The sequence below is a fragment of the Equus przewalskii genome, chromosome 1 (genome assembly GCF_037783145.1).
Source record: "Equus przewalskii isolate Varuska chromosome 1, EquPr2, whole genome shotgun sequence".
NCBI classification, from domain to species: Eukaryota; Metazoa; Chordata; class Mammalia; order Perissodactyla; family Equidae; genus Equus; species Equus przewalskii.
In genome coordinates this window covers 96,222,743-97,313,316 of record NC_091831.1, presented here as the reverse complement: position 1 = coordinate 97,313,316, position 1,090,574 = coordinate 96,222,743, and the positions used below count along the sequence as shown (strand labels likewise).

The 1,090,574-nt window shown below is 42.2% G+C and overlaps 2 protein-coding genes, 5 long non-coding RNA genes and 1 pseudogene across 16 annotated transcripts; 4 read left to right on the top strand and 4 right to left on the bottom strand.

Moving 5' to 3' along the window:
- Positions 1–20,151: 20,151 nt before the first annotated feature.
- Positions 20,152–54,374, bottom strand: KLHL25 (kelch like family member 25). 5 transcript variants are annotated; one of them, XM_008522875.2, is made up of 3 exons: positions 53,955–54,374; positions 28,446–30,250; positions 20,152–23,817 (listed from the first exon to the last, which is right to left on the bottom strand). In XM_008522875.2, the coding sequence occupies exon 2, from the start codon at positions 30,237–30,239 to the stop codon at positions 28,470–28,472; it is 1,770 nt and encodes a 589-aa protein (XP_008521097.1). In that variant the 5' UTR covers positions 30,240–30,250; positions 53,955–54,374; the 3' UTR covers positions 20,152–23,817; positions 28,446–28,469. The 5 variants fall into 5 exon arrangements, with proteins under 5 accessions (XP_008521097.1, XP_008521096.1, XP_070474344.1 ...); XM_008522874.2 differs by having other exon boundaries at positions 20,152–21,974; positions 53,955–54,109; XM_070618243.1 differs by having other exon boundaries at positions 20,152–22,792; positions 53,955–54,067.
- A 60,819-nt stretch (positions 54,375–115,193) lies between these two features.
- On the top strand, positions 115,194–195,402 carry LOC139083206 (uncharacterized). The gene is made up of 5 exons (XR_011539739.1): positions 115,194–115,524; positions 128,531–128,681; positions 129,702–129,794; positions 170,362–170,526; positions 195,318–195,402. It is a non-coding gene; the product is annotated as an uncharacterized lncRNA (long non-coding RNA).
- A 107,317-nt stretch (positions 195,403–302,719) lies between these two features.
- LOC103558372 (uncharacterized) lies at positions 302,720–316,702 on the top strand. Its single transcript, XR_011539738.1, has 5 exons — positions 302,720–303,092; positions 303,715–303,748; positions 303,833–303,904; positions 312,711–312,887; positions 315,066–316,702. It is a non-coding gene; the product is annotated as an uncharacterized lncRNA (long non-coding RNA).
- On the bottom strand, positions 312,883–322,411 carry LOC139083207 (uncharacterized). Its single transcript, XR_011539740.1, has 3 exons — positions 322,284–322,411; positions 319,471–321,168; positions 312,883–313,441 (listed from the first exon to the last, which is right to left on the bottom strand). It is a non-coding gene; the product is annotated as an uncharacterized lncRNA (long non-coding RNA).
- Positions 319,405–1,073,457, top strand: AGBL1 (AGBL carboxypeptidase 1). 6 transcript variants are annotated; one of them, XM_070618156.1, is made up of 24 exons: positions 319,405–319,731; positions 381,816–381,879; positions 383,604–383,750; positions 385,032–385,130; positions 386,916–387,047; positions 390,648–390,741; positions 447,136–447,173; positions 466,349–466,557; positions 473,982–474,147; positions 475,088–475,152; positions 479,960–480,076; positions 481,399–481,979; positions 483,488–483,571; positions 483,797–483,883; positions 486,476–486,624; positions 487,852–487,939; positions 495,881–496,025; positions 508,123–508,276; positions 609,512–609,692; positions 724,651–724,780; positions 745,258–745,389; positions 755,848–756,024; positions 855,366–855,529; positions 1,067,759–1,073,457. In XM_070618156.1, the coding sequence occupies exons 1-24, from the start codon at positions 319,681–319,683 to the stop codon at positions 1,067,964–1,067,966; spliced, it is 3,462 nt and encodes a 1,153-aa protein (XP_070474257.1). In that variant the 5' UTR covers positions 319,405–319,680; the 3' UTR covers positions 1,067,967–1,073,457. The 6 variants fall into 6 exon arrangements, with proteins under 6 accessions (XP_070474257.1, XP_070474267.1, XP_070474278.1 ...); XM_070618162.1 differs by lacking the exon at positions 385,032–385,130 and adding an exon at positions 475,279–475,344 and having other exon boundaries at positions 319,473–319,731; XM_070618159.1 differs by lacking the exon at positions 385,032–385,130 and adding an exon at positions 475,279–475,344 and having other exon boundaries at positions 319,473–319,731; positions 475,085–475,152.
- Positions 554,902–556,387, top strand: LOC139083208 (uncharacterized). The gene is made up of 2 exons (XR_011539741.1): positions 554,902–555,032; positions 555,398–556,387. It is a non-coding gene; the product is annotated as an uncharacterized lncRNA (long non-coding RNA).
- Positions 681,613–685,650, bottom strand: LOC139075967 (uncharacterized). Its single transcript, XR_011527183.1, has 2 exons — positions 685,479–685,650; positions 681,613–682,058 (listed from the first exon to the last, which is right to left on the bottom strand). It is a non-coding gene; the product is annotated as an uncharacterized lncRNA (long non-coding RNA).
- On the bottom strand, positions 835,230–837,077 carry LOC103557817 (short/branched chain specific acyl-CoA dehydrogenase, mitochondrial pseudogene; annotated as a pseudogene).
- Positions 1,073,458–1,090,574: the final 17,117 nt, after the last annotated feature.

Here is a 1,090,574-nt window from a genome sequence, read left to right as displayed (position 1 = left end):
CGAGAGGGCCCTGTGCCCAGCCAGACAGGGAAGGGCCGCGTGGATGCAGAGAACGTGGGCTCCGCTGCCCAGAGCTCCCTGTTCCTCCCCACCCGACCGCTGAGGAGGAGAAAGTCTTGCCAGGATGCCGGCTGTCTTCCCTCTCTCCATGAACCTGGCAGAGCACAGATTGCTTAAGTCTTTTGTAGCCCTGGCAATAGCTCCCTCTGACAGGCCAGTGAAACACTGGTCCCTTCTCACTCCTTGCTGCCCTTGGCTGTCACCACTCTTCCTGCAGGCCCCCACCCCCAAGTCGCCCGTCCCACGGAGCCACCCTCAGCAGGGCAGGGAGAGTAGTTCCCATGGCCTCGCTCCTCCACTCGCCACTGTCGTTGGGTCTGAGCCAGGGATGGGCTGGCTAGGAGGCGAGCAGAGGGAGGCGGTTCTGCTCTTCCTTCCGGAACAGCAGAGGCGCACAGCACACAGAGCTCCAATCCTGGCCGGCCATTCAGCAGGGCTGGGGGCTCGTCGCAACCTGCTCTGAGGGAAACTGCTCTGCCCAGAGCCTCTGCCCAGCGCGGCCTGGCCACTGAGTGGCCACAGTGGCCACTTCCTGTTTGAGAGTCCCCCACCCGTGAGGGATGAGTGGCAGGTGTAGGAGAGGAAGACAATTCCTCTACCCTCTGGGTCCTCCTTGCTGGGCTACGAATTAAATTGACATGAGACACAATAACAGGAGAAAAATCCAAGTTTAATAACGTATACATGGGAGAAACCCAGGAAAACTAAGCAACTCACCAAAATGGCCAAAGCTGCCACCTTAAATCCCGTCTTCAGCTAAAGACAAAGGAGGATGTTGGGGGGGGGGGGTCGTTTGGGTCTTCAAAGTGGAGGAAGGCAACTCACATGGAGACGGAAAAGCAAATGTTTGGTAGACAGAACTTTGATAAGAGAGGGCTTAGCAAGGACCCTCGCAGTCTACCAGATACCCAGGGTTATCTGTGGTGGTTGGCCTGTCCTGGGACAGGTCTTCTATCTTAAGTTCTTTTAGGGAGTTGGGGGGAAGGTCAAAGTTCTTTCAGAGTCTTTTGTTCTTAAAAGTAATCAAGGCTGAGGTCTGCAGCGAAGCCCCTGCCCAGAAAGGGAGTGTGGCAACTAGTGCAACAGGACAGAAGTCTGAGTCCAACACAGGGAGAAAACTGGGAAGCCGGAGAGTCCAGACCAGAGCATGCAGGGGACGGAAGAAATGCAGCGAACGGGTTCTATTTCCTTGGAAGCAGTAACAGAGGCAGAACTGAGGTGAGCTGAGCTGCAGAGCGTCAGAAATAACCTTGAGGGGCCAGTCACCTCATCGCTGGTGCAGCCTCAGGCCCGGATGGCGCCTTCAAAGCAAGAAGAACCGCCCCCCCCCCACCGCCGCCCTGCCCCCCACAGCTCCTTTTCTTGGATTCTTAGGAGATTCTTTTTTCCTTAAAATTGCTGCCATTTCTTCAGGGGCCTCAGGGCACCACCAGAAGGTCACCCAGAGGGTAGTGGAGCAGTCCATTTGGGTACTGCTCTGCCACCCCCGTGGGGTTACTGAGACGCGTCCCTAGTGGGAAAGAGGGTCAGAGCTTGGGCGGAGTCGCTGTGCGCCCCAGATTTGGAGAATGTGGGTCACAGGCCCCACCGGCCTCCCCGCCCCCTCAGAAGTCTCCAGCTGCATCTGGTATCCAAGTTACAACTCCACCGTCCCCAGGCCCCCTCTGGCCTCCTTCTTTCATATGGTAATTGCTCGCTCCACACAGCCATAAATAGTCCCACTGAAGTTTGGGCCGCTCCTCCCTCCAGTCGCCTTTGTGAAGCTTTCCTCCATCCTGGGAAACGGTATCTGGACCCCGGGATAGGGGGAGGGGAGAGGGACCCAGGAGGACCTCTGTGGGAGAACTGACTTGGGGCTGCGGGAATGGCATGACTGGCTCCTTAGAACAGACCAGCCGAGAGCCAGGCCTGCTTTTTTCTCCCTCCCTGTTACCCCTTCCCTTTGAGGGTCCCTGAACTTCCCTCCCACCCCCAGCTGCGGAGTTGGAGCTGGGCAGTTGCCTAGACAACCCCCGTTTTTCCCAGCCTTGCCTTGTCTCTGTTCCAAAGGAGCAGGACGCTGGTCACCTCAAACAATGCTCCCCACGCTGCATGCACCAGCCGGCTGGCGGTGAGGAGCTAGCGAGGGGGCCAAGCCAGGGGCCCACTCTGTCAAAGGGGCTGTGGACAAAGGCTGGGGAGGCCACAGGGCAAGTGAAAGAGCAGGTGCAAAATTCAGACCGGAGAGTCTGGGCTCCACGTCCAGCCATGTAATGGCCCAGTGACCTTGAACAAGTCATTGAATCTCCATCTCAGTTTCCTCTTCCTGCGGGAACGAGGGTACCCAGCTGGCAGAGTCGCTGCGATGATTCCCTGAGATGCGGATGTTGAATGCCTGGTCCCCAGCATGCCATTATAGTCTCATTCTTGAGCCTGTTATCCACAGCAGCAGGAACAGCCTGTCACAGCAGTGGCCCCCGGACTTGCATCCTTCACGTCTGTCTCCCGCATCCTTGACGTCTGTCTCTGTACCAGGAGGAGAGCTCCCGAGGGCAGAGTCAGTCTTCTCCATCGGCCTGGCAGCAGCACAGCACAGGGCGCGGCCTGGAGCACCTCATCTCTGGGCCTTTTGTTCAGAGGACCCGTCCCCTCTTCCCCTCACCTGACTCAGACAAGTTGTCACTTCTTCAAGGAAGCCTTCCCTGATAGCCAAGGCACACCCAGCCCTTCCTTCCTGTCTGCCCTTAGCACCCGGAACACACCATCTGCAGCTTACACAGAACCACGTGGCGACTGGACCTGCCCCGGCTCTGCCGCCAGCCTCGCCTGTCCCCGGCTTGCATGCCAGGCCCCTGCTCCTGGAAATGGGCTGAAGGCCACCTCATCCAACCCTCATTCCAAAGCTATTCCCGGGAATAAAGGACAGGCGGGACTGTCCCGGGGCTGGAAGAGGCAGGGGCCACCACTCTGCAGCAGCCACAGCCTGGAGGGCTGCCCCGGCTCCAGTTGGACTGTCCAGAGTCCTGCCAGGCCCTGGAGTGGCCGCTCCGCCCCCTCCCCTACAAAACAGCTGAGCCCCACCCCAACCAAGTCTTGGGTCAAAAGTGGACCAGGCCACTCTGGTCCCACACTGGGACCGGGGAGCCCTGGGGCCTCTCACCCTCTCCCACTGGGGCTGGGAGAGCCAAAGCAGCTGGGTCTGGAAACAGAGAGACTCAAGTTTACACCCTGGTGCCCCACTCCTGTGTGTCTTGGGCCGACATGCTTAACCTCTCTGAGCTACAATTTCCTCATCTATAAAATGGGGGTGATGACGCCGACTCCATACAGATACTGTAAGAAAAAAGAATTACTTGTCGTTTCTTCCTCCTTGACAGGAGGAGACTGAAAGATGGAGGCCTCGGTCTTGAGGAATGTGCGTCCATGGTTCCCTGAAGGGAAGGCCTGCCAGCTGTGAAAACTGACTGTGATTTTGGGCCTGCCAAATCCTTTCAGATTCATTTGGGTCAAAGAATATCTGCCAGTGTCCTGTCTTCTTGGGATGAGCATCCCATGGAGGGCCCAAGAGCGAGAGGCACTCACTGGCCAGAAACCACAGGTCTCACATTCGTGATCCCGTGGATCCTGACATCCTGAAGGCGATCCGAGTCTCCCCACCTGTGGAGGCTCACCAGAGCTCGTGGAGGGAGGCAGCTGGCCCCGCCGGAGCCGGCGTCAGCCCAGGCCTGCAGACCTGCCGCCCGGTGCCTACAGACCAGCGTTCTCCGGAGTCCAGTCTTTGGATCCCTGCGTCGGAACTATCTGGGCTGCTAGTGAAACTGCTTCTCCGGGGGCCCAACCCCAGGTTTAATGAGTCAGAGTCTCCTGGGATGAAGCTGGGGAATTTGCACGTTCAACTAACTCCCTGGGGAGTTCCACGCACAGTAAAGTGTCGGGGGCCCTGTGTGCGCCCTGACGCCCCCCGACCCAGGAGAGCGGGGGAAGGGGGGTGGAGAAATGAAGGTGAAGGGAGAGTGTCAGAGCCCCTTGGAGCAGTGCTTTCCACTCTGCAAAAAGAGCTTCCCTCTGGGGGATCCTGCTCCTGTGCTGCAGGTTATCCTCCAGAACATTCTGGCTCTTTACAAATCACGGTGAGCCCGGCTCTGGGCTAGGTGGGAGCTGTAGTTTCTCATCTGTGAGACAGAACAGTACGACCTCATGGGGCTGCTGTGATGATGAAATGACAGGACAGCACAGAATAAACGCTCCGTAAATATTTCCTACCATGGCTGTTTGTGCTGACCTTGTCACGGTTGGGCTGAGTCGCCTTGAATGTGCCACAGCCACAAAACAGGTGGTTGGACTCAAGCAGTGGCTCTCAGCCTTGCTGCACGTTAGAATCACCTGGGGGAGCTTTGAGCTCGGCTGCCCAGGCCACACCTGTGGCGGATCCCGCCAGAACCTTTGGGGTGGGGCCCAGGCATCAGGACTTTTCGTCCTTCCAGGTGGTGCCCGTGCAGCTGAGGTTGACAGGCTGACCGTTCCGGAACGACCTGCAGCCCTGTTCTGCAGGTGAGGCTCCCTCCCTCCCCAGGGTCTCCATACAGCTCCCCATCCAGAGCTGCCCTGAGGTGGAGCCGGCTCTGTGTCTGATGGATGTCTGAGATTTACAAGCCAGGACTCCAGGCCTGAAGGATAACAGCTCTCTCCTGGGAGCCCTGGGTCCCGCTGGAGGCTGCCAAGCAGCAGGGTAAACATGAGGGAGAATGAGGCAGAAGTGTTGCCCATGAGAGGGGCACAGCCCAAGGGGGACTGGGTCCGTGCTTGAGGGAGCAACCCAGGGGCCTCCCGAAGCAATGAAAGGTGACGGGCAGAGAAGACAGGGCCCCCAGCCCACTCTGGATGGGCTGAGCCAAACTTACTGGGCCCAAGCCCTGCCTGAACGGCCCAGATGCTGGTGCCAACCTCTAGCTGATTTTCCTCCAACGGTTCTAACCCCTCCTTGTCCCAGCCCTGCCCCTCCTGCCCTGTCACACACACACCCTCTCCATCCGCCCTCTCTCCCAGCCTGACACTAGCCACTCCTCTGCAAGGCTGCTAGCTTAACATTTAGGGGGTGTTTGTCGTTTAGGACGATTGTAATTCATATTCTCTGAAGACTGTATGGGAAATGCTGAGATTTATTTTAAAAACATTTTTAAACACCTGTAATCTCATCATTCCAGATAAACTAGTCATTAACATTTCATTTTGTTTTCTGTGTACACATATTTTTTTAGCAAAATTAAGGTCCTGTTCTATATAGAATTTATGGCCTACTTACTTCATTTCACATTTGGTATGAACTTTGAGTGCTTAGTGTGCCACCTTATAGATATATCATTGTTGGGGATTTAGGTATTTGCAACTTTTCACTTTTATGCATAACATACAGGGCTATTTTATAACAACCATTTTCTTCCTATTTCAAAGTAAAAACATGTTCGTTAAAGAAAATATAGAAACTATTGATAAGTAGAATAAATAAAAATCAACCATAGTAGGAACTTCTGCTTCCAACCAAGATGGAGCGGTAATAGGGACCAGATTTACCCACCCACCTGAAACAACCCAAAACCAGACAAAATCTAGGGACTACTGGCCTTTAAGACATTGGAAATCAGACAACCAGGTAGAGCAACCCCTGAGAGACCCAGGGGAGCCTGATGACTGACTCAGCCTGGCCATGGCCCTGAGTGAGCTTCCAGGCTAGGGCAAAGCATGAGCATGCCAATGGAGCCTGGCAGACTCCCCAGGCTGAGAGTCAGGGGAGATCAAGGCTGATAGAACTGACAGGATGGAGTAGAGGAGAAAAGAGAGCGGCACACAGAATTCTAGAGATCTTCAGATGTCCCCCTCAAGTACGTGTCAGAGAACTGATCAGTGCACGCGTGTGAGCCAAGTGTCCAAGTCCAGGAAAAGAACCATCCTGAAGGAGTAGGGGCGACAGTACCCAGTGCTCCCGCAGGACCAGGAAGAGCACCTATTCCCACCAGCCAGACTGCAAAACTCATAATTCACAGGGTGTAGTGTAGAGGACACAGAAGGGTCTCTCCTTACTAACGGGTAACAGGTGGCCCCGATGGAGCACTGCCCCAGTCCTGCCTAACAATCTTAGAAAGCAAGACCTGAAAGGATCAAACTGTTCCCAAATAACTTAACCACAACCCAGAACAAAGTTCCGGAAAATTTAAGTGAATAAAAAAATATTCAGCACACAACAAAGTAAAATTCACTATGTCTGGCATCCAATAAAAATTACTAGGCATGCAAGAAAACGCAACTCACAGTGGGGATAAAAATCAATTACTTGGGGCCAGCCCCATGGCCCAGTGGTTAAGTTTGTGTGCTCTGCTTTGGCGGCCCAGGGTTTTGCCAGTTCAGATCCTGGGTGCGGACATGGAACCGCTCACCAGGCCACACAGAGGTGGCATCCCACGTGCCACAACTAGAAGGACCCACAACTAAAATATACAACTATGTACCGGGGGAATTTGGGGAGAAAAAGCAGGGGGAAAAAAAAAAAAAGAAGATTGGCAATAGTTGTTAGCTCACGTGCCAATCTTTAAAAAAAAAAAAATCAATTACTTAACTGACCCAGAACTGACACAGATGTTAGAATTAGCAGACAAGGATATTAGAAGTTATTATAACTATGTTCCATATGTTCAAAAAGTTTTAGAAACATGAAAGAGAGAATAAAAGACCCAAATTAAACTTCTACAGATAAAAACAATAATGCCTAAGAGAAAAAAAGACTGAAAGAAATTAACATGGCATCAGTGAACTGTGGGACAACTTCAAGCAGCCTAATAACTTTGTCATTGGGTTCCAGAAAGGGGGTGGGAGACAGAAAGAAATTATCTGAAGAAATAATGGCAAGTTTTTCCAAATTGGATGAAAAATATAAACCCACAGTTGCAGCTCAGTGAACCCTAAGTACAAGAAATATGAGCAAACAACACCAAGCTGTATTGTAATCAAGTAGCTCAAAACCAGTGATTAAAAAAGAACAACTTAGAAACATCCAGGAAAAAAAGGCACATTATGTACAGAGAACCTAAGATAGGGATGACAGCAGACTTCTTGTCAGAAACAATGTAATAGAGAACATAATAGAGCAACATCTCTGAAAGACCAAGGAAAAAAATCTCTCAAGCTAGGGGCCGGCCTGGTGGCATAGCAGTTGGGTTTGTGTGCTCCACTTTGGCGGCCCAGGGTTTGCCAGTTCGAATCCCAGATGTGGACCTACACACCGCTTATCAAGCCCTGCTGTGGCAGGCGTCCCACATATAAAGTAGAGGAAGATGGGCACAGATGTTAGCTCAGGGCCAGTCTTCCTCAGAAAAAGGAGGAGGATTGGTGGCAGCTGTTAGCTCAGGGCTAATCTTCCTCCAAAAAAAAAAAATCTGTCAACCTAGAATTCTATGCTCAGTGAAAATATTTTTCAAACTGAAAGCAAAACAAATCCTTTTGCAGGTGTACGAAAGCTGAAGGAATTCCTCTGCAGCCGATCCTCACTATAAGATATTTTAAACCGAAGGAAAACGATACCAGATGGAAATAGGGATCTACGTAAAGGAATGAGGAGCACCAGAAATAGTCATTACCTGGGAAAATATATAAGAATTTTTTCGTACTATTTAAAACTCTTTAAAAGATAGGTGACTGTTTAAACAAAAATAACAATGTAGTATGGGCTTTTGAACATACGCAAGGATAAAATGAATGACAACAATAGCACAAAGCCCAACTGGAGAGAAATGGAAGTACGCTACCAGAAGATCCTCGTACTGTCCATGAAGCTGTGCAGCAGCTCTTGAAGGTAGACTGTGATAAGTTGGAGTATGTGCCATGAACCCGAAAGCTACTGAGAGGAGGAATCATTTTAATCCCTACCTCACACCACATACAAAAGTTAACTTGAAATGGATCATTGACCTAGACGTGAAAGCTAAAACTATAAAGGCACCAGAAGAACACATGGGAGAAAACTTTTTGACCTTGGGTTATGCAAAGAGTTCTTAAATATGACACTAAAAGCACAATCCATAAAAGAAAAATGATAAATTGGACTTTATCAAAATGTAAAACTATGCTCTTCAAAGACACTGTTAAGAGAATTAAAAAACAAAGTGCAGAGTAGGAGAAAAAACTTGCCAATTATATATCTGATAAAGGACTTCTATCCAGAATATATAAAGAACTCTCAACACTTAATAATAAGAAAGCAAACAATGCAACTAAAAAGAAACGGGCAAAAGATCTGAACAGACATCGCATCCAAGAGGATCTAAGATGGCAGATAGATACGCATGAAAAGATGCTCAGCAGCACTAGGTAATGGAGAAATGCAAATTAAAACCACAGTGAGATACCATTATGTGCCTATTAAAGTGGCTACAATTAAAAATATTAATCATACCAACATTGCAAGGATGGGGAGGAACTGGGGCCCTCATACTCTGCCGGTGGGAATGTCAAATGGTGCAACCACTCTGGAAAACAGTTTAGCAGCTTCTTAAAAAGTTAAATATACAACCACCATATGATCCAGCCATTCAACGCCTAGTTGTCCTCCCCAGAGAAATTAAAGCAGATGTCAATAGAGAGCTTTTACATGACTGTTCTCAGAGCGTGTATTTGTAGTAGCTCCAACTGGAAACAGCCCCAAATCTATCAACAGGCAAACGGATAAAAAGGAAAAAACTATAGATAAACACGATGACATCAATGAGTCTCAAAATTATTACACTGCGTAAAAGAATTCACACACACACACAAAGAGAACGTACTGTATAGCACCGTTTATATAAAATTCTGCAATACACCAGCTGATCTATGATGACAACAGATAGAGCAGCAGTTCCCTGGAGATGCCGTGGGGACCTGGGGAAGGGCAGGAGCGGTGGGTTTAAAAAGGGACACGAACAGTTCTAGTCGACACTGTACTGAAGGTTCTAGCCAGGAAACTTCAGGAAAAAAAAAGGAAAAGAAAAGAAAAAAGGAAAAAGGAAAAAAGAAAGAAAAGGCATTCAGATTAGAAAGAAAGAAAGGAAACTATCTCTATTTGCAGATGATGTGATCTTCCATATGGAAAATCCTAAGGAATCCACTAAAAACTATTCTCGCTAATAAATGAGTTCAGCAAAGTTGCAAGGTACAAGATCAATATAAAAAACCAATATAGAAAATTCTGTACACTAGCAATGAACAATCTGAAAATAAAATTGAGAAAAAAATTCCATTTACAATATCTTCAAAAATTCTTAAAATCAGGAATAAATTTAACAGAAGAAGTGAAAAACTTACACTCTGAAGACTACAAGGTATTGTTGAAAGAAATTAAAGACCAAACAGAAACACACCATTTGTTTGTTTCCATGGTTACGGAGCAGAAGACAACATTGTTAAGATGCCAGTATTCCCCAAATTAATCTGCAGATTCATATGACCCTTATCAAAAGTCCAGCTGGCTTCCTTGCAGAAACTGACAAGCTCATCCTAAAATTTTCCCGGAAATTCAAGAGACCCAGAATAGCCAAAACAATCTCGACAAAGAAGAGCCAAGTTGGAAGACTCCTACTTGCCAATTTGAAAACTTACTACAAAGCTACAGTTATCAAGACAGGGTGTGACAGGCTGAAGGATGGACACAGAGCTCAATGGCTAGAACTGTGTCCAGAAATAAACTCTCACCTTTATGCTCAATCGATTTTTGACAAGGGTGCCAAGACTATTCAATGTGGAAAGAATATCTTTCAATAAATCTTGCTGGGACAACCTACCTGAAGAGAATGAATTTAGACCTCTCCTCACACCACACACAAGAACTAGCTCCAGATAAATCACCGACCGAAATGTAAAGAGCTAAAATTAAAAAACTCTTAGGAAAAAAATAGGAATAAATCTTTGTGACTTTGGGTTAGGCAAAGCCTTCTTAGATATGAGACCAAAAGCACAAATGACGCAAGAAAAAAATACATAAATTGGGCTTCATCAAATTTAAAAACTATGGTGCTTCAAAAGAGACCATCAAGAAAGTGAAAGACAACACACGGAATAGAACATATTTGCAAATCATTGATCTGATAAGGGAGTTGTATCTAGAATATATAAAGAACACTTCTAACTCAATAAAAAGACAAAGTTTTTAAATGAGCAAAGCATCTGAATAGGCATTTCTCCAAAGATGACATATAAATGGCCAATAAGCACAGGAAAAGATGTCTACCTTCCTTAGGGACTAGGGCAATGCAAATCAAAACCACACAAAAAAATGAGAGATTAATTCACACTCACTAGGAGGCTATAATCTTTTTAAAAAGCCAAACAGATAATAACAAGGGTTGCATGAGGATGCAGAGAAATTAGAAGCCTCGTCCGCTGTTCATGGGGGTGTAAAATGATGCAGCTGCTTTGGAAACCATTCTGACAGTCCCTCAAATGTTAAACACAGTGGACTGACAGATGCTACAAGGATGAACCTTGAAAACATTATGCAAAGTCAAAGAAGCCAGTCACAAAGAAGCCAGTCACAAAGGACCGCGTACTGTTTTATTCCATTTCTGCTGAATGTGCAGACGAAGCAAACGCAGCGACAGAAAGGCGATTAGCGACTGCCTAGGTCCGGGGCAGCTGGCTGGATGGGGCGTGACTACTCATGGGTCTGGGGTTCCTTTGCGGGGAATGAAAACATTCCAAAGTCGATTGTGTGATGGTTATACAACTCTGAGAATATAATAAAAGCCACTGTACCCTTTACACAGTGTGTGAATTCTATCTCAACAACGCTGTTAGCCACATTAACAAGGAGACAAGAGGAATCTTCTTGTGGGTGATGGATATATCGCCACAATGACCGTGATGAATTCATGGGTGTATACATTTATCAAGATTTATAAAATTGTACAGTCTGCATATGTGCAATTTATTGTAGACCTATTATACCCCAGAACGCTGTTTCTAACAATCACCTACAGCCAGCATCTAAAAATAAGCCCAGTTCACATCATGATCTATCCTTCCGGTCTCTCTTCTATGACCACACACAGGTTACAAAATGGGATAACCCTGCTTTTTTTCCACTTGCTAATATATCATGAGCCCCTTTCCAAGTCATTAATATTTATGTCTCACGGCCACATAGCATTTTATGTTCAATAACGTAGTTCATTTATTCCAAACAGGGGCATCTAAAATGAGGCTATGGAGCTGTTCAGGCTTCTGCCCCAACTTCTGCCCCAGCTGGGTCACACTTCCAAACCCCCAAGCCTCCACCGGCCTGCCCCCGGCTGGAAGGAACCCTCAGACCAGCCTGCAGCTCGGGCAGGGAGCCTGTGGGAACCAGCCGCTGGCCAGCCCACTCATTGCTGGCATTCCTGCCTCCTCTCACGGCCCTGGGTTGGCACCAGGTGCTGAGTGGGCCCCGGGCAGCTGTGGCCACGGGCTCGATGCCTGCTGCCTCTTCCTCCACATCGAGGCATCAGCCACACATAGGCACAAAAGGCAGAGAGAAAATTCGCCCAAGTCCCAGCCCAGCGCAGGGCAGGCCCCAGCAGTGACCGTCAAACTTTTTGATTCACGTGTCCTCCTAAAATAATTGCAAACAATCACAGGCCTCGTGCGTTTTTAAGTTGATCTCTGAAATGGTATCACAAGTTTAACAGCTACAAAGTATATAACTGGGGACTTATAATTTACATGCTTCCAATACACGTAGGGCTGAAGATTTAAGTTGTTCAATTCATAGGAAATGTCCACATGTAACCCAATTAGCAAAGCCAGTCCTTATCGGCAAAGTGGCCAATTCAGAATTCGTGTCCACCAGAAAAAGTTTGATTTTGTTTTTTAAATTTAAATAAAATTGTTAATCTAGGAGCTGGCCCCATGGCCAAGTGGTTAATTTTGTGCACTCTGCTTTGGTGGCCCAAGGTTTCACAGGTTCGGATCCTGGGTGCAGATATGGCACCGCTCATCAGGCCATGTTGAGGCAGCGTCCCACATGCCACAATTAGAAGGACTCACAACTAAAAATACACAACTATGTACCAGGGGGCTTTGGGGAGAAAAAGGAAAAATAAAATCTTTAAAAAAAAAAATTGTTAATCTACATCCCAGTGACAACTCTCATTTTTTAATTATGATTCAAGCTAAGAATTGGATAGAGAGGTAGGCAGGGAGGTAACTAGGATGGATGGACGGATGGACAGATGGCCGTAGGATGGACAGATGGGCACACGAAGATAGGCAACCCCGCCACGTGTTTGTCAACTGAATTCCAAAAGGCCCCGCCTCTTTGATAGCCGTACGCTCTGCTGTCAGCCTGTCCCGCAGTCAGTGCTGCCCATTCCTGACGTGTCCCCTTGGTGGCTCGGCAGCCCTCTGCTCTGGGGGATGCAGCGGCATGGGTTTCGGGAGGGGTGTGAAATGAACCAAGGATGACGGAGCGGGGTGTGAAAGTGGCGCGGTCACAGGCAGCGTCTGGGGGAAAAGCAGCTGGAGAAGAGTCCGGGGACCCTCCCGGCCTGTGGCCATGGCCAAACCTCCCTCGGGATCTGGAGCCCGTGCTGCATGCCACTTCCTCCTGAGGCGCTGCCGGCTGTTCCTCCATCTGCGCCAGGGCCCGGAGCCCTGGCTTCTACTGGGAAGATAGAAAACCGCCTCCTGAGTCGCTCACCCTGACTGCTGCTCAGAGAGGCCGGGACAAACCCAGTGACCCCCTCGGTCTCCTGGGTGAAGACCCCTGGGTGATGACCGGGCCCCTCGGTGCTCAGCATGCGCTGTGCAAAGTAGCCGACCAAAACACTCTCCTGTCAGCACCAGACGGAGGCCTGGACCTGGAGATGACAGTCCCCACCAACAACACACGGAATCACTCTTCTCAGGGCCGTCAGCCTCCAGAGGAGAAAAGTCTCAAAACCAGGACGCTAACACAAGTTTCTGAAGACTCTCACACTTTCCGAGCAGGAGCTGAGGTCCCATGACTGCAGAAAGCATTTCCGCAGGCTGGCTCAAGAAATGAAAATCCAGGCCATGGGAGAAGGCAGCATGCATGCCAAGAGGAGGGAAATCACAGCCTCTGAGCCCAACCTCACCGCTGGCTCTGGGTTTCCCGGGAGCCAGGGCGAAAAGGGAAACATGTCTTTCTAATGGAGTTTGCTTGACGCCCCCAGAAAATCTGGAATGCTTTCTCTTTCAAGTTAATTTATTTCCTAACATATACTCAAAAATTACTCAGTTGGAACCCTATATGGGGCAAAGGAAATGGACGCTGTTGAAGGAAGTCTAGTAACCTCTTTATTTACCTGAGGGGTAAAGGGACCTCTCCGAGGAAGTCACCGCATACAAGGGGAGCAGGAATCTGGGCCTCAGCTGGCCGGACTCCCTGTGTGTGCCCACCGCCCTGCACTGTGCACCCTGAGGGGTCAGCTGGTGGGGCAATGCACGTTGTCTGCTGAGACCCGACCTGGACCCCAGAGGCATCATGGGGCATTGGCATGAATCAGAAGAGGCAGCCCCAGTGAACCGACCCCCAGCTTGGTGGGCAGAATGGGAACTGGGACCCCCCACTGATCCCCTTTGTGGGGCACGACCTCAGAGCTGCACTCAGCGGCCTGGACTTTGCGGTATCTCACCTCTCATTTTAAAATTTCATTTCTCTCCCTGAGAAGCAGGGAGCTGGAGAGTGGAAGAGACAAGACCTAGTGTCCCCGAGTCTGTGAGAAGGCCCGAGTAGGCACGCAGAGAAGTGACACAGAGTGCCAGGGTCACCTCGGTAAGGTGGACAAAAGGTAGAGCTGTCAACGTGACCATGAAGCTACAATGAGCTAAAATGTGGAAAGAAACCATCCGTGGCACTAGCTCTTGGAGCACGCTGCTCCCCTCAGTGCTGGTGTCTGGACAAGACTCTGCAGTCCTGGCAGAGCTCACACCTCAGGACAGGGTTGTCAGGGGAGGGGGAAGCCACCCCTCCTGCCCCCGTCTCCCCTGGTTTGGGAGCAAGCGCCCCGAGAGCTCACAGGCAAAGCTGGGTGTCGCCCTGCAAACTGCGTTAGAGCCCCGGGGCCTGGCTGGGCTGGCAGAAATGTGATGGGAGCCTGCAGGCGGACCTGTCACCACAGGCACAGCTAGGCCACCGGACCCCGGCAGCGATGGGCACCAGCATGGAGCCCAGTGCCTGGCATGGAGGTGGTGCCCCAAAAGTCAGATAAATTAACTGATCATACGATGCAAGGGTGTCCGGAAGCTTCTTCTGCGGTACCAGAGCAAAGCTCAACCTCTCCCTTAGCTGCAGGAAAACGGTCCAGTCCTACCCAAGTCAACCCCATGGACCAGTTATTGAGCACCCCGCAGTGTGCTTAAGTCCCCGCGGGGGACTGCCACCCTGGGGGGTGCCACAGACATAGGCTGTGTAATTCACCCCATGAAGGGAGTACCCAGCCCTCGCTACAGACGCGGGAGCTGGGCTTTGCCCAATGACACGCTGCTTGCGTGCAGAGGGACCAGCGTGTGAGGCTGAAAACGCCGCTGCTCCCCTTGCTGCTGCAAACCCTGAGGCTGGGCCCCTGCCACAGTGCCCGGGCAGCCCCAGGCCCAGAGCAAGGCTCCCTCAGCCCAGGGGGCTGACCGAGGGGACACAGGGAGAAGGACCACTGCCCTGGGCTGTAAAGGACTTTCCCACATCCCAGGACCCCTCAGTCTCTGGCAAACCAGGACAGCTGGGCACCTGGGACGCAGGACAAAGCTGCCCCCGCTCTCTTAGCCAAACCCAAGTTGTCCCTGAGGAAGTTCCATCCAGCCCCACAGCTCCATGCGGGGGCTCTGCACACCCACTCAGTTCCCCAACACCCCAGTTTTGCTCTTCTCAGCTTCCTTCCGAAGGCAGCTCCTGGCCTCTGCCCGTCAGTCTTTCAGGCCCACCGTGGGGAAAAAAGGCCCTCAACTGAGAGGGCAGAGACGCCGGGGGTGGTTCCTGGTGACAAGCGAGCTCCCTGATGGCTGGAGGGCCGAGGTCTGCCTTCCAACGGCCCTGGGAGCCTGAGGCCAAGCCGACCCTGGACGGAGTGCTGCCAGCCCCCGCCGTCCTCCTCACTCCCAGAGCCCTCCCCACCCGGTTTGGTGTTTTAAGAAAGAAACACACATGTTCCCATTGAAGGCCCTCAGCAGTCCTCCAGTCAGCGGGCTGGCCTTCTCTCCTTACAGATGAGGAAACCGAGTCAGACAGACCATCTTGCCCAGGGCCCGGCAACTGGGAACGACGGACGCCAGAGCTTCATCTGGATCTGCTGGGCTCTGGAGAGTCTCACCTGGTGCAGATGCTGCCCTTTTACCCCAAAGCCTGTGTCTTTTCTATGAAAACTACACTGCACTCAGACCTCAACAACCACCTTAGGGGGTGATACCGCCCAGAGCGTTGACACGAGAAGCAAAAAGTGACGTGTACCAAGATGGTCATGGTGACGGACTGCTGACCGCTCACCTGCAAACCGATGGACAGGAATCAGCCTGGGGACATGTAGGGGAGGGGCGGGCGGGTGGGGTCTGTGCAGGGCAAGGTCACTGAGCTCAGCCGGTGAGGACCACGTGGTGCAACTAACAGCTGAGGGTTCCCTGAGGCCGGGCTCTCTCAGGACTTTGTGGGGCCAGGACTTACTATGTGTCGTTCAGTTCTAAGGACCTAGTGCGACGGCTGCTCCTGACGTCCCCTTTTACACACATGGCAATTGAAGCACAGGGACCTTAACTGTCTGGTCCAAGGCCAGTGCGTCACAGCTCCAAGGTCATGTCTACATGGAGCAGCAGGACGTGGGGGGACACAGAAGCCAAACATAGGAACGTCTGTGCTGATGAAGGTTACCCCAAAGCCTGAGTCAGAGGACTGTATCTGCAGGGGGTGAGGGGAACAAGGTGTGAATTAGGCTCCCCTCCGCCTCCTCCATTTACAACTCTTACAGTCATTTCTTACAAAGGCGGCCAGGTCCCAGCTTGGGCACCTGGTGGCCAGGTGACAGCAGATCAAGAAGGATGACAGGCCGCAGGGGATGCAGCACGAGTCCGCCTGCGCTCTGCATGGCTATCTGGAGGAGGGCTGCTGGCTCTGGCTGGCCCCAGTGTCCCCATTGTCCGGGTCGGGGAAATGGGACCGGGCCTCCCTGGATCCCCATCGCAAACGTGTCCACCGTACCATGGCTCCTCACAGCTCAGCAGCATTTCTCCAACCTGGGCGCCGGGTCTGGCCTTCTGTCGTCAGGAAGGATGCTGCTGGAGGTGAGACCGAGGAGGGGCCCTGTGCAGCGATTGCCTTGGGGCATGGAGGGGCCGCGGGTGTGGGAGACCCAGCAGGGGCGCAGCTCCCCAGGCTAGGCCCACGTGGGCGACACTTGGGTGCAGAAACTCAAGTCTGGCTGGTGCCTTCGGGGCTGTGCGACACAGGCCAGAGGGCAGGGAGCAACCCCACTGCCAGCGAGGCCAGCGTTGGGCTTCCCAGGGGAGGGCCCCCACCCCCTTGCCTGCCGAGTCCCCCCCATCTGGGGCCTCGAGCCTGGCAGGCTCCAGCTCTCCTGGGTTGGACCACCAGGAAGGCATGCGGTTGGCTGTGTTCGGCTTGGCTGCTGAGGCTGAGGGCATGGTGCAGGCCCGCGGCTGCCAGGGAGCCTCCTGTGAACCCAGTGCCCCCTGCGCCCCTCGGCTTCCCCTTGGTCAGGGCTCCCTAAGCTCTTCTGTGCTCTGGACCCTTCTGTGGACTCCTCAGGAGGATGCTTTTAAATATACAAAATACAACACCTGGGCCAGCAAAGGAAACCTATTATTTCAGTTTGCAAGGGCTGCCGTACAAAGCAGGACCACGCACTAAGTGGCTTAACAACAGAAACCGGCTGTGGCAGTCCTGGAGGCCAGAGTCGGAGGGCAGGTGTCTGTCAGCAGGGCGGCGCCCTTCACTCAGAGATGGATCTGCTGCGGCCCCTGGCTTCACTGGTTCCCTGGCTCGTGGCAAATAACTCCAGTCTTCACAGGTGTCCCTGTGGGCGTGTCTGGGTCCGAATTTCCCCTCCATCTAAGGACCTCAGTCCTCCTGGCTTAGGGCCCACCTGCTCCAGGATGACCTCATCTTAACTAATTACATGTGCAAAGGCCCTGTTCCACTGAGGTTCTGTGGGTTAGGGCTCCAACATAGGAACTGAGGGGACACACTTCAACCCATAACACCAACCAAATATTTAACAAAACAAACTTACGATATTAACAGTAATTTATTAACACGTGAAGTAACGTGATCTAGTGGCCGGCCTAAGAATGACTGTAACCTGGCAATAGCAATGAGTGTGACATTTCAAGACACTGACAATCGTGATGTCCTAAGAAAATATCCAGAGACAACGCCCCAGGGGCTCTGATACCAGTGGGGCCGTTGCCTGCATTCCTAGCTGGAGAAGATGCTAATTTATCAGTTAGAAGTCCCTGAAAATAAGGGTGTCATTCCTTCCCATCCGAGAGCATGGCCCCCTGAATCCGACCCTGCACCCTGGGTTAAGAACACTCGGGCGGGGCCTCCCCAGGCTGCTCCTGGATGGTTAAGGAGGCTCAGCCCAAGTCTGGAGCCCAGGGCGCAGCAGGGCAAGCGAGGAGCCAAGACACATCTGCGGACGTGCTGGAAACTCACCGCAGCCACACCTGGCTCGGGGCAGGCCCAACCGCGCAGGTGCCTCAGGCCGGAGGGCGGGAGGTCAGGTGCGGCCAGTTCTAGCCCAGCTGCCCGAGGGGCAGGAAAGCAGTGGGAGGCTGGCCTCCCCGAAGAAGTCCACCTGCATGTTGCAAGAGGACATTCCCTGTCCTGAAGGGGAGAGGCTGGTAGAGCCATTGGGGCTGAGGCTGGGACAAGATGGAGTCTGGAAATTTCTTACTGTGCAAAATACCCACCTAGTGAAGACCCAGGAGAACGTTCAAGACATTGCTGCTTCGAAGGCCCCTCCCTTCCCCACGATGAGTTACAGCTTCGGCGTCAAGCAGGGGGGTTCCACACACTGGCTTGATGGTCTGAGGGCCCCTCACCAGCTCCCGAGCCAGGAAGGGCCCTGTGGACGCAGGGAGACCTGGCAGGGGAGCAGTGAGGAGGCGGCAGGCAGGCACCCTCCTCGCCCCGGGAAATGTGCGTCCCTGGGCAGGCTCACAGGCTGCTGAAGCCTCCAGGTGGCCTGTCCTATTTCCCACATCGGGAGCCACCGCCATGCAAGCTCTGCGGGTCGTCTCCGGACCGAGGTCTCCAGGAATCCCTTGCCCCGTCACTGATGGGAGGGCTCCCTCTCCCTCCCCAAAGCCCCATCCCAGATTCCGCCTGGCCCCCGGGAAGCCAGGGAGCACGGAGGTAGGCCCGCTGGGCAGTGGGTGCGAATCCCATCCCCCCAGTGCAGTGACGGCTGTCCAGGTGCCCGGCTCGGCATCTAGTGCTGCACAGAACTCGACCTCCGTTCCTTCTGCGACCCCGCCATCACCAAGCCTGCATCACAGAATCAGACAGCTCGTCCGAGCCTGCACACACTTGCGCACCAGGACCCAACCCCAGCTGGGCCGAGCCCCGGAGGCCACGCTCTGTCCACTGCAGCCTGGCGCCTCCCAGCCCTAGTGAGTCCGCAGGGGAGCACCTTTAACCCCTCGGCCTGTGTCCTCACCAGCAGAAAGATCACAAGAATGTGAGGATCACAGTGGACGATTATGCAATGCACTGGTCAGGATGTGTGCAGGGTGGGGGGGCGTGCAGGGGGAACACACAGGGCCAGGCTGTTGAAGGGGCTGCCGGCTCTGCATGTCCCGCCTCGCCAGCTCCAGAAGGGGGAAGCAGGTGGGTGTAGGCAGTAGATGCTGGGTACATGGACAGACTGCAACTCGTCCCTTAATAGCCACCTTCCCTTTATTCAGCACTAGAGTCCAGTGTTTTAGCTGGCACTGCCCAGCCTCCTGCTGGAGTGTGCAAGTTATATGTGCAAGCTTGGGGTCACTTCTTCTCCCCTTCCTGCCAGCTGTAATGCAGATGGGATGGCAGGAGCTGGGTGGCCATGTTGGGCCAGGAGACAAAAGTCTTGCATGGAAGCTGGCAGAGCGACAAGACAGGAGCCTCTCCAGCCTTGGCTCGTGCTCACTCGCATCGTGGCTGCATAAATGAGAAACACACCTCTGCTTCCTGTTGGGGCTGTGGCTACAGCAGCCTAACAGGAGGCCGCCCCCCTGGCTTCTGATGTCCACTGTCTAGAACTCAGGCATGTGCAAAGGCGGTGCTTGCTTTGCTGTTCCCACCACTGCGGTAGGAGCGAACAGTGACAGGCCAGGATGTCCCTCCCAGGCTGTGCCTCGGCGGCTGTGCTGGCAGGTAGGAGAGCGGCTCTGCTCTAGGCTGTTCCACCTGCACACTTCTGAGCCTGCGCGTCCATGCAGGTGATGGACGCCCGTAGGAGTAAGGCGCTGTAACTCAGCATCTGAAGAATTGCCAGTCTGGGTCCTGGGAGCTGCACATGGCTGCAGCTCAGAGCAGAAGGGCCCGGAGCACGAGGAGACCATCCTGCCCAGCTACTGGGCAACCCGCTCCGAGGGGCACCTCGAGGTCAGATCGCAGAACGTTCCTCATGTCCTCTCTGAGTCTACAGTTCATAACAGCTATGGCACCGCGTGAAAGGAGGCCAGGGACACACCATTACGGGCTGTGTTGTGACAACTGAGGAAACTAATGGAGTCATCACGCCTGCCTCACGGGGCCTGGGTTATTGTCACACAAATGAGCGTCAGTGGGAGCTCACAGCACACAAAGGGAATGACACCAGAGTCCCTCACACTGGGGTTTTCCCGGTGGGGAAGGGGAGCCTGCATCAGGATTCCACACAAGGGTCAATTTAGAGGCCGCTGAGTCCACCTGAGGCAGAGAGGGAAGCCCTCTCATCTGGGGGCCCATGGGCCCCTGGGGAGGGGGTCTCGCCCACCCCCACTCACTGGAGGGTCAGACACCAATGGGCAGACTTCAGGCCCCAGTTGGCAGGGCGGAAACTGAAGTCTGCCTGTGCCTTGTGTCCCCCAAGACTGGTCCCCATGCCCAAGGAAAGCCAAGACTTTTCTCAACTCTTTTATTAAGTCAGAAACGGGTAACAGCAATGCACCTGTCAGGGGCAGCCCCTCTGTGAGGTCCTTTGTGCCGTGTGAGAAGTGTGCTTGTCTCAAGTCAGAAGCCCAACAGGCCTGGGGGGCCCTCCAGGCCAGGAGGAGCCCCGGGGCTGCGAGTTCTCCAGCAGAGTCATCAGCTCCTGGGACCAGAGCCACGTGGCTTCAGGGTGGCTGAGATGGAGCACTGAGAGCAAAGGGGGCCAACCTCTGACGTGGGTGGAGCCTGCAGAAGCTGGACACCCACCTTCTGCTTCCGGCTTTTTCCAAGTGGCAGCCAACGGCCCCGGCTGGGGCTCCCGGGTGGGCAAACCCAGGCCAAGGGCCCCAAGGGATGCCTGCAGGACCAGTGCCGGCGCGGAGGGCCTGTAAGGGGCAGGGCTGACTTGTGGAAAGCGGCTGGTGTGTAACACGGCCTCAGATCTTTATAAAGGGCGCACGCAGCCCCCTTCGGAGGCCAGTCATGAAGCACCAAGCAGCACTCTGCATATGGCAGGCGGCCTGGGAGCCACAGGTCTTGACCAAGGGACCAAGAACCCTCAGTCCCTCCAAAGGTGCCCCGGGGCGAGGGGGTGATGAGCCCCAAACTCTAATTCTAGGTGTCAGGATGGCTGTTGGCAGGAGCTGACCTCTCCAGAACCCCTGATGCCGGGGACACAGGAGGTGAAATAATGTTTGGCAGTTCTCTTGGGACCATTTGTCCTTTTTGAGCTCAGAGGGCAAATAGGCCAGATCCAGTTACTAGTCAGAAGGCCAAGATGCCAGAGGGCAGTGGGTGCTGGTTAGGGGCCCGGGGGCTGTGGCCTTGCTGCCGTCCTCTGTGCTGAGCACAGCCCTGGAGCCCCTCTCTGGTCCCCAGCTGACATCTGCTCCTGGCCTCGGAGGGTAGGGCCACATTCTCAGGACCACTGCGGTCCTGTCAGGAGACAGGGTCACTGCTGCCTCTTGGGGTGGGTTCTGAGGAGGGGAGGTGACAGGGCAGCCCCAAAGGGCATCCCTTGGCTAGCAGCATGCGTCACCATGGGCCCTGAGTCCTGCTGTGTGACTGGGCAGGAGAGTGTCTGCACCTGGGCGCAGCATCCCGGGACAGGGCTGGCTTGACCAGGACGTGGCAAGGTCCCCAAGGGGAGGGCCAGACTCCGGGGAGGGGCCCACAGGAGATGTCCTCTTTAGCCTTGGGGGTCTGGGTGTCATTTCCTAATGAAGACTTGTGGATGTCACCGAAGGCACCTGACAGGTTTCCGCCCCTTACAAGATGTGTCCTCGACTTTATTCTCAGCAACTTCTGCTCTCAGTCCTGGGGGACCCTGCTTCCCCGCGACCTGGGACATCCTCTCTGGGGTGACATCGCAACCCTCCACAGGGAAGGTTAGGCCATGAATGCTGCCCACCTCCGACCCCCCCCATGCTGGGCGCTTCCCTGCCTGGCCCCGGCCCCAGCACCTGCAGCAACAGGTGACCTCAAAGCTCTGCAAAGGTGTCCTCCTCCCGGAGGCTCAGAGGGTCCTGGTGTCACTCCACGCTGCTCTGGAAGGTTCTCTCCCTCCGCCAAACACTGCAGAGCAGCAAAGGCCCTGGACAGGCACACGGGGTGCTGGGGACGGCTTCTTCTCCATCTAAAACTCAGAAGAGCCCCCAAGGCCGCTGCTCCTGGAGCTGGTGGGGCTGGCTGCCGGCCCCGGGCCGGGCTGAGCTCCCCGCAGTGACAGACAGGGTCAGGGCCTCTCTGTGACAGTGAGGGCTGCAGCCGTGGGGTGGGGAGAAACACGCAGAGTCTGCGGAGGAACACGAGGGAGAGAGAGGATGTGAGTCAGTGCCCACCTGTTCTGTCCTAACCTGGAACAACAGGACCATCGAGAGGCCGCGTGTCAGGGCTGGAGCTCGGGCCCCCACCACAGAAGGCTGGGCGGGGGAGGGCGGCCCTCCTGTGTCCAGCAGTGCAGCCCTGAACGAGTCCGCTGAGCCACGGTTTCCCCAACGAGAACACGGGAACTACGCATTCACCCTTTCGTTCCCTCCAGCCACATTCCCTGAGCGCCCTCAGCCTGGCAGGCCCCATGCTGGGCGCTGGGGAAGCAGGAGGGCACCCAGACATGGCTACTGTCCCCACAGATCATCCCCCAGCAGAGACACTGCAGGCTGGTACAAATCACTGCACAGAGTAGTCAAGTATCAAGAGAAGTGCTATAAATTAAAAATTAAAGAGCAGAACCAGGACTTCGTTTTTTTCTGGTGGAGGGTGTGGGAAGGAGGTACCATTCAACCTGAGACCCGAAGGATGGACAGGAGTTAGCTGGATGGGAGACAGCAGTCCAGGCAGAAGGAATGGCATGTGCAAAGGCCATGAGGTGGGAATTTGGCATGCTTGAAAATCTACAGGAAAGGCCAGCGAGGTGGAAACAGCAAAGGGCAGACATGGTCAGAGAGCAGGCAGGCAGGCAGGGCAGGGTCAGCCATGCTGTCAGGCAGAACAAGCACAGCCGTGGGGACTGAGGCAGTGGTGAACGCGGTAGGACAGGTCCTGTGGTCATGAAGCTCCCACTCCAGTGCTAGGTCCTCAAGGAGTGTCCACTCTCTCTGAGCACTGTGTTTCCTGAGGAGAACGAGGATGATACATGACTGCCTCCCCCCAAGCTGCCTGAGGGAGGTCTCGTGGTGGCTTCGAGGGGGAAAAGAGCAGCAGGCCCTGGCACAGGCCAGCCGAGCTCTCCACATCCATTCCCCCAGGGGGCCAGGAGGCAAGACCCCTCAGCAAAGCATCCGTCCGCGGGACGGCACTCTCCGTTTTACAGATTTGGTTACAGTTACCCTGCACCTCTGTGTCAGCTTCACAGCGGTGTAAGAGCTGCAAACTAAAGCGCTTACTTACATCTGGTTGTAAAGCACGCACGTACTTAAGTAACATTAAATAAAAGACATTCAAGCCAGCACTGGGTCCTGAGGGACATCTTTCCTTCGAACGGAGTGCCCCTTCACGGCTCCTGGAAGGCCGATGTCCCCGGGGGGTCAGCAAGCTTCCAGGTGTGTGGCTTGGGCAGGCCAGGGCAGCCACTGTTTTCTTGGGGGCCGTGACAGCTCCCCCAAATTCCTCCAAGCTTCTCACAAGTGAGAAGCTGGGTCATGAGGCCCCCCAACACCCCAACATGCTCCAAGGGGGGAAACGCAAACCTCTGGGGCCTGGCCCTGCTCCACCTACTCCCAGCACACCAGGCACAGACAGGGGCGTCCCCACAGGACGAGGCCCCACTGCTGCTCCAAACCAAACCTTAAAGCCACCCGTGCCAGGGTGAGGGGCTGTGGGACCCTGGCCTGGGGGGTGGCACCCTCTGGCATCCCAAGTTGCTGCTGGGAGGAGCTGGTGCGCTGTCCTCGGGCTTCCCCAAGGCGGTCCTAGTCTGGGCCACCTGGATTTCTGGCAGCTGCTTCTCCGAGGCCTGGTTCCCGTCTGTGCAATGGGATGCTCCTCCACTTGGCAGAATGGACGTGGGGCCAGCAGTCACCTGCACTGTCCGTGTGCTGTGGGCTCTGCCCGTCCTGCAGGTTGGTGTGGGGTCTGCCCTGCCGGACTCGGACTGCTGGCTGTCAAGGGCGAACCGTGTCCTGACCCCAGGGCTGGCCCTGGTAAAAGCCAGCCAAACAGAAGACCTCAGGGGCAGGATGGAGGCACAGAGCGGGGGTGTCCAGAGGCCTGAACCCCCCCAACCCCGGCACCTCTCTCACCGCCCCAAGCCCAGCCCTCCATCCTGTGCTCTGGGATTGCCTCCTGGCAGCAATTTCTTTTGAGGCAGGATAGAATGTGCTGAATCGTCCCCTCCTATGGCAGTGACCGAGCCCCCTGCAGGGCCCCCCAGAGCTGGAGTTGGAGCCCTCACTGCCCTGGCGGCTGGGTCTCAACAATGCCCGTGCAGAGAGGCCCAGCTCACGCAGCTGGGACACCTGCTTGGCATGTGAAAGCCCATGAGGTGGGGGGAGCAGTGGTGGGGGGGTGGTGCAGAACTCCGTGGGAGAGGAAAAGAAAAGAACGTTCATGGCTGGTCCACAGTGAGCGGGTAACCAGGGAGATGAACGCCCACACCCAGCTCCAGGGGCCTCCTTGACTGTCACCCAGGGACACAGCTCTCACTGCGACACTGGAGCTAAGGGGCTGGCCCTGGAGGTCCTGCCAGCATTCAGCTTCTAACATAGCAATTCGCCCCCATGGCTGGGCAGCCACACACGCGGGTCCCACACCCGGTGCCAGGGTGCAGACGTGGGGGGCCAGGCTCTCCAGAGATGCCTACAGGCATGGGGCACGTCCGGGGGCTCAGATGCCGCTCCAACACTGAGTAGCTGTGAATCTGGTGCCAACTACCCACTCTCTCTGAGTGTCAGCTGCCACCTCTGTCACAGCAGCACCTGCCACAGAGTGTTCTGCAGGTTAAATGAGACCGTGGCTACAGCACTCAGCAAAGTCTTGCCAAGAGCTCAAAACTGGTGGCGGAGACAGAGAATAAAGAGCTTGGGGACGAATAGGGGTGTCATGCAGGGTGCTGAGGGGCTGCAGAGTGAGGGGACTGCTGGCTGGTGGCTCCTGAAGTCGGAGTCCTGTAAGATGGACAGAGGGGTGAGGGACTGGATGCTCTCCAGGCTGGGAGACAGGGAGGGTGGCAGTGCCCGCAGGGAGCCCCGCCGGTCCTACTCGGCTGCCTGCAAGAGGGACTGTGACAGAGGGTCAGGGAGGCCAGCTGGGGTGGCGGGATGGGTACAGAAGCCATCCTCTGGCCCTGGCACTGAGCCAGGGAATTCTTGGCACAGCCAGCAGTGGACAGTGCCAGGGTCACCTGGGGTGCCCACCGTAGGAGTGGAGCGAGAGGCAGCCTGCACGCTGATCTCTGCCCTTCCTGACCTCCATCCTGGTCCAGAGTGCTCAGCCTGCACTCCCCCTGCACCTCGCTTGGATTCCACGGCGCAGCTCCTCACCCCGCTCCATCTGCTGCCCCCAGGCAGGGTGAGCCCTCAGCTTGGTCCTGGCAACACCATGGTGGCTGCCTGAGCAGCAGCAGCGAGGGGTTGCCTTCCTGCCACAGCAGCCCCATTTCCCAGGGAGCCGAGGGAGGCCAGGCTCATCCTGGGCTCCCACTTCCTGCCCCAGTGCTGTGACCGGCCGCTCCCCAGAGAGCCCAGGGTACGTCCCACCTTTGAAGGAGATCCAGGGAACTCCACGCTGGTCCAGGCAGGAAAAGCTGGACAGAAGGGGGCTTTACAGAACATGGGGACAACCTGTGGGGCAGAGCCATGGAAAGGGGCAGCATTGGGCCAAGAAGGGACTACAAGGAGGGTTCTGGTTGGCTGCTGGGGCCCAGGAGAAGGGAACGGCCAGGATGCAGGCTAATAGCTGCAGCCTAAAAGAAACCTCGGCTCTGATGCAGACTGGATGCTGGCACAGGAGCTCGGGAAACTGCAGCTCTGCAGATGCTTACAAACCAGGCTGAGGACACGGCTCTGGGATGGCAGGGCCCGGGCAGCTTCCAGGCGGATCCAGGCCTGGCCCGGGCTTGTGCAATAGCCTCTCTGCACCTGCTTCCTCAGCCCTGCGACAGGGCTGACGACAGCACTTGCGCCTGGGAATGGGGGACGCAAGGAACAGGCCCGTGCAGCACTCAGCTAGGCTCACGGGAAGTGCCTCCCCAATCACAGCGATCCCGACTGTGGGGATGGACCTTTCCAGAAGGACGGGCTGGCCCAGGGACATCGAGAGGCCTCCACCAAACCCTCACCACCACCACCCCCTACATCGCAACCTCGTATTAAAGCTGCCTGAACCTGGCCCCTCACTTGGTCTCGTATTTAAGTACTATGAGTAATACAGGTTTTATTCCAGTTTTCCAGATGGGAAAGCTGAGGCTCAGGGAAGTTAAGTGACCAGAGGCAAGCAGCCAGTAGGAGCCAGCGCCAAGAAGCAATGTGGGCTTCCCTTCCCTCCTCCTTGGGGATGAACCACCCTCCAGGGTCCCGGGGAGGGAAGGTGGGAGCTGCCTGAGGTGGGAGGAGCGTTCAGGCCCCACAGGTGACCACCCCCAGGTTCTAAGTTCCCAGGGGGAATAGGAACCAGACCATGAGGAAACGCCAGTGTTCTCTTTGAGGCTTACTGCCAGGGAACCAAGAAATCCGGCTGGTCAGATTTTTTTCCTAAAGAGGAAGACAGCAGCTTAAAATAAAACAGAAAAACCTGAAAAGAGAACAACGCCCCTTCCTATTCAGGCTGGCCTTTATGAGCCCCAACACCCTACACTGATGGATTTGATGCCTCGCTGGCCAGTGCATCTCTCTAAGGGCCTCGAAGGCCCCGCTGGATGTGATTTATAGCTGAAATGTCCAATTTCACGGAGAAGCAATCCCAGCTAAGACGATTGCTTTCAGCACGCACATTGGCAGCTGCCGGGCACTCAGGAGATGAAGTTTTTGGCCCAGACTGGCTCCAGGACACCCCAGGGCTGCGGCCAATCCCCAGCCTTCCTGCCTGGCCTGTTCTCGCGCTGGGGGTAGAGCAGACCCTGGGATCTCCCACCTGCCCCAGCTTCTTAGAGTCCTGGGGCCCACACCTCGCTGTGCCCATCCACCCTTGGGTCCCCAGACCTCACAGCCCCAGGGCTGAGGACCCGCAGCCCCACCGCAGGTGTGAGGGGCCCAGGAGGAGGCTAGAAGCTGGGACCTGGCCAAGGAGGGTGTGACCAGAACACAAACCTTTCTCTGGCGCCGACAGAGCCACCGCCACGCCAGCCCCTCCCCTGAGCTCCTGCAGGATGGCTTGGGACACCCTAACCCCACTCTAGGACCTGATGCCAATCCCCCCACCCCCAGAATAAGCAGGTCCTTCCTCTGCCCTCCCCTTTCCCTTCACCTGACTCTGCATCTGTCCTCAGGACCTGGGCACGTCCTTCCTTGTGTCTCCCCGTCCCTCCAGCACCCTCAAAGTGCTCCTGAAGGTGTCCCTTAGCTCCTGGCATCCAGTCACCTTCCCTTTTCCCTGCAATGGTCTCGTGGACCAGCAGTACTAAGAACAGAGAGCAGGGGAGGGACTCAGGGGCGGGTCTCTGCAGCGAGCCCCAGCAGGGCTGGCTCCCTCACTTCATGGGATGCCTGCTTCCAGGGCGGCCTCCTCTCCGTCACGCAGAGGGACGGGAGTACCGCCACTGCCCCAGAGCGCCAGCGCCCACCTCAGCCCTTGAGCACTCCATCCATCTCCCCTCTCGTTTCTCACAGGCCCCTGGTGGCAGGTTCTCACCTGGTGGCCCACTGGACTCACCTGGAGCTGCAAGCGTCCCAAGGCCAGGGCCCCGCCCCAAAGACCTGGCTCACGGGGCTGGGTATGCACACCCTCCAGTGTTGGTGCAGTAAGGAATCCAGCCTTGCCCAAACAGAGGTCTAGCCTTTGCCCCCAGCTTCTGGGAGTGATCTAAGTCACACCTGACAGCAGTGTCCTTGTTTAGGGTGAGGGTGGCTATATTACCGTGATTTAGGGTGGGAGCTTTGGGTCATGCTGTACCAGTTGACTGGAGACTGAGAGTAACCACATGGGCAATTAATCAGTCAATCAAGCATATGTGAGGAGGCCCCAGTAAAAACTCTGGACACCAAAGCTTGTGTGAGCTTCCCTGGTGGGTGACACTCCCTGTGGCCTGTCACTCACTGATGCTAGAGAGTAACACTGTCCTGACTCTATGGGGAGAGGACCACAGATGCTTGATGTCTGGACCCCCTGGGACTCCGTCCCAAGTGTCTCTGCCCTTGGCTGATCTTAAATCTGTATCCTTTCCATGTAACAAACCATAACTGTGAACATAAGAGCCTTCAGCACATTCTCTAAGTCCTTCCGGTGAGCGCTTGAACCTGAGGGTGGCTTTGGGAAGCCCCTACCTTGCAGCTGGCATCAGAAGTGATGACACTCTTGCCTGGAGACTGTGCCCTCAGACTTTGTGGGATGGCCTAAACGCCACATACTGTTGTCAAAAGACCCCCGATGATTCTGACCTGCAGCTGGGTCTGGGAACCACCCCACCAGTCTAAGATTGTCATCTCCATGTGGCACAGGGGTCACATGCTTTGCTCAAGGTCAACCGCAATTAAGGTGCAGAGCCAGGCTTTGGTTCCAGAGTTGAAAAAGGGTCCCAGAGCCCCCAGCCAGCTGCTGCCCTACCCAGCCTTCCCTGGAAGACGCGGCAACCTTTACCCAGAGTGGGAACAGGCCCAAGGGGTGGACAGCTCACCTGGCTGGGCTCTGCAGGTGCTCCTCACGCAGGCAGGTGCTTCCAGGTGCTGACAAAGGCCGTGGGGATGAGCGAGTAGGGCACGGTGGTGATGCAGTTCCACGTGTCCGAAGTGGGGTCATAGCAGTCCAGGGTCTTACACCTCTGGGTCCCGAAGTAGCCCCCCACCACATAGAGCTTGTTACCCGAGGCCAGGGCATGGCAGGACATGCGCTTGGCAGTCATGTCCCCGATCCGAGTCCACTGGTTGGTCTCGCAGTCGAAGCGGTAGGCCGAGGCAGCCGTGAATTCCGTGTCACCTCCCATGATGAAGATCTGGCTGCCCAGCACGGCGGCGGCTGTGTACCGCCAAGGCTGGGGACACTCAGCCTTGATCGTCCACCGGTTCTCCGAGGGGTCGTAGCACTGGACTTTGGACACCATGTCCCGGTGGATGCTGGTCCCCCCAAAAACAAAGAGCTTCAGCTTGGCACTCACCACCGCGGCATTGCTGACGCCATCTCTCAACGGGGCCACCATCGTCCACTTGTTAGCCCCGGGGTCGTACTTCTCCACCTGCTTCAGGGAGACAGAAGGGGAAGCTGGGAAGACACCCGCCAGGGACGTGTGTCCCCCGACCACGTAGAGGCAGTTCTCCAGCTCAGCCGAGCCGTGGCCGAAGCGGGCGATCAGCATCGGCGCTGCCTTGGACCACTCTTCATGGACAGTGTCGTACACCCACACGTCCTTGGAGACCCCATTCTCAGAGCCCCTGCCCCCAGTCACATAGACCTTGCAGCCAATCGCCGAGGCGCTGAACTCCTTCCGGGGGCTGGGCAGGTCCGCCTTGGGGATGATCTCCTTGGCCTTGTGGTCCACCTGGTAGATCTTGTCACACATGAAGGTCTGGCCCCCCAGGATGAGCAGCGTGTGGCCCGCCTTGCGCGGCCGGGCACAGGGGCTGGTGACCACCCCGTCGTTCTGCAGGATCTTGCTCTTGCAGTGGAGCGCCTCGTCTATGAGAAGCTTGGTGCGCTCGTCCGCCATGAGCAGGGCCTCATCGGAGATGGCCTCCTTCAGGCAGTCAGATGGCAGCAGGGCCAGCCGCACACTCCGGAGCAGTTCGGGCAGGTGGGCCTTGCGCAGCTCAAGGTCATGCTTCACCCACTGGAGGATAGCCTCGAAGACCACCCGCTCGTCCTCTGTCTCCAGCTCATCACTCGAGATGAGGTCCAGCAGGGTGTCCTTGGACAGGCTGTTGAAGTCCTCGCTCTGTCGCACCGTCTCAAAGTGCACCAGGCACATGCGCCAGGAGAACTCATAGAGCCGGCGGCACTGGTGGGCGTCGGACAGGAGCATCATGCCCAGGCAGTTGGAGGGGAAGAGGTTCTTCTCCAGGAACTCCGCAGCAGCGTCCCGCACGTCGTGGAATTGCAGCATGTCGCCCGCCTCCAGCAGGGACTCGGCGTTCTCCTCGTTGATGACGATGCGGGACGAGTAGGCAAAGTCCAGCAGCAGCTCCAGCACCTCGGGGTGCAGGTTGTCCTGGAAGTTGACCGTGTCATCCCGGCTCTCCCGCAGGCCGTGGCTGAACATGGCCTCGAAGTAGCGGCTGGAGGCAGCCAGTACGGCACGGTGGCAGGGGAAGGCGCGGTCGCCCGCCCAGAGAGTGACATCGGTGAACATGCGGTGCTTGCGCAGTGTGTTGAGGTGGGCCAGCACGCAGTCGGGGTGCGAGGCCTTGTGGAAGAGGGTGATGTTCATGGACCCCGTGCTGCCCCGCGACTTGCGGGTCTCGTGGACGCTGACTGACATGCTGAGCCAACCTGCTGGGCACAAGGCCATAGGTGAGAGGGCCCCCTCCTGATGCACAGATTTCGGAGAGTGCAGACTCTGACTCCCTGCCCACTGTCCTCATGGCAGCTAACCTTTAAGCTCCTGCCCCCAGCCGCCCTGCCCTCTCCCACCCCTCCTCGCTGCTCAGCTCTGCCAAACCCAGACCAAGCCCCTCCCTTCAACGCATCGCCAAGGACAACTTGGGCAGCAGAGACTGGGCTTCACCCCTGCCCTTCAAAATTGCTTTTGCCCCAGCTCTGGAACCAAACTTCTCTAGCCTGGAGATGAGCTACCCCTGGGCGAGCTGGAACTGCAGCTGCCTCCCATGGTGACAAGAACATGCAAATGGTGTCCCCAGCTAAGGGGATGTCCAGGCAGTAGTAAGTAGCGTGTGCCCTGGACCCCATTCCACCCTCAGAGTGGTCCTCTGGGGACGCTGCTCCTGCGGCCCACTCGATGGCGAGGGCAGCCAAGACTCAGAGAGGCAGAGCGGTTGCAAAGTGCCGGAGCCAGGATTCCCACATGGGCCGTCCAGCACCAAGCCGAACCGCCCCCTCCACTGGCCAAGGGAGACTGCTCCCTGCAGGGAGACTTCTGAAACCACGTTCCCAGGGAGCCACAAACGCCAAGCAGAGCCGTACACCCCCTCTGCTTCCGGCCGGCCCTGTCCTGAGCTGGGCTCCGAACAGCCCTGCCAGACCCTCAGCACCCCACCCTTGGAAAGATCCCCAAGAGCTGCCATCACTGCCCAAGCGCTCAGTGGAGACACGTCCTCCAAATCCAGAGGCCTCCTGGCCCAGCTGGGACGAGGTGAGGCCAGCGGACCAGTGAGTGGCTCACCCACAAGACACCTGCTCAGTTCTGAGGTCCCAACCGGAAGCCAAGACAAAGGCCCAGGTGACAGAGGGACATGCTGAACACAAAAGCAACCCAGATGTGCCTCCCCCAAAGCAGCTGGACACCTCACACGGGGTCTCCCTGGTCTTGCAGGCAACTCCAGGACCCTGGGCCACAGCTCGTGCCCCTCCTCTGCCAGGCTCCAACCCAGTGCTGAGGATGCCGGTCTGTGCAAGCAGACAGACACAGACTCTTCACCCGCTTGAAATATGGTATTCCGAAGCATTTTAATTACAGTCTGGCCGATGGCACGACCTGAGACCCCACTGCAGCGCTGTGGGAATGAGGCTCAGCCAACAGGCAGGCAGAGTGGTCCGTCTCGAGAGAAAGTGGCCAGAAAGCAAACTGCACTCAGCGGCCCGACCCCCAAAAGCCTGTGCTGCCTTCTTCTTGCTGGTAATGAGGCCAAGGAAATCCCTTCCTTGTCATTTTTAATTTTCAGAAGTCTCTAACGCCCCCACTCCGGGTCCGTTTTCTCCTTAAGTAACAATCTGGTAAAGGAAGGAAGCGATTTCACGCTTCAGTGAACTGCACATTAATGTTCAAGTGCATCTCTCGGGCTCACTCCCCTTCTGGCAAAGAACCAGAGCAGCCACACACCGGCATGATCAGAGCTGCCCGGGCAAGGGCCCCACTCCGGGCCTGCCAGGGAGGGCACAGGGCTGGGCCTGGCCTGGCTGCTCTGGCCTCCAAGCTCCAGGCCCACTGTGGGCTGGTGACCTGCACCTGGGACATGGCTGTGCAAGCCTGCCACCACTGGCTACTGGGCTCTGGGCTTAAGAGGTTAGCCTGCAGGGAGGGAGGGGCCATGTGTGTGTGTCCAGCCAGCATGAAGACGAGACTCCTGGACCCCAGGTCCAGGCTGTACACGTGGTCCCCACTCTATCACCTACCGTGGGGCACATCTCCCCTCCTCTGGCCCTCAGTTTTCTCTTCTGTAAGCTAAGTCCCTGTCCTGCTCAGGCCTCTGAGAGTCACTCAGCAACTACTTACAAAGAACAACCTCTAAGCCTGGCCCCAAGCGGGTGTCACAGAGACAAGAGGCTGCGCCGGCCTGGCCCGCAGAGGCTTGACGGGCAGCCTGGCCCTCACAGATCTGAATTGCCCAATCTGAATTCCAGACTCTGCGACATGCTTCCCCAAATTCTGCTGTGATTGCTAAATCCTCATTCTGGCTTCTGCCCGCTCGATCATAGGACACTTTCTCAAACACGGCTGTTCACCGGGTGACTCCATCCATCCTGCCCGGGTTCTTCACAGGGTGTGGCCTTTGATCTGAGCCCCACGGCCCAGCTCCAAGGACCCCATGGCAGAGCCCTGAAGCTGGGACTCAGCCTCAGTTCCATACTCAAGCACCTGCATTTCTAGGGCCTGCCCTGCTCTGGGTCCCCGAGCACCCCACTGCACCTGCCCCGTGCCCCACCCCAAGCCCAGGCAGGCAGCCAAGGCCACCTCTGAGCTCCAGCTAAATGTGGCCTTGAACGCTCAGGCTTGGACACCCGTGTGTCGTGCCAACAGCCCCCAGTAGGAACGCCAGCTCTTCACCTTAATGGCCACACCGTGTGACCAGGACGTCACCAGTACCTGCTCCTGGGGCGTGGGCTCCATGGCTGCGCACGGGGCCAGGCCCTGGGCCAGCCAGGGTGTGGATAGCCCTCCCAGCCCCCTCGTGGGTCCCAGGTCCACACTCGAGGCGGCGGGCCCTGGGCTGTGGGGTGCGGGCCCCTCCTCCCTCCGGGATGCCGTGCTAACAGGGCCGCCTGTGAGAGATGCAGGTGGAGACTCCCTTTGGAGTGGGTCCAAGGCAGGACGACACAGGACTAAGGCTGAGAAAGTGCCAGAAAGCAGGGCACCCCGGCCAGAGCAGCCCCAAGGCCCCGAGAACAAGGTCGAGCAGTGACCTCTCCCAGGTGGTGCTTGCGGCAGCCGGGGCCCCGGGGCAGACTGGCTCCTGCTCCGCACGGAGATGCCTGTGCGCTGATGTGGATGCCCACATGGGCCACGGGCCAGCGACGTGGGACACGCCCGGGCAGGCTCCCCTCGGCCTGGCAGCCTGGGCACCTCGGAGCCAGAGCAGAGGCACCTGCCCGGCTGCCTCCCTTCTGTCCCCCTGCCTTCACTGCCTCGCCTGCCTGAGCAGAGAGCTCTCCCTGCAGCACCAGGACTGTGGGAGGCGGAGGCTGGTCGGCCCCCGTTCACCAACGAGGATGCTGTGGTCCCCACACAGGAAGGGACTGCACAGCTGCACAGCTCCCCCGGGCCCACGGTCCCAGGGCTGCGCTGTGGCTCCAGGCCATTGCATGGGAGGGCAGGCCTGAGAGTGGGGGGCCCCTGGGTGCCATGCCCCATCCCGGTGCCACCCCCCAAAAGGAGTCCCGATTCTGCCCTTCTCCCCAGCTGCGCCTTCCCCAGACTCCCAGAGAGCCCTCAGCAGCCTCTGCTTCTGCCTCTGCCCACCGTGGTGTGTTTTCCATGCAAACCAGTGAGTTTTTTAAAAGCGTCATCTGGATAACATCACACCCAGCTCGAAATTCTCCAGGGGCCTCCCTGCACCCTCAGTAAAATCCCGTGTCCTCACTGTGACCTCCAGGTGCCCCCGTGAGCTGACCCCTCCCTACCAGCGACCTCTCTGTCCTCCCATCCTGCCACTCCCCAACTCACTCACCCCCTCAGGCCACACAGGACTTCTCGCTGGGCCTCAGGACCCTTCCATGTGCTGTTCCTCAGCCTGGAATGCTCCCCTGCCCATCACTTTCTTTCTGCATGGCTCACTCTGTCACCTCCTCAGAGTGACCACCTTGTTGAGGCCACCCCCCCATATACCCCACCCACTTCTGCCTGCCTCACACCACCCACCGACACTTAACATGATGCATTTATTTTTTACTGACTCCCTGAAGGCGGGGACCCTGTGCTGCTAACGATGTGACCCCCACACTCAGATGAGACCCAGCCCAGAGCAGCCGCTCAATGTGACTGTAGGGACCCACTAGTCCCTGCCTTTGCCCATGACGAGGCCCTGAGATGCACACGGCACACAAAACACACTTCACTTCACATCTGACTCGAGTGCTCACATGGCTGCCTTCCAGACCCAGAGAAGATGCAGGCCAAGGCCAGCACTGCCCAGGTAGCCACAGCCATGGCCAAGCGTGGGGGACACTTTCACTCGAGCCAGCACAATGCCCCCTCCAGTTCGCACTGACCCCCTGACTGTTCTTGACAACGACCCTCCTCCTTCGAGGCGGGTCAGACAAGGAACCCAGGGCTGTGCATTTGGCCCCGGCTGGCCAAAGCGGCGCGTCACTGGGCCCAGGAATCATCAGGGGAGGGAAGGCGACCCAGGCCTGCCACTCAGCCTGTGCCATCCTCCTAGGCACCATGATGGGCCAAGGAGACTCCAGTCTGCGACGTTCACTGGAACTGCGGGAAGGAAGCAGGCTCGTCCCCAGGGCTGCCAGCAGGAAAGACCAAGGCCAGGAGTGGGAGTGGGTGGCAGCTGTGTTGCCCAAGATGGGCACTGCACAGAGGCGGCTGAGCAGGGCCCCTGTGCATGCTGAGTCTGTCTGGCCCTAGACTTCCTTTCTGCCTGTTTGAGAGGAGTTTCTGTCACTTGCCACCAAGAGTCTCAACTAGTACAAGGACTCACTGGGACATCAGTTCCCTGAATGGGTGCTCAGGGGCTGCTCGCTTTAGTAAGGGGTCTTAGCTGAGTGGGTCCCTCCCCTCCCACCTCCAGGGAGACCACCCTGGACACTGAGAACGGGTTTCAGGAGGTGATGCTCAGTGTTCAGGGCCAGTTACACACCCAGCCCTGTGCAGGGGCTGCGGGACGCAAAAGGAGTGGGAGACAGAGGTTCCAGCGGCAAGAGGGGTGAGCATTCCAGAGCGTGTGCAAAATCAGGTGTGCCAAGCCCCTGGGAAGCCTATCTCTGCGGCCCCCTACCCTTGGGGGCCACCAGAAATCAGACCCTCCCATGCTGCGCATATCCCGAAACTTCTGTGATTACCTGAGCGCCATCCTGGGCTTTGATGGATTTAAGGCACATAAAATAACCACACGACACTGCCATGTGACAGACTAGCAATTTATCACCCTGCTAAGAGGTATTGATCCACCTCAGACGACACTCCCACTCCCCAGGCTGCAATGCTCACCTGCAGAGAAGCGCTTAAAATGCACCAAATAAGAGCGTGCCCAGCTCGTTCTCCCATCCTCCTCGGAACATTAACTAAACGCACAAGGAAACACAGGAGCCAAGGATAAGACTTTCAGGAAAAAACCTGCCACGCTCACAGAAGAGTCCAGGGACAAAAAGCTCAAGGCTCCTGTCATCAGAGAAACACACCGGAGCTCTCAATGCGGCTCTTCTGGTACCGGGCTCTGGAAAGCCCTCTGCCCTCCTCCACCAGCCAGGAGGGAGCGATCCTGGAAGTGAGGATCGGCTCCATCGCTCTTCACTAGAGCCCAGAGGGAGTGGAAAGGCCCAGGGCCAGCCGGGGGGTTGCAGGTACCGTGGTTCCGATCCGCTCATTCACCGTCAGCTTCCTGAACAATCCCCACGTGCCACGTACGCGAGATGGTGACACAGAGAGAGACTAGGTTCCTGCCTCCATGGGGCCACACTCTGGGTCAGTGGCATGCGGGAGACAGACCAGCAATGAGGAAACAAGGCAGGGGACAGGACGCTTTCACTTTCTGGAAGAGCTATGGAGAAAATTAAACAGCAACAGGCCACAGGGTGATAAGCAGACAGGGGGCTCATCTGGGCCCCTGTGAGGAGGGGATATGTGAGCTGATACCTAAGTGATGAGCTGGAGCCAGGACGTGACGACTGAGGAAGGAAGGTCCCAGGTTCAGGAAGAGCAAGTGCACAGGCTGGGTGGAGTGGAGGTGGGCCCTTTCAGGGAAGACAAAGGCCAGGGGGACAGGCAGGGACGCAAGGACATGGGACCAGTGACTGGGCCACGAATTCTGTGACACGCCTCCTATGGAGAGGTGGGGTCTCTGCCCCTCCCCTTGAATCTGTGACAGCACTGTGACTGACCAAACAGAGCCCCAGAGACTCTGTGCCCATTCCTGGGCCCCAGCCTCTCCCAGGCCTTCAGAGACTGGCAGCTTCCACTTCCCATCTCCTCTAACACTCCCTCAAGGGGAAGCCAGCCACACGCATGAAGCCAGACAGGCCGAGGCCACCATGCTGTGAGGGGGCTCAAGTCTGCCGTGTGACGAGAGCTCTGCCGGGCCATCCCCACCACGCCAGCCACCCGAGCCTAGGCGCCAGGCACATGAGGAAAGAATGTGCCCTGGGACCCGCCAGCCACGGCAGACGGACCCCTGCCAGCAGTCAGAAAGGGGGCCTGAGCACAGGACCCCAGTGACTCCAAAGTCACAGATCACTCAGTCTAAAAGTCCAAGACAAACCCTGATTGAGCACCTGCTGTATACTAGGCTGGGCTGGGGGCTAAAAAAACAAAAGTCAAGACGGCAAGGCCTGGGTCAGCCCGGTGGCGCAGTGGTTAAGTTCGCACATTCCACTTCTCGGTGGCCCGGGGTTCACCGGTTCGAATCCCAGGTGTGGACATGGCACCACTTGGCGAAAGCCATGCTGTGGTAGGCGTCCCACATATAGGGTGAAGGAAGATGGGCACGGATGTTAGCTCAGGGCCAGTCTTCCTCAGCAAAAAGAGGAGGATTGGCAGTAGTTAGCTCAGGGCCAACCTTCCTCAAAAAAAAAAAAAAAAAAGACGGCAAGGCCTTATCTCTTGGGCTGGACAACACACACGTATAAAACAAAAGCTAACGTGCGTGCAGGATGGGTGAGAGGGCCAGGAGAGGGGGAGGCAGCAGGTGCATTGGAGCTGTTTCTCTCAGGGGATTCTGCCACGACTGTGACAAAGCAGCCCTGAGGAAAGGTCAAGTTCCTCAATGGCAGTGGTTAGGAAGAGGGCCCCTGAAGACAGCTCGGCCATGACTGTGTGACCTTGGGAAAGTTAATTTGCCTCTCTGGGTCTATTTTTCTCAACCATAAAGTGATGATAAAAACAATTGCTACTTTATAGGGCTGTTGCCAGAATTAAATGAGACGGTAACCGATAAGCATTCAGAACAGCCTGGGCCCAGCCTGCTTCCTGGGTCAGCTGTTTTATTATTGTTGCCGTTGTTACCGCTGTCACTGAATAAAGAACGCGGCAGACATTCCTGATCCTCGTCCATCCCTACCCTCCACTTTGAATGAGGGGATTTTCACTGTCTACTCTATTCATTTTTTAGTTGTTTGGTTTTTTTTAACGAGTATGTAGTCTTTTTATAATCAGGAAAAACACTAAAGGTTTTCGGCAAGCCTGCTCGAGCTGGCTTACCCCTAGGACTGTGCTAATAAAGAACCTCAGTGCTATTAAACACCACATCCACATGGGGCTGCAGGCTGCAACCACCGCTCCCAGGTGGGGTTTCCGAGCTGTGATGCTGGGGCTTGAAGCCCTGCCCTGCCCGTGTCTGGGGACACAGCACCCCAGGGAGCCCATGGGGTGCAGGGGTGACCATCCAAGTTTCAAGTGGAAAACAAACTCAGCACCCTTATGGAGCAGACAAATCTAAGTGAAAACTCAAAGTAAAACTGGTGTGACCACTCTAACTGACTCGGAGAAACAGATCATTCCAGATACGAGGGAACTATCAGACAAGGGGCCCTCTCCCCAGATGTTTCTGCCTTTCAATAGCCCTTTCTTTAAAAAAAATCTCCCAAAACTATACATATATTTGCTCAAGAAGCTGCATGTACCTTGTTTTTAATTTAAAATGCAATGGATTTGGACTGTTTCTATTTCTCACTCTGTGTATTTATTTTGATTTCATCTGCCAGCTGTTTCTTGTGCAAGCTTTCACAGCTGCGGTCAAGTCAGGAGACTCGCTAACGCGGGCCTTCTGCTCTCGTGTGGTTAGTCTGCCGGACACCCCGTCGCCCCAGCCTGGCCCTTAGCCTCACCTCAACGCCCATCCCTCCTGCAGGGGAAGGGGCTGGTCAGGGGGCCGGTTCTAGGACACAGCGAGACTCAGGGAAGGCGGAGGTGTCTGCTTCACACGCTGCTTGGAACTAAACGGGCCTCCTCTTCAGGCCGTACCGAAATGTCCCTGCACCAGCCAGCTCCCCAGGAAGGGCAGCCGGTAGGCCAGCCGCCCTTGAGCTCAGCCCCACGGGGCAGAACCCCAACCCCTCCACGCCCCGACAGAGCACGCCGTGGGACAACCTGCTTCCCACCTGCTGTTCTGAGGTCAGGATCAACAGTGCCACCCTCCTGAAGATCAGTGTCCCACACGGGCAGTGAGTCCTAAGCCTGCCCTCCAAGTGGCCCCCTGTCCACCTGCAACCAAAGCCTAGGAGGAGAGGAAGGTCCCAGCAGACCTAGAGGGGGCAGGCGAATGTTTCGGTGCCTTCTCCATACATTCCTGCCTCTTTACTCAATGCACCCAAATGGTAATTAAGCACACTGGAGGAAGGGCAGCCTTAGCTTCCACGATTGACAGGCAAGTCCCAGGCTGCCTGCAGCCCCTGGCGGTCAGGGAGGCAGAGCAACCACTACAAGTTCATAGATGCTATTGAGATCGATGCCAACTCCGCCAGCATGGACGAGCCGCCCCTGGAGGAAAGGTTCGGGCGGTCACTGCGCTGGGCTTACTGGGGCTACTGGCTCTGCCTCCCCAGAGAAGGCACAGAACAGGAGGTAAGGGGTCAGGTCTGTGAAACCCTGCTGGAAGATGAAGCAACATCTGTTGCAAAGAATCCACAAGGAATTCTGGGTGAGAAGGGAGCCACAGCAAACACACGTCTGCCGTGGACCTATAGTGTGCGGGGCACTGAATATCTAAGGTTCAGTCCTTGCGCCCAAGCCGACAGGTGATGACCATGGGTTTTTCCCAGGATGGGCTAGGTCATGCTGCAGAAACAAACACGCCCAACCTCAGTGGCTTCAGAGGACGGAGATTTACTGCTCATACATTGCTTGCCCATACTACATACATCGTGATTCGGTTGGTGGTCGTGTATGTCGGGAGGGGGGGGAGCAGGAGGGCAAAGTGCTCTTCTCATAACTGTCACTCCCCAGGACCCAGGTGACAGAGCAGCTACCGTGTCAGCAGTCACCATGCCAAAGGGGAGAGAGCACCCTCTGGAAAGACACACACCACTTCTGCTCCTGTCTCAATGGCAAAACCAGTCACCTGACTTCACTGCCTCCCCGAGAGCCACAAGTGCCATCCAACCACATGCCCTACCATCGCTGTAATTTGCAGATAAGAAAACAGCAGCTCAGAGAAAAATGGTAACGATGACAACAGTACTCAGAAATTACAGTTAGGGAGTACTTACCACGTACTGGGCAGTGTTCTGAGTGCTTTCTGTGCTAACTCGTCTAACCCCCACCACAGCCTCAGGTACGATTACCATCTCCATGTTATAGGTCGTGGGCGGAGAAGGAGACATGGGCAGCTAGCTCCCACCTCCACATCGTGCAAGCCAACTTCCAAGGGTGGGGAAGGGACAGCATCTGGAGCCAGGTGCGCCTCGCTCTTTCCTGTACACCAAAGGAAGAGAAGAGGACAGCCTGGGGGGCCTCGGCTTCCAGCCACCAGACACTCCTCTCCTCTTCCCCCGGAGCCCCCTTCCTCAACCAGCTTCTCTGCACCTGGGGCAGTGCCCTCTTGAGGAGAATTAAGGCCCCATGCCCCAAGACAGCCAATGTAGGAAATGAGTTAACGTCCCTCCTGTGCATCAGGAATGGCCCTAGTGTTCTGAGAGCCCCGGCTGAGCAAGGCCACCTTGGGGAGGATTTAAGAGTTTCCCAGCCTTGGCCAGATGCTCAAAGACAATGCAGGGACTCTGTCAGCTCCTCACTGACATGGTTTTTTAAGAGAAGCCACCGTGCCAAGGAGAGGCACACTCTGCCACTGGAGGGGCTGTCTGGGCCACAGGTCCAGCCCGTAACAGCCACAGCTGTGGATGGTCAGCACCCCTTTTTCTGCCCGGGGATCCTGTCTTCCGAGAGCATGAGCTCTACCACCCAAGCGAGACATGCCAAAGATAGCCCCAGGAGCCAAGATACAAAAGACATAAATCCCCTGGAGTCACAGCCCTAATACAAGCATTTTCACAGGGTCAGGGAGTGGGGACACTGCTCCAAGGGGCCAAAAACTGGATCTTGGGGGTGGAAAAAACTTATTCTTTTTTATGTATAAAGCAGATATACATAGAGGACACAGACAGACATACAGCATATCTGGTATTAAAATTTATCTGGGGGCGGTGAGCACAATTAAGAGAAAAGGTCTAAAATGGTTTTCTGCGGGAGGTGACAAGTTTGAGAAACACTGCAAATGGAGTAACTCTTTACACTTTGGCTTAATATTTTCAGCTTTTATCCAAAAACAAACATCTTACATTGTTGCAATTGTAGAATACTATTTTACACTGTTTTTTACCTATTCACGTAGTTTCCAGACTCCTACCCTTCACTCGCCATGGAAGGAAGGCTGATGAAGGGCCTCCTGCGTGCAGACACTGGGACAGGCTGTCTGTCTTCTGGCTCCCTCGTCAAACGGCCCCATCCCTCTGGCTGCCAAATGCAATCTTTGGTGTCTGTGAAATCTCTATCAACCATGGCTTACTAATTCACTCATCCATAGGTTTCTGAATTTCTATCCAACGAACAAGTAACTTCTTTGCTTATGGTGAATTACTTTTGAATTCTCTTGAGATAAGTTCTTTGGAGCAGAATTACAGATGTTTAATGCCATATTGTCCTAAAAATTATGTTTGCCATGCTTACAACACGCCCGTGACAAAAACGTTTTTTTCAGCTAAGGCAGGAGGGGCCCAGACACCTCCAAACTCATCAGGGCAGGGCACAGAGGAAGTGCTGCTCACCTCTTCCTCCCGATCCCCCTGGGGCACAGTCCCCTCCCCTGGGCTCGGTGGCCGCCTGCACTGTCTCTGCCCCCGAGCAGGGAGTCGTCTGTACGCCCAGCTGTTGCTCCAGACGGGAGCAGGGCCAGTGAAACGGACACCACTGCTGTAATCACAGAGGGGACAAAGAACTCGGAGCTCAGGTTCCCCCATCTGTTGAAATAACTTGTTTCCTTTCACTTATCCAGAGCGAGACAGAGAGACAAAGAAGGCAGAGCACAGCCCCTCCACAGCAAACACTGCATCCTGTCCTGGGTCCTCCCTGTTCAGCGGGATGGGCCTGGCCCTTGGCAAACAGAGGGGGCTGGGGACCTGGAGGGAGGCTGACTCTCTTCCTGTCTGGTCCTGAAAGATTCACAGAGGCCCAGAGATGGAGCCATTAAAAGCACTCTGGCCTAGAGATCACTTCCAGGGAGCCACCTGGAGAGAGTCTTGAAGGAAAGGAACATGCAGAATGGATCAGAAAAAAGCCCGGAGTAACGCACCCGCCATCTACTGGGAGGGGATTCTTTCCCCCTGTTGTCTAGGAGCTTCGTTCTTCTCCAGGCTGTCAGTGTTGGCGGCGAATCAGAATCAGAATCTTCTTCAATTCCAAGAGCCCAAAACACAGCTCTGTCTTTCTCTTCCCACGGAGGGGGCCAAGAGCAGGGGAGGGTGGCTGCAGAGCAAGTTGCCAGTATCTTTCAAGATGCCACATGCATGTGCCTATGGCCCTGGTAGTTCCACTCCTAGGATTTGCCCTCAGCCACACTTGCACAAGCGCGAGATTATCCACTGCCACATCGGCTGCAAGACCAAAAGGCTGGAAACCACCTCGACATTCTCGAATGAGAGGCCCACGTAAACAAACCTCGGTCTGCTCACAGAGCAGAGTACTACGCAGCGGTATAAAAAAAATCTAAGCAACTGGCTTTCTGTGCTAAAAGGAGAAGTGCTGTGTACAGGCTGTTATCTTTTACATACGTTAGAAACCAGACTACCTATTGAGACACACACACAGATACAAAACACACACACCCCCGCCAGCGCTGGCAGGCTGTGTGAGAAACTGGCTGAGCGCAGCTACTGCTGGGGACGAGAGCAGAGGACACCTGCTTTGAGCCCGCTGAACTCTGTGCCAGATGCAGTGTCATGGTTTAAAAACCTCGCTGCACTTGACCCTTCATGCCAGGCAACTGACACACATTCTTCCACTTAACCCTTACGAGGCCTCTTCAAGGGGTCCCTGTCCTGACTGTACAGACGGGCAAACTGAGGCTCAGAGAAAAAGTGTGCACACGGCCTCAGTGTTCAAAGCTGCTTCCCTCCACAGTCGGCGCTCACTCCCCACCCTGCTGCCACTCAGCAGACCCGCATCATCCTTCCCGGGCTTGGGAAAGAGGGAAGCGTGTGAGGACCTGTCTCCCTGCCAGACGGAGGGATGCCCTGAAGAGGGCCGGCTGCCCAACAGGGCCCACGGCTCGAGGGCGCAGACCAGACCCGGGCAACAGGCTCTCTCAGGCGCCTGCCTTCCCCCCAACCCCCACCGCTGGAGAACATTGACATCAGGCTGCCACCCACCCTCCGCCCGCCTCCACGGCACCTCCACACTGTGGAACCTGAGCCTGGCACTCAAATGCTCAGCGCCTCAGTTTCCACATTTGCAAAATGGGCATGAAAATAATTACACCAACCTCATAGGATTGTGCAGGGACCAAAAGGGGGAAAACGGGTGTAGAGAGCCGGACTCAGTACCCCACACCCTGTTCCCGACTTACAGGCACTTCAGGTAGCACAGCTGTTCTCAAATGGTTTGGTCTCAGGATCTTTTTACAACTTAAAAATGACTGAGGACCCTGTGGGGTTTTCATCTATGTAGTTCTGCCTACTGATACTTACCATATTTAAAATTACAACTCAGAAAAAATTAAAAACAGTAATAACTACCCATTATATGTTAACATAAGCAACAGATGTTTTTCATAAATCTATTTTTTAAAAACTTTACTGAGAAGAGTACTAGATTCTCCTATCAGCTTGTGCATTTATTTTTTTGTGGTGAAATGCTGTTTTGATTGAAGAATATGAAGAAAATCCAGCCTCACATGGATAGGTGGTAGAAGGGAGGAGATTTTAAGGGCCTTTTGAGATAACTGTGGCCATTGTTCCTTGAATCGTGGAGACCTGACAGCAGTTCTTAAAGGTCAGCTGCATGGGGAAGCTCAGTCCCCATCAGTGGACTTCTGGACCCCAGGGCATCACATCCTGGTCTGCCTGCACTTTGAATGGGTCGCTGACCCAAGCATGACTTGCTTACCATCGCGCAATGGTCACTGGGAAACACTGGTTCACTGGGTTATGCACCCCGAGAGAATGACTGGAAAAGGCAAATTAAAACTTTGGTAATACCACGAAAACAGTTCTGACCTTGTGGACTCCGAACCTCAGGGACCCTCTCAGGCCACACTTCAAGAACACTGGGTTAACAGAACACTTCCTTACCCTCCACATTAACATGTTTTTTTAAGAACTCAGAGCAAAAGGCACTTCTATGGGAAGCGTGGGGCGGGTGAAAGAGGAAACATGCATACCCCAGGGGTCTCGTCTCCTCCCCAGCTTATGGGGACGTGGGGCCCAGGAGGCAGCACCCACCTCCGTGTTGGCTGGCCTCCCCCCACCCCGGGAGCCTCCCTCTAATCACCAGGCCTGCTCTGCTCCTCCCTGCACTAGCAGACGCTCTCTTCTCACCACAGGACCCCCTGGCGCTCTCCTAAATGACAGTCCTTGCTGGTTTGTAGGGCAGGGCCTCAGACAGCGAACCACAGGGCCGTGCGTGGCGTGGCCTGCTGCACTCTGCAGCTGATAATTCCTGGTCTCTTGAAATTACATCTGGATGTGTATTTATAGCCAAATACACGGGTGCCCAAGAATTGCAACTCACTCAGATATACATTCTTAGCATATCATTTGGCCACCGAGTTCCATTAAATCTTCCTTCTGGCTCCCTTGTGTGGCTAGTCCGAGGCTGGAGATGAGGTGAAGCCTTCCCCACTGTAGGCTGGGCTGTAGCGGGCGCGTCCCCAGGGTCTCCCACTCCCAGCAATCAGTGCCAAAGGCTTCACTTTTGACCACCAACATCTTGGGCTCAAAACCTTCCATGAGGCTTTGACATCCAAGCCTTGTTCGGTGTTGCCCTCCTCCGGCTTCATCACTCACCGCAGCCCCTCTCCCTCCCACCACTCACTCAGGCACCCGCTGGCCTTTCCAGCCCTCCCCTCCTCCCCTCCTCCCTGCTCAAGGCCACTCCCTCCTTTCACAATCCCTCTCATTTCATGGTCACACTCTCCTCTGGACTTGACATCTGTCTGGTGCGTAGAGGGCCTTGTACACAGTAGATGCTCAAAAAATTAACGTGACAAGTAATTTCCGAGCAGCTGCCATGTGCTGGGCCCAGGGATGCAGCAGTGAGTAAATAAAACATTTTTGTCTTGTCTCCTGCAATGAACACTCCAATACCCAGTGTTGAGTCTTTGCTGCAGTGTTGTGACATCCCTTTGTTATCCAGCATTATTTATTACTTCGGGTCATTGGATATTGTGTCTTTATTTTTATTTCCAATTCCTCAAGGACAGTATTCTGTGTCATCTTTGCTGCCTAGAATATATTAGGTGCTCAACAAATGTTGCTGAAAGGGAAATGGATTAACCACAATATCCACTGGAATAAGAATCTAAAAGATCCAGACATCTGTTAAACCCACATTCATGGTCCCAAGTGTCTGCTGTATTAACTTGCAGTATGACTGATATGTTTCATATTTAAGTATTTTAAATGCTAGATGGCAAAGAGCAGCCCTCAAGCCTGTGCTCGATGGGGTTCCATAAACCACAGGAATCAGGCTGCAGATGCCGACCTTGAGCAGTTCAATGGGGTGGTCAGGCACTAAGACCTTGGTTTCAAATCCCAGCACTGCTGTTTCCACCTGTGTAACCGGCCCAGGACGCTTCCATTCTCTGAGCGTCACTTTCCTCATCTAGAAAATGGGGGTGACAATAACCATCTCCACATTCAAGTGCTATCCTGAGAATTAAATGACAGAACCCATGTAAAGAGCCTAGCACAGTAGGACACACACAATTCACTCAATTCACGAGAGCTGCTCTTACTAATATTGCTGTTGCTGCAGCATGAACCCTGTGGGAGGAAAATTCAAACACGGTCCCCTGATCTCCACCCCTGGTCTTAGTCCTGTGACCATGTCACCTACAAGGCAAAGGAATCTGCATATGTCGTTAATGATGTCACTAACTAAGCAAGTGACCTTAAAATAGGGAGATTACCTGGGTGGGCCTGACCTAATCACAGGAGCCCTTTAAAGCAGTTTTCTCCCACTAACCAGAGAAGTGGATGCAGAGATCTGGAGCAGGACGGCCCACTGCTGGCGAGGAGATGGAGGGGGCCACATGGCGCGGAAGTCGGCTGCCTCTAGGAGCTGAGATGAGCATCCAGCTGACAGCGAGTGAGGAAACAGGAATCTCAGTCCCACAACCACAGGAACTCAATTCTGCCAGCAACCTGAATGAGCCTGGAAGCTGATTCTCCCCCAGAGCCTGGGAGAAAGGTCCGGTCCAGCTGATCCCTTGACCTTGGACTTGAGACCCCAAGCAGAGAACCCAGTCGAGCCAGCCCAGGCTTCTGACCTACAGGAAGGTAAGCTAAGAAACAGGCCTTGTTGGAGCCACTAAGCTGTTGATGATTTCTTATGCAGCAACAGAACCGAGGACGAGCCCTGCATGGCCTTCAGCCATTAGGCATATATACAGCCAAAGCATATCGGGTGCCTGGCCAGGGACTCAGGGAAAACTTGCACTCCCTGCATTCTGAAATTGCTGCATGTGCGACGTTTGAGCACAGGGCTGGCTTCCTTATCTCCATCCTTAGCACTTAGCGGTGCATGTAGCATACAGAGGTTCTCAACAATTTCATTCAACAAAATTCCAGCTCCTGGGCAGTCAGGAACAGAATGGGTTACTGCTCTGTAGGTCAGCTTCACAGTCGCATGACCAGCCAGTGTAAGGTGTGGGGTGGGGGGGGGCAATTATCTGGGCAAAACCCAGCAAAGGCTTCCTTTTTGCCTAGAGGAAAACTCCAGGCACTGGGAGTGGTTCAGAGGAAGCCACCCAACAGCCAGGGTAGGTGTGTGTCCACGTGCAAATGTGTCTTTACACACCCACTGACCTTGGGCTGGACGGCCTCGCAGGGCTTTGCTGGCCAGCCAAACCCTAACATTTTGCTTGTAATTGGACCTTCCAGTAAAAACTCCTAGTTGGAGCGGTAAAAATAGCAGTTGCGACTTCCTGAAGCAGATACGCCGGTCGTCCCGGTGCTGGGAAGAAACCTGGCAACAAACCCACGCCAGCTCCGCTGGATGCCTGCGAGCGGGCGCAGGTGGCAGTGGGGCGGGACCCCCAAGGGCAGCCCACTCACGCCCCTGCCCCCAGCAGACCATCCTGGGACCAGCTCCAGAGTGAGATGCTCCCCTTCTCAGGTCATGAAAAGCCTCACCCCTAGAACCAGGGGAGAGCTGAGAAGTGCCTGAAGCCAGGCTCCGCCCCTCCCTCCTCCTGCTCCCTCTCTCCTCCTGCTCTGCCAACCTCCGCCCCTTTCTCCTCCTCCAAAGTGGGAACCTCCCTACCACAGCCCCGTGGGGGTCCCACTGTCCCTTGCTCATGTGCTCTCCATCACCCTCCCCATGTCTATCCACCTTCCTGTCCATGGTCGAGAGCTCCCCTGCAGCTGTCCCAACAGGTCGGGGATAACTGTGGCCTCCACCACGGCTTCGTCTGAGGCATCCCCAGGGCAGCAGGGGAATGGCAGCCAGGCCTGGATGCTGCCCCCAAGGCTGGGGCGAGCTGTGTTAGACAGAACCCACTTGGGCACTGAGAGAAGAGCCTGGCTAAAACGTCCCCAGGCCCCTCACTCCAGCAGTAACAAATTCCTCCAGGGGCCCAGGCCATGGGGCCACCAGTCCGCTGGCTCCCCATCAAGGGGCCTGATGCCGCCCAGAGAGCACATGGGCCTGATTTCCCTGGCTGCAGATCCCACCTTCCCTTCTCTATCGGTCTCCACAGCTTCCCCTCCTTTTGTCTCCAAATCAAGTACAAGGGCCCTTTCATAAATCTTTTGCTTAAAAGCCTCCTGTTAGAGGAAAACAGACAAGGACCCCCAAAGTAATACACATGGAAATTCATCAAGTTCTAGGAGCCCCAGCCTGCAGCCTCCACCAACAGGTAAACAGGTGGCTTATGAGGTCTGTGGTGCCAATGCTGCTTTCTGAGCCTTTTAGTGGACCAGCTAGATGACTTTCTCTACCCTCCCGCCTCACTGCTTTACACCTGCAGGACAGACGAGAAGGAGCTCATGGCCGTGGCTGGCCCTCTGGCTTCTCACTCAAGCTACACGAGGCCCTTTCCAACTCAGTGACGCCAGGCAGACGTCCCACCTAGATCCACCGCAGCCCTCCCCTGGACACACTCGCTGTTTAAAGACCCCCGGATTCACTCAAAGGTTCCAAGCTTCAGATATCCGGCCTTCACTAGTCAACCCCGTGATGTGTGCAGGGCTTTTCAGCATAAAATGAACTTTCAGGAATGTCTGCCCATTTGCAGTGCACAGCAGCCTGGCAGGGGGCAGGGCAGGGATTAAAAGGGCCTCATTTCACAGATGAGTTCGCAGGGCGCAGGCTCGTTGAGTCCCCAGGCAAGGTCAGGAGACCAGGAGAGGCAGAGCCAGCTCTCGCTAAACCTTGATCTTCTGGAAAAACAAAGATGGGTTAAAATAAAAAGAGGAACCCTGAAGAAACTGGATCACTTTTTTTAAAAGAAGAAAGGAATAATTTAATGAGATCATTTTCCCCCATCACATTAGCTGAAAACATGCATCCTATCCAGTGTGGGTGACGATGGGGAAATGGGCTCCCGGACACCGTCCGTGGGAGAGTGAACTGGCTGTCTTGGCGAAAGGCATTTGGCTTTGACAATGAAATTTTAAAGATGAGAAAGATGCATGATCAAGGATGTACAAGACTTCCTGGGTTGTATGGGGGAAAAAAGAAAAATCAGACACAACCCAAACATCTCTCGTTAGGAGACAGGGAGATGAAAGGTGGGGGGCTGGCCACGCTGTGGACTATTGTGCGGTTGTGAACAGGGAGAGGACTCCACCACACCCTTAGTGATAGAAGTTGTGGAGTGTCCAGTATGATCCAAGCCACATAAAAACAAAATCTGTATATACAAAGAGGGACTAGAAGGGCGTGCATCAAACCATTGACAGATACCAAGGAGGGCGACTTTCACACCATGTTCCTTTTTTCTCACAGTCTTTGTTTACAAAGGGAATCTACTAATGTATTATTGAAATAAAGAAACAATAAAACAACTTAAAAGGAACGTGTTTTCCTTAGTCTCCCTCTGAATCAGAAGATTACGGAATGCAAGGCGGCACCTATCTCTGGGTCTCATCTCGTTGTCGCCTCCCCAGCCCAGGATCTTCCCAGCCTGTGCACGCGCTTGATCTCCACCTGGCACGCCCCTCCTTGGATCTTCCCACGGCTGCCTCTTGCAAGTCTGGGCTCAAATGTCAGCAGCCCAGAGAGGCCTCTTTCAGGCCCCTGGTCTAAGTGGATCCCCAACAGTGACCCTCTTCCTCACACCTCCCATCCGTCTCCCGCAGCCCTAATGGCAGCTGTATTTATTCTGTCTATCTGTTGTCTGCCTCCTTCAGTTAAATGGGGGCTGCAGGATGCTGGGGACCTTGCCTTGTTCTCTGCGGCACCCCAGAGCCTGGCAGAGAACAGACGGCAAACGTATTCCTCAGACACATTTGGAATGGGGACACTAATAATAGTCCGCTTCCTCACCTCTCCAACGGGGAACTGAGGCAGACTCCTGACATGCCACTCACACCCTAGGCTGTGTCCTAACCACCTGACCACCTGTCTGCCTCACACACCAGAGGCAGACCTTCCAAGGAAGGACCCTCTTTGAACATGACTTTCTTTTCCTAGTTTCTAGTCCAGGGTGAGCCACTCAGAAGGTGCGAAATAAACGTTCGCTGCATGAATGCAGCTGTCCATCTTTCTCCCTCAGATTTCCAAAGCTGTGAACAAAGGCATTCACAGGCTAAGGGACTAGCAGCCCAGGGTCTTAAAGCCCAGCCAGGACGTAGCACAACCTGAACTCTGGATGCTGGATGCGACTGCCACGGCTTGGAGCTCCTCGGCCTCCGGGTGCTCACTCCTGCTCAGGCAAATCAGGCCTGGCCACCTGCAAACCTGGCAGGCAGCTCGTCCTGGGGTTTGAATGAGCAAAGCCTCTCTTATCTTAATCAGGAAATTAATTCCATTCAGCCTCGACTGACCTGTGGTCAGCCTCTCCTCAGGGGCTGGATGGGAGCAGGTAGAAAATAAGAAGGCGTTCTGTTTCCATCCCATCCCTGCATCCTACTCTGAGGACTGGCTGAGAGTCGAAGGTGTCTTCTGGGCAGCCAGAGCGGGTGGGGAGGGACGCCCATGGTGAGCGCGGTGCTCCCTCCAGGCAGGAGACGCAGCTCTCCCAGGGCCCTGCTCAGCGCCCGCCTCCATGTGGAGGAGCCATCCAGCTGGTCTTGCAGGAGCCTCACCTCGTGGTAAAGCCTGGTGTGCAAGAGGCAGGGAGCCCTGCACCCTCCCCGGGCCCCTGGGCTCTCTCACCATCCCTCTTGCTCCTGGGAGCTCTTTATCCATCTCTCTTCTCAAAGGTGGCCAGGCAGCTGAGCCCAGGGGACACCCTACAGGCTAGGTCCCACCCATCTGTTCCAAGTGGGGCAGGGTCACCCTAAGGGCTCCCACACCTGCTGCCCAGCTCCCAGCCCAGGGCCAGCCAGAGCAACCTTGGGAATGGAGTCCCCCACGTGCCGCCTTCCTTTGGCTGCAGTCTCGTTCTTCCTTGACCGAGTCCTCCAGCTTCACGAGCCCCTCCTCCGCAGGCACAGAAGGGTCCGCGAGCCCTTCACACCTGGATCACAAGCTCCAAGGCAGTGGGCAGAAGCCAGAAACCGAGCGAGGCGAACTCTGTCCCTCTGCAGTTTCTTGGAAAAGTCTGACTCAGCTGCCATTCACCCAGGAAAGAAGGGAAACCAGGAACTTACTTACCCCATGCCTCTCATTCTACAGGTGGAAAAATTAGCACCCAAAGAGGGAAAGTGACTTGTCCAAAATCCCACGGCACACATTAGAAGCAAAGTTGGAACTAGCACTCTAGACTCCTGACTTCTAATTCGGCCCCTCTGCACTCTACTGGCTGTCTCTCAAACTCTTTCTGCCCACAAGGGCGAAGCAAATAACTCAAGCCTTATACAACTACTTAACAGAGGCTGCGAGAACCTTTGAGATTTTACAGCAAACATTGAACAGAAGCATTGTACAGAAGAGCGTGCACCCATTGTACAGAAGAGGAAATCGACGTTCACAAAGGTAAGGGGACCTACACGAAGTCACACAGCTAGGCAGGGGCAGAGCAGCACTCCCAGAACCCTATTTAAGTGCTCTTTCTGCCAACAGTTTCCCCACCTGTGGGATGGGGAAGAGAGTTGACTTCAGGCCTCAGTCCCACTGAAACAAGGTGTAGGCCAGAGAGCCTTGACCAGACTCTGTACTCAAGCCAGGGGCCAGGAGACCACTGAGAAGAGAACGGTTGTGAAGATTTTCATGTATTTGCAGGAAATACAGTAAAATTTCCCAATTGAACTGGATTTCTGAGACCACAGAGCTGGAACTTTTAACAACAGGCCAATGAGCGTGTCACGCGTGCCTGCCCTTTTTCATCCAGGAGGGCACTGACAGAGCTCGGAAGGCAAGCCTCAGCACTAGGAAAGAATAGGGTCTACTGGCGCCAGAGGGAGGGGGCCGGGTGGGTGGAGGTGGTGGGAACCCCAGGACAGGAGTGATCACAGACACAGGCAGCATCTGAACCGAAGTCTGTGTCCCGAATCCATGCTCTTCCCCCTGACCTTGTGCTGAAAAGAGTTACAGGGACCCCCTCCTGTCCCTGAGCCCTCTTTATGGGCCAGGTGGTCAGGAACCTGCTGTGGAGGCTGGGCTGACTTCCGTCACCTGGGGACAGACCCGGATTCCTAAGGGAAGGTCCTGCTGGGATGCTGTGAGTAAAAGCTGTGGATGCCGCCGTTCTCCCGACGCCCACTGCCGCCCCCGCCCCCAGCTGTCCCAACTAAGTGTTTTCTGGCTCGGAAAAACGCTTCAACAGCCCCGGCTGCCTAAGGCAATTCAATTATGAAATTTACCACATTAGATGAAAACCAGCATCTCAATCAGCCAATTCATTTGCATCTGGCCACTCTGTTTTCTCCTGCCAGCTCTGCCCGCCCCCTCCCTGGCCAGGCCACACCCACACCCTCAGGCTGGTCCAGAGGGACCAACGGCTGAGGCGAGGGGCCGGTCTTTGGCGCTGGTGGGGTGGGTTCCCCCAGGACCCAGGAGCAGAGAGGCTGCATCCAGGAGCCATCTATCTTCCTGGGGACTCCTGGGGTTGCTGACTCCACAGGCCAGACCACCAGAGTCCCAGGTGAACCTTTGCCATCGCCCCTTCTGCATTCTCCCTACCTCAACCTGCACCTGCCTGGAGGCTGGCAATGAAAATGGGCTCTGGGAGAAGTGGGAGTGGGTGGTGGGAGAAGGCAGCCGCCCAGGGCCTAGAACCCTCTCCCGCCGTGTGCCCTCCTGTGTCCCTTCAGCTCCCCTGGCTGCCTTTATCACCGGGGTACTGTGCACATCTCGGTGTGTCAGGGCTCCTAATCCTTGTGCCAGCACACCACCCACGCCTAGGAGCTCCCTGAAGGCAGGGTCCCAATCAAGATCCTTCAAACAATGAATCAATTAGCAAATGAATGAACCACCCACTAAACACCACTCCATCTCGACCTCCCAGGCAATAGATGGGGAGAACCAAGCCTACTTTCGCCGCAGACCTCGCAGTCCCAGGCGTGGGCAATCTTCCTCTTTCCTTCCAGCTCTCCTCTTCCCACACTGGGTGCCGGCAGGTTTAAGAGGCTGTTAAGGGGCATCAGGCTGCAGAAGCCATCTCCGATGTGGAGTGCACAGCTCGCCCACAGCTCCTCTCTCTTCACCACAAACATAAATCCCGCTGCAGCCTGAGCCCCAGGACAGAGGTTTCTACCATTTCCCTCTACCTTGCTTTTAACTCCTCCCTGGAGTCACTTCCTGACAAACGGAATGACTCAAGATGGAGATAACTGCCAGGCCTGGAAGAAGACTGACTCCATCAACCTCCACAGGCACAGCTTGGTGACCTAAGGACCCCCTGTCTTCGAAGGACACCAAATCTGTCCCCGGTGGGCTGGACCTTGTGTCCCACTTCTCCCCAGCCCCTAAGATCAAGCCTTACCAACAGCACACCTGGGCCCACTGAGCATCAGTCCTACCTATGAATGGGGAGACTGAGGCCAGGGTTCCAAAGGGCCTGGACCCCAAGTCATACGCACCAAAGTCTGGTCCACGATAAGAACATGGGGCTCCTGCCTCGTCTCCCAGTGCCACTGGCAGCTTCCCTCCCTCGGTCACACCAGCAGAGTGAAAGCAAAAGGACAGGACACACCTGGTGTTCTCCGCCCTGACTCACCAGGGAGGGCCAAAGCTCAGGGAACCTTCCCGGGCTCAAAGCAACCCAGCAGGACCCAAGAACGTCCAGATGGAACTCGCCGGGGCCTGGCTCTGCCCCCGCCCCAATTCCTTTGATCAGATCTCTAAACAGATTTGTCTTTGCTCAAAGATAGTGGAAACGAACTTTGGGGGCTTTGAGGCAGCAGCACAAAAAAGCGTCCGGTGGCCCTGGAGACACAGTGTCCTAAAAGAAAAGCTTCTCAAGCAACTCTGCGGCGGGGAAAAGAGGAGTGGGGGCGTGCCCAAGTGCGGGGGGGGGGGGTCCTAGAGCCAGGGCAAGACGGGGGAGGGGGACAGCAGGGCTGGAGGAGGCTTGCTCTGGACTTGCCAGGGTGGCTGCGACCACGGTGGACAGGTGAGTGGGCTTACAGCGTGTGATCATTGCTCTCCTGCTCCACAGCTCTCTAAACAGAGACAAGGGGCCCCGTCAGGAGGGACACGAACGCCCCGGGGGCTCCCGGCACGGCTCGCGTGGGCGACATTTCGCTGGTTTCACCCCTCGTCCCTCGCTCGACACGAGGCAGGCAGCCACCCAGCCCTCGGCGTCCAGCGCGCGGGGACGTGGCCCGGCCGGGGCGCAGAGCCCGGCGCTAGCATCCTCAAAGGCAAGCAGCCTCCTCTTTCCAGGATCGATAGTAATTTTTCAAAAACAGAGTCTGCGGACTCAATGAATCAACCACTCCCAGGGGAAAGAGTTGCAGCTCCCGCGCGCAACATCCATTTGCAAAACAATTCATTCCCTGGCCCAGAGCTCGGCGCAAATACCCTCGCCGGCTCTCCCGGCACGCGCGAGGCGGGAGGGGCCGGGCTTGGGGAGCGGGCGGCTGACTACGGTCCCCTCCCCACCATTGTCCCCGACTCCAGGCCCCCTGGACCCCGCGGGGACTGAGGCGGCTCCGGGCACCGAGCGCCCTGCGCTCCTCCCGCACGCGGCCCGCGGAGGCTCCCTCTGCCGGGGGCTCCCACGGCGGGGCGAGCGCACCCAGCGCCCCGGTCCCTGCCCGGGATCGTCGTGGGGGGGGGGGGAGGTGGTGACAAGTGCCAGTGGCCCCACGCGGCCAGAGCGGCCGGAGGTCGCGCCCCCAGCCCAGCCCAGCCCAGCCCAGCCCGGGTACTCACCGCTCCGGGCGCCGCCGCCGCGCTGCCCTCCCCCGGCTCCCCGCAGCCCGAGCGCGCCGCCGCCGCGGTACAGCCAGGCGCCGCCACCAAACTAGTTTCTCCGGCCTTCCCGCCCCGCCTCCCGACCAGAAACCAATCAGAGACGGCGCTTCTGTGACGGACAGGCGGCGGAACCTGTAGCTCCGTCCGCGGCAGGAGAAAGGGGTGGGTGCCTGGGCCGCGCCCAGCCCGCGAGGGGGCGGGGCCGGGAGAGGAAAAGGACTTCGACCAGATTCTTAAAGAGATAGCCGCCTGCCGGCCCCCGCGGACCGAAGTTTGGGAACAAAACCGGACAGTGTTCTAGAGCTTTCCGAAGGAGGGACGTTTGTAGATTGCAAATGCTTCTCTGTACTCGGTCTGCGCAGCCACACTTTTGGTTGTGAAAATGTTAAGGAAACTCCTTCTTTTTACTCTGGGCTTGTTTCAATGTTTGGGATTTTCTGCAGCCACAAAACCCCCTCTGCACTTGCAATGTGTATTTTTCAGGATACTTCAGCTCTCCTAACCATGTCATTTCTCACTGAGTTCCTACTGTAAGTCAACCTTCAGATGTTCATGCATTCATACATCCATTCATGAATTCATTGCACAAACGGTACTGGACGCCTGCGGATGGGGTAGTCTCAGAAGGGGGATGCTCTGTAATTTCTTGTTCTTGCCTTCCGGGTTTGCATCTCACGCCACCTCTTCAGGTTGCTGCGTGTCCAGTTTCTTCATCTGTAACGTGGCAGGTAAAAAGTCATCATAGGATTACTCGCATTAAGGACAACAAAGTCAGTGCGCAATAAATATCCTTTCTTTTCTCCCTCCCACTGAGAATTGATAGTTTAGGTAAGTCACCTAAGGATTGAAAAAGCCCTGATAAAGTACAGAAAGTACTAAGTATTGTAAGAGCCAAGCGTGGGGCGGGGAGAATTCCCAGGAAGCAGAGGTCACACTGATGGAAGGTGCCAGGTGGGTTTACAAAGGGAGAGGGCATTGAGCCCAAGTTTTGTAAGAGGGATAGGATTTTGACTGGTGGAAACTGGGAAAGAGAGCAAGTGGTAGAAAGCTGTTTAGACTGCACAAAAGAGATTCTAGGCTTACAAGGCTGTGAGATGATAGAGAAGACACCACTAGGGAAGGTATTTTGGGGGAAACAGTGTGGTGTAGAGAAAAGCAGCCGGAGATCTGGGTTTGAATCCAGGTTCTACCCCTCCAGAGGTGTGTAGGACTGGAGGCTCAGGCTGCTCAGGCTCTCTGAGTGTCGGATTCTTACTGGTGAAACCAGGATTCTTGAACCTACCTTGCAGGCTTATTGTGAAGATTAATAAGAGAACGTGTGTAACGGGCCTGGCACCGAAGCGTGTGCTCAAAATAGGTTTGTGTCTCTGTTTGGCCTAGATCCGGAGACCTTTAAGACACGAGGGTTCTGATATTTAAGAGCAGTCTCCGTCAGAGGGAAGAAGCTGGCCAAATGTGCCCTTAAGGTGCCTTCCAAGGGGAAAAGGCAGCTTGAAAATAATCGGTCCATTGAAGAATGATGATACAGACCACATTTGTAGTTTTAGCATCCTGCCAATTTTCTAGAGCTTGAGCGTTTATATAATTGTTGCTTGGATGAAGCTCCACATGCAAAATTGATTCTTAGCAAGTTCATAACCATCGCTTATTATTCCGTTCAGGTTCTCTGTGACATTATAAGTGCCAACCATCTAAAATCTGGTCCACATTACCATTTTCCCCCTCCCCAACGCTAAGGCTTAAATTAGGTACTGGAATATATTAAAATCAAACATAGGCAATGGAATGGAATCAGACCAAGAACATGTGTTGAGTTATTGAATTTAGATATGACTTGAAAGGAAAAGAGGAGGTGAACCTTGCTTTGCCATCTGTCTCAGTCCTCACTGTAGACTCTGGAGCGTAACCACCATCGTGGCCCCTCCTAGCTAGTGTTGTAATGACCACTTAGCTGTTAGTCCACCCCACTGCACAGGGAGTTCTGGAAGGACAGGAACCATGACATCTCTGAATCTTTGTTTCCTCACACAAGTTATCTACACAGTTTTGAAAAACTATGAATAAATCTCTTATCAGTTAGAATTAGCTTTTGCTACAGATGACAGAAAACCCAAAATAACTGTGAATTTTTAAATGACAGAAGTTTGTTTCTTGCTCATGCAAAATAAATCTGAAGTTAGGTAATCCATGACCGGTCGGCGCCTCCACAGTTATCAAGAGCATGGGCTCCTATATTTCCACTCTGCCATCCTTGATGCTCGTTTTCCATTTGCAGTTGCCTCATGGTCCAAGATGGCTGCTGGAGCTCCAGCTATAACCTCCATATTCAGACAGCAGGAAGGAATAAGAATAGAAGAGCAAATATGTGCCTCTCAACTGTGTTAGCTCCATTTAAGCAGGCTGCACAAGTCCCATACAATGCTTCCATTTACAACTTATGTAGACATTTATATGAGTGCATTGCCTCTCCAAAGAGAGTCAGGGTTCTTTTCCCAAGAAAGAGGGAACAGATATTTGGTGTCATCCAACAGTCTCGGCCAACACCCTTTTCTTTCCTCCTGGCATTGCCATCTGTCCAGTAGTCTGGTGGTTTGGAATCTAAAGTCTTAGAAATTTTGAGATGATGGACTGAATTCAATACATATGTGTTAATAGGTGATTTGGCTCTTGGTCCTTCTACCTCTCTGGATGTTCCTTTTCATTCTCCCCTGCTGATTTCTCCTTACTTCCCAGATATCCAAATATTAGAGTGCCTGGGAAGTGAGTAAGATGGAGAAGACCTCCTCCCTCCCGATGTCCACACTCTAGGTGATTTCCTCCAGGTCCATGCCTTCTGTTTATATAAACACTGGCAAATCCCAGATCTGTACTCCCGCCCCACTTCTCCATGAACTCCAGGCCCACAGCTGCTTCCTCAGCACCTTGGCTTGGATGTCTAGGGGCACCTCACCTTAACGCACACCTGTTGGGCTCCTGCGTGCTACCCTGCAAAAGATGTCCTGCCCCTCCTTTGGGCTTCCCCATCTCGGAAAAGGACAACTCAATCTTGTGCTCAAATAAACAAATCTGGGCACCATTCTCTCATACCCCACCTCCAATCCTCGTCCAGCCTGAGCACTTCTTACCATTTTCACTGCCACCACCAGGCTGGTCCAAACCACCATCATCTCTTGTCCAGGTCGCTGCAGCAGCCTCCCACCTCGTCACTTGGCTTCCACTTCTGCCCCTTAAAGTCGTTTCTCGAGACAGCGGCACAGAGATCTTTTTGCAACATATGTAATTGCATCTATCCTCCCCTAAAAGTCCTCCAGTGGCTCCCATCTCACTCAGAGCAAAGCCAGAGTCCTTGCTGTTGGTCTACAGGCCTGACCTGACCTGGCCTGGACCCCCTGACACCTCATCTTTTACCTCCCTGCCCCTCCCTTGCTCAACTCTGGCCCCGCTGACCCCTTTCTAGGCCTCACACAAGTCAAGTCCCACTGCAGGGCCTTCGCCTTTGTGGGCTCCGCCCAACAGCTTTTCCTCAGATGTCCACGGGGCTCACTCCCTTGCTTCTTCAGGTCTCTGCTTCAATGTCCCCTGACCACCTTCTGGGAAGTAACCACGTTCCCCACCCTGGCAATCCCTGGCCTTACTCCATAGCTCCACAGCACTTATGTCCACCTGAAATTTTATGTTATATTAGTCACATCATGTTATACGGAGAGAAAGGGAGAGAGAATCAACCCTGACATCTCGAGCTGGCCCCAAGGTGCAGCTGGGCCTTGGCGTTCTCCTGTTGAACATAAGTAATTTCACAAAATATCAACATCAGACAAGGCCCCTCTGTGACCACGATGGGTCAAGACAAAGACAAAACCACTCCATAATCATGTCTGAAAGCAGCGAAACACAAGCATGGCATTGTCCAAGCCACAGAATACGCAACATCTGCCTCTCCCGGTTAATGAGCGATGGCTGCTGTTTCATTGGTGATAGCTCCGGCCTCCATCTGATCTTGCTCCTTTTAGATAAGGTTTGTGGAGACACCCATCGTAGGCTCATCCCTGCTTCTGACACACCCAATCCAGAGCAAACCCCACTTCCTTCAGCCCTCTCCCAAAACACCCAACCAGAGCCAGAATCCTATTATAGGTTCTTTCTAACACCCTGGTACCGAGACAAACCCTTGGTGTGCGGTCTCCCTTGTTGCAACAAGTAACAAACCCAACTTGTTCGTCAGCGGGTGTTCCTGGCTGACACTACAGATACATACATACATGTGTTAAATTGGGTATGGGGGCATTTAATTGGCTGTCAGCTCTCCCAGAATGTACATTTCACTCACTGCTCCATTTCCAGACCTAGAACAGTGCTGGCACATAGATGGCTCTCCATAAATATTTATTCAGTGAATTCAGAATGAATTGAAGGTAGCTTCAGGGGCACTGTTAGCCACCGTCAAGTCAGTAGTTTCTGATCTCAGGGTTGGAGAAATTCAATCAAGTCTTCAATTTCTGGTTAAGCTACCAAAAGATGAACCCCTGGTCAGGCGGGGCCTGCCCAGGGCAGGGCTGTGGCAGGAGATGGCTTTGTCAGCTTCGGTTCCCAAGGGAGGGGCAGGGTGTCAGTGTCTGCCCTTCTTAGGGAGCAGCTGGAATCAAGGTCATCGCTGAGTCACAGCTTCAGCCCTGGGCGCACAAAGAGCAGGGCAGGACCTGGCGGGAACAGAGGCTGCGGGAGGCGGGAGGGTGTCCTGCCTCCTCCTGGTGGCAGTGTGGGGACAGCATGAGGAAGAAGCCTTTTGAGCTCACTGCTCCGGGTGGTCTCCGTTCAGCCGTGCCCATGAAGCCCCCTCCCCCATGTCCTCTCCCCACACCATCAGAAATGCCCCAGCTGAGACCTTTACTTGACATAGCAAGCATCCTCGTGCTTCTGTACCGTAAGTGCGTACTGGTGGTACGGGAAGTGCTCCAGCGGTAACAACTTTGGTCTCTGGGGCAGCGGGCATGCGCAGACACATGAGGGAGGAGATGTAGATGTCCAGGGCCCAGACTGCGATGCCAGCAGTGGAGGAGCCGGACTGAGGGGCTGGGAATGAGGTGCAGGAAAGACAAGAGCGCATCAGGGAACAAACGCCTCCTTTTAGTAACGTTGGCCGGGACCTGCCCCACTCCCTTCGTTCCTGGAAACCGGAAGGCAAAGCACAGAATGGAACAATGGTTAATAAACAACTGTCAAAGATGCAAAACAGTGTGGATGGTGTGCTACCTTTGGGGCCCAAAGTGGGAAAAATCAGAAAGTACGCTTGTAAATGCATGTATGTAAATGAAGATACTCTTGGAGGACATTTGGAAAATGAACCCAATGGTCCCCTGTGAGTGATCCCAGAGGGGCAGTGGGGTGATGGGGGCCAGAGGCAGCCATGTGATTTCTGAGCCATGGGAATCTATTGTGTATTCAAATGATAATTTAAAAACCAAATCAGAAGCTTAAAACATGAAATAAAACTATGTATTTCTTGCGCAATTTAGGATGAAGGAAGAGGGAGGAAAAAGGAGATTTGTACTCTCTATATGGTCTGGATTTTTAGAAAAATGTATTCAAGTTTTCTTTGTATAATTAAAAATAATGTTTAGGGGCTCGGCTCCATGGCTGAGTGGTTAAGTTCACTCGCTCTGCTTTGGTGGCCCAGGGTTTTGCCGATTCGGATCCTGGGCGTGGACCTAGCACCACTCATCAAGCCATGCTGAGGCGGCATCCCACATGCCACAACTAGAAGGATCCATAACTAAAATATACAACTATGTATGGTGGGGGCTTTGGGGGGAAGAAGGAAAAATAAAATCTCTAAAAGAAAAAGGAGGAAGGAAGAAAGGGAGGGAGGGAGCAGAGAAAGAAGAAAGAAGGAAAAGAAATGGCATTTGGAGACAGCAAGAACAACCTGGGTTTGTATCCTGGCTCTGCCACTCACTGTGTGACCATGAACAGGTTATTTTACCTCTCTGATCCTCAGTGTCTCCATCACTAAAATGGGGATGATGATGATGATAGTAATAATAAGAAGAAGAATTCCTAATTCACAGGGTTCTTGAAGAGGTTAAATTAAGAAAAAGAAATCTGCATGGAGCACTTATCCCAGAGCCTTGGATTTAATAAACCCTAAAAATTTTAGCAACTGCCATTACAACTAGATGCTTGAAAAGTGCCACAGAGTATCTCCGGGTTACTGATTATAAGTATCAGTTAATTGTAATCATTATTTGTAAATATCACAACTTTGGAGGTGGTCTCTGGTAACTCCTTAGCTGGGGAGGCAGAAGCTCTGTACCTCTCACTTACCACCCGTGAAAATCTGTCCCATTAAGGGTCTGATCTCTCCCAGGTGGTGGGGCATGGGGGGACAGTGGGGGGCAGGCAGTGCAGGGTGAGGGGCCTCCCTCAGCCTCCCTCAGGACCTCTCCCTGGCATCCATGAAAGCTCTGGGGGGCACAGCCAGTACAGGACTGCAGGATTTCCGGGTCCTGTTGATGCAATTTCCCAATAAGCATTCTATAGATAGCAGAGAGAAGGTGAGTTTTCATTGAGCCAAGCTGAGGACAACAACCTGGGAAGACAGACTCCACAAAGGAAAAGAGCATCCAGGGAAGCATGGTTTTCAGTACAGTTTCATACCTTTTTAGAACAAAGAGTATACATCAAACATGCCCAGGACACATGTTCATCAAAGTTTCAAAGAGGTATTCAGTTGCAAATTAGCAGGTCAACATGACCCTCATGTCTGTGAGAGGAACCTTACCTTCAAGGGTACTGATACCAGTGTCTTAGGAGGGGAAGGATACATTCTTAGCTTAAAAGAGTGCATTCTTTTACTCTGAAATAATGCGTAATGCATTCTTTACTTTAATGGTTAGAGCAGATGTACAATGTATGTTTGGTAGGCTGTAAATCAGACTTCTCTAGTTCAAGCCAAATTAGCTTTCAACCAGAATAGCTACCCCATCTATCTCAATATGTGAAAATGTCTTTGTCAGTCTGGCTCCAGAAGAGCTTCTCCAGGAAAATAGACAGTGTGCCCTGTGGAATTTTGTTCCATGCTCAAGTGAGTCCATGCATAGCCAAATGGGAATGTTACCCAGCAGTCATTGAAAGGCTATGGGCTTTGTTCATTGATGTGTTGATTTCAAAATGTTTATCAAATGCTCAGCATGTTGTAGACACAATGCAGGGAGTTGAGTAGATCCAGAGGGAGATGGGGCACAGAGGTGAATAAATCATAGTCCTTATCCTTAAAAATAGCACCAATCTTGTCCGGTGTTGCAGAAAATACACAAACTGCAAAATAAAATTAAGAATGTCATAGAGATTCAAATAAAATATTATGATAGAGCTGGGGAGGGAAGGGTGAGTTTTGGAGGCAGCATTTGCCCTGAGCCTTGCTGGGTGCATAAAATTCAACAAGGGAATACCTGGCATGCAAAGACTGCAGGGATAAGATTCCAGAAAAGAAGAGGAGACTCTGGGAGGAGTATGGAGTCTAAGTGGGGGGACAGGGGGAGGGGAAGTGGTTATGTGGGGAGGGATGGAAAGACTAGAAGGAAAGGGAAGAGAGTAACTGACACCTGGTTAGCTGTCCTGCCAACTGTCCTGTTCAGATCCCACCAGGACCCACAATATAATGAACACAAGACATGAAGAATCTGTGAGCAGATAACCTCAATATTTATTCCACAAAGGGTTACTGCACAGCAGTTAAAAGCAATGAAGTATCTTTGTGTGTCAACATGGATACATCTTGAAACATGATGTTGAGTGAGCAAAGCAATTTGCAAATGGATACATAGAGTGAGATCACACTAATGTACATTATAAAACCTTACAAAGCAATATTATAAAGTATATACTGTTTGCAGGTAGTTTGTATTGCATAAATATAAAAATACCATGTAAGGATACACACAATATGCTACAGTATAACAAAATATTTTGAGAACTTCGATGATCTTGAAGATTTTCTGGGAAAATATGGGTTATCAAAATTACCTCAAAGATATGTAGAAAACACAAAGGGCTCAATGACAATAAAAAAACTTAAAGAGTAATTGATAAAAGGATCAATCCACCAGGAAGACACTTTGATTCTAAATATGTGTGCACCAAACAACACAGCCTCAAAATATGTGACGTAAAAAAATCTGATAGAGCTGGAAGATGAAACAGACAAATCCACAATTATAGTTGAGGACTTCAACACTCCCCTCTCAGCAACAGGGGGGACTGCTAGACAGAAAATCAGCAAAAATATAGGAGATCTGAACCGCACAATCAACCAATAGGTTCTAATTCACATTTATAAAACCCTTCATTCAACAACAGAACAGACACTCTTTTTCAAGTGCCCAGGAAACATTCACCAAGATGGATTATATCTTGGGCCGTAAAACAAACTTCAACTGAAAAAAAAAAATTGAAATCATGCAGAGTGTGTTCTCTGATCATAATGGAATCAAACTGGAAATCAACAACAGAAAATCTCTAAACATGTAGGAATTAACAACATTAAACAACATACTTTTAAATAATCTATGAGTCAAAAAGGAAATTGAAAAAAACCACAATTGACCTCAACAAGACGTCTTTCAAGACAATATAATATTCAAAGCCACAGAGGTCCAATTCTCTGTAAAACCTGATGTAAACAGAGAAACTAGGGTCTTCATAAGATGCTGTCTGGCACACTTAAAGAAGGATTGATTTGACATGCACCAGCTAGCAAATGTCCCAGATTTTCTCCCTCACCCGAGAAGAGCTGATCTTCAGGAAGCTTACACATAGCTAGGTTTCCGCTAAACCCCCTTCTTCCAATATAATTTCTTACTGACCTCCCCCAAGGTTGGCATGATATCGTTGAGTTGTTTTCAGCTGCACACTTGAGTCTGAGAGCATTTCTCTGTTTTTTTGTTTCCTCTTTTTTACACAAGACATGGTTGAGAACTGTGTGTAAACCGAAGTTCTTCATGGCATCATTTGAATGAGAGTGGATCACGGACAACGAATAATGTACACTTCTGACCATGAAAAATTACACAGAACTGAATGAAAACAAAAATACATCATATCAAAATATGTGGGGTGCAGTGAAAGCAGTGCTGAGAAGGAAACTGATAGCACTAAATGCTTACGTTAGAAATGAGGAAAAGTCTTAAGTTAATGGCCTAAGTTCCTACCTCAAGAGACTAGAAAAAGAAGAGCCAAATAAACCCAAAGCAAGAAGGAAGGAAGGAACAAAGAGCAGAAAACAACAAAATGGAAAATAGGAAAACGAGAAAACAATGAATGAAAGAAAAATCTAGTTCTTGAAAAAAATCAATAAAATTGATAAACCTGCAGTAAGACTGACAAAACCAAAAAGAAGACACAGATTACCAATGACAAGAAGGAAATATGGGCTATCATTACAGATCCTGTACAGATACAGATCTAACATACAATAGAGTTACAAACTCTATTTTTTCTCTTTTTCAAAATAAGAGGTGAATTTCCTAAGATCGGTGTGGAGTATTACAGAAATAATTAAAGGAAGGAAATAACACTCACAGAAGTTATAATGCTTGTTTTAGGCTCCAGAATAATAATAATTCAAGAAAAATCACTGAAATCATGCTTATGGGGTGCACACCTTGGTGTGTCCTGTGAACACAAATTTTAATTTTTAAGGCAAGCAATTCCAAAATAAAAACAATATCAAACTACAGCAGTGCCATATAATGCAAGGCATTTGTTGGCATATGAAATCTTTAAACTGCATTCCACAGTCTATGGTTATTTTGTAACATACAATAAATAGAGTAAGAAACTCTTTTTAAGAATAAGGGGCATTGTAGATCCTTTACTAGGAAGATAATAAGGGTATACTATGAACAACTTTATAGTGACAAATTTGACAACTTAGAAAAAATGGACCATTTCCTCAAACCACAAACTACCAAAATTCAACCAACATGAAATTACCTGACTAGTCCTGTAAACAGTAAAGAAACTGAATTAGCAATTTAAAAACACCTAAAAAAGAAATCTCCAGGCTCAGATAGTTTCACTGGAGAATTCTATCAAACATTTAAAGAAGAATTAACACAAATTTTACATAATTTATTTAGAAAATAGAAGAGGAAAAAACACTTCCCAATTTATTTTATGAAGTTAGTTTTACCCTGATACCAAAAACAGTCAAAAAAAGAAAACTATGGACCAATCTCTCTCGTGAACTTAGACACAAAACGCTTCAACAAAATGTCAGCAAGCAGAATTTAGCAATATATAAAAAGAATTATATACCATGACCAAGTGGGATTCATTCCAACTGTGTAAGGCTGGTTCAATATTCAAAAACCAGTGAAATCCATCCTATCAACAAGCTGAAAACCAAAAATCACATAATCATGTCAACCGACACATAAAAAGCATTTGACAAAATCCAACCACCATTCTTGATGGAAACTTTCAGCAAGTTTGGAATAGAGGGGAATTGATCACAACTTGATAAAGAGTGTCTACAAACCTCCTACAGCTGACACTAAACTGAATGGGGAAGGCCTGAGTGCTTTTCCTCCAAGATCAGGAACAAGGCAAGGATGTCCACCCTCACCACTCTTAGCCTACTGCTGGAAGTTCTAGCCACTCACAAAACTAACAAAAATAAATCAAAGGCATACAGACTAGGAAGGAAGAAATAAAACTATCTTTGTCTGCAGATGACATGATTGTCTACATAGACCATCCCAAAGAATCCACAAAAAAAACTTCTCTAAGAACTAAGGTGTATGTTCTGCAAGGTTACAGGATACAAGATCAACACATGACAATGAATTGTATTTCTATATAAGAACAATTGTGCCTAGGAACCAGGCAAGGAAAGGGTTACTGAGAACCTGATCCTTCACGAAGATGGTCTGTCAAACGTTTTCCAGACAAGGAGAAAACTAAATGTGCTGTTTTTCAGAGGTTGATGTCCACATTTTTGCAGATGTTGCCATCCTACAGTGAAACTTACATGGTTGCAGCAAGATCTCTGTAAATTACTCCAGCTCTAAGTGTCCAAAAGTCACAGCGGACCTGTTATGTAATGACATGTCCCTTGAGCTCATTATGTAATGGCATGCTGCATTGAACCTGTTATGTAAAGGTCCCTTGACCTCGTTATGTAATGGCCTGCACATGTGCCCTGTCTGGGCCCAGTTGTTACACAGTTGTGACATCCTCTGTACTCTTGTGTATCAAGTCTCCACTGGCACCAAGCTCAGGGGGACATTGTGTTGGGAGCTATCCCCAGTGTTCTCCATCTCTTGTGCAAGCGACAGAACTTTTCTTCACCCACTTCAGGCTTTGCTGTGCTTTTTGGCTCACCAAGAGATGAACCCATTGAGTTCAGCTACTCAATGAGCATGCAAACATGGAAATTAGAAACACAATACCATTTACAGTTGCTCTAATGAAAATAAAATACTTAGATGATACACTTAACAAAACGTGCACAGGATCTGTATGCTGAAAATTGCAAAATTCTGATGAAAGATATCAAAGAACTACATAAATGGGGAGGCATACCGTGTTTATGGATTGGAAGACCCAACAGAGTAAAGGTGCCAATTCTCCCCAAATTGATTGATAGGTTTAACACAATTCTTATCAATACCTCAGCAAGGCTTTTTGTAGACATAGACAGGCTTATTCTAAAATTTCCACCAAAAGTTAGAGGAACTAGATAACCAAAATAATTTTGAAAAAGTAGAATAAAGTGGGAAAAATTAGTCTACCTGATTTCAAGACTTACTATGTAGCTACGGTGTTCAAGACCAGGTGTTAATGGCAGAGGGATAGACATACAGATCATAGGAAATCCAGAAATAGACCCACGTGAATATGCTCAACTGTTTTTTTTTTCCTTGAGAAAGATTAGCCTTGGGCTAACATCTGTGCCAGTCTTCCTCAACTTTGTATGTGGGTCTCTGCCACAGTATGGCTGACAAGTGTTGTAAATCTGTGCCCGGGATCTGAACCTGTGAACCCGGGTCCCCGAAGTGGAGTGCACTGAACTTAACCACTACGCCATGGGGCCAGCCCCTGCTGGACTACTTTTTGACAAAGGTACAAAAGAAATTCAATAGAGGAAGGATAGGCTTTTCAATCAATGGTGCTGAAACAATTGGATATCCAGAAGCCCAAAAAAAGGGCCTCAACTTAAATCTCACGTCTTATACAAAAATTAATTCAAAATGGATCATAGATTTAAATGAAAACACAAAGCTAGCAATGTTTGCAAAAAAATAGGCAAAAATTTTCAGGACTTAGGGCGAGGCAAAGAATTTTTAGACTTGACACCAAAGGCATGATCTATAAAAGGAAAAATGGATAAACTGGACGACATCAAAACTAGAAACTTTTGTTCTGTGAAAGTCTGTGTGAAGGGGATGAAAAGACAAGTTACATGCTGGGAGAAAATACTTCAAATCCATATCCAACAAAGGACTAGTTTCCAGAATATATAAGGAACTCTCAAAACTCAACAGTAAAAACAACAACAAATAATCCAGTTAGAAAATGGGCAAAAGACATGAATACACATTTTGTTGAAAAGAGTATAAAATGACAAGCATATGAAAAGATGTTCAATGTCATCAGCCATCAGGGAAATGCAAAGAAAAACCACAATGAACACCTGAAACTTATATGATGTTACATGTCAATTATGACTCAGTTAAAAAAAATAGGAGCTATCACTATCTACCTGTCAGAATGGCTAAAATAAAAAATCATGACAACACGAACTGCTGACAAGGAAACAAAGAAGTAGATCCTTCATACATCTGCCTGTGGGAATGTAAACTGGTACCACCACTCTGGAAAACAGTTTGGCAGTTTCTCATAAAGTTGAATATGCACTTACCATTCAGCCCGGCAATTGGGCATTTATCCCAGAGAAATGAGAACTTAAGTTCTTACAAAAACCTGTACACAAATGTTCATAGGAGCTTTTTTTTTGGTAATAGCCAAAAACTGGAAACAACCTAGATGGATGGTTAAACAAATTATGGAACATTCATACCATGGAATACTACTCAGCAATAAAAAAGGAACAGACTTGAAATATGCAACAGCTTGGATGAATGGCCAGGGAATTATGCTGAGTGAGAAAAGCCAATCCCCAAATGTTACACACTATGCTTCCACTCATATAACTTTTTTCCCCCCAAATACTTGTTTTAGGATCTTGGTTGCCATAATGCAAATGAAATAATTTTTTAAGCCTCAAAGCCCTATGGAAAAATAAGCCCAATGATAACATAGCACTTATCTAAACTGGCGAGGGGCCAGCCCAGTGGCGGAGCGGTTAAGTGCACACGTTCCGCTTTGGCGGCCCGGGGTTTGTAGGTTCGGATCCCAGGTGCAGACATGGCACTGCTTGGCATACCATGCTCTGGTAGGCATCCCACGTATAGAGTAGAAGAAGATGGGCATGGGTGTTAGCTCAGGGCCAGTCTTCCTCAGCGAAAAGAGAAAGATTGGCAGCAGTTAGCTCAGGGCTAATCTTCCTCAAAAAAATAAAAAATAAATAAATAAATAAAATGGTGAATGAGGAGACTTTTGAATATTATTTTTCCTTTCTGGGCCAAAGGATTTAAATATTGTCACAAATCAAAATGTCTATGTGGATCATAGTACATTAGGGCCTGACAGTGACTCCAGGTAACTTGGAAAAGCCTTAGTTTTGATGAGCTCTTTGAAAGGCCAAATCTTGTGACGTGAACACAGTTTTCAGGGTATCCACCTACAAAGCTGAATTTCTAGTTTTACTAGTCACTTTTGTTTTAACTGAGATATAATTGACATATAACTTGATATTAGTTTCAGGTGTACAACATAATAATTCGATCTTTGTATATGTTGTGAAATGATCACCAGAATAAGTCTAGTTAACATCCATCACCGCACACAGCTACGAATTCTTTCCATTCGATGAGAACTTTAAAGATCTACTCTCTTAGCAACTTTCAAATGTGCAATACAGTATTATTAACCACAGTTGCCATGCTGTACATTACATCCCCCAGGACTTATTTATTTTAACTAGAAGTTTGTAAAACATTTTTAAACGTTATAACCTTTTAACAGTATTTAAGCACTATGACATTTAAAAAGATAACATTTTTAAAGTGAAAACTTTTAGGAATTGAGGACATATTGATGGTTTTCAGAGATTAAAATGGGGAGGAGGGAGGGGTGCCAGGAGGGAGGTGGGTGTGATTATAAAAAGGCAACATGAGGGATCTTTGCAGTGTTGGAACGCTTGAGCTTGACTGTGGGTGGACACACAAACCTACACAGATGATAAAATTGTATAGAACTTCAACACATGCACGCACACACACAAATGAGTACAAATAAAACTGGGAAAATCTGAATAAGACCGATGGGTTATATCAATGTCATTATCATGGTTCTGATTATTATACTACAGTTTTGCAAAATTTATCACTGGGGGAAATTGGGCAAAGTGCACAAGGAATCACTCTGTATTATTTCTTACACGTGCATGTGAATCTGTAGTTATCTCAATAAAAATTTCTATTAGAAAAGTTTTCAGAAAGTTACTACCCTCTCACTCCCCCAATAAAAGGATCTGAGTTCAAATGATTTTAAACAGCAGATCATTTCCCATGCTATTTAAGGTGTTGCAGCATCTAGGAAGAAAAGGAAAACCACCCAATTCATTTTACTCAAATAACATCAATACTAAAACCACACACGGAACCCTAATGCATGAAAGAGATTTTAAACAGTGAAGCATCTCGGGCTGAGGTCCCCAAGAAGAGCTTGTAGTCAATAAGTTACTTTCACTGCCTTCTCCCCACCCCCCACTCCCTATTCCCCACCCCACCAACACTTCCAGCCTCCATGGAAACTAAGGGCCACGCAGCTTGTGTGAAAATCACAGCTATTGCAAACCCCTAATTATTGAGAATCAAAGCTGTGAAAATCCCAAACAAAACACGAGCAAACTGAATTCAATTTAAGACAATTATCTGCTATCAAAATGAAGCAGGGTTTATCTCAGGAGGGTTAAAATGGCATAAAAATAGGAAGTACATTAATATGATACAGCATATCAGTAGATCCAGTAAGAATTCCACAAGCTAAGCTTAAGGGATACTCAACAAGAAATTTAGTAAAATTAATACTTATTCCTGGTTTTAAAAAACCCCAAACTGTTGACAATTGAAGGACATTTCCTCAACCTGATAGACTGTCAGGTAGGGAAATAGCCCTGGCTCTTAATGACACAGTCTAGGGTTTAGGAAGCATTATCTTTTGGAGCGTATGGGAGGGACAGGGGTGGGTAGAGGCTCCAGGTAGGGAGACCAGTCCTATGCCAGCGGGGTATCGGGGAAAGGATGGTGAGAGTCGGAACAGCTGTGCTTGCTGGGTAGACGCGGCTCACTAAAGAGGCACCTGACGTTGGTTTGAGCGATGATGGTAAAAGAGAACTTGAAAGTGACGCCAAGGTTCGGAGGGTGAATCAATGAGCAATGTCAGACAGAAATAGAGCAGAGAAGGGGAGGTTTGGTGGGCAGGGAAGAAAATTCCTATTTCTGTCCACACTTGTATACTCTACCGAAGGGGATGTGGAACATGGAGGGACACGGCCTCCCGAAAGAATGTCCATTGCTTTCGTGCTGGCTCAAGGTCTTCTAATTCCCCAGGGAATTTCTTTTATCATAAGCAAAACTTTGGTTAATCCCAGTGTTCTCTAATAAATGCTAGAGATTGTGAAAAGGGATTCTAAAGTCCACGTGGCTGCTGGAAAAATCCCAGATATAAAGTGTGATCTTGAGTCACTTTAAAACAACTTTACCATTCACGGCTGCACGATCAGAAGACTGGAGAAAGTTGGGTCAATAATTCTTAGTATCATAATTATCATTATCATCCTCTGCCCGTGAATTAACAATAATGAGAGCACACCCTGCTTTTGTTGAAAGGAGCTTTCAAACCCAAAAGATAGGGAGGAAGAGAGAAAGAAACACCCTTTTTCCTCAATCGTGGAGCAAACTGAGAGCTAAATATGCCGGGAATACTTTAAACGGTAAAGGGAAGGGTTCCAGCAGGACAGATGACGATGGAGGGCGAGGCTTTGAGGAGACCCACTCGCCCCCAGATTTGCCCTATTAATCCTGATTCCAGGAGCCCGCCTGGTGGTGCAGCAGTTAAGTTTGCATGTTCCACTTCGGCAGCCCGGGGTTTGAGGGTTTGGATCCCAGGTGCGGACATGGCACTGCTTGGCAAGTCATGCTGTGGCAGGCGTCCCACATATAAAAGGTAGAGGAAGATGGGCATGGATGTTAGCGCAGGGCCAGTCTTCCTCAGCAAAAAAGAGGAGGATTGGCAGCAGATGTTAGCTCAGGGCTAATCTTCCTCAAAAAAAAAAAAAAAAAAATCCTGATTCCAAAGTCTTCGTTAGTTAATTGCTGATTCCCCTGGCAAGGGCAGCATAATAACATTTGTGAGCTTTAGCAAAAATCAAGTTTCTAAGGACACAAGAAACGACAGAGAAAACTTTGCCTTATTTGAATTCTGTCTCTGCCCCCGTGGCAGATTTAGAGTGGGACTGGGTTAGCGGAGGAAACAGGAGTAGGAGTTGGGGATGGAAGGGGCTCGGGGAATCGTGACTATTCTCTGATTTTGAAAAAGGAGAGGAGAAAAGAATGACAGAAGAAGTCCTCCAAAAACCTAAAAAAAATCTATTGGCATTTGTGCAGATATTTCTTGTTCTTTCAAAGCAGTTTTAATTTCTATGATCTCATCTAATCCTCTCCTTGGAAGCGCCCCTAATCTGCAGGCCCACGCTGGGAACTCTGAAGGATTGTATAAAACTTCAGAAGGCAAGGAGCACTCCTAATTTAAGAGACTGCGTCTCTCCCCAAGGCACATGAAAATGTATCCAGGAGCCATACTAGATGTCGTTCATATGAAACCAAGGAAGCGCTGAGTGGAGTTGCAACTGACTAGCTGCCTGGTGTTACATTTTATAGACTTTTAAACAGGTACTCATATTGATTTTTGAGTTGCCTTTTTATATGTTAGAGTCCAGGTGTTTTTCCTGGTTTCTAACATAGCAGAAGGTCCTTTAAAAGCTCGTCAGCCTTAGACATCTAAACCAAAGTGCCTTGTGGATAAAATGCCCGCTAGCTTCAAGCTGCCAGTGCAGGCTCCTGAAGTCCCAAGGAGGTCCTCGCAGAATGTAGCAAGGAACGTGGGACCAATGGTTGCAACAGCAAACGTAGAAGACTTCCATTAGATAAGCAAACAAAGCGGGGCTGTTGGAGGGCTGGAAGCAAAGTGCCAGGGCTGTGGGTGGCATAGTGGGGGATGGTACTCAGGCAGCAGCTTCCAGCCAATCCTAGGGGAACTTCTTCCAAATTCCTCAAAACATATACAATTTTCTTCTGCAGGTAAGAAAGCTGTTCTTTCTTGCTTTGGATTGATGAAGCTATAGAGCAGATTCTGTTGCCATGAGTCTGAGTTGAAGGAAAGGAGGACTGGAGGCTCTTTGGCTGAATGTCTCTGGCTCCACCATTAAGTTTGGAAAGCTCTTAACTCTTCTTTCAGATGCTAGTCTTCACGTGCAGTTCGTGTGTCAGACCCCATTCATGAAGTCGTCAGAATCGGCCTCGTGGCATTATCTCTACCATTCATTATTTTTCTTTCAATCAACACAGCAGGTCTTACCACTCTTTTTGTCACACCTCTCAGGGAGGGACACTATTTGGACGGGATCTGGACCTGGCCGGAGGGAAATTTACAGCAAATGGAAATAGAAATTTACAGCTCCAGAGCCCACTGGGCATTGAGCATTTTGTTTTGTTTTTGCTTTTAAATAATCATGCTTGAGCTGCTTCTTGTACATCCGTGGGCTCCAGAGCCGGGCAATTCTTGCTGTTTTTTGATGCTGTTATAAATGGCATTTATTTTTAAATTTCATTTTCTATTAGTTTGTTGCTTCTATATGGAAACACAGTTGTTTTTTAAACTGACTTTTTTCTTCATGATCTCTGACAAATTCATTTATTAATTCTAGTAGTTAATCTATAGATTCTTTTGAATTTTCTAAATACACAGCCATATTCTCTGTGGATAATAACAGCTTTATTTCTTCCTTTCCAAGCCTTATAGCTCGTATTCCTTATCTTCCTTATTGAACTGCTCCTGACCCCAGGAACACTGTTGATAGAAATGGTGCTCACAGGCAACCTTGTTTTCTTTCTGACCCTGGGGAAAAACATTCAATAGTTCACATTTAAGTGTACTGTAGTATAGAAGGAAAGATCCTCAACATGGTAAAGGCCATATATGACAAACCCACAGCGAACAGCATGCTCAGCGGGGAAAAACTGAATGCCATCCCTCTGAGAACAGGAACAAGACAAAGGTGCCCAATCTCATCACTCCTATTCAACATAGTACTGGAGGTTTTGGCCAGAGCAATTAGGCAAGAAAAAGAAATAAAAGGATGCAAATAGGTACTGAAGAAGTGAAACTCTTGCTGTTTACAGACGACATGATTTTACATCTAGAAAACCCTAAAGAATCCATCAGAAACTATTAGAAATAATCAACAACTACAGCAAAGCTGCAGGATACAAAGTCAACTTACAAAAATCAGTGGCATTTCTATACTCTAATAGTAAATTAATGGAACAAGAACTCAAGGATATAATCCTATTTACAATTGCAACAAAAAGAATAAAATATCTAGGAATAAATTTAACCAAGGAGGTGAAAGACCTATACAAGGAAAACTATAAGACATTACTGATGGAAATTGATAATGACATAAAGAAATGGAAAGATATTCCATGCACATGGATTGGAAGAATAAACATACTTAAAATTTCCGTACTACCTAAAGCAATCTACATATTCAATGCAATCCCAATCAGAATCCCAATGACATTCTTCACAGAAATAGAATAAAGAATCTTAAAATTCCTATGGGGCAACAAAAGACCCCAAATAGCCAAAGCGATCCTGAGAAACAAAAACAAAGCTGGTGGCATCGAAATCCCTGACTTCAAAATATGTTACAAAGTGCCCATCAACTGATGATTGGATAAAGAAGATATGGTGTATATATATATACAATGGAATACTACTCAACCATAAAAAAGAATAAAATCGTCCCATTCACAACAACATGGATGGACCTTGAGGGTATTATGTTAAGTGAAATAAGCCAGATAGAGAAAGACAATCTCTGTATGACTCCACTCATATGAGGAAGTTAAACATGTGGACAAAGATAACAGATTAGTGGCTACCAGGGGAGAGAGGGGGTATGGGGGTGGGCACAAAAGGTGAAGTGGTGCACCTACAACACGACTGACAAACGAAAACGTACAACTGAAATTTCACAAGGTTGTAAACTATCATAAATTCAATAAAAAATTTAAAAAAATATGTTACAAAGCTACAGTAATCAAAACAGCATGGTACTGGTACAAAAACAGGCATACAGATCAATGGAACAGAATTGAAAGCCCAGAAATGAAACCATACATCTATGGACAGCTAATCTTTGACAAAGGAGCCAAGAACATACAATGGAGAAAGGGGGAGCCTCTTCAATAAATGGTGTTGGGAAAACTGGAGAGCCACATGCAAAAGGATGAAAGTAGACCATTATCTTTCTCCATACACAAAAATAGACTCAAAATGGATCAAAGAGTTGAAGGTAAGACCTGAAACCATAAAACTTCTGGAAGAAAATATAGGCAGTACACTCTTTGACATCAGACTTACAAGGATCTTTTCCAATACCATGTTCTATTCAGACAAGGGAAACAAAAGAAAAAATAAACAAGTGGGACTTCATGAGACTGAAGAGCTTCTGGAAGGCAAAGGAAACCAAGATCAAAATGAAAAAACAACCCACCAACTGGGAGAAAATATTTGAAAATCATATATCGGACAAGAGGTTAATCTCCATGATATATAAAGAACTCACACAACTGAACTACAGAAAAACAAACAACTCGATCAAAAAGTGGGCAGAAGATATGAACAGACATTTTTCCAAAGAAGATAAACAGATGGCCAATGGGCACATGAAAAGATGCTCAACATCACTAACCATCAGGGAAATGTAAATTAAAACTACACGTAGATATCATCTTATGCCTGTTAGAATGGCTATAATCACCAAGACAAAAAACAACAAATGTTGGAGAGGTTGTGGAGAAAAGGGAACCCTTATCCACTGCTGGTAGGAATACAAACTGGTGCAGCCACTATGGAAAACAGTATGGAGATTTCTCAGAAAATTAAAAATAGAAATACCATATGACCCAGCTATCCCACTCCTGGGTATTTATGCAAAGAACTTGAAATTAATAATACATTTAAGTGTACTGTTCAGTGCAGGTTTTGTAGATACACTGTATCAAACCCTTCCTACACACCATTCTGGGTTCTCTGCCTCATATCTCATGTTCTAGCTGTTGTTGCTGGAAGCATCTATTCATGGATTTTGGCCACCATCACACATGCCTGGAGAGCACCTTGCTTCATCCCATGCTCTATGATTCTTCCCTCATGCCCAGAGGGCTTCCTTGCTTATGCTGAGGTGGGAAGCATTGCAGGGTCCCACTGGGTGTCCCCACAAGGGCAACCCCAGGGCCAAGCTTTGACCTGTAGAGATGGAGGCCAGTTGATCAATTCTTCCCCTTTTCTTCTCTCCTAGACAGACTGTGCTGAGAAGCAGATGGCCCCCGATGACTGTGTATGTTAAGGCAGTGGCCGGCTGGTGATGCATCCTTGTACTGGCTCTCCCTCCTTCCCTGTTTCACTCCCTTTCCCTCTCCCGCCTCCTCCACCTTCCCCAAACTCCAGCTCCATGGGATTGACTCAGGCTTGGCTGTCTGGGAGGCTCAGACTGGGATAGCTGGTAACAGGTGTGACCCCAGAAAGCAGACAGAACTTTGGAGCTGGATTACTCACCAACTGGAGCCTTAGGGACGGGATGGTGTGATAACACCTGGCCTTCAGTGGCATCACAATTATTAAGCTTTTGACCTATGGTTAATTAGGATAAGGTACAGGTGGAAGGCAGGTACCTGTACCTCATCCAAATTTGTTCATGCAGCAGCTGTGGGACTTGGAGGCTAGGGGGCAATGATGAGAGCGAGGATTGTGGGGTATGCTGGCTGTTGTTGACGGCACACGAAGCCTTAAAAAAAAAAGATAGCTCAGGGCAGCCAGCTGTCAACTCCAGGCACACTCTGAAAGTGACAGACGAGAGCCTGACCTCTTAAAGTTGCAGGGAACTGTTCTGGAAACGAGCTCTGTCAAGTTCTGTTTCACGTTTCTGGGAGCTATGATATAAGGCACATTTCCAGTTAAGATTATGTTTTCTTGATGAATTGACCCTTTTATTGTGATGAAATGTCCTTCTTGATCTCTAGTAACACTCTTTCTCTTGAAGTTTGCCTTGCCTGTAATTTTCAGAGCCACACCAGCTTTCTTACACTTAGTGTTTGTATGGTAGCTCTTTTTCCATTCTTTTACTTAAAGCTAGTCTTCATCTTTATGTTTAAAGTGTGTTTCTTGTAAAGAACACGTAGTTAGGTCTTGCTTTTTGATTGAGTCTGCCAATCTCTGCCTTTTAAGTGAGGTGTTCAGGTAAGCATTTTTAAAAATTGTTTTTGTTTTATCCTTCCATTATTTAAAAAATATAAATATACGTTTTTATATTCATATTTTCTCCCTTCTTACACAAAAAGTAACATACTCTAAACGTTGTTCTGTACTTTGCTTTTTCCCCCTTGTTAACAATGTGTCATGGAGATGAACTCACAGCAGTTTATAGGCGGCTTCCTCATTTCTTTCATAGTGGCTAAGCTCTCCATTGTTTTGATGTACCAATGTTTATTCAACCCACTCCTGTCGCTGACATTTGAGTGCAGTCTTTTGCTTTTAAAAACACAGTTGCATTGAATAGCCTTATGCATATGTCTTGCTTGTATTTTCGCCAATATATCGTTTGGACAGATTCATGGAAGTGGACTTGCTGGTCAGAGAACAAATGCATATGTAATTTTCTCCTTGTTGCTGGATTGCACCCTTTTGCATTTCATAGGTGGGGCTTCCCACAGGGGGGACTCTGCCTCATGGTGATGAGGAGCGCTGCCGTCTGTTATCCTGGGCCCCTAAATGCCAGAACGCCCTGGAAAATTCAATTGCTTTAGGGAGAGCTTGTCTAATTGTTAGCCTGGGGGGAGCATGTATTGCTTCCGGGTGTCTGTGTTTCTACATGTGTGAGTGAGGCGGGGCCATCAGGGGATAGTGGCCGTGGGTCCACTTGCTCCATATGGACATCTTTTATCATTTTCCATTTCTGTCTCACATTTCACTTCCACCAAGCATCTCTGAACCCCAAGCCTTGCTACGCATCTGCAAGACAGACTGAGATCCGCAGTGTGAAATGCCATCTGCGTTATTCTCGGTTGGGACTTCTGCTCACCCAGGAGTTATTCTTGTGTCTCCATGCGCTCACCATCTTGCAGAACTTTGCTGAAATCTCTTGTCTGTTTGTGTCCCACCTCTTATTCTCTTTTCTATCGAAGGTTCATACCTTTTAAATTAACTTAGTACCATTTTATGGGTTTGAGTTTGGAGGGAAGATCAATTTGTGGTGTTGTTTCACCATTTTGATCCAGAAGTGTGCCCAGAATTGTAGAATGAGTTGTGGAAGCAGCTGCAGAGTGTGAGGGACAAGTCAGGAAAAGTAAAAACTTTCTAATAAGGACTTCTGGACTACGTATCAAGCTCCACTTTACGGTTTTCGAGAAACACAAGTGAAGGATTTGACTTATTTTGAAATTGCTTTTGGTCACCAGAGGGATGTATCTTTCGCTGGGCCACCAGGGTTCTCAGCACATAAAGGATTAATGAACAACTGAGTTAATTCTGAAAATAGAGCAAATCTTATACTTAAAATTTGGGACATGGTAAAATATTTGATTCAGTCATCCTGCTTCCTCACATACACATGAGGCTTTAATTTAATTTTATTATTTTTTTCTTTTCTTTTTTTTTTTTGAGGAAGATTAGCCCTGAGCTAACATCTGCTGCCAATCCTCCTCTTTTTGCTGAGGAAGACTGGCCCTGAGCTAACGTCCGTGCCCATCTTCCTCCACTTTATATGTGGGACGCCTACCACAGCATGGCTTACCAAGCAGTGCCACGGCCGCACCCAGGATCCAAACCAGCGAACCTCGGGCCGCCGAAGTGCACACTTCATCGCTGCACCACCAGGTTGGCCCCAAGGCTTTAATTTTATTATAAAGCAATAAAACAAAAACCACAAAGCATCCGCAGAATTCTGTTATGCTTCTGACAATTGACTGGGCCCCTTGCATATGCCAGAAGTTTTCTCAAATGCCTTGCTTCTTCTAACATATGAAACGGTATTTGCCATTATAGATGGTACACCATTCACTTGCACGGTCGATGGTCTAACTACCATCTCTCTGGGGTCTACTTCTATCAGCTGCCCCGCTGGTACTGAGAACATGACAATCCCTGTTGTGAGGGAATTTGCTGTCAGGTGGGGGAGGAAGAGAAGATGGGCCAGCAAAGAGACAAGTTATAAAATGATGGGATGCACGCTATTATAGTGGAATGTACAGATGAGCCGAGGATTTAATTATCATAGCTAACAACATGTATTTTTATACATGCTCACTTTGACAGTGCATATATTAAAACTAAAGCAATACAGAAAAAGTTGGCTAGGTGCCCGAGCAGAGATGACTTAGAAACTCATGAGGCACTCATACTTTTGTGAGGCAGCCTGTTGTAGTGGAAATGTCTAGATTCGGTCCCCAAGGCCTGGGTTTGATCCCCATTTCTACCTCTTATTTCTATTAGGCTAGTCCCTTAACCCACTGTGGGCCTCAGATTCCTCATTTTTAAAATGAATAGGGAAGACTAAATAATTGCCAAGGTCTGTCCACGGGGAGCATCCCGTGGAGTGAATTCCAACTATTCCCTGATGTGAAATCAATAGGCTGGTGAGAACACCTCTGATTCTGTTACAGAGTTGGGCTGGGTGTAGCCAAATAACCAACCAGGGTCTTTGTTAGGTGTCAGTGTCAGACACACGAAGTCCTTTTGAGAGAACAAACTTGACAAGTTTAACGGCAATGGGGTTACGTTGCTCTTCATTTCTGAAACCAGAGGCCCGGCCTCCCCGTGCAGTGCTGTGTGGGACGTTCGTGCAGAGCAGAGAAAGTGCACACTCCCAGAGACTCATGAGCCAGTTCACGTTACCAGCTCCAATGTTGGCTGGGGAGTCCATTCAGGGGCCATTAACACAGCCTGACTACTGGAAAGTGGCTGACAGAGGCTCAAAGAAGTCTTTAGGGAAACTTGCTCTCAATAGGACTTAGCCATTTGGAGAAAAAAATGTATATTTTGGTTTAAGAAACATTTTTGAGCGTCTACCTTGTCCAAGTTTATGGTCTATGAGAAACTCAGAGATGAGTTCAGGTCTATCTCACTTCAAAGTATATGCTCTTAACCACCCCTCATTACTCAAGTTGGGGCAGGAATTGAATAATGCTCTCAGTGGGGCTTTATTTATGATTTTTAAAAAAATTTTTTTTATTGAGTTATTGATAGGTTACAATCTTGTGACATTTCAGTTGTACATTAATGTTTGTCAGTCATGTTGTAGGTGCACCACTTCACCCTTTGTGCCCACCTCCCACCCCACCTTTCCCCTGGTATCCACTAAACTGTTCTTGGTCCATAGTTTTAAATTCCTCATGTGAGTGGAGTCATACACAGATTATCTTTCTCTCGCTGGCTTATTTCACTTAACATAATTCTCTCAAGGTCCATCCATGTTATCGCAAATGGAATGATTTTGTTCTGTTTTGCAGCTGAGTAGTATTCCATTGTATATATGTACCACATCTTCTTTATCCATTTGTCTGTTGATGGGCACTTAAGTTGCTTCCACGTCTTGGCTATTGTAAATAATGCTGCAATAAACATTGGGGTGCACAGGACTTTTGGGATTGCTGACTTCAAGCTCTTTGGATATTTATTTATGATTTTTAATAATAAATAATATATAAATAAATATGTATTTGTTTTATTTATATAATATATAATTTATATAATTTTATACAGTTTATATAATTTGTAATATATAAATATATAAAAATATGTATAAATTATGTATTATTATATATAAATAAATATAAATATATTTGTATAATATATAAGTATATTATATAAATATATTTATAAATGTAAATATATTTATATTTATAAATCTATAAATAAATATATTTATAATATAAATAAATAAGAAATTTTTAATAATTGTGGTAAAATACACATTAAGTAAAATTTATCATCGTAACCAATTTTAAGTGCACAGTTCAGTAGTCTTAAGTTCATTCACATTGTTGTGCAGCCATCTCCAAAACTCTTTTCATTTTGCAAAACTGAAACTCTGTACCCATTTGCGATATTGTGATTTATAAGAAATATATATTTGGTATCCAGATGACCAAAATACATTTTTCATATATATTTGGTCTTTGTCCACAGTTCCTGGCTGCAGCTCCCAAAACTCTAGGAATTTCCTAAGTGTTGACAGCGATGAAGATGTCTTTTGTTATGTCAGCGAGGTGACTTTTGGGAAACCCCTCAGGCTGGGGGCTGGTTGCCAATGGAGCCAGCCATGAAGTTAAAGGGTTGGACCTTTCAGTCCCATGCCACTCTCACCCCCCACCTCCAGGGAGGGGAAAGAGGCTGGAGGTTGAATCGATCACCATGGCCAATGGTTTAATCAATCATGAGTGTGTAACGAAGTCTCCATAAAACCCCAAAAGGGTGGGGTTTGGAGAGCTTTTGGGTTGGTGAACACGTGGTGATTTGGGGGGAACGATGTGCTCTGGGAGGGCATGGAAGCTCCGCAGCCCCTTCCCGCATACCGTGCCCTGCGCTCCTCTTCCATCTGGCTGTTTTCTGAGTCATATCCTTTTATAATAAACGGGTGATCTCATAAATAAAATGTTTCTCTGAGTTCTGTGAGTCGCCCTAGCAAATTAATTGAACCCAATGCCCATGCAAATAATCCATAATCAATCTGTAAATCAAAATTGAGGTGAGTTTATTATGAGCCAGGTCTGAGGCCTATAACTTGGGGCCTTCCTTCCCCAAGGAAGGAAGGGCATCAAAGAAGTGGGGTGTACAGAGTGGTTATACACTGTCTTGGAACAGAGGGCATGAAACTGAAAACTAAGAGAGTAAAAAAATCTTCCCCAGAACAAAAACACTGAGCTAAGCTTTGCTAAGTTCAGCTGTGCATATTCAGCATAAGCAACTGGTGTTTAAAAGTAGCCATGTCTGTCTGTCCCCGCTTAGTACATGAGTGGGCTGTCTTTTCCCAAAATTCAAGGTCCAGATGTCAAGATTCAGTCTTCAACGCCAAACACAGGCTGGTGGGAAGGCGCCAACCAGCAAGGCCACATGCTCCCGCCCCCATCAACTAAAACCCCAGCACATGCTCTCCTTCCCCTGCCTAAAGTCCAAGATAAAGACCCCTACCTTTTTCCCTTCTGGGAGGCGGATGTGAGTTCTAACTCCCATCTCCTCACCTGGTTGCCTTTCAATGATAATAAATCCTCTTTCCTTGCCACAAGCCTGGAGTTTCCAGTTATTGGCCCCACTGTGCATTGGGTAAAAGAACATGTGACAGGAATATCTCTTTTCCCACTGTCACAAGATGCTTAGCTGGCACAGCAGGTCAGTGGTCAGCAGGTCCGTGGTCACAAGGTGAGCACAGCAGGTTGGTAATTAATCCTTAGTTCCCAGGAAGAGATGCTTATCCTTCAAGAAACGCCAATATGGGAAGAAGTTACATCCCTATCTTTAAGGGTATCATTCTTGTCTTTGGGACATGGTAAAGCTTTAAAGCAGATGTACAGTACATGCTCAGCAGGCCACGTCAGGCCCTTTTGGAAAAACAAAATCAGGCTGAATTAGTTTTATACCAATGGCTTCCTTATATGCCCCAATATATGCTATTGCTTTTCATTTACTTATCACCAAGGAGAGGTCATGGGAACCTGTGCTTTATAGCCAGTTGGTCAGAAGCACAGGGAACAGCCTGGGCTTGCCACTGGCGTCTGAAGGAGGGAGGGAGGCAGCAGTCTTGTAGGACTGAACCCTTAACCTGTGGGATCTGATGCTATTTTGGGTAGATAGTCTTAGAACGGAGTTGAATTATAGGACACTCGCCTGGTGTCTGGAGAATTGCTTGCTGGTGTGAAAATCCCTTCCCCTCACAATTTAGAATTGGGATCTGGACTCTTTTACTGTTAAACAGTAACGCCCCATTCCTCCCCTACCCCTGCCCCTGGCAACCGCCCTTCTACTTTCTGTTTCTATGAATTTGACTGCTCTAGTGACCTCCTATGAGAGGAATCACACAGTATTTGACTTTTTGTGAACGATTTATTTCATTCAACGTAATGTCCTCAAGATTCGTCCATGTTGTAGCACGTGTCACAGTTTCCTTCCTTTTTAAGGCTGATCATTGTTATGGACTGCATGTTGTGTTCCCCCCAAATTCCCATGTTGAGTGCTAACCCCCAGTTTAGCTGTATTGGGAGTAAGGAAGGAATTAAGGCTGAATGAGGGTGAGGCCCTGATCTGCTGGATTAGTGTCCTTTATAAGAACAGACACCAGAGCACCCTCTCTCTCTCTTTCTCACTCTCACCTAGGAAAGGCCATGTGAGGACATACTGAGAAGGTGGCTGTCTACACACGAGGAAGAGTACTCACCAGAAACCGAATTGACCAGAAACTTGGTCTGGGACCTCTACGCTCCAGAACGATGAGAAAATAAGTGAGTGCTGCTTAGGGCACCCATTCTATGGAATTTTGTTATGGCAGTCCGCACAGACTAATAAAGTAACATCCCATTGTTTCCATATACTATGTTTTGTTTATCCACTCATCCATTGATGGATGCTTGGGTCATTTCCACATTTTGGCTTTTGTGAGTAGCAGTGCCAGGAATATGGGTGTACAAATATCTCTTTGAAATCCTGCTTTCGATTCTTTTGGGTATATGCCCAGAAGTGGCATTGCTGAATCATATGGTAATTCTATTTTTAATTTTTGAGGAACTGTCATATTGTTTTTCGCAATGGCTGCACCACTTTACGTTACCACCACAACAATTCCAACCTTTCCACATCCTCAAAAACACTTGTTATTGTCTGGGTTTTTTTTTTTTGGTAGTAGCCATCCTAATGTGTGTGAGGTGAGGGGCTTTATTTGTAAGACATAGAAACTATAGCAGTTCTTGACTTTTTCCAGAGCAGAGAATCTGGGATCTGGTGGGAGCTCTGTGCCTTCTCCCCAGGAAAATGCCCATAAACATACAGGTTTGCCTGAAATTTAAGGAAGTCCCTCTAAGAGGCCATGAATCTTGGATTACAAATCCTTGATCTATCCAACAGGGTCCTAACTAAAACATACCCAGTGGTCTGTCTTACTTGCACTGGTAATTGTCTTTTCTGTTTCTTCCATATATGGGCCCTTACTATCTACCTAGTGCTGTGCTAAATGTTTAATACATATTATATTTCTACACCTAACAACAGCCCTATGAAGTAGACATAATTACTATTCCCATTTTACAGCTGAAGAAGCAGAGGCTGCTCAAGGTTCCCACAGATAGTCAGTGGAGGAGCTGAGACTCTTTGAACTTAAAGGGTTAGCGTGATTGGGGAAAATCTACGGATGCTGGATGCGAAGGCAGCACCCATTCAGATGCCTGAGGCTAGTGAGTTGGGAGGAGGCAGATATTGGCAACACGTGACCCTGTCCAAGCTTATCAACAGATGCCCGATCACCAACCTTGGGATACTTTTAGGAATCCCTGTGGTTCCTAAAGTTCCTTGATGCTTTAATCATATCTTTTCTTCTTCTAGGGTTCCAAGGGGGTATCACTGTGTTTCAATGATGAGGTCAACAGAGGCAGACCACCCAGGACCAGATTGGGATGCTCCGTATCATTGAGATACATCAGATGCGGAAGTGATCCCTTTTTGCTCCTGCTACTGTGACATAGTAACTGTTCAAGCATTCACAGCTCTAAAGGTGAAGCGCACACAGTCTATGCTGAACCTACTGAAAAATAAAGGAATTTTCTCAAGTCTTCTCCGCCTACTCATTTTGTTTTGTATTTTTGTTTACAAAGGGTAGCCATTCCCGAGCCATGTTTCATCTACTGAAACTAGGCGTTCCTTGGCTTTGGCTCAGAGCAGGGGTGCATCAAGCAGGTTATTGGCTTCCCATAGAAGGCAAATAGATTTCCGTGAAGGCAGCCTCTCTGCATTGCTGTGGTCGCCCCACCTTATGGAGCTGGAGCTCTGCTTGACCACAGAATGCCTGATGGTTGTTAGCTACCAGCTGCTTCCACCCGAGAACGCTGTCATCTAGAGAATAGGCTGCACAGAAACTGACATGGAAGCCCTGGCAATTACCATGGATGTTAAGAAAGAAATTCCACCACCACTTCAAATAATAGAGCAGTTAACACTTATTGAATGCCTATCCTGTGTCAGGCACTGTGCTAAGCTCTTCATGTGGATTACTGGCATCTTAACTCCTTCCCATGAGCTATGTTCTTACTTTCTGGGGACTTTTCTAAGAGCAAACCTATACCTTGAACTACAGCACTTTTTTAATGAATAATTGGGCTCTTTCTGTCCTAACTGCCACACTCCATTTTAGAATCCTTGAAGAGCAATACAGAATGTTGATCTCCAGCCTCTGCCCCTCCACATTCCCTCTCCCAACTCTTCAGGACTCAGGGATCCGGGGAGCCTTCCCTCGTTCTCTCTCGAAGAACAAATGAAATTTCACAGTTTACCGTCTGGGCGATGTTAGATCAGCTTGTGTCTTAAACTTGGTCTTGAGAGGGTGACCTAGAAAGAAATTGCCCAAAGAATGCGAACTATTCACTTATGAATGTGAATTATCTGCCTACAAAGGATGCATTTTCTGGGGAAAACTCTTGTCATTTCAACAGGTTTTTACCACATTATCTTGGCCATATTATAGCGGGGGGTGGGGGGGCGGAATTATTGACAGGAAGGCACCTGTGTTTGATGTTTTAGAATTGATCTGCCATTGAAAGAGCTGAAATTGATGACTACTGTAGGCTATTTGAGAAAACCCACCAAAGGAACTTACTTTGCCACAGAAAATGACCCAGAATACCTTTTAAAAACCATACCGATTATGCAGGAGCATTTGTGGGGAATAACTTGACTTGGAGACACTTTTTCGAAACAGCTTAAGGTAGTTCTCATCCTGTCTCAAACCTCCTCTTCAGTAATCGAGGCTCTGCGCCAGTTATTTACAAGCAATGTGGTTGCCAGGCACAAAAATTTGTGATAATGATTCTATAGTTGAAATTATGAAATTTGTGTATAGGAATTTTACAAGCCATCACTGGCATAACTTTTTACCCAGTTGTCTAGGTGAATGGCCAGGAAGTTGCCGTGAATTTCTCACATCTCTCAGCACTTCCGCGGGAGTTCTCCTTGAACTTGCTTCAGCCATTTCTATTCAGATGTAGCTGAGTGTTTCTAAGACAAACGTGTGTATATTTTGAGTGCTTCTCTCTCTGCAGCTACTCAGTTTTTGTCATGTGATTTTGTCTTTGCCAGGAACAACGAAATTGGGCAAAAGGGATTCACTGCTGAATTCCCTGATAAGCTGCCTCAGTTTCCTCACTGCAACTGAGAAAAGAAATGTCTGCAAAGACAAAGATTAAAACAAGCATGGTTTCGTTTGGCCACTTTTTGATATCCCTTTTCCACATGGCTGAATACCATCAGTTCACCATTCCAGGCAGACAGCAAGGGGTAAGGTCAATCCAATTATTTACTTTATAAATTATGCCATTCGTACTTCCAGGAACACTGGTGTACGTCCTCTCTTTGACTTTGCATATGGCCAAAGTCTTTCATTAGTCAGCCTAGATTTCTGGCTTTTTAAGATTCAGTGTTCTTTCTCCTTTTTCATCCCATTCCTTATTGATAGATATGCATGAAAATACAAAGGGATGGATTAACATGGTCCAGAGAGGCCAGTCCTTGTGGAATAAGGATTGAAGGACACCTGCAGTGGACACTTGGTACTCTAGAAATTCCCCTTTATCCCCCTTTCCCACCCACATTGCCACTTTGGGAGCTGCCATCCTGGTGCAATGTCACTTTCCTTGTGGCCACAGTTGACTGGTCCAGATTTATCCCCTGAATTAAAATGGGCTAATTAGAGCTCTTTCCCAGAGAATTCATTTGGGAGGCAGAGAGTGCTGCGTCTCTTTTTCAAAGCTTGATTGACAAGTGTCAAATCTGCAAGCTGTTGGCAGCTATGCAGATTAAGGAGCAGAGGGGTTGGTCCAGAGCCCGAGGCGAAAGAGAAGCTGATGTAACCAAGAGGAGTAGAGGGTGTGTTAGTGTCCACACACTGGGGGGCTTATAACAACAGAAATTTATTCCCTCTCAGTTGTGCGGGTTGGAAGTCAAGATGCTGGCAGGACCACACTTCCACCAAAGGCTCTAGGAGAGGATCCTTCCCTGTCTTTCTTCCGGCTGCTTGTGGCTGCCGACAGTCCTTGGCGGTTTTCAGCCTATAGACACATCACTCCCATATTTCTACCTCTGTCCTCACGTGGCATTCTTTCCTGTGTGTCTTCACATCGTCTTCTTATAAGGACACTAGTCATTGCATTAAATCTCACCCTAATTCAGTATGACCTCGTCTTAATTTAACTGATCACACCTATTTCCAAAGAAGGTCACAATCTGAGGTTCTGGGTAGACAGGAACTTTTAGGGCCACTATTCCACCCAGTGCAGAGAGGGTGGCCTGATGGCATCTGTAACCTGGATTCCAATGTGTTCTCAAGACCAGACCACACTCCCAGCTTTGGGTGTTGTGAGACCGGCCTGTATCTTTACAATAAATTCTCACTTGTGTTTAAGCCTAGTTCAAGTTGGGTGACTGTTACATGCAAGCAAAAGAATTTTTAATATGTATAAAATAATACAGAATCCCATTGTTACAGTTCTATTAGTTGCTACTAAAAGTAGAGTCATAAGATCTTTCTCTACGTGCTGTGGTGTGGGTGGGCACCATTTTAATCCACCATGAAATGTTTCCTTCCGGGGTGGCTTCAGGAAAGCAAACTGTTCTTGAACATCATAGAAAATGAGGCCCAGAGAGGCTTGACCAAGCACACAGAGCGTATCGCATGAGTGCCTGCCCAGCCAACCTCAACTTGGCCAGCTTATTAGGAAGGCCATAGGCAGGGCGGGGCCAGGGGGACACTGGGCTCCAGTTCTGCTTTTCTCTGAGTCTCTTGGCTCTGCTCTTGCCCATGTGACTGAGCCATTCCTAGGCTGGAATCCCTTTGTGGTCACAAGGTGGCTGGAGCAGGTCCAGACATCATATTCAGCCACAGCAAGGTCCTGAGGCAGGAAGGGGCCGTCTCTTCTTTAGGTCTCTTTTTAAGGGCAAGGAAAACTTTCCCAGAGGAGTCCTCCAGCAGATCTCCCTTCATGTCTTATTGGTCAGAAATATGCCACACACCCTTATCTAACCCCCTGACCAACAAAGGGTTTGGGGACCCATGATTGACTTGGACCTTCAGGATTCACCCTGTGGGCTGGCACTGAGATGAAACCCCTTAGAGCACAAGATTGAGTGAAGGAGGGCAAACGCCTGTTCTGAATCAAAAGAGGAAGGGAGGGTGGGCGAGGAAATGCATGTTGAGTGGGCCACCAGCAGTGTCAACTACACCTGGCAAGCTTATGGTTCCCAAATCCCCAATGACTGCAGGGCTCTTTCCATCAGACTTTTTTGATCACTCCTAAACACCCATCCATTTGTTGTAGGCAAAGTTTGGCAGGAAATGCCAGAAAGCAGCATCCCACCAATGTTCTGATCTGTCCGCTGTGCCTCTGACGTCAGTCGCACAAAGGGTAAAAACCAGCTCATCAGCTTTCCCGATGGCTGCATAGCCTTGGAAGTGGCTGTTTGAAAGACGGTTTTAAGAGACCTGTAAAAGTGAGTCCACGGACTGGGCTCCAAGATGATACCACTGGAGGACTCAGCACCTGGTTTTCTTGGCCAGGGCCCCTCAGATGCCTTCCACGTAGGCTCCACAGCAAAGAACCCCACTCCTTACCTTTTCAGCTGGGAAAAGGGTGTGAGAGGGTGGTTCTGATGACAGCAGTAGGTTTAACCCTACAAAATCATGGGTTAAGCAACTGCTAAATGTAAAGATCCACCAAATCTATCTGTTCTTTGTGGTCAATGTCTGTCCAGCAGCTGCTGGCTCTAAAGGAACCACCAAGATGGTACCCCAGCCTTGTTAGGGCAACTTGTGGAAAGCCATTGAGCCTGGACAACAGGAAATGATTCTCCTTTGAACTCAGTCCTTATGGGGGGAGACTTGGCTGAGTTTTTCTGTGATCTGCCAGGCTGGGGTAGGGGCTTCTGTACTGGGTGGGTAGGGGGGAATGGGGGGGAGTCACTTGGGGGAGGGGTCAGCAGTGGGAGTTGCCCCAGGCCTCTCATCTCATCCTGGAGATTTCCTGCCACCCAGGAAAGGAGAAAGAGACTTTTTTATTTGTTATCTCATGGAATCATCATAGCAACCAACAGTATGGGTGCTTGCATCCCCAGTTTACATTCAAGGAGCCTGGGGTTTAGACGGGTATATACTCAGGTCACAGCCAGTGAGTGAATTCAGAGCCCCTGTGAGGTCCTGGGGGAAATGGACACAGGGGATTGCACGTGATGGAGGACAAAGGCCCAGGAGACCTGGAATGCTATTTGGGAGGGCAGGCTGAGTGGTCCCTGAGTAGGCGAGAGCCTGGGAGCATAGGAGTTAGTGGAAAGCGTTACCCATGGAGGACAGAGGGGCACGGACAGGAGGTGAAAGGGCCCTCCTATGGCCACTGCTGGAAAAACACATATGTTACATGTAAGGCTGTGCAGCTCTCACCAGTGAGACCCAGCTGGCTGGGGTGGCAGTCGGTGGAACAGTTCTTGGGAAGTAGGAAAGCCCCAGGGACTGCTGGGAGCCTTCAGGTGTGGGCTTCCCCAGGTGGAAATTCCATGCACAGAAGTGAGCCTGCGCTGTGGCGTTGGAGCACGGACCCCATCCCTCCCCCGCAGCGGGAACCTTAGGAAGAGCTGGCACAGACTTTGGGCCAGAGAGGGCTGGCTTCCTGCATGTCTGAGACAAAATGAAGAACCTCCAGGGCTGAGTGGAAACTCAGTTCCTTTTCTGGTGGTGGCCAGGGGACACCTTTAATTGTAAAATTCAAGACCAGCCCTTGCTGGAAATTGCAACAAGTCCAGGCCATATGGGAACATTTCCCGATGGAAATGAGCATCTGCTCTCTATAAGAAATGCAAATGACGCTTAATTGTGCTTCAGAGGAATCTGTTCCCATCCCCAGCACGGCGCCCACAGGCGGGTAATCTGACAGTGGTTCCGAGTCCTTAGCCCTCTACTCACAAGACTGAGGCCGCTGAGAAACAGTAAGAAACTGGAAGCTTCCTGGATAGAGTGACCCCAGACCAGCCAGCTCCCTCTGTTGACGTGCCACCCAGGCATGTCAGGGTGCTGAGGGGACTAATGTATACTGAATTCCTGCTATGTTCCAGGTTTCATTTAATAAAACCCCAAGGGCCACCCTGCTTGATAGACGAGAAAACCGAAGCTCAGAAAATTCATGTAGTTTGTCTGATGTGTCAGGTGGCACATAGACTCACACCAGGACCGACAGTTTGAAAAGCCCCGCAGTGTCTTCCAACATTTACTGAGTGCCTAGGTGGTATCTTTAGCAAACATTTTCTGGTTCTGTCTGTCTGTCTCTCTCACTTTCCTGTGAGCGGCTGAATAAAGAGGGTCTTCGTCGTTAACACATCACTTCCTTCCGAAAACATTAAGATGTCTTACCACCAAGAGCATTTGTAATAGGACTGGGAAGATGGAAATGAAATAGAAAGCTTCTAGAGGAACCAGGCGTTCCATGCAGGAACCTGAAGGAAGAAGTTTCTGAGCCGTCATCACCAGCATTGTCATCAGCAGATTCAATGGCCCTGTGACCAGGTGGACTTACACTGTACTTCATGGCTTCTGAGGCACTCTGGGAGGCAGCTGAGCCTGAGTCCTGGGCTCCAGAGCCAGCCCATGTGGGAGGGAAGCGACTTCCTTCTCTGGGCTCCCGTTTTCATCTCTAAAAGGGGATGATAGTTCCTACCTCATGGGTTTGTTACGAGCGGTGATGTGCTCTCGTTTTTACAACAGTGCTTGGCCCATACTAAGTGCTTAAGGAACACTAGCTGTTGCTTTTCAGGATCTCACAGTTGACCCTGCGCCGGGTCTGAGAACTCCCTGGAGGTCCTGGGGTGAGGAGTGGTTACTGCCCTTGTGCCTGCAACCACACACACCAGACCTTTTACCTTTCTGCACACCAGGTGGCCTACAAGACATTTGAAAAACTGCCTTAGGTTGTGGAGTCATTTAACCTCTTTGAGCTCCCCGGGGGGCAGGGAACAATTCTTGCCTATGCAATGTCATGGGTTGAATTGCATCCCCTCCAATTCAGATGTGAAAGCTCTAAGCCCCCAGCACCTCAGAATGTAAACTTATTTTAAGAGTGAGGTCTTTAAAGAGATGATGAAGTTAAAATGAAGCTGTTCAGGTGGACCCTAACCCACTATGACTGGTGTCCTTATAAGAAGAAGGAGAGACACAAAGGGCAATGGTGCACAGACGTGGCCATGTGAAGAGGAAGCAAGAAGGTGGCCATCTGTAAGCCACAGAGAGAGGCCTCAGGGAAACCAACCTTAATGGCATATTGAGCTGGGACTTCCAGCCTCCAGAACTGTGAGAAACAAAAGTCTGTTGTTTAAGCCCCCAGTCTGTGGTATTTTGTCATGGCAGTCCTAGCAGACTAAGACAAGCTATATCTTCAGTGCCCAGACAGTGCCCAGCACACAGTAGAAGCTCAATAAATCCATGCTGAATTGGATGCAGCTTCTTTGCTCTTATCTATGAAACAGAAAAGAATGCCTGGGTTCCAGGATTCGTGGCCCCTTGAAGAGAGAAACCCTTTCCAGCACAGTCTCTTGTGCACACTCAGAGGCGCTGTGCAAATGCTCTGGAAACCGTGCTTGAGATCCTTGACTCCTTCATGGTCCAGTGCTCTTCCATCCCAAGTCATGTTGCCCAGCTGAGGAGAGAAGTCCAAGTCTGTCTGGGAAAGTGAGTCCTGGCTGTGACAGTGAAGCCAGAAGGAGTGGGAGGTGGAATAGGAAGAAGAGACAGGAAGGGGGCAGTGTCCTTGGAGGAGGTAGGCGGGTGCAGAGGCTGGGAGAACCGTGTCTGCTCCGAGCCTCCAGCTGGCTCCCAGGAGGATGTGCAGAGCTGCCTGGCCCTGGTGCTCAGCGAAGGCGAGTCCGTGGGCACCACTAGGGGTGGGGCGGGGAGTTGCAATGGCAAAGCCGGGCCTTTGCATAGCTGCTTTCAAGCTCAAGGGGCTTTTCTTCTCCTGCTGGAAAGGACAGGGGCTGCTGGTGCGTGGGCATGCATGGGGCAGCTGTTGGCCAGCTGCAAAATGAGAACGTGCTGGAAGAAGGGCCTCTGGAGCGGCTGCTCCCCACCTCCCCAGCTCCAATCCACTTGCCACATTTTGCAGGAGGAGAAATCATGGGGCTGAGATTGCTACTGTAATTCTGCTCTGGCGTCTTCCTGGAGCTGTGAAGACTGTGTACCCAGAATGTCATTCCCCAGAGAAACCTGATGGGGGTGTTGGAGGTCAAGGGGTGTCGGATAAATAGACCTCTCCCCTTGTTTGCTCTGAGCAAGAGAATATTCCTGTCTTACAAATGGAACAACTGAGACTCAGAGACACTAAGTGACATGTCCAAGGTCACACAGCCAGGAATTTCAACCAGGCCTGTCTGAAACCAAAGTCTGGGCAATTTTTTCTGAACACAAGGCAGCATTGCAAGACGTCAGATCCACAGGATTGTATTCTGTTTCTCAGGCTCTGCCTTCATGGACAGAAACCTCCCAGAGTGATGCAGGCCAGCCCTTCCCGACATACTCATGGTCCACTCTGGGGATTCCTGGGACTGTCTCTTAGTGTGGGTTTGAAGCACCGAACCTCCCCAGCCCCAGAAAGCAGAACTTCGATGAAATATGGGACTCATATGCCACTGGGCCTCATCTGTCCATTTGTCTGTGGCTGCAAAATGAGGCCATGTTTACACTTATGCCCAAATGACAGAGGCTCTGAGCCACTTATCTCCCTAAACGAGAACGTTAGCCTCCCCCGACTTCCCCATCCAAGTGTCTCCAGTCATTTCGGGGAGCTTTCAAGGGGAGCCTCCCATATGCCCACTCTGTCAGGAGCACCCACCCGACAGCGTCCAACCTTTTCTCCTTTACTGTTTTGGCTCCTATTTGTCCACTATTCACAGCTTTCCTGTCTTTATAACCGTGAAAGGGGACCATCTGAAGAATGACGTTCATGCCAATGTCTGTGCCAAATCTATGCCAGTGGGGCTCGTCCAGTGCCCGAAGGCCCTTAGTCATTGACAGAAGCTCAGAAAGATTCTTGTGATGGCAGCTCAAGCCCCCACCTCAAAGGTCTCAGCCTTTGTCCACAGGGCTGGAGCAGGCACAGGGGCTCCGCCACCCTCCCACTGCTGTCCAATCTCCTGACGGCATCTAACTATAATCACGACCACCCCCCTTCCCTTGGTTCCAGAACGCTCCCTCCTTCCCCTGACACATCAGAGGATGCAAAGAAATATTAGTGGACACGTTTTCATGATCTCCATGGATTTCTTTTTTTGAGGAAGATTAGCCCTGAGCTAACATCTGCCGCCAATCCTCCTCTTTTTTGCTGAGGAAGACTGGCCTTGAGCTAACATCCGTGCCCATCTTCCTCTACTTCATATGTGGGACACCTGCCATAGCATGGCTTGACAAGCAGTGTGTAGGTCCGCACCCGGGATCTGAACTGGGGAACCCCAGGCTGCTGAAGCAGAATGTGCACACTTAACCACTGCACTACCAGGCTGGACCCTACCAGTACATTTTAAAAAATCAAGAACCCCCATTATATGCAAACCTTTTTACTCATATATCATATACACATCTCACTGCACTTATAAATGATTTGCACTAAAGCCATGCAAAGCAGAAGCATACAAGGATGATGTTTTTCATAATATAGAAACATTTCTGTGTTATGTCCATGAAAACCATATATGAAAATAGAAATGTAAAAGAAAGATGTAGGATAATTGTAAAAAGAAGTCCCTGTTTTTTCTTCCTCCACCCCACTTCTTATCTTTTATAAAAACATTTATTTTTAATTGAGATATAATTGACATATAACGTTGTATTAGTGTCAGGTGTACAACGTAATGATTTGATATATGTATATATTGCAAAATGGTAACCACAATAAGTTTAGTTAACATCCCTTGCTGCACATAGTTATCATTTCTTTTTCTTATGATGAGAACTTTTAAGATCTACTCTCTTAGCAACCTTCACATAAGCAACACAGTATTGTTGACGGTAGCCCCACTTCTTATGACGCCCCCCTCCTCACCCCTGGGTGCAGGCACCTCATTTTACAACTTACACTCTTCCGTTAACCTCTGCATGCTCACTGGATTCCCATTTCATGCACACGATTTCACTCGAGCTTCATCGCTGCCCTGGCTGGAACGTGCTTCTCTGGTTTACGCATCAGATGAGGAGACAGGCTCAGAGAGGCTGAGGGACTCGTCTGGGACACAGGGAGGAAGTGAGGAGCCTGATGTTGACTCCCGTCTTCGTTGGCTCCAGCTGCCGTAACAAAATATCTTAGACTGAGGGGCTTAAACAGAAATCTTTCCCCACAGCTCTGGAGGCTGGAAGTCAAGATGGAGGTGTCGGGAGGGCTGGTTTCCTCTGAGGCCTCTCTCCTTGGCTGGCAGGTGGCGGCCTTCTGCCTGTCCTCACATGGTCTTTTCTCTGTGCACGGGTACCCCTGATGTCTCTTCCTCTTCTTTTTTTAAAATTTTTTAAAGATTGGCACCTGAGCTAACAGCTGTTGCCAATCTTCTTTTTCTTTTTTTTAATTGCTTTTTCTCCCCAAATCCCCCCCAGTACATAGCTGTATATTTTAGTTGTGGGTCCTTATAGTTGTGGCATGTGGGATGATGCCTCAACACGGCTTGATGAGCGGTGCCATGTCTGCACCCAGGATCCAAACAGGCAGAAACTTGGGCCGCTGAAGCAGAGCACGCGAACTTAACCAGTTGGCCATGGGGCTGGCCTCTCTTCCTCTTCTTATAAGGACACTGCTCAGATTAGATTAGGGTCCCCCCCTTATGACCTCATTTAACCTTATTACCTCTTTAAAGGTCATCTCTCCAAATACAGTCACATTCTAATGTACTGGGGTTTAGGGTGTCAACATATGGATTTTGGGGGGGACACAATTCAGTCCATGATAACTCTCACACCTGTGCTCTCTGAGCCACCAGGCTACCCTGCTTCATTGGCCTGGATGTCTGGTCTGGGAGCACTCACTCAGAAGGCACCCCTGCTGTGGCCCCCTCAGGGGACAGCTCCAGCAGAATCCCCACGGCCCCAGTGGGAGCTCCTTCATCCCCACATCCAGGGTGCTGTTGCGCCAACCCGTCTGCCTGGAGTACCCTACCCTCTGCTCTCGACAGTCCCCTTACCACCCTGCCTCCCCCCATCTCTACCTATCAAAATCCTGCCTCTCCTTTCTGCCGACTCAAATGCCGTGTTCTCCACGAAACCCTGGGCTGCCACCCACAGAGAAGCAGGCTGGTGCCCAGCTGAGGGGGTGAGGGCCCCTCAAGGAGTGGGGACCCTGTTAAAAGCCAGCTTGCTCTTTGTTCGCCCGGCCTGGCCCAGGCTGCTGCATCTGCCAAGGTGGGCGCCTTCCAATTTGCACCGAGGCTCCTAGGAGCAAGGGGGCTCCTACAGCCTTGCCAGAACTGGTTTTTCCCTCTTTGTCATGTAAAATTCTATGACACCTCTCCTACACAATCCTGTATTACAGGCAGTTTTGCATGTGAACCATCTTCCTGTCTAGAAGGTGAGTTCCAAGTGTGCAAGGATCGTCTTATCTTCTCTCAATCTTTTTGCAATGTCCAGTGTTTTCTCATTCCTTCCTTCCCCTTGTAAATGTCCTTAAAACTCAGTTGTGCTAATTCAATTCAAGTTTGTTGACTGAATGTGTGAGTGAAATGTCCTCTCTGACCAGGTATTCTGTGTTCTTCCCATGTCCTGCCTCCTCGGTCTCCCTGCTCTTCCAGTCAGTTTCTAGAATTAGACCCCCTTAGAGCGAGTCTCAGGTGTGGGTGTCCGGGCAGCACCCAGCATGAGCACACGTGGCCATGCCACTGCAGTGCATTTATGACCCTCCAGCGCATTCTTTGCCAAACTGACCCCCCTCATTCTCCAAGGGCATTCTCTCCCCCTGCTCCACCATCCCTCCCACCTCCTGGGACAGTCAGTTTGACCAGGTAACGTAGATAGATACATGTTCCAATGCTCCCTCAAAGGGTAGGGGGAAACGTGGGAGCAGGAGCCATTCCTCGAAGAAAGGAAGTGGGCAGAGATGGGGACATTGGTCCTGGAGCAGGATGCTAGCTGGGAGCAGGTGCACCCCAGCTTTCACCCGGGGGTTGCTAGGAGCTACCCCCAGCCAGTAGCTTTTGGGAGAGGAAGAGAATTGCTCTCTGATTTAAGACAAGTGTGTCAAAGCCAAAAACACCCACAAAAGACAACAACAAAAACCCTGAGCCAGCAAGGAAATTGATTCTGTTCAGGCTGATTCAACAGGGAGAACACCCAGATCTGAAGACTGGAGCATCTCACGAGGCAGGGTTGGTGTGCCTTAGACCTTCCTGGGGAGGAGTGGACAAGTATGGATGGGGTGATGTTACCATCAGGGTTGTTTTTGTAGTCGGGGGGCATCTCAGTCAGTCAGCCGGACAGGAAATGTTTGTCTGTGTCTAACTGGCTTCAGGGGGACAAACGGGTCAGCCAGTCATTTGGACGGGCGTTGGAGGGACTGTGTCTGGCCTCATCACAGGTGATTTGGGGGTCTTCTGTGAGTCTCATGGGAGTCATGAGAAAAAGTAGACGGCAAGTCTTGTTTGAGTCATACAGGAAACGTGTCTCCTTGAGGTGAGCACCTTCCCAGAATGCAAAAGGATGGGAGGACTTCGGAATACACCAGTTTGGGGGGAATTTCTTCACCATCTCTCTTTCTGGAAGAACAAGACTCAAGTAAAGTTCGTCATTGTCAAATTCTCCCAATGACCTTGGCTGTTGGGTGCTATCAGACTAATCGTATAACAGGCCTGGTGGGATTGAATTAGACGCCCTAGACCACTCTGCCCAGAAGTCCTGGGAAATGACTCCTAACTGGCAACGAATAGGGGTGGGAAAGGTTAGGTCTCCAAACCCCGATGCTCTGAGGGCCTCTTTTCTCTCTGCTTCTGAGGAGACGTGCCGGTGGGGGAAAGATCTGTGTCATGTTGGAGATGGGCTGGGGAGGGTGTTGATAGGAGCAGGCTACGACAGAGGGAATTGCAGAAACGGTTGCTTAAGTTGAATTATCTGTGCATTTGTTTGAATTCTCCATTGACTTCACACTCTGTAGTCTACCTTCACTGGTAAATAATTTTACAGGAAAGGGGAATGAAATTTTAATGAAAGTGTCGACGCAAATAATCTGTAATCAATCCATAAACCGAAATTTGGGGTGAGTTTATTCTATGAGTCAATATAGCCTGGGAGAAACTACCTTCACCAAGGAAGGAAGCTCTCTGAAGAGGTGCGGTGTCCAGACGGGTTATATATGGTCTTGGAACAAAGAGCGTACATCACATATGCCAGGAATCTGTCTTACCACAGTCACAAGATGTTTGCCAGCACAGCAGGTCAGTGGTCACAAGGTGAGCATAGCAAGTCCATGGTCAGCAAATCAGCGGTCACGGGATGCGTTAAAGCAGGTCAGTAATTAATCCTTAGTTTCTGGGAAGAAATGCTTCTCCTTAAAGAAATGCTGATATGCGGAAGGCCACACCCCTATCTTTAAGGGCATCATTCTTGGCTTTGGGACATAGTAAATATTTAAGGCAGATGTACAATGTGTGCTCGACAGGTCATGTCAGGTATTTCTGGAAAAACAAGGTCAGGCTGAATTAGTTTTAATCCAAATGGCTTCCTCATATTCTCCAATACAGCCTATCGCTTTTCATTATTTCATCACAAGGAGTCATTTCTTATCAAAGGAGCATAAATCTCTATCTTAAATTAGACTCGAGACAATCTGGATTTGAGAGAAGATTCCAAATGGGTTAGAAAGAAGCTTGTAGAGGCCATTTGTCAAGGTGTATCGGACCTTGAAAATGAGCACATTCTTCCACCCAGGACTTCCATTTCTAGAAACTGATCTGAAGGAATTAATCAGATAGTGTTCAAAGGTGTTCAGACCTCAGGAACTACCCCTGTATTGTTTACACTAAAGAAGAATTAGAAACAACAGCAAGTCGAATAGTAGTTTGCTACATAAATTATGGAAACGTGGACATAATAAAAATACGGAAGCATTAAAAAGAGAGGGTGCAAGTGTGTGTGTCTATATGGTGTGGGGAAAAATTTGTGCTTCAGTTGACCACTAGGCATCGTGTGGATCACGCCCACCTGGGTTTGCCGATTCTGACTCTGGGGTTCTTCACCTTTCGCGGCCTTTGAGCTATTTCACGTCTCCCTTAAGTTGTAGACAACGGATGGCAATGCAGATAACTCTTTCTAGACGTGCAAATAAATTCCACCCAGTGGAGGGTCATTTGACTTCCCTCTCCCCAGTGGAAGAAGCCACTTTTGTGTCTATCTGCAAATGCATTTTAGGATTCCTGGTCTATAAATGTCTCTGCTTTCTCCACTTCTCCGTGGAACCAGTTGTAACCTCTTAACGGTTTCCTCATTAGTAACAAGTTAAAATCTTTAACATGTGTTCATTGTTTATCTATAGGAGAGTAGTGATTTCACCTTTTTTAAAAAAAATCCTTTAATCATCAAAAGGTACCTGTGATTATTATGAAATAATAAAAGTAAGTTACAAATGGTGTGTCCAATAAAACCTTCAAGGAAAATGGCATGTGTGTTGACAGATGCACAGAAATAGAGTTCAGTGAGTATACACCAAATGTCAGGAGTGTCTACCTCAGGTTGGGTCCATGGATGAATTTAATTGTCTTCATGCTTATCTTATTTCTTAGACCCGACCTTTATTACTTATGAATAAAAATATTTAAACACCAAAGAAACACTAATCAAAATCTGGGACATGTCATCCTTTCTAACCAAATTCCCATTGGATTCACATCCCCCCTTCTCCCAATCTGGCAGGTCTGAAGCCAGGAGATGACTTTTCCAGCATAATCCTGCTCCCTTTCTAGAGGATCAAGTGCCTAACATTTAGGGAGCCCTGAGAACCTTTGGGGCTGGGGCTCCCAGCTGGGCTGCAGGCTGGGGCTGGCCTGGTGGGTGGAGAGATGCGGGCATGTGGTAGAGGTGTCTAAGGACAATATTTGAGACTTAAAGGCTGTGGCTACACAAACAAGAAATTTTGAGGAAATCACTGGTTTGCATAGAGTGGCTTTGAATGATTGTGACTATAAAATACTGAGTGACTGATTATTTACGGCTGAATCTCTGGTGGCTGGGGCACCAGACGGACAATCCCAGAAAATACTTGGGTCAGTGGGAGCCATGGGAAGTTCAAGGTTAACATACTCTTCTAGCCCCACATGAAGAAGCTGATGGGCTGACTGGGTAGGGTGAGCAGGCTCCTTGAAGATGCTGAGTGATGTCGCAGGAAGCCACCACAAGGTGCCATCTCAGCCCAGGGCACACAGCTACTCTGAGCCCCTTTGCTCAGGAGATGGGGAGGTACGTTACCGCCGGGAAAAGCTGCTCTGCCCTCAGAGAACCAGGGACCCCCTAGTTGGGCAGCCTCTTCCAGGAGTGAAATGTATATCCCTTGCACTTCAATTCCTGTTCTATTTTCAGACTGATTCATAACTAAAACATGAAATAAGTGATGTGAAAGCATTTAGCACTGACACTTGCTCAGGGCACGTTACTGCCCTCCCTCCTCCTCGTCTTCATCTGGGGGACCAGACGGTGGGCACTGACTCTCTGACTGCACTGTGGAAGAAGTGTCTCTTGCACCTAATTGCAGAGGCCGCGGGTCCCAGGGCCTGTCCTGTCCCGTCCCGGGGATGGAACCTGGTCCCCTGCAGCGCCGTCCGCCCCTCCCTTGCGCTCAGGACGCCGCGGGCGCGCCCTCTAGCGGCGGCAGCCCCGCACGGTCTCAAGGGCGAAGGCTCGGTCCCCGCAGAGGCTTAACTGAGGAGCTCCTTGCCCGGCGTCACTGTCCTCGCACAGCTGACCTGCGCCAGCCTAGGCGGCTTAGGAATCCCGCTTGGGACCGAATCACTCGGCAGGACTGCAAGGTGGACTTGCTAACGCAATCAGACAAGAAAGGAAGGCATGTGGACCTGGAGAGGGAGGGAGGGGTGGAGCATCTTCAAATTTCTTAGAATACAAGTGGCACCTCTCACCCTTTTCCTCAAAATTTTATTATGAAAAAGTTCAACGATACTTAGAATTCAAAAATTTTTACAGTGGACACACACGTATCCCTCACCTAGATTCGTCCATGAACGTTTTGCTCTGCTTGTTTCCTTGCACGTCTATCCATCTATCCTTCTCTCTCTCTCCACCTATCAAACCATCTTATTCTTCTGATGTGTTTCAAAGTGGGCTGCAGACCTCAGGACACCTCCTCCTAAACATCTCAGCCATCAGGTATAAAAAGAAATGAGTGGAAAAGGTTGCTAATATTTGTTAAACTGTTTACAATGCTATTTTCATGTTTTGTTCTTACAACCCTGTGAGGTAGGTATTATTATTATTTTTTTAATTATTTTAAAAAATTTTTTTAAAGATTTAAAAATTTTTTTTTTCTTTTTTCTCCCCAAAGCCCCCCAGTACATAGTTGTATATTCTTTGTTGTGGGCACTTCTAGTTGTGGCATGTGGGACACTGCCTCAGCGTGGTTTGATGAGCAGTGCCATGTCCGCGCCCAGGACTCGAACCAGCGAAACACTGGGTCGCCTGCAGTGGAGCGCGTGAACTTAACCACTCAGCCACAGGGCCAGCCCCTGAGGTAGGTATTATTAATCCCCTTTTACAGGTGTGGAAACTGAGGCTCAGAAAGGGTAAACGTGGAGCTGTGATTCAGTCTGTGTCTGACCTCATAGCAGTGCCCTCTCCTCCCCTCTGTTGATGATGGCTTCACATTGTTCTTGGAATAAAAGTGGAACTCCTCTGCCTGCGCGCATCCAGGACCACCCTGCATCATCCCATCTCCCCTCCATCAGAGCCGTCCACAATCCCTGGAGATACACTCCCAGACCGCCCTGTCTGAAGTGGCGTCCCCAATGATGCTGTATTATCATCGCATCTTATTTCTTTCCTAACACTTTCACAACCTGGAATTATCTTGTTTTTACATTCATTTGCTCATTGTCTGATTCCCTGAGGGATGTCAGGATCTCCGGTACCAAGAGCTGGAGTACGGTACCCAGAGCGAGTCAGCACTGAAGGATGTCAGTGGACGAATAGAGCACACTGCTCGGTTCACACCTCTTAGCTGCTAGTCTCCAAGATACCAGATCTTGCTAGTCTCCAGGAAGTCTTTAATGGATGAATTTCAGAGCAGTGTCACAGGCTAGATAATAACTTTTGGTCAAAATAATTATTATGGTCACCTGCACGGCAGCTATCGAAGGAAAACAACGGAAAAAACAACCCAGGAAGGGAAGGTGACTTGTTCCTCTGTTTTGTCTCCGTGGAAACAGCCTTAAGAGGCTCCTGAATGCATTAATCAGCGGTGTTGAGCTCCCCCAGCTGCCCTTTGTGGTGGGTGCTGTGGTCCTCCTAACACACGGTCTACCCTCTGCTATTGTTTCCCAGACACCATGGCCTGGATCCCCCCAGGCTCTGGGGTAGGCTGGTTTAAGCCACAGAACGATCCATCCCCTTGCATGGTGATGGGCTCTGGGATGAGCAGGGCTGGGGCGGTCTGTGCCTGGTCTTGTCCTGGCCTCGGCTTCTTTCTGGAGAGGGGTGCTCCGGCCGAAGGTAGCCAACGAAGAGCTCTTGTTGGGTGTTTCTGTGAAAGAAGCTTCTGGCTCTTCAGAGACCTTCTGGAAGTTGTCCTTTCTCTTCCTGGGGACACTGGGCTGCACAGACGTCAGGCCTGTAAGTGCTGCTGCTATCTTGCTTCCCATCTGAGAAAAGAGCCAGCCCTGACGAGGGCAGAGGTGGGCAGGTTCCCTGACTGAGTGTCTGTGCCCCGCCCTCCTTCAGGACCTGCAGCTTTGTGAGCCCAGCAATGCTTCTATGTACCAACCAGGTTGAGTATCTGCTGTTATTTGCAACCAAAGGCATCCTTCACCATCAGCTGATCACTTACCATGTACCCCCTACTTGGCTCAGCACTTTAGAAATAGCACTTCTAGGCTTTCTAACATGGGGGCTGGCACAAGCCCTTCGTATGGCTTCTTGAGAATTAGTAATAGATGCTCCCCCCCCCCCCCCCCCCCCCCCGGGCAGTGCAGCCTCACGGGCCCCACTCACCTCTGGCCTGGATGTCCTTGGTGAGGGCCCACCTGAACCACACCATGAGGTGGAGCTGGGAACCTGTCATGTAGGCACCATTGTTCCCATTTTGCAGGTGAGGAGACCAGACCCAGCGAGGAAGTGACTTGGCCATTGTCGTATGGTTTGGCCACAGGCAGAATGGGAATCAAACCCTTGTCTTACGAAAGATCATACCAGCTTTTAATAATAGTGTGTAGTTTTGACTATAATTGACAGATTGGAATTAAAATGAAATAAAACAAGAAAGAAACATTTAGAAATAGAGCTATGGTAGTTCATTCTTTCCTCAGGCAAAGCTTACCAAAATGTCAGGATAGTTTACTTTGAACAGGTTTATTGAGATATAAGACACATACCATACAGCTCATCCATTTCAAGTGTACAATTCAGTGTATGCACAGAGTCGTGCAACCATCACCACAGTCAATTTTAGAACGTTTTCATCGCCCCCAAAAGAAACCCTGCACCCTTAGCCCCCATCTCCTCTCCCCGCTGGCCCCTGGAAACCACTAATCAGCCTTCTGTCTGTAAAGTTGCCTGCTCTGGACTTTCCTATAGATGGAGTCATCAGTATGTGGTCCGTGTGATTGAGTTCTTGCACTCAGCACAATGTTTTCAAGGTTCATCCAGGCTGTGGCATGGATCAGTACTTCGTTCCTTTTTATTGCCGAATAATATTCTATCATGTGGACAGATCACATTTTATCTATTCATTCATTGTTTGATGGGCATTTGGTTTGTTTCCAGTTTTTGGCCATTACGGACAATGCTGCTATGAACACTCCTGTGCAGGTTTTTCTGTGGACTTGGGTTTTCTTTTCTCTTGGGTGCGTATCTAGGAGTGGAATTGCCAGATCATACGGTAACTATGTTTAACCATTTGAGGAACTTCCAAACTGTTTTCCAAAGCAGTGGCACCCTCGTATATTCCCGCCAGCAGTGTCCCAAGGTCCCAGTTTCTCCACATCCTCACCGCTAACTTGCCGCTAGAGTATGTGAAGTGGCATCTCATTGTGGTTTTGATTTGCGTTTCCCTGGTGGCTATTGCCATTGAGCATCTTTTCTTGTGCTTATTGGCCCCTTGCATATCTTCCTTGGAGGAATGTCTACTCAGATACTTTGCTCATTTTTAAATTGAGCTATTTGTCTTTTTATTATTGAGTTGTTTCCGTGTGGGTTCAGGAGATATGGGGCTGGCAGAATTAGTTCACTGTCTGAGCCATGTGGAGATAGGTGGACCAGAGAGCATGATCTCCCCTCTTAGAAAATCAGATTTTTCACCTACAACTTCAAGTACATCGCAGTCCAGATAAGCCACATTGGAGAAGGATGCTCCAAGACTTACTAACACTGTGGAGGAGTACTTTCTGGCTGTGTGATCTCAGGGAAATTACTTAGCTTTTCTGAACCTCAGTTTTGGGTCCATTTTACAGGCTAATCCCCTCCTTCTCAGTCTGTGTTGGATAATAATAAGAGCAGCGGCTCTTGCTGTGTGCTCATCTGCCACCGACACGGCAGTAAGTGTTATACCCGGACCGACAGGTGCTGTTTCCCCACTTTTCCTGCTTCTGGAAGCTCAGCTCCAGTTCTCAGGACTCATGGGGCTCAGATCCCTTGAAGGAAATCCACACTTGCTTCATCAGATTAAGCAAAACAACTTCAGCTCATGATGGATGGAGGGGAAGTTGGCACATCAGATCTGATTTGGCGGTGAGATCACGATGTGTCAGCAGCATCTTCTGGGAGAGGAAACCTGGGAGGCAGAGCTTCTTGTTTCAGTGTTTTGTCTTTCCACCAGGGGTGGCATGGAGGGGATGACAGCGGCTCTTGGGAGATGCCGGCCACTTCACCGTCTAGCCTCTTGGAGGAAAGGGGCAGAAGAGGAGGGACATGGATGGGCACGGTGTGCGCACACACTGACCGTGTGCCCGGCTCACATGACTCCATCAGTGCCCTGCAGTCAGACTCAGTAATAAGATTGCTGTTCCCTCCCTTTAGTGAGCAGCGCTTAGGGAAGCGGGGGACGTACAGGCGTTTGCTCTGCTCTCTAAAGACTCTTTCTGTCTCTTGTTGCTCCAGCCTGGGTTTAACTCAGCAGTTGGTTCATTCATTCGTTCTTTCACAAACATTTGTGGAGCGTTTCCTCTGTACCAGACGTTGTTCTAGCCACTGGGGGTTCAAATCCCAATCCGGTCCCAACATGTTCACCGTCAAGGAGGTGAGAAGACACGTAAGTAGACATTGTGCATTGGGTTACTGGGTGAAGCTGGATTTTAGAAGCTGTGTCAGCATCTTCAATGTCTGGCAGATATGGAAAATCACCTTGAGTTGGATTTTTTGATCTGAGAAGAGCACGTACATAGGTCCTATCAGTATGCTCCTGTCAGGAACAGTAGATACTCTCGTCCTGGGGAAAGAGGTGATAAGATGATTGTCTGACGCCTCGAGGCTGCCTCTCCCCTCCAGTGTGGGTCTGCTGGGGGATGTGGCTGGGGGCAGTGGCAGGAGTTGGGAAATGCATCAACCTGTCCTAGAAGCCTAGAGGCCTTGTAGAAGGAAAAGGACTGGCATTCCAGCACTGCTCTGGAATTCAAAGGTAGTGAAACTGGGGGAGGGGACTTGAAGGGGCGGGGGGTGGTTCTGACCAGGCCCTGTGAAAGGAAGGACACCAAGGGCCTCAGAGTGAGAATTCACTAAGAGGGAAATGAGATGGTGATTGGTTCCTCTCCAGCCCCTCAGGATTTGCGAGCAGGCCCAGCCGGCCCAGAATATGATGGTGGCTGTGGATCCAGTCACCCTGGCATGTCCTTGTGCTTTGAGGGAACAACGGCAGAGCTTCTGGATGTGAAATAGGACAGCACAGCCTTGAAGGTCGAGTGTGGAACACCACTCCTGCTTGGACAGATCTGGGCCAGCAAGAGTCTTAGTTGGAAAAAGGCAAGTGTGCCTTGCAAGTGTGCACCGGGCCAGGGTTCAGTAGGGACACCAGTGATGGTACAGAAGCCACTGTGCCAATGGACCACTTGGACTCTCCATTCTCTCCTCTTCTCTTCTTTTTTTTTTTTCCTAGTAAATTATTCAGTCGTATTTATTCCCTCTCTCTTCCATCTTCTTCTTTTTTTTTATTGAGGTAACATTGGCTTATAACATTATATAAATTTCAGGTGTACATCGTTATGTTTTGATTTCTGTGTAGATTACATCATGTTCACCACCCAAAGACTAGTTACAATCCATCACCATACACATGTGCCTCATCACCCCTTTTGCCCTTCTCCCTCCCATTTTCCCCTCTGGTAAGCACCAATCCAATCTCTGTCTCCATGTCTTTGTTGTTGTTTTTATCTTCTATTTATGAGTGAGATCATATGGTATTTGACTTTCTCCCCCTGCCTTATTTAGCTTGCATAATACTTTCAAGGTCCATCCACATTGTCACAAATGGCAAGATTTCGTCTTTTTTTTTTTTTTTTGCTGAGGATGATTCACCCTGAGCCAGCATCTATTGCCAATCTTCCTCTTTTTGTTTGAAGAAGATTCACCCTGAGCTAATATCTGTGCCAATCCTCCTCTATTTTGTATATGGGTTGCTGCCACAGCATGGTGTCAATGAGTAGTGTAGGTCCACACCTGGGAACCGAACCTGGGCTGCTAAAGCAGAGTGCTCCAAACTTAACCACCAGGCCATGGGGCTGGCCCCAAGATTTCATCTTTTTTTATGGCTGAGTAGTATTCCACTGTGTATATACACCACATCTTCTTTATCCATTTGTCCCTTGATGGGCACCTAGATTGCTTCTAAGTCTTAGCTATTGAGAATAATGCTGCAGTTTGAGAAGGATAGATATTAAGTCTTCTTTGAATGTTTGGTAGAATTCACCAGGGAAGCCATCTGGTCCTGGACTTTTATCCTCTTCTCTTCTTATCTCCTCTTCTTTTCTTCCTCCATAACCAGCTCTTTCTCCTTTTCTTGTCTCTCTCTCACTCTCTCTCTCTCCATGTTGTATTGGGAAGTAGAATGGATCTTTTTGGATCAAGTAAGCCCTAAGGTCTTGGGAAATTTAAGTTGGGGAAAGGGGAGGAGGGGGGAAGACTCAAGAGGCAATGTTGGACTTTCCGCTAAAAGGATAAGGAGGATTCTCAAACAGTTGATTAGAAAAATGAAAAAGAAATATAACTATTGAGCTCACCATCTATGAATTGATCTTGCCAAATAATACAAGTCTATGATTGAGTAACTTGGTTATTCTATTAGTCAGGAAAGGTTAACTGCTTTAACAAAGTTCCCCAAATCAGTGGGGTTTATAATATATGTAGAGAGAGGTTATATATGACAACAGTGATATGAAGAACTGAGGGTGGTTAATGGAACCATAATATTGTAAGTTTTTTACAGTTTATGTGAAACCACTAAAAAAATATAAAGAGTGTGGCTCAAAAGCCAATAGAGGAATTAAAATATAATACTAAAAAATAATTGATTAACCCAGAAGCCAATAGGAAAAGAGGAACAGAGGATCAGTAAAGAGATAGGACAAATAGAAAACAAATAATAAAATGGTAGACCTAAACCCAACATATCGACATTTGTATTAAGTGTAAATGGACAAAACAGACCAATTGAAAAAGCAGAGATTGTCAGACTGGATGAAAAAGCAATACTCATCTTTATGCTCTCTACAAGAGACACACTTTTAATATAAAGACACAGATAGGTTGAAGGCAATACTAGGAAAAGAGTAAGTATAAGAAAGCTGGAGTGGCTATAATAATATTAGACAAAATGACTTCAAGGCAAGGAGTACCACAAAAGATAACAAGGATCATTTTATAATAATAAAAGGACCACTTCATCATGAAAATATATCCATTCTATATGTGTGTGTGCCTAAGGACAGAGCTTCCAAATGCATGAAGCACAAACTCAGAAAATAAGTACCTGGCAAGTCCACAATCATAGTTGAAGGTTTTTTCATGTTTGGTGAGGAAGATTGGCCCTGAGCTAACATCCATTGCCAATCTTCCTCTTTTTGCTTGAGGAAGATTGTCACTGAGCTAACATCTGTACCAGTCTTCCTCTATTTTGTATGTGGGATGCCACCACAGCATGGCTTGATGAGCGGTGTGTAGGTCTGCACTTGAGATCTGAACCTGTGAATCCAGGGCTGCTGAAGCAGAATGTGAGAACTTAACCACTACGCCACTGGGCCGGCCCCCTTTAGTTGATTTTTTAACACTTTTTTTCTCAGTAATTGATAGAACAACTAGACAAAAATATCAGCAATGATACTGAAAAGGTTTGAACACTTTTCATTGTCCCATCTAAGTGACCTTTATTGGACACTGCACTCAACAGCAGCAGAATACACGTTCTTTTCAATGCACCTGGAATAGTTAGTAACTTAGACCATATTGTGGGTCGCAGAGTAAGTCTCAACATCATTCAAAAGACTAGAAAAAAAAAATAAAAGCTCAGTAGTGTGGGTTACTGGGCTGATATTCAAACACCTCACTGGGTCGTGACCCCAAAGCAAATGTGGGAGGGATGTGTGACTGGAAACGGACATTTCCAAGTCAGGAGTTGATTCTGGCAGCATTATGCATAAGAGATGGGTGGACATCTGGATTCATAGAAGCTGGGTTTTACATAAGTCCCTCCTGTGGTCCAGTCTGCCTGTCTCAGTCCCTGAGAATATTTCTGATGATTTACATATGACTGATTTGGGAGCAAAGGAAGATGAAACTGGCCTGACTTTCTAATTTCCAGCTGCAGACTTTTCTGGCTTTTCAGCACCTGTGAAGAACGTTAACTATTCATAATGGAATCAATCATGTTGAGACACAATATTAAATAATATATGTTTTATTAAAAGAGCACATTGGGTTATAAAATGTGACATTCCATATTTCTCTATACATAGACTTGAAATCCTGCCACTCCTTCCACCTACAAAAGGCCTATGCAGGATAGTACAGTTGATAACTGCCTCTATTTCTCCTAGAATGGTACTTTTCTGCCCCAATCCCTATCCATTCCTTATCTTTCTTTACTTTAATAACATCATCAACGTAACCGTGGAAAATGCTTTGGCCGTTTTAATAATAAAACTGCTCCGTGTGGTTGATGCCATGGGAACTAATTATTCCATTCCCTGCAAATGCGTAGGGCCAGCTCCTTGCAATAGCTAAAACGAACAATTTTATTCCAACATTTGAACATCATATTCTGTCTTCTTTTTGCTCCAAGTTTCTCCTTCCCCACCGATGTCCCTCCCACACTCACCAAATGCAGGCTCCTCCGTTATTGTGAGAATGTGGGAAAGTGACAGCATGAAAAAGTGAAAGTTCAAGAATCATCTCCCACATGGGGTCAGGCTGTCTGGTACTGGAGAGTTTAAAAAGGTGAAAAACGAAAGGAGAGTCTGGGTGTCTAATAATTTTTTTTTGCAAAAAGCTTTGGAATTTCCCTGCGGTGGGTGCAGCTTAACCTCAGAATGTTAGCTCAGCTGTTCAGTCTTAGATCTCTTCTCTCAAAGATGCTTTCCATGTAAAGTGACGCCCCTATGCCTTGTATTTGATTCCTTGTCATTCCAAGGCATTGGTGTCTTCCTGGGCACTCGTCTCTTCCATGACTTTTCTGAGTCTTATTCAAAGTCATTTGCAGTAGCTGTAATATAATCTTTAGAATATTTCCAAATATGCACAAATTGATAGTGGGGGGGGGGCAAAGAATGATAAGGCTTACCTTCATTCTTCCTTTTTCACCCACACCCTTCAGAATTGGGTAGACCCTACCATGATTGCCGTGTTAACTCAGGCTTCAAGAATAGCTCCCCTTTGTTGAGCTCAGGGCCAGGTGCTGTAACTCAGATGGGTAAGGTGGCATCATCCTTGTTTTATGGATGGGAATATGGAGACTCAGTAAATTTAAGCAATTTGCCGAAACTCACCTAGTAAGTCGTCAAGTTATCCAGGCCCCCTGCTCTTTCTACAATATCATGCTGTCTCGAAGTGGTAAAGTGGGAGTTTGTACGTTTGCCGATTACACAAGTGAGTTGATCTGGCCTTTGATGAATTATGAGTCATTAACTCCCATCTGGCAATTCAAGCCATGAAATGTTCCAAGATAAGATATGAGTCTGTAGGTCCCTTACTTTGCAGTGTTTGTGCGTTTGATCTTCATCGATGTGCCCGGTACTGTTAATCCCTTTGTAAGAGATACAATGTGCCCTGCTCAGTCCATGAACTCAGGCTGCTCTGAACATCTATTTTGATTGTTATCTGTAGTGACAGTTTCTTAAGGGGAACAGTGCAAAGCACTGAAGACGGACGTGATCTGACTCAGCTGCTCAAAGCTGACGAAGAGAATTATCCAAAGTTACAGAGCGGTACTTCTAAAAATTCATGGTTTCTGGTCTTAATGGCGGTTCTTCCATTCCTTTTACTACGTGCTACAAAACGTCTCTGTCTGCATTCCATTTTAACACTTGATCTTTCATCTTTCTTCATAAAGAAAGTGCGAGCCAACAATGTGAGCGCCCCTTACTTCCTGCCCACTCCATCCCCACCTAAGACACATCCGTGTCTCCACTCATTCACACCTCTTTCTCTCTAGTCAAAGTGGAGGAGGGTATCCCTCCTCCTGGTTGTCCCAGTCAGGATCCGGATGGGAAATGGAATTCATTCAGAAGGTTTAACGAGCAAACTTTTAACAAAGGGTCTAATTGTAGACGGTTTTGTAGACTGGTTGTAAAGGAACGAGCAAAAGATGTTGAAGCACCCAGAGCTGGCAATAGCAAAAACCATCACCATGATAGGGTTGAAGACACCAGGGGAGGAAATCTTGTCACTAGAGCCTCCGAGATCTGGAGTTATGGGAGGGGTCATGGTTGTGGAAGGACAGGGATGCTGGCAGAGGAGTCGGGCAGGGGCAGGTCTTGGCTGCCATTGGCAGAGCCCAGCTGGAGGGCAGCTGTATTAGTCAGGGCTCTCCAGAGAAAGAGAATACTTGTTTGTTTATTATAAGGAATTGGTTCAAACAACTGTGGAGGCTGCAAAGTCCCACGATCTGTAGTTGGCAAGCTGGAGACCCAAGAAAGCTGATGCTGTAAGTTCTAGTCTGAGCGCAGGAGAAGACTGATGTCCCAGCTCAAGCTGTCAGGCTGCAAAAGTTTCCTCCTGTGCAGCCTTTTTGTTCTATTCAGGTCTTTAGCTGATTGGCTGAGACCCACCATATTGGGGAGAGCAGTCTGCTTTACTCAGTCTATCAATTTAAATGTTAACTTAGTCAAAAACACCCTCACAGACACAGATCCAGAATAATGTTTGACCAAATATCAGGCACCTCCTGGCCCCGTTAAGTTGACACGTGAGATCAACCATCCCAGTGGCCATCTTGGAAGCCCACATGCTGCAGTCTTCAGGGATCCATCTCCAGGAGCCCTGAGCAGGGAAGGGGAGGACAGAAAGCAGATCGGAGTGCAGACTACATGGAGAATAACCAGCATGACTGTTTTACTAAATGGATTGAACTCTGTAGGAAAGGATTAGGAGATTGGTTTATTCTTTCCTCATCACTACCTTCAATTATACTCCGACTGATCTTGGGCAAAACCTGTTTCTTTCTAGCCACTTTGGGGCCTAATTAGCCTCATTTTCAGTTATTGCAAGATCCAATCCAATTTGCAACAAAATGTCAATTTCTCAGGTTGTTCAGATGTGTTTCTTCCCCTCCTAGCTCAGCCTCCATCCGGGGCAGTGGGCACACGCCTGCTCTTTCCCTCCCCTTGTTCTGTGTCATCCCCTCTGCCTCACTGCTGCCTTTTCCAGGGTGGACCCTGGAGCAGGGTTGAGCAGGACTCTGGTCAATGTCTCTGACTTGGCTGGAGCCTTGTTCCTACTTCTCCCTTGGCCATTGAGCGCCCTCTGTGGGTCACACGGCTTCTCTGAGGCGTGTTATTAGGTTCCTCTGAGACCCCCGTGGCGACCCCTACATTTCCTGATGTAGACATTCACTCTCTCAGCCTCTTCTGACTCTCCCCCAGCTCCCGCTCTTAGTGGTACATCTCCACCAGGAGCTGGGTCGGATTAACCCAGATTAAGAGCTCTGATCCAGCTCTTCTCTCCAGCCTACACTCGGCCTGGGGGAACCCACGGACCCCGACTCCCAAATGGTGGATGGGGAATGGCCCTTCTGCTGCCCTCCCTCTCAACCTTTCCTTGGTGGGCTGCTATAGCCGGGCCAGCAGGAGGCTTCAGCCTCTGTACCCCAAACACCAGGGAGCACATGTCGAACTCTCCCCTCTCCTTGTTTGAATTTCTTTAAAAAAATTCCCTCCCACCCTTTGAGTCCCCGGCCTCTCTCACACAGGCTGTTGAGAGTGATAGCAGCCAACTGGTGTGTGCTCTCTCCAGAAAGTATGGGCAGGGCGGGGACTGGGTGAGGTGGGGAGGCATTGGCATGGGTGCAAAGCTTAAGATTGCACCAAAAAACTCAGTAATCAAGGTGAGTAATATTTTGCTGCAATGAATATGGGATGTAAATATCTTTTGAAATTAGTGTTTTCATGTTCTTTGGCTAACATGATGTCGTCTACACAGAAATGGAAATATAGTGATGAACACCTGAAACTTACATCATGTTCTAAACCAACGTTACCTCAGTAGAGAAAAGATAAGTAATATTTTAATGCAGTATTAAAAATCAAAATTACTGCAAAAAATCCATGATGAACGAAGTATCAAGCATTTAAAGACAGGATCAGAATGGCTGATTTTCCCTCTTGCCTCAGGCTCTGATGTGGCTCGGCAAGGCCCTGTAGCTGATCCTGTCTTTATTTAAAACCTTGATATTTTGTTCGTCACTTTTTGGCCTTAATTTGGAATTTTTAAATATTGCACTGTCTTGATAACTTATTTATCTTGATCACTGAGTTTTTCGCCTCCCCCCTTCAATTTTGCCCCTGAGCCCGTGCCTGGCTCCCTTCATCCTGGTCTCCACCCTGTGTCGGTGGCACCTATCACAGTGCCCTGGGCTTTGAGGTTGAGTTGAATTCCAGAAAATGGTTGATTTCCATTCGCTTCCATTGCCTGGGCCCTGTAGCCGTCCTTGCTCTAGAATCGGGCTGCAGTCCACCTTTCCAGCCTCCTCTGTCAGCCCCCTAGGGTGGCCATGCAATATCCTTTCTGTTGCGTGAATGTGCTCTGAGTTTCCCTCCTCTGAGCCTTTGCACGGACCCTGCCTACTGTCTGGACTGTTTCCTAAACTCCCCCAGCTTCGAAAATTCTCAGCTTTGGGGTCCAGTCGCCTCCTCTGTGAGGCCTTCCCTGTCCTCTCCAGAAGACTGACCTTTGCCTGACCTGCTGAGTGACCCAAAAATACCTCTATTACAGCAATGCTGACGTTGCGGGGCTGTGTTGCTAGGTGGTTAGGACGATGGATTAGTTTCCACGGCTGCTGTAACAAATTACCACCAACTTAGTGCCTTCAAACAACCCAGTTTATTCTCTCTCACAGTCTGGAGGTTGAAGTCTAAAATCAAGGTGTCAGCAGGCCTATGTTGCTTCCGGGGGCAATCTGTCTCCTTGCCTTTTCCAGCTTCTAGAAGCCACTTGCCTTCCTTGGCTCATGGCCCCTTCCTTGCCTCCCTCTGACCTCTTGCTTCAGTTGTCACATCTCCTACCACTGACCCTGACCCTCCTAACCCCTTTCATAAGGACCTTTGTGATGACTTTGGGCTCACTCCGATAATCCATGATGATCTCCCCATCTCAGAACGCTGAGCTTAAACACATCTTCAAAGTACCCCTTCCATGTAAGATAATAGAGTCACAGGTTCTGGGGATCAGCACGTGAACATCTTTGGGGGCCATTATTCTGCCAACCAAAACTGTCCATCCTGTCGTGATGGCAAAGCCAGAACTGTGTTCATTGTTTCAATGGTTAGCACAAGACTGAGTGTGAAGTCGATTCTTTGAGTGGTCTTGCTGAATTCACACAGCTTGAGGCTTCTTTCTTGAAAGCTTTGCTGCTAGCTCCAGTGGCAGCCTTGAGCTCCCTGTGAGTCACAGCTTAGTCCCTCTGAACTTGAGTAGAGGCCACCACAGAACCCTTCCCCTGTGGGGTGTGAGGGAGGGAAGTGTCCCAGATCAAACTACTTCCTCCATGTTATCTTCGTTTCTTTCCATAGGTCTAATCACTTTCATTAGAATCCACCGCACGTTGCTGGTGTATTAAAAATATATTTGGTTTATGCTGTGCATGTCTTCAAAAACTGAGAAAGAACCCACGCTGAACAACTCTGAACCAGTAATATGGTTTTACATTCCCACAGTTTGCAGGAAATAGAGTTCTGAGGAGTTCAGGCTGATTTATCCAGCCCCGGGGAAAAGACATATTCCAGAAATACCTCCACTCTGCTAGCCCTCCTCCTGGCTCTCTGAATTGCCTCAGCATCTATTTACAGCACAGGGGGGTGACTTTGCCTGCTAATTCCTTGGGGGGCTGGGAAGGCAGGAGTGGCATTGGCCTGCCAGCTTGGGCACCGGTGGGCTGTCCCTCAGTCCGGGCAAGGCCCTTCTGGGTCTTATATTCTGGGTTTTGGGTCCAGTCTTCCTTGACAAGTGCTGAAGAAATGCTGAAATGGAAGCCACGGTTAGCGGTCGAGGGGTGATTAATATTCACGGAGACGTTTGCATGCAATGCCCAATGAATGTGTTTTAAAAGATTTACATATCAGCTAAATATTTTGACAGAGAAACGAAAATAACTGTGAAGACCACTCTGTCTGGCTCGCCTTGTTTACTGCCTGAATATTTACATCGCTGATTTGGAACTTTCACTGATTTGAGAAATAATGGACAGAAAAAATTCTGTCTCCTGGACAGAGTTGGAAACAACCTTCAGTTCCGTGAGTTGAGGAGAAGGAGAGAAAACACGAGCACAGACAACCCCTGAGAGATTCCGTCCCTTCTCTCTTCCTTGTCCTGTCCAGGACTAACGCTATCTCCTAACCACCCAAAATAAGAAAAAAACCTTCTTTAAAAGTTGCTGTTATTATTGCTAGTTGCAGATGTGGTTGTAGCTATAGGGGAGTGAATGGCCGTGATGGAAAACCTTGAATAGTTGTTAGCAGATGGTACCAAAGAGAGAAGCCGCTGTTTGTACTTAAGGAATTTCGGCTCTGTAGCGATCCCAGAGAAAACACACAGAACTTTTCCAGAATGTCAATGCAACGTGTACAGGCGAGGGTGGGCCATCAGGGAAGGCTTCCTGTGAAGGCGGTGTTTCGAGGCAGAGCTGGGATTGTTGAAAAGAGTGAAGACTCCAATATTTCCAGCACACTGAACTGTTGAGGCTGCCATAACACGCTCTGCTGGCCCTCACCTGGGTCCCTGTGCGTGGTCATGCTCCATCTGCCATGCCGCCGCCTGGCCACCCAGACAGCTCTTACTTCCAGGTCTCACCTCAGTGAAAAATTATGAAAGACAAAAAATTTTCCTAAGCCCCATTTGATGGCAAATCCAGTTCAGGCATGAGGTTGTTGACAGTCTTTATCTATTCCACTTTAGTGCTACTGAGTTTTGCTGCAGCAATACGGATGCAGTTGGTTACAGATGGCATCCTAGAGCCTGATGGAGATATTAGGGAATATATAATGTATGACCGGTAACCTTCTCAAAGCCAACAAATTTGGGATTCCAAAACCCACCCGGCCCAAGCATTTTGATGAAGGGATGGTGGGCTTATGTCTCCCTGCAGCGATTGCCTGGAGCATTCCTGTACTTTGTTGACAAGTCTGTCTCCCCAGCAGTCCGTGAGCTTAAGAAAAGGAGTCACATATATCACAACCCACAAATAGGCCATGTCTGTAAGTGTGATGAATATTGGTTGACAGATTATTATTCAGAGACGTTCGCCAAGGGGTTCCCCCTTCTACTGCACCATCTGGCAGTCACAGAATGGAGGAGGACCACAGGGCAGAGCAGTAGGCTGGCTTTCGCCATGAGATGCTTCATGGCTGGACCAGGAGGATGAGACAAACTCTGCCCGGGGTCGTGGCCCATGTTGAGCAGGCAGATGGGAGTGTGGATGGGTAAGTCCCCTGAGGACCCGCCCTGCCCCCCACACTCAACGCCACATGAGTCCTTTGGAACTCGGATAAAGTGAGGGCAGGAGATCTAGAATTTTGTGATATCAACTTTCTGTTTCCCAATTGAAGGGGTAATTTTGTTTATGGAAAACAAAGAGGACTTACTTCTTGCACATCTACATTTGTGGAGCAGAAGCCACACTGGCTGGACAAGTGGATAAAATGATAAAGGAGGAATTCACTTATTTCTAATCCCCGATGAGTCTTATTCTCCTTCATGTCAGGCATTGATTTATTTTTGTCATTATATGTGACATCAAGGGACCTTGCAGCAGTTCCTGACTTAGAGGTAGGTACGGGATAGCAGGGCAGAGCATCCAGAAAATGAGATGGAACCCCAGTGCCAAATGTGACATTGGACTCTATCTCTGCATGTGGGAAGCAAAGAACATCAAAAAGCTTGGTTGAACTAGATGTTGGTGGACAGATCCCCAGAAATACTGAAGGAGAACGCCAGATGGCTAAAAAAGGGGGTGGGGGGTGGGGGGGGGGAAAGAAAGCATCCCCTCTCATGCAACATTGAGTGGTTTGGCGAATGCAGGATAACCAATAGCCCACTAGGTGGCACTGCTGATCCACACTTGGGGTACCCGGAGCCTGTCTCTATGGTAACAAGCTTAGAAATTTATGGGGAGAATTGGCCTTGTCCTCTGGGGGTGCGTGTGAATGTGTGTGTGTGTGTGTGTATGAAGCAGTTTTTGAGTGTTCCGAAAAGTCAGCTCTGTGCTGCGGGTACTGTTGATATGCAGCTGTCAAAGAGATAAGGAATCAAGAAGGAACATTCTAATAGCGTGCAAAGCAGTAAGGAACGGGAGAGCGGAGAAATCGCTCTTTCTAATACAGTTGCAAGCTACCTTCGCCCGGCGGCCGGGACTCTGATGTTCTCTAATGCATGCGGCTAGGGAGCAGGGCTCTGAGGCATAGTGGGAGCCTGGGGGTGCGCTGCAGGCTGCGTTTGCTTTTGTGCAAGATATCGCTGCAGGAGCTCAGCTTGGGGGAGCCGGGGTTGCTCGAATTGTGGGTGTTCCGGGGTTGTGATGATGGAAAACGTTACGTAAGCCCAGACATCCAGTTCTACGTGTCTAGACATTTATGATCGCGCTGTCATGAACGCGGGTATCCCATGCTCTCTGTATGAAATGTGTTTCCAGAACATGGCTTTGCCAGCGCTTGATATCTCTCTTGCTTGATCAAAAGGCCAGCTCCCCGATCTTTCTCTCCCTGGTACTGTACTTCCTCCCTGCAGGGTGCTGTGTGCTCCGCATTCACTACGCGCTGCGGGACTTCTTCGATTCTGGACCAGGTGCGAGGCGGCTCTTCCACCTGCACAGATGCGGAGGTGCCTGACAGCTGACGCCTCACTGGAGGGAAACCACCCACTCCGAATCCTGTCTCTCAGCTGCGTGGGTCCTAACTGGTGCTTCATCGGGTAACAGGTTACACCTGTGGAGGGCTTGTCTCCGTGCAGAATGTGTATTGTTTGCTTTTCAGGAATCCCGGCCTAGCCAGTGGGGCCAAATCCTTCTTCATTTTTAGTTTTCATGGAGAGAAAGGAAAAGAGAGAAAAGAATGAAAAAAGGACCTGGGCAATATTTTTGCAGACCTTGCAAGAATATGTTCATTGTTGGGGCTTTACCTGGATAGTTGTTCTGGATATTTCCTAGAATATTTTTAAAATCGAAGATATTTGGAAATAATTTCTAAGGTAGAGAAAAGTTGTAAGAATAATACGAAGAATTGCCACATAGCCTTCACTCATAGTCTCCAAATTTTACCCCTCATCATGATATAGACATGTAATGTTTTTTCTAATACTTTTAAGAATAAGTTACAGATATGATGTATCTTTACTACTAAATACTTCATTCAGTATTTCCTAAAAACAAGGACACTCTTGAGGCCTGCCTGGTGGCGCAGTGGTTAAGTTTGTATGTTCTGCTTTGGTGGCCCGGGATTCACCAGTTCAGGTCCCAGTGTGGACCTATGCACCGCTTGTCAAGCCATGCTGTGGCAGGAGTCCCACATATAAAGTAGAGGAAGATGGGCATGGATGTTAGCTCAGGGCCAGTCTTCTTCAGCAAAAAAAATTCTCTCACATAACCACAGTACGATTATCAAAAACAAGAAATTAACATCAATACTATATTACTATTTAATCAATGGACTTTATTCAAATTTCATCAATTGTTCCACTAATGTCTTTCATATCAGAAGGAAAAGTTTTTCACAGTTCAGGAGCCAATCCAGGATTACATATTGCATTTAGTCGTCATGTATATTTGTATGTTTAAAAAATTATTTAAGGGGGCCGGCCCGTGGCTGAGTGGTTAAGTTTGTGCACTCTGCTTCGGCGGCCCAGGGTTTCACCAGTTTGGATCCTGGGCGTGGACATGGCACCGCTCATCAGGCCAAGCTGAGGTGGCGTCCCACATAGCACAACTAGAAGGACCTACGACTAGAATATACAACTATGTACTGGGAGTTTTTGGGGAGAAGAAGAAGAAGAAAAAAAGAAGATTGGCAACAGATGTTAGCTCAGGTGCCAATCTTTAAAAAAAAAAGATTAAAAAAATTATTTAAGTTGCTTTTTACTTGTTAGTGGCCTTTGATTTTTATCTATTTTTCCTTTCATTTCTATTGTAGATCTGTGTCTTGCAGTTGAAAGGTTTTCTACTCCTTGGACTCATGACTGTTTCTTAGTAGATCTGGTGATAGAAAATACATCAACGCACACAAACCTGGAGTCAAATCCCAAACTTGCCAGTTCCTAGCTGTGTGACCCAGGGAACACTGCTTCTCTTCTCTGAGCAGCAATTTACTCTATAAAGTAGATCATAATCTGAGCCTCTGAAAGTCAGTGTGAGGAGAATTGAGATAAAGTCTAATAGACTTATCTACCACAGGGCCTGACTGGTGAAGCTGTGTGTGCAATTTCCCCCATCCATAGAGGGAAGTTTTTTGTACTAAGAATATTCAAAATATTAGATGTGTTCTCATTTCTTAAATTTGAACCAAAAAGTGGTTTAAGTAAACTCTTAAAGACTGTTTGTTGCCTCTACTTTTCCAACCACTCTAAACATCCAAAAGGTTCCTATAGCCTTTTTTTAAAGTTTTAATTTTGAGATAGTTGTAGATTCACATAGCACAGAGAGATCTCGTGTACTCTTTACCCACATCACCCCATTGGTAACAATGTGCAAAACTCGAGTACAATATCACAGGTGGGATATTGACATTGATGGAGTTCAGATACAGAATATTTCCATCACCACCAGGGTGCCCCCCGTGGTGCTTTTATAGTCACCCCTGCTTCCTTCCCTCCCCTTTCTGATCCTTAACCCCTGAGAACCACACATCTGCTCTCCATTTTTATAATTATGTCATTCAAAAAATGTTATGTAAATGGAATCATACAGTGTGTAACCTTTCAGGATTGACTTTTTTTTTTTATTAATGTTATGATAGATTACAACCTTGTGAGATTTCAGTTGTACATTTTTGTTAGTCATGTTGTGGGTACACCACTTCCCCCTCTGTGCCCTCCCCCCACCCCCCTTTTCCCTGGTAACCACCAATCAGATCTCCTTATCAATATACTAACTTCCACCTATGAGTGGAGTCATATAGAGTTCGTCTTTCTCTGACTGGCTTATTTCGCTTAACATAATACCCTCGAGGTCCATCCACGTTGCTGTGAATGGGCCAATTTTGTCTTTTTTTATGGCTGAGTAGTATTCCATTGTGTATATATACCACATCTTCTTTATCCAATCATCAGTTTCTGGGCATGTAGGCTGGTTCCATGTCTTGGCTATTGTAAATAATGCTGCGATGAACATAGGGGTGCAATGGACTCTTGAGATTTCTGATATCAGGTTCTTAGGATAGATACCCAGTAATGGGATGGCTGGGTCATAGGGTATTTCTATTTTTAACTTTTTGAGAAATCTCCATACTGTTTTCCATAGTGGCTGTACCAGTTTGCATTCCCACCAACAGTGTATGAGGGTTCCTTTTTCTCCACATCCTCTCCAACATTTGTCACTCTTGGTTTTGGATGTTTTTGCCAATCTAACGGGTGTAACGTGATATCTTAGTGTAGTTTTGATTTGCATTTCCCTGATGATTAGCGATGATGAACATCTTTTCATGTGTCTATTGGCCATATTCATATCTTCTTTTGAGAAATGTCTGTTCATGTCCTCTGCCCGTTTTTTGATCGGGTTGTTTGTTTTTTTGTTGCTAATCAGTGTGAGTTATTTGTATATTATGGAGATTAACCCTTTGTCAGATAAGTGGCTTGTAAATATTTTTTCCCAATTAGTGAGCTGTTTTTTTGTTTCAATCCTGTTTTCCCTTGCCTTGAAGAAGCTCTTTAGTCTGATGAAGTCCCATTTGTTTATTGTTTCTATTGTTTCCCTCAACTGAGGAGTTACAGTGTCCGAAAAGATTCTTTTGAAACTGATGTCAAAGAGTGTACTGCCTATATTCTCTTCCAAAAGACTTATTGTCTCAGGCCTAATCTTTAGGTCTTTGATCCATTTTGAGTTTATTTTGGTGTGTGGTGAAAAAGACTGGTCAATTTTCAATCTTTTGCATGTGGCTGTCCAGTTTTCCCAGCACCATTTGTTGAAGAGATTTTCTTTTCTCCATTGTAGGCCCTCTGCTCCTTTGTCGAAGATTAGCTGTCCATAGATGTGTGGTTTTATCTCTGGGCTTTCAATTCTGTTCCATTGATCTGTGGACCTGTTTTTGTACCAGTACCATGCTGTTTTGATCACTGTAGCTTTGTAGTATGTTTTGAAATCGGGGATTGTGATTCCGCCGGCTTTGTTTTTCTTGCTCAGGATTGCTTTAGCAATTCGCGGTCTTTTGTTGCCCCATATGAATTTTAGGATTGTTTGTTCAATTTCTGTGAAGAATGTTCTTGGGATTCTGATTGGGATAGCATTGAATCTGTATATTGCTTTAGGTAGTATGGACATTTTAACTATGTTTATTCTTCCAATCCATGTGCAAGGAATGTCTTTCCATCTCTTTATGTCATCGTCAATTTCTTTCAAGAAAGTCTTGTAGTTTTCATTGTATAGATCCTTCACTTCCTTGGTTAAGTTTATCCCAAGGTATTTTATTCTTTTCGTTGCGATTGTGAATGGGATTGAGTTCTTGAGTTCTTTTTCTGTTAGTTCATTGTTAGTGTATAGAAATGCTACTGATTTATGCACGTTAATTTTATACCCTGCTACTTTGCTGTAGTTGTTGATTATTTCTAATAGTTTTTCTGTGGATTCTTTCGGGTTTTCTATATATAAGATCATGTCGTCTGCAAACAGCGAGAGTTTTACTTCTTCGTTACCTATTTGGATTCCTTTTATTTCTTTTTCCTGCCGAATTGCTCTGGCCAGCACCTCCAGTACTATGTTGAATAGGAGTGGTGAAAGTGGGCACCCTTGTCTTGTTCCTGTCCTCAGAGGGATGGCTTTCAGTTTTTGTCCATTGAGTATGATGTTGGCTGTGGGTCTATCATATATGGCCTTTATTATGTTGAGGTACTTTCCTTCTATACCCATTTTACTGAGGGTTTTTATCACAAATGGGTGTTGGATCTTGTCGAATGCTTTCTCTGCATCTATTGAGATGATCATGTGGTTTTTGTTTTTCATTTTGTTGATGTAGTGTATCACGTTGATTGACTTGCGGATGTTGAACCATCCCTGTGTCCCTGGTATAAATCCCACTTGATCATGGTGTATAATCTTTTTGATGTATTGCTGTATTCGGTTTGCCAAAATTTTGTTGAGGATTTTTGCATCTATGTTCATCAGTGATATCGGCCTGTAGTTCTCCTTCTTTGTGTTGTCCTTGTCAGGTTTGGGGATCAGAGTGATGTTGGCTTCATAGAATGTGTTAGGGAGTTCTCCATCTTTCTCAATTTTCTGGAACAGTTTGAGGAGAATAGGTATTAAGTCTTCTTTGAATGTTTGGTAGAATTCTCCAGAGAAGCCGTCTGGTCCTGGACTCTTATTTTTGGGGAGGTTTTTGATTACCGTTTCTATTTCCTTACTTGTGATTGGCCTATTCAGATTCTCCATTTCTTCCTGATTCAGGAGTCTAGGAATTTGTCCATTTCTTCCAGGTTGTTCAATTTGTTGGCATATAGTTTTTCATAGTATTCTCTTATGATCTCTTGTATTTCATTGGTATCTGTTGTGATTTCTCCTCTGTCATTCCTAATTTTATTAATTTGCGATTTCTCTCTTCTTTTCTTGGTGAGTCTGGCTAGGGGTTTGTCAATTTTGTTAATTCTTTCGAAGAACCAACTCTTTGTTTCATTGATCCTTTCTATTGTCTTTTTTGTTTCAATATCGTTTATTTCTGCTCTTATTTTTATTATTTCCCTCCTTCTACTGACTCTGGGCTTTGTTTGTTCTTCTTTTTCTAGTTCTGTTAGGTGTCATTTGAGGTTGCTTATGTGAGCTTTTTCTTGTTTAGTGAGGTGAGCCAGTATTGCGATGAATTTCCCTCTTAGGACTGCTTTTGCTGCATCCCAAATGATTTGGTATGTCGTGTTCTCATTTTCATTAGTCTCCAGATAAAATTTGATTTCTTCTTTAATTTCTTCAATGATCCATTGTTTGTTGAGAAGTGCGTTGTTTAGTCTCCACATTTTTGCACCTTTCTCTGCTTTTTTCTTGTAGTTGATTTCTAGTTTAATAGCATTATGATCAGAAAAGATGCTTAATATTATTTCAACTCTCTTGTATTTATTGATGTTTGCTTTGGTTCCCAAAATATGGTCAATCCTTGAGAATGTTCCATGTGCACTTGAGAAGAATGTGTAACCTGCTGTTTTTGGGTGAAGTGTTCTATATATATCTATTAAGTCCATCTGGTCTAATTTTTCATTTAATTCTATTATTTCCTTGTTGATTTTCTGTCTGGATGTTCTGTCCATTGGTGTTAATGGCGTGTTGAGGTCCCCTACTATTATTGTATTGTTGTTGATGTCTTCTTTTAGTTCTATTAAGAGTTGCTTTACAAATTTTGGTGCTCCTGTGTTGGGTGCGTATATATTTATAAGTGTTATGTCTTCTTGGTGGAGAGTCCCTTTTATCATTATATACTGTCCCTCTTTATCTTTCTTTATCTGTTTTGCTTTGAAATCTACCTTGTCTGATATTAGTATAGCGACACCTGCTTTCTTTTGTTCATTATTAGCTTGGAGTATTGTTCTTCAGGATTGACTTTTTTTTTTCACTCAGCATAATTCTCCAGAGATTCATGTTGCGTGTCTCAATAGTTTGTTCCTTGTTTATGGCTGAGTAGTATTCCATGGCAGGATGTACCACTCTCTATGGCTTTCTTACTAGAACTTAGTTTACTTGAGTTTTTAGTTTAGTTAGCACTACCTTTGGGCACACAAACTTGCCAGCCCAGAAAGTAGCTAGACGGGTCTGTGTTTCCACAAAAAGTGTAATACTTGAGGGAAAAAACTCTTCTTCACAGCAATTAGAGAGCAGAAATTCTAAGATTTTATTATTGATTGTTTTCAAATAATGAGAGAATGAAAAATAAAAACAAGTCTCAAAACAAGATTGTGGAAATATTAAATTTTCCCAACAATTGTGGAGACATCGTTCTGCAACAGCCTCTCTAACAAGACGTAAGGTTGATGCAGAATTTTCTCCAAAATTCCTAATTTTATAAAATTAAGAGAGACAAAACCAGGAAGAATTGTTTGGCAAATTCCATGAATCTATCTAAGGTTTTGCATTTTTGGCACTTATATCTTGTACTTCTTTCAGGCAGAAAGTCAGGACGTAAGAAAAACACCGTCAACCCCAAGAATAAGTGGCTGTAAAGGAAGCTGTGATTGGCAGATGGACGTGGGGCCATGAAGGAGCTACGCCTCCAGCTTCAGACTTATTTTATAATAATAAATGATGTGAAAAGTCCAAGTTATGCCATTTCAGGACGTTTAGCGCTCAAGTGCATCAATGAAATATTTATAAGTGAACATCTGACTCTTCCTTCCACATCCTTAGAAAGTTTGCATATTCGAGTTGACCCCCAAACTTGTTTTAAAGACATCTTCTCATTAGGAAAGTGAGAGATCACTTAGTACTTGGCTGTGAGGGACCTTCTCTTCTTTTTCACTCTGGGATAAGAATTCAACTGTTTCTCCCACAGCCCTTTAACTTCCAACACAGCAGAGATGGCATGTAACAGAAATAAACATGGAAACAGGGCGGCAGTCTGGGAGCTGTTTCGCGTTACAACTTCCCCAATCACCTGGAGTTTGCATTTTTCAGATGCCCTGAGTTGCTCTGCAAGAAGGTAATTTCACTCTGGCTTGCTACACATTCAAACCTCAGGCATGTTTAAGCTATACGTTTTTTTTCTCATTAGGATTCTAATAGTGTAATTTATTTTCTCGTTTAGTGTTTACTCCTGAATGCTAGTTCTGACACTGCTTGCTCCATCCTGCAAGGGAAGAGATGGAGCCACTGAAAGCACGGGCTTTGGCTTTGCCACGAATTAAATTAGTGGCCCTGGGAAACTGACAGTCTTTTTGTAAGAATGAAGGTAGCAGTACCCTCCTCACTTCAGGATAAGTGGGTTGACACACGTGTGGCAGGTGTGTCCTGGGCTTCAGCACAGAATGCCCAGGGGCTGTTTACTTGTCCTTGGCCCGTCGAAGACCGCTAGGCCCCACCCTGGGCTGCTGTCCAGCCCTCCTTCCAGCTGAAGTGTGCTCGCTGGCGGGCGGAGGAAGAACTTGTGTTTCTTATGGCCAGCTCTTTCCTAGAGTCCCCAGCAGTGTGCGTGCGTGCGTGCGTGCGTGTGTGAGCGCGCGCCCGCGAGCGCGCGCCCGCGAGCGCGCATGCGCTTCTGATAGCAGAGTCCTTTCCTTGGAACCCAGTCCTTTTCTCCAGACTGTCGGTCACCGAGGGTGCAGGTGGGGACAGTGATGGTCTGGCCAGCCTCTCACTGTTCCTGGCCTGCCCACTGTAGCTTCCTGGCTCTGCTCTCAGCTAGACATCTGGTGCCCCTGGGCTAACTTTTCCCTTGGCCCCGAGGTCAGGCCTGGCTTAGGTGGATGCCCAGCCCAGCAGAAGATCTGAACATGTCTGAACCCTGAATGTGAGATGGGCTCAAATCTTTTTCTGCAGGGTTCCAGAACTCCAGGCCCATCAAGGCAGGCTCTGCCCTCAGCTTTGTCTCCCACCTGCAGCGATAGTTCTCAGTCGACCTCTAGGGGGCAGTATCGCCTGATTCCTCCCACCCTCCTCGTCCCGCGGGGCCAAGCCGGGAGCGCTGACCACATTGGGCACTGTGTGTTGAAGGCTCAGAGCGCTCAACAAACGGTAGCTGTCACAGGACAACAGCTGTGCTCACAGTCGCTACAACTGCTGCGGTCTCTGTTTCCTTCTTCACCTTGATTGCAACCACAGGTCAGAAACACCTTCCCACATGTGGGCCTGGCAATCTGTACCCCATGGGACTTCGTAGCCCTGCGCATGGAAATCTGGCTTGGCATTTGGCATAGTCTGCCCCTTATTGTGGTTTGGTTTTTAGCATAACTTACCTCCACATTTAGTTTTAAGTTTCTGGAGAGAAGGGATGCGTTTTTTATTTTTCCTTTGATTCATCACCATCTCTGCTAGCCAATAGCCCTCCACCCCACAAACAGTAGTTAGTAGTTAGTTTGGCCCTAGGTCCAGAACAGGGTCTCAATGTGTGTTTGCTGATGATAGGGTGATGGTGGCAGGGGGCAGGATGTAGAAACCATGAGACCCCTGGGTCGCTCTGTGCCCAGGTATTTCTGGGTGCACCCAGGTATACCTCAATCTACAGCAGGATGATATTCCCAAGGGCCCTTTCGTCCAGACTCACTCCTCAACTTTATTCCCCATTGTTCTCTTTCCTAATCTACTAAATGGAGATCGCATGAATTAATATTTGCCTCACTGCCCACAATTTGAAAAGGACATACTTTCCCCATAACCTCCTTGGGGGCTGAAGGATTAAAAGAGCAGTCAAACATAGCAGCTAGGATGTGAGGGCCCAGGAGGCCACTGGCATCCTTTTGAAAGCCTCTTGCCTCAGGGATAACCAGGTTGGTGGGGTCACAGGCTATGTACACGGTGTGGCTCTAAGGAAAGCACGCGGGACATCTCTGGATGGCTGATGGTGCCTGGCGTCCTGAGGGCCCCATGCAGCGGCTAACGAGAACAGGGCCCAGGGAGGATGCTGGGGGCAGCACATTGCCCTAAACCTCTGGGCTTTTGGTCCTGGTTCTGTGACCTTGCATTTGTGTTCTGCTTTGTGATTTCCAGAACATTCTCACATCTCTGTTTCCATTAGACGTTACACAGCTTGTTGTGGCAGCCAGGACGTTTGACAGGGACACTTCTCCGGAGTCACAGAGCTGACTCATGGAGGAATCAGGAGGAGAATGGGAGCTCCTTGACATCTTCTCTGCACTTCTTCTTCTCAGTTTCCCTGCCTGCTCAGAAGTGGACGCTCTCCTCAGGGCAGGAGGGCACAGGTGTGGGGTGTCTTGGGTACCCTAGCAGTGCCTTGCCTTGTGCCTGGGTTCCTGTCACCTACAGTGGTGGCCAGTCACTTCATCATTCATGGCTTCTGAGCCAGCTTCGGTTACTCAGAGTGTGGTCCACAGACCAGCAACAGTGGCTCCCTTGGAATGTGTTGGAGATGCTGCATCCTGGCGACATCCCAGGTCAGCATCAGGCTCCAGCCCTGTGTTCACCATGCTCACTCTTCCCAGGGTGTCGTCATCCCGTCCTAAGACCTGTGGGATCAGAGCTGCCCCTGTCGAGTGAACGATCATCAAGGCATGCGTGTCAGTGGCCGACGGGCTTCCCTTCCCAGACGCTCCACGATAGGTTCAGGGACCCCCAGGTGGGCAGCCCATGCTCTGAGCTCAGGGGTCAGATTCCCTGCACAATAAACCTTGCAAGGGCCTCTGTAAGACCCATGGGGCCAACTTTAGGCTCATGTGGAGACCAATGCAACCCCGTGGGGTCCATGGCCCTGACAGCACTGTGTCTGTGGCCTCTCCCCCATTCACAAGGCCACCTTTGACCCTTCATTCCCCTGCTGGCCCTGTCTTCTCAGTGGACAGTCCTCCACAGTGCTGAGCCAACCAGACACTCTGCTGACAGTCTAGTCATTTTCCTTAATGTAAAGAGAAAGAAGCCCACTTTATTAAGAGCATAAATCCAACAGTGGTTTCATCTGCAGACTTAATTCCCAGGCACCAAAGGCCTGAGTGTTCATAAACATGCTCTCAAGATGGGCCAGGAGCTCCTCGAGCATTGGGGACATCCTCCTGTAAACATGCGCATGCCCACGAGAAGAAAGCATTGTCCTAGAGGGAATGATGTCAGCTTGAACCTAACCGAATCCAGCCTAATGCAAAATTCATGCCAAAGGATGGCAAGTGAAGGATAGTTTATTAATCCAACTTATTCAAGACGGCTAAGAAACGCTCGGGCCCCAGGAGCAGCCCATGAATATTCTTCCTGCTAATTGGAACTGTATTTCAGGCCACAGCTGGGGAGGGGCAGGAGGAGGTGGAGCGTTCAGAAGCCTCTTTGGAGGCAGAAGAGTTGTGCCTGGCCAGGAGCTGCAGGCTCCCACGTTGGCCACCTCCTGACCATGACCAGCTAAGGGAGGTGCGTCCTTGCCCCACCTGGACAATAGGACGTGCACCAGTCCGTCTGTCATTGGTGTTCCTTCCTCCAGCTGGTCGTAGGAAACATTCAGCTCGTGCACAGGCAGCTGCAGGTTCTGTATGGGGAAGTTCTCTTGCCAGGGAATCAACAGCAATGGGTGAGGGGCTGGACCCCAGCTCTGTACCTACCAGCCGCACGGCTTCAAGGATGTTATTTTCTCCCATTAGAATGAGTTTCCTCACTCTTCACAATGCTCTAAGGACTCCGTGAGTTAGTGTGCAGAGTTGCTAGAAAGGTGTCTTGTGCTCAGGATGTGGTACCTGTGGCAGGCCGACTTCTGAGATGGTCCCCAGTGATCCCCTCCTCCTGGTATTCGTACCCATGTATAAACCCTTCCCCTTGAGTATGGCCTAGACTAGTGACTTGCTTTAAAAAATTTTTTTTAAGACTTTACATTTTTTAGAGCAGTTTTAAGTTCACAGCAAAACTGAGAGGAAGGTACAGAGATTTCCATAGATCCCTCTACCATATGCACAGCCTCCCCCATATCAACATCCCCCACATAGTGGTACATTTGTTACAGTTGATGAGCCTGCACTGACACATCATAATCCCCCATAGTCCATAGTTTACCTTAGGGTTCAGTCTTGGTGTTGGACATTCTATGTGTTTGGACAAATGGATAATGACATATATCTACCATTATAGCATCATACTGAGTAGTTTCACTGCCCTAAAAATCCTCTGTGCTCTGCCTTTCATCCCTTCCTCTCCCCTAACCTCTGGCAAACACTGAACGTTTTACTGTCTCCATAGTTTTGCCTTTTTCCAGAATGTCGTATAGTTGGAATCATACATTTGGTAGACTTTTCAGATTGCCTTCTTTAGCTTAGTAATACACATTTTCATGCTTTTCATAGCTTGATAACTCATTTCTTTTTAGCGTTGAATAATATTCCATTGTCTAGATGTACCGCAGTTTATTCACTCACCTACTGAAGGGCATCTTGGTTGCTTTCAGGTTTTGGCAATTATGAATAAACCTGCTATAAACATCTGCATGCAGGTTTTTGTGTGAATATACATTTTCACCTTCTTTGGGTAAATACCAAGGAATGTGATGGCTGGATTGTGTGGTAAGAGTATGTTTAGTATTTTTTAATTGAATATATTTGACACATAACGTTGTGTAAATTTAAGGTGTACAACATGTTACTTTGACACATCTATATGTTGTAATATGATTGCCTTTGTAGCTGTATTTATCATATTACATCTTTATGGTATAATACTATTGTTCATATTCATTATACTTTGTGCTATTCCTCTATGGCTTATTTACTACTCATTGTAAGTTTGTCCCCTTAAACACCATTCATGGTCTCCCCACCCCCATTCTCTGCTAACCACCATTTTGCTTCACTCTCTGTTTTTTACAATCTTTAGATTCCATGTATAAGTGAAATCATGCAGTACTTGTCTTTCTCAGGGTGACTTTATCTTGCATCGCATCATGTGCTTAAGGCCCTTCATGTTGTCGCAAATGGCAGTGTGTCCTTCCTTCTCACGGCTGAATAATATTCCTTTGTGTATATATACCACATCATTTTTTCTCCATTCACCTGCTGATGGGCATTTGGGTTGTTTCTGTATCTTGGCTATTTTGGATAATGCTGCAATGAAAATGGGAGTGCAGACATATCTTTGGAATCCTGTTTTCATTTCCTATGGGTATACACCCAGAAGTAGAATTGCTGGATCGTATGGTGGTTCTATTTTTAACTTTTTGAGGAAACTCCATACTGTTTTCTATAGTGGTTGGACTAATTTACATTCCTACCAACAGTGTATAAGGGTTCCCTTTTCACCACATCCTCACCAGCATTTGCTGTCTCCTGTCTTCTTGATGATGGCCGTTCTAACAGGTGTGAAGTGATGTCTCATTTGTGGTTTTTTTTTTTGAGGAAGATTAGCCTTGAGCTAACATCTGGCGCCAATCCTCCTTGTTTTTCGCTGAGGAAGACTGGCCCTGAGCTAACATCCATGCCCATCTTCCTCTACTTTATATGTGGGATGCCTGCCACAGCATGGCTTGGCAAACAGTGCCACGTCCTCACCGGGGATCTAAACCGACGAACCCCGGGCCGCCGAAACCAAACATGCGAACTTCACCTCTGAGCCACTGGACCGGCCCCTCATTTGTGATTTTGATTTGCACTTTCCTGATGATTGTTGATGTTGAACATCTTTTCAGGTACCTGTTGGCCATTTGATGTGCTCTTTGGAAAAGTGTCTACTTAGTTCTTCTGCCCATTTTTAAGCAGATTGTTTCATTTTTTTGCTATTAAATTAGTTCTTTATACATTTTGGATCTTAACTCCTTATCTGATATATGGTTCGCAAAAATTTTCTGCCATTCTGTGGGTTGCCTCTTCATTTCTTTCATTGTTTCTTTTGCTGTGTGATTACGTTTAGTTTTTCAAGAAACCACCAACCGGAAGGTTGCTCCGCCCCCTGGTCAGCGTTTGGCGTTGTTCTTGTTCTGGATTTTGGCTATATTCATAGGTGTGTCGTAGCATCTCATGTTGTTTCAGTGACTAGCTTTTAATAAATAGAACACCATAAAAGGGATGGGACGTCCCTTCTGGGATTAGGTTATGAACGACTGTGACTTCCATCTTAGTAGCACCCTCTCTCTCTCCCCGTCCTGTTTGTACACTCCGATGAAGCCAGTCGCCATGTTATGAGCTGCCCTACAGAGAGGTCCCGGTGGCAAGGAGCAGAGGAAGGTCTCCAGGCAACAGCAAGTGAGGAACTGAGGCCCGAAGTCCAACAGCCTGAGAGGAACTGAATCCCGCCCACAATCACTTGCGTGAGCTTGGAGGTGAGTCCCCACCTCAGCTGAGCCTACAGATGTCTACAGTCCCAGCTGAGCCCTCCACTGCAGCCTGGGAGAGCCTCAGACCCAGAGATCATGAGACAGCGAATGTTTTTTAAGACAGTAAATTTTGAGACAATTTGTTATGCAGCTGTAGATAACTAACGCTGTCTTGTTATGGTATGTTTATGATTTTAACTGTCCTGCCCCAGGTTAGTGATATCAGCGGGTTCTACAGCAAAATCAGAGGGAAGGGGAACTTTAAAATACTGATTCTCAGTCCCCGTCCAGACTGGGTTTACCTGGATCACGCCCAGGATCTGGCTGATGTGCATCCCCAGCAGAAAAATGGTATTGTCAGTCACTGGCTGATAATTGAAATTAAGCAGGCAACTTTGAAAAAAATGCCAAGTTCTGGGCCTCTTGGGAGAAGATTCTGATTCAGTCACTTAAGAGTCAGGCCAGGCATCTGAATGTGAAAAAACTGCCTCAGGTGTTTCTGAGGATCCTTCCAGGCTGGGAATCGCTGGTCGAGGTGCTGTTGGCGCTATTTAGGTAACACGCACATTCCCTGAAGTGTCTGGCTACCGTGAAGCCGGTGCTTTTCATTTCTGGCTGCACATTATGATCATCAGGGGAGCTTTTAAAAAAGTACTGTTACCTGGGCCCTGCCCCAGACCAGTTAAATTCAGAGTCTCGTGGGGGTGGGGGTGGGGCTCCAGCACTAATAGTTTTAAAAGCTCCCCAGCTGAATCTAATGTGCAACTCAGACTGAGAACCTTTTTGTTAAGCCTTTAAAGGACAAACAGAATTCCCTCACGAACTGCATTTGGAGGCTGCATTTGATTATCGTCTGCTTTCAGTCTTTCATAGAGCCAGTTTGTTATCAAAAATATAAGTTTTCCAATGTGGCCTGATCAATGTAACCTACACTGGATCCGATTCTTCCTCTGATCTGAATGCTGGGCTTCCATAAATGTGGCTGAAGACAGCTTTAGCTTTAAATTTTTTTTTTTTTTCCGGCAGCTTTCCCAATCTGTCGGTTCATTGGGCTTATGAAAGAACGGAACCTTCTGGTTTTTTCACATACGCTGCTGTTGAAACGGTCTCCTCTATCAGGTATTTTTGCTGGTGATTATTTTGATTACTGTGGCCAGGGATAGAATGGGCCTGGGTCCTGAGAGCTGAGTGGGGGCGTGTGATCCTTTAGGGCAGGTAAATAACATAAAGGTCCCTGATCCCCTGAGCTTAAGCTGTGCTTGCTCGGCCAGCAGGGCCCAGCTGGATTTCAGCCTGGGTCACTCCCTTGACCACACCCCTCTGTGGGGGCATGAACTCCACAGCCCCAAGTGGCAAGAGTGAGGTCCAGATGAGCCACATGGACCAGAGGAACCACATGGACTGGGATGGTAGAGAGTGGTTCCCCAAAGAGAAGTTGAGGTACTGTCCCCCAAAGATGGGGAAATGGATGTTGGGTGGGCAAAGCCAGTGCTGCCCTCAGATCTGGGTAAGAGGGTCTCTTACTCTGGGCCCCAGGCTTCAGAGGGACCTTCTTAGGTCTTGCTGCAGGCTGGGGCCCAACACGGTTGGGGCCAAGGGACTGCGCCCATCCTTGCCTGTGCCACACCACTCATTGCTTGACATTACCTGCCTGGTAGCCTGAGCCCACTTTCAGGGCCCTTGTGTGTCTGTTCCCAGGGCCCGACTCCTGAGGGCACATTGTACCTCTGGTGTGCACACCCTAGACCTGAGGGCTGACTAGGGGGTGACAGTTGGTAGAGGGTGCCGGTGGAGCCTGACCTGTGGATTGGGGTGTCCACATGTGTGCACGCGTGTGAGGCCCTTTGAGGTGTGGGGCGGAGCTGGGCTGTTAGGAGCATGGGCAGGCTGTGTGCTGTTGGCCCCGGGACTGACGTGCAGGGGCTGGGAGCTGGCTCTCCGCAGGTTGCCTATTCCAGAAAAGAATACCAATGAGTCTGGGAATTTGAAAGTCAAATCTGGCCTGCCAGGTCGATGTGAAGATGTATTTGTCAAGGGAGGAGCCTAGAATGTGTTATTTGGTGGTTTGTGGGCTTGATTTGTAACTTTTAGATATTTAGATATCTGGTAGCTGGGACTCCATTTGGACTCTTGACCCAGGCACCACACACACGAGGGATGAGCTTAGGCGAAAGCAACACATGGATCCAAAAGATATCCATCCAGAAAGTACCCACGGAAAGGACATCTTGAGCTGGAGGTCAAGGTGGAGATGAGGAATCATGTAGATGGTGGGTAAGTTCTCGGATAATTCGAGGCAAGCTTCCATCTCCCTATTTATAAAATCTCCTAGAAGGAGCCTTGGCAACCGATGCTGCCAGGAACCTACAGTCTCCTCGGATTCTTGCTGATTGACTGAGCTCCAAAGGCCCAAAAGGTGGCCAAATGTTTCCTTCTTCTTTCCGCCCTCCGGCCTCCCTCCCTAGTGGAAACAGCCATAACAAGAATTTAAGCCCTGACATTCCCCTTGGCTGGCAGCTCTGGAATTCCTGCTGGGGAAGATATGGTTGGATGCTATGTAGTCAAGATGGCGAGAAAGGTCTCTTAACAGGAACCGCATTTCTCAGTGACATTGTTTCCCTAAGTTTGTTCTCAGCCAAGACTGAAACCAGAACCACTTCTGTCCTTCAGTTAAATCTAACAGGGCCTCAAGGTGTAGGAAACTGGCAGAAGCACAAGGAACAGGGAGGCCAGAAGAGCTGTCTTGCTTTGTCTTAGAGACACGTTTCCACCAAGGAGACAGATCTTGCCCAAGAGTCTTAAGTAGGACAGGCATCAGAAGAAAACTGTGGGGGAGTGTCAACGTGGACTTGGCTTTGACAGGAAGCCTCCCATATCCTCAACCAACTAAAATGGATCTGACTGCAGGCCCACAGATGAAAGCTGGTGACCGAAGGTCAGTGAGAACCTCAGAGACAAATGACAAGAAGGGAAATGCACAGAATACTGAGGCAATGGGGTGACTGTCATTTACGTTGGAACTCTCCTAGCACATTGAGAGTGAGGCTGGATCTACCAAAGTTTTAGGAGTAGATCAGTTACCTGATGCATGATGCCTGATGTAATGACCATGGTTATTACTTAGATGGGCCAAGTCATGTCCCCTCTGATATAGTTCTGCATATTAAACCTAAAATCCTTGGTCGGCCCCCCACCGCCATCATTATGGAGCTGTTCCTGTGCAACCACGTTCTCTTGGTGGCTGTCCTTTCTCAGTCCTTGACAGGCCGCCTCTGGTTTCTCCTGATTTGCCACTGTTAGCGATGAGCTCCTGGAAGGTGGGAACATGCCACCCATCTCTTTCTGAAGGAGCACAGCGTCACCTGCTTAGAGGGGTGGCACACTTTGGATGGAAGTGAAAATACTAGTGAAAGGTTAAAAGGTGTGGAGATGAGCCATCTGGATGAGTAGATCTGGGTTACGCTGCCCATTCAGGCTCCTTGGGGAAGGTGCCCGAGCTGAACTGGTCAATGCTGTGTTCTAAGAGGCTGTGTGTGAGTTCCCTAGGGCTGCCGTAACAAATTGCCACAAACTTAGTGCTTAAAAAACTACAGAAATTCATCGTCTCACAGTTCTAGAGGCCGGAAGTCAGAAATTAAGGCATTGGCTGGACCATGCTCCTTCTGCAGGCTCTAGAGGAGAGTTCATCCTTGCCTCTTTTGGCTTCTGGTGCTTTCTGGGGTTCCTTGCTTTGTGGTAGCATAACTCCAAATTTTGACTTTGTCTTCACATGGCTGTCTTCCCTCTGGGTGTCTCTCTGTGTATCATTTTCTCTCCTAAAAACACTCACTGGATTTGGGACCCACTCTATCCCAGTGTTATCTCACCTTTCTTTTTTTTGGGGTGAGGAAGATTGGTCCTGAGCCAACATCTGTTGCCAATCTTCCTCTTTTTGCTTGAGGAACATTGTTGCAGAGCTGACATCTGTGCCAATCTTCCTCTATTTTATATGTGGGATGCTGCCACAGCACGGCTTGATGAGTGATGTGTAGGTCCATGCCCAGGATCCAAACCTGTGAACCCCAGGCGGCCGAAGCAGAGCACGCAAACTGAACCACTACGCCACCTGGCTGGCCCCCAATACGATCTCATCTTGATCCTTGCCTGAATTATATTGGCCAGGACCTTATTTCCAATAAGGTCTTGTTCTAAGATTCCATGTGGACATACACTTTTGGGGCACTAGTCCACCCACCATGGGCTGTGAAGTGCCTTTAGGAAGAACTTTGCTGCATCTCTTAGAGACAGCCTCAGTCTCAGAAATGCTTGTGTCAGCTCCAAGGTTGGCGCAGGGGGTGTGTAGAATGGAGTAGGGGGAGATGTCAGGCAGACATTTTATTGACTGTCAACTACTTGCTAGGAGCTTACCAGATATTGATGGCATTTTAATCCTTAAAGCAACTGTTCTCAAAATACGGTACCCAGAGCAGCAGCAGCAGCATCGCCTGGGAACATGTTAGAAATGCACATTCTCAGGCCACCTGTGACGGGGTGAATCAGAACTCCAGGGGCGGGGCCCAGCGATCTGTGGTTTTGACCCTCCAGGTCATTCTGCTGCTTGCTCAAGTTTGAGAAGCACTGCCTGAAAACATCCTTCGAAACACTCTGACGTGCTACCCCCACCATGTTAATGAAGAACCCTCAGGCAGGTCCAAGCCGCCCCAAGCAGGAAGTGGCCCTGCAAAGCCAAAGTGCAAACCAGGTCAGCTCACCCTCGAAGTCCTCAGAGCTTCTTCCAGACCCATCCTGCGTGCAGAGAAAATACAGAATCTGTTTTTATTTCCAGCCACTCCTAACAGTCTTTTGCTGGCACCTCCCCTTCTCCTCCTCATTGTCCCCAGGGGAACCCTCCCAGACCTGCTTTCCAAGTTTTGTCTGTGAACTAGTTACAGGTTTGGAAAGGTGGCATCCAAAGTGCCCAGTATCATTTTCAGTAGCCTTCGTGAAGAAGGAGACGCCAGCAAGTCAATATTGTGTGCAAATGGCAGTAAAATTCCACTTCGTGGCTCCCTGGTTCCAATTTTGTAGAATGAAATCAGTGAAGGTTCTGTTAGGCCTGGTAACTGTAAAGGCAAAAAAGGCTGCGCTTCCGGGAGGCCCTTTAAAGGACGGAGGCTGCGTTTCCCTGTTGCTCACTCTGGAAGGAGGTTGACAAAAGTGCTTAAACTTTTCACCTCCAGCGTGCTAGCCATCAGGCGGTGGAGGGCAGCTCATTAGCATACGGTGACCCTGGCTGTCCTGCTTCCACCCTCACTGAAGCACGGAGATCCACCAGATGGCAGTAGCCACTAAAGCATCACACGCATTGTCTGCTCTGCTTTTGGAATTTCCAAATTAAAAAAATATCTGCAATCTGGAGGAGACCAGGAAAAACCATCCGTTCTAATCCTGCCCTCATCCTTCCAGAACTGTCCACGTCGGAATCAATGTGAGCAAACTGCTCATAAAGCTCTCAGCCTAAGGAGCTCCCCAAATCTTGTTCATTTAGTCAATTGACTAATTAATTTGTTTACGTATTTCCCATCCTCCCAACTTCTCATTCTGAAAAGTTGAAAGCTATAGACAAGCTGGGAGATGAACACCTGCTTGCTCCTCCCTTGGATCCAACGATTGTTAACATTTAGCCATGTTTATCTCATCTCTCGCTTTCTCCCTTTTTTGGATGAAATGTTTGAAAGTCATAGACATCCTGACATGTCACCCCTCAGTAATCCAACATGTATCGCCTAAGAATAAAGCCATTTTTCTACATGAGCACATCATTATCACACTCAAAAAGGTTAACATTGACACATTAATATTATGCAACATACAATCCATATGTAAACTGCCCCAATTGTCCCAGAAACGTTCTTTATATGGATTTTCAGTTTCCCTTCCAGAATCCATTCAAGAATCATACGCTACCTTTTGTGGTCTTGTCTCTTTAGTCACTTCTTTTCCCCCTGTCGAGCTGTCCTCCCTCTTTTTTGGGAGGACCTTCTTTCAGGTCTTTGACGTTTCTTAACAGTCCAGTTCATTTGCTTTGTAGAAGGCCCAGCACTCTGGGTTTGTCTTACTGTTTCTGTATGATTAGATTGAAGTTGAACATTTTGGCAGGAATTCTATCTGGGAGTTCTGGTGTCCTTCCTGTTGCCTCGCTTCAGGTGGCACGTGATGTCATGTCCTTCCACTACTGGTGATACTGAGTTGGAGCACTTGGTTACGGTCCCAAATCCTATGTGGAGAACTCTTTCTGTGACTACTGCAATCCTGAACAGTAGACTGACTTTCTAGTCTGTTCTCTCCCCACAGTGGCCAGGGGGAGGTTCTGACAGTGTCAATCACATCGGGACCTTGCTTTGCTTAACCCCTGCCCCATGGCTTCCCATCATGCCCAGAATAAATTCCGACCCCTTGCCGTGGCCTTCCCAGCCCTGCGGGATCTGGCCCCTGCGCACCTTCTGACCTTGGTGGCACTGCTCTCCTCACTCACTGTGCTCCAGCCACCTGGCTGTTGTTCTGTGTTTTTGGAGACACCAAACTCTGGTGTCTTTCAGACTTTCAGTTCCCTCTGGCCTAATTGCTCTGCCCTGGCTGGCTCCGTCTTACATTCGGGTTTCTGTTCAATGTCACATTTCTAGCCCTATCTTCTTTTTCTTCTTGTTTTTGTCTCTGGAGCACTGATCACCAACTGAGATGATCTATTTACTTATTCATTCCCTTATAGTCTATCGTTTGCCCCGTCCCACAGGCTCACAAGCTCCATGAAGGCCAATGCCTACCTGGGTTGTTTTGTTCCCCACTGCATTGTCACCCCAGAACAAAGCCTGGCATGCAGTGCCCAGTAAATATTTGTGAATGAAGGAATGAATGAAGTCAACTCGATGCCACACTGGGGCGTTGTTTTAGATTTTGAGATGGAAAAATAGAGAAGACCTGGTTCCTGTCCACAGGTGGCTCCTGGTTTGGTGTGGATGCCTTACACATAAAAGGATGATGGAGTCCGATATGGTAAGTGCTGGGTGCTTGGGGCGTACAGAGGACAGGTGGCTGACTACCCCCTGAGGAAGGGAAGCGTTCCCAGTGTGGGTGACTGTAGAGCTCACCTCATTTGTGTGCTTGTGGCACAGACGTTCCTCTAGAATGCTGTGGTGGCAGCCTTGGAGCAGTGTTCTGGGAGGCAGAAAACCAAAATTCCAGGTCCACCTATGTGACCTCAGACACTTAGCTCCTCTGAGCATCATTTCTCTCTTTCATTGTAAAATAAGAGGTTTGGGCTTGAGAACGTTTAGATCCCTTTGACTCCAATATTACCCGAGACCAAGTTCTACTCTTTGTGAGCAGGTGACCCTGGACAAACCTCTTCCCTTTGTGCCTCACTCGTCCCCTCTGTAAAATGGGATGACTCTCCTACAGTTGCTGTGAGGAATAATGTGATGGCGAAAGTCAGCCAACCCTGCAACACGCTCTCCAAAACTAAGGGGTTGTTCTACTTCAGGGGCCATTCTCCTGAAACAAAGGAGTCTCAGATTGTCTGTGTCTCTAGAACTTTCTCTCTGCTGCTGCCCCAGCAAGAAAAACCAGCATTTTAGCTCAGACTCCTTCCCTGGAAGCCTTGGCTTTTTGAGCTGAAGGGTCATTGAAAGACCAGACGGCAGAGAAGCCTTTTAGGTTACTGTTTCCAGAAGCTCTGTGGTTCCGTTAGAAACCCCAGTGCCCTGCAGAAGTGAAGGTCAGTAATGCCATTTGCATTCAATGCATCTGGTGCTCTTCACCTCCGCAGCCCCTGCCTGTGCCTTGCACAGCTGCCCACCTGCAGAAACAAGGCTTGGGCCTGTCACATGTCACCACAACAACTGCTGTGTGTGGGTTCCCTTGCTACACATCAACCAACTGCAGTGCAAGGAGGATGCCAGGGGCCTATGGAGCGGGCCAACCGGGAGGGCAGGGCAGTCTGGGCAGGTGTGGGAGGGCCTGGGTGCGGAATGGAGTGGCAACTTTGCCTCCCCTCTCTTTCCTTCCTCCCCTCCTCCTTCCTTCCTTCTCTCTCTTTCTTTTTTTATTGAGACATGATTCACTTAGCATAAAAGTCACCCTTTTAAAGTGTACAATACAGTGATTTTTAGTATATATTCAAAGGTGGTGCAACCATCACCACTATCCAATTCCAGAACATTTTTATCACCCCAAATAGAAACCCTGTACCCATTAGCATTCGTTCTCCCTTCCGTCTCACCCCTCCATGGATTTGTACATTCTGGACATTTCAAAAAGTAGAATCATATAATATCTGTCCTTTTGTGTCTGGGTTCTTTCACTTAACATAATGTTTTTGAGATTCATCCATACTATAGCACGTGTGAGTAACCTCATTCCTTTTTAATGGTTGAATAATATTTCATTGTACGAATATACCACATTTTGTTTATCCAGTCGTTGATGGACATTTGGGTTGTTTCCATTTTTTGGCTGTTGTGAATAACGCTGCTAGGAAGTTTTTGTGTGAGCACGTTTTCATTTCTCTTGGGTATATCCCCAGGAGTGGATTTTCTGAGTTCTCTGCCTTTTTTTTCTTCCACCCACCCCACAGTCTTCTCATGTTTAGCCCAGGTACGTTAAGGGGATGTGGGATAAGGGGGGACATTTGGACCCTCTGACCACTGAACGTCCTGCTTTTATGACTAATGAGTTCTGTAGGCAGAGGTGAGCTAGATATTCAACAAACAGCCTGTTTCATGCTCTACTTTGCTGCACAGCTGTACTTTCCTGCACCCCTGAGGGTAGATTCAGCCACGTGACTTCGTTCCGTCCAGTGAGGAACACCATTTCCAGCCTGGCCACGCAGCCCCGGGCACGGCTCTCTTTGCCTCTCCCCTCCTGTGTCTGTGAATGAGCACAGAGGACCTGGGTGGTGGTGGTGGGGATTCTGCCCTAAGGCGTTAAGGCCACTCCATTGAGGAGGCCCACATCCCTGAACAGCCATGTGGAGCAGGGCCCTCTGCCAGCCCACGTTAATTTGTCACGTGAGCAAGAAATAAACCTTTATTACCTGAAGCCACTGAGATTTGGGGGTTGTTTGTTACCCCAGGTAGACTTTCTGGCCTAGGATGGTTTCTTTATGTAAGAAATGACTGTTCAGTCTCTAGAACCGTCTGCAGAGCTTCTGGCCCTGCTCACTCCACAGTGCTCTTTTTTTGCACGGGCCTCCCTTGTATTTGGTGTTGTCTGCTAAGGAACTAGCTGTTCCAGGATACCTGGGACTGAAGGGTTTCCTGAGATTTGGGACTTTCAGGAAAACATGTCCTCACCCAGTCTCTGATCTGGGACTTAGGCTGAACACCACTGCCTTTGGCCCAGCAGGAAAGAACACCTGGTCTACCGTAGGTAAAGTCTGGGAGAGACGAGGTGTATGTATGACAGAGGGATTTGCCATCCCTGGACCAGCGTTTAGAATTAGCCCTTCTCTGGGGCCAGCCCCGTGGCTGAGTGGTTAAGTTTGCGTGCTCTGCTTCGGCAGCCCAGGGTTTCACAGGTTCGAATCCTGGGCACAGACATGACACCGCTCATCAGGCCATGCTGAGGTGGCGCCCCACATGCCACAACTAGAAGGACCCACAACTAAAAATATACAACTGTGTAACGGGGGGCTTTGGGGAGAAAAAGGAAAAAAAAATTGGTAAAAAAAGTAAAAAGAATTAGTCCTTCTCAGACCGTCCTGGGAATTAAGGAGCAGGGCTTGTGGGGGCTCAGTCAGGCCTGCTCATGGGATGTTACTAACATGTGGTGACCCCTTCGACGTGCCAAGCAAGGTTCATTATAAGGTGGGAGGAGGCCGATCAACTTTTGGAAAATAAATCGGGAAATGGAAGACAGGGCCGAATAGAGTAGACAGCATGTCAGCTAGAGGGATGGAATAGGAGAGAAGGCTGCAATGGATGGAGGACTGGAAACAGGGTGGACAGAAGGGAGTGAGTCCAGATCTATGCCTGCAAACATCTCTCATCTGCCCAGGCACTCCTCTTGTGTGCTGCTTGGCACACCTGTGGGCCCGGGGGGTGCTTTCCTTCATACTCTGTGTGCAGTTGGAGACTATGCTTTGTTCCTGGCATGACTTCTGGGTTCAGTTGTCTTTCTAGTTCTTGAGGTCTTCCAATGACCACTCCCTTGCAAGGTCCAGAGAGGCCCTGGGCTGGTTCCTTGAGCAAGTGGGACTCATGCCTGTCATCGCGTGGTTAGAACTCCATGCGAACACATCAAGATGGCAGGCGTGATTCTTGCACGTGTGGTGTGCAATGTTGCACCCCTGGTCTCAGCTTCCATCTAAAACCCAAGCCACCTTCTCATCAGGGCCTACCTCTGGTCATGGGGGAGAAACCAGAGAACGGTGGACCTGCCCTGTCTATCACCACCATCAGAAAACAGCTCAAGCTTCTCTGTTCACAAGCCAATGGCACCGTCTTTGGGAATGAAGGATAGCTTCTCATTTGGCTCTGCGATAAGCCAAAAAATGAGAGAACGAAAGCACTCATTAAGGCCCTCTGGTGACCGAGACAGTCTCTCTCACTGGTTATTCACCATTAAAAGTGAATAAGACACTCAATAGAGGCGGTTACTAGGCTTGAGTTCCTTTCTCTAAGTGCGAAAGGGTTTTTCTGGATCATGAAAAATAAATGTCCGTTTCTCTTCAATCAAGTCAGCACAAGGGACCTATGGGGAAGAGACTTGCTGCTTTTGTGATGGAGGATTTGCCGAATTTGCTGCAGCTGGATCTTTCCAAGGTTGTTTTCCTCGCAGCTGGCTGGAAAAGGCATTGCGGCTGGTGACAGAGCCCTGGGATTCTGCTGGGAGGCTGTTTGCCTTCTCAGTGGTGTGGGCTGGTGGGGAGATGGACGCAGACCTGGATGGGGGCTGGGGTGGGGCAGCCACAAGAGTGCTGATGACTCCCAGGTACATGTCAGCGACTGTGTCAAATGCTTGAAATGCCTTAGAATATTTGTGTTCTCCTGGAAGCCTTGTGGGGTATTTCATAAACAAGGAAACCGAGACTCTGAAAATTAAGTATCTTGCCCAAAAATACAGACCCGGGATTCAAGCAGAGTTCTGTCTGGTTCCAAAACCCAGATTTGGAAGTCTCAACTTCTACCCTAGTCTGCCTCCCGGCTGTGGGGTGTTGGGTGGCTGGAAGGGGTACTTTCTAGAAGCTGTCCAATTGGGAAGAATAAAACTGGGATTGGTTTGGGAAGGGGCTAGAGATAAGAGAAACAGCCCAGTGGGTGGGGTCAGCCATGGGGTCAGCCATAGGGTCAGACCCAGGCACAGGGAGCAGGTCTCTGTCCTGGGAACTCATTGCTTTGGTGCCCCAGCCAATCACGGGGGGAGGAGACAGTGGAAATAACTGGAACGGGTAAGGCAAGGTGTCCAAGCACCAGCTAAGAGGGTTCAGAGCTGGGCTTCCTTCCCAGTGGGGACTGGGAATGCTAAGCAGGAAGCCAAGACTGAAGCTTTCTTGAATAGACTTGTCAACAGGTCAGGGCGTGTTAAAGCTGGGAATCATTGCTCCGTGAGACACCAGGGCTCCACCTTGGCTCCCCAGACACTGGGTCTATGACTGTATGATTTATTCCAGACAATATCTGGTTCTCCTTCTCTGCCCTGATAAGGCAAGGCAGCGGCAAAGTGTCTGAAGACAGTTGGTTTTCTTCCCAATGTACTGAGAGCCAAAATTCCAGACCTTTGGCGAGCTCTGCAGGACCTGCCTCAGCAATTCTGCCATAATGAGGCTCTCCCTCAGTGTTCGTGTGGAGCCCAGGCTCAGATCGTGAACTTGGATCCATAAAAGTGATTGGAGACTGAGCTGACGCTAATGCCTGTTAACCCATGTGACTTGGGTAAGTCACTCTCTCATCAGGCTTATTTATAGAAATCGACAAGCTAATTCTAAAATGTGTATGGAAAAGCAAAGGGACTGCAATAGCCAAAACAGTTTTGGAAAAAAAAGCCCCAAAAGACAAAGTTGGAGGACTCCCACTACCTGATTTTGAGACTTACTATTAATCCACAGTAATCAAGACCATATGGTATTGGAATAAGCGTAGACACATAGATCAATGGAATGGAATAGAGTCCAGAGATAGACCACACACATATGGTCAATTGCTTTCGACAAAGATGTCAAGGCAGTTCGATAGAAGAAGGATAGTCTTTTCAACAAATGATGCTCGAATAATTGGATATCTATACACACACACAAATAAACCTTGAACCATATTTTGCACCTTATGCAAAAATAACTCAAAATGGATAATGCACGTAAATGTAAAACCTGACACAATAAAACTTCTAGAAGAAAACATAGGAGAAAATCTCTGTGGCCTTGGGTTAGGCAGAGATTTCTTCTATAGGACACAAAATGCATGAACTATAAAAGAAAACAATGATAAATTGGACTGCATCAAAATTAAAAACTTATGCTCTTCAAAAGACACGGTTTAAGGAAATGAAAAGACAAGACAGTTTTGCAAAACACAGATCTGATAAAGAACTAATATCCTGATATTAACTTTGTGAATAAAGAACTGGAATAAAGAGCTCTCATGATTCAATAATAAGAAAACAGATAACCTAGTTTAAGAAAATGGGCAAGACTTGAGCCGACACCTCACCAAAGAAGATACTGGATAGAAAATAAGTGCATGAAAAGATGCTCAGCATTAGTAGTTGTTAGGGAAATGGAAATTAAAATCACAATCAGATACCACTCCTTACCTATCAGGATGGCTGACCACCCTCAACCCCGCCAATCCGACAAAGCCAATGTTGGCAACGAAGTGGAACTGGAGCTCTCGTATGCTGCTACTGGAGATGCAAAGGGGCATGATCACTTTGAAAAATGGTTTCAAGTTTCTTATAAAGTTAAATCCACTTATTTTATAACCCAGAGATCCCCACTCCTAGATATTTTCTCTCCTACCCAAGAGAAATGAGAATACACACCCATGCAGAAACCTGTATGCAAATGTTGATAGGGGCGTTGTCACTAACCATCCCAAACTGGAAACAACCCACTTATCTATCCACTGGTGAACAGATAATCAAGAAGGTGGTAAATCCATGCATTGGAATTCTACTCATCAATAAATAGGAACAAACTACTGATCCAAGCAACAACGTGAATGAATCTCAAGTGTGTGATACCACGTGAAAGAAGCCAGACTCCTAAGTCTCCACGCTGTCCTGTTCCATCCCTGTGGCATTCTCGAGAGGCGAATCTACAGGGAGGGCACACGAGTCAGGGTTGCAAGGGGCTGGGTGTGGGGGGAGGGGATTGGTTACAAAGGGGCACCAGGGATCTTTGTGGGGTTATGGCGCTGTTCTCTATCTTGATTATAAGTGCGGTTACGTGACTGTGTGCGTTTGCCAAAATTCCAAGAGCTATATAAAAAAAAAGTTTGAGTTTTACTGTGTATAACGAACCTGACTCAAAAAAATGAACACTTTTCTTAAAATTGCAGTTTTTGTAGGTCAAAACAGTCAAATAGCTGCAATTTCATGTGGTCTAATGTGTAACATGACAAATCTCGCCGGAGTGATCTGAGTGGTAAGGCTTCCGTGGACTCACGAAGGTGAGAGTATTTCGCAGTCCGCAGTATGACGAGGATGACACTGGTGGAGCCATCTGGCTGGAAGGGAGTTCTCCTTTCATTAGAGTGCTAGGAAAACACTGCCCAGGGCTCCAATTTCCCTTGAGCTGAGGCTGCTCATGCAAACTCATCTTCCAGTCCTTTCTCCTAAACAAGGGCCTTCTCCTGGAGGTGACCAGCGCTCCGTGGAGCTGAGACATGAGTGTATTCAGGACCATACTGCTCCCCCTGGACTCCAAGCTTCACATCTCGGTGCCATTTTGTCTGCCAGCTGCCTCGGCTGCCAGTGGCATCACATAGATATTTCCTCTAAGCTGACAAGTAAAAAGCCAATAATTCTCTGTCAGGCCGAGGCTACTCACACAGCAAACCATTGACTGGTCATTTCAAAGGAATAAAGAATAGAAGCTATCCTTCAGCTCCCACGACAGGAGAGATTTAAGAACACGGAAGGGTATTATTGGGCTGGACCATTACTGGAACATTCAGTGACAGGCATTACATGGTTGGTAATAAAATCCCTAATATCTTCACTCTCTACCTCCTGGTGGGTTTGATTCTTCCGTTGCAGACAAAGTCCCAACTGAGAACTGTGTCCTTTCTGGAAGGTGGGCAGCTGCAATGGGTACACTCTTGTCTTTAGAAAAAAGGTCCATTTTGAACTACTTTCTTCGACACTGATAAAGAAAAAAGTTTTCTTTTTTGTAAATCTCGCTTGAAGGCCTTTTCTGCTTTGAGCTCAAGTTAGCTACATTTGCAGGCTTCTCTGACCCCCTCAAAGCCAGGCTGGTTCCTGAAGAATCTCGAAGAGAAACTTAATCTTAGGCAAAGGACAGACACAACCCAAAGCTCTCCCTGTCTTTAAGGAGTTTTTCTTTCTACACTCGTGAAAGTGTCTGATGGATACGGTCTCAGGAAATAGAAAAGAAATCCCTGTCTTGGGAGAACTTCTATTTTACCATATTTTAGAGAAAAGTTGAGGAGGAGAAGCAATTGGCTCATTGCTTTCCTTCCCACAGCTTCCATTAATTTTCTGTGAGGGACCGAGGACTTGAACGGATAGCTTGCGGTTCTTATTCCACCAACCCGAAAGTTTCTTGAGGGTCTGAGGTTCATTTATCTTTGTATCGCCAGCATGTAGCACAGTATTTGGAATGTAGGAGCGAGAGAGAAGGAAATGACTATTTATTGAGCATCTACTGTATACTTGGTTCTATGGGAGATGCTTTATGTGTGTGTGTATAAATAAAAATGTATTGGTTAGCTATTGCAACAGTAATGCTGCATAACAGACCATCCCAAGACTCCATAGCTTAAAAAAGCCTCAGTCGTTTCTTATTTTTCATGTTGTCTGGGGTTTGGCGGATCTGGGTTGAGTGGGGCTGGGCTTGTTTAGATGGTTCTTCTTAGTATAGGTCTGGGAGTTAGGCAGGACAGGTCAGGTCACTGGCTCTAGTTATTGGGGTGGCTCTACTCCATGTGTCTCTCATCCTCCTGGGACCAGCAGTCTAGCCAAGGCATGCCCTTTTCTTGGCTCTGCAGAAGGACAAGAGAATAAGTGGACACATGTAAGGCCTCTTATGGCCTATGCTAGGAACTGTCATGTCCACCTTATTCAATATGTCAAAGCAAGTGGCATGGCCAAACCCAAAGTCAAGGCCTGGGGAAAGGGTGGTGGTGGTGGGGGGAGCTTCAAAGTCACATGACAAAACATGAGGGAGAAATGGAGGTTGAGGCCAATAACGCAATCCACAATAATGTGTTTCATCCTGACAACAACCCTATGTGCTAGATGTGGTATTAGTCCCATTGTACTAATGAGAAAACTGAGGTAGAGGGAGGCCCAGGTTTCAAAGCTTGTTCTCTTTCTGGTGTACCATGTTCTCTCTGAGTGGTACTTTCTGGCACTCAATAAATACATGTTGTATATGGGTTAATGAATAAAAAGCCACAAGTCCAGCTGAAAGTTAACACAATTCAACCAAGGATCTCTTTTACTGAACTAAATTCCAGCTTGTCTGTGGTTTTCCTCATGAAGTTATTCTGGTTCTGTGTAATTCTCACATCCTGGTATTATTCAGAGTTTAACCATCTGCGTTGTATTAGATTCTTGGTCACTCCCTGCTGTGTCTGGAGCAGTCAGACAAGCAGCCACACAGACCAGGGGCCCCCAGTGCAGGAGGGGCCCTCCACCCACACTTTTTGTCCCAACAACCCTGTTTGCTGGAGAACCCCAGTATGGCAATTTCAAGCATGTTCTAGATATGTTTCTCAATCAAAATTGATTACGCCAACATAAAGGAATGTGTCCTTCTAGATAGCCGGCAAATTCCCCATTTCACTGACCTAGGATGGTCCTATAAATGGTCAGAAGTACTACTCTGTGTCTGTCAATACCGACTCATTTTGTGTGTAGACGGTGAAGTGTGAATGGGGAGGTGGACACATCTCCTGGCCCCTGGGTGTGGTCTCGCTGAAGAGCTGGTCAGGATCTGAGGAGCAGATTTTGGAGAGAAGCAGGACCAGCTGGCCGGAGCGGCACTGGTGATTCAGGAGGTGACATTCTCCTCTCTGAGTCATTGAGGAGCTCCTCGAGGCTCCTGTGGGAGTCGGCGTTTTGCCAGATGCAGACATTGTGTTTTTCCTGTCAGCGAGGTTGTTTCTCTGCCTACCCAGCATCCCCGGAAGGCTGCTCTCAGTGTAGGTGCCTAAAGAAAAGTGAACTGAGGCAAATGGCCCACATGACAGCTCTTAAGGCTCAAATGTCAGCTCAGACCTATGTGACAGAAGCATCTTGAAGTCGGGGGACAATGGTACCTCACAGGGGGCCCTGTTTGGGGACTTCTAGCATCATATATCACTAGAGCCATTGTCAACATTTTGAACAGCCACCTCTGACATCCTGACTAGATGTCAGGCAAATCATCGTGTCCTACCTCCTCTGTCCCTCTCCGAAATCCTGTGAATTTAGCTTTCTGCAGTATTTCTGAGGCAGCCAAGTGGAAGCCATATTTCTCACGGTGGGCGGGGCGGGGGGGGGTGCTGGTGGTGGACACATCATTTCACAGATGAGCAAAATGCTTGTTTTTTGTTGGGGGGGGAAGGGTTGAAATGTGGTTTTGGAAAACTTTCTGAGCACCCTTGAAAATGTTGGTGGATGAATGGGGCTATTGTAACGTCAGTCATCTTTATATACTTACTCCCCTTCGCTCCTTGTAATAATCCCTCAGAAGCTGAGGATGAAATTGGTTTCTTAGTGATTTCTCTTTCCACCCTGGATAGTTCCTATAAGGTTATTCACAAGGACTCACATCTTTGTCAGAGTTCATTAGTGATGTTCTGGAGGAGGACAAATGTGGTTTAATTTCATTTCCAGTGTGGCACCTTTTAGGAGCTGGTTTCTGGAATAAGGGAAGCAGATGAGGAAGGAAGGAGGAAGGGATGAAAGGAAACAGCAGTTTTTGAGCCTGGACCAGATATTTGACACTTTCAGGTCTCTTATCCCATTTCCTTCTTCCAACAAATCTTTGGGTCAGGTACATTGATCCCCATTTCACAGATGAGAAAACTGAGATTTTGACAGGTCACATAAATTGAGCTAGCCAATAATCTGGTAAACAACAAGAGGAGGGACTCACATCCAAGTCTTTCTGAATCCAAACCTGGTCCAGGCTTGCTCTCACCTACAAAACTCTCTTGTCCTCACCAGCCTCCCTGGACGAAGCTTCTCTCCCTTCCATCATTGAAACAACCACGGCGTTGCTGCACAACCTTCAGGATAAATCGCTGTGACTTTCTCTCCATCTCATCTATGCTTTTCAATATTCCACTCCCCAGATTTTCCCTGGAGTTACATTTGGCCTTAAATACAGGAAAAATCGTGATTTCTCACTGCGGGTGGCCAAAGGATATTCTCAAGAAGCATCTTCCCAGCCCCTAAGATTGTTCCTTAGGTGGCTCCCAGCCTTTTATTAGCAGAATCAAAATGATACTGTACAGCTGCTGGGCTGTAAGGGGGCCACACACAGCGACTTAATCCATACAGTGGTTCACCCCACCTTTGAGAGCTCCGTCCCAAGGGCAGCGTGGATCCTGAAGTGCAGGCCACAGGTGGACAACCAAATGAAATGCTGTGCAAACACACTCAAGAAATAAAATGTTTACCCTGTGTTCAGGTGAAGAAGTGAACTGAATGGAGTTTCCTCTGGAAATAAGGTCCCAAAGCCAGCCATTCATAGAGTGCTTTGTCTCAGGGAAGTACAACAAGACAAAACAAAACCAGTTCATTAGAAAGCACATCTTTGATTCCCTTTGCAAACTGGCCTTTGACCTGGCTTATTTTTCTACATGCCCCATGTCCAACATCTATTCTTCTCTGTTCTTTTATTCCAGGTTTTTCCATAATAAGTGGTCTGATTTCCGAGCCAACTCTCGGGGAGTGACAAGGTGGCCCCAGGTATTTCTAACCATCATCCTGTGGGTTACCGTCATGGCCAGCACCCCACACTCTACTGTCTTGTGTGGATATCAGCTCTGCCTCTTCCTCCCTCCAGGCTGAGACATCAGTGCCTGTTTCTCGCTCTGCCCAGCTCTCTAGGTTTTCCATCTTCCTTTCACTACCCCTTTCGTACTTTAGTAGGAGACTTGAGCTGAGGGAAGGTTGGTGTTTTTCTATAAGCGACTGGGAGCCTTCGAAGATTTGTGAGCATGAAGCTGATTCTTTCAATGGGGGGACAGAGGACCTGGTGGTGGTGGGGTGGGGTGGAGCGGATAGTGAGGGACATCATTCACGATGCTATTGTGATCGCCGAGGAAAGGATGGTGAGAGTCCTAAGCTAGGTTGCTGGTGTTGGGAATGGAAAGGAGAGGACACTTGCTGTTACAGAGTTCCGCTCCCTCTGGGATTCCTGAGCCCCCAGATATTAGAAGGCAACCCCAGCCTTTACATTAAGAATAGCTGCATTTTGGCTTTTGTATAAAGCTGCCAGCTGCTTTGGAAAAGATCCACCGATAAGAGGTATATAATTCAGGCTGCGAGGTGGGTAATGGTTAGCCTTGTACGAAATAGAAGTTCCAGGAAAGAGGTTTTGGTTTCAGACAAAGGAAGGAGATAAAATAACCTGAATTACTGTAAATGAAAGAAGAGATCTCAGAGTTAGATTAAGAAAATGGGACAAAGAAGGATGATCAGGACTTTTCAAAGGAGAGAATGGAAGGAGGAGGGGCTGTGTGCTCCAGTGGAGCAAAAATCCATCCTATTTATCTGTCTGTCTGTCTATTTTCGTTGACACTGGAGTTACTTTTAGGAAAGAAAATGTTTTATTTAAGAAACTATCCTGCTTGGTATAGAAGATGAAATGGTGGGGCATGCTTTAGTGAGAGTCAAGAAACAAATTTCTCTGCATTGTAAATAAGCAGCGATTTGGTGATGGGGTGGGGGAAGAGAGGAGTGGAAAGAAGATAGGACGGTGTTGAGAAGGGAGGGGAAGAGAGTGTCAGAGCATCACGATAGGTTCTGGGGCTTTTAAGAATGGAGGTGATGGTACTCAATTAGAAATGGTTTGCATCTCTGTGACATAGTCCCTTTCCCTAATACCTTTGGAAAGTCTGTTACTTCCAAAATTCCAGTGGCAGGTTTTTTTTTTTAGTTAAAAACAACAACAACACTGAAACCACTAATGTACTAGGACCTTCACCCAGATGGATGCTGTGAGGCAGGGGGACTCTTTGCAAGCATGAGTGAGGTTAACCATCTGTTGACCTGCTTCAGCTATAGGATCTTGAACCTGGAAGGACCCTGAGAACACCCAGAAATCTTGGGGGAGGACCCTGGATTTCCACAGGCCAGGGAGTGAAGTTCTGGCTGGTCATATCTGGTCCTCAAGGGCAAGGAGGCTCCAGCTGGTGGCTGGATTACATATCTCAGCTTTTCAGTTTTCATCTGGGGTCCAGCTTCCCAGAATATGGTGCACCCATTTGCAATGACCATTAATAAATGTAGTAGTCATTAATAAATGACTGGCTCAGATCTGAAACTTGGGAATCCTGGGGCCAGTGGGATTCTGGATCTGATCTCTGTGGGTGAGTGTGTTGGGAGGCTGGAGCAGCAGGAGACACTGCTGGCTACAGCCAATGTCCTGGGTCCTCCTTCCAGCTGCAATCCAGATGCCTTTCTTGAGATTCCTCCAAACGACCTCCCTCCAAAACGTATATGCTGTGCTCTACATAAGTGCTGCTCAAACTTTAATGTGCCTCCAACCACCTGGATGGCTCGTTAAAACTGTTTGCTGACCCCCATCCATGGAAGTCTGCGAACGGGACCTGACAATCTGCATTTCTAACAAATTCTCCGGGGATGCTGTTGCTGCTGGTCTGAGAACCACACTTTGAGAATTGCTGTCTGAGACCAGCATTTCACAAACTTTAATGTGCACGGGAGTCATCTGGGGATCTTGTTAAAATGCAGGTTCTGATTCAGAAGATATGGGGCGGGGCTTGAGAGTTTGCATGCTGACAAGCTCCCAGGTGTTGCTGATGCTGTTCCTGTGAGGCCCGCCCTTTTGGTAGCGTTGTCCCAGGTCCTGCAGCCTTTAGCCTCTGACTGGCTGAAGGTCAAGTGTTTCTATCCTTGAAGGAATACATACCTTCATCCCAGGCTGCTACTCTCAACTGCTTTGCGAGGGCCTGGCTGTATCTTAGACCTTGTATTTCTGCAGTGCCCTGCTCAGTCTGCCCCACCACATGTCTCTGCTAGGAGCTGAGCTGCCCAATCAACTGTGGGAACACCTGTTTGTCCCCACTACGGTGCTGTAGGGACAGTTAAGCCTTGTCAGGCTCCAGCTCTTGTGGCTGCTGGAGAGCTGCGGCCAAACGTCCCTGTCCTTTCGCTCCCCAGGGCCTGCTTTGCCCTCACCACGCTGGCAGTGGTAGCCTGAAGTACCAGCTGTTCCTTTGCCCTTGAAACCAGCCCCTCTCCGCTTCCCTCCTGGCTTCTCCACTGTCCTGGTCACTCCTGAGTGACTCCATACGCCCCAGATGGACCTGCTATGACATGCCCCAGCAGCTGCTCTGCTGAAAGGGCAGGAGGACCTGGGAGGAGGATCAAAACAAGGAGGAGCTGAAAAGACAAAAACACTGGGGCAAAGGGAAGAAGAACAGAGTTAATGTGCGCCTCCTCTGAGGCTCCTTATTTGCAGGATTGGAGTAAAAAGAAGGACGTCAACCTACCATGCAGCATCATGGGCTTAGAGAGGGTTTCTTGTAGGGTGACATAGTGGGAAGGGAAATGGTTTGAGAAGCAGGAGACCCGAGTTCTAGTCTTTATTCTGACACTAGTTGAGAACCCCCTGGGCCTCAGGGTTCTCATTTAGAGAAAGAGACGGTTGGACTCAACCACCTTTGAGTGGCCCCAAGCTCTCCCCAGGAGACGGACAGTTATGTTATGATAGCATATGTAGCCCAGTGTGACATACATTGAATGCCACATGTAGACATTTGACTATAAAAACTGGCCCCCTCCTTTCCAAGTAAGTGCATTGTTTCCTGTGTCTGTACCTGACAGGTGAGCGCAATGAAGAATGAGCAGCTAGAAACATATTATGCTTGCGATGTCTTAACCTTTCCCGAAGGCCTCCTGTTTTCCAAAGGAAAGTCAGTGGTCAAGCTTTCTATCCTGAAGGAGCTGGAGTTGGGGTGGAATGGCCACTGAATCATGCCAGGGCTCATTTTTCCACTGGAGTCCACTTTCAATTGCTTCTGTGTAATAAAACCGAGTGCTTATAAAATGAAAAAAAAAGTCACTTGTTATTAGAGCAATTATCAAGGATGGTGGGGAAAACCTTTAGGTTTTGGAATTCGAAAGATCTGAACTTATGTCCCTTGGTGGCAGGAGAAGGCACTGGACCAATGTGTATTGGTCCAAATGCTCCAAAGTGTATTCCTTTTTTTCTCCTCTAGAAATCCCTTCAGTTCTGTGCTTTCCACATCAGTCCCTTAGGTGTCTGTGTTTGCTCAACTCAGCCTCCAAGAAAATATGTTCCAAAATCTTGAAACAAGAGAGTAACAACAATCAAAACAGCATGTTGCCATACTTAGCACATTTTAGGGAATATTTAATACTAAATTGCAGAAAAACAGACTGAAACATAACCTGTGCCAACAACTCTTGTGGGTCCTGTAAAACAGAGGAAGTGTTTAAGAGCAAGGTAGATAGTACAGGACAAAATGATTTTTTATTCTCTCTTTCTCTGAAAATGGTTGTCATGGGATACTGAGCATAGAGGGTGCTTGTCAAATGGTTCTTGATGGAAGAAGAGTGTTCTAGAAACTTAAATATTCCACTCCCTGGAGACGCCAGTACATCCTGAATGTGACTGTCATGTCCATTTACAGCCTGGTGGTTTGTTTAGTTCTCATTCGGGGCCTCTAGAAAGCAGGGACTAGCTAATTGACAGAGATATCTGGAGTTTAGGTGCAAAGGGAAGGCTGGAGAGGCAGGGTTAGTTGCAATAGGAATCCAGGATGCCACTGACAGGCAATCCTGCAGGGATGAATGGGTTCTGATGAATACAGAGTTCTGCATATTTCTTATCAGTTAAGGAAACAGGCCTGGTATTTCTGAAGGTGCCATTTTCTCAGGGCCTGCTCCCAAATATGACACCCTCCCCCAACTGAGGACTCTGATATCAGCAGCTGACAAGGGGCATAATGTTACCTCAGAGGGCCAACCCATATAAGACCCCCTTGCCCAGGAGTTACTTTATCCCACTATTTTGCTTACAAGATGTAACAGATATGAGGACATTCAAGAGATTCATATGTTCAATAGTCTGCCCAATGGACGGTGTTGCCTTCAATATTAATCTTTGAGTATTGGGTAGTTAATTTCCTCTTACACCTGGTGTTATTGTTTAGTTGTTTTGTGTCCAGTATTTTCGGGTTTCATGAATAAATGCTTATTTAGCACAGTGGATCTACAAATAACCACCTGTATGCTCTGTGACAGCCCCAGGGGCCAAACGACCCCACCCACTGAGAGGATTATTTCCATGATGTGCTACACCCATGTCAGAATCCGACCAGGGAGAGAGGGCACTGTGGTTCCTGCACCTTATCTCCCCAGTTACATTCTGCAACGGGCATAATAGCCCCTCCATGCCCAGTACATTGTATTAAATTGTATAATATATATAGTGCCTGACATGGAAAGAGGATAAAAGGCAAGGAGTATAACTTCTATTTTCCTTCTATGTCTTTCCTCATCCCCATATAGTGGGTGACTGTCAGTGACTCCTTCTCCTCCTCCTTCAGAAGTGATGTAAAATTGCTTTTTTTTTTTTTGCTGCGGAAGATTCACCCTGAGCTAACATCTGTCCCAGTCAGTCTTCCTCTGTTTCGTATGTGGGTTGCCACCACAGCATGGCTGATGAGTGGAGTAGGGCCGCGCCTGGGATCTGAACCAGTGAACATGGGCTGCTGAAGTAGAGTGTGCCAAACTTAACCACTATGCCACAGGGCCAGTCCCCTGGAATTACTATTTTTTAATGCTTACGCATTATTTTGTGTGAAAATAACAAAGTGGATATTCTTTATGATAGAGCTCTCTTTCCTTGTATCACGCTGCTCAAGACACAAAGTCCCAAAAGAGAGCAAGAGAGAATGAGAGAGTGTGTCAGTCTAATCTGTCTGGCCCTGATGATGCCCCTAACCCTTCAGCTCCGGGAAAGTGTGTGGCTCTGGTTTACAGTTCTACCAAGCAAATTAGGGCAAGATGATGTTCATAAAAGGAAACTGGGTCACAGTTGCCAGAAGCACAAGAGTGGATGCAGCGGGTGGTGCAAAAACTCCAGATTTCCATGGCAGGGTCCTCATCACTGACTCCCATAAATAACGTAAAGCCCCATAAACAAACCACTCCAAAACAGCAGTGGAGGACCACAAAAGCTAGAAATGGCATAATTCAATTATCTTGTCCTCTCTCTGTGCACGCACACACACACGTGTACACACACTCATAGGTCCAGACATGTAGCTCGGCTCAGAGCAGAGTCTTTCATACAGACACGACTCACTCAGTGACCCTGTCCTAATGGGGCGTTCCTCTGTTGGCATAATTTGTGTGAGGCTGTCACCTGCCTGCCCAGCTCCCTCCCGCTGGCCGTCTGAGTCAGTCCGTCTGTCTGTCTTCTAACCTATTTTATAACATGTCCCGTGCTAGTTTCTGACATCAAGATTGAGTCCAGGGATCAGTTTCAGGGAGTCTCAAATCGAGGAAGAGAGACTGACCTGCGAGTGGGTAAATTCTATTTGGCCTGTGACCTCGAGGAGGCCAGGCTTTGGATGTGGGGGTGCAGTCCGTGCCAGAACCCCAGGGGCTGCTGGCTCCAGGCTTTGTGCCCGAGGCACTTGCTGCTTCCGTTCTGAAGGACTCCTGGGGCTTTTCTCAGCCCCGTACTTCATTTCCTTCCTTTGGAATACTGCATCTCACTTGTGCAAGCCCAGTGCCAACTAGCTGGGTCCAATTCAGTGCCATAAGGATGCTGTGGGCAGTGGAGACGGGCTGCTCAGCGCCCTTGGGCACCTGTCTGCTGGCCAGCTCCTTCCTGAGATGGAGCCAAGTGTTCCAGGAGGAGAGTGATGTATTCCTCAGCCCCATTCCTTCTCTCCCTCTGCAAGTCCCCTTTGTAGGAGGACTCCAGAAGGCTGGCTTCGCACCCCAGCTTCTCCGGAAAGCTCTCCCTTTCCTCTGGGGGGGGGGGGAGACATTTTCTCTGGTCATTAAGCACTCTTTGGTATCCCTCAGTTGATCCAAGACCCACCTCGGGAGCTCTGTGGGGCGGCTTGATCACCATTCAGTATCAAAGAGCAAGCATCATCCATGCCCACCTCTTTCCATCTGCCCTTCTTGGACAGAGGCCAACCAGAGGAAGGTGGGAGTTAATTTCATTTCATTTTTATTCATTGTCAAGTCTCCAAACCAGTGCAATTGACTTCTCTGCTTTTGGAGAGGCTTGGGAAGGTGATATAGGCCTCACTAACTCTGAAAATACTGGAGAAGTGTCTCTGAAAGCTCTCCTTTGATCTTGCCACTCTCCTGCTCAAAAGCCTTCACTCTCTCCCTCTGCCCTACGGGACGATCCAAACCCTTCCTCATGACATTTGAAGCCCTCTTCAGGAAGGGGGCCATCTGTCCAGTTACACCTCCCACAGTCCTTCCCCTCCCCGTGCTCTGTTTCTGTAGGTTACTCTCCATTCCCCAAACACCCCTCCTCTTTCTTTGCTCATGCTGGACCCTTTACCCAGAATGCCTTGCCCTCCCATTTTCACCCTTCAAATCCTACTCATTTTCAGGGCTCAGTTCAGATGTCGCTTCTGTCAGGAAGCCTTCCCAGTGTCTCCAGTTGGAGTGAATCTCTCCTTCTAGTGAAAGAATCAATGCTTATGAATTTTTCAGAGCATTTGTGTGTGTCTCTCTCTTACTTTCCCCATTCTAACTCACTTTCTGGATAACTTGCACATTTTTCCTCACTACATCACATATCTTATTTTGGTTTCCAGTCACTCAAGACGAAAAAATCTAGCAGGCGTTCAGAACCCCCCTTTGCATGATCTCACATGCCCCATCCATCAACAATTCTGCTGATTTTACCTGCTAAAAGTTTCTTGAATCCATCCCTTCTTCTCTCTTATAATTATAAGAGTTAAAATTTCATGAGGCCCGTCAGTGCAATGACCATGTTGTCCCAGCTGAGCATGGATATACTTCTGGGAGCAAGAAGAGGGAATATTTGAATTCAGGAAGGGTCTTGGGCGGGGCAGGGGAGAAGTATATGGCTGCTGCATCTGTAGTCTGAGCTATTTCCCCAATCATTACGCAGGCAGAAATCAGCTCATCATCAGCTCAAGAGTTAGGCCCTTGTCACTGCTCTTAGAGGTCACTACGACAGGCTTCCAACTGGATTTCTTGCTGTAGTCTGCTGGGCTCAAAGCCATTGTCCTCATACGGCTGGCAGTTTATGTTTCTCTCCCCCATTGGTCCAGAAAATTCCTCAGTAGCAACCACATCATGGTTGCCAGGACCTTTTGCATTAATAGGTGCTTAATAAACGTTGAGTGAATGAAGGAGGAATAAGTGATATTGTTTGGGGGGAGCACCATACTAGCTTGGTTGGGTGGGTGCTACATAATCATGGGTCCTTGACTCGCACAAACACCCTGCCTTCCCTCTCTGACCCCACTTCACTCATCTGTAAAATGACAGTGATGATCTTATTTCTAAGGTCCAGTCACGAACCCGATTTCCCCCAAATTCATTTACACTTGTCTCATAATTAAGAAAACACCAAGTTGTAGTGATTTGAGGGGTACTTTGCAAGAGACAACTCTTCCCTTATTAAAAAATGTTTTTCTTTTCATCGCAGCTTGTTTCCTAGGCCAGCTAAACAGTCATTTTCTTTTGAAGTGGACGTGGCCCTTGCCAATTGGGCAGAATACAACCGAAAAACTTTCTACTCTCTGTGTCACTCTCTCCCCCTTTCATCACCTGGTTGGGTCTCTCGGACTCCAGGATTCAGAATCAAGTCACAGGGTGTCTGAAAGTCTGCTTAGACATAAAAATCAATAAAAGAAAAGGATGAAAGACTGATTTCGAGCTACAAATTATATAATTCAGGGGGTGAGTACACATGGCTTCCTTCTTTAAAGACTGTGGAACGTGGAGATCTGAAGTGTTCAGTGGCTGAGGGAAATGACAATAATGATTATGCCAAGAAATTTCTGCCTGTGTAATGATTGGGGAAATATGCTCAGACTACAGATGCAGCAGCCATGTACTTCTCCCCTGCCCCGCCCAAGACCCTTCCTCAATTCAGGTATTCCCTCCTCTTGCTCCCAGAAGTGTATTCATGCTCAGCTGGGACAACATGGTCATTGCATTGACGGGCCTCATCAAATTTTAATAAACTTATACCAGTTTCCGCTTGCCTCCAAGAATAAAATAATATTAATAATGGCTGGAACTTCTTAAATTCCTCCTGGTTGTGTATTTCCAATTCCCTTATAGAAAATCTCTCGAAGGCCATCAAATTCAAAGCCCCAAAGTCATAATTCTCCTGGAAGGCAGAATCCTCTTACTTGGGATAGCATGTCTTTCTGTGGTGCGTCTACATGAGACTGGACCTATTGGGTAGTGAGCAGCCTTGTACAGTATAGGTCAGTTGGTTAGGGCAAAGCCTTGTGAAAGCAGTTAAGGTGTGTTTGGACAAAGGGAATTGAGCTAGGCATCATTCACCTAGTTACTTCTGTCGGGGAAGTAAAGTGAGAACACAGCTGCATGGGACAGAGTAACCTGGCAGACCAGGGGCCAAATGACAAGTCATTACAAGAAACAGCATGAGCGAAATAGGTGGGGATGACCCTTGAGAAGGGAAAAGGAGGCGGAGCCTGCAGTCCATGTGCTTATTCTTTTCTAAGCATTGGTGCTTTCCTTCTCTCATCTTTAGTCTCTTTAGTTGTTCTGTAGCACTAGCTTCTCTGTTCCTGCGTCTTTCTTTCACCCCTCCATGCCTCTTCTTACCATTTTATGAATGACTATGTCATGGAGGATATTGAATAATCAATGTGACACATCATAAAGATTTTCCATCGTACAATCTGTGTCCAAGTGGACGATGTGGAGCAGCTGAGACCAGTCAGGTCAAACGAGTGGGCTGGGGAAAGCCAGTGATTTTGATCAGGAAGGTGGATCCATGGAGCAAGAATGTTGGGGCCTGAGAGGAGGACAGGGTCAGGGACCCGTCTTTCAGTAGGTGGCAAGTCAGAAAATGATGAGGTCAGGGTGGTGTCCAGGTTAGGAAAGTGCGGAAGCATCTTCCCCCTAGTGGTCAGGAAGTCAGATCGTGGCTAGGGAGTTAAGGATCCCCAAGGGCACAGGTGGGGTTGGCTATCCAGAGACTCGGTGCCTTGACACTGTAGAGTGGGTCTCACAAGTATTTCCTTATAACAATAGTGAAAGAATCAATGCTTATGAATTTTTCTAGAAATCGAAGAAGATTCAAGATGATTTCTCTGTGAAAACTTGCTGACTCGCATTCTGATGCGCTTTTTTGTGTAGGAGAAAAAGGGTCGGGGTACAGAGAGCACCCCAGGAACCATAGGGACTGCCTCACATAGGTCATTTCCCACAACAAAAAATCTTCTGTTAATAGAGGCAGCAATGAAATATTGTGTTGCATTTTACTTCCACATCTTCCGCCAACCCTCCTCTTTTGGCTGAGGAAGACTGGCCCTGAGCTAACATCCGTGCCTATCTTCCTCTACTTTCTGTGTGGGACGCCTACCATAGCATGGCTTGCCAAGCTGTACCATGTCCGCACCCAGGATCGGAACCGGTGAACCCCAGGCTCCCGAAGTGGAACGTGTGCACTTAACCACTGTGCCACCGGGCTGGTCCCTTACTTCCACATTTTTTATGGGTTTCATCAAAATTTGAGGAGTGCATTGTATATGCAAATAACAAATATCAGGTGTATTGCTGAAGGGGAAAAAGTTGAGAACTGCCAATTTAGCGTCATGAACTGTGGTGGTGGAGGCAGACGGGGCCTGGGGGGTGGGGAGCAGGTGTCTCTGACTTTGCTTTTCAGGATCTTGAAGTTCAACATTGGTTGATATCTGGGTCATAGCCCAGTCAAGGTCAACAGCTGCACCATTGCCTTCTCTTCCAGAACATCAATTTCTCATCCCTTCAACTCTTTCATGCTCTAGACACACCTGGTTTTCAGGTTTTATTGCGCCTTCCTTCGTAGGTCTAACATGTTCTCTTTACTACTTCTGGCTACTAAGGCTCCTGCTGGAGCCTGGCATGCCTTCCTTACACTAGTTTCTTTCCTGGTAGCTGCTCCCAACTCCTTTTTGCCCTCCACTCTACCACTCTGCTAACTTTCTTAACCTCCCACTTGCACCCTTATGCTTGCCGTGGTGGAAAATTTAGCAGCACCCAGTGTGGTGGGGAGAGCACCCAGCTGGCGCAGACCTGGTTTCTTACCCGCTTCGTCTTCATCTCACTGTGTCCCCGAGCAAGTTACCTCCTATTTTAATGCATCAGCTTCCTCCTCGATAAGATGAAGTGATGCAACTTGCAGAATATTATGAGCTATAACTCCTCTGCTTAAAAGCTCTTCAGATCTGCCCCACCTACAATTTAGTACAATATTTATCGCTATTTGTGATACACGTCTAAGTGTTCGTCAGGGAAGTTTTGGAAATGTAGATGAGCACAAGGGGGAAAAATGAAAGTCATTGTAGTGGGAAGGAAACCCTTGCTTTTTAGCAAGGACAGGACAGCATCCCTTTGTGGGTCTCTCTCGCCCTCTTCTGCCTTTGATTCCTGCTGCAGGCCGCCTGCTCTCCCCTTCGCCTCCTCTCTTTCCATCCCTCTTGGAGGATGGTAACAATATTGGAGGCTGAGTAATAATAATAACCCAGTGGTTAGGAAAACAGCATTAGAATCAGATAGGTCTGGGTGACACCTAATTTCATCGTGGCCTAGCTGACCCTTGGTGACTTAAGGTCTCTAAGTGTCTTTTACTCATTTGTAAAATGGAGATAACAGTAGTACCTTTATCAAAGCCTGGTGAAGAATTTACCATATGGCCCGGCGCATAATAGTAACTGAATATGTGTTAGCTCTGAATAAGGTCCAGCTCAAGCCTTCTCTTTTTTATGCAGCTTTTTGGAATCTGGTCCACACTGACCTCCCAATAACCTTACAGGAATTGCTCTATGGTTTGAAATTTGGTTTTTACCTATACCTGGGTCCCTTTTCCTGGCCAGCCAAATGTGAACTCCTTCAGCAGTGGACCGTGCTTCTATTTCTTTGGTCTTTTCCAAGGAAACCGGACAAAACAGTTGCCCAATATTTTTGGAGCAATGAAATGTTAACACTAATTGGATGATATGACATTTCCCCTAGAGTTCACTGAAAGCTTGGTGCAATCGTTCCTCCCAGGCCAGACATCTCTGCCCACCACTATGCAGACACTTCATCCCGCTGGACATTCTCTGATGCCTGAGGAGTCCTGAGATTTGGGGTTTGGTGACCTCTTGGATTGGCTGTCTGCCCTGTCTGCCTCACCCCAGGCTCTCTCTCCCTGTGCGCCAGGTGATGTCTGCATCCCTCCAGCTCACAGTGAGTTTGGGAATGGTCATCAGAGGCTCAGGAATGGAGACGCTGTCCTCAGGGATGCTAGGAGGGGAACTGACTTCGCAGCGTTGTCTGTGAGCTTACTTGCTGCCCGTCATTCGCCATGGCCATGTGGGGCTATGACAATGGGGGCTTCCATCACTGTCCCCAGAGCTCTGCAGCGTGCTATGGGGAGATCTTTCCACAAGGACTTTTTATCCTTGGAGAAAAACCACAAAATCACATGTAAGGGGGAAAAGTTCAATTTATCATTCCTGCCATGATAAAAATTCCGACTAATATTTGTATAGAGAGTATCTATTTTGGGACTGATGCAGGAAGAACGCATCCTCTACTCCCGTTCCTTGTGTGCAGAAAGAACATGGAAGATGCACAGTGGGAGCAGCCGCCAAGCTCTGTCTGTAATAAACTCTGCCAGCCGCCAGTTCTCCTTCTGGAGTGGGCAGCGGGGGGGCGGGTGGGGAGAGCAGGGGAGTGCTCAGGTGTCTGAGCTGGAACCAAGGGAGGCTCTGGGTCCTCATTCTGCAGCAGCTGCCTGTTTACTTTGCATCAGAGAAGGCTCCTATTTGCCATCTGCTGAAGGATCGAAAGCTCGCTGTGGGTCTCCTCCATGTGATGTGCTTTTGGATGTCTGGGCAGAAGTCGACCCCAGCTTGTCAGAGCAGAAGGCGGCCTCCAACCCCGATCTGGTTCTCTGACTGCATAGTTCTGTTGTGCTCCTCCCGGGAGGCCAGAGCGTGCCGTGCGATGCTGGCGTTTCATTCCAGCTCATCAGATGGGCTCTATTTTCAGGGCCCGTCCCTCCTCCCATCTTGCACTGTGGAACCTGGAGTTCTTCAAATGCCCAGATCACAGCTGTCACGAGGTATTTTCAGCCCTGCTCAGTGCGTACCCAAAATCCAGGGAGAGAAGCTAAGCAGAAACGTTTGGAGAGTACCCAGAATACAAATGGAGTCATTAACATTTGAGGTGGGGGCGGCGAGACCTTTACTCAGGATCTGAGCAGAACAGAGCTGAGGGACACAAATGGATTATGTGGTCTCTTTGCGAGCCCTCTAGCTTTGATATATTCTAAGTCAAATTCAGAGCGAGGATGGGAAGGGGCGGGCTGAATGGGTAGAGATTTGCTTCTGTTTATTAGAAATAGTGGAAATTCAGAATTTAAGTGGAAGGAATGTTCTCAGATCACAGTGGCCTCACTCCATCAGGTGTGCTGGGAGAGGGGGAATGGAGAAACCAGGTGGCTATGTAAAGGCTGGGGGTGCCAGAGCAGAGGGGTGGCCTCTGCCTGGGCAAACCAGAGCTGATGCAACACTGGGGTTAATAACAGATGTGGGCTCTGAGGCACTGACACTAATTCTAGACCCATCCACTGGATGGTCTGGGGCCACCTGCCTATCTGTGTACTGTCAGGGCTTGGCTTGGAAGGCTGGGTTCCAGGGAGAGTTACCAGAGATAACTCCTGGCCAGTGCATTAGCTCAACGCTGTGGGGACGGCCACCAATCATCTTTGTACAGTGTTCTACTCGTCCTTAACAACCCTCCAGTCCTCCTTTGTGCCACTTTCAAGATTTTAATGATCCTGTTAAAGAAGACATTCGTTTCCTTTTTTCTCCTTTATCCGGATCATTGGGTTTCCTGGTCCATGGAGAATGGTCATGGGGTGAACACTTCATCCTGTTGCTTGAGCGCACTACTATCATATACTTGGCGAGAGATGTGAAGGACTTAATTTCCTCAATATTTTGCAGCAGTTGTGTTAGTATTACACAATTAAGGAAGTCCTAGAGAAGAGCTTTCAAGGGGAGCTCATAAAAAAGACACCCCTGGAAATGCTGATATGTCCGCTGAGTGAGGCGGTCCCCTCACTGAGTTACAGTGCTGTAGTGAGCCACTGTCACCGGTGGACCAGCTGAAGAATACATTTGGGAAACATTGTTTAGCCGTCTCTGGGGTTAGCTGGGGGTAGGACCATCCATGCATCACTCCAGGGGCCTCTAGGACGTCCTTCCACCATAGCTGTACCTCACCATACTTTTAACAGTACAAGAGTGAATGGACTCCAGTATCCAAAGCAACGTGAAGATGGCCCATTCAAGGAGTTCTCTCTGGACATCTTTTTGCTCTGAGAAGAGAAGGAAGGCTTGAACCGAGGTCACAGATGTCTTGAACTTGTTCAGTTCCTACCTCTCAAGTTATTAAACAGTATTTCCCACACATCTTGTGTTTTTTGCACAATCTCTATAATACTCTGCGGGTTTAATTTTGTATAATCCTTACACAATGGGTGACACGTACAATTAGCCTAATTTTGTACATGGGGAGACTGAGACTCAGAGCAGAAAAGAATCTCTCAAGTCACTCATTTCATTGCTGGCGGAGTCGGGGGCACAGGCTCCTCTCTCCCGATTCTCAGGTGCCTGCTGTTTTCGTTAGACTCAAAGTATTAAAGACCTGAGACTCTTTATTTGGAAGTAATGAGGGATTCCAAAAATAGCCTTAGCAGTGCTTAACAAACTTGAAAGGCCAAAGGAACTGAGGCCAAAGGAGATTGAGATAAGTGAGCTGTTTCATTGTATAAATTTCCATTAACTTGGTTAATAATAATTGATGCCACATTTATACATTTCTATATATTAATTAAAAATACTTGAGATTTGATACAAGCTCAAAAAATGACACATTGAATTGTCTCTCAGATCGTGCAAACCCCAAATGAGAATCTCATTGTGACTATGATTTTGCAAAATGGATTAGATGGAAAGAAATGCATTTGAGTGTCAAAGGCTACGTTAGGAATGGTTGCTAATGAGCTCGACCTCTCAGGGCTGCCTGGCTGGGTGCACAGTAGGTGTTCAATGAGTGCTGATGGATGGCTGGATTGATCGACTTTTCAGTTAGCTTTCCATCCCAGAGAGTGTGGCACTTTGACGCGTCAGCTGAAATGACGTTCTAAAAATGTATCGGTCTATAAATTTAAGGACTCATTTGGAAAAGTTTCAAACTTACAAAAGGTAAAGAGAATAGTATAATAAACCCCTAAGTATCCTTCCACAGCTTCAATACTTGTCAATATTCTGTTATTTTTGTTTATTCCCTTTACACACACACACACACACACACACACACACACACACCGCCACACGCACACACACACTTTCTTTTTTGGCTGGAGTGCTATAAAGGAAATTCCAAATTCATATCATTTGCCTGTAAATACATCCGTTTGTATCTCCAATAGACAAGGATTAAAAAATAACCACAATATCATCATCACAACAAAAATAATAATCATTGCTTAATATCATAGAATACCTCTTTCATGCTTTATGTTCCATGGTTGTCTCAAAATGGTGTTCTTTTGGTTAGGTTCTTCCAACCAGATTTCAAATAATGTCTTCACTTTGCATTCAGTTGATCCAGCTCTTATATCTCTTTCAATCCATGACAGTTTCTCCTCCCTTCTAGGAAAAAAGAATTAGGTCTAAGAGACTTGACTAGATTCAGGCACTTTTTTTTGGGAAAAATACCTCATAGATGAAATCATGCACGTTTTTTTTGTGTGTGTGTGTGAGGAAGATTGGCCCTCAGCTAACATCTATTGCCAATCTTTCTCTTTTTGCTTGAGGAAGATTGTTGCTGAGCTAACATCTGTGCTGATCTTCCTGTATTACATGTGGAACACTGCCACAGCATGGCTTGACAAGCAGTGCTAGGTCTGCGCCCGGGATCTGAACCTGCGAATCTTGGGGCCAATGAAGTGGAGCACAAAAACTTAACCACTACGTCACCGGGCCAGCCCCAACTGTGCACTTTTTTTAAACTTGCAACATTTTGAAAAAATTCTATGTTTCATAAATATGCATTTATTCCAGGTCCTAATTCTTGGACAAAACTGACGTGAGGAATGTTTTGAGGAAATGGCTTGGAGATGTGGTCCTTTACCACATATCAGAGATCAGACTCCCGGAAATCACAGCCATCTGGATACTACTTCTGGGTAGTGCAATTTGGTCACCGTCTACCCGACATGCCTGCCCACGAGCCTCTCAGGAAGAATTTCAGGGTGGAGCAGACGCTCCAATCCAGGACCTATTTCTCTCCCTTTAGATACAATTCTAAGAAGCTTCATTTTATTTTGGCAACCAACAGAAAATACGAAACAAAATCAGAAGGAACAGGTGGACTGGAAACAGGAAAAGGGATGGATGACAGCTATATGATCAAGCAGAAAGCAGAAGAAAAATGGGAAGCAGAGCCAAGAACTAGGCGAGGCACAGAATCCAGTATAAATTGTTGTAGAGGCCAAGAAGCTTCCTCTTCCTCTTAGCGGATGCATCAGGCTCGCCTGTTGACCTGCCTTATCCACCATATCTATGAGGTACACGCTATGTTCTGGATATCACAGATTAAAAAAAATTAAGGAATGTTCCTGAAGTTACCCTACTGGGAAGGAAATCTCAAGCAACATTGTTCTTTTCCTCCATGATCAAGTCCTGGGTGTGCTCAGGTGTGGCTCTGACACTGAGAGAAGAAAAATCGAGGCCCTGTACCTCTTGGTTAAGTAGGCAAGAAACCATATGGTGCATTTTGGAATGTACCGACTTGCACACAAAATGGGAAAGATAAAAAGTTTGTAATCCCTTTAAACAGTTTCAAGTTTCTGGAAAATGTATATGCATCGAGCACAGGTATAAATGTTGAGAACTTGGTACTCTAAACAGTTTTACAAACCAGAAGCACAGAGATGTTACAGCAGTAGTGAAATTAATGGATTGATTTGTCTCGAAGTGCTATTTGCTAACTTTTCAGTGATATTGATATTGCCCATTCTCTCTCTCAGCCTGGACTTTTCCTGTGGTTCTAGAATTTTTGGGGAAGCATTTGACTGCCAGAGCTAGCAAGAATCTAATTTCTGTCCTTCCTTCTCTGTAACTCAAGACTGGATCAGTTAGGACTGAGTTTCCTCATCATATCCTAGAAGTGACTGTGACTATTACAGAAATGACCTCTGCGTGTGTCTGTTTCTGCAATAAAAGAACGTGACTAGAGCCTTTAGCCTGGAGAAATTCTACATGGTGAATGTCCTAAGCACTTCTTCCTGAGGGTTAGGGATTGGGGGAAGGTAAACGCTTCATCATTTGAAATGACACCTTGGAAGTGACCTGACATCATGTTACCTGTCTGAGACTGTCTGGAACCTACTTGAGAGTCAGGAAATAGAGAACTCAAGTTCAAGGTCGCCATCAGGCACATCCAGCACGATTTGGGGCAACTTATTGAAGGGAAAAATAACCTTGCTCAATTCGTCAATTCTTAGGCCTTCGGTAAACAATTTTCGGTGTTCACAGCAATGACTCTGAATGAGCAAGGAGTGTTTAATGGAGAAATGGTTAAGATGAACAAAAACTTTTCCTACTTAAAGAACTTACCTTCAGTTCTCTGGAAAACCTTAGCTATCCAGCCATGATTCATTTCCTGGTCATTCCAGCTAACCAAAGTTTTATTCTACTGTGCTTTTCAAAAAAAGCATTTTTTTTATTTCACTGGCAGAAAAAAATTCAGGACCACATGAACTAGTCTCACCTGGCATGACATTTCTTCTGTGCTTTTGACAATTTTCACAGCCTATTGAATCTTCATTTCACTCTCAGCCACATCAGTTAATTAGCTAATCTGGGTTTTGATTCGCACGTATTAAACACCATCTTTTTTTGAGAGCACGAAAAACCCCTTACGTGAAATAAACGGCATTATGTCCAGAAGAATGGCGTTAGATCGTCTTTTGCTTCAGAAGAAAAGGAAGTAATTAATTTGATATATATTTTTTCAGCTGCGAACATTAATGCTAGTTTCACTGCTGAAGGAGAGGTGAATGGCTGTGCCCAGCCACTGCTCCTGGTTTTTGTGGCTCTGACATTATATGAAAGGAGTTTGGGGAAATGGAATGGAATAAAAGGTCTTCAGTTGAATATGTGGATAAGCAGTGTTCTCACTACTTCCACAAAATCTAAGAGTTTGCAATTCATATAGCTTTTCTGAAAGACTGCCAAGAGGGATATTTTCAATAGATTGGTGGAATGAGGAATTAAACGTAGATTATTCTGGAAAAGATTGGAATTTAATATAACATTTGAACAGGTTAAATTTATATCAATAAAATCCCAGGCGGGGGACGGGACCATTTAATTTCCAGCGCACAGAAGACACGTAACGTTTCTAGAGAGGATGAATTTACTGTAGGCTGCTGTGTCAGGCTCCTGTGTTCATTTTCAAAAGCAGCCTGGGAAATTTCTGCCTGTCTTTGGAATTTGAGGCGGTGGCAAAGCTGAGGTCAGATGAGACGGATTATGCAGCCAATTTGCTTGAAATTTGTGGTTCATTAATCCAGCTCTTTGAATTTCAAAGGAGCGAGGTGATGTCATTTGGAATGCACATCACAGAAAATTAATAGGGTTCCTTGGTCAGAAGTGAGAACGAAGACAATGCGACAGGGAAAAAAGGGATTGGTGTTACTAACGGCTGAGGAGTGGGAAGCCTGGTTTCCAATGGGAAAACCTGCCTAGCCATTCAGAGCTCTCCCCCGCCCCCATGCAGGCTCTGAGGGAGCCCTCTGTGGGTCAGCCTTGCCAGGAATGAGAAAGCACAATGCGTTGCTTATTCAAGTGGTTCCCAAGAACTCAGCAGCATCAGAAGCAGTTAAAAGTTTGAGTCTGTCTAATTCAATACAGCAGACCTAAGTGGCTCCTCCCGTCTCCAATCCCCCAGCCCACCACCCCGTTAGGGTCGTTCTGGCAGGGCTGGGCCCACATTGGTGGGAGCCCTGGCCATCAGGGTGCTGTGCTGACATTGGATGCTTCCCACGATGGACTGGGCTTTGGGGCCTAAGGCAGATGGTAGAAGGGAGACTGAATCACCGCCAAAGAGGCAGGCTGGGAAAGTGGGCTAAGAGGCGGCCTTGGGAAAGAGCCAATGAAATAAGTGATTGGGAAGGGAATGCACATTTAAGGAGCTTGCCCTCTGCCAAGCTGGGTGCTGGGTGCTGTCACAGTTCACTGGATTATTATAACAACTGTCTGTGATATCAATAGAAATACAGCCACTCGTGCAAAGTGGTTGCTCAACAAATGTTTTTGAATAAAAGCAAAAAAACCCCCAAAAACCCAGAAAAAAAACCCAACCCCAAAACCGTTCAGCTGGATGATAATGTTGCCCTTCCTTTTCAAATGAAACTGAGATTCAGAGACTTGCTCGAACAGTAAGAGAATTCTGGTCTTTGTACTTTGTAAACTGCAAAAACGCTCTTCGAATGTGGGCTTTCATTGCTTTGTCACTGAATAAGCCCATTTCCTTAAAGCCTTTGCATCTGGAAGTGCCTGAAACATTGTAGCAATTCAATACCTATTTGTTGATTGAATGACTCATTGACCATTGGGCAAGAGGGGCTGATGGCATCTTAATGGCACTGTCATCTCATAGGAAGAGAGAAGAGGATTTATACATATAGACACATATTCACAATCCGTGGTTGAGGTTCCAACACAGGGTAAGAAAGTTTGAAGTTAGTTATCTATTAAAAAAGGTGATTGAAATTTTTCAGGACTATTTTCCCCTTGGAAATTTTAGCTTTGGCTTAGACCCCTTGAAAACTCCATTAGGACACAAAAATGTAGTAGTATTTTTATTGGGTAACAATATAATCTGAAAGAGTGAAAAATTTTCTGTTTGACAGTGCAGATGGAGGTTCTATTTCATATTAATGGTTGAATCTAATGTGGATAGTTGTTTTTGTTGCCTGTGTGTTTATTAACATTTGAGTGAGATTTGAACTTGATAGAGTGTTTCATTGCTTCCTCGAACAGTAACTGCTCTTTCACTTTAAATACATTTACGGTATTGCACATATATTTCAAGACACAATAAAAGTAAATTTTGTAAAAAAAAAAATTACAAACAGCTTTATGCATTCTTATTTCTAGCCCTAACTTCCGCTTAGAATCTGATAGCCTTGGATGTAGCCAGTAAAAGTTGGTCAATAAATTGCAGCTTTTAGAATCCAGGGAGAGTAAGTTTTAAAAGAGATCACCAGAGCTCTGTGTTCATTCTTTCCTGGCGCCATCTTTCTCCGGGTGGAGAAAACCCAGATTTTCTCCGTCCGTGTTGGACTCCCATTTCCTGACTGGAGTTGGAATCTTCACTTAGCACCATAGGGAAGAAATTTACCTGCAGGTAGGAAGTCTCTGTATGTTTTTCACAAGTTAAAAGAACCCAAACAACCTTTATCATGGAAAATTTCAATCAACACAAAATGTAGAGAAACTAGTTTTTTTTTTTTAAGATTTCATTTCTCCTTTTTCTCCCCAAAGCTCCCCGGTGCATAGTTGTATATTTTTAGTTGTGGGTCCTTCCAGTTGTGGCATGTGGGATGCCACCTCAGCATGGCTCGATGAGTGGTGCCATGTCCGCGCCAAGGATCTGAACTGGCGAAACCCTGGGCTGCTGAAGCGGAGCCACTCGGCCTCAGGCCCGGCCCGAGAAAATAGTTTTATGAACCCACACGCACCCTTACCCGGATCCAACAATTATCATCATTTTGCCCATCTTGTTTTTTCTCTTTCCCCCATTTATTTTTTCTGTATTATTTTAAAACGACACCTATATCATTTCACCTGTCTATAGTTCAGTATAAATCTCTAACTGTTAAGGACTTTATAAAAACCACCTTGCAATTATCACACAATTCATAGTAGTTCCCTTAAAATCATCTAATACACTGCCCATATTAAAATTTCCATTATTGTTTTAAAGGTGTCTGTTGTGGTTGGTTTGTTTGAATCAGGATCCAATTACTGAATGTTTTTCCTGTAGTCCTGGGGCTACCTCATGTGTCTTTCTATGTTGTGAGCCTAAAGCTGTGGTAATTAAGGTCAACTTTGCTCTAAGTTATTATGGCTCCGCCTGCTGGTTGGGGCCGAGGGGAGGGAGAGGTAGCTAGGGAGGGCTAACCTGGTCTCTTAGGCTGGACTGGGAAAGGTACCTGAATGGATTAGCCACAATTCTGAAGGGGCAGAGCAGTCTCATTTCTAATTCGAGAAGTGGTCTTTCCATCCTGTGGCTGCAAAGACTGCAGTGGAATCCTCCGGAGCCTGGTGGGAAATAGCAGTCATCCCAAGAGATTCACCGTAAGAAGGGAGAAAAACGTCAGTTCTATGGAATGGGGAGGGTGGTCTCAGTACCCCAGCTAACTAGGAGTGTTTGGAGGAAGTAGAATAGCAAAGAATGAAACAGAAGGAATGGAAATAGAGACAGTGGGTTTATCCTGTGTTGGAGAGAAGAAGAGTGTGTGTGTGCTGGTTCCATAGCTCTTCCAGGACACTGGGTATTAAGTATGTTTGGGAACAAGATGATTTGGCTCATAAGGTAGCAGCCCAACAGTGGGATATGGCCTTTGGACCTCAGTTCTGAAATTTGACTCCATTACGAGTTCCACTGGTTAGGAGAAGTAGGAGGGAAGTGGTCCATGCATACCCTGCCCACGCTGAGATCGGCCTGGGCACACGTGTGAGCCTTCAGGGCAAGGGTTCTGACTGACTGGCATAGGCAGAGGAGAGCACTCGAGTGGGGTGGACCTAAGGTGGTATTTGGTATGGAACTATATATTCCAAATGATTTGATACTAATCTGAAAGAATTAGAACTTGTCTCCTCAGGTCCATCAATATTCTTTGTCCGTATCACAGATAGTATAAGTAATATCACTAAGTGTAGAAATAATGAAAGCTGGCATTTGAATAGTGTTTCATAGTTCTGAAAACATTTTTACAAATATTGTTTCTTTCATCCTCGTACAAACCCTGTCCCTTTAAAATTGGCTTATGTTTACTGGGCTCTTACTATCAGCCATAATCTGTGCTGAGGGCTTTTATATCTTATGTGAGCCTCTCTCCACCTATCCCTTTATAAAGGGATTTCATCTCTGAAATCCCTTACTTATATTGGACAGGGTTCACCCAAAGAATCAGAATAAGTATATAATTCATTTTCTGTAGGGAATTGGCTTATGCAATTATGGACCTTGGCTAAGCAGTCTCCACAGGGCTGGCTCTTAGTCTGATGCTAGAGCTTGAAGTCCCCAGGCAGGTGATCTGAAAGGGAAAAGCACAAGCAGGCTAGAACCCCATGTGTGTAAGCTGGAATCCTGTGAGGATGAATTGAACCCCATGTCTGTTCTTGTTGCTTCTGACCTTGGTGATGAGGGTTTCCTGCAGGAGCCGGAGTCCTTCCTCATGAGCTGAGCACACACATACCTGGCCCAGGAGCCAGAGAAATGGAGGGAAAATTCCGAGGGAGAAGAGAGCAATTGTTTCATGTCACAGAGGCAAGTCGGCAGATTGGCAACAATGTATGTGTGACAAAATAGTTGCTGGCTCCCTTTTGCCTTCCAACTCTCCTGGGAGAATACCACGGTTAACAGGAAACATGCAAGAGAAGGGGATTCTGGGAAATGTAGTTCAGCCTAACCAACGGGCCACAAAGCTGTCACACCATTTGAAGATGCGTACAAGATGGGTTGGTTTGGTGTGTGAGGGCAGGGAGTGTGGGTTGACCTGCAGTAGTGGGCGTTGATCTGCAGCATTCAGAGAGAAGGGGGGTAAACTAGACCTTAATGACCACGCTAACCCTTCCACTACTGCTGTAGCAGCTTCATGTTGTAGGGCTCATTTTCCTGATATATTCTGCTAAATTTTGCATGAAATGGAGCAGCATGTCCTAAACTTGAATAATTAGCAGGGAAACATGGAGTACTGGCCTACTTAAGCTGAAGGGTCATTCATTCATTCAGTCTACTACTTGGCTCTGTGGTGATGTCTCTCTGTTCCTTCCACTTCTCAGGGGACCGTCCAGCATTACATGGGGGAACAGCTGAATCCTTTGGGATCCCAGTTGTAAGCAGCTAATTGTCACATACGCCTTATCCCAGCAGAGCTGTGCCTGGCAGACTGTTTGCCTCAACCAGGTGGGCATCTTGCCTGTCATGGCATCTTCTCTCAGCCAAGTAGATACTTGGCTGCAGAAAATGTCTTCCTTAGCAAATCTGGGCTCAGGTAAAGAACATAGCTGGGCCAGCCCAACTCTTGTCTATTTAGAATCAACACCCAAGGACTTGGACCTTGGGCAACGTGCTCTTTGGTGGTCTATCACTATGCACCCTGCAGGACGAGAGGAAGGAACTCAGTCTCAGCTGGTCTGAAAGCATGTGGACTTGGAAGTGGCTGATATTCGCTCATCTGTCTTAACTGGGATAGGCAACTTGGAGGCACCTTTGAAATCAAGAACAGAGACTGAATGGCCTGGCAGGTGTGCAGACAATCCTCCAGGATGCATGCAGGGACACCTGACAGCAGAGCCTATTACACGGCCCAGGAAGTGAAGCCGGTGTGCTGTGCTTTCCGGGGCCAGCGGCAGCTCTGAGCACCAGAAGCAAGATTACAGGTCCTGCCAAAGTGGTGGGCGTGTGGAGCTCTGACATCAGCATGTTCCCTGGGAATGTCTTGACATTAATAATCTTTGTTCTTTGATCTTTGCTTAATGGAAAAGAAAGCTTCGCGTGTTCACTGGAAAGGCGGGCATCCCAGGCTGGGAAGTGGCGCTCAGGCAGGCAGACCAGAAAGGCAGCGTTGAACTTGTCTAGGGCTGTGAATTACTGTATTCCACTTTGCTGGTGGACTGTATTCATCGGCCAAGGGCGGGCGATGATTTTCTAGGCTTTTTACATAAATAAATCTAGATAATTTTATCTGATTTCTCCTTCTCTGTCTTTGTCACAGAGGAAGATACGAGTGACTCTCAGAAGTTCAGACACATGGTTCAGCCCCTGACAAATAGGCTGAATCTTGGTGCCCAGGAGGAGGAAGCTCCAGACCCACATGGGGCTCTCGGCAGGCAAAGGTTTCATCTTTAAAAAAAGTCAATTTCCTCTTCTGGATGATTTAGTAAGTTATCCTGTGCATTACCAACGAACTAATCAGTTACAGCCCTGGGCACTGAGAATTTGCATGAGAGCCAGTGGGGACGTTTGAAAGAATGTTTTTTTCCTGGGGGGTTTGGATGGTGGTGCTCTTCAGTTCACTACAGTCAGCTCCCGTGAAGTCAAAGACAGACGACTCGGCTTCAGGATTTTATTTTTTAATTTTTTTGGTGAGGAAGATTGGCCCTGAGCTAAGATCTGTTGCCAATATTCCTCTTTTTGCTTGAGGAAGACTGTCACTGAGCTAACATCTGTGGCAATCTTCCTCTATTTTGTATGCTGGATGCCACCACAACATGGCTTGATGGATGAATGGTTTGTAGGTCCACGCCTGGGATCTTAACCGGTCAACCCCGGGCCACCAAAGCAGAGCATGTGAACTTAACCACTACATAACCGGGCTGGCCCCCAGGCTTCAGAATTTTATGGCACCTGGCCTTTGAGACCCTTTACTGCTTATGAGCAAGCCCACCTCCCCACCAGTCAAAGACATTCCAATCCATCAAGATCCAATAAGTCAGATCTACTCTAAAAAAGGGTGTGTATGTGCATGTAGGTAAACCATGAATTGACTTTTCCTTTCTCTGGCGAGCAGGGAGGTTAGGACCTGCATGTGTGGCACAGTGTTTTTAAGACCCACAGAAGCGTGCTCAAAAAGGAACACATTGGAATGTGCTCAGAGAGGTACACTTGGGTGCATCTGCCTTCTCGTCCTGCCAGCCCTGGAGATTCTGACATGGAATGGACTTTCAAAACGCGTTTTTTGAGCCCACCCCAGCTGAGGGCTTTGGAAGAACAGCCCTTGACTGTGGGTCAGGAATGCATTCCCGTCCTGCTCCTTCCCAGAGACTGCGCGCCCTTCACTCTCTCTTTCTCTGTGGTCTAGGCTGCATCTGCTCTTTCTGATGTCTGTCTTTTGCTTTCCCCCATTTTTGGATTTGCTACTCTTCTCTTGCCCTGCTAGTTCCTACCGTTTTGCTTTGAGGACAAGATGGAACAAAAGCCCTTATCTTTTTGGGAACCAATTACCTGTCTTTCTTCCTCCCTCCCTCCCTTCCTTCCTTCTTTTTTCCTTCCACCCTTCTTCTCTCCCTTATTTCTTTCCTTCCTCCTTCTCTCCCTCTCTTCTATCCTTTCCTCCCTCCCTCCCTCTGTACCCTCTTTTCCTTTCCTCCCTCCCTCTCTCCCTTCCTTCCTTCCCTCCCTCCTTCTTTCCTTCCTTCCTTCCATAAACCTCTTCCAAATGCCAAGAACTGTACCAACCAGAAGGCTACAAAGTCAAACATGACACAGTCTATACTTCGAGGAGCTCATATGTACTAGAGTTGACACTCATTCATATTCAGTTTAACAGCTTGTTCTATGCATCCGATCATGTGATCTCTACTTGCTTTGTGTATTTAAAGTGCATCAGTAACAAGATGGCTAAATCCCCATGAGCAGAGACTACAGTCCCCTGTTTCGCACAGCTCACAGTGCCCATCTCAGGGGTACAGATGAGCTTCCTCATCTATAAAATGGAGATAAAACTACCTACTTCCTAGTCCTGGGGTAAGCTGTAAGTTACGTGATGTCTCTAAGTACACAGCCCAGTGCCTGGCCCACAGTAGGTCTCAGTAAGTGGTAGCTATTATGGTCACTGTAGTTAGAGCAGCTCAGGAAATCCTCCTGCAATTCATCTGAAATGTGTTGACTTAGATGGGCAGAGACAGGAGGTGAAACTCAAACCCATTGACTTGTTACAGAGTAGATTCAAAATTGGATAACAGAGAGAACAGACATGTTCTGATGCTGCTTCTGGTCTGCTACAAGTTGGGGCGCTTTGGCAAAGTTGATTTCCCAGGAGAACGTGGAGAATGAAGAAATTTACTGTTGGTCAACAGCAGGCTCAACCTGAAGCTGGATTTACTGAGATGATCACATATGTTGTGACACACACGTGACTTGCAATACCACAGGAGTAACGGTAATAGAGGAGTATCACGTCCCCAAGCAGACTTTGCTTCTGTGCAGCCTGCAGAGTTAGCTAGGGCTGCTGCAGCAAGTTACCACGGATGGGGGGTCTTAAAGAATAGATATTTAGTGTCTCACAGCTTTGGAGGCTAGAAGTCTAGAACCAAGATGTTGTCAGGATTGGTTCCTTCGGTAGCCGTGAGGGAAGGATCTGTTCCAGGCCTCTCTCTGTGGCCTGTAGATGGCCATCTTCTCTTTGTGTCTTCCTTCTGTGCATGTCTCTATGTCCAAATTTCACCTCGTTATAAGGACACTAGTCATATTGGACTAGGCTCCAGCCTCGTGACCTCATTTTAACAAGATTACCTCTGTAAAGATCCCAAGTCAAAATAAGATCATATTCTGAGATAACGAAGGTTAGCACTTCAACATACGAATTTTGGGGGGCACAATTCAGCCCATAACACAGACCACAATTAGCTATTTTTCCCCATCCTTTAGAGAAAGGGAATGGGGGCCCAGAGAGCTTGGAGTGGCCTGTTTAATCAGTGGAGGACTGGAACGGGCCTCACAGTCCTGCTACACTTGTGGGTCACTGGGCTCCATCTGCAGGGTGTGTTAAGTAGCTCTGAGGTCTTGGAGTGAATGTGCCCCAAATGGGCACAGAGTGGGTGTCCGTATTTGTCTTGTCCAGGTGGAGCGCTCGGCTATCAGGTGACATTTGAAGTGGACGTGTTACTCAGATTGAAAGGAAGTTTTCCCCTTCTTCTTACTTGTCCACTCTTAGGGTGGTGATGGTTACGACCACCCCCACCCCCACCTGCACCGGCCAGCATCTTACAATGCTCCAGGCCCGTTCACATACATTCCTACTTTTCATTCTTACAACAACCTGATGAGGTAGGTTCTGGCTTATTCTCCCTTACCAAGGCCCTTGGGGCCAGAAGTGTTCCAGAATTCAGAGCTCTGCAGACTTGAGAAAAACAACTACAGCGCACATCCTGTTTATGACATAACAGCCCTGGTGGGGGCTGGGGCAGCATTTGAAGTCAAACAGCAAAACATATAAATATTCACACAAAATTAGGTCAATGGAGATAAGCTGTAACCTCTTATCCATTTGGCTCAGATTCTGCCGCTGGTAAATTTTGGAGAATTTTCAGTTTTTGGAGCTTCTTGAATTTCAGGCTAAGGGATCACAGACCTGTTCCTATTTCCGTCCCTGTTTCCAGATGGGAAGGTGAAGTCGCACACCTGCCCGCAGAGATGTGCTGGGCTTGGCCTTCAGGAGGAGGTCCAAAGGCCTGCTCTGGCAGGTCCCTGGCAGTGGAGGGGACTGATGGCAGAGCACTGTCTAGAAGGATCCGGGCGCTAGTTCTGGGACACCAGTGTTCATTCTGTGTCTTCAGTCACGTCCTTTGCCTCCCTGTGCCTCAGTTTGCAGTGTGGCTATGACATGCCCACCTCGTGGCACTGGAGTGAGAATGAAATCCACTAAGGAGGTGACAGGAAGGGGAAGATTGGGCTGGGTTTTGTGGGATTTGAAGCTTCTAAAATTTTGGGGGTGCTCTTAGGAAAAAGAGTACAAAATTACAAATAAAATTAGACACAAAGTGGATTTTTCTTCAGCATGAGGGATCACAACAGATTACAAACTGTAAAAAGCTGCCAAATAAACTGGAGGTGGGAGTGTGTGTGAGGGGGTTTATGGGAACTCTGTGCTTTCTGTTCAATTTTTCTGTAGACTGAAAAAAAAGTCAAATAATTAAAAAAAAAAAAAGGTGCCAAACAGCTCAGATGTCACACAGCCCAGAAAGGGAACATGATCTTTTTATTAATTAACTCCCTGCACATCTCTATAATCACTTTTTTCCCTACAAGTTTTTGTCCATGTATACTTTGATTTCCTTTGCACGTGACAATGATTTTGTAATATTTTATAGAGAGACTATAAAAATCATGTATAAAGATGATTCTATCTTCCCTCCAGCACGGTGGATCAGATTGGCTCTTTATTATTGGGAGCTTAGAAACTTTCCCTTCAGCTTTGCAACTCTTTATGGGTGTCATCATGTATATGTCTAGGATTGTTGACAAATGTGAGCCACCTCTGCTAAGTTTCTTCCAAATACACACCTTTCCTTAGCCTCAAGGACAGTCTCGTGGAGGAGAGAAGATCCGCCTGTGTCCACTACAAGTGAGGGATCCAAGCAGTCTGGGATGGGAAGGCAAGAGGCATAGATAACCCTTGTCTGGCACTCCCAATAATGGTGATGCTCTTTGCCTGCCCACTTTAGGGTCGGCCCTGCCCCAGCCTCTAGAGCAATCCTTTGTAGGAGGCTTTTTAGCAGTCCTGTCTTCCTGAAGCACTGGCTCTTGTATGGGTTCTAGACCCACTCTTGTTCTGCCAGCTGGGCCTCTGTTTGACTTGGGTGCTGTGCCTGACGTCCCAGCCCTTCGAAGGCAGGCCCTGTCTGGCTCCTAAGCTCTCCCTCTCCATGACCTCCACCTGGACATCCTCTTTGCGGAGGATGCTGTGAGTGGCCTGTCTGAATTTCTGAGTGTGTTTTTCCTTCTCAAATGGGAGCTCCCCGATGGCAGAGGCATGTTCTTTGTGACCCCAGCAACCAGAAGAGTACCTGGCATGAAACTGGTACTGGGAAAATTTAGGGGAATGAATGAATAAATGAGACATGGAGGCCTGGGGTGGCTTCATTGCCAAAGGGCACCTGGGAGCTCTCAGAGCACTAGGCATGGATGCTTCTGAGCTTGGCAGCGGGGGTGGGGATTTGAGGGCTGAGGGTGGGGTGTGCGGAGCATTGCCGTATTATGTTTCTAGGGCTGCTGTAACAAGGCACCACATACTGGGTGGCTGACATAATAGAAGTTTATTTTCTCACGGTTCTGGAGGCTAGAGGTCTGAAATCAGGGTGTCAGCAGGGCTGTGCTACCTCTGAAACCCATAGGGAATCCTTTCTTGCTTCTTCCTTGCTTCTGGTGCTTTTCCGGCAATCCTTGGCTTGTAATGCATCACTCCAATCAGTTACCTTCACGTGGCATCCTCCCTGGGTGTCTTCATATTGTCTTCCCTCTGTGTGTGTCTATGTCCAAATCCCCTCACTCTTTTTTTTTTGTGAGGAAGATTGGCTCTGAGCTAACATCTATGCCAGTCTTCCTCTATTTTGTATGTGGGTTGCCGCCACAGCACAGCTTGATGAGTCGTGTGTAGTCCACGTCCAGAATCCAAACCTGAGAATCTCGGGCTGTTGAAGCAGAGTGTGCAAACTTAACCACTATGCCATGGGGCTGACTCCCCAAATTTCCTCTTATAATAAGGACTTCAGTCATATTGGATTAGGACCCACCCTAATGACTTCATCTTAACTTGGTTAAATCTGCAAAGACCTTATTTCCAAATAAGGTCATATTCTGAGTTACTCGGGGTTAGGAGTTTAAGATATCTTTTTCCTAGGGTACACAAGTCAACCCATAGAAAAGCTCAAAAGCTTTTACCTGGGCCTTTTGGACATTTCCATGATTTTCATACAATGGATGGGGATGGGATGTTCTCATGGGTAGGCGAGCAAGGATCCTGGGTGGAATTTCTCAGTATCAGCTGAGACAGGGGTTAGTGCTTGCTTGATGAATGGAAGGAAGAAAGAAAGAAAGAAAAAAAGAGAGAATGAGAGAGTGAGAGAACACGTTCCTCAGTGTGCCATCCTACAGAGATGTCCTTGTGACTTCATCTTAGACATTCAGTATCATGAACTCGCCTGGACAGATCATTTCTAGAAGCTTTGGATAACGATACTACCAGACTGAACTCTCTCGATGCCTATAAATGGGAACCAGACAGACCAGCATTCAATTCCTGGCTCCATTATTTTTTCACTATGGGTAGTAGGTCAAGTTGCTTCATCTCCAAGAATCTCAGATTTCCCATGTTGAAATGAGAATGGTAATAATAATCTTATAGAATTCTTAAGCATTAAATCTGAAAATACACATAATGCACGTAAATGCCCAACAGTGATAAGCGGTCTGCTGTTGTTATCATATCTGGCTTTGTCTCTTCCGTGGCTGCCCTAGCCTCGCTTATAATCTGATTCTGGTTCCTTCCACACTGCTCCCTTCTTCCAGCTGCAGTTTATCAGGCTGTACCTGGCCAGAGCCAGAATATAGGGTAATCAGCTACCCAGTCCCAAGGTAGGCAGAAAGCCTGACTTCCGGACCAGCTCTTCAATTAAGCGGCTCTGTGGACTAAACCGTGTATCTTCTCTGTGCCCTGAGTGTCTTCATTGGAGAGATGGAAAGGTTGTTGGTCCAGTCCTCTTTATGGCCCCATCAGTGCCTACATCTTCTGTCCTTATGAATGCAGATGATAACAATTATTGGTGAGTATTGTTTTGCCATGCAACAATATTTTTATTTTTTGTCATTACTGACACTGACATGGCGAAGACCCATGGAATGAGAAGCAATAGAAGAAATCATGAGTTACAGTGTACCCCAGAGGAAAGGCAATGAACAGTGTCTGAGACTCTGTTAAGTTTCATGCATTTTGCTGTAGGCTTTGTGTATAAGTCGTATCACATATACGCCAGAGCCTCTAAGGGAGGAGCTATAACTCCCATTTTACAGGGCAGGAAACTGAGGTCTCAGTGCTGGGAAGTGGGAAAGCCAGAATTTGAACCTAGGATATCTGACATTCAGGTCCCTCTGCACAGGCAGCTGGATCCCAGAAGAACTGAGAACAGCCACGTGTTCGCCACACACAGGGGTCAGAGCTGACTTGGGCTTGAGCAATGGGCTGTTGAAGAAAGTTCTTGTGAAGGCAACAGCCCATGACTAAAGAACCACAGCCCCTCTGGCCTGCCAAGCTCCTCTGCATGAGAAAACAAGCTTTAAGAGGATAATGAACTTGGCCTCTAAGGGAAGTTAGCGGCAGCTGGCGGAAAATGTTCCTGTGCAGATTTAGCATCAGCTTCGATCCCCGTGCAGCCTGTTTCTGCGGGCGAGGAAATGGCCTCACTCTAAGGAAGAGATATCCGTCTTCCTTCAGCCCTGAACTCTGGGAGTGATTATGGCCATCCAGTGAGGCTCCCAGGCCATTCTCCTTTAAGTATTTATACTAAGCAGGTGCTTTTTGTTCATGAACTCTCTTTCTCTCAAAAGGATGTTAAAATGGGACTCCACTCTGGTTCATTTGAAGTTCTAAGACAATAAAGGCCAACTACTCCCATATTGCAAAGTGAGATGCTGGAGGACTTACAAAGGAGATGGGCGAAAACTGGATCTGGAACCTTAAACTCTTACCCACTGGAGGCTATAAAAGGGGTATAGCGACAGGACATAAAAAGTGGGAAGGGTCGAGAGGGACCATTGGGAATTGGAGAGTTTCTTTGGAATGAGCTGCACAGTGACTTCCACCCTTGATGGTGGAGGAGCAGGAGATGCTTTCCTTCTGATCCCCAATCTATTGAGAGGGACGTTAATGGGGATTCTCAAAGATCTCGGCGTGCATCCCCTGGGGCTTGAAAGCCACAGTGGACTGACACCTATCTCAAATTGGGGAATCTACAGGGCAAAAGGCTGTGGCTGGAGCTGTCTGCAGGGGACTCAGTGCACAGAAGGCTGCCTTGGGGAAATCATTCCACCCTTACCGACTGAGGTCAAATGGGAATTTTTCCTGTGGACCAGAGAGGGACAGAAAACTGATAAGGGGTTCTTACCTAGAGGGATGAGAAGACTTTGGTAGAAAAAGGTGGAAGAAATGTCATGGGATGCCCAGGGGCCAAGGGAGAAATTATAAATGATCAGCTAGAAAAGCTACATTTGCCCACATCTAGGGCACTGTAGTAACTTTAAGCGGGACACTTATAATAATAATTCGTACTCATGTAGAGCTTACTAAGGGCCAAGTGTTGTTTTAAGCACTCATTTAATTCTCAACAACTCTGTGAAGCAGATATTATTATCTCCATTTTACAGATGAGTAAACTGAGGCACCGAGAGGTCAAGTGACTTGCCCAAGGTCACACAAGTAGAAAGTGGCAGAGCTGGGATTCAAATCCAGGTAGTCTGGCTCAAGAGTTCACACTTTTAATCAATACGCTGATGCTGAATTTTCTAGTAGCAACGAAGCCGTTACACAGTTCTGTGGTTCCTCTCCCAGAACTCCATGAAGGAAGCTGGGATCCTGGTACACTCATCCTGGCCCCACTCTTCTCCCAGGGGCAGCGCACCGAGTCCCTGACTCGCCCTTCACTTGGCAACACCTCCCACATTCTCCCAGCATGTTTTCCTGAAGGCCTATGCCTGGGACACAGTCATCTCTTCTCCCCGCCAACTCTAAACTCTGTCTGGAGATCTTGGCACAAGCCCCACATGCTTCTTCATAGGCCCCTCTGCCCATTGGTACAGGAGCAGCTGTACAAGTCCAGCCTCTGGGAATCCCATAGTTTACTAAGGGAGAGGCGACAGGTTCAAGTGGGATGCTTTTTGTTGCTCAGGTCAGCTGGGGAGACTCCGAGGGTTTTTTTTATTAGCCCTTCCTCCTCCTCCATGGGCTCCAAGCCCTCTGTAGCCTGAGGTAGGAGACAGCTCCGGGGTAGGAGGACGATGCTGTACCTGGAGTGGATGATCTGGGAGGGTCCTGAGCTCTGTACTTGGGAGAACAAGCTGCTCAAGCGCAGGCAGAAATATATCTGCCTGCACCTCCTATGCTGTGATGCCCACCAGAGATCCTTCAGCAAAAGGAACTCTTAATGAACATGTTTCTGAGAAAACACAAAACTTAAGAAAAAGTATATATACACACACACACACATATATACATATGTATAAGATATATACAAGTATTTGCAATTATAAAAAAATTTGTATTCATTTGTATGTATGTGTATACATACACGTATATCCATCTCCCTCTCTCTCTCTCTCTCTGTCAAACTTTGCAGGATGCCTGGCAGGGAAACAGAGAATCTACAGTCACAGGTGACCCTAGAGGTTGTTACCCAACCTTCTGATTAGTAAGTTAGAAAACTGAGACCCAGAGGTGCCAAGTGATCTGCCCACCATCCTACAGCTGGGCATAGTGGAGCTGGGTTGGTCCTGCTCTCCTGTCTTCTCCGTGCGCGTGCGCGGCTCCTCCCCACTCACCACTGCTTTCGTTTCCTAAGTGCCGAGTATGTGCTTCGTGAGGTCCCAGGCACTCCTCCCATGTGGCCTCAGTCAGACTCTGTTTTAAGAGTAGGATACTGAGGGGCAGAATGGGTAAGGGGCCTAGTCATATGATGGTCCACGATAGAACTTCCAGATCTAATTCCAAAGTCTGAGCTCTTCACGGGATGCGCAAGGCTCGACATCGTGTGCCAGCTCCAGTTGGCTGGTAGTGGCTGCATGGAGTGCTCGGGGTCTGGGCTGATTCGAAGAGGGGCTTCAGTCTCTGTGACCCTGGTCTCTATCCTGCACACCTGACTCTTAGCTCGGAGCCCTTTGGAGTTCTCGGGTGAAAGCCTGGGCTGCGTCCCGGAGCCCTTGCTGCTTGGTGGGCTCTGAATTCCAACTTCACTCCTTTGAAACCCATAGGCTGCCTAAATTTTGTTCAGCTTTTTGGCTACCAGTCATTGTCCTGGAATCAGTGAATGCCACAAGCGGAGAAGGGTCTCCATTGATGGCTCACTCCTGCACTTCTCTTCACTCTCTGCTCTTGGCCCCTCAAGTCCTTGCTTCCTCAGTAACTCTCTGACTTCAAACAGCTATTTAAATATTTTTTGTTCCCCTAGTTCTTGCAGCAGGAGGGTCCGTTGACCACATACTAATCTACTTGTATCAGAAGACTAACTTCCCTACATTAGGATCTAGAGAAACAAATCTGGAATTTCAGTGCTAGTTGAGTTATTTGAGAAATCGGCCTCCTCCCAGAAGCTCTTTCCTGAACTAGGCTGTACCTCTGAGTCTCGTCCACCTTTTAGGTTAAACTGCTGGTTAATGATGGAGCTTGGGACAGTCAGCATTCTCTCTCCGTGAAGGGCAATGGACACAATTTCTCTGATGTTGGGCCCTCTTGCCCAGCAAAGTTGGGTGAGTTCTACAAGGCAGTCTCCAGGCAGAGCTGGCTATCTAAGAGAGTAATCGCATCTCCTTCTATCATGAAGCTTTAGATCCCTGGTTCACAGCGAGGTGCCCAATGGCCAGAGTGAAGCTCAAATAAAGCCCGTTAAGTTCCACTGGGGCACAGGTTGCTCAGGGAGGCTGGACTGACGTGACTGTGAGCATATCTGAGGATAATAAATATCTGCCCCCATCTTTCCACTGTTACCCTGCCAAATCCTCCAAGAAATGCACAACACAAGAGGGGTTATTGCCCGGCCTGAGCTGTGCTCCTATTTCTCAAGTAGTTTGCTCTAAATGGTCAGAATAAGTAATGATGTATAAAAGGAATGAAATGGTGACAAAAATGGACCCGATTGCAAAGTGCTTATACAGTATTTATGGCCCAGATATACCATTGAGTGCTGTATGTGGGGAATGAGTGATGCTTTAGCAATGCCCAGTGCTTTGCTTTGCAGAAGCTGGTGACAGGTAGAGAGGGCACACCCCTGCATTCGCGAGGGGCGGGAGAGCTCTCCTCTCGGAGTGGCCAATGGCAAAAGCCTGCTAGGCTGTAGTCCTCATTTGTCCTTCTTGTGACCTCGCGTGTTTGTAATTCTGCACCTCCCCCTCCTTTCCTTCCAGCTCATGAGACATCCTTAGTGCAGCCGCTGCAGCAAAAAATCAGAGAAAGTCAAGCTGTAAGATGTTATCTGGGCAGAGTGAAGTTTAATGGGGTGCAGCTAAGTCAATGGGCAGCAGGCAAGGAGGAGAAAGGCCACGGTCATTGTAAAGTCAGACCTCCCTGGGTGAAGCCTGGCTCTGCGACTTTCGTGTCCTTGGCTAGTCTCTTAACCTCTGAATGTCTCCTTCATCATCTGTTAAAGGAGGACAATCACGCCGACACAGCAGCTTTGTAAGGAAAGGGAAATAAGACACTGCCCACGAAGGGTAATGCATCCTCATCCTGGCGTCTCAGTTTCTCCACTTTCCAGTCACCACAGCCTTTTATTACACTGACTCTTAGCCACCTCCGCCTTGCTTGTGCCCTGCATCTTGTCACCACCAGAAAAAGCACCTCATCAGAAATCTTCACTCTAAAACGTCCCATCTCCTGACCCTTCCAGCTCGCTCAGGGCCCCTGCTGCCATGATTCTTCCACTGGATCAGGACCTCCATCCTCATGGTCTCTGTCCCAGAAGGAGAAACAGAGTGGACTTCCTGCTCCCACATGTGTCCCCCTACCTCTGTCTGCACAAACAGAGAGGGCAATGTTCTTAGAATTTAAATCTGATCACACTCTCCCTCTGCTTAAAGGCTTTCAATGGTTTCCTAAGTGTTACTCAACAACCAAACAACTAACGTCTGAGCCCATAAATATGTTTGAGCACCTACTGTGTGCCAGCTGCTGGGTTATGTCAGTGAATAAGACACAAGCAGAGCTTGCTGTCAGCTCCTCCTTGTACTGTGATGGAAAATTGCCACCCCCTCTTAACATCATCCCTTTCCCACTTGGCTGGGTCTCTGATGACATCTCTGCCCACCAACCCCTGTGTCTTTACACTCCTTCAAAAACCTTTTGTTGAGAACCCACTATGTGTCTGGAGCAATCTTGTTTGATCTTTACCATGAAGTGGATAATTTTCTTCACTTCTCAGATGATGAAACTGAGCTTCAGAGAAGTCGAAGAATTTGCCCCAGATCACACAGCACCAGGAGTCGAACCAGGCAGCCAGGCTCCTCCAGCTGCATGTTTCTGCCGTGTCGCCCTGCCTGGGTAGCTCCAGGGCTGTGGGTTAGCCCCACCATTTACTATGAAGCCACCACCATTACCCAGAATAAACCCTGTGGTGCAACGCAGGCCAGCAAGACCTTGGAGGCACCCCACCCGCAACACAACTCCTTTGTAGAAAATCTTAGGCCATTGCCCAGGCAAAACCCTATCTTCTGAGTTCTCTCATTGTCCTGTCTCTTGCCAGTACCCTTACTCAATGCTTCTGGTTTTCTAGCCTTTTCCTTCCCACGCTCCCCAACAATTCTGGGTCGAACGGTCCTGTGACGTAGACGAGATCTTATCCTCATCCCCATTTTGGATGACAAAGACAATTAGGTGAAGAGAGTTTAATTGACTTGCTCCTGCCCCGTTAGTGAGAAGTAGACAAAGATTTGATCCCAGGACTTCTGTTCAAAATATTCCATCCCATTGTTCCTTATTGCCATGTCACTGTCATTTCTGCCTATGGAATCCTGCAGTGGGGAGTTCCCATAGGCTTCATCTGTGTGCTAACGCTGCTTAATTTTAGCAGTTTCTCGGAGCTCTGTGTTGAGAAGGGCTCTGAGGCTGCATTTAGACTCAGCTGAAGTGAGTGTTCTGATTGTTTGGGGTCTCTGCTAAGTGTGGGGCCATGCATTGGCTGTTCCTGAATTTCCATATCATCTTGCAGGTAACATAATGTGGAAGCATCTAGCACAGTGCTGGGGATGTCGTAGAAGCTTAGAAAATGTTTGTGAAAAACTAGTTGATACACATGGTGTTGCTAGGAAGAAGAGTAGTGAAAAATACTAATTCCTTTAAAATATCCACATCTGGTCTTGCATTAGATGGGGTTTAGGGCTGATTCCGGAAATAGAAACAGTGGACTGTTCAAACATTACAAACTTCAGTTCTGACGTCTATAATAAAGTGGAGGTAGTAATGGTACTTATCCAGTAGGGTTGTTGAGTGGATTAAATGAGATAATGTATGTAAAAATAACATATAGAAAATATTCCGCAGACATACTGACATGTTGAAAGGGTTTCATAGATGTCAACTATTAATGGTATGACACATAAAATTCATAGCACAGTGCCTGGCACGTCAAAGGCACTCAAAAAAATTTTCCTTTCCTTCTGCTGCAAGGAACCAGGCAGGATGCTCTCCGTCTTCTGCCCTGGATCCTCCATCTGCAAATCGGAATCTGCCAGCTTCGTGGTCAGGTCTCAGGGGTGCCATGGAGACATCTGTAAAGCTTGCAGTTGCCCGGATGACAAGGACAAAGAAGAGAACTGGTCTATTTGCAAATCATGACCTACTTCTTCCAGTGAAAAGGTGCTTACAGATGGCCCCCGGCAGCAGGAGCAGTGAGAGGCTGCGTCCAGGCCCCTGAGCTTATTTGGAACAGTTGCAGAAGGACCACCAGCGTCCAATGTCAGGATACTATGCCATTGCTAAGTACCTCTTGGTCCTGCCCAACGTTCTTGCCTTTCACTGTTCAGCTTGCAGTCAGCTCAGGATAGTGCTTTGGGCAGAATGGAAAGTCTAGGTGGTGTGGACGGGGCATCAAGAAAAGTGTCTAATTTGTTGGATGCAGAGTCTCAGGAAATGTCTGGAGAGTCTGAAAAATTTTCAAGACCTACGGACTAAAAAGTGCCTAAAAGATTGGTTAGCACTGTCTTGATAGCCTTCTCCACTTGAAGATGCTCATAATTATTTCCCTGTGATTGGTCCAGACTTTTGTCTTTTGGGTTATTTGGAACTAAATTTGTTTCCAGAAGCATGGGGCTTGTGTTGAAAAGCACAGGTTCATTCACCCATTCAGACAGCTTCAAATCATGATGCTGTTACTCTCTTGTCATTTGACCTTGGACCAGTTAATTAACCCTTCTCTCTTCTAATCTATACTATGGGATAATGCTACTTCCCTTAGAGTTTATTTGTGAGAAGAAAATAAAAGAATGAATGGACAGCATGTATCACAGAGCACAGCCCAGAGTAGGAGATGGGGCTGTCATTGACATTACTGCCCAAGCAGATTTTCTGGGCAGAGAGGGAAGAGCTCTTGTTCTCAGAAGATACTGTTCTCCTTAAGGCTGAATGAGCTCAGAAGTCACCAAAATCCCAATGCTCTGTTTCCTATGGTGATAGTAATACCACTTTGCCTGCTTTACCAAATTGTTGTAAAAAATCAACAAAGTAATCAATGAGAAAGAGCCTGGTTAACTACAAAGCATTACCCAAGTGGAAGGCGATTTTTTCGGATCAGGTTTATTGAGGGATAATTTACATGCAATAAAATTCACCCTTTTAAGGGGTACAGTTAGACAAGTTTTAATAAATGCCTACAGTCGTGTAACCATGACCATGGTCAAGATATAGAATGGTTCCATCACTCCAAAAAAATTCCCTCGTGCCTCCTTGCAGTAAATCCCCTCCCCCAGCACCCAACCCTGAACAACTACTGATTGGCTTGCTGTCCCTACATTTTTCCCTTTGTAGAATGTTATATCAATGGAATCGTAAAGTACACAGTCTTCTGTCTGGCTTTTTCTGTTTAGCGTAATGCTTTTGAGATTCACCCACATGGTTGTGTGGATGAATAGTTTATTCCTTTTTGTTATTGAGTGGTATCCCATTGTATGGTGCTAGAAACTAAGCTGTCTTCCCCCCAAATCTGTATATTGAAGCTTTAACCCGTCAGTGTAATAGTATGTGGAGATGGGGTTGTCGGGAGATAATCAGGTTTACATGAGGTCATAAGGGTGGGCTCTTCATGTTGGGATTAGTGCCTTTATGAGAAGAGACATCACAGAGTACTCTCTCTCTCTTTCTCTCCCTCTCTCTCTCTCTCCCTCTCTCTCTCTCCCTCTCCCTCTCCCTCTCTCTCTCTCTCTCTCTCTCTCTCTCTCTGCCATGTGTGGACATGGCCAGAAGGTGGCCCTCTGCAAAGCAGAAAGAGAGCTCCCACCAGAACCTGACCATGCCTGCATCCTGATCTTGGATTTCCAGCCTCCGGAACTGTGAGAAAATAGATGTCTGTTGTTTAGACCCCCTAGTCTGTGCTATTTTGTCATGGCAGCCTGAGCTGACTAAGACATATAGTTAGAAATTTTTAAAAAAGACAAATGTTAATATAAATAAATGTAAATATATGAAAATATAAAATATAATAAAGTATATTTACATTTCTCACATTAATTCCTTTAACATATCTAAAAATATTGTATCATAAATGTGCTGTTCACAGGATAATCACAGCATTTGAAAAATATGAATTCAGAGCTCTGTGTTAAAAGACGTAAAATTTCAAATGCTGCTGTTGCCTTGAAATCTCTGAGCCCCACAAGGCCCCAAAAGCCTCACCAGATATGCCCCTCACCCAGTGGGGTAAGGCCCCTTTCCCAGACGGTTCCCTTACCAGCTGAATCAGCTGTACCCCACGGGGTTCTCAACATAATGGCTTCGTGTGTCTGACAACCCAAAGACATATTCAAACAAACGGGTCACATCCTCCCATGGGAACCACTAGTTACCTCACCCTCTTGTCACTATAAAGCCTGCCTCTCACAGCTCCTGGCTGTTCACTCTGTCCCTGAGTGCAACCCCATGTGGCCCTCCCTGCAAGATGCTGTGTCCTCCTCCCCCGGGCTGGGAGCATATGTGACTAATAAACTGTTGCCAATCTCATCTGGCCAGTGTCAGGGGTTGCGTTTTTGGCTATCTTGTATTATTTTCCTTCACCAAAGAGGTGGATAGGAGGTGACCTGAACAAGCACACAGCAGATTTTGTGGTTTGGTAACAGAATTTTGAGGTTGTTTAACATCCTCACTGGTCATCTTCTTCAGTATTTTAGTGTAGCTCTGTTATGCTGTGCACGGCCCACTTGCAGACAACGTTAAAGGGCTTGGTCTGCGGCCTTCTTGAATAGGGACCCCATTCAAATGATCCTGAGAAAGGGATTGTTTTCAACCATTTTGTATCCCTGACCTTTCCAGAGAGCCACAAGACCTCTGGACCAGGACTAGCCAGAGGCTGGGAAGGAGGGAGAAGAAAGCCCTTCATGGAGAAGACAACATCATTCGGGGAGAGAAATTGGTCCATTCTCCACTCAGGATCAGGATATGATTCCAAACTGGCTTTGTTTTTTCCAGTCCAGTGGTCTCCCTCCAGCAAGTCATGGTCCTTGTGAATCCAGAGAGTGTATCGCGTGGACAAGGGAGGGTCTTCTCTAACCATTTGCTTGAAATTCTCGTCTCCCTGCCCTCTCACTCCCAATTCTGGATTGGCCTCCACAAGCCTCTTGGTGCCTGCATTTGTCAGGGTTCTCCAGAGAAATAGAATCAATAAGGTAGATATACACATATATATCTTATCTATCTATCTGTCTGTCTATCTATCTATCTATGTATCTATCATCTATCTATCTACCTATCATCTATCTATCTATCAATCTATCTACCTACCTACCTACCTATTATCTATGTATGTATGTATCTATCTATCATCTACCTACCTACCTATCATCTATCTATCTATCTTCCTATCATCTATCTATCACCTATCTATCTATCTACCTACCTACCTATCAAGAGAGATTTATTTTAAGGAGTTGGCTGACATGATTATGGAGGCTGGCAAGTCCAATATCTGCAAGGTAGACCACTAGGCTGGAGGCCCTCGGAAGAGCCGATGTTGCAGTTCAAGTCCAAAGACTGTGCTGCAGAATTCCATCTTGCTCGGGGAAAGTCAGTCTTTGTTCTAGTAAGGCCTTCAGCTGATTGGATGAGGCCCATCCTCATTATGGAGGCCAATCTGCTTTACTCATGATTTAGATGTTAAGCTCATCCAAAACCACCCACAGAAACATTCAGAATAATGTCTGACCAAATATTTAGGCACTGTGGCCCAGCCAGTTTGATACATAAAATTAGCCATCATAATCCCCATGCTGAGCTGCTGGGCATGGCCAGAGGAAGTCACACCACGGCACTGCCTGCATTCACTTTGGATACAAAATTGTAAAATGACCTCTCTACAGACTGTCCTTTGTCCTGAGAGGAATGCAGACTCTCTTCTTGGACTGTCCATGCTCCCTCCTTTGCTGTCGTTATCCCCAATGTGCCCACTTTGTATGTCCCTGAGGACACACAGGCTCAGATGCGAACTGTCCTTTCTCTGCAGGCCCACCTACGTTCCCAGCTGTATTTGGAGTGACCTTCTTACTCTTCCAGGTGGTTACAATGAAGGAAGAGTCCCTCCTTTTACCAAAGGACAGTCCCCCTGCTAGGGCTCTGGGTCTCTTTCCCTTGCTCCTTCTCAAGGACCTCACTCCTGTTGGCCTCTTCCTCTCCTGCATCATTGACCTCTCTCTGCACGGTCACTCTCACCAACACACACACATACTTGAGGATTCCCCATCTTACAATAGCCTCACTGGACCCCATGCCCTCCAGGTGTGCTCCATTTCTCTGCTCCCAACATAATCAAATTTCTTGAAAAGCTTCTCTACTCATGTTGGCTTCACGCATCGACAGTTCCGCCCTGGTTTGTCTTTACCTCTCCCCTAAGATTTCTCCCATCAGACTCTCCACTCATCCCCATTTCCTCACAGATGACCTCCCGTAGCATCCCTCATGGCTCATCATTCACTCTCTCCTTGAAACATTCTGTTCTCCTAGATTTTGGTCTATTTGGGGTTTCTTCCTACGTCGCTGGCTTCTTCTCCTCTGTCACCCTTACTGTATCTTCTGCCTGACCTCCAAAGTTTAGAAATTTCTTGAGGCTACATCCTAAGTCTCCTGTTTTCTCTCTTCACTCTTCTCTTAGGTGGTATCATCCTTTTCTCTAGACCTAAATATCACCTTTCAGGTGCCAATTCCCAAAAGTGTATCTCCAGCCAGCTCTCTCCTTTGAGCTGCAGACTCACATCCCAAACTGACCCCTTGATATTTTCACTCGAATTCTTCCCATCTTGTATCTCAAAACTGGTATGTCTATATCTTGGTTTCTTTAAAGCCTGTCCCCATGCCTCCTGGCCTTAACTCTGTCAATGGCAATACCAACCATTCAGTAATTTGAGTCACAAATACATGGGACACTGTGATCTCTCTTTTTCCCTCATTACGCTCCACCCCCCAAGTTTGTCACATGGCTCAATTCCATCCATTTTGTCTATATTTCCACCCCAACTAACTTAATCCACGAAAACCTTCTCAGGGGAGTCCTGCAGACACTGTTCTCCTCATTCCCACTCCTACCCTCCTACAGTCTATATTTAACACAGAAACCATGTAGTTTTAATTGTCTATATATGATCATGTCACTTTTCTGCTAAAACTTTCCAATGACTTCCCATTAATAATAAAATTCAAATCACTTATGGCAGCCTGTGTGGGCTGGTCCTAATCTGCCTCTCCCTGCCATCCTTGCCTCTGCTCCCTATGATCCAGCCATGCTGGCTTTGTTTCTAGTCTGGAAACGCAAGGCCTGCACCCTTTCCCAACTCAGATTTTCTCATGCTCTCCACTCTTTCTGGAAGCTCTGTCATCAATCCTTCAAATGGGCTGCTCCTCATGCTGCAAGTCTCAACTTAATTTTCACCTCTGCTCCTGACTTTGCAAAGAAGGTCCTACCTCTTATGGTCCTTCCAACTCCCTAGATTATTTCTATTATAGCACCATGTTTTGTAATTACTTACACACTTTTTTGGGTCCAAGTCCTCCACTATAACGTTAGCTCCATGAGAGCAGGGCTCTGTCTGTGCGGCTCCCTTCCCTGTTCCTGGCATCAAGCAGTGTCCAGCACAAAGCAGGCTCTCACGCATCTTTAAGGAGCTTGCAATCCAGGGCACTGACAGCGACGTGAGAGGATTTAGTGGGAGATGTATTTCCCTCCAGGCTCTGTCCAGGTGGGCTCTGTGACCTTGGACAAATCACCTTCTCTTTCTGGGCCTGAACCTCCAAGTGTGTGGTAGACACATAATAATAAATATTTTATAGAATTGAGCAAATCACAAGGAAGGTATGAGTTATTCAGTTGGGGAGGGACCTGCGCTTTTCACTGTCACTGACCTCCCTGGAATAATAGCATCAGAGGAAGATGACACATTTACTGCACTGATGTTACAGATATTGTCAGACACCATATTTAAGAGATCTGCGTAAACCCCTAAATACAGTCATCGGGTCTCCCCACTGTTTGCACAGAGACCCCTTTTTCTTTTTAAAATTATTTTCTTGAGGTCATAATGGTTTCTAACATGGTGTAATTTCAGGTGTACATTATTATATATCAGTTTCTGTGTAGACTGCATTGTGCTCACCACCAATAGTCTAGTTTTTATCTGTCACCATATACATGTGCCTTTTTACCCCTTTTACCCACTCCCCCACCCCCACCCCCTCTGGTGACCACTAATCTGTTCTTTTTGTCCGTGTGTTTATCTTCCACATATGAGTGAAATCATACAGGGTTTGTCTTTCTCTGTCTGACTTATTTCATGTAGCATAATATGCTCAAGTTCTACTCATGTTGTCGCAAATGGGTCGATTTTGTCTTTTTTATGGCTGAGTAGTATTCCATTGTGTGTGTGTGTGTGTTTGTGTGTGTGTGTGTGTGTGTGTGTGTGTGAGCATCTTCTTTATCCATTCATTTGTTGTTGAGACTTGGGTTGCTTCCATGTCTTGGCTATTGTGAGTAATGCTGTGATGAACATAGGGGTGCATGAGTCTGTTTGAATTGTTGATTTCAAGCTCTTTGGATAAATACCCAGTAGTGAAATAGTTGGATCATATGGTATTTCTACTTTTAACTTTTTGAGAAGTCTCTATACTATTTTCTATAGTAGCTGCACCAGTTTACATTCCTACGAGCAGTGACTGAGGGTTTGCTTTTCACCACATCTTTTCCAACACTTGTTATTTCCTGTCTTGTTAATTGTAGCCATTCTGACAGGTGTGAGGTGATATCTTCTTGTAGTTTCAATTTGCATTTCCCTAATAATTAGTCATGTTGACCATCTTTTCACGTGCCTGTTGGCCATCTGTATGTCCTCTTTGGAAAAATGTCTGTTCATATCCTCTGTCGAATTTTTGATCAAATTTTTTATTTTTTTGTTGTTGAGTTGTATGAGTTCTTTATATATTTTGGAAATTAACCCCTTGTTGGATATATGATTTCCAAATATTTTCTCCCAGTTGGTGGGTTGTCTTTTTGTTTTGTTCATGGTTTCCTTTGCCTTGCAGAAGCTTTTTAGTCTGATGTAGTCCCATTTGTTTATTTTGTCTTTTGTTTCTCTTGCCTGAGTAGATATGGTATTTGAGAAGATACTGCTAAGATGGAGGTACCGATGTAACAGTGTACTGCCTATATTTTCTTCTAGGAGTTTTATAGTTTCACGTCTCGCATTAACATCATTAATCCATTTTGAGTTAATTTTTGTCTTTACTGTGAGACAATGCTCTGCTTTCATTCTTTTGCACACAACTGGCCAGTTTTCCCAACACCATTCATTGAAGAGACTTAACCCTCTCTTACTATTGTAGTAAATTACCAAGATGATCTTTGTGATCTCCTGGGATGTGCAGAAATCACAAAGATTAGAGATTGTCTGCATTATCCCTGGTGGTAATCAGTAAGAAAACCCTTCTTAAGATTCTGGGCCTTAAATCCAAATGGGCCAGGCTGCTCATATTTGAGCTAAAACTCTCCTCTTTAAGCATCATTAATCACAAGGCACATAAAACTGATGGAAAGTTTTAGGGACAAGAGACAAGAACAGCCAGAAGGACATTAAATAATACCATTGCTTAGAGAAATGGAAGGATAATCTTCAGAAGTCTCTAACAGAGAGAATTAGGAATCAGGGAGAAAAAGACTTTGAGTGCTAAAGCAAATGATTTTAATTGAACCCTTTACTTCAGATATTCTTATTTCTGCTAGAGCTTATTATGCTAAAGCAAAATGTTAAGCACATTCTTGAAAGTTTATGTAAGCGCTGAGCTTCCTTTTGGATTTTTTGGGGGGTTACCATTCAGAATGAATGGGGTCAAGGAGAGGAGGGGTTGAAAATGGTGGGAGAGACAGACGTGCTTGCTGAAAAAAATGGGATCAAATATCAGCCACAAAACTTTTCCCAGAGAACCCTAGCCTAGAGCTAAAAGTGGGGTCACCATTATGTTATAAAACAGAATCCCCCTGGATCTGTTTTCCTCTGCCAAATGGGAAAGTCAGCTCCTCTTGAATTCCTTCCAAGTGGTCAAAAGGAGTACTTGGGGTGTCCACAGGTGCCACGGAAAGTTGTGCGCTTGATTCCCTGAGGCATCTAGCACCTTCCTCCTCTCTTGGTGATACACTTGGAAGGGATAAGTCTTGTGAGCTCTCACACCAAAAGAGCCCTTTCTGCTGCTGACTCTCACAGAGATAGAAAAGGAGCCATTCCCCCTGCTTTACAGACGTGTTTATCACAGCCCTTGTGTTCTATGACTCAGGCCTTGAGGAGGGGCCTGGGCCACGGCACCTTTGGGTGGCCAAGTCTGAGGAATATTTCAAATCATCTCCCTTTCTTTGTTCTTTCTCAGCCTGAGTGCCAGCTCCCTCTCTTCTCTGAGGCTGAGGTCTTCCTAGGAGGCTCCTCTGTGGCTTATTTGAAGTTGGAGATGCTTCCTCCACCACTCCTCAGAACTTCCAAGTCCTATCTGAAGCCCAAGTAAACACAGCTTCAGTTCACACTGAGCCCCCTCTCGCAGTAACACTTGTCTCTCTATTTCATCCTTTCTAAGCTGGCTCGAAAACTTTGTTGAGCCAAGGGCAACAATGCAGGTATGGAGTGGGCAGACAGCAGCTGTTGTTACCTTAGCTAGAGCTTATGTCCTCACAGGCTGACTTTGGAGTGGATCGGAAGGGCAAGCTACCGCCAGGATCCATTATGGTGCTTCCTGCTTCCTCTTCAGGGACGCTCAAGTGCCTATTTGGAAAGACCCCAAAGAGGAGGCGGAAGGAAATTGGAGAAAAGAAAGAAAAGATTTTACATAAAATTTAAAGGACTTACAGGCACTTCAAGGCCACTCCTTGCTTTTTGGATGCCCACGGCTGAGTAGCACCAAGTCTCAGATTCCATCTGTCCTCCAGGCCAGGCACACTTGAACCTGGGAAAGTGGCAAGAGGGCCTTTCTTGTCTTGCTGGGTAGCTGAGCTGAGTGACTGCACCACAGGAAAACAGCAAGATATTTTCCCCTTTGTACAAACCACCCTACAAGCTCTCTCCACATTCAGTGTCCCTCTACTGCCTCTGCATTACGGGAAGTAACTACTTCCCAGCCTGGCCTCCAATTCTACAGTATTTGGCTCACCTCACCCCTTCAGGATGCTCCTCTGCACACTTCCACTGCACACACCATATCTGCAAGCGTCCTGTACCCCTTCTCTTGTTCTTGAACTCTCTTGTTCTTCCCTCATGGAGTGAATGCCTTCCTCCTGCCCCTGTCTGTCAAAGTGCTAACTCATTCAGCCAACGGTTCAGCTTAAGAGCTTCTGCCATCAAAGTGTGCCTCTGCTCTGCCAGAGGTCACCTCTCATGTGTCTGTGTCTTCCCACAGCACCCTGTTCTCTCATCAGGGAACCTGTACTCCATATGTCATAGTTGTTAGTACACATGTCTTATCTTCTAGTAAAGTCTTTGAAAGTGCTATTGACCTTATTCATATTTTTGCAGAATACCTTGTATATTGTTCTGCTCACAGTAGGTGCTTAAAACATGTCTATTTAGTTGAATAGTTTGCCCCAGGCCATGCAAACACAGTCAACAATGAGTCAGGAAGGCTGGACCTTGCAGTGCGTCTGAATTTGCATTGTCCTAAGGCGGGGGGGTCGGGGCGGGGGTGAGTAAATTAGAGTGGGGACTCAAATTGTAGGGGCAATTCAGACACCATCACAAAATGAGTCTAGTTTGTCTCAGTCACTTAGAGTTAAGCTTTGATCCAATCCTTTTTCTTTGAATAAAAAGTAGAACAGGGAGAGAGAAGAAATAAAGGAACATTTGAGATGTGTTTCAATTATTAATGAGTATTTGAGTTATGAATAAGGAAGTCCCAAATCGAATTGAATGCTTATCACTCATTCAATCAGTAAGCATGCCCTGGACAAATATTTGGTGAGCACCAACCATGCGCTGTGCCCTCTACCTGTGATATATGGTGAGTGATGGGGCCATAGCCCCTGACCTCACAGGGCACACATGCGAGCATCTATCATGTACTGGCACTTGAGGATGAAGCAGATGGGGATGATGAAAGTGAGTTCCGGCCCCCTTGGGCCCTCAACATGGGGGTGCAAGGCAGAGCTCACCTATGACTTCACTGGAGTGTGACAAAGGCTGGGAGAGGAGTAAGCATAGTTCAAGAAGGGGAGCCAAGGGGGCAAATGGAGCCCAGGCTGTGGAGGGTCAGGGAGCTGCTGCCAGACCTCAAGGGATCTGAGGGTATTCCTGGGGGTTGATGGTAGAGGAATCTCGAAGCCCAGGGAACGGAGAAAGAAAACACAGATGCAGCTTGCCAATCAGATTGGCCTGGGTCCAAATCCCAGGTCTGCTAATTCTGGTGGCTGTGACTATTATTATTATTATTTTAACTTTTTATTAAGATTATGATAGTTTACAACCTTGTGAAATTTCAGTTGTACATTATTGTTAGTCATGTTGTAGGTGCACCACTTCACCCTTTGTGCCCACCCTCCACCCCCTCTTTCCCCTGGTAACCACCAATCAGTTCTCTTTGTCTACATGTTTAACTTCCACCTGTGAGTGGAGTCATACAGAGTTTGTCTTTCTCTATCTAGCTTATTTCACTTAACATAATACCCTTAAGGTCCATCCATGTTGTTGTGAATGGGATGATTTTGTCCTTTTTTATGGCTGAGTAGTATTCCATTGTGTGTATATATATATATATATATATATATATATATATATATATACACCATATCTTCTTTATCCAATCATCAGTTGCTGGGCACTTAGGCTGCTTCCTTGTCTTGGCTTATGACTATTATTTTTATCAACCACAGCGTGCTCATCAGTATGAGTGAGCAGGGCACGTTTGGGGAGTTCAGTTCAGCGTGGTCAGAGTGGGAGTCCGAGGCCCTGGGGTTGGAAATGTTGCTGGAGAAATTTAGAGCAGCTAGTGTAATATTCTGCTTTTCTAACGTTTTACGGCATTGGCATCAGTGTTTTTGGCCACCTTGTTTTCTGTGGAATTAGCAGCAAAGCTGGGGAAGGCAGATGCACCCCTTAAGGGCCCAGAACTGAGACCCTCTTGAGCTCCCAGTAGTGTGACCTTGAGAAACAATTGCCTCCCAGACCCTGGAGAAGGCATCTGTGAAAACACACCGCAAATCCTTCCTCTTTGTTCTGGGTCACGCGGGGCAGAAGTGATCTGCACTTGGTATTCCACTATCGCTTTTCTGAGCCTGGCTGTGACGGCCACACAGAGGGGTGACCTTGAGGACACTGAGTTGCTTTTCAGCTGTTTTGTCTGGGCAGTCTCCTGGTTTTTGTTCCAAACTAATTTTGAGAGGGCCTGGCCAGCATCACTGCAGCTTCCCCCTCTCTCATCGGCCGCTCCCACAGCTCACAGGGCTCTTCCTTTTCCTGCACATCTGAAATCTCTTGGGGCCATTTGTCCCCTGGGGAGAGGCAAGGTGGCAGTGGGGTGTCAATTTCAGCTCAAAAGTAGTGAAGTCCCAAATGAATCTCATGGGCTGAGATGAGACCCCTGAGAGTTCAAGAAGGGGATGGGGGATGGAGAAGGCATGGGGCTATTTGTCCCTGGTCATTGTCACAAAGAATGTCACATTTAGACTTTTGATCTTCTCTATGAAGGAGGTTGTACTCATAATGATTTCTTTGTGATTAAAGTATAATAAATATGTTGCCCTGGTTTTTATTTTTTCATAGGCTTGCTCTGCCCACTCTTTCCTCCAAATGGAAGTGGCCCAAGTCTCTCTCAACCTATGCGTGGTTCCTTCAGGCTCACAGGTGGGTCTCATGGGTCTACGGCCTCACCAGGTGAGTGATCACATCAGTACACAGGTGAAAGACCTGGAGGGACCTGAAGTCAGGGTTGAAAAGTTGGGCGAAGAAGAAAGGAAGAGCAACTGGGAGGAGTGACAAGTGAGGACAGAATCACCTATGCAATTTTTTTCTGTCTGTTTTTGCCTGAGGGTGCCCAGGCCATCTTTCATGGAAGTCTGCCTCTTCATGCATCTCCTACCTCTGCACGTTGCCAAGGTCCAGCCTTGACTATATACAGGTTAAGGCTAAATATTTGAAATGGGTACAAGGGCACCCATTCGACCAGCACCAGAAAGAAAATGCAGTATTTTCTTACTTTGATGAACCCAGAATGCAAGTCTGTCATTTTAAAATGGTCATTTTGGTACAAAGAAAGCTCAGGGGCATTTTGGCCTGTTATTTCCCCTATTTGTGGGGGCTGAAGCTGGAAATGAGGATTGAAGAGCCTGGTCCAGGGCGAGAGGCCTCTCACAGTTGGCCAGGACCCGTGTCCAGATGAGGAAGGGACCAGGTGACCAACTGTCCTGGTTTCCCTGGGCCTGAGGGAATTCTCGGTGTGCAGGACTTTCGAGGTTAAACCAGGGAAGTCCCGGGTAAACTGGGACAAGTGGGTCACCCTCGGGGACTCATATAGCCAAGTCAACTCCAGTGTGATGGGACATGTCACATGGCCAAATTGGGAGGCCTCCATTTGTGGATGTGGGGAGCGCTTTGCTACAGAGTATGGTGGACCCAACCCAGTTTTCCAGAGAAAGTTATTTATGTCTCATCCTTAAAATAGTTTTGATTTGTTTATGGAATCTGTGTTCTGGAAGGCACCTATGTGCCTCCTTTGTGATTTCTACCTCTGGTAGTACTGTTTCTGTGGGTGAGATATACCACAGCTGGGCATTTCTGAACAAGAGTCCTCGTCGTTTTTCCCTATTTGAACAGACTTTTACCAGTCCTGCCCTGCACTGTCTATGCCAGTATATTTCTGACTTTATTTCCACTGACCTCCAGGCCTTTACTAAGAGGAACATCTGTTTAAGCCTTGGAGATAAAAAGATTTCCTTAATTTATTTTCCTTGCTTTCCAGAGGAAAAGAGGGGTGTTGAGAGAAAGGCAGCTGGGGGAGGGAAAGTGAGAGAGAAAAGCGAGATCAGGTTCCTCTGATGAGTGTGCACAGGGGCCCTGGCAACCGTGGAAGCAGACACACGTGGAAGGGGCAGGCACTGGGGGACACAGCCTGGATTGGTAGCCTACCGCTATTTTGGCATCCTTTCTTTGCCCTAATTCTTTCTTTTTTTTTTTCAAGCCTTTAACTTTGACACACTTCCTCTCTCCTCCTTTTCTTTCATTTGTCACTTGTGAGTATTTTGGTCTGACTCAAGAGAAACAGACAGCTGGTGCAGCCTTCATTGCTTCAATAACACCAGGGTGTTTATGTTTGCACTTCCCATCCGATGAGTGGGGTGGGTGTTCAGGAAAGCAGCTTGGTGTTCTGAGCCTTTGTTGGGGGTGGGGGAGAGGTGGACCATGATGGGAATGGCCTTCTCCAAGTTCAAAGTCAAATCGGGAGCCCTAGGGAAGCGCACGTGGTGAATAGTGTGTCCGTGACAGGGAGAGGAGGGCGTGGGGGTGGCCAACAACTGAATCATTTGATATCTGGGATTATGCTAGACAGCTACCTTTGAAAAGAGGCCGGGCCACCATGATTTTGTAGGTAGTAATGGGTTATTAGGGAAGGTAATGATTTTTTTTGAAACTTCCAACAAGGATGGCATCATTACAAAATTCATCCACCTCAGCAGCAAGCTGAGTCCTGGCTTCCCCTCTAGGCATTCTCAGGACCTCTCATGACCCCCAGAGTAGTGTTTTCAGCCTTGGCAGAGCATTGGAATCACCTGGGAGCTTAAACTACTTATGGCTGGGGCCCACTCCTGAGATTTTTATTTCTTTGCCATTGGATGAGACCTGGGCCTCAGGATATTTAAAAGCTTCCTAGGTGACTGTGATGTGCAGCAAATTTTGAGAACTGTCGCCTTAGAGACTCAAAGTGTGGCCGCTGAGCCAGCACCTAGCAACACCTGGGAACCTGTAAGAAGTGCAGAATCAGACTCCACCCCAGCCTGAATCGGAATCTGCATTTTACTAAGATCCCCAAGTGAGGTGCATGCCTAGTAAAGGTTGAGAAGCTAGTGTCAGATCCTCTGACCCTAGGCAGGCGGGACCGGCCGACAGTTTTGCTGAGCTGTTACGGTAGTTAAAAGCCATTGAGTGGTTAAGAACTCTACCTGGATTTGAACCCTTGCTCTTCTGTTTATTGGTTGTGAGGTATTGGGCAAGTCAGTAACCTCTTGGTACTTCAGTTTCCTCATCTGCAAAATGGGGACAATATGTACACATGTCTTACCAGATGGCTATGAAGAGAAACTACACAGGAAGCACTTTCCACAGTGTCTGGCACACAGCGGGGGCTGTGTGTTAGCTGTCATTGCTACTACGAAGATGTACTGATTTTGTCGTTAGGACTGAAGGATTTTTATCAAACTAAAGTTCCTTGGGGAATTATACAGAGAGTGGATGGGAGAGAGGGTCAACTTTAGTTAAGCTATAACAATATTTTGTTTTGATTTTCTGATAAAATCAACCCCCAAAGATTTTCCAGCAAGCATTATGCGAGACTGCATAAATAATAAAACTGCAACCTTTTTTTTTTTCCCCCGTGATAGTTTCAGAGATGTATTCTGGGAATGGGGTGTTGAGCATCAGAGACAAATCACCTCCTTTGAGCTCTCCAGGTTACAGGCCCTTGGTGAACCATTCCTCCATCCCCAGGGCCAGCCAGCCTGCTTCTGGGAAGCTGCAGACACATTTCCACTATATGGGAGCAGGCCCAGAGCCAGCCTTGAGGTTCTTGGCCCAATAAAAAAAATGCAATCCTAGGCAGAGCCTGACCTCAATGACTCACTGCTCGAAAGAATATAATTCACATATCTAGATGAGAGCCTCATACAGTTGCTGGACACTGTTTCAATGAGTGGAGTGTTACTGACAGCCAATCAGGATCATTAGTCAAAAGTATGACCTCAGTTCCAGCCAATCAGGCTGTTCCCAGAACTACTGGCTCTTCCGCAGGTTTCCTGTTATTTGTAACTCATTTGGAGGACATGGGTCAGGGACACATGTGGAACAACGTGCTGAGGACTCTAGTTTCTTTTGCTTTGCAAACCTAGGGACATAACTGGAGAAGGTTTTGCAAAGAGGAGCCAGGAGATGCTGCTTGAAAAAAGGGTTTTGTGGTTGCATATGTTGAGAACTGCTGCCTGTTACATCCTTCTCAAGAAGACCTGGCACACAATTAGTGTATTATAGATGGGGAGTGGTCATGCTATAAAGAAAGCTCTGCAACTTTGTCTTACTCAAGTGTTTATAAGGATATGTGCTGTCGATCCATATTTTTAAAGAATGTCTATTGAACGTCTGGCTAAAGTAATGTTTCACATTAAAAATTTTGCGAGCTGCTTAGAGAATTCTGAATTCTGCAGCCCAATGTCTCTGCTATTTATATTGCCTTCAATCAACCAATCAATCAATCACTTAATTTAACTCTGGGTTCTGGACGACTTTACAGGGCATCATTAAGGAGGGCCTCTCTGAGGAGGTTACATTTACCCTGAACCTTGAAGGATGAGAAGGAGCCAGCCTTGTGAAGAGCTGGGCAAGAGCACAGCGTCGGGGAGGGAGTGAACAAAACAATGGCAGATATGTAGACAGGAACCAGAATACGCAGAGCCTTCTGGCCCGTAGTAAAATGCCTGGACTTTTCCTTCAGTGTAATGAGAAGCCATTGAAGGATTTCCAGCAAGGATGTGACATGACTTGGTTAATTTTAGAACTATAACTTTGCCTGCTGAGTGGAAAATGATCTATAGAATTTAGAAGGGAATAGGACAGATTATGTTTTGTAAATATGGCTGCGAACAATAGTGTTCATCCCACATCTTCTTGAATCTTCAGAGGTTCCATCAAGAGATGAGTCTAATTGCCCTCCCCTGGAACGTAGGCGGGCTTGTGACTTGCTTGTAATCAATAGAATTTAGCAGAAGTCCAGCTCCCCATTCCCCTGGAGGCTGCCATGCTGTGAGGAAGCCAAAACGCATGGAGAGGCTCCATGTTGGTGCTCTAATCAGCAGCCCTGGCCTTGAGTTCTCCCAGCCCAGAGGTCAGGGATGTGAGTGAACAAGCTTTTAGATGATTCTAGCTTCCAGCTGTCAAGACACCCTCAGCCTTTCTATCTTCCCAGGTGAGCCCCAGACGTCAGGGAGCGGAGACAGGCGTCCTTGCTGTGCCCTTTCCAAATTCTTGGTCAACAGAATTGTGAGCAAGTTAAAGTGGTGGTTTGAAGCTGCTGAGTGTTGGGGTAATTTATTATGCAGCAACAGTGAGGAGAACAGAGAGCATAGTTTGGAGGCTGTTGCAGTGGTTTGGGCAGGAGAAGATGATGTCTTGAATTTAGGATTGTCAATTCCCATCAACTATAGATCACACTAGGAACATAGCTGTATTTTTAAAAAGTTAGATTTATTACTTGCTTCAACAAGGCAGCCTGCACACCATGGGGAACCATGGAGTGACTCAAAAAGAGCAGGTGGGGAAGGAGTGCTTAGAAGACCTTGGGGGCTGGAGTTAGCCAGAGATGCTCTTGGCAGGAATTGACCAGAATTTTGCAATCTTGGAAGCTGCTGCAACAGTGAGGGGTCTTATGTTGAGAACCCATGAATCTGTGTACAAGTACTGAGGTTTGTGTCTCAGATCAGTCTGTCTTGTCTCACCTCGAACATATGGGTCCACATGAACTGGCGTGCAAAGGGTTTGTGCTTTAGATAGTCTGGGATGCACATCGTGGCTTGGTCTCGCACAGATTATCCGTTTGTAAATCAGGGTACATTTTTGCACGTTGTGGTTTCTGTTTCAGTTCTAAATTCTCCTCAACAGCTTCGCTGCCAGCTGTTCATTTTAAGAGTGAGATTATGATTACGTTAAAAACAAAGACTCCTGATCTTTAAGAGACACGAATGGAAATATTGACAGTCCAAATCGGCAGTTCTCAAATGTTTGGGTCTCAGGACATCGATCTACTTAAAAATATTGAAGACCCCAAAGGGCATTTTTTAATGTGAATTACAGCTATTGATACTTACTATATTGGAAATGAAAACTTAAAACATTTAAAAGTATTTAATTAATAACACATTCATATTTATTAATTTATTTATAGCTCGTGATGTTTTTGTGAAAAATAGCTATATTTTAAAAAAATTAGTGAGAACAGTGCCATTGTTTTCCATTTTTGCAAATCTTGCAAAATTTTGATATTCTGGCTTAATAGAAGATGACTGGATTCTCTATCTGCTTCTGAATTTACTGTTTCAATATGTTGTTTTAGTTGGTGCATATGAAAAAAATTCGACCTCATGTAAGTATGTAGTTGGTAAAGGCAGGAGCATTTTAATAAACTTTTTCAGATCATTGTGGATATTATTCTTTGATACTACATCAAATGTGGTCATTTCTATTTGTAATCATCTCAATGAACTTTTTGTACTCTCTTACGCTGCAATCCATTGTTCTATATTGTACTTTAAATGGATCTTTTACCCATGTAAGATTTTGTATTATCATTCATGGGTCATTTGCAAATATTGGTTTACTGAATATACAGATCTTTCAAATGCTGGCACACTGCATGACACAATATTAAAAAAACCCCACATTTATTAATATCATCACTGATCTGGAAGCTGTCAAACTCATTGGTGGCAGATACGATTATTCCAGAATTCTAACTTTTGCCTTAAAGTTTGAAATTTGTCATTGGCCGCAAATGCTATCAGTTGTTTTCCTTGAAATGACAGGCTCACTTCACTCATTTTTGAGAAAATATGGGTCAAGACCCAAGTCCAAATAAGCAGAGTTTGTCCTTTAGCCAGACTTTCAAGTAAAAATGGTATTCCATGAAAAAAGTGGCTAGTTTAGCTGGTCACTCAAACATTTGCACAAGTGCTTTTCCTTGAGGCAACAATTGTGTTTGGTGTGCAGCGTAAGCACTTCATGCATACTTCCATTTTGTCACACAATATTCCAAAGATGTCAACTTAAAAGTTGAGATTTAATAAAGTCCATAATGTTTGCTATGTCATCAAGGACATCTAAGTGCAGCTGGTGTTTATTTTAATGGGACAGAGTGGGAGTACAGAATACAATGTTGCAATGCTGACTTGATTCATGCTAAGGCACCAACAGTTTACCCACCATTGCTTTTGCACCATTCATGCAAGTGTCAAGACAGTAAAGAAGCCAAATAATGCCTCAATACTATAATAAAAATGATCTATTATGATAGATTTGTCCTCACAGATTCCCTGAAAGGGTCTTAGAGACCCCCAGGAGTCTAGGGATCACACTTTGAGACCTAGGATGTGTTTCAAAATAATCCAAGGAGGAGGGAGGGGAAGGGGGTATAGATGAAATAAGACTGGCCTTGAGTTGATAACTGTTGAAGTTGGGTCACGGGTGCGTAGGAGTTCATTATACTATTCTGCCCACTTTCCTATGTGTTTGAACTTTTCCAAAATAAGAAGTTGGGATGAAAAGGATTGAATCCTAGGACTCTAGTTTTAAGTCTCCAAGGGGACAACAGTGCTGTTTACTGATGGGGAAGACTCGGGGACCAGGGACAGGTTTGGGTGTGGGAATTTAAGAGTTCTCTTCAGGACACATTACAACTGAGATGCTGGTGGGGCATCCACTTTGGGTGTGGGTCTGGAGCATGGGATCTCCAGCATGTAGCTGTTATTTTAAGCCATGGAACTGGCTCAGGGTGAGAATGTGGAGAGAGGGGAAGGTCCAGTTAAGCAGCCTCCTCAATGCTCTGAGCTTGCTGTTTGGGCCCTGGCTAATTGCCTCCAACTCTTGAGAGCCTTCACAGGCCTTCCTCTGCTCCCAGAGCTTGGCACTGCCCCCTTGGAATTCAACATGTCATCCTCTCATGCTCCGATTATCTTCTGGGATTAGGGGGTATTAAGAGGGCCAAGGAGAAGACAGCAGCTTTTGGATTTCCTTGGAAAGCTCTCAGCAGATCTTATCCCTTCTCCATCTGTTATGATGGGAGTTAGTGGGAGGGGCAGGGATCACAGGAAAGTGTAAATTAACAGAGACTCTTTAAGTCTAATTTTGACTGGTGTTTGTAAACTCGACCCACCAAAATATCTGCTGGAGCTGTTCAGAGTTTAGCTGTTGTCATGTTTGAGGCTAGTCTGGCAGTGAAGAATTAACTTCTGGAATTCAACCAACATGGGTTCAAATCTCTGCTCCTTCCCCTTACTGGCTGTGTGACCTGGGGTGAATTGCTAAACTCCTCCAAGTCCTAATTTCCTCAAGTCTAAAATGGAAAGAAAAAAAAGCACCTTCTTCACTGGTTTGGAGGGAGGAAGAATAAGGCAATGCATTCAAAGGGTTTGGCACACACAAGTATTCAGCTAATGTTGGTTTGTCTTCTCCTCTTTATCCTTGCCCCTCCCTCTGGTGGACTTGATGTTGAGCAGTTGGATGGAATGAAGAGGGGAAGCAGTGACTCATGCAGGTGGCCAGATGGCTCTAGGAGTGGCTGTTTTTATTGGTCTTGGATCTTCCTTACCATTCTTTCAGCCAAGAGTTCCCAGACCCAGCTCTCAATGACTTATCAAAGAAGAAAACCAGATCCATCTTGAGCCAAGTGAAGTCTTTCTGCCTAGAACATTTGGGAGCCCCTAGTGCCCTGAAGAGCATCATTGCCTTCCAGGCACAGAATGAATGAGGCCAGGCAGCGCCTGCTGCTCCCCACCTTGCTCAGTTTTACAGAGCTGACATGCCGACTACAGCCCCTGCAAGTCCCAGCTCCTGCACATTATTGCAACTGAGTTTATAGGGGCCTGTCTCACATTCAGCATGTGCTCCTCTGCTCTGAGTCATTGCCTTTTGGTCGTTACCATCAAAAATTTTCCAGAAAGGATAACTAGACTTCTGTCCAGTAGATGCTGGGGAGACCTGTACCAGTTAAACTCTTGGTGCCACAGTGGTCTCTTGTCCTGGCATCTCTGATCACCTGGTGTGCATCGTGGGCTTGGTCTAATTGAAAGTCTGTTACTCCACATCTCCTGCTGACCATTGCTCAGCCACAGGTGTATCCTCATATCCTATTTTCTAGACCTATGTCCTGGGGTAGCCCTGATTCCATGTGGAATATTAAGGGGTGGACTGATAATTGAGAAAGGCATTAAAGAAGGAACTGCTTTGGTAGCTGTATTTGGTCAGACTGGGAAGGTGTCAAGGTAAGTGCAGTTCAAGCCCACCTAGAGTCCCTTTCCCCAGGGAACCGACGATCTCCTAAATGGTCCCCAAGTTATTCATTTAATTCTTTTGATTTCACCAACTCTGAGTGTACATCTTCCTATATCTATATTTCTATTAGTTAAGAATATACTTTATGACAGATGATGACATAAGCACTGAGGATACAGAAATGCGTGTTGCATTCCCATCCTTCCAGCATTCTCACTCTAGTGGGATGGTCAGAGAGAGTAGGTGTCCACAGGGGCCCATTAGTGACATGCAGGAGAGATGTGGGGCTGGTGTGAGCCATTCTGTCCTCTTACTGACTAAAAGTACAAGTATGATGATGAACGTCAACTGCCACCCTTCCTCAGTGTTAGGAGACAATGGGATGTTAGCATCCACCTCTGAAACAGCAGGGAACTCGCTCTCTCATTCTCCACTGTGTTGGCAGGACCTGAGACAGGCTGGCCTGCTGTAGGCACTCAGTCACTGTGATCGATAAGTGAATGAGTGTCAGATGGTGGTGAGCCAGGGAGCACATGCCCTGTGTAAAGGGATCAACTGTGACTTAGTTCTAGTTGATTTTGCCATGTAGAAATGTGACCTCAGTCTTATTAGATCTTCTGCTTTTTGCTTTCTAAGGAAAGCCATAAACCTTGATTTTTAGGTGGAATCTCCAGGTTTAAAAAATATTGACAAAATTAAAATGTGCAAGCCATTGTCAGGTGGGCCAAATAAATTTGTCTGCAGGTTAAATGTGGCTTGCAGGCTGTTGTTTTTCAAGCTCTGTAGGGACATCCCTGTAACTAAAGTGCCAACGAAAGAGGTGAGCTTAAGTGCTGGGCCGACATAGGCAGTGTTTGCCCCCGGGCCTGACCTGGGTGGGGAGCCCTGATGGGCTTTGAGAGAAGCCAAGATCAGATCTGGGGCCTGTGTCAAGTACAGAGATCATCCACAAGAAAATGGATCATTTTATATTACTTGCCATTTTTGTTTTTACTTTAAGTCCCATTGTCCATGGCCGAAGGCACCAGAGAAGCATTCAAAAAGCTTCTTTTCCTTTGACTTCAGGCTCAGGTTTGTCTGTCTCAGGCACGGCAGGAGCTGAGGTACCCCCAAATGGAACACACCCAAAGCCTGCACTGCAAGATCCAAAGGAATTTTCGCAGCACTCAGACAGGAGGAGTTCCTTAGAGACGGTGTCTGCGGTGCCAAGATGGCAGGAAGAAAACCATCCAAAAGCAAGTTGGCTCTGCTTCCCGGAGCCCTTGAATACTGAGCCCCGAGTGGCGGAGCAGCTCCAAGTAGTGAAACCAAGTAGCGTGTGAAGAGCAGGCTGGTAAGGGAATGTCGGCTGGCACAGCTCCGGCTGGCTGCCCCGAGGGAACTATATTTACACCAGCACTCACAAGGCAAGCTCCGCAGCAACATGGGACAAGCTGACTTTGGGCTCGCTGGGGTGTCTGAGGTCGCTGGTCCTTAACTGGGTTCACATGAAGGAGCATTTGTGTGCTGCCCAGCCCAGCCATCAACCATCTGCAGGAAAGATGGACACAGAGCGCGTGCCCAGCTTCCGGGTATGATAACAGAAGTCAAGGGGTACCAGTATCCTGTGTCTAGGAAGACTGATGAAACTGCTGAGATTTGCCTGAACACCGTGCTGTATTAACTTCAGACAGCCTGTGGCTTAGAATTGCGCAGCCCAGGGATGATGGAGATGATCAAACTTGTCTCTTCTCACTGCCTAGAGAAAAGCAAAGGACTGGGTAGAAGCTATCTGTGCTCTCCATAGGTCTGCAGGTGCCACAGGGATCTCTCCATCCTGGGAGGCTGGAGGAAGGGACCCCAGGAATGGCTCCTCTGACTGGCCAGTAGGTTTGGTAAGGATGTGAGTCCTGCGGCTGAAGGGTTGGTCCAATAGCCAGCAGGGAGGCGAGACCCTGACATTGATTCCCATCTCTATTATAACCTACTGGGACCTAATCCTAGACGCTCAATTACTTCCAGCCTTTTCTACCTCAGTGCTTCAGAATCTGAAAGCTATTATTTTTCATTCCTTGCAGTGCTGACTACAGTGTTGGGTACACAGTGGGAATGGAACATTAAAATAACAACACTTAGTGCTCACGTGCGCCAGGACCTGCGGTTGGCACCTGGTGTCCCTTGTCCCGTTTAATCTGCACGATAGTCCTGGGAAGTTACCATTACTATCCCCATTTTGCAGAGGAAAAAGCAGAGGCTCACAGAGATTAAACATGTTTTCGTTGCAGTGACAATGTTGAATTTCACCCCAGCCCTGTGATCCTGGAAAATGGCGATGATTCGAAAAATCCCTGATGCCTTGGGGTCTCTGATTTACTGTCAGATCAGGACATCTCCACCCATTCGTCCTGTTCATCCTACATCCCCATGCCTGGTTCTTCCTAGCCTGATTTGCTCCATTCAATAAAAGAAAAGGTCCTTGCTCCCTAACCCTTGAGACCTTTGCAGAAGTCATGGCTAGAATGCTCTCTATTGCAGTAATTCTTCTCCTATTGCAATAGTCTCTTTCTCTCCTCTGACAATTAATCCTTTAAAATAAAGTCTCTCCTTACCTAAGTCTAAAGTCATTTTTAATTTGACAGTAGCTAACATTTACATTTAGGGCCAGGCCCTGTACTAAACCCTTAATAGGCCATATCTCATTTAACTCTTAAAATAAGACTATGTGCTAATTTCCCATTGCATTTTAGAGACGAAGACTAGGGCCTAAGGAGCCTTATCAGGGACTTTAGAACCTGAGTCTGTCTGCCATTTCTATTTCATTCCGTCATGCCTGATGATGCCCATAGTGCATTCTTGGGCCCCCAGGGGGAAACAGATCTGATAAAGAAGAGCGTGTAGCAAACAGGGGCAGGAGGAGGTGGGAATTGTCCAAAGACCAATTATCATGAAATAACTCAGATCTCTAGGTGGGGCTTTGCCATTTAATCAGAACTCAGGTGGCTCTTTGATTTAAAGTGAACTTGGCTTTGGGCTCAGCAGGCCTCATGAAGAAGGACACCCATATGGCTGATACGATTTGTCCCTGGATTCAGCTACAGCTGGGTCCACGTCTGCATTCCTCCCCACACCTGTGTGATGTGGGGAACCATCTCACCTATTCAAATTGTGTATGGGGAGAACCAGCAAGCAGGAACTTTCTGCCACTTGCCTCAGGCTGGTCCACCAGCTCTTGGAGGGCAAGAAGAGAGCTGGCCTGAGGCCAGCAGGCTCCTGCAGCTCACCTTGCTGATCGGTCAATTCCTCAACTCATGCAGCCAGGCACATTTCCAAGGAAAACCATGAGCCTTGGGTGAACCTTTCTGGCCTCTTGCAGTTAAGCTCAGTTAAAGCTCAATCTACCCAGTGGTGCTGAGTCTCCAGGGGTCGTGGAGGCAGGGCAGCATGGCAGATAGCCGGGCCTTTGGGACTGAAGAGCCTTGACTGTGAATCCCAACTCCAGCACAACTGTGACCTGAAGATGAACTTGGACAAGGTGTTTAACTCCTTGAGCCTTATTTTCTTCATCTTTAAAAGGCTGAGGAGATTTCCATGTGATGTGAGGTTTCAATGAGCTTATCTCCTTCCCTTCTTTCACTCAGTTCACTACCAAGCATTATAGGCTTTAGAATTCTGGAATTGGAAGTGGTTTAGAGATTTGCTACTCAAATGCCTTCATTTTACAGATGAGGAAACTGAGACCAAGAGAGGGGCAAGGATGAGGTCAAAGTCTTACATTTAATCAACAGCAGAACTGAGACTAGGAGCAAGGTGTCCTGACTTGTAGTTTTCAATTTACTGACAGTATATTTTTCACTTTCTCTTTCGAATACCTGCATGTGAGGGAGAGAATGTCTGCTTACTTTGTTAGTTGGTTTTCCGGCCTCATTCATTGGCTTCTCCTCAGCCCTGAAAATTTCCAAGCCTGACCTTATTTTGTAGAGTCCCACAGTCTAGATTAGAGATGGTAAATACGTGGCCCATGTGCAACTATGCCCTCAATTAGTTTCCATGGCAGACATCACTAATGGATCCTGATACTTTCTCCTGCTGAGCCCTCACGCAATCTTAGAAGGCTTCACAATATGGTGCTCCAGGCAGCTACTATCAATTGATCCGTTGACTTTAAGATGAGACCTATTTGTTACTCATTGCCTGAATCTTTTTCTCTCTACAGCCTCAAACTATCCATTCCTCTCTGGTCCCATTTTCCCCTGGAATCCGTCTTTGGAGGCTGGATAATTTAATCTAGGATGTTAGAGAGCGCTAGTGAGATACTACATTTTAGCAGTAACATCTGGAAACAATGCTGACCCAAAGACATAACATTTTAATGGTGAAAATATGAGGGCCTGAGGCAGGCAGCATGTCTTTCTCTGGTTATACCAGGCAGACAAACGGCTTTTGAGTCCAAGTTCAACCCTAAGCAACTTACCGGCAGGGTGACTTTGGACGAGTGACTTAATCTCTCTGAGCCTCGCTTCCTTCATCTCCTGAATGTAACAGTTTACGTGAACTAGTACGGTTGTTCTAAAAAAGAAGGCTTCGTCCCCAAAGCAATTCATCCTGCAGAAGCCATTAGCTTTCCCCAGTCCTCCTTCGCGTCCCAGGGTGGTTTGAGGCTGTACGTGGCCAAGAGGTTGTGATGTCATAGAAGAGCATAGCTTTGGAGTCAGACAGTCCTTTGTTCAGTCTTGCATCTGCCACTGGCTAGTTGTATAATGACCTTGGGCAAGTGACCCAGCCTCTCTGAGAGTCCATCAGATCTCACAGTGTCCTTAAAAGGTTTCAGGGCCTGCCACGTAGTAGATGCAAACTAATAAATAAATAATGAGTGAATGAATGGAGGGATACATCCAACTAATATTTATTGAGCATCTACAATGTGCCAAGGATGGTGTTGGCGTAAGGTCATAAATAAGGCAGACAGAGAGAGATCCTGTCCTCATGGAATTTAGGAGGCAGCTTATGCTTATAATGATGATTTAGTTTCTTGCAGGTTGAAACAGAACTCTTGCTTTACTGAAGGCTTCCAGCTCTCCCAGCATACTGTGCCCCTGAGTAGGTACCACATCCAGAAGAGAAAGAGCATGATGTCTACCGCCCCTCTATGGTGTGTTCTGGGATTAAGATGGAAGAATTGACCCAGCTGTCCTAGTTCTGGACTGGAGCTGGGATGCAGAGGTGCTGCCCTGGTCCGGCGAGAGGCCTATGCCCAGGAGACCACGTTATATCTGTGCCCAGTTTTGGCCATTTCCTGGCTCCCTCCAAGTCACATGGCCCTGGGAGTTTCTGCCAACTCGAAAGCCATCCAAGCAAAGAGCAGAACTTCCCAGGAACAGCTGTAATTTCTCAGTGGGGTGTTTAATTCTGTGGTGACAGTGCAAGGTTCTGTGGAACGAATATCATGTCAATGCTATTTAATAATATGGTGCCCACTGACCATTTAATTACATGGTAATTGTCACTTAGTGGCTGGGTAATTGCATAGTAAGTACCATCTAATTTCAGGGTAAAGGGTAAATACATGATTATATCAGGCTCCTTAGGCACAGTATAGGTCACTCAGGAATTAGGTTTGAATTGACTAAGTATAAATTACCTAGAAATCTGTTCTCGGGTGATTACCCCTGTCATCTTTCCCCAACAAAGCCCCTACTGGTTACCATTCAATTAAAGGGAGATTTCAAGATTTGGGGCCTCAGGAACTTAAAGAGACATTGCTTCATTTATAATCAATCATTATCTATTGTGCAAGAGACGTTGCTCAGTTAGGGAGGAGACAGAGAGAGAGGAGTTTAAAATCCCACCCTTTTCTAACTGGCAGCAGAGTTTTCTTCCTTTGATGTGGGCGATTGAATACTTAGTGCTGAAACAATGACATTGCTGAAGGTCTGAATCCAACGTCTGCCTCCATTGCCTCTCGTCATGAGTCCGGGGCTAGAAAGAGGGATGGTCTCAGTTGTGGGCTAAATGATAACTCTCCCCAAAGGATACGTTCATATGTTAATCCCTGAGCCTGTGAATGTGACCTTATTTGGAAGAAGGGTCTTTGTAGATGTACTTAAGGATCTTAAGATGAGATCATCCCAGATTATCCAGGTGGGCCCTAAATCCGATGACAAGCGTCTTTATAAGAGATAGACGAGGAGGCACAGACCAGAGAGGCGGAGGCCATGTGAAGATGGAGGCAGAGCTTGAAGTGATGCAGCCACAGGCCAAGCAGCACCTGGAGCCACCAGAGGCTGGAGGACGCAAAGAATGGAATCTCCCTTAGAGCCTCTGGAGGGAGCATGGCCCTGCAACATCTGGATTTTGGACTTCAGGCTTCCAGAACTGTGGGAGAATAAATTTCTATTCTTTGAAGCCACCCAGTTTGTGGTAATTTGTTACAGCAGCCCCAGGAAACCAATACAATCTCTACGGGGCTGTGGGGCAGCAGATGCTCCTGGCCTCACCAGCATTGCGTCCTTCCTCCTGGTGCTGGTTTGGCTGGAGCTGGAGAACAGCTGGAGAAGAAAGGAAACAAGTCTGAACAACTCAAGTCCTGTCTCATGTGGTGAACGAGCAGCCCTCTGCAGACCACAGAGTGGGGACTCAGGCTTTCACTGGGAGTCAGGACTTGCCACTAGTTCCGTTTGGCGCCTCCTATGTTCGTTGGGATGCCATGAGGGAAGGGAATTTACAAAAACAAGTTTAATGTTCTCCATTATGAAAGAAATTTATGATCCTTCTGGACAAATGCAAAACAGTTTTAAAAAATGCCCAAACCCCCAGATTTCAGATATAACGGTACTGCTCTATTGTCTTCTAATCATTTGGGTTGGCCACAGTGGGTTGTTCCTCACTGTGGAAAGAAGGAAAGTACAGGATTTGGGGTCAGACAAGGCAGGAGTTTCAAATCTGCTTCTACCACTCTGTCACTGGACAAGTGACAACTTTGCTAAGACTCAGTTTCCCCATCTTTCAGGCAGGGATAATCAAATTTACACTGTAGGGTGTTGATTTAATGAGATAATATATATAAAGTAAAGTAAGTGGGGAGTTTGTGCTCAGTTAAGTGTAGCTATTATTTCTACACTGAATGTACAGGGCAGTGTGAAATAAGCATTTTCCGTGTTATTATGAACTCCCCACAGATGTTTGTAAATGGCTGCATCATAGGCTGTCAAATAGCTGTGGCAGAGACAAAACTCATGTTGGCAGCTGCACTGCCTCCCCAGAGTTGCTTCATGAGATTGCTGCTAATTGCATAGTCCTCTCCCTCTCTGTCTTTGAGCTTCATTGGCTGTCCCTCCTCTCTCCCGCCTGTTCCCTTCTTTCCCTACCCCCTGCCATGAGCTCACGGCTTTGGAAGGCATAGAAATCAGCTACCCTGCACACACACGTTGGGTATCCTGGGTACTCAGGTTTAGACAAACAAGTGCTTGGAGGCAGAGAATAAGGCCTCCAAACAGCCCGTCCAAGATTGCACCTAGCTTTATGACCCTAAAAGAAAGAGCTATCCAGCCTGTAGGAGGATTAAACAATAAAGAATTTAAAAGACCCTCACTAAATAAAAATAACATGCACCATTCTCCAAGAGGCCTCCTGAGTCCTCATTGCATGTAAGTGCTGCAAGTGAAGTCAGGTTTATTTTTATAGGTTTTGAGTCATTTGTTTCCGTAGCCCTCTTCATTCTTGTAACAACGTTCTCTGCTCTGTTACACGTCGTATTCTGTACCCTTGCCCCTCCACCTCCCAACAGGGTTATGTGGAAGACGCCATTACCAAGGGCTATTGGTAGCCAGGGGGTCCCACTTGGGGCAACTTGGTGGTCAATTCTGATCTGTGGTCTAGCATTTCGATGGTTTATCCTGCTATCAGAGAGGGTGATGCCTTGGGATATGGTCTCAGAAAAAGGGTATTTCCTAAAAGAAAAATAAGCAACAAAAAGCTTCCTTTATTGGGTTTTTCTACCACACGGGCATTTTGCTAAGAGTTTCACGTGTACTTTCTTGTAAAATCATTACATCAAATTTATGAGACTGGCCTTGCCACCCCCATTTCTCTGAGCCACGTGAAGCCTAGAAAGGTCCCCTGACCCAGCTAAGGGCCAAGTGGCTATTAAATGGAGGCGTTGAGACTCAGACGAAGCCCGGAGCCCCATATTATTTCAGCCCACTGGGAACATGCAGGACTGGGTGCAGAGTCACTTTAGCTCCAGAACATAATCTTTTTGGGGTAACAGGCTATGTAGTCCTCTACATTTGCACACTGAGGAAACCAATAATTGGCTGGGTGTCTTACCTTGACTTCTCTTCCATCCAAGGGTTATCAAAATCTGGACTGAGAAATGATACTTACACATCAGGAGGCATGCCTTCATCATCCTCTAGATGAGCGGTTTTTAAACTTGACTGGGCACCAGAATTGTCAGATGCTCAGGCATCTGTATCAGTATCTTTTTAAAGATGATCCTGGTGCATCTAGTCTGTGGACTAGCATTTGGGAACCGCTGCCTAAAAATATTGTAGATTTTTATCTCTGGATTAAGTCTCATCGTTAGAGAGCTGGAAACCAAATGACATCCTTTTGGCTTTGAAAATCACAGCTTTTACCACCCTGCATGATCACTGGCTAAAAATGAAGGATGTTACAAGATACGGCCCTGTATAATTCAGAACTAAACAGTGTGTTATGGGATGAAGGATATTGCTCAAGACATAACTCAGTGATCAGCCAAATGTCTTTATTAACTTTCTCTGAGGCTTCAGCTCCAGAAATAGCTTTACTTCTCATGAGAACTGTTGTTTCTTCCCTGCCTGTGAAAATTGTGTTATGAAAGTGATTGGGTTTCTTTCTTTAAACTGGGTACTAGGACGCCCAGAATGAAATTTACAACCTTCAGCAAACTGTAAAGAATCTTATGTGTTTTGTTTCTAACTTTACTTCTGGATTCTTTTGCCTCTGTCCTTTTCTTCTGTTCTTAACATTCCCACAATTGCCCCACTAAGAATACCATTTTTTGATTTGTATGCTATGTTGACTCATAAAACGGAGATTTCTTTCACACATCAATTTTTCAGAAATTGGGATAGGACCTGCAATTAATGCAAATATTTAATGTGGTGGTGTATTAGTTTCCTAGGACTGCCATAAAGAAGTACCCCAAACTGGGTGGCTTGGAACAACAGAAATGTGTTGTCTCAGTGTTCTGGAGGCTAGAAGTCTGGAGTCAAGGTGTTGGCAGGGCCACGCTCTCTCTGATGGCTCTGGAGGGGATCCTTCCTCGTCTCTTCTAGCTTCTGGCATTTGCTGCAAATCTTTGGCATTTCTTGGCTTGTAGATGCATCACTCCAGTCATGTGGCCATCTTCTCGCTGTGTCTTCACATTGTCTTCCCTGTGTGTGTCTGTCTCTGTCTCCAAATTTCCCCCTTTTTATAAGCATATCACTTATGTTGGATTAGGGCCCACCCCCTTATTTTGATTACTGCTGTAAAGATCCTATTTCAAACCAGGGCCCATTCTGAGATACTGAGGATTAGAGCTTCAACATATCTTTTCTGAGGGGACACAGTTTAACCCATAACATAGTATTTCCTTTCCATTTTTCCTTGATCGTTTCTTGAACATTTTCCTAATGGTCACTTAATAGGGAAAGACGGTTGACTGTCTACATCATTTTTAAAAATTAAAATGAGTTTAATTGCCCTGGCTTTTCCTGGTCCCAAATAATTAATTGTACACCATATCTACTCTTTTGAACTCTGCCATTAACATTGGATCTATTCATGAACCTTTGTGCGCCCTGATGGCAAGAACAATCCTTTCCTATCTTCTTAGTCTACAGGGGTCATTTTTATTCCTAGAGGAGAGAATTGAGTCACAACAGTGGAACTCTGTTTCCGTACAACCCCTATTCCATATTTCCCCCACAAACCTGTGCCTCTTCTGAAGTGCCCCAGAGCAGTGGAGACCACAGCAGGAAACTCATTTGAAAGAGCAAGTTCCTGCCACCCAATGTCTCAAGGGTCTTGGAGTAATGGTGGGAGTTGCTTCCAGGTGGCAATAGCACTCAAGACTTCTTTTCCCCATGGAAGCCAGGGAAGTCTTGACAACTCACCCACCACAGCTAGACATGGTCCCTGTAGGACTCTTTCATAGGCTTTTTCTGGAAGGTGTTGGCAAAGCCTCCACCCCTGGCTGCCTAAGCATTTGCATAGGACAAGACAGAGCAAAACTCTATTGTACTTAAATGTTTGGAGCAAGGTAGAAACAAGACTCTCATTAAATGCTGCTCTGGTTCTGGTATAAGCAAGTGGCTGGTCCATTGCAGATTGTCATGGGTCAGCAATGATCTTGGACTGGCGTTGGATGTAGAAATGGAGCAGAGATGATGAAGCCAATAGGCTACAAAGGAAGTAGCAATGGCAGACCAGGGCCAGCACAGAGATGTTCCTGAGCTACTCCTGGCTGGATTTCATCAATACCTGAGAGGGAGGGAGGGGCAGTTAATACCAAACCCACACCCATGAAGTAATGTCCATTTTTGTGTAAATCAATGTCTAAGAATCTAGTTTAGCCAATGGTACACTATTAATCTTAAAGAGATGATCATTATATGTTAGAAGCATCCTTTGACTACTGCTAAGAGGAGGAACTTAAATTGAGGGAACTTCTCTGTGAGTCACAACCTTGGTCTCTGGAATGTGCAGAGCAAGGAAGCATCCACCTTGGAGAGTGATAATTCTTCATTCCTCTGAACACTCCATGCTGGCTTCCGCTTCCATTTACCACCAAAACAGTTATCGCGGAGGTCACCTGAGTGCCCCCTGACGTTTGAAATCATCCTTTCCGCCTTCCCTGTTGTCCCCCTCTCTCTTGACTGCTTAGCTGCAATGGACATCCTTAAAACATTCTCTTCCTTTATCTTCTGTGATTCTCTTGTCTTCTCTCTCTCTCTCTCCTCCATCTCTGTTGCAGGTTCATCCTCCTTTACTGAGTTGTTAAATACTGGGATGGTTCAAAAAGCAGGCATTATTTTCTGCAGCTGGTATTTATGTGTTAATTGTCATGTGGTGAGTTGGTGGGTACACTATGTTTAAAGAGCTGGGGATGGGACAGCCTTTGAAGATCTTTCTGAGTCCCCAGATGAGGTGCTGATATTGCTCTGATCCTGGGATTATAGGATGCCCTCTCAAGACTCAAACTCTTGTCAACTACCATCTTGCCTCTTCCTGGAGGAAGAAGGATGCTGAGATTGATGTTGAAACAGAATGCAAATGCAAAAGGGATGTAGTGCAACCATATCAGAGGTTGGAAAGAAATCGAGTGGGTCATGTGCTTGGAGATCATCCAGAAAGGAAGATGTGACAAAATCACCAATTATTCTTGCTGCTCTTCAAGTTATCATCTGTCTTAGTCTTCTTGGGCTGATATAACAAAATACCATAGACTAGGTGGCTTAAATATTTATTTTCTCACAGTCCTGGAGGCTGACAAGTCCAAGATCAAGGTGCTGGCAGATTTGGTTCTTGGTGAGGTCTCTCTTCCTGGCTTGTAGACAGCCACCTTCTCACTGTGTGCTCGTATGGCCTTTCCTTGGTGTGTGTCTATGTGTGGAGAGAGAGATCTTTCTCTCTTACTCTTCTTATAAGGACACTAATCCCATCATGAGGGTCCCACCTTCATAACTCATCTAATCCTAATCACCTCCCAAAGGCTCCACCTCCAAAGACCCTACATTAGGGGTTGGAGCTTTAACATGAATTTTGGGGAGACACAAGCATTCATCCCATAACATCCTTCCAATGTTGTTTGCTCAGTAACTTCATTAGATTGTCACTGTAAAACACCAATTATTACTTGGACTATTTTTTACAATGGATGGGTATGTACTTTGATTATTTCACTAGGCTGAAGAGCCAGGCAAGAAATTGAGTTGCTTGAAATTTCAAGCTCCCCACCCTACATGTTTTATGGTGCTAAATAAAAATTGCCTTCATTGCTTGCTGCAGAATATAAACAAGTGTCAGCCATTTTAGCAAAGAGGCATCATTTGATTTAATTGCAAATTAAAAAACATAAACCACCTTAAACGTGGAGCTAATGCTGCATCAAATCAATACAATAATTGCACCAGGGCCATTGAGAGGCTCATGGAGTTTGCGCACCTTGCATACTAAAAGAAGCCAGTCTCTAGGAGAGTTGGTAAGTCCTACTGAATGGTGGGCAATCATGGTAAATTGCACTGACTGGCTTTTTCTTAGAGGGTGGACTACGCAGCCCGACTTCTTCATTGTCTGTGGCAATACAACGGAAATGTCTTTGTCCTTGAAAAGTAGTTAATAGCTCTTTTTGTGTTGTGGGCTGGAGAAGTTCTTGCGGTTTCATAGTCAGAGGAAGAAAGGGACACTCCTGGGCCCTTGCAATACCTTGTGTTGGGCGTTGATTCTCTCGGGACCTGGCAATTATTTCTTTACAGACCTGACATATTGTGGCAGCTGAATTATGCCGGCAGAATATGTCTGATTGACAGACCCCAAGTCAATTGTGCTCTGTTGAGCCATTCAGGTGATACTAGCCCTCTCTTTAGCCCTTCAGCACACAGCAGGCACTGGCAGGCTCCACTCCAAGTGGCTTTTGTTCCCTTAAAGTGGTCCTCAGTCTTATTCCAGAGACAACTTGGGATGAAAGGTGGGTAAATCGGTTAATCCCCTTTGTCATGGGATTTGAAGGGTACAGAGAAGGCCTCCAGTCCCAAATAGCTCTCCTCTGTCATCCTGTCACAGTCTTGAAAGAACTTCCCATAGACACGCATTCCTTTGAGTGTCTGAAGTGCCAGTTAAAACGCAATCGCCCCTGGGAAGGATGAACAAATTAAACAATTAACAGCTATTAATACTGCAATGTCAAGTTGATTCAGGAGGAAACATCCTATGTGCCCCCATGAGGTGTTCATGAAATAATGTCTTACAGTGTGTCTTGATTAGTTTATCAAATTAGCCGGTCACCTAGCAGCAACCTGAGGGAACTAGACATTCCACGAGCGTAGACTGGACTGTGCCTCTGATATTAACTCCTTAATTCCTTCCTTTCTTCCTGGCCACTTTGGGAGGATACACTCTCTCCGAGCCCTGTCCTCTCCAGCAGGGACTAAGGTGCATGTGTTTGTGGAGCCCGGCTGGGCCTCCATGCCCAGGAGCCTTAGCCATCCTCCCTGGGCCACCCCTACCCTCATCTGCCCCCATTGTGAGCTGGGCCTGTGGTCCATTCTGCTTTTTCTACCTTATTCCCTCCGGGATCCTCACTTCTCCTCTCAGCTCACATGGCTGCACCAACCACCACCTAAGTAGTTTTTACCATTCTTTCTTTTTGAAGACCAGCTCCTGCTCCTGGTACTCCCAGCTATCTGAGCCCCAGATGAAGAGATCTCTGCCTGGCTGCCCACCATCAGCTCCTCAACACGCTTCCCTCCCCCACCAGATCAGAGCTCTCCCTTAAGTTCCTCATTAGTCCAGGTGGAGCCAAATTGGTCACAAGCCTTTGAGACCTGTTGTTATTATTTAGAAATTGGATTCATTTATTGAACAGATAATTTCCTTATATAGCATATAATTCAAAAGGCACAGAGAGAAATGTGGTGAAAAGTAGATCTCCCTTTGTCTTCTGTCCCAGTTGCCCAATTTCTGTTTTTGAGGCAACCGCTATTATTATATTTTAATATACCCTTCTGGAAATATTACATGCATATATGTGCATGTGTGTATGTGTGTGCATACAAATATACGTATGTGTGTGTATATATTTTCTCTCCTCCCCAGCATGAGGGTTATCGAAACACATTACTCTGATGTTGCTTTTATTACACTTTATTTATGTTAAAATAGACTTTATATCTTAGAGCACTTTTAGGTTCACAGCAAAATTGAGAGGAAGGCATAGAGATTCCCACATACTCCCTGCACCCACACATCCATAGCCTCCCCCATTAGCAACATGTCCCACCAGAGTGGAACATTTGTTACAATGGATGAAACTACATTAACAGAACACGTCGTTATCACCCAAAGTCCATAGTTGACATTAGGTTCACTCTTGGTGTTTGACATTCTATGGGTTTGGACAAATGTACAATGACTTGTAGCCATCATTATAGTATCATACAGGGTATTTTCACCACCCTAAAAGTCCTCTTTGTCCCACTTATTCATCCCTCCTTCCCTGACCCTTGCTCTTTCACTTAGAATTTTATTTTGGAGATGGTTCCATATCAGCATACAGAGAGCTCCTCATTATTTTTAATGACTACATAGTATTTCGTTACATGGGTGTACCATAAAGTAAAGGCTGTTTTCAATCTGTTGCTTTGAGAAACAATGCTGCCGTGAATATCCTTTTCACGCATCATTTGGCACATAGACCAAATGTTCAGGGTAAAAATCTAGAAGTAGAAACTGTCCGAGGAGCAGAGACATTTTAACTTTTAATTGAAATATCGCCAAATTGTCCTCTGAACATTACGATTTTTTTGAGATTTAAAATTTTTTTTCCTTCTTCTCTCCAAAGCCCCCCAGTACATAGTTATATATTTTAGTCGTGGGTCCTTCTAGTTGTGGCATATGGGATGCTGCCTCAGCATGGCTTGATGAGCAGTGCCAGGTCCGCTCCTAGCATCTGAATCAGCAAAACGCTGGGCCACCGAAGCAGAGCACGCGAACTTAACCACTTGGCCACAGGGCCAGCCCCATGTTACGGTTTTTAATGCTGTGCACCCCAGGCCCATCCATTCCCAGACCAGGTGCACATCCAGGTCATCTCCCCACCTATCCCCTCCTCTTTCCTTTTTGGCTCTGAGTGTGCTATGCCCACGGCTGGATCTCAGGCTGAGCAGGCTGACAACTGGTATCTGAACAGGGGGCAAAAGTTTCCCCAAAGTGGGAAAGAGGTCGGGAGGGGAGGTGGGAAGGCATGCAGGGAGAAGAAAGAGAGAACTAACGTGCACTGAAGAGCCCCCAGAAGCTTTCCCACGATCTCATTGGAGCTTCACAGCAGCCACGTGAAGCAGGTCACAGTACTGCTTCCTTCAGCTGGGGAAACTGAGCCTCCAAGAGCTTAATCATGTTTATCAAAGTCATTCAGCTCGTGTTACGGGTTAAATTGTGTTCCCTTAAAAACATACACTGAAGCCCTAGCCCCACCTGCAGTACCTCAGAATGTGACTCTGTTTGGAAATATGGTTGTTGCAGACATAATTAGTTAAGATGAGGTCCTACTGGAGTAGAGTGTGCCCTAATCCAATATGACTGTTCTTATAGCAAGAGGGAGATTTGAACACAGACAGAGGAGGAAGATGACCACGCGAAGATGGAGGCAGAGACTGGAATTACGCTACCACAGGCCAAAGAGACCCTTGGCTCCCAGAAGCTTGACCAGGCACAGAAGGACCCTCCCCTTGAGTCTTTGGAGGGAGCATGGCCCTGCCAAGACCCTGATTTCAGACCTCCAGCCTCCAGAACTGAGAGAGTAAATTTCTATCGTTTGTGGGACTTTGTCATGACAACTCTAGGAAGTTCATAAAATTAGTAAGTGGCAGGGCCAGAATTCCAACCTAAGACAGTCTGAATTTAAAGCCCCAGCTCACATAAACTTGAATGACCCCTGCCCATGAAACTTCAATGGACGGGAGGTCAAGGCCTTCCTTACCGGGCAGCCCTTCCGACCCCCATGACTCAGAAGTGGTGAAGTCTTCTGGCCTTTGGTGGCCTCTCAGCCTTGGGGCAGGGGCATTTCACACAGGCTCCAGCAGAGTGGGAAGCTGCTCTATTTCAGATTCCCTTGTGGTCAGGACAGGACTGAATAAACGAATCCTCCTGCTATGTGATGGCGTCAGGATTATGGAACCTAACCCAGGCATTGCTAACGTGATATGAGAGGAGCAGACGGGCCTGGATTCCCTCTGCCTGTCCATCAAGGATAGGCTGTGCCCTTTACAGACGGGCCTCGGGACTGGCAAGGCTGTTTGGTTACTGTTTACAGCGTTGCCGGTGGAAGAAAACAACCGCTGACTTTCTGGTTTCCGCAGCAACCAGACGCGTGGACTGACTGCGGAGGAAGTCCCTGCCAGCGAGGTTCGTCCTTGGGCTTTGGGAACAGGGCGGGACTTTGGTGGGCAGAGGCGGGGCAGCCCAGGAGGGGTCCTCGGAGAAGGGAAGGAGGGTACTAGACAGAAGGCCAAAGAAACGGACTTCCGCAGTCCCAGCTCCTGATTTCAGTTGGCAGGGAGCTTCCTGGCATATCAGAGATCGCCACCAGCTTTTGAAGGAAGAGAAAATGACGAGTCTCGGAGGTCGGAGGTCGGGATCTGGGTTGCATTCACGTAGGGCGGTGTTTGTAAGACAATCCGTTGGCGGGCGAGAGGAAAATAATAGAACTTTGACGTAGATGTCTGTCTTCTCTCTTACTTTAAAATTCTTGCTTTTTGTATGTGCTTTATAAAATTCGTAATATATTAATAAACTCATACACGTAGAAAGTAAACAAATGATGTACTGGAGAGCATAGTCATTTTTTGAAAACTGATAAAGATGTGTGATCAAAGAAATTTGCAGACGTTATTTTAGGTGGTCGATCCGCAGCCTGACTTCAGGGCCCTTCCCCTCTCTCTCACACCCTTTTCTCTCTGATCCAAGTTCTCTGTCCACTGGACCTCAGACTCAGCCTTTGGGTTTTGATCCCTGCCCTTGTCTATTTGCCCTGAATGTTGTTATATGTGTGCACAGGACAAAGGCTGGTTTCGGAGCAGAGATTTAAAGGTACAAATCTTGCTTCTGTCACTTAGTAGCTGTGGGACCTATGGAAAGTTTCCTAGTCAGCGCCCTGAGCCTCAGTTTCCTCCTCTGAAAGATGGGACTGACAACCTCTACCTTGTAATGTGGTTGGAAGGCTTAAATGGGAAAATGTGTGTAAAGTGCTTGTCCTTGCCAAGTCGGGGCTTACAAAGGGTTATTATTATCATCATCATGATTATTTAATGGTGCAAATTCTACTTAACCGTCAAGGACTGGCTCTGTGACATTCTCTTGACTTGTACCCTCTCTGTTCTAAATCCCCTTCTCCCAACTTGGAAAGCTTTTGTCTGTAGAAGTAACTCAGCACTTCCGTGCATATTGCTTTGTGTTATTAATGAGATTTTCAAGTGTTTGCATCATTGCCTGCTGCCCCAGGGACCAGGCCTGATCTCATGCCTGGTTTATGGGATTGTTGATGATTCTTGGGTGCAGAGGCTTGAGTTAATCCTACTCACCAGTTAGCGGCCCATTATCGCCTTTGGTCCTTATGAGGCTCTTGTCTGGTCTTATTTTATTTTATTTTATTTTATTGTCCCCCTTTATCCCTATTCCCTACTCCTATCATCTCCCATAGGTGCTCACTTTTATGTGGTTGGAATATCCTTAAACATGCTTCTACCCTTGTAAAATATGTGGTGGTGCTTTGTTAATTTACACGATTTTGTTAAGATTGTTAATTTACACAAAATGGTACTATGCAAAAATGTCTCATTTTCTTTCTTACGTTTTCCCCTCACTAAACACTGTGTTTTTAAGCTCTATCCATATTGCTATGCATACATCTAGTTGGGTGTTTATAAAGGCTGTGGGCATTCCTTAATATGTATTTGCCACATTTTATATATTGAATCCCCCAGTGATGACTTTGTTTCTAACTCCTTGCTTCTACAATGCCCTGATGAACATCCTTGCCCCTTATGGACAAGGGTTTGTGAGAATCTTAAGGATAGGATGTGTCCCTTGTGTGTCTGTGTGATTCTTTCTCTAGATATAAATCCAGGAATGGGATTGCCAGGTGACATCCTTAGCAGGGCAAGGACTAGGGGGAGACATGGAAAGTGCCCAGGGTGCACAATTTAAAGTGGCCCTCACTCTCAGGGTTGTGCAAGTTCAGAGTTTTATGAAACTCTCCCAGTCTACTTTCTAGAATGGCTTGACCTTATCAGCAGTGCATGAGAACCACTCAGTCACCACGTCTTTACCAGCACTTGATATTATTCACCTTTCTAATTTTTTGCCAGTATGATGGGAATACAGTGGCATTTTGTTGTTTCTTCATCTCTTGCTTTTATATCTTTCACAGGGTCTTTGCTGGTCTGGGCAGACAGTAGGCACCCAGTAAGTGAGTGAATTATGGCTTTGATTAAATATTTGGGGTCATCTGACTCTGATATATGATGATCCATTATTCTGCAGACACTCGAAAGTGAGTAGGATGGCATATCTGATGTTCACCAATCCTTTACCCCTGAGAAGGAGGCATGATTGCAGCCAACACAAGGCAGAGCGGAGTGTAAAAAGGAGGTCTTTGATATTCAGTGTTCTCACTATTTCATAAGAGCTATGTTTCCGCCTGCGTTGATCATTTTATTATGGTACACGTTCTGAACTACACAGAAATGCGTGTTTCAGAATGTCAGATTCTCATCAAGGTCACTAAAGCCATGCGTATTTGGTTTCAAATAGTAGTGATGACAACAACAAAACCCAAACCACCACCGAGTAACCCTTCTATAGCACTTTTTTATGCGTATGGCTCTGTTCTAAGCATTTTAAGTATTTTAGCTCTTTTATTGCTTGTAACAACTTTATGGGGTGTGTCCTATTATTATAACACCCATTTGTAGATGGGGAAACTGAAGAACAGAGAATTTAAGACTTCTCCAAGGTCACGTGGTTTATAAATGATGCAGTCGGGGAAAAATCCCGTCACTTGTCTGGGTGCTGAGGTGACAAATACCTGGACGTTTGGAACTATTTGGAATGTCAGTTTCGTGTACAAATGTCTCGGGATTGAGAGTCATCCAGGTTTGTGAAGGCTGTGACTGCTGCCCTTGTAGCAAGGTCAGATCCAACCAGGACGCAGCAGGTACAGCTTAATAATAATGCTTATATGAGGCTGCAAATTCTAAAGTGCTGTGTCTCTTGGCAGTTCTAACTCCTTCTGTGTATTTTTGACTGAGAAAGCAATGCATGTTTTAGATCAAAAGTTATCTTGTTATTCATCTGAAGTGGAGATATGTGAGGTGTCAGAAGCAGCCATCACACTGATATTGCTCTGACTTTTCTCCCTCCCTTTAGTTAAAATGGCTTTTCCCTTTGGGTGTGTTCCCATCTTGGCAGCAATGGCTGTCTTCTCTTAAATTTAAGAGCTTGACTCTCTCTAAACCCACTTTCTCAGGTTGAATTTTTTTTTTTTTTTAAGGAGGAAGATTGGCCCTGAGCCAACATCTGTGCCAATCTTCCTCTATTTTATGTGGGATGCTGCCAAAGCATGGCTTGATGAGCGGAGCTGGGTCCACACCCGGGATCTGAACCTGTGAACCCCTGGCCACCAAAGCGGAACACGTGAACTTAACCACTATGTTTTTGGGTTGGCCCCAGGTTGAACTTTTTGATGATCGTGAGATAAAAAGGAAAGTTTTGATGCCAAACAGGTGGGTTGGGGTGGAATCTGACCTTCAGGCTTATTTTATTTGGCCTGAATATTGTTGTGTACTTTAGGAATTTCACGTTAAAATCTGGATTTCTGGTTTCTTTTGAAAAATCCCAAGAGCCAGACACTTGGGTCTTCATCCCTGAATGAACCCATCCCACCGTCAGAAGATGAATGGGAGTAACTTTCTTAGGTGGGACCTGTGCCCTTTTGTTTCTCAAAGTTCCCACCAAACCCCCCGTTTTCTTACAGCTGACGTATTTCACTCGTTTATGGCAGCTGCCTGACCCCTCTGGGTATTTGTATTTCCAACCTGTTTTAAGGGATATTTGTGGATAGGAATTATAAACTTGTTAGGAAGCTAATGAGTCCCTCATCTCCCAAATAAGGTTGGACATGGACAATGGGGCTATGTTACTCAGCTCGGGCTGCTATCACAAAAATGCCATAGACTGAGTAGCTTGTAAACCACAGGAATTTATTCCTCATGGTTTTGGAGGCCGAAGTCTGGGATCAGGTTGCCAGCATGGTCGGTTTCTGGTGAGAGCCCTCTTCGGAGATGCAGACAGCCAATTTCTCGTTCTCTCCTTACATGGTGGAGAGCAGAGAAGAGAAGTAAGCGCTCTCGTGACTCTTAAAAGGGCACTAATCCCATTCACCTAACCCTAATTACCTAGCAAAGGCCCCACCTCCTAAAGCCATCACATTGTGGGGTAGGGTTTCAATATATGAATTTTGGGGGGACGCAAACATTCAGTCCATAATGGGGAGCAAAGGAGCATCAGTGAGGATGTGGGGTGTGAGGCGGGAGAGGGGGCGAAGTGAGGAAGAAATGGAGGGTTCTTCAAGTGAAGCTCCCTGACGCTTCCTCTGCTTTAGATCAGAGAGGGGAATTTTGCCCTGAGCTGTCTCCTGGTGAGAATGGTGGATGAGACGACCAATTCCAACAACAGAGTTGAACTAGAGACATTCAGGGCTACAGATGGGGAGGCTGGTTGGGAGAAGATGACACGAACTTCCTTGTTTCAAGGGAAATGCATGTGTTCTTGAATGTTGTGAAGGAAAGGCAACCGAGCGCCCACAAAAGTGGTCACTCTACCATGTCTCTCCTGGGAACGCTTCGCCTACTCTCTTCAGCAAGCTGAAAACAGAAGAGATGCCTCCTCTGATGGGTGTGGAGGCTCAGCGCTGTCCTTGGAGTGGTGAGCTGTGGGTTGGAGGTTTTTTTTTTTTGAGGAAGATTAGCCCTGAGCTAACTGCTGCCAATCCTCCTCTTTTTGCTGAAGAAGATTGGCCCTGAGCTAACATTGTACCCATCTTCCTCTACTTTATATGTGGGACACCTATCATAGCATGGCTTGTCAAGCAGTGCCATGTCCACACCCAGGGTCCGAACCGGCAAACCCTGGGCCGCCGAAGTGGAACGTGCACACTTAACCGCTGCCCCGCCGAGCTGGCCCCAGAAATCTATATCTTCACTCAGGCCAGTGGTTCTTTTGGAACTTGCCTAAATTGCTAAAATCGTGCGTCTCATCCCATCCATTTATTAGCACCTTTTTCACGACTCCATGCCATGGAACCTTTGCATTTTGATGGCACGTTGTAATTTGTGGGGGAAGTGGTGGTTTCTGGCATCGCATTATAGCTGCAAGGTCTTTTGCTTAAATCTGTAGGAGTGGGACATTCATTTCCCTGAAATGTGTAAGGGAAGACTTTTTCTATCCAGCTCCCGCGTCTCTGAGCACGTCATTCATTCTGTCCACAATTCCCTCCTCCATTCTGCATCAGGCTGACTTCTGTTTGTCCTTCAGAGGTTAGCCCAGGTGCCCCTTGCTCTACGAATCTTCCTGACTCTCCGGAGCTCCCCTCTTTCCATCCTCGTGCTCCTCTAGAACCCAGTGCTGATTTCCATTTTAGCCTTCATCAGTCTGTAGTTGAGTGTCTCCCGTGCCCTCCTGCGAGTCCCTGAGGGCTGGACTGTGTCTTGTTCTTTCAGGAAGGATCTTTCTGACCAGATCCAGCTCTTCCCCACCCACTCCGTGCCTGGATCTGATGCCTCTCCTCTGGGTTCCCTCAACTCTACTGCCCCTGGATCAGAATCATCTGTTTAGGTGTCTCTATCCAGACTGTACTTTCCTTGCTCTTCTTTGGATCTGAGCACCTCGTGTCCTAATGCTTGACACCTCGTAAGTAGGTGACTGACTCACCCTGGTTTGCCTGAGACTTTTCTGGTTTCAAAATGGAAAGTCTCACAGTTCCACTTTGGGGCATATACCTGAGCAAATGGAAAACTGGGACTCAAACAAATACGTGTACACTCATGTTCATGGCAGCACTAGTCACAACAACCCAAAGGTGGAAGCAGCCCAAATGCCCGTTAACAAATGGATGGCTAAATGCAATGTGGTATATCCACACAATGGAATACTATTCAGCCATAAAAAGGAGTGAAGCACTGATGCCTGCTACAATGTGGATGAACCTCAGAAACATTACACCAGGTCAAAGCTGCCCGATGTAAAAGGTCACATTTTGTGTAATTGCATTTATATGAAATGTCCAGAATAGGCAAATCCACAGACGTGGAGCACATTGGTGGTTGCTGGGGGCTGGGAGGAGGGGGGAGAACGGAGAGTGACTGCTTCATGAGCACAGAGCTTCCCTTTGGGGTGGTGAGAACATTTTAGAAGTAGATGGAGGAGGTGGTTGCACAACGTTGTGAATATGCTAAAGGCCACTTTAAAGTGGTAATTTTACGTCATGTGAATTTCATCCCAGAAAAAAACCCAAAACAAACCAACTGGAAGTCTTGCCAACTGGGATGGTTGGTCACCCTAATTGTAGGGGTTCTATGTCTCTCTCTTGAAAAAGAGACTAAGAGAAGGAAGGGAATCTGCTTCCTTAAGAAAATCAAACCCAAGGCTTTTCAAAGCTTTCCAAGTAGCATCTGCTGGTGGGCATGGAAGGCCAGGCCACCCTGACTGTCTTTGAGGTGCCCTCCCTCCTGGGTCCTGAGAGGTCTGGAGCCTCCTTTTGTATTTGGGCCCCAGTGTGGACAAGGTGTCCTCTGGTTCCCCACAGTCCAGTCAGGTAGCTTGGGTCTTTAAAGACAGGCTTTAAGGCCAATAAAAGGGAAACAAGCACCATGGGCACAGGAGAGTTTAGACAGCATAGGCTTTTGCTCTATCATAGTTACCTCTCCGGGCTGGTTTGTGGGCTCAGGCCGGCCCCATGTTATCCTGGGAAAATAAGGACATGCCCCAGAAATTTCCAACACTTAATCCTGTAATATTAGAGCAAGCACATTAGAAAAGCTTCCTCCGTCATCTTTCAGGCTGGATTTCTCCTCCAGAAAGCAGACCTAGAACACCTCCGAGGCAGCTAGCGTGTGTGTGGGGAGGTGGGTGGGGGCATTGATGGCTCTTCTGACATCTTTGGGACCCCCAGGAAGTTCTGGGGAAGAAGCCTCAGGATCTCTTGGAAAAAATTTTACTTTACAGGGTTTTACTTTCCAGGTTGGTGGATTGACTGGGAATGAGAGGGGAGGGCCCTGGAGTGAGAACCAGCATGAGCGTGGCGGACTCTGGAGGGAGCCTGGTCTACAGACACCTGGGACCTTGGGGATGGGGATGACTCCTGCCTGTGAGGAGGACTGGCTGGTCTTTTTGATCCTGGTGAGGTCCTGGGCATCGTGTCCTCTCTGCCCTTGAAGCTGAACGGGTGCTGGCCTCTGCCTGCCTTGTCAAACATTCGCGGGCATGTGCCCTAGCCGTCCACACTGGAGGACGGGGCTCTCTTCCATCACTCTCAGGGTTGCCCCTGTTCAGGGTACCACAGAAGCTCTGACTCAGCCCCAGAGAGCAGAGGAGGGGAAGACAGAAGCACGTGGAAAGGAACCCAGGAGTTGGAAAGGAAGACTCTGCAAAACAGACAGAAGAGGTGCATGAAATAGAGAGGCTGGAAAAGACAATTTCAGCAAAAATTACGACCCTGTCTATTAGTTTTCGATGGCTGAAGTAACAAATCACCACAAACTTGCTGGCTTAAAACAACAGAAATTTCTGGAAGCCGGAAGTTCAAAATCCAGGTGTCAGCAGGACCATGCTCTCTCCGAAGGATTTAGGCGAGAATCCATCTCTGCCTCTTCAGCTTCTGGTGGCTCCGGGCAATCTTTGGTGTTCCTTGGCTTGTGGATGCATGACTCCATCTCTTCCTCCATTGTCACAGGCTTTTGCTGTGTGTGTCCTCTCCTTTTTTTTTAATGAGGTCACCAGTCCTTGGATTAGGGCCCAACCCAATCCAATATGACCTCATCTAAACTAATGACATCTGCAAAGATGCTGCTTCCAAATCAGGTCACTTTCCAAGGTTCTGGGTGGACATAAATTTTGGGGGGACACTCTTCAACCCATTGGACTATGAAGGGAGATTTAGGTACAGCAGAAAAAGACTTTTTGGCACTTAAAAAGTATAGTTTGCCAACTCAGAAATTCAGTGGATTGAATGAGCAGACGAGACTTGAATTAGTGGCTGGGAAGACCAAGAGGAAGAAATAACTCGAAGAGAGCAGAAACACAGAGAGGAGGAATTCTCCTGGGACAAGAGACGAGACTTGAGGGGTGGATCCAGGAGCCCTGACATGAGTTCCACAAGGCAAAAAAAGGAAGAGAAGGAGGAGAATTAGAAATAAAACAAATAATAGGAAAATAAAGCATTTCTTAAGTGGAAGCAAATTCTTTGAATTTTCAAATCGAGAGATTTTGCAGAGCTGCAGACAAGATTGTGGAACTGGGATAGACTTAGGCCTAATCTGGGAAAATTCCTGGTAAACTTTGAGGATAAAGAAAATCTCACAAGCTAACACACACAAGCATTCAACCCAAGGAGTGCTGCCTCACACGTTTTCTATTTCTCTGTTGATTGGTTTGTTAAGTCAGTCATTGTTATTTAACTTTCCATGTGTTCCTGACAAGGTTGCAAGTTCTTGATAACAGGAACAATGTTTTATTCATATTTCTATCTGTCTTAACATCTGGCCATCCAAAACATTGATGCACAAGATGGGAGAAGTAAGATACCCTAAAATTCAATTTACGATGGTTTAAGGGGCACGAGGGCAGCATTCAGAACTCCCTGGGTTACAAATGGAACTGGTGGCCTCGTGCTTTTGCAGTGGCCTAATGGGAGTCTCAGCTTTGGTCTGGAAAGTCCTGAGGCTTGGTTCGACTCTTAGGGTTGGGATGGTGGTGAAAAGGAAGAAAGTCCTGTAGAGCAGAGCAGGGCCAGGGAAACTGACCTATCATCCCTCACTCTACTTAATACTGACTCAGGGTGAACATTACCGTTAGATACAGTGTCACCCTCAGGCTTCACTCTCAAAGGCAAGGCCCAAGAGACGGGGTCCAGGCTCCTAGGAAAAGAGATTTTCAAGAGCAAGACAGGGATGGTCAGCTTTGTAGCCGCCAAGGTATGGCCCCAGACCATGGTGTGTGTAGGAGCTAATCAGGAAATGGGCACAAGCCTAGGCACATGGACAGGGTCAAAGGGTAGAAAGGCAGGGGTTGGAAAAACTGCGGTTCAGTTGGCAAAGTGGGTACCCAAGCTCACCCCAGCTTTGGGTCAGTGCCTTGGGAGTTGGATGGGCCTGAATTTGACCCCCAGCCGCTCTACCACCAGCTGTGCGATATTGGACAGGTGCTTACACTCGATAAGAATTGTCTGAAGGATTAAAGGACTCTTAAATCAGTAAAATATAAAAATAAATCAAAGAACTGGTGCAGCTATAGGTACATAGCAAGGGTCCAATGAATGGTATTGGTTCATTATTAATATTCATTTCTATTTTTTTTATAGTGACAAGGCTATTTCTAGATCTCATGTCTGCCGGGCTGTGATGGCTTCTGTATCCTCTGTCCAGGTTGGGCTGACTCAGGACTGGGTGGGTGGGCTGAGGTTTAGATGCTGGACCTCAGTGGTTCCTGTTTTCTTGGGGGTTGGGGGTTGGCAGGGTCTAACAATGGCATATTGCTCTGAAGATACCCTCATTTAACTGCACACAGACCAGATAGAAATGTTGGAATGGCCATTCTTCATTTTTGACTCTTTATTTTGAAATCATGACACTGGATATCATTTTCTCCAAAGTTTATTTCCTGAAGGCCTTTGCAAACAATTCTCTCATCTCTCCTTTCAAGAAAATAAAGTCTAAGCTCACAATGGACCTATGAATATGCCTGCATTTTCCCCAGGCAAGACGTTAAGGACACTAGGTTTCTTTCTTTTTTTTAAATCCATGTATTCATTTAATAAATGCTGAATTGTTGCCCAGTGGAGTACACTCAAGTTAGTTTTGTGGGAGACCTTGAAATGAGTAAGATATGATCTTTGCTGTCAATGTATTCACTGATTACTAGGGGAAAATAAGAAATATACAGAAAGATAGAAAGTTATATTGATAGATAGATAGACAGACAGACAGATAGATAGAAAGATGTACATATATGCTGCTAAGGGATGCCGGAGGCAAGAGCAATCCCTTCCAGCTGACTAGAATCAGGGAGTTGTGTCTGATGACAATACCTGCCATATGCTTGTTGGGCTAGAGATTGGGCTATGGCTCTTGTATGTATTATCCTTTTATTTATCAAAGTAGCCCAAGGAGGTAGATCCTAAAACTAAGGCTTAGTGATTAAGTAACTTGCCCAAGGACACAACACCTGTAAGGGGCTGACGTGGGGTTCTCACCCAGGGTCACGTCACTTCTCTCCTAAAAACCCTTTAATAGGGTCCCTCCCCACTCAAAATAGAATAGAAATTCCTTTCCCTGGCCTACAAGGTCCTACATGGCCTGGCCCCTTTCAAACCTCATCTGCACCGTCTCCCTCTATCCTGATCTGCTCAGCCATCCTCACGTTCTTACAGTTTCTCAGACCCTCCCCCAAGCTTGTCTGTACTCTACACCTTTGCTTCCCAAGTTTCCTTTCTTTGAAATGCTTGTCCTTCAGAAGAGCATGAGGTGGTCTCCTCGTAGGACTCAGCTTAAAGCCCCCTCTCAGAGAGGCCTTTCTGGACCACCCAAAGTCGCCAGTTAGCACGTATCATCTCTGGATGTTTTCTTTCACTATCTCCTGGCAGAATGACTGCCCCATGAGAGCAGCATCTGGTCTCTCATATACCATACTTAGGACAGTCCCAGCTCACGGTTGATTCTCAATAGACAGATGCCATTTGAGTGAAAGAATAAGTGTCAGGTCCTGGAATTGGATGCGGAGGGCATTTTAGAGCAGAAAACATGGAAAGCAGGGAGAGAGTGGGAGAGAGGGAGGGAGGGAGAGAAGAAGGGAGAGAAACAGAGAGAGAGGATTTGTAGGAAAGATCAAATGTGACTGGCGTACAGGATGGAAATGTTAGACAGCAGCAGAGCTCGAAGATGCCTTTGGAACAGGAAGTCATCTCTAATTCTTTGAGCCTTCTCCTCGAACGTCAGGCTGAAGAGTTTGAACTTCATTCTTAAAGTGCAGTTTTGGCAAAGAAATTAAGCCTGCGAGAATAAAGTGTATATCATTTTGGCATGAGGGTAATTGCTTCCGGTGTCTTAAAAATATCGTATGACTCTTGATGGGAAGGACCATTTTGCTTTTTAGACGTTTCCAAGAGTTATGCTCAATTCCCTTCTCTTGATGGAAGAGAGAGGGCAAAGGGCAGGCCAGGCCTGTCTGGTCTCAGGGGACAGACCATGTGTGATGGGCCAATACGCTGCTCACCCGTGGTACCCAGGCCAGAATTCAAATATGGAAAGCCACGCTTCAGAGAGGGCACTCGAGTTTGACTTGCTCACCCAATCCAGGCGGAGGAGATCCAGAGTTTAATTAATGGGAATTAAAGTCAAGCCCTGCCATGAGGAAGAGACCAGGATTATGCCTGGGGGTCATGGGACAGTAGGGAAATTGTACTGACCCTGTAGCACCTGCCGGTTATGATAAAGGAAGGCACCTCAATTTCCTGGGAGGGAAGAGGCCTTTCTTCTGAGTGCAGCTGGCATTAGAAAGAGTCTTTCCTCCCACCCTCATTTGCGTAAAATTCTTCCAAGCTGCAGCAGAAACATGGTGGCCGTGGCCTTGGAATTATCTCCCCTAAATCAGTGTTTCTCAGACATTTCCATCAAAGGTACCACCCTCTGGGAAGAACCCAATGTAGTTTGCCCCGAGCATGAAATTTCTTAGACTATTTTTTATGTTTTATTTGAAAACAATTTATGTGAATTTTGCATTTTATATTCATGTCTGTTTTAATATCAAATAATGCTTTAAATTATCACCAGGTAAAAAATATTCTAATTATCATCAAATCATTGAATACAATGGATTTTTCCAGAAAACCTGCTCTGTGTGCACTGAGGCTTTGTATGACTCTGTGTTCTGTGGGAAGAATTGGGTTGGGGCAGCAAGAAGAACAACTCTAAGCAGCCATTGGCTCTGGAAGTTCACAGAGCTGGGGGCTTTTACATTGCCAGGACTGGGCCATTGTGTCCACTACCTGACCAGAACTCTTCCCAGATGGAGAGGGTTCATTTCCTGGGAGTTGAAAGCTGTGAAATGGCAATGGGAGAAACACTGGACTAAGTTGACTCTCATCCGTGTCTTTGTTTATGAGTCTAGATGGGGCTGGCAGATGCCTTACATTAGCATTATTTAGACATTAAGAGATTCTAATTGGAGACTAACATGTGTCCTCATCACAGTTGACCTTATTTATGGAGTGGCTGACATCTGAATGTCAAATTTGCATCAGTGAATTCTCTCCTCTAATAACCACTTTAATATGTAAATAACCAATTTGCAGCAGGGAAAAATATATGTGAGATTCTGATGATTGCTTGAAAGATGTGGCTTCCTTCCGTACACGGAGGCTGGAGGGCTGCTAGGTTCCTCTCCTTGATTATGAGACATTGGCTAAAAGATTGAGCCAGAAAGGAAGACACACATTCCCTCAAATCAGCAGATATGTAGAGTTCCTACTTTGTTGACCTACTTGGCTAAGTGCTGAGGGAGACCAAGGTGAAGGAGACGGGTTCTGCTCCCAGAAAACTGAAGCTGTTATAAGGCAGAATAAGAAAGGTGCACAAATTAGTGTGTTTCATATCATCATATGACAAAGTCATGAGGGAGAAGCACAAGCAACACTACCTTGCCATTCTCTCATTTGAGGTAGGGGGGCACTTGAAAAGGTGTATTAAATAGGGATGTGATTAGCTCCAAAACCCAGTAAACCCTATGACTGTGACTTAAGTGGACAGGATGGAATCATCTCATGCCTTGAGAAGTCTTGGGTAGATAGTACTGGTTACCAGGGTACCTGGTAGTTCATCAGGGCCCCAGGAATGCATGCTCTTTCTAGCTTTTCCATTTCACAACCTCAATGTAAAGGCTATAGTGCTATGCTTGTTGCCTCATGGTTGCAAAATGGCTGCTTCACCTCTAGGCCTCAGATCCGCATTCTAGGCAGGAAGAAGGAAGTGGAGGGGGAGGAGGCTAAAGGCCTTCTCTTCAAGAGGCTAATTTGGTAAATTCTGGAAAAGAAGCCTTTCTCAGTAGACTCACGACTATATCTTATTGGCCAGAACTGACACAGACCAGCCCTAGTTGGACGGCACTCAAGGAGGAGAGGATTGCGGATGAGGGTTGGGATGAACAGTGGTGTCTGCCGCAGGTACCCTGGAGGAGGCAAGGATGCTATGGTACAGGTAGAGATTCTGACAGATGTGTGTGTGTAGAGGGGAAGGGGGTGTAATAGCACTAAGGAAGATAGAGCAATGTGATGCATAATTAATAAGGAAGTTGGAGAGTTGGGGATGAAGCAGATGGCAGAGCAGGAGCCAGATGACTTGGCAGTGCACTTTGGGAGAAGAAAAGGAAGCAGGATTGCTCTCTGCTGTGTGTTGATGGGGGAGAGGAGACATGCAGATGGGCTGTGCAGCTGGGTCAGGCAGCCCTGATGTAGTCTGAGGGACCCCACCATAGGCAGATTTGGAGTTATAGAACCAACCTGTTCGGAGATTGAGATCCCCTAACCTGTGTGCATGGTAGCAAGGTTCCCATGGAATTGCCATACTGAGTAGAGGGATAGAGGTCCCATCAATTTCCATCTCAAACATTTAAATTACTAGAGAAATGGGGCAGAGTTAAACAAACAGCATTAAGAGAATAACTCATATAAATCACGTTGTTAATTAGGGCAAGTTGACTGCCAGTGTATTCATTTATTTGTTCAGCAATATTTCTGGAATGCCTATTGTATGCATGACACTGGGCTTGGTGCTAAATAAGTGCCATGTGAGGCGGGTCTCTGCCTGTCAAGGGCTGTCACGCTGACAGGGAAGACAAGATGAATTAGTAAGCATGCTGGGCAGCATAGGATAACATCCCCAGATGGTGGTTCAAACAGAATGGGCATACATGGGAGTTCAGAAAATTGGGTCGCCATGTCAGTTGGCACAGTGAGAAAGTCCTCAAGAAAAAGTGACATTTAGTTTGTGTATCTTGAAAAGATGGTAGAATTTGGATGAAAAGTGGGGAGAAGGGAAGCATTGTGAGGCAGGGAAGAGGGTGAGGAAAGAGGTGACACAGGGCAAGGTCATCACCCACATAGGGGAGGATGAGGTCCTGGTCCAGCTGAGTGTTGGAGAGGGATGGGATTGAGATAATGTGGGTGTGGAGCTCTGAGTTAGGTTTTGAAGGAAAGAGGAACGTGACGAAAAGATGACCCTGGGATGGAATCCCGGCTCCACTAACCAGCAACCACTGGGGTGCCCTTGAGAAAATAAGTCACCTTCTCAGAAGCTCAGAAGTATGTGTACAATGGAAGCAGTAATACTGACCTAAGGGCAGTGGATTAGTAAATTGCAGCAGCATTTTAAAACAAGAGTGGGTGTTCTGGGGTCAAAGAGACCTGAGTTTAACCCCAATAATTATGTGACTTTGGGCAAATAACCTAATTTCTCTGAGCATTTGTGTCCTCATTTATAAAATGAGGATATTAATATTATATTATACATTGCAGTAATGTCACCTACAAATCTGTCAGGGTTCTTAACTTCTTGAGAATCAGAGAAACATATTCTGGAAGTTAAGCCTAACAGGAATCTGTTAAAGGATGTTCGGTACCACCTGACTTTCTCAGGAGGGCCAGAGAGCCGGTTTGACAGGCATGCAGGCTGCAAGGCTTGCTTCCCCGGGGATACCTCTGCCACCACCACTGGGCTGGACACTGCAGCTTGCCCTGCCAGGCTGGTCCTGGGCACTGTCACCCGCATCCCTGGCACTGGATGTTGATGTCCCTGATGCTGCCTTTGCCATAGTGGCTTTCACTGTTGTACCTGCTGCTTTGGGCCACTAGCTTCCCAAAGGAAATCTTTTGGGTGCATCTGATTGGCAGAGATGGAATCACATGCCTGGGCCCTGGTTGCACGGAGGCTGGGAAAGCAAGTTCCAGGGCTCTAGCCTGGAGAAGAGAGTTCTTAAAAGATGGGGAAGCCCCTGGTGTTCAAAGGTGTTGGGTGCCAGAAGCATGGCTAGTATCCCTCCGAAGTAGCTCACCCGGTTCTTGTGAGGACTAAACGGCACAATGTACATCAGGCACTTAGCAGGGGCCTGGCACAGGAAGCAAGCAGTAAATGCTAGCTATCAGTATGGTTGATTATAACAGCAAGTGTGGGAATGCCTAGGAGAAGAGATTGCAGTAAGAGGCTGTAACAGCAGAGGCTGACAGCCAGCGAGCAGCTGCCTAGGCCCGTGGATCCAGCACAGCACTTGACCTGACCGTTGTCGTGGGCTTTGACGGGCTACTCAACAGCACCTGGAGTTTTAATTCGTCTCGGGAGCAGAGTCCCCTCCTCCCACTTAGTAATTTTAATTTATTAAATTATAGTGAGAAATGTAACTATCCTGTGTCTCCCCTGATAGACCTGTCCCTCACACGGACCTGTCCTTACGGGAGTGATGCATGTGAAGCCGTTCGAATCAGAAGTTTGCTTGGTGAGCATGAACTCCGAACGTGGAATTCAGGCACAGGCGTTAGATGGCTAAGAGTTGTTTGGACCATTCAGTCCCACACCAGGGATTCAGGGACATCCTGAGATTGGACCGATCCTGTAACTGGACCAACAAAACCCCTAGACCAGTGGTGTACCAATAAACCATCGGGAAAAAAAGGCTCTGATTTGTAGCATTTGCCAATTTCCGTAGTGTAAATTCCGCCACCCTGGCTAATTTCAAGGTACCAATGTGATGGCACTGAATGAAGAGTTTGATAAAGCACCCAATATGTGCTTGTGAGACAGCACAAGCTGGTTCTAGCACAACCCTCCCCTGGACTGAGTTGAGGTGGACTCTGCTGAAGGCACTCTCTTGAAATTTCACTTTTTCTTCTTTAAATTACACTTTTTTCCTCTAATTGCAAAAGGCCTGTTGTAGAACACTGGCTTAAAGAGAGAGAGACAAAAAAAAAAAAGGAAGAAAAAGGAAAGTCAACAGAGTAAACCACAATTTACAGTTTTGATTTTTTTTGTTTGTAGTATTTTTTCTCTTTTGACTTGCATCATATGAAATTGATGACATTCAACCGTTTCGACCTATAAAAAAATGAAATTTTATATATGATTCAACAAAATACATTTCACATTTAAAGTTTTATGGCCTACTCTGCATATACTGTTATACCATAAACATTTCTCCATGTCATTAAATTTTCTTTGAAGCCGTGGTTTTTAATGGCTGTCTTCTAGTAAATTGGATGCGTGGCCATAATTCATCTGACCATTTATTTCATTGTAGGATATTTGAAATTTTCTCTCTCTCCTTCCTTCCTTTCTTCTTTCCTTCTATCCCTCTCTCCCTTTTTTTGCTATGATAAATAACAGTGACATAAACATTCTGGTAACATTAATTTTTGTGCATATCTCTGATTATTTCCTTAGCATACAAACTTAGAAGAGAAATTATTTAGAAGAAGGTCAAAGGGTTGGAACAATTTTAAAAAAAGTTGATACATTAATGTCAAAATGCTTTCCCCAAATTATGCTAACTATAATAAATTTTACTAATTTATCCTCTAACTCTGGTGCTCTAGTGGTTAAGATTCGGCTGTCTCACCACTGTGGCCTGGGTTCGTTTCCCAGTCAGAGACCCACACCACCTGTCTGTCGGTTGTCATACTGCAGTGGCTGCATGTTGCTGTGATGCTGAAAGCTATGCCACAGGTATTTCAAACACCAGAAGGGTCACCCATGGCAGACAGGTTTCAGCAGAACTTCCAGACTAGACAGACTAGGAAGAAGGACCTGACCACCCACTTCTGAAAGAACTGGCCATGAAAGCCCTATGAACAGCAGTGGAGCGTTGTCTGATATAGCGCCGGAAGGCGAGAGAATGGTTCAAAAAGACCAAGCAGGGTTCTGCTCTGCTGGACACAGGGTCACTAGGAGTCAGAATCAACTCGATGGCACTGACAAAAATAATCCTCTGAGTAGCAATATATGAAAGTGCAGGTTTCACTGCAAAGGTGTCACCAGTGACTATTGCCTTTTATTTTTTCTTTTCCAAGTGCGTTGGAGAAAAATGGTAGAATTAGAGGAAGTTTGTTTCACAATTTAAAGATTTGCAGCAATGAATAGAGAGAAGAAACCGAAGGGAGATTTTTGTCTGAGCCTCTGTTCTGACCATCTGCCTTCAGCTTTCATGCTTATTTCAAAAAGATGGGACAGAGGCGAAGTCACAGACCCATGGCCTGAAGCCATTTAGTGCCACCCTCCGCCCATGACCTCCTCTTTACCCACCCATCTTCCTTGACCTTTTCTGCCAACAGTATGTCAATGGGTGGTCCTAACAGGTGAGTAAGCCTATTGAGTGGCCAGATGGCTGCTCATTTTTGATTTTTTGTCATGATTGAGCTGAATTACTATCATTTGGTGTAGGTGACTCACTATGTAATCATGACACATGGTCAGGAGCAGAAAGAACTGATGTGGGTGGCTTGTCAGGCCTTGGGCACAGGGCCCTGTCATGTTGCTGCAGCCTGCTTGTTTCAATTTATCTCCAACTTCAATATATGACTTCCAGCATCGCCAAACCTGGCTTTTAATTTCCACCTGTGTTTTGGGGAAAGGGGATGGGGAGGGGCAGGAGGAAAGGCAGGCAGAACAGGAAGAATGGGACAGGAATGTTATTATGGGTTGTCAGGAACAGAGTGAGAATATGGTTGGGGGTGGATGGAGGAATGAGCAATGAGATAAATAATTCCTCCAGTTGGGTTCCAATCACCAAAGCTGAAAATGCAAACTGAAGACCTGGGAGCATGGCTTGTCTTTGTTCCACCAGCAATGAAGAATATCAACAGCTGATTGTGCACTGAAGCCAAAAAAGGGGAGGACTGTGGGTTTTGGTGAGGAAAGGGGTCATCCAACCCAGATTTCCCAGCCACGAGTGGTCCATGGACCCACGAGAAGAATTTTTCTTTCTTGGCAGTGGCCATTGTACCCATGTCTTCTGTTCCCTGATCTCCAGTAGAGATGGCGAGTGCTTGCTGTTCCATGTCACGATCTGGGTGGGGATAGTCTGGCTGGACCTTGCTGTGGTGAAATGCGCGTAGACTGGCCGAGTCAGTCACACTGGGTGACACTAGGCACTGGCTGGGTTGGTTAGCTAATGTCTCCATAAACTGAGTGTAGAGTTACCTTAAATGGCTCTGTGAGGATTAAAACATCATGCTTCTTTAAAGCCTTTTGGAAATAAGGTCTAAATACATGTTTTTATGTTTGTTTATTTTTTATTGTGGTAAAATGTACATAACATAAAATTCACCATTTTAACCTTTTTTAAGTGTACAGTTCAGTGACATTGAGTACGTTCACATTGTTGTGCAACCATCACCACCAACATTCGCCGGAACTTTTTCATCATTCCAAACTGAAAGTCTGCACCCATTAAACATTAACTCCCCATTCCCCGCTGCCCTCAGCCCCTGGTAAACTCTATGTTCTGTTTCTACGAATTTGACTGTTCGAGGTACCTCATATAAATGGAATCGTGTAATGTTTGTCCCTTTGTGCCTAGCTTATTTCATTTACTGTAATGTTTTCAAGGTTCATCTATGTCGCAGCACGAATCAGAATTCCTCTCTTTTTAAAGGCTGAATAATATTCCACTATATGTATATACCACACTCTTTTGATCCATCCATTCATTGATGGTTGTTTGGGTTGTTTCTACCTTTTAACTATTGTGAATAATGCTTCTATGAACATGGGTGTACAAATATCTATTCGAATCCCTGCTTTCGGTTCTTTTGGGTATATATCTAGAAGTGGATTTGCTGCATCATATGGTAATTATCTTTATTAATACATATGTTTTAAAAACGAGATGGTAGGGCAGTGTCTTAGTCCATTTGGGATGCTATAACAAAAATGCCGTAGACTGGGTGGCTTATAAACAACAGAAATTTATTTCTCACAGTTCTGGAGGCTGGGAACCCAAGATCAAAGTGTTGGCAGATTCGGAGTCTGGAGAAAGCCTGCTTCCTGGTTCATGGATAGCTGTCTTCTCGCTGTGTCCTCACCTGGTGGAAGGGGCTAGGGAGCTCTCTGGGGCCTCTTTTATAAGGGCACTAATCCTATTCATGAGGGCTCCCCCCTCATGACTTAATCACCTCCCAAAGGCATCATCTCCAAGTACTATCACACTGGGGATTAGGTTTCAACATTTGAATTTGGGCTGGGGTGGGAGGTTGGGGGAGGATACAGATATTCAGTCTACGGTAGGCAGTGAAACTATTCTGTATGATACTGTAATGGTGGCTATATGACATCATGCATTTGTCCAAACCTATAGTACTGTGTAACACAGAGAGTGAACCCTAATGTAAACTATGGACTTTAGTTAATAATAACATCTCGATGTCGGCTCATTAATTGTAACAAATGTAGCACATCGAAGCAAGATGCTAATAATAGGGGAAACTGTTGAGAGGGTGGATGGGGGAGGGGGTGTATGGGAATTCTCTGATCTTTAGGCTCAACTTTTCTGTTGTGGGGGACTGGCATTGGCCACCCTAAGATATCTCTCTTTGGCATGAGGATTATTTGGGGCTGATTACTTTTAATAAACTGCAGACAGGAAAGGAACTCTGAGAATCAACGTTTACTTACCCTTTGTTAAGAGACATTTACATTGTAAAGGAAATCTCCATCTGTAAAGGTGTCTCCCTCTCTGTACCAGGAAGAAGGGGGGGATGACCTTATGTCTAGAAACTCTTAATCAATGCCAAAGGCAAGGACTTAAATCTGCATTTATTTACTCTACTTGTGTGGTAATCTCCCATAATTGATTCCCCTCCACCCCCAACATCCTCCTCTGTTGTTAGCTGAAGATGATATTTAAGGTGGGGGCTTCAGCCATTTTGGCGAGTTGCTCAGCTTGTCTGAGCCTCTCCCATGTAAACATGTTATAAAGTTTTGTTTAATTTTCTCCTGTTATTCTGTCTCATGTGAATTTAATTCATTCTCCAGCCAGAAGAACCCACAGTGGGTAGAGGAAATGTCTTCCTCCCCTACACTGTAAACTTAAAACTGCTCTAAAAAGGAAGTCTATTAATTAGAAAAAGTGAGTGAGCACTTCATGGAGTAGTTTCCATGTAAATATTTGCTTGTTTTTTCACTCTTTCCTTTGTAATCCCCCTGCCTTGTCTGGCCCTAGATGTCCTGGGCATGGCCCTATTCTGAACACCTGTGAAAGCCACACTAGCGACAGGATGGTGCTTCTGCTCACCACTTCATTCTCTTGGACTCCCCTCTCTGGCGCCCAATGTCTGTCTGTGTACATCACTCCTAGTATCTGACACTTCTCCCTATTTCCGGAGACTTCTCTGGGGTCTCTCACCCTTGCTCATGTCACACAGAGGAGGACCTTTGTTCGTTAGGGAGAAAGATGTGGAGCTCTAGAGAAATCTGATGAGCTCTTCATGATACCAGCTCAACACAAGGTTGACATAGGAGAAGCCATATTGTAGAAAAGAAACCATATTGTAACTCTGAATGATCTCTGATTAACTAGCCCAGACATGCTCTGTAGATTTTGTGGTTCCTTCCAGCTGTTTTAAGACGTTAACTTTGCTTTTTTGAGTTCCTTGGAAATGTGAAGGCCCTCCAGGCAGAGAGTCTATGCTGATAGCCATCATCAATGACAACTGAAAAATCAGGGTCTAGGGCATTGTTCCGTCTCTGATCCATATCCAATAAAACAAAGGACTATCAGGAACTGGGACCAGATGTCTGCCCCACCCAGAGACCAGCTGCCTCCCCCACCTGGAGACTAGCCCCCTATATAACTGGCCTGTAGTCTTTGTTCTGTGAGATGGCTCTTTCAGACATGAGTTGGCCATCTTCCCTCTTGCTAGCAAGCTGTAATAAAGAAACCCTTTCTCTCCTACCCCCTTGCCTCCTGACTGTTGGCATGTCTTGTGGCGAGCAGAGGACCCCCTTTGGGTGGTGACATTCAGGGTCCAAGAGTACATTCAGAGCAGACTCAGGACTAGCTGCTCTCTCCAGGGCACCAGGTGGGTGCTGGTTTCCCAGCAGACACTTTCCAGTGAGCAGAATTGTCAGTGAAGGAGGTCACTGTGCAACCTTCCAGGCCCCTCTGCTTTCCTCAAGAAGAAATCAAAATGGTTTATTATGGCTTCTAAGACTCTCTTTGGGGCTTTCAGCAACATGGTGACAGTTTACTTGCTACGAGACACAGATATTCTGTACAAAATAAAACAATAAAAAGTGACTGAGCTTGAAAGAAAGAAAGAGGAAAGCCCCAGGAGTCATAATGCAAAAGGTGACTCCAGTCAGAATGGTAAAGAGATTTTCCTGCTGGAGACTGGCCAAGGTTTAGATTGGAGAGAGGCTGTGTGTCCTAGAGACAGAGTTTATTTCCTATAATGTGATGAGAGACCTGACCGAGGGCCTGGAAGGCAGGAAGAGAATGGCCAGAGGGACCGACCCTTCAGAGAGCCCCTTGGTCGTGGGGACAAGGAAAGCTCTGCCCATCAGCATTCAGGTTGTTGAAGGAAAATTAGAACTTCAGATCTGCATCCAAACTGGACATGGGGTCCAAATTCCCTAAAGGGCAAGGGATTCATATAAAAGTGGTCCAGACCCCTGAGGCTCCAGGAGCCCAACAAGAGCAAACTCAAGCTACTCTGTAACGATGTTTTACAACCTGAGTACCTGAAAATCCTAGAGGGTACACAACACTTGTTGAAAATGAACTAACCTGACAATAATAACAAAGACAAACCACACAAGAAAACTGACCGCCAAGAGGAAGAGTCTGCTGAAATGACAAACAAAAATTAGTACCTCAATAGATAGAAATGATAGAATAAGTTGGAAAAAACCCAACCCTGTAAAATAAGTATGTTTGAAGTAATAAGCAAGGAAAAAGAAGGAGTAGCAGAAAGAAGAGAATCATAATAAAAGAGAAGACTTTCTATCTATCTTCCTCACAGAATCTGAACACTTTGAGACAGGGTCTCACCTGGTTTCATCCACTCTGTGCCCCTAGAGCCCAGGACCCTATAAGACTCAAGGGACATCTGCTGAACAAGTAGATGTCTCCTCCTCACTCCCTTTGGAGGAGATTGGCTGAGCACATCTGACACGTGTCTAGATCCTGCCCCTTTCTACACTATGCATGTCAAGGTAGGACTTGCGAGTGGTCTGCAGGGAGCTGTTGCAGGCTCTCCCATCTGGAGACCCTTTGCCTTTCTTTGCCTTTGGTGGTGTAAGGGTGTTAACCACAGAATCCAACATATGCCCATTTGTAAGTTGGCACAAGGGTGAAAGAAACAGAGTAAAAGTAACTTTTCTATTCAGAATGATCATTGGTACCAAGAGGCTCAATTTTTCCACCAAAAGACTATGACAAAGAACCCTGCAGAACTCTACACCCATGTGCACACAGAGCTCCCAGCTGTCCATATGGAACTCTCCTTCCAGCTAATCTAGTTAGGTGGGAAGACCATGGACTTGTACCAGAAGATACGGGTTAGAGTGATGTCCTGAGCGTCATCAGCCTGGTCGTTGCATGAATCTCTCGGTTACCCTGAGCTTTTTAAAATATTATTTGTAGAATGGGGTGGATGAGAATGGGGTGACCTGCTGGCCTCCCCGGTCTGCTGAGAAGCTTGAATAACCGAGTGAAAACACTTTATAAAAGTTAAAGGGTGATGATGAGGATTATTTTAGGCTGGTTACTTTTAAAACTGCAGATGAGAAGGGGGCTGGTTACCTTTAATAAAAGCAACTCTGAGGAGCTTGCCCTCAGAGTTTGCTTGCCCTTTGTTGGGAAACATTTACATTTGTAAGGGAAACCTCCATCTGTAAAGATGCCTCCTCTCTGTGCCAGGAAGAAGGGGGTTGACCTTATCTCTAGAAACTCTTAATCAATGCCAAAGGCAAGAACTTAAGTTGTTTACTGTCTGGCAACCTCATGTAACTGACCACCCCCCCCCCCCCCAACATCCTCCTTTGTCTTTAGCTGAAGATAATATTTAAACTGTGGCTTCTGCCATTTACTTAATCCAGTTTGATTCTTATCTAAAAGTTATAGGACCACCCAATAACCAGACCCTACCAGCACTGATACCATTTTAACAACTTTTTTACGTATTCTTTCCTTTGTCTTGTAAAGAGATAACTCACATACCTATGCCTTAAATTTAGCCTTACTCTCCACCCAAGTTTGCAGCGGCAGCAGCAGCTCCCCATGCCAGCAGCAGCTCTGACTGCCCGTGGTTCCTGTCACCATGCTATTCCATATATTCTCTAAATAAACGAGCACTACTGCTAGATCTTGAGAGTCCAAGAAATCTTTCTTTCGACTCCTCAGCTCACGGACCCTGCATCATTTCATATAATACACGGGGAGGTGATCCCTGACATAGAGCAAAGTGCTTTACTCTGTGGCATCTAGTATGTGATGGGATAAGACTGGAGGTGTGGGGTGCTATGATTTGTAGGATGGATCCCAGGAGGAGGTAACATATAAAGTAAGATTAGAAGGAAGACTAGAACTGGCCAAGAAAGTGTGGGAGGGGGAGGGAGAGAAAAATATTGTTGGCAGAGAGAAGAGTGTGTGCAAAGGTCTAGACAAGAATGCTCATGGCACTTTGGAAAGAAGCTCAGTGTGGCTGGATCATACTGTCTTCTCCCTGGCTGCCTCTCTGAAGTCTACGCCATTGAACTTTTTAGGTCTTGTCCAGGTAAGCTGTGCCCCGCCCTCCATTGTCTGCTGCAGGTACCCTTCACCCATCCCCACTCAGCCTTTCTGGTGCTAAACTCTCTTTAAACTCACTTCAATCCTTGCTCTATCACCTTCTTTCATTAAATTCAGATATACCCAGCCCCGCAGCTCTGTTTCTCTCCTCCCAACACTGTCTCCTATCTCCTAGATGCCCCCAAACCCTGTCTTTTCCTAGTTCTTTTTATGATCAGCTTCTCTATTTGTTGATCTTTTTCCCAGCTGCTATTTTTTTTAAGGAAGATTAGCCCTGAGGTAACATCTGCTGCCAATCCTCCTCTTTTTGCTGAAGAAGACTGGCCCTGAGCTAACATCTGTGCCCATCTTCCTCTACTTTATATGTGGGACACCTACCACAGCATGGCTTGACAAGTGGTGCCATGTCTGCACCCGAGATCTGAACCCCAGAACCCCGGGTCACCGAAGCAGAATGTGTGGACTTAGCTGCTGCGCCACCGGGCCGGCCCCTGCTATTTTATCTTAAATGAGGGGTGAGCCGATGTTAAACAAGGTTAATTTCACAGCCAATGAGCGCAACACGTGTGACAAACATCTGTGAAAACAGCATCTTAGGAAAGTTAAATAAAACCCAGAAAAGGACTTCCTAATATCAGGCTTAGAAACCCTGAATCCTGAAGGAGACAGAGACAACGGAATTAAACCAGGACAAGAAAAATGTCTCGGATGAGTCAGTCATTCAACATGTTTCCTCCCGCACAAGGGATGGTGTTGGAGGCAGAGGGAGACACTAAAATGTCTAAGATACGGTCCTTGCCAGAAGGATGTTATACTTTATTTTGGAGAGATAAGAGGAAATTAGAAAGAAAATAGAAAGAGCCAACAGCCAACATTTTAGACAGTTTATTAAGTCCCTTTCACATGCTTGACTTCCAGCTAAAAAGAGATTGTTTTCCTTAACTCTGCTTTTGAGCTTTGTTCGGGAACTAGAGTTGACCAGTATGTCATGAGCGGTGCTGAGAGTACACAGTCACAGGTGACATTGTGTATGGTGCTCAGCATGGCAGGACAAGAGGGGCACTGGGTTTGCCGTGACTAGAGGATCTTTGGAGTTTAGCAGGTAGACTCTCTTACAATCAACTGTGGAGACATACGCACAGTGATAGAAACTGGGAGCTTCAAGAGCCTATGAAACCATCTGGTGTAGGCTCCCACCTGAGGGTGGAGTCCTTTCCACAGTGATCCTCTCAGGGAAACAGCAGCTCAGTAGAGAAGACAGTAGGTTTATGGAGTCCCATGGAGCTGGTCCAGTTTCCAGTTCTGTCACCTATTAGCTGTGTGACCATAGGTGAGTCGCTGAAATTTTCTAAAAGTCTGGGATTCTAAAATTGATCAGAACTCTTGGTCACAAGTGACAGAAACCTCCATTGGAATGGGTTTGCAGGATGTTTTCTTCTAATACTAAACGTCTGGCATTTTTCCATACCAACAACCAATTCTTCAACACCAACTGGGTGTCTAAAAATTCAATTCAATTGTGACACTAACTCTCAGGAGTTAGGGCACACTCCACAGGTTAAGAGCTCCATCCCACAAGACAATCAAGTCCAGGAGGCCAGCTGTGCTCCTGACTGCCAGTTGTAAATTCAAGAGTTCCCACAACTCCCTTCTCAGGTTCAATAATTTGCTAGAATGATTCACAGAACTCAGGAAATCACTTTAGTTACTACTACCATTTATTAAAAAGGAGACAACTCAGGGGGCTGGCCCCGTGGCCGAGTGGTTAAGTTCGCGCGCTCCGCTGCAGGCGGCCTAGTGTTTCGTTGGTTTGAATCCTGGGCGCGGACATGGCACTGCTCATCAGACCATGCTGAGGCAGCGTCCCACATGCCACAACTAGAAGAACCCACAACGAAGAATATACAACTATGTACCGGGGGGCTTTGGGGAGAAAAAGGAAAATAATAAAATCTTTAAAAAAAAAAAAAAAAAAGGAGACAACTCAGGAACAGCCAAAGATGCAGAGGGAAAGGTATTGGCTGTGTGTGTGTGAGTGTGTGTGTGCATATGTGTGTGTGTAGTTCCCATGCCCTCTCCATTTGTGTCACCCTCTCAACACCTTGATGTGTTCACTAAACCAGAAGCTCCCTGTGGGGGACTGGAATTGGCCACCCCAAGATATGTCTCTTCAGCATGAGGATTATTTTGGGCTGGTTACTTTGAAAAACTGTAGACAGAGAGAAACTCTGAAAAGTAGAATTTAACCCTTTGTAAAGAGACTTTTATATTTGTAAAGGAAATTGCCATCTATAATGGTGTCTCCCTCTCTTTACCAGGAAGAAGCGGGGATGAGCTTATCTCTAGAAACTCTTATCAATGCAGAAGGCAAGGACTTAAACCTGCATAATAACCTTACTCTTGTTTACTGTGCTTTTCTGGTAACCTCCCATAACTGACTCCCCTCACCCCCAACATCCTGCTTTGTCTTTAGCTGAGGGTGGTATTTAAGGTGAGAGCTTCCACCATTTTAGTGAGTTGCTCAGTTTGCCTGAGCCTCTCCCTGTATACATGTTATAAAGCTTTGTTTAATTTTCTCCTGTTATTCTGTTTCATGTGAATTTAATTCTTTGGCCAGAAGGACCCAGAGTGGGTAGAGGAAATGTCTTCCTCCCCTACATCCCCAAATCTCATTGTTCAAGGATTTTTGTGGAGCTCAATCTCCAGCTCTGTCTTCTCTCCTCCTCAGAGGTTGAGGTTGGTTGTGGGGTTCAAAGTTCCAACTCTCCAATCACTTGGTCTTTCGGAAGACCAGCCCATCCTGATTCAATTTGGTGCTCCACCCTAAGTCACTGCATTAGCATAAACTCAGGAGTGACCTACAAGAGAAAGAAAATTGATTGCTGGTAGACTGAGACTTGTCGTCTTAGAGTTCAGCAATCTCGACAGACAGAAAACTTTTCTTTCCTAATAATTTCAGAAAAAGTATCTTGGAACTATTTTCTTTTGTCCAGCATAGGCCAAACGTTTATCCCTGAGCTAATAATGTGGCTAGATTGGAGCGTTCTGATTAACACCCTAATCCCTGGAATTAAGCCTGGGATCCACTGAAACTATAAGAACCAAGAATGGGCAATGAAGAAAGAAGTTCCTCAGAAGAAAGTAGAGTTTCTCTTGCCAGAGGAAGGGAAATGGTGTCTGGGCAGGAATAGCTAGTCGGTCCCTTTTTCTCATATGTAAAATGAGGGTAGTCATCTCTTCCCTCCGCTCAATAGTTTTCTCCAACTCCTCTTCTACCATAATCTACACCCCTAGGACCCTTTCCAACATGTGAAGGGTGTGTTCTCTGAGCCTTTGTCCAGCTATCCAGCTATTATGTGATGGAAGCTTCAGCAATTCCTTCAGGGAGATGAAACCAGAGCTTAATAAAGTTTTCCATTGATCAAAGTTTTTCCACATTTTCGTAGACTTAAATTTGTCCATTTCCCATCCTGGTTATACCCTGAGAATTTACAGAGTACAATATTCTGCCCTGGCCTGTGTCATCTCACTATTTTATGTGCTTTTCATTAGAGTCCACATTTCATTTGAAAATGTCAAAATACTGCCCACATGACCAGAAACCAGCCGAGAAGACAGAGTCACTTTATAAGACCTGCCACATGGGGTTCGGTGCTTGTCTGATCATGAATCATGAAATCATTTTGGGACAGATGGTGTAGTCATGTCCAAGAATAATGCCCTTTCAAGAGCAATGCTAATTGGGTCACATCTGTCACATGAGTGATCACACATGGCAGAGGCTAGATTTCCTTAAACTTTGGTTTGTTTCTATTTCCAGGAGTGGTTAGAGCTTACTTCAGTGTGTTCAGTAAACACTTGCAGGGTAGTAACTACATCAGTTCACTCATTCATTCATCCAGCACATATGTTCTTAGTTCCTTCTACATGCCAGATTCTGTTCTACATGTTTTCACTCCGTGAATCTTTCCTTCTGTTTGGGGGAAGGTGAATAATAAATAAGCAAACCGATAAATAATATGAATGCAGATAATGATAAACACAATGATGACAACAATAGGGTAATCATGAGTGTGTTTAGGACGGTGTGTGTATAAGAGATGGATGCAGGGAAGCTAATGGGACGAGGTGATGACATTTCTGCTTATGTCTGAATGACCAGAGGGAGCCAGCCATGTGAGATCTGGGGAGAAGGGTGACTGGAACAGAGAACAGCAAAGGCAAAAGGCCTGAGCTAGAAGTGGACTTGGTTTGTTTAAAAGTCCAGAAGGTGAGTGTGGCCATTACCTAGTGAGTGAGCGGTTAAGTGGGTCAGAATGAGGTCAGATAGATAGTCAGGGGCAATGGTAAAGAGATCAGATTTTATTTTAATAAAACCTAATATCAGTGAATGCTTACTCTACACCACTTACCATATAAGTAACTCATTCAATCCTCATGAAAATTGTATGAGATAGGTATAATTACTAACCTCTTTTTATAGGGTAGGAAACTGAGGCAGAAGGGCATTAAGTTTTGAACCCAGATCTGAACCCAGAACATGGCTCCAGAGCTGTGCTCTCAGCCACTATCAGTAAAATGGAAGCCACTGGGCAGTTTGAGGAAGGGATGACATAGCTGCCTTGCATTTTTCAAAGGTCTCTCTGGCTGGGAGAGATTGTAGAGGAGCGAGAGTGGAAGCAAAGAAAACAGTTAGGAGGCAGCCGTGATAAAGCAGCTGGGAGCTGGCGGGGTTGAGGGCAGGGGCCCTGGAGAAGAGACAAGTGGAGAGATTGGGGTGGGTTTTTGGTGTCATGACTGAATGGCCTGGATATATGTGGTGGGAGACAGAGAGGAATCAGATGTGACAGATTTAAGAGAAGGGAGGTTAGTCTCTGCTCTCACAAGGCTTACAGTCAAACGGTCCAGACACATGCCTATTTACTTATTTTTTTTTTTGAGGGGCTAATATGGTGGTGTTCTTGGCCTTTTCATTCACACAACCAAGGGAATGATTTTATGCCACAGAGGGAGGGGGGTACATCTTCACTAAGGAGGGTGAAGAAACACATGTTTATCTTACCTGATCCTTCCCCTCGGGGATTCTGGATCTCCAAATGTAAAGGGAAGTTTTATTTCCTCTTCCTCCAGCCTCAGTGACCCAGGGGAAGTGCCTGGGCTGCATTCCAGTCTTTAGCCAAGACTGAGAAGCCAGATGGCTTTGTTCTCTGGAATTGTGAACTTCCCAGTCTCCTGAACATGCCAGCCTTCTCGCCCCTCCAGCCCTTTTATCTGTGCTCTTCTCTCTCACCAAAGCCCTCTCTCCTCGACAGTCTGCCCTCCTCCTTACCCTTCAGGTTTCTGCCCAGCACCCAACCCGTGTGTGGAGCCCTCTTGACTTTTCCCAGCACACCAGCCCCGCTTCTCTCCCGCATTCTCACTCTGCCTTGGATATAACTCCATGTGAGCAGTTATTTTGGTGAATTCTAACAGTCCTGCAAACTCCCCAAGAGTTGGGTATGTGTGTGATTGTATGTGTGCATGTGTTTGTGTATGCATGCATGCCTGTGTGTTTGCATGTGATTGTGTGGTTGTGTGTTTTTATGTGTGAGTTTGTGTGCATAGGTGTGTTCCATCTTGAGAGCCCTGTGTCTAGCAGAATACCTGTCAGACAGGAGCGAGGACTGCGAAAGGAGCTTTTAGCTTTTGAACAAAGAAGTCAAGGAAGATCAGTAAAGGAACAGAGGGAGAAGAAGCTATAGAGATAAAAGTCAAAATATAAGGCTGTCCAGTGCGTGGGAAAGCAGAGTTAAGACGTTAACCCCGATGAATGTGGCTCTCGCTCAGGGCAAAATCCCCTGGCACACTGGCGGGTCACGTTGTGCAGGTCTTTGCTTCCATAGTAGCTCACGGTGAACAGACTTTTCCAGTTGAAGTGTTCAATCATTTTGCCTCTGTTATTTTTCTTCCTCTGGGCAAATTTACCTTCCCACAGTAATTACCTTGTTCAGATTCCTCCAAAATGTCATTGGGTTTGATAGCTGCTAGAATTGAATTTGCTCTTCTTCATCTCAGCATCGTTGAGTTCCGTCACTTGGGCAGACGGGAGGACTCTGAGAGTATTTACCTTCCATTATATAGCGTGGGCAGAACAGAGAAAAATGGGGAAAAAATAGGTAGGCTTGGAGAGAAGAAAATTATGGTTACTTGGAAAAAGGCAATGATTTTGAAGAAAAAGAAAAACAGGAGACCCATCAATTATGTTATTAAATATCTTACAAAGTTTTGTGTTTTCAAATGCATTCTTCTTTTTGGCTGTCCTTAGTTTGTTGGTTCATTCATTCATCATTTTCCTCACTCGACTTTCATGGTGCCTAGCCTACATGTTGTAGGAAACAGGACTACAGACTTAGAATTCAGAAATAAGACTTTGCTGTTCATAAGAACTGCATTGTTGGAAAGGAGAGGGAGTGTGTCCACGAGCCAGCTCTGCCCCCACATTAAACGGTCAGGCTTTCTCTTATACCTGAGTAAAACCCAAGACCCCTTCCAAGATTTGCCTTGTAATCCCTGGGGAAGAGGAGTCCCATGACCTTCAGGTAGGGAAGAAGGGACTTGCAGATGCCCCCCAGAGGAGAAGGAGGACGACCTCGTGGTCAGGAGTCAAACTTCAGAAAGGATTTTTGGAAGGGATGCTGACAACATGCATTTGAAAGAGCTACCGTATTTATCCTACAAAATATTTAGGATCACAGCAGCTTATGGTACAATGAAGAACAGCTTTAGAAGGAGTCATGGTGTTCGTCCAGGGCAATAAAATATGATGATGTTCAGGGTCTGTTTGCTGGATGGATATTTTAACTTTTGGGACAGGTGACACAAAGGTCTGAAGTTACAGAGGGCGGATTTCCTGGCCATGTACTCCCCACTGTGAGAGCCTTGAAGATGACTCAGGTGTGGTCTCTGTCCTCCAGGTGTTCCTTGTCTGGTGGGGGAGACGGAAGAACAATTGGATCAATTATATGGAGGGTGGGAAGCTGTGATAGGAGTGGCAGAAATCATCCATGATGGGCGTGTTCTGCCAGGAATGGTTTGCTTTGGCTAAAGGTATTGGGGTGTTTTCAGAGATGCGGTGACACCTGAGCTGTGTTTTATGGATGATCACGTGTCTTTCTTGCACAATGGGAAGGATTACAGAGCAGGAAAGGGCCCTCCAGTGGAAGAGACAGTATATGGAAGGGCAGAGCATCACCTCTGGGGCTGGCATGTTGGGGACCCATGAGAAGTTCAGGGTGCTGAGTGGGGCACCTGGTGAAGAGTTCTGAGAGATGACGCTGGAAGAGGTGGGGAGGACTTTGGAGGCCCAACTGGGGCATCTGGATTTACTCCTACAGTCACATGAGTTAAACTGAAGATCTTTTGGGCTGCCTGCCCTCCTCCCCCTTTCCTGCCCAAGTAACTGTGGGGTTGCCTGTCCTAAGCTGTAGCCTTCTGTAGTAATTCGCTAGGGCTGCCATAACAATAGACCAGAAACTCCGCGGCTTTCTTATTGTCTCACGGTTCTGGAAGCCAGAATCTGAGATCAAGGTGTCGGCAGGGGCGCTTTCTTCTGAGGGCTGTGAGAGAGAATCTCTTCTGGCCTCTCTCCCAGCTTCTGGTGGTTTTCTGGCAATTCCTTGGCTTGTAGAAGCAACACCTCGATCTCTGCTCCCATATTCAAGTGCTGTTCTTTCTATGTGTGCCTGTTTTCAAATGTCCCCTGTTTATGAGGACACCAGTCACATTGGACCAGGACCCACCCTAATGATGTCATCCTAACTAATTACATCTGTAATGATACTGTTTCCAAATAAGGTCGCTTCTGAGGTACTGGGGGTTCTGACTTCAACATAGGAACTTTTGAGGTACTCAATTCCACCCATAACACTTTCTCCGTGTAAGGGGCCACGGGAGGAGAGAGAACAGGAAGATGAAGACAACAAGGTTGAATGTGGTGTTTGAGTGTCCAGCTGGCCGTACTGAGAGTTCCCAAAGACATTCTGTAGACAGCTTTCACCTTCATTCAAACCTCTTCTCAAACCTGCTCCAGAGCTCCACGCTGCTCTGTAAGTTCACTCGGTTGTTTTCACATGTAGGATTAAAGTGTTGTCTGGGCTTAATGAATTATACCTTAAAGTTTTTTCCAGCTCTCTTGAGGAAAATGACAAAGTGGATGTTTCCTCAGTGATTCCAGGGCTCCTAAAAGGTAGAATATTTAGCTAGAAAATACTGTACTGTTTGCCCTCTGCTGTGTTGTCCACTCTGTCTCATGGATGTGGACCTTCTGACATGCTGGGGAAGACAGAGGCGAGGGTCTGAGTTAGACAAGCTGGCCAGGCAGAGCACTGGTGACAGCCCAGGCTGGAGAGCAACAGTGTTTGCATCTCTTGAAGCTTAGTGGACTTCCAGGAAGAAATAGGGAGAAATCCAAAAGTGGGCCCCAAAGCATTTCAGTTCTCCAAGCACCCTAACTGTGCAAATCTCATTCTGACACCCATAATAAGCTCACAACCAGAAGGACAGAGAATCACATGGGAGAGAGGGGCACGGAGGACCAGCGCAGCCTCTCGCCTGGGGCTGAACCCAGACCCTGACACAGTGACTGGACCTGCAGTGTCCCGGATCTGAGTGTAGAATTCAGAGCTCACATTCCTAGGCTCTCTTGCAGCTAGGCTGCAAGCTTGTGGGACTTCAGAGCTAAAGTGAGCTCTGTGAGGAAAATAGGACTGGCTGCCACGGTGTTTGGGTTTTGGAGGCTGCAGGGTTGAGTTCCTGACTCAGAGGTGGCTTGGATGCTCAGGACATGGAGGGTGGACAATAAGGTCAAGTCCTTGGTATTTCACTGGACCCAGCGCTCGGTAGCAGCAGTGAAGGCTGTTTTCCCGTCAGGCCATCCCTGCAACTTGTATTTTGAGTCTTGCTTCTGGACGCTTAGGTTCTAGTCTGTTTATCTCTCTGTGAGCTAACCAATATCCTGACATAATTCCTTCTCCTGCTTAAACTAGCCAAAGAGGACTCTGTTGTTTGCAAGTGAAAACCATGACGGGCCCACTGTGTGTTTAAAATAGTTTGTGCTGAAAATATAGACCAAAAACGGAAGGAAAGAAGGAAAAAAGGAAGCAAAGAAGGAAGAAGGGAGAAAAAGAAAGGCTGACCAGTGCATTGAAAATCTGGAAGCTCTGCTTTTAGACCTGGGCAGTGTCTTCAGGCAAGTTATTTCTCATTCCTGATCTCTAGAGCATTCATAGCATTATGAGTAGGTTTCAAAGGTCCCTTCTGGTTGAACCATTCTTTGAAACAATGCCATAGTTCAACATTTAGATGATATTTACTTTTTTGAGTTTTTATTTTTTGTTATCAAACGGGTAGAATAAAATAAGATTTAGATGGGACCACAGTCACTGATTTGGATCAATCTAATAAAAAGAACCAATATGCTTTCTTCTTGCTCCAGGAAACTGGAGGCAGCAGCCTCCCACTTGCCCACGGCAGAGCCAGGCCAGGACACGGGGCTGCAGCAGGCAGCTTGGCCCGAGCTCCCCCACACCTGGGGGAAGGCTTCTCCTTGGTTAGTGAGTTTTGCACCATGAAGCTGCACATCTCTTTCTTTCATTGTGTGATATAAAAGTCCATGAAATGAAAATATAAAGGAGCCATTGATCAAAATCCTCAGCGTGGTTAAATCAGTGAACTGTGTACCAGCACATTTGTTCTTATTAAGGCTTGAAATGGCAGAAACCAGAGATTGTCGTTGTATCAGTCCAGCAGGTTCAGCTCCGTTAAGGTGGAAAAACAACTTAAAAGTTTCCTTAAAGAAGACAGCACAGTGTGGCCCACTTGCTGGTGCAGGGTGTGTATCAAGATTGTGAGCTCCCGGCTTAGTTCCTCTGTCTCCAGGTTAAGGTATTGTCTTTCAGGCTGTGGATTCAACACCCTTGTTTCAGGGAGAGAGGTGGCCCAGGAGCTACCAGCCTTGGTTGTCATGAGGAACTTTTCCTCGTTTCCAAATTCTTCTCCCCACCAGAAAGGAGAATGGTGGCATGGCTAGAGGTGGGATTCCAGCCGTGATGGCTAATCTTATGTATCAACCTGGCTAATGCTTCCCAGTTGTTTGGTCAAACGCCAGTTTGGATGTCACCGTGAGGATATTTTTAAGATGTGATTGACATTTAAGTCAGTAGACTTTGAATAAAGGAGATCCCCCTCCATAATGTGGATGCCCCTCACTCAATTACTTGAAGGTCTTAGGAGCAAAGACTGAAGTTTCCCCAAAAGGAAAGAATTCTAAAAACTGCAACGGAGAAGCCTGACCTGAGTTTCCAGCCTGCTGTCCTGCGGAATTCACACTCAAGACTGCAAGGTCAACTCTCACCTCAATTGCCAGCCTGCCCTGCAGGTTTCAGACTCGCCAGCCCCAATAGTCACATGAATCAGTTCCTTAAAATCTCTCTTTGTCTCTTTCTATTTCTAATCTATATCTATGTCTACATCTGCATCTAGTCTATATCTCTGTATCTCTTATTGGTTCTGTTTCTCTAGAGGACACTCTGACTAATGCACCAGCCCTGGTTTTGGTTTCTTCCCCCACTGATAGTGTTTTCTCTGTATTGTCAGTTTCATCATCAGTAAAATGGGGATAAGAAAACATCCCTATTAAGTCCACCAAGAGTTTTTGAAAATACGCTCACATCATCTCCTGTGTTAGAATCTCTTTGCGGGCTGCATCCCAGAATCAGCCTTGTGGCCTTTTACTACTACGAATGCCTGGACCCCTCTCCTGACTTTCTGGGTCAGTAGAACTAAGGGAGGCACTAGACATTCACCAACTTTAAAAACGTGCCCCAGAGAAGTCTGATGTAATGGAAATTGAGCACCATCGGCTTAGTAATAACATCCAACTTCCTTAGCACCCAAATACCATCACAGTCTGATATCTTTCACCATTTCACACCCCAGTCTAGACACATGGAACTTTCACACTCTTTCTCTCCTCGTGTTTTTGCACACACTCTTTCATCAGCCTGAAATCCACCCCACCATACACCCCCCTACTTGGCAAACTCCTATTAAATCTTTAAGGCCCAGCAGACAGGGGATGCTTTTCCAGGTCTCCAGGACCCCTGCCCATACGTCTAATATCTCTGTTATGGTGTTGATCACATTAAATTCCCATCGAACCACACTTCTCTGTTTGGCTGCAAACTCTTCAAAGTTGATTCCAAAGCAAGCTTCTCTTGTACAGATTCCACGCTCACGAAGCAACCTTTTGATAATTTGACTTTCCTGGTAGCTGCCACTGATGGAGCAAATGCATGTTCCCTCAGACGGATGTGAATGTCTGGGCCACATGACAGTGCATTTATTTCTAGCGGTAAATTAATAAATGAGAGTCCTGGTTTACAGATACAAAATTTGCTGAATGAATGGCTTGCTTATGGTCATGGCTCAATTATACAAATACAGATGATCCTCCTAACCTATTATTTGCAAACCGATTTTTGTTTATTATCTTGAATTTGCTCCTTTCTTCAGTCCTGCCCAGTCTGTCTTCTCCCTTGTATGGATAAAAGCTGGCACTGAATGTGACCCCATCAGAAAGGTGATTTTATAAAGCATTGGTGTTGTGTCATTATTGTCCCTGATAGTTTGGGCTATATATCTAGGGTAGAATCCACCAGATTTTGGTATTGTGAGTTCCCATCCCATTCCTGGTCTACCTAGGCTGCTGCGGCAAAATCTAGCTTAGGACAGTGGCTGTGTGAGTGCTGTCAGGAAGACAGGGGCCCTTGCTTCTCCGTTGGAAGGTGGGTGATGGAGAGTGAGTCATGCTGAGTTGATCTTTCTCACATTTAGCTTTGAGACAGACAGCCCATCTTATGTATTTTGCTCTCTGGGGTAGTTCTGGCTGCTGACATTTTCCTCCTAGCCCAGTTGTACAAAGCAGGCTCTTTTTGGTAGCTGGCAAAGGCTACCAAACCTGGAACCCTGGAATCAATGTGGTACGAGAGGAGCCTCCTATCTAGGGATCAGTGGGTGCAGGTCTCAGGCCTGCCCCTGCCACCGTACGCCCAGAACAGCAGGCAATCTTTGCCTCTGGTTGTTTTCACGCTGGAACTGGGATTGGCCTCAGGGCCTCTATATGCTGGATTTTAGGGATGAGGATTAAGGATGGGGCATCTGTTGAAGGAAAGTGAGATGGGATCGGCTCAAATAAGCCTGCACCTGTTCTCTAAACCTACCTTCCTCAAAGCCACCACTTCATTCAGGAACCTCTTTCCTCGTCCCTGGTTCCACCCTCCCCACCTCCCTGCAGCAATCACAGGATTGGATAGAAACTCAGCATTCCCTGCCCGTCTCGTTCCAAGTCATTGTGGAATGCTCAAGCGCTTTTTCCTCTGCACTGGCTATATGCTGTCCCACCTGGCCGAGGGTTCTGCACCATCAGGTGGGTCAGTCCTCACCTGCTCTTGTGTCTGTGCTTTCTCTCTTGCCAAGATCCTACTGCCCGCTCCCTTGCTCACACCCCCTAACTGCCGCCTCCCAGCCTCCCGCTCTGTACCTCTGTGTTCACGTGGCTGCCACCCTGAGCAGTTACTAATCTTACGTTGGGGAGGCGGGTAACCAGGGCCAGAGCAGTCAGCTTCAGTGGCTTGTTCAAGGCCACGTGATGAATTGGTTGCACACCTGCCCTGGAAACCGAGAAACTGTCTTCTAATCCTCTGCCTTTTCTTTCTGAAAATTTGATTTGGGGAGGTGGGACTGGGGTTCTGAAGACTGGAACTGCCTGGGGCAGGGACTACGGGTGCCTGAGAAGGAGAACCCGAGAAGGCAGAGGGGCTGCGAGGAATCAGGGCCAGCGGGTGCAAAGATAAGCCCAAAGCAGGAGCAGGGCATAGACGCAGGCAAAGGTCAGACTGGAGAGTGAACGTGCCCTGCGCTGGGTGGCAGTGGGAACAGTTCCAGGACATGTGAAAGTGGCCACAGTGGGGAGCACAGCTGGGAAGGCAACTGGTGGAGAGCACAGCTGGGAAGCCATCTGTACACTGTGTTGGGCAGTGAACGTGCTACTCTCCCATGAAGACTAGAGATGGCTCTTGTAATCCCGCATCCCTCAGGCTCCATCCAGGGGCCACCTCCTCCAAGAAGCTTTCTTTAATTCTCCCCATCACTCATAATCACAATGGAAGAGAGAGAATCACAACAAATATTGGATCAGTGATTCTCAACTGAATGGCTTTGTAAAATATAGATACCTGGCTCCCCGTGCACATCTATTGAATTATAACCTCCAGGGAAGGGGCCCAGGCATATGTATGTTTAACAAAGTTTTCTAAGTAATTCTCATATATCTCTCCAAAGGGTCTTAAGAACTACTATACTGTACACAGCTTACCAAGAAGTCCACAGACATGGCTGCCCGTTTTCTGGCATTACTTTGGTTTGTAGCACAACCCGTGGTACTCTCTCAGGAACAGTGCTGGGGAAACACCAAGAACTCTGTAAATACTTAATGACTGGTGCAAAGCTGGGGCATCAAAGGCCACAGTAAGCATGCACAAGACACACAGATGCTCACACACGATTCCTTACACAGGGGAGAAGTATAGACTGCAGGAAAATGGGAACGTGCAAATAAGAATAAAAAAGAAAATAAAAATCACCTGTATTTACTCCCTGCCCTCCAAAACGACCAGTTCCAGGAGTGTGTGTGTGTGTGTGTGTGTGTGTGTGTGTGTGTGTATGGTTTTATACCAAAATGGGATCATGCTGTGTATGCTCTTTTATAACTATGTTTTGAAATTTAACAGTAGATCATAAGCAAACTACAGTCTCTTAAAAATATTAACATAGCTTTAGGTCCTTAGCAGGGATTTCACCAGGAAATCATTATCAAAAATATCTCAAAGATGGGATCTTAGAATCCAAAGTTAGAAATTTTGGCTTTTCTCCCCAACATATATTTGACATTTATGAACGTCAATGCACGTCCTCAAAATACATCATTAAAAATTAAATATTTAATTTGAACAGATATTGTATGTACTTTACTGTTTTCATTGTGTTGTTTCTCTGTTCAATTCTCTTTGATAACTCCCTTTATAGAATGAAGTCCAAAAATATTTGGTTGGCATTCAAAATCCTCTGCCACGTGGACCCAATCCACTTTCTAATGTTTGTCCCATTTTTCCCCATTTGGTACCTTCTACTCTTGGTGTCGTGTTGTTCTCATTGTTCTCCAAGCGCGGTCAGGACAGCTTCTACTCTTTATTGACAGTGCGCTCCCTGTCTGAATGCCCTCCCTCCTCTCTGCCTATGCACCTCCCACCTGTCCCATAGTAAACTTTTCCATGTCCGTAAATAGGACAGTGTTTCAGTGGCGTGTTACTGTGTAACAAATCTCTCCAAAACTTGATGGCTTAAAACAACAATGTCTTATTTCTCCTAGTTCTTTGGATCAGCAATTCGAGCTGAGATCAACTAGATGGTTCTTCTGCTCTCCACCTCTGGGATTGTCAGATATAGCAAATAAAAACAAAGGACACCCAGTTTAATTTGAATTTCCGATAGACAATGAATAATCTTTTAGTAGAAGGATGTGATATTTGGGAAATACTTGTGCTAAAAAATTCCTCATTGTCTGGAAAGAAAATGTAACTGGGTGTCCTGTGTTTTAGCTTGCAATCCTGCTCACCTGGTATTACTCATTCCGCAGTGGGAGGGCCTTGGTTCTCGTCCACGTGGCCTCTCATCCTTCAATAAACTGGATGGGGCTTCCTTATATGGCAGGCTCAGGACAGCATTTCAAAAGGGCAAAGGTGGAAGCAGTGAAGCCTTTCAAAACCTAGCCCTGGACATCACGTAACATCACTTCCTCCTCATTCTATTGGTCACATGAGTCATGGGCCAGCCCACGTTCAACAGACGGGAAATAGGCTCTGACTTTGGATGGGAAGAGCAGCCATGTGACATTGCAAAGGGGCACGCATCTGGGGAGGAGAGGAATGGCTGTGGTCCTTCGTGCAAGCAGAGAGTCAACATTCTTCCCTATCATTTTAAAACATTGCCTTGTATTCTACCGTACCATAATTTTTTACCCATTCTCCATTTTTGATACTTAGATTATCTCCTTTTATGTATGAACTTCGTTGCAAAAAACAGGAATGTTTGTGCGTTTGTCCAATTTTGCATAATTTTTTCATTTAAGAGTTAGAAACCACTGTCTCTGTTCAGAGCCCAGCTTTATCACTTTCCAGCTGTGTGTCCAGGGGGACAATCACTTAGCATCTTTGTGCCTCAGTTTCCTCATCTGCAAGATGGAGACAAAAGCATGAGTTGCCTTGTGGAGTTACCATGAAGATTAAATAGATACTAAATATAAAATGATCAGTAACTACTCATTATTATTAAGATAAATTCCTAGCAGTGAAATTATTAGATCAAGAGGTATAGAGGTATTTAAGATGTTTCCTATATATTAATAAATTGAAGGAACCAAGTTTTGGATTAAGAAAAACAAGTCCAAGTTCAATAGCCTAGTGGTTAGGAACTAAGACTTCAGACCAGGAGTCAGCACACTACTGCCCATGCATTGGTTTTGTAAATAAGGTTTTACTGGAACACGGCTGTGCCATTTTGTTTATGTGTATTGCTGCTTTTGCACTACAGAGGCAGAGGACTTGTGGGAGAGACGAAGTGGCCCACAAAAATGAAAATATTTGCTCTCTGACCCTTTACAGAAAGTTTGTCAATCTCTGGTTTGGAATGAGAAAGGCCTGGGGATATCTGCGCCTCTGCATGGTGGCACAGTGCTAAGTGAAGGGTGACAGTCTAATTTTAATCTCCTGCTACCTAGGTGGATATTGGGCAAGGCGGCAATCAATGACTTTATCTACACCAAAATGACTTCATCCATAGAGTAGAAGCTGCTTAAATACAAGGTTACGTGTGTTTATGTGCGTGAATATGTGTGCCTATGTGTATGTCTATCTGTATGTATGTTTATCTAGGCATATGTGTATGCATGCACATATGCGTGTGTGTGTGTGTGTGTGTTTGCATGTGCATGCGTGTGTGTGTATACCAGAGGACCAGTGGAGTGGCCATTCTCCCTGAACAGTTTAGGAAATTTTCTGTACTTTTAATAGGACTACTGACATCACCGTTGCTGAGCAATGTTGAAAGATGCTAAAGGAAGCAGTGTAAAGCCAGATTGCGTGAAATATGTAAAGAAGGTTGTCATAGGCAGGAGCCTGTTCAATGCTCCCACTCACCCAACAACCAGTGGTTCTGGCCCTCCCTGCATGCCCTGACCTCTCCCAGCAGAGAGCCCCCTACTGGCTCCCCAATCCTGATGCTGGAACGTGGCTTCCTTCTGCACCCCTCACACTGCCTAAGTGGAATCTTGTTCCTCTCCCTCATTCTGTTGACCAGAGTGCCATTGTGTGCTCTCCAGTCTGTGGCCCATAGCGGGGGCACTTGTTAGGTTCTGAGCACCACACTGTAAACTGGACATCGGTAAACACAGAGACTCGATGTGTGTTATTTCCTTTCATTCTTACACCAACACTTTGACGTAGGTCTTGTTATGTTCGCTTTATAAGCTCAGAAACTAAGGCTCAGAAAGGTCAAATAATTTTCTCAAAGCCACACAGCCATGTGGAGACTGGAGCTGGGATCTAACTTACGTGAATTCTCAAACTTGTTCCTTCTAGTGTCCTAGAGAACCAATAGTCTAGCATAAAGGATGCCATGGCACAAACGTTGTAATTAAAGTCAGCATGAGAGCTATTCCATAGAGGAGGTAGATAAATGCTAGAAGAGTTCAGAAGAAAAAAGGGAAACCTTATATAGCTGGAAGCATTTGAACTTGATCATAATTCCGTATGACTAAGAGAAGAAAATATGTTTTTCCTCCAAATCTGAGGTCTTAGGTAAAATTAGGGAAGAAAAAAAGACATCGAATCAGAATATGCTGGGTCAAAATTTGGAAGATGAATGACAATCTTTACTTAACTGAAGAAAAGAAGTTGACTTTGGGCTACGTAAACGATAGGCCAAGTACAGATCTGTGCAGTCCACCACTCTGGAGGGACCCAGATGTTACTGTCTTAAGTGGCGACCTCAGGGGCCTGTCCACCATGGGCTCCAGAAAATGTTTGAGACAGATACATCATTACTTCCACCGGGTTCTTTCTCTTGGCTCCCACAATGCCCTGGTTTCTGCTGCATTTGCTGATGGTGGAGCCAGTTGAGGTGCCAGGGCTAGGTTCCCGGGAGCCCCTCTCTGCCCAGCCCAATCCTGTGAGGGAAGAATTGCTATTCTGCACTACTCCTCAGACAGGTCTTGAGAATCAGGGAACAAAAAGTCAACAGCGCCGACAGGTGTTGACCATTTGTCTGTGGCCAGCAGTTCTCAACCTCCACACCTGCTAACTGAGGGCTCCAGGAGCCACTTCTCTGGTCTAAAGGAGAGCTGATGAGACATTTCTCACTGAAGCATCAAGAAGAGCAGTGAGGCCCGTGTGTGTCCACAGGGCCAGCCCAGATGTGGTACATAAAAGAGCTTAGGAAGGGCCTGTGGAATGAAGGCAAGAATGAATATGTGAACACAAGCTGAATGCCTCCATCATTAATTGCTGAGCTCACGGAGGCTCAGACTTCAAGCATTTCATTTTCAAAACAGGGTTCTGTGCTTGGACCTTCAAGCTGGAGCTAGAGGGGATTAAAGACCCTTCAGGTCAGCCTCAGAGTCTGATTTAACTGGTCTGGGAAGGACCCTGGCAATGGCGTTTTTAAAATTCTCCCCTGGTGATTCTGAAATGCTGTCAGGATCGAGGATCACTTGGATGTAATCCAGTCTGAGTTCTCTCAATTTGCAGATAAGGAAACTGAGGCCCAGAGAAAGGCTACAGCTAGGAAGCCATGAGCCATGGAACGAAATGTGGCAAAGCTGCTTGGCTACCCCGGGCGCTTCCTTCCTTTTGTGTTCCTTGCTCCTCCTTCGTCCACGTGTGTGGGGAGAGAGATGAGACGCACACGGTCCTGTGGTCAGGACCAAATACCTACCCCTGACGGATTCCTTCCTTCCCTGGACTCTCGGTGACCCTGCAGCTCCCCCCTGCCCATTTTCTGTTTCCCAAGTGACTTGGGTTACATTTTTGTCTTAACTGATCCAATGTCCCTTCTGGAATGTCATGTCTGTTTCTCCTGTTCTTTCTCCTGGAAGCAAGTGGAAAAGATTTATGGCTCCTTGTAAAACTCCAGCCTTGTTTAGAAATTGCTTGTGATTGATTAAGTAATAAAAATGCTTTTAAGACAGGGAGGTAAATCTCTCTGCTAATTGCTCTGTGCTTTACATTAGAACCTTGTTACACTGCCTGATGTTCTCCAGGGCTGGACAACTTTGTAATTTCCGTCGCCCTGAAAAGTCACATTGGAATCATTGTCTGCAGCTTTCTTCCAGGACTGAGACTGTTAAAAGACACAGACAGATAATTAATGGGCCAATAAACACAATCAGCAAAGCGTTTGAAACAAGAGAGCAAATCCCTTCTTCCCTCCGAGTGTGAGTTCCGGCATTCATCTGGGTGTGCGGATGGGAGCCAAGCCTCGCTAGAAGGGTGGTCCAGATGGGAGATAGAAAGAGTTTCTCAGCCTCCAGCCACCCCTCCCCTCTTTCTAGCACAATATTCTTGGTACCCTAAAAGATGGATAGATTAGGAGTCAGACTCACTGGCCTGGAGCCAGAAGGGGATGGAACCAGTTAGGGGACTTATTTCTGGACAACGGGATAGGGCGCAGGGAGTGCCTAGTGTTTGGGCACTGAGCTTGGATTAGGTGTTTGATCACTGAGCTCTGAAGGAATACACTGGTACAGCCATTGCCAAATTCATTCTCAGCCTCCATCAACAGAGTCATCGTACCTTTACACAGCCCTCTGCAGTTTTCAAAACTTTTCAAACCCACAAATAAGTGGGCTTGAGATACTTAAACAGCTCTCCTTGCCCCTATTCAACAGCTGTCTCTGCCCCTTGCAGACCCGGCAGTTCTCGATCAGTCTAGGAGGCCAGGGAAATGCTCCACAGCCCCTGAGGGAAGGTGTGGTATGATAAGAAAAATATTTGGTCTTTGTCCCCCGTTCTTGGCACTGAGCTCCTAAAATCCTTGGAATTTCTTGAGTGATAAAGGTAATAGGAATGCTTTTTCTTCTAAGGAAGTGGCAGGCTCCCAGAAGGTTTCAGAATGGGGGCTGGTAGTCAGAAATACCGAGCCTTGATTAGAAGCTTGGAACTTTCAGCCCCGTCTTCTGGAAGGGGAAAGGGGCTGGAGATTGAACTAATCACCAATGGCCAATAATTTAATCAAGCGTGCCTACGTAATGACACTTCCAGAAAAACTCCTAAATGATGAGTTTGGAGAGCTTCTGAGTTGGAGGAACATCCATGTCCTGGGAGGGTAGCACACCCTAACTGCAGGAAGATGCAAGGTCCTGTGCTCGGGACACTTCCAGACCTCACCCTATGTACCCCTTCATCTGGCTGCTCATTTGTATCCTTTTCATAAACAGGTAATAGTAAATAAACTGTTTTCCAGAGTTTTATGAACCATTCTAGCAAGTTACCAAACCTGAAAAGGGGGGAAGTGGGAACCCTCCAACTTTGTAGCCAAGTCAGAAAGAAGCATAGGTAACACAGGGACCTGATACTTGCGACTGACATCTGAAGCAAGAGCAGTTTTGTGGCACCGAGTCCTTAAACCTGTGGGGTCTATGCTAACTGCAGGTAGTTAGTGTTAGAATTGAGTTGAATTGTAGGACATCCAATTAGCGTCTGGAGAGCTAGAGAATTGGTTGATGTGAGAAAAAACTCCATACACCTGGTGTCAGAAGTGTGAGTAAAAGTAGCTCAGAAGGGTTTCCGAGTGTTGGGGAAGAACAATCCAAGGGACACGGCCCAGGAGACCCTTCTTGTCTCACCCAGAGCCAAAGTCTGCTGACTATTCCCGCCAACGACCTTTTGTAGTGGCTGGGTTTGGGAGGTGTATTTGCCTTGGGGGAGATCCGATTATCCAGCACATTCTACCTGGCATAAATGTTAGTGATGGAAAAGGTAACCAGAGGAGGAATCTGTAATTGGTCCACAAAAGAACTCAGGATCCCCGTGTGCTCTAAAACTGCTTGGAAAATTATGTGTGGTTATGAGCATTTTTCTGGAGAGGGTCCACTTCCTTCAGCAAAGTTTTAAGTGATTCATAATCTAAGGATGTTTTTTAAAAAAACCCACTTAAGTTGCATTAAAACTATTAGAAAGGTGGCAGGAGAATTAATTCTGACTCAGAGGGTCAGGGTGGGCTTCACCGAGGAGATGACATTTGGACTTAGCCTTGAAGGGAGAATGAGTTCTCCAGGAAGTGAAGGAGGGGGTTGCAGTAGAGGGGTCCCATGTGCACACATTGAGTTCTGGGAAAGCATGACTTACCTGTGGACCAGAAAGAAAGGAGGCCGGAGCAGAGGACACTGAGGAACAAGTACCTGGAAATGTAGGGTGAGGCCCCATCACTGGGAGATGTCCTTGGATGCAGACTGAGGAGTTTGCACTTCAACTTTAGTCAAGTCCCTGACAATGACTCTCTCTTGTGTCTCTTGTATTAGGGTTTTGTTTGGAACAAGGTCATGACTGTTCAGAGTGGGGAAGTGGGGCATCAGCTGAGTCCAGTTGTCTGGGGGGCAAAGCAGCTTGGTGGACAGTGAAATTCAGAGGACTGAGTGTGATAGGGAGGAGACCCCCACCTCAAATATATGGCTTGCCTAGCTATTCTCAAACTTTTAGGACTTCTCTCGGACTCTCTGTCACTCTGAGTCCACAGCTTTTCTGGAGCAGCTTTCATGGAAAGTCATTCTACTCTAACAAGTAACCATAGAATGACTTGTTTCCCAGGGAAGGGTTTCAGGTTTTGACTGTGGCCAACTGGGAACTTTTAACTTGTCTTAAGGGCAGCACGTAAGGAAAATGACAGAGAGAGAGCACGGGTATGAATATCCCTGATTTACCATGGTTCGAGTTAACGATTTTTTGACTTTATGATGGTGTGAAAACGATACGCATTCAGGAGAAACCATACTTCATATTTTGAATGTTGATCTTTTTCTGAGCGATCTGCAGTCCGATACTCTCTTGTGATGCCGGGCAGTGGCAGCAAGCTGCAGCTCCCAGTGAGCCCCGTGATCATGCGGGTGAACAACTGGTGCACTTACAGGCATTCTGCACCCAGACGGCCATTCTGTTTTCCACTGTCGGTACAGTATTCAGTAAGTTACATAAGATATTCAACACTTTATTATAAAATAGGCTTTGTGTTAGACAATTTTGCCCAGCTGTAGGCTATGTAAGCGTTCTGAGCACTCTCAATGGGGTAGGCTAAGCTACAACGTTCAGTAGGTTAGGTGCATCAAACGCATATTCAACTTAGGACATTTTCACCTTACCGTGGGCTGATCGGGGTGTAACTCCACGGTAAGTTGAGGAAGGTCTGTACACTTTTGTCACAGCATTATCTAGCTACACCATTTTGTAATGCCTAAGAGATAACCAAGCTTTAAATTACAGAGGAGAGTCGTTAGCTTCAGAGACGTGGCTTCACCCAACCCCAGGCTTTCTCAGCATCCCTGAGAAGCGGAGATCGAAAATCCATAGCTCCTGGACCCCTCAATGTGATAACAGGATGAGCATTCTCATTCAAGGAAAGGTCCCGGTTTTAGGACAGCTGCCCTTGGGTTATGCCTCAGGCCTTGCCATGAAGAAACTGCTCAGATTCAGGTCTTAGGATGAGAGTGAAAGCCTGTGAGTTTATGTGATAATTGCAAACGGTCGGAGAGCTCCCTGCCATCTCTGTCTACTCCTTCTGACCCATTGTGCTGGTCCAGCCCTCTGTGGTCTTAGGCGGGGCTTTTAGTTCTGTCCTGGCAGAGGGCCAAGTTGTCTCCACTATGTCCTCCTGTGGAAGGTAGAAATTGGGGGGACTTAAAGAGACAGAAGGTCCCTGCCCTCCAGGGTCTGGCTGTCTATATTACCAAGCCCAACAGAGTGAGGAATTCTAGTCTAATAAAAGAAGTGGTTAACAATTCCTGAGTACCTGCCAAGAGCCAGACACTGTGCTGAGCGTCTGGATTGTTCGTTAGCTGGATTGTCTCTTTGACTTCCGGACCACCTTATAGACAAGGCGCTATAAGTATCCCCACTTTACTGATGAGAAACTTGAAGATTGGAGAGCAGGGGGACTAACTTGCCCTTGGTTCCACAGCCAGTAAACAGTGAATTCATGATCCAAACCCACACCACCTGGCTTCAGAGGACACACTCTTAGCCACTGTGCAGTATTGCTGCTATGGTTCATTGCTGGCTGGCTCCAGTTATCCTGTACATGGGACAGCGTGGAGGAAAAAGGCTTCCAGGTGGCCATAATTCTAGATGTAAAGTGGAATTAAGAATAGGTATAGCTGAGAGGTTCGAGTTAATGCAAGCGATACTGGAAGCGTAACACAACTCATGGAAGGATGGTTTGGACAGCAACCAGGGGAAGTGCCAGGCCCATGCCCAGCTGGCTTGAGATGTAGGGGTTGCCCAGCAGGTTATTTCTAGATCTTGCTCCCTGGTGGAGAGGAAGCATTCAACTGGAGATCTAGATCCTATGGACTGGGAAGAGAGACGAAGTGGTTGACCCTCCTGGGATGGACAATACTATAGACTGCTGAATGAGACTGGAGCCAAGACAGCCTGGCTTTGTTAAGGCTGTCTTCATCTGGAGGGCAGGTACTTTATCTCTTTGTCCATCTTTCTAGAATGCCAAGTGGAGGCAAGTACCCACATAGACACACAACAGTGATAACAATCATCACCGTATGAAGGTACTTCCAGAAATGTCCTGTATTGACCTGCGTGGACTTGGTGAATTCCTCCTTCCTCTCTGCCCAGATGTGGTCTAGCAGCAGAGTCATGGCACTGAGTGAACGCGGTCCAATGGAGTGTAGACTAATAGCAGAGCCTTCACAGCCCAACACACCCTCTGGGGCTCAACTTACTCAAATCACGTTTGGGAGTGGCCCAAGCATTGGCCTTTCTTGAGGCCTCCCCAGGAAGAATCTCATGGATCTTCCATCCAAGTTCTCTCTTTTGGCATCCAGTTGTTTTTCAGGAGGTAGACACATTTCTCAAAAGTGTTGACATATAAATGTTTAAAAGAAATGATATCTTTCGTAATAGAGAGGGAAATAAGTCGGAGATATTTTTCTACTCCTCGTACATGAAGGATGCAAAAAATTAGTTCCCGAAAGTGTGTACACAGACTGAATAATTTACTGCAAATATTTTTAACATTTCCTTGGGTAAATGGGGATCCGTTGAAGGTGTTTACACAGGGAAATGACATGGTTTGATTTGTGAATTCTTGTTCAACAACTGAGGGTTATAATTAGTGCTCTCTGCTTGATTGTGATGTCCTTGAGGATAAGGAATGTAGCCTTCTTTGCTTTTGCATCCCTAACACTTAGCAAACAAGTCCCCCACACTTACTTGCTACTCAGTGGATCTTGAATGAATGAATGAATGTGAAGGAAAGTGTCTACAAGCAGAGGCGGGAATGGAGTGGAGTCGGAGGTTGTAAATTGGAAGCTGGAAGGGGCTAGAGTCAGGGGAAGAGGCCGGATGAACTCAAACACAAGGCCAGTGAAGTGTGAGTTATAGAAGTGGGCCGAGAGAAGGGAGAAAAACGGGTGGACGCAGGACATGTCATGCAAGCAAGATCGGCACTGATTTCTGTGATCTTAAAGGAGCCTGTGATCCAGGGCAGCACTGTCCAATAGAACTTTCTATAATGGTGGAAACGTTCTATATTTGCGCAGTCTAATAGGTTAGCCATTAGCTGTGTGTGGCCATTCAGCGCTTGAAATGTGGCTAATGCAACTCAGGAACTGAATTTTTAATTAAAAAAATTTGTAATAAAGTTTAAATAGCCACATGTGGCCAGTAGCAACCATGTTGGACAGGACACTCTATTATCTCCGAAACACAAGGAACGGTTTTGTGGGTCCAGGATAAAGATGGGAGAGAAAATTGAGGGAAGAATGTCTGCTATGCCAAGTCGTAGTGTTGCTATGCCAAGACAACTGGACTAGCAGGAAATTCTACAGTGAAACCTCAGGTTTGGGCTGTTCATTGTAAGTGCAAGCTTGGTGAAGAAATAAAATTACAGTATCTCAAAGATTCTCTCTCATATCCTTGACTCATTAGCTGCCTTGCAGCTGGAGTCATTTATTCATTAGTTTTATGGTCAAAAATGAAACGAAGTATCCGAGATACTCTGTGTCTCTTTGGCATCCGTTCTGGTCCAGGTGAGGATGCTCTCTGTTTCCCCTTCCAATCCTTCACGCAGAGGCGTACGGACGAGGTATCGCTGGGGAGGGATAACCCAAGCCAGCCAAATCTAGCTGGGCTTTTCACCAGCACTTACAGCAAATTAACCCGAATTTGCTTTGGCAGGGGGAGGGTTTTATTTTGCTGGCATCATGTACTTGTAATAAAAGTGCCCTTTTTAATAAAAATCAATGACAACTCTAAATACACAGTAAATGTTGCAACATTAATAAAGCATACTATGTGTTAAATCCAACTTTACTGTGCGACATGCACTATTTACAGCTCGCGTTTCAGGCCTGATCGTGCTTCCAATGGCGAATGAAATGGCCTCAAACAGCTGTCAGATGGTGTGAAATGAACATAGACGCAGGGTAAATACAACTCAAATGAACCCTGAATGTTCTCTCTCAGCAGTGAGACCAGCCCCGGGTAACTGAGGATGGGTGTGTGGTCTGCACTACGCCACTCACCCTTCCTCCCTCCATCTCTCGCTTCCTCTTTTCCTCCCTGACTCTCGTCTTCCTTTTTGCCACATGCACAGAACTTGAGGAATACAGAAGAAATTAGAGACAGCTCTTGCTTTCTAGGAGCTTCATGTATGATTATGGAGATTAAACACTAACCGTATTCATGATGCAGTTCTTCATTGGCTCCCTAATGTTTAAAGGATATAGATTTCTGATTCATCATATTTGGTATTTCCCACAACTGAATTGCCCCGCCTCCCTTTCTTCATCTAGAAAACTCCTACTCATCCGTCAAACCCCAAACCAAATATCACCTCCTCTTTGAAGACTTTCTTGAGCCCGCAGGCAGTGTCCACAACTATACCTTTTGCGCTTCTATACTATTTTTGCACTTCCCAATTACAGTGGTTATCATTTACACTCTGTAGTGAAATTCTCGTCTTCATTTCTGTGACTCCTACCGTGAGAACTTCAAAGGCAGGAAGTTTGATGTGCAGATTTTTGCATCTTCAGTGTCTCACTTTGCCTAGCACATGAAAAGTGTACACTAGTTTTTTTCCAAATGAATTTGGTTACAAATGTAAGGCAATATCAGTGTGACTGCATTAGGCGCCACAGAATTTAGAGGAAACATGTGGGTCATTCTGTCTGAAGTGCCATTCAGCTAACTGAGGACCTTTAAATGTATTCATTCCTCAAAGTGGTAGGCCTCTGTCAGCTTAGCTCCTTCCGTCTTTTGGCTCCATCATCTTTAACATCTGGTCTCCAAGGTCACTGGGCTTGACTTCATCTGGCTGGCAGATAGGAAAGAAGCTGGAGGGCTGCAGGGTGGTGGTGGTGGTGGTGGGGAGGGTCGGCTGGGGTGGGGTGGGAAGTGCACACCACTTTGGCTCACACGCCTTTGTCTACCACTCAGTCACGTGGCTATACCTGATTGCAGAGAGGCTGGGAAACACAGATTAGCTGTGTGCCCAGAGGAAGTGAGGTTGGTGCTCACTGAGCCAGTGTGGAGAGATGGGCCTCAGATTCATGTTCAAACACCCTCCCCCTCATTTCTGAAGCCCAGACACACCAGCTTTCTTGATTTTCTTTGTGTCAAGAAAATTCTCTCTTTACATTTGCTGTTTTCCCTGCCCAGAATCTTTTTTTCCCAGGTATCCTTGATCCTTGTTTACACTACTCTCCTGCCAGTTACTCCCTAGTCTGTTACTCTCTTTGTGTTCTTTGCAGCACACAGCACTCCCTATAGTTACATTGTCACTTGCCTCCCCTAGGTTGGTAATTTCGTGAGGGTACTGCCTCTTCTTGCAATGGACCAATGGCTGCATCCTGAGGTTCCACCTCTGGGTCCAGAAGCTTAGGTTCCTCTGGAACTTAATAATCCCATTCTTCTTCACACTGATGAGTCCCAAAGAAGATTCTTCCATCTCATAGTGGTTTTAAAGAATAGTTGGCATGGGGTCTGGATGAGGCAATTGAGATGTCTAAGAATCAGCCCCATCCTACATGCAAACTAAAGACACTACACATTGTATCAAAACGACCTTCAATGACCTTTGTCCCTGAACAGTCAAATTGAAAACTGAGGAGACCACTTGAGAGCCCAGTTACTTTCTAGATTATGTGACCTTGGGAAATCACTTAACTTCTGTGGATCCAGTTTTCTGTAAAATGGGCCCAATGATACAGACGAGATCACATATATAAAGCAGTGGGACAATGTCTAACGTAGAGTAGGGCTCAGTATATACCCCTCTTCCACTGCCCCTTCTCCCTTCTCCTTTTTCCTTCCACTTTCTCTTTCTTTTCTGTTTTGTCTCTTTTTTCTCCCTCTTCCATGTGTTTTATAGTGAGAGTCTTGCATGAATATCTCACAAGTAGCTTTCATTTGCCTCTCTCTCCCCGTGTATCAGAACTCGCAGACCCCTCTCCACCTGTAGGACTCTTACTATGGCCTGTGGAGCTCCCTTGTCCACTAACCTCCCAGGACAGATGAACTTTCCTGAGAGACCACGTGACAGCGAATTTCTAGTTCATGGAGTTAATAGGTTAATAGCTTTCAAGGGAGCCAACGTGGCCCATATTTAGAATATACTAATGACTTGTGTTTTAATTGCTTTCCCTCCTTTGGGGGCCGTGGGAACATAATTTCCTCAGATCCTCAGTGCGATCTATGGTTAGAGTAACCATTGAATTCTGCTTCAGCCAGACTGAACGTGAAAGGTCCTTCTAGAACAAAACACAGATCTGTCTGCTCTTTCCCACAAACGAGGGTGCCAGTGAAGCTCCCCACCTGCCTGAAAGGACCGAATCCAGTCCCGAGAGAGACTCGCTGGACTGAGTCATTTACAGCTGCGTTTGCTGCCTTAGTTCAGCATCCAGGACGAGGCAGCCCTTTTGGAAATACAAATGCTATGTGGACAGGAGGACCCCAATTTTTTAATCTAATTCGCTTGGTTTCAATGAATAGTAGAAAGATAATCGTATCCAGCGCTCTGGGGAAGGACGTGAAAGCTTTGACACTTTCTGAGTTGCATCAGATGACTGAAGGGACGCGGCGTAAGGACTGGTCCTTCTGTGAGCACCTCGAGGGGACGTCTCTGCCTCTGCATCACCGGGCCTGCCACAAAATAGACGCCTAATAGAGAGCTGCCGAACTAAAGTGAAAAATTCTCAGGGATTTAACTAAGACTGGAAAGGACTGCGTAATACAATTGAATAACATATTAAATATGTTACATTTTCTCCACTCTATGTCTTGCTTTGTGCTGAAATTTCCCCTCCCCTTTTCTGTGCCGGTTGTACCTAGATTTTATTATTTGAGTGAAATGGCGAGGGAGTGGGAGGAACGGAAAAGAGGACTCACGTTTTTGTTCTGTTTCTGAGTGCCTACTATAAGCCAGCACTGTTACAAACATGGCGCTCATTATTCTCATTTATAGATGTGAAAAACTAGGCCCAGAGAGGTTAAGAAACACGGCGAGTTCACACAGCTGAGCCAGCGTTGAAACCATGGTTACCTCCCTCGGAAAATTGACGCTTTCTTTTTCACAAATCCACAACAGGTGGAGGTGGGGACGGCAGGAAATGAGGGATAAATGGGGCGCCAATACTCAGATCTTGCCTGTCAGCTGGCAGGAGGAGTTTTGGAAACCCTTTCGGGGCTGCCCTAAACGAGTTGTTATCTCTCCACTCTCTGCCTTCTTCGGGCACAATTCAGGTTACGTGATGGAAGATACAGATGGAGTTTTGCTTTTTAAAGTCCCAGGGAGAGCTGCGATCACAGAGGTAATGAATGGACCCGCTGACTGTTTCCCTCACGCTTAGAGACCAGGTTTCAGGAGGTCAGAGCTTTTCTTAATCCAGGGGAGAATGTAATTCTACTGTGATGAAGGAGGTGAGAGGTTTAGAGCCCTCTACCCCGTGGGCAGTTGCTCAGAAGTGGTGACCGTGACGAAGGGAAGACAAATGCTAGCTCCCCAGGCAGCTTGAGAAGGAGCGCCCCCTCCTGTTCTCGCAAGCTCCTTCAATCCTCTCGACCACAGGTTCTGCCAGTCCTCGGCCACAGGAGCTCATGGAATCCGTGGTGATTTTTCTTGTGTTTCCCTCAACCCTCTCTAGGCCGTTAGGGTAACATGAGGCCGATGCCGTATGCAGCTTTCTAGATCTGAAATTTGCTCCTTTCAGAGCTATGAGCGTCTTTCAGAAGAGGCAGTGTGGCTCATGGGAAGCACATGGACTCTGAGTCAGACAAAGGTGGCTTTAAATCCAGGCTAGATGGTGTTTTATAATGACTCAAGATTTCTGAGCGTGGGTTTCCTCATCTCGGAAACAGGGAGCATGAGTTCAACCTGGCAGAGTAGCGACATCGAATAGCACATGTGTAAAACTTGTAGCAACATGGTAGGCCCTGGGTCAATGTGCTAATTCCTGAAAGGCTAAACACCCAGGCTCTGAGGTCTGACAAATCTGTTTCAAATTCTGAATCTCTTGTTGGCTAGCTGTGCAAGCTTGAGGAAGTGTCTTAACCTCTCTGACTCTCAAATTTCTTACCTGTAATTTAGTAATAACTAGTAATCTATCCAGTAATAACTACTTTCTAGGATCGATGTGAAGATTAAGTGAAATAATGTGTGAGAGGGGTTAGTATGTAGAAGGAAGAGAACTTGGTGCATAGAAGAAATTCAGTAAATGTTAACTCATTGCGTTATTAAGTATCGTTATTATCGTGCTTGCAATTACCACCATAGTGATGTTGTGCTGTGCTGCCTAGACTCCTCGTTGGGGAATGAGGATCTCGTTCCCAGCTCTCAGGGCTGTTGGCTGCTGACAGCTTGTAGCTGAGGCCTGCCGCCCTCCACCAAGCCCCCACCCCCTCCCAGATGCAGTTTGTAACCAGTGACGGGTCCATGTGGGGATGCAAAAGTCCAACCCCCTTGTCTCAATTCAGACAACTCCGCAGGGCCCTTCCTGGGGCTGAGGCCTCTGTTGCAATTGCAGCGTAACTCATCTCCGTGCTCTGCCCAGTCCCGCTTCCCTCACCCTCCGCAGCTACTGACAAAGTTCTCTCCTCCGTGAAAGTCTAATCAGGCCCTTCTGAATCCTCTTCCCAACCAGGCCTCGACTTTTGGGCTCCTGTGTTCTGCCTTGTCCAAGTTTGGCTAGAATCTTGCTAAGTCGCTTTCCTGACTTAGCCAGAATCCCCCACTCCTGATACCTGATCACCTTGATATCTGACCAGCTTCCTCACCCTCCACCATCCCCCAGGTGACTCTGATCGCCCTGGCCGGCCTTCAGCCAGAATCTTGTTAGGTCTTGCAGCCAGAATGCCCCCGCACCCCTGACGTTTCCTCTGGGTAACGTTTCATCCACTGACTCGCATCCTGCTCGTTTGCTGTAGATTCCCAGTTTCCCTTGTTGCATTAGTTGCAGAGCCCGGTCTCTCTCTTACTACAAAACCCTCTTGTAGCAACCCCTCCCTTACATAAAGCCTGTCTTAGCAGTCTTTAACAAATGCCGTGAGTAATTTTGTCTTCTCCACAGCACTCCCAATAAGCATCTTGCATGAAAATCTCAGAATCTCAGAGTCTTTCATTTTTTCCAGAAACCCAACCTAATAGACTTATCCCGTTTAATATTTGAATCGTCTTTACGACAGAGTAAAACAACCTCCAAAACCCTCATGACATGGGGAGCTCTCGCTACCTCTTATAAGACCAAGCGTCTTTTCAGATACTTCTAATAATTAGAAAGTTCTTAAAAATCGTAGCCAACATTTATGTAGCTCTTTATTTTGTTTTTATTTTTTGGGGAGGAGGATTGGCCCTGAGCTAACATCTGTTGCCAATCTTCCTCTATTTTACGTGGGATGCCACCACAGCATGGCTTGATGAATGGTGCTGGGTCCATCCCTGGGATTCAAACCTATGAACTCTGGGCTGCTGAAGCAGAGCATGCAAACTTAACCACTGCACCCCCAGGTCGGCCCCTGTAGCTCTTTATTTTTTACAAAGCATTACTATATGTCTTATTTCACCTTGAGCCCCACAAAATCTTGCTAAGGCAAATCTTATAATGTCTTCATTTTACAGAAGAACAACTCCAAGAAAACCAAAGAAATAAGCAACTTGCCCAAGATTATTTAGGGGATTGCAATTAGAGACGTATGTAACCAAATTGGCCTACTGATAATTTTTCTTGGGCTAATGCGTGTTTTAAAAACCTGAGTTTGGGTGACTGTAGTCTTCATCATGCTGCTGCTGCCACCACTCCTTATCCTTTTAATGGGTCATTTCACACATTTCAGTCACCTCTGGCACAGGAGACAATGTGGATCAGGACATCAAACTTACAAATGGTAGAAACAGGATTTAACCTCTGGCATCCTAACTTTGGAGCCCATAGATGTTTTAGTACACAATGGCATCTGTTTCTTAGTTACTGCATTTGTCCTGTTTCTGGATCATACCACAAAAGTAGAAGATTGACCGTGCATGTGACAACCTTTTAGTTACTCCAAGACACCTACTGCGGTGCCTTCTTTTCCCCAGGGTAAGCTCCCACCTCCTCCATCATTCCTCAGGGGCTATATGTGATATTGTGATTTACAATAAGAATATATATTTGGTCTTCATCCTTGTTTCCGGCACAGGGCTCCTAAAGCCCTTGGAATTTTCTAAGCCATAAGAGTCAGAAAGGTGACTTTTTTTATGTTAATGAGGTGACTTTTGGAAGGCCTCTAAGGTTGGAAACTGGTTGCCAGGAGAACCAACCATGTGATTAGAGGGTTGGAAGCTTCAGTCCCATCCTCTGATTTACAAGGAGGGGAGGCGGGACTGGAGGTTTAATCAATCGCCAGTGGCCAGGGATGTAATCAATCATGCCTATGTAAGGAAGCCTCCATTAAAACCCAAAAGGACAGTTTGGAGAGCGTTCGGGCTGGTGAATGCGTGGAGGTGCTGGGAGAGTGGCCTGTTCGGGGAGAGCATGGAAGCCCCACGCCCCTTCCATCCCTTGTCCTGTGCATCTCTATCATTCGGTCTTTCCTGAGTTATATCCTCTTATAACAAACCAGTAATCTAGTAAGTAAAATGTTTCTCTGAGTTCTGTGAGCTGCTCCAGCAAATAAATACAACCAAAGATGGGGGTGTTTGGAACCTCTGATTTATAGCCAGTTGACTAGAGTGCAGGTAGCAATGTGGACATGCGATTGGCATGTAAAATGGGGCAGTCGTGTGGGAGTGAGCCCTAAACCTGTGGGATCTGATATCAGGTGGACAGTGTATGAATTAAGTTGAATTGTTGGACACCCAGCTGGCGTCAGAGAATTGCTTGGTGGTGTGGGAAAACCGCCACGTGCTGGAACTGGAGTAATAATCAAACTATAGTTGTGTGTTTGCATATTACATGGGGCCCACCTACCTGGATGGGTGCCAGTTTGGTAATAATGCTCTTAAAAATGGCCCTAGAGGGGCTGGCCCCGTGGCCAAGTGGTTAAGTTCGCGTGCTCCGCTGCAGGCGGCCCAGTGTTTCGTTGGTTCGAATCCTGGGCGCGGACATGGCACTGCTCATCAAACCATGCTGAGGCAGCATCCCACATGCCACAACTAGAAGGACCCACGACGAAGAATATACAGCTATGTACTGGGGGGCTTTGGGCAGAAAAAGGAAAAAAAAAATAAAATCTTTAAAAAAAAAATGGCCCTAGAATTTAAGATAGTCTGGATGTGGTCTGACCAGTGCAGAGTAGTTTAACTGAAGCTCACTGACTTCCAAATTGCCACACTCCAGGTTTAACGTCTGGTCCCATAACTTCACAGATCTCTTAAGTGTTTAAGTATTCCACTCAACCGGGAGAAACGAGGCTCATTCGAGAGTGCATCTCTTCTTTATGATCTCTCTTAAAGTTTATGTGTTCAAATATGGTCTGGTTATGAGTTAACAAGACAAGAACGATCAGTACGAGACTCTGAAAAGGAGAACTCACAACATGTCTATAAAAGTGAAATTAGCATCATAAAACAATTATGGATTCAAGTTTTATTTTTTTTTTTGCCTTGGCAAGGGGTGTGGTTATCTTTGTGCTCCTAAATTAAAATTTCGATGCTTTTGAAATCCAGGTTCCTTTTCAGAAGGGTCTGTGCAGAATTCTCCCACTGTTTGGGTCCAGCTGCACTGTGTTTTAGTTGGCTTCATTTGCAGGAAGATAATGACAAGACCCAACAAGTGTTCGGGACTGACTGTGTGCGGGCGATTGTACAAAGCATGACACAGATATTTTCTCGTTTTATCCTCACGACTCCCAGGAAGCAGGTACAGTTACTGAGTAACTTGCCCAAGGTCGCACAGCTCTTCAGAGGGACTGCCAGGATGTGAGCCCCGGTAGAGGCCATTCTCAATGACAAGGTGGCTGTTTGCTCTTCTTCTGCCTATCGGCTGAGCCCATCAATCACCCAGTTGGTTCTGAACTTGAGCAGAGAAGAAGGATGTCCTTTTTAGTTCCCTGCAGACCCTTACTCTCAGCAGGAGAGCCTGGAGGGGGCTCTGGCTCAGGGATTCATTCTGACCCCCTGCCCCCTACCTTTCTGCTTCCCGTCTCAGATACATTCTAAATTCCAAACAATTATGAAACCCCCTCCACTAAAGTCCCAGAATAAACACTATTAGATCTTTAAAAATTATGGGAAAAGAAGAGGAAGGGGGAACAAATTGAGGAAAATATTTGTAATCTAACTTTACAAGAATTATTTTGTCACTTCATTAAAAAATTTCCTTTCAAGGCACAAATGCAAGAAACCCAGGCGGAGGTTCAATCTTTTATAAAGCAGAATGGCAGGGCCATTGATTGTTAATATCCTATATATTACCTAAATAAGGTAATGACCGATTTTGTAAGCTGCCTTAGAGGATGCGGCTGGCAGACTGTTAGTGAAACATGAAGAGATTCTTTGCGAAGCACATTTCCAAACACCATCTATGAATACCTGTCATGGCTTCAGTGGGCTTGTCAACTGTAAATGCTTCCAATGCCATCCCTGTGGGAGATGCCTTTTTACTGCCTTGAGCCCTAATGGAGAACCATTTTGAGGGTGTCTTTCCCACACACTGACATCTTTGCTTAAGGAGGAAAGGCCAGAAGCCATTTAGAGTTGTTGATGTAGTTCTTTTTACAGAAGCAGTAACACTTGCTCTTGAAAACAGTTCACACCTGTATGGTTGCTCTGGTCTCCACAGCGCCTCCTTCTGGCCGTGGCATACTTCTTTTGGCCCCCACTATGTTTTCAGAATGTTGGAATAACTGTCTTCCTGTGAAGTGTGAGTAGGTGCGTGAGAGGTTGCTTTTGTAGAGCAGAAAAGCATGGTCTACCTTTGGGTTATTAATGTCCTTGTTCCCTGTGATAATGGGTGACTCCTTATAAGAAAGCAGAAGATGTCCTTGTTTCCCAAGGAGATTTGGGATGAGAGGTGAAGGCGGAGGGCCCAGAATAAAGTTCAACTGATGGAGAGAAATGGACACTTGTTCTTAAAATACTGATTGGGTCTCATTATGACTCTGCAGGAAAAACATGACACTCTATTTCTCTACCAAGAGCCTGATTTATTCCTCACCATCCGTTGCTTATTTCTATGGTGAAAATGACAGGGTACATGTGGCCTTCAGGTCTTCTCTCCACCCATGTGGATGGGATGTCAGTCCTTGAATTCCTGCCCTCAATTTAGTGCAGTGGGTATATGCATGCGCTGACGGTTTGCATTCAAATTCCATCTTCTACTTCCTTGCAGTGGCACTTTGGGCAAGTTAACCTGTCTGTGCTTTAATTTCCTTGTTTGCAAAATAATAATAATAATAAGTTTAGGGTTAGAAAGTCCTAAGTAAGCAGTGTGGTGAAATCAAACAGATCGGAATTTGCATTTTTATCATTGCCGGTTACTAATTTTCTGAAATTGAACATATTATTTGATCTGTAAAATGGGTGTATTCATAATAAGAATAATACCATCTATTCCATAGGACTTGGAGTGGGAATTGATAAAGATAATATGTGCTCTGTACTTAGGAGAGGTGGTGGTTTAGCGGTTAAGTGCCACAGCCCGGGTTCGTTTCCCAGCCAGGGGAGCACACCACGTGTCTGTCGGTTGTCACACTGTGGTGGCGGCATGTTGCTGTGATGCTGAAAGCTATGCCACTGATATTTCAAATACCAGCAGGGTCACCCATGGTGGGCAGGTTTCAGTGGAGCTTCCAGACTAGACAGACTAGGAAAGAAAGAACCTGGCTACTCCTGAAAAAATTGACCATGAAAACCCTATGAATAGCAGCAGAACGTTGTCTGATACAGCACCGGAAGGAGAGAGGATGGCGCAAAAAAAAAAAAAAAAAGACCAAGGTTCTGCTCTGCTGGACACCGGGGTGCTAGGAGTCAGAATCGACTGGAAGGCACTAACAACTTAGGATAGTGCCTGGCATATAAGTATTCAACAAATGGTTGTTTTATTATGATTAACATGATTGTTGTTTTAGCTTAATTTTTTTTAAATCTAAGATCATGTTGGTGGCATCCAATGTTGATACTAGGAGGTCATTACCAGACCCTGGCAGCCCAGTGGAGGAGGCACCACTAACCTGAGTCAAACATGGAGCTGCTGCAGGCCACTGGGGAAAACGGACCTGGCAGAGAGCAGGGCAGGGAGGGGCAGTTGCTATGGAGATGAGCAATTTCTGCAGGATGGTGCCCCCAACTGTCTGCATGGGCCACCGCTTGCCCAGTGACTTGGTAAAACTGTAGTAGATCATTGACCTCCACCACATGGTTCCATGTTGACAAGTATGCAGGCTGTAAGGAAAGGCAGCTTTAGCTTCCATCCCAGGGCTGCAGCTGGCGCTAAAGAGCCTTACTGGGGTCTGGGGAAAGCGAGTAGGGGGTGTGTGTGTGTGCGTGCATGTGTGTGTGTGCTTGAGCGTGTGCACTCAGATATACCCTGGCTGTCTCGTGTTTATAATATGCCGCTGTCTATCTTTCCAGGAGGAATGGATTAATAATTTATATAAGGCATTTAATTAAAAATGTGTCATCACCTCATTAATGTCTTCTCCGAGGAGGCATCATTATTCTCTTTCGTTAATAGAAGTGATGTGCTTGCGTGCCCGTGTGGCCGGCATGCCTGCCTGTGGTGGCAGGTGAGGAAAGAGGGGCTGCAGGGGAGGGGGCCTGCCTTTGTGTGTCCTCACGGGTCCTGCTTCAACGTGCCAAGCAGTGCAAGCTTTCCCTCTGCCCTCCCAGCTCTGTTTCTTTCCGGTGCTCAGCCCTCTGGGGGTCAGACCCTGCCCGATGGTGGGGACTGGCATCTAGCCGCCTCTGAAGGCTGCTGGTCCCCTTGGGCAGCTCCTCTCCTAGCAAATCAAGAGAGGATGGGGAGCCCCACAACGCGACAGTCCCCAGCCCTCTGTTTCATTCCAGATAGAAGTACAAGGAAGCAGACAGGAACACAGAGGGGCCCCAGAAGTAGATCCATGAATTATTCATCGCAGAGTCTGGGCTGAGGGCTCCCAGTGCCTGCTCTCTCGGTCCTGAAAGGCAGCCAATGAGAAAGGCCCCTTATTCACTGGTTGAATTACTGCATATGAATGGCCAGAGGATCCGTTTCAAAGCCGTGCCTGGAATTGGCCTATTAAAAAAAAGCAGCCCAATTTTGTTTCAGAAGCTACACTAGAAATGAATGAGGGCTCTTCCATCTCTGCTGGCTATTAAAAAAGCTTCACTTCTCACAGAGCAACTATTTTAATTAAATCAATAATTATGTTTTATTGAATTCAATGCTCTCCAGCAAAATTCAGCACAGAGCCTCTCTGCCTCTTGAAAACTTAATTTAGGCCAACGGTGGGCGAGGGAAGGGAGGTGGGTGAGGGATGGGGCGGTGGGGGGTGGGGGAGAGGGTAGGAGAGGGAAGTGGCTATTTAGTCGCACCTGTTAGAATGTCTCTCTCCCTGCTGGTGTGGAGAGAGGCACCCTTGGGAGTCCAGCCTCAGTTCCCTGAGAAGCAGGTAGATTTTTCTTCTGGGGGTAGACTAGGGAGACAGTCCTTAAACCCAAACTTCCCAAATGGTAATTTTTGTTCTGGCTCCAGGATGCCTTCATCGCCTCAAGGCAACTGGTAGAGCATCCTTCTGTTGGCTGCCTCTAGCTGAGTGCTGCCTCTAGCTGGCCGTTCCACAGCTCTATAATAGTGAGCAGAGCCTTCAGTCTCTATGTTTTAACTACACACTTAGGCTAGGTTAGGGGTTATTGCAGTAACCTTCTAACCCATGTTCCTGGCTCTGTTCTGGAGTCTCCCTCGGTTACTGGCCACTAACACAAGGTTCTTTTTACCTGTCTCACAAGAGTGGCCAAAACAAAAACTGGAATGCCAGGCTTATGGCAAGGAAAGTGATTTATTTCGGGTGATGTCAGCCAGAAGTCAGCTGGGAGATGAGAGTAAGCCCTCAAATTCTTTTCCTCCAAGAATGAGAGGCAAGGGTTTTTAAAGGTTACCAGGAATGGGGCTGCTTGTAAGGAGGGGGAGAATGTGGCCTTGCTATTTGGGACCTTCCCACTAGACTGCCTTTGGCCGTTTGAGGTTGCTTGCAGAGAGAGGGATGGTGAGACAAAGCAATCTGCAGGTGGCTGTCCTTGGTTGTCTGCCTCCATGATGAGTGGTGGATTCCGGTGCCAGGAAGCCCAGGAGTTGGGGTCTGGGAAGCTCCAGTTTTTGATATGCTCTAGACATCAGTTTTGTTGTAATAAACGTCAAGAACTTGTAATTAGAATGAGAGAAGCAGGGAAAAGGGATGGAACCTTTTGGTTTTAACCCCATATCTGCTGGGTTTAATGTAGGGAAACAGATGTCAGGGCAGGCATCACCTCAACTGCAAACTCCCAAATTCAGCTGTCTGGAAAAGACGTCTGATCCAGTCATCTGCCTCCTTCCTCTCTTCAGTGGCTGCCCGTTGCTGCAGGTCACAAACTCGTTTGCTTAATCCGAGCAAGGCAGGTAACATAAGTGAGCGAGCAGGCAGTGTGGGGACTGGAACAAACCAGCAAGAAGCATTCATTCCTTGGTCCAAAAGGCATGGCTGAAACTCAGCTCCAGCCAATTGCTGTGCATAGAAACAGAGCCCCACCTGGCCGGGTACTTTGATTTTCTTTTTCAAGAAAACCTGGAAATTCTGACTTTTCTGTGCAATGCGTCAAGTTTTAAATATTGGCACTGTGGTAGATAAAATAATTTGTTCAAAATATTCACTATTCCTTCTTACCAGGCCCAACTTACAGGAGGAATTCTATTCACCAGCACATTGACACGGGGCTTTCCTACACGGCATGTTTTGGCCAACATGACGTGAGTGGGCTTGATGTTTATCATTGCTGAGCAGGAGATTTATGACCCGTCGCTTGGTTCTACCATCATTCTTTACCCTGTTCTCCGAGAATGCTCATCCCAGACAGGGCCTGCTCCCTCAGCGTTGGTGTCGGAATGAGCAGATTGTGCAGTCAAGCTGGGATCAACTCCCAACAGACATGAACATGTAAGGGAGGATGACAATTCCTCTACCCTCTTGATCCTTCGGGCTGATCTAAGAATTAAATTGACATGAGACAGAATCACAGGAGAAAATCAAACAAATTTAATAACATGTGTACATGGGAGAAACCCAGGAAAACTGAGTAACTCGCCAGAATGGCTGAAGCTGCCACCTTAAATGCCATCTTCAGCTAAAGACAAAGGAGGATGCTGGGGGTAGTGGTTTGGGACTTCAAAGGCGAGGAAGGCAATTTACATGGAGATGGAAAAGCAAATGTTTGTTAAACAAGTGTTTGCTGGGCCGACTAGAGAGACTCATTTTACATTACAATACACTTATCCTATGGTATTACCTCTTTCCTGGAATAGGCGTTTTATCTTAAATTCTTTTAGGCAGTTAAGGGGAAGGTGAAACTTTCTTTCAGAGTCTTTTGTTCTTAAAAATAATCAAGGCAGAGCATTTTCTTTTGTCTTCAGCTGAGGATGGCATTTAAGCTGGAGAGAAGATCCAAGATGGCGCCGTGAGTAGTCCTCTTTGTCTCTCCCCCTTCGAGTCTATAATTATTTGGACACTTATCGCTTGACAAAGGATATCCAGACAGCATCTCAGGACGTCTGAGAGACCCACGCAACTATACATCGGAAGGCGGATGGACTTTCCTCCGGGAGGATGTGGAAATAGGTGAAAACTCTCCGACCCCGACGAGCAGCCTAGTACCCGCAAGCGGCTTTCTTCCAACGGACGCCCCCAGAGGATCTACACACATCTAGGGCAGGAGCGAGCACACAACAGAGGAGCGACGGTGGAAACAGGTGACCAGAACCCTACCTAAACCCCCCTGCAATTACTCCTAAACACAGAGGGAAACTTTGGAGTTGCACACCTGAGCCCGCGGGGAGAGTCTCTCCCCGCCATTGGCGGGGAGTCCCCGCCGGGGGTTCGCGGCGCCCGGAGGGTCCCAGAGAGAGTCGCTGAGGGTACGGAGGTCTCCCAGCTGCCGGTGCCCGCCCCGTGGGACTAGGGATTGCCGGAGATCTCGGAGAGGACCGGGGCTGGGGGAAGTTTCAAAGGCCGGCTCTGCGACCCGGACGGGAAGCGCCGGAGTTCCGCCCGGGCAGCAGACAAACCTCTCTGTCTGCCATTAGCAGAGGGGCTACGCCGAGCATTCACAGCTCCGGGAGAGGCCCGGAGAGAATCCCAGAGGGCGGGGCGACCCCCAGCTGCCGTTGCCCGCCCCGTGGGACTAGGGATTGCCGGAGATCTCGGAGAGGACTGGGGCTGGGGGGAGTTCCAGAGACCCAGCTTCGTAGCCTAGGGGGAAACCCTACAGGCTCACAGCAGCCTTAGGGAAAGCCTCTGCACAGCACCAGTAGAAGGCACCCAGCCACCAGCCACAAGGCTGGAAGACCCCAGGGCAAAAGCAGCATAGCTAGGTGAACTAACCACAGACTGTAGAAGATGCCAATAGCTCTCCTATGACCCATAGAGGACAAGTGAGATTTTGTGGGTGCCGACAGCAACGGAGCGACAAATATAAGTGATCCCACCCCTGGCCGCTGGAAAAGCCCATAACACCATTGCAGACCCCAAGGAGAGAGCACATCTAGGTGGGCTGCAACAGTAGGCACCAGCAGCCTGAAGCCCCCCTGTGACGGCCCCCACAGCAGAGGAGGGAATCCAAAGGGCCACTGTGGCTACGAGGAGGGGCCGAGGCCCAGTTAGCAACTGCGGACAGGGTTCCTGGTTGGTGCAGTATAAACAGCTGCTCCCCCACCGCAGCAGCTGAAACAAGTGAAAGGAGCAACTAAACTCTATCTCCATGCGGAGGCACAAATCAACAACATCAAGCAATATGAAAAAATACATTAAATCTCCAGAACAGAAAGAAAGTAACAAATACACAGAAAACAATCCCAAAGAAAATGAGATATATAACCTAAATGATGATGACTTCAAAACAGCCATCATTAAAATTCTCAATGAGTTAAGAGAGAGTTCTGACCGTCAACTCAACGAGTTCAGGAGCTATGTCACAAAAGAGTTTGATACGATAAAGAAGAACCAAACAGAAATATTGGAAATGAAGAACACAATAGAGGAGATTAAGAAAAATCTAGATGCTCTGAACAGTAGGGCCGATAATATGGAGGAAAGAATTAGCAATTTGGAAGATGGCAATATAGAATTGCTGCAGGCAGAGGAGGAGAGAGAAGCAAGACTAAAAAGAAATGAGGAAACTCTCCGAGAATTATCAGACACAATTAGGAGATGCAACATAAGGATTATAGGTATTCCAGAGGGAGAAGAGAAGGAGAAAGGGGCAGAAAGCCTATTCAAAGAAATAATGGCTGAGAACTTCCCAAATCTGGTGAGGGAGATGGATCTTCAGGTGACAGAAGCCAATAGATCTCCAAACTTTATCAATGCAAGAAGACCAACTCCACGCCATATAGTAGTGAAGCTAGCAAAAGTCAACGACAAGGAGAAAAAACTAAGAACAGCCAGGCAAAAGAAACTAACCTACAAAGGAACCCCCATCAGGCTATCAGCAGATTTCTCAGCAGAAACTTTACAGGCTAGAAGAGAGTGGAATGATATATTCAGAAATCTGAAGGACAAAAATCTACAGCCGAGAATTCTCTACCCAGCGAAAATATCCTTCAAATACGATGGAGAAATAAAGACTTTCGCAGATAGACAAAAATTAAGGGAGTTCATTGCCACAAAACCTCCTCTTCAGGAAATCCTCAGGAAAACCCTCATTCCTGAAAAATCCAAAAAAGGAAAGGGGCTACAAAACCAAGAGCAGAGGAGATAAGTAGAAGGACAACAACAGAGAGTAGCAGCTCTACATCAGAACAGATTAAACCATGGGACGAGAAACAAAGGAAACTGAAGAAAACTGGAAAACAAGACACAAAATGGTAGTGGTAGACCCCCACATCTCAATAATCACTCTAAATGTAAATGGATTGAACTCCCCAATCAAAAGACACAGAGTGGCAGGATGGATCAAAGAACAAGATCCAACAATATGCTGCCTCCAGGAAACACACCTCAGCCCCAAAGACAAACACAGACTCAGAGTGAAGGGATGGAGAACAATACTCCAAGCTAATAATGAACAAAAGAAAGCAGGTGTCGCTATACTAATATCAGACAAGGTAGATTTCAAAGCAAAACAGATAAAGAAAGATAAAGAGGGACAGTATATAATGATAAAAGGGACTCTCCACCAAGAAGACATAACACTTATAAATATATACGCACCCAACACAGGAGCACCAAAATTTGTAAAGCAACTCTTAATAGAACTAAAAGAAGACATCAACAACAATACAATAATAGTAGGGGACCTCAACACACCATTAACACCAATGGACAGAACATCCAGACAGAAAATCAACAAGGAAATAATAGAATTAAATGAAAAATTAGACCAGATGGACTTAATAGATATATATAGAACACTTCATCCAAAAACAGCAGGTTACACATTCTTCTCAAGTGCACATGGAACATTCTCAAGGATTGACCATATTTTGGGAACCAAAGCAAACATCAATAAATACAAGAGAGTTGAAATAATATCAAGAATCTTTTCTGATCATAATGCTATTAAACTAGAAATCAACTACAAGAAAAAAGCAGAGAAAGGTGCAAAAATGTGGAGACTAAACAACACGCTTCTCAACAAACAATGGATCATTGAAGAAATTAAAGAAGAAATCACATTTTATCTGGAGACTAATGAAAATGAGAACACGACATACCAAAACATTTGGGATGCAGCAAAAGCAGTCCTAAGAGGGAAATTCATCGCAATATAGGCCCACCTCACTAAACAAGAAAAAGCTCACATAAGCAACCTCAAACGACACCTAACAGAACTAGAAAAAGAAGAACAAACAAAGCCCAGAGTCAGTAGAAGGAGGGAAATAATAAAAATAAGAGCAGAAATAAACGATATTGAAACAAAAAAGACAATAGAAAGGATCAATGAAACAAAGAGTTGGTTCTTCGAAAGAATTAACAAAATTGACAAACCCCTAGCCAGACTCACCAAGAAAAGAAGAGAGAAATCGCAAATTAATAAAATTAGGAATGACAGAGGAGAAATCACAACAGATACCAATGAAATACAAGAGATCATAAGAGAATACTATGAAAAACTATATGCCAACAAATTGAACAACCTGGAAGAAATGGACAAATTCCTAGACTCCTGAATCAGGAAGAAAGGGAGAATCTGAATAGGCCAATCACAAGTAAGGAAATAGAAACGGTAATCAAAAACCTCCCCAAAAATAAGAGTCCAGGACCAGACGGCTTCTCTGGAGAATTCTACCAAACATTCAAAGAAGACTTAATACCTATTCTCCTCAAACTGTTCCAGAAAATTGAGAAAGATGGAGAACTCCCTAACACATTCTATGAAGCCAACATCACTCTGATCCCCAAACCTGACAAGGACAACACAAAGAAGGAGAACTACAGGCCGATATCACTGATGAACATAGATGCAAAAATCCTCAACAAAATTTTGGCAAACCGATTACAGCAATACATCAAAAAGATTATACACCATGATCAAGTGGGATTTATACCAGGGACACAGGGATGGTTCAACATCCGCAAGTCAATCAACGTGATACACTACATCAACAAAATGAAAAACAAAAACCACATGATCATCTCAATAGATGCAGAGAAAGCATTCGACAAGATCCAACACCCATTTGTGATAAAAACCCTCAGTAAAATGGGTATAGAAGGAAAGTACCTCAACATAATAAAGGCCATATATGATAGACCCACAGCCAACATCATACTCAATGGACAAAAACTGAAAGCCATCCCTCTGAGGACAGGAACAAGACAAGGGTGCCCACTTTCACCACTCCTATTCAACATAGTACTGGAGGTGCTGGCCAGAGCAATTCGGCAGGAAAAAGAAATAAAAGGAATCCAAATAGGTAACGAAGAAGTAAAACTCTCGCTGTTTGCAGACGACATGATCTTATATATAGAAAACCCGAAAGAATCCACAGAAAAACTATTAGAAATAATCAACAACTACAGCAAAGTAGCAGGGTATAAAATTAACGTGCATAAATCAGTAGCATTTCTATACACTAACAATGAACTAACAGAAAAAGAACTCAAGGACTCAATCCCATTCACAATCGCAACGAAAAGAATAAAATACCTTGGGATAAACTTAACCAAGGAAGTGAAGGATCTATACAATGAAAACTACAAGACTTTCTTGAAAGAAATTGACGATGACATAAAGAGATGGAAAGACATTCCTTGCACATGGATTGGAAGAATAAACGTAGTTAAAATGTCCATACTACCTAAAGCAATATACAGATTCAATGCTATCCCAATCAGAATCCCAAGAACATTCTTCACAGAAATTGAACAAACAATCCTAAAATTCATATAGGGCAACAAAAGACCGCGAATAGCTAAAGCAATCCTGAGCAAGAAAAACAAAGCCGGCGGAATCACAATCCCTGATTTCAAAACATACTACAAAGCTACAGTGATCAAAACAGCATGGTACTGGTACAAAAACAGGTCCACAGATCAATGGAACAGAATTGAAAGCCCAGAGATAAAACCATACATCTATGGACAGCTAATCTTCGACAAAGGAGTAGAGGGCCTACAATGGAGAAAAGAAAGTCTCTTCAACAAATGGTGCTGGGAAAACTGGACAGCCACATGCAAAAGATTGAAAATTGACCAGTCTTTTTCACCACACACCAAAATAAACTCAAAATGGATCAAAGACCTAAAGATTAGCCCTGAGACAATAAGTCTTTTGGAAGAGAATATAGGCAGTACACTCTTTGACATCAGTTTCAAAAGAATCTTTTCGGACACTGTAACTCCTCAGTTGAGGGAAACAATAGAAAGAATAAACAAATGGGACTTCATCAGACTAAAGAGCTTCTTCAAGGCAAGGGAAAACAGGATTGAAACAAAAAAACAGCTCACTAATTGGGAAAAAATATTCACAAGCCACTTATCCGACAAAGGGTTAATCTCCATAATATACAAAGAACTCACATGGCTTAACAACAAAAAAACAAACAACCCGATCAAAAAATGGGCAGAGGACATGAACAGACATTTCTCAAAAGAAGATATGAATATGGCCAATAGACACATGAAAAGATGTTCATCATCGCTAATCATCAGGGAAATGCAAATCAAAACTACACTAAGATATCACGTTACACCCGTTAGATTGGCAAAAACATCCAAAACCAAGAGTGACAAATGTTGGAGAGGTTGTGGAGAAAAAGGAACCCTCATACACTGTTGGTGGGAATGCAAACTGGTACAACCACTATGGAAAACAGTATGGAGATTTCTCAAAAAGTTAGAAATACCCTATGACCCAGCCATCCCATTACTGGGTATCTATCCTAAGAACCTGATATCAGAAATCTCAAGAGTCCGTTGCACCCCTATGTTCATCGCAGCATTATTTACAATAGCCAAGACGTGGAACCAGCCTACATGCCCAGAAACTGATGATTGGATAAAGAAGATGTGGTATATATACACAATGGAATACTACTCAGCCATAAAAAAAGACAAAATTGGCCCATTCACAACAACGTGGATGGACCTCGAGGGTATTATGTTAAGCGAAATAAGCCAGTCAGAGAAAGACGAACTCTATATGACTCCACTCATAGGTGGAATTTAGTATATTGATATGGAGATCTGATCGGTGGTTACCAGGGAAAAGGGGGGGTGGGGGGAGGGCACAGAGGGGGAAGTGGTGTACCCACAACATGACTAACAAAAATGTACAACTGAAATCTCACAAGGTTGTAATCTATCATAACATTAATAAAAAAAAAATAATCAAGGCAAAGAGACGCATTGTGGGGTGGCCCATTCAGATCCCCCACAAACATGAGCAATTTAAATTTAAGAAGAAGATACCCCCTAGGAATAGTTTAAGCCACTTCTCAAATTAAGTGGCTCTCCTTGGCTTCCAACCTGAACCCTTGAGCTTCTGTTAGGCTGGCAGATGGGGTCATTTGTGGCCTGATGAAGGCTACTCCTTCCAATACCTTCAGTAGGTGGAGCTGGTCCTGGAGAGGGATAGGCAGATGTGTGCAGGACCCACGGGCCCCTAGGGAGGGAGGGGAACGAGAGTGATGACTCTGCCCTTTGGAGGTTCTACGATCCTACAACATCTCTATTGGCTGGAGAAAGTTTCTACAGAGATTACTGGAAGGAAAAGACTCAGGATCCCATAGTGCAACCTATCGTGAGGGGAGGGGGTCCTGGGCTGGTGGTTCTCAATACCAGGGCCTAGACATTTATTCCAAAAGGGCAGGTCACTGAAGCCTGAAGTTCTTCTGGGCTTAGCCACCCTGATGGAGTGGGATTGTTTTGAGCTCAATGGCTGAGCATGTGATTTAAAAAGCGGTGAATTGAAAAACTATAATCTTGGATGTATAAGTTTGAGACTATTACAGAGTCTCTGGAAGGACCCAAGGACATTATTGCAACAGTGGATAAGAAGAGCCCATCTTCCTGGACAGGACCTGTTTCCAACAGTGACCATAGAAAAAATGGCCACCCCAAACTGACACCTCCTAGTGGATTGACCACTGACTACCTTCTTCCCTCCACCTGGCAATTGGAACGAGGACTGACTGAATTCTCTGGACCGAATAAGCTCCTGGTTTCTTAGATATTTCATGGGCAGTGGCATGGATGTGTGTTACGAGATTGATATTCTTGTTAATAATATTTGCTAGACATGATTCCAGATACTTTAAATGTAGTCCTTATTACAACTCTTTGAGAGAGATACCGTCATCATTCCTTTTAACAGATGAGGAATTGGAGGTACAGAGAGGTTAAGTAACTTGCCTAAGGTCACACAGCTGGTAAGTTTTTGCACCGGCCGTCAAATCTAGGTAGACTGGAGTCAGATATTAAAGCATTAACTGGGAAGATAGAAGTAGCCACATCTGCCCTTGGAGCTGATGAACCGGGTCATGTGGGTCACGTTAAATGTGAAATGCTGTTCAGTAATTCATCTCAATTCCATGCAATTCAACAAACGAACTTGTACCAAGCAGCACTTCTTTTTCAGTTATCACACTGACGCAGGGGATTCAAAGCACAACCTATACCCTTTCCTCGAGGAGCTTTTGGCCAAAAGTGATTCAGTGGTTTCTCTCTGTTCAGACAGCAACCTAAAACTGGTGGGAAAACTGTACTTTTTAAAGGAAAACTGTACAGCTTTTTAAGGAGAATGAACTCTGAGGATGCCTCCTGTGTAGGAAAACAAGCCTCCCGCTGTTGCCAGGCACCTGCACAAAAGGGAGCACCTGCCAGCCGGGCCAGGTGCCCCTGCAGGAAGCACTCCGTGGGGCCCGCTTACAAGCTCTTTCATTAAGGTGTTTTCAAACTGTGACCTCTGGCGAGTGCTCTCCTGCAGCTCAGACGCCTCCCTTGATGCTAAGTGGGGGTTCAGGAAACTCAGACCGATTTGCTGTCTTTACTGAGGACTGTGTAAACCTGTGTGTTAGTCCGTTCAGGCCGCTATAACAGAATACCTGAGACCGGGGGGCTTATAAACAATAGAGATTTATTTCTCCCAGTTCTGGAGGCTGAGAAGCCCAAGATCAAGACGCCAGCTGATTTGGTGTCTGGTGAAGACCTTCTTCCTAGTTCATACGGCCGTCTTCTCGCTGTGTCCTCATGTGGCTGAAGGGGTGAGGGAGCTCTCTGGGGTCTTTTTTATAAGAGTGCTAATCTCATACATGAGGGCTCCATCCTCATGTCTCAGTCACCTCCCGAAGGCCCCATCTCCAAAACTATCATGTTGCGGGGGAGGTTTCAACATGTGAATTTTGGTGGGGGTGACACCAACATTCAGTCTCTAGCAATGTGTGTGTATATATGAGAGAGGGACAGAGAGAGAGAGAGAGAGAGAGAGACAGAGAGAGACAGAGAGAGAGATCTTCCTCGGGCCGACTCTCTCTCCTGCAGCCAGAGGAAACCACAGAGCCTAGCTTCCTAGAGTAGTGCCTGGTTGGGGAGGGAGGGTCCAACTTACTAGAGCAAAGATTTGAAAACTTTTCCTGTAAAGGGCCAGACAGTAAATATTTTAGGCTTTACAGGCCTTACAATCTCTGTTGCAACTACTCAACTCTGCCATAGTAGTGCGAAAGCAGCCATAGCTGATATGTAAATGAATGAGCATGGCTGTGTGCCAATAAAACTTTATTTACAAACACAAGTTGAGGGCCAGATTTTGCCTGTAGGCCATAGTTTGCTGGTCACTACTTTAGATCGTTAAGCTCCAGACCTGTCGGGACAAGGGAAGGGGAAGAAGGATCCAAAACTTGATGCAGTAGTGACTCAAGAAGAATGACAGTGGGAAGGTGGGTGTGTTGTAGAGGGTCAAGATATAGGTCTTGAATGCCGGAAATTTGCCATGCTCAGGAAAGCGAAGGTATTACTTGCTTTGATACATGGACTTTGGACAGAATTGGGGCAGATTGGCTATATAAATAACTTTTTATTTTGGAATAATTTTAGATTTATGGAAATGTTGCAAAGATAATACAGAGTTCCCATAAACCCCTCACCCATTTTCTCTTGATGCTATTATTTTTTTTTACATTTTATCTTTTTATTTGATAAATTTGACATGTTACATTTTAGAAATTTAAGGTGTACAGTGTGTTACTTTGATATATTTATATATTGTAATATGATTGCCATCGAAGCAATATTTATTACATTACATCATTATAGTACAATATTATTGTTTACGTTCATTTTACTGTGATTTAGATTGCTATGGCTTATTTACTACTCATTACAAGTTTGTACCCTTAAACACCAGTCTTATCTTTCCACCCCTCAAGCTCTGGTAACCCCTATTTTACTCTCTGTTTTTTTTTTTTTGAGAGGCTTGACTGTTTTAGATTCCACATATAAGTGAGATCATATAGTCCTTGCTTTTCTCTGTCTCACTTATCTCACTTAGCCTGATGTGTTCAAGGTCCATTCATGTTGTTGCAAATGGGAGGATATCATCCTTTCTCTCAGCTGAGTAATATTCCATTTTGTATATATAGCACATCTTTTTTATCCATTTATCTGTTGGGGGGCATTTGGGTTGTTTCTTGGCTATTGTGAATATTGCTGCGATAAACATGGATATGAATATATCTCATCAAAATCCTGTTTTCATTTCCTTTGGGTAGATACCCAGAAGTGGAGTTGCTGGATCATATGGAAATTCCATTTTTAACTTTTTAAAGAAACTCCATATTGTTTTCCACAGTGTTTTGACTAATTTACATTCCCACCAATAGTGTATAAGTGTTCCCTTTTCACCACATCCTCGCCAGCACCCATTGTCTCCTGTCTTCTTGATGATGGCCATTCTGTGAGGTGGCCATATAATATCTATCAATGAGGTGATATCTCATTGTGGTTTTGATTTCCGTTTCCCTGGTGATTAGAGACGTTGAGCATCTTTTCATATGCCTGTTGGACATTATGATGTCCTCTTTGGAAAAATGTCTATTTAGTTCTTCTGCCCATTTTGAAATCAGATTCTTTGTTTTTTCGTTATTAAGTTGTGTTAGTCCTCTATATATTTTGGATATTAACCCCTTATCCAATATATGGTTTGCAAAAAATTTTCTCTCATTCTGTAGGCTGCCGTTTCATTTCGTTAATTATTTCTTTCGCTGTGCAGAAGTTTTTGAGTTTGATGTAGTCCCACTTGTTGATTTTTGCTTTTGTTGTTTGTGCTTTTGGTGGCATGTCCGAAAAATCATTGCCAAGACCAATATTGATGGGCTTCTTCCCTTTATTTTCTTCTAGGAGTTTTATGGTATCAGGTCTTATGTTTAAGTCTTTGATCCATTTCAAGTTAATTTTTGTGAATGGTGTGAGATAAGGGTCCAATTTCATTGTTCTGCATGTGTTTGTCCAGTTTTCCCTTAACGTTAATATCTTACAGTGCCATGGTACGTTGATCAAATCTAAGAAACCTATATTGGTATGTTATTGTGATATAATAAAAAAAAAATGTCTGTTTTTGTCTCTAATTCCTGGCACAGAGCCCCTAAAGCCCTTAGAATCTCTTGAGTGTTGGGAGTGTCTTTTGTAATTTATAACAAGCCCCTTAGAACCAAGCCTGAGTTTATGTTAATGAGGTGGCTCTCGGTGCTGGTGGTGCTGGTGGTGCTGGTGGTGCTGGTGGTGCTGGTGGTGCTGGTGCTGGTGGTGGTGGTGGTGGTGGTGGCTTGAAAGCTTCAGGATGTGGGCTGGTTGGTATAGGAACTGAACAAGTGATTTAGACGGTTGGAACTTTCAGCAATAACCTCCCCACCCCAACCCCAACCTCTAGGGAGAGAAGGGGCTAAAGATTGAGTTCAATCTCCAATAGCCAGCGTCATGCCTACCTTACAGAACTTTGTTAAAAACTCTAGAACAAAAAGATTCAGAGATTATGGAGATTAACCCTTTGTCGGATAAGTGGCTTGTGAATATTTTTTCCCAATTAGTGAGCTGTTTTTTTGTTTCAATCCTGTTTTCCCTTGCCTTGAAGAAGCTCTTTAGTCTGATGAAGTCCCATTTGTTTATTCTTTCTATTGTTTCCCTCAACTGAGGAGTTATAGTGTCTGAAAAGATTCTTTTGAAACTGATGTCAAAGAGTGTACTGCCTATATTCTCTTCCAAAAGACTTATTGTCTCAGGGCTAATCTTTAGGTCTTTGATCCATTTTGAGTTTATTTTGGTGTGTGGTGAAAAAGACTGGTCAATTTTCAATCTTTTGCATGTGGCTGTCCAGTTTTCCCAGCACCATTTGTTGAAGAGACTTTCTTTTCTCCATTGTAGGCCCTCTGCTCCTTTGTCGAAGATTAGCTGTCCATAGATGTATGGTTTTATCTCTGGGCTTTCAATTCTGTTCCATTGATCTGTGGACCTGTTTTTGTACCAGTACCATGCTGTTTTGATCACTGTAGCTTTGTAGTATGTTTTGAAATCGGGGATTTTGATTCCACCTGCTGTGTTTTTCTTGCTCAGTATTGCTTTAGCAATTCGCGGTCTTTTGTGTCCTCAACATTCTTAACCACCCCTTGCTTCTACCAGTCCCTCGAGAAAATTCCTCGAGTCACTTCACATCTCTGATGGAAACAACTTCTTTGAAATCTTTTGATATAGATTTCCTTACCCTGCAAAGCTTGCCGCCCTAAGGCTTTCCAATTTGGAAGCAACAAGTTTCCATGCCTCAGAGGAGGGCAGATAACCCCTGGAGCCAGGAAGTATTTGCTCAGCTACCACTGCCAAATTAGATATCTGTTTTAATTAGAATCAAGAAATGAGCACCATCAGGCTCCTGGCAGTCTGAACAAGCAAGGGCCGGTCATGTTTGCAATGAGTCACACATAAGAAGGCTCTTGACAGGTAGGGGGAAGAAGGGAGATGCATCTTCCTAGTCTAAGGGATGGTGGAAAGAAAAAGAGAGAGCAGTAGGAGAAGCAGGGGCTGTGACCCTGTGTTGGATCCCCACAGTGGGATGTGTTCAGATCATGAGGGAAGCTCTGAGGCCAGGAGATTTGCTGCCCTTCAGGTTTGGGAGTCTGGAGGGACATTGCCTCCCAGGTCCCCCTGCCCGACCCTGCTAAGCAAACTCGCCAGCCCAGTGTGCCTAGACTTTTCTCGAACTGTTCTAGGTTCCATGTGCCATAGATGGAACCCAGAAACTGCCATATGCGCTTAAAGGGTGGGGTGTTGCAGAAAGTAATTGTGCTGGCAGCAGCTGGACCTCCATCCCATCATGGCAAGGAGTGAGCAGAGGCTTCTGGGAGAGACATGAGGCCAGGGACAGGTGGAGGATGTGGCAAAGACTCAGAGGGATGGAGGGAGGCATCAAGAGCTGAGGGGAGGCCAAGATAGGCAGGGAGCACTGTGCATGCTAGAATATACTTTTCCAGACTTTGTTACCCAGTGTGTGGTAGCTGATGAAAAAAAATCAGATCAATTATGAATGAAATAAACTATATTTCTTTGCTCATCTGATTTTTGTGTGTGCCATGCCAACATGTAGAAGCAGAGTCAATGCATGCCAAACTGTTTGTCACCATTCAAGGGAACAATGTCTCTTGTTTGGGTTGAGGAGCCAGTGCTTTTTGCTTCCCTGATGTAGGGTGTGCTTTTCCACTGACATCCTCATACCGATTCCTCATGGGTTGTCCCATGGGACACTAGTCTGTGTGTTGAAACTTTGCCAAGTCCCATTTGGACTGCCCTGAGGGAGACACTCTTCTTTTAATGAGTGCCTCCTTGAAAGCAGCCCTCAGAGGCAGAGATGGTTAGCAGGTAGCAGCCTAGCCAGGGACTACATTTCCCAGAAGCACTTGCATCCAGGTCTAGCCCCATCAGAACCAATGGTGAGGGGCAGGTGTCATGTGTGCATGCCTCCCTTTTGGGAGTTCTCTCCTCTCTTTTCTTGGACTCTGCTGCCCTAGGGGTTGGTAGAACTTGAGTTTCTGAATCACCACATCAAGGAGACACCTGTCAATCGGGAACTACTGCATGGAATTATTACATGGAGCGAGAAATAAACTTCCACTGTGTTAAGTTCCTCTTATGTGTAAGTATCCATTATTCCTTAAGGAATTTGCTAGCAGTTCCTTAATGAATAATTCCTTCCACAGAGGACCAGGAGAACCTTGACACCCAGAATGGTGGTGCTGGTGTGGAAGGGTGCTTGGGAGAAACTGCTGGTGCTGGAATGCATCCTTATTACAATTCATTGATCATCTGCTATGTCTAGAGCATCATACTAAATAGTAAAAACCAAACAAAACAAGATAACAAGCAACCGCTTATTGCCTTCTCGTATGGCTTTCTGCTCGTATAGTCTTCTCTTATTTAGAGAATGCGTCCTTATTCGTCATTCTCATCTGCCCTTGAATAACATCTTATGCAGGCCACCAGGGTCAGGAAGACTCATCTTTAAGATCCATCACTGAATGAGTTGATAATAAAATAACACATAACTTGGCCCTTTGATTTTAACTTAAAGCACAAAGGTATACATTCTTTTACCAACATTTTGATGTTGTCTTTTATGTGAGTGTGGATCTACTGGAGATGTACATCGTAAACCACATACCATCCTCACGCATAACACAGCATCTACAACTTCTTGGTTTAGGTTCTTTAAAGTGAAATCAAACACAAAACACTTCTGAGGCGTGAGGAGCTCGGACTCCTTCTAGACATCACTATTCCTCCTATCGTTTATGGTTGTTTCACTCATACCTAATTGGACAGCCATTAAAAAAAACCAAGACAGTTTAATAAGGTGTGATTGACATGTAAAAAGCTGTCCATATTTATTGTGTACAACTCAACGAGTTTGGGCATAAGTATATACCCGTGAAACTGCTCATCAAGGCCATAAACATACCCATCGCCTCCCAAAGTTTTCTCCCACCCCCTTTATTATTATTATTATTTTTCGTGGTAAGAGCACTTAATATAAGATCTACCTTCTGCCCAGGGTTTCTCCGGTTCAGATCCTGGGCGTGGACATGGCACCACCCATCAGGCCATGCTGAGATGGCATCCTGCATGCAACGACTGGAAGGACCCACAACTAAGATATACAACTATGTACTGGGGGGGGCTTTGGGGAGAAAAAGGCAATAAAAAAAAGAAGATTGGCAACAGTTGTTAGCTCAGGTGCCAACCTTTAAAAAAATGATCTACCTTCTTAGCAAAGTTGAAGTATACAGTACAGTGCTGTTAGCTATAGACACTCTGCTGTATAGATCTCCAGAATTTAATTATCTCACATAACGAAAATTTTGAACCCTTTAACCCTCACTTCCCCATTTTCCCCCCAGGCCCTGGCAACCACCACTCTACTCTCTGCTCCTATGAGTTTGACTATTTTAGATTCCACATATAAGGGACGTCATACAGTAAATTTCTTTCTGTGTCTTGCTTATTTCACTTAGCATAATGTCCTCAAGTTTCATCCATGCTGTCACAAACAGCAGGATTTCCTTCTTTTTTAAGGCTGACTAAAATTCTATTTTATATACATATATATACCACATTTTCTTCATCCATTCATCCATGGATGGACATTTAGGTTGTTTCATATCTCGCTATTGTAAATAATGCTGCAATGAACATGGGAGTACAGGTATCTCTTCAAGATCCTGATTTCAATTATTTTGGATAAATACTCAGAAGTAGCATTGCTGGATCATACCATATTTTTTGTTTTTAATTTATTGAGGAACCTCCATACTATTTGCCCTAATGGCTATACCAATTTACATTCTGGATAGTGTATATATATATATATTTTTTTTCCTGAGGAAGATTCACTCTGAGTTAACATTGGTTGCCAATCTTCCTCTGTCTTTCTTTTTGCCTTAGGAAGACTAGCACTGAGCTAACATCTGTACCCATCTTCCTCCATCCTGGATGTAGGTGGCTGCCATGGCACAGCTGACAAGTGGTGTAGGTCTGTGCCCAAGATGCAAACCCATTGTGCCAATCCCAACGACTATGCCATGGGGCCAGACCCCTGGATAGTAATTTTTAAGGTTTACTGCTTTTGTTGTGATTTTCCTGAGTATTAAACTCATTTCCATAGAAATAAAATCTTTTGCACTCATATTTCATTGGTTTAGATAATATTTAATAAAATTACACAGCTGCAATAATTGGCAAACCAGGTTGTGAACAGATGTGGCTGAAGTCTGGTGAAAACAATAGTGTGTGGGCAAGCCATCTGTGGATTCGGTGGCAGTGTGGGCTCAGCATGGGGGGTTAGCAGATGAAGTGGAGAACATCACTTAGTCCAAGAAGTGGTTTTCATACCTTCTACCCTGAGTGGTGGCTAGCCCGTGAGACACCTTTCTCTGGGTGGTGTAGCACCCTGCCGTGCGCAAGGCAAGATGAATGGGTCCCAGGCAGAATTTCAGCTTCTATTCCCTCCCTCAGCCAGAAATCCTTATGTGGAATACAACCTGAACATCCTATATGGTGGCCCAGTCTGTTGTATCTGTAACATTCAGATATTGTACCCAGATGGAAACGAGTTGACTGAGTATCCCAAATCACCAAGTTGCCAACTGCAGCCTGGACCTAAGCCTTCAACACCTAATTCAGAGTGGACTGGACCACCTGGTCCAGGGGTCTGGACAAGACATCTTGTCTTGTCTTGGTCACCAGATAAGATCCTCTCCAGGCTCGTCCCAGTGTTTAATATACCTCCTGTCCATAAAGCCCGTTTCCTTCTCAGATCTCCTCTTGGTGCAGTAGTTCTCAATCCTGGCTGCACATTTGGGTTGAAATTTTAAAAATTCCCATGCCAGGGTTCCATGCCCAAACAACTCAACGAGAATTTCCATGGATGGGACCCAGGCTTCATCCAGGTTATTGTGATTGGCAGCCAAGTTTGAGGCCCACTGAACTAGAAGGGTCTGAATGCACAATGAACCTCCTGGTTATGTCTTCTTGTGAATAGCATTTAATTCTTCCATTTATGTATATCTGTTCATGCCAACAAAACAACTCAGAAATTGGAGCCAAGAGTTTACTTTCCCTGCACATGAGGGATTCTTAATTTCTGTTTGTAGCATGGCATTTAATGAGATTTGAGGAAAGCTGCTTTCCCAAGAGGAGCTCCGGCATATGATCCCTTTGGACAGAGACGTTGGCATAGCCAAGAGATGGCATGGGTGAATCTGGGAAGTGGAGCACAGCTCTCTGGCTCCAACGTATATGAATGTACAGCTTTGTAATATGGCTGTAGAAGTCTGTGAATAGATAGCTCACTTAGAGGAGAATGACCAAATACTGCCACTATCCACCCCTTTGACCACAGTGGCAACTTGAGATCTACAGAATGAAGATTAGACTTCTTTACCCAGCCTTTGTGATCTGGCCCCAACTTGCCTACTTGTTCCAGCCTTCCTTCTCCAAAGTATCACCCTACACTGGAGGTTATTGTTACAATTACATAATGCTTCTCTTTCTCCAAACCCCTCCCTCTGTACTTCCTGGAAGTCTCTCACGTGTTTTAGTATTCTCTGTTATTTTCCTCTAGTGAATTCTTTGCCAAGTCCTATGTGTATTGCCTCTATGCCAGGGGGCCCTCCCGTTTCCTCCCTGCCCTACCATCTATCCAAAGAATTTGCACACAGTGTGATTGTTCTCATCAAGACATAGCTCCGAGAACAGAAATGAACAAGGTCAATACGATTTGCTCTTTTGAGAGAGACAGAGTTGGGGGGGCGAGGATAAGTGTGCAGAGAAAGAGAGACACTGTCTTGGCTCCTGAGGGTTTCAAATTTATAGTTCTAGTCATTCATCCATCCATCCTCCCATCCATCAAACAAATGTACTGAATGCTTACTCTGGGCCAGGCCCTATTGTAGGCATTGATAATATAGCAAATGGAAGTGATAACATTTTGCCTTCATGGCTCTTACATTCTAATGGGGTAGTCAATAAATAAACTTGTCAGGTGTTGGTAAGTGTTACGGAGAAGACTTATGCTAAGCAAGGGTGATAACGAGTCTTGGAACAGGTGCTGTTTTATAGAGGGTGGCCAGAGAAAGACTCTCTAGTAGGATATTTGGGCAGAGATCTGAATAAAATAAGGAATCAGGGGATGTGGACCTGTGGGGGGATGGTGTTCCAGGCAGAAGGAGCAGCAAGGGTAAGATCCCCAAGGGGGGTCTGTAGTGGTATTTTGACAGAATGCCAAGGAAGTAGTTGGGGCTGGAGCAGAGTGAGCAGATGGGAGGGTGATGCAAAATGAGGACAGAGGAGACGCAGGGACCAACACCCTGGTTGGCTGTTGCCGGGGCTTAAGCTTTTGCTCTAGGTAGGATGGAGAGATGCCAAAAGAGAGCATAACCTGATTTGATTTAAAGGAATCGCTTGAGCTGTCGTGTGCAGGATGAACTATAGGGGGCAGGAGCAGAGGCAGGGAGCCAGTTAGCGGCCACGGCCATCCTCCAGGCTTTTGGCTAAGGTGGCAGCAGTAGAGGGGGTTAGAGAGAGAGCTGGATTCTGTGTGTTTTGAGGTGGAGAAGACAGATTTGTTAGTGGATTTGAATTAAATGTGGGTAGGAGACAAAGAGTGGAGTCCAGATGAGCAATGGGAAGAATCGAGTTTCATTTTCTGAGATGGAGAAGACTCTGGAGAAATCAGGTTTTCGGGTGTGAATCAGGAGTCTTGTGACGTCCGTGGTGAATGGAGCAGCCTGTCTGAAAGCTAAGTGGAGGTGATGCCAAGGCAGTTGCATGTGTCGGATATGAGTCCTGAGAATCCTTGGTTCTTCTCTTTCACTCACATCCCACATCCGATTCACAGGAAACCTACTTAAACCCTCCAAAGGGGTTTTATTTCCTTCAGACTAAAGGCCAAAGTCCTTACACTGATGTTGGAGGCCCTACGGGATCTGGCCTTCCTTTACCCCCGACCTTATCTCCTATGACTCTCCCTTGCTCACTGCTCTGGACCACACTAGCCTCCTGGGCTGTCCCTGTTGTTGGCTTTTGCATCAGCTGGTCCTCTGCCTGGAATACCCTTTCCCCAGGCATCAGTAGGGTTCACTTCCTCATCTCCTTCAAGATTTTGCTGAAACAGTACCGTCTGGGTGAGGCTTTCCGTCGTCATCGTGTGTAACGTCGTCATCGTGTGTAACATCGTCATCCTGCTAGTCCTCACTCCTATCCATCCTCCTCCTCTGCTGTTCGGTCTCTTTTTCTCCTAACAGGCTACACATTCTACTCTTTTTGTTGTCTGTCTTCTTCCACCAGGACATCAGCTGTAAGAGGGAAGGGATTTTGTTCCTATAGCTCATTGCTGTGTCCCCAGAGCCTGGCACATGGGAGGCCCTCAATAAACGTTTGTTGAGTGAATGAATAAACTTAACCCTCTTCTTGCCTTTGGTGCCTGCAAGATACTGCAATATCTTCACAACAAACTATTTCCCTTTCATTCAAGCTAGGGTTTTTGTTTTTTTTGCAACAGAATGATGTCCATCTTATAAAAACTCCTCCTTCCTCCTCGGGTGTACGTAACACTTTGTAGCTCTGCCAGAGGACCTGGTACATTCTGTATCAAAGGGATTTTGCCGTTTGCCTGTCTTGCCCACAAGAATGTAAATGCACCAAGCTCGGGGTCTCTACTTTATATAAGCCCAGTGCAGTGTCTACGTCATGTGATGAGCACCAATCCTTTATAGAATGAAATAATTTCAAGCTGACTCTATTTCCCTGTCACTCTAAGGGTGAGACAAATTGTGAGAGAAAAACATCTTCCAAACACATTTGCCAAAGGTGACTCACTCAGGTGTGTCCTAGAACCTTTTCACTTTGCCAACAGGAAGCTCACTTTGTTCTTAATGGGGAGAACCTGACAGGATGGGCACTCAGCTACTTGGGGGAGTATTTTGCTAAAACTGGACAAAAACCGGCAATCATACTTATGTGTCAGGAACTGTTTGTTGTAAGGACCTTAAATATATTAACTCGTTTCATCGTCTCAACAACCCTCACAATGGGGGTGGGGATGACTATCATGCTCGTTCTACAGGTGAGGAAACCAAGTCTCAGAGAAGAAAAGCAACTTGTTCAAGGTCAAGGTCACACAGCTCGTTAGGCTCGGAAGTGGGGAGCCAGGATTAAACTCAAGTAGTCTGGTCCCAGAGCCCATCACCCTCTAAGGAAACAAACCCACATAGAGGGGAAAGTATATCATCAAACTGACCTTCCATGAAGGCTGGAATCAGTGCAGTTGGTGACACAGAGAAGTGCGGGGCTAGGAGAAAGGAAGGAAACAGGGGCTGGCCCAATGGTGCAGCGGTTAAGTTCGCACGTTCCACTTTGGCAGCCTGGGGTTCGCCGGTTCAGATCCTGGGTGCAGATGTGGCACTGCTTGGCAAGCCATGCTGTGGCAGGCATCCCACATATAAAGTAGAGGAAGATGGGCACAGATGTTAGCTCAGGGCCAGTCTTCCTCAGCAAAAAAAGAAAGGAAGGAAACAGCCTTGACCTCTGAAGGCCTGGTTCCCCCTCACGTAGAACCAGCCTCTGACCCCTCCAAGCAGAACTTGCCACCTGAAGTGGGGATGACCTGGCCAGTGGGCTGTGTTTTCAGAGTTAGTCGTTGAACCAGTTTTCAACCGTGCCACTCAGACCTGGAGGTTCCTTTAGTGATCCTGCCTCTGACTCCCCTTTCCTGCTGTTTCTTAACCTTCTCAGCCTTTCTACATTGTTTCCTGGATGTCAGCTGGCTTGCCGCTTCCCAGGTGTCCACACCCCAGGCCCAGACCTCACATCCTGGACACCTGGGTATGTACCTTCCTTGTGGGGTCCAGCCTGCCTTCTTCTCCGGTCAGATTCTGGAAGGGCTAGCTTGATTCCTTCTCTTCGACACTCCTTGTTCTTCTTCTGGTCCTCCAAGGTGGTGGTGGGATACCGGCGAGGCAAGACCTTTTTGCACGCAACTGACTAATTAATCTAATTGGTTTTCTGAGCACCCGATATTTCTTCATCACTATGTGAAATGTCGCAGAGAAGAAACCAGAAACGTTAGCCCTGTGTCTTGCCTTTGAGCTGTCACACACTTACTAGGAAGATGAGACTGTGCGGGAAGCAGTTGTTGGATAAGGTGACTGTGTGTAATGAATTACTAAATTGCACCGCAATGCTATCAAGTGCTGGAGGTCAGAAAGTGGACATCAGAGTGGCCTAGAGTAAATCACAGCCTGTCACAGTTGAGGGAGCCCTGGAAAAGCATCCTTGTTTTCCAAAGGGGAAAAGAGAAGTGCAGAGAACTCAAGCCACTCGCTGGAGATAAAACAGCAAAGGGCTGGCAAAGAGGGTGCAGGGCTCTGGTTCTCCCACCCCTGGGCCCAGTGCTCTTCTCAGCTGACAGAGATGCCTTGTTTCCAGAACTTGAGTGCGTCTCCTGGTAACAAGGAGTTGGACAAGCCAGGGGAAGGTTGCAGGAGAAGAGTACACAGTAGAGGGAGCAGTAACAAGGACAAAAATGAGGAGGAGACAAGAGGAAAATCCATCCGGGAGAAAGACAGGAGCCAAGCAAGCCCCTTTTGGTGGAGCCCAGTGGCCTGGAGGCTGCGATGGTGGATCCTGCCCGGCTGGTGAAGTACCGTTGTTAACTAAGCAGGTATCTTCTCTTCTGAGCACGTCCATTTGCCCATCCTGAAAATGCTGACAGCACAGCAGCCCACCTCACAGGATGATGGAGAGATGCTGATGGGCTGTAAAGCTACTGAGGTGCGAAGACACACACAGCAGAGCCATCGCATGGATAATTTCGCGAGGAAGGCAATGGAAGTCCCGTTCCTGGCATCGTTTCATCCTCTCACCTGGAGGACAGGTTTGGAAGCCTTAATAGAAGCTCTCCCGAGGGTTCCTTCTCCTCCAGGTACAGACCTCCTCCCGGGAGCATCTGGGAGCCTGTGGAGCTGGCCACCTCCTCCATGTGCTTCCTGAGGGTATTTACGCACCCCCAGCTGCTCTGGGAAGACCAAATGGGCTAAGCTTGTTTCCCAAATATTTTGGGGAAACATCTGTTTCTTAACAACTTGATTTGATAGGATAATATCGCATTTCATTATGGCTTTTCTGAGAGGCTGGCGTTGATGTCAAAAGCAACAGAATGGGAATTAAGAGAAAAGCGTTCTTGACTCTACCATGGACCAGCTGGGCAACCTGTGGCAAATGACTTAACCTCTCTGGGCCTCAAACAGTTCAGACTAGATTATCTCTAAGGTGCATTTCAATCCTAATATTTTATGAGCCTAAGAAGACAATATTGTCAGAGAAAAAGGGTGCACATTCCAATCAGGTGGGCCCGATTCAAAATTATAGTTCTGAGCTTCATTAGCTGGGTGCCCTTGGGAAAGTTGCTTAATTGCTCTGAGCCTCAGTTTTTTTCATGTATAAAATATAATGAGGGAAATAAAGTGCTTAGAATAATGCCAGATACATATATGTATTAATCACTGTTGGTTCCTGTCTTTGCTTTCTCCTGTGTCTATCTCCAGGAACCTAAGGAAGCCAGCTAACTCTCACGTAAAAGTAAGTCTTCCTGCCTGCCTCTGCCCCTCCCTCCTTTTCTTCCTTTCTTCTGCGTACACTTCCTGAGCATCTCTGTCATTCCAGGTCCTGAGTTGGGCATTGGAGATGCACAGATGGACGTGATCTGGCTCAGGATGCTAAGCATGATACGGTCCGGTATGAGAGCTTGCGGGAAATGACACGACAGAGACAGGGCACAATTTGGAAGATGCATAGGGACACAAAGCTATTCCTCCCCGGGCAAGGCCTCTGGGAATGCCTTGTGCAGGAGATGGAATTTTGGCCGGTTACTGAGGGAATTCGCAAAAGCAGAGGGGACGGAGTATGTGCGCCTGGGCGTGTGTGTGTGCAAGTGGGGGTGGGGACATTTGTGATGCGGCTTTGGGCACAGGACTGGGAGAAATGAACAGGCATGCTTTACTGAGGCCAGAGGCTTTGCAGGAAGAGCCGGGCTGGGGCAGGCTGGGTTCCGACACTACCTTCTCAAGGCCCAGTTATGTTGTGCCTGTTTCCCAGGGAAGGCAACGGGGCTGCATGGGCTCCTGAACCAAACCATGGTGACAGATGAGCCACATCTGGTTTGGAAAATGCCTGTCATTCCCAGCAGGACAATTTAGGGGCCTTCCGAGCTAGTCTCCCGGCTTCCCAGCCTTGCCTCTGTCTGGCCCTGGCCACCCCGCACAGCCTTGAGCTCTTGGAGAGGTGACTGACGGGTGTGTGTCCTGACCAAGGGTCAACGGGCATCGGAACAAACACGTAATCCTACCCAGGCTGAGTGACAGAACCTGAGCCGGCCCTTTCCCTGTGTATGACATCTGAGCCCCTGGCTCCCGCTAAGTAGTAGTAACCTAAGGACCCAGGGGATCCGTCTCTCCAGGCCCAGAGGGTTCACTTTCCTCTGGGGGCAGCCCAGGCCTTCCTGACAGTCTGTCCTGCCTCAGGGTTGGGTACTCCGAGCTGTTCTTTTCTCCAGTGGCCCTTAACTCTTTCCTCGACCATTTACACTGGGGCAGCCCCTGTTCTCTGGGGGAAGCATGAAGTGGGAGGGTTCATGGATTTGGCCTTTCCCCTACAAATATGCCTTGTGACCTCCTTGGACACAGAAGAGTCAGTAAAGTCATTGCCTCGAAGCAAACCCCTCTTCTGCTACTTTTCCTCCCAGGGCTTGCCATTTTAAAGCAGGAAAATAATTTCATTTGCTACATAGAAGCATTTCTCCTTCTCTTCTGCCTCCTTCATTGTGATAAAAGGAGATTTTCCTGCAGGATGGAGTGTATTTGCTCCTGTGCTAATCTGCATTTAGAGGTGGTGGCTTTTGTGTTCCCATGTTCCCGAGCAGAAGGTCACCGGGAGGGGCAGGGAGGACCCACAAACACATCACCTGCAGCTGGCAGCCACGCAGAGTCAGAGGTCTCCAGCCCAGCGGTTGGGATTCATACTCTGAAATGAACGGCGGTCCCTCCCAGGGCAGTGGCTCTTATTTTCCTCTGCAATTTCATGCTGCAGAAATTGATAGTTGCTCACAGCTTCCCTGACAGGTACAATTGTCGCCAGAAACAGAATAAAGAGATAATGCAAAATAGCTCCTCTAAGCTGCCTTTAATTGGCTCTTAAAGTCACTTTCCTGAGATGGATTAATCACATCAAGATGCGGTGTGCTGGTGCAGCTCATAAAACCTCTTCTTCTCGATCATTTACCAGGGCAAGGAGCTATTCGGTGCCACCGTCGGTCCTTATGTAAAGTCCTGTTATTAGATTTTACAGGGGCCAGCCGGCGGGACACACGGCACTCAAAGTCCAGTGGACAGGTGTAGCCTAATCCCACAGGCAGGTTTTCTTTCCATCTTAAAGTGCATATTAAGTCCTTTCTGCTTGTGGAAAATGACAAAACCCCAAACCGCCATTGGGCCAGTCCTGGCAGGGGGTCACAGGTGTTATGCAAACTCTTGCCCTGGCTTTGCAGAGCTTACCATGAAAATGCGATTTCTTATTCAAAGCAGCGTCTGTGTGAGTATCCATCTTTGTACCAGCTGCCATTTTAATGTTGAGGGAGCACCCCTTCTGCAAAGTTAGTGAGTTTGAAGAAATCCGTTGACCATGGCAGGTCTTTTAAGTTTTGTTTTAAAGCTCTGTTATGCGGGGGAGAAAACCACGGAGACTCAGCTTCCATGAAGAATTTAAGGCTGAAATCAAATAAAAATGTGCACAAGTTAATCTTAAACACTTAATGGTATGCAAATTTGAGCTCCTATTCATGTAAATCACTGTAATGAAAACCCCTTTCAGCCAGCCTGATCAGATTTTCCAGTTTTTCTCTTCTTGCGTCCTCATTTTCCTGCGTGAGTGATGCGCAGGCATGCCAACGATTTCCCTGGGATTCCTGTGCAGAGCGAGTAGATGCTGGAGGAGCAGGGCTGGGAGAGGGAAGGGACACAGGGACAGACGGGAGACCAGCTGGGACTGACAGTCTGTTCGTGGCCATGGCCGTCTTCTAGGGCTGCAGTTTAATTCTCCGGGCTGTCAACATAATGGTGAAGAGTCTGGGGGGCTGGAGTCAGGCTTGTGGCTGTGTGACAGAGGCCTCTGGCTTCTTGCTGGCTGTCGGCTGGAGGTGCCCACAGTTCCTTGCCACACGGGCTTTTCCAACTTGGCCACTTACTTCATCAAGCCAGCAAGGAGAGTCTCTAGGGCTAGTGCGCTAGCAAAGTGGCGTCATAGAATGTATCGTAGTTGTGGGAGTGACAGCTCATCACTTTTGCCATTTTCTATTGGTTAGAGGCAAGTCCTAGGTCCTGCCCATGCTCAAGGGGAGGGGCTCACACAAAGGCATGGGCACCAGGAGGTGGGGGATGGGGAGCACCTTAGAGTCTGCCTGTCGTGCTCTTCCTTGTGAACTCTGCACTCAAGTGTCGTAAACAGGTTGAAAATGTCAACTTTCAAGTCACTTTGGAAGGACATCTGAAGTAATACCAAGATTACTGAGGATTGGCCCTCTCTACGTTTTGAACATTCCCACCTGTTCAGGTATTTAATAATTCTCTAAAGCGAGCTGACATCTTTTGTTGTTATAAGCTGACACAAGATGTCTTAAATTTCAAATGCTTCTCTGAGCTTCCTCATGACCGAGTCCCAATTGGTCACCGTGGCTACCTTCAGATCATTATCTATGTATGTGAGAAAAGGAGATGGGTTAGTGAAAAGAAAACGTCCCACCGGATGAGGGATGAGGTAAAAACTGAGAAGGAGGACAAAGGACTTTGTCATTTCCATGGATCTTGCTCTCTCCTTACAGACAGCCAGACTGTAATGGTGTTTCAGCTCTGAACTAGTACAAGGACAGGTGGCTCAAGGAAAGCGTTGGTTATAGTGTCCCAGGAGGGAAATCCAGAGTCTCTGATATGTTCACAGGGTACTGGGTATCCTAAGATAGCTGTGTCTGAAGTTGCTAATCAATTGTTTAACTGATAAAGAGAACCTCCCATTGTAATGAACTTCTTAGACACCAACATAGAGAGACGAGCGAGAGGATTTGGGGAGGTCCCCTGAAGCTCAAAAGACTTCTTTCATTTCCTAGATGATGCTCCAGATTTTAATTGTCCCTTGGTGAACTGTAAATTCTCGTGGTGCATTGCATCATGCTTTATTAGTCATTCACAGCCTAGTGTGAGTGGGGAAAGAGGGCTATGAATTTGCCATACACTTGATTTCACGTGGAGCTGGAGAAAGCTCACATTTCCAAAGAGGGAGAAGAAATTTAAACATGACAGTGAACTTTACGTATGTCTCTTCCCTGCTTACAAACTTTCATTGGGATCCCATTCCACATGTGGAAAATCAAACTATTTTATTTGGCCTGAGTTTCCTCTACAGCTTCATTGCAAGGGCTCCATCACTTGGACATCAACCCTTCATCATATCAAATATCCCAGACTCTCTTACACAGGTATGCCTTTCGCACACTCCTACATTACCTAGAATGCCCCACTGCTCACTTCAGCTTGGAATTCCTCAGAGGTCAAGTGCTAGGACCGTATTCTTTGGGAAACTTTCCCCAAATTCTCCAGGCAGAAGTTCCTTTCTTCTTGGGGCTCCCATACTGCAGCAGCCATGGTTAAATCACGCTGGAAAAGGTCATGTTCAGGTCTATCTCTTCCACCACCCTAAGAGCTCTTGGAGGGTAGGGGTTGTGTATTTTTCACCTTAACTTCTTTGATGCCATCCAGGGCCCGCCAATAATAACTACTAACATCTGTTGATCATTTATTATACGCTAGACACTGGGCTACACATTTCAAATGCATTACTCATTTAAGTGAAAACAACCCTTTGTGTCACTATCCCTGCTTTAGTGATGGGAAACTGAGGTACAGAGAATTTACGTAACTTGTTAAAAGCCACACAGCTGGAATTGGCAGAACCTGGCTGTGAATCTCAGTTGTCTGAGTCCAGAGATTTCGCTCTTAGCTACCATGCTATGATACTATGCATACTTTCCACTATAGAACTATGATTAATACATGTGTGTAGAGTGAATGACTGAATGAACATGTCGCACGCTGGAGCGTGGCCTCATCCTCATAGCCCCTCCCTCCCCTATCTGGTTTGGCATTTGGTTCCTGTACTCCTGGCTTGCAGTCTTCACAGCCTTCACTGAAGCAAAAGGAAGCATCTGGACTGGTAGCCTTGATGGCTGATATCTCTATTTCGCCCTTGCCCCACTCTGGGCAGCCTGACCTTAGGAGCCCCTGATTCCAGCTTGTTTGTGACCTGATACTTCAGCTTTGGGGCCCAGAAGCCACAAGCCTCTAGGCTGGCCCAACTGATGGACATTCCACACCTGTCAGCACTCCAGGTCTGGCCACTGATGGGACCAGGCTAGGCAAGAGGATGGAGATTATCTTGGCCCTCTCTGAAGAACTTTATCGGGTGTCCATGGCAACAAAGCCCCAAGTAGATGCTGAGCAGGGAGTCGGCCTTCTGCCTCCTAGGGCCAAGGATATGGTGACCTTTGAGCTGCCAATTGCTGACAAGGCTGGGAACACTGGCATATAGCTAGCCCAAAGGTGGGCTCTCTCCTTTTGCCAGAGGCCACTGGAACCCAATATTTTCTGCCAACTAATACACGCCTAGCACTGTGCTGGGGGTTATGGACATAGTGGGCTCCTCTGACCCTTGGAAGACTTAAAGCCTAATGAAAATGTGTCCACATAAACTAATTACTGTAATGTGTATCATCAGTACTATGTTATACTTGCGCGTGCTTTGGAGACATAGAAAAGGGGGTATCTAATTCTGCCAGCAGACAGAGCAGTGTTAGGGTAAGCTGCCAAAAGAAGATATGGTTTAGTGTGAGATAAAGTAAGTACAACTCCTGCACAGCAGCTGGCACGCAGTAATGTAAGCACGGTCCTTGACAAAGAGTAGGTATCATTAATAGCAGCAATACCAGTAGCATCCCTAGGTCTAGAAGAGTGGGTGAGTGATCTGAAGGCACAGAAATCAGGCAAGGGCTTAGTATTTCTTCTTTAAGAAGAGAAAATGTTATTCCTAAGGAATACATTTAGAAAAAAAAGCAGTAAGTTTTCAAGTTGGAAAATTGGGAAGACACTGAGGCTCAGCCTGGGATATTTGGGTAGAGATTCAGTTTGCCACAATTATCTGTGTGCATTGGTAAATGCTTTTCCCCCGAGTTCACTTTCATAATTTGTAAATGAAGAAAAATGAATTACAGGTTATCCAAGTGCCCTTCTAATGGCAGAATCTACAATCTCCACTATATTTCAATCACAGTGTCTTGCAATCAATAAAACGTTACTAGATGTGTCTAGAAACAGAAAAAAAAAAATTCCATACTTAAGAGAAAAAGCAGTCAATAGAAAATAACTGAGATTTTGAAATGAGCAGATTAGGACTTTAAAACATCTATTTTAAATATGCTCAAGAACTTAAAGAAAAATATGGTCAAAGTGAATAAACAGATGGGTAAAATCAATAGAAAAATGGAAAGTATAAAAAATAACCCAATGGGTATTATATGGGTAAAAATTAAAAAATGAAATTGCTTGAAATTAAAAAATGATGACAGGCAAGTCAACTTGGAAAATTAATAGGAACTATACAATCCAAAGAAGAGAGAAACAACGTCTTAAAAAAATGAACACAGCTTCAGGAACCAGTGGTACCATACTGAGTGATCTAACATATATTTAGTTGTAGTCCAAGACGGAGAGTGGAAAGAATGGAGAAGAAACAACATTTGAAAAAATAATGCTGAAAATGTCCAAAATTTGGTGGAAAACACAAAGTTACAAATCCAAGGAGCTCACTGAACTCAAGCAGAATGTATACAAAGGAAGCCACACTTAGGTATTATGTGGTAGGCCTGACAAACATCAGAGAAAGAAAAATTCTTGAAAGCAGGCAAAGAAAAATGACACATCACATATGGGGAACATTGATATATATGATGACAGATTTTTTTTAAAAAAAGAAGAGAGGCAAGAAGACAGGCAGAATGACATCTTTACTATGCTGAAAGAAAAAAGAAAAACTGTCCATCCAGTATCCCAGAATTCTATATTCTTTAAAAATGATGACAAAATGAATACATTTTCCAACCAGTAAAAATTGAGAGCATTTGTTGCCAGTAGATTATAATTTCAAAAATAATGAAGAAATATTTTCAAGCTGAAGGAAAATGATTCCTGAGAGAAAATCATATCTACAGGAAGCAATGACAAGCACTGGGGCTGGTAAGAATGTGGGTAAAAAGAAAAGACTATATTTTTCTTCTCATAATTTCTCTAATAGACATGTGATTGTCTTAACCAAAATTAATATTGTGTGGGGTTTATAACAAACACAGAGTACTAAATATGACAACAATATCAAAAGGCTAGGCAGGTGAGGCAGATGGAGATATTCTGTTGTCTGGTTATTATATTTTACATGAAGTAGTACTATATAAACTCCAGCTAGACTGTGATTAGTCAAGGATGCACAATGTAATCCTTTGAGTAAGTACTAAAATATCATGCATAGAGTTAGAGCTGAAAAGTCAATAGCAGAATTAAAATGGAATATCAAAAAATATGTAATTAACACCAAAAAAGGCAGGAAAAGAAGAGGAGAGGAACTAAAAACAGATGGGACAAATAGAAAAACAATGGCATAATGTAAAGCCAACTATATCAATAATTACATTAAATCTAAATAAATTGAACACTTCAATTAAAAGGCAGAGATTGTCAGACTGGATAACTAAGCAAGACCCAATTATATTCTTTGTACAAGAAATGGCTTTAAATATAACATACGGATAGATTGACAGTAAAGGATGAAAAAAGATATACCATCTAAACTATAGCATAATAAACCTGGAATGACTATATTAATATCAGGAAAAACAGATTTTAAGACAAAGAATATTTCCAAAGATAAAGAGTGACATTTCAGTATGATAAAAGGGTTGTTCATCAGGAGAACATAGCAATCATAAATGTGTATTTGTCTAATAACAGAGCTTAAAAATACACGAAGCTCCAACTAACAGAACTAAAGGGAAAGATAGACAAATCCATAATCATGGGATATAGAAGATCTGAACAAGACTGTCAACCACCTTCACCTAACTGACATTTATGTTATGCTACACCCAGTATCTTCAGAATATACCTTCTTTATATATATATATAGAATTTTCTTCAAGATAGACTTTATGCTGGGTCAAAACTTGTCAATAAATTTGAAAGACTGAAATCTTACAATCTTTTAGAATACATTCTCTGTCCATAGTGGAATTCACAAGGAATTAAATTTATAATAATAGGAACTCTGGTGAAGTCTCAATATTTGTATGTTAAAAAATATATGTCTAGGGGCTGGCCCAGTGGCATAGAGGTTAAGTTCATGCACTCCACTTTGGTGGCCTGGGGTTTGCTGGTTCGGATCCCAGGTGCAGACCTATACCCCACTCATCAAGCCATTCTGTGGGAGGTGTTCCACATATAAAGTAGAGGAAGATGGGCATGGATGTTAACTCAGGACGAATCTTCCTCAGCACAAAAAAGGAGGATTTGATGGCAGATGTTAGCTCAGGGCTAATCCTCTTCTTCTTCAAAAAAGGAAAGAAAAGAAAAACACATGTCTAAATAACCCATATGTCAAATATTAGAAAATATTTTGAACTGAATGATAATGAACACACACATGGAAATTTGTAAGATGCTGCTAAAGCAGTACATAGAGGGAGATTTATAGCTTTATATGCTTATACTAGAAAAGAAGAAAGACTTAAAGTCAATGATCTGAGTTTTTATCTTAAGAAGCTGGAAAAACATAAGCAATCTAAATCCAAAGCAAGTAGAATGAAGGACATCATAAAGAGCAGAAATTAATGAAGTAAAAAAGTAGATAAACAATAAAGATTATTACAGAGTCAATTGCTCTTCTAACATTCTCTGATAAAAACAATTCAGTTGAGCTAATATGTATTTGCTACTGGGATCAGTGATTCCTTTTTGGTAATAACAACCCTTTGGGGTTTCTGGAATAACTTAAGAAAAGTCTGTCTGACAAAACTTAAGAGAGATTTTAAAAAAACTCATTCTTTTCTAACAGAAAACACAATCTATACAGAAACAAGTAAAGGGGTCCTTGAGCCTGACTAAAAAGATTATGTTGTAAAGCAAGGCTTATGTGGATCTGAGGAAACCCCTTGGGAAAACACAGCATTATGCAATCTCCTTCCTGTGTTAGCTCATCTTAATTATAATCCTTATCGCTCCATGCTAGATGGCAAAGGTGTGGGGACTTGGATGGTGATGTTATGTGGTTGGGGTGGGGGAAGGGTGAGAAAGATTAAGACAAAGAGGATAAATCAGCTGCCACTGAAACCCCTCCTCACTATTCTAGGAAGCCCTAGCCTCCTTGTTTGACTTTTGCATCCTGTCACTCTCCATAGGTCCTGAAGGATCTGGGTTTTGCTCCACATCAACCAGGAGGGATGGAAGAACATTCTAAGACAGCACAAGAGAACCAGTTACCACCTGGATGCCATGTTTAATAGATCAGGATTCATAGCTAAGAAAAGGCAGATCATGAGCTGTCTCAACCTTGGACACATATGATAAAGACTCTGGTAATTAAGTTGGGGGAGTGGTGGTCAAGAATGCTCTCCAATGTCAAAGGAAACCATCTTATTTTTATTGAGCCCTGAATTTATGCCAGAAACAATGCCACTGTAGCATCCAGCAAGGATGGTTGTTCACCTGTTCTGTCTACTCTGGGCTGCAGAATCTAATGGCCACATATGAAGTGGTCCAGACATGACAATTTTTGGATAGTTCTTTGAGTGTTTATGTGTCAGTGAAAAATGGCCACATTCACTTTCATTTGAGAATAACGTACAGTTTTTAAGACATAGCTATAGAAAACACTGTATAGAGAATAGAGTCCTGAGTTAGTGCTTGCTGAAAGGGCAAAGCACCCAGTGTTGATCAAGCCATGTCTCCTGTAGGTTTGGTTTGCCTTGGGCTCCTGTCCATGGTAGGTGGTGTTGAGGCTCTCTGTCCTGCCAACCAGAACGATGCTGAGCTCATCTGCATCTGCTTTGCTTTGTCTGGTCTCTCAGCTCAGGCAGCTGCAGGCTTTCTCTCAGGGGCCTTGTGGTTACAGGAGTTCATTTCAGAGATGCTTTGGAAAGATGAGGACACAAAACAGTTTTCCTCATTGGGCCGAAATATGGATGTCAAGTCAATTCCTCTACCAACTACCCTCTAATTCAGCGGAAGTCCAGGGCTTAATAATTTCTCATCCATTCAGCACCTTACATTAGTCACTTGCTCATTTAATCCTCCCACCAATTATTTGAGGTAGGTATTATTGAATCAGTAACAATCGCAATAATCATCGTAATAATATCAATAACAACTGCATACATTGAGTGCTTCCTAGATGGCAAGCACTGGGCTGAGAACATTGTGTTACTCCAATTAATCCTCCCAGCAACCCTATGAGGTAGGCATTATCATCCCCTACTTAACAGATGAGAAACCTGAGGCACAGAAAGTTTAGGTAACTTTCCCCAAGTCGCATAGTTAATAGGCAAAGGAGCAAAAGTTTGATCCCTGGTGTTCCGTGTTTAGAGTGAAGAGAGGCTTGTCGGAAGGGCTGGTCCCAGGTACAATGGTGGAGGAGGTCTCTGTTCGCTGGCCTCCTCTTCTGCCTGAGCATTGGTGAGCATCTAAGTAGCTCCTTGTCTTTCTAGGCCAGCGTCTTTCTAAGACTCCTGGGGGCTGTGCTTCCAACCTGGCGGCAGGGCGTGCCCTCCGGCCACCTACACTCTCCTCTACTCTCAAGAAGCAATCTGCATTTGTCATCCATGAATGTAAATCTCTTGGGAATTTCCCTTCCAGGGGATTTGGCCCCTGTAGCCTCTCTTCTCATTGGAGAGCACGGGCCATGCGGCTGACGGATCCAGGATTAAACACCCGTGCAACTTCTGCGCATAATTCGACCTCAGTTTCCTCATCCCGAAATGGGAATAATGTCTGCCTCAGCGGGCTAGTACAAGAGTTAAATTAGACAACGTGCACGAACCAGCAGCTCTTGTACCCAGATTTCCTTTCCTTCTACTCCTCTGCTCCCCAACTTAGGAATTTCATGAACTAGGAGAAGGCAAAGGAAATCTTTTGAGGGACAAGGGGGCAGTCTATCAACTCTGATATCGTATTGTCAAGGATCCTTGTTCTGATGGGCAGAAGGTCATGGAGCATGTGTGTGTCTGTGTGTGCATGTGCCAGTGTGTATGCACATGTGTGTGCTGGAGATGAGGCAGGGAAAAAAAGAGGAAAGTCAAAATGAAGAAAACCAGAGCAGGAAATGGAAAGATTCAAGATAGGAACATTATATGTAAATTGCCATTATAGGTAGACTGGTCACGTGTGTGTACTCCGGTAAATCTTTATACTAATCATTTATACTTAAAATGTATCTGAGAAAAAGGGGTGTTAGCTATTATGAGTGAGATTTGATCTCACTGTCAGATTAGGGAAAAGATTATCTGAGCTAAGTTTTAGATAGGAAGCGTGGAGCAATGTGATCCTTTCATAATTTTTGCTATTAACCTCCGTCACTCTGGATTTTACTGTGCCTGGGCACCATGTGTACTATTTAACTTTGACTCATTTTTAAACTTTAAACTTTGTCATAAGAATTAATACCAGAGAAAACACGGTTTTATTATGCTAATTGGGTATTTTTTTCAAATATAGGTTGAAATATAACCTGTCTTTTGAAATTTAAACTGTTTATCCAGGTTCCACCAAAATCCATCTCCTGTGCTACCGGGGAGACACACTCTAGAGAGCCAGTTAAGAAGGAGGCTTAGTTCCACCTTTGCCATCTCCTGGCTGTGTGACCTGGGGCCAGTGAGCACCTTGTCTTTCTCTTCACCTCATCAAGTTGCCGACATACAGCCTGTCAAAGGCACCCAGTCCTGGAATTGCCCTCTGGAACTTTCTGGCCAAATAGTCTTCCAGTCCTTGCTGGGCAGGGAAATAGTCCTGTGCGGTGGCTGAACGAGCTCAGGACACTCCTGCACTTGTCCCAAATCGGGCTCCTTACAGCAAGTCCTCTGCTCCTGGTTCTTGCCTTCAGAACTCATCCATCCTTTACATCCTTTCATGCCGTGGTGATAGCTGCCATGTACCTCTAGAGGCTGAGCAGCATTGAGCAGGCCTGGGGTCTCCTTTGTGGCAGTTATGGCACTTTTATTAGTGCTGTCCATGATAATAATACCATAGCTCTCACCGATGGGCACTTCCTCTGTGCCAGGCACTCCGCTGAGCCCCTGCACAGCTGGGACCTTAGTTCAGCCTCACTGCTATCCTGGTTACTGATACAATGTTTGTCTCCCTTCTAAAGGCGATAACATTAGACTGAAAAGACACTTTGAGATGTGAATCCTGCTGACAACTCATATTGGTGTCAGCTCTGGCTAAACCTCAAGTCTTTTCCATATTCGACACTGTTTAGCCAATTTTTGCACAGTTGGTGTTGAGGACCCAGGGAAAGGGGCTTCCACTTGCCTCTGTTATATTTCATCCTGTAGGCTCTGGTCCAGCACTCAAGGCTGCTGAAATCTTTTTGGATTCCAACTGTGTCTTCTGACATATTTCTGTCTTTCTCAACTGGGTGTCATCAGAAAATCTGATAAGCATGCAGCCTTTGCTGTCATCCAAGTCATTGAAAAAAATGCTAAATAGGAAAGAGCCAGGGGACTGAATTCTCTGGATGCTGTTAGAAAACTCCCCCTACATCAGTGTCAATTTATTCATTAGCACACTTCGAGTACTGGCGTTCTACTAGTGATTGAGTCTTCCTAATTGTACAGGCCGGCACTTATTTCTGCATCTTACCCATAAGATGTTATGAGAGTCTTGAGCCTGAGATGATGGAGATGAGAGGGCAGGTGTGCAGTAAAAGATTAGCCTTTCCTGAAGGAAGATCTGGCACCTGCCCAGCTCCTAGGAGCTAATTTCTAAGTCCTTGAAATGTCCTTCCTGATAAGAGTGTCTTTGTTTACCTGGGTGTTTGGGCCATGCTAGATAGTCTATGCAAACAATGTGATTTAGGAGGGACTCTGGGCCACGTGGTCTCAGCTTGGCCTCTGGATGGGTTGGAGACTAAGATCAGCCATGTCTACGTGAGCAACCCCCAATAAACTCCCTGGACAGCAAGGCTCGAGCGGGCTTCCCTGGTTGGTAATACTCTGTGATGTTGTAATACATTGTTGCTTGGAGAAATAAACACTGTCTGCATGACTCCCCTGGGAGAGGACAACCCAAAGCTATGCCCGGTCTCTCTCGGCCCCTGCCCTCCGTGTCTCTTCCCTTTGCTGATTTTTATCTGTATCCTTCCACGGTAATAAACCATAACTGTGAGTATCATGGCTTTTCTGAGTTCTGTAAGTCTTTCTAGGGAATTATTGGAATCTCCCGACCATATGACATGTGTGTTTTTTTGAAGCCAGAGGACTAAGCTCTATCTGGGCTTCTGCTTGGATCTGTGGGGTGGTTTCTTTAAATGTCTCCTTCGAAAGGTAGAAAGTGAAGCAAGTAGGAGGTCTTTCTGTTCCACACAGAGCAGCTCCCTCCCTGGTCTGCCCTGGGCCTGACCTGCCCCTGTTGGCTGCCCCATGTGGTTTAACGAGCACTCCTTTCCATCTACTGGGTAAGATATGGTATCGCCCAAGCTTGGGTCTCAGCTCCTGTGTTTTAGGAAAATCCCTGCTAAAATTCAAATACTAATGGGGAAGCACACTCACTCTAACCTACTATCACCCATTCCTCCTTCAGCCTAAATTAATCAGCCCACGAACGGAACTGGACTCTCATAAGAGTCTCATCTCCAGGAGAGGGAGGTTTGGATGAAGATGCCCCTAAGCCTGAGAGTGAAGAAGGTTCTGCAGGGGTAGGGGCAGGGAGCAGGATTGGTGGGGTCCTTGCTGGGCAAGGTTGAGGTGTAAGTGTTGGGGGAGCAAAGGATGAGTGTGCTGAAGGAGTGATGGAGAGCTGGAAACAAACTAGAGGCGAGACCTAATTTTGCTTGAATGAGGATGCAAACCAGCACGTTATTCCTTGGCTGGCAACCGTGTGTATCCATGTGGTCAAGTGGGTGGTGACTCTTCAGAAGGTGGAGCTTTGTCAGGGGTGATGGGGAAGCGGAGCCAGGCTGAGCGTGCGATGCAGGTGCATCGCCAGAGAAAGAGGGAGCCCACTTCTTGCTTTGTTTTGCATGGGGCTTACTGAGACAAGGCTCATGGCGCTGCAGGAGGAAGGGTGTCATTATGTAGAAGAGAAAGATCCCTTTACGCATAGCGTTTTTAACCTCATTCTGTCCTATGCAGTCCCAGCGAGCTGAACCAAGACCCCCTTTCAAATGGGGGCTATTTTACTTGAATGAGGTCATAAAGGAGTGTGACAGCAATGCCTTTAGGTGTGTCCTCAGAGGTCATTTTTATGAAATCTCACTGCGGGGGTGGTTTTTCTTTAAACCGTTCTTTAAGTGTATGTTGGGAGGGAGGTCTTGTTTTCTCTTTCTTCTCTCTGTTTTCTTTATCCTGCAGTCAAGGAGCACAGAGTAATCGGCCTTAAGACAATCGTGTGGGACTGTTCAGTCCTCCCCCAGCTCCTGTACTGTAGAAGATCATAGAATGTGTCCCGGAAAATTTCCACCCCTCGTAGAAGGTGGAAATCCTTAGGGACCTTTATTTCTTCCATCCTGTCGTCAGAGGTCGTAGAAGTGTGAAGAAACAAGAGGGCTCCCCAGTTCCTGTGAGATGTTCTAGTCAGTTCCCAACGTGGGAAGTCTTCCCATTTAAAGCTGTTAAGAGTGGAAGTTTCTGGAGAGCGAGAACCATGTGAATTTGTCCTTGAATTTGGGGCTTGGCATCTGGCACTGAGGAGGGAATGACTGAGACACTGCCTAACTCCTGACTCGGGACTTTGGAACATTGAGGCCAAGTAGGATCAGGAAATACAACCTCTCTTTCCTCAGTCACTGCAATGTGTTTGGGCAGCTGCCAACTGCCCGCTTTGATGCTCACAAAAGCTCCCCACACGCTGCACGGGGTGTTGGCCGAGAGCCGAGGCCCTCCCGACTAGCTGTGCTCTCTGTCGGTCACGAACCTCAATGAGCTCACTCTCCAATTTCACACGCTAAAGTTGTGTGAAGCTTTGAGACTTGCTAGATCCTGGCTATAGGGTCAAAAATTGTCAGGCATCGAACACACAGGCTGTTTCTGGCAATGGGATCGATATGGTCGAAATTGGGGCTTCCCAAACTTTAATCCTCTAGTGATTTTGTTACCCAGCTATGAATCCCCTGGGATCTTGTGAAAATGCAGATTCTGATTCAAGAGCTCTGGGTGGGCCCTAACAAACTTCCAGGTGATGCCCCCAAGCAAGCTGAGAAGCCAGCATCTGAAGGACTACGAGACGCTTAGGCGCTGACACGGGGAGGAGGATTAGATGGCTAGTTAGCCACCAAGTCTTCTCACACATTCCAAGCAGAAGATGTAGAAAGAGATCCTGGATGCTACATTGGTCTGGAGGAAATGGGGCCAGGGCAGCCTCTCAGGCCTCCATTACTTTGATCAATGTGTTTATAGCAGCAAGAGGCAGGATGTGTAACGGTGACCGCCTGTGCTTCGGTGCCAGCTTGCCCGTTTCGACCTGTCTTTATGGTTTAACATCTCTGTGCCTCAGTTTTCTCATTTGTAAAACTGAGGTGGGGTGGGGTGGGGTGGGAATAATGGTACCACCTCCACAGGGTTATTGTGAAAGCTGGCAGATTATATAAGGGACCTGGTCTGTAGAAAATGTCCAGCACAGTTATTTTCCTTCTCAGCCAGAGCTCCAGTCTCTAAGCCTGGGACCTCAGGGGGCCCTGGGCTTCTGTGCCCTGCATGGCCACGGTTGTGCAAGCGTTCTTGGGTCTCCTGTTACCCGGGAGCCGGCAACAGACCAAAATAAAGAAGGGGGGGACAAGCGGGGAGGGCCGAGCGAGCCTCTGCAGGGAGTCTGACCAGGTCAGCTGGGAATGCCTGTCAGCCATCCAGGGTGGCTCCTGCGTGGGCCTGGAGGTGGGTGAGTGACTCACGCTGGTGCCCTCTCCACCCCCGCGCCCAAATGCTCAGCCCTCCCCAGGCCGGGACTCACCTAATCCCCACAGTGGGAGTCGGGGGGCATCCGCGCCTGTGCAGAGGTCTAGGGTTGCACCGCAGTGGCTTCACACTCAGCAGCATGTGCAGCTGAGGCCTCCGTGCAGCAGGCTCCCGCGAGGCGAGCGGTGAGGTCAACTTGGCAGCCGCTGCCTCTCCAGCCCCGATCTGGCCGCAGGCAGCCGGTTCCCCAGGACGCGAGGAGGGGATGGCCGAACAAGAAGCCAGTGGGCTGCAGGTCCTGCTGCGCACGCTTCAGGTAGGAAGAGGTAGAGAGGTGCTGAAGCTGGCGGGCTGGGTCTTTGTGGGCCAGGCCTGCCTTGGAGCTGTGCTCCCGCAGTCCCCTCTGGCACCAGTGGCCCTGTTTGCTGACCAGCAATAGCATAGGAGTCAGGAGCAGCTCTCACCTTGAGGCTGACCTGAGTGATGCTATGGTGTTTAAATATTAAACACGACGATGTTGATGAGTGCTCTGCTGAAATGATTGAACCTGGTGGGATTAGAGGCTCAGACTATAAGATCCAGGCTTGCTAGAGATGGGAAGGATGGCAAATGAAGAGCTGCTAAAGCTTTCCCTGAACAAGGCAGGTGACCTGCGGGGAGGACCAGAACTGCCCACGAGGAAAGGAATAGCAGGGGAGAGGACTCCTCTGGGCTTCTCCTACTGAATGGGCATGTTACTGGGTTCCCAAAGAGTGGTCTGCATCAGAATTGCCCAGGACACCTGCTAATACTGCATCTTTCCAGATCTGGCCAGAAGGAAGCAGAACCATCAGGGGAAGGGGCCTCCCTCCTGGGTGGTTCTGTTCACTCCTAATTTTGAGAATTCTTGTTCTCGAGCTGTGGCTTGCAAACTTGTCTGCAGACTAGGATCACCTGGAGAGTGTTAAAAAAAAATACTGCCACCTGGGACCCACCTGCCAAAATTCAAATTTGATTGGTCTGGGGAGCAACTTGGGTGAGGGAATTGTGAAAACTTCCCAGGTGGTCTCAACGTGCAGGTAAGGCCAAGACCACTGCTCTATAAATGTGGGTAGGTGCTTGCACTTAACTGGATGCTGAGAATGCCAGAGCCGAAAGGGGCTCGAGAGCTCTTCTACTCTAGGATTTTAAACCTGAAGTTGGTGGATGGGTGTCCCAGGAGGATGGGCTTCAGGGAGTCCATGACCCCACCCCTTGATTTAGAATGGAAACGTTTTGCACTTATCTTCATTTTCCCCTGCTGTGCAAAACTATCTTAGTTTTCCTCTGATTTTTGGAAGCTCTGTACCCCTAAAAAGTTTAAGAACCAGTAAGTCCAACCTTCCAGTGTACAGACAAGGTCACTGAGTCTTAGAAGTGGGAAATGCTTCCCCAAGGTCACGTAACTACTTAATAGGGGTACTGGAACAAGGACAGAGGACTTTCAATATCCCGTTGACTTAGTGTCTTCTCTCTCATTCTATCCGATGCATAAAAGGCAAGATTGAATCCCGGTTAGGAGTGTGGGCGGTGGGAATGGACCTCAAAATACATTTGCAAAATAAGTCTAAGAATGTTTTATCTGGCTAGATTTGTTTGATTTGACAATCAGGTGTAACAAGCCAACATTCTTAGCGTCCTTCTAATCTCTGAACAGTTGTATGGAAACCTCGATGAGCTGTGATTCAAACCGCCGAAAGCTTCTAATAAGCAGAATTCTCCTTGTGCTAGCTGTCTAGGAAAAGAGGAAAATAACATGTTGGTATTGGGGGTTCAGTAAAAATGAATTTCCTGCAGTTGGCCTGGAAGTCACTTCAGGTTGAACTCAATCTCCTATATTCCCACCAATGGGGATTTATAATTGATATTTAGAATGATGGCTGCAGGGCACTTCAAGATTCTTAATCATCAAAGAAAGCCTTAATTATGTTCAATATACCCTACTTAGTTCTCAATTAACCAGAACATTAAAATAACCGGAACATGCTTCCCCTGCGTGTTCTAGATGATCAGAATCTGGCTGTAGAATTAACTTGGCTTCCTGGCCTAGCCCTGAGTCAGCCCCCAAAAAGTGCCTCCATGAGTCCTGTTTCTGTCTTGAAAGTGGAAGTCACAACACAGACATACTTTAAAAAAAGGGAACCAGAGCACATGGTCTGTGGACTGTTTCATGGGGGGACTCCCGGTCCCCATGGATGTAAATCAGGCGAGCCCACAGAGTTTCTGAGGAGGGGTTAGCTGAAACGCTTTCACCTGGATTCCAAAGGTCGAACAAGCCAGTCCCTCTTTCCGTGCGCACAAAAGTGATAGAAGGCTTTGTACCGCCTCTCAAACCTCAGACCACAAATGTCTGAACAGGATGTGAGCTGAGGTATGAATCCCCCTTTTGAGTCTTTTGGGAGCTCCCCAGAACATTGCCAAGGGAAGGGAGAAACAGAACAGAGGACCAGAAAAAGCAAGCTCAAGGATGACAAATGTCCCCAGGATATGATAGAAGAAACCCCCGTCCCGGAGCATCACCACATCTGCCTCTGTGGGGCACAAGGACGAAATAAACCAGGGCATTAAAAAATATCAGTTTTCTGCCTCTTACCTTTTCCTGTGCAAATGGGAAAGGGGTAAGTGATTTTTTCCTACCTCAAATTAAACACAGCCTTATCTCTGGCCTGAAAGTGTGAGAGTCAGATTTCTACCCAGACGTTTTCCAAGTCCCTTACTTTTATCCCTTACCTTGGATTTGATGCAGAAAATCAGATTGACTCTTGAGGGCCTGGGTGAAGGGGGAGGCAGCCCACAGCACAGGTGTGAGACACAGCAAGGACTGGATCCGACCCCATTTCTGGCACTTACCAGCTGTATATCCTTAGGCAGTTCCCTCGACCTCTCTGAGCCTCCTTTTGTAGATCTGTACAAGAGGGACAATAAAAACACGTTCCTCACCCCTTTGTGGGAGGACTAAGAGAATCCATTTGAAAAGCACTTGTAAACTATAAATGGCTGTTCAAACGACTGTGGTTTTTATGATGTCCCCAGTTGAGGACACAGTGGAGAGGCTGGGAACACTTGCTTACACTTTTCATCAACCTGCCCTGCTTTTTCCTGGGTGGACTCCAGTATACTTGGAAGAGAAGGAAGGTGTCCTTCTCCTGTCCTGCTCTTGTCTCTCCTTGTGGTTTGAGCTAATGGGGAAGATGGGGAGCTGCCAGCATAGCAGGATGCAGGCTACCCTCCAGCTCTGATGCCGTGAGCCCTCTACCAGTGGCGCCCCACAAAACGCCAATTAAGTACCTTATGGAAACATGAAAAATGTATAATCACTTGGTCAGCTTGGCACATTCTGAGGCGTGATATGGGCACATTTTTGCTGTTTGCATTTGTACTTTATTATTTTATGTTATAGCCACTCAAACTGAATCCCAGGTCTGCATCTTTGCCAAAATGTGCATAGTAAATTTCTTTTCTCAACTCGGGCTCCAGGAACATCATCTATTATGGATTGTGAATGAGGCTGCAGGATGTGCAGCTTCCTGTCTTCAGTTAACATTGAGCTTAGATAATAGAAAACCTGGATGGGGCGACAACTTCGCTTTTCCTCTCGGACTTGTTTCTCCAAGGATTATTTCTAAGATAACAGGTGATTTCAGCCTTTGGGCTGCAAAGAGGGGATGGGTGGAAGAATGATGACTGATAGTTTTCATTCATAGCACTTGGGAGTTTTGTTTCCAAAATGTGTGTTTGAAAATTTACTTTCTAGAATTCTCCATGGAGGATGTGGGAATATCCATCTATTGTACATCCATAGGGCCAGGTGGAGTGGAAGCTGAGCTTTCCCCTTGGACATAAACAGAGGGGTTTGGACAAATCAAGAGAAGAATTTTCCTTTTAGATAGCAAGCACCGTGTAGACATTCTGAAGATCACAGGATTTCTCTCTTTGGTGAAGTTTGAAGCTTTCTCAGGTTTTGGAGACTCCTACCTCAACTGCAACACAAACATAGAAATGAGCTGAAATCTGTCTTAATTTCAAGCATCAACAGAAGCAAAGAAAAAGAAAAGCCCCATAAGGACAAGTGCCAAATGGAAAAGGGACACAATTGGCAAGAAATGGCATCTGTCTGTGTCTAAGGAATGACTTGGTGCCAGTCAAACTGGAGAATGAAGGGGGTGCAGTGGCATGTGGGTGTCTGCTGAGCTGGAGGTTGGGAGAAGCCTTTATCTGGTGTTTTGTTTTTCAAGACCTTGTTGCTTTCACAGCTTCTTAAATTCCTTGGAATTGGAGATTGAAAAAAAATGAAGATTTATTAAGGGTGCACTCTATGCCAAGTTTTCACATCCATTTCCTCACATCGCTCTCTCTGCCACCTGTGAGGGAGACATGCCTGTTCTGTCTTCTAGATGAGGACACTGACCCTCAAGAGACTGTTAAGCTGCTCAAGGTTCAATGACAGAAACCTAGTAAATCCCTAGAGGAGGGATGTAAAAGAGATCATCTCACTCCAAAGTCTTCCCACTCACTTACGTTGCTTGCCTGACATAGGGAATACTCACTTATTCTTTGTTTTGAGGGCATCACCTTGACCTCACTGAACCTGAAGGTTGAGCAGATATGGATTCTCTATAACAGAGGGAGGCTTATTTAGGGCTGAAATAATCTTTCATATCCTAATTTGGTATGTGGGTAAATAAATCCTGATAAAGGAAGGTAGCACTTTTGATTTGGGTCAACTGGATATTTTCAATATCCATCCATCCATCCATCCCTCCATCCATCCATCCCTCCATCCATCCATAGCTTTCTATGTGCTGGAAGAGATTCACAGAAGACTATAAGGTAGGATGAGATACTAGGAAGAGCAAAGTCTTTGGATCTTGGCTCAGCCACTCAAAACTTACATGATTCAGGACAAACTATTGAACTTCTGTTTATTGAAATTTCCTTGCCTGTAGAATGAGAATGATAATATCTACTCATGGGTCTATTATAAGTTTAGAGAAGACGCATGTAAAAGATAACCATAGTAGATAAATAGCAGCAATTATTATGATTCAACACAGGCCCTGCCCTCACGAAAATGCAATGTTAAAAGTGAAAAGGTAGGAGGAAAAAGTATTTGTAGAGCACATTTTCACGTGATGAATGCCGTAGTAAAGGTAAACATCAAAAGAAAAGTCTATGGACGTTGGGAGAAGAAACTCCTCCTGGCTGGAGATTCAGGGAAGTCATGGGTCATGTTTCAGCAGAGGGGGTGAGGAGGGTGCCCAGTGCTCTTCCCCATGTCCGGAAATGTGGAGAGTATTATTACTTGCCATGGTACTGAGTTTGATTAAAACAAAGTTCATGAAGGACAAGAAAGGAGATCGAAAGAGGAGTTTGCTCAAATGCTGGAGGGTCTTGAATGGCAAGCTTCAGATCCAACCATGTCCTTGCTAATGGCTGCCTACCCCTAAATGTGAGTGATGGGAGCTACAGGGTATTCAGACAAGGTGACATTCATAAAGCTATTTGGATGGGGGCCATTTGACATGACTGTATTACTGCTTTTTCTTGTCAAGTAATGTAATGTGTTCCCCCTAACCTCCCTGTCCCTGACCTGCCTTTTGTTCCTGGTCCTATCACTGCCCCCACCCTCCAGCCTCAACCTTCAGCCTTTCCTGTCACTTAGCTCAACCCTGCATCTTTCCTTATCCCTAATCCTATGCCAGGGGGAAGGGCTGGGATGAATTGATGCTCGGGGATTGGGACAGGAGAACTGTTTTAACCACTTTCTTTTATAACCTGAAAGAAACACAATTATTTAGAGTCAGCAATTAAATATCCTTGTGTCAAAGCAGAGCTGATAACATGGCTGCATTAAAACGACCAGAGTTGGGTAGAAACGTCCCATCCTCACTTGGGAATTGAAAGCAGTTGGCATTTCCATCCCCTGAGCCCCGATTCTGGATCTGACTGCCTGCCTGGACACCGACCCCCACAGGGCAGGGGGTGAGGGACAGAGGGCCAGCATTACTTTGAGGCGTAATTGGAAATTTGGCATTGCTGGTGACATGTTGAGGCAAATGGTCAACAGAGAGACCCATGCCCACCATAGAAATCTGTAACCTGGCAACATTTACCCCACAATTTACTCAGTTACTAAAACTGGAACCACTGTTAACGAAAGCCAAACATAGTTCCAGTTCGAGCCCTGGGAGCTTGGGGAGTATGCAACCAAGGAAGAGAAGTTGGTCTGGGTTACTAATTACTGTATCTTTACGTGTGGGACAGGCAGCTATGAATCAAACAGACTGGATGCCTCTTCATATTTCAGAGACGGGCACATGGAAATGGATCCTCTTGGGCATGACCTCTCTATCCTTTTGCCAGACCTGAAATGAAGGAAGCTGAGAGTTTGTGGGATCTGTGCTTTGTCACTGAGTGAATACCTCGTAGTTCCCTCAAAGCGACAGATTCTTAAACCAGGTTCTCATTAGAGAAAAGGATGCATAGGATGAAAGATCAAAAGCAGAGATACTCAGAATAAAAGAATGAGTAGAACAAAGGACATGGAAGAAAACAGAATGGTGCAGAGTCTGTGCTCAATGCATATTTTTCCTTTCTCTCTTCCCTGCCTCCTAACCCTCTTCCTTCCTCCCTTCTTGCTTCCCTCCCTCCTTTCTTTCTTTTTGGTAAATTTTTGCAAACGGAATACATCCATGTAACCAGCACCCGGATGAAGTAACAGTAAGCTCTCAGCATCCCAGAAGACCCCTCTCACCCCTGCTTCCAGTTACTGCTCCCGAGTGTAACCACTACTCTGATTTCTAACACCACAGATTAGTCTTGCACGCTATGTACTGCATAGAAATAGAATCCCACAGTCAATCCTCTTGCGTGTCTGGCTTCTTTTGCTCAGCATTGTGAGATTCCTCCATGTTGCTGCGTATAGTTGTAGATTGTTCATGTTCTCACTGCTGAAGAGCATTGCATTGTGTGAATATACCATGATTTATTTATCCGTTCTAGAGTTGATGATATTTGGGGTAGTTTCCTTCTTTTGGCTGTAACAGATAGTGCTGCTAAGAATATTCTAGTACATGTTTTTGTGAATGTAAGCATGCACATCTGTTGGGCATGTATCTAGCAGTAGAGTTGAGGGTCACAGGGTACACATATGGTCAGCTTTAGTAGGTAATGATATGTTTCAAAAATGGTTGCTCCAAAATAAACACCTATTAGCCATGTAAATACCAATAGTTTGTGAGAGTTCTGGACGCTCCACACCTTTGCCCCAAAACTTGCTTAACCCATATTCATTAATTGAAAGTGGCTTGAGATGCTGTGCATGGAGGAGCTTTGTCAGATTCACGTTTTGTGTGTACAGTTCTCCCTACTTGGTGCCTTTCATAGTAATAGTTCAAATAATAACAAGATTTGTTAAACAGTTGCCGCAAGTCAGGAGTTGTGCACAGCCCTTCGCATGCATCGTCTTGTTTAATCCTTGGAACAGCTCTATGAGACAGGTAGTATTATCATCATCATTTTAAAGCTCTAAAATGGAAGATTGGAGAGGTTAACAAATTTCCCACGGTCACAAAGTGAATAAGTGGCATAGCTGGGATCTGAGCGGAGGGAATCTGACACCAGTGGACACGCTTTCGCCAGGTGTATTAACTCACCGAGGAAAAGGAGGGGCATTGAGAAGATTCTGAACAGATTATGCCAGATGGTAGGTGTCTGCTGGGGAAAATGGGGACCCCCCCCGCTTGGCACATCTGGGGAGGACAGCAGCTGTCCCCCCAAGGCTGGGAGGACTGGCCAAGAGGGCAGAGAACAGGTGCCTCACGCAGGGGTTGGCAAACTCTAAGGGCTGGATAGCAAACTTTGTAGGCTCTGTGAGCCATGGGATCTCTACCACAACTCTGCCAATATAGCTGTAGGTAATATGCAAATAAGTGGGCTTGGCTACGTTCCAATAACACTGGCAATGGGCTGGATTGGGCTGGCGGGTAGTAGTTTGCTGACTCCTGGCCTGGAGGCCTTTGGGCACAAGTCTGGTGTAAGGGTGGGAGTTGGGATGGAGAGAGAGTGATGGAGCAACGGGGCCTGTTGCTGCTGCAAACTGCTGAGCAGGAACTCCCCTCACCTGCTGTGGTTGTCTTCCTCAACCCCCAGGCTGCCCTCCTTGCAAAGGCAGCAGATCAAATGATGCTCTGGGTGTCAGAGTTCCTCCGGGGGAAGGTCTTGCAGAACCTGAAATGCACAGTTCAGAATGTTACCTCCTGAGTCATTTCTGTTGCTGCCGCCTCCACTCTTCTAGGTATCGGCAGAGACAGCTTGAGTCATCAGCCCTCTGTGGCTGGGCTTTCCGATCATCTCAGCAACATTTACCAGTGTAATAGGTAAATAGGTAACAGGTAGACTGTTCTGCAGTGTAATAGGTAAATAGGTAATAGGTAGACTGTTCTGCAGATATTGTCTGTGTCCAACAACACTACCAACGCAAGACGTGGTCAAACTAGCACTTCTCAAACTGGGTTCCCCAGAACATTAGTGGTCCCTGAGATGGCAGTGGGTTCCACTCAAGAAGAATCTTAATGACAGATGGATCGGACATATCAGGATAAACAAATTGACTACACTTCTTTGCTGAAAGATCATCAATCTTTTCAAATCTTTTCAAACATTTATGTCTTTCGGTTCTCAGTTTAAATGTCTTTTACGAAGAGAGGATTTCTCTGACAGCCCAATTAACTACCCAGTCACTCTAGGGTCCACCTCTCTAGTTTGACTCTCTGCATAGAGCTTACCATTCCCTGATACTGGCTTGTGTCCTCTCTCCCTTCTTCCACTAGGGTAGGAATCCCGTCTGTCTTGTTCATTCCTTATCCCTACTACCTAAAGCACTGCCTAGGACATAGTAAGTACTCAGTATTTGTTACTTGAATAATAAAATGAATGTGCGTGGTAAATTATTAAGCTGGGGATATAATACATAGCATTTCCAACCATCTTGGAGATGAGATAATTTTTATGGCAAAACCGTACTAGTGTCTCACAAGATGTTAGGAATCCATGGAACACATTTGGGAAACAGTGGTTACAGAATGATGCCATGTTAAATCACTGCTGGTCCGTGAGGGTTGAATTTCTCCTGCTCTGGAAACTGACCTCTGGCATGTTGAAGCTATTCTGATCTGAGCGGATGCAAGGTTAGTCCTGTTGAAGACCTAGGGTCATTCCTCTGCTTGGTGAATTCCACTAACTGATGACTCTTCAACCTGTCCAGAGACCTTGAGTTGACACGACTTCTGGTCCTTTCTTGATTGGGAGAAGGAATATAAATGACAGGCATGCTGGTTTCGAAAAAGGTTCTTCCTCCAGGCTCAAGAGAGCCATTCTGCTTCTGATCAGGAGGCCAGATGGTGATGACAGCTTTAGCCCTGGGCTTCAGATGAAAGTCAGGGTCAGATTTCATAGTCGGGGTATCTGATGGGACTTTCCCTAGGGAACTTAGAGAGAAGGCAGCTTCTGTAATAAACGATCAGTAATGAATTCTCCCCCTACACTTCTAAAAAAAAAACCACCTCAATGTGTGTTAACATCTCTAATCTTGGAATCCCACCTCCCACCAACCAGTACCGCTCCAGGCCCTACGTTTCTGATCCCTAGGCATCCTTATCCCAGCCTTCTTAAGATCTGAATTAATCCAAGAGACCCCTATGACAGTACAGATAGCTTTTCCTTTTCACAATAGCTAGATTAGGAAGAGGCTATATGCAAATCCCATTTTCTCCTTGACTTTCATTATTAAATCATAAAATATATTTTATATGTCCTCACATATGTTGGTTTATATCACATATCATAAAATATATATTACATGTCCTAAAGAAAAGAAATTCTCCAAATGACAGTTAAAATTTTAGACTGAGGAAGAGGCTAAGATGATGACACTACCCAAATGGGCATTCTTTGAAAATAGGTATTAAAATTCAAGGAGTGTTTTTGCCACGAGCCACTCACATTTGTTGAGCACTTACTATGCGTCAGGAAAAATTCTAACCATTTTCCACGTATTGCCTCATGTAATCCTCACAATGATCCTGTGAGGTAGGTATAACTATCATCCTCATTTTACAGATAAGGAACATGAGGGTCTTGCTCAAGGTCACACAACCTTTAAGTAGCAGAGTTGGGACTTGAACTCAGACACAGTCTGACTCTAGATTACTATTACTCATCAGGCTACAGCATCTGTTTTCCTTTTACCTGTCCTTTTCACCACTAAACATTTTTTTTTCTGATTAAAAAAGTAATATGAACTGATTATTACAAAAATTTAATTAATATGTAGATATAAAACATAGGGAGTAAAAATCCCACATCATATCCTACTCCCTAAGACAACCAAGTAAGCATCTGCTATATGTTCTTTTTTTTTTCTTTTCAGCTAGGAGGATTCACCCTGAGCTAACACCCGTTGCCAGTCTCCCTCGTTTTTTTTTTTTTTTTTTTGCTTGAGGAAGATTCTCCCTGAGCTAACATCTGTGCCAATTCTCCTCTGTTTTTTGTATGTGGGATGCCTCCACAGCAGGGCTGATGAGTGGGGTAGATCTGTGCCTGGGATCCGAACCTGCGAACCTGGGCTGCTGAAGTGGGGGGCGTGGAACTTTGGCCACTTGGCCATGGGGCCAGCCCCCTGCTGTATATTCTTTAAGATGTTTATATACATATACCAATATCTGTACTTCTGTAACTATATCACTATGCCTATGTCTATATCATTTTAGCACACTATTATTCAGTTTGCTTTTCCTACATGTCAGTGGAATTGAACACCTTTCAGGCCAGCACATATAGATTCAGCTCAATCTTTTGTGGTACTATACAGTAGATTAGTATATGGATGTACTATGATTTAAATAAATTGAAGTACATTTTCTTCTAGTGTTTCGATCGAATTTGACTTTATGTTTTTTATTTTTATTTTTTGATGTTACATATGTTACATTTTCATGGTCAACTTTATCAAACTTTCATTTCATGGATTATTTTTGGCACAAGACATTTTTTCCCATGATCTAAACCTTACACCTAATGATGTTAAATTTAACTCCATATCATTCTCTTTTTTCTTAAGCCTTGCTGCTTTTGTAGAGCTTCTCTGCCATACCACACTTCACCAGTATGTGGCAGTAGTTAACAAATTTATATCCTTAAAATTTCTTTTACTGGAAGATTCCAGCGCTGTAGGCTTCAGCAGAGCTCTGCTTGATAACATGTGGAAGTTTTACATTTGACATAAATGTTTGTTTAAAATGAACATATATTGGTTTCTTGGCTGGGCTTCAGGAGGCCGATTTGATTTTGGACTCTGCCATGGACTTTCTGTTTGACTTAAATCGGGTGGCCCAGCATCCTCTATGTCTTGATGGTTCTCAGACTTTGGTGCTAGCAGATTTGCCTAGCAACATCATCTGTTTCCTTGGTATATTGTGACTCTCTTCTTATGGTTCATTCACTTATCGAATAGCTCCCTTGTACCAGATGCTGTACTAGCTAGTGGGTGGCAAGGTTCTCAGAATCTTATCAGCCAGACCCTTTCCTACTGAAATTCTTCCAAAAGTTATTGATCAATGTCAAGAATAAATAGATCCAGCTTTCTGCAGTTGCACCTGTCCCCGTTGGTTCCAGGAACGATTCTATTCTGTCATGACTGACTGAGAACACATTATGATCATTACTCCAAGTTTCGGGAAAGATCTGAAGACTCAGCAGCTGTGATATGTTCAGCTATGCCTGTACACCTATGTTAATTTACATGTGGTCTTTTTTTTTTTTTTTACCTAAGAGGCAATTATTCTTCATCTTTTAATTATTTTTTTTCTCCCAAGGAGCAGGGTGTCACAGATCCCTTTTTGATGCCATTGGAATATAAAGACATTTCCCCCAGATAAATGCAAGTGCAAACTTTTGACAACAATTTCAGAGTAATAAGCCGTACCAAAAGGTTTCACTTTCTCGAGGTCTTTCCTTAGGTTTTGTTTCATGGCATGGAGCTCTTTAAGGTCAGAATAGTAGAGGCAAGTTCTAATTGTTTCAGGAAAACCCCACAGTTCTGTCCAATTGATGTACATCCCTCATGTCTCTGAACCAGGCACAATATTTTCATCTCCACATCCCAACTCTGTCTTGAACATCTTTCATACTTGATCTATGCTTGTAAAAATCATAAGTACCTTTGACGGCTCAACTGAAATGTTAGTTTCCAAAAAAAGCCTTTTCTGATAATAGATGATATTGCTCCCGCCTTTGAAGTAGCACCCAGGCATTTGTATCTGTCTCTTAAACCGTCTACGCTTTGCTTTGTTATAAACATAGTTGTTCTCTATCTATTCAACAAACTTTTATTGGGCATTGGGAACCTCAAAATAAATAGAACATGGTCCTTTCCCTCCCACATCTCATTGTATGAAGAGGAAAGAGATATACGTTTGAGAATCTCCTGCAAGTTGCAGACCCTCTCTCTAGATAAGCATACATAGGTACTTAAATCTCAGAAGATTTGCTTAGAGTTTGAATAAGAATCTATGCTGTGTGGTTGCTTGGGTTGACATATGAACAAATAACTATAACATATTATTATTAAGGAAGAGATAACAACATGCCTGGTGCATTTTTGGAAGAAGGGGAGTCTCAATCAATCTCCAACTTTCCATGAGTAAGAGATAGGTTAGATCATTCAGACCAACCCTTGCACTGGAGACAATTAAAAATATGGATAAAATATAAATGCTTTTTCTAATAAGCATCAATGTTCTAATGAGATAATGAACATTTAATGGACTGAAGTCAGGAGAGTTGGGAAACCCCGGGAGGTGAGCAGAGCTTGGCACTGCTGCCCTGAAGGCATTTACTGTTTTGGAAGGTGTGGCTGGAAAGATTGAGTTGTGTACTCTGTGGCCTCGCACATCTAGGAAAACAAGAGTTGGAGTACAGGACTTGCCAGGAATGGGGACCCTGGCAAACTACTCTTTGCCTTTGAGCTGAGACCTGAAGAGCTGCTTCCTAGAAGTCACGATGAGCTGTACATAATAGTCTTCACATTGAGCCATTCTTCAACTTATCTTGGTGGCCCAGGAAATCTTAAGACTTGAGCAGATCATCTCGGATTCCTAGAGCTCCTAGGTGCCTGGGAGTAGCAAATTAAAATCCTCATTAGTGAAAGAAAATATCATACTAAGCCTTACATTAATTCTGTAAATAATTTGAAAACCAGGCACATGGGAGTCAATGTAAATACACACCAGCAGAAATAACAGATGGCAGAATTAGATCCACTAGTCCCCCAGAAACTGGAATCACCAGACATGGAATGTAAGAGAGCTTTGGTTACTATGTTCAAAGGGATTCAAGTGAAGTTTTAAAATTTTGGCAGTGAACTATAATCTATAAAAAGTGATATAGCAGATTTGAAAAGGAACCAAATTGAAATTCTTGAACTGAAAAATAAAATAACCAAAATTAAGAACTCAGTGGATAGGTTTAATTGCAGGTTAGATTTGGCTGAAGAAAGAATTGAAAATCAGGTCATAAAAAACAATCCGGGATGAAGCACGGATGGTCAAAAGGATTAGACATGCGGAAGGGCAAGTAAGAGACAAAAGTGATAGGGTGAGAAGGTCTAACACACATTTAATTGGAATCCTGGAAGGATAGGTGAGAATGAGGCAGCAACAGTATTTAAAGAGATAATGATGGAGTTCCAAACCTTCAATATACCATCAATCCTTGATGATACATCAAGTAAGATACATAAGTCAGTATCTTACTCAAGTCTCTGCTCCCTGAAATACCTGGCAGGACTTTATAAAGTGTTTCTTGAGCTTTTTTAGGTGAGGAATCTTTCTTTTTATGTTCTATTTCATTTTATATTTTTGGAATCATGTCTGAAGTTCTTTTAAAATAGTGTACTCTTTAAAACAATGTGAGAAAATTACTGTCTGATGTGGATATACATTTAAATATCTAAATCTCTGTATTTTCAGTTGTCACTTCAAAATTTAGAGCTTCATCTACAGCTGACACTACCATTGAAGTGTAAGCTCTCATTTGTGATCTGATGATAGATTTTTGACCAGAAAAAGCCCTCAAACTCATGTATGTTGCCTATGATTAAACTCCATTTGGTTTCTTGCTGTTTAAGTTTTATAGCAGCCTTTGGTAATGAGTTGTAAAATCCTAATCTGGTCACAAATAATTAAAATGTTATATTTACTTGCTTTTGTCCTGTTCTTTTTAATGATATGGTATTCTGATTAGTAACTTCATATTTTCCTTAAAAATAGAGAGGAAACACGATGTATTATTGGTTCCCTCAGAAACAGATTTTGAGACAAAGATTTGCATGCAGGAAGTTTATTGGGGCGTTCCTGGGTCCACAGACAGGAGAATGAAGGGAGCAGGATTGGGCAGAGGGAGTTGAACTGCAATGTAGTCACAACAAAGGCTCCAGCAGATCCCACAGGCGGCTCTGGAACTTGGAATGTCTTGTAGCAATTGTCTTGTTCTTCAGCAGGGGCCCATGAGGACTTCATACCTCCTCCATTGACCAGTCATTGGATACAGGATGCTTTCAGTGGGACGTGACCTTAGAGATTCTCTTCACCTGACAGCAATTCCCAGAGAGGGACAAAGGGGAGAGCTGTCAGTCACTAATATTCCCTCTGGCTGGGGGGCAGGAGTTCCTCAGTCCTGAAGGGGAGACCTAGGAGGCACAACTGTAGCATCTGCTCTGCATGATAGCTGATAAGACGGGGAATCAAGAGACCTAGGTTCTGATCCTGGCTTTGCGACTAATGGAGTGTGTGATCTTGGGTAAGCCATAGCACCTTCTGGGTCACAGTTTCCTCATCTTAAAAATAGAGAGTATGATTGAGATCAGTGTTTCCTCAACTTCAGTCATTTGCATGCCACTTTCATGATTTTTAAAAATATTTTTGGATCAACAATGCTATTACTTACTTAATATGATTTTTTTCTAGTAAAGTTTTCATTTTAACTTTACTTAAGGTGGCACTTTACATACAACCATAAACATAGCAAATAGCACTTAGCACAAATAGGAAGTAGCCACGGAAATAAATTTAATATAAACAGTGCAATGCTGGTAAAGTTCAGCTAGATACTGTTACCTGTGGAGTCTCTGAACCTGAGGGCTGCTGTCTGTTTTCTAAAAAGATTAGCAACTATTAGAGAGGAATTGGAAGTATACTAATAACTAAGACTTTAACAGGCATTTCCCAAAAGAAGAATAAACAGTTTACTGAGAATAAACATTTTTCTCTGTGTGATTCAGTGATACTTAATGCTGTGTCTCCTGTGGCACCTAAATCCAGGTCACATAGTCTCAGTAGGTTTCTGACCTTTCAAGAAAATACTGGATGGGGTAGTCTTCAGGGTAAAATTATATTATTGCATGATTCTCCCCTTGTGTGAGAGAAGCATTGGGGAAAAGCTATGTATGAATTATAATTTTTTTTAGGTCATATATCTATTAGATCAAGTACCAGCCAGAAGCTTGAGGATTAAATTTCTTGGATAGGGTTCCTAACATTATGGGCACACCATATCTGAAATGTAGCCATGATGACAGGAATGAGACTCCAGTGTTTCAATTCTCCCAGTATCCCTAAGAGAAGTAAGGAGGTAAACTCTCCTGCCATGATCAGCCCAGTATGGCTCTATCCTGTGCCCTAGCTTCGCCTCCTCAGGAGCCTCTGATCTGAAGTAGCATGCTATATGAACCTCTCATCCTGAGACCACCAGTTGCTTGTTTAGCTGCCTTTTCCCTGCTGATCAGGAGCTAGCCAATTTATCCTGGCATATTTCGACATTAAAAGAAGTGGCCTAGAAAATTCTCTTTCCCTTGATCTTTCTGGAAGATATTAGACCCTACTTTAAGTTGCCCAAACCTGCTGGCCTGTTTTCAGAGTTCTATCCCTCTGCACATGTTGTTCACAATCAGGAGTAGAGTTTTGAGTCTTCTCTCAAATTTCAGCTGTATTCTACGCTTTATTAGGGTTACAGCTCCTACATCTTTTTCCAGCTATGGGAACAGATGCTTTATCTCAGTCTTGGCATCCTTTAATTCCCCAACATTAGGATTTGAAATCTCCTATTGAATTCATCTAAACTAGTCAACTGGAGGATGACTGGAATTCTATGTCAGGACCAATTTACTTTCATAAGTAAATTAGGAAAATTAGTTTCCTTGAGGCTAGTAAAGGCACTCACCTTAGTGGGGCCACCACCCCTCATTCAGTTAGATCTACACTGAATATTCCTGAAGAATTGAGACTATGAGGCCTCTTTGCTTCTATCATAAAACCAATTTAAGTCAATATAGAAATAATGATGTCCATGACAATTATCACCTTAACACAGAGGAATAAGAAGGTGAAGAGAATGAGGAGGAGTTGAGGAGAAGGGAAGAGGAGAGGAGGAAAAGGGAGAGACCTTTACCCAGTGCATCCTATGTTCCAGGCCCCATGCTCTGCCTTTCACAGGATCAGGCCCCGCAGTCTTTGAATACAAATGCCTCTGAGTAATGAATTGATCCCTCAAGTTTTAGAGCTCAGGTGCAATTGAACAAACTAGTGTCTCTTATTTTCTTCGAGACTAACCCAATCTCAGTTCTTTTTATGGCTCTTTCTATCTCTTCTTGATATAGTTAGTCCTTGGGGCCAATTCAACAAGTTTATGAACGTGAGTTGGTTTTATATATACAGTTTTATTTGGTGTCACTTACAAGTCACATAGAGTATCTGAGATTGTGCTAGTATTTACAGAGTGACCCACCAACTCAGCTTTCTATCTCTTCAAATCTCATCTGAGAATTACTTTTCTCTTTGCCTCCAAATATCTTGCTCCCCATGCTGTTATTTAATTCTGAAAATGGCACAGGGACAAAATTTACATGAACAATAATGTGCAAATAAATGTGTGTTCAGTCTGATATGTGGGTAACTTCTCTGGTGTATTGGAACCTAATGTTGTGTTGTATTTGTCAAGTGCTTGGGTGTACAGAGCCAACAGGATGGTTTAATATTCAGTGATGTGGTGCTTACATTACATGTACTTGGTGTTTGTAAGATTTGATTCATAGAATTGTTTTTGGGAAAGCTAAATTCCTCATGACTCAGGACTTAAATGCATTTAGATGCACCCAAGGTACCCGTGGTCAAAGCAATTTTCATGCATGATGTGCTAGGGGTGCATGAAGATATGGGGCTGATATGATACAGAAGATCTTTGAACCTACCTTGAGCCCTGATCAGAGCTAGCAAACCTCCAGTTGATTCTGAGATAATACAGACATTTTTTCTTGATTCCAGTGATTGTCAAGCAGGGATAATTTTGCCCCTATTGGGACATTTGGCAATGTGTGGAGACAATTTTGGTTGTCACAATTGCAGGGAATGCTTCTAGTTAAACATCCTATAATACTTAGCATCTTAGTGCTGCTAACTGCTAACTGTCCTGCAACATACAGAATCCCCGCCAGAGACACCCAGTCCAAGATGAGGAGAGCCCTGCTCTATTCAATCAGCCCATTATTTATTTTACTAATTTAGGCTCAAATTTAAGATGGCACATAGCATGGTGTAATTTTGTCCAAATAATACTTTTTATGAGAAAGAATAGTGATGCTGTACTTGCTAATTCTTGGAGTTGCTCACAGAAGAACCAGGCTGGTGGATCCAGGACAAAAACTTTCTCTCAGAGCCATCTTTTCCTGGCTCCCTGCTGGCAGTGTGCTGTTGAGCCCTGAGAACCAATTGGCAGCGATCGATGCGGTTTGCTTTGATGTATTCCTGAGGCTACAGGAATTGTTGAACTATGTGACTGACACATGCCTGGAGGCGAAGAGTGTTCTAATTCCCAAAGGAGAGAAGGACACCAATTAGAGCTGATTAAAAACGAAACACACTGCAGAAAGCATTCGGGGCCCAAAATCATTCAGCAAGTGATGTGTGCACACCAAGACCCAGGCATGCCAAAAAGTGAAGATGGACATGTTCCCTGTGGTTTACAAGTGCATAGGAGACCACAGGACAGGGGGAAATAGGAGAATGTGATGAACAATTGTGGTCCTCCGTGATTTCTATTCTGTTTTTATTTCTTCTGCAGCATGGTTAAAGACTCGAGATCTTAATTTTGATCTGTAGTGACCAGATATTGGGTTTAGCTCCAGAGAGAGCTGAACTTCAATCCTAGTTCTACCACATGCAAACTATGTGCTCCTAGGCAAGTTACCCTGCTTCTTTAAACCTCATTTCTTCATCTATAAAATGGGGAAAATGATAAGTATCTGTTGTGAAATTGAAGGGAGACGGCATTTGTGAATGTTCTGGCGAAGTCTTGGCACACACTGGACGCTTAATGAATATTCACCTGCCTCTTTCCCCCTGCAGCTGAAGTAATGCCATATGTCCCCATCCTACCAAAATGCTGAGCTTCTTAGAAGTGCTTTCTTGGGAGCATTTTGTGTCAGAGTGCAAGCCATGCTCTAGACTTCCTCAATGGGAATAGGAGGATGGCTTACCGCCATTGCTTTACTAGTCACCTCTAACCAGCATTCTCTCCTCTTCCATCACTGGTAGGAGGCAGGGAGGGGAGAGATGGGAAGAAGGAGGATGGCAAACACTTGGTTCAAATCTCCTCCGTGAGTTAGAAAACAACAGTCCCTAGGAATGGACTGGCTGCTGTTTTGCGCTCTCAGAGTTTCTCAGAGCCTGGTGCATCCGTATGAGTTCCAGTTCCAGTGGCTTGTAGAGTAATACCTCATTTTTTATAACTCAGTTCTCTAGGAAGTTCAGCTCTCTTGCAACATCATTGAGAACTAAGACAATAACCAATTTATGCATGGGGAGAGCCCAAACTTATGCCATGCTATAAAATCCATACACAGTGTTAGGAGCGCCCCATGCTACCATATCAGAGCTGCCCTGCTCTTATTTTATGTGCAATTAAATGAGCCTTTTGATCTAAGTTTCAAGCCAATCATCTCACTGGGACCAGTAGATTAAAGATTAAAGGGGAAGACACTAAAGAGAACTTCTTTGACAGAAGCAAGAGAGGCAACTCTCTGCCTGAGCCGAGAGTTAAATTTACGCATTGACCATAGTAATAATCAATTTTCATAATAATAAGCATACATCTTCACCAGGAAAGATGAAACAATTTTGAGTGTTTCCTATTTCAAAGGGGATGGAAAATTTCAAATTTTTTTTGAAATATATATTAACGTATCATATATATGATGAAATAAAATGAGGATGAAATAAAGTGGAAAGGGATAATAAATCCATGATGGCTCCTTGCGTTACTTCATAGGTACTCGTTAAATGTTATTAATATGAAATATTGTAATAATGCTAATCAGGGTGGACCTAGGTTTCATAGGCCTGAAGTTTATATCACTTTGAGAAACCTCTTTAAGAAAAAGAATACACAATTACAAATACAAAATTAAATATGAATGGGGATATTTATTTAGAATAAGAAACCTTTACAAAGTAATGATTTTTAAAAAGCTGACAAATACCACAAGCATCACATAATCCAGAAAAATAATGTATTTTTAAATTGACTTCCTGGCATTTCTTCATAATCCTTTTTTCATAACTTTTTTGGCTAAATATGCTTTGATTGCCCTATTCACATGGCCTTTTATAATCTCATTTTCTATAGAGAATAAGGATAATTCAACCTGTTCTCTGGCAGGGTTGATGAAAATTTATTTTTTATTATTGATAATTAAAGAAAAATTTTCTTTCAGTTTCACGATGTGCTTTTGGGGCATATCAGGTAAACTTTTAGGATTACTGTCAAATTTGAGAAAATCTCTGTCAAGTTTCTTTTAGAAGAGCTGTTAGTTTTGAAAGAACATTCCATAGACCAAATTCTGACTCTGTGCCTTGCATGCCTTGTTTCTCCTCTGTTGCCCACATTCAGTGCCGGAAACTGTAGGAAGTGGTTCCTATCATGATGGGACCTTCACGTTATGATGCTGGTGAGTCTGCATAGGTAGGAACGCTCCTGGAAGCCATCGCTAACTTAATTATGCACAAGAGTTACTGTAAATCATAGAAATAAATCTGGCTAAACTTGGGCTAACCAGGTCCTCAACTCAACTCCAATGTCATTCAATATATGGGCAAAGGAAGGCAGTCAGAGAGCAAAGAAACAAGAGTTTTAATTGTGGTTAAAATATCCTCCTTCTGCAAATTAGACACAAACATGTGACCATGTAAACACATAGCTGGAACTCCTCTCAAATCTTGAAAGAATCCCATAGATGTGAGGGACTCTGAAGCTTACGCTCCATAAGATTCATGGTCAATCTACCTCTGATAATAATAAGTAGCTCTGAGAAGAGTAGTAGACTAGGGTCACGAATTTGCTTGGAAACTAGCTGTGCAAATTTGGGTACATCATTTCATTTTTTATGCACCTTGCTTTCCCATTTTCAAAGTGACAAGTTTGAATAAGGTAATGTGTAAGGTTCCAGGTACCCACAGCAGGGGTGACTCTGAGAACTGTTTCTGAGAAAGGCTAGCAGGGTCAGAGCGGAGGGGGGAGAGCAAGATGAAATAGTTCCTGCGTCCCTCTCTCCCTCTCTCCTCCAGCAGAAGTTTGCTTAGCAAAGGAACTCTGAGTTTTCCCAGAACAACAGAGCTATGAAAACTCTGCACCACAGTGTAGAGCCACAATTACTGGCTGTAACCAGCCTATCTTTCGTTTTCCTGTGAGCGAGATGTAAGCAGTGAACTGACTCAGGCATTCTTCCTTTGAAGGCATCAGAGCAGGAGGAGAATTGCCTTGGAGGCAGCAGGGCTTGGGCCAATTCCCTGGCTGGTCCTGAGGAGCTCTTGTTTTGAGGGTGCCTAGGAGTCGGGCCAGACTAGGTTTGGGAGAGTTCCAGGCCCTTCTCTCTTCACCTTTTGACCTTTAATTCCTCTCCTTTGAATGGATGGACTGGGAGTGGGAGAAAGGTGGCGGGGTGGGAGGGTACAGACTTTGAATGTACTTTTGATATTAAAATTCATTTTTTAAAAATGGAAATAAATCCATTCCAATCTTAGCCAGCTTGATCACACACAAAATTCCTTGCCCCCAAACTTCTGCAACTTTTTGTATCCATTCAGTTTTGGTCCTATGGTTTCTTTCTTTTTCTCATTCTGGAACAACCATTATTTTACTTTCCTTACCCATTTTGTGTACACAGTTTTTCCCTTTCACCCTTATTATTTCTAAGTCATTTTAATTATTTGTATTAAATAGAATTCTTAACCCTTAGAATCCTTTATTCCTAGTGAAAACTAGGAAGTAGTCAATTGTGGACAGTCTGTTATACTAGCATTCTGTGGATTGGCAAATTTATAAATACGTTTCTTAATTTCTAGAAGTATATTCCTCTTCATAGTGAATTTTTTCAATGTGGCACAAAACATGTTTGCTAAGAGACCCAAGTATCTTTAGTTCCTCTGTAAAAGGAATCCCAAAGTGGATAAACCTATGTTCAGTAATTAATATTTCAGTAATTTATCTTATTTGGAAATGATTAGATATTCAATGGATATCCATTATTTAACTTAGTATAACTTTAAGGTTTCAAGTTGCCAAAAAAGTTATGGAAACTTTTTTTTTTTAAACATTGGAACCTGAGCTAACATCTGTTGCCAATCTTTTTTTTCTTTCTCCCCAAAGCTCCTCAGTACGTAGTTGTATACTCTAGATATAGGTCCTTCCAGTTCTTCTATGGAGGACGCCGCCCCAGCATGGCTTGCTGAGCGGTACCAGGTCTGTGTCCAGGATCCGAATGGGCGAAACCCTGGTCTGCCAAGGAGTGTGCAAACTTAACCACTTGGCCACAGGGCTGGCACCTTGGAAACTATTTTTAAATAGACATACCATAAAGTGTAATTAATGTTGAAAAGTTCATTCGTAAACTTTCATCTTACTTATATCTATTTAATTTACTTATTCTTAACAATTATGTTTAGATTATTTATGAAAATTTCATGAGACATTAAACAGCTAACCATCATCTTATCTTTCTTGCCGACAAATTCTGTGACAGAGAAAACATGAGCTTATTTGAATTTAGTAGACCTAGGTGGAATAAAACTGTTATATTTAGTGCTGATAACTCTAAAGATGTGCCTTTTTAAACTAAACCAACAAACTTAAACTAGCTTGTACTTCCTGAAGATTATCCAAGATTGTGTGGACTTGAAAAATATTTGGGTTAGTTTTTTTTTATTTCTGAGAGTATACTTGATTTATATAATGCTTGTTTAACTTTAAGCCAATTAAATAGAGTTTTTTGCAAATTAACTTTGGCAATACCATCTGGAGGTCAAAAAAATCACACATCTATAACATACATGCATAGACATACGTAAACACACAGACAGACACAAACAGAGATCTTCCAGCTTTCATTTAAAAATTTGAGCCATGAGACAGGTACAACAATGCAAAACTCACTAATTTGCTAAAGAACTGTTGGGTCTACATTGTGTTTCTGGCAGATGGCATAAGTAAAGTTTACCTGCTCGGATGGGTAAATCTTTTTACTAATATTTGTGAAAGGGACTTTTAAGACTTTTCATAGGCTTAGTTTTCAAAAGAATCTTTCCTTCTTTTTTTGTCTTTCTGATGAGAATTATCTTGGTTCCTAGAGAAGACCAGGTAAAATACTTGCATCTCAAAAGGCACAGAGAAAGAAGGCAAGTTCCATCAAGAAGGACTTTTATTCCCTAAGTCCAGATCTTTGACAATATCTGAAACCTTTTGAGATGAATAGGGGAGGTTTTGGGATGGTGAAAAGGGTATGTGGGGTTTGAATTGTTTCCAGAACTGCATTTCTGTTCTTGCGAAAACTTGATTTGTAAGACAAGTACAATAGAGCTACTTAAAAATTTTTTTAGCTGGTTCTAACAGTAAATATTTCTGGCAGTATTGAACAATCTCATGAATGCAAGAGGCATCTCCCAAAGGGCGTAAAAGATACTACATTTTAAGATCCAGGGCCGCTCCCAAGATAACCAAAAGAAAGAAAGACAGGCAATTCCCCTGAGAGCTGGCAGCAGTTGGTAAGACTCTAGCTGCAGGGTGCAACACACCCCATCCATTATTCTGTCCAGCCATATTTTGGGGCCCCCAACCTGCTAGTTGCCAAGCCAAGTTCTGAGAACACAAAATGAGATTAACAAGAAGGCAATAGCTGTCCCTGGGAGAGAAAGGATCAACAACCAATAGGTACTCAAAAGCCAATTCATAAGCTGCAATTCAAAGATTTTATTCTTACAAATGTTTTTGTCCACCGATCTGAGTTTGGAAAGGAAGAGTCAAGGTGAAATTTTACCTTCCTCTCTTGACCAGGCACAGCAGAATGAGATCTGGGAGAGCTGACTTTGGTAAGGATTCTCATCCTTTGCTGGCTTCTGCCAGTTTTCCTGGATGCCCTCTGCAGGCTCGGAGTGAGTGGGGTGTCCCAGTGGGTTTCATCCTCATCACCAGAAACTGTAGAGGAGGAAAAATAATTTTCCCTCTACCCTTTACGGCGAGAGCTTGGCGGAGACGCATTTTTCTCTAGGGCGCCTTGTAAATGGATAAGCTTACCTAGGTTAAAAGTTCTCCACCGTGGCCATTGTAATTCAACATTATCTTTGGTAAGGTCAGTCTGCTTGTTCAGCCTTAAGAGACAAATTTAATTCACCAGAGGCTTCATACTGGCCCCAGTCTAACTTTAAGTCAGACCCAGTCCGACCCCGGACCCATCTGATCCCAGACTCAGTTGGTTTCCAGTTTCTGGCCAGTTTCTGGACCCAGTCCAGAAAAGGAAATGCTCAAATAAAGTCTGAAAACTCATAATGCCGCAGAGCTAGGATCTGAGAGGGACTTACCCATGACCTCCAGAGGCAGCGAGAAGATAGCAAGCTCAAGGGGCTCCATAGGTACCTTCACCATTGCTTCTGGGGGCCGTCAAGGGTCTCCTTCGGTTCTCTTTGCTGACAGCAGAACTGTTAAAAGATAAACCGAGGCATAGAAAAAATTTTAAGAGTTTGCTTGAGCAAAAATCGATTCGAATTGGGCAGCATCCAATCTAGCAGACAGAAATGAGCTCTGAGGAGCTGTACAAAATGAAAGACTCTTATAGGCAGAAGGGAACTGGACAAAGGAAGCTATCGTAGGCAAAAGTGGGTTGGTTATTGCAGAGTTCCTTTCCTTTAGGGGCGGGCAGGCGTCTATCAGGCAGAATCCACTAGTGCTGATCAGGCGATTCCTGATTGACTGGTTTAAGACTCCATGTGTGGGAGAGCCGAGACTATAATTAACTCTCAGTTTAGTGACTTAAATTGGGACTTAAAATAAGTGACTCCATTTTGGGCCTTTTGACTTGTTTTTCACAAGTTACATTTTGAAGACAGGTAACAAGTTTCCTAGGAGATCAGGTAGGAGAAGGCACTTGTGGAAGAGCAAAAGGCAGGCATTGAATTATCGTGGGCAAATAGAGACTGCCCATGGACAGAAACGTGAGACCAATATGTGGGTGTTTATATTATTCCAGATCTTGGTCTATGCATTGATCCATATATATGCACGTTAAACAAAAAAGCAGACATGCTATAAATGTATTTTGTATGCAATAATATAACATGAATATCTTTTTGCATTAATAAAAATGTCCTACAACAACATCATTATCGATGATTGAACATTATTCCATTGTATTATGGCCATTTATCTGGTGTTAGATATTTAGAGAGTTTTCATTTTTCACGATCAGTAACAGTGATGAAATGATGAGGATCTTTGCAAATAGCTGTTTGTCTCACCACTTGGGAATAATTGCATTGAAATTGTTGGGTTAAAGGGCCTGTACATTTTCAAGGCTTTTGATTAGGTATTTCTAAATCGCCCATCCAGAAAAGTTGTAGCAATTTAAGCTCTCTTCAGCAGTGTAGAAGAATGCCCACTTCCTCTCACCCTCACTATGGCTAGATTTTATCATGCTTTTAAATCTTTGCTCGTTTAGGAGGAGAAAGATGATAATTTGTTTTGATTTGCATTTCTTTGATTACTAATGTGATTGAGCATTTTTTTAAATAAGCCTATTAGCCATTTGCATTTCTGCTTTTGTCAATTGCCAGTTTGTTTCTTTCGGGCAAGAGAATCTTTTACTTTAGGAAATTCTCCCCTAAGATACTAGGATCAAACTTAGAAAACATGGTCTTTGGTTCTCACACTTCAAAAATGTGCGTCTCATTGGAAAAATGAAGAAACAGTCTCAAAGGAGGAAACAGTGTCCCTTTAGCAAGCGGTGAGTCCATCAGCCATGGGGCCAGGTCAGAACTTTGGCTTCTTGCCCAACTCCTAGATCTTGCCTCAGAGTTGCCGACAGGTTTCTCCATTTCCGTTCGTGGCTGTATAGTACCTTATATCTCTTTTAGAAGGGTAAACAAAGGCTGCCTTATAGTCTAGATATTTGAGTGTCTATATCAAAGATATATGGTATAGTTTATATTATATAGTATAGCTTATATTATATAATTTATATTATGTAGTTTATATTATGTTACATGATCAAACTGATAATAGGTGGGGCATTACCCTGTCCTATTCTAGGTTTTAAGCTCCTAAAAGGCGAGGAAACTTTCTTCTTCACCTTTTAATGTCTTGCCACATCTGAACAGTGGCTTGCCCATAACAGGTGCTCTCTAATGTTGGGTGAATAAATCGATAATGCCACTTCCCAATAGTGCCATTTTAATTCCAGCAGATTTTGAATTTTCTGGTCCTTCAAATTTGCTAGGTAGTCTTAGGAAAATGATCCACTTTATAGTGCTTCTCTTTCTCCATGCCCAGAAGGAAAGACTCATAATATTTGTTTATAAGGTGCTTTGTGTTACACTCGTTCTTTGAAAATGCTGAGAATTACTGCAGCACTAAAAAACAATTAAGAGCATTCTACACCTAAGTCATTAACTAAATTTGAAATAAAATGTGTGAGTTACCACTGACATTTCAAGGACTATATTTGCTAATAACTGAGGCTTGACAAATTGAAATTGTTTACAAACTTGGCTGAAATGGGAATCCAATACTGTTTCTAGTCTTGTTGAGCAATCCAATTAAAGGACAACTCTTTATGTAAAACATGTACGCCATTTTTCCATTTGAAATATTATGACATTGTATTTGAAATCTGAAACTGGTTATTCGGCAGTGGTTCTGTCTCTTTAGCCTTGGACTTGGGGCGGTGGGGAGTTAGTTCACACTCTGCCTTGGCAGGGGTCCAGAAGAAAGAGCTCAAAGGTGCCATTTCCTGTTGAACCTGTGGGAAGTGGCCTCAGTCCTCGGCTGCGGTCGGCTTGTGTGTGCCCAGTCTGCAGAAGACACTTTCTGTTAATGATCCAGTGGGATTCCTGGAGCCCTGCTCTAGTGAAAAGCACCGGGAACTTGGCTCCTGATGGCCTAAATGTTGACTTGACCCCAATATGGTGTAGATATCTTACTTCTGCCATGAGAGTTCCTTTCCATGAGTTTGACTTCGAAAAACAAACAGAAACCTGAGGCGTTCCAGGAAGTGTCTTTCCTTTTCACTGATGTTGTGGTCAGCTTCTTGCATCTGAATCTTGTTGAAGCTGCAGACCTTGCTGGTGTAGGGATTTTGCATACTGGAATATGGCCAGTAAGATAACTGTGTGCTAGTTGAGCTTGGTGCAAATGATAACTCATATCTTGCTTGCCCACTTCAGAACTGCTTAAGTGCATGCCAGTTTGTTCTGTCACCCGTGCATACCGACGCTGAGGCCCTCCAATGAGTCTCTTTCTGAGTGGATTCACTTGGAGCCTAACTCTGATGGGAGCCACAGCAAGAGTGGCCTGAGCTTTCAATGAATTTGGCCCTTTTATTGAGCTCCACGAAAAGGGTAGAAAAATTGCTGCTGCTATTTTGCTCACCGTTCACCATGGGGTTATGGGTAAACACCTTTCTGGCACATGGAATGAGGGGAGTGAGGAAGACCTGAGCAACTGAAAAATAGCTACTGCTATCTCAAAATGACAGAATGAGGCTAGTTTTGTTTCCTGAAGATATCTTACTTGAAGGATGCTTAAACCACTCTCTAGGTGGTGTTGTGACATCCATTTTACTGCCAACCCCATGATCCAGATGAGCCCCGTGAGGTCACAGTGGAGGATTGAGACTGCAAAGATGGAATTTTAACAGTTGACATCCACTCCTTCGTAGTCTAGACCTGCCTGTTAAGCACACTGCCACTAGGTTGTGCTAGAGTATAACATAGCACTGATGTGCATTTCCCTGGAAATCTTCACTCTACTGGCTATTTCTTTTATTCTTTCATTAGAAAAAAAAAATTCTCCTGTTCTCCATGGCTTAGAAGAACATATCAGAAACATCCTTGTGCCCACTGTTCTTTGCAATGAAGGGCCTTCGAGTGACTCCATTGTGATTTTGTAAAGACCTGAGGTAGTGATATGCTCAGAATTAGTACTTCTTAGTCACCTCCCAATATCTGGTGCCCTGGGGTGAGGACCACTGCTTCTCCTCAAGTGTCTTACCAGCTCCTCATGGTCTGCCTGGCTTGTCAACCCTGGAAAGCCCAAGGCTTTATCTTGGGTTCCTCTTTCTTTTTTTCTCTGTATACTCTTCCTACATCATCTTCCTCAGTCACCTACCATCCATACGCCAACGATGCCCTCAGTATATCACTAGTCCTGACCTTTCCACAAAACTCCAGACTCACATATCCAGGCTGATGAAACATTCCAGCTTTCTGGAACAGTCCTGATTTATACTTGTTATCCTGTTATAATTGTTAGCAGCACCCATATCTCTCTCAAAAGATCTCAGTTAAGCCATCCTATACGTGTGTCCCTGCCAATTTGACATCTTCACTTCAATATCTTATAGGCATCCCAATTACTATGTCTAAAACTAAGTTCGTAATTTTCTACCCAATTCCCTTATTTCTTCCCAGTTAATGGCTTCAGCATCCACCAATTGCTTATGCCAGACATCTAGTACTTTTCCTTGATTATTTGATTTCTCTGATTGAATCAGTCAGCAAACTCTATGGGCTCCATATTCAAAATACATCCCAGATCTACCCAATTCTATCCCCTTCACTACCATTCTAGTCCAACCCACAATCATCTCTTACTTGGAAAATTCTAAAATCCATTCACCATATGGTAATCAGGTTGGCATCTGAATTGATAATGTCATTTTCTTGCCTAAAATCCTCTTACAAGAAGGAAAATAAATAATTGTGAACAATGATCAAATTTACCATGCCACTAAAACAAGCTGGGAACCCAGAATTTACTGAGCGTCATTGTGCTGGTTTCTTTACATTTGTTCTCCCATTTAATTTAAGCTTCATCTCGTCTCTGTTTTGTGGGTACTATTCCAGCTAAAACAAAGCAAAACAAAACAAGCAGGCCAACAAACAGGCAAACTGAGGCTCATAAAGATGAAAATAACTTGCTCCATGTCACACAGCTAGTTAGGGTTAAAGCTGGATTTGAGTCTTAGTTCTCTCTAGCGATAAAGCCCGAGGCTTGCTATTTATTTTTTCCAGTCACTTTGTTGGCATCCAGTCGTCTTTCTTCATCTGGCCTCTGAAATACTTTCTTAGAGGTTTTGATGTTACTTGGGCCATTTGCCTAATGATTTATCAATTGTCATCATCACCATCTTGTTGAAGACTTTTCCTGGGTGACATTGATGAATTAAGATTAGATTTGGCTATGGATAATGGAAAACTAAAGATCACTGTTTTATTCTTTTTCACATAAAGGTCTGGAGGTAAGTAGTCCTGAGCTGTTGTGGGGCCTCCTACTCATGGCTCTGGTTTTCTTTCTGCTCTAATATTGCAATGTATGATTGCCTTCCTTAAGATCACTCTGCATTCCAAGACGCTGCTGGGAAGCCTTACCAAGACTGATTCCGTTCCTAAGAAGGAAGGGTAGAGACCAGCAGTCTTTGCTCTGGTGACTGACTTTGTTTTCCTCTATTTCTCATTATTTGAGAATTGTTTTTCCAGTGGGAGTCTGAGTGTATGTAGAATAAAGCATGAAATAAGGTCGATTTGGCATCAGACTGACCTGGATATAATTTCCAGCTCTCCCTGTGAGTTTGTTACGTTGAGCAAGATGGTAACTTCTATAGGCAAAAGACTTTACACAACTCTTACTAAAGCCCCCAAAATAGACCTTACCCCTGTTTTACAGATGAGAAAACCAAAGCTCAGAATGAACTAGTAGATATCACATAATGTACAATATGCAATGATTAACGTCATGTGGCATACAAGGTACTCAAAACTCTTATTTACCTTGTTGCAATTCAAAGTTTTCTCTTGAATATCAAAAATAGGACCCTCATCCTTCGTTTTTTTCTTTATCAAGGTTGTCACAGGAAGAAAAAACAAGCTTAATGTGATCAGAGACGATAGGAGAATGTCATAGGACTTTAAAAAATTCATACGTCTGAAATCCGACCCTAGGGACTTCTGATTTAGTAGGTCTGAATGGGCTGGAGAAATCTGTAGATTAAAAAGTTGATGTATATCTCCGTGGGTGAGATTCTTGCACAAGAAGAATAGCTTTCTAGAAATGTTCTGCTGGTCGTAATTTGGTATCTTCTTCTTGGATAGAAAAGTCTTTGCCTATTTCAAAATTTGTGCTGTCATCTTAAACAGCCATCTCTGAATTTCTTGTCACACTGTCATTGTTACCACCCTTCTGGAGAGTGTCAATATAATCTTTCTTCTCAGATTCACCCTGAGGAATTGTCTCTTTGAGGAGACAGCTATCACCTTGTCCTGGGTGGGTTCAGTCGCATTTTTACAGGTGCTGCTGAGGCCCTGTAAGAGCAGCTCTCATTTCAGGTGCTGGGGACCCCCAGTTCATCTGCCCCTCCCCCATTGCTTCTCTGGGGTTAAGGCTGGCGGGAGAGAATGAGAAGAAAAGTATAAAGACCCCAAATCAGCAGGTTGGATTTCAAAGAACAAAAATAGTATTCAAGGCGTATCTCCCCTCTGTGTATGCTGACAAAAGGCTGTCTTTGAAAGAACTCCTCAGCACCACGTACACTGTTGGCCCTTTGCAAATCAGCACCAATGACAACATTATAATTGCGCTTCAAAAACAAAGACAGCGAGAAGCTGCATCTTAAATATCCTTTATTTGGTCGCTCTTGGGTGCCTGTGTAAGTTCAGTGCTGGAGAGCAGGTGCAGAGGTTAAAAATATACCGGACAAAATCTAGAACCCGGTGCCTGGCTGTCACATCCATCATGATTGTGAATGCTTTCCTGGAGGCTTGGACATAAAACGAGGCCATGGGGCAGGACACGAGTTCCTCTTTTCTTGGATTCTGTTCACAAGGCAGTAAAGCAAGGATAAGGAGGAATGTCTAAATCTCTTTCTTTGGGAGGGTGGGTAGAGCTAGAAAGCAAATTTGTACTAACTACCAACCATGAGCTTCTCATTTTCTCATGTACTCAGAAAATTAAGTGACTGTGTTAACAAGGGTCTCCTAGGGTAGGCATAATAGCCGCTCCCATTTTAGCATGTTCTATTTGCCAGGCAGGCCACCAGGTACTTTATAGTTGTGATTTCTAGTTCCCACAAGATTGTGGGGAGAGTGTTGTGTGAAAATCTCAGAGTCTCTGAGAGGGCACACAAAGGGGCACAGAACCAGTAAGTGGCAGAACCTGGATCCAAACCCACGGGGTCCCAGGTCTTTGCTCTTCTCTCTAAGTGGTGCCTCACCATTGGCTTGATTAGAGCTCATGTGGTTGCAGGTAATTGAAATCCACTTCTGGGTTCCATGAAACCCAACTTAAACCACTCTTTGGGTTTCATGAAATTAATTTAAACTCAACTCCAGTTTACTTATAAAAGGGAATTTATTATAGAGATACAAAGGTTTCTCACCAGACCCTGAGGTGGGTCTGCATCTCCTGAATGAACCAGAACCAGCGCTTAACAAAAGAGAGTGCTCCTGCAGCTTCGTTTTTTTCCTGTTTATTTATTTTCTAGGTAAGTGCCAAGTATTTTATTTTTTTAAGGATAGCGTTGGTTTATAACGTTATATAAATGCCAGATGTATATTATTATATTTCGATTTCTGAGGAGGCTACATGTTCACCACCCAGAGACTAATTACCATCCATCACCACACACATGTAACTAATCATCCCCTTCACCCGCCTCCCTCCCAACTTCCCCTCTGGTACCACCAATCTAATCTCTGTATCTATGTGTTTGTTTGTTTTTGTTGTTGCTTTTATCTTCTATTTATGAGTGAGATCATACAGTATTTGACTTTCTCCATCTGACTTATTTCACTTAGCATAATACCCTCAAGATCCATCCATGTTGTCACGAATGGCAAGAGTTCATCTTTTTTATGGCTGAGTAGTATTCCATTGTGTCTATGTACCAGATCTTCTTCATCCATTTGTCCCTCGATGGGCACTTAGTTTGTTTCAAAGTCTTGGCTATTGTGAATAATGCTGCAATGAATGTGGGGGTGCATGTATCTTCATGCATTTGTGTTTTCAAGTTCTTTGGATAAATACCCAGCAGTGCAATAGCTGAGTCATATGGTAGATCTATTCTTAATTTTTGAGAAATCTCCATACTGTTTTCCATAGTGACTGCACAGTTTGCATTCCCACCAGCAGTGTATGAGGATTCTCTTCTCTCTACATGCTCTCCATTACGTGTTATTTCTTGTCTTGTTAATTATAGCCATTCTGATGGACATGAGGTGATATCTCATAAATCAAAGTTTCAGTTTGAATTTCCCTGATAATTAGTGATGTTGAACATCTGTTCATGTGCCTGTTGGCCATCTGTATGTTGTCTTTGGAAAAATGTCTCTTCAGATCTTACGCCTATTTTTCAAGTGGGTTGTGTTGTTGAGATATATGAATTCTTTGTATATTTTAGATATTAACCCCTTATCGGATACATGGTTTGCAAATATCTTCTCTCAATTGTTAGGTTGTCTTTTCGTTTTGTTGACGGTTTCCTTTGCTGTGCAGAGGCTTTTTAGTTTGATGTAGTCCCACTTGTTTATTTTTTCTATTGTTTCCCTTGCCTGGTCAGACACGTTATTTGAAAATATGCTGCTAAGACTGATGTCGAAGAGCATACTGCCAATGTTTTCTTCTAGAAGTTTTATGGTTTCAGGTCTTACATTCAAGTCTTCAATCCATTTTGTATTCATTTTTGTGTATAGCAAAAGATAATGGTCTACTTTCATTCTTTTGCATGTGGCTGGCTGGTTTTCCAAACACCATTTATTGAAGAGACTTACCTTTTTCCATCGTATGTTCTTCACTCCCCTGTCAAAAATTAACTGTCCATAGATGTGTGGGTTTATTTCCAGGCTCTCAATTCTGTTCCATTGATCTGTGTGTGTCTGTTTTTGTGCCAGTACCATGCTGTTTTGATGACTATAGCGCTGTAGTATATTTTGAAATCAGGGAGTGTGATACCTCCAGCTTTGTTTTTTTTCCTCAAGATTCCTTTGGCTATTTGGGGTCTTTCGTTGTTCCATATACATTTTAGGATTCTTTGTTCTATTTCTGTGAAAAATGTTATTGGAACTTTGATCGAGATTGCATTGGATCTGTAGATTTCCTTATGCAGTATGGACATTTGAACTATGTTAATTCTTCTAGTCCAAGAGCACGGAGTATCTTTCCATTTCTTTGTGTCTTCTTCCATTTCCTTCAACAATGTTTTACAGTTTTCAGTGTACACACATTTCAGCTCTTTGGTTAAGTTTATTCCTAGATATTTTATTTCTTTTGTTGGGGTTGTAAATGGGATTGTATTCTTAATTTCTTTTTGGGCTACTTTGTTGTTAGTGTACAGAAATGCAACTGAGTTCTGTATGTTGATTTTGTATCCTGCAACTTTGCTGTATTCATTTATTATTTATAAAAGTTTTTTGGTGGATTCTTTAGGGTTTTCTACATATAAAATCATGTCATCTGCAAATAGTGACAGTTTCACTTCTTCCTTTCCACTTTGGATGCCTTCTATTTCTTTTTCATGCTTGATTGTTCTGGTTAGGACTATGTTAAATAAGAGTGGTGAAAATGGGTGTCTTTGTCTGGTTCCTGTTCTTAAAGGGATAGGTTTCAGTTTTTCTCCATTGCGTATATTAGCTGTGGGTTTGTCATATGTGGCCTTTACTATGTTGAGGTACTTTCCTACTATACCCATTTTTTTGAGAGCTTTTATCATAAATGAATGGTGTATCTTGTCAAATGCTTTCTCTGCATCTATTGAGATGATCACATGATTTTTCTTCTTCATTTTCTTAATGTGGTGTATCACATTGATTGATTTGCGGATGTTGAACCATCCCTGCATCCCTGGAATGAATCCCACTTGATCATGGTGTATGATCTTTTTAATGTATTGTTGTATTCGATTTGATAGTATTTTGTTGAGGATTTTTGCATTGATGTTCATCAGTGATATTGGCCTTTAATTTTCTTTTTTTGTGTTGTCCTTGTCTGGTTTTGGTATTTGGGTAATGCTGGCCTCGTAAAGTGAGTTAGGAAGCTTCCACTCTTCATTTTTTTGGAAGAGTTTCAGAAGCATAGGTATTAAATCTGCTTTGAATGTTTGGGAGAATTCACCAGGGAAGCTGTCTGGTCCTGGACTTTTTTTTTTTGGGAGGCTTTTGATTACTGTTTAAAGCTCCTTGCTGGTGATTGGTCTATTCAAATTCTCTATTTCTTCTTGATTCAGTTTTCAAAGGTTGTATGATTCTAAGAATTTATCCATTTCTTCTATATTATCCAATTTGTTGGTGTATAGCTTTTCATGGTATTTTCTTACAACCTTTTGTAATTCTGAGGTGTCCATTGTAATTTCTCCTATTTTGTTTCTGATTTTATTTATTTGAAACTTCTCTCTTTTTTTCTTGGTGAATCTAATCAAAGGTTTGTCAATTTTGTTTATCTTTTCAAAGAACCAGCTCTTCATTTCGTTTGTTTTTTCTGTTGATTTTTTAGTCTCTATTTCAGTTATTTGTGCTCTGATTTTTATTATTTCCTTCATTATACTGATTTTGGGCTTTGTTTGTTCTTGTTTTTCTAGTTCCTTTAGGTGTGCTGTTAGATTGTGTATTTGAGATTTTTCTTGTTTGTTGAGGTTCGCCTGTATGCTGTAAACTTCCCTCTTAGAACCACTTTTTCTGTATCCCATAAATTTTGGCATGCCATATTTTCATTTTCATTTTCATTTGTCTCCAGGTACTTTTTGACTTCTCCATTGATTTCTTCATTGACCCAATTGTTGTTCAGTAGCATTTTGTTTAATGTGGCTTTTCCAACTTTTTTTCCTGTGGTTGATTTCTAGTTTCATACCTTTGTGGCCAGAAAAGATGCATGGTGTTGTTTCAATGTTTTTAAATTTATTGAGACTTGTTTTGTGGCCTATTGTGATAAATCCTGGAGAATGTTCCATCTGCATTTGAAAAGAATGTGTATTCTGTGGTTTTTGGATGGAATGTTCTGTACATATCTACTAAGTCCATCTGTTCTAATCTGTCATTTAAGCCCAATGTTTTCTTATTGATCTTCTCTTTGGATGATCTATCCATTGATGTAAGTTAAAGTTCCCTACTGTTATTGTGTTACTGTCTCTTTCTCCTTTTATGTCTGTTCATTATTGCTTTATATATTTAGGTGCTCCTATGTTGGGTGCATAGATATTTACAAGTGTAATATCCTCTTGTTGTATTGTTCCCTTTATCGTTATGTAGTGCCCTTCTTTGTCTCTTGTTGCAGTTTTTGTTTTAAAGTCTATTTTGTCTGATATAAGTATTGCTACCCCCACTTTCTTTTCATTGCCATTTGCATGGAGTATCTTTTTCCATCGCTTCCCTTTCAGTTTGTGAGTGTGTTTAGGTCTGAAGTGTGTCTCCTGTATGCAGCATATATATGGGTCTTGGTTTTTTATCCAATTAGCATTTGGTTGGAACATTTAGTCCATTGATATTTAAAGTAGCTATTGATAAGTATGCACTTATTGCCATTTTGTTACTTTTTTTCTGGGTGTTTTAGTAGTTCTTCTCTGTTCCTTTCTTCTTCTCTTGCTCCCTTCCCTTGTGGTTTGATGGCTTTCTTTAGTATTATGTTTGGGTCCCTTTCTGTTAATTTTTTGTGTATTTGTTATAGATGTCTGGTTTGTGATTACCATGTGGTTCATATATAACAACTTACATATATAGCAACGTATATTGAGTTGATAGTCTCTTAGCTTTGACCTCTTGCTAAAAACTCTACTCTTTTACTCCCCTCCTCCCCCATTTTATGTTTTTGATATCCTATTTAACCTCTTTTGTGTGTATGTATATCAGTTAACCTCTTATCCTGGAAATAGATAATATTAGTACTTTTGTCTTTTGACCTTCGTATTAGCTTCGTAGGTTGTTGATCTGCTAACCTTACTCTATATTTGCCTTGACCAGTGATGTTAATATTATTATTGTTTTGAAAATTTTTTTATTCCTATTTGTGGTCTTTCCTTTTCCACTTAAATAAGTCCATTTAGCATTTCTCGTAAGGCTGGTCTATTGATGATAAACCCCTTTAGTTTTTGCTTGTCTGGAAAACTCTTTATTTCTCCTTCCATTCTGAGTGATAACCTTGCTGGATAGAGTATCCTTGGCTGTAGGCTTTTTTCTTTCAGCACTTTAAATATATCGTGCCACTCCCATCTAGCCTATAAGGCTTCTGCTGAGAAGTCAGCTGATAGCGTTATAGGGTTTCCCTTGTATGTAACTTATTGCCTTTCTCTTGCAGCTTTTAGGATTCTCTCTTTGTATTTAGTTCTTAACATTTTAATTGTAATGTGTCTTGGTGTGGGCCTTTTTGGGTTTATCTTGTTTGGTGCTCTCTGTGCTTCCTGTACTTAGATGTCTGTTTCCTTCCTTAGGTTAGGAAAGTTTTCAGCTATTATTTCTTCAAATAGATTCTCTGTCCCTTTGTCTCTCTCTTCTTCTGGCACACCTACAATAAGCATGTTAATATGCTTGATGGTGTCCCAGAGGTCTCTTAGACTGTCCTCATTCTTTTAATTCTTTTTTCCTTTATATGTTCAGCTTGGTGATTTTCCCCAAGTCTTCCATCCAGCTCACTAATGTGTTCTTCTGTATCATCTACTCTGCTGTTGATTCCCTCTAGTGAATTTTTCATTTCCATTATTGTATTCTACATTTCTGATTGGCTCTTTTTTATGTTTTCTAATTCTTTGTTAAAGTTCTCACTGTATTCATCTATTCTCCTTTCAATATCAGTGAGCATCCTTATGACTATTAGTTTGTATTCTTTATCAGGCAGATTGTTTATCTCTGTTTGGTTTAGTTCTTTTTCTGGGGTTTTGTCCTGTTCCTTTATTTGGAACATATTCCTGTCTCCTCATTTTGCCTATTTCTCTATGCTTATATCTATGTATTAGATAGATCAGCTATGTCTCCCCATCTTGGAGATGTGTCCTTATGTAAGAGATGCCTTATGAGGCCCAGCAATGTGCTTCTCTCTCATCACCAGTTCAAAATGTTCCAGGAGTGACCCCTGTGTGGGCTACATGTGTCTTTCTGTTGTGGTGGGGTTACTCTTGCTGTGGGTGCACAAGAAGGCTAGGCTGTCCCCCTGGCTGGCTGCTTGTAATGCTCAAGCTGCCTGTGGCTGCTATGGTCCCTTCAGTCACTTTTTTGGGTGAGGGTAGCCCCAGCACAGTTGGCTGCAAGGTCTAATAACACATTCCCACTGCAGTTTTTCTGGTAAGTGAGTAGGTCCCCAGTGTGGTTGGTTACTAGGCTCAGGGGCTCACAATTGCTTTAGCCCTCTGGCCTGCAAGGCTGTTGTCTGCTCTCCCAGCCCCAGGCATTTGCAGCACATGATTCTTTCAGGCATTAGACGGTGGGGCAGATCCTCTGCATGGCTCTTTGAGAACAACAATTCTGCTGCCGCTAAAAAGCCCCACCACCAGCAGGCCCAAACACCCCATCCACACAGTCCTGCCCTGTGAGCATGCCCTGCACCACTTAAGTAGACCCACTCACCCTGCTTCAGAGGCCCCACACAGTCCACCAATGCAGGCCTGTCCCTCATGCATGTCCTGCCCTGCAGAGGTGAATCCACTTACCTCACTGCAGAGGTCTTACACACCCTCCCTATGCAGGCCTACAAGTTGCCTGAGGGCTTGCTGGTGGATGTGGCCCATCCTTAGGGCAGGCTGCCTGTCCTGGCTGAGCTGGATCAAATTGGTGCTCTAGTGGGCAGGGCAACTCCTGGGCTAACAGGCCAGGGGAAGAACTCCAATGGCATCTGCCAGCATCTATGTCAGCATGCCTGTACTAGGTCACAATAATGGCTGCCTCCAATATCTCTGTCTCTCGGGAGTTGGTCCCAGCCATGTCCTTCCTTCCTGAGATGTGCCCAGAGCCTATCAAGTGAGTCTCTTTTCACCAAAAGACCATGCACCTTTCCTTCTGGTGATGTTGTTTCGCTTTCTGAAACCTGTGAATTTGTGTGTGGGCCCTTTAAGAAAAGGCTTTTCTTTCTCTTATGTTGGATAACTTTTCTGTGGGTATTTTTCATTGTTAATGGCCAGCAAAGCCAGATATTGTGACATTTGTCTTGGTTGTGCTGAGTTCAAAAGCTGCTTATTTTGGCAAAGCTCTCCCACTCAGATTCCTGGTTCCTCCAAGGAAAACTTCATACCCTGTGGTTGCTCCCAGCCATGAAGCGCTGGAGCTAGAATGTGGGTTTTCCTCTCCAGAAACATATTTCTGCCGTTTCTGCCTCAGTCAGTGCTGTCCCTTGTTTTGGGGGTTCTTTGTATCCAGTTTCTGGTTCTCTCTCAGGGGTAATTGTTCCAAAGGGAGTGGTAAATTTGTTGTGTCCGTGGGAGGAGGTGAGTTTAGAGTCCTCCTACACTGCCATCTTCCCAGCAATCTATGTAGATTCTTGTTTTTTCTTTTCTGTACACCTCAGTTCACTCTCCTTGCTATCGATGGTGTCTCCTGGCCTTTTCTCTCAACTCTCTCCACATACTGCCAACGGTTCCTGAATTTCGTATGATATAGTCATGGTACCAGAGAGGGACCTCAGCTTCAACAGTCCTGAAAAACGGATTGATTGGTCCAGCTTGAGAGCGCTTCCCACCCTCGGACCAATTATTTTGGGTCAATGGGGAGGTTAAAGCTGTATAAATATGGTTGCATCGACAGTGGCCAGAAAGGGAAGAGCAATTCTCAGAAAAGTGTGGCGTGTATGTGTGTGCATGTTTACATGTATGTCTGTATGTGGAAACTGGATAGACAAAATTTGTCTAGTACATTTGTGCAGTTTGCAGGTGTCTCTTTGTTGTGGGGGTCCTGATGTTTGCATAGTTTGCCACACTGTCACTTTTAATTCTATCCCTGAGGGTGACTCCCCACAAGAGGTAAGAGTGGAAGGATTTGGGTGACGATTGAAGGAAAGTCAGGGAAGAGAAGAATTTGTCCATAATCTGTTCTCAGCATCAATTCTAAACATCCATTAACTAGTAATAAACCAACTAGATTTGCATTCATTCACTTACACGTTCATTTATTCATTCACTCCTTCACTCATCCATCCATTCATTCAGTTACTTGTTTTCCATTCTATACACTAAGAACGAGAAACAAGGCCTTAAATACAAAGGCTCCCCATTGCGTATAAGATCAAATCTAGACAACCCATCTGGGCCTACTTTTGAAGATCATCTTTTACTTTCCCCCGACATGTACTTGGAACTCTAGTACAAATCACAATTCTCTCTTGCCTTGTTTATTTGATGAATGAATATCAATTGGCTCCAAGGCAAAGTTCCAGTGTTCTCTCCCTAACTCCTCTGCATGACCTCAAAGTGTTCTCTCCCTAACTTCTTCCCTGACCTCAAAGTAAAGCTAAGTGATATTCCTACAGTACTCAGTGGGCTTCTCTTCAGGACTGCCACTGACTTACGGGGTACCTGTGTGCCGCTGGGGACAGAGTGTCCCTCCTGAAGACACTTGATTGCCAAATGCTGTAAGATTGTTGTAGTAAGTGTGCAAATCTGAGCTGACTGTGATGGTAGACTAGCCCCTTAGACCTGAAGCCATGGGGCAGAGCATGAGGTGTATGACTGGATGCAGTGGCCGTGAACCACCTCCACTATGGAACAGCCTCAATCGATCTGCTTACATGTCTGCCTTTTGTGCTGTGGGCACAAATTACATCTCACCAATTGTGTATACCTAGTACCTAGAGAGCTCTTGGCGTGTAGTAGTTTCTCAATAAATGTCTATTGAATCAATGGAAAAATAAGTGAGATATAAGGCACAAGTGATTAAAGGCAAGAATATGAAGTGATGAAGGGATATCTCTTCATGTGGTCCCTGTCCATGTATATTAGAAGCTTTTGAGCTTGTGTATTTCTCACTACCCACTTCCCTCTCTTATGTCCTCATTCACTTTTGGTATTTTTTGTTATAGAAGAAATCTATGGTCATTTTAGAAAAATTAGTAAAGAAGCAAAAATAATTTGTAATCTCACTACTCAGGAATAACAATTGTTAATGTCTGCTTCCCCAGATGTTTTTCTATGCAAAAAATACACATTGGCATGGGTTATTTTTAAAACAAATTTAACCTTTCCCTTTAGAGATTAGGTAGATATTTAAAAGTGTGAATCACAAAGAAATAGCTGAGCCTAAGGAGGACCTTCTTTAAAATTAGAGTTTCACACAGTCATGTAAGCTGCTTTGGGAGACGCTGAGTTCTCTGTCCCTGGATGAGTTTTTTAAAAAAAGATGAGAAAATTCCTTGTTTGCATGTTGTAGGGGTGATTCGTGTATCTGACAAAGGTTGGATTAGAGAGCTCCCCAGGTCTGAGATTCTGATCCATTAGGAGAATTCTCATGGATTCCAAGGGGAACCCATGTTTCTGAAAGCGTCCGCTGTGTTGAGAGCCAGGATGCATAGTGTTCTGCAGTCTTGACTTAACCAGTGTAAAACTCAAAGGCAGCCTCTGAGAGATTAATCCTTGAACACACTCTTAGGCTTACACTTTTCAGGTTGACAGACGAATTTTCATTCCACAATGTGTCCAGTGATACCTAATGGAGTCATTGTGCAATTAGCATTAAATTAGTTATAGGATGAAATGAAACAAATTTGGCTTTTTGAAAAGGAAGACTTTCACACAAGGCCAAAGTTGAGGAAAAGAAAGCCAGAGAATATTTCAACTCAAAAAGCAATTTACTTTGCAAAAGGAAGTTGGAAAATTACAGCTCATCATACCTGCACACATTTCGTTTGAAGGCCAGCTCTCCCTCCAAGGAGCTGCCTCCAAGTCACTTCCACTTCACCTCTCAGCAGCCAGAATCCACCGCTGATGGCAACACCGTCATCAGAGCAACATGATATTGTCCATTTCCCGACACGGTCAGAGGAGGTACTGACAGATTGAGTGTTGTAGAAAATTCTGCTCCAAGCAAAGTAATGGGCATGTGACTATGAAAAACAGGATGGGAGAGAATGTAGATATTCCCACGAAAGCTGAATGAACTGAATGTGTTTCTCTCTTAAATGTCAAGGATTTAAAGAATATATGTAGATACTCCCGCCTCCAAGAGATGGATCTTAATTCCATACTTTCTCCTCCAGGATAGGCTAGACCTAGTGACTTGCTTCCAAAAATACTGAGTATGGAAAGGAAACAATAGTAACTCCACATTGGAGGAAACTGGCAAATGTCACTTTACCCAAGGGTTGAACCAAGTGATGACATCCTTAGTGATATCATCTGGGTGTCACCCTCCCTTGACACGTGATAGGAAGGGCACTTCTGCTTTGAAACCCATAACCCCAGTCTAATAATGAGAAAAAAATTAGACTAACCCTGACTGAGGGTCATTCTACAGGACACCTTCTCAGTGCTCTTCGAGACTGTCAAGGTCATGGAAAAAAAGGAAAGACTGAGAAAGTGTCAGGCCACAGGAGACGGGGAATACATGACAACTAAATGCAATGTGGTACCCTGGATGGGAACTTGGAACAGAATGAGGACAGAAGTAGAAAAACTGGGGAAATTCAAGAAAGTCTAGAATTTAGTTAACAATGTACCAATGTCAGTGTCTTAGTTTTGACAATTGTGTTATGCTACTGAAAGATGTTAACAAGGGGAAAAAGGGTGATGGATATCTTTGTAACTTTTCTGACAGTCTAAAATTCTTCTAAATTAAAAAGTTTATTAAAAATTTTCAAGGGTTTGTTTTTTTTCTCTGTGCAAATGTCTCTTCTGTTTCATTAATGGACTTGATCCATGCCTCTGATTCCGACATATCAGGTGGTTTTAAGGAAATCAGTATGTTCCTCACAAAGGATGTCTACACTCCCAATTATGTGGTTCAAACGCCAGATTTTGAATTGTATTTCTCAAGAGTAAAAGATCAGAGTGATCACTCATCTTCAGCTGCATGACAATTGGCCATGAAGACCCTGAAAAATGGAAAAGGACCATAATGCTTAACCTAATTATATGTAAAACCACTCAACAGTCTGTATAATGGCATGACACGATTATAATTACCCTTGGTAAATGGGCATAAAACTGGTTGATGTTAAAATGGTAGACTTTATTTTGTGCAGGAATTAATGAAAGGAGCTTTAGAACTAATTTGGTCAAACATCCCTGCAAAGCACAATAATGCCTTCGCAGCACCTCTGTCTGATTGGAAGGCTCTCTGCTTCTGCCTGTCTAGCCAACTCCTGTCTGCCTGGTGAAAGGGAACTATGATTTTCAATCAAGGTGAATCTAGTGTTTTATTTATGTGATTGGTTGACCTCCTTCAAGAAGATGGGAACCAAAACTTAAGACAGAGTCAGAAACAATTCATAAGATTTTTAGAAGAGGTTTCTACCCTGAAATTTGGATAGTCATGGCTAACTAAAATAACTGTTGCCTCTGTTTGGAAAGACCGTCCCACTTCCTCATTGTCCATCTCTATCAACTTTACTTCCATAATGGAGCTTTTTAAGATTAGATTTTCCCTCTTCTGTCATACCTCTCCCTGATCTCTCATTAACCATCCTCATATATTAAATTCAGTTTGAACTTGATTATGACACCTATTCAATATTTTTGTGTCCTTTTTGGCTTGTTTTGCAGCTGGATTGAGAACTTCCATACTGGTGGCACCCTTTGAGTCCCCCTCATCCATGGCTTAATGTATTAATGAGTATCAAATAATTTTAATACACAATTGACTGAATGGGTGGATAGAAGGACAGATACATGGATATTCTGTCAAATTACTGTTTATGAGGGAAATCAGGACTCTCCATGACTGTTCTTCTTAGTGACTTTCAACCAGAAATTTTCATTTCATCCCCCTTCAACCTAGGCACAGAGGTGCCACTGGATCTTTGAGTATTGGTGTCCCAGGCATGTCTCTCAGATTCATCAAAAGGATCACAGTCAAAAGCAACTTCCATCATCAAGGCATTTACTTGATAATTAAACACAAATCTGAATTCTAGGAAGGAGAATTGAAACAAATTCGTACTGCTTAAGTGGGAGCATTGAACTAAGAGCTTATTGAGTATCTCCTCAGTTCTTGGAATTCAGCCCTGGCAATTAGAGGAGAGTTGCCTGATGTCCTCTTTATAGGTTATGTGATCCCACGCAGCTGCAGACACTTTTCTGGACTATTAAAATTGTGACTTAACTGGCTAATTGCCAAACATTCAGGGCTTGGTTGCTGAATCTTTTAATAGACTGTTTTTTCTCCCGCTGTCCCATTATAATCTCTGACCCTTGAAGCCTTGATCAATAGTGGAACTACCACCTCTGGCCTATCAAGCTCTTTTTTGTATTATCTTTCCCATTTATTTAACCTCTCACCTCATCAATTTTATAACTCAGTCTGCTGACATTGATTTTCTGGAATCTTCTTGTTTTTTAGGCATGAACTATGAAAAAGACAAAATATCAGTTTGTATTCAGCGTTATCTTCATCTAAAAACCGTTTTCTCTCTCTTACCTACTCCTTCTACTTCATCAAATACAGGCTGGGTTCTTGAAAAAACTGGTGTGAAATTATCAACAAGCAAGAGGAATTTACTTCAAGTTAGGCAGTGTCCCTGGCACAGTTCTAGGGTGACATCTATGGGGCTTTATGTCTCCAGTATGGGGTGTTCGTATTTCTATAGAGGTGTGCAGGATATTTCTAACTAGATGGTAGCATCGATGTGAATTTCTGAACGCATTCAACAGAAGTTCCTTGTTGGTGAGGGATGAGTCTTCTCTGGGAGAACCGTTTACAAAATACTCTCACCCGCTCATGTTACCTAGTGATAATTAAATTTTGAACACCTTCGTTCACTAAACAAGGAATCAACAGGACCTGTAATAGAGATACAGATGAAACGTATGTTATTAATTAAGTCTTTGGTCTTTGGATGATCCGGTAATGAAGTTATAGGATATTTGGAAAGATGAATAGGATGACTAATTTATTTCCAAACTGCTTTCTGTTTAGCAGTTGCTTTGTGGTTATAATTAATATAACAAACCTTGCAACAAATTCTCATTGCAGTTGCCCACATAGCTCTGAGATTCCTGGATATATTTGGTTGGAAACATTTTGCTTTGAAGATGAGAATTACTAGGATGGAAATCATGGTTGAGGTTTCTCTGAGCTGCTTGGTATGGGCCAGCTGGTCCAACAGGCTCATGGTATGGCTTGAAATACTTCTGAGATGTGCCCCATGAGATGAAAGAGGCATGCTATTCAGATAGGATGAGTAATTTCTTCTTGTAGAAATTTAAAGCTGAGTATTGAAAAGTGTTTTTCTGAGATGCTTACCAGCAATCTGGCCTTCAAATAAGGGAAGAACTACAGGAATTCTTAATGTTAGAAACTTGGTATCTTTGACCTTAGCTATTGATAACTATGTTTGTATGAGGTAACACCCAGAAATATAAGGGCTTTGTGTTTTCAATCTTGGCCATAGGTTGTGTGATATATTGACTCCTTGTTACTGTTTGAGTTTTTTCATATATAATATTGTGCTTATTATTGAGGTTAAAGTTTCAATTCATCCTGAAAGGTGTAATGAATGCCAGAGTAAATCTTTCAAGAATGAGGTGGATCCTCACACAGGAAATAAGAACTTGGAAAATTGCCTTAGATGGCAGGATAGTAAATCCAGTGTCTCCTGAACTTGCTTACTTTGGCCTATAGTTTGACAAATCTAGACATAATGGTGAGTGACCCCAGGTGGCAAGGGAAAAATGTCATCCACCAGAAGGAGGCTGACGAAGGGCATGGTGAGAAATCAGATCTTTTGGAAAATCCTAAGTGGAAGATGAGGAAACTATACTATGTGAGAGCCAGGCTAGCCATCTACCAAACCCATTTCCTCTTCTTTTAACACAACAGCTAGAGTCAAGTGCAAAGTTTATTTCCTGGCTCTGTAATTTACTGAGTAGCTTGGGAGGAAGGTGAATCCCCAGGAGCAGAGAGTCAATCTCTGAGCTGCAGCTGTCTCTCTTTATGAGGTGATCCCCCATGCTCTCTCCCTAACCCAACCTTGCAGTGTTTGGGCCTTATTTTCCTAATGGAAGCAAGAAGTTTCCATATAGGTTATGCTAACTCGTCCATATGCCCTTTCCTTCTGTCTGTCTCTCGTTTTAAGCCAAAAGAGCTCATTTACTAGAACTGGAGAAGCAATTTATACTTATGAAGCAGAATGAAGAGAACTGGGGTATATAACGATCATGTCTAGTAACCCTACCATGACCAAAACATTAGTTGAGCAAACACTTCCTAGACTGAGAGATTTGTGAGAACTGAGACCTCAGTGACTTGTTTACAACTGTATCCCCAGTCCCTGACATGGAGTAGCCACCTAATATCCATCTTCTCATTATATTAACTCAGTGCTGTCAATATTAACTCAGTGCTTTCAATCATGGGCAAATCAGGGAGAATATTGAAAGTAAACTGAAGGAGAATCTTAGTCTTTACCTTCTAGAATGTGCTGGATGTTCTCTTTCTACATAACAGAGGCAATCACTGTAGAGGAAGGATGAAATGATAATCATTCAAAAATAGATGTAATGTCTCATGCTAGATGAAAGCCACACTTTTAATTTAACTCTTGGTTGCTGATTTATGTTCAAGAAGTTGAGCTAATGGTGGACATAACTATAGCATGAAATGTGCTAAATTCACCTAGTTGTTATTTAACGTATGTGTGTGTGTGTGTGTGTGTGTCTGTGTGGGTGAATCTGGTTGATCATATGTCTGACCAAAATCTAGTGCTAGCTTTGAGTGAAAGTGGAGAGTAGGCAGTTGGCTGGGAGAAGTAATTTGTGGGATGACCAAAACGATCCAGGCCCCAAAATATCTCTCAGACTTGGCTTTCACTAATCCCTGATTAGGTTAGATACACTGGGAGTGATTCCATGTTATATAGGTATTAGTCACTAATGCATTGGTATAGCGGTTCTCAACAAGGGCCAATTTTGTGTTTGGCAATGTCTAGAGACATTTTTTGTTGTCACATTGGGGGTGGGGTTGGTTATACAGTGGCGTCCATTGGGTGGAAACCAGGGATACTGCTAAACATCCTACAATGCATGGGAGAGCATCCCCTCCTCACCTTGACAAATAGTTATTGGGCCCAAAATATCAATAGTGGTGAGGTTGAGAAACCCTGTCTTAGTTGTTGGCAGATCTTCTTGAGAAGATAGTTAGCAGACTGGAGATTTTGAGAGCGAGTGAGCAGAGTGGTCAGAAAGGCATTAATAGAAAATCGTGAAGTTGGAAGGTGAATGCTGGAATATCTTCATGCCCCAAAGGCTACTGGCCAACATCTGTGAACTGAAAGGGAAAGAATTAGCCCTTCCTGGGAAATATGCCAAATATAGAGCTGTTCTTTTGTATGTCATTACATAGTGCTGTCTTCAGTTAATAAATGTCAAGAGAGGTCACATGGGGGGAAGAGCAGGGATCATTGACCTGAAATCAACACTGGCCTCTTTTACATGTCTTTCACTCTGTCTACTCTGGATCCCAGGGATACCTTTAGAAGAGCTTCATGCCCCACCTTGAGTCTCTGAGGGCACACCTGTCCTCTCAGACTCTTAAGCACATTTCCAGCAGGTGAACAGATACCACCTCTCTCTCTCTCATCCTTCATTTTCAGAGTCTGACGCACTAAACAGCCACCGCTGGCTCACGATACCAAATTAGAAAGTTGACCTCTTAGCATGAGGATCTTTTATTGACCCCAGACTGACATCAGTGAATGCCACAGGGTCATGGAGCTGGAAGGGGCCTGAGAAATCGTCTCTTCTTATTCCCTTAATTGGAGCCTGAGGAAGGCAGGTGGGATCCAGAGTAGGTAAATGATTTATCTAAAGTCATAATGGAAAGATTGGGTTAGAACTAGGTTTTACTGCCTCCAAGTCTGATATTTTCTCTACTCTCTACCATGTTGTCTTTTGTAAATATCAATAAGAGAGAAGCTCAGTAAGATCTTTGTGGTGTTTTGCAGTTTAAATGGTTGGCCTAGATCCTTGGGTTTCTTAATTTATTTTTAATTTTTTCTGCTGTCATACATTCCAAATTCAGTTTTTAGAAATCAAATTTTCAATGCTTTTTATCGATCTGCTTTTGAGATTGGTTTGCGTTTCACTTACCATTGCTGTGTAACAAATTATCCCAATCTCAGTAGCTTAAAACAACAATTTTATCTTTTTCATAATTTAGAAAGGACTTAGCAGGGCAGCTCTTGCTTGGTGTCTCTTGTGTGATTGTGTCGGCGGGTGACTGGGGCTGTAATTAACTGTGGGTTCAAGCAGTCTGGACGTCGAAGATTGCTCACTCTCATGGTTCCCGGCTGACATCGAGGGATCTCAAGTGAACTAAGTCTTCAGTGGGGCTGTTTACTGCAGCCCTGTATGGATCCTCCCATGTGGCCTGGGCTTCCTTAGCGCATGGCTGCCTTAGGGTAGTCAGCACTCTCACACGATGGCTCAGGGCTCCAGATGTCAGCAACCCAGTGTCCTGTGCATGAACTGCATTGTTTTTTGTGGTCCAGCCTTGGAATAAGCAGTGTTACTTCTGCTACATTCTGTTTGGTAATAAGAGAGTCACCAGGCAAGATTCAAGGACACAGGCCATAGATTCCACCTCTCGGTTGTAGGTGTGGCAAAGCATTTATAGCTATGTTTTAAAATGGTCCCAGTTTGGTTTCTAGAATCAAAGAGTTTTCACTAAAGAAACATTAATTTAATTACTTTATAATGCCCACATATTTTTTTCAAATTTACTAGCTTTCAAAACTAAATCAGAAAATACGAAAAAAGGTTACTCTTGAGCAAATTATTCAACTTCTTTTGGCTTTAGTCTCCTCATCAGTACAGTCGGAATAATGGTACCTAAATTGCAAGGTGGTTTTGAGGATTAAGCAGTAAATGATCTGAAACAAAGTGAACACTCAGTGATAATAACCATAGTATTGATGGCTATATGAGATGCTAATTCATAATCTGACGCCTATTTCTGAATTCTCAAACTGTATACAGTGTCTCTGAAAAGCAGCTTTTCAGAGTGGGTTGGGCAAAGCCATTACTTGCTAGGTTAGAGACTACTCAAGTAGCGGGGCAAGGCTGCAAGATAACAGGGGTCCCTGACAGGCAGACACAAGGACACCAGGATCAAACTTTTCTTGCTTCATAATTGTGCTTTAGACCAGCTCGCTAAGAATTAGCCGTGTAGATAACCTGGAAAGGGCATCTTGTCAGCGTTTCTAGTAATTGGTTGGCCTAGTGGCCTCACAGAGGCAGGGCTGAGCCTCCCTAACTTGGGTGCTTTTCATCTTTCATGTATGTTTTGGAGGTTGATGGATTCAGAGAGGATGAAGGCAATGAATGGCGGCTGCCGGTTGAACCAGAACGCAGCAGCCCGCTTCCTCAGCGTTGGTGCAGAGTCTTCAATGGCAGGCACCTGGAAGTGTTATTTACTTGCTGTGTTTAGAATTCATTCAGAAAAGCTGAAAACTGTTTGGCACTTCTTTTCAGTAATCCTTAATTCTAACCTGCAAGTTTTGTGCTGTAATTTGTCAACCGTGCTTTGGAGAGACTTCACAGCCTTCCTGGAAATAAAGACGGAGGCTGCTTTCCGATGACTGTCGTTTAAAAGAAATCAGAGAACCTTTCAGGGATGTGATGCTGTTGATTGGTGTCATTACTGTTATGACTCAGAAGCTTTATCATTTACCGAGTGGCAACAAGTGTGCTGCGTGTTGATAAGGCACAGGATTCCAAATTGTTTCTGCCCAGGGGACACAACCTTGCCCTTTTCATGTGTTTTGTTTATTGTTCCTCTCTCCTTAAGAGTTTTCTCCTAAATTTGGAACATTGTGATCTGGAGGGAAAATTGATCCAGGAAGATGCATCTCAAAGGATCTTCAGATCTATTTTTAGATTATTCACCTTTGGTTAGGTCTAGCCATGGCATATATTTATCTACCAACAGTTTGTTGAGCATTTATTGTGGCCTAGGGAGAGAGCCAGGCATTTTACATCCGTTATGGTGTTTCTAACCCAATTATACCCAAGAGTTAGGTACAATGATTAGTTCAATAATGTGGTTGAGGAAATTAAGTCTTACAGAGGTCATGGTAACCTACATCTGTCTGAATTGAAAGTGTATCATGTGTTGCTTGATGGCGGGGGTATGTTCTAAGAAATGCGTCGTTAGGTGACTTTGTTGTTGTGTGAACATCATAGTGTGTACTTTCACAAACCTTGATGGTATAGCCTACTATACAGCTAGGCTATCTGGTACTAATCTTATGGGGCCACCATTGTATATGTGGTCCATAATTGACCGAAATGTCATCATGTAGTGCATGGCTATGAATCCTTTTAACTACACCCCTCCCTTTCTCTACCTCACTGGCCTTCCTTATGTCCCTCTCCTTTACCATGCTTCTACCAGCCATCAGACTAGGCACACTACTCTCTTTTTGCCCTATTTTGACCTGAGCATTCTTCTCTCCCATCTTCTCCTAGTTAACTCTTGCTTATTCCTCAGCTCTCAGCTTAAGTGGTCCTTCTTAAGGGAATCCTTTTCTGACTCATGTCCAATCATCCTATTTTATGGTTGCAAGGCACAATAAACCCAGGCACCCATTCCCAGTTGCAATTTAACATTCCTTTGGGTGACGGTTTAGGTAATATTTGCCTCTCCAAATGGCCTGGAAGCTCTATGAGGACAGAGAGTGTGTGTATTTACGCTACCCATGGTTTTCCGGCACCTAACACAGTGCCTGATACATAGTAAGTGCTCAAAAAATCTGCCCAATGAATTAAAAATGGACCACATTCTATCATGACTCCTTGCTGGACCATGAATACCTTTTTGCCAAGAAGGACGATAATCGATATTCTTAACAATTAATTATGTAAGACCCAATTATGACTGGAGCATTTGACAAGTTCTGGGGCCCGAGAACTATGAGGAAAGATCCTAGTAGAATTATTTACTCTCGAGGTTCCGTCTAAGACATTCTAGGCAGAAAACATTACACATCCTTTTATTTTATTTTATTTCATTTTTATTTTGTAACATTTTGTCATAAAACCACATTACCCATCACCCAGCTTCTATAATTATGGCAAAATTCTTTCCTGACTATTCCCCCCCAACCTCCATCATACTGAAACAAATCTCATTTCACTTCATTCATTGATATTTTAGTCCATGTTCTTTTAAAATGCCTCTCTCTTTTCAAATGAACACACTTCAACCTTGACAGGAAGTTTTTCCTTCTACCTAAACTAAATTTCTAATGATGCAGTTTCTGCCTGTTTCCTCTTGTGTGAAGACAGAGAGCTGTTGGTCACCGTTTTTGGCGTTAGAACCATTTTTAGTAATTGAAGTTTGAGATTAGTGCTCCCTTCCGTCATTCATTACCAACTCCAAATTTAATAATGTCTTTTATTTAACCAATGGACCATCTCTAGTGAGTGTTCAAACTGCATGACTGGAAGAACAAATTTATTTTTGGCAATATGGTTTTCTTGGGCTATGAGCTGTGTCCTGGGCTCTTGGATGATGAGTTTGGAAGAGATTCTGTCTTATTCTTTAGAGACAAAGAATTAGAACTTCATGGGCTTGTTCTTTCAATCTGCGGGAACAGAGTAGCAAAGTGTAAGAGGTCTATTTCTGCAATGCCAGGTGTTACACAAAATGGGATGGAGATGGACTGTTTTTTTCACTGTCCAGTAGAATTGGGCCTGGACTTAAGAAAATTAAAGAGGGGCACAGTTTACTTTTTTCCCTCCACTTTAAGTCTATGAAGATATTGATGTTCCCTATTCAATGACTCAGGGCTCAGCACACAATAGGCATCCTGTATTTTCTTGCTCAGTTGCTGGATTGACAGAAAAATTGAGCTGTGTACCTTGTAAACTTTGTAACAATGTTCTCACTGGAATGTGCTTTGAGGTAACTCCTGTCATCAAAGAGAATAAGATAGCCAGGCTCCAGCGATTGCATATTAACTTTCTATTCCATTCCATTCCGTTCAGTTCTGTTTCTGTTTCATTCTGTTCCATTCCATTCCATTCCATTCCATCTCCTCCCATTCCATAGTTTCCCGAGTGCCCACTCTGTGCAAGATCCCATGTTAGAGTCTGGGAATACCAAGGAGAGCAAGACAAAATACTTGCTCTAGAGGAGCACCCAGTCTAAAGGGAATGTGGAGATTAAAAATGGCTTCCAGTCCTTTCTACTCCTCCAACTGAGAGGTGGAGCCTAAGCCCCTTCACTTGGCTCTAGGCTCTCATCAGTGACTGGATGGAATAGAATGCAGCAGAGGCAATGGGTGGGCTTCTGAGGCTACGTCAAAAGAGGCCTTGCAACTTCCACCAGTTCTCTTGGAATGTTTGGTCTGGGGGAAGCCGGCTGCCATGTAAGAAGTGCAGGTACCTTATGACTGTCATGCTGGATAGATCACCTGTAGGCACCCTGGTCAACAGCCCATGGTGAGCCAGTCCTCCAGCCTGCCAAGATGACATCATCTTTGCCAAGGTGTCAGACGTTCAAGTGAAGCCACCTAGACCCTCCTGCCCAGCCACCTCATTTGCAGCTGAGTGCTACCCAGTAACCTTAGCAGATACCATGGAAAGTAGAAGAATCTCCCAGCCAAGCCTTGCCCAAATTCCCTAGCTACAAAATCAGAGATATAATAAAGAGGCTGTTGTGCTATGCCATTAAGTTTTGGGGATTTGCTATGCCATTAGTTTGTTACCCCACAGTAGACAACCACAACAGGGAGGCAAGAAGACAACCAGGATCTAGTAAGTATTCCAATAAAGTGATGTATAAAGTTGGTTATAGGAAAACAAACATACAACAAATAATTCTGTTCTTGGGGAGTCCAGGCCACCACACTGCACCACTTCAGGGGGCAGCGTCATGTCGTACTACAATCATGTCGTAGTCTTTGTGAATGGTGCCCCCTGGAGTTGTGCTGTGCCCAATGTGTGCAGACACGTGGCAGTTTTAGGTAATGAGGGCTGGGAAGGCAGGTTAGCTGGGAAAACTATATAGAAAGGGAACTTGAGCTTGGAATTGAAATGTAAGTAGGTTTCGGGGCCAAGGAAGAAGGAGGAGAGCCAGCGCTCCAGCAGTGAGGACAGCTTTGAAGGCACGGGAATCCGTGATGGGGCTGGGGCACAGTGGCTGGTCCTGTGTGGTTGGCATGCTTAACACTGGGATGTGGGAAAGTGGCTGGAGATGAGCCTCCAAAGGCTGAGTGATGTGAAGCGTCTTACTTACCTACCATCAGGAGGAGTCAGGAGGAGGAAGGCACCCGGGAGACGCAGATGGTTTCAAAGCAAGAGAGCAACAATTCAAAACAGTGTTTGAGAGAACTGTAGTTCAAAACCCCACAGACTGTGAAAGACGCTGTTTGTTCTTCCAGCTGCCTGCCTCTCCCTGAAAGCTTGGCAGATCCATTTTTTATAGGAAAGTCTGAAACAACAGGGGATTACTCAATGATTCATTTAAAAGGTTCATTAAAGGAAAATCGAGGCACATCGCATCCTGCCTTCTTTAATTGCTCATTTATTATTACTGTGGGTGAGATAACGGCTTTGCGTTATTCTTCCAAATAGTGTAAAATATTTATTGGTAAATATAGCAGTGCATAAATTAATGTCAGTTGAGATTTTGTGGAGCATTGTTTTCTCCACTGATAGTCATAATTTTTACTTAAAGAAAAACAATATTGTGCCGATCCATTCTGGCTCAGACCTGAGTGAGAGCTTTATGAACTCAACAATGTCTGTATGATGATACTGTCTCAGTTTCTATGGGATGGCAGGATTCTGTTGGTGGGCTTGTCCTATAGTTAGTTTGTGGAATAAAATTCTTTCCTTTTTATTAAGACCATAGTGCTTGGGAAGAGGGCATATGGAGGTGTAAAATTTTCTTCTTTTCTCTGTCACATTGGAATTCATTAACAAAGTACCCAACTAAAGGTGGCTTTTATAAATGAGGATATTTATTAGTATTTCAGTTATTTGAAAGTTCACAGATAGATGGTTCCATAGAGTTGGTTCAATGTCTTAACAATGTCACTGATGACCCATGATCGTGTCCTTGTATAACAATTTCCAAAAACAGGACAGAGAGTTGTTTTGCTTTTTATTTTCTTTTTCTAAATCCTGGAGAAAAATCTTTTCTGGAATCTCTCAGTAGAATTCTTCTCAGGTTTCCTTATCCAGATCTGACCTTACGCTCACCTCTAAACCAATCACCCGAGAAGGAGAAGGGCTTGGAGGGGATGAACCAAGGCCTGCTCGCTGGGTGGGGAGGGAGGGGCATGAGCGCATACTCCATCAGCACGCGACCACCCCGTACTTGAAACAAATGGGGTTCTCTTGGAAGCAATTAGAGAGGAATGGCTTATGTGTGTGCAGCTGTGTTCGCCATAGGTTAAACCTGCTTAGGGGCGGTGTCTTAGTGCATTCCATGTGCCCGGCTCTGTAGCCCTGCTGGCAGGTGCAACAGAAGCATATAAGACGATGTTTGTTCTCAGGGAGTTTTAGTGGGCATTGTAACAAAGCAGGCAGTTCCTTCGCTTGATAAATTAATTTAATAAAATATATGGATTATCTATTACACCTTAGGAGATGGGAATACAGAGATGAATAAGACCTTGTTCTTGCCCACAGAAATTCACAATCCCCTTTGCCATTTGCTTCAGTCAATCCAGTCATACTGGGAACAGTTTCATCCCCCAGCATCTCTATGCTCTGTCATGCTTCCGTCTGAGAACACAAGGCTACCACATGGCCGGAATATTGAACCCCCCACCCCTCTCCGCCCCAGCCTTTCTGCCTGGTTTCTCAGATTCATCACTCATGGACCTGGCTGGGTTAAATGCTTCTTCCCTGGATTCTCCCAGCATCCGTGCTTACCTCTGTCACAGTCCTTACCACCTGAGTCCTAAATGTCTGCCAGCTGTTCGCTTCAGCCAGGCCTGGAGCCCCAAGAAGACAGACTGTGTTTAGATGAGTTTGTATCCTTACTGCCTAGCCTGGTGACTGGAACATAGATGATTTCCAGCCAACGCTGGTGGGGTGAACGCATGAATAATTGAATGAAAGGAAATTAAATCTGGATCTTTTATTCCTCTTCCATCAGTTTGGACTTTATTAGTTTTTCTCTTTCCTTTTTCTCTTTCCTCTTTTTCTCATCTCTCCATTCCCTCTCTTATTTTCCTTTTGCTTGCACATTTTTCATAATTAGTTAATGAATCCGGCATTTTAAAATTACAGAATATTGCACAGCTTTGCTTTTATCTTTTATCCACCTCCCTCTTCTCAGAAAGAAGAGCAATTATGGGGGTACTAGAGGTGGATTTGGAAATGTCAGTGTTGATCAGGGACACCATTCCAGGGACTTTGTTTTCTACCGTGAGCCATCTTTGGGTCCACTTTCAAAAGGCTGGAGTCCTGCTGTGTTATTGTGATTTATAACAAGATTTATAATATATCATAATAATGGTCTTCATCCTCACTTTTGGCACAGAGAGCTCCTAAAACCTTTGGGATTTTGTAAGTGATAAAGGTGTCTTTTGTTATGTTAATGAGGTGACTTTGGACCCCACCTAAGGATAGGGGCTTGTTGCCTGGAGAACCAACCGTGAGATTAGAGGGTTGACCTCTGGGGAGGAGAAAGGGGCTGGAGGTTGAATCTCTTGACTTTGTAATGAAATCTCCATAAAAACCCAAAAGGGCAGGGTTTGGAGAACTTCCAGGTTGGTGAACATGTGGCGATTTGGGGAGAGTGGCACACTCAGAGAGGGCATGGAAGCTGGGCCCCCTTTCCACTTTCATCTGGCTGTTCCTGAGTTATATCCTTTTTTTTTTTTTTTTTAAAGATTTTTATTTATCTTTTTCCTTTTTCTCCCCAAAGCCCCCCGGTACATAGTTGTATATTCTTCATTGTGGGTCCTTCTAGTTGTGGCATGTGGGATGCCACCTCAGCATGGCTTGATGAGCAGTGCCATGTCCGCTCCCAGGATTCGAATCAACGAAACACTGGGCCACCTGCAGCGGAGCACACGAACTTAACCACTCAGCCATGGGGCCGGCCCTGAGTTATGTCCTTTTATAACAAACTGGTGATCTACTCAGTAAAATGTTTCTCCGAGTTCTGTGAGCTGCTCTAGCAAATTAATTGAACCTGAGGAGCAGGTTGTTGATCTGCTGATTTATAGCCAGTTGGTCAGATGTACAGGGAACAACTTGGACTTGTGACTGGTGTCTGAAGTTGAAGGGGAGAAATCTTGTAGGACTGAACCCTTAACCTGTGGAACTGTAACCCCAGGACCAGGAACGGAATTTGCCACCCCAGAATATGCCTCTTTGGCTAAGGGCTATTTTGAATGGATGATTATTAAGAAACAGGAGACACAGGAAAAGCTCTGAAAACCTAGCAGAAGTTACCCTTTCATATGGGAAATTTACATTTATAAGAGAAATCTCCAGTAGTAAGGGTGCTTCTCTCCCTCTCTGCGCCAAGAAGAGGAGGATGACTCTAAATGTCTAGAAACTCTTATCATTGGAGAAGGCAATGACTTAAATCTATGTAACAACTTTAACCTTGTTTACTGTACTTTTCCCAGGTAACCGCCCATAACTGACCCCATCTTAACAACAGGGTGTTAAAGCTATTTTTCAGGAGTGGTGAGCCAGCCAGGAACATGTCGGGAAGAGAAAATTTTGATCAAAACTCATCCTGCCAGTGCTTCTGCACACCAACTGGCCCTCCCTGTTCCTTTAAACTTTACCCCATATCTTGGAGCAGCAAGACAGATTTGAGAGCTTGGCCTCCTGTCTCCTTGCTGGTTGACCTTGCAATAAAGCCTTTCTTCCCTCGAAAGCCACTGTGCCATGGTGTCGGCTTCTGTGTGCATTGAGTGGCAAGTCCTTGTTCAGTAACAGAATCTGATGCTATCTCTGGGTAGGTAGTGTCAGAATTGAGTTGAATTGTAGGACACTCAGTTGGTGTCCAGAGCATCGTTTTTTGGTGTGGGGGGCCACCCCCCCAGCACACTTCAGAATTGGTACCAGAACCAAAGACCAGCCAACTCCCCAGAGTGATAGAACAGTTGCTGCACTGCTCCTTGGTTCCTATTCCAGATTTTGGGACACTAAGGAGGGGCAGAGAACGCTGACATTGTGCACATGTGTGGATGAGATTTGCTGAAGGGTGGCATGGACATGGGGACTTGGAGAAGGGTGCCTCTGTTAATGTCCAGTGCAGCTGTGATGGAGGCATTGCAAAGTGCATGCTGAGACTACTGCCTCAGCAGGTGAAAGCTTCCAGTGGAGAATATGTCAGAGAAAACCCCACTCTAATTCCTGGGTAAGTGTGTTACCACCCAAGGAAGGTTGTCTGCCTATTGCAAGACGTGCCAATAGTCAAGAGGCAAGGTGGTAGGAGGGAAAGGGTTTTGTTGCAGCTTGCTATCAAGGGGAAAGATGGCTGACTAATGTCTGAAAGAACCACCTTACAGAACAAAGACTATACAGTTATATAGGGAGCTGGTTCTGGGTGGGGCAGACTTCTGGTCTCCAGGTGGGGCAGACATCTGGTCTTCAGTGGTGCAGATATCTGGTCTTGAGGGTGACAGGCATCTGGTCTTCAGTGGGGCAGGCATCTGGTCTTCAGGAGGGGCAGACATCTGGTCTTCAGGTGGGGCAGACATCTGGCCTTAGTTACTGATAGTCTTTTGTTTTATTGGATATGCATTAGAGACCAGAGCAAGGTCCTATAACCTGATTTAGTTGAAAGATAATAAGAACAAAATCTTTAAAATGTATAGTAAAGATTGCTGTTTACGTGAGTGGCACCAACAACTATGGATAACAAGTGCCTAGAGATTCCCAGATGTCTTATCATACCTGAAATAGAAATTGAAGAGTTAAATTTTGGTAGGTATACAGAAAACCTGGTCCCTTCTTTAAAGATTAATATTTAGTGGGGGTGGGGTGGGAAGTAAGATTGCACCCTAAAGCCAATACCATGTGGTGAACGTGCTGTCAGAGCTGAGCCCAAAGTGATGTGGAGACAGGAGAGAGCACAAACCCAGCTTATGGGTGGAATGGGGATCTAATGGGAGCCACAGTACAGTTGAAGGATGTGCTGGCATTGACCAGGCTTCAGGAAGAGGGAACAGTATGATCAAAGGTACAGAAGCAAGGAACTACACGGTTCGAGTAGGAAATTATAAGTAGTTCTATGTTGCTGAAGCATATATTTTGGGCAGGGGTGATGTAATGAATAGTGAAGCTGGAGAGAGAAGCAGGACAAGATGATGAGGAGCTTTGGGACCCAGACTCATGAGCTATGACTTTGTCAGACATGTATTAGGGAGTTATTGAGGTCTTTGAAGCAGATGAGGAACATGGGACTTAACCAACGGGAAGAGTAAAGCTTTGCCTTAAATAACATACCTAAACCAGCACGCTCAAGTTTCCTTTTCTCCACATCATTGCCAATATTTTTCATCTCTTGTCTTTTTCATAAAAGCCGCTGTAACAGGTGTGAGGTGATATCTCATTGTGGTTTTGATTTGCATTTCCCTGAAGATTAGCAATGTTGAGCATCTTTTCATATACGTATTGGCTATTTGTATGTCTTCTCTGGAAAAATGTCTATTCAGGTCCTTGGCCCATTTTTAAATTGGGTGAATTGCTTTTTTGCTATTGAGTTGTATGAGTTCTTTATATATTTTGGATATTGGTCCTTTATCAGATATAAGATTTGTGAATTTTTTCTCCCATCCTAGAGGTTGCCTTTTCAGTTTATCGATTGTTTCCTGTGCTGTGCAGAAGCGCTTTAGTTTAATGTAGTCCCACTTGTTTAGTTTATTTTTTGCTGCCTGTGCTTTTGGTGTCTTATTTAAGAACTCATTGCCAAGATGAATGTCAGGGACTTTTTCCCTACGATTTCCTCTAGGAGTTTTATGATTTCAGATCTTACATTTAAATCTTTGATGTGTTTTGAGCTAATTTTGGTGAGTGCTGTAAGCTAGGACTCCTAGGTCTACAATCAAAAGAATTGAAATCACTATCTCGAAGAGATTATCGGCACATTCGTGTTCACTGCAGCGTTTTTCACAACAGCTAAGATATGGAAGCAACCCAAGTGTCCATCAACAGATGAATAGATAAAGAAGATATATATCTACAATGGAATATTATTCAGCTGTGAGAAAGAAGGAAATCCTGCCACTTACAACAGCATGGATGGAACTTGAGGGCATTAAGCTAAGTGAGATAAGTCCAACAGAGAACGACAAATACTGAACGACTCTAAAAAAGCTGAACTTGTAAAAGCAGAGTAGAATGGTGGTTACTGGGGGCTTGGGGTGGGGTGGGGGAATTGGGGAGATGGTATTTGAGGGTACAAACTTGCAACTAGTAGATAAGTTTTTGAGATCTAAAAAAACCCAAAAAACAAAAAAGCCTATTACAGTGCAAAGATCACTAATTTTTGGGAACCTGGCCTGGGCTGTATTTCAGGCTTTGCTCTACGCGTCACCTCAGGAAACTTGAACAAGACCTCTCTCTCTCTGAACCTCGGTGTTCTCTTCTGTATAACAAAGGGTAGAGGGTCAAGCATTGCAAGGATCCCATACAGCATCTACATAATGAGATTTGGTACTACCCTAGGTTTATCTTGAGGAAATAAAATTCATCCTTACCATTCACGGAAGTCTTCACCAGAACATTTTAGTGGATTTCTGTTTCTGTTCTCTTTGCTGAATTTGAAAGTAATCCAAGTCAAAGGAAATAACTGAGAACTGTGCCACCTTGCCCACAAAGCTCCTTTCACTTGCTGTTTCTGTGTAAATTATCAATGCTTATCCTTTTGCCCATCTTGCTAATGTTACTACAAAAAGGGTCCCCAAAGAGGGATCCTGAAGGCTACATATGGAGGCAGAGCCCCTGGGACCCTTATCTCAATGAGTCTCCTTATTGTCATTATTTAAGGAGCACCCTTCAGCCGCTTTTATTGCAGGAATTCTTCTGACATTTGTATGCAGTATCTTTTTCCATCCTTTCACTTTCCTTTTGTGAGTGTCTTTAGTTCTGTGTCTCTTATATGCTGCATATATATGGGTCTTGTTTTTTTATCCAGTTGGCCACCCTATGTCTTTTGATTTGAGCATTTGGTCCATTGACATTTAAAGTAGCTATTGATAAAAAGGTATTTATTGCCATTTTGTTACTTTGTTTTTCTGGGTGTTTTGGGAGTTCTTCTCTGTTCCTTTCTCTCTTGCTCTCTTCCCTTGTGGTTTGATGGCTTTCTTTAGTAATATGTTTGATTTCTTTCCTCTTACTTATTTGTTTACTTATTATAGGTTTCTGGTTTGTGATTACCATGAGGGTTCTATATAATATTCCATATATATAGCAATCTATATTGAGTTGATAGTCTCTTTAGCTTGACCTCTTTCTAAAAGCTCTACTCTTTTACTCCCTTCCTCCCACATTTTATGCTTTTGAAATCATATCTAATCTCTTGTTTTGTGTCTGTCTACCATTACCCTCTTATCATTGTAATAGGTAATTTTAGTACTTTTGTCTTTTACTATATATCATCTTCATAGGTGGTTGATCTGCTACCTTTACTATATTTTTGCCTTTACCAGTGGTTTTATTGCCTGTTTTTTTTTCTGCTTTATTTCTCAAACACCACCTCCCCCTCACCCCTCCCCCCTGCCCCCTCCTCCCCAGTACATAGTTGTATGTCTTAGTTGCAGGTCCTTCTAGCTGTGGGATGTGGGACGCTGCCTCAGCTGGGCTGCTGCAGCGGAGGGTGCAAACTTAACCACTCGGCTATGCCGGCCCTGCCTGTTTTTTTTAAAATAACTTTCTTATCCCTATTTGTGGTCTTCTCTTTTCCACTTAAATAAGTCCCTTCAGCATTTCTTGTAGAACAGGTTTCTTGGTGATAAACCCCTTTAATTTTTGCTTCTCTGGAAGCTCTTTATCTTCCCTTCCCTTCTGAATGATAACCTTGCTGGATAGAGTATTCTTGGCTGTAGGTTTTTTTCCTTTCAGCCCTTTAAATACATCTTGCCACTGTCTTTTAGCCTGTAGGGTTTTGGCTGAGAAGTCCGGCGATAGCCTTATGGGCTTTCCTTTGTATGTCATTTGTTGCCTTTCTCTTGCTACTTTTAGGATTCTCTCTTTATCTTTAATTTTGGACATTTTAATTATAATGTATCTTGGTGTGGGCCTCTTTGGGCTTATCTTGTTTGGTGTTCTCTGTGCTTCCTGTACTTGGATGTCTGTTTCCTTCCTTAGGTTAGGAAAGTTTTCAGCTATTATTTCTTCAAATAGATTCTCTGCCCCTTTGTCTCTCTCTTCTCCCTTAGATTATTCTCATTCTGTCTCATTCTGTTTTAGTGATTTCCTCTAGTCTTTCATCTAGCTCCCTGACCCGTTCTTCTGCATCCTCTACTCTGCTATTGAGTCCCTCTCGTGAATTTTTCATTTCCAATATTGTATTCTTCACTTCTGATTGGCTCTTTTTTACATTTTCTAATTCTTTGTTGACGTTCTCACTGTATTCATCCAGTCTTCTCCCAATATCAGTGAGCATCCTTATGAATTTTTGTTTGAACTCTTTGTCAGGTAAATTGCTTATTTCTGTTTCATTTAGTTGTTTTTCTGGGGTTTTGTCCTGTTCCCTTTTTGGAATGCATCTGTTTGCCTCCGCATTATGCCCCTTTCTCTGTGCTTATATCTATGTATTAGGTGAGTCAGCTATGTCTCCTGATATTGGAGAAGTGGCTTTATGTATGAGATGCCTTTTGAGGCCCAGCAGTATGATTCCCTCTTGTCACCAGTCCAAATGATCCAGGAGTGACTCCTGTTTGGGCTACTTGTGTCTTTCTGCTGTGGCAGGGTTGCTCTTACTGCAGGTACCAAGGGAGTCTAGTCTTTCCCTCCCTGGCCAGCTATTTGTAAATTGGGTTTGGGGAGCCCCAGCACGATTGGCTACCGGTCTAGTAGCACACTCCTATTGCAGTTTTCCTGTTAATTGAGTATGTACCCAGTGTAGCTGGTTGCTAGTCTCAGGGGCTTACAGTCTCTGTAGGCCTCTGGCCCGTAAGGCTATTGTCAGCTCCCTTAGGATTGCAGCTGAGTGGGGCTGGCCCTAGGCATGGGAGCACCCATTGTTTCAGGCTTTGGAAGGTGGAGCCAATCCCCTTTGTGGATGATTGTGAAGCACAGGTCTTCTGCCACTGATAAGCGCCGCCCCCCCCCCCCCCCCCCCCCCAGGTCCAGACACACCATCGACACAGCCCAGGTCTGTGCACACTTCCTGACCCCATGGAGTATACCCAATTGCCCTGCTGCAGAGGCCCCCACCTCTCCACCAAAGCCCCTCACAGTTCACCTGGTCCTCACACAGGTCCTGCCCCACAGAGGTGGACACACTCACCTGCCTGTAGAGGATCAAGGCACCCAGTCTATGCAGGCTAACAAGCAGCCTGAGGCCTTACTGTTGGGTGGGGCCACTCTCTAGGGTGGGCTGCCTGCCCTGGCTGAACTGGATTAAATCTGCTCTGTAGTGGGTGTGGCAGACCCCTGGGCTATCAGTCCAGGGGGAGAAAGTCAATGGTGTCTGCCAGCATCTGTGTCAGCACACCTGTACTAGGTCACAACAATGGCCGCCACCAGAGTCTCAGTCTCTGGAGAGGTCTCGCTTCTCACTGAGATGCACCCAAAGCCTACCAGGTGAGTCTCTTTTCACCATGTGTAGCTGTCTTTTTGGTGATTTTAGGTTGCTCTCGGAGATGGGTGAAATTGTGCACGGGCCCTTTAAGAGCCAGGTTTTGCGGCTTTCATCTGATAGCTTTTCCGGGGGTATCCAGGCTGCAGTTAATAGGCAGCGAAGCCACATAGTAGGGCTCCGTCTCAGTTGGGCTGAGTCTGAAGGGTGCTTATAGCAGTGGCATGCTCCCCGTTGAGGTCCACACTTCTCCAGGGAGGGCTGTGTACCTTAGGGTGGCTCCTGCCCCGCCAGCTGTGAAGGTGCATGGCACGTGAAGGTGGCTTTTTTCCTCTCCAGAAGGAATTTCTGCCTCTTCTGCCTCAGTCAGGACTGTCCCTTGTTATGGGGATTCTTTTTATCCAGTTTTCAGTTTTCTCTCCAGGGTAATTTTTCCAAGAATAGTCTTAACCTGGTTGTGTCTGTGGGAGGAGGTGAGTTCAGAGTCTGCCTACACTGCCATCTTGACGAGGTCCCCTGCAGGAAGTCTTTCTGGGTGGATGGAAGCACAGCCCTGCCATTGCCGTGTGCACCCCTGAGCAAACCGCCTCCCTCCTCTTGCATTTCTTCTTCTTCTTTTTTTTTTTTGAGGAAGATTAGCCCTGAGCTAACTACTGCCAGTCCTCTTTTTGCTGAGGAAGCCTGGCCCTAAGCTAACATTCTGCCCATCTTCCTCTACTTTGTATGTGAGACACCTACCACAGCATGGCGTGCCAAGCGGTGCCATGTCCACACCCAGGATCCGAACCGGTGAACCCTGGGCGGCCGAGAAGCGGAACGTGCGAACTTAACTGCTGTGCCACCCGGCCGGCCCCCTTGCATTTCTTCTTAAAGATGGCTGCCTGTGTTTTCATTGCAGAGCTCCTCTGACAGGGAGTCCATCCTGACCATCCTTCAGCTCCTCGGAGATCTGCTTTCTGGGGGTGAGTAGGCCATGCCCGCATGCCTCCAATGGTGGATGTGGGTGCATGTGGCTGTGGTGTCTCCCAGGAACCTGCGTGGCCTTGAGGTTTGCTCCAGCTGCAGTTTTCTGTGAGAGACAGAATCACCAGCCCATCTTTTTTCCTTGAAGTCAATAAGACCCAGAGTAAACTGGGCCGATTATACTTCATTGTTGTCACCCACCCTGCAGTGACCCAAATTTAGGAGGAAATTAGCCTCTGGCTGGTTATTCTATGGTATCTCATCTATGAGGCCAAGGACCTCCAGGGGTCTGTGGCTCTCCTCAGAGAGAGCCAGCCCTTAGCGATTCCGCCCCTCTCCTTCTTCTGTGCTCCCCTCCATTGTGGCCCAATTAGAGAGCCAGGTGTTGGCAGCTCCCTTATATATGTCAGGAAGAATCAGATATATGAGGCAAGAGCTGGGCTTAGCAGTGTGATGACACTGCTAAGATGACAGAGTTCACTACATGGGAGTCAACTGGGTTAACTGGAGCATGCCTTTGTTAGCTCGTTTCCGTGTGAGGGTCCTGGAAATACATCTTCTTGGACATTCCAACAGTCACTCAGTTTTCATTTCTATGTATGTCAGCCACATTGCATTAGAAAGAAATATTAACACCAAACAGACAATACCAAAATGAATGTCACTCTAAAGTCACAGAGCCTCAGGTTACAGTTTCAGGAGGAAGGCTCCGTTCAGATTGAGGTTTCCCACAGGCTGTGCTGCCCTCCAATGGCAGGGTGACTTCCCTGCAGTCTTCTGAGTGAGGCAACCTCTGCAGGTGAAGCCACTTGTCTTTTGGGATAGTGTCACCTTCAATTTGTCCAGAGTGTCTGAAACTTTTAGAATGAAACCTTGGAATTCTCCTGATATAGATGCTGGTTACTGCTCCTTTAGTAGAGGTCGCTACTTTTCATAAGGATGAAAAATCAGAGGGTATTCTTCGCTGATAATGTCCCACCCGTTGGCCATCTTGATTAGGTCAACAACACCCAGTGCATAGAGAATCACCTAGGTCCCCTTCTAAGTTGAAAGCTGATCACTGCTCTTGAGCTCGTCCTGGGCCAAGGTTGGGGAGGTCCCTATTTATAGCTATTCTAAGGTAGAGAGACCAATATACTTTATCCTAGCCCCAGACTCTTTTCAAGATTCCCCAGATGGGATGTTGGACATTTGTTTCTCAAGGGATTTCTCTGGTTGTTTCCATATTTTCCTCTCATCAGTTACTGAAGGCCAGCACCAAAAAGTCACCACATCACTAATAAAATTGTTCTAGGTAAGGTATCATCCCAATGCTTGTTACAAACAATTCAAGCCTATCGCAGAGGGGTGCTGATACTCCCTCTTCTGTTAAATGTGTAATTATACATATGCCTCTAGGCATATTTATATACATGCACACACAAGTACACACACATACCCTGAGACGCAACAGGTTCTCAGGAAAGTGGATTCTAGGCTCCATTTATTACAGCTACTGTAGGTCGACACATCTAGGTTCTTAAATATTCCACTATTTTCACACCCACTGGCCCCTTACCTAATGGTACAACTTTACACAAGTTGCTTCAAGAACAACACAGTTTTGGTTTCCAGGGTGAAATGAACCAATCCCTGCTCTGTCTCTAGCTCTGAGATCTACTTTCTGCTCCAAGGAAGTAAGCCTGGTTCTTTGTGGCTCAGCTCTGCTTTGCTTCCCCCTCAGGTACTGACCGGAGGATTCGCTACATGATCAGCAAGGGTGGCAGCGAAGCTCTTTTGCAGACCCTGGTGGACACAGCGAGGACAGCTTCTCCAGACTATGACATCCTCTTGCCCCTCTTCCGGCTACTGGCCAAAGTTGGCCTACGAGGTATCCAAACCTACTGACCCAAAGATGACTGAAAGGCCCTTCTGGTGGTGTTCTCATGAGAGCAATCTGGGAATTCTTGGGGGAAGTGAAGGGAGTCAGCAGAAGAGAGGTCCTAGACACCTTGGTGGTGATGGCAGGACCAACGCCATAGGAAAGGTAATTGTGTTGTCCTAGATCTCGGCAAATGCAAGGTATAGTGCTTAGGCCAGGGCCCAGAGCAGGCATGGGCTACCTGGGGCATGGAGCATATGGGAGACAGGGGAGACACTCCAAGGCAGTTTTCAATCACTTAAAAATACATGAGGCAGTTCTACAAATAACGTCTTACATGGAAGTTCGTTAGATAAGTGCATCGGTCTCTGAGGGCTGCCGTAACAAATGACCACAAACTGGGTGTCTTACAACAACTGAAATTTATTCTCTCACAGTTCTGGAGGCCACAAGTCCAAAGTCAAGGTGTTGGCAGGATTAGTTCCTTCTAGAGGCTTAGAGGGAGAATCTTTTTTGTGCCTCTCTCCTAGATTCTGGTTGTTTTCAGCAATCCTTGGTGTTTCTTGGCTTATAGACACATCACTCTGATTTCTGCCTGTATCTTCACATGGCATTCTACTCTGTATGTCTTTCTTTGTGTCCTCCCTTCTTATAAGGACATTGGTCACTGGATTTAGGACCCACCCAAATCTGTATGACCTCATCCTAATTAAATCTGCAAAGACCCTATTTCCAGATAGGATAACCTTCTGAGGTTCCAAGTGGATGTGAATTTTTGAGGGACAGTTTTCAACTCACTGCTCTAAGTATACAGAAGTGGAGCCTCCCTAGTGGAAGGGAAGACGGGGGCCTAGAATTCTTTCCACTTATGCTCCATAACCATTTCTCATGGCTTGTAGAAGACCTTGAAACACCTCCCTAAAACCCGAGAACTTCTTGGAACACAGTTTAAAAAGCTTGGGCTCTCAGGGTGCATGTAAACATTGCAAACTAGTCATAACAGTCAAGCTCCAATCGTGTGCAGTCTTACATGGGTCACAATGGAGAAGCGCAGGTCCTCTGAAAGGTGGACCCTCGATGTCCAGTGTGGACAGTGGCAGCCACGGGCACAGGGACTCTGGGGTGCTCTTGCCTTTCAACGTTTGGATCTCTGCTTTGAGTCCGTTCAACATTCCACAAATAATGACTGAGACTCAGGCATCAGCCAGCACCTGCATGAGTGTGTTTCAGACAAAACCAATAAACTTAATTCATTGAATATTCAATAGGTATTCACTACATGTCTTGTAGGGCTGGGTGCTGTTCTAGGCATTGGGAACACCATGGTGACCAAGACAGATAATGGGTCTGCTGTCATGGAACTTACATTCAAGCAGAGAAGGGCAGAAGGTAAATAATTAACTAGATGATCGCAGACTGTGATAATTAACTAGATGATAGTGTAAGGGAAGGAAAGGGTGATGCTCCTCTAAGATGCTGTGGTCAGAGAGAGGTGACGTTTGAGCCAAAACTTGAAGGATGAGAAGTCAGCAAAGCAAAGAGTGGGCCAAGTGAACTCCAGGAAAAGACCAAAGAAACATGATATATACCCCAGTTGTAAATGGTGTAAGCTAGGAAGTCAGATCTGGGTTTCAGGCTTGGCTTTGACACTTGTCAGCTGTGTGACCTTGGGCAAGTTACTTAAACATTCTGAACCGTTGGGCCCTCATCTAAAAATGGAGGTATCAGTACTTAGTTCTAGGCTTGCTGTAAGGATTAAGCGAGGTTGCATGTCACCCGCTTAGCATGTGAGGCCAGAGGTGTGACAAACAAGAGTTATGTAGGTTTCATAGGAGAAAGAGAGATGTGAGATGCACCAGGGCAGTGATTTTCAAGTTATGGACCTTGATATTACTATTGTCATAATTACATCCCCATGGCTTCTGCCATCAAAAGATTGTGGCCCTCGACATTGACATTTAAGCTGTCAGGGGCTGACCTGAAGAGAACAGAAATGAGTTTGGCTGCTCATGAATGGAGCTGGGTTGGTTTCTTTTTTCCATGAAGGGAATGGGTTCCATGAATTTAGTCACAATCTCTTTGTAGTGTCCTTTGATCCAGAGGTAAATGTTGGTCAGCGAGGTTTAGGATATTGTCTCTTTTCCTCCTTTCCATCTGTGACGTGTCTCACTGTAATTCTATTCCTGTGAAAGCAAACCTGATGATTTGGGCACTGAACTTTGGAAAGGACACCAACAAATGTGACAGGTGGCACAGTCACCTGCTATCATAGTGGGAGCCAAGAACATGAAATAAAATGTACTTTCCCCTTGTCTTTTATGCTTATTCACTAATTATTAAAATAATAGTGACTTATGTGCGACAATAAATATCAGGTTATTTGGATCAATAATTTAGAGAAATTTGGGGAGAAAATTTTGTTTTCCTCAATTATATTTTCACTTTTTATTATAAAGTTCTCTATCATATAGAAAGATGAATTCTTATATACCTATTTCTTAGGTCTAACCATTGTTAGACCTTTACCTATTTATTTCCTTTACCTATTTATTTTTATTTTAAATATTTTAGGGAAAACCACAGATAGCATTTTGTTCCTAAATACTTTCGAGTGTATTTCTTTGAAAAGAGACATTTTCCTATATAACAGCAATACCATGATCACCAATCTAGCAAAACTAATAATACACGCATAATTTATACTCATTTCAGTTTCTCCAAATGTCCCCAACATATCTGTTATAGACGTGTTCAAAGAAAGATCCAATCAAGGTGCAGGCATTGCATTTGATTGATGCGTAATTTAAGTATCTTTAGTTCTAAAACTGTCTTAACGGAGGAAATTTATACTAAACTGTAGTTCATGTTTTAAGACAACCAGAAATATCCTTACATATAAGGGAATGCGAGTCATCCAGCCCACAAGGCTTCATGTAAATATCACTTGAAGAATAATGGACCATACGTGTACCCTGAATTAACTCTTCTGAGTCATCTGGTCCAAAGGGGGACAGAATGGGGACATACTTAGCATTTCCCACTAGATCTGAAAAGTCTCATTGGCTATGGTTATCCTCCGCCCTCTGCCATTTTTACTTTCCTCTCCCCCATGCATCGTACAACATTCAGAATTAATGTGAAACACAATTAAGATGGATTGATTTGTGTTTACAGATAAAAAGTTTGGACAGAAGGCACTGGAATTGGAAGCACTTGATGTGACATTGATTCTGGCCAGAAAAAACCTGTGTCACAGCCAGAACCTCCTCCACTGTCTCTGGGCTCTGCGAGTGTTTGCCGCTAGTGGTAAGCGAGTCAATTGTGGCTCTCTGGGATGGCTTCCAGACCTGGGCTGGGACACCTGGAAACCATTTGGGGGTGTGGTTGGAAGTAGGGTGTGGGTGGACATATGTGGTTGCAACAAGATAAATAAACCACGAGGAGCCTTATGTTCTAGAGGCGGTGGCAGTGAGAAATTTTTTCTTCATCTCCTGCTCAGCCAGGTAGAACTCCTGAGCCTGTTCCTGAAGTTAGATGTCAATATTGTTTTGTTTTCCCTTGGGAACAACACATTATAGCACTCTAGGCCTCTCTCTTAGTACTACAAGGTGAAGAACACTTATGGCTGGAGAGGGCAGACTTTGTTCCATCCTTATATTCAGGGCACAGTGTGATGTGTTACACCTATCAAGAACGACCCTCACATCACAAATCTCCCCGCTATGTCCCTGACCTTACTCATTGATCACAGCATCCTTTACCAAATTTTATCTCACAATGCTTCTCAACATAGTCCTTCAGGTCACTAGATATATCATAGCACATGTGTTGATATTTATTTGCTGCACATGTGTTGATATTTATTTGCTATCTCCTGATTTGGCTTATTTCTGATCATAGCAATCTTGTATTTAGACTTACCATTTTATAGCCAAGAAAAAGAAAATAAAGGTTGAAAAAGTGAAGTAATTGCTTGAGTTCATGCAGATAAGTTATGGGGGCTGAGTTTTTAACTCCAAGATTCATGTTTATTCTGCTCTCCATATGGAGACAATTCTTATTAATAGATTAGATTCTATACTTCCTCTCTCACATATAATGAGCATAGACTTTTATTTCTCCTTTCTGAGCCCCTTTCCTGCAGGATGAAAGTGACAGTTAATTTGATATAATGCTCTCTAGAGGAAAGAACATGGGCTTAGAGCCAGGAAGCCCTGGCTTTGATGCCGATTTTATTCCTTAAGTCATATGACATGGGCACTTAACCTGTTTAACCTCAGTTTCTTCCTTTGTACCATTATAGCAGTGATAAGAGCTTGTAGACTTGGTAGATGGGATAAGTCAGATAATGTTCACAAGGATGCTGGTCACATAGTAGTTGCTCACTAAGTGTCAGTTTCCCTTCTCGGCTCTACTCTTTTCCCTCAGTCCTTTGAAATAGTAATAAGAACACACATGATGGGAGTAAGCAGGTGACTTTTCCCCTAACTATCCTCAGAACTACTAAAATGGTTAGTAGGAATGTATTTTATTGGCTGATCCCTTTAATAAGCATGGAGAACCCATAATGAGAGGATATTTCTAGGGAATAATGAGATGGATTCTTGACTCTGTGTTTACAGACAGAACCTCTACTCACACTCATACATGTTGACCAGAAAATGTTTGGGAGAGGCTGAAAGGATTCATACAAACCCATCTCTAATAAAACCCATCTTTAAGTGAGAATCTGTGCCTTTGTGTAAAGGACACCTCTCATTAAGGAGTAGCCAGGTGTGCTAACCCCATTTGGAGGTTGCCATCAGCACAAGATTTGAAGTATCTCATTGTGGTTTCCTGAAGAATAATTAGGCTGAACAATTCACCTTCCTTATTATGTATATTTGTTGTGGAGATACTGAAGAATCCTTCAGCAGGGGGCTCTGAGAAATGCTGCGATTTGCCTGTGGACATGAGAAGGTGTCCAGTTGTCTCATTTTGAGACTCCATTTATTGTACCAATTAACGGCTTCATAAGATATTTAAAAAATTACACTGTCACTCTCTATACATTGACTTTACTGATGAGAGGCAAGCAGAGTTGACGAAGCCTATGAATTGTTCTCTCTTTGGTGAATTATTAGCCACTATTGAATGTTCTAGCAAGCTTTCTAAACACCTCCTGTCTGTAGAAGGAGTTCACTGGAAGCATAATGGGTCTGTAACAGCCAACGAACCTTTAGGAAACTCTCAGATGGCCAGTGGGGACGTTTATAGAGCTGCCAGAGGTCTAACCTTGGGCAGGCATCCTGCATGGAAGAACTCAGTGAGGATTTCTTATTGTCATCCTCTCCCAATTCCAAGTCTAAAGTCTTCCATGTTATACTCCATGCTCTTAAAACTATTTCTTCCCTAACTACTTAATCATAAAATTTTGCTGAATTATTTGCCAAGAGATTGCTCCAGCATGTTTTCTCAATTTAGAAGTAAGGACTGAGTTAGTCACCATGAGAGTGGAAGACTGATGGGCAGGACTAGGATGCCAAAGCCCTGAATTTTGGTCCAGGCAATTACTGGCTGTACTAGCCTCAGGAAGGACATGTGCAGAGAGGATGTTTCAGGAACATGCACTCTTTGTAACAGCTAAACATCAGCCTCAGTCTCTCTCTGGTGGACTGTACTGGGATGAACTATATTAAAGCCTTCAGATTTCCATTTATCCTCCTTTCCCAAGGCTTGGAGCAAGCCAGCATAAGCTTCCCTTGTTTCTCTCTCTTTGCTTCTCCATGACCCCTTTATTCCCCTTCATATTTCCTGGGACAAAGCACAAGGCATTCCTAGGTCTCTGTGTTACCCCACCAGTGCAGTGGAGGAAAAGAGAAAAGAGAGTCATACTTTGGAAGATGACCTTTCCTTCTTCCACTGAAAATTTTACCCCCTGCAAAACTGACTCTATCTTGTATCCTGTGGATTCCTCTTATTTTTTGACATGGCAAGAGCTCTTCAAGTGAACTGAATGGAGTCGGGTACCAGGGATATTGCAGAGAGGCTGGAGCATCATTGGAGATGGAAGTGGCATCCAGAGGTTTTGTGTCCAAAATACTTATCTGAAGCCACTGGCTGACCAGAAACCCCTTTGAGTTTCTTTCTATCATTCAAATCTAAGGCTATGTTTTTATAACCATCCAAATGGGCAAAAACCCAAAAATTTCCCAGGCCAGTTACTTCTGAGCAAGAGTACTGATTCTTCCTTTGACATTCTAATGGAGAAAGACATAGTCAAGTTTTGGCCTCAGTCATGGGAGGTCCAAGTACAAAAGTTGTAGGGGGACTTGGAACCAGGGTGGAAAAGAAAGGGAGTTATTTTCTTTATTAAGTTGCCCCTTAAAGTTTTAAAGGGGTCAGTCCGAGTTGTATTGAAATTTAACTCGTCTTGCGACTTTTCTTCATTGTGAAGTCTCCAAGTGGCAGAATATGCCAAAGAAAGTGTTTTCTAAGATACCGGTAGTGTGTGCATGCATGTGCGTGCATGTCTGTATGTATCATTTGGGAATCTGGTGGTGGGTGAAACAGCTTGAACTGAAGTCATTGCTGGAAACTCAAAGATCTACTTAGAGAAAAATCTTCTGCTCAGTAACTGTCTTGACTATTCTGATTAAGAATACAATGGAGAAGTGCAATGGGCCATCAGAAAATGAAAAATATAATTTTGTGGCTTGGGCCCCCTTCGAGAAGAAGACGTGTGAGAAGACAGCGTGTGCTTTTCAGGTGATCATAGCTTCCAAGATAGGGATGAAAAGACCATAGAGTTTTTCTGCTTCTAAGTTGCCTTTGTCAAGGAAGGTGATGGACCTCCTCTACCTTGTAATGCTGAAAATAATGCTTGTTTCAGATGGCTCAATAACACTGTGCTTTTGTCTTTCCCAGTCACCACTGCAGCCATGCTGGGAATTAATGGAGCGATGGAACTGCTTTTCAAGGTCATCACCCCTTATACGCAGAAGCGCACCCGAATAATCAGGTACAGAGCACTTTTTCAAGTACTTTTGCCCTCTTTATAATAGACGCAGAGATGAGATGGCCTCGAATATATTCTCATGGTGCTTCCAGTTCAGCTGAGTGATGACTTCCCTTTGTACGTATGATGCAATGACTTCATTCTATCTCAACTTGCATCTCTCCCCACCCATGAGTCATTTCCCCTAATCCTCACAACAACCCTGAATGGGTATATTATTATCCTCATTTTCAGAAGAGGAAACTAAAATGTGGAGAGAGACTTATCCAAGATCACAATGCGAGGCAATGGCAGAGTTGGGATTTGAATCTGGAACTTCCTGACTCAAACGCTTATGTTTTTTGCCCAAAGACTTCAAGTATCCCTTTTACTCACAGCAACTCTATGATAGTGAGTTTAGTCTTTAAAAGACAGTCCAGAAAAGACAGCGAAAGGTGATGCTCCTCCGGGTCTCTAAAGAGTCAGCCAATTAAATTTCCGATATGAAATCTGGGCCTTACAGTAGTCCATCACAATTGTGTGCCAGTTTTGAAATGTATTTTTATGATTGAAAAATGAAACTCAGCCCATTCTGTCTGGCCCTGCTTGCTGGAGTGGAGTGAATCACAAACTTAAAAAGGGAGATGGTTAGACACAAAGGCTTTAGAGATATTTGGAACCATTAAGATCTATCATTTATGGGAGTGACTCAGCAAGGACCTTGAAAGAATATTGGAAAAAATTCAGCCAATTTCCAAGATATATGGGGTCGTTTGGCAAAGTAGCATTTCCATGCCCAGCCATGATATTTTCCGCATTCTAGCATCAATCTTAGGCTCATGTTCCACCTGATTATTTTTCTCTTGGGTCACCACAGGAATGCCATTATCATCCATTCTCACCTGCAGCTCTTTATGCCAGCATTTCTTAGAATGAAATGCATTATATCTCAGTAAAAAAAAGTTTCCTCATCAAATATATTGAGAAGTACGGGGTTAAACAAAGTTAGGTAGATTTCTTTACTATATGACTTCTCAGAGTCTTTGTAAAGCCAACACACGTTCGGAATATCCAAGATGGGTACATAGCATATCCTTGTTCCAAAATGGATTTGGCCAAGGAACTACTTTTGTTTGGGGACCATCTCTTTTTTGGGGGTCAGTGTTCTATGTACCTCATTTTACTAACCTCCCTTCTAGAGTGCAAATGGATTGCAAAATGAGATTCAACTAAATTCTACCAAAGGATCCTTATCTAGTAGGTAGAAAAATTCAGAGTCATGGACTCACTGACAAAATATTTAACTTTCCTGATTTTTCTGCAATTATACTTTATTTCCATCTTAGACTTCATTTATGTCCATTTGGATATGTATGGTTTGGATATGTCTGGTTTTTATTATTGTGTGGAGGTCTTTGCTGCTCACATCTAGTCTTAACGCCTTCTTCGGTCACCCATCCACAAACTTTATTGTTTTGTCCTATTCTCAAGGCGACTTCTAATCTGCTGCTGTTTCCATTCATCTGTTTGGCAGCTGGGGAATATGTGGCTGCTCCTCATACATTATGTGAAAATCTATGGTGTCTGCTGGGCCCATCCACATATGAATCTTACCCGGTCATCTCTTCTTTGCTGCTTGGGTGCCATGTTGTTTGGAGGGCTTCTCTAGGAAGCCCTTCTCAGCTAAGCTTGGCACAAGGCCCCTTCCCTTCTGGGGTCCTGATAGCTTTTATTGTCTTCCCATTCAGGCTGAGCTGGGGGGAGTAAGCAACAAAGCACCGAAGCCCTCTTCTCAGAGACTCACGCTAGTCGCTATCTCTATTGCTCTTTTTCTCCTGCAAAGGGAGCTGAATTCAGGAACAGATCTGATCAAGGTGCTTTGGGAAAATGGGAAAGTAACACCAGGGCTTAACAGAAGTGGATGTTTCTAATGACAAGAAGAACCTTTCAGTGACCTCAGTTGCATTTCTGCATTTCGGGTCTATTCTGTAAAATTTGGGCAAGATGATTCCCCTTCTTGAGCCAAAGGCCAAGTTAGAACCAAACCTCCATAGAAGAGAAGCTTTCCCACCAGCCATTACAACATAGCTGTCATTGCCATGGTGTTTATTATGTGCCCTGTCCTGTGCTAAGCTCTTAGCATGCATTATATCATTTGATCCTCTCCTCTCCTCTGCGAGGCAGGTGCTATTACTGTCCCCAATTTTACAGGGGGAAAAAAATTGGACCTGAACGTAGTTAAGTAACATGCTGGGGTTGAAGTGAAAGAGCTGGGGCTTAAACCCTGTCTGATACATGAACCTTAGCTCTTCAACCACCACTGGAGTATCTTCCACAGTCTCTTCCCAGCATTTTATTTCTAAACCACCATGAGTAAGACAATCATGAACAGTTAAAGTTTGTTTAAATTTCTGTTACCATCTAAATGGCTCATATTCATGGAACAATTTGGTTAATGATAGGAGAGTCTTTCCCCTCAATGGAATGGCTCTGTCCTATCAAAGGCTAAATAAATGTCTGTTCCCTTTGCTTTTGAATTCTTTCCCAAAGCTGCCTTGTTTTCTGCCTTACCCCCAGCCTCCCAATAGCAAGATAAGAACACAGGGCCTGAAGCCAGAAGACCTGCATTGTAGCCTCTTTCTAACTGGTTCCTTCGCAAGTCATTTAACCTTTCTTAACTGAACTTGCACATTTCTCAAAGCGTGAATATCAAGTTCTACCTCTTAGGTTTGTTATGGGCATTAGGAAGTAATGTGCAAAAATTGTGTAAGCTTTGAGGTGTTAATTGTTAATCATTATTAATGTAAACTATACTGGATACTTGGCTGTCTGCTTCAGATCAGGCAGCAGAACTGGAGGAGAGCATGCAGATGGGGAATTGTTGCCCGTACTCACTTTCTCCCATGAACTCCATCCTCCAAATAGTAGCTAAGATGTCCCCGAATGAGTTCTACTCAACTCCACTTGGATGCCAGAAACCTGTGGGTTTGAAGGGGTCTTCCAGGAAGGGGATGAAGTGATGTGTCAGGGGACATGAATAGCTCTACTGAGTACCGTCCTCCAAACGGTAGCAAGCTATGGGAGAGTTATTCTGGGTTCCCTTTGTAGGAGCAGATGCCCAGTGTTGTGTCACTATGACTCCTCCCTGCCCTGGAAATTAAACCTACCCTACTTCTCCAGCACAAACCCAAAATTAGTTGTGCAGCTGTCCTCCGATGAAGCCCTGTCTCCAGATAGTACTCAGGGTAAGATTTATGACACAAGCCCCGACCGCACACCTTCTAGAGAAAAGGGGCATGCAGAGCAGTGTCACTAACCCTCTGTGGCCTTGTGCCAGCCCTCACTCCCAAGGGAGCTGGCTATTCCAGGCCTTCTTCACTTCCCAAATACCCACCATGCTGGCACAGTTTTACTGTCATCTATCTTTACTGGCTTGCGCCTGTTCCCTCATGACCATCACCTTAGTCTGACAGTTGTTGTTGGCCTTGTGCTGCTCCTACAGTCCTCTAACTGGTCTTCTCTGACTTCAAAGCAATCAAGAATGTGTCCCAAGCTCCATTTCCATCCTTGTCTCTTATTCCTCCTCCCATCTCTCTTTCTAGCCAACTATCCCTTCAGGTGGCCTGCCCTATCCTGTCCCAGGTCTTTCCTCATGTCCTTCCCTTCCTCTGGAATGGCATCGCTGCCTTATTGAATGGTAGAAATTCTCCCCCTTCTTCAGGTCCCACCTGATGGTACCTGCTCCGCCTCACCAGACAGAAGGAATCTTCCCTCCTCAGTGCTTCTCCAGAACTTTGTTCATATTTTCCTTTGAAGTATATCGGGTTTCACTCTGTACTATGTTGAACTGTGTGCCTTCTCTCTCCTCGAAATTCTAAACTTCTTAAAGGTAGAAACCAAATTCTGTTTATCTTGTTATTCTCCATAAGTCCTACCCAAGTGCTTGGACTATGATAGGCTCTTAATTCAATTCAAAAGAAATTATTCAATTAAAAAATATTTTGTAAATAAAAGCCAGTACATACTGTGTGCCCTGGTAGGCACTTCACAGCTGTTACCTTATACTTCCTTGATCCCAAGCCAACTCCGTATATGAGGTTCCATCATGTCTAGACATGTTCGGGAAATGATGTGGTAGGCCTACCCAGAATTCCATTGCATGAGGGACTGAGGTACCTTCTGGAAGAGAACTCGTTGTAAGGGCGTGAGAGGCAGCAACCATCAGCTTGGAAGAGAAGGGTCTCACTCTTTGGAGGGAAGGAAAACTTAGAGTCTTGTCTCTTAGAGCTGTCTGGGGAACTGACCGAGACTGACAGAAAACGATCTGAGTTTGAGGGTGTGTGAGGGGCAGCATTCACATGAAAACTTTGTTTCCTATTTGGGATAAGCTTCCAGTATTTGGTTTGGTAATTGTTTCAGCTGGAGCTTTAGAATTTATGGGGGAGCTTTTTATAGAAATAGGGAGGGAGAAATGACACTGGGTCAGGGTGAGCTAGCTCTGGCTTGCTTGTCCTACTGCGGACAAGTTTGTTTATCTGCACCAAAGCTGTCTTTGTGCTGTCCAAGCTCACTAAGTAGGAAAATTTATTAAGACAAAGATGGATTGCTTGTCTGTGACTGACTAATGCTGTGACCTTAGAAAAGCTTGTGTTTGTTCCACGTCTCAAAACCTTCTGCTAGGAGTTGCACCTTTTTTCTCTCATTTCCAGGATGGGCCTAAGGGTTTCGGTAATAATAATGGCCATTCCCACTGTCTGTCTGCTTGACCATTTCTAAGGCACGGCCAATTCCCTCTGATCCTGTTGTATCGTCACACCGTAACATTTAATCCAACCTTCGAAGCTGAGTTATCAGCTGCTATTATCTGCATATCTCCTAGGATTTAACACTCTGCTGGCTTGCCTTGCCTCGCCTAAAACATCAGAGTCAGTCAGAAATGGGTTGAGTCTTCCTAGCAGAGGCTGGTCCTTAAACTCCTTGTATTCCCTGACCGACACACCACACTTTGAAAAAGAGGACTCAGGACTGTCCACAAGCTGAGATGCTTCCTTCCTCTTTCACCTTCAGTTTCTCTGGACCTTTCTCCAGAACAGAGGAAGTCAGAAAGTGTGTTCAGGACCATGCTGGTCTCATCCTCACAGAGGACAGCATCTCCAATATTCCTACCCCTTCAATGTCCTCTCAAGTTTCAACAGGGTTGCCATGCTATGATTTCTACTCTTCAGCCTCAGGGGTCCTGGGGGTCTGGATTGCTATGGGGCCCTGGGGTTCAGATACCATGTGCTCTACCTGGGCTTAAACACCATGGCGACAGGAGGAGATGGATGGTGGGTCCTTACCAAGCCTCAGAAGCAGGTTCTTCAGCTTAGTCTCCTGTTGTCTTAACTCCCTGTGCTTGGAGTAGTTTTAGGTCATCTTCTCCCTTCAAAGGCCCGATCTCAGGGCATTCTGGCATTTGAGCTTTGTCTGAGGGCAGGATTACTGGGCATTGCTTCATTGGCACCTCTTTATGGTGATTTTATCTTCAATTTATGAGCTATAAAAAATGTCCTGCTCCTCTTTTCCTTTCTTACACATCACTATGCTTTCCCAGAGCCAGGCCTTCTGGGCTTTCTCCAACCATCACACCATTCCGCTTTATCCGATCTTGGTAGCTGACAGATGAGTGGAGACTCAACCAAAGCTAATGGGTTCCCTGAGATCATGAGGGATTGTGTGACTCAGCTACTTTGTCACTGAGACAAAGAAGCAAATTTTCCTGTTTCTCAAAATAGATACTGAATTTCTCCCTGGGTGTTCATTCCCCCTACTCCTCCATTAATGGCTTCATGACTTTTGCTGCTCTTTGTTCAATGTAATTAGACTCTGTGGTCTCCAGGGCAGGGGCTCACATTGGGGGTTCAGAAGCTGTGTGCTCCAGGTCACTTGGACTCAAATGCCTTGGATCAGGAACAAAAAATTCCACCCCAGCCTCACAAGTACTGACATTGGGAGTGGACAACACAGGCTCAATGTAGTGACAGAGTGATTAGTGCCTTCACCACCTGACTCCAAGCCTGTAGCTGATGGTGGAATGAATAGTTTCCTACAAGTATTAAACCTTGGCAGCTAGGTTTGTGGGTTTAAATCCCTTCCATCTTCTTGGGAAGCCAGTGATCTCTCCTTGATTAGGGCCAGTCATAGATATTCAAGTCCTAGGATCTAAAGTTGGAAGGTCCTTAAGGATCTGCTGGTCTAACTCTTCCATTTTAAGATGAGGTCGTTGAAACCCAGAAAGGTTGAACTAAGCCTTCTATCCTAATTTCAAGACACTATTCATTTCTCTAAAATGCTTGATTGCATAATGCAAATCAAACATGCCCTGAGCTAGAACCTTTAACATTTATTTGACGACATTCTATGGGTCTGTCTTTGTGCTAGACATGGGAGTTTGAAAAAAACAGAAGGTGGACCTGGTCCTCAAGTTGCTGACAGTCTATGGCAACAATAACAATGTGGTGTGGTAGGAACTTTCTGATTCAGTGTTGGGCTTGTGGAATGGGCCAGCTTCCTGTTCTAAGGAAATGTTCTCATAATGCCTTTATCCAGAAATCCTTTAGAATTGAGCAAGACGGGCCTCTGCCCTGGGCCCTGTGCCTCAGGAGGCCCTACACTTTGGAGACTTTCCTTGAAATGTCTAAAGTACTCCTCTGGTGCCTGAGATGGGCTTGGGTTGGCAGTACCATTCAGGCAGGGCTCCTGGTCTCTGTTTCTCCCTCTTTGGGATGCTCTTTGACCCCCGCCACCTGAGTGAGGTGGACTAGATACCTTGAAGACGACTCCAGAACACATGCATATGGGGTTGTCCTGAGATTCCATGGCCAGCCCTAGATTCAAGGAGGACAGCCTGGCAAGCAGATCACTTCGTTGTCGGTGCAATATTTCTTCCTCAGCATGACATGAGATGACAAACGGAACGTTGCTGACATGCTGATTTGGGGAGCATCCAATTATTTGTACAGACAGAGGCTCTAAAAAAAGCCAAAACTTCCTGGGCCCGGCATATCCTGGGATGGCCCTACATGCACCACTGCACCCTAGTGAGGGTTCTATAAACAGAAACTCTATTTCCATCTTTACCTGCTGAAGTCAGTACTGCCCATACTTCTCCATGGATTTGGCCTCATTTTCCCTCTGGAGACTGGAGGCAGGCTCTTCAAAACTTTCACTTTCCATAGACGTTAGTCTTCCAACTCAGCCTGACTCAGCAAGGAGCTTTTGCGAAGAAGTTTGTACCTTCCTGTAAATCTTACCCTCCTTACAATACTGTAACTGTTCACGAATATATGTAGGAGAAGGAATTTGAAGAACTGAGGGGAGGTACAAAAAGACCCTTATCAGGAGAGACTCTTGTGACCTTTACCTTTTGCTTTGAGGGAAATGATATTTCTAATAGGCCGTTATCAAATCCTTCAAGGATTGATCCACACGCAGACACCACAAATTATAAAGTACGTGGGAGGAGGAAACATACTCTGCTTTTTCTGTGGGGCTGGGAGTGGGTGCCATGTCTGGAGATGCGCTTATTTAGCAGAGAGAAGCCAATCAATTAGCTGGAAAGAAAAGGGTCCAAAGGAAGCCATTACGCAGATGTCTAGCCATCTAAAGCTAGCTGCTTTTAAGAATTTAGGCGGAGATTGCAGGATGGGAACAGACTGGAGGCTGTCTAAGTTCAATTAAGTCCTATTTTAATATTAGATCTAATGTGGTCATTAACTGTATTCAACAGAGCCAATGAGAAAAATGGCTAGAAAACAATAGACTGCCATTTAAAAGAAGTGAATTATTACAAATGAGGTTTGAATTTCTTTCAGGTGGTACACAGTAGGCATTCAATGAATGCTAGCTAAATGAATGAACACTGTTGTTTTGGTTTGTCTGAGTTGTATTCTTTTAACTGTTTTCTCATTCAATAAGTATTTTTGGGCATTTATTGTGAGTCCAATGTGTGGGCTTTGAGATGAAAATGCATAGTCCTTCTCCTCAAGGAGCTTACATATACATGCACTGATTGGCATGTAAACCAATAAGATAAATACCATAATGGTAGGATGTTCAAAGACGGAAGATCTTAGTCTACCCAGGAACTGGCAAGAAGGAAGTTATTGAGAAGGCCACTTCTTCTTTGAAATAGGGAAGGAGTTTCCAAGATGTTAAGGTTATAAAAGGAGAACCTTCCAGGCTGAGGCAGAAGCATGTGCAAAGACAAAAAAAAACCCGTGAAAAATGGTGGGTTCATATATGGCTGGAGTATATTGTAAGAAAGTAAGGGCAGGGAGCTCACCCAAATTGATTTGGAATGCTCTAATATCTTACTAGACAATAAAAGAATGGAAATATATAATTCAGAAGGAGGAAATAGAAAAACTGATAAACTCATAAAAATATTCAACTTCCAATAATCAGAGAAACACAATTTGGATCAAGACACCAATTTCACACATATGAGTAGCAAAGATCTTGAAAAATGATGTTGGTGAGGATTCAATAAGATAGGCAGTCATATCTGCTGCCAGGAATGTAGATTGATAAAACCTTCATGAAAACAATGGGTGATATATATCAAGTTTTTCCTCACAAAATGTTCTATTCCTTAACCCAATTTTTTCACTTCTTGAAATCTGTCCAAAAGAATCATTGAGAAATGTGGATGAAGATTTGTTCACAAAAATATCATATTATTATTTATAATTGGAAATATTATAACCAGAAAGAAGCCTTGTAAAAAAGGATGCATAGCAAAAGTGATATATTTATACAGCATAATATTATGTAGCAACACACCAAAAATAAATTAGGAATGTTTGTCAGTGGTAATAGGTTATGATAAAATATTAACTAGAAAAAGTTCAAGATTCAATATGGTCTCAACTATGTAAAAAACATGCACACAACTTCTGCTTCAGACCAAGACTTATCTTCTCACCTGAAAGAAACCAAACTACAGATAAAATATACAAAAAAATGTTTTTAAAGATTCTAGAATCAGGCAATGAAGGACAGTGATCCCTGAGAGATGAACCCTTAAATTACTCCAGTTAATGTCTTAAGAGAGTTTCCAGGTTGCAGTGCAGGGCAGGCAATCTCAGATACAGTATAGTAGATGGCCTGAGTTGAGGAGACAGAGTTGAAGATTTCAGGCTGAGAGTTTGGAGACTCAAGATGCCTAGAATTCAAAGGATAGAGTACTGAGAGAAGAGAGCTGCACAAAGAGAGAGAACTCTGGAGATCTTGAGAGGTTCTTCCTTAAGTATTCATCTGGATATCTATCAGTGCATACTTGTGGGGAAACTACTCAAAGCCAGGGAAAGACCTCCTGAAAGGAATGGAAAGAACAACGCTTTGTATTCACATAGGGCTGGAAATAATGCTTAGTTCTACAAGGCAGACTGGAAAACCTCCTGATTCGTAGGGCATTGGGTAGAGTACACAGAAGGGTCTTGCCTCAGTGGTGGGGAGTAGTTAGCTCTACATTGAATACTGCTCTGGTCCTCCCTATCAAATATTAAAAGCAAAACCTGAAAGGATAAGCTGTTTCAAAGTAACTTAACTGCCTCTTAGGACAAAGCTTCGGAATTCTTATAAGAATACAAAAATAACCAGCACTCAACAAGGTAAAAGTCACAATGTCTAGAATACAATAAATATGGTCAGGCATGCAAAGAAACAGGAAAATACTACCTAGGGTGAGAAGATAAATCATTAAACAAATACAACCCAGAACTGAGGTAGAATTCTCAGGCAAGAATGTTGAAAAGTTATTCTAACTATATTCCATATGTTCAAAGGTTAAGTAGAGACATAGAATATATTAAAAAAGGACTCAAACTGAAATTCTAGAGATGAAAGCTAAGTGCACAAGAGGTAAATGCACTGGATTTAATTAAGGCAAATTAGACATGGAAGAAGAAAAGATAAGTGAACTTGAAGACATAGCAGCAGAAAGTTTCTTAAATGAAGCACAAAGAAAAAAGAGAATTACGAAAAAAAAAATAAGAGCAAACCAGTGAATCATGGGACAACTTCAAGCAGCCTAATATATATACATATATATATGTATATAATTGGAGTCCCTGGAGAGAGGAGAGAGAGGTGGGGACAGAAATATATTTGATGAAATAGTGGCTTAAAGCTCCAAAATGTGAAGAAAACTATAAAGTCAGAGATCCAAGAAGCTTAATAAATTACAAGCACAAGAAACATGAAGAAAACTATCCTGAAACAAATTATAATTAAATTTCTTGAAACCAGTGATAAATAAAAAAGCTTCAAAGTAGACAGAAAAAAAGACACATTGTGCCCACAGGAACAAAGATAAGAATACAATAGATTTCCCTTTGGAAACAATGAAAGTGAAAAGACAGTGGAGGAGAATCTTTAAAGTATGGAATTCTATACTCTTAAAATATCTTTCAAAAACACAGATGAGAGAGCTGGCGCTGTGGCCAAGTAGTTGGGTTTGCATGCTCTGCTTTGGTAGCCCAGGGTTCACTGGTTTGGATCCTGGGTGCAGACCAATGCCCCCCCTCATCAAACCATGCTGTGGTGGCATCCCACATAGAAGAGGTAGAATGATCTAGAATTAGGTTATACAACTATGTACTGGGGCTTTGGGGGAAAAAAAAGGAAGATTGGCAACAGACATTAGCTCAGGGCCAGTCTTCCTCACCAAAAAAAAAAAAAAAAAAAAAATTGTAGATGAAATAAAGACTTCAAAGATACAAAATCTAAAAGATTTAGCAGCAACTCTCATGACAAGAAATGTTAAAGAAAACCTCATGCAGAAAGAAAATGGTACCAGTTGGAAAGATGTGTTTATTCAAAAGACTGAATAAAGGGGGCTGTCTCCGTGGCCGAGTGGTTGAGTTTGCGCACTCCGCTGTGGTGGCCCAGGGCTCGGATCCTGGGCACGGACATGGCACCTCTCATCAGGCCATGTTGAGGCGGCGTCCCACATCCCACAACTAGAAGGACCTGCAACTAAGATATACAACTATGTACCGGGGAGGGGGGTGGTTTGGGAAATAAAGCAGAAAAAAAAAAAAAAAAAGACTGAATAATGCTGGAAATAGTAACTACCTTAGTAAATATATTTGATTTTTAGTTTATGATTTTAATCTCTTTAAAAGATAATTAAGTATTTCAGTAAAAATAATTACAATGTACTCTGCCCATCTTTTAATCAGATTTTTTGTTGTTGTTGTTGAGTTGTATGTGTTCTTTGTATATTTTGGATATTAACTCCTTGTTGGATATATGATTTGCAAATATCTTCTCTCATTCAGTAGGTTGCCTTTTCAGTTTGATGATGGTTTCCTTCACTGTGGAGAAGCTTTTCAGTTTGATACAGTCCCATTTGTTTATTTTTGCTTTTGTTTCCCCTGCAATTTGGAGTTAATCCACAAAAATACCACTATGACCAATGTCAGGGAGCTTAATGCCTATGTTTTCTTCTAGGAATTTTATGGTTTCAGGTTTTGCATCTAAGTCTTTAATCCATTTTGAGTTAATTTTTGTGTATGGTGTAAGATAGTGGTCTACCTTTTTTTCTTTTGCATGCAGCTTTCCAGTTTTCCCATTTATTGAAGAGACTGTCCTTTCATTGTATGTTCTTGGCTCCTTTGTCATAAATTAATTCTCAAAACATGTGTGGGTTTATCTCTGGGCTCTCAGTTGTGTTCTATTGATCTGTGTGTCTGTTTTTATGCCAATACCATACTGTTTTGATTACTGTAGCTTTGTAGGATAGTTTGAAATCAGAGAGTGTAATACCTTTCTCAAGATTGCTTTGGCTATTCAGGATCTTTTGTGTTTCCATACATATTTTAGGATGATTTATTCTATTTCTTTGGAAAATGCCATTGGAATTTTGATAGGGATTGCATTGAATCTGTAGATTGATTTGGGTAGCATGGACATTTTAACAATATTAATTCTTCCAGTCTATGAGCATGGAATATCTTTCCATTTGTGTGCATTTCTTCAATTTCTTTCATCAGTGTCTTATAGTTTTCAGTGTACAGGTCTTTACCTTCTTGGTTAAATTTATTCCTAGGCATTTTATTCTTTTAGATGTAAATAGAATTGTTTTCTTAATTTCTCATTCTGATAGTTCATTATTGGTGCATAGAAACACCACAGATTTCTGTATACTGATTTTGTATCCTGCTACTTTACTGAATTCTTTTATTAGTTCTACCAGAAAGCTGGTAGAGTCTTTAGGTTTTTTTTTTTTTTTAACATATAATATCATGTTATCTACAAATAGTGACAGTTTTAATTCTTCTCTTCTAAGTTGGATTCCTTTTATTTCTTTTTCATGCCTAATTGCTGTGGGCAAGACTTCCAAAATTACATTGAATAAAAGTGGTGATAGTGGACATCCTTGTCTTGTTCCTGATCTTAGAGGAAAAGCCTACAGCTTTTCACCGTTGAGTATGATGTTAGCTGTGGGTTTGTCAAATACAGCCTTTATAATGTTTGAGTATGTTCCCTTTATGCTCAATTTGTTGATACTTTTTAAAAAATATTAAGATGTTGAATTTTGTTTGTCAAATGTTTTTTCTGCATTTATTGAGATAATCATATAACTTTTATCCTTCGTTTTGTTAATGTGGTGTATCATATTGATTGATTTGTGGATATCGAACCAAACTTGCATCCATGGAATAAATCCCACTTGGTCATGCTGTATGATCCTTTTTTTTTTTTTTTAAAGATTTTATTTTTTTTCTTTTTCTCCCCAAAGCCCCCTGGTACATAGTTGTATATTCTTCATTGTGGGTCCTTCTAGTTGTGGCATGTGGGACGCTGCCTCAGCGTGGTTTGATGAGCAGTGCCATGTCCGCACCCAGGATTCGAACCAATGAAACACTGGGCCGCCTGCAGTGGAGTGCATGAACTTAACCACTCGGCCACGGGACCAGCCCCATATGATCCTTTTAATGTACTGTAGAGTTTGGTTTGTTAATATTTTGTTGAGACTTTTTACATCTATGTTTATCAATGATATTGGCCTGTGATTTTCTTTTTTGTTGATGTTCTGTCTGATTTGCTATCAGGGTAATACTGGTCTTGTAAAATGAGTTTGGAAGAATTCCATTCTCTTCAACATTTTGGAAGTGTTTAAGAAGGGTAAGTATTAGGTCTTTTTTTTTTTTTTTAAAGATTTTATTTTTTCCTTTTTCTCACCAAAGCCCCCCGGTACATAGTTGTATATTCTTCTAGTTGTGGCATGTGGGACGCTGCCTCAGCGTGGTCTGATGAGCAGTGCCATGTCCGCGCCCAGGATCCGAACCAATGAAACACTGGGCCGCCTGCAGTGGAGCGCACGAACTTAACCACTTGGCCACGGGGCCAGCCCCAGTATTAGATCTTTTTTGAATGTTTGGTAGAATTCACCAGTGAAGACATCTGGTCTTGAACTTTTGTTTGTTGGGCGGTTTTTGGTTACTGATTCAATCTCCTTATTAGTAATTGGTCTATTCAGATTTTCTTTTTCTTCATGATTCAGTTTTGAAAGATTGTATCTTTCTAGGAATTAATCCATTTCTTCTAGGTTGTCTAATTTGTTGGTTTGTAATTGTTCATAGTAGTCTCTTATGACCCTTGGTATTTCTGTGGTATCAGTTGTAATTTTTCCTCTTTCACTTCTAATTTTATTAGAGCCCTTTGGTGTCTTTTCTTGATTAGTCTAGCTAAAGGTTTGTCAACTTTGTTTATCTTTTCAAAGAACTAGTCGTTAGTTTCATAGATCTTTTCAATTGTCTTTTTAATCTCTATTTCATTTATTTCTGCTCTGATCTTTATTATTTCCTTCCTTCTACCGACTTTGGGCTTTGTTTGTTCTTCTTTTCCTAGTTCCTTTAGGTGAAAAGTTAGATTGTTTGTTTGGAATTTTCCTTATTTTTTGAAGTAGGTCTGTATTGTTATGAACTTCCCTCTTAGAACCACTTTTGCTGAATCCCAAAGATTTTGGTGTATTGTTGTATTTCTGTTTTCGTTTGACTCTAGGTGTTTCTTTATTTCTTTATTGACCCATTGGTTGTTCATGTTGTTTAATCGGCACATTTTTTGGTTTCCCCAGTTTTCTTCTTGTAGTTTCACACCATTGTGATCAAAAAAGATACCTGATATGATTTCAATCTTCTTGAATTTATAGAGACTTGTTTTTTGGCCTAACATATGCTCTATCCTGGAGAATGTTCCATGTTCTCTTGAGAAAAATATATATTCTGTTCTTTTTGGATGGAATATTCTGTATATATCTATTAAGTGCATCTGGTCTAATGTGTTGTCTAAGGCCAACATTTCCTTATTAATTTTCTGTCTGAATGGTCTATTCAGTGATGTAAGTGGGGTGTTAAAATCCCCTAGTATTATATTACTGTCAAATTCTCCCTTTAGGTCCATCAATATTTGCTTTATGTATCTTGGTGCTCCTATATTGGGTGCATATATAGTTATAAATGTTGGTGTCTTCTTGCTAGATTAACACTTTTATCATTATGTAATGCCCTTCTTTGTCTTTTATTATGGCCTTTGTTTTACAGTCTATTTTGGCTGCTGTGAGCATAGCTACACCAGCATGCTCTTCGTTTTCATTTGCATGGAATATTTTTCTCCATCCTTTCATGTTAAGTCTTTATGGGTTCCTACGTCTGAAGTGAGTCTCTTGTAGGCAGCATATAGATGGTTACTTGTTATCCATTTGGCCAATCTATGTCTTTAGTTTGAAGAATTTAGTCCATTTAAATTTAAAGTAATTATTGGTAAGTATGTACTTACTGCCATTTTAATTGTTTTCTGGCTATTTTTGTGGTTCCTCTCTGTTCCTTTCCTCTTCTCTTTCTCTTTTCCTTTGTAGTTTGATGGCTTTTTTTAGTGTTATGTTTAAATTCTTTTCTCATTTTCTTTTGTGTATTTACTATAAGTTTTTGTTTTGTGGTTACCATAGGTTCATACGTGACTTCCTATGTATGTAATAATGTCTGTTTTAAGTTTATAGTAACTTAAATTTGAACATGTTCCAAAACCTTACACTCCCTCCTCTCTCTGTTTTATATTTTTGATGTCATATTTTACATCTTTTTATTTTATGCATCTCTTGACTAACTATCGTGGTGTCTTGGTGTGGATCTCTTTGAGTTTATCTTATTTGGAACTCTTAGGCCTTCCGGGGCCTGTATGTCTATTTCCTTTCCCAGAATAGGGAAGTTTTCAGCCGTTATTTCTTCAAATAAGTTTCCTGGCCCTTTCTCTCTCTTCTCCTTCTGGAACCTTTATAATTCAAACATTATTTCCCTTGATGTTGTCCCAGAGTCCCTTAATTTATCTCATTTGAAAAACTCCTTTATTTTTGCTACTCTGTCAGGGTGAGTTCTACTGCTTTGTCTTCCAGCTCACTGATCCAATCTTTAGCTTCATCCATTGCTGTTGAATCCCTCTAGTGTATTTTTCAGTTTGGCTATTGATTCTTCAGCTCTGTAACTTCTGCTGGAACTTTCTTATATTTTCTGTCTGTTTGTTGAAGATCTCACTGTGTTCATCCACTCTTCTTCTAAGTTCAGTGAGCATCTTCATGATAATTACTTTGAACTCTTTTACAGGTAGATTGCTTATCTCCATTTCATCAATGTCTTTTTCTCATATGTCGTCTTCTTTCATTTGGACACATTGCTTTGTCTCCTCATTTTGCTGACTCTCTGTTTTTGTTACTTTGTATTAGGCAAACCAACTACCTCTCCCAGTCTTAGAGGAATGGCCTTGTGTAGGAGATGTCCCATGGGGCCCAAAAGCATGATTCTCCTTGGCCACTAGAGCTGGGCACACAAGGGGCATCCCCTGTGTGGGTTGAGCATGCCCATCTGCTGTGGTGGGGCAATGGCTAACGTGCAGGGACGAGTGAGGGCTATCACCCAGTCTTGCTGCAGTGCACAGCTGATGTATGGGGGTAGGCAAACACACTTTAAAGACACAATTAGGTTAAAAAGTATGAAAAGATATACCAGTCTAATACTAATCAAAATAAAGCTAGAGTGCCTTTACTAATATCAGATAAAGTAGATTTCAGGTTAAAAAATATTACCAGGGATAAAGAAGGTAATTTCATAATGATAAAGGGTCAATTTATCAAGAGGACTTAAAAACTTCAAACGTTTATCCACCTAATAACAGAGGTTCAAAATAAATGAAGTAAAAACTGATATAACTGAAGGGAGAAATAAGCATACCCGTGATTGTAGTTGGAGATTTTAATAACCCTCTCAATAATTGATAGAATAAGTAGAGAGGAAATCAGTAAGGATATAGAAAATTTGAATAATATTGTCAACCAGTGTGATTTAACTCATATTTTTAGAATACCCACCAACAGCAGAATATACATTCTTTTCAAGTGCACATGAAATATTTACAAAGATAGACAATATTATGGACCATAAAACCAGTCATAATAAATTCATGAGAATTCAAGTGATATGAAGTATGTTCTCTGACCACAATGAAATTAAACTAGAAATTGATAAGAGAAAGGTCTCTTGAAGAGCCCCAAATTTTGGAAATTAAATAACATACTTTTAAAGAAACCATGTGTTAAAGGAGAAATCAAAATAGAAGATAGAAAATATTTTGAACTGTGTGAGAATAAAATACAGCATATTAAAATCTCTAGGATGCCACCTACTTGGGGGCAATTTATATAACTTTAGGCATGTATTAGAAAAGAAGAAAGTTAGAAAGATGTCTAGTGAATGGCCTCAGATTCCATCTTTAGAAACTAGAAAAAGAAGATCAAAACCCGAAATAATAAAAGGAAGAAAATAAGAAAGATAAGATGCAAGTCAGTGAAATGGCAAAAGAGCAACAATAGAGAAAAATCAGTTTAATCAAAAGCTGATTCTTTTTTTTTTTTTTGAGGAAGATTAGCCCTGAGCTAACTGCTGCCAATCTTCCTCTGTTTTGCTGAGGAAGTCTGGCTGTGAGCTAACATCTGTGCCCATTTTCCTCTACTTTATATGTGGGACACCTACCACAACATGGCATGCCAAGCGGTGCCATGTCCACACCCGGGATCTGAACCAGTGAACTCCGGGCTGCCGAGAAGCGGAATATGTGAACTTAACCGCTGCACCACTGGGCTGGCCCCAAAAGCTGATTCTTTGAGAAGATCAATGCAATTGATAAAATCCCTATCTAGACTGATCAGGAAAAAAGTGAGAGAAGACACACATTACCATTATCAGGAATAAGAGATGAAATTGTTACAAGTTCTATAGATATGGAAAGGATAATAAGGGAATATTGCAGACAAATTTATCCTAATAAATTTGAAAACTTACATGAAATGGAAAAATTCCATGATGGACATAAACTACCAAAATCATTCAAGAAGAAATAGATAACCTAAATAGCCCTATACTTATTAAAATGAATTGAATGGATAATTAATATCATCCCCACAAAGTCCAAGTTTAGATGGCTTCGCTGGTCAATTCTACCACACATTTAAAGAATAAATACTAGCAATTCTATACAAACTATTGCAGAAATTAAAGAACAGGGAATATTTCCCAACTTATTTCATGAGGCCAGCATTGATAACAAAAGCAAGCAAAGACATTACAAGGAAAGAAAACCACAAGCCAATATCTCTTATGAATAGAAATGCAAATATCCTTAACCCAATTTTAGAAAATTGATATTGTCTATAAAAAGATCAAGACCAATTGGGATTTATCCAAGGAATGCAAGGTTGGTTTAACATGCAGAAATCATTGCATATAATTTATCATATAAAAAAGTAAAAAACCCAACAACATATGATTATCTCAATAGACACAGAAAAAGCATTTGACAAAATTCAACATCATTTCCTGATAAAAATCCAACAAATTAGATATAGGAAAGAGCTTCCTCAATAAATCACATCTGTGAAAACTCTTAGATAATATCATACTTAAAGGTGAAAGACTGAATGCTTTCACTATAAGATCAGAAGCAAGACTAGAAAGTCTGCTCTCACTATTTCTATTCAACATTGTATTGGAGATTCTAGTCAGGGCAATGAGGCAAGAAAAAGATAAAAAGAGACATTCAGCTGGGTAAGGAAAAAGTACAACTCTTTATTTGCAGATGATATGATTGGTCTACAGAGAAATTCTGATGGGATCTACACACACAGAAAAGCAACAAGAACTCTTAGTGGAGTTCACCAAAGTTCCACAATGCAAAATCAATATACAAAGAAAAATTATATTTCTATATAGTGCAACAAACCCTTGAAAACTAAAACTTTTCAAAATACAATTTACAATAGCATCAGAAATATGAAATACTTGATAAATCTGACAAAAGATGCAAAAGATCTGTACACTGAAAACTACAAAACATTGCCAGAAGAAACTGGTGAAGACCTAAGTAAATAGAGAGAGAGAGTTCATGGCTCAGAACACTCAATATTGTTAAGATGTCAATTTTCCTTAAACTGAATGCATGGAATGCATTCCCAGACAAAATTGTGAGGATTTTTTTGTAGAAATTGACAAATTGATTCTAAAATTCATATGAAAATGCAAAGGCCCTAGAATAGCCAATGCAGTTTTGAAAAAAAAGAACAAAGTTGGAGGACGACCAATACTATATTTCAAGACTTACAAAGCTACAATCAAGACAGTGTGGTATTGATGTCAATACTGACAAATAGATTAATGGAACAGAATAGACAGTTCAGAAATAAATTCACACATATAGGGACAATTGATTTTTTGGCATAGGCAAATTCCCTTGGAAAATAATAGTCTGTTCACTATATGGCCCTTGAAAAACTTGACATCCGTATGCAAAAGATGAATTTCAGCTTATACTTCACAACATAAAGATTAATATAAAATGGGTAATAGATCTAAATATGCAACCCACGCCTATAAAATTTCTGGAAGAAAATGTATGGGAAAACCTTGTGACATCTGGCTAGGCAAAAATTCTTTAGATGCAACATTAAAAGCACAATTCATAAAGTAACAAATGGACAAATTGGCCTTCATCAGTATTCAAAACTTCTGCATGCTAAAGGCACTACTAAGAGAATGAAGATACAAGTCACAGACTGGGAGACAACATCTGTCAATCATAGATCTCATAAAGGAGTTTTATTCTGTGTATAAAAAGAACACTCAAAATTCAATAGTAAGAAAACAATCTAATTAAAAAAATGGGCAAAAGATTTAAACAGACATGTCACCAAAGAAGACATACAGGCAAATATGCATATAAAATATGATCAACATTAAAATTCATTAGGGAAATGCATATTAAAACTACATTGTGATGCTACTATACACCTGTTATAATAATTAAAATTTAAGACTCACCGTCACAAAAGTTGGTAAAGATGTGGAAGAACGGGAACTCACACCCTTTATTGATGGAAATGTAAAAATGGTACACTCGCTTTGGAAAACAGTCTGGCAGTTTCCTAAAAATTGAACATACATCTAAAATATGACTATTTCTTTTCGAGGTATTTACCCAATAGAAATGGTAGTATATATCTTTGCAAAAAATGACTTGTACAAATGTTCATAGAAGCTTTATTTGTAATAGCCCAAAACTGGAAACAGTCCTAGTGTCCATTAACTGGTGAATCGATAAACAAACTGTAATATTTTTGTACCATGGAATATTACTCAGCAATTAAAAGAATGAACTATTGATATATGCCACAACATGAATAAATCTCAAAATAATTATACTAAGTTGAAGAAGCTGGACCAAAAGGTGCATGCTATATGATTTCATTTATAGACTAGAATTATATATAGACTATATAGGGAGTTTATATTAAATTCTGGAAAGTGCAAAATAAACTATAGTGACAGAAAGCAGATGAGTGGTTATCCGGAAATGACAAGGGTTGGTGGTAAAGGAAAGATGGGAGAGAGGGGTTTTGAAGGAGCACGAGGAAACTTTGGGGCCGTCATCTTGATTGTGGTGATGTTTCAAAGATGAATACATATGTCAGATTTTACCAAATTATATACTTTAAATGAGTATAATTTATTGTATGCCTATTATATCTCAATACATCAGTTAAAAAACCCCAAATGTGTTCTCTTTGCATAAAACATACACACAGTGAAATCTTTAAAGAAGGCTACCAATAACTCTAGTTCTTTCTAAGTGATGGAACTATAAATTAACTTTAAAATGTTTTCTATAATCATTAGGCATTGCTTTTATGATTATGAAAATTAAAGCTAAATGAAAATAGTAGCAGTAATGTCTAGATACAAAATATTTTATTTGATTGTCTGGCTACCGATACATGCGTTGAAACTATCAACACCATCATTGATCATTAGATTGTTCATTTAAAAGAGAATTGAAGGGGAATTTTGACTGAAGAGAAGGATTTAGAACATCAGTGTTGGGGATGAGGAATTGGAGGGATCAAAGGAGAGGATGGTTTTCTGGGCAGAGAGAAAAGCATTTGAAAATGCATAGAAGCAAGAAACAGACTGGTTTGGGTGGAGTGAACAAGTGGTTGATATTAACATAGGTGAAGTTTGAGATGGGTGGTAATGAGAGAAAGCTATGAACTGATCTGGGATCTTCCCTCTGTATCTTGTCTTCTCTCTCACCTTCTCTTTTACCGTCCCCTTCCCCTTCTCATCTTCGGGTTTTGTTTTTTTGTTTTTTGCGGTCTAGGGAAATTCTTTGTATTTGTTTTCAACTTGAATAATTCAATTTTCTGCTATATCCCATCTGAGGTTCAATGCCTGCAATAAAGTTTCAAATTCATAACCATATGTTTCATATATATATTCAATTCTTTCTGTTCTTAGATTTATGGCCTCATGACAGTTTGCTCTAGGCTTCTAGACACAAATGCCCTCTAGAATATTCTTAGCAGAAATCGAGTATTTTAGAATTCATTTTCCTTTTCTAACTTACTCTTACTCTGCATCACAGGAGGTAACCCTTGAGTATTAAGCAAGCTGATTACCTTCTACTTTTGAACTGAAGAACAGTTTTATTTGCTATTTCAGCCTTGCAGAGACACTTTTGTTCTCTCTCAGTATTTGTCTTTTGTCTGTAATCAATAGCAGTTGAACTGGCTTATGTAGGAGTTTTGTATGGGTCTCTACTCAAATATTTCATAGCAGGATCTTCAGGGTCAGATTAAAGAAAGGAACAAAAAAAAAAAAAAGAAGATGAAAACCCAAGTAGTTACTATTTTGCCAGTTTAAAGACCTGACAACCTAGAGAAAGAATGTAGTGGAACAGGTCCATAGCCATAGCAGCAGGCTTTGCTATTTTATTTCAGGATGATTGAGATGGTGCTCCACATCATGGCTAACTCTCCAGAGTGTGTGTGATCAAGAGTGAATCTCAGGGGCTTCTCCCGTGCACGTGTGCTGGGAGGGAGGTGACCACACTTGTGCTTGGCCAAAACATTGCCATGTTGCTTTCCCCTTGAGTTCTCATTTCTCTGGGCTAGAGGCTTTCTCCAAGAGTTGACTAGGTTCTCTGTCCATTTTCTTCTGGCGCAGCTGTCAGAGATTCTTCTAAATATTTTACTTTGGGATCTTCTCATTCCTGTTTTTCAATAATGCTAAACTTTTTGCAATTTAAATATTTCTACAATCCTTTTTAAAGGGTAAAATAATTTTAGACTTTGTGACATAGCAAGAAGTTTTTAATTTCCATAGAATATTTAAATGTTTATGCAGAACAGAAAGTACCGGGTGCTCATTCCAATACCTTCACTTGATAAATAGAGACTCTGAGTCCAAAATAGGTGATTTCCTGTAATTGGCACAGATAGCGGGTGTCAGAGGTAAGGTAGGCCTCCAGTTCTCCTGATAAGAATATCCATGTCTATTTTCACCACACTAAGCGCAGCACGATGACTTTTTCCCTCAATATTTAAAAGCAGAAATGATTAAATGACTAGAATAAATAAATAAAACATGTGAGTGGACAGTTTTCCTAGTGCCCGAGGGCTCTAAAAAGGAAAGAGGCAGCCCCAGCCCTCTGCTTCCTCAAGGTTGAAATAATTTGTCTTTGCAAAGGGCCCACCCTGACCATGTTAATCATCATCACACACAATAAAATCCCATTTTATGTGGCATCTTTCAGGCCAAATGAATCCCCCCAAAATGCCTTTCAGAGTTAATTTCAAGGTCCCCCAATTATATGATGCTGTTATGGAGTTAAATAATACAGTGGCAGAGTAATAATAATAAAGGGTAAGAGGGAAAGCGGGAAATGATCAGGCAATAGCAACGGAGAAAAGCAATGTTTCTGAAACGCGATCAAGACTCAATGAGGCAGAGAAACAGGCAAGACAATTGCAGATGGCAGCAGCCCAGTAATCCTGAGTGCGTGCATAGCCCACCAGCATCTCTTGGTAGCATTGGGTATTGCAGCTCCAAATTGCCTCATCCACAGGCTAGCATCTATTTCTTAAGATATTAGGAATATAAAGTATTATAGTGAGATGACTTCGTATTTATAGAGATGTTATTTCCAAGACACTCAAAGAAAATAGTTTTTTAAGAAATTCAATTCACTATGTTATTTTTTCTGTTGTTTGGAAAACCCAAATATTGACTTCCTGAATTTTATTTGTGATGGGGGTAAATGTTCACCCCAAGTAGTATCCTTAAATTAGTATTCTTTTCTGATCAACTTTGCTGGTGAATGCTGAAATGAGTTCATTGAACACTTAGTCATTCGGTCAATATGATTCTGTTTTTTGAAGCAGAAGTATAAGAGTATATTTTGGAAGGTAATTGTTGAATGGTTTTTGATTTTTTGGGGGGTGGTTATATTTTTTTATAATGGAATGTTAAATAAAATTAAAAATAAACTATAACTGCATTAAAAATATGTTTGAAATGTATAAACATAATGAAAAATTGAACAGCTTTTCTTTTTTGATGGAATTTATACATATTCCATTTCTTGTTTTTTGAGGAAGATTAGCCCTGAGCTAACATCTGCCACCATCCCCCTCTTTTTGCTGAGCTGACATCCTTGCCCATCTTCCTCTACATATGGGATGCCTGCCGCAGCATGGCTTGACAAGTGGTGCCTATGTCTGCACCCAGGATCTGAACAAACAAACTGAGGGCCACTGAAGCAGAACATGCAAACTTAACTGCTGCGCCACCAGGCCAGCACCCTCTATTTTTTGTGTGAGGAAGATTGGCTCTGAGCTAACATCTGTTGCCAATCTTCCTTTTTTTTTCGCTTGAGGAAGATTGTCGCTGAGCTAACATCTGTGCCAATCTTCCTCTATTTTATGTGGGATGCCACCACAGCCTGGCTTGATGAGCAGTGCTAGGTTCTTGCCTGGTATCCGAACCTGCGAACCTAGGGCAGCCAAAGCAGAGTGCGTGAACTTAACCACTACACTACTGGGCTGGCCCCATCCATATTCTATTTTTGTATTTTTTGTTTCAAAAGGGCAAGCAGCTTAAAAAGGGAGTTCTAAAATCACTTTTGGCTTCTTAAAAGGAAGGCTCTAAAATAAGAAGAGTTCCTCTCTCTCAGGGTCAGCTTCTGTTCGTAAAAAGCACCCTTTAAGGAATTCCTTTAGGGTGGGACTTCTTGACTAGAAATGGTTTATGGGTGTCCAGGCCTTGGACAATTGAATTTAATCCGATCTTTGGAAGAGGATCTTTGGGAGATCTTTGACATATCTCAAGATGGGTTTGAAAATATCATGTATTCCAGCACAAATCTCAACCTCACATCGTGATCAGTCAAAGGGAAAAATGGAGAAATTAATGACAATGCAAAGATTGTTCTCTTTTGCTATAGGCACTCCAGGCCTTCCAATCCAACATGTCAATTGTAGGGCTAACTTCAAGGGCAAACCTCCTGTGGACTCGTCAAAATGTTTGCCGTGGCCGTGGTATTTTAATCTCAAGAGCCAATCTGACATGGAACCCTGTGGCCTCCACCAAGGCCTCTCCTATGTAAATCTCACAGAGGGTATCATTATCACAGGCTTTCAAGAATTTGAAGCATCAGTATTAATAAAAATGGAACATTAATTGGGAACCTAAGATGTACCAGATATTTTCATGTACATTATCTTATTTAATGCAATTCACAAAATCACTGTGAAGTTGGCACTGAAGCCTCCATTTTACAAATGAGCAAACAGAGCATGAGAGATGTTTAACATGTCCAAGGTCAAAGCAGAAGGAAGACTCAACTCAGAGTATCTGACTCTAAATCCCAAACTCTATTCATTATACAGTGCATACTGACTTTTCAATTCATCACGCCCTAGGCTATGCTCATTTCCACTATAATGTGAGGATCGCTAGTCTATTATTGATACTAATGCTGTATGAAATAAAGCTAACACACTTACATCTGCATCTACCTTTTTGCTTCTAAGTGAAAACATCCAGTGTGGCTTCAAACTCACATGTACCTGTGAAAACCAATACACACCCAAGTCCACAAACTAGTTAACAAGGTCTTACATAAGATCAGTAATAAGAAAGGCTATGGAGGAGGGAAAGACATTGTTTTACATTTTAAAGACTGACGTTTTTACAAAATTTTTCTTTTTTTAAGTGGGTGATCCCTGCCCCCTTTTCCAAGTGATGTCTTACATGGAACTTCAAAATATCCTACTGCGAGTGATTGAAAATCTGGAGTTCTGCCTTCTCTTTGCACCCTAACCTTCTCTCCCCCATCACATTCTCTGGGACACCAGGACTTGAAAGAAGATATATTGAAAGCCCTCTGAGCTATTGAAAGTAATGTTAGGTCAGAAATCCTGGTTTTGGATTCAGGAGTTGGCTCCCTCTCTTTTAGCGACCTTAAGCAAGTTTCTTAATTTTATTGACTCTCAATTTGAGATTTCAAAATGGGTATAACAGTTCTTTATCCCATGGGGCTGTTGAGAGATTTCAATGGGATGATATATGTAAGGGCTCAGGAAAATGGCTAGAATATAACAAGCCTCAATAAAGCATAGTGCCTTTCATTGCTCATTCTCAGTCCCTCAAAACTGTTAAGATTATATGCAGGACGGATGTGACTAAACCTTTCACTACTTGACCAGTGCACCTTCAGGTGTACCCAATCTTGTTCTTTGGTTTGCAAATACAGCTATCTATCTTGTCATTTGGATTCAGCATCTCCCCTAACCATTTGCTCAAAAAGTAACTTCATTTTAGATTGCTTCATCTTCCTGTGACTTCAAACATTCCTTTAATGAACAATTGTTAGTGGTGCTAGGTTTTTTTGAAGCATGACAATTTGAGCCAGGCTGTCTAAATCTGCTGCTCCAAGATCATTATTGACATGATAGAGAAATAGACAAGGGAAAATGTTGCAGCAGGGTTGGAAATTAAGTAAGGGTGTCATCCACATGCTAGAAGCTTCTAGATATTCCTAATAGATACAGTATGGAAGGGTCCAGACTGAGGAAAAGATGCAAGGGCCACCTTACCACTCCCATTCTCAGCAAAGCTACTCTCATCCACTAATGTGGGAGAATAGCTGCCAAAATGAAGGAGGATAAAGGAAAAGTGGAGAGTAAATATTCTTTGAAAAAATTGTTAATGGTGAAAATGTAAAATCATACACCAAAGAAATAGAGAAGTAAGATGGATTAGTGGTATGTAAATTCATGTTAATTTTCTCACTTTTATATGTGGGAGAGGTCAATAATTACTTTATAGAAGTCTTTTATGTTTTCTATTTTCTCCCTAAAAAGGTAATACATTTATAGTGAATATCTCCTGTAATTCTATTCTCCAGAGATAAACTTCTTTGAACAGTTCCGTGTAAGTGCTTTTGAATTATTTATGCATACATTAACATGCATATATTTGTAATATATATTATCACTATTTTTATTGTAGAAAGACAGGATTGTCCTAAAACCATTGCTCTTCTATTGCATTTTTTATTTAATGATACATCATGATTGCTGTCTGAATTAGATCATAAACATCTCTTGTCATCATTTTTTTTCTAATTGAGGTAAAATTCACATAACAAAATTCACCATTTTGAAGTTTACAATCCGTTGGACTTTAGTACATTCACAATGTTGTGTAACTACCACTTCTTTATATTCTAAAACAGCTTCATCACCCTAAAGGGAAAGCCTATAACAATTAAGTAGTTATTCTCCATTTTGTCCCACCTCTCAGCCCCTAGTCACCATTAATCCGCTTTCTATTGACTTATTCTGGACATTTCATATAAATGGAATCATATAATATGTGGCTATTTGTGTCTTCCTTTTTTCACTTAACACAATGTTTCCAAGATTCATCCATGTTGTAGCATATATTAGTATTTCATTCCATTTTATGGCCAAATAATATTCCACTGTATGGAAATACCATGTTTTGTGTATCCATTCATCAGTTGATGGACATCTGGATTGTGTTTACCTTTTGGCCGTTGTGAGTAGTGCTGCTGTGAACACATATTGTATATATTTGTTTGAGAATCTGTCTTCTATTCTTTTGGGTACAGTAGTCCCGCCTTATCTGTGGTTTCACTTCTTATAGTTTCAGTTACCCAAGGTCAACCAAGGTGCGAAAATGTGAAATAGAAAATTTCAGAAATAAACAATAAGATTTAAATTGTGCGCTGTTCTGAGTAGTGCTATGGAATCTTGTGCCGTTCTGCTTCATCCCATCTGGGATGTGAATCATCCCTTTGTCCAGCATATCCACACTGTATGTGCTACCTGCCCATTAGTCACTTAGTAGCTATCCCACAGTAAGAGTCTGTAAGAGATTAACACACAGTAAGACACAGTAAGACACAGTAAGACATTAACAATAACTAGTAATAAAATAGAACAATTATTACAACAACCTATAATAAAAGTTATTGTAGGTCTTAGCAACCTCTGCATATGACTTTTTTCTTTCCTTATGAAGTGGAGAACTTGCACGTTTCCACTTAAAAGAGGCACTTTATGGCTTCTCTCTGGCGTATGCGAATTGCCAGCATCACTACTCTTGCACTTTGGGGCCACTATTAAGTAAGATTTTTCTTTTTTTAAGTGGAAGATCCCTGCCCCCTTTCTTTTGGGTTCCATCTTCTATCAGAGGGAGGATTAAAAGCTCAAAGATTCTTCCTAAGTGATTAATATATGTCAGATTTTTAATAAATTCCAAAAGAAAGGGTGACCAGCCATCCTAGTTTGACTGTGACTGTCTCAGTTTTTGCATTGAAAATCTTGTGTCCTGGGAAACCCCTCTGTGAGATGTGAAAAGTCTTGTTTTCGGGTGATGGGTGTGGAAAGTTGGGGGAAAAGTACAAAACTCATATGGTAACCCCAAAATAGGGGCTGAAAGTAAAATTGATTTTAATGTCAAGTGGATATGGCATAGAAGGATAAATGAGTAAATGAATATCTATTTTATTCACCATTGTTTCCTCTGACTGGTGATGTTGGCAACCAAGATTTGTGTGTGGACTATCCATTATTTCACCATTCCGGGTGGTGAGCCTTAAGTGTGAAGTTAAGTACATTGTAATTGTGAACATTAACCATCTGTCTTTGTTAGTTTAATTTTAAACATTGTGAATGTTGTGACCAGGTTTTCTAAGAGTTCAGGTAACAAAATGAGAATGATGCCAATACCAATACCGGCATAACCCAGATATCACTGAAAAAGAAAGCTAAATGACTGTGGAATTTTAATGACAGGCGGAAGGACACATGCAACTGGATTAGGGAGGTAAATAACCAGAACCAAGCATACTGCACAATATGCAGAAAAGAATTGGGGATTGTGCTTGCTGGAGAAGGGGATGTAAAAACATATATTGCGACCGAATCTCACAAGTCTAGAATGAGACGGTCAAGCCCTTCTAAGTCAATTTAAAGGTTTTTCATCTCCCAAAAGATACCAATACTTAGTTGAAAATAGTGGCCTCTGAATTGACTTGAGCATACTGCACGAATGAATACACATTATTGTATTGTTTCCTTGAACTTTCTGTGAAACTAAGTAAATTTACATTTCCTGATTCCGAGATTGCAATGAAAATATTCTGTGGTTGAACAAAAGGGGAAATTTGCTAACTGATCTGTTGCTGGCCCTTCACACTGTAGAGCTGATTCTGCTGGTTCTTATTAATGATCGTGCTTTCTATAATACTGAGTAATAACAGGAATAAAAAAAAGTTTTTCTTAGCTTTTAGGTACTTTGGTTTGAAAAAATAGAGTTTTAAACTATCTTCTTGATTTCTATGAGGCTTCTAATGAAACTGCAGAAAATATAAAATGAAAGATTGCTGATAATCTTGTCCAAATGCAAATTAGACTTTACTCATCTATCTGCATGTTTGGCAGATGGTGCTAATGTATATTTTGACAAATTCAATTTAGTCTATAAAACTTACATGAAAAGATCTTACCTGCCTAAAGTCCTATACATCTTGCACACAACATTACTAAAAAGGGGTGTGCTTTCCTTACTTGTATTATTGAGACTTTCAAAATAAAATGGTTTTTTGGGGGTCATTTTTAAGTTTCTTCAAAACATGCAAAAGCAATTAATAGACTTCTTGACTTTGTAGAAATGGAAGGAGATAGCATCCCACAGGATGGCACATCTTCACACATTGCTGATGGCAACAAAAAAAGGCTGTAAAATGTTGGCCTGCTGTAAAATATTTTTCAAATGCGAGACAAGAAGATCTCCTCCTCTAAGTTGGAAATGCTTTGAGGATGAAAATGGGGCAAAGGATTACTTTAAAACAGAGATTTATATGCTCTTTCTCCAAAGCTGTTTGGTGATCTTTGAAGAGATATTAAGGAGCCTAAAAAAAGATGAAATGACTGCACTTGAATTGTTTCAGGTTGCGACAAACACTTACATGGGAAAAAAAAGACTCATTTTTTTGGAAAGAAGACTGCTTCACTTCATAAAAATGTCAACAGAAAGGGCAGCCAAATTACACAGAACTGTTCCAGTCTTTTTACTGAAATTGTAACTTACTTGAGACCCAACTTTCATTTCACAAGTTCAAATTACTTCTATGCTTTAAAACCATTTTCCCTGAGAGAAGTTTAGCTTTGGGGTGTTTCAAAATCATGGGCGTTTCAGACATGGAAAACCTGTTTTAATGAATTTAAAGGTGCAAAGTTCCTAATGGACAGACAACTGGTCTACCACAGCAAGCGGGTAGTTACCACGTGGATGGACATTTTTAGAGAACTGGAAACTAATTCCTACAAGTCTAACAACCCGCTGTTGCTTGTAAATAAAAGCTTAAGTATTCCATGCTTACACGCTTTCGTGGAGAGGATGTTTCGCTTGACATCATCAACATGAGAAACCAGAGTAATATGGGCTTGATGACAGAAGAGCTGCAAGACAAAATAAATTTTATATTTGACTGTTTTTAGTTTCACTACTACATGAAAGAAAAGAAGGATGTCTTAAATCCTGCAGTCAGTTCAGAGAAGTATTATTAAGAGGATTTAGAAAGATCCCAACTATCCTATTGTATCATGGGACTGAAAGAAACATGTTATTGTTATTTGTTATTAAATGTGGATAATATCTATTTAAGTAGTCTTATTATATTTATGCTTTCTTTTTAAAAGCATTATATTTATGTATCTTAAGAATATACTTTAATATAGCATAATTTATATATAGCATAACTCTGTAATACCTAATAGAGAGTTTTAAAAGATTTAAGTAGGTTGTTATATCAAAGGGCAGAAATAAATGTTATGAAAAAATTATTACACTTTTATCATACATATTTGTTTAGACCTACTATTAATTGCAACTTTGTCTTATTTTTTGTTTAAACATTAACATTTATATGTATATATATATAGCATTATATTACATTATATTTTTATGTATTACATTTGTATGATTTTTTTTGCTTGGTAAGGCTGTGTCCTGGTTTGGCTTTCTAAAAAGTTGGTAATTCTACCTAGATAGCGACACTGTAAGTAGCTTCAGCCCCACCTGGGCTTCCTCTCTTTTTTCCTGTAGGATGCATAAAAGCAGGTAACTCAGGCTATGCAAAAACAGATATAATTACAACACTCAGACCTCCAACTGAACCTCTGAAGGGAAGATAATCAGGTATCAAATAGTGTGGGGATGGGCTAATGGATAACTGAACCACATCTATCTAGAGCCAATAAAGCATACAGAAAGGACGGTCCTCATCGATATGGAAAGTAACAGCGTCGGGGAGAAACTGCTCAAAAACGCAAGAAAGCAGGCGTAAAAAACCCAGAAGAATCTAAGCTTGAGGAAACAGACCCAAAGGTTCATTGCAGCATTATTTACAAAAACCAAGACATGGAAGCAACCTAAGTGTTCATCGATGGGTACATGGATAAAGAAAACATGATAATGGAATATTTTTCAGCCATAAAAAAGAAGAAAATTTTGCCATTTGACACAATCTGGATGGACCTTGAGAGCATTGTGCTAAGTGAAATAAATCAGACAGAGAAAGAGAAATACCTTGAGATCTTACTTTTGTGTGGAATCTAAAAACAAGCAAACAAACAAAAAACAAAACTCATGGATACAGAGAACAGATTGGTGATTGCCAGAGGTGGGGTGGGTGGGGTGGTGGAGAGTGGATAAAATGGTTGAAGGGGGTCAAAAAGTACAAATGTCCAGTTATAAAATGAATAAATTATGAGGATGTAATGTATAGCATGGTGACTACAGTTAATAATGCTGCATTGCATATTTGAAAGTTGCTAAGAGAGGAGATCTTAAAGGTTTTCATCACAAGAAAAACAATTTTTGTAACTATGTATGGTGACAGATGTTAACTAAACTTGTGATCATTTTGCAATATATACAAGTATTGAATCATTATGTTGCACACCTAAAACTAATATAATGTTGTATGTCAATAATATCTCAATCTAAAAAAACACATGGCCCATGAAGCAAATGAAAATTTTCTACAACTGCTTTGCACTATAGAAGAATTTAAAGAGAATGTGAATCATGAAGTCAGTTATTCAAGAGCTAAAGATAAGTTTCTAAAACAACAGAATGAGCTGAAAAGGAAGATTACTGAAGAAGGAAAAAAATGAAGAGCACAAATTCTGCTTTTAAATGAAATAAACAGACTAGGAATAGACTAGACACAGAAGAAAAGTGAATTCATGACTCAAAACAAAGGCTTGTAATAATAATCCTGAATGTGGAAAAAAGAATCAGAGATTAATGCAATTAGAATGGCATTAATAGTTAAGAAGGTAAGAGATGATGTTTTAAATTAAGAATAATTTGTCTTCCTGAAGTAGAAAGTGAAACAATAGAACAGTTGTGAATGACAGAAAACCCTACCATAATGGCCTCAGAAATCCTGGGTCAGGCATCCTGACACTGATGGAATGACATCCCCTATGTCATCGGGAATCAGGCTCTTTCTAGGCTTTCTGCATCACCATCCTTAGTGTGTGGATACTGAGCCTTCTTGTACCGCTTCCACATTCCAGGAAGGAAGACGGATGAAGGACATGGGGCAAATTGCTTTCTACTAGTGAGAGTTTGTCTTTTTCTTTAAGAAGGAATAAGTTCTCTCAGGGACATCTGACTATATCTTATTGGTCAGAAATGTGTCATATGGCTGCACCCAGCTTCAAGAGAGTCGGGGAAGGTATTCTAGTTTTTCATCCTCCATAGTTGAGGAAGGCAAGACAAAGGTTATCTGTGGCTTTTGGGCAGGCAAACTAGAGTCATCTACCAAAACAGGAATTCTATAGACATTGTCTAATTTTGATACTAAAATAAACAGAAAAAATATTTGAAGAATTTGCTTTTAGGGAGCAAGACTTAAATATAGGGAGAAGTGTGGCACTGTATTTCCACATAAGTCTTTTAACGTTATCTGAATTTAAAACCACATACTTGTATTTCTGTCATTTAAATGTGCAAACATCTTTGGGAAACATACAGAAAAAAAGGGAAATAGACAAAATCATTAGGTGACTTCCCTGTTCAACTCCTTGTCTCTCCCAACAAAATCAAAAGTGCACATCCAAAAAGAAATTGAAAAGAAGAAATGTTTCTGTAAGTGAAATTCTAACTGAACACATTGTTAGGATCTAATTATGTGTATTTAAAGTTCAAGATAACTGATAACTACTAGAAAAACAGAAAAGAAAAACGCTAATTTTTAAACCAGTAGAGGGAAAAAATGAGGCATAGAAATTTTAATCAATCAAATAAAAGGCAGGAAAGAAGATTGAAAAGAATCAAGGAGGAAGAATACACTGCAAGTGAAAAATACAAACTTAGATAGTAGAAGTTCTAACATATCACAACAAATGTGAATAAACTCAACACCTGCACCAGAGATAAAAAGCCAGCTATGTGATATTTACAGGAGACATTCTGAAAACAATATGACACCAGAAGCCTGAAGATAAAGACTTGAAAACAGATAGACGAAGGAAATTCTAATGATGATGGTTACAGTAACAGCAACAGCATCAACAACAATCACAAAAAACCAGATGAGGCACCTATTGGCCGTTTGTATATCTTCTTTGAAGAATGTCTATGCAGGTCCTTTGCCCACTTTTTAATTAGATTAATTAATTAATTAATATTTTGCTATTGAGTTATAGGAGTTCCTTATGTATTTTGGATATTAACCCCTTATCCGACATATGGTTTGCAAATATTTTCTCCCATTACATAGGTTGCCTTTTCACTCTGTTGATTGTTTCCTTTGCTGTGTGTAAGCTTTTTAGTTTGATACAGTCCTATTTGTCTATTTTTGCTTTTGTTGCCTGTGCTTTTGGTGTCATGACCAAAAAATTTTCGTCAAGACAAATGTCAAGAAGCTTTTTCTCTACGTTTTCTTCTAGTTTCATAGTTTTAGATCTTGCGTTGAAGTGTTTAATCCATTTTAAGTTGATTTTTGTATAGGGTATGAGGTAAGGGCCCAATTTCATTCTTCTACATGTGGATATCCAGTTTTCCCAAGACCATTTAATGGACAAACATTCCTTTCCCTTTTGTATGTTCTTGGCAACTTGTTGAAGATCAGTTGACTGTACATTGCCAACAGATATGTGAAAAGGTGCTCAACATCACTAATTATCAAGGAAATGCAAAGCAAAACCATAATGAGATATCACCTTATATCTTTTAGATATGGGGTGGGGGAAGAGGAAAATGAGGAGATGTTGGTCAAAAGGTAGAAAGTTTCAGTTATGCATGATGAATGAGTTTTGGAGGCTTAATGTACAGCATGGTGATGATAATTTAAGTGTATAGTATATTTGAAATTTGCTAAGAAGATAGATCTTAAATCTTCTCAACACACACACACAATGGTAACTGTGTGGTGATGGATAAGTTAAGCTTGATTGTGGTGATCTTTTCATGGTGTATACATACGTCAAAACATAAAGTTGTGTATCTTAAATATATACAATTTTTATATGTCAAAGATATCACAATAAAGTTATTAAAAATAAAAATAAAAAACAGATGATGTGGTATTAATAGGTAAAATAGAAGTCAAGGCAAAAAGCATTAAAAGGACAAAGGAATAATTTATATTGAAAATAAGAATATACTAAGATGATATAATAGCTATTAATTTTTTGCGCCCTACAACACAGCTACAAAATACGTGGCTAAAACTAATTGACCTACCAGAAGAATATGGTGACTTCAACAAATCTCTCTTAAATGCAATGTATCAAATAGACAGAAAATTAGAGAAGTTGAGTACTTAAAGAATACAATTCACAAGGTTAATATAAAAAAACATATAGTTTTCTGCAGAAATTACACTTTTTTCTAACATACGTAGAAACTTACCCTGTACATAAGTTCCTACTATTACCACTGGTATTGAACTCTGCATATGAAATTCTAGCCCATATGCTGTCATAAGTGAAGGAGTTAAAATTATTGGAAATGAGGAGACAATAATCATTTGCAGATGACACTATTATCTACCTGGAAAATCCAGAGTTTGTGTGTTCACTGCGTGAGATATTAAGGTGAATAAAGAGTTTAGTGATGTTTTGAGTAATAAGATAAATACACGAATATTGATTGCTTTCTCAATTACCAAAAATAATCAATTATAAAACGGCATTGGAAAAAGGGATTTAATTCTAAATTGTATTAAAATAGTGAAACATCAGACCTGGTGCAGCCGTCTCTGCAGTAGAGATGTGAGTATCTCTGGTGGGATGACCAGCCCTCATCTTTGGTTCAGGATCGCCTTACCATTGCACAGGTTTCTAGCGGAGTTTTTCTAATATTTGTCCCTGGAATTCTTTTTCTTTGATTCCAGTGAGGCCAGTCTTTTTTCTAGATTTGTTAATACATTCAATCCATTTACATTCAAATCTTGTTGGGCTAGAAACCATTCTTTCTTTTAAAGATCACTTTGCCTGTCTCTGCTCTGACCTTTTCCGTGTAACTTTTAAAATTTACATATATTGGGAAGTCTTACGTGTATGACTACCTAATATTGTGGAGGTAATCTTTCAAGTTTATAATAAAATATAAATGTTGTAAATGGATAATTTATAAATATGTAATAAAATATTTTACTATATAATTTATAAACAGGTAACAAAGCATTTTTTTTTTTAGATTGGCACCTGAGCTAACAACTGCTGCCAATATTTTTTTTCTTTTCGCTTTTTCTCCCCAAAGCCCCCCCAGTACATAGCTGGGTATTCTAGTTGTAGGTCCTTCTAGTTGTGGCATTTGGGACACCGCCTCAGCATGGCCTCATGAGTGGTGCTATGTCCGTGCCCAGGATCTGAACCAGCGAAACCCTGGGCCGCTGAAGCAGAGCACGTGAACTTAACCACTTAGGCATGGGGCCGGCCCCTAACAAAGCCTTTTATATATTTACACAAATACATAAAATATATTATATATTAATATATTCTAAAGAGATCATATATAAAATATATAATAAAATATAAATTTTGTACATTTAATTTATATAATTTAATTTTTTTTTTGAGGAAGATTAGCCCTGAGCTAACATCTGCTGCCAATTCTCCTCTTTTTGCTGAGGAAGACCGGCCCTGAGCTAACGTCTGTGCTCATTTTCCTCCATTTTATATGTGGGACACCTGCCACAGCATGGCTTGACACGCAGTGTGTAGGTCCGCACCTCGGATCCAAACTGGCCAATCCCGGGCTACGGAAGTGGGACGTGCGAACTTAACCACTGTGCCACCCAGTCAGCTCCTATATAATTTAATTTTAAAATTAAAGCAATACTGATATATACAGATATACATGTGTGTACACACATATATATTTGGTCTATCACATGGACCCTTCTAAAAAAATGATAAATGAGTTTTGGAGAAGGTCTGGTTAAACAGGTCTGTTCATACACAGCAGCTGTCAGTATGAATTAAAAGCCATAAAAATGTTTAATTCCTTTGATCTAGATATCCCATTTTTAGAATACTTCTTAAAGAAATGATCAGAGATCTATATAGATTGATATTGAGACCACATTGTTTCTAATGGTACAAGATTAGAAATAACTTAGAAATTGGAACCATAGAGTAGTGAAGTAGGTAATGGTATATACATAATATCACATATTATGTAATCATTAAAAATAATATTTTAGGAAAATGCTGAAAATATATTAGGTGAAGAGTGCACATGTAGGTTATAAAATAGTGCATATAGTATGAACAATAATATATATACCTATATATATCTTTCTTCTTGTTTAGCAATCTGTTGGTTCATCCATCCGTTCCATCCATCTCTCTATCCATTGAAAGCTGGCATGATAGACACGAAAAACAGACTCTATTTTACACTTATTTTTTTCACATTTTCTTTAGCTAATCCATATTTTTAAAAAACCTAATATGATATTTCTTGGAAAGATAAATCAATAATTATGAGCATAGAAATAATATCGTTTGGATTTATTTCTAAATTTGATCACATCAGCTACTTTGATAGGTGTCTAAGGATTCTTGGGGAACCCTTTTCACTCCAGATGGGAATACTTTCCCTGGGTCTACTAAGAGATGTTACTGAGAGGAAGGTGAATTTGTCCCTTATTCTTCTCCGAAGAGGAAGTGACCAGATAAATGACTGATGGACTTGGTGGAACACAAGCACAGAAATGGAGGCCAAAGAATATGACCATAGAAATGGGAAATTGTGGTCTCTTAGGTGAAGAGTTTTGCATTTCACTGGAATTCAGAAGGATGCAACAGAATCATTTTTTTCAAATTAGAAGGGGGCAAACTGAAGGTGTCATTCTGATCCCTCATGGCTTTTTCTGATCTTGACCCCGCAGCTCACTTGAGATGGGGCCACCTCTCCATTCTGAGTAGCTTTTGCTTAATGGCAGAGTTGAGGTGCTCAAGACTTGCATGCAGGCACAGAGAGGGTGACTGGCTCTGTGAGTCTCCCATCAGGGTGCTGGAAAGCCTTGACAACATGGAGAGGTAGTTGGACATCAGGATAATGGACTGTGTTTCCTAACACAGTGAGAAGACCAGTGTGTAAAGAATGGTGCCTGAAGCGCTCTCTCAAGTGTAAGTCACCGTTTCAGACAGATTTTGAAGGTTTTTCAAAACCTATTAGTTTTGGAATATTTTCTATGTTTATTCTAACCATACCCCTATCATAAATGCAAAAGCTGTTTGCATTAAACAATCACACTAATCAGAAATGACAGGGCCCTTCTGGCCAGCCTGTCAAGCAAGGGAGGGGCACAGGAGGGAGTAGCTGGGGTCCGCTTCCAAGTCCTCTATGTGGAGATGAGACTGCTGGGCGCGGGGAAGATCTTTGTAGAGTAACACATTCTCCTGTGAGGAATTTTGTCCTGACACTGGGTCTTGACTTTCCCATTTTTCATTTCTTCCTTTCCCTCCTCCTCACATCCTGTTGGAACAACTCATTTTGTTCCTAACCTGCTCTGGGGTTTGCTTCTGAGTGCAAACCAGAAGTACATCTGCACTTTCTCAGCAAACTCATCATTTGGCTGGGTTACTTCATAATTAGATTTTTCAAAAACCTCTCTCCTCATATATCAATTATTCCACTCCCTTAATCATCTTCCTCAGTGTGCTCTGTGATCCTACTCGTTTGTCAAACTGTCTGGGTCTTCGCTTTGGCATTTGCAAAAAAGGGAAGTGTGATATATACCTAATAGGGTGCAATGTCTCCTTGGCTGTAGTGTTGGGATCTTTCTCCCACGTTTTTCCTTCTGGTCCTCGTTTGCCCTGCCAGATGATAGCATTGCTTTCAGTGTCTGAAAAAGAAGATTGTTCAATTTAATGTGCTTTTGGGTTTCTGTGATGATGGTTTTAGCGGTAAAGCATTCTGGAAATTGATACTTTGTGTGTTTATGTCCCTGTGTACTGGAAGAGCTAACGTTCTGAGGCACTAACTGGTTTTACAACTAATTAACCTGTAATAACTTTGGTGATAACCCCAGAGACAAGATGAATTATAGAATGAATTACTGATCCCATGTTGGATAGTTACTACGACGGGAAAATGTGCCAGTGCTTGGACATAGAGCAGATAGCCTTCTGTTCCAAAGAGAGTGCCAGTGCCCGAAAATTCACCCTATAATGACTTAATCATCATCCCAACCCTGTAAAAATAGGCAGAAAAGGAACAAGGTAGCAAGGTCTTAGGAGATAGATAGACATACATAAGGAAAGATATATTCCTATAATTTGTAGGCCTTTCTGCAGAAACCAATACAAATATACTGTCTTTGATGTGTTCTCTTCTACTTGTAGACATTATTTTATGATGGGAATAAATTTATTCTTTATTATTGTCACTAAGCATGAGTGATTCACTTCTTCAATTGATCTATGAGGGTTTTTAAATGTCTCATTCACTGATGGATTCATTCTCTTATCACACATTTATTGAGCGCTTACTATAGGCTGGGAACTGTGCAGGCACTGGGGATGGGATAATGAGTAGAAATAATGGTCTCTTTCCTGATGGGTTTTATAAATTAACAGAGAAAGACAGATGTTAATCATAATATCCCACAAATACTTGTAAAATCCCAGTAGTGAAATCTGATAGTTGAAGGGTATCTCAGTGAAGGGCTTGTGGGTAGGGTGTTCTAGAGTTCTGATTGGTTGAATTTGCTTGTGGTCATCCTGGACCAAATGAGACCCGCATGTACAAATGTGCTCTTTTCTGTGACTGCTCTGAAGGTGAGGCCATGTTGCATTGCTTACTTTTCACAGGATTTGTAGTTTTATTTCCACTTTATACATATTTAGCATTGTTTAGTTCATCAGATGCATCAGATGAGAAGTCCCCAAACGTAATTCCCCCACCAAAATAAGCCTAGACAAATTTCAACAATATTGTATTACATGGGCAGCTTCTTGAAGGTCTGAGAATCATCTGGCTTGCTGGGACCCCATGTCTTTCTGATTAAAGAGTAATTGGACTCCAAATCTGGAGGGGAATCAGCATCCCTCACTCCTGGCATTCACCAATATATGTCCTCATGGCGAGTTTCACTGAAGGCTTGGGGCAAAGGTGGTTGTGATGATACTTAAACCATAGGGCAGCATAGCAAAGAAAAGAATGATATGGGACATCTCAGATTTTAAAAGTCCCTCAAACATCTCCTTCTGTTGGGAGTTTTTGCTGCTTTTTTCTGTAGCTCAGGCTCCATCATTTTCCTATATTACTAAATCTATCCCAGCTATGCCCTGGGGGTGTCTTTCAACAACTATCTCCTTTTGTTGGGGATAATAGGACTTATTGAAGAGAAAATAAAAGGATCTCATTATCAAATAAATTTGGAAAGTTCTGGTTCAAATGCAATGATTTTTTTTTTAAACTGTAGTCTTGTCAGAGTCTTTAGTACACTAATGTATGTTGTAAATTTCTAAGACAGTGATTTGAAGCCTTTAAAAACATCTATTTTAAATATTTGTCAGGAATTGTGTCACTTATGATGACCGGCTATGCATAGCACAGACTCTGACTTATAATGATTTGAGCAACAAGGTTTTATTGTTTCATGTGACCGAAAGTTCAGATGTAGGGTGGTTGATCCAATGGCTCAGTCATGGCGTCAAGGGCTCAGGTTTTTTCTTTCTTTGCCTTTGTCATACTCAGCGTTGGCTTTATACTCAGACTGGTAGCAGTGTGGCTGCAGCAGGTACAGCCTTAACCCTAAAATGACTGCATCCTTGAGAAGAGGAGTGATCATTTCTTCCTAGGGCTTTTTCTAAGAAAAGGGAGATTTGCTCTGGAATCCCCCAACAGACTATCTTTCACATGTGTTTGGCTGGAATTGGGTATTAGCTTTATTCCTAAACTAATCCACAGCATGGTTGAACCCTCCCTTAAGCACCTGGCTGCACATGGGATAAGCAGATACTGGCACAAAATTGAGCTTCTGTTTGGAAGGAGTTCGGTGGAAATAAGTGCAGAGTAGACCGCTAATAATGTCCATTAAAGAAACACATTGCTATGGACTGAACTGTGTTCCTCCCCAAATTCATATGTTGAAGGCTTAACTCTAATGTGACTGACTGTATTTGGGGTTCTAATATGATAAGACTGCTGGTCTTATGAGAAGTGGAAGAGAGAGAGGGAGAGAGTACACATACCCAGGAAAAGCCGTGTAAGGACATAGCAAGAAGGCGGCCATCTGCAAGCCAGGAAGAGAGCTCTCACCAGAAGCCAACCCCTCCATACCTTGATCTGAGACTTCCAGTCTCCAGAACTGTGAGAAAATAAATTTCTGTTGTAGTTTATGGTATTTTGTTATGGCAGCCTGAGCTGACTAATACACACATCAATGTGATATTTTGATTAAAATAATACAGAAGTTTCTAGAAAAATGACAAAATGCTCCTCGTCTGTGCCAAGTCCATCCCTGGAGATTGATGCTAAAAACAATTTGTGGTATACTTTTCTAGCCTTTTTAGTGCTTACCAAATGTACACATACTTACATCATTGTTCACACACACTTTCTATTTTTTAACATTCATATTTTATTCAGCATTATGCAAGTTGCTTATTTTCACTCAACAAAATATATAGCCCTTCCTCATTCTTTATAAGGTTTGCATAGATACATGGTACAGATGTATCGTAGTTTCTTCAACCATCTTACATCTTAGTACAGGAGGAGGTTGTATGAAGTGGCTCCCATACTTATCTGAACATCTCCTGAGATTTGTATTCAGCACAACACACTTTTGGATCTGCTGATCTAGAATTACGGGTTCTCTCTGTCTCTTGTTCTAAAAGAAGATTTAACTTCTTGAGGGTCTCACAACATTTGACCACAGCAGAATATAGTTGGCTGACGGTACCCAAAGGACATGATGACACAGGGCACTAGTGAGTGACCATGGGCTGGACAGTCACCATCTGGTCCCTGCTCGTCAAAAATGCTAATTTCCCATTCTTTAGGGGACCAGGCACTTTGTTCTTTCATGCATGACACTGTATGGTTATGAAAACTCTGACATTACTCAACAGCTGACTTATTCCATCTTGGATGAATAGAGTAAATCTGACTAATGAATCTATAGGCAGGATTTTGGCAACATAAAAGATTCTGGCCTCCCTAGAAAAGTTTTCAAATTTGTGTAATGTTTACAAGGAAAATTACTTCTCATAATTGATGTTATTTGAGTCTAATTTTATTTAGCAGTAAATGCTTTGCAAATGTAGAAAACCCATCCCAGTGAAGACGTTTAATCTTTAAACCCCTTTAATCCTATCAATGGAGTTGTTAAAATAAACATGGGTGATTCCAACATGCCTGGGCGTTCACACGATTGCCCTGTTTGCAAGAGCCAAGATATTGTGTTTATCATAGACAAAAGATGACCTTCTCTTGTGGATTGGATTGATTTCCAACAGAAAGATTATTCTGTGAATCCAATTCCTATACAAATGCTGTTAATTGTTATACACATATCTCAGTTTGTTGACTCAGTTGTTTGGAGGTCCACATGCAGTATTTTGGAAGGTTTGCCTAACAATTTAATTTTTCATTTCTTCATTTTTAAAGCCTCATTTTGGCTTGGATTTATTTTAGGTGACAGCACATATAAGTAGAGGAAAAGAAAAAGAACCAGAGTCATTAAATTGATGGATCAGAGACTTAAATTTTTTTTAATGCACTTTCTCTCTTGATTTCAAAAAATTATGAGAAAAAATATCTTTCTCAAGTCCGCTTAATCTTTAGCACCTCATTTATGTCATCTATGGTGTCTTTCTAGACAAGGGTGACTTAGAAACTATCCAGATTTCAGACACTGGAGGCTGAGATGTTCCCCATGCTTCATTGTTTAAAGGTGTTTGTTTTATAGCACTTTTTAGCTCAATTATACTATTTTTCTAGAGTAATAGCCACTAATTTTTTCATTAGCTCCCATCATGATGTTGCCTCAAAGAATCATGGATTATTTAAATTTGAAAAATAGTCTTCTTATTCCAATTCCCATCTAAACATTTTTGTATATCAAAAGCCCATGGCATATGATAATGGTATAATAAGTATTATTACACTATTACAAATAATCAAAAGTATATATTCAATTATACATAGCATGTATAAATACTTATATATGACAAAAATGCATATCTCTTATTACCATCACACTTCACTTGATTAACACAGTTTTTATAATACATAGGCGTAGTACTGTAGACTCTATGCGTCAACAAGACGAGACGAGATACTGGGGAATTCTATGTAGGATATTATGACATTTTTCAAATCTTTCCTCTGATCTCTGCGCTTATAAGTAAAGGAAGAATTTCTTGTGCTCTTATATTCAGGAAGGCTATCTTGAGTAAGGTGTTGATTAAAGATGTCATGTGACTACTATTCCAGTCTTTTAATCTGGATGAGACTAACAAGTGCATACGGTCTCCTGCAGCCCATGTCTGAGACTTTTGACCACAGAGTAAGAGCCTTCTTAAATGGAAAATGACTTTTAGAAACCTTTCAGTCCACAGAGATGACACAATCGCATAACATTGTGCCTCAGCGGGTTGACAGATCCTTGCCCTCACAACATGCAGTCTGTGTTGTCCATCTTTACTGAGAAAGCTTTGCCCAGGGATCTGGTGACGGCAGGTAGTATTTGTCTCTACCCCCATGGTATACATTTGGTACCACCAAAGAAGCCTCATGGCTGGAGGGAGGAGAGGAAAGACCAATGGAGAGGTGCAGCATTAGAAAATATCGATTCCTATCTGCAAGTACAGAATGTGTCCAACTCTTGGACCACCCTAGGAATCTTGGGCATCTTTTTCATTGCCCAAGATCGTTTATGTGCAGCTTCAGTAACTACAAGTCTGTCCTGTCAATGACTTCAGTAAGCTGCATGGGTCCAAAAGGGTTAGAGGCGCTTTCTCTTCTAAGAGACTTGATAGACAACTCACGCAAAGACAGATAGACCTGGGAATGTGTAGGGAGAGGCGCTGACAGACAAAGAAGCCCAATTTGAGTCCATTGATTTAACTCAATTACAAAAGTTGCACAAAGACAGTGTTAGACACAAAAGGAACGGGCACTTTCACATGACCCTATTTCCTTACCTCTTCCTTTTCTCTATTTTTCTTTGTTAATCGCTTTCTTAGAAGAAAATAATTGTGCTGTAGAACCAGTATTGTAATTGGAATCAGAAGACCTGGGTTTAAATATCTGCTCTAGGAAGTTAATTGCCTCAATCTCAGTTTCTTCACAGTAAAATGTGGACAATCTCAGATCTGTTTTAAAAATTTTGAAATGAGTAAGTAAGGAGCTTGGCACAGAGCCTGTCACATTGTGAATACTCGGTGATTCCACTGACTGCCAATTCGCTTTCAAAACAGGGAAGAACCTTCTATTATGATGGGGTAACATTTTATGGTCCTTAAAATAGCAAAAGTTCAATGCTCTTATTCCCCAACACGTTTCTGAGAACCCAAGTAAAGAGGCTACCCCATCATACTGGAAAAATTGCTCTCCACCCCACATATTTGGAACTTGTGGGAAATTTTGATTTGGATAACATCCATAGAGACCTACCACATGCGAAGGCTTGGAGTTAGGTGTTGCAAGGGTTACCTGGGTGCATCCCTTCGCTGGAGAGGATTGAGATTGCATAAGTGGTCTGAGGCAAGTGCATAAATTACTACTTAGTTATTACTATAGAAGGCACCAAGATGCTGAGGGGAATGCAAAATTGAGGCACTCACACCTGGATATGAGTGTTAGGAAATGCTTTGTGGTATATATCTGTGTTTGTCAATCAAGGGTCAACATATTCTCAAGAGTCTGAGAGCTTGACACAATTAAAAAAAATTGTGCTTACACTTGAATGTCACAATGTACTATCTTACCTAAGATATATATAAAACTTGTCCTTTAAGTGATAACTTATAGTTGAAAATATTTTTATAAGACTAATTTCTTAGGTCATTGTTTCCCAAGCTGGCAGTCTGAATAGTATTTTTCTTTACAAGATATTTGTATGTTACTCAAGAATAAGAAACTGTGGCATTTCAGATAAAGGTGGATGGTTGGATAGAATTTTGACTCACAGCCTTTCTGGGTTTCTGATTACAGTTTGACCTCTGCATGTACTTCAGCATCCTTTGCTACTCCACCACAGCCATTTTGGGGGCTGTGGCTTCTTGCACTTTGTTTCATTTGTCAATGGACTTCTTCTATTTCTTGTCTTCCAAAAATGTATTATAACGTTTGGTTGGCTGATGACTTCCCCCTTCCATTGCCCCCACCATTACGAAGTTATTTGTTTTTGTATTTCCAGGATGAAATTAATGGAATTTTGGGAGGAAGGGAAGCGAATTCATGTTATCAGTTTACTTTGAATGAGAAGCCCATATCTCTCATGCTTCCTTTCCTTTCATCCATCCATCCATCCATCCATCCATCCATGAAATTTGCAAAGACTTGCTTAGGATACAACAGATATGAATGATTCAGTAATTCCAAATGGAAAAGAAACAAAACCATGTAAACAGAAGAAAAATTTCTTCAGCTTGCAATCTAGGCAAGCCATTAAGCTTTTCATGGCACTTCTTGATGAGGATTAAAGGATGAGATTTAGAGTGGATCAGTGGTCTGGGAAAACAGCCAAGGTCTCTATAGGGAACCCGAAAAAAGCAGGTGGACGCTACTGGCAGCTTTACTACAAGCTTGTTGACCCACCTACAGGAATCCCCATGCTATGCCCAGTTTTCAGTGGAGCTAAGTGACCTGCCCAGCACCATACTCCCTTATCCACTCAGTATCTTCCTTGCCCTGTGCCCTTCCTCTCACTATTTCAAATCACTCCTGGAATTCTTTCTTTTTGTGAAGGAAGATTCGCCCTAAGCTAACATGTGTTGCCAATCTTCCTCCTTTTTTTTTCCTTCTTCCCCCAACCCCAAAGCCCCAGTACATAGTTGTGTACAGTTGTAAGATCTTCTGCTTCTTCTATGTGAACCGCTGCCACAGCATGGCTACTGACAGACGAGTAGCATGGTTTTGCCCCCAGGAACTGAACCTGGGCTGCCAAAGAAGAGCGTGCCAAACTTGAACCCCTAGGCTGTCAGGGCTGGCTCACTCCTGGTATTCTCAAAAAATAAAAGCTCACCTATGTGAGACTTACTTTATGTGATATCTAGAGGTAGTGTGGGATTAAGATTCAGCTATATTTAAGTTTAGCAGAAGACTGTTGCAACCTATTACTATTAATTTATTTGCCCACCAAACTTATGTTTTAAAATTACTATGGAGCAGCTGCTCTGATAGGTGCTCAGACTTCAAAGATTGTAACATAATTTCTGTCCTCAAAGAGCTTCTAGCCTAATCTGGAGTTAGATATATAAATAGATGATGTCCGTGTTACTGTGAAAATGCTATAATAAGAGAAAGTAGAAAGTGTGATCAGAACTCAGAGGAAGAACGTTACAGAGGCCGGAACTCAGGTAATGGGGGAGCTGAAATTTGAGCTGGCTGTTGTCAGATGGGTAGGAGTTTGCCAGATGGAAAAAGACAAAAGGAGTGAAGGCTTTCTAGAGAATGGGAGAACTGCTTGTTCAAACCTGTGGAGAAATGCCAGACCACGATGGGATGAGGGGAATTTCAAGAAGCATTATGTGTCTGGGGTTCTCTTGGAGGTTATGGCCAATGTTTGATTTTATTGGTAATAAATGCAATCCTTTGAAGAAGTGAGATTGATGTTTTTCTCAAGTGTCCCCTATCATCTAAGTTTGAATGAAGACCTCGATTTCTAAAAGAGATAAACACTCCACAGATGCTGGGAATCATAGGCGTAAGTCCTGTCAATCAAGGGATGAGCACCAAGTCACTGTGAGGCTTTAAAATGGACACAAATTAATAAGGCTTCTGCTGTCTGGAGCCTTTGATTCTAGTTTGGAGAGTCCCTGAAATCTCATGGATCTTTTCAGTTAAGAGAGAGGGATGTTTATGAAATCTTTGCTTGGAGGTCCAGCAATCATGGCACTGTTGGGTGGCATCACTGAGGGTCTTGAGCATTTGAGCTGAAAGAAAAATGGCTTAGGAGTCCTCCCCTCACTTCTAACTGAGAAAGTCCCTCAGCCAAACCTACGGAACACCTACTGCCTAGGTCTGTGTTTTGTAAGAGTGGTTTGTAGGCCAGCGGCACCAGCAACACCTGAGAAGCTGTTAGAAGTACAATTTCTGAGGCCCCAACCCACACCTCCTGAGTCAGAAGCTTGGGGGATGGAGCCCTATGTGTTAGCCAGCCCTTCGGGGCATTCGGATGCACGCTCCAGTTTGAGGGTCACAGTCTGGGTGGTTGATGGTGAACTTTCCTGGTGCTATTCCCAAGTCCTGCGAGTGAGGGAGCCCTTTGCAGGCCTTTGCCACTCTCCTTGCCTTCTTTCCTAAAAGACCTGAGTGTTTTTTGAAGAGATGACACATCATCAGATCCAAGGACAATTTTTTGGTAGTAAAATACTCATAAAATTTACCATGTTAACCATTTTTAACTGTACAATTCAGTGTCATTAATTACATTCCCAGTGATGTGCAACCATCACCACCATCTATTTCTAAAACTTTTTTATTACCCTAAACAAAACTCTGTAACCATTAATCAGGATCTCTCCATTGGCCTTCTCTTCAGCCCGTGGTTACCTCCAGTCTCCCTATGTCTTTATGAATTGGCCCATTCTGGGTAGCCCACAGAAGTGGGAAGAATCACACAGTGTTTGTCTTCTTGCGAACGACAACATTTTGAAGTGCCGGTTGCATCAGTGCTGGGGGCTCTAAGCCTCACTACCAAGTATGGGGCCCCGGTACACCTTAGCCAAACACGCTGAATAACGATCAGGCTTATCTTTGCCCTGCCCTTTAGCTGGAGCAAAATCAGATACGCTTTTATTCATTCATTGAGTCAGCAAATGTCAGTTGAGTGCCTGCTCTGTGCTATACAATGAGATAGGATATCACGTCTTTCCTTTTGTGCTTCCAGATATTTCAAGGGTGGATTGTATCATACATAGCATTTAACTTACAAGAATTCAACTGAACGTGTGATACAGCAACTATTCTCCGACAGTAATACAGCGAACATTCGGTAACATTTTATTTTGCATATATATGCATAATTATATGGTATACTCATTATACATTTATATATACGTATTACAGTAGAGGATTGCAGTGACACATTCATGTATATTGTACTTCATGAATAATTTAAGGAAACTCAAGGGAAATATTCGCTTTAAGTGCTAACTCAAGAGTCACACCCATATGTGGAAAGACACTCCCCTGTTTGTGAGAGCTAATTGGAATCCCCGCTCGGCTTCCCACTGCCTCCCCAGACATTAGCCTTTCCCATCCTGGTCTTGGGGATGGATCCTCAAAAGCTTTTGTCTGAGTCCTTGCTCCTAATGCTGTTGCCCATGGATTTGGAAGTACTTCAAAACCATTTTCCCTTTGCAGAGTTGCTGCTTATGACAGAGCAGGTGGGGTTGGTCCTCCCAGCCTAGAGTGCAGAGCTGAGCTCCTCGTTCCCTGGGTCAGGAGGGAGCACCCTCTGTCACTCTCCCTGCTGAGGGTTACTAGCCAAACCAATCTGAGGTCGGGGTTTCAATTTCTCTTATAAAAACTTCCCATGATTCCGTGATTGATGATGGCTCCCACAAGCTGTCTTTGACAGCATCTGGATAGAGTGGGGAGGAGGGGAGTTTTTTGTCTGTTTTTTTTTTTTTTTTTTTCCCAGAGAAAAATGGACAAGTTCCATGCTGGGCACAGGGTCTGGTTCGACCTTTGAGCCATATGTTCACATTTTTTTTTCTTTCACTGTGCAAGAGCCATCTCAGTTTCCATTTCCATTTTCTTCTTTCTCCCTTGAAAATGGTGATGAGCAAGATCCATTTGTCATCTATTTTCCTTGGTAAGCTGGCCTTGTGTGTGTGCGTGTTTGTGTGTGTGTACACTTTTATTCATCCCACTATGTATTCCCTCTCAAGCCCGGCAGGAGGCCGGGACGGTACCAGATGGCGTTCTGGGCGCCATGCTCTGCAGGCAATGTGTTCCATCCCTCGTAAAGGTCCTCCTGCTTTATCCACCTGTTATTTAGATAACTTCTTTTTTTTTTCCACTTTCTGTTTCTGCTACTACACCCCTGTATCCCAAAACTCTAGAGAGGGTTAAATTCTAGGGCCACCTTCTTCCTTCTTTCTGAAAACTCCCTGAAGAAGCTCGTTGGCCCCAGTGCTCCACTTGCTGCCGGTGGTTGGGAGTAAGTGCCCAGATGGTGGGGTCAGACAGACTCATGGCCAAGTTCCAGCTCTGCCACTTTCTAATGTTGCTTCAGGCAGGTTCATCTACCTTGATCCATCCCTTCATCTGTGAAATGGGGATTGTTCTGAGAAATAACAGAGCTAATGTTACTTCTCATAGCCAGCTGTCAAGAAATCCTGTTAGCTCTAAATTTAAAAAGTATCCATGTTCTTCTTGAGAAGATCACTCCAGGTGTACCTTCAAGAACTGTATGAAGGGGACCTAGAGTGGATATGGATTCATCGGTTCTGGGGCTAGAGCAGTAGTAGGTGACAGCTGACATTTCGGTGATTTCTATTCCTTTTGATCTTCTTTAATTTTTTTTCAACAGTGTTTTCTAGTTTTCAGTGTAAAAGCCTTGGGTTTCTTTGGTTAAATTTATTACTACGAATTTTCTCCTTTTTGCTGCTGTTGTAAGTGAGATTGCCATTTTAAATTTCATTTCGAAATATTCATTGCTAGTGTACAGAGATATAATTGATTTTTGTGTATTGATCTTTTATTGTGGGGACACTGCAGAACTTGTTTATTAGTTCTGATAGTTTTTAAGTGGATTCTTTAAGACTTTCTATCTTCAAGACCAAGCCATCTATAAATAGAGATAGTTTTACTTCCTCTTTTCCAATCTGCATGCCATTTATTTATTTATTCATTCATTCATTCACTCCTAAATGTCCTGGCTAGAACCTCAGGTACAGTGTTGATCAGAGGTGGTGAGAACAGACAACCTTATCTTGTTCCTGATGGTAGGGGGAAAGCGCTCGGTCTTTCTCCATTAAGTATCATGTTAGCTGTGGGTTTTAAGCAGATCCCTTTATCAGGTGGAGGAAGTTCTTTTTTTTTCCTGGAGTGTTGAGTGTTTTTATTGTGAAAATGTGATGGATTTTACCAAATGCTGTTTCTGGGTCTATTGAGATGATGATGTGGTTTTTGTGCTTTATCGTGTTATTAAGGTGGATTATTACATTGGTTGATTTTCAGATGTTAAACCAACCCTGCATGCCTGGGGCAAATCCCACTTGACCATTGTATATAATCCTTTTTATTTGTTGCTGTATTTGGTTTGTTCCACATTGCTTTCTACTGGTTTCTACTCTGGTCTGTCTCTGGTTTCTACTATTGCTTCCTTAGAGTCCTTTTTTGTTTTCTTTTGAAAAAGTAGAGTAGCCAGAGAAATCTTAAAACGTGTTAGGTCATTGCTGAAAATCCTTCATTTGGAATGAAGTGAAGGCCTTTGCAGTGCTTTCCAGGCCCTGCATGAATGGTACCCTGTTACTCCTCATCTCAGCTCTTACTCCTCTCCTCTCATCCTTTGGACTCCAGCAGCCCTGTCCAGCTTGCCGTTCCTTGAACAGATCATGCCTATTGTCATCTTAGAGTGTCTGCACACACTTCCTTCTCATAGTCATATGGCAACTTCCTTCCCTCCTTCACGTCTTTGTTCAGATGTTGCCTTCTCCATGAGGCCTACTCCAGCCAACCTTTTAAAACTTGCAACCCATCCTTGCACATCTGATCTCTTTACCTTGTTCTTACTTTTTCTTTTTTTCTCATGGCATTTATCACATTTTAGAATACTTATTTAATGTATTATTCAAAAATAATCATTGTCTTTTAACTGTTTCCTTCACCCTAGCCCTAACCTGTTTGAGTGGAAGAATCTTTGGTTTATCAGTTTATGCCAGCATGTAATAGGCACTCAATGGATATTTGTTGAATAAATGAATAACGAAAATAAGAGTCCTGGGCCAGAGCCTGATTTTTGGAAAAGGTTCAACAAATATCTGATGGTGTTCTGTATTCAAATAATATTAAATGGTGGGGGTAGAGTAATACAAAAGGAAACATTTCCTGTTTTCTGGAGTTCGCAGACTGGAAGGGGAGACAGACATTAATAAAATAATCCCACAACTGAGTGAATAATTACGATTTTAATTAAGCAATGAGAAAAGGAGAAAATACGGATGAACATACCCAAAAAGGACCTGGACCTGGACTAGGGGTCAAGAACGTCTTTCCTGAGGATGTGACACCTAAGTTAGGCTACGAAGGGTGAAGTATGAGCTCAGGTGAAGGGGGAGGGGAGGACAGGAAGCATTTTAGGCTGTGGCATTAGCAAGGACAAAGGACAAGTGATGGGAACATGCTTCAGGGCTTGGCCAAAGGCCAGAGGGGTGGCAGTCTCACCCTTGGTGTGAGACAAGGCTGGAGGGGTGGCAGCAGCCAGCCTTGATAGAGGCTTCTGGATCATGTTTCAGATTTGGATTTGTACCCAAGAGCAAGAGTGGGTGTGGAGGTAGCCGTGTGAGGGGGCCCTTCTGAGATGTTCTTCTGGAGAAGATCACTCTAGTTGCAGCCTGAGGAACAGTTTGAGGGGGACCTAGAGTGGATATGGATGGATGAGTTCTGGAGCTAGAGCAGTAGCTAGGTGAGGGATAGTTGGGTGGTTTTAATTTATTCCACTTTTTTAATGCTTAACTGTATTTTCTAATATATCTAAAATAATTATGCAGCTCACATGCATTTATTATACAGGAAATTAAAATGTAAATTTCAACCAAGGACCAATAACTCTCGAAATTACATTTCTCAGTGAAGTACCAAGCCCCCTTGTGCTTGAACTAGGGTGAAAACAGCAGCATGCAAAAGGAATGGACAACTTAAGAGCACTCTAGGAGTTAGAATGGGGGTGTTTGAGTGTGTGGTGAGATCTAGATGGTAAAGGCAAATAGATGAGAAGGATGCATGCTCAGTTTCTGGGAAAGTGGTAGTTCCATTTTCTAGGAAAGGGAAACTGGAGAGGATCATGTCTTGACAAAGAGAATATTAGGATCCTGGTAGCTGAATGCTAAAAATTGCAAGAATCTTTGGGTGGTCTACAGACTTTAAGATGGCCCTCCCGTGATCCTCACCTCCTGGTGTTCATGCCTCGTGTTCATGCCTTGATTGTGGGCAAGGGCTGGGACTTATTCTATAGCAAAAGTGAGTGCTTGTTCCCCCCATGATAATGTTTGTTATATGAGACTTTGTCTTGCATACATACATGCTATAGAAACTCTTCTTGTTGATGAAGTAAGCAGTCAGATTGGAGAAGCCCACACTGCAAGAAATAGTCAGTGGCTTCTAGGAACTCCAAAAAGCCTCTAGGAGCTGTGAGAGGTCTTTAGCTGACAGACAGAAAGAAGTCAGGGCCCTCAGCCTTCCTCCTGCAAAGAAATGGATTCTGCCAATAGCCTGTTTGAATTGGGAAGCACACTCTTCCCCAGCCAAGCCTTCAGATGAAGACTCAGCCCTGGTTGATGCCTTGATTACAGCCTTCTAAGACCATAAGCAGGGAACCTAGCTAAGCCATGGGATTCTGACCTCACAGGCACTGTGAGATAATAAATGAGTGTGGTTTTAAGCTGCTAAGTTTGTGGGAATTTATTACGTAGCAATAGATAACTAAGATAGATGGCAGTTGCTATATCTAGGCCATCTGGGCTGCAGAACATTTGACTTCTATGAGATAGTTTGGTCCTGTATCTGGGAATAGCAATCCGTTTTTCTCCAGGGACCTCTCCTGACTGGCAAATGACAATCCTGTCAGTTTACCATCTGCAAATACGTATACAGAGATTAGATCTCACTTCCTTGCTCTGTACTGGTTCTACCAATGATGCCATTCAAGTGAATGTTTCAGGGACTGTGGTAGACTTTTAGTTTAATTTTTGCTTCCCTCACTCCCTACACTATCCCATCAGTTAGATCTTATTATATCTACTTTACAGCCAAGGAACTATGAGCTTTGGAGGGATCAAGTAAACCTAGAACCCAAGATCACAAAAGTGGCAGCTCCAAGCTGCAAACATAAAGCCCTCTAATTTTTAATTTGGCAACTCAGCCCTGGCATTCAAAGACATCTGTGGCTTGCTACCAATTGAGTTCTCTCTCCATGTCTCCATGACTACCTCTGAACATCTAAATCCTCTCAAGCTTCAGCTAAACTGTTCCATATAGAACCCTGAGCCAAGCACTGGACTCAAGCTGAAATTGTTTGTTTCACTGGCTCTGTGACGTATTAATCCCGTGACCTTGTACCGGTCACGTAACCACTTGAACTGTAGAACTCTTATTTGAATGATGAAGAAATTACACTGAGAGAGATTTTAGATTCTTTCTAGAACTATGTTAAAAGTAGAGAGAAGACTTTAAGAGCACTAGATCTAGAATCAGACAGATGTAGACTTGTGCCTCAGTGCTGCCTGTTGCTAGCTGCTGGAACTTACATGGGTTATTTAACCTTTGTGAACTTCATTGTTACCATTTGTAAAATGGGACTAATAATTTCACCCTTCAGCATTCCTGTGAAGATTAACTGTGATGTATAATCATGTATGTAGGACACAGCACAATGCTTGGCATTTCTGGGGCTCCCCAGATAATGGTGATAATTATTAAAGACTATGGTAAAAGCACTTAAAGTTTATTTTTACTTGAAGGAATAAATTGAATTGTTGCAATTCTGTGGCTTTTTGCTAAATTCTTGACAAGAGAATGTTTATAAATATGCCAATGGCTTAAGCTTAGCTTTTTCTGAGGAGGAGAAGAGAAGTAGCCTGTGACCTCTAGAATCTCAACAGAATTATCCCACCACATTGTGAAAATGCATAGGGTGGAGGCTTTTTTGCTTCGCCTTTGAATGTTATTCTCATTCTCTGGAAGCAGGATGCTCTGCAGAATTTATTAAATGATCCATTCAGTAATGTAAACTCTGGGAAAGTCAATGGAGGAGGCATTTCTACTTTCAATCCTACATGGACATCCCATCGGGAAGCTTGAACAATGTGCGATGATGGTATGGGTTTAAACTTTAAGAAAACAGTCCCCTCTCAAAACCCTTCTTCTATTGAATCAATGGAACTCCCAGAACTATGGATGCTGGAGGTCTGTGTCCAGCAGGGAGCAGTCTAGCAGCCCAAAGGTATTAACTTTGGGGTCCTAGTTTACTCACTCAATGCAGTGGGCTTGCTTTCTTGGAGTGGAAGTAATTGAATATGTTCTTTCTCATTTCAACTTTAGCTGCTTAAATTTTTGCCTTGTGTGGGATTAACCATTGGTTAACAAAGTAGTTTCCCCAGTTCTGATGGATTTTACCTTCTTAGTGTTACACTAGGGGAGCAGGAGAGAAGCAGAGTGCAATGCTCAGATAGTGGACCAGCATTGTAGACATTTATCCATCAAGTGGACCAAAACTAGAGCCTCTTGGTGACATTCACATGAGTGGCTCAGTGCCTGGATCCCAGCACCACGTGGGAGACCAAATGCTTTGTTTGCTCATTGGTTCATTAGTTGACTCCAGATGTTTATTCTTGTTCAGATCTTATGTGGACACTACGCCTTAAGCAACATCTTTAAAAGTTTTTTTTTTAAGGAAAATATTTACATCACATTCCCAGTAGGCACATATGTGTGTATGTGCCTTGAAATGAAAGTTTCTCAGATCACTGCTAACCTTTGCTATATGAGATGACTCCGATATATTCGACTCCATTCCAGTTTATCCAATTTCATTAACAAAGCTAGTCAATACCTATTATATTGATTTTATAATCCACTATTGGGTCACAACCTGCAGTGTGAAAAACACTGTGCCTAGAAAATCTAGTGACTTTCACTTTCAAAACCAACTCCCCCCCAGGTTTCCTCCTACTTCCTCGACTGCACGTTCTCTGAATCCTTTAGGGGTTCCTTCCGTCTGGAGCAGATGCCTTCCTGGGCCAGCCCTCTGTTCTGCTCTTGATTGAATTTCCTCACATATATCACCAGTTCCTGTGGCTACAACGACTGTTGCTCCTGTAGTGATTTGTAAATATATATCCCCAACTTGGGATGCTCTCCAGAATTCTGCATCTATGCTTCCAGCAGCATTCTCAGTAGTTCCATGCAGCTTTGTCCCCATCATGTCCCAAATAAAAATCGTTTTCTTTTCTAAACACCTCAATTTTCCTCCTTAGTCAATTAATGGCTTTCTTGTTCTCCCATTTACCTTGGCTAAAAATTTTAGGGTATCAGTCTACCCTATCATTTGGTCTTATTAATTCTTTGCTCACAACCTTCCTCTTACTTTTCCATCCTTGCCACCATACCCCCTTGATCAAAAAGGTTGAATGGCTTCTTATTGCCTATGGAATCGAATCTGAAGTCTTTAGAGTACTGGGCTATGGTCTCAAAACTTATGTCCATCATTGCCCTAAATGTGCTGTCTGCCACACTACACATTGATCCCCCAATTAGGAACTATAGAGAAATAAATATTTTCTAGTTATTCAGGAATCAGCCTTACCTCTTTGACTAATATGGCACTTATTATGTATTTTCTGCCATATGATGTCACTCTTTGGATTCATGCTTACTTGTTCGGTTATCATACTGTTTGATACTTTCTAGAGGGTTGAGATCCGGGAGTCACCTGGATCTTCCTCTCAACATCAAGGAGTAACCAAACCATATTGATGCTGTCCTCTAAACTGATTATTCTCCAACATTACAGTGCTTATGAATTATCTGTTGGAATAAAGGTTCTGATTCAGCAGGCCAGAAATGGGGCTTGAGAGTCTGCATTTCTGTTTGGCTCCCAGAAAATGTGAAGCTGCTGGTGGGAGATGCAGGCTTTGAGTAACAGGTCTCTAAACCTTCCTTTCACCATCTCTTTCCCTTCTTCCTCCTTGCCACTCTTTCGGTTGGGACCCTTGTCACTTCAAATCCTCCTAACTGGTCTGCCTGCTGCCTCTCCCTCCCCACCACTAGTCTACCCTCATAAAACTATTATCTAATGGATCATCCCCTCATTAATGAACTCCCCAAAGCAAAAGTGCCATGCAAATCAGAAACGTAGGGTTGCCCTTATAGACCTGGCCTGTTATCTAGGATGGGGCTAGGCACTTTGCTTGGAACATCCTCATTCTTTCTGTTCATGCTTCCGTGGTTTCCTTCTTCTCTGCTTCTCTTTGATAAACTTAATGTGGCTACTCTGCTTTTCCCCAAAATATTGATTTTCATCTCACCCCAGCCCAAGCCAGGCCTTGTGCACCGTGACTCCCAGGTTCTCCACACTGGCTGGGACGCCCAGCAATACTTTCAATGTGTTCCTTCTTAAATCCACTGTCGCCCAACAATGTGGGGTTATAAAGGAGTGGGGCTCAAGAAGGTGAAAGCTGATTAAAGGAAACCATGGTTGAGAAGGATAAATGAAAGAGTCCATCAATGAAAACTAGCCTCACTTTCTTTATGACTGCTCTGCAGTTGTGTTGGTCTCGTGGAGCTGGAGGTCCTCCCAGCCATGGGTTTGCACTGGGACCTATGAGATTCAGGCCACTGCTGTTCCAGGACTCCCCTGTAGGTTACGGGAAACAGTGATGTCTCGAGGGCCTAATTTCTATTTTAATTTTCGTTTATTTTTATGTGTTCACTTATTATTATTGTTCTTTTTTACTGCGGGCTTTATTGCTCGTTATTAGATAATATATCACAAAGAGAATTGTCTCTTACAACTTGGCAGAGGCCAGGGCAGGGCAAGTGTGAGAGAGATTCTGGAGATCAACAGATGGGGAAGAAACAGAGGTGGGAAATGAGATTCCTAGGTTTGGGGTCCCAGGTCTGCTCACATGTCTGCGTAATCTTGGAAGGGTGATCCAACCTCTTTGGCCTGTTTGCCCAACCCTCAGAGGGGTGCTGGCAACAGATCATTGTCTAACAGGCTTTAAGGATAAGTTACTAGGGCTGTGCAGAATATTTCTATTCTTTGAAAAAAAAAAAAGCAAATAAAACTGTCCATCCTAGAATCACACCATAGTGTCCCCATTGCCTTGAAGTTTTCTTTTGCCTAGTGAGTGGTTCTTTGTGTGACCTTCTCAGGCTCAGGGGACAGACTGAAGGTCGCTAACACGTGGACCAAAGGCGATTTCATTCTTATATGCCTCCCATTGCTACAAAGCCTGTGAAATTCCTCCATGGAAGAAAACAATGAATTTGGAAGGAAAAATGCGACAAGTGTTTTTCACCCTGAGGAACCAACCTTGCTTTGCACTGTATGAATGTTTTCCAGTGTGTCTCCCGTGGCACGAGTGTCTCAAGTTTGCACGGCATTGCTGCACTCACTCAGCCATCAGGTCCCACGTCCTCCCATCCCATCCTCCAGAGTCCCCAGGGCTTCTAGGTTAAATCAGGAGACTGACAGGAGCTCTGGCCGGTGCGAGCAATAGAAAAACGAGGAGCACAGTGTAGGACGTTGGTGGAAGGTGGGAGCAAGAGCGGGAGGAAGAGAGATTTTCAGCAGCACAGGGGACTCCTGAGACCCGTTTACAAGACGGACGCTTCCCTCAGTGTGATTTCTACATTTATGCCTCTTTAATGGCCAGCGCTAGAATCAATAGAATGCCTGCTACCTGGTTAATAATGGGGCAGTTAGGTGGCAGCAATGAGCAAGCGAGCTACGGGATGCATGGGCTGACAAAAAGACCATTGAATATTGACTTTTTCGCTTTTCTTTCTCTTTCCCCAGGGCAGCCACTGAAGTTCTGGCAGCATTGCTGAAATCCAGTAAGCACCTCTTTTGAAAAGTGGTTCTTTCTTTCCCCTATGAGTTCAGTGAAGGACATTCTTCTGTTTCTGTGGCACATTTTCAACCTGGAAAGCAATAGAGTCATTCTGGGATCTTTGGGATGAGATGGAGAATATTATGGCTGTTCCAAGCACAGGGCTACAAAGAGAGAGTTAATACCTCTCCCCATGTGTGCGTGTTGGTACATAATGCCACCGGGTCATTGACTCTAAAAGAAGTATGTTGTCTACTGCAGACCTGGGGCACTCTAGCTCCTTCTAACAGGACCAGCAGCCATTAAGGACTGTTGGAAAGAACTCCAGGTTCCAGTGGGATTATCGTATGGAAGAAAAGGTTATGACAGTGGGGGGGAAGCAGGATTCTTGCATTTCATTCCCAACTCAACTCTTGACTCTGTATTCTTGAGCAAGTGAAGTGTTGGGAATTGCTTGGGCAGTATAGATGCTGATAAGTTTATATTAAATAGTTAGCTCTTTTCTCAGTTACTTGAGTGATTGCAAAAGAATAGCTCTGGGGGTCTGAATAACTTGAGGATTTTTTTTTTTTTTTTTTTTTTTTTTTTTTTTGCCTAGTAGCCCTGGTCTAATTACATTGGGAGTCAATTTCCTGTGTGTGCAATATAATAGAAGGCACCAGGCACTTGGGACTGAAGAAGTCTCCACTTAATGTTTTTATTTTTTTTTCCCCTCCTTACCTCTTCATCTATTTTAATTTGGCACCTTGGAAACCAGCTGCTTCAATTGTGATATTTGTTTCTCTGTAGGGAGCCTGAGGCCTGTGGGTAATACGTGAACTTTAATAAAACTTATAAATAAATAAATAAAAATAAAAACACCTTCTCCTCCCAACCATACATCTCTGTCAACTATAAGCACAGAGAAAGGGCCGTATCACGTAGCCCTTCTCTTTGTAGATGGAAGAAAAAAACCTGAAGCTTGAGTTTATTTGGTTTATTGGAACTTGATACAATACACAAGTCTATCCACAGCTTTGTGACCTGCGGGTAGAGTGAAGGTGGTTCGAGGGGGTTGGGAGTGCAGAGTGAGAGGTCCTGAAGCCGTTGAGACAGGAGGGCATGGAAAAGTGTTAGCTGCGGGTTATGGGGAAAGAACGGTTCATCCTTAAGACTGAACTTGCCTCAGGTTTGATGTCTTGATTCCTATTTTTCCTTGCTCACTCTGTCGCTCCTGATTATAATGCCAGGTGTTTGATGAAAAAAGGTGAGTGAGTTCTTGGATTGCAAGAAGTGACAGTGCTGAGAATGGCTGGGTAAGCCTGCCTGTGAATGCCGTGCCTTGGGACAAGAGCTCTCCCTTGCATTCCCCCAGCCCTGCCTTGGCAGTAGAGGCCCGATGTTTCACAGGAAGAGAGCCCTGGGAGCTGAGAAAGGCTGGCTCACCTTCCACACCCCTTTCTCACCCTGTAAACTTAGAGTTGAGTGTCCTGATATACAGTGTACCTACCATGTCGAAAAATCTGAGTCACAAGCCCGTTATTAACTATGTCCATATGAAACATGATGCGTGGGCCCAAGAGAAACCAATAGCCAGTGCAAATACCGACTAATTCAGGCTTAGAACATTTAGGCAGATTTTCAACACACTGGCAGTGCTTAACAAACTGAGCATGCTCTGCTGGGGGCTCAGCTCTTCGAGTTTCTGACTTCTGCTCTCCCTTTAGAACTCAACTCAGACATCATTTCCTCTGAAAAAACCTTCCATGACTATAAGACCAGGTTGGATGCCGCTCGTCTATGCCCCCATCGGCTCTCCCGTCTCAGCATTGATTACCTGTATCGAAAGTGCTGTTGTGTGTCTCTCTCAGCTGACTGCAAACTATTACAGGAAAGGGTCGTCTTTGCTGAGAGTTGTATTACTTGCGTCAGCACAATAAAGAGCCTGAAATAAATATTTGTGGACTAAACTTGCAGATGAACAAATGACTTCTAATATTTACACGTGTAAGAATGGCAATACCACCCCCTACTACCTGAATCCAACATCCCATGCATCGAACATTTGTAGTTCTGATCTCTATTTCCTATACTAATAGACTCTTAGGGAACGGATAGCCTGCTGCCCTCCGCATTTAAGACAGGTTTTATTGTCCCATCAGAAGGATGTATTGGGTTATTTGCTGATTATGCTGAGCTGTCTACACAGACTTTTGTCTGGACCTTAGGTTCTTTATAACAGGAGAGAGTTGGATGAGAGGTTCTTTATGTTTTTTCTACCCTGAAATACTCAGCCCTAATGTTTACCAGGGTTTCTCAAACTTGACACTACTGCATTTTGGACCAGATAATTCTTTATTGCTGAGGACTATACTGTGCATTTCAGGATGTTTTAGCAGCATCTCTGGCCTTGACTCACCAGATGCCAGTAGCATCCCCAATTGTAATGAACAAAATTGTCTCTAGACACTGACAAATGTCCCCTAGGAGGTCACAATCGCCTCCTGTTGAGAGTCACTGATGTACATTTGACCACACACATGAGCTGAAGCCCATTCAAGGTCAACTGACTCCTCCCCAAATACCTTTATTGGTATTTCATAGAAATGCCCTTTTTGCACAATTGATCTTAAAACTTCCCCAGTGCTGGCATCATTTCTATGAGTTCAGAAGAAGTAAGAAAGTCATTATGAACATGCAGAAATTACTTGGAAAGGAGCAAGTTCTAGAGATCTAGAGAATCTTAGAACAAGGAGGGCAAATAGGCTCCATTACAAGTGACAACTCATATGTATGGGTAGAAGGATTCTGAGATCATATTTGAGCTCAGCAGGAAAGTGGGCTGTGTCTAAATAGCAGAGTCTGTCATGGATTTGAGGAGGAGCAGTAACAGCTCACCAGGCAATTGCCATCTTTGTTCCATCAGCCTAACCAAAATGAAGGCATGAAGGATCTGGGTGTGGATGGTACCACTCCACTTAGGCTGGGATTGCTGGGGGGGAGGGGGGGAGATGAATGTCGTGGAATTCTCTAGTGCTTTCTATTGTCTTCATGCATAGTTAAGACCTGACGTGGAATGTCTGTCAGTTTGGATCCCAGCTGAGTTCATGTCAGCTGAACTGAAATGCAGGAAGTCAATTTCTGTCTAAAATTCAAAATCTCACCTTCTGGCACTGATATCTGGGAGCATTTATGTGAAGCACATTAAAAGCACATTCTGGCCTTGATGCTTGCTTGTCAGTATAAAAGTTGGCTATTGTAGTAGATCTCTGTAATTGTGCTACAAAAGGAAAACATTCCCCAGTCAAAATAAAGCCAGAAGGACATCTCTGTTACCTTGGGGATGGTCAGTGTTCCTGTGACAGTAAACATGGGTGGGCTTGGGAATCTGAGGTCAACAAGGCCCTATCATGTTGTCGGTGGCTGGAGGCAATCCCCACCAGTAACAGGAAAAACAGGACTGAGGGATCTGGGAGACTTGGAATCCACCAAAATGTCACCACAAAAAGAAAGGGAAAGAGCTCCCAGGTCACGTTAGGAAGATTTTGTTATTTTCCCTTAGTCCTCTCTTCCCTCAAGTAGCTACTGCACAGGAAGCCAATGGAGGGCGGGTGGATGGCAGCAGCCGAGAAATGAACCGGAAGACGTCTCTCACTTCTTTCCCTTCCTGAGCAACAGCAGCAAGAAGCTCGGAAGTTCGAAAGCCTCTTTTCCAATTGTCTCTGCATTTAGGATCCTAAAAATCATCGCTCATTCAAGGGTCCTTTTTGTGTGTCCGTGGGCTAGAATGGACTAATGCAAATCTCATACCTTTCATTGTATCAGTTCCCCTCCTCTCTACTCACATATCCAACTTAAATTCGCCTGTAGTAAAAGTATCCTATGCAAAAACACTTAGCTTTTTATTACTGAAACTTCATAAAGCTTTGATTAAGAAATAGTGCTTCTATTGCAGGCAATTTTTTTTCTCTAATCAAAACGTATTGTCCTTTGTCTCTATCCCGCTTGCTATCTGCCTCTCTTTCTCTCTCTCTTTCTATCTCTATCTCTGTCTCTTTTTCTTTTTTCAGCATCCTCTTCTCCTTTCCTTGTCGTGCCCTCCACCCCTCCCTCTTTCCTTTTGCTTCCTAACACCTCTTCCGTGAGCATTAGGTTGAAAGGCAGTTTGGGAAAATGGCAGCCTGGAAGTGGCCTATGAATGGGTGTGTGGCGGTGGGGTTATGCCAGATTGAAACCAGCTCCAGTGATCAATCTTCAGATAATGCCTTGGTAGTAACCTTCTTGCCCAGACTGAGAAGTTACCCTCTTGCAACAAGAAAACACCTGACACACCTTCTGGTTCAGGCCCTAAATCTTCATAAGGGAATGATGGCTCTACTTCAGACTACTTTCCCACTGAAGAGCTTGCATTTAGAGGAGTCTGGAAGTTTGGATAAATTGGGGATGGGGACGGTGTTGGGAATTAGAAAGTAAGTTAGTAAAGGAAGGGAGACAGAGAGAAAAGGAGGAAGGGAGAGATGCAAGAGAGCTAATGGGCAGTTTGGCAGGAAGATGAGACTTCTCACTTATCTTCCTAGTTAATGCTCTGGCTGGCTGGCTCACGGGACAGCCATCAGCCTGCTGCTAGGGGAGTAGAGGAAGGGAGGGCCTTCTAATGCCCAGAGCCCTGATCGTGCTCTCAGAGGTCGTCTACTGTGGCCTGGCAATCAGCAATGCGGTGACCAGAGAGCAAGATGGCTAGAGAGTTGCTCTATGGCAAAAAGTCAAAGAATAGGCTGTTTTTTATTTTTCATTTTTGGTAAGGAGGATTGTTGCTGAACTAACATCTGAGCCAATCTTCCTCTATTTTGTATGTGGGATGCCACCACAGCATGGCTTGATGAGCACTGTGTAGGTCTGCACTGGGATCTGAATTTGCAAACCCCAGGCTGCCAAAGTGGAGTGCATGAACTTAACCACTGCACCACTGGGTCAAAGAATGGGCCATTTCTGGGGCGCACCAAACTGAGGCTTTTGTAGGAATTCTAGGAGCTCCAAGGAATTCTCAGAATGGCAGTTTATGTTTTAGGGTCATTGGCATTGTGATTTATGACCATACACAAGTAGCAGTGGGTCAGTGAAGCCCTCACAAGACTCATCTGTATAATCTGTGTTTCCACAGGGCCTGGGATCCATCCTCTTGGCTTCAGGGCCTCTGACCTGCCTGACAAGTATGGTACCCTAAGGTTCTGCCCACTTAGTGTATTTCCCCATCAGTTTCCAGAGGAGGGCTATGCAATCAGACTATTAGAGCTGGAAAAGACCATCACATGTGTTTAGTGCAGTGGTATTCAAATTTTTTTGTTTTTGAGTAGCGAGCTCAGAGCCCTGTCTGTCCATTTCCCATTGGTTCTCCCCCAAAGTGGCCTCTGAGACACATTTACAAAAATATAGGGCTCCTGGGAGCCAAGAAAACTATCCATCTTTTTTTAAATGGAAATATATTTGATATATAACATTGTGCAAATTTAACACATGCTGATTTGATACATTTATATATTGTAATATGATTGCCGTTATAGTGATAATTTGCACCTCTGTCACGTCACATAATTGCCATTTCTCTTTAGTGGTTGGAATAATTAAGATCGAGTCTCTAAGCAAGTTTGATGATTATATTACAATATTGTTGTCTATATCCCAGAACACTGTTGGTCTTGTCTACCCCCTCTTCATTTTCACACGGGGAATCTGAAGGTCAGAGAGAGGGAATGACCCCCCAGATCTCTGAGACTTTGAGGGTTTCCTGTCCAGCTGACTCTGGCTCCTTCTTCAGGTCTCAGCACAAATATCTCTGTCAGGGGTCTTCTCTGAACACTACCCAACTCCCACCTCTGCCCAGCGTTAGTTTCCCTGTTAAACCTTTCCACAGAACCCTATATTTATATTTCTAAGAACTAACCATACTGCAGTCAATGATTCCTTATTTTTGCATGCACATATGTGTGCATTGTCGTGTGTGTATGCATGTATTTTTCCTGCTGGGTGCAGCTCCGTGAGGTCCGGGCTCCCTACCATATCCCCCATACCTTGCATTGGGCTGTGCCCAGAGGAGTTGCTAACATGTTAATATTGACTAAGGAAGGATTCCAGTTTCCTGACTCAAGCCTTGTACATTGACTTTCGCTATGCCTCAGTGAGGAGACCAGCCTCATTTCGTCCCTGGAAAGAATCATATTGTGGTATGACTACAGACCTGATGTCTCTTCTTCCACCATAACTTCTGGAGAAGCTTGCAGTATATTTCTGTGATGAGCTAAAAATCTGCTTCAAGTAATAGTGATAGATTTTTGCATTTGTCACACTGGGATGGACTGCTGTGATCGACTTTGTATGAATGCAGGATGGCAAGCTACATCCATCACACTGTTGGATTGAAATGACAACACAATGTCTGCCGTTTATTGAGTTCTTAGTGTGTCAGCCACTGTATATATACATTTAGTCTATCAAGGAAGTGTTAGAACCCCCATTTTACAGGTGTAAGAACTGAGGCTTGGAAAGCTGAAGTAACGCACACAGCTCGCACACGCTGCAGAGCTGACTGCAATCTCAGATGCCTGGGCCCTGAGCCCTTCGGTGCCAAGAAGAGATGAACAAGGGTCGGTTTATTTAGCCCAAAGAAGATAAGGCCAAAAGCTGAAAAGAAGATGAGTAAATACTGTTTAAGTACTAAAAGGATTTTTTGGGGGTGGGAGTATCTGTCATTTTGTTTAGAAAAGAGCGTTGTATGGTCCACCCCATATAAGCATCGGAATGGGACCTGGTGAGAGGTGCTCAACACACCAGCACGACTGCGTGAGGGGCCAGAGTCTCTGCTGTGAGGCTGAGCATGAGGCGAGGCTGATGGATGATGGGGTGAGGGAGAGGAAGGAGAGAGGGACCAGAAGGGTTACAGAATCCTATTATGTCAAGGCACATTCGACTTGGCACATTGCATTTTTTTCTTGGCTCAAAGTTCAGTCCTCTCTGCCAAATACTTTTGTATTTCGCATTAGTGCATAAAACATTTTAAAAAGTTTGAGCTACAAGGATAGTTCCTGTCCCCCTTGTCCCCCTTCCCTGCCTGCTTTGTCAGACCCGGAGGCTGGGTGGGCTGACTGAGACTGGCCAGACAGCGGCACCTGTAGTTCCTCTTCCTGCCATGTGGTGGTGCTGTTCTTTTAGTTATCCGGGCCGCAGTGAGTCCAATATTTATTTTCGGTGAGTAATTTGTTTATCGGGAGGTTATTTTAATCTAATTTTGGCCATATTTGCTATTCCACACTATCTGTGCTTCCCAGCGTTAGCAGCTTGCATGTCTTGAAGGAAATTAGCTGAAGATGGTCTCGGAGGCATTTGCTCAGCCATTATTTAAGGGAGTTGGGAGGAGGCGGGGGGAGCAGAGCTCGGGGTTGGAAAAGCCGCCGGATTGTGTTGCATTCCCAGGGCTGTTAGCTGAGTGAGCTGGACTCACGGAGGGCCGGGAGCATCCCTAGCAGCTTTTTGGAGGGCTGACTCTGGTAAACAGCAGCAAATCCTGCAGGTACCTTTCCCCATCTCCCTCGGACCCTTCTGATAACCTGTATCTTCCCTGGCTTCTTGCCAAAGCCAAATCCTACACCACTTAAGGAAGATGCCCGTCTGCCTTCCCACGGTGGGCACGCATCCCTCATCCCACTGGTAATATGGTTCGTGAACTGTTTACCGCGAGTCCTCAAGGAAATGGGCAGGAGGGCGGGGAGTGGGAACAGAATCACTGTTCATTAGAGTGCCTTCAATGAATAATGATGGTGACTATTAATTACAGAGCACCGCACTTGCCAGGCATTTACATTCCCGTTTTATACACAAGGAAGGTGTAGTGAGGTGAGGTTAATGATCTTTCCCAAGGTCCCACAAATGATAAGTGGGATATAAAGTTTGAACTCAGTTATAACTGTCTCCGAAGCAGAAAATCTTCATATTTCAAAGATAATTCCCGCCCTCCATGTGGAGTCAGGTAAACCTGGACTCTGTTGGTGGGCTGTGTGACCTTAAGTTAGTGCTTTGTCATTGACTTCAGTTTGGTTTTCCAAAAATGGGAGAGCGACCTAAGATGGGTAGTTTGAGAATTCTTTCGTAGAAGAACCTTTTTTAAAACAATGAAATCTTCTGAGGACATGACACATCTAAGGCAGACAAATTGGGAGCAGAAGCAGGAGAGGGCAGTGAATGACTCTTTCTCTTGGCACCTCCTCTTTCCCTTGACTGACACTGAGAAACTTCCATGGAAGTTCCAGGGCTCGAAGGAATCAAGTTTGAAAACCTCTGAAATGTTCTCCTGGGACGCTTTCAGAGTTTAGTCTGTTGTCTGAGATTAAAGATGGGCGGATGCATCTCTTAGGAGGTTTGAAAAGTGTGCTCAGTTTTACTATGTGGTGGCCCTAAGAAGGAGCTAGTGAGGTTTGACTCAGAGAAAGATCCAAATGTTGTATTCCTCCTTGAGCCCTAGTCAAGTAACTTTGGAGTTTCTTGGGACTAAGAAGTGTAATTAAACTGAACCTAATTAAATGTGAAGGGTCAGCTTCCAGTGGGGATTATGATGGTTGGTAGTATGGGCAGGATGGTGAACCACCTTCCGAACATGGCCAGGTATTCGGAGGCACCCACACGGGGTCTGACAGCTGTGGACAGTGGTGTCGAGTTTTCCCTGCCTGACACAAAACTGTTGGCTACCTAAAATATTGTTGTAATAAAATTGCAACCAATCCTGGTTTTTATACCCAAGTAGGATGTTGTCTTTTAACCAGATGATCCTGTTCTCTGGCACTGGTTTAAGACCGAGTTCCATCTCCAGGGCTTTCCCTCTGGCCTGATTATCTGCCTGTAGGTTTGAGCCGTGATGTTGCTTTGACAACAGTGCAAACGTCTTCAAGGAGGCTCAGGGTCGTGGATGAAGGTGGCGTGTGTTTGCTAAAAGCTCAAACCTCTTACTCTCTGAAAGGACAAGACCTGGTGGAGAATGATGTTTGCACAGTGGTCACAAAGCTGGCTCTCAGGAGACTGTGGATTCCAATTGGGGCTATGATGGGCATGTTCCTTAATGAGTGTGCTGCAGATCTCTCATGGGTAAGGCAGGAAAATGATACCCTCCGATGGTAATTAGTAAGATTTAAACAAGGTGATGTGTTTATAGTGGGGGCACAGTGCTAGATCTTAGTAAATCTCTGTAAAGACCAACTCTCCTCTTACTATTGCCACCACTTGGAAAATCCTGGGAATTTCACGATGGGGTCATTCACCGGCATAAATCCTGTTGCAATGTAAATTCCTCTCCCAACATCTCCCTGAGCGTTGGGTGACACAGAGTTGTTTTCAGTGTCTGTCTTGCCTCTAGAAGCTTTTTCCATAAAAAGAGGAAGTAAATCAACAAATGCTGCGGATTCCTTGCGTTGAGTTGGCCCAAACGCACTGACTTTGTTTTCATTCTAGGGAATCAGGGGTTAACATCTAGGAATGCTGAGCTCTAAATGCTTCAGATTTTAGACCTTGTATCATCCTGGCATAATGAATGACTGGCTATGGATTGACAAAGATAAAGTATCACAAAGATTTAAAGCGATAGACAAAAAGATAAACATCTTATGGCTCAGAAAGTGCACGGAAGCTTCTTCATCACATTCAGGATTGGCTGTACAATTATTTGTCTATGTCAAGGTGAAAGTCAGGTGTTTCCTCCAGACTTCTAGTCATAGCAGTTTACAAAGCCCCTTTGCATTTATTATCTCATTTAATCTTCACTGTAGTCCTGCAAGATAGGTAAATATTTAACCATTCTATAGCGGTGGTTCTCAACATAAACGATTTTGCTGCCAAGGGAACATTTAGCAAGGTCTGGAGACATTTCTGGTTGTCACATCCGTGGGGGTGGGGTTGCTCCTGACATTTAGTGGGTGGAGACCAGGATGCTGCTAAACATCCTACAATGCACAAGGCAAACTCCACCACCCCGCCCCCAACCAGAAATACTAGCCAGCCCCAAATGCCAATAGTATGAGGTTGAGAAACTAGAAACTGTTCGATAGAGAAAAATTAAGCCTCAAAGAGGTTGACTGACTTGCCTAAGGTTGTGTAATATGTACTTGGCATATTGGGACTAAAATCTATCCTTTCATTTCACTACCAAAGGGTTTCAAATCTTTAATTTTTTTTAAAGATAGAGAACGGTTTAAAAAAATTCTTAAGTGAAATCCTTTGCAGCACCATTGCATGTAAACAGATGATGGTGAGGCTGCCCTGGTGGCAGCGGGGGTTAGAGAGACCCCACCCAGCCTCTTCCTCAGCCCTTCCCTCTCATCCCAGGGACACACAGTCTGGCAACCACTGCTCCCCTTACAGTGAGGCCCAGGGGACACCAGACCCCTCTTGGCATCCTCAGACCTTCCAGAGTTCCCTGGAGCCGTTACAATTTTTTGAGTATGGGATGCCAGCATCAAGTTGTGCTTTAGTAAGATGTGTTGGGCAGTGGAGGAGAGCAGGAGGCATTGGGGCTGAGTAGGAGGCTGTTGCTGGCACAGTCCAGGTGGGAGGAGAGAGGAGTGAAGGAACTGAGTTAACACGAGGAAGCATAGGCTCGGTTCTGTGATTTGATAGTGATGTGCTATTACAGAAGGCCGAAGGACAGCAGGCCAGGAGCTCGGGGGCATATGCTCTTTGCCTTCCTCCGTGCATGCTCAAGGCCTGGAGGTGTAATGCAGCATGAACCAATTTGCACATGATGTTTGCAACCCCGCCGATCTGTTTTCCTGCGGTCCATACTGATTGTCTGAACTCTGGCCAGAATTAGGCAAGGCCACCGACAGACAGGTGTCTGACACATCAACCGACAGACAAAGGCAGGTGGGGATGGTCTCTGTTTTTCTCCTTCCTGGTGTAAATCCTGGCTTTCTTCTTTAAGTGTCATCTTGATGAGTTCACCTTGGAATCAGCAAAGTGAAACCAGGTGGAAGGTTTTCTGCAGGGACCCAGAAGGGATCATGGCTAGTCTTGGGACTTAGCAAGTGCTTCTTTCCCCACCAAGAATCTAGACTCAAAATAAAACTCTGGATGGGTAGGAAAACTCCTGGGAAAATTTAGGTCCAGGGGAAACATAATCATTCCTAAGAGCTTTCTTGCAGAGATGCCAAAATAACAAAAAGGAGAGTGGGGAAATCTCAGCCTGACATGTCCCCCAGCTTTTGCACAACCCGCTGTCAGAGGGGCAGGGGTCCCGCATTCTCCTACTGCTCTCCCGCCCTTTCTTCACTTGGCTTTAGCTCCCAGACTTTTGTTATTTGCACTCACCAACTTTGGGCTTTTCCACTTGCTGTGCTCTCAAGATTTCTAGAACTTTCTGCCCCCAGATCTCTGCATCTTGATTCCTTCCATTCAAATCTCAGCACTAATGCCCCCTCCTCAAAGTCTTCCCTCACCACTCAAGCTAAAGTAGCTGCCCCACCTAGTCACTCTGTCATCACTGTTTTATTTCCACTGTAGCACTTGTCACGATACAAAATGACCTTATTTGTTTTTCTTTATGCCCTTTTGGATTTGCATCTCCCCAACTCCCCCATGGGAATGCAAGCTCCTTAAAAGCAGAGACTTTTTCTATCTTGTTTCCTGCTGTATCCCCAGTGCCTACAACAGTGCCTGGCACATACTGGCACATAGTAGTTGCTAGACAAATGTTTGTTGACTGAATTAATGGTGATGCATTGGGTTCTGGGTACCTGAGCATGGTTTTAGTTGATAATTTACCATGTGCCTAGCCACAGCAGGTTCTGGCTCTCAGGACAAAGTGTCTCTGCTTATTTGCATATGCACAGAAACCTCTCGAGTGATCACCTTTGGCTGGGAACCAACTCATTTTAGAGAATTTTCAAACTAGCAATATTGAAAAATTAATCATATTTCCTCAAATCTGAGATGTCATTGACTATAAGATGCACCATTTTTTTTTTTTTTTTTTTTTTTTTTTTTTTTTTCCTTTTTTTCTCCCCAAAGCCCCCCGGTACATAGTTGTGTATTCTTCTTTGTGGGTTCTTCTAGTTGTGGCATGTGGGACGCTGCCTCAGCGTGGTCTGATGAGCAGTGCCATGTCCGCGCCCAGGATTCGAACCAACGAAACACTGGGCCGCCTGCAGCGGAGCGCGCGAACTTAACCACTCCGCCACGGGGCCAGCCCCAGATGCACCATTTTTTATGTGCCACTAAGAATAAGAAAACGCTGCCAGTTATAATTGAAACACCATCATTGCTAAGAAGCACCTTAATTTTGGAAATGCTAAAATGTGAAAAAGTATCTGCGTTAGAACTGATAAAGTACAAGATGAGGCTGATCCATCATATGGCTGCGGAGTACTGAATAGGAGGAGTTTGGAGTCTGGAGTATGTCACTTCTAGTGGCCCCTTCTCCTGCAGCATCGCTGCCTAATGCCCTTCGTTAGACATTGCACACTCTAAGGATAAGAGGACACACAGGGCTGTGTGGAGGAAAAGGCCCATGTGAATTCTTCGGCTTTCTGAGAGTGAGGAAATTCCTGTGCTTTGGGACTGTATCTGTGGAAAGGTATTAGAATGAGTTGGTGATTCAAAAACAAATTGTAGATGATTCTAGGTTTAGAACAATGCTAAGAAGGATAGTCTCTTGTCCTTCTTAGCCACTATTTCTGGAGCGTAGGAAAAGCATCTGTAATTTTATAAAGGCAGTCAATGGGAAAACAAGATTTGCTTGAAACCAAAATTTACTTATAGTCAAGTTTCCTGAAATGTATCTCTTCTACAGAGAGAAAAAATACCTGTAAGCTAATTCAATATCATTATTCTTATTTGAGCTAATGGGAATCGAGTATAATTTCCATTAGGATGACATGAAGATTAGTTACGTTTCAGCACATAGAAGGCTGCTCCTCCTTTGTGAGTGAGCCACTCCTGCAGCTGTGGGGAGGAAAGGGTGAGAGCTGAGTCACTCCTGCTCAAAGGCATTGTGCTCACGTTCTGGGCCTCACTTCTGGGCCGGCCTCATGGAGTCACTGGCTGGGTGTCAGGAAGGTTCCCAAACATTTCCTGCAGTGACCTAAAGAAGCAGAGGCCGTTTGTTTGGGCCTTTAAACTTTCTCCAGTTTCATTTTAAAAACCAACTCTCACCACAGTTTAGGGCCTGGGAGGGAGCAGATAAGATGGGGGAGGGGGATGGGTAGAGGGGCCGAGCCAAGTTAAATTTGGCTGAAAGCCACTCCCATCAAGCACCTCAGGCCTCAGGTGTTCCTCCGCTTTCCATCCAATAGCCTTACAGAAACCTTCCTCAATTAGCTGGTTCTTGGGCTAACAGTTCAAGGTCTTTGGGTGCAAAAGCGTGTAAACTGTACTAACCAGCATCAACAGCATTGGGGATAACAACGTGGCATGTCAGCTTTGGAGGCAGATGGAGGAATCCATTTGAATCCTAGATCTGCCATTTATAAGCTCTATAGACTTAAATAAGTTGTTTAACTTCTCTCAGCCTGTGTCTTCATTTGTAAAAGGAGGAAAATAATGCTTATCTCAAGGCATTTCCATGAGATAAATGAGATAATCATGTAAAATGATTAGCCCAGTGCTGAACACACAGGAAACATTCAGCACATAAATACCCCATAATTGTAACGGGTGTTATGATGGCAAAGTAGGCAGCTTGTGGTTCGTGTGATATGATTCAGAAGTCTTGATGAAAGCCTGCGTGGTCCAGAAATATCTTCTAGATGGACACCGTGAAAAGGCCACCAAAATGATCTGTTGCAAAATGTAATGAGCGTATTGCGTGCTGAAGTTAGGGTCACCATTACTTTGAATTTTAATAGTATCTCTGCTGGGGGAGTTCGAGAGTGGACTATTACAGGATTTGAGTGCTCTGGTTCAAAGTGGGTCTTCAATGTGGGGTCCTGATGGAGATTAGGCAACGTTTGTGATCTGACTGCTTAGGGTTGGGGAGACACAGTGAAGGGAGGGTTCAGGAGCAAACCTTGGAGAGTAAATGAGAGTTTGATAAGCCCCATTGAGCGGTCTTCTGTTTTGAGAAGGGGGCTACAGTCCTGAAAAGGACTGGCTGAATTGTCAACAGTTCACATGAGTGGATTTTCATGAAGTTCATGAAACAAATGATAAAGCTATTTAATTTTCCTGGGCAAGAATTTCTTGGGATAGTAATGTCACAGTACCCTGTGTGACTAAAGATGATTTCTCTTCTCAGGAATGCTGGGGGCCTGGAATCCTTTTGTTTACTCTTAATCATGCACACCTTATCAAAAGCAAGGGTGGGCTGTTAAGCACTTGCCCATTATCCACCAAGAGGATCTTAGAGCACTAACCAGTCTTCTAAAAAAGTTTTAGAGTAATGGGAACCAATAGAGGTAAATTTTGCCAGACAGGGAAACTATAAAGGTCTACACTGGAGACCGTCTGTAAGGGCACCTGGGATAAAATGGGATGTGATCGTCACTGTGTGTCTATGAGAGTGTTTCAGGACAGATAAGGGACAACATAAAACTGGTGGCCATTTTGGGATGAGAAGTCAATTACATTACACGGGGATTGAAGAACTCTGATTATGAATTTTACTTATTTTGAAACTTTTCCTTGGGCTATTCCCGCTGGTGAAAGGTATGTGAAGTTTATTAGTCCTCCTTATGGAGAAGAGAATTATCATTTATTGAGCATGTACTTTGTGCCAGGTGCTATGCTCTGTATTTGTTCCTTATAACGGACTTGTAAGGTAGATGCTTTAATTATCTTTACCTTTTAAAATCTTGGTTTAATATTTGCAGATGATGGGAATATAGTTCAGATTGGCTAAGTAACTTAACCAAGGTTATACTGCTAGTAAACGGTAGCGCCAAAATTCAAATCTACGGCTATGTGACTCTGGAGCTCCTGTTCTTGCATGAGGCTGTCAAAAGGAATATGTTCATGTTCTGAGCATTTGGCATTTTGTTGTCCATAATAAGAGGGGGAAGTTGGGATGATAAATAGATGATGCTTCTCATAATGACAATTATAATAGGCAAGGTACTGGGTGCTTGTTATGTACCAGGCATCAAGCTATCCACTTTATATGTATTATTTAATTTTCTCAACAGCCCCGCCAGGAATGGATTGTTATTAGTTTCGTTCTTCAGATAAAGACAGAATGATGGAGCTGTGAAGTAACATGCTCAAGGCCACACAGCTAGAAAGTGGTCGAGCTCCTGGCCAGGTGCAAGGACTCCAGAAAGAAAGCCAGCAGCTGAAGGTTCTGCCCACAGAGCAGGCCCAGCCGGGCAGTGACGGGTACCTGAGTATGGGAAAGACAAGTTGAGAGGTCTACGCTCACTTGTACATCTCATTCCTAGGGCTGTGCGGTCAAAGTGTCCAGCTCACTACTGTGCTGTATGTTCCCACATTTCCTCTGCTTTAGGGCATCGCTTGACCCTAAAAGGGGTGATGAAATTCCCAGATATGGGAAATAAAGAGTAGCGATGAGACTTTCCTTTGGTATTGCCAAATAGGGGCAGAATAGTAGGCTGTTTAAAGTTATAATAATCTGGGTCCCCAAGCATTTCTCCCAACAGCCTGTCATGGGCTGAAAATTCCGCCTGAGAAATTCAGTCTTGGATTCTTGAAGGCATTTAGGCTTTCCTGTTTAGTAGACAAACATCTTTATGGAGATGATCATGATCTCAAATGCCTTCAGGGCTAGGCAGGTAACTCACTTTTGAAGGGGATGGGGTAAGACAAAAAGGTGAGTTGGTTGCTATGGCAACCTGGAGCCTGCTTGCCCTGCCCACGGACATTTACAACATGGCGTGGCCAAAAGTCTCCAGACCTCCTGTCAAAGGGTAACCTAGTTTTTTCCTCCTAATTATCAAGGTTCATTGTAGAATATGTGGGGTGTAAAAACTACGGGAAAGGCTAAATAAGCAAAATCCTCCCCATCCACCGGAAGTATTATTAACATCTTGGTATATTGCCTTCCAGTTTATTTTTCCTTTTTGTCCGAGGGTAAAAATCCTCATCAGTGGCGTCTGCCCTAAAGAAAAACCTTTGAACCTCAGTGAAGAGATATCTAAGGTAAAAATAAGGATATTGCTAGATCACACTTCAGACTGAGAATTAGCTACTGATAAGACCCCGGGAAGATATAATCCAGAGAGAGAGGTACAAATAGTAAAATATAAGAGGGTAAATTGGGGGTGAGGACAAAAACAAATTCATGGATTTGCCAAAGGAAACTGACCAGAAACCATCTTGAGCAGGAGGCCTCCAGGGAGGGGCCGGCAGAGCAGGAGGCACCGAGAGCACCTTAAAGTTGGCCATATGGGTACGGGCTGGGGGCGAGTGTTAAATTAAATCCCCTCAGAATTCCTCTCTGGCCATCCCACCTTCATCCTCCAATCTGTTTAAGATGAATCAATCTACTTAGGAAATTAAAAAAAAAAATCAACGCCAGGAACTTTTTTTCCGGGAAGACCTTAGGAGGAGACTATTGATGTAAACAGAATAAAGTGAGCTGTCTGTTTTGAAGAGGGTTGGGGGACCTGGAGCCCTCCCCACCCTGCAACCCTGAGCTCGCCCCAAACAGTGTTTGAAACCCCACATTTTCTCCTCGCTACTTGGCCTCCCTCAGACGAGCGGTGTTTTCCTCTCACAACTTCTAGAACGCCTGCAAATCGCTGATCCGGGTGACCCTCATTTCATTCTTTGGCTCCTCTCCACGTTCGCTCTTCCTCAGTTTGACAATCTCCTCTTGTCGGGTTTTAGATGCATATTGACTTTTGCAAAACTCCCCGAGCCATTCTCAGAGAGAGATCGACTGATTTATGGTCGAGGGGGAAGGGGTTTAGCTATTTTAGATGTTAGTAAACATGACAGCTTGTTGAGGATTAACAGGAAATCATGAATAAAATCATTGGAATTTGATAAGGGATTTTTCTCTCAGATAATTAAAGATTTTTTCCCATTATCTCCTCCCCCCCCCAAAAAAAAGAGTAGAGGATGAAGGTCATTGGGATAATGTGTTATTAGTCTCATACCCTTAAAATAGATAAAAGACACAAGTCCTTAAGCCCTGACGGCCCGCGGGGCCTCTGTGAACTGTTCTTGCCATTTTGGCATCTTTTCAGCAGGCGATACTTTCCTTTAATACCTCCTTCTTAATCCTCAATTTTCTTTTAAACATCAGATATTGGATAGGCTGGAACCTCATTTAGGCAGTAAAGAACTCTAGTGCTTTGTGGCCGGGACCAGCCAAGGAGAGAAATATTTTTGATACAAAAGAATAATTCATTAAAGGAGATAATGAAGGCGATTTAAACCTTCCACAAACACTCGCCGGATGAATAAAGCTCGTCACTCCTCAGTTCAGGGTCATGGCTGAATGAAATGTTGTAAAAGGCAAAAAAAAAAATAAACCAACTGCACAAATGGGTCAAAAATCTCACTGGGGCTCAGTCAAGCCTGACAATTTACAATTTGACAAACAAGCAGAAAAAAAAAAAAAGAATTCCATTAATATTATGAGAAAACCCCTCTGGAATAAAGCACTAAATTTCCATGTTACTTTTTCATTCATGTGCGCTTACATGGTCTTAGGGAAAAATCTGACTTTGAGCTGAAATTTTGCTTATCCAATTATGGCTCAGGGGATCGCTCTCACACACACTTGGCCAGAAGTGCATATTGTCCCATAAACCAGCATGAACAGTTTGGATAGAGGAGGATGCAGTAGTGAGAGGTCAGAGCTGCAAGAATTGGGCATTTGTGCCTTAGGGTCAGCCGATTAGAGTCCAGCAATGAGCCTCGTCCACAGGAGTGGAGATGACCAGGCGTCTACTGGATAGATCTGGACTGGTAGACATTTGTCCACCGACTCTGTAGCTTGAAGAATTTAACATGAAGAGTGGCACGTGTTAACTGTTGAGAGAGGTATCTTGGACTGTTCTTTCCCCTTTGTTTCTTCAAAGAGAATTTAAGCTATTTCTTGGGGAAATTAAGAAATCATCCACTTATCTCATAAGATGGGTCTCATAGGAGGTCTCCACCAGGGTCATTCAACTAACAAAGAGAAATCCTGGTATTGAAGAGGTGAAGGGGACTGTAGAAACACTATTTCAGCTCTCCATCAAGTATAAGAAAGCCCCATGCTACATCTCTCCTGGGTGGATTTCCAACCTCTACCAGAACGTTTTTAGTGCCCAGTTACTCATTGCCACATAGCGTCCATCCTCTGGTTGGATAGCATTGACCATGAGGAATTCCTTTCTTGGACTGAGGTAAATGCTTGATTATTCATAAACTGGCTTCCATTCTCTTTAGGAAAAACACCCAGTGTATCTCTTAACATGACAGCCTTTCAGATGCTATGTCTCACTCAGTGTCTTCTTCTCAACCTAAACCTTCTAGTTTGCTCAACTCAATGACAAAATCCTAAATCCACTGAGATTTAGGGAAGAAGGATGGAAATCTGGTGGAAATCACTCTCTCTCTGTCTTTCTTTCTCCCCACAATTATAATTTTTTTCTGAACTATTTGAGAATAACTTATAGACATTCACATACTCCAATTGTGAATTTCCTGAAAACAATGATATTCTTTTGTATAACCACAGTATATCAAAATCTAATATACATTAATAGAATACTATTAGTTAATCTACAGACCTTATTCAAGTTTTACCAAGTGCCTTTTGTAGCAAAAGAAAAAAATTGCTCTCTGGCCCAGGATATAAATTATAATTATGTGTTGTACTTACATATCATGACTTTTAGTCTCCTTTAGCTCAATTCCTTGGTCTTTTTTTCCGGTTATTTTTGCCTTTCATGACCTTGACATTTTTGAACAGTACAGATCAGATGTTTCATAGCAAGTCCGTCATTTTGGGTTTGCTGATTTTCCTCGTGGCTAAATTCAGGTTATCGTTTTTGGCAAGAATACCGTAGTTGATGCTGTGTCTTTCTCCGTGCATCGTATCTGGTGATGTTGACTTTGATCACTTTATGAAGGTGACATCTGCCAGTTTTCTCCACTGGAAGGTTATTACTGTTTCCTTTATAATTGATAAGTCTCTTGTGGGAGGTCCACTGAGACATTCTCAGGCAGGTGCGGCCAAGAGAATCTATGACTGATGTTGCCTTTTCCCATTGGTTTCAGAGTCTAACAGCCGCAGGGCGGTGAACAGAGGCTATGTTGTTGGCTTGCTCAGGCTGCATCAGGACTGGCACAGCCATGACACGGCCAATACCTACGTGCTGATCCGCCGGGGGCTTCTGCTCTGCCTCAAGCACATTGCCGCCCTCCGGTCTGGCAGGGAGGCCTTCCTGGCGGCTCAGGGCATGGAGACCCTCTTCAGCACCACACAGGTATTCAGCCTTGGGATTACCTCTGCGGGTGGGGGACACCTGGCTGATTTAGGAATCCTCCTGAACAGAGCTGGGAAAACCTCTGTAGGTTTCTTGCTGCCTGCCATGGGCAGATGTTGTGGATTCAAATCCACATTCATTCATTCTCTCATGCATTGATTGACTCATTTATTCAATACATACTTATTGGGTACACACTGTATGGTGCTGTGGCTGAGTGTTGACTCTAAAGCTAGAGAACCTGGATTCAAATCCTAACTCTGGCACCTACAGCTGTGACACTTTGGAGAAGTCACCCAACTTCTCTGGGCCTCAAGTTCCTTCTTCTTAAAAAAAAAAAAAAAAAAGGAGGGGCCAACCCAGTGGTGCAGCAGTTAAGTGCCCATGTTCCGCTTTGGTGGCCTGGGGTTCGCCGGTTGGGATCCTGGGTGCGGACATGGCACCGCTTGGCAAGCCATGCTGTGGTAGGCGTCCCACGTATAAAGTAGAGGAAGATGGGCACAGATGTTAGCTCAGGGCCAGTCTTCCTCAGCAAAAAGAGGAGGATTGGCAGCAGATGTTAGCTCAGGGCTAATCTTCCTCAAAAAAAAAAAAAAGGAAATAAACTCTAGGTTGTTGTGTGGTCTAAGTTAATGTAGAAATGTTTTGTGCTTAGCAGATTGCTTGCCACGCCTTCACTGCTCTCTGAGTGTGAGCAGTTATTGGAATAATTACCACTGCATAATCTAGTGGTGAATATGACATCAAGACCTCTGATCTTGCGGGGCAAACATTGTAGCAGGGGAGTCAGACACTAAGGAAGCAAAGAATTTAATGAGGAAGATAATTTTATATTGCTCTGTGAAATCAATGGAGCGTGAAGGCCTACTGGGACTCCCGTGAGTGGAGGGAGAAGGTGTTCTGTTAGAGAGGGCAAGTCTCCTCTGAGCAGGTGACCCCTAAGCTGAGACCTGAATTATTGAAGGAGCTGGTCACGCCGAGTTTAAGAGGAAGAATATCCCAGGCAAAGAGAATAGTACCTGTGAGGGCAGTTGCTTATCTGCACCCCAGTGGAATATGTGTCTAGAGTTTCATGGATTTCAACCCAAAGAACAAATTCCTTGATTTCACTTGATCAGGGCTAATTTACACACCATCATGTGAGGCTACACACACCCTCTCTCCTTATGATGTGAACATCTCCCGAATACCCACCATCTGCTCACCCGCCTTCTCCGGGGGCCAAAGCAGCCATGTTTCATATGCATTCTGTTCCTTGCTGTCTTCATATTAGCCCGTCTCTGTACTCCCTTCCTCAGTCTCGTCGCTCTTCTCTGAATACGCTCCAGTTTTTCTCTACCTGAGTCCATCCGAGGTAATGAAGCAGTCAACGAGAGCGCGGTTTTCCAACCGTGGTATCTGTAGACTTTTCCCATTAAAAAAAATAGCCTGTTTTTGCTCCCTCTAAACAATAACATAATACTGTGCTGCAAACCAATATCTAATTTTCTATCTGCTGTCACCTCTGGGTTTCTCTCCATCATTATAGCTTTCAGAGTTTCTCTGTCATGAAATAGCTGCATTTTACATTCTATTCCTCTGGATGAGGAAGTGCTTTGAATTTTTGGAAGCTTCCCCTTATTTTATAAGCTTGTGTCCCCCACGTCTCTAATCTCTCCCAGTCTTAGTGACACAGCCTCCTGCACTGTTGATGCCCCGCAGCCCCCTACCCCGGCTCGTGGCTTCAGCCGGTTCCTCTGCCTTGTGTATTATTGGTTGTTTCTCTGTTCTGTGTTACAAAAAACAATTAGAAGGGCAATGAAGGAAGAAGATGGTGATCCCAGAGGTACTTGTCTATGGTAAGAAGAGGTGGAGAAAATACCAAGTGAAGCCCAGGCAAGAAAGGGGCTGTGAGTCCAGAAGCAGGATCTTAGAAGCTGTTCACAGCAGGTCAATGAAGACCTCAACTGCTCCACTAAGCAAATTTATGACAAGCTTCCAGCCTCCAGTTACTGTGGGGAATGGAAGCAGGGTGTGAGCGGAGGCAGGATGTGCACCTGTGCCAGGTTTCCCCGGCCTGAAGAGCCTCCAGCACCTGGCTATGTGCACAGATGCCACTGCAGCTGTGCTGGAGTGTGAGCTGCCCATCAATCCTCTCCCCTCTTCTGCCAGAGAAGGCTTGTGAATCCAGGATGGCCAACTTGGGAACCTCGGATCTGGTGATGTCATTTCAGTGGCTATTTGTCAATTATAGTGATGATGATGATGGTGATGCTGCTGCAGCTGATGGTGACGACAAAGATGGTGATGACAATGATAACGAAGGAGAAGGAGGAGGAGGAGGAGGCAGAGGAGGAGATGAGATTTGTATTGAGTGCTTACTCTGACCTAGGGCTGGCTTAACAGTTTACACAGACTTTCTGATTTCAACGCTTTAAAAGATTTGAAACCAGTGGTCTTTCTCAAAAGGCCATGCTTCTGTGCACTGCACCCGTGGTTCTCCAAGTTGAGTGTGCGTCAGAGTCCCCTGGAAGGCTGCAAGGGCCCCATCCTCAGAGTTTCTGATTTGGTAGGTCTGAGGTGGAGCCTGAGAATTTGCACTTCTAACAAGTTCCTGAGTGCTGCTGATGCTGCTGGTCTGGGGACCACAATTGAAAACCAGTGTCCTGTACTATTTTTACTTGTGTTTATGATGTAGTTACAAACCTACTGGGCATGAAATTGACTGAGAAAGAGCTATTTTTGAGTCCTTCCCACAGCCTCTGCCCATTATATTCTTTTTTTTTTTGAGGAAGATTAGCCCTGAGCTAACTTCTGCCAATCCTCTGCTTTTTTCTTGCCGAGGAAGACTGGCCCTGAGCTAACATCCATGCCCATCTTCCTCTACATTATATGTGGGATGCCTACCACAGCATGGCTTGCCAAGTGGTGCCATGTCTGCCTCTGGGGTCCGAACTGGTGAACCTGGGGCCACCGAAGCGAAACGTGTGCACTTAACCGCTGCTCCACTGGACGGCCCTGCCCATTATATTCTTCTTTGCCTTTCTACTGAGGCCGCTACCTGCAGTCTTTCTCTCTCAATGACTCCACCTCTTTGTTTCCTGGGTCGCACATTCTTGCACAGACCCTCTAAGCATCGCTTAAACGTTCAAGGATCAGATTGTCCGTAATGCAGTGAGGGTGCTATGTAATTTTGTTGGAGCTTTGTATGAGGAAGGAGGAAGAAGAATGACAAGTTGAATGTAAGGTCAAAAAAGAATCCCTGCAAGGATGCCCTGAAACAGTTTGAGATAGTTATCAATTTGGAGAAATGGGTAATTGCAGATGGAACCAACTTGTATGACATAACGTGGTAAAGAGGCCACACTTTGGAGGTGGAACAGCTTAAGAGACCTGAAAAGTTTCTAAAATTGGTGGCTTTCAAACTTGAGCATGCATCAGATTTACCCAGAGGGCTTGTTAGTGCACAGATTGCTAGACCCCTCTCCCAGAGTTTCTAATTAGTAGGACTGAGTTGAGATACAAGATTCTGCATTTGTAACAAGTCCTTAGGTGATGTTAAGGCTACTGGTCCGGGCACTTCACTTTGAGAACCACTACAATAAGCAGTGATGGCCTTTGAAAAGTTGAACCTACTGCCATAGGCTCAGAAAGAGTGGCAGGCCAAGCCTTTCTTCCTCAAGACCCTTTTTGTCCACAGGACCAGTTACCCCAGCATTGTGAATCTGTGGAAGGAAAGACTGAATCTTAAGGGAAATGTCACCCAGTTAGAATCAGGAGCTAGATATGCTCGAGGTCAGATCGACCTGAGATCATTTATGATTTATTCAGTGTTTCCTGAGCTCCTGCTTTGTGAAAGTTCTTGGGGTTAGGTTATATAGGGAGCTCAGAGATGGTGATAAAGTTCCCATCCTCCTCAGAAAGCGTACCATCTTATAGGGAAAACCAGGATAGGTGTAGTGCAGGCAGCAGGTGGGATATAAGAGTGGCATTGGTAAAGCCACGCAGAGGAAGTAGAGCAACACTTGGTCTTGGCTGACCAGAGAAGGCTTCAAGAAGGAAGTCATTGACATTTGGGCCAAGCCAGGAGAACACCCTGAAAAGCCTGAGAGAAACAGCTTGGTTCATGCACTGCCCAGGGAAATGAAAGGAGATATCCAGGAGGTAAAGATGGGAGAGAAAAGCAGTACAGAACTGGTGGGACAGCTAAGACATTTTGGAGAGTCAGGCAGAAGGAAAGACCTGGGCAAGAATGAACCGGAAGGTCCCAAACTGAGGGTGTTTCGTGTAAGACATTTCTAAATTGAAGCTACACCACATCTGTTCTGGACCTTAGAATTTGCCCATCTATGTCCAAAGAGTTTCTGGAGAGAGAGGAAGGAGCAGGGCTACTGCCAACTGTGGTCAAAGAGAGGCTCCCCAAGCCGAAACGTGAATGACAAGGAAGAACCAGTAACCTGGCCATGAGGGATCCAGGGAGGAAAAAGAAGGCAAATGCTAAGGCCCTCAGGTAGGGGGTGGGGTGGGGAGTGGGCAAGCCTGAGAAATGGGGAAGCTGGTGTGGCAGAACCGTGATGAGGAAGAGTGGGAGGCAACGAGATGAAGCTGGAGACATCGGTGGGACCAGAGCATCTAGGGCCCCCTGGACCATGACAAGGAATTTGGGTTTTATTTCCATCAGTTTTTAATTGTGGCAAAATTCATATAACATAAAGTTGCCCGTCTGAGCCAGTTGTAAGCATACAGTTCGGTAGCGTTAAGCACCTTCACACTGTTGCATAACCAATCTCCAGAACTCTTTCCACTGCAGAACTGAAACTCTATCCCTATTAAACTGATTTATGCTTTTGAAGGACCATTCTGGCTGCCGTGTGGAGAGGAGAGCATCAGAGGGCGCAAGAGGAGGGAGACAGGGTTAGGAGGGCAGGGGGTGGAATTAGACTCTGGGAGTTCAGGCGGGAGATGCTGATGGCTTTAGCTAGTTACAAGCAGAACTGGAACTTAAATCCAGCACTCCTGGCTCTTAGTCAGGCTCCTTTTCCACTAAGATGTCTCATTTTGTTATGATGAGGACTATTCCCAGGAATCTGTCCTGAGTAGCAGTGGCTTCCTAGTACTGCTTTCAGATTCTGAGGGGATTTTATGAGCCTGATGATGCCTGATGCCTACTGACCTCCCACTAGCTAACAATCACTGAGTGCTTACCATCGGACAGGCTCTGTGCCTACTTGTACTCATTTAGTTCACATACGCCTGATGAGAGAGGTTCTGTTATGATCTTTTCTTTACAGATGAGGAGCCTGTAGCACAGAGAGGTATAGTAACTTGCCAGGATTCTGCAGTTAGAAACCTTCAGCCCAGGATTTGAATTCAGGTCATCTTGCTCCAGGAACTGAGCTGGGTGCGATTCCTCTGTCCTGCCTAGGGATCATGCCAGTAGAGTATTTATTATCTCGAAGATAAGTAAAGACATTAACTGCATATTGAATAGTTTCAGCTCTCTCATATTACATCATCTTTTGCAAGTAGCACGTGTATTATCGAGAGTGAAGGGAAAAGTGAGCCTAAAAATCTCACTTTTGCTCCCAATTCCAGGACATTTGTCCAGAAGGATCCTATTTCTCGGAGTCTTGTCATCTTATGAGACACAGCACCAGCCCCAACCCTGCCCTTGCAGGGCCGTGAGAGTGAGAGCCCCTTAAATTTTGCATCCTGGGCACCTCATTTGCCTCATCTTGGTCCCAGCTCTGCACAGCACCTATCCATCAACACTAGGAAAATGTTGGCAAGTGGGTCCAGGCATTTCTAGTACCCTGGAACCCAGGATCATCTTTACATTCATAAATTTTTCCCCAGAGTATGGCAGACACCAAATATAACATTATTCTGAATGCCTTGGTTTCTGTTTTAATATCCTGTTTGTCCTCCAGATTCAGTTCATGGTGTGGCCTAACCTAACAGGACACTTGAACTTGCTTCCATCTTTCCATTCTCTTTTCACCTGCACCATTCCATGAGAAGCAAAACACATTATCATCATTACCATCATCAACAACAATACCAACGACAATGAGAGACAGACCTGGCTTCCAAAATGTTGGCAGTTTTGACCGAGTTCCCTGGCTTGTCCTTGGCTCATTTCTGCTAAGCTTGAAGCTCGGAACATTATCTCTGATCACCCATCTACCTCCCCTTTCTTCCTCCTCCATGCTCGGTTCTCTTTTTCTCCAACACTAATACTTTTTACCAAGCACTTGAAACCACCTGACCAGTCCCAAGGATAAAATGGCCTCAACTAACTCATTTTCCACGGAGAGCATTTCCTGATGTGGGTTCAGGACTCCTGATTGGTACCATTTGAACACTCAGAGGGAGAGGTAGCATTCTTGATCGTATTAAGACATTTCTGGTTTGAAAGGTGGCTTACTTTAATTATATTTTGGAATTATTTGGGTAGTTCAAATTCATGGCTAAAAGTTTATTAATTTCTTTCTTCGTGTTCTTTCGCATGGAGCTACTTATCATGTGGGCCTGAAGATTCCATAGCATGACATCATCACAGACAGTCACCCCGCCCTGTGGCAGGTGCTCAGTGTCCTCCGTAGCATCTGCTGTGACTAATTGGCCTTGGAGCTTGCTGGAAATCCCTTAGGAATATCCACCTGGAGGCTCACACTGGTCAACTTTCTGTACCAAGTCAGTAGACAAAACATTTACCAAGAGTCTGAAGAAAATGGCTGTGTTTTTGCCAAAGAGATACCCCCAACTCTCTCTCTCAATTTAATAAGCTTGTTCTTACATTTTTTACTGCATCTGAAAAGAAGGATCTTGTCATGTTCCATCAGTATCAGAACGCTAACATTTGCAAACCCAATTTCTCTTTGCTTTGGGTGGGTACCAAGAGGGATCAACACTGTGAGCTTTGAGAAAAGGCGTGTTATTTAATTTAGGTACTTGGGATTCACTTAGTCTTTCCTCTTGACTTCGTATTTTATCTTTTTCCTTTCTGTTTTTCTCTCCAGATAGCAGCTGAAAGAGAAAAGTAAGACTTCCATCAATTCACCTACTCATTCTCTAATTTAGGCAATAACTCACACTGACACATGCATGGCTGAGGGAAGATGCTCACCTCCTCTTCCCTTAGCTATCCTGGATGACATCTTCCCTTAGGTGCAGCATCCTTTGAAAGACTTTCAAGTCTGTTTTCAGACTAAATTCATTCCCATAACATAGGAGCTGCAGGAAAGAAAGAAAAATGCAGATTATACGGTGGACCAAAGCAGATTCTATATTAGACAAAATTCTACATGAGAATGTTCAAATTAGACATTCTACATTAAGGATGTTTACTATCTGTCTAGGATGTGTGTAATTCATTACCTGAAATACGGTTATAATGGGACTCTATACAAGATTTCAGTGTCTGATATCTTCTCTTTGTTCAGAACTGCCTGGATGACAAAAGCTTGGAACCTGTCATCTCCATCGTGCTTCAGATCCTGAGGCAGTGCTATCCGAAGAGTCCTCTTCCCTTGGTCACAGCCAGCAGTGCTTATGCCTTCCCGGTCCCTGGGAGTGTCACCTCTGACCCTCCATGTGTTCTAACTGAAGGTAAAGAAAGTGGGTCACTATGAGCTTTATGATGAGTTTTTACATTTTGACGATATTTCAGAAAAATGCGGATGAAAGTAGAATCAGTTCTTTAATAGGTCAACCACGATTGTCCGATAAGCTAATTAGAGATATCTATGAAAAAGCAAGCTTTTCATATACAGGCTGAACAAATGCCAAGCTCACTTATTTTGTCCTTCATTATTAACTGTTGCCACTTTGCCTGGTGGCCATTGAAAGCCTGTAGGGTCATCTCAGCTAATTTTAAAAAAGTCTATTCACAATCCCACGATTGAGTCTCTCTGCTGTGTGTGCTGGTTCTGGAATTAATTTGCCCTGTGGATGAAATTGAAGTAAAACTATTGCTACTTACAACCCTATGCTAGTCATATTAGAATATCTGAAAGTATTGTTATCCAGTCTCCAAGAAGATTTTGTTGCCAAAAGATTCTGGTGCTTTCCAACCTCGTCCTCCTTCCATAGAACAGATTTTCCATAGGCATCATCTTGCCACAACGGTAGTAGGTGATTTCTATGGACTTTTGTTGAAAACAAGTTTCGTCATATCAAAATTAGGGAGTCAGTCAAGGTGCTAAGTTACCTTAAATTTTGCATGTCTGTGATCTTTAAACTTTGCCAATGTTAGTTGCATAAATACTTCTTCTAAAGTGAGTTGGGGAAACCAGAATGGTATTCATGAGTCATTTTATTCTGCACTGATTTTGCATTCAATGTAGGAACACAATTTACGCTTCATGATATAGTGCTCTCATGTGCCTATGTGCACACCATTTACACATACCAATAAATATTAGAGTGCGTTGGGATATTGTGCACTTAATAATGAGCCCCTTATTTGAGAGGAAGAAGTGGTGAGAATCCAAATCCAAGGCATAGAGAAAGCCTCACCCATTTCACCTCTTTTTCCCCCACCCAGAAGATTTTGAAGATGATGGTGATGAAGAAGTGGATAAGGATTCCGATTCTGAAGATGTGAAAGAGGAAGTAGGTAGACCAGCCTCTGCTTCTAGTGATCACCCCATTCACGTCTTACAAAGGCAAATATCACTTTCAGTGTTCAGCTAAGGCCAGTGCAGATTTTAAGGACCTGCGTTTGTACTTCCACTCTAGCGCCTGGCAGAGAGAGATGCTCAATACATGATGGCTGCTGTTACTGATTTCCAAGTTTTCATCTTGGTAGGTCCAGTGTGATATCTCATTGTAAAGTCAGAGGCTATCCTTTATGAAGTCTCTGAGATTCCATCAGGATGAGCCTTAGCTTGGCACGTAATGCTTAGGGTTGGCATGTTTAATCAGTGTGAACGACATTCAGGCAAAGAGACCATGGAAAGATTTTCTAGGAAACTTTTTCAAGTAGATCTCCCCTATCTTCGTAAGTCACTCTTCTTATCTACCCACTCTGCACGGGACCACTGCTCTGTACAATTCCGTTTTCCTCGGTGCCTATGTGAGCTGTGTTCCTTTGAGTTGCGTGGTGTACACTCTGGCCAGCAGGGAAGTGGTACCCTTTGGTCTCTATCCTATAATGACCTATCCTATAGAACAGAGATTAGCACACCTTTTATGAAAGGTTAGATAGTAATTACTTTAGGCTTTGTGGGCCATACAGTCTCTCTCACATCTACTCAATTTTACTGTTGTAGCATAAAAGCAGCCATAGACAGGATGTAAATGATAGGGCATGGCTATGTTCCAATAAAACTCTATTGACAAAAATAGGCAGTGGGACTTCATTTACTGACTGCATTCCTAGAAAAGGGCTTCTAAACATTGGCACTATTGGCATTTTGACTTTATTCTTTATTGCGGGGGACTATCTTGCGAATTTTAGGATGTTTAGCAGCATCTCTGACATCTACCCAGTCGATGTCAGTAGCACCTACCCCTATGCCACCCCACCTCCCCACCCCTAGTCAGTCGTGAACCACAAATGTCTCTAGGAATTGCCAAATGTCCCCCGGGGACAAAATCGTTCATGGTTGAGAACCACTGCTCTAGAATAATAGTTTATCTATGAATTATAATCCTATCTGTTTCTGTTGGTGGACAAGGACTTGGACAAGCCCCTTAAAGTTAAAACTCCTTAATTTTGTCATCTGCAAAATAAGACCGAGAAGTAAATGCTACCTTTTATGCTATTTCTGGAGATGAAACTGTAATTGAAAAAATCTATCTATCTATCTATCTATCTGTCTGTCTATCTATCATCTATCTATACATCCACCTCTCTTTTTCCCTCCCTTCTGTCCTTTCTTCTTCCCTCCCCTCCTACCTACCTATCTGTCTAAGGAGAAAGAGACTTTTTGAGTTCTCTGTCATAGTAATCACTCTCCTTGCTGATGGTGGTGGCAGACATATGGGGACTACCTCCTTGTCAGGTCTCCGGGTTAAGACTGCTATCGACTCTCTGGTGTTCTCAGGGTTTTGTTGTTAAATAGAATCGTTTCTGAAGTCATCAGTAGTAAATTGGCTCTTCGCTGTGGCTCAGCGGTGCAGGCCTATGGAGTACTTGCTGAATTATTTGAATAATACTGTGCTGCAGCAGCCATTCATCAATGCCACTTTCCCCTCCCCTCTTGCTTGCTCTTTGATAACTGACTGTCTGATACAGAGTGCCAGTCGCCTTTTGCATCTGATGTGGAGGGACAAGCTGCATGCCAGCACCTGACTTCACACAGCATTGGGGTAGAGCTTTTAGATTCTTTCCTTTGCCCCACTCTGCAGATCATGGTGGGTTGGGGTGGAGTGGAACCAAAACAAATAAACAAGTCCAACTGGGAAAGAAGCACAAGACAAATTGGCGCGGGCCTGGAAACTATTCATCAAAAGCCTTCAAGCCAAAGAGAAGATAAGGATTCAGTGCGTGAGCATGAGTTGTAGAGAAACGGGAGCATCGGAGTCAGCTTAATTCTGGGATCTTGCAAGAGCAAGGGAACGGGTGCTCCAGCAAACTGGGTTTTCCTTGGTAAACCCAGCAGCATTTTCTGCAAGACATGAGGGCAAGAGGCCAGGAGTGTTTGTTTCTGTTTATGGAACTGACCCAGGCCTTGAACTTGTGGCCTTTTCATTTGAAAATCTTAATTAATAATTGAGACCAGCCTCTTAGAAAGAATGATTAAAAGAAACTTACATCTGTACAGAGTCTTGAGAGTGGAAAGTTGAGTACTGTTCTTTGATTGAAAACTGTCAACATCAATGTAAGAAAAGAGAAACTTACAACAGATACAGACTAGGTATTGGCCATGTGTTTTTCTTCATGGGCACAAATATTAGATTTGGACAAACTTGGAAGAAGAGGAGGATAAACAGAGTGAATTCAAGTTCTCTTCCTTTCCTTCTGTCTTTCCTTCCTTTTTTTCTTTCTTTCAGGAAATTTCTTGGCTATGATCTACGCGTGAGGTAGCATGCTAGGTTCTTAGGGATGGTAATATGATACCAAAGCAAATAAGACAGTTTTTATCTTCAAAGAGTTCCCATCTAGTGAACTTGGGGATTGTCCCTACCAGAGTTCAAACTACCACCTTCAACAGGGAGGTGAACTCAAGTCTAAGATTGGGAAAAGTCAATATCAGAAGGGTCCAACTGAGGAGGAAGGGCCAGATAGCACTCTCTGGATTAGATGGGTACCAGAATCCTAGATGATGAAGCTTGTCTGGGTTGCTGTGAGGACATAGAAGCAAGTCCGTCCCTAAATAAATATAGATGAAATTTATAAGAATACAGAAGGAGGTGAGAACCTGCCTGAGTGCCTGGAGATTCACAGACCAAGATTCAAATCTTTGAGGACCAGAGATGGTCTCTGTTACAACTATTCTACTTTGCTGTTGTACTGAGAAAGCAATTGTAGACAGTACATATATGAATGGGTGTGGCTGTGTTCCAATAAAACTTTATTTATAAAAACAGGCAGTGGGCCATAGTTTGCCAACCCATGCTCTAAGGATAAGTAGGTCACCTAGTCATATATAAAAAGAATTAGGCTGAAGCTTGTGGGTTATATGACACTGCTCGCTCCAGACACACCAACCTTACTAGCTGGTGAGGAGATGCTTCCCAATGCCTGCCAGGTTGCATTTCCATTGGTACCACCCTGGATCATGGCTGAAGCTGTAGGAGAGATGGTGGAGGCAAGGAGGAACAGAGAGATGAAGCTGGAAAGGACAAGAGTGTTGGGCTCTCCAAAACTGTGCTAAGGAGTTTGGGGCTGGTGTGCACTGTACCTGAAAATACCATTAAGTCAACCTCATGAGATCTATTTTTCCTTTAATTTGAAGTTTGGAAAAAAATTGTGGAAGATGATGGCGTATTGCATTTTCTTTTTTCCCTGGATCAGAATATAAACTTTTCTTTTCTTTTGGTGAGGAAAATTGGCCCTGAGCTAACATCTGTTGCCAATCTTCCTCTTTTTTGTTTTTGCTCCCCAATGCCCCTGTACATAGTTGTATATCCTAGTGGTAGGTCATTCTAGTTCTTCTATGTGGGATGCTGCCACAGCATGGCCTGATGAGCAGGATCCAGACTGCCGAACCCTGAGCTGCCGAAGCAGAGCACACTAACTTAACCATTCAGCCACGGGGCCAACCTCTAAACATTTATGTTCTGTATTTATTTGACTTAGGGAAGAATAATACAGGCTGTCAGGGTGGCTAGATTTTTCCTTAACTAACCAAATATACTCTTAAAACTTAAGGTAGATTTTTCTCTCCTATTTTATTAGGGAACTTGATCTAGGAGAGACGAGGAAAGGTGAAGAGACTGGACTGTTTGATTCTTGGTGTCCTTTCTCTCTACGATTCTACAACCTTTGGAAAAAACAGAAGTGTTTGGCGGAGAGTCACCATCACTGTTCAACTGCTATGAAATGATGATCTAGAAGAAAAATAAATGTCTGGGATTATTCAGTGGTGACTTAGTAAGGTTTTAAGTGAACAAAGGGATAAAGGTAGAGTAGGAGGTTACAAACTCCTCCCCAGGACTTGAAAGCCTCGGCAGTACCTGCTTCTCGAATCTTCCTCTATTCTCTATACTTCAGCCACCTTCTTTCTGGCAGCAAATTTAAGCTGTTCCTTCTGCTAGTAACTCCTTCCCAAAGTCTTAGCCCAGTCAGCTCTTGCTGTCGTTTGGGTCTAGTTAGAATGGTCCCTCTCGGGGAGGCTTTCTCAGATCACTCCATCTAGACTGCTTCCATGCCCAGTCTCCGTCACGATCGCTTTGCCCCTTTTCGTCATTTCCATGGCATTTATCACTGTTGGAAATTACTTATTCACTTGTTTACTTTCTTATTTCCTTCTCTCACTAGAAGGCAGTTCCCTGTGCACTTGGACCTCTGTTCCATTGTCACTGAATCTTCAGTAGCTCCAAGAATACCTGCTTATGCTTGGTGCTCATTAAACGTTTGTGAAGAGTGAAGGACCTACACAGCAAAGGTCAATAGGGGACTAGGGATGACAATACGATTACGTTGATGGTAGTGGTGATGAGAGAAAAAAATTTTTTATATCATGCTTTCTTGTTTGCAAAGCTCATCTCATTTTATATAAATTATTACTTATTTATGATGAGGGCTGATAAATACTGACATAAATGATGAGAAAAGTTGTATATCTTCTTCCTTTTTATTTTAAAAATACAACCCAACATATTAAATTATCCTTTGCATAGGCACCATTACAATTTGAAAGCAGGGGAACCACGTCCCAGGATTCTGAGCAATCATATGTGTAGCTTGTCTCGATGCTTCTCAGGGTGGCCTTCTTGACTGTGATATGGTCTGTTGAATATTCCATTGTAGGATGATGACTTGGAAACAGATGTGAACAAGCTGACTTCCAAACCTGGCCCTGACCGACCTGAGGAGGAACTGAGGCAGTATGAGGCGATGTGTTTTGAGCTCTCCTGTAGCTTTGAGGTGGGACATATGCCGTCGTTCTGCTCCTTGGTGATGCTTGGTGGGGTCTTTGTAGAAGCTGGGGGGCCAAATGGAGGTCTCCAGATGGAAGGCATTTCTCATCATTGGCAATCTGCCCCTTAGGTCTTTCTGAGAGAGAAGCAGAAGGCTAAGCAAAAATGTGAAAAATATGTCCAAGCCAGGGTGCAGGCAGGGGGCCCAGAGTCTGACACCTGACAACTAGGGTGGAAGGAGGATGAAAGTACACATTGCTGCCTATTGTCTGGGGGCAAGGTGCCCTGCCCTCCCCACCTTCCACTGGAAAAGCAAGTGAAAATTCCTGATGATTTAATTGTTCCCTTGTCAAAATGCAAAAGTTGGGCTAGCTGGCTTTCTGAAGGTTGCCAGACTGATTTCAGTATTTCTTTGTTAGTGGAAACAGATTGAGAACCTTCATACTTGGTAGTGTTAATCTGGTGGCTAGTTGCTGCTGCTACTACTGCTGTTGCTGCCACCAAAATTTTGGACTTTTTGTTTGGTGGGGGAGGGAAGATTAGCCCTGAGCTAACACCTGCTGCCAATCTCCTTTTTTTTTTTTTTTTTTGGCTGTCGAAGACTGGCCCTGAGCTAACATCCATGCCCATCTTCCTCTACTTTATATATGGGACACCTACCACAGCATGGCTTGCCAAGCGGTGCCATGTCCGCACCCGGGATCTGAACTGGCAAACCAAGGTCGCCAAAGCGGAACATGCGAACTTAACCACTGTGCCACTGGGCCAGCCCTTGGACTTATTTTTTCTTATGACTCTTAGTAAATCACGAATTTGGTCACATCTAAAGGTACAATCTAAGTCGCACAGAAAAGGGAGTTAATATATTCTATTTTACTCCAGGAAGCAGAAGGGGATCAGTGTGTAAATTTTCAGGGAAGGGAATTTCAATTCAGTGTAAGGGATATATTTTTTTAAACAATCAGTGATCCTCAAATAAAGGCACTTTCCTTGCTCAGCAGGAAAGGCACCCCCTTGGGGTGCAGTGAAGTCCCTGTAAATGAGATTGTTCAACCAGACTGTAAATTCCTGGGGGTGTTGCAGAAGGCATTTGTGTGCAGTATAGAATTGTACTAGACTTGCCGAAAGCCCCATTAAACTTGAGTTTCTATGATTCCACCATTTATTTGATTCTTGAAGCTTAGACTTTCCCTGGCTGACCTTGGAGAAAGCTTCCCAATTCGTAGGATTTATGCTTAGCTCTGTGCCCAGACAGGGAGGACAGGAATCGAGTTGTATTCTCTGCCTGGGAGGAAACACTAACTGTTCTTTTCCATTTTAAACCTGAAGGATCTGGAGTCCAAACCTGGAGATGATTTGAGCTTTGAGGAGACTCAGTATGCCAATCACCACCACATTCCAACTGCTGCCTCCCTGAAGAGGCATTGCTTGAGTAAGGACCAACTCTCCTGGGGGCAAGAAAGGGAAGACACAGGCCGGACTTCCCTTCTGAGCACAGTGAAGATGGGGAGGTCCTCTGTGCATCTAGCCTCCGGAAAAGCACCTGGAATGAACCCATACCAGAATGCACAGTCCAGTGGTCTTGGAATAGACTCTTCTGGAAGTGAAATCCCTGACATTCAGGCTTTCCTCAATGAGGATGCTTGGGACATAGATGCGATGTCCTGCCCGAGGATGAGTGCCTCCTTTTCCAATTCCACTAGGCCTAGAGATGCTACGGAAGTAATAAATAAGCTTCTGCAGACACATCCCCAGCATATTCCCTTCCATGATCCCTGTCTTTACATGGCCAAAGCCAGAAGAACCAGATCTGTGGCTGACTTCAAGATGATGGCATTTCCTGATCTCTGGGGACACCGTCCACCTCCCTCTGCCCAGCCCATGTTGGAACGCAAATGTGGAATCCAAAGGTGATGGTGCTACTGATTTTAAAGTTATATATTTTTTATCTTCTTTAATACTTTTATAGGTGGAATGGTTTGTACAGATAGTTCTACTCTCTGTAGGAAAGTGAGCATCATGCAGGAGCATATTAAAGCCCTTTGGGCAACTTTTGCTAAACACATGAGCTTGCTTCCCTATTAGGACATTTGAGAAACAATGTGGGGCAGTGGCAGGCATGTGTTTCCTAAAAAAGAATTCCTTGGATGATTCTAATGCAACCCCTTACCCCATATGCATTGCAGACTGCTATGACAGGGAAATATAACCCAGTTTCTCCAAATATGGGGATCATCCCTCAAAGGAAGGTTCTCAGAAAAGACAACTATGGATTATTTGGAATCTCTGTTGTTGTTCACTGCAAATTGGTATCTATCTCCTGTTAATGACACGAGGTGGTGTACCTCCATCCCACAGTCACAACCTTGTAGAACCTGGCTTGGCTTGGAGAACAGTTTTGCTGCATCACTGAAGATTGAATGGAAAAAAATTCATTCTCCAGGGAAGAAACATTGGGTGATGGATCATTCCCAGAATGCAGGAAAGGGAGCTTTGCCTTTGGCTCAGCATAGTGAAATTAAAATGAAAATTAGTAAAGCCAAGAAAAAATTAATTTCCCTGAAAAAAAATTGAATATGCATTCACTAAATCAGTGGAGCCAGCGTGCATTCCAGAAGTTTCCTAAACTTGTCCATTTCATCAATACCTTGATGGTGGATCCCAAGAGCTGCTCCCAGTTGGGCTTCTGGCTGGCTTCTCAGACCTCAACCCCTGCGCATTATCTACCATATTCAAGTTCCTGAGGGACACACCAGAGGGGCTGGCCCAGCATCAGCTTTCCCTTGGAAAGGGCACCTTGCCCCTCAGTCCAGGCCTTTTGTCTCCCTCTCCCTCCCTCTTCTCCCCTCCTCACCCCAAAGACATGGATTGGAAATTCAAGGAGAGAATCTGAAAGATCTTGCTTCCTCCCTTTTAGTTAAATCTCCCAGATATTGTTGTTTCTCAGACGGAAGATTGACCTTAGTCTTCTGGAACAGACAGAGCCCATGGAATAAGCTGAAAGGCTTGTTGGATCCTCATGGATCTTGAGGATGCTAACGGTCAATAATCCTAATGTCACGCTCAAAACTGTCTCAGTGCAGAGGACCCTCTTATTCACACAAAGAGAGAATTGCAAAGTCTCTTAGATTCAATGCTCTTGACAAAACTCTCCTTCAAACCAAGAACCCCCTAATGAAAATCTGACATCACTGCTTCCTATATGCCTACTGCTCAGTGTAGTTTTATTTATTGATAAAGAAGAGGAGGAAGGAGGGCCATACTTTTTTTGCAACCTTTCAGCTCAAAGCTGGGGCATTATTAAACTTTTCTTTCATATTTCTTCAGTGACTCTCAAGGCCCTTCCCAGATGACCATAAGATGAGTGGGGTAAGGAGTGAGGGCCAACCCTTAAAATGTTTCCAATTTTCCTTTCCAGGATCAAGATATTTGAAGATATCCGGAGACTCCTCCAGCCAAGTGACATTATAAATAAAGTTGTCTTCAGTTTAGATGAGCCTTGGTAGGTGGTCTTGAGCATCAGTGGAAGAGGGGGGTATGGAATATTCTGTTAATGATGTGAGAATAAGAGAGTTTTATGCTAGTAATGAATTCATTCTTACTTCTAAAATCAGCAAGATGAAAATTCAGGTTAAAGATCTCTAAGAGAAAGCTTGTCTCTAAGAAACATCAATGTGTGCCCATGAATAGCAATAACTCATATGTTCACATGTTTATTTCATGACAGGCCTTTGCAAGACACTGCCTCTGATTGTTTACGGTTCTTCTCCAAGTTTGAGTCAGGAAATCTTCGCAAAGCCATCCAAGTGCGTGAGTAAGTAAGAAAAGCCACGGGCGTAGCTCCTGGCAGCTCAGGAGAGCAGGTGGTGACCATCTATTCCCTATTCTCTTTTCAGTGATGTTACATTGATAGCTTGAGATCAGCCATGTTGGGAATGTTTACACCATGAAAACTGGCAAACACTGCAAATGAAGGTTTTCCTCTCCGAGAGTCAATTGTTAGACGTTGACCAGCGTACCACTAGGGGACTCCCTAGCTGATGTCGTAACAAGGTGGAGACTAGAGATGAACTGTTATGAATATGCCTATGTTCCAAATAATGGGTCCATATTTTGGTGTGAGAGCACTTTGACTGGGATGTTTATACTTCTGTTGATACCAGCATTGGTTCTGTTGACATGGCAGCATACACAGGGTCCCCTATTCCTGTACCTTCTCATGTTTGTTGCTCCCGTAGCTGTGTACATAAGTGACAAAAACCTTGGGCTCCCCATAGAAAAGTGAGCCATCCTTCATTCAAGGGGATGCTCAGTGCCATCCCTCTCTGAAGAATCTATCAATGGGCTCTTATTAACAGAAAAGGATTTCACAGGCAAAAAAGTCTAGAGCTGCACAAAGTAAAAGGAGGGAAAGAAAACAAAAATTTCCAGTCCCTTGCAGGCAGAAGAGACTGTTGTTCTTGTTATAATTCTTTCTATTATAACAGTGCTGACTTGCTACATACCAAAAAGCAAGATATATAACCCATCTTCTCTGGGTGAACTTCTAAGAAAACAGTTTAGAATAGTAATGGTGTTTAAGTCTCGGAATCAGACTTTACCTCTTTCCAACCACGGGACTTTGAGCAAGTTACCTAACTTGCTCCATGCCTTTATTTCCCCACCCACGAAATGGGACAGTCATAGAAGCCATGTCACAGGGATTTTATGAGACTGAGGTAACATACATACAGCTCTTAAAATAGCACCTGGTGCATGGTAAGCACTCAGTCAACCTTAGCTCTGACTCAGGGGTGCATGTTCACCACGGCTGGAGCTCCCCATTTAGTAAAGCTCAGACCTGTGTTGTATCCACCTGCTGAGTTATTTTTGAAGTTTTCCATTTTTCAGGGGAGGTGAATGGACATCCTTTTTTTTGTATATGGAGTATTTCAAGGAAGCCCAACATGTAAAACCTGTAGAAATTGAACTATTTGGGCTGGAGAAGGGAAGGGCAGTTATGTGAAGATTCCTTCTCAGCCTTCTTCTCTTTCTTGTTTGTCAGCTCAGTTTCTACTTCTTCCTATGGCTCCTGCTTTTACTATTCCTTCTGTCCATATATCATGTTTAAAGCATCCGGAAGAGGAGACCTAATTAGGAGTCTCCTAGTGGGACACTGATCAATCCAGCATGTGCCTGAGCTGCTGGCCTCGCTCGGGTCTCTTTCTCCATGCATCTGCCTTTGGTCAGAGTGTAGAATCCTAAACCAATCAGTGGTGGTCAGGGTAACATCAAATGACAGAAAACAACCTTCTTACAGGAAAAGAAATTTTATGATTACTTTTTGGAGAGAGCATTGTGGGCACAGCAGATGATTTGAGGGTCATAGATTTTCCAGAATTGTTCTTATGAGTGCCACTCAGTGGGTTATGCTTCGTTTGTTGTATGGTGAGCTCAATGGTTAGAGTGTGACGCTTATGGTGATAGTGTGAGGGGTCAAACTCCATCACTTAGCTCTGCTCTGCTTGTGTCTTACATAAAGCTCTACCTTTCTACAGATATCACTGGAGAATGCCATTTATCAGGGGTCCAGAGAGGGAGAGTAGGAATGGCTTAGGGGAAAACCATTACCTTTTCTAGAAGAGCATACCAAGGAGATGGGACACTCATATTTTTGCAAATGAAATATCCTGATGATAAGGTTTAAGTCAAAACAGCATTGCTGATTCTGTTGCTAAAGCTCAAAAAAGTAATTACTTTTGAAGACATAGTGACTGGGAGAGCACATGAGACCCTCCTGGGGTGCTGGAAGTGTCCCATATATTGATTTAAATAATTGTCAAACAGGTGTATCCAACAAATTTGTTTAAATTCATTGAGTTGTACACTTAAGACTTGTGTACTTTACCGCATGTAACTTAAATCAATTAAAAAGGGAAAAAACAAACACACGACTCCTGAGTTGGTAGCTTAATTCATGTTTGTCACTTTGCTGGGGATTTACATATATTATACTACTTAATCTCTACAAACAGCACTGCAAGTTTAGACACTATTTCCATTTTCCATGTGAGGAAACTGAGGCTCAAAAGTAGTGTCTAGCATCAAATGGTAATGGTATATCCAACCAGATGTGACCGAATTTTCTTGCATTTTTCCAGCTAGATAGAAACTTCATTACAGTTTTTAAAAAAGATATGCTGCAGTTGTGTAACTGACTCTTCTAGTACCAAAAAACCTGCTCCCCACCCCCTGAATTTCCAAAGCCAGTGTCCAATATTGTGAGATAGGATGACAACTATAACAAACCAGCCACCTGAGCTCCTGGGTCTTAGATCTGTCATCCGGAAGCTGAGATGTGTAGGTTCTCAGTGTTGGAAGTGACCTTAAAGACTTTAACCCTGCAATCTTGCTTCTGCCTTTGCAGGTTTGAGTATGACTTGTTGGTCAATGCCGATGTGAACAACACCCAGCACCAGCAGTGGTTCTACTTCCGGGTGAGCGGTATGAGGGCTGCTGTCCCTTACCGCTTCAACGTCATCAACTGTGAGAAGCCCAACAGCCAGTTTAATTATGGTAAGAGCTTCTGGGGTAAGACTTTCTGGACAACACCAGGAATGACATCACTTTGTGTTTGGATTATTACCGGAAGCCCTGCTTGGGTTCCCAAAGGGCTTGAGGTTGGGCTGACACATTTTGGCTGCCAGGAGTGGCAGGAAGATGGCCAATCTATGACAAACTGCTGCTGTGGAAGGGGAAGCTGGAAATCCTCACTCTGCCATGGAATGTTAATGGCACGCAGAACATTCTACTACTTCCTGACTCCTCTGCCCCACTTTGAACTTTGTGAGGTTGGTGAGCCCTCACATTTATTCCTTCTCTCCATTTCCTAAACCCACAGTAGCAAATGTCTTGACCTGTTGGTCACAAGACCGAAGAACAACAAAGTCCAATCGGACAACACTAATTTGCATTCTAAGAAACTCTGGAGAAAGTTTAAATTCTCATGGCTATCTGTGGCCATTTTGGAGGAGACATTCAAGGGACAAAGACTGCTCAGTAGCCTATATTTATTTGGAATGTTTCCAGGAATGGGAAATTCTGTGTGGTATTGCTGGCTCATATACCAATTTGTTGCGTGGTTTTGAGTAAAAAGTAAGTTATTCCTAGATCTCTAGGATACTAGGCACAGGATACTGCCTCTATTTACTAACTAAATAGACCCCTGCAGGTATAGAAAGAGAAAATATGAACCTTGACTCTTGTATTCGCTTTGTGTGGCTGCTGTAACTAATGTCACAAACTTCGTGGCTTAAAACAAGACATTTATTCTCCTACAGTTCTGGGGTCCACAGTCTAAAATCAGCTGCACTGGGCTAAAGTCAAGGGGTTGGCAAGGCCATGCTCCCTCTGGAGATTCTAGGGGGTTTCTGTTTCCTTTGCTTTTCCAGCTTTTAGAGCTACATTCCTTGCGTTCTTTGGCTTATGACCCCTTCCTCCATCTTCTAAGCCAAAACTTCTTCAAATCTCCCTCTGCTTCAGTCACATTTTCTCTCTTCCGTAACCGCCTTCTGGCTCCCTTTATAAGGACGTTTGAGTGCATGTATCCCACCAGGATAATCGCCTCATCTCAAGATCCTTAACTTATCACATCTACAAAATCTCTTTTGCTCTAACAGGTAAACATTCACGGCCCCAGGAATTAAGACCTGACATCTTTGGGGGCCATTATTCAGCCTACCACAGCTCTCTTTCTCTTTTCTCTTTCCCTCATGGATTAAGTCCTGCTTTTATTTTGTGTAGGGATGCAGCCAACTCTGTATTCTGTGAAGGAGGCTCTTCTTGGCAGACCCACCTGGATACGGATGGGCCATGAAATCTGTTATTACAAGTAAGTTAGAGTGTTGTTAGTGTCCTGTTCTCTGCTCTTTCATTCCCTCTCAATTTCCTGCTTTTCCATGTTGATCTTGTAAACCTTAGCAATCTGTGCTTGTCTGCTATACTTGTTGTCATTCTGTTCCAATGGGAAATACCCTGCCCTTCAGAGGCAAAAGCATGTTGAATGAGACCCCCAATAAATTCCAAGAAATATCTTTTGATTTTTCTGAAAAATCGTCGATCCTCATTTAAACACATTAAAACCTTTAGACTTGTTGTTGGATATTAGAAGTTGTACAGGCTCAACCTGTCATTAGGGCATCAAGCCTTGGTTCTACACCTGTTTCCATTGGTTCCAGTGCATGAAAAGGCTGAGATGTTCTGGCCTATTCCTATCCATCCTGTGCTTCCGTTTGCCAAAGTACTTGAGAGTAAATATGTGACAAATATACTTAAGTAACTGTTCCTACACAGCATGATGATTTTCTGGAAAGAATAAAAGAGGGAGGTTTTCAAAATTCATCTTCAACCCTTGATCAGTAGCCAGTTTCATCAATTTATCCTGTAAAGTTGTAATGAAATTTAAATTATCCATAACTTTTGATAAAAGAAATGGATTCCAGATCCATGAATTGCTTATGTGTGCATTTTCTTTTGATGGAAAATAAAATTCAAATTTGTAAGAAAAAAAAGGTAGGAATTGTTAGGAGAGGTAGAAACTATGTAATTAATTATTAGCTCATTGTTAGTTTCTTATAAAAACAGGTAGGCTAGTATTTATTTTCTTGGATAAAGTAAGTCATCTCTTTCTGAGATTACAAGAGGCCTCTAAAAAAGCATTATCAGACATTCTTGAGTATAGGATTGTTATCAATATCAAAAAGAAAGAGAGTATGTACTCTTATGCCTCTTGGCTTTTGAAGCTGTGAGGACAGGATGCATAGAAAAGGTCAAGAATCTTGTTGCTGTGTCAGACACAAAGGCAAAAATCACCATACAGATAACAATAGTCTACAAAACAGAGAGCTAGGCCGACTAATAGTTTGTAATAAAAGAGTTGGCAGTCTTCAGTGCTTGATGTAGTAGGATATGGACCTGGGTAGCAATTTCATTGTATGCTTTAGGACAGTAACAAAATATTACAATTCTGTTGGTTTTCCATTCCCCTGTATGGCTATTACTCCCTGGCCTCCCTATCTTGAGACTCTCAGGATCTTTTTATGGTCCAAAGAGATTTAAACTAAAATCATCTTGAGGTGATAGAGGCCACAACTGCAAGAAAATATAATGAAAGCCTAAATTTGGACCTTGGTGTGTCAAGAATAACTTTTAGTGTCCTCTGAAAATGATAACCCGAAATAAACGTGAAAGACCTGGCTTGCAGCTGGCTTGGATCTGGAGCTTAGTAAGAGATGGGCAGACATAGCATTTAGCATCCTTTCCCAGTGGGGTACTCCTCTCTCTGGAGGCTGCTTGTCTTGGAAGTGGAGAATAAGGAGCAGGCTTAAGGGAACTAAGCATCTGCCAAAAGGAGAAGGAAGAAGAAGCCACATGTCTAAAAGCACAGCCTTGGCCTAAGGAAAGCCAGTGTTAATGTTAATAGCTTTTAGATTCATTAACAAGACAATTGTTATGTGATTAAAGAGCAACAGAGGGGTAATATGAAAACCATGAATGTGTAATGTAATTCATTTTTCATATTCCAGCCATGAATACAACAGAGATGAAAGGATAAGATTGCTACATTGTACTGTAGTTTGTTTTACAATTGTTCACCACATTGTGTTAACAAATTTCCAATAATGTGATCTAACAACAGGATAGATATGTGTATCTCTATTCAACCACAAATCAGAACACCTCTCCCTACTGTAGAGTGCCATAGATTATACAATCGATTTCTCCCCTTTTACCCATCACAATCTTTGAGTTGATCTGCTTTAGAAGATTTCTTTGTTTCGTTCCTGCCTTTATTGTCTCTGATGTATTAATTTGGGAGAACTTTACTTCCTCATTTCTTTGTCTCCAATATGTCAACAGAAACTCAGAAGTTCTATTTCTACTATGCTGTCAAATTCCCAGATTTAGTGCCATGTTCTAAAGGGGTGCCAGGGTGCTCATGGTGGAGAGAGAACCATGAGCCACGTACCTGGATATATATGGAGGGTGAAATCAAAAAGGACGCTTGGAAGGAATAGGGTATTCATTTCCTTCAAAAGGTGACAGCAATGATGATCCGTTAAGGAGGTGGGCTGGCTGCTTTGTGGGTCCGGTCATCATCGTTAGAAAGTGGTCTCTGAACTATTTTGATAAGATATATTTATGCATGTACTTCTAATATAGATTTGTTCATAAATTATCTTTTAATCAATCATATGCACATTACTATATTATGTTTACTCAATCATATGCACATTGCTATGTTATGTTTAGTCAATCATATGTACATTACTATATATTATGTACATTAGAAACCGTAAAAAGTTAAGAATTTTAAATGATGAGAAAAAAATGAAACAAATAATAATTTTAAATGTCTACCTAATTGTTAAATTTTTATATTATTGATAACTCAGGGCATACTATACCCTTAGGGTTTACCGTGAAAAATATAGTTGGAAATAGTCTTTTGGATAATTTTGAAAAATTTGCGTTAACTTCCCAGATCCAATAAGATTATTTTTATACAAATAAGAATTCTTAAGAAAGAGCTAGTATTAAGAGTAGGAGATGGGTCATGTGCGTGTTTCCAGTTTCTTGGTCATTTGTGCTTGAAATTTAATATTATCATCAATCTATGGCTTCTATGCAGAATTAAAAAAAACCTAATAGTCGATATTGTGAAGTTTAGTTTAATTTAAATCATATGATCTGTAAATCCACTAAAGTAGGCTTCTGCAAACTTAAAGACCTTGCTAGAAGCTAAAAGCAAAAGAATGAGGGAGGTGGTGAGCCGTTTCCACTCTTCCCTCGGGAAGCCTCCATATGAAAACCATAGATGTAAAATGTAATGTACTTTTTTATATTCCAGCCCTCTAACAACAGAGAAGAATGGATAAGATTTCTGTGCTGTAATCTAGTTTGTTCTATAATTATTCATCTCATTAAGTTGACTTGGACCGCATAAGGGCAGTGGTGTCGATCCCCATATTAAACCTTAGACAACTTAATTTCTTTCTTATTACCTAGCTCATAATAAATTTAAGGAGAAATTCTAATATTTTCTCCCTGTGTTCAGTCAATCATCTTGCCCTTCCCCTGCAGCACCTCTTCCCACTATGAGACCCCCCTCTCCCACCCACCTTGCAAACCACTAGGCCAGAAAATAAAAAGTGATCTTCTGGAGGGACGAACATAGATAGGCAGACACATTTTTCCATGCCTCTCTTAAAAGTAAGCAGGGATAGTTTTCATTTCTGCTTTATTTACTTCCCTGTGGTTTGCTTGTTTCTCTAAGGTACACACCTCACACCTTTTCGAATTCTTTCCCAGCTCTGGTCTAAAGTAATTTTGGTGCTGAAGGGCAGAGGGAGGGAAGTGACATGCTCAGAGTGGCCATGTAATACACAACGGCTGATCTCTTCTGACATTTATCTCTGCTCGTGAGAGGAGATGGAACAGCTCACTCATGAAGATGAATGTCATACAAGAGCTCTGCCATCACGCATCCTTCCGAGGGATCTCAGGAGAGAGATTTGGTGTTATATAGAATATTAGAAACCCTGCAGACACAGGGAAGCCTGGCCACTTGGCTGCTCTGCCGCATTAGATCCTGTTAAGTGAAATGATGTACCCTTGTTAAACAGAGCCATTGCCATTATAAGATTATCTAATTCACTCTCTATCTTGGCATCTGCTTACTTCATGCACGCACAGAAAAAAAATGACTTCCCAGCATATTTTTAAGTACAAATGAAAATAGATTGAGTTCATAACTATGCATTTGTGTACTTTGCTCCTTGCTTCATTGAAGGCTTTATGATTATAAAAGTGCAGATCTTTCTAAAGATAAATGGTTCAGGGAATGGAAACACAAAGGGGAGCTTTTAAACTGTGGAATGGCTAGATCTAACCAGCCTGGGTCATCTTTGACCCAAGATGACGTATGTAGGATCTGGCAAATCGGAGACCACACTTGATTTTCGTCAGGCTTCTTCTCCACCTAGAAGGGTAGATTGAGGAGAGAAAGTACTTGGAATCATTAATGGCGTGACCTTGGGAAAATTATTCCAACCTCTCTCAACCTCAGATTCCTTATCTGTAAAATGGGATAATAATGGTATCTCCCTGATAGAGCTGTCCTGAAGATTAAGTGAAATGAGATGAAGCATGTGGAAAGCTTAGAACAGTGTCTGATACACAGTAGGTGTTCAATGAATGTTAGAAATTATTATTAACAATTAGTGGAACATCTGGTGGCATCAAATACCAATGACGCAAAGAATCATAATGATATGGATCGTTTTCACCAGCTCTCAGATGGGTTCTTTTACATTCCTTTTGATATTTTGGACTTTACGTTTATAGGCAGCCCTGATTTATGAAGACCAAAACTTCAAATTCTTACTTGCTGAATTGGATCAAAAGCCCTCTTGTCTTTTTATCTGTGCCTAAGAGATGGATGATGTAATGAAAATAATCTTGGTCTTGTGGTAAACTCATACCTGGGGTTGAGTCCTGCTTTACTATGCTTGTTGTGTGGAGTTGCTCAAGACCTTTAATATCTGTGAGCCTCAATTTGCCCAGCTGTAGAGTGTGTGTAATAATACCTTGAAAGGATATCATTAGGATTAGAGGTAAAATACGTTAAGCATCCTAATTATTACGCTTGGAGTCTAAGGCCATTTATTCTACAAACATTAACTGAACAGCTACTAAGTTCAGGTACTGTGCCAAGTATGAAGATACACAAATGCATAAGCATAAGCCCTGCCAGAACGTGTCGGCAGTGAGCGAGAGGCCCAGTGCGATAAGAAGTAGGCAAAAGGGCAGGTATCTGGGAAGGCTTCCTGAAAGAGGAAACACTTGAATCTTGAAGGAAGAAGAGGAGTTGGCTGAATAAAGAAGGAACGAGTCCTCTTTACAAAGGAAGAACATGGAAACCTTTTAAAATATGAGGGATGAATGTTACTGCCTTACAAACATCCCTCAATATGTTCACATCATAGTTGGGAAAACAAAAATAACTTGTTGATGAGATCTTGCTTTATCATGGACGAATTGAGTTGTAGCGAGCCAAGTGTTTCCCTTTAGAGACATAGCAAATGTTTCACTTTGAAGAAGGTGATCTTGGGCAAGTTTAAAAATCTCCCAAGAGGAAGGTTTCGTTAGAGTCAAGTCACCTGGATTCTCCTTCTATGGTACCACCGCCAGGAGACGCCAGTGAGGAAACCTGATTCCTTTAGCTTCAGCTAAAGTTTAGAGCCTGGACTAGGATTGTAACTGAATCTCCTTTAGCGGAACTTCACCCTAAATGAGGTGATATGCATTTTCCTTAAACTCAGCAGTCTGCAGCCATCCTGGAGAGGGCTGGCTTTTCAGTGGGGAGCGTTTAGTCTTGCCCACGAGAATCTTGCTCACTAAGCTACAGCAGTGTATGTGTGTGTGTTGAGGGGAGTGAGAAGGTAGATTTCAGATAGCTAAAACCACCATTCGAATTCCTTACCCTTACCTTAAATCGCTAGGACCTGGGCCCGCAGATGCTCAGAAGCGGAGGATTATCCCATTTAATTTCTCCTTCACTGTAGCTGCTCCTTCCCTGGAGTGCAGGTTTGGTTGGAATGGCAGCAAGAGCATAGGGATGTGGATTTCACATTCTCACTTCCTCTCTCTTCCTTGTTCTTGCCTGTGGCTGGTGGGGTAAGGTTGAGTTGGCTTCAATGTGCCTGTGATTTCAGTGTCTTAGTAGTACAGTGGGAAAACTAAAAAGAAGCAAGACTCATGTCAAAGCAGACTACTCCCATGGGCCCTCCTGGGCATCTACTAATCTTGAGGAAAGAAGCAGGCTCTGTCTCCACTGTTTGCGGGTGAAGAACTTGGGGATGGTGAGGCACCAGATGTGTGTTTCCACCTGCCTTTACATTCATGAATATGTCTATGTGGATGTGTGCGTGTGCACATGTATGCATTTGTCTGCTCACACATGTATGTTTCCAGATGAAACTCTCTTCCACATTTTGATTGGTTGTCAAAATTTTGGCCATTTTGACTGGCTCATTTCATTTCGATTGGCTCTTCCATCGTAGAAGGGCATAATTGACTAGGTTCAGCTAGGTGTAAACTGAATTTGTGTTTGCAGTGGAGCCTTTACTAGTGAAATCAGAAAGAGGGTAAAAGGTAGAGCGTATATGGCTTGCATGCTTTCTGAGCTAACATCTGCTTCTTTACATGCTGTCTAATAACCAGAGCGCTAGCTCTGGAGTAACTATAGAACTTTGGGGAGATCTGGAGAAAGTGGACCCAATTAGATATCAAGATTAGATGGCAGCAGGGGTGAAAATGCCTTTTTGAAGTTTCTAGTCCTATAATCGCCAAGGAAATGACCCCTATTAATGTGATGCTGAAAAGCTGGCTAGGATAGTCACTTTGGGCTTACACTGTGGTATCCTTCTTTCCCTAGAATGACCAAGGCTTGAGGATGCTGTATTGGCAGAAACTGAGGCAAGAGAAATGTATCAGGCCATAATTCATGGGACTACCACTTCTCTTACTCCCATTCTTAGTTTTATAAATATCAAAACCCCACAAAACCACAAGAAACAAGATAGTAGACTTCTATTTCCTCCTCTCTTCCTTGCTTGATCGTTTTGCTTTGGTGGTAGAGGGGGGTGGCACGAAGGCAGCAAAAAGTCAGAAAAGAATAATCCATGTTTTTTATATTCTCAAGAACAAACAGAATAATTACATCATTTTTTTCCTCTCCCCACTCTTTTCCCCAAGAAAATCCAAAAGCACAATGGACTTGTAAGCCAATGTTGTAAATGTTCAAAGGTGAAATTACATCTTTGGTGTCCGGGTGGGTTTTGCATTATAATGCAGCCTTGATGACAACATTTCTCAGGAAAGCCTGCACAGCTCTCTCAGCATCAACAGACAAGGCGAGAGCATAACTGGCGGTGTGTGGGGAAAATATTGCTCAGAATGTACTTCTGGGTGCAATTTACTTTGATACTTTTCCTGAAGTATCAAAATTGGTTCTTCATCTTTGATAAAGGAAAATGTGCATTCCCAAGCTATAAGAAGCCGAACCATATTTGGGGTGACAAACATATTCCTTTGGGAAGAAAGTATTGTGTAGCGGAAAGAACAAAGGCTTTGCAGACAGACAGATCTGGGTTCAAGTCCTGTATTGACCACCTACTAGCCCTGCGACCTTTGACAAGTTAGTTTTTCTAAGCTTTTGTTTCTTCATCCACACAATGGGTTGTTGCAGTGATAATGTAAGATGATTTGTTAAGTGTCGAGTTGGAACTCAGCATATAGTAGTGATGGTTTGAGTTGGAACTCAGCATAGCGGTGATTCCTGAGAAGCCCACTTGGCAGGTGGAAGGGGAAAGAGGAGCTGTACTCTGTGTTATCTGGGGAGAGGCAGGGGTTGGAGGAACACACATTTGGGTAACAAAGTGTATGTCTGCAATAGAATTCCAGGAAAAACAGAATTATTCACATTTTCCTCTATTTTCTAGCTCAGTGACTCTGTAGCCTTCATTTTCAGACACAGCCAGGAAGGCCCCATGGCATATATGCCACAATTACGAGACAGATGGACCAGCTTACACGTTGCTGATCTGGCTCATGACCTGGCAGTAAGCTCATTTGTACATTTCTCTGTTTTCTAAATTCCACCCAGAGTGTTTTGCCAGTATGTAACACAAGAGGTATATAGCATCTGGAACCCCAAATGACTGTTGCCCCACCTCTCCCTCATTCTCCTCTCTTCTCCTTTCTCTTCTAGAAATCATTATCACCAGAGTGCAGCTGTCACAGGGGGAGCATCTGGGAAGTGTTATTATACCCTCACGTTTGCTGTCACCTTCCCGCATGATGAAGATGTCTGCTACCTGGCCTACCACTATCCCTATACCTACTCAGCCCTCATGGTAACTTCCTCTTTACAGCACTACCCCAGCAGGACCAAGGGGCTCCTGGAGGTTTTGCTGGGGACATTCAGGAGACATCCTGGTGGGGAACTTTGCCTTCCTGAGGGAGCCAGGGTTTGTTGTCACTGACTTGGTGGCTTTATATTTGTCCGCTCTCCTTCCTTGGACAGAGCATTAGGCTGAGGTAATGACCGTGACATTCTGAAGGCCCAAGTGGCATGTGATGTGCCTCATTGGCAGGCTGAGCATAGGCGGCATGGGAATTTCTCAGGGGCTCTATAAGATGCCCTCAAGTTAAACATGAAGTAGTGAGATTGGAGTGGGATTATCAAGTTGAAATGGGGTAAAGCAATAGCATAAAGTGAGATGCAAATTTAGAGGACATTCACTCATTGAGAGGAGGGAAGCAGAAAGCAGGAAGATGAAACTTGGAAAAACTCTCTGAGTCTGTGAGCAAGCAGCCACTTCAGCTTTCCAGTGGTTGCCATGGCCATGGGCTGGAGGCTGCAGGAAGGGTTGAAGCTGGACAAAAAGTGAAAGAAGAAAACACTGAGTCACTGCAAATGAGGGCCACAATCTTTTTATGCAAGGAGTGTAGTGTAAGTCAGCCCAAACTGGAAGTTACCATTCTTCTGTCTATCAGACCCTGCAAAATGTTCATTAGGCAAATTCCAGCAAACTGCTTAACCCATGCAGTTTTCTGTCATTTAAAACAGTTGGCAAACTATCCCTTTCCCCTAGCTATTTCAAGGATATCCTGAGGATTAATGAGCTAAAGTATCTTCTATAAAGCACTTTCATCCTTCGTGTTAATGCAAAATGTTATTAGCATATTTATAATAATATGTGTATATATGAGTGTATGTATCACTTAGCCTGAAGGATGAGCATTTTCATTTTTAAGTCTGTGATAAGGAGTTGGGAAAGATAATAACCAAGAACATCTTTGCCTTCAAAAGGAATGTGCAGGTATAAATGAAAATTTTTCTCCATCGAGAAGGATTATCTTAAACCACTTGGCTGACTGCTTCCTGAGAGTGCATCTATCCTGCTCTCCATATGTTGTCTTGCCTAAAGAGAGATTTTTACTGTTTTCCAGATTGCAAAAGATACACAACTAGTATTATTTGTGTATCACACTTAGAGATCGCAAGAAGTTAATCCAAGAAATGTGCATCACAAGCTATGCTGCAACAAGCCATGTTTGTTAGAAAACATGCTTGTTGCCTTTAGGGACCCAGAACAGTCTAGATTCATGATCCCCTTCAACAGCTGCTTTTATTGTCTTGCCTGTGAAACAGCGCACAGGGAAAGTCTTCCAGGAAAGGGATTCCTGTTTGAATGTGTGTTTGCCTTTTCCACTGGGGGAATGATCCGTGGGTCCAGGACACTGTCTTTTCACTTGTTAGGATATCTTAGACCCTGCTGAGATTCTCAGTGTTCGTATATAAAACTTTACAACACAAGAGATTTGGGAAATTGTCTAATTCAGCCTTGTTATTTATAGATGCAAACATCGAGGCCTAGAAATCTCACATCTAGCTAGTAGCCAAGCAGAGAAAGAGCACTGGCCTTTGACATCTGTTCCTGTGCTCTTTCCACTTTACTGTAGAGGAATGTAGAAGGAATTCAAAAGAACTTCTGCTCTGGGATCAGATCAGTGTCCTTGCTTGCTGTCACATACACTAGCTACTACAACTGCAGTCCACTTTTATAGGCACAGGTTGTCATCACGGTGTGTGATGATATAATCTCTGATAGTTGAGTTGAAGTCATTACCCCATGGTGGTTTCTATCTATGATGCTGAGTGCGGTGGATGTGGTTCATGTGGGTAGCGTTGTTCACCAAACATGGTCCCATTCTTATTCCAGAATGCTCTGATGGGTTCTTGCTAGGTGCCTACGAGCTGAAACTCCTTCAGCCAGGCATTGACTAAATCTGGCTTCTTACTCTGAATTTCAGACTTTGAATCAGAAGGTGGACACCTAGCAAGAACCCATCAGAGCATTTTGGGATAAGAATGGGGCCATGTTTGGTGAATAACACTGTCCAGCTGAATCACATCCATGGCACTCAGCATTATAGATAATAACCGTGGGTTGATGACTTGAACTCAGCCACCATCAGAGATTATATGATCACACAACTTGACGATGACATGTGCCTATAAAGTACCTACTGCAGTTGTAGCAGCGATTGTAAGTCATAGCTTGTGCCTCTGGGATTCACGTAGCTTTTGTGCTCTTCTCAGATCAGAGCTCAGGGTCTACAGTTTACAATCAACAAAGAGCTCAGGAGCCACTGGGATCAATGTAGGGGTAATTTCATCTTGAGGAGGGACAAAAACACAAGAAAAGAGAACTCCCTTCCCCCAGAAACTTGGTCTCCATGAGAGGGAGAGAGAGGTCTTGTTAATTGATGCTCAGTGGCTTGTTACTTAGCCTATTGACTGTGAATCTTTTCCCACTAGGGAGATTTGAGGAGAGTTAATGAGAAAGAGAGACAGGAAAGGGGATAACTTTTCATTTCTCCTAAATGAGTAGAACAGAGTAAGAAAGACAATTTGTTACTTGAAAGTGAAAAATGCATATACTCATTTTTAGGTTTTACATTTCCAATAATGCATGGTCTTTGTCTTCCCTAGGCTTAAGACAATAATTGACTCTGTGACTTCTCTTAAAAAACCCTTCTTCCCATCATGGACAGAATGAGTACATTCTGTAATGCACGCTAGTCATTTTTATTTTTGGATATGTCCTAAGGAGAAACGGTTTTTCTTCCAACAGATCAGTGATAAATTAAATGTGAATGATACCCTAAGGGCAGAATTAACTGTATGTTACTTGGGGGTTATGCTGAGGGGCAGAAAGTACATTTCTACGTAGAATTCATGATTTGTAAATCTCATAATATAGACTATGTTTGATAATTACAGACATTTTTATAGCAGAGGACATGCATGTTGGATGTTTTTCAACATGAACACAATTTTGCAACTTTAAAAATTTCATTATTCTCTTATAATAAGAGAATTAGTATTTGGTTCTTTCAAACTGATATCTTCCAGATGCTTGCCAGGAACTCTGCTGGATAATTGTCCAAATTATGGTATTAAAATAAAGCTGAAAGAAAGAAATACAATATTATTGCAATTATGAATCAAGCGAAGAAGTTCTATTTTAATCATCCATATCAAGCTATCAACAATTGTAATGATTGTTAAAGTGTTGTTAGGAATACTTGTTAAAGTATTTGGGTTATGTTATGGATTGCCCCTAGGTAGCCAGTAGTATTGGTTGAAAATGGAGCCCCAAGAGAGTTTCTGATGGACATTTTAGAGGGTAGGAAAATGAGATCTCACTGAGAATTATAACTGTATGAGTTGGCAAGAGACAAGAAAAGTGATCATAAGTTGATTCCATATGTTGGGAGAGCTTAAGGCTCTTAAAGGGTAGAGCATGGTTTTTCACCAGACATATATGTACCTACTGTGGTAGATGCTACCACCATTATCCGTAGATATGAAATGGAGTGTAGTGTAGGGCAAGAAAGGGAGAGAGAGAGAGAAAGAAAGAAGAGAGAATTAGAATGCAATATGCACAATCTCATATAAAGGGCTCAGAACAAATGAAGAGTTTAAAACACGTCAGTTGAGAAATGTTGACTCACATGGTAGATCAAGGATGCAATGAGCTAGTCATAAATCAGTGCTGTCTGTCAGGTAATCAATAGACAGAGCCTTATCCTTTTCTGGGCCTAAACAAAGGACGGGCACCATAAAAGGTCCTGATGTTAAGGAGGTGAACATGAAAGGCCATTTTAAAGGAGCCAAGATGTGCATGAAGGGTGAAGTCGTTGATCACACGGACCCCTGACTTCCAAGGTCTTGAGCACAATGTAAGAACAAGTTTTGAAGTCAGACAGGCCTGGATTTGAGTCTGAGCTCTGTGTCTTCTTGCCGTGTAGCCATGGGCAAGCTATTTAACTTCTCAGCACCTCGTTTTTCTCATTCTCTGTAAAACGGGAAACATAAAAGCAGTTACCACATGGGTTGTTATGAAGATTAAGTATGTGACATGGATTTGATACATGGAAAGTGTCAGCCGAGTGTCTATATCTAGTGAAAAAAAACTAGATGGTAAGCAGTAGAGCATTTGCTCTCTTTTCTGTGATGATGTGTGATCGTTTTCTCCATTTGACTCATTGGAAAATGCTCATTCCATAATTTATGGTAAAATAAAAATTAGGTGAAAAATCCGCGTAGGAGCCAGCCTGGTGGCATAATGGTTAAGCTTGCATACTCTGCTTTGGTGGCCCCTCGTCCATGGGTTTGGATCCTGTGCATGGACCGAGAGTCACTTGTCAAGCCATGCTGTGGCAGGCATCCCACATATAAAATAGAGGAAGATGGGCACAGGTGTTAGCTCAGGACCAATCTCCCTCAGCAAAAAGAGGAAGATTGGCAGCGGATGTTAGCTCAGGGCGAATCTTCCTCAAAAAAAAAAAAAGAAAAGGGGGACTGGCCTGGTGGTGCAGTGGTTAAGTTCCCATGTTCTGCTTCTCAGTGGCCCGGGGTTCACCGGTTCGGATCCCAGGTGCGGACATGGCACCACTTGGCAAAAGCCATGCTGTGGTAGGCATCCCACATATAACGTAGAGGAAGATGGGCATGGATGTTAGCTCAGGGCCAGGCTTCCTCAGCAAAAAAGAGGAGGACTGGAAGTAGTTAGCTCAGGGCTAATCTTTCTCAAAAAAAAGTAAAAGAAAAAAGAAAAAAAAAAAGAAAAAATCCACATAAAGGACCAAAAGGAAATAAATGCAAAGGCTACTGATGGGGTTGTCTTAGGATGGTTGATTATAATTATTTTTCTCTTTACTCTCTTTTCCAAATCATCAGCAATATAACTTCACTTATTTTTCATGGAAAAAGGATATTAAAATAATCTTTTCTTTCTAATCGGCAAATATGTGGGTAGACACCTAGAGACTAATCATTTCTCTCACTTCTTAAATAAGTCCGTTTAATGTAGGGAGAATGGTATTGGCAGACGGGGCAGTTGAGAAAGCTCTTTAGAACCCGCTTACAGCACATCCTGTTGCTTTTATTTGGCTTAAAGGTGTCATTTGTTCTTCTCTAGAGATGAGAAGCCTTCGATTCTCGGATGAGTGTTTTAAGTGACATCTGACAACCAGGGAGCAAACAAATAAAACGAGCCATCTCCTTAGGGGTGAGCTTTCTTGTGAATGAGGGGGACAGAGAGTGCAACAGTTTGGGGGCTAACAATAACAAATGAACCATTTTGAGAGCATAGTGCTTCTCACGTTATCAGTAGCCATCAGCAGGGTAACCTGCTGAGGTCAAGTGATGTCTTTTATGGAAGTTTTAAGGGAATAGCTGATAAAGGAGAGGGGCGGCAGACTCCTGTGGAGAGGCACCCATGAGGCTGCAGGATAAGTTATCAGCCTGGTATCTTTCACGGGCCGGTAGGATTTTCTTTTAAGAAGACAGCCGCTCTGGGGGTTTCCATAATTGCCGTGAACTCATTCCCATGTTTATAGAGAAACTCACCCCCGTGGCTTCTACAGGGCTGTAATTACAGCTGGTTGTTGGCACACGCGTTCAGAAGCCCTGCTTCTCTCATCTGTGATCCCAACAATACCCAATTAGACATGGCCTTGCTGGACCTGCGATGGGAGCATTCACCTCAAAATCGTTTTCAGGAGAATAATACAAAGCCATTTTTGCAAAAGGACATCCAACAGAAGTTTATAATTGGTTTACCTCTGGGAGTCTTCTGTTTGACTGGAGCCAGAATAATGCCCTATGAGTAGAGGTGTTACATATTTGGAGCAGGTGGAATGGGGCAGAGATTTCATTGAGGGGTGGAGGGCTATGGTTGCGTGAATAATTACAGTTTAGAGAAAATGAGCTGAAGTTCAAAGATATTAGGGAGTTGTTGAGCTGTAATTTTATTAATCATAAAAGATGTAATAATAATAATAAAGAATTAACAGAGAACTCATAGGAGAAGAAAACTTTCAAACTTCGCTTCCTCTTGCCTTTGCGGTTAGGGAAAATGTTAAGGTGACACTGTTTTGAAGGACAAGTTTCATGGGCACAATGGTACTTTTGTGGACTTTTTCTCTTGTAGTTAATTATGCTTGATGACTTTCTTAGACAAACCTCCTCAAACCTGCTTCCCATATCTGATTTATGAAATCGAGATTTTATGATTTTTTTTAAGATTTGGCATCAGACACCAAAGAGCTATGGCCTATTTGTTATTTGTAACTTTGTGACATCACTGAATGATGGCCAGTGCTTTTCTTGAGAAGGCTTTCCAGCGCCTGCCCCGCCTCTGCTGTAAGAAGTCTTGTAGCCATCATAAAATGTGAAACAGCTTTGATGTCAAAACAACAGCAACAACAAACAAACAAAATTCATAGAAACAATTCAGCAAAGACAGTGTCCCAAAGCATATTCTATAGCACTCCAGTGTCTTGAGATCTTTAGAGAAAACAATTTAACCATCATGTAAATTCACAAAATGCTGTGTGCCAGATTTTCTTCTAAGAGTTCACAATGCATATTGGTGTATAAATGCATCTGAAAGGTTCTGCTGCCATGAAAACCTTTTCATTTTCTTTAACTCCCCATGTTCCAAGTGCTTGGGCTATGAATTTCCCGCCCCTCCACCTCCCTCTCCACACTCCAGCACTTAGTAACATCCTGCAGAATACATTTGGGGCAATGCTGTAGGAAACAGTATCACTTTCCCAGTTTGGGGGCCTGGGATCTTGATAGTAATTGTGAAGCAGAGTCCCCTCAGTCTGGATTTCAATAATAAATAACATCAGGTACAGCTTTCACCTAGAAATTTACAAAAGTGATTAAAGTAATTTGTTTGTGATCACAGAGAGTGTCATCTAAATCCAGGACTATCTTATTTCTCTTAACTGAGGTGCTGGAATCTGTTTTTACCAGGCTGGCTGAGACATGGCTGACATTCTGTGGGGGACATTTCCATTCTCGTCCTGTGCCATTTCTCCTGGGACACCAGATATGCCCTTCCTCTATCAGAGCTTAATTACGCTGATTTAATATTGATTTTCTTTTTAATACATGAATTTCTTTCATGAGCTGCTTTTGGGAGGATGTTTTTCTATTCCCTAATGGTTTTATTTTTGCTGTTTATAACACCATTTTTACTTAAATCTAATTTCAGTTAATTGTCGTCAGAAAATGTGCTTTCTACAATTTCTGGTTTTTTATTGAAAATTTAGTGAATTTCTTCATAGCCCTGTATATGATTAGTTTTTGTTATAGTTCCGTGGATGTTTGAGAAGAAAAAATAAAGGATGTTTTCTGTAAAGGCACAGTTTGACATGTATCTATAAAAAGCAATATTGTTCAAATTTTACTCTATATCCTTATTTTTGTGTGATTGATTTACTCAAGACTGAAGTGCTGTCTGAACGTCTCCCACTCCTAGAACAATTTTTCCCTCTGCCACTTTTGCATTGTATATTTCAATCCTATGTTATTTGATTCTTAAGATTTATGAGTTTTATATGTTCGTTGTGAATTGTGCCCTTTATCAAAATAAGATTTTTAAGTCCCATTTAATGCACTTGGTCTTGAGTATGACTTTGTCATATATTACTATTGCTGTGCTTGCTTTAATTTATGTTTGCTCATCCTTTTAGTTTCAATATTTCTCTTTTAAAATATTTTACTGGAGGCAAACAAAATAGAGATGATTTAGGAGTGTTTTTCATACATGTCATGGTTTTCTTTTCCTCTCTTTAAAAGTATCTGTTATATACAATAGGCAGTGGGATTTTAAAAAACTAATCTGAAAGTTTTTGTCATTTAATAAGGCTGTTTAACCTGCTTATATTTAAAACAATTTTTGGTGTTACTTCCGTCATTTTGGTTTTATGCTATTTTCCATGCTTCATTGCTTTTCTCTCTCCCTGTCTCTTTCTGTCTCTCTCTCTGCCTCTCTCTCTTTCTTATGCAACATGGATCGATCATATTTTCTTTGATATTTTTCCTCAGTGTTCCTAATTCTGCTAGTGTTTCCCTTTTAGTTCTTGCAAAAGCATATTTGAAACTCTATTTCCCCATCAATAATAACAGCTAAAATTGAATGATTCTCATGTGCCAGGCACTTTTCATGTACAGTATATGGCAAAATTATAGCAACCATTGAATGAGGTAGGTAATGCTATTTTTATGTCTGCTTTAAAGATGAGAAAACTGAGTCACAAAGAGGTTAAGTACAGAATTTACATAATGTTTCCAGAATCCACAGCCAAATTTGAACCCAGGCAATTTGACTCAAGTGCTTGCCTCTTTGTCGTCTTGCTATACTGCCTTTCCATTTTCAAGAATTAAGTAATATTTCTAAGTCCATTTAAATTGAAAAAAATATTTTCTTACTTTATTCCTCCCTTACGTATATCTTTTTAATTTCGTTTTAGAACTAGATGATGACATTAAAATTTGATAATATGTATTTTATCCCTAGAGAATTATTTTTTACATTTACATTATGTAGTAACCATGTTTTCAGTAGTCATTTAGACTTAAACCTTGTTTAACTGTACTGTCCTTTTATATTGTTCTTTAGTTGGATTTTTGGGCAGTGAAGTATGTCTTCAAGTTATTATTTTCAATAAAGATAAGGTTATATGTTTTCTGAGCTCTTGCATATCTGAGCGTGTAAGCTACATTTGCTCATGACCAAAAACTTGTCTGGTTATAGGTTTACTGGATTATAATCCTTTCTACTTTCAAACTCTCAGCAGTATTCCATTTCTTCTGGCATCCAGTATTGTAGAAGGAAGTATGACCCAAGAATGATTCTTTGTGTATACATATATGTACATGTACAGGTTTATGTATACACACACACTCACACTTTTTAAAAATAGCCTTAATTGTAGGGTGTGACCCCCATTCTGCTCAATAAGGAGCAGTGCTGTTGGGTTTAGATTGGCAGTCAATCACACAAGATTAGTCTTTACACAACCAAATTTACGCATCCTTGAGAAAGGATACACGGCAAGTAACAACACAGCATCCGTGGAAGGGGCTTACGAAGGTCTTGAGGCTCCCAGGCACAGCTTCCTTTGTCCTCGTCCCTCTTCACTGGGGAAGTATGTGGTCATGAGTGATGAAGCTGAGTGGGCAAGGACCGTCTCAGCCTGGGAAAGCCATCAGCCCTGGGGTTTCTTCAGCTTTCATACTTGGCTAGCTATGTAAGCCCTTTGGTTGTGTGTGTACAATTAGTTAGCCACCTTGTCTCCTCAGGGGAAGGAGACTCCCACCCAATTTCCAGTTCAGGCGCATCTCCTCAATGCCTCGTACTTATCACTCAGTGAACAATCCCAAGAATGAAGTACAAAGGTTTGGTCAGATACACGGGCCTCAGCCGAATTCTCATTTATTTTGAATCTGAGTTTATTTCTTACCTTGGTGTGGAGGGCAGAAAAATGGCCCCCAAAGATGTTCACATCATAATCTCTGGAACCTGCGAAGATGCTGCTTTACATGGCACAGGGACTCTGCCGATATGATCCAGTTAAGGATCTTGAGTTGGGGAGATTATTCTAGATTGTCAAGTTGGGTCCAATGTAATGGTAAGGGTCCTTATAAGTGAAAGAATGAAACAGAAGAGTCAGAGCCAGAGAAGGAAATGTGACCATGGAAGTAGAGGCGGGAGTGATATGATTGCTTGCTTTGAAGGTGGAAGATGGCACCAGGAGACAAGGAGTGCAGGTGACCTCTAAAAGCTGGAAAAGGCAAGGAAACGAGTTATCTTTTGGAGCCTCCAGAAGGAATATGATCCTGCGAATACCTTGATTTTTGCCCAGTAAGACTCATTTTGGACTTTCGACCTCCAGAACTGTAAGATAATAAATTTGTGTTGCCTTAACCCACTAAATTTGTAGCATTTTGTTACAACAGCAATAGAAAAATAATACACGACGAAAGAGAATGTGACAAGAGTCTTCATAGTGTCTCAAAGAGGGAAGGGCAAAGCTGGGATATTTATTGAGACTTTAAGGTCTTGTTCAAAGGCAGGTATATTAATGTGGGGGCTTGATTAGCATTGGGTAAGGATCATGATATAATGGTTTAATATTCGTGGGCGCTGTAAGGCAAGAATCCAGAGGAGAGGGGTTAAAGGGATTTGATCAAAGAGCCAGTTGATGCTTTCTGTTGAATAGTTCATGAAATGTTTCTGGAATGAGCAATAACTTTATTTATAATTTTTATTTTTCTGGGCAAGAGTTTCCTATAATAGTAAAGTTATGTTGTTGCAGACAGGGAATAATAAAGTTATGTTAATGTAGGCAGTTGACTGTGTTGGGGTAGATGATTAGGGGTCTCAATTGTAAAGAGGATATGACTCAAGGTTAAATTTTCAGGTATCCCTGAGGCTAGAGGAGAGGCCACAGAATCATTTGTAATCTTTTCTTTCCTTGGAACTTGTTTTTTTCCTTACAACTCAAATGTTTCAGTAGAGTACAGGTAGATTTTGGTCTATTTCTACCCAAATGCTGGGATTTTTACTTAGTCTAGGAAATTCTTTTTCTTGTTTCCTGGTGTATTTGTTTTCTATTGCTGCTGTAACAAGTTATCACAAACTCAGTGGCTTAACCAATAAAAGCTTTTCGTCTTACAGCTCTTTAAAAGTTTGACACGGGTCTCACTGGGCAGAAATCAAGGTGTTGGGGCTGAGTTCTTTCTGGAGTCTCTTGAAGGCATCTCTTCCAACTTTGCTGGAACCTGCATTCCTTGGCTTTTGGCCCTCTTCCTCCATCTTCAAAGCCAGCAATGGCAGGCTGAGTCCTTCTCATGTTGCCATCTCTCTGGTTCTCTGCTGTTGGGAAAAGTTCTCTGCTTTTAAGCGCTTGTGATTAGATTGGCCCAAACTATATAATGCAAGATAATCTCCCCATCTCAAGTAGACCTTAATCTTAAACCTATATGCAAAGTCCTGTAAGGTAACATATTTACAGGTTCTGAAGATCAGGGCATGGATACCTTTGGGGGAGCCATTATTCTGCCTACTATTTCTATAGCAAATCCTTTTCACATGTAAACACTGCCTCTACCTTTTGAGGGCACTACTCCCCTTTTCATAATATATTTTATGACTATTTTATAAATATATTCATAGGATTCATGTTTGTTTGTTTCATTTATCTAGCAGACTTGTTATTTGTCAAAGAACAAGCTGGGCAGTTTCTCCTTAGCCCTGTTAATACCTAGTTGATTGCATTGAAAGCTTTAGATCTTCAGCTGGAAGGATAATTTTGGGGCACTGATGTTCTCGTGTTGGAGAGGGGCAGCTTCTGTCTCTCTGGTTACTGAGGTCAGCGTGTCACCCTTGTCAGGGTATGAAGTGAGGGTGGGATGGAATCTCTGAACCTCTTTATGACCCATCTCACTGTTTGAGTTATCAAAATATCTTCAGAGGTCTTGAAGATTGTTGACCAAGAGTCCTAGTTTCAATGGTTACCCCATTTTTGTATCTTTCTGTGTTTTAAACGAGTGTTAAATGGGAAGGTAGGGTAGGAAAAGTCGATTGCTACTAGTTAGTTGTTCTCTTTGCTTAGAGTTCACCCTGGATCAATTGCTTTCCATTTTCCTTCCATATGCTTACAAGTCTCCTGACATTGCTTGGTCCTAATGTGCTATGTGTTACTGAAGCTCTCTGTCTCGTGTTTCTGAGCACCCTGGGTATGCCCTCTCTTCCTGGTAGCCACATTGTTTGTATGCTACAGTGATGGGAAGGATGCTGTATGCCTCTCCCTCTTGCTTGCAGTGCAAGTATAAAACAGATATTCTACTATGCAGACATGTGGGAATGATGCTTACTGTTCAGCTTTATTGAACTTCTCCTAGATGGTAGGAAGAACCTCCTTTATAATCACTTACTGCCCAATATTGAGTAGATTAGCTTAGCTAAATACTTCTATGCTACATAGAGTCACATGAATATAAGCTTTGTTGCTGTTTTCTGTTGCTTATTATCAAAAACATTAATAATATACACTTCTGCTTCATCTCTGCTCCAGACTCACCTTGACATCCTGGAAAAAAGCGTGAACCCCAAGCAGGTCTACTTCCGGCAAGAGGTTCTGTGCCAGACGCTAGGAGGGAATTCGTGTCCATTGGTGACCATCACGGCCATGCCTGAGTCTAAGAGTGCTGATCATGTAGAGCAGTTCCGTGAGTAAAACGAGGAGCCTCTTTTCTGAAGATCTGGTGGCGAGGGGGTGTTCTCACTGTGTTGTTGGAAGCACTCTGTTGCTTTGAGATCAGAAGCTCCACAAAGAGTTGGGGACTGGTCTATCTTTATAGAAAGACACCCCCAACTCTTCTTGGTGTGAGACAAAGGGTAAATACTAGTGTTGCTCTGTTGTTAAAGGGAGAAAAAATAAATTGCAAACCATCAGGGAGGTGAAAGACTCGTTGGGATTGAGAGCAGTTTACTAATGACAGTCACTTCCTCTCCTAAAACAAAACCAGGGCTCTGAATCACACTTCCAGCCTCTAACCCAGGGACTATTCTCGCCGTGCTTACTTCCATTATCCGACTCCCACAGTCAGTAAAGGTTTGTAGAGGAAGGAAGTTGAGTTTTGGAGCCCCGGCTGAAGAATCCCCTTGATAACCTGAAGACCTTTCCAATCTGAAGGACTGATGGTGTGGAGGAGGTTCTAGTCAAGAATCATAAAATCACACCAACACACACACAGGCACACACACACACAAGCCGTTTGAATGTTAGAGCCTGAGCACAGATGTGACTTACCTGTAATCAACCAGCTTTTGAAGTTGGCTTCTGATGTAATTTTAGACCTTAGGTAGGCGAGAAAAACCAAACAGAAGGAGGAATTCTCTGCAATACAGAAAAGTTTGGGAGGTGAAAGAAGAGACTGGGGAATAAAAATCCAGCTCATTCCTCCGCAGAAGATGCAGCCTTATCTGATGAAGTGCTAACTGGGTTCAGGTGACTCTTGGTGGATGCGAAATGTGATTTCTCACACCCCATCAGCATCTGACAATGGATGCTTAACAGCCTGGCTAATCAACAGCTGATGATCCCATCTGAATGAATGAGGCCCTAAAATGCTTTAATGAATAATAAGGGATTTTCCAAAAATTCTCTTATGAGTTTTATGCGTTTAAGAGCAATTTCTGTAACAGTCACGGAGTCCTGCACTCACAGATGAGCAGTTCTTGGAAGGCGGAGACAGTAATCCTTCCAGTGCAATGTTCACTGAACAATTATTTATTTAAGAAAGTGGCTCTGTGTAAGTCTGTGTTTTGCAGGTGCACTTTCTAAATAGGAGCTGAGCAGAACCCGATGCATAATTACGGCATGGAGCTGCCTTGGCTGTTGCATTTTTGTTTATGCTAACGTTGATGCTTTTATTGATGTTGTAACTACTGAGATCATTCTTCCTTTAAGGAGAAGACTTGAAACATGGTAAAGGCCCCTACGCAATTTGGCACTTGGAATAGTTGAGTTAACGAAAAGAGAGAAAAGATCTCCTAGCACACCCTTCTATGAATCACAGGAGGCTGGTTTCTGCTTGCTCTGTAAGATTAGTAATACTAAATGTACGCTCTCATGTAGCATTACTGTTTCCTCTCTTCAATGTGTGCTAATATGTCAGCTGTTGTCCATCTCAAGAGGTGTCCTGGGCGGGCATGGAGAGGGCCCATATATTGGTGAGATGAACGCTGTTTATTTTCTTCTTGGCATAATAAACTTGCAAGTGACGGTCATTGAGCTGGATCCTGAGGAAACCAGGGCTCTGCCCTAGGAGAAGGGACTATTTAGGGTCATCTTCATAAGTGTGCCAACTGTACAGCATGCAGATCCCATGCTTAGAAGGGCCTTGCGCTTTGGTTAATGCTCTTCTGTCACCATCTTGAAATTCTTTTTTATTTTTTTTGAGGAAGACTAGCCCTGAGCTAACTACTGCCAGTCCTCCTCTTTTTGCTGAGGAAGCCTGGCCCTGAGCTAACATCCCTGCCCATCTTCCTCTGCTTTATATGTGGGATGCCTACCACAGCATGGAGTTTGCCAAGTGGTGCCATGTCTGCTCCCGGGATCCGAACTGGTGAACACTGGGCCGCTGAGAAGCGGAACGTGTGAACTTAACTGCTGCGCCACCAGGCCGGCCCCTTGAAATTCTTGAAAAGGTTTCGAACAAGGGACCCTGTATTTTCATTTTGCAACGTGCCCGGCAAATTGCATAGCTGGTCCTGGGACTAATCTAAGGTCATAGAGCTAAAAAGCGACACAGGCTAGCACCCTTCCCAAGATACCCTCCTCTATTTCCAAGTCATGCAAGAAGAGTTCCAACCTATTTCACCTTCACACTGAAACTCTTACTTGTATGGATTATGTAGCTGATTGGCATCTTTCATAATGGGGGTTGAATTTAAGACTCTCCATTTTACAGATGAGGGAAGTAGGGTTCAGGAAGTTAAATACTACGGTCCATGGTGGTGCCGATTTCTGATTTTGTTACTCTATTCCAGAGTCCATACACACAACAAATGTGCAACAGACGCGTCAGAACAGGTGTTCAGTCTCACCATTCAGGCTCCACTCCATGAGCCAGAGCTTTCCCTCCTCTCTGTCCTATGTCCTCACATTATTAGAAGCTAGCTTAGCTGCTAAAGCAACTCACCCTAAATTGACCACAAATAAATGTATTACCGTCTTCCTGCTCACAATGAATTTTATTTTCCTTTTCTAAGGCAATGGAAGCATTTTCATGGTGGATGTTTCAGACATTGTGGCAAGAAGGAAGGGGGAGAGGAGATTCATACCCTTCAGATTCCAGCACAGAGCTGAGATTGCATGGCCTGGGCCGCAGTGCTGGGAGCATAATCTCAGACGGGCGACAGCATAAAAAATTTGCGCTGCAGGTTGCAATACACATATACATAAACACATGCCATTGCTGTGTTTCTAAAAGAAAAAAACCCAAAACATAGCACAATACAGACACCATCTAATCTCCAAAATGCAATTAACCAGGGCTGTAAATCAGAAATAAAACCATTTAACTTCCTTTAAACCACAAAATGTGATGCATTGTTTTAGGAGGAAAAAATAGCAAATGAGCCAGCAGCCCAAGACTCTCCTTCTCCAGACCTCCCTCCAGGTGGGCTTCGATGTCTTACCTGTTTCCTCCCTCCCAAGGACTAGGAGGGAGGGTGTGCAGTTGTATTTAGCTGTGATTTGGCTCGTTTCTGGGTCAGTGGCTGCCACTTACCTCTCAAAGGGAGGTATTTGTGCACTGAAAGACTTTCTTTCCACTGTGTAGGATTATCACTTCAGTCTTATTTTAGAAACCCAAGAAATAAGAGAATGGCTATGGGGCGTAGGGAGAAGGCCCCGCTCGAGACCAGTTCCCCTGGTGGTCTGGCCCAAAGTCTTGGACCTGGAGATTATTCAGGACAATTTATTGATTGCTTTTAGTCCTTCCCAGGGTCTGGGCTCCAGAGAGTCTCCTAGAAGGCTTAATTTGGTTTGATTTATTTTTCAAAAGCATTTTTTAAATAAAAACGATATATTCTTGCAAGCATTTAGCCTTACTTTCTTGATAAATATCTTTTCAGTTCAGTAGACGCCAGATTTACCTGGTGTGTATTTTATCGCTATCTGGAGAATTGGGGACAGGGGCCTTCTCATAATGCTCCCAAGAGAGAAGACTTGCTACTTTACAAACCTTGAGATGTGGGCCCTCAGAGCCGAGATGCTGCCGGATCTCCAAAAGCAAAGTCACTCTCTGCCCTTTTCAGTGGGACAGTGAACAGGGAAGTTGTCTGAGAAACTGTCACTGAAGCTGTTATGGAAGAGACAGGCTTGAGGAGAAATCGGTGATGAAAGGAGCTGTTACAAAAGGATAAACAGCTCATTCTAGCCTCAGAGACTCTTAGTGGATGAGGCATTGGGGAACCGGAAAGTCCAGGCTCTTCCTACCTGGGAGGATTCTGGATGTCAAAGGAGCCCTGGATGTTTGGGGTTTGTAGAGCAGAGAGTGAGTGAGGAGGAGTGAGCAGGATTCAAGAGAGTGGGACAAAGGCCCCAAGAGGATGGAACTGAAGGGATCAGAGGAGCAGGTCTGGGGATAGGTTTGGTAGGCAAGATCAATCCAGGAAATTGTTTCTAGTGCTTTCTGAGACTAGTCGCCATTGGTTAATGGTGTTCTGGCATAATTATACTCAGCCTCATTAAATCCTTTAACACATTATATGTTAATAGGTACTTTGATTAGCAGATCCTTTGAATATGCAACTTCCAGGAAGAGAGTTGAAAAGTTGTATTTTCTGTAGTTTGTGTACGCTTCAGGAACAGGGGCGTGTGTGTGTGTGTGTGTGTGTGGGTGTGCGTGTGTGGTGTCTGCTTTCTGCTTGCAGAAGTGCTGCCTCTCCTGTCACAAGCCTTCGATACTTGTCATTATCTCTGTCTTGCAAATGGCGAAGTTAAGGCTCACCTAAGGTAAATAACCAGCCCAAGGCCACCAGAGTAGTAAGTTGTGCTCCAGGAGGAGCGCCCAGGTCTCTGTCCCACAGTCCGGGATATCGTCCTCCTTTAGGCTCTGTCCTCACTGGGAAAGTCCCCAGAAATGCACACGATCCAAACACGCTGCTTATTCAAGACCACCATCGTTTTGTTAACTTTTCCATTTTCTCCACACTTTCCCCATAACCTCGTATTCCCAGTTACCATTGCAGCCCAGAGAAAGTTGGTTTTTGGTTTAGGGAGCTACATCTCTATGACAGATGCTTCATTTTTCTCAGGAGCTTTATTGCCAAATTTTCCCACTTTGGACACCTATATGTTCAGACCCTATAGCAATGTTGTCTCGACTATCAAGAGCTGCCTGAGAAGAGGAACTAATGTGTGGGAATTTTCTGAGAGAAAATGTCATTCTCCTATTAAAAACTCTCATTCCCCAAGTGAATAGTCACTGACTGACTCACTGACTGGTGAGAAGTCAGAAACAACAAAGGAGGCTGGGAGGAGATGGACCTGCTGTTTTTGCAGTCAGACGCACCTCCACCCTGCATTTATTAGAACCTCAAAAAGCAAAGTGTAACCTTTAGATGTCTCTGGAGGTGAGACAATCTTGCTCCACGGCCACAGTTTCCAGTTTCCTCTGGCTCATACACTCTTCTTTCCAGGGGGCCTGAGATAGGGGAAGCAAGAGGCTGCATTTACAGTTGTTAAAGAGTACCTTTCTCTTTTTCTTTCTCTTAAAAATATTCTTACAAAAGCAGTGTTCTATTCAGCCTGCCATTATGCTAAAAGCTTTTCCTTGGAAGACAATAGCTGTTCTCAGAAAAAAGATTTACACGGGGTCCCGAGGGTGTAATGAGCTACCACGCGGCACCTGTGTCGGGTTGGGAGTTGTCACTTGTAAGTGGTTTTAAATTAGAACGGAGTGGAAAAATACAGTTACAGAATCCCCCTTTTGGCTTCTTTGTAAATCATTTTCCATCCTCGTTGGCCTTTGTCTCTTTCTGAGACACCTGATCAGGTATGAAGAACAGAGCTTCCCATTGGGGAGAGCTAGAAGTGACAACAAGGTCCAAGGAAAACAGAGACCCAGGTGAAGTGAAAACCTCTCACTTCCGGAAATTTCTGGATTTTTTTTTTTTTTTGCATGTGATGCATGAGGCATGTGGGGCCAGGTATTACTAAGGGATCCCTCAATTTTAGAGCTGAAAAATCCATAAAGGCTACTGAGTCTGATTTCTCAGTTGCTAGTGAGGGACTGAAGCTCCCGGGCATGAACTCACCCCTCTCGGTAACCTAGCTGGTTGATGGCCGAGCTGGCTTAGACCTCAGACCTCTTGTCTCCCCGTTAAATCATCTTTTCCTTTTCTCTAAAGCACTGCTTCTGACAAAGCTTAGAACTGAAAAACTGAACTCCAAGAACACAAAGACTTCTGTCCATGGAAATTTTTGTTTTTTAAAGATTTTATTTTTTTCCTTTTTCTCCCCAAAGCCCCCCAGTACATAGTTGTATATTCTTCGTTGTGGGTTCTTCTAGTTGTGGTATGTGGGACACTGCCTCAGCGTGGTTTGATGAGCAGTGCCATGTCCGCGCCCAGGATTCGAACCAACGAAACACTGGGCCGCCTGCAGCGGAGCGCGCGAACTTAACCACTCGGCCATGGGGCCAGCCCCTCTCCATGGAAATTTTTAATAAAAGGAGTTAGAATTAGAGAAACTGAACTGTGCCATTTTCTTGCCTTGGGGTTTCCATGTCTTCGGGCAACCAGGGCTAGGAACTGTGGTAGATATTAGGAATATAAAGATAAATATTATTTAATCCTTGTCATTGAGGCATTCACAATCTACAGGGACTCTGTGTGTGTGTGTGTGTGTGTGTGTGTGTGTGTGTGTGTGAAAGTCGTGTAAACAGTCATGACGGTATAGCAAGTTCTCCCGGAACAGTGGGATAAAAAAGGTTCAGTGGAAGCACAGAGAAGAAACTATTTATCTGCATGGTCCCACCAAAGGGGGACTTATACCCATAAGGGAAAGCTGTATAAATCCCACGCACAGAGTGGTCACAGCTTTGCTTTCAAAGAAACCACAGAGGGGAATGCAAGAACCATTTGAAGAACAATTTGGATCCTTCTTGAGAAAACATGAAAGGGAGAGTATGTAAAAAAACATCCAAACCATCTTAAATTTGTTTTTCCTCTTTCTTACTGTCATTAATCTGCACATACGTAAATAGTGGTTCACAGTAATCTGACTTTCTTTCAATACAAACCTTCAAAACTCTGTGACATTTAGGCCAGTTGAATATTTCCTTTCTGCTTCCCATTTTTGGTCTGTTCACTCCAGGAAAAAGAAGGCCAAGAATCCTTCTTCTTTCCAAGGCTGGTTGGAGAGTGTGGGAAAGATCGTAAAATCTGGAGTTGAAAAGCTTTGCTTATACCCTTTCATATGGGTATTTTACAAAGTTTTTAGAAAATATCATTTGGTCCTCATAGTTTCCTTGTGAGTTGAGGAAGAAAATAATTGTTATACTCATTTTGTAACGGTAACACTAAGATTCAGTGCAAATGCCATTTGATCTGTATCTTGAAGCCAGAATGCTACATGTGGAGAAATGGGGCAGTGTGTCTTCAAGTAGAAAAACAGCATTTGCAGAGGCAGAGAGGCCTGGACATGTCGCTATGAAAATCTCAGGGTGTCAGGACCACAGGATGGTGGATTGATTATGGGGCTAGAAGATAAGGTGGGAAAGGTAAGTTGGGCTGAGTGGTGAAGGACCTTATTTTTCGTGCTGGTAAGTTTCTCCCGAAGGCAATGATCAGCTAATAAGATATTATTCAAAGCAGGGAAATGACAAGGTCGGATTTATTTTGGAGGAAAATTTTGTGGCAGTGATGTGAAAGGAAGTCTAGAATGAGAATGTTGGGCCTATGGAGGCCAGCATGGAGGATTTCTTATGCATTTAGTCCCTAGATTCAGACTCCTTGGGGTTCTAATCTTGGCTCTGCTATTTATCAGCTTTATGACCCTGGAAAAGATTCTTAAACACTCTGTGCCTTGGTTCCTCCATTGATCAACCATGGATAATAATAGTACCTCCTCTATGGGGCAATCTGAAGATTGTAGAGGGCTTGGAACAGTGCCTGGCACAGAGTGACTATTCAAGAAAGAATAGCAATTGTCAGTCATCTATATGGATGATGAAATCCTCAAGGAAGATAAGTCTATGGAAATGGAAGGGAAGGGCCTAGATTTAGGAGAGAATTCTAAGTTAGAAGTGAGAGGTCATGGTGACTGATGGGGAGTAGGGATAAAGGGCAAGGAGTTGAAATATTTCTACTAATGCCAACAAAGGGATACGTGAAAGAGTAAGACTGTTGTGGAGGGAAAATGAGTTCAGTTTTGGAAAGATGCATTTTCAGAGGCCTGCAAATTATGTAAGAACTTAGTCTAAACACAATTATAAAGACAATACGCTATAAAATATAATCTATTTCAGAGGGAAATAAAACAAATTTTGCACTTCCCTGAATAATTTTCTCAATTAGCAAGGATACTAAAAGTTGACTATATGTGGTTACTGTAGCAGAAACATGTAATATATTTCATCAGAACCAATCCCAGAACATTCTATCCTATAAATATGATCATGAGATATAACAATTTATGTCTTTTTATTTTTAAAGCTGAATTTGCATAGCATCTTTTTTATTTTAATAGAAAACTCTTCATAGGAGTTCTGGTTTTTTTTTGCAAATTTCTGAAACTTTTGCTTTGAAGCAAAATTTTGCTTTGAATTTTTTTTCCAGTTGTACATTATTGTTTGTCACACACCATATAAGTGTGCCCCTTCACCCCTTGTGCCCGCCCTCCACCCCCTTCCCCTGGTAACCACTAATTTATTCTCTTTGTCTGTAAGTTTGTTTATATTCCACATATGAGTGAAATCATATGGTGTTTGTCTTTCTCTGTCTGGCTTATTTCACTTAGCATGATGCCTTGAAGGTTCATCCATGTGGTTGCGAATGGGACAATTTTGTCTTTTTTATGGCTGAGTAGTATTCCATTGTATATATATGCCACATCATCTTTATGCAATCATCTGTCGATGGGCACTTGGGTTGCTTCCACATCTTGGCTATTGTGAATAATGCTGCAATGAACATAGGGTGCATAAGTCTCTTTAATTGTTGATTTCCAGGTCTTTGGGTAAATACCCAGTAGTGAAATAGCTGGGTCATACGGTATTTCTATTTTTAATTTTTTGAGGAATCTCTGTACTGTTTTTCATAGTGACTGTACCAGTTTGCATTCCCACCCGTGGTGGATGAGGGTTCCCTTTTCTCCACATCCTGTCCAACATTTGCAATTATTTGTCTTGGTGATTATGGCCATTCTAACGGGGTGTAAGATGGTATCTAAGTGTAGTTTTGATTTGCATTTCCCTGATGATTAGTGATGTTGAGCATCTTTTCATGTGTCTATTTGCCAGCTGTGTATCTTCTTTGGAAAAATGTCTGTTCATATCTTCTGCCCACTTTTTGATTGAGTTGTTTGGTTTTTTTGTAGTTCATTTGTGTGAGCTCTTTATATAACAATTTATACGTGTTAAGGTAATTAACTGATTGTAGAGTGTTTACATATGATTAATTGTTCCATACAACAGCTCTGTGAGGTAAAGAGAATTACATTTATTATCTCCATTTTTAGATGATGAAATTGAGGCCCTGAGAAAGTCATATAATTAGTAAGAGCTAGAACTCAGATTTATCCCAAAACTGTGTCTGAATTTAAGATTCTTGACTCCAACCTCTGCACTCCACTACCTCTGCTGTGTGATAATGAGAGAAAATCCTTTAGTTTCAAGATACAATTCCTTACATGTAAAAATAATTGCTTATACTGCTAGTATTATGTTCCAAGCTTCTCCAATGTGTGAGTATATATGTGGTCATATTAGCATTGGTGACCCTTGTAAGTAAAATCTGAATTTTACTGCCTCTACAAGACCCTATATGACTTTCCTACCTGGGTCTTACCTTTGTCACTCAATACCCTTCAACCACACTAATCTCTTTCTATTCCTTGAACCCAGCAACCTAACTACCTCCCGATGGGCCTCTGCGTTTTGCTGTTCATTCTGAGTGGAACACTTTTCCTCCATAGCTTGGCATGATTGATTTCTTGTCATATGTTATCCTAGCTCAGGTCAAAGAAGCCTTCTTTGGAGGCTCCAAGGAAGCCTAATGTTCCCGCACTCAGAGCCTGTTTATCATGTGACCTTGTTCTATTTTCTTCATAGCCAGGATCATTGAGCTCCATGAGACCACAGGCTGTGTGCTGTATTTCTCACTATGTATCTCTAGGAACTAACGGTCTCTGCACAAAACAGATGCACGCTAAATATTTTTGGACAAATAAGTGAAATCCTTGATGTATTCTTGTTCCCACCCCTAATGCAGGGCCTTCAACTCCTCTTGAAAAGTGACTTGTCTCCCAGTAGTTTTTGGGAGACCCAAGGGTAGCCCTAAATGTGCTAATATAACAGGCATTGGCTACAGTCACCCCTAATGGGCCACTCCATCCTTCCCTGATTCTTGGGCTTCTCTTGCTAGTTGTCTGCTGTCCTTGTAGCTACTAAAAGGACGTTTGCGATGTCTTTGCTGGACTTTCAGAGAGTTGCTGGATTCCATGTAAGGATGAAGGGATTAGCACTTTCCAAAACTCTATGCCACACCTCAACATTGCTTGGCATCAGTCTCCCCATGTTTCTTGTGAAAACAGCTCCTTGTTCACAAGGTGGGCCTAGACCAGACGGCTGCCCATGCCTCTGTTATCCAGATGTTTTTCTCTCTCAGGGTGCCTGCATCTAAGACACAAAAACCTAACTCAAACTCCACATTTGTCTTCTGGCCCCAAATGTGAAGGTTCCCATACCAATCAACACATGCTTGGAAGGGTGGGTCATCACCAGCCTACCATTTCCAACAATAGCCCAACTCAGACTACCAGGCTGGGCTAACCAGATGGTTCTTGGATTCATATATTTCACGGAAGCCTCACAACAAGACCATGAGTTTGTTATTAAAATTCCCATTAAAATATATTGTGTTTGTATAATAAAACAATATAATTTATTGCTTATGGATACTTATGTGCATAGCAAAATATAAAACCACGCTGAGAAAAGATAACACCAGATTCAAGATAGCGATTCCATCTGAGGATGGAGGGAGCAGAAAGGGAAGGGGAAATGGGTCTTAAATCTGTTAGGGAGTTTGTATTTCTTAAAGAAAAAGAGTTCTAAATGTTAACTTTTAAATCTGGATGAGTAGGTACATAGGTGTCTGTCATATTATTTTCTGAGTGTCTCCAACTATATTTATATTTCATATTTAAAACTTCAAAATTAAAAATGCCATGTCATCCTTGTTCTAAAAAATTGATAAACTAGAGTAAAATGTGAAAATAACCCCATATTTCTCCTATTACTACTCCTCAAGCAATTGCTGTTAACAGTTTCACATTTATTCTTCAGTTCACACACACACAAACACTCACTCACACATAAACACGTGAACTCATACATACTGAGTCTTAAAATTAAGATAATTTTTTTTTTTTAAGGAAGATTAGCCCTGAGCTAACATCTGCTGCCAATCCTCCTCCTCTTTTTGCTGAGGAAGATTGTCCCTGAGCTAACATCCGTGCCCATCTTCCTCTATTTTATGTGTGGGATGCCTGCCACAGCATGGCTTGATAAGCGGTGTGTAAGTCCACACCCGGGATCTGAACTGACAAACCTCAGGCTGCCAAAGTGGAACGTGTTAACTTAACTGCTGCACCATGGGGCTGGCCCCTGAAATTTAGATAAAATGGACTTAAATTAACCTTTCTGACAATTCTGTCCTGTAGAAGTCCAGATCTCGTCCCCGTGAATTCTGAGAATTGACAACCTCACCAAATTCTGCGCCACCAATTTACACTCCCACCAAAAGCATAGGAGATTATTTTCTTCTGTGGCGCAATCCACAATGGATTTATCAGTCTTCTACATTTTCCTACCTATTAGTTAAAAAAACTAATCACTAATTAGTTAAAAAAGCTTTAACTTAGCAAATTAATCCTCCTCCCTCAACACGCCATTTCAACATTATTTCAGTTTGAATTTTTTGAGCATAACTCAGGCGGTCCCTGTTTTTAAATGTCATTTATATTTCTTCCTTTTAAATTGCTTAGTTTTAATATCATTTGTCTATTATTTCATTAGATGCTTTGTATTTTTATAAATGATATATTAGGAACTCTTTGCATATTAGAAATATTATTCTTTGCTAAACATTAATTCATTCATTTAGCAAGTATTTGTTGAGTAGTGATCATTGTTCTAAGCAGAGGGGATAGAGTGTTTGATGTTTTCTTCTAGTCTGTCACTTCTTTTTAAACTTGTTAACTTTTTTGCTTAATTTTCGTGCGGTCTAATATAACAGTCTTTTCCTTTATACTTGTCAAAATAATGTGTTAGGGAAGAATTCCCATTTTAGAGATAATGGAAGTAAGACCCTGTGAGTTAAAGTGACTTGGGCATGGTTGCATTGCTATTAAATATGGAGGAAATTAAAATTCAGGTCATCTATAATTAGACAAAGTACTTTATTTTTAATATAATACTTATGAAAGAATTCATATAGCATATAGGTCTAGATTAAAAATCAACAGTCAAATGGATACACAGGTGTATGATACCCAATTTGAGAAACACCACGTTATCCATCTTTTAACCCCCTACGTCTTTCCACTATTTCTACTTCAGGGAAACTACCATCATGAATTGTGTATTAAATAGTCTGTTCCTTTTCTTTATATTTTTTAATCACATATTTATATATCTCTAAGCAACCAACCTACTGTTGAGTTTGCCTGTTTAGGGCTTTAGATAAATAGAAAGATACTGTATGTATATTGAGATAAGTGGAAATATACTATATGTATATATACCGTATATATTATATGATATATATTGTGATTGACGTTTTATTATTTTTATTAAAAACATTTGGGATTGAACTGTGTTGATATGTTTGAGTTGACATTTAAGTAATTCATTTTTCATTACTGCTAATACTCCTATGTGTGACTTGAAGTCAATCTATTCATTTTACTGTTAATGGCTAATTGGAATGTTTCTAGTTTTTTTCTCTTACAAACAGAATAGGGTATCCTATGTTCAACCTGGTAGTGCCAGTGTTCTGTAGGATGGTTGTGCCAATTTATACTCCCATCAGCTGTGTTTGAACATGCTTGCTGGCCTACATCTTTCTCAACACTTGGTATTGTCTGACTTTAATTTTTGCCAGTCTAGTCATGTGAAATGGTGTCATGATTTTAGTAAGCATTTCCCTTATGACTAGTGGCATTAAGCATCATTTTATATACTTAGGAGCCATTTATATTTTCTTAAATACCTATTTTATCTCAATTTTGTGAAATGACACTTTTCCTTCTAGGTAGTTACATTTATAAATTCAGTATGGAATATATATGTGTATGTCTAATTTACTACTTAATATTTCCTTATTGTGTTTAACAGTTGAGATTATTGATATTTGTATTGTCATTTTTTTAGGTTAGGTTTATTGAGGTATGCTTTAGAGGTAGTAAAATAGACCTCATTTTGAGATGTACAGCTTGATGAATTTTGAAAAAACTTATACACTACCACTATAATAAACATACAGAATATTTTCTTCACCGTGAAATTTTCCTTTGTACCCCTTTGTAGTCAGTCACTCTCCCCTCCCTGTCCCTAGCCCCTGACAACTATTGATCTGATTTCTGTCCCTCTAATTTTGCTTTTTCCAAAATGCCATAGAGAAGGAATCATACAGTATGTGGCCTTTTTGTTCTTGTCTTCTTTCACTTAGCACAATATCTGCTCATGAGATTCATTCACATTGTTTGCATGTAGCTGTAGCTCATTCTTTTTCATTACTGAGGATTATTTCGTTGAATGGATGTACCAAAGTTTGTTTGTCCATCCACCAGTTGATAGACCTGGGAGTTGTTTCCAGTTTGGTTATTATGAATGAAGCTACTATTAACACTCACATGCAGATCTTTGTGTGGATAAACATTTTCATTTATTCTGGGTAAATAAGGTAACGGTGTGTTTAATTTCCTAAGGAACTGCCCAATTATTTTAAAAGGTGGTCGGTCTACTTTGCATTCCTACCAGCAATGTCTGAAAGTCTCAGTTGCTCAACATCCTTGCTAGAAATTTGTATTTTTTAAAAAAATTTTACCATTCTAGTAGGTATGAAGTAGTATTTCATTGTAGTTTGCTTTGTATTTCCTTATTGATTAATGACATTGGAATGTCTGTTCAAATTTTTTGCCCAGTTTTTATAGGATGATTTATCTTATTATTGAGATGTAAGACTCCTTTATTTATTCTGAATACAAATTCTTCATCAGATATGTGTTTTGAAAATATTTTCTCCCAGTCTGTGACTTGCTTCATAGTGTCTCCTAAAAAGTGGAAATTTAAGACTTTGGTAACATTTCATTATTCTTTTGTTATTCTTTTTTTTTTTTTTTTTTTTTTTACTTAGGGCTAGTGCTTTATGTGTTCTAGATAAGAAATATTTACTTAACTCAGTTGTTCTTGCCTGGGGATGTTTTTGCCTCTCAGGAGACAGTTGGTCAAGTCTGGAGACATTTTTACTTGTCACAACTTGGGGGACTCCTGCTGTCCTCTAGAGGGGTAAGGGCAGGGATGCTGCTAAACATCTTACAATGCACAGGACAGCCCCGCTAAACCCACCCCAAAATGTTAATAGTGTTGTCTTTGTTTTAACCAAGGTCATAAAATTTTTCTTCTAAAGTTTTATAGTTTTAGTTTTTACCTTTATGTCTATATCAAGTTGGTTTTCACGTATATTGTGAGGCATGGGTCAAGAGTTGAAGTTCTTGGGGCTGGTCCCGTGGCCCAGTGGTTATGTCTACACACTCTGCTTCTGCAGCCCATGGTTTTGCTGGTTCAGATCCTGGTCATGGACATGGCACTGCTCATCAAGCCATGTTGAGGTGGCGTCCCACATAGCACAACCAGAGGAACCTACAACTGAGAATATACAACTATGTAACTATGTACTGGGAGGCTTTGGGGAGAAGAAGAAGAAAAAAAAAAGGCTGGCAACAGGTGTTAGGTCAAGTGCCAATCTTTAAAACAAAAAAGAGAATTGAAGTTATTTTAAATTTTTTCTTTTCAAAAACAGCCTTGATTCACATGACCTTGCTATCGTTTTTACTTTTAGTGGCTTTTTGGGTGTTTTGTTGTTGTCGTTAATTTTCAGCATATAACACATGCATGTTGTCTGTGTTAAAGACAGTTTTATTTCTTTTTGTCCGTTTTGGTTCCTTATCTTTTTTTGCCTTATGGTACTGCCTAGGTCCTTCGATATAATGTTGACTATAAGTGGTAAGACCTTGTTTGTGATTGTAGGAGGAAATTATTTAATCTTTTACTGTTAACTATGGTGTTATTTGTAAGTTTTTCATGGATGTCCTTGAGAAAGTTGTGTTCAATTTTTAGTTTGCTGAGGATTTTTATCATAAATGAAAAATCATGTGATTTTTCTTTTTAGCTTGTTCATATGGTGAATTATATCGTTTGATTTTCAATTGTTGACCCAACCTTGCATTTCTGAGAGAAACTCCCCTTGGTCAGGATATAATTTGCCCTACGTTTATGAGGGATATTGGTCTGTGGTTTTCTTTTTCTGTAATATCTTTGTGTGGTTTTGATGTCAGAGTAATCCTGGCTTCAGAAAATGAGTTGGGAAGTGTTTTTATATAGTGGTAGACTGAATAATGACCCCCCAATATGTTCATGTCCTAATTCTTGGAACCTGTGAATGATACCTTAGATGGCAAAGACTTTTCAGCTGTGATTAAATTAAGGGTCTTGAGATGAAGATATTATCCTGGATTATCTGGGTGGGGCCTAAATGCCATCACAAGATTCTTTTCAAGAGGGAAGCAGAAGAAGATTACAAACAGCAGAAGTCACGGGGCAGAAGAAGAGGCACAAAGAGAAGGTGCTGCACTACTGTCTTTGAAGCTGGAGGAAAGGGCTATGATCCAAGAAATGCAAAGAATGCAGCTCTAGATGTTAAAAAAGGTGAGGAAGTGGATTCCTTTCCAGAGCCTCCTGTAGGAGCATCACCCTGGCCACACCTTGGTTTTGGCCCAGTGAAACTGATTTCATACTTCTGGACTCAGAACTGTGTAAGAGAATAAATTCCTGTTGTTTTAAGCCACCAAGTTTATGGTAATTTGTTACAGCAGTCATAAGAAACTAATGCGTATTATCACTCTTATTTTTACTCCTTCTGGTCTATTTTATTTCTTTTTTTTAGATCCAATTTTTTACTTGAACTTTCTCTTTCTGTCTGAAGAAATTTAATCTTTCTTGTGTTACTGGCAGAGCTGCAGGCAATAAACTCTCTAAGCTTTTATTTTTATGAAAAAGTGTTTATATTTCCTTTTATTTTGGAAGATGTTTTTTCTGAGTATGGAATTCTAGCCTGATGGTTCTTTTTCCCTTTCAATATATTAAAGATGTTGCTACAGTGTTTTCTGGCTTGCATAGTTCCTGGCAAGAAGTACGCTGTAACTCTTACCTTGGCTTCTCCCTATGCAGTGTTTTATATTTTTCTGGTTGCCCTCAAGATTTTCTTATTGTCTTTGGTTTTCAGCAGTTTGACGCTGATCTATGTAGGTGAGATGTATGTATGTATCATTTATCTTGCTTAGAGTTCTCTGAGCTACTTGCATCTGTGATTTGTTATTTTTTATTAATTTTTGGAAAACTTCAGCCTTTATCTTTCAAATATTTATTCTATCTCATACTGTCTTCTCATTCTGGAGTCCCAATTGTACATGTGTTAGACCCTTTTATGTTGTTCCACAACTCTTGAATGTTTTGTTTTGTTTTTTCTTGCATTCTTTTTCTTTGCTTGTTTAATTTTGTATAGTTTTATTAATCTTTCTTCAGATCCACTGATTGGTTCATTACTTGTCCAGTCTTCCATAATGCTTACCAAGAGAATTCATATCTCATATAAGTTTAAAAAATTTATAGCATTTCCATTTGACATTTTTCATAGTTATTTTCTTCCTGCTAAAATTCCCCATCTGGTCATTCACGTTTTCTTTCTTCTGCATGAGATCCTTTAACATATTTATTTGAAAGTCTCTGTTTGATAATTTCAACATTTGAATCTTCTCTGAGCCTGCGTCTGCTTTTTTCTTGATAGTGTTTTTTTAAGATTGAATGTTGGGCATTCAATATGTGTAGAAGAATATTAGGAAGTGATATCAAGACCATTTACACTCAGTAATGTGTCTGCCTCTTCTTCTGTCAGTGTGAGGTGTAGTGAATCTGGTCAGGAGTTAGTTTTGTGCTTCTTCTCATTAATGTTGTTGGCCTACAGGCTTCAGTTTCCTCTAGTGGTGGCTGCTAACATTGTGTAGTTAGTGTAGGGCCTAGAGTGCAGGGGGCAGTGGTTCTCAGTGTTCCTGCTCCACCCTCAGCTTTCAACAGCATATCTGCATTATAGAGGACCTGTGTCTCTCTTTCCTCCCACGGGGCCAGATGACTTTTGCATCTACCCCTATTCCAGAAACACCAGATAGTAGGCTGGGCTCTGGGGTTGAGAGGGTTTGTTGCTCCTCCTACAGCACTTATGTGCCCCATCCAAAGAAGCACATGGTGTTTTTGCCTGTTCATCAGTAGCAACTGACCACCTTCTGCTTGCCTGTGCCACTGTGTGTGTGTTCGTGGGCTCCTCCTATTTTCTTGCTCTGCAACTGATCCAAGGAGAAGATCTTGAAAGCGCATGTGAACTCCCTTTGTGTATGATCAATTCTAGTTGATACACTATCCCACACGTGGCTTTCAGGAATTTTTAGAATTTTGCCTGCTTCTATAGCAGTCCCTTCTTCCTCCCATGCTCCACCAAAGGAGAGAAGATTGTGTCTCTCTCCTTGTATGGAGTTATCACTCTTGGGAATTCAGTTCACTTGTCTGCTTTGTGCCCTTAGCCTCTGATAGGTTCAGGAAAAGTTACGATGAAGGGATTATTCAGCTTTTTCTTTTCATGGTTAGGATGGGGACAACCTTCTCCAGGAGCTTTCTAAATCTTTCCTTTGAGAAGGTTGTTCCAAATAGTCTATTATTCTTCTGTCAATGGGATTCTCACCCTTTGAGCTCTCTATCTACATCCCCCTCTCTCTCGATTTTTTAGTTTCAATTATTAGATTTTTCACTTCCAGAAATTTATTTGATCCTTTTCTATGTCAGTGTTTTGCTTTTATAAATCTTATTCCTTGATCATACCTCAAATTTCTCTTTCATTTCTTTGAAAATTGAACATAATTATTTTATATTGTTTCCCATAAATCTAATATCTCATGTCTTTGCTACTCTGATGCTCCTTTCTGTCTCTGCTGCCTCTCACTCATGGGACCTTGTGTTTTGTTTTTTTAATGTGATTTTTGATACTAAGTCACTCATTTTACTTGGAAGTTTATCTGTGGGAAATTTTTGAGGCTGGAACTGAGGCTTCTTTGTTTAAGAAAGTGTTTGTATTTTCTTCTGCTAGTCGTCTGAGGATGCTAGCAATTTGAGATGACTATATTACCTAGTTTAAATTTGGGGGACGACATATGGATCATGAATTCAAATATATGTGAGAATTTCCTTATAGTTATCCATTCCCAGGGAAAATTTGAGATAAATGGATGTACTTCTCTCCCTTTCTGTGAATCAAGAGTGAAGACCTTTGGGGTCTCAGCTTTATGCAAGAATCTCTTATTGGGTCCCCTACCACAGTCAAGCCCCATGCTTCACTTCCTCGAATCTCCCGCAGCCTTCAAAGCAGAGGTTCAAGGTCTCCAAGGCTTGGGAGAAACCCTTCAGGGGCAAGTCTGCTTTGATGCTTACTTACCTTTCAAAGTTTCTTTGGTCTCACTTTGTTTTGGGCATCTACAGATTTCTTCTTTTCACACCAGCTCAGCAATGCATTAAAAATGACTTTTGAAAAAATAATTTATTTTAGCATTTTGGTTGTTTCATTTGGAGGATTGTTCAGAATATTTGGTCTATTATTCTGCTGGAAATGGAGGTTCTCACTCCTTGACCTTTCCACTTTACATGCTACTTCTTTCCATTAGAAAGGAAAATGAAAGTCCTTTTTTTTTTTTTTTGGTTTACTATAATGGATACTATGAATTTGAAAGTCTTTTTGTGAATCTGAAATAGTGTATCTGCTATTCTATGTTTAGAATTGACATTAGTCCTGCTGAAAGAATACTCTTTCTTTTCTGATTCTTGGAATACTTTTTTTTTTTTTCCTTAGCAGAGAGTAAGAATTTTAGTGAAGAAGTATTTTGGAATTTCTGAATTAAGGATCCAGCCAAGCACCAGGTTTTCTCCAGTGCTTCCTGCTTCTTTTCTTTGACATCATGAATATTATCAAAAGAGTGTTTTTTGGGGTTATTTTTGTTTTTTTGCCTTTCAGATGACTGATTCGCATAGAGGCCCCTCCTCTGTCTGATTTCAGTCACCCATATCCAACAGCAACACCAGAAACCTCAACAAGACAGGTTATTTAATCCATTCCAGTTGTTCTGCTCTGTGAGGCTTGCTTGAGGTGGCTCCAGCTGTGGGAGGAACGCCTCATTCCCTTGCAGCTGGTGGAGATTCTCTTGGTCCCCATGGTGGAATTTCTAAATTGTAACTTGCAGGGCAGGTGCACTTAGTGTCATTGGGACAATGAATGATTCTCAGCATAGCTGATCAATGTTCTTGTGTTCTCAAAAAGCCAGGATAGAGGGATGGAGTTGACTCCGGAGATGGATCCTAGCTGTTCTTCCATAATGAATGTTCATGGACCTACTGGGATCCTTTATTCCACTCTGTTAGAGGTGAGTCTTGAGTAGTTATGACAGCAGGGAGTCCCTCTCATCCCAAAACACAGCATACACAGTCACATCACAAGTCTGACTTACAGAATGCTGAGATTGTATTATAATATTTTCCCTCTTCTTCTTGAAAGTAGAGATTGAATTTAGTGGAGGAAAACTGATGCGAATGATATGGCATTTTCCAATTTGTTTGTGGTGGTTTCCTACTCTCATTCTCCCAAAGTGGTAAAAAGGAAGTAGTTTGGCCAGACAGGCTTTTGTCAACGAAACTTCTTGAAGCCATAACTGGGAAATCACTTCACTGATTCCAGTTGCAGGAGAGATTCAGCGACACGGGTTACCAGCTGAGTCATTAGGCATGTTAATTGCCCAAAAGACAATAATTAAAATGTATGTCCACAGCCACCTTGGTAATGATCGAGTGATGGAGTTCTCCCCTCAAGCTGGTATGCTCAGTGTTGCCTTTCCCAGGCAACAGATGAGTGCATTAAGAGCTCGCACACCACAACTCAGAGGGAATCGCGGGTGCCCCAGTGTGCTATGTGCACTTTCCCTGCAGCTGATTATCTGTGGCTCATTGAGCGTCGAGTCTAGGTGGCAGCTGTGGATTTTGACATCCCAGAATTTTAGAGGGCGAGGGCATCTTCAACATGTAGTGATGTGTATCTGGGTTGGAAGTGGCTATTCATGAAACTGACAGGGTAAAGCCTTAATTAGAAAGACCAGCATGGCTGCCTGTACCCCAGGATGCTTCAACAGAGCTGTCACTGTCTCCCCTCAGGCAGGATCACTGGGCTGGAACACTGAGCAAAAAACATTTTGTTCGATGTTCAACATAAATAACTCCCATCATTAGCAACGTGACAAGTGAAAGGAGGGCCTGCATGTCAAAAGACAAGGATTCGTGTGTTGTGGCCATGATGAGTGATTCTGAAAACTTTCTACTGCTGGGGAAGCAGCTTTTGGCTTCTGGAAGATGCCATTGGAAACTCGTAGAGTAAAATGGGTACGCCTCCCTGGTTTTCAGCAGACTGAAGCTTAGTTCAAGGTTTTGGAAACACCTTAGGTTGGGAAAGGGATGGGGGGCACTTGAATTTGAGTCACCATTTATCTCAATATTTTGCAGGGCTTTTTTATTTCTTTGAAGCTCAGTTTTACATCTTTAAAATGATGAGTTGTAAGCGACTATCTTCTTTATTTAGATATATAATGTAGCCCTGTTTAGTAAGAGTCTCGTCTCTTTGGAAAAAACAAGAAACTCCTACATACCGAGTCACACTCTGAGTACACTTCTGCAAACAGCATTTATTCTTATGATTGAAAAGAAATACAGCCAGATCGTACGATAGTTTCTTAAGTTGTTATGAAAAGCAAGAATCCTTATCTTAATTTTTTTCAATCAATACCAATTCCTAATTCACAAAGAAGGGAAGTGGAATAGAAACTGTCCTCCTTTGAAGGAAGCTGTGATGTAATGATTTGGTGGGTAGCTTACATAGTTTAATTAAGCACTCTGATTAAATCAATATGTATCCAACAGTTCGGCCTGGCAATCAGCTTAATCTCATTAAATATTGTTCAGGCCCCAATAATTGATTAATAATACATTATCATTTATGAATTATTGACTGCAAGTTATTATAATTGTGCCTGCTTTGTTCACAGCACCTGCTGCCACACGTTAATTATGAAATGCTTAAGCACTTTTCTTGGAATAACTTTAGAGATAAAGCTGATGGGGTTTTTAATGAAGTAAGATTATCTTAAGTTCAGAGCCGGTCAGAATGAGCTGGGTTTTTCAAACCTGTATTGCTTAATAGAAGGGAGTAGGCATTTAGCTTTTTAAGAGCCGAGGCTCTAAGAATTAAAAGACAGAGTTGGAGGGCAGCATGCCCGAGTTGGGTGGTGAGCCCTAGTAAATGAGGTGGGGGATGTCAGAGTCATAAGCTGGTGGATTCTTCTCATTGAGCAAGACTGTGCTATAACCACTGGGTGTGGATCACCTGAAAGAGATGGGTGCGCCCGATATCGGTTGTCTCAGGGAAGAGGCAGATTCTCAGAGAGGAAAATAGGTCCTCAGAGAGGAAATTTTATAAACATTTGTTTACACCTAACAGGCTAAATAGTCTAAAAATTAAGTGGAAATAGAATTGGCAATGTGAAAGAGCATCCTTACCCTTGGGAGGGGAACGACTCTTGGGAACTTTTAACATCAAGGAGGTGCATTAGTCAATCAGCAATTGACACTGGGGACAACTTGCTCTTTCAGTACCAAGAAGTTATTCCAAGAAAAGATGCCTATTATGTGCCACTAAATAAAACAGACACTGGATGTATAGACATAATTGCTGCCCTCCTGGAGTTGAGTGCATCTGTCTTTAGAGTTTTGATATGTCCAAGGGTATCCGGGGATTCTATAGGAAGATTAGATCTCTCCTGGCTAGAGATAGGAAGCCTGGGAGCTATTTAGGGAAATGCCCTTTGGAGGGGCCTTGAGCTGAAGAAGAGGCATTATCCCACCTAAACCAGGTTAGTTCTCTGCATGCTACTTGTCTCATCTAGCTCCATTTGGTTATTTTTGCTGGTTAGTAAAATCTTGCTCCAGCTGTGCCAAAGGAGTCAAGACAGGAGTTGGGAATGAGTCCACACTTGAGGTCAAGCATAAAAGGAGGGGACAGTGTCCCCAAGGGCAGTCTGGTTAGGCCGCACAATGCATTCATTCTTGATGCTCAAGGGAACAGTAAAATCTAGGGAAAAAGACCCAATGTGAGAAGTCCCACGGCCCCTTCCTAGGTTGTCTCTTTCCATAGCCTTCCTTGAAGGAGCTGGGCTTGATTTTGCTGAAGACATTCTGGGAAGCATTGTTATCGCCACCTCTGGTTCTTAGCACTCACTGTAGGAGTCCTTTGCTCCAGGATGAATGGGCACTCCCACTTAGAACACCAGCTGGCTCTCCTGAGAGATTGCTTCCCCAGTGGGACACCCCTTTGATCCCAGCACCTGGTCCAGAAACCAACAGAGTAAGAATAAGACCTAATCTTCAGGCTCCATCTTTTTGTGAAATCTACTAAGAGCTGCATGTTTTCAAGTGCATGTTTTCCAAGGCAGAAGACATTTCATTAGAGTGGGAAAACAGGTTTGTCATCAGACCTGGGTTGGAACCCTGGGTTTTCTGTGTCGATTTTGGAAAGTGGCTTTAACTCTGAGCTTCAGCTTCCTCATCTGTAAAATGAGATGATATTGTCACCCTTCTCAGGTTGTGGTGAGGATTTCTGCAGTAAAGTATATTTTCCTAACCCAGTATCTAAGGCAGGATGCTTGTTAAATGCTCATATACATATTCGATCACTCTACCCTCCTTGTGTCTTGTAAACTGAAGTGTAATCATTCATTTTATTTGGTGCCATTTTAACAGTCTGGTTAACCCACAGCCTTCTGAATTGGGGGGCACGGGGTGGGACTCAAGTGGAGAGACAAGCTACCCAAATGTAGTGTCAAGAGCTATAGCCCAAGCACGAGTTTCGGAGTCACTGGGATCTGTGCTCACATTTGGGCTTTCCCTCACAGTAGCTGGGGAGACTATTGTAGAAACGTTGACTATGGGGCAACCTCTGAACTGAACCAGCCTCAGTTTCTTCATCGGTAGAATGGTGCCAGTAATATTTTTTCATATGACTGTGGTAAAGTTGAAAAGCTTCAGTGCATGCAAAGCATATGCCAGGCGTACAGTAGATGCTCATTTATTTAGATATACATTATTTAGGTATTAATGTCTTTAGGTATAAATTACTGCTCCACCTCCCTCCTACTCATTTTGTATGGGCATACTGCTGCTAGTATTTAGCTCCAAAGAGGCATTGGTCAAAGAGGAGAGTGTAACCTTTCACACTGTAATCTCAGACAATACCTGTGGGCAGGAAATAGCAAGTATTACACAACATCCTGTGTCAAACAGCTGAAAGCTCCCAGGAAAACAAAAAGCCTTGTTTATTTTTGATACAACAAGTGAAGGACACCTCAGCATAGACTCAAGGATGTTGTCTGAATGAACCAAAGGTATCCAATTTTAGGATAGACAATGGGTTTCCTTCCGTCCCTGGCCCCTTTCTTATACCTGGCTTGGCTACCATAAGTGGACCCATGGAAAGTACCTGAAAGGGTCCCATTATATTCACATAAGGAGTTGAGACAATATTACAGGGTAGAAGTGTCCTGAGAATACTGATTGTGTGGAAGCAATCTCTTAAAAAATTCAACTACTGGTTCGGAGTTGAAATAAATCCCAATTCATCTTTGGCGTGAAGGGCTCTTCCAGAGATCCCAGATAATTCCCTAGAACTTTCTTTTTTTGAGTTATACTTGATTCATTTTTGTTAGATTCTCCCTCTTTCCCTCTCATGTGGTTTATTCTAAATAACCACACCCATCCATGCCGTGGGTGCACAGGCACAAGCAGTAAAATGTAGGGATGAAGAAAGTGGGCTTCAAAGCCCGAAGGCCCTGATTCTTATGCTGGTTCTGCCACTTGGTAATTTGAGTGTCAGAGTTCGGTCTTAGTGGAGGTGATCCTGCTTCAGAGGATGTGGGAATCGGTGGGTTGCTTGAGTTTCTACAGGCCAATGTGCTCTTCCTATCTGACGATATTTTATCTGTGAAGTTGGAAGCACGTTCCTGGAAAGGATGGAGTGGGTCAGAGGATGTAGAGATGACAACATCACGTTTTCCATCTCATCCTGATTTTTATCTTTCTTTACTGTGCTGATAGTGCCAGTCTGAGCTCTACCTTGTGAATCTCTATTTGGTCAACTGTGTTCTCCTCCGTGATCTCAGTTGGATACTGGATCCTGACCTCTGGCTTCCTATTCTTCTCTTGGAGGGAGAGACTAAACCCTGCCAGGATGATGCAGCCCCAAGAGAGGGAGCTCTCTCGTGGAGGATGCAGGTGGAAACTTGGGCTGGAACTTTCAAGGACATGAGCTGTCCTATGGACCAACAGAAGAAGTCAGCCTCCCTGGCTGCCAGTCTGGCATCCTTCACTATTGCCATATTATTCACAACAATTATAAACATGCAATTTGGTGTCTCCTTTCTCTCATCTGCTTCCTGCTTCTCTTTCCTCTTAATTTTTCTTTCCAAGGAGATTCGCATGATTTCAGCCTCTCAGTACATTTCTTAATGGAAGTGTTCACAAAACACTTTAAATCAACCTAGTGTCTAGCTCATCTGTTTCCATAGCAACCAATCATGATGTCACAAACAGAGGGTGATGACTTGAGGTGGGAATTAGGTGGCAAGAGAGCAGATGGGCTTTTGGAAAAAAGAAAAGAGAAACAATATCCTCTCCACACAGAGATTTCCTTGGTAATAAAGAACAAGGGAGAGATAAATAAAGAAGCAATGAGAGAGAAGAAGAATCATTTCCAAACAGCGTCAGAGAAATTAGGGGTGGAAATTAGCAACACTTGGAGCAGTATTTGTTTCCTTCAGGCATTATGAATGATGAATCTGCACAACTCTCCTGGGATGATGAGCTACAGGCAAGATGAGGAAATTGAGAGTTGGAGAGGTTAAGGCGCTTGACGGGGGCTGTGAAGCACGTCAGGGACAAGCTTTGAGAGGAGGTTGAGTTGATATTCATAACGAAATAGAGCAAAGATTAGCACACTGTTTCTGTTAAGGGTCAGAGAGTAAATATTTTAGACTTTGTGGGTGAGATGCTCTCTGTCTCAGCTACTGAACTCTCACTTTGTAACATGAAAGCAGCCATAGCCAATACATAAATGAATGGGTGTGGTTGTGTTCCAATAAAGCTTTATTTACAAAAACAGGCCGTGGGATTTGGCCCAAGAAATCCTTGAAATAGAGGATTATAGCCTACAAGCTCCACATTTAAATGGTAAATTCTTGATGGTAATACTGACACCAGACTTATTCCTGGGACATACTGATGTATGCCTTGTAGTGTCATGAGTGGAAAGAATAGATGGGTACTGAGTAGATGGGTCCCAGCCTCTCCTTTTATTCAACAAACATTTCTTGGGGGTCTGCTTCACAGAATATTCTATTTTGGGTGTTGGGAATACAGCAGCACACAAATCTTGTCATTAAAAGTTTTATGTTCTAATTAGCTGTGCTAGCTTGGGCAAACCATTTACCCAACATCAACCCGAGTTTTCTCGTAGGGAAATCTCTCCAATTTTTTAAAATCATGAGCCATATTAGATGGGCAATACAATCTATAATATGTATATTAGAGCCTAACAGAAGAAAATAAACATGTATTTTCCCACCACCCATGTTTTTTAAAAAAGAACATTACCAGTATGTAAGAAGTCCCCCATGTGTCTTTCCTAAGTCTCATTATCCTTCTCTTTCCCACAGAATTTTGTGTTAATTATTGCCTTGCTTTTCTTTATAGTTTAACCATATAGATATATTTCATTAAAAGACATATAGCTTAATTTGGCCTCTTAGATATTTTAATCATTGGAAACACGATGTGGTACTCTCCTTTGTCATGCATCTTTTACTTAAGGTGTTTTTTTGACGTTCATCCACGCAGATGTATGTAGCTATTCATAAAACCTGGGGCCCAAAGACCACTTGAGCTAGAACTGTAGACAATGTTAAATTTATTAACTTGGTGCAGCAGCGGGGAATCATTGGGCATTTCAGAAGGGGAGTTATGGGAGCTTATTTATAGGGTTTGGAGGCTGGAGTTGGTCCTAGATTAGCTTGGCAGGGATTGGTCAGAATTTGTAAACCATGTTGCTGGAATAGTCAGTGAATGTATCTTTAGAACATGTCTATGTAGAGATTCTGTTAGATCAGTTTATTTGTGGTTTTATCTTGGAATATATGGATCTAGATAAACTGATATTAGAGTTTGAGCTTATAAACTCAAACTGTGATGCATATCATGGCTCAGCTGGGCACAGTTTATCTTTCTTGTGAGTCAGGGTGCGTTCTGTGAGTCGTAGCTTCTAAATAATGTTTCCCTCTTGCAGTCTCGCTGCCAGAAGGGGCATTAAAAAACCACTTTATCATTGTAGTTTATTTTCATTGCCATATAATATTCCACTGTATGAATATATCCACATCTACTTATCCATTCTACTATTGATGCATTTGGACTGTTCTTGGATATTTGCTGTTATAAACAATGCAGCTATTAACATTCTTGATGTGTGTAAAAGTTTCTCTGGGCTGGGCATATACCTGGAAGAGAAATCATTGGATTGCTTTCTGAAGTGGTTATACAAAGTTATCTTCCTGCCGGTTGTAGATGAGAGTTACTGTTGCTGTACACCCTGGCTAATACTTGGAGTTGTCAAACTCTCTGATTTTGCCAGTCTGATGAATATGTGCTGTTTTCTCATTGTAGGTTTAATATATATTATTTTGATTATCAATAAGATTGAACATCTTTCCAAATGTTCCTTAGGCCCTTTGAATTGCCTCTTTTGTGAAATGTCTGTTTTTGTCTTCCGTATTGGTTTGTCTTTCTCCCTGATTGTACGTGGAATCGTTTCTTCCACTCAAGGGCAGTGCCAGCTCTGATATAAGTCACATTTTTATAGGCATGTGCATCTGTTTCTGGTATCTTATTTTTGATTCATTGTTCTATTTATCTATCTCTTCACCCATATCATATTACTTTAATTTCAATCACTTTAAATAAATCTTGATGTCTAATAGGGAAGTCCTGCACATTGTTTGGCTTCTTCAAGAGTATTTTAACTGTTCTTGGTCTTTTTCATGTCTAAAGAAATTTTAGTATCAGCTTGTCTAATTTCAAAACAAAAATATAAAAATGCTTATTGGGATTTTATTGAAATTATATACCTACCAGGGAAAGAGTGATGTTTCTATGACAGCGAATACTCCTATCCAAGAAGATTCCAAGAACATGTTATATTTCTCCATTTAGGTAAAATTCTTTGGTAGTTTTCATAAAGTTTCATGTTTTTTGTATAAAGAGCTTGCTTACACATCATAATTTTATTCTTGAATACTTTATATATTTGTGAGCTATTGTAAATGATATATTCTTTTAAAATTCCTTTTAAAAATGATTGGTATGGGTAAAGAGAAATGAGATTACCTTTTACGTATCAATTTTGTATTTAGAAAATGGCAGACTTTTAAAATTTTAATAATTTTTCTGCACCTTACTTAGAGTTTTCTACATGGTTAATCCTATCGTCTGTAAATGCTAGGGGTTTTTTTCCCCTTCATTTCTAAGTGTCATATCTTTTATTTATTTTTCTCTTGTTTTTAATACATTGGCTTGGAATTTCAGAAAACGGTGATAGTGAATATCTTTGTATTGTTTTTGATCTTAAAAGAAATGCTTTCAACCTATCAGCATTAAGTATGACGTTTACTGAAGGGGTGTGTGTGTGTGTGTGTGTGTGTGTGTGTATTTCATTTATGAGGGTAAGGAAGTGCCTTTCTGTTCCCCATTTGCTAAAAGACTTTTAATATGCATGGATGTTGAGTTGTATTAGCTGCTTCTTTCCACATTTATTATGATTATCAGATAGTTTTTCCCCTTTAATCTGTTATTGAGATAAATCACATTAATTGATTTTCTAATATTAAACTAAACTTGCAGTCCTGGTGTAAACTCATTTGTCATAATATATTATCTCTTTAACACATTGCTTGATTAAATTTGGTCTTATTTTATTTAGGATTTGCATATATGTCCATGATTTTGAAAGGCTTGGAATTTTCCTCTGTTTTGCTGTCTCTGTGTGCTTCTGGTATCAAAGCTGTGTTTGTCCCTTAAAATGAGCTGAGGGCATATTCCTTTTTTTTTTGTTTGTTTTTTCTCTTCTCTGGAAGAGTTTGTGTAACATTAGAATGATATCTTTCTTATGTTTTTGGGAGCATTTGCCTCTAGATTTCTCTGAATCTGGTGCTTTCTCGTGAGAAGTTTTTAACCTATTGATTCAATTCCTATATTGGTTCAATAATATTTTTCGGTTTCCCTATTTCTTTCTGCGATGTTTCGTAAGCTGTCTTTTTTCCCTGTAATGTGTCTATTTAATCAAGTTTTAAAAATTGCTGGTATAACTTTGATCATTTATCTTCTTATTAATCTGTTTAAATTCTTCAGCTTGTGTAATGTCATTATTTTCATTGTTAACATTGTTTATACCTTATTCTTTTCTGATATAAGCATTGAAGGCAAGCCATTTCCTTTTAAATACCTCTTTACTTCTACACGACTGGCATTTCTATGTGGTATTTTTATTTTCCATCAGTACTGTATTTTTTCTAATATCCATTGTGATTCATTTTTTGAATCATTAACTGAACCATGAATCCATCGGTGGTTTCTTTCAAATTTTTAAATATATGGAGTTTTTCCAGTTATCTGTTTGATATTGTTATTGGATTAACTTTATTATGAACAGAGAATGTCATCTGCCTGTCGCTCATCCTTTGATAATTGTTGGGGCTATCTTTATGGCCTAGCGTGTGGTTAAGTTTTGTAAATATCTCATATGTGCATGAAAGGAGTGTGTATTCTTCAACTATTGGGAACACTCTTCTATATATCCTCTTTAAATCAATAAATTATTTGTGGGTTTTTTTTTTTGGTGAGGAAGATTGGCCCTGAGCTAACATCTGTTGCCAATCTTCCTCTTTTTGCTTGAGGAAGATTGTTGCTGAGCTAACGTCTGTGCCAGTCTTCCTCTATTTTGTATGTGGTTTGCCACCCCAGCCTGGCTTGATAAACAGTGTGTAGGTCCATGCCCGGTATCTGAATCCATGACCCCAGGCTGCCCAAGTGGAGCACGTGAACTTAACCACTATGCCACCAGGCTGGCCCCTATTTGTGCTGTTTGAATCTCCTATATCTTTAATAACTTCTTTTTTTGACTGCTTGATCTATCAATTTTTGAAAGAATTGTGCTAAGATTTTCCATTACAGAGTTGTTAATTTTTCATCGTTCAGTTAACAAATTATGCTTTATCTAGTTTGAGGCTATATTGTTAGCTGCATATAAACTTAGAGTTATTGTATCTTCCTAATTAATTGCAACATTGGTCATTGTGCAGTGATCTTTTTTATCTCAAGTGCCTTAAAAGGAATGTCTCAGGGGCTGGCTCGGTGGCGCAGGGGTTAAGTGCGCACGTTCTGCTTTGGCGACCCGGGGTTTGCTGGTTTGGATCCTGGGTGTGGATATGGCACTGCTTGGCAAGCTGTGCTGTGGTAGGCATCCCAAATATAAAGTAGAGGAAGATGGGCATGGATGTTAGCTCAGGGCCAGTCTTCCTCAGCAAAAAGAGGAGGATTGGCAGCAGATGTTAGCTCAGGGATAATCTTCCTCAAAAAAAAAAAAAAAAAGAATTTTGTCTCATATTAATATTTCTTCTTTAGATTTTCTTCAGGTTTATATTTGACTGGAATATCAATTTCTAATAGGGTATGTATTTAGAGTCTATTTTATTACGTTAATTGCTTCTGCTAGTTTTCATTTGTAATATCTCATTTCTAGCACGCTTTATGAATATTGGTTATAAGATGCCCATTTACCTTGAACTGCATCTGGAGGAACACTTCGTGATTTGTGTTGAGTTTAGTCCTGAGAGAATTTTTTCTGCCGGTCACCCATTAGCATTCTCCACATGGGTCCACTTTAGTTAGATTCTTGGCTTGCTGGCTTTCAAACCGCGTGGGTATTGTGAATTTGGACTGAAAACCAGCTACCCATGGACGCTTTCCCAGAGTAGCACCAGAATCAAGTCAGGTAATTTTTCTTGCCATCCCCTTTGCAAATGGTCTTTGTTGCTGGTTCACTTTGGTACTTTGTGTGTAGCCCTTTTGCATATCAGCTTTTTGTGGTGGTCTTCTGGGCCCTGTGCAGTTGTCAAAGCAGAAATTCGAGTTCTTTAGGGGTTGGCAGGAAACTCTTAGGGTCAAAGAAAGCTTTGATACTCACTTATTCCCACGGTTGTCTGGTTTCCCTTCACTTTGGAGCACAGCACATTTCTTCCTCCAGGCCAGCTTGGCGATGCTTGTATTTTATCCACCTGTTCAGTTGCTTCTGTTGGGAGGTTGAATGAGGGTATCCCATCCACCATATTGCCAGAAATAGAAGTCTGTTTGACAAATATTTGTGATGTCCTATTTTCAAGGTGCCTGTGGGAAATCAAGAAAGTAATATGTATTTGGCTTTTCCATGATTACATAAATACTGAATAACATTACCAATTCATGTAAAACATGTCAGGGAGACTTCATGCCTGGAGAAAACATCCAGATCAACTCACTTCACTGTAAGGTGGCTGTATGAGCTTCCATACTGCCTATGGTTATGTTAAAGAACCATATGATAAAGCTCCATCCACGGCGGGAAAGAGAATCATTTGATTGGCAGGTGATGCCAAGAGTAATATAAGTAGAGACGAGGGCATCAGAGGTTAAATAACTGCCAGAGAAAAACCCTGCTTGGACCTTTGCGCTAAATGTGTTTGGGTCTCTGGGCTTAATAGTGATACTCTTCATCCAAGTATAGAATTAATCTCCAAAAGGCTAATGCCTCTGACTCCACCTTGCTCAGCAGTCTCCATATCCAACACTGTCAGTGTGACCTTTGAAAGTATTCCTGTTACTCAACTAAGGTCATGGACCATTGGTGCTCAGTTTTGTACAGTATTTTGCAAACTTAATGGCCTTACTACTGACCTCTCTTCGTGGTGTTTTTCCTTTTCTCTATGTGGTCTGACACATCTTGGAAGGGATATTAACCTAGATGTTGCGCTGTTGTACATCTTAGCACTCCAGGTAATGGATGGTGATGTGCACAGAGAAGATGGTCTGATAATTTCTACAGTGAGATGTTTCATGTGTTATAGGAAAAAATAGAATCATGGCATATCTCATTCAGTCATTCATTTGCTAACTCAAAAATAAAAAGAGTGCTTATTTAGTGTCAGGTACTGGGCTAGGTATTATATATATATAGTGTTGATTAAGACATAGTCCCTTTCCTTAAGAAATTTATGTTTTCTTAAGAGGAAATGCACAAATAGTACATTTAAGTGTTGCAAGCATTATGATGGAAGTTTAAAGGAAATTAGAAGTGAAGTATAAAGGAAGGAGTTGAAAACTATACGTGAGAGGGAAGTGAGGAAATCAGCTGAGATCTGAAAGAGTTAACGATGCTAACACTAATGATGCTGCTGGGGGAAGCAGTGCAGGTGTTCCCCGGCATGCTGGAGTGGACAAAGGGCCTTTTCTAGGCCGAGGGGTCACAGTGAGCGAAGGAGCACTGGTGTGAGGCAGTCGTGAACATGTCACAGCCTGCATTCATTCATTCATGCATTCATTCATTTATTCATCATTCATTCAACCAATTTGCATTGGGCATCTGCCAGGTGCCAGGTGTTAAATATACTGATATGGTCTCTGATTTTTTGGAGCTTTCAGATAGCCGATAAACCAGGAAACAAATACATGAATGGTCACCTATTGTAATAATAGCCAGAAGGAAAATACCTAGGTTGTAATGACAAAAAATAAGGTGGGGCGGTGGTGGAAAACCATTTAGATAAGGATGCCTCTTTGAAGAGGCAACATAAGCCACTGCCCTAACAACAAGAATTTGCCATTTGACAGAGGGGGTGAGGTAGGATGGAGTGTGAGGAAGAGGGTTGGAGGGTTACAGGCAGAGGGAAGAGCATGTAAGAAGCCAGGTGGCAGGAACTAGTTTAGTGTGTTCCAGGAATGAAAGGCAGGCAGGGTAGCTGCGGTAAAGTGGACAAGGGGAGAGCAACAGCGAATGACGTTGGATGGGTAAGCAGGGGAGAACTTGGGGGGACTTGCAGACCAGGCTAAGTAGTGCTTCTGACTTTATCCTCTAGTTGGGAATCTTTGAAGGGTTTTAGACAAAAAAAAGTTATTGACAACTACAATTTTAGAAACCTTACTCTGCCAGCTGCGAGCAGAATAGATTGGAGGGCTAGAGGGGCAGAGAGAGGGCCGGGGAGATCACTAAGTGCTTCTTGTAAGAGTCTGAGCGGGAATTAATGAGCGTAAATGGGATCAGAGAGGAAGAAACGTGGCAGAATGTCTGGGTAAGGAATGAGGAGGGATTGCAGATAACATCTGCGGGTAGATGCTGGTGCCATTTTTCGAATCTCTAAATTCAGCAGGAGTAGCAAGTTTTGGGGGAAGGCAAGTGAATGACTGTGAGATGGATAACCTTTGAGGTCCTGAAAGTGTGAGGGAAGAGCACAGCATTCAGGAGACTTGCAGATGGATTCGGAGTTCCTGAGAGCAGTCAGGGCTTGAACCAGAGTTGAACGCAGCTTTGGCAAGGCCCCTCCATTTCTGAAACCCGCTAACCTACCTGGTGGGGAATCAGGTTCCGCATATGGGGAGACCTCGCCTCTGCTGCCCTGCTGCCAGCCAGGTATTGCTATGCTGCTGAGTCAGCCAGCCCTGCAGCCCAATCTGTGCCTGCACAGCCCTCTCCCAACCCCCTGGCAAGATGTGCACAGATCAGGTAATGTTCCTTTCCTTAGTACCTCCTGGTTTATTTCACCAGGCAAAACAGTGGATTTCCACTACAGTGGAAATCAGGATGCCGTTTTCTCTAGCGGATTGTATACATCTCACAGAGAGATGCAGTGTTGGGTGTGGTGGGAGGGGGGAGTGGTTACTGTTTCATCTGGCTTAGTTGCTCTCTTGCATCTAGATGGAAAGCACTCTATAGACTTATGTCTTTCAACAGATGATGCTTCACGGAAATGATTCCTTTCTTCAAATATCACTTCTTAATTCCTTCCAATATTCTCTGAATCTCCTAACTCAAGCCCCCCATCCAGTACCCTACTTGCTCCCTGAGAAAAACCCCAGCCCTCCCAACATGAGCAGGAAGTTCTGCTCCCTCAACTCATCCTGTATCTGACAAACTTGATCACGTGTGCCTTCAGAGAGGTGCTAAAGAGCTTTTCTTAGGTCCACATGAGAAGAGCACAGCTCTGGTCCCATGAGTGAAGGCAGGTGGATGCTCCAATTCTGGTTCATTCTCTCCATCAACAAGTGCTGTGGGTGATTTCCTCATGATTAGGTAGGAAGCCAGCACACTTTGCCAAGGTGAAGACATCTTTTCTTTTGTCCAGACAACACAGTTCAATCTCCTATGAGCAATAGCTATACCTTCTGTTAAGAAGATATTTTCCTGCCTCCTTGTGAAGAAAGGAATTCAGAGTTGTCAGGCTACATTGGCTGTGAGTGCCTCTCTCTAGCCATCTGGGGTGGGTGAAAAACAGTTCTATTAAATTCTTTTTTATTTATGTATTTTTTTTCCCAAGTAAAAGGGAGAGGCATATAGACGATGGTTTTCTATTTGTTCTGCAACGTAAGTAAAGTCATCAAATACTGCAGTAAGGCCAAGTAAGTTGAGGATACAAAATAAGAAGAGATTCATTTCTTTGGCTGGGGAAGTTTGGCTGGTGGGAAAGAAGACAATGGATATAATCTTTTGAGAAACTTGATTGTTAAGAGAAAGAGACATTAAGGCAATAATTAGAGACGATTTAGGATTGAGGGAGGTATTTATTGGCTTTTTGTTGTTGTTGTTTTGCTGTTTTATTTAAAGACAGAAGCATTTGAGAAGCTTCTAAAAGCTTCTGGCTGGAGGGGAAGCCAGTTTTGAGATAAAAAGATTTAAAGCACAGCCCAAACTGGAAATGATTGATGAGGAAATGTTCCTGAGAAGCTAGAAGGGAATTACAATAGATTAATCATGAAGAATTGAAAAAGAAACTCTGCCTTGAGACTGAAGCAAAGAAGATGAGTATTAGAAGCAAAGGATGACACATTTACAGATACAGGAAGCAGGAAGTAGGAGGAGGTCATGCCCCATAGCCTTGATTTTTCATGTGAAATAATATGAGGTCATCTGCTGATGGGTAGTAAGGTGGGAGAAGAATTTGAGGAAAGTGGTCAAGGCAGAAATGCTCGTTCAAGCAGATGTGGGGAAAAAGTGACCAGAGATGGGTGATAGAGAGGGGCTTAAGGACCCCTGATAAGGAAGACCACGGATTTATGTGGCTCCATTCTTTGTGGATGGGTACTTTTCCCCAGCAGTATTCAGCAGTTCTGGTGGAGCTGAGAAAGCCAGTGGATGGACTGGCCCACTGTTGAGGGTGTGTAGGACAGGAAATGGAAAGACTGGGGAATAAAAGTAGATTTAGGTCATAAACTCCTTGTTTTATGGAATTGGAGCCAACTAAGTTCTTATCTGAAAAATTTGTGACATTCCAAACATTGGGTAACAGATCTTTTTTTAATTGAAATATAATTGCCCTCCAATATCCTATTAGTTTCAGGTGTTCATCGTAGTATATTATATTCATTAAGATATTTATATTCATTACGAAATGATCACCATGATAAGTCTCGTTACCATCTGTCATCATACAAAGTTAGTACAATATTGTTGACTATATTCCCTATGCTGTACATTACATCCCCATGGCTTATTCATTTCATAACTGAAAATTTATACCTCTAATCTCCTTCACCTATTTCATCTGCCCACCCCCCCCCCCCCCCGCCAGTTTTCTCCTAAAGCGTGATAGCTAGACATGTTGTCCTTTACTTAGAGAGCTGAAGGCTACAACACCTCTGACTCATTCTCTGATAATAAATTTTATTCTTTGCATGCAGAAATTCTGGTCTGAATGCAAATGCCACCAGAAATTAGTTTAGTTTTGCTTATTTATTCTGAGAAGTGATGGAAGCCACATAAGAGAAGATAAATCTTAGGCATGTGCACCCAGCAGAAATGTTTGTATACTTAGTGTTTGCTTATGTTTTCCTTGAGGCATCAGCTGCTTTTTCTATACATATACCTTTGTGAGCATATGGCATTTTGAGGTGAGTCATAGAAAATTCAGCTGAGTCTGTTAATCACCAAAAGAGATAGGTATAAAACTTAACAAGGAGACAGAATGTATCTACAAATGAACCTCAGGCAGGTGTGACTCACCTAATTACTTGCTGATGGAAAAAGCATGCCTATTCTAATTTATTTACATTCTAGTCATATGATAGGAGGAATCTCAGCCACTGCCAGAAGGGGTGTGTTGTGGTCTGTCTCTCTGAGTAGCTTTAAGCAGTGTGTTTCAAAGGAAAGAGGAATAGAGTTTAGAATCCTGGCTTCATAGTTATGTGGACTTCAGAGCTCAATGAACTTGAACGAGTCTTTGTAAGCCTCAGTTTTTCTCCTTCTTAAAAATGAGGCTCATGATACATAAATTTTTTGTTATTCTGAGGACCAGATAAGTCAAGTATTAAGGAAGTGATCTTAGCTCCTGGTCTATGGATATTTGTTCTCCTGACTTGCTCCCTCTGATCACCACCTGTAGAACTTGCAGCTCTAAATATGGGAGGCCAAGTTAACGCTTATTGTGGTTCTTCTCCAGAACAAGAACTAAAACAACAAGATCAAAATATCACAATTTAATAATTATAAGAAGATAGAAAGAAAGTGAGAAAAACAAGTATAAGATAGAAAGAGACATAAAACAGGTAAAGTAAAATGTTAAGACTTGGGGCAATCTAGGGGAAGAGTATATAGGAATCCTTTGAACTATTTTCGTAGCTTTTCTGGAAATCTGACATTATTTCAAGATAAAACTGAAAAAAAATCACAATTTAGAAAGAAAACACATCCAAGCATAAAAGAAAGGAAAATGCCTGAGTATCAGAAATAAAGAAGAAATAGTGGGCCTATTTGACTGTCTTGTAGTTGGCTTGTGAGAGATGTGTGGATATAAGAACAGAACCAGATCACAAGTGGACATCTATGGAGAGAGGCCGTGGGCTCTGCCTTGGTGTGCAGTAAGGACAAGAAGGGAGGGCTGTGTATAAATGGGATGTGAGGTTGCTGGGCATGTCCCTCTCATTGCTAACACAAGGAAAAGGACCCTGCCCTCCACCTGAGAGAAGCAAAAAGGAAGATTCTCTCTTCTAGAGCTTAGATGGAGAAGAAAAAGTCTTCTGAGAGATACTGAAGCCCCTGACATCTGCCACAAGTGTGTAACACCAGCTTGGTATGAAGGAGGTGGATAAATTAATTTAAAGACAGGTCCTTTTCTATCCAGAAGAAGGCAATGTGGAACCACTTTTCAGCAACACTTTCATAACCCAGGCCTACCTGGATTCTGCTGCTGCTGATAAAATGTGTACCCCACACAAGGAAATGATGTACCATGAAGGAAAACTCAAATCACAATAACCAGGACCATGAATGCCTAAAGAGCTTGAGATGATAGAAAAATCTGAAAGCTGCTTCAAGTCATGCACATTGAAAACAACCAACAAAGCAAAAGAAGGAATAAAATTTGTGAAGGTAGAAAAGGAAACTATGAAAATCAGCAGGCATATTTAAGAAAAGAAAGCAAACACATCTTTTAGAAATAAAAAAAAATATTCATTGAAATTAAAACCACAATTGACAAACTTAGCAGCAGTTTAGACACAGTTGAAGAATTAAGGAAATAAAAAAATATATTTGAGGATGTAATCTAGAGTGCATGACCTAGAGAAAGAGGTGAACACCACGAAAGAGAGGCTGAGCGACATGGAAGATAAAATGGGAGGCTCTAGGCAACTTCAGAAGGAGAATGGAGAGTGGGAAGAGGCAATATTCTAAACATATTGGCTGATGAGCTTCCAGAACTATGAAAAAAATGAATCCTTAGATTAAGGATAAAAAATAACTTTGCCCTTGGACACACTGAAGTGAAATGGCAGAACACCAATTATCAGGGGAAATTCTTGCAAGCGACCAAAGAAAAAATATATGAAATGATATAGTGCCTGGTAATTATTTTTTAAAATTCAAAAGTAAGATGAAGTGTTATTATGAGAAAGTTGGAGAAAACTATAGAGGGAAAGGGTGAAAAAGAGAGAGAGAGAGAAGAAAATGTAAGAAATAAAAGAAAGGAAAAGCTATAAGGGTATTAAAGAGAGGGATCCACAGGACTTGGTTCAGGAGACCCTACTTCCTGTCCTGTCACTGTGGAAATTTGGCTGTTACCTGCTTCTCTGATTAAGAACATGCGTGGGATATTTCCTATTTTTATTTCAACAAGCTTCAACCATCAGCCGTCTACTCATCTTGCACAGTGATTGTTATTTTCCTCCAGAGTCCAGCGTGCCTGTGCTGTGAAAGAATTGACCCAGAGAGGTGGGAAAGCATGAGGTCAGCTTGTCCCAGGGCAGGGAGAAAGGGTGGAGAAATCAAGAGTCAAGGAAGAGGTAAAACCCAGCTTCCGCCTGCTGCTTCACAAAGCCCTAGATGTTAGGGCCTGACTGAAGCTTCGAGATCAGTAGAGGAGAGGTTTGCAAAGTGCCGAGGTACCCAGTGGATCTCTCGCACCTGAGACTTGCTCCATCTGCTCCAGGCTCTTTCCTCCGAGCTGCCTTTTGCCTGTGGGTTTGGGTTCTGTTTCTGGCAGTCTTGAACATGCTTCCCTTTTGAGTTGCTAATCATCACGCTCTGTATCTTGCAAGAGATGCCCCTGAGGTTTCGCCGATTCAAGTAGAACAGAATATAAACTTATTATGGAGCATAAAACATGAGAGAATCAAACTGAAACAAGTTCAGAAAATCAACTGCATTTAGAGCTAAATGGATGATCTTCTCCACTTCTTGGGCTGACTGGAACAAGGCGCTTGTCTGGAATAACAGCTGTTGTGTGTAGCTGGGATTTGATTGTGCTTTTATTACTCAGCGGTCTGGCTTCACCATGAATAGGGCTTGGGGGTGTTTAGTTAGTGTGAGGTTGTTGGATTGGCTGGACACGCTCCGGCTCTGATCCATGATTTATACCAATCTGGGAACAGCAGGCAAGACTCTGCCCATTTTCAGGGGACTTGCAGACTGACAAAAACATATCTCCGTGAGCCCTTTGGGGCACAGACTTAATGGGGACTTTTCATAGTGCTGAAAGAGAACATCAGACTGGCCACTGCCTTGAGAGAGAGACAGATGAAAGGGGCCCCAGGCAAGCTCCTATTTTGCCCCATGATCTTTGCAAACCTTTGACCTAAGCAGGAATTACTTGCCACTCACCTCTCCATGTATGCATAGTCTTCTAGCGCAGAGAAATTGTCTAAATGGGTATGGGGGGCCATATAGTCTCTTTCTAGGATGTTGGGAGGCACTCCTAAGGATTCTGGCTGTCAGGGAATGGGGACAAGAATTATCATTACTCTCAAGAGTGAAGCATTAGGTGGACACACAAAATAATTAATGTAGAAATCCTGAGAGTTTTGTGTTCTCAGTGCCTCTCTCTTGTTTTGCTCTGCTCATTTCCATAGTAATTTGCACAGATTTACGCTAGTAAAACTTTCGTAAACTGAGTTGCTGTCTGCTTCTCATGTGGTATTTTGTTTACATGCCTGGATGTTTGCAGAAAGCAGACAGGCCTATTCATCCATGTTTTGCAAAAATCTGTTGTGCTGCCATGCACTACCAGTAGGCATTTGTATGTTTGTTTAAGGAAGGAATGAAAAAAAGAGAAGAAAGGAAGGAAGGAATGAGGTAGAAAGACACACGTAGGGTCTTATTTTAACTTATTCCTTTCTTTAGCAAATATTTGTCAAGTGCCTGGTATGTGCCAGACACTCTTCTGGGCAGTGGTAACAGAGCAATGAGTTGGAAGCAAAATAGATAAAGTCCTGCCCTCTGAGAGCTTACGTTCTAAAGAGGGAACATAGACAATAAATGCATAAACCGGGTAAATGAGGTGTCGGGTGGTTCTAAGGGATATGAAGGAAAGCAAAGCCGGGTGGCAGGGGAGGAGTGCCAGGGGGACGTGGGCTCTGTATTGCAAGGGGTGGTCAGTGAAGGCTCCTTGAGAAGGTACCAGTTGAAGGAGTGAGACTTGGAGACCCTTCCTGGCAGAGGAAACAGCAGATGCAAAAAAGCGTTAGAAAAAACATGTTTTAAAGCCCTGAGACAGGAGTTTGCTTGCTGAGTTCTAATGAGGGAGGCCACTGTGGCTGAATGAAGAGAACAAGGAGAGTCAGAGGTAAGGTGCGAGAGGTTATGGGGACCGGCTCCTGCAGGCCCTTGCAACAATTGTAAGGATTCTGGCTCTTCTTTTGAGTGACATGGCATCATTGGTGAGTTGAAGTAGGGGAATGATATGGTCTGATTTATACATTAAAAAGATCACTCTGGCTGCTTTGATGGCACTGTGAAGGGGCAAACGTGGAGCAGGACACTCCTGAGGAATGTATTACTTTGATCAGGTCAAGTCATAGCGGTGACTTTGAATAGATCAGTGCAGGTAGGAAGGCGGTTGTGTTTGGATCCATTTTGAATGTGGAGAAACAGATTTTGCTGTTGAATTGGATAAAGGATGTGTGAGAAAGAGATTCATCGAGGGTGACTCACTCTCCAGGTAAACGAATTGGATGGGCTACCAAGCTGGAGCTGAGAAGACCAGTGTAGAAACTGTTCTCAGTCATCCGGGTGAAGCTGGAGCTTCCAGTGCTACACTGACTGAGAGTGGACACCCTTGCCTTGTTCCCAATCTTAGACGAAAGCGTTCAGTCTTTCACCATTATAGATAATGTTAGTTGTAGGTTTTTTGGAGGTTGTAAGCCTCTATTTCTATTTTTCTAAGAGTTTTTTTTTTTTTTTATCATGAATGGATATTGATTTTGTCAAAAGCTTTTTTCTGCATCAACTGGTAGAACAATGTGATTTTTCTTCTTTAGCCTATTAACATGGTGGATTACATTGCTTGATTGATCCCTCAGTTTGGAAGGATATTTTCCCTACTTATAGGATTCCAGTTGGCAATTCTTTTCTGTCAGCACTTGGAAAATATTGTGCCACTTCCTTTTGGCCTCTGTGTTTTTTAATGAGAGATCCGCCATCATTCAAAATGCATTTCACCTATAAGTTAGGTGTTGTTTCTCTCCCATTGCTTTCAAGATTTTTTTTTCCTTCAGTTTTTAGAAGTTTGATTATGATATGTCTTGCTGTGAATTTCTTTGGATTTACCCTGTATGGAGTTTGCTCAGCTTCTTGTAACTGTAGGTTGGTGTCTGTTGCCAAATTTAGGAAGTTTTCAACCAGTATTTCTTCTAGTATGTTTTCAGCCCTGCATTCTTTCTCCTCTAATTCTGGGACTCCAATTATATGATTGTTAGATCTTTTATTATTGACCCAACAGGTCTTTAAGGATCTGCTCATTTTTTTGCAATCTATTTTCTCTCTGTTGTTCAAACTGGGCAATTTCTCTTCCATCATCAAGTTCATTGATTCTTTCTTCTGTCCCCTCTATTCTGCTGTTTAGCCCATCCATTAATTATTTTTATTTTGATAATTGTATCTTTCAGTTCTAAAATTTCTATTTGGTTCCTCTGTATATCTTCTTGTTTGCTGAGGCTTTTTAATTTCCATTTGCTACAAGTTTCTTCATAATTGCTCACTAAAGCATTTTTATGATGGCTGCTTGAACATCTTTGTCATAAAATTCTAATATCTCCGTTTCCTTAGTGTGAGCATCTATTGATTGACCTTTTTCAGGGGTATCTTCTTGGTTTTTTTGTAAGATGAGTGATTTTTTGCTGAAACCTGGACATTTTGAGGTATTTGTTATGGGATTGTGGATGTTATTTAAATCTTCTGTTTTAGTTGGTATAGTGGGTTAAGTATTGTACCTCCAAAATCGTATCTGCTTGGAACCTCAGGTTGTGGTCTTACTTGGAAATAGGGTCTTTGCAGATGTAATTATGAGACTTGAGATGAAATCATCCTGGATTTAGGGTGGGCCCAAATCCAATGACTGGTGTTCTTATTAATAGAGAAGAGGATACAAAGAGACACACAGAAGAAGGCCATGAAAGACAGAGGCACCAGATTGGAGTTATGTTGTCATAAGCCAAAGGATACCTGGAGCCATCAGAAACTGGAAAAGGCAAAGAAGGGTTGTCCTCTAGAGCCTTTGCAGTGAGCAGGGCCCTGCCAGCACCTTGGATTCACATATCTGGCCTCCAGAAGTGTGAGAGAATAAATTTGTTATTTATTTTATTTTATATAAAGATTGGCACCTGAACTAACATCTGTTGCCTCTGTTTTTAATTTGTTTTCTTTTTCTTCTCCCCAAAGCCCCCCCAGTGCGTAGTTGTATTCTAGTTGTAGGTCCTTCTGGTTGTGCTGTGTGGGATGCTGCCTCAACATAGCTTGATGAGCCGTGCCACATCTGTGCCCAGGATCCAAACCGGCGAAACCCTGGGCCACTGAAGCAGAGTGCACCAACTTAACCACTCAGGGGTGGCCCTCTGTTATTTCAAGCCACCAAATTTGTGGCAATTTGTTATGGTAGTCCTAGGAGACAAATAAGATGGCTTCCTCTGGCACTGCCCTGGCAGGAGTAGGGCTGGGGGTGCCACTTTGTAGCTGCTAGATGAGTGTAGAAGTCTCAGTTCCCCACTTAACCTTTTTTGACCCTTGAGGGGAGGGGGCCTCTGCATTAGAGTGGGTTGGGAGTGAGAGCTCTGATTCCACAGTAGGCCTCTACTGATCCCATTCTCGCTGGGAGGGGCCAGATGCCTCATTACTGCTCCCCACATAGCCTCTTCTGATCCCATGGAAGAGGGTGGCCTCATTACTGCTGGGTGGTGGTGAAAGTACTGGCTTTCACTAGGCCTCCTCCATCACCACCCCACTGGGGAAGGAGCGGGCACCTCATTACTGCTGGGGTAGGAGTGGAAGTCCAGGCTTCCTATGTGGTCTTCTTGACACTACAGGTTTCCTACCCGGCCTTCTCTGACATCACTGGGGGTGATGTGGGGGTTGGGTGTCTTATCGGGGCCTTCCCAGGGTAGACGTCTAGTCTCCCCACTTGGCATTCATTAGTGTGGGTGGGGCCTCAGTGTTTTCTGTGGTGTTTGGCTGGAGTAGAGTGGTTATTATCTAAACATTTTCTGACTTGCTAGGCTGCCCTTTTCCTGATCTTTTGACTAGACAAAGTAGACTTTTGTTGGGGCTTTTTTGTCTGTGCCTATTGGGTTTCTGGGTTGCTGACTTGTTTTGCTCCAAGTTTGGGAAGCAAGAGGCAAAAAGAACACCCAGGAAAGTTCCCTGTATGTTATTCCTCGGGCCTTGAGGTCCTTAGCTGGTTTACCTTCTTCTCTCCCTTTTTCAGAATCGTCTTATCTTTGTTTTATACATCATGACCAGAGATTTTAGTTGTACTTAGTGGGAGAAATAGGGAAAGGTATGTCTACTGTTTATTCTCAGAACTGAAAGTCCTTAGGGGCCTTTTTAAGATTCCTGATACCTTCACTCTTGCCAGATTGTAGAATTTATATTCTGTGCCCGTTCTTGGTGATTATCATCCTCAGACCCTACCGAGGTCTAGGGAATCCTCTTAGATCAGAATTTTAATTGCGAGCCCATAGACCACTCAACTACCCCAAACTCGGGAGGGCCATGAACCTTAATGGAATCCTGGTCAGAAATTTCCTGTGTCCTTTGCCTTTTTACTTGTGAGTTAGCCACTTGAGTATTGCTTTAAGGAGGAAGGGAAATTGTAGTAATTCATTTTTTTCTGTTAAAGAGAGCTTTCATTTTAGAATTTTCTTAAGTGTAGAATTTCTCAAAAAAGCTGGTCCTTCCAGTGTGAATAAAATATTGTTCAGTTTAGGTGAATGTTTTCATGAACACTGATGTCAAAATCAGTGATGACTTGCTGAAATCCTGGATTGTGAAAGGCGGGGGCCAGTGCCCTCCTCCATGCTTTTCTCATACTGAGAAAGGTCACTACCTTAAAATGAGCCCTTTCCCAATTGTGTTCTCACCTTGCAATCTAATGTCCTTTCTTTGCTGCTGCTTCTCTGTCTGCCCAGCACTCACTGTGTTCTTGAGCATTTTTTAAGCCTTTCTCAGAATGAACATTTGGGGAACAGCTGAATTCTGGTCATTCCCTACACAGTGTACATAGTGGTTTGATTATGAACTCAGTTATGTTCCTTTACTTGTATATGTTGGCGCAGCTTTTCTCAGAAATGTTATATACTGTGTGAAACCAGGGCTATGTTTCCTATTTCTTTTCTACTTTTTGAAATGATTAAGAAAGCACAGGCTCAATAATTGATGGTGAAATGAATTGTGAAAGAGATCAAGAGAATCTGGCCTGGGGATTAGTAATGGAGACTGAGAATTATGTTTTTATTCCATTAGGCTGTATCCATCCATCCATCCATCCATCCATCCATCCAACATATGGAAGCCTGCTGTGTATGACACGTGTTACTAAGCATTGTAGAGATTTCAAAAATGAATAAGAGACAGAGTGACATGGTGGTTAATAACTTGAGTTTCAGAGTCAGAAAGCCCTGAATTTAGATGTCTGGTCTGCCCCATACTAGCTGTGTCACTTTGTGATTTGATTTGATGAGCTTTGATTTCCTCATCTATGTGTTTGTTAGGATGATTAAATGGAATAACAAATGTGTAGGATACTTGGTATAAGTAGGTACTCAATTTATGTTGGTTTTTAACAAATCATGCCTTTCTGCCTCCAAGGAGTTTATATTATAGTAGAGAAGGTAGGATATACTCAAAGTAATTAGAATATTTTTAGAATTTACCATGAGAGCAGCGTTTTGTGAATTCAAAGGAGAAAGCTCACTTCAACTTGGCAACGCGCTGTACAACTTTATTTAGTGTACTGCTGCACACCAATCAGACTGGCGCACACAGACAAATGATCTTCACTAAATTAGAGGGAGAACTGGGCATCAAGGATAAAGGTGGGTTTTAAGAATGTTCTTGGTGTGCAGGACGTTTTCAAGTTATCCCCTCCAACACCTCATGTCTACTCTCTAGCCCTGAAAAGTGACTGTACAAATCGGGAGGCTGATCTTTATGAGCTACATCAATGGAGTCCTTTGCTGGAGTGGCTCTGACTTGGTTTGGCCAATGGGAGACAATACGAAAGATTGGAGAAAGGGAGGAGGTATTTATTCTCCCAGCTTCCTCCTTGGCTGTGAGTTGGCTGCCTGCCTCCTCCAAAGGTCATAACTCCTGACAGGCTCCCCTCTCCATACCACTCCCTTCCCTAGGGACCAGTGATGGCTCTCTCCCCTTGTGCCTTCATGCCTAGGGGTGGTGGTCACAGCTGACTCCAGGATCCTGGACCATCTCATGCTGCTTCCCCTTGTTTCTCTTGCTATTCCAGACCAACACCCTAACTGATACCCTGGTCTTCTCAGAAATTATTCTGCCTCTGCATCTGCTGACAGAATAGATGCCTCATGGTAGAGTGGACCAATTCAAATATCATCAAAGTCATATCTGAGCTCAGAAAAACATGGATTAAAAGGGCCTTGATAAATTTTCACGGGAAGAATGGAAGATTAGAAGAGGAAGGGAAGGTTGGAGAACTTTTTTATCTCAAATGAATTCACTGGGGAAATTTGTACCAACTTTTTCAGTAACTGTGGGTTCTTAAGTTTCTTCCCTTTCAGGGAAATCCATCTCTTTCTCTAGGATGTGACCAGCAGGCCCTGCGGTTGCCGCTGCTTGCAGGGCTTTTAATCACTGGTGTGAAGGTCTGATAGGGCTATGAAATATGGGCCCTGAAGGCCTCCGAGCTGCCTTTTTCCTTCCTCAAATGGTGAATAATCATTGAACCGCTCCACAGTTTCTGATATGAAGTTCAAATGAAGCCATGAAAAAACCCATATTTCACAAGGTAGCATATTTTTGGTTCCTGGCAGTAAATTTTCCTCACTCTCACCGTGCTGTGGGACACATTTGGAAAGGTCAGTTTGGCACTGTGTAAATTAACCAGAGGACCATTGGAGTTGAATGAAATCTATCGTAAATGTGTATTGATGGGCATAGCACGGGGCGGGGAGCATGGCTCCCGTGCCAGGGTGATTTGGACAAAAAAGCAGAATTGCACCAAGGGCCTTAGAATCGCTGTTATTGTCCCGCTGAGTAATCACTGGAATGGTGTGATGAGACACGGGCAGGAGCACTCTTTTCCAAGCTTCCTTTGGAAGATGAGTATTGAACTTCTGCCAATGATTGAACTGATAGCTCGGTGTCATTCGGTTGTCTTATCTCAAGTGTGAGCATTGTTGCACGAATCCAGAGGGGAATGTTGTGTAGTGGACAGCCTGTGCATCCATGTAGGGTGGCCCTGCTGTCATAACGCTCTGGGTCTAGAACGAGGCAGCATAGTCCAGTGGCTAAGAGTGAGGGCTCTGCGGTCAGATGGACCTGGATTGGAGCACAGATCTACTTGCTTGCTGTATGATCTGGGGCGAGTCTGCTACATTTTCTGAGCCTCGGGATCTTCTGTCACTGTTTAGAAAGAGTGGTAATAACAACACCTCTGTGTGTGGTTTTGATTATGAAATCAGATAATGCAAGTAAGGCACTTTGCTCAGCATGATAAGCAATTCCGAAATGTTCGCTATTGATGCTCTTTCTATTTAAAAGGTAGGCTCTTAATGGGACTCCAGACCCCAATATGACCAGAAATGATAATGATTAACGGGAGAATACAGAAGGGAACCTCAGCTGCTATGCCCTGTTCAGAGTCCTTTAGTTCCTACTTGACTCTTTCTCTTTCCTCATACATATAATGCCATCAGAGGGCATAGAGGGACATAGCTTTTCCACAATCAATTGTTATTTATCAATCTATTCATTCATTTATTCAAAGTATATAAATTGAGCACTTCTTCTTTCTCAGGCACCATTTTAGGCTCTGGGGAACAGCAGTGAACAGAGAAGACAAAAACATGTCATGTCCAAAGCCCTTTACCCAGGCCCTGCCTGCCTGCCTGTCTGAGCATTAGGTTAACTGTCTCCAATGTCCCTGGTCTCATTTCACCTGCAGGGAAAAAAATGAGAGAGAGAGAGAGAGAGAGAGAGAGAGAGAGAGAGAGAGAGAAAGAAGAAGAAGAAGAAGAAGAAGAAGAAGAAGAAGAAGAAGAAGAAAGACCAGGAGGAAGAGAAGGAAACACTCAGAGAAGATTTGTTATGGATAGTAATGCTAGACTTATTAGTCAAAGGCCTTGACCCTTTCCTCCCTTTCAGAAGACTGCCACTGACAAGTCCTCCCATTAGTGGTTGCCTCTTACAGTTTGTGGTACCAACAGTCAATGAATCAGCAACAATTAATTTCACACCTACTATGCACCGGACACTGGGCTAGGCACAAGGATGACTGTAGTGAAATCATCAGAAATTTACAGTTTAGTAATGAATACAGATGTTAAAGAGAAATTGAAAGTAATGACTTAAATAATAGCAAGTGTGCAAAGAAGTGCAAAATGCTATGGCACTGACGACTGGGAGGAAACAGTCAAGGGGGCTTTCCTGAGGAAGGGATGTTTGAGCTGAAGCTTGAAGGATGACTTGGAGTAGCAGGTGAGGGGCAGGTAGAGGGAGAGCAGCTTCTGAAATCCAGCCATTTCTAAAAGACTAAAGATGTAGGGCTATTTTTCAAAGCGGTCTTTTTCTATCCAAGGATCTGGCATGGAGCCTGATGATGGGTTGGCTCAGTAAATATTTGTCAGATGACAGAATAAGTGGATGGGTAAATCATTAAATAAATGCATGCATGAATGAATGAAACCTTATCATAGAAAGAACCCTGGAAGATTCTGTGGATCAGGGTAAGTAGGATCTCATAGGTTGAGGGGAGGAAGTTATTCACTGTCCTTACTCTTCTGCCTTGCCCTCTTCTTGCTGCTATAATTTCTCTCTTCAATCCTTCCTTCCTTTTCCCCTAGACATGTCTGGCACCTCCTTTTAAAAAGCACTCAAGTGATACAGGATGTAATCTCATCCTTTATGGTTCAGTGAATAGCAACATGGCAATCTTGCACGTTGAAGAGGAGGAAGCAGAAACTTCTGAAAAACTGACTTCCTTAAGTTAGTTGTGGCTCACTAGCCCACAGGAAGAAGCTTGTGTAGACAACACCGCTATCGGAAGCTCTGAGGATCGATGCTAACGATATGCCATACCGTGAGACTCTGCCTTTGGGTCTGAGCCCTGGGTGGTTTGTGTTGATCTTTTGTAGGCCAAGTTGGAAAGCAATGAAAAATTACCCCATTTGGTGCCTCGTTTACACAATATGGATCCTGGTGGAGTTTGAGGGCTTTATTAATAATAGCTTCTGATGGGTTATTGGACATGTGGTGCCCACTTACAGGATTTGACAGTACACGGTATATATTAATGACTTATTAGGTCAGACCTGGCTGGTAATTGATCACTAATGAGGCCGACTGGCTTGCATCTAGGCAAAATAAGATTTTGAAACTCTTTTAACTGGCCCTGCATGAATGCCTTTGGAGAAGTGATCTTCTAAATGGGTGATAAATATTTCATAGAGATCATTTCACAGCACCCAATTTACTAATTTTGTTTTAAGCATAACTGGATGGTTACTAGAAAGTCCCAGTTGGTGGTTGCCTTTGGTGTTCAAAATGCTTGATGTGCAGGACTGGCACAGAGTAACTGAAGTCATTACTGGCTTGATCTTGCTACCCATGACAACAGGGCCATGTCCAGGTGGCTGAGAGTGTTTTTCTGGGGCAAGTGAGTTATTGGCAAACTTTGTTGGGTTCATAGAGACAAAGCGTAATTTATGCATGTTTCTCAAATGTCACAAGAAATGAACTATTTCAAGCTACAACTATGATTGCTCACTGATGTGAAAGTGAAATATTGTCCTTCCTTTTAGACCCTGAATTAAATAAATACATGCGTTCTTAAAGATGTTGCATGTATGTTTTCTATAAAAATTCTCTGGATCTGTTCTACAAAGTTTAATTTTCCACCTGACCCTTTTCCTCTTTATATTAATGAATTTCACCTAATTGAATCAGATGCCACAACTGACTAGTGTTCATTCTGAATTTGAACTTCGTATCCCCAAGAAGGCATTTTCTCAGTAACACTTAGCAGAATGATATCTATCAAATCACTGGTGCAGTTAGAATTTAATTTGCTCTATCAGTTGCCATTGTCATGCTACTTAACCTTAAAAAAAGTAATTTTCCTCAAGACTTCATAATTCCTTTTACATTTCTGTTTTTCTCACTAAATGAGTTTCATAAACTCTTGAAAGAGAAAGCACTGGGTAAGAGCCATTCTTCACCAGTGAAAGGGGAAGGGAGCCTGTGGGTCCCCTTCTTTTCCAATTCACCCCTACCCACCTTTCACCTACCAGCTGAAATCTGATGCCTTCCATGGCACCTTTCCTCCTGGTGCTGTCTACAGAGTCCCCTTAAGGAAGGGGACAGGAAGGTACCGGCGGGGAAGGGGAGAAAGGAGGGAAAATGGAAAAAAGGAGAGGGAGACAGGATAAGAAAATAAAAGGATAAAAAAAGAGGAGGAAAGAAATGGCAATGAAGAGAGAAGAAAAATCAAGAGGAAGGAAGAGCTCTGAAAATCAGAGAAACCGGATCCTGTTGACCCCTTCTTGCTCTGTTAAAGCCTTTGCTGAATCCTCAGCCCACATTCATTATTCCCTTTTCTGATCTCTGTACAGCAGTGGTTCTCAACTACAAGTGATGATTCCCCTCCCTCCCCGCCCACAGAGGACATTTGGCAATGTCTGGAGACATTTCCAATTGCCATAACTTGTGTGTACATGGGGCAGTGTAGTGGGTAGAGAACAGGTATGCTGGGTTGAATAGTGTCTGCCAAAATTCATGTCCACCTGGAATCACGGGACCTTATTTGGGAATTGGATCTTTGCAGACATAATCAAGTAAAGCTGAGGTCACACTGGATTAGGGCAGACCCTCGATCCATTGACTGTTGTCCTTATAATAAAAGGGAAGTGGGGACACAGAGACACAGTCACAGAAGAAAGACAGCCATGTGAAGATGGAAGCAGAGATTGAAGTGATGCTGCCATAAGCCAAGGAATGCTACAGATTGCCAGGAGCCACCAGAAGCTGGAAGAGGCGAGGAAGGATTCTTCCTTAGAACCTGTGGAGGGAACGTGGCCTGCTGATACCTTGATCTCAGACTTCCAGCCTCCGGAACTGTGAGAGAACAAATTTCTGTTGCTTTAAGCCACTAGGTTTGTGGTACCTTGTTATAGCAGCCTTAGGGATGCTGCTAAACATCCTCCAATGCGCAGGACAGCCCTCCACAACAATGAATTATACAGTCCAAGTTGTGGATGGCATCAAGATAGAGCTTAACTCTGTAGCTCTCATTTAACGCTTCATTTTCTGTGCTTTGAGGCAGGATTTATGTTTGCAATTTTTTACCGATTCCTATGCTATTTAACTTTTTGTGCCTTTGTGTGTCAGCACGTCAACTAAATTGTTAACTCTTAGATGGCAGGGGGCGTGCATTTGCTTCTTTGATTCCTTTACAGTTAATTGACGTGCATATAGCAGGAGTTCAATAAATGCTTCTTGAATAAATGAATAAATGAGCAAGGATTGTCAGCACATGATTGAGTTATAATAGCAAATGTACAAAGAAGTACAAAATGCTATGGCACCTGTCCCCACTCACATATATAGAACGTGTTCTGAGGTCTTCAGGTTGCACCTTCCTGAGCTGTAATTGATGTTCCTGGAGTCTGAGAAATCCAGGTGGAACCTATCAACCCAGCAAGGAAATCGTGATGTGGATGAGAGTGGAGGAAGGATGGTCTATTGGAAAGAGCTCTGCATTGGAAGGCTGGAAAAGGGTTGAATTTCCAACTCATTGGGCATCTCATGTGTTCTCTCAGAGCTTGTTTTCCCATCTATAAAATGGGAATAGTGAAATCTAGCATATAGAGTTCTTGTGAGGATCAAGCAGGTTCAAACATAAAGAGCCTGACAAAGTTACTAAGTATATATTTTATTTTTTATCAATGTAAAACCTGGGACAAGCGTCTTTCCCTGCTTCAGGAAAGCAGCACAACCAGGAGATATGAATATCTGCACGATTGGGCTGTGAGTCTTGCCAGGGAAGCAGAAAACGTGCAAGAAGGAGTAATACTTAGTAGTGAGTACCTCCTGTGTGCCAGGCATTTTCATGGTTTCTCATTTAATTCTCAGGACACCCCTATGAGGTAGCAATTGCTATTCTCAGTTTGCAATGGGGGAAGTGAAGCTCACAAAGAGCCGCAGTTGGTAGTGTAGACTCAAATTTGATTTTAAAGCCCATGATGTTTCCACTGTGCTTTCTGCCTGCCAAGCTTATGTGAAAGGTCTTGAGTGGTTGTTTGATAAGTCAAAGAAAGGCAATGAGCCCACACAGTGTTGGAACAGAAGATGTGCTTATAGAGTGTCATCTCTCTGCGAAGACAGTGTTCCAAGGCCCACTCTTGCTGTGCTATGTAACTGGGCTGTTTCTCTCTAATAGTAGTAGTAAGTTAGTATTGACCACTGCCTGGTTTCCAGAATGCACGTGCAATATGTGAGGTGAAGGTTAATAGTGTTGTCTACAGCCATAGAATAAAGAGAACGTGACGGGCCTTGGCCTCAGGAGTTCCACAGGGCACTCTGCTGAGTTGGTTGGTCTCAGAAGCATGGCTATCAGAGCTACAGCATGACAAGGCCAAAGGTGGGAAAAGATATTGGATATTAAGTGGCAATTCAGAAGAATATTCCAAACTTTCTAGTTATGCTCATATTAGGAAATTATACCCTGGCAACTTCTCTGTGCAAATGCCCGGGTCCTGGTGGACTATGTCGTGACAGAAAAAACATGTGGATCCATGGGAAAGTTATCAGCAGAACATTTCAAAGAAAAAATAAATTGAACAAGTGCATGATATTTGAGAGATATTCAAGTGAATAATTTTTATATATGAGACCAGAATTGAGGCAAGGGAAAGCCAGTCTTATATTTCACTTAGCTGAGTTAAGAATATTCTGCTTGGTTATGCCAGATCTGCTGTCCAGGAGATTTATGTTGGAAAGCCCATGTGTAGAGGAACCTTGGTCTTCTTTGGTCATTGATAGAGTATGTGTGGTACCACTTGTACCATTGAGGGTTGAAGATTGCTCCTGACACACATGATGCTGTAAATCTTGCCTTTGTATGGTCCAGCTTTCATCCCTCAATTCATGTGGCATCTGTAAATCTGAACATGTGTGGATATTGAGGATTACACTGGAACTCTTTTAAAAGGCTGATAAGGGCTGGACTTATCTTATGATGACCATCAGTGAGGACTTTTAGTAGTGTTTTTCTTTCGCTAAGGTGCTACAAGAGCAGATGTTTGATCATTAGAAGAAAGAAGCTTAACTTCCTACTACCCTGTTATCAAATTAATTTAGTAATTGATGTCTTAACTCTAAAAGTTTCATGTTTCTCGATTTTTAAGTTTATATTCCAAAGGGTCAAATATAAATATATTTCAAAATGTACTTCTACTGGGGACAAGTGGCTTTGGGATTCTTCTCCATCCTTTTGTTACACCTTCTGTCTTTTCCCTAAGCTGAGACCATTTATTTCTGTAAGACATCAGAAATATTTTCACACTTTTTCTGGTTTATCTAGTTTTGACAAAACACACATGAGGGGTATTCCTTGAGTCTTCAGCTCCTATTAGAAGTAAATTCCATTGTATCAGACACATGACTCATAGATCTCCTCAGACATTCTGCCTTTTGCCTTTGGGAGGTGCTGCTCACCTTCTGGACAACATTGCAGCCACTGAGCGTTGACCAGGCATTTGCTCTGGGAAGGCCAAGCCCTCCCTCTTAGGCTGCTCCTGAGCAGCTAGGCTGACCAGCAGCAAGCCTGGAGTTTCTGGTTCAGCCATTTATGAACTTGGATGAAACCCCACAAGGAGTTACAGGTTGTGGTATCTCAAGAGACTAAAGCAACAAAGATATTGAGAAGGGTTTAATACCCCATGAGGTGAACTCTCACCAACTGGAAACAGGAGACAGGAGGGAGATGGTTAGACGAATTATCCCCTATTCTTCCTTTCATTGACTATTTGGAAATATGGTTTCGCTTTGTAGCTTCTCTGTAGACAATGCACATGCTAAGTGACCTGTTCCATGCATTCATAGAAGGCTGTGAGTCAACATGGTTGTTATAAACTCAACTGTGTCCCACCCAAATTCATATTCTGAACCCCTAACCATCAATATGACTGTATTTGGAGATAGGACCTTTAGAGAGGTAATTAAGGTTAAATGAGGTCATTAGGGTGGGGCTCTAACCTGATAGGACTGGTGCCCTTATAAGAAGAGGAAGAGACACCAGAGATCTCTCTCTTTCTTTCTGCACAAGCACAGAGGAAAGGCCATGTGTGGACACAGCAAGAGAGTGGCCACCTACAAGCCAGTAAGAGAGCTCTTACCAGAAAGTGAATTTGTAGGCACCTTAATCAGGGAGTTCTAGCCTCCAGAATAGTCCATGCCTGTTGATTAACCCACCCAATTTTTGGTGTTTTGGTATTTTAGTATGGCGGCCCAAGCAGACTAACACAATTGTAATGCAATATTCTCATTGCTTCACATCTTTCCTTATGAAAAGAACTTTAATTCTCACCTATCTCTATTTTCTAGACCTCAGGCTAAGACAAACCTCTTATGTTGGAAAGAAAATGGCTTAGCAGTTAAAAGAAGATCATGCATTCAACTCTGTTCTATAAATATGTCAGAAAAAAATGCAAAGTTTTTATTTTAATTACAAAAGAAGAGATGTTAAAATTTTTCTCTTGGGGAGGATGTCGTTCTCTTTATGAAGCATCTGTTGCAGTATTTCCAGTTGAAAGAAAGTCAGGGAGATGGAGAGATGGTTGACCACAAAGGGTCAAATGTGATTTTCAATTATTGCTCCTTGGTCCAACAATATGTTATCCGTTGTAGCTTTTCCACTGTGCTTTGCAGAAGAGCTGAGTGGGGGAAATCAGTTAGTCTGGCAATGGGCTATTTGGAAATACTCAGGCTGTTGCCAGGAAAAGAATAAGACAGAGTTTCACAAAACTATTTGTGAAATTAAATTGGCCAGGATCAGGACAGTCTTGCAGCTTCATTCTGGTTGCATGCTTATAAACAAAGACCATCAATACAAAGCAATGTTCTTAAATGTGAGGATATATCTAATGGGCTGCCACTGAGGTCAGCTCTAGGTCAAGCTTCATTTACTAATGAGAGGAAAAGTGAGGACTATGGAGAACATTAACGAAACCCATCGTGATTCCAAAGTGGAAGGCCTTGCCTTGCCAGGAGGATGAAATAAATGTCATTCGGGTTTCTTCACATTCAGAAAGCTTTGCCAATTATTTTGTAGTGTACATGATTTTATGATAAAATCATTGGAAGGATAAAGGAAATAATGAAATGTCAGAGAAATGCAGGTAGAAGAGAGGTTTATCTTGGAAACTACAAGGTGTATCACCTAGATGAGAGTCACTAGAATTCGACGTTGAGAGAGAAATATATAAACAGCCGCAGAGAAAAGATTTGATATAGAGAATATCAAACAACCGAGTCCAGATTTTTAGGGTAGTATGGAAATAAAGTTAGAAACAAGTGATGAGATGTCCCAACAAACACCTGAGAGATGACAGTCATATGAGAACCAGAGGGTGAAGTTGTGTTGGGCAATGAAAAACTATAGTAGTGGTAGTTGTTATAATAAACTTGATGTACCCTTGACAAAGCAGCTACTTTTTTCTTTCCTGCATGGTTCAAGACAGACTATACTGATTATATCACAGAATGATACTCTAATTCCAGAGACTGTAGCTCTGTGGAAGATATTAATAAGGCAGGTGATCTGTACTTAACTTCTTTATAGAGGCAGACACTAAACAGCATGGCTGTCGTGACTTCCCTATGCTTGAGCAGGGGGTATGCTGGACCTGGCACATGGAACCACAGAATCTCTTCCTTATCCCAGAATCTGATCCCTGAGGGGCATCCAAGAAGACTGAGAGTTTAGGTAAAGTTGCTGTAAGGTGTGGTTCAGGTAGGCATAAGTAAGAAGGAGGTTCACTTGGTGATTTGGAAAAATATAGAGAGAGCCCAAGGGAGGGCCAATATAATCATCTGATTGACAATGTGATGATTCTGAGGCATTAGATGGTTCGTGGTTGGATCCTTGTTAGTGGATGAGGTACAAAGATGAGTTTTTTTTTTCTTTTTATTAAGATTATGATAGTTTACAACCTTGTGAAATTTCAGTTGTACATTATTGTTAGTCATGGTGTAGGTGCACCACTTCACCCTTTGTGCCCTTCCCCCACCCCCTCTTTCCCCTGGTAACCACCAATCAGTTCTCTTTGTCTATGTGTTAGCTTCTACCTATGAGTGTAGTCATACAGAGTTTGTCTTTCTCTATCTGGCTTATTTCACTTAACATAATACCCTCAAGGTCCATCCATGTTGTTGTGAATGGGATGATTGTATCCTTTTTTATGGCTGAGTAGTATTCCGTTGTATACATATACACCATATCTTCTTTATCCAATCATCAGTTGATGGGCACTTAGGTTGCTTCCACATCTTGGCTATTGTAAATAATGCTGCGATGAACACAGGGGTGCATGGGACTTTTGGAATTACTGATTTCAAGTTCTTTGGATAGATACCCAGTAATGGGATGGCTGAGTCATAAGGTATTTCTATTTTTAATTTTTTGAGAAATCTCCATACTGTTTTCCATAGTGGCTGCACCAGTTTGCATTCCCACCAACGAGGGTTCCTTTTTCTCCACAACCTCTCCAACATTTGTCACTTTTTGTTTTGGATATTTTTGCCATTCTAACAGGTGTAAAGTGCAAAGATGAGTTTTTAACCTCCTGGATGAGAGAGACCAATGGCCACAGCCCTCACATCTTGGTTAGATTGCAGCTTAGGTCTTTGGTCTTTGCCATTGTCAGTAATGGTTCAGGAATTGAATAGAGATGAGGGGAAGTCATCAGGATAACCAATGGCTAAATAAGCTTAAGAGGACTTACAAGTGTGAAAGATAATAACAAAGAGAGAGGCATCTTAAAGTGATGCGCATAGTTCTGGATTATCAGCTAATATTCCTGCAATGTTGAAGTTTAGTATAAAAAGGAATTTTGATTATATATTCACTGTGGTAGGCCAGATAATGGCCCCTCAAAGATGTTCTTGCCCTAATCCCCTGATTTTGTGAATAGTTTATATGGCAAAGAAACCTATGGGTATAATTAAAATTATAGATCTTAAAATAGGGAGATTATCCTGGATTATTAAGGTGGGTCCAGTCTATTCACAACAGCCCTTAAAAGCAGAGAACTTTCTGTGGCGGAATCAGGTGTAGTGGAAAAGGAGGCAAAAGAGATGTGGCAGAAGGAGAAGTCAGAAAGACTGGAAGCATGAAAAAAACTTGATATACTGCTGCTGACTTTGAAGATGAAGAAAGGAAGCTGAGGGAGGCTCCTAGGTGACAGCCAGCAAGGAAATGGGGACCTCATCCCTGAAATAGCAAAGGAATTGAATTCTGCCAACAACCTGAATAACTTTGGGAGTAGATTCTCTCCCTGAGCCTCCAAATAAGGGCCCTAGACAGATCATACCTTATTTTTGCCTGATGAGACCTCTGTTGGGTTTCTCACCCATGGAACTCTGAGATGAGTTGGTTTTGTTTTAAGCCTCTAATTCCATGGTAATTTGTTACAGCAGCAATAGAAAACTAATGCATTCTTATATCTATGTTCACATAGCTATATGTATCATTTTTTAAAAATGTGTGTACACATACAAATATCGCTGGAAAAGTGCCACACACTGTATAACAATGTAGAAATAATAGAGTTCATGAGTATCTGTAACCTTGTGGTCAAATGTTTCTGGCACTCGCTACCAAGGGTCAGTCTGGGAACGTGACACACTTTGACCATTTTTAACATCTTCAATGATTAAAGAGAGAAATTCGATGTGTGAGACTATTGTACTATCTGCTTTTGAGAGCTACCGGCTCATGAAACTGTCAGAAATTCAAAGTCAACTTTAGCTTTTCCCCACACCTTTGCCAAATTTGATAAATCTTCCGGCCAATATACACGTGTGGGTGTGTATTTATGTGTACATAGTGTATATGCACGTAGGTATATAACTCTCATTTCCCAAACAATTTTCTAATTTGTTAAGAATGGAACTGACAATCAGCCAGTCTGAAATGCTGAGATCTTCACTTGCTGTGGCCTGGGGGCGCAGCAGATGAAGGAGGGGGTGAGGATTTGGTCTCTATCGACACTGAGCCTGTCCTTTTCCCACAGTGTCATCTCTTTCAGGATTCCCATGTTTGTGATTCTCTATGTTTTGAAGGCACCCCCATGAGTTTCTGCAGAAAAAACAGCTTCTGCTTCTTTCTTCTTAAACATCTTGATCATCGGACTTTAATAAAACAGTCAATGAGAGCCACTTCCCTGCTTGCCTGTGTCCTCTTCAGCACCAACTCAGACAGACAGCCTCCCTAGGTGGCTGGGCGGTTTGTGTGCCTTCCTTATGTAGTCAACAGAGGTGTATTCTATTTTTTAAATCTAAGTGTGGATACTGAAAAATGCTAATTTATCATAAGCAAGAGCTGGATTGACAGGAAGCACAGCAGCAGAAGGAGAGGACGTTTGGTGAGGCTGGGAATGGGGGAAAGGGCATGGAAGTGAGAAATGCAGAGACTGATTGAGACTAAAACCAAAGAGGTTAAATTAGAATTGTTTAGAGTTAACCCAGAGAGAGGCTTGGATAGAATAACTTGTAAACAGCCTTGTAGGTTTATATCTAGGAAGATAGATTTTTTTTTTTTTTTTTTAGTTAGGTAATAGGGAGAAGGAAAAAAAAGTAGTTCAGGGAGTCACATGCATTCCTGGAAGGTCACTTAATGCCCAACCCATGGGTTTATGTCTTCGGAAATAGTAAGGGTAGCCTTTGTTTTTCTGAAGGTGAGGAGCAGTAAGAAGGCAGCTTCCTGGCTCTAGGCTAGAATTTAGGTGGGACTTAGGAGCTGAACCCAAGTTGTCACTTAGGGTGAATCAGATGGACTCAGCACAGATCCTACACTGTGTCCCATGATTCTGATGATCCTCAGAGACTTTTTACTCTGTAAGTTGCACTGGAAGGGTGTGAGAAGTGGGGCTACCATTCCCTTAACCAAGGCTTTCATTTGGAGCAAGAGTTAGGGTTGACTTTACCCAAGCGCAGATGAGGAGGTGCTCCTTTTCTTGGTATCTGACGTTTAATTTTACAGTCTGTCCTATGGAGCATGATGGAGAAGTAAGGCGACATAGATTCTCACTTTATGTTTGAGACAGCTGAGCCCCAGATGAGTGCTCCAATTGTCCAACATCACACAGCAGCTTCCTCTCCAACTGACTCAAATACTCTTCATTTTTCTTGAGTCCTAAAACTTATTGCTACCCCCATATTTCCTGAGGATGAACTTGTTTCCTGTTTCGTGTGAACAGTGAGACTATCAGTGTAGAGCTTATTCATGGGTGAGAGAACGTTTGAGGACTCAGGGAATATTTTAGCTAGAGCCAAGCAACTCAGTTGGGCATAATTGCTATCTTCAGATATTTGTTAGAGAGTCATGTAAAACAAGGATTTACCTAAGTCCCATGGTCCCAGAAGGCAGATGCAGGATTGAGGTGTAGTAGTTACAGAAAAGCAGATTTCAATACAGGATAAAGAAGAGCTTCTTTCCAATTTGAGCAGTACAAAAATGGAATGAACTAATTTATACAGTAATGAGTTCTCTGTCCCCTGAGGTAATTAAGTCAGGGCTGAATGATTGTTTACCAGGGATGCTGTACAGAGAATTATAGAAGTGGCATAAGAGTGGAGTGGGCTTGTGCTTAATAATTCAAATCTTGAAATTTATTGTTTCCCTCAAAATTAAAACTATTCCACCTGAACTTTTTTACCTTCTATTCCCTATTTTTCAAATTTTCTCTTGATTTCTACTCTCCATCTAAGCTTTTGTTCCCATATGGAATGAGAAAGAACCTTTTGGTTGCACATTCCAACTTACCTTTCTGGGCTCAATCCTCTCTTCTCCCATTTCATTTTTGATGTACTCATCAATTTCTCTTTTTTCCTTTAACTTTCTAATATCTTCTTCTCCAGTGGCACTTTCTTTGTTTGAACATAGCCTATATGTCTTTCCTCTAGAACAATATTCCCTTAACTCTGCCTCCCATCACATTTCCATTCTGAATCTTTTCTTTGTTTTAGTAAATTGAGGTAACACTGGTTTACAACACTATATAAATTTCAGGTGTACATCATTATATTTCAGTTTCTCAGTAGACTACATCATGTTCACCACCCATAGACTAATTACCACCCATCACCACACACATGTGCCCAGTCACCCCTTTCACCCTCCTCCCTCACTCCTTCCCATTTGGTAACCATCAATAATTTGTGTATCTATGTGTTTGCTTGTTGTTGTTGTTTTTATCTTCTATTTATGAGTGAGATCATATGGTATTTGATTTTCTCCATCTGACTTATTTCACTTAGCGTAATAGCCTCATGGTCCATCCATGTTGTCACAAATGGCAAGAGTTCATCTTTTTTTATGGCTGAGTAGTATTCCATTGTGTGTATGTACCACATCTTCTTCATCTATTCATCCCTCGATGGGCACTTAGTTTGTTTCCAAGTCTTGGCTATTGTGAACAATGCTGCAATGAAGGTGGGGGTGCACGTGTCTTCACGCATTTGTGTTTTCAAGTTCTTTGGATAAATACCCAACAGTGCAATAGCAGAGTCGTATGGTAGATCTATTCTTAATTTTTTGAGCAATCTCCATACTGTTTTCCATAGTGGCTGCAATAGTTTGCAAATGGCAAGAGTTCATCTTTTTTATAGCTTAATAGTATTCCGCTGTGTGTATATTCCACATCTTCTTTATCCATTCATCCCTAGATGGGCACTTAGGTTGATTCCAAGTCTTGGTTATTGTGAATAATGCTGCGATGAACATAGGGGTTCATATAGCTTTACCCATTCATGTTTTCATGTTCTTTGGATAAATACCCAGCAGTGGAATAGCTGGATCATATGGTAGATCTGTTCTTAATTTTCTGAGGAATCTCCATACTGTTTTCCATAGTGGCTGCACTAGTTTACATTCCCACCAGCAGTGTATGAGAGTTCCCTTCTCTCCACATCCTCTCCAACACTTGTTATTTCCTGTCTTGTTAATTATAGCCATTCTGATGGGAGTGAGGTGCTATCTCATTGTAGTTTTGATTTGCATTTCCCTAATAATTAGTTAGATTGAACATCTTTTCATGTGCCTATTGACCATCTGTATACTTCCTTTAAAAAAAATGTCTGTTCAAATCTTTTGCTCCTTTTTTAATTGGGTTGTATGTTTTTTCATTATTGAGTTGTATGAGTTCTTTATAGGTTTTGGATATTAACTCCTCATCAGATATATGGTTGGCAAATATGTTCTCCCAAATGTTAGGTTATCTTTTCATCTTGTTGATGGTTTCCTTTGCTGTGCAGAAGATTTTTACTTTGATGTAGTCCCATTTGTTTATTTTTTCTTTTGTTTCTCTTGCCTGGTCAGACATGATACTTGAAAATATGCTGCTAAGACTGATGTTGAAGAGCATACTGCCAATTTTTCTTCTACAAGTTTCATGGTTTCAGGTCTGACATTCAAGTCTTTAATCCATTTTGAGTTAATTTTTTGGTATGTTGTAAGATAGTGGTCTACTTTCACTCTTTTCCATGTGGCTTTCCAGTTTTCCCAACATCATTTATTGAAGAGACTTTCCTTTCTCCATTGTGTGTTCTTGGCTCCCTTGTTGAAAATTAGCTGTCCACAGATGTGTGGGTTTATTTCTGGGCTCTCACTTCTGTTCCATTTATTTGTGTGTCTGTTTTTCTGCCATTACCATGGTGTTTTGATTACTATAGTTTTGTAGTACATTTTGAAACCAGGGAGTATGATACCTCATGGTTTGTTCTTTTTTCTCAGGTTTTCTTTTGCTCTTTGGGGTCTTTTGTTGTTCCATATAAATTTTAGGATTCTTTGTTCTATTTCTGTGAAAAATGTCATTGGAACTCTGATAGGAATTGCATTAAATCTGTAGGTTGCTTTATGAAGTATGGACATTTTATGTTAACTCTTCCAATCCAAGATCATGGGTTATCTTTCCATTTCTTTGTGTCTTCTTCAGTTTTTTTCAAAAATGTTTTATAGTTTTCAGTGTACAGGTCTTTCATATCCTTAGCTAAGTTTACTCCTAGGTATTTTCTTCTTTTTTTTTGAGGGAGATTAGCCCTGAGCTATCATTTGCTGCCAATGCTCCTCTCTTTTTGGTGAGGAAGATTGGCCCTGAGCTAAGATCCATGCCCATCTTCCTCTACTTTATATGTGGGATGCCTACCACAGCATGGCTTGATAAGCGGTGTGTAGGTCTGCACCTGGGATCTGAACCAGCGAACCCCAGGCCATCAAGCGGAGTGTGTGAACTTACCTACTCGCTACTGGGCTGGCCCCCTAGGTATTTTATTCTTTATGTTGCAATTGTAAATGAGATTGTATTCTTAATTTTTCTTTCTGCTACTTCATTGTTAGTGTATAGAAAAGCAACTGATTTTTGTATGTTGATTTTTTATCATGCAACTTTACCATATTAATTTGTTATTTCTAAAAGTTTTTTAGTGGATTCTTTAGAATTTTCTATATATAAAATCCTGTCATCTGCAAATAGTGACAGTTTCACTTCTTCCTTTCCAATTTGGATCCCTTTTATTTCTTTTTCTTGCCTGATTGCTCTGGCTAGGACTTCCAATACTATGTTAAATTAGAGTGGCAAAAGTGGACATCCTTTTCTTGTTCTTGTTCTTAAAGGAATAGCTTTCAGTTTTTCCCCATTGAGTATGATATTAGCTATGGGTTTGTCATTTATGGCCTTTATTATGTTGAGGTAATTTCCTTCTATACCCGTTTTATTCAGAGTTTTTCTCATAAATGAATGCTGCATCTTGTCAGATACTGTCTCTGCATCTATTGAGATGACCATGTGATTTTTATTCCTCATTTGTTAATGTGGTGTATCACATTGATAGGTTTGTGGATGCTGAAATAGCCATCCACCCCTGGAATAAAGGAATAAAGTGGAATAAATCCCACTTAATCATGATGAATAATCTTTTAAATGAATTGTTGTATTCAATTTGCTAGTATTTTGTTGAGGATTTTTGCATCATTGAGGATGGTCATCAGTGATATTGACCTGTAATTTTCTTTTTTTGTGTTGTCCTTGTCTGGTTTTGGTATTTGGGTATGTTGGCCTTGTATAATGAACTACGATCTTCCACTCTTCAATTTTTTATAAGAGTTTGAGAAGGATTGGTATTAAGTCTCTTGAATGTTTGGTAGAATTCACCAGGGAAGCTTTCTGGTCCTGGACTTTTATTTTCTGGGAGGTTTTGGTTCCTGCTTCGATTTCCTTGCTGGTGATTGGTCTATTCAAATTCTCTATTTCTTCTTGATTCAGTTTTCAAAAGTTGTATGGTTCTAAGAATTTATGCATTTCTTCCAGATTATCCAATTTGTTTGCGTATAGCTTTGTATAGATTCTCTTATCTTTTGTATTTCTGAGGTGTCCATTGTAATTTTTCCTGTTTCATGTCTGATTTTATTGTTTGAGCCTTCTCTCTTTTTTTCTTGATGAGTCTAGCTAAAGGTTTGTCAGTTTTTTTATCTTTTCAAAGAACCAGCTCTTTGTTTCATTGATTTTTTCTTTTTTTTTAAGTCTCTATTTCATTTATTTCTGCTCTGATTTTTATTATTTCCTTCCTTCTACTGATTTGAGGCTTTGTTCTTATTTTTCTATTTCTTTAGGTGGACTGTTAGATTGTTTATTTCAGATTTTTCTTGTTTGTTGAGGTAGGCCTGTATAGCTATAAACTTCCCTCTTACTACTGCTGTTGCTGCATACCATAAATTTTGGCATGTAATATTTTCATTTTCATCTGTCTCCAGGTATTTTTTTATTTCTGCTTTGATTTCTTCATTAACCCAATAGTTGTTCAGTAGCGCTTTGTTTAATCTCCACTTATTTGTGGCTTTTCCAGTTTTCTTCTTGTTGTTGATTTCTAGTTTCATACCACTTTGGTCAGAAAAGATACTTGATATTATTTCAATCTTATTAAATTTATTGAGACTTGTTTTGTGACCTAATGTGTGATCTATCCTGGAGAATCTCCCCTGTTTTTTCGAAAAGAATGTGTATTCTGCAGTTTTTGGATGGAAATTTCTATATATATTTACTAAGTCCATCTCGTCTAATGTGTCATTTAAGCCCAATGTTTCCTTATTGGTATTCTGTTTGGATGATCTATCCATTGATGTAAGTGGAGTGTTAAAGTCCTCTACTGTTATTGTATTGCTGCCTATTTCTCCTTTCATGTCTGTTAATAATTGCTTTATATATTTATGTGCTCATATGTTGGGTGCCTAGATATTTACAAGTGTTATATCCTCTTGTTGGATTTCTCCCTTTATCATTATGTAGTGCCCTTCTTTGTCTCTTGTTACAGTTTTTGTTTTAAAGTCTATTTTGTCTGATATCAGTGTTGGTACCCTAGCTTTCTTTTTGTTTCCATTTGTATGTTGTACCTTTTTTCATCCCTTCACTTTGAGTTTGTGAGTGTCTTTAGGTCTGAAGTGTGTCTCTTATATGCAGCATGTATATGGGTCTTGTTTTTTTTATCCAAACAGCCACCCTATATCTTTTGATTGGAGCATTTAGTCCATTGACATTTAAAGTAGCTATTGATAAGTATGTACTTATTGCCCTTTTGTTACTTGTTTTTGGTGTTTTAGTAGTTCTTCTCTGTTCCTTTCTTCTTCTCTTCCTCTCTTCCCTTGTGGTTTGATGGCTTTTTTCAGTTTTACGTTTGGGTTCCTTTCTCTTAATTTTTTGGTTTATTTATTTTAAGTTTCTAGTTTGTGATTACCATATATTTTGGATATCATATTTAACCTCTTTTTTGCATGTGTGTGTCTGTTAGCCTCTTATCATGGAAATAAATAATTTTAGTACTTTTATCTTTTGACCTTCATATTATTTCATAAGTGGTTGATCTGCTATGTTTACTGTATATTTGCCTTTACCAGTGATTTTATTTATTTTTTGATAATTTTCTTATTCCTATTTGTGGTCTATTCTTTTCCACTCAAATAAGTCCCTTTAACATTTATTGTAAGCCCAGTTTATTGCTTGTCTAGAGGACTCTATTTCTCCTTCAATTCTGAATGATAACTTTGCTGGGCAGAGTATTCTTGGCTGTAGGTTTTTCCCTTTCAGCACTTTAAATATATTGTGCCACTCCCTTCTAGGCTGTAGGGTTTCTCCTGAGAAGTCAGCTGATAGCCTTATAGGGTTTCCTTTGTGTGGAACTTATTGCCTTTTTCTTTCAGCTTTTGGGATTCTCTATCTTTAATTCTTGATGTTTTAATTATAATGTCTCTTGGTGTGGGCCTCTTTGGCTCATCTTGTTTGGTACTCTCTGTACTTCCTGTACCTGGATGTCTGTTTCCTTCCTTAGGTTAGGAAAATTTTCAGCTATTATTTCTTCAAATAGATTATCTGCTCCTTTGTCTCTCTCTTCTCGTTCTGGTACACCTGTAATATGGATGTTAGTATGCTCGATGGTGTCCCAGTGGTCCCTCAGACTGTCCTTGTTATTTTTAATTCTTTTTTCTTTTTTCTATTCAGCTTGGGTGATTTCCTCTAGTCTTTCATCCGGCTCACTGATTCGTTCTTCTTTATTATCTCCTCTGCTATTGCTTCCCTCTAGTGAATTTTTCATTTCCGTGATTGTATTCTTCAGTTATGATTGACTCTTTTTTATATTTTCCAATTCTTTCTTGAACTTCTCACTGCATTCATTTATTCTTCTCCCAAGATCAGGGAGCATCCTTGTGACAATTAGTTTGTACTCTTTATCAGGTAAATTGTTTATCTCTGCTTCATATAGTTCTTTTTCTGAGGATTTGTCCTGTTCTCTTATTTGGAACATATTCCTTTGTCTCCTCATTTTGTCTATTTCTCTGTGCTTATATCTAGGTGTTAGGTGGATCAGCTATGTCTCCCAATCTTGGAGTAGTGACCTCATATAAGAGATGCACTATGAGGCCCAGCAGTATACTTCCCTCTTGTCACCAGTTCCAAATGTTCCAGGAGCAGCCCCTGCGTAGGCTAAGAGTGTCATTCTGTTGTGGTGGGTTTGCCCTTACAGCAGGTATGTGGGAAGGCCCCTGGCTTGTTATAAGGCTGTGCTGTATGTGGCTGCTACAGTCCCTTTAGTCACTTTATTGGGCAGGGGCAGCCCCAGCACAGCTGGCTGCAAGGTGTACCAGCACATACCTGCTGCTATTTTGTTGTTAAGTGAGTAGGCCCTCAGCATGACTGGTTGCTAGGCTCAGACTCTTATGATTGCTTTAAGCCTCAGGCCTGCGAGGCTGTTGTCAGCTCTTTCAGGAGTGCAGAGGGATGGGGCCAGCCCCAGGCTGGGCAGAACACAATTGTTTCAGGCTTTGGAAGGTGAGGCAGATTCCCTATGTGGTTGTTTGAGAAGCACAAGTCTGTTGCAGCTGACAAGCTCCACTGCCCACAGGCCCACACACCCTGTCAGTGCAGTACTGTCCATGCATGTGCCCCACTGAAGCAGACCCACTTGCCCTACATCAGAGGCCCCACACACTCCACCAATGCAGGCCCACCCCTCCTGCACACCTTGCCCCACTGAAGGGGACCCACTCACCCCAGTGCAGAGGTCCCACACACCTCGCCTATGTGGGCCCACAAGTTTCCTGAGGGCTTGCTTATGGGTGGGGCCAGTCCCTAGGGTGGGTTGCCTGCCCTGGCTGAACTGGATTAAGTCTAGTGGGGTGAGAAAACCCCTGTGCTAACAGTCCAGTGGAAGAACTCCAATGGCGTCTGCCAGTGCTGTGTCAGCGTGTCTGTACTAGGTCATGATAATGGCTGCCACCAATGTCTTAGTCCCTAGGGAGGTGGTCCCAGCCACCTCCAGTCTCTCTTAGATGCACCCAGAGCCTATCAGGTGAGTCTCTTTTCACCAAAGGACTATGTATCTTTCCTTCTGGTGATTTTGTATTGCTTTCTGGAATGGGTGAATTTATGCATGAGCCCTTTAAGAGAAGGCTTTTCTTTCTCGTATGTTCAATAACTTTTCTGGGGGTATTCCTCATTGCATTTAAAGTTAGCAAAGACATATTATAACATTTGTCTTGGGTGTGCTGAATTCAGAAGCTGCTTATTGTGGCAAAGCTCGCCTGCTAAGATCCCCTGCTCCTCCAGGAAAACTTCATATGTTAAGATTGCTCCTGGCCTTGAAACTCTGCAGCTTGCATGTGACTTTTTTTCTCTCCAGAAATGTATTTCTGCCTCTTCCACCTAAGCGCTGTACCTTGTTGTGGGGGTTCTTTTTATCCATTTTCCAGTTCTCTCTCAGGGGTAATTGTTCCAAGCGTAGTTGTGATTTTGTCATGTCCATGGGAGGAAGTGAGTTCAGAGTCCCCCTATGCCGCCATCTTCCCAGCCTAAACCCCTCTGTTCTGAATCTGCTCATGAAGCAAGAATTTGTTTACGCTTGGTGCCTCCATTTCCTAACTCATCCTCACTCCTTAAACTCTTGACACATGACTCTTATCTAATCATTCTATTCAATGGTGGGTATGTAGGTATTTGTTTTAATTTTTTTTTTAACTTTCCACTTTTTTAAAAAAAATTATCAAAATAATAAAAAGTACCCCCAAGGTCTCCACCAGCTTCTCAATCTTCATCCTCTTTGGATTCTTCATGACCCTTTGGTGCAATTGGTGCTGTCTCTCCCCTTCTGGAAGCCCTCTCTTCCCTTGACTTCTATGGCAGGATTATGCTGTTTCTTTTTCCGTTCCCCTTCCCATTTACTGACTGTGGACTCCACAGAGAACGGTCTTCACCATTTTTTCTCTTTCTCTGTATTTTACCCCTCAGCTATGTTATATGTTCACTCATGTTCAGCCATAGATCTGTATGCAAATGGCTCTCAAATTCACTAACCTAAGTGCTGTTGTCACTTCCAAATTTCTGACTTGTATTTCCAAATGCCTGCTAGAGAGCTCTCTCCCTGTTCCTGCAAGTATCTCAAAGCCAGCCTGGTGAAAACCAGATCAATAACCTTACCCCCACTCCCTAATTAGCTCCTCGTTCTCCCTCCTTAATTGCTCTTCCTGATACCACCATTATCCAAGCTGTTCACATCCCACCTTCTGTAATCAGAGTTGGTTCTTCCTTCCTCTAATGCCATAATCAGTGCCCAGCCTGTATATCCTTCCTATGATTCCTTTCAAGTAAACATCCTCCTTTGCTATTCCCACCACCTCTACTTACTGTGGTACTTCTTACCTTTCATCTGAACCTTTGCAAAATCTTAACCCATAATCTCCACACCTACAGTCTCTGTTCTCTCCAGTCATAACCTACATACTCTGGAATGACCATTCTCCTCTTCAAGCACTATCATTGGCTTCTTATCACTGATAAAATTAAATATCGCCTGAAATTCAAGGTCCTCCACAGTATAAGACCCAACTCTACAGATCTTCACCACTGCTAAAGTAGCTATTAGTAATAGCTATCGTGCATGAGTGATTATTCTGAGCCAAGAATTTAGTTAAGTGATTTTAATAACCCTATGAAGTAGGTACTATTATTATAATTTAAGTAATTTGTCAGTGGTCACAGAGTTAGTAAGAATTTGAGCCTAGGTTTGGTGCTTCCAGAAACTTTGACCATTCTGATGTCCTGTTGACTTATGGCCTGCTTGTACCACATGCAGTGTTAATCTGGAATTTTAATGCATCTGCCATTGACTCTTCCCCACCTCCCTCTAATTGGAATGTTTTTCTACATATTTTGTTTTAGAAAGTATCTTTTCTCCCAAGGAGTCTTTACTGATGCCTGCCCTCTACATGAAATCACAGATTATTTACTTTGGACTTTTATATGCAACTTCTATAAAATAAAATTTATAGTAATGTATATCGCTAGCTTCTCAGCTCTGATATTTATGATCTCCTTAAAGACAGGAATAGCTTGTCAATCACCTTTTTTATTCTTTAAATGACTTCAGAGCACCTTCCCTGCAACATAGTGGGATCTTCATTTAAATGGAATTGACTGGTAGCGCGTTAGCTAGATATCAGATCCTGTCCTACTTCAGAACAGTGCTCCTTTCATGCTTTTATGATTATTACCTCTAGCACTAAAGTTTAGACAAACTGAAGTGGCCTCATTGATTTATATGTCACTGATATATATATCAATATATCTATATCATTGATTTATTTACACTTCAAGAACTGCCCTTCTAACTGAGGGAAAGAAAAGTCCCATTTCTACAAGAGACAAGAGATAATACCTGAAACAAGAGCCACACCAATGTCCAAATGGTTGGAAAGTTAAGGAAAAAGTCAATCAATTAGAATTAATAGCCTAATTTTGATCTCCTACACCAGAGAGAAGAGTTTGATCTGAGCTATTCAAGTTGACGTGTAATGGTCTGAAGTTTTGACAGAGGAGTTCATTTTGAGGAACTAATTTTGACTTCCCCGTATCCTTCTGATTGCAAAATCTTGGGAGGGGAAAGCTGACAAGGAGGGTATGAGGGGCACTTGACTATTTGCTGTAGATCTCTGTGTCTCAGTCACCCAAGATGGAGGGATGGGGTTGTCCCAGCAAATCTGCAAGAATGAATTGAAATGGACCCTTTGGGTTGCCCTGTTTTGGAGAATACCTGATAGAATTTTTGCCTCTCACATGTGAAACTCATGCTTTCAGTCTCTCTCTGCACCCGTTTTTCTCTTTGCAGAGCTGCCTAAGATTATCCATATTTCTGATTTTTTTCATTTATCCCTTTTCCTCTCTCAACTCTTTGATTTTCTCTCAATCATACCTGTTATTTGTCAGTTCTGCTTTCTAAGAGCCTTTAAGTTTGTTCTGTGTGTGATGAATAAATTTCTTTTTTTAATGTTTTGTGACAGAACATTTCTGGGGTAAAGGAGTGATAAATATCAAATCAAGTGGAGCCCAGAAATTTAATTTTCCCTATCAGGGCCAATCTGTGCTTCGTTTTATCCTGACAAAAATTGATATTTTATCCTTGCGATAATGGAAGACTCTGATTGCAGTGCCTTTTCATAATTTTCAAAAAAAAAAAAAAGAAACCTCTTTCTTCCCCCAGAGAAGCTTGAATCAAAGCAGAGCACATTCCATGCACATTGTGAAGAAAGTCACCTTATATTCCTCAGCCTTTTGTGTCCCCAAGCCTGGCAGCAAGTGTTTCCATAGGTGTTTCTCAGGTTTTTGATTTAATGTGCTGCTTTTGGGTTTTATCTCCGATTCTCTTCAAGAAATTTATCTGGCCACGACAGGGATGTGACCCTCCCCCGCTTTCTTCATCCAGCCCCCTTTCGTAAATTAAGGAGGACCTGAGAAGTCTGAGATTACGTCTGAGAAATGGCCTTCTAAGTTAACTCATTAGAACTTGGTTAAGGCTAGAATGGGATAAAGCACTACTTAGTAAACAGATATTCGTGGTTTTTCACAAACACTCATAGGTCTGAGTCAGACAGCATTCCAAGGGCTCTTTAAATATTGATTTAATGATTCTAACAATCCTATGATGCCAACCGATTTTTATACCCACTTTACAGATGAGGAAACAGAGGCACAGAAAGCCTAATTAATGTGACTAAAGTTACTAGCAGATGGTGGAGCCAGGCTTCAAATGCGGCAGGCTGCCAGGCTTCAGGCTCTTGATCACTTTACTAAGCTGCCTCCACATCACAGTGCTACATTCACTTTGTACCTCCCCTAGCATCGTCTGTCTCTCAGATACCTTTCCAGTTCTTTCTCGTTGAGTCTCTGGGCTACTCTTTTAAAGGATGTTGCAAACCATATTCTTTCATATTCTCCCAACTAATTGTGCCGGAAGCATTCAGAAAATGTTCAGATTCCAAATTCTAGAAGAACTTCTGCCTGAGAGATGCTGTCTCAGGTCTGTCAGAAACTGACTATACGGTCTTGGGGAAAACAGTTACTTTACTGTCTTGTCCATCTGTAAAATAAGGTGAGGCTGGGCTCATTGATAGTTTCTGCTCTAAGAGTCAGGTGTTGATATCCTAAACTTGACTCATATTCTTTGGGGCACCCAGGCTTTACAGACCATGCTTAGAAATCGATCTCAGATTTGGAATTTATCTTTTAGGGGGCTGGAGTCACATTAAAAACCTTGCCCCTAGTCTGCTCTGTAGAACCTATTTGTATACTGACTGCCCTACTTTTGCGGCTTCTTAGGCTATTCCTTGTGTCCTTTGATAGCCTCTCCTATGGTTTATAGTTATATATGATAATATATTCCATGAAGCCAAAGAAATAAATGCCTTATGCCATCATCAGAGACTAAATTAGTGGGAGGTTCAGAAGTCTGTTGGGAGAAGCCACTAATAAGTTGGTTTTTCAACTCTTACTTTGGACAAAATACGTGATATGAAACAGGGTCTTGAAACAGAGCACCTTGAATGGGTACTTAGCTTGGTGCTTTTTATGTGAGAGCCATGAAAGTCTGAGGCTCATGGCATATGGCTGATGCCATGCCCCCTGGTGGCATTCTCTGAGGAATTGCCACCCACATAACCTGCTTATTTATGGGCTTTATCATCTGGAGTAGGGTTTGTGAAGGGAAAATGTGTTCTTAAGTCACATGACTTCTCATTTCTGATTGCTATGTCATATTCTCCTAGCTCTAAGTCTTCTTCTGCTACAGATTATAGATCAGTGGGGTCCATGTTAGGCTCCATTCATCTGAGAGTACCTTGAAATTGTACATGTATGATGTGTATATGTGTGTGAATTCGATTCTGACTCCTAGTGACCCTGTGTACAGGCGAACTGAACCCTGCCCAGTTTTTTGGTGCCATCGTCTCATCTTCCTGTGCTATATCAGAATGCTCCACTGTGATTCACAGGGTTTCATGGCCATTTTTTTTGGAAGTAGGAGGCCAGATCCTTTCTAGCCTGTCTTAGTCTGGAAGCTCCACTGAAACCTGTCCACTGTGGGTGACCCTGCCAGTATTTGAAATACCGGTGGCATAGCTTTCAGCATCACAGTGACATGCAGCTGCCACAGTATGACATCCAACAGTGGGTGATGTGGTTCTCTGACCAGGAAACAAACCCAGGCCATGGCAGTGAAGGTGCCATATCTTAACCACTGAACCAGGACTGGCATGTGTGAATTTGTGCCTTTTAAATTTCATCTTTCTATGAAAATCTGAGCATTAGTTAAGAATATTTTTGGAACGAAGTAACAAATTCAGTTCAGACTGGCTTTAGCAAAATAGAAAATATATGGGCTCATGTAATTCAGAAATCCAAGGGAAGGGAATCTTTAGGCATGGTTTTATCCAAGGACTGGAGAATGTCATCAGAATTTGTTCTTTTCCTTAGTGCTCCTCCCCGAATCGGATTCGTTTTAGGCAAACTGTTTCTACTTAGTGACCTTCCTTATCCCTAGAGCTCCAGGTTACATTCTAATACTTAGCAGTTCTAGTGTCAAGAGAGAGCATCTTTTCTGGAAGGTTGAGTACAAGTCCTACAGCTACTTCTTAGTGGACTGATTTAGGTTCTACATTTCATCCATTCACCCTGGAAAGGAGGGATGATGATAGAATATGCAAACTTCTCATGCCTGCAACCCTTGGGTAAGGTCATTGCTCACCTGAACTAGGTGGACCAGAAGTGGGGAAGCAATGGTTCACCAACGAAAATCAGGTTTTTGCTAGCAGAAAGAAGAGGATGGATGGGGAGGGGAACAGGTGAAACCAAGATAAGTCATCCATAGGATGTGATGTTCAGCCCCTTCCTCCCATATGTACAAGCACCATCTAAGAAAAAGTTTTTTAGGACATTTCTCTCAGGCTCTAAACATGTGACATTGATAGATAAAATATACAAAGTTAAAAAAACAAAAGAACATAGGCTCAAAAATAAGAAAAGTGTGGGCTACAATTGGATCAGAAATTCAAAACATTGAGGAGGTCTTAAGTCAATGGCTTGCTGGGCTCTGGGGACGGAAGGAGAGAGTAGCAGCCAGCATTTTACCCCCAGAGTATTTCTGCTAAAATTGCTCTATATGAATTGGGGGCCTAGAGCCAGGCTCACACTTGATGTCAGAGGCTGAAGCTGGGCTCTGCCCACCTCCCACAAAGGAAAGTATATTGAAAAGGAAATAGCTGCTGACCTAGTGCTTAGAGGTTTAGCTTTTCAGGATTCTGTGAGCCTAGGGAGCCAGGAAGATAAGCCACCAGAAACAACTCTGAGATGTGATGGTCCTAATATCACTGTGGGTGAGGAGCCCCCAGTGCTTCCAGACTCGACGTGGAGGAAGGGAAAGGAAACACGGTCCTACTAGATAGGTAAGATGAGCATAGAGGCAGGGAGAAAGAGAAAAACACACAAACAACCCAAACACTCTCAAAATGAGCCTACAAATCTAAATTTCAAAACGTGTGATAAGAAAGATTTCCAAAGAAATCAATAAAACACCACAAATTCACTCCAGGTGGTATCAGATATAGAAAAGTTTCATACGGATCTTAAAGTTACTACATTTAGGATGCTCAAAGTGAGAAATGAAGAAATAATGCCAATCAAGAAGAGCAAGGATAATGAAATGAAAGATAGGCAGAAATGAAACAAGAATAGGTAGATGTGAGAAGTAACTAATTAGAAATCTCGTAAGTGAAAAAAATATGTAGTTCCTCAAAAAAAAAGTTAATGAGACCAGTTCAATCCTAGACACAGTTGAAGAGAGAATAAAGAATTGGAAGAAACACACTCAGAGAGAACACAAAGAGAGAAAGAGATAAAATATCTCTCTGAAAGAACAGTTAGAGACATGGAGAATATATAGAAAGGCCCCAATATACATCTAACAGGGCTTCCAGAAGACAATGGAAGTAATGGTGAAGAAGTAATATTTGAAGAAATACTAGCTTAGAATTTTGCAGAATAGAAGGAAGACTTGAGTCTTTCAAAAGTGCATTATGAATACCAAACAGGAGAAATAAAGGTAAAACCACACCTAGAAACATCATGTTTAAACAAAAGAATGACAAGATACAAAGAAGTTTTTGTTTTTTCTTTTTGAGGAAGATTTCCCTGAGCTAACATCTGCCACCAATCCTCCTCTTCTTTGCTGAGGAAGATTGGCCCTGAGCTAACATGTGTGCCATTGTATCTATTTTATATGTGGGATGTATGCCACAGTGTAGCTTGGTAAGCAGTGTGTAGGTCCATGCTTGGGATCCAAACTGGTTAACTCTGGGTTGCTGAAGCAGAACTTAACCACTACACCACTGAACTGGCTCCATAAAGAAGTTTTAAAATAGTGTCCAAATAAAAAAGTTGGGTGCCTTTTAGAAAGACAACTAGACCAAAATAAACTGATTAGCAACAATAACACAGTGTTTTAAAAGAAAATGAATTAAATATAAATATTTTAAATCATAGAAGATGAAGAGAATTTATCAAGAACCTCAATAATAGACCAATTAGCAAATGTGCTTCAATGAGAATAGTACACAAGAGATAGGAGGCATGGTATATGAAAAATGATGATGATCATGGATAGATCAAGATAAAAAAGTTGAGGTGGTCAGGCCCGTGGCTGAGTGGTTAAGTTCGCACACTCTGCTTTGCTGGCCTGGGGTTCACCGGTTCGGATCCTGGGCACGGACATACACACTGCTCATCAAGCCATGCTGTGGTGGCATCCCACATAGAAGAATCAGAATGACTTACAACTATGTACTTGGGCTTTGGGGAGAAAAAAAAAAAGAGGAAGATTGGCAACAAATGTTAGCTGAAGGCCAATCTTCCTCACCAAAAAGCATACCAAAAAAAAGAGAAAGATATAAAATTGACAAATTTTATAAGAAAACTACAATAAAGACTGGCTATAAAAACTAATTTATTGTTTGGTTTATTGGTGGTTACCATAGGGGAAGCGGGGAGGGCAAAAGGGGTGATTAGGCTCACACGTGAGGGGATGGACGATAATTAGTTTTTGGGTGGTGAACATGATGTAATCTACACAGAATTCGAAATATATTACGATGTACATCTGAAAAAAAGAAAACTACAATAAAGACTGGCTATAAAAACTAATTTATTGTTTAATAGGATAAAATAAACTCTAGACAACAAGAACAAGATGAGAGACAGTATTTAATGAGTATTGAAAACATGCTAAAATTCCTGATCATGTTTGTGGGGAGGGAATACATTGTGAATAACTTTAAATTTTGTTCAGAAGATTTATAATATAAAGATAACTACTAAAAGCATAGATACAAAAATCTATAATTTTGAAAATAATAGAAAAAGAAAACAGTGCAGGCCATGTTAAACTCCATTAATCTAAGCATAATCTGGAAGGTGGAGGAAAAAGCAACAAAGAAAAAAAAATAAGTTGGTTGAAATGAATATATATACATGTCAGTAATACAAATAAATATAATTGGATTAAAGACAGCTATTTTTGACAATTATCAGATGGATAAAAAATGAAATTTATCTTCATCCTATTAACAACAGATATACTTAAGATGACTCAGAGAAAGTTTGAAAATGTAAACCAAAAGTGATGTGTAGTAATATTAATATCAGATGAGAGAGACTTTAAGGAAAGCTTATTAGTAGGGATAAAGAGGGCTACTACAGAAAAACATAACCATTATGCACTGTTATGGCCCTACCAACAGAGCAAAAGTGGACAGAAGTACAGGGAGATAATCCATATGGTGGGCAATTTCTACAAATGTATCTCATTGGTGTATATAGACTTCCACCCCCAACAAGTGGATTTACAAAATCTAACCATGGTCTAGGTCACAAAAGAAGTATTCACAGGAAATTTCAAAGAATCAATAACAGACAGATCAGGTTTTATGAGCAGAGGGCAATTTAATTCCATATCAATCATAAAATTACTTACAAACTTAATTCATTAAGAAAATCACCCTGGAATTTTAAAATGTCTCGAACTGAAGGACAGTGAAAATACTACATATCAAAACATATGGAGTGCAGCTAAAGTGGTAATTGGAATCTTTTTTCTGACCCTTATGGTGCTATTGGACTCTGGGTAATATACCCCTGTGGCACAGAGTGGAGATTCACTCTGGGGCTGCCGAGTAGGCCTCATGAATCTGGTTTATTCCATTCCTCAGTCTGCTCCTCATCTTCCTACTATTCCTATTCTTTAAGGCCCAGATAAGCAACACCTGCCCAGAACACAGCCTCTGATCCCCAGCCTGAGCTGATTTATACCCCTTTGTCTCTACCTCTCTGCTCTCATGCCACATCTCAGGCTGCCTCAGTGTAGACCTTACTTAATCCTCTCCTCTTTCCACTAGCTGTAAGGTCCTTGAGAGAAGAGATCTTTTCACTTCCTGCCATGCCCATGTTAGGGGACTTGTGCATAGGGGTATACACATAGTATAGCTCACAGACTTGAGATGAGTACCACATTGACTATGGAAGGCAAATCTGCATTGTTCCTGTACATGTAAAGGCTATTGGGTTGTGGCTCTACCCTCAAGATCTGGCTCACAGTAGCCCATCCTCTGTATATACTTTATATATATTAAATATTTGTTATACATGTATATATATAACGTGTATATGTATACAGTCATGCACTACATGATGATGTTTTAGTCAATGATGGAACGCCTATATGATGGTGGTCCCAGAAGATTAGTACCATATAATTCAGATGTGTAGTAGGCTCTACCTTCTAGGTTTGTGTAAGTACACTCTACGATGTTCACATAACAACGAAATCACCTAATGACACATTTCTCAGAACATATTGCCATCATTAAGTGACGTGTGACTATATATATAATCTTTATTACATTGCATATATATGATATCTACATATATATAAGATCACACACACAAGTATATAATCTTTACATACATATATAAATCTTTAACACATTTCAAGGCATCATAATTATTCATGTAGTTAACTCCCACACCTCATCCTGGCCAGGAATCTGAGAATTTGGGATTAAGGATGACTTTTTGTGTGTGTGTCCCAGGTTCCAACACTGTATGTAGTTATCTGGCTCTAAAGCGTGTTATCTTTCCAGTAATAGAAAAGCTTTTCATGCAGGTGATGCAATTGCAGGCAAGGGACATTGAATGGAGGTGATGTGGAAGGGAGGAGAGGCTGAGGCAGCAGATGCTGCCTCTTCGCTCCCTTCCCCAGCTCCAGCAGGATAATCTGTTTTAGCACAACCTTGGTTGGGTCTGTTGGAGAAGCAGACAGGGGCTGTGTGTATGCAGAGCTGGTAAGAGGAAAGGGGCACAGAACCTTGTTGTCAGAGTGGTCGGACCTGCACACCTGCAGTGGCCCCTTCCATCAAGGGGAAGGGTCCCAAGCATACTTCAGACATTACTTATGCTCTTCTGCCTCCCCCCAAAATTTGCCAGAAAAGTGCAGTGCAAAGGAGCCATACCTGCTGGGACTTTGAACCCAGCAGGCTTTCATCCTGATCTAATGTGCCTGGGGTCAGGGCCGGGCTGGCTGGCATGACCCACCCTCATCTTCAGCCCTTGCCTGGGTTCTACGCACAGCTCCATGCTGTGCTTTCCCAGGGTTTGAAATGACAATGTCTCAATCAATTCAGTTAAGAGTAGCACCCACTGGGTTTGCCTGGTTCTTAGCCTCAAATGTAAGGTCAAATGTAGATTTTCTTTTTTCTTCTTTCCCTCCTTCATTGTATGCATTCACTTCTCCCTCTGTGCCTTTTCTTTCTTTGGATGTCTGTTTTTCAATCTTTTTGCCTACCTCTTTCTCTCTCTCATTCACCTTCTATCTGTTCTTCCCCATTTGCATGTACACACACGTTTGCAGAGATGCAAATATATGCATATATAGTTCATTCACGTTTGGAAGTGAAGACTTGGCTCTTTCTCTCTTGATTCTAATTTTCCTGGCTACCTCTGCACTGTCAATTAGGACTGTATCTGGGAACCTGTCTCCTCAAGGGAGGCTGCTCTCTCAGCACCACCTCCAGCCTGGCTGGCTGGATTCTAGAAGCTGCAAAGGCTTCTCTGGAGAAATTAAAAAGCCAGGGACTAGGGCCCACAGGACCTGAACAGAATGCAGCAAGGTAGTCATGGTGAGAGAAAGGTCCCTCATGCCCCAGTTGCCCCCCAAGACCTGGTAATCCAGCTACTACTAAGTGATGAGAGGGAGATTTGTATCCCAGGAGAGTAGATTTTGCTCAAAGCACTGAGCAGAACTGATCTAACCTTCTAACCCCTTGTTTTCTTTCATTATTATTATTATTTTTTGTTAAAAGTCTCTGACATGTAATTTAATAGTCCAAGCAATATGAAGTTTTGAAATTGGTCCCCCATCCCTTTCAAATAGCATGCAGTCTAAAGGATCATTATCTTTATAAATATACCTCATCAACCCTCACTTAATTAACTCATTGTGGTTTAATCCAGACATCCCGAGGAAAAGTTTGGTGATATTCTGCTTGAAATTCTCAGGGGTTAATTTTTATGTGCAGTTTGCTTTAAAAGTGTGCGCTTCTTATAATGTGATTAAGTACTTCCCCTAAAGAGGCCTTGGCACTCGTCCAACATTTGGAAGCTCTGCTCCCATGGGCACAGAAAATAACCTTGATGTGCTGGAGCATAAGTGGCTGAACAGAAATGGCCCAGAGTGGAGGTGAGATGGAAGTGGGTTTGCCCAAAAGGCTAGGACCAGTGGTTTGGCTGTATAGATGGGGCTGTTGGGAAGTCCTGCATGTCAGAGATGAAATCTCTGACACTTAGCAGAGCTGAGAAGAAGGTGCTGCAGGCAGGCAGCGGGACAGCAGCCCAGGGAAAGTGGTCAGCAGAATGGGAATTCAGGTCAGAAGACCAGGCACGAAAGTTCAAGACCTAGGTGGACATTCCGGGCCTCACAAGGTCAGGAACCTTTAGTCACAGATGCTGGTAATGGAGAAAAAGTCATAAGCAAGGCACAGCATGGCATGGAAGGACCAGAGGCTGCTAGGTCTCACTGTCAGGTCTGGGGTTAAGTTCTTATTGTGCTATTTACAAGAAGTCTGTCCATGAGCACAATTAACATCTGTCGGCCATTTATTTGACTTAAAGTGGAGCCAATAAAACCCCTTTGCTTTGTTATGATGAGAATTAAGTGAAATTGTGTGTGCAAAGTGCTTAGTACAGGGATTGCTGCATAGAAGCTCCGAATAACTGATAGTTACCTCCTCCCTCCCCTAAGCAAGGCCCTCTGGTGAGAGCTCTCAGGATGGAACTTGACTCTCCATCAGAGCTGTGCATGGAGTTCCTGTGGGTCTCCTAGCCAAGCCTGATGTGGTTTCAGGTTTGGAGAGAAACTAAAGTCCAGGGTGGTTGCTTGACTTGGTGAAGGTTCCAGCAGTTTTCAGAAGCAAAGCTGGAAATATAACTCAGCTTTTCTAAATACTAACCCACAGGCATCTCCAATTAAGCATATAAATACTTAACTGATATCAATAGGAATTTATGGAGAAATAAGATTTGTATCTTGGTGAGGAAACTTCTGTTGATTTATTACAGATCCTATGAAGATTAAGTATAATTTTATGTTGCATGGATACATTTTTATGGATGCCCTAGAGGCCTGCACATTTGGCTTTAATGCTTGCATTTATCTAAATATCATAAAAGTGATAGTAAGAACATATGAAGGAAAGGATGTGATCCAGGCGGCACCTTCTTAGGGGCATGTGACTTGTCTTGTTTATGCGCTGGTGATGATGAAGTGTTCTGATTTCTCCACTTTTCCATCCCAGTCCCTATGGCAATGACAGCAATGATTAGAGCTGTAGAACAATCTGACTGTGGAATGGAGTGAGCTGGGCTGACTGTCTTAAGCCTATAATTTGGGAGCACCAATTACACCCTTGCCTCATGCATCTGTCTGGTCAAAGGAGACCCTCAGAGTCCTTGGCTATCCTTCCAGTGGCTGCCTTGCTTCACGTCCGTGCACCCCCAATCATGGGAATACCTCTTGTGAGACTATCCCTTTGGAACTGACTTTTACTAATATGTAGCAGAGCTTAATGAAGAATGTGGACTCAGGAGCCAGACTGCCTGAATTGGAATCCAGCCTCTGTTACTTGCTCTCTGTGTGACCTTGGCTATCACTTAACTATCCTGAGCCTCAGTTTCCTGACCTGTGAAATGGTGATTTACAATAGCGCCTTCATCCTGAGTTAGTTTGAGGGCAATTTGTGTTAAAATAAGCAGAGTGCTTAGTCCACGATAGACACATAGTAAACGTTCCTTAATCTGTTGTTATTATCTGATTCTAAAGCTAGTGATTCTTGGCTTTCCTTTGTGGAATCTGCCGCACCCTCCCCCTACTCAACCACTTGGGGTGTGACCCTTTCCCTTGTTTTTTGGCCAAATCCAAGGCAGCCTGGCTGACCCCTAGTGAGATCAGAGCTGGACATGGATTTGTCTTGAAAGGCACAGAACTTGTGACGATGATTTGTAGCATCATGTTGAACTCGTTGAACTCCTTGAAATCTACTGTTCCTTATGTCATGTCAACATTTTCACTAATCCATCTTCATTGCCCTGCCTAGTGCCTGATGCACAGAGCGTGCTTAGTACGTATGTGCTGGCCATGTGAACAAGTAAGTGTGTGTCACTATTCAGTGAAGAAATGTGGTCTCCTGTCTAGCCCTGAACTGGACCTAAGACAGTATACTTAGCATTCTGGTTTCTTCTGTGTTACTTTCCTGCTATATGGTTCACTAGGTGACAGGAAAGGGTAGAAGACCTAAGTGTGTGTGTCGTGGATGAAGGGGAAGTGGAAAAACACCATAACCAGCAAGGAAATGTGCTAGTTTGGGTCCTGGCCAATGGCCAGGCAAGGCACATGTTGGGAACAGAAGGGCAGAGTCTTAACTGACTAATTCACATTCTCAGAGTCTGGTGAAACCAGGTAGCCCTACGGCATGGGACAAGGTAGTGGGTCCTGCATCAGGTTGAGTCTGAGCAGGTGTTTATGGCTGTGTGAGCAGATGGAGATCAGGAGTACACTAGAGAGATGCCAAGGTTTTAGCCAGGGGTATGGTATGTGTTTTACACCTGAATGCTAAGCTAGGACTCAGTGGGACAAAGGAGAAGAAGGATTGATGTCAGAATCTGGGAGGATTATAAGCACGATTAGAAGTGGGTCAGTGCTAGGTAAATGTTACCACCTAGAATTAGCGAAAACTCAGAATCTGAGGGAAGGATCCTCCTGAACCTCTTGTCACTTCTGATACCACCTGTACGTTTGGGGGTTTCCCAAAACCACCCTCAGTTTGGATAACTTACTGGAGGACTCAAAGAACTCATGGAAAGTGATTATACTTATAGTGATAGTTTATTACAGGGAGAGGATACAAGTTGGAACCAGCTGAAGGAAGAGATCCATGCGGCAGAGCCCAGGAGTGCAAATACAGGCTCTGCTTGTCTTCTCCCTGTGGAGTCATGGACAGCAGTACCTGCTCCCTGCCATGTTGTATGACAACGTACATGAAGTATTGCCAACCAGGGAAGCTCACCTGAGCCTTTGGTGTCCTGAGTTTTTACTGGGGCTTGATCACTTACTGCACATGTGGCTGACATGTAGCCTCCAGCTCCTCTGAAAGTGGGAAGTGATACAGCGTGGCCCAAAGACCCCATCATAGATCGCGTTAGACTGTCCCGTGGGCGCAGTCCCCAGGCAAACAATGATACTCCCATCAGGGAGGATGTTCCAGGGCCCTAGGATTGCCTCCACGCAGCCAAGGGAAAAGGCCAGACTTCTCTTTGGGTCACATTAATCTTCACGCCATAGGTAATAAGTCTTCAGTTACCCTTTTCTGAAATCATCCCATGGATGGTAGCACAAGGGCAGAAGCAGATTATAGGGACCGTACAGAACCAGACGATATTAACTTGTGACTTTCTCTGGATGGGAAAGTCAGACAGGGTGGGCCTGGTCCTTACACATAAAAATTATAATTATTATATTATGAGAATTATGTTTACTGGGTTTTTCTGGCTGGGCCTAATGGGGGCTGAACCACTGAGAATCCAGCCCTAGCTTTTGTGGTCTGATAACCTTGACTTTGTCCATTCATCCAGGTGGATAGGATTAGATGGACCAAAGTCACAAGAAATGGATTTTTAAAAAGTCGCAATCAAATTTATTAATTTGTAATTAAATATACACACTCATGTATGTGTGCATACCTTTACCAAGAACCAGAACAGGTCATCCTCACAAGGGGTCCCAGGGCTGGTCAGTCATTCACTCAGGACCCAGAAGGCAGCTTGGTCAGTGCAGAATCAAACAAAGGGAGCTGCCATTATAGATATGGTAGTTCTCACAGCCTGATGGACTGGCTTTCTCCTCTCCAGCAGCGGAGAACTGTTCTAAAGAACTGGTCCAGACTTCGAAAACCAGAGCACAATTTCTCCTGGTCAGTGCTGACAAGTCCTGAATTTCCACCTTTCCATTTTCATTATTTCTTATCTGGTCCCAAAGGCTTCTCTCATGACATTATTTTATATTACAATTTCCAAGCTTGTTTTATATAAGTGACATTTCAGAGTAACTGGTTCCCGGCATGTTAATTTTGCTGATGAGCTGGCTCTAAATCACGGTGTGGACTGGGTTAGTACTGCTTTCATCCAGCGGGGGGCTGCCATGCTCGCTAGGTCCAGGGAGGCAGACATCCCCCAGACTCCAGGTCTTGGAGATTTGGAGCCCAACTTTGGGCCCTCCATCCTCATCCTCCTTAGATTTGCTGGCAGGTGAGTGTTTCTTATAATTGCCTGGGAGAAAAACTCGAGCTCATGAGATTATCTTCTGTTTCAACCCTCTCCTCCTTCCTGTGGTAGAATAGAGACTTTGAAAAAAATCCTAGTAGAAGAAAAAAAGTAGATTGTTATTTCTGGGTGGGAATTTCCAGTTCTCGTGTAATATCCAGGCATTACATACCTAGGCTGGGTGCTTTGCTTTGCATATGGGCACATTTTGCATCTAAACGGGGCTCACACCACACTGTGTACATATGTATGTGTAATATAAATCCATAATGCTCTACATAATACAGCAAAGAAGCAGTGGCAAATTTCAGAGTTTAAAATACAGTATCATCATCTTTTTAGAGCCAGAGTCACCTTAATGTGCTGTCTGCCTCACTCAGGCAAACTTTAAAATAATATCATATTTCACAAAACCCTATTAAACTGTCACATAAATTCCCCTTATTTCCTTTTCCCGTCCATGCTGATTACCAAGGAAGATATTTCTGTGTCAGTGGAAATTCTTTCCCTTCCCATCAGCCTCCTCCTCTTGCTTCTTTCTTTTGGGGGTCTGTCTCCAGGGGACATTCCCCCGGGACCCCGTTGTTTCCCCAGAACAGAGGGAAATGCAACTGCCCGCCAACCTTGGTGACCCAGGGCTGGGTTTCACATAAGCTGTGAGCAGCTTGAGCTTCCAACTGGGCAGCTTTGAAAGAAATGCTGACTTCACAGGGGCTTACAAATAGTTACCGTTTATTGAGGACTTACTGGGTGTCTGACTTGGACTGAACTCATGTCATCTCCTTTCATTCTTACAACAACATAATGAGACGGGGTTATTATTATTATCCCTGTTTGAAAACTGAATAAACTGAGGCTGCGTGTTAATAACTTATACAAGGTCAAGTCACAAGTGAAGTGGCAGGACTAGGGTTTAGGGTGACCAACTGTCCCTGTTTGCCTGGGACTGAGGGGTTTCATGGGAAAAGGGACTTTCAGCACTAAGATCAGGACAATCTTAGGCAAATCAGAATGGTTGGCCACTCTAGTTTATACTCCAGTCCATTTGACTGGCTAAAAACTCTTGGTTTTAACCGTTATGGACACTGCTTCACCTGCTTGGAGCAGAATATAATGTAATAATGTCGCATGAATTAATACAACAATACTCACTCTTCTCTGGTCCCATGTTTCCATATGGCGTTTTAGACAAAGTTTCCAAAGTCAAATTTGAATGATTCTCATTCCCACTAGATGTGGCCACTCTAATAATTAGTTCATTCATTCATTTGATTTACTGTAGCCTGAATAATAATATACTTTTCCTTAAATAATAGTTACACTACTTAGCTAATTACATTTATTGAGCCATTAATGTGTGCCTTACACTTTGCAAAATGCTTTAAATGAATATCATATTTAATTTGGACAACAATCCAATGATATAGGTACTATTTTTTTCCAGCTTTATCGAGATACAATTGACATATAACATTGTGTGAGTTTAAGGTGGACAATGTGATGATTTGATATACAAATATGTTGCAAAACGATTACCGCAATGAGGCTAGTTAACACTTCCATCATGCAGTGCTATTTCCTCCCCCTGTTTTGCAGACAAGGCCCTGAAGCTCAGAGAACTTAAGCGACTGGCCACAAAGAGCATGCAGAGCTGGGAGCCTAACCCACATCTGAGGCTAGAGAGCTGGTTGACACATATTGGGGCACAGCTGCTCTGCTCTACCAGCTTCGGGGCTGTCTTCAAGAGCTCTGCAGTGGTCCACTCTCACCCTTGTAGCTGAGTCTCACTTTAAAAAATAGCTGCAAGGCTTCTAACTTTTCAAAAAGATTCATAGCAGGTAGCTTCAAAATTGAGAGCTCTCAAAGTCAATTTAAATGATGACTTGATTTTTTAAAATATCCATTTATATGCAATCTGCAAAGCCCACCTCTGACACCATCTCTTGGCATGGCTTAGGGGATTGTTTTAAACCAAGGCACTAGTGGGATGTCATTTGGCTTGTATTAAATGGCTTTCTGGGGACCTTTAAATCTATGTACTGCTCAGGAAAAACTGATGACCAGATTCTCATATGATAGCATCTTTCTCCTTTGGGCCCACGGTCCCCTCCTCCTTCTCTCCCTCACTCGTATCCATCTGTCTGTGTCTTTCTCTCTGTTTATGGAGTGTTTATCTGTCTTTCTCTCTGTCTCCAAACCCTGAAAGAGGGAAAGAAATAATTCATTAATTTCCGTTAATTTACAAGGCAAGCCATGCACGTGCATGGTTTAGAATCTATTTTATGAAGCTCCAACTTTCAAACTGTGTCCTTTTAAGACTGCTCATCCCCACGTGAATCTACTTGGGAGCCATGTCTCAATGGCTGCTCAGTAGAACTTTTAAAATTCTGGCTTTTAGTGCCCACCTGATTCTCAGACAACGTGATGTTTCTCTCACTAGACTTTGTTCCTCTAATCCATGTTTTTTATAAATTATATGTGTGTATATGTGTATAAATGTTTGTGCATGTGTGCACACATGTGTATATACCCGTCAGTCACTGTGCTGATCCCTAGTTCCTGTGGAAACAAAACTGAATTAAATATATATACCCAGGCCCATTTTAAGATCTTTTTAGAACTGAGGCCCTTTAAGAGTTGGAGGCCCCATCATATATCATACTAAAAATAATAAAATGCACTGACACCTCACATTGTGTCTTTTTTTTTTTTTTTTTTTACTGAATTTGAAGTAATTTCATGTTTGCTTTTGCAATTACTCAGCTATGGGTGATTCTTACTTTCTGGTTGGCTCTGACTCCTTAGCCCCTGCTGTCTGTAATCGGGAAGTCCTGTGGAGTGTGAAAATCTTACCTACGAATTACTTTCAAAGATGATAAAATTTTTATGAATACTAAATTTAACAATTAATGAAGTTGACATAATATTCTATTTTTTGGACAATTAAACATTTGTTTCAATGTAATAATTTGTTTCCGTAGTTTGGAGCCAAAATATACTTTTTTTCGGGTCTCAAATACTTTCTGAGATTTACAAAGCATGTTGGCTCCAGGCATTGTGACCAGGGGCCCGAGGGGCCAAGGAGCCCACATCCTTCCTGCTTTGAAGTGTGTTCCAGCTCGAGACAGATAAGAGGGCAAGAAGTGCAAGAGAGGGTAGACTCAAAGGATTCCTGCTGTGGTAGAAATATGTGCCAGTGGCATAGGAGCACAGGCTTGGAGTATTATATGCAGACTCTGAAGGAGGTAAGAAGGAAGGTTATCTTGAAATGAGTGCAACTTGAGCTGAACTTGAAGTCCAGTGGAGCTGGTTAAACAGAGAGGGCGTGAGAGGGCATTTCAGCAGAAGGAAGAGCTGGTACAAAGATATGGAGCAGAATAGAGCACCTCGAACAAGGAGACTGAAAGTTGTGCTCTGTAGGTGTGTGCAGGTGCTGAGGCAGGAGTGGCACGGGGTGGACATCCCCCATTGGGAAGGCAGATCATGAAGGGCCTTCTGCCCCGATAAGAAGTCTTGACTTTATCCTACGGGCAGTGGTGAGGAGGGGACACTGAATATTTTGAATGAACAGGGATAGAGAGGATGGAAAAGATCCCAAAAGGTGTTGGAGGCAGAAATGACAGGACTTGGTAACTCTCTGCTTATGGGGTAACTCTGTGATGTGGATGTCTGGTGAGACCTCCCCATTTCTAGTTGAGTTGACTGGAAGGACAGTGATGCTGTGCCCCTTCACCACCTCAGGCTCCCTGGGCAGCTGAGTCTGAAGGCCTATGTTCAGGGGCCATGTCTCTAAGCTGTTGTCTCAGGCAGCTGCTGCGCGTGCCACAAAGACCTGCAGGAGGGTTTCAAGAAGGCGGAAGGAAACATTAAAAAGGGGGGGCCAGAAATCAGTCTTTGATCTTAACAGAAGCCCGGTTTGGAAGCAGCGAAAGACTTTGTATGCTGATCTCAATTTCTCGTTTTCAGGCCTAAATGTATCACTGATAGTCTCTGTCAGGCCCTCTGACCAGACCCACACCCCACACACTCTGTTGATTCCACACATCCTAGGAGCTCTTGGCCTGCCAGTGGCTCTTTCTTGTTGCCCAGTCATCTGTTGAATATACCTAATTCAGATGGTGAATACATTTAAATGGCTTAAACATAAAAGGCAGGTTGCCAAGCAACTGAGAATCTGAAATACCCTTGTCAGGTTATGTAAGTGAAGAGCTGGAGGTCACCACTGTAGTCATTTTGATTGGAACAGCAATAATAATCCTCTTTCTCTTTGTTTTTCTCTTGTTTTTCCCCTCGCTTCCTTCTTTCATCTCTTACTATAAGCCAGCAGCTCAGCCTTAATTTTAAAATATAATAGCTCTGTTCCAACCAACCTGTGCCTGTAACAGCTCTTGGTTCTGTTTGTGGAGTCGCTAAGCAGCAGGGTTACTCTCCTATTGCTGACTTCTCCCCTGTTCCTTAAACAGCTCCAGGCTCCCCAAACAACCTGGACCACACCAGTCTCTGCAGGAGTAAAACTTTCCACGTCTCAGAGCAGGTAACCCGGCTATGGAAATTTCCTGGCACTGTTTCAGTTTTAAACTGCTCTGCTCCAGTGTTGGGAGGTGACATATGTTTTGGGCTAAAGACTCTTAAATTTTCTCCTCCTACCTTATTGGTCCTTATGCCTCAGGCCCATAATTTATTCATTGTGTGGTTTGCACTTGGTTTTTCGGCTGTCTCAAAGAGCTGGAACTGGAAAGAGTTTGGGGGAAGCCTAAGATTCCTGAAAGACACTGCACTGATGAGAGCAGGCTTTCCATTTGTAATTTATAGTTTAAAAAGAATCATCCTATTTGCCTATTTAAAAATATCCATTGCATATGAGATCACATTTTTTCCCCTCATGCTTATCTTTTTCCTTCCTTTCTTTACGGATGTGTAATAATATCCTGCAAGATGGCCCCAGCAGCCCCTTGTAACATGACAGGGCAGAAACTTTACTTCTGGAAGAAACTCTGTCTTTGGAACCAAGAGCCCGCTCCTTGAAGGACTTTGGATTCTTTTCCCATTCAGATACATTCAGGCAAATAATGTGGGGAAGAGCAAAGCAAGAAACCCATTGTATGTGATCTGGGAGCAGAATTATTCACTGGAATGTTTCGTAGTTTTCTGAGCAAAGCCAATAGCTCTTTAATCTCTTTCTTCAAGATTCATATCTTTTGGTGCCTTATCATATGCCTAACCCTGGCAAAATGTAATGTAGCGTGACAAGGTGAGATGTGTTGGCCAAGTCTTCATGAGCATGAAAAGGTCTCCTTCCCCTCTCATTTTGGTGATTTATGTTTCTCAAGGTTACTGTGACACATGGTTTTGTTGAGATAGTGCTCAGGCCAGGAGGCTCTGGCCAGAGACCACTTGAGCCTTGGCTCTGTCATTACAAGACATCCATTCGGAAACAGCTGGAAGTGATTTGACCCCGCCTTCAGTGATCTGTAGGTGCTACAGTCCTCCTGAGACCTCCCGGAGCTTGCAGGAATTAGCTAATTCTTTCCTCTGGGCACCATGAATTCTACTAGGGAGGTGGGGGACAAAGGAACCAGTGCCCCGGGTACCAGTGAGCCACCGGGTCCCAAGCAGAATTGCAAACATTCCTAACTGAGATCAGCTGATGGATTGGTGGTGGTGGTGGGGATGCAGTAGCATCTGTCTGCAATTTTCCTGATGCGATTATACACTTCTCCCAAGTGACTATCATTTCTGTGTGTAGTAAATTTCTCAAACCCAATCCAAATACCATATTATACTGTATATATTATGTATCATTATAGAACAGATGTATTATTTTTTCTTCCCAGCATATTATAATATAACAAAATCTCCCCCCAGTTCTGTACACTTTGATGCAGATGAGGAAATGCAGATGAATTTGCTCATATTTATGCAGAGTCTAAAATTGTTATCTCAGCCTCAATTACACCACTTCCTCTTGGTTATCTGAAAATTGCCCAGGAATAGATTTCTTGATTTTCTTTTCTTTTGTACCCATTATCCAAGCTCACTTTCTTATAGTTCACAGACAGAAGGGCGCAAAATAAGAAGAGATTTCCCCTTGCAAAGAAATATGAGTTTATAAGATTTCAAAACTGGGTTGTTTCAGGGGAAAGAAGGCAATGAAACAGAATATTTTGTTTGGGTAGGGGGAAAGCCTTACTCTTTTGTTCATTTTCTCAATGTCTCAACTATATTCCATTGGAGTATAATAAATTACTTCTATTAAGTGTGGTGAAAGCTTTCAGTTAGAGAGCTGATAGAAGGTCTAGGGCTGTAGTATTCAATTTAGTAGTCACAAGCCACATGAGGTTCTTGAGTAGTTGAAAGTGGTGAGTCCTAATTGAAATGCACTGACAGTGTAATATACACTTCTGATGACTGAGTACAAAAAAATGTAAAAATATATCATTAATCATTTTTATATTGATTGCATATTGAAATGGTAATATTTTGGATCTATTGGGTTACATAAAATTTATTATTAAAATTAATTTTATCTTCTTTTTTATTTTTTAAAATTGTGGCTACTAGAAAAAATAAAATGACCGCTGTGGCTTGCATTATATTTCTGTTGGGCAGAGAGAGCTTTGCTGTTCGACGTGTAAACTTCAGAGCAGCAGTGGTGGCACCACCTAGGAGCTTGGTGAGCAGGTGAGATCTCTGGGCCCACCCTGGGCTCACAGAAACAGAATCTGCACTTTAACCAGATATTCTGAGTACAGTTTGAGAAGCACTACTCTAGTTGAGGAGAGTTTCTAAAAGACCAAAATTCTTTCACTCTGAGTAAATACCTATTTCTCTTTGGAAAACTAGGAGTCCTTTGAGGATGTACCCTCTGAAAGTCCTTGGTGTCCTCATTGTTTGATATAGTCCTTGTCACACAAGAGATAATAAATGTTGAATAAATGAATGGGCACCTAATCCTGCCTACCACTTCATGGATGGAAGCTTTCTTAATGGTCACAGAAAGTGAAAGGATCTGAAGGGTGACCACTATTGAAGGCAAATAATTTAAGGTGATCTATCTTCCATGGCATCATTTTGGTATTGGAAACACAGAAGGATGTGTTATTGTCAAATGTGAGGAACCTAACTGGCCCCCCTCTCTGGACTTTGAAAACATTACTCTGACTGTGGTATAGAAAATTATCTGAAATAGTGCAAAAGTACTACTTATATTATGGTATGGCCCCTCTTAAAACCTCCATCATTTCCCATCACTACTACAGTATTTCTCCGTAAGACTTACGTCATCTAGCTCTTGTCCATTTCTCACACTCTATTCCAGCCCAGTTAACTTTATGTCTTGAACTGGCTAAGTTTCCTCAATCCAAGGAAGTCTCTGCTTAGATGTCAGCTCCTCAGAGAGCCTTCTCTTGACCATCTTTTCTGAAATGATGACCCCACCCCTGCTCTGAATTCTCTGTTGCCTCCGTGTGCTTTATTTCTTTTCATAGTCCTTATGTGCTGTTACTGTTTGCCTTCCCCATAAAAAGGTAAGCTCCTGATAGCCGGGACTTTGACTCTTTCACTGTTATAGCTCCAGTCTCTATTATAGTGCCTGGTGCTTCTTAAGAGCTCAAAAAATACTTGTTGAATGAATGAATAAATGAATTTTGAAAAATTACTGAGTTAAAATGTTGTGTCACAACTGGGCATGGAGGGGTTGTTTATAGGAGCTAATTACAGTTAATTACACTCCTCTACTCCACTCCTCTACTCAGCAAACATTTTCTGAAAACCCCCAATGGGCACAGCTTTAGGAACAGAGAAATAAGGTAGAGGAAGAAGGCAGGTAGTGGAAGAGACCAAACAAGGAACTGGATTATAAGGTCACCTGGAGAGTTGTATACAGATGCATGGATTATGTATATCTGGCTAATCCTAGAAACACACATAGGTCATAGGACCTAGGAGAAGGGGAGTAATCTCTCTGCCTGGGGGAGTCAAGGAAAGCTTTGGGATGAAGGGCAATAAGAGTTTGCCGGGCAGAGAAGTGGGGAAGGACTTCCAACTAGAGGCAATAGCATGGGCAACAACACAGAGCCATGGCAGGGAAAGGACGTGCTCTGTTTTGGGAACAGTAAAAAGCAGAATGAAGAATATTTATTTCAGAAGTGACAGAAAATGAGACCAGACAGTCTGGCTGAGGCCAGCTGGTAGGGACTTTGAATGAAGACGCTATAAGGAGTGCAGACTCCACTACAGTTTACTATGTGGAAGTTGATGCAGTCAGATTTGGATTTTTCCATTTGTTTTTGGATCACTCGGGCTGCTGCATGGCTGGACCAGTTGGAGAGGAAGAGGTTGCATGCATGTGGGGAGGAAGAGGGAGGGATTGTGTGACTGAGAGAGGAGGACTGAGGGAGAGTGGGGCCTTGGAGGTCCTGGGAATTAGTGAGAAATACGTTTTACTTTAAAAATTCCCTCTTTGCTATGTGGATTTCTTACAATTTGTGACAGAATTTAAAAGGGTTAAGAAAAAGATTCACGGGCTGCCAATTGGACGATCATGGTCCTCCAGTCAATCTCCATAGCTCATCACTGTGCAGGGCCTCTGCCTCATGGCTTCCTCCCTGTGGTCCCCGAGAATCCTCAGTGAGGTGAGCAGGGCCATGAGCATCTCCTCTCCCCCTCTGTCAGCGCATGTGCATCTCTTTGATGACAACTAAGAAATCTCTTCACAGAAAGAAGCCAGAGCATCTTGGGCTACATGTCATTCGTGTAGGGGTCTGCAGGTCACACCTCAGGCTTTGAGAGGAAGGCAGAACACATAGTTCTGTGAGGGCTGAGATCTGAGACCACTTCTTGTGAGCGATTCAGGGTGAACTGAGGATTTTACCTCAGGATTTGGAGGAACCACTAATGAAAACTGTTGGGAAACTGCAATCTGATCAATTTCTTATTCTGATGGCATGTGGGCCAGAAAGATCACAGCTTAAGAGTTTGTAAAAGAAGGCATGTGAGCAGACAGACCCTCCTAATCTGGGAAGAAATTGTGTGCCAGTGGTTGGGAGCAGCAAGAGAAATCCAGCCCACCCTTGGTTGTCCCAAGGCTGATTATTAGGAGTAATTACCTGCTCTATTTTCTTCTGCTACCAACTGACTTTTGCCTACGTCACTACTTATTAGCACTTGCATCTGAATACTGGGAAAAGCAAAAAAGAGATGAAGCTCTATGTAATTTTGCTTCTTGTTAGGAGCTCTATTAAAAGAATACAGACGAATATAATAGAATCAAAAAGTATTGAAACCATTGGCTAAAAAGTTTTATTTTTATTGACTGTATTTCACATTGGCGTGGATGATCATTGAATTCAGTGCTGCAAAGACCTAAGAGAGCCTTACTTTCTAGGTCAGGATCTGAAATTTCAAAAGAGTTTAATTTCCCCCAATCTGTTCAATTAGCATGAGGCAGAACTGGGCCTCAAACCCAGCTTGCCTGATTCGTGATTTACATGGTGCTGTTTTACCCTCAATGTATCATCATGTTTTGTCAACAGGATTCATTTCAGGTTTTCTCTGAAGTACACACACAGAATAATACATGGTCAAGTGAAAAGAGCACTGAATTTTGATTCAGAATACCTAAATTTTTCTCTTGCTTTCTCTCCTTTCTAACCTTATGAACAAGAAAAGAATAATGCTTGTTTTGCCTACTTCACAGATTCGCTCTGACTAACTGAATAATGTAGGTGAAAGTGCCTTCTCAGCTGCAAGCTTCTCTAGAAATGTCGTGAATGTGTTCACATCTGATCCCACATGTTTTAACAGAGCTGGACGAAATTATCTGTTAATCTGTCAGAGATCCACCAGTTGTGATAACATTGAATGCATTTAAAGGATGCTTTCATTTCATATTATTCAGGAAATTCTAAGAGATTACAAACATAGGAGGGGAAAGTGATATAACCTTTGGTGAGAAAGGAATGTCTCATTATCTGCAGATGTTAGAGTTGTCTACCGGGAAATTTCAACATAATCAATAGAAAAATTGAAAAAAAAATGAGCGTAAGAAAGTTCAAGAACTTGGAAATTCCAATGAAAACATTCTCACTTCTCTTGGAAGCTATGTAAAAAGAAAATGGATAATAGAAAACAAAACACATTCCTATTTCTGCAAAATGAGGAGATAAACTTCTAAGAACTTGTAAGGCCTGTTAAAATCAGCCAAGTTCTTGCAGGATCTTGGTGGAAGGAACATGGAAAGAAACAGAATATAGAAATTTCAGCACCAGGGGTGATGTGATCCTATACTCAGTGAACATATTATTCAGAACTGAAGACGAGATCAATTCATTTCCAGACAAATGAAGGAAACACAAAACGAGGGAGTATTCACTGCTGGCAGACCCATACTTCTAGAAACACTAAAGGGTGATTTCCTCAGGCAGAAGGAAAATGAAACCTCATGGAAGCTTGTAGATACAGGAAGGAGTGAAGAATTATTAAAGACTAAATGTGTAATTTAAATCAACATTGACCTTAAATATGATAAATATAAATGTTTTGTGAATTTTAAGATTTATAGTGAGAATTAAAATATAGCAGACTATGTTATACTATGATGAGTCAAAGGTGAATATTGCAATCTCTAAAGTAACTGTTTAAGGGAGAATAAAAGGATATATAACTGCCAAGCTAATAGAGGAGAAAAAGGAGCACTGGGGGAAAACACCCAATCGATCCAAGTGAAGACAAGATAGGAAAGAAAATAGATTATGCAATAGTTAAGATGAACAAAGAGCAAATAATAAAATGATAGAGTTAAACCCAAATATGTCATTAATTGCATCAAACTTAAATTGACTAAATACTTCAATTAAAAGAAAATAAAAGAATGTTAGAGTGAATAAAATATGACATCCAACTATATGGTACTTCCAAGAAATAAATTCCTACTGAAAAATTAGATAAAGGTTCAAAATAGGTACCTATTGTAAGTACTAACTAAAAGAAATCTAGCCTAGCTATATTAATACAGGTAAAAGAGAAGCTAAGGCAAAATGCTTCAGTAGAAATACAGAAATATCATATAACAATGAAAAAGTCCAGTTAGGACAACATAACGACACTAAATCTGTTTTCAGCTAATAATGTAGCTTTAACATGAAGAAAGAGTTGACAAGATTATAAGGAGCAAAAGACAAATCCAAAATCATTTGTGGAGACTTTTAATATACATCTCACAGTAACTCAGAATAAAGAGATGTGGCATCAAGCAGCAATATATAAAACGTGAACAATATGACTAACAAACCTGATGTAATCAGTGTATATGGAACATGGCACTCAACAACATTCTTTTAAGCACATGGAGAACACTATAAAATTCCATCATATGCTGGGCCAATGATCTGAATGCCATTTCAAGTTCTTTGTAAAAGAATAAAAATATTAAAACCAACGAAAGTAGAAGGAAGGAAAAATAAAAATTAGAAGCAGAAATTTATGAAAGAGAAAACGATTGCAAAATAAAGAGTTAGCTTTTGGAAAAGGCTAAAGATGATATTCTCTTTTTGAGAATGATTAAAGAAAAAACCCTTTATATCGGAAATGAAAATAAGAGGCCATCACTAGAGATTCTTAAATATAATAAGAGGGATTTAAAAACAACTTTATGCCAACACATTTGAAAGTAGAGTTTTAAGTGAGAAATTATAGAAAAGTGTAACTACCAAACTGACAAAAGAAGAAATAGAAAATCTAAACAGTTGGATTTTTATCACATAATTTGAATCTATTTTTAAATAATTTGGATTTGTTATTATATAAGTTGGGTTGTTATTAAAATCTTCTGAGAAAGAAAATTCTAGGCTCAGAGGGCTTCACTAGGAAATTTTACCATAAATTTAATGAGAAATATTTATGATCTTCAAAAATCTTCTGCAGAAAAGAAAAAGAGGTCATGCTTTCCGGTTCACCATAACCTTGATAGCTAAGTCTGACAAGGACATTACAAGAAAGAAAAATTACAGGCTGATCTCTCTCATGGGACACAGATGCAAAAATCTTTAAAGAAACAATTGAATCCAGAATTACACAAAAAGATAATATGTCATAATTAAATTGATTTTATTCCTGGAATGTAAGGCTGATACAACTTGAAAAAAAATCACTCAATGTTGAAATAAAATAACACCTAGGATTTGTTTCAAAATAATCATGTGACAAGTGGAGAGTGTGTGGGAGGACAAATGAAACAAAAATGGGTGTGAATTGTTAAGTTTTGTGGCTGGGAGATAAATACATTTGTGTATATTTGAAGTTTTCTATAAAAGAAAGAAAAAATAATGTAATTCATCACATTGACAGAGTATAGGAGAAAATCATGCATTCATTTCAATAGATAAACTGAGAAATCACTTAAATAATCATACATAATTTAAGATCAAAAACCCTTAGAAAGCAGAAACAGAAGGAAACTTTCTTAATGTGGTAAAGAGTAAGTCAAAAGCCTTAATGGAGAAATGTTGAAAGCTCTCCTTCTGAGCTTGGGAACAAGATAAGGACTGCCACTATCACCAGTTCTATTTAATATTGTGCTGGAGAGTATAGCTAGTGCAATAAGCCAGAAGTTTTTTATTCTCACCTCTTGACATTTTGGACCAGATGACTTTTTGTTATGGGACTCTGTCCTGTACACTGTAGAATGTTTGGCACCGTCCCTGACCTCAACCCAGTAGAGACCAGCAGATGCCATTAGCATCCCACTGCCCTGTTGAAATAAATGCTGTAAGGTTTTGAGAGGAAAAATAAAACCATTGTTATCTGCGGAAGATAAGAGTAAATGTGTAGAAAATCCTAAGGGATATCGTAGGAGGAAAAATGTGAATCTCAACCCTTACATCATATCATAATCTAAAATTAACTTGCAAGATCTAATGTAAACAGACCTAAATGTAAAACTTAGACTAAAATACTTGCAGAAGAAAATCATTGTCGCATTGAGTTAGGCAAAGATTTCTTAGGTGGAACACAAAATATTGAAACCATAAAAGAAAATATGGATAAATTTGATTTTATCAATTAAAAAGCTTATGTGCTTCAAAATACAGAGTCAAGAAAATGAAAAGATAAGCCAAAGACTTGGAGAAGAATTTGCCTAACATGTCAGTTAAAGGATTGTATTTAGAATATATAATGAGACCTTCAAACTCAATAATAAGGCGAAAACCTGATTTTAATATGGGCAAAAGGTGTGAGCAGACATTTCAATTAAGAAGATATGAATGTGGCTAAAAAGCACATAAGAAGGTTGTCAACATCATGAGTCATCAGGGAAATGCGAATTAGAACAACAATTGGACATCACCATCTCTCCATTAGAATGGCTAAAATTAAGAAGCCCGACATATTAAGGGTTGGTCAACATACGCATCAACTGGAGCTCTCAAACCCTGCTGGAGGGCAGACAGAATGGTCTAGACTCTTTGGGAAACAGTTTGGCAGCACCTTATAATAACCTACCATAATATGAACCTTACAATAATATGCAGAAATTCTATTCCAAGTTATTCACCCCAAAGAAAAACTGATACACAAATGATTAAAACAGCTTTATTCATAATAGCTCTAAACTGGAAAAAACTAAATGCTTTTCAACAGGTGAGGGAATAAACAAATTGTGGTGTATCTATTGCTATGTGCTGCACTGGAATATAAGTCAGTGGCTAAAGGGACAAGTTACTGATGCATGCAACAACGTGGATGGCGCTCAAAAGCATTATGCTAAGAATGCTTTTGGCATAAGAAGAAGCCAGACAGAAATGTTATGTGCTGTATGAATCAATTATTATGAAATTCCAGAGAAGATACGCTGTAGAGATAAAAAGCAGATCACTGATTGCCAGAGGCTAGGGATGGGGTGAGGTGATTGCCTGCAAAGGAGAATGAGGGGAATTTTTGTGAAAATAATAATGTGTCGTGATCATAGTGGTTTTACAGCACTACATACATTTGTCAAAATTCGTTGAACTGTTAAATTAAAATTGGTAAAATGTATTGCATGTAAATTATACTATAAATAAAGCTAATTAAAAAAGAAAGATGGAAGAATCTTTGTATATTGCCGTGGAAAGGTCTTCAGGGTGTATTGGTAAATGAAAAACATGCTATCTTTGGTGGAAAACATTAGTACAATGTACGTTATATAATGTATAGAAATTTTCCCACCACACCTCTTTTCGAATTTTCTCTTTTCTCAGAATCTTCTTTCATTGACATTTTCTTTTCCATTTCTGTTTCCTTGCCTCCTTGCTCACCCCCTTGCCCTTTAGTCAGGTCTGTTTTTATCCACTCTCTTCCAGAATTAAGGTCAAATTAGCTGATTTGAGCTTGAAATCACAATCTGCTCTTTTGGCCATTTCTCTGACCCCTTAATCCCACTATCTGAGTCTTCAGCTCCAACAAGAACTCCCATCTGATCACACCCTTGCATAATGATTTTCCACAGGGCTTCCGTAGTTTACACGATTGTTTCCAACCCCCTTGCTGGGCTACAAAGGTCTGCAGAAACAGGCACAGACAGCTTCGTAGCTTCCCTCCCATTCTTACCTTCCATAGAGCTAGTGCTTTAGTCACGTGAAATCAATTTGCCCTTCCTCAGGAATTTTGTGCTCCGTGACCTAGTTATTTTGCAAATACATCTATTTAGCCCTTTTCCATCACCTCCCTTCTTTCTTTTCTTCATCTGGCAAACTTTTACTCAAACTAAATGAAGCAGATCAAATGTCACCTCTTCTGTGAAAATTCATTTTTTCCTTCTTCTGTGGTTTACTACTACTTGAGAATATTTTGCCTTTATGAAAATTGGCATATGATTATTATTTTCTAGAGAGGCAAACATTCTAAGTAGGAATAAAGAAGATATAAAAAGTACCCAGATGACCTCTACTCACATATGTGTTCTATATGTAGATACCTTCAAGTACATGTTACAACTGCACACAAATGGGTCCTTCTATGATACAGCTCTTTGCCTATTTTTTTCACTCATTATGTCTCTGATATCTTCTAATGTCAACAGAAAAGATCTATGTGCCATTTTTAATGGTTGCATAGTATTCTGTTTTATGTATCATTTCCTTAACTAGCTTCCTGTGGATGCACATTTAAGTCATTTCCAGTTGCTCTCATTATTACAAATAATGTCGTAATGAGCATTCCACTGTGCTTTGAAAATGTCTTGACAAATGTCCCTGATCACATAGGATCATAATTATCCATGTGCCTGTCTTTCCTACTAGACTATTATTAGTTCCCTGAGGGCAAAAACCATTATTTCTCTTGGAATCTCCAGAACCTTGCAGAGTGCCAGTAGGAGCTTCATATATATTGTTGAGAGACAGCGGGAATAAATGAATGGATGTTTATATAGTTGGGTACACATGTGTATCATCACACATGTCTTCAGTTCTTATTCAGTTTCTCATTGGCCTCGTGCCTCATATCTCTTAGGCATTATACAATTCTCTACTTGTTTCTAACCTCTTTTTACAGATGTCATTACCACTGATATTAATTCAATATGTAGCTTTAAGAATTAGAATATTGCCAAACCGTGACTCCCTGATAGATTTTGGTGGCCTCTGGAACAGATTTTATAAATTGCAGAGAAAAAAATGCAGATACCTGACACTCTTTTCCCTTCCCTCAGCAGAGATGAGTTCTTAAAACTGAAATTGTCAATTACAAGAAAAAACACATGATATGTGTGTTGCATACTATTTACAGCTGTTGTCTGTTATGGGATCTCTGGAGCGTCATTTACTGCTACAACTGAATGGTCCCATAAGTTTAACTCACCAATACGACTGCAAAATTGTCTTAAATCACAGAGAGGAAGAGAGGAAAATCAACTAGAAGTGGCTAAAATGCTGCTGATGCCTTCTTGAGAACTCACAGTTTTCCTCATTTGCTTCTTCAGGATGCTCAGAGCAGCTTGTTAGGTCTTATGGTGTATTACAATATAGCAGATTATGAGCCCGAATTTCCAAAGGGAAGAAACATACTGTTGATGTCTCTTTGCAAGGGCTGCATTTGGTTTCTTGACTAATGCACTACGCTGTATTGGGTATCAGGTAATGGGAGCCAACTGGCCCAGACAATGAGAGTATTCAGTTGGTGTTGAAAATTTACAAGAGCTTAAGTTATTTTTTATTTCTTCTTGCTGGGCTGGGAGCACTTACTATTGTCGTTCAATATGCTGTAAATGAACATAGTTCAAAAACTACAAAGAGAGTGATATGGAATTATAGAACTGAAAATAGGCTACTGATTGGGTACAAATTCATCAAGCCTCTTTATTTCTCAACAAGCTTTTTATTGGAGTGCCAAAACAGCTTGCTTTGGAAGGCGTGAAAATGATTGTGACAAATGATATAGCGGGAAAGTTAACCTTCAGTTAACTTCAACTGTGCTCAGCTAGCTAACTGAGATATATCTCTCCCCACCCCCAAAATGCTAGTTAGTAAGTTCTAGTTAGGAAATAATTAGTTTGACATGCAGAACACCCAATCCAATACTGAATTTCTTCAGAAACTTTTGTAATATCTCAGGTAGAAAATGGTGTGACTGGAATTTGAACTCTGGAAATATGGCTCTAAAAATTGTTCTCTGCTCCAGTAGGCCATACTGTTTCTGATTAAACAAATACTTGATTTACGATAATGTTAGAATTGTTTTCCTGAAGCACAGTCTTTGGTATGTCTTTCTCCTGCTGAAAAACCACTATTGACTCTATTTCTTAAAGTAGTAGTTCTCAACTGTTCTTTTCTGGACAAACATTTCAAATATTCTTATTACAACTCCATCTTTCACTCTTTTCTTCCAAATCCAGAAAGCACACCTGAATCTATGCCATTCAAGGTAATATTATTATAGGGAAGACTTTAAATCTATTCTTGTAATCATATAAGTTATCCTAGAGTTTAGCAGGATGTAACAGAAATGTGACAACCTTGGGCTAGCCAAATAGTGGTTTATTGGTCTCAAATAGCCAGAAGCATTGAAGAAACTAGTGAAGATGCAATGTAACTGCTTAAGGAATTTTTCAAGAATCCAGGCTCTTTCTACCTTTATGGTCACCATCTTATCATGTGACTTTGATTCTCAAGTTGTCTTTCTCATCTGAAAGTATCATATCTATGTTCAAAAAAGGAAGAAGAAGGGCAAGGATGAGACACAAAAACCAAGAAGGCACCTTCCAGGTGAAATTGTGCCCTTTAATCAGTTTTGCAGAAAGACTCACCTCCTGCTATCATTATATCTCATTGGTCACAATTCTGTCACATGGCCACTCCTACCTACAAGAGGATCCACAAAGCTGGGAGTTCTTTCTTTCCCCACACACATCAGGGGTTCTAGTCGTAAGAAAGAAAGGCTGTTGGGCAGGCAACCAGAAGTTTGTACCATATTTGTATGTGTGTGTGTGTGTGTGTGTATATACACACAATATGTATTACATGCCATCAAGTCAACTTCGACTCCTGGTGACCCTATAAATGAGTGATGTCCACAATGTCCTGTCCTCAACAGCCCTACTCAGTTCCTGTAGACTCATGCCTATGGCTTTTATGGAGTTAATTCATCTCGTATTTGATCTTCCTCTTTCCCTGCTGCTTTCTACTTTCCCCAGCATTACTGTCTTTTCCAAAGACTCCTGCATTCTCATGAGGTGCCCAAAGTAGGACAGCTTCAGTTTTATCATTTTTGCCTCCAGTATGTAGTTCAGGCTTAATTTGCCCTAGGACCCACTTGTTTGTCTTTCTGGCAGTCCAGGCTGTCTGTCTGTCTGTCTGTCTATCTATCTATCTATCTATCAATCTATCTTTCTATCTATTATAAGCAAACATTTACACTGTCCTTAGTAATCAATGATTCTTCAATAGACCCCATCACTGATCACAGTATACCAATGAGATGCTGAATCTATGGTTGAGAACTTCTGATCTACAGAATACAAGTCCAAATCCCTAAACAAAACCTAATGGAGGGATCTTACAAGTTTGACACCAGCCTACCTTTCTAAATTCATGTGCCGCCATCTTCAGTCCTTTTCTTCAGCCATTCATAGCTTTTCTTTATTCTTGAATGCACCAATTTTTATTCCTCTGTGTTCTTTGCATGTATCTTTTTCTGACCTTCTCTCTCTGGTTAGTGCTTATTTTGCAAGACCCAGTCTAAACAGCATCATGTCTTGGGAAATGTCCTTACCTCTCAGTCAGATCTATTTTTGGTGCTTTGTATATACCTCCACTAGCTCACTTGTCATTCTTTGCTTGCATATTTGTCACTACCAACAACTGCTTTGGCCTCTTACAGAACAAGGACTATAATTTATTCAACTTTTTCTACCCAGTGCCTCCTGCAGTTCCTGGAATATGCTCAAGATATCTGCTTAATGAAAAACAAAACCGAATATTATCCCCAACATACAAATGATCTACAAAGAGCTGAAGTGACCTGCTCTCACCATAGTCAGTAAAAATGCACTGATCCATGCACCTTAAGCCTAGATCTCAATGGCTGTCAACAGAAAGAGGTTTTTTTTTTTGTCTCAATTGATCATTATAGTAGTACAGTTAGTAATTTAAAAGTTTATTTCTTTGTATCTTCTATTACCTGTTCATTAGCTCTGTTATTGAGAGTTACTCAGTTTTCTCTTTCTTTGTACAGAATTAAAGACACAGTTTCTTCCCTCAAAAAGACTACTGTTTAAGGGAACAAAAGACGTATTTAACTCATGGTGATTTGAAGGACATGGAAAGAAATGACTAGTTTAACTTTTAGACTGTTTAGTGGCTGAGATATTTATACTTGGCAAATCCTTGATTCTTGTCGTTAGATTGGGTTTAGGAGTGATACAGAATTGGGTGAACACACAAAAGGAAGAGAGTAAAAAACACATAAAATTGGACAAGAGGTTAGAGCAGACATGGTGAGTTGCTAGTGTGACGTCACATCTTTCACTTCCTTTCCCAAATACATGGGGGACAGACATCACTAATCAATCAAACATGTTTTTCACCTGAGCCCAGATGTGGTCTTAGAATATGTCTCAACACTGAAATGTTCCAGATGTCTTTCATCAACAAAGGAAGGAAGACTAGCCTATCTTTATCTCATCAAAGTGTTCTCCAGAAGGTCTATTCAGGTCAATGTGCTCCCTGTGGTTGGGCAGAGAGTGTTACCTTGATTTCTTTCAGAAAGTGAAGAAAGTATTGCAACTCCAAGCTTGAGCTTCCAGGTGCTTCCCTCTTTTTGTCAAGTTTCTCTCAGGGATTTGGTTCAGTGTCTTAAAATAATGAAGTTCCCAATACAAGTTCTGTGCTTAACTTCTATTTCTACTGGATAATGAGAGGGACCATCCTATCCACAGACTTTATACTTGAGAAGGTAGGGAACTAACATGTACTCAATGGCAAGCAATATGCCAAGTGCTTTATATTTGCATTTTCTTTGTTTTTATAACAACCACATGAGGTGAGTATCATTGTCCCCATTTTACCGATGAGAAAATAGCCTTAAAGAAATTGTCAGTTGCCTAAGATCTTACAACTGGTGAGTGATGAAGATAAGATTCAACCTCAGACCTGTGACATGCAGCATCATGCTATTGAACTCTGGAGAGTTAATTCCTTCTTTCATGGTCTTGATAAAATCTTCTTCTTGGCTTCTTTTCCTTCCACTAAGTACTTATGCTTTTGATAACAGCCTTGAGCTTAACTTTACACTTTCTTGAGCCTTGCAGACTGTAGAGGTAGATGGATAAGGATAAATGTAGATCAGATATGTATTAGAAACAATCAACTTATTTCGGACTTCATGCCTGTCAGGTGTAATTCTAGCCCCCTGGAGATGGTCTTGATGGAAATGGAAAGTGTATTTAGGTTTAATTTTCTTGTGTTCCTTTTGCTGCAGGGCAGCGTCCATACCAGGTGATCACCGCCCGAGTTCACCCAGGAGAGAGCAATGCCAGCTGGGTGATGAAGGGGACCTTGGAGTTCCTGGTCAGCAGTGACCCTGTGGCTAGGCTCTTGAGGGAAAACTTCATTTTCAAGATCATCCCCATGCTCAACCCAGATGGTGTCATCAATGGCAAGTATGTCAGGCACTTGACTCAACCTGGCCCTCATTTATGTCACCACAGTAACATCTTGTCATTTTGCCCAATGGGTGTGATTAGAGAGGGCTTGGTACTCTGGTGGGAATAAATTCTCTTGGGCTTCTATTAGCTGGCACAAATAATATCATACTCTCCTCACACATTGATGTGAGTCTCATAGTTTTTTAAATAGAAAGGTATAGATTCATAGGCAATTAATACCAGAGGGGTGCTTAGAAATAATCTAGCCTGGTACTCCTTTTAAAAAGGAGAAAATTGGTATGCAGGGTGATCAAGTGACCTGCCCAGGTCATAAGATGGTTTAGCAGCAAAGTAAGGACTCAACCTGCGATTTCTTTGCAGTTAAGACCAATGTTTTCATTTGCTTTCTGATGTTTACTGCAGAGAAATGTTTATTTTCAGTTGTATTTTACTGAATTCTGGATACAGCTATAATAAGGGTGTCACCTCATCTAAATGGAATGGCTGAAATGGTTGAAAAATGGCTGAACGTGGAAGGACTGGAAAATGGTTGGCTGAAAGAGAGAAGGTAGGGTGGTGCTTCTCCTCACCTAGCCTCTGCGTGCCTTGGGATTATATACTGGGAAAGATGGATTCTAGTGTTCAATGAAGTCTGTTGGAAGGGATCCGCATTTTCAGGGTTTGTGAGCTGAGGCCCAGATATCAGAGCACGTCCCCAAGGTCCCATGGCCAGTGGGTGGGGGTGGCAGGATTAACATTCATAAATACCTGTCTCAAATTCTGTGGAAAGAGACTAAAGCCCCTTCCTATGGCAATAGATAATTCTTTTTACTATAGAAACAGATGTTGGTATCCCATGGAAAAAACAGAATACAAGATAAACAGAAAAATTGAAAGAAAAAATAATTCCCAATGCTAAAAATGAAAAGGAACTTACAATTTAAAATATCAGTATTAAAGAAGCAAAAACACAAGTTTAGAGAACTGAGAAAAGAGAGCAACAATAAAAAGGTGAAACACAAGAGATTAAAATGAGAATTATAAAGAAAAAAAAGAAAAACATTTCAGAGATAAAATTTAAATGACTTAAAATAAATAAGAATGTTTTAAGAAAGATAAAACAGTAATTAATCTTTTTAAGAAAAAAGTAAATCAATGTGAAACATCTGAGAAAAGACCAGCTTCAAAGGATAAGCACGAAAAAGAATATTGGTAAGTTAAAAATATAAAGATGATAAAATATAAAACAAGATCAGAATAAATTACAAATGGTAAAATATGTTAAATTATGCCAAAATGCAAGCAAGTGAAAGCTATAGGCTGTAAAAATAAAATTTCAATAGGTACAGAAAAAAAGAAGATAAGTAAGGCATCCATGTTTTCCTAATGTTTCCTGGTTTTGTAGCTGCCAGACTCCATTTTTTTTTGGAGGAGCTTTTTGATGGGCAGAGAGTAGAGTCCTTCCTCTTTGCCTGCGGTGACTGGTTGGTCTTCAAGCACCTGCGAGGCATAGGAGGCCAAGTCGTTCAGTAAGGAGCATCACTTAGGCCTCTGGCAGCAATTAAGCTTCTTAGATCTCAAGCTGGATAAAGGCCTAAAGCAGTGTTCACGCTCGGTCCAACAGAACTCAGCTGGCTCCTGCCATGTGCTTCTTTCGCTCTGGAGAACACTAGGACAGCAAGGAATGGTTCCTCCCTGCTTAGGGGCCAAGCATTTTACTAGCAAGCTTTCTCAGCCCAAATAGATGGAAAAGAGCAACGCAAGCCATCTTGAGGGACGTGATCCCCTTTCAGCATTTTGTCAAACAAGTTGGCTCTTTTCTCCTTCCATTAAATTGTCTGGGGTCTGGTAGAGAGTGGAAAGAACGCTGGCTTTACAGTCATAACTCTAGTTTGGAATTCTGGCTCTTCTCCTGATCTACTCAGATTTCTCTCCTGTTGGAAGAGGAAGATAACGTGCTCCCTATTGACCTGTCTGGGAAAAGATCTCATAAGCCCAAGGCAATATTTAAGCTCGGGGATAAGTATTGTAGTTTCTTCCGTTTCAAGTGCTCATACCTCCAAATCAGGGGCTTGATCCAGGTCTTTGGTTGAAAGGTTAATGTTGTCTCAGTCACTGAGCATCCTTCTGGCCTGGACACAGTTATTTCCAGCTCACAGCTGGTTGCTTTGGACTCCCTAATGTCAGGTCAGCTTCTTCTTAGTGACACTGCCATTCATCATCATTACGATTATTTATTATGACTAAAATTACCCTTTTTATTTATAAAGCATCTTTCATCATGGAGCTCAAGGCACTTTGTAGATCGCTTGAATCACCCAAACAATTTTGGCTGAAAGGGACTTGGAAATCATAGTGTTATTCTACTGATAAGAAAATCCATAGGTCATAGCACATCATTATCAAAAGCCTTGAGACTGCCATGGATGCATAACATCTCACTATAAAAGAGGTTGTAAGTCTCAGCTTATGAACCCTTCTTAGAACCTACCTGAGATATGGTTTATCTAACTTCCACTTGAACTCTTTCTGTGATTGATATTCCATTTCATGGCATGCCCATTCCATTGTGCATAATTAGATGGGCTTGTGTTTTTCTATATTTTGATCTCTGCCCTGTAAACTTCACACATTTTAGGCAGTCTTACCTTGGGGTACTCCATGGGCAAAATGTAATCCCCTTTTTACATGCCTTAACTTGCCCGTGTGAAGTCTTCTCCAAGTTTGATACAGTTCGTAAACATTGCTTATGTGACATTGTTCCTGAAGTTCTGGTCTTCATTGATTTTTCTCTGAACACATTCTTAATAACAGGCTTCTTAAAGGTAACAGAACTGCCCTGTGTGTGGTCTGACCAGCAAAGAGGCAATCTTCACATAAAGATTAGAGAGCCTAAACCTGAACTTGGCACTTGCTAGACTGTACTCTTCTTTCCCAAGTAATCTTGGCCCCCATGGAGTTTGCAAGAATGTTTAAAAGTAGAGTAGTTTCCTTTTGTGGTGACGGTAATGGAGCCTCTAAGGATGGCTGAGAGGTTTTGATAACTGTGGTCAGGGAGACAAAGCCAGGATTTTCTAGCAAAAATGCAGCGGGTCTTGCCAAGCCAAAGATCTCTTAGCAACACATGTCTGTAAGAGGAAAACAAAAGAAAAAGATGGTTTCCAAAAGAATCAGTCTACCGTCTTGCTGGACTGGTAGTTTGTATTGAATTGGGCTGAGTTCTAAAGAATCCAGGAGGACCAATGCAGTGGTCCCTTGACTCTTATACTTCTTTCCAACATGGGCTAAAAGAGCAGGGAGTCAACAAATTAGGTTAGAGCAGCAGTGATAATGGTGGCTTGATTAGAGTGGCAAGAAGGCAGTGATTGTGGAACTGCTTAAAAGGTAGATACGGCATGTAAATGAGGGAGAGGAAAAAATCTGGCATGATTCCCAATTTTTGGACTTTGGTTGTTGGGTGGATGACAGTGACAAAATAATTTATAGGAAGTCAACACACAGCCCAGCATTTTATTCACAGGAGAATCAGAGTATATTTCTTCTTAGTATATATACAACTCTACAAACTTGATTATCTTCTTCCAAGGCCATTGTGGAACAGAAACAAACAACAATAAAGAGAAAAGGGCATGCTATTAGTAAACACACCAAGGTATTAAGAAGTAATAGCTGAATGCTCTAGGGGAAACAAATAAAACTATAAAAATTGGGTAAAAAATCTTGACAATTTTAACCGTCTGGGACCATTTAAAGTTAGTGCCAATAGTCTTTTACTCCACTGTGGGCGGTGAAGGCTTTATTTTACTACAATAAGAGCACTCACAGACTTTATCTAAAAAAACTTATTCAGCACCTTTTATGGGCCAAGAAAGAACCTTGTTCTTTTCCATATATTTTCTCATCTAATCCTAACTATGGCCCAACAAAAGTAGATCTTCTCTCTTATTTCTACATATGAAGACTTGAGTACACAGGGGTGAGGTTTGGATGTAATTTAAAGAGCTGGTGTTCCAGAGAAAAGACTAGAACTTCTGTCTATCCTAAACTACTTTTCTGTAGAGATTTAAGGACATTAGAATAAAAGAAACTTAAAATGTTCTAGCTGGCAATGTTCTTGTATATTATTTAGTCCCAGTCCTTCAAATGATAAGGAAACTGAAACTAAAGAGCTAAGATGAGTTATCCAAGATCACATAGCTAGTCCAAGACAGAAATGCCATTAGAAATTGTCAAGATAGTTAAAACACTCAGGCACACCCACACACACACGCATACCCGTGCCCAAGGTTATACATATGGCTAGCTTGTGACAGAGCTGGGGTTTGAACCCAGTCTATCCAGCTCCAAAACCCATGTTAGTTTTAGTCTATCAGCTCTTCCAAACCTTGGATGGCAATGTAAGTAGAGCCTCAGCCCCATCAGCAGGTGGTCTCTGAAATTAGTCGTGTTGACCCAGACCTTCACATGCCCTGGAATGAACCAAGGCATGGACTTCCTAGCTTTTTGTGATTTTTGGCCCAGGAAAAATGAATTGGTTCATCCTCAGTCGTCCTCTGTGGAATTTGAATTCTCAGCTTGGCTTGGGCCTCAACTCTCTCTCTTGTCCTGCTAACTTTCCCCATTGGAGAATACATCCTTTCCTGTTGCTGCCAGCTTTTGGCTGTAAACAGCGCCCAGCTGAGTTTGAGTATATTTTGTCCTGGGGCTCCCATTCCACTGCCCATTCTGTTGTATATTTTCACTCGGCCATTCAGGATCCCAACGGCTTACGATTATCCCCATTGGGCTCACTTCACCTTTGGGCTGGGCTGGGCCTCTTCCCTCCTGTTTCGGTATGTTCAGGGCTTCCCTCTGATTCAACCTCAGTTCTAACTTTTTAATCTATTTCAAATCTCTTCAATATAATAACATGCAGTAGTTCTCCTACTTTTGGATTTCACAGATCAGTTACATTTGAAAAAATGAACTGTAATAAGTATGTAATTTTTTTTTTAAATTTTCACAAGTGAGAATGGAAGATACTCTCTTGGATCCCAAACAACAGACTGGTGAGATTTTCAACATTAGATGTTGCTTGGGCAGCCTTCCCGTATACTTACAATCATACAAATAACCCAAGGGTGTGTGCTTCTGGATCTTTAGGTCATGGCAGTAAGTACACTTGCTGTTTGTACTATGATAGATAGCACTACTGTCCATGACGGCTTCCTGTGTGCAGAGAGCAGTGTCGTCATTGGATGGATTGGCTATTCCCATTGCCAATCATCCTGGAAAGGAAAAGATCCTGGAACAAGAAAAGATGCCTGAAAAATAGGCCTTAAGGGGGAAGAGATAATTCTCCTGAGCTTGAAATTAGAGAAACTCTGGTCTATGCAGAGGGGTCCCCATACCCATAGGTCATAGAGGAAAGATGGCATCTGCCATGTGGAGGAGGCCAGAAGAGGCAATTGGCCACTTGAGAATGAGAACAGCTATACCAATAATCAATTTGAAATTTTCTGTCAGGAGTTATCTTGCGTTATATCATTTATTGTTTAGTGAAGTGTTAATAAGCCTTTCTGTCTTGTATTAGTTGTGCTATTGGGATTTAAAGAAAATGTCTGTGGAGCCAGCCCTGATGGCCTAGTGGTTAAACTTCGGTGCTGTCACTGCTTCAGTGAGCCCGGTTCATTTCCCGGTCGCAGAACCACACCGCCCATCTGTTAGTTGCCATACTATGGCGGTGGCTTATACAGAGGAACTAGAAGGACTTACAACTAGAATGTACAACCGTGCACTGGGGCTTTGGGGAGGGGAAAAACAAAAGAGGAAGATTGGTAATAGATGTTAGCTCAGGGTGAATCTTCCCTTGCAAACAAAAATGCCTATGCCCAAGATTGGAGAAGAGGATAAGTTGTGCTCAGAGCAGGTGTACTTAGAGAAATTCCTAAGAAAATAGGGAATAATGAGTACAATAGCTAATAAGTTTTAAGAGTTGTGCTCAGTAAAACTAGGACATTTAGAAAAATGAAGTAGCTTTATTGCTTTCTAATTATAAAAATGATACAAGATACAGCTAAGATAATAGGTATTTCAAAAGATGAGATTTGGTTCACACACGTGGCAGAAGTCTGAAAGTTCAAAAAGGGGATGCAAAGAGATTAATAATTGCAGGGATGGGTACCGCCTACAATGATGGGGGAGCAAAGCAAAGAGAGGGAGTTACCAAAGCTGAGGAGCGGAAGGGCTCCATGAGGCTGGTGTTTGGAACTCTGAGAAGGGAGCCTGACCTGGCAAGGGCTTCAGTGGACCAGGGGGCAAAGCGGAGAGGGTGAGGGAGTGTAGAGTGGCCTAAGTCAAAATGGCAAGGGGATGCGGGACCGCCTTCTCCTGGCACCTGTGAGAAGGTACAGCAATGCTGGTGCTGTGTGCCTTAAGATGCAGGGGTTGAGCCGATCGTCTGCTGCTGCTCTTGTCTCCTTAACTGGAACTGGAAAACAGAAAGGGTGTCGTTTTCTTCATCCTCCTGCCTTCCTATCACCCTTTGGTGCCTCTTGTTGGCAGGACTTACCAGGAAGCCAACCTACAAGGGAGTCTGCGCGTTGTAATTTGCAGAGTTTTAGCTGCAGCGTGACACAGCAGAGTATAGAATTGTAGCCTGAGAGCTCAGAGACAACCAGTGAACAAAAGCACCAAGAGTCCTTTTACTGAGTGCCCAACACACTAGCATCGGGGTTAATTCTCTGTGTATGTGACTTTGTTTTCAAAAAATGAAATGTTTTTATTGTTTCCAATGGAAAAAAATGATGCATTTTTATTGTAGAAAATTTCAGTGTAGATAAAAAAACTTAAAGAAGAAATTAAAAAGCACCCAATTCAGGGCTACGGCATTGCATTACTCCAAGGGGCATCGTTCTCATTCTAATCTACGATAATTACATAGTGCCTCGAGAATTTTGTAACACGGAGGCCCTCTCTGAATCAGGCTGCTCAGAGATAAACACTATTAGCAAGATGAAGAGGATCTATTAGCCATTTGTTTGTAAATCGACAGCTTCAAGTATATCAGCTATTTCTTTAAATATATTTCTATATACATACCCGTTTTAACTTCATAAGATAATATATTTTGTCATATAGTTTATAAACTAAGAACAACTTCCTATGGCAAAGAATGCAAATGGCATTATTGGTTTTTAGAATAGCAATCTGATAGTATCGATGGGCCATAATTAATGTAAACAATTCTCCGTTATAAACAATAGGCAGGTGGGTATTCTTGCTATTCTCCTGGTGAATTTCTCCAGTCATTTCCTTAAGATAAATTCTCAAAAGCAGTCTGTTGATCAAATGTTATGCATATTTTATATTTCATACATATTCTAGATTACTCCATTTAGAAAATACATAGATGTATATTCTTACCACCGATGGATGAAAGTGCCAGGTCCCCATACTCTTGTTAACACTGCCCATTATTGGTCTTTTTAATTTTGGCAATCTAATAGGATAAAAATATGATTTTAACTCAATTTTTTTATACCTATGAAAAAAGTAAATATTTTACTCCCATTTTGCAGTTGAAAAAAAACATTGAGGCCAAAGCTTGGGTGACATGTGCAAGGTCAGCCACCTATCTGATGTTTCAGAGTCAGGAATTAAACTCAGGTCTGCCTGGTTGCCAAGCTCGTGTTCTTTCCACTTGGCTGTGCAGCCCTGCTTATGTCAAAGCCTCCAGTCGTCCTAATGATCCTCCTCTTGAATGTTCTCAGCATAGAACTTGGGAAGTGGTAAGTGCTTAGTACATGCGTGTTAAGTCTAACTCTGGGTGCACCTGACCTTTCCAAGGATCTTAAGTGTGGCCCTCCAGATAGGTTATTCCAGATCAGAGCAAGTGTTCTACATGGCTTTGAGCCACCTCCGTTAGAAATGAACTGCTGGTGACATATTGAGTTAAATCTTAGTGCTTAAGTATAGGTGTACCACTGATTATGTTTTACTGCAGATTAGATTGGAAGCGAAAATTTGTATCCTATACTTGTGAGGTATGCTTTGTGTTGACCCTGTGGGCATCATAATTACTTAGCATTCTCCATTTCCTTCTCCTTTTAGTCATCATAAACTGTCTTGAAGGAGCAACTGAGCACACATCAGGGATCCTGGTTTTATGTCTGGGCAGTCTCCAACAGGCTAGGGTGTAATATGTATGGTGCCTCTGGATCCTTGCAAGCTGGGAGGACTCATGCCCTTAGGGCTCCTGCAGGATCACATGGGGAGTGATTCGCTCTTTTGTGGACTCGCTGTCTGTGTTCGTCTTCTGAAGCACAGACTTTCCATATCCTGCGGGTGTGAGTTCTGCAATGTTTTCTGCAAAGCAAGGGCAGTGGACCAGGGCTTCTTTGTATGGGGGAGAAGGAGGGGCAGGAAAAAGCAGGGGAGACCAATAAAGACAGAGGAAGACTAGCTATCAGATGGTCAGCCTCCCAGTCAGTCTCTCTCTCTTTCTCTCACTCAGCAAGGCACTGGGGCCCTCTCTCTGAAGACTTAGATCATCGCAAGCTGAAGAGCCAATCGGGAGGAAGTTCTACATGCTCTGTGGCCTCTGGGAAGCTGAGTGATTGAGTCCACATTGTCTGTAGAAATTATGCTGATGGTCGTGGTGACATGATGTGACATGACACGACACGAGAGGAATACTCCCCTTTGAACTCTCGTTCCAAAGTTTCACTCCAATCCTCCTTTCAGTGAGGCCAGGGGAATCCAAAGCTCCTGCCGTGGAATCTCCCTGTGGAGTGGTTGCTAGCCAAAGACCATATTTCTTAGCAAATAAATCTTCTCTTATATCCGCCATCTTTTCCTTAACGTAAAACTCAACTCATGTTCCTGGGAGCTGACAAAGGAACTTAAATTTGTGATCACAGACTTTTAAAATTTAAACTGTTTTGTTGTTCATACTGTTTGGAACAGAGTTGTCAGTGGATGGATACTTTGCTTTATTTCTTTTAGGAATATTAAATTTTTCTGGACGTGGGGCAAAGGTCAGATATCTGGATGGAAATGTCAATCTGGGTCTGGTTCTACCCTGTTAGCGTGTCTGCGTTAAGAGGCTCTGGACAGAGGTGGGCAAAGGGTATCCAATCTCTTTCTCTTTACTTTACTTTTCTTCTATTTGCAAATGGGGAAAAATGTATTCTGATCCAGCAGGGATAATTTGACTTGAGGAACTATAATTTTCTCTATTTGCCTCCTGCCCTCACTGGAAAAAAGGAGGAATGGAAGTCTCAGTCCATTTTGAATGCTAAGATATTCTCCTAGGCACAAAAGGGGAACACTTAGAGGAATATTTTAATCTCGTAGGTTCTTTTCCAACTTTATAAAATGAAAGGCAGATACATATTTAAATTTTTTTGAAAAGATGCAGAAGTAACTGTTTTCTGTCTTGGATTCTTTCCTGGCAAATGTCTGTCCGTAATACTCAAATCATGGTCTGTAGAGATTTTATAAGACATCTGCGATATTTCTTCTAATAGATGGAAGGAGGTAGAGGGAGCCGTGAAGAACATGGCATTTGGTGTAACTAACCAGACCTCCGTCCATACACCATAGGAATAATGCGCCCTAAGAGAACATTTGAGGGTCCTGGTTCTAGAGGGAAATGCGACACACTCAATCTTGCTGATGAACTTGTTCATAGAGATCAAAATAAAAATTATTTGCTCTGGGAACTCTTAAGGTCCTGCTGCTAAGTCATTTGCATAGCGTTAAATGATGCATGGTGCTGGGGCTGAGCGCTGGGGATGCATTCCCAAGGGGTTCCGTGCTCACACCCGGTTCCTCCCACAGCCTGCACACAGAGAGGGAGTCAGGAGCATGAGTAGTCCATTTGCCTTCCTCAGACATTGCAGTTCTGAATAAATATTACTATTTATTATTCCTAAATTTAGGGTTATTAATTATATCAGCATAAACCTAATTTATGCCATCATAAACAGTGATAATAAATGCTGCCAAATGCTAATACCCAGCTCTTGCCAACTGTGCCTGTAGTTGATGGGTTCCCCCCTCACTTCCCAGAAGCATTAAATTAAAAATGATTCAATGTTACAGAATCATTGATCAAGCTGAGGTTGAGGCTCTTGGGGAAATGAGCTTGTTTTGTTAAATGCTTTGCTCCCTCATTGGCTGGGCAACTTCTGATATTTGTCTGCACTGCAGTGTTCCTCTGTCCCTTCCTCTGTAACAGGAAGAAATGGGGGCAGGGATATAGGCGGGGAGGGAGGTAGATGAGCCCCTGTTCTTCTATCTCAATTTCCCCTTTAGACATCTATCTTCTTAGCATCCCCACTCCTAATACTTTCTTTCAACATATACTTAGAAGTCTTTATAAAGCAAACCCTTGGGTATAATATATATGTGTTATTTCTCAATTCCCATCACATCTACCACATTTTAGTGATGTATGTTACATGGCTCTCTAAAATGCATGAACGTCTATAAGTGGAAAATAGGAAGCACAGCCCTGACAACCCCTGCCAGTACTGAGGGGGCTTTTTCTTTTGCCACTTAGTTTCAGGGGTGCTCTGCTTTTGTGAAGGAGGAGGGAGAGGCTGTCCCCTTGTTATCAGAGCTATAAGATCTCATTGCTATCCTCAAAACCATTTGTACTTTTCCTGCGCTCTCCTTAGCTCTTTCTTTTAGTCCATCTGCGATGATTGTGATGGTGAGGTAGGACAAGGATCTCCCACCAGACAATCAGCTGACCTGGGGGAACCTTCTATCAAAATTAGCTTCTTTCCAGCCATGTGTCTTTGGATAAGTCACTTAACCTCTCCACTACTGTTTCAACTTATTAAGGCGCTAGCGAGCTCTAACCACTGTGCTTCACCTGATTAGTATCATAATCAAATACCATAGTACTTCGTTAACCACTGTACAAAAGTACAAAAGTAAAGGTTCCTCTGATTGTGTTCTGATGACTGAATTTCAATGGTGAGGCGTGCAAAGCTCTTCAATGGCCAAGCCAAGCAGGCTTAATAATCTCTTTCCTGTTTCCATTTCTCAGTTTCTCAAAAGGATCCAGGATAAGATATGGCAGTGGGATAGAAATGCTGCAGAGGGAGGGACAAGGTCAAAGGTGAGAAAGGCTCCTTTAGGCTATATATATTATATAATATATATTATATAATTATTTGTATAGTATATCTTACCATATATAGTTTTTATATATACACATATATATTTTATATAGTCATGTGTCACTTAGCAACAGGAATGCTGAGAAATGCATCATTAGGTGATTTCATTGTTGTGCAAACATTGAGTGTACTTACTCAAACCTAGATGGTAGAGCCTACTACACAGCCAGGCTATGTGGTACTAATCTTATGGGACCACTGTCATATATGTGGTCCATCGTTGACCGAAATGTCATTGTGTGGTGCATGAATGTGCATGTGTATATCTATATCTATATCTATATGTAAATCTGTCTATATCTATATCTTACTGAAGCTTTGATTGTCCTTGTGATTGTGATTTTAAATTATGGAGTGGGTGTAGAACTGAATAAATCGTATAAAATATACAGCAGTAGACAAAGCTTGGATCTGGAGGAATTCAGCTAATGCCTTTTCCCCTCCTGGGCTTACTCTTTAAATAGATTCATTGTCCCATTGGAATAGGCAAAAACCTGGCTTCTTGCCTGTTAGAAGCCAGCCTATAATCAGCTCCAGCCTCTGTCAGGGCATCTCCAAGAGCGTTTCAGGGCGTCTATAATGGGCAGTGCCTGTGGTTGTGAAGTCTTGTCTTCCCCAGCCTGGGGCTGCCTCCCTGGTGGACCCAACCTGGACATCACAGCCTCATTGCCCACTCACCCACAGAAGCCCTGGCCCTATGAAAGTGCGCCCCAAGAGGAACCTGAAGTAATGGCACCGCCAAGGCTGGCACTGAGGAATTGCCTGGGAGCCTTGTGCTCTCCAGTTCTGGGTCCTTCTGCCTGGCAGGCCAGAGTTTATAGGCAGGAAAAGTCAAAGGTGGCACATAAACCTTGGGAATGTGGCTCCACCCTCCCTGCCCTGCCTTCCAGGTTGCCTTTTCCCTGGTTATTTATCTCTCTGAGTCCCCTAGCCCTTTTGAATTATTAGCCTTATTCCTTCATTGCCCTGCTTCCTTCTTGCAAATATACTCCTATGCATCTTCACTCCGCAGGAAACGCTTTCTTTTCTATTTACAGCTTCTCCCTGCTCCCCATCCCTCCCCCTGGCCCAATAACGGCCAAGGAGATAAATAAGAAACATAACTCTTTTTGGCTATTATTTTTTTTCTAACTTTGCACAGTAATATATATAATAACAAGAAAACAAATCTTATTACTAAAGTAATTACAATAAATAACAAATAACTGAGAGTGGAGCTTAAGGAAGAGGGCATGTCAGGGGAGTGATTGCAATAAGATTCTTAAAATTTAATTTAAAATGCCATTCTCACTGCTCTGTGGATGCCTCATGTAGGAGAGTGTGTCTAATTAGAGAGTGTTGTTATTGCTCTTTGAATACACCCACCCCTAGCTGACTGATTCCTTGGATCTTTAAAGGAGAAATTTGGCCCAAGGAATCTCTTGAGAAATATCCTTGTCAGCAGCCCTGTGTTGGGAACCACAGCACTTAGCATGTTAAGTTGTGTGATCATCAAAGCTTGGGAAATGCAAAGAACCACTTGGTGTCTTTCCCTCTGATGGTGGGGAATCTTCCCATTGACCATCAAGCAGACGGGTATTTGTGAGTCTGTCATTTGTGAATCCGGAGTAGAGGTCACAGTGAATTCCTTAGTAGAACATGCCAGTGCCGAACGATTCTTAGAGTTAAATTGTTTTTCTTTGTAGCCAATCTAATTTTATCTGAAAGCAATTTATGTTCATTTGTTCTTGTACGGTCCACGGTGGAAATGGGAACACTTATTTTTCTTCATTAATTATGACTAATGTCCTGTTTATGATAGCCATCTTTCCAAGTTTTGTTTGGTATTTGGGTCACTTTTCTTCTTTAACCTCAATCATGTATGGTCTGCATTTAGTCTCAACATGTGGTATTTTTTAATTATGATATTATTGTCATTGTTTGGTTTCTTTAAACTTCTCCAAGTTATTCTTGAGTGTGGAAGGCAGATTAGGCATGGCATAATAGCTTAACCGTGCCTCTTAGCATCATTTTTCCATTTCATCATCACAACACCAAACACATTTATTAATTCAATTTGTAGGTATGTGCTCTTCTAACTTATTTTAGCTGATTGGTCTTAGTCATCCGAAATCTAGGACAAATGCACAGTTTAAACAGATGTTAAATGACCCCCTCTCTTGACCATCACCATCACCACCATTTCTATAGTCACAGCCATCAACAATGACAGGAAAATGGCAAACAATAATCAAGCATTTAATATGCTAAACATATTGCATGCATTATCTCTTTTAATCCTCACAACAACCCTCTGTGGTAAGTACTAATATGGCTTTAGTCAGGTGAAAACTAATATTTTAAGGGCAAGATTAGTGTCTAAAGGCATACAGAACACAGATGGTAATTGAGTGAAGAGGTGTTGAATCCAGGTATACCTGTATGTGTGCATGTATGTATGTGTGTGTGTGTGTGTGATTCTAGAACCTGCCCACTTATCAGTTCATGATTCATGAAATCAGAAGTTAATAGTGTTGGGAGGGCTCTTGCATTTCAAAAAATCCAGTCCCCTCTTCTCCTTATAGAAAATAAAAAAGATGCCCAGTAAAGTTCAGTAGGTTTTTTAATCCTCACTATGTCAGAGGTGAATTTAGAGGCCAGGTCTAAAAGTTCCCCCACTGAATGGCCATTGCATGCAAGGATAATGTTTTTACAAACTATGAAGACATTTATGCATAATCTTATGACATTTAGTCATGTAAAGCAAGGAGAAGTAATTTTTTAAGACAGAGAATGCAGAGAGCCCTGCACAGAAAAGGATAAAATGTTAGAAACTTTCAGTCTATCTAAGATGGCTTCCCAGAAGTGGTCAGACACCAAAGAGGGTTAAAAAGGAGAGGCAGAGGTCCTTGGAAGGAGAGTGAAGGTTTTTCTAGGCCAGCATTTCCTACACTGGTCCAAAGGACATTAGCAGATTGGTGCTAATAGATGTTTCATAAAAGAGGGTGGTGTGGCTGGAAAACGTATTTCAGATTTCATGTAAATAGATTTCTTTATTGCATGACTTACCAATTTTATTGAAATAGTAACATGCGTGGAGACTGTCCTATAGGGGGTAAAATATGTGGCATTCACTGAGCTTATTTGAACAGGGTCACATTTCTTGATGGAACATATGTTGATGACCTAGAAGATCTAGAGAAATATTAGTAATCCCTCAATTTGGGAAATCTTGCTCCAGGCTATCGACTGAGACACAGACATACAATGAAGTCTACTCGTAAAGGAGGACAGTAGCATAGAGGCTGAGAACATGGATTCTGGAGCTGGATTGCTTGGGTTTGCCACTTATTAGATGTGTGACCTTGGTCAAGAAACTTGTCATAGGTTGGGTTATGTGGGAAACAGACTCTGAGATGGAGATGTGCTGAAGGAGGTTTATTGTGGTGTGTTCTTGGGAATGACACTTATGAGGGGATGGAGGTGGCTGCGTCGGGAATAAGGTAGAGTTGAATTTGATGTGGTTATTACAGAGGTCTCAGATGGTCAATAGGGAACTCCACAGTTGGGATGGCTTTTAATGTCCTGAATTAAGCAAGTGGACTGAGCCTCTCCTTTTGACACCCCACCAATGACCAATCATTGAATTAGGCTGCCTACGGGGAGGGCTGCAACCTTGGGCAAGGAAGATCCCTTTGGCTGAAGGTCATTCCTATTGGAAGTACTCAGCAGGGAGCCTCAGACAACAGCAGCTGAGGAATTGAGTTATCCAGTCCTAAAGGGGCTCTCTGAGGGACACAACACAGCTTCCACTGTGTTTTACTTCCCTCTTCTGTAAAATGGGGATAATAGTAGTGCCTTCTTAATAAGGTCATTATGGGTTAAACAAGTTACTGTACAGTGTGCCTAATATTTACTAATGCTATGTGTGTTAAAATAATTAAGATAAAAAATAACACTTAAGATACATACTAGTTGTTTATCATCGAATTCAGTTATAGTTAAGGCAATGGAAACTGAAAGACCAAAGAGAATATAGTTTTTACTCCTAAGGAATTAAAAATTTTATTGCCGATACGTTACCATATATTCACACCAGCAGGCCTCTTCATAGCTTTGTTAGGTTGGGACAAAGAGGCTATTATTGCATCTTCTGGTTTATTCTTTCCCTAGTAACATAAATCTCTGAGAGGAGAGCAGTCTGCTTTTTCAGAAAGTGCTCCCTCAGGCAGTTCATGGATTTGGTAAAGAAAACAAAATTCAATCCAGGCCAAGATGTAAGTTGTATAGAGATTACACAGATATTGACTAGTGCCTAAGAACTTGACTGTGATGTTGACCTGATCTAAAAAGAATTGTATCCGTGGAAGAGATGGCCTATCCTAAAATGATGACGGAAGATTTGATGCTAGATAAGCTGCGATCTTTTTCTAAGTGCAGTGTTGAGTGACAATGTCCTAAGTTTGGGCTGTGCTTTCCAACGTCATGACAAAGAATTCCAGTGTTTGTGAGCCCTGATTAGGCTGGGCCTCTCTCCAGAAGAAGACTGCAGCACATTGATGCCCATCATTTGTAGTAGTAATTCTGGAAATTCAGACAGCAAGACTCCCTTCAACAGTAATCAAGGCCATTGAAGTCCATGAGATCTAATGTGGGGAAGAATTTTGTCTAAATGTAATTCAATATCTAGTTATTAATCCAGCCATCTTGTCACTGAGTTATTGGATGTTCTAACTCAATGGATTTGGCCACTGGGTGACTTAGCACATAATGCATGTAACGTAATGAACATCCTCTGAAAAATAACTTATTCTCCTTGGGTAGTTCATTTAAAGGCATTGCATAGCATGAAATAGATAATATGTATCTGTAAGAGTATTCACAATTATTTGGTTCAGCCCACTATTTCATTGTACAGATAAAGAAATAAGCTTGGAGATTTGATGCTACTTATAAAAGCTTAACCCGTTCCCTAGCATAGATGAGATCAAGTCGAAAGACAATTGACTCTTCCATTCTACTGATATTTCCATGAATGCAATTTCTCTTGGACAAACGTCCTATCCCTAATGGATGATTCCACAGAGGAAGAGGGTGTGAGTTATAGATGAATGTATTTCTGTGACTTGATCATACAGCCATGGGATCTTAGGGAACCTAACATTTTGTCCACCTTCTCATCCTGTGCCTGATGCTCCTTTATGGCGTAGCTGCCATGGAACCAAACAGTCTGTGCTTTAGCATGTTCATAGTGTGTGAACATTCTCTCATGGGAACTTATTCCACTGCTGATAGTCCTGTTACAAAGTCATCTCCTGAAGTGTGCTAAAATATCTCTCCTTGAAACTTCTACTGCTGATGCCACGTAGAATAAGCTGAATAATTCCTCTTTGGACCTTTGCGTAATTGAAGACTGCCCTCATATCACTCCCATGGGTCTTCCTTTCTCTAGGGTAAGCCTCTCTGGTTCCTTCCAGTTCTCTTGTGATGTGTTTTTGGATTCTCCCACTGTCCTGATTATTCTCTGAATTAACTCACTCATCGATTCAATAAAAGTTTATTGAACATCTGGTAAGAGACATTGGTAAACCTCTGGATGTAATGATGAACGCAGTAAGCTGTTCATAGTATAGAGGTAGAAAAAGACAATTAAAAACAGTATTATGCAGTGTTAGAGGTAATTTTATAGCTGTTAGCTGTAGAGATGCCCAGAGGAAGGGTGCCTGACTTAATATTGGGATCAGGGACGTCTTCCTGTGACATTTACATGGAGAGCTGAAGGAAGAGTTAGCGAGAAGAAAAGCACATGTGGGACAGTAGAGGAAGGGGGATGTGAGAGCTTTTCAAAGGAGAAACTAGCATGCTCAGGAGTCTAGAAATATTTAGGTCTCTATTAAGGTGGGATTCCCAGATAACCACCATTATCATTCCAAAAAGCCAACTGCTATTCATGAAGCCTTAAGCCCTTTTGATGGCCTAATCATATTGTGAACTCATTTTCAGTTTAGTGTCAAGTCAAGTCCCAAAGTCCTTTTTTATACTAATTGCCATTAGCATGAATGTTTCCTGCTACATCACTGTGCTGTTGATCTGGTTGGACTAAGTGCTTGAACTCACACTTATCCCAGTTTCAGCTGATTAGATTCCATTCTTATGCGACCACTGTGGATCTCGAATCTGCCATCCATTTCATTTGGCCATCTCCTCAAGCCTTGGAGCCTTCAGTGCTGACAAGAATTTCTTTTGTCTTTTTACCATGTCATTGATACATTTGCTGAACTTGAGTCAACCAAGGACAATATACTAGAATACATATCACCAAAGACATGGATCCATTTAGTTATGATCATTCAACCACTTTCTAATCTGTTTTAGTGCTGCCATTGAACCTATCTTTCTTTATATAACATGCGAGGATATCTTGCGAGACTCTTGCAAATTCCTCACTGAAGGCCTGTTAAACTCTGTCTCCTTATCTAATAACCTGTCAAAGTGTGAAATGAAGTTGGTCTGGCACAGCTGCAACAATTCACTCAGTTGTTCTTGGGGATAGTTGCTGGTTTCTACAATTTCTGCTTCCTTTTCTAGGGGGCCCCAAGCTTCCCCATTAATATTTCAAGAATTATTTGTGCAGTCAAGCTCACTGATTTTGTCTGCCATTTTTCCTTTTCAAAAAATGGAGGGGCATTAACCCATCTCCAGTCTTGTACAGAATCCTCTATAGATCACTGACATTGACCTTAGTTCACTAAACTGACATGATACATGTCAAATTCATTGTGGCCTCATGTGTTTTAATCCTGAATATTCTTTATTTTACTTCTATTTACTTAATGCTCTTTGGTACCAATACAGTTCCTTCTTGGATATGATTAGATCGAAGATTGTAAAGATTGAGCCTTTCTTGATAGTGTGACACATTATGAAGAATATCTCCTGCGTATCTTAGGCACTTTTTTTTTAAAGATTTTATTTCTTTCCTTTTTCTCCTCAAAGCCCCCCAGTACATAGTTGTATATTCCTCATTGTGGGTCCTTCTAGTTGTGGCATGTGGGATGCTGCCTCAGCGTGGTTTGATGAGCAGTGCCATGTCTGTGCTCAGGATTCGAACCAACGAAACACTAGGCCGCCTGCAGCGGAGCACGTGAACTCAACCACTTGGCCACGGGGCCAGCCCCTCTTAGGCACTTTTTAATGTGAAGACATTGCCCACATGTGGTAAGCTTGAAGGAGTTAAATAACAAAATTCTAGACTATTAATATAACTTGGGAAGTGACTTAAAGTCAATGATTCTGGCATCATGTGAGAGACTTTTTCTACAAAAAATCTTTCCGTCTTCTGTTAAAATTCTGGCAATTTATAATCAGTGATTTTCAAATATGGTTGATTATCAGAATACCCTGAGAAGATTTCTAAAAGCATAGAGTCCAAGGTCACCTCCTAGAGTTTCTGATTTCTGATTCAGGAGTGGGAGGTAGGGTCTAGCAGTCTGTATTTTTAATATAGTAGATAATTCTGAAAATAGGCTAATTGTATGCTACTTGTCTATGTAACCTTTCTGACAGTCAAACTGTCAGGATTACGGAGAGAGGTTGTGATTATGGGCGTGGGTGTGTGTGTGTATGTGTGTATCTGTGTGTGTGTGAGAGAGAGAGAAAAGAAACATACAAATCTTACATATGAATAGAACCCACCAAGAGAAATGGGGAGAAGCCATCTCTATGTGAGAGGCAGCAAACCTTTTTCTCAAAGCATCCACTAGAGATGAGTTTTGCCACATCTCGGCTATCAGGTAGAACATACATGGCAGAGCATGTGAGTAGAAAATAGGAAGCAACACAAAAATAAATCTAGCCAAGACTCTTTACTTAGAGCTTGAACATGGAAGATTTGTAAAGAAAAACACTGAGAATTCTCTGAGGTTAATGTCAAAGCCCTCATAGACGGGGATATCAGCTTTGCCGCAGGCCAGTGTGGGACAAATCAGCGTGGAGTACAAAAAAGCGTAGTGGACAACCTAGAACCAACTTCAGCTTCACCAAAGGAGGGGATTCTGACAGATCCAGGCCAATGAAAATCTCCTTAGCTATACCTGTCAAAAGATTTTATCACTCCTTTGTAAAGCAGTATGGAAGGTCAAAGAGTTCCTTCAGGTAACATCAACCTTAGCCAGTTCAAACCAGCTCACAACCGAAGCCTCAGATATGGTGGCCAGAGTGAGCAGTGGAGATGAGCTATGTCCCTGCTAAGCACAGACGAAGGGAGGCGTGTTCTGCTCTGAGAATGCAGCACAATATAAATGCACACATCAGTTGAAATCCCCTATGGATCCTGCCCAAGGGGGCTACTCAGTTATTTATTTTGTCTGTTTTGCTATGTACTTTGTATTTAGTTTACTTGGTTTGGGTCAAATGGTGATCATTTAAGGAAATAAATTTGTTTCATGTTTTCTTTGTCACTGAATCACTCTGTTTTTTCCTGAATTGATAAATCTTGACTGGGGAGGACACTGCATAAAAATATTCTTCATGGGAAGAAGGAAAAAGAGGAACATTTCAAGGAATGGAATTATAAAAACTTCATTTTATAAGGGTGATGACAAATGTGCTAGACCTTTTTGTAATATCCATAACCAAGAAACAGAAATTGCACAGGATGGATGTTAGTGCCTTTCAGAAGATATTTTTAGTGCATACTGGATGTCATTAATTAGGCAATATTTCGACGAGTTTGAAACTAGGACATCTCCAGAGTCCTAAATGACATTTCCAGCTTTACGCTGCCTTTCAGTGTCTTTTATGTTGTTTTATTTTTTTTCAGTCTATTTTAAGCATTTAGACCCATAATTTATCATAAAATATGCCCTACAATTTTTGTACATGGTTTTAAGAGAACACTCGGCATTTTGCAAGAGTGATCATGTGTATGTTTTTGACAATTATACCAGTTTTCACAGGAAAATCCCAGTTTATATCTGATTTCTCAGTGTAATTATTTAATGGTATACCCTTTTATTCTCCAGAGGGTGTACAGTATTTTATGCGGCCCCTGAAAACAAGGTTAAGAGAGTCTCGATTTATTAGACTTTAAGGTCAGCATTAGCAGATTCTGAGCTTGATTGGACCTATTCTTCCTGACTGGGTGTTCTCGAAGAATTGAAATTCACATTCCCAAACTTTCCTTGGGATCCAGATGTGGTGAACATAATAATAGAAGTCGGCAAAGCATAAAGGCAAAGATCTTCTCCTTTTTCTTTTCTTATTCTTGACCTTGTAGAGGGAAGTAACGCACAAAGTAGAAGGAGTCTGACCCACTCCAGGAATCTCTGCCCTCCATGGTATAGGCGATGACACTAGGATTCAGAGGGGGCCTGTTGCCTGTAGCCAGTGGATGGCTTATCCCCTAGGGCAGCATGCTTTTCAATTCTACCAGCAAAGAAAAGGTCCTAAATAAACTCATTCAAAGGGAGGGGTCTGAAAAACTGAAACAACAGAAGGGTAAAATTTCACACAAATCCAGATGAAACTCTGGGCATTTGGAACTCTTATCAAGGGCAGCTTTGGGTAGAATGCCTGTAAAACAAAGAGTGGGTCCCACAGGGAACTCTGGCATTCTCAGGTGCCAATAGCAACCTTGGCTCAAGGTGGTGTATTCACCACAGCACATTAAGTTCCCCAATGTCGGGGGATATGTTAAAGAGAAATACTCTAGACAAGGTCAGATCCAAATCTTCCTTTTGACATTCTCTATTCTCTTTCTCATCTTTTTTCTATATACACTGAGTTCTTTAACTGCTATAGTCAGAAACGATCTACTTCTTCACGTCCTGTTCAGGGACAATATCCAGAAGAAGGTACAGTTTGTGTTTTTGGTGTGTGCTTAATCATTATTTTATGAGTTGAGTTCTATATTTCTTCTAAGAAAACCAAGCAAGAGAAACATCTCTAATAGAGAAGATTGCAACTAGAACTGAGGCTCATAAATTCCCCTTAGGCCTTGTCGGTCATGAGGATGGTTGACAGCAGAGGTCACAGAATAATATCTGAAGGTCATTAACAGTACCTTGGATTCCTACTGCTTGGAATGAGGTAGGGGTGCACTCAGTTTTTCTAAAAGCAGAGGGCTACGTGAACCCCTTTCTTCCCCTGTGATTGAATAACTCTGCCCTTTTGGGGGCTCATGTTCTTAGCTACACCAAAGAAAAGAAAAGAATAAAAAAGTTCATCTTCCACGGGGTAGTCTCTTTGAGAACAATCTATGGGCAAGTGAAGATTGAGAAAAAGAACAGACATGTGAGGGAAAATATGGCTGCTGAGTTCATAGAGGGTTACAGAAACGATAGACAGTGTCCTTCCACTTCACTGTGCTCCCTCACAAAGCCATCGCAAAGAGCACCTGTTTCCTAGGACACTAGGTCATGAGCACCTTCGGTCTGGAATAGAACGCAGGGTGCTCTTTCTATTGGGAGGTTTCTGTCTTACTCTGGGACTGTGGGGAGACAGATACCGGCTTGTATCTCTGAGTGGTGGCTTAAGACATGTCAAACGTGGGAGCTTTGCCTCTGCCTTCCTCCAGGGCCAGCCTTGTGGCAAAGCTATACGAGATGGCCTACTCTACCATGTTGAAATGGAAAAAAAGTCTGAAACTCCACCTTTGCAACCCAAGTATGATGAATAGAAGAGAATAGGGAAGCTGTGATTTTTCTTTGAAAGTAAAAGTTTAAAAAAATGCGTTGAGCATAATGGACTGTCAACCACACTATCAAACTTGAAATTATAGCTGGGCCCAGCAGACTCACAATGTAAATCTGACAGAAAGGGCAACAGCCAAGTGTTGTACAAATGCTGCCTGGGATCATAACTTCAATTCATCTCTGAGGAGTCGACCTGAAAGGTCCACTCTCCCGGATACCCACGGCCCTATAATTTCAGGCTCTGTTCTCACCACGTGGGTGAATACAACCTTGAACCATGTCTACGTTTTTCATTTTCTTTCTGACAAATGAATTCTTCGCGGGACATGTTATTTGTGCAATCAGGCATCCTCATCATTGCCTTTGAGCTTTGCTGCTTATCATGCCAAGATAGCCAGAGACATAAATAAAAAGGAACCAAAGAAAAATCCATGTTACAACAAATAGCAACAATATCTTGACTTTGATAAATATGCTTTACTCTTGCCCATACGGCCTGGAGTTCGGTCAACTCTTTAGCCTTCAATGACCGAGGTGGGGGCTGGTCTTCTGGGAGGTCAGCACCATGAGATCTAGCCTATTTTGATTCCAGAACTTTGTGCTTGGAAACAGAGTATCTGCTTTGACTTGTCCAACTTTTGAATTTCTAAGGTACTGCGGACTAAAGCATAATATTAATGCTATTGTATATCGGGAGACTTACAGAATGCAAGTCATTATTTCAGTACATAGATTTTAGTTGTGATATATAGGATTTTCTTAACATACAATTTGCTCAGCACCCTAAGGCAGAATTCAGTGATTAAATAAATGTGTGTGTGTGTGTACATATATATATATATATATTTTGTTTTTTTTTCTGATGGTCACATCAAAACTTGTTGTGGAAGCAAAGAAGGGGCACAAGGAGGATTCCTTTTGCTTCAGAGGAGCAGCAGAAGTATTACAGTCTACCAGTAGTAATTAGGATTTTCATCTGGACTTGAAAAAATTAAAGCCTTCCTAGAACTTGTGAGGAAGTAAGGTTGAATTATAGTTTAACTTTACCTTGTATGTTTTTAAAAAAGGATTCTTAAAGTGGGTGTTTACTGTGTGACGGGCATGGTGGTAGGCACTGAATACTACAAAAGCCTCTTCTTGTGACAACACTATGGGAGAGAGAATATTAAAATCCCTGTGCAGGTAAGAAAGCTGAGACTAAGAGAGGTTAAGCAACTTACTCAAGGTCCCACAGCTACCAAGTGGTGGACCTGGGATTCAAACCTGGTCTGTCTGACTCCTGAGTCCCAGTGCACAGTGACAGCTCTGCAATGAAGACAGAGGTATTTCACTCAGCATGTTTAAATTAGCAGTCTTTTAATGGGGTCTGTTTGCTTATAAATAGTGATCTTATTAATTCGATAACCATATATGAGACCCTACTATGAATCTGCTTTCCAGAGTTGGGCCTGACACCATGTCAAGAGAGTGCAGTGCCTGACTTGGAATCTGGGACTCTCAGTGTCAGTTTCCTCAAATGATGTTGGAAAAGTTACATAAAATCAGGTAGCCTTATCTCCTCATCTTAAAATGAATGTAAGGCCTCCGCTGTCGTCAAGTATTTGGTAGGATTCAGAGAAATGACACATATGGATGTGTCATTAGTTTAGCACAGTGCCCGTCACATAATGAAGGATTCATGAAGGTATCAGTTACTATACAAATTTCTAAGTAATTTGCAACCTAGCAATTCAGACGGTCCCAAACTTGGCATTAAACCATCCTCGGAGTTTGCTTTTGTCTCAGCACCAGAGAGTAAAAGAACTACGTGTACAACCTTCCTGTCGCTCAGGCCGACCTTCATCCTAATTAGTCTTAGTTAATAAGATTTTGTTGTATGTTATTACTAATCCTGGGTGTTTATGCGGTATCTGACAAACCATAGGATCTCACATGCGTTTTAAAATGTTACCACTTACCTAATAGATCGTAACAGCGTGTGTACTGAATTGTGGTGCTTAGATTTGAGTCCTGCTATGGTGCTGGTGGGCATGGTTTCCCTCTTTGACTTCCCAGAGCCTACTTCCATGATGCCCTCATTAAGACTCCTGGTTGCCCTGACATGGTGCATGCAGGCAGTTTTAAATAACTTCAAATGCTTCCTCTCCCTCCAGCAGATCTGAATATTCCGGGGCTCTAGGACTGGGCACTGGAATCGAGGACAGTTCTGAATCTCCTTTCCCACCAGCCAACCCGGGAACTCTGAGACTCACCTCTTATCCTCCCTTCCGTCTCCTAAAGTTGGGGTCCTCAGTGCTTCTCAGCTCCCAGAACTGACCTGCAGCTTGTGGCTCAGGAGTGTGTTTGTCCAGGACCCAACTCAGAGGCTTGAGTGCAACTTACCTTGGCATCTAACTTTCTGACAAACAGCTACGTACACGCCAAATGGCAATGAATACAAAGCAATGTTAATACATTATTATTAACTAAAGCCCATGCTTTATTCAGATGTCCTTAGCTTTTACTTAATGTACTTTTGTCCCAGGACCCCATCCATGACACCACATTACATTTAGTTGTCATTTCTCCTTCGGCTCCTCTTGGTTTGAGTTTCTCAAACTTTGTTTCTGATGACTTTGATAGTTTTGAGGGGTGCAGTTCAGATATTTTCTAGAATATTCCTTAATTGGCATTTGTCTGGTGTTTTTCTTATTATTAGACTGGAGATATAGGTTTTACCACAGAAGTAAAGAGCCATTTTCATCACATTGTATGAAAATTACTTACTATCGGGGCCAGCCCTGTGACTGAGTGGGTAAGTTCGTGCGCTCCGCTTCAGCGGCCCAGGGTTTCCCCAGTTTGGATCCTGGACGCGGACATGACACCGCTCGTCAGGCCATGCTGAGGAGGCATCCCACGTGATACAACTAGAAGGACCCACAACTAAAAAAATACAACTATGTACCGTGGGCTTTGGGGAGAAAAAGGAAAAATAAAATCTTAAAAAAAAGAAAAGTACTTACTATCAATATGACTTACCACTGTTGATGTTGACCTGGGTGAGCTGGTGTTTGTCAGTCTTCTCCACTGTAAAATTACTCTTCCTCCCCGCCCCCATTTCTATACTATATTCTTTCTGACCAACCTTTTTCACTTAAATAATATTGAGTCACTACTAAGGATAACAGAGATAAAGAAGAGCTTAGATAAAAGTCTGAAGGAGGTCGGGAGATCTAAAGCTTGAGGCTATTCTGTTTTGGGTTTAATTTTTTCATGGATCCAGTGGCAGGGAAAACTGGCAGAAAGTTTTTTGAGAGCAATGAGGAGAGGACCCCTGGCAGGTGGCTGTAGGCCAGTATGTCAGCATAGGGACAGGCCACACTGACTGGAGCAACCCCTAAACTCAGACTCCCTCCCTCTAGGGGGCCGTGCTGGAGGTCAGTCCTGCAGATTACATCAACAAAGTGGCCAAGGTGTTCAGCTGTGGCTCAGCCGGGGGAAGTCTGACAGGCACCACCTACAGCCGATGGTCAGCAGCCTGGTAGGACTGAGGAGAAGTGATGTGGTTGACGTTGAGATGAAGATTCTGGGTGAATTCCTTGAAAGAAGATGAAGGTCTTTTCACTTTCTTTTTGGCCGTTGGCCACATATTTAATGGACAGGTAGAGGAGCTTTAGACAGAGTCAGGACGGATGGCATCATTCTAAATAAGCTTGTTTAGCTTCTTCTAGAAAGGGAAGGTGGAAGCTCCTGTTCAGGGCTGGCTGTTCCATGGGAAGTGTCAGAGTTTATACTGGGAGGAGTCTCAGAGAAACATTAAATGGAATACAGCCATCTGAGGAAATCGGTCACTCCAAAATCGTCCCCTTGACACACAGATCAGCAGCTTCTAGTGTGCTTCCCATTGTGAGAGTCTCTACACTGAAGACTGGGTGGGGTCGTGTCCTGTGAGAACTCTGGCATATGCTGTGTGGTCACTGGTCCCTCCACAGAGGACACCTCTCAGCCTAAGCTGCCAGCGACAGCCTTTCTCTGGTAGATTTGATGAATTCATTAATGTCATTTAGTGGGTTCATGTACCCATGAAAACACTCTAAAAACCAATACTGAGTGAGTGAGGGAGAAAGGGGTGGGGATATACAGACCATCTTTCTTGGATCACTCTCTTCCTTCTCCTGCTCTCTAGAATTCAACTCTGCAGCCCTTTCCCATAAGAGAAGATGATTTACTGAAACATAAGCCATGGGACTCAGTTTGAAAGGTTTTCCTGATTGTATGCCCCTGTGAAAGTGGGACAAGTGCAGGGAATTCTAGTTGAACCAGACAGTGGAAGAATCTATGGTCTTCTTAAGGCTCATCCACATACCCAACCAATCCTTTTATTGTAGCTGAAATATTTGATTGTTCACTTACTTAGTCATTCCAGCCTTTAAACAAAATGGAGTCTAGGTAGTTACTTGATGAAATTAACCTTTCTGATGATTATGCTAACCATCTGGGTTAATCACCACCATGAAACCAGTTGTCCACGTAAGCAGAGTTTTATGAGCCTTATTTCCTTTGACCTTTAGTCCAACTGCCCAGTTATCTGACAACATGTGTCTAAAAAGTGAAAAAGTTCCACTTACTTTACACTGAATTCAATAATATCTGACCTTGCTTCTCAGCTGTAGAGTATATTGTTTAGATCATGAAATTGATGAGGCGAGGAGAAGAGATGCTGAGAGGAAAATAACCAAAATGCAGTCGGAGCTGAGGAAAGGCCTCCTAGTGCAGTCTGCTTACATTTAAATTAACTGATGCTAATTTATTTACTTATTATATTTATGGGATGCGCCCATTGCTTATTAGCCCCTGGATACATTTTAAGAGGATCATAAACAGAGACACTCCTTGTCATTATGGCTAATTAACATTCAAATTGGCTAACTAACTAACATTTAAGCGCTAAGAATAAAATTAGTCATGGGCCAGTCAACATTTTCATCAAACGTCCTTAAGTAGAATCCATTAGTTGGTCCCTTCTCCTCTACTTTTCTACCTGCTGCCAAAATATCTGGCACCAGAGAATGTCAGATTTGATCAGGGGAACTATACTGTTACCGTTGTGACAATTAATATCCGATATGTTTCAGGGTTCATACAAGGTAGTACGCAAAGCTTGATTAAATGGACATGGCTTCCTCCCAGCAGTGGTTCATAGTCCAGCTGTAATAGATACAGAAGAAATGAGTGCATAACATTCAGGGTTTATATGTCCTATTGTTCTGGATTTGTTTTGCTCACATAGCCACAACAATTACTGAAGCTTATAAATTAGGGAGTGCATCCAATAGTAAGTTTTCATGATTGAATATATATGCTGGAAGATCCTTGAGCTGCTGTAAATCCATTCAGTTGAAACATGCAGGACGGGGAGAAATACTGGTTGGACAACTCAGATGTTCTTCTCATAATTTCTAGGAGGAGAGGAATAGAAAGGGAAAGAAATTCATTTTTTGGTCATTAACCTACCTAAGTAAATCTCTGCATAAGCAAAGATGAGTCCCACATTAAAAATATGTCCACAGTAAGTTTTTCTTCCTTTTTCCCACTTACGTTCTTGATTTTTTTTTTTCATTATTTCAGCCCTGAGTTGAGGCAGTCGGGGAAACTGAGACCAGGCAAGGAGAGGATAAACTCTGAATTATAAGGGTTTTTCACTAGGTATGGTAGGCAGGCTTTTTCTTGCTGGGTGAGGATCAGGCTGATATCACTGAATGAGAACTAATATTTTCACGTTAATCAGACTTTGGGTAGATTCACATTTTTAAAGAATCCTAATTTTTAAGCCATTAAAGCTGATCCATTTAGGGGAATATTTCAAGACTCGTTTCCATGTGAATCATAAATTCAAACCAAATTACAGATTTATGGCCCTGTGTCATTTTATTAAGACTCAACAGGCTTCTTTAGAATTTAGAACATCTGAACTTAGTTTTCAGGTTGGTTATTAATCTAGTGTAGACTAGAGGTGAAGTGAATGTGCTCTGGGGCCAGACTTCTGAAATTCCCAATCTGGCTGGTAACCTTGGGCACATTGGTTAACCTCTTTGAGGCTAAGATTCTGTACCAGTAAATGTGGGATAGGTAATAGAACCTATCAATTAAATGAGATAATCAAATAAAGTGCTTAGCCCTCTACCTGGTGTATAATTGTCCACGAAAATAATCCATAACCAGTCTATAAATGAAAATTTGGGTAAGGTTATTCTGAGCCAAAATGTGAGGACCATGGCCCGAGGCCTTTCTTTCCAAAGGAAGAAAGGGCACCAAGAAGTGGGGTGCACAGAGTGGTTATATACCCCCAAAGAGCATGTTTCACATATGACTGAAATGTCCCTTTTACAATAGTCAGGAGACTGCTCTGTTGGCACAGCAATTGATGGACACAGCAGGTAGTAGGTTGCTGTCTTGGTGGACACAGCAGGGTGGCAGCTCTGTTGTCTCCAGCTGGGTGGTCAAAGGTGAGCACAGCAATCAGTTCCTAGCTTAAGGAAAGATACTTATCCTTAAGGAAATGCCAATGTAGGGGGAAGTCGTACCTTTGTCTTAAGGCTATTGTTCTTGCCATAGGAAATGTTTAAAGCAGATATACAATGCGTGCTCAACAGCCACATCAGGCCCTTTTGGAAAAAACAAAGTCAGGCCGAATTAGGTTTACACCAAATGGCTTCCTCATATACTCCAATATATGCTATTGCTTGCCATTCTCTTTGTCAAAATAAATGTTCAATCAATCTTAAGATATTGTTATTATAGTTAATTACCAATATCATAATAATGCAATGATAATTATTAACAACGACTATAGTGGCTTCTTATTTTAGCTAAAAGTATTCTCCTGGTAGTTCATAAGATTTTAAAGAAGGATTTAAATTGAGTTTTGTCTCCTAAGATGGTACTTTGAGTATCTCCTTGGGTTGACTGCAATGAAAGCTTCTTAACTTTTTCTTCCAGTCCTTCTCTCCCTCCCCTTTGCTGGCCCATTTCTTCCTAGACTCCTTAGTTCTTAACCTTGGATGCATATAGGCAATTATTAACTTGCCATTCTCTGTGGTGGTGGAAAGAGTGGTTTAGGAAGGAGGGAATCTAGTAGCATTCTATTGAGGCTATGCTTGGTGGAAGTTCCATCTCCTGCCTTGGACTATGCATCAATAGTCAGATGGGGTGGAGGAGAAAGTGGAAGGTTGCACAAAATGGTAAGCCAAAGAAGAGATTGAAAATAAGGCACTAAAATAGGTAAAGATGGAGAACGATAAAATTAAGTTAATGAAAAAAATACACATAAAAAGATGAGTGTCTTTTGGGTGTGTGGGGGCCAAATTTCATTGAGAAAGATGATCTCATCCAGGATTGGCTTTATATGCAAGAAGAGTTTGGAGGCCAGGAAATTCTAGCCAGTTTCCATCCATTCAATGAGTATTTAGCGTGTTCCCACTAAGTGACAAGCACTGTGTTAAGCATCGTATAGAGTGACAAATGCCAGAGGCAAGGCCGTTGCTGCAAGCAGCTCACTAAGTTAATGGGGAGAATTTCATAGGTAATAATTAATTTTAATTGAAAACTATGATCTCAAAATTATTATTTTACAAATAAATCAGAGCAGCATCTGTTAAGGAGTAGGTACCCAAAATTAATTATTTTTAATGAATCAACTAAGGACAGACTGAGGAAAGAATGTGTGAATAGTTTTCAGAGAGAGTGTCTGAGGACCTGCTTATGGTTCTGGAAAATATCAATGGGGGAATAAAGAATAAATAATCACCCGTTAGGACTTCTCTTAATCTTTTCAAGACTCTGCAACTCCACCAAAATAAGGCAAACTGGCCTTGCCAAATCTTGAAATACCATCGTCATGCAGAGAGGTCTGGACAAGTTTTTAAAAATTTGTTTGCATCAAATGACTTTGAACTTCTTAGAGATTTTTCCAATAAAATAATCTTTAAAACAGCCTTTCCCCCTAGTTACTATCACCAGAGAGGAGGCCTCTGAATGGATGACTGTTTTTATAATTTTATAAATTAGCTCCATTTAAGGACACTGAATTTGTTTGTAAAAGTCTGTACTAGAGAGATGAAATGAGAAACATCGATAATAAATATTGCTGTCGAGTATTGTTGAATATTGCTGTCATGTATAGAATTCTAAGTATCTTGGTGCTTTGACCTCAGCTCTCCTCCCCAAGGCCTGGTGTTTACAGAAATAATATTGGCTTTTCGTGGAGCACTAGCCCAGTGGTCTGCTACTTCCTTTCCTCCATAGAGGCAGGAGAGAGAGCGCTGTAAATCAGAGAGGCAGCATTGCTCCAGCTTGAGGGTTTCATCGTGTTATCATTAGGAGACATTTATTGAGCACCATAATTTCAAGAAGCAGAGTGAGGCGCAGTCTCTTCTCCACAGCCCAATGCCTTCATGGGGCTGCCTTATCCTATCCTTTCCACTCCTTTGTCTCCGAATATTCGCCTAATTCCCTTAATTTAGCTGTGTCCTGCTACCTATTCTGGCACGAGCTCAGTGATCCTAATCCTCGTAAGTGACTAGTGAGACTGCCCATTCTAGAAGAACATCAATAATAACTCTGACTAACACTAATTGAACACTTTGGGGTGGTTAAAGGGTCAGGTGATAAAAAGTTAAAAAAAGTACAAATCCTGCTCCTAAGAACTCCCAATCTCTTCATCTGCTTCCTCCTACTCTTCTATTCTCATGATGGGTGGCTGGGTAGAGTGGAGGTTGAGTATGAACTTGAGCTGTCTGAGGTTAATCTGAGCCCCCCTTGCCAACCAGCTGTCGCTGGACAAAGTATATAATCCAGTCAAGTCTCAACAAAATGCTCAATACAGCTAAGTTCTTGTTTTATGATCTCATTATCCCCCCGTGCTCCCCAATCACATGCTCAGAACAGATTGGCACGCTCTCTCGCTCAGGAACGTGCTTTGTCCCTTTCCCTGACTTTTTATACCATTTTATACCAATCATTTATTAAGAATGACCTCTCCATCCCTCCACGCCCCAATCATCCAGGCTTGCCAGATTTAGCAAATAAAAATACAGGACACCCAGTTCAATTTGAATTTCAGATAAATGACAGGTAGTCTTTTAGGATAAATATGACCCATGCAATATTTAAGGGGATATACTTCTTCTAAAATTTTATCTATTTATCTAATATTTAAATTGAACCGAGAGTCTGTGTTTTACTTGGCAGCTGTCTCCTTCCCCCACTCCCTCTTGCCTACCCAGTCCCAGGTGTTATTTAAAGTCTTGCTTGGAAGTGACAGACTCAGATGCCTTTGTGGTCAGGCTGAGAATACTGACGGGTGAGAGGAGCCTGGCGGGGGTGTTGTAAGTGGGAAGTGCGGCAGAACGGAGGCATCTCATCTCCAGCTCAGCGTTTCTATGTGCAGATGTTGAACTCGTGTTTCTAGCTCTTCCTAATTTTCAAGAGTGGTTGGAAAGTAAAGAACTAAGGTATATGTTATCGGCCAATATTTAAATGTTGGGACTAGTTAAGTATTTTAATAATCATCCATGGGTCACAAATGTGAAGACTCTGGCCAGGATAATTACTTTCTCTCCATGTGGACTTTCTCTGATGCCCACACTAGAGGTGGCATCTCTTTCAGCTGGACTTCACGTGTGGCTCCATTTTGATGGCTCAGTACTTATGGCCCTAGATGAGAGACCTCAATTTTTTCCAAGAAGACTGTAAACTCCAAGATAGTAGGGACAATGTTCATCTTTGATTCTTCAGGGCTTACTATTTAATGAATTAGTTGAAAGAATGAGTGAATAAGTGAACACAGAAATGAATAAATAAATTTCAGTCCAGCTGGATTCAACTCAGATTATCAACAGGGCCAAGAAGAGGACTAAGAAAAGTACAACACTGAGCAAAGCACAAAAATCCATAGCTTCTCAAACCATGGCCAGGCAGTGACAAGTTGATTCCATTATGATGTGCCTCCACTTCACATACGTTCTCCTCAGGCACGATGAAATGAGTGAATTCCTTCTTTGCACAACAGCCGCATTCCTCTGACCTCAAGAAGGCCATGGCAGAGAGGTCATATAAACAGAAGCATGCCCAGTTTACTTAGGGAGGATCTTTATGTCAGTTCACATAGCTCAGGTGAGAACAGCCAATGGGACACTGAAGGGGCCTCTAGTAGGAGCCCTAGCCAGCTTTATCTCTGGGGTTTCAGCAGTAAATCTTTCTCTGGAAAGAAATTAATTTTAAGTTCCTCAACATTAATAAAAGCATTAAAGACTAGTATAATAAAAGTTTATTGACTAATTTTCCACCATAATTTTTCTGTGATTCCTGCGCAGCCATATTATATTTTTATGAAATGGAAACACTGTGTTCATAGGCTGCATAATAATGACAGTAAAAGAGCAAATGATACTTTGAAAATCATTCATTGGGATCTGAGGCATTTTGGGTGAGGAAATTTAATGCTATTTTCATGGGGGATACATCGAGTAATTTAAGGAAAATAATAAGTGAATCTTCCCAACTAGGGAAATGCTAAAAAGTACTCAATACTCTCATGATTAGTTCGTATATTGTTTGGTTATACTCAAAAGTGGATGACTGTAAACGTCTTCTAGATCACCAAGAAAGGAGGAGTTGAGGTTGTGATCACGACTCTGTCACCAAGGGATAAATTGGAATGTCTGATTGTCCTACCCCTGCCGTGGGATGGAAAATAATAAAAATATAGGACTCATGATACTGAATGAGAGTTGACTACTCATTTTATTTCAGGCACTGTGTGAAGCGTTTTATAGTTAAGGTCTCACATATTCCTCATGACCACCCTATAAGGTCGGTTTCCTTATTAGATGAGGAAACAGGTCCAATATTTTTCCCTGGGACACATAGCTGGTGAATGATATTAATACTCTAACCCAAGCTGGAGCACTTACTCACCAGGCATTTAATACACATTCCAGCTGTAACACTGCAGCATGGGCATGACAGGAATGGAGCCAGGAAACAGCAAACTCCGAAACACTCTCGTGAGTGACAGTGGAACCAAGGAGCATAGGTGGAGTAAAGTGCCTTTTGTGAGGACATGAGATGCCAAGAGTTAAGTGGAACAAACATCCGAGTCAGAATCAGTATGGGAAACAAGCTCAAGAAACGTCACCATCAAACACAGTGGCAGGCGGACAAGGGCAGAGTCACTGGGTAGAGTGAGGGTCGGGGCAGTTGGAATAAAGCCCTAACCTTTACAATTAGAGACATGGTTGATGAGCAAAGCCAGAAACCATCGCATTTCAAGGACTCAAGAAAGATGACCTACTCAAATCCAGCAGACGAAGGCTTGTTGGCACAGAACTGTCTTGTAAAGGGCTGTCAGTGTGTACTGTGCCATGTGACTGTCTGTGTTAAGAAACCTGAGAGTGAGGCTATTCAAATAACAAATTGGGATGTTTGGATATGATTGTCACGAGTCATTGAAGAATCCTTTAAACTGGTGAAGTCCAAATCTGACTTTTTTTCATATTGACCTCGTATTTTGCCTTTGGAACTAAAATCTTCAACATCTCATTCTGTGGAAAGGAAAAAAAAAATTCTGGCTGCTCTCTCCAATTCCTGCTCAAGCAAGGTTTATGGCCTTTTGGGCAGAGAAGAGCACAAGTGGACTGCTCCTAATGACTAATTCTGTTTAATTAATGACTTTGAGAACCATGGAAGCTGATATGACAGTGGGTGTGCCAATAATATAGCTGTGCTTCTAGGAGACTATCCAGGTACCTGTGCCAACAGGCCCATGCCAAGGCGCCACCATAACCCTAAAGGGACTAAATGACCAAATGGCAGTGTTCACACTTCTCCACGGGGGCATTGTATCCTGTCAGTGGAATGGATTGGGCAGCTTCCCTTCCCCAGAATCTAGCCATGGCCATTGTCCAACCAAAGGGTCGGTTCACTGGGTTGAGTGTGATCATACTAGAATTGATGGGCGGAGATAAGGCAGCCTCTTCTGTGCTGACAGCAGTGAGCCAGGGGAGAGACTAGCCTAGTAGGACCCCAGCCCAGCACCCAGTGTCCAGTAGAGATCTCAGGGATGAGATGGGATGAGATCAGTTTTTGGAGAGGGCACTATCAGAAGTTAAGGATAAGTTCGGGTCATGCTCTGAAGAACTTTGAGTGTCAAAAGGAAAACAGTCAAATCCATAGGAGCAGGGGGCAGATGGTAAGACAACAGATGAAGTTTGGAACGTGAGGAGCCCAGTGGCCTCAGGAACTAAGAAGGGAACAAAAGGCAAAGGCAGGAGAGAGTAAAACCTGGTTTAAGGCAACTGTTTGCATGGAGCCAGGAGGCTGTGTCTGGTTGTCATGGGTGCCAGCCACATGGTGTGTAGTGCTCAAATGGATTTAAAGGCACATGGTCAGATCAGAAAAAAGAAATCTCTGTCTTTGAATCTGTAGGAGCAGGCTTAGAGTGGAGTAGATGAGATTTTCCCCCACTCTGAAATATATCCAGGGCCACATGGTAATATAAAGAGCTATTTGGGTGGAGTATGGTGGAATGAGCATGAATCCAGAATCAGAGCTGCTATCAAATCCTGGTTTCATCCGTTGCCACCTCTGTCACTTTGGACACTTATCCTGCCTAGACCTCACTTCCTCATTTTTAAAATGCATATAACCATATCTACTTCACAGTGGGGTCTAAAAATTAATTGAGAATATAAACACAGAGCCTGACCCAAAAGGGTATTTTTAATATTGCTATTAATCGTAATGATAATGATAGAGGGTCATTTTAGATCTTTCCTTGTTGGTAAGGCACTTTCTCCTCCTCCATTTAGTCCGCCATTAGGGTTCTGGGAAATGGGCCAGGCTGAATGTGACTTTGGGAAGGAGAGAGATATAACAGCGGGGGAACCAATGATAGAAAGGGAAAAAGTCAAAAGCCTACCTCTTGTAGCCCTGGTGGATCACAGGAAGGAACAGAGTGACAGCAATAAAGGCAAGGAGTGAGCCATATGCATCCTGGCCTCCACTCTGAGGGCTAAAGGTTTATTTTTTGGAGAATCTGTTAGAGAGGGGTGAAGAGGAAGCAGAGGAGATTGGTGTTTCTCTCTCTCTTTAGAAATCTGGAAGAAAAAGCAGAGAGGTGAGATTGCTGTGCGGGAGGGTTCCTCAGCAAGGCAAGGTGGCTGTAGAAAAGTGAAAGTGATGGAGCAGGGTAGTGGCTGCCATTTCCACCCCTTTCACACCCTCTTGACCAGCCATGCATCTCTCCCCTGATACTGTGTTGACTGATAACAAGAAACCGTTGTCCCCTTCTCCTGAGAGGTGCCCTCAGACAGACAGGTCACTGAGCCAAGGAGGATGAGCAATTCCCTCTCCTCACTCTGCCCCATGGCCCTTGGCTAATGACTGGCTACACAGGGTGTGCAGACCTAAGTTGGGACTCATGACCATGAGTGGTACAGTCTGTGGCTTCCACTTCCCTGTGTGATCATATGGATGTGAGTCCCTTGATGAGACCACCTTTTTGCTAACTCTTTTCTTTAATTTTTCTGGCTTCCCTCACTCTCCTTTTCTCCAAAGAATCTCCCAGCCTGAGAAATCAGTTGGGTGAGAATCCTTGCCTCAGGCTCTGCTTTTGGAAAACCCTAGCAAAGACCAGCAGTGGTTAATGAGAGAGGGAGCTGGAGTTAGCCTTCTCTTATCTCCCTCAGCTTCCACATGGTGGGAAAGGATCTGCAAATTTCCACATGACTTTCAGGGAATGGAAAGTTCCTGAGGATTTAGATAGAAAGCTTGACAGAAAGGTTCACCACAATGGGGTACAGCAAGCTGGGGCAAAATGCTACCTGAGGGCATGCCATTTGACCCAAGGGCCGAGTGGGAGCTCCAAGCACTGAGAGCTCCCAATAACTCCCATTAATGGCCCTAACATGGCCATTAGGATCCTTGGGAACATTGTCTGTGCAGCAAAAACAGAGTGTAAGAGAACCTGCTGTGGCCTCCAGCAGCAGAAAAAGCAGGGTGTCTGGGCCAGCAGCGGAGTCACTCTGCTTTAGTAGATACCAACAGTACACACCTACAGGTCAGCCAGCCCTCTGAAGCCCAGGGACTAGGACAAGAACAGAGGTCCCCTGCTCCCTATGCCTTCCCGGTCCGTCTACAACCAGATTCCATCTTGGAAAAACGGAGAGAGAAGCGAAAGAGATCTAATAAAGAGTTAAATTCTGAATTGACTGAGTTTTTTCCCAACAGAGTTGTTTTAGGCAGCCAAAAGAGTATTTAAACCAAAAGAAATTGAGATATCTCAAATTGAAAATTGAAGATCTTCCTTCTCCAGTGGGATGAGGGAGGTGTCTTTTTTAGGAGAAAAGGACGAGGCCACATTGTCTTTGCATGTGTGAGTTGGAGGGTGAGCAGATTTGTGACTCTGTCCTGTGAGTGTTATTCTTACTGTGGGCATCATCCTCTGCTTCCCATGGGAGTGAGTGTGCGTGGAATCAAAGGCCTGACGGGTCAAGAACAATCACGTTGGTACTCCACCTGACCTGAAGCCCATCACTCTGGGGAGATGTGACTCCCCGGCAAGCTGACAGGAGTAGCAAGTCCACCATGGGGATCTGGGGAGAAAAACATCCATAAGGCGTATGAACTTGTGATAGCCTTTGGTGCTCACAAAGATGTGACTTGTTGCTATGGTGATACCTCTGGGATGAATGGATTATAACAGGAAGTAACTTGAACCCTTTTGCTTCAGCTGAAGCTGGAGCAGCCATCAGTGAAGGCTTGGTCAGGGGAACTTCTCTTCTGGCTGATGCTGTAAACTCTCTCCCCTTTAGGGACACAGCAGGGCACTCCTGTGTCAATTCGGATTTATAGGTTTCACCATTGAGCACTCCTCATTGTCAAACATGGCAGATGCCTACCATACTCCGTGGAAAATAAGCAAGAGCCTGCCAGGGAGTGTGGTAATATACTGCAGCCTGCGTTTGCTGCCTCCCACTCTAGACCTACCTTCCCTTTTCCTTCCAACCTGAAGCACGATTCTGTGGTTGATTTTCCCCTCTGCCTGGCCTCAGATGAGTTCATTCATCCGTTTATCAGGAACAGGAGCCAGTTGAAACAAATAAATAAGGTGGCAAGGAAAGAGAACTCAGCATCCCAAAGCCCTGCATTGAGCTGTGACTCAGAATTTACAGCACATTGTATTAAACCATTTCTTCTTGATGCATTGGGGCTGTGTAAAAGCCGACAGTGACATATGGGAAAGGCCCTGTTAGCAGGACTGGGGCTGTTGTGTGATAAATGACACAATATGTCAAAAAACATCTGTTATCCATCATGCCGGCTTCTTCGGAACACTTGGAGTGAAGGGAGAGAGAAAGAGAAAGAGAGAGAGCCGGGGCTGATGGGGAGGGGGCCGAGAGGTGGGTGAATTAAGGAAGCAAGACTATACACAGCTAGAAGAAGATAGGAAAAGAACTTACTAACCTTAGGAGAGCAAAAGTGACTTGGAAGATGAGCTCGCCAAAGTGAGTGCCTCCAGCAACCTGCCAGTCTCCCTGTCCCTTTCATCTCTCTTTCCCTTTATTTTTTAAAAGTTTAATCGGTTGAGAGTTGAGTGTATTAAACCATCACACAGGTGGGTGAGGGATTGGAGCTGGCTCTACGGTTGTTCTGCTCTTTTCATTCTCCAGACACGCCACTCTGGAGGTGCGCTGGATCTCTCCAGGGCTGGGCAGACTCAATCGAGCGTTCTGCAACTTCGTTGGCATGACGAGCTATATTAGAATTGTCCAGGCGAATACTCTGAAGCCCAGGTTTGAGAGCAGATTTTGTGCCAGGAGGGAACTCTCATTTTGGATTTCTCAGCATTTCATCTTTCTAACATTCCTCTCATAGTAATGCGAATGCCTGTCCTCTGTATCGGGATGCAACGTTTCTGATTATTTTATGTCATCAGAGGAAACTTCCATTTGTTTTGGATTTCTCTTTGTGATATTATGTATGTGACTTTTCCAGGATGGGGCCAGGGGCACCCGGGAGGATAAATGGATTCCTTATTCCCTTCAAAGATGCAACTGCTCATCACTTTATCTAAGAGAATAAATCTGTATTAGTGAGTCTGACAGATCAGATCCATATATCCCTGGAGCTCCTATGCTTTTATTTTAGATGAGATTGGAGGCAGAAATGCTTATTGAAAAACACTACACTTTAATATTTACAGAGTCACCTTCCTGGGTGCTCATGTTTTTTTCTGAGTATTATTTTATGTTTTTGATACATATCTGGATTACTTTCCTGTGTTATAATAGTAAAGAAAGGCACAGACCCGAGTGAGATGCTTTGATCCCCTCACCTGAGATTGCCTGGGGAGGTTCTATGAAATGCAGACCCCAGACTCCAGAATGAGATTCAGATGTGGAAGTTTTGAGATAAGGCCCATAAATCTGAATTTTTAAAAAATTTATCCAGTTGATTTTGATGGTCAGCATAGTGTACATATTAGTTGCAACCTAAGCATCAATTTTAGGCTCCTCCTGCCACCAGTACCCAGATTTCCCCCTGTGTATTTATTCTAGTCACTTCTCTACCGTGCAGTTATTTTTTTAGATAGACCCACTATCACACCATTCAGGTCAATGGGAGAGAGTGAATCCTAAGACCTGGAGCTACTAGAAAAGTCTCTTTCCCTCTGAAGGCAGTGGATGAAGATGTGAGTCCTGGAATTGCAGTGGATGTTGTGTCTGCTATAGCCAGGGGAAGCCTTGAGCTGCTGGGTGCTGCCATGTGCAGCCTGAGAATGAAGCTGACACTGTGGAAAGCGGAGGGGAGAGATGGAGAGAGACTCGATGAATTGATTGAGCTTCTTGATCGGGCTTATCTGACTTGAAATCTATGTCTAGATGTTTCAGTGCCATCAGCCAAAGTGTTTAAGCCAACATGAGTTGGGTTTTAAATCACTCAAAACCAAAGCACTTCCACCTGATACAAGTCACCAAATTTAGGAAACTTTCTTCTAAGCCTCCTTTCAAATAGGTAGAGAATTCAGAGTTAGCGTCCACCACACACTAGTTATACTTATTGAGTACCTGCCAGAGCCAAGTACTATTTAAGGGCCAGTATGGAATATCAAGAGTTGTGAAGCCCAGTTCTTATCTTCAAAGAGCTGACTGAGGGAACAGAGGGACATATACCCTATAAAAAAGCTAATAATGTAAGACAACATAAAGGTGTCAAAAGAGAAGTACAATCAATAAATAAAAGGGTATCAGAGGAGGAAGAGCTCTCTATGAGCCAGGAGGCAGCATTTAAACTATTTCTCTTGGCTCCCAAGAACCATCCAGCCATCACTGTTTACTAACAAGGATTTCTGCCTCCTTTTTTTGGACTACTCTTGAGTAACTTCTGTGACAAAAGAGAAGATAAGGCAGAGATCACTTCCGTTTAAGCAGGCACCACCACTCTTGAATTAAGCAAGCTGACATCATTGAAGGCAGAGCCGTGGGTAGGTAACCAGTATGAAGAGGAGAGTAAATTAATTACTTATATGAATTACTGAATTTAGAGACGCAGCTTCCCACCCTTTGGCAGTTAAGGGGCAACGCTGTGGATTTTTACTGGTGGAGTGATGTCCTGGTCTCTCTGGGAATATGAATGTGGGCAGTTGTGTCTATGGTGTATTAGAGAAAGGTGAATCAGAAGAAAGGAAGATCCAGCAAATATCTAGGCTAAAATCTCTTCAGTCTCTGATTAAATATGGGAGCAATGAGATTGGCAAGGAGGGCCCTGAGGCTAAATACAAGAGTATTCATAAATCCATTGGGTGTGGGGGGTAAAAGTGAGGGAAGGGAGTCAGATGTGATTTTGAAATTTCTAACCTGAGTAACTAGGGGACTTACTATTTAAAATTTAACTCAAAAGCAAACACAAAAGTTAGCAGAAGCTGGTTTTTGGAGGGGCAGAATGCTTTCCATTTCAAATATTTTGAACTTAATTAGTGGTCAAGTCATTTGTGTGGAGATATTCCTGTCAGGTATGTGGGAAATAAGGGTGTGGTCCACCAAAGGGAAGTTGAGGCTACAGATGCAGTTTGTGCAGTGACACAAATAGTTAAAACTGTGGGAATAGATATAAAGCCCAAGAAAGAGAGAGAAGATGTGAGAGTCAATGACAAAACATGAGTAAATTTCAGAGATAAAAGGAGGAAATGGACTGAGAAAATAGAGATGAGTTAGTCAATGAGATAGTAGTAATAATAACCAAAATAACAACCACAGTGATAATAACTAGGTGCCAGACCCTATGCTGTAAACTCCACACACATATGTTTTTGGGTTTTTTTAATTTTTTATTTATTTATTTATTTTTTAAAAGATTTTATTTTTTCCTTTTTCTCCCCAAAGCCCCCCGGTACATAGTTGTATATTCTTCGTTGTGGGTCCTTGTAGTTGTGGTATGTGAGACGCTGCCTCAGCGTGGTCTGATGAGCAGTGCCATGTCCGCGCCCAGGATTTGAACCAACGAAACACTGGGCCACCTGTAGCGGAGCGCACGAACCTAACCACTCGGCCACGGGGCCAGCCCCCCCCCCACACACATATGCTTTTGAAAGATCAAGGGTACCTTTTCATCCAAGTAAAGAAGAAAGGGTCAGAGGACAGTTGTAATTATAGAGAAATGTAAGGCAACTTGTACTGGCTGTCTTTGGAGTGAGGTGTGAGATCTTCAACTGGTACTGTGGGGTTCTGTCCTTGAGAAGCCTATGCCGTGGAGCCAGAAAGACCTGGAGTTGAATCCTGGCTCTGCACTTACTAGCTGTGTGTTCTTGGCCAAGTGGCCCAGTTTCTTCTTCTATAAAAATGTGGAAAAGGGGGGACAGCCCTGTGTCTGAGTGGTTAAGTTTACATGCTCTACTTTGGCAGCCTGGGGTTCATGGGTTAGGATCCCCAGTGGGGGCCTACACACTGATCATCAAGCCATGCTGTGGTGGCATCCCACATACAAAGCAGAGGAAGATTGGCATGGATGTTAGCTCAGGGACAATCTTCCTCAAGCAAAAAGAAGAAGATTGGCAACAGATGTTAGCTCAGGGCCAGTCTTCCCCTGCTCCCCCAAAAGAGTAGAGAATATTTACTGTTATGGACTGAATGTTTGTGTGCCTCTCCCACCCTCACAAATTCATGTGTTGAAGCTTCAACCTCCAATATGATGGTATTAGGTTAGGAGATGCAGCCTTTGGGAAATGCTTAGGTTTAGATGAGGTCATGAGGGTGGCGCCCCCATGTTGGAATTGGTGTCCTTATACAAGAAGAAGAAACACCAGAGCTTTCTTTCTCTGCCATGTGAGGACACAGGGAGAAGGTGGATGTCTGCAAGCCAGGACGAGAGCCCTCACTAGACATAGAATCTGCTACCACCTTGATCTTGGACTTTCCAGCCTCCAGAACTGGGATAAATAGATGGCTGTTGTTTAAGCCACCTAGTCTACAGTATTTTGTCATAGCAGCCCAAGCAGACTAAGGCATTTACCTATCCCACAGACCCATTGCAAGGATTAAATGATGAATATGTGGTGCAATGCTCAATGAAAATGTCTAATAAGAGTGTGGAGAAGGTGGGAGACCCCATCTGAGATAAGGCAGCACAATTCTGCCGTGCAGCCAGTTAGGGCAGCCTCCTGGTCTTCCGGGAGGCAGATTCCAGGATGCTATAGACATGCCTATGAGTGGAACTGCTGAGAAATGGCATACCCAATCCTCACATGCAGGAGAGCCATACTTTGGTTTGCAGCTCTGGTTAGGGACATCCATGGCTCTGTCTGCAGAACACTAAGCTGTAAATAAACTCCCTCTCTCTTTCATTGGTCTGTTCCAAAAAATCAACAGAGGAAATGTGGCATTTCAGGGTGCCCTTTTGCGTACCGTCTACTCACCTACCCATGCTCCTCCACATCAGCTTACCCCAGCAGCTCACAAATCCGGTGGCCGTGGATCCCCAGTGTCCTCTGACTCCGTGAACATCGGTCTTTTGAAAATCTTGTTTTCTGTGTTTCTAGACCAATGGATTGTGGTGTGACAGCCACTTGGTCTAGCCATTTCATGATACCTGGGGCCCATTTTCATGATGGATTTGAGTGTTGGCTGTCTGAGTCAATAGTGCTCATCCTTGACTGTCCAGTGGACTCTTGCTGGCTTTCTTTAACTTCACACTTTTTCCTTTTTGTTAAATCTCTACCCTAGACCTAGTGCATTCAAATCTTGAGGGATGGGGGTGGGTCATATGCATATTTTTTTAAAGCTCCCTGGGTGATTCTGTGGTAAAGTCACAAATTTAGGGAAAGAAATCTTTGAAAAATTGAGCTGGATTTGTTTTTTGATTATCTGTTCTTGAATGAAATGTTTGGGACCACATGTTTCCTGTCTCCTAGTTTAAACCAACAGTAATTTTAAAATATTTGTTCTATTTATTCTGACTGGAAGGTGACTCCTTGCTTATCCAAAATCTAGCTTTTTAATTAGCACTATTTGAGAATAGAGTCAAAATGATATATTTTAGGTTAGAGACACCTGGGTTCAAATTTCTGTTCAGCTATCTACTAGCTGTGACTTTGGGGACATTATGTCATGTCTTTGAGCCTTATCTATAAAATGCAGTTGATACCCACATTGCATTTAGGATTAAGGGAGATACTAAGTACAATTTCCCCAGTTTAGTACTTGAGTATGGAATGTACTTCAAAACGTAGGTATTATTATTAATAATTTAATTATCTTTTAGTTACTGATTAATCAATAGATATTCTTGTTGGACTAGCGTCATAACATCTGCTATTTGTAGATTAAAAAAGGGTTTTCTCATCTGGGACTTGTCAGAAAATAGTAAGATCTTCTAGAATGTGTTTTGATGAATATCCATCATTTCTTTGAAAATGTTCATTTGCAGACATGTATGCACAGATATACTCAGAGGCATTAGTTATTGACTTACTATATGTAGAGGTTCCATCCTCTGCGTATCCATTACAAATATTTTTACCTGCCTTGAGATTGTGTTTCTGCTATAACTCAACCGATTGGAAGCTTTCTTTCCCACTCAGTAAACTTTTGGGATGTGTGACTTTCTCAGCACTTTCTTGGTGTCTTGTTGCCTTTGTTTTTGTGTTCTAACATTTCCTGGTAATACAAGCTAAGAAGAGAAAGAACATAAATGAGGGCAGAGGGAGAGAAGGGCCTCAGTTACTTCAATAGGATCAATAGCGTCGTTGAGTATGGAGACTATGTCCTTTCCATTCTTGTATGCCCTTAATAGTAGTTTAAAATAAATACTTGTTGAATTGAAATTATGTTAGGCTTCCCATTTATCCACATCTCTTGGAAAACAGCCTTACTATGTGTCTGATTCTTTAATTCGTCAATCCTTGGTCACACATATTGTCGTTTGTCAACCTTTGGCCAGAGGGGGCTTAGAATTTTGATTAAGTGTTGTATGGAGACTGCACACTATGAGGTAGAGATAATTCCTCCAAAGGAGACGCTAGATGCTGCTACCAAAAGGAGAAATGGATGGTAGAAAAAGAATTCTTGTCTCCCATTCCACCTTCTCTTACTTATCAGGGACTACCTTCTCAATGTCTTTCACACATCTCTCATTTTCTCTAGGCTTTGGTCTCTCTTCTAATATGCCTTCCTAACTACTTCTGTTTTCACCCAGTTTTAATATGTTTTACACATGTCTGCAAGATTAAACACATTTGCCATATTTTGAAACCTTCAGTGACTTCTAATTTCACTGTATAAAGTTTGAAGTCCTCTGCCTACAAGGCCCTACAAAATGTGTCTCTTACTGACATTTATGATTTTTTATTTGGAAGTCTCTACCAAAACTAGCTGCTCACTGAATTGGCTCTTCTGTCCTGGAAATGGCTTCTTCTTATCGGGGAGGAGCCCTATCCCAGACAGGGTAGCTTTTCCCTGAACACATAATATAGACTCATTCCATGTCTTAGGAATGATCTGAGCATAATCTCTAGACTCTTCTCCTACCATTCCTGTCCTCCATCCCCACCCTGTACATCCATGATGCTGAAAATCTTACTTATAGGTCTCTGGTCTGGCCAAGTGCCATACCTTTGTCCTTCTGTACATGTTGTTCCCCTCCTAGAGTGTCCTTCCACAATCTCTCTCCAAGACTGACCATGATCCTTTGCACACCTGCCTCAGAGGAACTCTCCCTGACCTCTTCTGGTGAGTGTGAGGTTCCTCTCATCTGTAACCCCCTTATCACACTGTGTAAATGTCCATTTACTCTCTGTCTCCCCAGCCCACCAGGAACTCTTTCAGGGCAGAACTGGGCTCTCCAAATCTTTGCCTCCTCAGGACACACTTAGCCCGTGTAGAAGTTAGGGATGGCGTGAACCTTACCAGTTCTGTTTAAAAAGTGTCTTTTTTACCCTTTATCACATCCTAATGCATTGAAGAAGGTTGGGCACAAGTAGACACTTATTAATAAATCAGTCCTTTAATGGTTCCACCTAAATCACAGTACCCACTACTGTTCTTACTGAATGAAACAAAACATTCCAGAAAATGTGACCCTACTATCTTTCCGAGCCAGCCTTGGTGGTCTAGTGGTTAAGATTTGACGCTCTCACCACTGTGGTCGGGTTTTGTTTCCTGGTCAGGGAACCACAGCACCGTCTTTTGGTTGCCACACTGTGGCACCTGTGTGTTGCTGAAAGCTATGCCTCCGGTATTTCAAATACCAGCAGGGTCACCCATAGCGGACAGGTTTCAGAGGAGCTTCCAGACTAAGATAGACTAGGAAGAAGGACCTGGCTACCCACTTCCAAAAAAATTGGCCATGAAAATCCTGTGAATAGCAGTGGAACATTGTCTGATACAGCCCCAGGAGGTGAGAGGATGGTGCAAAAGACAGGGCAGGGTTCTACTCTGCTGTACACAGGGACGCTAGGAATCAGAGTCAACTTGACAGCACAAACAACAAAAAACACTACCTTCGTGACCTCCTGTCCTCATATCCTCCCTGACCTTCCCATGTGACTTTTGCCATGCTGGCCTCCTTGCTCTTTTTGGGATGTACCAAGCGTGTCCCAGACTCATCCCCTTTGCACTGGCTCTTCTCTCTGCTCAGAATGCTCTGCCCCCTGATATCTGCATAGCTTGCTCTGCTCGAACATCTCTGCTCAAATGTCACCTTGTTAGAGAAGGCTTCTCTTCCCTGACCAATTGGTATCATAAAGCACAGCCCTACACAGTACTCTCAATCTGCTTTACCCTTCCTCATTGTGTCTCCAGCACTGAGCACCATCTGACATGATATATATTCACTAACGTATTTATTATGTGTCTTCCCTCCCTATAGGGTAGTTCCATGATGTCCACTGCTCTATCTCCAGCTTCTGGAAGGGTGCCTATGCACTCAATTACTATTTGTTGAATGAGTGAATATGTGCTAAAGACATGAAAAGATGTAAGGGAGTACAAAGCATGTAAAATGACTGTGTTCAGTATTATTGAATATAGGGATCTATTCCCACTAGCCATCCATCTTCCCCTCTGCACATAAAGAGACAGGCATCGAAATTAAATATAGATGCATGTTCCTGAATCTTCAAATCCAATGCAGGCACAATGGTATTAATAATACAAAATACATCACTCTGGCATCGGTTTGTGAAGGGGGTTTGGAGAGGAGAGGAGCAGGTCTGAGCGCTTCTCCCTACAGCAATCCCACACCCTCTTAATAACATTTTGGTAGCTTGATAGAGGCATTTTATCCCAGAAAGAAGCTTGACATTTATCCGGGATTGCCTGAATTGACTGCTGCAGTTACCAGCCAAAAGCCGTCAGGTTTTAGAGCTTTCTCTTCTGTAGGAAGCTGGTCAATTTATTTTATTAGAATATTTTCCAGTGCCTGACCCTAAAATAACCAATTTCAGTGTTTATATTCTTAGTGGCAAGCTAGTGAAGAGGGCTCAGCAGCTCCAACCGAGCCCTGGATGTCTGAGCAAACCTGGTAACAGCAGAACAAAACCTGCCCGTCTAACCCACTGGAACAAGGCTCTGGTCTAGTATTCCTTTTAACATCCAATTGGTTGTGTGAATAGACAGTTAATTTAAAAAATTTTGTAGAGCTTCTCTTTCCACCTCTGCTCCATGTTGGTAGTTGATAGATGCAACTTGCCTTCTTTAGAATAGTCTGCTATTTTTCACTTTTTCTTATTTTCCTCCATTCCTCCCACCCAGTGACGTGTCTTTTGCTCTCTTCACTCAGTGCTGAAGGCTTTTTGTGATTTCTGAGTCTCTGGGGAAAACCTTAGAAAAGTTGCCATATAGGTGCACACAGGAGAAGGATTATGAAGGCTTCTGAGAGTCCTGTGTCTGTCCACATGGTGATCCCTTCAGCTTTGTCACTAACAATCCTGCCCATTAAAAATGAACCCACAATGTACAGTGACGGATGGTAATTAGTCTTTGGGTGGTGAACATGATGTAGTCTATACAGAAATCAAAATATAATGATGTACATCTGGAATTTATATAATAATATGAGCCAAGTTACCTCAATAAAAAAAAAAATTCCCTCTAAAAAATGAACCCGAGTGTTACCAAGAGCTTAGAGCACTTGGAACTCTCCTACACTGCTGGTGGGAATGTAATAGGTACAGCCACTTTGGAAACATTTTTGAAGTTTCTTTAAATTAAGAAATATCGTATGATTCAGTAATCCCTCTGCTAGGTATTTACCCAAGATAAATGAAAACACATGTCTACGTGATTGTTTCATGGTAGCTCTGCTCATAATCACCCCAAACTGGAAACAGCCCAAATGTTTGTCAACAGATGAATGGATAAACACGTTGAGGTATATCCCTACAATGGAATACTGTTCAGCGATAAAAAGGAACAAAACGCATGATACGTGATACATTGGTAACATGGACCAATCTCAAAAACGTCATGATTAGCGAAGGAAGCCAGGCACAAAATGACTACGTATTGTGTTGTATTATTTTATGAAATTATTGAACAGGCAAAGCTAATTTAAAGTGAGAGGGAGTAGACTGATGGTTGCCTGGGCACAGGGGTGCCGCTATTGACTGCAAAGAGAATGAGAGAACTTTTTGAGACAATGAAAATGTTCTGTATCTTAATTGTGGTGACTTTGTGGACATACACACTTGTAAAAATTCATCAAACTGTACCTTTCAAATGGGTGCATTTTATTGTATGTAAATTAAACCTCAATAACATTGATCTAGAATGAAAACAAAACAAAATTAAAACCAAGTGAACTCATTTTTAAAGTCTGTTCTCATGCAAATCCTTCATCTGCCAAGCCCTCTGTCCAAAAGGAACTCTTGCCTCCCTTGAACTCTACTGACCATTTACTCATCAGGAGAGTTTTTGAATACTTCCTTAAGATATTATGAAAAAGCAAGCTCTGAACTCAAGATCTGGTTCTGCTAGCTTCTCCCTGTGAGATCTCAGGAATAGCAACTAATGATAAAAGCAATAAAAATGATGAATATTTATTGGTTTCTTGAAATGCTGGCATTTCGAGTGCTTTACCTCTTTGCATCAAGTTCTTAGCACAGTGCTTGGTGCGTGAGAGGCACACCATGAACATTTATTGAGTAACAGGGCAAACTTTCTAACAATATTATCAATGTGTCATCCTTTTATCATCATTTTATAGATAAGGAAACTAAAGACAGAGACGTTAAGTGACTTTTCCAGAATCTCTGGAAAAGAGCCAAGTTTCAAGTCCAGGTCTGTAGCATTTGGTTTTCCATTAAATTAAAATTTGATTTAATACCAAGTATACTGCTTCCCAATTGGTTGTTATATAAAATTGTTATTATTTCTAGATCATATGCCCGTGTTGATGATCAAATAATTTAAAATATGTGAAAAATATTTGTAAACTCCAAAGCTTTGCAGAAATACAAGAAATAAGCAATATGGTCAAGCATAGAATTTGGCTTTCTTTTTATCTATCATAATAAGAGCTAATATTTGTTGAGTGCTTAGAATACACCACACACTGTTTCAAGTGCTGTATAGCGTATATAACCACTCATTTCTCACAAAACTACGTGGTAGGTATCGTCCTCATCATCTCCATTTTATAGGTGAGAAAACAGATCCTGTAGCTTTTCCAGTCACCGAAGCAGTAAGTGGCAGAGCCAGAATTTGAATCCAGATAGTCTGTATTCAGAATCTCTTCACGATTACCTTACACTCTCTCATCCACCCATCCATCCATCCATGCATCCGTCCGTCCATCCATCCATCTCCCAGAACAATAGTTCTCAGCATTTTCCCTTGCAACATATCTGACAAAGAATGTTCATTCAGTGACGCTCTCACATCATTGTCATTCTTCTCAGTTGACTGCGTAGATTAGCAGACCGCAAGTCATCCAGTTCTCTGTGTGTAAGTTGAAATTTCAACCTTTTTCTTATTCAAGTTGGAAACTACTTTTCTAGATTAAAACAACAGGAACAAGGGGCTGGCCCTGTGGCCGAGTGATTAAGTTCGTGCGCTCTGCTGCAGGCGGCCCAGTGTTTCGTTGGTTCGAATCCTGGGCGCAGACATGGCACTGCTCATCACACCATGCTGAGGCAGCGTCCCACATGCCACAATGAAGAATATACAGCTATGTACCGGGGGGCTTTGGGGAGAAAAGGGAATAAAAAAATCTTAAAAAAAAAATGCTCATTCCATAAAAAAAAAAAAAAAAACAGGAACAAAACAATGCATGATTTGACATTTATTATTGCCAACTTGAGTTAGGAAAATTTAACTAGTAATTGACATCACATTTATCTGGCTAATGTCATTTTAAATAGAAAAAACACAAAGGGCTAACTCCTCCAGAAAGTTGTCCTGCCTATTCTGTCCGTAGTGATATTTTCCCCCAACTATTGAAAATCTGTTGGCCAAATCTAGCATGTGATGGCCAAATTTCAACTCTTCAACTGAATGGTTAAAGGGCTCATACCCAGCTCTTCATTAACATTCTTCCCAAGGACCACACAGTGCTGGGCAGTACAGTAAGTGATGGTGCCTTCCAGAGAAGCTGAAAGGAACCTCTGATCAGTGTAGTATTTAGAGGAGAAGCCCTCAAAGGGCCTGAGTGGTTTACCCTTCGGGTTGGCATCCACGTCTGCAAGCTGGATCTCACATTTGGGACAAGATTCCCAGATGAGAACATGTTCAGAGCAGGTCTGGTGAAAGTCACAGCTTGATTAGGATGTTTGAGTGAGGAAACTGTGATTAAGCATGCCTCTAGAGCAAAGAAAATTTAATATATTTCTTGACAATTTTGATGCTTCAATTTAAGAGAGGAATTTTTACATTTTTTTAATGTATGTCAGTTTTACTTGATTGGTTTTATAAAACAGAGCATATCTATAATGCTTTCATGGTCAGTCTTTATAACTTTTGTTTTGGGTTGACCAAGGTGGTATGACTAACATTTGAAAATCTTGGAAAAGAACTGCCTACACTCTGCAGACTGATATGTTTATTAGCTATTCATTACCAATTCATTAAAAATACATATGCCGAGAAAGAGAGCACACACTATATTTTGCCTAGTTAGTAAACTAAATGGACAAAATCTCTTTCATCATGGAGCCCAGCCAAAATTAAAATTTTTTTTCCTGAAAAGCTGTGCGAAGGGAGAAAATGAAATCTCTCTCTCTCTCTATTCTGTTTTATTTATTACCTACATAAATTAATATTAATTTTTTTTCAGTACCAAAGAGACTTGTTCCTTAAAGGCTAAAAAGTAGAATAATCTTTTGGTTGGTTAGATATGCAGCAAACTTCCATCTTTTGTGAGCATGTACAGAGGGCTTTTTGTTTGTAATAGGGCTGTAGTTGATGCACTAACGGTTTTTTTAATTATTATTATTTTATTGAGGTCATAATAGTTTACAACATTGTGAAATTTCAGGTGTACATTATTATTTATCAGTTTCTGGATAGACTGCATCTTGCTCACCACCGATAGTCTAACTTTTGTCCGTCACCATTTATATGTGCCCCTTTACCCTTTTTGCCCACCCGTGAAATCCCTTCCACTCTAGTAACCACTAATCTGTTCTCTTTGTCCATGTTTTTGTTTGTCTTTCACATATGAGTGAAATCATATGGTATTTTTCTTTCTCTGTCTGACTTATTTTGTGTCACATAATACCCTCAGGGTCCATCCATGTTGTTGCAAATGGGATGATTTTGTCATTTTTATGGCTGAGTAGAATTCCATGGTATCTATATGTATGGCTGAGTAGTATTCCATGGTCTATGCAGCCCTAGCCTGTGACCTCTGCTCTCTGCGTACAGGCACCTCACCCTGTAGTGCACAGACCAGCCTCAGGGGCTCTCCTGTCCCTTCCTGCTCTCCCTACGTGTGCAAGAGACATACACACACCTGTCCCCACACACACATGTGCACACACACAGGAGGCCGAGATGCTGCCATGCTCAAAACCCAGAGCCAGAACCATTGGGGCCACTGGGCCCCCCAAGACCCAGGGACTCATGGTGTGTGGAGTGATATGGGGGTTGTGGGTCCTGCTGGGTCTGCTGACACTTCAATGACCCACCCGTCGTCTCAGCAGGTGGACAGGTGGAGTCAAGGCTTGTTAACATCAGAGGCTCCTTTTTATCAGTTCATCAGTTCATGGGCACTTGGGTTGCTTCCACGTCTTGGCTATTGTGAATAATGCTGCAATGAACATAGGGGTGCATAAGTCTCTTTCAGTTGTTGATTTCAAACTCAATAGTGGAATAGCTGGTAGTGTGGTATTTCAAGTTTTTACTTCTTGAGAAGTCTCCATACTGTTTTCCATAGTGACTGCATCAGTTTTCATTCCCACCAGCAATGTATGAGGGTTCCCTTTTCTCCACATCCTCTCCAACTTTTGTGATTTTTTTGTCTTGGTAATTATAGCCATTCTAACTGGTGTAAGGTGATATCTCATTGTAGTTTTGATTTGCATTTCCCTAATGATTAGTAACATTGAACATCTTTTCATGTGCCTGTTGGCCATCTGTATATCCTCTTTGGAAAAGTTTCCATTCATACCCTCTGCCCGTTTTTTGATCAGATTGTTTGTTTTTTTTGTTGTTGAGTTGTGTGAGTTCTTCATATATTTTGGAGATTAACCCCTTGTCAGATATATGATTTGCAAGTATTTTCTCCCAGTTGGTGGGTTGTCTTTTGTTTTGTTCCTGGTTTCCTTTACCTTGCAGAAGCTCTTTGGTCTGATGTCATCCCATATGTTTATTTTTTATTTTGTTCCCAATGCCTGAGTAGACATGGTATTCAAAAGATGCTGCTACGACCGATGTCAAAGAATGTACAGCCTATATTTTCTTCTAGAAGTTTTATGGTTTCATGTCTTACCTTCAAGTCTTTAATCCATTTTGAATTAATTTGTTTTTGTACAGAAAAAGGTAATGGTCTGCTTTCAATCTTTTGCATGTGGCTGTCCAGTTTTCCCAAGATCATTCATTGAAGAGACTTTCCGTTCTTCATTGTATGTCCTTGACTCCTTTGTCAAAGATTAGCTGTCCATAGATGTGTGGTTTTATTTCTAGGCTTTCAATTCTAGTCCATTGATCTGTATGTCTGTTTCTATACCAGTATCATGCTCTTTTGATTACTATAACTTTGTAGCATATTTTGAAGTCAGGAATTGTGATGCCTCCAGCTTTGTTCTTTTTTCTCACGATTGCTTTTGCTATTCGGGATCTTTTGTTGCTCCATATACATTATAGGATTCTTTGTTCTATTTCCATGAAGAATGTCGTTGGGATTCTGATTGGGATTGCCTTGAATCTGTAGATTGCTCTAGGTAGTATGGACATTTGAACTATGTTTATTCTTCTAATCCATGTGCATGGAATATCTTTCCATTTCTTTATGTCATCTTCAGTTTCTTCCAATAATGTCTTACAGTTTTCAGTGTATTGATCCTTCACCTCCTTGGTTAAATTTATTCCTAGATATTTTATTCTTTTTGTTGCAATTGTAAATGGGATTGTATTCTTGAGCTCTCTTTCCGTTAGTTTGTTATTAAAGTATAGAAATGCAACTGATTTTTGTAAGTTGATTTTGTACTCTGAAACTTTGCGCTAGTTATTTATTTCTGATAGTTTTCTGATGGATTCTTTGTAAATAGAATCACGTCGTCTTCAAACAGTGAGAGTTTCACTTCTTCTTTACCAATTTGGATCTGTTTTATTTCTTTTTCTTGCCTAACTGCTCTGGACAAAATCTCCAGTACTATGTTGAATAAGAGTGGTGGGAGTGGCTACCCTTGTGTTGTTCCTGGTCTCAGAGGGATGGCTTTCAGTTTTTCCCTGTGGGTTTGTCATATATGGCCTTTATTATTTTGAAGTGTTTTTCTTCTATACCCATTTTATTGAGAGTTTTTATCATAAATGGACGTTGGATCTTGTCAAATGCTTTCTCTGCATCTATTGAGATGATCATGTGATTCTTATTCCTCATTTTGTTAATGTGGCATATCACATTGAGTGATTTGTAGATGTTGAACCTTGAATGCATCACTGGTATAAATCCCACTTGATCATCGTGTATGATCCTTTTGATGTATTGCTGTATTTGGTTTGACAATATTTTGTTGAGGATTTTTGCATTTATGTTCATCAGCGATATTGGCCTGTGATTTTCCTTCTTTTTGTTGTTCATGTCTGGCTTTAGGATTAGGGTGATGTTGGCCTCATAGCATGAGTTAGGAAGTGTTGTCTTCTTCAATTTTTGGAATAGTTTGAGACAAATAAGTATTAAATCTCCTTTGAATGTTTGGTAGAATTCTCCAGAGAAGCCATCTGGTCCTGGACTTTTATTTTTCGGTAGGTTTTGATTACTGTTTCAATCTCTTTACTTGTGATTGGTGTATTAAAATTCTCTCTTTCTTCTTGATTCAGTTTTGGGAAGTTGTATGTTCTAAGCATTTATCTATTTCTTCTAGGTTATCCAGTTTGTTGGCATATAGTTTTTCATAGTATTCTCTTATAATCCTTTGTATTTCTTTGGTATCCATTGTAATTTCTCCTCTTTCATTTCTAATTTTATTTATTTGAGGCTTCTATCTTTTTTTCTTAGTGAATCTGGCTAAAAGTTTGTTAATTTTGTTTATCTTCTCAAAGAACTAGCTCTTACTTTCGTTGATCCTTTCTACTGTTTCTTTGGTTTCTATTTCATTTATTTCTGCTCGAATTTTTATTATTTCACTTCTTCCACTGACTTTGGGCTTTGTTTGTTCTTCTCTTTCTAGTTCTGTTAATTGTAGTTTAAGATAACTTATTTGAGATTTTTCTTGTTTGTTAAGGTCTGCCTGTGTTGCTGTGAATTTCTCTCTTAGGACCACTTTTGCTGCATCCCATAAAAGTTGGTATGGTGTATTTTCATTTGTCTCCAGATATTTTTTTATTTCTCCTTTGATTTCTTCATTGATCCATTGGTTGTTCAGTAGCATGTTGTTTAGTTTCTACATATTTGTCACTTTCCCAGCTTTTTTCTTGTAGTTGATTTCTAGTTTCGTAGCATTATGGTTGGAAAAGATGCTTGATATGATTTCAATCTTCTTACATTTATTGAGGCTTGCCTTGTTTCCCAACATATGGTCTATATTTGAGAATGTTCCATGTGTACTTGAAAAGAATGTATATTCTGCTGTTTTTGGATGGAGTGTTCTATATGCATCTAAGTCTATCTCATCCAGTTTTTCATTCAGTTCCAGTATTTCCTTGTTGACTTTCTGTCTGGATGGTCTATCCATTGATGAAAGTGGGGCGTTGAGATTCCCTACTATTATTGTATTACTGTTAACTTCTCCCTTTAGGTCTGTTAATGTTTACTTTATGTACTTTGGTGTTCCTGTGTTAGGTACATATATATTCATAAGTGTTATGTACTCTTGGTGGAATATCCCTTTTTTCATTATATATTGCCCCTCTTTGTCTCTGATTGCCTTTTTTATCTTGAAATCTGATTTGTCTGATATAAGTGTGGCAACACCTGCTTTCTTTTGCTTGCCATTTGCTTGGAGTATCATCTTCCATCCCTTCACTCTGAGCCAATGTTTGTCTTTAGAGCTGAGCTGTGTTTCCTGGAGGCAGCATATTGTTGGTTCTTGTTTTTCAATCCATCCCGCCACTCTGTGTCTTTTGATTGGAGAATTCAATCTATTTACATTTAGAGTGATTATTGATATATGAGGGCTTAATGCTGCCACTTTATCTCTTGTTTTCTAGTTGTTCTATATTGCTCTGTTTCTCCTCCAATGTATTGCTGGCAGCCATTTCAATTTGGTGTTTCTCTATGATGGTTTTCTCTTTATTTATCATTTGTGTCTCTGTTCTGCTTTTCTGTTTAGTGGTTACCATGAGGTTTGTGCAAAAGATGTCATAGATGAGGTAGTCTGTTTTCTGATAGCCCCTTATCTCCTCAACCTAAGAAGGTTCCAACCCTTTTCTCTTCCCCAAGTTACTGTTGTCATGACTTATTCTGTTTTGTGATGTGAGTTTGTGATTAAAATCAAGTGTTTATAGTTATTTTTGATGCTTTCCTTCCCTTTATCTTTAATATTACAATTAAGTGTTTGCTAACCTTTTCTGATAGAGAGCTGCAATTTTATGATTTTGTCTATTTATCTCCTCACTGAAGGCTTTGTACACCTTTTTCTTTTTGTTTCAGGCATGAGGACTTTCTCAATCATTTCTTGTAGGGTTGGTCGTGTGGTGATGAATTCCCTCAGCTTTTGTTTATCTGGGAAAGTTTTTATTTATGCATTGTATCTGAAAGATAGTTTCGCTGGATAGAGTATTCTTGCCTGAAAGTTTTTGTCTTTCAGTATTTTGAATATATTGTTCCACTCTCTCCTAGCTTATAAGGTTTCTGCTGAAAGCCTGATAGGGGTTCCTTTGAAGGGTATTTTCTTCTGCTTTGCTGCCCTTGATGTTATTTCTTTGTCATTGACTTTTGCCAGTTTTGCTAATATATGCCTTGGAGAAAGTCTTTTTGCATTGATGTAATTAGGAGCTCTATTAACTTAATTTACTTGCAATTCCAGTTCCTTCCCCAGGTTTGGGAAGTTCTCAACTACTAGTTCTTTGAACAAGCTCTCTGTTCCTTTATCCCCCCCCTTCTTCTTGAATACCTGTAATCCTTATGTTGCGTTTCCTAATTGAGCTGGATATTTTTTGCAGACTTTTCCTCATTTCTTTTTAGTCTTAGATCTCTCTCCTCCTCTGCTTGAAGCATTTCTATAATTCTGTCCTATAATTACTAATTCTGTCCTCCATAATGTGAGCTCTGTTTTTTTTAAGGATTCTAGATTTTTTCTTTTTTTCTGAGTAAGATTAGCCCTGAGCTAACATCGGCCACCAATCCTCCTCTTTTTTGCTGAGGAAGGCTGGCCCTGCACTAAGATCTGTGCCCATCTTCCTCCGCTTTATATGTGGGATGCCTGCCACAGCATGGCCTGACAAGCGGTGCATAACTCTGCACCTGGGAGCCAAACCAGTGAACCTGGGTCACTGAAGTGGGATGTGTGAACCTAACCACTGTGCCACTGGGCCAGCCCCTAGATTTTTTGTTTTTAATCTTATTCATTGTGTTCTTCATCTCTGGCATTTCTGTTTTTCTTTCTTTTTAGAGTTTCAATCTCTTTTGTGAAGAATTCCTTCTGGTCATTCATTGAATGACTGAGTTCATTGAACTGTCTTTCTGAATTTTCTTGTGACTCTTTGAGTTTCTTTAGGATAACTATTTTGAATTCTCTGTCATTTACATTGTAAATTTCTGTGACTTCAGGATTGGTTTCTGGAGACGTCATTTTTTATCTGGTATGGAGTGTTAAAGTACTTTTTCATAGTATTAGGTGGGGTGGCCCTGTGCTGGCACGTAGTGGTAGTATTTGGTCACAGATTCCACCTGCCACCACTGAGAGGGGCAGAAGCTGTGTTTTCTGCAGCTTCAGCATCCACTGAAAGTTGTGTCTGTCCACTGGAAGTTGTACTGATAGGGGTGTCTGTGTCTGCCTGCTGGACACTGCTGCTTCACACATGCAGGCACAGGCACTCTGGCATGCATCCACTGCCCAGGCCTGCTGGCTGAGCTGGTGTGCCAGGCAGGAGAGGAGGGGAGGTGCTTTCTTTTGCATGTGCACACAATCCTGTGCATTCTCACTCTGCACTCCCTGGTGGCCCACCTGGGCTGCTCAGCATGGTGGGGGCACCCTCATGGTGTCTGAACTGCCTCAGTATGGGGTGTTCTGACAGGCAACTCCAAGAGTGAAAGCATTTCCCTGGAGGGTTGCCTGTTACCCCATCTCCTCTCAGAGTTGTCTGCTGGCTGCTGCATGAGGTCATAGACCTTAGATCGCTGCTGCTGGAGAAAGGGAGGAGATCCACTTACCTCCTTCCACTGCTTCCTGGGGGTCCAGTACCCCCACCTTCAGATGTATGGCTGCATGGATCTCTCAGACATTCTATTATGCTGTGTGAATGTCCTCTGTTGTTTAATGAATGTCTTTTTCATTGTATCTTACTGGGGAGAGGCTAAGGGAACAGCTCACTCCACCATGATGCTAACATCACTCCTAAGTTTTTTGACTCTGTCAAGTGAAGAGGAAGGCTGCTCAACAGGTTTGTGGCATCTCCTGACTTAAGATCCCACTGGGAGCAATTTTAACAGCTGAAATGTTCTCTGCTTCCCAGAGGATAGGAGACTCAAGGAATACTCAACATTGAAGGGATTATGATAAAGTTTTTTCTTACTCATTTGGGAGAAGCTAAAGTCAGGAAAATGTGATTAGAGTATCTACGTCTAGGGGGAAGTGTCCCTATTATGCTTCAAACTTCATAGCTTCTGGAAAGATTTAAGGCCAATCTTGAAACCAAACAAGATTACAAGTATTCTTGGCAACACTGCAGGCTACATCTACCTCATAGTCATATTGTGTAGGATTATGCAGGTTTGTTGGCTTAGGGAGTGTCAAAGGATTATGTAAATTACCTACTTTCATAAAATTCAGAATCAATGTTCATTTTCTGCCAGTAGGAAAAAAGGATAATGTTAGAAACACATACTACAGCCATCAGTTCTCCTGATTTCTCTGAGACTTCCCTGAGCCTGGGATGAGGGAGTGCTCCAGATTCTTCCATGTGGGATCCTTAGCCACTTTTAACTTTTAGGGCCTTCAATCATGTGAGCGGTCTGGTGTAAAGGGAATACTGATGGAATAAAAGTGGATAGAATGAGAGGTGAGTAGTAGAAAAGATAGCCTGCTTTCCTTGTTAGAAAGTAAAGTGACTGCCCCCTTAAATTGCCACTTTTTAAAAAATGAGTTAAACAACCCCAATAGCAAGGCTCAGAAGCCTGGCTGAAAAGAAGTCAACTAGTATGACTAGGTAACAATCTGAAGAAACATGAAAATGAAGCCAGTTTTCCCCAACATTTGGAGGATGGTTTTCTTTAAAAAAATTAAAACTTCGAGAAGTGGACTACAAAATAAACATAATGATTATATTAACTTTATCATATAAAACATAATACTGTAATTCATATATTATGTCATACATAATACTCTATATTATGCTGTATGATAATAATTTGCATTTATGTGCCAGGCACTGAGTTATTAATTTGCATCAGTTTTCTAATTTATATTTCTCCCAATCATTGTATGTGAGCAATAGCCTTATTTATCCCATCTAAGAAACAAGGACATTGAGGCAGAGAGAGGTTGTATAGCTCACCCAAGGACACACCACCCTTCAGTTCCTGTTGCAGTTGATTATCCTAGGTTGTAGATGATGAGGAGAATTTTTACGTTTCTAGTAGGCTATTATATGTAGTTATGTATTATGAGGAAAATGAGTTTGATAAGAAAATAGATGGGAAATTGCAGCCAATCTGCATTAGAGGCAAATAGACATATCAAGGTCCCATTGAGCGCTGCTCAGTCAAAGCCTTTATGAATTACTTATATGTTACAGGATTAGTTAATCATGAACTTATAACAGTTCTCACTATGTTTGCCTTAAAATCTTAGCAAAATCTCATCCATATCCTCCAGAAAACTAAAGCTCCACGGTATGCTTGCTCACAAATTATAGTTTGACCTTAGAAAACTGGCATTTTCTTCGTCTCTCTAGCTTGTGTTCATTTCGGCATGTAGCTTTCACCTTTTTAGCTTATGTATATACAGTAATCATGTGAGTGTAGTAGGCACCCTCTAATAGTGTTCATCTCAAGGAAGTGTTCTCAAGGAGAACAGACATATTCTTACTATTTGCATTGAAGGTTCACCGTTTTGGAGCTTGCTGCCAATTTGGTAAGATGCATAAGTATCTTACTTCTTCTGTTCTGATTTTCCTCTGGTCTTATTTCATTTTGACCAGGGAGCACTTACTCAAATACATGAGGGAAAGGGAAGCCACAGTCAGTGCAGGTGTTCATTTGTCCCCAGGATCTACTCCCATACTCTAAGGTGGCCTAAAAATATGTAGCAATGAAATCTTCACGCACTAGGCTTATATCAAACATTGAAAATATGTTTCCCAATTCTCACTCTTATACCTAGTTGGGTGAGAAGAAAGATGGGGTGATATATATTTGAGATCCTATGAAATTTTGCTCAATTTAAGCCTTGATCCTATTATATAATTTTACTTTCCTCCTCAGGAAGCAATCCTTAATTGGAATCAGCTTATTTAGCTACAGTGCCTAGGGACTTGCTACATGTTTGAAACCCTAGAGAATTTCAAAATAATGAAAGAATTTAGAATGAAGGCTTGAGCACAAATTGATGATAAGAGCTTCCTGCTTCTGCTAAGGCAGAGGAAAGAACTCAAAAGGTGGATCATTTTTGTGTCAAGACCAGGCCAGATAGACTCAGAAATAAAGGAATATTTACTGGACTCTCAGTTCAACTTGGTCTCCTGGTCTTGGATGCCAGTTGCAGCTGCTTAAACATAAAGGGACAAACTGTGCATTAAAACATAGAAATGAGTGCTTGTTGGACATGCAGCTTCCTGGGTGCCTCCCCTGCAGGCAAGGATTCAGAGGGTCTGGGGTGGCACTTGGGAATTAGCGTGTTTAACATATACCCCAGGAGATCCTTACCATGGGAGAAGTTTGAAATACTCTGTTGAGAGAAGGAAGATGTGGCCTGGCAGAATTAATTGGACTTCCCTGTTACTTTTCCTTGCAACTTCCCTCAGATTTCCTGGGTCCTTGCTGCTAGTTCTGCATCATTGACTTCAGCTCAGCATAGCCTTCACAGGGCTCCTAGCATCTTCTCCAGCTCTTGTCTGCCCTTTCTGCCTCTTAGGTCACGGCCGCTTGCTATGTCTACTATTAACCCTGAACTTTGTTTCTATCATTTTGACTCATGTGGGAAATTTAGCAATTTAGTGGCCAGCGAAACCATTTCCAATCCAAGAGGTTAAAGGATGATATGATTTTATTTTCTTATTTGTTTGTTTGGTTCTGGATAAGTGTGCTAGACAAATATATTCTAGATCCCTTGAATGGGATCTCCTGGGGAGCTTTACAAATCATACCCTTGCCCCCTGCCGTGATTCTGATGTCTGGGGCATAGCCTGGGTACCATGGTCTTTAAAGACTCCAGGTTCCTCTAATGTGCCCCCAGAGTAGACACTCACTGCTCTAGCAAGTCCTGCCTCCACTGCACTGGTCCAAAGGAGAGTGGAACTGGGTTTATAACAAATGTGGCTTTAACTATAGAAACCTCTGAGCCATCTTTGAGGAAATCAACCAAAGTAGCATATTGCTCACCCAAATTCTCTTTTCTGGGAGAGAAGAATTTGCAATGAACCCCTTTATGCCTAGTCACCATTCTTCCCCAGACTCCATGTGAGAAGAACATGCTACAGTTTCTGGTGTTTATATAACACTTGTTTCCCTGGAGTATCCATAGCATGCAGATTTGTTTTAAGATCTCATTAATCTTCACAGATCTTTTATTTAAGATTTCACAGGAGTATCACATCAATATATAAATGTCGAAAACACTATTTTAAAAATATATATGTGCCATATGATTTTCTAACTTAATATTTACATCCTGTAACTATTCCTGTATATATGTGTATGTATGTATATATAAAACACATAAAATGTATATATATGTATAAAACACCCCCACCATGTGCTTGCATTTATCAGTATTTCTTTTCAAAGCCTTCTTTTACTCTTTATTGCCCCATTTTTTCTTTCTCTTCCCTTTTGCAAGAATTTTTCTCTCTCTTTATTGCTGAAATTCCCATGGCTGCACTTTTGGTTAGCTCACCGTGGTGGTTTATTTCTCGTGCGCCCATGGTGGCGGTTGTCTCATAGTGATCAGATTCTTGCAGCAACCATGGCTTGAAACCTCCCCATGTATTTCCTTGCTGCCTTACTCAGTCCATCCAGAGTCTTTGCTGTCTGGTGTTCCTTTTCTTTACTCAGTTGTCTACGAACTCTGAGAAGCTCCATCAGTTGAGCAATAAAAAGTGGTAACCCTAATTGCCAGCATCTATTTCAAAACGCAGTGTCATATAGGAGTTGAGAATATACACTTAGGGTTCAGAGGGATATGGGTTCAAATTCTACTGTTTTCTAAGGGTAAGACTTTTCTGAGCCTCTTCTCTTGGGTTGTTGTGAGGGTTAATTGCAATAATCATGCATTTTAGAGTGTGGCGTGTCTGATGCTTGGTAAGTAGTCACTAAATGGTGATGTTCTTATTATCATCATTCATCATTGATGCTACCAAGTCTTCAGGTTTCAGCCCAAGCTTTTCCTCTTTTTTAAGATCTTTTCTGACTTCTTCAGGGAGACTTCATGACTTGTTACCCTCTTGCATCATTTCCTCTTGTTTATACCCCCTTTACGGACATTTTTAAAGTTCTTTTTGCTAGCATTTCTCTGTCCCCTAGATTGTGAACTCTTGAGGGTGGAAACTCTTAAATCCTTAGGTCCCTACTGCCAGACACACAAGTGTATCACGAAAGTATGGCGACAGGCAGGAATTTGCTACCTACAAATACTTGAATGATTCACACTGAGGCCTTAGATAAAAACTGCACCTGAGTTTCTTCCCTTGCTATATAAGAAGAAAGCAGTGGACAAGGCCTTGAGGGTCTTGGCCACTTTTTTCTAATTGGCCTTAAATTGGACCTTCGCACAAACCTTGCAAGGTCTGGTTTTCAGAATGGAAATCAAGAAACTCTGTTCATTGCAAAAATGTTGGCAAGCTGAAGCTCAGATTACTTAGTTCCTCTAGAGAATGAGCAGCACAGTTAAGCCCAGGGTGTAGCTTCACGGACTCCATGGCCAGAATCTGCACTCCAGGCGCTTGGCTCACTCTCTTTGGTTCAGGTTAATTCCAGGGGCAGGTCACGTTCTCCACAGAGGGGCTTGAAAACATCTGTTATGGACATTGTGCAGATTTGCTTGTTGTTTCTCTTCTGAGGAGAGAATCATTTTATGTGTCTGCTAAAGAGTCTTCGGTGGTCTTATTATGAGCCCTCGCTGGCCCTTTAGTAGCAGAGCTTCCATTCTGATGGGATCTGAATTAGGCTGAGTCTCTCACTAATAAGGCTCCTGTGCTTATTTCTTCCAAATTGCAGTGTTCATGTTTATGGCAGTTCCCTTCATCACCAAGGAATAATGAGCAGGCTTTGTAAATTCCTTAGCTAATAATTCAGGGATCATGGTATTAAAAGAGTGTTGTGTGCAATAGATGTGAGGGGAGCATGGAGGAATTAGGAGAGATGAATTATCAACCTTGAGACTGAGTGGGAACAGACTCTTTCCATCTCTTCTCCTTGAATCTAATTTGGCTAAATGAAGTGGGGAAGGCTGAGTGGATTGTGATTGATATTTTTAAATAGTGTTTGCAATAGTTGGTGAGGGCAGAGAGTTATAGTGCTGGTGGCTTCTTCGTGTAGACTTTGCCCTCTTCAGGGCATCCCATTGCTTCTACTTTCAAAGGAAAGTGTGAGCCAGAGTGGAACATGGAGGAAACTGGGAGCCATTTCAAGGGCAATATAATGCATTGAAGAGGGACCCCTCCCCCCACCAAGATATGCATATGAATTAACCCTGAGCACCTGTGATCCTGACCTTGTTTTGAAAGAGCATCTTTGCAGATATAATTAAGTTAAAGGTCTCAAGAGGAGATCACCATGGATTATCCGAGGGCGCCCTAAGTCCTATGACAAGTGTCCTTATCAGACACAGAAGAGGAGCAGATACACAGAAATGAAGGCCATGTGAAGATGGAGGCAGGCAGGAGGGAGCAGCCACAAGCCAAGTAACGCCTGGAGTCACCAGAAAGTGGAGGAGGCCCCCAGAGCCTCTGGAAGGCTCACAGACCTGCCCACACCTTTATTTAGGACTTGTGGCCTCCAGAACTGTGAGAGAATAACTTTGTGTTGTTTTAAGTCACCAGGTTTGGGCAGCCACAGGAAACGAATCAGGTAACTAGGGTGTATATGCGGGGCAGAGTGGCAGAGTTCATGGGCTTTAGTGATCAAAAGACCTGCTTAGGGTATAGATCTTCTTACTACTTATTAGCTTATATGGCTGTAGGCGAAAATATTCTCTCTCATATGTGATTGGTTGATCCATTGACAGATTCACTTAGTCATCCTGTACTCAGTAATTTATTCAATACATACATACTGACTTCCTTCTGTGCTCTGCTCTAGCCCCTGTGGGAGGCTTTGTGGTAAGTAGATGCAGCTTCCACATTAAACAATTTTACATCTCACAAAAAGGACCAGCTATTACATATGTGTTTGCTAAATTTCCTTTTATCCAATTATAAATACCCTAATTGGAGAAAATGTGAATTGAAGAACATTTAGAAAATATATATAGGCAAAAATAATAAAATAAAAATAACCCATTATCCCAACACCAAGGGATTAATCAGAATTAATATTTTGATACATTTCCTTCCACGCATTTTATAAATAGTTGTACTTTTATGAAAATTTGAATAGTGTATCCTACTTTAACGTTAAATTGAGTATTTCCTCATGATATGAAATGTTAATTTAAAATATCATTGTAATAGCTTTACAAAGTCCTGTCTAGAGAGTACTGTTCCCTGATTGGGTAGCATTTAGGTAGTGCTCAAATTTCTTATGTCACAAAGAGAGATTTGTGCCCTGGGAATTTGCTCCAGAAGCCCAGAGGAGGGGCACCTGTCCCAGGTTGGTAGGCATCAAGGAAAGATTGAATGTGATGGGGATAATGCAGCCCACCTCATAGGGCCAATCTAAGTGTCCAATGAGATAGTTCAGGTGAAAACTTCTTTGGTGCTTAGGAGGATTTCTTTCTTTCTAATCTATCATCTGTCTATCTATCTATCTATCTATCTACATCTGTCTATTTATCATCTATATCTATCTATCTACCTACCGACCTGTCAATCTTCTATTAGCTTTGCTTGCCAATAAATAAACATTAAAGGAAAAAAGAAAAGCTCAAAGAAGAAAGCCTAACTGCCTATAGTTTTGCTTCTGTAAGCTAACCACTGTTAGAATTTTGGTGTGTAAACTTTCACCATTTTGCATCTGTATATAGTATGCATGATTTTGCTTGCCATTTTTGTCTTTCTTTTTTACAAAAAAGATCATGTAGCACACACTTTGTGTTAATCTGTTTGTTTTTCTCTTATCAAAACTATTCTTCTGAGATGATTTTTAATAACTATATAGTAAGTATTTTGTCACAGGGATGGAAGATAATTTATTTGACCACTATACAGTTGTTGGAATGCTTGTTACTTCTATGATTGTACACCGTTGGTGCCAATCTTTGCCCATACCATTGATTATTACCTCAGGATTAATTCCCATAATGGAATTGCTGGGTCAAGCTTCTTGACATTTTTCTTGCTTTTAATAAGTTGTGCCAGATTGCCCTTGGACAGTTGTCCCAACCTGCACTTTTGCTTGAAGTGTGTGAGCATGCCCATGTCCTGTGTGTCTGTTCTGAATGTCATAGGGAGACCATTAATGCTAGGGATGTGTAGGTAGTGGTGAGCAGTCTAGTCTGGTTGAAGCCTAGGAAGAATGTGAATGGCTTTGATCAACATGCTAGGAACTTTAAAACTTATTCTAATGGCAAAAGTGCTGTCTGGGTATTGCTGTTCTTTGTTTTTTTTCCCTGCCATTTAATGCTGGTGACTATTTTCAATGAGTAGGATTTATCAGTCCAAAGGGAGGCAGTATTATGAAAGAAGAAGAGGAATAAAAATGAGTAAAATGTTTTGGTGAAACTTGAACATAACAGATGAAGGACAGAGAGAACAAAGAAAAAGTCATTCTCCCATCTTGATCCTTTGACACACTTAAAGGACTTCTTGATGGTTTTGTGACAATAGTGATAGCCACCTTTTATTGAGTAACTTATTATGTCTGAGGTGCTTTCCTAACCTTTTCTTCCATGTCCATAACAATTCAGGTAGGTATTTTAAACCACACTTAAGGAAGTCAAAGACTAGCAGGGTCATATACCTTGTCCAAGGTCACACAGTTTTTAAATTATAGGGCTGGGAATAAAAGTTACATTGGTTGCTTCCAGAGCCCATGCTCTTACTACTGCCCTATACTAAACATGTGGAACTGCATGACCAGGTTCTCATATTAACTAATGTCTCTGAGACCCAGGGCAAAGTGGGCTTGGGTTGACAAATGCAATGACTGCTTAGCAGAGTTAGCTGTTTTGCACACTATTTTCTGCAGATTTTGCTAAACTATCATCTTAGAACTACATGGAGCTTCAGTGGTCATTTGGTTCATTGTCCATTCTACTGAAATCCCATTCAGCATCTCAGATAGATATTTTCTGCTTCAAAACTTGACTGCATTACACTTGAATGATTCATTTATTATAGTTGAAGAGTGGAATGAAAGAAGGAAAGTTGAGTTTTCTTCTAGAGAGGTTAAACATTGAATAGAAAAAGTAAGGTACAGATGCAGCTAGAGATAAACCCAATAATCTGCTGTGTTGTTTTCAGCTTTACCCATCTTTCACAGCTTAGGAACTCCTGTGCTGAGGAGAAAGAAGAGATATATTCCTGACCCCCTAACTGTGATGAGTTAACCTACTTTGGTAATATATTTATAATCCTTTTGAGCTCTTTGGAGGAAAGACATGATATGAATATAAAATAATAACAGAGCTAACCTTCAAGCTCTTCCTGAATGCCCAGGTGTGGTTTGAGGCTTAATGAATTTGTATTAGTAAAATATTCTGAGATCCCAGTTGAAAGGAGCTAGAGAACACAAATGGTTATTAATTATTATTATTATTGATTCCTGCCCAGAGTCACGGAGATTGATGGTCTCTGCCATATTTTATCCCCAGGAGTGTGGTTCCAGGTGCCAGTCCAGTGCGCAATAAATGCCTAATCCCTTAGAAGGATTAACTCTACATTGGATGAAACAAAATAATGATTGCCTGTAATCTATTCTGAATGAACTGCTTTTTCCCTCTCCTATTTCATCTGGTGACTCTTGGTATTTATTATGAAAACAAACTGCCCTCAAACCCTGGCTGGACCCTTTGTGTTTTATATTGGGTAGCAGTGCAAAGAAACCTCACAGATTTGTATCATCTCTATAATATGAAAAGAGGACGAAAGGGGGAAAAGTAGTTTTGCTTTATCTCTGGCATATTTTGCCTACTTTGTGTCATATAGGGCAGCTCTTGCCACCCAGAACATCTACACTAGGTGTATATACAGCCAGCCTTGACCAGAATTTTTATCAATTATCTTATTTTAAATAGTCTCAACCATTCCAACAGAAGTTTCAGCAGCCAAGCCAAAATATGTTTCCTCGGTTTCACGCTTTCCCCAAGGAGGCACGGGGAAAAGTTGGTGGCTGTTTGACTCTGCCCTAATCACTGTCTATTGTCATTGGCTGAGAAATACAATGGAAAGATTTGGGCAGATGGAATGGTTCAAGTGCATCTCGAAAGTGATTACAGAAAAGTTTCATTGGTTTTCGAGATCCAAACATTTAACTGTTAAAATAAACAAACTTCTGCATCCCTATAATTATTGCTTGCCAATGCAGATGCAGCTTAAATGAATCCCAGCTCATCTTGAATGCTGTGATGATGTCTCCAAATGAAGCTGCTTGCTATTTTAGCCAGAGGGGGAGCAGTCAGTATTCAGCTGAATGCTCTCGTGACAACATCCTCCCTGTTTTCCAGTAGAAGGTTGAAGGACGTTTCCAATCAGGTTAACAAGGACCTGCTGATTCAGAGCTAGATGGGTTTGTTTACATCTCTCCACTTGTCTATCCGTGAAGAGCCATTCTCTTTTATCTGCCAGCCAATCACAGGCTGCCCGTATAACATCTGGCTGGAGCAGCTGCCAAGAGAGGAAGCATACTTTCTGTCCCCTCGAGCAAGTAGCAAGTGTGTGTAATTGAGAACCTGTAATTGCAGGAATGCAGATTTTGGCAGAAACCGTGAGGGGAAGCTGAGGAGACGAGGAAGCCAGAGCTGCCTTTGCAGGACTTCTCCGGTAGTCCTCGGTAGAAAGAACTTCCAGGGAAGAGCAACGATTCAGTTTCATCTGTGCATCGGAAGAGAAGTTATTGGAACGTGTGTCCAACTATCGCTGTGCCACTTTTTAATTAAACGAAAGAAAGGAAAGCGTAAAGAAACCTTAATATTTTCCCAAGCTGAATATGCAAGGGATTATTTACGAATCTAGGAGGCATTGTTGTGATTCTATGACTTAGTCTCCCCTGAGCTCAAATTTTATTCTTAAGGAGGTTTGTGGCAAGTTGAGATAGAAAATGGTTTGCTGCTTCTCCGTTTCCTTGCAAGCTCGCTTCCTGCCCTCAGCACACTGAAATGCGATTGCCTGAGTAGAAGATGCTTTTAAAGGGCAGCCTGTTATCACTTTATTCCATCTCTTCTCAGGAAATTCCAAAGCTTTTCTCCTCTCTCTTGGAGTCTGTTTCCTCCAGACTCTACAATTGTGCAGCTCAACTGAGACGGATGCTGTGAAGTTACTAAGAGAAGGTTTTCAAAGCCTTGGGTGAGGTTAGATAAGAATCACTGGAGGTGAGGGAAAAAGTTTGATAAGTTTCCTAGATTGTTTCAATGTGCCTTACCCTCTCCACACCCCCGTCCTTACTCAGAACCTCTGTCTTTGTGAGTTTCCACCTGCCATTGGCTTGTAGAGCTGAAGGGCAACTAATTTTGAACCTCACTCATCTCTGAGAACTCTTCACAAAGAGCAGAACACAGCTGAGGACAGGTGCAAGCAACAGGCAAGGTGGACCGCGCCAAGTGCAACAGTCAAAGCATCCTGAGCAAGGTGTTGGTTAATATGTTGATGATCCTGTCACACTTCTGGTTGGACCTGATGACAGCATGCTCAGGATGAGCGCAAGACAATAATATTATTCTAGGAAATTGAGATTTCAGTTTAGCATTTCATGGTACATTGTTTTTAATGTGGTGATTAGAGGAGATGTTAGATCCACTAATTCAACAAATGTTTACTGAAGTCGAGGGGCTTTGCTATGGATGGAGGGTGTAATGGTGAACAAGACAGACGTAGTCTTCATGCAAAATAAAATCAGTGTTCTGAAGTTAATCATAATGCTTCCTGAGGGATGACATCGTCTCTCCCAGGAGGCAATATATGAACTGACATGTGAAGGATGAGAAGGCGGCAGCAATGGGACAGGTGCAATCCAGCCAGCTAGAATAGCGTGTTCAAAGGCCCTGAGGTGGGAAGAGAATGTGGCACATCTGAAGAAGGCAAGAGTGGCCCCCACAGAGCAGGTACCTTAGGTTGCGTTCCCTGACAAGCAGACTCAGATGGAGATTTATGGGTAGCAAGTTTATTGGTTAGTGTGTTCGGGATCCACACCTGTGCAGGAGTAAAGGCAGCAGGGTTGGGCAGAGGGAGGAGCTGAATGAACGGCAAGGCAATAGCAACAGAGGCCTCAGCTGGTCCCTTAGATTGTGCTGCAGCTGAGGTAGTCTTCAGAGTCCTGAGGCTAGGGGGCCAAACCTTTAAGTTCTGGCATAGACGGTCTTGTAGGTTGCCCCCAGGGAAGGAGCATGACTTGGGGTGGGACAGATTTGGGGGGCTGAAAGTAATTCTCGGAGAAGAACTCATATTAGAGCTCTACAGCCTCGGTTGGAAGGTTTACTGATCCATCCATTTTGGATAAAAGGATCTTTCTGCAATTCTCTGTTTATATCTTTTGTGCTTTTGTGAAACTACCTGGAGGGGTTATTGAGTTCTCCACTATAAAGGCAGAGTAAGGATTAATTTTGAATGAATGAATCTGCACACGGAATGAAAATTTAATACAGCTTGGTATGTATCACGAGTTGGCAAACTGTGGCCCATGGGCCAAGTCTGAGCCATCCTCTGTTTTTGTGTTGCCCACAAGCTGAGAAGAGTTTTTACATTTTTACGTGATTGAGCAAAGAATCAGAAAAGAATATTTTGTGATATATGAAATTCAGATTTCAGAGTCCTTAAAAACAGTTTCACTGGAACATAGCCACACCCATTTGGTTAGATGTCATCTGTGGCTGCTTTTGCACTACAATAGCAGAGCTGAATAGATGTAACAGAGACTGCGTGGCCCACAAAGCTTAAAATATTTACTGTCTGGCCCTTGACAGTAAGAGTTTGTTTGACTCCTGACATACATGGAAAATAAGCATAATTTTTATATATAAACAGTAAAAATCAAAAGTTGAAATCTTCCGGTATTGGCTGTTAACATCTCATCATTATTCAGATGTGGCTTTGAGTAGCACTCTTCAAACTTTACACAAAGTTGATTGGAGGTTTTGTTAAAAGGCAGATTAGATTTAAATTCAGCAGATCTGGGGTGAGACCTGAGATTGTGAATTTATAACAAACTCCAGGTAATGCCAATGCTGCTGGCCCACAGATTATACTTTGAGTAGAGATGGCTTAGAGGATGCTCTCGTCCCTCTTATTCTGGTGTCATCTTGATTGTTCATGGATTGAGACATCTTTGGTCTGTTTTTGTTCCAGGCCATGTGGTACAGTGATGTGGTTGAGCACATGCAGGTTCTGGGTCACGATGCTGGGTACAGACCCTAGCTCTCCCTGCTCCTAGCTGGGTAATTTGGGCATGCTCTTTAAACCATTTGTGCTTCAGTTTTCTCTTCGGGAGTATTGAGAAAATTAAGTTCTTATCTCAAAGTAGGGTTGTGAAGATCAAAAGAGAGAATCCACGTAAATTGCTGACAATAGTGTCTGGAACATAGGAAGTACTCAATTATTGTATTTGTAACTATTACTGTATTTGAACGATTAGTACTCAAAAAATAAGAATAATTCTTACTCCCTTAGTCTGTACTTGCTCAAGAAATCTGATTTGTAGGTGTAAAGTCTTAATTTTATATCCAAGAAAATCGTTTTTCTGTCTTTCAGTATGCTTTGTAGAATCTCCATCATGTTCTTTGCAGAATCATCTTTCTGTTTTCATGTCATTTCTAATGCAGCCCTGTTTTGCTTCTGTGTTTCATCTGCTGCTTCTCTACTGTTTTGCCAGAGAGGGTTTGTAATTTACAATTTTGTGTGAAAATGTAACTTCCAGGCTAAATCAAAATTGTAAGAGGATGTCTGTGGGCAACAATCAAGATGATCTGGTACTCCTTCAGTAGCCCTGCTAAGGTCAGACATTTTGCTCTTTAATAATTGACATTCATTTTCATGTAGGACTGCACAGACAACTCACAAATATATGTGTCACTTTTCATAATCTATTACAATGTATGGATAAGAAACATATTTTTTTTTTTTTTACACTGTCAGGTCTTAAATCTGTGGTGTTAATTTCTTTTGGATCATGGATCTCTTTGAGTATCTGATGACATCAATGATCTTACCCCAGAAAAATGCACAAATACAAACAATTTTGTACACGAAACTTCTAGAGGCCGTTAACCAACATGGAGGGTCCCTGAACCTCAAGTTAAGAACTCCTGACCTGTCACTTTTCACAGCCAGGTATTGGATCGTATCTCTACACTTATGTCACATGTCTGCAGAGCCTGGCAAATACATGTCAGATCGATGCTTGTCTATTTGAACTTGATTTCTATGAAGAAGACTCCAAAAGGTCTATTTTCAGCAAGAGTTTCATCTTTTTTTTGAAGAAGAAGATTAGCCCTGAGCTAACATCTGCTGCCAATCCTCCTCTTTTTGCTGAGGAAGACTGGCCCTGAGCTAACATCCATGCCCATCTTCCTCTACTTTATATGTGGGACGCCTACCACAGCATGGCTTTGCCAAGCGGTGCCATGTCCGCACCCGGGATCCGAACTGATGAATCCCCGGCTGCCGAAGCGGAACGTGCAAACTTAACTGCTGCACCACCGGGCCGGTCCTGAGTTTCATCTTAAGTACAGATCCATATACCCAACTGTCTTTATACCTCAATCCAGCTGTGTCTCATTCATCTCTAACTCAGAATGTCCAAAAATGCAAATCTGTTTTCTCGCTGAGAAAGTATGGCTTTTGAAGTCACTCCATCTAACTCAGTTGACATTGAGTAATGTCATGCATGTATCTCTGTTTCTGTTTCCTTATCTGTAAAGCAATGGTAATAATTTCTTCCCCAAGAGAGTGTTGGGAACCGTAATCTCCTACCCAGGACCTACCGATCTGATACTGCTAACCCTAAACTTGTCAGAGGAGATTCCCTCAACTCCGTGAGGATCAGAATAATATTAAGGACCTTTTCCTCCAGAAAACCTCCTTGAACCTCCAGGCTGGCTCATCTCCTCTTCCGTGCTCCCATCATTCTGTAGACACGTTGGTCTCACCTGTTTAACAGTATATCTGCCCTCTTCCCAGTCAGATGGCAGAATCCCCAAGTGAGGAGACTACATACTATTCATCTTTGTAGTCTCATGGTCTTACATTAATTCCTGGTTCATAATAAATATCTGTTAAACACAAGATAGCATTTGCAAAATGCCATATGCCACCTGGTCACTACTGAATAAGTTCCACTCTCCTGCGGCATTAGCCTCTATCCATGAGTCCAAGCTGGAGACCTTAGAGTAGTTTTCAACCCCTTCTATCCATTCCCCCTATGTTAATCAGTTACCAAGTCTTAGTGATTTTACCTCTTTAATAGTCTTTTTTTCATTTTCACTCTTGCATGGTTTACATTTCACCATCTCCTGCTTAAATTATAGTACTTAAATTATGATAATTATAACACTAACCAACTGGGTTTTTTGGCTTCTGGTTTTCCATTCTGTCTTTCCATCAGAGGTTATTTATTTTTTTTCTAAATCACAAATATGAATGCATTACCCCCTTCTTTAATGGTCATCAACCCATAGGTTTAATTAGAATATTCCTGAGCCCAACCCAGACCTATTGAAAGAATCTGAATCCCAGGATGCTGTAGATTCAACAAGGTTCCTGGACGGTTTTGTATATCCTCAGACTGGGGAAGTATTGACCTAAATCAGTTTCTCAACCTTTCCTTCAGATCCCTCAGACTTGTTTGTTCAAATGTAAAGTCCCAGGCTTCCTCCCATAGTTCAGGATTCAGGAGATGTGAGCGAGGCCTGGGAATCTGCATAGTAACCCCCTCCCCAAGGGATTCCGATGCAGGTGATCTGTAGAACCACCTGTGAGCAACCTCAGCCTGAAGGTCTAAACTTTGGAATCACACCCATAGATCTTCACAAACTGTGGCTTCATTTCCTCCTTCTCTTCTCCCCGCGTACATTAGACCCGAGGAAGATTTGCATAGCAACTAAGAGGCTGGGCATTGACATCACATCTACCTGGGTTCAAATCTAGGTTCTTCCATTTACAAGTTATGGCAAGGTTCTATATGCCTTAGTCTCCTCATTTTTAATCTGGAGATAATTATAAAATTTCTGCTTGCCTATTCTGTGCCAAACGTTAAATAAAGATAAAATACACAGAGTTCTTTGTATAATGTATGGCACTTTATGAGTTCTCCATAAGGGCATTTATTATTCTCCACTTCTGATCTACACTGTGGATTTTTACCTCTCTGTTCCTTGCTTGTACTGTTTCTTCTGACCAGTTTGCCTTCTCTTCATTTTTTCTCTTCTATTTTCATATCCTTCTAGGCCCAGGATATGTTACTCCTTTTCTAAAATCTTTCCTAACTCATCCCCCTTCTCCATGTATAGGAGAGACTCTTGTGTCCTCTTTTCACACTTTTCAACTTGTGCTTTGTTGATCACCTCATCACAATTGTTGTCACACTTTATTGTGGTCATGTGTATGTTGGCCTCCCTGGCAGGATGGTGAGATCCTTGAAAACACAGACTCTGTCTATTCAGTTTTGTAACACGGGCACCTGGCGCAGTCCATTTCCCAGAGCAGGCACAAGACAACTGTTTGCTGCGTGAATGAAAGAGATAAATGGAGTAAATATAGTTGTTATGAGTAAAGAACTTGAGGATAGCTATGAGAATTCCTTTTTATATTATTTAGACTCTGTATTATAATTTTATTTTCTCTACCTCATTGCCATTAGTAAGATAATGGTCAGTACAATTAACATCCATGTGTCTTTTGAAGTTCAAATGCTCTGTCTCCCTCCTTATGTCTCCCTGCTTGTGGATATGTGGGTCTCAGCCATGCCTGTCTATATTTACTCTACTCTTGATTATGGTTTTATTCAACTTGCATCTCTGCACACTGATTCCTGCTGACCTCTGATGATATCTTTACCTAGTGGCCCAGTTCCCAGCTTGAGTCCTGAATGTGAACCCTACCTGCATAGCTTTCCATGTTATTCTCTTTATATAACCTGCTAGATGTTTATCTTCATGACATTTCAGCCTATAGGACTCAGATGGTACTGCACACCCTTTCTATGGAATTGCCCAGGATCTTTAGTCAACCAGTACTCTGTGGTTTTAACCATCCCTCTATCCCTTGGGCCTGCTAGCTCTTTCTTGCTCTGATCCTCAGTCTTCCCTGACCTTCTAGAACTGGAACCAGAGGGCATTCTATAATCAGAAATGAAAGAGTGGAAAGGTCAGGTCACAAGGGAATGGCCACAAGGTGCAATATTTATCCAGAGACAAGTTCAGTCCACCTGCAATCTCTCTCTTCCTATTGTAGCTCTTTGCTTGATAAAGGAGCTTGCTTCCTCCAAGGGCAGCTGCTCCCCAGCCCCATGACAGCTGAAGAAAAGTCCTAACCCTGTGGTGCTCCCAGTGCAGTTGACTCCATTGCCAGTGAACAGAATGACGATGAAAATTATAATTAATAAATGATGTGACATTATGGAGTCATCAGAAACATTTTGTACTGGGCTGGATCAATGCAGACTATAGGTCTGAGGAAGGCACTTCTTAGAAACCTGGATGCCCTTGGTAATGAAATGAGCTGAAAATTTGAAAAGAAAAGTCCCCCCCCTTTTTTTTTTTTTAAAGGAATTGGCTTCAATCAAGAGAGAAATGAAGGCTCAGTTGGCAAGGAGGGCCAGACCGTGCCAGACAGCAAGGCTAATGCATTTAGGTAGCCTCTCAATCTTATCTATGAAGGACCCAACTGTGGGAATAATATTATTTTTCCTGCAGTTGTCCAAGGACTCATGAAGAACACTACCCCAAATGTCAAATATTGAATTCATCCTTTCTCTAAGCAGCCAAACTTACTTTTTTAGAATTAAGTCTCTGAACTGGTGATCCTTGGGAAGCGGGGAAAACTAGAAGCCTACCTAATGGAATGACATGTGTTGCACCTGGATAATCATTGAGAGACCATTGGTTTGCAGGGTGAGTCTGTTTTATGTAAAGCGTTCTCAAAAGTGTCTGGATGGGTTTCAAGTTACCATGCTCTGCTTTCTTCTAAATGAGTGGGTTTCACCTGGTTGAATCAAAGAATGAGAGCACTAAACCTTGTTAACCAATTCCAAACTTTTTTATTCAGCCCCCAATTTGGTTTCCGGTCATATTGGCCCACAATTTTAGCTGGGGCGTTTCAGCTAAACAACAGCTGGGAGTTGACAGCAAGCCAGCTGCAGGCTGCTAGAGCAAACACTTGAGCTCCTAAATGTATAAAAATGATAAAATGACTAGACGTATAGGTTTCTAATTGCAGCCAGGATTCTGCAGCTGGGAAGTCACCAGAAGATATATATTCTGTGTTGTAATCCAGCAGTCATGCACTCCACCCCAACTGGAAAGCACTTCCCTTTCCCCTACCCTCAAGACTGCTGCCAAAATGTGAAGTCCAGTTCCAGCTTGCAAACTACGATCACTTCTTATTGAGGAGCTGACCCAGTTCCAGACTTGTACATCCAGCCAAGAATGGAGGCAGGGAGGTAGAGTTGAAGTTTGCAGGGGACATGATGATAAGGTAATGCCAGGAAATAAGACTCAGATGCAGGCCTAAGATGAGATCTATGGGGGTCACAAAGGCGGCGCCCCAACCCAGCGCTGCCTGCAACACCATACACAAGATCCAGAGCAGAGCTTCTTGTTTCCTCCTTTCAACTTTCTGACACATCCCCTTCCCTCCCCTCCTTCCTTCCTCTCTTTCCCCATTTCCCTCTCTTCTCTAAGTACATGCCCTCTTTTCTTCAAGCAACCACTACAACTCATCACCCTTCTCTGTTGGGCCAATTCCAATGATGGGGAATGTTCCTCTTACTTGAATTTCTCGCCCAGGCATTGAGAGGGCTTTCTTCTTCCTTTGTAGCAGAAATTTCCCTTACATCGAATATTCATCCTTCTGCCTCTAGAGTTAATCTTCCAAGCATTCGTTCTTGATTTAGGGGAAAATATAACCAAACTTTTATAGTTAGTTTTCTTCTGCTTGAAATTTGGCTTTCAGGACTGTCATTTCACTGTGGATTTAAGAAGCTGAGCAGTGTCATGGTTCTCTCATTCCCTGGAGTACCAATCTTCAAACTGGTGGACTAATTAGTCTTAACAGAAGGGCTTGAGAGCAGTGGGAAGAGGATGTGTGACAAAGGAGTCCCAGAAAGGAAAGACATCTGGGATAGTCTAAAGCGTTGACGACATTATTGGGCCCATCACACTACACTGCCCTTGCTGGTTTGCTTTTTTATACTTGACCAAAAGTTCCTTAAAAGAAGGGAACTTCTGTTTATCTTTGTGTCTTCAGGGTCTCACACAGTAATTGACATATGACATACATTTAAAAAAAATGCTTGTGTGATGAACCCTGAATGAATGAACTCCGGTCAAATCTGGTTGGATCTGTTTGTGCTAATAGTAATGCCCTACATTTGTAAGATTTTCCAAAGTGTTTCCACATGTATCATTTTTCTTGATGTGACTATTACTGAGTTGTCACTTTTTTCTGCACTTTCATGAGTGAGCCAGAAAGCACAAAAATAAGCAATTTGAAGCAGAGAATTTAACCGGAAGGAGCAATGGCATAGACATTTGGATATATCACCTATCTGGCCTGTTAGGGTTCAGATTAGAGGTCAGTAACCCACAGCCTTTGAGCCAGATCTGGCCTGTGGACCATTTTCATAAATATAGTTTTATCAGAACACAGCAATTTTCATTCATGACATAATGTCTGTGGCTGCTTTCTCACTATGTCAGTGGAGTTGAGCAGTTGTGAGAGATGGTCAGGTCCACAAGGCCTATGCTACTTACTGTCTAGTCTTTGAAAGAAAAAGTCTGTTGACCGCTGGTCTAGATTTTACTTATTGCAGGGTGCACACATCACTTCTAAGGACATCAAAGAAGTTAAGGAAGTTCTGCCTTTGGAGCCCCTCCTGATTGTTGGGTGGTGTTTTCTGATCCATGATCTAAGTTATATACTTACAAAGAAAGATCAGAGAGTAAGTGTGGGAAAGGAAATAAAGAACAACATGGAATCATTCTCTTCGGTCAACGCCTGGGTAAATGCATGCTGGAGTACCCAGGGTTTTTCATGTAAGTTTGTTGTGATATCTCAAAAAGCTCAGCATAAGGCACTTCTGAGGGCCCATTGTTCCACAAGACATCTGTGACATCATAATGAGGCAGCCCAGCCTCCCTCCTTATCTCACACTTTCTGTTATCTTTACACTTGAGAAATCACTCCAGATGCAGCACTGTGGAAAGTACCATAATGTAATTAGGCATGGGTGCCTCCTCTCACTCTTTCATCATCTGTGGAGTGGGTGCAGGCTGCCTCTGCTCTGAGAACTTAATTTTTTTTCCAGTGGATTCTTGAGTAGACTGAACGTATGGGTCCTCTCACACCTGTGGGCATTTTAGCATTTTCCCCTGATGAATCCATTTGTAACCCTCTGCTCAGCTGCACCAATGGGTTCCTCTCTTTTTTTGCAGCTGCTGAGAAATTTTGCTGTTTGCAGGGCCAGAGAGTCATGAGATATCTGGTTAGCTCTGGGGAAGTTTTTGGATTTGGATAATTTTTTAACTTTCACAAGTTGAGATGGATTTTTCTACAGGCGGGTACTTTTTATTTATCTGCATGACAACACTAATATTCTAGAACAAGTCCAACCTGAGAATTGGCAATTTACCCCTTTATCTTGGCAGCTGTCATTTAGCCTTGCTGTTTTTATCATTGAGTTATAGATAAGGACACTGATTGCAAACTGGCTAAGTGACTTTAAGATTAGAGTGAAAAATCCTGCAAATAAAGAGAATAGTAAGATATCCTGTTTCACAGAGGCATCTACTATATTAAAATAGCATAGGCTTTGGAATAAGAGAAGCTGGCTTCTGAGCACAGCTCCATCACTTACAAGCTCCAAGACTGTGGTTGATTTGCTCTGTAACTTCTCTGAGCCTCAGTTTCCTCTTCTTTGAGATTTGGGTGATCACAATATCTCCATTCTCACTGAATTCAACTTTGTTCCATTCAATTTAACAGAATTCTAAGGAGCATTTGCTTTTTCTAGGCTCTTTGCCTAGTACTGTGGTTAGACAAAAATATAATCCTTTCTCCTTAAGAGTTTACAGTTTATTGAGAAATCAGATACATACAAGGATGGTTTCAATATAATATGGTATGGATCTATGTGATATGATCTGGGTTCCATAGGGATACAGGAAAGGGAAATTTTTCTTGGTCTGAGTGTTCATGGAAAACTTCCTTTGAGACATGATATTTGAGCTGTGATTGGATTAGTGTCATCATGGTGGGGGTGGGGGGGAGAAGAAACAATCTGGTTTATGTGAAAAACTCCAAGAGGTTTGGCAGTGTTTGATTGTAGAGAGAAAGGTAGTGGTAGGGTATGTGGCTGGAGGTGGGTGTAGGGGCCAGGCCATGAAGGGCCCTGTGAGTCCTGCTAAGGAGCCCCAACTTTATCCAGAGAGCTCTGGGGATACAGCAAAGCTTTCAGGCAGAGGTGTGAGGACAACAGCGCATTTTTGATCAAACACTCTGGTTATTGCATGGGGGCACTACTCTAAGAGCGGCAAGTTTTAAAGCTAAGAGATAATGCTTTCAGCTTTAGAGGAAAGGGATGTACCAGATCTGTGGCAGAGGAGACAGAGAGAAGGGGCATGATTTCAGAAGCCAGTAAATATAATCCTTAAGGGAGAGAGGTTGGTGGGATGTGGAGGGTGAAGAGGAGGGTATGTTTACACTGGTGATTAAATAAGCCAATGCAGGCAAAAGGATTGTGTAAACTGTGAAGCACTAGATAAAATTAATAATTTTTTTAGTCATCATTTGAGAAGTATGTAATGGGGCTGTATCAGTTCTAGGCCTTATGCTAGGTTCTGGGTATCTATGGGAGATGGGAGTATAGAGAACAGAAGGTAAATAATACTTACAAAAAATAATTGTATTCTAAGCATTGGCCAAATATCACACATTCATGAATTCTCTTTCTTCTCACAATAGCTCTTTGAGGTGGACTTTACTTCCATTTATGCGTGAGAGATGGAAACTTCTGACACACATACCCTCCTTAAAATGCTCATAGACTAGTGGGGGAAATTTAACTGAAATTATATCTCACTGTAAAAGAAGTCATTATAAAGGTCTACATGGAGTGATGCAAGTAAACAGAAGAAAAGTGCTGAGCTGTTATTTGGGGAAACCTTCACAGAGGAGGCAGTGCCTGTAAGGTGAGTAGTAACTGTCCATGAGACAGGAGGGGTCAGCCAAAAGAACCACAAGTAGAAAATGTGACAGAATATATACTGGAACTACAGATGGTTCAGTCTGGCTAGTGAAATATAGAGAGAAGTGGCACTGAATCAGACTGTATGACATGCTAAAACTGGCCTTTATGGTAAAAACAATGGGAAACCATAGATAAGCTTTAAGCAAGTGTGTATTAAGATAAAACATACTTTAGAAAGATCATTTTGATGGCACTGGAGAGAGGATGAAGAAGATTGGAAGAAGGCAATTTCTAGGTAAGAGAAGATGAAAGCTTGGACTAGTATAGTAGAAATGGAGAGGAAGCAAGACTAATATTTAGGGGGTAGAATAGAGACAAATTGGTGATCAGGAGTTATAGGGAGAGGAGATTTAAGGAGTCACTTCGTTTTCTGTTAGGGGTTGGGTAGGTAGTAGAACCAAACAAAGATGGAGACTGTAAGAAGAGGAGTATTTCAGGAGGAAAGAGCTTGAAGGAAGGACATTGAGAGACATTTAGAAGAAATGGAAGAAGACAGCCTGGGAGAATGTGAATGCCGAGGGAGAGAGAAATTGAGGAAGACTTGAGCATGCCAAAGGACAACAGCATCACTTATAGAGCAGGATAATCTGTTGTCAGGTGAGTCTCCTGGCCCTTTGAGAAGCAGAAAAGAGTGCTTGGAGCCCACCTTCCTCTTGTGGAAGTTTAAAGTCCCTCGGTATTTCCAAGATTTCCTGAAGCTTACTTTCGTCTGTAACACTGTGGAGTTTTACACAATTTTTATCTATATGTGAAACTGTCCCCTTCACTTTTTCCTGCAAAACATACAGAGAAACATTCTTGAATATTGTAGGCTTGACCCAAGAGCTTTTGGTCAGATAGTAGTCACCATGGACACCATGAAAGAAAGCTCCTAAAATCATTCCTTTATAGTCTTGTCCTCAAAAATCCCCTTGGCCTTTCCCCACTGCTGCATTTGGCCTCATATTAACCCTTGACTCCACTCTTCACCCCTTCCTTTCACTCTCCTTTGTTTTCTCATCCTCTTCATTCCTTTTCTGGAGCCACAAACCACTCCCCAAATGTCCCCCCCTTGCAGGCAGAGTGGTTGCTGCTTATTCTCTGAACCGTTGGTGCTCACTGACACCCCAGCCCTTGTGACCTTGGGACGGGGGTGAGGGGTGGGGAAAGCCTAACATTTTACTCTAAGTATTTATCAAGTATTTCCTTCTAAAGATAGTTCAGGTACTAACTGTAAATAGACTATATCCCACCCACTTCATATGTGGTAAATACAGGGCAAGGGTGGGGGAGGGGTCATGTTTGTAAAAGAGGATGACTGGTTTTATTTTAGACAAGTTCCATTTGACACATCTCTGGAGCATCAAGGTTGCTCTTATGGTTGTAGCTAATTTCTCTTCTCCTAGAATGCTTTTTATAGAGAGTAGAGGTTTGTAGGTCATCCCATTCTTTGTTTAATGTTCACACCTAAGAAAGTTGGCTGTTGAGTATCATCATTTTCCCCTCTTTGCTGGCTGTTCCCATGATGGTTTTGTAGGTTCTGCAGGACAATGTCTCTGTTTTGGGCTGAGGAGCTTAGTTTGTCTTAGCAGGCTGTCCTAGTGAGAGTGAGACTGAGTGTCTAATACGCAGGCTAGGTAGTTCACAAGATTAAAAATCCCAGTTCTATTGCCACGGGCTGCACCTTCATCCTGCTAGCTGTCCCAAAGGTCTATGCCATTGATCACGAAGTTAAACAGGTATGACCCCGAAAAATCTATCACCACCATGGGAATGTCAGCCTGCTTCTGCATCAGCACATTCATTAGCCATGAAAATTCTTCTTCAGCTAGTACTAGAGTTTTTGCCTGATTTTTATGGCTGGGATAATAGGGTCAGAACCCTTTTACTTGTAATAAAAACTCACAAAAACTAGCTTAAGTCAAAAAGAGGAGCAATGCACATTTATCAGAAAAATACAAAGAAGCATTGGTCTTCCTCTCTTCTCCCCATTCCTCCCTTTAAACATCTCCCTCTCTCTTTCCTACTTCTGCTTCCCAGATGGTAGAAAAGATGATCACCAGCAACTTCAACTATATGTAGACTTTTAATACTTATGGTTTCCAGTTAGGGTTCCCCTTCCTCGACCATTTCAGCAGCAGTCCTGAGGAAGGCTTTTGATGCATATCCATGAAGCATGTTCAGTGTGTTTGAGGGAATGTGGCGCTCTGATTGGCCAGACCTGGGTCATGTGCTCAATCCTGGAGCTAAATGTGAGATGAGCCTCTTCTGAAGCATTCAGATTGAGCATGAAGAAATAATGATTCAGCCAACATACTGCATTTATGTTTGGTACCCTGATAAGCAGGATATAGTCTTGGGAGAGGTGGGGTCCAGTCCTCACATGCTGCTCAGCTTCTGGAAACTATTTTCTTGGACACGGGACCCTGATCCTATCCTGCCAAGTTGCTGAATGGGATCCAGTCATGAGACTGTCTACAGATACTGCAGTGCCATAACTACTGAGGGGGGACATCAACACTACTGCCATAGTGTTGTGACATCAGTGGAGTATGGCTGCTGCCATCTCACTGTCCTCCTCAGTTAATACTGTTATTTAGAACTCTCTTTGCTTTAAAAAAAGTGTATATATATACATATATATAGTTGTTTTCTCTGGAGCATTGATTTTTGAAAAATGTCTCAGTAATTCTCTTTTCATTAATGTATACCAGGAGCCATTATGACCCACGTGTTTGTTTTATTTGTGTATAAAATAATTTAAACATACAGTAATACAGAGAGGATAGTGTAGGAACACACTTAAAGCTAATGCTGATATTTAACAATTTTTTTTTTACATATTTGCTTCAGGATTTTATTTTTAAGCAAAGAAAATATTTGTTGACAAGGGTTGTAGCCCCCTTGGTATCCATTCAAAATCCAATTTCCATCCTTTCGTCTCCAAAATTACAACTATCTTGAAGCTAGTGTCAGTCAATCATCTATCTATCTATCTATCCATCCATCCATCCATCCATCCATCTCTCTGTCTCTCTCTCTCTTTCTTCCTCCCTCCATCCATCCTTCTATCTATCTATCTATCTATCTATCTATCTATCTATCTATCTGTCTGTTTCTGCTTTGGAGTTTTATTATTATTATTATTATTTTTTGCTTTCTTTGGTCGATTTTTAAGTTCTCCATTAATTAAAAGCAAACACACACACACACACACACCACCCAGAAAAACTCTAACAATTTTTAAAAAATCCTCTAATGTAATTTTTTCTAAACAAATATTCTGCTATTATTATGATCATGTCAATTTCTGCTTATAATAATTTTGCTTTTGTATACGGAAGTGATGTCAACAGTATACACATTCACGGTTGTGAGTTTCTTAGTCCATTGTTCCTTTGAGAATTATATTGTGTTTTCCTTTATCCTGATTAATGATTTTGCCATGAATAACTTTTCATGTGGTGGTAATTGTTAGAGGTTTGTCTAACTTACTAGTCATTTTTCTCTGTCTTATTTTGGGTTTGCTGATCATTTCTATTGTCTTTTCCCATTTCATTATTTGTGTGTGTGCATATTCCTTTCACCTTCTTTCTTTGATTTTTACCCCATTTTTTCCCACTTGATTCTTGATTTGAACAAAATATTTATTTTAACTCTACCCTGTTTTTTAAAATAAAACTTTGCAATGGAAATTTGATAAGCATTATTTTATTATATTTCTACATATTTTATAATTTCAATCATTATTTCTTTAACCCACATATTGATCAGATTCTGTTTTTAGGTGCTAGAGAGTGGTGGTAGAGGTGGTTATTATTGTTGGAATAATTGTTCTTATAAACTTTGAGGTGATGCTTGGTTTCTAATTCAATTCCTTGTGATCAGGACTCCATGGAGTAGTTCTTTAATATTTATTTAGTTTTCTTTATGACCTAGTACCTGACAAATTTTTATGAATGTCCAATATATGGTGTAAACATGGACATATTCTCTGTTGGGGGCAGGATTATTGAAGGTCAAGCTCTTTGATTGTGCTATTTAAATTTTTATCCTGCCTTTTCTATTATTTTTTTTTTCTATTTGGTCTATCAGTTTCTAAGGAAGTTTATTAAAAACATTCCAATATTATTTGCCCTTGGAACTATTTTATCCTGTCCAATGTTTTTGCCTTAAATTAAATTTCTTCCCTCATACCAGTATTGCTAAATTGGATAAAAATATGCCTAGTGAATCTATTTTTTTGCCCAAGTTTTTTTTTCAAACTTTCTTTTGTAATTTGTTTTAAATATTCATCTTCTAAAGATTACGTAGCTGGAGTTTTTGTTTGTTTTTAGGAAAAAACCAATAGATAGTAGTGTCTTCTAAAAGATTATTTAATTAAATTAATTAATTTTTTATTTCAGTAACATTGGTTTATACCATTATATAAATTTCAGATGTACATGGTAATGTATTTCAAATTCTGTGTAGATTACATCATGCTCACCACCCAAAGACTACTTACAGTCCATCACCACACGCATGTGCCTATTCACCCCTTTTGTCGTCCTCTCTTCCCACTTCCCCTCTGGTAACCACCAATCCAATCTCTGTCTTTATGTGTTTGTTTTTGTTTTATCTTCTAATTGTGAGTGAGATCATATGGTATTTGGCTTTTTCCCCTCTGACTTATTTCACTTAGTATAATACTCTCAAGGTCCATCCATGTTGTCACAAATGGCAAGATTTCATCATTTCTTACGGCTGAGTAGTATTCCATTATGTATATATACCACAACTTCTTTATCCATTTGTCCCTTGATGGGCATCTAGGTTACATCCGAGTCTTGGCTATTGTGAATAATGCTGCAATGAACATAGGGGTGCATGTATCTTTACGCATTCTTGTTTTCATGTTCTTTGGATAAATACCCAGCAGTGGAATAGCTTGATCGTGTGGTAGTTCTGCTCTTAATTTTTTGAGGAATCTCCACACTGTTTCCCATAGTGGCTGCACCAGTTTGCACTCCCACCAACAGCGTATGAGAGTTCCTTTCTCTCCACATCCTCTCCAACATTTGTTGTTTCCTGTCTTGTTAATTATGGCCATTCTGATGGGAGTGAAGTGATATCTCATTGTAGTTTTGATTTGCATTTCCCTGATAGCAAATGATGTTGAACATCTTTTCATGTGCCTGTTGGCCATCTGTATATCTTCTTTGGAGAAATTTCTGTTCAGATCTTTTGCCCATTTTTTAATTGGGTTGTTAGTTTTTTTGTCATTGAGATGTATGAGTTTTTGTATATTTTGGATGTTAACCCCTTATCTGATATATGGTTTGCAAATATCTTCCCCCACTTGTTAGATTGTCTTTTCATTTTGTTGATGATTTCCTTTGCTATGCAGAAGCTTTTTAGTTTGATGTAGTCCCATTAATTTTTTCCTATTGTTTCCCTTGCCCAGTCAGACATGTTATTTGAAAATATGCTGCTAAGACCGATGTCAAAGAGTACACTGCCTATGTTTTCTTCTAGAAGTTTTGTATTTTACATTAAGTCTTTAATCCATTTTGAGTTGATTTTTGTGCATGGTGTAAGATAATGGTCTACTTTCATTCTTTTGCTATGGCTGTTCAGTTTCCCCAGCATCATTTATTGAAGAGACTCTCCTTTCCCCATTGTATGTTCTTTGCTCCCTTGTTGAAAATTAGTTGTCCATATATGTGTGGGTTTATTTCGGAACTCTTGATTCTGTTCCATTGATCTGTGTGTCTGTTCTTATGCCAGTACCATGCTATTTTGATTACCACAGCTTTGTAGTATATTTTGAAATCAGGGAGGGTGATACCTCCAGCTTTGTTCTTTTTTCTCAGGATTCCTTTGGCTATTTAGGGTCTTTTGTTTTTCCATATAAATTTTAAGATTCTTTGTTCTATTTCTGTGAAAAATGTCATTGGAACTTTGATAGGAATTGCATTGAATCTGTAGACTGCTTTAGGAAGTATGGACACTTTAACTATGCTAATTCTTCCAATCCAAGATCATGGAGTATCTTTCCATTTCTTTGTGTCTTCTTCAATTGCTTTCAACAATGTTTTGCAGATTTCAGTGTACAACCCTTTCACCTCTTTGGTTAACTTTATTCCTAGGTATTTTATACTTTCTGTTGCAATTGTAAATGGGATTGTATTAATTTCTCTTTCTGCTACTTTGTTGTTACTGTATAGAAATGCAACTGATTGTTGATTTTGTATCCTGCTACTTGACTGTATTCACTTACTATTTCTAGAAGATTTTCAGTGGATTCTTCAGGGTTTTCTATATATAAAATCTTGTCATCTGAAAATAGTGACAGTTTCACTTCTTCCTTTCCAGTGTAGATCCCTTTTATTTCTTTACTTGCCTGATTGCCTTGGCTAGAACTTCCAATACTATGTGAAACAAGAGCAATGATAGTGGACATCCTTGTCTGGTTCCTGTTCTTAAAGGGATAGCTTTCAGTTTTTATCCATTGAGAATGCTAATTTTGGGTTTGTCATATATGGCTTTTATTATGCTGAGGCTGAGGTATTTTCCTTCTATACCCATTTTCTTTAGAGTTTTTGTTATAAATGAATGCTGTATCTTGTCAAATGCTTTCTCTGAATCTATTGAGATGATCTGTGATTTTTATTCTTCCTTTTGTTAACGTGATGTATAATGATTGATTTGCAGATGTTGAACCATCCCTGGAATAAATTCCTCTTGATCATGGTGTATGACCTTTTTAATGTATTGTTGTATTCAATTTGCTAATATTTTGTTAAGGAGTTTTACATAGATGTTCACCAATGATATTGGCCTGTAATTTTCTTTCTTTGTTTTGTCCTTGTCTGGTTTTGGTATCAGGATAATGTTGGCTTCATAGAATGAGTTAGGAAGCCTCCCCTCCTCCTCAATCTTTTGAAACAGTTTGAGAAGGATAGGTATTAAGTCTTCTTTGAATGTTTAGTAGAATTCAACAGGGAAGCCATCTGGTCCTGGACTTTTATTTTTTGGGAGGTTTTTGTTTACTGTTTCAATCTCCTTGCTGGTGATTTGTCTATTCAAATTCTCTAGTTATTTTTGATTCGGTTTTGGAAGGGTGTATGGTTCTAAGAATTTATCTATTTCTGCTAGATTGTCCAATTTGTTGGCATATAGCTTTTCATAGTATTCTCTTATAATCTTTTGTATTTCTGAGGTGTCTGTTGTAATTTCTCCTCTTTCATTTCTGATTTTATTTATCTGAACCTTCTCTCTTTTTTCTTGGTGTGTCTAGCTAAAGATTTGTCAATTTTGTTTATCTTTTCAAAGAAACAGCTCTTGGTTTTGTTGATTTTTTCTATTGTATTTTTAGTCTCTATATCATTTATTTCTGCCCTGATTTTTATTATTTCCTTCCTTCTGCTGATTTGGGACCTTGTTGTTCTTTTTCCAGTTCCTTTAGGTACACTGTTAGATTGTTTATTTGGGATTTTTCTCATGTGCTGAGGTAGGCCTGTATTTCTATAAACTTCACTCTTAGAACTGCTTTTGCTGTATCCCATAGATTTGGGGATGCCATATTTTCATTTTCATTTCTCTCCAGGTATGTTTTGATCTCTCCTTTGATTTCTTCATTGACCCAATCGTTGTTCAGTAGCATTTTGTTTAATCTCCACATATTTGTGGCTTTTCTGATTTTCTTCCTATAGTTTATTTCTAGTTTCATACCTTTGTGGTCAGAAAAGATGCTTAGTATTATTTTTATCTTCTTAAATTTATTGAGACTTGTTTTGTGCCCTAATATGTGATCAGTCCTGGAGAATGTTCCATGAGCATTTGAAAAGAATGTGTATTCTGTGGTTTTTGGATGGAATATTCTATATATCTACTAAGTCCATCTGGTCTAATGTATTGCTTAAGGCCAATGCTTCCTTATTGGCATTCTGTATGGATGATCTATCCGTTGATGTAAGTTAGTGTTAAAGTCCCCTACTGTTATTGTCTTACTGTGTATTTCTCCTTTTATATCTGTTAACAGTTGCTTTATATATTTAGATGCTCCTGTGTTGGGTGCATAGATATTTACAAGTGTTATATACTCTTGTTGGATTGTTCTCTTTATCATTATGTAGAGACCCTTCTTTGTCTCTTGTTACAGTTTTCAGTTAGTCTGTTTTGTTTGATATAAGTATTGCTACCCCCGCTTTCTTTTCTTTGCCATTTGCATGAAGTATCTTTTTCCATCCCTTCAGTTTCAGTTTATGAGTGTTTTTAGGTCTGAAGTGTGTCTCTTGTATGCAGCATATGTATGGGTCTGGTGTGTTTATCCAATTGGCTACACTGTGCCTTTGGATTAGAGCATCTAGTCCATTGACATTTAAAGTAGCTATTGATAAATATGTACTTATTGCCGTTTTATCACTTTTTTTCTGGATGTTTTAGTAGTTCTCTGCTCCTTTCTTCTTCTCTTGCTCTCTTCCCTTATGGTTTGATGGCTTTGTTAATAATATATTTTATTTCCTTTCTCTTAATTATTTGTCTATTTATTATATATTTCTGGTTTGTGATTACCATGAGGTTCATATATAATATTCTATGTACATAGCAATCTATATTGAGTTGATAGTCTCTTTAGTTTGACCTCTTCCTAAAAGCTCTACTCTTTTACTCCCTTCCTCCCACATTTTATGCTTTTGAAATCATACCTAACCTCTTATATTGTGTGTGTCTATCCATTACCCTGTTATCATTGAAATAGGTAATTGTAGTACTTTTGTCTTTTAACCTTCATATTATCTTCATAGGTGGTTGATCTGCTACCTTTGCTGTATTTTTGCCTTTACCAGTGATTTTATTGCCTGGTTGTTGTTGTTGTTTTGATAATTTTCTTATTCCTATTTGTAGTCTTTTCTTTCCCACTTAAATAAGTCTCTTTAGCATTTCTTGTAGAAATGTTTTCTTGGTGTTAAACTCCTTTAACTTTTGCTTGTCTGGAAAGCTCTTTATCTCTTCTTCCATTGTGAATGATAACCTTGATAGGTAGAGTACTTTTAGGTATAGGTTTTTTCCCTTCAGCACTTTAAATATATCATGCCACTCTCTTCTAGCCTATGGGGTTTCAACTGAGAAGTCAGTCAGTTTCCTTTGTATGTCATTTGTTGCCTTTCTCTTGCAGCTTTTAGGATTCTCTCCTTATCTTTAATTTTGGACATTTTAATTATAATGTGCCTTGGTGTGGACCTCTTTGGGTTTATCTTGTTTGGTGCTCTCTGTGCTTCCTGTACTTGGATGTCTGTTTCCTTCCTTAGGTTAGGAAAGTTCTCAGCTATTATTTCTTCAAATAGATTCTCTGCCCCTTTGTCTCTCTCGTCTTCTGGGGCACCTATAATATGAATGTTAGTGCACTTGATGTTGTCCCAGAGTTCCCTTAGACTGTCCTAGTTCTTTTTTAATTTTTTCTTTGATCTGTTCAGCTTGGGTGATTTCCTCTAGTCTTTTGTCCAGCTTGCCTATCTGTTCTTCTGTGTCACCTACTCTGCTATTGGGTCCCTCTAGTGAATTTTTCATTTCCAGTATTGTATTGTTCATTTCTGATTGGTTCTTTTTTGTATTTTCCAATTCTTTGTTGATGCCCTTATTGTGTTCATCCAGTCTTCTCTCAATATCAGTGAGCATCCTTATGAATTTTTGTTTGAACTCTTTGACAGGTGGATTGCTTATTTCTGTTTTATTTGGTTCTTTTTGTGGGGTTTTGTCCTGTTCCCTTGCTTGGAACATATTCCTTTGCCTCCTCACTTTGCCTCTCTCTCTGTGCTATATCTATGTATTAGGTGGGTCACCTATGTCTCCTGTTCTTGGAGAAGTGGCCTTATGTAAGAGATGCCTTTTGAGACCCAGCAGCATGCTTCCCTCTTGTCACCAGTCTGAACGTTCCAGGAGTGACCCCTGTGTTGGCTACGTGTGTCCTTCTGCTGCAGCAGGGTTGCTTTTACTGCAGATACTCCGGGAGTCTAAGCTTTCCCCCAAGGCCGGCTCTTTGAGAGCCCCAGCACAGTTGGCTGCAAGGTCTAATAGCTCACTCCTGTTCAAGCTTTTCTGTTAAGTGTGTAGGCACCCAGAGTGGCTGGTGCAAGGCTCAGGAGCTTACAACTGCTGTAGGCCTCTAGCTTGCAAGGCTGTCATCAGCTTTCTCAGGGTTTCAGCTGAGTGGGGCTGGCCCCAGGCATGGGAGCACCCAATTGTTTTAGGCTGTGGAAGGTAGAACCAATCCCCTTTGTGGCTGTTTGTGAAGCACAGATCTGCCACTGATAAGCCTCACCCCCCACCAGTCCACACACACTGTCAACACAGTCCTGGCCTGTACCCAGAGCATACCCAGTCGCCCCACTGCAGAGACCCGCACACTCTCCACCAACGCACATCACACTTCACCTGCTCCTCACACAGGCCCTGGCCCACAGAGGTGGAAACCCTCGCCTGCCTGCAGAGGATCCAGGCACCCAGTCTGTGCAGGCCGACAAGTAGCCTGAGGGCTTTCTGTTGGATGGGGCCAGTCCCTAGGGTGGGCTGCCTGCCCTGACCGAGCTGGATTAAGTCTAGTGGGTGGGGTAGACCCCTGGGCTAACAGGCCAGGAGAGGAACTCCAGTGGCATCTGCCAGTGTCTGTGTTGGCATGCCTGTACTGGGTCACATCAATGGCTTCTGCCAATATCTCAGTCCCTGGAGAGGTCTCACCTCTCACCAAGATGCACCCAGAACCTATCAAGTGAGTCTTTTCACTAACAGATTGTGCACCTTTCTTTCTGGTGATTTTAGGTTGCTTTCTGAGATGGGTGAATTTGTGTGAGGGCCCTTTAAAAGCTGAGTTTTTCTGCTTATGTTGATAGCTTTTCTGGGGGTATTCCCCATTGCAGTTAATAGCCAGCAAAGGCAGATATTATGGGACTCGTCGCAGTTGTACTGAGTCTGAAGTATGCTTATACTGATAACACACCCCTGCTCAGGTCCCCACTCCTCCAGGGAAAGCTGTGTACCTTAGATTTGCTCCCACCTGGCTGGGAATCTCTGCAGCTTGTGAAGGTGGCTTTTTTTCTCTCCAGAGAGGAATTTCTGCCTCTTCTGCCTCCCTCAGGACTGTCCCTTGTTGTGGGGATTCTTTTTATCCAGTTTTCAGTTCTCTCTCAGGGGTAATTTTTCCAAGAATAGTTGTAACCTGGTTCTGTTCATGGGAGGAGGTGAGTTCTGAGTCCCCCTATGCTGCCATCTCGATGAGATCATTCGGATTATTCAATTTCATATTTATTGTGAACACTGATCTATTTAGATTAATTTATTCCATCTTGTTTTGTGCTGTTTATTTAACATAGTTCTTCTTTGCTTCCTTTTTTAAGCAAGGAAAGCCTGCCTCTGCTGACAAAAATTTTTAAAGATTTCTTGATTCTCCCCCTCACCATTTTAGAAGCTAATAATTGTATTTTTATTAGTTTTGCAATTTTCCCTTTATTAAAAAATCTTGAAGTACAATATAGAAACAGAAAAATGCACATGGCAAAAAATAAATTTATCACAAAATGAATGTTCATGTAACTGCCATACGAGAAATAAAGCATTTCCAATATTTCAGAAGCACAAAGCATTAATGCATTTTAAAAATAAATCTTTAAGGTTAGTTAAGTTTCTTACATTAGCTAAAGTTGTGCAGTATCTCTATACTTCCCCAAATGAGATGAGGTCATTAGCAAACTTAATTAGCCATTAAACACTCTTTCTCACCTTCCTTGATATTGCTTTTAACTATAATTTCACTTATTTGAAGCAAAGAAAGTCAACCATTTTATATTTACCAGTTACATAAATTTACCAATTACATCGCACATCCTCCCTGTGTGCTTTTTTTGCTTCTTAGGAAAATATATCCTTTAGTAGTTTTTTCAGTACTGATTTATGAGAAGTAAACTTTGAACTTCATTTTTTGTCTGAAAATGTCTTATTTCATCTTAATTTGAATGATACAAAATTCTAATTTGTCAATTGTTTTCTCTCAGTACTTTGAATTTTTTCTCTGTTTCCTTGAGTCATTTATTATTAATAATGTTAAGTCTATTCACAATATAATTGACAGTCATTTGAAGAAAATTAGTCTTTTCTATTTGATAGTTTCTTTTTATTTTTACGATAGTGTGTCCTCTGTTTTCAGTATGGCATCTCAACCTTTTCCCATCTGTGCCTGATGTTCCCATGTTTGGGGCCTGTATTGTTCAGTCATTTAAGAATAAATCTCCAATCTTATAATGTGAAGGAGAAGGGAAGGTTGCCTAATCATATAACCTGGGGGTAGGATCTAAGGGTCTGACTGTTCTTGTACAGCATTTCAACTAATCCTGTGTTTGAAAATTGTCTGTATGTCTCACAGTCAGAGATACCTATAGCATCCAATCTCTGATCCTTTTCTCCTGTAAATTGGCTTGCTTCCTTCGGCAGATAAGTTGGGGAGACCTCTGATCTGCTAAATCACATACCACTAGACCATCTGCTTTCAATCCCTCAGCATTTATATATTTCTTGTCTGTTGTCATCTCTTCTATTTTTTCTGTGTTTGAGATTTATAAATATTTTTAAAATCCTTTACAGTAATTTTGGAGGGGAGTTCCTGGAGATATAATGGATGAGCACATACATTCATTCTTCTGTGTTTAAACAAAAATCCTGTCCATTAAGATTTTACAGGCATTGGAAATTCTATTAACAGAAGATAGAGTCCTTCATTTCATAATTAGAAATATCCCAGGGAGACATAACATATTAATTTATAATTATAAATGGCTGTTATGCTTTCCTCTTTATAATTGACCCCTGATTCAGGATTAATTGCTTCCACATCCCTCTTATATCTCCTCGCATATTATGTTTCTCGGTTGGCAGGCCTCAATAACTAGACTGTGAACTAATTGGGATTATTTTTAAGGCACTTTTGCATTTGAGTATCTTTACTACCTATCACAGTGCTTGGTACAAAGAGATTGCTTCATAAATGCTTCTTGAACAAAATTGAAGAATTTAGAATCAGAATCAAACCCAAAAACTTTCAGCTACAACAAGAGTATTTCTCATCCATTGGCGAGAAATTTGAACCAGATGTTCACTATGTTCACAGAGTTTTCTTCCATATTTGTCACATGATTTGATTGATTCTTAGGTTTAGAAACTGGCATTGTGATGAAATTAAAACTTCCAGTAATGATAAAATAACAATATTACTTTATGTTTGTCTTATTCATTTATTGTTCAAGGTGTTTCTGTACCCATATATACATTTTTTCATCCCCGTGTATCCCTGCAATGTTGGAAAATTGCAAAGTATATTTTATTTTTGTTTATTTGTTTGAAGAATACAAGATACCGGGGGGATAATCATCATCAATTTGGGAAAGTAAAAGAATAGTCTTTTATTTAATGTTATTTTTTGTAAAACTATGAAAAACAAAGGCAGGAACCTGGGAAGGGCTTCTTAAATGGATAATAAAGCATGGATCAAATGCCAATTGCCAAAGTACAAAACTGAACTTTTCCTTTCCATTTTACTCTGCTCCTAAGGAACACCACTGTGATGCGGTTAGCACACCTCTGTCTTTTGAAGAGAAATGGGAAAGGACCTGGGCCAACATATGTCCATCCTTAGAAATGGCCTGTGTAATGAAGCCCCTGCCCACACAAAGACACAGACACACCTCTTCACCCAAGCCCATTATTCCTACCAGAAAATGACTCCAGCTTTGAGCTTACCTTTCTAATATTTTAAGTGGAGAGGGTAAAGGGATCTCTATTTATTCTCCTTATACATAGAAAACAAATTCTTATTTAGTACAAATGTTTAGGCACAATTATAGATATCCTAGAAATTCTTTCTCACAAAATAGTTGACAACCAACGTTGTCAGCAAAAGGAATAATGATCATTTTTTTCCTAGAGTAGAAAGACTTCCCATTGTTAATTTTGAGCATAGGCATATCTATCCTAAAGAAGTAGGAGACCTAGGGATTTTCGCTGGGCTGGGGTTCCAGGACAGAGCAATGATAGGGGTTTGAGAAGGGTTGGGGTCCATGGCTATACAATTTAGAACAAAGTGAAATGGAAGCATGGAAGGGGAGATTACACAAGGAAATGTTTAAAAATTGAGGAAAAGTTCCCAGAGCAAGATTTCCAGGTAGGAGCGTTAAAGAGTGCTAATTCAGACGAAAAAGAAGGAATATACATTTAATGGAAGTTCATTTATTGTGGAATGCAACCTCCACTAATTGGTATTACAGTTCAGTTCTCCACTAGTCCCATAGAATGAGGTTTTAAGCGTGGTTTTAGCTAGTAGGAAGTATGCATGCATTTTAAATACATTCATGTAAGCTAACGTTGTAAGTAAGCCATTCTGCCAATTTAAACTGCCAACAAGGTGTTCCGTGAAAGTAGTAACCTGGTTAGCAGCCAGGAGACTCAGGTTTCAGGTTAGCAGCAGAAACATTCAATTGTTATGTAAATGACAGGGAGCAGGGGAATGTTCCCTCCTCTTCAGAGAGATCAAATTAATTAGCATCATATCTTAGCATCAGGGATGTCAGATGCTCTATGGAGCAGCTTTTCAGGTGTGACTCCCTTGGTTATCTAAAGAGCTTGTCAGTTGCCATTCTGAGCTATCTTTCTATTAGCTGTGAGAAAGTGGACTAATTGCAGGATCTCTGGCCATGTTGACTTGCCAGACAAAATGGAACTGAAGAAAATACTGTGATTTACTTCTTCTGAAGAATAGACAGATAAACATCCATCACATAGGTGAGACTTAAGAGCTTTATGGGGCAAGCTGATGGTGTGAGCCCTGCAAATTCCTTGTATGATGCATAGATTTGTGAAGGGAGGCTGTGTCTTTGTCTCCTGGCTTCCTGATCATCATTAGTTTCAGAGAATTCACCAACATATTATCATTGACCTCTGAAAGTGACAGTTGGAGATTCACACAAAAACGTTGAGGACGAATCAAAATTCCTGATATAATTTAAGCAAGACCCTTAATAAACAAGCAGAAACAGGATATACAAAATTAATATAGTTCTTAAAATAAGTATATTCTGTAATTTAGATGCATTTAAATGCATCATTGCTGTGACTTTGGTGAATATGAGGAAATTCAAGAAGCAAGCTGTGTAGCGTAATTTCCAACATTATTCATAAGGCTTCTCGACATTCATTTCCAAATAGATTACTAATAAATAGGAATTTGAGCTATTTTAAAAAAAGAAAGTTGAGGATGAGTTATTCTGAGTTTCAGTATGTAAACAGGTAGACGTTGATAGAGTCAAACTTCAGTAATTAGGGGGCTAATTAGTGGAGATCTAGAATGTGTAATGTATTTTTTTTTTACAATTTTTGTAGCTGCATTATATAAATTAAGAGGTAGTTCACATATAATATAATTCAGCCATTTCAAGTGTAGAATTAAATGGTTTTTAATATACCCATGAAGTGGTATAACCATCACCACTGTCTTTTTCAGTCCATTTTCATCACCCCAATAGAAACCCTGTACCCATTAATAGTCACTCCCCATTCTCCCTTCCCCACAGTCCCTGGAAATCACTAATGTACTTTTTGTCTCTATGAATTTGCCTATTCTGGACATTTCATATAAATGACATCATATAATATGTGATGTTTTACATCTGTCTTCTTTCATTTAGTATAGTGTTTTCAAGATTCATCTATGTTGTTTCATGGTTTAGTACTTCATTCCTTTTTATGGCTCAATAATATTCCATTGTATGGATATACCACATTATGTTTATCCGTTCAACAGTTGATAGACATTTGGCTCGTTTCCGCTTTTTGGCTGTTATGAATAATGCTGCTATGAACATGCATGTACAAGATGTGGACGTATTTTGTCAATTTTCTTGGGTATACATGTAGGAGTGGAATTGCCAGGTTGTATGGGGATTCTAAGTTTGACATTTTAAGGGACTGTAAAACTACTCAAAAGTAGCTGAGCAGTTTTATATTCTGTTAGACTGTATACGTTTCCATTCATTTCTCTAACACTTGTGTTCTATCTTTGTTATTTTAGCTATCTGAGTAGGTGTGATATCTTATTGTGGTTTTGATTTGCATTTATCTAATGACTAATGGTGTTGAACATCCTTTCATGTGCTTATTGGTCATTTGTATATCTTTTCTGGAGAAATGTCTAATCAAATACTTTGCCCAATTTTTAACGGGGTTGTCTTATCAGATATATGATTTGTGAATATTTTCTCTCATTCTGTGAGTTGTCTTTCACTTTCTTGATGGTATCCTTTGATACTCAACAGTTTTTAACTTTAATGAAATCCAATTTATCTACTTTTTCCTTTGGTCATTTTTGCTTTTGGTGCGATATCTCAGAAACCATTGCTTAACCTCAAGTCACAAACATGTGCTCCCATATTTCTTTCTAGGAGTTTTATAATTTTGGTTCTAATATTTAGGTTTATGATCCATTTGGAGTTAATTTTTGTGTATGACTTTTATAAGGATCCAGATTTTTTCTTCTGTATGTGGGTATTCAGTTTTCCGAGTACCATTTGTTGAAAAGACTATTCTTTCCTCATTGAATTGTCTTGGCATCCTTGTAGAAAATCAACTGGCCAAAAAGGTGGGGGTTTATTTCTGGACACTCAATTCTGTTTCCATCGATCTCTATGTCTATCTTTATGCCAGTACCATCTTGTCTTGATAACTGTATCTTTGTAGTAGATTTTGAAATTGGGAAACGTGGGTCCTCAACTTTTTCTCTTTTAAGATTGTTTTGTCTAGTCTGTGTCCCTTGTATTTACATATGAATTTTAAGATCAGATTGTCAAATTCTGAAAAAAAGTCAGCAGGAATTTTGATATGGATTATGTTGAATCTGTGGGTTAATCTGGGGTATATTGCCATTTTAACAATATTAAGTTTTGAAGTCCATGAACAGAGGAAATCTTTCCATTTACTTAGATGTTCTTTAATTTCTTTCAATAATGTTTTGTAGTTTTCAGTGTACAAGTCTTGCACTTTGGTTAAATTTGTTTCTAAGTATTTTATTCTTTTCAATGCTATTATAAGTAAAATTGTTTTTAAATTTTATTTTCAGATTGTTCGTTGCTAGTTTATGGAAATACAATTGATGTTTGCACATTGATCTTTTATCCTGCATCCTTGCTAAATTTATTTTTTATAATAAATTTATAATTTTATTTATAATAAATTTATTATTGCTCTAATATATTTTGTAATTTCTTGAGGATTTTCTATATACAAGATTATGTAATCTGCCAATAAGGATAGTTTTACTTTTTCCTTTCCCATCTGGATGCTTTTTATTCCATTTTCTTGCCTAATTTCTCTGGCTAACATCCTCAATACAATGTTGAGGATGTGATGAGAGCAGACATCCTTGGCTCATTCCAGATCTTAGGGAAAGTTTTCAGTCATTCACCATTAAGTATGATGACAGCTGTGGAGTTTTCATAGATATCTTTTCTAAGGTTGAAGAAGTTCCCTTCTATTCCTCGTTTTTTGAGTGTTTTCTAGATTAAAGGTGTGGGAATTTTGAAATGATTTTTGGCATCTATTGAGATTATAATATGTGTTTTTGTTCTTTATCTTATTAATTTGGTGTAAGACATTGATTGATTTTTAACATTGATTCAATTTCATGTTGAACAAACCTTCCAATCCTAGAATAAGTCCCACTTGTTTGTGAATGAAATGTATGATCATTTTTGTATGTTGTTGAGTTTGATTTGATAGTATTTTGTGGAGGATTTTTAGATCTATATTCATGATATTGGTCTCTAGTTTTCTTTTCTGTGATATTTTTGTTTGATTTTGGTGTCAGGATAATACCAGACTCAAAGAATAAGTTGGAAAGCTTTTCCTCCTCTTTTATGTTTTGGAAGAGTTTGTGAAGAATTGATTTTAATTCTTTAAAAGTTTAGTAGAATTTACCAGTGAAGCCATATGGCCCTGGGCTTTCTCTTGTGGGAACTCTTTTTATTATTAATAATTTATTGTTTATTAATTCAATTATTTATCTATTATAGGTATATTCAGATTTTCTATTTCTTCTTGAGTCAGATTTGTGTCTTTCTAAGTATTTGTCCATTTCCTCTAGATTTTCTAATTTATTGTTGTACAATTGTTCAGTATTTCCTTATAAACCTTTTAATTTCTGTAAGGTCAACAGTAATGTTTCCTCTTTCATTCCTTTTTAAAAATAATTTGTGGTTTTTCTCTTTTTTTCTTTGTTAGTTTAGCTAAAAGTTTATCAATTTTCCAAGAACCAACTTTAATTCATTGAGTTCTCTATTGTTTGTCTATTCTCTATTTCATTAATTTGTTTTAATCTTTATTATTTCCTTCTTCTGCTTGCTTTGGGTTTAATTTCCTCTTCTTTTCTAGTTTCCTGAGGTGGAAGGTTGGGTTATTGATTTGAGATCTTTCTTCTTTTTTTTAATATAGGCACTATACACTTTTATCTAAGTACTACTTTTGCTTATCTTGTAATTTTTGGTCAATTGTGTTTTTTTTTCATTTCTCTTCAATATTTTCTAATTTCTTTTGTGATTTCTTCTTTGAATCATTGATTATTTAGGAGTGCATTGTTTAATTTCCACGTGTTTGTGAATTTCTCAAGTTTCCCTTTGCTGTTGATTTCTAATTTCATTTGCTTTTGTTCATAGAACATACTTTGTATGATTTAAATCTTTTAAATTTATTGAGATTTATTTCATGGCCTGTCACATTATCTATCTTGGAGAATCCTCCACGTGCACTTGAGAAGAATGTGCGTTTTGCTGTTTTTGGATCAAGTGTTCTTTAGATGTCTGTTTGTCTAATTGGTTTATAGTGTTATGCAAGTCTTTGTTTCCTTCTTGATCTTCTGTCTAGTTGTCCTATCCATTACAGTAAGTGGGGGATTGAAATCTCCAACTATTGTTGCTGGATAGTCTATTTCTCGCTTCGTGTCTGTCAATTTTTACTTCGTGTATTATGATACTCTGTTATTAGGTGTGTGTGTTTTTACAATCATTGTGTCTTCTTGATGAATTGACTCTATCATTATATAATGTCCTTTTTTGCCTCTTGAAACTGTTTTTGAGTTAAAGTCTATTTTGTCTGCTACTAGTACAGACAATCTCTTTTGTTTACTATTTTCATGGTATATCTTTTTCCATCCTTCTACTTTTGACTCATTTTTTCTTTGAATGTAAATTATGTTTCTTGTAGACAGCTTTTAGCTGGAACACTTATTTTAAAGAATCCATTCTGCTAATCTCTATCTTTAGATCAAATGGTTTAATCTATTAACATTTAATGTATTACTGATTACTGATAAGGGAGGATTTATGTCTGCCATTTTTGTATTTGTTTCCTATATTTCTATGTCCTTTTTTCTGGTTCTTCCATTCTTCCATTACTGCGACCTTTTGTGTTAAATAAATATTATCTAGTGTAACATTTAAATTCATCTGCCATTGCTTTTACATTTTGTTTTGGAGTTCTTTTCTAAGTGTTTTCCCTAGGGATTATAATTAATATTTTAATTCGTAATGATCTAGTTCAGATTAATGCAAGCTTAATTAGTATACAAAAGTATATTAGTATACTTAATAGTATACAAAAATTTGCTCTTGTATACCTTCATTCCTTTCCCCTTCCCTTGTACTGTTAGCATATAAGTTATGTCTTTACATATTGTATGCACATCAACACAGTTTATAATTCTTAGTTGTGCAATTGTCTTTTAAATCAAATAGGAGAAAAATGTTACAATAAAAGTATATTCATACTGTCTCTTATACTTACTTATGTAGTTCTCTTTACCAGTGCTTCTATTATTTTGTGTGTGAATTCTCATTACTTTCTAGTGTCATTTCATTTTAGCCTGAATATTTCCGTTTAGAATTTCTTGTAGGGCAGATCAGTTAGCAATGAATTCTCTTAGTTTTTTTCCTGATGAAGATTCACCCTGAGATAATATCTGTGCCAATCTTCCTCTGTTTTTCAGTAGGTGGACCATAAGCCCAGCATGGCCGCTAACAGAACAGTTAGGTTAACTAACTGTTAACAGGCCCATGCCAGGGAAGTGAACCCAGGCTACTGACGTTAAGCACACTGAGTTTAACCACTACACCATCGGGGCTGGACCCCTCTCTCAGTTTTATTTGGTCTATCTGGCACTGTCTTAATTTCTTCTTAATTTTTTAAAGGATGGTTTTGGTAGACATAGCGTTCTTGGTTGGCATTCTTTTCCTTTCAGTACTTTGAATATGTCATCTCATTACCTTCTGGCCTCCATTGCTTCTGATGAGAAAGCATTTGTTAATCTCATTGTAGATCTCTTGTTTAGGATTACTTACTTCTCTTACTGCTTTCAAAGTTGTTTTTGTCTTTTTGCATTTTTATTATAACGTGTCTAAGTGTGGACTCTGAGTTATCGGTCTTGAGTTGATCAGTTTTTGGGTGTGTAGACAATATTTTTCACCAAATTTAGGAAGTTTTGGGTCATTATTTCTTTAACTATTATTTCTACTTCTTTATCTTCTTCTGGGGATCCTATTATGTGTTTGTTGGTATGCTTGTTGGTGTCCCAATGGTCTCTGAGATTCTGTTCATTTTTTAAATTATTTTTCTTTCTGTTCTGAGACTAGATAATCTCAATTGAGGTATCTTCAAGTTCACTGAATATTTCTTTTGTCTGCTCACATCAGTTGAGCATCTCTAGTGAATTTTTTATTTTAGTAATTGTACTTTTCAACTCCAGAATTTCTGTTTTTTTATGTAATTTCTATCTCTTTATTTATAATCTCTATTTGTTGAGACATGGTTGTCATATTTTTATTTAGTTTTTTAGACTTAGGTTTATTTGGTCCTCTGAATATATTTACAATAGATGATTTAAATTTTTGTCAATGAGTCCAATATCTGGGCTTCTGCATGGACAGTTTCTATTAACTGCTTTATTTCCTACATATGGGCCATATGTTCTTGGTTTTTTGCATGTCTTATATATTTTTTTGAAAGTAGTAATTTTAAATAACAGAATGTTGCAATTCTGGAAATCACCTTCTTCCCATGTGCCAGGATTTGTTGTTTGTTTAGTAACTATTTTGAACTAATTCTGTGACATCTATATTATTTGTCATGTGTGGCCACTGAAGTCTCTGCTCTGCTAGCTTTGCGGTCATCTAATTATTAGAAAGAGGTTTGCTTAATTGCCTGGAGCTAATAATTCCCATAGACTCTGCTGGGGCCTTGAGTGAATTTGGGCTATGACTTCAACACCTAGGTAGTTTACAACTCTGCCTTAGTGTTTACTTCCTACTAATGCAGAGCCAGCAGATTAGTCACAGGTGAGAACCCAGGGTCTTTTCAGGTTTTTCCTGAGCATGCATACAGGCCTGGGCATGCACACAATCCTGTGTATGCATATTCCTAGGAATAGATTGGAGTTTTTCAAACCCCCCATGAACATTTCTTACCCCAGTTTTTCGTTTTAAGTTTTGTAATTAGTCTATTATTTGCCCAAATGCTATCCACTGTCTCAGACAGCCATGATGTTCAGCAGTTGCTTCTGATAGTTTTTCACAAATGCCCCTAGGAAAAGGCTGTTTCCGCTTGGCAAGCTCTGAGTTAGGTAAAATAAAGACCAGTGCTGCTGATTCCTTTTGCCTGTGATCAGGGAACAAAGCTAACACTCATCCAATGGCTTTTCAACGAAACAACCTTATTGAAGAGTCTTGACAGAACTTGTAAGACATCACTAATTAGATTTCATTTGCCATCTGCTACGCTATCCCTGTCAGAGCCCAGTAAAATGTAAATTCAGAACAGATGACAGAGTGAAAGGAGAAAACAACACCTTCCTGATAATTGTGTTTACCCAATCTGGATCCTGGGTAAGGGGCCAATAGTATCTAAAGGATTGCTTTTTGTCTTGGGTTAAAAGGATTGGCATTGAATGAATAAATGTGTACCTTTTATTTCCTAAAGTTTTATTTAAGATTTTCTCATTTGGAAGAGGATTAAGGAAGAAGGAAACCAGGTATTATCTTATATAGGAGAATTTTTCCTGTGAAATATAATTTTGGCAATTATTCTCTTTGATAAAGAGATGTAAAAGTTATATTAGCCATGTTTAGCTTGAAGTGTGTGTTTTAGTTTGAAATATACAGTAGATCAGAGACAACTTTTTATTCTGGTCCTTAAAACATAGGTGTAAGGATGTTGTGATTTCTCATACTGCTAAAATGACTCCCTGAATAAAAGGATGCAACCAAGCTACTGATGATAAACCTGTCTGATTTTATTCTGGGTCTCAGCGGAAACAAGCTAAAGTAAAGTAGCTTCAAGCTTTTTATGCAGTATCTTTGAGGGAGCTAGACCATTGCAAAGGGCTGAACTTACTTCTTCATCAGTAAAAAGATGGGGATCTGACCATTTCAGGGAGGAACCATTAATACAACGTCCATACTCAGCCGTATCTATTCTGAAAGTAAAATATACTTAGACCATAAAACTATGCTTCCCAGGAACTAGAGATTAGAGAATTCATGCATTCATTATCTATTGATAAAGTACATGCTATGTACCAGCAATTATTCTTAGTGTTGAAGACACAGTAGTTGAGTAAAACAGTTAAGGTCCATGTTACCATTGAGCCTACACTCTAGTGGGAAAGATTGACATAAACTAAATTAAACGTGGATATGTACTAGAATGATAGATAGTATTAAGTGCAATAAGAAAATAATATATGCAGGAGAGTAGAGGATAACAGGGTTGAGTGGGTTTGGGGGAGAAGATTCTCTCTGATAAGATGGCATTTAAGCACAAAGCTGAGAAAGAAAGCCATGAATATCTGGGAAAAGAGACTCAGGTAGATGGAACAGTAAATGCAAATGCCCTGAGGGTGGAGTGTGCCTGGAACACAAGAAACTAGTGTGGATTGAGTGAAGTGAGCCAGAGGAAGAGAAAAAATAGTAAAAAATGAGAGTAGGACCTTCTAGTATGGACAGCATTCAGAATGAGATGGGAAGTCACTGGAGGGTTTTGAGAAGTGGCAAGATTCTCAGGCTGTTGTGTGCAGAATAGACTGTGAGGGGTGTGGTTGGGGTGGTCAAGAATGGAGGCAATTAGGTGGCTCGTGGTGGTCTAGGTAAGAGACGATGGCGGCTTGGACAGGCTGGTAGCTGTGCAGCTGGTGAGTTGTCATCTGTTCCTCTGTATGTGTTGAAGGCAGAGTCTGTAAGGTTTGCTGGCAAATGAGATTAGGGGTTTGAAATAAGGAGGCTTCAAAGAAGACTAAGATATTTGCTCTGAGCAACCAAAGGAATGTGGGAGCCGGTTACTGAGAATACAGAGAGGGTAGCAGGTGCGCCCTCCTTCTTTGTATAGAAGCCTAACAAATTGTTCCTTTGCCTTTTTTACTTCCTGAAATTATGCATGTATATAGCTCAGCTGAACAATGCAAATAGGATGCAGAGGAACTGGATAAGATTCCAGTAATAAAAAAGCTTTCCTGCAAGAAAATGGTATGGAGTAGGTCAAGAGAGAATGAGGACAAGTAACGAGGAAAAAGATGTTAGAAGATTGTGTTTTAGGTAAAGAAATTTCTAGACTTCTTCCCTGGGCCAGCTATTTTCAATTTAGTGAAAGACCTGGGCTCCAATTCTAGCTTGAAATATGTGACTGTGGATAGTTAATAAACCTACTGAATTGCAGTTACTTCAGATATGAAATGGAGACTGTTCTGAGGATAAAGTGATAAATATAGCTTTTTTCCTTTGTTATTTTTGTTTTCCTTTTATGCTTCAATGAAAGTCTGAAAAAATAAAACAACGCTATATTGATGGCCTAATTTATCTCTAAGCTTTTATATAACAAGCAGTTATTGACATCCATTAAAGGTAGGACATGATAATAAGTATTGAAACAGACTCAATAAACATACAAAATATAGTTTATTTTCCAGTGATTTATAATCTAAGTATGTGGTTTAGTTAAGTGGAAGTTCAGGACAGTATTTGATGGTGATGTGAATACGAATGCTATAAAGAATTACTTTTAAAAAAATGCAAAAATTTGTTGTCTGTTGATTATGTACTAAGCATTTTGCTAAGTGCCCTCAGTGTGTGATGTCACTTAATTCTAGGAAACAAACAGACAGCAGACAAAATCCTGTGAGTTAGATACTAATATTCCCCTTGGGTAGAAATTGAGAGGCAGGAGTATTTCTCCTCTGATACTGAGGAGTCTTAAATTTAGTGAGGTTAAGTAATTTGGCCAAATTTCCATAGCAAGTTGCAGAACCAGTCTTGAACGCATATAGTCTGACTCTGTTCACTATACACATCAGCTGTCCACCCTTTTGTTTTCCTGTGCAAGTTCAAAGCTTGGAGAAATTGCTGTGGTTGGATTAGTCGAAGAAAGTCTCATGAAAGGGGCAGGACTTGAGAAGTTTCCTGAAAGCTGGGTAGACCAAGAAAGAGATGGAGAAGAAAAGAATTGAATTTCAGACATGGCTCCATCAGCAGTTGAGAGGGCTTGAGAGCTGAGAGGGCACAAACCGTTCTGAGAACAAGAAAATCTCACTTGCTTGTTGCACTGGGTTTGTGTTGGGCAGTAATAAGAGGTTAAGTTAGGTTGGTGAGCTGAGCTGAGACCAGTTTCTAGAAGATCTTGAATGCCAGCCAAAGTAGTTTACACCTCCTCCTTTAGGTAACAATCAGCCATGGAAAGAATTTGGCTATCAGTTTGGAATTGTGTCACATGGGGAGAGAAACATTATGAGAGACAAGAGATGAGAGAACCAGTGAGGAGGCAATCGCTGTAATTCATATATGAGGTGGTAAATCTTGGACAAGTTTTCTGCTTGCGAATCTGTTTCAAAGAATAGACCTGCGTAGCCCACCTCTCTATCCTCCTCTCCCCTTGTGCATCTCTCTCTCTTTCTCTTTTCCTTTGGAAGTCTTTATTAGCGTTATGGGTTTTTAAAGGGGAAAGTCACTTGGATAGAGATCATGTGTCCTAATCTTTTTTTTAAACAAATGACAGCTCTGACTCAAGCAAAATTAAGGAACTTGTCTAAGATTACATGGAAGCAAGTGTCAACACCAAGACTAAAACTCAGTTTGTTTTCTGACTTTCTCTCTAGCATTGTAAGTGCTGTCAATGCTGTCTTCCCACTCTCTCCTGCCAGGGCTTCAAGGAAAAGAAGCTCCAGGCTTCCCAGATGGTTCTTTGCATGCCTTGACATGGGATGGCATTGGCAGTCAGTATTGCTTTCAGGGGATGAGGTGATTGTTTCCTAGCTACTGAAACCCCCGATCGGCGGAAATTATTTTTCTACATCTGTGTTCCTTGCCCCAAGAGACTCATCTGGACTTTATTATACACCAAAGTTAAACACATTGGATTCTCTGGAGAAAGCAGAGAATCACCTTCTTTGCTGCCTCCACTAGTCAGCAGGGAGGGAAGAATTGTTACTCCCTAGAGACACCTTTTGGCTTGATGAACTCATCAGGGGGATGTAAATGTCCCGTCTGCTTTCTGGTCCCCACGGAAAAATTACCCTAATATAAAAGAAGCCTCTGAGGCATGGAAAAAGGGAACAAGTAAAGACCTGTGAATTCTTTCCATTCAGGAAGAGAAACATGGGGTGTTATTTAGTCTCATGGTGCACTAAAAGATGCTACTTTCTGAACCTCTTTGGGAGATCTCAGCTATAAATTTCTTTATCAACTCTTGCCTTAGGGATAAGAGAGTGGAACTTCCATTGCAACTTTATGGAAAACAATTATGGTTTTTCTCAATGTTAATGATTTTGAGCTTTACATGGAATTTTTTCATCAAAGGTTTCTCTCTAACAGGGAAGGTAACAGTGACTTTTAATCCAAAGCAAACTGCAGCAGTACAGAGACTCCTGCCAAGACAGAGATGATCAGGAAGAATTAATATCCAATAATTAAATCTGTTGAGTTGACAGCAAAAAAAATAAAGTCATAGTTTTAATTTAGATATTGGCTATCTAGAGAAGAAATATTCTGACTGCAATAGGATGGGGAATTGGGTTTCATTTATTCCTGGATAGTGGTGAATTAGTTGCCTACCACATGCTGGTCACTGTGCTGGGTTGGTGCTGAGAAATCAATAGAACAAGAAGGACATAATGTCTGCCTTGGGCTGCCACTTGATGATAATCCCCAGAATGTAAATTCCTAGTAGGCTTGTTCATTGCTGTAATCCTCAGTATGAGAATAGCATCTGACACATAGTAGATGTTGTAACAATAAGCATTTGGTGAATTGATATATAATATATATTTTTATACAATACTTTTGTCTTTTGGATATAATTTTATATGTTACACCAACTTGTCAAGTATGAAGGGAAGTATTAATTTTACATACGAGGAAACTGGAGACTAAGATGTCAAAGGACTTCGAAGGCTAGTGATCAAGGCATGGCATCGAACCTACAAGCCATCAATTATTAAACTACTGAGCAGTAAAGTCTTTTCTTCAAAGTTTGACCCCCAAAGTTCAATGTGCAAATCAGATAGAAGCTGAGACACATTGGTCCATGTAGGTGCGGGAGGCAGAGATCCTCTATCTGTAGTTTTCTTCCCCACCTTTCATCCCTTGCAGACATTGGATTGATATGCTGATATGGCGGTTAAGACTTTTGGCCATCTTATAAGTAACCCTCTTCTGTATTACATAGTTATTCTGGATCAGAAGCTAACCTAGCTGTGTGAATTTAGGCAGGATACTTAACCTCTCTAATCCTCTATTTCCTCATCTGCAAAATGAAAATTATCATAACAAATGCTCATAGGGTTACTGGGAAGATTAATGGAGATAATTCATATAAGCAGTTAACAAAAGACTGGTGCAAAATAAGGACTCAATGTGTGTTACCTATGATAGTGATAATGGTGATGGTGATGATGGTGGTTGGTGGTGATGGTGATAATGGTGACCAGGAGGAAGAAGGGCTTTTGATTATCGGCTGGCCTGAAACAAAAAGATGAGGTGGATTTCATTGATTTTTCACATAGTAATAGAATCTTTCAAAATTAAATAAAATATGATAATTATCTATTTTATATCACAGACATGACAACGAAGATGGACATAAACATGGAGAATAAGGTATTTTTGCTTTTGTGGTATCAGAAAGCATTTGAAGTTCTTAAAATCTATTTTGCTTTGCAATCGATTTTGGTTTAACAAACATTTATTTAGCATGCTTCATTTAGGACATTTCAGATTATATAATTAAATGCCATTTTATTCATGTTAATGTACATTTATTAAATGATTTCTGTGGGCCAGGTGCTCTTTCAGGCTCTGGACACTCAGAGATGGACGAGACAAAATCTTGTCTTCAAAGGGAGAACTTTGGCCAAGGAAACTGTTGTAATAATGTGAGATAAATTCTGTGGCAGAGGTGATCTCAGGCTGCTTTTATAAAAATTGAAAGTGTCCATATCTCTCTGGTCATTTTGCTTGTCTGGGTTTGTTGTCTAATATATTTCCAAGGACAGGCTCACAGGAATAATATTCCCAGGCTTCTTGAATACTGATAACAGCATGTCTGTCCCTCTTTGTATTTGAAGATGAGTTTTGCTGGTTACAAAATCCTTGCCTCATATTTTATTTCTTTTAATACCTCATTTAATTCTTTGAATATCACTATTCAGTTTTCTTCTGAAGCATTGCTGTCAAAAAGGGATAATCCAATTTTCTTTTTTTGTCACATGCTTTAATTGCTTAGATTACTAATGAGTTTCTTTAAAATCCAACAATATTACTAGATTATATCTTGGTGTTGGGTGTTCTGGACAAATGTTCTCAGATAAATAACAGCTTATTTCAATATGTAGTTTTGAATTTTTTTGATTATTTCCTGAGAGTTTTTTTTCACACAGCTTTTAGTATTCTGTTTCTTGGCTTTGTTTTTCTTTCTCAGGCGCTCCTGTTATTTGTTTGTTGGACCTTGTTTGCCTGTCTTTGATATTTGTCACTTTCTTTCGAATCCTTTTATCTCTTTGTTTCTTTAGGATGAAAAAATGTTTTTCTTTTTGTGCTTTTTTCTTGAGGCATTATCTGTTGTATTTATTCACTCTTGTGTTCTTTCTAGGCTAAATTTCATTTACAAAGTGATATTTTCTTTTTCTAACCACTTATTGAGTTGTTACCTCATTTCTGAGTTTTTCTAATTCTTGCATATGTTCTTTCATGAATTATAGAATTTATTCCTTTTTAAAATTATAACTTTTAAAAATCATGTGTTTTTTTGAAATAATTTGTCTAAGAAAATTTGTAGTAATTGTACAAAAATTCCTGTATATCTTTGACTCACCTTCCCCAAATGCTAACATCTCTCATATCTATAGTATAATGACCAACACCTGGAAATTAACATCCATACACTAGTATTAATTACTCTACAGACATTACTCAGATCTCACCAATTTTGCCAATAATGTCCTTCCAAGATCACAACAATGCATTTAGTAGTTGTGACATCTCAACCTCTTTCAATCTAGAATAGTTCCTCAATCTTTTTTTATTTTTCTTGATCTTGACATATTTAATGAGTACTGGTCTGCTTTTTGGAGAATGTAACTTACTTTGGGTTTGTATGATGTTTCTTCATGATTAAATTCAGATTTTGTATCTTTGACAAGAGCACCGCATAGTGATGTTGTGCCCTTCTCAGTGTGTCGTATCAGTGCCTCAGTGGGTATATAACGTTGCTATGTATTACTCATGGTGATGTAAACTTCAATCACTTGGTTAAGATGGTATCTGCAAGGTTTCTTCACCGTAAAGTTACTATTTTCTCCTTTGGAATTAACAAGTATCTTGTGAAGAGATTCTCTGAGTCTAGGTACTCGTCATACTTTCACCCACTAATTTTAGCATCCATTCGTTGATGATTCTTCCTTACAACAGTTTGCCAAATGATAAGTTTTTGACTTTCCTTCACTCCTATATTTACTAACTGGGATTGTACTGAAATGAGTTATTCTTTCTTTGCTACCTGTTTATATCAGTATGGACTTAAAGAATATTTACTTTATTTTATGGGAAATAATATATTACTATTATTTTGATTTTATTGTTCAAATCTTATCATATTTGGTGATTGTGATTTCCTTACAATTGATTCCTTTGTGATTTCAACATGTCCTCCTTATTTTTGAGTGCTTCTTTATTTTCTGCTACCATAACATGTTCTAGGCTGCTATTCTTCTTTCTGAGCCCCACCTCTGAAACCAGGCATTTCTTCAAGAAGTTCTGATTCCTTTGATTAAATAATAGTAATTAGAAACTGAGATCTGGGCATTTTATATGTTCATTGCTACTAGGGTATTATTATTTCTAGGTCCTTCCAGTAGATAGAGCTAGGAAATAGATATATGAACACACACACGTTTGTATCTATTTCTTTATCTATCTATCTCTCTACACAAAACCATGAGTTTGTGCTGGTATCTCTGATTCCAATACAACATAACAGAGTTAACTATTTATATGTAACCCTTTCTGTGACAATGAGAAATCTGGTTGTTATTGTTCATAATGGATTTACTTACTCAATCCTAGAATCCGCACAAAATAGTTTTAGAAATGCTAGCTCAGAAGTGCATACTTCTGTGGAAAACAAATTTGTGTGCTGTTTTTTCTGTCTTTGGCTTTAGAGTATATGGCCACAATTTTATTTTCTAAAGTCACTTAAGTCAGTTATTTTCTTCTTACTTCCATCAGTGTTATTTATTTGCAATAGACTTTAAGTTCATTTGTAACTGTTTGTAATCCATTTTGGGTTCTATTCTTGGTTCTCTCATGGTTGATTTAATTTATTTATTCGTATGAGTATGTGAAAATTAACGAGGTTCAAAACGTTGGAATAGTACGAAAGGTATGGTCAGAGAAGTATCACTTGCCCTTTATCCCTACTTTCCCATTCCCATCTTCTGTAAGTAATCAATCTTAGTAGTTTCTGATTTATCTTATTTTTTTTGCACAAATGAATGGATGCATGTATATTTTCTCATATCCCCTTATTCTTACATATGCATTTTATATTTTAAGTAATTTTTTATCACTTAGCTATATATCCTAAAAGTCATCGTTACCTATCAGTTCACAGAGACTTTTCTCCCTTTTTTTAACAGGTGCACAATACTCCATTTTGTAGATGCACCAATTCTTCAACCACATTCCCATGAGCATTTACTTCTGTATGTTAATGTTATATCCTGTTACCTTACTGAACTATTTATTGTTTGAATTAATCATTGGTTTTCTAGGTACACTGTCATATCATCGGCAAATAGATATGATTTCACATCTTCTTTACCGATTAGCATGCTTCCGATTGATGTTTCTTGTCTAAGTTAATTGGATAGTACTTCTAGTTATATATTGAATAGTCATGGAGATAGTGGTCTTCATTACCTTGTTTCTGATCTTAGTGGAAATTTCTCTAGGGTTTCTCTATTAAGTAAGATTCTTCCTTTAAGACTTTTATGGTTTCTGGCTGTATCGAGAGATATATATGTATATATAGAGATAGATAGATAGATACAAATAAATAAATAAATAAGAATTGATGGATACTTTTCAAACACACACACACCCGGAAAGTATCCATTAAGTCTTATTTTCTTGATTATCTTTGTCAGGAGTGAATGCTGAATTTTTTCAATGGATTTTTTTTTTTTTTAACATTATGGAGATAATCATTATTTCTTGATTTTTAAAATTATCTTTTATAATTTCCCATTATAACAACTTCTTACAAAGATTATTAGTGGATTTAAAATTTCAGAAATTAAATAAATTATTCTTACTCATATCTGGTAAACAATATTATGTGGTCCAAAATGTCAGCTGGTTCCAATAGATGACTTGAACTGGTTATTGGCTGGCTGATCTCAGACTTGGTGGCACAGCCTAAGGTTTCACTGTTGACTTGTGTGTGTTTGGCAAATTCTTCACAGATAGTTGTTGGTCTCAAGGCATATCTTTAGAAACTTCCACCTTAGAGTATTAACTCTTTCAATGGGATCAATATCTATTTTTATTGAGTCAGTTGTATATGGGATTGAGTGCTGTGTAGAAATGTGAATTAACTCTTTACATATTTTTGATTTATATAAGTGATACTGTAGGATTCACTCTGTATTTGCCAGGCTAGCCTACTCCTTATTCTAGTCTGGTCTGATTATGACTTGTCCTTACCTTGTTATCTTTTGAATCATTCCACTGGATGTTTGAATGATGTTATGAAGTCGGACTTGTCAAGATAACTTAGAGAAAACACATTTTCATCTTAACTCTATATTGATTTTCAAATTAAAACAAGCAAGAGACTAACACAATAGTGGGGAAAACGGGTGGACAGGTAAGGGGTATGTCTCTCCAAACATGAGCTGGCGCTGCTCTGGGCGAGATGCTGGAGATTCTAAATGACTTGTGTTCTAGATTCCTGGAAGTGTGGTGGTAATGAAGCCCTTTGTAAAGTCCATGGTTCCTTCATAAGTGTTCATTTGTTTTCTTTCCTTAAGGTATGGTAGAAAGCACTGCTCCTCACACTAAATGTGCATGCAAATTCCCTGGAGAGCTTGTTAAGATGCAGGTTGGTGGCCATGCTTTGAGGAACAAGGACATAAAGAACAATTAGTTTAGATTTGGACTGATCTGGGTTCCAGTGTCAACTCTGAGTACTTTATTTAACAAAGTTGACATTTAAACCTGGGTCAGTTCTTCTGGTCCCTCTTTTAAAGACTTCGGCTTTCTTATACCTGGACTCAGGGGTTATCAGGCCTCTGGCGACACATTGCTGGGTTCTTCGAGGTACTGGGGGACACCTGGGTTGGTCTCTGCTATTCCCCTTCTGTCTAGATTATTGACTGTCTGAGTATTTTTCATGACAAAAAATATCCTGAACATAATGATGTGTCCTTGGCAACCCTGATCGTTTTGAGCTTTACAACAACTGTGGCCTTAAGATGAAGCTGCCTTTTCGTCTTCCTTCTTTCCTCTCCTTCGCCAGCTAAGAAACATTTATCTAAAAAGCTCTGGGTGCAGTGTCTGGCTGGTAGCGCCTCATGCTGTTCTATCATGTTTCTGTAGCTTCCACGCTTCTAGTTACCTTTATAAATATTCTTCTCCTGCACCCAGGCTGCCTCCTGTTACTAGGATGTGCAGTGAATGGTGAAGCTGCTTCCTAAATCTCAAACACACTGCCTCTCTTTCGACTTCAGAGCTGGCTGTGCCGGGGTCACTAATATTATCAAGCCTGGCGTCATTCACTCAATGTGATGGGCCCCATCTCTCCATTTATCAGTCACAGATGGATGGGGGATTTTTGAATCATTCTCTCGTCTGACTGCAGCTTTATAGATTCTCTTTTAGGAAGCAACTCACTTTTCCTCTTTCTTTCTCTGCCTTATGGTCCTTTCTTTGCTTCAGGGGTCCTGGTAGTTCAGGGTCTGCCTGTCAAGGCCCTTGGTTGTATTACTTCTTTCTCAGTCTCTGTTCAGGGTAATTCCTGTTCTGAGCAGATACATAAAGTCCACAGTTAATGTTAAAAGAGTGGTGACATCATTTTCCTTTAGGCTGGCTGGCCTGTGAGGCTCTCCTTTGCTCAGGATGCCATGCAGTTCGTGCTATTCAATGGCCTCTTTGGTCTGGTCCTGCTGATTCACCATTGGATAATTTGAGCTGAGATGCTTTTGTTTGGTCATAAAATGACCATATTTTCAGGAGATCAGAAATGTTCTTTTTTAAGGGAAGGAGTGTGTCTTACTGAAAACTGCAGGTTTAATGGTTTGAGACTTCCTAGACACGGGCTTAAAATGCCTGAAAAGAGCAGGCAGATGATGTGTACATGAAGCAGAGAGAGGTAAAAATGGGAAGTGAGGGTGCCTGAGGCAGGGGGAAGGGTGCATGCCCACCTAACATGTTCAAAGTCAATGTAAAAATAATCAGGCCCAATTCTGATCAGGAATCCTACTTTTGAAACACCTCTTCGAATCTGGGATCTTGCATTAGAGGGACCAACTGTCCTGGTCTGCCAAAGACTGAACGTTTTCTTGGGATGTGGGAATTTCAACCCTAATACTGCATCATTCCTAGAAAACTAGATGTCTGGTCACCCAGATCTAACACACTTTGTACATAGAAGCTTTATCTTAGACTGTAATTAAATAAAGCTTTAAAAAAACTGAGGAGGACTAATTGGATCAAAAGACTTTGCTTGTGAAAATCAAAAGAAAGTGTTTCTTTTTTTTTTTTCCTCTATAAGTTTGCAATTTTCAGTGGGGGAAAAATAGCAATGCTCACCATTTTATTCTCCTTATGAGCAAAGCAAGACTTCAAACTCTATCTGAGGGATGACCCCTTTTCAGAAATTAGAGGCACTGAATTTACTGCCAGCCAGTCATAGCTGTCCATCTGCTAATTCTCTCCACATAGAGGGAGCAGCTGTCATTTCAGAAATGCTACAGTAGATAATAAGATGGGGGGGATTTCATCTTCAAATGCTTAAAACAAATCCCTGGGAAGAGCAGCAGCAGTTCCTCTGACTGCACGAATCTCAGATATTATTAACACAAAATGCCAAATGGATTTGGAGATTGGAAGCAAATGGATTTGCTTTAAAAAGAAAAGCCCTCAAGTTAGGTGTAGTACGTATTGTAATAATCTGCAATTGCATAGATATAGCAACAGCTGAAGCCATAGACACACACACAGATACTCTCAAAATCACAGCCATGCATAGAGCCCTGAATACAAATACAAACATACGGGCTTCCCAAATCCATTCAACCTATGTGTGCCCAAGGAATGCATTGTTGCCTCCATCCTTGCAAAACAAACAAAATTTAACCCCCAATTAACAGCTTCCCTATTTCACATTGGCTCAATTTCTCTCCAAATCCATGTACTTAGATCATCCTAGATGCCTTCCTCCTCTTTGTACTATTTAACAGCCTAAAGTCCAATCAGCAATTTATATTTGTTATCCTTTGCATCTTCTTAGATGATTTCTTTTCTCCTCAGTCTTATTACTTCCACCCTTTAGCATGCTCAAGTCAACTGGTACTTAAAACTAACCACAGCCTCTTGTCTAGGATTCCTAGCCAAGATTCTCCTCCCTTCCAATCAACCTCCATATAGCTCCCTGGTTGTTCTTCATAAGGAAAAAAAAAATAGGAAGAGGTAAGGAACCAAGGAACATAGTCCAAGTGGTGCTATGCATCCCTGAGGATTATAGATATGAATGAAGTTGTAGATACAGATAAAGATGGGTATGTGCATATGGATATACGTGTGGACATGACATGCATATAGATACAGGTGGAGATAAGTTATACAGATATTTCTCCATGGAGATCTCTAAAATATATATCATTTCATTTGATCCGCAAAATAATCTTGGGAGGTAGGTTAGGCATGCAAATATTTTTTTGCATATGAGAATATTGACTCTCAAGAGTCCTCTAAATCCCATACCTGGTGAAAGAGGCTTATTCTGATTGCAGCACAACACATCATTTTTTCTATTTTGGGGAATTATAATCCAGAATGGTATTTCTCCTATGTGGTAACCTATGAGCCTTTTCCATGTAGACATTGCCCCTGAACGTGATCTCTATGAGCACATGGAAAGAAGGGGTGGAGAGAGTTGACACGGAATCGCTGGCTACTGGCCACATCTATTGCCTGCATCTTCATTTACACAAACGGAAATGCTTTTAAAAGGCCTCAACTGATTTCATCAATTTTGATGTTGCAAAGAAAAACCAAATCCCCAGTGTTGATGAGAATCCAGGTCAAGGCCAGGAGAATCACAGAGCAGTTAAAGAGGATCCTGAGGCTCTGGGAAGTCGTGCCTGCAAGTGCCTTGATTTGAGAAAAGACATTCATTTAAACACAGCAAATATGCTCAGGAGCAAGTCTGGGACGCCTGCTTCCTTCCATTGCTATCGGCATGAAGGATCTGCTTCATAGTTTACCTTCATCTTTGGTCTCCAGGCAGAACAGATAAACCCTATTTTGAGATGTCATTGCTATTAAAAAGAAGAAAGGGGAAAAAAAAGCAAGAAAAGCACAAAAATAAGTCAGAGAGGAAGATACAAAAAACCTACCATTTCTCACGTCAAAATATTTTAGTGGTGAAATTGACATAAATTATTAATCTAAAGATTTTCGGTTTCCAGTGAGGTGTAAGAGGGGCTGACAAGCAGCAGGAAACTAATATTTAAAGATAATTTCAGAAACATGAAGATGAAAAAGTGGTGAAAGGAGGAGGCCGAACCTTTTTCTTTCCACCTCCAAGATTTGTTGAAAATGGTGTTCTTTGAAAAAACAGAAAACGTATCTGATTCTACATTTAAATGCTAATGCATTTATTCGTTCCAGATTATTTCCTGAATACCAACTCTGACACGGTTACTACATTAGGGTTTAGAAGGCAAATAGAAACTGTTCCTGCCCCCAGGAAGCTCATAGTCTCATGGGGAAAACAAGGGAAGTTAAAAAATGAAAAAATAAAAACCCATCCCAAATGGTTTTATAAGAACTCTGAATAAGGGGACGTCAGGATGCTATTGTGACACACAGGAGCAGACTGTAGTGGCCTAGGGGTTAGGGAAAGTTTCCCCTTGGGGCTGATCTCCTGAAAGTTGAATAGGTGGGAAGGGATGGAGCTGGGGGAGGCCTGGCAATGGACAGCAGGCACAATTGCTCAGAGGGAACTGTGAGCAATTTACTCGAGCTGGAGGATAGAAGGACAATGGCGGTAGGAGATGGGGGTTGGCAGGGCTAGGCGATCGAGGTGCCATATGCCCCTCCCACCCTGTGTACCTTGCTCTTTAGCCCTGTTGAGTAAATAGCATCCTAGCAGGACTCCTGGGAGTCTCCCCCTAGCATGGGCAGTGCTTGGTAATCTCTTGTTGTCTTGGGCTTTTAGGAAAACCTTACCTGACAGCTCAGCATCTCAGTTTCCTTCTCTCTGAATTGAAGGCAGTGCTATTACTAACCAGCTGTGTCACGTTTGTAAGGTTACTCGATACTTTCAGATGTGAACATCTCCATTTCCCAGGTGAGGGCACGTATGATTTTGAGATGATTTCTAGCTCTCATATTCCATGATGATGTCTTTGAACAAGAGACTCTGGCTCTCTGGGTAAATGTCAAGCTTTCTGTTCATCTATATGGACAGGGAGGAAGCAATGTGATAGGAGAAAGAGCTTTCTTCTTTTTCAGAGGCAAACAGACTTGGATGTGAAGCCTAGATCTTAGTTATGTGATCCTGGGCCATTTATTTAATCATTTCTAAGCTTCAGTGTCTTCACTGAGGTGCAATGTTATCCACCTGGCATAGTTACTGGGCCAGCTGGAAATATCATGTATAACACATCCAGAGTGACAGATTGAGCTCAACTTAATTATTTGTAGAATTGAAGGTCCCAGAGCCTAGAGAAATTTTGCAAGTTTGTTCTCCATGGATGTGTATAGCAGGGAACTACATTTCCCAAACTTTGTCTTAAAGCTCTGATAACCCAACATCGAGTCAAATATGGTTTCTAGTTCTTTTTGGAGCTGCGAATAATCACGACACTTTGGGAGCTTACAGGACAGATCTGCAGCTTTCTGGACATCTGCAGTTGAAGCCAGTTGGGCAGAAGTCAGAGGGAAGTTGGATTCATTAGTTTAATTGTTTTTCTTGTCGAGCTTTATTTTCTCAAGATATTTTCTTCTAAATGTCTATTTATTTGCTTGTTTGTTCCCGCAGTCACAGATGCTCGCTGAGAGGAGAGGACTTGAACAGACAATGGCTCTCTCCCCGTGCTCATCTCCAGCCAACAATTTACCACGCCAAAGGACTCCTCTACTACCTGAGCAGCATCGGCCGGAGTCCCGTGGTGAGTCGCTTCCTTCTGCCTCCACATTATCAGCTGGTTCCTTGTACCTTCCAGGAGGCAGATTACTTGCTATTGAGGCAAGAGAACCTGATACAAGCCAAGGACCTGTGTGTGACAAGCTCTAATGGGGGTCGTATTCATTTCCTTGAGCTGCCATAACATAGTACCACAAATTGAGTGGCTTAAAACAACAGAAATATATTCTCTCACATTTCTGGAGGCTGGAAGTCTGAAATCAAGGTGTGAGCAGGCCATGGTCTTTTGGAAGTCTCTAGAAAAGAACCCTTCATTGTCTCTTGCTGGCATCTGACGATTGCCAGGAATCCTTAGTGTCGTTGGCTTGTGACAGCACAACTCCACTTTCTGCCTCTGTCTTCACATGGCCATCTTCCCTCTGTGTGGGTCTGTGTACACATTTCCCTCTTTTTCTAAGGACAGCAGTCATTGGATTAGGGCCCACCCTAATTCAGCATGGTCTCTTCTTAACTTGATTACATCTGCAAAGACCCCATTTCCAGATAAGGTTCCCTTTACGGGCACTGGGAATTCAAGCTTCAACATGTTCTTTGGGGAGCTACAATTTAACCCACAACAGGGGTAACCCATTGGGTCAATACTTATTGGTGAAAACTGGGCAAGGAATTACATTTCATTCTATTTCCTGTGTCTTTATTTTTCTGGTTTTTGAGTTATTGGTCAAGAGAGAAAAAGTATATACCTATTAAATAGTGTTTGGAACAATAATCCTCTAAGTGTTCATATTCATGTTCAACTAGTACTTGTTAAATTCCAAGATGATTCTAGCACTGTTCTATGCATATTCCATGAGTAGGCTTTTCTCCCAAGCCTGTAGCAACTGTGTAATTGATGAGAAACAGACTATTTGAAACCAGAGGTTTAGATATAAGAAATAAGAAAGGAGCAATAGTAACCAAGTAACTATGAAAACAATCATTTATTAACTACAGACTATAAACATGTCTGTCTGCATATGTCCAAATTTAGAGTGCTTGCCTAACTGAAGAAACTTAAAATAGCGTGGAGAAGATCACAGATGGGCCAACTCAAACAATTACCTCTACTACTGACCACTTTTTAACGTATGCCATGTGATGAAAAAAGTGGCACATTCAATGAATATCTCTTGAAACAATAGATATCTAATATAGAATCTTATTTAAATCCCAAAAAGATTAAGAGGTCAGTGATTTCCCTGAGGTCAGTGGAAAACTCTGAGATTCAGTTGTGATCTTTCTACCCTGCAATCCCGTTTCTCTTCATCACTTACTCTTTGAGAGTGTTTTGGGGGTCCTCAAGACTGTCTTCAGGTTCAGTGATTCCCTAGAAGGACTCATCAAACTCGGAATAGCTATTATTCTCATAATTATGGGTTATTACAGAAAAAGAATACAGATTGAAATCAGCAAAGGTAAAACGTGCATAGGGTGGAGTCCAGGAGAGACAGGCTTCAGGTGTCCACTGCCAGTGGAGCTGTTTGGACAGTGCTTAATTCTCCACCAATGATGTGTGATGACCTGTAGAGTATTGCCAACCAGGGAGGCTCATCTGAGCCTTGGTATCTAGCAATTTTATTGGGGTTCAGTTTGTAAACATGAAGCACCCCACATGGCTGATCTTAGTTACTCAGTCTCCAGCCCCTTCAGAGGTCAAAGTGACACTGTGTGGTCCAAGACCCCCACTGTAAATTACATTGTCAACCTGAAGGAGCTGGCACGGCCCAAGGCTTCAGGTAAAGAAAGGCTCTCTTATCCAGAGGGGTCTTCTGAAGACCTCAAGGCGATCTCCCAGGAGCCAGTCAAGAGCCAGACCTTGCTTTGTAAAGTGCAGAGTTTGAAAACTTCACACTTGCTGAGTCAACCATTTATTGCAAAGGAGCAAAACACGTCATTTCCTCCTAAGAAGCCTTGTTCTTCGCTAGTCAAAATGTGCAATATTTTCATGCTAAGTCTTATGCTTTCCTTCAAGGAGACACAGCAATCTATGCATTCTACCCTCTAGAAACAATTCATGGCCTGAATAGCAGAGCACCAATCTCATGGTCAAGGCCTGGGAAAAGCGTATTCTCTGAGTAAGAAGCCTTAACCTCTGGAAGGAGAGAGAAAGACTTACAGGGAAAGAAGTCCCTACCTGATACACATTTGAACACACACATATTCAGCCCATAAGAAACAGGATTCCTCTCTTCTCTGACAACTCTAATTGAAGAGCAGAACAATTGTTTTAAAGCATGACAGGTGAAAGGCTTGTTTAAAAATATAAATAAACATTAATTAGCTGTAAACATGACAGCCGCAGACTTGTTCCCTGCTGGGACCATCTGAGAGGTGGGTGAGAAACAGCTGAGGACTAAACACTGTTCCCAGTGTTACAAAGCTCTCTAATGGGCTCAACATCACCTTTTAGTTACTTATAAGGCTATATTTAACCAGCCTCCTGCTGACAGCAGAAGCACTGCCGCTCATTCGGTACTCAGGCCCGTCCTGGACCGGGGAGATTTCCACTGTGTCAAGATCGACTCTTTGGCTACATGGCTGCAGATTAACTGTGACTCTACCTGGCCTCTGATTCTTAAGGAAATACTTCCTGAACCATCAGGAAGCCACTTTCTGGTGGCTAGGACGCTCCACCTAGTCTAGATGATACTCAGGCGTTTGTCTAATGGTGGGTAGAATAATATGAACTCCCAGGACCAATGAAAATGTGACACAGTGAGAGAAAGCAACAGCCTGATACTGCTGGGGGTTGCTAAAGACCACACAAGTTATTCAGTTTATAAGCAAGACGGCAATGTTCACATATTGTTTCATCCACCAACCCGTCCATCCACCCAATCATCTATCCATCCATCCATCATCTGCCCACCTATCTATCCATCTATCTATACATCCATCTGTCCCCTCACTGGTCTGGGCAGTCATCCATTTGTCCATTTGTTTACACTATGTGTGTATAATCACTGTGCTAGATGCCAGGGGTAAGAAGCCAATTAAAAAAAAAAAGATTGTCTTTTCCTTTGAAGAGTCCATAGTTGACTTTGGTAGAAAGCGGAGTCAGGCCGGAAAGAAACCAATATAGTACAAAATGGTAAAAACTGTAACAAAGACTCATGTGAGTTGTTGTAGGAACAAAAATAAGAGGTTGAATCATTTTCCCTCAGGGTTGTGGAAAAGCTAGAGACTGGAGGTGCCATTTGAGCTGGACTGAAAGATGAGTAAGAGTTGCGCTTGGTTTTCATTATAGTAAGACTGAGAAATATTCTTTCTGCAAAGAGTCTCCAGGCTGATGATCTCTTAGATCTTCTGCCATGTAAAATTGGAATTCTGGAAAGTTTTCTGTGCTTGGGGTCACTCTATAGGGCAGAGGAAATGAAACTTTTCATTAACTGGTGGCAGAGACTCATCTGCTATCACGCTGACCCTATGGTCCTTTTCTTATTCTCTTGAATTCTGATTTTTTGTCTTTCTTGTTTGTTAGAGGGTCAGGGAACCTGTGCTAAATGTTGTATCCAAAAGCTCAGAAATGTAGTAAATGATGATATATCCATACATTGGAATACTATTCAGCGAGAAAAAATAAAACAACAACAATGCACTACAGATGCACTAAAGAAACGTGGATGAATTTCAGACGCATGTTGAGTGAAATATACTAGACACTAAAGAGTGTGTATACTATGTTTCTATTTATGTAAAGCTCAAGATGAGTAAATCTATGAAGATAGAAATCGGAACAGTGGTTGCCTCTAGAAGGGTATTAACTAATAGGAGCCAGAAGGGAACTTTCTAGGTTACTGGAAATGCTCTATATTTTGCATGAAGAGTGAATTACATGAAAACTCATTGACCTGTGCATTCAAGATCTGTGCGTTTCACTCTAGGTACACACTTACCTAATAACAGAAAATTAAGGGTAAATAAATCAAAGCAAAGTTGCAGAGCTTTGAAATGTAACTAGGAGATAAAGGGGGCTCCCCAAAATAAGACTGAGCAGGATAGAGGCATGCAATTCAAGCCAAGGAAGACATCTTTGCTAGAACAGAATAGAAAGTCTGTAGAAGATCTATTTAGAAGTCAGAAAGATCCAGCTGGAGAAAAGACATGCAAGCAGAGAAGCCCAAAGAAGCAAATGGGCTCAAGGATCCTTGACCTGGTTCCTTTTAGTGGAGCTCCCCACAAGGGAGGAGGCACGTGACCCAGGGGGCAATCAGGCACAGCTTCGGGGCACGGAGAAAAGCTCTTAGGCTCCAGCAAGCGCCCGGGAAGCCAGGCCAACAGCCTCTTCTGAGCTGCCATGTTGCAGCTGGCCTGATCCCTGTGCCACTGCAAAGAATCTGGGTTTCAGAATGAGGAGCAGTATCGATTCCCATCCTCTTGGCTCTCACTATGTGAGCGCCTGTTGGCAAAGGGATTTCAGTGCTCTTTGAAGAGCTCATTGATTTCCATTTACAACTCACACAAACTAGGCCGCCTTCTGCCAAGGGACAGGGCGGGCATACTTTGGTTTTATCTTTCTCTGGAGCCCAGTGGAACAGAATTTTTAGCTACTTAAATGATTTTCCTGGTCTTATTCTGTCCCTCTGGCATATTCTTTTAGTTAATCAGCTTCTTTTAAAAGAGGCACGCAAGGAGAGGGCAAGAAGGGGTGGCATTTCCCGTCCTAAAACCTTGTCTCCGGGGCCCTCCAGGATCTCTGTACACACTATTTATTTTATCTCCACTTTATTCCTCAGAAGTGGCAGAAGAGCAAGTGTTATTTTTGCCTGTTTCATTCACTCATGCTGAGGTAGTAAATCGAGCATTCTCCTCTTTTTGTATTTGAGGCTACAGTAGAGAAAAAGAAAAAACAAATCCTGCTGCCATGGTTGGGGAAGGGGGACGGTATGACCGTGCAGGTACTGGGTGAAAAAATCTAAATTTGATTCCATATTATTTTATTGAAAGTGGTTCCCACTCTAGCAGAATAAAGATTAAGCAGTGCTTCTCTAACCTACCAGCACCCATGTTTTGTATGTATTTTTACACATACAAATACTTCACTTGTAAGTGAATTGCTAAAGTTTCTTGGGTAAACTTATGTTGAAAAGCAAAGGGAATTTTTCCTCTCTCTTTCTCACTAGTATCTCTAATGTACCTTCTGTGGATCATAGGGCTGGAAATCCGGGGTCCTCCATATGCCACGCAAGGAGCCAGTCAGATTTTTCAAAGAGGTCTGAGCAAATTCCCTACTTTTCACTTTTTATGGGATGATTAAGGTGAGGAGGAGGGATGGAGGGGAAAATAGGAGGGTGGTTGCCTGGATCAGTGTTCCCCTTCAGCCCTTGTGAAGCTGCCTGGAGCTGGTGGAAATGGAGAGAAGGCAAGAAATGTGTGGAGACAGGGCCAGATGGAGTAGTTTTGCTATCAGGTTGTTCTCTGTGAGGGAGGGCCACAAGTCAAGACTGAGGATTCAAATGAAGGCATGGAGGGATCTGTGCTTCATGTGCTCAATATGTATGTCCAAGGAGGACTGATCTAGTGAGTGGAACAAGGCAGCAATGATCACAGCCGATGACCCAGGGCATAGGGCTCAAAGCTCTAGTCCCAGGAAGTGGGGTTTGCCAAAATCAGAGCACAGTTCAGCCAAGGAGACTGAGACAACCCACAGTCCTGGAAGATAGGAATGCAACTCAGGAAACTGAGGCAAGCCTGCTTCACAAACTGGGTAGGCATGGTGGTGGGTTGGTATTCAACACCCCACCCTTGCCCCATGCCCTGGGTTTATCCAGACAGCTTGGAAATCTGCCATAGGTTCAAAAGACTAGTCTAACCTCCACCTTCTGGTGAAGACAGGGGTTCTAAAACCTAGCTTCCCTGATTGGGATTGGCACACAAAATGATAAGATGAATGCTTCTACCTTGGGAGTTTTTTTTTTTTTTAAAGATTTTATTTTTTTCCTTTTTCTCCCCAAAGCCCCCCGGTACATAGTTGTATATTTTAGTTGTGGGTCCTTCTAGTTGTGGCATGTGGAAGGCTGCCTCAGCGTGGTTTGATGAGAAGTGCCATGTCCGCGCCCAGGATTCGAACTGACGAAACACTGGGCCGCCTGCAGCGGAGCGCACGAACTTAACCACTCAGCCATGGGGCCAGCCCCTACCTTGGGAGTTTTAGTACCAAGAACTGAGGGAGACAGATGGCAGGGGCCTCACCCAGGCACATAGGTTGTAAGAATTCTGTTTAAAGGTGGCTGCCAGTCTGCTGCTTCTCTCCCTTCAGCGTCGAAAACTGGGGGAAGGGAACAGTTTTTACTCCTGAGGAACCTGCCAGGAACTCACTGTGCTAGCGCCCCCTCAGGTGTTATGCTTGTTGCTCATGGGGGCACTGCTGGCCAGAGACAGCGAGGAGAAGACAGCTAAGGCAAGCCCTCAGGGGCAGCCTGGTAGTTTGCTAATTGATAGTCTTGTTATACTGCCCTTCATCTTTGGCAGATCGAAATATTTGAATATTTTGATTTGGAAAATCAAATATATTGATTTGATTTGGAAAGTCTTTGGAGCCAGTCTGATCAGAATTTGAGATAAAACACATCAGTTTTTCATGGGTGGCCACAGGCAAATCTTTTAACCTCTTTAACCTTAGTAGAAGTTGAACCTCATCTGGAAATTTGGATGATATCCTCCTTTCATGATTTTTATATTGATTACAGATGCATATAAAATCTTAGCACTGTGATGGGCATGTATCAAGCATTAAAATAAGTAGCAAACATTAAAATTATTACTTATCGGATGGGTGCTATATGCAAAACAAAGCCACATATTAGACTTATGTGTTTGCATTAATTTACATGGGTTCTTTCAATGTATTTGAAATATTTTGAAGAGAAGGACATTATAATATATAACACTGGAATGGCAGAAAACCTCCTCCAGCATTTTATAACATATAATAAAGGGTCCCACTGTGGGCAGTCTTGTAACTGGTTAGTTATTGATGCGTTCTGCTGAGTTTAAGGTGGAAATTTTCACCCCAGATTAGCTATTGGAGGGGGCTGCTTTTCTAAGGCCATGTTGGAACTTTGGCCCATAATGGCCCAATTTAAGTGGAGATCTCTTACTTTAGGAAAGAGAATGGAGCAGAAAATCCCTTTTCAGATAGTTATAGGAATGAATTCTGCACATGCTCCCTGTGGTTAACCTCGGCCATGACTGGATGTTGCTGGTAACTCCGATGAAACACTTTAAGGCGAGAGCATGGCCGTCAATAAAAGACCTGGGAAATGCGGTCTTGCAATAGGGCTCGTGGAGGATAATCGAACATGCCACCAGTATCATTTCCCTCATAGAGATGTTTACTCCGCTCAGGAGCTTGGGCTGCCTGCTGCCTGCAAAACAGTATGCACAAGCTGGAATCACCAGGGCTTTAGTGAGCCTTGGTTGGTTTAATTGGAAGCGCTACTGTTCTGGGTTTCCATCACATGCCCCAGAATTTGCCTCCTCCCAGCTCCAGCTTCGCCTTCATTTTCCTGTGGCAATGGTATAAATAATGCAGAGCTCTCACTGCTGGGAAACAGGAACAAGACCCAGATGTCAGGAAAGGAAAACACAGCAGCTTAAAGCTGGCAAAGCGGAGCGGTAAACACAATCAAGGAGAGGGGCGCCTTGGGGAGCGAGGGAATGGCTAGGGGAGGTGTGTTTGAGATGGAGGAAGGGTAACCTCTTGAACAAGGGGCCCAATTAACTTGCAGAGGAACCAGAATAGGACCAAGGAATGGAGGGGAAAATGGAGAAAGCATGTGAGGAGCATAGTAATGTGGCCTTGAACAGCCTCTTTGCTGAGCAAGAAATGATGGAACTCACGTTTGCATGAATTAAATTAACCTTGCAATTTAACCCAGACGAGGATTCAGTGGAAAAGGTACTAGGGAGATGGTGGAAGAGCCTGATTTCAAAATTGTAATCCAATGAACACCGTATACTTTGCTGATGAAGACAGTGAGACACAGGGGTATCAGTTTAGCCCAGAGCCAATCTAACCATCCAGCTCTAATAAAACTTAACTCAATGAAACCTCAAATCTGTATCTCTTCCTATGTTCCTTGCCTTGAGGAGAAGCACAATCATATTGCCTATTGCCTTAATCCATAGATCCAGGGATTGTTCTTAACCTTCCTCACTGAGCCCCTAAATCCATTTAGTCTCCAACTCCTATAGATTTTCCTTCCTTACTTTTCCACCAAATGTCCTTTCTCTCCAGACTTACATCTGCTGCCCTAAGTTAGGCCCTTGTCATCTCTCATGCCTGGGCTCAGTCCCACCAATTCATTCTTCTAGTGACCTGATCATGCTGCTCTTCTTTGCTCAAATACATTGATGGCTCCTTTACCACCTTCAGGAAAATACCCCCAAATCCTAGAACGGCATACAAGGGCATTAATGAGCTGCCCACTGCCCACTTCTGCAGATGCCCGAGATCCAGTCTCCTTTCACTCTATAGCCTTATTTTGAGGGATTGCCATTCCTCAAATCCATAGCCCCCTCTTCCTCATTTTCCATTTGCTTGGATAGCTCTCACTTGGTAGGACTCATCTTAGGTAGAACCTCCCTAGGGAATCCCAGGACCATCACACTGCACACCTGCTGGGGGGGCCATTCATTTGGAGGGCCATGTGAATGATGTCCCTAGATTTGTGTAACATGTCCTGGTTTGGGTCCCCAGAGAGCCCTGTGCTTTTCTCTATCTCCTCTCCTCTCACTACAATACAATCACCTCTTTACTTGTGGGATCATCCCAACAAAACAGCTCCTTGAAGAGGCAATATAGACATGAAAGTGTTTTAAAACATGAACTCTTGATCAGAGCAAACTGGTACTCCAATATTTGCTCACATATTTAATAGCAGTGCAAACTTGGGCCAGCTGGGTAAGCTACTTATTTTATCCGGAATTCAGTTTTCTCAGCTGCAAAACGGGAATGATTCTAGCACCTACTTCATCATGAGATAATCGATATTGCATTTTTAGCACAGTATCTGAAGCATCGTAAGTTGTCCTTGTTGCTGTTGTTGTGAAGGGCAGTACTATGTTACATTAAAGTTTTAATTTCTCCTGCCACACAATGGGTATCCAGTAGATATTTGTTGAATCAATGGATGAATAAGCAAGATTAGGGCCATTGGGAACCTGTGGATATTGGAGTGCCGTAATTGGGCCCACTGCCTACTTACCTGGTACAGAATTTTACTGAGAGGAAGTACAAGTGTTACAAATTCCAGTAGGAAAGAAAAACCTTCCTCAGCTGAAATAACTTGATAATTTGTCCCATAATTGCACCTGCAATTTAGGGGAACACATGTTTCTTATAATTACCAGGCATTTATTCTTAGGGGTGTCATTTGAACAACAAGCAAAACAATGTCTCCATCTCCTTTATTTTGAATCTTCAGAGGCCACCGGAACTCCCAGAGCTGAGCACCCCTCATTCCTGCAGGTGAATACGTCTATAATTTGTCATTTACCTCAGCTTTAAGGGTCTGTAAGGATCAGGAAAAAAAAGCTCTTTTCTCCAGTTGAATTCAGCATTTAAAGAGCGCCTGTTACCACTTAGGCATAGCTCCTGGCTATATTGAGAAATCTGTTGCTAAGACACAGTCTTAATTTGTTTGCACACTTTTCATCAGAATGGTGGGTGTTTATTCATGAGAGAAAGTGAGGTGTAAGAGAGAAAGGTGGAAAATTCCTGATGGTAGAGGATTAAACCTCAAACAATTATTGTATTGGCTCCTCTAGGCTAGGGGCTCTCAAAGCATGGTCCTGGGGCCAGGGGCATCAGCATCACCTGATAATTGTGAGAAATGCAAGTTCCTGGGCCTAAACCAGATTTACTTGACTCACAGAATTGCTGGGGAGTGGCTCACAATAGTATTTTAACAAGTCCTCCAGGTTATTCTGATGCTTGATAACATGCGACATCCCCTGCTCCAGACTCGAGACTGGAACAGTGGTTCTCAACCCTGGCTGGACATTAGAACCACCTGGAAGACTTTTAAAACATCCCATAGCCTTGGTGTCACTGCAGACCAATTAAATCGAAATCTCTGGAGGTGGGCTCCGGGCATTGGTATTTTTAAAATCCCTTCAGAAGAGTTTAATGCGTAGACAGGATGGAGAAGCACTGGCTTAGGGGATGTTTTTGTTGGAAAAAACAGAAACCTGCTTAAAATAACCCAAGTAGTAAGACGTAGAGTTTTGAAGGAAAAAAATCCCAATAAGATCTTACAGGAACTGGAATGCTCCAAAACCCCAGATAGTACTTGCTTCTATCTCTCATTTTTCTCTTTCTGTTGGCCACGTTTTCTGTGTCCTGATTTTCTCTGTACATTTGCTTAATTACCTCACTCTTACAAAACAAGTTACTGTGCTCATTCACTGTTTCCGCTCTTTCATTATTTGCCTTGTGTCTGGTTTGACTTGTCATTGGACCAACTCCTTCCTCCTCAACTCCGCGTAACCTTTCAGCTCCAACACCCACAGCTCAGGAATAGAGAGAAGCTGCGAAGATGGATTTTCTCATAAGACTTTATCCTGAAACTATGAATTAAGAATCCCACATAAAAAATGAAATTCTTCTTCACTGAAGAGAAAAGAATACTTAAAAATACTTTTCTGATAACAGAATATTTAAAATGTAATTAAAAAATCCCCCAAAATATAATTGTAGTGGTATGTTATTGACAAGAGAAAGAGGGGGAGGAAAAGAAGGTCAATATAGAGAACAGTTTTGAGTCCTTTAGTCCTTGAAACCTTCACCTCACAGCTACCTGGTCTGTCCAAAAACCTACCAGCTGCCTCCTGATCCAGTCAGTATTCCTTGTCTGGCAGCAATCTTGATTGCAGACATCAGTCCTGACGTCTCTGACTTCTTTCCTACTTGTGTAGCTCACCAACAAAGCAACATGACTTATGAGTTCCAACATGCCATCAGAGACTTAGTCTTCATCTTCTCCTGTTGTGACTGGACAGACCATTTACCTATTTGTCCCTTTATATTTGTTTCACATATGTGTTTATTTATGTCTCCATGCTTGTACCCTGAGTGCCCTGGGATCCATTCCTGCTGTCAACAGCTTCCTATTCAGTCAATGAACTATAGGACTTTACCATATACCAGAAGTAGGCTCAGTCATCATCTAGTCTAATTTCTCAACCAACAATATCATTGATAGCAATTTATCTGGTTTCTGCTGAAATATTTCCAGAGAACGGAAGTTTTTTAAAGTGTGACACAGCATTGCAAAACAGCCATAACCATAGAACATTCTTTCTTTCTTTCTTTTTATATTTTGAGGAAGATTAGCCCTGAGCTAACATCTCCTGCCAATCCTCCTCTTTTTGCTGAGGAAGACTGGCCCTGAGCTAACATCCATGCCCATTTTCCCCTAATTTATATGTGGGACACCTACCACAGCATGACTTGACAAGTGGTGCCTAGGTCTGCACCCAGGATCCGAACTGGCGAACCCTGGGCCACCAAAGCGGAATGTGTGAACTTAACTGCTGCACCCACCAGGCTGGCCCCAGAACATCATTTTTTGCCAGTAACAATTATTAAATTTAATATGGAGCCGGAATCTATGTCAGTATCATCTTTCCTTTTGCCTTACTCTGCTCTTTGAAATGATAGCAAATACATTTATTTATGTTCCAAATGGGAGAATTTCGAAATCAGGGCTCTGCTATCAAGACCACTTTGAGCCCTCTCTTTTTCTAGGATAAGTGTCTCCAGTATCTTTAGCTGTTCTTTGTTTACAAACATTCCCATTTCTCTTAGATTTCTGGTTCCTCTTTACTGAGGTATCCTAGCTTATTCTAAAATGCCACACTCAGAATTGAAAAACACTATATTAGAAGTAAATTGACCAGTATGAGGTACATTGCACTGATTGTTCTCCTAATATATGACCACTTTACTTCTCCAGAAGTAATTTCTGATTAGATTAATTTTTGACATCCATGGCGAGCATCCACAGCCAGCATCCATGGTCACTGATTCATTTGAGCAAACTGACATCTAAGACCTCCAGATCTCTCATTCAAAACCTGCTTCTTACCTAAATGTCTTTATCCTTTACTTGTGTGACAGTTTGAATCTAATTATGGGATGTTACATTTATTCCAATTTAAGTGTTTCTATTTCCATTGATTCTGCTCTTTTGCCACTTAGTTTTTGTTCTTTACTTTTTTTTTCTCTGCTGTCAATTGTCCTCAATTCAGTATCATTCGTAAATTTGATAAACACCTTCAGTTACCTACTCTGGGTCCTGAACTTACTGTGCAAAGGCTACATTTCTAGAGACTAAGGAACAAATGTGGGGAAATACCTCATTAGAATTCTGGGACATCCGTCTCTCTGAAACACACAAACGTGTATGTATCAAATGTTAATTTAAAGTACACAGATCACAATGTATACCTTGATACATTCTCACAGAATGAACCACCAACCAAGTCAAAAAACAGAATAGGACCAGTAACCCAGAGACCCTAGACAATAGTACCCAGTTCCCTACAACATAAACACTACCCTAATTTCTATCACCATATTAGTTTTGCCTATTTTTTAATGTCATGTAATAGAAATCATATGGATGTACTCTTGTGTCCAGCTTGTTCTTCCATTCTCAATGCTGGACAGTATTCTGCTGAATGATTATACCACAATTAATTAATCCATTCTGCTATTTACAGTTTTAGATGAGTAAAAACAGTACTGCTATGTACATTCTTGATATCTTCTGGTGCTGAATACATGCATTTCTGTTGGGAGGGTCCTAGAATATGTGTATATTAAGCTTTAGAAGACACTCCCAAATTGTTTTCCAAAGTAGTGGTATCAATTTGTAGTCCCACAGGCTAGGTTTGAGAGTTCCTCTTGCTCCCTATCCTGGCCAACATTTGGAGTCATCTGTCTTCATGATATTAGCAGTCCTCATAAGCCATTAGATGAAATGGCATCTCTCTATGGCATTTAAATTATATTTCTTTGATATTAATGAGATTGAGTACATTTTCATTTGCTTAATAGCCATTTGGAGATTCTCTTTTGTGAAATGTCAATTCAAGCTTTTTGCCCATTTAAAAATTGGGTTGCCTCTCTTTTTCTTATTGATGTATATTAAGTAAGTATAAAGGTATATATATACACACATATTCTCTATATTTGTTGAGCCATTTTTTGGATATATGTATTGCAAATATGTTATTTCACTCTTTAATTTGCCTTTTTACATTCTTCATGGTGTATTTGAATGAACAGAATTTCTTAATGGAATATATCTAGTGTTTAAGTATTTTCATTTATGTTTAGTTTTTGTTTGTGTCCTTTTTTTATTTTTAAAGCTGTTTCGTAGAGTCTTTCTTTCTTTCTTTTTTTTTTGAGGAAGATTAGCCCTGAGCTAACTCCTGCCAATCCTCCTCTTTTTGCTGAGGAAAACTGGCCCTGAGCTAACATCCATGCCCATTTTCCTCCACTTTATGTGTGAGACGCCTACCACAGCATGGCTTGCCAAGCGGTGCCATGTCCGCACCCGGGATCTGAAATGGTGAACCCCAGGCCGCCGAGAAGTGGAACATGCGAACTTAACTGCTGTGCCCCAGGGCTGGCCCCTGTTTGTGTCCTTTTTAAGAACTCTTTTCCAACTCCAAGGTCATACATAGTAGCCTATGTGTGTATGTATACCATGTGTGTTCACTATGTATGGTAAAGCCTCAAGTAGCTTAATTATTTTGTCTTCCATATTAGGACCTACAATCCATGTGGAATTTATTTTTTAACATGTTATGAGGTAGCGATATTTATTTTTATTTCTTACATGGGAATTAGAGTGTTCTCAGACCATCCCTTCCCCACTGCACCAGAGTGTCAACTTTGTCATAAATCAAGTAACTATTTACAGGAGTGTCTTTCTGGAATATTTATTTTCCTCCATTGATCAATTTATGTATCCTTTCACTAATAATACTCTGTCTGAAATACTATAACTTCAAAATAAGTTATGATATCTGTACATAATTTGTCCAGTTTTCTTATTCTTTGTCAAGACCGTCTCAGTTATTCTTGACTCTTTGCTTTTCCATACTAGTTTAGGATCAGCTTGCAGGTTGCCACAAAATAAAAAATAAAACAAAACAGGGGCCGGCCTGGGGATGTACCGGTAAAGTTCGCACGCTCTGCATCGGTGGCTCGGGGTTTGCTGGTTCGGATCCCGGGTGTGGACCTAGCACCGCTTATCAAGACATGCTGTAGAGGGCGTCCCACATATAGAATAGAGGAAGATGGGCACAGCTGTTAACCAAGGGCTAATCTTCCTATAAACAAACAAACAAACAAACAAATAAATAAAAACATCCTCTATGGATCTTGGTTGAAATTATATTGAACCTATATAGATAAATTTCCTGAGAATTGAAATTTTTCGTTTTCTCAATAACGTGTCTTGCACATCTTGAAAATTATGAGTTTAGTGCTTTTATGCTACTTTAAATACTAGTTTTAAATTTGGATTTTTATTTGTATGCTGATAGTATATATAACTGCACTTCATTTTTATATGTCGACATTCTAACTTGGTATTTTGAAATAATTTGTATGTACAGATTTTTGATATTCTATATTTTACAATCTTTATGTAGGAAAATTTTATTTACCCCTTTCAAATCTTATACTTTTTATTTTTTTTCTTGCACTTGTTTTTTGTCTTTTCTCAGTTGTATCTTCCAATATAGTTGATGATAGTCAGCACCAGGTATTTCCTGAGTTCAGGGAGGAAACATAATATTTCATCAAAAATCATACTATAGGTGATTTTGTAGGTAATATGTATTAGGTTAAGGCAATTCCTTTCTGTTCCTGGATTCTAAGAGGTTGGTTATTATTTTTAAATCATTTATGGGTATTGAGTTTTATCAAATTTTTTTTTTTTGAGGAAGATTAGCCCTGAGTTAACTACTGCCAGTCCTCCTCTTTTTTGCTGAGGAATGTTGGCCCTGAGCTAACATCTGTGCCCATCTTCCTCTACTTTATATGTGGGATGCCTACCAGAGCATGGATTGCCAAGCAGTGCCATGTCCGCACCCAGGATCCAAACAGGTGAACCCTGGGCCACCGAGAAGCGGAACATGCAAACTTAACCGCTGCGTCACAAGGCCAGCCCCTTATCAAATGTTTTTATGCATCTATTATGATTATCATATTAGTTCTTTCATTATTCTGTAAATGTATTGAATTACGTTGAATTATTTTTGAATGTTGAAACAACCAACCTTGCATTCTTGATTTTAACTAAATATTATGATGTATCATTTTTTCACTTTTTATTTTGAAACAATTTTGAGAAACAATTTTACAGAAAAGTTTCAAAAATAGCACAATGAGTACCCATATATACTTCATCCAGTTTCCCCTAATGTTAATATTTTGCACAATCATGGCACAATTATCAAAACTGAAAATTAGGGGCCGGCTCTGTGGCCAAGTGGTTAAGTTTGCACACTCCGCTGCGGCGGCCCAGGGTTAGTATCCTGGCACGGACATGGCACCACTTGTCAGGCCACGTTGAGGTGGCGTCCCACATCCAACAACTAGAAGGACCTGCAACTAAGATATATAACTATGTACAGGGGGGTTTGGGGAGATAAAGCAGAAAAAAAAAAAAAAGAAAACAAACGATTGGCAACAGTTGTTAGCTCAGGTGCCAATCTTTAAAAAAAACTCAAAAACTGAAAATTAATTTTGGAACAGTACTGTTAATAAAACTACAGACTTTATATGGATTTCATTAGTTTTCACATCAATGTTCTTTAGTTATTTCAAGATCTAATCCAGGATTAAATGCTATTGTATTTATATTTCATGTTTTCTTAGTTTCCTCTCATCTGTGAGTCTACCAGACTTTCCTTGTCTCTTTGACCTTGACAGTTGTAAAGAGTATTGGTCATTCTTGTACTTTTCTTCCATATGACTTTAGTGTCAATATTGGTGACATTAGCCTTGATCACTTGGATAAGGTGGTTTCTGTCAGGTTTCTCCATTGTAAAGTTACTATTTTTCTCTTTGCAATTAATTGCATCTTCCTGGAGATACTCTGACACTATGCAAATAATCATTTTTCTCCTCAAATCTTTGTCACTAATTTTAGCATCCGTCAGTGGATCTTGCCTGCAATGATTATTATAGGGGGGTTCTTATGGTGGTATTCTATTCACTTCATTCATTCTATATTTGTTAATTGGAATTCATCTGTAAGGAAGAGCTGTCCCTTCTCCTGTATGTTTGTATGTATGTATGTATGTATGTATGTACATATGCATGTATTCAATGAGTTTTTTATATGGGTATGGACTCATGGACACTAATTTTATTCTGTGGACTGTAATCCTATCCTATCGTATTCTACTCTATTGATCAAATGATTCCAACTTTGATCATTTGAAGCTTTTTCAGGTTGGCTCCTGTGCCCTTTCAACATGACCCTTCCTTTTGAAATATTTCTTTTGTGCAATTCTTATGTTGTATTTTCTCTGTCTCAGCCCTGAAATCAACTACTTGTGCAAAAAAAGCCTGGTTCGTTTTATTGGAGAATGGTATTAGAAGCCAAGATCTGGGCATCAAGTGTGCTCATTGCTACTGAGGTGATTTCATTTCTAGGCTCTCTCAAAGAACAGAGCTTGAAAATATATGCATCTGTACTAACTAATATATACACACTCATTTTTATTTCTGTATCTATCTATCTGAAAATATATTGAAAAAACCAAGAGTTCATAGTAATACCTCTAATTTCAAATTGCTGCCAGAGGAGTTTATTCTAGCCTTCATAATTTCATTGCTTATAACTTCTTTCTCCAACAATGAGAAAACTGGCTCTCATAATATGCAATATATCAATTTATTTGTTCATCCCTGGTGTACATATAAAGTAGTTTCAACTACACTAACCCATAACCCTGTAATAAATAAATTTATTAACAAGAGTACAGTTTTTGTGTATAGTTTTTTGTTTTTATTCTTACAATTCTACTTGGAAAATAGTATTTTTCTATAGTAACTTAGGTTAGTTCTTGTTTTCCCCACCCCTTTAAGTCTGATAATTTTATTCATTTGTAATGCAATAGGTTCATTTGTTACACTTTCTGTTCCATTTTAGATTTTCCCCACCCTGAATACGTGAGTGAGGGGAGCATCTGAATCCTTGGAAAGCTCTGTAGTGGCTCTTCTTTGAAGGCCAGCCCTGTAGAGGATGCCACTGTTGAGATGGGGTGCCTCATTTTGGTGGAGATTATGGAATCCCAAAGTAGCAGAGGCCCAGTAGCACTTAACCACCAAAGACAACATGGGCACATGAAACAATGCATCCCTCTTTGCCTCAGATAATACTTCTTGTTATGATGTCTGTTTTATCTGATAAATAATATGGCTAATTCCAGTTTTCTTTTTTTTGAAGAAGATTAGACCTGAGCTAACATCTGCTGCCAATCCTCTTTTTGCCGAGGAAGACTGGCCCTGTGCTAACATCCATTCCCATCTTCCTCTAATTTATATGTGGGACACCTACCACAGCATGGCTTGCCAAGCAGTACTCTGTCTGCACCCAGGATTTGAACTTGCGAACCCTGGGCCGCAGAAGCGGAATGTGTGAACTTAACCACTGTGCCACTGGGCTGGCCCCTCGGGTTTTCTTTTGTTTATGCTTACAGAATATATCTTTTTACATCTTTTACTTTAAAAAATTTATGTATTTATTTTTTGCTGAGGAAGATTCACCCTCAGCTAACATCCACTGCCAATCTCCACTCTTCCTCTTTTTGTATGTAAGCTACCACCAAAGCATGGCCACTGGCAGATGAGTGGTGTAGGTCTGCTCCTGGGAGCTGAACCCAGGCCACCAAAGCAAAGCACTCCAATCTTAACCACCAGGCCACCTGGGCTGGCCCTACATATTTTACTTTTAACTTATCTATGTCTTTATGTTTAAAATGAATTTCTTTTGAAGAAAATATATTTGATCTTGCTTATTAACCAATCTGACAGTCTTTATCTTTTAATTAGTGTGTTTTGACCATTTACGTTTAATGAGATTATTGATATGTTGGAATAGAAATTTACTATCTTGATAGCTGTTTTCTATTTGTATCACCTGTTCTTAGACTTTTCTATCTTTTGTGATTTTTCTTGTGTTAATTGAGGATTTTTATGATCAATTTATCTCTATAATTGAATACTACTTATACTCCTTACAATATTTTTAGTGTTTATGCTATTCTCACAATATCCATCTTTAATTAATCAGAATATACCTTCAGATAATATTATACCGCTTCATTTATAGTATAATGACCTTACAACCGTGTATTCACAATTTCTTTCTCCAAATTTCATTCTATTATTCTGATATATTTGCTTTTACACATACTATAAACGTATACTACATTGTGACTCTTTAGCTTTAGACCTTCAGTGACGTTTTAGATACATTAAAATCAAGCAAAAAGAAAAAAAAATGATTTTACCTTCAGGTATTTCATTTCCAGTGCTTTGATTCAAAGAGACAGTGACTTTTTGAGACAAAAATGATCTTTGTACCCCCAAACATCTACATCAGGAATCAGAAAAGATAGATGCTTGGCCTCAGAGGAGGCCGTATTCTCCAATGCCCTTTTCATATGTGGCCAAGGAGGATAATGGAAAAACGAGCACCTCCCAAGTGCAGAGGAAAGATCTGTAGAGAAGAAGAAGACTAGAGAGCTATTGACAGGGAGCAGAACTAGGGCCTAATCGAGCAACCAGCCCTGAACCCATTATCATTTCAGAATTGATATGGTCAAGTGACTGCTGTGCTCATCCCACTCATTCTCTTTCAAACATGAGTGTTTATTGGGGTTAATGTTTCCTCATTCAACCATTGTATGTAGCTGGGTGGAAGGCAGATGACTTGCCTTTTTTCTTTCTAGATTAGGAAGAGGCACATATGGGGTCTAGAAACTATCATGGGACCTTGGACTGAGAGTTTGAAGACTGAGAATTGGAGACTGTGATAGGCTGTGATGTTCAGACGTTTTTCTTGGCAGGAGAGGAGTATATTTTGTATGTTGAAGGGAGGGAAGCAAATATTTAGACTAAAAGGACAGATTATTTTAGTGCTTGGCTTTTACTGGATAACAAACCACCCCAAAACTTAGTGGCTTAAACAATACCTATGCAATATGTTTAATGATGCTGCATGAAAATCATCCACGTAAACTGAGTGATTCTTCTGGTCTGAGCCAGCTTGGCCAGGGCTGGATGGTCCTAGATGGATTCATGCACAGGTCTAGTGGTTGGCTTGGTATCAGGTAGGTCATTGCAAGATGACTTTATAGCATGTCTCCTCATCCAGCAGGCTAGCCTATGTTCCTTCACAGGACAATTATTGCAGGGCTCCCAGGAGCAGCTGAACAGCCAGCCCCAACGTGCAAGTCCTTTATGGGCTTCAGTTTGCATCATATTTGCTAATACTTATTGGCCAAAAGATTTCACATGGCTAAGTCCAGATTCAAGGGGTGAGGAAATATACTCCACCTCTTGATGGAGGTGGAGCATAGTCTATTGCAAAGGGGCAAGCATATAGGGATGTGGAGAATTTGAGGTCTTTTTTTAGATTTTCTTATTTTTTCTCCATTCTTAGCATCTCTCCTTGTAATAGGATTTCACATCACTGCCCTTTGTCATGTGACTTGAAGAGCCTCCTTGTAGGGGGAATATACTTCCTCAAGCCATTGATGATAAGATTGGCCATGTAACTTGGAATGAGAACAGACTTGATGTTCACCATGCTCCATGAAGCTTTTAGAGCCATAGCGTGATTCTGCCTTTGACATTTTTCCCCTCTGCCACAATAGTTTCTAATTGCAAACTGGAGCTTCTTCTTTCGCCTGGATCCCAGAATGAAGAGGACATGCTGGAAAATAAACCCTGTTTGCTCAGCCATTGAGTTTGGTGGTCATTTTTTACCACTTCAGACCCTAGAGAAAAAATTATAGCGATTTGTTAACTTCTCTTTTTTATATTGAACCTATTCCTTTTAAATGGATATTTCCTATTGACTTTTAAAATTATTTCAAACTCTGTATGTTTTTAAAAAGGCTTTGTTCCCTATTTCCTCTTCTAGTTTTGACCCTGTCTTCACCCTAGTCACAAGCAAATTTCTCAAAAGGGCCGTGCGTAACTCCTATTTCTTCACATCTCATTCAATCCTAAACCCCTTCCAATCTATGTTTTTCCCTGATAATTCCACCAATACAACTCTTTGCAAGGTTACCAATGATCCCCACATGGCTGGTTCTGTTCAGCAAACAGTATCTGCCTGAAACAGTTGACTTTTTAAACGTTTAAGAAACCAATAAATCTGACCTGGATTTACTTTCTACTTTGTTCGGCCATTGTAGGTCTTCTGTGATTTCCACGGCCACTCCCAAAAGAAGAATGTGTTTCTTTATGGTTGTAGCATCAAGGAGACCTTGTGGCAAGCAGAGTCCACTGTGGGCACATCTACTCTTGTAGAGGATGTCAGTTACAGGGTAAGTCACTGGGGAGAATGACGCCAGATATTTTGTCCCATCCATTTTCTTCCCAAATAAGCATTTTGATTATTTTAACTATAGGATTGTATACAAGCAGGTTGGAGGCCTGTGTAACCTCTCCACATTTTTGATGAATAATGGCTTCCTACCTGGTTGCTCTGAATTTGTTTTCTATATGAAATGATGTTCTGCAAAGGGCATGAGAATTGGAGACAGGACACCTCATTTTAATGCTTAGCTTTGTAATTATTAACTGTGTGACTATGAGTCACTAATGTCACCTCTCTGAACTGCCATTCTGTCATCTGTAAAATTAAGATAGTAAAAATGCTGTCTCAGTTATGTGTTTATGGGAAGAACAAACTTATACTGAATACAAAAAGATCTTAAATAAATATGGAGGGATGAACACATTTCAGGCATTAGACCATCCACGTCCTCTGTGTGAGTGTGCTATAAGAAGCAGAGCAGTAATCCACTGAGCCTAGTAATCCACTGAGCCTAATTCTATTTTCTGTGGGTTCCAGTGGTTAGAGCTCAATAATTCCCTCCCTGAACCAAATAGCAAGTTAAGGAGGGGTAAAGAAGGACAGACTCCTCCTGTCAGGATAAAGTAGATGAGCTGTTGCTTACTGGGAGTTAGGAAGAGGTGGAAGAGCCAAGTTGTCCAAACACAAAATAAAAACTGACCTTTGTTTCAAATTTATATAGGCAAAGGAGAAAAATTCTGTATTGGAGAAACCGACAGTTTTCCTCCTGTGTCTTTCTCCTTTGCTTTCACATGGAGCGCTTCAATTCTGACACTTCTGGTGACCAAATGTGTGGGGCTGTTTTCCTTCACCAAGCAATTCTGCAGCATCAACTGAGCGTCCTATACTTTAACTCAATTCTCACATTACCTACTTGGAGATAGTAGCAGGTACCAGGGGTAAAGGGCTCAGTCCCATGAGACTGCCCTCCACTTCAGATGCCAATCACAGGTAGTAGGTGCCCAAGATACCCACAACTTCTGTCCAACTTGGCTATAAGTCGGAGGTTCCCATGACTTTCTCCCCCTTAGACTTGATTATTAGCTAGAACAGCTCATAGAACTCAGGGAAACACTGACTTATGTTTACCAGTTTATTAAAGGATATGGGGAAGGATACAGATGAACGACCAGATGAAGGGATACATAGGGCGAGGTCTGGGAGGGTCCCAGTACAAGAGTATGTCCTTGCAGAGCTGGCGAGCACCACCCTCCTGCTATGTAGATGTGTTCACTTGGAAGTTCTCTGAATCCTAAACTAGTTGGATTTTTATGGAGCCTTCCTCACATAAGCGTGATTAATTATTAACTCCATTTCAGGCCCCTCTCCCTTCTCTAGAGAAGTGGTGATAGCCCCCATCCAGGAGCCAGCCTGGAGCTCACCCAGAGTCACTCATTAGAACTAAAGATTCTCCTAGTGCTCTTATCCCTTAGGAATTTACAAGGTTTTAGGAGCCCAGTGTCAGGGACTGGGAATGAAGAAATAATATATATTTCTTCTTATAAATCATAATATCAAAATTATGGTGGTACCTATCTCTTCTAAATCCTTTATTATTCTGGATATATGAATTTACTGTGTACAAAATAGCTTCATCCCCAGGCTTAATGAGTATTAAAAGAGTCAGGGGCTGTCCCAGTGGCATAGTGATTGGGTTCGCACACTCTGCTTCAGCAGTCCAGAGTTCTTGGGTTCAGAGCCTGGGTGTGGACCTACACACCGCTCATTAAGCCATGCTGTGGTGGTGTCCCACATATAACATAGAGGAAGATGGGCACGGATGTTAGCTCAGGGACAAAGTGAGGTTTATCTCATGAATGTAAGATTGATTTAAAATAAAAAATCAAATACTATTATAATCTTTGTAAATAAATGGCAAAAACTACATCACCTCAAAAGATGCAGAAAAAGTATTTGACAAAATTAAGCATCTGCATTCAAAATAAAATCTCACAACAAACTAGGAATAGACAAGGAATTCTTCAACCTGAGATTGGGCATCTAAAAAACTCTTATAGTTAGCATAATGCTTAGTGGTGAAAGACAATGCTTTTTTATTAAGATCAGGAACAAGATGAGTATGTTTGCTCTCACCATTTCTCTTCAATATTTTACTCGATGTTATAGCTAGTCCAATAAGACAAGAAAATATTAAAGAGAAGCAGAACTCTTTTCTAATGGAAAAGAGCAGAACTATCTTTATTCCCAGGTGATACAGTGTTTTGAGTAAAAAATTCTAAGAAATCTACAAAATAAACTACTGAAACTAATAAGCAAATTTAGCAAGTTAACAAGATGCATGGTCAATATAAAATTGATTTTCTTTCTGTATACTAGCAATGAAAAATCCAGAAACAAAATAAAGAAAAAATCTATTTATGATAGTATCTAAAAGGTTAATCAATTAGAAATAAACAGAAAAAAGTGCATTAGCTATACAGTGAAAACTGCAAAACATTGTTGAGAGGAATTAAAGGAGACATAAATAAATAGAGAAATATACCAAGTTCGTGGATTGGAAGACTCAATGTTTTAAAGATGGCCATATTGGGGGCTGGCCCGGTGGTGTAGCAGTTAAGTTCGCATGTTCTATTTTGGTGGCCCGGGGTTCGCTGGTTCGGATCCCAGGTGTGGACACAGCACTGCTTGGCAAGCCATGCTGTGATAGGCATCCCACATATAAAGGAGAGGAAGATGGGCATGGATGTTAGCTCAGGGCCAGTCTTCCTCAGCAAAAAGAGGAGGATTGGCAGCATGTTAGCTCAGGGCTAATCTTCCTCCCAAAAAAAATATGAATAAATAAAAAAAAAAAGATGGCCATTTTCCCCCAGTTTTTTTATAGATTCAATACAATTCCTGTGAAAATCTCACCAAGCTTTTTTGTTAATATTGAGAAGATAATCTTGAAATTTGTGTGGAAATGCAAAGGAACTAAAATAGCCAAAGAAATTTTACTAGAGAAGAATAAAGTTGGAGGATTTACTACATGATTTCAAAACTTTACATGATTTTAAGACTACAAAGCTACAGTAATCATGAAAGTATGATACTGGCGTGGTATAGACATATAAATCAATGACACAGAATAGAGAGCAGAAATACATTCAAACATTCGTGGCCAATTGATTTTTGACAAAGATGCCGAGGCAGTTCAAAGGGGAAAAGGGTAGTCTGTCCAGCTAAAAGTACTGAAACAATTGGATAGCCACGTAGCAAAATACGAATTTAGATCTTTCTTAACACTATACACAAAATTTAATTTAAAATGCATCATAAACCGAAATGTAAGAACTGAAATATAAAACTTATAGAATGCAATCCACTAGAAAATCTTTGTCTTTTGTCTTCTTTGAGTCATCAAAGCTGTCTCAGCTAGCACCCCAAAAGCACAAACTATTAAAAAAACTTAATAAATTGCACTTTATTAAAGTTAAAATGTTTTGCTCTTCAAAAGTTACTATTAAGAGGGTGGAAAGACACGCTATAGACTGGGAAAAATATTTGTAAATCATGTATCTGATAAAGGACTTGTATCTAGTATATGTGAATTTTTACAAGTCAAGAATAAGAAAAACAACCCAAGTTTTAAAAATGTGCAAAAGATGTGATTGAACCCCTCATTATAGACAATGTATACAAGGCTGGTATTAACAATATCATTATTCATTGGGTAATTGCAAATTTAAAGCATAATGGGATAGCACTACACAATCACTAGAATGACCATAATAAAAAAGCTGGAAATACCAAGTGTTGGGGAAGGATGTCAGAAACTGAAACCCTCCTTTATCATTGATGGAAATGTAAAGTGGTATGGCCTGTTGGAAAACACTTGGGCATTTTCTTCAAAGATTAGCATACCTTTAGCATACAACCCTGTAATTCCATTCCTGTGTATCTACCCGAGAGAAGTGAACACATATATCCACATAAAGACTTGTTCGTGTATGTTTGTACACATCCTTGCACATGTACAAGCATCATACACAATATTCCCAAACTGGAAACAATGCAAATACATCCACCAACTTGTGAATGGACAAACAAAGCATAGTATCTTCATACGTAGTATATGCACAATGGATACTTACTCAGTAGTAAAAACAGACAAACTACTGATATATGCAACAACATAGATGTACCCCTAAAGAAGTCAGAAACAAAATACTGAATGGTTTAATGTATATGACATTTCTGAAAAAGACAAAACTATAGAGTCAAAAAGTAGATCAGAGGTTGCCTGGGGCAGGATTGCCTGGAAATGAGCATGAAAGAAATTTTAGGGTGATGAAAGTGTTCTAAAACTGGATTGTGGTGATGGTTGAAGAAGGGTACAGTTACTAAAATCATCAAACTGTACATCTACGTCAATAAAGCTGATATATATATTTAAAATGCAAACATTCATTATTTACCATGTACCAAGCACTGTGCTAGGTATTTATGCAGCAAAGTTGAGTAAAGCGTGGACTTTTTCTTCTCAAAATTAACAACTGGGGAGAGAGGCACATTATTAGAAACTTAAAATATAGAATAATCAGTAGAAGAAGAGACATATTATGGGTAACAGAGAAGGATGGATTATTATGGGTAACAGTAAAGGATTGATTAAGTCTCTACGGGTGCAGAGTTGGGTGGACGATCCTGGCTGTCTTCAAGAGACAAGTTTTTGAGGGGTAGATATGATGAGCAGTGTTAGGACACTGCACAAAGAAAATCGTATATCACAGATGATTTTCAACTTAAGATTCACTTCAAGAGAAATCTGAAGAAGTAAATGACGTGAATTCTGTGATAATTAAAACTTGAGCCTCAAAGAACTTTAATTGGCAGTTGTGGATAACAGAGAACTGAGGAGAGACAATGAAATCCGGTCTTCACTACTGCCTGCCAAGTGTCTCCTGTTAGTGACATTGCCTGGCATTGACCCTCCTCATGAATTTCCACTTTCACGAGTTACAAAGATAACAATTTGGGACACTACTTATACAGGGCCAAACATGTGCCAGACACTATTCTGGGCACACTATATATATTAGCTCATTTAATCTTCCCAACTACCCTATATTTTAGAATAGTGCACAGCAATAGATGCTGCTTAACAAATGTTTGTTGAATGAATAGCTACTTTTAATAGCATCCTAAGAGTGTAAGAGGAGGGGCACAGAGAGATTAAATAAATTGCCCAGAATCACATAGTTAGGAACACTGGGTTTGGGGCCCATGTGGCTGAGCACCAGAATCCACACTTTTAGATTCTGACCTCAGTGATCTTATAAAGTGTGCATTGTCTCAGACAGAAGCAGAGCTCAAGAATAAGTCTTTGTTTGGAGCTTAGAAAAAAGGGGGTTGTCTGAGTTAAAGGAAGGGAAAAATAGAATGCAAAGAGAGGCTTAAAAGGTTTTTTTTTAATCTTGGAAGATTCAATGTTTAAGCAGAATGACCTCCCTCTCTTCCAAAGTTTTACTCGTCAGCAAAGTCCACTCTGACCAGTGCAATAATCATGATAGTAATAGCACACATTTATTGAGGGTGCTAAGCACTTTCTTACCTTACTCAAGGTGGGGTTATTATTACCCCCTTTTCTGATGAAAAAGCTCAGGGTTAGAGAAGTTAGATGACTTGTTCAAAGTCAAACTGTATAGTGTGAATTAAGTATCATATTTTTGACCCCTCAGCCCAACCACGCCCTTGCCACATGCTTAATCCAGAGAAAAGAGAAGACTTTGAGTTCTATCAGGTTGACCACAAGGACCTTGGATTTTCTTGGTAGAGAGAACTTCTCCCTGGAAATGAGCTCTGAGCTATGAGCTGTCTAGTGAGTTCATAGTCATATCTTTGAGGGCTCCATCTTTGAATTTAGGAAACCAGACAGGGCTGAGAAGAATCAGCAGAAAGCAAAGGAATTAAAATGCAGCTCAGGCTTCTACAATATGCCTTGAAACCAGAATTATTAAATCAGAACAACCTTTCTCCATAATTTAAGGCTGCACCCAACCCCACTGCTCCTGAACAGATGGGATTCAGTGTCAAAGAGCAAGCAGAAGACTCATCCTCATGCTGCACTTCTGGACTAGTCTCTAAATCCCTGGCAGGTCTGTGTTGAGACCATGCTAAGTGCCAGCTCCTATGTCATCCCCTTGTAGGGGAGGAAGACAATTCCTCTACCCATTCTAGGTCCTTCTGGCTGGTCTAAGAATTAAATTGACATGAGACAGAATAACAGGAGAAAATCAAGTAAGGCTTTATCACATGTATACATGGGAGAAACTCAGGAAAACTGAGCAACTCACTAGAATGGCCAAAGCCACTGCCTTAAATACCATCTTCAGCTAAAGACAAAGGAGGATGTTGGGGGTGGTGGTTTGGGTCTTCAAAGGGGAGGAAGGCCATTCACATGGAGATGGAAAACAAATGTTTGGTAGACAGAACTTTGATAAGAGTGGGCTTAGCAAGGATCCTCCCCAAAGTCTATGGATACCCAGAGTTATCTATGGTGATGGCCTGTCCTGGGGACAGGACTTCTATCTTAAATTCTTTTAGGCAGTTAAAGGAGAGGTCAAAGTTTCTTTCAGAGTCTTTTGTTCTTAAAAATAATCAAGGCAAGGCAAAAAGACACATTTTGGGGTGGCTAATTCTGATCCCCCACACCCTACATATAAATAATCTCATTTATTCCTTGAAACAACTCTAATAGGGAGATGCCAATTCTCCCATTTTACAGATAAGGAGCCTAAGTCTCAGAGAGGCTGAGTAGCTTATCCGAAGTCACACAGAAAGTGTCTGGGGAACTGGACTCTTAGCTGTGGTCTGTCTGGCTCTGCTCTTCCTGCCTTTAACCCTTATTGTATGATGCTTAGTATTTAGTGTCCAGTCAGGGTTCTGGGTTGCAGTGGCATCTCTCTGCCCCTGAATAGACTGTTTACTATGCATCCTGAAGGTTAATTTTAGAAGATGAGAAAGAGCCACAAAAAGAAGTGAGTTTATCTTGGGATAAGTTTATAATAATTATAAATAATATTATGATATATTGGATGCCTATTACACATTGGACATTGTATTTAAACCTCTTTGACGCTCTTGTGGGATAGTAATACCTCATTTAAGAAGCAATTTTTGAATGGTTAAACTAGTGTGATCTGAATCAGAACATCTGAGTTCTGGCTTTGTCCTTACTAGGTCTGAGAACACTGGAAAACAAGACAAATTTTCTGGTCTCTATATTACAAAATAATAATAAAACTTATCTCAAAGACTTGTGATGATTAAGTGAGTGAATGCATGTAAAATACATTTTAAGCATTTAGTGAAAATATATTTATTATAAATTTCAAGTTTTGGAAACTTAGATTACATTTAAAGACTTCAAGAAAGTGGCAAGGAAAGATTTGAATGTCCCAAGCCTTTCTTCCCCACCCAAGCTGGGAGATCCTGGAGCGCTGAAGCAAGGCTCCAGTGGGTCAGTTCCCGTGTGGATTTCATCTATTTCCTGTTCATTTACAAAACAAAACAGGACAAGCAAACCATCTCCACTTATCACAGCTATCATGATCCTCATTGCTTGCTCTGGCATAGATCAATTTGTGTGAAATCAAAAGGGAAATCAACTGAGGACTTTGCTGTAAATGCAATAGTTTTGGAGTCCATCATTTAATGAATGGATAAACTGTCCCTGTGGAGATGTAAGGGGGTCCTCCGATTGCTCCTTGTAAATCTCACGTCCTCCAGGCTCCAGTGAAGGGATCATAGCTTGTAAGTCTCTCCAAGATATGCCATTACAGTGGTCCCCCAGTCTGTCGGGGCTATGTTGCAAGACCCCTAGAGGATGCCTGAAACTGCAGAAAGCTCGAAACCCTAGATATAATATAATTTCTCTTATGCATACATATTTGAGGTACGATAGCAAAACTAGCATGAATTTCTTTTCCCTTCCTCACCATTTTGCTGATAGAAGAGTCATTCTTACTGTAGATTTTAGCCACCTCAGCATATGATTTTTTTTTCCTTATGAAGTTGAGAACTTTCACCTTTCCACTTAAAGGAAGCACTTTCTGGCTTCTCTTTGGCATATCCGAGTTGCCAGCATCACTATATTTTGCATCTCTGTGCTTTGGAACCATTATTAAGTAAAATAAGGGTTATTTGAACACAAGCACTGTGATACCGGAAACATTGGATCTGATAACCAAGTCAACTACTAAGTGACTAATGGGTGTGTAGTGTATACAGCCTGGATACACTGGACAAAGAGATGATTCATGTCCTGGGCAAGATAGAGTGGGACTGCACCAAGATTTCATCACACTACTCAGAACAGTGCACAATTTAAAACTTATGGTAAATTGTTTATTTCTGGAGTTTTCCACTTAATGTTTTTGGACCGTGATTGACCGTGGGTAACTGAAACCATGGAAAGCAAAACCTTCACTAAGGGGGGACTACTGTAATTTGAACATGTGTTCCTTTGGACAAGGACTATACTAGCTAAGAAAACCAGGGTCACTTAAGTAAGAAAGGAGAGATCACTTAAATGATGTCAGATTAAACTTTTGCAACAAGTGAAAACACTGATAAATTAAAACCATTTTCAAGTATTCTTAGTCACTTTAGTTGCCGTCTATATAAATAGTCTATTTATGTCTATTTAAGCCATCCCCTGAGGGTCTGGACTGGCAGATTCTATTTATTTCAGCAAATGATTGTGGAGTACCCTCTATGAACAGCATGGCTTCACATGCAGAGATGTTCCTGTGAATAAGACACAGACTTGCCCTCGTGGAATTTCTGGGCTGCAGAGGAAATAGAAAATAAACAACTAATTACACAAACAACAATTTAACTGTAATTGTGATGAGCATTTTGAAGGAAAGAAAATGAGGTGAGAGAACCCAGGGAGAGAGGGGCAAGAGTGGATAGATGAAATTAATTAGGAGGCAATTGTAGAAACTCAAGCGAGGATAACATTAGCATTTCAGCTCTCTTGTTCGAGTGATGTTGTGGGTCTGGAGACTGTGGGAACTTAGAGGTAAACTATATTAATAATTATGTTAATATGTCCTTATATAGCATATGTCATTTGTAAAATGATTAATTATATTAATTCTTATATTAATATAATTAACAGTAATTTTAAGCATGGGGACAGTAAGAACCAGAGATATTAAGAGGTTTGCTCAATGTTCTAGAAATTAACAAAACTGCATTTCTTTAAAAATAATTCCCTAGTTCATATTGTCATCAATATATTCTGCTTCTCTACCTTCTCCCTACAGTTCATTCCAAAGTCTGAAGCTTCATGGATTGTTATCTAATGTATATAATTTTATATTATGTACTAGTTTGTGGAGATCCTGTCAACCCTGAAGTGAGAGAACCCTTCTTGTTAATATCGCAAAAGTTCTGGGCTGTCTAAGTGTAGTATTTCTGCTAACCCAAAGACTTGGTGTGTTGACTCTGAGTCATAGTCCTTGGGGTAGAGGGGAAGTCCAGTGTCTGGAAGCCCCCTCTGTCAATCAGAGTGGCAAGGGAAGAAGACGTCTTCTAAATGGAGATTAAGTGGTCTCACATAAAGCTTTTCTACCCTAGAAAGTGGGATATATGGACCCAGAGAGGATGGAGTTTTAGGCATTTTATAATTGGCCTAACTTCAGATCTGTGGATCAGAGCATGAGACTGAAAAGTTCATTTTGGTGGTTATGCTCTCTCAGGAAACCAGTGAACTTTTTATGTGCTCCTGCTCAAGAATCGCTAATGGCCTGAGTGTCTGAGATAAGTGAACAGTTCTTAGTTTGACTGTTAGAGCTAGAAAACAGTGAGGCTGGGTGGAGTCACTCTAAATTTCGAGTCCCTGTGCAATCTGTGGCTTTCAGTGGGGCTCAACTTAGTAACGTATGAGGCTGAACATATGTGTGCAACCTCAGTCCACAGCGATGCAGAAAGATGGAGTTGAAAGACCATGGTCTTTGGAATTGGCCAGGTTGGCATCTGGATCCGATTCTAGCCACTTTGTAGTTGGACTTAAGCTATTTCTTTCTAACTTTTCTAAGCCTCAGTTTCCTCATCTTTAAAGTGATAAAAACAGTGGGTATCCATTTCTTAGGGTTGATATAAGATTTGTGGTAGCATATATTAAGTGTTTGGTATACAATCATGCATTGCTTAACAATGGGGACACGTTCTGAGAGGTTTTGTCTTTGTGTGAACAGCATAGTATGTACTTACACAAAAATAGGTGTCATATAGGCCATGTGGCACTAATCTTATGAGATCACCATTGTATATGCCATCTGTTGTTGACCGAACAATTGTTATGCAGCACATGACTGTACTGAAATGCTTAATAAATGTTGAGGAGTTACTTTTCATGATGCATATCCCAAATCACCTGCAACTCATCCTAATTTTCTTTTCTTTTTTTTACTTGTAGACTCTTCCCAAAATTCTTGATAAGCTAGCACCAGCGTTCACGATGAGCAGCTGCAGCTTCCTTGTGGAAAAATCCCGAGCTTCTACAGCCCGGGTAGTGGTATGGAGAGAGATGGGGGTGTCCAGAAGCTACACCATGGAGAGCAGCTACTGCGGCTGCAACCAGGGCCCCTATCAGGTATGTGAGGCTGTGGGATACCCATGCTTTTGGTATGTGGCAATACGCTATAATGGGGAGCGATCACAGACCCCTTATTCCTGCTTTCTTGCCTGAAAGAGGAAGAGGTCTCTAAGTAGAGTCTCGCACAGCTCCCTGATCTTGCAGAAGAACTAGTTCAATGATTGCCTTCACTGGCAGCACAATCTGTGTTGAATCCTGGAAGCAATTCACACATGCCTGCTGATTTGGTTTCTCAATCATCTGCCCTCACAAGCAAGCAGCAGGGAGCCTCCCTTGGACATGCACCCCCAGCTTTTATAGAACCTCTGCCTGGCCCTTTATATGCATGGGAGTCTGTTGCTACCTTTTGCAACAAGTGGTCTAGTGCCCTATGCATCATAAAGAACGTAGGTGGGTGCATAGATGTTGCCAATACTTATGTGTATTGTGTTTCTCCGTCTTCTGTCTTCTGTGCTTATCTAAATCAGAAGCTCTCTGTTATCTTGCTGTCACCAGAGCACATAGAAGTGTGTGCATGACGTGGGTCTCCCTAAGATGAGTGGGTCTAAGATTCATGCTCTCATGTTGAGGGAAAGGACTCCTATAAATCACATTCTTTCTACAGCTATATTAACTGCATGAGCAGCTGGATAGCTGCTACAGCAGGCTGTTCTAGCTGCTCTTCCCACTCCCCCACTAGAGGAACATAAATAAGAGACATTGTGACAGTGCCAGGGTAATAGACTCTTTTAAATTTGTTAGGCAAGCTGACAGACTACTCCTTGGTGACTTCCATTCAACCCCGAGAATACCTGGACCTCACCTGCATTAAAGCTCCTTGTGTTGGCTTTGATTCTCTCCTTGAACAGCCAGGAAGCACTTGGCATCTACACAGTCCTGTGCTTGTAGAAATCTGTTAGCTATCAAAGGGCATACAAGGAGTGACATGTGATGAGCATTATCTAACTTCCCACGTGGCCAAAGATTTTTTTTGACACAGGGCTACTGAACCACCCATTTTTACCCATTAATTCTGTTGAATAGCCAGTTAGTCTAAACAGTTGCTTGAAACAATTGTTTTATTATTGAATTAATAATCTATTGGGCTGAATTAATCCTTATTTACCCACATTAATGTTGATGCAGAATAAGAAGAGTGAGATGGTTGGAGGGGTATGGGATCGGGCAGGAAAAGGCCTCACTATTCCATTTACCAGCAGTTCCAAAGATACCTCTATGAACCTATATGTTGTGTATATTAAATGGGCATCGTAATAAGGATTCCCCTCCTCTCAAATACAGAAGATTTTTGTAGAGTCCAAAAGAGAATGCATCTATGAATGTACTTGAAGGTTATATCATTGGGAATCTGTTCACTCTCTTGGCATTCAAAACCCAGAGGATTGGAAAAAATAGCTTAAAATGTGACTCTAAGGCCTTGTGGATATAGACTTGTGCCTTTCTAGCTGTGTGCTTCTTGATGGAAAGTGGCCAGTCACATGTTGAAAAGATAACTCCATGCATCCCTCACAGATTTATTGGGTTGGTGACTTTCATTGACTTCGTTTCTCCAAGCACCAATTCAGGTTAACAGCTTCTGGTCACATAAGTATCAGTGCCATTCATGATAAATCAACTGGAAACTCAAAGTCCTTTGGAGCTGTTGTTTGGAAAGTAAATGACTCATAGGTTCAGGCCCTCACCAATTCTCCATCATCCATGTAGCTTACACAGTGGCTGCTGAAAATGACAAAGAATGAAAGAGGCTTGCCCTATAGGATGGCTTTCAGATATCAGCCCAGCATTTGCCCTGTGAAATTTTCCACGTGACCTTTGCATGGGCTCTCTGTAAGAAAGTATGGGGAAGGACTGGCTTGAGAAAGCCATGATGGTGCCAGACCTGGTTTTGCTTTAACAATCCCATTCTCTATATAAAACGCCTCTCCAAATGGATGGTTTTTCTTCTTCTCTTTGTTTTTCTGTCCTTACAAACACTGTTGAGTAAATGAGCAGAATTGCAGACAGTGAGCAAGAGGATGGGGAGTAATTTTACATATGGGGGGGAGCCCACCCCAGGGGAAGGAAGCCAGCCCAGAGTTGGGTGTTTTGGATTTTCGTTTGAGGTAGATAGTGAGGTCTATGAGCTATAAAGCAGTATAGAAGTTTCCATCCTGAACATATTGCAAATGATTTTTGTACAATGAGAAGCTGAATCCCAGTTGGGTCCTGAGGTTATTATTCTAAGGTCATCTTTCCAGTTTTTGTTTAGCATTACCATTTATCCAAAAGATGGAGGATACTTAAATACACCCACGAGGGGCATTCCTTCCTTCCTTCATAAGAATATAAATATTTTTGCAGTTTCTCTGGTTAACATGGCTTTCAAGTAGTTCCAATCATTTCTCCCCCTGCACACTAAGTACCTGATTTGTTAGTATTGAAATGAAATATCATTTCTTACAGTGACATTTATGTTGGAACTGCATTAAAGAACACACACCATTACCTTCAAATTATTATTAATAATATGATATTTTTCTCTTCTATTTTCCAGTCTATAGTTGGCTAATTTTAAAAAAATTTCTCCTGCTTTTGTTTCTTTGGGATATAGTCTTTGCTGCTAGGTTATATGCTTAGAGCCATAATTTGTATTTAATATGCAAGTCACACCCAATGAGAGATTTCCTTTCCTTATTAGGGACTGCCCCAAAGCTATTGAGGCTATTGAGGGAGAAAGCCAAAATGCAATGATGCATCCTTTGGGGGCTCATTTTTTAGAGGCGTCCCGTCTATGTGGACAGATGTGTGCTTCACACTGAGTGCTTGTGACCTGGGGTCACGTACATGGTGTGTTTGCACATACAAAGGCATGTGACTGGGCCCTGTGCGCTGCTTGTGGCTTAGGAGGATCATGTGAATACTCCCACCCAAGCAGGCTGTTGACATGCTCCTTGGCAATGCTGCTGACTTGTGGGATGGTAAATTGGTTCTGAGTCAGAGAAAGGGCTGAAGATGGGTGACTCAGCTGAGGTTTGAAGAGTGACTCAACAGGTATTTAAATTCCCTACCTGCAAACTGCCTCCCTTGGATTGTGGATCCTCAGCAATCCATCCTTCCCACCACAACAGAGGGATCTTTCAATAACCCAAAGCTATTCAAGTCACAGTACTGCCCGTAATCCTTCCAAGTGTCTTCATTACATGTAGAGAAAATCCAACTCCTTATTGTGACATGTAAGGCCTTTTACAATCTCATTTGTTCTTTTTTATATTCAATACCTAGTTTAGTATAAAGGAGGTATTAAAAGTACATGATAACTGATGCATGAATGAATAAATTAAGTTAAATGAACAAATGAATGAATGGTGATTTCCAGGGAGAGTCAGATGATTATCCTCTCTGTCCATGGATAACTAGAAAAGGAGAAGAAATCATCATGGTCCAAATGTGATTAGAAGCCATTCTAAAATGGAGATTTTAAGCGTCGTTGCAATGGGGGGAAATGGAAAATGTGTGGATGACAGAGGGAAATGCATAAGAATGCAATGCTGAGACCTCTCTGACTTGTCACTATATATATGATTTGAGAGCATCTAATGGATTCTTTCCCAGAGTAAGGCAATTCTAGTCCAGGTGTAGAATCTCACGTGGCCACATTCTAATAACAGATGATGATTAGACAGAAAGACTTCCACCGTACACATGGGAGATGCAGCAATGCACCTTCTAGATCCCTCTTCAGGACCCAGGCACTCATTTTCCCAGCTGCTCAGAGCTGTGTCCATCACCAGAAATTGTCTGTAGCTGATGGAAGCTGCCTTGAGCAAAGCTATGGCTCCTCCACGCAAGCAGCTTGTATCTGACAGCTCGTCCATGTGCGGGTCCAAGGGCCTGACCTCCTAGTCTCAGTTGGGAAAACTGCAGAAGGCCATTCCAGCTCCACAGCTCCCTATAGTGTTGGCTGGAGTCTCTGGTGCAATTGTGTTGCCATTCAACTTCCTTCTCTGCCTGATTCTGCGTTCCTCACCACTCACAGGTGTCCCGGCAAGCACTCTAAAAATCCTGCAAAGCAACGTTTAACAGTATTTCAAAAAGGCCTAGATTAGAAAACATAAACGTTGGAACTAAGCCCTTAAGCTGTTGAATGTGGTTTGATAGAGATAAATTTCATAGGAAAAACAAAATCATCTGAACTCGGCTTTCGAGGCTCCCAGGGACGTCTCATTCACATTCTGCTCACCTCAACTGTTCAGGGAATGAGGCCCCCGTGGAGAATTAGCAACTGCAGCTTGGTTCAGGGACTCTTGCACCAGTGCTCTACTACAGCTGCGGTCCAGAAGGGAGGTTGGGTGTATTAGTTTCCTGTGGCCACATAAATTTATTCTCTCACAGTGCTGCAGGCTATGAGTCCAAAATGCGTGTTGGCAGCACGGCATTCTGTCTAAAGTCTCCAGGGGGAGAATCTGTCCCATGCCTTTCTCTTAGCTTCTGGTGTTATCAGAAATCTTTGGCATTCCTTGGCTTATAGAGGCATCGTTCCAGTCTCTTCCTTTGTTGTCAAACGGCCTTCTCCACTTGTGTGCCTTTGTCTCTGTGTCTCCTCTCCTCTTATGAGGACGTCAGTCATGTTGGATTTAGGGCCCACCCTACTCCAATATGACGTCATTTTAACTACATCTGCAAAGACCTTGTTTCCAAATAAGGTCATATTCTGAGGTTCTGGGCAGGACATGAATTTTGAGGAGACATTATGCAACCTAGAACACTGAGTTAGGCAAGAAGGTACAGAATCTGTAGACCCAAGAATCAAAAAGAGGTTTTTATTTCTGTCTTCATATTGCCATGCTGTGAAGCCCCAAGTGAATTATAATAGGTCTTGTTTTCTCTCTACCTCATGATCAACAAAATGAGAAGTTTTAGATTTTTCTTAGAAGATCTTGGAAGATAAGTTTGAGAGTCATGACGTGTATAATGAATGCTGATTAATGCTGCTCAAATGTTATAATAAACAATGCCCTTAAAGTAATAATAATGATAATAAACAAATCTATGGTATTTTCTGTGTTTAAGTCTTGGGCTTGTATTAAATTACTTCATCTTTGCTGCTCCACGACAAAGCAAGGCAGTGTCTATTTTATCATCATCATCACTTTATTTTACAAATGGGAACGCTTAGGCAGAGAGCTTAATAACTTCCTCAAGGTCACACAGCTAGTAAGTTTTAGAACCAGGATTTGAACCCAGGTGGGTCAGCACTGGAATCTTTGCTTTTACTCCCATGCTTTCTGCCTAGCAGAACGTCATTGGTGAAAGGAGCTCTGGGCTTTGGAAATAAGAGACCAGCTACTGCTCTTGGCTGCCACTTAGTAGATCTGCAGCAATAGGTTTCTTGTTTATAACAGGAAGACCTAGTTAGAACTAAGAGTTGGGCATGGTCTATGCTACATTATGCCTGAGAGAGGCTACCTTTGCTGGGTATCCACGGGGCTTATGGCTCACCTAGACTGGGCAACCCAGCGTGATTGTGAAACCCCTAAAAGTCATCTGCAGTGCATTCTGGGTATGTGCATTTTTCTAGGGAGAAAGTACTCTGTTTTTAGCACCAATTAGTTTGTTGTCAGGAGTCTTTGTTCTATCCATCACATGCCCCCCACCTCATCCTATGCTGACTTATTTTCTTTTTTCACCTTTTCAAAGTAAACGAAGAGGGCTTGGAGGAATGTAATACCTATGAAGTGGCAGCTTGCTATCAGGGGAAATGGGGGGAGCAGAGTTAGTCTTCAGTCAAACAACCAGCTTAAGTTTGTATTAGGCACTCTCCTGCGTTGCTTCCTGTACTCATTGCACTTCCTGGTGACTTCTCTCCTTTCCCATTAGAGAACTGCTGCTCTCACACAGCTCTTTGGACGTGTGTGGTCTTTACTTGCAGATACCTCTTCCCCCAAGTGTCCTAAGCTGCAGAATCACCTGTATCCCAGGGTACACACACGTTCTTTCTCTCTCTACCACACACACAAGTATATCATACAGGTATACACATACATACTTACAGCCCAGCGGTTCTCAATCATTGACTCATACAGGGGACATAGCTTATTGTTTAGTGCGGGTGCCTGTGTCAGACAGAGGGGTCCAAGGAGAGATCTGTGTTTAACAATCATGACCTTGAGATGGTTACCTCTATGAGTTTTAGCTGTAAAAATGGTGTCCCTCACGGTTCCTACTTCACGGAGATGCTGTAAAGACTGAATGAGCTACTGCCTGTAAAACATTTGTCACTGTTTTCATAGTAAACCCTCAACACTTGTTTATTATTTGTATTATTGTTGGTTGTACGTAATAATTTTCAATAGTGGTTTTCTTCTTTTATTTTAAACAAAGACATTTAGACTTCCACTCTTATCCAAAATTGTCTTATTCCGACCTTCTTAATTAGAACCATTAGGGTTGGAAATTAGGTCTCTGTGATTTTATTAACTTTAATGTGAAGCCAGGGTTGAGAACCATAGATTTTGGCTTCTATAGAGTCTGATATCCATATACCTATATTTATTAAATTAGCTATATCAAAGCAACTTCTGTCTGTATTGTCTAGACATTTCCTCCATTATCTACCCTTTATTCTGTCTATCAGACTTCCTGTGCAGTCTAATTTATATTATGGCCAATTCATAGGTGAGGTCTTAGAAAAGGGAAGGGGAATTTGTGAGCCTCCTTCCAGAAGAAGAGTAAGGAAGGCATGAGGAGCGGAGGGCAGGACAGGGAACAGATTTAAATTCCTCAAAGACTGCTGAATTTAAAAGCCTATTAAAATCATGAGCACAACTCAAGAGTAAGTTTTGGGTCACTATTCTCTTGGAAGTCATTTCCTCGTTCTTTGAGCAGCCTCATATTGGAACATAACTCAGAACTTTGAATGGAGTTGGGGGGATGTCTTAATTTCATTAATGCAATCTGAGGAATAGTATTCTCAAATCTTAATGTGCGTGAGAATTACCTAGGGATCTTATATGATGCAGATTTCTGAACCATGTCTCCATCTGATCCATTTGGCCCAGGAATCTGCATTTCATCCAGCGACCCTGCCAATTCAGAGCCCAGAGGCCAGTCACTGAGAGATGAGGCAGGATACCCCAATGTACGAGGCAAGATGGTTTTGAAACTAGACTGTAGTCTCTGTTTTTGCTCTCTTGCTCCTGATCCACTTTGGGCTATAGAGAATTTTCTGTGGCTTTTGTCATCGTCTCAAATTCCCTGCCTCCCTCCACCCCTTTTTTTGTGTGTGTACATGTGTTTCATCTGTGCTTTTGGGTCATCGGCTTAGTTCTCCCACAAGAGTTGTATTTAAAAACTATCTGAGAATCCCAGCGAGAGTCTAAAGATGGTTTTGTTTTTGTTCTTTCTGGCTCCTGGGATACCCCCAGGTCAAGATTTCTTAAATTGCTTGTAGAACGAAAGAGTCTAAGAACAGATATAATTATATAGAAAATTGTTTGTTTACCTATGTGTACATTTTTCTGGGGAAAGTATCTGTAGTTTTTAAGATATTCTTAAAAGGGTGGGAGACCCCCCAAAAAGATATGGAGCTCATGCCTTAGTTTATTGAAGGGCGATCTCCGGAGGGCCCTTCACAGCCTCCTTGTTCCTGCTCTTAAATCAGCTCTCAAAGTGTTTGTCTTGACTTTGTGGAAATCGAATGGAGTCTGTAAATCGCTGACTGTTTCTGCCTACTTATCAATTAGCACAAGAACAAGGATGCATCTCTTTAAGTGTGTATTGGAGTAACTTCAGTCTAAATCTTCTGCGGTTCTGGACGACACTAATCTTTTCAGGATGCGGCTGCACACAGGTGGTTGTTTAGACTCACGAGCAGCAGCATCAACTTCACCCGGGATGTGTTAGAAATGCAGAATCTCAGGCTCCACCTACTGCATCAGGATCTACATTTTATCAAGATTCCTAGGTGATGGGTGCTCCAGGCAAGTTTGAGAAGCACTGAATTACAGCACCCTTGGTTGGCAGGGAGATGAGAAAGGATTAGGGATCAAGAAAGGAAAGCTAGGGGGCTCTAACTTTTGGGTTATGGCAAGGACATCGTTCCCATGATTTTTATGAGCTAGAATAAGATGCTGTATGGGAATGTGATTTATAAGTTGAAAGTAATACCCCATATGAGATGTTTTGTTGAACTGTGAAAATTTTTTTTTTTTTGGTGAAGAAGATTGGCCCTGAGCTAACGTCTATGCCCATCTTCCTCTGCTTTGTATGTAGTCACCACCACGTTATGGCTTGATGAGTGGTGTAGGTCTGTGCCTGAAATCCAAACCTGTGAACCCAGGCCGCCAAAGTGGAGTTAAGCGAACTTAACCTCTACACCTCTGGCCCAGCATGTGTACTATTATTTTAATGCTAGATGAGTTTGTGTTTTTTTTTTTTTCTCTCCCACACCCATATTTTCCAGCAACCTTTCCCTCTCTAGGACTTAGAAAAGAACAGTTTTGCAAATGCTTGTTTTGTCATTGGAATGCTACTTCATTCCTTTGTAGATACAAATACGAAATCCAGATAGTAATCTCTCATTTTAGTAGGAACCATGATTTGGACCATTCATACCAATACCCTTTCCTTTCTTACTAACTTTGATTCAACACGAGTTGCCTTGGTGTTCTTTCTTTCTTTTATTTTTTTAAGCTTCTTTGTAATTGATCTCAAAGCACATTGTGAGCTGTTTATTAACTCACTGCAGGCTTAACGCTGTAATGAAATATTGCCCTCCTTCTGTAGCACTCAAATCTATAGTGTCTGTCAGCATTATGATAGAATATGAAAAGGAATTAAATAAAAATCAAGAGGCAGAGATGCTAATAAGCTTGCCAGCAGGGGCCTTTCCTGGGATTACTGACGCCCTGGGAGCTATGAGTTTTAAATACCCGTTGTAAAAATGGTTCATTGTGTCAAAAATAAGGAGGGAACCTGGCACATGGGATAATCCAATGAGCCTCAAATGACCTCTGATCCTTTAAAAATAATTTGGTTTCAAAGGATCAAGAAGAAGAAAAGATGGTGTATCTCTGTAAATCTTAGTCTTCCCATGTGATCAGTGCAAATGCAATAAGCCAGACACCCTAAAGGAACAGATATAAAACCAAAGGAAGGATTGATTTCATCGAGGGTTTTATTTAGCTTAGACCATAGGGGAAAAGGACTGGCCAACCCTGAGATGCATTTGTTTGGTTCTTGGTGCATGACTGAGTTCCTTGGAGGAGCATCTCCTTACATATGTGCTGAGAAAGGCAGAGTCGAGGCTATGAAAGACTTAGCCCCAGGTTTTTCTCTCTCTATGAAATGGAGTGGACCCCAGACGACAATGCCCTCTTTGACTGTGAGGGGCAGGTGATAGTTCTATTCTTCCAGCTAATTTTTTAATATTCTTTACCATATTTTCACTCCAATGGATTAAGGATTTCTATTTCTAAAACTAAGCAATAATTCTCTTTTTATGCCTTTATATGCCTAAATGTAAATGAGAAGGGAACATATTAGAATACTTTGAACCATGTTGTTAGAAGGTAAGCATTAGACATTTTTACATAAATTTATAATTGTTTCACTAATTAGTTAATACCTATTTATTAGGTCTCTGCTTTGTTTTAAGCTGAAGCTTATGACTGGAGATAGATATAGAAAACTAAAAACACTTAGTGAAGGCCAGATGTGTAGTCAATTCATCTTCATTCTTCATTCATTCTTTCTTTCATTCATCATTCAATAAACATTTAAAAAAAATCCAGACAATATGTTAGGTGCCAAGAATATGACAGAAAGTGGAATTGACAGCTTCCTACTCTCCCAGAGTTTATAGTCCAGCCAAAAAGGCAGTTAATTAAGTAAGTAATAACAGCAGAGAGTCATATGAAAACAACTGGATATTATAAGAGAACACAGAAGGAGATAATTTAGGCCTTCACTAGATGCTGGTTGAGTTGAATATGAATTATCCACAAGTTAATTTTTTGTGAAATTGCGAAAGGCTAACTTATCTGGTAAAGTAGAAGGTAAATTTTGCAAGTAGGGTAGGATCAGGGAGTTCTTGATTTTTATTTCATCCTAGTTTTCTTTTGTGCTCCTTCTGTCTCATTCGTATTTCTAAATCTCACTGTGCAATTCCACACTGGGGTGTGCGTTATGCTGAATTTGCGTGCACTGGGATACTCAAGTACGTTATCCTACTCCTTGTAAGTCCAGCATGGCCTCCTTAGGAACACACTGAAATGTACTGCTGGCGTTTCCATGGAGCTTGTAGTTAACTACGCCTCTCTGAAGGCAAACAAAGAATCGGAAAGATCAAAAATGTTTCAAAATGCCTCTTAGATTGATAGTGAGTAATGAAATGTAAATAGAGTAATCTTGATGATTTTATGAAATGAATTTCTGGCTATATACCCCCAAGTATTCCTGAAAACCACAAAAACCACAGTAATAAAAATACTTGCCCTTTACATAGTGATTTATAATTTATAAAACACTTTCATAAACTTTATTCTCTCAGGTGAGCCAGAAAACCACCATAGACCAAGCATGGGAGAAAGTGGAAATGAGAGATAAGGAAAATGAGCTAGAGTGAGATGGAAAGTAAGGCAAAGTGTTGCGTTATTGTGCTGGTCGGAGCAGTCAGGTAGGTCTGCTCAGCTTTGTGGGATGTGTCTGGATAGGCTGGATGTAGAACAAATTCTCGGAGGAGTTGTTGAGAAGGAAGAAGGAGAGACTTATCTGCCTTCTGCACACAGCCCCACTTCCTGTTTCCTGTTAGTCAAAATGTGTTCCCAGAGAATTAAACTCACACATTCAGGTTGCACCACCTGGCCCCTTCTACAGCCACTCATCCAAGTCTGGAAATGGTGGGAGAAGCCAGAAACTCAGGATTCGAAGCTAGTTGGCCTGGCTATATAGTAGCAACAATGAAGGAAGCCCTCTTAAGCGTGCAACTGGTCAACCCCGGGGTGTGGAACTGAGAGGGCCTGTGCAGAATTGGTGGCACCTAAGGCAAAGCTCACCCCTGGGGGTCCAGGAGCTGATATCACCAAGGGAATCTGCACCTAAGGTATGTCGTCTACAATTCCCAAGATTTTTGTGCGTGTGCTTTTAATTATAAAAGTTATAGCACAAATTGACAACATTCAACAAAAATGTTCATGATCTTTGATCCTAAAGTTCAACTTCTAGGAATTTAATTCCAGAAGTGCACAAAGGTACGTGTACCAGGATGTCATTACTTGTTAATGATGAAAAAGTGGAAACAACCTTAGTTCCCATTAGTAGAGGATCAGTGAAATAAACAATTGTCTGTTGAACAATGAATGACTCAAGCAAAGAATGAAGATAATCTATTTTATGTGGCCTTTAGCATTTCTATATGCTGTCTCCATCATTCATTGACTGTATTTTGGATAAATTATTTATTCTTTATAACTTTAAGTGTAGTTATCAGAAAAATAAGGATAATAATTATACCTTCCTCAGCGTAGTTGTATGTAAAGCATTTAATATAGTGTCTGACACAAAATACTGGCTAATCCTCATCTTCACCATCATGATCATCCTAACTATCATCTCCCTTGTATATTGCTGTACTCAACCTACTGATGTGAAAACCCAGTTTGGGAAAATTTAAGTGGCATTCCAAATGCTTGACAACTTGTTAGCTTTGGGATTAGAATTAGAACAGACTAAGTTCTGTGTTCCTCAGTGACATCACGTTGCATCGTGTTGATGAAATTTTCAGGTGTCGCAAAGCTGGGACAAGCAGTTATTGTGTTCCACGGCAAAATTTGTGTCTTAAAAGATCTTAGCAAAATGGAATCCTGGGCAAAATATCAAAACAGGAATTTCATGTGCATAATTGGGAAATTTGGCATTTGGTTAAAACAAAAAGAAATCACTCAAGTATAAGAAGGTTTATAAAAAATATTTAGGGATTTTACTTACTGGTAATGTAATATGATTAAAATGTGAACTATGACTGTTAAAGACATAAATGATATTAGATTATGTTAAAATTACTATAATGCTTAGAATGAGAAAGCTGATATTTCTGTTTTCTCCAACTCCATCTAATTGTATTGAGAAAAATGTGTTCCATTCAGTAAAATGACTCGATTTGGGGGCACTTAAGGGAGAATTGTAGTAGAAGCCTGCAATGGTCAGGTAAAAAGAGCTTTTTGAGCCATCCTAAGGAGGATAGAGTTTATTTTCAAAGATAATAGGTGTCCATTAATATGACTTAAGGAGAGAAGTAATTGGATCATAGCTGTCTTTTAACAGCTGTGTGCTGGATGGGACTAGGGACCAGTCAGAAGGCGATTGTAATAGTCCATGGTTGGAAGGAGGGCAGAAGTTTTGGAAGGACGCAAGGAAGACGGATTCAAGAGATACTCAGGAGGTGGAATTGACCAGAGCTGATAATGGGCTGGTTGAGGTAGTGAGGGATGAAGAAGAGGGAGAAGTCTAGGATGACTCCCAGGTTTCTGGACTGGATACAAGATAGTAAATGGAAGAAGGGAAATCATCTTGTGGGCATGCGTGAGGGAAGAGATGATCATATACCTCAGGAAGTGAAGCAAGGCAGGGAAACTAACTACTTATTTGGATGTTACCGAAAAAACTGAGAAGCACAGTTTGGTTTGACAGATAAACCCTGTGGCCAATTCTGAGAAATTCTTAATTTTGTGATAGACCATTAATAGAAGAGAATGTGAAATTGCTGCTTTAACCTTATGAGGGGATTTTCTAACTGGCATTTATTACCGCTTCACCATAACTGACCTTATCCTCACTGCAGCCTAATTTAAATTCTAACGCTTATTCTTCTGAGCACTCCAATATTCTTATAATCGGATTCTTTATTGCTGTTAACTTGCTAATGCAAATTTGTATGTTTGGTATTATTTTGACTGAAGAAAGGGGCTCTGCTATATATATATGTAAGTGTATATTTACATATAAATTTTTTTTCTAACTTAAAGAAAAGTTCAGGGAAAAATAGTTAAAAATCAGTATGCCCATAAATGAATGAACTTATGTCTACCATTGCTTTTGTCACTTTGATGTTTCCTTCTAGACTTTGATCACGTGCGCATCTTTTGCAGGCTTGTCATCAATCAGTACATATATTTGTGGATTATTCATTTTTTAATTAACATTATATCTTAAGAATTTCCCACATTTTTCTGAAGACTTCATGCTTCTAACAATTGCATTTTTTCCCAACATTATATTTACTACACTACAATTTACTTAAAATTGTTAGATATTTAGGTTGCTTCCTAACTTCTGGCTGTTTTATGCAACGCTAGGAAGAAGATCTTCATGTATAAACTTTTCCCCACCCACCACCCATGTTTTCAACCAAGAGGTTGGAGTGCCAAAGGGCAATTGCTGGGTCAGGTGTTTTTAAAAAATGTTATGGGATTGATATTACAAAATATCATTCACCAACTTAAAACTTGGCTGGCCTTGACCCCTTGCTCATGGTCAATGTGAGAGGTTGTATTTCCACTTAGGCTTTTTAGTTTAACCATATATATATAGTACATTTAAGCTGAATGAATGGGCAGCTCAGCGTAGGAAGGAAGACAGAATATAAATGAAAGGGCCACTTTTATTTTAAACATTTTCGTCAAATTCTGGCATCTCTTGATTTTGGTTGATTCCTTCTGACTTTTTCCCTCAGATCAGCTAATGGCAAGATCTAGTGACAACATTTCTTAGAAGATTTCTTTTCCAGGTATATATTCAATCATAGAAAAGAATTCATGGGTTTGTCAATTTATGTTTTAGTTTTGTGCAATGACATCCTAAAAGAGGCTGTTGAAACAAACCCACAGGTTTACTTCCAAATTAGATCCTCATTTTATCATTCATTTGAAATCTCATTTACCACTGGCAGTCATTGCCAGTTACCATAACAAATCAATTTTTGTATTCTAACTCTCCTCAGGCACTCCTCAGTCACCCATGAATGGATTGAGTATGGCTGTTCATGATCAACCCCAAAATATAACCTAGAAATAAAATCTTCCTTTCTCCTAAATCTCCCTGATATAGATACTTCCTCACTGCCTCAACATTGACACAGAAATAAGACTATTTGTAATCTTAGTCATGAAACTTTAAAGAGATTACCAAGGAAGCTGGTGAAATGGGAACCAGTAGACTTCTTGTCTACTTCCAGGACACAGGATATGAGTTTAATTTGGATTATGAGAGTCTTATACAATGATCATGGATATATGTTGCCATGAGATGTTAAAAGGATTTCTAAAGCAGGGATGTTCTCTCTAGATCAGAATTTCTAAGCCTGGGTACTAATGACATTTTGGGCTGGATAATTCTTAGTTGAGGGGGCTCTCCTGTGCATTGTAGGATGTTTAACAGCACCGTTGGCCTTTATCTACTAGATGCTAGCAACACCTCTCATGTTGTGACAGCTAAAAATCTATCTGGACATTGCTAGTCCTTGTGAGTCAAAACCCTTGTGAGTCAAAACCACCCATTATTGAGAACCATTTCTTAACTATAGATGTTTAGTTTCCCAGGTCCCCTCTTTGAGTCTTTGTTTCCTTATCTGAAAAGTCAGAAGATTGCATTGGATGGTGTCCAGTTATCCTCTAACGCTAAAGGTATTTAAACATGCCCGAACCAGAGAAATGGACCTGCTCTCTTTCTGATCTTTCAAACCCTAGACTTCTGTGATACCTGAAGTTCAAAAATTGCAATAATGTTTTGACAATGTTTTAAAAGAAGCACCATGGTGTTGTCAGCTGGGGAGTATAAACAAGTGAACAATTTATGCAATGCAAACAATGTAAACAATATTTTCTCTAAGAAAAACAATAATCTTAAGAGAACAGAACTAGAAATTTTATTTGTGCTAATGCCCTTAAGTTTTGAGATTGGCAGCAAGCTGGAGTAGGATGGAGCTGGAAGATAGGAGAAAAATGTCCAGAGCTAAGAATAAAATAGGAGTGAAGGCAAAACCAATAGATTTCAAGTCTGAAAACAGACACATCCCTCCTTTGAAATGTAAAATAAACAGTAAGAGGAAAAGGTCCAAGAAGTCGAGGAACTGGTTTCCTAAGAGCATGAGTTTCCATTATAAGGCTGATTCTTTCATTACTTAGTTACTTCAGTTTTACAAAGATGGAGACCTAGGTATGAAATCCCTGAATTACTTGCAGAGTAGATTGAAAGGAAGGATTATTAAATTCAGAATACAGGTGAAAAATAGAAGCTCAAAGTTCTAGGATGGCTGTGAGGGTGGAACAGCAAGAAAGTAATTAAGAATAGCGAGCCACGCTCTGCATTCCACTGCCATTACCGTGGAAAGGTCTTTTGTAATACTCAGTGTCTATTAGGACACATGGGCAGCCTGTGGGTTAGCATGTCCCATGCGCCAAATAGAACCCATAGATTTGGGTCCAGCTTCACAGGCAAGAACATTCTCATCGGAGGGATAACTCTTGACAAAATTGAATCAGAAAGGAGAAGAGGAAGGGACATTAGATCTCTCTCTTTTGCTTGCTCTCTTATTTGTCTCTCTCTTTCTCTCCTAACCCTATACTTCAAAGTTATCCAAGCAGAGCGACATCTAAGAGTCATGCTATAGGCATTCATGAATGCGAATGATAACAAGAAGTGCTATTTAAGTGGTTGCCATGAACTAAAAGCTTAGCTTGGCCTTGACCTTATAATAAATCATAATACTTGTGGGGCTTACTATGTTCTCTTATGTTTGCATGTGTTACGTTAACTGTCAATATAAACCTATAAAGTAGTTACCATTTTTTTCACCTATCTCTTAGGGTAAGGAAATTAGGGCAGAGAGGAGTTAGGCAACATGTCCAAAGTCACACAGATAATAAGTTGATAGAGCTGGGATCTGAACCCAACCAGACTCAGTCCTTGAGTCTTTGCCCTTTACTGCTATATCATACCCCTTCTTGGAGCATACTATAGTATGGTCTTACTTCACTCTAACCGCCGCCTTATGAGTGGGTGTTATTTTTATCTTTATTTTAACAGATGAGGAATCTAAAGCACAGAGAGGTTAAATCATTCGTCAAAAGTCACATAGAAATGAATTCAGGATTCAAACTCAGTTGGACAGCTCTCGATCTTTGCTCTGACCTTTGCTCTTTGACTCCTCTGGAAAAGCTACAGGGACTTGTGCTAAGCAGCTGCACAGTGGGGAAGATGCAATGGGAGTCACACGTAAGGAAGCATGCTTATTCAGAGAAGGAAGGTATTACATTTAGTTTCTTTGGAAGGGGCTATCAAAGAAGTCTTCATGGAGGGGGTGGTATGACTAGGGTTCAGGGAAATGGGCCTAATTTTCTAGACGGAAGTTAGGAGGAGAGCTTCTTCCAGAAAGAAGGAACAGCATAAGCAAAGGCATAGAGATTGAGTGGTCCAGGGTGGACTCCTGGAAATGTCACTCGGTTGGTCATGAAGTTTAGGGCAGTGAGAGAGTGGTGTCCTCTTTCCTGTAACAGATATGTTATGCCTTTCCTGAAGATTTTCTTGAAAGTACAGCAATTCAGGGAAACTCAGGACTCAGAAAAAGAATTTGGATCAGAAAGAGATATGGGCACACGGATCAAAGCCAGTACTTTGGGGCAGCCTCCGGAGGTGATCAAGAACAGGGAAGATGCTGCATGGGGACCTGTATAGTAATTACCCAGCAGGAGTTGGGCTGGGTTACCTCCCAAAGTGGGGCCTGTTAGGATAAAAGTCATGAATTGAGAGTCCCACCCAAGTAGGAAGCTTTCAACTCTTTTACCAGCCCTAAGAAGAAAGCCAGTTTTCACTAGAAAGCCAGTTACTTTTAGAGACCTTTCTTTTTCTGAAACAAATAACTGGTATGTAAATGTGTTTATATGGAAAATACTACTGATAACTAACATACATATGCTGGGCACTGTTGTCAATGATTCTAAATATTAACACATTTAAAGCCATCAGGAATGTTTAAGATTAATTGCACAATTAGCAAATTACACTTAGGGATAAGAATAAAGTTCAAGAAGAGAATTCAAAAAGTGTTTAGCATTTTTGCTGAAAGGCATTACACCACCATTTATAGAATATTGTGATCTTTGAAATCAGAGTGAGCCTGGGTTGACTACTCTCTTGACAGGGAATATAATCTCTTCAATGAGGGTGAGTAAAGAATCTAAGCTTTGGGGGCCTCCATCTCTTAAAGGTGTTATCAGACACCTAATACCATTGGTTTCCTCCAGTTATCACTGTCTGAAGAGGATTCAGCCAATAGGAATCCTGCTGGCTGACAAATAAAAATGGCAAGTAATAGGATATATTGGAGTATATGAAGAAGCCATTTTGTGTAAACCTAATTCGGCCTGACCTTGTCTTTCCAAAAGGACCTGACCGCGGCCATTGAGCACGCAATGTATATCTGCTTTAGAGATTCCCTATGGCAAGAGGAAAGGCCCTTGAGATAAAGGTGCAACTTCCCTCCCCCTCCCAACATTGGCATCTCCTTAAAGATTAAGCATCTTTCTGTAGGCTGGGAACTGATTGCAGCACTCATCTGTGACCTCCCAGCCCAAGGCAACACACCTGCCACCCCGCGGTGTTCACCGAGACAGCAGGCCTATCTGCTGTTTCCATCAATTGCTGTGCTGACAGAGCAGCCTCGTGACTATTGTAAAAGGGACATTTCAATCATATGTGAAACATACTCTTTGAGGGTATATAACCATCCTGTATACCCCCACTTCTTTGGAGTGCTCTGTTTCTTTGTGGAAAGACTCTCCCGGGTTATAATCCTAAAATTTAAGCTCAGAATAAACTCACCCAAATTTTCATTTATAGATTGGTTATGGATTATTTTCATCGACATGGCCCAAACAACGGGACATGTTTAGGTGGAAGAAAATTGACCTCAGCAGCTCATAAGGACCAGGCTGCCTTCTGTGCCCTGCATCGGGGAAGTTACTGCAGGGAGTCCTGGAATCTGTCGGATATGGCTTTTCAACACTTTCAATAAGGCTGAAGCACACATACACATAGAACTCATTCGCCTGGGGTCAGGCACTACGGCAGCCGCAACCTGATCAAATCCAGCCCCTGGAGTGTGTGCGTCAGGCCCTCTGTGATGGGGCACAGCAGGCTTGCCTCCCTCCAAAGCACAGCTTGACTCCTGGGGTCCTCTGTTTGCAGTCTAAATAAACTTTGTTTTTAGTTCCCTCTCTCAGGCAAGAATCCAACCCGCCCCTATGAGGAGGCAGCTAGAACTGTACAAAGATCTGTATTTGTTGAGAGTGTCTCTTCCCTGGAGAAAGCTGAACAAGCGTCTTGTGCATTTCGTTAAACCTTTGCTTTTTTTTTTAAGTTGAAAATTTCCCTCAATTGCTCCCCCTAGAGGTTTTTTTTTAAAGATTGGCACCTGAGCTAACATCTGTTGCCAGTCTTCTTTTTTTTTTCTCTTCTTCTCCCCAAAGAGCCCCAGTACATAGTTGTATATTCTATTTGTGAGTGCCTCTGGTTGTGCTGTGTGGGACACCACCTCAGCGTGGCCTGATGAGCGGTGCCATGTCCACGCCCAGTATCAGAACTGGCAAAACCCTGGGCCGCCAAAGCGGAGTGTGCAAACTTAACCACTCGGCCATGGAGCCAGCTCTCAAACCTTTATTACTTTTTTGATTGCAAATAAAATGTGTTATCAATATTCACTGAGAAAATACAGATTGGGAAAAGATACAAAAAATATTAAACATCCCCATCCACTTTTTTTTTTTTTAAATATTTTATTTTTTCCTTTTTCTCCCCAAAGCCCCCCGGTACATAGTTGTGTATTCTTCGTTGTAGGTTCTTCTAGTTGTGGCATGTGGGATGCTGCCTCAGCGTGGTCTGATGAGCAGTGCCCTGTCCGCGCCCAGGATTCGAACTAACGAAACACTGGGCCGCCTGCAGCAGAGCGCGTGAACTTAACCACTCAGCCACGGGGCCAGCCCCCCCATCCACTTTTAATATTTTCATGTATATCTTTCCAGAATCTTCTTTATGCCTATATATGTATGCTATGTGCATAGGCATATATAGCTAAATATATATATTTTTTCTTTGCTGAGGAAGATTTGCCTTGAGCTAACATCCGTGCCAATTTTCCTCTATTTTTTAGTCTGTGGGCCACCAGCACAGCATGGCGCTAACAGAATGGTGTAGGTCCACGGCTGGGAACAAAACCCCTGGCTGCTGAAGTGGAGTGCACTGAACTTAACCACTAGGCCACCGGGGCTGGCCCTAGATAGATATTTTTTAAAAATGTGAATAGCTTGTAATTGTTGTTTTGAAATCTGTTGTTTTGGGGTATCTTTTTACTTTGAAAATTATTTCAAACTTACAAAACTTTTACAAGAATAGTGTAAAGCACTGATGACCTAGATTCTCTAGTAGTTTGCATTTTGCTCATTTGCTTTATAATCCTCACTCCTTCTTTCCTTCCTTCCCTCCCTCCCTCTTTCCTTCCTGTCCTCCTTCTTTTCTATCATCTATAAATCTACCTATCTATCTATATAATCTATCCTCTATTTATCTGTCCACATATGTTTTTGAATCATTTGATAGTAATTTGGAGACATTCATGCCCTTTTAGTGTGTATTTTCTAAAAACCAACGACATCCTCTTATACAGCTACAGTAAAATATTCTCTCATCAAATCAGACAATAAACATTGATGCAATACTATTATTTAACCCAGAGTCCTTATTCAAATTTCACCAATTATCCTATAATGTATTTTATAGCTATTTTTTTCCTTGTCTTGGATCCAGTTCAGGATCACACATTAGATTTAGTTGTCAAATCTCTTTAGTTTGCTTTAATCTGGAACAGTTTCTCAGCCTTTATCTCTTAACTTTGACATTTTTAAAGACAATGTCCCTCAGTTTGGATCTGTCTGATTGTTTCCTCATTGTTAGGTTCAATTTATGCATCTTTGGCAGGTGTATCACAAAAATGATGTTGTGTCCTCAATGCATATTATAATCAGGAGGTACATAGTGTTGCCCATCCCAATATCACTCACGTTAAATTTGATTACTTGGTTAAGATGTTTTCTTTCAGGTTTCTCCACTATAAAGTTACGATTTTCCCCATCGTAATGAATAATTTTCCTGTGGGCAAATATTTTGGGACCATGTAAGTGTCCGCAAACAGGACATTTTTCATCAAACCACTAGTTTAATACTTACTTGGGGTTTTGTCACTCTATCATAACTTCATATCCACTAGTTAGCTTTCTATGACAAGAGGGAACTTTTTCTTCCCATCTATTTATCTAGCTAGCTAGCTAGCTATCATCTATCATCATCTATTTATCTAATCAATATGGATTCATGGATTATTCAATGAATTATAGGCCATGAGTGTCATTTGTTTTACTGCTCAAATTGCCCCAGATGATGTCAGACCCTCCATGCTACCTTCTTTTTTCTTTTGACTTGTCCTCATTATTCTGTGAGGACTTTTTTAGTTTTTGCAACCACGAAATATTTCTTGCTAATTGTGTACTTTCTCCAAACTAGCTATTGAATTCACTTTTCCTCCAAAGAATGTTGGCTATTTTTATTGAAGACAAGTATTTTAGAAACCAAGATCTGTGGACTATATGTGCTCATTGCTTCTGATGTATCTTATCAGACAGACCTAGGAGACAGGAGATATATACAGCATGTATATAACACTAACTGGTACATTCTAATCTTCTACTTTTTCGTATTTTTAACTGTGAGAAAATGAGAAACCTGGTGAGATAATTGAAGAAATTTCTGGATTATTCAGTTAACAGGTGAAGTGCATTGACTAATTTTTAAATCAACTTTGTTGATGTTTAATTTATATACAATAGAATGCACCTGTTTTACCTCTACTGTTTGATGAATTTTGTGAGATTATATACTGCTGAAAGCACCAACCACAATCGTATTTCCAACATCCCCCAAAGTTCCCTCATACTCCTTTGTAGTTAAATCTTCTTCTACAGAGATCAGCTCTAGGCAACCACTCATCTCCTTTTTGTCACTGCAGTTTATATTTTCCATTTCTAGAATTTTATATAAATGGAATCATAAAAGATGTGCTCCTGTTTCTGCTTCTTTTGCTCTGTATGATGCTTTTGGGAATCTTCATCTTGTGTGATATTGATTGACTTTTCTGTGATAAACCAACCTTGCATTCCTGGTATAAACCATATTCGTTCATGATTTATTCTGTTTTTTATGAGCTTCTAGAGTCATTTTGCAAGTATTTTGTTAAAGATTTGTGCCTTTCTGCTTTTGAGGTATATATATATTTAAAATTGTATTTCTTGTATTGTCTTTAAGTTTTGCACACGGGATAATGTTGGTCTAATAAAATGTGGCAGAAAATGTTCTCTCCTCCTATATTTCATTAAATATCTTGGAAAATAATTTGTATTATTAATTCCTCAAATATTTGATAGAATTCACCAGGGAAATAATCTAGGCCTTGGATTTTCTTTGTGGGAATGCTTTTTTTTTTTAATAATGAAATAAGGCTTGAGTCACTTTTCAAATATATGTATTTTAAATTTTGTCCAATATTGAAATTTGTAGTCTGGGAGCAGGTTAGCCTATACACACTACTCCTTCATTGTCAGAGGCATAACAAAGTAAGATGTAATTTTTAAAACTCAACAATATGTTGAAACATACTGCTACATCAATAAATACACATGAGTACTGTGGAGTATGTCATTTCAGGCATGTATGGCAATTGATTTACCTGACTTCTCCACTTACATACTCACACTCATTTTCTTTAAACCCACTCTATTGAAGCCTTTTTACTCCAATGGCATTGCTAATGTCAAATTCATTAATTATCTCCACATTGCTAAATTCAGTGGTAATCCAATTAGTCTCTTTGTCACCTGACCTATCAACAGTGTTTGACTAAGTTGATCACTCTCTCCTTCTCAGTGTACTGTCTCCACTTGGCTTTCAGGATACCACCCTCTCTTGTTTTTCCCTTTCCTTTCTGGTACCTCCTTTTTTTTTTTTTTTTTTTTTGGTTAGGAAGATTGGCCGTAAACTAAGATCTGTGCCAATCTTCTTCTATTTTGTATGTGGGATCCCGCTACAGCATGGATTGGGTGGTGTGTAGGTCCTCACTTGGGATCCGAACCCATGAACCCCAGGCCACCAAAGCAGAGCACACAAACTTAACCACTATGCCAAGGGCCAGCCCCTTTGGTTACTATTTTTTTATGTCTTTTGCTGGTTCCACTTCCTGTCCCTGAACTGGTAGTGTTGAAATGACCCAAGGTTCTGTTCTTAGTCATCTTCTCTTCTACCTATTCCCTCAATACCTTAAGAATCTCAACCAGTCTCGTGACTTTAAGTGCCATCCCTATGCTGATAATTCCACATTTATATCTTCAGCTCAGATGTCTCTTCTAACCCCAGCATCAGAAGTCTTCCTGACATCTTAAACTCATCATGTTCCACACCGAATTCTCCAAAACCTTCTTCCCCCACAGCCTTTCTAATTTCAGGTGATGTCAATTCCATCTTTCTGGTTTTCATTCTGAAATCCTTGAATTCAACTGTGACTCCTTTCTCCCCAATATTTGCTCAAGATCCAAGTCCCATTGGCTTTACTTTCCTAATAAATCCAGAATCTTATCACTTTTCACCATGTCATTGCATTATCAACTATTACCACCCCGATCTCCAGTTTCTTCCACCCCCATCAGAGTCTCAGCCACCATCGTGTCTTTCCTGGGTTACTGCAAAATCTCCCAACTTTAAAGCTAGTCTCAAAATATTTATAATAGGAGCCTTTTAAAACCTGACGTCATTTTGTCATTCCTCTACTGAAAACACTGCAGTGTTTCCCCAGTTTACTCAGAATAAAATCCAAAGCCCTTGCAACAGTTTACAGCCCCCTACATGACCGGCTGCTGGAACGTCTCCTCCTCATTCACTGCTCTAAACACTGCACTGTGGTTTCCTTGTAATTCCTTGGAAGTTTCTCATGCACTCCCACCTTAGGGCTTTGCCCTAGCCGCTCTGTCTTTTTCCAGACATCTCCATGGCTAACTAACATCCTCAAGTCATCACTCAACTCCCATCTTCCCGGTGCAGCCTACCTTGACCTTCTGTTGAAATCAGTGTGCCTACCTTTCCACCCTCATAGTTCCCAGTTGCATTTACCCATCTTTCCCTTTTCAGGAATTTTACAGGTTAGTCAGTAAACCAGTGGTAGCTTGAAATTGACCATAGTAAGAGCATTTGCATTATAGAAATTGGAATGTGCTACAAATCAGGGCTTTTCTTATCACCTCCCAATCCCAGAGTCAGTTTCCCAGTGTCATTGTACATATAAGACTTATCTTTTGCCATCAAGCAGGTAAACTCCTAAGCATACAGTTCCTAAGTACGGTATGTAATGGAACTCAACTTGATACTTAAATGGACTCTTGCAGTGGAAAGAAATGAAGAATACCCAAATGAGAACAGAGAGACTGTATATTCAGAGCTTGCCGTAGCAAGGGAATCAGCCACCATCACCTGTGTTTGGCAGAGACTCAGAGGCAGTCAGGTAGTTGGAAAACTTTATAGTGAGAAGAGGAGAGGCCTTCAGGTTAGAGGTTGTTGGCATGAGGAAAGTGGATAAATAGAAGCGGGGCAACTAATGTGACTGGCTTGGGAGAACATTTGGCTTTCTCTAGCTTGTCCTGAATTGGATGGGAGAGAGGGGCAATAGCTGGGAAGCTGGCCATTGCTGACCCAGTCCTGACCATTCTGGCTGATTAGTATAGAGGCTGTGGTTTGGCTTTCTGGGCTTCTTATGTGGATCGGAGTTCTATTGTCATACATGGCCTGGCCACTGTCTATTTGTATATTCAGTCTCTCAGGCCTCTGTGTTGGTCATTCTTTCGCTTGTGAGAGATTGACCAATTCAGAGAAGGCTACAATTCCAGATCTTCACTTCTCAAGGATTATTGCCATTGTCAACTGTATTGTGAGATCTTCTTGACCTTTTTGTTATAATATCATTGTGGCAGTCACTCGGTGAGACAACTTCCATGCAGAAGCATTTAAAACTCTGGATAGAATGCAATGGAAAAATGTTAATTACCACTGTAACGAAAACAACAATTAATATGTCCTGTTAGATGCTTTGGATCCAAGCACCCCAACTGCCAAGAGAAGAAATTCCAGGGGCTATGGGGATCAACCTTATAGAACTAAGTAGCCTTTTCCCTAATGCAAGGTGTATCCTGTTCTACCTTGACTGTTGGATCCAAGTACAAAAGAAGCAATGACACAGGTGCCACTGTGACTAGCCCACAAGAAATTTAGACCAATGCAATTGTATATCACTCTTCATGTCAACAAGTGAGATGGATCTGTGTTCCATCTAGGGCAAATGTAGTATCCTGAATGACTTCTGCCAGAGTTAGTGATGAGTTTTTTACAGTTTTTCTTTCTACGTGTATGCTTCCCACTGCTTGGAACACTGCTCTGTCTGTTCTCGTAAACCATGGGTCAATTTAAAACATGGCAGCATCTCTGCTAAGGATATTATATTGGGGTGACTTATTTAGACATGTTAGTGGTATTTAAATATAAAAATTTCAATCTAGATTTTGCTGCTCTTTGGGCAGTAAAACTATGGCCAATTGTTGAATGTCAACATAAGGATGAACTTGGTATTAACAAGAACTCGAAAATGGAGCCGACTGCCTTGAGAATGTAGTAGGCTTCTTGCTATTGAATGCTTTCAAGCAGTGGTTAGCCATTGTAGGAATATCTTTGGGATGGTGTATATATTCTAGTTTTGAATGAGAGGTTGAAATAGATTAACTTTCATGTCTCTTTCAATGCTAAGAGTCTATGACTCAGAATGATTCTTGAGAGATGTTGATTAACGACTAACTGCTGTAAGAAAAAGAGAATAACTTATTTTACGGTAATCATGTGGAGGAAATAGAGATTGGTTTCACACTGAACTGGCTTTTGCTTAGTTTCTGAGCCAGAGTTATAAAGGGAAATTTACTAGCCTTATGTCGTTTCATCTGCCATAAAGAGTATTCTAGGGGCCAGCCCGGTGGCGCAGCGGTTAAGTGCTCACGTTCTGCTTCGGCGGCCCAGGATTCCCCGGTTCGGATCCCAGATGCGGACATGGCACCGCTTGGCAAGCCATGCTGTGGTAGGTGTCCCACATGTAAAGTAGAGGAAGATGGGCATGGATGTTAGCTCAGGGCCAGTCTTCCTCAGCGAAAAGAGGAGGATTGGCAGCAGTTAGCTCAGGGCTAATCGTCCTCAAAAAAAAAAAGTATTCCATGTCTTCCCTTAATAATTTGGTGTATTTTCTCTTTAAAGGTTATGCGACTTACATAACTGAAGATGTTTCCATTTTTGTTTTAGCTGGCATGAAACCCGGGGCAAATTTTCAGTTAAACATCTTAATTGTGTAATTTTAGATTGTCTCTATATGCCTTTTTGTCCTAAGCTCCTATTCTAAATGACATTGTCTTGGCTCTTTATTCTCATGTTTAGAATTTATTTACACTATGCATTCTTCTAAGTACCTTAAGTCCTTTGTTAAATGAGATAGGAAATGGATGAATGGCTGGATAAGTGGACGTATGTATAATGACTTGGTAAATTGGTGTTCTGTTTTGGTAAGTGCCAGTAAGTAGTGACATCATCAGATTCCATGATGATCTAGTAAGTTATCAATCTCTATCATTGCCAGCAATTTGCTCCCTTAACCAACATCCAAGTATCCTCTTCCCCAGATAGGTTCCCATTTCGATAACCATCAGCCCTAATCCAATACTTATTCTCAATAGTGGTGATAAACAATGGAATGCAGTTGGTTAATAGCAAATTGAGTGACAAGGTCCTAGGCCTTGTTTTGCGTATCATTATTAGGGTTCAGTAGATGCTAGATATATATTAGAAGGTGTTTCTCACAATGTAAGTCCCCAGGTTGAAAGTAAAACTTATAAAAATACCAGCTGAATTATATATGTTATTTAACATGGCTATACTTTGAGTCCTCAAATACTGGTGGACTTGATCTACCATCTTTGTTGGATTGAACTTTGAACTACTTCCACACTAGTAAAAAGTGATTGCTGTTTTCCAATTATTACTGATCTGAGCATGTCTGGAATGCTGTGATCAGTTCTGGGCCACATCCTTGGGGAAGGATGCCAACAAACTGAAGTGGGTTCAGAGGAAGTTAACAAATTGGTGGGGGGTTTTGAAGGCATGTCACACGTCACTGCCGGAAGTGTGAGTGCTTAACCTAGAAAAGTGATTACTATAAATTGACATGGTTACTTCTGTCAAATATTAGACTTGAATTTGTCCACTGTCCACTAAACTGTGTACATGAATGCAGTCTTCCAGAAATACCCGTATAGCTGGCATATGTTCATTGTGCCACAATGCACTTCATGGAGTGCCCAAAAGGTTCTGAAAGATCTTATAAAAGGTCTGTATGAATGTGGTTTCCTGCCTACTGCCAAGTGGTAACCTGTCTGTCAAACCCCTCCGTACACACCTCCTAGACTGCGTTCTGGGGACAGTCATTCTCTGGCAGTACTGGGGTGTATTTTGTCTGTCACCCTGTCTGCTTTTTGTTTTCTTGCTGAAGGCACCTTAGATGGGTAGATGGGGAGAGATGCCTGCAGGCTAGGAACTGGTTCCTAGGACAAGAAGTTGAATCAAAAAGAGCCTGGGTGGGGACGACTGCTTTTCCTACCCTTCCCCTCACCGCTAAAACAACTCCTGAATCTACTTTTATCACTAAGTGGTTTCATAATAAGAGAAGTAAAAAAGAGACCAATTAGGTTGACTTACTCTTTCAGTGGCAGAGTCCCAAGGAATTTTACACCTTAAACCTTGTGGATGCTCCTGTAGCTGACTAAGGAGACCTGATGCTAATTTAATCAGGGCAGAGGAGGAAGTCTCTAACAGTATTCCCTGTAAGCTTGGATATTCTCCCAGGTCCAGAGCCTGTTTAACTTCATTTGTAATTTCTGTAGACTTCCCTTTTGTGAAACTCTACTGGATATTAAAATGCCCTAAGATTGGTGGTGACTAAAACCATTTCAGCCTGTCTGCTTATTTGCATTAACCTCCAGCCTGACCTCATGGAGCAACAGCCAGGCAGGAAGGCCCATTTTCAAAGTGGGTGGTGGGTATAATATGGGGACCAGTTTGCTCACTGATAGTGATAGTCATTTGGTTAAAAGTTGTTTTGCTACCACCCAAGGGGGCTCCTCTGCTTGCCACCAGACATGCCAATAGTCAGGAGGCAGGGTAGTAGGAGAGAAAGGCTTTCTTTATTACAGCTTGCTAGCAAGAGGGAAGATGGCCGACTCATGTCCTAAAGAAGCATCTCACAGAACAAAGACTACAGGCCAGTTATATACGGGCCGGTCTCCTGGTGGAGGAGGTGATTGGTCTCTGGGTAGGGCAGACATCTGGTCCAAGTTCCTGATAGTCCTTTGTTTTACTGGATACTCATCAGAGAATGGAGCAACACCCTATACCTTGATCTTTCAGTTGCCATTGATGATGGCTATCAGCATGGCTCTCTGCCCCATGGGTCATCACATTCCTAAGGAACTCAAAAGAACAAAGTTATCATCTTAAAGCAGCTAGGAGGGGCCACAAAATCTACAGAGATGTCTGGGCTAGCTAGTCAGAGGTCATTTAAAGTAAATATGGTTTCCTTTCTACAATATGGCTTCCCTTATGTCAACCTTGTGTTGAGCCGGTATCAATTTTAGTTAAAAGAGGAGGTACAGAGGTACATAGATTTGATTAGGAATGAGCAAATTCTTCTATAGACAGCCAGCGCTCAGCTGAGGGCTATCAAATCCTGAATCTAGGTATTGTGAAAATAGCTGGGCAATACATTATTTGATTTTGATTTTAGTATATTTACCTTTCCAATTATACATTGCTTATGCTAATAATACAATTGATTTGCATTTCTTGAAATTTGTGTTTCTTGAATTAGAATTGAGGTCTCGAAAATATGAAGTATATTGGACAAAAATTTAGCTGTAAAGTTAAGCATCAATCATGTTTTAGTTGGGCACAAGTGGGTTAATTAATTCAATGAATGAGTAAGTGAATGATCAAATAAAGGATATTTTGGGGAAAAAGATGATTAAGGTGTTTTCTGTCTCTGGAGAGTAGACAAATTTCTGCCCAGCTAATTAGGAAGAAGGCATGAATAGCATGCTCTGGGAACAAAAGGAAAGAAAGGGAGGCATTTTAACTGATGTTTTAAGCAGAATCTTCAGTAATAACATATTCCACTGAATAGCAGTTTTAATTTCCCAAAGCCCTCTACATTCACCGTATCATTTTATTTTGAAGCGATTTAGGTAAATTATCATTATTATCCCATTCAGTAGATAAAGAAATGGAGATAGGTGGGGTAAATAATGTGCTGAAAATTTCACAGCTGGTTAGTAGATAGATTGAAGCCGGAGCCCAGGTTTAGCCACATACTCCTTGCCCTCGATCTCCTTGGCACTCAAAATTTAGGAATGATGTCCATCCAATTTATGCCACCAGTAGCTAACTGTATCTTGATTCTTTCTTTCCTTCCTTCTTTCCTTCTTTATTTTCTTCCTTCCTTCCATCCTTTCTTCCTTCTGCTCTTTCCTCTCTCGTTCCCTCCCTTTCTTGCTTTCTGTTTTTCTTTCTTTGTCATACCATGACACTAGTAGACATTAGTAATCTCTCTGTCTGAAGAACCCTAGAACTTACAAAACCTTTTCATCCTTCCTTTCTCATTCTGTACGGTAACACAGCTAGTTAGCAGGGACTTTAAGTTCTAAATATATGTATTTGGCTTTGAATATGAAATTTCCAAACCCGCACTAACGAACAGTAACCCTGAGCTGTACATTCTTATTAATTCATCACATGAGGTAGGGTGGGAGTGGAGTTGGTATAAAAATAACTCCTTCAGAGAATTATTCTGAGGATTAAACATGATCATTATGTGAAGTGCTTAGCAGAACTCCTAGCACACTGTGAGATGGAAGTACTCAACAAGTAGTAGCTACTGCCGTCATGTTGTTGTTATGCTCGCCAAGAAGCAGTGAAATTGAAATTTGAAAAAAGGCAAAATCCATTCTCATTTCGAAGAATGGGAATGGAGTCACAGAAGGTACGGCACTAATTTAAGGTCAAACCCAGGTCTTGTACCAGTTGGTTTAGGGCCCTATCTGGGCAAATCCCAGTCAGTTTTAACATCTTCCTTGCCTATGAAAAGATTTGTAATGGGTTGAAAAATGCACAGCTAGTAGGGAATGCATGAATGATCTGGTTACTAATATGTTTGTGGAATCATAATCAGGATTTGCTGGAATGGGTAGCTTCTATTTTATCAGCAAGGTGGGAAATTGTTTAAAGATCAGAACTTGACTGGAAAAATGTCTTCAGAATTTGAAAGTGAGAATGCTGAAGTTAAATGCATTAGTAAGAAAAGGAAATAAGGTCCTGCAGCGGAGGGAGACTTTAGTCACAGTTTTGCTCTCTTGTAGTAAATATTAAAAGCATTCTTTCTAAGTGGAATTCTAGGATCTCTGTCCTCCAGCAGAGGACTGGTACAGGCCCTATTCACAGCAGCCACACATCTTAAATCACACCTCTCACCCTGGCTGCTGACAGATTGTTGGGTGTGGACCGGCCTTGTAATTGGATCTGAAGCTGCATGCCAAATGGTTCAATTACAGTTCAGTAAAAAGCAATGACAGGATGAAAGCAGGCTAGGTCAACATCCATTTCGAATGTGTGGCAATTTCTGGCATCACTCAACCAGAGGAGTTGGTTTCAGCTTATTCTCAGAACTGGAAGATCTCTGACTCCTCAACGTCCAGCTATCCCTGGCATCCCTTTCTCCACTTGCTTTGTAGACTTTCTTGATGATTTCCCTCCAAAACCAGGTTTCCTAAGTTACAGCATAAACCCTCCCCTCTAAAAGACTCAATACCTGATGTGTGTTTTAACATCCCACTTTTATATGTTAATTATCTTATTTAAGAAATAGTTGGAAGCTGACCCAGGAATAGGGATATAAGATGCATTTGAGACCTCTCTTGACATTATCATTTCCCGCCCCTGCCTCCAGCATCTGGGCACTTGGCTAAACGCTTAGTGTAATATTGCAGTGATGTGTGCTTCTTCTCTTTCTCTTTCTCTCCCCAACTTTCTAATAAACATCCATTTGCTTCCAAGATGGGCATTCTGCCCAAGAATGGGCTCAAACTGGCACATTACCTACCAGAAAAGGAATCGTTGTTTTTGGAGGGGAGCATTGCATCAAATCCCTCAGAAGGGAGCCTGACCCTTTCCTTCTCTTCCCACCCCCTCCATCTGGAAGAGAAGAGAAACAGAGAGATTTGGAAGTTGCCAAAGTTTAATTACTTCTACTGAAAGTGCCAAAAAAATGAGAAAGCTTATCCTTCAGTGGAAGGAACCCAGAGGGCCCTGCGGACGTTCGCAGGAGTCTGTTTGCCATTTGTTTTTTCTCTTTTCTTCTTCAGCCCCCGAGTAGCAAATTTCCACTTCTCCTTTCCAGGAAGAATGAGAACAGATTGTCCCTTTGAGACTTCAAAAGGGTGTTTCGGATTCTGCCACAGGAGACAGAACTGTCAAGCCATCTTCAAATACTTCTGCATTACATCCATACAACCAGAAACTTCAGGCGAGCATTTGCATGCACCACTAGTTCATCATGTCAGGCATCTACCTGTACAAATTGTCTTAAAATTACATCCATCTCTGCTAACCCATCGGGGGCCACCTCAGCAGATACTAAAACAGGTGATTTTTAATTCTTGTCTGGGAGAGGGAGCAAGAAAAACTTAACAAGCAAAGAAGCAAAAATTAGACAATTGTAATATGGAAGTGTAGGCAATTAGAAGACAATTAATGTTATCATTAAACAACAGTTATTAATTATTTACCATATGTCAAGTCTACACACTTTTATGTGTCTCATCATTCTTTCTCACAACAACCTTGTGAAAAAAGACAATATTCCCATTTAATAGATTCAAAGAAAACTAAGTTTTCAGTGACATTAAGACACTCGGCCAATGTCACCTAGCTAATAAAGAGCTGGGCTGAAATTTCAATCTATGTCTTTTGATCGCAAGGCCAGGCAATATCATTTACGCCTCAGCTAACTCTCAATTATGCAGAGGCTGATCAAGCTTGTGGATTGCCTATGCTTTATTTATATGCCTTTTCTCTCCCTGGGGCATATTTTCTGTGTGTTTCACCTTTTAGCGGTACCTGTATGCTTGGGTTGACATCTGCCAACCCAAAGCAAGAGGAAGCAAAATTATCTTTGCTATTTGTTAGTAGATTGGGTGGGTAGGTAATTGAACCTGATAATTAAAATTATGTATAAGTAATCAGTGAATTGCAGTAATTGCTATTTTCTACCTTCCATATCAAATAGTCAAAACTGGTGACATATAGATAATAAGTTTATTTCAAAGAACAAATTTGGAAGTTGACGAGAGTAAACAGCATTGTTTGAAAAAAGTAAAGTTCTCTCAGCTTTTAGCAACAAGCCTTGTCTTACAAAGTAAAGCTCTTTTCACTACAAATGGGGCATTATAGAATTTCTGTCTTGTTGGCGACCCTTTACAGAGCCAAAGAGGATCATGTATCTTTCTTTAAGTTTTCTGTGAAATCAGCATGATTTGCTTTTTGATTTCTTGTGTCTCTTTCTTATAAATCTTGTTCTTTGTGGATTTATTGCACAAATCTGGCAGCAGCTAAAAATTATCCAGTGATACAATGCGGGCACTAGGCATTAACTTCTCCATTGGAAGAAATTTGTATGGAGGATGATGGTGCCACTGGGGACTGGAAGATAGTGGACTTTCTATTTCGAGTCCTTTTTTCTTTTCAAATCTTTGATGTACTTGATCCCTTCCTAACATCACATGGAATAGAGATATTGCCCTTAGAAGTTAAGACATTGGTTTTGCTAGTCCAGTATTAGTTGAAGTCCAGGTTTTGATTTTGCAGAATGTGTCAAAACATTCATAATGTACCAAAGTTATGTGTGTATGTGTGTGTGTATGTGTGTGTGTGTTGCCTGGGATTGGGGAGACAGTGTGAATGGGAAGAGTGAAAGGAAAGGAGTCTTGGTGACAAAATTTTTCTAATTACTGAATTAGTCACTTTATATTCTAAAGACTAAAGTCAAAGATTGGACTACTGTGGTTCTGCTCAAGCAAGATGGCATATTTGGAGGGGTGGCAACCTTCCTGCCAGCACCTCCTTAGGAACAGAGCTATGGTGCATTTGACAGTGGCACTTAACAATACCAGGTTTTCTGTGCAAATTAGTTTGGGTAAAATATTCAGTAAAGACAAAGAGATAGCCAAATTATCTTTATCTAACTAAGACTCGGGGGAAGGGGTAGGAAGAGGCTGTTTATTAGTGTCTGACACTTATTAGACACCTAATAATTGCTGAATGACTTACTTTTAAATAGCACTTATCTGCTTTTGTCCTTAAATCTTGTTGAGAAAAAAGTGAGAGTAAAATGGTGTTTGGAGAAAAGACTCAGAACCAGCCCTGATTCCTTTTTTCTAATCTCCTTGAAATTAGCATACTTTGTGTTTTTGAAAAAATTATTAATACACTTTTCAAGCCGTTGAGGTTTACAAAAAAACTGAACAGGAAGTAGAAAGTTCCCTTACACTCTTTCACCTTTCCCTTTACCTTCCCATATTAGTAACATCTTGCATTACGTGATACATTTGTAAAAGCTGATGAGACGATGTTGATACATTATTATTACCCGAAGTATAGAGTTTACTTTAGAGTTCACTCTTTGTGTTGTACATTCTATTGATTTGGAAAAATGTAGGCAACATTACAGAATCATACAGAAGAATGGCACTACCCTGAAAGCCCTCTGTGCTCTGCCCATTCATCCCTCCCTTGGCAACCATGATCTTTTTACTGTCTCCATAGTTATGCCTTTTCCAGAAAGTTATATAGTTGGGATCATACACAATGTATTCTTTTCAGGTTGGCTTCTTTCACTTGGTAATTGCATTTAAGTTTCATCTATGTCTTTTCATGGCTTGATAGCTCATTTCTTTTTAGTGCTGAATAATATTCCTTTGTCTGGATGTCCCACAGTTTGTTTATCCAGTCACCTACTAAAGGACATATTGGTTGCTTTCAAGTTTTGGAAATTATGAATAAAGCTGCCATAAACATCCATGTGCAGGTTTTTGTGCGGACATAAGTTTTCGACTCCTTTGGTTAAATACCAAGGAGCGGGATTACTCAGTTATGTGGTAAGATGTATATTTAGTTTTGTAGGAAGCTGCCAAACTGTCTCCAGAGTGGCTGTACCATTCTGCATTCCCACTAGCAATGAATGAGAGTTTCTGTTGCTCCACGTGCTGGCCGGCATTTGGTGTTGTCAGTGCTTTGGATGTTGACCATTTCTGTAGGTGAGGAGTAATATCCCCTTGTTGTTTTAATTGCAACTCCCTAGTAACATAGGATGTGGAGCATCTTTTTATCCAAATACAGCCATCTCTATGTCTTCTTTGCTGAGGTATCTGTTGAGACATTTTGCCATGTTTTTAAATTGAGTTGTTTGTTTTCTTATTGTTCAGTTTTAAGTTGTGCTTTGCTTTTGATTTCTGACGTCTCAAACAGGGTGTCCTAGAAACAGTTGCTATTTTGCAAATTTCATGTTTCTCTAACTGAGGTAAGCAAAATCTAGACAGCGCCCGGATATATTGTCAGGGGTTTACAAATTATTACATTGTTTGAGATTATGTCTGTAAACCACAAGAAAAGCCTGCACTGAATGAGCTGGAGGATCGATTCATAACCAAGTACAATCATCCACATTTGCTACCTGCATTTCCATTGGTATTCATAATTGCTTTAACACCAATGACACAACAGTGACATAATTCCTTTTTAATGCAGTACTTTTAAAACCAAGGTCAGTGAACTCCTGCTAATCTGTGGATATATTATTTAGCATCTAGGAGAGTTTTGTCCCTTTACTCACTGATGAGAAACACCAGAAATATCACTGTATGTCTTTGATCCCAAACGACAATAATTTTCACGATACTAGGGGGAGACTTTCCTTGCCTTGGCTAAAGACATGCTTGGACAGGAGGGAGGGCCCACTCTTTTTCTTTTCCCTCTAATTCACTTCTCAATCTCGGATTTTCTTAATCAAGAAGATGCAAGAGCAAGGAAGAGTGTTTGCCCAAACACAGCCTTGTCTTTTTCCCAGTTGATGGCTCAAACTGTGTAGTCATATAATTTCTCATTGAGAAATAAAATGCTTGGGTCCTGAGAAGTATAAGGAAGGTGGAGGAAGACCAAGAGAGTGTTGAGCTGCCTTCGCTGGAGGTCTGCTGTACATAGCATGAGGCTGAACTGCAGGATTCACAGCAGGGACCCGGCAGGGACCCCACCAGGTGATGGTGGCAAGCCGCAGTGTCGCCCACTGGAAAGGGCAACTGCTATCCAGTTTAGTCATTATGTGCTGGAATGTGGGCCCAAGTCAAATCTTCTGATTTTTCACGGGGAGCTGCAAATTTGATCTTAATATGAAATCTCCTAATTTTCAAATATTGGCAGTGAATTCACATCTTTTTTAAAACCCTGTGAGCTTAGTAAAATATATATGTGGATGGGGTCTGGCCTACTACACAGCATCCAGTTGGTGATGTCTGCTCTGCGTGGGCTCCCTGTGCTGGTGATTTGCTGATGAGAAATTGCACTTTGACAAACACAGGGTGGCTGTGTGGAAAATGACACAGGAGGCACCTTTAGTGTAATTTGTAAGCACATTACTTTTTTTATGTTCAAACATATTTACACCAAAACGTCTTACTTGGTTCTTGTGAATGTGAAATGTTACACTCCCTTTCTGCATGCTGCCTGATCCCACTCACACACCCACACAGAGAGATACATTCTTGAAGGGGTTGCCATCTTTGCATAGGTAAAGATTTATAAAACTGGCCTTCCTCTTGTGGATTACTAGATCTCAGGCTCTGCGAAGCAGGCACAGATGGAAGGAGAATGCTTTCAAGGAGAGCAGGATGGAGGTGGCACTCAGAGCAGAAATCGCAGGAAGCAGAGGTTGCTAGTTGCAGAGGCCAAAAGGTCGGGCATCAAATGATGTTCCAGATCTCTGAGGCTCTGTGGAAGATCCACATGGCCACCTGAGAAACACCTTACTGGCCAGAGAAGTCTGGTGCCCAGACTGACACATACTCATTTATACATGAGTGGCTGTGGCAGGGAGTATCGGTACCCGTGGGGCAGGGTATACGGAGGTCTAGCAGTCAAATTGTGTTTGCCTGCTCTTGGGCTTAATCCTGTCCCAGTGGACTCAGGTTGCAGAACTCGAGTATGGGACACATTGCACCGTCTGCTCCAAACACCTCATTCTCATGTTTAAAAAACCCATGTGTTCTAATACATGACTTGGCACAGTAAACGGGGATCGTGTGAGAATTGTCACCACAACAGCCACGTGAACAGTGCATGCTCTCTCAAAAAAACATGGGGGAAGAGGATTTTTAAGTGACACACTCTTATAGGAAAAAAAACACAGCGAAGCAAAACAAAACTGGACAAGAGCCTGAGCACGTAGTAGAGACCATAACAACTCATCCAGGTTTCCCCCAACTACGTATTAAATGCTGACAATATGCTGGTGTTTGTGTTCTGTTTAACAAACCCTATCTCAAATTTTCATTCTAACTTTGATTATACCCATTGTATAGATGAGAGCAAGCATCAGTGCGTGAGGCCAAGCTTGTAACTTGCGTAAGTTCACAGAGCAAACAAATGACAAGCTATAGGTGCAAAAAAACCAAGTGTGCTCCCTCCCCCTTGCAATGGCACACCCAACCTTTCCTGTCCCTTTGGGACACACAAAATTTTTTTTTTCTATTAGGAACTTGATGAAATTACTGGTTTAATGACAGAGGATCTCTCCTTTCTGTAGCATAGGCAATTCAACTGAAGACAGTCATTGCATCTGTTTTGTCCTGATAGAACTGTAGTTGTGAAAAGTGTGGGTACCCAGCTTTCACCAGTGCCATGCTGTTGGGTTAATGCTATGTAAAAACCAGTCCAGCACAACTGCTGGGAAAGGCAAAAATAGTCAACCAGTTGGTTCTTTGGTCCACATGATACTACACAAAAGTTTAAGATCAAGCAACACAATGCTTAAAGAAAAATGAAAATGTTCAACATGTATCAGATGGGTTTGAAATGTCTATCTTGGGTCCTTAGTTGTCAAGAGACACTTTCTTGGATGAGAATGAGTCATGTATCATGGTGATAGGTAAGAAAATTAGCTTGTTCTGCCCCAGAGAGAAATAGATAAGCTAATGAAGTTTCCCAGACTCACTAAATAATGCAGTTCTTTAAAACTTCTGCCTCTCACAGTGGAATCTTGGACTTTCCCCTGCTGCTGTCAGTTAGTGTTTAAAATGGGAAACACTCGAATCTCATTCCTAAACCATTTCCAGCAAATCTGTGAAGGGGTAAAAAAAAACGATCTCTGATTTAGACTTTGAATGTAAAGCTCCATTTCACGCTCTTTTGAGGCATTCCAAGAGGTCCAAAATCAGCTCTTACTTCATTTCCATAGGCACATTTTCTTCTTCCTTCCTTCCATTCTCTTGCTTTTTGCCTTGCGTTTAATATTTGTAGAGGCCATGATATAAAATAGACACTGTGCTACGCTCTAGACCAGTGGTTCTCAAAGTGGGGTCCCTGGACCAGTATTAGCATCACCTGGGAACTTGTTAGAAGTGCAGAGTCCCACATGCACTCCAGACATGCTGTATTTGAAACTAAACAGTGGGACCTGGCAATACGTGTTTTAACAAGGTGATGCTGATTCATGCCAAATTGGAGAACAACTACTGGTGTAGGCTACAAAATTGAATAGGACTGATTATCTGTCCTCGGGAGCTTACAACTTGGTGATAGAAACAGCATGAAAATTATTGGCATATGATAAATTATATGATATAGGTATGCAGAGTGTATGGGAGAAAAAAGGAAGAACGAAATCAAAATCAAGGTTTCAGAAGAACTTCTTTGACACTTTGAACTCATTCTCTTTTTATTTTCCAAAGATTTTCACCTATAGGTTTGCATATTTGCAAAATGGTCCCTCCTTAATCAGTGGACACCCCAGCCATTGCTAATCTCTAACACTAAACCAGGAGAAAATTCCAAACTTCCTTTTGAGGATTTTTTCCATATACAGGGTATGAAACATACCTTCAATATTTTTATCCATTTGGAAGCCGTTCAGTTTTGCTAGAGCACAGAATTTAAACCCAACCAAAAATCAAAAGAGGGATAGAGAGAGGACATTCAAGAATATTCAACAATCCAGGAGGCAAAGAGCTCATCTCAGATGCTACAAGATACCAGTGCAATGTACATCAGGATGTGGAAATCTTGCTGATTTGTTGCAGCCTTCTCTGCAAGTTTCCCCACCTCACCTCTGTAATCTAATCAGAAAGTCAATTTACATTTCTGGGGGACTTTTATTATCGTTATGTTATTTTTAAAGCATGGCATTCAGCACGCTACAGAGGCCAGAGAAGTGGTTCTTATTAAGAGAGCCAGCCCATTTGTGAGACACTGTGAAAGCAGCAGCTCACAGCAAAGGCTCAGAGGCAGGAGTTTACTGTAAACTCAGGGCAAGTCAACAGAATGATAAGACTGCCAAGAGAGTTAATTTGATCTTGTGCTGCCTTCATAAGTGGCTGGCATTTCAAAGGAGAGGCAGGCTGGTAGTCCTCTCCTCTGCGGGGGTCAGAACATACCTGGAGTATTGTGCTCTGTTTGGAGCCTTATGCTTTAAAGGAATTTAACAAATAAACTCAAAATTTAAAACCCAAATTAGACTCTTGCTGCTGTGCCTATTGAAGGTGAGGGAAAGTGAGAACAATCACCATGAGTTGGGGATAAAATCTTCATCGTGGTCTTTCTCTTTTGGAAAGTTGTGTCGGGGAAGTAACAGGGGGAGACTGAAGAGATAGTACCTTTGACCAGAAGGAGCCCGAATCACCTGCATGAGTCTTGGAGTAGGCAGATGGAGCCCCCAGAACTGAGTTGGAGAGAACGAGCTGAAACATTCTTTGCTCAAGTCTACGTCCAAACATCCCACTCTAGGAGGTCTTCTCTCATCTTCTGATTTTAAAAGGCATCCCCCTCCTCCTCCCACCCCTCTACTAGCTTTAGTTTTCTTCCTAATACTCAACAGTACTTGACAATGAGTTGTGTATCTATTTGTTTCCTCTTTGTCTCCTCAACTGGGCAGGGATTGACTATTGGCGTTCATTGCTGCCTTTCCTCCTAGAGCAGTATTTGACACATAGGAGGTTCTCAGTATTTATTGGGGAAAAAAAAGGATTGAAGAATAAAATGGGGAAAATATTTTCTCCTCCTGAAACAGGAGAGTGGTGAGACAAGAAAGAGGATGGCTCGTGATGAAGTGAAGAACTGTTCGTCTCTCTCTTTCTCTGTGAATCAAGGCAACGTCATGTGTACCATGTTTAGGCTGTGGTCAGGAGGAAGATCAAGGAACAAACTCAATGTGAACAACCCAGTACAAGGACAAAGTAAAAGCAGGGATCTGAACAGAGGTGACTGTGGATTAAAACGCTCCAAGAACGGCAGCATGGTGATAGCAATCAATGTTTGATCAACTTGGATGCAATCCTGTCTAGATTTAATGGGGCAATGGCATGCTGATTGACATCTGGGTAGCTGTAGTGGTTGAGAAGACAATGACTGGTGTGTTCAGAAGACTCAGAGCTTCATTGTTAGAGGACTAGCAAGAAGAATAGGGGACATTGAGTCCAGTCAGAGAAGACTTGCTATTAAGTACATAGGGCTGCTGTGTGTTAGAGAGATTAAAATTGTTCTGTGTGTTTGCAAGGGCTAAGACTAGGGGTGATCGGGTGAGAGGGATTACCAGTAGCTGGATGTCAGATCACAGGCAGCAAGTACATCTCAAGAGAATACAGCTACCTAATGAATGACATTTCTCAGGAAGAGTAAGTGTCCTACTGAGGGATGTGACCAATCATTGGTTAGAACCCTGCTGCGTGAAGTAGGGTCCATAGACCAGCAGCATCTGCATCACCTAGGAGCTTGTTAGAAATGCAGAAGCTCAGGCCCCAGCCCAGACATACTGAATCAGAATATGTAGCACGATAAAGTCCCCAGCTGATTCACATGGATATTAAAGTTCGAGAAGCCCTGAGTGAAATGAACTAATGCTGGGGATGTTATTACAGGCAATTGAAATCATTAGTGGATGAGTGGACGCCCTTGCATCTCCTGGAGTAGAGGGGGTTAAGGGCTGTTGTAAATTCTATGTGGTAAGGCTGATTCCTCTGAATTGCTGAATTTAATCAAAATGAAACTTAGGAAGGACAGAAGAATGCACCTCAGAGCTAGTTACCTGGCTCCAAATAGAAGATTCTACTCTAACCTTACTTAAGCATCTATTGTGCTCTGCTAAATGGTAGGATTAAGTCAAAATGAATAATATATACGTTGAGCTCCATGCATTAGACTATGTTACCCTCTACCCCAAATGGTTGATATCATCTACTGACCCAGGGGCCCTCCCCTTTATTTCTAGATGAACTTAGCTTCTCTTCACTGTCACTTTATCTCAACCCTGCTTCTTTCTTAATTCTTGGTAATATTGCTATACACATAGATGTTGCCTCCAATATCCTGGGTTACTCTACCTTGTTATATTTTTTTTCCATATTACCTAGTAACTTTGAACTTTTTCTTTTTTATCATTTTCTTATTTAGCATGTGTATTATCTGCCTTTCTTTTGCTAGAATATACATTTCGCTAGCACGGAGATTTTGGTCTGTGTATACCCTGATGGAGAGCTGATGAAACAGTTCCCAGAGTGGGGTGGGGGGTAGGGAAGTGGAGAAGACCCTTGATTTGTAGTGTTTTCTGTCTTCTGTAGTATAAATACTCTCATCATGGCTAATTTCAATCTATCATTGTAACGTCGTTGAATGTGGCATTGGGAAGAAATGAGTGCAGTGAACTCTTATGAGCTGGTCTGAGCAGGCTCCATCACATAACTGGTCCCAAGAATGTAGAACAGAACCAACACCAAGTAGGTGCTCAAAAAGCAATTTTTTACTTAACTAAATAAGGGATGGAGTGGAGAAATAGATGTCATATCTTCTATAAAGAGTATGAAGAAAGTGCTTCGCGGGCAAAGAGAACAGATGATTAATTACTCCTTTGAATACCTATTGGCATGCCTTTCTGAATGTGACAGGGCCAGCTGGGTAAAGAGTTGACCAGGCAGTGAAGGTAGTTCATAGGGAATGGATGAGGCGGTTCTGGGATGAGAGAAAACTGGAGTTGTGAGAGTTCATGGCATGGCAACATGGATAAAATAATTATGATACCAAGAGTAGGAATTTTAGGAGAGGTTAGGATTAGAATGGCGTGTCTTGAATGATGTATGAAGCAGCATGCTAATGGTAATGGGGAGCCACCGAAGAAATCTAAAAGTGAGAATAATGTTGGCAGATTTACTTTCTAGAAAGATTCCTCTGTTAAGAAGGTGGGAGATTAATTCCAACATCGGAGGTAGAGTAGACAAAAAGGAGAGAAAAAAACAGGACTATTGAAAAAAATTAGCCTAGAAAAAGATATGATGAGGGACTGTTGTAAGAGCAGAGCAGTAGGAATTAAGATATGAAAGCACATTTGAGAGCTGTTTAGAGGTAGGTTTGACACAGGTGGTGTCCAATGAGATGTGGGGTAGGAAGGTACAAGGTAAGATGATTATGAATTTTGTAGCTTGGGAGGATTTGATGGTTACTGTAGCTTTAACTGAAATAGTCAACACAAATTACAGGAACAGATGTAGAGGAAATGAAAAGACTACTATTTGTGATATGTTGAGCATGAGAAAGCCACATACTATCCGGGTGGAGATGCCACAGAATGATGAAGACAATGAACGTCCCGTGTACTTTGGAGCAATCTTATCTGGGTCTAACAGGGCAGTGGGACTCTGGTTGACATCTGGACAGCTGGAGCTGGTCCCAACACATTGACTTGCATAGTAAGAAGATTTAAAACCACAGAGTTAGAAATGTGGGTTTAATGTTGAGAGGTCAACACAAAGAAATAGATTTAAAAGTCATCAACATATAGATAAAAGTTAGGAAGCAGATGGATACTCAAGAAGAGACACTTGCAAAGTGAAAGATTAATAAGGATGAACATTTTGGAGATATACATGCATTTAATGGGGGGTGTGGTGTCAGTAAAGGGAAACATATCAACAGGAAAGAAAGAGAAAATACTTGCAGGGACACGGAAGGTAAACCGCAGAAGAATTTCAGGAGGTGTGGACAGGGAGTTTAAGTGGATCAGAGTATCAATTACTACAACACGGTAAGATGAAGATGAAAACTGGTCATTGAATTGAATTGGTGGCCATTGTGAGATGTTTCTGTGGAGGTCAGGAATGCATAAATTGCAGAGGGTTGAGTGATAAATGGGAGATGAGGCAGGAAGCAGTGAGCAAGTAGAGAACATTGTCTTAAAAATGCCCAACCGATGGGTAAATACAGAACTCGACACCTCTTGTCTCATTTTGTTATTGATTTGACTTGCTATTGATGCTGGCACAGCTATATCCTGTGTTTATATAATGTTGAATCATTTACTATTTCTCCACATTCATAGATTTTGGAATATTATCATACTTGGCTTTATATAGACAAAAATATGCAGTTGATTAATGAATTTTTACCATTCGCTTGTAAATTTGTCAAATTTTAGACATTTACATTATCCATCTCTACCTCAGTTTTTCCATCTTTTTGTAAAGTATACTTAAATAAATTTGATTTAAGAAGGAGAAAAAGGAAAGGAAAAAATCTATAGGGCTCATTGTGTATCTATAGCTCTTAGTAAGTATTGCGAGAAAGGAACTTTGCTGCTTGGTCTCTCTCTTCTGCCTCCTCTGTCACCAGGAACAACTTCTTGCTGGTAGAAAAGAATTTGTGTTGGGGCCAGCCCAGTGGTACAATGGTTAAGTTGGCATGTTCTGCTTTGGCAGCCTAGACTTCTCTGTTTCGGATCCCGGGTGCGCACCTACGCACCACTTATCCAGCCATGCTGTGACCTGTGTCACACATATAAAATAGAGGAAAATGGGCATGGATGTTAGTTCAGGGCCAATGTTCCTTAGCAAAAAGAGGAAGATTGACAGCAGATGTTAGCTCAGGACTAATCTTCCTCACAAAAAAAAAGAAAAGAAAACCAGAAAAGAATTTGTGTTGTAATACTTTATTATTAATAAACATTATAATTGCCTTTCCAATTTTTGTTGCCTCTTTTAATCTTCTCTCTCTGCTCAAATGTCGGAATCATCTCAGTCTTTTCATAGCCTCGGCAGCTTACCTTTGGCCTGCCTTGACCTTTGATCTGTGATTTCTAATTGAATTTCATAAGGGGTCCTGCTTTTACACAATTTGTTGACCCTTTGACAGGAATGCGGGCTAGTGTCATTTGACAGAATTGACGTGTCCTGCAATCTGACAGCTCTTTGGATTTCAGAGTCGACAGCCTAGAACAATATTTCTTTTGCTATAAGGACCAGACACAAGAGATTTGAAAGAACTGCCCAAAGTGGCTTTGACAGTGGGAGAAATGATGCCTCCCACTAAAGTTAGAAGGGCTGTACATTAAAAATACAAAACTCTCTAGAAGAAAGTTAAGGATGAGAAAGTACATGAAATTTCCCCCCTCTGCTAATTTGTTGTATATATGTCAATCCTCTGTAATTTTCAGCAAAGTCAGACACCTGGAAATACAAGTAGTATTGTTAAATTTTAGTTCAGTTGATGAGAACATGGTGTCATCAAAATCATGATCATAGACTTATTTTTATGTATTCAGTGGAACTGTAGGAAATTACTGTTTTCATAGATCAAAAAGGGTTGATAACATCAATTGCATATGGTTCAACTTTGTACAGAGAGAGAGAGAGTTAGCTTGTTATCTCAAAATGCAAGTACTTGGCAACAGAACTTTGATAGTAAAGAGTTGATTTGCCAGTTGGGGGCTGGCCCAGTGGCATAGTGGTTAAGTTTGTGTTCTCTGCTTCAGTGGCCTGGGGTTCACAGGTTTGGATCCCGGGCACGGACCTACACACTGCTCATCAAACCATGTCGTGGTGGCGTCCCACATAAAAAAGTAGGGGAAGATTGGCACAGATGTTAGCTCAGGGCCATTCTCCCTCACCACGCATACACACACAAAACCCCAAACCAAAAACGTGTTATTGCTGTTGGATCAATGATTATACGATATTAGTGGAATTAATATTTATTGAGGACTTTCTATGGGTCAAATATTTTAATCACGACATTGCTGTGAGGTAGGCCTTTTTATCCTTGTTTTGAAGAGGCAGATAAAAGTGAAGGAATAAGTATCATGAGGCCAAAAATTGATTAAGCAGGGCTTACCACTGCAGTATGCTTCCACCTAAGACTTACCATCTCTCATGCGTATCTTGGAAACTGAAGTCTGGATGGAATATTCAATAGAAGGGGCAAATTACAAACCACAGAATTACTCTTTCATTCCAAACTGCAGGAGACTGCCAGAGAAGAGTATCTAAATAAAGAAACAAGAGGTTAAAAAAAAACTTGTTTGCATAGTCTTGCCTATAAAAAACTGGAATTTTGGTTAAGAAATACAAACTTCTTTGTACAATGTTTTCTCTTTTGTAAACTATTAGGATTATGCTAAGGTGTTTGAAAAGACCCTTCCTTGCTCTTGATACAGCTCATTAAATTTATGATGACTTAGGCAGGTCTATCAAGGTAATGAAGTAAATGGAGCAAAAACATCTTTTCCAGGTTTGGTCCCAGGACCACCATCATCAGACTCACTTGGGGCTTTTATTAAAAATACAGATTTCTGGGCTCCAGCTCCAGACCTACTGAATGAGAATCCTTCAGGATGAAGACAGGGAATCTGTATTTTAACTACCTTTTCCAAAATCCTTGTGTTTAGTGAGTACCATATCAATGAATATTAATACCTTGATATGAATACTACTAATAATCCTTGACAGCTCACATTTGAGAACCACTAAGCCAGAGAGCATGGCATAAAGAAGACATGCAAGTTTATTCACTACTGAACTCCCATCCCTCACTCTGTCAGAGACTGGGGATCATAGCTTGATGTGTTGCGAACTCTGGTAAAGAGCTGGGAGTTTATTCTAAGAGTCCTTATTTTGTTCTCTGTGGATCCTGCTGCTTGCTAGGGACCCTGCTGTGTCTAGCTCTTCCCTATTTCGCTGGACCTCTGACATTAACCCTTTCTCTTGGGCTTCTGGTCCTGCCGCCCTTATTTTGTAATTGCTCCTCTCCTCAGAACTGAGAACAAACATAGGCAGTAAATGTCATTAGAGACTATTTAGGTCCTACAAGATGAAAAAATGTGACTTTCAATGTAAGAAAATTTTGTGGACTCTTCTGTAACTAGGGCTCCCAGGGATCGGTGGCCAGAGGAAGCACTGATCTGGTTCAAACCTCTTTCTTCCTTCATTTAGTCATTCAAAAGCTAATATGTATTGGGTGATTACTATGAGCAAGGCACCGGACTGGGCCCAAGAGACATTTATTATCAATTACAGTGTCAAGCACATAAAGGATACTCAGTATATCTTTTTAAATAAATGTAGCATCTGTCCTCATCAAGCTTACAACGTCCTCAATTTACAGAGGACACAAATGCACTGCATGTCTGTCCTAATAGCAAAGCCCACCTACAAATGAAAGAGCCCCTTAAGATCTGACTCCTTACTTCCAGTTCTTCCCTTTCTTCCTGCTTCTCTCTCTCTCTCTTTTAATATCCTAAAACAAAATGAAAAGTTCAGTGGAAAATGATAAAGTTCAGATTTCATTAGCTTTTGATATCACCGTTCCTTGGGGAGAAAAATCACATTTTTGGGTGACCTTTTTAGTTAATTCACAGCCGAGAGAAAATCACCCTTAGTGTCTTTTGCTATTTATAGTTAATTAGACTCTTCTGGTGAGTACCGGGCGGGCTGTGCTATGGGGGGGAACAGAGGCCAACTGTCTCTTTTGACCTCTGATTCCCAGACCCTGGGCTGCAGAGGCCAGTAGAAGAAGGGGATGAGTCTGTGACAAGCACTGAAATAGAGACGCAGCACCCACATAGAGAGGGCTCATGGCTCACCTGAGGATTAGAGAAGGCTTCCCAGGGGAGGGAACATTTGGATTAAGGCTTATACAGCACATGACCAGGCTTTTGACAAATGGAGCAAAGCAGGCCATTTCAGGCAGTGGATGCTGCATATATAACAGAACTAAGATGTGTGTGCACATGCAGAAAAAATGGGCAAATTCTTGATTTTTACAAAAGTATTTCTGTATAGGGTTCAGTCACCTTTCTTCTATCAGAACCCAGTCTTTCCTGATCAAGGATTTTCCAGACTCACTAGTATTAGCCACGTAACTGTTCTTCCAGACAAGCTGGGTTACAGCTGACCTAAGAGTTTTTATTAAAAGTGTGGTCTCCAGTAATATCACTTATCTGTGAGTTTCGCAGATGGAAAGGGGACACCAAATTGTTGGTGTCAGGGACAATTCCCACGACTACAAGATGAAAAGAAAGCTCTATGAGGTCACATCCAGTCTGTCTCCTGAGGATCAGGGCGGAGGATTCCGGGATGTGTTTCCTTTCTAGCACTCTCTCCAGCACAAACGCACACATTTACATTGCTATAGCACCTTCCCCCAAAGGAAATGACTTCACTTGCGGAATGGCGAAAGGTCACTTGAAATTGGAGTTATGCAGAGACTCAATAAACTTCACCCTGTCAGGAAGTTTGCGCTGAGACTTAGCGAATGCTCCCTTGTGGTTTCACCCCACCATCCCACTTACCCAGGTCAGATTCTTAAGCTCCTCCACACTGGCCCCCTTGGTCTCCTCCGGGACAGCTCCCAGGGCTTCCCCCAATGACCTAAATTATCACCTTTTCCACTATACATATTTAGCGCTTTTAATATGTCCCCAGAAATCAATCCATCCTCTATTTGCGTCACTTTCATTTAACCCTTTCATCAGTTTCTCCCTCACGCTGGTGCATTTCCATTTTCTGGTTTGAAGGGACTCAGAAATAATCTATCCTCTCCTTAGAGCCTCGTAAAAAGGGGCTTTGCAGCCTGCCAGCTATGTGATTTTTCCTCCGTTGAAAGTGAACTTCCAATGATATTAGCTCTTTTTTTTGTTTGCTGTAGAATTGCATGACCAGTCTAAATCCGACTCGCCGCATGTGTGTCTCTTTTCACGACTCCTTTTCAAGTTTGCTCTGTGCTTTGAATATTTCCCTTCAAAGGGAGCGGCTGTTCTTTCCCTCCAGTTACATCTCTCTTTATTATTTTCTGCACTCATTGCTATTGCTGCTCAGTTCCTCTGCATGTCTCTTCTTTCTTTTCTGGCATTTGCAACCCTTTCAATTTGGAATCACCTGAGAGTTTCCTTAGTGTGAGGTCTTCTCTTGCACATCGGGTGTGAATATAGATGATAATGTGACCAAAGGTAACAACCCTGCTTGCAGATTTCATTTGGTTATGGGGCTCTGCTTTTAAATCTTTCTATATTGTTAATAATGTGCTGAGCAACTATACTATGGAATTCCGGGCAGTCAACTGGGATAGCGGAAGGGGTGCAGGCCGTGGATTCACCAGATCCAGGTTGGAATCCTTGCTCTGCCACTTAATGCGCAAGATTTTCTGTTAGTTAAATAGGTTACAAATGACCGCAAAGTGTGTGTCTTACAACATCAGAAATTTATTCTCTGGCAGTTCTGGAGACCAGAAGTCTGAAATTAAGGGTTGGTTCCTTCTGGAGCTCTGAGAGGAAATCTGTGCCATGCCTGTCTCCTAGCTTCTGATGGTTGCCAGCAACCGTTGGCCTTCCTTGGCTTATAGACACAGACTCTCTTCTTCAGGTGGCCACTGCTCTGTGTGTTTGTGTGTCCTCACCTTCTCTTATAAGGACACCAATTGTTGGATTCGGGCTGATCATAAGCCAGTATGATGTCCTCTTGAAATCCTTAACTTAATTACATCGTTAAGGACCCTATTTCCAAATGAGATTATATTCACAGTACCAGGGGTTAGGACTGGGGCATATAATTTTAGGGGACACTATTCAACCCACTGCAACCTTCACCAAGTTCTTTATTCTTTCTGAGCCTCAGTTTCCTCATCTATAAAATAGGGATAATATTGTCAACCAGCAGTTATTGAGGAAAATAAATCACAAAATGTTCAGAAGGCCACTTGCATTATGGTGGGCATATAGTAAGTGATCAGTAAATATTTATTTCCTTTTCCAAAATTCTAATTGCTCCTTTGGTATGACACTTGAGAAAACAGCTGCGATCTTATTTTACAGCCTGGAAAATTAATTTTCACAGATCTAGTGCTATGTTACTATATGAAATTCAGAAATAAGTTTCCCTCTGGTAATTAATCTGCAAGACAAAGTTGGAAATTTTGGAGAGGAAGGGGTTCAGACCCAAGCCGGGCAGGCCTCATTCTTTCCATCAGTGAATATTTTTTGAGCACCTACTTGGTGCTAAACACAGGCTAATGGTGATAAGTGCTCAGGCCTCATGGAAAGAGATATAATAAACAGTAACACGATAAATATGCAATGTAATTCCAGGTAGCTCTAAAGAAAATGGAGAAAAGTAAAGCATGGATGGAGCACGATGTAGGGGAGGAAGAAGGGTAAGCTTTGAAAAGGTAACATTTTAGGCAAGTTCTGAAGGAAATGAGGGGGTCATTCCATGTAAGGGGCTGGGGACTCACGTTCTTGGCAGAGGGAGCAGCAAGTGCAAAGGCCATGGGGTAGAAGCAGGACAAGCAGGACAGCCAGGATGTCTGAAGCCCTGGGATGTGGGGTAGTGTTTGGAGGAGCCCAGAGGTGGATCATGCAGAGCCCAGGAGGCCAAGGTTGAGATTGGGCCTGTCACAGGTGCGAGGGAAGATCCAGTGTGGCTGGCAGAGCACAGCGTCCGAGGGCAACAGCTCCCACTGCCTGCAGTCTGGAAAGGCAGCCAGCAGTGTGGACTGAGACCACCAAAGCTGGTTCTCCTGACACTGGGCAATTGTCTAGGTCACCCTGACCTCTGCCCTCCTTTTCCAACTCTCATCTCTCTCTATTGTTCAAACCGTTGTCCAACCGCGTGGGTATCACCCTCTCCGGATGCTTGTTCTTGCTCTCTTTATTTTATTTTATTTTTATTATCTGATAGAAGTAGACAGTAATATTCCAAGACGCTTCTAGAAATCAGCATATGACAAAAGATGCACTCAGTCTGTCAATTCCCCTGGTACAAGTGACATGATAGTTCTTTTCTAAATAATTTCCTAAAATTGCAGATCCTGTTAAGTGAGTTGACTTAACGCTGACAGCAGCTGCTGTCTATACACCTGAAGCTGAGCTCTGGGGGGGTCTGTTGTGCACTTTGCCTGGAAGAGGCCGTGGTGAGATCACATCACATTTCCAGTCTCGTGGACGGCAGTGTTCAATTATTTAATAAAAAAATATTTCCTCAAAGGATAAAAGCAAAGATGAAAAGATGAGACTGGAACTAGAGGCCTTTCCAAAAAAAGAAGAAAACAGGCTGTGAGCATTGGGAGGAAGGAGAGAGTGAGAGAAGGCTGAGCAGAGAGGCATGGAATTAAGGGAAGTCCAAACGTGGATGAAGAGCGTTGTTTCGTTGCGGTGTAATGAACTTTCCTACATCCCACACATGTAAAGTCCTGTCTTTTAAACTTCTCTAGGAAGGCATTGAGAGGTATGCTTCCTTGTTCCTGCTGTCGGAGACCCACCACATATCAAGAGCAAGTCAAATTAAAATTTTATGTTAAAAGTATGAGATTAACTTATATTGATTGATCCAATTTAATACAACAGCGTATGGCGATGATCAGCCCTTGATCAAGCTGCTCAGCTGGGGACACATTCTACATTTGATAACATCTATTGAGCATCTACAGTATACAGTGAGCTTGATGGGTTGGGTAGGACACTATGGAGAAGAAGACATGGCCCCTGCCCTCTGGGTGCATTCCATATTGATTTTGAGTCATTCCCCGTGGTCATGGGTTCTTTTTACCTCCTCTCTCTTGAAGGTGTTCTGGATTAACCAAGGCCAAAATGACTGCAAATAAATCTAACTGAGGAGGAAGTGGGGCCCGGCAGTGGAGGAATAGGGAGCATGAGCTGGAGCCAAAAGTCAAGCAGCTCTCACTTCTCTTGCACCTGTCCCATGCACTCTGTTTTACTAAGGGATGTTTTGCTGTGATGAGCCAACCTGGCCACAGGGTGTCACAACTGCCCCAGAGACTGCCCGACCCGCCAGAGAGAAGGTCTGTAAGGTCAGACACCAGCTGCTCGTAGCCACCGCTCCTGCCCACATCTCTAAGTGAGTCAGCCCTGAGTCAGCCCAGCTGCTGCGGAAATCATCCAGAATGTCACTGCTGCCGGGGCCTTGCCACAGTCCCTACAAAATTGCTCTCTAGACCTTGCGAGGCTCCTTGTATCACAGGAGGGGATCTAAATGCTGGCTCCCCTGTGAAGGGGGTGAGGAGCTGGGGACGGCCCTAGGCCTGCTTGGGGCTGGCTCTCTCAGAGTCCTTTATTTATAGGAACCAGTTTGCCACCAGAAGGATTACCATCATTCACTGCAGAACGACCTGGGAGGGAGTCAAGAGACAATGATTTTGGTATTGGCTCTGCTTCCTTCAAGCTGGTGACCACAGAGCTGGGCCTCGGTTTGTTTCTCTGTAAAATGAAAGCAAGTCATTTCAACTCCCAGACCTTTGGGAATGATCTAGCATGTGCTATTTCACTAGACATTTCAATTTCATTGTCTTATTTGGCCTTGATAGTCTCCAAGGTAGGAAGAGTTAGCCCCTTTTTACAGACAGAGAAACTGAGTTTCTGAGAGACTAGCAAAAGGTAATGGAAAGGCGATACAGGGTAGACATTTTAATCCAGATCTGCCTGCATTAATTCCACCATAATTAAAAATGTTAATTTACAAACCACGTGCAAACCTCTTGTGAGTCCTGGGAACTGAATTTAAGACATGATGAGATAAAGGGCACAGGGACTCGATTTGAACTAAACTCTGTCAAAGGTACATTTTGGATCTTTGGGAAAGGGTCCAAATTTTATTTGCAAGTGAAATGTTAAGAACAAAACAGGATCACTCGTCGATGGTATATAAAGGAGAAACAGAAGAAGGAAAACAAATTTCAATCATGTTCAACCAATAGTTAACATGCTTCTCTGCTGAGAAAGTTTAGGACAGCAAAAGACATGCAGTTCTCAAGGGTAGATGATAATCCGGCTGCGCCAATACCGAAATGCAGAAGAGAGTAAAAAAGGGATGGGGAAGAGGAAGGAAAATAGTGTTGGAATTCAATGGAGAAGGAAACTGTATCCCATTGTGGGTACTAGGACAGCACGAAGGAGAGGTGTTATTTCAGGTGGATCTTAAATAATAGTAAGATATCAACAGGTAATAGTACAAAGGATGAACTAACTGAGAGAAAGAAACACGTAAATAGAAGTAAAAACAAAAGTTGCATTTGGAAACCTTGTATTGGTGTTCTGCTCTATTGAAGTTATGGAATACCTAGGGAGATAGCCCTGGAGAAGCTCATTTGAATCATATTGTGGAGAGCCTTCCCAAAAGACGACTCTGAGCTTGGTGGACAAGGAGGAGCCAATAAGAGTTTTGAAGCAAGCTAGTGATGTAATTTTTATAAAGACTTCTTTGTGTATTGTATTGTTTTGGATGGATTCTGGAGACAGGAGATGGGGCGGCCAGATAAGTGATTAGTGGAATAATCTTTGTTAGAGACAACGAGGGCTTGGACTAATCTGGTGCCGGTGGGAATGAAAACGAGGAGATGTCAGAGACATTGAGGTATGAACTTGAGGACTTGGGCTCTGATTAAATACAGGTTCTGGGGTATTGGAGAAAGGACAAAGAGATGGCTGAGGTTTTGAGCCTCAGTGGAAAATGAAGGTGCTATTAAGAGAGGCAAACACATCAGGAGAAGCAGGAAGCTTTGAGAAAACTAACAGGAGGAATTATATAAGGAGAAAAGAAGATGGAAACAAATGAAACAGTAGAGAGAACTTACATGATGGAGTGAAGGTGAGAAATGAAGCCAATGGAAAAAGACAGAGAAACCACCAGCTGAGGGAGATTACAGAAGAAGAATGTTCCTGAAAAGATGGGGGGGGTGGGCAGTAGAGTCAGACGCCTTGAGGTTTAAGCAGGAGTAGGCAAAGCCCTTGGATGTGCTCATGAGAGAATCACTGATGACCTTTTCTGAGCGTTGTTTTAGCATCACTGTCATTCTCTTTGAACATAGAGAAGCTCTGTTCATCTGTGCTTTTATATTCCTAGCATCTAACATGGTGTTCCACCCATCAAATGTGTTCAATGAATGTTTGTTGAATGGAGAAAGGAAAACACACAAACACAGTGCTGTTCAGCAAAGCTAAACAGGCAGGGAAATGAAGTTGTTAAAGAGGGAGTGGTTTCTGAGTCTGAGCAGGCAAGGGGCATCCTCTCCGTCTTTCCAAATAGTTCTGGAGGGAGAGATTGAGGCAGCTCTGGGCTAGCGCATTCCGTCTCCAACTTGACAACCAATCACCTGTGGGCTTGTTGTGTGGACTGCTGGTTCCCACCCCTAGAGTTTCTGATTCAGTAGGTCTGAGGCAAGGTCCCCAAATTTTCATTCTAACAAGTTCCCAGATGATGTGGATGCTGCTGGTCCAGTGACCACACTTTGAGAACCACTGAGCTAGTGAAAAAAATCCCCGGATACTCAGTTAGAATACCTAGGGTGAATCCCAACTCTTTCTCTTATTTGCTGTTTGACTTTGGGCATCTCTCTGTGCCCTTTTCCTCATCTGTGACATAAGGATCTTTCCTACCACCCAGGGATGCTAGGAGTGTTATGAGATTTATCTCCCAGTATGTACCTGTGCTGAACTCAAAACATTTTTGCTGCTCAAAGAAAAGTTTTAATAAGACAGAGACTGGTTGGAGCTTGAGAAGGTAGTACAGAGAAGAAAAGTATTTTTATTTTGCTTATTTAAGACGTAGAGAGATCTGTGCATGTTTTGGGGGCAAAAGATTTGGTCTGAATCAACTGATCCCTGTGAAATAGAAGATGATTTCAGAGCTGGTATGAATCTTGCTTATCCATCAGTCTGTCTGTCTGTGTGAGCTGGAGATACAAGCCTGAAGGCAGGCTTCCTCATCTGGCTCCTACAAAGTTTGCTGTAGTATCAAACTATACACATTCAGAAGGGGAAGGATAAAACGAAGCACCTTTCAAATCATACATGGATGTGTAATTTATTTCCAATAAAAATGGAGATGAGGCTGGAGCTTGATAACCATCAGCTGGGGCCAAGGTACAAAGGTTTAATTTTTTATGTTTGTGTTTAGTCATTTTTATGGTACTGGCTTCCCAGCTCATTTCTGAATAAATGCATGCAGCGTTGAAACAAATGCCAAAGAAACAGAAAAAAGCCCTCTCAGAGTTTCCCGTCCATATTTATAGTGCGTTGACAGATATTGCATTGCCTTCATTTCGGGCCCTAATCAATTCATTGCTAAAAGGAAAAAAAAAAAAAAAAGAGAGAAAAGAAAATAGATGAAGAAGAACAATTTGTTTGGGGCTTCTGGTCATTACCCTTCTGTTATAACTCTCATTAGTAGAACGAGTTAGCATTACATTAATAAATACAGGAATAGAGGATGCAGCAACCAAAGCAGATGCTTATTGCAATTGCAAATATATTGCTGCCATTTGCTTGTTAAATCCAGCATCTTTAGTTTGTCAATTTAATGCTTTGAACAGACTAAAATGTTCTCCTTATATGGATCCTCCTATGTGGTCAGGATGCGGGTGGTAGGTTGAGATGGGGTGTCTGTCTGTCTGTCTGTCCAGCTCCCTCTGTGTGTAAGGATATGACTCTGCTTGCTTGTGTGCCTTGGGCCTTATGAATCCAGGTCCTTTACATCCTTACCTTGTTCCCCTCTTCGCTGTTGGCAAAACTGTGGGCCAAGCACTGCAAAGAGAAACAGCCTGTTCCACAATAGCGTGTGGACTTCAGCACTGATGGATCACGTCGGTAAACTACTGGGAGCTCCTGAATGGCTCTGCCATCCACAATGGATTAAAATGGAGACCGAGAGAGCAAGACAAAGGCTCTCTAGGCTGCATCCCAGACTCAGAGGAGGGAAATTAGGGGCAACAGTGCCACGGTGGAAGAGAGGCTGTGTGATGCTTCTCCAACATGAATCTGCTTGTGAATCACCTGGGATTTTGTTAAAAAGCAGATCTGATTCCACGAGTTACCGTGGATGCAGATGCTGTTGGTCCATGAACCGCAGTTTCAGGTGCCCTAGGACTCCGTTCTCTTGCCCTGGCCAGTGGTGAGTTTCAGCTTCTTCGGTTTAACTGTTTGTCTTCTGTGACAAGAACAATTAGAGCTTTGCTCAGATAGCTCCAGAGGACCACATAGCCTTTCTTTCAAAGTAGAAGAAAATTAATTGGCAGGGTTGGAATCATATAGGGAAAACCCTTGATTTTTTTTTCAAGATATAGAGGAAGTGAGATCATAAAGCAATAATAATTGTGTAGAGATGACAGTGGGGTTTGCCTCCTTGTTCATTCTAACCCGAGTTATTATTTTTTAGGAATGGCTTCCTCATGTCACTGGTTCCTAGAAGGAAGAAGTGGGAGACCTGGGTTTGAGGAAGAGAAAAGGAGTCACATTTATTGAGCACGCTTTGTGCTAAGTTTAGCAAACATTTCAGGTTTTACTCTTAGCAACAGCCTTAACGGGGTGGTAATAACATACGTCAAAGATACAGGAAGTCAGAGGGACTTAGAGAGATTGAGTGACTTTCCCAGAGCCAAGTTTACTGAGGAGACCTACAATCCATGTTCCTTTATTTATAAAAAATGCTGTTTCTAACTTACTCATTCTTTTGAGACCTGTAGTTTTATTTGAGGCCTGCCAGTATCTTTGATTTATCTCTTACATCATTGCCCATGAGATATGTGGGACATCCTGAGTACAAGAACCTCCTGGGAGGATGAGCATTCATCCTTTATGGGATGATGGAAGGTTTTCTGGTCTCACTAGAGTCCCCAGGGAGATGCACAAAAACGCTGCTTTGGACACCTGCAGGGTCCAGTGGCCTCTCCCAGCTGCCCCCAGGTGCTAAATCTCTTCCACTCTGAATTCTGTCCTTCCATGGAACTGGTAGCTCCTTTTATTGCCTATGCCTCCACTTTCTCTTGCTCCTTCTTTTGTTGAGGATTTCCAGAAACTGGTAGTCCTCCTTGTCTCCACTGGGTTCCCTGCTTTTCTAGTAATTTTAAGTTAACTGGGTCTATTTGAATTACATAGTTGCCCTCATGACAAAGAGAGGAAGTTATGTGGACCGTGTAAACCACTCAAATTGCTCAGATCGTCTTCCTGGATGTCAAGATTCTCCTACTTCTACCCTCACAACCATGACAATAACTAAATCCCATCATATTTGTTTGCACAAGGGCTGTCTTTGTTGTGAGCCTAATTTGCCTGTGGTCTTATTTAGGTAGAGTCACCTAGAAGTAAAGGAAGCTGAACAAGGGTATAAATTAACACTGCTCTTGGGATCCATGCCTAGTACTGGGGGTCTTTTCCACCAGCATCATTTTGTTTTCACAGTTAATTTGCAAAAAATATTTTGCTAATGATATTGTTGATTTCTTTCTTATCCTTATTGTCATTGTGGAGGTTGTTTACTTCAAACTAACCATCTTTGGTTCACTTACATTGTTCAACTATGAACCGAAAAGTCTACAAAAAAACCAAAAATATTTAAAGTCAAAATGGATGAGAACTTTCTAGATTTGATGACCATTGTGAAACTTCATATTAGGTAGACATATCAATTCTTCACTTCTTCATTGATAACTAAAAATAAATCTACACTTAGACACATTCTAGCAAAAATCCAGAACAATTAAGATAAAGAAAATATCTTGAAGGCAACCAGAGAGAAATGATAGCTTACCCAAACACCATTTAATTCTTATGAAGAAGAGGTACATGTCTAAAAAAGAAAAGCTGGGTTGCATAACAATGAGTTGATGGAACTTAGGTGAATCATTACCTTTCATGGCTTCTTACACACACATTAATTATTATCTATATTATCAAGATATGTCAGATTAGTTTTGCTGTATTTGACTGTACCATAAATTATTGTTTGTGTAATATGGTCAGATGCTCACAATTTAAAAGAAAAAAAATATGTATCAAGAGGACATTGGTTATGAAATGAAGTAGACTTGACGTCTGACATCATAGATTGTCTTTTATGTACTTGATATACTGGAAAGTACTTAGCAGAATGCTTCACATGTAATGAGCTCTCAAGAAATAGACACTATTGAAAGAATATTGGAATGCTTAGTCTTCAACAGAATTCTTATTTTAAAATTTCCTGGTCTTTTCGATAGATAGTTTCCATGTGAGGTGAATTAACCCCAGGAGAGTATAAAGGACCATTCTGTGACATCTTGGAAGAAAGTCTTAGAACTTCTTTCTTGTATTTACAACATAGGATTTTAGTTTTATACAATGTATGCTACATTTTTACTGTACTATGTGTATATGACCTTATAAATAATCCATCACACATAAAATGGGGTGAATGCTCAAATGCTAATAGGTATGCAAAATCACAAGTATTTGGAATGCAAATCAATACCACTGTGAGATACAACTTCACACTCATTAAGATGACTAAAATAAAAAAGACAGACAATAGCAAAAGTTGACAAAGATATGGAGAAATTGGAGCCCTTACATACCATCGATGAGAATGTACAATGGTGCAGCCACTTGGGCAAACAATTTGACAATCCTTTAAATTGTTAAAAATAGAGTTACCATATGACCCAACAGTTCCACTCCTGGGTATATAAGCAAAGGAAGTGAAAACATATGTCCGCACAAAAACTTCTACATGGATATCCCTAGCAGCATTATTCAGGAGAGCCAAAAAGTAGAAACAATCCACAAGGCCAAAAACTGATGAAAGAATAAACAATTGTGTTATATCCATACAGCAGATGTCATGAAAAACAATGAAGAACTGACACATGCTACAACATGAATGAACTTTGAAAGCATGATGCTAAGTGAAAGAAGCCTGACACAGAAGGTCACATATTTTAAGATTTCATTTACAGATTATGTCCGGAACAGTCAAATCCACAGAGATAGAAAATAGATTAGTGGTTGCTTGAGTTGGAAGAAATGGAAAATGGAGAGTGGCTGCTAATGGGTATGGGGTTTCTTTTTGGGGTGATGAAAGAGTTCTAAAATTAGACAGCAGTGAGGGTTGTAAAACTCTGTGATAAAACTCAAAACACTGTTAAGGTTTTTAATAAAAAAAATATGTGTTTCAAAAACACTGCTTTAGATAAACTCATGCAAACTGGTTGAAGCCGGTATAGCTGAGAAGACTATGAAAGTAAAAATATTCCATTTCATTTATTGACTCATTTTTTTCTCTCTTTTAAAAAGCACAATCTCTAAAAGATGTTTTTCTTTAAATTATCCCTATAAGCAATGATTCAGAAGAAATGGCGTGTTGCATTTTGTGTATCCTTATGGTGGTCTAAAAGGAACCCCACTGGATGTATATTGAGGAATTAGGACATGCAGCATAAACTAAACTACTAAAATTGTTTTACAGACAAGAAGAAAAACAATTTCATCAGATTTGTAATATGGTCTCATTTAAGGGACTGTGAAAAGAGAGAAGGAAGATCTCTTCATATTTTCTTCTATTTAAGCCTAAAAGACTCAGAGTTTACCCATAATTCCACTTCTTGCCCTATTTTTGGATGGGAGGGAGTATGGTGCCCCCCCCCGCCTCGTTTCTGAGTAATTATCAAGGGCAAAGTACCGTTGGCTTAAATTGCTATTCAGGTTGCTGTGGAGGTAACTTAGAAGAATAGCCGATAGATGGCGCTGTTTTAGGACACTGGTTGGAGGCTAATGTAACAGATGCAGTCCAACATCCGGCGTTTTTCCACAGTGGTCATTTAAGAATCCGACGTGTTTGACAGTTACCCTGAGTTCTTACTCTGGGAAAAGTGGTTCTATAGGTGTGTTGGTGCTGGGAGTAAATCTAGCTTTTGTGGGGACTCTCCTGAATTTAGGGGATCCTGTATAAGAAAAAGATTACAACTATGAATACAAAAATAGTTATGAAAGTGAATATTTATTTAGGATGACAAAAGATATAACACATCACACAGGTAAGAATGCTGTCAACTCCCACCAACATGAAATCTAGAAAAATATCTTATTTCAAACATTATGTCTCTCCTGTCCTTCCCTGTTCTCAGTGCCAGGTATATAGGATGTAATTGTAACAGAACTCCTGGCCCTGACTTTCATGCCACATCATTGGGTGAGTCAGCACAGTTGGAAGCAGGAAAATTATTGGAAGATCTTTCTCCGCTGGGATGGTAGCAATGACTTAACTACACAAAAGATTCCCTGTGATGCCCAAAATGCCATGGGCGCCACATTACCACGCCACGGGAGGGAACTGTGATGGAGGGGAGTGGGGAGGTGGCATTATCAGAGAGGAGAGGGAGGGCAGTGCTAACCCATTGCTATGAAGATACCACGTCTGCCAATTTTACAATAGGGCCCTGGAAAGAGTCTGTTAGTGAGGGGTCCTGACGAGTAAGCTTTTGTAGCTTCATGATAAACGTGTCTCCACTGATTCCCCTTCAGAGACGTTTTACAGATGTCCGTTCAAATAAATCTATTTTCCCTGTCTCATCTGGGCAGTTTTATAGGAATGATGAGTCCATAGGACATTTTGAAACATTCCAATTTAAAATGAGAAGAGTACAGAAGAAGAGGCAGCTTGAGAAAAGTGTTCTTTATCAAGATGTATTTTCCTAGAATACCTTGCACTTTTTAAAAAATTCTGATTACTAGAACAGAGATGAAAAATCTCTTTTTTTCCCTCATAAAATACATTTAAAAAAGCTAAAACAAATCTATCGAAATTTCCTCACTGTGGGAGTGTTATTAGATTACCGAGTCATTGTGAGTCAGAAATTTTAAATCTTACGGCATCCCACCAAACCCTCATTATTATGCATCTAAAAAGTCAGGAAAAGATCACATCCTTTAATATATTTAACTGAAACACCATGAAACCATCTCTAATGACTCAAAGGCACAATTCAGTTCTTTCATCTGGTCAATACATCTATATTAGTGCCAATTACATGTTGGGCTCTGTGTTGGACTGCAGGTGGATTTAGAGATTTATAAGACACAGACCCTGTCCTCAAGGAGCTCATAATTTTTTTAGGCGGAATGAGGTATGCATTCAAGTAACTGTAATAAAAATGCTGGGTAACAGGTAGATATAAAGGACTGCAAAAATTCCAGAGAGCATCATCCAATCATTCATTTGAAGATGGAGGAGTGAATAAAATATATTTGGTCCCTGCCTTAATAGAGTTTATAATCTAGTAGGCAAGAGAAGCATTAAATAACTCCACACACTCGTGAATATATAATTGGGAGGCAATGAAAAGAGGGCCCTTATTATATTGGAGGGTCATAAAGTCCGAAATGGTGGCACATGAGGGAGACCTGAGTACTGAGTGTGAGTGACTTACGTAGGTGGGGCAGAATGCTTTAGGCAGAGAGATGCGCAAGTGTGAAAGTTCTAAGGAGGGGAGAGAGCTTGGTGCATTTAAGGAACTGAAAGAAGGTGAGTGTGGCTGGATTACAGTGAGTGGGTGAGAGGGCACCAGGTGGTTCAGAGAGGAGGGGAGAAGCTAAATCCTGAAGGGACTTACAGGCATGTTAGCAATTCTGCGCAATGGGAATCCTTTGGAAGTACCAAAACAAATTACTCTTGGATGGTGTTGAGTTTGGGCTGGAAGCAGAAACAAGTCCTGGCCAGAGGTTACTGGAGTCATCAGAGGGACAGACTATGGTGACTTGGGGCAGAAGCAGTGAGGGTAGAGGGCAGGAAGCAGTTAGATTGTGCAAGTAGAATGGATGAGACTTGGATATGAATTGAGTGGGGAGAGTGAGAGAGAAGGACCATGCCAGACTATTTGTTTTCATATTATAATCTTAGCTCTGGGACAAGACTATAAGCTGTTTGAGGCAGTGGACAAGCTTTCTGCTTGATTTGTGCTCTTGGCAGCATTAAGATTGCTGAAGGTGGTTAAGAAATATCGATTTGCAATTTGCTGTACTGCGTAGAAAACCTAGTTCCCTAGCCTTCTGCTCCTCACAGTTCTCTTTCCATTACTGCATTGCTTCCTGCTCAGGACCTTGGAGGAAGGACAGGAAAAAATATCCTTCACACCTCGCACTTTAGGGCTACTTACTGTCCTCTTTTCACGTAGCACGGGCTAGAGACCCATAACTGTTCCTGCTCTTTTGGATAAATCCTGCTATGGCCGCTGCCCTGAAAGGGCTATCCAACACAGTAGCAGTTGGTACCCCAGCTGAGATAAAGAAATGTGATGCAGCAGTCAATATGTATTCTGTTTGCATAGTTCCCAGAGGAACATGACTTTAAAATGTCCTTATATGCATCTTGAAGGTTTCCATGAAGATTTCAATGAAAATGGTGTGAGATCTGTCACTTTTTAATAAGCTTCAAAGGAAGTGATGCTCTCGATTTTCCCTACCATGTGCATCTCCTGGCCTGTCTCAGGATTAGGAGGGCTGCAATCGAGCAGCAATCGAGCTGCCATCGTTGTGTTCCTCCATCTTGTGGGGAAACAGGTGTGGGTAATGAGCTCTGAGGGCAAAGCAGTTGCTCTGGCAGGTGCCTTGGACTTGCTGGATGGCCATGGTGGAAGGAGCATTCTCTTCAGCCTTGGAGACCCATGTCAGTGCGACATGCTGTTCTCTACATTCAGCTGCAGCGTCTAAGCAATCTGATGGGAAACTTGCATTAGAAAGAGGGTCAGGTTGATTTGGAGGAAAGATGAGAAACTTCTGAGACAAAGAACAAAATGAAAGGAGAGGTAGGTGTGTGACTGGATAAGCCATCTATTGCTGAGTAACAAATTGCTGCAAAACTTAGAGGCTTAAAACAATACACACGTATTACCTTACTTTCTGTAGGTTGGAGTCTGGGGATGGCTAAATTGGGTCCTCTGCTTCAGGAGTCTCTGCCAGGCTGCAATCAAGGTGTCACCTGGTCGGTAGTCATCCCAGGCTCCACTTGGTAAGGATACACTTCCAAACTCACCCAGTGGTTATTCGCAGAAGTCAGTTCCTCTCTGGCTGTTGTCTAGAGTCTGCCCTGTGTCCCTTGCCACATGGAAGTCTTGCTTTATTGATGTTGCGGCTCGCTTCATCCGTGTAAGTGAAAAGACAATAGAGAGAGTGCCAGCAAGGTAGGAGTCAGAGTCTTTTGTAACCTAATCATAGAATTGTCATCTCATCGTCTTTGTATTCTATTGATTAGAAGCAAGTCACTAGCTCGAGCTTACATCCAAGAAGAGAGTATTACACAAGGGCAGAAATACAGGAGAGGGAGATCATTGAGGGTCATCTTAGAAGTCTGCCTACCCCAAAGACCTTGAATTAAATCTACTTTCAACTATTGAAACTGTCATGGCACAAGGGAGGGAAGAAAAGGAGTTTCTTCTGTAAGGACCTTCCTTGCTGCCTAGTCAAGACTCCGAAGTGTTATTTTCATGTTGAGCTCTGATCTAGGTCAGATTAATGTGGTGGCCACAGAAACAGTCTGGTAAGCACAAGTGATTTCTCATTGACTTGTTATTTGCTACTGTCTCTCAGACATCACGGAGGACACGGGCCTTCTACACCACAACATCTCCTCACCCACTTGACTCCTCCATTACAACACCGTTGCTCTAAAATTGCTCTCTTCCTATCTCCTCCAAACAACTTCCCTGATCTCATCCTTTCTTCCAGTTCTAGGTTACAAAAGTCCAGAGAAAAGGTGTAGCTACAGTACAGAAATGGCCTGGCAATCGCTGAACCCTCTTTGGAGAGTGGAGGAGGGGTATAATTGAGTGGGCCAAACAAGTTCTGTTTACCAGGCAGGGGAAGATGAAAGCTGGAAACCCACGTATATTAATATTTTCAGTCTCATCATATAACATTTGTTGGGTGCAGGTTTTATCTCTCTAACCAGACTGCAAACTCCTCGAACGCATGTCCTTATCTTCTGCTTTCTTGTATCCCCCACAGCAAACGTTGGGCTGAGGTGGGATGAACGCATGGCGTGTGCACTGGGCTGTGACATTTTTCCATTGGAATGAGTGATTCAAAGAGATAATGTGGCTGAAAATGCTATGTAAATCGTAACACTCTATATACATGTCACAGTTATTATTGTCACTATCATCGCCATCATCATCATCATCCTATAGCACATTTTTTATGCACCATCTGCAAAAATAGGCCCTCTCCTAGATAGATGCTCTGTCTAGACCGCTAGAATTTGAGCTCAGCAGAATAAACAATCCCTTCCAAGGATACATTGATGCATTGATCCTTTGTTTTACAATTCAGGATTATAAATATTATAGAATGGGAATATTACATATTATATCAATCTTGTTTCTAAATATTATATTTTTTCTGATTATAAAAGCAATCAGGTTTATCATATAGAATTTAGAAATAAAATGAGAACATAAAGGAGAAGAAACCACTGTTAACATTTTACCATGTTTTTTGCAGCTTTTTAAGTATGTGTGTCTGTATGTATATATGTACATTCACAAGTATACGTAATATGTGTGCATACCCAGATATGTGTGCATAGTTATATATACAGATTTTGTTTTGCTGAGTTTATATTCTATCACGAGCAATTTCCTATATTGTTAAATACGCTTGAAAATATTATTGGTGACCTAATATTCCATTCAAATATAAGTAATAACACGTTGAACCTTTTCTCTACTTTTCAGAGATTAAAGTTTCTACTTCTTCACTGATATGAATAATATTCCAGTTGATATGTGGTAATAAACCATTGTCTACATCTCTAGTTGTTTCCTTTGGAATCTTAAAAGTTGAATAACAGGTTAATTGTATGACCTTTTAAAATATTTTTATAGGGGCCAGCCTCATGGCCGAGTGGTTAAGTTCACGTGCTCCGCTTTGGTGGCCCACGGTTAGCCAGTTCAGATCCTGGGTGCAGACCTACACACTGCTCATCAAGCCATGCTGTGGCAGCATCCCACATAGAAGAGCTAGAATGGCCTACAACTAGGATATACGACTATGTACTGCGGCTATGGGGAGAAAAACAAAAGAGGACAAAAGTGATGCTTAAAATATTTTTGTAAATTTGTCAAAGCATTCTTCTGGAAAGAATTTGCCAGTTTCCATTCTTCCAGGAGTCTAGAATGTTCCCTCTCTCTTCCTACCCTCAACTGCATCAAATAATATCATTTTTTAAATTTATGCTGATTTGATAGAAATATACTTGTATTTTGTTTCAATTGTGTTTTTTAATAACTCAAGTTGATTTTTTCCATATTTTTTTGCCATTTGTATTTATTTTGCTGTGAATGACTTATTCATTACTTTTGTCAACTTGACTTTGAATCTTTGGGTTTTCCCTTTTTTCTTCTTAATTGATAAAGTCTCTTTAATAGCTTATTTTAACCTTTTGGCTATCATATTACAATCATTTTTAAACTGCTGTTTGCCATTAAGACTTGTATATGATGTTTTTAGCATCCAAGTAAATTAATTCCTTCCGTAGTATTTATTAGAGCTAGCATGCCATATTCAACTATTTTCCCAAAATTATTAACCATTACCACTTATTTATTTTTGTCTTAAAATATTTCTTATGCATGTAATATATAAAATATATATTAAAGAATGTGTAAAATACGTGTTTAAAGGATGATGATAAAATGAACACTCTAGTTACCACCACTCAATTTAAGAAAAGGAACCAATCTCCGAAATGATTATGATGATCATTTTCTTCCACTTCTTTGTAAGTTTACAAATATGCATATATTCCTAATCAATGCAGGATGTTGTTTAGATTTTCTGGTATTTGAACTTTATATAGATGTAACCACACTGTGTGGGTTTTTTTCTGTCAGTTATTTCTTTCATTCAAAAGCATATAGTTTTAAATTGCCCATGTCGATGCATGTCACTATAATTCTTTGTCTTTGCCGTATAGTGAATATGCCACAGTTTATCTATCCATTATTAATGGATGTTTGGGTTGTTTTCAGGTCGTTGTTGTTTTGCAATTACAGACAGTATTGCTTGGAACATTCTTGTATGTGGCGTGTCTCCTGATGCAAATTTGCAATAGTGTCTCTAGGACATATATTGAGGAGTCAAATTGTTGAGTTCTAGCATATGAGTCTGTTCAGTTTTTCTGGATAAACACCAACGTGCTTACTAAAGTGGTTATTCTAGCTTTATTTCTCTCTAGCAGTGGACAAATTGCCCATGTCTTTTCTTGGACGAGACTTAGAGTTTCTGGCTTTTTAAGTTTTATTTTTTCTGGTGGATATGAAATATTATTTCAGTGTGATTTTAATTAAGATTTTGCTCATTACTGAATGAGATAAAGCACCTCACATGTTTAGGAGTTATTCATGTTTTCTCTTCTGAGAAGTGTTCAAATTCTTTGCTTATTTTTCTGGTTTTTGAAAAAATCTTTTTCTAATTGAATCACAGGTCACATGTGATTTTATTTTTATTCTAACGTTTTGTCATTGTAAGTGCTGCAAATAGATTCTTCCTATTTACCACTTGACTTTCCACTCTGTCATATATTTTGATTGATGAACTGAAGTTCTTAATTTTAAATAGGAAAGTTTGTCAATCTTTGCCTTTATGATCTATTCTTTTTGTGCCTTATTTTTTAAAATCTTCAGTACCTCTGAAAGGGAAATCTCTATTTCCTCCACACACTGAATACTTTACTTCTGACTAGATGTGTGGGTGTTTTCCCCACACCGACCAATTCTCTGATGCCAGCTGAGTGTCCTACAGTTCAATTCAATTATGACATTATCTACCTGGAGTTAGCCTCAGATCCTATAGGTTAAAGGCTCAGTTCCAAAATACTGCCTTCAACTTCAGATGTCAATCGCAAGTCTGGGCCTCCAGTACCTTCAACTGACTGGCTATAGATTGGGGGTTCCCACAACCCATTCCTTAGGTTTGATAATTTGCTATGACGGCTCACAAAACTCAGGGAAATGCTTACTTACATTGACTGGTTTATGATATAATGAAGCATATGATAAATGATACAAATAAGCAGCCAGAGGAAGAGGTACATGGGACAAGGTCCAGAGTGTCCTGCCCCTGTAGAGTTGGGGTGTGCCATCCTCCTGGCTTGTAGACATAGTCACCAACTAAGAGATTTAACACGATTTTTTTTCTTAAAGATTATTGTGGTGATTATTTTTAAAAATTTTACTTATTGTCATGAAATATTATATTAATATATTACTAAAGTTAAACCACCTTTGTAATCCTAGCATAAATCCTGTTTAGCCAGAATGAATTATTCTTGACGTCATATTCAATTCTGTTTGCTAATATTTTATTTAGGATTTTGCCTTCTACATTAGCAATTCCATTTTGTTTTCTTCATTCAGTTTTATGATTCGGGTTGTACTACCTTCACCAGACGTGCCGAGCAGCTACCATCTTTTTCTGTGCTCTAGGGGAATCATTTTATTTTATGTCATTTTTTAGGCTACATAGAACTGGAAAACCAACTCACACTGTTTTTTTAAAAAAATAAATGTGTTTATGTACTTGTATACCAGATGGTAAAGAGGTTGGGTGGGTTTTGAGGTTAGTTTGATACAGTGATCATCTGACATCAATGACTTGGTTTCTTTTCACATCTCCATTCTGCCTTCTGGGATGACAAGCTTTTCAGGCTGGCTCCCTGCCTGGGGGCAGAATGACTGCAGCAATTTCAGGCATTGCATCTTTACAGGGCATTGTTCAGAAGGAGAAGACTGGCTTCTATAAGCTCTCATAAAATCGAGGTATCTTTTTTTGAGATGTCCGTAGGAAACCTCCTCTTCTGTCTCATTTTCTTGAATTGAATTGTATGTACTTTCTATCCATGCAAATACCATGAATTGATTGGCTTATAGATAGGTCACCAATCATGATAACAGGGGAACTCTTGTTACAACAACCAGAACCCCACTCTGAAAATACTGGGAGGGCCATTTCACAGGGCTGTTTTTCTTTTCTTTAGGAAGATTAGCCCTGAGCTAACATCTGCCACCAATCCCCCTCTTTTTTGTTGGGGAAGACTGACCCTGAGCTAACATCCATGCCCATCTTCCTCTACTTTATATGTGGGACGCCTACCACAGCATGGCTTGCCAAGCAGTGCCCTGTCTGCACCCGGGATCCAAACTGGCGAACCCCAGGCTGCCAAAGCAGAACGTGCGAACTTAACCACTGCGCCACTGGGCTGGCCCCTACAGGGCTGTTGACAGTGAGGGAGGGATAGATAGGATGTTGAAGAGACAACCTCAATATTCATTAAAAAGAAGTCCTTTAATAGTTGAAAGTATCCACCTTTAAAAACATTTAGGCTTCCAGTATGTTTTGGACCTATTTTTCTATCTTCATTGCTCTGGTTAGGTTTCCTCTTTCTTATTGAGTCCATTTTGTAATTTATTATCAATTCCAAGGGAATCATTCATTTCATCTTGGTTTTGCAATATGTTAGCCACAATTTTGTGTGGTGTCCTCATATTTTAAATGTCTTATGTGTCCCTATATCTATTATCATATACTTGCTTTTCTTTTTGAGTAAAAGTAATACTATTGAGAGCTTAATTTGGGCTTGGTACTGTGAAAGGAGTTTTACATACATTATCTTGTTTCTATTTCTCTCTTTTTCTTAATTAGATTTATGAGTCTTGTTACAATTTTTGGTTTTTATCTTTTTTTAAAAAAATAACTAGCTCTTTGATTTGTTTATGTCTGCTGGTTCTCTCATTTTTCAATAGTTAACTTTTGCTGCATTTTATCATTTCCTCCTGTTTTTCTTGAGGCTGCCTTTATATTCTCTTTCTAAATTCTCAAGATAACTTAAAAAAATTTTTTCAGTATTTAATGACAAAGCATTAAGTATCTGAATTTATGGATGCTTTTATTTTTAAGTGGGTTTATCATATTCTCATTTAAGATAGTTTCTAAATAGTCTACTATTTTATTTTGCATTTATTCTTTGAATCAATAAGCTCTTAGAAGAGTAGCTTTCAATTTCTATGGCTGGTGCTTTGTAAAGTTATTTTTGAAATTTCTACTCCTACTGAGTCTTGAACAAATAATGTTGGTCTAAACACTGTCTAATTTGGGGAACTTATTGCAGTTTTGTGTCCCAATAAACACAATTTTTAAACCATTCCTTTCAGGCTTAAAAAGAAAAGATAATTTTTCAGTTCGTGGTATTCAAAATTAAAGATATGTCTATTAACACACTTTTGTTAATTATCTTAATCCAGTCATCTCTCTCAATATATTTTTTTGACTGCTTCATTCCTTATATAGTGAAAATTGGGAAATTAAGGCAACTCGTTATATTTCTTTTAATTTCTTAATTCATTTTATTTTGACAAATAATTGCTTCATTAAGTAATTAATTTCCTAAGTAATATGTGAATGCACACATATAATCAGCACCTGGGGTCAAGAAATTGAACATTGATAGCTCAGCCTCATGCTCCTTTCGAGTCACTAACTCTTCAGGTAGCTGCTGTCCTTAATTCTAACTGCAAAGATCAGTTTTGTCTGCCTGTGTGATGTCTCATGTCTGACATCTTTCACTCAACACTCTATGTATGTGAGATTTGTGCATTTTTTTTGTGTGAAGTGTATTAATAATTGGTCTAAATTCTTTAAAAAATTTTTTCGATATCAATTGAGAGAACAGAAAAGCCAACAAATAAACAAAAGCTGAAGGATTATTCTAGATTAAAGGAAAATAAGAATCTATGGCAACCAAATGCATGATTAAATTGGAGGAATTTGAGTATGAACCTTACATTAGTCATTATTATTTTATCAATGCTAAACTTTTTGAGTGTGAAATGGTCTTGTGGTTACAGAGAAGCATCTCTTTGTTCTTAGGCAGTAACATGATGATGTCTCTAGGAGTCAAATATAGGGTCTACAAGTTACATTAAGATAGTTCAGTAAAAGTATTATACATGCACATATATTTGTGTGTGTGTAGAAAGAAAGTAATGAAGTGTGGTAAAATGTTAAAAATTAGTGAAAGATACATTGGTATTCATTGTATCATTCTTGCAACTTTTCTGTGGGTTTGAATTTTTCAGAAGAAAATATTGACAGAAATAAGCATGCATTGTGATTTAAACCTAAGTTCTAAACTCTGAGGAATAGATTTTCTCTTGTGATTCCACTTACCATATGAGGAAACTGAGGCTCAGAGGAGTTTGGTAAATTGCCTAGAGTGTGATTGTGGTGGCTGTGGCCCAGGCCCTCTGACCATCTCCTACTCTTCTTCCACGAAAGCCACAAGGACACTGTTGACAGTTCCAAAAGGTCGAAGCTCCTGGAATTTTATAGTAGGTGGGGGCTACAGTGATCAACTAATCAGATACTCTAATCTTGGAAATGATGTGAAGAGGGGTCAAGTATTTGGTCCAGGTTCATGCAGTGTGTAAGGGATGTCAGAGCCTGCATTACAATCTTGGTTTTCTGATTTTTAGGTCAATATTATTTCACTGCACCACGAAAATCTAAGTTTTTGCGGGAAGACTTCTGCAAAAAACAAACAAACAAACATTCAGAACCCTCCACTTGCTTTCCAGGTTTATGTTTGACTTCTGACCACATGTCATTCAGACATTGTTTATTGCTTGAGTTGGGAATATTTTGTATCACTCCTCTGAATATGTAATATCCTTGGTTTCTTTCTCTAGCCAGGTTGGGAGCGTATCTTGGCATGTAGCAAAATTTCTAAATGTTTATTTCCTCATCTTACATCAACAGTTTGCTGAATCATTTACTTTTTCCCTTTGACAAAGTTTCAGTGCTATCAGTAGAATATGCATCAGGGCAGAAGGGAATTATCATGATGTCAAGCATTATGGGTAATTCTGAGTAAATAGTTCTGCCGAGAGCCATGCTGACTTGCCTGGCAGCAGTCAAAACTCCAAACAGAAGGCTTCCTGCTGTCTGGTTTTGTTGATTTCAGTTTAGTGGCTAGTAGCAGAGTTCTTGGAAACAGGTATGCTGGACCCTTGACAGTCCTCTTGAACTTGAGAGTACTGTCCAGTCTTGTTTATCCTCTTCTCTGAGAAGAGGTTTAGTTTTCAATTCCTTTGTTTCCATTATCCACATCTTTCTGTTTACTTTTCCTTGGCCCCCAGCTTTCCCTGAGAGAAAAGGGATGTTTTTTGTGTTCCCTTCCACACTCAGACTCTGAGCCCTCAAGCTTACGTTTTAATTTGTACAATTTTCAACAGACAGTGTACAATAAATACCTGAATCATATAGATTATAAGAAAGTGATAAATGTTATAAAAATAATTAAAGAGAAAGATTTGGAATGACCTGAAGTGAGATGGGAGGTATCATTGAGAAGGTGACAGTGATGATTGGGTGATGATTTAAAGATGTGAGAAAGTAAGCCATGTAGATATGTGATGGGAGAACATTCTAGAAAGAAGAAGAGTCAGTGGAATGGTGGAAGCATGTCTGACGTTTCTGAGCAATATTAAGGTGGCCAATGTGATTGGAACATTCTATGTAATGAGAAGAGTAATAGGAAATAAGGGGTTGGCCAAGGGCCAGACCCTGTCAGGTCTATCAGGCTATGATAAGGACTTGGGATTTTTTTCCGAGAAAAATGAGAAGCCGGTGACATGATCTGTTTTACATTTTGATTGGCTCACTCTTACTGCTCTTTTGAGACTACTGTTTGGGATGTTGGAGGGAGAGTAGGAGGGAAAGTGCAAGGGTGGAAGCAGAAAGACTAGATAGGCATTTACTGCAACTACCTCAGTGAGAGCTAATGGTGTCTTGTCCAGGGTGCTAGAACTGAGAGTGGTAAGAGTCACATTCTCGATATATTTGGAAGGTAGAGCCAACAGGATTTTGTGATGGATAGGATACGGTGGGTTAGAGAAAGAACAAAAGTTGTAGAAGACTCCTAGGTTTTTGGCCTGAACCATTAGAAGGATGGAGTTGCCATCAGTTGAGATGGGGAAAACTATGGACTTAGATTTGGAGCAGGTGGGGGCAATATAAACAATTCAGTTTCATAAATGTTTAGTTTGATATTTCCATGAGATATCTAAGTAGCGATGTTAACTAGGTAGTTAGATCATGAGCCAGGAGCTCGGAGGACAGATCTGGGCTAAGCTACAAATCTGACTTAGTCCTGGGCACTCTGTCATTAAGAGTTTGAAGTGGAGGAATTAGCAGAGGAGATTGAGGCATTAGCTAGGAGGAAAACCAGGAAATGGACCAGGAGTGTAGTGTCCTGGAAGCCTAGTGAAGAGTATTTTAATGAAGTGGGAGTGATTCTCTGTGTCAACTAAGGCAAAATAGATGAGGAGTAATAATCAACCATTGGGTTTCATACAATCCAAGCTATTGATGACTTTGGCATGATTGTGATGGATGTGAGAATAAAATAGGAATTGGAGTTTTGTTGCAAAGGGGAACAGAGAAATGGGGCCAGAGTTGTAGAGAAGAGTTACATCCACAAATCTCTCTTTTTTTTTTTTTGAGATGAGGTAATGATATTATGTTTGTATGCTGATAGGAATGATCTAACAAAGAGAAAAAGTGATGATGCAGAAGAAAGAGGCAAGAATTGCTGACTGAATGCCCTTGAGTGGGGACGAGGAGATGGGATCCAATGCATACAGGAAGGGGTTAGCCTTAGAGAGGATTGTGCACAGTTTATTTATAGTAACATGAGGAAGGAAGAATGTATAAAAACAGATTCTAGAAGATGGGTAGGAGAAGTCTTGAGAATTTTTGGAAGAGCTTTGATTGCTTCAATTTTGTCAGTGAAATTGGTAGAAAGATCATCAACTGAGAATGAAGATGGGGGAAGAATCTTTGAAGGTTTCAGGAGAAAGGAAAAGGTGAGAAAGGGTTCAAGGAGTCTGACAGAATAAATGGGCAAGAGAAATATACCATGACTGCTTGGCAGAATTAAGAGTCCACCAGAGATTTGGGGTTGTGAATTTAAAGTGATACCAGTCAGAAGGATGATGTGTTTTTCCCTTCCTACATTTGCTTGAAGCAAGTGTGGAATAGGTGGTAAGGAAATGGGAGCCAAAAACATATACAAATGACTGATTATAATGACTGATTGTAGAATTTAGACCAGGTAAGGAGAAACAGGTATATTCAAAATGAACACTTTGTTGCATTTCCTTCTATATTTTTTACACACAGGGCAAGTTGGATTTTAAAAAAATAATAATTATTTTGGATCGTGTCCTTGCATTAAGCATTCTTTCTTGGGCATTTTAACATACCCTAGTTTCCCAAGGGTTAGAGTGTATGCATCCATTTCTCTTTTGGGGGGCATTTGGTTTTGTGAAAGAGACTGCTAGTTTTCCTTAAATATTCTCCCATTATTTAAGAGTAATAGAATCCCTTCTCTTATTTTTAGCTGGGTACATGGACACTGAAATAAGAGACTGTTTGTCAACTTCCATGTAGGAAAGTGACCTAGGGACCATGTGACCATCTTTGGCCAATAAGATGAAAGTGCATATCATGTATGAGTCATCTGGGACCATAACCTTGACAGTGGAAGGTATGTAAATCTATGTGATAGAAAGAACTTGGGTCTCTGACACCATGGGGTACTACTCCTGGCAAAAATAACCATGAAAGACGATTAACTTCTTTTATAAGCCGATATTGTTGTAGGTTTTTGGGAACTCACAGATGAATTGCACTCATCTCATAGTACAAAAGTCTAATATATCCCTTTTTCCTAGGTCGAGCATCCAATTTCTTGTTTCTCTTTAGTCCACATGAGATTATATGAAAATAAAAGCAGAATAAAAGGGAGTAGTTTAAAAAGGGCAAAGAAAAAAATTGAATTTAAAAACTATAAGGTGAAATGCCTCTGAAGTTCAGATTTGTGGCTCTGTAATAACTAACGTGGAATCCCAGATTGGCAGGCACACAGCATCATCACACTATCTAGAGTCTTCTTTCCCAAGCTCCCTCATCTCTCAGACCTATGGGTTGTGAATACAGGTGTACAATTTTCTGTAGCCTACAGCTAGTCTTACCCATGCTGCTCTCTGCCAAGGACAAATCCCAAATAAGTCTGATTTGGGGATTTCACTGACTTCACAGTTCATTGGCAGAGCAGCGATTCTTGAAAATCCCTGTAGTTAGTGAATCCCCTAGCACTTCTTGGTTCAAATCCTCAAATTGGCTTGCTTCTGAAAAGAAAATTCTGATATTCCTTGCTAAAGTTTTTGAGACTTCCTTTCCTGCATTTCCTGCATGCCTCCAGCATACGACTCAATTAAGTAGTTCTCATACTTTAATGACTATAAAATCACCTTGATGAAAATGCCTCTCGTCAGCCACAGCCTCGGGGTTCCTGATTTGGTGGATCTGGGGGTGAGGCTGAGGGTTACTTATTTTTAACCACTGTCACGCCATGGCGCTGCTGTGGCCACTGCATGGATCACATTTTGAGAAACTGCATAGAGGCCTTCGCAGGTCTTGACCGTCTCCAATCCAACTGTACTCTGATTGCTTAGAACAGTTGCATTGTGTGATAGTCTAACAAATGGATGATCTTTACTAATTTTCCCCATTCTTTCTCCAATATGCTAAAAGAGAAAACTCTGTCAAAATAGTAACTCAGGCACCTTGTACTTAAAGGCAAGTACACTTCCAATTTAGGTGTTATTTTGGGATCAAAATATTGGCAGAAAATATTTAGAGGCAAACCGGTTCCTCCACGTCTCTTGTTCAGCTCAAACAATATGAGGGACTTCGGCAGCTGTGACATGACGCCCACTTAGTGAAAAAGGGGACAAAATCCATGCCCATTCCTGAGATTCTTACAGAGAAGCACAAGATCTCTGTCTTTTAATTGTTGTTGTTGTTGATCTGAAGATAAGAACTAGACTTTAATGTTAGAAGGCAGAATTTAAAAAAAAAAACGTTTTTCCGGCTACTAGAGGTTTTTATCCTTCTTGGCTTATAACTTCTAGAAAGATGTCCCAGGATCGATATAAACACACCGAGATGTGGTTTCAGCACCTCTCATTGGCCAGCTGTGTATAGTCCCCTCAGGTTATAGATGGAAGTGTTTGTTGGGGTAAGACTTGCCTAAAACTAGTGCTCTACTGACTACCCATTTGCTTTCCTCTTTTAAAACTCTCCCAACTTTTAATTTCTGGGGCCTCCCCCACCCACTATCTGAGACTCATTTTGATGGAACTGAATTAATTATAATTATTGTCTTTGGAGTTTTCTCTTTGAATTTTATGAATAACTTCATTAAACCTCCCCACCATTTGTGCATGCATACACACACACACTTTAGTTTGTGTAAAGCAGAGATCTAAAAAGAGAAGTTTTGCTCTGACCCTCCTGCCAAGCACATTTGACCGTATCTGGAGACACTTGGGGTCGTCATAAATAGATGGCGGTATTACTGGCATCTAGTGAGTAGGGACCCAAGATATTGCTAAACATCCTGTAATACACAAGACAGTCTCCACAACAAAGAATTTTCCAGCCCAAATGTCAGTAGTGCCAACACAGAGAATTCTTGGTGTGGAGGCTTACAAAGAGTTTATCCATGAGAATATATATTTGTTTTATTTTCATGAAAAGCTAATTCACCCATCAACCAATTGAGATATTGCCAAGTAGCGTTTTTGCATTGTTTTCCCATAATCCCCTCAATTGTAAACCAAAATGAGTTAAGTCAGCGCAAATATCCCAGGGGATCATGATTGACAAATAAGGAAGAGTTAACTCTGGCGTGGCAGGCTCCCTCCAGATCTATTCAGTGACCTCATCTTAGATTATGGTCCACACACTGTGCTCTTTGGTGCTCGCTCATTTCTCCTTTCCCTACCACCCAGGACATTGGGTGCAGACTTCTTCTCAAATCCTGTGATACCATGAAGCCTCTTCTCTCTACATCATTCTCAAGGCCTAGCGGGACTTTTAGTGTTCAGGCAAATAAACACGCTACCAATAATCCAATAAAACCTTTACAGACATCGGATATAAACCATGGCGAAGAGCAGTGCACAATCTATAAATGCTGGCTTCTTTTTTTATAAACCCTGCACTTGAGCCCTGAAAGCAACACAAATCAAAGCTAATAAAAGTGCCAAGGTTCTCCCCTTATTGTTCCTAATGGGTTGATTCACCCTATCTATGCTCCTCCCCTAGTGACCACAGGCTGTCTCAGCTCCCAGATGGAAGAGAGAGGAGAGGCATATGGAGTATGGGGGAGGAAGAACTAGTTTCAAACACGTCTTTAATCAGGATGACTTTCTCCTTTGATGCTCAATAGCTGCAGACAAGTAAGTGCCATCACCCTGAGCCATAGCTAGCCAATGTCTCGTGCTCCCAGAGACAGAACACAAGACACAGCTAAATCCTGGAGCTCATTTTTGTCCCAGCTGTGTTTTCCAACTCTTACTTTATGAAGGAGCGGCAATTAGTCTATGCTATAAATGAAAACAGATTAGAACTGATGAGTGTGAGTTGTGTGATAAAAAGCTTGCCCCAAAGCGGAGGTAAGAGGAAACTGCAGTTGGATGTTAGTCTTTTCATAGGGAAAATTTTATCTTTGGCAGAATGACTGCAGGGTTTTGCTGTAAATCAAAACACTAGCGCTTTATTCTGAGTCACAAGCTCAGATGTCTCTAGGGACCAAGCAGATGACATAAACGAGTGAAAAGGAGGGGAAAGGGGGAAAAAGTTGTGCAGGGCTCTTTGCTCATCTAGATATATGCCTTCCTTACAGTCTCCACCCCTCTCCCAACATCTCCACCAAATTGTTGGCAAATAGAAATGTGTTTTCAGATCTTCCCATTTTTAAAAGATATATGATAAACACTACTTTTGAATAGAAACACTTCCAATTTTTATAACATGGGTAAGTAATTTCATTTAGAAAAAAGTTGCATGGGCCCAAAAACAGACAGACTAAAACATATCTGTGGGCTGGATCCAGCTGTGGGCTGCCAGTCTGGGTACCACTTTTGCTCATCGTCTTGTATTCAATGTATCTTCCTTGAAAAAAATAGCTTATGATGTTCATTAGTCCCAGGACCCTGATCAAGGCTTTACAGAGTATATCATTACTGTTTTTTAACCTTCATATCAGGACTCACATGGATTCCCAGAAAGTAGCAGGTGGCAGGTGGCAGGGTAATTTGTTGGCATCCCTTTTCATGCCATGCCTTGTCCTCTAGGTGTCACTGAAGCTCTCCTTTGGGGAGAGTGCTGGTCATTGACCTCCCAGTCCCCTTCACGGTAGGGCTTTCCTGATGACCTGGCCCTGTGGAGTCAGCCAGCCACGGAGAAACAAAGATTACACATAGGCTTCCCTTGACTAAAGATGCCAGTAACCATCAAAATCAGACCAGAGCTTCATATAGCTGCAGGCACCAAGAGGCCACTCAGGAATCTTTCTTGATCTGGTTTTGCTCTGTTGGAATGTGACGTCTTCTCAACCGCTCCTACTTTTCAGAGCAATATTGCAGAAAAGCAGTGGAGAACAGCTTATGTTAACTAGAACTCACACTCACAGCCTACCAGGAAAGGTGATGCTTTCATCCAGGGGGAAGGTGCAGGAAGGGTGGTGAGGAAAGGGCTTATTAGATCAATTGGCACAATCATTCTGGATGCATCCAGTGGGAGAAATCTGGGGCTGCTCCCAATCTCTGGAATTGCATTCTTCCCTGGAAAGATGGTTAGCAAGGAGGCGCAGGTGTTCCGGGAATGCAAACAAACCCTCTCAATTCTCTTTGAATTGTCAACACCTATTAGCAACCTGCCCTCCCACTGTTCCCCAACTGTTGGAGCCCAAGTGAGTACATAGTTGGAAGATAGAAACTGGACTAGCCAATTGACTCTGGGTTCTATTTAACTATCAATATATGCAATGATGTCTTCACTAGTATTTAGTGGAAAAAACATAAACATATAAATAAAGAATGTTTAAGTTCCCCCATACTAACCTGGAGAAGTAGGTGATCAATATTTTCCCATCTCTTTCTTCTCCCTGTCTCTTCTTCTCCAAATATTTGTTTAGCATCTTCTATTGTGCAAAAGTTTGGATACACCTAACTTCTGGGAGGGGCCTCCCTTACCATCAAGACATTATGTGTTGACAAAAAGAATATACGTTATGTGGAAAATTAGAAAGGCACATGTGTGTTATTAGATGTTCAGTAAATGTTGTTGCCGCAGCTGCTGTTATCGTCATCATTATTCTTTGAGAGAGGGGAAGTTGTTACCTTGTAGTGGCCAGGAAATGCTTCAAGAAGATATAGAGTTTGGATAGTCAGGAGGAGAAGTGATTGAGTTGGGAGTTGGGCCTGGAGTTGGGGTAAATATTATGAGAAAGGTCTGGCTGTGGGCTTAGCGGTAATTTGGCTGGAGAAACAAGTTCCTATAGATACTAAGTGTGATAGAGCAGAAAGACTAGCAGATAATTCAAATATTGGGCAACTTAATTCACCTTCCTGAGCTTCTATAAAATGGGGATATAGTGCTTATCCCATTGAGCTTCTGCAAATATAAATATTATACATGTTATATATTATATAATATTTTATAAATAGCATATAATATATTATGTATGTTATGTTATATATTATAAGTATAATTAAGCAAAATAAGTAATGAAATAATGCACACAGGATGAAGCATGGTGCCTGGCCCTGTTTTTGTACTCTCAGCATAATAGATTAAATCTGTTTGATATGTTTGGGTATTTTTCTGCTAGCCTTTGGTGATGAAAGCTCTGATTTATAGGAAGCTGTCAATCTATATTAAATACTCACAAACTACTTTGAACCATTTTACAGCTGGGAGAGGGGAAGAAACTGTGTACAATCTTACATTTTACATTACTAATTTGAAGTTTCTATTAATTTGAGTATGGCTAGCATTTCTAGAAAGAAATATGCTAACAAAATTAATAGTGCTTACAGGGCCAGCCCCATGGCTGAGTGGTTGTTTGTGTGCTCTACTTGGGTGGCCTGGGGTTTCATCAGTTCGGATCCTGGACACAGACCTAGCACTGCTCATCAGGCCATGCTGAGGCAGCGTCCCACATGCCACAACCAGAAAGACCTACAACTAGAATATACAACTGCGTACTGGGGGGCTTTGGGGAGAAGAAGAAGAAAAAAAAGAAGAAGATTGGCAACAGAAGTTACCTCAGGTGCCAATCTTAAAAAAATATATATATAATAGTGTTTAAAAGTGCACAGGTACCAACCCGGGGCTTTAAGGCGGGTTGTTTACATTATTTAGGAGAACGACTTTGCCACTAATGCAATGTTATGCAGTTCTAAAGGAAGTACTTCCTTGCCACTCGTTGAGGTCCTAATTACAAGCCATTCTTGTCTCTGCATTAAATTGAATGTGTCTAGTGGACCTCTACACTGCCAGACTTTCATCATGCATTTCTAAGTCCTTTATGCATCAAAAAGTAATAAGCTATCTTTTAAACTATGACGTAGTTCTACTTTCACTGACTATTGATCTCTCTCCCCTGGTTTTCCTGTTATTTTCTGCATAAATCTACAAAATTTCAAATTCAGTACAAATAAGTGCATATTGAATGGAGACCTCCTGGGGATGTCCTGCCCTGAGGAACGGGCCTTGGATTTTGTCATCCCATGTTTATATGAATTTCACAACCGTTGGTCACTCCTGGACTTTTCTCTCCTGTCTCTTCCCTTTTCTTTGTTGAAGATGTCTCTTTCCTAGGACAGATCTTGTGGAGCCTGTCCTTCACTACTCCCTGAGTACCCATATTCTCCATTGTTTAACCTCCAGGAGAGAGTTCTAGAAAGGGGAAATGAAGGCGGGAAGTTGAAGTGGGATTTGTAGTACAAAACTTAGCCCCATGCTTCCACGTTGCTGAACTGTTTAGTCATAACGTGTTCTCAGTGGCTCTTTTGCCTCTTTAGTGAATACTAGAAGAGACCGTGCTTTCCCTTGAGCCTTACTTCCAGGACAGAGTAGGACACAGAGCGGCGGGAAATTCCACCTCTCCACGCAAGGTATGGAACACAAGTCACCTGAGAGGAGGTTTCACGGCACAGCCTTCTGGTTTCTCCTTTCTGCAATCTTAATTTTCTTTGCCTTTGCTCTTACCTACTCTCCCAGCCCTCCATGTGACCTCAGCTCCGTAGGTTCCCAGACTGTTATTTCATTTGAAGATCACCTGGTTCCTCCCCTACCAACTGTTGAGCTTCCGAGACCCTCGCCCTCCTCATTGATCGATTTTATTTCTTTGGCTAATATGCTCAGTTATTCATTCTAGCCCTTCACTAAGCCCTAAGCAGCCTTTTCTCTGCTTCCCCAGAATTATTTTGGGAAGGAGAAGCTGAGCTAGGGCACAGCTAACTGCAGAAAGGACAACTGAATCCCTTCTACACAATTGGTTTTCTGGTCCCAGTCAGCTCTGGTTTCCTCCTGCTTCTGACACCATCTTTCCTTATTTCCTGTGAGTTTCTGATTAGTATTCTGAAAGAGCGTTCTCTGATGGCGTTAGTGGGAAAGGAGACGGTCAATTTATTTATACCCAGCCTCAGGGCAGAACCACCATGTGTACATAAAGCTATTGAGATGCAGAAAATACTGTGTGTGTGTAGATATATACATATCGAATAGAGATGATGCTTAGAGTGGAAATCTATTGCCCCATGGGTTGGAAAAGTGACTAACAGTAGGATATAAAAATGCCAGAGAAAGACTTGATGTTATTGCTAAATGGAGGTCACTTTTTCAAACTCATGGTTAATAGTTGCCTCTGGAAATGCTTTCTCCTATATAGGCAATCGCAGTGTCATTTGTATGTGCACTTGTTCTGCCCTAACTTAAGGTGGTGTCCTGGCCTCATGTCATAGGAAAGAATGTATCTTTGTTAAGTCTTTTACTTCCGGGATTGACAGTGTGGGTCAGTGGCCCGGGGCATACCGCAAAGGGAAATAGGGAACAAGGACTTCTGGTGGGCTCGTAGCTGTGATGTGTTGGTGGAATCACCCTGGGTGTAGGGTCAGGGGAGCTGAATTTGGGTTCCAGCTCTCCTGCATATTGAAGGTTCAGAGATAATCTTATCTCAGTCTTCTCTTAACTTCATCTTTAGGATTGTTTAGGACTAAACTATGTCTCTATCTATCTATCTATCTATCTACCTATCAATCATCTATCTATCATCTATCTGTCATCTATTTATCTGTCTGTCTAGTTTATAAATGTAGCTCTATGGCATTTCTGTGTCTATAGTGTATTTATATATGTAATGAGAGAACATGATCAGCATAAGTATCCATGCTGGGTTTGATTCCCTTTTAAGTATTCTCATAGTGTCTTATATTTTTTGGTCCTGGCACTTTCAAATCTATAATAAAGCAATTATTAATGTAACTTTTCTATGGTAAGTTCCGTGAGGGGGCAGGGACTTTATCCTCGCCCTGAGAACAATATAACAATGTCTAGCACTTGGAAGGAATTTACTATATATTTTTGAATGAATGAATGATAAATCTTAAAGTTTGTTAAGTCTTAGTAAGAATGAGCCATATTAGGGTTTTTTTTTTTCCTTTGTTAAAATAAGGTTTTATTCAATTATTTGACCTACAGAGTTATACCCTATTTTTCACCTATTCTCAGGTATTTAGAACCAGAACTTTAAGATTTTTCTAAATAAATTTTTATCAGTTTCTACCTAGTTTAGCTACTTAGAATCTATCTATCTACTCTATAAAATTGCCAACTATAACAGAGATTTCTGACTGATGCCACAAAATACAGATTTAATAGGAATATCAAATAGCCATATCTGTAAGTAATAGTTCAAATGTCTGTATTCCTCCAAATGCTGATAGAGTGAAACTTCTGTATACCCTAAAGCTACAATGACAACACTTACAGAACTTTAAAAATAGTTTTGTAGAAAATATGGGGGCATTTCTTCCCAAATTTTAAAAACGATTTCCTGTACCTAAGTTAAGCAGACTGGAAAGTAAAACAGAAAGGTCTACCCCACGATCCGAGACTAAGGGCTCAGAGCCCCCAAAAGCACAACAGTTTAAGATTTTACACCAGCGACATCAGGGAGGGGCCCCACTGCTGTGGATGTCAGTATTCTGCATCGATGTGCTTGGCAATGGTGTTCAGCTGAATATTTGAAGTTCCTTCATATATTGTACCAATCTTGGCATTTCGGAAGTACTTTTCCACAGGGTAAGCTTTGACGTAGCCCGCTCCTCCCATCCAGTCGATACATTTACTAGTTGTTCGTCCCGCGATCTCTGATGCATAGTATTTGGCCATAGATGCTTCTTTTATGAACGGCCTTCCAGCTTCCGCAAGCCTGGCTGTGTTGTATGTTAGTAATCTTGCAGCTTCCAGCTGAGTGGCCACGTGAGCCACTTGGTGTTGGAGCCCCTGGAAGTCAAATAATCTGGTGCCAAATTGTACCCTTTCTTTAATATATGGAATAGTGTAGTCAAAACATCCTTGAGCCAGTCCCAGCATCTGTGCAGCAATTCCTACTCTACCTTTATTAAGCATCCCTATGGCATACTTGTAACCATGTCCAATTTGTCCCAGGACATTGGCTTCTGGAACCTTGACATTGTCAAATGTTAATGGACAGGTGCAAGAAGCTCTGAGTCCCAATTTGTTTTCTGGTTTCCCTATATGAAGCCCTTCAGTACCACGATCTACTAAGAAGCAGGTGATTCCTTTATACCCCCTGGTAGGGTCGACGTTTGCCATCACCAGGAAGAGCCCTGCGTACTCAGCATGGCTGATCCACATCTTTGACCCGTTGATGACAAAATAATCTCCCTTTTTATCAGCTCTGGTCTTCAGACTAAATGAATCGCTTCCTGCTCCAGCCTCTGAAAGGCAGAAACTTCCTATTTCTTCTGTAGCTAGCTTGGTCAAATAGGTAGCCTTTTGTTCTTCTGTTCCATGTTTCATGATCAGTGTGTTAATTAGTGTGTTCTGGAGGTCACAAAACAAAGCCACAGATGCATTAACTTTGGCTAATTCCTCTATCGCTAGGACAGAGGAGAAAAACGAAGCTCCCGTTCCTCCATAGATGGTGTCAATTTCAATTCCCATCAACCCATGTTGAAATAATCCTTGTATTACTGATTTTTCCACTTTTGAATTTTCATCCATTGTTAAAACCAAAGGAGCAATTTGTTCCTGGGCAAATCTTTCAACTGTCCTCTTTAGCATCGTCTCCTCCTCTGTGAATGTTTGCAGGGGGGCGTAGGGGAGCCCATTATTTGCTATATTGAGTAGAGCTTCTGACTGGGAAGATCTGGGGATGTGAGGAGGAGCTTTCCAAGAAGACAGGCAAGTCAGGAAGTTTCTTCTTAACTGGTGGGCTCTGGGGGCATCTTGGTGAGGGGAGGATCCTCTCCAGAGACTGAGACATTGGTGGGGGCCGTCCATATTAGGGTTTTTTTGGTGACTAATGGACACTGACATCTCTTTTGGTCTCTTTTGATTGTGGACTAAATAACATGATTCAATAATATTCTAGGTGCTTATATTACTAATTATTGTTATCTAATTTAAGATTTTTATAGCTGTCTCACAAAATGAGATTCTAAGCCCCAGTTTATGGCTGTAACTCTTGAGGTGTCCTGGACCTTGGTTCCAGCCAGTGTTCTTCATTTGTAGACTGACTCTCATCTTGAAACACAGATCTCAACCTCACCCAAGACTGTCTAACCCAAAGCTTATATGCGGGTATGGATATAGAAACTCCACAGCAGAGTTCCTAGGTTGGTGTACATTTCTGACATTTGCTGCATCACCCCCACTAATAACCTAGTAATCATCTGGCCAGGTGTTTGGGGTTTGATTTTAAAAATGTGGTCATAGAAACACTAAGGAGAGCAGTTTTTCATATGTCAGGGCAAGGTGAGTCATAGAGTGTTAGAAAGAGGAGGAACATTAGAATTGGCAATTGGACCAACTTTATCTTACAGATGTGGTAAATGAAGTCTAGAGAGATAATAGAATTGCCCAAAACTACACAGGAAGTTTTTGATGGGACCAGAATTATAATCCAGGTCCTCTTATTGCTAGCATAACAGAATTTGTTTGGGATTGGGACTTTCCCTAAATTTTTGAATTTCAGCTGGTAGATTGTAATAAGAGTCGTGAAATACTCCTTTCCGTTCCAAAAATGCTCCCAATAAGCAGATACCTTCTCAGGGCTTGCTAAACAGATACAGATTTGAGCCTACTAGTTCTTGCTTTACACCCACACTCCAAAACACATCAAGGAAGACTGGGGTTGGGGAGTGGAGGAACAGCCATGCAAGGCCAGGCTTTTGGTGAGAATGCTTCTTGCTCTCTCGGTCCTGCAGAAGCTGAGTGTTTGGAAGCTCCAGGGTAGTTGGTGGTCGAGACTGAAGATGCCTGCAAGAGAGGAAAACCAGCCTTTCTTTTCCAGCTGGATGGATGCTTGCTGAGATGTAGAACCTATAGTTCCAACTTGCAGTGAGGGAGCTGGGAGCCAAGAGCTGGGCAGTTGGTGGAGACTTGGCTGGCAGAGAAATTATGTCGCCCCCCCCCCCCTCCTCCTTGCTTTAACCTCCCTCCAAAGAGAGGGCAGATGTCTCTTGCCTCTGTCATGACATCTAATTCTTACTCTTAAATTTGGTGTGTTAGGCAGGAATTTTATATTTCAGTTCAGAATTGCGTGTCCTGCAGTTCACACCATTTCATAGGAAGACTCCTGTTGTTTCACTACCTATTTTATAGCCTTTTTTTATTGTTATCTTTGCAGTGTCTAGTTGGGAAGAGGATAGTTTGGGGTTGAAGACTTTCCAGTAAAAGGGATCCCAAGGCTGTGCTTAAAATGGCAATAAGTTTAAATGTCCCTATTGTGTGAGATTGGACCCTAAATAATCTGCCATAGTGCTCACTGACAGTATGCTGAAGACCTGAAGAAATAAACAAATAATGATTGAACAAAGACCTCCAACAGGAACACATCCTACAGTATTTACATCAGTGAAGAACCTGATACCTAAATTGACCATAAAAGGTCCATATGTTGTTATTGTTACACGGCGTGGCTTCAGAGCCAGACAATTTTGGGTTCAAATCCCAGTTCTATTACTTGCCAGCTGTGTGATCTTTGACTAGATATGTGATTGATCTATGCCCCAGTCTTCTTAGCAGTAAAACTAAGATGTTAACACCATCTTTTATAGGGTTGTGATGAGAAATGGAGATACTGCCTAGAAGGTTCTTAGCAAAATGCCCAGTAGAAGATGATCAGTTTAAGCCTCACTATTTATTCAGCAAATTCTGATCAACATCTAATCTGTCCCAACGTCTGAGTAGGGGACCGGGTATAGACACATTCGTAGGGCAAAACTCCTTTCCTTAAGAAGGTCACAATTTATCTCAGTAGAAAAAGAAGAAAAGTAGTCTTACCTAAAGAACTTAGTTTGGAAATTAAGGAAATGATTAGTAAGGCTTCCCTTTGGAGTGGTCAAAATGCTTTCCGTTGTACATGCTTTAAGATGTAACATTTACCCATATATTCGTCCATACAATTATCATCTTTTTTAAAAAAGGAACTCAACTCTGTGATAAGAGATAGAGGGAGTAAAAAGGACATTAGAAAGAGCTACATCTACAAACACCTTCATGGATTGTAGATTGTCAGCACAATGGCTTAGTTGATAGTTAGAGGAACAAAGATGAGCAATTATTAGTCTCATTGTCCTGAAAATCAGTTAGAATCTTGTTTCCATTTGATCAGAGACTATGGCCTTCAATAGGATCAGTTACTACATTTTTCATAAATAAGTTTGTGTAGAGACTGGGAAAATCAGTACAAAGCCTTTAACTCTTATATAGAAAATCCAAAGCTTGAGAGTGGATCCATAGTGTAATTGAGTGTTAAAATTACCACTGAAATTCTGAGGTATATAAGCTGCCAAATACTAAGAAGAATTGCTGAAAAAGAATTGTAATTTTCCAAAGGAAATATTTATCATCAAATACCGTGACTTTTGAACTCTTTAGGAGGATCAAGCATGTGGAAAGAGGCCAATGTAGAAAGAGGGTTGGTACAAATAAAATGTTGAGGACTCCACCCTATGTCGCCCCGACTGCCTTAAGCCTGGAGGGGCAGCCTCAGTAGGGCCACTGGAGTAGCCCTACATACGACTTCTGGATTTTGGGAGACATAGTGGATTACAGTTGGATTCCCACCCAGATAATCTAGAGGATAATCAACATGCTGAATAATTGCATTGATGGTGGGTTATCAGTGTTGTTAAGTTGGAATCAGTTCTCTGGGCAAAGGATGTATGTGTGTTCCCTGGAGACTAGACATGTGTGACTTGTGCAAGAGGGAAAAGCAAAGAGCCATCTCAGGCTCCATTCAGCGGAGCCATCAAGGAAGGTAAAGAAACACCAGCTACAATATGGGAGAGGAAATGCTCTCTAGGGACTGTGTAGCAGGGTCTCAGGAAACCTACTGGAATAGAGATCTATCTACTCATGTCAAGAGAACTGAGAGTGAGAAGACCCTGTGATGAGAAATAGCAAATTATACATCTGTCCCCAGTTGGCCTCCACATCAGAGAGTAACTGCACCCACCATATGAGACTGGATCTTTCCCCTTATGCCCTCTCCTTGGGTCTCACACTGGAGGAACCCGAAATACCTGTAAATGAGTTTGAAGGAAGTGATACCTCATACCTCCCTCTCTGAATCCCGGCCTCATTCAAATTTCCAGTTCACTACCAAACGCGACTAGGAGAAGCCTTGCCTTTGCATACAGATTACAATATCTATCTGCATATTTCACAAGATATTTCTAATTTGAACTTCTGTCATATAAGAGCTAAAAGTCATGAGATCTACCCATGAGTTCATTCAGGAGCAAGAGGAAGATTACTCTCAATAAACAAATATGGAAGAAAGGTGTTTGAGATGAAACCCTAAGCATCATGTAGGTTCAGTGAATGGATCATGGTAACATTCCTGTTATATCAGCAGGACGTGTATTGGTTGGCTGTTTGTACTACACAGAAGGTGAAGGGGGATGTTTATAAAGATGGAAGGAAGCCAGGATTTTTTAATTAAGAAGATTCCCTACCTTATTTATTACCAATCCCTCCTTCCCACCCCTGCCCTCAAGAGGATAATAGAAGGCCTTCAGATTTCCAGATTCCTGATCCTTTTTCCAGAATTTACCTGTTCTGTCTCATTTCTTCCAACCCCAAACCGCCACTGAATGACCACATAGCAGTGATGCGTTAATAAGCGATGTAAGACGTGGTGTTATTTTGTCTATTAGTGGGAATTATGTAAAGAGTTGTTAATAAGAGGCATCTAACAGTTGCCAGATTGATGGAGGAGATGATTTGAAGCAGGGAGAATTTTGGTTTCCTTCAAATCAGACCCTGCCAGCATCCGGCACTCTGAGGGTAAAGGTGCTCTGATAGACTTGCACCTGGATCTGGTCCAGCCACAGCCACACGCCCAATGTCAGGGGGCTTCCTCCTGTGTAAGGCATCAGCCGCTTTCTTGGTGCAATTTCAGAAGGACACTCCTATCTTCTGCCACCTGCAGCTGCATCTTGAACTTCTAAGTCTCTTTCATTGACGATGCACCCCAGTTCTTTTGCCAACAACATCCTCTAACCTCAACATTCCCCCTTATGTAAGAACGAGATAGCTAAACGGGGTTGGAGGCAGCAAGGAGGAAGACAGGACTGATTGGAAAGAATTCCATTAGAAAATAAAACATTTCTCCCCATTTGAAGTGAACAAAGTCTGCTAACACGTATTCCCGCTTGCTGGGGTTTCTAGCTGTTCCCTCTTGAGCACTTGGGTTTCAAAGCCCTGTGTGCCTATGCTAGGACTGTTTGCTCTGTTGCCAGAGTAATTACAGCCTGACAGTGCTCAGCTCTGTTACTGTTTTTGTGACTATTATTAATACTTCTGTGCTCATGGATTCTGAAGCCCTGTGTACACAGATGTAAACCCTGGGGAATCACAAAGCCACAGGCACAGCGTTTGCAGTCACCACTTGGCAGTTCTTGGATTCATACGGATTTAGCACATTCCCTTTATCTGGTAGGCAAAACCAGAGGTGTTTAGACTTATGCCCATTGGGAGAGAGGATTCCCTCAGAAATGTCAGCTCTCCACTCTAGGCAGCGGGCAAGATAGAAGGAGAGCCCCTTCATTTTCATCTGAAGAGATCTACATGTGTCACTTGACTGGGGAGGCCTCTTGCCTGCAACTGGGCCATTGAGAGTCACATTCAAGGCCCAACTATTTGGGGGCTAGATGGAAAGCTCTGGGCAATGGATTCCATCATTGCTTTGCACACAGCAAAACTAATTTTCATTAAAATATGTATGAAACAAATTTCTCCTTGCTTTCTTTTTGTGTGCATGTTTCAAAATGCAACATTTACACATATCATCAAATTGTCAACCTATTTGCAATTTGCTAGGTGCCATTGCTGAAAAACAGAAAAGTTTTAGAGGGATTAAGACATAATTTTTTTTCCTTATGGTTAGTTGTATTAATAATCCAATGCTGTCAATAAGATTTCCATAGTGATTTTTTAGTTCAAACATTTTAAAATTAACTGTTCTTTCTTAATTTACTTAGAAACTCAACATAAGAGTTTTGCGCAGCAATCTCATTGCTTTGAAGCCCTGAATGGTGATTTCTCTCTGCATTTGGTCAGGCCTCATTTGCTGAACTGAATATAAAGTTGTTATGTTGCTGTAGGTCAGACGTTATCTCTTGAATCATAACATCAACTCCTAGCCACGCATAAATCTGCAGACCCTAATGGATATTAGCCCCTCTTCCTATTTATATTTGTTTTCTTGCTACTTTGTCCTTCTCCAGAGTATTCTGGCAAGCAAAACTTGAAAGGAAATAATAGAAGTATCAAAGAAGGAGTGTTAGTGACTAGAAAAGCTCAGAACTTGAATGTCTACACAGGCCGGGCAGCTAACATAAGTGCAAGGGGCTGGAAGAGTGTAAAACAGTGTGCATTTAACTGCTTGTGTTGCTATACCTGCCTCATTATACCACCTTTAAAACACTGTGCAGGGCCCAGCAAAGCAACTAAACGAAATACGTCTATACCAGTTTCAAAGTCCAGCCAAGGCCAGAACAGTTGTTCTTCCTCTGAACATCCAAAATGATTCCCATTTTAGTGTGTGTGTCACCTAGTGTGTGTGTTCCTAATAGGCTGTAAGATCCTTGAGGATTGACATCTTCTCTTCTCTCTCTTGATGATCCTCTAAATGCCCACCCTGCACTTTAAAATTGTACCATGTGTCCACATGTCCTACACTGTGCTAGAGGTATAGAAATGAAGGCAGTCTTTTGGGTGTGGTGGGCACATAAGTCACCTTTGAAAGTAGGGACCATGCTTTTTTCTTGCCAACTCCTAGCACAGGGTCCTGTACATGGTGAGAGCTACATAAATGTCCATTAAATGAGTGAGTCAACAGTAGACTCATAACTATTTCTGGGGATGATGTTGCCGACTGAGCCTGGTTACCAACCTTCAGAAAACCCTGTAATTCTTTCCAAAGCACAGGACCCCTCCTAAAAGATATCCATACACAAATTTGCATGCAATTTGAGGGGAATTAGCAACTGTTCGTGTATCCCTATTGGTCACTGAAACCTAGTTAGAAAACTCTTGGCTGGAACAAGCAAATTTTCCCCAAATAAACTGGTCTAGGGTTTTGGGAGATGGTGCTAGAAATGGTGATGGTACTAGTGTCTCATTGGGGTTCAAGGTTCCTCAAGAAGTCACTCTGGTCCCCTTGGATTGCCACGTTGCTCCATCAATTTTGGAGTAACTTGCTTGACTAGTCAAGGGAATCTTTCTTTTGGGAGTGGTTTCTCTCTTTTCTGCTAAAAGCTCTGAAGTTTTTTGTCTTCAATTCAACCTCCACTTTAGATAAAAATTGTATATACTAGGAATATGATTCCTACATCTTACCTCATTAAATAAGTTTACTTATATAGGTGGATAAAAGCTCTGACTTCCCTTGTACGTCAGTGCTCAAGACTTTGCCCTTCTGTGTTTTATCCACATCAAATTAACCAGGTTAAATTGGAGGTAAATAACGACTCAGTTGGAAGAAAGAGAATGAAAACCAAGCAAAGATGAGTGGCATTTATATATGCATTTACATATATATATGATCTGTACAGCTTCTACTATGTCCTTGTGTGTAACAGTGCATGTGGAAAAAAGTGCCTGAAATTCTCACTTATGGAGCATCTACAGTCTGTCTCTGCACAGGGCATGTGCACATTACAGCTCATTTAATTGTCATAGAAGTATTTAAGTGATAGGTAATATTTTCCCATTTTAGGGATGAAGACATTGAGCTTGAAGAGGTTATGTAACTTGAACACAGTCATTTGGATAAGAAGTGGCAGAGTTGAGATTCACATCCCAGAGCTGACTACCAAAATACTCTCTTTGCACTATGGAAAGGGGGGGCCTTGTTGGGGAGAATATTCTGGAGCAGTGCTACTCAAAGCATCTGGTCCGTGAACTGTTGATCCACCTGCTACTGCAAAGATATAAGGAGATTGTTGTCCTAGGATATAACTGAATACAATCACAGTGCTTCCTTCCTTGACAAAATCAGCTGAACTAAAACTACGTGCTTAGTTACATAGTTGATTTACATTCGGGCTCAGGGCTCTTATTTCATCACAGATAAGAGTTCATAAACAGTTCACAGGCAAACACGCATCTGGGGCCCATGCTCTGAGAAGCACTGGATTTGAATAGTATCATGATGCTCTTACCCTGCAGAGGCTATTAGCCATCTAGCCTGACCAATGAAGGCATTTCTGGTGGGAGACACCATATGCATAGGAAAGTTGGGTTCTGTAGCTACTTGTTAATGTTATTCTACCTATTTGAAAATAGTTTTGGTTCGTGTCCATCCGCCCATCTGACAAGTAGGCTGGATGCATTTGGATGGGCTGGTGTGAAGCCTGGAGGCCCGGATAAGGGTTAGGATTGATGTTCCACTGGTGTGCACCGGTATGGCGATGCCGATTTTTAGTGTATTTAAATGCTTTCACTCCTGTGGGTTAATAGCCACTGCTCATGCCCATCAAGTGAAGCCCCCCACCCATTCCTTCAGTATCCTGTTCTCCCTCACTCCTCTTCCATGATCCCCCAGGACCTTATTGAGATTCAGAAATGAAAGGTGTAAAACCTGGCAAAGCAGAACTCTACCCCACTGCTATCACCAGTATCTGCTCTAATTGGCCATTGTCTTTTTCAGATGAGTTTTTCAAACTGTTGTATGTAACTCACAGATAGAGGCAGGAGCACCTTCTCTCTTTGCCTCCCAATCTGTGGCACTAGAAGGAAAGTTCAAAGTTGATCTGGGAGAACTCACAGGGACACAGGGGTGGAGAGACTGCTCCTGCTAGTCATCATACAAGATGGTCTGGGGCAGGTTTCAGAGCCAGGGGCAGAGCTAAGGGATCAAAGGGCCAGCGAAGATGAGCGCAAGGGACAGTGGGTAGAAACAGTGAAGGAAGGTGACACCTACTATTGCCTAAGACTGGGCTTGTGCATGTCCCTGGTGCCATATTGGGTGAGGTTTCTGGTTTGTTGGTGAGAAATGGAATGGGGAATTTGGAAAGACAAGACTTAGGGGGCACATAACCTGTAAGAAAAGATGACCGCCAATTCTCCAAAAGCTCTGTTAAACAAATAGTCACATGTCGCTTTGCAATGGGGATGTGTTCTGAGAAATGTGTAATTAGGCAATTTCATCATTGTGCGAACACCGCAGAGTTTACTTACACAAACCTATATGGTATAGCCTACTACACACCTAGGCTATATGGTACTAATCTTACGGCACCACCGTCACACATTCTGTGTGACATTGACCCAAATGTTATCTAGAACATGACTGTATGTGAAGTTTAAAGCCTTGTGTATTGATGTGGACATTTGATTAGTGTCAGGGGAGCGTTTATTGTAGCCCTGATTCTACTGGCACTTAGCTTCATAACCTTGTATGAGGCCTTGTCACTTTATGAATCTATAAAACAGAGAGTTAAGCTTGCTAAGCTTCCTCTCTGTGCTCAAATTCTAGGCTAAGACACAGTCTCTGATTCATATTTACCCAGAAAGACATGGAAAGGCAATCACAGAAGACTTAGCTGTCTGCTGTGTCATTCATGGCTTAAGCACAAATTCACCAATAAAAGATCCAGGGAAGGTCCAGCATAGATAAAAAGGATACATTTGAAATCCAACCCACACCTTCAGCCCTGCTGTTCCAGTGAATATAGGGCCTTTTTGCAGTTACTAAGGAAACCATTGTCAGTAATGGCTTAGGAAGCCTGGGCGGAAAGGATGGACACAGAGAAGCTTTGTGCAGAGGAGCCCATCGCATGGAGTCTGGCAGCGACACCAACATGCTTAGTGACTGATTCAGTCCTCACTGTGAAAGCACGAGAGTCCGTTTGATGGGGTCGATAAGCTGGGAAGCCACAGGCCCTCTCGCTTCCTTCTCTACCACCTACTACAGTTCACAGAGCTACATGGCTGGATTGGCTTAGTTTTGACTTCTCTGCTGGGTGCCTGTCAAGATGAAGGATGTGCAAACTTAATTCAGTTCCCAGCCTCTCCGAGCTTGTTTAAAACTCTAAAAGTCACTGTCTCTCAACTCACGCCAGCACTGTGTAACGATTCTGAGGATGTTTCTAGAGACAATTGCCAAGGGAATAGATTTCTTGTTGCTATGTCTTTATTAGTCTGAAGTTGCAGAATGTTTGCTCCAAAAGGAAAACAGGGACAGGTCCAGGGACCCAAAGAAATGAAGGGGGGTCTATGTACCAGGTGGTGCATGTGAAAGACACAGCAGGTATTCAAGAAACTAAATAGGCCTAACCAGCTTTTTTCTTTGCCTTTTGTCATTATTAAGTATTTAAATTAAAATATTTAAATTTAATTTAAGTTATAAAAGTTAATTTTTAATTTAATTTTACTTATAAATTTAAAATCATGCTATATAAAATATCACATTAACTCAGATATACTACTCTTTGCAGGCTCACGTGCATTGCTTGAGGAAATATGAGTGGCAAAAGCAATTACTTAATTTTCATGACTAAAAATAAAATAGGGAAAACCAACAACAAAAAAAATTTAAACCATGTACCCTCACCATGCAGTTCTAACCACTGTTAACATTTTAGTGCATTTAAATCATTTTAAAATTTTTAAATAAAATTGGGATCATAATGGATGTGCTATATTATAGTCAACTTACTGCATTTTAACGCTATATCATGATCATATCACCATGGTGGTGTCTATTCATCATGATATTAATATTCCATTATGTGAATGCACTCAGATTTGTTTGACTAGTAACATAGTCAACTATATTATGCACAAGTCATTACAGTCGACGATATTACAGACAAGTAATATACTGGTGCACATTTAGGATTTTCTGTTATTTAAAATTATTTTCTTAAGATTAAGTTCTGGTATTTAAATTGTTAACTCCAAGAGCTTAAACATTCTTAAGGTTTTTGAAATGTATTTCCACATTGGCCTTTGGAAACACTGCAGTGGTGTGTCCTTCCACCAGTCACAGACGATGGGAGTGCCCGTGTGTAGCCCTTGACGAGCACACCGTTATGATGTGGGGAGTGAGGGCGAACCCGCCTGAGACAAAATCATGCTATGTTACTGTAACATTAATATGCATTTTATATCAAATGAGGTTATTTTTTTCTTTATATCAATTACACTTATTTTGTTGTTTTCTTTTCAGTTTAGTTTGTGATATTTCAGGCTAGCCAGACATATTTACGTTTTCTTTATTCAATCATTGATAGTTTCCTTTATGATTTCTTCTCTGAGGACATACATTGAAAGACCTTCCTGGCTTGTGGATGATAAAAAATATGAATCTATATTTTATTCTTCCTCTAATAATTCAGTCTTTTTGACATGTAATCCTTTAATCAAAAGGGAATAATTTTGTATTTGGGGCAAGATTTTCCCCTAAAACGTTAATCAATTGTTTTTATCTCCATCGTAATCCATTTTCTGGTGACTTGAAAGACACCTTTATCATAAGCAGACCTCCACATATTCCACAGTCTTTGGTGCTTTCTGTATTCTTCTCTTCATCTGCTGCTGTGTTTTGCATCAAAACCGTAACATTTAATTATTGTAAGTGTTTAAGATCTTTTGCCTATCTGTAAGGGAAATACTCCATTATTATTTTTTACTCTTTATTCCAAAATTATTCTTGGATATTTTTGCTATGTATTCTTCTAAAGTGCAGTTACTTTGTCTAATCTGAAAATCCCCATTGGAGTTTTGATTTCCCCTGCTTTGATAGACTAATATGAGGAGAATTGATATTGCATGGTATTAGGCCTTACTTCCCCAGAATTTAGAATATTTCTTCATTTATTTAAATTTTATTTTTTATCTCTTGGTAAAGTCCTACTTATAATATAACCCTTGGGGTATTTATTATTAATTCCATTTCTAGATATTTCATAGTTGGGTTGCTATTGTGACTATTATTATGCTTAATAATTTATTTTGCTGTTTTATAGAAAGAAAATTGATTTTTGTATATTTAATTTATAACCTGTCTACTTACTCAATTCTTGACTTATATCTAATAGATTTTCTGTTTCAGTTGATTCCTTTGGTTTGTTTTAGTACATAATCAGTCTTCAAATAAAGATAATGTGATCCCTTTCTTTATAATATATATGACTCAGTTTTTCTTATCTTATTGATTTGTTTGGAACTTGTCAAATAATAGTAAATAACAGTGGTGGTGTTACCAAACCTGAAGTGAGTTCGCTCACCCGTTGCGCAGCAAGCCAATTTCTGACACCGGGTGTGGTGGAAGAAAGTAGGAATTTTATTTTTGCACAGCGCTGAGCAAGGAGAGAGGGCAGCTAACGCTGAAATCCCAAACTCCCTGAAAAGCTAAAAGGAAGGGTTTTTATTTGGGGGTTTAGGTAGGGGAGGGGGAGCATGTGGCCTTGCTGGTCAGCAGCTTTCCCACCAGCCCGTATTTCTTTGTGGGGAGGAGATGGTCCAGGTGCTTGTCCTTGACGATGTTTGTCTCCACGGAGGATAGTGGATTCTGGAGCCAGGAAGCCAGAGAGTAAGCAGGGAATGAGTGTTTTGGTTTTAGCCCATATGTGCTGGGTTTAATGTGGGGAAACTGATACTAGGGTCGGTATCAGTGGGAGCAGACCATCGTTTTGGCCATAGTTTTCATAAGAACTGTGTATACCAATTATGATTTTGGCTATTGGATTTATATAAAACATTTGCTATTATTATTGATAATAATAAATACTTGTATAATGTGTAATGGGCCAAGTACTAAACTAAATTTTTTTATATATATTAACTCACAGCATTATCTCAGCAGCTCCTTGAGATAGGAGGTATTATTATTATTCCCATTATACAGATGAAAAAATTGGGGCACTGAGAGGAGAAATGATTTTTTCAATGACCATACAGCTAGTAAGTGGCAGCACCGGGACTGAGACCCCAGCAATCTGGGCCCCAGGGCCTGTGTTAAACCCACCACACCATGGTGCCCTCTCAGGTTTAGGAAGTGTCCTGGTGGGCTCACACACTATGACTTGTATCAGAAATGGATGTATCTATCCAGAAGTTCCTGATTTCTTTCTCCTCTTCCTTTTGATCTCTTTAGGTATTAATGTTTATGTTAGTAGATTTCTTAGTGACTTCATCTCCATGCTATTCTTTGAAAAATACTCTCTAGATCATATTGTAGAATTATTTTTATATATTCCTATTCATGAACATAAACGATTTTTTCTTTAATTGGGAGATAAACATATATATATATAATCTATCTATGATATCTATCTGTCTATAAAGGAAGTAGGCTTGCTGTCTTGCTTATGTGCTATAATCAGTTTTTGGTATTAGGGTTATGCTAATTTTTTTTTCCATTTTTTATTGAGTGGTAGTTGACATATAACATTATATTAGTTTCAGGTGTACCACATAATGATTTGATATATATATGTACTGAAAAATGATCACCCTACTGTCTCATTAACATCCATCACCACGTAAAGTTATAAATTTTTTTTGGTGTGATGAAAATTTTTAAGATCTATACTCTTAGAATCTTTCAAATACACAATACAGTATTATTAATGATAGTCACCATCCCGTACATAAAATCCCAGGACTTATTTATTTTATAGCTGGAAATTTAGAAATCGTAATTTTCATCTCAATATTAAAGTTTTTTAATATTATCTGAGTCCTTATTATCTATTTCTATGCCTTTGCTATACTCTTATCAATGTGGTATGCTCTTGATTCTTTCTGAGAATATAAACAAGAAATTTCCCAGAGTTTTCTCATTTCTGGCACTAGGTCTATTTCATAAAAAGACATTTGTTTGGTGTATTCAGAATGCTACCCTTTTAACGACATAGTTGTAACATCTTTCCTCTGTGTATGTTTATAGATGGTGTTCAATGATGCCCAGTTTTATAAAAAGAGATAGGATTTGCCAGAAATTGTTATAAGTCTTTTGGGGCAAATACTAATCTCTATGCACTTATAACTTGGGCTTGGAAACAAAAAACAGAGGCATGTGCAAGATTTGAGGACTGACTGGAGACCATTGCACAAAGCCAGCACCTCCAAAGGTGACAACCACTATCAGTGAACTAGTGAAACCACAATTTGCAAAGTTAGAAACTGGGGATGCTTGATTGTCTTGGCTATGGTTTTGGGTAGAGCAGAAAAAAATAGAAAAGTCTTTGTTCATGATTTCTGAACCCAAACCCTCCTTCCAGTAGGTTTGGCATCAAATTCAAATGTACAGTGTCATCTAGAAGTCCTCAAGCAAAGCTTTAGCATGTAGTGGTCCCTGATTTGTAGTCCCCAAGTACTTAGGGGAGAAAACACAAGTTCTCTCTGTAGGAAAGAACATTAAAACCATTCCACAAAGATGTTCCTCAAGTTCAAAAATTATAAATTTAGAATCTTTTAAAATCATAAAATATTTGAGCAAACAAGCCTACATTATTGACCTTAAACAGAAGAATCAAACTAATGAGTGATGCCCACGAAGACTATAAGCAGGAATAATCAGGTGGAGAATATAAAATTACTGTGTTTATAGTGTTTCAGAGATAGTTTTTGAGGTGGTTAAGTTAAAAAGCAGATTCAATAAAGCTGAAGAGAGAATTATTAAAATGGAACATCAATATGAAAAAATATGCAGAATCACAGTGATAGAAAGAAAAAAATATGACAGTAATGAGATATGGAGGGCAGAGTCAAAATAAATATGTTTACTAGGAGTGTAAGGCTTACCTTTGATTTCCTTGACAGGGAATAGAGGAGAGCAATATTCAAAGAGATAATGGGTGACTTTTTTCTAAAAATGATCTTTAGTGTCAATAAATTACACATAAAAATTAAAAATAGATCTAAATGTACTTCAGAATATGAAAGATAGAGAAAATCTTACAAACTGCTAAAGGTAATTCTACTACTCATTTATTGGCATACTGTATAGCTTTTTAAACATTTTTCTAGGGAGCAGTAACTTTTTAAAGCTTTTGGTATGTGGATCTTCTCTTGATTAGATCATGGAGCCTCTTCTGCTCTGAATTTTTGTATTTTATTGGCAAATCATAGCAATAATGTCTGAAAGTTTGTGTGTGTGGGGTTGGGGGTAGCCACCTCTGCTTTCAATGCCAAATCTTCATCAGAAATCACATCATTACATGCTTTGTGTTTTGCTTTTTTTCCACCTATCATTAAGTCATAAGAATTTTCCGTATTGGTATAGGTTGTTATAATTATTTTAATGGCTTCATTATATCCCATCAGATTTATTCCATTGTAATTTCATCAGCCATTTCTTCTTTATTAGATATTTAGGGTTTTATTTCCTTGAAATTTTGATTATTATATATAATCTTGGTGTAATATACATTTTATGCATATAGCTTCACTTTTATTTTGAACAGTTCCTTAGGAAAAATTCCCAGAAGTGATATTATCATGTCAAATGCCATTGTATTTTGACAGTGCCAGCTTTTATCATAAGAGCACTAAGTATCATAATTTTGAATATATGTCTACCAATTTTCTGGGTGTAAGAGGCATTTTTATCAAAATAATAAAATAGAATGTTTTTCGTTATTTGTTTATTAATTGTTTTTCCTCTTTTGCCTACAATTGATCAGTACTTATGCTTTTTCGATGTATCTTTTGTGGGCCCTATATTTGTCTTATGATATGTAATTTTCTGCAATAACACAAATATTCTTCCCCTATCAATGATGTTAAAAATTATGAGATGATGAGGGTAGTAGTCAATTTTAGAGTCAAATGTACATATGAATTTGATTTCTTTTGGGGTGGGTTATCAAGAAAAAAATTCTTAAAGCATGTGAAAAATTGTGCCTTTGAGTTTGCTTTTGAATATGATATGTAGAGAAGGATCTATACTTTCTAGCAACATTTGTATCTAATATTGGTGTGACAGACATTGTTGGCTCACCTGGCACTCGTTTCTAACACTCTTCTCTCTTACCTGTTTCTTTTGAACATTTTGAACAAGCTACAATATTTAGTTCCCAGACTATTGTAAAGCTGGACTGAGCTCTAATACACAGTCCTGGCAAGAGTTTGCTGGTGTCTCCTTCCTCCGTTTTCTTTCTTCTCTCTTAAATGATGATGCACTGGCTGGAACAACAGCAGCCACCTTGCAATCATGATGGGAAAACCAGCAGAATGTCAGACAGTGTGGCCCTGATTTTGTTAAGACACTGAAATAATGCCATGAACTTCCTAATGCTAAAACTACTAAGTTTGAAAAATAAACCCCCTTTTTTATTTAAACCACTATCATCTGGCTTTCTGCCATTGACTGTGGAGAAAAATTTCTATTAATACAGTCAGGGAAGGAGGGGAGTTGGGTCTTTATTTTATTAAGACTCACTTTTAAACTAATCCAAGCCAGCTTACTTTGTAACTTGCTACTGTGAATCCGTGATAACTGATCAAAATAGAGATAAGAATTTCTAAATTTTATCTGTTTCCTGGATCATTTCCAGAGATGTGAATGTGTCACCTTCTAGAGCAAAAATAAAATTAAATTAAAATTTAAAATATGCTTATAACTTTTGACCAATGGGAACATAATTTAAAGGCATTCCTATACTTGCTATCCAGAGAAGTCAAGTTCAAGTTGACAAATATAATATGTATCCAAGAGAGAATCCATTCTTGCCTCTCCATATCCATTCACTTATAGCCATTACTTATTCATTTATCACATATGTAGGATATGCCATATGACAGGCTGTATGGTCCAGGCCAGGGTTGTAAAGAAACAGATCCGCTCAGTCCTTGCCTTTAAGGATTTTACTTCCAAGCTGAGTGTGGGAAGTGAGAGGATGCCATTCAGATAAACAAATATCTTTAACGCTGTGTGAGAATGAAAAGAATAGAGTAGTAAAAAGAGATATTAATAGTAGAGGACAAAATGGAGTAAGTGACTTGTCCAAGACCCCATAGTCAATAAATGGTAAAAGTTCCCTTATTCAAGGTCTTCTGGACTAGGCTTTTTATGATACTAATCATTGCCTGAAATAAATGGACCAATATCTGGGATACAGAAATACTTTTGCCTTATGCAAATGCTATTATTTTGGCTGTTGTTGTATAGAAGTTGACTGGTATGAAGGAATAACCCCTGACCTATCAATATGGCTCACGTTGTGAAATTTATTTCCCCCAAGTACTTGTCCTTCTTTCAACCTTCAGAAACCTGTTATGTGCTCTGCTAGATGCTAGGGTTGTACTTGTGTATCAGGCGTGCTGCCTGCCCTGAGGGGCCGAAGTCTTGTTCGTGTTCTCCTTGTCTACTCTCCCTTGCCACCAGTGAGGGGACTGACTGAAGAGGAGGGCGTGACTTGACTTCATTTCTTTCAACCAAGCCAGCCATTCTAGAAAGAAGAAAAGCAGCCAGGAAAACATAGTGGAGGAAAAGAATTAGACCTTAGAGCTTTAGCACGTGAAAAGAAACTGAGACTTTTCTCTCTTTTTACAAAGTGATCTTTTCTATTGACTTAAGAAAAATAACTTGTTAAACATCTGTCTTTCCCCTCCGACTGGTGTTGTTTACAGAGAAACAAACTTCTCTTAACTCTGAAGTAATGTCTCCTTCCTTTAGGAAAACAGGTGCCAAATATAGAGCAAATCAGATTTTCGAACAGCTGAAATAAACTGGAGGACTTTCCACTTTCCTTTATCCTTTTACCTAGAAATTTTTTGTGTGAGGCTTACAATTTCCCAGTTTGGAATTTTGTTTTTCCTTGGGATCCTTATGACTAATATTTTTTCAGTTGTTACTGTCCCTTCCCCGTCCTCCATATTACTGTTATTTGGATGTGAAAATCTTTTTTTTTTTTAAATTCAACCCTTGATTCTTTTTCATTTAAGAGAAATGTACTTTGTAAATATGAAGAACTCAGGATCACATTGAATTCTGTCATATCAAATCTCTTTATTAGAAAGAAGGAAAGAGAAATTCAGCTAATATTGATCAACACATGGGGACTTTGAAATATTCCTTATCTCTATGCCAAAGTATATGGAGGGAAGAATTCGCATCCTATTTTACAGATGAGAAAATCAAGCCTAATAGAGTTCGCTCAGTCTGAGATCACACAGTCAGAAAATAGTGAAATTAGGATTCAAACTCAATTCCTATGTAATTTTAAAAACCATGCACTTTCTACCTCCCCACGTAATAGAGTCCTCCCTAGTCTATGTAGGACTTTACGTTGCGTAGTCAAGTCACAACTCACAGATTAGTCTCTATTACTTACTAGCTGTGAGGCTGTGGATAAAGCTTCCGTTCTATGGGTCTGAAGCTCCTTTTCGGTAGAATGAAGAAAACAACAATGCCTACCTCATAGGGCTGTAGTGGGAGTTCACTTAGTTAATACATGTAAAAGGGCTCAGAACAGTATCTGGAACATAGTAAACAAAGTTGTTTGTTAATTGTTATCATTCTCTGTTACTTCATGGATAGTAGTATCAAGTACACATCAGGGCTTTGCTTTCATGCATTATCTTGGTACAGCTAAAAGGTGGTTCTAAATAAATGGCTTTTAAAAAAAAAAATTCCAGTATTATATATGAAGGATCTCCTTCATTGTTCTCCATTGGTTGATAAGTTTATGGGAGAGAAAGGGTATCTCTTAGTGAGATTGTTTACAATCTTTTGTTTCAGCAGTGAAACCCTTTTTTCAAATTACAGATAGAAATACAGCTTCTCTGATTGAAGTCGGGGGAGGTGACTCCAGGTTATCTCCGTCTACTTCCTACCCTTTAGTGCCCTGACTGCCTCTGGGAACCCCTGGACTTAGATGTACTGCAGACTGAGAACCACCAATCCACAAAGCACACCACAAAACACAGTGGGCAGTGACTGAGAAATACTATTAATTCTCAGGTTCTGTGAGAGGCATGTGTCCAGGAGTCCTTCCTCCCAATCTCAAATTGTCTCTACTGAGTTTCCATTATATAGTCACTGTTGACTGCTTTGTTTAACTGGCAGGGTCTGCAGTTTGGTACCAGTGAACTGGAGGAGATGGGAGCCATGTTCTGCTTGGGCCTCCTCATCTTGGAACTCAAATCCGTGAGCTGCAGCCATCACCTCCTGACCCGTGCAGCAACTCTACTGAATGCTGAGGAAGAGGTGCTGGACCACTACCTCCAGCGGTAAGGTGCTCACAGGGGCATGAGGGAAATTTAGACCTTTGTGCTCCCATGGGAGAATATCTCAGAAATGAAAGTGAAATGGACCTGTGGGTCTTTGACAAAGAGAAAAGATGGAGGATTCACCAAATGAAGGTAGGGGCAGTAGTTCTCTATTGGAGCCAGATCTGGACATCCTCAGTTCTTGCTGAGCACAAGGAGGATGCTGCCTACTCGTACACATAAATGCAGATGTCAAGCTACATATATTTCCAAAGATGTATTATTAATGAGTTTTGCTCATGGTAAAGAAGATGAGCTGGGTGACATACATGCACATCTACATATGTTTATATTTGCCAGTTAAGTGTTTATATATGTACAGATATCATTTTGGAGTTGTTACTCAGCAAAAAGAAAAAGGTCATCACACTGCCAATAACTAGGCACCTGGGGACAAGAAATTCTTTAATCTTCTGGTTCTTAAATAGCAATGTTCCTTCTCAGAAGATGAGAGGAACCACCTGAATATGATGAACACATTGGCCCAGAGAACCTGACTCACATCCATGGAACGGAAAGCGTGGATCTCTGAGAACTGTGAGGAACATTAATGAGTCAAGAGAGGGATCACCATTATCCAAATGAGCTCTTTTGATACTCTTTACTGTAGACAAATATTTCAGACTTAACCAGATTCAGGGGCAAGAAGAGAAGATATAATGGCAATGTGAGAGAAGAAAAGATGAAGAAAAGTCAGAGATGTCCGCGCGAAGTCATTGCCTACATTCTGAGCAAGGGAATGGATGGTGGAATTGAGTTGTTCAGGGAGAAAGTGCCTGCTAGTAAATGAGAAAACATCTCATACAGTTCAAGTCCAAGGGCAGAGAGAAAGTCCTTAATACTGGAGCCATCTTATTTCTAGCTCATTTTCATTAATTTTCTGCCTGCCACTGTTAGGCTGCTGTATCAGTATGACTCCTCATCAAATGGCCAGTCAGGCCTAGAAACATCTAGCAGTGTAAATTAACACTGCTTTGGAAGGCACTGGTTTCTCTGAGACTTAATTACCTAAATGCAGTAATTGACTTGCTCATCACACTATGCTATAGATCATAGACTACGGAGACTTAAGTAAATCCAGACCTCTTTCCTCTCTAAAGATGCTGCCACTAATGTCTTTTGTTTTGACATCACAACCACTTCCAGTTACCACCGCTCCCTTCAACACCCCTCAGCCCCTCAAGGCTTGGCATGTTTGGCATCCTTGTGGTGTTTCAGCCTCTCTCTCTGACAGCAAGTGCTTCCACCTGCCAGCTTGTATATTTCAACTGGCCCTTTCATCTTTTCCTTTGCTAAGCTATCTTGGGTGCAGGCATGCCTGAATTTTCTTTCTTGTTTTCCTTTTCTCCCACCCCCTCCTCTGGTCCTCATTGAGGGAAGACTGAGCAGACCTGGCATTGCTTGCTTTCCCTGAATTGATTGCGCCCGTCTGTTTGATCCAATGCCGCGAGGATTAGTTGCCTGTAAACTGGAACAAGAAGAAATCTATCAAGTGCCTTTTCTAATTCAGGTCTAAAGAATTTGCTGTCAGGCTCCAAATACAACGGCAGCTATGTGGGTTATCATAAGAACATAGTATTACCTGCCGTCCATGCCATCCCACATAACCGACTATTCATTTTTAAGTTGCAACCAGTCCAAGGATATTGAAACCTGAGGTCTTCCCCTGAGCTCTGACCCTTCTTAGGTTGGTGCTGCTTCTTAATGGCAGGACGCTTCCACATAGGATGTGATTGATAATGTGTGTTTTGAATAGATCTGAATTAAATTTGAGAGGCGTGGAGTCTGGGTGAAGACCGCAAGATAGAAACTGCCTATTTCACCCAGACATTTGTTTCATAATATATTTTTCTATTCACTGAGGCAGTTGACCAAAACAGATTGTGGTTCCTGCCCAAAGGCCCTGAAAACTACATGGCTGAGAGGAAATTCACCCTGAAATGTCTTGACCCAGAAAATGTTTCAGCCAGAAAGTGTACGTTCATTGAAGGATAGCAGAGGGGAACTTCATAAAATAAAATCTATTGGTTTGAAACCAGCAACAGGCTGCTTGAGTGCCTCTTGATTAGCTGCTGATAAACAGGGCTAAATCATGAGATATAATAATCAGCAGAGCGAATACTAGGAATTTTGTTAGCAACAGGGTTCTTTTTATAATACAAAGGGTGTAACTAAGGTTTGTCAACACAACTCACCTATGCTTTAAAGAGGAGGCCTCTGCCGCCCTCCTCCTCTCCGGCCTCTTTCCTGGGAGTATTTGCTATAACAGGGCTTATACTTCAGGACGATTCTTTTTATCTTGCACAGAAATACTGGAGAAAAGAACAGGGCAAGCTCTTACCTAAAACTTTATTTTAAAGAAATGGGAGGACATAATATTTTGAATCTTCTTGGCCCCACAGACAGTGTTAACCCCTGAGAGTGATGTGCTGGGAACATAAAGTGTGGCTGTACGCCATGGACATCATGTTTTCTGACGATGGTTTTCATGCCTCATTTACCATAAAAACAATCAGAGTGTAGTCAACATCCACAGAGCGACTTACCATTTTTCCTGAGCGGAGAAGGAGCAGAAATGGTTGATGTTTGCCCAATGGCTGAAGCTTAAAACATCGTGCATGCATTCTTCTTTTGGCTTTTCTTTTACAGTTCTCTCCTTCCTCGTTGCTCATTTGAGAAATGTCTGCAGCCTCATTAAGGCGTCTTTTGATATTCTTTCCTTTCGTCTCCCTTTCCCCTTCCTTTCAATCTTAGCTCTGGAAATTGTGTGTGCACTGCAGGCATGCTAAGCTGCTTCTTCAGGAGGCACCGTTTATCCACTGTGACAGGTCTTTTGCAAAGTCATTTAACAGTTTTGCCGAGTCAGCCGCTGTTCATCTCGATTTGTATCCCTCCATTGCCTCCTGCTTTCTCAGCTGGGCTCCCCTATCTCCATTTGTCCCTCCATTAATAACAGGAGAAAGCTCAGAGTTCCTGAGCTGTGTCCTAGGAATGGCTCAGTAGCTCACTTCTTCTCCCACATTATAGTCCCATTACTTTAACTGGGCTCCCCTTAGCATCAAGATAAGTTAGTTTAGTCCTCTCCTTAGTTTGATGAGGCAACACTAAAAAAATAGAAATCTTTCGTTGACTTTAGAAAACATCATTATATTTTTAATAATTCAAAAGATACTTGATTTTCATTTTTTTAAACAAAATACAATTGTCTTTCTGAATAAGAAAATATAATGTGAAAAACACACAAAATCACCCCATCCCTGTCTTCAATCACCCATATTCCAACCACCTATAAAGAACCATTGCCAGGGACCAGCCTGGTGGTGTAGTGGTTAAGTTCGCGTGCTGCACTTCAGCGGCCTGGGGTTCACCAGTTCGGATCCTGGGTGCAGACCTACACACTGCTCATCAAGCCATGCTGTGGTGGCATCCCATATACAAAATAGAGGAAGATGGGCACAGATATTAGCTCAGGGTCAATGTTCCTCACCAAAAAAAAAAAAAAAGAACCATTGTCAACATTTTGGTGAAATTATATTATTTTTTTCACCAATGAATAAACGGACATATAATACCCTTAACAACAATGTAAAGGAGTGCCCTTTCCTGCAACTTTATAAGCACTTTTTTTAAATAGACTTTATTGTTTAGAGCAGTTTTAGGTCCACAGTAAAATTGAGAGGAAGGTACAGAGATTTCCCATATAACCCTTGTCCCCACACATGTGCGCCTCCCCTATTATCAACATCCCCCACCAGAGTGGTAAATTTGTGACAATTGATAAATTGACATTGACATAACATTATTGCCCAAAGTCCATAGATTACCTTAGGGTTCACTCTTAGTGTTGGACATTCTATGGGTTTGGATAAATGTATAGTGTAAGTGTATCCGTCACTGTAGTACCACACAGAGTAGTTTCACTGCTCTAAAAATCCTGTGTTCCCCCTGTTCATCCCTCCCTTCTCACTGATCCTGGCAGCCACTGATCTTTTTGCTGTCTCTGTAGTTTTGCCTTTTCCAAAATGCCCTATAGTTGAAATCATACAGTGTGTAGCCTTTTCACATTGGCTTATTTCTCTTAGAAATATACATTTAAGTTGCTTCCGTATCTTTTCATGGCTCAATAGCAAATTCCTTTTCAGTTATTGTTGTTAGTGCCAAGGAGTTGATTGTGACTCCTAGTGACCCCCTGTACAGCAGAGCAAGACACTGCCAGTCTTTTTTGCACTATCCTCTCACCTTCTGGCGCTGTATCAGACAGTGTTCTGCTACTACTCATTGCATTGTCAAGGCCAAGGTTTTGGAAGTGAGTGGTCAGGTCCTTCTATATCGTCTGTCTTAGTCTGGAAGCTCCACTGAAACCTGTCCACCATGGATGACCCTACTGGTATTTGAAATACCACTGGCATAGCTTTCAGCATCACAGCAACACACAGCAGCCACAGTATGACAATCCACAGATGGGTGGTGTGGTTCCTTGATGGGGAAATGACCGGGGGCCATGGCAGTGAGAGCACTGAATCTTAACCACTAGACCACCAGGGCTGGCTCCATTATTTCATTGAATGGATGTACCATAGTTTATCTATTCACCTACTGAAGGACATCTTGGATGCTTCCAATTTTTGGCAATTATGAGTAAAGCTGTTATAAACATCCATGTGCAGGTTTTTATGTGGACATAAGTTTTCAATTCCTTTGGGTAAATACCAAAGAATCTGATTGCTGGATCATAAGTTAAGAGTATATTTAGTTTTGTAAAAAACCACCAAACTGTCTTCCAAAGTGACTGTACCATTTTGTATTCCCATCAGCGATAAATGAGAGTTCACATTATTCCAAATCCTTGTCAGCACTTAGTGTTGTCAGGGTTCTGGATTTTGGCCATTCTAAAAAGTGTGTAGTGGTATCTCACTGTTGTTTGAATTTACCATTTCCTTGATGATGTGTGATGTGTTACATCTTTTCATATGCTTCTTTGCTATCTATATATCCTCTTTAGTGAGGTGTCTTTTAAGGTGGTTGACTCATTTTTTAATCAAGTTGTGTGTTGAGTTTTAGGAGGTCTCTGTCTATTTTGGATAACAGTTCCTTATCAAATATGTCATTTGTAACTGTTTTTTCCAGTCTGTGACTCATCTTCTCATTGTCTTCACAGTATCTTTCACAGAACAGAAATATTTAATTTTAATGAAATCCAGTGTACCAATTGTTTCCTTCATGAATTGTGCCTTTGGTGCTGTTATCCTAAAAATCATTGCCAAACCCAGGGTCCTCTAGATTTTCTCCTGCATCATCTTCTAGGCACACTGGTTGTCTTGCATTGAAATCTTTGCCATTTTTAAGTGAAAATGGAGTGGAGTGCTGTTTAATTTATAGTTTGATCTTTTCTGATATAGATAAAAAACTTCTGTATCATTAGTATTACTTTGTTTAATAAATTTCCATCTTTTGTTCTTTATTCTTTTAATAATCATCTTTTAAATTTATATTTAAATTTAACTTAAATTTCTGTGTTAAAGACATTCAACTTTTGTTTGTCGTGCATATTGCAAACATTTTCCCATTTACCTTTCACATTTTTTATGTAGTTTATTGACATTGGGTGTTTTTGTTTTTATGTAGGCATGATTATGACTCTTTTTCTTTCTTTCTTTTACCTTTGATAAACTCATCCACCTGAGTCTAATAACAAAAAAATTCATATGCACCATGAAAATGTGTTAGCTTATCTATTACTAAGCCAAGCTAGGTAGGTTTATCATGAGTATATTTACATGTTATAATTTCTGTCCATTTTTTACTATTGAATAAGTCTATATTTCTAAATTGTTAACCATTTGCCATAGTAATTACTAAATAATCCACCCTTTATTACTGATTAGTAATGTCAGTTTATGGTATAGTATTTACATGGGCGTGTACCTGGGTATATCTTTTTAATTTTACATTGTGTTCCATTGGTCTGTCTGCCAGGAACACATACTTTTTAATATAGTGGCTGTGTAAATGAGTTATTTAGGGCCAAATATGAACCACTGGGATTTTGACTCAAATTGCATTAAAATTGTAAATTTTTTGGTCTATCGATGGTTTATCTATATTGCTTTTCAAAATCAGATGCTTTGCTCCACTTATTCAGATCTTCACAAATAAAGTATTTTAGGGGTTCTTTTGTATCCTTTTCATGTACTCTCTACGAATAGTATCACTTTCAGTCTTAATATTTAAAATTTTCTTGTTACTCTAAAAAGTCTTTTTCATTATATTTTTCTAATTGATTGTCTTAGTTATATAGGACAATTCTTGATTATTTATATTTTTTTTTGGAATTTCACCTAATTCTGTAGTTATATCTAAAAGTGTTTCCATGGATTTTTCTGTTTTTCTAGATAGATCGTAGTATCACTTATACATTTTGACAGTTCGCTTTGCTCACTTTTTATTCTTACCTATAACCTCAGTTAGAGTTCTGAGAACATTGTTTAAGGATTATGATTCTATGGGCATCCTCACTGTGAACCTAATTTCAAAATGAGAATGACTTTCAGAGTTTAAGAATTAGCTAGAATGTCTATCAGTTTGTTATTAATGTTCAATGTCTTCTTTATTAATTATTCTTTTTTCCTAGCTCACTAATTAAAAAAATCAGAATTGAATGATTAATTTTATCAATTTTTTTGGCATCTAGAAAAAAGATTATTTCTTTGAATTAGTATAGTCTTACATTATGCTAATAGATTTTCTAATATTCAGCCATCCTTGAATTTCCAAGGAAAATATATTTGACTATTATCTAAAACATTATTGTGTCATAGAGGTTGATATGGTTTACTGGGAGTTTAGGAGTCTTGTGCCCATATTTGTAAGTGAGTGAAGTCTGTGTTTGGTCTATATTGTTTGATGATCTGGAACACTTTAAATTTCCCAGGATTTATCTGCATCTTGACCACATACACATTGCCTATAAAACCATCCATGTCCCATTTATTTGAAACAAAAACGTTATTTTTCCACATCTTATTTTCCCATATGAGGATTATGTATGGAATTTAGACTGTCTCATAGTCATCTTCAGAGCATTTTAATGTTCAAATTTATGATTAATTGCTCTCATTGCTCATTTCTAACCATTCTGTGTAATCATGAACTCATTCTTTTTTCTCAATGTTGATTCATCTCACAGTTTTTCCGAGAACATCTTTAAATAATTTTTTCTTTTTTTTTGGTAAAGTAAATCGATGGTATATTTTTGGCATATTAATATACGTGTGAATATCTTTCTCTTTCTTTTACATAGAAATTCCACGTTGCCTGTCTGGAGATTTCATTAAAACAGTGTAGACACGGCTCAGTTTACTCTCGTATTTCATCCTGTGATAGTTGGCGTAATTTTTCCTTATTTGTATGTACCCTGTTTTTTTCTGCCTTAATGGTTGTAGTAGTTTTTCCTTGTTCACTTACACACAAATTATTTTTCTACTACAACAAAAATATTTCTTTTCTTTTTTCTTTTTTTTTTTTTTACTTTTTATTGAGATTATGGTAGTTTACAACCTTGTGAAATTTCAGTTGTACATTATTGTTTGTGAGTTGTGTTGTAGGTTCACCCCTTCACCCTTTGAGCCCACTCCCCACCCCCTCTTTCTCCTGGTAGAGCCACTAATCCGTTCTCTTTGTCCACATGTTTAACTTCCACATGTGAGGGGAGTCATACAGAGATTGTCTTTTTCCATCTGGCTTATTTCACTTAACATAATATCCTCAAGGTCTTTTTTTAGGTTTATATCCTTTTGATTGATTCCGAATTTGAACATCCCATCCCCTTCTGATAAACCTTTCGATTGTAAGGTAGCAGCGATTCCATTCTCAGTCTTCGTTTTTCTTCCTCTGCAGTGTTTGGGGTCTACTTTCCAACCTCTGTATCTGTCATCTCTTCTACTCTCATCACTTTTACCTCCTCAGCCCAGTTCACCAAATTCTGGAAGCGTGTCCACAGTTTGTCTTCTTGGACTCAATTTTCTACAGCGTGGACTCTCCTCTTTGTTGATAATGCGTTTTAATTTCAGTTATTTTACATTTAGGTTTTGTTGCACCTGTTTCCTTATTTCTTATCAGTTTCCTTTTTGTTTACTCTGTAATTAAGTCAGATGTGTTATCTTTTTATCCAGTGTTGCATAGATTTTTTTCTTTTTTTAATTTTCCTGATGCTTTAACAGGGGCTACCTAATACTGGCTTCTGTTTCCTGTGGCTAGTTGTTTCCCAAAGGGCACCATTGCTCTGTTCGTTGAGAAAGGCATTCATCTTCTCATACATTGCCGAGTGTTTCACCCTCTGGGTTGTTATGATTCCTACTTCCTCCTCTTCCAACTTCTATTTCATTTTTTTTGTTTATTCACCTTTGAATCACAAGAGCTCGATTAAGGCTCATAATCGCTCAACAATCCAGAGTTTGGATGTTCCCTAAACCATTTTGTAGTCCAGCTGGATGCAGATAGTTCCTCTCATTTTAATATGAAGCAACCTGATTTGGGGGATTCTTTCTCTTCAAGAATTCATGGGGGCTGGCCCGGTAGCACAGCAGTTAAGTGTGCACGTTCCGCTTCTGCGGCCCAGGGCTCTCGGGTTCGGATCACGGGTGCAGACATGGCACCACTTAACAAGCCATGCTGTGGTAGGCATCCCGCATATAAAGTAGAGGAAGATGGACACGGACGTTGGCTCAGGGCCAGTCTTCCTCAGCAAAAAGTGGAGGATAGGCAGCAGATGTTAGCTCAGGGCTAATCTTCCGCAGAAAAAAAAATGATTCATGGTATTTTGGCTTTTATGTGAGAGTACAGATTTGGCATGATTCATTGGGGAAGTTAAGGAGAAATGACATAAAAAGTTTTATCTGTATCTCCAGAGACTCTCTGTCTCAAGATAGTCAGTTAATATTTGCTGAATGAATACGTAAGTAATTGTGATTTAATATTATCAATGAATGAGTATTCAAAATAAGTTCATATTTTAGAATCCTGTAAGAGGAAATTAATGATGATTGTGATGATGATGATGATGATGATGACAGAAAATACTTGTATCAGTGACATGTATTCTTCTAAGTGCTTTACTTATGTAATTGTATTCAAGCCTCTCAATAACACTATGAGGCTGGTATTATGATGTTCATATTACAGATGGGTGCATTGTGATTCAGAAAGACTATGTGGCTTGCCTGAGATGACAGAGCTGGTCAGTTGTAGAGCTCTGATTTGAAACCAGGCAGTCTTGCTAAAGAATCAGTACTCTAAGGGGCCGGCCCGTGGTGCAGCAGTTAAGTTCGTACTTTCTGCTTTGGTGGCCCCGGGTTTGTCGGTTTGGATCCCAGGTGTGGACCTACACACCGCTTGGCAAGCTATGCTGTGGCAGGCATCCCACATATAAAGCAGAGGAAGATGGGCACGGATGTTAGCTCAGGGCCAGGCTTCCTCAGCGAAAAGAGGAGGATTGGCAGCAGATATTAGCTCAGGGCTAATCTTCCTTAAAAAAAAAAAAGAAAGAAAAAAGAAAAGAATCAGTACTCTTAGTCACCAAGATACATTGCCTCTTAGTAGATAATAATGATAATAGCTAACCCATAATAAGCATTTATTCTCTGCCATGTACAGTGCTATGCACTTTGTATGCATACCTCATTTCTTGTTTAATCTTTTAAACCAGAGGTTGGCCAACTTTTTCTGTAAAGGGACAGATAGAAAATATTTTAGGCTTTGTGGATCATATGGTCTCTTTTGCAACTGCTCGGCTCTGCTGTTGTAGCAGGAAAGTAACCATAGACAATATGTAAATATGTGGGTGTTGCTGTATTTCGATAAAATTTTATTTACAAAAATAAGCAATAAATACTATTTGTCCCAGTGAGTTATAGTTTGCCAACTCCTGCTTTAAGCAATTCTTTGAGGGATGTACTATTATCATCTCCCTTGTACTTACAAAGAAACTGGAGCTCAGAGAAGCAATATAACTTGTCTTATACCCAGGTTGGAAGAATCAGGTAGGGGTAGAACCAGGCAGTATGACTCCATCCCAAACGTTTAACCACTACAAATGCTAAGCTGTGTGGAGTTGTAGATGAGCAATGAATGACACCTCTTTCTTCGCTCATGGATTCCGAACTGAATAAGAAATAGAGCATAGGAGCTAGATAGGTTGAAATAAAACGTATCTGCTTTATTACTGGCATTAAGAATTAGAGAACATAGCCCCACCAGAATTGAACTTCCCCGCCTAGATCTATAGGGGTAGAGCCTACCTTGCCAGGTTTACCGTGCAGAGAAGCAATGAATGCATCTGGAGTTCAGGTCTTGCTGGGAGAGAACAAACACAGGGGGCCATGAACTACCCCTGCTCACTCAGCATCTCTTCCTAACTCTCTGAATTCATGGCATTCTTTGTCCCTGAGAGCGAAGTGAATGAGAACAGGAAGTGGAGTACCAATGTCTGCGCGCCAAAATGAGAAATGTGGGAATGGAGAGAATGGTTTGCCAAAAAGTGCCATTGTATCAAAACAAAGGATAGAGGCTCAGCGCTTCAGATGGCAAATTACACTCTATTTCCATCAATTCTAATGATTGCTACATGGCAGTTCTGATAATATTTCTCTTCCCATAGCTTCTGTCACCTTAATTGTATTCAAATTGTAAAAAGTTAGCCGATGGTATCTAATCTTTGAGAATATTCTTAACTTTATTCCATAGTTGCAGGCAAGGAAATGCCCAGATGTTACAAGGAGGGAAATGTTGGAATTGATATCAGCTGGGAATCTTTTGAGACTGTGACTATCACATGTTGCTTTAAAACATTGAATGACTCCCTAATGAGTCAGGGAAAATGAACTGATTAGTCAGGAAGAAGTGCTAATCTTAGCTTGGGAAAACAACAATAACAAAAACCGTTAGTTTTGTTAGTAGTTAAAGAAAAGAAAATTCAAATACTTTTGGTATGATTTTATGCTGATTTTTCTACAATGAGTAAATAAAAATAATGAAAATCCAATGTTAGCGTGTCTATGAGGAAAGAGGCTTAAAAATATCATACAGCTATCTGTAAATTGGTTTATTTTCCCCTGGAGAGGAATTTGCCAACTTGCAAGAAGGTCCATAAAACCCTTCTATTTAATCCTATGTTTCCAGCTTAAATATCCCTCTAGAAAATAAACTTAGAGAAACCAATATTTAATATGCAGATATTTATAGCGATAAGGATTGTATTCCGAAATAGATTTAAACAACCCAAATTCCTAGCAGTAGTAAAAAGAAAAAAAAAGAACATTGTTGATTAATCTTCTAGGATAATATGAAACCATGAAAATAGTGAGAATATCAATATATATGTGAGATAATAATAATAGCAAAGATTCATTAGAACCTTACCATGGACCAGATGCTGTGCTAAGCACTTTATAAGTATTATCTCACCTAGTTATAGAAATAATCCTGTGTGATAGATGCTATTCCTAACATCCCCTTTTACAAACAAGGAAATTAAGTTTTATGGAAGTTAAGAGGTCTGCCAAATGTCATGAATCTTGTAAGAGACTGCTGGCTTTTGAATTCAATTCTCTGTAACTCCACGGCTCAAGTTCTTAACTTCTATGATAGGCAATCTTTCAAATAATGAAAAAAAAGGCAGAATAATTAATGGTATATACATGCTGACTGCGACTTCAGCAGTGTGCAGAAACAGTGACAGAAGTGGGAACTATTAAATGTATGATCTGAAGCTAATTTAATCTTATTAGCTTGTTTCTCTGTACAGTTCCTAAAAGTATTTGCTAGGGGAATGTACGTCTGAGTGTGTTTGTGTGTAAGGTTTAAAATCTGAGTGACTTAGGCTTATTTTGGCCCAGGAATATCCCTTGATTGTTTCCGTACTATTCAGAAAAGATCCATGTATATCATCATAGGTGCAATGTATGCTGCCTGAGCTTGAATGCATCACGACCCTTGCAGATAAGCATTCAAAAGAGAAAGATGAAAGAGATTGCAGACAGAGAAGAGTTAAAGTAAATTTTCTTCATTTGGCATTTGCTCTTTGCAAAACATTACCATGTAATAACAACCATGAAAGAGAAGCTAAAAGAATTCCTCTTTTACAAGTGATCCCATGGGAGCCCGAGGAGTCTAGGTGACTTACTGGGTGTAGTTAAGTGACTCACCCGTTGCCAGTCAACATTGGGGGTCTCATTCTCCTCTGCTCAACCACATGAATGCTGGTCTCTTGCCTATGAATCTATAAATACCTGAAAACAGAGCAGGCCCTGGAAAAGGATTTCAATCAAAAACTTGCTCTTCTCGCTCTGTATCAACTGCAGCCTTTTGCAGCCCTTGCTTTTTATTTTAATTCTAAAAACGGAAGGCAAATAAAACCTTTGAAGTTTTCCCGAACAGGAGAGGCTGTTTTTATTTAAGAAGGCTTCAAATAGTCTGGCATGGGTGGTCTAAGTTAATTCAATAGCTTTTCGCTAATTTGTGAAGTAGTACATTTTTCTCTTTATTCTTAATATTGACTTTCTCTTTGTTATGGAACCTTATGACCTCCTGTGGCCCTTACAAGGAGCTAGCCCTTTAGTCTTAGGAGGCGAAGCCATTTCACCTATGAGGGTTAATTTACCAGATGTGTTAGAGGAAGACAAAAGTATGGATATGACAACAAAGACAAAAGGAGGAAGGAAGGAAGCCAGAGAGAGGGAGGGAGGGAGGCTGTTTCATAGAAGAAATCACAATCACAATTTTCAAAGTAGGATATCCTTATAGGGATAAAGATAATTGTTGCAAGTTCAGGTTTTGAAGATCCTGAACTTAGATGACTCTGATGCACAAGAAAGAGGGCTGCTTTCAAGTTATGTGAACATTTCCATGTTTTGCTTGATTTCTTTTTCCTGGCCAGTTGTCTAACTGCCTTCTCTTAGAAGGGGATAAACTAAAGAAACCTAGACACATCCACTGTACCCAAGTTGAAATAGTCTATCATGGTTTTTCCTGTTCCACAAATTTCCATGAAGCCATCGCTTGAGTACTCAGCATAGTTTTTGTCAAGGACATGTGGCTTAGTTTCACAGAAACTCAGTTCTGGTTCAAAGTATTCCTGCTGACAACTGACTCTGTGACTCTGGGGTGGTGCCTTAACTTGTTTACTCTCAGATTTCTTAGCTTTAAAATTAAAGATTTTTAAATTCCTTTCAGCTATGTTTATTCTCAAGGCTACAGCCATTGACATCCTCCCATTCCAACATGTGCAGTAAGGCTGCAACCCTGAATTCAAGATATAAAAGGAAAGGCAGTTGAATTATGCTAAGTGGCACAAAGCTCGTATTTGATTGAGTGAAAATTAAATTTTATCTCAATGCCTACTGTGTAGATAATAAAGAGAAGGAAGCTTAATGGTGCACAGGTAGCAGAAAGCAGATACACATAAATGATAAGAGAAAGACAGAGGAAAATAAAGAGATGTGTTGAGAAGTGAATGCTGCAAGTTTGAGTGGAAATAACATCGTGGGGAAGGATGTCAAACCAACTGCTCAACATCAGAAGGAGAGTCTGGTACAAGAGGACCCTCTAACAGGGGCCTTAAATATTGTTAACGAGAGTTGCCATATTCTGTTCTGTTCTGTTCTGTTTTCTGTTCGTAGAGATGGATGCTTCATGGGAGAGAAGGGGTTTGATTCACTTCCGCTTGATCACTTGAATTCCTTGAGACAAATTTATCCAACTCAGATCTCAAGTATGTCCTAGTAAGACAAAAAATATCTTCAGTCATGTGATAGCTCATCACAGGCTCACTGATTCTATTAGTGGTGAGAGATGAGTCTATTAGAAAATGGCAATAACTTAGTCAGCATAAGCTGATATTGTTTCAGTACAATGGGAGTGGAAACTAAATTAGAGCCAGTATGCTTAGGATGACTTGGCATTCATCATTTTGTTCTGTGGCTTTGAGTCAGGGAAGCCGACTAGGTCCCTATGTTTTGCCAGTGTGTGACAAAACACAATGAAGAGATGGAACAGTGATAATGGACTACCTGGTGCCTGGAAGTGTTATAAGGATTTGATATGGATTATCTTAAATAAAGCAAGCCCTAGGAAGTCTTTATTATTATTGTTATTAATTGTTATCTTATAGATGAAAAAATGGAGACTTAGGATGCTAAATATATGTTAAAGCCAAGCCACTACTATATGGCTGATCCGTGATTCAAAACACAGGTCACTGAATCCAAATTTATTATCTTTTTTTTCCCCATGAAATGCATTGTAAATTATTCTAGAAAATATATCCATAAAGCAGTTTCTAATACAAAGAGGAAAACTTAGGCTATAAAATGTGATGTATATAAATCAATATTCTTAACCAAAGAGTTGGCTCCTCTACATTCAACACAAAGGTCATAGCATCCTCCATGGTTGGGAAATATACATGCAATTAAGTCCCAACATTCTGAACCTTTCACTCCCTAAATGTTCAAAGCCATTAAGCCAAACTAGCTAACTTGTCTTTGCTCCTGTTCTTGTTGTTCACATACGAACTACTTGCAGATAACCTGAAGAAAGTCAAAGGGACTTCTCCTCATTCTAAACAAGGGATATGCAATTATTTTTCCAGTCTACCTAATAGTAGTTATTGAAGGTTTACCTTAGGAAGGATTGATTTAACTTTTGGAAAGAGGACCTGGAGAAGTTGAATTGACTGTGTCTCTTATCAATGGAGCACTGAGGACATAGGGAGGATTTGCATTCCAGTCTGAGCTGGAGTTTAACCATTCAGGCATGAGTGTAGCGGGAAAATAGACACCAGGGAATTGAACATACTCATCAGAAAAGCAGGAGTTAATGGACTACTGATGATAACCAGTGTTTATTGATTGCTTAGCATATGTCAAACACTATTCTAAGTGTTTATTCATATAAGCTTTTTTAATCACCACAAATAGTCCTAAGAGGTAAAAAATGTTTTGCTCCCATTGTGTAGAGATGAAATGGAGGCACAGAGAGTTTAAATAACTTGCCTAAAGTCCTTCAGCTAGTAAGCTTTGCAGCTTGGATCTGAACCCTGGCAGTCAGAGTCTAGGACCAGCATGTTTAGCTGCCATGCCAGTTCAAAAGGTAGTAGTGGTTTTGTAAAATCACTCAATCTCTTGTTTATATCTGGTTTGTACCTGTACCTGTACTTGTTTACCTTGTCAGGAAAACAAGCTGCTCTTTATGAATTCCAAGTCTGAATATTGTGTAAAGAGAATGAGAGGCTTATTAAACCATTGGGAAGGCTGTGAGGATCAAGGAAAAGTCTCTGTGGTCAATTAATGTTCAGTAGCGAAGTTAGGGGTTTTCAAGAGCCCACTTGGAAGCTGCTGTGAAACTCAAGAACTTCCAGGTCACCCCCTCCATCTGCAGGATCCACTGGAGGGCTTCTGAAGCAACTGCCTTCATCGACCTCTGTGGCCTGTAGCCACAAAGAAGGTGGCTGGCCAAGGCTTGTCTGAAGCTGGTGAGACCCTCATGTCTGTTGTCTCCCCATTCATTTAGGACAAATGCCCCCAGGAATAATAGGCTTTCCTCTTCTGCTTCCAAATCTGAGAAATAGATTGGTAGAATCTAACTCAGAATCTTGAAGAACCAGAGAGAAATCATAGAATTATTATATGGCTGAGTACTACATATTGTTTTTAATATAGTCATGAGTGATTTTCAAAAATCGTGGCCTGCAAATACGTAAATGTATGGCTTCAAAGCAGAGGTATGAGTGACATCAGAATAAAGCATAAGCTAAGTTAATTTTATAAGATCCCAGAGAGTAGAATGACGGTAATTATTAAATCTGCATGTTTTTGTTGAGTTCTCAATGTGTACAAAGTGATTGCAATAATTTTAATTTGTCTATTTCTTCACTATTTCCAAATGTTTCTCTTTCTGTTTATGAGGGCTCTTAGGTGGAAACTGGACTGGTGAGAAGGTGAGACACACATGCACTTAGGCAGCCAGATCTGCAAAATCACCTCTTGGGATTTGTAACAGATGCCCCAGGTGGAGTTCCCCTATGTCCAATAGGACAGTTGGTACTAATGCCATTGGCAACACAGAGCTTGTATCTTCCTAAAGATCCCAACTTTTCTTAGAAGTAGAAATAAGAACAGGATGAGGAACATTAAATTTCCTGAAGAAGTTGCAATTTATAAAACCAATGCTAGGAGAAACAAAACGCATGTCTAGTTACATTTCAGGCATGAATGCAGCTAAAGGGGAGGCACACTCTTGGTGTTGCAGGTGACGGATGCTTGAGGAGAAGGTCTTCTTTGACCCGTGGCAAGCTTCTTTCTTCACTGTATGAAGAATGATATTCAGTCTGAGAGGGAGGAAGAGGAGGAGGAGAAGAAGGAAAGGAAGGGGAGGAGGAGGAGGAAGAGGGGAAGGAGGAGGAGAACAGAACAAAACTTGCCGAGAAGGAGCAGATGTCAAAAGTGGGGCCAGAGAATTTAAAGGATGTGCATAAATGAGTTCAGGGTGTCTGGACTGGCTGAATTAAAATGCAATTCTGAAATAATATCCAAATTAGATTCTCTACCTCCTGTCTGAGATCTTTGAGAAAATATGTTTGCAAACTGAAGGTGGGCAAATATTCCTTCACTATCCGAAACTGAGAAAGAGATATAGGCTCTCAAATATAGGCAAATGAGTGTGACACAGATATCAGGAAAGCACAGGTGGGATTATTGGGGGAGGTTTATTAAGTACTTAGGAAATAAACTAGGCATGACTAGAAGCTACCAAATATATATAGCATATGAAAGAAAAATACTCAAACAAATCTGATTTTATTATAGCTTTATTGAGGTATAATTGATGTACAATAAGCTGCATGTGTTTAAGATATGTAATTCGTTGAGTATTGGCATTAATAAATACACTCATGAAGCCATCACCACAATAAAAATTACAATCATTCTCATCATCCCCCAAAATATCCTTAAGACCTTTGTAATCCATCCCTCAACCAGGCAATCACTAATTTGCTTTCTGTCCATAAGTATTAGTTTGTATTTTTAGAATTTTAGATAAATGGAATCATACAGTGTGTATTCTTTTCCCCTCTTTGGCTTTTTTCACATAGCATAATGATTTTGAGATTTATCTATGTTCTAACCCGATTTTATTTTTTATATGGTTACTAGCCAGTACATCAAAGAAATGTAGAAGAAATTGTTTACCCGTTCTTCAACCAGATAGTCTGTTTCTCTAACAGCCTGAGATGGATCAGACCTAACTGAGAACTTTTTCACTAGTTGTTCCCTCTGCCTGGGATGCATTTCCTACAGATCATGGCATAGCTGGCTCCTCCTTGACATTCAAGTCTCAGCTTAAATGTCATAATCTCAGCTTAAATTTCATCATCTCAGCAAGATTTTTCATGATCATCTTGCCCAGGGTAGCATTCCTATGACACCTGCAATTCAGTATCATCTGTCTCTCTGAGCTAGAATGTATAATCCATGAGAGAAGAAACTTTATCTGTCTTGTTAAAAGCTGTATTCCTAGCACCCACAACAATGCCTGAGGCATAGGAGGTAATCAATAAATAAATGAACAAATAAATCTTTGCCAAGCCTTTCATCTTATGTTTATGGGAAAATATGGAGACCTAAGAGTTGAATAATAGTATAATTCAATGCACTTGTTATTAGTTGAGGAATTATATTCAAAGTATGCTGATTAATGGCTATTTTTCAACCTGATTGGGGATTTATATTCACAGCTTTACCTTAAATCCTGTCCTATTGCACAAATTTTATGCATTAAAAAAATATAGCACTTAGCTGTAACTATAGAAACGACGACTGTTCCTTTCTGTATAATGTGAAGCTACAACACATGGTGATGATATAATTGATATTCTAAAATATATTTACAAATTGAAATGATGGATGGCACTAAGAAGATGAAACTAGGGAAGGATAAGTTCTGCTCCAAGTGCCCCCAACTAAGGGCACACCCCCTTGGAAGACTACGCAGTTGTCTATGTGGGGGTTGTAATTGACAGTGAGCTTAATAAAGCTGAGTGTGCTAAACCTGCCAAAGTTCTAATGACAACTCAGTGGCTTTGGTAGAAATAAAATCCAGAGTTAGATAGGGAAGGGTTTCTCTCTGCTTTGCTCTCATCAACACAAAACCTGGACTATGATGGTTTATTACTGAGCCACACAAATTGAAATGGGTTCAGTGGATTGCATAATAAGAGTAGTGCATACAATGAATGGTAGAAGGAATGTGCAGTGCTTGTTCTGTTAGCTGTCTGCAAATAGTCCCTAATGAAAAGAAATTAAAGCTAGTCCTGGTTTGACTTGGAGCAGGGAACTAATATCTGTTACTATCTGATACTACCTGGTTTGCTCAGGAAGACATTTCTGATGGTCTGAGATGCCCAAAGACAGAATGAGGCCTTACTGACTTCGGACACATAAAGTGTTTGGAAAAGGCTTTGTAGGAGAGACTTAAGACTGTGAATTGCTACTTGGATGATAGCGTATTTATAATCTCTACCAACTGTGGGATATAAATTAAAATGCATCATAATATTAATAAAGAAAGCCATTTGTTTTTATAGAATTCATTTAGGGTAGGATCTAGTCTATTTACCTTTCTAAATAGGTAAAACTCTGAATTCTTTCCTAAGTTCCTTATTCATATGAGTAACCCACTGCAGAGGTAGGTTTGAAGAGTGGCAAAGATAAGGGATTCGTTTGAAATGTTATCTTGCACCATTAGGGGACAAAGAAGAATCTTTTTTTAAGCCAGAAAAGAGTAGTTTGTTGTAGGGTCTGGGGAGGGGATATTGGAAGCTTTGGTTTATGGAAGTCTTAATCACCACAGAAAATCATTCGTTGTCCCTCAACTTCCACTTGGTGGGTGGTTTTGTGTAGACACTTGCTGAGAAGGTACTGTCCAGCGGTATGGGTGCTGAATTGTAGGGTTCTTGAAGGGAAGTTTTCTCAGCATTCTCGTTAATAAAATGAAACTGCAGGTGATAAGCTAAGCTTGCCCAATTTATTTACTTAGGCATTCTATTTTTCAAAATTGTATTATTATCCAGGGAAAAGCATTAGCTATTGCTGTATCTTTCTTTTATATAGACATTTATTTCAAATTGTAAGAAGTACAAAACATAGTAATCCATATTAAGTTGTAGGTTGCATTTTTTCTGGACAGTTTTCTCCATTAACAAGAAGTGAAGACAAAGGAAGAACAAAGACATATTTATTACGTGATGTGGAAGCAAAACTGTCTCTAAATAATGCTGTTGTGTGGTGTATTCCTGGAGGTACTGACAGTTCCTTATAAGGCAAGTGAATATTTCAACTAAAGTTTGCAAGCAAAACACAAGGCTAATTACAGAATAGTCTTTTGTCCCTCAGCAAACTGCAGGGGGCAAGAGTGAGCTTGTATAAGCACTGAGCCCAGATTTCCTTGGGTACCATCTTCTCACATGTGTTTTTAAATCTTGCAACTTGCGATTATTATTTTTCAGAACTGAATTAGTGAATCATTTTACATAGCACCATTATGTAAAATAAAATGATACTTTGTTTCTCTGTGTTGGCCAATTACTGGGTGGAGAAAATTGGACTCCTGAAAGATACATGTGTGCATAGTTTGGCAGATTGCAGGAAAGTCTTGTAAAATGCTCCCAGATGTTTGTTGCAAGAGAGAAAAAAATGCTAGGAACAAGGAGCAAATTGAGGTGGGTTTCAGACATTACACAATCTATTGAATTAAAAGCTAAGTAAACAAATAAGATCAGAGACACAAAATCCCTCTGGAAAGTCAATAATCATGGAGTTTCACTATATTAAACCCATTTGCTCCTTTTCTTTCCCCCCTTTTGCCTGAGGCTATTGTAGAAAATATTAAGGAATATTATTTCTAATCCTTAATAAATAGTACATTAAATATGAACCACTCGATCTTTTCAGCACAAAGGCCACAGGACTGCAAATGGACAAAATCTGGACTTGGCTATTTTTTTTCCCAGAGCCTGGCCCCATATCTAATCATCAAGATTGCCTTTCATTTAAAGGTTGGTAAAGTAGTTCCTGATAAGAGTTTTGCTACTCAAAAGTTGGAGCATCATAACTAGAGTTTCTAACTTCAAAGAGCAATTGGAGAGCCTATTCCTCCCCTTAGTATGAGGTCTCAAACTTGACAATGGCAGAGCCAGATAAAATAAGAGTTGTCAAATTGGATTCCTTTGAGGATTGTTCTTGAATCAGTCCATGTCCTAGCAGCAAACAGCTGGCACATGCAAAGGGGTGATTGAGGAGAGTTTAATGAAGAGACTATTTACAAAGGCAAGATTAAGGGAGCTGATAAAGAAAGGATGGTGAGGCATCCTGGGAGGAGCAATAGCAGGAAGATAATATCACCCTTAGTGAGGTAGAGGGTAGAACCAGGGAAGACTTGCCTAACCTGTAAGAGCCGTGTGTGCAGAAGAAGGGATGTCCAACAGGGACTGCCTTAGGCAGAATAATGCGGCCACTGGCAAACAATGTCTTCACAGGGAAGGAGATGGGGGAATAAATACCGTGCCTCTTTCTCTTACTAACTCCTCATCTCCTAATTATGCCACAGTTTGTCCCAACCCAACCAGTAGCCCAAGGAAAGGAAGGTCAGTTGAAGCTGTCCTTGAGGTCAGTCTCCTCGGACACAGAACAGGATGGAAAAAGTTGAAGAGCAGACCTGGAGGGGGAAATGGAGAATATATAGTACATTCCACATTTTAGCTTACTTATTCTCTGAAATACCTCCCCTAAATGATTAGTTTCCATGTTTTATAGATGAGTATACTGAGGTTCAGAGTGGTTAAATAATTTGTCCAAATTTACATAAGGATATGTCTGAGTTCAAACTTCTTGTTCATTCCCCAATTCAATCCTGCTACTTTTCACCCCAGTGTTTCCAGTGACGATCTTTAAGGAAGATAATCCACAGAAGGAGAAAAATATGTTATATCCCCTCTCCTCTTTATTGACGTCTACTTTGTATATAAAGCTCATCATTATTTTCTGAAAAGAGACCAGCTGGATCAATAGAAGTAACTCATCAGAACTTCTCAGGCAAGGAAGCTCATTCCTATTCTTCTCTATCCTGCCCTTTACCAATTGCTGTAGTTTCTCTGAGATGCGTACTTAAGGCAAGAGGAATTTGAGCCAAGGATTCTGAGCAAACCTCGAAATGCCATTCTGGGAACTTGTGCCATTAGTAAAATGGATCTTGAAGGCACTTTGCGAAGTTTGTAGACAGTTAGACCACTGCTGACAAATTATAGATTTATTTAATATGTTTATTTTGTTGTATATGTAATTTAGACTCTTGTGGACCCTACTTAGGAAGAGGAGCCTGAATCTCAGTTTTTAAGACTTTACCAAAAGACTGTAAGACTTTCTTTTAAAACAATAAAGTTGGGGACGTCAAAGAATTGAGTCTTAAAAAGCATGAAGATAAAATATTGTCAACCTCAGGTGGCATGCCTTTCACATATTTTCTTTTTAATTTTATTTTTAACTTTTTAAAATAATTTCAGCCTTACAAAAAAGTTCGCAAAAAACATCCATATACCTTCTTGGAGATTCCTCTAAGCTTAATATTTTGTCACATTTTCTCCCTTCCTCCCTCTCTTGCTCCCTCTCTCATGCGCACACACACATGCACATGCACACGCACACAGACACACACGTTTTTTTCTGGGCTATTGGAGAATAAGTTGCAGACATAATGTAACTTTACCCCTAAATATCTCAGTGTGCATTTCCTAAGAACAAGAATATTCCCAGTACATAGAAATCAATGGTAATTGATACTGCAGAAATAATCTACATATCTTATTCAAAATTTTAAAACTCTTTCTGTAACGCTCTTTATAGTGAAAGGAAAAAACAGTTAAACAGTTCTTGTGCACAAGGTCCAATTCCTAATCTTAAGCTTCATTTAGTTGTTAAATCTTGGGAATTTCCTTTAATCTAGAACAATTCCTTGGTCTTTACTTTTTATGACCTTTACATTTTTTAAAAGATTTCAGGTCTTTACATTTTTTTAAGGATTGTAGGCCAGTTATTTTGGAGAATGTTTCTCAACCCCGGCTTGCCTCATGTCTTCTCATGATTAAATTTAGTTTGTGCACTTTTGGCAAGAATACCACAGAAATGGTGTTTGCTCTTTCTCAGTCCTTCACATCAAGAGACCCATGATATGCATTTGTCCCGTTATTGGTGATAACTTTGATCACTTGTTGAAGGTGATGTCTGACAATTATCTTTCCCCATAAGTATCTTGTGGGAGGATGCCCTGTGACTATATGTGTCCTATTTTTCATCAAACATCCACCCACCAGTTTTAGCATTCATTATTATGCTATTATACCGTTATTATTATGGTGAAAGCCAAATGGTTATTTTCTAATTCCGTTATTCTCTCTACATTTATTCGTTGGCATTCCGTTGCAAGGAAGAACTATACCTTTTATTTATTTACGTCTCTAAGGATTCATGGATTACTATTTTCTTCGTTAAGTTATAACCAATTACTATCGTTATTTATTTTGATGCTCAAATTTTTCTAAATTTGGATAGTGGAAATTCCTTCACATTGGCTTCTGTATCCCTCTACCATGCCCCCTCATTCCTTGAGCATGTCTTTACTTTCAGGCATAGCATTCTGTTCTAAGTTTGTCTTGTACTTTCCTTGATTCATCTCTGGAGTCATCCATTTTCCCAAGGATCCTTGGTCCTTTTGTGAAGACAATATTTGGAAGCCAAGACCTAAGTGTTAGATGTGCATATTACTTTTCTAGCAGGCTGTACTAATGCACACACAAACACACACACACACATTTCTTGAAGTGGTCTTTCTGTTGACAAGGAATAGTTTAAACAACAATGTAGAGTCTTTCTTTAGGAAAGATATAAATGTTTGGCATTACCAATCTCTAAGTTATAATACAATTTTCAAGGGGTGAAATTTGGACCAAGAAAAAAGAAATGACACACCGAGTGTATAGGCAACGATTTTTGCTTTCTTGACATTCCATTCTCTTGCCTAGAGTGTTCCTAAGTTTTCTTCTCTCATGCTTTATTGTTTTCAGAGAAATTTCTGCGTGAAGTCTAGATCATCATCAAGAAACTTGATGTCACCAAACTTCATATTCAGGTTCAGGTTACATTGATTTACCCAAGTGAAGACATTAGTGTTTGAGATGGTGTTAATCACCCTCCACACACAGTCCCAAGAGACAGTGAGAGTCTGCAGGCTTGGGAATTATGTGCGAGGCTGTGAATCTGAGCATCCTCCCCACCCTTGCCAAGGAAATAAGGCGCTGGAAGAGCTGCTCTATAACTGGGCCCATGCTCATTCCACAATGAATTCCAGATGAATATTAACAGTTTAACTTTGTTAAGAAGGTGTCAACCTTGCATGATTTGCATTCAGTTGTCCACAATGCTTTTTAATTTTGTGCCTGCTTTGGAAAGCAGACAATGACATTCTGCTGGGAGGATTTCAGCCTGTGTGCTCTTTATAAAGCAGAGAAGTGGAGTAATTTTCACTGAGAAGGGGAAAAGAGAGGACATGCTTTTCACATTTGGTGTTTTTAGAGAGTGATGTGTATATGTGTGTGTTGGGATGTTGTGTTGGAGAGAAGAGATGGAGGGTGGGAAAATCGTGATTCTGATTCTGTCCTCATAATGCTGAACCAAGAGTTGTCAATAATTCTGAAAATCCTTCTAAATATGAGGAAGAATTCACTATGTTGTTTAAAATGACCAAGCAAATTGAGCTGAATGTGTGCTAGGACAGATGTCATCAGAAAGCCGATTTAGATCATGAAAATAGCAAGAAGCTTAAACTCAACGTTTGAAACTTGTCTTCTCTTATAAATGGTCTAAAGAAGAGATGAGGGGTGGAGATAGGTGAAGAGGACCAGACTGAATGATAAAACACTGATCTGTCTTCTCCCCTCTTTCGCTTTCCTTCTCATTCCTGATTTTTGATTTACCACAACAAATTAACACCAAATCCTATTATTCCTTCCTCTAATCCATAGCTTATCTGAAACAAATTCAAATATCAAAGTGTATTGGAAAGAGATATAGAAATGAGTAAATGTTTCTTTTGAAACTGAAATTATAGTAAATAAGCTAGGACAGATATAAGATCAGTATAATAAAATAAAGGAACCAAAAGCCAGATATATTATACATAGAATCATCCGTCATAGAGTAATAAAAATGTTTACTTTCATGAAGTCCACTGGGATGAAACTCTAGGAAGACAGGGCTTATCTTTTGGTTTTGTTCGGTGTTGTGTACCCAGCCCCTTGAATAGTTCTAGGTGTATAGTAGATGCTCAATTAATACTGAATGGATGGATGAACAAAAGTGTTTACACAATGAATGAAAGTGTTTACACCTTTTATCATCATTTATTTCCCTCCTCTTTGCAGAGTTATAGTGGACTTCTCGTCCTCCTTTACCATAAACTCCTTAGCTCACTCTACCATCACTCTATGGGAACTACTTTCAACAGGGTTGACACACTGCTGCCAAATCTACTTTGTTCTTTTAAGTCCTCGTTAGACTTTGCTCTTTGCATCAAGTGCAGTGGTTCATTGCTTCCTCTACTTTTAAACTCTTTTCTCCCTTTACTTTTCTCTCACACTTTACTCTTCTCACATCTCCTTTGGCTCTCCTCCTAACAGTCTGAATGCTCAGTAGTACAGTAGTTCCCCCTTATCTGTGGGAGTTATGCTCCAAGACCCCCAGTGGATGCCTGAAACCACAGATAGTACTGACCCCTATATATGCTATGGTTTTTCCTATGCTAAGCACTTGTCATGCACTGTGGCCATAACCGTTGCAGTTAGAGGTGTGACAGCAAAACTAGCACAGGTTTCTTTTTTCTTCTTCAGAAATTCAGGGATAGAAGATTCTTTCTTACCATAGGTCTTAGCAACCTCAGCATATGATTTTTTTTTCTTTCCTTATTAAGTTGAGAACTTTCACGTTTTCACTTAAAGGAAGCACTTTACAGCTTCTCTTTGGCATACGGGAATTGCCAACGTGACCGCTCTTGAACTTTGGGGCCAATATTAAATAAAATAAGGGTTACTTGAACACAAGGACGGTGATACAGAGACAGTCAATCTGATAACAAAGACGGCTACTAAGTGGCTAAAGGGCAGGTCACATATACAGGGTGGATCTGCTGGACAAAGGGGTGATTCTCATCCTGAGGGGGATGGAGCAGGATGCTGTGAGATTTCATCACACTGCTTAGAACATCACACAATTTAAAACTTATTAACTGTTTATTTCTGGAATTTTCCACTTAGTACTTTTGAACCTTGGCTGACCACAAGTAACTGAAACCATGGATAAGAGGAGATAACTGTATGGCTCATTTGGTCTTCTTTCTTTCTTTCTTTTTAAAATAAAAGTTATATATATTTGAGGTGTACAACATAATGATTTGACATACATAGTGAAATGATTGCTATAGTCAAACTAATTAACATATCATTTCCTTGCATAGATTTCAGTTGCTCTCATCACCCCCCCCCCCCCCCCAACACACACACACACACACACACACATTACTTGTCCTTCTTCTGCTGGTGTTTCCAGGGATTTCTTAGCTGCCTTTGCTTTTCTCTTTTTTCTGCCCATTCTCCTGGGGTGATCACATCAAACTCCATGACTTTGACTATGATCCCTATGCTTAAGAAACACCCTTCAAAGAAGTGAGTGTAGATGGAAAGAAATGTAACCCAAGGACTGAGTCTTGGGGCACTCTAACATTTAAAGGGCTGTGGAGATGAGGAGGAATTAGCAATGAAGAGTGAGAATTTGTGGCCAGAGGTTTTAGAGGAAAATCAATTGATTTTAGTGTCCTGGAAGAAAAGAAAACTAAGTGTTTCTGGGAGAAACACTGAAAGGCTCTTATTAACTGAGTAGAGTGTTGACAATGGATCAACATTTCCAACCATGGATGTAGGGTTCTAGTAAATTCACACTATTATAAGTGGCAATAGCATTTTTGTTTCATTTGATATTTTTTAAATGCATGGATAAATAGATAGATACATATCAAGTAGACAGGATTGTATAAACTTGGTTTGAATGCCAGTTCTGCCTCCTATGAGCATGGCATGGTGGTAAGAACTTGGACTCTGAAGTCAGATGACCTGACTTTAACTCTGGCTCTTTTTATCAGCAGATAGTGTGATTTTAGTTGAGTTCTTTACACTGTTTAAGTCTGAATTTCCCTATCCATAAAATGGGAGTAATAATGGTACCTCTTTCATAGGTTGCTCTGAAGATTAAATGAAAAAATATATAAAGATCTTAGAACAGTGCGACAGTAAGCACTCAATGGCTACTATTCTATCAGCTTATGTTTCCTCACTTGCTAAATGGACATAATAAATAGTTCCAAACTCATAGAATTATTGTGAAAATTAAACTAGATTATCCATGTAAAGTGTTCTGTGCATGGTAAGCTCGCCACACATGTTGACTGAATTACTGTTAAATATGTTCATCATTTGCTAGGAATTAAATGACCCAGTCACTCAGTTTATCCTTCAGTTAAGCGCTGCTAGTGGTTATAGGGATGTAAGCATTACACAGCTTTAAGTTGTTTCATTCTCAGTCATATATTCTTTAATTTATACTCATCGTGTGCTGTTGGTTGAAGACCGGAAGCATAAGGAGCACCGATGTGCATGCATTTTTGCAGGATCTTTCAGACGCATTCATTTGATCAGAGTTCTCATAGAGCACATCAAGGTGTCTCTAGTACTTTGAAAACCAATGTTAAAAAGAGAAAATTTAGTGACGATTATATCCAACTTGATTTTCCTTTTGGGTGAATAAACACTATCCTCACAAACGTGTTATTTGCAGAGAAGTGCTTACAAATAGAATACTGAAACCACCTCTCTTATGTTTTGGAAACAAATTAGAAAATAAATAAACTGTTTCCTAAGTACGAAATGCAATAATTCCACACATTAGGTCTGAAAAGCAATGTTTAATTTCTTGGTTTAATTTCAATCTAAAGTCAAATATTAAATACTCGTGTCAGTTAGTAAATGGAAAAAGTAAAATTTGTCTATATGGTTTATGAATATTCTTGAAGGTTATGATAAATTTACTTTATATTATAATAATCATACTTCACTGATCAAATAGAAAATCTCATTTTTATCTCAGTCCACTTTTTATTGTCACAATAAAAGATTGCAAAATATTTTGAAAAATCTTAGATTTTTACAAAATTATATGATTATGAAATGATTGTGTGAGGAAAAAAGCTTGGGAAAAGCTCTGTTTAATCAATAATCACAGAGGCAGAACTCAGATTCTTAGACCTGGGCTGTTAATTTTTGGGGGGTGGATTTAGAATATAAACCTTTTGAATTTGATTATAACTCTTAATTATGATAGTCACTGCTCCCCTCTCCCTCCATCCCATGCTCATCTCCTACAGAACATCCTCTTCAGGAAAGCCCTAAGTTTGTTCTGGAAAACCCACTATAACATGCTCTTAATCACAATTCATTAAGGCTCATAATTTATTCTGCAATAAAGAGTCTTAATACTTTAAGGTGTGGTCCACGTAGACAGTTAACATGCTTGCCACCTCCCTGGCATTCCAACACCATGCTTTTCTCCTTGTGAGGCAAACACATCTCATTGTTCGTGCCAAATCTTCCTGTTGTCTTTTATTATGACCTGTCCTTGTGAATTTCACCAAGTAAGCGTATTCAGTGGACTGTGCCTTTCAACCAGCCCCCAATTTAAATCCGGGCACTTGCACTAATTTGTTGTGAAGCATTAGAAACACTACTTAATTTACTTGACTTTCCTTAACCTCAGTTACTTGATCTGTAGAGTCATATAGTTTCCTAGGGAGAGAAAAAAGAGATAAGAGTGGAAAATGTAGTCAAGGAGATAAATGAGTAGACACAGAAGAGAGGGAACTCGCGTGAACCAATGATGATAATGCACTGTGAACCAAGGAATATATTAACTCAATTCTTTGTCCCTGAGCTTTAAATCTCTCCATCTGCCCATCTTTCTAGCTTGCTAGCTATCTGCTAAAGCCTAGTAGGGCACTTCACCCAGTCGGTACCTAACACATGGAGGTTCCTTTTTCTTCTTCCCCAGCTCCATCTTTCTACTCACAACACCATGTCGCCTTTACATCTGTGCACAACACCATAATAGGGAACAAAGATCCACTCCCACCAATGAATTGAAAAATGAGAATAAAAATAAATACAGATATACAGTAAGTTATTCTTTCTCAGTAGCATTGTGGAAATGACTCCCAGTTTATCAGTTCGCGGTGTGTCTAGAAGTATTACTTCCCAGTCGAACAAAGAGGAGAGACTATGTTTTCATGAAACTATATAGCTCTCCTCTCCATTTTTCTTTTCTACCTGCTCTGTGTAGAGGAATCATTAAATGAAGTGCACACACACGTGACCCATACCCTTCATAAGCTCTAAACATTATACATTGTAGAAACGTAATAGCATTACATACCTACATCCAACTTTTTTATAATTTGGAAAATAGGCAAAGCCAAATGGATAGAATTTATAGGAACCTCACCAAAGAAAGGAGAAGCTACATAAGTTCAATGAAAATCTCTTTTCTGGACCTTCTGTATAAAATGTTGAGGAAACATTGAATAAGGAACATGTTGAATTTCTTCCATGACAAAAACTGTTACTTGAAAAAATGTTACGAGATCCTCTGAAAATTTTCCTAAAAGTAGAAGCCAAAATTGAGTTTTCTTTTCTGTGAAGAGAAGGAGCTAGATATGTGTTGATGAATTTTTAAAGAGCCATACTTGATTAAGACCATGGATGATTGTTCCTTTAGAAACTGAAGTTAGAAAAGAAGGGTTAATGGATGGAGGTAGGAGGCATCAGTCCAACATAGACCACAATTCCTCTAGTCACTCAGGTTGAAAACTTTGATATTCCATTTAGTTTGTCCCTTTTCTTCCTTTCCCTTCACCAGTTAGTGGCTACATCTGGCCCGTTTCCATTCGTAATATTTTCCATGCCAATCCTTCTAAGGTCATGGGCACTAACATACATAGGCTGTTATGGACTGAATTGCGTCCCTCCAAAATTCGTATATTGAAGCCCTATCCCCCATGTGATGGTATTTGGAGAGGGACTTTATGAAAGTAATTAAGGTTAAATGAGATCATAAGATAGGGTCCTGATCTAATAGGATTAGTGTCCTTCTAAGAAGAGAAAGCAGAGAGCTTGCCTTTCTCTACATACATGCACCTAGGAAAGGCCATGTGGGCACACAATAAGAAGGCAGCTGTCTGCAAACCAGAAAGAGAACTTTCACTAGAAGCTGAACTCTGTCAGACCTTGATCTTGGACTATTCAGCCTCCAGAACTGTGAGAAAATAAATTTCTGTTGTGGAAGCCGTCTAGTCTGTGATATTTGTTATAACAGTTCAAGCTAAGACATAGACTGATTACAATATTCTAAAATCAGTGCTATTCTGTGTTGTGCCAGATTTAAATAAATCCACAGAAAAGCCTTATGAATGAAGTTTTATTACAGGTGAGGACTTTAATTTTCTAAGAACTTAAATTATTTTCCCCCAATACACAGAGCTAAAGATGACCGTTCTATTTTAAAAGTGTGTTTCTTCCGTGCTAGTACCAACGTTATCACCCTAGGCCAGGCTCTCCTTATTGAGTGGCCTACTTGGTTCCAGACATCTCCCTACTGCTATCCAGCACCCTTGTTAATTTTGTCTACTCATCGAGTCCTAAAGCATCTATTTTGTTACTTCACCTTGGCTGCTCAAGCTCATTTAATGCACCTCCAAGAGCTGACAGGACAAGCCCCAAATCCTTAACCTGACTTTCAAGGTGTGTACCAAATCTGAGTCCACTTAATTAAAATGTATCAGCATTCTCAAGTTTCCATGTCCAATCGCTCACCTCTCCATACCAAGAATATACCACATTAAACCTTGTCTTTATGATCGTATCTGTGGCAGTCCCTGTCTTAGAAAATGCTTTTCTCTCCCATCTACATGTAAAAATTCTACTCATCATCTGGGGCTAAGTTCAATCCAGCCACTTATATAAAATTTTTCTTATGTCAAGCTATATTGATCTCCTTTCTTAGAACTCTTCCAGTTTGTGTGTGTTTGTGTATTTTGCAATCTATTACTTTTTCACTGTTTGGTTGTGTATTCTTTCACAGTTATGTTATGTTTATGAAATTTTTTCCAAAAAGAAAAAAAACTTATACAGATCATTTAAATCTCTAACAAACCAACCAACAAATCTACAAACCAAGAAGTAATTACTGAATACTTACTATGATCTAGACTTTGAAAAAACTGAAATGGCGCTGGATACAAGTATACCTTATTCTTCCTTTTTAGTGTATTTCATAGCTAAGGCCAATGCTCCAAAGACATTCAATAAGTGATAGATCGATTTATTGAATGCATGATGATATTACTGCTCTGTGCTCAAGAAACCAAAGAATATCCAACACAATCTCATCTTTGCTCATCAGTGATACTGATAAAGGATCATGAATGGAGTAGCTATTTAATGCATAGAAAGACAGCATGATGTAATGGAAACCATATGGACTTTGGACAGAACTGAATTTGAATCTTATCTCCATCAACTTTCTCATTTTATTCCCACAGGAAGCTACTTAACTTTTCTCAACCACAGTTTCCCTATTTAAAGCTCCCAGCACAGATCCTGGCTCATAGAAAATGCTAAAAATCTTCTAATTGCTATTAGTGGCCGTTGGAAATCACTGTGCAGAGAATTGTGTCATTCCTTCACCCACACTTTTTCTATTTCTATTGCTGCTCTAGGTTTTTCCTATTTCAAAGATGAACGATATGCATAACTGGTTCTAAAGTATAGACAGATTCCGGGCCTGTCTTTGAATGGGGGCAAAGAGAAAAAAACTTGGAGGAGATGTACTATAGCAAGGTATTACTGAGTAGAAATGTTGTATTCGATCACTTTTCATCATACACATCCTCCCTTATAGGAAGCAATATATTTGCTCAACTTAAAGAGAAAAGAGACAGCCAGTTTTACAGATGCATTACAATCCTTTGGAAAGCACACAATTAGACAAAACACTTGGTATCAGTGTATTACATCTTGAGGTGAGGCACGTGACTAGAGAATCCATCATTTCACTCAGTAACACTACTAACCCTATTTTTAGAAGTGAATTGGAAAATATAATGAATGATTATAAAACTGAAAATAACATCCCATTATTTTTTAAGGAAAGAGTGAACGACTGTGGACCAAGGTAGTTCTATTATTTCCAACGGGAGGATAATGTGAGCTGATATTTAAAGCTCTGCTCAGCATTACATTTGGAAAAGTGCAATTTAATTGGTGCGAGACAGCATAGATTTGTGAAAATAAATCATGTCAAACACATCTGATTACTTTTCAAAATTAAATTGCTATTGGACTAGATAGAAGAGGAAACAAGTAAATTCAATACAACTGGATTTTTTTAAAAGCCGCCTGGCAACATTCCTTATCAGTGTTAAGCATACGGATTAGTTTCAGGCAGGTTTATAAGTAAATAGTCAAGTGGCAATAGACAATGGGTGCTGGGGTTGAAGGTCTAGAAAGAAACCCAGCAATTCTTTGGAATGGCTGGAAAAGAACAAAATGCTAGAAGTGGAAGGCTTTAGAGGCAGAGAGATTTGAGGGCAAATATTGGCACTGCCAATTACTGGCTTTGTGACAAGTCATAACCTTTCTGAACTTCAATTTTCTCATCTATAAAACAGAGAATATAATAGTTACCTTTCAGGGCTGTTGAGAAAAGCAAATTAGATGTTTTTGAAAGAATGTGGCTCAGGGCCTGACATATGGGAGGTACCCGTGTAACATTTCCCACCTAGTTTTAGATCCCTGATGACAAGATAGCCTCCCCGAATCACACAGGACTCTAGGAAGACTGGGGAGGGGACTGCTTCAATTTCTAGTCGAGACTCTGGGTAATATTAAGGTCCAAGCTCTTCTGTTTCCTTGGGCCCTTGGTAGCTTATATATGTTTTGAGTATTTCCCTTTCTGTCAACACCTCTTCAAGAGATCAGCACTGAAAAGCCCAGGTTAGGTCTTTGGAAACAAGAAACTAACTTGAAAATCTTTGCAAAAATCCTGAGATGGAAGCTCCAACAAGATCGATGAAAGCCTTTTAGGAAATGACTTCTGTAGTACTCTACCCTCCGTGGTGAGATATGGCAAGAAGCCTTGTGTGACCGCCCTGTCACTCTCTTCTGCTTATAATTCTTGGCATAGTCTTTGCACTATCAGAGGCTTCTCTCATTTACTCCCTTTGTGTGCTTGCTTATTCACTCTCTCCCCTCCCAGAAATGTAGGTAGGCCTTGGAAGAGTAAGATTTTTTTTCTATCTTGTTTATTGCTCTATTCTGTAAGTTGTGAGCCCTTAGAGTTGCCAGTCCAGCTACAGTTGCTAGCCCATTATAGGCACCCAAATAGATAGTTTCTGAATGAATTAATAGCTGATGGCACAAACAGGAGTCTGCAAGCTATAGCCCACCAGTTAAGTCCAGCCTGCCACCTGCTTTGAACAGTCTACAAAAAACACAGCTATACGTGTTAATTTGTATATTGCCCATGTCTGCTTTCCTGCTATAATGGCAGAATATGTGCCCTGGTAACTCCCAAAGACTAAATATTTACTATCTGGAACTTTAGAGAAAAAGGTTGTCTACACCTTATTTAGGAGATAGGAATCAATAATGTGATATCATCACCATCATTATCATCATCATCATCAGAGCAGCTCTCAAAAATGCCTTATACAGACTAGACATTTTAGGTGCTATTATTGGATCTTTTAACAGCCTTTGCAAGGTGGGTCTTATTTCTTCTATCTTGTAAATGAGGAAATTGACACCCAGAGAAGTCATTTTTATAAGGATGTAGAGCTCAACAGGGTCTGAGCTCAGATTCACCCTCCCCCACCCCAACCTGTCTCAGCCCAAAGCCTTTGATCTTTATACTATACTAAGCTACTGACATTTTTACCATGGGCATTTTAAGTGGCCATGAGAAAGTCATTTGAATTCTCAGCGTCTCCATTTCCTTTCTTTCATGGGTGTAGGGTAGAAATAATTTAAAAACACAAAAGAAAACAAAAATACACAAAAGCGTCCCAGCCTAGTTTGGTAAGTTTGGTTGCCATGAATTGTCATTTCTCTTATATTTATTTCTTGGTTTGCCTGTTTTTAGTAGAAGGGATTATAGAGTTTATGTGCACATTTTTTACACTTACCACTGACATTAAAATAGAGGGAGTATTAAGAAGCCGAGATAGAACTATTTCAAGGGATAAACTTTGAGAGATTAGGCAAATGGGCTTCAAAGTGGAGTATGAAATTTAATGTGGCTAAGTGATGCACTTGGGTAGAAATAATGCCCAGGCTAAGTACAATTTAAATGGTGCTTAATTAGTTAATAAGGCAGAGAAAAAAGATCCGCGTGTACTTAGGGAATGAACATTTGCATTTTGGGTTCAGCGTGCGGTGGCGATGGAGAGAGCTAATGTGCTGTCAGCTTGTGTTCTGAGGGCCATTCTATTAGTCCTGGGATACTGGGCATTTTCCAAGGCACTGATTAGAACATACCAAGGCATCTGATCGAATTTTGGACTCATTACGTAACAAAAGGGATGGGAAGTCTATTTCCAGGAACTATAAATGGCTGCCAAGAGTTTGAAGACTTTTTTGGTTGTGAAGATGGCAGCAAGAGCTGGAGCTGAAACTAAGCCTCCTGAACAAAAGTCCTAAGGACCAGGTGAGATGAGGCCTCCTGCCCTCTCCAGCCTCACTCTGTGCTGCAGCCCTGCGCTCATCAGATGAGTTCAGTCTTGTCTGCATGGCTAGATTCTAACAGATGCTACCCACCAATGTATTAATGGTGTGTATTACGACCCATCACACAGAAGAGACAATTATGCTTGAGTGTCTGTCTCTCTGTTAGAAAGTCAGCTTGTCGAGGTCAGTGTCTTCATCTTATTTACATGTGCGTTATGGACCCTACACTTCTATTCCTGCTACACAGTCTTATTTTTGCCCTTTGCTTTTTCCTTTTCTTCCTCTTCAGGAGGGAGGGAGGCTAAGTATAATTACATCGTTAATTATAAAAGAGATTGAGGGAGGACAAAGATAAAAAATTCAGGCAGCATGTTTATAGAGAGTGTTTAGTAGGAAAGAATTTTGGGGGTGGAGTGGAAGAGAGTATTAGAATGAGAGGAACGTGTCTGTTATGAAGCATTGCCGTGAATTATGAATGGGGCCTTCTTAATTTCTAAAATATATAAATACATGTTAAGTTGCTTTTTACTTAATTATGGCTATTGAGCTGTATTTCTTTAAACATATCCCACTCTTGGTCTGGACTGCCTGAGTTATTCGAATCCTAAACTTTGTGCTGCTATCCCCAGTGCCCAATGTAGGGCTAGACAAGTTGTAGAGATTAAAGAATGTTTTGAATAAATGAATGAATAAGAGGAAGAAGAGAGTGATGCTTACGACAGAGTGATCTGAGAGAAGGCAGAACTGTGCTCCAATACTCTTCAAAGTGTTTCAGGTCAGCATAATAAATTAGTTGCAGAAGCCGAAAGCATGGCTCCTTCAGGGTATATAACTCACCAGGACATAATTCGGGAGCTCGTTGAGCCCTATAACAAGAGACAAAAGCGAAGGTCAACAGGGTAGAAAGTGAATTTCTCTTCTTTCTTTCCTTTTCTTTCTTTCTTTTACCACAAGTACTAAAATAAATCCCCTAGAATTAAATTAATCATGAAAGACCTGTAAAGTCGACACAGATTAGTGGAGAATTTACTAATTAATTAACATTTGCTCCAGTTTAGTGAGTCATGGTTCCAGAGAGCAAAATTTTGCAATATGTGTGTGCTTGTATCTTTCCTCGACCACACGCAAAAGCTGAAAGCACGGATGGCAAGAGAAAAGAATAACCTATATTAACAGTTGAGTTCTTACTCTTTCTAGTCAACAAATTATCTTGAACACTGGCTAGGAGGCACAGAGGTTGTAAATATTACTGTGACCTCCTCAGAGGCACATATGGTGTTGGGGGAGGGGTGTATGCAAACACAGAATTAATTATGAGGCAATGGTAAGGGGCCCAAGAAATACAACCCGTGCGCCATTGAGTTTCAGAGGAGGGTAAAGGCGCATTTCATTGATGACAAGGATAAAGAAGTGCAAGTCTTAGGGGATATTTGAATGAGACCCTGAAGTCTAGGTGAGTATCAGTGGGCTGAAATGAGTGGGGAGAAGCAGTGTAAGCAGAAGACAGGATGGGAAGCACAGCACAAATTCAAACTGATAATGCAGGTGAGTTATCTGTGGGCGATTCGACTGGAAGAGAGGAATTGAAGCAGTTTAAGCTCTGGGGAATTGGGGGCAATGGTTGCCTTATCAGAGCGATCAGTGTCTATAGATAACCAGGAGCCCGAGAGTTAGCACAAATGGTGGGTCTAGATTGGTATGAGACAATAGGGAGTGGTAGGGTCTGTAAGAAATGCAACTACTAAAATTCAAATGTTTAAAAAACATAGCTTGCAGACTTTTAAGGCCCATTTGAACCATTCAGAGTGGTTCAGCTTTCGAAGTCCTCTACTGTGGAATGAGGTCATGACCTTGTTGTCTGTGACCTTCTGAAAGTTCGTACAGATTACAAAAAAGGAAAAATCCTCTTACCAATGTTTTTGGGGCTTATTGCCTCCACAGTCCCCCTCTCTGGGGAAATAAACAGGAAGCTTTGAGCAAGAAATCCTTCAGCACCTCTCCTTGGCTTGAGCTTCCTTGTCTGATGTTTCCCAGCTGGCACGCAATCAGCCTGCACTCCGAGTGTTTTAAGCCGCATGCTCACCACTTGAAACTTTTGGATTATTGAAATTTAGGGTCGCTCAAATGAAGTTAAGTACTTTAATGATCTTCCCTATGGCCTTGCCTCTACATCCTACCAGACGCTTGTACTCCCCACGGCACGTCTGCTGGTCCAGAATTGTGAACTTAATTTGCTCTTAGGAAAGAAAACATGGGAAATTGACCTGCCCCAGCAACTTGACTGATTTAAGCCCGAAAAGCCAAATGCTCAGAATGGAGTTGTCCTGCCAATTGTGAAGTCAGAGAATGGGGGAAAATAATCTAAATCCTGCACAGGGAATTAGTGGCAGAGACCTATGCACCTGCTATTGTTGCTGTGCCATTCCTATAATGGCAATTATCCTTATCACACACGCAACAGAGAAGCCACAGGAAAACAGCTCTGATGAACTGTTTTTTGGGACTGCAGCTTGTACTCCTCTCACAGCTTCCATCTGCGGTCTCCTCCAGAAGGATTTCAACCTGAGTATTTAATACCAAGCAACGGGAATTTGCTGTTCTGTAATTTTTAATTGAACTGATAGCATTTCTTCATTTGTTTCCACTTTACCTTTCTTTGAGTCTTCAGCCATCAGAATAGTTACTGGTTGATGAGAAGCTGATTATTAGGAATGAAAAGTGTGTTAATCTTATTCTCTGCAGTCTTTTTCTTTTTTTTAAGATTGACACCTGAGTTAACCTCTGTTGCCAATCTTTTTTTTTTCCTTCTTCTTTGTCTCCCCAAAGCCCCCCAGTACCTAGTTGTATCTTCTAGTTGTAGGTCCTTCTAGTTGTGCTATGTGGGATGCCCTTCAGCATGGCCTGATGAGCGGTGCCATGTCCGTGCCCAGGATCTGAACCGCTGAAACCCTGGACCAGCGAAGTGGAGCACACGAACTCAACCACTCAACTGTGGGGCCAGCCCCGCCTCTGCAGTCTTTTGGAAGGGAGGATAGCTTGGTGGATCTGTTGTTTTATTTGCAAGGTTGTATGACTAAGTACAAATGGCTACAAGAATTTAAGAGAACAGAAAGGAAGAGGAAAATAAATCACAGGAAAAAACGTATTTGACAAGTTTTAAATGATCAGTTTGCAGTTCTTTACATAGGAAAGAAATCAGTTATTTTCTCTGTTGCATCCTAGTTTCCTAGTCTGATGGCAGTAATAATAATTTATGCTTTGAGCATCTACTACTTAACATACAATTTGAGTAATTTTTATTTTTTCCCCTAGTCTTCTGAAATACATTCTTTTAAAATATTTTCTCCAATGGCGAGGTCCACAAGCATATTGCCCAGGAGAGCTACTCTCTGCCTGCTATGGTATTGATGGGACAAGCAGTGGTGTTTCCTCGCTCTCTATCTGCCAGGGATTCCCCTTCCATTTCTGGAACCTCCCTACCATTCCCAGTCAAGAGGATTGCCTTGAAGTTACTGTAAGTATTGCCAAACGCACAACCCAGTCTTTTTTTCTAGTTAGCATTGCTGCGCAGGGGAAACCTGCAGGGCTGCTCAAGTGTAATGGGGTCCTTGAAGGGTTTTAGTTTATGGCGTGGAGATTGACATCTGTTCCAGGGCTAGGTAGAGTTCATGTCACCTTCATTTCACGTGCCATTCTGCCCTGTCTGATTTATATTTGAGCTGACTATATCCTTGAAAACCCCTGTTGAAATTCTCTATAGCTTGAAAGATCTCAGACAGAGACTAAAAATAAATAAACAACTAATCAAGACTTGGAAAACTTTCAGTTATGCAAGATGAATAAGTTCTTGAAGTCTGTGGTAAAACATAGGGCCTACAGTTCACAATACCGTATTGTGCACTTTAAAAAATGTGTTAAGAGGGTAGATCTCACATTAAGTGCTCTTACTGCAAACAAAGAAACAAAAGAAAAATAAAAAGAAAAGAACACAAGGAAGCTTTTGAAGGTGGTGAATATGTTTATTACCAGGGTTATGGTGATGGTTTCATGGGTGTATGCATATGTCCAAACTCATCAAATTATACATATTAAATATGTGCAGTTTTTATATATCAATTGTAACTCAGTAAAGCTGAGAAAAGGGGGTGGCGGGTGGATGGGAAGGATGCCAGAAATAAATGTCCGTGGCTATCCCCAGAAAATATACAGCTTTCAAATATAAGTAGGAAGGACTCCTGGACCTAAAGCAACCAAGAAATATGATTCAGAAACTCTTAACTTGGATCTCAATGACCCCAAAGCCATTATGGCCAATGTTTGGAATAAATGCATAAACCAAATTTATTTTTGTCTACAGATTGTTAAATTTTAGATAAAGCACCAAGATCTCATGGATAGAGTGGGAATCTAATTGTACGAGGTGTGTTAAGAGCTCAGGCTCTGAGGTCAGAGGGCCTGGGTTGGAATCTCAGTTCTGCCGCATGTGATTTGGGACTAGTTGTTTTATTACTCTGTGCCTCAGGGATTTTTGTTTTGTTTTGCCCTCTAAGACACAGATAATAATTCAACCTAACTCAAAGAATGTTTTGTGAAATAATCCATGGAAAGTGCTGTAGGCAATTGCCTGACATATACAAGTGCTCAGATATTAATTATTAGTATGGCAAGATGGAAAGATGTCCAGGGTGACAAAATGGTTCAGAGGGGAAGATTGAAGAAATCATAAGAGAAGGGAAGGGCAGGCAGGGAGAATTGAGATGAAATGAGAGGAGACCAGAGGGACAATGGGAAGGAATGGGATGGTGTTTCATAATGAGAAATATTAGTTTCTGTCTCATAACCTCTACTTCTGCAAATAAAGTTGATATCTCAAGGCCAAAGCAATGGGCTGATATGGGCAATGTGGAACCTGACAAATCCTTCTGTTTCACTTACTAACCCCAGGGGAGAATGCATATCAAAGAGATTTGGAGGCTAAGCAAAAGGGCACCTATGATCCAACAAGGAAAGACTCAAACAAGATCAGAAGGTGCTCTTTTATGGTCATTGTAAATGTAATGAACATGTATAGTTCCTCAATAACAACCCCTGTGTAACCCCTCATTTTGAGGTTCTCAACCTGTTTTGCAAACTTTTCCCAGAACCTTCCCCAGAGAGCAGAAGTGGCCTCAGCCACATTGGAAAACAAAGGCTTGGCTCCTTGGGAAGCTTGTCTGAAGTTCCTCTGATCAGCCTGTGCTTCGGGGATCATTTTCCTCTTCCAAACTGATACCTTCTCCCTGCAAGAGAAATGGGATTACAGCATTGCAACCACCTTTAAGACAGCAGCTTTGGGGGAACTAAAATCCCTACTCATTATAGGAAGACGAGAAGAAACACTCAGTTGTCTGTGTGTGAACAAGGCAGCCAGGGACCCTATCATTGAAGTCAGGCTGGTAACAGTTCAGCTGGAAAGCATCCTGTGATCACACAGAGGCAGGCAAACAGGGTAGCTTAATGAAGAGCAAACTGCACCCAAAACCAAGGGAAGATGAGGAAAAAGATGAGAAAGGGTTTGGCTAGTTAGGGATGTGAAGGGAAAACAGTGCTTCAAAAATCTGAGGCAAAGTTAATGGTTGGACAAGGGGCATGGAGCCAAGAAACTGCAGGAGACCAAGAAAGGAAGGATTGTTTTTTCTTTGTAAATTCTATTTTGTAAATCTATCTTTTGAACAGGGAAACAAATGAAATAAGACTGGGTGAGAGGAACAAGGGAACAATGACAGTCCCACCAAAATCACCATTAGCTCCAACTCTCTTAAATCTAAGCACTTCTGAATAAATGGAATTAGAATCCTGGCATCTGATACTCTTAAAAGACTTGGCTTCTAGGCTGACTGCCTAATGAAATAAATGATCCATCCCTCAATACTCCCTCACCCCACCAATAGTTTCCCTTTTCTTTCCAAAGAGAGAAAAGACCCAGTTAATGGGGATGACTTGCTGGGGAAGCTAAGATCAATATTTAGTAAGCGATGGAACAAATACAATGAGAAAAAAAATCTGTAAGCATTTGGGAATAGAGGAATAATGACCAGTAAGCCAAACTACAAGTCTATAAAGGAGAAATTATGCCCCACTCAGGTGATAGCCTTTTCTTCTCCCAATTAAAAGACAAGAACAGTGGTGTGGGAAAATCAGCTGCAGTTAAAAAGCGAACAACTCTGTTTTCAGGTCTATATAGCCCCGGTTGTCTGCTCCTCTCCAAGCACTTTACATATATTAGCCCTGAGTAGGCATGTGTGACAAAGATGGGGTAGAGGAAAATCCACCAACCTTAAAAAGAAACAAAAAGAGATGAGGGTCATGAAGAGATGACAGGACGAATGGAATGGAGGTTCTGGAAGAGTTGAGAATTACTGAGTCGCAATTCTAGATGGTGGTTGCTGGAAAGATAAAAGATGGTGGAAAATGAGATTATGGAGAGGTGAGATGATTAAATAAAAAAGGTCTAGGATATGACCTTTGGGAGTGAATAGATGAGATCAAGGGCAAGGCCATTGGAGGAAAAGAAACCAAGGAACTAAGGGACCAAGATGTTGGCGGGGTCATCCATGTGGACATTGAAGTCTTCAAGAATTGCAACAAGTTTTGAGTTGATTCAGTACTAAAATATTCAAGGAAAGAGAAGTGACCTGAGGTATGTAAGGGACCCTACCAAGGAAGGATATCAATAGCGAGGGTAGAGTCTTTTGGTGCAGACATCAAAGGAGCTGGGGTGGGGTGGAATTTAGGGAAGAAGAAGGAACAGTGCCCTGGAGGTGATTATGAGGAGCAAGGAAGATATTTACTCCACCTTTAGGGTCAGTGGTATATGGGATATGAGAAAAAAAAAAAACAGCCACTATTTGAGGGTCTTGCAAGGCAGGTAGTATCCTTGAAGGATAGCTGATAGAGCTGCAAGTTAAATCTGGGTTGAGTAAATGAATGAATGCATTTCTTTTAATTGTCACTATATGAGAGGACAAAGGAGAACAGAATAAATAAATAATTTTGCTCAAGGAGCTCGCAGGAGCAGGGATAAGCACAGAGACATGTTTTAGGTGTTATGGGAACGCAGAAAGAATCAGGTAACTCTTCCAGGGTGACGTAGAGCCTTGTGATAGGTCAGAGAAGATTTCTTAGATAAAGGAATGGTTCAAGGAAAAGAGAGTAATTGCTGGGAGGTCAGTTCAGGAGAGGAAACAGCCTGGGTAAAATCTGAGAGGCAGGAGAACATCACCCAATACGAGGCGCAGCCTAAGACTTGTGGCCTCTTCTTTCACCAACGCTGTATCAAGAGACAAAGGCATGGGGTGAATCTCTAGGTAGCCATGAGTGTGTATTATCTTCATACGTGTGTATCTGTGTGTGCCTGTGTGAGCATATGTGGCAGTTTTTCATGTGGGATCCTTTCTCTTCTAATACTGATGCACTCTTTCAGAAATTTTCCTTTGTAAAGTGAGTTTTCTTCTTCCTGGGAGAGCATAGGAAGGTATGAGCTACCACTAAGTGAAAACCAAGGTGACATGTTGAATTGTGTTCTGGTGTCACCAGTAGGTATACACCGCCTGCATGTGTATGTTACCATTTGGATGGATCAGCCCTAAGAGCAAAGGCGCACAAACACCAGTGAATCTTGTAGATGTCACTAAAGGCCTTCTACATGTGGCTGTGGTTGGAGGAAGAACCCTCTGGACTATGAGCTCTTGAAGCACTGATCCACATCTTACTCCTCATTGTGTTCCCAGCACCTAGCTCAGTGTCTGGCATAGAGCATAGACTCAAAAACCACTTGATGGTATTTTATTCAACCTTCACCAATGAAGCCAAGTGCAGAGAAATATGAGAAATCATTCAGCAATACTGTACTGGAGCATAATAGGACTAGCTTAAGAGTACATTGTGCTTTGTACATTTCAAGACTTTTAGACATACATTGGCATTAAATCCCATAAACATTGCACTGAGTAATATGGCTATCAACTTCTGATTTACGTATCAAAACAGTCTTTCCATTCACAAGAGAGAGTCAAGACCACAAAATAAAACAGCAGAGCTGGGACTAGATCTCTGGTTTTCTGATCCATGGTTCAGCACTAGATATAAAATCTGGAAACAGTATTGTGCTTTAGCAAAAAGAAAGCCAGGGCTAATTTTGGCTGTGTCAGAAAGTTGGGTTCCCAATGTGGGCGAATTGGAGGAGAGTGGACCTTGGAGTCAGGCACAGTTGGATCCAAATCTCAGCTCTGTTTACTTGAGTTGTGTGATCTTGGGCAAGTTAACACACTTCTTCGAGGATCAGTTTCTCCATCTGTATCAAGAGGGCCATTGTAGTCAATGTAGGAAGTCTTAACTTACAGTTATGCAAGTTAACATGTATAGTGCTTGGCACAGTAGTAGGCACTCAAAACTGGTGGGTCCTACATATCATTATCATTAGATGCGCCATGTTTGGTGACAGTTTGTGACAAGGCTACAGCAATGAATGGTGGGAACATGGTTTTTCTCATTGTTTGGATGCGCGTGGGGCACTTCTATTCTCTGTGCCTTACCACAGTTAAGAATGTGCTTGGAGAAGAGGGATATGAAAATGCAGACCACATTTTCTCTCCCTCCTGACTCTTTTTGTTGAGTCAAAGAGAGGGAAGAGAAAGTGTTAGGCGGGCCTCAGAATGATGGGGATGCTAAAAATGGCACTAAGTCAAAAGCTGCAAAATTGATGAAACAATGGCCTAAGAGAGAATGTGATTACGCTATTCAAATATTTATCTAGCGAAAAACCTAGGAAGGTGTGAGACATCATGCCATACTCAGGGACCTTCCACACTGCAAAGGTGACACTGAAATTAAGACTTAGGAAGAATCTCATGGCCTTGAAATTGGCTCAATGTGTGAATTCGGAAGTGTCAGCTGAAGTGTCAAGCAGTAACACTGGGGCTGGCAAAGACCATGTTGCCCTGAAGGAGGTACCTTGGGAAGAAGATGTCATTTAAAAAAGTATATAAATTTCTGTTTAGTTCCTAGGTCTTATGGCTCTGAAAATAGACCATCAATTAAGGAGAAAAGTTTTTACTAAATAAGAGGAAAGCATGGGGAGAGTGCTTCCATAAAACCTTGCTTTCATTTCCTGTGACAAAGAAACTAATTGTTTTTAGATTCATAGTCTCTCCCAGCTAAAACGTAAAGAAAGATCATAAGAGGGGCTGGCCCTGTGGCGGAGTGGTTAAGTTCATGCACTCCTCTTCGGTGGCCCAGGGTTTCACCGGTTTGAATCCTGGGTGCGGACATGGTGCCGCTCATCAGGCCACACTGAGGCAGCATCCCACATGCCACAACTAGAAGGCCCCACAACTAAAAATACACAACTATGTACCAGGGGGCTTTGGGAGAAAAAGGAAAAATAAAATCTTCAAAAAAGAAAAAAGAAAAAGAAAGAAAGATCATCAGAGCTGAGCACAAGTGAAATTGGAAAATAATGTAGAATTTGTTTAATGATAATGGGATTTTTTTCCATGGAGCCAGAGCTTAATTCTGATTTCTCAATTTAAGGACACTAAGGATCGATGGATTCCAAGAATCACTGAAGATTAAGCTGCAAAGTCCCCACAGATCATCAAGTCTATTCTCTTATTTAATAAACAAAAGAACTGAGGGGCAGAGAGTGTCAGTGACATGCCCAAGGTTATCCAGTGAGTTTACCAGGGGACGTCAGAACAGGTGCTCAGGATGAGAAAACCTGGGTATATACTTAGCTCCTACACAGACTTACTCTGTACCCATAAGCAAAGCTTTTGCAATAGGCAAGTTCCTCGGTTTCCCTACATGAAAATTAAATACAGGGAGATTTTTTTAGACTTGACCTCAAAAATATGGACTGAACCTGGAAAAATTCACTGTGTTCTTGGTTCCAAAGATGTTATCTAAAAGCAAGTAGACATCCCTCTCCTTTCTGGGAAAATTCACTCGGGTGAGTTCGTCAGGGTCTGACAGGGACACTGAGCTGAAAAGGATTTGCCCGTTTCACAGATGTGATAAGTGAGGACCAGAAAAACTAAGTAACTACACCACAGTTACACAGGAAATATATGGTTCTGGGGGACCCGGGGCCTTTGGCTTCCTGCTATAAAGTTCTTTGCATTCTGTCATGTGACCTCATTTAACTGTAAGCAAGCTGGGGTTGACAAAATTACTTCTTCTCTCTGCACCAGGAGATGAACTTCTAAAGCAATTCCATTTGCAAGCCAGCGTGGTTCTTGCTGGCAGGTTACAACTGCCAAGGGTGAGGTTAGGAAGGTGCATTCAGGGGCCTCAGCCAGACAAGTGGCCCCAGAGACATGAGCAGAGCCCACCTTCACACCTCCAGCCTCTTGTCAGCCACCTTGTCACTCAGAGCCTGTGAAGCCATATTGAAACCTAACGCTGAATAAAAAATTTTGCCTTTATTTAAAATTTTGATGTGATGCTCACTATGGATTTTTTGCAGTTATTTTGATTTTTAAAAATATTGCACTAAGACATTGCTTATCATGATTCCTGCGGTTTTTTGCACTCCCTTAAATTTTGTGTCCGAATTCCATGCTTCTCTTGGCTTTCTGTAGCTCTTGGATTCACTGTGTCGAAATTCAGAAAAAAGGAGTACATGCCACCCATTTTCCAGAAGACTCTAACCCATGCATCCAGAATCAGTTTGCATTAAGAAATGGACTCATGGGGGCTGGCCCTGTGGCCTAGTGGTTAAGTTCACATGCTCTGCTTTGGCGCCCCAGGGTTCCCTGGTTCGGATCCTGGGCACAGACTTGGCACTGCTCATCAGGCCATGATAAGGCGGCATCCCCCATAGCACAACTAGAAGGACCTGCAACTAGAATATACAACTATGTACTGGGGGCTTTGTGGAGAAATAAAAAAGGAAAAAAAGAAGAAGATTGGCAACAGATGTTAGCTCAGGTGCCAATCTTTAAAAAAAAGAAAAAAGAAATGGACTCGCGCAGTCATGCAATGTAAGCTCCATGCAGGCTGGGATTTTGTGTCTTGTTCTTTGATGTATCCACAAGGCTTAGTCCGGCACTTCGCAGAACATAGAAGCGCAATTAACATTTGTTGATAAAATAAATCAGTACAGTAAAACTCTACCATTCTTAGTATTTACGATCTGCTAACATTTTATTTAAGTTTCCTCCAACAGACTCTCATAGGCCCAGACCCGAGTTCTGGCAGTTCTTTGAGAATCAAGCTCGCTGTCTTGGCTGGCCACTAGAAAGAGGGTAGGATGATTTTAAAACAATCCACCACTAATGCTAGATTTGAAATTCAGAGTAGCTCAAATGCCACCAACTTGCTCATTTGGTAGCCTGCCCATGTTTCCCCGTGTTTCTGGACATAGAATTCTTCACTTGTCATCCGACGATAATAGCAGTTGTCACAAACAGTTTGGTAAGGGTTAAATAAAAATATACGGGAGTGGACTTTATAAGTGGTGAAGATAGTGCAAACTGAAGAGTGTATAAATACTAATTCCCTGCAAAAGCAAAAATCTTCAAATTTATACTTGTATATAAACAAAATAGGGGTCAAAAAGAGAAAAGCCATGATTAGATGCCCCAAATTTCGCTTTATGTCCGTGGCCTTTCTGGGCTGATGCTGGCCTTAGCTGGGAGGAGGTTGGGGCACTGTCTGATTCTCTTACTCTGACAGCCACATGCAGCCTTCCAAGATCCTACGGCTGGAGACTTCCCCTCTATCATTGAAAGCAGCAGATGCCGCCAGGGATCCCCAAATCATGCTGTGATCTTTCTGCCTCTTACATTATCACCGGCAGTAAATAATCTGCAGTGAGATTGTAGCTGATGGCTCAGGTGTTGATTTGCCAAGCAGCAAAGTCTCTAGCTTTGTTCTTCTGGGGTTCTAGCAGATCCCGCAGGGCTAACAGGAAGGAAATCTTGCTGGTTTTCTTTCCCCTTTCTGTAATGCTGGCAGATGAAACTTGAAAGAAAGCAAGAAGCAAAGATACAGAGGAGGAAATTATCGCCTTCACATAGGAATTCTTTTCCCAGGCAGACTGACTTTTGAGATGCCGGGTAAGTCATTGGCCTGAGGTGACCTAGATAGAGTAGCCTGAGTTTCTCTGGATGCCTTTAAAGTAGAGGTTGCTTGTGGGTAAGGCAGCAGGTTTGGAAGCCAGAATCTGGAAGTCTTGTGGGGTAGTAGGCTTTAGGCCTTAGAAATGTGCTTCAAGGGACTGCTTTAGCTTATTGGGCCTGAATAAGGAAAAATCCTAGCCATTACCATCTTATTTCCAGCCCATTCTCCCTTCTCACATTTACTCAAGCAGCATTCCTCAAGGGGATTGGTTTGTAGCCTCTCTTCTTTGCCTGGTTTTCATAGAAGATTGAGAGGAAGATTTGCATAACAGTATTATGGGGCAGGTCTCACTATCATCCCCATTTCGCAGGTGCAACTACTGAGACACAGCAAGCTTAACTGCCTGGTCCAAGAGCGTGCAGCCAGTAAATGGTGGAGTCAAGTTTTGGATGCAGGCAGCAGGCTCCAGAGTCTATGCATTTAATCCAGTTTCTTCAAGTGAATGATAGATGTACATGTGTGTGATTTTATCCACGTTTATAGCTGTTCTCAGTAAGAGGTCAGTCTGATACAACCACTTCCATCAGAACGGGGGATAGAAATTTCATGTGATGTGGTTTTACAAGTGTCTTTAACTGTGTAGCTGCCATCATCAATACCTCTTTTCTGATCCTAGTTCTTCAGCATTCCTGTTCATGTTGTGGACTCCTCAATATCTTTCCTATATATTCCTAAATCAGACAGATTTGGTTTCAGTTCCTTGCACTTAAAAATCATGATTGATGTGAAATATTACAGAGATTAAGAGAGATAGTACTCTTGAAAATTAAGTTCTCAAATACAGGGTAGGTGGGAAAGAGTTCGTTTTTATGAATTCTGGAGGCAGGATAGTGGAGTAGTTAACAGAACAGACTCGGAAGCTAGACTGCTTGCAACGGAGGGTTTTATTCCAGGTTGTGTCGTGTATTAGCTGTGTGCCTTAGGCAAGTCAGGTGATGTCTCTGTGTCAGTTTCCTTATCTTAGCACAGGAAAATGATAGAATGTATCTCATATGTTTCCTGAGAGCATTAGATAAGAAATTCAATCACAACTTAGAATACTGCCTGATACATAGTAACTACAATATAAGCATTAACTGCTATTATTGAAAGCCCAGAAACTTTTTTGGAAATATAACTAAGATGTATTGACTGCTTCCTATATAGAAGGCATGGTGGCATTCATTCCCTGTGAGCTCACAGCAATCTTGTAGACAGCTGTCATGAGCAAATTATTTAGAGGAAGAAACTGATGTTCAGAAAGGTCAAGAATGTCATAAGCAGAAATTGGCAAGTTCAGTCTTTTTATCGGGTTTATCTGTATCTCATTGCAAGGCTCTTTATCCTTTATATCTGTGAGATTTCATTTGGGAAGGGGAGAGGTCATTTGCATGGGACACACGTATCTAGAGAACTCCCCATTCATACATGTACTGGTAATGGGAGCAGGCAATCCTTCTCAGCATTCTGTGACTAAACTCCTCCCACCTATGCTAGGTCTGTGACATCTCCAGTGACCCCTTACATGGGTTGAGTTTACTGCCCTCTGATGCCATTGTAAGAAGAGAGGTGACCTTTATGGAAGCCATAATTTGTGCTAGACACTGTTCTAAGCTGTTTGCGTGGTTCTTTTTTCAAATGCTCAGGCTATAAGCAACCCTGGGAAATATGGACAGCTATATTCATTTTTGACCCAAGAAACTTAGATCTCAGAGGTTAGCAAACTTGTTCAAGGTCACACAGCTCTCTAGAAGTATAGTCAAGATTGAAAACCAGGGTGTGTGGTTTGTGTGACTCTGTATATTTCTGATGTAATATGAGTATGAGCAAGTTTCTCCAATAAGAAAGATGACTAGAGTGGTAATGAAATCAGAATTCAGGCTGTAGGGAGAAGTATGGCATGCTGGGCTTCATGCAGTTTATGGCAGAGAGTAACAAGGGGATCTGTCGTTGGAAAAGATGCAGAGGATAGGAGCTGTAGTAGGAAAAGAGGTGATGAGTAAGATGACTTAACTAGGCAAAGAGAGGCGTGGACCATGTCTCAGATCTACAAGGGGTCGGGGTGGGGGGATGGAAGGGAGGCTATGGCAAAATGGGCCCCAGTGGTTTGCAGAAGCTACACCTTAACGCTGGCTCTCCTGTCTGCTCAGAGCCACAGCCAGCCACTTCCTGCTGTGCCCTCAGCATCACTATTGGTCTCTTTGCTCCCCTATTGCAACAAAGCAATGAAGTCACCTCAGAAAAATGAGGCAGAGACAACACTGGCTCTCTATGATGGGTCCAGACAACTCCTTCCCAGTGGCTGCTTCTTTGGCTTTCTGTTGTTCTTAGATTGATCCTCTGTAGACAAACGTAAAGGAAGCAAAAAGAGCAAGACTTTCCTCCCATTTCTGCTGTTGTTCTCTGAGTGAGCTGATAAGAAATACGCTCCAGAATGGGTGAGGAAAAAACTAAAGGAATAGAAGAGAAACTGTAATGCCCCCCTTACAGGCTCAGGATGTGTTTTCATCCAGGTTTCCATTTTCCTCTGTGCTCTTGATTTGATATGTCTATAGTCATCACATTCAGTGTGAAATAGGGCACTGTTGCTTGGCTGATATTTATATTAAAGCTGTTTCACACACACGACTTAAAGACATACTAAGCGGGCAGATATAAAAGGAAAATGCACACATATATATTGAAAATAATTAGGATAGTATAATATATATTATATATAATATATATCTAAATCCCTTCTCATATTTGTACTACACTTTTTACTGCTACTAATACCTTCTATTTTTAACTCTTTAGAAATAGAGATGTATGTATGTACGTATATTCACATATTTATACATAATTCTGCATACGTGTATATTTCTTTTTACAAAGCACTTTGTATATATATATATATATACCCTTTTTGTCTGCATACTTGCCTCTTTGGATCTTTTTTGAGTGTCTTGTTTTTTGAACAGGTCCATAAAATGCTTATTAGGAACAATCATAGAGACTGAGCACATGGCTGCTCACTTGGCTTTGGGCTATATTAGTATCTGGGGATTCCTAGGTAGGGAGATATCCTAAAAAATGCTGATGCTGAGCATTCACATGGACTTTTTTGAGGTATTCCAACGGTTTCAGGAGATAGACTTTGTCATTTACTTGGGAATTCTTTTTTTTTTTTTATTTAATTTATTTATGTAAACCAAAAAAAATGTTCACCCGTTTCTCCCACCCCCTACCACCCCTTGCCTCTTTTGCAGCAACCACCAATCTGTTCCCTGTCTCTATGAGCTTGTTTGATTTTTCTAGATTCTACATATAAGAGAGAGCATATGATATTTATCTTTCTTTCTCTGAGTTATTTCACTTAGCATAATGTCCTTGAGGTCCATCCCTGTTGTTGCAAACCGCAAGATTTCAAACTTTTTTAATGGCTAAATAATGTTCCATTATGTTTATATACCCCGATTTCTTTATCTGTTTCATCAAGGTATCCATTGACGGACACTTAGGTTGTTTCCATATCTTGACTATTGTAAATAATGCTGCAGTGAACATAAGCGTCCATATATCTTTTCGAATGAGTGTTTTTGTATTCTACAGATAAATGCTCAGAAGTGGAATTGCTGGATCATTTGGTAGTTCTATTTTTAATATTTTGAGGAACCTCTATACTGTTTCTATATTGGCTGCACCAATTTACATTCCCACCAAAAGGGTTCCCTTTTCTCCACATCCTTGCCAACACTTATGTCTTATATTTTTGATAATAGCTATTCCACCAGGTGTGAGGTGATGTCTCATTGTGGTTTTGATTTCCATTTCACAGATGATTAGTGATGTTGAGCATTTTTTCATGTACCATTGGCTATCTGTATATCTTCTTTGAAAACAATGTCTATTTGGATCTTCAATCCAATATTTAGTTGGATTGTGTTTTTGCTGTTGAGCTGTATGAGTTCTTTATTTTGGATGTTAACCCCTTATTGGATATATGATTTGCAAAGATTTTCCCCCATTCAATAGGTTGCCGTTTCATTTTGTTGATGGTTTCCTTTGCTGTGAATAAGCTTTTTAGAATGATGTAGTCCCACTTATTTTTGCTTTTGTTGCTTTTGCTTTTGGTGTCAGATTTAAAAAAATCATTGCCAAGACCTGTGACAAGGAGCTTACTGCTGATATTTTCTTCTAGGATTTTTATGGTTTCAGGTCTTACATTCAAGTCTTTAATCCATTATGAGTTAATATTTGTTTATGGTGTAAGGTAGTGGTCCAATTTCATTCTTTTGCATGTGGTTGTCCAATTTTCCTACCATCATTTATTGAAGAGATTCTCCTTTCTCCATTATATATTCTTGACTCCTTTGTCATACATTAATTGACCACATACATGTGGGTTTATTTCTAGGCTCTCTATTCTTTTCCATTGATCTATGTGTTTATTTTTATGCCAATACCATACTGTTTTAATTACTATAGCTTCGTAACATAGTTTGATACCAGGGAGCATAATGCCTCCAGATTTGTTCTTCTTTTTCAGTATTGCTTTGGTTATTCAAGGTATTTTGTGGTTCTGTAAAATTTTAGGATTATTTGTTCCATTTCTTTGAAAAAGACCATTGGAATTTTGATAGGGATTGCATTGAATCTTTAGATTGCTTTGGGTAGTATGGACATTTTAACAATATTAATTCTTCCAGTCCTTGAGCATGGAATATCTTTCAATTTATTTGTCTTCAATTTCTTTCATTAATGTCTTGTAGTTTTCAATACATAGGACTTTCACCTTGGTTTAATTTATTTCTAGGTGTATTATTCTTTTTGATGCAATTGTAAATGGATTGTTTTCTTAATTTTCTTTCTGATAGTTTGTTATTAGTGTAAAGAAATGCAACACATTTTTGGGTATTGATTTTGTATCCTGCAACTTTACTGAATTCATTTATTAGTCCTAACAGTTTTTTGATGGAGTCTTTAGAGTTTTCTGTAAGTAGTATCATGTCATCTGCAAATAGTGACAGTTTCACTTCTTCCTTTCCAATTTGGGTTTATATTTCTTTTTCTTGCCTAATTGCTCTGGCTAGGACTTCCAATACTATATTGAATAAAAGTGGCAGGAGTGAACTTCCTTGTCTTATTCCTGATCTTAGAGGAAAAGCTTTTAGCTTTCCACTGTTGAGTATAATGTTAGCTGTGGGCTTGTCATAAAAGGCCTTTATTATGCTGAGAGTTTTTATCATAAATAGATGTTGAATTTTGTCAAATGGTTTTGCTGCATATATTGAAATGGTTATATGGTTTTTATTCTTCTTTTTGTTAATATAGTGTATCACATTAACTGATTTACAGATGTTGGACCATCCTTGCATCCCTGGTATAAATCCCAGTTGATCATGGTGTATGATCTTTTTAATGTATTGTTGAATATGCTTTGTTATTATTTTGTTGATGGTTTCTGCACCTATGTTCATCATAGCTATTGGCCTGTAATTTTCTCTGTTTTTTTTCTTCATCCTTGTCTGATTTTGGTAATGCTCGCCTCGTAAAATGTGTTTGGAAGAGTTCCCTCCTCTTCTATTTTTTGAAAGAGTTTGAGAAGGATTGGTATTAATTCTTCTTTGGATGTTTGGTGGAATTCACCGGTGAAGCTGTCTGGCCCTTGGCTTTTGTTTCTTGGGAGGTTTTTGATTACTGATTCAATCTTTTTGCTAGTAATTGGTCTTTTCAGATTTGCTATTTCATCATGATTCAGCCTTGGTGTGTTGTATGTTTCTAAGAATTTATCCGTTTCATCTAGGTTGTCCATTTGGTTGGTATATAATTGTTTGTAGTAGTCTCTTATGATCCTTTGTGTTTCTGTGGTATCAGTTGCTATATATCCTCTTTCATTTCTGATTTTCTTTATTTGAATCCTTTCTCTTTATTTTTTTCTTGGTGAGTCTAGGTAGGGGTTTGTCCATTCTGTTTATTTTTTCAAAGAACCATTTCTTAGTTTCATTGATCTTTTTATTTCTTTTTACTCTCTATTTCATTTATTTCTGCTCTAATCTTTGTTATTTCCTTCCTTCTACTAACTTTGGGCTTCATTTATTCTACTTTTTCTCATTCCTTGAGTGAATGTTAAGTTTGTTTGAGACATTTCTTGTTTCTTGAGGTAAGCATTTATCACCATGAACATCCTTCTTAGAACTGCTTTTGTTGCATTCCATAAATTTTGGCATGTTATATTCCATTTTCATTTAAGGTATTTTTTTACTTCTCTTTTGATTTCTTCTTTGACCCATTGGTTGATTCGTAACATGTTGTTCTCTACATGTTTGTGAATTTTCCAGTTTTCTTTGTGTAATTAATTTCTAGTTTCATACCATTGTGCTGAAGGAAGATGCTTGATATGATTGCAACCATCTTAAATTTATTAAGACTTGTTTTGTGGCCTAAAATATGATCTATCTTGGAGAATGTTCCATGTGCAATTGAGAAGAATGTGTATTCTGTTGCTTTTGGATGGAATATTCTGTATATATATCTGTTAAGTCCATCTAGTCTAAGTTTTCACTTAAGACTGACGCTTCTTTATTGATTTTCTCTCTAGCTGATCTATCCATTGATGTAGGTAGAGTATCAAAATCCCCCACTATTGCTGTATTGCTGTCTATTCCTCCCTGTAGGTCTGTTAATATTTGCTTTATATATTTAGGTGTTCCTATGTTGGGTGCATAAATACTTACAAATGTTATGTCCTCTTGTTGGATTGACCCTTGTATTATTACGCAATGCCCTTCTTTGTCTCTTATTATAGTCTTTGTTTCACAATCTGTTTTGTCTTATATAAGTACAGCTACTCCAGCTTTCTTTTGGTTTCTATTTGCATGGAATATTTTTTTCGATTCTCTCACTTTCAGTCTGTGTGTATCCGTACATCTAAAGTGTGTCTCTTGCAGGCAGCATATAGATGGGTCTTATTCTTTAATCCATTCAGTCATTCTATGTCTTTTGATTGGAGAATTTAGTCTATTTACATTTAAAGTAATTATTGATAGATATATGCTTATTGCCATTTTGTTAATTGTTTTCTAGCTGTTTTGTGGTTCTTCTCTGTTCTTTCCTTCTTCTTTTGTTCTCTTCCTTTGTGTCTTTACTCCTTTCTCTTTATCTTTTGTTTATTTACTATAGGTTTTCTCGTTGTGGTTACCATGAGGCTTACATACCACAACTTATATCTATTGCAGTCTATTTTAAGTGATTGACAACTTAAGTTTGATCTTATTCTAAAGCTCAACATTTTTACTCTCCCCTTGCGTGTTTTTGATATCACATTTTATGTCTTTTTATCTTGTATATCCCTTAACTAATTATTGTAATGATGGTTATTTTTTCTACTTTTTTCTTTTGACCCCCATACTAGCTTTATAAGTAATTAATTCAGTACTTTTACCACAAATTTACTTTTCCAGTGAAATTTATTCTTTGATATATGTTCTTGTTGCTAATCAATACCCTTTCTTTTTAGATTAAGGAAGTCCGTTTAACATTTCTTGTAAGGCTGGTTTAATAGTGATGAACTCCTTTAGTTTTTGCTCATCTGGAAAACTCTTTATCTCTCTTTTAATTCTGAATGATAACTTTGATAGGTAGAGTATTCTTGGCTGGAAGTTTTTTTCTTTCAGCACTTTGAATATATTGTGCCACTCCCTTCTGACCTGCAAAGTTTGTGCTGAAAAATCTGCTGATAGTCTTATGGGGGTTCCCTTGTATATAACAAGTTGTTTTTCTCTTACTGCTTTTAGTATTCTCTCTTTTTTTCTTTAACTTTTGACATTTTAATTATAATACAATCTTGGTTTGGGTCTCTTTGGGTTCATATTATTTGGAACTCTCTGGGCTTCTTCAATCTGAATGTCTGTTTCTTCCACAAGTTAGGGAAGTTTTCAGCTATTGTTTCTTGAAATAAGATTTCTGCCTCTTTCTCTCTTTCTTCTCTTTCTGGGAGCCCTATAAGAAGAATATTTGTCTGTTTGATGTTGTCCCATAAGTCCCTTAAGCTATCTTCACTTTTTAAAATTCTTTTGTCTTTTCACTGCTCTGATTGGGTGAGTTCCACTGCCTTATCTTCGAGTTGACTTACCCTTTCTTCTGCTTCATCTAGTGTGCTGTTGAACCCTCTAAGTGTGTTTTCCAGTTGAGTTATTGTATTCTTCAGCTCTATTACTTCTATTTGGTACATTTGTATATTTTCCATCTTGTTGTTGAAGTTTTCACTTTGTTCATTCCTTCTTCTCCCCGGTTCAATGAACATCTTTATGACCATCAATTTGAACTCGTCACAGGTAAATTATTTATCTCATTTCATTAAGTTGGGTTTTTTTTTTTTTGAGGTTTTATCTCATTCTTTCCTTTGGAACATAATCCTCTATATTGACCCTCTGTGTTAGTTTTTATATGGTAGACAAAGCAACCACCTCTCCTAGTCCTGAAGCAGTGGGCTTTAATAGGAGATGAGCCTTTTCCTTCAGCCCTGCCCCAGCTTCTGGTTGTCTCTCAAACCTCTGTGCTTGACCAAGCAGCCTACCTTATGTTTAAAGGCTCCCAGTGGTGGAGGATGTGCCAAAACCTGTCCCAAAGGGGAGGATCTCAGTGCACAGATTCAGGCTGACTGGAAGCTAGACCCTCAGGCAGTCCTGAAGGGCTGCAAGCATAAGCCCTACTGGCCACCAGAGCCAGGTGATCTGGAGGTGTCCTTTGGGCAGAAATGACAAAAATTAGAATTCCAGGGACCAGCCCAGTGGTGTAGCAGTTAAGTTCACATGCCCTGCTTTGGCAGCCTGGGGTTCACCAGTTTGGATACTGGGTGTAGACCTATGCACCACTTGTCAAGCTATGCTGTGTCAGGCATCTCAGATATAAAGTAGAGGAAGATGGGCGTGGATGTTAGCTCGGGGCCAATCTTCCTCAGCAAGAATAGGAGGATTGGTGGTGGATGTTAGCTCAGGGCTAGTCTTCCTCAAAAAAAAAAAAAAAAATTGGGACTCCAGACAAGTATATAAGCTCTTTTCTGGGAGATAATGGTGCGCTGGAGAAAGGCAGAAGGAGAGCACCAAGATGGCATCCACAGCCTATGTTCCTTGAGAGTAACTCCATAGGCCAATAAATGTGTAGGAAACTTGAAGCCTGCCCCTCAGTCTGAAGCTCCAGGACAAGCAAAGTGGCCTCCTTCACAGAAAGTCTACTGTCTATGCAGTGCCCCACCTACCAAGAACCATCCCTCCAATTGCCTCAATCCTGTGGGACCGAGGAACGCAAGTCCCTCAGGCCAGCAGGTCCAGGTGATCAAGAAGCATCCTCTGGGCATCAGATGCATGAAAAGTTGCCTTCCAGGAGACACTGGTGTTCTGGAGTGCAGCAGAGGGTGAGCATGAAGATAGTGCCTGCTCTCTGAGGTCTCTGGAAAGGATTACAGTCAGTCCCTAGATGCATGTTTAATTAAAAGCCTGCCCCTCAGGTCACAGTCATGATGACTAGCTAATAGGCCTTCTTCACAAAAAGACCAAGCTCCTGGGTCTGTTGCCTCTTGCTGTTCCCCGGAGTTGTAGCTGTTTAAGAACTCTTTCTCTATTGGTTACACTCCAGTGAGACCCCTGAGCTTAAGCCCCACTGGCCACCAGAGTCAGGTGATGTACAGATGTCCTCTGGTAGCATTCACAAAATCTGGGGCACCAGATAGTTGTATGAGCTCCTTTCTGAGTAATACCAATTATTACAGTCCCATGTGACCAGGAACAAAAGCTCTGTTGGCCTCCAGAGTCAGGCAATCAAGAGGTATCTCCTGGGTGGCAGATGCGAGAATCAGCACAGGTGCATGTAAAGGCTCCCTTCTTGGAGATACTGGTGCTCTGGAGCACAGCAAAGGGATAGTGCAAGGTGGTGCCGGCCAGACTCTGTCCCCAGAGAGTGTTCCAGCAGGCTCCTAGATGTGTACGTGAAATTAGATGTCTGCCCCTCAGGCCAAGGTTTTAATATAAGCAGTTGAGCCCCCTTCACTTTAATTCTGGGTGCAATTGGCTGTCTCTGAGCTGGGGCCTTGGGCAGGTGAGTCTGAGGATGCGAGCCCTTTAAGAGGCATTTCTCAGTTCACTACTATCTTGTGGGTCTCTGGATACAAGCCCTGTTGGTTTTCAATATTAAATGCTTTGACTGCATGTCTTAAAAATTGGGGTGCCCGATGTGGCGTTTGAACCCTTCACTCTTCAAGAAGCAGCTCTGGGTTTTGAGTTCCCTCCTTGCTGTGGGCCGCCAGTCCTGGGTTGGGGGGAGGGAGGTTTATGGCTAGTTTGTGTCCCAATCTCTCCTACCTGCTTCCATGTGGTTTTCTTCTCGTTTGCCTCATGTGTAGTCATCGCTTAGCCAGGCTTTAGTTTTCTCAAGAGGAAATTGTTCCAAATGCAGCTGTAGACTCAGAGTGTCTGTGGGAGAACGTGAGCTCAGGATGTTTGTACGTTGCCATCTTGAATTAGAACCTTGAGTGTCTTCTTATGTCAAACGAGAGTAAATTTTTTAAACTGTATAGAGTGCTTGGCACAAATGTGCTACTTTTTAAAAACGCTGAAGGGCTTTGCCCATAGCCTGGCACATAGGAAGTGTTCCATAAACAATAAGTGGTGCCTTATCTCATAAGCATGGCTGGTAGGATCTCAATCAAGTAGGGATCATAGGTGACTAGATGCCTTTCATGCTTCATTTTGCTCTTAATTCTCGTGGTTTGTTCATTTAATTGTGCAGCAAATATTTATAGAGTTGCTGGTATGTTCTTGGTGTCATGTTTGGCAATGAGGACACAAAGATTACTGTGGTGAGGCCTATGACCTTAAAGAGCTCAGTCTAGTGGGGAAGACAAATATTAATTATTTATAGACAAAATTTACTGTATACTTTTATTATCTTGATGCCTGGCTTAGTGCATTTGTATATATTATCTCCTATTTAATCCCATTAAGAACTTTTTGAGTTAATTTTATTAGCAATTATTTTATAGAGGGAAACTGAGAGAGAGCTTGACTAGCTTTCCCAGTGCCACCAAGATGATATGTGATGTCACTAGAATTCCAGGTCATGTCCATGTAAAGTCACAGCTAATGCCCTTCCTTATATTCTTAAGCCATCTGGCTCTCTCAATAACCACATACTATACCAATTTGTCCATTATTTCCTCTTAATGTTCATGTAAAATTGGGGATGTTCTCCATGATCTGTGCATAATAAGTGTGCATGTTGCTAAGTGTGAACAGGCCTACATAAATATGTGTGGCTGCTAGCCTTGTTTATAGGTGTCCTTTGAGCATTTTTAACTGGAATGTATTACATGTGACACCATCATTGTGTTTGATCATTGGTCATTTCTGGTGTATATGTTTGCTTCTCAATTAGAATGTGAGTTTTCTGGAGGCAAGAATCATAGTTTATAATGCTTTCCCCTTATCTCTCCTTCTTCATACTGTTTACTGGGGATTTACATGCCCAGTACCGTGCTGGGCACTGTGTGTAGAAGATGCTGTGTTTATGACACAAGCCTCGTCTTCAAAGAGCTGATAGTCTCCTGGAAAAGACAGACATGTACAAAATAAGACTGAAGCCAGGTGGTGAGTGGTGTGGGAATGGGAAACACCAATTCTGCTGAGGGCTGGTGGAATGGAAGTGGGAAGTTTGAAGGACAAGTATTTGGGCCTTGCCAAGTTTCATGGAGGAGGTGACCTTTGAACTGGGCCTGATCAGGTGAACAGGATTTCGCTGAGTAGAGAAACAGCAGGTGTGATTTCCATGCAAAGGGGACATCATCTTTGCCAAACTTGTTAAACAAGAGCAGCAATAATGGTGACTTATTTCAGGTGCTTTACACTCATTATTTCTAGTTATCACAACACCCCTAGAAAGTAAAGATTTTTCTAAATCACTATTTTACAGATGAGAAAACCGAGCTTTCAAAAGTGTAACCAAGTGCATATGATGTCTCCGCTTGTAAGTCTGCGCCAGACTCAGAAGCCAGGCTGTTCCCACTATCACCACACTGCACTGGAAGAGCCGAGCTTTCAATCCTTCTCCCAGAGAGCTGCTGTGGGCTACGTTTCAGAATAAACCTGGGAGAATCTGGGGGAATGAGCATGGCTGAGCATTAAGTGGGGCTTCAAATGGTTAGGGTCCCACCAACTTCTGCCCTGACCCTCTTATATTTCTCCAGAAGGGAAACTATGATTCTGTTTTTAACTCCATGGCGTTTTCTGGCTCTGGTCACCAAGGATGTATTTGGTATGTATCACTGTCCAAGATGTGTCCCTGGCAATAGAATGTTGTCTCACGTGATATGAAATTGGGTACTAAAGTCAAATGCATTTGGGAAACCTGAGTTGCATAAGAAAAGCAAGGCTCTCTATTGCAGACTTTCTCAGAGCCTTTAATTTGCGAGGGTGCATCCTGCAACTCCACAAGCTAGAAGTTGTGGGCAGATGATTTGACCATGAAGTCCCTCTTCCGTACCTTTCATAAAAATTTCCCACAGGATGAAACAAGATTAGAGTTCCTTGGGGAAGAGAGATTAGCAATGTCAGAAATCATGGTTTGCCAGTCTCCAAAAGACCTGGGTTCAAATCCCCAATCCGCCACCAACTTGCTGTATCATTTTCCGTAAGTACCTTATCTGCCTTTGAAACGATAGACTCAGTCTTGCTTTGGGAAAGTAGTGGGAGATGGTGGTTATTATCATTATTAGCTTTATCATTATCACTTTCAAAATCCTAATTCACTTGGGGTAAGGAAGGATGGAGGCACCATTTTCACGCCCTAGACTGCTCACATATATAGCAGGGTGGCGGGGAGGGCTGGACACCTTGAGGGTTGTGTGACACTAATTTTGTAAAAATTCTCCCCCTGCAGCAGGGTGTCTGAGTGAGTAATTGAGGCCTGCTAGGAAGAGAAAGGTTTATGGTTTTCTGATACTGTATGTGTTTGCAGCTGGCTAGTTCTGATAACACTCTTAAATAACCCCTTTCACCTTTAAAGTCTGATACATTCACCTCCTGTTTACTGTTCCAGGAGTTCTTTTGCTATAAAAATAACCTAGCTTTAAAAAGGCCATACTATTATTTTTTTTAAAAAAAAAAAAAAAGAAAAAGGAATAAAAAAAGTGCCCTGGCTAGAGCCTTAGTAATTTAGAGGATAGACGCCATGTCAGTGTGTCTCACTATGGCCCAGATGATCTTCCATCAGTGAAAAGCTGAGTAGATGTGTCTCTTTCCTTATAGGGTGTTAAAAACTAAAACTCTCTTTTTGGATCCTCTATATCTGGATAACCCCAGACCTTTCAGATGTAAGAGCTCAGGCTGAATCTTACTAGCTAGCTGACCTTAACTGCTCTGAGCTTCCATGTATGTAAATTGAAGAGGTTAATGCATTTATTGCTGCAGGCTGCCCACCCGCAATATTCTATGATTCTGTGTAAAAGCATTGCTAGGCATAAGCCACACTATTGTCTTCTTTTACTCTGCAGATCTGTTGGAAGGAATAAGATTGCGGGTTCTGCTAACGTTCAAGTAGATTCAAGTTGATCCAAAATTGTCCCTGATTTTAAGGAGATTGCTGTCTAATTGGGGACATAGGACTAAAATAGAAAATAGTCAGTGTGAAGTTGAGTGGTAATTACGACACGCACGTTACAAGTGCTTGTAGGAGATTAGTAGACGGAGAGAGATTGCATTAGTTTAGTTCAGGAATGGCCTCATGGGGAGGTGGGTAGACAGATGGGTGAGTATCGGACGGATCAAGAAAAAGGAGGTATTTGATCAGCGTCCTTTTATTTGCAAGGAAAAGGAATTGACTTAAGGTATCCCAAGTAAAAAGTAAGGTTTTCCAGATAGAAAAGGAAATTCAACCGAATTTGCCTTGAATAGAAATTGAGAAGTGAAATACTTCAGCATCCACAGGTGACATTCTCTCCAGCCCCCAGAAAACACTCAGAGGCTATTTATGGATCCTCAAGAAGGCCTGCTCAATCTCTTTTCTCTTGGAGGACAGACTTTATTTTTTATCTCTCTTGGGGCCCCACCCAAATGGCAGCTTCAGCTGTCCATTGAAAAAGCTCCTCTCTTTGTGGGAAGAATCCTAGATGTCATTTGCCGCTAGCCAGCCTATTGATTGCTTCCTCCTGAGTTAAGGACCCAATGGGGTCTATTCAGCCATGCCCAGCGATAGGGCCACATAGTCTAGAGAAGTTTTGTTCCTTGGGCTGGAAGCAGGACTGTTTATATTAGCAGGAAATTTTCCCTAACAAGGAAGATAAGGGATACCACCTAGTGCAAAATGTCATCCCAGGTTAGGGAAAACGAGGGGCATGAACATTGAAATCGTGAAGAGAATTGCCAAACTAGAGTGCACAGTGGTCTAAGGCAAAACTAAAAAGGAAGAATTCAGCCAGATTTAGCATGGCTTTGGAATTTGGAAATGATGAATGATTAGAAGGAGAATAAGGACTGAAAATGTGAAAAAGAAAAAAATAGGATAATGAATCGTTGACCATAATGATAGGGACAAGGTTCAAGTCTTGAAGTGTGAGAAGACATCACAGTTCTGTATGTTGATGCAGCCTCTTAAATTTTACACCAGCAGGCAATCCAGTGAGAATGTGAAAGAAACTTTGTATACTGTGCTAATTGACCTTTGAGAAAAGAATTTGGTTCTTTATTGAATTTTGAAACATCACAGCCTGATAGAAAGGAGGCCAGGCTCGAGTTTCACATTTGGCTTTAACGTTTGCTGGAAGGTAGGTTATTTAACTTCTTGCTTTAATTACTCAGTCGGTAAAACAGAGGGGGAACGCTGACATCTAAGAGTTATTTTGAGGGTTAATGCAATGTGCCAGTATAATATCTGGCATATAGTAGATACTTTATAAGCGCTAATTCCTTTTTTCCCCTAATCTTCTTTACATCTAGGTCCATATTAATTCTCCTCATCTCCTGGGAATGTTTTTCTAACTATGGGTGGTTTAAAACTTATGTCAGCCTGAACATGATGAAAGGGAAGGTTAAGACACTTTGAATGGAGAGGAGGGCTGAGAGGCAGGCAATGACTTAGAACCAACAGTGAGGCATTGAGCCGTCTATGCTCACTGATGACACGGGCATTCTTTTCATTGGGTAGAAATAAAGAGAAGTGACCCAGATCACAAAGCACCTATTGTGTCAGAGCTCCTTTCCTTGAGAATGTCCATTTTGCACTCTTTATGAGCTTCTACAAATGGAATCAGACTGCGTGGCTTTTCCAGACACCTCAAAAGGGAAGAGTGATTAAAATTAGTTACAGATGAAACAATGCCCTCTGCTTGTGTGGAGTCTCTTTGCAAAGAAATAAATGGCAGGAGTGACTAGACACCTCTCTACTCACACTTTTGCAAAAGCCGAAAGTTGTTACTCTGGTAGTCTGACTTTATAAGTATTGGCCAATGGTGTTTTCTTTAGCTTGTTGTTCCCATGGGCTTGAGGCATCATTACGGGATGCAGAGAAGGAAGAGAAAGCACCTACCCCTCATTATCTGCATGTCCCTACGTTCAGCCAATGGCCCCTGCCTGTCCGAGTCCTACCCCTGGAGGTCCCTCTCCGAGCTCTGTCTTTCCCAAGGAATTGCCCGGATTGTCACAGAGAGGGAGCTGGACCCTGACATTCGTGCCATTAGCAGTGCCATAGAAAATAAGCCCTTCCCTACAGTGCTGTCTTTGTTCCTCTGATAGAATCGCGGTAAATACAAGTCTCCTTCTGCAGATTAAGTGGTCCCTGCTGCTCTCTCTGCTTTGGTCTGTTACTCACTAAATTAAATTCTGCATTGGAAAGAGGCAGAAGCCTACAGGTAGCTTTGTTCAGCAAATAATGAGGAAACCGAACTGAAAATCAACATACTTTGATGCTTGTTATGTGGACACATTCCGTGGAAGCTCTAGGGGTAATAGTTAACATATACAATTTATTCAAAGATATTTTTATTTTATTTTGTGGCACCTAGTCTTAAATTGTGCCTAGAGCAGGACTCAGTAATTATTAGCTGGATGAACGGATGCACTTTGATAAGCCTCTAAGAATTTTGCTATGCAGATATTAAAGGTTTGAACACTGTAGCTCCGAAAGACACTCACACTCAAGTTACATTCACTTTTTAAAATATGCTTTTAAAAATTTTCATTTATTTATTTAAACAGCTTTATGAAAGCATAATATACATATCATCAAAGTCACCCATTTAAGTGCATTATGATTGATGTTGCATTTATTCTTGACCCAACTTTTATTATAATGAAAGAAGCGTGCTTCTCTGATTGAATTTGTAGAGGAACCTAAGGAGGTTAAAGGTTTGAATCAAAACTGTCGCTATCCTAGGATCCCAGAGAACAAGCGCTTTCTCGCAAATCCACTTGGTCTCAGAACCCTATGGGCTGTTCTTCCTCCTAGAAGGCTGGGCTTCTGGCAGGAGAGCTCCCCCTACTGTCAGGTTGGGGGGTGAAGGAATTGCTGTGGCCTTTGTGTATGTAGGCCCCACACCTACATAAACATTTGAGAGCTCTTATCTGAACACTCCAGTGGATCTCAATCAGAAATGTATTTAAAGGGCAGATTCCTGAGTTCCACCTTTAAAATGTCTGGCTCAGGTGGGCTAGTGGGGGCCCAAGGAAACTATTTTAAACATGGTCGCAAGGGGATCCTGATGTCACGGTCTCTGAGTCTATTCTATTCTGAGAGACTGAATGAACTTATAGCAGCATTAGAGTGGTTATGGTTTGGAAATGTTGACTTCGTTGTCTAAATAGTTCTAGTTTTATCTACCTAATTGGCCCTTCTACTGCATCTAGTTAAAGATACACATACACACACTTTATTTTTGATGGAAAGAAAAAGCAAGATATTAAGAATAAGTAAGGAAAAGTAATTTAGAAGTTAAATACATATAATTTTCTTGTGGAAATAATGTTTTAGAACAATGCCATATCTTGTTTAAATATATATATCCACCCTTGAAAATGTTAGCTGAGCCTAGGTCCCTACTGGGAAATGAATGGAATGGAAAATTCAAGCCCAGTCTAAAACACGAAAACATTTCCAGTGACTAATGGTCTCCAGCCACCTTAGTTAAGGCAGGGCTTCCTATTGACAAGAATAATTAGCTTTGGAAATAAAAGTGGAAATAGAAATGGAGGACACTCGCTGACGAGCCTGTTTTGCATATTTATATATTCTGCCACGTCCTTGCTTGGCGCTTTCTGCTCTGAATAAATTTGCCTTTATTGTTTGTCCCGGCCTCCCCCATTCTCACAGAGCTCCTGCCGTGCCAAGAGAGATATGAAAAAAGGCCAAGTGATCTGCTATTGAAGCTGGAAGAAATATCTCCCTTCCAGTGACCTTCCTAGATAATGAGCAGATATGGTTTTCTAATATAAAGGGAATAAATCAAGGAAACTTTCAGGGAACTGGGGCAATAGCAGTGGAGTCCAAGACCATCAATTCCGAAAGCAAAGGGCAGAGGCACCTTTCCCTATAGATCAATATTAGACTAAGACCAGATGGGAGGCACGCACCCCCAGAAGTGGAGGGGTTACAGATAGATCCTCTTCCCCCCCCCCTCCATCCCCACCCTGCTCTGAGTCTTGGTATGAATGTGGGAGAAAAGTCGCACCTTCACGGGATGATTTCTGTCAATTGAGCTAATACATGGTTTTGAGAGATTGGCTGTTTGTCTTAAGCTTATTTTAATTTTTTGCTGTGAATTTGTTGCTAGATACAGGTGCCAGATCAGTGTCACTTTGAAGGCTTCTGTTGATGTGCAGAGCGACTCTGCCCTTCTCTGGTCTTCATCTGCAACCACTGGCCTCTCTGCAGAGGCACGTATTAGAGATGGGGCTAGAAGACAGCCAACCAAGTGTCAAGGGCCGGGTAGACCATTGGGTGAAGACAAGTTCATGGGGTATCTCTGTCCTAGACCTATTGCTGTTCATCTGACCCATTTGTTATTTATGTAGCATCATAGTAAACTAAGGAGAACAATGGGGAAAGTAGGTTTAATTCAGGAAATGGTGTCTTGGTATGTGAAGAATACTCATGTAGATAATATTGATAACAATAACTGCTGTTTACTGAGATCTATATGTTGGGCATTGTGCCGTGTCTTTCTATATATATATATCAACCCTTAAAGAGGGGTATTATTAACCCCATTTTTAAACTTACAGTTGGGCATATAGAGGCTCTGTAAGTTTAAGTGATGTGTTCTGGGCCACACAAGTGTGGAAAATATTAAGTGAAGCATATTTTACGTAGGGCTGTCTGACCCAAAGTCCATTCTTTTAAGCATGCTTCTATGACACAGGAAAGGATATCCATAAATGGTCTACAGAGGAACCATAGAGAATTGGGAACTACACCTCAGAGAAAGCTCAGTCTGTTCTGAACTTTGTGTAGCAACCAACCATTTGGGCTAAAATCTTGGTCCAGGTGAGATGGCATGGAGAACTTAGTATTTTAAAATATGATGTGGTGCATGTCACATTTCAGAAATCACACTAAATCCTTCCCACCACTCCGGACCCCACCATCTTGCCCTATCTTGTCTATGAGGAAACTGAGACCTAAAGAGGGAAGTGGCATGTCCCAGACTGATGCAAAGCTACAGCTCAGGTTTGTGGTCTTCATAAGCCTCTTCCTTCCATTGGTACCCAGTCATCTTTTGTTAGGGCCAGTTACAGCATCTTAAGACAGTAAGATCAATTTATGTTATCTTTCCCATAAGACCTGGAGAACTCCAGACTACTGTGCCTCATCAGGCCAGCAGTCAGCAATAGAGGTGGGACGGGAGCTCATGACCCATGTCTGGGCCCCAGAACACATCTCCTTACTTCTCTCCCAGATACCCTGATGTTTCTTTTTTGATTCGAGTGTGGAACTCCCATTCTTAGACGTTGTGTTAAAAAGCCAGGGAAGCTCAAGACAGTGACCAATTTCCTGCTTGTTGGGGCTTTCTGTGGTTACTCCTCGCACTCAGTACTCCTTCCCAGTAAAGGCCTCCCCTCTGCCTCTTTTGTCTCTTCTCTAAAGTTTATTCTCTACACTGTGGACAAAGAGAGATTTCTAAAACACACCTGCCTGTGTCTACCCCTATTGAAAAGATGAAGTTGAATCCTCTTCCATGTCTTTCTTAATGGACTTATGCAAGACCAGGCAAAATAAGGTCCTTCCTTGTTCTCTAAACTTCATCCATATTGAAATGGTTTTATTTTCTCAAACACACGATAGTTCTCTTGCCTCTGAGCTTTTAAACTTGCTGTTCCTACTGCCTAAGCATTCTCTGTAAGTCCTGCTCATTCTTGAAGTCTCAGTGTAAGCATCATTTCTCTCCAGAAGCTCACCCAGGATTCCTTATTATGTGCTTAGAACATACCTTGCATGTTCCCCAATCCTAGCTTTACCACCCTGTATTATAATTCCACGAATGTGCCTATCAGTCTCCAACTATAGACTGGGAGCCCCATGGGGCTAGAAACCCTGCTTCTTATCTGACTCACTGTTGTGTCCCCACTGCTTAGCACCAGGCTCCGGCACAAAGCTTAGTGAATGTTTGTGAGCAAGTCCTCCCTTCTCTGCAGTGTTCTTTATGCCAGCCACTGTGCCTAGTGCTGGTAACAAAATGGAGAGGAAAACTAATATGAGACTGGCCTCATGGAGCCTTTAGTCTATTGGCAGAAACACATAACTACACAACTACATAAACACATACAGTGTAATTACAAATTCTGATAAGTTCTACATGAAATATTACAAGAGACCTTATTACGTGATGACCTAAACTTTTGCAATCACAGGTAGACATTGTTTAGCGATCATGGAGTAGATGAGGTCACTTGAAAATGTGTTCAGGAATGTTCAATATCTCAACAATTAAGTGGCATGTTCATTAGTACGATGGAAATCCGAAATGGATAGATATGACGCCACCCAGTGTCTCAGCTGTCACAGCCTCCCAAGCACATGCAGCCCAGAGCTCCAGAGGAAGCACTTCTATCCCTCTCCTTCCGAGAAAGTGCAAGCTCCAAATACAGGCCATGTTTTCCTGCTGCTTTCACTTGGCATTCAGTCATCTGAGAGGAATGTGGAAGTATTTTCCTACGCATAATATTCATTAGATACTTTAGAAAAAGCATTTAAAAGAAAACAATAATGACCGTGTCCCCATTTTCTAGATGGTTGCTGATGATATTTTGTGGATTAAAGTATTACATATGCATAGTTACTATTTGGAAATGGCAGATAAAGAATGAAGTATGTAAAAATTATAAAATGTATAAAAATTTCTAAATATATAAGAGGTATAAAAGAGTAAAAAATATGAGGTAAAACTTCTTGCTAAAGGTAATGATTCTTAATCTTTTCTTAAATTCCTTGTAGAAAATTTTCTAGTCGAATAACAGCATGTGTGTGTGATTACTATTAATGCAAAAAGGAATCATACCATACACACTATTTTGTATTTACTTTTTATTGAACAATATATCCTGATAATCTCTCTATAACACACACAGAAAGCCCTTGTCCTTTTTATCAGCTGTGTAGTATTCCATTTATGGCTATAACATCATTGATTTAACTAGCCCCCCACTGATGCAACATTGGATTATTTTCAAGTTGTTTTTGTTGTTGCAGTTGTGGTTTTTGCTTTTAAAAACAAGGCTGGAGGAAGCATTCATTGGTGTTCTTCTAGTGGCACTCCAAAATAAATATTAAGCAGTGGGATTGCTGGTAAGGCTTATGAGCATTCTATATTTTCTAAGATTTTGCTAAATTATCCTCCAAGTCACATTGATCAGTACTATAGGAGCAGATCCATTTCTGGCGGCCACTCCAGCAATGTTGAATGTTCATTAATCGACTAGGTGCAAAATTATATCTCATGTTTTTATTTAAATATCATTTTTATAAGTGAGATTGCACATCGTTTCTTATTTATCGGTTTGCATATGTCTTAGGAAGCTGCATTAAAATCAGCCAGGAACAATAGCTGCTTCTTTTGTTAAGTAAATCATAAGTAAGGACGGAATACAGACAGGCAATGGTAAGACATGTTGCAGAGAAAAATGTGTTTTAATCACAGGTCCTAGAGCTTTACAAATACTCATTCAACATTAATGAACTGGTAGTCTATTTACAAACCACCCTCACATATTTATCTAAGTTGTTCAGTAATGATCTTTCCTAGGCAGCACTTTATTGCCTTGGTTCAATTTGTTATATATATGGAATAAATTAACTTTCACCTTATGCTGTTCTGTGAATCACACTCCCAGCCCAGTGGCCCGTCTTAGTGAGGAGTTAATGTACCATAGACGGACACTCTGGAACCTCCACTAATCTCTTTGTCTGCAGCGTTGCCGTGATGAGGACCAAAGGGCTAAATGAAGCCTTCGGATTGTGCAGCAGTAATTCCATTAGCCCGAAGCTCTGCCCCCACCACCTTATCTATTCCAATTTTCCTGGTTTTCTGCTTATCCATCTTTCCAGGCTCGTTGGAACCAGCATTTGTAGCCTGTGGGTTTGTGGTGTGCTGGGTGTTGACGCAAAACAGATGTGTTTCTGAAATATGTCTTCATCCATCCAGGTTTTTAGGACAAGGTCATTCATCTTTTATCTGGTATAAGAGGGATTTCCAGGCCCTTCCCCAGGTAAAGAGCTTGATTCAAATGATGTGGTGATAGAAAGGTAGGGGGATTATTTCCTGTTGTCATCACCCTGCAGGATCCCACGCTGTAGGGAGAATCCAAGAGCTCAGCATCTCAGCCCTCTTCCTACTCCCAATTCCCATCCCATTTCCAGGAGCCAGAAACCAGGCAGAAAGGCTCCCTATGCCCGCTCTACTGTTATATTTCTTTTCAAGACTGACATCAGGGGTGACAGACTTAGCCCACTCTCCAAGGAATGGATACATTGAGAACTATACTTGGGGAGAAAAAGGAAATGAGATGAAACCCAACTCTCTGGCCCAACCCTTTTGTGTTTTATGCAGAGTGGTTATATTTGTGCTATTTTTTCAGCGAGTGCATTTCCTGAACCAAACATCAAGGACATATGATTAGATAAGGGACAGTGAATTAGCAGAATTAATGGACCGGAATATTGCAATATTCACATACAAAATTTTGCAATATTCCCGTATAAAATTTCCTAAGTACAGAATAACCAATCTATCTTTCCTTCCTCCCTCCTTCTCTCCCTTTCTTCTTCTCTCCCTTCTTTCCTTCAGTCCTTCCAAATTCAAAGCACTGTTTATAAGAGTCTCTCCTATCTGTTCCTCCCTGGCAACTCCTACCTTCTAAAATCACATTATTCCATGAACTTATTGTCCTTCTCTATAAATCTGTTACAAGCAGAGACTAAATGCGTTTACAGAATGTGCATCTATGCTATATAGATAATATATTCTGTATATTCTATTCTATTATATGGTCTCAATGTGACCCTGGGTAGCTCAGGAACAGGACTCTCCGTACTCAATCTCCATTCTAGCTGTGCTTGCCAACGAGTCAGGCCAATGATGAGGTCCCGGATAAATGTTCAGGTCAGCTCTGAGGAGTTTCATTTTCCACAGTCTTGCTTTGAGACACAAAAGAGTAATTTGAGGCAGGAATCAAGGCTCTCTTTTCTAATTGTAGATCATATCTAGCGAGATGATACTAAGGAGAGAGAATGACGCCCCTTCATCTCCCCTGACAACACTCGTCCATGTTAAACTCCGAATGTCAGAACACTGAGCGTCTGAAGCACAAGTCGGCCTTAACTTAGATTCAGATCTCCCCGTATCTACTGTTGTCCGGGGGGCCCACTTGCTCTCTATAGTCAGGTGTAAATGACATGAGAGCAAGGACGGCTGACCTCCCACATCTCTTGTGCCCTAATAAGCTCTGAAAGTCTTGTTGAGCATCTTAGTAATCACACGATGCTATAAATACTGGTGCTCACTCCAACACAAGAGAAACCTAAATCATGAAAACTAGATGACGGATTTAGTTTCAGTGAAACAATGCTTATCATACTAAATTATAATGGTGCATTCAAATTTCATTAGTTTGTAGTGTAAGAGCTCTAAATATAATATCATGTTTCAAGTTTGTGCACATTTAAACACTGTTACTTTTAAAATTAAGCCAACAGCTTGAGGGGAACATTTATCTTTAAACGGGATTTGTGCTGACTCCATGTTTGAGAAACTAGAGCCTTAATTAATACTGCCACCCATTTCTTCACATGTGTGTGTCTTGCTTGCCCAGCTAGATTACAAGATTCTTGAGGGAAGCTCCTATGACTCACATGATTTTTGAAATCCAAGGGTACCAAGGAACTTAAGTGATGCTCACATGATATTGGCTGGTTAATGGTGCTGTCTCTAGGTGATGTCAGGTTTTTTCTTTTCTCTGCAGTTGTTCAAGGATTGAGGGAGTTGTGTACAGGTGGCAGGAAGAGGTACATATTTTAACTCTGTTGTGTTTGTTCTTGGATCCAAAGGGCTCTGGACCCCATGGATCCTTAGCCGAGCTTCCTGCAGGGCTTTGATGCGCACGCCCCTCCCAATTGGACGAGTGATCTGCACATCCTAAAAGCATCAGCCGGGCCTCTCCCTGGTGTCATCTTCCATTCTGATGTTCGATTGTGGCCGTGCAGTTTTATTGCTGCTGATAGCAGTGATATCTCTACATAAAGTGGTTTCTTTGTTGCCATCCTTTTATCCTTTTGTATTCCTCTTTAGCAGTGCTGACCTTTTAGCTTGCACGCGTTGCCAAGCTCGAGAGAAAACCCAATCTGTCCTTCCCTTTACCTGGCAACTGCAGCTCTCCCCCTTTCCTCTCCCCCTCTCCTTTCTCTCTTATCTCCTTCTTTTCCTCTTTGGCCTTTTCGTTTTCTTTCCTATAGCACAACTGGAGCCTTACTAGCCAAAGAGGACAAGGGGATGCATGACACAAAGTTTGAGATTTATCAGGAACCTTTCAGTGCAAAATGATGGCATGGGAAATTGCATCATCCATATATTTGTCTGAGGAAGAGACAGCAGATGGAGAAAATATTTATATATCAATGGACATTTATACTGATGCCTGCTCTATGGAAAAGACAAAAGTGAGAAAGGAAAGGAGGGAGAAAGACAAAGGAAGGCAAATAAAAGTGGGGACGGATGACCTAGGGCTTTTGGCTGCCTTTCAAGGAAACATAGGAGCAGCCAATTTGTCCTGCCCTGTCCAAAATCAGAACGAAAACATTCAATACACGATAGAATGGAAAGTTCTATGCTTTGTTTCATTTCAAGTCCAGGTCATTGTTACTGTTGAGTAGCAGAGAAACTAGTAGCACCATGAGAGGACAAGCCTTTTCTTTTGGGTTTAGAACAAGTGAAAAATATAAGAAAACGGCCCAGAAAAGGTCAAAATCCCAGAACGAATCCGGTTGCCTGTCTTCTCCAGAGGACAATGGGCACTGATGCTGTTTCTTAAAGATCCTTTATGTTCTATGTTTACAAAGTACCATTGATTTTAGATTGACCTTAAAATTCTCCTCTTCCAGGAATTCTTCTCTGATTGACTGCCCTTCCCTCTGTGCACCTTGATGACTACTTGCCCCTTTATCTTACTTTTGTGTGCGTGTCAACTTAATCTCTTGGGCCTCTATTTCTTTATGTGCTTTCCCACCTGGCCGTAGAAGGTAGACACTGAATCCTTTGATTTTGGTTTTTATTTAGCTCTCGTCTCTTCCCAGCTACTGCTTGACTTGCTGTTGTACACACTGGCTTTTCACTGTTAACCGACTTCTCTCTAGCACAGAACTTTCTGCTTCACCCTTACTAAAGAAGCGAGGGACAACATGGAGAAGAAAGACCTACCTAGGCAATGGACCAGTCCTGACATGTGTGGACTTGTTTCCTGAGAGATGACCCCTAAAAGGGATATCCATTAAAGTGACAGTGAAAGAAAGTGGCCAGAAGCTGGGAAAGCCAGAGGCTGGGATTTTCCCACACCATTTAGCCAAGAACCCAGATGCCTTGGATGCTGTGCTGTTGTTTCTCTGTTGGGAGCAGCAAGTCCCCCAAGGGCATCTGGAAATCTGATGATGGTGGTGGGATCAATTGTAAGTATTCACAATGACTAGAGGGTGGAATAGGTAATATTAGCATTTAATGCCAGGGCCCAGGAATGCCAAACACCCTGAAATATGTAGAAAAGGCCCACTCAATGAGATATGTTGCCCACAAAATTCCGTTAATGCCCCATTATAAAAAAAGAGAAAAAACAACAAGACTATATAGCCCTTTTCTCATAAAATTCCCAAGCTTCAGGTAAGGTTGGCTCTGAAATCCTCAAATCCCTTTGTTCATGCATGAATTTTCTAGAGGAACCACTATGTGATGGGCACTGGGGATACAGTAGTTAGTAAGATGGATAAAGCTCTTGTCTTTACAGGTGAGAGATATGCGGGAGACGGAAACACTACAGTTCCAGGTTCTGAGTGTTTTAAGAAGGGAAGTGCTGGGTTCCATAGGAAGGTATGGAAAGGATTTGACCTGAATTAGGGTAGTTAGGGAAGGTTTCCCTAAAGAAGTGCCTCCTAATTGAAGATGTGAGGATAAATAGGAGTTCTGAGAGTCAGAGAGAGGGCACAGGGTGGTGCGTCCCTGTGGAGGAGCCTCTGGAGGAGGCAGAGGGAACAGCTCATGTGACATCCTGGAGATGACTGATCTTGAAGTGCATTAAGGGAGAGCTGTTCAATATGGCTGCATCTTGGAGGGTAGACAGAAGAAGGTAAGGGGGTTGTTGACACTGGCCAAGTAGGTGGAACCCATCTTATAAATAACGATAAAGAGTTTAGACTTTATCAAGGGGGTAATTGCCAAGGGGGTTTTAAGCAAGAAAATTGGCAATTCAGTTAGCTCCCCCTCCGGCTGTAGTTTGGTCCAAGATGAGTTGACTAAATGTGAATTGAGTTAGCTTATCTTTTTCCTACTCATCCTCCACTCATTTCACTTGTAACTTACTTAGCAACAGTAGTTTCCTAGAGACTACCATACCTTAGGTTTTGAAAATTGTTCATTAGGCAGAGAATTTATTGCTAACTATTAACAGTATAATATTTGCCCTGCATTTATAAATTCATATCCTCTCTGGGTGTCTAGGCGAGTTTATCCATGAATAACCTTAGATGCTACCTTCTGAAGTTGCATAGAGAAAGTGTGGTCTTCTGTGCAATATTTCTTGCATAAGCTTGATGCTGCTATTCTTGCTGAATCGAAGCAACCAAAGAATTCCTCCACATTCTCTCGTTTTAATCTCACAGCACAACTGCAGGTGGGATGAGTGGATAGTATTGGTATTCTAGTTCTCACAGATGAGGAAATGGATCACTTCCTTAGCTATCGACTTTAATGTCCTGTTATGAGCAAGAAGAGTGACCTAATTGTTACTGAGCAACTGCTAAGGTGTGAACTACTTTCCATTGCCATTTCTTTTGATCCCCTCAGTGGCACTGTTGGGAAGGATTTATTAGCTATGATTTCACAAAGAATTTCACAGTAGGGTTAAGTGACTTGTCTAGTGTTCATGTAGCTCTGGAATACCCTTGGAAAACAGAAAAGAAAATGGGGATGTTTGGCTTAAATGACAAATACTCTTGTTTCTCCACACATTTTTGCCATTTTCTCCATTCCTGAAAGTGGTCTTGACTTTGTCCTCCTAGATCCTCAGGTTTTCCTTTTTCTCCCTCTCTCCAGTTCTCTTCTCTGGCCCTTTATGCCTTTCTAAGCTGATTTGTAGTTTCTAGTCTTGAACCATGTGTGCTTTTGCCACTACTGTCTCTTTGCTCTTTTAACGATTGTGTAATAGGAAATAATTGCAGATCCAAATTTCAGAAACCCAGATTCTCTTCCTGACTCTAGTCTTAAAATCTAAGAACAGCGATTGTGGGTATTTCATTCTACTTTGTGGAAGCTTTCACGGCCCTATCTCTGATGCAGATATTAGCACTCTTCCTTCTTGCTTAAAGTAAGGGGACATTGTAAGATAAACAATCATCAGGGCTTCTGAAGTGCTATCTGTGTATTTATTTTGATTCCAAGTCAATGTTCCCATGGCTTCCTTATGCTCTTATGGTTAAAACCAAAAAGCTGCTATGGCCTCCAAAGCCCATCATAGTTCACATCCCTTCACCTCCTGCTGCCTCACCTGGTATCATAAGACCCTTTATTTCTCATGCTCCATCCCCACTGACCTTCCTCTTGTTTCTCAAACACTCTAAGCTCCCTCCTGTTACAAGACCTTGACATAGTCTCTCTTTGCCTGGAAACCTCTTACCATCCCTCTAGTTAGCATCTATTCATTCTTTCTATCTCAATCAGTGGCTACTTCCTCAAGAAGGCGTTTCCTAGCCCCTAGAATAGCTCAGACTACTATATGCTCCCGGAGTACCATGTATCATTCCGTTATAACAGCAGTCATCATTATTTGTATTTAGTGTTGTAATTAATTGATTGATGTCTATCTTATTCACTGGATTATAAACCTCATGATAGAGACTAAATCGGCTTTTGCACACCATTGTAATTTCAGTAACTGACACTTAGGTGCTCAGTGGGCATCTGTTGAAAGTTTGAATGAGTGCTCTGGATTATATTATGGGTGACTCAGTTGCCCTTTGAATTGTTCTTATCTTGGTGTCAAGGATCCACTTCTGTAGGAATTTAAATGAATACCACAGGAAAAGAGAGAATATGATAAGGTTTGATATAGATTTCTGTGAATTGAAGGAGTTTTGAGTTGCATCTTCATATAGAACTCTGCTCCTATTCAGATCAGTTCAGGACGCTGTACTTAATCTAAATTATTACAGGATTCCTGTGTAGTTCAGAACTCCTGAATGCTACGGGATTAATTTAGACTTGTTAAAGTCAGTTGGCCAGTAGAGGGTGAATGTCCTGGGAGAAAGCATGCAGGGCGTTAGTGTAGGACACTGGCTATAAGGCCAGGTTCTAGCATCAGACTTCTTCAGAGCAAATACTGCTTAATGATATGTGACCTGGTGTAAATTATTTACTTTCCTTCTAAGTGTGTTTTCTCACTTGTAAAATAGAAATAGTAATAGCAACTTCCACCTCACATTGATAAGGATAAAAAAATAATCTTTGCAAAGTGCATAACGTGGTACAGGGCATCAAATAAATGTCCAGTAAATGTTAGCCCTTATATAATTAAGGTATTAATGTATATTATTAAATTATTAAGAGATTAATAAATATTAATTGACTTGCTTTCGCTTTCTTCTGAAAATCACAGACCCAATCTCCTTTTGCAACGCTCCTATTAGAAAGTCAAGATTTGAGATGACATCGAGATGTTCATTGAAAATGTTGATAACGGAATCTCGAAAGATGTTAAAATCATTGACAGAAAACAAGCAAGTAGGTTCTTTAAGGGAGGCGAAAACCATGATGACTCCACATTCTTTTTGATGGCCTTCGCATGATTCTAATTTCTCATTGCGCACGGTGGGGAACATTTTTTGTCATCACTTTTTAAAATTACAACCACTCCCATATTATGTCTGGGGAGTTCTAGTAACCTTACAACCTTTCGTAAAGGAGTAAAGGCAGGCACTCTGACATTTGGAGAAATGAGGTGTGCGGTTATTTTTAGACTGACTGAAATAGCAGCCGCGGGTTTCCATTTATAGGAACTGGAGGAACCTTCTACTGCATCTGGGACGATGTAATGACTTCTATAAAATAATGACTTTGCCATCATACACTTATCCCGCTGATGATTACCTACCTCTTTAGTGGTCTTTGTATTATGCTATTTTGTCTTTTTAGTATTGAGAGAATGAGGTCCTGGGTGTTCTTTACATTTTATCATTTCTTTCTTCTTGGGCTGCAAGAAAATGAGAAGCAGGGGCAGGCTATCTCTCCTGGCTAAATTGTTCCTGGCTAATAAAACTGCAGAAACTGTATGTTAGGGTGTCTTCCATAAATCAGCCTTGGGGAGAATTAGGTGCTTAGAGATGGAGGAACGATGTTTAATCATCACTTGTAGGAAATCATTAGTTGCACACCCTTATTCCACTACTTGCCCATTCGTCATTCCCCAATCGCTCGTTCTTCCCCAGACCATTAACATTCCTCAATGACTTTCTAAATGCAGAGAAAAACCACAGAAGGGGTGAAGGATAGGGGGACATTATGGAAACACGCAACTGAGGGATGTCTCTACTGCTTGCCTCCTGCTCCTGTGAATGTAAATAGACCAACGTAAGGACAAAATGATCCATAACTCGGCCAGCCAGATGCTGCCATGACAGCTGAAGAAGTTTCTCCCTCCTCTTTGCCTCTTCCCTCTGTAAAAATAAATAACATGGTCTCCACCTAGATGTTTTTCCTTTGGCAATGTGTAAGACAGCTCTGTCTTTCCTTCATTGTCATAACCTCATGATGGACAAGGAAAGTGAGGAGGTTAAGTGGTTAGTGGAGGAGTGCCAGCTTTGGGAAAGTGTATCCCCACATTTTCTGCCCCATCCTAGAGAGAGAAAGCCACAACTGAAGACTTCATAGCGTCTACAAATAAGTCAAGAGGGAAGTTCGGTAAAACTGAACTGGTTCATTGACTACACGGATTGGTGAACACCCTTAAAAAGATTGACCCAGTAGTGATGCATAGACAGACCACTCTGTGCAGTAATTTTCAGGAGGAAATAGTATTCTAGCCTTGTCTTCTGCTCCTAGGATGTACTTTTTAATGCGAAGACATGTACACAAAGTGATTTTAGAAGCCCTTTTCTTAGATAATATTCCAGGTCTTTTCCTCTGATTGCTTCCTGATCTATGCTCAACAAATTAAAAAATATAAAAATTATGCTCCTTTTAATGGAAAAAGCATATATATATATTTAAAGATGTTGGGGAAATGGAGGAAGTGGCTAGAATGCGAAGAACAGTTTCTAGGAGGTCTATAGGACCTTAGAGATTGCGGTCCCTGGTTCTTTGTCATTATTTTACTTCTAAACCTGGAGTGTTCCTTTTTTTTGATGGAGGTGCATGACTAATATGACTCTCACCTTTATTGGCCAGGATTATTGTCACTTGTCAGGAGATGATCAAAAATGAAATGAGGTGAGGGACAGATACTTTCTGTGAGGAGGATATAAGCAGACAGAAAGCTTGGGGGGACAAATGTGAATACTTGTGAAAGAGCTAGTCTGATGGGCAGAGGCAGAGGTGAAAAGAGAAATTGGCGTGCTTGTATGATCTCTCTGAAGGGCAAGAAAGTGAGTTGGATCAGAAAGTTAGTCCAACTGCCACTGCTTGGAACTGTTGAGGCTTTCGATATATTTGCTTCCAGAAACAATCCAGGCATTGGAAGGGAGGGAGATAAAGGCAGAAAGAAGCAAGATAGTATAGGCAGCGTACAAGTAAGTACAGGATGATAAAATAGCTGCTTATGGATACAACCATCTGAGCAAAAGTTTAAAAACATCGACAGGATAGAAACATGCTATTGTCAGATAGAGTTACTAGGAAGACAAGATAGCAATAGGATGTGTGGGTGTTGGCTCAAGTATTTAACTGAATGTGTCAAATGCTGTGTGTCTGTGTGTGTGTGTGTGTATTTAAGAGTGATCTGAGACAAATATGTAAAATGTTGACGTGGGTTAAATCTATAAAATGGGTATATAGGTACCTGTTATAAATCCTCCATTCTCTTGGGTATATTTAAGTTATTTTTTTAGGATAAACATTTAAAAATGAAACTAAATGCATTGTTTATAATCTACAAGAATACTGATAACTATTATAGATTTGATGATCTACTCTACAAAGACTTTACTTTCTAACATAAACTTCTTCAGGTCGCTTTGCCTCAGTTGCTGAGGTCGTTAGACGATAAAATGTCTAACTCATTTATGACCATGAAGTTTTTAAAAAATCTTGCAGGTGAACATTAAAATGACTTTTTAATTTTAATTTGAGCCAGCTTTGAGCTGGGTGGATGTAGATTATACAGAAGACACCTGATTAATCTCCACTGTGATGATCCTATTTCCAGACAATGATAAAGAGCACTGAACTGCTGTAATCAGTTCCTCTATGATGCCTTTGATTCCCCAAGAGAGGTGTTTCCATTGCAGGTGGGAAGACAGGAAGGTGGCAGGCTTGTGTTCATAGGAGAAACCACAGGGATAAGAAAGCCAAAGGTATATCTTATGACTGGAATGAACTTTAACCGGTTCTATTCCATATCATGATGCGGGTCTACGTTAGGATCACACGTGTGGTTTTTCACGTTTGAAAATGCTGCAGATCCAGAAGCAGGCAAGCACCCGACTTGTATTTTCCTGACAGCTAGGGTTCTCTGTATCCAACTCCCTTGCCTATTCCCTCTGTGAGAAATCTTTTTTTTAAACCAATGATCATTGTATTCCTAGTAAGTACCATGCACTGTGATAGACGCTGGGGACACAGAGATACACTCAACCCAGATACTCTCACAGCCTAGTGAGAGAGAGAAGCAGGTTCTAGACAACTGCAGTCCCAATTGATAAGTTGAGCTGTTAAAGACACTCAGTGTCCTGGAGCCTGGCAGGAAGGGCTCCCAAGTTACACCCAGTGGGTCAGAGGAAACATCCAGAGAAAGGAGCACCTGTGGAGGAGTAGCCATTGGCTACGTGAAAAAGTTGACAGGGTGGGTCAGTCAGGGTTCTCCAGAGATTCGGAACCAAGATGGTAGATAGAGATATATGTAAGAGAAGATTTATTCCAGGAATTGGCTCATGTGATTATGGAGGCTGAGAAGTCCCAGCATTTGCTGTCTACAAGCTGGAGACCCAGGACAGCCGGTGGTGTAACTCAGTCTGAGTCCAAAGGCCTGCGAATTAGGAGTGCCACTGTCTGAGGGCAGGAGAAGATGGATGGCCCAGCTCAAGCCCCCTTCCTCTGCCTTTTTGTTCTATTCAGGCCCTCAGAGGATCGGATGATACCCACTTGCTCTGGTGAGGGTGATCTTCTTTACTCAGTCTACCCAACCAAATACTAATTTCTTGCTGAAACCCTCTCGTAGACACACCCGGAAATGATGTTTTACCAGCTCTCTGGGCATCCCTTAGCCCAGTCACGTTGACACATGAAATCAACCAATAGCGGGAGCCTATTCCACGTGGTAGGAACAGTAATTTCCTGGAGCTCTAAGGGGCTGAAGCATGATGGGAAATATCTAAGTACAGATTACAGTCATGGCATGCTGTTGAAGTATTTCAAGGTGGTAGTGGCTAGACTTCTGTTTTAAAAATAAAATCGCTCTCATGGCAGTATAAATGCTGCCTTATTGGAAGATGAGTCTCAAGACAGGAAGATATCTGTGGCTGGGAAATAATTTATAGCTAAGGGAGAGATAAGAAGTAAATAAAAAGTAGCCAGAATTATAGAGATCTGATATGACGCTCTAGCTTCACAGTGTTTTCAGGAGACTGAGCTAGAGAGAGTCTCTGGGCTGTTTGTAAAAAAGAAAGAGCTGAACCTAGCTTAGTGAGCAATTATTTGCTTTAAAGTAGTTTTTGCTCTTTAATACCCAGGTGTGTTGTAATATTTCATAATAATAATAATAATAATAACAACCACTACCAATACTTACTGAATTTTTTCTATGTCCCAGGTATTGTTCTAAGAGTTCATGTGTATTCACTCAAATCTCACAGTAATCCCATGAAATAGGTTGGAGTTATTCTCTTGTTTTACAGATAAAGCACAGAGAGGTTAAATAATTTTCCCAGGATCACACAGCTAGCCAATGAGTGTAGCCAGGAATCAAACCCAGGTGATCCGCTTCTAGAGTCCATACTCACTCTCATGCTATACTGCCTCCTAGAGTAAAGCCATTTCACGTTTCCGTGTACAAAGCCATGCCACTATTTTTGCTTGTTTGATGGTTTATATGTTATTTAGAACTTGTTTTCTTTAGATGAGATGCTGGTCTTTTTATAAATATGGTTTAACCTGAGGATTTTGTAGGTCTAAATCTGTGTCCTAGACAAGTTAATAATTGATGTTATCATTAAACTCATTGATAATGAAATTATTTCATTCAACATTTTTATTTCATCCTAGACCCATCAATTATAAGAGATACAAAATTTATAGGAAAAGATCGATGGTCATATAAAGATGTTTCTAATAGAGGAGAACAAGTCATAGTGATTGATATTTCAGTGCAGAGATTCCCTTATTCATCCATCCATCCATCCATTCATTTATCAAATATTTATTGAGTGTTAACTCTATGCTGGGTGCTGCTCATGTACTAAGGATACAAAGTCAAAAGACACCGTCCTAGCTCTTGAAGAGCTCTCAGCCAATTGGGCCTAATGAAATTCCTGTTTCTGCTCTCTGTGGTGGGAGGGACAGGGCCCCAGGAATTGATCAGAGATGCTCTTCTATTTAGTTAAGCCAAGACTATGGAATCAAATGATCAGAGAGAAATTTTTTTTTAAAGAATAATCTTTTTTTTAAAGAAAAATCTTGGCAAAAGAATCTCAAAACACACACACCCACTAAAAAACTCTGCTCTGAGAATCTGCAAGACAATCTACACAGCCCCTTTGAAAAATCTGGTTGAGTGAAGGAGTGGAAGGAACTTTAACTCTGACATAAGGATTTAGCGTAAGTTAGTAAAAAGGGCAATATTAAAATTTAAGTAGGAAACTTCTGTTGTCTTCGATAGTAATCTCGTTTAAGAATTAGTGAGAAAGTATCCAAAGTCTAATGCTTACTTCCCTTGAACTATGGCTTAAAGTGCTAACAGTCTTTATAAAACATAATTAGCTATGTAAGTGAAGTTCAGATTTTTAAAGAATGAAATACTGCACGGAGATAAGTCTTGAAAATCTAGAGAAATAGATACCCCAAATTAGCCTTTGGTCATCGAGCATAGCAGCACTGAAGGCATTCTGGGGATGTGTCTGTGACAGCAGGGACATAGGCAAATTGGCCTTTGTCTTGTGCCATTACAAATTATCTTATAATAAGTCAAGCTAAATCAGGGAAAGATAGCTTTTTTTCCCCTCTTTGCTCATTTGTATTCCTCTTCCTATGAGAACTTTAACATACTTTTTGTTATTATTAGATCCCCTAATAATAAATTCAGAGGAGACTTGTTACCCAAAGCCTGGTTTTAGTTTCAGGAAATAGCAAATATTCCGGAGGCAACAGGACACAGAATCCCACATCTTGAACTGAATGGAATAATATCGCATTTACTGAGCTCCGAACAGCTTTCTATTTATCTCAGTTGACTTACAGCTCTCAACAACTTGTCGTGGATTTATTAATATTCCCATATGATAGTTGAGAAAATTGAGCCTTCCTTCTGAGGTGTTTCCCAAGATCACACAGCCCGTCAGAGTATGAATAGAAGTTTTAAAGTCAGATTTTCTGACTCCAAGACCAGTGCTGTTTCCTCTTCTTGATGTTCTTACCAGTAGCTTCCTGTAAGACATGTCACTCTCTTCCTGATGACATAAGATGCCAAATTTGAGAAGTCAGGCGAACTTGTATTCCGTTCAAATGTGAGATTTTGCAGGATTCAACCCAATGGTAGTAAAGCTGTAGACCTCTCCATCCCCTCCCCAGAAAAGATTTGCTTATATTCTAGAGTAAAAATGGAATTTATTCCCCATTCCCCAATGTCTCTCTCTCTCTCTCTCTCTCTCACTCCTTCTCCTTCTCTGTGGAGGGGAGGATGTGCAGCCCACGAGCATCTCTACTCTCAGGTCCCTGTCCTGTGATACACCCACTGCATGTGTGGGAGCCATTAAGCCCTCGCTACAGCTGGCGATTGGGCACTGGCAACTGATGTAACATATCTCTCTGGCGGCTGCTTTTGTTGTGAGTAATAAACCGTCTTTATCTCTGACCCGGAGGTCTCATGTTATCTAGCAAGTAGGTTACAATCTTATATACCTCACAGTGTCTGACATAACACCATGTTTTAAATGTTTAATCTCTTTAGCCATTCACTCATCCACCAGCTTTTTTAAAGAGCAGCTGTTATAGGTGAGTGATTCCTCTAAGCCCTTGGGACACAGCAGTAAATTACATGAAAGAGGCCCCTGACTTAATGGGGCTTACCTCCCAGGGGATGAGTAAACAATAAACATGTAAACAAATTAAAAAGCTACTTTTCATCTAGTCATAGCGTAAGTGGAGAAAGTCTAACAGTGTTAGATTTTCACTGTTAGATTAACACTGTTAGGAAAATCTAACAGTGCAATGTGACAGAGAGTGGCTTGACTCAAGGCAGAGCCCAGTCTAGACAGGTGGTCAGATGGGGCCTCTCTAGATTGGTGAGAAAATTAAAAAAGGACAGTGGGACTTAGCTGGGGTTGATTTTGTCCCCACAGGAGACATTTCGTAATGTCTGGACACATTTGTGTTTGTCATGACTGGAGGAAGGTGAGATTACTACCAGCATCTACTAGATGGAGGCCACGGATGCTGCTAAACATTCAATTCACAAGACTATCTCCCACAACAAAGAATTATCTGATCGAAAATGTCAATGGTGCTGAGATTTAGAAACTCTACAATAGGATAACAGGGCTGTGTCTGAACTAAGAAAGAGATTGTGATTGCACAGATGGAAGGCTAATAACTCACTGAAGGATGATAGGGTTGGTCAGAGACGCCTTAACTAAAGAACTGAGCTTTGAGCTCAATCTTGAAGGATAATTAGAAGTTTTCCAAGAAGATGTGGGGGGCATTATAGGGGCAGGGTCTCTCAAAGGCTGGAACGAATGACACCGTTTCCCTGCCAGAGAACTTCCTGATCCCCAAGGATGCTGGGGACCACACTGAAGTAGGACATAAGAAGCAGTCAGAGTAAGGGTAGCAATCTATTCTTTCTTGAAACTTTTGAAAGCAGTTGGTCTGAAATGACTGTGGGCATATATTTGCACAGACCAATGACATACCTACCATGTTCAAACATCGTCTCTGTGTTAGGGACGGGGGGAAGACTGGCCAGCTCTTCTCAAATATGTTTTCTGTTCCTTTTGGGCACCCAGCTGGATTAGCTGTCTGAGCTGCACTCTCAGGTAGCTGTAGCTGCGTGACTGAGAGCGGCCATGGATTGTGGTCAGGGATGAAGTGTCCACCTGCAAGACTTGCTCATAAAGCCTCCCATGTGTGGTCCTCACTCTCTTTCCCCATCCACTGGTTGAAAGCGAAGGACGGTGAGGCCCTGAGGATGGAGGCGTCACAAGATGGAAGGAGGCTGGACTCTGAATTGCTGTGTGACAGACTGTGCACTGGACTTCACCTGAGCAGAAGCTGAGTTTGTATGGTATTAAGCCACTGGGATTCCAGGCTTTATCTGTCATAGTAGAAATGCTGCCATAATTAATCTAGATAGTGATAGGTACTTTAGGTACATCATCCCTAATGTTTTCAATGACCTTGCAATACAGATGTTATTACCCATGTTCCAAACATAAGGAAAAAAGGCTCCAAGTGGTTAAATAATTTAAGCTAGGAAGTGGAGAGAATCAGCAGTCAAAATGCATGCTCTTTCCAATATGCTACATAGCTATGTACTTTCCCTCTACAGGAACTAGTTTCAAATGACTCTGGATAACTTTTTCCAGGGAGAGCTTCTCTATGGAGATTTGGATCTTACTCTATTTTTTTCTGGTTTGGAGGGGGACCAAATAGCTTTCTTTCAAGTCTCCGTGCCTGGTTTAGCATATCAATGCAGCATTCTCACCGCCTAAAATATTTGACTCAGTACAGGAGGTAACATGGCCAGTAAATAGAATCTGCTCTCGCCTAAGTGGTACCTTGCTTGTCAGACACTCAATGAATGAAAACAGGACTTTCACAAATGAGGTTGCTTGCAATTTTCCTTAATTTTTTTCCTTCAATGAGCTGAGAATGTACATGAAGCAAAGGACCTTCTGCCTCTCTCAGCTGCTGGAAGTCACATTTCATGTCCTAGTGAGAGAGTTTATTGGTCCCCAAGGCTGCTGAAAAAAGTTCCCGGTAGCCAGACAATCATTAAAGGAAACAGTGTTTAGGTACCAGTCCTTGGAAATCCTAGAAGATTTTATGTGGTCAGGAATGAGGCCAGGGCCTGAGAGGGGCAGCATGCAGATCTTTGATGTAACACATCTGAAAAAAAAAAGGAAGACGGGTGTGACAGGGTCTCAGAGTAAGAAATGCGGCTGGAGAGACACTGTAGTAGCCTTGGGTTTTCAGTCTGTCCAGCATCTTTGGGAAACCACCTCTTCTCCATTCTTAGTCCTCGAAATTCAGTTGAGGCTGAGTACTACCTTCTACTTCGAGGATTGGGCAACTGACCCAGGCTTGACCCATCTCTTCTTTCTGTCTCCATCTCCCACCTCTGTCGCTAGCCACATTGATTATTATAGACAGAGGCGTATTACCTAAGCATCACCAATAGGAGTTATCCCTGGGATGGTTCTGGTGTTGGCATGGGAAAATTCTCTCTAATTATAGACATACCTAATTATCTGAGCCAGGTAACCCTTGGGGTACACCAGGGACATTCCTTAAGAAAAGCCTGTCTAAGAATTCAGCCTCACAGAAGAAAGAAATATTAGAAGACTTGAAAAAAACACAAAACACCCAGATGAAATTGGTTAGTCCTAGACATAGCTATAAATGAAGTGAATCAAATGCTTTGAGGTTTTAGTTGTAGGAGCCACACGTTCCCTTGTTTTGTCTAAGTTAGTTTGAGTTGGGCCGGTCTCATTTGCAAACTAAAGGCGTACACATAGTGCACATTCTTCTAGGCCAGGATAAGGATTTGGACCTTTTCTTCCCAGAAGCAATGAGAAGTTATTGAAGGATTTAAGCAAGAGAGAGATAACGCTCAAGTTTGTGTTTCAAAGAGATCGCACTGGCTGCACTGTGGACAGCATAGTCAGAGGGCCTGAAATAATGGGCGTAGACTAGTTAGGAGGTGATTATTGTCATCTAGATGAGAGGTTAGTACTGTGGATTTGAGTAGTGTCGTTCAGAATGGAGAAAATAACACAAGTTAGAGAGATATTTGGGGTATAAAATTAAATGGATGTATTCATGAATTATGTGGGGGAAATAAGAAGGAGAGAGTTGTTAAGAGTCACTCCTAAGTTTCTGGTATGGGAAAGTGGTTGAACTGGAGAGTTATTCAAGGAAAAATAGAGAAACCTAAAAGAATGAGATGTGGAGAAGGCATAGAGATCCTGAGCTCGCTTTTTAATATATTATGTTTGTGGTTCATATGTAAATTTGTCATGTTCATATGGAAATATCAGTTAGATGGCTAGAAAGTTGGGCCCGAGTTTCAGATAAGAGCTCTGGACAGACAATATACATTTGCAAGTCATCTGTGCATTGATGGTAATTTATTTCATGGACATGCACGAGATCACAGAGTAAAAGGTTAAGAGTGAGCAGAGAAGAGGGGCTGTGGCGGGGCCTCAGGTATTTTTTGCATCCGATATTTAATAGCTAAGCAGGAAAGAATAAGTCTGCAAATGAAAACAGAGAGAGGCAGCCAGAGAGGTAAGAAGTAGTGAAGTAAGCCGGTGTGTCCACTAAGACGGGAGAAAAGTGCCTGAGGATGTTGTGGTCACCATTGCTGATTGCTGACAGGGCTAATAAACTGAGAACTGAGAACTACTAATCAAATTTAGTAACATGCATTCCATTGGTGACCTTAGGAACTGTTTCAATAGTGTGAGAGCAAAAGTCACATGGAGTGGGGTAAGGAGTGAGTGAAGAAGGAGGAAATGGAGACGGGGTATCATAAATAATGCTTTCAAGCCAGTGAGCCCTTCACATGCAAAAATGAACCCACAGCAGCTAGATATGTTTGACAAATTGAGGTTTTGAATTAGATCTGCCTAGACTTCTCAGAATCAAGAAAATATTTATGCTGGCTCTTTGTCTGTAGTCCAGTTATGTTCAACCAACATTTATTAAGTGTATAACCTGTGAGGCTCTGGGTTATAGAGCTGAGCAGGACTCGGCTCTTGGCTTTGAGGAACCGATCGTCTAGATGGAGAAGTAGACTTGAAAAGACAATATTCTAATTCACTTGGTAATGCAGTGAAGGAATGGAGGAGATTCTCCTGAGAGAAACAGCAAAGGCCTCCTGGAGGAGGTGCCAGCTGAACAGTCTTGAAGGATATGTAGGACTTAAGTCTATCTCCATGGAAATATAACTGTTGCATATGTGGAGCCAATCCATAAAAAATAAATGTGAATACAACTGGCCTTCAGCATCTAATGGAATAAATGTACAGAAAACTAGCATTCAATTTACTTATATTGTGACTTGGCTTAACCACCACTAGTTGGCTCTGCATCCATTGAAAAAGGAAAATGCAGAGCCCTTAGGTGTGTATCGAAAAGAATTTCTCCTAGACTTCTTATCTCCATGGGGTTTCAGAATGAAATACACCAGCTCCACAGGGAAGCCTCTGACAGATGGGAAACTATTTAACAAGCCATGGAAAAATGAATAGGTTGGCTCTGAGAGGGAGTGCACAGTCAGAGAAATCTATTCTCAGAGATGTGGGTGTTGGCGGGACCCAATGACCCACATTCGGAAATATTTGTCTATTAATTAGGGCAGGTAGTTCCATCCCAGAAGACTTTGCCTAGCAACTGTAACCAAGAGCATCTGCAACTTCAGTCCTGTGAAAGAACTTCAAGTGTGACAAATCAGAGTGGCAGGTACAGTAGCAAGAGAAGACTCTGAGTGAGCCCAGTGTTCTCTCTGTGCCGCTGTTTTCCCCTCACCCAGATGAGTAGTTCCTGACAGCCCAACAGATCCCCAAACCAGAATCACTCTCCCCCTTACAAACTTAATCTCCGTGTGGCCTTTTCATCTGGCGCATGGATACCAGTGACGGGTGGCTTCAAATAAGGGTATTAAAACAATGTTGGAAGGTCATTACAGGATGGTTGGAACATAAAACAGATACAATGGAGCTTTTCATATACTCTTGATTTGCCTTTTGTTTCACTCAATTCATTCATTCATTGAACAAATAGCCATTTAGCATTTTTCATAGTCTAGGGGCACAATATTGAACAGAACAGAGTATCTGCTCTCAAAACCTTAAAATTTATGGGAGGAGATCAACAAAGTCATTTCACTGCAGTGAAATAATTGCTGCAATGGGGAGCTCTAAGAGCAGGGAGCCCTGGGAAGAGCTAGGTAACCCAGTCTTTGAAGAGTCACAGAAAGCTGACAGAAGGAGGTGAAGTGTGAGAAAACTTAAGATTCACGTTGAGGAAAAAGGAGTGAATGGTATTCTATGAAGTGCTAGCAATATGTATCAAGGCCAGGAGACATGAGCACGGCATGTTTGTTGAGTGACTAATGGCTTGGGATTTAGAGGGCTAAATAGAAGTATAAGAAATGAGATGGAAAGGTAAGTGGGGACTAGATCATGTAAGGTCTCCAATGCCATGCTAAGGAGTTATACCGTTACCCTTAAGGAGTCATAGAACAGTTTTCACTGGAAAGGAATCCTGCTCATGTTTGTACTTTGGAAAATACTCATTAATTCATTGATATTAAGAAAATGCTTATTAAGCTTCTGTTCTATGCCAGACACTGTGCTGAGCACTGGGGATACAGCGGTGTGCAAAGCAGCCATGATCTCTGCCCTTGGAGAGATTATATGTAAGACAGACATTATACAAATGATTTAAAGGTTCCCTGGGATATCAGTGTGGAAGATAAAAGAGATGGAGGCTCAAGGTTGGGAGACAACTTAGAGTCCTGTGGCAGTCAACCATACAGAAGGCCGGGGCGGCTTATACCAAGGCAGAGGGTGGAGTTGGGAGGACTGCATTGACTCCGGAGATGGTATAAAGGTAGAAGCCATGGGACAGTGTGATGGAATATATGAAGAAGGTGCAAGAGGCAACTGGGCTCTCCCAGGGACCATGAACTTCTCTTGATGAAATGACATGATAGGGCTCAGTCTGTTCCACGGAGAAAAAGAAACCCGCTCAAACTTTGCAAATCCATGGGTGCATCTTAGAATGAAATCTCGTGGTGGTGAGAGATAGCATACAAATCCAAGGCCACGCTGCTTTTTAGAGAAAGCAGTCAATTGCTCACACTCTAGCACAACATCGCTTGGCATAGCCAGTTTCTGGGCAGCTCCCATGAAAAAGGCTTCGTACAGGTTAACATCCAAAAGTCTACTTACAATTTCATTTTTGGGCCTTTTCATGGCTCAGTACACCCGCAGTTGCAGATTCTTCTGGTGTTTTTAACTGACACCAGGAGATTTTTTTCCCAAGATATTGCTATATTTTATAATTTTAATTATGAATATTTCAAACCTATTAAAATGTGCATAAAACAATATACCAGTCACCTATGTAGCCATCACTAGTATTTTAAAAAGTTAACTGTGCATCCTATTTGCTTAAGATGTCTTTCTTGAGCAGTTAAAACATAATTAAATCATTATTGCTAAGTCTTCATCCTCCTGAACACCTCAGAGGAAACCATCACTGTAGGTCAGTGAACGTCATTCCATAAACTTCTGAATTTACTAGACATACATGTATCTACAAACAGCACATAGTGTATTTTAAAATGTTACAGAAATTGTATCGTAGTTGATCATTTTCCATCTTGTCTTCTTCATCCAAAATGTTGCTTTTGAGATCTCTCCATGATGATAAAAGTGAATTCAGTTCATTTATTCTTTGTCTTTTGAGGAAGACTAGCCCTGAGCTAACATCTGCTCCCAATCATCCTTTTTATTTTTGCTGAGGAAGACTGGCCCTGAGCTAACATCCATGCCCATCTTCCTCTAATTTATATGTGGGACACCTACCACAGCATGGCTTGCCAAGCGGTGCCATGTCTGTACCCGAAATCCAAACCAGCGAACCCTGGGCTGCTGAAGCAGAACGTGTGCACTTAACTGCTGTGCCACCGGGCCGGCCCAGGTTCATTTATTCTAATAACTGTATATATCCTATTGTATGGATCAGAGTTTATAGACGCATTTCCTTTACTGAGAGACAGTAACTTTCTCTATTCTTTCCCTTGTATAAGAGTTTCTCTGTGTGAGCTGTATCCTCATCAAAACCCGGTGATATCCGTGTAGTTACTTTTTGACAGTCTGGAAATGAAATTCTATCTCATTATTATTTTAATATCCATTTCTCTGATTATTAGTGAGGTTGAGGTTTTTTCTCCTGCATTTTATTAGCTCTTTGAGTTTCTTCTGCTATGAATCACCTCTTAGTATGCTTTGTCCATTTTCCTATTTGTTGTTTCTCTCTCTATTGTATTCTTTTTCTTATTGTTTTGTAGAAATTTGTTCTCTATCCTGAGCACTTAGTCTTTTGTTCAGTCCAGGGGTTGCAACTATCTTCATATAGCCTGTGACTTGTCTTTTCGTTTTTCTGGCATTTCTTTCCTTGATGGAAAGAAAATATTTTTCACCTTATTTTTGTTTGTTTGTTTTATTTAATATGTGTTGAAATATGTGTATAGGTTTTCTTCTTTCGGATTTATGTTTCTTTTGTACTGTTTAAGAAATCATTGACTAAACCCAACACAATACAGCTATTTTTTTCTATATTTTCTTCTAAAAGTTTTACACTATTGCTTCTCACATGTCTTTCATCCATCTGGAATTTATTTATACGTATAGGCAGAGTCCTAATTTTGTCTTTTTCCATATGGACAGCCAGTTAATGATCTCAGCACCATCACCAAAGTCTTTATAATGCCACCTCTGTCGTGTGCAAACTCTCATATACACAGGGATCTGTTTCTTTCTTCTATATTCTGCTCCTTGGACTATTTTCTATGCCTGCACCACCAGATTAAAATAGTAACATTTTAATTAATATTACTATTGTTAATAATATCTATAATTATTTATATATTAAATACATATCACATGTTTATATTAAAATAAAATATTCCTAATATCAATCCATACTCCTTCTCTTGTGCCTCCCCTTCTTCCTCCTTCTCATCACAGTTGCTTCCATCTACTTTTTTTTCCTTTTTTAAGATTGTCTTAGCCGTTATTCAGTTTTCAATTTCCATACGAATTTTAGAATCTGCTTGTCAAAGATCGTGAAAAGTCTTGTTGGAATTTTGACTGGAATTATACTGAATTTGCAGGTTAATTTTGGGAAATTGGATGATATTGATAATTGCCATCCATGTAGATATGTCTGTTTTCATTTATAGGATTTCTTTCTTAGTCTTTTTCTAAAATTTTATATTCTTGCCATAAAGCTTTTGTACATTGAAAATTTTATTTGGAATATGTTTTGTCATGAAAACAAGTGCCCACTTGCATTTGACAACAAGCATATTCCCTCTTCTCTGCCTCTTTTCTTTTAATTTTTATTGCGGTGTCCCGTAGATACAGGTGAGTGAACCAATCATAACCGTAAGACTTAGTTACAAAGTGACGATGATCAAGAGATTGTCACCCAGATCAAGAAAGAATGTTATGTGCATCAAGTCCCCTTGTGTCCCCTTTGAGTCATTACCCTTCCTGAGGATCTTTCACTGTCCTTATTATCAAACACCATAGAATATTTTGCCTTTCTAAAAATGTTATATAAATGGAATCAGGCACTATGCATCATTTTGGGTTTGACTTTTTTTTAACTCAACATGGAGTTTGTGAAATTCATCTGTATTATTGCATAAAGTTGTAGTCTATTCCTTTTCTTTGCTGCATAATATTCTATTGTCTGAATATGATTTATTCACTGAGTTTATTTATCCCTCCACGGGCATTTGGGTAGTTTCTAGTAGGGAGCCATTATGACTACTGTTGCTATGAACGTTATTGTATCTGTCTTTTAATGAATATATGCATGTGATTATTTGCACATAAACTTGTGTATATAATTACTCAGTCATAAGGTAAACCTGTATTCATCTTCCCATAGACACTACCAAAGAGTTTTTCAGCACTATATGCAGAATTCTCATGCTCCATATTACCAATTATTGATATTGTCCTTTCTTAGCATTGATTCATTCTAATGGAGAATAGTGATATCTTGTTGTGGATTAATTTACATTTTTTCAGATGACTAGCAAAATAGAGCATGTGATTTTTACGTTTTATGAGCCATTTGAATAACCTCATTTGTGAAGAGGGTGTTCAAATTCTTGCTCATTGTTCTATTGAGTTGATTGTGTTTTTCTGATTGATTTGGAGAAGTGTGTTTGGACAATCACACACACACACACACAATACACTTTCACTCCCTTACTAGTATGTTTTGATGAATAAGTAGTCTTAATCTAATGCAATATGACTTATTTTTTTCCTTTATAGCTAGTGCTGTTTGTGTCCTATTTAAGAGACCTTTTGTATGATATAGTGGTCAAGATATATTTTCTTCTGATTTGGATATCCAATTGACACAGTAAAGTTTATCAAAAAGACTATCCTTGCCCTCACTACGCCGCAGCGTCACCTTTGCCATAAATCGGGGAACCATATATGTTAGAAACTATTTCTGGACTCTCTTTTGTTCCACTGATCTATTTGTCTGTCTTTGGGCCCAATTGTCTTAATTTTTATAGCTTTATAATAGGCTTTCATGTCTTGTTAGGTATGTCCTTCAATTTTGTTTTTCTTCTTCAAGATTACCTTGCTTATTCTTGGACATTTGCATTTCATATAAAAATTTAGAATCAACTTGTAAACTTCCACAAAAAGTATGTTCTGAGGGGGGAATTTGCAACTTAACCTGCGATCTTCCATTCTTTGACCAGAGCATATCTTTCCAATTAATTGATTCTTTTTAAAGGTTTCTCAATAATTTTTAAAATTTCTCATTTTAGAAGTCTTGTACAACTTTCATGAATTTAATTTAGTTATAGGTATTTGGCATTTTATGATAAATAGGATTTTTAAAAATATGTTTGTTTTTTAATGCTATATTATTGTTTCATACCTCTTTTAAATACCATAAAGCTGTTTTCTTTCAAGCTGACCATTTCTGTCTTTACATGTCTAAAATAGACATGTGTAGTGCATTTATATTACTGATATGTGTTAATTTATTTTCTCTCACCTATTTTGAATTTTCTACTTATCATGTTTTGTCTTTACTTTTATCTCCATATTTTCTGCCTTCCATAGGATTGATCAATTTTATTTATTCCCAGTCTCCTCTTTACTGCTTTGGAAGGTACACATTATGCTTTTATTCTTTTATTGATTTCCCTTATTATTTCAATGTAATACCTCCTTCGTGGGCGTTGATATGAGAATTTAGTAGCAATAATGAGGCAATGTATTCTCAGTGGATGGCCCATGGTTTGTGCTCAAAAAATGATAATTGTCATTATGAGTATTCTTCTGACTTTTAGAAATATTATCAATATATGAAAATCATGCTCTTCCCTCCCTCCTCCTCATTGTATATCTCTCCTCATCACTCTCTCTAAATCTTTCTGGGGCTGAACGTTAAACCGATGATAACTAAAGGACTTTGATATCTGAGTTATTTCATCATAAGAACAACGCTGAGTCACTCACCAGTAGCACCAGGGCTAGCTCTGCAGAGAATGGCTTCTGAAGACAGTACGAGCCGGGGTGGCAAAGTCTCAGCTGGAGGCCTCTGAGACTAGAAGCTGACGCACGCTCACGCTTTTTCCACGTAGCCTAAATGTGACTTGTGAAAAGGAGATACAGGGGCACTGATCCTTGACTGGGGGGAAAAAGCACAAAGGGATTCTGCCCTAAAAAAAAAATGTTTTTAATTGGGGTGCTTTAGCTTATTCATATACAATTCATGGGGCTTCTGGCTCTGAGGCACAGTTCTGCATCTTGGGCTTTATGGTCTTTTAAATCTGCAAAAGTTCCGCCTCTAAACTCACCATCTCACAAGCCCATTCATTCAAATATCAGTCCTGACGTAATCTGGGGATGTCTCTATCAAAGGGCCTTGACTCATTTCAAAATCTTCATTATTATTTTTTATTTGAGGATTATTGGACAGTAATTCTTATATGCCTTTCGGATGGAATGTCGGACTCATTATTAGACTCAGTGCTAACTGGTAGATGTGATCTCTCACTCCAAGATGTATTTATTTTCCTGCAAAGGCAGACAGGACAAGTCAGGTGTAAACTCTGTAGGAGAGACAGTAGAATTTTACTGCTTCCCATTTTAAAAAATGTGTTTGAGGGGCCAGTCCAGTGGCATAGTGGTTAAGTTCGCGTGCTCCACTTCAGCAGCCCAGGTTTTGCAAGTTCGGATCCCGGGTGCGGACCTAGCACTGCTCGTCAAGCCATGCTGTGGTGGCATCCCACATAAAACAGAGGAAGATTGGCACAGATATTAGCTCAGTGACAATCTTCCTCACCAAAAAGAAGTGTTTGAAATAGCGCCTAGTCCATTCTAATCTTCTCTGGGGAATTGGAAGCAGGATCCAGAAACAACCATTTCCTATTGGGTGTGGGTGTCTGAAAGACATGAGAGACTGGTGGTTAGAAAGTAATTTGTGAGTGAAGCTAATCTTGTCTCATACTCCAACACTGGCATTAATCTCTGCTTCATGTTGACGTTACAGTTTGAGTATATCAAGCAAATTCAGCTTGACCAAGACGGGGACAGGCAGCAGTGGGGAAGGAAGAAAAGCCAACCCTTAGCCCTAGAGAGCATTTTTATAAATGGTAAGATCACCTGGAACTTTGCCTCACAACAGTGAAACAGGCATTTCATTCTCATGAAGGTCAGCAGTGAAATGTTTTGAGAATTAAAGACGGTGATGATATCTTTGCTAAATTTTCTGAGAACCCCAAAGCTAACTACTTTCCATGTCTGCTTTTCATTGAAGCGGAATTAGTCTCACCTCGCAGGAAATGAACACTTTGGCCACTTTTGGCTTGTTTGTTTCTTTTAAGTGATGCTCCCTCTCTCCATGGCATGCATAATTACTTAAAAGGCTGAGAAAAACAGCTGGATCTCAGGGGAATCCGTACCCATGAAATTGCTTCATTCCTTTCAAATTGCTTGTGCTTTCCAGTTGTTTTAAAGAAGTTCTTCCACTGAGTGAAATCGGTATTTTGATTGTTATGCCCCCTGCCCCCAACCATGTCTTCATGCTATCTTCCGTTCCTGTTAATCCATTTGAACGCCCATACGTTCTTTTACCATGAGTCCTCAGACTAAGTTCTGATCTTCTGTTCTGTTTTCTGTCTATGGTCTTCAAAGGCATGCACTGGCTTTGTGTTCATGTCCATCAGCTACTGTGGAATTTTCTAACATCTGGAGCTCTCTAGAAATAAGTCCTGTCATTTGCAATATACTGTTCTATTTATTTGTACTTTTTCTTTCGCTTTTGGGGGAGAAATAGTCTTCCTTTCCTTCGCAGCATGTGAACAGAAAGAGTATGTGATCTATGTGCTTGAGAGTGTCTTGCAGCCGTGGCACACTTGTCCTGTCTCCGTGGCGCAAGACTGCCTGCCATCAGCTTCCTTAGCATCTCTGGTTTTCAATTACATCAGTGAGGGGATGGAGAGATGTTGGGTAAGGGATACAAAGTCTCTGTTTCGCAGGATGAATAAGTTCTGAAGATCTCATGTACCGCATGGTGACTGTAGTTAATAATACTGTGTTGTATGCTTGAAATTTGCTAACAGCATACATCTTTAGTATTATCACCACACACACAAAAATTGTAACTATGTGGGGCGATGGCTATGTTAATTAGCTTGTTGTGGTAATCATGTCACAATGTATACATGTGTCAAAACATCACGTTGTATACCTTCAGTACATAAAATTTTTATTCGTCAATTATACTCTTAATAAAGTCGAGTTTTTCTAAGCTGAAAAAATTACATTAGAGAGACCCACTGTGGGATTCTGTGGGGCTCTGACTCATTCACTAAGAAAATGACACTTCTGGGGCCAGCCCGGTGGTGCAGTGGTTAAGTGTGCACATTCCGATTTGGCGGCCAGGGTTCGCCGGTTTTGATCCCGGGTGCAGACATGGCACCGCTTGGCAAGCCATGCTGTGGCAGCGTCCCACATATAAAGTGGAGGAAGATGGGCACGGATGTTAGCTCAGGGCCAGGCTTCCTCAGCAAAAAGAGGAGGATTGGCAGCAGTTAGCTCAGGGCTAATCTTCCTCAAAAAAAAAAAAAGAAAAGAAAATTACACTGCTGGTTTAGGGCGGGGACAGTGTGGAATAGAGATGAGAACATAGGTTTTGACGTCTGAGTGACATGAGTTTAAGTGCCTGACCCAATATTTACTGCTGTGCCCCTTTGCACAATCTCTCACCCTCAGTTTGCCATCTGTAACTTGTGAATAATAATAATAATCCTTGCCATAAAGGGATGTTGTTAATTTTAAATGAGTTAACTTATATAAAATGTTTAGGACAGAGCTGGCACATTATAAGCTCCTAATGCCATGTTCAATATTAATAATGATATTAATAATGTTGGAGCGTAGAATGCACTGTTCCCCACAGAGGCGACCTACTGATGGAATTCAGAAAAAATACAACTAGAAAATTAATTTGCTTTGTGATCTGTTCGGCTGCAAATGGGAGATGTGGTTATGCAAATTCCAGGAATAATAGTTAACATTTTTTTCAGTTTGCCAGAGTATATGCCCTGTCCCAGTGGTTTTCAAATCTTACTGTGATTAAAATTCCTGGGGACCTTGTTACAAATGCAGAAGCCCAGGTTCCATCCTTAGAGGCTTTAGTTTAGTTGCCCAGGAGTCCAGAATTCTGCTTTTTAGGAAGTACCCTGGGTGTTTTCCTTGACTATACGTTAAGGACTGTTATACTGGGCTTTGATTCAGGCTAATTATAGTGTTTGATAAAGTTTACTTTCCTTGCAAATTTTCCCACCATTCCCTGAGCCTGGTTTCATAGGTAACTGTGGCTTCTGGTGCTTTATAGAATTATCCTTGGAGTCAGGTTAGTCAGCCTGCCTTGTCTTATAGAATATTCTGGAACACTATGATCTTCAGTTTTTGAATGTTTCAGGGTTTTCTTGGAGGTTTATTACTGGATCTTCTGTGACTTACCTCTGTGTTAGAGCCTTGGTTCTAGAAACTCATGAATGCCAGCGCTCTGAGTTGAAGGAAGAGAAAGACAGGTTATGGCTTGTGCCAAGCAATTGCACAGACATGTCCTCTTCTGGGCATTTTCATGAGGGAGGCAGTGTGTCTACATTGCTGTTGGGAAAAGGATACAACTAGGCAGATGTCAGAGCCCCTTAGTCACGTGGCCAGAACCATTATAGTGTGGACAACACGTGCAAAGGACAGAAGGTACAATGATTTTTAATAAAATATCTAAGGCATATAAAGATACATAGAAAAATATAACAGACACACGTGGACTTACCATCAAGCTTAAACAATAAAACTTCACAAACAAAATGGATGCCTTCTCTACACCTGTGTTGTAACGCATCTTCCTTTTTACAACCTAAGGCAACCGCTATTCTGAGTTTACCTTTTACCATCCCAAGGCCCATCTTACACCTTACTGCTTCTGTATGTATGCGCAAAATATATTTACATGATCTTTTTATCTCAATTTAACTTTTATATAATTATCATGTTTTATGCGTCTTTCTGCTACTTTCTTTCTTTAATTCAATGTGTGTTTTTGAGACATGCATGTTGATATATGTAGACCTAGCCCTTTAATTTAATTTTCTTGTGGTATAAATACATCACAGTTTATCCATTTGTTATTAAACACCGTGCTGCATTGAGTAGTCTTGCGTATATCTCCTGTGCCCTTGTACGATTGTTCCTCCAAGAATGGAGTTTGTAGGACCATAGTGTACAGTTGTCCCTCCATATCTGTGGGTTCTGCATCACAGATTCAACCAACCACGAAATGAAAGACCTATGAAGGCCGTGTCTGTACTGAACGTGTACAAACTTTTTCTTATCATTATTCCATAAACAATACAGTATAACAACTGTTTACATAGCATTTACATTGTGTTAGGTATTATAAGTAATCTAGTGATGATTTAAAGTGTATGGGAGGATGCATGTAGGTTATAGTGCAAATACTATGCCATTTTATAGAAGAGATTTGAGCATCCGCAGATTTCAGTGTCTGTGGAGGATCATGGAACCAATCCCCCACAGATACCGAGGGATGAGTGTATTTTCATCTTCTAGATGCTGCTAAATTGGTCTCCAAGGGTTGCACCAATTTACACACCCACCAACAGTTTATGAGAGTTCTCGATACTCCACCTCTTTGTCGACATTTGGTATTGTTTGGCTTTTTCATTTCTACTGATCCAATATTTGATTGGTGCTATCTGATTATGGTTTCAATTTACATTTTCTTGATTATTACTGAGGTTGGGCCATTCTGGTTTTCTTTTCCAAGAATTTTTATCAATATCTTCTACCTATTTCTCCTTTGAATGTTTTTTCCTTTTTTTAACATTGATTTCAAGGAGTCCTTTACGTATTCTGGACCCTAATTCTTGCTGTTTAATTGCACTGAAAACATCCCTCAGACTAGGGGGTTGTCTTTTTGGGGGTCACTTTCTTTGTAGGGGAACAAAGAAGTATACATCATATTTTTTGGAAAATAGGAGGGGAGGAAAGTGGGAAATCCCAATGAGTTGCTAAGGCCAGAGGGAAAGGATTACAATCCAGAAGTTACAGAATCTGAGGCAGAGGCTCAGCCTGACCCTCACATGAGGCTGAGCCATGGAAGAACCTGGCTGCTTTTTGGTCTCTTACCTGTGGGCTCTGGCAACCCTCTTGTCATGGAACCAAATATGAATCAAGGCAAGAATAAATAACTCAGTTATTTTTTATTCAGCAAACATTTAATGAACATATGCTATGTACCAGCCTGAGCACCAGGTTGCTAGTGTTATACATATGCTATGTATAGTGTGTGAAGATGATACAGACCTTGACCTTAAGGAGCTCTCAGTATTGTCAGAGGGACCCACCTCTAAGGAAAGCATTGCAAGATGATGTGACAAGAGGCTTAATCGAGTTGAGTATAGTATACTATTGGAACCATTGATTTCTTCATTCACTTGTGAAATATTTATTGAGCATCTACTCTGGGGACCAGGGATATGGCAGTGGACAAGAGAGGCAAAAACTCCTGGACCATATATTTTAAATGTTTGATATGATCAATAATCAATCAGTAAATACATAAACAAAGTCACTGCCATGAATAAGTAATCATTAAATAAATAAGTTCATAAGTAAGATAATTCAGACATGCATAAATGTCATGCTGAACATATTTTTAAAAGGATAATATGACGGTAAGTGCTGAAGAGTGGGTCTGCCTCAGGGGCATGACTAGAGAAGCTCTCTCCAAGGAGCACATGTTTGAGAGGAGATGTATGTGAAGAGAGGGAGTTAGCCATATGAATTCTGGGAGAATATTCCACACAGAGGAAAGAGCAAGTGCAAGTCCGCAAGGCAAGAGTGAGCTTGGGGTCACAGGTAACCAAAAGTCACAGAAAAGGGAGTTATGGAGTCTGCTGGCAGGAAGGGGGCTTTGAGGTTAAAGCCAGGTCCTGCGGAAGAGGTTATGTTAGGCAAAATCTGGAAGGATGGAGAATAAGCTGAAGAACATTCTAGCTAATGAAATAACATGAAGAGGGATTAGGAGGGGAAATAGGCTGTGCAAGGCCAAAGGTTCAGCATCTAAATCCATTAATCTGTATAATCACAGAGTCAGAAATAAGGTGCAACAGGCCACTGCGTGCGGCTCCTCTTAATGCCTCGGCTCAGCCCATTGCCTGCACACTCGTGTCTCGTAAGCTAGAGTCCTGGAACTTCTGTACGCTTCATCTTTAGGCAAAACCATCAAGTGATCCAACAAAGGGAGATTTTTCTCTCAGGGGTGTGACCGTAACAGAACTCAGATTCTGATCGTAACTGGGTAAGAGGGTTAGGCAGAGGGCCTCTGAGGCAAGTTTCAGCCAAGTTCTCATCCCTGAGCCTTCCACTTTGGCTTTGTGGTTGTTGCCAGGTTGCTTAAATTTTCTTTGTCAGATATTTCATGCAGGTTTATTTATAGATGATCCTGCTGTTGGGCACAAGTAGCTGAATACAAATGGACCTGACTCCATCCTTTCAGAAAGCAAAGGGGGAGCAAGCAGTGAGCTTTGAAATTACACCTCCTGGCCAATGATCCAGGTCTATGCAAAACTGTAATCCAGCCCATCTCAGGGGCTCTCAACATCACTCACTCCAGGAGTAGTTTTAAACACATGCACGTTGTAGCAGTCTCCATAAGACTTAGAGACCCCCTTGTTTTTGAAAGAATAGAAATACTCACTTGACCAGGTAAATGCTGCTTCGTGTTGGAGGACATAGCATATCGCATCCTTCCCTGGATGTGGCTTGGAAAGTCTTCTCGAATCTATCTCTACGGCTCTTAGTTCTGCTTAAATGACTCCAATCATTTGAAGTCTCTGTTGATGAAAATAGTCACTGGGAGACTCAGAGACACCACACCTTTTAATCAGAAACACACCATCATTCCTGATTTTTACTATCTTCACTTTCCCTTTAATCTAATTTCTTAAAGTTAGGCATTATTTTTATTTATTTTTTTTGAAGATTTTATTTTTTCCTTTTTCTCCCCAAAGTCCCCCGGTACATAGTTGTATATTCTTTGTTGTGGGTCCTTCTAGTTGTGGCATGTGGGACGCTGCCTCAGCGTGGTTTGATGAGCAGTGCCATGTCCGCGCCCAGGATTCGAACCAACGAAACACTGGGCAGCCTGCAGCAGAGCGTGCGAACTTAACCACTCGGCCACGGGGCCAGCCCGTGAAGTTAGGCATTATTTTTTAAAAAAAAGCTATTTCTGTTATTTTCAGTACATACCGATGCATTCGCATTACTTAATTCTCATTCTGGGGGATGGAAAACCTTCTGAACAAGGTCCACAGAGCTGCATGTTGCACCTGGCAATCATTTACTAATCACAAAGCTCACAGAAACCTCGTGAAGAGAGTCGGGGAAACACTGTTTCTCCAGAAGAAAAATACTGTAGATGTATTTTTATCCTATCAAGGCTTTTGGGTGACACTGTCAACTTCAGGAATGGAGTGTGCATGGTGTCTTAATTTCACCAGCTGAATAAAATGGGAGCTGCGCGCGCGCACACACACACACACACACGCACGCAGAGTGTTGTATTTTGCAAAGGTGTTTGGAGAGCTCTACATTTCTCCAGCCCCTGCTGTCTAAATCTTTCTCAGGGCTTGGCGGACAGCTTCAAGGCCTCAAGCCAGTACCCTGGGGCAAACTTGCAACTGAAGCCTCTTTTCTAGAAAATCGGGTCATAAAAAATGACCATTTGAACTTTCATTTTTTCGGATCCTGTTACTTTTTGCTGTATGGCTATGAGAAATGGTTTCCATTGGAATACCAGTTGGGGGAGGGCAGCATGAAATAAGTGACAGAATCCAAGAATTTAGCAGTTCACTCTTTATCTTATATGGCTAAAAGTGTCTCCTGTGAGAAAGATCCAACATAGCTTCAGTTTAATTAAACAAGTATTTGGGAAATATATAACAATTCCATGTGGTAGCAGTTCCTGTAACAGTATGTATACAGTATACAGTATGGCTTCTGTAATGCACAGGAAGCAATTTCATGAAATAAGTTATAATTAGTGCCAAATGCTAAAAAAAAACCCCAAAAGATAGGTAAGTTGTAAAATGTATGGACAAACAAGATAATCCATGTTGCAGGAGGTCAAGAAGAAGAAAGTTCAGTCTCCATCAGAATTTTCAGATGATCGGTCCTTATCAAGAGAGAGGTAGCATTGGAATATGGGAAATATTTGGAAATATATGAAGACTTAGCCCTTAGACTGAGATCATAACCCTCGTCTGGAAAACGCAGGAACCCCAAATTAACTTCTGCTGAAGATGACTCCTTCCGATCAGTGGCCATTTGACTGGATGACCTGGTCACTTTGGTGAGCTACTGAGGTCTGACGATGGAGTCATGACAAGGCTGAAGCTAAAATTTCTGAGTAGAGTAACACCAAATGTAGATACCATCTGAATCTCTGTCCTTCCATTTATTATTTTTGCCTGGGGGTAAGTAAGTCAACTCTCTAAGTTTCCACTTTTGCCACTTAGGGATGCTAAACATTAGACCGGAGGGTCTTCTACCTGTACTCTGCATCAGAGTTACGTGGGGGGCTTGTTAAGTTCTTTTTCTTTCCAGTCCCCTTCCCTTTTTCATATTCTGATTTGATTGTTCTGAGTAGATTTTGAAATACTGTTTATTAGCAAGAAGTACCCAGGTGATTCTGATGTAACCTGTTCATTGACTAGTATTTTGGAAGCATCAATTCTAGATTGAAAATTGTCCAGAAGATTGAAGAAATACTATGAATGAGGATGCCAAGTCAGGAATGAACATAGTTTGTTCAGGGTTGGGGCTGTCAACCCCAAGAGTGGTTGATAAGATGTTTATCGGAAGTGCTACATGAGATGTGAATATAATATGGGTCCAGATTATGAAGAAATTTATTGGACAGAATAAAGTAATTAAACAGACTTTGTATCATTACCTACCATGCCTAGATATATCACACCTAGATCTTTGATCATAAAATTTAACAACATCCAGAGATTATAAGACAGAAATTTAGAAAGGTCAAAAATATATTTTCATATGCCTCGTAACGTTAACAACAAAAATATGGATATTCATCCTTCCTATCCCCAAACCAGCTCCATTTCTTATGCATTTTAAAACTAGGGGTGTTTATACTTTTGTATCACTTTAGACGCTAAAAAACTTGAGAGTAACCGTACTTAATATTTTTATTTAACTTCATCCCCAAGGGATTGAAAATAGTGAATAGAATTTCCCATTCTTTATGTGATTTTTAATAGTAATGAAAATGTTCATAATAAAATATTTATTTGATGAATTACAGAAGCACTGTTGAACATTATTTATGTTCCTGCCTCCCTCCAGCACACACACTTTAGGTATGAGAAATCTGAGACTCAAAGAATAGATTAACTTGATAAAAAGAGCATTGGGGAGACTGGCATAAGGCTCGACATATAGATCAATGGAATAGAATTGAAAGTCCAGATATAAACCCATACATTTATGGCCAATTGATTTTTGACAAGAATGCTAAGACCATTCAGTGGGGAAAGAATAGCCTTTGCAAGAAGTGTTCTTGGGACAACCGGATATCCACATGCAAAAGAATGAAGTTGGATCCCTACCTCGCATCCTTTATAAAAATTAACCCAAAATGGATCATAGACCTAAATGTAAGAGCTCAAACTATAAAAAAGTCTTCGAAGAAAACATAGGTATAAACCTTCATGATTTTTGATTTGACAATGGTTTCTTAAATATGACACCAAAAGCGTAAGTGGCAAAAGAAAAAATAGATAAATCAGAATTCATCAAAGTTAAAAGCTATTGTGCATTAAAGGACACTATCAAGAAAGTAAAAAGACAACAAACAGAAAGGGAAAAAATGTTTGCCTATCATATATCTGATAATGGTCTTTTGTCCAGAATATATAACAACTCAACAACAAAAAGACAAATGATGCAATTTAAAAAATGGGCAAAATACGTGAATAGACATTTCGCCAAAGAAGATATACAAATGGCCAACAAGTACAGGAAAAGATGCTCAAAGTCATTAGTCATTAGAGAAATGCAAGTAAAAACCACAATGAGATACCGTTTCACACCCACTAAGATTCCTATAATCAAAGACACTGAAAGTAACTAGTATTGATGAGGTTATGGAACCTTCACAAATTGTTCGTACAGATGTAAAATGGTATATTCACCGTAGAAATAAGTTTGCTGGTTCCTCAAACAGTAAAACAAAATCACCATATAACACAGCAATTCTATTAGACATATTCCCGAAGAATTAAAAATATATGTCCAAACAAATACATGTACGGCAATGTTCATAGCGGTAACTATTCACAATAGCCAAACAGTGAAAACAACCCAATTGTCCATTAACAGACGAGTGGATAAAAAGTGTCGTATATCCATATGGTGGAATATTGTTCAGCCATAAAGAAGAATAAAGGACCGATATATGCTAAAACATGGGTACACCTTCAAAACATTATGCTAAGTGAAAAAGTTGGTCACAAAAGACCACATGTTGTATGATTCCATTTTTAAGAAATGTTCCGTATTGGCAAATCCATAGAGACAGAAAGCAGATTAGTGATTGTTCGGTTACTGTAGGGCGGAGAAAATGGGGAATAACTGCTTAATGCATGTGGGGTTTCTTTTTAGGGTGATGTTCTGGAATTAGATAGCGGTGATGGTTGTACAGCATTGTGAATGTACTAAAAGCCATTGAATATATACTTTAAAATGGTTAAAAAGGTGAATTTTGCGTTGTATGAATTTTACTTCAATGGAAAAAAAAAGCATGTGGAGTCTATGTTTACTGCTTCTGTGTCATTGCACTTTCCCTCAGCCCTGTATTCAGTGATTTTCTGAAACTGAACAGCCCTTAGATATATACCTGGTGACTTTCCATATGGTAGAAATATTTCGCTTATCCCCTGAGTAGCTAGATGGTGGTAGCATTAGTCTTTAAATCCTGAACACAGGGCTGTTCACAGGCCCTTGAACAACTAGTTTTGCAGTTTCGCTAATTTTGTAGAGAGAGTCCCAAAGTGGGCACAATGAGCTGTGTCATCACATCGCGGAAGGTTCCTAACTAGAGGGCCACCTGTGGACCAGCACCTGCCAAAAAGCAAGAAATTGCCACAGGAGGAAAAATGGTAGACTTCTCACCCTGGGGACAATCAATTAATCAGCTTTGGGTCCTGGGGCTGAGGCCACCTTCTAAAGGTCGGTGGGAGAAGATGGCTATCCAAATCTGAAATTTAGTCTCCATAAGCTCTGAAGTCTGCAGGGTCCCACTCTGGTGCTTCACCCACAATTGGAATCCTCAGCTTTAATTGCCAAATCATCAATTCCCATCGACTACCTGCTCTAGCCTGGATCCCTGGGTGGTGAAAAGGAGAAACGGGGGCAGACAAATCGTTGCATGGAAGAAGGTTGATTGGCGGAGCCCTGCTGTGATATCTGACAGCCAATCTTTTATAAGGCCTTCTGGGCTTTAAGAGAGGGACTGGAATTTTGTGGAGCACTCAGAGTTGCTCATCCTTGCAATAAAGGCTTCCTGAACATTCCCTGGGGCTCCCATTACCTGGGGTGGGGAACGTGACTCTGCAGTTGCTTGTTGGAGGTTGGGCTACAGTGTGACATTCGGGAGCTCATCTTTCCCATCTGAAGAGCACTGACTTCCTCCACTTTGGCCCCAAGTGTAGGCAAGTGACTAGTAAGCAGCCTGCTTTTTTCTTAGTTTTACAGCCCCAAAGGGCAGCTCAGTGGCATACAGGAAGGAAGCACTAGACCACTTTCTTGAAGATGTGGTCCCTCAGTTTCACTGGGGTAAGAAAACGTCATGTGTCCACCATGTTCTCATGTGTCCACCATGTTCTCAGGACCGTGTGCTAGCCTACTTATATGTGACAACCAACTAAATTTTCACAGGAACCCTCTGAGGCACCCACTGGTTGTATTATCTCCAAGTTAAAATGCATATGCCTGGGCTGAGAGGATGAAATGATTTGCCCAAGGTCATATGGAAAAAACCACTGCTGGAACCAGCATTCTCCTCTCATTCTTTCTGATCCAAAAGGCCACATTTGTTCCACCTCACATCGGGAACAGTGAAGAGACAACTTGGCTGACTGGACATTTTGGTCTGTCAGAAAAGTAAATGTCACCGAATTTTGAACATAATGCACTCTGTCCTTTCATTTCTGTCATGAAAGATTGTCACTAAGCCCCAAAAGCACACGAGTGAGCTCTGTGGAGCCTGAAGTAGTTGTTCTCAGTCTATACTTTGGCATCAAATAAGTGCAGGGGTCAAAGTTGAAAACTATATTGCTTGCCTCCTCTGCACCACCTTCCAAAATACCTCTGATGCAGCTCCTATCCAGGGCGTGATGCGAAACTTGAAGAATGGCCAAAGATTTAGCTATGGCTCCAGAGTTACAAGGTCATTCTGGTTCATACCACCTAACAGCTCACGCAACACTGAAAGGCCTTGTGTGGTTTTAGATCAACAGTCAGCAAACTATGGCTCAAAGGCAAAATCTAGTCTTCTGCCTGTTTTTTGTAACTAAAATTCTGTCGCAACACAGCCACACCCATTTGTGTACAAGTTGTCTACAGCTGCTTGCACTACAGGGCTGAACTGAGTCGTTACTTCAGACTCGATGGTCCACAAAGCCTAAAATATTTACTACTTGGGCCTTTACAGAGAAAGGTTTTCAAGCCCTATTTTATGGTGCAGGAGGGAAGGGCCTTCTGGTACTTTCTCAGTACAAAGCGTAGCTCCTGGTATTAATGAAAGTGAAGTGTGCAAGGCTGAGTTAGCTGTGATGCCTGGGGATGCGGTGCAGTGGTACAACACACAGACTCTGGAAATCAGAAACCCCTAAATTCAAGCTGAAACAAGTTTCTGGCTGCGCACTCTTAGAGAAGTCACCAGCTACTTTGAATTTCCTCATTTGTCACGTGCACATTATAATTCTCACGTTGCAGATTTGAAGCTTAGAGTGGGATATTTGTAGTACCTACGAAGTGCCAGGAACATAACAGGTCTCATGAAATAATATTTCCTATATGACTCTCAAAAGACTGTATCTCCTTATCATGAAGCCTGGCATTTTGGAGGTGCATACCCCAGCTCTTATTATCCCTGGCTCCTCTGGGATGATGGGTTGCTTTTTACTTCCCAGTAATGCAAGGCCTACAGGACACTGAACGCCTTGAAGCTCCAAGAATGGAATGGAAAAGCAGAGTCATTTCCAAAAGGTAGCAGAACTGTCTCTTCTTTCCTTTCCCTCATTTGTCTTTCTCATACCAGAGACCTGTTATCCTGCAGGCATCTAGACTTGCCCACTCTGATGAATAAAAAATGCCCCAGGTAATTGCTAATGGCTGACACCTCCCTCCCTATTGATCTCTCCCTTTGGCTCAACCATCTCAGGTTACTGAGTGAGCCTTCCAGCTAATCACAATAGAGATGGGTCAAGACAAAGAGGTCTTGCTTAAATATTTCTCTGGCAGAATGACAGTGTCTGCAGGAAAACACACACCCACACACACACACAATACAGATGCATCTTTAGAGACAAGGACCTTCAAGGTAGAGTTTCATGTCATATTTAAGCAGACGAAGGGGAAAGCTCCATCAGCAAAATGGATTGGGACAAAACCTGGACCAACCTGTAATGGGAAGAGGCAGCCAGTGGAGGTGGAGGGCTCAGGATAAGATCAGAAGTTGGATGTGAGGCAAAGGTTCTTTTTTTGATGTGACCTTGCTGTCAAATGATATTCTGCTAATGTATCAGTCAGGGTTTTAGTTTAAGCAGGAAGAGATTTATTAGGGACTATTAGCTATTATACAGAATTTCTTGGAGGTTCACATAACTAAGCTTGGGTGCTACTCAGCCATAAGCCATTCAGCCAGGAGAAATGCCTAACCACTCGATGAGACTGTTCCAACTTAAATCTTGAGGCTGTCACTGCAAGCCTTTGGTTCCATTAGACTGCCAACCACTGTTTCTACAGAAAAAGTAGCTGCCTTAACCACACGCTTGCCAGAAAGCTAGGCAGCCACCACCTTCAAAGTCCTGAGTGAGACTGCTTGGTGGAAGCCTGATGACCCCTGGAATCCTGAGTACAAGGGAGTCTGGGAAATTTAGACGTTAGGTTTCCAGCGTCGGGTAAACTAGAATGTGTACTACAAGGGTGTTGGGATAGAGTTTGGTGAGGCAATCTATGATGTCTGTAAAATCTGAATTGCGTTTTAAAGATTCCATAAACAAATTACATGGGATGCTCAAACACTTTTTCTTCATCCCTGGATTTTCTTAGAAATTTGAATAAAAAGGACTCTGCTTCTCTTTGTTACTAAGATTAGTTACTACCTGCTGAATGGGCCACTACTCCTTAACAGCAATAAATTAGACACTCTACATGCCATACATTAGTCCTACAACAACCGTGTGAGATAAATATTATTTATTCCACTTTAGTCCTTGGAAAACTGAAGGTTGGACAATTTAAGTAAGTTGTCCTGTTTACACCACTTATGCTAGATAGTATGTCTAGGTATCCAGGTATGCGCCCAGATGGCTAGGTTGCAAAGCCCAGAGTCTACTGGAGAGTTGGGAGAAACAGCACATATTCAGTTGTTGGTGGTGGTAGTTTTTTGTTTGTTGTTTTGTTCTTTTTGTTATTTTAAGTAAAGCTCTTGAAGGGGAGACTTTGAGGAGTTATGGTGAGTTAGAAAAGCTTGTTTGCTTGGTAATCTTCCCCTGGGACCCTGGGGAAAAGTAAAACAAAACATAAATGTATTTATCTGAGATAAGTCTTCCCTTTGGGAAGGTCTTTCTTCCACCAGGGTGTTTTACTAGCACTTGGGTCTGGATAGTAGCAGACTCTGGTTTCAGAGTCCTGTCTGGTTTGAATGTCATCTCTAGCTCCATTGGTTTGCATCCAGATGCAATTATAACTTTCAAGGGCCTCTTACTATGAGCAGAAGTCCTTAGATAGTTTTTTTCCCACATAATGAATATTTTCAAAAGTGCGTGAGCATATAGAAATGGCCAGTCCAAAGAGTGGCTGTGAGAGACTAATCCAGACTCAGCAATTGCATGGAAGGTGACATTCTCTTCTCTGTACATCACGCTAGTTCTTGTACGCAGTCATGCCACAAACTCTGATTTCTTAACACTCTCACTTGTTTTCAGAGTAGCTCTTCAGATTTTAAAAAAATGGCCTCAGATGTGACTAAATTAGCTAAACTCTAGAATTCCTGCTCTTGGGGAATCCTGTTGGCTCCAGGCAGTCGGGGAAATGGAATGAGTACTTCCATCTTCACTTCTGTTTTTTGGCCCAACATCTTCATCTTGAATCTGTAAGCCATTTTGAAGTTCTTAGCTGAAAAATGCTAGGGAATTGCATATAAAACTAATCAGTACCTTGTAATGAAATGGTTCTGCAAATTACTGCTTAATAATACTTGAAGTCATCAAAAAGTTCAAAGATTAATTACCATGTAACTGGCAGTGTTTGGATAGGAAAATGAAGGTTCCAGTGAAGAACAGAAAAATATCCACATAATTACCCAGGACTAAAATCCAGCTTAATACATTCAGGAATATAGGCTTCTCAAAATAGCAGGTTCCTTTTGAGAACGTTGAGTAATTTTTCATTATTCTTATTTCTTGTCATATAGTAGCCAATATCATGCTTGTTGATCTGCATCTGCTGGACACTTTCCTTTTAGCAAACACCTACACCACCATGAAATAATTGGAATGATATCAAATGATAAAATATTATTATTTTTTGTCATGGATCTTGGCACTCAATAGGCACATGTTATTGACATATATTATTTTGGGACATTTTTATGGGCCTTAGATGACAAAACTACGCATAACTACGAAATATTTGAAACCAGGAAAAACTTTTGAGTTTGTTGACATACCATTTGAACCAAGGATTATTTTTCTTTTATCTTTTTATCCTTTCTATATCCTTGTAAATAGTACACCCTTGAAGATAAGTGATAATACAGGGTCAGAATTTCCTTTAAGAGCTTCTAAGACAGAGAGAAACTTGAAATCTGGAACCTAGGAACATTCATTCCACAGGTCTATTTGCGATTCCACACTTTCCTGCATGTACTTCCAACTACACCATTCGCACTCCATCTACCTAGTTTAACAGTCTGGCTTAGAAAACTGGCCTCTTATGTTTTTAGGGGACTTTTTAAAACTGAGACATAATTTAAAAATTGAATTTGGCAAGCTGCACTAGGTTCAAGCAGCAGCCATATGCTAGCAACCGCCACCTGGCAAGTTCGCTTCAGAACACTTCTGACATGCTCTCTACGCCATTTGAAAATATTTGCTATACAGTTACCTGGCTGATTGTAAAGAACAAGGTCACTCGCAAAGACAGAAGTGGAATATAAGGGAATGGAGGGAGGAAGAGTGGCCAAAAAGAGAGAACTGAGTTATCTGATTGAAGACAAGAACTTTTTATCAGAAGCAGCAGTGGCTGAATTAGTTTATAGCGGCAGCATTTTAAGGGGAGAGATAAGAGAAATACCAACCAAAGATTAGTGTTGGGGAACTTTTTTTAAGCAAATTTCTCCAACAAAGGGCGCTTGAGGGTGAAACAGATGTCTCTTTTTGGTATACACTTGTCTTCTGACCAAAAAACCGGGACTTTCATGTGTAATTCCTCTTTGGGGCTCATCCTCAAAGTAACCTTCACATTCGCTATCTCACAGCCTCAAAGATTGCTTCTTCCTCTAGTAACGACCATCGTGGTCTCTTAGTTCTGCTTAGTTCCTTATCTAAATTCTATCTGGGAGCTAAAGTCTTTCTTGGAAGAATGTTGGGAAGAAGCAGAAAAGAAAAGAAATAAGCATGTTTTTTCTTAGCTTAAAACCATCAATAATTTGCCCTTAGTTACATAAACATAGACAAAAGCCTGTTATAACCCTCACAAATTAACTCATGCCCTGCTCTTCTGAATCTGCTACCTGTTGCTTCATGATGAGCCGTTTCTAGTTTATTCTGCCTACAGACACCAGTCCCCACGCAGATTATGTCATGCTTTATTTTCCTTTGTCAGATATTTTCCTCTTCTAATAACCTTCATAATGGAAGATACCACATTCTCAAGAACTTTCCTGGTATGTGTCTATATCTGTATGTATCCTCTGTCTACCTATCATCTATCTGTCTGTCTATCTATCTATCTATCTACCTACCTACCTATGTCTAGATTTTCTTTAGCCTTTATCATGGAGATGTCTCCATCACAGCAGAGATTTAAAGTCTCTGCCAATACATGTCACGTGAAGATTTGATGGATTTATGATTAAAGCACTTGAAATGCTCTGGGAAAAAGAGTAAGAATCAATAAATAGAAAGATCATTGCTGTTGTTATACACACCCTCTGGAGAGAGTCACAGAGGAACTTGGAGATCCTAGAGACTTCAAAGGAATGAGACTCCAAATCTGGTCAGTATATGCTAAAGAAGAGAAATGCTTAATCTCTTCCAACAACTCATGGATGCTCCTGAGCTGTGGAAGAATTCACCTTCATTTCCCTTGGAGATTAAACAGTTCCCTAGATGGTGGGAATAAATCCTGAAAATATTTCTGATGATAGTGAGAGATTTAAATTTGCCAAGTACTTTTTTGTGGTTGTGGAGCGCTACTATGTTTGTGAGCCTCCTTGAATGGTTCCGTGCGGAGAACCAATGGGCAGTGTTTATTTATTTCAGGTTTACCTCACCAGCTTTCAACCTCAAATCATATTTTTTTTAGATTTGGGACTACTATTCCCATCCTCAAGTGAATCAATGCTTTTCTAATGAGTTTTTCAAATCTTTCAATGTTCGCTAAACAGAAATTCATGATGGCAGAGGCTGTGTCTACTAACTCGCCATGGTATCCCAATTCCTAGCACAAAGCCCGCCACTTGGCAGGGCCTTAGTAAATATCTCTTGCCTGATGTCCCTTCAGTGGTAAATGTCCAAGCTCAGCCACACATCTGTTGTATCTGTTCCTTAAATCACAAAGTAGGACCATGTTTCAATGTTAGAGAACAGAATGTGGTGATAGAATTCTACTTGCTTTATCTTAAGTCTAACATGCACTTAGCACTAAATCCATCAACTTAGCACATGAAAGCAAACCTAGAGATTCAGTTTCTTTATCTAAGGTAGGAACGGGAATAAACATATCATTGTTCCTGGCCTCAAGGACATAAAGGCGGAGTGAGAGTTTCGTATAAGCATTTGTGGCCAGACGTAGCTGGGTTTAAATTGTGGCTCAGTCACTCACTAATTATGATACACTGCAATTGTCCCTTAACTTTTCTGTGCTCTAGTTTCTTCATCTATAAAAAGGAGACGATGAAGCACTTAGCACAAGGTTAATGTAAGGTTTTGATGCTATAAGATATGTAAGCAGCATATCACAGTATTTGACAGTTATTTGGATTAGTATTAACTGTTACTCCAAAATCAGGGAAAGTTTCCCTAAGGAAGTGAATTTTCTTTTGTATTTGCTTTGTAGGAAACTCCAGTTAAATGAAGGGGAAATATGATGGCAAGGAACTTAGATTTGTTTAATATCATAAGCATCATACGTAGCACTAATCTGTATATCAATTGATATTTATCCTGCTTCATTTCAGAAAATATTGGAGGCAATCTGGCATCACATGGATGATCCATTTGAACCCTGCCAGATCATTGGTGTGTCTCCTTCGAGTTTTCCCTCATCTTTTAGTTGTGTGGAAATTACTGAACAATGCAGCAATATTGCTTCTGTTTCTTGGTAATGAGCAAATTTATCCTAAAAATCTTGAAAGAAAGTGAATGGGAAGAGCATACTATAGTGGTTCTCAACCATGGGTTTTTTGATGCTCTCCAAGGACATTTGACGATGTGTAGGGACATTTTAGTTTGTCACAACTGAGGAAGGAGGGTGGTACTAGTGGCATCTAGTGGGTAGAGACTAGGGATGCTGCTAAACATTTTACAGTGCACAGGACAACACCCCTTAACAAAGAATTATCTGGCTCAACATGTCAGTGGTGCTACAGTTGAGGAACACTGGCACAGGGAAGGAAAGAATGGTCTAGTGTTTGTAACAAGTCCGTCACCCAATGGCTTGCTGAGGACATCTCAGGGGAAGAGACAAGAAGAAACCAACTCCTAAGAAAGCTATGCCACCTGGGGGCTAGAAGACAAAGGGGTTTAGACAAAGGGAAGGGACAGAAAATTCAGCATCTTGACTTTTTAATTAATTTTGTGTATTAAAAATTGATAAGAAATATTAAGGGAGGGAAAAGAATCACCATCATTTCCACTGGGCATCATTTACATATTGGCAAATCTAAGAAAGGGGGAAAGAGAGTGCCATCTGTTAAGCGCATGTTCTGTGACAAACTTTAGGTACATCTCATGTAAATTATCATAAAAAACAACTTCAGGGGCTGGCCCCATGGCCGAATGGTTAACTTCGCGCATTCTGCTGCAGGCGGCCCGGTGTTTCGTTGGTTCGAATCCTGGGCGCGGACATGGCACTGCTCATCAAACCATGCTGAGGCAGCATCCCACAGGCCACAACTAGAAGGACCTACAACGAAGGATATACAACTATGTATTGGGGGGGCTTTGGGGAGAAAAAGAAAAAAATTAAAAAAAACTTTAAAAAAAAAAAAAACAACTTCAGGTAAGTAGTCCTATTAACCCTTGTGAAATTGGGTTTGCAAACACATCTGGTTAATGACAGCATCAGAATTTAATACACAACTCTCTGACCCATTTCTAACTCACCGTACTTCCCCCTTTTGTTGGTTTTCTGCATTAAGCCAATGGGTGGAAGCAGGAATACGCACAAAAAGAACAAATAAAAAATGAAAACAACAACAACAAATTCAGCCTCAGGAAAGATGGAAAACCAAAGAAAGCAAAGCCAGATGTGAATGCTCTGCATGCATCCTGATCACAGTGTCATGTGATCCTAAACTGGAAGACAAGCAATGCCAGTTGTCTAGGCACTGGCCCAAGACACACCTCACACAAGCTGGGTCATGCTGTTCTCTCTTGCAGAGAAATAGCTAGATCACTATTCCTGGGGAAGACATGCCAAGGGACATGACGGGAAACACGAAGGACTGGAGTGGTGGGCAAGGTCCTGAGTTTTTCCGTCTACATGGAAGGAAAATCCTGGAAGATCTTAGCATCTATGTACCAAAGCCACTTTGGAAGAATTATTTTCCAAGCTCACTAAGTTCCACAGAGAAAAGAAGCATTGGCAGCCAGAAACCGTGGAATATGAGCCAAGGGCTCAAAGCTAAAGCAGGAAAAGTTTAGATTAGCCATCAAGGCAAATGTTAAGACAGAGCCACCAGGGAGTGAACAGGGAGAGTCCCATGGGAAGGGGCTGAGGGTCTCCCAGTGCCAAGCTTCTAGAGCACATTAGATAAAATGATTGCGAAGAACGTGAGTGGTCTTTTATGGCCCCGGGAGATAATTGGTGAGCTGAGCAGAGCTGTCTCACCCATGGGCCAATGACAAATTATAACAATCCATTATTTTCACAAAAAAAGGGAAAAAGGATTTTATTTTTCTTTTCCTCATAATGAATTTTATGTCTGTAAGGAGTGCCAGACAAATAGACCCAGAGGCTGAAGTTTTCTATTAACTCACAGGATAGTGACTTTGCTGAGCAAAAGCAATGCACGAACCTCCTCTGTGAATTCTCCCAGCATCCCTCAAGCTTACTTCAAGAGCCCAGCTCCGCTGCCCACCTCACCCCCTGCACAACACCCCCACTTGGTGGGAGAAGAGATCTCTTTAGTGCTGAGGGGCTCCTCAGCATCTGACCCTCATTGCTGAGCCTGCCAACAAGGGAGCTAGTTAAAATGTGTAGGAGTCTGTGATGTGGGCCTGTGCTCATTAGGAAGCAGGCTGGAAATATATCTCAGAGAAGACAAAATTAGGAATTATCCGGAATGATTTTGAGCTGTTATGAAGAGATGAAGGACCTAATACGGTCCCCTGGGGTTGGTGGGATATGCTTGTTGATTTTCTCACCATTCTCTGAAATGCCTATCACGCCCCCATACACACCTACAGACGATTTTTCAATGGAAAGAAGTATGTTCTTCTAAATGAAATGGTAATTTTGCTCTCAATGCACGGAAAAGGCATTAAAAGGCATTCCGTAACCAGCTATAGCACACTGAACCCTTTACAACCCTTTTGCAATCCTCCAAAGTCCGTTCGTACCATGCTAGTCTTAATCTGTTCTTGACAGGCCCATAGCAGTAGGAAAAATCAAAACAGTTCATATAGCAATGCTGGAATTAGGGCTCAGCAGCATCTCAAACTCTGGAAAATACCACTAGGGTCTACATTGACCTCAGAGTCTCCTTCCTCATGGAATTCTTCCTGCCAAGAACTCTCAAAGCCCAGCATATTCATAACTTGGCTCTACTGATGGGGGCCCTGTTGGGGATTAGGGGTTGGAGAGAAGGGTGGGAGGTCTCTGGAAACATGAAGATACATTCCAGAGACTTGGAGCCAGCTCTTCCTCCAGGGACAATACATTGTAGTAGCATTTGGTGTTTCGTGACTCAGATGATGAGAGTGTAGTCATATTCTAGGTCAGATTCTAGGTCAAACTAGAACCTGGAGTGCTCTCAACCACCCCAGATGGACCCTACCAGATCAATCTTAAGCAGGCTGGGAGGGCACAAAGCTCTAAACAAGAAGAGGAAACATGACCTGGTCGAGGAAAATTAGGGAGAAATTTCACTGAAAAAGTAGCTGAGCAAAATTGAAGCTCCCCAAAGAATTATGTTGTTCATAGCGTATAGAATATGTGTTCTGGCTCTGGAAATCCCAAGAGATGCACCTCAGATTGGTTTTACATGTCATGATGGTGTGATAATTAAAGATAGGGACTCTGGAGCTGGCTGTGTTCAAAGTCTGGTTCTAGTGCTTAACTTGTTATGCAAACTTAAGCAAGTCACATAACCTCCCTGTGCCTCTCCTTTCTTATTTGTAAAATAAAAGAACCTATCTTAGAGGTTTGTTGTGAGGATAACTTGAGTTAATTTATATATAAAAGCATGTAAAACAATGCTGATGCATTGAGAGTAATATGTTCTCATTATTGTGCTGTTATTCTATATTATATTATGCGTAATTTATATAATGCATAATTTATATAATATATTCAATATTTAATTATTTGCATATTTTATAACATAGAAATATTATAATTAATTATTATTATGTATAGCCATAGATTATATCCTATTATATTGTAATATGTTATATACTACATGTTATATATCATATATATTATTCTTTATTGGTGACTATATCTGCACTGCAGCTCTGAGGATAAATTTATGTCTATTTTTTTCTCAAAATTTGTCCAGGCACATCTTGGAGATATTGCAAGTTCAGTTCCAGACAACTGCCATAAAATGAATATCACAATAAAGTGAATCACATGAATTTTTTGGTTTCCCAGTGTATATAAAAGTGATGTTTACACTAGAATGTAGTCTGTTACGTGTGCAGTAGCGTTATGTCTAAAAAACACCATACATAACTTAATGAAAAGATACTTTTTTGCTAAAAAATGCTCACCATCATCTGAGCCTTCAGTGAGTTATAATCTTTTTGCTGGTGGAAGGTTTTGCCTGCTGACTGATCAAGGTGGTGGTTGCTGAAGGTTGGGTGGCTGTGGCAATTTCTTGAAATAAGACAGCAGTGAAATTTGCCTCATCGATTGACTCTTCCTTTCACAATTTCTCTGTAGTATGCAATGCTGTTTGATGGCATTTTACCACAGTAGAACTTCTTTCAAAATTGGAGTCAATCCTCTCAAACCCTCCTGCTGGTTTATCAAGTAAGTTTATGTCGTATTCTAAATCTTTTGTTGTCATTTCATCATCTTGACCAGGAGTAGATTTTGTCTCAAGAAACCACTTTCTTTGTTCATCCACAAGAAGCAACACCTCATCCATTGAAGTTTTATCATGAGATGATAGCAATTCAGTCACAGCTTCAGGCTCCAAGTCTAATTCTAGTTCTCTTGCTGTTCCCACCACATCTGTAGTCACTTCCTCCACTGAAGTCCTGAACCCCTGAAAGTCATCCATGAGGGTTGGAATCAACTCCTTCCAAACTCCTGTTAATGTTGATATTTTGACCTCTTCCAATGAATCATGAATATTCTTAATAGCATCTAGAATGGTAAATCTTTTTCAGAAAGCTTTCAATTTACTTTGCCCAGATCCATTAGAGGAATTACTATCTATGGCAGCTATAGCCATACAAAATGTATTTCTTAAATAATAAGACTTGAAAGTCAAAATTACTCCTTGATCCATGAGCCACAGAACGGATGTTGTGTTAGCAGGCATGAAAACCACATTAATCTCATTGTACATCTCCATCAGAGTTCTTAGTTGACCAGGTGCATTGTCAATGAGCGGTCATATTTTGAAAGGAATCTCTTTTCTGAGCAGAAGATCTCAACAGTGGGCTTAAAATATTCAGTAAACCATGTTGTAAACAGATTTGCTGCCATCCAGGCTTTGTTATTCCATTTATAGAGCACAAGCAGAGTAGATTTAGCACAACTCTTAAGGGCCCTAGGATTTTCACAATGATAAGTGAGCATTGGCTTCAACTTAAAGTCATCAGCTGCATTAGCCCCTCGTAAGAGAGTCAGCCTGTCCTTTGAGGCTTTGAAGCCAGGCACTGACTTCTCCTCTCTAGCTATGAAAGTCCTAGATGACATCTTCTTCCAATAAAACTTTGTTTTGTCTACACTGAATATCTCTTGTTTAATGTAGCCACTTGCATTAATTATCTGAGCTAGATCTTCTGGAGAACTTGCTGCAGCTTCTACATCAGCACTTGCTGCTTCACCCTGCACTTTTATGTTATGGAGACGGCTTCTTTCCTTAAACCTCATGAACCAACCTCTGCTGGCTTCAGACTTTTCTTCTGCAGCTTCCTCAGCTCTCTCAGCCTTCACAGAATTGAAGAAAGTTAGGGCCTTGCTCTGGATTAGGCTTTGGCTTAAGGGAATATTCTGGCTTGTTTGATCTTCTATCCAGACCGTTAAAACTTTCTCCATATCAGCAATAAGGCACTTTCTTATCATTTGTGTGTTCACTGGAGTAGCACTTTTAATTTCCTTCAGGAGCTTTTCCTTTGCATTCACAACTTGGCTAACTGGTTGGCACAAGAGACCTAGCATTTGGCCTATCTCAGCTTTCAACACGCCTTCCTCACTCGGCTCAATCATTTCTAGCTTTTGATTTAAAGTGAGAGAAATGTGACTCTTCCTTTCACTTGAACACTTAGAGGCCATTTGGGGGTTAGCAATAGGCCTAATTTCAACATTGTTGTGTCTCAGGGAACAGGGAGGCCTGAGGAGATGGAGAGAGACACAGAGATTGCAAGTTGGTGGCGCAGTCAAAACACACTCGTTTATTAAGGTTACCATCTTATATGCGCACAGTTTGTGGTGCCCCCCCAAAATTACAATAATAACATCAAATATCACTAATCACAGATCACTGTAACAAATAAAATACTAATGGAAATTTTGAAATATTGCAATAGTTACCAATACGTGATGCAGAGACACGAAGTGAGCAAATGCTGCTGGAAAAATGATGCTAATAGACTTGCTCAACGCAGGGTTGTCATAAACCTTCAATTTATAAAAAATGCGATATCTGTGCAGTGCAGGAAAACAAGATATGCCTGGAATTGCTTTCTAGGTTTTCTGAAAAAATTCCACATAATCAGGCTCAAAACTACCTCTGATATGTTCTAGCTATGGGACCTTGATAAACCTAGGTCCCAGTTTCTTAAACTTCAAAATAGGGCTGGGTGAGGATTTAAATAAGATAGAGCAGAGTGGCCCAGCCAGTGTGTTCTGCATGAGCTACAACTGGGCAAAATACTAAGCACTTTAGCCTTGCAAATGGGCAGCGGGATCTGGGAAAATCAGAGGACTTGGATGGTTGTTTCTGACAAAAAGCATCCTTTTATCTCAGTGTTCCCTTGCAAATATTATCATTTTCTCTGAGTTCCTAATAGAAAACCTGTTGGGGAGACCTGAGAAACATGTTGCATTTGAAGCATCGAGTACCAGGCCTGGTAGATAGTAGGTGCACCAAAAATGTTAACTCTTTTGTTATTGCGCTGATGGCAATGGTGACAGTAGAAGGAGGAGCAGAGGGAGAATGACTATTTTTTTCTGGAGATACTTGTTTCTTATAAAAGTGGAATTAGAGCCTCCTATCATTTTACTACTTCAAGCCAAGAGGCCACACAGACTACCAGTGTTGTCTATGTACCTTGGAAGTCCTGGGTATTATGAAAAGTATGTTGACCTCGGGGTCATGGGCAGTAAGGTGACCAACTGTCCCAGTTTGGCTGGAATGAGAGAGTTTCCAGGACATGGGACTTTCAGTGCTTTTAAGTGAATCTCCACTTTGAATATGTGACTTTCTAAACCACATTTTTGTATTGTCACATGGGGAAAATGAAGCCTGACTCATAGGGCTTTTGTTATCAAATACGAAACTGTATATGAAGTACATGAGACAGATTAGAAGTAAAATAAATGGTACACCTGTTCTGCTCCATCCCTCTGTCCTCACAGGGTGAATGTAGGCTCTACAACTTGGTAGCTGTGTAAAGCTGGGCAAACCATGGGCATGTTCAGAGCTTCAGTTCTGTCATCTATAACATAGTAATAATATTGACCTTGATGGGTTAGAAGGGCATTAAATGGAAAATGAAAATTACTCCAAGGGTGCAATTATTAGATGTATCTCCCTTCTTCTCTACCTTCCTTCTCTTCTTTCTTCCAGTGGATTTTCAATCCATAAATCTTATACAGAATGACCATCCTGAGAAATAAGGCTTCGAAACACTGGTTGACCCATGGCATTCTCTTCATTTCTAAATTCAGAGAATTCCAGATGTGGTGCTTCTCCATGCTACCCATACCTTCTCATGGAGAAGATGGTGTTTTCTCTGAAGCATCTGCATGAGGCTCCACAAAACAGCTGTTGGAAACACTGAGGAGCTGGCCAAGATTTTAAAAACATGGCACTGACTTTATGTAGCAGACAAGTTCTTGTTTCTAAATCCGATTTGTCTTCCCTCCTCCTCGATAAGACCCCATAAAAACTGAATGAGGAATATGAAGATGGTTACAAACCTCTTCCACATCTGCTAGGATGAAAACCTGATTGTTTATACTCTCTTTTATGATTTTTTTCCCCTTCCTTTCTTCCTTCCTTCCAACTTTTCCATTGTTTCCTTAGTGTCTTCCATTCTCATCTGAATCGTAGTTTTTCTTTACCTCTCGTAATCCTTCTTGACTTCAATTTTAGTTGTCTCTATCATTTATCATCAGTAATCATGGATGGATCTTCTCTTTATTTTAAGATTATTTACTCAGTAATATTCTCAATGAATATTTATTGATCATCTCCAATTGGGCCAGACATTGTGTGAAATGTTGATGAGGAGAACAAAGGTGTAATTTCATGGTTTCTTTAATGAATCACTGCTCTATTCAAGGAATTATAATGACTACATAAAGAAGGAAAGTCTTTCTCCATACATTGTCTCATTTCATTTTCACCCATGTAAGGATTAGGGAGAATAATTAACTTGCCTAAGGTCACTAGCTAGAAAGTAAGAGATTCACGATTCAATCCAAGATTTGTTTCACTAAAGCACAGTGGATCATTCTAATTTGGATGTGCAGTGGAATAATTTGTGTTGATCTCAGTTTTCTTCTTTTAGAACTGGTTACTTGAAAGTTTTTACTATTAAGATCTTCTCTGGGCAAAATATGAGGTTGAGAGAGTTTTAGTATGGTGATTGGTGATTCCTTCTGCCCAAAAACAGTCCCTGTCCTCATCATGTCAAAGGTTAACACCTTTAAATCCACCCTCTTCCCCCACATGTTCATACTCTGAGCCATTCCAAAACCAGGATTCATTTTTTCCCTATCACTCTGTGTCTGGTATTTGTCCCATTCCCCTATCTCTATCCGTACTCTGAAACTAGCTAATTTGATACAGTACCCCTGTGTGCTAACTTGTGAGTAGCCATTAGCTTCATTGCTACTTCATTTTGGCTGGAACATTCTGGAGACATTTTGCCTTAACCGACAAGAATAGTGGCTGAGAGAGACAGGCAGTCCCTGGGAATTATGCAAGGAATGTCTGGACTTGGGGAGCTTCCAGTCATGCTGGATCTTTTTCTAGAAAGCTTTAGCTCTATTTGACTTAAATGAACAGTATTTAACAGGCCCAGTAATCTACAGCAGCTTGGGACACCACGAATTTTCAATGTAATATTGAAATTCAGGCCAGCCAGGAAAGACTGGAAAATTTTTAAGAGGACAAATAAATATGAATCAGGCTTTGTGTTTCCTTGGTATGAGTTTTGTATGTTGTTTGACTGGTCAAGGCTCTGTTGGATCAGTGGATTTTTAACAAGATAAATAAGTGATTATTTCTAACAAAAAAATACTTGAAATGGAAACATTGGGTTCCAGGGTTTTTTGTAAGCCCATTAAAGCACCACATTAATTCAGCCCTGGGTTCACTCCATCTTGAACAGAGAGATTTGACAGCCCTGCTGGGTGTGTCTGAAATGAGTTCAAAAGCAGCAAGGTTTTGTGAAAAAACCAGTTCTCCTTTCCTCGCCACTAAGTAGATTTTCAGTTCTGCTGCAGTGAGTGAGAAAGAGAGAGAGGGCAGTACACACTGCCTGCAATACGATCTTCTTGGGCATTTGACTCATAACTGTTCCTTTTGAGCAAAGAGGGGTTTTCTCATCTGTTGTTTAGCTGCAATACAACCATGGTATTCTTGCCTGTCTGCGACACACACAGCCTATAGACAGCAACTCTTTCACCTTCTAGACTCAAAGACATGAGATTGCCCATCTCTCTTCTTCTGTGCTCCTTGTCATGAGCTTTCCTCTCACAGTCTTTCTTTAAACCCTATTAATCAGCACCTCTGAAAGGCCCCATTACTGAGAATATTTAACGCGTGACAGGATAATACACTAGGAAATATACTGTGGGGAATATTATAGTCCTGGCAGGGCTAAATGACCTAGAGTCATCTCAGTCTCCAGTGTTGCTTTGATTAATTAGCCCCATTTCTCAGAATTCTTAAGAGTCCAGATTTCTCTCTGTACTGAAGCTTGCGAGAGGCCAGCTCAGAAGAGAAGTTTTTCCCTCACTGTTGTTCTTTCTTTGCTGGAGAAGTGTCCTTATTCTTAAACTCCAGCTCTTGTCTCTAAAATGTTCATTTGATGGACAAATATGATTACACTTCCGGTATGTGCTAGACACAGTGCATGCGACTGGGGAGGACCAAGTTGAGTCGGATGGACCTCATCTCAAGACGTTCTCAGTCTCAAAGGGGAAATTGATCAGAATGAGCCCTTCCAACACACACAGAGGAGAAAGTGCTTAACTTTGTGTACAGTACCAGAGGAGGCAACACATGAACCAAGACTCAGAGGATTGGTTATTTTTGGCCTAGCAGATGGACCAAGGAAGGTTATTATAAACAGAGGAAAAGATAACATGCAAATAAATGGCTAATTCTTTGAGCATTAATTGGAGCAGAGTAATTCAGTATGTCTAGACTAGGGGGTTGGGTCGGGTGGTGGAAAAGGATGAGCATCAAGACAGCTAAATAAAGAAATGTCAAATATGATACACCAGGGAGCTTGGTCTTTGTCCTATAGGTAATGAGGAACCACTGAAAATGTTTCAGCAGAGGTAAGCTTTAAAAAAATCACTCTGGTAGAATAAAAGTATGGAACCCAGAGAGGGAAGAAAGATGGGGAGAACAGTTGGGAGGCTATTGGAAAAGGTTATATAGGAGATATCTAGAGTGGTAGGATTTGGGGCTATCGACGTGACTGATTCTTTCTGCAGAGACATTTCTCTCTGGTGGCCCTGTAACATTTTCATTTTCCTTCCTTCGAAGGTAAGAATCAACTCTCTATGATGGACAAATAAATTCTGTGTGCTTTAACAAACTTTCTGTGCCCTTTTAGGCCCTGCATAAAAAACTCTCTAAATTCTCCCTCTGTTTTATTTAAATATAGTTGAATATTTAAATCCACGGCACTTCTGTCAGCCAATGATCATGGGATATTTTTAGTCCCCTACAATTTTAGTGTGGTCACTCTCAAATTCATGATGTTGGAAATATCTATTGGAAGCACCACAGCAAAAAAAAAGTTGTAGGTCAGTATAAGATGTGGGAAGTATTTTGACTGAGTCTTTTTAAACTAACACAGTAATACGTGTCATTGAGTTTGGAAGGAGTTAGAGAAAACATATAGTCTAAATTTCCAGTTTAGAGTCAATTCCATCTTTACCATGTATAGTAATTTATATTAATTGGCTATACCATCTTCAAGCCACTTATCCACTCCAAGACTCAGTATTTTTCAACTCTGAAAAGCAGGGGAAATAGCTTTCTTTCTGGCTTTTCAGATCAATCAACATATGGAAAAACACTTTGTAAACTTTAATTTACTCAGAATAAATGGCTTTGATTATAATGTCTAAGGGCAAATAGCTAATTAGGGCAGAGCCAAGACAAATACTCAGGTCTTTGGGCTTCTAGCCTAACCATATGACAATTAGTTCATTTTAATATTTACTTTTTTTTCTATGTACCTCACTCAGTTTCAAAAAGAATTTAGCACAGATGCTTTCTTTTCTTATAGCAAAGTAATTCTGTTATATGTAACACATAAAGACACACACACACTCCATGGTACTCTCTTCCTAATTCTAATCACTCTATTTGGTACGTATAACAATTCAATCAGGCAGTGAGCTGAAATTTACCTTAGGAGAATCTAGAAAGAGAAAAGGATTTGTTAAGCTGCTTCTTTAAAACGACTAATAGAATTCTCAACTTTGGTTTGGCATGAGAATTACCTATAGAGTTCTTAAAAAAAATTTGGATGTCCAAGACCCACCAGGGACCTCTGGAATCGGGATGTCCTGAATTTCCCTGAGTGATTGAAGCCAAACACGTGGATTTAGCTAAATACACAGAGGAGATTCTGATACATGCTTCAGTCCAGACAGTTCCCACAGTCCTAGACTTATAAATTCATACATTACAATTGATCTGCACATGTAAATATATCCCCTGACTCACCTTGTGCCTCACAGCCACTCCTAACTGTTCTGTTGGAAATGCACAACATGCAGACCTGTTCAGATCCATAGTTACTGCACAAGTCCAGGAACCATGCTAGATACACAGGTGAATGAACACAATAGCAGCCCACGAGGCATTCTAGGGGTATGCATGACACATAAAGAAGTAAACCTAGTAAGAGTGTGATATTTGCTGTGACATTGACGTGTGAGAGTCCAGAAGTATTAAAGATTAAGTAATAGTTTCTTCGTTGCAAAGGGTGGCAGGAAAGAAAAGGCTTTATAGGGAAGGCAACCTTTGGGCAGGATTTGAAGGATGAATGAGAATTGTCCAAGCAGAAAAAAATGAGTCAAGCCAGTGGAAGCAGGGAGCAGGGAGCTGGTAACAGAGGACAGAAGGAAGGAAGATATTCTTGGAAGAGGAGGGAGCATACATAAGGAGTCACAGGCAGCTTGGAGCATGTGAGACCTTCAAATAGACAGGATTAAAGATGAGTAATGTCTGAGGAGGTGGAAGGTCTCAGTGGATGAGGAAAGGAGAGGCACCAGGGGCCAGTCAGAAAGGCTTAGATGCCATGCTATGATGCTCAGCTGTGCTATTCTCAATACACAGCATGGCTCTCCATTCTCATTTTTCTAATGATATTTTAAATATATATATATATATATGTAAATTCAACTAATGAGATCTTTCTAATAACATTTCTGAACCAGAATAGATGTTCTGATGAAAGGGGTTCTATTTTCTATCTCCTTTTGGTAAAAAGAGTCTCAAATATTTTCTGGAAACTGTGTCCATTTCTCTGCTGTCTTCCAAAGGAGATTCATACTGAAGACCTTGCCCTGATGCTCCTTCTGCCCCCCATTCCTTCCATGCCAACACGCAGAACCTCTGGAACCCTCACCCAGCTTTCATTTCTCGTGGGTGGAAGCATCTTTGTTCTGAGAAGATGTGTTGAGATTGAAACAAGCTCTCAACCGGTTACTGGACAAAGAACAACGTTCCAGAGAGAGAGAGGGGGCTTGTAATAGATAGGCAGAGGTTTTGGGGATAGGCAAACTCCAGGAGTGTGAGGACTGAGCTCTAGTTCCAGAGAAAACTAATGATCTAGGCTGAGAGATGGGCATACTCACCCCAATGCTGTGAGCCACGCAGCTGCTGTGAGAAATAGAGAGGAACATAGCCTCCTTTTCCACTGTGGCTGGTCTTGGGCCCTGACTGTGAATAAATGGACACCAGACCTAGGACTGTGGAGCAGGGTCTAGATCCCTGTCTCACCTCCCAACTGCTCTAGTCCGCTTTGGCTCAAGGCCTGGGAAGACTGAGGCTGTAGACTGATGGGAAGGGATGGGTTGACTAGGTGGGGACTGAACCTATGTAGGAAGGTCAAAATAAACATTGACTATTTATGTGCTACAGGTAGACACAAGTGCTCCCCCAAAGAAGTGTCCAGGCACAGAAATACATTCTCTGGACCTTGAAGGAGATAATTCCTTATATTCCAGAGAGTGAAAGAAGAGTGGACAAGGGGAAAGTATTATTAAGGGTAGGAATTGAGACTCAGGAGTCTGGATGAACTGGTTCAAATCTGATTCTGTTATCACTGTTAATATCTACGTCCATCTTAGTCATCCTGATATCCCAACACCCACCATGGAAACCAATACATTTTTGTTGATTTATGTTAAAAGTTAATTCTTGGGCCGGCCCCATGGCCGAGTGGTTACGTTCGTGCACTCTGCTTCGGCTGCCTAGGCTTTCACCAGTTTGGATCCTGGGTGTGGACCTAACATAGCTCATCAGGCCATGTTGAGGCATTGTCCCACACAGCACAACCAGAGGCACTCACAACTAGAATATACAACTATGTTCTAGGAGGCTTTGGGGAGAAGATAAAGGAAAAAGAAAAAAAGATTGGCCACAGTTGTTAGTTCAGATGCCAGTCTTTAAAAAGAATATAGTTAATTCTTGGAGATTTTTAATGCCTTTGAACTTTATTTTCCTCCTCTGTAAAATGGAAGTAGAAAATACCAACCATGTTCTTGCGAAGATTAGCTGATTAAATGCATTAAAATCCCTCCCAGAATGCCTACCTCTTGGGAGTAGCAATTTCCAGACAAATATAGGCTGACTTCTCTCTTTCACCTTCTTGTGTCCCTGTGTAATTTATGTAGAATAGTCAGGGAATCAGGTTGTTTGTTATATGGCAGTTGACCACCAGTGTATCTCCTGGGAAAGAATTATGGGACAGTATAATATAATATTTTGTGTACCGGTAAATAACTGACATTTATTTGTGAGGTAATTGACTGAGAAACTGCCTTATACGTTAATCTTCCCACAGTAATGAACTAAGTACCTCACATTCAGCAGAGACTCAAGAAATTTTTATTGATTGGACGATTTAAGAGGTATTTGCAACTTGTACTCTTTTAATTTTAGAATTCGGAATATTCGAGTAAATGAGGTGGCAAGTATCAGGCGAGCTGGGCTGGATCAGTGAATAGGAATTAACAGGGCCCACTCCCAAATTCCAGCATGGTGTTGGTATTCTTCTTTGCAGAACATTCTATAATATTCCTTCTGACTACAAGGATTTGGGGAAAAACAATCTGTATGTAAGAGATTAAAGAGAGCAATCATTCCTGGTAAAATGTTCATGTTTAGAAAGTCATGAAAGCTTAAGAAGTCAGACAGGACCACCACACTGATGAAAACTGCAAGTTACCAGGGGTTACTGCAGCAGGGGAGACACCGAACTGCACTTTTAGGAAGTTTAATTGGAGCAAAGAAGAAGGACAAGCACCGAGGAGAGAAGTGTTAGAATTTAGGTTTTGGGGATACACATTTGGGACTCAGGAGGAGATAATGAATCTCAAAGCTTCCTGAAAGATTTGGAGAGAGAAATAGAGTATGGAGTGCTCAAAGATGATTCCAGAGATTTGAGGCTAAAAGAACGTTTATAGCAATGAAGAATTTAGTGACGATGCTTGGTGAAGGGAAGGGTGAAGAAGTGAAAAGTGAGTTTGTTGTTTATCTTTTAGACCTGTTGAGTCTGAGGCGGTGCCAGGAGTAGCATGCATATATTTCAAGTGCTGGTGAGCACTTTCCATTTTCAACCAGAAATATAGGATCGGTACACAGTAAGAAGATAGGGCAGGAAGACAGATATTAGGAGTGAGTCAAAAAACATGATTTCTTCCAGAGGAATTAAAGAGAGGACATGTTCTGAAAGCTTGAGAATGGAGGAACACCCACCTATAGAACAGAGAAGAAAAACTCTTTGTGCAGGAGCAAGAAGGATTGAGAGGTCTTATTCACAAAGGCAAAAGGACCAAGCGAGCTTCTGTCATATCACAGAAGTCAAGATAAAGAGACAGTCAAGAAGGAGGGGTTGCCAGCTGAGATACACAGCAGAATTGTCAAGAGGCACGGAGACCAAGAAAAGACACATTTGCACCCAGGCAGTTGCTTTAAACGCCAAGATTCTTTAATGCCATTGTGACTTTCATAAAGGCAGTTCAGTTGACAGGTGACATGGATGCCAAAAAATATCAAGAGAATAAGTAAAAAGGAAATGGAAGCATGGTTACAGAACGTTCACCTGGAAGTGTGGCTGTGAAGGGAAGGAGACAAGCAAAAGTAGTGAGTAGGGCCATTTGAAAATCATTTCAGGGTTCGAAAAAACAGGATACTTGAAGGCAATCCAGTTGAGGGGAAAAATCTGGAAATACTAAAATTGAGACATATAATAAGGAAACAAAATCCCTCAGAAGGCAGAGAGAAGACTCGGAACAACTGGAAAATTGGCCCCTCCCTGAGATCAAAATCAGAAGAGATGAGGTAAGTGGGTGTAAATGAAAATCATGCTATTTTACCTTTGAAAATACCCGACAGCATATGGGGTCTATAAGTAGTTTTTTATTTAAAATTTTTCTTAGGTCATTAAACCTTCACAGTGACTCTGTAAGAAAAGCATTATTATTTCCATCTTACATTGTGTAAGTGAAGTCTTAGATCAGGTAAGTAAATTAATCAAAAGTCCCATACCTGGAGAGTAGTAGAATTAGGCCAAAATCTGAGAAGTCCTTAGGACAGTAGGCAAGGGCCAAGCCTTCTCCACACTCATCACATGGTCTGCACTTATGTTGAAAAATAAATCAAAGATTAGATGCTATTAGATGGCCTCAAGCTGTTAAATAAGGTGCGTGTGTGTGTGTGTTTGTGTGTGTGGGTGTGTGTGTGCGTACTCTCGGGGGGATGTTGCAGATTGAATTGTGTCCCCCCAAAAGACATGTTGAGGTCCTAACCCCATGCTACTTGTGAATGTGAACTTATTTAGAAATGGAATCTTTGCAGATGTAATTAAGATGTAAGTTAAATGAGCTCATAGTGGAATAGAGCAGACCCTTCATCTAATCTAACTGGTGTTTTTATAAGAGGAGAAGAGACAGAGACAGACTTACAGGGAGAACACAGCCATGTGGTGATGGAGGCAGAGACTGGAGTGATGCATCTCAACCCAAGGAATGCCAAGGATTGTCAGCAAACGCTAGAAGCTAGAGGAAGCAAGGAATGATTCTTCCCTGCAGGTTTCTGAGGGAGCATGCCCCTGCTGCCACCTTGATTTCTGGCTTCTGGTCTTCAGAAGTGTGAGACAATAAATTGCTATTGTTTTAAGCCACTCAGATTATGCGACTTTGTTATAATACCCCTAGAAAACAAATATCATTTAGATGGGTTTGATGAGAACTTAAGCGGAAAAGAGATGGGAATGACCCAAGTGGAAGGTTAGTGTGGGAGTTCACTGAGGAATGAAAGTCCTGGAGGAAGATACACGCTGAACTGAGACTGGCAGGATAGCATGGTGGCTGAGCACAGTAGTGTTGGAACCAGACACATGTGGGTTCAAATCATTGTTCTGTCTTTCTATAGCTGGGAGATACTGAGAATGTTATTTGATGTTTCTAAGGCTCTGTTTACTTATTTGCAAAAATGGATAATTCTTAAACCATGGAATTATTATGAAGATGAAATGACATGAGACATGTAAAGTGTTCACCACAGTGCCTTTTAGTGCTCAATAAATTCAGGTGAGATCGTAGTGGTTTTTTTGTCTTGTTGCCATTATATGCCTTTTTCTAGCAGCATTTTTATGGGGAACTAGAGAGTGTAGAAGCAGAAAATGATGAGGAAAAAATCCAGCGTTGAAGTGTATTTGTTTGTACATCAAGGGCACCACGGGGTGGTGGTAGTAGAACTATTACTAGTGGTAATAATAATAATAATTACTAGTAGTAACTGCTAGTAGTGGTAGTAGTAGTGGTAATATAAGGAGGAAGAGGAGCTGTGGTTTTAGATTACCATGTCCTCATTTCCATATATTAGACATTTCCATAGATTAGTAATAATGTTAAATGTAGTACCAAGGATAACATTGACATTTGGGGTCCAAGACTGAGAATGAATTGTGTTGATACAAAGGACAATGTTTGGGTCTCAGGTAGAAAAACTGAAAGTAATTCCAGGTAACAGAGAGGAGATGGAGGACAAGATCAAACATAAAACAAAACGTACTAATGGGTAAAAAAGGTAATGGTTGAAGAGAAGGCGTTCAAAGTGAATCCTTTGTATAACAGAGCAGTATAGTATGTCAATGAATTTTTCCCTTGTATGTGATGGTTATGGATGCCAGGGGATGGTGTGAAAGTGTCAAGTCCATCATCAGTATTAATGATAACAGTAATAGGTGCTGTTTGTTAAGCATTTACTATTTTCTTGTTGTAGTGTTAAGGATATTCTGAGTATTATTTCACATAATTCTTAAATCAAGCCTCTGAGCTGGTGTTTCATAACTCTAAGATGCTGCCTCAGATCTGCTCAGCCTCACTCATCTCTATAGCCCTTGGCTGCTGGTTTCATCACAGTTGCCTCTGCGGTGACTGACTGTGCATGGGCTCCAACCAGCCTCACATGACACAACCCAGCAGCACTGTAGCTCACACCTGAGTTGCTCACCTTTTGCCTCCCACCCTAGAGCTTCCCAATTATCCTTGAGACGGGTAGTGGCACAGGATCTGGTCAGTGCCCATGTTTGCACATCTCTGAAGCATATGGGACTTAATGCCCTGTGGAATGAATCTATGACTAATGGGGAATGGGAGTCAGTGAATATATCTGTCTCTCTTCCTATCCCTTGATTGATTTTCCTGTGATGCAATAGCTTCATAAGACTTCTCAGTAGTCTTCTTGAGAGATAAGAATCTGCTAATTTAGAGCAATTGTTTGCTCTTGATCACAAGTAGTGGCCACAGTGACACACCCTCATATTGTCTCTCTATCCTTCTCTGTTCCATTACCTTTTCCCTCACTTCATTCCTTCTCCCCTGCTATTTCTCTTCCCAATAAATTAGTAGCATATAAGCATTTGCCTTTCTGGAGGATCCAGGCTAAGATAATGGTATCAGGATGGGATGGTTATAATGTCTGTTGCATAGTGGCCTCACCATCTCTATGGCCTTCACAGGTGCATAATTGGGATGAAATGCAGGGGGAAGGTGAAGCATGGCTATGTGGTGGCTGTGGTGATGGAACAAAATGGACACAATGACAATTATAAAGATTGTAGACTAGGATGGCTTCTGTTAACCACACTGGTAGCCTTGACAACAGAAAATGATAGGCTCAGGGCAGTCTACTGCTAGCTTAAATCATGTTATGAAACCTGGAGTGCCTTTCTGACAGCTTTTAATGAGACTCTCATCTTCTGTAACTATAAGCCATATGGTACTGAAGATCAGGTATAGAGTCTACTATAAGTATAACAGAGCTGTAAATGAATCTGAATGCCCTCCTTCAGTACATCACCTTTAAAAATTAGGGCCTCGATGGAAGAAGAGTGGGATGCTGAAACCTGGGATATTGGATGGACATGCCTGAGAATCTTTAATTCTCAAATTCTCCTGGTTCTCAGGGCAACAGAAATAAGCCTCCTCCCACTTATTGCAGGAGAACAGACTCTCCTTGCCTGGAAACTTGCAATCTCTTCACCTGAGGAAGAAGCCTTGCAAGATAATGCTTATACTCCTCAAGATCTCCCCTCTTACCCTCTATTGCCTCCAGGCCAACAATCAGGGTTAGGGTTTAGCACAACTGGATTAGGGCAGTACAGCCCTGCTCCAGGACAACATAGCCTACGTGTGAAAGGATCTGCAGGACCTTGCCAATGTCTGAGTGAGAACTGAGAGAGTCTGTATGGGTCTTCAGTAGGTGAGATTGGGGTAGGAACAGACAAATGTAAGACTGGATAGGGGAGAATGTATTGACATAGGATCACTGACCTGAGACTCTGAGTGTAAAGTTCTTTTAAAGTCGTCTGATTCTATTAAGTCAGCTGTATGCACCCTATCAACAGGCCAAAGATGAAAAACCATATGAAAAGACACAATTGATGCACAAAAAGTGTTTAGCACAATCCGAATCCACTCCTGATAAAAACTCTCAGAAAGTTAGGAATGGAGGAGAATTATTTCAACTTGATAAAGGACATCTACAAAAAAACGTATAGCTAATACCATACTTAATAACAAAAGACAATGCTTTCTTCCAAAGACTGGAAATAAGTCAAGGATAGCTACTTTCACCATCATAGGACTGGAAGCTCTAGCAAGTACAATAAGGCAAGAAAAGGAAGTAAAATTAGAAACGAAGCGATAAAATTGTCCTTATTTGCAGACGCATGATTATTTATGTAGAAAAATCCCACATCATCTACCTCCCCCCCAAAAAAAAACCCCTCCAAGAACTAATAAGTGAGGTCAACAAGATAGTAGGGTACAAGATCAATACATGGAAATAAATCACATTTCTATACAGTAAAAAGGAGCATGCTGAAACTGAAATTTATGATATAGTGTCACTTATAATTGAGCCAAAGGAAATAAAACACCTAGGTAGACTCTTAAAAAAATGTACAAGATCTGAATGGGGAAAATTACAAAATGCTGATGATAGAAATCAAAGAAGACCTAAATAAATGGAGAGACATACTGTGTTCATGGACTAGAATACAATTCCAATTGTAAAAATGACAATTCTCCCCAAGTTGATCTATAGGCTTAATGAAACTCCTATCAAAATCCTGGCAAAGTATTTTTAAGATATTGAAAAAGCTTAGAGTAAAGTTTATGTGGAAAGCCAAAGGTCCTAGAACAGCTAAAATAATCTTAAGAAAAGAATAAAATGGGAGGACTCACTCTGCCCACATTAAGGCTTATAGGTACAGTAATCAAGACAGTGTGATATTGACAGAAGGATGGATGCATAGAGCAATGGAACAGAATAGAGAACCCAGAAATAGACCCACATAAATATACTTAACTGATTTTGACAAGGTACAAAAGGAATTCAGTGGAGGAAGCCATTTTAAAAGCAGTGCTGAAGCAATTGGACATCCAAGGCAAGAAAATGAAACTTAACATACACCTCACACCTTATTCAAAAGTTAGTCAAGTTTTTAGACGATGCCGAAAGCATGATCCATAAGAGGAAAAATTGGTGAACTAGACTTCATGGAAACGGAAAACTTTTGCTCTGTGGACGACTAAGTGAAAAGGATGAAAAGACAAGCTGGGAAACAATATTTGCAAACCACGTATCTGACAAAGGACTTGTATCTGTAATATATAAAGAACACTCACAAATCAATGGTAAAAAATCAAACTATCCAACTAGAAAATGGTGAAAAGACATTTAACTGTAGAGGATATACAGATACAGATGGTAAATAAGGACATGAAAACATGTTCAACATCATTGGCTATCAGGGGAATCCAAAGAAACAAACAAACAAAACCCACAATGGGATATTTCTACATACTGAATGGCTAAAATAAAAAATAGTGACAACACTAAATGCTGAGGAGAATGCAGAGAAACTGGAGCACTTGCTTATTGCTGGTAGGAATGGAAAATACAGATAGACAAAAAGACAGAAAGACAGACAGACAGGTAGATAGATAGATAGATAGATAGATAAATGATAGATCAATTGATTGATCGATCCATATATAGATAGATAACTGTAATAGATTCACATGAGGTTGTAAGAAATAATACAGAGAGACCCTGTATACCCTTTACCCACCTCCTCTCAGTGGTAACCTTTTGCAAAACAATAGTCCAATATCACAATCAGAATATTTACATTGATACAATTCACTGATCTTCTCAGATTTCTCCAGTTTTACTTGTAGTTATTAGTGTGTGTGTGCAAAAGAAAAGTAAAAATCTGCAGAGCAGTTCCTTAAAGATTCTACACATCAAAGGCCTACTCTAATGAGATAGAGATGCCTTTGCAGAATATTGAGGATGGAGTAAAAAGACTCAGGGCAGTGGAGATATTAGAATGAATGGTGTGCCAGAGGACAGTCCTTTCATTAAATCAGCGGTTCTTAAACTTGACCCTGCATCAGAATCATTAGAAGGGCTTGTTAAATGTCAATTTCTGGGCCCCACCCTGAAAGTGTGATTAAGTGTGCCATAAAATTTGGTGTTTTACAATCTGTGTTTCTAAAATGCTCCCAGTTGATTTTGGTGTGACTGTTCTGATGTTCACACTTTGAGAGAACTCCACACTAAGGCAATGAGAAGTGCATTGGGGAGGGGGCAGCACCAGCATCTTTGACAAGTTCAATGGTCACTGTCCTCTGTTGGCTGGGTTTGACAGTGGGAGATGTTAACATGGAAATAAGTTCCCTAATATCAATGGTGATCATAAGATTCCAGAATGACTGAGGCTAGGTGGCAGCACTTAACCATAGAGGCAAGGAGTATGTACCTGATGTGATTAGTATAATGCATGGGAAGGCTGAAGTGGCAATCAGGGTGCCTTGGCCTGCAGTGTTTGTAGCAATGGTTAAAAGATCACGGTGCCCTTTGATTAAAGGAGACATCCTGCCCCATGAGTTAGGCTCCTTCAATGCCATTGCAGGTACATGTAGTAAAGATCCTTCTGATCCTTCCCAAAGGGACCTGGAACAGAGTCACTATGCAAACAAGGACTAGGCAATGCCCAGAATATTTGAGGATCATTAGATGGAAGTTCTAACACTAATGTCAGGAGACCTGAAATGCCTTTGCAATCCTCCAGTTAGAGCTGGGTTATAGGAAAACCAGCTATTAAATAGAATTTGACCCAAGGTCATCTCTAACTCGGTTCAATGAATATATGAACCTGGCCTGTGGTTATTTACCTGGATCCTGAATGTACAATTGACATAGACTTGCTAAGTAGCTGCCCAAATTGGTTACCTGAGTGGAGAGCAAGGGCTGTTTTGGTAGGAAGGGCTGAGTGGAAACCCCTGAAACTACCTCCCCCTCCCAGCCAAGATAGTATATCAGAAGAAACATTGCCCTCTATGAGAAACCTCAGAGATCCCTACTGCCAACAAAGATTTTAATCATGCAGAGGTGGTGGTCCCCTTCCTTTCCCTTATGAATATGTCTGGACCCTGCAAAAGCCAGATGGATTGGAGTGGATTATGGTGGATACCATAAACAGAACAGGTGGTAGCCCTCTCTGCATCTGTTCTACTGGCTGTGTTATTTTTGCTGACACTCCATAGAGACCCTGGCATTGGTGTACGGCTTTTTATATGGCAAATGGTGTGTGGCTTTTTTATATGGCTTTTTATTTGATTCTTCTGGTAGGTTGAAAAACAGCCCCCAAATATGTCCATGTCCTAATCCTGGGAATCTATAAGTGTTAATTTATATGGAAAAAGGGACTTTGCAGATGTAATTAAGTGAAGAATCTTGAGATGGGAAGATTATCCTATATTCTCCAGGCCTGATGTGAGCACGACTGTCCTTGTGAGAGGGATGCAGGAGGAGTCAGAGTCAGAAAAGATGGCCGTGTGGTGCCCAAAGCAGGGGTTGGAGGGAGGTACTTGGAAGATGGAGGCAGGGCTATGTGCTAAGTGACACAGGGGACCTCTGGACACTGGAAGCTGGAAATTCTAGAAAGGGCAAAGAAATAGATTCTCTTCTAAGGTCCCCAGGACAAACCAGCCCTTCTAGAAAGTTACCTTTAACCCAATGAAACTGATTTCAGACTCCTGGTCCCCAGAACTATGAGAGAATAAATTTGTTTTGTTTTAGGCCGCCAAATTTGTGGTAATTTGTTACAGCAGTCAGAGGAAAGTAATATGATCCCTATCAGTAGAAAGGATTCAAGCAGTGCAAATTATCCATGGTCTTGCCCCAGGGCTGTGATCAATCTCTTGCCATCAAATATAAAGTCGTAAATATATATGCAAAGAATTGAATACAATATTGTATTCAGCTTTCCTTACGTTGACGACATGGTGTTGGTTAGACGTAGTGAGTAGGATATGGCAAATATTCTTGATGTCCTGGAGAGTTAAATCTGTGCCAGAACGGGAGACAACCTTAATAGAGATCTGGGGGGACGATGCATTAGTGAAGTGTAAGGGCGGGGTGCAGTACTCCGCTCATGCTGGGACATCTCTCTAACTAGGGGCAGGGTAAGTTGTCAGACCTAGCACCTTCTACAGCTGTGAAAAAAGGCACAGCATTTAGCTTCTTAGGATTTTGGAAGCAGCGTAATGCCATATGTAAGAATACTGCTCTGCCTTTGGAAACTGCAAGGTTCAAGGGGAGTCCTGAGAAAGAAAGAGCTTGGCAACAGGTTCCCAATGCAGTCCAAAGTTCCCTTCCACTCATGTTTTATAACCTTCACAAATCTAGTGGTGTCGGGTGCTTCTGTGGTAAGGAATGATGCTGCATTGTTTCCCTGGCAAGCTCTAATAACAGAGTCCCAGTTCACATCCCGGGGTGCTGAAGCAAGATCAGGCCTTCGAGAGCAGAGAAATACTTGCCATTCGAAAAGCAGTTCCTCCCATGTGAGTGAGACCTTAGCAGAAATTGAACATCTGATTATAGGACACCAAGTGAGGTGTGCCCGGAGCTGTCCCCTGTAAGCTGGGAATTATCAAATCCATCAAATCATACAGTTGGTAGGAATCATTTGCATGATGCAAATGGCGCATTTGGGACTGAGGATTGGTTGGTCCAGAAAGCATGAGTAAATTACATAAATGTCTGGCTCAGAGTCGCATGGCACCTGCTTCTGTTGCATTAACACCCCTCCCTCACTCATACCCCTGCCTTCGTGGAGAGCCCCCTACTCCTAGCTAACAGTAGAGAATAGAACTTGGGCCTTGTCTGCAGATGGGTTAGCACAGCATGTTGGTGCTGGCTGAAAACGGGCTGCTGCCCCAAGATTGCCCCACTGTACATGATCAGGAGAGGTGAGACGATGGGTAATCAGTGGGATTAAATAAAAGGCCAGAGCTTTCTCATGTGGAGTAGACCAGAATAAGAAAAATATTCTTCTGTGTGGAAATAATGTAGAAAAAGCATCCGGCAAGAGAAATGGAAGGCGTCCCTGGTAAGCAGGTTTAGAAAAAAGTGAGGAGAGAGAAGATAGGAAGAAGAGGAAGGAAAAAATTCAGAAATGGTTACAGGGCACAGGGATTTCCCTAACATGTTGGTGGGTGAAATATACATCAAGGGTAAGAGTTGTGAATAGGTAGGGTATGAACTGAAAGTTTATAAGAATTTGGATAAATGACTATGATAAGAGACCTGTGCAGGGAGCAACGGTTGGGCATTAGCATATAAAGAGAGAGGTGTAGAGCAGATATAGGAAGCTGGATCTGACTTCATGCACAAACAGATTAATTATCCAGTTACTATCTGGATCCTATCAAGAAAAGTCCGCCGTCTCTCCCACAGGCGTATGGGCTAGATCCCAGCCACAAAGGGAAGGAAAAACAGTTTCTCATCTTCGAGTGTGCTATTGAGCAGAAACATGCTGCTACTAGCTTAGTTCTTGGCTAAACTTTATTTCATTCTCTGTCTTACAGAGGAAACCACTTATACCTTTAAACACATGAGAGACGAGTGTTCAATTTTGTACCACTAAACGGAGATTGCCTGTTTTTAAAAAAAAATGTGGGAAATGGTACCTGATTAAAAGTATACTCACTGACTAAAGTATTGGAGACTGTGTTCTGAAATCCAATGGCTAATTTGTCCGATAGGCCACATACATGGTTGGCCCTTAAAATAGAAACTGATGAAATCAAGGTATAGAAGATTAGTGATTTAAAAGTTAAGATAACAAAAGGACCAGTTCTCAGTAGACCCAGAGCTTGGATCTTTTGGTAGAAGTAACTTCTTCAAAGGTATTAGGGCTTAAAATAGCAATTTCCGCCAAGATCTCAGTTCGAAATAAATTAACAAAATGAGAATGGAAGAAGAAAGAAACTCTCCAAACCAAGACATGCTCATGCAAAAGCTTCCTAATTTATCTCCTTGCTAGCACTCTCCCCCAACCCCTCTGAGAGTCCATTCTCACAGCCCAACAAGAGCTATCCTTTAATGAATCTAGCTAGATAATGTCCTCTCTGCTTTCAAATCGTGCAATTCCTTCCTCTCATATTAGAAATAACATTCAAACTCTTAAGCATGGTCCCAAGGAATGACCTGGCTCCAGCCTCCGTCTCTCACCTCATATTTGGTACTCTCCTCCTCACTCCAACCATATCCTCCAACATACCAACGTTTGTTCTCCTATTTCTTTTCTTAAATCCTTTTGCAGGTGATTTATCACCATTAGGTCTCAGCTGAAAGGATCATCTCAGAGGGGCCTTCTCCAACTTCCCAAACTATAGTAGTAGCCATTTCACCTACATGTGATCCATATAGCATCATTGTTTTATTTCCTTTAGAGTAATTTTAATTATCTGAAATTATCTTGTGTATGTATTCATCTGTTTATTGCATGCCTCCTCATATTAGAATATCACCTCCAAAGGAGCAAGAACCATTTTTGTCTTGTTTGTGTCCCATCCCTAGAATGTAGAAAAGTGCTTGGAACAGAAGCCACACTTACCCCCTTGAATGAACATATGAATGAAACTATGTATGCTTGATGCATTTCACAGTCTGTCCACTCCCAGGATTCCTGCATTGATTGCTACTTTTCTTACAGGCTCATCCAAAATATTCTTAGCTATCAGAAGAAGATGCAATGTAGTACAAAATGAGTCCAATGTCTTTCAAAAAATTAAGGAAGTTATTGTAAGCTGGTTGTTTATTTTATTTATTAATTTGCTCTACATGATACCTTAATTCCTATTGTGTATATGGAGCAAGGGACAGAAAATTACAGCCCCCAGGCCAAATATGACCCACCACCTATTTTTGTAAATAAAGCTATATTAGACACAGCCACACTCATTTGTTTATATATTTTCTATGACTGCTTTTGGGACATAACAGTAGAGTTGAGGAGTTGCAACAGAGACAGTGTGACCCTTGAAGCCGAAAATATTTACTATCTAGTCCCTTAGAAAAAAAATTGACCTGCCCTTGATACAAAGCAATATGTGATCAAAGATAGAAACTGTATGAGAAAAATGTTTGTAAAACCTCAGGGGAAAACTGAGAGCATTGACTAATGCTTGTTTAGGGTAAAATCCAGGAAATTTGATAATGATCAAATTTGAAATGTATCCTCAAAATGGTCTTGGCTTACAGTGTGGGAGAGAAGCCTACATTTCAGTTGTTAGTTCAGGAATCAGAAGTTTACTGGGTGAAGACCGAGCCCCCCTTTCAGGCTAGTTGCGCATTGTCTTATTAAGAGATGCGTAGTTCTCCTCCGATCACATAAGGCCAGCTTCCTACCTTTGTTAGCGTCTCTTCTCTGTGCAGTCTGGAATCTAGGGAACACTGCCATCTTCATGATGAATGGTTTCCTCCATTGAATTGCAATTACAGGTTTTAATCAGTTCATTATTCCAGCTGGTTTTTGGGTCTTGACAGTTATGCTGCAGAAACTAATTGAATTGGCTTTACCTCAAGGCAATCCCACAAGATCTTACCTCGCCATTTGGGAATTTTTTGGCTGATTGACCAACTTAGCCCTAATTTCCCTGTTCCATCCTAAAAAAAAATCTTACTTTTATATTTACCCTTTGAAACATTTCATATTCTTTTCCTACTTTGAAGAAGATACTCTTCATATAAAAAGACAAATCACTAACCTATAACATAGTATAGTATACACGGAACTTCTTATATAAGAGGCTATCAAGTGGTTGCAAAGTAAATCCTTATTTTTCTGTAGCCTCTCTTTAGATCAATTAGAAAAAAAAAGCACAGAAGAGCTAGATATTACATTAGTTCGTTTCAGTCCTTTGCTCTTCCCGGTGCTGCAATTTTTAGGCCTTGAAAGAGATATTGCCCAGGGATAATATTTGGCTGGCTGTCCATAGTGGCATTGTTCTAGCAAGATCACCATAGTCTACAGCTGGGTCCTCGGGTTTTTGGGTGCCTTCCACAGGACTGACTCACACAAAATTCCCAAAGTTTCATCTGATAAAGAAATCAAAATGTCAGTTCATCAAATCAGTGTGAAAGATACAACAGCCAAGGAGACCAAAATAATTTTAACGCTTTGGTCAGTACATTCTCTCTCTATAGGAGGAACTACATGAAAAGCCAAACTATAATCAGAAGATTGTTTGGTGAGTTCAAGCAGAGGGAGGCGAGATGGTGGTTAGAAAAGTACGTAGTTGTCAATGGATACCCAGCTGCATCCATCTACCATTTACAAGTTGCACCATCAAAAGACAAGAAAACCACATTGTGGGTCAAAGAAACGTATCCACTGAAAAGTCCTGGGTGAATACCTCCACTGTTGGCCTCTACAAAGCTGATTTTCTACATACATTCTATTGAAATATTTTTGCTTTAGATATTGTCAGACAATTAATTACTTCATTAAATCCTACTCTTTCTGCTTTCTGCCGTAGGGAATGTGATGTCTCCATATTTCTTATTTGATCCATTGCATGTTAAATTTATCAGTTGGACTCACAAAGTTCTAGAGTATCTCGCAGCTGTCTCTAGGTACTATCGGTGTATAGCAGGGTTCTGCAGATGTAGCTCTACTGACATTTTAGGCTGGATAATACTTTGTTGTAAGGGGCTGTCCTATGCATGATAGGATGTTTAGCAGAATCCCTGTCCTTCCCTCAATAGTTGTCAGTAGCAAGGCCCCCCTCTCCTCAGTTAGGACAAACCAAAAATGTTTCCAAACATTGCCTTATGTCTCTTGGGGGCCAAAGTTGCCCTTGGTTTAGAACCATTGGTATATAGGATAGATGGGTGAATGGAAGAGAACATCATTTCTGATGCTTTTCAAGAATACAGGGCAAAAAGCATTCAACTCAGAGTCAAGCCAAATTCCAGCTTCATAACATTGACCACTCTACTTTTACACCTTTGAGGGTCGCCTTACCATAATCAAGGTTTTTATAAAAAGCAAATCTTAACTCAGACTTCTTTCTATGAAATTACTATGTTTAACTATGTTTCCAGGCAAGTCGCAATTTTCTCATATCTAGTTGGGCAGAAATTTTATAGTATCGAAGTAGAGAATTTTGCTCAGTTTTACAGAGCATCATTTTTATTGGGAGAGAGAAATATTTTAAAATGTATGGTATGCACAGTATCAAAACCCACAACTGACTTCAACTCTCAAACCTAACTAATGTGCATTTCAATTTCTTTTCCTAGAAAGCTGAGTCATAGACTTTGAGATAGAAGAGATCTTCTAGTCCAACAACTTCATTTTCAAATAAGGAAAATTAATCTCAGAGGAGTGAAGTGTTGTGTCTGAAAACACTACTAAAAGAAGGATTTAAACTCAAGTTTTCTGACACCAAGTGGTGTGGTTTTCTACTGCATAATTACTTTCTTATATGCTTTGGTGATATATTGGCATTCCTACTTCAAGCAAAATAGACATGATTGTTCATACCTTACATATGAGTCTTCCACTGCCCCACCCCATAACCTGATTATGCCTTTATAATATATTTCAATACATTTCTCTTGCCTGTGACCAGTCATATGGCAGTATCTGTCAAGAGAACAGAATACACCAGGTTTGGATCAGGACCTCAAAGTTTTCTGGGCCAGCCGCCAAGTGGTGTCATCTTAGAGCACAAAGAATACTTCCTCTACCAACTTATTGGAATTCTCCCCCCAGTATTAAAGAACAATTTCTTTGGCTTATGTCTTTGCAACTTATTAAAATGAGAACTATTTCTTGCTAATGTTCCTAGTCCACCAAGCTTAAGTTCCTAAAAGATATAACCCAAGATGCTTTATCCAAGTGCGTGATCTACTCTTAGATATAGATATTATCTTATTCTCATTCTCATCCTCTGTCTTTTTATCTATCTCCCTATCCTTCCCTCCATCACATTTGAATCAATTATGTCCTTACTTTTTTTCTGCTAGCATGCACTGTCCATGCTAGTTCTCCAGAATTACAAAAAAATATCTCCCCAACAGAAGGCGTACGTTATTGTCAACTGCGGTTCACAAACAGCAGCCAAAAGCCTTTCACCGAAAAAGCTATCCATTGAAAATAAGACTACAAGATCATTTTTCCCAGAAATGATTAAAACATATTTCTTTCCTACCAGTCAAAATGTCCTAGGACAAGAGCAAGGATGCTTCTACTTGGGGAGAATGGAGCAGCCTGCATGGGAGAAGGTATTTGTCTGCATTCAGCCAGCCCCTAGGAGCAGCTCTGCATTTCTATGGCAGCTTCCCTTTAACAAGAAGGAAGGGAGCAATTGGCCAAACAGATGAACTATAAGTACTGCTGAGAGGATTTAAACATAGATCACTCATTTTGAGTCGCTAGATCCTTTCCAGAAAGATTTTGTTAGAAAAATGAGGGAAAGGAAGGACTATGAGAAGTTAGGGCAGAAAAGAAAAATAAATGCAGAAGATGGAGAATTCTATGTGGAAAAATGTAAGCCCTGTAGGCACAGGCTGAATGCAGGTGAGAATTTCAGAGGATATTTTGCTGTGCTGTTAGTGTCTTGATGGGACTGTGAATGCCTTTTTTAAAAAATAATTTTTAAATTCATTATTTTAAAATTTATTTTTAATCAGTCTGCCTCTGAAACTTGGCATTTCCAGCATACATCTCAGGATTTGCAGTCTAGAGTCAGACAAATCAAGTTTAAATACCAGCTCCAGCACTTATTAGACATGGGACTTGAAAAATTCTGTAATTATTCTAAGACTCCATTTCCTCATCTGTAAAGTGGAATAAATCAATCAACAGAGTCTGGTTCATATTAGATACACGATAAAGGCAAGGAAGATGAATGAATGGATATATAGGTGGGTAGGTGGACAAATCTGAAACTTGATCTATCAGAAGAAAAAATATAATCTGAATTCTTACCTAAAGGAATCAGATTTGTTTTGTTAGCTCTCATGGACAGTGTGAAAGAATTGTGTTCATTCTTCAGGAAGGGCATGAGACCTCAGCTAGCAATATTGAAGAAAGTACAGCTTCACCTGCCTTGAGTGTTTTTGCTCTTAAGAAGTGGAAGGCTTTTATTGAAGTGGTGGCACAGGAATTGCCTAAGAACTTTGGTCTGGACTCCGCGCTACTCAGATAGATCGATTTCTCTCTAATGAATCAAACCTTTGAAACTTGCTCTGTGATTTTGCAGACACCTCTGCCAGTAACTCTGTGGCAAGGCAGGGCCCAGCCTAGCCACGGGGCTGGTCTTCCATTTCCATTTCAACATAATTAGGAGGCTTTCTTTCTCTAAATTAGAAACCATGGCAGAAGAATGGTACAAGAAGATCCCACAGGGTACTTTGGAGGAAGAGGTAATCTAACTGTTGATGAAGGGGCCACAGGGGCTCATTATGCAGGGAGGCAGAAACGTAAGGAGTTATGCTTTGTGCCGGTGAGCTGATTATTTGGCTCTTTCCAATTAGTCCTGGATCCAAATGGAATAATGTATTTTTCCTTAATTCTTCCAATTATCCAAGTACTCTATGGGAGAATACGTTCTTTTTTTCTAGCTGGAAGCACAGAATTCCTCTCTGCCATGACGCATGGTGATTAGTGCTACAGTATTAGTGCCACCTGTAATTCTGTCGGAGGTGTGGCCTTCTTTGCAAGCATGCAATTGCCCACCAGTATTGCTGATTAAAGAGGGGCTGCTCTCCCTCTCGCTTGCTTCCTTAATGACCTCATTAGACAGTGAATCGCACCTGGAAAATGCTTGCGAGTCCCTAGCATGTGTAATTTCACCCAAGAGGGGGTTTGATCCTCCTGCAAATAGGTCAGATGTCACACCTTGATGCAGAGAGAGCACTATGAGTGGATGGGAGTTAGGGACAGTGGATCTGGGGGCAGTTTTCCAAGCAAAGAGCAACAAGTATTGACTGTGTGCCTCTGACTCAAAGCTACAGATGAGTAAATAATAGTAGGACCCTTAATGGCAACAACAAAAAAAGCACGTGGCCTAAATCGCATACATCTGTATCACCACAGCCTGGTGCTTCTGACAGAGATCTCTGAAGGAGGAGCACATTGGATCAGCAAAACTACATTCAGCCCTGACAGCTTGATGGCCCTGCTGTGGAGAGAGTGACAGATGCTGCCACAGCAAGAGCAGTGCAGTTTAAATACAGGCAACATGGGGCTTGTTTGTTTTGCTTGTTTGTTTTGACAGTGATTTGCAAATAGTGAAGGGTCAGAATCCTGAAGCAAAGAGGTGAGGGTTGAATTTGAGATTTCCGAGGTAAGGATATTAGATGACGTTTAGCATTGGGAAATTAACCAAAACCCAAAAACCTATCAAACCAACCAACTAGAATTTTTGGATTTTTTGTTCCCTTTTATGAAGTTTTACAAAGAGGAGCTTAGCTGAGAAGGAGGTACGTGCAACACAGTCCCCCAGGCAGGGGAATAAGGCAACTAGAATGATTAAATGTTTACCTTTTGTCTTTCAACCTTAATTACTTGACTGAGTTAACATCTTCTCACTGAATTCTATGGCTGGACCCCTGATCTCAAGAATCTTACACCAATGTTTGTTTTTTACAGCTCTTTTGAAGTATAATTTACACACTATAAATTTCCTCCATGGTGAGTATAAGATTCAACGATTTTTTAGTAAATTTATAGAGTTGTACAATCATCACCACAATCCAGGTTTGGAATATTACCATCATCCCAAATTTCCTTGTGCCCACCTGGAATTCACCAATCCTTGCACCTCTCCTCCCAGCCCCCACCCAGACAGCCAGTAATCTTCTTTCTTTTTCTATAGATTTGTCTTTTCTGGACATTTCCTATAAATAGTGTCATATAATATATAGTCTCCTATAGATGGCATCTTTCACTTAGCGTGGTGTTCTTGAAATTCTCCATTTTGTAGCATGTTATCAGTAGGTTGTTCTTTTTTTATGGCTGACTAGTGTTCTGTTGTGTGGATATACCACATTCTGGTTATCCATTCACCAGTTGATACACATTGAGGTTGTGCCCCGTTTGGGGAAATTAGGTATAGTGCTGCCGTGAACATCCATGTACAGTCTTTGTGTGGACATAGCTTTTGATTTCATTAGAAGAGGAATTGCTGGGTTGTATGGTAAGAGTATGTTTAAATTTTAAGTAACTACCAAACTTTTTAAAGTGGCTTTATCATTTTACAATTCTGTAGGAAATATAGGAGGGTTCCATTTTCCCCACATTCTTGCCAACAATCGTTATTGTCTGTCTATTGCCTGCTATGGCTATTCCAGTGACTGTGTAGCATATTTCATTGTGATTCTGATTTGCATTTCCCTGTTAACCAATGACATTGAGCATCTTTTCTTGTGCATGTTAGCCGTTTGTGTATCTTCTTTGGTGAAATGTTTATTCAAATATTTGGCCCATTTCTTAATTAGGTTTTTTGTCTACTTATTAATGAGTTGTAAGAGTTCTTTATACAATAGTCCCTCCCTTATCCACAGGGGACAAGTTCCAAGACCCCCAGTGGATGCCTGAAACCGTGGATAGTACTGAACCCTCTATATGCTATGTTTTTTTCCTATACATATATATTTGAGGTGCAACAGCAAAACTAGCACAAATTTCTTTTTCCTTCTTCACAATTTCACTGATAGAAGATTTATTCTTACTGTAGATCTTAGCAACCTGAGCATGTGATTTTTTTTCCTTATTAAGTCAAGAAATTCCACCTTTTCACTTAAACAAAGCACGTTATGGCTTCTGTTTGGCATATCTGAATTGCCAGCATCACTACTCTTTGTATCACTATGCTTTGGGGCCATTATTAAGTAAAATAGGGGGTACTTGAACACAAGCATTGTGATACCATGACAGTCATCTGATAACCCAGATGGCTCTAAGTGACTAATGGGTTGGTAGCATATACAGCGTGGATATGCGGGACAAAGGCATGATTCACAGTCCCAGCAGGACAGAGCAGGATGGCCTGGGGTTTCACCATGCTACTCAGAACAGTGTGCAATTTGAAAATTATGAATTGTTTATTTCTGGAATTTTTCACTTAGTATTTTCAGACTTTAATGTGGAATGAAACTGTGGAATGTAAAACTGTGGATAAGGGGAGCCTACTATATATTCTGATACAAATCATTTATTAAATTTATAATTTGCAAATATTATCTCCCAGTCTGTGGCTTGTGTTTTATTTTCTTTATGGTGTCTTTTGAAATGCAATTTCTAAAAAAATTTTTATAGCATCCAAAACATTAATTTTTTGTTATAGATAATCCTGTTAGTATTGTAGTGAGAAATTTTTGCCTACCCAAAATCATGAAGATTTTCTTTCATATTTTCTTCTAGGAATTTGATAGTTCAGCTCTTACATTTAGGTCCATGAATTAATTTTTGCGTATGGTATAAGGTAAGAGGGTAAGGTTATCTGTCTATCTGTCTTGCATACGATATCTAATTGTCTCAGCATCACTTGTTGAAAAGGCTATTTTTTCACCACTGAATCATACTTTTGTCAAAATCAATTGACCATCAATGTAAGCATTTATTCGAGACTCTTACTCCTGTTTGATTGATCTCTATCATTATGCCAGTACCCACTGTCTTGATTACTATCGATCTACAGTAAGTTTTGAAATCAAAGTCCTTCAACTGTGTTCTTTATCGCAGTAGTTTTGGTTATTCTGGGTCCTTTGCATTTTCATATACATCTTAAAATCAATTTTTCAATTTCCACAAAAGATCTGTTGGAATTTTGATTTAGATCACTTTGAATCTAGAAATCAGTCTGGGAACAATTTCCGTCTTGATAATATTGAATCCTCTAATCCATGAACATGGACCGTCTCTCCATTTGTTTACACTTTCTTTCATTTCTCTCAGCAATATTTGGTAGTTTTTCATATGTATGTTTGCATTACTTTTGTTGAATTTATTTATATTTTTATAACTTTATATTGGGAGTGTCCTATTAGTTTGATTTTTAGATCATTCATTGCTAGTATACAGAAATAATTTGTGCATGTTGCAGCCTATGACCTTACTGAACTCATTTATTAGTTTTAAGTAGGTTTGTTTTTATTTTGATGTGAATCCTTAGGATTTTCTACATATAGGATCATGTCATATAAAGACAATTTCACTTCTTCCTTTCCAATCTGGATGCCTTTTTAAATCCCTTATTGTGCTGGTTAGAACCATCAGTACTGTGTTGAATATGATGACGTGATGCAGAGCGCAGGCGTCTTCACCTTGTTCTTGATCTTTAAGGGAAAGTATTCAGTCTTTAACCATTAGATATGATGCTAGCTGTGGGATTTTCATAACTGCTCTATACCAGATGAAGGAGTTTCCTTCCATTCCTAGTTGAATAGTTTTATAGTTAATGGGTGTTGGGTTTTGTCTACTCTTTTTTGATGAAGCAGTTGAGATGATTACGCTGTCTCTGTCCTTTATGCTATACACTGTACACAATACATTGTGTACCATACACAATATGCTGTATCATTTATTCCATTAATTGAGTTGTGAGTATTTAAATCGGCCTTGCATTCTTAAGATAAATCTCACTTAGTCATGGAGTATAATCCTTTCTTTATATTTTGCTGGATTTGGTTTGCTGATACTGTGTTAAGAGCTCTGTGTTTGTGTTCATGAAGAATATTGATCTGTAGTGTTTTATAATTTTTTTCTTGTGATGTCTTTGGCTTGGTATAACAGTAATACTGGCCTCATACAACGTGTTGGGAAATGGATCCTCCTCAACTATCTGAAAGGTTTTTGTGAAAGATCAACATTATTTCATCTTTTTGATAGAACTTTAGCAAAGCCCTCTGTACCTATGCTTTTCTTGGTAGGAAATTTTTAATTTACTAATTTAATTTCTTTACTTGTTCTAGGTCTATTCAGATTTTATATTTCTTCTTGAGTCAGTTTTTGTAAAGTGTGCCTTTCTAGGAATCTGTCCATTTTGTCTAAATTATTAGATCTTTGTTCCCTTAAATAATATCTTTAAATTTTTTAAAGCTCTTTTGTTCCTGATTTTGGTAACTCGCTCTCTCTTTCATCAGTGTAAACATTGGCCAATTTTGTGGATCTTTGCAAAGAACAGACTTTTGGCATCATTGATTTTCTGTTTTCTATTTTATTAATTTCTGCCAGAATATGTATTATTTGCTTCCTTCTGCTTGATTATAGTTTACTCTGTTTGCATTATTCTAGTTTTTTTTTATGGTGGAAATTTAAGGTATTGATTTGAGAGTCTTCTGATTTTCTAATAGAGTTATTTAAAGCTATACATTCTCTCCAATCACTGTTTTGGCTGCATCCTGTAAATTTGGACATATTATGTTTTCCTTTTCCAGCAGTTCAAAATATTTTCTAATTTTTTCTTGTGATTTCTCTGTTTAATCCATGAGTTATTTAGATGTGAGTTTCTTAAGCTTCCACATATTTTGGAAATTTCTCCACCCGTCTTTTTTTTTTTTTTCGGTGAGGAAGATTGCCCCTGAGCTAACATCTGTTGCCAATCCTCCTCTTTTTGTTTGACAAGATTGTCCCTGAACTAACATCTGTTGCCAATCTTCCTCTTTTTGTTTGAGAAGATTGTCCCTGAGCTAACATCCAGTACCAGTGTCCAGGACTGGTGGCCAAGAGGTAAGCCAAGCCCCAGCCTGTTCATGGCCATGCGGAGCTGGCTCTGGAGAGCACAGAACTTGGGGCTGCTATTCTCCCCATTTTTCTTCAATAGCATGAGTTGAGGGTTTTTTTGGTTTTGGGGTTTTTTTTGTGAGGAAGATTGTCCCTGAGCTAACATCTGTGCCAATCTTTCTCTATTTTGTATGTGGGATGCTGCCACAGCATGGCTTGATGATCAGTGTGTAGGTCTGGACCCGGGATCCAAACCCACAAACCACAGGCCACCGAAGCAGGGCAGACAAACTTAACCATTATGCCACTGGGTTATCCCGTCCCCCATCTTTTTTTTTTCCTGATTTAATTGTTTTCGTGAGAGAACATACTTTAAATGATTTAAACTGAATTTATTGAATCCAGTGAATTGATTATTTAACCGTTATCTAATATCCCTCATTATTTCTAGCAATATATCTTTTCTTAATGTGTTTGATATTAATATAATCACTTTTGCTCTCTTATGTACGCATGGTATATCTTTTTCTATCTTTTAATTTCACCCTATTTGTCTCTTTGAATCTAAACTGTGATTCCTGTAGAGAAAATATAGTTGGATTGTGATTTTTAAATCCAGTTTGACAGTTTCTGCCATTTGATGGGAATGCATACTCCACTCACATTTAATGTCATTACTTTCAGGTTGGAATTCCATCTACCATTTTGCTCTTTGTGTTTTATAGATTTCTTAGCTTTGTTTGTCCCTTTATTGCCCCTTTGCTGCCCTAATTTGTGTTAAATAGACTTTTAAATTGTATCACTTTAACTCCTTAATTGATTTTTCTTACTATTTTGATTTTTATTAAGGTATAGTGACATACAATGTTGTATTAGTTTTGGGTGTACAGTGTATTGATTTGACATTTATGTACATTATGAAGTGACCACCTTGATAAAACTAGTAACCTTCTGTTCCCAGACAAAGTAGACAAAGTTATTACAATATTGTTGACTGTATTTCCTGTGCTGTACATTACATCCTCATTACTTATTTATTTTCTGATGGGAAGTTCCTACCTCTTAATCTCCTTCACTTCTTTCGCCTCTCCCCCCACCACCCACCCTGGCAACCACCGATTTGTTCTCTGTATCTGTAAGTCTGTTTCTATGCTGTTTTGTTTGTTTGTTTGTTTGGTTGGTTTTTATTAGATTCCATGTGTAAGTGAAATCATACGGCCTTCTTCTTTCTCTGTCTGAGTTATTTCACTTAGCATAATATCCTCTAGGTCCGCTCATGTTGTCAGAAATGGCAAGATTTCATTCTTTTTTATGGCTGAGTGACTTGATGTTTATCTCTTGGATAGTAGCCATTCTGACAGGTGTGAGGTGATATCTCCTTGTAGTTTTGACTTACATTTCCCTGATGATCAATAATGTTGAGCATCTTTTCATGTATCTGTTGGCCATCTGTATGTCTTTGAAAAAATGTCTGCTCATGTCATCTGTTCGTTTTTTAATTGGGGTGCTTGATTTTTTTTTGTATATTGAGTTGTATGAGTTTTTACATATTTTAGATATTAACCCCTTATCAGATACACCATTTGCAAATATATTCTCCCATTCAGTAGGTTACTTTTTCATTTTGTTGATGGTTTCCTTCTCTGTGCAAAAGCTTTTTAGTTTGATGTAGTCCCATTTGTTTATTTTTGCTTTTGTTGTCCTTGCCTGAGGAGACATATCCGAAAAGTATTGCTAGACCTGATGTCAAAGTGCTTACCACCTGTTTTCTTCTAGTAGTTTTATGGTTTCAGGTCTTCCATATGTCTTTAATCTATTTTGAATTTATTTTTTGTATATGGTGTAACAAAGAGGTCAGTTTCATTCTTTTGCATGTATCTATCCAGTTTTCCCAACACCGTTTATTGAAGAGACTGTCTTTTTCCCATTGTATGTTCCCTCCTGTGTTATACATTAATTGACCATATAGACATGGGTATATTTCTGGCCTTTCTATTCGGTTTCCTTGATCTATGTGTCTGTTTTTGTGCCAGTACCATACTGTTTTGATTACTATAGCTCAATAACAGTTTGAAATCAGAGAGTGTGATACCTCCAGCTTTCTTCTTTCTCAAGATTGCTTTGGATATTTGAGGTCTTTTGTGTTTCCATACAAATTTTAGGATTATTTGTTCTAGTTCAGTGAAAAATGCCATTGACATTTTAATAGAGATTGCGTTGAATCTATAGATTGCTTTGGGTAATATGGACTTTTTTCTTTTTTTGCTAAAGAGGATTCACCCTGAGCTAACATCTGTTGCCAATCTTCCTCTATTTTGTATGTGATCCACCATCACAGTGTGACCACTGATAGACAAGTGATGTAGGTCTCCAACCGGGAACTGAACCCAGGCTGCCGAAGTGGAGCATGCCAAACTTAACAACTAGGCCACTGGGGCTGGCCCCAGTATGAACATTTTAAGAGTAGTAATTCTTCTAATCTACAAGCATGGAATATCTTTCCATTTATTTGTGTCATATTCATTTTCTTTTATCAATGTCTTATAATTTTCAATGTAAAGATATTTCACCTCCTTGGTTAAATTTATTCTTAGATATTTTATTTTTTTGATATAATTGTAAATGAAGTTGTGTTCCTACTTTCTCTTTCTGATAATTCATTGTTAGTGTATAGAAACACAGCTTATTTCTGTATATGTATTCTGTGTCCTGAAACCTTACTGAATGCACTTATTAGTTCTGACAGTTTTTTGGTGGATTCTTTAGGGTTTTCTATATATAGCATCATTTCATCTTCAAAGAATGACAGTTTTACTTCTTTCTTTCCAATTTGAATTCCTTTATTTATTTTTCTTGTCTGATTGCTATAGCTAGGACTTACAACACTATATTGAATAAGAGTGGGAGAGTGGGCATCCTTGTCTTCTTCCTGATCCTAGAGGAAAAGTTTTCAGCTTATCACCATTAAGTATGATGTTAGCTCTGGGTTTGTCACATATGGCTTTATTATGTTGAAGTATGTTCCCTCTATACCTACTTTATTGAGGATTCTTATCATAAATGGATGTTAAATTCTTTCAAATGCTTTCTCTGCATCTATTTAGGTAATTATATGAGTTTTAATCTTTGTTTTGTTAATGTAGTGTGTCACATTGATTGATTTGAGGATATTGAACCACTTGATCATGGTCATGATCCTTTTAATATGTTGTTGAATTTGGTATACTAACATTTTGTTGAGGATTTTGCATCTCTGTTCATCATGGATATTGGAATTTAATTTTCTTTTTTTTGTAATGTCTTTGTCTGCTTTTGGTATCAGGGTAATACTGGCCTTGTAGAATGAGTTCGAGAGCAATCCTTCCTCTTCAATTTTTTAGGATAGTTTGAGAAGGATAGGTATTCACAATTTAAATGCCTGGTAGAATTCACCTGTGAGGTCATCTGGTCCTGGACTTTTGTTGGGAGTTTTTTGATTTCTGATTGAACTTCATCACTAATAATTGGTTTGTTCATATTTTCTGTTTCTTCCTGGTTCAGTCTTGGAAGATTGTATCTTCCCAGGAATTTATTTATGTTCATAGTAATCTCTTATGATTTTTGTATTTCTGTGGCATCCATTGTAACTTCTCCTGTTTCATTTCTGATTTTATTTATTTGAGCCCTCTCTCCTTTTTTCTTGATGAGTTTGACTAAAGGTTTATCAATTTTATCTTTTCAAAGAACCAGCTGTTAGTTCCATTGATCTTTGCTATTGTGTTTTAGTCTCTATTTCCTTTATTTCTGCTCTGATCTTTATTATTTCCTTCCTTATCCTAACTTTGGACTTTGTTTGTTCTTATTTTTCTAGTTCCTTTAGGTGTAAAGTTGGATTGTTTATTTGATATTTTTCTTGTTTCTTGAGATAGCCGTGTATCTCGATAAACTTCCTTCTTAGAACTGCTTTTTCTATGTCCCATAGATTTTGGACCATTGTATTTCCATTTTTATTTGTCTCAAGGTATTTTTTGATTTCCTCTGATTTCTTCATCGACTCATTGGTTATTTAGTAGCATGCTGGTTAGCCTCCATGTTTCTGTTTTTTTCCATTTTCTTCTTGTAATTGATTTCTAATTTCAGTGGTAGGAAAAGATGCTTGATACTATTTCAGTCTTCTTAAATTTATTGAGACTCGTTTTGTGGCCTAACATGTGATCTATCCTGGAGAATGTTCCATGTGCATTTGAAAAGAACATGTATTCTGCCATTTTTGGATGGAGTGTTCCATATACATCTATTAAGTCCTTATGGTCTAATGTGTCATTTAAGGCCATTGTTACCTTATTGATTTTCTGTCTAGATGATCTATCTATTGATGTAAGTGAGGCGTTAAAATCGCCTACTATTAGTGTGTTACTGACAATTTCTCCTTCGTGTCTGTTAATATTTGCTTTATGTATTTAGATGCTCCTATGTTGAGTGGCTAAATATTTACAAGTATTATATCCTCTTGTTGGATTGCTCCCTTTATCATTAGGTAATGCCTTTCTTTGTCTCAGTTTTTTGGGTCTATTTTGTCTGATATAAGGATTGCTACACTAGCTTTCTTTTTGTTTCCATTTGCGTAGAATAACTTTCTTCATTCCTCCATTATCAGTCTATGAATGTCGTTAGATTTAAAGAGTTCTCTTGTAGGCAGCATATATGTGGGTCTTGGTTTTTTTTAATCCACTTAGCCACCCTGTGTGTTTTGATTGGAGTGTTTAGTCCATTTAAATTTAAAGTAATTATTGGTATGTATGTACTTATTGCCATTTTGTAATTGTTTTCCAGGGTTTTTTTCTAGTTCTCTGTTTCTTCTTCTATTGCTCTCTTCCCTTGTGATTTGATGTCTTTCTTTAGTGTTATGTTTGGATTTCCTTCTCTTTAATTTTTTTGTATCTATTATAGGTTTTTTGTTTGTGGTTACCATGAATTTCATATATAACAACCTATGTATATAACAATTTATTTAAGTTGTTGGTCTCTTAAGTTCAAATACATTCTAAAAACCCTACATGTTTTCTCCCATTCCCACATTTTATGTTTTTCACAACATATTTTACCTCTTTTAATTTTGTATATCCCTTAAATTCTTGTTGTAGATATAGGTGATTTTACTACTTTTGTCTTTTAACCTCCATTCCAGCTTTATAAATAGTTGACCTACTACCTTTACTATATGTTTGTCTTTACCAGTTTTTCTCTTTTGTAATTTTATTATTTCTCTGTATGGCCTTTTCTGTTTAAAGAAGTCCTTTTAACACTTCTTGTAAGGCTGGTTTAGTGGTGATGAGCTCGTTTAGTTTTTGCTTCTCTGGAAAACTCTTTCTCTCTCTTTCTGTTCTGAATGACAATGTGTCAGGTAGAATATTCTTGGTTGTAGGTTGTTTTTCTTTCAGTGATTTGAATACATCGTGCCACTCCCTTCTGGCCTGCAAAGTTTCTGCTGAAAAGTCAGCTGATAGCCTTATAGAGTTTCCCTTGTATGTAACTTGTTGCTTTCCTCCTGCTGCTTTTAAGAGTCTCTCTTCCTTTAATTTTTGACATTTTAATTATAATGTGTCTTGGTGAGGACCTCTTTGGATTCATCTTGTTTTGGACTCTCTGCGCTTCCTGAACCTGGAAGTCTGTTTTCTTCCTCAGGTTAGGAAAGTTTTCAGCTATTATTTCTTCAAGTAAGTTCTCTGCCCCTTTCTCTCTATCTTTTCCCTCTGGGAACCCTATGATGCAAATGTTAGATTGCTTGAAGTTGTCCCAGGGGTTCGTTAAACTGCTCTCATTTTTTTAAATTTTTTTTTCTGTTTAGCTTTGGTGATTTCCTCTACTCTATAGCCCAGATCACTGATCCATCCTTCTGTATCATCTAATCTGCTGTTGATTCCCTCTAGTGAATTTTTAATTTCAATTACTGTATTCTTCAGCTCTGATTTTTTAAAATATATTTTCTAATTCTTTGTCGAAGTTCTCACTGTATTCATCCACTTTTCTCGAAGGTTTGGTGATCATCCTTATGGCTATTACTTCGAACTCTTTATCACTTAGATTGTTTTTTACTATTTTGTTTAGTTCTTTTTCTGAGCATATTATTTCAATTGGAACATATTTCTTTATCTCCTCTTTTGCCTAATTCTCTATAGTAGAGACACTATATCTTCTGAACTTGGAGAAGTGGACTTATGTAGGAGAAGTCCTGTGGGGCCAGGTAGCATGCTCCCCTCTGGTCACCAGAGACAGATACCCCAGGGGTGTCCCCTCTGTGGACTACATATGCCCTTCTGTTGTGGTGGAGCTGTGGCTGCTGCAGGCATTCTGGCAGGTGGAGTTGGCCTCTGGGCCAGCTGGCTCTGAGGCCCAGCAGTGTGCAACATCTACAGGTGCCTTTACAGGTGAGGCAGAACCTTGGAGCAGCTTGCTGGGAGGCTCGGCAGTATGAAACCACTGCAAGTGCACTTGTGGGCAGAGTGGACCCCCAGTGCAGCTGGTTTCAAGGCCCAGTGGTGTGCGACCTCTTTGGCTGTGCTGGTGAGTGGGACAGGCCCCCATTGTGGCTGGTTGCAAGGCCCAATGGCATGTTGCAGGTGCATTGGTGAGTGGAGCAGACCCTCGATGTAACTGGCTGCAAAGCCTGGCTGTATGGGCCCACTGGGAGCTTGTTTGTTGGCAAGGCAGGCCCCTGGTGTGACTGGTAATGAGGCCCAGAGGCTCATGACTGCTTCAGGAATGTTGGTGGGTGGAATATGCCCTTGGCATGAGCTGGCTATGAGGCATGGTGGTGCATGACTGCCTCAGGTATGCTGGTAGAAGGGCCAGACCCCTGCACTAACAGGCTAGAGGGAGAATTCCAAAATGGTGCCTGCCAGCACAGCATCAGCATGGCGGAAGGAGGTCACAAAAATAGCTGCTTCCCGTGTCTCTGCTCCTGAGGGTCATCCCAGCTGCCTCCTGCCTCTCCAGGGTGTGCTCCAAGCTTCGTAAGTGCATCCCCTTCACCTATGGACTATATGTTTTCTATCTGGTATTTTTGTGCTGGTTTCCAGGTTGAGTGAGTCCACACATGAGCCCTACAAGAGCAGGTTTTCCTTTCTCTGTAGTTCTATAGCTAGTTGTTTTAAGTTCTCATCTCTGCTGTGCTGTGTCTAAGGGCTGGGGTGCCTCATGTGGAGCTCAAATCCCCCATTCCTCCAGGAAAATCTCCATACCTTTGAGATTGCTCCCGACCATGAAGTGCTATGGCTACAGTGTGGTTTTCCCCTCAACCTCACCATATCTCTGCCTCTTCCACCTCTCTCAGTGTTGTCCCTGGTTGTGGAGGCTCTTTGCATCCATTTTCCAGGTCTCCCTCAGAGGGAATTATTCCACATGTGTTTGAGGCTTTGTTGTGTTTGTGGTGGGAGATGAGCTCAGAATCCTCCTATGCTGCCATCTTCCAAAGTCTCCTCTGTTTTTAAAGTTATTTTCCTAGTGGTTGCTCTAAGGATTATAACATGTATTTTAACTTACCACAACCTACTTTAGATTGACACTAAATTAATAATGGTAAAATACAAAAACTTGCCTCTAAAATAGCTCCATTTCTCCCCATTCTTTGATCCTTTATTGACATATATATTACACCTCTATGTTATAAATCCAAATATATAGTGCCATAACTATTATATTCATCTTTATGTCTTTTGTGTGTGTGAGGAAGATTGGCACTGAGCTAACATCTATTGCCAATCTTCCTCTTTTTTTGCTTGGGGAAGATTGTCACTGAGCTAACATCTGTGCCAATCTTCTATTTTATATGTGGGATGCTGCCACTGCAGGGCCTGATGACCAGTGTGTAGGTCTGTGCCCAGGATCTGAACCCACGAACCCCAGGCCACCAAAGCAGAGCATGCAAACTTAACCACTACACCACCAGGTTGGGCCCCATCAACTTTATATCTTCTAAAGAAGTTAAGAGAGGAAAAGAGAAAAATGTGTGCATGTTGTGTGTATGTGTGTATGTGTGTGTTTATATATTCTTTTATATTTACATATATACTTAGTTTTTCTTGCCTCTCTATTTCTTCTTGTGAGTTTGTTACCACCTGGTGTCATTTCATTTCAACTTAAAAATAACTCTCTATTATTTCTTGTATGACATGTGAGCTAGAAAAGTGCTCTCTCAGGCTTTGTTTCTCTGTCAATTCTTTATCTTGTCTTGAAGGATAGTTTTTTCAGGATGTAGAATTATGGTTGACAATTATGGTTTTGCTTTTTTGTTGTTTTTTGCTTTCATTGCTTTTAGTATGTCATTCCATTGTGTTCTGACTTCCACGTTTCTGATGAGAAGTCAACTGTTGGTTTTATGTTCTGTTTCTCTGTATATGAGGAGACATTGTCTTTGGTTATGAACAGTTTGGGTGCAATGTGTCTTGGCATGGATCTCTTTATGTTTATTCTGCTTGGAATTTGTTGAACTTTTTTTATTTATATATTATATTTTTCATCAAATTTGGGAAGTTTTTTTCCATTATTCTTTCAAATTTTTTTTCTGACTTTATTCCTACTCTCTCCTTCTGGGACTCCTATGATGTGTGTATAGGTGCCCTCTGAATTTTGATTTTTTATTCATCATTACTTTTTCTTCTCTATTCTTCAGATTTTATGATTTCTATTCATCTATCTTTAAGCTTACTGATTCTTCCTTCTGACACCTCAATTCTGCTATTGTGTTCCTTTAAGGAAATTTTCATTTTAGTCATTATATTTTTTGACAGGCAAAACAATTTATTTATGAGGACAAAGTGTTTGACAATGATTTGTAGACAGTCAACAGTGATTAATGAGGTTGCATTGGATAAAATGGCTTTTTTCCATATCTTATTGTGTTGCTCTAGCCTGTGTGCATCTCTGGTTTTGCCAAATATCCACAGTCAGCAGACGTTTTTGCCAATCCTACAAGATGAGCTGTGCCTTCCTTGTTTCCTATGTGGAAAGCTTGAGTCCTTAGCAAAGCCACACAAATTGTCCCCAACTTATGATCATTTGACTTACAATTTTTTAACTTTACAATGGTGCGTAAGTGATATGCATTCAATAGAAAGCGTACTTTGAATTTTGATCTTTTCCTGGGCTAGCAATATGTGGTATGATACTCTCTTGTGATGCTGGTCAGTGGCAGTGAGTGACAGCTCCCAGTCAGACATGCCATTAGGACAGTAAAGAACCCATACGCTTAACAACCATTCGGTACCCATACAACCATTTCATTTATCACTTTCAGTAGGGTATTCAATAGATTCCATGAGATATTAACACTATTATAAAATAAACTTTGTGTTAAATTATTTTGACTGACTGTAATGTGAGTATTCTGGGCACATTTAAGGTGGGCTAGGCTAAACTATGATGTTCAGTAGGTTAGGCATGTTAAATACATTTTCAACTTAGGATATTTTCAGCTTACAATGGTTTTATTGGGATGTAATGCCATCATAAGTCAAGAAAGTTCTGTATATGCTTCTCTGGAAAAGTTTGCAGTGGTGTTGTGGACAGAAAATTGACTTCGTAGCTGTATTAGTTTTCTATGCTGTGTAACAAATTATCACAAGATTAGTGGCTTAATATAAAACTTATTTATCATCTCACAATTTCTGTGCTTCAGCAGTTTAGGTATAGTTTCTCTGAGTCCTCTGTTCCAGGCTCTTACCATGTTGAAATCCAGGTGTCGGCCAGGACTGCAGCCTCTTCAGAGGCTTGACTGAGGAATCATGCGTTTCCAAGCTCCCTCAAGTTTAGTGGAATTCGTTGTATTGTGGCTGTAGGAAAAAGGTCTCCATTTTCTTGCTAGCTGTCTGCCAAGGGCCACCTCAGATCTTCAGTTCCTAGGAGCCATCCACAATTTCTTGCCATGTGCATAGTTATATTTTCCAACTCTTGAATTTACATTTGGCTCTTTTAATAATCTCTATTGCTTTGTTGAGATTCTCTATTTGTTGGTTCACTGTCATCATATTTTCCTTCAATTCTTTAAACATTATTTTCTTTAGTCCTTTGAATATATTTATAACATCTACTTTGAAGTCTTTGTCTGCTAAGTCCAAAATATGGGCCTACGCAAAAATAGTTTCTATTGACTGCTTTTTAAAAATTTCCCAAGTATGTGTCACACTTTCCTGTTTTTTTGCATGTCTTATAATTTTTGTTGAAAGTGGGAATATTTTAGATAATGAATTGTAGTAACTCTGAATTCTGATATGTCCTGCCTATGCAAAGATTTTTGTTTTTGTAGTCTTTGTTTTGTTTTGTGTTGTTAGTAACTTGCCTTGAATAAATCCATGAATTCTTTTTTCTCTGTGGTGTATGACTGCTATTGTTTCTACTTAATTTTTTTTTAGAATTTTTGTTTTTATTTCATGCCTGGCTTCCTAGGGAGTTACGCTATTTTGCATAACTTAGTGATCTAACAATGATGTTTGAAGGGCTGTGCTCAAAATCCTCAATCCAGTAAGTCTCTATCCTCTGCTAATGAATCTGTGTATAAGCACATTCAAATTCATACGATTTTTAAGCCAGCTGCAGATTTTCCTTTTTGTAGGTCCTATTGCATATGTGTGAAGACAGAGTCAGACAACAATATGTGGGTAACTTAGATTCCCTTTAGTCTACTTTGTATATGTATATATCTTTCTAGTCAGCTGGGGATAAGTGGAAATGTTATCAAGGCCCCCTAATGTTGTCATTTCCAAGATTTTTCTGCTAGATTTCTGACCATTCTGTAACTTTATTGCTTAGCCCAACTAGGTCTATACATCAGACTAAATGAGCACCTGGTCTTTCATTAATTTGTGACTGAGATAGCTATTATTACTGACAATGGTGTTAGTGGAGGGTATTTTTTTTTCTGCTTGCTGCAGATGAAGTGAATACTCTCCATCATTGAAGCTTCTGGTTTTCACAAACTTCCCCACTCTGGTAGAACTATCATGCCAATTGAGTGGGGAATGGGGGATGGGAGAAGCCTAAGGCAAGAATGCCACAGACTTCTAATTTCTTACCTGAAATTCAGTATTTTCTCATAAATAATTGCCTCTCAACTTGATGCATACATTTGGTTGATTTCCAAAGCCCCACTTTTTTTAAACAATTTCGTAGTTTTATAGGTGATTTTTGGGGCGAGAATTTGCTGAGCTTTAAACTCTGCCATATTGGAAGTTCTGTCTCAAAAAGTTATTTTTGAAAAAAGGAATCAGTGAATCAATGAATGAGAATGTAGCTATCATAGTTCTCTCTTTAAAAAAACACTTGAGACAAAATCTGATGCTCATCCCTTTTGTTATATAAGATCAAGTCCCCTCATAATCTTAATCCATATCTTTGATTACCAGCACCCCTTTTAAGACGTAGTTCCCAGAACTGGATGCAATATTGCAGACATGGCCTTACTCATTCAATTAGTTGTAACTTACCTCTATAGAATGTATTCCTTGAGAATCTATCATCCTATATTGAATAGGCAGCAATAAAAGCAGATCTTTTGAATAGACTTTGTTTGGGCTCAGGCTGAGGATCCATGGTGGGAAAGTAGTGAGAAAAACACTAGATTAAATTTCTATGGGAGAAATTTGGGATTCCTGTCACAACTATCGTTATCCTTCAGTTTTTGATGGTTGCAGCAGAAATATCCACAGTGAAAAAGCGCACTGTAGTAATATTAATACACGCCAACATTTCTTGGGAAATTTTCATGTTCTAGGCATTATTTTAGATGATTTACAAATTGCTATTCCTTTAATCTTTGCAACCCTACTGATGAGGCAACTGAACTCTGCTGGAGTAAGCAACCTGCCTAAAAATCAGATCTAGTAAATGGCTGAGCTGGAGTTTTAGTGTGGACTAGAGCTGGGTACTTATTGAATATGCAATGCTCTCATTATCCAGGGAGGGGCGCTTTCTCACTGGAAGCTAATCTAGGAATACCTTGCTTTACTGTTGCTGGTTCTGGAGAAGATTGAGGGAAGATTGCTAGTGTAAAATTTTAAATGAGTCCAATTTACAGCAGTTTTAGTGTTGCATGGTTCCAGTTTATTACAGTTTTTTCTCCTTTGCCTCAAAAAATCACAAGGCCATAGGAAAAGTCCCTAAGAAGCAGGTCTCCTGCCTGCTGCAGCATCCAGGATGCCATGTACATCAGGAGTGCATTGTGCATAATAAGTAGCCTTCCCTTCCCCTAGAACAATTGCACACAAATCAAGATGGGGCTGGGGAATTCAAATCAGAATTGCTGGCAGCCACTGAGTCTGAGGGCATTAGAAAAGTGGAAGAAGGAATGTGAAAATAAGGTGGTACTTTCCAATTATTATTATTGTTATTTTTTGGGCAATCTTATGCAAAGAAAAGAATTGGAATAGTAAGTCACATGAGAATAATGTTGCCGAAATCCTGATAAGTCTTTTAACAAATGAGAAAGGAATCATGTCTGGCATGGAGAAAGAAACAGCTGTGGCCAATTTCATCTCCACATTCTAGAAGTGACAGAAATGGCACAGGTTATGCCAGGCGTAGCCTCTAGGACCTCCGAGGGCCAATCCCATTAGCTCTGAGGCCAAATCTCATCGTAGGAGAGCAAGACTTCTCCTGCCTCAGCAGCACCAAGCTGGCCTCAGAAATGGAGAGAGTAGGGCCTCTATCCACCATATGCTTTAATTTTAATCGGAGGTCGTAGACGGAGCTGCTCTTTTCAAACCTTTGACAGTTTTAAAAATAAAGAAGGAGTTGTTACTCTTCCCATTGCTTCTCCAGCCAACCATTTTGGCTTTGGAGACCTCAATGCTATTGCTTTGTAGTTTTCATAGCATAAACTTATCCACGTATGTGCTGGTGTGATGCTCAATCTCTCTCCACTCAATCACGTCCACTGGGAATGATGAGAAGACTTTGTTCAGCTGTATCCCAAGTGTACACTACCTATTTAGTACAGGCTGAAATGTACGGATAACTAGATTCAAAAGGACAGTCATTTTCAAGGCTTGGGAAGTATCAAGATGTCACCATACTTGCTGCCTTAGGCTGTGGACATTACTTATTCATTCCTTCATTCATTATTTTATTAAATAGTGTCTGTACATGGCATGGATTACATGTTGGAGGAATTACCAATATGCAGGGGACATGCTCATTGCCTTATTTGACTTTCCCGTCTTATCTCTGTCACTTCCACTCCCTCCTCATTGTATTTTTCACTCATGCCCTATAACACGTATCACATGTCATTTTTGTGAATAGAAGTTAACTGAACTTTACAAAGAACTAAGTACCTAGTTGCCCTCATACCACATGTACCCTACCTGCCATGTTGCCTCGCTCTGTTTTGTTTGCTCCTGTTTCAAATTATTTTTTCTCCTTCAAAGTCTGTCTTTTTTGTTTTTTTCTCTCTCGTTACCTCTGGAAACTGCCCCCAATTTGCTTAACACAGAGAGTAATTATTGATATGCTTGCTTAAATTCTCTCTGGTCATTTCCCTCAACTATAAAGTGGGAATGGTAAGAGTACCTGTCTGACACATTGTTGTAAGGCTTAAATGAGATAATATAAGTAAAGTGCATAAACTAATGCATACCACATGGTAAGCACTCAATTACTCTTCATATGATGCGATCATTCCAAAAAAATTGCACAATAATTTTCTTCTGGTCACCAACAACATCAATAATAATAGGTAACATTTACAAGCACACTGCCTTTTACTGCTCTTTGCTATTGTGCTTTGCAGATACCGTGTTTTTTGGCGGACTCTCCACCAGCAAAAAGATCACGAGTCGCTGAAGGCTCAGATGATGGTTAGCATTTTTTAGTGTTAAAGTGTTTTTTAATTAAGGCACATACATAGCTCTTTTAGGCATGACGCTATTACACACTTTATAGACTACAGTATAGTGTAAGCATAAGTTTTATATGCACTGGGAAACCAAAAAATTCATGTAACTTGCTTTATTGTGATAATCGCTTTATTGCAGTGATCTGGAACTGAACCCACAACATGTCTGAGGTATGCGTGTATATTAATTAGATACCGTGTGTGACACCTTATCTCATTAATTATTGCTGTTTTATTGATAAGGGAACTAGTCTATAGAACATCAATAACAGTTCTTTGACATCCCTTCTAAAATGTGTTTCGGGGAACTTTTTGATCACTTGTTGAATGGACTAGATTTATAAAGTATCTAGACTATCTGATTAAGGGTGAATGATGTCACAAATCACAGCCGTGGGAGGATCACCCACTCTTATCCCTTCTAAGTGCTTTCCTGATAGCATCACTCTCATCTACTATTTTGGGAAAGAGGTCAAGAAGTTGAAGAAAGGAGTGCAGATATAAGGTCCGGAGAGAAAATTGAGAGCTGGACCTCTGGGTTCTCTTATTCCTGAGAATACAAATCATCAGGATTTTTGGCAGGTGCTGATCCTCTCACACAGCTAGGTCTCCCATAACTGGCTTACTCTGCCCACAGAACCCTGTAGGAAGGGGCCACAAAGGACTCTAATGGGAGCAAACAGTGAAGACAGAAAGGTCCGTCACCTCGTCAAGGACAAGACAGCACTGTTCTGCCCTAGGCATTGAGGACTGGAAATCTGGCTGAAGTGATAAGATACATACTGAACCTGTTCAGTGAGTGAAACTTTGTCTTCCTAGAATTTTCTGAAAACTCCTTTATAAAAGCAAGTTTTTCTGACCAAATCTCTCAGTCTTAGTTCCATTTGACTCATGGAACCTCCCAGTTCCTCTATCCTCAGTGTCTCTAAGGTGGTAACTGGCTTGATGAAGAGAGAATCTGGGTCTGTGTAAGGGCAGAAGCAGCCAAGAAAGGCAGGGCCTCAACTTGAACCTGGATCAGGAAGCATGCGGATGGTGAGCAGTGTGGTCTGTGACAAGGACTCATGTATGGGGGATGCAGGAGCCATTTTGGGAGAGCTGCTGTGGTGGCCGACAAAGAATGGGTTTAACACAAGAGGAGGAAGATGGTAGTCAGGTCGAATTCCTTTTAGTGAACACTTTTCTTGAAGCAAAGGTAGGTTTTTATTTTTTATTGTGAAGTTCTGAAAAGGCTGCCATGTCTATCTTGCTCACCACTATCACAGAATCTACTACAGTAGAGCGACTCCATAAACATTTGTTGAATGAATGAATGGATAGTCAGTCTTTTCCTGAGTGTATCCTAAAGCATCTCGTGGCCTCTTACTCCACCTGGAAACTCTGTTCTGATCCACCTCCAACCTTCACGCACTGTGTAGACCATGAGACTTGAAGAACGCTTAGCTAGACTGCCAACGCCCTTTTTATGTTGGCATCGGTTATCCTCCTTAGTGATATCCTTCCTACATCCCTGGGAGTTTTAAATACCCCAGAGCTTGCTTCAATGCAGCAGGCTGGTGATCTGAGGTCAACATCTAAGGGGTGATAGGCAGTGCCCGTCATACCACAGTGTGAACTCTCTTGCTGGAAGCAGGGGAGAGGATTGAGGTGGGATGCTATGAAGTAGATCCCCTACCCATAAGGCATCTTGCTAATTGAGAGGGTCTGAAGCAGTGGTTCTCAGCCAGAGCTGCACATTAGAATTAAAACACACACAGATGCCCACACCCCACCCTGGACTGATTAAATCAGAATCTCTGGGTGTGAGGCTCAAGCTTGGGCATTTTAAACTCCCCAGGTGGGTCATGTTGTAATCAAGAGTTGAAAGCCCATGAGTTGTGGTTCTCTAACTTTGCTGCAATTAGAATCACATGGGGAGATTTCAAAAATCCCAAAGCCCAAGCCACACTCTATACCATTTAAATCAGATTCTCTGAGGTGAGGCGGGGCATCAGTAGTTTTAACAACTGCCCAGGTGATCCCAATGAACGGTTGAGTTTGAGAAGCAACAGTTTAAGAGAGAGTGAGGGTGTTTATGCCCTTGGTTTGTTGAGCCACCGTTATTTGCTAGTCGAATGCCAATTAAAAGCGCTGATTTGTGGCTTTGGCCAGAACAATCCCATACGCCTGATGCTTACACAAGGTTCAGCCTTGACACAAATAAGAATTAGCGGTTAAGCAAGCAGTGGAGAACTAATTACCTTATTTTTTGGATCACGATTCCTAGGCATCAGAAATAACAGAAATAAAATTAGCTATTAATGCTTCAGTGCCAGATCTCACAGCAATATTGGGAAGTAAATAATACTTCTGCTCCATGATATAGTGACACCAAAGCCCACTTTGTGCTTACTACACTTGGCTGCCCTTATTTTTTAAGAGCTTCTGGAAATATAATTTACATACCATAAATATCGCCTGTTTTAAGTGTACAATGATTTCTAGAAAATTTACAGAGTTGTGCAACCATCGCCACATCCAGTTTTAAAATATTTCCATCATCCCAAAAAGATCCCTTGTGCCCATTTACTTGACTGGCTTTTAAAGAACATGAGACTAGAAATCTGAAAACCTGAGTTTTACTCCCAACCCTGTCATTTACACAGTTCTCTGACCTGGAAGAATTTCTTAGCCTCTCTGGGCTCAGTTTTTTAAATTAGTCACATAGAGATAATAATTCCTGCCATAGGTTAAAGGTCAGATAAAATATTGCACAGAGAAGTGCTTGGGAACTACGAAGAGCTGAGAAAGTGCTTCAATTTTTTTTTAATATGCTGAAAATGATTTTGCACCTTCCATGTGCTGTAGATCTGAAACTGAACCCAGAGAGTTGCAGTAACACAAGGCTAGCACTTATTCCCTCCTCCCCATTTTTCTCTTCTACCCCATTGAGGCTCATCTCACTGCACTCCTTTGGGAGTATAACACCCGCACCAGCCACCTTAGCTGGTGACAGTGCGTGCCCCTTCTGAGCACCAGTGTGGCTCAGAGCTCTGTTTGGGACCTTAAGGGGCTTAGCTGTCAGTGGCGGAAGCCTGGGGTGCCCATACGCTCCCGTAATGACTAGCTGTCAGGGAGATGCATGATGTCCTTTTAGCAAGAGAACAAAAACAGATGAGGTAGACGGTGGTATTTCTCTGGCCCCTTAATTAGCACTCTGATGGGTGAACAGAGGCCCGACTGAGATGTGCTCCATCACTGCTGGCGAATGAGGCCAAAGGTTTATGATATTCATCTGGGTCCCAAATAAGCAGTCAGCTTTGAGCTCAGCATTAATGCACCCAACAGTCTTTTATTTTCATTGTTTTCACCCTTCGCTTGAGCTGTTTTTCTACCTACATGTAGCTTAGAGACGAACACCCTGAGGGCGTATCTTCTTTAGCCTTATGATTTATTCTAGCCACTAGCATTGATAAATGTTCACTGAAGTATAAATACAGCTTGCATTTTCACACAATTTCTTACCTATTCCTCTTTCTCCACCTTGCAATATTTGGGTCTTGTCTTTCATATCTAAATCACCTAGAAATTCTCACAGACTTTCCACCTGGCATCTCAAAGATTGTCATCACTGCTTTTGATGACTCCCATGATATCTGCAATATTGTGATTTATAAGAAATATGTATTTGGTCATTCAGATGACCAATATGTATTTCTCATATGTATTTGGTCTTCATCCATAGTTCTTGGCTTACAGTTCCCAAAATGCTTGGAATTTCCGAAGTGTTGAGCGTGATAAATGTATCTTTTGTTATGTTAATGAGTTGACTTTGGAAAGCACCTAAGGATGGAGGCTGGTTGCCAGTGGAGCCAACCATGTGATTAAAGGGTTGGAACTTTCAGTCCCATCCTCAGACCTCTGGGGTGTGGCCAGAGGCTTGAGGTTGAATCAATTGCCAATGGCCAATGATTAGTCAATCACAACTGTACAATGAAGCCTCTATAAAAATCCAGAAGGACAGCTTGTTGGCTTCCACCTGCTGCCTTGCCCAGCCCCAAGCTCCACGAGGACAGAAACTCCTTTGTTTGGGAGCTCACTCTATGTTTATCTTCATCTAGCTATTGATTCATATCCTTTAATAACCTTTGTAATAAATTGGTAGTCTAGTGAGTAAACAGATTTTCTTGAGTTCTGTGAGCCATTCGAGCAAATTCAAACCTGAGGAGGCAGTAGTGGAAACCACCAATCTGTAGCCCATAGGTCAGAAGCACAGGTAATAGCCTGGGCTTGCGACTGGCATCTGAAGTGGGAGCCGGCAGGCGGGGGGTTTAGGGCAGTCCTGTAGGACTAAGCCCTTAACCTGTGGAATCTGATGCTGTCTCTGGGTAGATAGTGTCAGAATCGAGTTGAATTCTCGGGCTCTGCTGGTGTCCAAGAATTGCTTATTGGTGTGGGCATGCCTGCACACACACGTTGGAATTGGGTCCACGAACACTTTGTCATATTTTACTTAGTTGTGATTTTCTACCATCCCCTCCCAAACTGTGTCCATGCTTAATGGCACCTTCAGCACACAGAGAAGATAAAAAATCTGTCTTCTACCCAAAGGTTAAGAACACGCAAGAGTAGGGAGAAATGGGGCAGAATATCACAATATGTGATTTTCTTGTTACTGTGTCATCTTCACTCATTTGCTCAATAAAAGGTCAAGATCTAAATCTTAAATACAGCAATAAAGTCAATCTCTTCATGTTGTGGCCGCTCTATTTGGATTTAAGAAGAATGAATTGTATAAAATCAGTGGACGATTTCACCATAATGTTTAAAGATTGTCCCCTAAAGTATTTATAGGGTCGTTGTGATGTGTGAGACCCAGTGCCAGGCACTGAGGCCTAAACAAATCTGATTAATATAAGACAGAAGGAGCTCAAGATTCGAGCCAAGGAGATCCAGAAGACCATTTGTTCATTAATGTTCTGGCATTTCTAAGAGCGCCCCTTGTGTTCCGGGGCCTCAATGGTATATGCAGTCTTCTCAATTCACTTTCAAAAGAGTCACAGGACTTAAGCATCCCAGCTTTCGCTTTCTCTGTCCCCAGAGCTCCTGCTGTACCACTGAGATCAGGCACCCATGTGAGAGAAGTGGGGCTCCCTCCTACTGAGCACCAGGCAGATTTCAGTATCCCCAGCCACAATGAGAAGCAGGAACAGACAGCTGCACGAGGAAAGGCAATGGTGGTATAAATACATGTTTAATTGCGCATCAATTACAATTACTTACTAGGCTGCATTTATTTAAATGCAGTGTAATTAGAGCAAAAACCTTGATTTAATCATAACCTTATCAAACACAGATCCCGTCATCTTCCTGTGCTTGCAGTCTATGTTTCCCTCTGTGCCAATTGCCAAGGGGAGGGGAGGTGGCAGTGCCCATTTAGGGCAGGAGGCCCTTGCCAAGTATGTCTTCATCTGGGACCCCTGCTCAGAAGCTGCCGAGTAGCTCTTCCTGTCTGTTCCACAGCAGCTCATGAAGACAGGGCCTGATTAGCTGGAATGACTTATTGAAAATATAACTCATCCTCGATGGCAGGCTTCATAACCCAGGAACCCAAGATTAGTAAGGACATTATGTAGGTTCAGCCTCCAGAGATAAATTACTCCTTGGAATGTACCCTCTCACAGTTCCTATGTCTGATTTCTCATCAACGTTGATGGGCGCTGACTTGACATTGCTGCATAGCGGTGGACAGCCGGCAGGCACACTGTCTTTCACCGTTAGCTCCAGGCTGTGTCTTTGTCCACCTCCCTCTCTTTTTCATTATCTCTTGGCTTTTCTGTTCCTGGCTCCCTGGAGGCTGAGATGCTATCTTTGAGTTTTTTGAAGGAGAATGCCCTCTTTCTGTGAGTGTGATTGGAAGCATTGCCCTGTTGTACCTCTCAGCACAAACATCCCAAGGGGCCTGGGGTTCCTTCTTCAGTGACCTTCTCCACGGTCACCCGGAGAAAAAGAGGGAACAGACTTTATCCCCATTTTGTGGATTGGAAAGTGGAGGTCTAGATCTGAAAGGAGACTCTAGCAAAGACAGACACTAACAAAAGTCTTAATTTGTATTAATTAAAATAATACGGTTAATTCGTATTTCCTATCTTTCAGGCAAATAGAAAACGGGTACATTTCTGGAACTTTAATGTTAGTAAATAATGGGTACTGAGCACCCGCTCTGTGGCGCGTGCTGTTTGTGCATTGTCCTTCACTGTGAAGGCCAGGGTAGCCGTCATTGTTGTTTCCATTCTACAGATGAGAAAAGAGGCTAATTGCCTGGCGTGAGATCATGGAGTTAGGAAGGCAGTGACCGCTACTGTCTGTGGAACACAAGCTTAGACCCAGCCCTGCACTGCACACTTTGTGTAGTCTGTCTCATCTTCGTCTTACAACTCTATGGACTTGGCGTTATTATCCTCACTTTGCAAAGGAGGAAAATGAGCTCTGAAAAGTGAAACTAATGCTAGAAATTTTCATGACCAGAGAGTGATGAAGCCAAGTTTTGGACCCAAACTCCCACATGCTGTCCTCTATGTGCCCACCTGGTCCTCACTCAGTGGCCCTGTATCTTAGTGATTGGCAACTCTAGCCATCCAGCTGCACAATACAGAAATCCAGAAACCATGCTGGAAACTTCCATCACCTACCATATTGTATCTATTACTGATTCTTGTCCATTTTATATTCTCAATATCTCTCAAATATACCCACATTCCCCCTCCACTCATAGCCAGCATGCTAGGCCAAACCATCATAATCTCTTATTTTGACTCCTGAAGTTACTGTCCAACTGGGCATCCTGTTTCTACTATTTATTTTTTCCAGACCATTCCTTCATGTTCACCAGAGTGAACTTAAAAAATGTAAATGTGGTCATATCACTCCTTGTCTTAAATCTCTCTAAAAACTTCCTATCCTTCTTATGGTAAAAGCCGTAATCCCTTCCATGGCCTTTGTTTCTCTTCAGTATGAGATCCCTACCCATCTCTCTAGCCTCTTCTCAAGCTGATCTTCTTACCTTCTTGCTCTGGCCATTTGGCCTCCTTTCATTTCCTCGTACATGTTCTCTCTTGAAATAGAAGGTCTGCACGCATTATCCCCTCTACTGGAATACCCTTCAACACTCATTGCCTTCCTTTGCCTAGTTTACTGCTCTTCATCTTTGAATCTCAACTCAGAAGTGGCCTCTTTGGGCAGGCCTTTCCTGACCCTTCCAGATAGTTCAGAACCTCCTGTCACACACTTACAGTACTTGTCAACTCTTCTTTATGTACTCATGTGCCTATTCCATCCATACCTGACTCCCCACTAGGCTCTAAGAAGTAACAGGGCAGGGACTATGACCACCTCATCAGGATATCCCTGGCACCAGAATGGCAGCTGATACCTAGAAAGTACTCAATAAGTATTGATCAAAATATTGAGAGAATATACTCAATTCAATTCAGAATCCATTTCTTCATTTATTTCTACCTGACTTTCTCTTTACTTCACAACTTCTTTACCACATCCAACAGCAGTCTCTTCTTGCACAAATGTTTTTCTGGCCCTATATTCTTGGGCTCTCACCTTTACTATGAACTCTAGCCAGAATATTTCTTTTTCTTCCAGAATAGTCTTTCCAGTTCCCCTTCTTCGTTCTGCCCAAGTAACACCTTATAGCCATACTACACAGCCTGGGCTCCCCTGATACCACTTTGCCAAGTATTGTAGAAGCCCATGCTGGTGATACGATACATGTAGCACAGATTTCAACATAACCCCCAGGAGGGAGACCCATTGTTCCGTGGTAGATGAAGTTATAACAAGGAAAAAAGCAAAGACTCAGAATGAAAATGGAGAAATAATTGCTCAGAAGGAAACGCTAGGGTAAAGAAAAGTACTGAAAAGTCAGATTTCACAGAGCCTCTTGAAACTCATTGGGATGGGGCCCTAGAGAACATCCTTGGGAGAAAGTTTACCAGCCCAAACCATTGTTCCTTTAAGGCTATGCCAGATGCTGTGCTAAACCCTGTGGCCAGAGACAAATGCAAAACAGATTCTGACCTCAAGGAGTTCTCAGTTCAAAGCCTGTGGGTATGCAGGTGCGTGTGTGTGTGTGTGTGTGTGTGTGTGTGTGTGTGTATAGGGGGAGGGGAGACCGACTAAACTACAGTATGGTGATAATCACTCATGCATTCATTCACCAAACATTCCTTTAGAGCCTGCTGTGTGCAGAACACTGTTCTAGGGACTTGAGATATGACAGTAAACAAGGAGACAAAGCCTCCTGCTCTCTAAGATTTACATTCTCAGGTGGGAGTGGGGGTGACAGGGACAGACTACATGACAAACATCAGTAAAATCTATGGTATGTGGGAGGGTGCTAAGCACCACGGAGAACAGGGAAATTTGTATAGGGTAAGGGGATTCTGAGTGCCTGCAGATAGAGTGTGTGTATGTGCTTGTGTGTGTGCATGTGTGTGTGAAACAAAGTGGTTCACGATAGGCTGAAAGACTACTTCACGCCAGACGCCAGATCTGTGTGTCTCCCTTATCAGGCCAGCTCCTCTGGTGTATTATTCTCAGATTTTTAAATAATACCGAAAGCTAAATAACATTATCCTCATTTTATAGAGAAGAATCAGAACCTCAGAGACATTAGTTGTCTTTCCTAAGGTCAAACAGCTTCGAAGTGGTAGAACAGACTCAAAAGTAGGCCCAACTACTGCCAAAGCTCATCTCTTTCCTGTTTTGCTGTGCTACTTGATTATCAGCAAAGGCAAGTTCTAAGGCATATGTAGTATGGAGGAGTTAACGCTATTACATTAGAGAATGTTTCTCAGGAGAGCCAATACATGGGTCTAGCTTTGACAAATCCATCGATAGATGTTTCTGCCAGTCACCATGGATGCCTGGAACAGCCTGGCCGCATCCCTGGTGAGGTCCTTTACAGGCCGTGGTGGCCCAGACATTCCACTCATACAAAGAACATTCATAGGTACCAAACGAGCATCAGTTTGCCAGATACTAGAGTACAAAATGAACAGTGCGGGGACTTGGAGTTAAAGGCAAATCTCTTCTTTTATAAGAGAGAGTTGTCCTCACACCGAGGTGATGTTAAGATGAGAGTGACCTTAGCCCCTTCCCCTAAAGTCCGTCTCCCATAAACAGCGACTATGTCATAGAGTCATACTGCTTGGGATGCAGTCCTTTGGGTGCAAACGTTGCTACTCCCAAAGCTTTCTGGTTCTGGTAAAATATCCTGCTATCTAGACAGGTTCTATCCTGTGAAGAGAATAGGATTTGTCTTGAGAGGCTTGGCTGGCCATTCTAGGTTTGGAGAAAGTCACCTTAGAAGCTATAAAGGGACAGGGCACCTGGCAAAAGTATACAAGAAGGATGCGTGTGTGATGGGGAGCATTCGGAGGTATGTTTGCAAAGATGGAAGGAAACTCACATCGTCATCATCTTGATGTTCTAGGGCTGATAATTCTTTGGAGTCACACTTAATTCTAAATTCCATCTCCCGCACTGAGCAGATGTGACCTTGAATGAGTTATAGTTGCTCTCTGAGCTGTTTTGCTGTTTGTAACATGAGATGATGAGGCCTTCCACCCAGGATCATCAAGGAGAAGAGTAAATCTGGAGTGGAAACTAGTTGGACGTGATGCTGTATCTGCTTCTGAGTTGTGCTCAGGTCTGGTCTTGTTGCGATACCTTAATAATTGGTTTGGGGGCTGAGTAGCCCAAAGCCCTACCCTACAGACCTAGCTTTGTTATTCGACAACTGTGGACTTTGGGCAAATTATGAAGACTTTCTGAACCTCAGTTTTATATCCTTAAAGGGAGAACAATGAAGCCTACCCCTGCGTCATGTTTGTAGAACTATAGATGATGCGTATACAGCTCCAAGCTCAGTGCCCAGCAGATGGTGAGTTCTCCATACCCTACAGCCATTATTATCATTAACTATCACAACTGTAGCAAGATAGCCAATCTCCCTTCTTTCCCTTTTTTGCAAGTAAAATTGTTAAGAATATGGTTTTCCTCATTCTCTCCTAGACTATTTTTTACTTCTTCCTGTTTCCTACCAGCTGCAAAGTGAGAAAGAGCTAAATGCAGTCATCAAGCATGGGGCTCTTCATTAGGGTCTGATTTATACATGTTTTACACCACCATCCAGGCATGTGGGCACTTCATGACTACAAATATGCTTCAGTACCTGGTTCTACAGCAGGGGTTGCTGTTCAACAACCAAGCCCAGGGAGCTTGATTTTTGGTAGTCCCGCCATCATTCTTCTTTCTTTCCCTCTATGAATGTGTGTTTATGTATGCATATGTAGACATGCATGTATCTGGATGGACACCCTCTTCTGGGCTTCTGAACATGTTAATAGGCCCGCTACCTGCCACAGGTAAATTGATGCTCTGCTTGTGCCTCTTGTGGGCAGAAAGCAATAATGAAGGGGAAGAGGTTGATTAAGAGGCTCCTTGATTACCTATTCCTTGGCATTTGGCTGCTCGTGTCACTCTAGCCAGCCCATACAGGGGGCAGTGGGAGGTGGGAAGCTGTGTCAGTCTTGCTCCTGCAGATTGGGAAGTCAGTGGAATTATAGGAGAGAGAGGTTCTTATGAGTGAAGGTTGTGGGGATTCAGTGATTTTATTGCTTGGAGGGAAGGGGACTTACACAGTAACCCCACCTTTCCCCAAGCCCCCAGGTACTCCTGAAGGCCAATGCCCCTAATTCCTCCTGGGAGATTTTGATCACCATTGAAGGTATATATTCTCTGTCACTCAAAGATTTCATTTTGAACCAACCATAGGCAACAAAATACTGTCTGAGTGCTTTGGGGGAACTAAAAGTGAACTAGATATGCTATCTTCCTCAGGGAGTTTGAAATCTAGCAGATACTAGTGGTAATGATTGATCTGTATTGATCTCACCCTTCAAGGCGCCAAGGACTGTCTCAAGAACACAGTATCTTATTTAATTCTCATAACCCTTTGAGTTAGGTAATATTATTATCCCCATTATGTTAATACCTTAAATGAAGCTTAAAGAGGTTTAGTAACCAGCTCAACTCTAAGGAGACTTTGGAGATGGAATGTCAAGTTTCAAACCCTGGCTTGAACAGTTACTATCAATGTGATTTTGACAAGTTACTTAAACTTCTCTGTTACTTAGTTTCCCCATTTACACAATTGGGGTAACAATGTTTTCTACTTCATAGGGTTGCTGTAAGGCTCAAACAAGATAGCATATATTAAGTATTTAGTATTGTGTGCCAGCATATAACAAGCACATCAAAAGTGTTAGCTGTTTTTGTTATAGCTTCATCAATGTCCTCAATATGCCATCAGTATTCCTGAGAAGAGATTGATGTGTTTGGAATGGCCAATTCTAAAGCATTCATTTGCATTTATAAGTTACCCATCAGGTTTACTCACATAGTCAAACCAATAATATTGTCATTGAATATCACAAAGAATAAACATAATGTAATTCCAAAGACAGCAGTGGCTCATGGGCTTCAGGTCAAATCTACAGAGCCGGGCACTGTCCTATGTGCTTAGGGTACAGAAACTGAGAATTTCTTTGGCACTTTGGCTTCAGAAAAATGAGCGTTGGAATCTTGCTTCCACCTTCTCAAAGTCATATATTCTGGTACAAGTTACCAACCTCTATGGCATTCAGTTTTCTCATTTTATGAAATTGGAATAACAACAGTATCTAGCTATTGGAATTATTTGGAGATTGAATGAGTTGAAAAATACAAACTATAGTCTCTGCACAGAGTAAGTGCTTAGCAAATGTTATTTATGTAAATAAGTTCTTTGGAAAGTCTATTTTGCAGAGAACCAGCATTTATAGGCAGAATGTGTAACTTGTAACTTACCCTCCAAAATAAAACCCCAACAAAATTGTAAGATTAGTTTTTACTAGTCAGGTCCTATATATAAGGAGACTTAAATAGTTTATGAAATTAGCCCAAGGTGGCACAGCTATAAGTGTACTTGGTCTGAACTCACATCTCCATAAGCCAAAGCAAGTGTTCTTTTCACTATTTTGGCCACAAGCATTAGATAACAGTTATTGGTTGTGCTGAGGATGTACACACATGTGGATATACATGGAAGGGTCACATGAAGAAGAAAGTGAAAAGGTGGATGTAGAAAATGCACCATGTAAGGAAAACAACCTCATATTGGTCAGGTCAGATATTGTAGATAGAAACAAATGCAGTTGCTGATTGATGTGGGGAGAAATTGTGAATGGACAGACAAGTGATTTGCCAATAGGTTTAATGTGGGTAGAATTAGATGTCATGGAGAAGCACGTGCTGCCATCTGGCAGGAGGTGAATTACTGTACCCACTAGTTAGAGATTTAAAAACAATTAGGGAGATAGATTCCATGCATATAAATAGAAAGTCCGTGTGGATATATGGATGCTATGTGGTGATAGATAATGCCACACATAAATACTGAGCTGCGAAGGCGCATGCAGACTCCAGATAAATGATTCCTATAAATAAGTATTGCTCATAGATATTTCAGATGCTTCTCTATTTATGAACATTTGACATTCACCCCTAAGGAATTACATATTTCCTCATCGAAAGGAAAAGCAAACGTGAAGCCAATGATTGAATGTCTGATTAGAGCTTTAAACATTTCCACTGTGTTAGCTGCTGCAACCACTACTTAGCCCTTGTCCCCAGCTCTTGGGGTCTAATGGATGTCCCATTTATGATATGGCCAGGAAGGCATAGTAACTGCTGCTGGGGAAAGAGCACCTCCAATGCCTGTTACTGAGCTGTGTTTTCTTCTGAAAGAAAAGTCTTCATATTCCCTTCCTGTGTGAAGTCAGGGAAGTCACCATCCCCTTGTCAAGGCAAAGGGTTTGGTCTGTGTAGGTATTAGGAAGTGTTCATATTGCTTATTAGCCATGATGCCCTCTATACGTGGCAAGCCCTTCACATTTTAAATTTTCAAAAGCTCTGCATGGATCATGGTCATGGCACAATAATAATTTTAGGAATGTGATTATGTCTACGCAATGCTTCCTAGAGGAAAGCACATGGACTTTGAGATCACATGGACCAGAAACTCACTGTATGATCCTAAACAAGTTAAAGAATTGCTTTTTCTTAACCTTAAAATGAGGACAATAACCATTTCATAGATTTGCTATGAGAATTAGATGTTATAATATATATAACTACTCAGCCCGGGGCCTGCCATATGGTAGAATTTCAACAAAAGGTAATTGTTATGTTATTAACAACAATAAGAACAGCAAACACCTGTTTGTCCCCAATGCAGGCATCTTGTTGTGCAGAGAGAGCATTTCTTACTACTTAGGTGACACAGCTTTGCACAAAAACAGAAACCACAGTATCCGTGAAATAGACAGCTGCCAGGGGTTCTTTCATTTTGAGTTGTATGTGGGAAAGAGGGTCTACTTGCTCCCTGGCCTGATCCATTTGAAAAATTAATCCAGGCCCAGAGGAACACCTGAGCCTATGGCTGTAAATTGTAGTAGAAGAAAACACCAAGCAACACATTGATTTCTAGTTGTTTTCCCAGTAACTAGCTTTGACTCGTGGCAAAATAAATTGAGTTAGTTTCCCTATCTATGAAGAGAAAGGAAGGAAGGAGGGAAGAAAGGAAGGAAGGAAGGGAAGGAGGGAAGGAGGGAGGAAGGAAGGAACAAAGGAAGGAAGGAACGAAGGAAGGAAGAAAGGAAGAAAAACTATAGTAGCCAACATGTATTGAAAGTTTACTCAGAAACCATTCTAACTACTTTTTGCTTAGTTCGTATTGCACTATCAACAATCCTCTGAGTTAAGGTACTTTTACTATTCCCATTTTATAGATAAGAAAACATATATACCAAGAGTTTAAGTGACTTGGCCATGATGATTGGTCTGAGGTGAGAGTAAATCCTGGGCCCTCTTGCTCCAGAGCTTGCCCTCATGCTACTATACTAAGACACCTCCACCAAAATCAAGATATTGAACTCCTTAAAGGCCCAAGTTACCTTTTAATTCCAAATGCCATAACTCTTTCGTGAATATTTCATGGGAAGAAGACATCAGGAAATTATCAGTCACTGACATACACTTAGTGGAGCATTCAGTAAGCATGTGTTCAACGTGCCTACCAGGTGCCAGGTGTCCGGAGTTACAATGGGTGCTCAACAGTGCAGCGAATCACCCTGGATTTCATACCGCTGTGGAATGGATGTCCCGAAAGCATAGTTTATTAGACTAACTATTCTGCACTGGGTCACTACTTGTGGTTGGAATTTAGTGTAGCAAAAACAACTGAAAATCTCTCCGTATTTTGATTTTTCATAGCATTTATCAGAATCTGAAGTGATTACATTTGTTTACTTGCTTATTGCCTTTCTCTCCTTTACCACCCCATGGGAATATTTGTTATCCCTGGAGTAGGGGTCTGGTTTACTTGTTCATGGCAGAATCCCTGTCACCCTTACAGAGCCAGTGCACTATGGGAGTTATGTGATAGATGTTGAGTGAATAGTGAATGAACACAACAATGACAAACCCTAGGATAACACTCTACCTCATCTCCCTAAAGTTTAGAAAATGCTTGCAGATGTAATAGTCCATTTGATATTCATCAACAACCCCATGAGAGAGCTAAAATTGCAGTCTTCCCTTTACAGAAGAGGAAGCAGAGAATCAAAGATTTTATTTGAATTATCCAAAGTCATACAACACATAAGACTCCAACCCCTTTCACTCAAAGCTCCATACTTTTTCTTATGCCACATTGCAAACAAAGCTGTAACAACATTTTGGAGATAGCATTTAACTACACTAAACGTTACACAAACATAGGTACGTGGCGTAATTGGACCTGTAACTAAGAGAAAAATCCCACCCACTTAGAGCTAATCATTGCATTTCATTCACAAAGCAAAACCTTAGCTTCATCCCTTACAACCTTATGTCACAGCAAGTCACACTCATCAGAGTGCTGTACTCTGTTTCCATCTGCACCTCCCTCCTCTCCAGTGCCCTGCCTGAAGTAATTGGAGTCTTCGGTTAGCCTGCCCAGATTCAAACACTAGCTCTGCCCCTTTCTTTCTGTGCAGCTTTGGGGTGAGTTACTTAACCTCTCTGTGGTTCAAAATTTCACGGGGTTATAAGAAGTTTAAGTGAGTTAATATGTATAAAGTCCTTAGTTCTAGACTGGGCGTGTAACCAAGTGTTGGGTAATTCTTAGCTATTATCATTTTCATTTTCATTGTTCTAACATCTAGGTGACCTTGTGTCAGTGATCTGTCCTTCCCCCAGGGTCATACTGTAAGAAACATCTCTTCTTACTCTGCCATCCTCTTTACCTTCCTTCTAAATTCTCAAACCACAATTTCCTTTCATTACAACTCTAAATATATGAACAAGACCATTTACCTTCTTATAACCGGAATATGGCTCAAAATAAACGTTCCATTGAAAGAATTAGAAGAGTCCAACTTGTAAAATGAAGGACAATAGATTTCTTTTTTATAGTGACCATGATCAATGCCTATCTATCGCTTCCTGATGTACTGTTCCTGATTTGTTTGTTAAACCTCAGTCCCAAGTGCCATCCCCTGATGGTCTGAGCAATGCTTACTTCATGTCAATATGGCATTGATCATGCACTTAAAGGAGGCACATAAGTTGGGTTCTTGTTTCTACAAATGAAACCAGGTGGGGGGAGTGGTGGTTAATCCAACCGTCATCCACTTCTTCTTTCATTAATCTTTCAACAGACAATTATTGAGCACTTACTATTTTCCAAAGAAGGCATTATGCTAACCACTGATGAATCAACAACAAATGGTATGCTGTGTCTGATCATAAGGAACTCAATGGAGAAGAAGTTTTATTGTAGAGAAAAGACAAACAGAGCATTATACAAGGCAAAAAGTTTGTAATAGAACTATGCTTGGTCTACTGTTCCCATCAAACATGCGCTGCAGAAGTCAGGAAAGCTCAGAGAAGGGGAAAATAGCAGAGAATTTGTAAGGATGGGTAAAAGTTAGACAAGGTGGATAACAGAGACTTTATTTGATCAAATAATGTCTGCAAAGGCATGAAGTGAGAGGGGAAAGCACTCTTGGGAGATGTCTGCCGTATCAGTGTGGCTGTGACGTGGAGTTTGGGAGTGTGGGGAGTGACGGGGGAGAGAAGAGTAATGTCAGAAAGATACTTGCATCTCCCGCTATAAGGATGTTGGCGTTATCCATTTCTTAGGGGTAGGTAAATTCTATTTCATAATCTTAAATTGTCATTACAATTTTAAAATTAATTGGAGTTTTACTGAGCCCTCAATTTTCCTTTGCATGTTGGTCGTAGTCTGAATGATACCAGCATCATCCTTTCTTCAAGTGCTGGAGGTGCTGGCACTTCAATTTCCCTCTTGCCCGGAGTTGGAAGTACACTAACTCTACATTTTACAAATCACCTCTCCTACTAGGCTGGTGAGAATAACTTTCTGAATTTTATAGTATGTATTTCAACTTACTGGCCACTGGAGGAATGAGGGATTTTGTATGTGACAGTAGTAAAACTGATAGTTAAAAGAAAGAAATTTAACTGCCAAATTACATTTGACACTTTTCATTTTACTTTCGGTAATATTTTAATGAAGGCTGTAGGATTTTAGTGAAGGGACATGGTGTTTCACCTGAGATGGAAGTATCTCATGTGAGGAAAGCTATGAGGGGAGGCCTGGCTCTGAAAACCAGGAAAACAATAAAATGGCAAAATGTGGTTAGGCTAGGTGAGGGGTTGGTGCTAGGTATTTTAGGTTCAATTTTACTCTTTATGGCATCATACAAAAATAAATAGGCATCCAAAAGAAACAGGGTACACATTGGTGTAAAAGCAGAGGAAAATAACTTAGCAGATGTAATTTAAAGCAGAGGAAATCGGTAACATTGAGTTTAAAGATTAGAGTCAAGAATCTATCCCTTAGATGCAAATTATTAAGCTTTGTAATGAATACCAAATATACAGATCCCAGTGAATCTAGAGTCTGTGTAATAGGGAAAAATGGAATTTACAACCATCACAGAAAGGTGGGTACATATCTTGGTGTTTCATAGTGTCTGGGACTGCATGGTGCTGTCGGGGCACTATCTAAGAGATGTAAGATGGTGCGTGTTTTCAACTTGTCAGAATGATGAACTGTCAATGTGGCTAATCCAGTGTATGATCAAAGAGGGAAATCAGGACCAGGCATCAGGTGAGGTTGATAAACTAAACACGCACAAATAGGCAAGAAGCAAAAGAATAGGCGTATACATGGAGTGTAGATGGTTTTGTTCTGTGGGTCAGAAGAGAAGTTTTAAGCACTGTGAGGTCACCAGAGGGTATTTATACGTGGCGCCAACTTCATGGTGCAAGACTTTCATATAGCTAACCAAACCACACAAGACTGCAACCTCTTAGATCTTCCCAGACGAGAAGTCTTGTTTGTAAAGCAATTAGCAAACACTTTATGACTTTTCATCACTGCATTGAGCCAAAGGAATTCTTTTAGATTTAGTAGCTAGAAACCATGGGAGAAGAGTCCAGATCCCAAAGAGGGTATTACACATGGTACACATTCGACTATGACAGAACTCTATGTGCTTCAAAATCTAGTAGGCATTAATGCTCCAGAAATACAGATGTGTAAAGAAATCAAGAAGAGGATGGTGTAAGGAAATTTGACTATCTAGAACCATACTAAATTGATTCCCACTCACCCTGGGAGTTCATTAAAAAGAGAAGAGTTTCACTCTATCACTTCGTGCCGCCTGGTTTGTATCTGGGCTTATGTCCAACAAAACTACTAAAAGTGGGGGCCAGCCTGGTGGTGTAGTGGTTAAGTTTGCACACTCTGCTTCGGCGGCCCGGGGTTCACAGGTTTGGATCCTGGGTGCAGACATGGCACTGCTCATCAAGCCACACTGTGATGGCGTCCCACATAAAAATAGAGGAAGATTGGCACAGATGTTAGCTCAGGGCCAATCTTCCTCCTCCCTCCACCCCAAAAAAACTGCTAAAAAGTGGGACCTGTGAACCATTAGTAGATATGCGTAGGGTAGCACCAATTAATGGAATGGTGACAGGTAACAGGTGCTGAAAAAATAAAAAGCAACCTCAAAATAGGAAGAAGAATAGAAAAAAAATACTAATTAAACAGGCTGTGGGTTTTTTTTTGTTTGTTTTGTTTTTTTGGAGGAAGACTAGCCCTCAGCTAACTACTGCCAGTCCTCCTCTTTTTGCTGAGGAAGCCTGGCTCTGAGCTAACATCCGTGCCCATCTTCCTCTAGTTTATACGTGGGACGCCTACCACAGCATGGCTGCCAAGCAGTGCCATGTCCGCACCCGGGATCCGAACCAGCGAACCCCGGGCCGCCGAGAAGCAGAACGTGCGAACTTAACCGCTGTGCCACCGGGCCGGCCCCTAAACAGCCTGTGTTTTTAATAGAAGATGATGAAAAACGTGTCCAGCCACCTTGGTCCACAGTTTAGTATGTTACAAATGCAAGGCCTTTAAATCACACAGTTTCAAGGACCAAGTGAAGGCATAATTTTGAAAGAATTTTTGGAACATTTGTATCCTCGCTGTCAACTGCCTTGGTGGCAGAGTGATAAATGCTTCTGAATTTGAGTTAAGCAGACTAAACTCTATGAAACCGTACTTAAATGACTGCTGAACTTTCTAATAGTTCCCCAAACTCCCCACGAGAGAAGTCAGAGAGGTGCCAGAGAAAAAACTAAAAACTAAAAGAAAAAGATGAAAAGTTTAGAAAAAACTAAAGAGAGGCAGAGGGATCAGGTCACAATGGTCCAAAAGCCACCCACTACATCTTCCCAGTGGTCCTAAAGCCATGACATTGTTGCTGAACCTGCTCCTCACGGAGACTCCAGCATCAGACCTCTTCTCCTCCTGCCCCAGAGCCCCTGAACACCTTTAGATTAGTAATCATGGCCATTTTCTGGGCTTCAACTTTCTTTTTTAGAAATAAATTTGTAGACATTTTAGGCTAAGATGTGATAAAGCTGAATGGGATGCTGTGTGGCATTGTGTTCAACGTTTTTGGAGAAGAGCTTGAGGCTTAGTCCAAAAGTTATAAGAGGCATACTTCATGGGAGGTCGGTTTAGACTTTGCAGATCTGATATGCTACCAAACCTTGCCTTGACTCTATTCTAGACACATGCTTTCTAAAACAATAATAATAATAGTAACAACCTCTACTACCCAACTATCACAAATGCAGACAAGGACTGCCCTGTATCCAGCACTATACATACTGTATGTCAATGAGCCAAAGTCTCAGTTCTTTCCTCTCTTGAGATCCCTCCCAGCTATAGAGCCATATTATATTGATTCCCCACTTTCTCGGCGAGTTCAGGAAGGAGACACCAGGATCATTTTTTGACTTGACAGTCGCCGGCTGCTTCTCTGGGCTTATATCCAACAGAGCTGGAAAACAGGCCATCTCAGTGCCCACAAGCTCCTTCTTTGAGACAGCTGCAGCAAAGTAACATCTCCCCTTCCTTCTCCTGTGTTCACCCACTCCTACACAGACTGCAGCATTTTTGAGAACCCATGTCTTAACTTTGATTTTTGAGAGATTTGTGTTTATAAGCAAACAACATGACCTTAAATTGTCTTAAGATAGTCTAATCAGAGAAGGAAGGAAAAGGGAATCAATTTATAGCCACTTATATTGAATGCTTTTTATGGACTAAGTGCAATAGTCTTGTTCTATCTTATTTTTCATCCTCAGTTTACAAGGAAGCAATCTGAGTCTTATAGAATGGAAGTCACATGCTGAAGGTCAAACAGGGAATGAGTGGCAGAGCCAGGATTTAAGCTTTTCCATTACCTCTTCCTGCCTCGGAAAGGCCATTTCAAAGAGAATCCATGGGCTGCATCTAACTAGTAAGAAAAAAGTAAAGCAAATTTTCCAAAAAAGGGAAAAAAACACAATGAAAGTCCTCTTTCCTTTTGGCGTTTAAACATTGCTTGTGTGAAAACATGAGGGTGGAAGTTGTACACAAGCTTACATGAGCAGAAATATTCTTGGGAGCCTTGAGATTTATTTCAGAAATATTTCAAGTGGATATATGGAAAGCAAGAAAGGAGAGAAGGCAAAAAAAAAAAATCCTCCAATGAATAGAGTAAGTGGGAGAATCCATGCGGAATAAAGATGCAGTGTAATTGTAGCCCAATTTCTTCTGGGATAAACTAGTATGCTGATGCTGTTTGTACTGTAGGGAATACATCAGATGTACTGAGATTACTATTTCATCAAAGATGATATAGAATCTGATCTTTCAATTTGGTCGGTTGGCTGCAGAAACAACATTGGAAGTTTCCAAAGTTTTTAGCTCAAGTGAATATCTAAAATATGGATTCCCTTAGTTGCCTTGACAGAGAGACTGGGTAAGTTGCTTTGGAACTCAGCAGCTAATTGGTGTAGTGATTTATATCTTGACACATCTAGCAACCTGTGTGATGCTTGCTGTTGGAATCATTCCATCAAATCATACAAACTTCCTTGACTGACTTAACTAGAAAGCCAGCTCAAGAAACTGAACAAGGGTAAGCCATCATTTTGCTTTTCTTTTCATGACCTGTGGGTAGGAAATGGGGGCAGAGAATAAAGTATCCCCAGTGTCCATGGTCCTCAGAGACATCCATCTCTCAGATATTGGGCTAGTATCTCAAAAGGAATATCCATCTGGCAAGACACTCCAAAGGATCAGGCTTAACTTCAACCTGTCAGCTGATGACTCTTCTGAGAGGAAGTCCAGCTATGGAACATGGTGCATTCATAGAAGCAGCCTACATGAACTCGTTGGCGTACCATAGCTCGTGGTATTATTAAGTCTCTGTAGACTGAACAAACAGATGCCTCAACTTCTTTCTTCCTCCTCACAGTCTCCTTGGAAAGAGGCTGCCGTGCCTGTGGTCCAGCTCCTCAGGGACTCCTATCCTTCTGTTCACTCTTTACTTCCTCATCTGTTTACTGACCTTTGGAATCTCATTGCCTCCGTGCCTCACACTTAGGGCAGCTTGGCCTCTTCTAATGGTTGGATTCTTTGTTCCATCTTCAGGTTTCTACTCTGGTATTACACCTGGACTCTTAGATACTCTTTGCTTTCATGTTCTTCAAAATAACAACCAGCTCCGACCTTCTTCCATGCCTAAGATTCCAGCTCCCAGAACTCTTTCCCCAATTTGAGCTCCAGAATCCCCACTTGTGCCAAAAGAGAATTTGAACACCTGTACTTTGCCTTTCTACATCATTCCTCAGATGGAAAAATGGTTGATCAGATTGTTCATTTGAATGATTGCCACATGATGCATTCAGCTTTAAATTGCAACTAGCTATTAAGTCCCTTGGTACATAGTTTTCACATCTGATACTACCAACAACCCTGTGATATTTGTGTCCCCATTTTCTCATTCAAATGAGAAAATGGTTTAAGCGATATTGAAATGGATTTCTCAAATTCATATTGATCAACACAGGCATGTCTAGAACGCAAACAAAGGGCAGATTCCAAAGCCGTGATGCAGTCCAAAACACACTCAGATGCTCTATCAAGACAACTGCAATAATTAGATTGCTAGCACAGAAGAGTTGGTTGTTTGCATTACAAACAGTGCCTATGAATTCCCACAAAGTCCCCTTGCATGTCTCTCCTTAATAGACTTTTTGAAGGCAAGGAGGGACGCGTTCTCATTTCCTATTTTTTTCAGATGGAGAAAACTGAGACACAAACCAATGGGCTGATTTGACTAAAGCTACTCAACTGGAGAACTGAAAATAGAAGCCTAAATCCCAAATCATAGGTCAGCAGTAATCACTAGGCCAAGTTTCCCTCATTCATGAATTAATGTATTGGATTCTGCTCCTGATGGTATTGTAAGCCAGTTTACTCTTATTGCAGTCAAAGTAGAAAAATACCTAGAAGTCCTCCTCTGCCAGTTACGAATCCATAACCACGTAATCAGCAAATCTTGTTTATTTAATTTTCAGTACACACTTAGCAGTTCAATAGGCAGACCTAGTTAAATATACACAGCTGATGTGAAGATTTTCATTCTCAAACATGCAAATATTATACAGCTCATCTCATTTCCCCTCTTCCTACGGTCAGCCTTTGGCCATCATGTCTACCAGACGGTCCACTTCCTAATTAGGGAGGATCTGGTATTTGTCTTTGTGACTACACCGCATAAGCTCCAATTTGCTGCCAAACCCTAGGTGTCCACAGGTGGGAACAGGAGAAAAAAGCATTTTGCACCAGTTTCTTTTCAAACATTAAGTTTTCATCTCTGCAGGAGCAATTAATTTCCCCTGTTTGAAATGACAGAGAAAACCCTTATCTTTGGCTTTTCCGTGGAAGAGCTTGGCAGATGCAGTGTGGGAGCAAAGGCATGTTGGTATTTTCTGTTTCCCTGCTGAGCAGGATGAGTTGATTTCTGAACAAAATTCCCGGTATTCTACAAAGGAATTAGTGGTTTAGTTAGTTACCATTAAATGCCAGAGGCTACTAATAATGAGAATAAAAAATTTAAAAATCCACTTTTGTTCAGTGCTTTTAAAGATGTTTGAAAAATCTTCACTCCCTAGTCTTAATCATGTCCAGTTTTCCTTCCCCTTTGTTTGATGTTAATTGTTTTTGCCTACAGTGTAATAAAAATGGTAGAATGCAACTCAACACACAAGGGTCGTTATGGTGTCATAACAGTAGTAGTTATAGTACAAAGACCAGTGGACTTGGAAACAAGACCTAGATTCAAGATTTGGCTCTATCTTCTATTAAGCACGTGAATCATGTTATCAGTTTTCCAATCTCTGCAATGGGAACAATACTTTCCCTACTCATCTGCCATTCATGCAGTCAGGGTCAAGTCAGACAAGACTTTGGCAGTGCTTTGTTAATCCTAAAGCCCAATATACCTGAGTGCATTATTTCCTATAAATAATGTAAAGTGCCTTTATGAAGAGCCCTAATTTTGCGAATGTTTCTCAATCCATTCCACAGGGCAGGTTAACAGTCCCAGGAGTTATTTAAATAAAAGGAGAAAAAATAATGTAAAAAATTTAGACAGTGAGGTCTTTTGGAAGAATCATGTGCTGTGTTTCTCAACTTTAATTTCCTTATGTGCAAAAGTAAGTAAAAGACTTGCCCTAGCATTGTTGTGAAGTTTGTATATGTTAATGCTTTGGGGCCAGTAACCAACACATAATAAGTACTAAGTTAATGTCAGCTCCTTCTCCCTACACTATTCACTCAAACTGGTGTGCTCCTGGTTTAAGAAACACCTCTGGTCCTGATTAAGCGGGGATCCGAGTGGACACATGAGGCCCCTGCTAGAGGAGCCCAAAAACACCAGCTGCCAGTTGAGTGTCAGATGCCCCAGGATCCAGAAAATGCCTCTGTGGAATGAACCACAGGGAGGAGAAGCAATGGGGGCATCCTTTTCCCTTTAGAACAGAAGTTTTCAAATTTTTTTTAAATGCAACCCACGTTATGAAGTCCATTTTTTCCAGTAACTGAGTATACACAAACATACACACATACAAGGACAAAATTGGATGAAACCATCCCTCTTTTTACTATTGGCAACACATGCTACTCTCTGGTCTATTTATCCTCTGACCTTTAAAAACAAGATTTTAGGACACACTCATTGGTAATAATTCACCAGTTTAAAAATGCTTCTTTGGAGGGTCTCCAAGCATGATCTCCAACACCACCCCTTCATTTGTCACTCGCTAAGATATCCCTATCTGATAAGTACCCAAGTCAACTGATATTGTTCTGCAAATCAGGAAGCAGAGAGGCCATAACCAAGACTGTGAATTTAGAAGAGATGGAAAACACAGAACAGCAGAAATTTTCCCTTGTCTTTCTTGGACTTTTTGTTAGTGACTTCCAGAGGAAAAGTCCTACAATTTTTTTCAGCCTTAATGTGAAGAATATTTTAAGAGCAATAAAAGTGTGAAACCAATCTTGGGCCTCCCCACACTTCCACTCAGGGTGTCCACTTCATCAGGCTCTGCCGCTGCCACCATAAAGAAGATCTAGGCCTTATAAGTGTGGCTGCTACATGGGACAAGCCCAGAGCCAAAGCACATCTCCGTAACCAGATCATGGTTGACAAATGTGCCAGTTTCCCTTAGACATACAGTATGTTCTTTGCCGCAACTTAATTGGAGGTTTTTTTACTTTTTAATTTTTTTAAATAGAAATTTCATAGAAGAGGAAGGGATGACTTAGCTGTTGGAATTAGCATTGAGTCTCTTTAGTGCATGACTTGCATCTGTTCAAGTCAGTTTGTTTTATTAATGCTTACTGGCCTAAAGCTACTGCCATGATGTTAAAGATTCAATGTTAGCTCAGCACTGACATATAGATTTGTTTTCTATGAGAAAGAAATTAACGATTGCTTAGGATATTGAACTCCTGGCTTTCCTCCAACTTTCTGGTCTTTATGTTCAAAGGCTGGATTAAAGGTAAAGATTAAAAAGGTGCTCCCAAGGGGGTCGCCATCAAGAATGGAGTGCAGATCAGGGAGAGCTAGGCTGCAGGATCAAGGCTGAGAGATCGCCTTCCCTCACCAGGAGACCTGACTTTCTCCCCATCGCTCATCCTCTGCCGTCAGCCAATTCACGTGGACCATCAGGCAATTGGTAAAGAAGGAAACAAAGTGGTCCCTTGACTCCTGAATCATCTTAGCAGCTTTGTCAGACAGAATACTGGATGTTATCTGTCATACATACTGGGCACTCTTCTGTTACTAAGTGTGAGAGTCTAGCCAACTCCACTTTGATCCAGGCCAGCATTTATACTCAGGACATTGGAAAATAGAACATTTAAATTCAATTTCTAGGGAGCTACCATCTTGGATTCAAACCACAACCCAAGAGGCCCGTCCAAGCAGATGAGAACACTGAGAGAGGCAGGACTCAACCACAAAGGAAGGCACCATGTGGGACAGGTGGCAAGGTCACATCCCAATAACCCAGTGCATGATTCAAGGAAGGACTCCAAGCCTAGTAGAGAATCAGAGTGGGTCTTAGAAACCAGGGGTAGCTAGGAGCCTGGAGGTGATGCTGCTGTGGGCTCCCAGAGCTGTGTTCAGATCAGGTGCTCCAGATGCAAGAAAACGGATTCTTCCTGGATCCTCCTTTCTTGTGGGAGAGTCCCTCTTGGGAATGGTTGGCATTGGTTCTGGGTCAGGGAGAGATTAAGTCTGTAGCTGACCAGCCTGAATCTGCTACTATGTACAAGCATGTGTGTTTTGGGCTCCCTGAGCCTCAGTTTCCTCATTTCTAAAATGAATGTTAACACCTACCTCTAGGGTTGTTGAAAAGTTTGAATGAGTAGATGCATGCTAATCATGCAGTAAAATGCCCAACACAATATTAACAATAACAATAGAGATACAGTCTTTATCATCATTATAAATATTAATTTCCCATTCCTGGGCTTGGAAGGAACATTCCAGGACTAATTATACCCACTTATCTCACTCACTGAGCTTAAGAAAACCTTCGCAAGCCCATGTGAGATAGGGTGCCTGGGTCAATTATCGATTGCAAACTTTTATCTGTTCCAATTTCTAAAAGCCCTGTGCCCGATCCCCAGCCCCTCCTGCCCGTGTTCACCGAGGGCTCTTCAGGTGGAATGTGCTTCAGGCATCCTGGTTGCTACTCAGCAGTGGACTAGCTGAGAAAACCTGAGTCACCAGCCCTGGATGCAAGGAAGGGGCAGACACTCAGCTCTGCACCATTTTCTAAGTGGATAGCACAAAGACTGATTATACTTAACTGGAGGGATTACTAAAAATATTTCACTGACCTGGCTGGCATGTTCTTCCATGAAAAGAGATTGAGCAGATAACCATCCCTTCTGCAGGAAATTAGGTAATCTTGGTGAAGATGGGGGAGGAAACCTGTGACCTGTAAGGACAGACTTTCTTGGCAAAAGATACCCGGAAACTCCTTCTTGTCAGCCCTGGGGGAGGGACAAGTAGAAAGTGGTGAGGCATGGACTCCTGTTCTTTTCTATTCCAGTGGAGGGAAACGTGAGTCTGGGCATCTCCACATCCAGTGCGGCATTTGCAATTCTCACTGAGCAGCCTTATGCTCTGATCCCTGAAGACAGCAAGCATTTATCTCAGTTCTATAACTGCCAGCTATTAGAAATAGCCAGGCAAAAAGACCCGAGGGCCATTTGGTGCTCTGTAGTTTAGCATCTTTTTTCTGGCTACTTCTTTGGATTACTTGAACAACATTTATCCCAGGATGCCACCCCCTCCATCACAAGCAGTGTGATTGCCAACTGCTTCTCTCTTCTCACGTTCTTTCTTTCTCCCCGAGGTCAAAGCTGAAAAGGGTGACATTTCTAATAATACATGTCTGTATTTTAAAATTGAATCATCTCCGTCATGGCCAGCCCTGCTTCCACCTCCACTCCATGTGTTGGGGAAAAGCAAAGAACACTGGAAAGCGTAAACTGACTCCCTTCTGGAGCAGAAAATATCCCCCAGGAGGACTGATTGCAACATGGGGCTCAGTAGCTCAGTGATGCTGCTCACAAAAGCGTCACGGTCATGAGACCCTGGAGAAAGAAGGAACATACGCTCTTGTGCATTCAGTGTGCTTTTGTGATTAGGGATTTGTTCTAGAGGAGGACTTACCAAACTTCTGTAAAAAGTAAATATTTTGGCTTTGTATGTGCTCTCTCTTGTAACTATGCAAATCTGCTGTTGTAGGACAAAAACTGCCACACACAATACACGAATGAACAGGCGTGACTGTGTCCCAATAAAACTTTATTTACAAAAACAGGCCGTGGGCCAGATTTGGCCTGTGGACCATGGTTTGCAGACACTTGTTCTAAAGAAAAGCACTCTTTTCTCCACAAGGCCATCCCTCCTTTCCATTGGGAAGCTTGTTCACCACCCACAGCTCATGGCCCTCACCACTGCTCCTCTAGTTGTCCTTTCTCTTTTGATCTCCCTTCTCTACTCCTCCCTTTGATTTCCTCTTTTATGTCTTTCATCTCTTTTATGTGTCTCTCTTGTAAAGCACTGGCTCATCATTTTGTAATAATCATTCATACCCCAGTTCTGCCCACTAGTGGTCTTCCTTAAGGCTCTGTTCTTGAGCATTCTTAAACTTTCTCACCGTGCTTTATATGTGGTAAGTGTTCCATAAGTGTTTCCTAAGGAAGCCCTTAAATCGGGATATCTGACTCTTTGTTTTCCTGAATCTGTATCCCTGGTCTTCCACCCACAACCTCCACAGCACTGTCTTTCAGAAGCATCTCCATGTTTGGACCTCTCAGCATCAGGTGGTGGGGGGCAGCCTCTGGGATGGGATGCTCTGAGTCCCAGGGCTTTCAGCAGCCAGCCCCTGCCTGGAGAGTCATTGTGCTGCTCCGAGGCACAGAGTCACAAAAGCACCACTGGTTGTGAAGGAGAACACACGCGCCCTGGCCTGCCTAAGACAGAGAGGGAGCCAGAGTCTTCGGGGGAGGTTCCCAGAGGGCAGGAGGCCATCGACATGGCACAGAGTACGACTGGCTAGAGGCAGCTTCCTTTCTCCATCCTGGCCTGGTTCATCCTGTCCTGGCCCCTCATCCCTTCTGGGAGAAGGGCTCTTTCCTTCTGTTTTGTAAAATGATTAATCGTCAATTATGCCGATCTTGTTGGACTGACCAGTGTCAAGGCTGACTTCACAAGCCCCAGGGGAGCTCCCCTGTAATTGTTTCAGAGCTGCTCAGGACACGTCGGGCCACCTACTCCATCTGGTCTTTTTTGGGGAAAGAACTTACCTGCTGGGTGTGCAGTCTTCAATCTCTCCTGTAATTTTGGCTCGAGAGCAGGTGTCATCTGGGGCTTGGCCTGAGTCCAACGTGCTCTTCATCTCTTAGGTCAGACATTTCCTCCTCCCACTTCTCCTGGGCCCCTTGCTAATTTCACCGATGCACCAAAGCATCCATTTTTAATCTGGCCAAATCAGTTACAAATGTTTCAGGTTCTAATTACCCAAGGAATGCCCCAAAACTAACTAATATGCAATACTCACATTAAATTACTCTTTTCCTTTGGCCTTATGTTCCAGAAAACTCTTGAGAAAGAGCATTGCTCAGCCCTGCCTGGGACAATCGTGAGCTGCTCTTCACTGGGCTGTGTGACGTGTTTTCCGGTGTTGTCGGAGGTGGCCTCAGGCCTGGTGACAGGGCTGTGGGTTGCAGCCACATAGCCTTTTGCTACTTGTGGGGAAGGTACTGGATATCGTGGGGTCCTGTCCTGTCATCCCACCACACAGAGGAACTTCAGTTTACTTGGGAGAATCTGGGGGCCAGCAACAGAAAGCAGATGGCAGATGCAAGGGGATTCTAGAAGGGAAGGCAGAACCACGTGTTTCTCTTGGCTGTGGCAGTAGTCAGAGCCTTCCTCAGTGAGAGGGCCTGTCAGAGGAAGAAACTCAAAAGCAGACTTGTAAAATTTGTTTTTTTTCTTTTTTGCCCAGTAATAACAGAAAATGGAATCTCAGTGCTTGCTGAATCTTAGCTTTAGGAGCCAATAAAAGCTTTCCTTGACCAAAATGAATTTGGCCAAGGAAATTATATCAGTAACACATTATATCGATAACAAAAATAGGAGATCAGCTCTTCTACAGGACTTACGTCTTTGCAACTGAAGACCCTTCCCCTGGAACTGCCATTCCTGCAAAGTGTTGTTCGGAACTTTTAATATAATTATCAGGACGAAAGGAAAAACAGGGGAGCGAAGTTGTAAACATTCTGAGTGTGAAGTGAGAGGATGGAGACATCTAGGAACAATTTTTACGTGTCAAGAGGTCCAAGAATGGCTGGCAGGAAAAAGTTCTTTGACTCAGAACAGTAGTGAGACAGTTTCTATTTGGTTACCCTGGCAGTGATGGCAGCCGTGCGTATTTGGCTGTGAGTATAGGTGTGAGTGTGTGTGCCTGAGTGCGTATGCGCATGTGTGTGCATGTGTGCATCACACATGTGTAGGTGGGCATGGTGATGTGTGCATGTATGCAGAGTGTGTACATGTGTGCATTTGCTTCTGTGTGTGTGTGTGTGCAGGGGGCACCAACACATACTGGATCAGGTAAGAGCCCTCTTACTGCTCCCCTCCAGCTTCTACCCCTACTTGCCCATCACAGCACGCGTTGCTCTTACTGTAAATGCACATTGAACCGACTGCCTCCCCTCCTAGGTGGGGCTGAGGAGAGGAGAGACAGTGTGTGCTTCAGGGCACCCCCAGCACCTGGCCCTGAGCCTGGCTCGTGGTAGGTGCTGATTAAACATCAGAGGAGTGGAGGAATTGCACACCCTCCTGATGAGCGTGGGGGAGGGTGAGTGTGCATGGCAGGCAGACTCATCTTACGCCTTCCTTACCAGAAGTGCTAAATTCAGTTTTGCAATGTTGGGAGTCTGGGTTTTGTCACTTTTTTTTTTTTTGTGCATGTTTGTTTTTAAAACAGAAATGTGTTTCTTGAATTAGCATGGAATCAAACATGAAATATAGAATCAACTCTATAGAAATGGAAAGAAAATCTCTTTTAAAGTAATTCTAACATTCCAACTCATCTTTCTCTTCCATTCTCACCATTGCATTCTACACACCCTGCCAAGGGGACTTTTCAATAGGAAGGTGTACTTGTATTAAATATGTATGAAATTGTCAATATTGGACGTCTCTTGACCTGCAAAAAATGACAGTTTAATACTATTCAACCAGATACCACCATCTAGCTCACAAGTCTGTGTTGGCATCCCATGACAACAGTTTTTTGAGGGGAACTTGCTGTATTACATTCCCAGAACTCAATAAACCCGAGTGGTATTCCAGAACCTCACTTCTCATAGATGCTATTTGCTAGATAACAGACAGCAAAGAGCAGACACATACCATGAAAATGCAATGTTCAAATCAAATAATAAAATATAGATCCATGTCCACGTTTAATGCCTCCCTGTATTATCCATTGAACTGAATCCTCTCTGAGTCAGTACACAATTTCTCCCTGGATAGAATAGTCAGCAAAACCTCAGTGCCAGTCTTGACAGTATGGATTATTAGCTGAATGACCTTGCGAAAATCGCCTAACCTTTTTGAGCTTCGCTTTTCTTGTATAAAAATGAGGCGTATTCATAGTACTTGACTCATCGGGCTTTCTTGATAATTAAATTCAGAGCGTATATAAAGTGTTAAATATGGTGAATAGTCCCTCCTAATAGCTCCATGATGGTGGGCTGTTATTACTCTGTGGAGCAATGGAAAGCCAGCTTTTTGAGGCTTCGTTCCATGCCTTGTGATACACTACAACTAACCAACAACTCTCTGGGGGCGTTTTTTCCAAGTCTTCTCAAACCTGAGAGGAGAGAGAGGCCTCTGTATAAATTTAAATGTGCTTAATGGGGATTTTCCCCCTTCTTTTTTTTTTACCTATTCCTTATGAAAGTGTTACTACACTTCCTACACGTACATGAGTTTGCTTGAAAAAATTTCAAATAGATTTTCTAAATCTGAGTGATTATTGCCAGAGATATGAATTCAGTCAAGTCGCTAAGTTGGTTTTTAGTTCATAATTTTTGCTTCATTTTATGAGAAAATATTGGTATTACATTAAGTTTTTAAATAGCACATATAATTATACCCTCGTTAATGATGTCAAATATTATTATTTAATACATTGCTCCAATTAATTATGTTTTTTAAATTGAACAGCTAATGTCTAACCAGTTATATTTAAATAATTATGTCTAATGCTAATGGGATAGAGAGTGTGCTCCAGCATTTTCTTTATCAACACAAAATAAAATGACCTCTAAAATTAAATCTGATTTCCTTTCCTCGGCTAACCAGCCCCTCAGCTTCTGCCTTCCACCCTCATCTTCACATCCCCCCACTAACCCCACACAGCTTGTGCTTCCAACACCCTCAAGGGTCCCTTGCTGTGCACACTCCATTCTGCCATGATGCTGGGTCTTTGTACACGTTATTCCTCACCCTGGGGTGCCCCTCTCTCCCTTCTTTTCCTGGATAAAAGCTCACACATTCTCCCTTGGGCGAAACTTCTCCCACTTCTCTCTGACAGAGTTACTTGTTCCATTCGCTGAGCTCCCAGGGTGCACTGCCTGCTCCTCTGCTAGAACATTCGCTGAACAATGCTGTAATTGATTTCTGAGCACATCTGACCCCTCTCCACACCCAGGCTCTTCTGTATTCCCTCCCCCAGCAATAGCTCCCAGCACATGGGAGGTGGATGAAAGCCTATTCCTCTTTCCCTGTTTTTTTCTAAATTAATGAATAGATGAATAAACAAAAGAAAATCTGTGAACAATCAATAAATGTTTATTCAATAAATGAATGGTTTAAATTCATAACCCTAAGAATTTTAGTGAGTTTAGGATTTATATGGCCTAGACTCATTGAAAAACAAATTAGAAACAGAATATTTATATTTTAAAATCAAAAGTTAAAAACAAAGTATAAAGCAATGCCATTGAGCTAAATGAGGTAATTTATTTAAAGTATCTAGCAAAATGCCTCTCGGTTAGCTTCCATATACAGGAGATGCGTTTTACTGTGCTTCTTATTGTTGTTATTGCTGTGTTACTCAGTAATTAGTCAGTGAAAAAAACTACCTAATATAATACATGCTACCAGATGATGCTAAAACATCTATTTAACAATGCTATTTTCGTTTACATTAAAGAAACTTTCGAAATAAATTATAATAATAAAAATAGTTAATTATAAATAATGTGTAAAATAACTTTATATATACATAATTTGCTCTTATTAATGCAGCATCTTGGCTTTGTTGTTAAGTGATATTTATTTACTTCTGCTTTAGGCCAAACTGCTGTGACATATTATACAGGATATTAAGTTTTATTATAATATATTACTTAATATATTTTATTATCATGCATATAACAAATTATCACCGCCCCTCCTACGGTGATGTTTATTTTTTGACTCCTTATGACAAACTTTCTCTGGCCCACTTCTGACAGGAGTCTCGCAATCTCCTATTCTGTCACAGTTATGACCTTCAGAGGCTGTCTTCTATTGAGTTAATGTTTGATATTTTTTAAAAGGCCATAATTGTCACTTAAAATTATAACTCTTTTTTCATTAACCCAATTCAAGCTGTGCCGAGTTAACTGCTCAGATCAAAATACTTCCCTGAAGGTCAACAGTCATTTTTATAGTAAAATTGATTCGATCAGGTAATACCCTATTAATTAAAATCCCTTAGAATTGAATGTGGGGTAAATTCCAATTTGCATGTTGGGGTGAGGATAACCTCCGTCTGAAGGTCCTGACAGCTTCCTCTCACACATAGTGTGAGAAGACTCAGTTTCCCTGCAGTCTGCTGGTACAATGTGGGACTCTGTTCTAAACCCTTCACATCTCTTCAAGTGCCATATGTTGATTCTTTATCTACTTGATGGCATAAAGGACCGCCACTCTGTACATTGTACAATATCTGATGACCACATCTGCTTCATTCTTATTCTGCTTATCCAGTGATTTCTTCCAATGATGTTTATGGCACTTGCATCCATGGCCTCTCTGCCTGCGTATAACATGACTTCATTATCAAGAAAAACGTGGGATCAAAGTGATGACATACAGATAATAGTAAATGTGTTACTTGTAACCCAAATAGAATAAGACGTCCACAAAATGGTGATTTTTACCTCAGACTCGATGGTAGGGGGTAGTAAATATGGCTCTATGTTCTGAAACCAAGAGCCATCTGTTTTTTTTTTCCTACAACTGAGATCAGAATCCATTGCTCTGAGAATTCCTTGGAATCCCTGGGTGTTTCAGAAGGCAAAGAGATAGGATTTTGTTCTTGCAACAAAAAGAATTCTTTTAGTCTGTAACAATAGCAACAGAAAATCCTTTTATCTGAAACCTGAGAGCCTGATAGAAACATAGAATTTGGGAGACAGTTCCCAAGATCACAAAATGGAGTTTTTAAATAGCAATGCTGATTTTGGCTTTTTTTCATAGAGGCTCTCCAATTCTACCCTATCCTGCACATTTTGGACTTCTATCCATTTCTGCCTTTTCACTTTCACTTAAACATGTTATTCTAGCATTTCTTACATTCCTAGGACAGAGAACACAAATGTCTATCTTCCTACAGCAAGCGAACTAGAATCTTACATAAAAACACCAATGAACTTGAAGTTTTAGCAAATGATCTGGTAAAGAAATGTTGCATCCTAGCACTGTCACTCCTGCAGTTTCAAAATTTAAAGGATTAATTCTCTTAAACACCTCACCTCTTCAATTTCTGTGTATGGCCAGTAGAAATAAGGAGACACAGAGGGTTATCCCTAATCTGGGGGCAGAGTGTATTTTTCTTGTGTTAAGAAAGGTAGTTTTTCTGCCACTCCTTAACTGATATTTGTTTTGAGCATTTTCTGTGTATAAGGTGAGGGCTAAGAACTGTTAATCTGAAACACGTCTCTGACCTATAAGGGAAAGTACAGTGAACAAATGCACTAAAATCAAATGAGTCATTATTTTTAGCCTGCATGGTCATGGACGTCTTTTGAAGGGAATAACATTTGGGCTTGATCTTAAGACGTGGGGGGTTTCAATTCCCAGTGGTGAGAAGGGCAGCCTTCCAGGCTGAGTCAGCATGAGACAAGTTGGAGAAAGAGCAAAGCCTCACGTGTATCTGAGGAGAGAGGGGAGACCAAGTGAACTTCAATGAAGGGATTAGGTAGGAGAATACAGTAGGAAATGTGGATGAAGAAATAAGTAGAGATCAGATTGTGGAAGCTTCTTTTTCTCTTAGGTGTGTAATGTAAAGTCTCTATAATAGAAGATGATATGAACCAAAACTCTATTAAGTTAAGGGGTGGGGAAGACAACCAAGGTTTGCTGAGAACTCGCCAAGTGCCCACTGTGAAGTGGAAGAACTTTGCTTACACTATGTGTTTAAGACATTGGCACTAAACAGAGTTCAATTAAACTGTTTATATAAAGTGTGGCCTCATAACAGTAATTTATTACAACAAATAGAAATAACAGGATATGTACGTGGAAAGATATATAGGGAAAGTCTGTATGTCTGTCTATCTCGGTATCTTTACACTTTTCTATCATTTGAACCATAAGTCTCAGCTTTAAGGAAAAACACCTCCATCTTTAACACCTAACTGCTAAAAGCACCTGCCTGACCTCAAACTTCATGTGTTCCAGTGCTTTTGTTCAGTTAAGAGCTGTTCCTCCAGTATTGCTTAGGCATCTCTCTCAAACTGTCTTCTGCTGTGTTCTCACATTAGGTTTTTAGTTCCTGGTAGGTACAGACATTCTGAGTTTAGAGAGGAGGAGGTGTTTGCGGAAATGGGAAGACCACCTGAATCAAAACTGTGTAAGTCTTTAAAACATAGTCCCTATGGAGGTGAGTTCCTGACATTGTGATTGACAATTGCTGTCTCCTTTACTTTTAACTCCCTGACACTGTTCCAGGCACCCATCACAGATTCCTTTAGCTACAGATTGCACAGATTAGAGTAGGTATCTCACAGGATATAGAGATGTTTATGAAGCTCTTTATAATATCAAAGGACTTGAACAAATCTCCAATTGAGTTAGTATGAAGGCGGGGGAAAAAACTAAACAAAAAAGAAAATATTCCCCCAGTCTGGATAAAGAGGTCTCAGCACAGAGGCACAGATTCACAACGATGCGTATAAACCCCAGCAAGCTTTAATTTCCCTTCCATATACTCGAAACCCTCTGGAGAAGGATGGGGAGGAAATGTAACAAAGAAGAGAAGTTTAGGGTTACAATCTCTCACCACTCCTGCCACATCTACATGTTAAGGATGGGAGAAAGAGGATGCATCTTTGTGAGAGCCTCAAGCTTTTGGAAAGCTGGCTTCCTTTTCTTTGGGCCCAAGGAAGCACAGAACTTCAGTTCCTGGTACGGTCCTGGGAGCAACATGGACTATAACCCATGCTATTGCCTCAGACTTTACCAGACAGACATCCTCAGCACCCCTCATTCTGACAAGCCAAGTGATGTGTTTGATTGTATCAGAAGTGACCTGGACAGTGGCCAGACACTCCAGGGCTACCTCATGAAAAGGGACTGCGCTGTCCCATGGAAACTAGACATTCAGGAAACTGGAGCTCTCCATAAAAACAAAAACAAAAAACAAACTTTCCAATCCATATATAGAGCTAAATTTAATCACGTATTTACATTTAAAAGATAAAATTAACGCTGAAATTCAAACTGTTGATTCTTTGTAAGTTCCATCAGCCAGCATTATAACTAAGTCTTATTAAGTGTCAACATTTTAAGGAGAGAGGATGATAACCAAAGAAGATCTAGATAAAAATGGAATTTTCTGGGGTAGGAAGGAGTTGGGTGGTTCTAAACCCCAGAAATAAGGGATTTTCCAGTGACCTCCATTGGGACATCAATTGGCCTTGGACATTACCATCTGTTTCTTACCCTTCGTTTCCTTAAATGTGCTCATGGCCTCAAGCTGCTAGCATTCACTGCTAAAACTAGCATTCCCTGTCTGCACCTCCAGCACTATTATTTGCATGTCTTTTGTGAACCTTTATGAGTCAAAACTGTTCACCAGAACATAAAATTATGTCAAAAAGAGAAAACTGTGGAGGAGTTAAAAAATGAGCACTTTTTGAAGCAAGGAAAGCATAGAATGGCATGCTACATTCACTGGCTGAGAGAATAGATGGTGTTCATTTCTGGTATGAGACTAATAATATATAAACATTTATAACATTGGGAGTGCTATAACAGTAAATGCAGAGCAGCACTTAAAGAGATATGTCTATAAAATTGTGAGTCAAAAAATAAATACATAGGTTAATCATCTTTTAACTTTTCAGAAGATCAAAACCTATGTCTATATTTTTAAATTTCTTACTTTGTTTTGTTTTCACTGGGAAATCGCTCCTTACCTTTTCCATTGCGTAGTTAATCCTTACATTGCTTAGTTTGTATCCAGTAACCAACTTTATTTCCTTGTGGTTTTGAAGCATATAAGAAAGGAAAATCCTTCTGATATGAAATTGGAGTGGTAATACGATTTAGTGTAGAAAGTTGGACCAAAAGTAAAACAGAAATCTCAGTGTTTTCAGTGAACACGTACTTCTCTCAGATTCTCTCATTGCTTTTCAGACAATGAGAATACGCTCTTTTGCAAGTTATTGAAAGATGATGAGTTGTACAGGAGTGTAGTTGTGCGAGAAACAACCACATTTTGATTGTTTGGTGTCGCTGTGGAGTGTTTTTGTTTTTGATTCGTTGAAACTTATATTGTATCATGTGTTCCACTGCTCAAAGGAATGTAGTAAATGTGAAATATTTTAGCTGTACCCAATTCTACTGTAGCTAAATAGCAATGACCCACAGATACTAAATAGAGTGGAATTTCAATGAACCAGTGGAAATATTCAATGAGAAAACATGGTGAGAATCGTGGGAAGCAAGCATGGGAGTGGGTATCTTTTATTTTTTTTATTGAGTTAATGATAGGTTACAATCTTGTGTGATTTCAGTTGTACATTAATGTTTGTCATTTGTGTTGTAGGTGCACCATTTCACCCTTTGTGCCCACCCCCCACCCCACCTTTCCCCTGGTAGCCACTAATCTGTTCTCTTTGTCCACATTTTTAAATTCCTCATATGAGTGGAGTCATACAGAGATTATCCTTCTCTAACTGGCTTATTTCACTTAACATAATTCCCTCAAGGTCCATCCATGTTGTTGCAAATGGGATGACTTTGTTCTGTTTTGCAGCAGAGTAGTATTCCATTGTATATGTATACCACAACTTCTTTATCCATTCATCTGTTGATGGGCACTTAGGTTGCTTCCATGTCTTGGCTATTGTAAATAATGCTGCAAAGAACATTGGGGTGCATAGGACTTTTGGAATTGCTGACTTCAAGCTCTTTGGATAGATACCCAGTAGTGGAATGGCTGGATCGTATGGTAGTTCTATTTTTAATTTTTTGAGGAATCTCCATACTGTTTTCCATAGTGGCTGCACTAGTTTGCATTCCCACCAGCAGTGTATGAGGGTTCCATTCTCTCCACAACCTCTCCAACATTTGTTACTATTAGATTTAGATAATTTGTCATTCTATTGGGTGTAAGGTGATATCTTAGCGTAGTTTTGATTTGCATTTCCCTGATGATCAGCGATGATGAGCATCTTTTCATGTGCCTATTGGCCATCCATATATCTTCTTTGGAGAAATGTCTGTTCATGTCTCCAGGGAGTGGGTATCTTTTAGACACTGTAACAGTAGCAGGCTGAGCAGTACCATCACCATTCATTTCTAAAGTGACAAACTGACTTGCCCACAAATGCCTTCTCTAGTCAATTGGCATCAGTTGTGTCATCATGATCTTGATTTGGATACTTTCGGATTAGTTAATTTCTCTAGATCCCTTAGCTACAGAGTATAGCCAACTACACACCTCAGACCCCAACTCTATTTTACTACCTAGTGGGGTTTTGAAGAAAAGGACTGAGCAAATGAATATGACTTGGCTCAGGCATATTTCATCAACTATACTAGACAAATAATTAAAAGTAAATGTCTGAAACATCAGTGGATCCCTCCAAGATCTTCTCTCATACAATTGCCAAATTTTAGCTATTAACCGTCCTCCCCAATGAACCAGCATCTTGGACTTACATATGTTGTCCTTCAGGCCATTTAAGTCAACTCATTTGTCATGTAAGTTATGAGAACTTCAGGGAAAAGCTCTTGCTGACAAATTGGTTGAGTAAGTTTCACTAAACACTTTCTCTCTCTCCTCCCCTCTCTTTTGCTCTCATTTTTTCTCACTAACCCACTCCCTCCCACCCTTGCCCTCTTTTATTCTATATTTCTATTTTCCTGGAGTGTTTGGACCACAACTCCCGCACCATCATGGATTCACTTTTTCAATACGAAGTAGGACATTTATTTCCATGACTTTTTATGTGAGAAAGGCATTGGACTTTTTCTAGTCCTCTAGACCACATGATAGAGTCCATGCCTTTGATTCTGGCTGAATTAATATCTCATCCCAGTTCTTCCTCAGGCCAGGTAGATTTTATACATCAATATTTGTTGATTGAATTGAGAGATACAGGAACCCTTCCTCCTATCTGATTATCATACATCTTCTATGCCATGTATAGCTTTAAGATATTGAGAAAATGATCAAAATACCCAGGGTCTCTCTTTTCCTAATTGTAAAATAGGAATGATAATACCAGCTGCTAGATTTGTTTGTTTATATTTTAAGTGAAATGAGAGGAAATGCAAAGCCTGACACACAGTAGGTGATTAGCAATGTTCCTTTTTTTTCCTTTACCAATAGCACCTAGTGCTTCTCTCTGTACATGGGAAATTCTCCATTACTGGAGTTAACTGAAAACAAACAAACAAACAAATGCAGGAAAGTAATAAATTATATCCTTCCTCTTAAAAGTGTTGAAATCAGTGACAGACTTTGTGGTGATGTGAAGACCTTAGCAAATAGGAAGCATGAGGGAAGCATGCTAATTGTTCTGGGTGATGACCCTGAGATATTCATAGTGGACGTAATCTGTATGCCTTTAGGTGTTATGAGTTGTCTAATTGGCTGCTGGTGCCTGTTAGAGGGGGCACAGCATGCACACAGCCCTGCTCTTGAAGAAGGTGAACAGAAGGTCAAGGAGGAATAGCGCTGTATGAGCAACATGTCCAGATACTCCCATGGGATGCAACCATGCAGGGAATTCAGTTACTCTTTCTCCTCTGCAAAAGCCAAGATGCATCAGGGCTGTTTTTCATCACAGAGGCATTTGGTGGGGTTCAGCTTTTTCAGGAGTGAGAAGGGTGATAGGTAAGCTGGGGAGAACATGCTGGATAAGTGTGAGTGTCTGGAATTTAAAAAGTGTTCTCTTGCTTCTCAGTAGGCGGCTGCCTCTTGAGGTCTGGCATTCCCCCAAGTCTCGAGCATTACCTCAGCATTGAAAGAGAAAACAAGAGAGAATCCACAACGCTGCGTTTTAAGCAGCATCAACATCAAGTTACGCCACAGGCTGGGTTTTGCTTCCCCTGTTAGCATGTAGAATTATTTTGCACTGTGGAAAGCTGTCTTTTCCCAACCAAGAAAACAAACAAAACAAAAAAAGCAGAACTAATTAAGATCGGCATATCTCAATAAATATGCAAATGAAAAATCAAAACAAAGAAATTCTATTTATCACATCATAAAGTTGCAAATTGCTGTACGGGCTGGCTTGGAAGAATTGCAAAGAATGAGACTTCTTAATGGTTTTGCTTAGAAACTGTGTTTGAAAGCTGCATTTATGGGTTTATATTTGAAGATGAAGATGATGAACTTGGCAGGATAAATACGATTTTTGGCCTAGTCTCCAAATGCTATGGCGAGGAAAGGGGAATAAAAATTAAGTTGAGTAACCGCGTGTCAGGTTTTGTGCCACCAAATTTCCTTCCCTTTATGTCACTTCAAGAAGAAACCTAATAAGATCCCCATTTTACAGATGGAGACACAGAAGCTCAGAGAAGATAAATTCCTGTTGCTTACTTGATCTTTGAAGCCAGGATTCAAACCCCCCATTACTTGTCTGACTCCGAGTTTATATTTTGTTTCTCATTTACATTTTTCTCACTGCACCACGTAATTCTCCAACACCACCCAAAGTGACTTTTGAATTGTGTCTACAGTATATCAAAGCATCCAGGTGAAAAGGAGGAAATGAAATCAATTTTCAGATGTTTTCTCCATACATTTCCCACGTCTGGGTATTAAGGATCACCTTATCAATGGAAGCGCACTTTGATTTCTGAATAATGTTATTTCCTTTTATTTATATTTAATTTAAGTTGCATTTGGTGATTGTTTCTTATTGAATTCATCATTTTTGAAAAATAGAACGGAGAAAGGAAGAGCAAAAAGGAGAATAGCAGACACCATATTATTGCTGAAATTACTGTTACTCTGCCTCGTCATATGTATTTCTTCCTGTGGGAGCTGAATCTGTAAGATGCAGAGAGAGCAACTCCCGATGATATTGGCAGCTCTGTTTCAGAAGCTTGAGCCTGCCCTCTGCCAAGGAGAATGCTGCCTTTAGAAGGCTCTCCCTGGACGCCAGGGCTATACTTGCTGTTCTGGTTTGCTGGGCTAATATCAGAGCGAAACTCTTTATGAGGTTGGGTAATTACCTAGAATCAGCAAACAGCTAATGAGATGGGGTCAGTCTGGTACCTGTTAGATAACCCCACTGCCCTGGGCACAAGGGCAGTGCAAACAGCAGTCTTGCAACTAGCAGAAGGTCAACACACATAGAATTGCTTATTAACACTGATGCTGATATTAGACAACATAAGTAACACAGCAAAGAGACTCAGCAAACTAAGGGCTTGAATAAGTGAAAGAAAGGAGAGAAGCTTGCTACTGTTCTCAGGAACATTTCAAAGAAGAGGTGGGATGCAAGCTTTGCCTTCAAGATGGGAATGATTGGCAGGAGTGTCAAGGATAAATTTATTGCAATTTGCTAGACTTGAGCAATTTTGTTCGAAGGAAATAAGGTAATGGACTAAGTGGTGGTAGGATATATAGAGCAATCCTGACCTCTTGCCAAGGACACCTGCCACCAGAAGTTCATCTTTTGAATCCATCCCCTCCTCTGTCTTCCTTCCTCCTTCCTTCCTTCCTTCCATCATTCCTTCCTCTCTTCCTCCTTTCCTCCTCTCCCTCCCTCCCTTTTCTTTCTTTTTCTCTTTACTTTCTTTCCTTCTTTCCTCCCTTCCTTCCTTCCATCCTTCCTTCCTCTCTTCCTCCCTTCCTCCACTCCCTCTCTCCCTTTTCTTTCTTTTTCTCTTTACTTTCCTTCTTTCTTTCTCTACGTTTTTCCATTCTTTACTCCTCCAGCCTCTCTTTTATCTTTTTAGATTTCAAACATTTTAGTATTATTTTTCTCACTAAAATAGTCATTTTATGCCATATATATATATATATTTAGATACCCATGGAGGATTGCTCAGAGCACTTCAATATATACTTCAGTAGCTCTTTCAGTGATGGTCCATGTGTGGGAAAATGCATTTATTTCACCCTCATTCAAGAGAAATAAAGTTTTGTCTGGTTTTGTTTTTTGGTATGGAATTCTGCCTTGGGATATGTTTTCCCTCAGCATCTTCAAGACATTAATTCATTTTTTTCCTGACTAGCTTTAATATTTTTATTTCTTTTTAACCTTTTTACAATTTAACTCATCAATTTGGAATAATTTTAGATTTATAGAAAAGTTGCAAAGATATCGTGGAGAGTTCCCTTCATGTAATTTCCCCTATTTACTTATTTTTTAATGGGAAATCTGTTGATCTAAATGTCATGCATTTAAGAGTAATCTGTTTTTTCTCTCCCAGTTTCTTTAAGATCTGTCCTTTATTGGTGTCCATTCCTGATGTGTCTAATTATGAACTTCTTTTTTTCTTAACTTTTTCTTTTTTCTTTTTTTTAATTTTTATTTTTTTCAGATGTACATCATATTTCGAATTCTGTATACATTACATCATGTTCACCACCCGAACACTAACTATAGTGCATCCCCTCACATGTGAGCCTAATCCCCCTTTTCCCCTCCCCCCTCCCCCAATGGTAACCACCAGTCCAATTCTGCTTTCCAGAGTTTTCTTCAATTTAGGGACTATCTCCTTTCAAGTATTATCTTTTTGAAAATTGCCTCTTACCAATTTACTCTAAAATCTACTTCTAGATATCTTTCTTCTTGTTTATTAATCCCCTGTTTAACTGTGTCTTTTGTGCTATTTAACAATTCTGTTGAGATATTTACTGTATGTTTTTTTCTTTTAGAAAGACTTTGTTTAACTTTCAAATTTATCTTTTCCTTTTCAAAAGTATCTTCTTCTTTCATTATATTTCCAGAACTTATTCTAATTTCTTAATCGTTTAGAATAAGTAAACATACTTATTCTATAGTAGTTTCCAGACTGGCATATTATATCAAGTTTGTGGCTGTCTGTTTTTATTTCTGCTGATTCTTGCTCGAGGTAGATTATTTCCTCATGCGATCCCTAATCTGTCATTGCGGGAGCATCATCAGTGGGCTGTGTTCTTCACCCTCTCCTGGGGAGTTCCATATACCATATACCATATACCATATTCCATATGCCCTGGGTTTTGAAAAAATACCTGCATGGTAGTTTTATGCTTATTTCTAACAGGGACCTCAGGATTTTACCAATCAGAATCTCTGTTTGTTCTCACAGTATAATTTTTGGACCTCAAATTTTCTACATAATCTGTGTTTTCTTTATTTTGTAAACTTGTTTCCCATCTGGCAATTAGCTTTTCTAATTATTACATTATTAACATTACTTTCCTATATTTAAAACTCTATTTCTTGTTTTTATTTTTGAACTTAACGTATTGTCTATTGACTCCTGCTAAAAAAAGATTAAAAAATTATCCCAGTTTGCATTTCCACTCTCACTCACACATCCTTATTTGTATTAGTAATAGCATCATTTTTACATTGACAAGATAAAACATTTGCGTTCTGTCTTCTAAATGTCATTTCCAGATTGGCCTTAGTTATATATTTAACATAGTGCTGTGCTCATGAAAGTTTTTCTGACCATGCTTTCCTCATTTCTGAGATCTCCATTTTGGTTCATTTTTGAGTTGCCTGGACTTTCTCAAATAATGTCTTCCCCCAGCTCACGCCTGCTCCTTCCGAAGGAAAACAAATTGATTTTATATTTGTTGAGATCTTGCATATTTGATAGTCTTTTTTTGCAAAGCCTCTTGGATTTTTATGAAATATTTTGCCATGCATTCATTCTTTTTTTTGGTCTTTCCTGGAATTGGATATCCCCACCATCACCAGGAAGAACATTAAATCAGTCTGACATGCTCATGGCTTTAGAAGATTTATTTTTCTGCTTAGAAGGCTATATGCATTTTCCCCTTCATTTTTGAAGTTCAAACAACTAGAGTGGCTTGCACATTATCCAGCTCCAAACACACTGGCTGGCACAGAGAAGGCATACAGTGTTGCGTGATTGAATGGATGCTTGAATGAGCAAGGTCATAACTTGCTGTGAATTATTCAGTATGATTTTTAAAAATTTTTTTTATGCTTTTTGGTGAGGAAGATTGGCCCTGAGCTAACATCTGTTGCCAATCTTCTTTTTCTTTTTTTTTTTGCTCCTCAAATTCCAAGTACATAGTTGTATATCCTAGTTGTAAGTCCTTCTAGTTCTCTGTGGGATGCCAGCATGGCATGGCTTGATGAGTGCTGTGTAGGTCCACACCCAGGATCCTAGCCAGCAAACCCCAGGCTGCCCAAGTGGAGTGCGCAAACTTAACCACTATGCCATCAGCCCAACCCTGTTCAGTATGTTTTTCTTCCTGTTATACGTTATGTCATTTTGATCTGTGGATTCAAGTCTTTCTGTATTTGAGACTTTTTTCTATTATATCTTTGAATTATATATTTTTTCATTACATTGGTTCTTTCTTGTTTTGCCTTCATATCTATTACCTTCTTTGATAGATAGATAGATAGATAGATACACACACACACACATAGAGAGAGAGAGAGATCTTTGAATTCTTGTTTTTCTCCACTGTGTTCACTCTTTACTTTTTTCCATATCCATATTCATTATCTTTGATCTCTTGGATTTGTCCAATGTGTTTTCTATGAATTTTGCAACTCTGTCTTTCTTGTCACTGATTTTTTTTCAGTAGTTTCTACCCTAATTCTTACTGCTTCAAATGTGACTATGTTTCCATAATTTTTAATCATTCTTCCATTTTTTTCTTGAGCTATAGAAAATTTACTCTTTTTCTCTTTGATCTCCTAGTAGGGGCTGACTAAATATTTGATGAGTAAATAATTAAATGAAGGAAGGAATGAGGGTAAGCAAAATACCAAGAATAAAGCTTGCCTTGAGTTTTGTGATGTCCCCAGAATACATTTCTTTTGCTTGAATACATAGTATTTATATTCTCTGCTGTGCTATGCCAACTAACAGCTATCTGCAAATCTTGGTTTGTTCTCTTTCTTTCATCTGCCTCTCATGAATACACTTTATGTGAATTAGTTGGATATGTCATGGAAAAATGATCATTGCTTGGCCTTCCTTCAGTTCTGCCATGTGTACTCTACTGTGGTGATAAATTGTGTCCTGATGAGGATGTTTCTCACTTCTCCTAGCTTCCCCCCATGAAGCTAGACTTTCTTAGTGTGTGAGCTGCTTTTGCATTTTTATCAAAAGCCAATTGGTCTTACTTATGTAGATATATTTCTGGGTTCTCTGTTCTATTGATCTACGTATCCATCACTCTGCCAGACTATATAGTCTTGATTCGATTACTGCCTCTATATCATGTCTTGAAATTGAGTAGAGCAATTCCTACCACTTCATTTTTGTTTTCAAAATTGTTTTAGCTGTTTGTAGTTCCTTTGCCTTTCTGGGAGAGTTTTGGTATAATCTTGTCTAGATCAACAAAAATCTTTTTGGAATGTTGATAGGAATTGTGTTAAACTTGTATATCAATTTGAGAAAAAATTGACATCTTTATGGTCTTGAGTCTCCTAAGTTTTGTATGTTTCTCGATATATTTGAATCTTTGACTTCTGGCATCAGACTTTTTGTATTTTTTTTAGCATGCAAGTCTGGTATATGTCCTGTCCCATTAACACCTATGTATTTCATTTTTGTTTAATGATTATAACTGTTATGTTTATCTTCACTAATAGAAGTCCAGTAGATTTTTGTGTGTTGATCTTGTGAACTATGACCTCATAAACCTTACTTATAGTTCTAGGAGTTATTTTTTGTTTATTTGTTTTTGTACAGTCCCAAATAGAGATCGTTTTATTTCTTGCTTTCCTATATGTATTCCTTTTGTATTCTTTTCCTGTCTTACTGTTCTGTCTAGAACTTCCAGTACTTTCTTGAGTAGCAATAGTGAGAGTAGACATCTTTGACTTGTTCCTGATCATAGGAGAAAAACATTCACTCTTTCACTATTAAGTATAATATTAACGGTTGGTTTTTGTACATGTTTTTTATCTAGGCAAAGAAGTCTCTGTCTATTACTATCTTTTCTGAGAGTTTTTATCTTTAACGGGTATTGAGTTCTGTCAAATGTATTTTCTGCATAAATTTATATGATCATGTGATTTTTCTTCATTAGCCTGTTATTATACTGGATTACACTGTTGATTTTTGAATATTGAACCAGTCTGTCGTCCAGGGAATTAACTCCAATTGATCAAAGTGTATGATTGTTTTTATATAATGCTGAATTCAATTTGCTGATAGTTTGTTAAGGATGTTACATTTATATTCATGAGTTTTCTTTCTTTTTTTTTACTGCCTAGTTTTAGTATCAGGCTAACACTTGACTCATAAGATGAATGGGAAGTGTTCCTTCCTCTTTTATTGGAAGACATGGTGTAGAATTGGTGTTATTCATCTTTAATCATTTTTAGAATTCTCCAGTGAAAATATTTGGGCCTGAAAAGTTCTTTTTTGATAAGTTTTAAATTATGAATTCAACTTCCTTAACAGTTATTGGGCTATTTAAGTGATCTATTGCATATTGGGTAAATTGTGGTAGTTTTTTGCTTTTTGAGGGATTGGTACATATCATCTAACTTGTCAGATTTATATGTGTAAGAGTTTTTTGTGGCATCCCCTTATCCTTTTTATACCTATGGCATCTACAGTGATAGTACCCATTTTATTCCTCATAATTAGTGCCTTCTTTCTTTTTTTCTTTGTCAGAGTGTTTAAAGGTTGGTCAATTTTATAGATCTTTTCAAACAGTCAGCTCTTTGTTTCATTGATATTCTCTTTCATTTTTCTGTTTCAGTTACATTGGTTTCTGCTCTTATCTTTATTATTTCCTTTCTTCTACTTGCAGTGGGTTTATCTTGCTCTTATTTTTCTACTTTCTTGAGATGGTAATTTAGATTTCTGGTTTTAGACTTTTGATATGTTATATTTTCATTTTACTTCAGTTCAACATATATTTTTTCTTTCCCTTAAGACATCCTCTTTGACCTCCTGAATTGCTTAGAAATGTTTTATTTACTTTCCAAGTGTTTTGAAATGTTCCTTTTGTCTTTCTGTTTTTGATTTCTAGCTAAATACCATTAAGGTCAGAGAACACACTTTGCACAATTTCGATTCTTTTAAATTTGTTGAGGTTTATTTATGGCTCAAGATATCATCTGTTTTGGTATATATTCTAACTGCATTGGAAAGTAACATGTATTCTGCTGCTTTTGAGTGGAATATTCTATAAATATCAATAATTTGTCAATTGATTGTATTGTTGAGCTTCTCTATGTCTTTGCTGATTTTCTGTCTAATTGTTTACCAATCGTTGAGAAAGGAGCGTTGAAGTATTGATTTATAATTATAAACTTGTCATGTTCTCCTTTCAGTTCTATCAGTTTTTGCTTCACATAGTTTGCAGCTATGTCGTTTGGTGCATATGCATATAAGAGTGCTATGACTTCTTGATGTATTGACATTTTTATCATCATATCCCTCTATGTCCCTGGTTATTTTCTTTGCTCTGATGACCACTTTATCTGGTGTTAATATAGCCACACTTGCTTTCTTCTGATTAATGTTTTGATGATATTTCTTTTTCATCCTTTTACTTTCAGTCTGCCTATTTCGTTATATTTCAATTGAGGTATTATATAGACAGCATACAGTCTGGTCACTTTTTTTTAATCCACCCTGACAATTTCTTTTGTAATTGGTGTATATAGACAATTTACATTTAATGTTGTTGATAAGTTAGGGCTACCTTTTCCATTTTATTGTTTTTCTATTTGCTCTCTTGCCCTTTTTTTCATCTGTTTTGTTTTTCCTATCTCTTTGTGAATGGACATTTTTTAGAATTCATTTTGATTTATCTGTAGGATCTTGAGTGTATCTCTATGTATAATTCTTTTAGTGCTATAGATATTACATTATATACACATGACTTACTACAACCTACTGGTGTCACATTTTTACCAGTTCAAGCAAAGTGTAGAAGCTTACCTCCCTGTCCATTCCTTTACCCTCTCATTTGTTATGTAATTATTTTAAATATTTACATAATACAGTAAGAACCACATCATATAATTGCATAATTTTTGCTTCAACTGTCAAATGTAATTTTAATAACTCAAGTAAAAGAAAAATGTATTGTATTTATCTATATTTTCACTCTTTTGTTGTTCTTTCTTCTTCCTTATCTTCCCAAATCCCTCCTTTTATTATTTCAGTTCTGTTTAGAGGATTTCTTTTAGCCTTCTTTTTAAAGTAGGTCTGCTGGTAACAAATTCTTAAAATTTCATTTCCTATAAGAATGTCTTTATTTTCCCTTCATTCCTGAAGGAAATTTTTGCTGGTTTTAGAGTTCTAGATTGGTGGTGCTTTTCTTCTAATATTTGAAAAATGTGTTCCATTTTCTTGCAACTCCTGTGTTTTCTGGATGAGAACTGTGCTATCATTCAAATTATTTTTCCCTATAGTGTTGTTCCCCTAAAGTTTCTCTTTCACTGCTCTCAAGATTTTTAATTTGTCTTTACTTTTCAGAAAACTGGTTATGACTATCTTGATGTGGATTTCTTTGTGTTTATTTGTTTGGGGTTTGGTCAGCTTCCTGTATTTGTAGGTTTATGTCTTTTGCAAAGTTTAGGAAGTTTTCGGTCATTGCTTCTTTGAATACTTTTTCAGCTTCTCTTTCTTTTGGAACTCTGATGAAGTGAATGTTGGATTTTTTGTTATAGTCCCACAGGGTCTTGATATTCTGTTTATTGTTTTAATTAATTTTCACTCAGTTCAGATTGAGTAATTTCTCTTGTTCTATTTTCAAGTTCGTTGATTCTTTCCTCTGTTCCTTCCACGTTGCTGTTGAGCCCATCTATTGAATTTGTTTTTAGCATTTTCTATTTCTTAATTCTGAACTTTCCAATTGGTTCCTCTTTGTATCTTCTATTTATTTTCTGAAACTTTCTGTTTCTTTGCCATGTTTTATATTTCTGTTCTTATATTTCTCACCTTTATGATTTTATTTGATTCTTCTTTACATCTTCCATTTTTTTCTTTTTTGCTGAGATTTTCTATTTCTTTACTGAGACATTCTAATTTTTTTCATGTTTTCCCATAATTACTCAATATAGCATTTATATGATGTCTGCTTTAAAATCTTTGTTAGATAATTTAACACCTGTGTCACCTTGGTGTTGGCATCTATTGATTCTCCTGGTTCTTGGTATAGTGAGTAATTTTCTATTGAAACCTGGACATTTTGGGTATTATGCTATGAGACAATAGATTTAAATCTTCTGTTGGAACCGGTCTTCTCTGACAACACTCAAACAGGAGAAGGGACCCCTGTTACTGCTAGGTGGGAGTGAAAATCTAGGTTCCCCATTAGGCCCCAATGACACGAAGGGTGGTGCGGGCTCCTGTTACTGTTGGGCAGTCATGAGAGTTCCAGCTCCCCACTTTTCCTTCCCTAATACCACTCTGAATGGAAGCAGTCAGAGTACCTTGTTACTGCTCTCCACTGACACTGGTGGGGGATAGTCTTGTTACTAACAGTTGTGTGTGGAAGTCCAGGCTCCTCACATGGCCTCCACTGTTACTGATGGGGTAGGAGACCTCATTATTGTACATCAGGGTAGAAAGTTCTGGCTCCCTGTTCTGCCTTCCCTGATACCGTCTCAGCATGGGGAAAAGGAGGGGTTTTGGGGCACCTCATTCCAGTCTGGTGAAAGTAGATGTCTAGGCTCCTCACTGTTGTTGGCAGGATAGGGTGGGGCCACTGATTTTTCTGTGATGTTTGGCTGGCATAGAGCTACTATAGTTTAACATTTGTCTTTCTTCCTAGGATGCCCTTTTCCTCATCATTTGGCTAGAGAGAATAAACTCTTGTTAGACCTCTTTTTATTTGTACTAGTTAGCATTTCTAGGTTGTCGGCTTTTCCAGCTCCAAGTCCAGGCTATATGAGACAAAAAGAAAAGCTGGGGAACTCGCCACCATATTGGCCTTTAAGTCCCAAGGCTCTAATATTTGGTCTGACCCCTTCTCTCAATATTTCATCCACATTTCACAATTTTATTACGTTTGTTTTATATATCATAGTCAGTGTAAGTTATAAATAGCAAAAGAGAGAAATAGTTTTCCATCTGTCCGGAAGTGGAAGTTTCCAAATATGTGTTTTGATTCCTTAATTTACAGAATACTTACACTGCATTTGGGCAAATAAGTGAGAGACATAATTAAACTATTTCAGGCCTTCTTAATTTATATATATATATAATAATTTTATAATATATTATATTTATATTTTATTTATATATGAATGACAAAGGAAACCATTTTTGTTTGAAATCATTAAAACTGATATGATAATTATTGCTTAATTCGTATATAAAAATCCTTGAAAAAGATTCAGAGAGAAATTAATTCCCCAGAGGATGGTCCAAAATATAGATTTTTCTACATATATACCTGTTCTGTGTTCAATTTGGCAACTCTTTATATATATATATATATATGTAGATATATATGTATATCTACATATACATATATGTGTGTGTATATATATATGTAGATATACATATATATGTATATCTACTGTGTTCTCAGCACATTCTAGGTGTTCACAGGATAACATAAATATTAATCAGACAGAGACATGGGCCTTATTCACAATAAGACTATAAATATTATTAAGGATAAATACAAATAAAGTGAATACATGAAGATTAATACTTAGAGGAAGGACATTTCAATAAGAGATGGAGTTATCGAAACAGTCACTTGGCGGATATTAAAATGAACTTTTAAAAAATGATATATTTTGTTTGGTTGGATATTGAGGAATTGGAAAATCATTTCAGAGGTAGGAAATTGGTTGTAGGAACAAAGGCTTAGGAAAACATTCAGTCTGCAATATTTGAATGGTCAGGACAAGAACAGCCTCACAAGTTGACTGTGGTGGGAAAGGCTCATGTCTGTGAGTGACTGGAACAGACCCCACGGTGGAGGAAATCAGGGCCTTATCAGGGGAAGACTGACCTAGTTGTTACTCATAGACTCCCACCAATTGGACCCTTTAGGAACATCGCATTGATACTCACATTGCATTAATAAGCAAGGGCAAGCCGTTGCAAGTTGCTGAATTTGGAAATAGCATCATAAACATGATGTTTCAGAGAAATTATTAGTAGTGCCAGTTTTGGATGGTTTTGCAGCAGTTATTGCAGTAGCCCAAGTATGATTCAAGAAATCTCCATGCAGGCTCTCCTTCAACATCGTGTTTCGCCATCTTTAGCATCCACAGTGGAGCAGTGGAATGAAAATGTGTTGATTGCTTTTATTTTGTGAGACACTCTGCTAGATAGCATCCATGTATTTTCTCATTTAGTATTCACAGCAACACTTGAGGTATTTTATTGCCATTCTCTGAGATTAAGGAGTTTTCCAAGGTCTCATAGACAGAATTTAAACTCAAGCTTTTGGCATTGCACAGCATTGTCATCTCAGTACCTAGCATGGTGACAAGTGAGTCACAGGCATTCAGTGTTCTTGCTGACTTGATGTCGTGTTACGGCTGGGCATCTCTTACCTTCCCTTACTCAGCTCCTTTATCACCCACCATTCAGCCTGTAAAATATGGTGATGATTTAATGCTGTGGTGCTGTGGAAACAAGGTTCATATTTCTTCCTCTTCCTCTCCATTCGGGCAGTGTCCCACCAGACCTTCAGTTTAGGGTACTGAGGGCCTGAAGAGCGTGGAAGCAGCTCACATCAGTCAGTAGACAATTAAGAAACAGGCCTCAGATGCATTTCCGGAGCTCACATGTAACCACGCCGTTGATTATCCATTTTCATTGTTTATGGCGAGGGAGGTGGATGAACAGCTCTGCCTAATTTATGAAGTGCTTGCCTTCTATAAATCACAGAGTAGAAACCCAGCACGCTGCTAATCCTAATTGGTTAAGTCCTAAGTAGGGAGTGATTAAAAAGTCTTCAGGAAAGAAGGTACCTCATGCAAATAAGGGAGGCATACACTTACTTGGGAGGAAATTTTCCCTGCTCACAATACATGGTCAAGGTCTGGTGTCCACTCCTATTGCCTCCTTCTGTCTCTTGCTGGTCAACCCATGCTGATTTTTCCATTTGTGAATAAAATGGCGGGAGGTTGGGGAGATGATGAGGAAGCACAAATATAGTAGAAGAGCATGCCATGTCCCCACTTACTCTCTCCCTTATTAATTCCAACCTGGATTAATTTTCTAATTCCAATAAATCACTCATCACGATGAAGGAGCGCTATGCAATATGACTCACAGTGCTGTCAGTTAGAACGGGAAACATTAGGGATTTTGAGTCTTACCTATCCGGACTCCAGTCCCACTCTTTCCTGGGTGTAGATGACTTGGCATTCTCAGGTACTCAATGATGGCCTTCTCTAATTTTTCACTTCAAGTATAAAGGACGCTGAAGACGTTAAATGTATGAGGCTGCCCACGTCTTGTGATTGGAAATCTTCTGATTGGACTTAGAAATACAGACTCTGCTGGCAAAAGAAGAAGGAAACCCATAGATTTTATATGATTTCCTTCTTCCATCTCAAGGTAGTGGATGAGAACATATACAGAGTACGGTGCATGCAATACTTAAAGGAGCAGGGGCTCTTGAGATTAAAGCTCAGAGAAGATAACTCTTACCCCTCCTTTTCCAACCAGTTGTAAACATTCCTTCCTTTGAGTAACTTCTCTTTTTGTTTCCCCCTCGTTTCTCTCCATCTCTCTCTTTCTATTTCCCTTCCCCTCTGTATTTTTCCTCCCTCTCCCTTCCTTTCTGGGAACTCATGGCAGATGCAGCAGCAGCAGCAGCAGCATCACTTCAGAACTGGATGATGAGCCCGCCTGCCTAGAGGAGATTGATTACAGTACAGACAGCAGCTCAGACCAGGAAGGGAGCTTCTCCGAGCTGGACCGGCAGATCCAGGAGTGTGCCTTCAACAAGGAGGAGGGTGACGAAGAAGAGGAGGGGCCAGGACAGGGAAGAAAAGCCAGCCCATAACCCAGAGGTTCAAGAAGAGGTCTATGTCTCTAACCATTGGACTAGCAGCTGTGTTGTTTCTTTATCATCAGACACACATGATGTTAATGCAAAAAGCCAGCCCATGTGAGCTCAGCAACCCTATTTCCAAATTTTACTCTAGTTTCACTGTGCATAGAGACTGGCTACTTCACAGTTACATATATGTAGTTAGGTGGCCTTTGGAACCTATGCGAGCTGCCATGATGCATGAACGGAACATTCTTAAGATTACTGTGGATTCTATCAAGACCACGTTGAACTCTTCTCCTTTCCTGTGCTTCAAACTGGAGTAGACTGGAAGCAGAGGAGTTGGGCTTTTTTCTTTTCTTCTCAGCCAGAATTCTGAGTGGTTGCTTAAGTCATTCTACATACGAGTGTCATCACCCACTTAGGATAGCATCTGAGCTCCCCAGCCCAAACCATGTGCCCCACTGAGACTCCGAGGGTACTGGCAGTGTCTTTAGTTCCTGGGTGATTGAACATGAAAGGCTGTACAACAAAGACATTGTTAGTATCTTCCTTGGTCTGTTTTTACAGTATATATTTTGCAGATCCTGTATAGGCCAGGAGCTATTCTAGATTCCAAAGGAAGGGGCATGATGCTGAATAAGACATGGCCACTGGCCTTTACAAATTTTAAAGTCCTGTAAAGGATTTTATAGGATCCTCTGTATAAAGGCAGCAAGACATCGTGGAAAATTCATTCATTTCACACTCAGATAGATGTGGTTCATAGCCTGGATTGGCAGTTACTTGTTATGAGAACTTAGGCAAGTAATTAAATTTCCTCAAACCTCAGTATAATGCAGAGGAGCATATCTATAGCGTCAAGTTATTGTGAAGATGAAATGAGATAATAGGTAAAAGTATACAGTTTGGCACATGGTGGACACTCAATCATGTTGGCTTATTTTCCTCCATAACACAAGCAGAGCGTTCTATATAACAAACATTGGCTGGAGTCACATGGTTGGGGAATAAGCCTCTTCCTGGAGGGGATCTGGGAAAGAGGTCATATAAGCGCAGTGCCTAGGAGGTTGAAATAGCTTAGAACAAGTGAAAATGGAGTAAGGCCCTTCAGCATGCAGAGGGAAGCATGCAGCTTAGAGATTTGAATGATGAGGTGTACAGGGCCTATGCACAAAGGATGACGTGAGATGTGGAAGGTAGATTAGAATGGGAGATAAAATGAAGAAAATAAGTTAGATCAAATTGCATTTGTCCAGGTGCCATATGCGTTTGGTTAGGATTAGGTTTGGCTAGGAGACGTGGAAAGTCCAAAATAGCAGTAGCCTTTGTAAGATAGAAGTCTGTTTACCTTTCCTGTGGAATTCTAGATATGGGCAGGCCAGAGCTGGGATCACGAGTGCTTGGTGCCAGACACTTGGCTTCAGCAGTTTTCTAGCTCTGCTGTGGGTTGTTTCTACTCTTGGTTTAAGATGGCTGCTGAAGCAGCAGCCTTTGCATCTACATCCCACTCAGCAGTAAGAAGGACAGAAAAAGAACGTGTTTTCTGTATTTCAAAAAGCTATGCATAATGGTTCTGCTTAATCCCACCATCCAGAAAGTGGTCTTATGGCCACAGGTAGCGGCAAGGGAGGTTGGAAATGTAGTCTTTATTTGAGATGGGCCAGGCTAGAAATTTGAAATTCTAATACTAAGGGAAAAGGGAATAATGCATAGTGGGGATAAAATACCTGCCAAAGGGACTTTTCCTGATGTAACTACCACCACCAAGAGATTTTGGAAACAGAATAATTTCAGAGAAAACCCACAGTCTAAACTTCTAGACCAGCAGAAAGCCACAGAACAAAGCTTTGCCATAATTCAGCTGTGAGGCATACAAAACAGGCATGTGTGCTATGATTGGGGAGTGGATATTATTATTAGTAGTAGTATTGATAGTCCCGTCTTTTTCCAACTCTTTTCCAAATTCCTTTGCTACCGTTCAGAAATCACACATCCATCCTTTGTCTTAGAGCATTCGGACGTGTGAGGGAAATGGCAAAGACACTGAATTCAAATCTAAGCTGACAGCATCCCCACACTTCCCCCATCTTCAATCTTTTCACTCTTAAATGCAGGATAGCATAACACTTCTGTTTTTTCCTTGCTTTAAGGAGTCAAGAAGATTATATTCTTGAAAACGTAAATGCTGGGAGGGACAGAAATAATGCTAAGTCATCATCACCGATTGGCACCTCAGCTCCAATTAATTTATGGGATTAGCTTCTAGTCATCTAGCCTGTTTCTGAGAGAAAATGACCCCGATAGGTACATTTCTATGAGGCATGTTCAGGAAAAGCCAGGAACATGGACTATTTACTGATGCATCAATGTAACAAACATATATTAAGCACCTACGAGGTGGCATGCACTTTACTAAGATCAAAGGATGTAGAGAAAAAGACCCACTCTATACCCTTCAGTTATTCACAGTTAAGTGGGAGAGATGAACAATAGCATTTTATTTTAATACAGCAGAGTATGCTATTATGGAGCTGTGCAGAGGATAATATGGAATCACCTAATCTGGTGTAGGGGGCAGGGGGCGCATGGTGAGAAAAGTCTACCTAAAGAAGAGATAATTTAGGGAATTTTTGAAAGATGTGCAGGAGTTTCCAGGTTAAAAGGGGAGAAAAGGCATTCTAAGAAGTGGAAAAAGCTTATGCAAAGGCCCTGTGGTGGGGTTAGAGAGTAAAATGTTCAATATGACTGCTTTAAAAGATGTGCTTGTATGTGGGGAAAGGAGGAGAGTGACAAAAGATGAATTTGAAAAGATAGACGTCAATCACATCAAGCAACATTTAATGTGCCTTGATGAAAAGTTTTAACTTTATTCTGAATGTCCTGGGGGAGAAAAAGAATTTTCAGCCGAGGCATGCCCAGGACTGATGTCAACAGGTACTCATCAGCACCACTGCCCTACTTGTTGATGATTGATTCATTGATTGGCACCCTTACTATGCTGGTTGTTCAACAGTCATAGGAGCACCCTGGGCATGACGTTACCATATTGGAAGAGTAGCAGGTTTGTGGTGAGGTAGAGATAATAAGGACAATTTGGGGCCATGTTGAATGTTGGGGGTCTATGAGATGTCCAGCTAAAGAGGACTCATAGAAGCCAGAGGTACATCAGGAAAAGAAGTAGAAGAAGGAGAGATGTCCCAAGTGAGCTGGGGACCTGGGTAGAAGTCCTTAGCAACTGAACCCAGGTGCCAGTCAGCTGAGAAGGAAGTTCTTAGAGGAACGGGGGAGTGAGAGAAAGCGCAGACTTCCCATCCTTCTTGCTGGGACGAAAGACCATTCTGTGTCACACCACACCAGTCCTCAGGATGGGGCGGGGAGGGCTCATTCACAAGTCAACTCCAGAAAGTCATAGGATCAGCTCTTCCAGCCCAGCCACACGTGTCTCTTGCTGGCCACACCGCTGTAGTAAATTGTTCTGCGAAACGTGTTCTACGAAACTCAGAGCCAAATGAGATTACTCACGAATTCCAGGGAGTGGTAGGCACTGATGGGAAACAGATATGGTTCAAAGTGTGCAGAAAGGATGAGAGTTTAGAGAGGTGATGTGGGGGCCAGGCCATGTGCATCGCTGCCCTGTACCAGCTGTTGTGCTCTGCATGGCAGGGCTGGGACTGGGGTTTGGGGGGCCTGGAGGACCTCCAGTTTCCTGGGTCAGACTTGCACACCTTCTGTGATGGGCAGAGGTGGGAAGCTCACCTTTTCACCCTTAGGATAGTTCTACTGTGGCTAGAGAAGCACAGGCTTCTTGTGATCCCCTAGTGATCATGCTTCCATGAACCCCTAAGGGTGGAATCCACTGGCTGTTCATGACAATTCCCTGTGGCAAGACACTTTTCGGCTCTGTATTTCTTACAGGAGAAAGTCTGTAAGTTCTCAGCAGATCCCTTCGCAACCTGGCCCCAATCTCCTTTACAGACTCAAGCTCTGTCAATCTCCAATTGCTTCAATTTGCCATGGGACATAGCTACATTTTATCTCATCACACTTATGCATGTGTGTGAGCATGCACAAAAAATGTGTGCACACACACACACACACCACTTCTTGGGTCACACAGCTCCCTCAATGCCCTCTTTGATTTTTCAAACCTTTTCTCATTTTTCCTCTCTCTCTGATAAATATCTCCTATTACCTCACTTGGGGGTATCAAGACCCAGTACCACTATCACCTTTCTTCTGTAAAACCCTCCATAATCCCCCCAAGCCAAGTTATATAATCTCTCCTCTGTGCCCCTGTTTCACTATGTAGACATCCCTTTTATAGGAGGTTTGCCATTTGCAACTTTATTGGTGTGTTTTTTACAGCCCCACTCCCACCCGCCATTGGATGGAGAAGTCTAAGATGCATTGACCCACTATTATCTTTCTCGCTTTCCGTGTACCTAAAAGACTTCTTGACACACTGAAGATGCTAAAAATGTAGCTTATTTCCAGCCTCAAAGCTGGACAACCAACTTCTCAATGAAATCCCATATCTTTCCCTTAAATTCCTCCATTTTCCATCTCAGATCAGATTGTGTGTTATAGAAAGAGAAATTGGTTTCACTAAAAGGCATCTAGCACATGTCTAGCCCAGCCTCTCGAGCTGGTGGTTGCCATGGCAGGCTGCTCCCCACGTGAGGATAGCTTAACAAAGAGTGGGGTGGCCTTGTCCTTGCTTGTATTATGCCATTGTTTAGATAAAGTGATGAGACTAGAGGGACAGAGTCTGTAGAAGTCTCGGTGGCTGCCGTATTCATCCAGGTGCTCTGGACCGTAGGCTCACTTTGGTGAGAACTGGCACATGGTTCCATGTGCGTCATGCCAACTTGGCAGCTTGGGAGCTTCTTGCAATCCTTTCAGTGAGAATCCAAGAATCCCATCCATTGGCTCCAGTTTCTTCTGGGCCTCCAGTAAAAGGATTCAGAGCCACGAAGAAAATTTGAGCATAACCTGATCTTTGAGTTACAAGCTCGCATTGAGGGTTGCCAATACAGGTAAGATCTCATTATACCGCTAAGGGGAGAAGTTCTCATGCACAGCTTCCATTTCCCAGCCTGGACAACTGAGCTGTAGAGTGATTTCATCTTCCAAAAGAAACCTCTGCTCTCTGCCAAGAGAGGGAGCTTCCATAAAATGCCTGGCATAAGTCATCCTTGTTAGGGACTCAGGACAGTGGCCCGCAAGGTGGATCTGAACATTTGCATTCCCATTAGAGTGATGGATTCCTTTTGCTTTGCTGGTACAACCCCCTCCAGACCCCAAAAGGCTCCAGTCTTGGAACGACACACCAGTCAGTGTAGCCTGAGTGTACTCACTGTGAGAGCTTTTTTGGGCAAAAATAATTCATTAGGTCTGGATCCCACTGCTGTCTTCCCAACAGATGTCCTCTTTTGTTTGTTTTGCTGTTTGGCTCCATGAGTGCCCAACTGATTCTTGATAAAAAGTGTTTAGAAAAAAAGAGAGTGGTAAAAAGAAATTTTTAGATAAAAATGGATTGTATTATAGCCTTTCAGTGCCTAATAATAAAAAAAGATACAGTTGTATATAACTTAAAATCATCTATTACACACATTGCAACACAATGGAACTAAAATTGAGCTTGAGTTGTCCGCCACACACACACACACACACACACCTCACACACACACACACACCCCACACACATACACACACACAGGCAGGTCTAGGGCTTTAAGCAAGAACACAAAGAGAGTAAGGGGAGGTTTATCATTAGACACATGTTTATACATATAGCGGGTAGCTAGGTGACAATTTTACACCATGCTGTCACATAGAAATCAAGACAGAGTCCTTCTGGGTAGAAAGTGAGGCCCTTTCTCATCAGCATATGACATAAACTGGTCTTCTAGTGTGTGTGTATTTTGAGCCTGCTCAGGTCATGAAGAAAAATGGATCTAGTCTCTTTGGAAGAGAATGCGTACTTGTGAGAGAATTACTGAATTAACCACATTGGGGTCTTATGACAAGTAGCCAAACAGAGCAGAACAATGGACTATTAAAATGCTGGAGCAAACTGGTTATTCTGATTAGGAGCTTTTAATGATCTTCTATAGATATTTGTAGGACCTTATGAGGTTAAAATGATTTCTTAGCAGTAGACAACTATTATGACCACCCCCCCTGACAAAATAATAAAAATAATAATTAAGTACAATTCTTTGGAGCAATTCAGTTGAGGTGACTGAGTGTGGCCTTGGTCTTTGGGGGTCAGGGGAACAAATGGCATTGAGATCAATTTAATGGGACAGAGTGAGCAAGCACGGAGGCCAACAGCCCTGGTATCCAGGATATGGAGATTAAATGAGCGGATATCCTTGGGTAGAATAATGTCAACCCTGCCCCACTCCCACTTCAGTCTGAAGAGGAAGATATTTTAGAAGGTATTAGGGGAGGAAAAACCTGCCTACATTCATATTCTGCTCGTGGCCACACATTTGAACTCCCACTACCATTCTGTGCAATAGTTGGGCACTATTATTGCCATTCTCAAAATGAAGCTCAGCTGTACTTAAAGAGACACTTTCAGTAAATGATGGAGCTAGAATCTTCTCCCAGAGAAGTCGGACTTCCCAACTCATGCTCCTTCCACTTCTTCAGAGGAGACAAACATCAACTGTACCATCACAACAGACAGTTACAGCAAACATGTGCTGATTACGAATACTTACTATACATGATACTCTAAGACCATCACATGTTTTATCACGTTTAAGCCTTACAACCTAATCCTATAAGGTAAGCCCTTTTGTTATGCTTATCCTATAGATAAGGATGCTGAGGCATGGAGAAGGTAAGGAATGGCCTAAGATTATCCAGCTTGTAAGTAGCCAGACCATGATTTTAGCACAGACCGTGTGACTCCTGAGCCTGCACTCCAAGGAAAGCGTCTCTCTTCAAAGACCCCAAAGGGCCTTTTAGAGGCCACGGAGCAGTTCTGCCTCCAGGAAGGTGTGTTGTTGTTATTGTTTTCATTCCTTGACTCAAATATAAACAACTCATATTGGACACCCTTGCATAACATTGCACTTCCCCTCAAACTCACAGGTTCCAAGTCAGATTCTCATGATCTTCTCCCACCAAATTCTCCACCTTCAAGTTCCTAAACTTGATCATCTCAATGGGGATCTGTGTTGTCTTGTTTCTTTGTGTGCCTGGTGCACAGCCCAATGTCTGACCGAGGCAGGCACTCCGCTCGTCGCTAAACAGATGAAGCCACCAGTCTTGTCAAGGCTTACTCTCACCTTTGTTTTACATTGGTCCACTCCTCTTTCTTTTCTGTTCATTTCTCACCTGGATATCAGCAATGGTTTCCCTGCTGTTCTCCTCACCCTCGGTTTTGCCTTCTCTCCAGCCGTCTCTTCCCTGTGCAGTCAAATGATATTTGGAATAAAAATGTGTTTCTATTTCTGCTGCTTACAGCCTTTCAGTGGGCTCCCAAGGTCCTACGGATAAAATGCAAATGGAACCCGGCACTGGACCCCTCCCTGATCCAGCCCCTGGCTAACTTTCCAGTCTCCTGTCTTAACTCAAGCCCCTGCTGAAGTCACAAAAAATCGCTTTTAGTTCCGGAGAGCGCCTTACACGTATGCTCTCTCTGCTCCCACCTGTGGGCCTGATTCTGTTCATCATTTGTTTCAATGTGCCCTCCTCCAGGTCATCTTCTGTGATCTGATTCTGAGTTCCCATAGCACCTTGTAGAAACCCTATCATAGCCTTGGCTGCATGGTATCGCCTGTGGATTTTTCTGTCTGGCCAGACTGGCCATTCTCGAAGAACAAAGATGATGTGGTTCACTGCCATATCCTGAGGCCCTAGCACCGTGCCCAGCAATTGGTGGGCCTCCATTAAATATGTGTTGAATGACTGAGATCTTAATTTTCATTCCAAAGGTCTCTGGAGAGTGACCTCCTCCCATCGCCTCGGTAACCTGTTAAACATGGAGAGCAGAGCTGAAGGAAAGTAGGGCGTGCCTGTGTCCAGCACGCTTAGAGCAGCAAGGAAGCATCCAGGAAAAATCTCCCTCAGCCCCTGGTCTGCGGGGCCTTCTGCTCGGTAATTTTCCAGAAGCAGGTTCCTTTTTTTCTCCAAATGGCCTGTAGAGGTCAGAAAAGTGCCTTGGTTTCCCATCACAGACTGTCCTCTCCCTCCATTAGCATTCACCCCGGGTGTCTACAATTAAGCAGACCTAGGCGCAGCACATAGGAACGGAAATGCATTGACTTTAATAAAACAGAGTGTAAAACAACTTTAGATTGACTCCAGCCTTGTTTATTCTTGCACACTTGTAATTCTGCTTCGGTGTATTCCCAGTCAAAGAGACTATTGTCCTGGGAACTGAAGCGTGTCCCTTCTTCATTGCTACTGCAGCCAGTCCACGGAGGCAAGCTGTACCAGCTTGCAGCTCCTGGCTCACAGTGAAAATGGTTTTGTATTTCTTAAAGAAAATAATAACAAAGGGAAGGGCGTGTGGGCACAATGAGAGCCGCTCCCACCAAGGTTCTAGCCTTTTGATTTTTTCCAAGTGCATTTAGAGTCCAGAAAAATATGTAAGTAATAAAACTGGAGCAGACACTCTGGTAGCCATGCACCTTGAAATTTAGGAACTGATGATTTTGTTCCATAGATTATTCCCCAGCGTATAGGACAGGGAATTAGATGGGAAATTCAGAGGCCACGCTCTGTCACTTTAAAGTGTGACTTTGGGGATGATCCTTCATTTCTCTGGGTCTCAGTTTCTCCATTCGAGAGTGAGGGGCTGGACCAGATGAAATCTGGGGTCACTTCTATTTCTCATATTCATTGACGCTGTGCTGGCTGGCCTGTGGAGAGTGCCACCAGGCCCTAGGCTGGCCCCACGGGTGAAGAGGCAGCGTGAGGTGGCTCACAGTAGCTCTCTGTCTCCTGAGGGCCCCAGGCCAGGCCCGCACAATGATCTTTTCAGACTCGAGACCCATGTTGTTGATGCCCTGCCAATGCCAGCAGAATAAAAGCTTCCGAAATCAGGGCTAAAAATAAAGAATAAAACAAAGTAACAACATAAACAGGAAAACCTAAGGGTGGGGGAATGAATTGAGTCAGCAAACTTCGGGTTTGGGATGGGGACGAACCCAATGTGTTTGCTTCTGCAATTATTGGCCTGCTAGGTGGCTCTAGAGTTGAAAGCTCTCTTGACAATGGAGTGTGATGCCACCCTGGGAGAGGATGCATGAGATGGAGCAGAGGTGTGACTGCCTTCTCAGGCTCATTTCCTCTCTGCTGCACAGTGGACCCACCCACTCAGCGCTGACTCTTTGTTGGTTGTTCAAAAAGAGAGCTCTTTAACAGTCCCTCTCCTGTCACTGGACCTCTGCTTGGGCGGCAGCCAGCTGCCCTCATCGACCTTGTCTCTCAGCATTTGGGGCCCAACTTCCTCTTTGCACACACTCAGGATTTCAATCAAAATGACTTTCAGATCGGGTGATTTGGGGCGGGATGTTGCAAGGGGGTTAGGCAAGGAAAGGGACGAATAGTTATTAAACACGTTTCATGTTCCAGCCTGGGCTAGGCGAGTTGAGGCAATATGCAAGGAGTCAGAGAGGGATCATTGAACAACCACAGGGCGACTCAGCATGTGAAAATCCTCTATGCACATCCCTCCTGGCCGCTCCTGGTTCTCACAGATGCTAAGGGTAGGGATCCCGGGAAGATGGAACTTTTGCCCAGTGAGGCACTTCAATGAATTTGGGGATATACAAATGGGAGCATTGTTGGGGGGAAGGACTGAGAGCTGCTCTGCTGTGCATTAGATAGTAACAGAGATTTGGGGCATGTGCGCTGGCAGAAAAGGACAGAGAAGAAGAGAGAGGTAAAGGGCTTCTCAACATGGCAAGTGGCCCAAATCCAAGTTGAAAAGAGGGCTCATGAGAAATCCTGACTCATAAAAACGATGTCTAGTGTTTAATTTTAACTTGTTTCCTGTTGTTTGGGGTCTAATTTCACCCCATCCCTATGCCCTCAAATCTTCAGTAAAACTTTACTACCCCAAATAGCTGGGTTCTAGTCATATTTTGAGTAAACAGAAGATGAGATTGTTCATTTCAGATAAAAAACTATGAGTAGAGACTGTCAAAGAGAATTCAGCAGAAGCAGAAAATCTGCAAATTCATTTCCAGAGCATTACAGTTCCCACTCTATAGCTTGGAAGCTTCAGCCATTTTATTTGCATTTGAAAATGATGATAATAATGACAATAGTAGTAACCAAGTTACTATGAGCTCTCATCATGTACCAGCCATTGGGTTGAGGGTTTATTTTTCACAAAACTCCTGCATCCTAAGTATTATTATTCCCATTTTGTAGATGAAGAAACAGTCTTAGGGATATTCAGTAATGTGTGTAAAGTAAACAGGGAGGAGGGAAGCCAAGTGAGGATCTGAACTGAGTGTGTATGCTCCTCCCATCCTCTCCATGGTGCCATACGTCCTAGAAGGAAATGATCTTCGGTGGTAGTGCACGCTTCATTCTTTTCTTTTTTCTTCCTTAAGGCAAACTTGCCTTTGTGCTTTCTTCGTCAAATTCAATTAGAAACCGATCTGTAATTTTCAGCATCTTATTTCCAAACTTTGCCGGGACCTATTCTTTCCCCATGTACCTATTAATCTTAATTTTGTTCGGACTCCTTTCCGTATTTCTAGATTAAAATGCTGTGCGGCCTTTTGAAGAACTCTCCCAGTGGGTTGATGGTGGCGGATGGTAATGTGTATGCGAAATACGTGAAGCACACTCTAAGACAAATGTTGAGAGCGACGTTTTTAAAGATAAATAACATGAATTTCAAACAGAGGTTAAGTAAACATCATAGAGGAATGTGGCCCCAATCAACAAAACCAGGTTTGGGTTGGGAAAACCAGGATTTCTCTTAAGGTGTCTGCTGTGGGTCTGGAAATAACTTTTCAGCTCTCTATCATGCCCTTGAGTGTTCTGAACAATATAAGGTGTTCCCAGTGGCTATATTTTTGTTAGAACTCTATTTTGTAGCCACCCCAAAACAAGGACAACTTTACATACAGAGACCTATGAGCATCATATAACCATTACCTAGTTTCAAGTGATAATCGATTTATTAGGTTGGGATCTCTGATCTCCAAACCCTAAACTGCCACTGCTTCTTAATCTCACTTAACTTCTACTTACCAGTGCTCTAAGGGAGCCAGCCATGTCAACAAGGCCAATCAGCAAGGAGCAACAGGAGAAACAGGACTTGCCCTCCTACCTTCTCCCACCTCTGTTGGAAATGGATTCCAGGTCGTTTGGCAAAAGCCAATGATATTCCGCAAAGATGGTTTGCCTGAGCCAAGCTGCTCTTCTTCTGAATGTTTTTGTTCTGGTTAGTTGGTTGGTCTTTTTTTTCTCATCTGAAGTGACTATATGATGACAGGACCAGGGACTCTTAACACTAAAAAAAGGCAAGGAAAATCGGGACCCAGAGAGGTGGAAGGAAGTCAACACTCAAATCTCAGAAGCATCAATAATTAGCTGCCCATCCCCTGTTGCCACACCCACAACCCCCACACCCACACCCCCACACACACACAAAAACTCACTCTCTCTCTCTCTCTCCCTCTTAAGCAAACTCTTATATGAATCAAAAACAAAATGGAGGTTTCAAGGACACAAATTTGGTGGCCCCTGAAGAGAGTAGAGTTTTTGTAGTAAGAAGAAGAAGATTATAAATAGAAATAACTGAGGCAACTTCTCTCATGGTGCTTTATAAGTGGTTTCACAATACATTTTGCCAGAGAATATGGCAAGATGATGTAACAGGGATGGCTTCAGCTGAGAAATTGCTCCCAGTGTCGGAAGTCCCAATGGGATGAGAATGAGACAAGGGAGAAGAAGCAGGTAGGGGATGCCTCGCTCATTCTGCTATGGCCTCAGGAGTACAGGGCAATCTCATGGGTGATGTCAGTTACTGTGCTGTGGTTTTATATTTCTGCAAAGCAAATTATCACAAACTTAGTGGCATGAAGCAACATCCACTTACCATCTTGCAGTTCTGTAGGTCAGAAGTACAGCAGAACTGCACTGGGTTCTCTGCTCAAGGCACCTCAAAGCTGAAACCCAAGTGTCAGCCAACCCGGGGTCTTATCTGGAGGCTCAGGGAAGGAGTCTGCTTCTAAGCTCTGTCACGCTGTTGGCCGAATTCGTTTCCTTGTGACTGTAGGATGCAGCATAGTCACAGTAGTGAAATCTCATCATATTCGCAGCTTCTACCCCTGATTAAGAGAGGAAGGGATTACATAAGGGCAAGATTCACTGAGGTTCATTTTTATAATTCTGCTTACCACAAGTAGTGATATTAGCAAATATCATATAACACTTTCCATGGGCCAGGAATAGTCTAAGAATTTTACATACATTAGTTCTCTGAATCTTCACAACAACTTATGAGCTAAGTGCTATTATTGTCTCCATTTTATATTTGAGGAAACTGAGGCACAGAGTATTGATGCAGTGTACACAGCTATTATGTGATTGAGCTGAGATTTGAATTCAAACAATATGTCTCCAGGCTTGTGCCAAATTTCTTAATCACAATTCCATGGATCTCTGTAAAAATGTGCTCTCTTAGACATAGTTTATTTTCCTTCTTACACCCAAGCTTGAGCATGAACACGGGACCTGGAGCTGTTTAGTGGGACAGGATAGAATGCAGGCAGAAGGTGGCCCAGCACGTATGGTTCAGACTTCCCATGGTCCAGGATTTAACCAAGACTTGCATATGATATGCCTACTTCTCCTGGGCTCCCCATCTTGTAGTCAAAGTCTTAGCCAGTTGTAGAGTTCATATTTTCCTAGAATGCCCCTGTCCATGTATCCTTCAGGAGAACTGTACCTCACAAGGACTGCTGAGGTGTTTGGGTACAATGAAGTCTTCATGAAACAGAGTTACCACTTTCATGTCCCTGGGTGCTCAGGTCTCTGTGAAAAAGTTACTTAATAAATCAGTACTAACTCTATATGCTAACTCTTATTTAAAAGCACCTGTTCTCAGTCACAAAGGGAAAACTGATATAGTTTTCTAATTTTTCAATCATTCACTGACTGGGATGCATTATTTTAGCCTAGATAGATGAAGATAAATCCTTAAAGATGCAACCAGTTTAGAGGTAGAAATTAGCAAAGAAGAAGGCTAATAAATATAAAACAAAGTTTACTTTAATAACAGTATTTTTTGGAATGCCTTAATATAATACATAATAGTATTAACATTGAAAATTCACCAGTAAAATTACAATGAAAGAATATAATTCGTATAACAAAAGGCATAACAAGAAAGCAAAACCAAGAATTTTTTTTAATTTATTTTTTTACTGAGGAAGATTCACCCTGAGCGAACGTCTGGGCCAAACTTCCTCTATTTTACATGCGGGTCACCACCACGGCATGGCTGCTAATGAATGGTGTAGGTCCACACCAGGGAACTGAACCCAGGCAGCCAAAGTGGAGTACACCGAACTTAACCCTTAGTCCAGGGGCTGGCCGCAAAACTAAGAAATTTATAAAAAAAGAAAAACTAAAGAGAAGGCAGAAGACTGATGACATTTAATGAGTAGTTACACATGTAAATGCTATAAATTAAGCCACTAAGTGACACAGAATATCAACTATGATCAAAAAGGGAATCTATAAAACTATTTTCCATTCATTATACAAAACTAAATAAAAAGATTCATAATGAAACAATCTGGAGTGGAAAAGAGGTAACAAGTAAAGATTGCAAGGGAGCTATTACCAATGAGAAGAATTACAAATGCAAAAATTGAAGTTCAGAATAAACAGTTGAGATGGGGGTACCAGTTTAGGGAATTTTGAGAAATATTAATCAGTTTATTATCAGAGCTGTGAGAAAAGGCCTTGATGACAAGGATGAGACGTTTGGAATCTGACTGGGAAAATTTGATCAAAGCATGTAGAAAATAAAAAGGCAGAAAATGCAAAAGGATTCCCACCCAGAGGGCTGCAGCGGGCAGGAGACAGCCTTGCGTCCTGAGGGATGATGGCCAAGAGATGCAATCACCAGAGCCAAACATCAGTAATGAGGGGATGTGCCCATCCCTTATCTCTTGCCTCTTGTCTCTCTCTTAGCCCGGGAAACTTTGAAAACGTGATGAATGGGTAGAAGGGATAACTAGATATGTTGAATTTGGGACAGATTAAAGTGAATGGGAAAGACAGTCTCCTTCAGTTGTCCAAATGATGCATTAGCTTGACATTCAAAGGCCTCTACAATTCAGCCCGCCCCAGCCTGCCGTTCGAGGCATATCTTCAAATGCACACGGTCCTGGAGCCAGCTTGTCAGCCGCAGTGGCCCATCCTCCATCTCCTAAGTCTACCCTGCATTTTATCACCTCCTCATGTTTTCTTGCTCCTTCTTCCTCCCTTCAAGGCCCAGCTCAAATCATTCCTGATCTCAATATCTTCTCCTATAACTCCTGCTCTCTCTGTTCTTCCATCTATAACCCCTTAAAGCTTTTATTAGGCAATTAACCATATCCTTTCATGCTCTGCTAATTGGCCATTTATCTCTTTTATTGTGGTTTGATGCTTCACATGTGTCTGTCATTTTTCTGCAAGTACACTATTTGCTCCCTGAGAGCAAGACCATGTCTTTTTATAATATCATTCATTATTTAGCACCCTCTAATTTCCATTTGTTTATTGAGATTATTATTTCACAAAATGCTCACTATAAAACTTCAAGTTAAATATTATTTCCCTCATTGTACAGACTAGATCATTGTGGCTTAGAGGAGTTCAAAACCTTACCCTAATTCATGCAGCTAATAAGTGAGTGGCAGAATCAAGATTTGAAATCGTGTAAGTTAGACAAAAATCTTCTACTTCCTCGGACAAGGCCATGATAGCGTTACACCTTCCTGGAGCCATCACTCCAGACAATGCACCAAAAGTACTCAACATTTACACATACAAACGAGGTTCTCCATAAGCGTACTTCAACTATTGTACTTGATTTGCATTCAGTTTATGATTGTAACAGGGGTATAGAATTCCCAAATCAAATCTAATACCTAGACAGAATGTATATTGATATGTGAACACATGCACATGCGCACACACATGTACATACACTTACATGGACGCACACATATACATGCTTGCAGCATGATAGATTAGCTGATAAGTGCTGCACACAGGTCTGCCTGGAAGGGCAGTGCTATCCCAATGGCACAATCAATGGTCTTCATTGGCAAGGACATGGAGAACATTTAATCCCATTTAGGGTAGAAAGGTGTATAATCTTAGCAGGATGCTTCAAGGCTCAATTTTATGGCAAGGGTGCCCAGATCGTATTGATTAGGTCTGTGGCCAGCATATTACTTTAAAGGAGAGCTCTGTTAGTTGTGATATTAGCTTTGAAGAGCTTCTCTATTGAAAGCTCTGTGCCAATTCATCTGTTAATCATGATCCCAGCAAGTACAGTGAACGAGGAGGGTGCACGGCAGCCCTGTTATTTTTTTGGCTTCTTGGTTCGTTCCCTACTCAGGAGAGAGAGGCATAACATTTCTGAAACTATTAGCTTTCAGAAGTGGGAAGAAGCCTGAAAATAGAGAGGAAACTAAGGAGGGGAAGAAACCAGACCCTGATTGTTCAGAGGTTGCCTGGATACATGACTTCACCTTTTGGCACCAAATACTCTCTACATGCATAAGAAGAATCCTAAGATTTCCTTATAGCGTGGCTCTCACACTTAAGCCACATAAAAATCACCCGGATGGCTTGTTAAAACAGAGTGCTGAGACCCAATCCTGGAGATTCTGATTCAGTTGATATATGCTGGGCTCCAAAGTTGGCCTTGCTAACAAGTTCCTAGGTGGTGTTGATGACACTGGTCCAGGGAACACACATTGAGAACCAGTATCTTAACAGACATGGTGTGTGACCATAGGACATAGGAGTATCAGGCCCCTTCTAGAAAACGTATAACACTAGTTGTTAAAAAACTTTTCCTAACACCAATCCTAAATATTTGTTGCTACTCCATTTTAGGTTTTCTGTCTTGTATCTCAGAGCATGTAGAGAACTTCTCTACATTATACAGATGCTCATGCTATCTCATGCCTTGTTCTGTGTAGGCTAAGTTGCTGTCCACCCAAAAGGTGCTGACAGACTTCCTATCATTGATGGGAGCTTTCCTTCTTTTCTTGAGAGGAGAGTCAGCTGTCACTGGACCAGGGAGAAGAGAAGAACTCTTATCTATAAGGGAAGGAAAACACTAATATTGCTTCTTCTCCCTTCTTTTCTTTCTATTTCCCTTTTCTTCTACTTTCCCTCTACTCTCACTTTCTTCTCATGCTTCTCTCCTGTTCCATTGTCCTCTTTCACTTTCTCCTGTTTAGAAGGTTTTTGAGCCTTTCTCTACTCTCCCCTTTCTCCTACAAAAGTTCCTGTGGATGAATTCATCATGATCTGCCTTGCCAACTTGCATCTCCATGACTTTACTTCCTCCTGCTTTATCCTTAGTACATAAATCTTTTTCCAAACAAAATGAATGACGTTAGTTTTAATCCCAGAAAAGTATCCAGACTTTAAGCCTTTCAGGCCAAGCAAGATGTTTGCCAGTTATGATGACGTTTTCTGAATAGCTTAGTCTACCTACCATATACACAACCTCTTTTTAAGAGACTCAAAGTGCATAGATTGCTATATTTGTTCCCAGTGACATCATGACCCTGAACACAATGGATTTAACTCCTGAGCCAAAAGGAGCCTGTTAGCTGATAGGCATTCCTTAGACTTATGAAGTGACCTGGTGCAAAAGCTCTATTCCACACCAGCAAGAGTGCCTTCTGGATGGTGACTTTGCAAGTCACTCAGGCTTTTCTTTGTTGAAGAGTTTGGCTTTAAGACACGTGCAGAATGATTATATAAAAGCAGGACTAACAATAGAAGTCAAGGTAAAGAATTGCCAAGTCATCAGAGCAATGGTCTGAAGGATTGGATGCCACAGGGCAACCACTAGAATTTCTATGCATCATCAGAGCTGGAGGTGGACTTTGCAAACTATTGCCATGGCCTGAATAAAGTTTTGAGGTCTAGGAAGCCTGGTTGTGTATTGCTATAACAAACTGTTTGAGATAAACTAAGAAGTTCTCTTCCTTAGGCCTTACATAAGCTTAATTTACAAATAATAAGAAAAGTTATTTTTAGACTAAGATCTAGGCAGAAGACTATTTTAAATAGATGAAAGATCAATAATAGAATTCAGGATAGATAATCGTTATTGGTAGCAGCCATTGAAAAAAATATTTCCATGTACCAGTGTACTCGAAATTTCAATCATTGTGTCTACCTGCCTTTCACAGACCTCTAGGGCAATCCCTCCTCTCAAGGCCACTGATGGAAAAGCAAGCCTGGCTTGTAACATTGTGTATTACATAACCTCATCCCCCCACTGACATCATTAAACCAAAGGCGAGCAAGTACTTCAAGGGCCACAAATTCATATGTATATATGAATATAGTTATATATAGACAGATAGACAGATGGCACTTAAATTTTACGGAGTTTTTTCTATGCAAGTTGTATCTCAAGAAATAAAAATAAAGCTAATAAAAAAAAGAATAAGCTAGTCCGGTCAAATCAGATCTCTGTACGGACCTTTTAAACTAAGAGTATTGAGATAATGTTCTAACTAGCTCAGGGAAGAGAGGTTTTGAAAAGTCACAAGGCAAAATTGAGGCCATGAAGGATGATATGCGAACTGAAGTTATAAAGATGTTGAGCCCCTGTGTTGGCAGAATCCACGCTGCAGAGGAAAGAGAGGTAGAGAAGACCACAGAGAGAAGCAATGACAGAAAAAGCACACAGCTCACGCAGGAGGATGAGAGAGAACTTTCCAAGAGTCACCTTGTTTGTAGAAGGATTTTTCTGGCCTGTTTTCAGTGCATATCAATCCTGACACTAAACCTGGTTTTCTTTGAGGCTCAGAGATGTCAAGCCACTTGCCTGAGATTATTCAGCTAACATGGAAGGGAGCCATTACTTGAATCCAGGGCTGGCTTGCTCCACTGCTTCTGCTCTTTGCATGACATGGTAGTGAGTTACGGAGCCCTTACCAATGTGGAAGAAGATATGAATCTTATGGACAAGTGTACTCCATCCCTCAGTCTTCCTTTTCATCCTGTATCATGCATGCTTTGTGCATGTGTGTGAATTGTATCCTTCTTTTGACAATTTAGTATGTGTCCCTCTGTCTGTTCCGAGCCTCATCTAATCCCAAAGTTTCTGGCAATAAGGTATTGCATTGGGATGAATGAACTTAATAAAATTTTCACTTGCAGTCTACTTGTTTATTTTTATACTAGAAGTTGCTGAATGTTAATTTAAGCTGTGTTAATTTATGAGTTATTTACAGTTTTTTCCAATCTCTGTCATCTCCTCCTCCCCATTCTACTATTTACTTATATTCTTTCTCATTTCATTTACATTAACACTATTCAGTCTCCTCAGATCAGATCTTGAACCGTTTTGTTAATAAGAAAATATCCGATGTACGTAATAATAATAGCGAAACATGGTCTAGAGTTTTTCTGAGTAGGAAAGAACATATGTTGAGACACTCTTTCAAGGTCTGCCCTTTGTGGCTCTGGACAAAACGAATATCGTCATTTGGTTCAAGGAATGAGTTTTACGCTACCTTTTTCTAGGCATCTGGACAATACACAACTGGGATAGCTGCGTGTCATAATCCTGGCAATTGATCACATCCCTCAAATATCAACTGAGAGGTCTGACTCCATCCATGAATTTCTACCACCTTTGCCGGCATGGCCTCGTCTCAGGGAAAAGCATCTGAGTAACACCAATGATCAGCAGTGAAAAGTCACAAGATTATTTGAGAGCAGGATCCAGAAGCTCCTTTCAGAGAACCAGCTCGACACCCAGGAGTTTCTAAAATCTTAGAACTGCTTGGCGTTACCAATCGGCTTGGTGATCTTCAGAGGAATCCAGACTTTCCGGAAAGCCAGTGTTTCAGCTTTGAACAAACTGGCAAACTCTTGATAATAACCACCTTTATGGTCATTGGCATTCATCTCTGGTGTTCAACTGAAGTCCCATATGTTCTGTTCACAGATAAACAGAGTGAGATGCCTCTCCCCGGAGATCACTGACCTGCCTTTCCCCAATTGCATAAACATTTTTAGGTGGCTAATACTTTGGTGAGCAGCTAGGCAAAGGTCTTTGCAACTTGGCTATCTTGAATCTGAACAATCTATTCTCCACTCTTCTCTCTTCTCTATCCTGCTTGCTTGTCCATGAAACCATACTATAAATCTTATATTTGTGTTGCCCCAAATTCTAATAGAAAGGGCACAAATAAATGACAAAGAATAATATAGACAATGGCTCGCTCCTTCCCATCCTGCAGAATACAGTGCAAACACCACTGGGATGGGAATTAGGAATCAGGTTCTTGCTCCAGTTTAATTGCTGAGAGTGTGACTTTAGGCAAGTAATTAAATCTCTGAAAAACCCTCTAGAGTGAAAACAAAAATGCTGTCCTACCTTCCACTTAGGGCAACTATGAAAAGATGATATGATGCATGTGGCCACATATTTAACACTATTACGTAAGTATAAGGGATCAGCCTGAGAAAGGAGGAGGCAGGGAAGGCCATCAGGTGCCAATGAAAGGAGAAGGTCCTTTGTGTTGGGGGCATTGTTGTAGGATATTTGTTTATTTTATGATCACCAAAAGGCAAGGGAGGCCTCTGAAATGCTTACTTAGATGTAAACATTCCAGTTTGGCCTTTTTGTTTAAGAAACATTTTCTTTTGTTGTAGATAGCTCCCTTCAAAAAAACACAAGTATTATGGTATAATTTCTGGCATATGAGTGAAAGGAAACACATTTATCTTCTATGACATCAAACTAGTATTAGCTTTCCATTTCAGATTTGGGGATCTAAGAAATCAAATGATAACAAAGAAAATACCCAGGATAACTTGACAATTATTTTCATAAGCATCCACATAAAAAAGTGTTAAACTCTTTAATTGAAAAAATAGAGCAGCACAATGAATAGTGGTGTTTTTGATGCTGCTGTTGTTGCTTTGTTGCCGTCTCTTCATGCTAACATGACTTTTTCATTTCACACATTTTGAAACTTTAAAGTATGTGTGTGGTCAGGGGGTGGGGAGGACTTTGGGTGGAAACACTTTGAATTCTCTTGGGACACATTTTTCCTGGAGTTATTTGCTTCTTAAATGAAGCCAATGCCATCATTTATAACCATAACCCTGAAGGCAATATAGTTGCCTAAATATATAAACAAAATGAAACGTACAATATTCAGGCTCTTTAGCTGGTGCTTAAAAAATCTGGGATGGTTTGGAGGAAGACAAATAAGTAGTAAAAAGAATAGTCATATGCGATGCTATCTATCGACGTTTATTAAATGCCTTTTTGTGGTTCTGGTTGGTATTTTGGAAGACAAGATAAATGTACATGTGGAATCATACAATTACAAAGCTGGAAGCAATTTAAAAGGTATCTTAGGCAGCTTGTACACTATTCTGATGGAAGAAGTGATGCTAAAAGAAGATGAACTCTGAGGTCAGCCAGCTAGCAGACAAACAGGACTCAAACCCAGGTTTCCCAAGATTTAGTCCAAAGTTCCTTTGGACACTCTCTCCTCAAGAGCCCTTTTATATCAACTATTGCTAATGTATCATGTAAAATTCCCTAACACGCATATAAACAACCAAGTAACTTTCTAAACATGATGTTATAACGAGAATAGACATAAGCATTAGCTTTAGGCTCTGTCAACACATGTAAAAGTGGGGAGGGGATATTCAGCCATTACTCAAGTCATTTGATTAATGCCAACAGTCCAGATCTTTCAGGATCTGAAATGGATTGCTCTGTAGCCAAGGAGATGATTTGAAAGTGTGGAGGGCTTATGTGAAAAGGGTGCCTGGAAACACGTCTTTCTTTTTTGACTGTGTAGATTTGCACGAGAGTGCAGGTCAGAGAATTGTTAAAAAAGAGAATTGCCAAGAATAAATCAAATGACCAGTCTTTGGAGGAAAATAATCAATTAGGTCATGTGTGGTCAACCCCATGAGGCAAGGGCAGGATTGCTCTTCATGTGCTGGACCCAAGTATTGTATTTTCTTCCAAAACTGCTTTGCAATGACATCGGCTATGGCATGCTCCCTGTTCTCCTGTTCCACTGTTTACCATATAATGGCCCATTATGAAGGTTTTGCTGAAGGCAGAAATTAACCTTTTGGAGAAATTTCATTCCATTAAGTCTAGTTACATGAATCCAAGCTGATTTTATTTCTGATGGAAAGATTTTTTTAGCTAGGATTTAAGTGCTCAGAAAAATGTTCTGGGCTTGACTGTCTGTGAGAGATTTCCTGGTGGAAACAGAATTGTTAGTTCTCTGTGGTCTCCATGGTGATTTTTTAAGGCCAAGTTTGAATCAGTCCTCTAAATATTGAGGCATAATTTGTAAATGCAATTGAATGAATAATAACAGAATTATCAACAATACAGTGTTACCTCTAATTCTAGTATTTGAGACTTTCCATAGATTACTTCCTAACTGGCCTTCAAATTGGCCTCTGAGCGTGACCTTAAGTCTCCCTTCTCCACTCATAATGTTCTAGCCGCTGCCTGTATTTTCTTTCACTCCATCCACTTTCTATTCATCTGATTCCTTTAAAGAGCAGCTCTATTCCACCCACTCCTGAGTCCTGTCTTTACTACCATCTCCTTGTAATCCCTGGGATCTTACCCAATTCCGATAACATAGGCTCCCCTGACCTAGGACCTCCTACAGTGGAAAGAACTCTAGTTTGGATGTCAGGGGACCTTGGTTGGAGTTCTGTCCAAAACAAGCTTGATGGGCTTGCTTCAGTTTCCTGATCTCTCACTTTCCCAACTTACAATCGAGCAAATTGGGCAAGATCATTTCCAATGCCCTTCGTCTGTAGATTCTATGATGAATCTCAGTTATAAAAACAAAATAAGACAGTCATCAGATAGCACTGTGCCCCTGCTCTACGTTTTTAATAGAGTGTTTTTCGTCCATTATCTTTTCAGATAAATGCTCAAAGATCAGAATTATGAAATGCAGCTAAAAGCTGCTGTGAGCTACTGAGAGGGAGAAGTCAATTCACCTCTCCAAGGAGACTCACGTGCTGATAAACCTTCAGAATGTGTCTGCAGGATGGGAGTGCTGTCAACCAAATGTTTCCGGTGGCAAAATAGAAGCATCGGATGATTTACTCTTTATTCTCTCTCTTTAATGGTCTAGAAAGCTATTAAACAAGGAAAAGGTCCAACAACTCCTCGTGGGCCAAGAATAAGTAAGTCTTTTGGGATCATCCATTTAGGACAATAGACCAGAGTGTATGAATCTTCAAATGGACCAATGAGCGGGAGAATGAAGCAGTTGATGTTTTTGTGCTTTTCACGTGTTTTTATTTTTCCCCCTTCTGTTACTTTGTTCCTCTATTTTAAACTATACATAGGTA

What these genes read in the sequence shown, in the direction of transcription:
- KLHL25 (XM_008522875.2), bottom strand. Translation starts at nt 30,239, where the DNA reads ATGTCAGTCAGCGTCCACGAGACCCGCAAGTCGCGGGGCAGCACGGGG.
- AGBL1 (XM_070618156.1), top strand. Translation starts at nt 319,681, where the DNA reads ATGGCCGAACAAGAAGCCAGTGGGCTGCAGGTCCTGCTGCGCACGCTT. An exon ending in TGATCATGTAGAGCAGTTCC is followed by an intron (nt 508,277 to 609,511) that starts GTGAGTAAAACG and finishes CTTTTGCTGCAG; the next exon opens with GGCAGCGTCCATACCAGGTG. An exon ending in TAGAGGATGTCAGTTACAGG is followed by an intron (nt 745,390 to 755,847) that starts GTAAGTCACTGG and finishes TTTTACTTGTAG; the next exon opens with ACTCTTCCCAAAATTCTTGA.